Genomic DNA, 1,005,446 nt, shown 5'->3' on the forward strand with positions numbered 1-1,005,446 from the left:
CAAAAGTGTTCCAGTTCTTTGAGATTTCTGGGCTGTCTGTCACGCACTGCTCTTTTAAGGTCTATCCATAGATTTTCAATAATGTTGAGGTCAGGAGATTGTGAAGGCCATGGCAAAACCTTCAGTTTACGCCTCTTAATGTAATCCCCCATGGATTTTGAGGTGTGTTTAGGATCATTATCCATTTGAAGAAGCCATCCTCTTTTCAACTTCAGCTTTTTCATGGCATCAAGTTACCATCCAAAATTTGCTGAAATTTTATTGAATCCATTTTTCCTTCTACTCGTCAAATGTTCCCTGTGCCACTGGCTGCAATACAACCCCAAAGCATGATTGATCCACCCCCATGGTTAGCAGTTGGACAGAGGTTCTTTTCATTCAATTCTGTGCCCTTTCTTCTCCAAAGGTACCTTTGCTCATTCCGACCAAAAAGTTCTATTTTAACCTCATCGGTCCACAGAACTTTCCAAAATGCCTCAGGCTTGTCTATATGTTCATTTGCAAAGTTCAAACGCTGATTTTTGTGGTGAGGACGTAGAAGAGGTTTTCTTCTGATGACTCTTCCATGAAGACCATATTTTTACAAGTATCTCTTTATAGTGGAATAGTGTACCACAACTCCAGTGTCTACCAGATCTTTCTGGAGGGATTGTGCAGTCAAACGTGGGTTTTGAATTGCTTTCTCAAAATCCTGCGAGCTGTTCTGTCTGATTTTTTTCTTGGTCTTCCAGATCTTGCTTTAACTTCCACTGTTCCTGATGACTGCCATTTCTTAATTACATTCCGAACAGAGGATACTGACATCTGAAAAAGCTTTGCTATCTTCTTATAGCCTTCTCCAGCTTTGTGAGCGTCAACTATTTTCAGTTTCAGTTTTCTAGACAACTACTTAGAAGAACCCATGGTGCTGATTGTTGGGGCAAGGTCAGATGAGTCTGGCCATTTAAAACCTTTGAGATTGACATCACCTGGTTTTCCCAGACAATGATTGAGAACAATCCATGACACTGGCAGGTCCCAGCTTTGCAAAGGGGGCAGCGCATGCTATAAATTCTGCAGGGTGCCCAAACTTTTGCAGACGCCATTTTTTTGTTTTCTGTAATTTTGAAAGTGTACATGATAGAAATAAAATCTAACTTTTTTTGACATATTATAAGAATGTCTAATCTGTAATTTGATGCCATTTGGAGATTTTTCCATCTTTCCTTGGCTTCGTTATGCACATTAATACACATTTTTACCTGGGGTGCCCAAACTTTCGATCCCCACTGTAAACAGGCAGTAACGTACACAGAACTATATGGCATTAAACTGGCAGTAACGCACAAAAAAAACTATATGGCATTAAACTGGCAGTAACGCACACAGAACTATATGGCGTTAAACTGCCAGTAACGTACACAAAACTATATGGTGTTAAACGCCAAAATCATACTGAAAATGGCTGCCATTGAAAGAATACTTTTATACTGTGGGGCAGGAATGAGCCATGATTGAATATAGTCATGATGACTGAGTCCAATCATGACTCTAACAGTGCTCTGTGCCCTGATTGGATGAATCTTTCACTGCTTCAGCCAATCATGGCTTGCAATGCACTGTTCAGTGCAGCAATGCATTGTGGTCAGTTCAGGGACCAAACAAATGGTCGAACGACCAGTATCAAATAGGAAGATTTCAAATAGGACAGCAGCCACTAGCACAAGCGACACTTCTCATTGAATGTAAGTACCTGTACTCATTTGAAAAAAATATATATATATAACGAACTAAACATAGGCTAAAGGATTTGTGTATTTTTAACATTGCATTATAAGCTGTATGAGAGGGCTGCAGCTGCATTAAAAAAAAACATATCCCCCACTAAATTATATATTTTTATTATATTGGTATTTGCCCATTATAGCGGTACCCATGCTTTTTGTTATCAAAAGCGTGCAAACTATGATTGAAAATAGCGGGGGAAAAGGATGATTCAGTCCGTTTCAGTGTACTGAACATTGCCCAATTCACTCATCATTATTCAGAATGTGTAAATATTTTAGTATTCATGATCCAGGCTCTGGTTTACATTAATATTTAAAGCGCAATTTTTGTTAAACCAACCAGTGAGCTACAAATGCATTCCAACGCATGACAGCTATGTTATAGTAAAATAATTTACAGTTTACCTTTGTAATTCACTGTATCCACAGCATTCACAGACTACCTCATATGGTGATAATGTATTATTTGAAGTGTATGCTTGAACCTTCTAATGCCGCTTACACACGACCCGACTTTCCAGCAGACTAGGTCAGACGGAATCAGTTCATCAGAGAATCCAATCGTGTGTGGGCTAATCTGATTTGTTTTTCACATACAAAATTCGACGGACCTAGAAATAGAACATGTTTCAAATCTGTCTGATGGACTCAATTCCTATCGGGAAAACCATTTGTCTGTATGCTGGTCCGACCAAATACGACACAAGGGAAGCTATTGGCTACTGACTATTGAACTTCCTTTTTTAGTCCCGTCTTACGTCATCGCGTTCAAAACGAACGGACTTAGTTCTTTCATGTGGGCAGGTCCGTTCGTTCAGAAGTCAGATGGAACTCAACTGAAAGTCCGTCGGGAAGACCATTGAACCTAGTCTACTGGAAAGTCGGGTCGTGTGTACGCAGCATTACTCTCTTGGTCTGCTCCCTGGATTATCAATCACATACAGATATACAAATGTAGCTTTCAATCTATTCAATCATCGGCAGGTGTGTTCCAAGATGGCTAGATTATTGCCAACATGGAGTGGGTCAATCTAGTGCTTTACAGCAATGCCTGGATGAAAAAATGTAAGCCAAGGGAGGAGCTAAGCGAAGCTGCTGAGCAGACATGGATGCTTAGAGTTCCGCTGTCACTGGGATGAAAGCGGCCTTCTCTCCTCAAGTCATGGATGAATACTGCATCTCCACAGTAACCTGCCTACTATTTAGCCTGCAGGGCACAAGCACATATAAGTGCTTACTGGGAAAAACACAAAACTTAAACAACTATCAGGCAAAGAAAACCTGACTAAAAACACTTCTAAAATGGCGGCAGCACAATCCTCCCACTCTGCATTACCTCAGAGACAGAAATTGAAAGGGAAAGCTAACTCTTCTCCCTCACAATATATTGACTCTGACCATGAATTCAGAATGACCCCTATAACATCACAGAATATCCCTCATGGCTCAGATCTTCTTAGTCAGTTTGACCTTGTATTTACAAAAGGCCCTCCAAAATACCTCAGACACAATAACTGTACAACTGACAAGGGAAATTCGTGAGGTAGGGCGCCCCACATCAATTTTAGAACACAAAATGGAGGAAATAAATGATATCAGCAATACTCAAGCTGATGAGTTAGAAGCTCTAAGCCCACGTACACACGGTCGGAGATTTTGCCAACCAAATCCGTCGGATTTTGCCCGTCGGATTTAGTCCGATGGATTGTGTCCGAAACTGTTGCATACACACGGTCGGGCCAAGTTGGCGAAAAATCCGATCTTTCAGAACGTGATGACGTAATTTCGTTGCGATGGAACTACATTCAGGCTAGTAGCCAATAGCTTTGATGTAGGAATTTGATCTGAGCATGCGTGGCACTTGGTCCGATGAAAATGTTCTACACATGATCGGATTAGGTCCGTCCGGCCCAGTTGGTCGGGAAATATTTCCAACATGTTGGAAAATTGGGTCGGACGGAGATTCGGACGGAATCAGTCCGATGCAAACCACACACAGTCGGATTATCTGACGACACGGTCCGATAAGACTCATTCCGACAGATTCTCCGACCGTGTGTACAAGGGCTTAGAGAAGAAAATTCTTCCCTTTACACATGCTTAGAAGATTTTGAAAACAGAGCCAGGAGATCTAACCTGCGACTCCGTGGTATACCAGAAACCATAATAGATCTACAATCAACAGTAACAGCACTCTTTCAGGAGTAAGCTCCATCAATTCCCATTGAACGCTTGGAGATGGACAGAATCCATAGAACTCTGGCCCCCAAAAAGGAAGATGCCCCCCCCCCCCAGGCCATTTGTTATTTCAGAACAAAGGAGCAACTAATGGAAGCAGCACATAATAAGGATGCATTGACTTTTCAAGGTCATCATTATCAAATATTCCAGGACCTTTCACAACACACTCTCCTCAAGAGAAAAGAGATAAAACCACATCTACAGATACTCCAATACCACCACGTCCCATATCGTTGGTGCTTTCCATTTGCTCTTCGATTCACTCATAAAGGTATCACATACACCTGCAAGAAAATTGACCACCTTCTAACTGCAATCCATGAACTTCTATTGACAATTCCAGAAAACACAACAGAAGGATACAAACACCGAGCATCATCAAACTCACCCAATACTCAACAAGAAAATCCTATTCAACAAGCCCTCACCAGTACCAACAAGCGGAGTCGTTTTGCATCACCTCCACCAAATCCTGAAGAACAAATGAAATCTTCTATGATGATATTGCACATATGAAACTTCTTACTTATTGTCACTAAATTAATGGTGACAAATCCTAGGTAATCTCAAATGATAAGATCAAACAATCTTTGCCCTGATGAGAGCTTTATCCTTACAAATTCATAAATATAGAAGTTTATTGTAATATTCCACAGATTACCTATCTTTAATGCACCAACACCATTCTTTAGGTTTATTAAGTTTAATATACTGCCTTTGCTTATAGTGTATGAAATAACAGTTACAGGTAAACACTCCTATTAAATGTTCTAATAATAACAAATGTATTATTAGTGACTCTCATTGTTTTATAATTGTTGGTATAACCTTTGAGGAGGCTGCCTTTGTCCCGGAGACAATCTACTGCTCTCACTTGATCCTCGAGTAACTGGACTTACTGACCGGACACTCTTTGGACTATTTATACCCACCAGCTGGTGATATTTCACCACCCCTTGGATACTAGCTCCACATAGGAGCTACATTCCTCTGTATTTCATAACAACTTCTCTTCTACAGTTCTAAAACCAGAAATTACTTTCTCTACTTACTCTATTTAAACCTCTCTTCATCTCCTTTTTCCCATCCTTCCCTACCCCCCCCCCCCTTTTTTTATTTATTTATTTATATTTTTTATTTATTTATTTTATTTTGCTCCAGAGTACTACCCTATTGGACAATAACTTATTAAGAAATTTTTATTATTCCATTCACGTTTTATAAAATGCCTTTAAACGTACTAACTCTTAATGTCCAGGGTCTCAACTCACCACAAAAAAGAACAAAAGCCTTTCACTCTTTCTCGTCACTTTCTGCACATGTAATATGTCTGCAGGAAACGCACTTCTCAACACAATCCGCCCCTAAATTTATAAATCGGCAATACCCTCAAGTCTATATGGCCTCGGCCTCTACGAAACAAAGAGGCATGCTAATTGCATTTCATAACACTACCCCCTTTACTCTACATAAGGAAATAAAGGATCCTGAAGGACTTTATATAACCGGTTCCCGACCAGTGCACGCCGATGTACGTCGGCAGAATGGCACGGGCAGGCATATTGGCGTACAGGTACGTCCAATCTTCAATGCTGCCCTGCCATGGCGAGCACACCGGCGGCGGCGCGGCCGCGTGCCGGTCGTGACCCCCGTGAGTCCGGTCGAGGGTCCCCCCGACTCGATCGCTGCGGGCATACCCGTGATTGTCTCACTGAACGGCTGAATGGAGAAGTGCCGTTGTAAACAGCATTTCTCCATTCTGCCTAGCAACTAGTGACGCTAATCTCTGCTCCATGTGATTGGAGCAGAGATCAGTATTCACTAAATGAAAGCCCAACCCCCCCACAGTTAGTAGCACACCCCTAGGAACACTTAACTCCTACACTGCCACCCACTGGTTAACCCCTTCACTGCCAGTGGTCCCAAAAATGGTGTCAAAAACACCATTGGTCCCAAAAATGTGTCAAAAATCTCCGATGTGTCTGCCATAATGTCGCAGTCACAATAAAAATCGCTGATCGCTGCCATTACTAGTAAAAAAATAATAATAAAAAATTATTAATAAAAATGCCATAAAACTATACCTATTTTGTAAACGCTATAACTTTTGCGCAAACCAATCAATAATCGCTTATTGCGATTTTTTTTACCAAAAATATGTAGAAGAATACGTATCGGCCTAAACTGAGGGAAAAAAAGTTTTTTTTATATATTTTTGGGGGATATTTATTATAGCAAAAAGTAAAAAATAATGCGTTTTTTTCAAAATTGTTGTTCTATTTTTGTTTATAGCGCAAAAAATAAAAACTGCAGGGGTGATCAAATACCACCAATAGAAAGCTCTATTTGTGGGAAAAAAAGGACATCAATTTTGTTTGGGAGCCACGTCGCACGACCGCGCAATTGTCAGTTAAAGCGACGCAGTGCCGAATCACAAAAAGTGGTCTGGTCTTTGACCAGAAAAATGGTCCGGTCTGTAAGTGGATAATAATTACTGGTCTTCTGTTAGACAATGAAATAACCATAGTTTCATACTATGCCCCCAATAGAAATCCTCTTTCGTTCCTCTCACATCTGTTCTCAGTAGTGGAATCACATAAAAAGGGTACCCTCATGATGTGTGGAGACTCAAATCAAGTAATATACCCAATTCTAGACAAATTCCCTACACCACTACAACCTCAACGCCTTAATTTCCGACAGCTGCTTGATCAACATTCTCTTATTGACTCTTGGCGTGAACAAAATCCTAAAAGAAGACAATATACATTTTATTCTCATCCCCACAAAACCTTTTCTCGTATAGACCACCAATTTGTCCACTTTGGCACTTCGCCACAAATACAAAATTCCTTAATCATCCCATGTGCAGACAACAATGCGGTCATGACAACCTTCTCATCCTTGATCCCAAGGCCTAATTACCTATCCTGGAGTATAAAAGAAAATGTATTAGTTGACCCAACATATCGTCTAAAAATTGAAATAGCCACTTAAGATTATATTGCGAATAATTTACCAACAGATACAAATCCACTGACATTATGAGAAGCTCTCAAACCATCCATTAGAGGAGTCTGTATCAGCCAAGCATCTTACCGCCGCAAATTAAAACAGCAAATTTACAACAATTTAGAGGAAACTTTTTATAAAGCCTCTGAAGAGTTCCAAAATTTGGCTTCTCAATCTACTAAACTAGCCTATGATACAGCAAAGTTAGAACTGGACCTCTTTTTGACAGACTCGGCGGTACAGGCTCTTCGCAAAACAAAACATACACTATATATGAAAGCAAACAAACCAACCACATTATTAGCATTAACACTACGCAGAGCTGACCACATTCCGAAACCTATTCGACTACAATTAACCAAAAACACATATTTTAGTAATCCACAGAAAATACTAAATGAATTCCGCAGAAAACTCAAAGATTTATACCAAAATACACATACATTCGACCCAAAAAGCTTAGACACTCTACTATGCTCTATTTAACTTCCCTCCCTTTCTGCTACTCAACAAGAAAACTTTGATAAACAGATCACAAATTTGGAAGTCACATCTGCAATTAAATCCTTAAAACTACACAAACACCCAGGTCCTGATGGATTCTCAGCCACCTTTTATAAACACTTTACTACACTACGATCCCCACTTATGACAAATGCATTTAATTCTCTCTTAGAAGGATATTCCTTTCACACAGAATCCTTACTAGCTTTAATATCCATGATTCCTAAATCACAAACTGACTACACTTCATGGTCTAACTATAGGTCAATCTCAATACTCAACATAGACATTAAAATATTAGCTAAGATCTAACAGACTTAACCCAATTATCGGAACACTGATTCATAAAGATCAAACTGGTTTCATTCCCTCCAGACAAACAGGTGATAACATTTGTCGTGCTACCCTACTAGCCCATATAGCCAGAACTCGCAAAATTCCTGCTTGCTTCCTCTCAATCGACATACAAAAGGCATTTGACACTTTGTCATGGTCTTATCTTATTGCCATTCTTCATAGATGGGGATTTGGAGAACGGTTCCTGAAATGGATTTCCTCTCTTTATCAAAATCCAAAAGCTTATGTATCCTACTTGGGTTACCACTCCGACCCCTTCAACATTGAAAGAGGAACCAGGCAGGGTTGCCCATTATCCCCTCTTCTATCCTCCTTAGCAAATGAACCCCTAGCCCAACTCATTAGATCCAAAATCAATATAAAAGGTCTTGAACTAGGTGGTCACCAGCACAAATTATGTATGTTTGCCGATGATGTCTTGGTATTTCTAACCTCGCCCCTACTATCAGCCCCAAACCTCATTGAAATACTTACTAAATTTGGTAAATTATCTGGCCTCAAAATTAACCAACATAAATCACAAGCCATAAATATTTCATTATCACCTGAATTGCAAAAACAATTACAAGACTCCCTTCCATTTAAATGGTCGACAAAACATATATCATACTTAGGGATCTCATTAACTGCTAATCCAGCTGACTTATACTCTGCAAATTATCCACCCATGCTAACTCAACTAACTGCTTTAATGCAAAAATGGTCTTCTTTACCGCAAGCATGGATGGGTAGAATCACTGTGATTAAAATGTCAATAATACCTAAAATTTTATACCTGTTCCGAATTCTCCTTATACATGTTCCTGCTCATTTTTTCCGTATACTGCAGAGCAAATCAGCCCAATTTATTTGGGGTAAGCTTAAACCACGATTACCACAACCTACCCTATTTATGCCCCAAATCCGTGGAGGCCTAAGTGTTCCTAACTTCTCAAAATATTATTATGCTTCACAATTAGCACAAATAGCTAAGTACCATGCCACAAAAAAAAAATCCTCTTTGGGTAGCTATAGAATCGGTGGACTGTGATCCTCTTTCCACAACAAATCTATTATGGCTTTCATCATCCCAACGTTGATCAATAACAAATCCAGTCACAAAACATAGCCTCTACATTTGGGATAGACTCAAATCTCGGTTTGGTCTCTAAACTCCACTTAACCCACTCCTCGCCTTTTTACACAAACCCTCCTTCTACCCAGCTTGGACTTTACCTTCCTCCTTCATGGCCTGGATAAATGTGGGTCTTACACGAATACATCACTTCTACGAAAAATCATAACATTCCCAACACTAAACAAATCTTACAATATCCCTAATAATGAAACATTTAGATATTTACATAGTAGCCCTTGAAACAAATTATAAAGTTCTTACCAGGTGGTACCTAGTGCCAGCACGAATATCAAAATTCCTTCCCTAATACCCCCTCAATGTTTTCGAAACTGTAGTGACTCAGGTACACATCTACACATTTGGTGGACTTGTCCTGTAGCCCAGACCTTTTGGTCAAAAATATTTAATATTTTCTCTATGTTAGAATATTATTCCAAATTCATAATTCGGCACTTATAGGTATTATAATATATTTATGGCAAGCTTGCAAAACATATTTCGTTTTATGATTAATCATAATAAATAGTATGTGTGAATGACCTTGATCAAGTGTTCAGTGAAACATATCCTCATCTAAAGCTGAGTTAGTAATAAGTTTCTGATGTAGCCAATTTGAGTATGACATATATGGTATCTTGGTACAGAATGTCACGAGAAGACAAAAATAGACATGTGTCTACATGGCTAAAGCAATGATACATTGTGGATTATATCTTGTTAAAATAAGTTTAGAGTAGTCTCAGTCATGTTAATACATATTAGTATATAGTTACTTAATGTAAAGTTGCTAATATGTGTTCATATTATGTAAATGTATGGTTATATGACATTACATTAACAGCACATTATGTCAAGTATGGAGTGTTACATGTGAGCTTGTCAATCAAGCTCCATATGACTCTCTGAGTTAGTATCTACTTTTGGATCGCACATTGTTGAAGGTAGCAGAAATGAATGTGTGCCATACAAGGTTCTAAGTTTGTGAGGTTATGACGTTCACATGTAACATATAAGCCAACGTTTCCAGATTGAAGTAGAACACTCACGGACACTCACAGACACACACACATCCACTGGAGAGATGATACTGACATATTCACACAGAGATTGATGACTTGGGACAGCTGAATTCTGCCAGAAGTCTAAGAACGTAATTTCCTGCTTCTTCTTGGAGGACACACGAGGTCAATATGGACAGAAGGCAGCAACCATTGAAACACACATGTTTTCATACGCTTATTACAGCTTTATAACTATTCTATTTCATATATTTTTACCTACACTGAACTGAACTATTATACTTTTTACATTGTATTTATGATGCCAAGTATGTGACAAATAAACTCACACTTTCTTTTAAGTCAGTTTGACTATCAATGCTATTGATTCGGAAACGCCTCTGAGATATAAGAATATAGATATTTTTAATATTATACACTCTACAATGTTTGATACTACTTTACAACTTTATCCATCGGTGGCTCTCCTAAATAATAATCCACGAAACATAACACAACGCCAATTTAAACTCCTACTATATGTCACAACGGCAGCAAAACAATCTATAGCTAAAGGCTGGAAGTCAGACAAGCTCTGTGAAGTGTCGGTAAAACAACGTGTAACACATGCTGTGATCCATGCCAAAATGGAGGCAATCATACCTGATAAACTTGTTAAATTTGAAACACAAGGATAACACACATTCTACCGCCAGATTTTGACTTCTCACTTCTTTTACCCTGATGAGGCTCACCACCTTTACGGACACAATATGATAAATAAAAAGAAAAAAATCGCGCTACCACTGAAAATGAAAAAAATATATACACATCCAATACTGCTGCAGTTCTGCTATATACCAAAAGTTATATACTTATAAACGTGACCCAGAGAAAGAACCGCGCTGTCCTAAGAGTTAAATCTTAGGGTGTGTGTCTCCCATAAGGAAACTTTACATGTGAAGAAGAAAAAATAGTGCACCGTCAACCAGTAATTGCGACTATACCTAATAACTAAAGAAGAATTTTATGTGCACCGAGACGACGTGACATTTCACGAAACGCGTCGGACAGCGTGACACGCTATCTATTGCCTCTGAACATACCAGCTGAAGAAAAGGACATTGTTGTGGAGAATCGCGTTCGGCCGACGCTTCCCACTGTGATATGCCTAACCTTACAGTACCTTTGTAAGTGTATTTCTTATTTTTATCTTTTATTTTTAATAAACGTTTTTACACTATTTGGAGTGCTTTCTCTCCCTTCTTATGGTGGACCTTTTTTATTTTATTTATTTTTTCACAATAGTTTTTATTGAAAATTTTTTAGTAAATAAAGGACAGAAATGGTACACACATTAGAAGATACTATGGCAAAAAAGCATACAACGTGTAACATTCGAATAAGAGGTTAGACAATTAAATCAGTGTCAACATTTATAGTATTAGTATTAGGATATAAAGTCGCATTTATCTATTGCAAAATTACACTAAAACGAATTACACCTAGGTGCGTGAAAATTCCAACGTATGTGAAAGGAGGAAGAGAAACAAAAAAAAAGACAGAAGGAAGAGAGCGAAGATAAGACAGGGAAGGATGGAGAAGACTATTTGGGTGCTATATAGGTAAGTATCGGATGGACCTCTATTTTGTTCGGACATACATCAAAGGAACCTATCACTAGTATGTAATATACCAAAGGGGAAGATTACCAAATTACAATAAATAGTCATCAGTAGACTTATTCTGGGAAATTTATACAGGGAACTGTTCTATCCAAACTTTCCACAAACGTGTGACCTTTCCCTCCGATCCCCGCCTCCGGGCTAGGAGGATTTCATACACAGAGGTAGTCTGAATGATATGGTATAATTCAGATATGTTTGGCGCTACAACACTCCTCCATTGTTTTGTTATAAGCGATCTAGCTGCCAAAAGCACATGAATAACCACAGTGCGGAGATCTGGGGGGAAAAGTTCTATGCCCAGATTCAGGAGAGCTAGGCTTGCATTAGGGCGAGTGATCATCCCTGTGACTGAAGAGATCAAGCGAAACACTGAATTCCAGAAACTATTTAGGTTCTTACAAGACCAAGATATGTTTAAGGTTACCAATTTCACCACATCCCCTCCAACATTGCTGTGAGTGATTATGAGAAAATTTACTTAAGCGGTAAGGTGTTAAATACCACCTCAGGACGATTTTTTGGTGAAGCTCCCAGTGGTTAATGCATCTAGTTGCTTTATACAGAGTCCTAAAGGCGGACTGCCACTGCTGAGCGGTATAGATGGTCCCCAGGTCTCTTTCCCATTTCAAATGAGAGGATGTTTTAGAGAACATCGTCTTTTGTTGAAAAAGTAAGTAGAATATGGATATTCCCTTCTTTTGGGTCTGTGATGAAGTAAGATATTTCCACGCAATTTCATGGACATACAGTTTGTGGGAATGAAGCGACCCAAAAAAATGGGAGATTTGACCATATGGGTATCTGTCATGAGTTTGGAGCCCGTATTGTTTGTTGAGAGCATCAAAGGACTTCAGGGAGTTATTGTGAAATAAATCAGCAACAGTCTCAATCCCCTTGGCCCTCCATCTTCCAAGGGGTACATTTGGAATAATGTCTGCTAATATTTCTAGGGGTATGGGGATGTCAATTTTATTATCACCTGGTGAAGGGTTATTACAGAGAGCCCTCCATGCCTGCAAAGAGGCCTGCATAGTCAAAGGCAACATCCTAAGTGGAAATGGTTTCCACATGTCTAGCAAGAGCATAGACGACAGTGTTTTAGTAGGGCCCATTGCTCGTTCAATAGATCCCCACGGAGAAGTCTCTGTATCCCGGAGCCACGTTCTAAGTTGGACAAGTATTGATGCTCTGTAATAGTCTAGAAGGACTGGATATCCCACACCCCCTGCATTTCTGTGTTTCGTTAGTTGAGTTTTCAAACATCTAGGTCTTTTGGATTGCCAAACATATCTGGTTAGTATGGTTTCTAATTTTCTTAAGTGTGTGGATGAAAGAGGTAAAGGTAGTGTTCGAAAAACATATAAGATTTGTGGTAGGAGGAGCATCTTAAAAGATGCCAGTCTCCCCGACCACGTAAGCTCCACTTTAGATAATCGAGTAGTTTCTTTAACCACTTTCAGACCGGACCATTTTGCTGGTAAATGACCAGAGGTCTTTTTACAATTTGGCACTGCGCTGCTTTAACTGGTAATTGCGCGGTCATGCAATGTTATACCCAAACAAAATTTGCGTCCTTTTCTTCCCACAAATAGAGCTTTCTTTTGATGGTATTTGATTGCCTCTGCGATTTTTATTTTTTGAGATATAAATGGAAAAAGACTGCAAATTTTGAAAAAAAATGATATTTTCTACTTTTTGTTATTAGAAAAATCCAATAAACTCAATTTTAGTCATACATTTAGGCCAAAATGTATTCAGCCACATGTCTTTGGTAAAAAAAAAGTCAATAACTGTATATTTATTGGTTTGCGCAAAAGTTGTCACATCTACAAACTAAGGTACGTTTTCTGGAATTTACGCAGCTTTTAGTTTACGACTGCCTATCTCATTTCTTGAGGTGCTAAAATGGCAGGGCAGTACAAACCCCCCCCCAAATGACCCCATTTTGGAAAGTAGACACCCTAAGGAAATTGATAAGTGGCATGTTGAGCCCATTGAATATTTTATTTTTTTGCCTCAAGTGATTGAAAAATGACATTATTTTTTACACAAAGTTGTCACTAAATGATATATTGCTCACACATGCTATGGGCATATGTGAAATGACACCCAAAATAAATTCTGCTGCTTCTCCTGAGTACGGGGATACCACATGTGTAGGATTTTTTGGGAGCCTAGCCGCGTACGGGGCCCCGAAAGCCAAGAACCGCCTTCAGGTTTTCTAAGGGCGTAAATATTTGACTTCACTCCTCACTACCTATTACAGTTTTGAAGGCCATAAAATGCCAAGATGGCACAAAACCCCCACAAATGACCCCATTTTAGAAAGTAGACACCCCAAGCTATTTGCTGAGAGGCATGTTGAGTCCATGGAATATTTTATATTTTGCCACAAGTTGCGGGAAAATTACAAACTTTAATTTTTTTTAATTTTTTTTTCACAAAGTTGTCACTAAATGATATATTGCTCACACATGCCATGGGCATATGTGAAATGACACCCCAAAATAAATTCTGCTGCTTCTCCTGAGTACGGGGATACCACATGTGTGGGATTTTTTGGGAGTCTAGCCGCGTACGGGGCCCCGAAAGCCAAGAACCGCCTTCAGGTTTTCTAAGGGCGTAAATATTTGACTTCACTCCTCACTACCTATTACAGTTTTGAAGGCCATAAAATGGCAAGATGGCACAAAACCCCCACAAATGACCCCATTTTAGAAAGTAGACACCCCAAGCTATTTGCTGAGAGGCATGTTGAGTCCATGGAATATTTTATATTTTGCCACAAGTTGCGGGAAAATTACAAACTTTTTATTTTATTTATTTTTTTCACAAAGTTGTCACTAAATGATATATTGCTCACGCATGCCATGGGCATATGTGAAATGACACCCCAAAATAAATTCTGCTGCTTCTCCTGAGTACGCGGATACCACATATGTGGGACTTTTTGGGAGCCTAGCCGCGTACGGGGCCCCGAAAACCAAGCACCGCCTTCAGGCTTTCTAAGGGCGTTCCAGTTTTGAAGGCCATAAAATGCCAAGATGGCACAAACGCCCCCCAAATGACCCCATTTTGGAAAGTAGACACCCCTAAATTTAGGGGTACACTAGTGAGACTAGGTAATAAATGGCGGGTGCCCTGAAACTATAAAAAATAACTAACCAACCAGCGTCACCTGTAACCGTTATATGGTGATCACTGGTGAAAGGGTTAACTAGGGGGCAATCAGGGGGCTTTATGCGGTAGTATATGGGGGTCCCTGGCGCTATAAAAAGCTGCGGCGAACCTAAATACCTACCTGCCTAACTAGCGTCACCTGTGACACTAATACAGCGATCAGAAAAACGATCGCTTATTAGGCTGGGTTCACACTGGAGCGATGCAGGAACGCCACAAATCCGCAGCGGGTTCCCGCATCGCATGCCTCCCGGCGGCAGTTCACACTGCCCTATGCGAACTGCTGGGAGTGTCAGTGAAATGTTAATGACACCCCCAGATCAGTTCGCATATCGCAGTGCGATCTGCAAACTCGGATCGCATGGTGTGAACACCCATGTGATCCGATTCTGCTGCGGACCAAAAAAAGGGTCCCGTGCGAATTTGCGGTGGGTGCGGCGCGAATTCAGCCATACTTTCTGTATGGCTGAACTCGAATCGCACAGAGATCGGATGTGATTTGCACTGCAGTGCGGTGCGGATCACATTCGTTCTCATAAACCGCTGCAATGTGAACCCAGCCTTAGTGACACTGGCGACGGGGGGTGATCACGGGGTTAAACCTTTATTGGGGGGTTAGGGGGGCACATTAGAACTAAAGGGGGCTAACCCTAACTGCCCTAACAGTTATTACAGTCACAAATGACACCAATGCAAAAAAAAAATGCAATTGGTGTCACTGTGACTGAGGGGGGCAGGGGTAATTGGGGGGGGTGATCGGGGGGTAAAGGGGGGGTGTGAGTGTGCCTGGCATGTTCTACTGTACGTGTGGTGTGTTGGTGCAACTCACCGATCCTCTCTCCTCGGTGCCGGAACGAAAAATACCGACACGGAGGAGAGATTACATCACTTCCTCTCCTGTGTTTACATTACAGGAGAGGAAGTGATGTCACGGAGCATTTCTATTCGTCGGGAGCGATCGCGAGGGGGTGGCCATGAATGAATGGCCGCCCCCTCATCCCGGATCGCTCCCGAACGAATACCGACCGCCGCAGGCACCGGGGGGGCCCGATCGGGCCCCCCACCCGCGGGAAGGCAGGGACTTATATATACGCCCATATGCCTGCCCGTGCCATTCTGCCGACGTATATCGTCGTGCGGCGGTCGGCAAGTGGTTAAGCAAATGGTCGGAAAGCAGGTGGTAATTTATATCAGCCAATTTAGTTGGATCAGCAACCAATTTGAGACCCAAGTAAGTTATGCTGTCCTCATTCCAGGTGTAAGGGAATAATCTTTGTAAAGTAGCTTGAAGGTTCGGAGGGACATTGATCGGAAGGATTAACGATTTGGAAAAATTTATTTTGTAATATGAAATTCGGCTGAAGTTTTGCAAAATGGAGTGAGCGCAGGGTAAAGAGTGTGTGGGAGAGTTCAGAAATAAGATGACATCATCAGCGAATAAATTAATCTTATGGGAAGTGTTATGAAAGGTGAAGCCAATTATATCTGGGTGCGATCTAATTCTTTCCGCAAGGGGTTCGATAAGTAGATTAAAGATGGAAGGTGAGAGTGGACACCCTTGTCTCGTGCCATTTGTAATTTTAAAGGTTCGGGATAGTGTGTTTGAGGTATATACTTGGGCGGAGGGTGACGAGTAGAGGGCTAGGATAGCCGACAATATGGGTCCTGTAAAACCAAATTTTTTAAGGACATGTATCATGTACCCCCAGTGTATCCTGTCGAACGCCTTCTCCGCATCCAGAGAGAGGAGTAGAGAAGGCGTCCGACAGGATTTGGCATGTTGGATTGAGTTGATAACTCTGCGAGTTGCGTCCGAGGGTTGTCTACAAGTTGTAAAGCCTGACTGGTCAGGACTGTTCAGTGAAGGGAGAATGTCTAAAAGTCTGAGGGCTAGTATTTTGGCATAAAGTTTGACGTCTGTATTTAGGAGGGATATAGGGCGGAAATTCGGAGGGGTATCTGGAGTCTTACCAGGCTTAGGGATAGTAACCACATATGCTTTAAGCATCTCTGGAGGGAAGGAGGCGTTCAAAATTGCTCTGGAAAAAACGTCTTGTAATGTGGGAGATAGTGTTGTCATAAACATCTTGTAGTAGTAATTTGGAAGGCCGTCAGGGCCAGGAGATTTGCCTAAGGGTAATGCGTGAATAGCTGCTTGAATTTCTTTTACTGAGATAGGGGCGTTAAGAGTTGTCAATTGTGAGTGGGAAAGAGTCGGGAGATTAAGGTTTTGTAAAAAGGCCTGAATATCGTCCTCTAAAGGTTGGTCTGAAGTTGGGTCCTTATCTATATTGTAAAGAGAAGAGTAGTACGTGGCAAAGGTATCGGCTATACCCCTGGGGTCTGAAATTTTGGCACCTTCAGGTGTGTTTCTAATAAAGGGGATTCTAGCGCGGGCTTTGTGTTCTTTCAGTTTGCTAGCAAGTAATTTCCCAGCTCTATTGCCATAAGCATAATGATTAAGTTTTAAGGCTTTGATATATTTGTCATGAGTATCTAGAAGCAGTCCCCTTAGTTCATAACGGAGATTTGTCAACTTGTCCGCCAGAGCAGCCCCAGGAGTGACCTTATTTTGGACTTCAAAGTTTTTAATCTCTTGAAGCAGAGAATCTAACTTAGCAGACCTCTGTTTTTTTAATTTAGAGCTAAGTTGTAACAATATGCCTCTCATATACGCCTTGTGGGCACACCATAAGGTCATAGGGTTAGAAACAGAATCTGTGTTAATGCTAAAAAATTCCTGCAACGTATTTGTCAGAGAGGTCACATAACTGGGTACCCGGAGCAGACTCGAGTTGGCTCTCCACACAAAATCCCCAATAGGGGTATCCTTCTCCGCCACCACAACCGAAACCGGTGCATGATCTGACCAGGAGATATTGTGGATGGCGGAGGAGGATGTTGCTCTTAACAAATTTCTATCAACAATAATCATGTCTATGTGAGAATATGTGTTATGCCTGGCCGAATGAAATGAGAAGTCCTTTTCTCCAGGGTGCTGACATCTCCAGACGTCATACAGTTCTTCGGAGTGAAGAGTGGATTGGATTGTAGGTAAAGGTCTCTTGGATTTGGTTGTGGTGTCAATGGTATAGTCCGAAGTAATGTTGAAATCACCACATATTAGTAGAGCACCTTGTTTCACTTCAGCAATTTTCTTCAGCAGCCTTTTTAAGAATCGTAGCTGATGGGAGTTGGGAGCATAAAGACTGGCTATTGTATAGAGCTTGTTGTTGATTTCTCCTATTACAATGACATAACGTCCCTCTGGGTCAACGACAAGAGATTTGAGGGTAAAGGTTACCGAGTCACTAATAGCAATAGCAACGCCCTTATGTTTATGCGTCACAGAGGCTTGAAAAACATGGGGGTATTTCCTATGTTTGAGTCTGTGTTGGTCTTGCAGGGTAAGATGCGATTCTTGTATGCATAAGTCGTCGGCCCTCAGCTTACTGGCCTCTTTCCAGAGGGCAGCTCTTTTAGCCGGGTGATTGAGCCCATGGGCATTAAAGGTGACTACTTTTACCATTTGTAAAAATCACAAGGGAAAGATAGAAGTTGACGTACCTAAATTCAGTAGAGCATACGGGTTTTATCCAATGTCCAGTAGTAGAAGTGATCTTCAATAGCAAAACAGGAACTCCGAGTAATGTAGCAGGGTCCATCCTGGGGAAGAGAGGGGAAGGGAATGGGGCAAGAAATAAGAAAAACAAGAGGCAGGGGGAAACAAAACCAAAATAAACGCAAAGAGAAGAAAGAAAAGAGATTAGAGTCATAACGTGCTCAGTAAAAAGAGAAGGGCCCTTCACAGGAGCCCGTGGCAGAAGTACTGCGCTGTATGTCATTGGGTGTATAAACACTTAGTGGCTTGCGTGCTTTGAGAGTCGGGCATACATGTCTCCAGTAGGATTGTGCAGGGGAGAGTTCAGGTATTTCTCTTGGAGGAGGCAGCTTTATGTTTCCTAGAGACAACCTGCCAGGTGTTGCTGACATCCATTGGAGGCGGTGGAGATGCACGTGTCGCAGACTGATCTGGGAGGATGTCCCAAGTGCAGAGTAGTGCTAAACCCTCTTCCAACGAGTTTACTACAGTTACCTGCTCATCTTTGGTTATGTGCAATTTAGCTGGATAGCCCCAGCGGTAGATGATGGCGTGATTACGCAGGGCTTTGGTAACAGATAGCAAGGCTTTGCGTTTCTGCATAGCATACTGGGACAAATCTGCAAAAAGTTGGATGTTTGCATAGCGTTCAGGCGGTTGCTTGTTTTTGCGGTAGGCAGACATAAAACTTTCTTTGACGTGATAGAAGTGCACCCGCATGAGAACATCTCTAGGGATGTTGTCTGGTAGATGTGATGGCTTGGGAATGCGGTGTATTCTATCGATCACCAAGTCTGATTCAGTTACGTCCGGTAGAAAGGATTTCATCATATCCTGAGTATATTGCAGCAATTGCCCTGAAGTGATTGCTTCAGGGATCCCCCTAATTTTGAGGTTGTTGCGGCGGGATCTGTCCTCGAGGTCTGCGACCTTTGACCTGAGCCAAGTCACCTCGTCAGCCTGTTCATTATGGGCATCTACTAGGGAGTTGTATGAGGTTGCATATTCCCCCATTTTCTCCTCCACGTGTGTCACTCTCTCGCCTAGTTCCCCATGTCGGACCTGAAACTCCGCATACAGTCCATCAGGTCTGCGTGGAGGGAGCTACGAAGGGATACTAGCATATCCTTCAGCGTGGTGTCGGACACCGGCTGGTTGGTAGTGGGAAAGGATTGGAGCGTTTCAGCCAGCTCCCTGGTGTCATCTAGGCCGTCATGGTCCCCGCTCACCTTGTCGTCGGTTGGGTCCGTCGTCAGCCTGGGTTTGGATTTTGCCGGGCTTCGGGACAGCGGGGTGGAGATCTCCGGGGGCTCGCGGCGAGCGGACGTATGGGAGCCCCCGGGCTGGGCGTTGATGCCGAGGATCCGCTGGATGTGGGCGACGAGGCGGGAAAAAGTGCTGGAGTTTCTGCAAGTGCGAGGTTCCCTTTCTCTTCTTGGCCATGGCGAAGGAGTGAGGGATGTCTCCCAGGCAGATGGTGCAAAGTTGAGCTGGAATGCTCCCCTTAAAACGATGTTTTCCCCAACTCTAGCACGGAGCTAACTGCCTACACGTCCATGCAGTAGCTCGATAGCCACGCCCCCTTATGGTGGACCTTTTAATACAAATGTATTGGAGCCTGTCTGAAATGCAATCTTGTATGTGAGCGGAGCCTATGGATGAATGAGGGATGTACATAGCCTGGCTTGATCTCTTGAAACGTGCAATTTAAGGACATCCGGTAAGGAGCCAATCCTCATTTTTGGTGGTGGTGCACTACAATATACGTTGAGATTTCGAATGGGACACAGAGAGTCGAGTCTTCCAATATTATATCTGACACGTGGTGTTTTTTATAGCTTTCACGGATCCACCTGAATAATTGGATTATGGACATTTGTATATAGAGAGTACTTTAAGTTGTACCCCTTATTATAGTTGGTGTTGATGTATATGCATCTAGAGTCACTTTTTTACACGTATCATGATAATGGTGTAGTTGTTGTATTTTAGTATCATTTATAACATGTTTAAGATGTGCTATTGCTGTTGATGCATATTTATGATCACAATTTTAGCACATAAAATTCTTCTTTAGTTATTAGGTATAGTCGCAATTACTGGTTGACACTGCACTATTTTTTCTTCTTCACATGTAAAGTTTCCTTATGGGAGACACACACCCTAAGATTTAACTCTTAGGACAGCGCGGTTCTTTCTCTGGGTAATGTTATATGATGCCTTATATATTTGAACAATCGATTCCCTCTGGAGACCTTTCATTCCCTCCAACCTCCTTTTAGATCCCACCACTTTTTTTCCTACTTATTAAACCTAATTTTTAGATATGCATAATAGTGGGAATGTATTATTCCTTTCTTATATTGAATTATCGGTTTAGAAACAATCTACCCAAAGTTATGTTGGGGATGTTTTGGTGGGACGTCCATTCATCCGGGAAAATCCGGGCCACATAGCCGGACCTTGGCCCTGGTTGGGTGGGTGTCTATCCGGGACATCCCAATACAGACTGATTTATCCAATATAGTTGTATCTCTATGTCTAATTCTTTAATATATGACATATTATTCATTTTCCTTTATGTAAATTATACCAGGTTTATTAATTATTATGATTATATTCCTCACATATATTTACTGATAAAAGATTCCCATATTATTCTCTATACGGTAACTGTACTATTGTTATTCCAAATTAATAACTAAAGCCGCGTACACACGGGCGGACTGTATGGCCTGCTTAGTCTGTCATACAATCCGACGGACAGTCCGTCATACTTTCGAATGAACGGACTTGACCACACACAGATAGCCAAACAGTCCGACGAAAGCTTGCGCGATGACGTGTAAAGCACGTACGACGGGACTAGAAATAGGAAGTCCAATACACAGTAATGCACCCTTCCGCCATGTAAATCCTTTCTGAGCATGCGCCATTCTTAGTCCGTCGAACTAGCCTACTCACAAGCGGATTGTCCGCTGAAACCAAAGTATGACGGACAGAATTTTGAAAAATCCGAAATACTTAGTACGCCAGACTGCACGCTGAAAAAGTCCGCTGAAGCCCACACACGAGTGTCCGTTGAAATGTGTTTCGACGGACTAAGTAGGCCATACAGTCCGCCCGTGTGTACGCGGCCTAAGAAGTTCCTTTATTCAAGTTTGATAGCCCTATACAATGTTAAAACTTGTATTATTAACTTGTATTGTATAATTCTCAATAAATTATTTTAAAAAGAAAAAATGGAAGCCCTGGTAGGACAACTGTTTTCCCTGAATGCATTTCAACGTATTAAACTGAAAAACAAAACTGTAACATATTGCAGTCTACCATTTTTTAAATGTAGTGACAGTATTCGTTTCATTTTTTTTTCTTTATTTTCACCCGGTGATCCTGCCAGTAACACATTTAGACTTGATCGATATATTTAAAGCCAAATACAACATTTTTTTAGCAGTTACACAAACAGTTTTTTTTTTTTTTTTTTTACTTTTGGGATAAAGGATTTGCATAAATGAATAAAAGCTGACTGTTGTAATCACCCCGTCAGTATTAATGGTTTGTCTCAACCCTCTAACTGACACTTTGTTGGACAGATTGGTCTATTGGGGAAGTTGAAAAATAACAGAATTCATGGCTAGATCAAAAGGTGAAAAAAAAGGAAACAAACCTAGAAAAATAAAATTAATGCAGCCCCCACATATACTGTAAGAACTGGAATATTGCAATATATACATTTTAGGGGAGTTTAATACCATTTTATATTTGAATTTAGGCTAGTGAGCATTTTGAACAATTGCAGTCTAGGTAGTGTGACATTTTTCTTACAGGCTAAAGTGCTTGCCTATGAAAAAAAAACATTATTTTTCTTAAAAAAACATAGGGTGCAAACTAAGCTGTATTTTGTCATTGATATATTAAGCCTTCCATTGTGCACAGAAAACCTCTAAATAATACAGTAAAAAATATCTGTTTTAAAAAAAATGTTTATGAAAAACATAAGACTATTTCCATCTACTTCTAGAACTTATCCTCTAAAAGTAAGAAGGAGTTGCCTTCCTCAAAAGCTTTTTTCTTTATCTTTTAGGATTTGAGACATAGCCTCTTGGGAAATGTATAAAGTGATTCAGTTTCTATGAACATTTATCTGTTCTCTCTGTTGAATGCAGTCTTTAACAAAGAAGGACAAGAGCTGCTTTGTCTACAGGGAGCCAAGGAAATATTGCCTAATTAATTTCCTTGGTAACTTAAACCTACTACAATTCAATTCCGTCGAGGTAAAAGAAGATCAGAGCTTACTGATGTTATATCTATTTTACTCATACTTTTTGGAAAGAAACAGATTTTGCATGTTTTTGTGTCTGAATGTTAAAACAACCAATAAGTGTCACACAGCCCAAAGGTGCCAGCTATGAGTTACTATTATTGACACATACACCCCATGCTGCTTCACAATTGGTTCAAATTTTTAAACACAATCCACATGTGGGTGGGGTGCAGTGGGGTGCAGTGTGGTGCAACGGCAATAATTCACACAGTCAGATGCAATAGAAGACTTGTATTGAAGTAATGCAGCAAAAGTTCACAAAATACCCAGTGGGAAAAGTGCCCAACCGGGTACACTCACAGTTTCCAGCAACCTGAAGGGAGCAGGTTTCTACAAATACACAATACAAAGCAGGAACTATAAAGACATGGATGAGTGATTTTGTGGTGGAGGCACTTAACTGGCCTGCACCTCAACCCGACAGAAAACCTTTGGGATGCATTAGAGCAGAGACTGCGAGCCAGGCTTTCTTGTTCAACATCAGCACCTGACCTCACAAATGCACTTCTAGAAGAATGGTCAAGAATGGTGTGTGATAATGGCACAAACCTCCTGTCCGCCCTTAGACAGGGAAAGTTGACACATGCCACACCTGCCACATGTCCTTAATTTGGTGGTGCAGCATTTCTTAAACAGGTACCCAGGGTTGGAAGATCTGCTAAAGCAAGCCATAAGAGTCTGTAGCCATTTCAGACAGTCATACACAGCCAGTGCTCGGTTGGCTGAAATTCTGCAAGAATTCCACCTGCCCATAAACCTCCTGATTTGTGACATGCCCACCAGGTGGAACTTGACTTTGGCAATGCTGCAGCGGCTACCACACAGCAGAGGGCCATCAACCAGTACCTGTGTGAGTATGGCACGCTGACAGGCTTTTTCCCCACACCAATGGCTGCTAATAAAGGATGCATGCACTGTACTGTTACCATTTGAGGAGGCCACAAGGATGGTGAGCTGTGACAATGCATGCATCAGTGACACAATCCCTGTTGTATTCCTGCTGGATCAGACTCTGCATGACATTAAGAACAGGGCACTCGAGGCAGGACTTCCTTTTCTCTCAAGGCCCGCTTTATGCAGACACCATTCTTGCCATGCCACAGAATCCACAAGAGGAGAGCGAGTAGGACACTGGCAGTGTTGGAGTCACTGAAGCATAGCAAGACATATGTCAACTCTTAACAGATGGTTTTCCATCCCCAGAACCCTTGGGAGTGGTATATGGCTCAGTGACCCCAAGGAGTCTGCTTCTCCTGCCTCCGCAAACTTTTGGGGCATGGGCTCCCTCATTCTTCAAAGTATGCAAGAGGAAACGAGAATACATGGCATCAAGGAGAAGGATCCCTATTGGTTGGCAACCCCCTTGAACACCGTTACAAAGGAAAAGTCTTGGAACTTATCCCATCCCCAAAGAAGGAGCAGAAGCTTAAATCTCTTGAGGACACCTTAAAGAGGAGTTTATGTAACATCTTTCCTGACTCTGGTAGGTTACAGTCTGGTTGAAAATGTAGTTTTGAGGCTTCAGTTGGTCAAGAGAGGTGCAGTTGAGAAGGGGGCTGCCTCAGTGATACATTTAAAAAATGTTTTAGCCCTTGGTGTCCAGGGCTCTCAGCTTCCACATCCCATTGGCAGCATCTGTATCATATAGTGGGAGATTATCTAGGGGCAAAAACAGACATGGAGAGCTTTCCAGTTGATGATCCACTGGGTTACTGGGTCATGAGAATAGACCATTGGCCAGAACTTACCCAGTATGCAATTGAGCTTGCTTTCTGAATGGGCATCAAGTGCTGCTGGGGGTTTTGTGACAGATAAGAGCGCACGTCAGACTCCGTGGATCGGCTGACATTTATCAAAATGAATCAGTTCTAGATTAACAGCAGTTATCAAGCCCCTGATGCCAATGTCGCTGATCAAGTGCTTTCTGGATCTTGAATCACTGAAAGACTGTGTAGGCTGCCTAGCTTTGTGGGTGTTGATTTCATTTGGAAGAAATTTGTGGTGTAGGTTTTATGGGCACAATTAACACCCAAGGACCAATTTTTCTGCACCTGTTTGACAGGTGCATATCATTGCAGTTTTTGACAGCAAGGCCAATTCTTGCTTTCATCAAAAGTACCTCCTATAGTGTTACTGTGTGAAGGCACCACCGACACCCAAAGATCAATTTTTCAACACCTGTACTTCTATCCAAAGTTTTGTGAAAGATACCAGAATTTCTCCAAAAATCTGTAATCTTTTTATGAGTGCACAAAACTGTGGCCTCATCATACAGACTTGCTCCTAAAGCTGTTGTTTATAAAATAAAGAGCGCTTGAATGGAAAATGCATTTTTTTTTGGCTTTATAAATGTAATTTTTGCAGCAGTAAGTTCTATACATGGCACCGATGTGCCACATTACAGGCAGGCTATGGGGACCCCCCCAGGCACAAAGGAATTTTTCATTTTTATTGCTATTTCTCATTTTTACAGTTTCACTGCAAGCATCACTGCTCATTAAAAAATAATGTTTTTTAAAAACTTTTTTTTCATTGATATATGTTTCCCGGGGAAGTGCCCAGACCCCCATACTCATTTTATTCCCAATTACTTGCATATAAGCCTTAAAAAATGGGCACATTTGATTCTTTCAGTTTGGGTCCTGTAGACTTCAATGGGGTTCATTATTTGGTTCTGGATGTTTGCGATGTTCAAAGTTCTGCCACAAACCAAACAGGTGGTTCATCCCATTTCTACCCTCTGGATAGTATCTCAATATGCTCCTAGCAAGACCATAATAGGGTTAGATAACATACCAGTAAAATGGAACTAAGAAATAATATGCAGATAATGAAGATTTAGTAAGACTATGCAAATGCCATAGAGGGAAAATGAATGTAAAACCCAAGAAGCAATAGGATGCATATTATTCAGTAGTGTCAGGCGGGAGATCTCTGGCATGCAGCTTTGTAACTAAGGTTGACAAAGTGATTTAGTCATTAAATCCAAGGAACTGGTACCTCCTGGATTGTTGATCTGCTGAGTCCTCCACAGCTATTACAAGTTCAACTTGCTGACCTCTACATGACTACTGTGTGCCACACAGTAGAGAGAATGTTTGAAGGAGGAACCAGTGAGAGCTGAGGGGGACTCAGGAGATCAACACACTCAGAAGTGCTGGCTTCCCAGCTGATTTTAAAGGATCATAACACTTGAATGGAATAGTGTTTGGAGGAGTGGGTTACAGCAAAGGTAAGTATATATGCTATTTTTTAGAAGTTTTTTTTTTTACAGTTTATGTGTTCTGGCCGCATTAAAAATGATGTCAAGTTCACTCTAAGATCTTGTTTGCATAAACCTTTGTGCATTAATATTATGTAATTAAAGTAGTTGTGAAGGTCACTAATCTAAAAAACATTTTTTTTCTATACAGAAATATTCCATCACAAATCCGTGATTTGCTTTTTTTTTTTTTTTTTATACCTTGCCTATATTGAATTACCCAGTTTTTAAAGTGCAGGCAATCGCTAATGCTTCTCAAGAGATTCATGGATCTGCTTATTTGGCATGTACAGAGTGGAAGCATTGCGTCCTTGCTGGAAATGACTTTGCTGCCAAGCTTCTGCTTTTCCAAGAAGAGAGGAGGAGAGGCTAGAGGGATGGACGGGGGAGGGCATTACCTTCTACTGACTACGGAAGATACAGACATGCTGTTCTCCTACATAGCATGCTTGTACTAACAGTGGGATTACACAAGATGTAAACTGACCATGCTAACATGGATCTGCTGCCATGTTTGGCATGGTCAATTTACTCACAAGAGGTGGGCCACAAGCAGGATCAACCAGGGATGAGAGGACACCAACAGGAATAAGTGAGATTAAATTGCACAATAAAAATAAATAAAAGAATTGCACAATAAAAGACATTAAAGAGCCAGTAAATTATTTATTTTTAGGTTATTTATTTGTTTTTCACCTTTATTTTATAAAGACAGGGTAAAATTCATTACAATCAAATGTAACATAATGACAATATTTTTTGCAATGTTCCTAGCTTCATACTACTAGCATACTCAACAACATTTATTCTGTATAACTGTTTTGTTTTGAAATTGCAGCTTCCCTAGGTCTTTAGTATCTATACTCTAATTAGGTTTTGTTGCCATTCCAGACTACTTTCCTAGCTATTATATTAATTTAAACTCCACTGAGAGAAAAAGCAATGGAACAATAAATGTAAAAGCAAAGAACGTTTATTTTCTACACTCTATTATACTATAATGAGTGCGCATTCCAGATTTAATAAAACAGACCTTAGATAGTTAAAGGGGAACTTCAGTCTTTTTTTCATCTTTCCATCTAATAAATCTTCTGCCCTTGTTGTTTTAACTTTGGATAGAAAAAAAAAAATTTTTCTGGAAAAAAGCCTAGGCTTATGACATCATGCACAGCTCTCTCTCTCATTCTCGTGAGAGTTTGCTGGTAAGGGAGGGGGGGATGAGTCATAAGAGGGCCAAAGAGGGCTGCAGAGCTGGAGGTGTGATTCTGTATGTCTGTGTAAATCCAGGAACTGAACAGGTAGCAGCTTCAGCTACCCACAGTTAAAATGATTGCAGACAGACTCAGTGGAGGCAGATTTCTGCAGCATATTTGGTAAATATAGAATCACAGTATATATATATAAAATAATATGCAAAGTGGTTGGAGGGAAGCTTCAGAAGGCAAAGATATTTTTATTACAAATTATATGAGCAGACTGCAGTTCCTCTTAAAAGAGATTGTGTCGCCAAATGTTATTTACCTGTAAAAACATCCCAAGTGTACACATATATTAATATTAAATAGATGAGACCACCATAATAAACCATACCATAGTCTGCATATTATAGCAATACAAAAATGTAAAGCCAGTATTCATTTTTACCTTCTTATAGAAAAGTTACCCCAATAGGTGATCATTAGAGATGAGCTTTAGTTCACCTCGAACATTGGGTGTTCCTCTGTTCGGCCAAATTCAAGCACTGCATACTGCCCCATAATGCACTGCGAGAGCGCAATGCATTGCTGTATGATGATTGGCATAGCATGCACCATGACCTGCATGCTTTGGCCAATCCCAGTGCCCTCAGCTAAGAGAGCCCTAATTGGCCATAGGCAGGGTGCCTTTGGCCAATCATGGCTCAGGGGGACTAAGTCTATGCCCCACACTATATAAGGCTGCCTGCACATCGGCCCCGTGTAGTGTGTTGTTGGCATGGACGGAGAGAGAGTGTCATTTAGATTGAGCAGGAAGGCAAATTGTTCAGTTAGCTATATATACAGTCAGTCTTGTATATACAGTATATATATACAGTGGGTCTTGTATATATATATATATATATATATATATATATATATATATATATATATATATATATATATATATATATATATATATATCCTGCATCCAGTGTAGCCAAGCCTACATCTGACTGCAGGCCATTCCTGGTGTACTTTTTCTAATATATTTCAGGCGGTGTACACAGTACACAGTACCGTGCACCCATAATGCAGTTGCTATTACTTTTCTGGTGGCGTACACAATACAGTACACCCATAGTTGTTATTACACTGCTGTTGGTGTACACCAGGGATATGCAATTAGCAGACCTCCAGCTGTTGCAAAACTACAAGTCCCATCACGCCTCTGCATCTGGGTGTCAGAGTTGTGGTTGTCAGAGTCTTGCTATGTCTCATGGGACTTGTAGTTCTGCAACAGCTGGAGGTCCGCTAATTGCATATCCCTGGTGTACACAGTACCGTGCACCCACAATGCGGTTGCTACTACTTTTCTGGTGGTGTACACAATACAGTACACTCATAGTTGTTATTACACTTCTGTTGGTGTACACAGTACTGCGCACCCATAGTGCAGTTGTTACTACTTTTCTGGTGGTGTACACAGTAGACAATACATACAGTGTACCCATAGTTGTAATTATACTTCTGTTGGTGAAAAAAAGGTTTTAAACTCAGCGCTGCACCTATAGCCTACTGCAATGCTAATATTCATACATTAACATATGTAATATGATACCTTACACAAAAAAAGATGTAACCAATTAAAGTGCTAAGTGTCAATCTAAAACAAATAAAGTGCAATCAATAAAGTTCATAAACAAATACTGTGCAATCAATAAAGTTCATCAAATTTTTTAGATTGTAAGCTCTAACGAGCAGGGCCCTCTGATTTCTCTTGTACCAAATTGTAATGTAACTATAATGTTTGCCCTCATGTTGTAAAGCGCTGAGCAAACTGTTGGCGCTATATAAAACCTGTATAATAATAATAATAATAATCAAATATGGGTGAAAGAAATATGGTGACACATAAACATGTGTTGCTGGTGATTTCATGTGCCAAAATTGTACAGATGAAGAATAATCAAATAAAGTTAATCAAATATGGAGTGAATAGTAGACAACACATTGAGTGTGATTCGGGTGACTTCCTGTGCTCCCTTCCTGGGTCTCCACTCACCAAACGTAGTAGGTATAAAAGCCTGTATGCCAGAATGGCTTTTGTCCACCGGGTAGGTTGGTGTGTCCTGCTTTTAGGGAACCGATTTTCCTATCCTCCTCCACTGAGTTTTCTGGTGGTCCTACACCCTTCACATGTTCAACGACCATTATAGCAAAGTTTAGACGAAATGGAGGAAAAGGGACATATAGTGTAATACTGAGAGATTTTAATAAAAGGTTTAAAATCATTACACTTTCATCAAAATCTTAAAAACATGCAGAAAGTGCCACCTTGGCATCCAAACAGCCTTCACAGATTCTCTCTATCTTGAGGCATTTCACCCTTCCCCCTGGGCATCATCAGAAGCTTGTAGGGTCTGTGATTGGTTGTCTTATATACTTTAAGATCCTCCCACTACACCATATATCTCTCTCTACTCTCATTAATGGTGTAGTATGAAATTAGTATCACTTCCGGTTTCCGCCGGAACCAGAAGCGAAGTATATTCCAAGACCGGAAGTGCCCATTTAATCGCAGAAGTTGTATCTTTTTGCCTGATGTTTGTGTAGAGTGAATCAACATTTATACATACAAGAAATGTTCTTTCATTAATTGGAATGCCTTTAATAAAATTAATGAGGTCCCTACTGTCTTTAGTGTAAGAAGGAATATTCTGGGAAATGGGCTGTTCAACATTCGTATGAATTTCTGGAAATTTGTGTCAGGTCATCTTGAGGCAAGGTGATAGATGCACACCGTAGGGATCAGGAGTGCACCGCAAGGTTGTGGACCCTACGGCTGACTGCTGCGGACAGGAGACAGGTCCCACCGGGGTTAGAGCGTAATATTCCCTGGGGCGTGGAGTCTAAGAGCCAGCAGGTGTTCACCAGAGCCTCGAGTGGGGAGGATGGACTTGGCTTCAACTGGCTCCAGGTCGCGACCCCCAGGGTCCCCCAGCTCACACCCACAGTAGGCAACAGGAGGATAGAGATGGTGAGGGACAAAGCCAAGGTCGGGGCCACAAGCAGACAGGAATAGTCAGGGACACGCCAAAAGGTCAGGATCACAAGCAAACAGGGATAGTCAAAGACATGCCAAAGTCGGTAACGGAACAACAGAAGAGCACACGGCAGGTAACAGGAAGCTAACACACAAAGTAATACACAATGGTTGATCAGCAGCATTGGCCTGCAGTGCACAGGTTAATATAGAGTTCTCTGATAGGAGCTAGGGTGGAGTCATGCCAGAGGAAGGATTACAAAAGCAGTCAGGTGAGGGTCGGCTGGTCTCTAGAGATGAACACATGGAAACAGGTAAGCAGACCAACTCTATTGCATAACCATGACAATTTGAACATTCGTACGAATCCGAAATATGAATTTTTATGCATACGAATTCTGTTCGAAATACAAAATTTAGTTTACGAATTTCGGATCCAAATTCATAACGAAAATTCGTAATAGGTACGAAAAGTTAATGAACCTAAAATGTAACAAGCCAGGAAGTCAGCACAGCACAGGGATGGTGGGAACCCCTCATAATGATAAATTCATTATAACGAACATTCGTTATTTTTACGAAAAGTTAACAAAACTAAAGGTTAAAAACCCAGGAAGTCAGCATAGCACATGGATGGTGGGAGCCCCTCATAATGATAAATTCATCATAATGAACTTTCGTTATTTTAACGAAAAGATTACGGATCTAATGAAAATTATTATTTACGAAATAAAACACATTTTTTGAAGACGCCCATGTCTAGATGAAACATCTTCGGGAGGCCTTGCAGAAAGGTTTGTGCAATGCATTTCCAGAGCCTGGGAGGTTACAACTTCCTGGTGCTGGACAATGTGTTGCTGATGCTTAGTTCAGTTACAGAAAGAGCGGTGGAGAAGGTGGCCAGCTGACCAATGCCTTCAGTAAATTCTTCAGTCCTCAGCAACAAGGTCTGATCGGTTCCAGCAACCATCGCCAGTGTCTGAGTTACATGGTGCCAGAATATCTAGGGGCAAGATCAGACTTGGAGGCCTTTTCAACAGAACATTCACTGGGTTGCTGGGTCTTGAGGATGGACCACTGGCCAGAGTTTCCTCAATATGCAATAGAGCTACTGGCTCAGAGTGCACCTGTCCACAGACTCTGTTGATCGGCTTATGTTCATAAAAATGAATCAGTCTTGGATCACCAGCTACCAAGCACCTGATGCTGATGTCACAGATTGATTTTTCTATGGATGTGGGATCCCTTGAAGACTGCATATGCTGAGTGACTATCCAATTATGTTGAATGACTATCCTATTCCTCCTCAATCTTCATGATGATAGCTTCTAAGAATATTTTTCGTTCAGGGCACCACCACCACTGCCTAAGGCCCAATTTTTCTGCTCCTGTTTAAAAGGGGCACGTAATTACAATTTTTGATCAAGTATTTAATAGCAGGGCTCATTCCTGCGCTCAACAAGAAAATCTGTGAGGGGTTGCAGTGTTGTGGCACCACCAACACCACTACCTAAGGCCCAATTTTTCTGCCCCTGTTTAACAGGGGCGCATAATTACAATTTTTGATCAAATATTTAACAGCAGGGCTCATTCCTGCGCTCAACAAGAGTATCTGTGAGGGGTTGCAGTGTTATGGCACCACCACCACTGCCTAAGGCCCAATTTTTCTGCCTCTGTTTAACAGGGGCGCGTAATTGCAATTTTTGATCTAGTATTTCCCAGCAGGGCTCATTCCTGTGCTCAACAAGAGTATCTGTTAGGCTTTACAGTGTTTTGCCGCCACCACCACCACCGCCTAAGGCCCAATTTTTCTGCTCCATTTAACAGGGGCACGTGATTACAATTTCTGCTCTAATATTTTACAGTAGGGCCCGTTCCTGCGCTCAACAAGAGTATCTGTGAGGCTTTACAGTGTTGTGGCACCACCACCGCCTAAGGCCCAATTTTTCTGCCCTTTTTAACAGGGGTGTGTAATTACAATTTTTGATCTAGTATTTCACAGCAGGGCCCATTCCTGCACTCAATAAGAGTATCTGTTAGGCTTTACAGTGTTGTGCCATCACCACTGCCTAGGGCCCAATTTTTCTGCCCTTTTTAACAGGGGTGCGTAATTACAATTTTTGATCAAATATTTAACATCAGGGCTTGTTCCTGCACTCAAAAAGAGTATCTGTGAGGGGTTGCATTGTTGTGGCACCACCACCAGTGCCTAAGGCCCAATTTTTCTGCCCCTGTTTAACAGGGGCGCGCAATTACAATTTTTGATCTAATACTTCACAGCAGGACCCATTCCTGTGCTCAACAAGAGTATCTATGAAGCTTTACAATGTTATACCACCACCACCACTTAGGCACTAAAGCCTAAGGCCCAATTTTTCTGCGCCTGTTTAACAGGGGCATGTAATTATAATTCTTGATATAATATTTTACAGCGGGGCCCGTTCCGGCGCCCACCAAGAGTAACTGAGAGGGCTCAAGACCGGACTTTCTGTCAGACTAGGTCCGATGGGGACAATCTGATCGTGTGTGGGCTAGTCCGACAGTTTTTTTATAAAAAAAATCAGACGGAACTAGAAATAGAACATGTTTCAAATCTATCTGACGGACTCAAGTCTGACAGACTAAAAATCAGGGAAACCGTTCGTCTGTGTGCTAGTCCGGCGGCCGAAATACGACGCAAGGGTAGCTATTGAACTTCCTTTTTTAGTCCCGTTTACGTCATCACGTTCAAAACAAACGGGCTTTCGAACGGACTTAGTCTGTTCGTGTGTGGCCAAGTCCGTTCGTTCAGAAAGTCCGTCGGACCTCCGCCGAAAGTCCGTCAGATAAGACCGTCGGACCTAGTCCGTCGAAAAGTCCGGGTGTGTGTGCGTGGCAATTTTCCGCAGACTGTATAGGGCAGGCCGTATAGTATATACAGGCGGTCCCCTATGTTCAAACTTACTTACAAACAACGCCTACTTAAAAACGGAGGGAGACAACAGGAAGTGAGAGGAAATCTACCTCTAGGAAGAGAAATTCTCTCCTGTAAGAGTTAATATGGGAAAAAGGTGTCTCCACTGATACTTTAGCACCAATCCATGTTTCCCTAATAATCCAAAATTTTGAATATCCAATTATCATTGGGACAGAAAGTGAGGTGAACTCTTCTTAACAGGGGCACGGACAGCAAAATGTTACAGGGGTGATAACCCTTCCCTATGTTATCCAAAAAGTTTAAAAATAGATTTTTTTGGCTTAAAAAATGTACCTATTCCAAATTACAAAAAGATTAAGCTTAAGAACAAACCTACAGTCCCTATCTTGTTTGCAACCTGGGGACCACCTGTATACTGGTGTTCAGACTATATAGGGCCTGGGGGCCCCACGCCTTTTTTTTTATTTGGGTGCGGGGTTCCCCATATTATCCATACCAGACCCAAAGGGCCTGGTAATGGGCTGGGGGGGGGGACCCAATGCCATTTTTCTCAATGATTTTCATCTATATTGCTGAGACCCGACATTACTTTACAGCCGTTAAGCAGTTTTAAATTACTTTTATTTCTTTAGAAATGTAATTTTGTGCAGGGACTGTTCTAAACACGGGAAAATGTACCACTTTACAGGCATACTATAGTCACCCCCCAAGCACAATATTTAAAGGAATATTTCACTTTTATCCCGAAAAAACTGACATTTTTAAAACTTTTTTTTGCATTGACACATGTCCAATGGGGCAGGACCCGGGTCCCCAAACACTTTTTATGACAATAACATATTAGCCTTTAAAATTAGCACTTTTGATTTTTCATGTTCATGTCCCATAAACATTAATGGTGTTCAAGCGTTCACACAAATTGTTTGCCTGTTCCGCAAGCAGAACTGGGAGGTATTCAGCTCATCCTTAATGATCATTTTATTTTGCACAAAATAGAACAGAAGCAGGGCTTCAGACCTGCGACGAGTCAACATCTGAAGAGAAGAAGAAAAGAACAGAAGAACAGAAGGTGGGGACGACGACAGCGGCGACAGAAGACTGGGCCACCGCCTGTAAAAGAGCTATAAGAAGGCGCGGTGGCTCGGCAGAAGAACCGAAGAGGGGGACAAGACCCCCGAAGTCGGAAGAAGAGGGCGGCGGCGAGGAAGAAAGCCGGGCTCCTCCGCTAGTAAAAGAGCTAGAAGAAGATAGCGGAGGAGTCCGGCGAGAAGACCCCCGAAGACGGAAGACCCCCGGAGCCGTGCAATAAACTATTTTTACCCTGTGTTGTGTTTTTTAATTTACTTTTTTTCACAGGTGAATGGGTAGGGGTACATTGTACCCCATACTCATTCACATAGGGTGGGGAGCCGGTATCCAGGGCCCCCCTTATTAAAGGGGGCTCCCGGATTCCGATAAGCCCCCCACCCGCAGACCCCGACAACCAACAGCCAGGGTTATCGGGAAGAGGCCCTTGTCCTCATCAACATGGGGACAAGGTGCTTTGGGGTGGGGGCTGCGCGGCCCCCCTTCCCCAAGGCACCCCCCATGTTGAGGGCATGCGGCCTGGTACGGCTCAGGAGGGGGGGTGCGCTCGCTCGTCCCCCCCTTTCCTGGCCGGCCGGGTAGTGTGCTTGGACAAGGGTCTGATGTGGACCTGGGGGAGACCCCCACGCGATTTTTATCGGCATTGGGGTTCCCTTTTAAGTCCATACCAGGTGGCAGGGCCAGCGATGTCTCCTTCGCGGGCCCTGTCTACCTGGAGACGCGCTCGAAATGAGTGGACTTTTCTCTGCGTGTGTGGGCGAGTCCGTTCATTTCAAAAGTACGGCGGATAGTACGGCGGACTTAGTACGCCATATTAGTCCGCTAAAAAAGTGCCGTGTGTGGGCAAGTAGCCCGTTCGGAAAGTCCGATGGACAGTCGGCTACGTGTGTACGCGGCATAAGATGTCAAGCTTCAGTATTTTGTGACATAGAAACCAACCGATGGTAGAAAAAGTATAAAGCCTCTTTATTTAAGCATTAGGGGAAAAGGGCACCAAGTAGAATGATCACCTGACATGAGTAGCAGCTTTGTAGACACATATCTGGTAATCATGGGCGTCCGCAGAACTTTTTTGAGAGGGGGGCATCATTTTAAAGTCACCCATGCTCCACCCCTTTTTGACAATGTTATTATCATGGTCAGAGACTGCGGACATAGTACAGATACACCCAGATACATTACACCCCCATACGCACAGATACAATACACCCCCATACACCAAGATACATTACACCCGCATACACACAGATTACTCCCAGATACATTACACTCTCATACACACAGATTACACCCAGATACATTACAACCCCATACACACAGATACATTACACCCCTATACACATAGATTACACCCAGATACATTACATCCCCTTTACAATACACACAATCATTAGTATGGAGAACTTCCCTCCAATCAATTTCTATATTACAAGATTCAGATCACATTAGAGAGAATTAAATGGATTAATAACCCCAGAAAAGGCAGATGGAAGCCTCCAACAACAGCTGTACTTGCCAAGCAGCTCAGATGAGACCGGGGTCCCATGCGGTGGGTGTTCTTGGGGCTCCTATCTAGAAGGGAGCGCTGGGCCTCTCACACATGTCCAGGCAGAGCACACACACCCAGCAGTCCAAGCCGAGGAGGAGGAGGAGAGGAGGGGAGAGAAATCATTAGTGATCTGGTCAGGCTGAGCATTAGCATCAGCTATCCAGGCAGCAGGTGAAAGGTAACAGACAAGCTGCGGGAGAGCTTTGTATTTCCTGCCTCTGGCCGCGCTGCCACTCCTCAGCTTAGGGGCCGCAAACACCATCACTCCCTGACACCCCATGTTGTGTATGTGACATGCAGTGCAGCGCCCTGACTGTTTGTGTGCACTTGTTTATAGGCCAGGAGGGCACTTGACCCCCCTTGCCCCTACCTGCGGATGCCCATGCTGGTAATGAAAACATTTATTCTCAGTCTTTACCTGAGTATCATTCCTGTAAATTTAAAGAGGATACCATTTTTAACCTCCCAACCAGCATTGAAATGTCCACAAAAGTAGTTATTATATTTGGAATAATACAGAATAATACAGTAGGAGCAGAAGATAAGATGGCAGAAGATGAAGCATAGTTTTAATGGAACATCAGGTAACTGATGGTAGGAGAAAGAGGTCACAGAGTCTATGGGGCTGATTTACTAATGGCAAATAGGATGTTGACTTTGTAAAGAAATGTTCACTTTGTAAGAGAATTTTCCCTTAATTTAGTCCATGCGGTTTGCAAAGACGACCTAATCACATAAAAGTGAAATAAAATAGAAGTCAGCAGAGCTTCAAATCATTCATTAACCACTTTCAGACCGCTCACCGCATATATACTACGCAAAATCACATACCTGTACATTATCTTGTGCATGCGGTGTAGGAGGCGCACACGCGCACCACCGGAACGCCGATCCCGCTGTCATTGGACACAGCGGGAGCCAATCAGTGACCCACCTACTCTTCAGTGGAGAGACGGAGCAGCGGTCTGCCTGTGTAAACAAGGCAGACCGCTGATCTGTCAGGGAGCAAATGAAAGATTGTATTTCAGCTAAGCTAAGCTGAAACACGGATTTCTCTTTTCTTCCAGTGTATCCATCACCTAAACAGTTAGTAAGTGCCTCCCTGGGACACACTTAACCCCTTGATCACCCCTGGTTTTAACCCCTTCACTGCCAGTTAGACATATGAAATTTGTTTCGTTACAAATTAGTTTTCCACTAAATTCAGCAAATTCGTTAATTTGGAAATATTTGAATTAACAAAAACCCATTTAACAGATTTTTCTGAAAATCTGAAAATTCGAAAATCCGAAAATTCAAAAATCCAAAATAATTACTAACTAATAACTATTACTAACTATTCAATTATAGGTATTGGAATTTCCTTTCAAGTTTGGCTGTTAGTGAAAGTAACGAATACGAATTTATCTGAAGTTATGAATTATCCGAAATAATGAATGCCGTATCCAAACAAATGGAACAAAACTAATTCATAATAATAAATAATAATAATAATACATTTTAATTTATTTATTATTATTGATTCATTATGTTCCATTCGTTTAGATGTGGCATCTGTTATTTCAGATAATTCGTAACTTCCAATACCTATACTGTCATTTAATAGTTAGTTATTAGTTATTTGGAATTTTCGAATTTTCTGATATTTGTTCCTATTTTCGGATTTTTGAATTTTTGGATTTTCGTTCTTATTTTTGGATTTACCATCTTTTGAGTTTTCGGGTTTTCAGTCTTTCGAAATTTTGGATTTTCGAATTTCAGATTTTTCTGAATTATCTAAATAATGAATACTGCATCTAAACGAATACAATGTAATTAATTCAATTTTTTTATAATTTACGAATCTTTTCAAAATAACAAATTTCAGTCATAATGAATGTCCTGAAAAGTGAAAGAAAAAATTATGAAACAGAAACAAACACATTTTTCATCAGTGCACATGTCTACTGCCAGTTTAAGTTATACTGTGACAGTGCATTTTTTTTTTAGCACTGATCACTGTATTGGTGTTACTGGTCTCTAAAAAAGTGTTTATTTAGTGTCCAATTTGTTCACCGCAATGTCGCAGTCCTGCTAAAAATGGCTGATCGTCATCATTACTAGTAAAAAGTTATATATATATATATATATATATATATATATATATATATATATAATATTATATATAAATGCCATAAATCTCTCCCATGGTTTGTAGATGATATAACTTTTGCACAAACAAATCAGTATATGCTTATTGGGATTTTTTTACCAAAAATATGTAGAAGAATACATATTGGCCTAAACTGATGAAGAAATTCATTTTTTTTTTTTTATTGGGAAAGTTTTATAGCAGAAAGTAAAAAAAAATGTTTTTTATTCAAAATTTTCAGTCTCTTTTTGTTTATAGCGCAAAAAATAAAAAAAAGGCAGAGATGATCAAATACCACCAAAAGAAAGCTCTATTTGTGGGAAAAAAGGAAATCAGTTTTATTTGGGTACAGAGTCGCATGTCCATGCAATTGTCAGTTAAAGCAACATAGTGCTATATCACAAAAAAATTGCCTGGTCAGGAAGGGGGTAAAGCCTTCCGGAGCTGAAGTGGTTAAGCCAAAAAATCCCTTGCAAAAAGAACAGCCTATTTATCTTTCGTAAATCAACCCATATATATCTGAACTGTAAGGGGGTTATCCTGAAATCCCAGAAGGTCAGTAGGGCTTATATGCTCTAAAAGGTCACTGGAGTAATGCTGCGTACACGCGGCTGGACTTTCCGACAGACTAGGTCCGACGGGTCTTCCTGACGGACTTTTGGCAGAGTTTCCGATGGACTTTCCGAATGAACGGACTTGGCCAAACACAATCACACCAAAGTCCGATAGATTTGAACGTGATGACGTATGACCGGACTAGAATTAGGAAGTTCATAGCCAGTAGCCAATAGCTGCCCTAGCGTCGGTTTTCATCCATTGGACTAGCATACGGACGAGCGGATTTCTCCATAGGAACTGGATTCCGGTGGAAAAATTTGAAACATGTTCTATTTCTAAAGTCCGTTATATTTTTGGACAGCAAATGTCTGATGGAGCCCACACACGATCGAATCGTCCAACGGATTTGTTCTGTCTGAACTTTTCTTTAGAAAAGTCCAGTCGTGTGTACGTGGCATAGAGGTTACATGGTGGAAATCCTTTGCCTACTCCACATGACTTGAACAGAGGTTACAGGGGTCCCTGTGGTAGAGTCATGGAGAAGTTATGAAAGGGACACTAGTAGAGTACACCAACACAACTTTCACAGAGAATTCACACATTTTCTAAATGAATCCAATTAGAAAAATGTGTGAAGGTTGTGTGAAAACATTTATAAATAGACCTGCAAGTGTGGAGATTGCTATTGATAAAATATCATGTTAACATGCCTTCATAAATTCAAGTGTGTTCATTTATAAAATTATTAATTCTTAAGGAAAAACGGCTTTTGTGTGGGTTTCCTACAAGCTGGGAGGTTGCACCTCACCACGTATCCAGCATCTAGCAGGACAAAAAGCAGAGTAACAATATTAAGGGAATTTATAAATACTGTCACTACACTACACTCTTTAGGATTTGACGAGCCTCCACGTGACAAATGCTGGTGTGGGTTATGAATTCATGTACCTGTTATAAAAAAAGTACATGAATCTGGTGCATGCACTGCATGTGGAGGCACACTGGGACCGAAATGTCCATATGTCCTCAGTGCAACTGCTCTTCCTCCCGCTGTTCTGATTGTTTTACAGACAGCTCAGTGGAGGGGGTATTGAAGCTGGGTGGGCGGCGCTTTATGGGGATTCACATAGCTGACAAGAAAACCAGTGGCAGGTGGGGAAGGGAGGAGTTAGCGGCTGCAAACACGCCACCTGCTACACAGGGTACCTGTTTCTGTATGGTAAAGTGTTACTAAACCCTCAACAGTAAAATCAGTCTGTATATGCAGTGAAGCATGCTTGTTATACTCACTATGAAACGTAAGGGGGTTAATCCTTCACACACTGTAAAAAAGGCTGTTTGATCCTGTCTTCTCTGATCCTCCCCTTCTTCAGCTGTCCCTTATCCATCTCCTGATAAGACAGAGCCTTTGAAGTCATTCTGCACATGCTAAGTTTGGTATGTATTGCTAGAGAATTTTTTTTTTTGGAGGGTGCATGTAATCAGCACAGGGCCAATCAGCACTGTCCAGAAAGAAGGTCAGGGGTCCTGCAGCCTCACAGGACAGTCAGAGTAGAATGAAAATGCATACAAGCTTTAAAGACACTGATATAAGTCACAAGACAAGACTGCTATATACAGCTGATGAGAAAAGGTATTTTATCAGTTTATATTTACTAAAATAATTGAATTTCTGTGTTTTGTGTACTGTGGAAGACCAAATATAGTGATTGCAGGGTCCTGGATTTAGTTACACTTTAAATTAGCATAGGTATTATTTACCTCCAGTCTCATTACCTAGAGGTGATTATTTTTTTAATTTTAGCCACTTTGTAAAAACTACTTGAATCTGCCACACGTGTCAGTAAAGCTACCAAAACAAGCAGAAGGAATTGATTCTAGCGCAGGCCATTTTTGTTGATGATGTATTGAATTCCCCCATATATGTTGGAGGAATATTAAGATCAATGTCACTTGACATAGCTTTTGCAGTTGCCAGCATTAGTCAATGCAAGATGCAAGAGATTTTGGGGTTCAAGTACCCCTAATTAGAGATTAGATTTATGTGGGCCATACACAGGTCCAATTATGAATGATTTTTCTGGTGAAAATCATAATTTGGATTATCGTTCTAATTTAGCACCATTAGTAGTTTTGAGTGAATCACGCGTGTTGGAAAATTTCAGAAAAATGTATGATTATCTAATAATTGATGGGTGAATTGTTTGACAAATATAATACAAAAATAATAGCACATGTGCAGAGACCTGGAAGGAAAACAATATTCGCGATCACAAAATTTATTTTCCGTAAACAACAAACTAGCATCTGTTGATGGCTGGTGTAATGCTCTCCAGGTTTTAAAAAAAAAATACTAATTATTATTTTTTTAATTGTATTTATTATTTATTTTTTTCAAAGGGGCAATCTTGGGTCATTGTTTTAATTGTTTGAGCCGAAAATCACCAATGCATAATTAACTACATGTGACCCCTCTAAAACTGTCAGCTTCCCATCATGGCCTCTTTTGTCTTTGAATAACAATGTGAGTGCAACTAGTGACCCAAAACTACATATAGGTCAAAAACTCTGACTTTACTTTGATTTTATTAGCTGCATGCCAGTCCAAGTAAAGTGGTTTTAAAAATTAAAACCAGAAGCAGTGACAAACTTTTTTTCAGTACAGGTTTTCCTTGATCTTATGTGCAGTGTACTGTATACAACTTGGATAACAAAGGATTTAAATTGACAGCACCCTCTCCAAAAAAAAAACAGTTTATACTAGCTAGCTACTAGAAACTGACATATCAGATGATTCTTTATGTAATCTACCCTTGCTTGCCAAATTCTTTACTGCAATAAATAGGTTTTTTTTTTACTGATTTCATAATATACCTGACAGTATATTTTTAAATAGTTCAGTTTAAAAAATGATATTAAGAACACATAAATCATTCTAGTGAAGAATACCCATAACAAGAGATCAGATCAAGATCAGAATAATAGCAGGCATCTACTAAGGGGTAGCCTACAGCAAGACATATTGCATTGCCTTTTCACTATTATTACAATATTAAAAGCATTTTGTATTAACCACAAGAAATCAGACAGATTTGGCTAATAAAAACTATTTTTATTTTTATTTTTACAAAATTAAAGTGATTGTAAATTCTTGTTTTAAAAAAAATAACCAATCGGGAGGGAGAGTCTTCGACGGCTGATGGACTCGTGGACACAAATGGACAGAGATAGGGCTCAGGTAAGTATTAGCCCTTGTACACACGGTCGGAAATTCCGATCACAAAATCCATCGGATTTTGTCCAAAATTGGTGTTGCATACACATAGTCGGACAAAGTTGTCGGAAAATCCGGAACGTGATGACGTTTGTTCGTTCTGACGGGACTACGTTCAGCCTAGTAGCCAATAGCTTTGCTCTGGTACTTTGATCTGAGTATGCGTGGCACTTTGTCTGATCGGAATTTTCTACAAACGATCGGATTTTGTTGACGGAAAATTTGAGATCCTGCTCTCAAATTTTTTCCAACAGAAAAAGTCAGAAAGAGCCCACACACGATCGGATTTTCCGACAATATAATCCGATCGGACCTTTTCTGTTGAAATTTCCAACCGTGTGTACAAGGGCTTAGGGGTGCTGGGGAGGCTGCTACACACAGAAGGCTTTTTTTATCTTAATGCATAAAATGCATTAAGACAAAAAAAAACCCTTCTGCCTTTACAGCTCCTTTAAACAATGGACTTTTTAAATATATTATTTTTTATTCAAAAAGTATTTTTTCCTACAATTATGTGGCAATAACTTCACTGGTATAGTCTGAGGCAACATAATTTCTATAGAAAGTATTTGGTAACATTGCAACGTATTGTCCTATCTTCAACTGACTTCCTAAGTAAGATCTAATCTCCCTGCAAATTATTTGTGCTGTAACAGTAACAGAGACATGGTATGTGTCTTATCAATAAATAAAAAAATAAATAAAAATTGTATATGCCTGTGTATAGATATTATGTGTATTATGTGCTTGTGTATAGATATTATCAAACACAAGTCTTGTGAGAATATCTAGATCTTGTGCTCTGCTGCACTATTATGAGGAAGGGCGTTTGGAATCAGTCAGAAGCAGAAAATGCCTCCTGATAAAACTCTTTTTTTATTTTTTATTTCTTTTCAGCTGTTGTTTTTTGCATGAACATTTTTATTTTTTTATTTTTGCTATCGCAAGGGCACTAATAAGCCACCTGTGTCATAAGAGTGACACAAAGACAGAGATCACTTCTTTGCTTGTACATGCTGCATCTGTACTGGGATTCTTACAGCTCTGAAATCAGAAGTGTTAACAGCTAAACACGTTTGACCTCAGTCTCAGCAGAAGGAGGTTTAGAATATATAGCATAGCCATGCAATATGCAAAAATAAGTACCATTAAATAAAAAACAAAACCTTTTTGTTACTTCTGCTTTTTTTTTTTTTAAGCATACTTACGGTAGCAACTTGTTTGGTTACCAAACAATAAACTGAGCTATAAAAGCTAAATCAATTTACACAATGTATCTAAGATTGTATATATTCTGCCATTGTAAGGCAGAAAGATTTTCTTTAATGTCTTCTATTATCTATTGCAGGACTGTAAGTCAGCATTTCGTTTTTGAGTGGTGACACTATTTAAAGATGCACTTTCTGAAACCCCTTTAAAAAAAAAAAAATATATATATATATATATATATATATATATATATAGCCAGTGGGGGTTATTTTCTAAAGGAAGATCTACTTTGCACTGCAAGTGCACTTGGAAGTGCAGTCCCTGTAGATCCGAGGGGGACATGCAAGGAAAAACAAAAAACAGCATTTTAGCTTGCACATGATTGGATGATAAAATCAGCAGAGCTTCCACTAATTCCAGATCTACCCCTTAGGCCGCGTACACACGGGCGGACTGTTCGCCCAACCTTGTCCGCTGAACAGTGTTTGGGCGGACAGTCCGCTCGTGTGTGGGCTTTCAGCGGACAGTTTCAGCGGACAGTTGGACGGACAAAGTCTTTCGGAAATTCCGAAAAACTGTCCGCTGAAACTGTGTTTGAGCGAACAGTCCGCCCGTGTGTGGGCCTGTCCGCTGTACTTTCGAAATGAGCGGACTGTTCCCGCTCGGAAAGTCCGCCCATTTCGAGCGCGTGTACAGGTAGGCGGGGCCCGCGAAGGAGACATCGCGGGCTCCGCCACCTGGAATGGGCTTAAAGGGGAACCCCAACGCCGAAAAAAATCGGCGTGGGGGTTCCCCCAAAGTCCACACCAGACCCTTGTCCGAGCACGCTACCCGGCCGGCCAGGAAAGGGGGGCGAGCGAGCGCGCCCCCCCTCCTGAGCCGTACCAGGCCGCGTGCCCTCAACATGGGGGGGTGCCTTGGGGAAGGGGGGGGGCGCGCGGCCCCCCCACCCCAAAGCACCTTGTCCCCATGTTGATGAGGACAAGGGCCTCTTCCCGACAACCCTGGCCGTTGGTTGTCGGGGTCTGCGGGCGGGGGGCTTATCGGAATCCGGGAGCCCCCTTTAAGAAGGGGGCCCCCGGATACCGGCCCCCCACCCTATGTGAATGAGTATGGGGTACAATGTACCCCTACCCATTCACCTGTGAAATAAAGTACAAAAAAAAACACAACACAGGGAAAAAATATTTTATTGCACAGCTCCGGGGGGTCTTCCGTCTTCGGGGGTCTTCTCGCCGGACTCCTCCGCTATCTGTGTGTAGCTCTTTTACTAGCGGAGGAGTCCGGCTTTCTTCCTCCCCGCCGCCGGCCTCTTCTCCCGACTTCGGGGGTCTTGTCCCCCTCTTCGGTTCTTCTGCCGGGCCACCGCGCCTTCTTGTAGCTCTTTTACAGGCGGTGGCCCGGTCTTCTGTCGCCGCTGCCTTCCGTTCTTCTGTCGCCGCCTTCGGTTCTTCTGCCGGGCCACCGCGCCTTCTTGTAGCTCTTTTACAGGCGGTGGCCCGGTCTTCTGTCTCCGCTGTCGTCGCCGCCGCCGCCGCCTTCCGTTCTTGTTCTTCTTCTTGTTCTTCTTCTTCTTCTTCTCCTGGAGATGTTGACTCGACGAGCTCTCCGGCCGGAATGCCAGAGCCGCGCTGTGCGGTCACTTATATAGTGACAATGGGGCGGTGTCACATGGTATATGTCACATGGGTTGGTCACATGGTGACCCCGCCCCCTTACGATGTCATAGTCCCCATGTGACATCAACCCATGTGACCAACCCATGTGACATATACCATGTGACACCGCCCCATTGTCACTATATAAGTGACCGCACAGCGCGGCCCTGGCATTCCGGCCGGAGAGCTCGTCGAGTCAACATCTCCAGGAGAAGAAGAAGAAGAACAAGAAGAAGAACAAGAACGGAAGGCGGCGGCGGCGGCGACGACAGCGGCGACAGAAGACCGGGCCACCGCCTGTAAAAGAGCTACAAGAAGGCGCGGTGGCCCGGCAGAAGAACCGAAGGCGGCGACAGAAGAACGGAAGGCAGCGGCGACAGAAGACCGGGCCACCGCCTGTAAAAGAGCTACAAGAAGGCGCGGTGGCCCGGCAGAAGAACCGAAGAGGGGGACAAGACCCCCGAAGTCGGGAGAAGAGGCCGGCGGCGGGGAGGAAGAAAGCCGGACTCCTCCGCTAGTAAAAGAGCTACACACAGATAGCGGAGGAGTCCGGCGAGAAGACCCCCGAAGACGGAAGACCCCCCGGAGCTGTGCAATAAAATATTTTTTCCCTGTGTTGTGTTTTTTTTTGTACTTTATTTCACAGGTGAATGGGTAGGGGTACATTGTACCCCATACTCATTCACATAAGGTGGGGGGCCGGTATCCGGGGGCCCCCTTCTTAAAGGGGGCTCCCGGATTCCGATAAGCCCCCCGCCCGCAGACCCCGACAACCAACGGCCAGGGTTGTCGGGAAGAGGCCCTTGTCCTCATCAACATGGGGACAAGGTGCTTTGGGGTGGGGGGGCCGCGCGGCCCCCCCCTTCCCCAAGGCACCTCCCCATGTTGAGGGCACGCGGCCTGGTACGGCTCAGGAGGGGGGGCGCGCTCGCTCGCCCCCCTTTCCTGGCCGGCCGGGTAGCGTGCTCGGACAAGGGTCTGGTGTGGACTTTGGGGGAACCCCCACGCCGATTTTTTTCGGCGTTGGGGTTCCCCTTTAAGCCCATTCCAGGCGGCGGAGCCCGCGACGTCTCCCTCGCGGGCCCCGCCTACCTGTACACGCGCTCGAAATGGGCGGATTTGCCTCCTCCTTACGTGGGCGAGTCCGTTCATTTCAAAAGTTGAGCGAACTGTTTGGCAAACAGTTTGCTGAAACAGTCCGCTCGTGTGTGGGCAAGTCCGCTCATGCAAATTTTGAGCGGACTGTTTGCCGAAACTGTTTGACGAACAAGGTTGGGCAAACAGTCCGCGCGTGTGTACGCGGCCTTAGATTTAGAGCGACTGCACTTCCAAGTGCACTTGCAGTGCAAAGTGGATTTGCCTTTTGTAAATAACCCCAAGTGTCTTTAGTACATTGCGGTTTATATTAATAGCACTGATCATAGTTACAGTTATATAGCACATGCAGAATAAAGCAGCCAAAAAAAGATGCAGACACATCGCACATGTAGACTGAAAGCAGCAATGTAAAACGATAGATACAGGCACAAGACACATGTGGAATGAAATCAGAACAGATGCAGTTAGATAGCACATATTACACAAATAAACTATAAAGCAGTAAAAAGAAAAATTAGAATAATAACTTACTTTTTTGGATCAATTTCTGGATCTTTCTCACCTGCTTGCACTCCCTCAACTTCTGTTTAAACCATCTCTTTTGTAGTTGATCTTTGATACGCAGCACGCCATGTCTTCACCATAATACCTTAATTTTTTTTTTTTTTTTAATCGTCTTTATTATTTTCTTATAAAAGGTTCAACAAACAATTACATTCAACCCTGAAGCATTGGGGTTTACACAAGTCCTCCAATGTCTTCACAGTTACTTACATACTTTCCATTACATATCTATAACGTTATTAGGTGGTGGCCCGGGAGAAGGGGATACTTGGTGGAGAGCTAACCTGTGTGTAGAGAGAAAAAAAAAAATTGAAAAATTGTGGGAGAATTTTATTTTTTCCCATGTGTTATTTCTCTTCTATATGTGTTTCTAGTATGCCCTTGTGCTTCCTTTTATTTATATAAAAAGGAAGAGAAAAAATAAAAAAAATAAAAAATAATAATTCTCTTATTTTATTTTTTTTCCCTTTCCTTCCTTTGAAAAAGTGTGGGAGAATTTAAATTTCTCCCATGTGTTGTTTCTCTTCTTTATGTGTTTATATTGTGCCCTTGTGCTTCCTTTTATTTTTTTTTATTTTTTTTTAATAATACCTTAATTACCTTTTCCATAATGGCATCTTTCCTCTGGTTGGTTTTGGGGTAGAGGAAAAGAGGAAATTCCCTGATTATGATATAGCAACAAATGCATCTGCTGCAATAGCCTAAAAAGAGGATGAATGGGACAACGTTGCAAAACATATTGCATAGAAGCTGCACAAGATGACCCCTCAGCAATGGGAAAAAAATGTATACACTAATCTATAAACTTTTAACCACAGGGCAAAGGGAATAATCACCATATAACCCCAATATTTTTGGATACAATTCCCACATTCTCGGCAGCTACTAATGCCTGCCCAGAACTGGCAAACTAATATGCATCATTCTCAGAATATGCCACCTCTCTCCCAGAATATTAACACCCATTCACAGTCTATGCCCCTTCTTTCCCAGAATATGTCCACTCATTCTCAGTCTATGCCCCTTCTTTCCCAGAATATGCCCACTCAGACTATGCCCTCTCAATCACAGAATACTCAGCCCCAATCTCACCCACCTCCTAACTGGCAAATGCATGACCAAATTTTGAGTTCTTGGTCTACAGATGTACAATACACAAACCTTTAAACCATTTGTCGTTCATATACATACAGTACATAATGTTAGTATGCTCTGTTACACACATTTGACTTTTCTATGTTTTGTTATTGGTTCTATTAATAAAATATGTAAATGTTGTTGTTCAGTCTTGCATTGCTATTTTTTTTTTAGACATTTATAACAAGTATTATTTTTTTATATATATTTTTCACAATGCACATTTTTATAAACATTTTCAGATACAATTTAGAAAAATGACTCAATAAATATGATAACATATTTTTAAATTATATATTATAGGTTTACCCTCAATAAGTCTTTGTTTAGCACATTAGATATTGCCGCACATGTTTCTGGGATTATCCTACCCAAGGACTGTGCTGATTTTCCTTTTTAAGGTCTTCATAGGACCTTACACAGGATTGCGCAAAAGTTATATCCTCTACAGAATAGGGGATCGTTTTATGGCTTTTTTTTATTAATTTGCGATTTTTACCATGACTGCGACATTGCGGTGGACAGATCAGACACTTTTGACACTATTTTGGGACCAGAGAAATTTATACAGCGATCATTGCTATAAAAATGCCATAATTACTGTGTAAATGACACTGGCAGGGAAGGGGTTAAACACTAGGGGGCGATCAAGGGGTTAAAAGTGTGTCCTCAGTGTGTTCTAACTGTAGGGAGGGTAGTCTCACTAGAACATGACAGAGTTCACTGCTCCCGATGACAGGGAGCAGTAGATCCCTGTCATATTGCTAGGGAAATTCGTGAGACTAAGTCTGATATGACAAAACGTGCGTAGGGTGGTGGACATGCTGATGTCATCCTGCTTCTGAAATCTTTAAGGATTATTCTCTTGCTGGCAGGATGTTTTACATGTTTACTTTTATCTTCTGAATTGTAAGTGCGTAAATTTTATTCCAACAAATTCCGTTGTGGTACAGTATACACTATGGTGTTCTCTTTTATATTTTCTGGGCAATATCCTTATTGATTCCCAGTGGCTGATGCTTGGTTAACCTTGAGCAATTTGGAGCAAGTATGAGCACTTCCCTTTACCAGTGGTGGAATATCATATTCCGTGTGCATATCATCTTCCGTGTGGAAAAGGCCCTGGCTGGGTGTTAGCTTCAGGCTCTTTATAACCTTGCCTCTGGTAACAGCATTATCTATTTGGTGGTGGTGCACAGTCGTCAAGAGGTGTTTTGGTTAAGCACTCATTTATGTGTCATTTTTGGACTGTAATTTGTATTATTCATGCTAGCCACATTCGGTTTAATTATCGTTTTGGACTTTTTTCATTTGTATTAGCGTTGCTACATTGTTTTATTGTATCTTTTCTATGTGTATCTCATAGTTTTTGCAGCTACTTCTTTCTAAATTATCCACCTATGTGCTTTAGCGTGGTATTTTTCCCCTATTTTTAGAACAGAGAAATGCCATGTTTACACTTCCCCGTTCTGCCTCTCCGTTTCACGATCGTGGGCCACCAGTGGACATTGAGTCTGCGGGAACCACAGGTGCACTTGCCTGCGATTTAAAGGGGATGTACAGGTGCACCCATTTGTGCAGCCGTGCCATTGTGCCAACGTATATCGTCATGCACTAGGAAGCAATCGAGTTAACGTGATACTAAAGTCGCTGTTTTTTTTTCTTTAAAAATAACAAACTCTTCGGCATTCCTGCCCCCTTCCGCTGGTTGAATGCCCCAACAGCAAGCAGCAGAGTCGCCGTGGTTCGGCCCCGCTCCTCTCTCTCATCATTTGCTAACTGACTTTGATTGACAGCAGTGGGACCCAATGGCGCTGCTGCTGTGTCTCAGCCAATCCCGGATGACAAAGGCACTTGTGCACATCGTTGGATCGAGATGGGGCTCCGGTAAGTATTAGGGGAGGTTGAGGAGGGCTGCTACACATAGAAGTTCTTCTTTATCTTAATGCATATAATGCATTAAGATAACAACCCTTCTGCCTGTACAACAACTTTAAATCATTCTTGTAATCCTCAGGATTGTTCCTTTAAATTTGACAGCAGGTTCAAGTGGGAAAAATTGTCCCATCGAAGAAGCCAAACTTTGAACCATACCCTCCTCTTCCTTTTTTTTATATCCGCCAATGCTACAATGGCAAGTATCATTATGGCAAGTTTTGTTTTGGAGATGTTGCTGTCCATTGTCGTGGAATATCGTGTCATTTGGAAAGCAATTTTTTGTTTTGTGCACATTTGAAATACAAGTGTACAGTGGGTTTGTCTTTACAGTGGAGGAAGGTCTGAAAGGTCAAAAATTACATTTCCTGCTACGTGGGGTAAAACTGTAGAATTGGTTGGATTTTCAAACTCATTGGTGGCACCATCGGAATATGGAATGAACAGCATTTATACAATTCGACCGACAAATCGTTCAGAATCTGACCTGTGTATAGCCAGCATTAGATTTGGGTCAATTTTGCAACAATTCTTTTAACCACTTGAGATCCGCGCTATAGTAAAATGACGTGTATAGCGCGGATCTCAATTTTCAGGACTACGTCTATTGACGTCGTCCCCTTTAAGAGTTCCCCGCGCGCTCCCGGGAGCGCGCATCGGGGAAAATCTGTGTTGGCCGTGTCCGCTGGACACAGCCAATCACAGATCGCTGTAAACGGCCAATCACAGCGGCCGTTTACAGCGCGATCGCCTCCTCCAATGGGTGATGATCTCAAATGTAAACAAATGAGATCATCACCCATTGCCAAACGTGTCTCCTCACACAGCGATAGCGTGTGAGGAGACCGAATGTGCCTTGTGAGTGTAAAATTGTCAGTAAACAGATAAAAACCCCACCTGTGCCCAGATCTACCCTGCCAGTGCCCTGCCAGTGCCCAGATCTACCCTGCCAGTGCCCTGCCAGTGCCCAGATCTACCCTGCCAGTGCCCACCTGTGCCCACCTGTGCCCGCCTGTGCCCGCCTGTGCCCGCCTGTGCCCACCTGTGCCCACCTGTGCCCACCTGTGCCCACCTGTGCACCGCCAGTGCTCCATCTGTGCACCGCCAGTGCCCGCCAGTGCCCCGCCAGTGCCCGCCAGTGCCCGCCAGTGCCCGCCAGTGCCCACCAGTGCCAGCCAGTGCCAGCCAGTGCCAATCGGTGCCCATCTGTACCAATCGGTGCCCATCTGTGCCTCAGCAGTGCCCATCTGTGCCGCCTAAGCAGTGCCCATCTGTGCCGCCTCAGCAGTGCCCATCTGTGCCGCCTAAGCAGTGCCCATCTGTGCCGCCTAAGCAGTGCCCATCTGTGCCCATCTGCTGCCTTATCAGTGCACATCCGTGCAATAAATCAGTGCACATCTGTGCCGACCTATCAGTGCCCATCTGCCGACTCAGCAGTGCCCATCTGTGCCGACTCAGCAGTGCCCATCTCTGCCGCCTCAGCAGTGCCCATCTGCCGCCTCAGCAGTGCCCATCTGCCGCCTCAGCAGTGCCCATCTGCCACCTCAGCAGTGCACATCCGTGCAATAAATCAGTGCACATCCGTGCAATAAATCAGTGCACATCTGTGCCGACCCATCAGTGCCCATCTGCCGCCTCAGCAGTGCCCATCTGTGCCGCCTCAGCAGTGCCCATCTGTGCCGCCTCAGCAGTGCCCATCTGCCGCCTCAGCAGTGCCCATCTGCCGCCTCATCAGTGCACATCCGTGCAACAAATCTGCACATCTGTGCAATAAATCAGTGCACATCTGTGCCGACCCATCAGTGTCCATTTGTGCCACCTCAAAAGCGCCCATCTGTGCCACCTCAAAAACGCCCATCTGTGCCACCTCATCAGTGCCCATCAGTGCTACAATGGCTAAACGCGTCTTTTCCGCTGAGGAGGCGTACCAAATTATTTCCGCGGCCGACGAGAGCAACGGGGAGCTCTCCTCTTCCGATTCCTTTTCGGATTCGGATTCTGAAGCCGACGTAACTTATGAGCCAGTCCTCAGCAGTGAAACACTGACTGATGAATCCGAGGAGGAAGATATCCGGCCCATCAAGCGAAGGCGTTCTAGTGAGGCAGTGCCGTCCACCAGCACCGCAGTGCCGTCCACCAGCACCGCAATGCCGTCCACCAGCACCGCAGTGCCCCAGCAAGAAAGGCCAAGTACCAGTGGGGTGTCATCTCAGCCCCAAAGGGTTAGGAGCCATGCTGGCCTTCCCTATGCCCTTCAGAACCCCTTGTGGCTTCCTCCTAATTCAGGAGAGGCCAATGTTCCCCCTTTCACCGCCCAGCCAGGAGTCCAGGTGGACACGGAGAATTTTAGCCCCATCGATTTTTTTAATTTAATTTTTACGGAGGACATGTTGGCGTCAATTGTGGCCCAGTGCAACCTGTATGCACAACAATGTATTTTTCAAAATCCAACCTCCTATTATGCCCGTCCCTACGAATGGAGAGACCTAACGGTGGAGGAGTTCAAGCTTTTTTTAGGCCTCACATTTAATATGGGACTCAACAAAAAAAACCAATTACGTACCTACTGGTCAACCCACCCCCTCCACCACTCACCGCTCTTCTCCGCGGTAATGCCCAGACACAGATATCAGATGATCCTGAGGTTCTTACATTTCAGTGACAATTCCCAATGCCTTCCACGAAATGATCCAAATTTTGACCGCCTTTACAAAATTCGACCAATACTAAATTATTTTTCAGAAATATTCCCCAAATTGTTTACCCCGGACCAACACATATGTGTGGATGAGTCCCTTATTAAATTTAGTGGCAGGCTTGGGATGAAGCAATTTATGCCCAGCAAAAGGGCCCGCTATGGGGTGAAGGTCTACAAATTATGTGACCGAGCCACAGGGTACACATATTCCTTCAAGGTGTACGAAGGGAAGGACACCCAGCTACAGCCCCCTAATTGTCCGGATTATTTGGGATCCAGCGGAAAAATTGTTTGGGACCTCATATACCCCCTACTGGATAAAGGCTACCACCTCTATGTAGACAACTTCTACACATCTCTGCCCCTGTTCCACAACCTTCACCGGAAGAAGACGCCAGCATGTGGCACTGTAAAAAAGAACCGGAAGGGCTTTCCTCAAAGTCTGGTGAACAAGAAGCTGCGGAAAGGAGAAACCGCAAGTCTAAGAAACAAGGAGGTTCTGGCAGTGAAGTGGAGGGACAGAAGAGATGTGTACATGTTATCTTCTATCCACAACGATACCTTCGTAGAAATCCCCAGAAGGAATGGCCCCGTAAAGAAACCCAAATGTATTTCAGAGTATAATTTGTTCATGGGAGGAGTCGACTTCAACGACCAAATGATGGAACCATATCTGGTCTCAAGACGGACATATCATTGGTACAAAAAAGTAGTAATTTATTTTTTTCAATTGGCCATTTACAATTCATATGTAATTTACAGCAACGCCACCCAAAACCCCAAACGTTTCTTTGGCTACCAGGAGGAAGTTTTCACAGCCCTTTTATTCCCAAACGGCCCACTAGAAAATATCCGATCAGACGTTGTTAGTCGACTCTCCGAACGCCACTTTCCGGATAAAATTCCCCCCACACCAGCAGGCAAAAGACGCCAAAAAAGATGTAAGGTGTGTACCAAAGCAGGAGTCAGAAAAGACACATCTTATTATTGTGCACAATGTCCTTCCCAACCAGGCCTCTGTATAGGCGACTGTTTTCGGCGTTACCATACTTCAATAAATTTTTAGTAAAGTATGGTAAACATAATCCTCAGTTCCTGCCTTCATACACCTTCACACCCCTTATGCCACTGCCTGCTCTGTAACGGACCCTGGCTTGTTATTTGACCACTCTTATGCCTGCCGATTCTGTACATACCGCTGCCTGATCTGGAACTGACCCTGGACTGTTATTCGACCACGCTTCTGCCTAACGATTCTGTACATACCTCTGCCTCATCTGGAACTGACCCTGGACTGTTATTCGACCATGCTTCTGTCTAACGATTCTGTATATATCTCTGCCTGATCTGGAACTGACCTTGGACTGTTTGACCACGATATTTGCCTGCCTCTTGGACTGATCTTGTATTCTGCAACTGGACTAGTGGGATTCAACACGGGGTCTCACATATGTGAGGGGCTCCAGTATAGTTTTTCTGGAAGAAGAAAACAATTTTCTTTGTTTTCTTATTCCTAGATTAGGGTCTGGAGACTCGGAGGCTTCAAAGAGATTTGGGAGGGAGAAGCCTCTACCCCTATCCCCATTCTGTCCTGAACGAGGCTCTACTTTTGTCTGCTGCCTGTAGGACTTACTGCCATCATGCCGCACTGACCACACCACAAGGACCTGCCTACTACCAGGACCAATATTTTTGGCACTGCTGACATCTCTGCACTAACCCTGGACTGTAATATTGACAGTATCCCTGCCTGCTGCCTGAAAAACTGTGTTCGCTGTTGCTGACCAAGTCCCTGCCTGCTGCCTGGACCAGTGATATCCTCCTGTGGACAACTGCGCTTCTAAAACCACAGGTAATCTTTTCTTTACCCTTTGCTCAGCATAATGTATTTGGGGGTGTAATTCTTGGTATGTGCAGGCTATGTGTCCCTGGAACGCCGACGGTGTTTCTTGCATGTTGCGCCTCTGTATTTGGTCAGGCTGTGTAAAAGTCTCACACATGTGGTATCGTTATACTCAGGAGGAGTAGTAGAACGTATTTTGGGGTGTTATTTTTGCTATGTAAATGCTATGCGTTGGAAATATCTTATAAACGGACAACTTTGTGTAAAAAAAAATGCGTTTTCATTTTTTTCCACATTTTCCGAAAACTTCTGGAAAAAAATGAACCATTGAAAAGACTCATTATGCCTCATAGATTATACGTTGGGGTGTTAGCTTTCCAAAATGGGGTCATTTTCTGGACGTTTCCATTGCCCTGGTGTTCCAGGGCCTTCAAAACTGTAATAGGTGGTTGAGAAATGAAATGTGTAATTTATGCTCCTAGAATGCCTGAAGGTGCTACTTCAAAATTAGGCCTCTGTATGTGGTCAGGCTGTGTAAAAGTCTCACACATTTGGTATCGTTATACTCAGGAGGAGTAGTAGAACGTATTTTGGGGTGTTATTTTTGCTATGTAAATGCTATGCGTTGGAAATATCTTATAAACGGACAACTTTGTGTAAAAAAAAATGCGTTTTCATTTTTTTCCACATTTTCCGAAAACTTCTGGAAAAAAATGAACCATTGAAAAGACTCATTATGCCTCATAGATTATACGTTGGGGTGTTAGCTTTCCAAAATGGGGTCATTTTCTGGACGTTTCCATTGCCCTGGTGTTCCAGGGCCTTCAAAACTGTAATAGGTGATTGAGAAATGAAATGTGTAATTTATGCTCTTAGAATGCCTGAAGGTGCTACTTCAAAATTAGGCCTCTGTATGTGGTCAGGCTGTGTAAAAGTCTCACACATGTGGTATCGTTATACTCAGGAGGAGTAGTAGAACGTATTTTGGGGTGTTATTTTTGCTATGTAAATGCTATGCGTTGGAAATATCTTATAAACGGACAACTTTGTGTAAAAAAAAATGCGTTTTCATTTTTTTCCACATTTTCCGAAAACTTCTGGAAAAAAATGAACCATTGAAAAGACTCATTATGCCTCATAGATTATACGTTGGGGTGTTAGCTTTCCAAAATGGGGTCATTTTCTGGACGTTTCCATTGCCCTGGTGTTCCAGGGCCTTCAAAACTGTAATAGGTGATTGAGAAATGAAATGTGTAATTTATGCTCTTAGAATGCCTGAAGGTGCTACTTCAAAATTAGGCCTCTGTATGTGGTCAGGCTGTGTAAAAGTCTCACACATTTGGTATCGTTATACTCAGGAGGAGTAGTAGAACGTATTTTGGGGTGTTATTTTTGCTATGTAAATGCTATGCGTTGGAAATATCTTATAAACGGACAACTTTGTGTAAAAAAAAATGCGTTTTCATTTTTTTCCACATTTTCCGAAAACTTCTGGAAAAAAATGAACCATTGAAAAGACTCATTATGCCTCATAGATTATACGTTGGGGTGTTAGCTTTCCAAAATGGGGTCATTTTCTGGACGTTTCCATTGCCCTGGTGTTCCAGGGCCTTCAAAACTGTAATAGGTGATTGAGAAATGAAATGTGTAATTTATGCTCTTAGAATGCCTGAAGGTGCTACTTCAAAATTAGGCCTCTGTATGTGGTCAGGCTGTGTAAAAGTCTCACACATTTGGTATCGTTATACTCAGGAGGAGTAGTAGAACGTATTTTGGGGTGTTATTTTTGCTATGTAAATGCTATGCGTTGGAAATATCTTATAAACGGACAACTTTGTGTAAAAAAAAATGCGTTTTCATTTTTTTCCACATTTTCCGAAAACTTCTGGAAAAAAATGAACCATTGAAAAGACTCATTATGCCTCATAGATTATACGTTGGGGTGTTAGCTTTCCAAAATGGGGTCATTTTCTGGACGTTTCCATTGCCCTGGTGTTCCAGGGCCTTCAAAACTGTAATAGGTGGTTGAGAAATGAAATGTGTAATTTATGCTCCTAGAATGCCTGAAGGTGCTACTTCAAAATTAGGCCTCTGTATGTGGTCAGGCTGTGTAAAAGTCTCACACATGTGGTATCGTTATACTCAGGAGGAGTAGAAGAATGTATTTTGGGGTGTTATTTGTGGTATGCACATTCCGTGTGGGAGAAATAAGCTATTACAATGAAAATTTTGTGAAAAAAAAAAAAAAAAAAAAAAATCGTCATTTTGCAAAGAATTATGGGAAAAAATGACAACTTAAAATAACTAACCATGCCTCTTACTAAATACATTGGAATGTCTACTTTCCAAAAAGGGGTCATTTGGGGGGCATTTGTACTTTCCTGGCTTGTTAGGGTCTCAAGAATGGAGATAGGCCTTAGTACATCAGATGTGATCTTTTTTTGCAAATCTTTATGATTTGCACCATAGCTTGTAGACTCTATAAATTTCACACAGATCATATAATATGCAAAAATTTGGGTTATTTTTACCAAAGATGTGTAGTAGTATAAATTGTGGCCAAAATTTATGAAGAAAAATTGCTAATTTGCTAAATTTTGTCACAGAAACGAAGAAAAATTCATTTTTTTTCAAAATTTTCGGTCTTTTTTCATTTATAGCGCAGAAAATAAAAAACCGAGAGGTGATCAAATACCACCAAAAGAAAGCTCTATTGGTATGAAGAAAAGGACAAAAAAATCATTTGGTTACAGTGTTGCATGACTGAGTAATTGTCATTCAAAATGTGAGAGCACTGAAAGCTGAAAATTGGTCTGGGACTGAGGGGGGTTTAAGTGCCCAGTAAGCAAGTGGTTAAAGATGAATATCATTCAGCAGCAAGTGATTGGTTGCTAGCTGTTAACCCCTTGGTTGCATGTTTCTTTAAATTCAGGTCTTTCCCTTTATTCTTTTAATGTCTGTAAATGTGAGAGTAGCAATCACTTAGCTGGCTTTTCTTTTAAAAGGGTGATAGCTTAGTTATGAAGTGTTTCTTAGGGCCTGTGGTTTTATTTTGTGGTAACAGAGTCTTTTTACTGTTTTAGTTTGGTGTTATTTACGCACAGCAGTCACTTACTGTATTGCTGACCATTCATGCATGAGCTGCTTTTTTTCTCAGCATCCCACTGCATAATGTCCAAAGCTAAAATGAATAAACATGTAAAAACAGTGTGCACTAGTCTCATTCTTTTCACCACCCCACCCAACACATTCTTTCCAGAACAGTTAAAAGAGCCAAAGCCTATTGGCATCAGTGGGTGACAATCGGCCAGTGGTACTACAGTTTGACAGCAGTGCCAAAGGGCAAAAAAGGAGACTCAAGAAACTGGCATCTGTCATCAGAAAAACATTACAGGACTTTGTGTGGGTAAAAATTGCCAAGTGGTACAACAATTTAATGTCAGGGTCAACTAGCAGATGTAAAAGCACGCAAAACAGACAGCATTCTTACTATAAATACAGTATATAAAACATAGATAGCAACAGTCCCCTAAGAAATGTGGATTGGTAAAAATGTGCCAATTGGAAACATAGCTTAATGAATTTATAGGAAAAAAAATACAACTGCAGACTTTAGCTAAGATAAAAACTGACTAATGACCAATACCTGCAAACCTGCAAATGCCTTACCTGCAAACACATTTTTAATCCATTTTAACCAGTCTCGTAATCCAAGCACACCTGTCAGACAAAATAGCAATGACCTAATTTTTCTCCACTGCATTTCATCAATACAGTTTGGTCATTATACAACAAACAAGAAATGCAACAACTACAGTCATTATTTTCCTTTTATCGATTCCCAACACTAAATTGACACCACCGCATAATGTAGTATAAAGTGATCGGTTCACGCTTCTGGTCCTCACTCTTAAAGTACTGCAATGCATTATATTTCAAGAAGCTAATATAAAAAGAGATTTAGAGACTTATACTAGCCATATGTATTTCTGTATACAGTGTACTGTGCACATAGGTGACCATGGTATTGGGGATCTATTTATTAGCAATAGGGTTTAATGTAGGGGTCAAAATGTTTGACAAAGACACCAAAATGACAACAGTCTCCAGACTCCAAACTGGCCAGCAGGGGGGTGCCCAGGAGCTGATGGGGGGAGCCGGGGTGGCTGGGTCAAGGCAATTGCCCCCTGCCTGGTCTGCCCCTGCTCCACACTCCTCTCCTGTACATACTGCCTCATGTCATATTCTCCACACTTCTCTCCTCTACATACTGCATCATGTCATACCTTCACACTCCTCTACTGTTCATACAGTAGTTTCCACTGTCATACCCTCCACACTCCTCTCCTGCACATACTGTCCACTATCATACCCTCCACACTCTTCTCCTGCACATACTGCCCACTGTCATACCCTCCACACTCCTCTATTGTACATAGTGTGTACTGTCATATCATCCACACTTCTCTCCTGTACATAGTTCTCACCATCATACCATCCACACTCCTCTCCTGTACATACTGTCCACTGTTATACCCTCCACACTCCTCTCCTGTACATAGTGCTTACTGTCATATCCTCCTCACTCCTCTATTGTTCATAGTTCCCACTGCCATAACCTCCACACTCCTCATTCCTCTCCTTTACCTAGTGCCCCATGTCATACCTCCACACTCCTCTCCATACCACCCCATGTCATACCTCCACACTCCATTCGGTCCCTCTTCTCATTATTAATACAGCCCAGTCTTTCCCACCTCTTTTGAATGTCCCACCATCCCCATCTCATGTGTTCTATGTTGATGTCATTTTAATTCATTGTTACTTTATTTCCTATCCCTGGCTGATGTTTCGGGGAAAATCCGATTGCCTCTCGGGGGATCAGGAAGGAATTTTTTCCCTGCTTTAGCAAATTGGATCATGCTCTGCTGTTTTTTTTTTGCCTTCCTCTGGATCAACTGTGGGTATAGAATTGAGTATATGGGATTGTATGATATTATTATATTATAATTTTTTTTTTTGTGGTTGAACTGGATGGACTTTTTTCAACCTGACTAACTATGTAACTATGTTTTTCAGACATACCTCTCCACATTCTTTCTCTCCCTGGCTGTCGGTGTTGTTCCTTTTACACTTCACTATAACCGCTCCCCTCACACAGTACCGGTAATAACGACAGGGGATATAGATTATGATGTGATGCGGATCACACAGCTCCACTGGCCACATCAACAGCAGGTGTCACAATAGACCGCTCACACAGAGAGAGGAGTGTCCTAGGACTGAAAATGTTTCCCTTATTACGCTTATATACCAGAGTTGGAGATAGTGCACCAAAATGATCAGCAAATCAGGGGAAAGTATCTTCTTATTACCAGAGTTCTGGTTGGAGGAAAATAAGGCAAAGCAGAGAAAATGAACACTGTTGCCAAGTGCAGCACAGTTTCTGCTATGTGAAGGGAAAAGTCAGTCTGCTGACATTGCCCCGTGACCAGTTTGAAGATGTGGCAGATGGCGGTGGTGCTCGGTATGTACTGGGGGGGCTCTGAACCTTCACCACCCGATTCTTCTTCTTCAGGCTCCGATCCCTGGAAACGTTTGTTCCTCATCTCCCGCACTCCTTCCTGGCTCCTGTAAACTCCAGCGTGACCTGCCATCAGGACCAGATCAAAAGCATCATGGGCCTGATGCTGAGGATTTTAGTGGGCCCTTTTATGAAAATAAGTAAAATAAAAATGCAAAAATTTTTTGCTAAAACAAATTAATTAAAGGGAAGTGAGTGAGAGGGGGGAAAGAGAGGGGGTTAGAGAGAAAAGAGATGAAAATGGGGTGAGAGAGAGAGGGGAGGTGAGAGAGAAAGGGGAGGTAAGAGAGAGGAGCGGTGAGCGAGAGAAGAGGTAGGGGGTGAGATAGGGATGTGATAAGAGGGTGAAAGAGAGGAGTGAGTGAGAGAGGGTGAGAAAGGGGGGCATGATAGAGAAAGGGGAGCATGAGAGAGAAAGGGGGTGAGAGAGAGGGGGGTAGGGAGAGTGAAAGAGAGGGGTTGAAAGAGAGAGAGGGGGGAGCGATTCTGTGGGGTCACAGTAGAGTACATTACATGGTGGGGAACAGCACATTACATTACATGGTGGGTACAGCATAGTACATGGTGGACATAGCACAGCACATTATATGGTGGGAACAGCACATTACATGGTAAACACTGCACAGCACATTACCTGGTAGGCACATCACGTGACATGGTGGGCACTGCACAGCACATTACATGGTGGGCATGACACAGCTCATTACATGGTGGGTACAGCACATTTCCTTGGTGGGCACAGCACATTACATGATTGACACAGCACATTACATGGTCGGCACAGTATATTACATGGTGGGCACTGCACATTACATGGTTGGCACTGCACATTACATGGTGAGCACTGCACAATACATTGTGGGCACTGCACGCCACATCACATTACATAGTGGGCACTGTACATTACATGGTCATTACAGTAAATTAAATGGTGGGCACACCACAGCACATTACACGGCGGGCCCTGCAAATGCCATAGTGGACATGGCACAGCACATTACATGGTTGGCACTGCACATTACATAGTCAGCATTACATAGTCAGCACATTACATAGTCAGCAGAGCATATTACAGTGAGGGTACAAAGTATTTGATCCCCTGCTGATTTTGTACATTTGCCCTCTGACAAAGAAATGATTAGTCTATAATTTTAATGATAGGTTTATTTTAACAATGAGAGACCGAATAACAACAAAAATATCCAGAAAAACGTATTTCAAAAAAGTTATAAATTGATTTGCATATTAATGAGGCAAATTAGTACTTGACCCTTTTGCATGACTTAGTACTTGATAGCAAAACCATTGGTTGGCAATCACAGAGGTCAGACATTTCTTGTAGTTGGCCACCAGTTGGAAACCATCTCAGGAGGGATTCTGTCCCACTCCTCTTTGCAGAGCCTCTCAAGGTCATTAAGGTTTTGAGGCTGACATTTGGTAACTCGATGGGTACTGCACATTACATGGTCGGCACAGCACATTACAGTACATGGTGGGCACTGCACATTACATGGCGCAACTGCATGGCACAGCACATTACATGGTGGGCACTGCACATTATATGGCGACACTGCATGGCACAGCACATTATATGGTGGGTACTGCACATTACATGGTCAGCACAGCACATTACATGGTGGGCACTGCACGGCATAGCACAGCATAGCACATAACATGGAGGGAACTGCACATTGCATGATTGGCTTAGCAAATTACATGGTGGACACTGCACATTACATGGTTAGTACATTACATGGTGGGCACTGCACATTACATGATAGGCACTGCATATTACATGATCGACACAGCACAAAGCATGGTGGACACTGCATGGCGCAGCACATTACATGGTCAGCACAGCCTATTACATGACGGGCACTGCACAGTAAAGCACATTACTGACTTCATCTCAGCAGAATGGGAAATTTTCTTCTTCCTGGGCTCCTGCTAGTTCGGATGATAGCAGCGTCCGGCCCCAAACTAAAAATAAAGTGCTTTTACAGCTTGTTTAGAATGCACAAATAGTGTATTGTGCAGACTCTGGGCAATAGCTATCTATAAGTAAAAGCACAGTGCATATAAGATATCCATTCCAAAAATGATATGTTTGCTTGCCTGTGGCTAGTACAATACAGTGGCATTGATTTACTAAAACTGAAGAGTGCAAAATCTCGTGCAGCTCTGCATAGAAACCAATCAACTTTCAGTTGTTTTGTTTTTTTGTCAGTGCTTTAAAGAGCAGTTTGGGATTTTTTGTTCAAGAATCATACTTACCTAGGTGGAAGTAGTTTCAGTCCAATGCTGCATCTGTCCCCCGCAGGCTCTAATGTCGCATATTCATGAGCAGAATGTCTGACAGAAAAAGTCTGACGGAAGCTTTTCATCGTATATTCCTATCGTGTGTATGCCTCATCTGACTTTTTTTTCGAAAATTCTGACGGACCTAGAAATAAAACATGTTCCAAATATTTCCGATGGAACCAATTCCTATCGGGAAAACTGCTCGTCTGTATGCTGTTCTGACGGACCAAAAACGACACATGCTCTGAAGCAAGTACGAGATGGAAACTATTGGCTACTCGCTATTGAACATCCTTGTTTCTAGTCCTGTCATATTCTTGACGATCAGACGTTGGTGTGAGTGTGTGTATGCAAGACAGTTTCAGCGGAAATCCGTCGGAAATCTGTCGGAGTTTTTTCCGATGGGAAAGCAGATTGTGTTTACCGGGCATAAGGGTGAGAACAGAGTGTTTAAACACAGTTGATCATTCGGTTCTCAGAGCTCTGTGAGCAGAGAGCTGGTGACTGTTGGTCATCACTGGGGCGTTGGGCTGTGAAGGGGGTGGGAGCTGCTAGATCAGGCTCTAAGTGGCTCGCTGAGAGCCTGAGCCAGGTGCTGGGCCAGGGTTTTGGGTGGATCTGAACTATATTTTCATGTTCTGGCCTCAGCCTGGACTGGTTCTGTGACATCAGCCAACAATGGGTTTCAGCCTGCTGTCTGCTGAAAATGGGTCACAGGAGTACAGAACGAACTGCGCTCATGTGAGCCACAGGAGAAGTACAGCCAAATTAGCTTTGGTTGTACTTCTCCTTTAATTGAACAAATTGAAGTTAGAAGCTGGTTGGGTACCATGCACAACTGTTTTAGTAAATCAACCCCATTGTGTACAGTCAGTATGTGTCTTTTGACCCTTTTGGCATGTCTAATATGCTTTGAATGTATCAAGCTAAAGTGTGCGCCATTGTTAGCTGTTGATTTGATCCAGAAGAGTACTTCCATTTGTCACGTGAAGCAGACTGCAGTGGATGTTGCTGCAAGCACAGCTGGTGCTACTATTTTTTATGGTGACATTTAGAAAATGAGTCATGGCTGAGTAAGAGAAAACTAGACAGATATGAATGTAGGAACTTGAGGAAGAAACTGACACGCTTAGACAGTGACATCTTTTTATAGAAGTGTTAAAAATGAAAACCCTAAAGCTAAAGTACAATGTCACACATACCCAGTCTGGAGTATCTACTTGTTTTGTCTTGAGCACCTGAAATACTGAAAAACCATGAAATCACTTTAAAAAGACGTATAACCAAACCTCTCTATTCCTCTTGAAAGTCACAGGAGTACATTTACCATTGAAATCCTTTTTCCCAGAGTTATCTGATACCGGGCTATTACCCGCTGTCAGCTGATGGGGCTTAACTGTGTCAGGCTTGGGATTGATCCCGATGATATTTTTTTGACAGCAGGAGGAGCAGAGTCATGAGCTGTGACTGATGGTCACTTTTCTCCACAGTGAGCAGACAAAGATGTGAATGATCATCAATCAGATAATTTCTCCCCTATCGATCTTACAGCTGGCATGGGACAGCTGCAGATTGATATGGGTGCTGCAGAATAAAGTTATGCATGTTTATTTGTTTTTAATTCTAAATCAAGTCTGAGAAAAAATAGGTATTTCTTAACTTGCAGTTCCATGCAGAAAATACTAATTTTGGACACCACTTGAGGGTGGACAGGTACATAAAGCCCTTTAAAACGGAAAGCAAAATCCCCTAAGCTGGCCAAAGATTGGTTAGATTTACATAAAGTGCTTGCTAAAGCAGAAACTATGATCCCTTATTCATTCTTTTCTCGCAATGTTATCCCACAACTACAACATTGGCAATAGAGAACTACTGACAAGTGGACAACATTGGCTGGATGGCAGCCGACATTTGGTTACACTCTATACTGATCATAGAAGGCATAATAAGTCTGCCAAGGATTAGAATCACTGGCAGGCCCAGTGTTCCTTATTTTTCTCTAGATACAATTTTGTCATGATCTATTTCCTGGGTTCCAAGAAAATAAAGGCAGATGCCCTTTCTGGAAGTTTTGAACCCTGCTCTACTACCAGATGTGATGAACAACCCATTCTTCCTTCTGCCCAGACAATTTCCTTCCTTTTTCCTTAGCTTGTCTCTCTATTCCAGGTAGCTCAGAAATCTGCTTCTAACATTGCCCCTATTGTTTGTGCTCAAGGTGCTTCAACAGTTGCTTCAACAGTCATGTGATGTCAAGTCTGACGGCTGGCATTCTCAAGACCATCTTTCCTCTTTCTTATTCTGCCTGATGGCCTTCTCTAAGAAAGGATGCTACAACTTACACCAGAACCTGCATGACCTGTGTGTGATCAAACACCACCAGGGATAAGCCTTCTATCCACTCTAACCATTACCTGTTTCTGAATATTCCTTGACTTATTTCTCAGTGTATTTTCTTGCAGACTATTGATCTCAGTTCATCTCCTGCTTTTGGAAGGCCTTCTGATTTCAGTTGGGAATTAATCTATCCATCTCTTCCACATACTGTACCACGATCAATGTAACAAGCACACAGAACTCACTAATCAGTCGTTTAAAGACTTTCTCGGCTGCTTCATCTCCAGTAGACAAGCTCAATTGACCTTTTTCCTTCTGTGAGTTGGCCTCTGATAATTGGCTGCACCCCTCCTTTAGGTTTTCACCCTCTTCTGTGTTTATAGCCTTCGTCCCCCATGTTTTGCTTCTTTTCTTTTTTGTTTTTATTTTACAGAGGTCAACAAGTTTGTGGACCATTTGTTCACCAGTTTGAAAATGTGTGCATAATAACCGATATTTGGTTACTTTTACCTCCAAGGTAAGTGATTTTCCGTGGCTATCAACCTACCACATATTTCTCAAGGGCCATTCTCAGAATCTAGCACTAGGATGTTTTGGACCTTTCATGGTCAATAAAACAGATCAGCCCCTGTCCACTTCCATCTGAACCCTCTCTCCCATGATTATATCAAACACCTTTCATGTTTCTTTGCTGAATCCAGTCAACCTAGATACTATCCTGTCCTTTGAACCTCCAGTTGTTGTCATCATCGTGAGGATTTAACATCTTCCTGTCCAGTGACATATGAGTATGTTGCTGGATTGGGAGGATCTTGGTCATCACTGCAGCTGCAGCCATAATCAAGGCTTTTTTTTGTGCTGGTGATTCCCTTCAATGTAAAAGTAATCCTAAACCATAGTTTGGCACTGTTCCACAGGCAAACGCAGCTTTAAAGTGTAACATGTTTGGTATCTGTTTACTTGGTGTAACATCATTTTTAATATTTTACCAAACAATTGGGTATTATATTGTGTTTTTGTGCATTAAAACTCAATCATACGATAATGTGATCATTAGTAAACAGCGTTCGAGAACCGATCATGACAGTTCATCTTATATTATCCGATTGGACATGAACAAAAATTTTTTCTATATAATGCCAGATTGTACGATTTTCATTTAATCAGTACAGTTGTCATTCGAAAATGCAATACAAATACACTACAACACATTAAATCACTTCCACATCTTTATTTTGCTGTATGAGAATTTTCGTAACTCTAGTAAACTCTTCATTATTGATATGAGATTATAATGCAATCATTCATCTGATAATTTCATTGTGTGTACCAGGCATTACTTTTTTTGCTGAAGTGCTTCTCTTAGTCCTCTGATTCCTTTCACACATGTTGTTTGGCTGTTGCACTCACCTATGGGTGCCTGCTATTCTGTGAGTTTCCTTCCGTCACTTCCTGGCCCACCGTCTATATATATATTCAGGGCGGGTGCAAGGATTTTTGAAACCCTAGCCAAAACCTAATTTTACCACCCCATTGCTCCACCCCTGACTCCACCCCATTTGCCCTGCCCATGTATACCCCACCTTTTTAATGAAGTGCCCATCAAATGCAGCCTCACCAGCGCCCATCAATGCAGCCTCACCAGCGCCCATCAAATGCAGCCTCACCAGAGCCCATCAATGCAGGCTCATCAGCACCCATCAAATGCAGCCTACCAGTGCCCATCAATGATTGTTTTCTTGCTTCCATTAATTCAGGAGTTGGGACACAGACACAGTCCTCTGCTGTGCCTCTGACACAATGTGTGAACAGAGCGGTGGCTGCCTGCTGATGCTGAGACTTAGTTGCTTGCTGCAGAGAGAAGAGAGTTGGAACACCGATGCCCGGGTGCCCTAGGCAGTAGTGCACCCTAGGCTGCTGCCTAGTTTGCCAAGTGGTAGCACCAGCCCTGTATACATTTGTTCCTATCATATATATATATATATATATATATATATATATATATATATATATATATATATATATATATACGTGTATAGTGCAGTCCACGTTGTACTTCAAATGGGTTGGGTTTAATGTGAACTCACATTGACTACAGCAAAATAACAGGAAGCATAAGAAAAGCAACAGTAAAAGCAAGTGTACACTGCTCAATCAGATCTGCTTTGAAATTGAAAGATTACATTCCACATTTACTAATAATGCTTTAAAATTGATATCAGTAGAAAAACACAAAGCCCTTAAAAGTATGCAGCCTACCTATAATGATAATGATTTTCCTCCAAACAAAATTTTTGTTGTAGTATGATATCAAAAGAGGTATTTCCTCTCCTGTCTAGAAGAGGTTAAGTAGATGTGTGTATTACGCATGACAGTGAAATGAAACAAACTGACAGCTTCAGATTTAGATCGCTGAATATTTATAATGTTATTTTCAATTCCTTCTGGGCTCTGCATTATATAACGAAGGATGATATTTAGCCACCTACTCTTCATGGGCATATGGTATCACTATTAACAAAATAAGAAAAAAAGAAAATGACATTTGCATTCGAAAGACATTGATATTTAATGCAGTTTGAAAGTAAAATACATTAATTAATCTGCATGTTTTATTTTCCGGTTTTCTATTTCTACATGAAAGTGGAAAGCATAGTGTGTGAAATGTAAATTCTTTATGCTGCACAGTATCTTATGTGGCATAGGACTGCAGTTTGGAAAGATATTAACAAATATTAGCAGGATAATATTTGCTTCAAAGTGGCAAAGAGCTCATCAGAGATTCATTTTCAATTACAGATTTTAGTAATATCAAATAAGATCAAAGCAAAATTGTTCTCATTAATTCCTCTTTTTTTAAGCCTCGTATGACTTCATTATCAGATAATGTTGTTCCATAGATAAATCGAACATTTCGTTTCAGGTCGCATGCTAAAGTTTAAAAACAACACTAAAGTGACACGTAAAAGAAGAAGTAATCACTTTATAAAAAATTAAATAAAATTACATACGTAGATAAATATATAGAGATCTGAATATATATATATATATATATATATATATATATATATATATATATATATATATATATATATATATATATATATACAATGCCTTGAAAAAGTATACATATCCCTTGTAATTTTCCACATTTTGTCATGTTACAACCAAAAACATAAATGTATTTTATTGGGATTTTATGTAATAGACCAACACAAAGTGGCACATAATTGTGAAGTAGAAGGAAAATGATAAATGGTTTACAATTCTTTTTATAAATAAATATGTGAAAAGTGTGGTGTGCTTTTGTATTCAGCCCCCTTTATTCTCACACCCCTAACTAAAATCTAGTGGAACCAATTGCCTTCAGAAGTCACCTAATTAGTAAATAGAGTCCATCTGTGTGTAATTTAATCTCAGTATTTTTACAGCTGTTCTGTGAAGCCCTCAAAGGTTTGTTACAGAACCTTAGTGAACAAACAGCATAACAAAGGCCAAGGAACATACCAGAGGGGTCAGGGATAAAGTTGTGGAGAAGTTTAAAGCAGGGTTAGATTCTAAAAAAATATCCCAAGGTTTGAACATATCACAGAGCACTGTTCAATCCATCATCCAAAAATGAAGAGTATGGCACAACTGCAAACCTACTAAGACATGGCTGTCCAGCTAAACTGACAGGCTGGACAAGGAGAGCATTAATCAGAGAAGCAGCCAAGTGGCCCATGGTAACTCTGGAGGAGCCCCAGAAATCCACAGCTCAGGTAGGAGATTCTGTCCACAGGACAACTATTAGTTGTGCACTTCACAAACCTGGCCTTTATGGAAGAGTGGCAAGAAGAAAGCCATTGCTGAAAGAAAGCCATTAGAAGTCCCGTTTGCAGTTTGCGAGAAGCCATGTGGGGGACACAGCAAATATGTGAAAGAAGGTGCTCTGGTCAGAAGGTGCTCTGGTCAGATCCTTAAAGCAAAATTCTATGTGTGGCGGAAAACTAACACTGCACATCACCCTGAACCCACCATTCCCACCATGAAACATGGTGGTGGCAGCATCATGTTGTGGGGATGCTTTTCTTCAGCAGGGAAAGGGAAGCTGGTCAGAGGTGATAGAAAGATGGATAGAGCCAAAAACAGGGCAATCTTAGAAGAAAACCTGTTAAGATTCTGCAAAAGACTTGATACTGGGTTGGAGGTTCACCTTCCAGCAGGACAACAACCCTAAACATACAGCCAGAGCTATAATGGAATGTTTTAGAGCAAAGCATATTCATGTGTTAGAATGCCCCAGTCAAAGTCCAGACCTAAGTCCAATTGATAATCTGTGGCAAGACTTTAAAAGATGTGCAAATCTGGTAGAGACATGCCCAAAAAAGACTTGCAGTTGTAATTGCAACGAAAGTTGGTTCTATAAAGTATTGACCCGGGGGGCTGAATACAAATGCACGCCACACTTTTCACATATTTATTTGTAAAAAAATGTGAAAACCATTTATAATTTTCCTTCCACCTCACAATTATGTGCCACTTTGTGTTGGTCTATTACATAAAATGCCAATAAAATACTTTTACATTTCTGGTTGTAACATTTTTTCAAATTTTCAAGGTGTATGAATGCTTTTTCAAGGCACTGTATAGAGTATTTGTAGATATGTATACGTAGATACATATAGTATCTCACAAAAGTGAGACACCCCTCACATTTTTGTAAATATTTTATATCTTTTCATGTGACACTGAAGAAATTACACATTGTTACAATGTAAAGTAGTGAGTGTACAGCTTGTATAACAGTGTAAATGTGTTGTCCCCTCAAAATAACTCAACACTCAGCCATTAATGTCTAAAGCGCTGGCAACAAAAAAGAGTACACACCTAAGTGAAAATGTCTAAATTGGGCCCAATTAACCATTTTCCCTCCCTGGCATCGTGACTTGTTAGCTATGGTACATTTTTTTCAAAAATAATAGAATTAAAAAAGCCTAATCATTGCTAGGATCAGCATGTACTGCTAACAATCAGTTCATGAAAATGCTTGTGCACCAGAATGTTGAGCTTTAACATTTTCAATCATATGGAAATTTAACACATAATCCAGCTTACAAGTCACTGAGCCAAAATTGCTAAACAGCTACTACTACTTGGCTACCTTTTTCTTGTGGTGAGTGATCTATTTGTTTCAGGTATATTAGTCATGTTTCCTAACATATGTATCACTGACCCCCGAAGGAGCTGCTGGTTTTATTGGGCTTACCGTTACCTTCTTGACCTCGCCTCCTTCTAGGGGTTCCTGTCGTAGATAGCCCAAAGAAATGCAGAAACTGACACTGAATCTTCTTTTGGGTTATTTATTTAGAAGATAACACAGTCTCTTAATGGAGGGTAGAGGGTTAGGAGGAAAGTTCAGGTACTTTTGGAACTGCAAAAATAGAAAGTCTCTTATAGAGGAAATCCAGAGAATAAACACTTCACAGCTGGATTCTCACAACCTCCTGATAGACCTCCTCTTACTAGGCCTAGCAGCCGGTATGGTTTTTAGTAAAGTAAAGTCTCGGCCACAGACTCGAATGTAGAACACTTGAGAAACAAAGTCTCTGCCACAGACTTGGATGTAGAACACTTGAAAAGGAAAGTCTCTGCCATAGACTTGGATGTAACTGAGGGACGTAGACAAATTTAGAGAACTATCATACGGCACCAGTATCTCTCAGCCGGTTCTGGCGATACCATATGAATATAGATCCACAAAGTGTCCTTCAACTGAGCCTCCAGGCTCCTTCAGAGAAGCCAGCCTTGCGCATGGCCTTCTCCCGAAGAGTCCTCCCCTGGATGCTTCTCCAGTTGCTGGGCCTCTCCTCAGATGTGACGGAACCGGACCATCCATGGATCATTATGGCCTCAAATCCATTCAGGCCTGTCCCTGTAGTTGCTTCACCTCAGGATATCCAGCCCCGAGGCTCGGAATTGCATGGATCCCATGCCAGGAGGGCTATGAGGGCTGGTCAGGAGGACCAGAACCAAACAGACAGAAAATATCTTCTGAACCGGAACCCCGAAGCACGTGATTGCAGTATCTTAAATACCACCTCCCAGAATGCACAGCAGGGAAACACTTCCACTGGTCTGGTTCAGAGAAAAGGATGGCACTCAATACACCCAACTAGACTGCGTTCTACCACTTGCTGGCGTTGACAGCGACACCTGCAGCCAAGGAGAACTCCAGCTAGACTGTTGCTGAAACCATAATTTAGCAAAATTAGCCCTAAAACCCAACTGTGGTTTTAGGAATATTAATTTTTAAAACATATAGCGCATGCTATATTACACCTTGCACAGCTATCAATCTTGTGCTTGAAAAGTCATGAGTCTGCGTAATAAATTTATTTCAAACCATTGCTTGCCACTACATAGCTGGAAGATATTTGTTAACCCCAGGCACAACCCAAACCACCATCATGAATCAATTGTTACAGTGCCAGTCTGTGCATCACTGGTAAATGTGTGATGCCCATGGTAAATCAGCCCCTATGACTCACACAATGAAGCTGAAAAATATGTGTGCACCAAACAAAGCAAAAATAGATAATGGCAAGCTACTCAGTGCATTTATAGCTAAACAAATGCACAGAAGTAGGAGTTGTCTACTTAAGCTATTTTTTTATTGATGTTAAAGATATGGTACTATCACAGATTAGGGCTCAGTTTACAGTGGTGTTTTCTCATGAAAAATGTTGTATACTGTATTTTTAAATGCTTAAAGTGGTTGTTAACCCTTATATATACCCACCAAAGTGACTAGCCTCAGGTCATACAGAAATTAAACAAATACTCCTTTATACAAATTGTACCTGTTTATCTGCAGCATTGAGTAGGGAGCTGAGTGTAACCTGAGACCCCACACACAGTCTTATAGGGAAACAAGCACAGCTGAGTCTGTCAATCATCTGCTGTGTGCTATGGGGGGGGGGCAGGGTAGTCTCCCAGAATTGTCTGGTGTCGGCATAGACTGTCAGGAATGATTCATGTAGACTGCAAAAGAATGAGACAAGAGACAGAAATCAAACCAGGTGCTTTGGGTAGAGGCAAGAACACACTATAGAAGGATATGCTTTGTGAATTTTTCCTTTCAGAGGTTTAGAACGACTTTAAAATTGAGACGTCCGCTTTTATTAAAAAATAAAGACATCTGTTAATAGGCCCCCTTTACTTGCTGCCAGCATTTGCTTTCCATGCCATAGATGTTAGTGCATAGCTGCTGATACGCAGACCAACTTTCCAGTCACATTAAAGTGGAGTTCCACCCAAAAATGGAACTTCTGCTTTAAGTGCTGGTGACCCCCTGACAGGCCACATTTGGCATGTCATTTTTTGGGGGGGAGGAGTGGGTAACCAATTTTACAGGCACCCAGCTCCCACTTCCTCCCCTGGTGTGGCGACGCCGGAAGGAAGAATATCTCTCCCCCCTCCATCCCTGCAATCTTCTCGGACATGTCACAGGTCCTAGAAGATTGCCTGGCCATTCACAGCGCACAGCGTAGCTGCGCAGTACTCACTTGGCTGTGAAGGTAGCACTGGGTGCCCACAGTTAGAATGCCAGCGCTGCACAGAGGAGGGGAAGAGGAGCGAGGCTTTGTGCACCCGCATCGCTGGACAGTAGGACAAGTGAGTGTCTGATTATTAAAAGTCAGCAGCTACACTTTTTGTAGCTGCTGACTTTTAAATTGGTGGAACTCCGCTTTAACACTCTTGCTCTTCTCATAGTAATTATCCTCACACCAACCCTCCCTGTAACCTCAAACCAAACACTATCACTTCCAAAAGTAGAGCTGGCCATACCAGCTGGTTAAACAAGAGAAATCTAAAAGATTCCTCCATGCAGGCAGCGTGGATAGAGAATACTTCCCTGTCAGCACCCATAGCTGTCAGAATACCTGAACAGTGCCTGCATCTCATTAGATGCAGTCACACTTTAGCCTACAATTTTCCACCCAGCTCCTTCGATTTTTAAATTTGTGCCAACAGGGCCACCCATGGCCCAAATTATGACTGATTCACCAAGAATCAGCCAACATTTTAATTGTGTATGGAAAGTTTAAACATAACCCCTTGTTTGGATTCTCTCTTCTTCTGCACCAAAGACCAACACTTTCTGGAATGAAATATACCTAGCACCAGAATCGGGGCTTTTTTTCAGCGGGAACACGGGGTCACGCAGTTCCGGCACCTCCAGCACTGAATGTATGTGATAGCATGGGGTGTGGAGTGTGCGGGAGGGTCTATTGAAGTTAGCTGCTGGGGGATCTATTGTCACTGGTGGGGATCTGATTTTGTGTCAGGGTCTATTGTTGCTGATGGGGAATCTATTGCTGCTGGGGGGGTCTTATATTGCTGGAAGAGATCTACTATTGAGGGACAGGTCTATTTTTACTTGCTGCTGGAGGATCTATTGATGCTGGCTGCTGGGAGATCTGTTGTTGCTGCTGAGGGTGGGGGGTCTAATGTTGCTTGGGTGGATATTTTGTTACTGGATGTGATATTTTGTTGTGGGCGGTTCACTGTTGCTGCAGAGAATCTATTGTTGTTGGGGTGGGGTCCATTGTTGCTGGGGGAGTCTATTGTTGTGTGGGGATCTATTGCTGGAATTTGATCGTTGCTGGCTGCAGGGCATCTATTTCACTGCTCTTTTTTTTATTATTAACATATTCCATACGAATGATTTAGCACCGCAAAATTATACTTGGTTCTGTATTCTCTAAAAGGGGCGGTACTGGTAGGTGGGTAGGGGGTTGAATCAAAGGACGGTGGTCAGAGGTGGGTAGGGGGCAGAGGCAAGGGGTGACTCAGATGGGGGACGTTCCTGCACCTATTCTCTGGGAAAAAAAGCCCTGACCAGAATCTACAGTCTTGGCAAAATAAAGAATGGTGTATAAGGTCTTGAGCGTTTTGTATCAAAAAATTGGGGGCTATTTACGAAAGGCAAATCCACTTTGCACTGCAAGTACACTTGAAAGTGCAGTCGCTCAAAGACCACTTTCACACCGAGGGCATTTTGCAGGCGCTATAGCATTCGAAATAGTGCCTACAATCCACCCTCAAACTGATGCACCATTGTCTCCAGTGTGAAAGCCAGAGGGCTTTCAAACCGGAGCGGTGCGCTGGCAGGACGTCAGGAAAAGTCCTGCCAGCAGCTTCTTTGGCGTGGTGAAGGAGTGGTGTGTTTACTGCTCCTCCACCGCTGCTCCCCATTGAAATCAATGGGGCAGCGCTGCAATACCGCCGGCAAAACGCTGCTATTGCGGCATATTGCAGACGGTTTTAACCATTTCTCAGCTGCTAGCGGGGGATAAAAGTGCCCCGCTAGCGGCTGAAATGCGCTGCAAATCTGACGGTAAAGCGCCGCTAAAAATAGCTGCGTTTTACCGCCAACGCTATGAGCGCAGCAGTGTGAAAGGGGTCTAAATCTAAGGGGTAGATCTGAAATGAGTGGAAGCTCTGCTGATTTTATCATCCAATCATGTGCAAGCTAAAATGCTGTTTTTTATTTTCCTTGCATGTCCCCCTCGGATCTACACCGACTTTACTTCCAAGTGCACTTTCAGTGCAAAGTGGATTTTCCTTTAGTAAATAACTCCCACTGGAGGTGCACTTACTTTCTCTGGCTATCTACATTCAGCATACAACTTGAATCATTTATATAATTGTAAATTAACTGCTAAAATCAAAGTACTTTTGTTTCTACAGTCAGAAGCTTTCTGCCAATCAATGTATAATTCCCACCATTTTTTTTGTTAATGTACTACACTGTGCTTCTTTGTTGTCAGATTTAATTCAAATGAGCTTGTAGCCTAAGTTTTTTTTTATTGAAAGTATTAAGTGTAAAATAAATCTGACAGTTATATGAAAACACTGCAGAAACTTCCACAACTCAAGTCAGACTTTCTTTTAAATCTAGGTCAACATGGATTGTATGTATACATTAACCATTCTGCAGTACGGGCCTTGTGGGAATGAGTCTGTACTTTTATAAATTTCAATTTGTAGATTCATACTTGTATAGTAAACTGTCTCACTCTATTTTAAAAAGGCTTAGAAAGAAAATTTGAACCTTAAAATGCAGTATATTTTTTATTATTATTATTTAAAACAGAATTAAACCCAAAAGCAAGTATTTATTATATTGCAGCTTATCAATTCTAAAGCCCCATACACACTATTAGATTGTCTGCAGATTTTTTTCTTCAGGTTTACCAAAACCATGTAGTGCAAGGGCCTGCCTGATTGCATACAAATTGAAACTCTTAAAGTTTGACCTCATATTATATGGTTTTGGTAAATCTGAAGACAAAAATCAGCAGCAAATCTATTTGTGTGTAAGGGGCTTTAAATGTGGTAACTGTGATAGTTTCTTTATTGAGGCGTTCTTTCTTCTAATTTCATTTGGTGATCTGGCAGGTAGGTCTGTTGTTTTTCAACAGAAAAGCTTTCTTGCAGTTACAGGGATGAGGCAAACTCCACTGGCAGGAGTGCGTAAAGTAAAACCTTAATCTAAAAGTTAACAAATTATTTATATCTTTCTATGTAAAACCTTTATCCCAAAAGTTAACAAATGATTTATATATTTTTATGTAAAACCTTTATCCCAAAAGTTAACAAATTATTTATTTATTTTTATGTAAAACCTTTATTCCAAAAATTAACAAATGATTTACTTATTTTATGTTAAACCTTTATTCCAAAAGTTAACAAATGATTTATTTATTTTTATGTAAAACCTTTGTCCTAAAAGTTAACAAATGATTTATTTATTTTTATGTAAAACCTTTATCCCAAAAAGTTAATAAATGGTTTATATATTTTTACGCAAAACCTTTATCCCAAAACTTAACAAATTATTTATTTCATTTTATGTAAAACCTTTATCCCAAAAGTTAACAAATGATTTGCTTATTTTATGTAAAACATTTATCCCAAAAGTTAACAAATTATTTATTTATTTTTATGTAAAACCAGGGTCCTAAAAGTTAACAAATGATTTATTTATTTTTATGTAAAACCTTTATCCCAAAAGTTAACAATATATTTATTTATTTTTATGTAAAACCTTTGTCCCAAAAGTTAACAAAGTATTTATTTATTTTTATGTAAAACCTTTGTCCCAAAAGATAACAAATGATTTATTTATTTTTATGTAAAACCTTTATCCCAAAAGTTAACAAATTATTTATATATTTTTATGTAAAACCCTTATCCCAAAAGTTAACAAATTATTTATTTATTTTTATGTAAAACCTTTGTCCTAAAAGTTAACAGATGATTTATTTATTTATTTTTATGTAAAACCTTTATCCCAAAAGTTAACAATATATTTATTTATTTTTATGTAAAACCTTTGTCCCAAAAGTTAACAAAGTATTTATTTATTTTTATGTAAAACCTTTGTCCCAAAAGTTAACAAATGATTTATTTATTTATATGCAAAACCTTTGTCCCAAAAGTTAACAAATTATTTATTTATTTTTATGTAAAACCTTTATCGCAAAAGTTAACAAATTATTTATTTATTTTTTTATGTAAAACCTTTATCCCAAAAGTTAACAAATTATTTACTTATTTTTATGTAAAACCTTTATCCCCAAAGTAAACAATTGATTTACTTATTTTTATGTAAACTCTTTATCCCAAAACTTAACAAATGATTTATTTATTTTTATGTAAAACCTTTAGCCCAAAAGTTAACAAAGTATTTATTTATTCTTATGTAAAACCTTTATCGGGTGAAAACAGAGGGGAGGAAAGTGTAAAAACACAAAAAACAAATACATTCTTCATATCTGAGCTGAAATAGATGATATTTTTGGTTTTAATACCGCTTTAAAACCCATTTACACAAGGCTGAATTTACCCTGCAATCAAATTAGATATATTGTATAAATAGGACAACACCATTAGGTTAGGAAATATAATTATTGTTTATTATTTTACTAATTTCTAAACACCTATTTGCCTATTCAAATTTCACTATAAGTACATTAAAGCATAGGAAGTAAAAAGTTAGCATTTTTAGAACATCTTGCTTTTTTATTTATAATGCTAAAGTAAAGACTTACTGTAATGGAAGCCACTTTTTAATGTATACAAATTCTAACTGTAGAATTTGCTGGTCCCCTTTGTGCTGGTCTCACTTTCCTGTTGCAGGGTTCTATGGTGCCACCCTTTCATACTAATTCCCGAAATCTGATTATAGGGTGGCGTGATCATGGTGCTTGCACTGACATCAACAGGCAGCTCAGGAGGAGAAACACACAAGGCATGCCCTCTGCTCCTCTTCCACTTCCAAGGCACTGCTTCTTGAACCAGTGTCAATCACATCCCTTGGAGGAGGAGCAGAGGGCATAGACACAGTCTGCATGATAAAGTTGGGATTTATTTTTATATATATAAATTAGGGTCGCAAATAGCACAAAGAGTGATGGGACACATTGTTCAAAGAAATGTACCTACTGGATTCATAAGTGTTCACTTACCCACGTGGAAGTTTGGGTAAGTAGAGTACAGGACCTGTAGGATGCGGCACAAATATGCAAAAAAATTAGAGGTTCTGAATGTTGTGGGAAGGAATCCTTTATTCTATAATTTGTAAAATGTAAAGTAAATGTATGCAAATTGTAGTGATATATTATATAATGGGTAGATAATTAATTAGTTATTACAAGTACTCTTCCACAGCAACCAAATTCTTCCAGAGAGATGCACTTTATTCACTTCCAACACAGAACAAAGCCTTGCAACAGATGACACAATCCAACATAGTAAATCTTACAAATCTAGTAAATATTCAGAGCCCCGTGTTCCTTAGATCTTGGTGCCTTCATAACCACACACCCAGACAAGACTGACTGAATGTTAGCTTGCATGTCCTCTCAAATACTCGTCTGACAATGGGGGGGGGTTTCTGCTAGGTCAACCAAATGTTTCCCATGAATATCCCCCTCAAGTCTAATTACCATCAATAAATACTTCTTCTATGGTCCTACATCATCCTTAAGTTAAAACAATGTATTCTTTGAAATGTTCAATTAGGTTAACAGGCCATACCTCACACACCTAAGTAGACTTGCATAAGATCAACATATGAAAGGGTCTTCTGAACTCAACTGAATTTCTGGTCATTATGGTACTTTAATACAACATCCTACACGAATCCTACATGAATCGGCCAACATATTACAACACAAATGCCTTGCTGCTAAAAAAGATAAAGCTTTAATTCTACTTAACTATGCATCACTATTCTACAGGAAACACAAGCTCCTTGTGTAAAATGGCTACCTCTTGTGCATTTGTGGCAGTTAGTCATAGTATAATTGCAATGTATATAGTATCTCACAAAAGGAAGTACACCCCTCCCATTTTTGTAAATATTTAATTATATCTTTTCATGTCTAAATCGCTGGCAACAAAAGTTACATAGTTAGTAAGGTTGAATAAAGACACCAGTCCATCCAGTTCAACCTGAGTGAGTGTCTACAATTGTCCCTAATCCCTGTACATTGCACACTCACATTGGTTCCTACCCTCAAGGAGCCCACAATCCAAGGTCCCCAATTCATATACTAGGGCCATTTTTTGGACATAAGCCAATTAACCTACCAGCATTTCATTGGAGTGAGTAAACCCCTAAGTGAAAATCTCCAAATTGGGCCCAAAGTGTCAATATTTTGTGTGGCCACCATTGTTTTCCAGCACTGCCTTAACCCTTTTGGGCATGGAGTTCACCAGAGTATCACAGGTTGCCACTGGAGTCCTCTTCCACTCCTCTAGATGCTCAATAGGGTTTAGATCTGGAGACATGCTTGGCCAGTCCATCACTTTTACCCTCAGCTTCTTTAGCAAGGCAGTGGTCGTCTTGGAGGTTTGTTTGGAGTCGTTATCATGTTGGAAAACTGCCCCTGTGGCCTAGTCTCTTAATGGAGGGGATCATGTTCTGCTTCAGTATGTGTCAGTACCTGTTGGCATTCATGGTTCCCTCAATGAACTGTAACTCCCCAGCTCCCCAGTGCCAGCAGCACTCATGCAGCCCCAGACCAAGACACTCCCACCACAATACTTGACTGTAGGCAAGACACACTTGTCTTTGTACTCCTCAACTGGTTGCTGTCACACATGCTTAACACCATCTGAACCAAATAAGTTTATCTTGGTCTCATCAAACCACAGGACATGATTCCAGTAATCCATGTCCTTAGTCTGCTTGGCTTCAGCAAACGGTTTGCCGGCTTTCTTGTGCATCATCTTTAGAAGAGACTTGCTTCTGGCATGATAACTATGCAGACCAATTTAATGCAGTTTGCGGCATATGGTCTGAGCACTGACAGGCTGATCCCCCACCCCTTCAACCTCTGCAGAAATGCTGGCAGCATTCATACATCTATCTTCCAAAGACAACCTCTGTATATGATGCTGAGCACATGCACTCAACTGCTTTGGTTGACCACGGCGAGAGCTGTTCTAAATGGAACCTGTCCTGTTAAACCGCTGTATGGTCTTGGCCACTATGTTGCAGCTCAGTTTCAGGGTCTTGGCAAGCTTCCTATAGCCTAGGCCATCTTTATGAAGAGCAACAATTATTTTTTTCAGATCCTCAGAGAGTTATTTCCCATGAGGTGCGATGGTAAACGTCCAATGACCAGTATGAGAGAGTGAGAGCGATAACAACAAACTTAACACACCTGCTCCCCATTCACAACTGAGACCTTGTAACACTAACGATTCACATGTCACTTTTGTTGCCAGCGGTTTAGACATTAATGGCTGTGTGTTGAGTTATTTTGAGAGGACAGCAAATGTACACTGTTATACAAGTTGTACACTCAGTGTCGCCACATGAAAAGATATAATACAATATTTACAAAAATGTGAGGGGTGTACTCACTCTTGTGAGATACTGTGTGTATGTATATATATATATATATATATATATATATATATATATATATATATATATATATATATATATATATATATATATATATATATATATATATGTATATATATATATATATATATATATACACTGTATATATATATATAATTGTTTTTTTTTTTAATTCATACTAATATGGTAATTTACATTAAATATGCCCAAAATATCTTAAAGTGGAACTAAATCCTCCTATTCTTTTCAGTCGAGGAAGGTGCCATCTTAGCCTCTGTAACTGCCATGGTGCTGCGCATGTGATCGCATGGGATGACACCAAAAATGTAACGGTTTAACAGTTTGTTGAGAACACAAGCAAATGGCGGCATGGTGGGAATGTATTTGTTTTGAAAAGATTAAATTGCTGGGTTTAGTTCAGTTTTAATGAGCTAACAGTTCAGGAATGGTATTATCAAATTACAACTGAATGCATGCAAAAATGGGACCTATTTTGCCAGAGTTAGCCCTATGCAGTGCAGAGCAGTAATGCCCTTGGCAGTAGATTTAATCATATTCCCACCCATGCAGCCAGGACTTTTGAGCCCCTTGCTTACCAAGCAGAATAGGGTCATGATGATGAATACTTTAACTTGATTAAAGCGTTTGTTACCCCAACACTTCATATTCCTAATATGTGCCTGCTGTACCATGTACTTTTATGAAAAAGTATCCTGTTCTCTTTTGCTTCCTTTGTGTGAAATCCCTGGTGTTCCTGTCAGTCCTTCTACTTTCCTATTAAAAACTGACCACACTAAGCAGGAGGACACATCATGGTCAGTTCTCTAGCAATGCTTGAGAACTCAGTAATGTTAAGTATGGGAACTCAGTATGTTAAGCACTGCGCCCCGAACCCACACAGTTGTGTGACAATAGCGAATTAATATTTGCTATTGTCACACTGATTCTCCTCCTGGGCAATTAGGAAGCGGGTTTTGAGACCCGTTTCCTGATTGGCTGAAAGGAGAAGCGATCCTACTGGCCGAGGAGGGGACACACTTACCTGGAGGGAAGAGGGAAGTGCTGTCTGTGCCTTAGATGGGGTAAATGCCAGACTGGTAACCTGACCGACCAGGGATGGGGGGTGTGCAATTGACCAGGACCAATGGCTGTGGGTGCATTGTTTGCCGCACCCCAAAAAAAACACCAGTCACCACTGACTTTAAGCTCTATTAAACTTTATCTAAAGCCATAACTGTTTTTAGTTTTGGATAGAGTGGAGAAGGCTTATGCCACATACACACGACCGGAATTTTCGTAAGCAAAGGTGCGACAGAGCGAATCCGTCGGACAATTTGATCATGTGTCGGCTCCATCGGACCTTTGCTGTCCATAAATCTGATGGACTTTAGAAATAGAACATGTTTCAAATTTTTTCACCGGAACTCCGCCGGACCCAGTTCCTATCGAGAAATCCGCTCGTGTGTATGCTAGTCCGACTGATGAAAACCGACGCTAGGGCAGCTATTGGCTAGTGGCTATGTACTTCCTTAATCTAGTCTGGTCGTACGTCATCATGTTCGAATCTGTCGGACTTTGGTGTGCTTGTGTGTGGCCAAGTCCGTTCATTTGGAAAGTCCGTCGGAACTCTACCGAAAGTCCGTTGGAAAGACCGCTCGTGTGTATGTGGCATTAGATTCCCTTTCAGGTGAATAGTGCTATATGTGCTGTACATGTCCCTATTGCTATGACTCACTCTCTCTATAGTATTTTTCCAAGTGACCATTCCAGTTCCCATCTAGAGAAATTTTTTCATATGTGCACACAACTGCATTTTTGATTTTAGCCTCAAAATATCATATATTTTCTGAAAGCAAAGGCCCTGTAAAGTAAAAACATCGTACTTGCATTTTTTTGTAACACAATATTTGTGAAACTGTTTATCAAACACATATTTTCAGGAAAAAATACACCAAAGTGAAGTATTGTACTATGAGGAGGACTATCCTTTGGCATCACATGGTTGACAATGGCAAGTTGTGAAAGGACCATCAAAACCTGTTTTTTACTCTGTATACAAACCCTTAGGGAAAGGGAAAATAGCTGATTACTGAATATATTCTTTGCTTAAATAAGAGACTGCAACTGATTCCATATGTTAGTGTTCTTGCTGGAACATAGGTTATCTCCTGCGAAACGCAAACTGCGTCGGAAATCAGAGCAACTCATTGTGCTCTACTATATTGGAGCCAACAAGAATCTTGAGAGGTGTATCAGATGGCTTTAGCATAAAATGTTCTTAAAATGTTTTTTGTGTGTAATCAATGTCTCTTATGTGTTTTTTGACATGTACAATACCTCACATATTTTGTAAATATTTTATTATATTTTCTGTGACAAAACTGAAGAAATTACACTTTGCTACAATGTAAAGTATTGAGTGTACAGCTTGTATAACAGTGTAAATTTGCTATCCCCTCAAAATAACTCAACACAAAGCCATTAATGTCTAAACCACTGGCAACAAAAGTGAGTACACTCCTAAGTGAAAATGTTCAAACTGGGCCCAAAGTGTCAATATTTTGTGTGGCCACCATTATTTTACAGCACTGCCTTAACCCTCTTTTGCATGGAGTTCACCAGAGCTTCACAGGTTGCCACTGGAGTCCTCTTCCACTCCTCCATGACGAACATCACAGAGCTGGTGGATGTTAGAGACCTTGTGCTCCTCCATCTTCCATTTGCGGATGCCCCACAAATTCTCAATAGGGTTTAGGTCTGAAGATATGCTTTGTCAGTCCATCACCTTTACCCTCAGCTTCTTTAGCAAGTTGTGGTCATATTGGAGGTGTGTTTGGGGTCATTATCATGTTGGAATACTGCCCCGCGGCCCAGTCTCCGAAGGGAGGGGGTCATGCTCTGTTTCAGTATGTCACTTGTTTGTACTTGTTGACATTCATGGTTCCCTCAATGAACTGTAGCTCCCCAGTGATGGCAGCACTCATACAGCCCCAGGCCATGACACTCCCACCACCATGCTTGACTGTAGGCAAGACACACTTGTTCTTGTACTCCTCACCTGGTTGCTGCCACACACACTTGACACCATCTGAACCAAATAAGTTTATCTTGGTCTCATCAGACCACAGGACATGGTTCCAGTAATCCATGTCCTTAGTCTGCTTGTCTTCAGCAAACTGTTTTTCTAAAATTCTAAAATCTAAGTTATTATCATCCCCTTTTTTTGCTTGGTCCTGGTTCTTCCCTTTATGATTTGGCCGTTTGCACAATATTGTGTATTTTTAGTATATATATTTTTCTAGCACACATTTTTGCACATTTTTTGCACTTTTTGCACATTGCACACTTTTTGCACTCATTGCACATGTATGAGTTTACCTTGTAATTTTTTGCACATTTTTGTATATTTGCACATTCCGTGGCCCTTATTGATATTTAGTGGCCTTCACCATACATCCGTATATCACCTAGTAGTCTCCGTTTAAATACACAACTACTTACATATAAGCTTGCACCTTACACATTTACATATTTGATGTTGAGTGATATCCGTTATCTGTGAACTGAGGACGTGGCTATATAAGTTGATAACAGTGGTTTACATGTGTGTGACACATTTATTCATCCTCTAGGCATTTATTACCTTATTGTATACTGCATTTACCATACATCTTTGGGGCACAGTCATAACACCGTGTTTAGTTGCTCTGTCCACTCCTTTCTTTCAATTATTTATAGCTGGGTGAGGGGTTTTACCCCCAATTTTTTATTGGTAATTTTTTATTGGCAATTTTTTTAGTTGATGGTGTTGTATGTGGGGTTATATACGTATGCTTTTACACATATTTGTGTACATCCTGTCTGAGACACTACAGGTAGCGCCTGGCCCCTCCTAATCTAATTATTTGATCTTTGTCTTTACTAAGAAAAGGTTGCCTATTTTAAGAACTGTACTTACTAAGAAAATATTTGTTGTGTATGAGGTGTGGATGCAGTGGTTAAGATTGTTTTAAAGGAAGTTAAAATGCTTTTAATAACTCCTTTTTTTCTTTTCTAAATGATATTTTGTTTGTTTAAGGTGTACCATGTTGTTAGGTGAGGTGTTATAGACAATAGGGGTAAAAAAGTGAATAAATAAGAGTGACAAAGAGAATGCGTATGAAATCTTAAAGTGCTTATACACCAGAATTGTTGCATTCTATCTATTCTTCAGTTTACGTCGGCGATGCTACTGAGCAGTAGGCACCTATACTATATCCTGGGTCAGCTGATAACTTCCGATGGCTTCCAATACCACGTCTACACTGACGACACTCAAATATATTTCTCTCCCCCTCAACTCACTCCTTCAGTCTTCTCACGTATCACTAATTTACTAGCAGATATATCATTCTGGATGTCACACCACTTCCTCAAACTTATCAATCTATCCAAAACCAAATTTATTAATTTTCCTCCCCCATGTTCCCCCTCCCCTAATCTCTCTGTCAAAATCGATGGCACAACTATAAGCCCATCCCCGCATGCCAAGGTCCTAGATGTAGTCCTGGACTCTGAACTCTCCTTTAAGCTCCACGACCAATCACTGTCCAAATCTTGCCGCCTCAACCTCTGCAAAATCTCCAAACTATGCCCCTTTCTAACCAATGACACTATAAAGCTCCTTATTCACTCCCTGGTCATCTCTCGCCTTGACTACTGCAACTCCCTTCTCTTTGACTTACCTCTACATAGGCTATAACCCCTTCAGTACATCCTGAATGCTGCTGCCAGATTCATCCACCTTACCAATCGCTCTGTCTGCTATTCCTCTCTGTCAATCCCTCCAGGGGCTTCCGCTCATCCAACCAATTTGATTCAAAATATTAAACAACTATTTACAAAGCCATGCACAACTTTGCCCCCAGCTACATCACCAACCTAGTCTCAAAATACCAGCCTAATCATTCTCTTGGTTCTTTTCAAGACTTCCTGCTCTCTAGCTCCCTCATCACCTCCTCCCATACTCGCCTCGAGGACTTTTCCAGAGCCTCCTATGGAACTGTCTGATTATCCCCTACTCTATTAGCATTTAGACGATCCCTGAAAACAGTTCTCTTCAAAGAAGCCCATCCTACCCTCCCCTAACAACTGTATTACAGTTTCTCCATCTGATCACCCCCCACAATTATTACCTTCTAGATTGTAAACTCTAATGAGCAGTGCCCTCTGATCCCTCCTGTATTGATTTGTATTGTAACTGTACTGTCTGTCCCCATGTTTTAAAGCACTGCAAAAACTGTTGGCGCTATATAAATCCTGTATAATAATAATATCCTGTGAAGCTGCCCTAGCATCACATCTTTTTGGGTTGAGGTCAATGCCTTACTTTCTAAATTTCTTTGATACTGTTGACCACCTGCTCCTTCTCAATAAACTACATTCCCTTGGCCTCCGAGATTCTGCTCTATCCTGGTTCTCTGTCTATTTATCACAGCGCTCTTTCTGTGTCACCTACAACTCTGTCTCCTCCTCTCCATTGCCCCTTTCTGTGGGGGTCCCCCAAGGCTCTGTTCTTGGACCCCTTCTCTTCTCTATCTATACCTCCTCCCTTGGTCACTTGATAACCACCCATGGCTTCCAATAACACTTATACCCTGATGACACCCAAATCTATCTGTCTACTCCTCACCTCACTCCTTCAGTCTCCTCTCGCATTACTAACTTACTAACTGACATATTAGCATGGATGTGGCACCACTTCCTTAAACTAAATCTCTCTAAAACTGAGCTATTAATGTTCCCGCCTGCCCGTGCCCCCCTCCATGACTTTTCCATCAAAATCAAGAATGCAACCATCAGTCCCTCCCCTCACGTCAGGATACTAGGTGTAACCCTAGACTTAAAGCAAGTCTAATGAACCAGTACAATTCATTACCCCCTTTGGGATCCAATGGCCTAAGGTACGTGCCATCTTGACCAATCATTGGCACATCCTTACTAGATCCGACACCCTGAAAACTATAGTGGGAGAGAGACCTTATCTGATAGACAAATGAGCTAGAAACCTTAAAGATGATCTAGTTGAGTCTGAGTATAAACATCCCATCAATAGAAACTGGCTCACGGAAATGCCAAGGATAAAGGGAATGTTCCCCTGTGGACATTGTGGTACATGTAAATTTGTCGACAGAACTGCCACTTTCCGTGATTCAGGATCTACTAATGAATATGAAATAAAAACTTTCATTAATTGTAGCACTACAAGGGTACTCTACATTTTGGTGTGCCCCTGTCGTAAACTTTATGTTGGAAAAACCAAACGCCAACTGAGGATACGATTTGCGGAGCACTTAAAAAGTATCCGTCTGGAAGAGGAAACTCCTATAGCACAACACTTTATTGATGTTCATCATGGTAACCCGCAGGGATTAACTGTAAAGGGCTTTTTTGCCCTTAACATATCCCAACGTAGGGGGGATTTCAATACCATTTCATTGAGACATGAAAAGAGATGGATATTCAGGCTCCAAACTCTGCAGCCACTAGGCCTTAATGCAGAGTTGAGCCTGAAGATCTTTCTGGAAGCATAAGTATGAGAATCTGTACTCTTTGCATTTTTCATAGCCCCACAGTTATGAACACCTGTGTTGGTATGACATAAGATTTATAATATCTGGCAATATACTTTACTTCCTGTTGATCTTAATCCAGATACTCTCAGTGTACCTATTTGTCTATTTTAATCTATTTTTGACCTTTGGTGGCCTAATATATAATGTATTATTATATATGAGTATAGATTTATCAGTTTGCATCCACTATTAGCTTAATTACAAACTTTGACTGCAGTATTTTTATCCATCTATAAGATGGCGCAGAATCCAAAATTCACTGTTACAGGGGCACTTTTGTGATTGGTTATTTGACCCTATATTAAGTGAAGATTGCCCCTCTGTACCTTGTCCAGTTGAAGTGCCATTTGAGGGCACGAAACACGTTGACCTAGCGTGGTCTAACGCTGCTGTCACCCCCTACTGTGCTCCCCCCGCCTGATTCCCCATCTTTATGGCCGTTTTGGGCATTTGCATAGAGACTTTCTGTTCAGTCCTCACTAGACCGGTGCATTCACTACTCAGAGCTCCCTCTGCTGGATACTAATGGAGACTCGTTCCTTCTGAGTTCACCTGTGACCTGGATAGACTCAGGATGTGTGATCCATGAGATCCATGCTGCATAACTTTTGTGTGACCGGAAACTGCTCCACTCCACTCGGAATCTGCTCGTTTGTCTCTGGATGGTGTCTGATCTGATAGCGGTATCATTCCGCCAGGACCTCCATTGAAGTCATACCAGTGAGCGCTGCATATTCAACCAAGAAGAGCGTGACACCAGCGGCACACACTGGATCTCTGTTATCCTATATGACTGTACCACATGACTGATGAACGATACTTGCACTTTCAGGTAAATTTGTTACAGCTACGGACATATATCTGATCATTTGGATCCCTGACTTTATATATTATATGCCACAATCTGTGGAACTTTTTCCTGATTGCACGTCCACTGAGCCTGATACGGCTTACAAAAAGGAAATTTTTGGATACCAGTTAGCGCTGTATATTCGACCAAGAAGAGCGTCAGACTAGTGGCACACACTGGGTCTCTGTTATCCCATATGATTGCACCACCAGATAACGGATGATGCTTGCACTTTCAGGTAAATTTGTTACAGCTATGGACATATATCTGATCTTTTGGATCCCTGACTTTATATATTATATGCCATAATCTGTGGAACTTATTCCTGATTGCATGTTCATTGAGCCTGATATGGCTTACAAAAAGGATATTTTTGGATAGAACTGTGTGCATTTTTTGCCTGGCCCACATTCATCTATTATCAGCTTCAGCTGGGTCTATAGGGAAGGCGGGAGGAACCATAGGAGGGGATGACCCCACATCTTTAATAGCAGTGTTTAGCAATGTTTTTATACCACGTGTCTTGTTTTTTTGTTTTTCTGTTTTGATACTTTTTTACACATTTTTCTACAGCCATTTATTTCACCTGTGTATATTTGGTATTGTCATAGAAAGGACCCCACAGGTTTTGATGGGCGATTCACCTGTGGAGTCTCTCTTTAATGTTTAAGATGTTTGCGTGAATTTTTTAATAAAGTTTAACATTTTTTCATTTATTATATTCTTGAACTTGTCCCAACGTGAGCATTTGTGAGTCCGCTATGGTCTCACATCCTCCCTCATTGTTTAATCTTAGACTCCGACTTGTCATTTCAGCCTCAAGTTCAATCGTTGTCAAGTGTTTGTAGAATTCACATCTGTAACATCTCTAAAATTTGCCCCTTTTTAACAAATGAAACCACCAAGCTCCTCATTCACTCCCTTGTTATCTCTCGCCTTGACTATTGCAACTCCCTTCTCATTGGCCTGCCTCTCCATAGGCTATCCCCTCTTCAATCTATCATGAATGCAGCTGCCAGACTTATCCTTATCCTTACTAAGCGTCTGCCAACCATCTCCTCCAATCCCTAAACTGGCTCCCAATCACCCAGTAAATTGAATTCTAAATTCTAACCACAACATACAAAGCCATTCACAACTCTGCCCCAAGCTACATCACCAATCTTGTCTCCAAATATCACCCAAATCGTCCTCTCCATTCTTCTCAAGACCTCCTATCGGTCTCTCTTCTCCTCCTCTCATGCTTGTCTCCAGGATTTCTCCAGAGCCTCTCCCATCCTCTTGAACTCACTACCTCCACCTGTCTGGCTATCCCCTACTCTTGCTACCTTCAGGCGATCCCTAAAAACTCATCTCTTCAGGAAAGCCTATCACATCTCTAACTAATCTTTTACGACTTCCATCAGCTCATTCCCACAGTTACAACCTTTTGTATGACCTGCCCCACCCTATTAGATTGTAAACTCTTCTGAGCAGGGCACTCTTAATCCTCTTGTATTTTATTGTATTATAACTGTATTGTCTCACTTTTATATTGTAAAGCGCTTCTTAAACTTTTGGCGCTATATAAATCCTGTATAATAATAATAATAATTTAGTGGAATCCTCAATATCCTGGATTCTCTAAATCTCCAATTCTCAAAATCTACAGTGTAGAAAAGAATCTGAAGAAATCGATACCTGATATCCCTACACCAAAAAGCTGCCTGATCACTTCCCAATGGAAACAGGCGTGATTTTTATTAGATCAGATCAAAGAAGTGAGAACAATGAATAAATGTAATGCTGTATGGGGCACTAGGGACACCTACTCCTTCCTAAATATGCACAATTTTTTTCCTGCACTTCCACAGTGGCCATGTTCACTGAGTGGCTCTCTCCCTCTTGTTTTCACTATACTCTTACCCTAAACATCTCTATCTCCTTTGTCTGCTGTTCCCTTTGTATCTTTCTCTACATGTTTTCTCCAGCTTTCTGTATATTAAGATACCTGGCTGCCATAGGGTTCAGTATTGGACTTATTTTCTAGACAGTCTTGTACATATGACCAAATGGTGTGGACTGCAATTGTTTATAGCTGATATTGTATGTGCTTTTCTCAACATGTCATAAGGCTTGCTCTGTCTTTTTCTTCTGTATGTGTTTTTATTTTTTCATACTTGTCTTGTTAATTGAGAAAATGCTTAATAGCTAATTCTCTTTTCTTGAAATAAATATAGTAAATAAAAAATATTTTAATGTAATGTTATTAAAAAATTACCTTTTCATTTCAATTGGCAGATCTGTAATTTTCTATAAAATGCAATGCAATATGTCAACCTGGAGGCGCTCTGTATGCCTTTAGTGTACAGAACGCCTCCAAAAAAATTATTTCCTGCTTGTGTGTTTGGCTCATTGATTTTTACTGAAGTCTTCACTTGTATACAGAAGACACAAGTCAAATTTTAGATATTCTCTACCAGAGAAATTAAATTTTTGGTGAGTTTCTCCATTATAGTTAATCTTCTAAAGAGAAGCAAACACTTTTCTCATCAGAACACTGAGAGTTCACTAGGTAATTATAATGAACCACTTCCATTTATGCCCCGTACACACGAGCGGACTTTTCGACATCCAAACTCCGACGGACTGAGTCCGGCGGACTATCCGATCGTGTGTGGGCTGCAACGGACTTTAGCGAAGCTAAAGTCTGACTGACTTTAGAAATGAAGCATGCTTTAAATTTTCCCGACGGAACTCCGCCGGACCCGGTCCCCTTTGAAAAATCCGCTCGTGTGTGTGCTACTCCGACGGACTAAAACCGACGCTAGGGCAGCTATTGGCTACTGTCTATGAACTTCCTACGTCGAATCCAGTCGTACGTCATCACGTTCGACTCCGTCGGAGTTTGGTGTGATGGTGTGTGGTCAAGTCCGTTCGGTCGAAAAGTCCGCCAGAACTCCGTCGGAACTCCAGCGGAACTCCGGCGGAACTCCTTTGGAGGTCTGTCAGACTTAATTCCTCTCGTGTGTACGGGGCATTAGGGCCAGTTTGCAAGGGATATGGACCGTAAAACAGCTTTTTTCTTCAGAGCAGGTAGAAATCTGCAGCAAAGCTTACAACATAAATTGATCACCGAAATAGGATTGATTTTTCTCACAAAACATGGAGTTACTCTTTAATTGAATATTCAAGCAAAAAAAAAGAAAAAAGACATGGGAATGGTGTAAAAATTGCACTTAAAAGAAAATAAGAAGACGTTATCTTGTAGGGTTTGATTTAAACAAAAAATAAAGAAATCTTGTGAGCTGCTATGTGCACCTGATACATTTTGTGAGCTGCTGGCAATCCCATATAATCTGTGTGGTAAAAATAAAATAATATACGTACTGAGCTGTGTCCCGTGAATACTATGAGAAATATATATATATATATATATATATATATATATATATATATATATATATATATATATATATATATATATATATACTATACAATATAAAGTGATACTGTTGGTTGAAAAGTGCTAGGAGTAAACACAAGCAATAGGTTTCTAATATTCAGTCTTGGGCGTCCCCATGGGGGGGCAAGTGCATCCCCAGCTTGGAGCAAGGTGTCCACATGCAGGCACTCAGGCTGACACTGGGTGAGTGCCCAGGGTGCACTGTGCCGCAAGCTGCTGCAAAGGGGGGCGTGCCAATGCTGTGGCGGTCACTTACTGTCACATTCAGCAGCAGCAGCAGCAGCACCTTCCTGACCCCCTAGACTCTCTTATAGTTACATAGTTAGTAAGGTTGAATAAAGACACCAGTCCATCCAGTTCAACCTGAGTGAGTGTCTACAATTGTCCCTATGCCTGTACATTGCACACTCACATTGGTCCCTACACCCTCAAGGAGCCCACAATTCAAGGTCCCCATTCATATACTAGGGCCAATTATGGACAGAAGCCAATTAACCTACCAGCATGTCTTTGTAGTGCGGGAGGAAACCGGAGTGCCCAGAGGAAACCCATGCAGGCACAGGGATTACTACTAGGTGAGAGTGCTAACCACAACGCCACTGTGCCGCCCTGGCACTGTCCGCTGGCCTCTCTGCTGCCTACTGCACTGGTTGCTAGACTCGCTTGCCACATACCGTCTAAGAATCAGTGACATCCCGTCATGAGGCCAAAGGTGAGGTCCCAGCATTCAGAGCAAAAGAGGAACTTCTCCCTCCTTTGTGCCTGGTCAATTTTGGCTTCATCCACCTCCTCCATTTTCTATAGGCAGCGTGGCTCAAAGCCTGAGGGAAGGAAGAGAGCTCGTCTGAAGAGCTGAGTGGGAGCTGTCCACCTGCACCAAAAGGCATCCTGTGTCCATGTTCTGGAGCTCATTTAACAGCACTACTTGTAAAATTGTGGTCAAGGTGTTAAATGAATTATTTCATGATAGATATGTGGGAGATATTATTGCTAACCTTCTAAAAATGCTGTTTATCTGGCTGTAATGCTGACTCATGGGTCTGAATGCGTACTAAGCCAGTGCCTGTATGCACATCAGAAAAGTTTAAGGAAAGTTAAAAATCCTTATCTGCATACCTCCTTCGGGTTAATGAATATAAATATTGGAACAACAGAGCCATGGTGCTGGCTTTTTTAGAAAGAGAAGTCAGTAGTGGAAACCTCTGGAAACATAAAAACAGATTAGAAATTGCTAATCAGACAATGGCAAGTTGATCCTTCTATTAAGCTTTTGCATCAGGTTTCTCAAACCTTTGCATGCCTGCGTTTTGGGTGATAATGACTAAGCCCCTCCGATTCATGATATTGTCAAAAAGGGGGGGGGGGAGCATGGGTGGCCTTAAAATGATATTCAATCACAAATCCTCATAATATAATGTCCATATAAATATAGTTCTTTAAAATATAGATGTATTCATGTGTGCAGTCCAATGTGCAAAAATAAATAGTGAGCAAAACATCTTCACAGTGATATCTTTTTATGTTTTATCCATGTCGTGCTTCTAATATTGAATTCTAAGGTGCTCCCCCTCCACCAGGTGTGCTCTCATCTGAATTCCTGTGACCTCACATTTAAGTTGGAATCTTCGCTCACCTCCTTTCTCCTCTTTATTCCCTTCTTATGGTATCCTCAATTCCGATGTCAAACGTTCATATTCATAAAGGGAGGAGAAATGTCAAACAATTGTGCTTATACCGTATGATTAAAAGAACTAATACTTTATTTACACTCCACCAAATGCACACTTACATTAAAAAGGTGCTTGCAGCGCACCACTCTATAAAAGCATTAAAGCAAAAGTAAAATTACCATTCTCGGTCGATCACATCCACAATCAGGATGTCGTGATGCATTACACCACAGGGTCTTGTGGCTTCATCAGGGGGATTACAACTGATAGAATCAAGAATTCACTATTAGAAGCACAGCAAATGATTAGGACCGGTGCACAAAGCAAGGTTCATAAAGACATGGGTGAGCGAGTTTGGGCCAAAGCTGTGTGTGTGTTACAGATGTGTGTATGTGGGGGGACTGACATATACAGAGATGCGAGGGAAGCTGTGTGCATACAGGTGTGGGGGGGACTGGGTGCATACAGGTGTGGGGGGAGGCTGAGTGCGAAGAAGTGTGGGGGGTTGAGTTGTGTACAGATGTGGGGAGCTGAGTGCATACAGGTGTGAGGGGGCTGAGTGTGTACAGGTATGAGGGGGCTGAGTGTGTACAGGTGTGAGGGGGGCTGAGTGTGTACAGGTGTGGGGGGAGACTGAGTGCATACAGATGTGAGGGGGCTGAGTGCATGCAGGTGTAGGGGGCTGAGTGCATGCAGGTGTAGTGGGCTGAGTATGTACAGGTGTGGGGAGGCTGAGTGCTTACAGGTGTGAGGGGGCTGAGTACATAGGTGTGAGAGGGGGCCAAGTGCATAGAGGAGTGAGGTGGAGCTGAGTGTATACAGGAGTAAGGGGGCTGAGTGGGTACAGGAGTGAGGGTTGCTCAGTGCCTACAGGAGTGAGGGGGGCTTAATGCATACTGGATTAAGGGGAGGCTGAGTGTGTACAGGAGTGAGGGGGGCTTAATGCATACTGGATTAAGGGGAGGCTGAGTGTGTACAGGAGTGGGGGGGGGGCTTAGTGCCTACAGGAGTGGGAGGGATGAGTGCATACAGGAATGGGGGGCTGTGTGTGTACAGGAGTGGGGGGGCTTAGTGCATACAGGAGTGGGAAGGATGAGTGCGTACAGGAATGGGGGGCTGTGTGTGTACAGGAGTGGGGGGGCTTAGTGCATACAGGAGTGGGAAGGATGAGTGCGTACAGGAATGGGGGGCTGTGTGTGTACAGGTGTTGGAGGTCAGGCCATTGGTCCAGGCCTAAAGCTGTGTAAAGGGCCCAACAATTTCTGATGGCTGCCCTGCTCACACGATTCAAGAGCATGCACAGCAACTTCAGCCCACTGGTCGCTGCTACCAGAAAAAGCACCCTGGAGATTACATTACAACAGATTCAGGTATTTGAAGGTTAAAAAAAACTTGTGAGAACAGTTTTTTTGCCTAAATTTGGGCTTTAATGTAATTGTTTTTAGCTCATAATCTCTGCATCTTTTATAATATCCCAGTATGGGCCATTTTCTTTTGTAATCACCAAGATGGAATATAAAACATTTTCTGCAAATGTGACAGAAACAAAGTTAACTAGGCATATGTGGTTTTCAGATTCCTACTAATATAAAGGCAACATTTGATTATCATCTGCAATCTGTTCATATTACTCCTACATTTGTTTACATCAATCTTAAATTCAAAGCTGAATCTGCATGAACTTTAAGAACCATAAGGAACATTACCTCATGTCATCGCCACTATTTTAAGCTATTTAGTTCAGATACTTTTTAATACTAAAAAAATTCATTGAATACATACAAATACCCAATTATTTTAAAGTATTTACTGGTTGTGGTAAAAACATTCAATGGTAACTTAGAGGTATATAGAGGCTGGAGAATGTTTTTTTTTTGGTCTATGCAATGGAACCTTTTCTTTTGCTGTCCCTCATCGGTGCTGTCCTCTCCTCCTCTTCTGTGTCACATTTTTATAACACCACTTTGCCTATAATAGCACGAGCAGCAAATGAGCACAAGGCATAGAATTTATCATTACACAATGTTAGGTCCATAACATGAAACATCAGTGATTAAATAGTGAAATGGTGGGTAGTATACGGTACATATTAAATATGCTACTAGTGTTGCCACCTTTTCTTCAAGACAAAACTGAACACTGGCAAATGGAATTTTTTTTGTAGTATACACTAAGGATTGCAAAAGACCTAGGACACCTTTGGGTAAGAGTGAAAGTAGTACTGCGGCGTATGTAGCGGGTGTAGGCAAATTGCATTAACAGTGGGAGGGGCTTAAAGGGGCATGGTTAAATAAAACAAAAGCATTCTTGTACCAATAAAATATGCTTAGATTAAAAACACAAACCTCACTATATGAATATGAATTTAGCCTACATTTAGACTCAAATGCAATTTGAATAAAGCTGGTTCACACATGTCCGGGGTAACTGCAGTCCATTTTTTAAAATAGTCCTGTGCGATTTTCGGTCCAGTTCAGGTGCGAATTCAAGTAAAAATTTGAAACCAAATCGCACCTGAACCAGTGAACAAAACCGCATCAGACTCGGACATATGTGAAGCTTGCCTAAAAGTGGACGGTGTGTGGACAGTGTCAGTAGGACTGTGGATAGTGTGTGGACAGTGTCAGTAGGGCAGAGGTTGATGTCAGTAGGGCGATGGATGGCATCAGTAGAGCAGTGGATGTGTCAGTAGGGCTGAGGTTGGTGTCAGTAGGACAGTGGGCGGTGTCAGTGCATTGCAAGCCCTGATTGGCTGAAGCAGTGAAAGCTTCAGCCTATCAGGGCACAGAGCACTGTCAGAGTCATGATTGGACACTGTCATCATGACTTTATCTAATCATGGCTCATTCCCAACCCACAGTATAAAAGTATTATTTCAATGACAGCCATTTTCAGTGTGATTTTGGCGTAGAGAGAGATACAGGGCTCTGTTCAGTGCTATAAGTTAGTTAGTGCGTTATACTGTGCTATTTTACTTCAATTGTCAGTTTAGAATATTAGTTTAGTGTCAGTCTAGGAATAGTAAGAGTGTAGTGAGGAGGACCAGCATTCAGCTTTGCATAGTGTGCAGCTAGAGTAGGGACAGCTCAGATAGTTTCATTGTAGTGTAGTGAGACCTTGTCATTCATACATACATTAGTGTAGAGTAGGGACAACTCATATAGTTTCAGTGTAGTATAGTGAGACCGTGTCAGTAATCTTTACATTAGTGTATAGCTAGAGTAGGGACAGTTTAGATAGCGTCAGTGTAGTGACGGTTGAACACCATCAATTTGATTGTGTTACTGCCAGTTTAGCGCCATTTACCATATTTTTCAGACTATAAGATGCTATTTTTTCCCCCAGAAATATGGGGAAAATGTCCCTGCGTCTTATGGTGCAAATATACGATAAGCATCGCCCCCCGCCACTGCTGGCACCGCCCCCTACCACCGCTTGCATCGCCTCCCATGCTAGTAAATGCCAGAAATGGTAAAAAGCACACTGTGAAAATACTGCTATTTGCTTCACAATTTCTGAGAAAAATCCTACGGACAATAGTTGGTATCCTCGACAGTTAGGGCTGCAACGGATTATCACCGATCTGTTGCACATGCTGGAATCCGTGGCCTTGGCCTTAGGAAAGGCCACGGCTTTGGCCTAGCTCCATCTTGGTGCACCCGTCGGGCATTTACAATGTGATCGCTCCGTCAAATGACGGAGCGATCACTTGTAAACAAACCGGCATCATGATGATCCTGGTTCCTCTCTCCCCTCTGTGTACAGATCTGTACAGTGGAGGGGAGAGATCAGATGGCAGCAGCGCTGTGGGCTGCATCTGTAGTGCCCACAGCACTTCTCTGTGACAATTGCAGTCACAGCCATCCCTCCATACCCTGCCAATACTTAGTTACATAGTTAGTAAGGTTGAATAAAGACACCAGTCCATCCAGTTCAACCTGAGTGAGGTGTCCACAATTGTCCCTATCCCTGTACATTGCACACTCACATTGGTCCCTACCCTCAAGGAGTCCACAATCCAAGGTCCCCATTCATATACTAGGGTCAATTTTGTACAGAAGCAAATTAACCTATCTGCATGTCTTTGGAGTGTGGGAAGAAACCGGAGTACCTGGAGGAAACCCGCACAGGAAGAACATGCAAACTTCATGCAGGTAGTGTTGTGGTGTGGTTGGGATTTGAACTAGTGACCCTTTTTACTGCTAGGCAAGAGTGCTAACCACTACACCACCCTGCCAATTATCTGCCATACCCAGCCAATACTCTGCCATACCCAGCCAATATTCTGCCATACCCAGCCAATACTCTGCCATACCCTGCAATACCCGGTAATACCCAGCCATACTCGGTGATACCCACCTGTACCCAGCCTTGCTCAGCCAATATTACTGTGGGGGAGATGAAGTGGATATTACAGTGGGGAGATTGTGGATATTACAGTGGGGACTATATGGTGGTGGAATTTTCACAGGTTTTAGCAAATTCAATCATTATTTGCTGATCCAAAAAATTCATCTGTGACTCTGATCCGAGGAACGATCCGATCAGTGAGTTTTTTGATCCGTTGCACCCCTAGTGCATAGTGGATGGAGGAGGGAGAAGTGACAGCTGATCCCTCTGGGAGCTTGGCACCATAGAGGCAGAGAAACGCAGGGCCGGTGACTCTGATAGGGGTGGCCGGAGGAAGAGGCGAAGGCAGGCATCGGCTCCCAGGAACAATGGCCGGGGAGGAGAAGGAGGACAGACCGAGGACAGAAGGAATAGGCAGGCCGCTGGGATAACATTGGGTAAGGCAATGGTAACTCTGCATTTATATGGTAATGGTACTTCTGTGTAACGTCATATAATTTTGTGTGTGTTACTGCAAGTTTAACACCATATAGATCTGTGTGGGTTACTGCCAGTTTAGAGCCATATAGTTCTGTGCGTTACTGCCAGTTTAACGCCATATAGTTTTGTATGCGTTACTGCCAGTTTAACGCCATATAGTTTTGTGCGTTACCGCTAGTTTAACACCATATAGTTTTGTGTGCGTTACTGCCAGTTTAACACCATATAGTTCTGTGTGTGTTAGTACCAGTTTAACACCATATAGTTCTGTGTGTGTGCTACTGCCAGTCTAATGCCATATAGTTTTGTGTGTGTTACTGCCAGTTTTACGCTATATAGTTCTGTGTGTGTTACTGCCATTTTAATGCCATATAGTTCTGTGTGCGTTACTACCAGTTTAACGCCATATAGTTTTGTGTGCATTACTGCCAGTTTAATGCCATATAGTTCTGTGTGCGTTACTGCCAGTTTAACATCATATAGTTTTGTGTGCGTTACTGCCAGTTTAACGCCTTATAGTTTTGTGTGCGTTACTGCCAGTTTAACACCCTTTACTTCTCTGTGTGTTACTGCCAGTTTAACGCCATATAGTTCTGTGTGTCACTGTACTTTTGGCGTATTTTATTGCAGTTTATTATAGTATATCCGTGGAGTGTGTCTCTGTAGTGTGAGTACTCAAATTAAAGTGCACCCAACACCACTTTACATTGATTAAACTGCATCTACGTACAGATTTCCTCTTCTTCTTTACCTTTGCTTATAAGCACAGCCCCCTTCCTCCCAATAATGTCTGGGAGGACAACAAGGAGAGACAGACGTTTCCTTGGCACTGTAAGGGGGCCAGCAACAAATGTGTCAACAGGCAAAGGTGGATGCGGTGGTCAGTCCTCAGGCAGGGTATCATTTCCTCTGTTTAGTGAGTTTGCCCATGCTATTCAGCTTTTCAATTATTTGACCACAGCATCAGCCAACTGTCCCTTGATGAGGCCCAGCCATTACTGGATTCAGATGTTGGTTCTGGGGTTGAGGATGACAGAAACATGAGCCTAGAGAAAAGGAGGAACACTGGTAGACAAATTGACATTCATATTCTCCAAGCCACAGCGTATTGCCAAGTTGTCTCCAGTGGTAATCATGAAGATGGAGGAGATGGAGATGATGATGATGATGATTAAGTCACTAATGCGACTTGCATGCCAGATATAGCAGAGGAGTACCCTGAAGAGGAGTAGGCACAACCCCAAGGAGGCAGACATCAAGAAAGAGTAGAGAGCAGCCATCCTAGCCCTCTGCAAACCGTGTCTCAGGCACATCAAACGTGGCAAAAACACCAATCATTTGAGTACCATATGCTTAACAAGGCATTTAACATCCAACCACTCAGCCCGTTGGCAAGAGCACCTAAAAACCACACAAAAGGGGTAAAAATCTGTCCCTCCTCCTTACCCACTTCAGTCTGTCCCGGCTATACCGAGTCATTACCTCTATGCAGCCTCCGCTGACAGGGATGATGGTATAGCACAGGATGTCCCAGGTCCTAGCAACACATCTGTCAGTAGCACAACACCAGCTATAGTCTTTAGCCAGAAAATTTCAGTCCCTGCCACCTACATGCCCAATGTCTAAATGCAAGCTTGTCAAAGCTGTTGGCTCTCCAACTTCTGCCTTTCAGCCTGGTGGATTCTGCCCCCTTCCATGAATTCACACAATGTGCTGTACCACATTGGCAGGTTCCCAGTCTCTCAATCTCTCTATCATCACATGGAAGGGAATGTTCTGGCATCATTGGGCAAGGCAGTCAGCCGTAAAATAGACCTTGCTGCTGACACGTGGTCCAGCAAGCATGGGCAGGGATGATATATTTTGTTCCCAGCACACTAGGTAACACTACTTGCAACTTGAAAGGATGCAGGACAGGGCTCAGTGCTGCAACTTGTTGTGCCCCTACATATCCATACAGCTGGTGGTGATGATGCCAGACCTGTGAGCTCTACCCTCTCCTCCTCCTCCTCCTCTGCCACCTCCATGCCCTCCTCTTCAGCATTGTCCTATGAACATCAGGTATCCCCTAAGTATTCAAAGGGCTATTCCAAGATTCAGGCTAAAAGGTGCCATGCAGTTCTTCAGCTGGTGTGTTTGGGGGACAGGAACCACACCGGAGCAGAGATTCTTGCAGCTCTGCAGGGACAGGCCCAGATGTGGTTCACACTACGCCAGCTGGAGCCAGGAATGGTGGTGTGCGATAATGGCTCAAACCTCCTGTCTGCCCTTAGACAGGGAAAGTTGACACATGTGCCCTGGCTGGCACATGTCCTCAATTTGGTGGTGCAGCATTTCCTAAATACATACCCAGGGTTTCAAGATGTGCTAAAGCTGGCCAGAAGAGTCTGTAGCCATTTCAGGCGGTCATACACAGCTAGTGCTCGGTTGGCTGAAATTCAGCTGGAATTCCACGTGCCCCTAAACCGCCTGATTTTTTACATGTCCACCATGTGAAACTCGACTTTGGCAGTGCTGCAGCAAGTATACATGCCGCAGAGGGCCGTCAACGAGTACCTCTGTGAGTGCGGCGCGACAACAGGCTCGGGGCCACCTTGTCTTTTTTTTTTCCCATGCCAATGGCTGATCATTAAGGATGCATGCACTTGTCACCATTTCAGGAGGTCACAAAGATGGTGAGCACCGTTATAAGGGGAAGCTGCATCACATGGTGGACGATTACCTCGGGGCCAAAACAGAGATGGAATGATTTCCAGCTGATGATCCACTGACTTACCGTGTCATGAGAATAGACCACTGGCCACAACCTGCCCAGTATGTTATTGAGTTGTTGGGCTGCCCTGCATCCAGCATGCTTTCAGTGCTGCAGGAGGTTGGGCTGCTCTGCATCCAGCATGCTTGCAGTGCTGCAGGAGGTTTTGTTACTTATCGTAGAAAGCATCTGTCCACAGACTCCGTGGACCATTTGACTTTTATAAAAATGAATCAGTCCTGGATTACCAGCTATGACGCCCCCGATGCCAATGTCACTGATTAAGTCTTTTTGGGATGCGGAATATCTAGAAGACTTCAAGGCTGCCTAGCTTTGAGGGTGTTCAATCAGTTCATCTGGAAGAATATTTTTTGGCATAGGTTTCATTTGCAAAATTAACACCCAGAGACCAGTTTTTCAGCACCTGTTCGACAGGTGCATATAATTAATCATTAATCAAATAATACATTTTTCTTCCCTTCATCAAGAGCACCTCTATAGGGTTATGGTGGGAAGGCACCCCCGACACCCAAAGAGTAATTTGACAGGTGCATGTCATTGCAGTTTTTTACAACAAGGCCAATTCTTGCTTTAATCAAGAGTAGATCTATAGGGTTATGGTGGGAGAGCACCACCGACACCCAAAGACCAATTTTTATGCACCTGTTCGAAAGGTGCATATCATTGCAATTATTTACAGCAAGGCCAATTCTTGTTTTCATCAAGATTACCTCTATAGGATTGTGGTGGGAAGGCACCAGCGACACCCAAAGACCAATTTTTAGTCACCCATTACTTCTATCAAAGTCAAAGTGACACCAGAGTGTATCCAAAAAATCTACTACATCGTGGGCTGAGCAAAATAAAGGCAGCTTGCAGGGAAAATTTAATTTTTTGGGCTTTATAAATGCAATTATTGCTGCAGAAGATTGAAAATATGGTACAGATCTCACACTTTACAGGTAGACTAAGGGGATCCATCTCCCCCAAGCACTATATTGGAAGGAATTTTTCATTTTTTTTTGCTTTCACTTCAAAAATAAAAAAAATCAATGCTCATTTAAAAATCACATTTTTCACTTTTTTATTTAATTGATACATGTCCCCCAGGGCAGGGCCCGGACCCCTATAACCATAGTATGTATGCCATGCCATTTTATCACATTGTGCCTAAACAGAAAGCAGAAACCACAAAACAGGGTTTAACAGCCAAATGTCCAATTACCAAAATGTATCTGTCAGGGCTGTCAGCCCTTCCTTCTCTGTGCTCCGGTTACTCAGTTGTCGGTTTATTTGCCAGTATTAATCGTTCTACAGTGGCTCACCTGTTGATTATCCCCTGCTCGTCAGTCAAGCCCACAGCCAGCCCCTTCTGGCTATTTAAACTGCCTGGTTAATTTCTTCAATGCCTTCCCCTTGGTCAACATATCTAGAGACTCTCTGCTGTGTTCCCGTTGAAGACTTGCCTGGCTGATGTCCCTTCTGGTTCCTGATCCTGTCTGCTGCCTCTGACTATGCTGATCTCTGGCTTCCTGATTTCCTGGCTTGTTTTGACTACCCAATTTGGCTACCGAATCCTGGCTATATTTTGACTATTTATAGCAAAACTGTTGCACTAAACGAAAATATAAATATAATTATACATATAAATATAAATGTAAAACAATGAATCCATGTGTCTTCCAACTGACATCAATGTAATGTCTTCACTTTGATAAAAAGTACACGAATGATTGTTCATTCAATTCCCCCACCTTGTGATAACCACCACCATAATAATAGGATGTACTCTTACCAGCAGGGCTGGGCAGGGACAGAAATTTGGCACTGGACTTCATCCAGACCGGCCCACTTACATTTTGAGTGTCCCATCAGCACCCCCTTACATCAGAGTGTCCCATCACCAGCCCCCTTACAACACAGTGTCCCATTGGCACCCCCTTACATCAGAGTGTTCCATTACCAGCTCCCTTAAGTCAGAGTGTCCCATCAGCACCCCCTTACATTAGAGTGTCCCATGAGCAGCCCCCTTACATAAGAGTGTCCCATCAGCACTCCCTTACATCAGAGTGTCCCATGAGCACCCCCTTACATCAGAGTGTCCCATCACTAGCCCCCTTACAACAGAGTGCCCCACCAGCCCCCCCTTACATCAGAGTGTCCCATAAGCACCCCCTTACATCAGAGTGTCCCATCAGCAGCCCCTTGCATCAGAATGTCCCATCAGAAGCCCCCTTACATCAGAGTGTCCCATCGGCAGCCCCCTTACATCAGAGTGTCCCATCAGCAGCCCCCTTACATTAGAGTGTCCCATCAGCAGCCCCCTTACATCAGAGTGTCCTATCACCAGCCCCTTTACATCAGAGTGGCCCACTGAGCCATCGGCCCACCGGGAAACTCCTGATAGTCCCGATGGCCAGTACATGCCTGCTTACCAGTGTATTGACCACCTATTGGGGGGGGGGTCAATTAAGGCTTGTGTATCTTATATCTTATATGTTCCATCCACACTTGCTGTTCCACATCAAAGAACAAGAGGAATCGTCCAGCAGTCACCTCTGAGCGGCACTTCTCTGGTCCCAAAGCAAGAAGTCCAGTGGGATCTGTCAATATAAAGATAAACGCCAATAGTGTAAAATCCTTAAAAATCAGCTTTATTTAAGTAACGCATAGCATACAATTACATGGGTACAATCTTCCTCAGGCCAAAGATAAGGACGTTGGTTCAACCCAAATGCGATGACAGGCGATAAACCTTTTACCTTTAACTATTAAATATCAACAATCTAGATATGGCTTATATGTAATGGGCATGCATTAACTATGTTTCAGTCTCTGACTAATTAGAGTCTCCTGACAAAGCAATGAAATAGCAAAACATGTTGAGACCTATGATCACTTTCCTGTGTTTTAGCCATTTATGTGTGTATATATTAATTACACTGTATGGATATATATCTGTGTGGATAGATAGTTTTTGATGTTGGCCTAGCAGAATTAGTACTCTTCTCAGGGATACAATATCTGTACTTCATGCATGACCAGTTTGGGTAGTGCGTTTTTGTTGTCATTTGTGGTTTTAACAGATTTGTTGTGTTCAAATAAATGTTTTTGAATTTTATAATATCTTTGTGTTCTCCCTAGAGTCATGTTTAGCACCTTAAATTCCTATTATCTATTATTTCTCTTTTAATTCATTTTCTTGGATGTGGTGCCATATGAAGCAAACTACTTACTGTGGGTGCCACTGATTGGAGATGAGAAAAGTTCTGAGGGAGAGGCAGAGCAACAGCAGAGCAACAGCAGAGCAACAGCATGAGAGTATTTTGTAAGGGGGCAAGGACAGCTTGAAGAGAACTGGGAGGAGCAGTCATCCTAATCCATGTGGTGGCATTAACCCACAGGTGCACTGCTAATCCCAGGGCCACTCTACAGAGCTCTGTATCATGGACCTTTTTTAACAGCACCATTGTGGCCTTCAGTCATTTGAAAACACATGACTCTGCACCACGGAGCTTGGTGGGAGCAGAACCTCAATGTGACAAGTTAGTAGCAAAAGAAACTCCCACAAGGGGTTTCAGAGGCATAGGATATGCCAAATGTGTGGAGAAGAGGGTCATAAGGTCACACTGAGAATAGTCAAGCAAAGGATTGAACGTCTGCAAAAATCTCCAAAACCCACCCTGTCTTCTCCAGCAACATTCTTCCCAAGGCTGGTATGTCTTGCACATTTTTTGCTTGTGAGTAAGTCCACAAAACTTCCATTGAGTGGGAAGATGAATATTAGTTTGTCTGTCTCACCTAGAGCGTTTGTGTTGATAAAGCCAAATTTTTCCATTAAAAATATATATTTTTCCCTCTCTAATTGTATTAATGCCCAATCCTTGTTTTAATATCCTTGATTAATGCCTGTAGCTTCTTTCACATGAGCTCCATCCGGTCAGATCAGGCGATCCATAAAAAGCTCTCCTGCCAAATTAGAGTAGAAAAGGATGGATGTCGCTTTTGTGACATCGGTGCCTATTCATTTTTTTTTCTGCATTTAAAAACCAGAGCATTCCAGACCTATGTACAATGTATGGGAAGCTAGATCACAAGTCCCAGAAAAATGAAAAAATGTAAAGACTAGGAGTGTTAATTTAAAGCTGAACTCCAGTCAAGTACAAAAGAAAAGAAGCTTATGTAACTCTGTATTCATAAATACATCCTTAAGGCTGAATTCACACTTCTGTTCAGGAAAAATTAATGTTTATTTCCATCTATTTTAAGTGTATTTTATTGTGCATTGCCTTGCGTTGATGCATGTTTCACATGAGCTGACACTTTTTAGTGCGCACTAAAATGCTATACATTTTGCAGGTTTTCCTGTAACATCACATCCTGTTCCTGTCTGTGGGTTAGAGTGAGTGAACACTTTTTTTGTTTTTGGAGAGTTTTTTTAAGAGATTGATTTGTTTGTTTGTTAAACAGGATGTCTAGCACAACAGCCCTAATTATTGTAATTGTGCTAGCTATATTGAGGAGGAGGAGGCATATGAGGAGATTGTAGTGAGCCAGAAGACTCTATTGGGTACATGCATTGCTCTCAGAACGTGAACATAAAGTGCATTTTTCTTATACCAGGATTTACAAAGTGCCTGAACATGAGCTACAATTTCATCAATATTAATACATTTTGATATGCTGACTGGAGCTGACAAGGGCATTTGTAAAGGGAAAATATTAACACGCATTTACATGTGTTGTGTTGCTTTAAAATGCATAAATGTTGCATTTTTTACACAACACAACACAGGTCAATGCAGCACTGTAGTGTGAACAGGACACATAAACAACAATTGTTTTGTATGTGTCTATGTGTTGACCTGCATTTTACAGGTGCGCACTAAAAAACAGATCAACACACTAGTGTGAATTAGCACTAAAAATGAATTTCAGGCATGGTATCTTTTTACATGGTTACAATATACCAGCTTGGACCTTGTAACTATGTATATACCACACCTTGATGATGATCCCCCTTGAAGCTGGAAATCACTTAAGTAAACACCGCTACTCAAGTGATCTCCACTTGCTTATGGTTCCCATGCTGAGCAACAGGGATGAGCGAACACCCCCCCCGGTTCGGTTCGCACCAGAACTTTCGAACGGACAGAAAATTTGTGTGAACTTTAGAACCCCATTGAAGTCTATGGGACTTGAATGTTCAAAATAAAAAGTGCTAATTTTAATGGCTAATATGCAAGATATTGTCCTAAAAGGGGTTTGGGGACCCGGCTCCTGCCCTAGGAGACATGGATCAATGCCGATTTTCTTTTTTTAAACGGCTGTTTTTTCGGGAGCACTGATTGTAATGATGATTAAAGTGAAAAAAAAGGGAAATATTCCTTTAAATATCATGCCTGGGGGGTGTTTAGAACAGTCCCTGCACAAAATGACGTTTAACGGAAAAAAGTCAATTAAAACTGCCTGCGCTTTTAATGTAATATCTGGTTCCGGCAATACGGATGGAAATCATTGAGAAAAATGGAATGGGTAGCCCTCCCTGCCCATTACCAGCCACTTTGGGTCTTGTACAGATATTAAGGGGAACCCTGTACCCAAATTTAAAAAAGGAAAGGCGTGGGGCCCTTAGGCCCTATATACTCAGAGCAGCAGCATACAGGCGGTGCAAACAAGACAGGGACTGTGTAGGTTTGTTGTGTTAAGTAGAATCTGTTTGTAATTTTGAACTGGTACATTTTTAAAGTGTAGCTTTAGTCAAAAAATCAATTTTTAAGCTTTTTGGAAAACATAGGGAAGGGTTATCACCCCTGTATAATTTTTTTGTTTGCCGTCCATTATTTTTCATCTCACTTCCTGTTGTCTCCTTCCGTTTACAAGTAGGAGACGTTTGTAAGTTGGAAATACACGAATGATTGTTCATTCAATTCCTCCACCTTGTGATAACCACCACCATAATAATAGGATGTACTCTTACCAGTGTATTGACCACCTATTACTGGGGGCGGGGGGGTCAATTAAGGCTTGTGTATCTTAAATCTTATATGTTCCATCCACACTTGCTGTTCCACATCAAAGAACGAGAGGAATCGTCCAGCAGTTACCTCTGAGCGGTACTTCTCTGGTCCCGGTATAGGCCTGCCCTATATGCTGCACAGAAATGGGGGCCGAAGGTGTTGGTGTTGCCACAACACTGTAAGCCCTCAAAGTAACTCTTGGTGGGCGCTGGAGCACCCTGCTGTGAATGATTATATCAAGAATTGTAATTTCATGCCATTGTTGAACAGTGGTAGAAAAATTGGGCCTTTGGTGGTTGTGGTGGTGCTGGTGCCATAACACTAAAAGTCCTCACAGTTACTCTCGGTGGGCGCAGGAATGGGCCCTGCTGTGAAATATTACATAAAAAAATTTAATTACATGCCCCTGTTAAACAGGGGCTGAAAAATTGGGCCTTAGGCACTGCTTGCTGGTGCCACGACATTGCAACCTCTCCCAGATACTCTAGTTGAAATGCAGGAATGAGCCCTGCTGCAAAGAATTGCATCAAAAATTGTATTACACGCCCCTGTTAAACAGGAGCTGAAAAATTGGGCCTTAGGCACTGGTGCTGGTGCCATGACACTGCAACCTCTCCCACATACTCTATTTGGAGTGCAGGAATGAGCCGTGCTGCAAAGCATTGCATCAAAAAATCGTATTACACGCCCCTGTTAAACAGGGCTGAAAAATTGGGCTGGTGGCATCACCCAGAACCAAAAATGTTCTTCCAAGATATCAGTGGGATCATTGAGGAGGAAGAGGATAGTCAGTCAACATAACAGGACAGTCACTCAGCATCAGCATAGGCAGTCTTGTGACATTTCCAAAAAAAATATTTGGTTACATATCAGCTTCAGGTGCTTGGTAGCTGGTGGTGATCCAAGACTGATTAATCTTTATGAAGGTCAGTTGATCAACTGAGACAGTGGACAGGCGCACCCTGTGATCGGTTACAAAGCCACCAGCAGCTTTTTGGAAAACATAGGGAAGGGTTATCACCCCTGTATAATTTTTTTGTTTGCCGTCCATTATTTTTCATCTCACTTCCTGTTGTCTCCTTCCGTTTACAAGTAGGAGACGTTTGTAAGTTGGAAATACACGAATGATTGTTCATTCAATTCCTCCACCTTGTGATAACCACCACCATAATAATAGGATGTACTCTTACCAGTGTATTGACCACCTATTACGGGGGGGGGGGGGGTCAATTAAGGCTTGTGTATCTTATATCTTATATGTTCCATCCACACTTGCTGTTCCACATCAAAGAACGAGAGGAATCGTCCAGCAGTTACCTCTGAGCGGTACTTCTCCGGTCCCGGTATAGGCCTGCCCTATATGCTGCACAGAAATGGGGGCCGAAGGTGTTGGTGTTGCCACAACACAGTAAGCCCTCAAAGTAACTCTTGGTGGGCGCTGGAGCACCCTGCTGTGAATGATTATATCAAGAATTGTAATTTCATGCCATTGTTGAACAGTGGTAGAAAAATTGGGCCTTTGGTGGTTGTGGTGGTGGTGCTGGTGCCACAACACTAAAAGTCCTCACAGTTACTCTCGGTGGGCGCAGGAATGGGCCCTGCTGTGAAATATTATATAAAAAATTGTAATTACATGCCCCTGTTAAACAGGGGCTGAAAAATTGGGCCTTAGGCACTGCTTGCTGGTGCCATGACACTGCAACCTCTCCCAGATACTCTAGTTGGAGTGCAGGAATGAGCCCTGCTGCAAAGCATTGCATCAAAAATTATAATTACATGCCCCTGTTAAACAAGGGCTGAAAAATTGGGCCTTAGGCACTGGTGCTGGTGTTACGACACTGCAACCTCTCCCATATACTCTAGTTGAAATGCAGGAATGAGCCCTGCTGCAAAGAATTGCATCAAAAATTGTATTACACGCCCCTGTTAAACAGGAGCTGAAAAATTGGGCCTTAGGCACTGGTGCTGGTGCCAAGACACTGCAACCTCTCCCATATACTCTATTTGGAGTGCAGGAATGAGCCGTGCTGCAAAGCATTGCATCAAAAAATTTAATTACACGCCCCTGTTAAACAGGGCTGAAAAATTGGGCTGGTGGCATCACCCAGAACCAAAAATGTTCTTCCAAGATATCAGTGGGATCATTGAGGATCAGTCAACATAACAGGACAGTCACTCAGCATCAGCATAGGCAGTCTTGTGACATTTCCCCAAAAAATATTTGGTTACATATCAGCTTCAGGTGCTTGGTAGCTGGTGGTGATCCAAGACTGATTCATCTTTATGAAGGTCAGTCGATCAACTGAGTCGGTGGACAGGCGCACCCTGTGATCGGTTACAAAGCCACCAGCAGCACTGAAGGTGCGTTCCGAAAGAACGCTGGATGCAGGACAGGCCAGGAGCTCAATTGCATACTGTGCAAGATCTGGCCAGTGATCCATCCTCAAGACCCAGTAAGCCAGAGGATTTTCGTTAGGAAAAGTGTCCAAGTCTGACCTTGCCCCTAGGTATTCCTGCACCATGTAAATCAGACGCTGGCGATGGTTGCTGGAACCGATCATACCTTGGGGCTGCGGACTAAAAAATTGTCTGAACGCATCGGTCAGACGGCCACCTTCTCCACTGCTCCTTCTGTGACTGACCGAAGCCTCAGCAACACGTTGTCCAGGACCAGGAGTTTGTAACCTCCCAGTCTCTGGGAATGCATTGCACAGACCTTTCTGCAAGGCCTCCCAAAGATGTCTCATCCTCTGATCCCTCTGCAATGGCAAGATAAGGTCTGCAACCTTACCCTTATACCATGGATCAAGAAGAGTGGCCAGCCAGTAATGGTCCCTCTCCTTGATCCGAAGAATACGAGGATCCTTCCGCAGGCTTTGCAGGATCAGGGAGGCCATGCAGCTTAGGTCAGCTGAGGCATTCGGTTCGAAGTCCTCTGGGTCACTAAGGACAACATGATCTGCAGTCACCTCCTCCCAGCCACATAGAATTTCATGGGTTTCTTGGGACTGTAAATCATCCCTAAAAGACTGCTGATGCTGAGTGCCAGGCTCCACCTCCATGCTGACACAATCCTCCTCCTCCTCCTCTTCCTGTGTGATGGGTGGGACAGCAGGAACACTGTCTGGTTAAAGAGGGCCTTGAGAGGTAAGGAAGTCCTCCTCTTCCTGCCTCTGTTCTGCTTCAAGTGCCTTGTCCATTATTCCACGCAGTGTATGCTCCAACAGGTGGACAAGAGGTACAGTGTCACTGATGCATGCACTGTCACTGCTCACCATCCTTGTGGCTTCCTCAAATAGTGACAGGACAGTGCATGCATCCCTGATCATGCCCCACTGGCGTGGTGAAAAAAAACAGAGCTCCCCTGACCCTGTCCTGGTGCCTTAGTCGCACAGGTAGCCATTGATGGCCCTGTGCTGCATGTGCAGCCACTGCAGCATGGCAGTGCACCTGGTGGGCATGTCAGATATAAGGTGGTTCTTGGGCAGGTTCAACTCCTTTTGGAGCTCAGCCAGGCGAGCACTGGCATTAAATGATCAGCATAAATGCACGCAGACTTTCCTGGCCTGCCTCAGGACATCCTGTAAGCCCGGGTACCTGCCCAAGAACCACTGCACCAACAGGTTAAGGATGTGAGCCACACAGGGCACATGGGTAAGTTGTCCCTGTCGGAGGGTGGAGGGGAGGTTGGTGCCATTGTCGCAAGCTACCATTCCTGGCTTAAGCTGGCATGGCTTCAACCACCTCTCAGCCTGCCCCTGCAGAGCTGGCAAAATATCTGCCCCAGTGTGGCTCCTGTTCCCCAAACAAACCAGCGCAAGCACGGCATGGCATCTTTTTGCTTGGTACCGCTGGTTCCGAGGACAAAGCACTGGAAGTGGCCATGGAGGAAGAAGAAGAGGAGGGAGTGGAGGAGAGAGGTGTGTCACAACCAGTAGTAGCATTTTGGAGGCGTGGTGGCAGAACAACCTCCAACACTACTGCACCATGTCCTGCATCCTTCCCAGCTGCCAGAAGAGTGACCCAATTGGCCGTGAAAGACAGGTAACATCTCTGTCCTTGCCTGCTGGACCATGAGTCAGCAGTAATATGCACCTTACCGCTGACCGCCCTGTCCAGCGAGGCATAGACATTGCCTTCTACATGCCGGTAGAGAGCCGGAATCGCCTTCCGTGAGAAAAAGTGGCGCTTGGAGACCTGCCACTGAGGAACCGCACATTGCACAAACTCACAGAAGGGGGCCAAGTCTACCAACTGAAAAAGCAGTAGTTGAAGTGCTAGCAATTTAGCCAAGCTAGCATTCAGCCGCTGGGCATGTGGATGGCTGGGAGTGAACTTCTTTCAACGGTCCAGCAGCTGGGGCAGGGAAATTTGCCTGCTACAATCGGTAGTCGGTGTACTGCTAGCAGAGTGCCCGGAAGCACTTGGCTGTGACACACCTAATTCCACACCTTCATGCCTCTCTGTGCAGGTTTCAGAGAGGACTGAAGGTCTAGTGGGGTTGGAGATCCCAGCTGATGAGGAACAAGGAGAGATCTGCTTTATTCTTTGGTGTAGGTCTTTAAGGTACGCTTGCCAACGAGCTGCATGGCAGGTCAACACATGTCTCGTCAAGCATGTGGTGCCCAAGCAGCTGATGTTTTGGCCACACAAGATACGCTTGAGACATATGTTGCAAATAGCAGTGGTGCGATCTGATGCACTCGTCTCAAAAAAGGCCCACACCAAAGAACTTTTGGAATAACACGCAGAGGCAGGGCCCTGCACAGGCGGAGCTCTGAGGTGTGATTTAGTTGGTGTGCTGCCCCTAAGCTGGCCCCCGGAGGGCATCCTGCCTCATTGGAGATGTGCCTCCTCCTCCTCCTCTCTCTCTCAGGCACCCACATGGAGTCAGTGACCTCATCATCCCCTCCCTCTTCATCACTGGAGCAAACCTGCCAGTATGCTGCAGCTTGTGGAACATGACTGCCAGATTGCTGTCCTTCTTGAGCATACCCTCTCGATGCGCTCACGCTACTGCCTTCCTCTAGCTGGGTATCATCGTCAGAGCCTTCAAAATGCTGGGCATCCTCCTGGAGCATGTACCCAACACTATGCTCAAACAGTTCGAGGGACTCCTCAGGAGGACATGGTGGATCTAGGGAAGGAGTGACTGATGACATTGAGATGAGGGAAGAGGACACATTGGCAGCTGCTTTGCTAGTACCCTGAGCCTAGGTGAGAGAGGATGAGAAGGATGAGGAGGATGAGGAGGGCTTGGTCATCCACTCTACCAAGTCTTCGGCATGATGCGGCTCAACACATCCAGCTGCCGAAAATAAGGACAAGCGTGTTCCATGGCCACGTGCTGATGACGATGCACTGCGTCCACAACCAGCACTGTTGTCTCTAGACACAGAGCCTGCTTGCCCTCTTTTATTGGCTCGTGATTGTCTGCCTCTCCTTGTTGGCCTTCCAGACATAATAAAGGCCTGCAGGGAGATGGGAAAACCAGCAATTGGGTAGCACTTTAACTCCTGCAGATGCCTGTATTAGCGAACACCAGCAATAAAGGGTAGCTACAGGTGTATACTGTGCTGGAGGCACACAACATCCACTTTAACTCCTGCAGATGCCTGTATTAGAGAACACCAGCAATAAAGTGTAGCTGCAGGTGTATACTGTTCTGGAGGCACACAACACCCACTTTAACTCCTGCAGATGCCTGTATTAGAGGACACCAGCAATAAAGGGTAACTGCAGGTGTATACTGTGCTGGAGGCACACAACACCCACTTTAACTCCTGCAGATGCCTGTATTAGAGATCACCAGCAATAAAGGGTAGATACAGGTGTATACTGTGCTGGAGGCACACAACACCCACCTTAACTCCGGCAGATGCCTGTATTAGAGAACACCACCAATAAAGGCTAGCTACAGGTGTATACTGCTCTGGAGGCACACAACACCCACTTTAACTCCTGCAGATGCACAAGAAAAGAAAACACTGTCCCTGCCTATCCTTCTCTCCCTGCACGCTGGCGGCCAAATATAGCATAGGGCATGTACTAAACCCTGTGAGCTCATGGCCAATTATGGCTCTCCACTGTCGGCGCTGTGATTGGCCAAGCATGCACGATCACAGCGCATGCTTGGCCAATCATGAGCCAGCAATGCACTGCGATGGCGCAGTGCATTGTGGGGCATGAGCGCCACATGAATTTGGCGTGAACAGCCCATAACGTTCGGAATTCGCCGAACGGGCGAACAGCCGGTGTTCGAGTCGAACATGTGTTCGACTCGAACACCAAGCTCATCCCTACTGAGCAACTGGCCTAATGCATTATAAACATGGAGGTCAGGAGGTCCAAGCTTGACCAATGTAAAAACATATAAGATAGCCATGCCAGGAATTTTAATTTGATGGTATTTTTTAAAAGGCGGGAAGCATTAGTACCAAAACTTAATATGGTAACAAACCTGTGAAAAAAAAGGTTATAATATATAACTGTCACCAAATGTTAAATGTCATTTGGTATGCAGTCCAAATGGCAATAGATACACCGCTTGTGACAAAAACATGACTCGTAAATCAATAATAATAAAAGTTCATCCAAAAATTCTTCTAATGTTGTGAGCTGTGCAAAGTCCACCACCACCTATATAACAATTGGCTCCTTACCAGACGATTCAGACCCCAAGGGGTCACAAGTGGCTTATAGGGATTATGGTAGCTACTCCAACCATCGCATTCCTCCAATGTTATAAATGACTTCCTATATATGCATCCACTGCAGCAGGCTTCCGAAGAGCTCTCCCATTAACTGTATCTCATTAGTGGGCATCTGCTTATAAATAAGTTTTATATCCTTCAATAAAGAATGCTTCAATTTTGTGGTCTTTTATTTCAGCAGATTCTCCTTGCTGCAGTGGTTCTGCTAGATTTCTGATTTCATTCACATGTATTGTTGGCTTCTCTGCTCACCTATTGTTTATCCTGCCCTGTAAGACAATGGAACAGATGTGTAAATTGCAGGACTACATGAAAGACACACAAATCTTTTGGTCGGTAAAACAGTTCTCATGAGTATTTCATCTGTATTAAAAGCAGTGTTCCATAGGTTAAAATTTAAAACAAATAAAATGCTCACTTTAAAAAGTGAAAACCTGAAGATGTGTTTACTTTGATTACCTAGTCCTGTTCAAGATAAATTAAAAACAGGATTTTGTTTCTTGGACACAACTTCACTTTGCTAAGCTAAAAAAACATTTACTTTTCTAAATGAAAAATCTTTACAGCTTTGTTAAATTAGACCCGCTGTCTGTTTGACACATTGTTTTAATGGTTACAATTTAGGCATGGTAAAGGTCTAGTATTAGCTCAAAGTTCTATTTCAGCTTCCTTCTAATTTCTAATGATCAAACAACAATTTTACTGTATTGATTGCACTTAAATAGCTCACCAGTCTACAGTATGTCTAGCCAAAATGAATAATATAATTTCTACAATAGTGAACTACTTCTGTTGTCAGATATTTTCAATGAATAAAAAAGGAGAAATAAGCAATGGGACTTTAGATGAGATTTGTTGCTGCAAATAAGGGAGTATATATACATATAGTTAAAACTTGTATTCATCAAACCTATATTCCTTGGTATGGAAATGCATAATCCAGTTTACAACATATATATAAAAAACAACCATACAAAACTTACATCTTAATAGAAAAATGCCAGAAGGACTTATAAAATACAAATATACAAATATAATTAATGTTCATGTTCATACATGTTTATATATATATATATATATATATATATATATATATATATATATATATATATATATATATATATATACACACAAATATGAAATTAATATATATATAAAGATTGAAAAGCATCCTACGGGGTCAGAACTCGATGCGTTTCGTAAAGCACATTCAATCAGGAGTGTGGATGTAAAAATATTGTACTGTAAGTACAGATAAACGGGTATTTCGATTACTTGAAAAATACATGAAATATGCCCTTCCCAGGGAAGGAAGATATTTTCAAACATAGGAATCTGTTACTCACAGATAAGCTCAAATGTAATGCAGGTCACTGTGGAGAGGTAGGATCTGAGGGGGCACCACCCCAAAATGTTGCAGAGCTGAGGCAGGATATACCCAACCAGATAAAGAGAATCACTGGGATACCGGCCGGGTGAGCAGAACGCAATGTGGGGAGTTGAGGATGTTTGTGCAGGAAGCAGTATGGTTTAAAAAAAGAGTGCATGTGAACGTAAATGAGAGTGAATGAATATATGTAATATGAAGAGTAAAAAATTTTGTTAAAATGAAATAAAATATTGAAAAAGTGTTTATATGTGAGGAATATTTAAATAATGTGAATAAATAATGTGAAAGTATAGCACCATTGTATATGGGATAAAAAAGCCACTTGTGGAATGGAGTCACAAAGGACGCTTAAGCCTACCGTGCATGAGCAGCTGGATTGAGTACCCAGAGATGCAGTGTCTGTCTGTTGGGGAAAGATTGCGGAATGATGACCCGGCCAGACCCAGTTATAAAGACCTGAGACCCTGGGCAGGTCTTCACCAATGTCATGTCAAATGGCGTGTTGGTTTGGGGGAGGTGAAGGAATAGATCACAAGCCTGGCAATGCTACCAGAAATGGATCCATGTCTGCCCTTCCTACGACGCCAGATGGAAACAAAATCATCCATACGTGTTGGTGCCAGTCTGACGTAAACAGTGGAGGTGCATGTGCATGATGTCGACGAGCAGGATGACACTCCCTGCCCCCACCTATACAGATGACAGGGAGAGAAGGTACTGCTGGTGCAGCCCCAAACCATGACAAAAAAACAGGAGGCAACCCTACCCATCACCCCACCCCCTGCTTCTCCTAGGGGGTTATCCGATGTGGGGAGAAGCCACAAGAGCTGCAAGGGGACCCCAGAAGAGCAGAATTGGGGCCACTCTGTGCAAAACAAACTGCACAGTGGAGGCAAGTATGATATGTTTGTTATTAAAAAAAAAACCCTTACAATCACTTTAATACTACTATCAAACAAGGTTTTTTAAGGTAAACCAAACCTAAGAAAATGGGACGTTAACGGTGCAAAAAATCAGAGTTATATTCATAATAAAAGGTTTTTCTATACAAAATTTATTTATACAAAATTCATAAAAACAGAGCAGTAATCTGTATAATCATACTGAGGTTATATACAGCTTTGTGGTCCAATAGACGGTAAAGTTGAGGTAGTTGCGATTGATTTATCCCGACATGTTTCGCTTAATGCTTCATCAGAGGATAAGCCAACTACCAACATAATAAATTCAAAAAGAAAAAACATAAATTAATTTCACAAAGTGCATTTCTTTTTACATCATTAATACAGATGATCAGCATATATAGTGTTTAAAAGACACGAGTAAGGCTCAAAAAGATGGAAATATGCTCACCCCCATTTTACCGACCCATTCGTACCCCAGGAAGAATTATATAACTACCAGATGGATAGAGGAGTGCAGGGCAACAAGTACAGCAGCCAGGCAATATAGCTGGAGAGGGCATAGACGGCGGCTGATTGGGACAGAAAAATTATACAATATGTCAGCATACTATTTATAAACAAAAGCTATTTTATTATTTTGTTTTATACTATAATCAAAATATAGGAATATCCTATAGCCATTTTAATGTATTTTATCTGGTACAGCAATCATTTTTAATCTGTTTACGTCCGCATCGAGCCGGTGACGTCAGACGCCGGCTCGATGGACGGCGGCATATATACTGGGACATCAAACACCCGGCTCAATTGTGGGGGAGCCGTGCTAGGAGGAAGTCCATACCTATTAGCTGGTTAGTAACTTTAACATTGGATCGCTGAGAATGATTTCCTTTCCTTTTTCATACTTTAATTAATGCTAAATATACTCTTCTTTCTCAGACACCTTGTAAACAGGCTGCAAAGCCCGTCTGGGTGAGCTACCCTTCCGGGCTTATTCTAATCTGAAGGGGAACCTCCTACATACTTTGGTGGCTATAATATAAAACCTGGATAAAATATTAAGGAAATTCTACTTTATCGTCAGTGAATGTAAGTGGATGAATTTAAATAAATAATAACTGGGCTCCACTAAATTAACAAAAAATATATTTATTTAAAGTAAAATGCATAAACTTAAAAATGATTGCTATACCAGATAAAATACATTAAAATGGCTATAGGATATTCCTATATTTTGATTATAGTATAAAACAAAATAATAAAATAGCTTTTGTTTATAAATAGTATGCTGACATATTGTATAATTTTTCTGTCCCAATCAGCCGCCGTCTATGCCCTCTCCAGCTATATTGCCTGGCTGCTGTACTTGTTGCCCTGCACTCCTCTATCCATCTGGTAGTTATATAATTCTTCCTGGGGTACGAATGGGTCGGTAAAATGGGGGTGAGCATATTTCCATCTTTTTGAGCCTTACTCGTGTCTTTTAAACACTATATATGCTGATCATCTGTATTAATGATGTAAAAAGAAATGCACTTTGTGAAATTAATTTATGTTTTTTCTTTTTGAATTTATTATGTTGGTAGTTGGCTTATCCTCTGATGAAGCATTAAGCGAAACATGTCGGGATAAATCAATCGCAACTACCTCAACTTTACCGTCTATTGGACCACAAAGCTGTATATAACCTCAGTATGATTATACAGATTACTGCTCTGTTTTTATGAATTTTGTATAAATAAATTTTGTATAGAAAAACCTTTTATTATGAATATAACTCTGATTTTTTGCACCGTTAACGTCCCATTTTCTTAGGTTTGGTTTACCTTAAAAAACCTTGTTTGATATTTCTAAAAGGGATGAGGTGTCAATTAATGGGGTGCTGATGGAGGTTTGAATCATTTCCTTTTCTGACTTTATAATTAGCGTTTTAATACGCATTTTGCTCTTTTTGATTCAACCTTAGTCAGTACAATAATTTATTGTTAATCTTGAAGTGATCTAACTATATATATCATTGTGATTTAATGTTTGTCTTTTAAACAGGACGTTTTGCATTCCCCTTCTCTTTTTTTTTTTTTTTCCTTTCCCCTCTCCTCCCCTTCCTTTTCCTCTCTTTCTTTTCCCCCCCCGTGGGTTATTGAGCATGACGGGTTTTTGTGGAGAGGCATGGGAGGGATTGATGAGCAAAATCCATGAATCCCAAAAAACTAGTGAGATAACGGATAAAGAATTGGAACATGCTTTCCACCTCCTACAACGCCTATTAGAACGTAAAGTACGAATCTTTTGGAATAAAAATTTTTTTTTGAAATATATAGAAAACCAAATAGCACCTTGGGGACTGAGGGTCCAAATTTTTCCTAACCTAAATAAAATTGATGATTTGATTAAAAATAAATGGGAAGAAAATCTACAAAATTGTTCATTTCAAATGATGACACTGCTTAATATACAATTTGAACATGACCTCACACAGCTGGACAAAGCTATTGATCAGTGGTGTGAGGATTACACGACTGTTACCTCTATATCTAGATTCAAGAAGAAGGAGCAGGAGATTCAAAAACATATTGAGTCCTATACATTGGACATTATTCGATCTAAGGAAAATAAATATTTAAGGGATTGCAATGCATACAGTAATGGATATGCCTATAAATGGCCTACTAATGAACGGAATAGAAATTACAGAAATCAACAATCCTATAGAACTAGAAATGATAGAACGGTAAATAATATGTCTAATCTGTCTCCCTCTTCTTCATCTCCCTCTGCTTCGTCTAGCCAATCCACTATCTACAGAGACCTAACTAGAGACCGTTTGCCTAAAAGGAGAAAGGGGAATATAGATACAGCACCTGCGGAACCTTCTCATTCTCACCCTCACCTAAGTACTCCCTTACCATCTTCAGCACACTTAATTCCTTCTAAACAGGCACCAATACGCTCACTTACTATGTTTCAACCATCACAGGCACCGTCTCTCCGTAGAGCATCTATTTCTACTATTTCCACTACCACTTCTACTTTAATTAATAACACTTCCACTAGCAACTCTTGCACGGTAAGTAATCCTAGTCAGAATATTATTATCTCTCCCTCGGGCACTCCTCTTCCGGCTGATCTTCGTGTAGCACCGATTTTTTTAGGGAAGGAATCACCCCCAAATGTAATGAAATAAATGACACTCTGGATAGATTAGAAACAACTACCTGTCCAGAACTCTCTATTATTAATTTGTCCTCTTATGTACTAACTGAATATGAAAAAGAAGTCTTGAAATTTGGCCTTACATTCTGTCCAAATAAAAATACTGATATATTTGAACTAATAAAGGACGTACATTTATTTTCTCGCAAACTACTCTATAAGACTATGTTTGATAAAAGTGAGACTGTATCCACCCAGAGTACATATGAGGATAAATTGGAGGATAACATAATTGAGTATCAGGCGATTCAAGACTTGATGGACCTTTGGGAGGAAGGACAGACCACCTCGGACGACCCGGGAATCTTAGAGCCTGTTGGTCTGACGATTGAGGGTCTGTCGTTCCCCCCTCCACAACCCTTCAAATCCAAATCTAATAATTTCCCTCAATTAAATACTAATCCAAACATTTGGGCATTTACCCAACAAGTTTGCCAAAAAATAGAAAATAGTTCATTTGGGACCACTGAAAATTCCAACCTCAATGAACATCAGTTGCAGGCGTTACACTCTTTACAATCTAATTCCAATTTGATAATTAAACCAGCGGATAAAGGGGGTAACTTGGTTGTCATGGATAAAGAGCAATATGTTCATATGTGTCTCAAAATTTTAAAAAATAAAGACTGGTATCGCCCTATTTCAACTACGATAATTGCTAATTACGAGATACAATTCCGTAATATTATATTTAAAGCATACAGATCAGGAACTATTGACAAAAATACCTGGGAATTTTTGAATACTAAAGATCCTAAGATACCTACCTTCTATGCGCTTCCAAAGGTTCATAAATCTATATTGGAACCTCCAGGAAGACCAATAATATCTAGTTGCCAATGTTTAACAGAGAATAGTAGTTCATTAATTGATAACTATTTACATCCACACGTTACATCACTATTTTCTTATATTAAGGATACGATAGACTTACTTAAGACGATTGAGGGAATGTCTTTACCCCTAGATTGCTGGCTTGTCACTATTGATGTGGAATGTCTCTACAACGCCATTCCCCATGATAAGGGGGTGGAGGTTGTACGGACATTCCTCAATGAAAGAGGCCCTCGAGGTGCTAAATATACGGACTTTGTAATTGAACTGTTGAATTTTGTGCTTAGACACAATATTTTCCAGTTTGACCAGACCCATTACCTCCAGGTGCAGGGGGTTGCGATGGGGACTAAATGTGCCCCATCGTATGCCAACCTGTACCTGGGGGGATGGGAAAAAGAACTGTTTTCGCGAGAAGATATGACATCTATGATTGAAAAAGTCCTTGCCTGGTATAGGTATTTGGATGATATCCTTATTTTTTGGTCTGGGACTGAAATTGAATTAAACCAATTTTTCCAACAAATCTTGATTAACAATTATAACCTTTACTTTACCCTTAAATATGATAGAAGGGAGGTTGAATTTTTAGAACTAAAGATTCATGTTGACTCTGATGGCCTACTGACCTCCTCTATTTTTAGGAAGCCGACGGCTGGAAATACTATTCTACATGCCAAAAGCTCACACCCGCCGTCCTTGATAAGATCTATACCATACAGTCAATATCTCAGACTTAAACGAAATTGTAGCCAGGAATCAGATTATAAACTAGCAGCTAGAGGCTTGTATGATAGACTAATAGTACGTGGATATAGCCACAAGTGCCTGAAAAAAGCATATAATCTAGTTCAACAAAAAGATAGGAATACCCTTATTTTTACTAAAAAACCTGTTAAAACAGCTAAGACTGTAAGATTAGTTACCCGACATTCTAATCAAAATAAGAAATTTAGAGATATAATACAGACATTTTGGCCTCTACTATTGGCCGATCCAGTGGTGAAAAAATATGTTAATGAATACCCAGAGATTACTTACAAACGCGCTCCTTCTTTGAAGGACCGTTTGGTACATAGTCATTTTATTGACTGTGATAATGAACCCAAAATAGGGAAATATGGTTCCTACCCATGTGGACATTGTGATATGTGCAGATATATGGCTGGTTGCAGTAGATTTAAATTACCAAATGGAAATTGGAATTGGGGAAGGGGGGAGGGGATGATATCTGTTGCATTGTTCTGTTTTGTTTTGTTTTGTTTTGTCCTGTTTTTTATTAATTATTATTTATATAATTACTAATTATTTTGATACATTGGATATATTTACACCTGGCTGTGATACTTCATATTATTGATATTAAAATTTACTGTGAATTTTGTTTTCAGGACACGAGATGGGCTCTTAAAATATATACACGGATTTCGCGATTAATTTGGTCCATTATCGCGATCGCACCGACTGATATATTGGGGTATATTTTTCTTTTTCTCCCCCTCGTTTATTTATATCTCTCTCTCCCCCCTTGGTTTCTATCTACAAACCTCTTTCGTTCCCCACGTGTATTTTATCATGCGACTCATATTATTTGAATATCGCATGTTATTTTGATGCATGGCTTCTGGTCGGCTGCTTTTGGCACTTTGGCATTGGAGAGGAGCATATGGACGCCCGAGGGCATCTTTGCTGGGTTGGATTATATCTGATCTGGCAGGCTGCCCACTGGTTAGCGGTGGTCCCTGCGTGCGAGACAGGGAATCATACACCTTGGGGCAATATGAGTGTGCTGGCCGGAGCATTGCCTTAGCTGTGCTCTGGCTATCCCCTCTTTTACGTTTCCCTGAATGCCGGTGTTTGCACCGATGCATTGTGGGAAACGTAGTCTCCAGATTCCCCCGAAGGCTCTCTCGCGCATGCGCACTGCCGCTGTTTACGTCCGCATCGAGCCGGTGACGTCAGACGCCGGCTCGATGGACGGCGGCATATATACTGGGACATCAAACACCCGGCTCAATTGTGGGGGAGCCGTGCTAGGAGGAAGTCCATACCTATTAGCTGGTTAGTAACTTTAACATTGGATCGCTGAGAATGATTTCCTTTCCTTTTTCATACTTTAATTAATGCTAAATATACTCTTCTTTCTCAGACACCTTGTAAACAGGCTGCAAAGCCCGTCTGGGTGAGCTACCCTTCCGGGCTTATTCTAATCTGAAGGGGAACCTCCTACATACTTTGGTGGCTATAATATAAAACCTGGATAAAATATTAAGGAAATTCTACTTTATCGTCAGTGAATGTAAGTGGATGAATTTTAATAAATAATAACTGGGCTCCACTAAATTAACAAAAAATATATTTATTTAAAGTAAAATGCATAAACTTAAAAATGATTGCTATACCAGATAAAATACATTAAAATGGCTATAGGATATTCCTATATTTTGATTATAGTATAAAACAAAATAATAAAATAGCTTTTGTTTATAAATAGTATGCTGACATATTGTATAATTTTTCTGTCCCAATCAGCCGCCGTCTATGCCCTCTCCAGCTATATTGCCTGGCTGCTGTACTTGTTGCCCTGCACTCCTCTATCCATCTGGTAGTTATATAATTCTTCCTGGGGTACGAATGGGTCGGTAAAATGGGGGTGAGCATATTTCCATCTTTTTGAGCCTTACTCGTGTCTTTTAAACACTATATATGCTGATCATCTGTATTAATGATGTAAAAAGAAATGCACTTTGTGAAATTAATTTATGTTTTTTCTTTTTGAATTTATTATGTTGGTAGTTGGCTTATCCTCTGATGAAGCATTAAGCGAAACATGTCGGGATAAATCAATCGCAACTACCTCAACTTTACCGTCTATTGGACCACAAAGCTGTATGTAACCTCAGTATGATTATACAGATTACTGCTCTGTTTTTATGAATTTTGTATAAATAAATTTTGTATAGAAAAACCTTTTATTATGAATATAACTCTGATTTTTTGCACCGTTAACGTCCCATTTTCTTAGGTTTGGTTTACCTTAAAAAACCTTGTTTGATATTTCTAAAAGGGATGAGGTGTCAATTAATGGGGTGCTGATGGAGGTTTGAATCATTTCCTTTTCTGACTTTAACCACTTCAGATCCGCGCTATTGCCAAATGACGGCATTAGCGCGGACCTACATTTCCGGGACTACGTCTATTGACGTAGTCCCGGTTACGAGCGGCCTGCGCGCCCCCTGAGGGGCGCGCGCGGCGCGCTCTGTGATCGGCGAGTCCGTGAGACTCGCCTGATCACCGATCCGTGTAAGGGGTCGATCCCGACCCCTTATCACATGATCAGCTGTCAGCCAATGACAGCTGATCATGTGATAGAACGGAGCCGGTAATCGGCTATTATTCCTCCTCGCGCTGACAGCGCGAGGAGAGAAAAAAAAAGCCGATCACCGGCGGCCGTGATCGGGACATCAGTCCCGATCACGGCCATCAATACAAGGGACCACCTGCCACCTGCCTGTGCCCACCTGCCTCCCGCAGTGCCATCCTGAAGTAAAATAAAAGAAAAAGTAAGTGCCCCCCGTCAGTGCCCCCTGTCAGTGCCCATAGTGCCCACAGTGCCACCCACAGTGCCACCCACAGTGCCACCCCACAGTGCCACCCACAGTGCCACCCAATCTGCCTCAAAGGTGCTGCACCCCAGTGCCGCCCATCAGTGCCCAGCAGTGCCGCCCATCAGTGCCCAGCAGTGCCGCCCATCAGTGCCCAGCAGTGCCACCTATCAGAGCCACCTATCAGTGCCACCTATCAGTGCCCATCAGTCCCATCTATCTGTGGTACCTATCAGTGCCCATCCGTGCCACCCATCCGTGCCACTTATCCGTGCCACCCATCCGTGCCATCTTATCTGTGCCCATCTTTGCCCATCAGTGCCGCCTTATCTGTGCCCATCGGTGCCGCCTTATCTGTGCCTATTAGTGCCGCCTTAACTATGCCTATCAGTGCCCACCAGTGCAGCCTATCAGTGCCCACCAATGCAGCCCATCAGTGCCCACCAATGCAGCCCATCAGTGCCCACCAATGCAGCCTATCAGTGCCGCCTAATCAGCGCACTTCAATGAAGGAGAAAAATGACCCGTTTGCAAAATTTTATAACAAACTATTAAAACATGATTTTTTTTTTTTTTTTGCATCTTTTTTTGTTTGTTTAGCAAAAAATAAAACTCTGAGCTGTAACTAAATACCACCAAAAGAAAGCTCTATTTGTGGGAAAAAAATGATAAAAATTTCATTTGGGTACAGTGTTGTATGCCCGCGCAATTGTCACTCAAAGTGCATCAGCGCTGAAAGCTGAAAATTGGTCTGGGACTGAGGGGGGTTTAAGTGCCCAGTAAGCAAGTGGTTAATTCTACTGTTGCACCCCACAGTGTGAACTACTAAAAAGGTAGCTAGGACCCCCTTTCAGTTATAGTTTCAGTTATAGTGCCCTGAGGGTTTAAAGGAAGAACACAACTCTTCTGCTGCTCAGATAGTGTTGATTGCTATAAAGAGGCACAATGCTGCATCATGGAGCACATTTCCTCATCCACTGTCACTCGCCATTATAATGCACTTTCACAATAGACAAGTTAAGGGAAAATCTTTTATACTGCTTTATTGTATCATTTAATTCTATTCCTGTTCCTATTTATTGAGTACATTGTTACATTTATGTTTTTTTTTTTTATATTTTAATGGTGGTAATGATTTTTACTGCAGCAGAGCATCTACATTATTCTCTAAACAGAAATTCGTATAGAGTAACAGTGCACTAATTGAGAAGTTTGGATGGTATCCAAATACTGTGGGACTTCATTAATACCCTTAAGTTACATGTATAAAAACCTACAATTCAGACACAAAGACAAACAAAGTGAAAATCTATATTTCAATACATTAACAGAACCATGGAAGAGCAACCATGCAAAATTGAAAGCTAAAGGGGGCGTGGCTTGTGCACACAGGAAGATGGGCGCTTAAGCCCAGAGCTCTCCAAAGCCAACAGGATTACCGGGATTAAGGGACAGGTAAACAAACGTATCGTTATATCGACCGTACCGAAACACTCGCTAGATACCAGAGAACATTATGTCTCGTAAACGGGGTCAAGAACGGGGCCCAAAAAAGCTCACGAACTTCTCATTTAAACAGAACAGCGCACTGAGGAAAAAACAAAATGGCACCGCCAGAGCTGAGGAGAATAATACAGAGCTGCTTAATGATCAAAAACATGGCCAAACTAACAAAAACTGTACAGGCTTACTATCCTCTTATATTATTGACTCTCCTTAAATATCACCAACATCACAGAGTCCTGCAAAATCACAGATAAAAATTAATCCATATCACCAGAATACTACTGCAGTGAATACAGGGATACAAAATGAGAGTACCATATCTTCATTACAATCATCCATTGCTGCTTTCCCCTTCCTCAGGACAGCCGGTTTTGGACACTACAATGAAAAATATGCTAATGTCATTGCAGTCCTCAATTGTCTCAAATTTATCCTCCCTAATCCACAACTTTTCTCTAGAAATGAAAAATATGGATGGGAGATTACATTACATGGAAGACAAAATAGAGGAATGTACTGTGACAGTTAATTAACTAGTTTATGCATATACGGAACAAAAGGATGACTTCTTGTGGGTCAAGGCAAAACTGGCAGATCTCGAGGACCGTTCTCGACATAATAATATTAAAATAAGAGGAGTGCCGGAGTCCGTTCCACCCTCGGAATTATGTAATTATGCCAGCACAATGTTTTCATCACTACTACCAGACTTATCTCCAATTGAACTTACTATTGACCTTATTCATAGACTTCCCAAACCGCGACACTTAGAAGTGAATTTGCAGAATGATATCTCTGGAAATTGATTCTTCTATCAAGCCAAGGAACAAATCTTATCAAAAGCCAGAGAATTAAAAATTCTCCCAGCTCCATATTCAGATATACAACTCTTTGCGGATTTATCGCAATCTACATTACAAATGGGACGTCAACTAAAGACGATAACAAAAGCACTTATATACAAATGGCGCCATCCGGCCACTATACTAACCACCTACAATGGCAAACATCATGAAATATCCACGATTGATGGTGGTATGCAGCTACTTTATTCATGGGGTATCATAATAAATCCCCCACAAAATGTTCCTGAACTGCGAAGAAAACCAAAAGTGTTTAATTTCAGACACAACAAGGAACAACGTAAATCCTAATTTAAATAAATCTTTCCTGCCTGATAATTTTTAACATCTCCGGTCAGGCTTATTGGCCTGGAATATTATTATCTGAACTGTCCCCCCTTTCTAGGTCAGCATCTCCTAGAGATAGTTATTGCTGACTTTGTGATGGTCCTTTTGGAACTTTTTATTATTTTCTTTTTTTTAACTACCGTATATACTCGAGTATAGGCCGACCCGAGTATAAGCCGAGGCCCCCAATTTACCCCCAAAAAACTGGGAAACCTATTGACTCGTGTATAAGCCGAGGGTGAGATATGCCTGTCCATCCCTGTGTGTGTGTGTCCATCCATCCATCCATCCCTGTGTGTGTGTGTGTCCATCCATCCCTGTGTGTGTGTGTGTCCATCCATCCATCCATCCCTGTGTGTGTGTGTGTCCATCCATCCATCCCTGTGTGTGTGTCCATCCATCCATCCCTGTGTGTGTGTGTGTCCATCCATGTGTGTGTGTGTGTGTGTGTGTGTGTGTGTGTGTGTGTGTGTGTACATTTTCTACATTCCCTAAAAGAGAGAACATGCAAATAAAGCATTGCATAGGGGGAGGATGCATGAAGTTGAGAGTTCCTGGGACATTAAGGCAGTGGACTGTGGAACTGGAGGAAGTAGGAATGTCAGCAGCACTTGCCAAACAGGTGTGGTAGTGATCAAAGTATGCAGATGGCACATAATGTGTGTGTGTGGCCTTGTGTGTCCAGCCTACCTGTGTCCCGAGCCTCCGTCCGGTCCCGAGCCTCCGTCCGGTCCCGTCCCGTCCCGAGCCTCCGTCCGGTCCCGTCCCGTCCCGAGACTCCGTCCGGTCCCGTCCCGTCCCGAGACTCCGTCCGGTCCCGTCCCGTCCCGAGCCGAGCCTCCGTCCGGTCCCGTCCCAGGATCACCGCTCTTCGTCGGCGCCCATTCCCCTGTTCAAATGCCGCGCCTCCCTGTCTGTGATAGGCGGAACACAATTTCCCAGCAGTCTGTGTTCCGCCTATCACGGACATCCTCTTATCCTCGTCCGTAGTATGATGATGAGCGGATGTCCGTGATAGGCGGAACACAGACTGCTGGGAAATTGTGTTCCGCCTATCACAGACAGGGAGGCGCGGCTTTTGAAAGTTAGAATGGCCGCTGTCTGTCTGCTCGACACGCTGTTCGGGCAGACAGACGGCGATGACTCGAGTATAAGCCGAGGGGGGCACTTTCAGCCTCAAAAAAGAGGCTGAAAATCTCGGCTTATACTCGAGTATATACGGTAATATAACAGTTTGATATTGATAATTTTCTTTATTTATTTTTCCTTTTTTCTTGAATAATACGTGCCCACTAGTAACGTATATTAACTATTAAGTATATATAGTGAATTAACTATATTGGTTTATTTTTCATAACAAGTATTGCATTTTTGACATCCTTATAGTGTCAGCTACATTGTTTAAGGTATTGTATCTCATTCTCTACTCTTTATTCATATCTAGCAATATAACAGAGAACTATTTATAGGAATTTATTTTCTATAGTTGTATCTAACTAGATATTGTCAGTATGTCCATTAATATAGTGTCCCTAAATGCACGTGGATTGAATCATCCCGCTAAGCGCTCTTCGATGTAGAGATCAGCTCTATCACTCAATTGTGATATTTTGTGTGTCCAAGAGACTCATTTTGTTCAGGATGCATCTCCTCAATGTAAACAGAAACAATTTCCACATATATTTCAATCAAATTATTCTAAAAAACAAAGAGGTGTGTTGATAGCTGTCAGGAATACCCTTTCTTTTCAAGTAGATAATTGTATCACAGATCGGGAAGGTAGATACATCTTTTTAATCTGCGCTATCAATAACATACCTTATACCTTGGTGTCCATTTATGCTCCAAATGTATGACAAATGCACTTTATCAAAAAAACTGTATGTGCAGTGAAAAAAGTCCAAAAAGGTAATCTCCTAATTTGTAGGATTTCAATTTAATTCCTAATAATGATATTGATTCTACTGCTGCTTCCAAAAGATATGCTTCTCCGCTAGCTGAGTTTATCACCTCTAATGATTTATTTGATGTGTGGAGATGCTGCCATGCTAGCGAACGAGACTATACCTATTTATCACCACGTCATAATACTTATTCGAGAATAGACTTATTCCTAATGGACAAATGGTTACTTCAGAACATTTCAGCTTCCCACATCCATACCGCCACCTGGTCAGACCATGCCCCTATTAGCATTACTTTAGCCGCTAAATCCTCTCAACCTAATTCATACATTTTGAGAGCTAATAATTATCTCCTCCAAAATGAGTACTACTCCACAATTCTTCAACAACACGTAGATGAATTTTTTTCAATTAATGCAACAGATATGTTCGATCTGATGGCTGTATGGAATGCTCATAAAGCTGTTATGAGAGGTGTGTTTATACAACTAGGAGCTAGAGCAAACAAAAAGAGAACCCAAAGATTAGATGAACTTACTAAAGAAATTACTCAAAATGAAAATATCAACAAAAACACTCCTTCTCCTCACCTTAAATCCAAAATTTTTTCATTACGCCATGAATTGAGATCCTTACTAGAAAAATATGAAAAATCATATAAAAAAATTCAAAGCCAATACATACGCAACAGGAAACAAAGCTGGGAAAGCAATGTCATTGCGAATTAAAGGTTATAGATCCAAAACTAGAATCCCATTCCTTTATCATCCACATAGTAATAAGAAACTGCTCAAACCCGATTCTATTGCTAATGCATTCAGCACATATTATGCAGAATTGTATAACGTTAAAGACCATGCTACTACAAACCAACCCTCTCAAGAAGAAATTAATAATTTCTTGGATAGTGTTAACCTTCCTTCCATTTCACAACAACTAGAACATCTTAACTCCCCATTCACTGTCCAAGAAATACCACAAGTCGCCCCGTAACCTCCCTAATTCTAAATCCCCTGGTCCAGATGGCTTCACTGGAGAATACTATAAAAACATTCAATGTACCTTAGCTCATCATTTGTGTAAAGTTTTAAATTTAGCTGCCAATACTTCATCATTCCCCACTGAAATGCTTAACGCTTTAGTCGTGACCCTTCCCAAATCAGATAAAGAGCCATCATCACCAAAAAATTTCCGTTCTATATCCTTACTTAATTTAGTCTTAAAAATAAATGCGAAAACTATAGCCAAAAGATTAGAAAATATTCTTCCTTCTCTTACACATAGAGATCAATCGGGTTTTACGAAAGGCCGCCAAGCATCAGATGCTACTAGAAGAGTAATAAATGCGATCCACCATGCAGAAATTACAAAGCCACCATCCTTATTTCTATCACTTGATACCGAAAAAGTGTTTGATAGAGTACATTGGGGTTATCTATCATCAACTCTTAAACAAATTGGATTTCAAGGCCAAATTCATAAAGCAATTATGGCCTTATATTCTGTACCTTCAGCTCGAGTATACACAACAGATTCCCTATCACTGCCATTCCAAATAACTAATGGTACTAGACAGGGATGCCCCTTATCCCCTTTAATTTTTAACCTTATTATGGAACCCCTGGCTGAAAGCATTAGGTCCAATCAGAAAATCTTAGGAATTTCCATTGCTGATCAAGAACATAAAATCAGCCTTTTTGCGGATGATGTTATCCTCATGGTTACAAATCCCTTAATCTCCTTACCAGAAATTCAAAAAACTCTAATTTGGTTTAGTAATGTTTCTTACTACAAAATAAATGAGAACAAGTCATACATTCTCAATTTGGGTATAGATAAACAGACCAGCGAACTTTTAAAAACACAATTTCCTTATTCTTGGGCCGAAAATATAATAAAATATTTAGGGATTCAACTGTCTACATTCTTCAAATCATTATTTTAACACAATTATATACCACTCCGCACGAAATTACAGGGAGACCTCACCAAACTAGCAACATATGAATTCTCTTGGATGGGTAAATTGGCAGCCTTTAAAATGCTCCACTTACCTCAAATTTTATATTTCTTTAGAACTCTCCCGATTCCAATACCATCTACATACTTCAAATCACTTCAATCTATCCTCTCTAAATTTATTTGGCAGGGTAAAAAATCCAAATGTGGTCATGGGAACTTAATAAAACGTCGACAAGCAGGTGGTACAGGTTATGTGGATTTTCAAGATTATTATTTGGCCTCGGTACTCACGCAATCCAAGGAATAGCTTATGTCTTCTCAATCCACAATATGGGGAAAAATGGAATCTGCTAAAATTCCAGGTGGTAATTTATCCTTATGGATACCTTCCATGGCACTTGGTTCCAAGATTCCATCTCGGTGGTCTCCAACAATATCGGCAACTCTTAAATCCTGGACCCACTTTCTAAAACTTTCCTCCTCATATCCTCTTCTAACAGCAGTCCAAATTCCCTTGGAAACATTACATAATTTTATGAAATCAATTTCCCTTACATCTTGGGTACAAAAAGGTATAAAATATATAAGTGACTTAATCGATAATGGGGAAATTAAAACATTTCCCTCACTTCAAAAAGAATTTCACTTGCCAAATTCAGATATATTCCTTTACATTAGAACTAAGAACTATATTAACAAACTTCATTCATGGTATTACAATTTTCCAACAGAGGCTTGGTCCTTCCTCAAAATCCCCACTCACCCTCAAAAAGGGATTTCTCTCTTTTATACTCTTCTTCAACAAAAAAATATATTTGTTAAATCCGCTCCAATACTTAGATGGGAAGAAGATTTAGGACGTACCTAAATTTTATTTGGTGGATCAATGGGAAAAAGCTTGTAATTCCATGTATAAAGCCACCTGCTGTTCCACACTATGGGAATTATCTATTAAAATATCTCAACGTTGGTACCTTACTCCTGAAAAAATTTCAAAATTTAGCGGAAATTCAGAAAATAAATGTTGGAGACTTTGTGGACAAAAGGGTGATATGTTTCATATATTCTGGTCCTGTCCCAAACTTAAATTATACTGGGAACACATTTTTCAGTTTATCTCTGTATTTGTCAATGGAAACATACCTTTAAATCCTTCCCTAGCTTTACTGTCCATTGATATTGATTGTTATCCTACTCCAGTTAGAAATGTCTTAACACATGTCTTACTATCAGCCAGAATTAGTATTACAAGGAATTGAAAAAAACCTGATCCCCCTACGGTATTGGAAGTAGTAGAATCGACCCAAACACATTTTATCTATGAATTAACATTAGCCCTTCGACAAATTAGTAAAGAACACATCTATAAATTATGGCAACCTTGGTTAAAATGGACTAACTCCCAAGATATTGTTCAGATCTTTTGTTCATAACTTCTGTTAAATATATCTTTTCTTTCTCTTTGAAATGTCAGAGAGAATACATTCCTCTCGGACATAGTATAGATCCCATAAGGGTGTCCGAGATAATAATTTTCTTTGTAACTTCCAATTTACTTGAATTAACATTTTTCTGTATCAATGAAAGGATACTTACTATATAGCTACTATTGTATTATCTTTTAAACAAGTATTGCATGAGTTTGAAGGCAATACATGTATTATCTCTTATTTGATACTGATGTTTATCGTTGTATATGTTATATATACGTTGTAATAATAGCTTCTTATCTATTATTATATTTTCTTTTTGTTATTTGTCTGGATAAACGTTTACTAAAAACGATTGAATCCAAAAATGAAAGCTACATGAAAGTTATATTAACAAAAAACAACAGGAAGAATAGCCAGTGAAAATATTTGCTCACTAAAAAATACACTTTATATTTCATTTATTATACAGTCAACTATATGTGGTAATTTTTCTTACTATGTATAGTCTGTTGTTTTGTTTTTCTAAATCACACAATAGTCACCATTTCAGATCATCTGAGGGATAATGATCTTAATTAACATTGTGTGTCATCTCATCCAACCTGTTATATCAGGATCAGAGATTGTTTCCACTCCCGATATTCATTTTTGGGAATTGATTTCTTAATGATTTTGTGATGAAACATTTGATAAGTACAAACTTAATTTCAGTCTATTGGTGGGTTTGAACAGTTAAAATAAGTGTTTATTTTATGTTTTTCTTTGTGTTTGAGCCTATTCTTTTCCCACACTTAAACCTACACATAAAGTTAATCAGAAAAACAAACTACAAAAGGGCACAGTAGGGCATCAGCTTACGGTAATATAGATGGAGAAATGGGAGTTCATATTAGGAGAGAGTCCAGAGTGTAATGACCACCAGTCGCTGAAGCTCCTCACAATGATCCAGGCTGATTGACGTTTGTGTAGAAACAAAAGAACAACTTTAAATAGCACATTTACAATTTAAATACAGCTTGTATTTAGCGTTGATAGGCAGAGAACAGCTCAGGTACATGGATATATCACAGTAAATTAAATAAACATAGGCTGGCCATAAATTATACGATTTTCTTTCCTTCCATCCAAGAAAATTGCTCAATTTCCCCATCAACACAGTCAGTGTTGATGGGGGAATGCCTCCCGCAGCACTTTTGTTTTCTTCCAGCCAGAGTGCGAGGAACTTGCATACAATCACCCTGCCCGTACATGATTTGAATCTCGGCCAGTCCCTGCTGAACTGAGATTTGAACCGTCTATGGTCAGCTTTAGATGGAAAATAGAGACTACAAAACAAAGCAGGTGTTCACATGGGTTAAAAATAAAAGAGAAATACATATTATACCAGTCCTTACAGATTTAAATTCAAAGTCCAATTTTAACATAGGGCACATGAAAAAATACAAATTGAATCCCCTTTCTATTAGTAAGAAAATTACCCCATCAACACAAACTTTGAATCACCAGACAAACAACAGTTACAGAAACATAGTCTACAGTGGTCCACATAGTTTGGATACAGACTATAATGTAGACACTCTCTCCACAGTAAGAGAGTGATAAGGACAGTCAGGGCCGGCGCAACCGTAAGGCAGCCCAGGTAGCAGCCTGAGGGCACCAGGATGGGGGGGGGGGACGGTAAATGCCATACCTCTTGGATTAATCAGGACCTTTCTTGCCAGTGAATGCAGGCTAAATTCTCCTGGATCAGTGACTTGCCCAGGAGGGGCGTGCTAATGTGGGTGCACCCACCCCGCAGCTTGTGTGGGGTGTTTGCTGTCTCACGCGATCTCAGCTCTCTATGGCAGCTGGCATCGCTCCTCGCCAGCTGCCTTTCTCACTAGTAATAGATACAGTGCAACGCAGATAACCCACCCTCTCCCCCCACCCCCCCCCCCCCCGTTTCTGTGTAAGCAGATGGAAGGAAGAGCCGGGGAGGAGGAGAGACGCTGCTGTGCATGTGCCACTCATCTGAGGTCTGCAATTATTACACGCTATAGATAGCATATACGGAAGATACAGATAGTGTGTATATATATATATTATATAGCATATATAGATAACACTTCCGGGGGATGGGACTGACATAAATAATATTTGCACTGATTTGAGAGTGGGGGAGGATGGGTGAGAGAATACTGTGTGTGCTAGAGGGCATTTTAGGAGAAGAGAGGACTTGTGCTAGAATGGGTGTTGGATATGATATCTGCCCCCCCCCCCAGCACAAGTCCTCTCTCCTCCCAAAGTGCCCCCTAGCACAGGCCGGTTCACACCATAAATCGCACAGGAACACATGGTGCATTCTTGTGTGGTTCACATGTGTTCCAGGTGCTGTTCATTTCAATGAAATTTTTCCGGACAGCACCAAGAGTTATAAGAAGCACAAGAACTGGATCACATGGTTCCAATGTAGGTAAATGCATTACATTTGGGACCTGCATTTGTGGTGTCATGAAGTTAACATTGACATCTACTGCAGATCACAACTGCAGTGTGTTTTGAATGCAGTGCAGGAAACACATACGGAATTCAGGTTTCCCACACTGCGTGCTGGTATGAACTGACCCTTAGTTCGGATTTGTGGGTTTTTGTTCATATCTCAGGAAGGTCCCACAAAAAGTGGGACAGTTGCCATGTATTGTTGAGTGATTTGTGTTTGGGGGAGGTTTTGTACTGGGAGGGGTGATTTGGGTGGGAGGGTTTATGACAGAACTGGGGAGAGGACTTGTGCTGGCTTGGGGGATTTGAGGGAAAGAGGATTTGGGGTGGGGAAGTTGTGCTTAAATGGAGGACTTGGATGAGAGGATCTGTGCTAAAAGTTGGGAGAGGATTCTAGCTGGGAAGGGGGATGGGGGGGATTTGTCCTGGGTGGGTTTGAAAAGGGGGGGAAGGGTTTATGCTAGGATTGGGGGTGAAGTATTTGTGCTGGGGTGAGGATTTGTGTTGGGGAGGGGGAATTAGGGGGTAGAAGAAAATTTGTGCTGGGGAGGAGGATTTGGGGAGAGGATTTGTGCTAGAAATGGGGAAAAGATGTACACTGGGAGGAAGATCTGTTCTAGAAAATTTGGGGGGGCTTTTTTCTGGGAAAATAAATGGGGGGGGGTTGTTGTGCTGGGAAGAATGATTGGGGTGAGAGAGAAATTGTGTTGGGAGGATTTGAAGAGGGGGAATTGGATGGGGGAGGATTTGTACTGGAATGGGGGGTTGTGCTGGGAGGGAGGATTTGGGGGTGGGATATGATGTATTGTGAGGGGGGTATTGGGGGAAGGAGGATTTGCACTGGGAGAAGAGGATTTGTGTTGGGAGAGGCAATTGAGGGGTGTGGGGATGGGGAAGAAGAGGGGATTGCACTGGAACTGGGGATTTGGGGAGGATGGAGGACTTGTGCCAAGAAAGGGAAGGAGATTTGTGCTGGGGGGATTTGTACTGGGAGGGAGGTAGTGTACAAATTAGTGGTGTTTTTCTTTTTTGGAGAGGATTTTTGCTGAAAGTGGGAGGTTGGGGAGGGAGAATTTCCATTATACTGTGCATTACACACTCCTGTCCCTGCACTCTGTGTGTTGTGTTTTCCTAAACCTGTCACTGACTACAGCCTTCTGTGCTTTACATACTCCTGATTCTTGAACACATTACTTTACAAACCCTGGGCCTCTGCAGTGGGCATTATGTATCCTAAATCCAACACTGACTGCAACACGCTCCCTGCACTCTTCCTTTCACACTCCTGCCCTATATACACAATACTGTATATTATATACTTCTCAGCACAGTATTTATTGTCTTAACAGTTGAGGTCATTAAGCAGTCTCTGACTATTTTATTGAAGGTCTTCTTTAAGGTAGACTTAGATAAAACGTTAGCTTTTTGTAAATTTTTAGTGTGTGCAAAACCATATGCAATGGAAGCTTTTCATTCCTTTTTTTTGTGATTGTACTGGGGTTTATATTTGTCTGTTGGACTCGCATGTCATCACATTATGAGTTCAACATGATGGAGGTACCAGGGGAGACTGTAGACAATGGCAAAGGGGGGTTGCATTGTAGAGGAGAGGGGAGGGGGTGGCAAGAGGGCAGTAGGGAGGGGAACCAAAATGCACCTTCGCTTGTGTAGACAAAAATCCTTCCACCGGCCCGGAGGACAGTATTGATGAAAGTTTACAACCCGCATCCCCTGAGTACACAATTTCCACTCAGAACACATTTCAAGTTTTAGCTGAATAAAAAACTTCACATTTGGCCCAGTATCAGAAGAGGATATGGGTGTTGAGGATAAAAATACAATTTTTTTATTAGAGGTCCCTTCAAACAGGTCCAAAAAATAAATAAAAGAAGAGGCACCAGAGAAGGTAAACAAAACAAGCAGAGTAGAAAAGCATCTGACAACAATAAGCCCTTGTACACACGGTCGGAGATTCCGATGGAATGTTTCCTATCGGACCGTTTTGTTGGATATTCCGACTGTGTGTGGTCTGCATCGGACTGTTTCCGTCGGAATATCCGACAGACCAACTTTTCCAACTTGCCGGTAAAATTTTAAGACAAAATGCTCCGATCGGACATACTCCGATCATGTGTAGCCTACTCCGACGGACAAAGTGCCACGCATGCTCAGATCAAATTCCTAGACCAAAGCTATTGGCTACTAGCCTGTACGTATTCCCGCCATAACGAAATAACGTCATCACGTTATGTACAATCGGATTTTCCGACAACTTAGTCCGACCGTGTGTATACAACATCACTTCCGGACCTCTTCCGGAATTAATCCGTCGGAATTACTCCGATGGATTTGGTTGTCGGAATCTCCGACCGTATGTACAAGGGCTAATAGTAGCACCATAAAGTTTTAAGGTATCCTCCAAACCTCTCACCGAGTTTGAGCATTCCCTGCTATAAAAATATGTTTTTCCTCTCTAACTATCTCAACCCATTTATACTGTTTAAAGTTTTGAACAAAATGTAACGATTAGGATGTTTTATAATAGTCAATTTCTTTTCAAAATATCCACTCTCTCCATTTACTACAGTACAAACAAATGGCCACTATCCCCACCTATAACTGGCCTCTCCATTTACTAGACACCCTAAAACAATACATTTTGGAAAATAGATATATTTTACTGCCTCAACGTTGATTTGTAATTAATTTCTCATTATTACAGTGTAACAGCACCAAAAATGTTTCTAGCAATTCATGCTGGACTTCATTGCACTCAGGCCCAATTTGTTCTAGATGCTACTTGGTTCTGCTAAGAACATAATTATTTTACATTTGATAAAGAATACTACCTTCAGATTTGTGGAACAGCTATGGCTATATAACAGCTATAACAGCACGAGCTTTGCACCTGGATACATGAATTTAACTGGGTTTTTGAGAACATTCCTTCATCTGGAATCACAATCCGTTGGCCCTGAACATTGTATAGTATGGTTGATATATAGGTGAAATTATTAAGAAACACTCTTAATTATTTATGTAACATTTTTGGCATGTATCAATGTAAAAAAAAGTACAAAACTAAAGATTTTTTCTGATAGCAAGATTGGGGGGATTTTATAACTGGTCTTCAGAATTTTTTATTTATGGACTCACTTGCCCTTGTGGCCTTTTGGAATAGGCCCGCACTATTAGAACAGTATGAAGAAGGTTTAGTGCACACAGAAGGCTCATAGAATTAGGTAATGTGGATCAAAGTGTGCCAAAACATTTCACTTTAAAACAAACGCTCACAGAAGGTCTTAAAATCTGGATGGTGGAATAGAGGAGGGTCTTTTGCTGAATGATTCCAGAAGTTGTGCCAAAGAGAGACTTTACTGTTTTTTTCACATTGAATATTTTAGCCCCAGCTGTCTTAATGAAGAGTTAGAGATTCACACTACATTGCACATTTACCAATACCCCACTCCTCTAATAAGTTTATTTTGTAGCAAATTGTTGAAACTTGCCTGGTGGGATATTTTGTTTACATTTTTTTATTTTTGCACACTGTATTCTTTATACTGTTCTTAAGAATCATTCAACATACTGGTAGTAATTTAATGAATTTATTCGTTTTTAGGCAGTAGTAGGGATGATTTCACAGATATGTTATGGGAATCAATTCATGAAAATGGAAAAATATATATAATAAGTAGTGATGGCCGAACGGTTCGCCCGGCGGTCGTTTTGCGGCGAATTTCGGCTGTTCGCGGTCCGCCCGTTCGGCGGACTATTGGCGCCGTTCGCCCGGCGGACTTCCGTGTTTACTGTGTAAAAGAACTTTGACCTATGATGACACATCCATCATGGGGTACAGGACAGCCAATTGAGACATTACAGCACATGGATACTTGGACATCCCCCCTAACTTATAAATACACCCGATCCGGCGGCCATTTTACATTCTTTCTTCTGTCACTATATGGAGAGGTTGCTGTGTGGAGCAGGGAGAGATTGCAGTGACCCAAATCTCTAGCTATTTGGTACACAAAAGTTCTTTTCAGGACTGGTATAGGTGTTAGGTGTATATAGGTTTGCTGTGCTACTGATTGTTGCAGCAGCCTGAGTGTCTTTTGTCAGTTTAGAGAAAGGGACAGGACGGTGTGTCTGCTGTAGGGACAGTCAGTTTAGTCATTAGCTGTTACTATCAGGTCCACAAAAGTGCTATTCCAGTTATTGTTCCAGTAGCCTCTGTTTTGTCAGTTTATATAGGGACAGGCAGGAAGCAGTGTGTGAGGCAGTGAGGGTCAGTTTAATTAGTAGCTGTTACTATATTAGGTCCACAAAGGTTCTTTTCAGGACTGGTATCAGTGGTATGGTAATAGGCTTGTACACGTAAAATATTATTTCTTCCAAATATAGAGAGAATATTATACTTGACTGCTGCCCTTCTGCTGCAGTCTGCTAATCATTCATAACCTACTTGTTCCACAAAGGTCCTTATAAGGACTGGTAAGGTAATAACCTGGTGTAGGGTGCTATAGTACATAGGGTTGAGTGAGGTACAGTCTGCTATTCTATAAGGACTGTTATAGGTCCAGAATACATAGGGTTGAGGTGCACTACTGCTGACCGCTGCCCTATACTGCAGCAGTACTTCATCGGTATAGGGACTGACGTACAGTCTGCTAATCACTCACACACAACCTACTTGTTCCACAAAGGTCCTTATATGGACTGGTAACTTGGTCTGTCTAGGGTGCTACAGTACATAGGGTTGAGTGAGGTACAGTCTGCCATTCTATAAGGACTGGTATAGGTCCACAATACATAGGGTTGAGGTGCACTACTGCTGACCGCTGCCCTATACTGCAGCAGTCCATCATCTGTATAGGGACTGACGTACAGTCTGCTAATCACTCACACACAACCTACTTGTTCCACAAAGGTCCTTATAAGGACTGGTAAGGTATAGGGTACTACAGTACATAGGGTTGAGTGAGGTGCAGTCTGCTATTCTATAAGGACTGGTATAGGTCCACAATACATAGGGTTGAGGTGCACTACTGCTGACCGCTGCCCTATACTGCAACAGTCCTTCATCGGTATAGGGACTGACGTACAGTCTGCTAATCACTCACACACAACCTACTTGTTCCACAAAGGTCCCTTTAAGGACTGGTAAGGTATAGGGTACTACAGTACATAGGGTTGAGTGAGGTGCAGTCTTCTATTCTATAAGGACTGGTATAGGTCCACAATATATAGGGTTGAGGTGCACTACTGCTGACCGCTGCCCTATACTGCAACAGTCCTTCATCGGTATAGGGACTGACGTACAGTCTGCTAATCACTCACACACAACCTACTTGTTCCACAAAGGTCCTTATAAGGACTGGTAAGATATAGGGTACTACAGTGCATAGGGTTGAGTGAGGTACAGTCTGCTATTCTATAAGGACTGGTATAGGTCCACAATACATAGGGTTGAGGTGCACTACTGCTGACCACTGCCCTATACTGCAGCAGTCCTTCATCGTTATAGGGACTGACGTACAGTCTGCTAATCACTCACACACAACCTACTTGTTCCACAAAGGTCCTTATAAGGACTGGTAAGGTATAGGGTACTACAGTACATAGGGTTGAGTGAGGTGCAGTCTTCTATTCTATAAGGACTGGTATAGGTCCACAATACATAGGGTTGAGGTGCACTACTGCTGACCGCTGCCCTATACTGCAACAGTCCTTCATCGGTATAGGGACTGACGTACAGTCTGCTAATCACTCACACACAACCTACTTGTTCCACAAAGGTCCTTATAAGGACTGGTAACTTGGTCTGTCTAGGGTGCTACAGTACATAGGGTTGAGTGAGGTACAGTCTGCCATTCTATAAGGACTGGTATAGGTCCACAATACATAGGGTTGAGGTGCACTACTGCTGACCGCTGCCCTATACTGCAGCAGTCCATCATCTGTATAGGGACTGACGTACAGTCTGCTAATCACTCACACACAACCTACTTGTTCCACAAAGGTCCTTATAAGGACTGGTAAGGTATAGGGTACTACAGTGCATAGGGTTGAGTGAGGTACAGTCTGCTATTCTATAAGGACTGGTATAGGTCCACAATACATAGGGTTGAGGTGCACTACTGCTGACCACTGCCCTATACTGCAGCAGTCCTTCATCGTTATAGGGACTGACGTACAGTCTGCTAATCACTCACACACAACCTACTTGTTCCACAAAGGTCCTTATAAGGACTGGTAAGGTATAGGGTACTACAGTACATAGGGTTTAATGAGGTACAGTCTGCTATTCTAAAAGGACTGGTATAGGTCCACAATACATAGGGTTGAGGTGCACTACTGCTGACTGCTGCCCTATACTGCAGCAGTCCTTCATCGGTATAGGGACTGACGTACAGTCTGCTAATCACTCACACACAACCTACTTGTTCCACAAAGGTCCTTATAAGGACTGATAACTTGGTCTGTGTAGGGTGCTACAGTACATAGGGTTGAGTGAGGTACAGTCTGCCATTCTATAAGGACTGGTATAGGTCCACAATACATAAGGTTGAGGTGCACTACTGCTGACCGCTGCCCTATACTGCAGCAGTCCTTCATCAGTATAGGGACTGACATACAGTCTGCTAATCACGCACACACAACCTACTTGTTCCACAAAGGTCCTTATAAGGACTGGTAAGATATAGGGTACTACAGTACATAGGGTTGAGTGAGGTACAGTCTGCTATTCTATAAGGACTGGTATAGGTCCACAATACATAGGGTTGAGGTGCACTACTGCTGACCGCTGCCCTATACTGCAGCAGTCCTTCATCGGTATAGGGACTGACGTACAGTCTGCTAATCACTCACACACAACCTACTTGTTCCACAAAGGTCCTTATAAGGACTTGTAAGGTATAGGGTACTACAGTGCATAGGGTTGAGTGAGGTACAGTCTGCCATTCTATAAGGACTGGTATAGGTCCACAATACATAGGGTTGAGGTGCACTACTGCTGACCGATGCCCTATACTGCAGCAGTCCTTCATCGGTATAGGGACTGAGAGTTTTGTCACAGGGTCATTTAAAAAATGACAGGCAGAGGAAGAGGCAGGCCCTTCGGCAGGGGTGGTAGGGGTAGGGCAGGAGCAACAGGCTTGAGCCAAAGTGGGAAGTTGCAGAAGGTGCGTTCAATTACTTTAAAGGATGCACCAGACTTGGTTGAGTGGCTCACTCAGCCTTACTCTTCTGCACCCTCCTCATCCTCTCGATCTGCACCCTCTTCTTCACTCTCTGCTATGTGCACCCCCAAAGACACTACCACCAACAACACCACCACCACCACCACCACCACATACCTTCCGCTTGAGTCACAGGAATTATTTTCCGATCCATATCAAGAGAATTCTGATGCGCAGCCACTCTTGGTATTGGATTAGGAAGAGGAGGTAGCAACAACCGCTACTCAGCAGTCTGACGACAGTACCCAGATCAGCCCAAGGAGGAGGTTGGTCCCCGGTGTTGCTGCCTACTCCGAGATCTCTACTTATAGCGGTGGAGAAGGTGACGTCGACGATGACGTGTCTAGTGATGTCACGTGGGTGCCTACAAGAGAGGAAGAGGAGGGAAGTTCAGAGGGAGATATGGAGCAGCAGATAGGGAGGAGAAGTAGGAATAACTAACATTGCACAGGAGGGACAAAGCAGACTGCAAATGTATCAGGAGCGAGTCATCGACCATGTACGGTCACATCTGGCGTTCCCAGTACACTGGCACATGGCTCCGCAGTGTGGGCTTTTTTTAACGTGTCCGCTGCTGACAATAGCGTTGCCATCTGTAATCTTTGCAGTCAACGCATTAGTCGCGGTAAGCCCAACACTCACCTAGGGACGACCGCCTTAAGAAGGCACATGAGCAGCCATCACCGAGCCGAGTGGGAGCAACGGAACACACAAAGCCACACTCCAGGCTCTCACCGTCCAGCCTCGTCTTCTACTTCTCCTTCTCCTCTCTCCTCACAATTGTCCTCCACTCCACCTTCCATCACGCCAAGCTCACGTTTTTCTGCAAAAAGGCAGGCTTCCGTGGGCCTAATGTTCGAGCGTAAAAAAATGATGACGCCGGATAACCCTCTTGCCCAACGGTTGACGGCTGGCTTGTCAGAACTCATAGCCCGCCAACTACTGCCATATAAACTGGTGGACTCGGAGGCCTTTCGCAAATTTGTGGCCATTGGAACACCACAATGGAAGGTCCCAGGAAGGAAGTATTTCTCAGAGAAGGGCATCCCAGAGCTACATGGCCATGTTCAGTGGCAAGTGAATGTATCTCTGGAACACAGTGTCGGTGCCAAGATACATCTGACCACAGACACGTGGTCTAGCAAACACGGGCAGGGAAGGTATATCACTTTTACTGCCCACTGGGTGAACCTTCTGACGGCCGTCAAGCATGTAACCCGTGGCACCCGTGTACATTTGGTTTTACCGCCACGGATTGCATGCAGGCCTGACTCTTCTTCTCCTCCTCCTCCTACTCCATCCTCCTCCCTCTCCTCCTCGGCTGACTCCTCCTTTTCCGCTGCTAGCGTCTCTTCCGCTGCGCCGCCCAAGCTCCCCAGAACCTATTCGACATGCCAGGTGAGACGTTGCCATGCCGTGCTGCGTCTGTTGTGCCTGGAAGCCAAGAGCCACACTGGCCCGGCACTCCTTTCAGCTTTGCGTTCACAGGCAGATCAGTGGCTAACACTGCTCAATTTGACAGTTGGTAAAGTGGTGTGTGACAACGGTGCCAATCTGCTTAGCGCATTGAAACATGGCAAAATCACGCACGTGCCATGCATGGCACATGTCTTAAACTTGGTCGTGCAGCGATTCCTTGTCAAATACCCTGGGGTCCAGGACATCTTGCGGCAGGCAAGGAAAATCTCGGCCAATTTTAGAAGATCTTACACGGCCATGGCTCGCCTTGCTGACATTCAGCGGCGACACAATCTGCCGGTCAGACGTCTTATCTGCGATTGCCCGACGCGATGGAACTCAAAATTCTATATGCTTGATAGGCTGCTCCAGCAGAAACGTGCAGTTAACGTCTACCTGTATGAACTCTGTGGCAGAAAAGGTTCTGGGGAGCTGGGGTTTTTTTCACCGCGCCAGTGGCTGCTCATGCGCGATGCATGCAGACTTCTGCACCCATTTGAGGAGATCACCAAACTGGTCAGTCGCAGCCATGGCGCCATCAGTGACATGGTACCTTATGCCTTCTTTATGGAGCGTGCATTGCGTCGTGTCATTGATCAAGCTGTGGAGGAGCAGGAGCGGGAAGATGAGGAAGTCGCAATGCTGGATAAATTCCCAGGGGGGGCTATTCTATCTGAGACAAGTCAACAACAGGTGTCTGAAGAGGAGTCAGAGGAGGATGGTGCCGGGGCGGATGAGGAGGAGCAAGAAGAGCATGCTTTAAACCTTTCTGGGATCCCTGTTGTGCGTGGATGGGGAAAGGAGAATGAAGAGGACGACATTATTCTGGATGATGAGCAGGAGCCAGGCCACCACACCGCTTCCAGTTTAGTGCAAATGGGGGCCTTCATGCTCCAGTGTTTTAATAGGGACCCCCGTATAAAAAGCATAAGGGTCAAGGACCAGTAATGGGTGGCAACGTACTTAGACCCCCGGTACAAACACAAAATGGCGGAAATGTTACCGCCGTCACAGAGGGCTGGCAGAATGGAGCACTTCCAGGCCTTGCTTCAAGAAATGCTGCATTCTGCCTTTGCGTGCGCTGGCAGAGGAGCAATTCCCACTCCCAGAGAAGTAGTTGCGGGTACCAATCCAACAGCGCCTGCAAGAAGAGGCCAGTTTGAAGATGTGTTGGTGACTTCGGATATGAGGTCATTCTTTCAGCCGACCCATCGACAGGTGTCATCCGGATCCAGCATCAGGGAACGCCTAGACCGTCAGGTGTCCGACTACATCGGGTTAACGGCCGATGTGGACGCTCTGAGGAGTGATGAACCCCTGGACTACTGGGTGGGCAGGCTTGACCTCTGGCCAGAGCTTGCCCAATTTGCAATCGAACTTTTGGCTTGCCCCTCATCCAATGTCCTGTCCGAAAGGACGTTCAGCGCAGCAGGGGGGATTGTGACCGATAAGCGTACTTGCCTAGCTCACGACAGTGTTAACTACCTCACATTTCTAAAAATGAATGAGGCATGGATCTCGGAGGAATTCAACACATGTGACCAGTAGACCATGTATATGTCTTTAAACAATTTTTTTAATCGAGCACAGAGACCTTCTTTCTTCATTTGTCCAAAAAAAGCACACCGTACTATATGCCCGTACCCTCCTCTTTGAAGAGGTTGAGTGGGGTCATATTTCTACTGGGGCTGCTTATTATGAGGGGCTCCCACCATCCATGTGCTATGCTGACATCCTCCTGGGGCTGCTTATTATGAGGGGCTCCCACCATCCCTGTGCTATGCTGACATCCTCCTGGGGCTGCTTATTATGAGGGGCTCCCACCATCCCTGTGCTGTGCTCATTATGAGGGGTTCCCACCATCCCTGTGCTATGCTCATTATGAGGGGCTCCCACCATCCCTGTGCTATGCTGACTTCCTCCTGGGGCTGCTTACGGTGCAGGTGTCAGTACTGTATATCACGGTGCTGATGTCAGTACTCTCTATCACGGTGCTGCTGTCAGTGCTGTATATCACGGTGCTGGTGTTAGTGCTTTATGTCACGCTGCTGATGTCAGTGCTCTCTATCATGGTGCCGTTGTCAGATGACTCTATCACGGTGCAGGTGTCATTGCTGTATGTCACGCTGCTGATGTCAGTGCTCTCTATCATGGTGCTGCTGTCAGTGCTGCATTTCACGGTGCTGGTGTTAGTGCTTTATGTCACGCTGCTGATGTCAGTGCTCTCTATCACGGTGCTGTTGTCAGGTGACTCTATCACGGTGCAGGTGTCATTGCTGTATGTCACGCTGCTGATGTCAGTGCTATCTATCACGGTGCTGTTGTCAGATGACTCTATTACAGTGCAGGTGTCATTGCTGTATGTCACGCTGCTGATGTCAGTGCTCTTTATCACGGTGCTGCTGTCAGTGCTGTATATCACGGTGCTGGTGTTAGTGCTTTATGTCACGCTGCTGATGTCAGTGCTCTCTATCACAGTGCTGTGGTCAGATGACTCTATCACGGTGCAGGTGTCATTGCTGTATGTCACGCTGCTGGTGATCATCTCCTGCACCCTCTTTGCCTACCCTGACCTTCCCTCTCCTCCATTGCCTTCATGCGCTCCACAGTCCTGAATTGTCACAACAATTTCCCATATAAAAAAAGAATGCTTGTAGTTGTCGATCCCAGATTCACCTCATACATGTGTTATGTCATTGGCCATGTGGTGGGACTATGTTTGCACAGCTATTAATTATTTTGTGGCTGCAAATTTGACCTGTAGGTTTGCGAAGTTCGTCTCCCATTGAAGTTAATGGGGCCCACCGCGAACGTTCCGGTTCGCGAACTATCGGCCGCATTCGCGGTCCTCGTTCGCGAAACGTCCCGTCGGAAGTTTGTCCATCACTAATAATAAGTAATTAAAACCTTACTTAAATGCAACATTAAATATACTTTTTATAGACTGATATACTGATCTTATATATTTAATCATTTTAGACATATAAGACTTTTAAGAATTATATGAATGGTCAATGTATTACATAATTCAAATCCTATTTATTTGAGTCTATTTATTTGTGCTGATTTAATCAATTGTTTATTCTTTACCATTTATTTTGTATAAATATTTTTAAATTGAAAATTGTATGCATAATGCACTATTACAGGATATATTATTAATTTGCCAATTGTAGATTTTACAGATAGGATTATGGTATTAATTGACTAATGTATGCAGCATTTCATGAGTATAATTCAACAGTAATTTTGCACTAATTGATATACATGTAACATTTGTGTCCTTTTGAGTTTGCTTATATTGCATCATATTGCAGTGCTTTTTGTAAAATATTTGTTCATGATAAAGTAGCGCTGGTGAGTCCCAATGCTGGCAAGACACATAGCAATGTTTGGTCCCATCTTTTAGTCAATGAAAAAACATCTGGTTTGACAAAGGGAGAACACCCTCAACATGCTTTACCGCCACATCCCTTTGATGTACAGCTCGGTAACAAGGAGTTACGGGGGGCGAGGGGGCACTGCTCTAAGTGTTCATTCTTCTGAGCAAGTCCATGTCCAGCCAGCACCAGGATTATCCACCATTGCCCTCGCAGCTATACTCTGTGATGTGCCTGACCTGTTCTCTGCTTTTCCACTCTGAATACAAGTTACTTCAGTGTAAGTGTGCTATTTTATTTTTTGTAATAAGCAATAATTTATTTAAACTGCAGTAAATTATCAAAAGTTTTGTGACACCTGCCTTTACACACATATAAACTTTAATGGCATCCCAGTCTTAGTCTGTAGGGTTCAATATTGAGTTGGCCCGCACTTTGCAGCTGTAACAGCTTCAACTCTTCTGGGAAGGCTGTCCACAAGGTTTAGTTTGTCTATGGGAATGTTAGACCATTCTTCCAGAAGCGCTTTTGTGAGGTCAGGCACTGATATGGACGAGAAGACCTGGCTTGCAGGCTTTGCTCTAGTTCATCCCAAAGGTTTTCTATGGGGTTGTGGTCAGGACAAAGGCAGGTGTCCCAATACTTTTAATAATATAGTGTATATTTTTCACTCCTTTTTTTTGGTTCTACATGACACAAATTGATAACATTATTTTTTGGGGGTTGTAATCCGTATATTAATATTTCATGGTTCATACAATTAAATGTTTTAGAAGTATCCAGGGGACTGAGGATGGAGCACTTAGCAATGTATTTTGCCACTAGTAGGTCCTTTTTTTCACAAACAAATGCTAAAGGCTAGCTTCACACCAGATGCAGTGGGACTGCATTGGGTGGCTTTTCTCATGCAGTCCCACCACATAACAAGGCATTGTGCTACGGTGGTGTGTGGGTGGAACGTGTTGAAAAATAAAGTACCACAGGCAATCCACTGCCTTGCACTGCACAGCCAACAATTGAACTTTATGAGATGTTTATGTGACATCTCAATAAAGTTTGTTTAAAGCGGTTTTCCGGGCATTTTTTTTTTAAGTCAGCAGCTACAAACACTGTAGCTGCTGACTTTTAATAAGGACACTTACCTGTCCAGCGAGCCTGCGATGTTGGCCACCCCGAGACAGATCCGTCCATCGGATCAGCTGCTGGCGTCACCATCCTAACTAAGGGAAACAGGCAGTGGAGCCTTGCGGCTTCACTGCCTGTTTCCTACTGTGTATGCGCGAGCCATGCGGCACTTTGTGAATGGCCCCGTTGTTTCCTGGGACACACATGTCCCAGGACACAACGAGGCCACTCGCCGAGGAGGAGGAATTGAAGAAACAGCGCCGCGGAAAAGGAAGAGGCAGATTAGGAAGACTGCCTAAGAACAGGGGTTTCTGGTGAGTAAAAAAAATTTTTTTTTCAATTTTTTTTTTAGATTTTTTTAAGAATGTTAATGTACTTTTTTTTTGGGTGGCCCTCAACTTTAATAAGAAATAAAGAAAACAGTGCAAAGCACCAAGATCAGCGCATCATCATTGCATTGATCTCAGCTGGTTCACATTGCACACCAGCCCCTGTGTTACAATTCAGTGGCTTGTGTGAGAGATGTGCATGAGCCCTTATTCATTTATATATTGGTCTTCCAAAACAATTGTTGCAACTATAATGACACAAAACAAAGTATTTTAAAGGTTATAATATCTTTCTGCTTAAGCCATACACTAAGTACAGTGTTAGTATGTCAGAATTAATTAATTACTATGAAGTTTAATGACCTTGTGATTATTAGCCTTCTTTTTACAACTGAGACAAGATTGGGTCACAGATAATTTGCCTCTGCACAGGCCTATGCCTTCCCCCAGGACTTCCTCTGCTATATAGCTAGAGAGGTATTTTACATGTGCAAGGTAATGTCACACTGCCTTAACCTCCAGCTGTATACATTGCATCTTTAGCTTGGCCTATATAAATGCACTGGAAACCAGTCCTGAAACACAGGAAATGTCCCCCAAGGTGGGGTTTTCTAGGCAGCAATAATTATGTACATACCTCATATAGAGTAAAATGTAATGGTTTTTTTATTGGTATCAATCATATCAAAAATGACAGTGAATTAAAATATGAGCTCTGGTATCAACAAATGGAAAAAAATACAATGGAGGCCATTTACTAAAGGAAAATCCACTTTGCACTGCAAGTGCACTTGGAAGTAAGGTCGCTGTAGATCCGAGGGGGACATACAAGGCAAATAAAAAACAGCATGTTGGCTTGCACATGATTGAAAGATAAAATCAGCAGAGCTTCCACTCATTTCAGATCTACCCCTTAGATTTAGAGCGACTGCACTTCCACGTGCACTTGCAGTGCAAAGTGGATTTGCCTTTGTTAAATAACCCCCAATGGATGCAGACACAATGATACAGAACATTGAAAATCACAATGCTGACGGTGTATGTCTGATGCATTTCAACCCAACAGGGTCTTCTTCAGAGGTTTTGGTCTGCTATGGGAAAAATGTATTACATTTATTGTTTGTACTTTTAAAATGAAATAGTATTAGCAGCACATTTTTCATTTATAGTTACCAATAGCAATGTATTGTGGAATTGCTCTTAACCAGAGATCCTCTAAAAGTCTATTCGCTTGATCCCATGAAGAAACTCAGTACCTTGACGCTCCAAAGGAGGGCTTACATCACAGACATGCCTTCCAAGGAGTCACATTAATAGAGAAAATCACCACACTTTAGGTAGGACACGACAGCAACAGACCAACACCTGCAGTTAATCATTAGGGAACAACACCATAAATTCAATCTTTGAGGGTAGGGACCGATGTGAGTGTGCAATGCACAGGGACAGTTGTAGACACTCACTCTGGTTGAACTGGATGGACTGGTGTCTTTATTCAACCTTACTAATTATGAACTATGAAACTATGAACCCATATGGGCAATCTACATATGATCGTAATAGCAGGGAACATTTTTAATGATTGTTTAAGAATTTAGTAAGATTAATAAATGAACCTGGCACCTGCCCTATGTGTGCACGTGCGTCTGGTACCTTTTTTCATCTTCTCTGGGAGTGTCCTAAGATTCAGGCGTACTGGTCCGAGGTGGTGAGGTTTCTACATGATACGATGGGTTCCCCAGCCGTACTTCAGCCAAAGCTGTGCCTGTTGGGTATTTTCCCGGACACGGCTTTGAACAAATACACTAAAATATTTTTACATGAAACCCTATTTTCTGCTCGAAAAATGATTGCTAGAGTCTGGATGAGACCTGACCCTCCAACGATTTCCCAATGGCTTGGTGACATCAACGGTGTCTTGCCTTTTAAGAAGCTTATATACCTGCACAGGGGATGCCCTTTCAAATATGAGAAGATCTGGGACAGGTGGTTTAAAAACCCTGCTACATGTATAACTTAATCTGCCCCCTGCGGAGCACTGTTAGCTACTGCAGATAGGATTTAGTAGGAGATCTGGGTATGGGCGAATGGGGACGGGAAGGGGAGGGGTGGGTGGATTTCTAGGGGAGATGATCTGAATCCGGTAACCATTTTATACCATGTACTGACTTGTAGACCTATGTGAAACGTGTACATTCATTGTATGTGACGATTGCATCTGTGAATATCATGTGATTTGATGGAGACCGTATTGGTCCTTTTTTTTGTATGTACCATACCTTGTTTATTTTTTCAATAAAAAGAACTCATGTTTAAAAAAAAAAAAGATTAATAAATGAAAGAAACTTTAGTATAAAATTTCTACTTTAAAGAAGGAGGTCATTGCTTGCAATAAGGCCACATTGGTGGAGTAAAGGTAGTAATATAAGATAGGGTAATGATATTAGTGGTGGTATTTAGATATGTCTAGCAGCCATATAAAATATTTCAATATAAAAATGTATTAACCAAAATCATGAAATTATTCTAAATTTGCTATGTTAAAGCATATTTGAGATAGGAAAAAAAAATTTAAAATAATAGAAATGTAGTGCCCTTAGGGGGAAATGGACAAGGAGCAGTGAAACATAGACAACATGAGAAGTGAAGCAGGGAAGTGAAGGTGCGTGGGTGACGCTAGAGTGATCAATCATCATGTGAAATATAAGAAGGAAAACAAAAAGTAAAGTGGTCTAGGAATGATGAAAAAGGAAAAGGGAACGGTGTGCGTGACAAAAAGGGGGAAATAAGTGGCCAAAGAGAGACCATAAAAATTTGTGAAAATAAAAGTGCAGAATGTTATAAACTGATGAATAAGAAATGCATGTGGTGAATAATAAAGTGGGGTGCCAAAAGTATGCCAGTGAATGTAAGGTATATATATATATATATATATTAATATGTAAGAGATAATTAGGTGAATTATAAATTTACCTGAAGAGTTAGCTTGCATCGAGTGAGGATGAATTAATGAGAAAATCCCTCAATACATGATGAAAAAAGTTCAAAATTGGGAGTGCTGGCCTGAAAGGCTGATCTGTCTGTAACACAACCATATTTGTAATAAATTACTGATTCCTTTAGAGAGACCTGTTGTGAAATAGCGGGTTTTTACTTTCTAAATAACCACTGATGAATAGTAATTTATGCGGCTAGCTTACAAGCATGTGACCATCCTGATGGGAGGCTGAGAATCATCTCACAGTCTCCCAGCATTCCCATGGTTTATATGGTGTGCTCATTATCTTCCCCAATCACTTGCAGATGCGGTCGCCCTGCCCTGTACTCACCCATGGTGGGGTTATCACCACAATGGCAGTGCTCCACGTGTGGCTCCCTCGTGTTCTGACGTTGTGTCGGCACCTGCCGTCTCCTCCGTCGCAATCACGTGACCCCAGTGACGTCATGCACACGCGCTGAAAACGTGCGTGCGCACTTGCACTGTGTCCAGAAGGGGATTCAGAACAAAAAAAAACGAACCACCAGGTGGCTGGTAAACTGTTCCGCCACCTAGTGGAAATAGAAGGGGAGCACAGGGCCCTATGTTCCCCTACCCTGCCAGGAAGACAGGCTGTAATGGGATCCCAACAGTTGTAGGAGAGCCGATGGCATGAGAATCAGCAGTGGGACCTAAATATATAGAGGAAACAATACAGTATAGTCCTGACTGATGAAAAACATCCCTGCAGCATGATGCTGCCACCACCATGGTGTTCTTTGGGTGATGTGATGTGTTTGCACCAGACATAGCATTCTCTTTGATAGCCAAAAAGTTCAATTTTAGTTTCATCAGACCAGAGCACCTTCCTCCATACATTTTGGGAGTCTCCCACATGCCTTTTCGCAAACTCAAAACGTGCCATTTTGTTTTTTGCTGAAAGTAATGACTTTCTTCTGGCCACGCTAACATAAAGCCCAACTCTATGGAGCATATGGCTTATTGTCGTCCTACGTACAGATACTCCAATCTCTGCTGTGGAACTCTGCAGCTCCTCCAGGGTTTCATTAGGTCTCTGTGCTGCCTCTCTGACTAATGCCCTCCTTGCACGGTCCGTGAGTTTTGGTGTGCGGCTGTCTCTTTGCAGGTTTACTGTTGTGCCATGCTCTTTCCATTTGGTTATAATAGATTTAATGGTGCTCATCAAAGATTTGGGTATTTTTCTATAACCTAACCTTGACTTGTACTTCTCAACAACATTGTCCCTTACTTGTTTGGAGAGTTCCTTGGTCTTCATGGCAGTGTTTGATTAGTGGTGCCTCATGCTTAGGTGTTGCAGCCTCTGGGGCCTTTCAAAAAGGTGTGTATATGAAATGACGGATCATGTGTCACTTAGATTGGACACAGCTGGACATCATTTCACTAATTATGTGACTTCTGAAGGTAATTGGTTACACCAGAGCTTTTTATGGTCTTCATAACAAAGGAGGTGAATGCATACGCACATGCCAATTATCAGTTTTCTATTTCTGAAAAATTGTTTTATGTATATATTTTTCTAATTTTACTTCACCAACTTAGACTATTGTGTTTTGATCCATCACCTATGGGGGTGAATACTTTTGCAAGGCACTGTATATCTTTCACCTTTCCCATATAGAGCATTGTCCCCAAATTTCAGTCCAATCCAGCTGGAAAGCGGCCCACAAATGTCTAAGCCTGCACCATTTCTAAACCAAACCATTTCCTAAGTTTGGTTTACCTAAAAAAAAAAACTTTTTTTGAGTGACACATGGGGATGGAGCAGATATAGGAAGAATGGTGAATGGTAGATTCTGGTGGATGAAGATAAGCTGAGCTTTGCTCTGCTCTCACCGCAAGATCCTGAACTCATCTTGCATTACTGGATTCATCCTGACTGGGCCTCAGCTGTTGCCCTTGTGGCAAGATAACTCCTCTACCCATGGATATGGTTAGGGTAGGGCAGTTTGAAAACAAATCATCTGTTGAGTAGCTAGCCCATTTCACTTGTAATTTACCCCAACCTCCCCAGGATCTGACTACATGTAGCCCCCATACATTGAGGTAAATAAAGACTCTCTATTGCCACCCTAACAGTCTATTATGAGAAAAAAAGGGTAGGTGTAACCCTCATCATTATACCTCATGGGATCTGTTACCCATCTTTTTTTAACCAATTTTTACCCAACCTTTTTTTACCCAAACTTTTTTTACACATCCCTATTTGGGCAAGAGCATTGCCATCAAGGAATATTTTACATGCCAAAGTTCAATTATAGTGTACATGCTTAAATTTTCTTGTAGTTTGTACTACAAGAAGCAATCCACTCAATAAAACAATAGATTGGCACAACACAAAATCTATTCAGGCACCACAATTGAGTTTGCTGCTGACCAGACATTTACTCAATGTGAACATTCCGTATCTCAGCTTACCTTCATGGTCAATGATGGCCATAGCTCTCACTCATGTAGAAAAGGTGACAGTCAGTTATTGTCTAAATGCAAGGACGTGGGATGGATAGCAGATCTGATCATGATCTTACCAAAGGTTCAAAAGTTGATTTTTGACTTACATTTACTCATTTGCAATTACTCGTTATGTTTATGTATTTGATATCCAATGTTTTTACTTTGTACTTTGTTTAGGTGGTACTATTGCAAATAGCCAGAGGGTGCTGCAACTTTGATTCTTTTTCTATTGTCTGAACATATACTGTATTAACTAGATAAACTTTTTTTCTTTTTTATCAAGTTGATTATTACAGGTGATACATGTTTCTGTTTTTTAGGAAGGGATATAAACTGAGACATGTACTTTATTTCCCATGCTTGCACTACATGAGGAAGGGTCCGTATTAATCTGAAATGGAATATATTTTTGGTACAAGTGTGACTTTAATTTCGATTGCAATTTATTTGTTACTTGCTTTCAACAAGGTTCTCACTGCTAATGATCTCTTATCTTTGTGTATTTTATAATACTATTGTTACAGCTCTGGTTTGTCTTCATGTTGCACAGCACTGTAGATATTGTATCTATATAAACCAAGAATAATAATTAAAACATCTATATTTTATTACATAGAGTTTATTTGGCCAACATAATAAATTATTCTTCTTAAGCTTTCTTGATTTCTTTTAAACATTGAACACAAAAAGCCCAACCATGACCTACAGAAATGTCAAACAGTAGAATGGCTGACTTTGGATAAAAATATGAATGTTCAAACAAATAGGGAAGCAATGTGTTTTTTAAACCTAATACAGGATTTAAACTTTCATTTCTGAGAATATAAAACATATCATCCTTTTGTATCTACATTTAATGTATTATGTCTCTGCAATGTTCCCTAAGGGACTTTTCAGCAGTGAATATAAATAAAAGTTCAGTTGAACAAATAAAGCTTGCCCATTTAAGTAATGGATTTTTTGTAGGAGTGAGAACAAATGGCTTGTTGAAAGAAGACCCACTAACAATCTTCAAATACATTTTTCTAAAAGCATATTTAAAAAAAAATGTGGTCGCCACAGTAGGATATTTTAGTAACCAGTAAAGAAAAAGAAAAAATGAACAAGATTAAAATGTCTTTGTAGCTTTGTATCTCACAGAAATCTATTTAAAGCCATTTTTGTGCTGCTGTACTATATTTAAAACACAAAAGTATGTGGCTGGTATATATATATATTTATACAAGGGTGTCTTTAAAAGAAATAAGTTATTAACCACCTCAGTACAGTGCAGTTACACCCCCTTCCTGACCAGACCAATTTTCAGCTTTCAGCGCTCTCACACTTTGAATGACAATTACTCAGTCATCCAACACAGTATCCATATGAAACTTGCGTCCTTTTTTCCACACAAATAGAGCTTTCTTTTAGTGGTATTTAATCACTAGTGGGTTTTTTATTTTTTGTGCTATAAATAAAATAAAACGTAAATTTTGTGAAAAAAATGCCTTTTTCTTCGTTTCTGTCATAAATTTTTGCTAATTAGTAATTTTTCTTCATAAATTTTGGCCAAAATTTATACTGCTACATATCTTTGGTAAAAATAACCCACATTAGTATATATTATTTGGTCTTTGTGAAAGTTATAGAGTCTACAATCTATGGTGCCAATCACTGAAAATTCATCACTTCTGATCAGGCCTTCAGTACATCAGGTGTATCTCATTTCTTGAGACTCTAACTAGTCAGGAAAGTACAAATACCCCCCAAATGACCCCTTTTTACAAAGTAGACATCCCAAGGTATTAAGTAAGTAGCATGGTGAGTTTTTTTAAGTTGTCATTTTTTCCCACAATTCTTTGCAAAATGAAGATTTTTTATTTTTTTTTATTTTTTTTTACTAAATTGTCATATTATCAGGTTATTTCTCACACACAGCATATGTATACAACAAATTACCTCCCAAAATACATTCTGCTACTCTTCCCGAGTACGGCGATACCACATGTGTGAGACTTTTACACAGCCTGGCCACATACAGAGCACCAACATCGATGTAGTACCTTCAGACGTTCTACGAGCAAAAATGACGCATCTCATTTCTCAACCACCTATTACACTTTTGAAGGCCCTGGAGTACCAGGACAATGGAATTTCCCATAAAATCACCCCATTTTGGAAAGCTAACACCCCAACGTATAATCTGTGAGGCATAATGAGTCTTTTGAATGGTTAATTTTTTTCCAGAAGTTTTTGGAATATGTGGAAAAAAATTAAAACGCATTTTTTTTTACACAAAATTGTCAATTTATAAGATATTTCTAACACATAACATGTATATAGCAAAAATTACACCCCAAAATACATTCTGCTACTCTTCCCGAGTACGGCGATACCACGTGTGTGAGACTTTTACACAGCCTGGCCACATACAGAGCACTAACATTGATGTAGTACCTTCAGACGTTCTATGAGCAAAAATGACGCATCTCATTTCTCAACCACCTATTACACTTTTGAAGGCCCTGGAGTACCAGCACAATGGAATTTCCCATAAAATTACCCCATTTTGGAAAGCAAACACCCCAACGTATAATCTGTGAGGCATAATGAGTCTTTTGAACGGTTCATTTTTTTCCAGAAGTTTTTGGAATATGTGGAAAAAAATTAAAACACATTTTTTTTTTACACAAAATTGTCAATTTATAAGATATTTCTAACACATAACATGTATATAGCAAAAATTACACCCCAAAATACATTCTGCTACTCCTCCCGAGTATGGCGATACCACATGTGTAGGACTTTTACACAGCCTGGCCACATAGATGGGCCAAACATTGAAGTAGTACGTTCAGGCGTTCTAGGAGCATAAATGACACATCTTATTTCATTCCTACCCATCACACTTTTGAAGGTCCTGGACCACCAGGACAGTGAAATTAACCACAAAATGACCCCATTTTGGAAAGTAAACACCCCAACGTATATTCTATGAGCCATGGGCTGCAAATAGGTACTCGGGTACTCTGATGGGCTGGAGATAGGTACTCGGGTACTCAGGTGGACTGTGACAGGTACTCGGGTACTCAGATGGACTGGAACAGGTACTCGGGTACTCTGATTGCCTGGTGACAGGTACTCGGGTACTCTGATGGCCTGGTGACAGGTACTCGAGTACTCTGATGGCCTGGTGACAGGTACTCGGGTACTCTGATGGCCTGGTGACAGGTACTCGGGTACTCTGATGGCCTGGTGACAGGTACTCGGGTACTCTGATGGCCTGGTGACAGGTACTCAGGTACTCTGATGGCCTGGTGACAGGTACTCGGGTACTCTGATGGCCTGGTGACAGGTACTCGGGTACTCTGATGGCCTGATGACAAGTACTCGGGTACTCTGATGGCCTGGTGACAGGTACTCTGATGGTTTGGTGACTGGTATTTGGGTACTCTGAAGGGCGGTGACAGGTACTCAGATGAACTGTGACAGGTACTCGGGTACTCAGATGGGCTGTGACAGGTACTCGGTACTCTAATGGACTGTGACAGGTACTCGGTACTCTAATGGACTGTGACAGGTACTCGGTACTCTAATGGACTGTGACAGGTACTCGGGTACCCTGATGGGCCGTGACAGGTACTCGGGTATCCTGATGGGCCGTGACAGGTACTCGGGTACCCTGATGGGCCGTGACAGGTACTCGGGTACTCTGATGTGCCGTGACAAGTACTCGGGTACTCTGATGTGCCGTGACAGGTACTCGGGTACTCTGATGTGCCGTGACAGGTACTCGGGTACTCTGATGTGCCGTGACAGGTACTCGGGTACTCTGATGGGCCGGGACAGGTACTCGGGTACTCAGATGAACTGTGACAGGTACTCGGGTACTCAGATGGGCTGGGACAGGTACTCGGGTACTCAGATGGGCTGGGACAGGTACTCGGGTACTCTGATGGGCTGGGACAGGTACTCAGGTACTCTGATGGGCTGGGACAGGTACTCGGGTACTCTGATGGGCTGGGACAGGTACTCGGGTACTCTGATGGGCTGGGACAGGTACTCTGATGGGCTGGGACAGGTACTCGGGTACTCTGATGGGCTGGGACAGGTACTCGGGTACTCTGATGGGCTGGGACAGGTACTCGGGTACTCTGATGGGCTGGGACAGGTACTCAAATACTCTGATGGACTGTGACAGGTACTCTGATGGACTGTGATTGACAGGTACTATGAGGGGTGGTGACAGGTCCTCTTTATTGGGGGGGGGGGCAATCAGTATGTTTGGTGTACACTGTATGCGGTAACGAGATGTTACCGCAATCTCCTCCTCACACACGATCGGTGTGTGAGGAGGAGAACCCGGTAACATCCCGTTACCGCGGTTTGTTTACATTTTAGTGATCGGCTGTGAAAGGATCACAGCCGATCACGTGGGTAAACAGCCAGCCAATGGCTGTTTACCAGTGACGGTGACGAGCAGTGTTCCCGGGGAACACGCCGCCACCGACGTGCACGCGCAGCGCGCTCGCGATCGCGCGCATGCGCCGTGCACGTAGGGGGTGTGACCATCTGTGATCGGCCGTGACTTCATCACGCCCGATCACGTGGTAAACAGCCATAACGAATGGCTGTTCACCCCCTTCGGTGGCGAGCGGTGTCTCCGTGACACGCCGCCACCGAAGAAACAGGGATGCGCGCGCACGATCGCGCGCATCCCTGTTTAAACGGGAGGCCGTCATATGACGGCCTCCCGCCACAATAGCTGCGCCGCCTGGCCGTCATTTGACGGCCGGCGGTCAGCAACTAGTTAATCTAAATACTTATCTAAGAAGCCATGTAATAAATTATGTGCAGTAATTATTATCTTACTGCACAAAAACATAGAAGAATGATATCAGAAAAAGATCAAGTGGTCAATTGAGTTTTATATATATATATATATATATATATATATATATATATATATATATATATATAATATATATATATTTTTTTTTTTTCACTTTGTCTGAGTATAGATCTATGTTTATCTCAAGCATGTTTGAACCCTCTGAGGCCTAATTCACACTTTTGGATGTTGAAGTTTGCATATTGCATGGTGCATTTTGCATTTTTTAATATACATCTTTGAATTATTGAAGTCTAGAAAAAAAAACCCTGGTCCTTTCCATAAAATGCAGATTTGAACTACATCCATGGGAAACAATGTTAAATGGAATGTAGTGTGTTTATGCAAAACTGAAAATGCACTAAAAAAATGCATAGGTGTGAACCAGGCCTTACTGTTGACTGACTCACTACCTCTGCTGGATATCTATTCCAAGTATCAACTACTCCTTTGGTAAAATAATGCTTTAGTATTTCATAATACTAGATTTGATTTAAACTTTCCTCTTACTAGTTTGAGCTTGTGTCCCTGGTCTTGATTCTAGCTTTATATGAGAATACTGCCCTCCTGAACCTACTACATTGAGCTACCTGTATCATAGTTAGAGCCAACACAATGGGAAGGCATTAGGGAACAAGCCCCCCACTAGACTATGCGGCTACCATGCTGCTTACAATTGGTCCTAAACCATATAATCACAAGTCTCATGTATGGTATTAAGTGTGAAGGCAACTGCCCCAAGGGCACCGAGACATGCATTAAAATTATAGTACGCCAGCTGCAAAGACTGCAGAAAGAAAGAGCGTCTTTCCTTATCTCTTGATTATAGAAAGCCAGCAAGCTGTATCACTGATGCTCCATTTGCATAAAGTCTGTGAAATTTGAGCCTACATCTGTTAGCCTCTGATTGCTAGTTAACAGTCATTTTAGCAGCACAACCAATAGAAGCCCACATCATTACTATTTTCTAGACTCAGTTATATGGTAAAGGGGTCACTGGTATTAGATTCTACCAAGAAAGAGCTAACAATAAAAACCTGGCTTAGATCTGGTTTAGACTCAGTTCCACTATCAAAGAAGATAAACAGAAATCTAAAATATGGTAAATTATACCAGCCAAATATTAATATCCAAACTATACATATATTATTTTCTTTAATGTCAGAAATTGCATACAACATATGCATTTAAAAAACACTTGGCCAAATTAAATAAAACACATACAAACAGACACCCTCCTTATAACACTAAGCTCCTAATAAATATTGTGAATTGCAAGAAAGTATAATTGCCCCCTTATATTTCATCATGATGGGTTAGAGCCCCTGCAAATCAAAAATAAAGCCACATTTTTATTGTTTGATTAATCTTAGTGGCACCACTCAAAGTCATGCAGCAGCTTCAAAAGCAAACAAAATCATTGGATATTTAAAAGGGGATATAAAACACCCAAGTCTATATACAGTATAATATAATATTGACTATGAAAAACATGGCTATTAATTTACTTTGAATAGTTTTCAGTTCAGCTTTTTTACTGTTCTTAATAAATAAATGTTCCAGATATATTCAATCCAGCTCAATCAGCTCTGATCCTCTGATCAATTGATGTCTGGCCTAGTTAAAGCTGAACTTCAGGCAAGCTGCTAAATACACAGATGGAATACATAAATGGGAGTTGTTTTGCCTGCCAACATTTTTTTTTTTTATATCTGTCTATCTAGTCCTGAAATTTACATATCAGCAGAAGTTCAAGTAACAAATATAGGTCTCCTACCTACTTCCTCCCCACTGTCAATGTGTGAATGGACAGCAAAAAGAGAAAAAATAAAATTATATAATCCTATCAGCATGCTGCTTGCACTGCAGCACTACTAATTGGCTCCATGTACCACTTCTCTTTCCCCCAATCTGAGCTCTGCTGTACAGTGGGCAATTGCCAAGCCAATACCAGCTACATACACTGCTTGCAAATACATTTAAGGATCCATCAATGAATACTTAGATGCATTCATTTGTGTCTAATATTCTAGAGTTCAGATTTCTCCAACAGCTACCAGACACTAATATGCTAATGCCCACAGAGCAACCCCTACTCCTGAATTCTGCCACTCCATATATTTTTCTCTGTTAAGTGAAACAATTTGGAGGGACTGTCCCTGATTTGGAACAATGTCCCTCTGTCCCTCATTCCTCCTTATCTGTCCCTCATTTTGATCTGATCTATATAGCTGTATAAAAATGCACTTTATATCTATCAAAGAGTGTTTTTCAGTGCTAAACTTTTCATCTGATTTCTAAATTGCTGCATTTGTCAATTCCAAAAACCAATATAAAGGAACAGTAGTGGTAAAAAAAGCACTTGTGGGTTTAACCAATCTTTTTTTTGTACAATTCTCCTTTAAGGGGTCGTGGTAAGGGGTGTGTCCTATTCCTGCATACTTTTGCTGATAGATGTCCCTCATTCCCGTCTCAAAAAGTTGGGAGGTATGGTGAATGTGTCTACCCAATAATAGGTTTGTTGAATTTCTAGCTACTATCTAGCATCTAGCTACTACACTCATGTCGGCACTTCCTGTCTCTCTTCAGCTGGTAGACTCTGCCCCCTTTCATGAATTTGTGGAATGTGCTGTACCACAGTGGCAGGTTCCAAAACTATTTTTTTTTCACGTAAGGCCATTCAAGCATTCTACATTCGTGTGGAAGGCAATGTTTTGGACAGGGCATTCAGCAGCTAGGTTCATATTACCGCTGACTCCAGCAGGCATGGGCAGGGATGTTACCCTTCCTTCTTGGCGCACTGGGTAACTCTGCTGGCAGCTAGGAATGATGCAGGACAGGGTTCAGTGTTGGAGCTTGTTCTGCCACCACGCCTCCAAAAAGCTGGTGGTGATTCTGCCACAACATCTGTATGCTCCCCTCCCTCCTCTTCCTCTATGGATTCTTCTTCAGTATTGTCCTCTGAACCAGAAGTGATCCATAAGTGCTCAAGGGGCTACGCAAGCAGTCAGGCTAAAATATGCCATTTAGTGCTTCAATTGGTCTGCCTAGGCAACATGAGCCACACTGGCACAGAGATTCTGTCAGCTCTGCAGGGGCAGGCTCAATGGTGGTTGATGCCATGGCAGCTTGAGCCAGGAATGGTTGTATGTGACAATGGCACCAACCTTCTCTCTGCCCTCTGACAGGGACACTTGACCCATGTTCCATGCTTGGCACACATCCTGAATTTGGTGGTGCAGAATATTTTTGACCAGGTACCCAGGCATACAAGATCTCCTGAGTGTCAGAAACCATGAACCAGACCAAAACAGAAGTACAATTAAATCACACTTGTTTATTAATAAAAAATAAAAAGGTAAATAGAGTAAGCATAGTCAAAGCATAGCCAGAGTCCAGTAACTGGATCGAGTAGTCAGCCAGTCCAGAGTTCAATAACCAGATCGGGTAATCAGCCAGGCCAGAAGTCAGGGATCCAAGTGGAGCAACAGCAAGCAGGGTAAGGAGCCAGAAGGGATGTCAGCAAGCCAGTCTTTAACCAGAACTGCAGGAGATAGTTTCTTGTGATGTGACCAAGGCGAAGGCAGAGATGAAGTGAGCTGGACAGCTTTAAGTAGGCAGGTCAGACGAGTAGGATCAGGAACAGCTGGGTGACTGTGGAGAGAGATGAGAGTTGGCAATTAGCCGACAGCTGAGCAGCCAGCCCAGAGAAGGAAGGGCTAAGCCAGCCCTGACACCTGAGCCAGGCCAGAAATGTCTGTGGTCATTTCCGGTGGTCATACAATGCCAGTACTCGGCTGGCTGACATTTAAAGGGAATTCAAACTGCCCACCAACTGCCTCATTTGTGACATGCCCACCAGGTGGAACTCAACATTGGCAATGCTGCAGTGGCTGCACACACAGTAGAGGGCCATCAATAAGTACTTGTGTGAGTATAGCACCAGGACAAGGTCAGGGGAGCTTGGCTTCTTTTCGTCATGCTAGTGGCTACTGATCAAGGATGCATGAGCAGCGACAATGCATGCACTAATGACACTGTCCCTCTAGTCTTCCTGCTGGAGCACATGCTTCGTTGAATTATGGACAGGGCACTTGAGTCAGAACAGCGGGAGGAAGAAGAGGAGTTTCTTTACTCTCAATGCCCTCTTTATGCAGATAGCATTCCTGCGGGGCCACCAAACACACAGGAAGAAGAGGAGGAGGAGGACTGTGTCAGCAAGGATGTAGAGCAGGGGTGCTCAACCTGTGGCTCTCCAGCTGTTGCGGAACTACAAGTCCCATGAGGCATAGCAAGACTCCGACAGCCACAAGCATGACACCCAGAGGCAGAGGCATGATGGGACTTGTAGTTTTGCAACAGCTGGAGAGCCACAGGTTGAGCACCCCTGATGTAGAGGATAACACACAGCAAGGGGTGGTTTTCAGTCCCCAGAAACCCAAGGATCTGTATGTGACTGGAAGGAGGTAGTTCTTGATAGTGTCATCCTTAGTAAACCAGAGGACACAGAATTGAATGCCTCTATAAACTTACACTGCATGGCCTCCCTGATTCTGCAAAGCCTGCGAAAAGACCCTAGGATTCGTGGTATCAAGGAGAGGGATCATTACTGACTGGCAACCCTTCTTGATCAACGTCACAAGGGTAGAGTTGCAGAACTCATTCTAGATGCACGATATTTAAGGGAATATTTCATTTTTATTTCTTACTTTAAACTTTATTAAAATCACTGCTCCTGAAAAAACTGTAGATTTAAAAACTTTCTTTAGATTGATACATGACCCCTGGGGCGGTCCCCAAACAAACATTTTTCATGGCGATAACTTGCAAATAAGCCTTTAAAATAAACACTATTGATTTTTCACATTCATGTCCCATATATTTTAATGGTGTTGGCATGTTCGCACAAATTTTCTGCCTGTTCGCGTTGTTCTGGTGCGAACCGGACCGGGGGGTGTTTGGCTCATCCCAACAAATGAGGACTTCCAATTTAGTTTTGCTCTACTGGAGATATTAGAGTAGTATTTACTGATCTGACTGCTCCTTTAAGCCACCACAACTGATCCCAGGAAATGTAAAAATAGAAGCTGTTGGCAGGGGCTTTAGCACTGCTGCGTGGGAATGTAGAAAATGTTACGGATGGATGTGATCACATTCATGTGATACATTCCCAGTAAGTGGCATAGGGGACCTGTGTAAATTTTATGACTGAATGTTATCAATGGCTCTCAGATTCATTTATAATTGTGATGGTCATGGACATCTGGCTTTAGGTTTCCCTTCCCTCAAGCATCTGTAAATTTACAGCCTTTGAATCTACCTTGGATGTAAGAGTTACTGAGCTTACTAGCTGCAAGTAGTTCTGGTCTGAGGTATCCTTACTTTGATGACAGTAAATAGGTTACAACAAGCCATTTCTGACCTCTCTATTTGTTTGTACTGTAAACAATTAATTTCAAATACTTTCAAACATCACAACAGTCAGTTTCTAACAGATTACAAACAGGTAAGGCCCTGCGGTTGTGTCAGTGTGCGCGCAGGGGCTTATCAGAATCTGGAAGTCCCTTTAACAAGGGGGCCCCCAGATTCTGCCCCCCCCCCATGTGAATGGGTATTGGGTACATTGTACCCTTACCCATTAATCAAAATAAGTGTCAAATAGTAAAAACCACAATACACAGTTTTTTACAATTCCTTTATTAAAAAGTCCAACTGTCAGGAAAAGTTCCATCCGCTGGTAATAGCTGTAATTTGGCATGCAATACTGAGGTCCACCAGCAGGTTTCTCCTGGCAGTTTGAAACTGTCAGGAGAGCTTTTCCCTGCTGATGTTATGTCATCTTTGGGCCGCAGTACTGGCATACACACACGGATAGATCCTGGCAGTGCGGAGCAGACAGCACCTCCTACAATCAGGTGTCACTTGAGACCAATTACAGGCATATAAATACCCAGCAAGCACTCACATGTTTGCCTTGGTTTTCATCCTTGTGCCCTGACTTGATAGCTTGTGATCTGATCCTGATTCTGAACCTGTTCCTGTACCCTGAACCTGTGATTTGTGTATCTGATCCTGTCTCCCTGTCCTGATCCCTATACTCTCCCTGTCCTGTGTTCCTTACCCCATCTGCTGATTTGCTGTGTATGACCCTGGCCTAGCTATTGTTTATGATCCAGGTATTTCCCATTTATTGTACTTATCTGTCTGTTGTTATTTGTAGGTCTCTGCCTGTTGGTTGGTTATTGCACTGTGTCATATTGGAGGTGGTTGTACTTATATTATTCACTTACTTTAATAAATCATTTATATTTTCTCTTATATTTGTTCCTCTGTAGCTAACAATGCAGTTCTGGTCACACCTGGTACATGACACCATCCATCTTCAATCATACCACCTGACGGACCCGAAAAATAGAAAAAATAAACACTCTGCTTTGATACAGGCAGAGTTTTTTCGTTTTGTTTTTTTCTATTTTTCTGGTCTGTCAGGGAAGGTGATTGATGATGGATGTACATCACGTGACATTGTCAAAAACTGTGTATTATGGTTTTTAGTTTTTGACACATTTTTAGTGAATGGGTAGGGGTACAATATATGCCCTACCCATTCACATAGGAGGTGCCTGAATCTGGGGGCCCCCTTGTTAAAGGGGACTTTCGAATTCCGGTAAGCTCCCCAACCACAGACCCCCACAACCAATGGCCAGGGTTGTGGGGACAAGGCCCTTGTCCCTATTAAAATGGGGACAAGGTACTTTGGAGGGGTCTGGATAAGGGTTTGGATGCACAAATGGGATCAGTAGTCAGCAGATCCCATTACCTTCTTCATCTATTGTGTAGACTCATCCCCTTCAACCTGGAAGGAGATATAGCAGCAGTACTGGGAACAATCATCAATTCCCAACTCGACTACGCAAATTCCCTCTACCTAGGACTCCGCAAATACCAAATCTCATGTCTACAAATCATCCAGAACACAGCAGCCAGACTGGTAACTGGAAAAACCCTGGGAATCAATCACCTCATCACTGAGGACCGTCCATTGGCTAGCCGTGAAGGACCGGGTTACATTTAAGACCCTCTGACTCACTCACAAATGTACACAAGGAAAAGCCCCGCAATATCTCTGCGACAAAATAAAGCACTACACCCCAGGTCGCTCCCTCCGGTCAACTAACCAGAACCTCCTCCACATCCCCAAGACCCATTATAAATTAAAAGATGAATGAAGGACCACGGCTATGGAATGCTTTACCTGCAGACATCCGCTCGGAAGAAAACAATCTGGTCTTCAGGAAGAAGCTCAAGACCCATCTCTTCTGAAGACCCAGATGGACACTGGCTGCAAAAGCACCTTGAGGTGATTTATTTTGCATATGTAGCGTTATACACGTTATTTATTCATTCATTCATACAGTAAATGCCCCCTAGTACCTGGATTAATCCCTGGCATGGAAGGTGCCCTAATTAAATATCATCAGCCTGTGCTTAGGATATAATTTCCTTGCTGATCAATGCACCTCTATCTTAGCCTGTTTGTTCTAGTTATTGACCTTTGCTGCAATTAACAGATTCCTCTATGTTTGCTACCAGCCCTGACCTGTGCAATGTTTGATGGATTCCTCTACTGTCTGCTGTCTGTTGACCTTTGCTATGCCTAATAGATATGTTCCTGTTAGCTACCTTCTTTGACTTTCTCACTTCTCAGATTACAGACAATACCAGCAGTTTATCCAGACTCCTCTGCAGACTTATCTCTTGTTTCTCCCAGCACTGCATGGTATGTCTACTCCTTTCCACATTAGGTCCACTGGCTACACTCTACAGAAAGAGGATATAATTTTAAGTCATGGGGGTAACCTAGGGGAAAACTTACATCCACCCAGAATTGAAAAACTGAAAAGTGATTGCTTTTCTTATGTTTGCATGTTAGTTTGGTATGTTCTTTTTGCTTAAGCCTTCTCCCCATTGTGATGTCTACATTTTTTCCCTAGTGTCTTATCTAAATTAGGGCCTTTTATTATCTTTACAACTATACCCCCAGCAAGTCTGATTCTGAAGTGGAAATTGTATCCTGCTAGGCAGCCATCCTTTATTTACTCCTTATTAGTAAATTGGTATGCACCATTCCCAGCCCTTTTTGAGGAAGGCACATTTGCAGGGGGGGCACATTCGCTGCTGGGGTTATTTCTAGAAGTGGAGGCATTTATTTAAGTGGGAGCACTTCAGACTCTGCACTTCAGCGAATGCAGGAAGTGAAAGTACACAGGAAAATACTTTGAAATACCCCACACAGCATGCAGGTGTCTTTCTTAACCCACCGGCTCTCTTTCCACTCAACATGCACTCTCTACCACTCCTTCTGACACTAGTGTCCTTTCTCCTTAAACTTTCTTTCCTTCATCTCCTCTTCTCCACCCCATATCTTAAATACCACTCCCTCACTTCTGACCTCCCCATATTATTACACTCACCAAATCTTGCTAATTCTTAATCCACACGCTAATATAACATCCATGACACTTGAGCATGTCCCTTCGTATAAATCACACTCCCACATTACCTTCCTCACACTTCTTCTCCTAACCTCTGGCGATATATATCCCCAAACCCTGGGTCTCCATCGCTTAACTGTACCCAATGCACCGATCACCCTGAACCCTCTGGCAGCAGACGCAATCCACACAATTTAGTTTATATTCCTCTTCTTCCCAAGACCAGACTCCCCTTCTCTTGTGCCCTTTGGAATGCCCACTCTGTCTGTAAGAAACTCACTTCTTTCCACGACCTTCTCTGGACTCACACCTCCAGACCCAGTGGACAGAAGGGAGAGGTAGTGGGAATCCTTCTAGCACCACATAGCACTTTTCAGGTGTTTCATCCAATTGGCTCTGTCACTCTACTCATTTGAGACACATTACATTTGTCTTTTCTCTCCAGTTTCTCTACGGATAGCTTTTATCTACCAGCCCCCTGGACCAGTATCAGCTTCTCTTCTTCTCTACCTGGCTACCCTACTTTCTCTTTTCTGAAATCCCCAAACTCCTCAGTCTAACCTCCTCCTTTGACCTGAAGCAATGGATACATGCTTCTACTCACTCTGATGGTAACACCCTTAACTCTGTTTTCTCCCACCTATGCACTCCATGCAACCTCTCCAACAATTCTTTCCCTTTGACCACTACCTTATTAGTTTCACTCTCTCCCTCTCTTCCACCTCCTCTCCCTCCAACTGCCTAAAAGTTACCTGTAGAAACCTTTGCCACCTCACCTCTTCTTTTTTCTGCTACTGACCAGCTCTGTGACAAAATCTCAGCCTTGTCCACCCCCAACTTATATATTTCTGTCTACAACACTTCACTTTCATCCTCCCTGGACACACTGGCCCCCCTCACTACATACAGAATTAGGCCCAGACCCCTACAACCTTGGCAAACAGATGACACCAGAAGTCTGAAAAAACATAGCCGTGCTCTTGAGTGCCTGTGGTTTAAAACTAATGCCGCGTACACATGACCGGAATTTCCGGCAGAAAAGGTCAGACAAAATCATTTCACCGGATATTCCAATCGTGTGTGGGCTTCATCTGACTTTTTTTTCAAAAGTTTTGAGGACCTAGAAAAAGAATATGTTTTAAATCTTTCCGATGAATCAATTCTTATCGGGAATACCGTTGGTCTGTATGCTATTCCAACAGACCAAAAAACGATGCAAGGGCAGATATTGGCTACTGGCTATTGAACTTCCTTTTCTAGTCCCATTGTACGTCATCGTGTTCTAAATGAACGGACTTGGTGTGATCATGTGTAGGAAAGTCTGTTTCAGCGGAACTCTGTCGGAACTCCGTCGGAAAGACCGCCAGAGTTTATTCTGACGGAAAGTCAGGCCCTGTGTACCTGCCATAATTCTCAGAAAGATTTCAACCAATATAAATCTGCTCTCCAAAAATATAATTCCAGCCTCCTCGCTGCCAAGCAGACCTATTTTATCACTCTCATTAACAACTTATGATCCCTCCCCGTCAAATCTTCTCTACCTTCAACTCTCTACTCCATCCTCCACTGCCTCCACCCACTAACTCACTCACTACCCAGGAGATCACCAATCACTTCAAACATAAGATTAATAAAAATTTATAAGGAGATATCCACTGTACAGGTACCATTTCCACTTAACACTCCATGTCCACGGGTACAATCACTACTTCCCTCATTCAACCCTGCTAGCATTAACAAGGTTGCTAAACTTTTTTTGAACACCCATCTAACCACCTGCCCCCTGGACGCTGTTCCCTCACAAATGCTATGGTCACTATCTGGCTCTCTCCTACAATCTCTAACTCACTTCTTCAATCTCTCCCTCTTTTCTGGCATTCTCCCCAACTCTCTATAACATGCATTAGGAACCCCCATACTTATAAAAGCCCTCAATAGACCCCACCAGTCTTAGCAACCAATGCTCCCCTTTTTATCCAAATTCCTTGAACGTCTGGTCTGCAACCAACTGAGCAACTACCTCGCTGAGAATAACCTTCTTTATCTGCCCTTGACACTGCATGGAAACAGCTTTCCTAAAACTCCCAAACTATGTGCTAACAGTTAAATTCAATGAACACTATTCTGTACTCCTACTCCTGGACCCCTCTGCGGCTTTTGACACAGTGGACCACCTTTCTCCTCAAAAAACTTCATGGCTTTGGTCTTCGTGACTGTACTCTTTGCTGGTTCTCATCCTATTTATCCAACTGCACCTTTAGTGTTACTTATAATTCTACTTCCTCCTCTCCCTTTCTCTGTTGGGTCCCCCAAGGTTCAGTTCTTGGACCTCTTTTATTCTCCATCTACACCTCCTCCCTGGGTCAGGTCATAGGCTCCCATGGCTTCCAATACCATCTGTACTCTGATGACACCCAAATCTATCTCTCTACCCCTTAGCTCACTCCTTCAATCTCCTCGCGTGTCACTAATTTACTAACAGACATACCAGCCTGCATGTTACACCACTTCCCCAAATTCAATCTATCCATAACTGAGCTCATGATGACCCCCCCCCCCCCCCCCCCATGTGTCTCTTCCCCTGATTTCTCTGTCAAAATCAATAACACTACTATCAGCCTGTCCCCACAAACCAAACTTTTATGTGTAATCATCGAATCTGAACTATCCGTTCAGCCCCACGTCAAATCACTGTCCAAATCTTGCAGCCTCAATCTTCGTAACATCTCAAGAATACGCCCCTTCTTAACCAATGACACCACAAATCTCTTAGTTCACTCTCTGGTCATCTCCCGCCTCAGCTACTGCAACTCCCTCCTCATGGGATTGCCTTTGCATAGGCTATCCCCCCTTTAGTCCATCATGAATGCTGCTGCCAGGCTCATCCACCTTACCAATTGTTCAGTGTTTGCTACTCTTCTCTGTCAATCCCTCCACTGGCTTTCACTCACCCAACAAATTAGATACAAAAAAACTTGCAACGCCATCTACAACTCAGCCACCAGCTACATCCCTAACCTAGTCACTAAATATCAACCTAGTCATTTTCTTTGTTGCTCCCAAAACCTCTTACTCCCTAGTTCCCTTGTCACCTCCTCCCATGCTTGTCTCCAGAACTTTTCCCTTGCCTCTACTATTCTATGGAACTCCTTACTCCAATCTGTCCAACTATCTCCTACTCTGTTTTCTTTTAGATGATCCCTGAAAACCCTTCTCTTCAGAGGAGCCTATTCTGCCCCTACCTAGAAACGTTTATTTTCTCCATCAGATCATCCTCCACAGTTATTACCTTGTGTGTCACTTGACCCTCCCTCCTAGTTTGTAAGCTTTAACAAAGGGGGCCTCTGATTCCTCCTGTATTGAATTGTATTGCACCTTTTCTGTCTGCTACCATGTTGTAAAGTGCTGCACAAACTATTGGCACTATATAAAGCCTGTATAATAATAATAATAATATTGGTAGACCTGCTTGCCTCCAGCTGCTGCTAAAGGGAAAGTTAGTCTTGCCTCTATTTACCCTGAATGGTGTCAGCATTCATACCTTTCACTACTGATCCACTGGTGACATTCTACAGTCAGAGTATACAGTTTTAAGTCCTCTCTATTACCAATAGGCTTGCTTGCCTTAAAGGAAGAGGAGCTGCTAAAGGTAAAATTATTTTCACTACTATTTACTCTGTATAGTGTGTCATCATCCAGAATTTGCAAGCTGATCTTAAATACTAGCTTACACTTCAAACTACCTTTGTGTGAAACAGGCTAAGGCGACACTGTCACCTTGTTAATCCAGAAAAAAGTAACAGTGCCTCCGAGAATGGGTCACCCTGCCTCCTTATGCTCACTTAGATTCTATTTCTTTCCCACTCCTTCGACTGTCTCAGCTGAACCTGAGAGGAGTATTGTCAACCACCTGAAACAGCAGTGATCACAAACCATGTTCATGTGACAGTGCTGGACCTAATAATTGGCTACCAGGCGGGTGCCCTATTCCAGTGGTCAGTTCATATGCTCCACTATGCACAGAAATGCTGGCTGCAATAGAGAAATGAGTAGCAAGGGAGAAAAGGTTATTATAAGGGGACTGGCACGCCTGCATAGGCACGATAGGCAAGATTTACATAGGTTGGACTTGATGGACTTTTTTCAACCTCACCTACTATATAACTAAGTAAGATGACAGGATTTATTTAAAGTAAATCTGTCAACATATTATACTCCATGTACTTAATCCTCATCATGGAGATGATAGACCAATTAATGAACAATCTCCTGAGGATAGATATTATCATTTAAGACTACATTCTAGTGCTATAACAAAAATATTCCTTCAGCTAAAGTTACATGTATAATGTTCACCAGAACGCACAGCAGCTGTGCTTAAATTAGTATGCTTAGTCAGTTTACATTAATTTGACTTCTGTTTAATCCACTGCAGCAACATTTTCCATCTAGCAGGGTCTGTAAGACTATAGTAGGAGTGTACAACATACTATAAGACCATCTAGCAAGGTCAACAAGACCATAGTAGAAGTGTACACCATACTACAAGATCATCTATCAGGGTCAGTAAGAGGGCAGTATGACTGTACATGTTTAAGCTTCAGGTCTGAATCTGATTAGTGACTGCAAGTAACATCATAGTATTTAAAAAATTTTGTACATCAGACTTTCTGTATGAAAGAATGTGTGTTCATATCTCAAGCAGGTCCAGGATCATCAGATGAGAACTACACGGTACATTAATACCTGGATGGAAAACAAAGTTCAGAACAGGTATCCCACCTATATTTATCTTATGGCCTAATTTTTACTTTTTTTTACTGCAGTGTGCTTCTAATATATATTTTATGTACAGCATATTGTATTCCTATCTTTGCTTAACAGCATTTTCACAAATATTTCTTTCCTGTTAGAGACATATTTTGCTTACTGTCAACTAACACTGTTAAGCTTTGAATAATATACCACCTATTCTGTAAATAAAAAATGGTGAAGACTGCAGGGAATCTTTCGGCATAAAAATATGACAGCTGCTGTTGCTGAATTCAGTTTTAAGGTTCAAGCCCTGGGACTGTTATGAGTATCCTTTATTCACTACTTAATAAGTTACTGAACCAAAAAAGCATGAAGTAATTAGGTTGCTTATTTCCACTATAGTCATGTGATAACACATTATGCAGACCATTACAGAATACAAATACAGAGTAAAGAGTCAATGTTTCAGGTGACTCGCATAGTAAAGAGAAACACCTATGGAGCATGCATCTTCTAAAATAAATTTAGCAAGATCAACATTATTTCTCTCCTAACAGTTTCCAATTAACTCTTTCCTCATAAATAAATTAAATTTTAGAAAACTTCGATAACATTAAAAAATGATTTATTAACCAATTCAGCACCTGAGGATTTGGCTGCTCAATAACCAGAGCACTTTTTACAATTTGGCACTGCACTGCTTTAACTGGTAATTGCACAGTCATGCAATAAATGCTGTACCCAAATTAAATTTGCATCCTTTTTTCCCCACAAATAGAGATTTCTTTTGATGGGATTTGATTGCCTCTGCGATTTTTATTTTTTGCCTTATAAACGGGAAAAAACAGAAAATTTTGAAAAAAATTGATATTTTCTACTTTTTGTTATTAAAAAAATCCAATAAACTCAATTTCAGTGATACATTTAGGCCAAAATGTATTCAGCCATGTGTATTTGTTAAAAAAATGTCAATAAGTGTATATTAATTGGTTTGCGCAAAAGTTATAGCGTCTACAAACTAGGGTACATTTTCTGGAATTTACACAGCTTTTAGTTTATGACTGCCTATCTAATTTCTTGAGGTGCTAAAATAGCAGGGCAGTAGAACCCCCTCCCCCGTGTACAGGACCCCGAAAACCAAGCACTGCCTTCAGGATTTCTAAGGGTGTAAACTTTTGATTGCTTGGTTTTTGGGGTCCTGTACGTGACTAGACTCCCAAAAAGTCTCACACATGAGGTATCGCCATACTCAGGAGAAGCAGCAGAATGTATTTTGGGGTGTAATTACACATATGACCATGGCACGTGTGAGCAATATATCATTTACTGTTGTGTCAACTTTGTGCACACAAGAAAAGATTCTAATTTTCCTGAAAATTATGGCAAAATGTAAATATTCCATGGACTCAATGTGCCTATCAACAAATAGCTTGGGGTGTCTACTTTCCAAAAAGGGGTCATTTTGGGGGGTTTTGAACTGTCGTGGCATTTTATGTAAAACATTAGAAGCTTATGTCACATATCATCTACTCTTCTAACCGCTTAAAGACAAAGCCCTTTCTGACACTTTTTGTTTACATGAAAATTTTTTACTTTTTTTGCTAGAAAATTACTTTGAACCCCAAACATTATATATTTTTTTTTAAAGCAAAGGCCTTACAGATTAAAATGGTGGGTGTTACAACTTTTTTTTTCAGCAATTTTTTTGGAAAGAAAAACATTTTTTCTTGATCATACATCACGGGACACAGGAGCTTCATTACATAGTGGGTTATATAGGCACCTCTGGTGATTGGACACTGGTTAACCCCTATTAAGGAGAATTCCTCCCCTATATAACCCCTCCCATATGGGAGGCACCTCAGTTTTTTCACCAGTGTCTATGGTGGTTGGTCACGTAAAACTTTAGCTCTGTGCAGGTCCCTGCGAGGGCTACAACAAACCGGATCCATACCTCGGGCCGATGTTTGACTCCCAAGATGGTATGGTACCCGGGCCTCGTCAGCGGAAGAAACAAGGTTTGGCCTGTAAGTCCTCTCCTATTGGAAGACTGGGCTCTGGGAAAACCAGACTTGGTGTACTGTTTATACAGAGCGCACAAAAGTTTCTGGCAGAGTCTTTTACATGGTCCAGGTAGGAGGATCTTCCGAAAAAGAGCCCCAGATAAACCGGAAGGTTGGCTAACACTGCCCGCCGTGATGGGTGAAGGCTGGAATTTGTCTGTTTCAGCAATTCCTGCGGTGAGGACAGGTAAGGGAAGTTAATCCTATATATGTAATTATATGATGGATTTCTTAATTTTGAGTAGTTGTATGTCTTACCTGGTTTTTACCACTAGAGGGAGTAAGAGCAGCCTGATGCATACTTACATGCCTTTCAGTACACACGCTCAGGGAAGCCTGGTTCTCCAGCTGTCTCACGTCTCCACTGCAGTCCCTGCCACAACAAGGAAACACAGGGGTCCCACGTAGTCTGGGGGTCCCACGCAGCTCCAGTGGAGTTCTCCTTTCCCCCCTGGATCCCGCGGTCCTCGTGCACATGCGCCGGGTGCGTTCCCGGTCTAATGGAGGAGGGGGGAGTGTGGTTGTGAGCCGTGCACGTCGTCAGTGTGCATGGCGCTGTACTGCGCAGGTGCCAGGCGGCAGATTTAAAAAGCCCAGAGCGTCAGGGGGCTGTAAGTGGAGAAACAGGAGCTGTGGGCAGTAAGCATCCGTGGGGATTGGATCCAGGCGAACCTTAGACACCTACTCAGCATCAGGTTGTGCAGTTTAAGCATATATATTTATTGTGAGACTTTAAGCACAACAGTGATTGCACTTGTACTAGTACCTCTGCTTTGTAGCTTAGGACTATGTCTCCTCGTAAGAGGGTCTCAGGGGGATGTAGCAAAGGCACTGGTAAATCACTGCCTAGGTCCAGGGGTTCTAAAAGTGCTTGTAAGTTACCATCCCCCCTGCAAGACTGGAGCCAGCCTCTCGGGACGAGTCAGTGCCCCTGTCAGGTTTTGCAGCCTCTCCTAATGTCCCAGCCCCGGTTTATGTCACTGAGGACTCCCTTATGGCTACATTGGAGGATTTTGAAGGGAGAATTTTATTTCTGCTTCCCTGAAAGATAGGAGGAAAAGGGGTAGATCCCCTCCCTCTGCTGAAATTCCTCTCTCAGATGATTCTTCTGAAAATGAGGAGAGATCCCTGTCTTGGGACAGGGATCATGAGCAGTCGGATGAATCAGAGAAAGAGGAGAGAGTCCCCTCCTCCCAGGCGCTCAGAAAACAGGTGCAGTATTATACTGAATTGGTGCGTACCACATTCAGAATACCTGCTGCTGAAGTCGCTACGTCCTCTGTTTCTTCCCTGGGAGTCAGGAAAGCCCCACAGACTGCCTATTCCTTTCCAATTCATCCCTTAATGGATGCATTGTTGTATGAGGATTGGGGACATCCCGATAAACTGTTTGTTCCTCCTAAAAGGTTTTCTATGCATTATCCTCTGGAGGAGAGTTTCACCAAGAAGTGGGAGGTCCCATCTTTTGATGCGGCTGTTTCTTGCGTAAATAAAAACCTGACTTGTCCCTTGGATAATGCGCAGGTATTTACTTATAAATACATTTATTTATTTATTATATAAGTTCACGCTGTAGTGCAACCTACAGTCGCAGCCGTGGGGATGTGCCAGTTCCTCAAGGAACAGGTTAAGCAGATGCTTGGGCTCCTTCCCAGCGAGGAAGTAGAGAAGTATGCAGAATTGCCTCATATTCTGTGTTTCATGATTGATACGATTTTGGATTCTGTCCAACAAGCATCACGTTTGTCCCTCATGTTGGTACACATGCGAAGGGCCCTATGGCTAAAGAATTGGGCAGCTGAGCTGTCATGCAAGAAGCATTTGATTGGGTTCCCGTTTAAAGGGGAACGTTTGTTTGGAGAAGAATTAGACAAATTCGTCCAAAAAATTTCAGGGGGTAAATCTACTCTCCTTCCAGTCAAAATGAGCAAGCGTCCTTCATTCAGGCGTGCTCTCTCTCCCGGAGCATCAAGCTCTAAGCAGTGGCGACGGCCTTCTCAACCCTCCTCTACAGGAAAGGCTCAGGGCCGAGCCCAGGGGCAGAAAAAGACTTGGGGGCGAAAGCCTGCCAAGCAGAGCCCAAAAGCTTCCTTGTGGAGGGACGCCCCCGCCGAGTGGGGGGAAGGCTCCTGCAGTTTGCAGGAGCCTGGCGGGAAGAGATCCGGGACAAGTGGGTGATCTCTTCGGTTTCTCTGCGTTACAAGCTAGAGTTTCAGGAGATTCTGCCTTCTCGCTTTCTAAGGTCAATGATCCCCAGGGATCCAGTGAAGCAAAAACCGCTATTTCTGGCCTTAGATCACTTACTATCCCAGGGGGTGATAGTAGAAGTGGACCCAAAAGAACAGGGTTCAGGGTTTTACTAAAATCTCTTCACCGTTCCGAAGCCAAATGGAAGTGTCAGACCTATCCTAGATCTGAAGGATCTGAACCGGTTTTTACGCATCCGGTCCTTCCGAATGCAGTCAATCCGCACTGTGGTCTCCTCCCTGCAAGGGGGAGAGTTTATGGCATCAATAGATATCAAGGATGCATATCTCCATGTGCCAATTTTTCCCGCACACCAAAAATGTCTAAGGTTCGCGGTAGAACGGCGCCATTTTCAATTTCTGGCCTTGCCGTTCAGGCTTGCTACAGCCCCTCGAGTCTTCACAAAGATTCTGGACCCTCTCTTGGCAAACCTAGGAGCTCAGGGTATAGCCGTCATGGCTTATCTAGACGATTTGCTTCTCATGGAGAAAACAGTAGCTCTCCTGAACCACAGCGTCACCAGAACGCTAGAACACCTGGAACGACTAGGTTGGATCATAAACCTAGAAAAGTCGTCCCTACAGCCTGCCACCAGGTTGGAATACCTGGATATAATCATCGACACCGCTCAGGGCAAGGTGTTTCTTCCAAGGCCAAAGGCCTTGGCCATTGGGGATCTGGTGCGCCTAATTCTGGGCAGGAGATCTTCCCCCATTCGATTGTGCATGAGACTGTTAGGGAAAATGGTCGCCTCCTTCGAGGCCGTCCCATTTGCCCAGTTCCACTCAAGGCCTCTGCAAAGATGCCTCCTTGCGGCTTGGAACAGGAAGCCCCAATCCTTGGATCTTCCTATGTGTCTATCCCCAGGGACACGCAGGAGTCTCATCTGGTGGTTACCAACCAAGAATTTGCTGAAAGGCAAAACTTTTCTTCCTCTTCCATGGAAGATTATCATGACAGATGCCAGCCTGACAGGCTGGGGAGCAGTGTTGGAGGAGAAGTGCTCGCAGGGGAAATGGTCTGCGATCGAGAAGCTATTGCCCATAAATGTCCTGGAGATCCGGGCAGTTTATATGGCTCTCATAAAGTGGTCTTACAGACTACGAGGTCTCCCTGTTCGGGTTCAGTCCAACAATGCCACAGCAGTGGCTTATATCAATCACCAGGGCGGTACCAGGAGTCTGGTGGCCCAAAAAGAGGTGAATCGCATACTTGTCTGGGCAGAAAAGCATGTTCTGTGTCTTTCTGCAGTCTTCATTCCAGGAGTGGAAAATTTGCAGGCGGATTTTCTGAGCCGCCAGCAGTTGTGCCCAGGAGAATGGGCTCTGCACCCCGATGTGTTTCGGAACATATGTCACAGGTGGGGTACTCCAGACATAGATCTGTTTGCATCCAGGTTCAACAGGAAACTGGACAATTTTGTGTCAAGGACAAGAAATACACTTGCTCAGGGGTCAGATGTTCTGACAGTTCCCTGGGATCAGTACAATCTGATCTATGCCTTCCCCCCTAGCCCGCTTCTGTCGCGGTTCCTGGGAAGAGTCAAGAGGGAGACAAAATCGGTCCTTTTGGTGGCCCCGGCTTGGCCCATGCGACCGTGGTACGCAGAGACCATGAAGTTGGCAGTAGGCAGGCCATGGATCCTCCCACTCCGGCCAGATCTGCTCTCACAGGGTCCAATTTACCATCCTGCTTTACGCAGTCTGAATTTGATGGTTTGGCTGCTGAGACCCACATTCTGAGAGACTGTGGCCTTTCGGGGCCAGTCCTTTCTACTCTGGTCAATGCCAGAAAGCCGGCCTCCAGGCTTATTTATTACAAAATCTGGAGGGCATATGTTTCCTGGTGTGAACTCAGGAAATGGCATACTAGAAAGTATGTCATTAGCAGGATCTTGGCCTTTCTCCAGTCAGGCCTAGAAATGAATTTGGCCATAAGCACTATCAAGATGCAGATTTCGGCCCTGTGAGTGTTTTTTCAGAAGCCACTTGCATTGCATTCCCTGGTGCGGGCTTTCATCCAGGGGGCCATGCGGATAAGACCGCCAGTCAAACCTCCGGTATGCCCATGGGATCTGAATTTGATTCTCTCGGCTTTGCAGGGGCAACCATTTGAACCTTTGCATCTGGCTTCATTAGTTCTCCTGACTAAAAAATTGGTCTTCTTGGTAGCCATATCTAAGGCTAGAAGAGTATCAGAGCTAGCAGCTCTTTCCAGCAAGGAGCCGTATCTAATTATTCATAAGGACCGGGTGGTCATGCGTCCCAACAGGTCCTTTCTACCTAAGGTGGTTTCAGGATTCCATTTGAATCAAGACGTAATCCTACCATCCTTTTTTCCGGACCCACAATCCGCAGAAGAAGAATCTTTGCACACTTTGGATGTGGTTATAGCAATCAGTGTATATCTTCAAGCAACTGCTCAGATAAGGTCTATAATTATGATCTGTGTCTCCCTCCCCTCAATCTGAGCATTGCTTTGGGACATCCCACTATGTAATGAAGCTCCTGTGTCTCGTGATGTATGATCAATAAATTGGGATTTTTATATACAGCTTACCTGTAAAATCCTTTTCTTGAGAGTACATCACGGGACACAGGGCTCCCGCCCCTCTTGGGTTTTACGTGGTTTCTTATTGCTTTGCTACAAAACTGAGGTGCCTTCCATATGGGAGGGGTTATATAGGGGAGGAATTCTCCTTAATTGGGGTTAACCAGTGTCCAATCACCAGAGGTGCCTATATAACCCACTATGTAATGAAGCTCCTGTGTCCCGTGATGTACTCGCAAGAAAAGGATTTTACAGGTAAGCTGTATATAAAAATCCCATTTTTTATTTTAATGCACTAAAACACACTGTATTGCCCAACTGTTTGATGAAATAAAAAAGATGATCTTATGCCAAGCACATGGATACCAAACACGACATGCTTTAAATTGCACAAACGTGTAGTGGCGACAAACTGCATACGTTTACCACTTTAGCTTTACAGACGAGGTCTACTACTAAAATTACTGCCCAAAATCTCACCTTCACTGGTATATATCACATGCATGGTGTAATTGCTGCTTACATATGACACCAGACCGACGCTTGCGGTCACCTTTGGTTTTTGTTTTTTTTGCTTTTTTGTTTTATTTTTAAACTGTTCCTTTCATTTTGTTTTTTTTTTAATCATTTTTATTATTATCTCAGGGAATGTAAATATCTCCTATGATAGCAATAGGTAGTGACAGGTACTCTTTTTTGAAAAAAGTGGTACCCCTTTCCGAATAAGGGTGACACCAAGTCCCACACAATCTTACCAGCACTCCCTATGTAGTCTGGGCAGTTCTCCAGCTCTAAGTAACTATCTCTTTCCTCGTAAATCATAAAACTATATGTATAGCCTGTTGCCTTGTCACAGAGCTTATACATCTTGACCCCATATCTGGCACACTTGCTAGGAAGATACTGTTTGAGTGACAAGCGGCCAGAAAACGTAATCAAGGACTCATCAATGCAGACAACTTGATCAGGAGTAAACAAGGCTGCAAACTGCTGGTTGAAGTGGTTTATGAGGGACCAAATTTTGTAGAGCCGATCAAATTCAGGGTCACCCCGAGGAAGTCTGAGTTCATTGTCGTTAAAATGCATTGAATTTGCTTGTATCGTGTCCTAGTCATGGAGGCAGAGAACATGGGCATATGGTGAATTGGGTCAGTGGACCAATTTCAACGCAACTCACATATTTTTTAGTTATGCCCATAGGGATGGGCCCAGGAAGGTCTTAATTTCGGAGACAGTCAACTGGGGATTAGCGGTGATGAATTAACCAGCATACAAATTGCTTTGGTCCACAATAGATCTATAGAGATCTTCCGTGAAAAACATTGAATAAAAATCAAGTGACGTAAAATCAACTGTTTCCACCTGAATTCCGGGTTGGCCAGTGAATGGGGGAAATACAGATGCTGCAGAAGTGGTGGGCTCCCAGTTGGGATTGGCAAATGCAGCCAGAAGGGCACTATGAGCTTGACAGGCCTGTCTTTGTCTTCTTGGTGACAGTGTTACAATAGTTGTGCTAGCCACCTCACCAACTTGAACTGTACTTATGGGACTCGCCACGTCACCACATGATACTGCAGTGCTGGATGTACGACCAGGATGTACTAGGCTGCTGGCGCTTGCCAGTTCACCAGAAGGATGAGGGGTACTACTAATGGCGTCTGCTCCATTCGAGAGTCCTGTGGTTCTGGCACCTCAACAACAGCAGAAGAATGGGGTTGGGTATGCCTGACCTGCACAGGGACCACTACTCATCTGTCGTGCTCAGAAACATGTAGGCCTCTTCACTAGTGTACCTTCGATTGGACAGTTTGCCCTCTAAATTTACTGGTACACTAGTGAGACCACACAGGAAAAAAGAGCACTGACTGTCAGCGACTGCTTCCAACCATACCAAAAAAATTGTTAGCATTCACAGGGATCAGGCCTGACTCTGCGAATGCTGCAGTTAAGTGTTTAGTCTTTTGTAAGTGACAGTGATCAATTGATACTACACTTGGGTGGGCTGGGCTGGGCAGAGGGGCTAAATGCAGGTGCTAGCGAGTATCTGGGTTGATCCCTCTAAGCCCTTGTACACACGATCGGAGATTCCGACGGAATGTGTCCGATCAGAACGTTTTGTCGGATATTCCAACTGTGTGTGGTCTGCATCGGACTGTTTCCTTCGGAATATCTGTCGGACCAAATTTTCCAACTTGCTGGAAATATTTTCCAACAAAATGTTCCGAACGGACATACTCCGATCATGTGTAGAGAATTCCGATCAGACAAAGTGCCACGCATGCTCAGATCAAATTCCTACATCAAAGCTATTGGCTACTAGCCAGAACATAGTCCCGTCGTAACGAAATAACGCCATCACGTTCTGAACGATCGGATTTTCAGACAACTTCCTCCGACCGTGTGTATGCAACAGTTTCGGACAAAATCCGTCGGACTAAATCCGACGGATTTGGTTGTCGGAATCTCCGATCGTGTGTACAAGGGCTAACAGTGCATTTTTGGCAACCCTAAACTACTGGGAACGCTAGTATAGATGTGATCAGATCAGATATTGATCCGTTCAGACACTATACTACTAAGGAAGGTGTATGGTGCGTGCGTGAATGTTAGTGCTACTGGCATTAATCTGACGCTGCCTGGGGTGACACAGACCCTAATTGATGCTAAAGCCTAACTGATATCACCCACCGGGTGATCAGTGGATTAAACCTTTTATTAGGTAATATACGGCGGGTGCCCTGAAGCTATAAAAAAATAACTAAAGCCGCATACACACGTAGCCGTCTGTCTGACGTACTTAGAGCCGTCTATCCGACGTACTTAGTCTGGCGGACTTCCCGCCAGACTGTCCATCGGACTTTCCGAACGGGCTACTTGCCCACACACGGCACTTTTTCAGCGGACTAATACGGCGTACTAAGTCCGCCGTACTATCCGCCCTACTGAACGGGCTCGCCCACGCACGCGGAGGAAAGTCTGCTCATTTCGAGCGCGTCTCCAGGTAGGCGGGGCCCGCGAAGGAGACGTCGCTGGCCCCGCCACCTGGTATGGACTTAAAGGGGAACCCCAACGCTGAAAAAAATCGTCGTGGGGGTCCCCCCAAGTCCACAACAGACCCTTGTCCGAGCACGCTACCCAGCCGGCCAGGAAAGGAGGGGCGAGCGAGCGCCCCCCCCCCCTTCTGAGCCGTACCAGGCCGCATGCCCTCAACATGGGGGGTGCCTTGGGGAAGGGGGGCCACGCGGCCCCCCCACCCCAACGCACCTTGTCCCCATGTTGATGAGGACAAGGGCCTCTTCCCGACAACCCTAGCCGTTGGTTGTCGGGGTCTGCGGGCGAGGGGCTTATCGGAATCCGGGAGCCCCCTTTAATAAGGGGGCCCCCGGATACCGGCCCCCCACCCTATGTGAATGAGTATGGGGTACAATGTACCCCTACCCATTCACCTGTAAAATAAAGTACAAAAAAAACACAACACACAAGATAAAATAGTTTATTGCACAGCTCCGGGGGTCTTCCATCTTCGGGGGTCTTCTCGCCGGACTCCTCCGCTATCTTCTTGTAGCTCTTTTACTAGCGGAGGAGTCCGGCTTTCTTCCTCGCCGCCGCCCTCTTCTTCCGACTTCGGGGGTCTTGTCCCCCCTCTTCGGTTCTTCTGCTGGGCCACCGCGCCTTCTTATAGCTCTTTTACAGGCCTTATCGGTCTTCTGTCGCCGCCGCCGCCGCCTTCCGTTCTTCTTCTTCTTCTTCTTCCTTTAACATACATGTTTCCTCCAACTCATCCAATCTCTGTTCCAATATACATTTCTCAGTCACTAATTGTTCAAGATGATCAGCAACATTTGAAACTGCCTTTGCAACTATTGCTACTATATTCTCAGTTACGCTTTGCACCTGCTCCAAGAATTGCTTTGTCCCAGCACACCATTTGACTTCTTTAGCTATCGCAAAGCCTTTAATTTTTTTAATAACATGCATGCAACATTGGCCATCTTGGCTTTCCTGACTTTTTTCAAAGACGTTTTATGTTTTATCTGATCATTATGAGCATTACATTGTTTCAAAATGTCATTGAATAGATGTGTTAAAGCATTCTTAGGCATAGTTTCGAATTTAACACAGCTATGCTTCTTAATAAAACCTTCAATGACTTCTATTGATATGCTAATTAGTCTACACTGAATCTTGTTTAACCAATCTATACACAGCAGCTACAGACACAAGACACAGAGAGACAAAGAGACACAGATACACAGATATATCTGTTTAAAACCAACACTGACTTGTAGCTCCACAACCAGGAGACTTGCACACTATCTCCTTATTACCACAGATTTTTAGCCCCCTTAGATCACAGGCCACATTGAAATTCTATTAGAACAGAAAGCTATTTCACACTCACATGGGGAAAAAATAAATAAATAAATAAATAAATAAACTAATAAAAAGAAACATAAAAAAAAGAAAAAAAATAATATAAAAAAACTATATTTCTCCCACTTTCTTCTCAAAGATGTGTGATTTATCCTGTCAATCTGCAGGCTATATCAGATAACCAGGGGTGATCAATTCCTCACTCATCAGTCCTCTTGACCGGCTACAATTTGCACTAACAATACAAAAAACGTTAACATATACATTCATCAGACAAAAATCTCACCAGATTTTGCACGTCCATTCACTGATGAAATATTTAATAGAACTTACAGGTAGGGCTTCAGAATTCCCGAACCAGCGTGATTCTTGTCCACCGTAGAAAAGGCTTTCAGTTCTAGTTGTAGTTGATTCCTTAGCTTATAGGGACTCAAAACAAAAATACATTAGGGTTTGGATTATGTGCAGAAATAAAGTCCACACACCTTCTTGGGTGACAAATAAAGTCATTGTTACAATAAATATTATTTGGGGGTGGTTATTCCCTTTATCTATTCCACCTATGTATTAACTTGTCTATTCCCATAGTTAGCTATTCTATTAACACTCTGATCACATGTTACCATTGATATCACAATAATACAAAGTTAGCTATGAGACCAAGCACACAGCTTAATGAAACAAAGTCTTATTTATTTCCCAAGAAAATAGGAAAACGCAAACATAAAATACTTCTTATAGGACAGAGAGAGACTGGGAATTAAACTGCAATAGACTTGAGAGAAAGTTACAAGAATGTAAAACTCAGCTAGCAAAAAAAGATCATGCCATTCTATGTTTGAAAGCACAGGCAATGGAGAAAGTGCACAGCCATTGTTGTGCTAACAAGGGTACACATCTCTTTGTGACACAGGAGCAGGGAGATAGGAGGACGATGATCGAACAGCAGCCAGTATATTCAGCTGACAATCTTGGATTAGTACCCAAATCCGAGTTCTTCTTTCTTTACCCCTGCGTCAAAAAGGACTGGGCAAGGATTAGGAAGTATAAAAAAGGAGGGTACCACACAATTCACAACACTCTCTATACAAGATCGTACAAATCTGTGCCAGATTTTGGGGAAATTTGACACTAGCACTTCAACCATTAGCCCCTGTACACACGGTCGGACATTCTGTCAACCAAATCCATTGGATTTTGTCCGACGGATTTTGTCCGACGGATTGTGTTCAAAACTGTTGCATACACACGGTCGGACCAAGTTGTTGGAAAATCCGATCATTCAGAACGTGATGACGTTATTTCGTTACGACGGCACTACGTTCAGGCTAGTAGCCAATAGCTTTGGTGTAGGAATTTGATCTGAGCATGCGTGGCACTTTGTTCGATCGGAATTCTCTACACATGATCGGAGTATGTCTGATCGGACCAGTTTGTCGGAAAATATTTCCAACAAGTTGGAAAATTTGGTCCGACGGATATTCCAACGGAATCAGTCCAATGCATGCCACACACAGTTGGATTATCCGACAACACGGTCCGATAGGACACATTCCGACGGATTCTCCGACCGTGTGTACAAGGGCTTAGTCTCTCAAACAGGCTGAAAGCTGTAGTGACACAGAACATTTTAAATAATAGGGATGCATGCACACTCCTCCGCGCATTGGCTTCCATTGCAACTGTGTGACAAACTGCAACCACCAGTCGGGAGTCATAGAGGTCTATCTTCCGAGTTAAACTCAAATTGGGCAGATACAGTATCTCCCAAAAGTGAGTACACGTCTCATATTTTTGTAAATATTTTATTCTGTCTTTTCATGTGACAACACTGAAGAAATTACACTTTGCTACAATGTAAAGTAGAGAGTATACAGCTTGTATAACAGTGTACATTTGCTGTCCCCTCAAAATAACTCAACACACAGCCATTAATGTCTAAACCGCTGGCAACAAAAGTGAGTAAACCCCTAAGTGAAAATGTCCAAATTAGTCCCAAAGTGTCTATATTTAGTGTGGCCACCTTTATTTTTCAGCACTAACTTAACCCTCATGGAGTTCACCAGAGCTTCACAGGTTGCCACTGGAGGCCTCTTCCACTCATCCATGATGACATCACAGAGCTGGTGGATGTTAGAGACCTTGCGCTCCTCCACCTTCCATTTGAGGATGCCCCACAGATCCTCAATAGGATTTAGGTCTGGAGACATGCTTGGCCAGTCCATCACCTTAACACTCAGCATCTTTAGCAAGGCAATGGTCAGTTTGGAGGTGTGTTTTGGGGGTCATTATCATGTTGGAATACTGCCCTGTGGCCCAGTCTCCAAAAGGAGGGGATCATGCTCTGCTTCAGTATGCCACTGTACATGTTGACGTTCATGGTTCCCTCAATGAACTGTAGCTCCAAAGTGTCGGCAGCACTCATGCAAGCCCCAGACCATGACACTCCCACCATCATGATGGACTGTAGGCAAGACATACTTGTCTTTGTACTCCTCACCTGGTTGCCACCACACACGCTTGACACCATCTGAACCAAATAAGTTTATCTTGATCTCATCAGACAACAGGATATGATTCCAGTAATCCATGTCCTTAGTCTGCTGGTCTTTGTGAGCTTTCTTGTGTATCATCTTTAGAAGAGGCTTCCTTCTGGGACGACAGCCATGCAGGCCAATTTGATGCAGTGTGCAGCGTATGATCTGAGCACTGACATACTGACCTGTCCCCACCCTCTCAACCTTTGCAGTAATGCTGGCAGCACTCACACATCTATTTCCCAAAGACAACCTCTGGATATGACGCTGAGCACTCAACTTCTTTGGTCGATCATGGCGAGTCCTGTTCTGAGTGGAACCTGTCCTGTTAAACCAATGTATGGTCTTGGGTACCATGCTGCAGATTAGTTTCAGGGACTTGGCAATCTTCTTATAGCCTAGGCCATCTTTATGTAGAGCAACAATTCTTTTTTTCAGATGCTCAAAGTGTTCTTTGCCATGAGATTCCATGCTGAACTTCCAGTGACCAGTATGAGAGAGATAACACCAAATTTAACACACCTGCTCCCCATTCACACCCGAGACCTTGTAACACTAACGAGTCACATGACAATGGGGAGGGAAAATGGCTAATTGGGCCCAATTTGGACATTTTCACTTAGGGGGTGTACTCACTTTTGTTGCCAGTGGTTTAGACATTAATGGCTGTGTGTTGAGTTATTTTGAGGGGACAGAAAACCTACACTGTTATACAAGCTGTACACTCTCACTACTTTATATTGTAGAAAAGTGTAATTTCTTCAGTGTTGTTATATGAAAAGATATAATAATATATGTACAAAAATGTGAGGGATGTACTTACTTTTGTGAGATACTTTAGAATGAGGGAAATGCAACGCATAATAGAAGGAGGAGATACTAGGGGTTCAGACGCCTTAGAGAATACAACGCTTATTTAAATAAAATTGCGGTAACTGTGCTGAAAAGTGATTCAGGAGTTGAAACAGTGGAGAATTCTGTCGAGTCCATTGCTAGTTACTCCTCAGACCAATGAAAGTGTAAAGTCCGTTGATTCCGATCAGAGTGATGTTATGCAGTAATGTGAGTCTCCATCGCCATATGCTCAGAGAAGGGCCTATGCAGGGACCAGCTCTCAAGTGCTTTGCAAAAAGGGGATCAAATTGCAAAGTATTGTTTGGTGGCTAATAATGATATGCAAAGAAAATGCAATAAAACTACACTAAGGCGTTATGAAGTTTATTCTGCCAGATGGATTAGCGATCCAAGGCATAGAGGCCATAGTAATCAAATCAGTTTCCCTTTTAAGACACAAATGAGGAGCCTACAAACTGAAAATCATCAATATGTAGAACAGTTGCGTAAAGTCAAAATGGCGGTAGCCGCAGTACTGTGTCAGTATAGTGTTGGTGCAACTCAAGTTTGGATGTCCTCTCTCCTCTCTCTGGAACGGAGAATAATTCCACAAGGAAAGATGACATCACTTCCCCTGTCTGTGTTTACACTTACACAAGCAGGGGAGGATTTCATTCATCAGGACCAGGTTAGAAATTATTGGCCTGGGCCTGGAGACTGATTGGCTCTGAAATGAATCCGATCATCGCGGCCGCTGTAACACAACGTCGCTTCGCCCACCCGTGCCATTCTGCCGCAGTAAAACTGTGGCAGCTGGTCGGGAAGTGGTTAAAGCTAAGTGTTCTGTCCTCACTACACATTGACATTTAGCCTACAGTATGTGAAGCTTGACATGCAGCTAAACCCTGCCATAAGCCAGACTGTGTGCAAATCTTGATGCTTTATTAGAAGAACAGCGAAATTAAGAAAAACTTATATTAAGAATACACATGTAACAACAATAAACAGTCTCTTATACAGGTTAGTGGGTGGCAGATGATGGGTGCAAGTGTAGTACAATCCGTATCAATGATTTTGCCAAGAAATAAAGATTAAATACTTTCCACAAATAAAGGCTTGCTCTTGCAGATGTTTCTCCTACCTATGTGCGAAAAAAAAACCTTGGTTTCCCAGGATGCATCTGCATCTTCTGTATGTAGTGAAGGCCCATTGGAAAGGGCTAGTAGGGCCAAATACTGTTACAAAAGTTTATGTACTTATGTTTATGTGTTGTAAGTGCACTTTGGCAACTAGTCGGAGCCAATACAAGAATAAAAAACAACAACAAAACACCATGAAGTCTTCTACTGGAGGCATGGCACTCCAAACCTGCTTTTAACCAATACTGTTGTTGGTCATTAGGTTGCACCTTTTAGAAGGATAATGCTTTAATGATTTAATTTCCTTCCTGGCAGGATCCTATATAAGCTTGGGGTGGAATTTAACTTGGGTCAGAAGCTGGCTGATTGAAGGAAGAGTGCCAAAGAGGAAAGCAATGATCTACAAGAGAAAACCTCTGATCTTTGCAACCCCTGGGATGGACACCCCTGCTACTGGGCACACAAAGGTACATTACCATACTGAATTGAACTGTTGAAACAGGATGGGTGACCGTACACTGGTGCATAAGAAACTCCAAAATCTTCATTGTAAAATTCCAACATCACAGCACCTCAAGGCAGGAGAAAATGTTAATGCATTTCACACTAAAGGCCTTAAGCATGAAACGCATAAACATTTTCTCCTGCCTTGAGATGCTGTAATGTTGATATTTTTGGACTTTTACAATAAACATTTTGGAGTTTCTTATGCACCAGTGTGCTATCATCCATCCTGTTTCTGAAGCTTCTACAGTGACAAGCCGGACCAGCACCTGCTGCATGGTTTGGGGGCTAGATTGGGGGTAGACTGACCTGGAGTGGTGTATGTTTCCAATTAGAATTGTTGATTGCCAATGAAAGAGATATTTATTTGAGGATGAGGAGCACTGTTAAAATAACATTGAGTTGGCAAAGCCTATGGTTGCTTCATGTGTCTAAAGTGGATACTTAGTAACCTTGCCGCTATGAAGTGAGAAAGTGTCCTGTTAAGCTTATGCTAGACTGTACATCTCATGTGGTATCTACATTTCCTTCCTGGCAGGATCTTATGTAAGCTTGGGGTGGAGTTTAACTTGAGGCAGAAGCTGGCTGATAAGAATAGCAGTGCCTAGGGAAGAAAACCAGAAGCTAGGAGAGAAAACCTCTATTCTTGGCAACCCTTGGGATTGGCCTACCTGCTACTGGGCACACAAAGGTAGGTTGCCACACCAGTTGGAACTGTTGATTGGCAGTGGAAGAGATGATGATCTGATTGACCTGTGATGAGAACTATTAAAATAAAATTGAGTTAGAGCAGGCCTATGGCTGCTTCATGTGTCTGAAGTGGATCCATAGCTTGTTGCTGTGAAGTGATATTATGCCTGTTAGGCTTAAGGTAGATTGTGCATCTCATAAGATACCCACATTGAAAAGAGGGATCCCAGTGTAACCAACTGCAAAATAAATATTATTTCTAGAAGACCACTTTCAAAAAAAATCTGATAAAAGATATACATTCTGCCTTAAGGTAGTAAATACTGCACTGTTTAGAAATACTCTTATGTCACCTTATGACACATGCAGCTTTATTATGCTACTGCTGCAAAAAAAAAAAAAACATTAATTGAATAAATAAGTACCAAGCCAATTCAAGGGGATGGGTACCATGTAATCACTGTGATTAGTCATCCGTGGATCACAGCTAAAGCTGCAGATTCATTCTGTTTCACTGACACAGGGGTCCTTTTTTTTTTGTTAACTCTTTCATGTCCCCGCCTCTCCTACACATACTATCTCATGTCCTGTAAATTGACCTTTCACCTACCTTATCCTGCACGTCTGAAAATTAACCCTATTCATCTCCATCCTGCTACTGTGTGACCAGTACATTAATCCCATAAATTTCCTCCTTCCTCTAAGTATGACCTGTACTTTTAGGCTGGGTTCACTATTCACACTATTGCAAATTGGATGCAAGCTTCCCAGCATCCAATTCGCATAGCAGGAGATTGTGACCGGCTCTCTATGGAGAGAGCTCTATGGCTCTATCTATAGAGCTCTATGGTTCTATCTCTGCAGCGGTTTCGGTGCAAATTGCACAGGAGTCCTGTGCGTCTTGTGATCCGTTTCAAGTCTGAATTCAGCCAAAAATTGGGGCTGAAATCAGACCTGAAACAGTGGAGATGCGCCGGGCTCTTGCTGTGAGACGCTGCGTTCTCTGGTGTGAACCCAAACTTAATATATCCAGTGCACCATTCTCAAGCTCTTTGTTTAAGCTCCTCAGTCCCGGCCTGCTGTAAAATTTCTAAAAAATTGTTCCAAATATTAGATCACTCTGCGGAGTCTGCTTTCCATGAAAAGGATAATTTTGGGATCTTTTTTTTGTACTGGTCTGCCATTTTTATTTTAAGAGAAATTAAGGGATATTTGCTGGTTTAAGTAAATTATATGTGTTTGTATTATAAAATAAAAACATTGTTTATTAAATAATATCAAAATAAAGCTCAATCTGTCTAAAAAAGAGATATAACATTCCTTTGGGTACAGTGTTGCATCACAGAGTAATTGTCAAACTATGACATCACTGAAAACTGATGGCCTGGTAAAGAAGAGGTATTACAGGCTGGTACTCAAATTGCTAAATTTCCCTCACTGACCACAGATTTGCTGTTGTTGGGTACACAGATAACACATAATAAAAACTACACAAAAATGATTTATGATCCAAAATATTTTGTAATTTACAGTATGACTACCATTTGCTATGGTTGTTTGTAATTGTGCCGATGTACAAGATTAACCATGCATACATGTATGCATCTGTGTATTTGTGTCTTATGTTATACTAAAATACAAAAGAAAACCCTGGATAAAGCTATTCCTAAAGTACGGTATATAATGCAAAAACTTTATACTTGTGAGGTTCCTGAAAAATTTAAATACTCACCTTTTTGAAAGCTTTATCTAAATCTTTAATGAAATGTACTTAAAATTCACATTAGTAATTTAACAAAATTGCAGTATTTCCCACTGACCTCAGTCTAGTGGGAATGGGTTTCTGGAGCAAACCAACACACAATGTCATTATGATCACTTTGTCAGTTTTAACTGAATACTCAAAATGACAGCTAGCAATAGCATAGAATGTAGTTCACATTTAAATAAATAAGTGAAAATGTAAAAATGAAAAATGCCAGTGCATTTCTTTGGAGAATCAGTCATGGATGGGCTTCCGCAAAAATTGGAATGCCCAGCTTTAAATTATTGTAAATGTGTAGGCATAATTAAGATCTATAGCAGTGTTTCCCAAACTTTTTTCAGTCAAGACACCCTTTAAAATTATGGACAATCTCATGGCACCCTCTAAAATTATGGACAGATTCAAGGCACCTTTTAAAATCATAGACAGTCTCGAGACACCTCATTCTAAAATGTAAAAAAACGATCCTAATAGTTTTACATAATGCAGCAACATCCACACACATAGGATGCCCAATGTTAGAGGTGATTTATTCATCCAAAGCAAATACACTTTTGAACATTGGTACTGACTAGTATTCCAATGTTTTTCTCCCCCCTCAGTTTTTCTTCATCAATCAGTTAATGTGACCCCAGCGCTGATGGAATGGGGCGGGGTCAAACAAGGATACTGTGCAGGCAACCGTCATCATCTTTATTAACCTCCCTGGCAGTATGATTATTTCAGATTTTTGATGCTGAAAGTGGTACAATTATTTTACATGGAAATTTGGCGTTTTATATTGTAGGCCTGTAATTCTTAGGATTGACTCACTTAAATCTGTCCAAATCAGAGTCTGGTAGGCATCCCGGGTATGATAAAGTTTGAAAAATGAAATCATAAATTATAATATATTAAATAACTATAAATAATTATACCAAATAATAATATAATAATAAAAATTATGCAATAATGTTTTCAAATCAAAAACACAGAAATTTGCTCAGTTGCAGAATTGTCCTTGTCATTACTTTTCAGTGTTTGATGACAGATCTCCCCACAAATCACTGTCGCTCAATCCTGCGAGTGATTCTAATTTATTATCGCTGTTTTCTAGCTGATCTAAAACCACTTTTGATGTAAAGGGACAGTTTTGGTTGCTATGAACAATCTCCAGTTTCCAGGCCGAAAGAACAGTTTTTATAATATAAAACTGCATGCAGGGCACTGGAGAAAAGGGAGGTGAAATAATTACATACAGTAATGTAATCTCTAAGACCACAGTGTACTGTATGTATAGTGTGCGTTTCACTTTTTGAATTTGGCGCCGTTCTCTGTCCCCGTGCATCACAATGCTCACAGAGAATGGAGCTCAGCTCCATGATGAATCGAATGGAGGAAAAGCTGCTCACACTGCGGGGAGGACATTGCAGGATCCAGGGGACAAGGTAAGTAAGCTCTTCTTGGATCCTGCGATGCAATCTCGAGTCTGGCTCGAAGTTACCGCTTTTGGTTCTGAAATTCCACCCCGAGCTAGACTTGAGAATACCGCTAAGGAAGTTAGCTGATCATGTTATTGGTTGTTAGGACGCCAGCGGCTAGAAGGTTGTATTGGTGCACAATCAAAATCTGTGGCTTTGTGTAACTTAAAGACAGGCTTGTTCCACTCGCTGGCTTGAATACAATTTTAGGGCATTTTGCCAAGGCACACCTGAAGATACCTCAAGGTGCCCCAGGGTACCTGGGTACCCTGGCTGTAAAAGGCTGATCTATAGTTACAGCATATACTTTAATTTTACAATATCAGCCGCCCGCCATATAGCAATATGTTGGTGGAAAAGTGGTTGTATTATCCTGACCGGATGTCATATGATGTGTTCAGGATAACAGGCAGCTGCGCGCCCCAGGAACACGCATAGAGGCGATCGTTGTTGCAGCGTGTCACTCTGACACACCGCAACTCCGATCTAGGTAGAGTCTCTGACAGAGTGTCTAAGCTCTATTTTTGGGAAAAAAATTAGAAAAATGTTGTTTGAGTACAGTGTAGCATGACCGTGCAATTGTAATTTAAACAGCAACAACTGAAAATTGGCTTAGGCAAGAAGGGGGTTTCGCCTATCAGTGCCCATCAGTGCCACCTATGAGTGCTCATCTGTGCCGCCTATGAGTGCCCATCAGTGCTGCATATCAGTGCCACCTATAAGTGCCCATCAGTGCCACCTATCAGTGCCCATCATTTTTTTTTAATTGTTTAGCAAAAAATAAAAACCGCAGAGGTGATCAAATACCACCAAAAGAAAGCTCTATTTGTGGAAACAAAATTAGACAAAGTTTGTTTGGGTAGAGTGTAGCATGAATGCGCAATTGTCATTTAAACAGTGACAACACTGAAATTTGAAAATTGGTTTGGGCAGGAAGGGGCCAGTATTGAAGTGGTTAAAAATTAGCTTTCATGTTGTGAATGCTGCTTATCTGATGGCCATCTCTTTCCACAACTTCTTGGATTCCTGCATGTTTTGAAGCTTCTCTTTTGCTGTTTACTTTCAGTTCCTATGGACTGCATATCTCATTGTACCTTTCTGTCTGCAAGCAGTGTTTCCTCTACTGACTCCTGAAACTTCTCCTCTCAGCTCCTTTGTAGTTTAAAAGGTAGGCTCTGAAAAATGTATGACACAACAGACACAAGGCAGAGTGAATATGTATCAAAGAATTCAAGAAAGTAAATGTGTGAGAATCTTCACAAAGTAAGTTTAAAAATATCAGGATCATTCAGATTATTAGGAGTTGGCTGAAAATAATTGGAACTAAATGTGTGAACCTATTTTTGGTCACTTTTTTGCATTTGCTTGCTCTATGTCTGCTTTTTAAGCTTTAGAGTCATAGGTAAGTATTTGCTAAAGGTGTAATATGGTTGCTGTCTTGTCAACTTCCTGACATCATGCTGAAATACATGTTGCACCCTAACTCTTGAGTGTGCATAACAGTATCAAATAACAAAGTGCCTTAGATAAGGTGGACCTGCTATGAAAAAACAGAATCCCAAACAGGCATGCCCGTAAAAGAAGTGAATACTTTCCTTTTCCACTTCTAGTACCACCAGAATGCTAAGCCATCCAAGAGAAATTGCCAGCTGAAGTCCGCTAGAAAGCCAACACTTAAGTGTTAATTTTCTTGGTCCGCAAACCTCCACCTCATTACCGGATTCAGAAGTGAATTTGGTATGATTATGTTACACATAATACTGTATAGAGGATACCAACTGCAAATCACGCTCCAGTTCTTAATCCCCAAGGCACTTTTCCTTGAAGCAGCATACAATTACATTATTTAGAATTTTTAAACATGTAGTGTTTAGCGTATTCTACTAATTCTCTGATACAGTCCCCAAGGGAAGTGTATTTTAACTAAGACTGATAATGTTACCTTATGCTTTCCACATACACATCTGTCTCTAAGCTTAAAATAACTCTTTGCAAAACATTATTGAAATCTAGAAAATTGGTTACATGAGAAACATATTCAATATACCGAAAAATATACGTATATATATATATATATATACTCTGTATATACAGTATCTAACAAAAGTGAGTACAAACCTCGCATTTTTGTAAATATCTTATTCTATCTTTTCATGTGACAACACTAAAGAAATTATACTTTGCTACAATGTAAAGTAGTGAGTGTACAGCTTGTATAATAGTGTCAATTTTCTGTCTCCTCAAAATAACTCAAAACACAATCATTAAGGTTTAAACTGCGGGCAACAACAGTGAGTAGACCCCTGAGTGAAAATGTCCAAATTGGACCCAAAGTGTCAATATTTTGTGTGGCCACCATTATTTTCCAGCACTGCCTTAACCCTCTTGGGCATGGAGTTCCCCGGTGATTCACAGGTTGCCAATGGAGTCTTCTTCCACTCCTCCATGACGACATCACAGAGCTGGTGGATGTTAGAACCTCCACCTTCCATTTGAGGGTGCCCCACAGATGCTCAATAAGGTTTAGGTCTGGAGAAATGTTTGGCCCGTCCATCACATTTACCCTTAGCTTCTTTAGCAAGGTAGTGGTCGCCTCTGAGTTGTTTTTGGGGTTGTTATCATGTTGGAATACTGCCCTGCATCCCAGTCTCTGAAGGGAGGGCATCATGCTCTACTTCAGTATATTACAGTACATGGTGGCATTCATGGTTCACTTAATCAACTGTAGCTCCCCAGTGTTGACAGAAATCATGCAGCCCCAGACCATGACACTCCCACCACCATGCTTGACTGTAGGCAAGACACACTTGTCCTTGTGCTCCTTACCTGGTTGCCGCCACACACACTTGACGCCATCTGAACCAAATAAGTTTATCTTGATCTCATCAAACCACAGGACATGGTGCCAGTAATCCATGTCCTTAGTCTAATTGTCTTCAGCAAACTGTTTGCGTGTTTTCTTGGGCATCATCTTTAGAAGAGGCTTCCTTCTGGGACAACAGCCATGCACCAATTTGATGCAGTGTGCGGCATATGGTCTGAGCACTGACAGGTTGACCCCCCACCCCTTCAACCTCTGCAGCAATGCTGACAGCACTCATACATCTATTTCCCAAAGACAACCTCTGGATATGACACATTGAGAATGTGCACTCAACTTCTTTGGTCGACCATGGCGAGACCTGTTCTGAGTGAAACCTATCCTGTTAAGCCACTGTATGGTCTTGTCCACCATGCTGGAGCTCAGTTTCAGGGTCTTGGCAATCTTATTATAGCCTAGGCCATCTTTATGTAGAGCAACAATTCTTTTTTTTTTCAGATCCTCAGAGTTCTTTGCCATGAGGTACCATGTTGAACTTCCAGTGACCAGAATGAGAGAGTAAGATTGATAACACCAAATTTAACATACCTGCTTCCCATTCACACTTGAGACCTTGTAACACTAACGAGTCATATGGCAGCGGGGAGGGGAAATGGCTAATTGGGCCCAATTTGGACATTTTCACTTAGGGATGTACTCACTTTTGTTGCCAGCGGTTTAGACATTAATGGCACATAAAAGTAAGACAACACCTTTACAGCAAAGTTCACAAGAGTTAGTCATAACAAGCAAGAACAGCATATCAGGACACAAATTTAAATGTAGGTAAGCCTTTCTTTCAAGCCTTTCCCACACACATTTTCAAATAATTTGGCGAACAAAGTAAAGTGATATCCCTATGCGTGAGTTTAACTACAAACTGGAGCCCCACACTTCCATGGTAAAATATTATTGCCTTCCATGCATTGGTGGCCAATAGCCTCAACTAAATAACTGAAAATAGCACCTTTAGGGACGGTGTCAGAAGGGTTTGAGTCAATAGCAACAGTTTGAGACAATTATGAGAATTAATTTACAGGTGCATTGGCCTGCAGTTCACTTCCTTCTGACCTCCATTTGACTTAAAGTGTGTTTTGAAATTCTATAGAATCGTATAGGAATGTAAAACCAATTTGATGTAGACAGAAATCCGTTGACTTAGGCCCTTAGCGGCAGTCTTTTTGGTACTCTTATAAGTGATTTTCAGTTACAATTTTTGATAAGCAAGTCTGTGTAAATTACTTTCTAAAATTCTTCTTCTGGCGAAACCTTGTTTGTGGATGAACCAATTGCTGAATGTATGACTAAAAAAAGCTGTAAGAACCACGGCCTCAGTTTGTTCTTCTATGATAGATAGATAGATAGATAGATAGATAGATAGATAGATAGATAGATAGATAGATAGATAGATAGATAGATATAGATATAGATATAGATATAGGTATAGATATAGGAAAGGGAAAAGAATGACAGATTCTGGTTGTTGTGAATTCATGAAGAAATACATTTAATATTCACTGGCAGAGATGAGAGATTTCAGTAGGCCTCAAAAAGTGGATGAACTATAGTTTTGATATTATTGAACTGTTACCCTTTTGAAAACCTTTAAAACAAAATACATGATCTCACACTTTTTGTTTTTCCAAATGTGCAGGGGATTAGTTATCTGTCACTTTTACAAACCCTGTTTTGAAACAAAAGACTGGAACAATGGTAGCTTTTGTCACCAAACAAAAAGATGTATACTTATTTTGTTGGTTAGATTGAGAAGACCAAACTTGCATAGGGAATGATCACGTGGAAATAACCGTTAACTAGAAAACCCCATTGTGCTCAAGTGAAGACTGTTTGGACAATATACAACCATGAAGACAAAATTCAATAGCTGACACCTTGTCCAACAAAACCTATTGTATGAATTTTTAGGGACTTGAGGACACAGCTAAGCTATCTAAACATTTATTGGACTACTCAAAGTGCATCTCAAAGCATGGTGTTAGAGGGATATGCAAGTCAGAAATATTTTAAAGTACCTATGATCTTTTATAAGTCATTCAAACTATATGTGATCAGGGGCGGATCCAGAGTCTAGATTCGGGAGGGGCACTGCCAGAAAATATTTTTTTTTTGCAGGCAATTTATCGGGAAAATGGCTGGCGTTGTCGCTTCAATCATCACGGCGCTATGGTTGATATGGTGTCAGGATGATTGAAGTGCATTATTTATATTATTACATTGTTATATAAAATTAAATGGTTCAACTCACCATAATCCAGAATCAGTGGGAGCCCTGAGGGTGTCACTTGCCACCGTCGCATGCCACCAGATGCGGCTTGTCACTTGCGACGTCGCCTGCCGCACCTTGCAGATTGTCACTTGCCACGTCACCTGCCACAGCTTGCGGATTGTCACTTGCCACATCACCTGCCACACCTTGCGGATTGTCACTTGCCACACCTTGCGGATTGTCACTTGCCACGTCCCCTGCCAAACCTTGCGGATTGTCACTTGTCACATCACTTGCCACACTGTGGATTGTCACTTGCCAGGTCACCTTTCGCACTGGGGAGGCAGTGAATGCCTGAAAACTGCCTCAGTGGTGCAAATTGGCACACATTTGCACTTGAATGGTGCTTCCCCCCCTTCTATATAGCAGCTCAGTGACAGAGTTCAGTCACAGCCCCCATTTTTCTGCCACCAAGCCCTGACAGCACGCCCACTCTCCTCTTTCCTTCAGACATGCACTCCTTCCAGCGTGCAAACTCCATCCAAAGCCCTTCGCGCCACCACCCCTCCCCTCACACACTGCTCAGAGGGCGGAGGGGACCCGCTGCATGGTGGACGGGGACGGAAGGGGACGACGTGATGCCTCGTCATCACGTCGGCTCCGTGACCGACTCCAAGACGTCACTCGTTGCTAGACGCCAGGCGGCCCAAGCGCTAGCAACGAGTGCAGGGTTGCCATGCCAGCGCCCCAGCTCCACCCACCCCCAGGCTCCTCCTGGTCCCAGCGTCGCATAATTGATCTCTAGAGTCTCTCTCTGTTCCGCTGATCGGATGATGAGAGAGAGACTCGGGCAGCGCTGCAGCCTGCAAATGACTGTTACAATCATGTCGGTGTGATATTTTCGGGGGGGGCAATTGACCCGTTGCCCCCCCCCCTGGATCCGCCCCTGTATGTGATATGTGTAGGTCACCAAAGAGATATTATAATTTTAGTATCTAGTGATCTAAAGAACTTTGTCATAAAGAATTTTTTTTTTTTTTTTTTTTTTTTTTATTTAAACATGTTTTTATTCTGAAAATGTAGCATTTGACATAGAGGCGAAATACACGTAACATCTACAGTCATATCCAACTTCAGGCCATATTCTCGAAAAACTTGAACATTATATCTTGAACGTACAGCAGTTTCTGAGAGATACATACAATTTCAAAACAAACAGGAAACATATAACAATATGCATAGCATCACCAGTGTTGTAAAATTAAACAAGAAAGTTTAACTGACTAGTAGTCTCTCCAAACCAGAACCCAAAAAGGCGACATAAGATTGTTATAATAAAGGAGTACTTCTAGTCTGGACTTAGATGGACGACAGGTAGTTCATATCTCCCTACACTCACCCCTACAGGGCATAAAGAAATTATATATGAAAGTGTGATTATAAGTAGAAGTGTTTTAGCAACGAATTAGTATTATGAAAAACATATAATCGTGATTATAACTGTCTAAGAATTTAACTTGTGTCTAGATAAACAAATATTAATTGGATATATCAGAATAATCCAGTTATCCAAATAAATAATTTGATGTGATATTGATTGATATATATCTAACCTGTGTCCTTTCTAAGTGGACTAAAGATTTAATATATATATATATATATATATATATATATATATATATATATATATATATATAAAACCATTTTATACAATGGGGATTATTCAAAATTATGTTGTGTATTTTCTATTATATCGGTTACTGTCATTCCTGAACACTAGAGATATATTTGTTAGAACATATATAAAAAACGAATTCATATTATAAAAATAAAAAATGATTAACTTAAAGAGATAAACACCAAAACACATGTGAGACACCTGGTGGTTGAAGGTGCTATTACCTTAAAATCATTAGACTCCTGGGAAAGGTGATCATTACATGTCACCTGCCAATGAGGAGGGAACACATACCTTTTTGGGCAGAACTTAGTATAATTTTATTATCTTATTGTTTAAGAGGATATTTAAGAAGCAAGAAAGATGACAAAAGGGAGAGCTTAGGGACACACCCTGGGGGGGGAGGGGGGAGGGAGACACTGGGAGACTCCCAGACAAACTGACACTCATGCATCATGCATGAATACATATTTTTACATTCACAAAGATCCCTGCTCCTTGGAACTCAGAGGTCACACAAAGTAATTCCTCTGTAAGAGAGTCCATGTTGAAAGCCATGGCAGCCATCTTAAAATTCCTGGTAACCAACAATCCAGACTAGTAGCCATTTGGAATAGGTAAATTTGCCTTGTTGATTATATCTTGCATGTTCTCTTAAATATTGATGTATTGAATATTCTATTACTGAAAATCGTTCTCCCGAATCAATAACCGCCTTTTAGATTTTTCTCTAAATTACATTTTTCATTATAAATTTCTTTTTGCATAGTTGCCAATTTTACTGACAAACAAACGTCTAATTTATTTCACATTGCTAACCACTTACTTACCTGCAATATAGTAACGGTTGGACGTGTGAAATACAGACGTTCTGTTTAATTGTCAATTATCAAAAGGTTATTGATTCTACTGAGAAGTGATAATGGTGATATTAAGTCCAAAGTACAATACTCTCATTTTGTGGGTGTTTCCATTAATTGTCAAGGTGCTCATGTGATGCAATTGATATTTTAATTTCATGTAAATATTTGTCTTTTGTCATCCAATAAATGTAACTATTTTGTATGATCACTTGTCTCTGTGAATACGTTTCACATGTATAGACTGTGTCATATAGATTGATTTTGTATCTTAAAAATATCTTTTTAAGACCTGAAGTGCCGAACTGTATGTTGTCTACCGTGTGCTCGGGTTTGGCACATCACGGATTTGGTGGACAGATTACTGGGAGGGGCTGGGGAAGACCCAGCTGTCATGGAGCACATTGGCACCAATGACAAAGTCAGAGGCAGATGTCCTAAAGAACGATTTTAGGGACTTGGGAGCTAAATTGAGGAAAAGGACCTCCAAGTTAGTATTCTCAGGAATATTACCGGTACATCAAGCCACACCAGAAAGTCAGAGGGAGATTAGGAAAGTAAACAAATGGTGTATTAAGGGGGGTTTGGGTTCCTGGAGGACTGGGACGACTTCTCAGTCGATAACCGGTACTATAGAAGGGACAGATTGCGCCTAAATGAGGAGGGTGCAGATCAGCTGGGAATAAGGATGGCTAAAAAGTTAGAGGGGTTTTTTAACTAGGAGATAGTCAGCGTGGAACATATTCCAGAGGGTAATATTAGGGACATTAGTGGTAGGGTAATCAAAGCACATAAACCCAAGGTAAGTATAGTAGAAAGTCCTAGTTGCAATCTTGGAACACCCAAGAGGATAGTATGTGACTGGTCAAAATATATTAATGCATTAAAGTGTTTGTTCACCAATGCCAGAAGTCTGCCAAGCAAAATAGGTGAGTTGGAAGCTCTGGTGCATCAGGAGAGCTATGATGTAATCGGTATTGCTGAAACTTGGCTTCATTCCTCACATGACTGGGCTATTAATATTCCTGGCTATGCACTCTTTCGGAAAGACAGAGTAAAAAGGAAAGGTGGAGGGATCTGTTTGCATGTGAGAAGTGATCTCAAAGCGAGTGTGAAAGAGGACCTGGTGGATGGAAAGTGTGATGAGTCTGAAGCATTATGGGTGGAATTGCATACAGATGTGCGTAGTTCAAAGTTAATCATTGGAGTTTGTTATAGAACACCCAATGTTAATGAGGTGGGGGAGACTCAGCTCCTTGCACAAATGGAAAGGGCTGCAAGGGCTGGGACAGTGATAATAATGGGGGATTTTAACTACCCAGAAATTGACTGGAGTAATGGCACTGCTGGGACAGTTAAAGGGTAAAAAATTATAAACCTATTACAGGACAATTGTATGGTCCAGTTTATTGAGGCCCCAACTAGGAATGATGCTCTGTTGGACCTGGTAATCTCAAACCATGCAGAGTGTATTACTAATGTTCAGATAAAGGAACACCTGGGTAGGAGTGACCATAACATGATTTCATTTGATGTTAGCTGTAAGCAAAAAATCACATACGGGAGAGATAAAAACACTTAATTTCAAGAGAGTACATTTTCCAAGGGTGAGGGCTGCTCTCCAGGACTTAGACTGGGAGAGAATATGGACACAGAACAGAAATGGGAATACTTCAAAAAGACTGTTTGTTTACTCACTGCAGTATATTTCAATGGGCAATAAGTTTAAAAGGCTAAAAATAAAACCTATGTGGCTCATGGCCAAACTTAAAAAAGCTATAAACTATAAGAAAAGAGCTTTTAAAAAATATAAAAATGAAAGAACACCACTAGTGTCATTTAAATGTTACAAAGAATATAACAGAATATGTAAAAAAGAAATCAAGGATGCAAAAATTCTAAACGAAAGACAGATTGCAAAAGATAATAGGGCAAACCCCAAAAAATTCTTCAAATATATTAATAGTAAAAAGGTCAAGTCTGAGCCCTTTACAAAATAATCTAGAGTGGGTGACTGGGGAGAAAGAGAAGGCTAATTTATTAAATACTTTCTTCAGCTCTGTGCATACAAAGGAGCACGGGGGAACTCATGTCCATAATGGGGGGGGGGTAGTGACACAGCCCCAAATCCACAATGGCTCAAAGGTGATATGGTCCAGAAATATTTGTACAGAATAAAGGTGGATAAAGCACCTGGACCTGATGGCATCCACCCACGGATCCTAAAAGAATTGAGCTCAGTAATTTCAAAGCCATTGTATCTAATTTTTAGGGACTCATTAATGACAGGAATAGTACCACTGGATTTGCGCAGGGCCAATGTGGTGCCTATATTTAAAAAGGGAACAACGTCTTTACCAAGTAACTATAGACCTGTTAGTTTAACTTCTATAGTTTGGAAGATACTGGAGAGATTAATAAAAGACCACATAGACGAGTTCTTGCAAGAAAAAAATATTTTAAGCAACAGACAGCATGGATTCATGAAAGACAGAAGTTGTCAGACAAACCTGATTTCGTTTTATGAGGAGGTAAGTAAAACCTTGGACAGAGGGGTGGCGGTGGACGTGGTATATATGGATTTTGCAAAAGCATTCGATACAGTTCTGCACACACGACTCATGTGTAAGGTAAAGTCTACAGGTTTGGAAATATCAGTTTGTAAATGGATAGAAAACTGGCTAAAAGACAGAATTCAGAGAGTCGTGGTTAATGATTCTTACTCTGAATGGTCTAAGGTTATCAGTGGTGTACCCCAAGGTCCAGTACTGGGACCCCTACTTTTTAATATCTTTATAAATGATATTGGGTCTGGGATCAAAAGTAACATTTCCATCTTTTTTTTTTTTGTAATTCCTTTATTGAATGCAAGAAGAAAAAAAACAGGCGCATGGACAACAGTGATATAACAGACATAGTTCCAAAACATAAACATCCTAATAACACCTGGGTGGGAGATATAGAGACCATCCCAGACTTAGGCTTAAACATAACCTGAAAGCATTCCCGGACAGGGGGCTAAATTTCCCTCCATGACCTCTGACACCAAAAGGCAATATGAACCCACCCAGGTGAGCTGTAATCATCGCATGGCCATGCAGTACAGTGAGATGCACAAATTTTTTGTTATTTTATAAAGAAAGGGAAGAGGAGGGAGATGGGCGATGGGCCGGGCCCCAGGCGGGCAGAGCTTACACTATTAAGAACTAGTCATTTCCGGAGAGGCCCACAACCCACCTCGTCCTACATAGATTAGCCGGCAAAATCTAACTGTGAAAGAAAAAGGACTGAATAGGTGGAGAAATAGAGGGGAAAGGGTTGTTGAAAAAAAAGGGGACTACAAGGGTGGACAAGTGGAAGGGGGGTCAGAGAGAAAGGGAGAGGGACCAGAACAGAGAGACAGAACAAGTATTGGAAGCAATAGGAGACTTCAGGCAGGCTGAAGCAAAAGAACCTGACACAAAAGAAAAAAGAGCAGAATAATGACCGTGGGCGTCATCCGGCCGCAGGGGGGGGGCAGGGGGGTCCAGGAGCTAAAGAAAAGAGACCCTCTCTCAACGGGCGTCCATAGCCACCTCCCGGAGATAAGCCTCAGTGTAAATGAAATGTTGCCATGGTCTCCAGGTCTCACGGAAGGCCTCCTCCCCGTTATGAAGCGTCGCTGTGAGGTCTGCCATATCTCTTAATTCGTTCACTTTAGAGAACCATAGAGGCTTAGCCAGTGGGTTCTCCGATCTCCAGCACAAAGGGATGCAGGCCTTCGCTGCATTCAACAATTGAATAGTCAAAGAGTTCCTATACTTTTTAATAGATCGCTCCGACAGGTGCAGCAGGCAGGCCGCAGGGTTCCCCTCCAGGGAGACACCCGTCAGACGACCGATCGTGTTGGTCACCTCGCGCCAGAAGGGGACCAGCTTGGGACAGGCCCAAAAGACATGCAACATGGTTCCCTCCGCCTCCCCACAATGCCAGCAACAATCAGGCACCTGAGGGAAGATGCGGTGAAGAACGGATGGGACCCTATACCACCTGGTTGTGATTTTGTAGCACGTCTCCTGGAGTCGTGTGGCCATAGAGGATTTCTGCGCAAAATGGAGAATTTTCTGCTGTTGATCTGGAGTAAAGCGAGTGCCGAGCTCCGCCTCCCACTTAGCCACGAATGGGAGGACATACCCCTCAGCTGGACGGATCAATGCAGAGTAAAGAAACGAGAGGCAGTGCAACATTTCCATCTTTGCAGATGACACCAAGCTATGCAGTGTAATAACGCCCTTACAGGATGTCTCCAATTTACAAGCCAACCTCAATGCTCTGTCTAATTGGGAGACTATGTGGCAGATGAGGTTTAATGTTGATAAATGTAAAGTTATGCACTTGGGGGCTAAGAATATGCATGCATCATACATACTAGGGGGAGTGCAACTGGGGGGGATCCATAGTGGAGAAGGATCTGATAAGAGGCATGGAGGAGCTCAGCTATGAGGAAAGATTAGAGGAACTGAATTTATTCACTAAAAAGCGCATGACCTGTTTGGACCCCAATGCAACATAAGCATGCCTCCATCCCTATAATGATAAAAAAAAAAGGAAAGTGGATTGTGGGACTTTAAATGAGGCATGGATATGTATTTGAAATGGTCTGGGATACCTGAAATATTATTCATTGTCACTGTCCCTGCGGGAAAATCTGTATACCCATAAAGAATTGCTAATCAATCCAATAAATTAAATACAAATACTGAATAGTAGGTATATATAATGTATCATAATATATAATACATGGATCATGCAACAAGAAGCATAATTAATTGTAGTAATAATCATATTGACATATTTAATGTATATAATGGATAGACATAATTGGTACAAGCAATCACAATTAAAAAATTGAATGGACATACAGAACAGGTGAACATGGTTATCCTAATAAATATAACAATAAATTAATAAAAGAAATTCATGATTGTAGCAAACTTGGCTTGGCATCCCTGAGTATGGACTCTACGCGTTTCATGGCGATTTCAGCCAATCATCAGGAGTGGGATGCATCAAAAAAAAATCGCTAAATAGAGAGATGAAATAAATGAGTAAATTGGTCGGTCACAGTCTCAAATGAAAAATTATTGCTTTCTGAAAGAGAGCAGGTGTTGAATGTGAATGCATTACCTTTGGCCACGTTCAGATAAGTCACCCAGCAGACCCAAAAAGGGAATAGGATGGTGGCACTGAATGAACCGTCTCCCCCGGGGGTTGAGGCGGGGACACATCCCCCTCACCCTAAGCCATAGCTCTCCAAGGAACCTGGAGGAATGGAGAAGGGGCAGTGGGAAACAGCGGCCAACGGGAGAAGCGAACAGCCACACCACAATGCCAGAGTATGAGGTATGCACATATGGGCCACAGATCAGAATCTAAAAGAGTAAATAAATAAAATGAATGAAAAAATAAATATAGTGAAATAAAATAAAAATTGGATGATAAAAGCTATGATGAATAATGACGTTTTAAAGGGAGGAAAAAACAAAAAAAAAACAAAAAAAAACCTGTGTTGTAAAATGTGTGTGAAGTAAGAGGAATTGCAAAAAACAACACTGTCCACCTAGGCTTAAACACCTATCAAGAAGTGACTAGGTGATAAACATTACAAATAGGTGAGTGTATATATAATAAAATAAACTAAGTAGTAAGTGATAGAAAAAAGGGTTAAATAGCCTATATATACAAAAAGGTCTAAGTGTTATGCAAGCATGTGTCTAGATTGATCCTTAAATAGGACCTCCTAATTACCTAGAGTGTAGATCAGAGCCCATAGAACCTCTCCTCCTGATGGAATGTGTGAAGTGAGCTGCTGACCTGACCCTGCCTTTGTATCCACAGATATGGGGCGTGTCACCGCCAACGTCATGCGATTGGACAGAGTGGACACCCACCCGTGGTGCAGAGACCACAGCTGTAGTCCATCCCGTCCATATAGCCTAGCTAGATGAAAAAAGCACTGTCACACAAACCGGCATCAAGCAAGATGCCGAGCATGCAGCGTGCTGGCATGACGCCGAAGCATCAAGGTCCCACTCTGCCCCCATCATCTAACAGGGATGGGCAGGGGAGAGGGAGCTGGATGCCTCGCAACCCCAGGAGAGAAAGACCAAAATAAACAGGACCACCCATCCAGTGGGCTGGACGAGCCAAAGGGCATGAAAAGAGGAAGCTGATTACCTGAAATATCAGAACATTAATAAAAAGAGACTTTCATATAATGACCCATTAATGAAAAGAGAAATATTAATATAGATCCTAATGATGATACAAACTAGTGGGGGGAGATGCCAAAAATATAAATTAACTCAGAAATCTAAAAACTGAGGGTATACAATCATTTGGATATATTGGGTTTTTGTATTTCCATAGCAGGTCACAAGGGGAATGGGTGTCTTCCACCCTGGTATATGTATACTAAAAAGCGCGTGACCTATTTGGACCCCAATGCAACATAAGCATGCCTCCATCCCTATAATGATAAAAAAAAAAGGAAAGTGGATTGTGGGGACTTTAAATGAGGCATGTATATGTATTTGAAATGGTCTGGGATACCTGAAATATTATTCATTGTCACTGTCCCTGCGGGTCTTTCTCTCCTGGGGTTGCGAGGCATCCAGCTCCCTCTCCCCTGCCCATCCCTGTTAGATGATGGGGGCAGAGTGGGACCTTGATGCTTCGGCGTCATGCCAGCACGCTGCATGCTCGGCATCTTGCTTGATGCCGGTTTGTGTGGCAGTGCTTTTTCCATCTAGCTAGGCTATATGGATGGGATGGACTACAGCTGTGGTCTCTGCACCACGAGTGGGTGTCCACTCTGTCCAATCGCATGACGTTGGCGGTGACACGCCCCATATCTGTGGATACAAAGGCAGGGTCAGGCCAGCAGCTCGCTTCACACATTCCATCAGGAGGAGAGGTTCTATGGGCTCTGATCTACACTCTAGGTAATTAGGAGGTCCTATTTAAGGATCAATCTAGACACATGCTTGCATAACACTTAGACCTTTTTGTATATATAGGCTATTTAACCCTTTTTTCTATCACTTACTACTTAGTTTATTTCATTATATATACACTCACCTATTTGTAATGTTTATCACCTAGTCACTTCTTGATAGGTGTTTAAGCCTAGGTGGACAGTGTTGTTTTTTTGCAATTCCTCTTACTTCACACACATTTTACAACACGTTTTTTTTTTTTCCTCCCTTTAAAACGTCATTATTCATCATAGCTTTTATCATCCAATTTTTATTTTATTTCACTATATTTATTTTTTCATTCATTTTATTTATTTACTCTTTTAGATTCTGATCTGTGGCCCATATGTGCATACCTCATACTCTGGCATTGTGGTGTGGCTGTTCGCTTCTCCCGTTGGCTGCTGTTTCCCACTGCCCTTCTCCATTCCTCCATGTTCCTTGGAGAGCTATGGCTTAGGGTGAGGGGGATGTGTCCCCGCCTCAACCCCGGGGGAGACGGTTCATTCAGTGCCACCATCCTATTCCCTTTTTGGGTCTGCTGGGTGACTTATCTGAACGTGGCCAAAGGTAATGCATTCACATTCAACACCTGCTCTCTTTCAGAAAGCAATAATTTTTCATTTGAGACTGTGACCGACCAATTTACTCATTTATTTCATCTCTCTATTTAGCGATTTTTTTTGATGCATCCCACTCCTGATGATTGGCTGAAATCGCCATGAAACGCGTAGAGTCCATACTCAGGGATGCCAAGCCAAGTTTGCTACAATCATGAATTTCTTTTATTAATGTATTGTTATATTTATTAGGATAACCATGTTCACCTGTTCTGTATGTCCATTCAATTTTTTAATTGTGATTGCTTGTACCAATTATGTCTATCCATTATATACATTAAATATGTCAATATGATTATTACTACAATTATGCTTCTTGTTGCATGATCCATGTATTATATATTATGATACATTATATATACCTACTATTCAGTATTTGTATTTAATTTATTGGATTGATTAGCAATTCTTTATGGGTATACAGATTTTCCCGCAGGGACAGTGACAATGAATAATATTTCAGGTATCCCAGACCATTTCAAATACATATCCATGCCTCATTTAAAGTCCCACAATCCACTTTCCTTTTTTTTTTTATTTATTCACTCTTGATAAGAGGAGATTAAGGGGGGATATGATCAACATGTACAAATATATAAGGGGTCCATATAGTGAACTTGGTGTTTAGGTATTCCCTTTACAGTCAACAAAGAGGACAAGGGGCCACTCTTTACGTCTAGAGGAAAAGAGATTTCATCTCCAAATACGGAAAGGCTTCTTCACAGTAAGAGCTGTGAAAATGTGGAATAGACTCCCTGCAGAGGTGGTTCTGGCCAGCTTAGTAGATTGCTTTAAGAAAGGCCTGGATTATTTCCTAAATGTACATAATATAACTGGGTACTAACATTTATAGGTAAAGTTGATCCGGGGAAAATCCGGGGAAAATCTGATTGCTCTCAAGGGATCAGGAAGGAATTTTTTCCCCTGCTTTAGCAAATTGGGTCATGCTCTGCTGGGGTTTTTCGCCTTCCTCTGGATGAACTGTGGGTATAGAGTTGGGTATTGTATGATATTATTTTTATTTTTTTATTTATTTTTTTGTGGTTGAACTGGATGGACTTGTGTCTTTTTTCAACCTGACTAACTATGTAACTATATATATATATATATATTGGTGAGGTACCCCATCAGTGTTTGGATGGAGGACTCTCAACCAGGCAATTTGAGGGGCTCCAGTTTATTTGCTTATTTGGGAGAAAACTGGCTTTTCCGTTTCCTCATTGTTTACTAAAATCCATTTTGGGATCTGGAGCCCGGGGATTTCATAGCGATCCTGGTGGGATGAAATCCCCAGTTCTGGGTCCAGGTTTTGAGATCCACCAGCCTACTGACTGGTCAGGTGTGTGCTGGGCTATTTGTAGACACCTGACCATGGTTCTGGGCTCCACCCTCCTGAGGAGTCCAGGCAAGCAAGGGAGAAGTGCGCATGTCTCATTTGGTTCCCCAGACAATGTCATTTTTTTACGAAACGTGTGTTGGGAGGAGTTTGGATGGGCGTCCACATATAGCCGGCCGGCTAACTGATGCTTGTATTTCCCTGGAATTTGTAAGTGTGTTACCTTTTATATTTTAATTAAACGTAGATGTTATTACACTATGGATGGCTTCTCTTTTGTGGGTCATATTCTATTAACTTGGGAATCATTCGATTTATGAGAGCCTGCTAAGGTATCCTCTGTGTTTGGTGGCATGCGGATCCTTAGAAGTTTCTATTTTGTTCTGGGACTGAGCTCTGCTATTGGTACTCTTTGGCTACTTCCTTCGCTTAAAGCCCTGATATGCTCATTGTGCTTGCGAGTTGGTAAGCCTCCAATTCTTAAAGTGGTCGCATTTGGTGGGGGATCATACTCGGAATCACTGTTTTTTGTGTGTGATTATCACGAAGGGAAGAATCTGCTATTGATTCCACTTCAGAGTTTTTATTCATAAAGACTATTTTCTTCATTTATTTGTAATCACTATTTTTTATGCATGTAATTCACTCCTACATTGTTTTAAATGATATTTTGACACTATGATCTATTATAAATATTTTTTACTTGGTTTAATTAATTGGAACTCAAGTAATTGACACTCAATATTTTCTAGTGCTGCTACATACATTTTCTTCATGTCTGCACAGGTCTGTCAGAGCAGACAGAGGGTCCAAGCCTGTGGGTTGGAAAAGAGTGCTGAGGTACTGGGTGTACAGGAACTCTGTTATAGAGCCAAGAGGGCTGAAGCATAAGTCTGAGCAGCAGTACTGCTAAAGAGAGCCAGGGGGCTTGGTATTTTTGGTTTAACTTACATTGTTGCTGTGGAAAGCTGAAACCCCTGTGGGGTCAACTCTTTTGTTATTGGACATTTTCTTTCTTTAATAAAAGTGGGCCTACAAGCCCTTAAAACTGCATATCTGGTGTGGACTCAGCTCACTGGTAAGCTGTACCCTTAAGCTAAAACAACCCCCGATGTTACAAGTAGCGCTCGAATGTGGGCACAGCTGGAGATCCTCGCACATACCAGTATTGCCAGAAACTGCCTATGCTCTGCAATGTGTGTAGCAAGTTGTGTACCTGGAAGGGAGAGGCTGCTTAAAGAGACAGTGCTCCTGTTGTTGCTCTGTTCAGTGGAGTGACTGCGAATATGGAGAGTCCACCAGTGTTTGAATCTGCAGTGGATTGGTGCAAGCAGCACCTAGCAGCACTAAACCCAGCTAAAGTGGAAAGCAAGCCAGCGGCGTGGTCGAGAGCAGCATGTGAGAGGATGTGCATCACTGAGCTCCCACACTTATCCTCCAACGATCCTCTTAATGGCCCAGTACAATGCCCAGAATCAGGGCTAATCCTGCGGGGGAAGCCTCCCAGAAACATCTGGTACCTCCGGGAAGCACTTCAGGGGTAATGCGGACCTGAAAACAAACAGAGACCAGACCGCCGGAAATCTAACATGGCACTCCTCTCTCACAGCGCGCAGGAGGCCTGGAGAAAACAAAGGACGCAGGTAAGCTCCCAAAAGTCCCATGCAGAGATACTGCGAGTAGTACACAAGTGTACAGCATCAGTGCACACCCTGCAGGAACACTTTGAAGGCCTGAAGGAAGAATTAGGGTTTATCAGGCATGATTTGCAGAAGACAAGGGAGCACACTACTGCAGCAGAAGGCCGCATCAATGAGCTGGAAGACAGAATCATGCCATTACTAAGAGAAACGCAAATAACATCCAGGATTAGCCAGAGCAAATGAGCTTAAATCTGTATTGAAAATCGTTTGAGGCGAAACAACATGCACATAGTGGGGCTTCCAGAGATGATGGAGGGCAGGGATCCCACGAAATTTGTTAAACAATGCCTTTAGCAGGTGTTTGGGAAAGAGGCATTCACCCCACTGTACTCAGTGGAATCGGGCGCACAGAGTACCACCCAGACCCCTTCCACCAGGGCACCCACCACGCACCATGATAGCCAGGCTACTCAATTATAAAGATAAAGAAATTGTGCTTTGCCAGACAAAGGAATGGCGTAACGTCCATTTAAAGGGGCCCGCATCTCATTTTATCCTGACTACTCTGTAGAGATACAGAAGCACAGAGCTAGATTCTCTGATGTTAAAAAACGGCTGCAATGACTTTGAGCCACATATGCCATGCTATTTCCGGCAAAACTCCAGATCACGACAGGGGGCCAGTCCCACTTTTTTGAGACGGCAGATGAGGCGTCCTCATGGTTGGATGTTAATGAGAATATCTTCTGACAAGCAGGCAGAGGGGCCGCAGAGAGGGACTAACAGGATGTCCCTGAGATTCTGGATAGTTCAGGGACTTTTAAGTCTTAAGTACCCATTAGTTCAACCCAAGCTGGACTTGGAGTTCAAAGTTGAGTTGCCATGAGCAACCACATGTTTTGGTTACATACCCCTACCCAGTTTTTTTCTATTTGCTTTTACAACCCCCAATTTTTCCCCTTTCAGTTTCAAGGGATCTCCCTCACTACATTGGGGATTTTACCACCCCTCGCACAGGAAATGGGGCGCTTTGAGTATTTGTTCTAAAGCTTTAACCGTTTTTTTTGTCATGCCACTATCACTACTTCAGCTCTAGAAGGAACCAGCAAGCATGGAGGATGGACCAAAATATGGACAGATCCCACATCCATACCAAACTGAACTACGGTACCTAACGGGTGACTCAGGTACTTTGTTTTGCACACCCTAAGGCGCCTAGGGTACAGGAGATGCCTTATCCTACATTACCCATAAGATAAGTACTGTCCCATTACTTTTATGGAACATTAGGGGTTTTCAGAGTCCTCTCAAACACACCATGGTCACCACTATACTTAAGAAATACTCCCCTGCTATCTATGCACTTCAGGAGACCCACCTTGTGCATGAAACGGTTCCATGCCTGGGCTTCTCCTGGGTGGGTTGGGCATACCATTCCACTCACACCTCTTATTCCAGGGGGGTGAGTGTGATGGTGCATCGTGCCCTGGATTTTCAACTAACAGACAAATTGATAGATGATGAGGGACGATAAGTGATATTACTATGTAAAATAAACCAATTGAAATGCATAATTGCTGCTGTGTATGTGTTGCCCCCTTTACCTCAGAGGTACTGAGAATATTGCTGATGTATCATTTGTGTCACCCTGATGTCCCCCTCGTTATTGAATGAGACCTAAACTGTTACATGGATCCTGCCCTGGATAAACACCCGCCTCTGGTGACTTCTCACACAAAAGCTTCAACAGCACTGGTAGGGTGGACTGACATGTGGCATAGCCAAAACCCACTACAAAAGCAATTTTCCTGCTTCTCCAAAACCCACCTATCAAGGATTGACTTGTGCCTGTGCACACCCCAAACTACATACTTACTGGAGGACATTAGATACCCAGTGAGGGGAGTGTCAGATCATTCCCCCCCTATTGGTCTCCTTGGTGGCCAGGCCTGCTGCAGACATGCCTAGGGCACCATGGAAGCTTAACGCATTCTGGCTTAACCTATTTTCCTCTCATGAACGCATTGTGGCAGAGATTTCTGGGTTCTGGCGGTGCCACAAGGATCATCCTGATCTGAGGTTAACTTGGGAGACGTTTAAAGTGTTTCTCAGGGGGATATTGATAACTGAGGTCATGGCCATTAAAACCAAAACAAATACAATTAAGGAGCAAACTGAGCAGATAGCAAGCCGGCTGGAGGCAGCGTTTATTGCAGACCCCTCTGATGCAGCCAGGGAAGCGTGGCTGGCTTCACATGAGGCAGTTGACTGAATCACAAGGGAGGCGGCAGACAGAAAGAGGTTTTTCCATAGGCAAGCCTTCTATGAGGAGGGCGAGCAGATGGGTCATCTGCTAGAAAAAACAGTGAAGGCTTTCTAGACATCCCCGTCCATTGGGGCGCTTCGCACTGAGGTAGGGAGTATAGTAAACACCCCTACTCACATTATGGGGGAGCTAGTACGGTTTTATTCTGACTTATATAGGTCCCGGGCAAATTATTCGACCTCTGAATTGCGAGAGTATTTGCAGGAAATTGAGCTGGCCCTGTTGTCATTGAATGCCCATAAGGCCTTTGACAGCACAGAGTGGGAATATCTCTGGGCTGTAATGGGCATATTTGGCTTTGGCGAGGGCTTTCTGTCCTGGGTGAAACTATTGTATTGCTCACCTCAGACGACCATTAGGGAGGCGGGACACATTTCAGCACCATTCATCCTGCGTGGGGGTATCCACCAAGGATGTTCGCTGTCTCCGCTTGCTCCCCTTTACCATTGTCATTGAGCCAATGGCAGCCTTGATTAGAGCACACCAGGGAATACATGGTTTTCAATACAGAGAGATTTAGGAGAAACTAATGCTATATGCCGATGACACCATTCTACTTTTGGGAGATACAGCTGACTCCCTGAGGGAAGCTATGGCAGTGATCGGAAAATGTGGGACCTATTTGGGATTGGTAATTAATTGGACCAAGTCGTCACTTCTGCTGCTGGACGCAAATCCGTATAGCAGAGGGCAGATGATACATGAGGTACCGGTGTCCACCGGCTTCAGGTATTTGGGAACCTAGATCACTTCCGAACTGCGTGAATTTATCTCCCACAATCTGACCCCACTACTAAATAGAATCCGAGATAGAACCAAAATTTGGTCCCGCCTTAAGATGTCCCTGGTGGGGAGGGTAAATCTCATAAAAATGATCTTTATGCCCCAAATCCTATATATCTTGCACAAGACGCCAATGGTGATCCCTCTAGAAAAATTTAAAATTATTAATTCTATTTTTAGGGCCTTCATATGGCTAAACAAACCACCAAGGATAAAGTTAGAACAATCACAAAAACCCAAGGAGGTGGGAGGCCTTGCCCTCCCTAACCCTTGGGTCTATTACGTGGCAGCTCAGGTGCAACACATCGCCCGGGCTTTGCCAGAAGACCAGGAGACGGAGGATGGAAATGTACAACCTGAACCCAGTGCCCTAATGGGCTATGTCGCTGGTCTCGACAACATACCCACGGGTATGGAGGCCTTGGCATATGCAAAATCCAATAAACGATTTCCCACATACGTTTTGATGTAAAAAATATGGAACAATCTTAGATAGATACAAGAAGTAGAGGGCTTTACCGGGCATAGCACAATATGGGATAATGGATGCTATGAGGAGCTGCAGTCATTGGATTGTGGTGCACGGTGGAGAAGACACAGGGTCACGCACATGCAAAATATATGTGCCATGGGAAAATTGATCCCCTTTCCTAAGCTGAGGGAGTATTTCACCTCCCGCAATCGATGCTATTCTACTATATGCAGCTGCAACATGCTAGCGGTGGCCCTGCTTTCTTCTTCGTCATCGTCGCCTTCTTCTTCTTCCTTCTTCTTTTCTTCCGATGTGGACACGATGCTCTCTGCCGCTGTAATGCCATGGACATGGTGCGCAACGACTTATATAGGCATAAGGAGTGGGGTCACCCAGTTACCTTGTGACATCACAGTCCCGGGGCATGCTGGGACTGCTTCGACTATGACAAAGGAGAAAGCTGGGCCACAGCTGGCAAAAGAATGTCAAAAGAGCAGAATAGAGTGGAGGAGCCCAGCGAGAAGAACCGGAAAACATACTGGGGCTCTGACGTCGTAAGGGGCGGAGTCACTAGGTGACATCCCCCGGTGACCCCGCCCCTTATGCCTATATACGTCACCGTGCCCACAGCATTACAGCGGGAGAGAGCGTCGTGTCAACATTGGAAGAACAGAAGAAGGAAGAATAATAATAAGAAGATGGCGACGGCGACGACGAAGGAGAAAGCCAGGCCACCGCTAGCAAAAGAGTGGCAAAAGTGCAGAAGATAGCGGAAGTACCCGGTGAGAAGAACCGGAAATTGCGGAGAAGTCGGAAGAAAACCCCCAAAAATGGAAGAAGACCCCCAGAGCTGCTTAATAAACTACTTTAAAAACCTGTGTAGTGTGTTTTTTTTTTTATTGACACTTTTTCCCCCAGGTGAATGGGTAGGGGTACGATGTACCCTATACTCATTCACATAGGGTGGGGGGCCAGGATCTGGGGGCCCCCTTATTAAAGGAGGCTCCCGGATTCTGATAAGCCCCCTCCCCCGCAGACCCCGACAATCAATGGCCAGGGTTGTCTGGAAGAGGGCGTTGTCCTCATCAACATGGTGATAAGGTGCTTTGGGGTGGGGGGGGCGCAGGGGTGAACAACATACAAACAAACATACGTACCTTTCGATTTAAATGTGGACACCAATTTCAATGCATTTATTAATAACTCCTAGTATGCATTTTTCCTCATGACATATACAGTTATGTTTTGTCTGCGGCTGCCATGTTATTATCTCTTTATTTTATATAGTTTTTTTGAGATAGACGGGTATTTTTGGGTAGTTTAGCCTATTAATCTGCTTACATTATCGGTTATGTGCATTGTATGAGTGTATATATATTGTTTGTAAATTGTATTATTGACCTTTGTTCTGAGCTCAATCTCACATCTCATGGACTATTCATTCTTGGTAGATAAACTCAGGTTTTTTAACTTTTTGGTAATTTGACTTTACACATTATTACTTTTTGGTTTTAGGCACTGGTTATATTTTTTTACAAATCTCTTTTTTTTTTTTTTATTAATTTATCTTTTGTCTGATTCGATTAGCTTTATACTAAGTGACTATGTTATTTTGGTCTATTTGTGTGGGCTGGACAATTCATACACTGTCCACTGGGTGTGGCTCTGCTTTAGTGCTGAGCCTGTCACCACCATACGCATTGGATATATTTCCAGTGTATGTGTGTGTGATACAACATCATCCCATACTTATTTTTATTTTTTATTTTAAGTTTGTTTTATGTCCAAGCCAGTTTGGCTCGGCCTTGGACTAAGTTTTATATGACTAATTTCTTGTTTTGAGCTCTTTCCATTGTCTGCAGACAGAGGATTTTGACCAGACTCTAATAGTACAGTGGGGTATCTGATGGACACTAATTCATGCTACCGCGCATGTCTGTTGGTGTGTGATGGCTCAGGATGAAGCTTGGAGTGTTATTTCCTGTATAATTAGAGGTGACGCAGCACGACGCTCTTGCCCCTGGATGGCGTAAGTTATTATGAAATGCATAGGGAGGAGCGACGCGCTGATGTCACCTCATGCTCCATTTGTTTATCCAGACGGATGGGTTGTCTGTTTGTGCTCTGGCCGGCGCATCAGACTTCAGGCTCGTCTTTAAACTGCAACATTATCCATGTCATGGTCTGATTGGTCGTGAGGTAGTTGTTCAGAATCCGTGATTGTGCCTGCTGTCTTTTTGAGCCAAGTTGTGATCCATTATACACATTCCTTGATCCTCTGTTATGGGGGATCAAGGTGATTCGGTAAGAGTTTATTCCTGCTGTTTTGGTGGTGGATTCAACACGAGTTCATAGAGTTTGAAGATGTCTTTTTCACATTTATATGGACTTTTATCTCACAGTGCACTGGTGTATATTTATTTGTTCACAATGATTTGATTTCCAATCAATTTAATGTGTGCACTATATGGATTTTATATGTTTTTTACTTTATTTTTCATTAACATTCATGTTCTCTTTTATTGATTAATTTTTTATGGACACAATCTTTTTTGGTTATTAATGATCAGTTTAATTGTGGATTCATAATATTTTTGATCCTTATCATCATTTTTCACTCACTGTTATGATACACACAGGATTCTTTTACAATATTTGAACAAGAGGTGATTCATAGATGCTACCTTTGATTCATTATTTTTAGAATCACATGGGCAGCGCAATTCTAATTTTTTTCTAATTTCTGTTTCTGTATTAATGTCATACATGAGAATTGCAGTTCCCGATTGAATGGTTGGAAATAAGTTCTCCAGCCATTTATTTTAGTTTTTTCTCAGCACAGTTTCTTTTATCTCTTTTTTGGACCCTTTTGAAGTGTATGAAGAGCTTCTTCTGCGGTGGCAGTTTGCTGAGGGTCCTCTTATTACTGAGCCATGGCTTCAAAGAAAGAGGTTAAGTCTGTTAAAGATGCAGCCTTTTGCTCTAAGAGACGATGAGCCTAGGATTGTGGTTCTGCCTGTAGCAAGGAAATGACAAAGCATATCTTTTTTGTTTAATTCATTTTTATTGAGAAAGAATGTATACAAGGTATATTGCATCATATATCCGACAGTATTCATTACAGACTAGATTCAAATAGATAAAACGTATAGACTTGTAATGACAAGGCATTCCATAGAAACACATTATCTGTCAACTATGACATTTATCCAGGTTCAGATTGCACCACTTGTATCGGGTTAACAAAAATAACTATACGCCCGTTGCTTCAAAGGTGCAAACATCAACCTCTTCTTTGTAAATGACCTTCATTAAGGTATACATCTTTAAGCGATAGAAGGTAAATAAAGGTGAAGAAATGAGAGAAGAGTAGGGATAAGAGTGAGGGGTCTGAGGGGGGGGGGGGGGGGGCGGTGTATCTGCCTCTGTCCAAGCTCACCTATGCAATATTCTTAGCTATCAATGCTTTACATAGGTTGAGACATAATTTCCACGTATGCGGTAGTGTATTTGAAGGCAAACCAGCAGGACCATATCCTCTTTGCTAGGCTAGACTTGTTTCTAAGGGGAAGAGTCATGTCTTCCATGTAATAAATATTATCTACTTTCATTAGCCATTGACGAAAAGTCGGTATGGTCATTTTTTTTTCCAATATTGAGGGATGAGTGCCTTTGCAGCATTAAGAAGGTGTGGTATTATAGATTTTTTTTATAAGGTCCCACTGGTTTACCTGTACAATGGAATAAGACAAACCAGGTTTCATTGGAAATCTCCCAGCCCTGGATTTCCCTGATCCAATGCAGAATAGTTAGCCAGAAAGGGCGTATCAGTGGACAGAACCACAAAATGTGAGCATGTGGTGCTCTCTCACCGCAACCCCTCCAGCACAGCTGTGATTTTTGTGGAAAGGTTTTGTGCCACACCACTGGTGTGTAGTGCCACCTTGTCAGTAGTTTGTAGTTTACTTGCGCCATTCTAGAAGCCCCAGATGATATATGAGCTAATATAACAATGGTGGACCTTTGAGCTGTTCCTTTTGCAAATCTTGCTCCCAGTTACGAATAAAAGTGGGGGCTCTTGTAGATGCCAGCATTAGCAAAGTGTGGTAGAAATGAGAGATCGGTTTCTCTACTAGAAATGAGAGATAATTTTCTCTGCTGGTTGATCCTCAGAGCTTCTAAGGGAGTCAGGTCCAAAAAGAATCTTAGGGGTTTCGGGAGAGATTTCACAAAATCCACTAGTTGTCGGTGTCTCCACTGATCCATAATAAAAATGGTGGAGCTATGAAGTAGTGTAGACAGAGGCACTATACCAGATGAGGTGGTTAGCTTGGTGTAGCAGTATCTTAGTCCCAAGATTCCAAGCTTGGATCCCAGTGTCAATGTTCTCCGGGGAGGAAATAGTTATGTCCAGTCAATGGTAAGAGAGGGGAGTTATAAGGCCATTTATATGTTTTGCACAATGAGTCCCAGATCATGAAAGAAAAATGGGTTAACGGTGATGTGTCAGGGGACAAATTTCTGTATTTCCTTGGTATCCATATTTGTGCGAAAAGATCTGTACCACTAAGCTTCATTTCCAGGGTTACCCACATCTTGCAATCTCCATGTCGGAGATTCTATTTAACACAATTGACAGGAAGTATTTCTTAACGTCTGGTAGGGCTAAGCCTCCTTCCCTCTTTGACCTAATGAGGAGTGACCTAGGAAGCCTAGGTCTTCTTCTATTCCAGACATATCTACCAATTAGAAAGCTTAATATTGTGAAGAAGCCTACTGGTATTCCCTACGGTATCATTTGAAACAAAAACAACAACCTGGGCAGTATATTCGTCTTTACCACTCCTATTCTCCCTAAACAGGAATGAGCAAATTGGGGCCATTTCTGTAGGTTGGACCTAATTGTGTTCAGAAGGGGTATAAAGTTAGTGTGGAATAAAGCAGCTGGGTTTGGTGTAAGAGAAATACCTAGATATTTCATCTTTCTCTCCTGCCAACTAAAAGGAAATACTCATTTTAAATGGGCCACAGCTGAAGTGGGAACAGATATATTCAGGATTTCTGATTTTATCATATTCATTTTAAAGTTGTAGATGGCACTATATGTTGAGAATTCAGACAGGGAGGGTGGGATATCAGGGGTTGCTGTATATAAAACAAAATATCATCTGCATAAGCAGCGTACTTATGTTCTTATTTACCTATGACAAACCTGTGGATACAGGGGTTACGTCTTACCATAGAAAGGAAGGGTTCTAGTGATAGGGGAAATAAAATTGGCAAAAGAGGGCAGCCTTGATGGGTACCATTGTATAGGGTAACGGGATCACTAAGTGTGCCATTTATACGCAGTTGTGCCGTGGGGTTGTTGTACAGAGCAGAGATTTGGTAAATGAGAGATGTCCCAATTCCCAAATGAGACAATGTTGCCATGAGAAACTCCCAGTCCACCCTATCAAATGCCTTGTCAGCATCGGTTGAAAGCAGGAGGGTGGGCTGGGAGGATCTACGAACATATGTCATCAGTGAGAGGGTGTGGAGGAAGTTATCCCTCGCTGTTTGGTCTTTAGATATCCATTGCAAGATCAGGGGGAGGAGTCTATTCGTGATGGTTTTGGCATACAATTTAGCATCAATATTCAAGAGTGAAATGGGGCGGTAGCTTCCACAGTTGCTGAGGCCCTTACCGGGTTTGGGGATAACAGTAATATGTGCATGGATAGTCTCGGGTCGGAGGTCCCCACCATCAGAGGTTGCGTTGGCGTAGTCAGTCAATCGAGGTTATAATACATCTGCAAAGGATCAGTAGTAAGCCACTGTGAATCCGTCTGGACCCGATGCTTTGCCATTAGCCATGGCTTTTAGAGCAGTGCGTAACTCTGAGTTGGTAAACTCCCCTTCCAACGAGGCTAAAGTGTCAGGTGAAAGTTTAGGTAGGTTGGCTCGTGCTAAGTATTCCCTAATAAGTCTCGCCTTTTCATCTTGATCCGCAATCGAATATTGGCCTGATACAGGTGTTGATAAAAGGCTCTGAATTCCTTAGCTATACTTGGCGTATCATGAACCATAGTTGGTGAATTTCTGATTTTTGCTATGAAAGAAGTGGATTTCTTTTGCTGCAGGGAGCGGGCTAGCAGTCTACTTGGCTTATTTCCCCACTCATAAAAACTTTGAGCTACTGTGCAGATCTGTTGCTTATGTTCTATACTGTATGGAAAAGAGATTTAATTTCTTCCCTCTTCTTGGTCAGAGTATGAAATACCGCCTGCGACTGCCTAGCTTTATGTTGCTGTCCCAGATGTTTAATTTCACTAAGTAGTTTAGATTGGTGAAATATGCGTTTCCTTTTTTCCTGGCTCCTAGTTCTATTCATTTTCCCCTAATATAGGCCTTATGAGCCTCCCATAGAGTCCCCGATAAGATGTCAGGGTGTGAATTCTCCTTAAAATATAGGGATAATTCTTCTCCTATCATTTTTTTATCAATTTTGTCAGTGATTAGTTCTTCATTCAGTTTCCAAATGACAAAGCCCATCTTAGTTGCTTCCAGAGAGAAAGTGTGTGGCTGTAGTGCAAAGTAAAGTTCACAAGCATTGCAAAAAGAGCTGAATTTATTGCATTCTCCAAGGAATCTCTTCTGCGTTGGGAATCTAGGTTCAGGTGGTAGACAGTGAAAGAATAGTGCCCACCTGGCCTATTCTAGATTCTTGTGATCTGTATAGATTAGGATTGGGTGCGCAGCCCCTTCTAGCAAGTACCTCCACTCTTACAAGGCAGCTTTGATGGCTAGAAGTTCACTGTCCCCGGCATCCTAGTTTCCCTCCGCAGTTGATAGCTTGCGGGAAAAGAAGTCGACTGGGTGAAACAGAGCCCTAGATCCCTGCGGTGGCAGTTTGCTCTGGTTCCTCTTATAACTGAGCCATGGCTTCAAAGAAAAAGTTTAAGTCCGTTAAAGATGCAGCCTTTTGCTCTAAGAGACGGTCTGCCCAGGATTGTGGTTCTCCCTGTAGCAAGGAAATGACAAAATCGATCTTAGTTGCTTCCAGAGAGTGCATGGCGGTAGTGAAAAGTAAAGTTTGTACGCACTGCGAATGGCCCTTCAGGTGGTAGCATAGCAACTGCAGGAGCAGAATCGGTTCCTGGTGAGATGGAGGGTGCTTGAGCAGATCGATGAGCGGCAGTTGAGGAAGAAAAGGTCTGTATGCGTCCTTCCAGCTAGGTATAGCCTTTTTTTTAAGTCTTTAACAGCCTGTGTCAGACCTGCTAGATGCTGGCAAAGTTCCTCCATAGGAGAGGGTCCCCACACAGGCTCAGACATGGCTGTCTGCTACTGTCACGTACCGGGTGGTAGAGCCTGATATACAGATGATGGCCTCTCTTACACCTATGATTCGAGGCCTCTGATAGAGAAGACATGAGGTGCAGGAGTGCAGTTGTGCGAGTGCCTGGCAGGATCGCTGCCAGTGACAGCAGAGCTGGACTGAAGCTCCTAGTGGGGTTGTGAAGGAACACAGACACAGCGGAAGTCCCAGAACAGCGGTAAGCAGGGAGCTGGAACAGACTGGTACTGGAACACCACAGTCTGAGGTGCAGATGCAGCTGCTGGAGGGATGGATGCTCTGAAAGGGCTGGAGAGAAGGCAGGTACTGTCAGTCAGGGTCATACACAGGCGGACAAGTCAGGAACTGATGCAGAGACTGGAATGGAGTCAGGGTAGAGGCTGGATTGGCAACAGGCTGGCAGCGAAGTAACAGAAGGAGCAGGCAGGTACAAAGTGGAGGACAAGCCGGGGTCAGATGCAGGCAGAAGGCAGGAATGTCAGGAAACAAGCCGGGTCACAATAGAAACGGATATCAGATACTGGTAAGGCAAGGACACATGGGGAACACTGTAGAGCAGACAGCATTGAGTCTGGGTGCTGACCCAATTTAAATAGGCTATTTTGGTGCCATGAACTGTCACAAGGTGTGGGAGCACACACGAGCATGCGCACATGCACACGGGCGCAGCTGCGGCATTCTCTTAACAGGAATTGAATTTTCCAGATGTCTTCTGTGGCTACCATTTTAGTTGCTGGCATGCCCTTCCTGACACCCTGCATTTGGCTCCATCCATCTTCCCATTAACTCTGACCATTTTCCCTGTCACTGCTGAAGAAAAGCATTCCCACAACATGATGCTGCCACCACCATGTTTCAAGGTGAGGATGGTGTGTTCAGGGTGATGTGCAGTGTTAGTTTTCCGCCACACATAGTGTTTTGCTTTTAGGCCAAAAAGTTAAATGTTGGTCTCATCTGATCAGAGCACATGTTTGCTGTGTCCCCCACATGGCTTTTCACAAACTGCAAACGGGACTTCTTATGACTTTCATTCAAAAACGCATCCATTGACAAAGACAGAGGGACTTGGCCCAGCCCCCCACTCCTGTGTTACTGGATTTGATTGACGGCAGCAAGAGCCAATGGCTCCTGCTGCTATCAATATGTCCAATGAGGAGAAAAACAGCAGCTGAAGCCACTGCGCCCGTGCACATTGCTTGTTTGGATTGGACTCGGGTAATAAAGGAGGAGTCTGGGGGAGCTGCAGCACAGGTTTTTCACCTTAATGCATACAATGCATTAAAGTGAAAAACCTTAAGTCTTTACAACCACTTTATTAATAAAAAAGTGACCAAGTGAGCATCCCAAACAAATCATCAGCAAAAGCATATGATATAAACTTTAGATAATATCACAATTTTCAAAAGAATCCATTAGAGTAAAAAAATAAATAAATATGTCATCCAAAATTAAAATAAAACAGTCCATTTAAATGAAAAGGAATTGTCCCAGTGATTAGGAAGTGCAGAAAGACAACTGCAGCAAACAAAGGCATGGTGCCTGTGCAAAACTGTCGCCAAACTCATTTCTCTTACGAGAGATTTTGAATCTCAGATTGTAAAGATCAAACCCGCTTTTTGTTCCACACTTCCCTGTGTGTCTCAGAAGGGATAGGTTATCATCCGTGGAGGGTTCAGCCTTATGCTCATCCCAACCAATTACAGGTATTCAGCCCAGCATATAAATAAAAGGGGCCCTCAATTTTTCTCGTGCAAAAGAAACAAGGAATCACTTCATAGTGTAGTATTTAAAATCATTCCACTTTAATGCACATAGAATCGCACTGATGCCCCATACACACGGTCGGACATTCCGACCACAAAATCAAAAACAAAAATTCAGACCGATTTTGGCCGAAACCTGTGCTGCATACACACGGTCGCACAAAGTTGTCGGAAAATCTAATCGTTCGGAACGAGGTGACGTACAAAACTTATGACGGGACTACGTAGAGGCCAGTAGCCAATAGCTTTTGTCTCCAAATTTTTTCTGAGCATACGTGGCACTTTGTGTGTCGGAATTCTCTACAGACGATCGGAAAAAGTCAGATCGGATTTTGTTGTCAGAAAATTTTAGATCCAGCTCTCAAACTTTTTCCGTCGGAAAAAGTCCAATAGAGCCCCCACACGATCGGATTTTCCAACAACATAATCCGATCTGACTTTTTCCGTCTTAATTTCCAACCTGTTTATGGGGCATTACAATAACACAGTTCAAAAGCAGCGAATTGAGCAACAGACACGGCCGCAGACCTCGCCAGCTGTCACGTGCATGCAGACGTCACAGAAGTGGCTCCACCTGATGGGTTGGAGTATCAGGCGTCAACTGGGAAAGAAGGCTTTTTAAAACCTTTAAAAGCAGTTGCACTGTCCATATTTGCTAATTAATATATTAGGAACCCTACTGGTAATGTGTATGATTTTTGGTCAGTATTTTCTCTTCACAGGTAAAATGCCATAAGAAAGGACTCAATTTTAAAAGCCTGTTTTTACACTATATATTGATAACTGCTTTAAACCTTCAGAATGTTCACCAAAGCATTTACAATGGACTCCATGTTTAAAAATGCAGTCTGTTTTTTTCATTTTTTCATTTCGTTATTAATTTTGCCCACTAAGTAAAAAGTCAGAAAAGCATACATTACATCCCAGGCTTGGTTGTCGCTTTACCAGGCCTCTGTGGCCAGGAAAAACACTAATGGGGGTTTCCTGAAAGAAACCTGTGCTGAGGAAGATCAGAAGTTCTGACATCACTCACTGTCTAATCTGAATGCTTTTTCATTGTCAGAGATTCAGAAAATATAAAAATCATTGGTCAGAATGATAGCTAATCAGCCAGCAGTTTCTGTATTTCTCTCAGTATAAGTTTCCTTTAAAGTGACCCTGTGATTTAAGAATTGTAAAAAAAAAGACACTTCCAGTAAGGTTGATTTCCTTGGTCCTTTGCAGTGGTCATTGGTTATTCTTGGTGATCGTCAATTCACTGCTGTGTCCAGGAGGTAAGTATTTATATTTTGCTTTGCAGGAAACCCCATTTGCAATTTTTTCTTGGGGTAATGGCAGAATGCTTTAATAATTATTTGCTCTCGCCAGACCCACTTATGAAATGCATTGTAATGCATACTTTTAGGCCAACACAGTCACAGTATATTCCTCTATAGCAGTGTTGGAGGCTCACAGATCTGTAATTCATAGACACCATTTTTCTCCAAACACAAAAAAGAAAGACTTAAGGGAATTGGGCAATTAGCATCCAAGCAAGTGAACACTTAGCAGGCTTTTAAAGTGCATTCATCTAGTAATAAGCATCAAAAATTAGACAAGATTAGGGTCAACCTTAATCTCTATTTAACTGCAAGAGCAGAGAGGCAAATGTGATGGTCCAGACAAAGGTTATATGCCAAAGGCAACAAAGCAAAAACAATGCTGGTACAAAAGCTTATATGTCTACATAGGCAGCATCTGTGTGTCCATCTCATAGCTAGACAATAAAGTTCAATTCACTAAAATGGATGAAATAATATACATAATGTAATGCCTTTTAATATTTTATCTCATCATATTTTTTTCCTACCTTACATATAGCACCTTGCTAAATTCTTTCAATTAGACCTCAGTGAATATTGCTGTTGGATTAATAAGTAAGGTCTCTTACTTAATCTCTAATACCGCGTACACACGACCGGACTTTTGGACAGCAAAGGTCCGATGGAACGAGTCTGTCGGACAATTCGATCGTGTGTGGGCTCCATCGGACCTTTGCTTGCCAAAAATCCGGTGGACTTTAGAAATAGAACATGTGTTAAATTTTTCCACCGGACCGAGAAATCCGTTCGTGTGTATGGTAGTCCAATGGACAAAAAATGACGCTAGGGCAGCTATTGGCTACTGGCTATGAACTTCCTTATTCTAGTCCATTCATACGTCATCACATTCAAATCCATCAGACTTTGGTGTGATTGTATGTGGCCAAGTCCGTTCATTCGGAAAGTCCGTCGGAACTCAGCCTAAAGACCGGTGGACCTAGTCCCTCTAAAAGTCCAGTCGTGTGTACGCGGCATAAGAATTCTTTACAATCCTTTGAAAACTAAAATTACAGTGCCAGAAGTCTAGCTGGCCCTTAAACAATGTTTATGCTTCTAAGCTTTTGCGTTAGTTTCTAAAAATAAATAAATAATAGGGAACATTTTTGGAAAACCATTATGATTGCACAAAGCAACCTATATGGCTTTATGCCTTAAAGGGTAATAATATTATATTAGGAAATTTTAGCACACTACTTGGTTAGCAGCTCTACCTCAGAAAAGTTCTTTCCGTCTCTGGATAAATACTTTTATGTGTACTCCCAACACGTGGTTTCAGAGAACACTCCCTTGCCTGTACTGAGGTCTTACTTGATTGTCCCATGGCCAGTATTACATATGATGCCTTTAAGTCCACTGCTGTGGAAATCAGGTTATTGTTTTTGGGGACATTAAAACATCAGGGTCATCCATGTTCTTTCATCCTATTCATCTGGTGGCTGGGATGCTGGCCCAATACAGTTTTCTGCTTATTAAAAATAAAATATTACAGTTCGCTTACTGTAAGTGTAGATATGTATTGCCTAAACCCTTATTTATTTAATATGGTTTGCTATTTTGCAGGGTCTTTTGCAGAATAGTGAATTCAAGTGCAGACTGTACTGCATTATTATAGTATTGATTTGTTGAAATGGTACCACTGGGTTGGAACAGTATTTAACAACACAACTAGGGACTGATCTGGAAGGGGCCTTCCTTCAGTTGTCCCTTAGAGAGAGATGGATCTGGAGTTAGCAGGCCAAATGTGCAGTTTTGAAGTCCCGGAGCTTTAGCCTGATCCTAGACAGATTGGCCCTCTTGCAGGCTGTGTGCCTGGAAGTCTATGCGCCTGAATAGTGTCCTATGCTGTAGTCGCAGAGGTGGAATAGAGTAGTAATAAGCAAACCAAGCAAAGTTTGGTTAGCTGAAGACTTGCTGAATACATTTAAAAAAGCAACCCCTGAACATTTGCTTCTAAGCCCCAAGTCTATGGAATCCAAATCTCGTATTTTTTTTATTAGGAAAGTGTATGGATAGCTGGGCACTCCCCAGGTCAAAATTAAAGACACACAATGACTTTGAAATGTCTTAAACCTGCATGTGAAAGGGAATATCTGTGGGATGTACTGCACCTGATGCGATAGTTAGAAAAAAAAAAATACTTCTGCTAAATTACTTTTCCCGGCCCACTTTGTTCTGTTTGTCAATATTTCAACATATCAACATTTATACCAAAGCCATAGGATAGGAGTCTGGTATGGAGTTTAAGGGGGACCCCATGTAAAGAACAAAAACAATGTCATGGGGCCAGGGTTATTTTATTAAAGTGGAGTTCCACGTTTTTTTTTTTTAAGTCAGCAGCTACAAATACTGCAGCTGCTGACTTTAAAAATAAGGGCACTTACCTGTCCAGGGTGCCTACGATCTCAGCACCCAAAGCTGATCTGTCCATCGGCTCTCGGGTGCTGCCATCTTTGGTAAGGGAATCAGGAAGTGAAGCCTTGCGGTTCGCTTGCTGAGCATGCGTGACTCGCACTGCGCGTTCCCACTGGTCCCTGCTGTCTCCTGGGACCCTTTTGCCTCCCAGAAGACAGCAGGGGGGCAGGAAGTGGCATAGATACCCGTGGGTGCCATGGGTATTTATGCCGGAAGTGGGAGCAAATTACCTGTATTAGACAAGTATCTGCTCCCCCCTGAAAGGTGCCAAATGTGACAACGGAGGGGGGAGGATTCCGAAAAGGGAAATTTTTTAAATCGGTGGGCCTGTGTGCAACATCAGAAGTTGAGCCCCAAAAATGTTGTGTGCTTAATGCAGTGTAGAGTGGGCATGTATTTCTGTGTGCCAGAGGCGGTAGGATTGTAAAAGACATGGGGTACATTTGGGCACACCAAGCAGAAGAATAATGCAGCACACTACTAAACAATGGGTCTGGCCAAATTATGTTAACTACAGGAAGGGCTTAGAGGGCATTGTTAAATCAAACAAGGTCAGTCTGTCCCCTAGTATAATCCTTTCCCCCCAGGTCAGTCTGTCCCCCAGTACTATCTCCCCCAAGTCAGTCTGTCCCCCAGTACAAACCCTGCAGGTCAGTCTGTCCCCCAGTATAAACCATCCCCTCCAATGATGGTCTGCCCCCAATATAATCCCCCCTCAGGTCAATCTATACCCTAGTATAATCCCCCCTATGTCAGTCCGTTCCTAGCATAATACCCCCAGGTCAGTCTGTCCCCCAGTATAATCCCTCCCCTAGATCAATCTGTCCCTCTGTATAATCACTCCCAGGTCAGTCAGGATGCCTTAGAGCAATTGTACTGTGTCCCAGAATGACATCTAGTACAATCCTCACAGTAGTTGATTTTTTAGGTCCCACAATAATTGTGCAAATGTTTATCAAATCACTTTTTTTATTAAAAATACACTAAAATCATTATTAGCACACATAAATACACGTGCATGGGGATGCCCAGGTGTTCCTTTTATCCCTATGCAGGCAGTTCCATTCATGTCATGCAGAGGCTGCATGGACACAGTTGCTGCTCCCAATCTGACATCCACATTGGTGCGGATGCACAGCCTCAAATGCAGAGAGAGTTCAGCACCCACACAAATGGAGACAATGTTGTGCACTCTCCTATAGCAGATTTTATTCTGAGCAGATAAACCTTTCTGTGTGTGTCACAGGAACAATTTGAGGTGGTGTCAGGCTACCATGCCCCAATAATTTTTTTGGGATGCTTATTTTTTTTTAAAGTTTCAATTTTTTGTCTTTCAGTTCAGGTTTAAAAAAAGGGTGGGTGTGGTTTAGTGTTAAGTAAAAGTTTTTAAAGATACTAATAGCAACACATCCAATCACTGTCCAAATCCTGATACCTCAACCTCCGCAACATCGGCAAAATACACCCCTTTCTAACCAATGACACAACAAAGCTCTTAATTCACTCACTGGTCATCTCCCGCCTACTCCCGACTACTGCAACTCCCTTCTCATTGGCTTACCTCTACATAGTCTATCACCTCTTCAATCCATCATGAATGCTGCTGCCAGACTCATCCACCTTACCAATCACTCTGTCTCTGCTACCCCTCTCTGTCAATTCATCCACCGTCTTCGGCTCAGCCAAAGAATTCAATTCAAAATACTAACAACTACGTACAAAGCCATCCACAATTTAGCCCCCAGCTACATCACTAGCTTAGTCTCTGAATACCAACCTACTCGTTCTCTTCGTTCCTCTCAAGACCTTCTGCTCTCTTGCTCCCTCATCACCTCCTCCCATGCTCACCTCCAGGACTTTTCCAAAACCTCTCCAATCCTATGGAATGCCCTACCCCAATCTGTCTGCTTATATCCTACTCTATTAGCTTTTAGACGATCCCTGAAAACCCTTTTCTTCAGAGAAGCCTACCCTACACACACCTAACAACTGTATTTTAATTTTCTCCATCAGTTCATCCCCCAACAGTTATTACCTTTTGTTTCAACTTGACCCTCCCTTCTAGATTGTAAGCTCTAACGAGCAGGGCCCTCTGATCCCTCCTGTATTGATTTATATTGTAAGTGTACTGTCTGCCCTCATATTGTAAAGCGCTGCGCAAACTGTTACCGCTATATAAATCCTGTATAATAATAATAGAATTTTAGGTTTTTTTTTTTGTTTTTTTTTTATCAGTAAAATAAATACACTAAAATGTTGATTTTTTTATTTTTTTTGGCTTAGGTAATAGGCTTAGATAATATGTGTAAAGACTGTACATGTCATCACTCCAATGTTTTGGGGGGCTGTTTGCAATGAAATAAATATACTAAAATTCAGACTTTTTTTTTTTTTTGTTTTTTTTTTTTAGTAAAAGCTGACTGCTTTAAATTCTGATAAAAGGTGTCCCAGAACAGTGTTTAAAGACACTCGGTACAATATCTGAAATGTTTTTTTTTTTTTCTTGAATCGAATAACACTGTAATATTTGTTTTAGATTTAAAAAAATAGTAATTGAAGGTCCTCCTCAAATTGAAGCTTAAAGTGATTGTAAACGATCACATCTAAAACAACCCATTCCTATTAAAAAAGAAGTGAAAGGAAAAACATTTTTGTATTGATATATAATAAAAATTATGAATACCTTACACTGAGTTTTCCAGTTTAGTGTGGTCAGTTTTTATTATGAATGCAAAAGGAGTGGCAGGAACACCAGGGATTTCACATAAAGGAAGCAATACAAAGAGAACAGGATACAAGAACATGGTACAGCAGGCACATATCAGGAATATGAAGTGTTGGGGGTAACAAATGCTTTAAGTGTTAATTAACGAATATTGGAGACATAGGTACGCCAATGTTTTGTGAGCTTTTTTTTCCTGTGAATAAATAATACTTATGTTGTTTTCTATGTTCAAAAATGCATTCTGAGGGTCCTGTTCAAACTCAGGCTAATTAGGGCATTTTTAACTGCAATAATGTTAAAATTAAAAAACCTTCCATGTTCAGCTCCCCCCCCCCCCAAAAAGTACCTTCCCATCTTGATCTAGCACTATGCCCAAGAGCAGCTGCACTGCTCTGTGTGTCTCTCCTCACAGGACTCCCATACATATTGTTATAAGAGAGAAGAACAGGTCCAAGATGTGCTGTGTGTGTTTATAGATGCACGTAGCCGAGCTTGGAGTTGAGCATGGGCCACACAAATCCCACTTGGAAGGGGGAAGGACCAGAGAGCACTGGCGGGGGACCCCAGAAGAGGAGGAAAGGGACCACTCTGTGCAATAACTTAGAGTAGGTAAGTATAGCATGTTTATTATTTTGGGGGAAAAAATTAAGCTTTACAATCGCCTTAACCCCTTTGCGCCGAAAGATGGCTACAGCACAGGCCTGAATTGCCGGGAAGGTGTCCATGTATGTCCTCCCTTGCATGAGCTGCCTGCAAGGTGCAGGTGGCATGCTCTGTGATCAGCGAGTCTACAGGACTTGGCTGATCATAGATCGGAGTAAGGGGCCGATCCCGACCACTTACCACGTGATCAGCTGTCAGCCAATGACAGCCGAACATGTGATGTAAACAGAGCCGGTAGCGTGAGGAGAAAAAATAAACCCGATCACCTGCTTCTGTCAGAGGGACATCGGCCCCGAACATGAAGAGCCATCGCCGCCTCATATGTGCCCACCAGGGCCACCTACCAGTGCAAATCAGTGCAACCTACCAGTGTCCACCAGTGCCACCTATCAATGCTCACCAGTGCCACCTATCAATGCTCACCAGTGTCACCTATCAGTGATAATCAGTGCCTCATCACCAGTGCGGCCTATCAGTGTCAACTACCAGTGCCCATCAGTGCCACCCATCAGTGCCACCTATCTATGCCTTAATCAGTGCCCATCAGTGCTGCCTTATCAGTGTCCATCAGTGAAGCCTCATCCGCGCACATCAATGAAGGAGAAAAATTATCTGTTTGCAAAATTGTATAACAAACTATAAAAACTTTTTTTTTTCAAAATGTTGTCTTTTTTTTTTTGTTTGTTTAGCAAAAAATAAAAACCCTAGTAGTGATTAAATACTACCAAAAGAAAGCTCTATTTGTGTGAAAACAATTATACAAATATAATTTGGGTACAGTGTTGCATGATTACGCAAATGTCATTCCAAGTGTGACAGTGCTGAAAGCTGAAATTTGGCCTGGGCAGGAAGGGGGTTTAAGTGCCTGGTAGGCAAGAGGTTAATTGCAAATAAACATACTCACTACAATATTTGGGTGTTTTTTTTTTTTTTTCGGGAAATAAATTATACTGTAATGTTGCTTTCTATACTTAAACATGGCTGTTGGTGCTCCTCTTTAAATTGGGACTTGAGCACAAATAAATTAACAACGTGAAAATTGACAGAACAACCTTTTGTACACAACTTCTTCATCTTCACTCAGATCCTGTAGCTTGTCTGAGGTACCCGACGCTCCTAAATTTAATCAGGTTTGAATTGCCAGTCCAGGCCACTTCTCGGCAGATATGTTGATTTTGTTGCAGGACAGGAAAATCCACCAGGCATGGTGCTCAGTTTCCTGTGTCCTTGCTCTTCTCCAATCTGATGTCCAAGACCTAGAACTTTCTCAAGGCATTCCTTCTCATTGCTTCGCCCCTACCCCTTGGCCGCAAAGGTTTTTGGGAGTTTTGTTTCTTTTCAACAGGGGTGTCATGTTACTCTGAATGGTCTAAGGTTATCAGTGGTGTACCCCAAGGTTCAGTGTTGGGACCCTTACTTTTTAATATCTTTATAAATTATATTGGGTCTGGGATCAAAAGTAACATTTCGGTCTTTGCAGATGACACCAAGCTATGCAGTGGAATAACGTCCTTACAGGATGTCTCCAATTTACAAGCCGACCTCAATGCTCTGTCTAATTGGGCGTCTATGTGGCAGATGAGGTTTAATGTTGATAAATGTAAAGTTATGCACTTGGGGACTAAGAATATGCATGCATCATACATGCTAGGGGGAGTACAACTGGGGGAATCAATAGTGGAGAAGGAGCTGGGGGTTTTGGTAGCTCATAAGCTCAATAATAGCATGCAATGCCAAGCTGCGGTTTCCAAAGCGAGCAAAGTCCTTTCCTGTATTAAGAGCGGTATGGACTCCAGAGAGAGAGATATCATTTTGCCCCTGTTCAAATCATTAGTAAGACCTCATCTGGAATATGCAGTTCAGTTTTGGGCACTAGTTCTCAAAAAGGATATCGGGGAACTGGAAAAAGTGCAGAGAAGGGCAACCAAACTGATAAGAGGCATGGAGGAACTCCGCTATGAGGAAAGATTAGAGGAACTGAATTTATTCACTCTTGATAAGAGGAGATTAAGAGGGGATATGAACAACATGTACAAATATATAAGGGGTCCATATAGTGAACTTGGTGTCGAGTTATTCACTTTACAGTCAACAAAGAGGACAAGGGGGCACTCTTTACGTCTAGAATTACGTCATCTCCAAATATGGAAAGGTTTCTTCACAGTAAGCCCTTGTACACACGGTCGGACATTCTGCCAACCAAATCCGTCGGATTTTGTGCGACGGATTTTGTCTGACGGATTGTGTCCGAAACTGTTGCATACACATGGACGGACCCAGTTGTCGTATTTTGCGGTTGCCAAGAACGCGATGACGTAAGCCGTGTACGGCGGGACTAGTAAAGGGAAGTTCAGCACCACGCCCGGCACCCTTTGGGCTCCATCTGCTGATCTCGTGTTAGTAGAAGTTTGGGGAGAGACGTTTCGCGCTTTTCACATTAGTGATTCAGATCGCTACTGCTCTTCGGTTTCTGCTTGTCTTTGCGTATCTGATAATCAGTGCATGCAGTCATTAAGTATTTGTTTCTCATTGTGGACTTTATCTTGGTATAGTACGCTTTGAAAGGCATTTTTTATTGTCTGCTTGCTTCTGCTATTCAGGTCATTCTTTCAGGCCTTGCTGTTTATCGGTGCTTTCTGGTGTCCGTTCTGACGAGCCGACTGTTTTCAAACCATGTTTCGTCTACGTACTCGTCGTAGAGTTTGTGCTGTGCAGGGGCTTCATGTTGGGATTCTTACTTTGACACAAGCCCGGTCCATGAACAGGGAGGGGAGGCGTTTGTGGACCAAGAATTGGTTGCGCCAGCATGACCAGTTCTCGCACATGCCTTTGCTCCGTGAGATCCGCAAGAATAATCCTGATCATTTCAGGAATTATCTCCGGATGACAGACCCCGTTGTTCACCGTCTGCTGGCTTTGCTGTCCCCTTATATCACCAGGCAGGATAAATGCATGCGGCAAGCCATCACTCCGGAGCAGAGGCTCATCGCCACGTTGCGCTACTTGGCGACAGGGAGAAGCCTTCAGGACCTCAAGTTCTCTACAGGCATCTCCCCCCAGGCTCTGGGGATCATTATTCCAGAGACCTGTTCTGCCATCATTCAGGTCCTGCAGAAGGCATATATGAAGCTAAGTTTTATCCTTAAACATCACATTCTATGTATTTCATGATTGCTAATGTCTTGCATTTCTTTCCTCATTCCCTAATTACCATCATTGCAATATGCTCTAATTCATATGCTCTGCCCCTTTGTCCTCATGCATATTTGCCTCACTAACTTCCCCACCATGCTCTTCTTGGCCCATAAAACTATAGTCTAGTCACTTAACAATGTTTTTGTCAGCTCCATAGTATTGCTTTCCCCTAAACGCCCCCTAAAATGTCTACAAATGCGATGTGTGTGCTTCAATTCATGCAAAGTGACCTTTTTTAAATTTTTGGGGTTGTGCCAAACTCATTAGGAACCCCCCCTCCCCCCAACTGCTAGCTCAGCTGATCGCAATCTTCTATCTGATGACTTGACAAAACCCAATACACACTATACCTACCTTTTTGATGGTCACATTTATGGATGAATTCACCAAAGCATGTAGTGTAAGGGCCTGCCTCAATACTTTCAAATGCAATTTTTTTTAACACATTAATTTTCTTGATATGTAATAGCAGAATGTCAAAATGTGCTTCCATTTTGTTTTCATTTTGTTATTATGACACTTCTTACCTGCCAATAGTGTAAGTAAGGAGGGGCTTCACAAAGTATCACACATCATTTAGGCATTCAGCTCTCAATCAAGTGGAGAGGGTTACCTGTCCTAAACATCCCCCCTCATTTTTTAGCAAGGGCCCATCATATGGGGGGGGGGGGGGGGATGGGGAGTGATGACTCTCATAAGGGGACCTTATACTTTAGGCTTTAAATACTCAGTTCCCAAAATGTTATACTAATTTTGACCAAAAATGTTGGTGTCTAATCTGCTTGCAATGTTGATTTGTCAAATTACTAATTTTTGTTCTTGTTTCACTACACAGCGTCCTTCAACACCACAGGAATGGCAGACTGTGGCCTCCCACTTTGCCATTTTTTTTGAAGTTGTGCCTTTTTCACCAACAGTGCAAACCCAAGTTCAGAGCGAGATGAGGGGACAGTCTCTTCTTCGGATAATCTAATAATGTTGTGGGTCTGCTACACACACACCTTCTTTTTGTAACTAATGTATGTAGTGCATTACTGACCATAATCGTGCTCATTTTCAGCACCATGGCAGGAAAATGGCATGATTGTCCAAAAATGATTGGGACGGGAAAGAAAAATGCTGGGCTCAGAATGATAGTCTGTTCTATTTGGTAACATTCAATTTGCAAAAGCCAGGAGCACAAAATGGTGTGATTGATGATCAAAAAACTAAAACTTTGTCCCCTTTTCATACACAGGAAGACCTCAGTCGGGGGGAGACTGTGGCAAGTGGCAGCCAGGAGGTCGACCAACGCCCTCCTCCTCGTGCCCCAACTACAGGAGCCCAGCCACAGCCTCGAAGGATGCCTGGAGGGAAGTGCCCAAGGAAGACAAGTGAGTGATGGCCTGGGTTCAGTCTGGTCTGCCAGAAGATGCAGCCTCTTGAAGATCCACATCCTGGGGACATAAATGGCATCTGAATTTCCTGTTCTCTAGGACTTCGGGACCAGACTTCTCTCCCTGAGATATGTACTCCTCAGGCCACCAATTTTTTATATTCTAATTTGTTCATGTCTGCCCTGGGGGCCAAAGGCTGTACCAAAGTAACAAGTTTCTCCAGTGCTACGTTCCTCTTTTTAGTTTATTGCGACCAAAATAAAGGTTTTTTTGATTGATGAAATACTTGTGTGTGTGTGTGTTTTCCTTCCAAAAGGCCAGTTTATTTGTGAGCAGGCAGGTGCATTTCCCAAAAAATAAGTGAAATGAATAACAAGGGGTACCAACACTAAACAACCTCCTGTAGATTAAAAAATAAAAACAAAATCTCAAAAATACAATAATGTTGTGGAAAGTTTACACACACAAAACATCCCAAAAAAAGGATAAATTAGCAAACTGTCTTTAAAGGAGATTTTTACGGAACCCAAAAAAAAGCATCCAAAAAAGAATAAACAAAATCTAAAATTGTGTAGATGTGACGCAAATTAAATTGTATTGCTGAAATGGTTAAAAAAAGAGTAATGAAATACGTTCGGGAGAAGTGTGTGTGACTATGAGCATCAAAAGAAGTTCGTTCTTGCAGCATTGTAAAGAACAAGAGAATGCGCTTGATGAAAGAATTTTTAACATTGCAGCGTGACGAATGTGCTATATCGCTTACGAGCAGTAGTTTTACCTGAACGAGCACTTCCGTGTCGGAATTTAAATGTGAGCATGCGTGGCACCTTGTCCGTCAGAGTAGGCTACACATGATCGGAGTATGTCGGAAAATATTTCCAGCAAGTTGGAAAACTTGGTCCGACGGATATTCCGACGGAATCAGTCCGATGCATACCACACACAGTCGGATTATCCGACAACACGGTCCAATAGGACACATTCTGACGGATTCTCCGACCGTGTGTACAAGGGCTAAGAGCTGTGAAAATATGGAATAGACTCCCTGCAGAGGTGGTTATGGCCAGCTCAGTGGATTGCTTTAAGAAAGGCCTGGATTATTTTCTAAGTGTACATAATATAACTGGGTACTAACATTTATAGGTAGAGTTGATCCGGAGAAAATCCGATTGCCTCTCGGGGGATCAGGAAGGAAATTTTTTCCTTGCTTTAGCAAATTGGATCATGCTCTGCTGGGGTTTTTTGCCTTCCTCTGGATCAACTGTGGGTATAGAATTAGGTATATGGGCTGGTATGATATTATTATATATATCTTATTTTTTTTGTGGTTGAACTGGATGGACTTGTGTCTTTTTTCAACCTGACTAACTATGTAACTATGTTATTCTATGTACCAAAAATATACTATTACATTGTTTTTTGGGCAATGGCCAATGAGAGTCATGTTCAAAATGGGGTCTACCACAGGTTATTCAATCATTTGCCTACTGGGCACTTTCAACCCAATTCTTTTCCAGGCCACACTTTTGCTAAACAAACGAAAAAAAGGACTACAAATTAAAAAAAAAACGTTTTTCTTAGTTTCTATTACAACATTTTCTAAAAAAGTATTTTTTCTCCTTCACTGATGTGTGCTGATAAGGTTGCACTGATAGGCTGCACTCATGGGCACTGAGGCAGAACTGATGGACACTGATGAAGCGGCAATGATAGATACTGATGAGGTGGCACTGATGAGGCTGCACTGATGGACACTGATTGGCACTGATTGACTGCACTGATGGGCACAGATTGGCAGCGCGTGTAAGCACTGTTGGGGCTGCACTGATAATCAGTGTCCTGGTTATCAGTGTAGATGTCCCTTGTGTGGATTTAATGGTTATCAGCTCTCCTCTCCTTATGCACTATCAGTATGAGGAGAGGAATGCTGATAACAAGCAAATACTGTTTACACTGTGATCAGCTGTGATTGGACACAGCTGGTAACATAGTAACCACTGTAATTGGCTATTTACCCTGATCTGTGATCAGCTGTGTCTGTAGGACACAGCAATCATAGCTAAAACAACAAAATAAGGTTGAATGTACCCTGTGAGCCATCTCCATCCCTGTTATGCATACAAAAATACAGAGTTTTGCCTGTGGGACTTTAGATGAAGTGCAACACAGCCAGTAAAAACAAAGTCAAAATAATAATATAATATACAACATTTCATAGTAAATCCAGAGTAAATGCTACATAGCATCTTGAGTGATCAGACATGTTTCAAGAGTATGTTCTCACTTTTTCAGGGGTTGATGCATATACACATGTCTAAAGGGTAAAATAATAATAATAATAATGGATATTAGGAATTATGTTATATGTATACACATGTGGGGATCAAGTTTGGGGATTCATACTTATGAAATTGCAGGATATCGCACACCTAACCCAACATCAGGGACGTCTGACCCAGGAGCTGTGGGCAAAAATCCAGGGGGGGCCAGCAGCGCAAGCAGTACAGAGTGTATTGTCAGGGCAATCCAACAAAGCCTCCATGGTGGTGACTAGAGAGAAAAGTGTGTGTGTATAATAAGTGTGTACAAAATAAAAAGTAGCAAACATAACCTGATAAGGAATGGATTTAGTTCAACTCAACAGAATAAGCACCCATGAAGATCGGCACCACATCCCACAAAAGTTTTTTAACCACTTGCTTACTGGGTATTTAAACCCCCCTCCTGCCCAGACCAATTTTCAGCTTTCAGCACTGATGCACTTTGAATGACAATTGCGCGGTCATACAACACTGTACCCAAATGAAATTTTTATCATTTTTTTCCCACAAATAGAGCTTTCTTTTGGTGGTATTTAATTACAGCTGGGAGTTTTATTTTTTGCTAAACAAACAAAAAAAGATGCAAAATAAAAAAAAATAAAAAATCATGTTTAATAGTTTGTTATAAAATTTTGCAAACAGGTCATATTTCTCCTTCATTGAAATGCGCTGATGAGGCGGCACTGGTGGGCACTGATAGGCTGCACTGGTGGGCACTGATAGGCACAGTTAAGGCGGCACTAATAGGCACAGATAAGGTGGCACCGATGGGCACAGATAAGGCAGGACTGATGGGCACAGATAAGGCGGCACTGATGGGCAAAGATGGGCACAGATAAGATGGCACTGATGGGTGGCACGGATGGGTGGCACTAAGGGGCACTGATAGGTACCACTGATAGATGGGACTGATGGGCACTGATAGGTGGCTCTGATAGGTGGCACTGCTGGGCAGCACTGATGGTCACAGATGGGCACTGGTATATGACACTGATGGTCACGGATATGTGGCACTGGGGTGCAGCACTGTTGTTGAGGCAGATTGTGGGCACTGATGGGTGGCACTGTGGGCACTGATGGGTGGCACTATGGGCACTGATCGGTGGCATTGATGGGGGCACTTTTTTATTATTTGGGTGGCATTGGCAGGGGGCAGGTGGGCAATGATAAGCTGGCCGTGATCAGGACTGATGTCCCGATCACGGCCGCCGGTGATCGGCTTTTTTTTTCTCCTTGCGCTCACAGCGCGAGGAAGAAAAATAGCCGATTACCGGCTCTGTTGTGTCACATGATCAGCTGTCATTGGCTGACAGCTGATCACGTTGTAAGGGGTCGGGATCGATCCGTGATCAGGCGCGTCTCATAGACTCGCTGATCACAGAGCGCGCCGCGCGTGACCCTCAGGGGGCGCGCAGGGCGCTTGTGCACGGGACGACGTCAATAGACGTAGTCCCGGCAAAGCAGGTCCGCGCTGTAGCCGTCATTCGGCTATAGCGCGGATCTCAAGCGGTTAAGAGAATGTAATCAAGAGAACAAGGGATTTTAACGGTGCAGCCTATTTTTCATTTTGTGACAAATCATTCAAAGGAAATTTTTAATTAAATATTTATTTAGCTCAAGATTAAAATTATCATGCATGCTCCGGAGCGGACGTGCCTCTCTAAAGCTCCCGCAAGGCCTGCCTGCACATCGCGGATCGACACAGCTCCTGCCTCTCATTATGGGCAAACCCCGCAAGGACAAGTCGGCGGGATCCCGGGGACACTCCACCAGGGTCTCCTCCGCTCCGCCGCCTCTCATAACGGAGTACTTTAACTCCGACCCGCCGGCAGGCTCCCACGCGGCCAACATGGCGCCGACGTCACCATCACCACCACGGGACCGCCCGGCGGACGTCTCCTCACCTCCACCGCGGGATGCATCGGGCCACAGGTACGCCCCACAGGGGGATCCTACTGCGGGACATGCCTCGCTCTCCCCCCCCCCGGCCCCCCGGATGGATTCTCTGCCACCGTTGATGGATGTGGGGTGGGGAGTTTGTCACAGCCGTTCCCCCCCCCTGATGGACTCTCTGTCACCCCTCCAGACGCCTGGGGGTAAGCCGTCCTCCCCCTCTCCCTCCTGGGACTCATCCATCCCTGATTGGGATCCCTCCTCTCTACCACAAAGGTCTCTGGCTGGGAGGGACAGGCCTCCCCCCCTACTTCCCCCTCCAGGAGAGCTTACTCACAGGCCCTGGTCCATCCCTCGGCTCCACAGCCCCCGGAGCCTCTGGAGACCTCTTTCTCACCCACAGGAGCTCAGGGCACCTCCAAGAGAGCCATGCATCCAGCTGGCACCCCCTTCCGTGCGCCCCAGGCTGGCCGCCCCCTCCCAACCATCCCCCCGGCTCCCATCCGGGATTCCAACCCTCAGGTTGTACTGGACTCTGATCCTGAACCCGAGGCGTGCTCATCTTGGCGAGATTATGTTCGCTGCATGCCGACGAAACAGGACTTCCGTATGCTTATCCAAGAAGTCCGCAAGACCTGCAGATCCGAGATTAGTATCCTCCGCACCGACCTCCACCACCTATCCGCTAAAGTCACATCCTTGGAAGAGGAGGTGGATGACACCAAGACCGAAATCTCGCAAATACACGAATGCCTGACCGCACAGGCCGCCACCCTCAGGGACTTCCAATGCCACCTTGAAGACCTTGATAACCGGGGCAGGTGAAACAACATCAGGATCCGAGGCCTCCCGGAAGCCACCCAGGATGAGGACCTCCCCGTGACCCTGCAAGCTATCTTTAACAATATTCTGGGCCGCCCGGAACATTTTAAAGTTAAACTGGATCGTGCCCATCGTGCCCTTCGCCCTCGCGGCCCAGGGACCAGACCAAGGGATGTGATCTGCAGGGTCCACAACTACACTCTCAAGGAGGATATTATGAGGAAAGCCCGCAACATGCGCACCATTGACTTTGATGGAGCCCCTCTGCAACTTTTCCCGGACTTGTCCTGGCTAACCCTTCAGCAGCGACGATCCCTGCAACCGCTCCTTACCTCCCTGAGAGAACGCGATTTCAGGTACCACTGGGGCTTCCCCTTTAGCCTTACCACAAAGCGGGACGGCTGATCTACCACATTGCGATACCCTGAAGACCTCCAGTCCTTCTGCAAAGCCATGGACATCCCAGTTCCGCCTACTCCAGGCTGGGATCCCCTGCCGGCCCCCCCTCCTCGTCCGGAACCCTGGATCCAAGTGCCGGGCAGAAGACGCCCGAGGGCCCCCCCCAGCAGGCACTCTCCCTCCATTGACCCCCCCAGAGATGACTTCCTGCCCTTCCGGGAACCCCCTCTGTATGAATCACCTTGTTTATTTAGGGCCCAGTTCATGCACGTTGTTTCATGGCCCCTTTGCCAGTGTTGGCTGCCCTCCCTCCACCCTACAGCCTGGACTTTGCTGATGAGACTTTCCTGAGGAGACAACCCGCTATGGACTATATCTAGCATGGGACTAGTGGCAGGGGTGCCTCTTGGTCACCCCTCTGTTGCTGGCTGCTTTCTCCCCCTCCCCTGACTACCCTTCCCCACCCCTCTTCTCTCCCCCTCTCCCCTGCCCTACCTCTCCCCCTTTTTTTCTCTCCCACCCTCCCCCTCCCTTTGTCGCCCCCCCCCCCCCTTGGGTTAATGGTCTCACCGGCTGGTTTCAATGTATGCTGGATTTTACTTTTGTTGTTTTTCTCCCTACAGGTTCTTCAGTTTTTTTTTTTTTACTCTTGCTCTTTCCGGGCCCAGCCCTGGCTCTGGATACAGACTCCCCATATGATATGTGCAGGTTTCTATCTCTTTCTTTGTGTTGTTTTTACAGATAGGCTTGTGATGCAGGCAGGCCTTGGAGCGGATCGCCTCCGCCCTGAGTCTACCTTCCTCCCCCCCGGGGGCTCTCCGGACGGTTCCCCGCTCTGGTCTCTTTCTTGGGGACTTTTTTGCCCCTCCTGTTGGGGGGGGGCCCTCTGGAGATCCCCAACCCGCCGCCTTTTTTAGGTGGGTTATATTGTGCTGGTATTATTAGTATTGTGATGGTTTTAATGTTTTTCTTTTTGTGCCTCCTTTCTTTCTCTTCTCCCCCCTCTCCTCTTCTTACTCTTTTCATCCCCACCCAAGCGGACGCCTCCTGCCTCTGGGGCTCAGGTTCCAATTCCGAGACCGCAGCTCTTCGACCTCTGCTTGTGCCGAGGGTGCATTCAACGGCCCCTGGGAGTGCTTGGACCTCCCTGAGTCTGTCAGGTAAGCTACCTCCTCCCCCTGCAACGCACCCACCATGATTGACATACTATCACTTAATGTGAAGGGCCTAAATTCCAATATTAAACGGAGCCTGGCACTGCGAGAGTTTAAGCGCTCTGCAGCTGATATTATTTTTCTCCAAGAGACGCATCTGGCCAAGACGGGCACTATAGCTTTTGCCCTCAAGTCTTACCCGCAAATATATCTGGCCTCCAATCCTCGCAAGCGAGCGGGGGTGGCCATTCTCTTTAAACAGGGCACCCCCTTCCGGCTGCAATCCCTAATCTCGGACCCGCTCGGGCACTACCTTATCCTTAGAGGCGTTTGGAACGGCGCGGATATTACGCTCTGTAACATTTACGCTCCGAATGTTAACCAGATCCCTTTTCTGACTAAGGTGTATAAACGGCTGTTTGAAGCGCCCCACCAGTATCTGATTATTGGAGGGGACTTCAACGTGGCTTACTCCCCCGGTCTAGACAAACACTCCCTGGGAGGCGGAAATCCACCCCGGAATACTGCTAGAAACTCTACCCTTTTTCGCCAGCTGACCAGGAAACACGCCCTCTTTGACGCCTGGCGCACCAGGTACCCATCAGCGAAGCAATTCACCTTCTATTCCCATCCCCACAAGTCCCACTCGCGACTGGACTATTTCTTTGTTAATGCCCCAACCTTGAGGGCCTGTACGGACTCACACATTCAAGCCATATCATGGTCGGACCATGCTCCCATCAAACTCTCCCTTGCAATCTCCCCGGGCACTTTTCGTACATGTAACTGGCGCTTGAATGACTTCTTACTTAAATATGGCCCGACCAGAGTGGAATTGGAGCGAACGTTGGAATTATATTTTGCTGAGAATGGCTCCTCTGGGGTTTCCACTTATTCTCTCTGGGAGGCCCACAAGGCAGTCCTTCGGGGCCAGTGCATATCCCTCTCCTCTGCCTTGAAGAGAAATGCCAATGCCGCCCGTAGAGCGCTCCTGGATAGACTCTCGAGTCTGGAAGTGAGGCTGCTCACCTCCCCATCCCTGGCCACTCTTAGGGAGCTTATCAGTGTTCGGGCTGGGCTGAAGGACATAGATGTGGGTAAGGTAGAGAAGGCCCTCCTTCGGCTTCGGCAAACATATTATGACAAGGCCAACAAGCCGCACACACTCTTAGCCCGACAACTTCGTGAACGGGTGGCGACTTCGTCGCCTGCCCTCCTTAAAGACGCCAAAGGCGTTCTCCAGTCCCATCCCGCTAGCATCGCCCAAATATTTCATGACTATTACTCCGTTCTCTACAACGACCCGAATGTCCCACATACCCCTCCCTCATCTGACTTGTCCCGCGATATCAACTCCTACCTGAGGGACTGTGACCTCCCTGTCCTCACCCCTGCGGCTCTTGAGACCCTTAACTCCCCAATCACGGCAGAGGAGATCGGGGACGTGGTGAAATCTCTACCCAATGACAAAGCTCCGGGCCCGGACGGCTTTCCGTACCGGTACTATAAGACTTTTCTCCCACATTTACTGCCCCATATGATGACCCTGTTCAACTTGTTCCTCTCATCCACACCTGTCCCAAGGGACATGCAGGCCTCCTATCTTACGCTCATTCCTAAGGTGGGCAAGGACCACACCCTCCCGTCTAATTACAGACTGATAGCACTCCTCAATACTGATCTAAAGATATTTACGAAAACGCTAGCGGGCAGATTAAATACTCTTCTGCCGTCCCTCATACACAGGGATCAAGTGGGCTTCGTTCCCCTCCGCCAAGCTGGGGATAACACAAGGAGGGTCATCGATCTAGTGGATGTTGCGAACAAGGCCAAGATGCAGGCTTTACTGCTCAGTTTAGATGCGGAAAAGGCCTTTGATAGGCTGAGTTGGCCTTTCTTGTTCGCAACACTCCGACGGGTGGGCATAGAGGGCCCCTTCCTCAGAGCCATTATGCACCTGTACTCATCCCCCTCGGCCAGTGTACGCACCCAATTTGCCACATCATCTGCCTTCCGGATCTCTAACGGGACCCGGCAAGGCTGCCCGCTCTCCCCCCTCCTCTATGCTCTGTGTATTGAACCCCTAGCGGCCCACATCAGACAAAACCCGAACATCCATGGGATTCCGGTACGTATTCGCGATTTCAAGATCTCTCTATTCGCTGATGACGTTCTCCTGACTCTTACGCAGCCCCATATCTCTCTCCCGAACTTACATCTCGAACTGGATAGATATAGTGCTCTTTCGGGGTACAAAATCAATAGCTCTAAAACGGAAGCCCTCCCCCTTAATATCCCCCCATACTTTATCGGTATTATCACAATCATTTAATTATACGTGGAGGACGTCCTCTCTAAAATACCCGGGGGTCCACCTAACGCCTTCCTACGACTCTCTCTATGCAGCCAACTTTCCCCAACTGCTTGTATCTATCAAAACATCCTTAGCCAAGTGGAGATCTCTGAGGCTGTCGCTGCTTGGTCGTCTCGCAACACTAAAAATGACCATTTTACCCAAACTTTTGTACCTTTTTGAGACTTTGCCCATACCTGTCCCTGCCTCATTTTTTAAAAAACTCCAGGGTGACCTTCTAAATTTTTTCTGGAACTTTAAGAGACACCGGATCAGCAAATCGGTTCTGTACGCCCCCCGTACCCAGGGCGGCCTAGCATTCCCCAATATAGCCAAATATTACTTGGCTGCCCAGTTGCGTCCTGTGGCCTCCTGGTGTACTCTCCACGCTTTTAATCGCTGGACGCAGATTGAGAAACTGTGGTTAGCCCCCATTCACCCGAACTCCATGCTTTGGAGCTCGGATATAACACATGGGGGGGCACACCTCCTGGGCCCCATGGCGCTGCTGCGCACGCTTTGGCGGCGTGCGAAACTGTCGTATCCGCTTACTACTGCCTCCTCACCGGTGACCTCATTCCTGTTCACGCCAAATATCCCGGACAGCCTGACCTCGCAGATGTCCCACTTTTGGATGGACAGAGACCTATTCCACTATGGCCACCTGATAGACCCCAGAACTAGATTTTTGAAATTCTTCCAGGACTTACAGAACACCTTTAATCTACCCAAACAGGCCTTCTTCAGTTATCTGCAACTACGGCACTATGCCCAATCGTTTGTGGCCAACCTTTGTTTTTCCCCTTTAACTGAATTTGAAAAAATATGTTTGGAGGGCTCTTCCCCACAGGGTATGATCTCCCGCACCTACCAGCTTCTGATCGCGTCCCTCTCACCGGACGGGCCAAGGCATGCCTATATGGGCAAGTGGGAGCAGGCCCTGGGTGAAACTATACCCCAAAGCACGTGGCAGCGTATCTGGTCGCAGGCTTCCAGAAGCTCCATTTGCACGCTCTAAAAGGAGAACCAATACAAGATCTTATTCCATTGGTATCAGACCCCGGACCTGCTCCACTCCATATACCCACTGACTGACTCCCGTTGCCATAAAGATAGGGGAACGTTATTCCATATCTACTGGACGTGCCCCCTACTTCACCCATACTGGCTGATGGTGCAGTCCTTGCTCCGATCTATCTTCGGCACTGAGGTGCCCTTAGATCCCAAAATTTATCTGTTGGGTCTGCCACCCGTCTCCTTCACTAAAATGTCACAGAAACTATTGTCGCATGTATTAACCGCAGCCCGCTGCCTGGTGGCCCTAAAATGGAAACAGACGGACCCCCCCTCTTTATCTGAACTGCACACCAGGATCAGAGATGTTAAGAGAATGGAATACCTGACAGCCTCCCTGAATGACACCCTTGATAAGCATGACGGAATCTGGGGGCCTTGGGTCCTATTCGAGACTCCCCCAGCCTACTGATGCATGGTTCTCTTCTCATGGGGCTAATGCTGCCTGAGGTGGCTGTTTTTTGGGACAGCCCTGGGCTCTGGGGGCGGGAGGCTGCCTTAACCCTCTTACAGCCTATCTCTATTCTTTCTCTCCTCTTCCTGACTTAGCTTTTCCCTTCTCTAATGCTCCTATTGCTATTTGTTGAAGTGACCTGTCACAGGAGATCCGCTATTGCAGCCTTTTTACTCTATAGTAGCTCATTAGGATCTCAGGGGTCATAAACTTTACGAACCGCCACCTACTCTTACCCCTACTCGGGATGCTGGTTTAACTGACAATCTGATGTTGTGTTTATTATTGTACTAAGCATCATCCTGTGCTCTTTATTGGAAATGCTTTGTTCTCCTTTTTATTCCTTTTTCCCCTCTTTTTGTTGATCCCCTCTTGTTTCTGTTCCCCTCTTGTTTTTCTTTTTGCAATTAATAAAACTGTCAGTTTTCAAAAAAAATTATCATGCATACATGAACAATACAGACAATAAGAATGTAATATTAAACAGGACAGTGATGGTCATAAATGATACTGGATAAAGATATTTTATTGCACACTATCCTGACATGTTTCGCAAAAATTGCTTCCTCAGGGGATGTGCGAATATTCCAGCGATAAAATGTCTAGGTTGAAATGGAAAATACACAAAAATTGCAATCGAAACATACATAAGATAAGATGTACAGGAATGCACAGGAAAAACACACTGACAAGGAACACCAATTGGGTAGCGGACAACACTAAGCCCCAAGCCACATGACCCACCTCCAAGCACTGCCAGATGGAAACACAGCTAATTAGTCCACCCCACAAGTCTAATGTTGCCAAATAAACCATAGAGGGCTAAAAATCTGGCTAAAAAAGAAAAGACAAAAACACTCAAGAAAAAATAAATTAATATATCTACTACAAAGAATATATAGGATTAATACGTTGCCAAAAAGCGCAACAAATGGGGATAAAGAAACAGTTTAGTTTCAAGCGTAAGTATTGGCTATATGGAATAATGTTTACAAGTGAGGTAGGGTGGAAGCTGCTAGCGTGCACACATTTGTTTGAACGTCTAGTAGAAAAAATAAGAGAAGTTCTATCCCTAAATTTAACCCGATTGTAGGACCTTTTCAGACACTTATGGCTGTAGCCCCTTCTTTTTAGTATTCCCAGCAGAGGGCTTTCTATAAAGAGAGGAATTCGGTTTACCATCAATGTCTTGAAAAATTGTTAAGTCTAGAAAATTCACTTGTGTTTGGCGATAATGCATTGTGAATTTTAAATTGAAATCATTGTTTGAAATTAAACGTAAGAATTGATCTAGTTCTACTTCGGTACCTGACCAGAAGAAGAGGACATCATCTATATAGCGAAACCAAGAGATGATCTTGAACAAGAATGGCATCAGGTCATCTCTTCAAAAAGTGTCCTTCTCCCACCCCTCCAGGTACAGATTAGCATTCGATGGGGTACATTTTGTTCCCATCGCTACTCCCTGCACCTGGAGGTAGTGGGAGGAGTCAAAGATGAATATGTTGTGTCTCAAAATATACTCTAGTAGATCTATAACAAATTGACTATATTTCAAAAAAGATGATCCTCTTTCAAGTAAGAAGGCCTGTACAACTTCAATGCCCTTGTCATGTGGAATTGTGTTGTATAGGCTCTCTATATCCAAGGCCACTAACCTTCCAAAGGTTGACTTGATATTCACCCAGCTGATCGATACTTCTTATTAGAGTCATGCTTCTATGTGATCCTTTTTATTGGTTTTATGTGAGTAAGCAAACAAAATAATTATTTTTCTTTTTTCCTAATTCAATTCTTATTAACTCCAAAATACTGATAAGGATAGAAAAAAAACTTTGGATGATTTTTATCCCCATTTGCTGCGCTTTTTGGCAACATATTAATCCTATATATTCTTTGTAGTAGATATATTCATTTATTTTTTTCTTGAGTGTTTTTGTCTTTTCTTTTTTAGCCGGATTTTTAGCCCTCTACGGTTTACTTGGCAACATTAGACTTGTGGGGTGGACTAATTAGCTGTGTTTCCATCTGGCAGTGCTTGGAGGTGGGTCATGTGGCTTGGGGCTTAGTGTTGACTGCTACCCAATTGGTGTTCCTTGTCAGTGTGTTTTTCCTGTGTATTCCTGTACATCTTATCTTATGTATGTTTCGATTGTAATTTTTGTGTATTTTCCATTTCAACCTAGACATTTTATCGCTGGAATATTCGCACATCCCCTGAGGAAGCAATTTTTGCGAAACATGTCGGGATAGTGTGCAATAAAATATCTTTATCCAGTATCATTTATGACCATCACTGTCCTGTTTAATAATACATTCTTATTGTCTGTATTGTTCATGTATGCATGATAATTTTAACCTTGAGCTAAATAAATATTTAATTAAAAATTCCCTTTGAATGATTTGTCACAAAATGAAAAATAGGCTGCACCTTTAAAATCCCTTTGTTCTCTTGATTACATTCTCTTAAAAAACCTGATGAGCAAAAATTGGCACAATTGTGGTTGAAGAACATGACCCGCGTGACTATGATGCAAAACTAGTAAAAGGATTAAAAGGTCCATGTGCAAACTAGTGTAATAAAGTAAAGCTTAGTAAAGCTGTACCAATCTGCATGATATGTCAAGTGCACAGGGTCAAAAAAAATGTTTTATGTATGAAACAAAAGGGAGTACCTACCCAGGTCAAACATGGGTGCTGACAAAGAAAGATGGCATGTGATGTTAGCAGCTTACTGCGATAGCCAGTTATAGATGAGGGCGGTGGCAAGTTTTTGTTAACACGGTAGTGTTTGTATTGGTCCAGCAGTGCACCAACACCTTTGCTGCCATTGTGCTCGCGCTGGGTGTTTGGTGTGCTCCTGTACCTTTAAGGAAGGGTGGCTCCCCTTCAGTCCACCTGCTCTCATCTAACCATCAGAATGCATGTGCCTCCACTGCGGGGACACTTATATGTTAGTGTTAGGACCACAGATACCAGGGTGCCTTGACGTGGCTCTGTGGCTCACGCATGCGTTTGCAAATGCGTGTGGACTAAACCCCTGTTTTTAATGCATACTGTTAGACAGGTTAATTTGGTTGTCTGCGAGCTGGTGGTAAGTAGGCTTTGGTTTTTTCCTGGGCATTCCCCAGACATTGTTGTTACATGTGATGTTAAATCACCAAGTGCATGGATATGTGTCCTACAGTTCTCCTATATATGCATAGAAGATCCTTCATGGATCCCTCCCAATGTTGGGTGGGCGCCACCCAGAGGAAGGGAGGATCATCAAAAAGGATATTAACTGCAAGTATTAGGCCTAGACAGACATTAAAAATATATGTGTATGAAATATAGATTTTTTAAAAATTGCTGAAATAACTTGTATGTGTGTACTAGTTTACCTGGGTTGAAACGCATGGTGTTGCACCCAAGATGTGCACAGTTTAAAAAGTGGCTCCAATTGAAAAGGAGGGCAGAATCACCCCAGCCATCATTGCCATCCACCAATAAGAAGCTCCCAGCTTCCCTAGCATCCTCGTGACAAGAACCACCATCCCCCATCCGTCGCCTCCTTCAGACACATGCGCCACAACACTGTGACATGTGAGAAAGAGGGAAGTAGGCCACCAGCACGGACGTCCACCACCTGGCTCAGAACCAATCCCAGCCGTGGACCCACACCTGAAATGGAAATTCATGTGGAGACACAGTAGGGGGACACCCAGGATGAACTCAGAATGTTTCCCCACGACCGCACTTGGGGGAGGTGGAAGAGGGACAAGTCAAAATGCAGAAGTAAGGGCAGGACAAGCTGAGAGATCAAACGAAACAGATAATCACAACTGTAAAGGAGAATTACAGAAAAATAATTAATCTTCAAAACATTTTTTTAAACACTTTAAATCACCCACAATAGGATTGATTATAGTATTGGAATGTGTACATATTGGGGTTTATTTACTAATGGCAATTCCACTTTGACCTACAAGTACACTTGGAAGTGCAAGGCAAATAAAAAACAGCATTTTTGCTTGTACATGATCGGATGATAAAATCAGCAGAGCTTCCCCTCATTTCAGATCTTCACCTCAGATCTAAAGCGACTGCACTTTTAAGTGCACTTGCAGTACAAAGTGGATTGGCCATTAGTAAATCAACCCCATTGTTACAAATACATATAAGAAAGAAAAAAAATTGAAAAAAATTGAAAAATGTAATAAAAATGAGGGGCTAACAGGGTATGTGGGTTTGACAGTATTATTCAGTTTTGACAAAAAAAAAAGCATTTTAATAAAAAAGGCTTGAATGTATTGGCATTGTTTTAATCCAGGGTAAAGTGTAGCTTTTAATTTAAATATCAATTTTTGTTCTAGCTCTAATAATGATTTGTTCCAATTGCCTTTTCTTAGTGGTATATCACTGTAAATCATATCATAGGAAATGATTATGGGCTAGTGCTAAATGTCTACCTACTGGAAGGTCAGGATTGCAGCTTTAGACGTTTTAATACCGTGGATGTGTCTATACATATGGTGCTAAAACTCCTGTTTGGTCTTACCTATGTAGAAAGCTCCACATCATAAGACAGCATGTACTTTTGTTTTACAATTCACAAAATGTTGCAATTTGTGAGTTTCATCATTTGGTAGCAGCACATTGCTTTAACCTAACATGAAGGGGCATTAAGTGCATTTGCCACAAGGGTAGTTACCCAAAAAGTGGCAGGGATCTCCTTGTTTTTTCCCTTGAAATTCACTTAGTCCCTCATTTTTATTACATTTGTAATTTTTTTGTTCTTTTTTTCTTTCTTATATGCATTTGTAATAATAGTATACAATATACTGTATTTATTGACGTATAACACTCACTTTTTCACCATGAAAATCTGATGCAAATAGCGTGTGTGTGTTATACGCCAATACAAAATTATTATTTTTTTCCTGAAACTTCCCTCTAAAAATGAATGTGAGTGTTATACACCTGTGCGTGTTATACGCCGATAAATACGGTACTCAATAAAGTCTCCAGCCCTTACTGAAGAAGTCACGGTGGTGTAGTAGCCCATTCAACGTAACGCGTATAGGGGGAAGGAGTCGCAGTGGCAGCATCATCCCGCGAGCATCTTAAGCTGCTTAAGTGCTGCATTTGTGAGTAATGTTTTAATGTTTTAATGAGGAAATAAATCGTTTTGATATACAGAGAGCACTAGATTTTGCCTTTTCTGTTCCCATGTGCACCGGAACCCATTGAGGGAATTTGTACTAACTGGTATCCATCTAATCACCCGGATGCAGCATGGAAGGAATAGGAGTTCCATGACTAGTTGAACTGTTTGTATCCCAGAGAGGGAACCTGCTTTTCCTGACCTTCTGATGAAACAGGGGTCAGAACGTGAGGTGAGCAGCTAGGAATTTGAGGTGGAGGAGAGCACTTGCATTTTCAATATTTATGCACTGGCTAGAGAACAAGACATGCTGGTAGGTTAATTAGACCTTGGCTAAATAAAAAAATTAAAATAAATTGGCCTCAATATGTGTATGTCAATGTTGTATGTGTTTGTAAGCATGTCAGGACCTTACGGGGTAAAATGACCACACAAAGCCGCAGATGGACTGGTGGAAAGAAAGCGCCCTGAGGCGATTCAGTTCGCATAGGTAGCGCTATACAAGTCACTCACTCACTGGTGGTGTGTTGTGCATTTTTGTGCAGAAGACTCTGAGGATTACATTTGTGCATTCGATCTGTTATTTTTATTAAATTCATTTTTTGAGTGTGTGGACTTTCTTTATTGTTTATTATTCACTATTCCCACTTAGGGAACACGTATATTTCATTATTGTGTATTTTTCACTATTCCCAGTCAGGGAACATGAATATTTGATTGTGCACTCAGTATCTTGCTATATTGCAAGTTAATCACATATTCTTATTTAAGGATTTATTGGTAGTTATTTAGGAAGTGCAACACTGTTTTTTTTATGTATACAATATATTAATGGTTATAGTTATAACCTTTAATATCGGTTATAGTTATTTTTAAAGTCATTGGTCTGGTTGAGGAATTAATAGAGTTTTTATCATTGAAGATCATTTATTCTGTAAGCATATACACCCAGGCGGGGACCATCTGATTGTGGTAAGAACCACCTTGTGGAGTCACTTCAGGTTTGTGCCATTTATGGTTAAAACCTTACTGATGCACAGTATTAACAATGAGTAATGTGATTGGGGTATAATATGCTTTATGGATGCAGACTTGAAGTTTGGTATCAGCTGATCGCTGTGAAAACCAGCTCCGTGTGGGCATTTGGAGGGTTAATGTCTGAGAGTGTTACCTTTTTAAATATGGATAAGCCATGCTGTATGGTCACACCCTCAGATGAAGTCGTGATGACGAAACGCACCATGGCTGGACCATATACGACTTTTCATAATGACATCAGGACGCTGCACAATCTGGGAATCATAGTGAAGATACGCGTGGGCGGTGAGAAACAGTGGGCAGACGTACACTAGTACTTTGACAATTATCAATGCTGTTTTTTTCCTATCATCCTTGTAAGTGTGATTTTAAAGTGTGAGGTTTTGTAAAATAAGGGCAATATAGGATTGAACTATGGAGTCTGTTTTTCTCTTTGTGTGAGATGAGCGGTGCTGGGAGAAGTATCCGGATGTGAGTGTGATCCACCGAGGATGGAGTATTTAATGACATAAGGCTTTTTTAATTGGAGTGCAATATATTTAGGGAGTGGGACCCACAAGGTGTGTTGTGACAGTGTACAGTGCCTTGCAAAAGTATTCGGCCCCCTTGAACTTTTCAACCTTTTGCCACATTTCAGGCTTCAAACATAAAGATATAAAAATTTTATTTTTTGTGAAGAATCACCAACAAGTGGGACACAATTGTGAAGTGGAACGAAATCTATTGGATTTTTTTAACTTTTTTAACGAATAAAAAAATGAAAAGTGGGGCGTGCAAAATTATTCGGCCCCCTTGCATTAATACTTTGTAGAGCCACCTTTTGCTGCGATTACAGCTGCAAGTCGCTTGGGGTATGTCTCTATCAGTTTTGCACATCGAGAGACTGAAATTCTTGCCCATTCTTCCTTGCAAAACAGCTCAAGCTTAGTGAGGTTGGATGGAGAGCGTTTGTGAACAGCAGTTTTCGGCTCTTTCCACAGATTCTCGATTGGATTCAGGTCTGGACTTTGACTTGGCCATTCTAACACCTGGATACGTTTATTTGTGAACCATTCCTTTGCAGATTTTGCTGTATGTTTGGGATCATTGTCTTGTTGGAAGATAAATCTCCGTCTCAGTTTCAGGTCTTTTGCAGACTCCAACAGGTTTTCATCCAGAATGGTCCTGTATTTGGCTGCATCCATCTTCCCCTCAATTTTAACCATCTTCCCTGTCCCTGCAGGTGGCTTGTGGCAAACTTTAGAGGAGACTTTTTATGGATATCTTTGAGAAATGGCTTTCTTCTTGCCACTCTTCCATAAAGGCCAGATTTGTGCAGTGTACGACTGATTGTTGTCCTATGGACAGACTCTCCCACCTCAGCTGTAGTTCTCTGCAGTTCATCCAGAGTGATCATGGGCCTCTTGGCTGCATCGCTGATCAGTCTTCTCCTTGTCTGAGCTGAAAGTTTAGAGGGACGGCAAGGTCTTGGTAGATTTGCAGTGGTCTGATACTCCTTCCATTTCAAAATGATCGCTTGCACAGTGCTCCTTGGGATGTTTAAAGCTTGGGAAATCTTTTTGTATCCAAATCTGGCTTTAAACTTCTCCACAACAGTATTACGGACCTGCCTGGTGTGTTCCTTGGTCTTCATGATGCTCTCTGCGCTTTCAACAGAACCCTGAGACTATCACAGAGCAGGTGCATTTATACAGAGACTTGATTACACACAGGTGAATTCTATTTATCACCATCAGTCATTTAGGACAACATTGGATCATTCAGAGATCCTCGCTGAACTTCTGGAGTGAATTTTCTGCACTGAAAGTAAAGGGGCCGAATAATTTTGCACGCACCACTTTTCAGTTTTTTATTTGCTAAAAAAGTTTAAAATATCCAAAAGATTTCGTTCCACTTCACAATTGTGTCCCACTTGTTGGTGATTCTTCACAAAAAATTTAAATCTTATATCTTTGTTTGAAGCCTGAAATGTGGCAAAAGGTTGAAAAGTTCAAGGGGGTCGAATACTTTTGCAAGGCACTGTATATTGCCACAGGACCTTTCAGCACAATTGTGAAGCACCAGTGAAGAACTGTCGCAAACCCAGAGCAGAAACAGGTATATTTGCCAAGTGTTCTTGCATTTAGCATATAGTTTGCTATTGTTGCCCAAAGCTTCTGGGTGTGTGTATATTTGGCTAGTCTTGGCTCCTCTCGCAGTCCCACCCACGTCGCTGTGAGCAGAGCCGAGACTAGCCGAGTGTACTCGGCTTTGTGTATGTCGACGGTGCTCGCTCCGCTCCACTCACAGTCACACCCAGTCCCACCATTGGACCTGTGTTATGTCAATCATAGGGGCAAAGCTAGGCGTGACTGTGAGCGGAGCGGAGCGAGCACCGCCGACATACACAAAGCCAAGTACACTCGGCTAGTCTCGGCTCCACTCACAGTCATGTGGGCGGGGCTGCGAGAGGAGCCGAGACTAGCTGAGTACACTCGGCTTTGTTTATGTTGGCGGCGCTCGCTCCGCTCCCAATCAGCAGAGACCGGCGCCAATTTTAAATTCATGCAATGAAGCTGCAAAGAGACACAGGGCTGCAAAGAGACACAGGGCTGCAAAGAGACACAAGGCTGCAAAGAGACACAGGGCTGCAAAGAGACACAGGGCTGCAAAGAGACACAAGGCTGCAAAGAGACACAGGGCTGCAAAGAGACACAGGGCTGCAAAAAGACACAAGGCTGCAAAGAGACACAAGGCTGCAAAGAGACACAGGGCTGCAAAGAGACACAGGGCTGCAAAGAGACACAGGGCTGAAAAAAGACACTGGACAAGGCTGCAGATGGACATTGGGCAAGGCTGCATTGATGGGCATTTAAATGTAAGTTTTTTTTCCTTAAACTTCCCTCCTAAAAGTTTTTTTCCGTAAAATTCACTCCTAAACTTGGGGTGCGTGTTATACGCTGATAAATATGGTAGGTTAAGAAATTTTCATATACAGTAAATTGCAAATGCCTTTCCCCCAATTGCTGCATCTCTTGTAAACCTATGATGTCTAGAAGAGACCAGAAATCATCTGCACTGGAGTAGTGTCATGATAAGGGGCATATGGGCTGGTGGTTTGTAGGTCACACAGACTGATATTAGCACAGCCTGAAGAAAGAACGAATATGCTTCACAAAGATTAAAATAATGTGAATAGCAAACAGTATATTCAACTGCAAATGTTGGAGTGACTGAGAAAACCAGAAGAAGTCAATTAAGATGGAGTGTCTCCTGCAATAGACAATGCTCCACAACAGTGTATAGAGTCAGGAACACCTGGCCTTTGTACCTGTCCTGCCCATGTAGAGTAGCCTAAAAAATATCATTCTTCAGCCTGTCCCTTTGGAGAAATGTTTTTATGTTTTGTAGCTGAATTCCCTCTTGGATAGTTGACATTGCAAATGTGCTCTCATAAGAAGATGTGCCTTCACCTCCTGTTCCAGCAACTAGTATAAAATTCTGGAGTTTGCATACATTTCTGCTCTAAATAGAGAGGGTAAATCTGCCCAATGAGGAATCAGAAGGAATAAAAACCCTAAAGAGGTTCTAACTCTACTCTAAACTAAAAAAATTATTTTTCAGGCTATAGGCACATTGTAAATAGAAGACACTTATGTATTAGACCATGCACAAGTCAGGGATGGCTGTTTTTTTTTTTTTTCCGATGTGTTCCTCTGCTTCTAGACATACAGTATCTGTTTTTGGTACAAGGAGATTATTGGATATGTTTAGATAATAGCTGGAAAGTATATGTCTTAGAATGCATTGCATATAACTCTGATGGATATACAGTAACTGTAGATTACTTTGGGGATTGCTAACTGATTGAATCTAAAAAAGCCTAACTATTATCATTCTCATTTTTTATTTTAGCAGTTTCCAAAGATATGTGAAGGAGTTAAGCTTTTTTTTCCGGGGTTTGCTTTTAAGCATTATTCTTCTGTACAGCTGTGCTTACATAAATAATGCATGCAAACTTACTTTTGAAATCATGTTTAACTATCACGGTTAGATAATGTTGAAAGCTTCAGGGATAAGATTTCTTTTTTAATCTTGATGACCTAAATTTACAAGACTGAAAGCATATTCAAAATAACAGGTTGAAAACTTGCTACTAATCATATTTAATAAACATCCAGCTGTGATAGCAATAATGTTAGGGGCTTGGTTTAATTGGTATGGTAACTGTCTGTGGAAACATAGGGGCATCTTGCACTCACTCATCCTTACATCCAAAGGCTTCACTGCATAATACTTCGAGCAAAGTAGAATGTACATGCAACCGAATTCCTTAAGAAAAGTATAATGAATTAGTGTCTCTATCATTAGGGAATGGAAGCTGAGAAAAAGAAGCACCGAGCTTTGTAAGTAAGACCCCTTTCACACTGGGGCCGCCCGTGCGTTAGCAGTAAAAAAAAAAAATGCTCCTTTTTAGTGGCACTTTTCCGTTGTTTAAGCGGTGCTTTTCAGCCACTAGTGGGGTGCTTATATCACCCGCTAGCAACCGAAGAAGGGGTTACAGTGCTCCCAAGCCACCCCAAAGATGCTGCTCGCAGATCTTTTTCTAACGTCCCGCAAGTACTCAGGCTTTCACATTCGGGCGGCATGGGAGGCAGTTTTTGGGTGCTTTACAGGCGCTATTTCGAGCACTAAAACGCCTGAAAACTGCTTCAGTGTAAAGGGGGTCTAAAACAGAAATAATGAAGAAGGAAGAAATTGTCAGAAAATGTTATGGTTGTGTTGAAAAGGGCAGACCCGTGACCACCTCATTTAAAGTCCCAGGGTGACTCTCCTTTTTTTTTATATGTATATCGGGATGGAGGTGTATCACTGGTGGCTGCAGACCTTTCATTTTGTTTCGAAAAGGGCAGACATATCCCATAATCAGCTATGAGCTCTACCTGTCTACTACGCCAAAAGATATTTATAGACATTGAATCACCAGGGTCCAGCATTGACTGCCATTTTGTCTGGGTGCCTTCAGTTCTCATAGAACACCCTCAAAATACAGTATGTACTGAAAAAAAATCTATTATTGTTCTAGTTATATTAAAACACCATATAATGCATTTAGCAGATTTTTCAGAACAAGTGCATCACATTACACTCTAGCTAAAATAAAGATCATTCTAAGTATAAGGTATATTGGTGAGCTTTGCAAAATAGTCTTAAAAAAAGCCAGAAAATATCTGCAAGATTTGGTTCCTATTGGCTTCAAAGGGGTTCACTGGTATGTTCAAATTAACTGATTTTTTAAATGTTGCTTAGTTCACTTATCACTACATGATACCATTGATTAATGGCATAAAGCATGAAAAAAGACACAGAATATTGAACATTTGTGCATTAGATTACATATTTACATAGTTGGTAAGGTTGAATAAAGACAACAGTCCACCCAGTTCAGTGTGTGTGTGTGTGTGTGTCTGTGTGTGTGTGTGTGTGTAAGTTGAAATTCCTTTCCCATATCCCAGTTTATTGTTTTCACTAAGTTGCACAACCAAGAATCTTTTAAAACTTTCCATACTTCCTGACACCACTGATTGTGGAAGAGAGTTTCATATCCTTAAAGCCCAGACATTGAAAATCCCCCTACACAATTTAAGGTTAATCTGCTTCTCTTCCAGTCTCATTGTGTGACCCCATGTCCTTTTACACTACCTGGGACTGAACAGTTTGATTCTTATGCTGGAATCACCATTGAGATATTTGTATATCCAGGGACAAAAAATTTAGCGCTTGTAGTCCTTCCTCATAATTGAGATCCTCCAGTCCCCAATTTAATTTAGTTTCTGTGGAGACTCTCCAGCTCCAGCACATCCTTTCTGAAGATTGGTGACCAGAACTGGATGGAATACTCTAGATGCGGCCGAAACCAGTGTTTTATAAAGTTTTTATAAAATAGATTAACTTGCATTAGGTAAGTTACGATACTCCCTGATGAAGTCCCGTGACAGTGACGAACACGCGTCGAAAAGAGAGAGAGAGAGACACCGGAAGTGACGCCCAAACCCGCTGTCCATCGTTCTGTTTACATTTGATGCCTGTTTTTATCTTATTAAATATGAGTAGCCAGACAACCTTATTTAATAAAACTCGATATATCAAAATACTACACTATTTGGCAACATTTCTTGCATTTTATGAGGTTCATCTGCCTTAAAGTCATCCGATACAAGAGTGAGGAAGCCCCATAGTGAACAATATATGTTGTTATGCGCTGTAACCTTACAGCGGTAAGGTAAGGGGACATCCATCCATTTATCCCAGGAAGGGGGAAGAAGGAGGGTGGCACTGAATTGCCTGCATGATTTGCACAGCACAATACGTGGATATGTTTTTTGCCTGAACGCCATGGCAGCAATAGTTGCACTGATTTCACTTCCAGTTTATCTATTTATGCGATTAATTGCTTGGACTCATTGGCACTTAGCACTTTACTTTTATTTATTTATTTATTTATTTATTTATACAGATTTTTATACTGAGTGTGATACGGAGTGTAATTACTTTATTTGATTATTTCATATATGTGTGCACTAGTCACTTTACTTGATTTTTTGCACTTTAGTTTTTAGCACTTGGTATTATATTACATGTGTAGCACCATGGCACTTTGATTCACATATGATTAGATATTTTTCATTTTTTTTTATTTATTTAAGATTGGTTGTTGATATCAATACAAATTGTTTACTATAGGGTGCATATAGCGGATTTATAGTAGCTATATTTTTATGGTGTAACACTGCTCATACTTGTTATCCCCCCATCCACCTCCCATCACCACCCCAGATCACCTACTTCCCCCTCCTCTTCCCTTGTCGTTCCCCTTTCCCTATACAGTGCAGCACTATTATATACTTACCAATAATTTATTTGTGCAATAGGAATTAAAAAGCTCAGTTAAAAAAATTATTAAACTTAGTGGCTTGAACACTAAATATGATGAATAGTAATAATGAAAATGAAAACTGAATAATATATAAATATAGATGCAAATGAATATAATATTAGTAAAAATAATAATAATTACAGATACTGCTCGTTTAATGACTTACCTGTTTAATGAGAGCTCGGACTTTCGACTAGGGATGGGCCGAATGGACCCCTGTTTGGTTTGCACCAGAACTTTCGAACACCACGAAAGTTCAGACCCGAATATCGAACCCCATTAAAGTCAATGGGTCCCGAACACCAAAATCGAAAAATGCCCATTTTCAAGGCTTATATGCAAGTAATTGGGCATACAATGGTTATAGGGGCCTGGGCTCTGCCCTGGGGGATATGTATCAACAAAACAAAAGTTTGTAAAAAAAAACTTCATTTTTAAATGAGCAGCAATGTTTTGATTTTTAAAGTGAAAGCATAAAAATGAAAAATTCCTTCCAATATAGTGCTTGGGGGTGCCCCTTAGTCCACCTGTAAAGTGGCAGATCTGTACCATGTCTATAATCTGCTACAGCAATAATTGCTTTTATAATGCCAAAAAAAATGACATTTTCCCTGCAAACTGCCTTTATTTTGCTCAGCAACAGCTGGAGAGCCAGTGTAGTGCACTGGGAACAAAATGAGAGATTTTCTTCTATACATTCTGGTGTCAAGTTGACTTTGGATAGAAGTAACGGGTGCCTAAAAATTGGTCTTTGGGTGTCGGTGGCACCTTTCCACCGTAACCCTATAGAGGTAATCTTGATGAAAGCAAGAATTGGCCTTGCTGTAAAAAATTGCAATGATATGCACCTGTTAAACAGGTGCAGAAAATTGGTCTTTGAGTGTCAGTGGTGCCTTCCCACTGTAACCCTATAAAGGTAATATTGATGAAAGCAAGAATTAGCCTTGCTATAAAAAATTGCAGTGATATGCACCTGTTAGTTGCAGCAAAATTAGACTTTGGGTGTTGGGGGCGCCTTCCCACCATAACCCTATAGAGGTGCTCTTGATGAAGGCAAAAAAAAAAATTGCAATGATATGCACCTGTCAAACAGGTGCTGAAAAATTGGTCTTTGGGTGTTAATTGTGCCCATGAAACCTATACCAAAAACATTCTTCCAGATGAAATGATTGAGCAGCCTCAAAGCTAGGCAGCCTCGAAGTCTTGCAGAGATTCCACATCCCAAAAAGACTTAATCAGTGATATCGGCATCAGGGGCTTTATAGCTGGTAATCCAGGACCGATTCATTTTTATAAGAGTCAAACGGTCCACGCAGTCTGTGGACAGACAATTTCTATGATCAGTAATGAAACCTCCTGCAGCACTCATGCCCATTCTGAAAGCATGCTGGATGCAGGACAGCCCAACAACTCAATAGCATACTGGGCAAGTTATGGCCAGTGGTTTATTCTCATGACCCAGTAAGTCTGTGGATTGTCAGCTGGAAAGCTCTCCATCTGTTTTGGCCCCAAGGTAAATCGTCCACCATGTGATGCAGACGCTGATGATGGGATGTGGAAGCTGACAGCCCTGGATGGCAAGGACTAAGAAAATTCCAAAATGCCTCACTTAAACAGATGCCTTCTCCAACGCTGCTCTCTTGACCAACAGAAGACTCAAAACTACGTTTTCCATGACACTGTAACCTACTGGAGGCTGGAAAAAATTCAATAAAATCCTCTTTAACGTGTCCTCAAGAGATTTTATCTGCTGCACTCTTGGTGGGGACGGTATGAGTTCTGAGACCTTCCCCTTATAGTGGTGGTCAAGGAGGACTGCCATCCAGTAATCATCCTTCTCCTTTATGCCACATATTCTTGGGTCCTTTTGCAGGCTTTGAAGCATGAGGTTGCCCATGCGCCTGAAATTTGCAGAGGCCTGAGAAGCAGACTCCTTGGGGTCAGTCAGGATGACAGCATCTGGAACTTCCTCCTCCCAGCCACATACTACTCCCAAGGGTCCTGGAGTTGGAAAGCCATCGCTTACAGTTTGACGCATGTCTTCCTCTTCTTCAAAGCCTATGAAAGTGCCAGAATCCTCCTCCTCCCCTTTCTCCTCCTGTGTGTTTCTGTGACATAGGAATGATGGTGTCTGGATAAAGTGGGCCTTGAGAGGAAAGGAAGTACTCCTATTCCTCCTGCTGCTCTGCCCCCAGTGCTGTGTCCATAATGCCACACAGAGTCTGCTCCAGCAGGAACACACCAGGGATTGCCTCACTGATGCAAGCACTGTCACAGCTCACCATCCTTGTGGCTTCCTCATATGGTGACAATACATTGCATGCATCCTTAATGATCAGCCATTGGCATCCGGAAAAAAAGCTGTGGTGGCCTCAGCCTGTTGTCGTGCCATACTCACACAGGTACTCATTGATGGCCCTCTGCTGCATGTATAGCCGCTGCAGCATTGCCAAAGTCGAGTTCCACCTGGTGGACATGTTACAAATCAGGCAGTTTACGGGCAGGTGGAATTCCTGCTGAATTTCAGCCAACCGAGCACTGGCTGTGTATGAACGCCTGAAATGGCTACAGATTCTTCTGGCTAGCTTCAGCACATCTTGCAACCCTGGGTACGTATTTAGGAAACGCAGCACCACCAAATTGAGGACATGTGCCAGGCATGGCACATGTGTCAACTTTCCCTGTTTAAGGGCGGACAGGTGGTTTGAGCCATTATCACATACCACCATTTATGGCTCCAGCTGGTGTGGTGTGACCCACCTCTGGGCCTGTCCCTGCAGAGCTGGAAGAATCTCTGCTCTGGTATGGTTCCTTTCCCCTAAACACACCAACTGAAGCACTGCATAGCACCTTTTATCCTGAGTTATGGAATAGTCCTTTGAACGCTTAGGGGGTACCTGATGGTTATAGGACAATTCTGCAAAAGAGGGCATGGAGGTGGTGGAGGAGGAGGGGGTAGAGCTCAAAGGTCTGGCATCATCACCACCAGCTGTATGGAGACATGCGGGCACAACAAGCTGCAGCACCGAGCCCTCTCCCACATCCTTTCGAGTTGCAAGTAGCATTACCCATTGTGCTGTGAATGAATATATATCATCCCTACCCATGCTTTCTGGACCACGTGTCAGCACTAAGGTGGACTTTATGACTGACTGCCTTGCCCAACGATGCCAGAACATTCCCTTCCACGTGATGGTAGAGAGATGGAACGGCCTTACGTGAAAAGTAGTAGTGACTGGGAACCTGTGATTGTGGTACAGCACATTGTGCAAATTCACGGAAGAGGGAAGAATCCACCAGACTGAAAGGCAGAAGGGGAGCCAACAGCTTTGACAAGCTTGCATTTAGATGCTGGGCATGTGGGTGGCAGGGAATGAATTTTTTTGTCCACTGCAGCAATTGCGACAAAGAAATTTGCAGGCTACAGTCTTACAGCTGGTGGTGTGCTGCTGGCAAATGTGCTGCTAGGACCTGGGACACCCTGTGCTATACTATCATCCCCGTCAGTGGAGGCTGCTGAGAGGTAATGACTTGGTATAGCAGGGACAGACCGAAGTGGGTAAGGAGGAGGAGGAACATATTTGTGCCTTTTTTTTTGTGTGTCTTTTAGGTGCTCTTGCCTTGTTAAGCATGTGGTACCCAAATGGTTGGTGTTTTTGCCACATGTGCCTGACATACATTTTGCAGATAGCAACAGTGCGATCTGCTGCAGATGTGCTGAAAAAGGCCCAGACAGCTGAGCTTTGGGGAGTGGGCCAGGAGATAACAGCTGCAGAATGTGATGAAATAGGGTAGCTGTTCTCTACTCTTTCTTGATGTCGGCCTCCTTGGGGTTGTGCTGCCTCACCTTCAGTTTCCTCCTATGCTCTATCTGGCACCCAAGTCGCAATAGTGACCTCATCATCATCATCATCTCCATCTCCTTCATCTTCATGATTACCACTGGAGACAACTTGGCAATACGCTGCAGCTAGGGGGAACATGAATGCCAATTTGTCTACCATCCTCAAACTCAGAACCAACATCTGAATCCAGGAATGGCTGAGCATCATCAAGGAGTAAGAGGCTGACGCTCTGGTCAAATAACTCAGCTGACTCCTCAATGGCTGATGTTGGGGCTATGGCAGGCATAGATGTGGACAAGGAGGCAGGTTTATCCACTCTAGCAACTGCAGGGAACTGCACACTTGTCTCTGCTTGTGTGACAAAGGATGGGGAGGATGAGCAAGGTTTATTAAGCCAGTCCACCACCTCCTCTGCATGCTGTGGCTGGGTAGCATGGGAAAACTCACTAAACGGTGGAAATGATGCCCTGCCTGAGGACTGACAAGCGCGTCCACCTTTGCCTGTGGACACATTTGTTGCTGGCCCCTTATAGTGCCAAGGGAACATCTGCCTCTCCTTGTTGCCCTCCCAGACATTGGGAGGGAGGGGGTGGTGCTTATAAACAAATGTAAAGAAGAAATGGAATTCTGTACGTAGAAACACTTTAATCTCATACTACACAGACACACTCCACGTATACACTATAATATACTACAATATAATCTGCCAAACGTACAGTGACACACACAGTACTATATGGTGTTAAACCGGCAGTAATGCACACAAAACTACATGGCGTTAAACTGCCAGAAACGCACACAGAACAATATGGCATTAAACTAGCAGTAACGCACACAGAACTATATGGCATTAAACTTGCAGTAACGCACATATGTCATGGTTTTGCAATAGTTTGCTTACCTGTTTCCATGTGTTCATCTCTAGAGACCAGCCGACCCTCACCTGACTGCTTTTGTAATCCATCCTCTGGCATGATTCCACCCTAGCTCCTATCAGAGAGCTCTATATTAACCTGTGCACTGCAGGCCAACCCTGCTGATCAACCATTGTGTATTCCTTTGTGTGTTAGCTTCCTGTTTCCTGCCGTGTGCTCTGCTGTTGTTCCGTTACCGACTTTGGTGTGTCCTTGACTATCCCTGTTTGCCTGTGATCCTGACCTTTTGGCGTGTCCCTGACTATTACTGTCTGCTTGTGGCCCCCGACCTTGGCTTTGTCCCTCACCATCCCTATTCTCCTGTTGCCTACTGTGGGTGTGAGCTGGGGGACCCTGGGGGTCGCGACCTGGAGCCAGTTGCAGCCAAGTCCATCCTCACCACTAGAGGCGCTGGTGAACACCTGCTGGCTCTTAGACTCCGCGCCCCAGGGAATCTTACGCTCTAACACCAGTGGGATCTGTCTCCCGTCCACAGCAGTCAGCCGTGGGGTCCACAACCTTGCGGTGCACTCCTGATCCCTACGGTGTGCATCTGTCACCTTGCCTCGAGGTGACCTGACAGTTTGATCAGCCATGGACCTGGCTGACGTGCCGCTTCCTGCAGTCGATCCGTTGCAGGGCTTAGTTCGCATACTTGAGACCCAAGAATCGCATCAGACCCAGATAATGCGATTCCTTCAGGATTTGGCATCCCGTTTTGAACAGGTTCAGGCCTCGTTAGGACCCCCAGTTCAACAACCTCAACCGCTATCTGCTGCTGCACCTATCACATCAGTCACAGCCACACATTCATTACAACTACCAGCTCTGGTCCGTTTCTCTGGGGACTCCAAGGCTTGCAGGGGGTTCCTTAGCCAGTGCACAATTCATTTTGAACTTCAGCCCCAAAACTTCCTGTCCGATCGGGCAAAAGTTGCATATATCATATCCCTCCTGTCCGGCGAGGCGTTAGCTTGGGCTGCTCCTCTGTGGGAACTGAATGATCCAGTGGTTTCTAGCCTGTCTGATTTCTTGAAACTTTTTCGGAATATCTTCGAGGAACCGAGTCGTGTCTCCTCAGCGGCTAGCGCTCTTTTACGTCTCTGTCAAGAGTCCGCGTCTATGGGACAGTATGCTCTTCAGTTCCGTATCCTCACAGCTGAATTGAGCTGGAATAATGAGGCCCTAGTTGCAACCTTTTTACATGGCCTCTCTGATAGAGTGAAGTATGAATTAGCAGGAAGATCCCTTCCTGCTGATCTGGACAGTGTCATCACCTTGTGTAACCAGATCGATATTCGCTTTCAGGAGAGGGCCCTGGAAAAAAGACGCCAGCACTCCCCGTTCTTTAGGCAGCCTGAGCCCCCAGTCCCTTCTCTTCGATCCGAGAAGCACCCCCTGCCTACTGAGGAACCTATGCAGTTGGGCTGGACTAAATTATCTCCTGAAGAACGCACTAGGCGCAGAACTCTGGGCCTATGCCTCTATTGTGGGGACAAAGGTCATTTCCGTGACGCTTGTTCTCTTCGTCCGGAAAAACGCTCAGGGCTAATACATCTGGAAGGTGGAGTATTAGACCCTGAAATATCACCTTCACCTTCTCGTCTTCTCCTTTCTGTGTTGCTTCATGTCGGTGCTTCCTCTCGTTCGGTCTCAGCACATCTGTATTCCGGAGCCGCTGCCAATTTCATGGATTGGGAAATTGCATCCTCCATGAGACTTACCCTTTTGCCCCTTACAACGCCATTGGTGGTCTTGGCGATTGATGGCACGGTTCTCCCAGGGGGCCCTATCTGCTTCCAGACTCTTCCTGTTAAGATGTCAGTAGGGACACTCCACCAGGAGTGGATATCCTTCCTTGTCTTACCTAAGGCTTCATCTCCTATCATATTAGGTCTTCCTTGGTTACTGCTCCATTCTCCACACGTCGATTGGTCTGCTGGACAGATCCTGGCTTGGGGTTCCTCCTGTTCCTCTTCCTGCCTACTCAAGGGTACCCCAAAAGAGAAACTTCCTGGTACCACCATCCCAGTATCTTCTGCTATTCCCGCTGTATATAGCGATCTCTGGGATGCGTCCTGCAATAGTTGGACTGATGCACTCTCCAGGTCATGTGGTACTCTGGATGAGGGGCCCACCTATGAACCTGAGTCGATCATTCACTCTAGTTTGCATAACCATTTACCTTTGCCTGTCCCTAATCTCCCTTGGACGCACAACCAGGCCAACTTGTCTGCAAGTTCCACAGTTGCTATGCCCTGTGATGCGATTGAAATGGTCGCTACACCTGACATGTCACCTTCTAACCAACCTGACCTCAGGGATCCTCTGACCTCTGCCCAGTCTGGTGGTCCTGTTCTGGATGCCCAGCTCATCTTTAAGAGTCTGGGAAACCCTGCTCAGGCTCCTGATCTTCTCATGCCCTTACCCATTCCTAAAAAGCCTTTAGTCCTCAAGTCCTCTTGTCCTCTCCCTACCTCAGTTCCAGTCTCTGTGGATAATCTAAAATACGAGGTTAGTCAAGTTTTGGATTTCCGGCTCTGTAAAGGCATTCTTCAGTACCTTGTACACTGGAAAGGGTTTGGCCCTGAGGAGAGGTCTTGGATCACTGTATCTGAGGTCTTTGCTCCTAGTCTGTTGAGGAGGTTCCATCTGGAGTTTCCCTTTAAGTCTGGACCCAGGCGGGGGAGGGGGAGGCCTCGTAAGAGGGAGGGTACTGTCAAGGTTTTGCAATAGTTTGCTTACCTGTTTCCATGTGTTTATCTCTAGAGACCAGCCGACCCCCACCTGACTGCTTTTGTAATCCATTCTCTGGCATGATTCCACCCTAGCTCCTATCAGAGAGCTTTATATTAACCTGTGCACTACAGGCCAACCCTGCTGATCAACCAGTGTGTATTCCTTTGTGTGTTAGCTTCCTGTTTCCTGCCGTGTGCTCTGCTGTTGTTCAGTTACTGACTTTGGCGTGTCCTTGACTATGCCTGTTTGCCTGTGATCCTGACCTTTTGGCGTGTCCCTGACTATTCCTGTCTGCTGGTGGCCCCGACCTTAGTTTTGTCCCTCACCATCCCTATCCTCCTGTTGCCTACTGTGGGTGTGAGCTGGGGGTCCCTGGGGGTCGCGACCTGGAGCCAGTTGTAGCCAAGTCCATCCTCACCACTAGAGGCGCTGGTGAACACCTGCTGGCTCTTAGACTCCGCGCCCCAGGGAATCTTAGGTTCTAACACCGGTGGGATCTGTCTCCCGTCCGCAGCAGTCAGCCGTGGGGTCCACAACCTTGCGGTGCACTCCTGATCCCTACGGTGTGCATCTGTCACCTCGCCTCAAGGTGACCTGACAACATAAAAGTAAATGGCATTAAACTGACAGTAATGCACACATAACTATATGGAGTTAAACTGGCAGTAACACACACCAAACTATATTGCGTTAAGCTGGCAGTAACGCACACAAAACTATATGGTGTTAAATTGGCAGTAACACACACAGAAATATATGGCTTTAAACTGGCAGCAACACACACAAAACAATATTGTGTTAAACTGCCATTAATGCACACAGAAGTAAATGGCGTTAAACTGACAGTAATCCACACAGAACTATATGGCGTTAAACTGGCAGTAATGCACACAAAACTATATGGCATTAAACTGGCAGTAACGCACACAGAACTATATGGCGTTAAACTGGCAGTAATGCACACAAAACTATATGGCATTAAACTGGCAGTAACGCACACAGAACTATATGGTGTTAAACTGGCAGTAACGCACACAGAACTATATGGTGTTAAACTGGCAGTAACGCACACTAAACTATATGGCATTAAACTGGCAGTAACACGTACAAAACGATATGGCGTTAAACTGGCAGTAACGCACACAGAATCACACTATCCCTATACTGACACTAAACTAATATTCTACACTGACAATTGAAGCAAAATAGCACAGTATAGCACAGTAACTAACTAATAGCACTGAACAGAGCCCTGTTCTATCTCTCTCCATGCCAAAATCACACTGAAAATGGCTGCGGTTGAAAGAATACTTTCATACTGTGGGGCGGGAATGAGCCATGATTGGATAAAGTCATGATGACAGTGCCCAATCATGACTCTGACAGTGCTCTGTGCCCTGATTGGTTGAAGCTTTCACTGCTTCAGCTAATCAGGGCTTGCAATGCACTATTCAACACCACAATGCATTGTGGTCGGTTCGGGTGGCCGAACAAACGGTCGAACGACCCGTTTGTTCGAATGTTTGCCGAACGACCGAATAACGGAAGTTCAGCCTGAACTTATGCTCAGGCCGAACCCTTCCCTACTTACGAACAGTTCATCCAAATGACGCACCAGAATGACGCATTGTACATCATTGTATTGTACAGTACAGAATTTTCATTTGTGTTCTGTACTTATGCAAATTATAACAACATTATTGAGCTAGAGTTTTGTGTTTAGACATTTTTTTTACAATACAGTACAGTACAGTAATTAGGAATGCTTAAAATATTGATTACTTGTGGCTCCTCGTTTAACAACCTGGTCGTTGGAACGGACCCGGGTCGCTAGGTGAGGAGAGCCTGTATATGATGACAATTAAGGACATGATGTAAGTATCTAGTGATGTTATTTTTTCTGGGTATGATCTTTCAAAGTAAATATATACTGTATATGTAGATTATTAAAGACATAGGATTCCTTGAAGCTGTTTTCCCTGCAAGACTAGTGTCTGGGCTTGTTCCCTATTTTGCAAGGAACTCATTTATTTATTTTTGCATAGGAATAAGGGGGTGTTGGGGGTGTTGAGGCCTAGAATTTCCTTTTTAGTAAAAGTAATGCTCAGTTTTTATTTTCAACCTTGCATTTGTTTCTTTCACCAGAGAAGGAATGGCCTGTCAGGAAAAAACAATAACAACTATAAATAGAAATAAATAAATAAACTTTTATAAATCTGTAAATAATAATTGTGAAAAAATACTTGTCACAAACACAACGCAAACAACCTCCATTCTATAACAGTCAATGCCCTTCCCCAGACTGCTTCTGTAATTTTTTTCACCGTTGAAGGAAGATTTGAGGAAGGGCAGGCCCAACTCGCCCAAATAATTTTTCCCCCCTGTGCTGCCAGGCCTTCATCCTGCATTGGTGAAGCTTGGACAGCCTGTGTTATTTTTATATACAGATAAGGAGGCATTTAGGTCTAGGATTACTAAACAATTGAAAATCATAATGTTAAAAAAAAAATTAAATCTGTCAATTTGTTGTAAAATTACATAAAAAGCCTACTATTTCCATTGAGCCCCTGCCTGTCACTTTAGGCTTGCCTGGCCTGTTTTTTTTTTTCTTTAATTGATTTCTTAAATCTACTGGCAGCTGGTGCCCACTACTTTACCAAACAAGTATATAGTGATGTGCTACAAACAAAGGGCAGCTTTGCCTTGTTCAGCAAAAAAAAGTTTTTGCCTGGGCTCCACACACTTAATTTTTGCTGTTGTCTGCCCTTTTGCTTGGCCATAGTTTTTTTATCCTACTATCTGCCTGCTGCCTGCCCTTTCCCCAGCATTTAAGAAGGGCAGACAGCCTATGTCTGTCCTTCTTAAATGTTTAAATGATCAACACTCCTCCTCCTCACTGCCAGCACACCAAACCTCCTCCTAATATTATGATGTTGTAAGCAATCATGTGGTTCAGGACCAGCCTGTGAGTGCTGGGGCCTGGCTGCTGGGGTGTAAAAAATGGAGAGGAGGAGGAAGAGGAAATAGACGCATTAGCAGTCCTCAAAAAAAAACTACCACTATTTACACTTACGGGGAGGGAGGAGGAGGAAAAGGGTACATTAGTAGCACTTCAAAAGAGAATGGCTGGGATATGTCCTTGAAAAGGAAAAAAAGGGCACATTAGCAGCACTGTAAAAGAAAGTGGCTGCTGTGAACCCTTGTGGAGGAAGAGGAAAAGAGCACATTAGCAGCATTCCAAAGTAAAGCACCCAAATGGCTGATACTTTTACCAAAGCTGATACGTTGCAGACAGAGTTTGCAGACTGTTACCATTGGCAGCAGATACATTAAAAGTGCCCTTAGTGCAGAACAATTTATCAACAAATTTCTACAAAGTGGTAGACACTTTAAATTCATAGAATAAAACATACTTTTTCGGGGGGGGGGGGGGGGGATTTTTTTTAAACAAAGGACTTTTTATGGTGTTTGTGTTTTTGTTTAACCACTTGCTGACGAGCCGCCTTCATTATACTAGACGGCTGAGGCTGAGGAGCTGGTGTAGTAAGGAGGGGTTTGGGTTCCTGGAGAACTTTGTCGACTTCCCAGTCAGTCACCAGCTCTATAAAAGGGACGGACTACACCTAAATGAGGAAGATGCAGATCTGCTGGGAATGAAGATGGCCGAAAAATTAGAGGGGCTTTTAAACTAAGTGACAGGGTGCAGAGGTAGAGATAGCATGGAACATATTCCAGAGGGTTATATTGGGGGCATTAGTGATAGGTTACCTAAAGCACATAAACCCAAGGTAAGTATAGTAACAAGCCCTATTTGGAACCTTTTACAAACTAGTAAAAAAGAATGTTTACAAATAAAAAGAAATTGCCATAAATCCCCTATTTTGTAAACTCGATAACTTTTGCACAAACCAATCAATATACCATATTGAGATTTTTTTTACCAAAAATATGTAGAAGAATACATATGAATACTGATGAATACATTTTTTTTTACGTTTTATAGCAGAAAGTAAAAAAAAAATTTTTGTTTATAGTGCAAAAAGTTAAAACCATCAAATACCACCAAAAGAAAGCTCAATTTTGGGGAAAAAAGGACATCAATTTTGTTTGGGTACAGCGTCGCACGACCGCGCAATTGTCAGTTATTGCAAAAAAAAGGCATGGTCAGGAAGTGGGTAAGTTCTTCTGGAACTGAAGTGGTTAATGTTTACATTTTTTTCAAACGAGCCCCATCCCTTTTGAACCATACCAGGCCACAAGTCCTCAACAGTGGGGAGTACTTTGCAATGGGGTTTGGTTAAGCCTTCCCCCTTACAAGGCACATTGTCTTCATGTACATGTGGACAAGGGCTTCATCCCCATATCCTCATTATCCTGTCCACCAAAAGAGATGTAGCAGGTCTGTGGGTATGACTTTTAATCTGAAAGCCCCTTTTGGAATAAAGTGGACTAAAAATATACTATTTATCCCCCTACATGAATGAGTAAAGGGTACATAGTAGTATGATATTTGGAAATTAGATTTTACATTGCTCTTTGGAGCGGAGATTTTTAAATAATGAGCCATTTTCATTAATCATTTTTCATTGTGTGCTATTTAGTTTCCTGCATACCATCACATACTCTTTGGGAAGCAGATGTGGGGATGAGGCCCTTTTCTGCATAAACCTGAGGGCAAGGTGTCTTGCAGGTTACCCTCCCGATGTTAGGGGCATGTTGCCTGGTATGGTTCAGATTGCATGCCTGGATAATGGTCTGATATGGATCATGAGGGGGACCCCACATAATCTCTAGACCTAGGTGGAGATCAGCATAAATCATCATAAGTGGCATCTGCGATGCTGCCCACCCCTACACCTGTCGCAAATGTCAGGTCCTTGGTGCTGCTGAAATGTAAACAACAATGCCAATTTTTAGGAGTACATTATACTAAGGCACAACTTCACATGCATTGATTTTTTTTAAGTTATGTCTCTTCTCTCTCCTGCTCAAAATGCAGCCATTGTCAGAAACCATGAATCAGACAGAAGTACGGTTAAATCACACTTGTTTAATAATAAAAGTAAATAGAACAAACATAGTCAAAACATAGCCAAAGTTCGGTAACTGGAACACATAGTCAGACAAGCCAGAAAGTCAGGAATTAGCGTAGTGGAACAGCAAGCAGGATCTGAAGCCAGAAGGAATGTCAGCCAAGCAAGTCTTTAACAGAAGCACAGGAGAAGGTCTCTGTGATGTTGTCCAGGGCAAAGACAGATATCATCTGGGCTGGACAGTGTAAGTAAGCAGGATTGACGAGCAGGATATCATCAACAGGTGAGTCACAGGTGAGTCACTGTGAAGAGATAGGAGCTGGCAATTAGCCATCAGCTGAAAGAGAAGGAAGTGCTGAGCCCAGCCCTGACAGCCATATAAAAGTGCCTAGAGTGGTTCTAAAAGCTTCTGTTTTTTTAACCCCAATGCATTCTCTGGAAAAAAAAAACTTCCGATATCAACTACCACCAGCCCTAAACTGGCTACTCTTTTGATCCAGCGCTGTGTCCATCTGCAGCAGCCCTGTCCTCTCTCGCTCTTCTCACAGGACTTCTGCTGTCAATCAAATCCTGTGATGAGAGAGACAAAAAAAAACATTTGTGCTTCTACAAACACTTTAAACACTGTGCTTATAGTAACTAAAAAATATATATATATTTTCAATAAAATAAATACCTTCTAATATAGATTTTTTAAATAAAAGCTGTGTGTCAAGTACAAATTCTTAAATACTGTTCATGTAGTCACCACAGAAATTTTAAGGGCAACCAATGATATTATCAGTTGCTAGGATGCAGACAGCTGTTTTTATTGTCTTCAACTAGGATATGGGTCTGGTAAGGACGATGGGAATCATAGTCACTTTATAACAAACAAACTTAAGCATTAAAGCAAAGAACTTGTGTCCCTATTGAAATATTTTACTTCTATACTTGTTCTTGTGACAATCTAAATGTGGGATTTTCTTTCACTTTCACGATCAGTAATAACGGTAAACATGAGAAGTAGAGGGTGAACCTCTCTAACAGAGACACAGACAGCAATAAAAAAACGATAGATAGCGGTTGATTTACTAAATCTGGGGGGTGCAAAATCTGGTGCAGCTCTGCATAGAAACCAATCAGCTTCCAGGTTTTTGTCAAAGCTTAATTGAATAAACCGATTAGCTACCATGCACAGCTGTACCAGATTTTGCACTCTCCAGTTTTAGTAAATCAGCACAATACTGTACAATCCAATGAGAGCACCAAACAAAACTTCCAAGATTTCAGTATAATTTAATGATAAAGGTGATTCATTGAAGAATACAATCAATACTCCCCCTTTATCAAGGCTTAAGAAATAAATAGACACTGTTGAGCAAAACTGCACTTTGATTTGCTGCAAAGTTTTCGGATGGCAGGTTATGCTAGTGTAATGCCGTGTACACACAGCCTGACTTTTCAACACCAAAGGTCCGACGGAACAAATCCATCAGACAATTCGACCATGTGTGGGCTTCAACAGACCTTTGCTGTCGAAAAATCAGACGGACTTTAGATTTAGAACATGCTTCAAGTCTTTCCGACGGACTCGAGTGCGGTCAAAAAATCCATTCATCTGTATGCTAGTCCGACAGATGAACTTCCTTATTCTAGTCCGGTCATACGTCATCACAGTCGAATCTGTCGGACTTTGATGTGATTGTGTGTAGACAAGTCAGATTCAACGGAAGTCCGTCGAAAGTCCGTTGAAAAGTCTGGCGGAATTCAGTCTGTCAAAAAGTCCGGTCATGTGTACACGGCATTAGTGATTTTAGGAGGCGGCAGTGAGGCCATATTTAGGCAATGATGATGTAAGCTGCTCCATTCCCTGCCCATTTGCTTATGTTGCCGGGGACCAACACTAAGCTCAACTAAGCCTTTAACTTTTAAATTGAGGCCCAATAAAACTGATAAAATGCTGTGCATCATGTGTACGAAGACGTAATGACGAAACGCGTATGGGCGTGATCAAGCAGCTATTCGTAACAGAGCGGTCGATTTGTACGTTCTCCCGGGACCTGCCGTGGAAGCCGAGCCTGTATTTGATCTAAGACGCCCGGAGCCGCGGTGAGACAAATCCGGTCGTTCTAGTAGTGACATCTCTGTGAATGAATTTTAAATGATTATGTACATATGGTGTATATGCGCACGAATATTTTTATGAATAAAACAGTTTGCACTATGGAACCTCTCTTTTTGTTGTTTCCTATATGCGAACCTTCTGCTGGGAGTGAAGTATAAAAAATCCTGGAATATCTGTTATTGATGCGATATTAAAGAATCTGAGGTTGAGAACCTTCTTTGATCGTTGATGACACAGGAATTTGTTACAGAGGAACACCAGAGAAAGATTACTCATAACGAAGTGCCTGTTAACCCTTTGGGTTTTGGTGAGTGTGTTACCATAAGGGGTGTCACCGGCTGTCAAGCTCTGTTTGCACTGGTTACCTTATCTTGGCGATGGACTTTTCTTTCTGTTTCTCATCATTTGATTGTTTCAACTGAAATCCCATCCTTAGATGCGTGGGACTTTTTAAGGACACTACTGTGGTACTTTTTATAACCATGGGACGATCACCCTCTTAAGATTGATTGTTTTGTTGTTTTAGCGCTGTCAATATGGTATATATTGGACAATAGATTTACGAGAGCTATATACTATATAATTTTTTTGATTTATTTATCTTTTGTATGATAGCAGCTTGCAAATTATATCATCCTTGACTCTGTGGGCGCTGGGATCAGTGGGGAATATTCTTAACATTTTATGTTCAGGTTGTTTGCCAGTGATATTAGTACTTTATCCAATAGATTTCGTTCCACTTCACAATTGTGTCCCACTTGTTAGTGATTCTTCACAAAAAATAAAAATGTTATATCTTTATGTTTGAAGCCTGAAATGTGGCAAAAGGTTGAAAAGTTCAAGGGGGCCGAATACTTTGGCAAGGCACTGTACCAAGACATTTTGGAAAATTTCATGCTCCCAACTTTGTGGGAACAGTTTGGAGATGGCCCCTTCCTGTTCCAACATGACTGCAAGCCAATGCACCATGCAAGGTTCATAAAGACATGGATGAGCGAGCTTGGGGTGGAGGTACTTGACTGGCGTGCACAGTCCTGACCCGATAGAACACATTTGGGAGGAATTAGAGCAGACTGTGAGCCAGGTCTTTTCATCCACATCAGTGCCTGACCTCAGAAATGGGCTTCTGGAAGAATGGCCAAACATTCTCATAGACACTTAAACAACAATAAAGTGAAACCTGGTGTACCCCATGGCGTGCCTCCATCCCTATTGTACATACAAATACAAAAATGTTTGCCCTTGGGACTTTATATGAGGTGTGATACTGGTATTGATGAAATAAAAAAGAACAGATTTATTGGTTCACACAAGATCTACAGTAGTCACAAACAGATGTCAGGTATATGAACAGATTTGTAATGTTGTACATATAATATTGCAGTAAAATACGATACACGATAAATCACTCCAAGTCCCAAGGGCAAGAATTTCTGTATTTGTATTCCCATAGACACAGCCCTAAACCTTGTGGATAGCCTTCCCAGAAGAGTTGAAGCTGGTAGAGCTGAAAAGGGTGGGCCAACTCAATATTGAACCCTACGGACTAAGCCTGGGATGCCATTAAAGTTCATGTGCGTGGCAGGTAATATAGTGTATAGACAAGCAAACAGTACCTTGCACTGCATATTTGCTGGTAAATATAACACTGACCACACATGCTACAGTCTTTTTGAACTTTGTCAACAACTGTGACAAATGAATGCTTACCTGCTTTGATATAAATTGAATTGGCTACAATCAGATTGTAGTGTGTGATGGGCTCTAAGATGATCATACATTCTAATTAAAACACGTGCGGCCAACTGTAAAATCCACTTATGTCTTGCAAAAAATGTTCCATCAAATCTAATAAATGTTTTTCATAGCCTTATACAGTATTTGTGAATCCCTGTTAACCCAAGCACACAAAAACTCACAAAATTGCTAAGGTTATACACTGAAATTCAAATTTAAATCCAAATTCAAAGTAAAGGAATCAACAATTTTAGGTATGGCCATACACATACACTACCTGACCGCGAGAATGTTTTTCCACCGTGATCCCATCGAGCTGGTTCTCAGCGACAGGGTATTGTACATCTCGTGCTGGCTGCAATAGGAAAATGTCAATAGAAGCGTCAATGTCGCCTCTCCAATAATAAAACCGGCATGGGTTCCCCTCCAGGGGCATACCAGGCCCTTAGATCTGGTATGTTTAAAGGGGACCCCCTATGGCAAAATAACTGCGTGGGGGTCCCCCAAAATCCATACCAGACCCCTATCTGAGCAAGCAGCTCGGCCAGTCAGGAAAAGGGGTGGGGACGAGCGCCTTGTCCCTATGTTGATGAGGACAAGGGCCTCTTCCCGACAACCCTGGCCGTTGGGGCCTGCAGGTGGGGGGCTTATCGGAATCCGGGAGCCCCCTTTATTAAGGGGCCCCCAGATCCTGGCCCCCCACCCTATGTGAATGAGTATGGGGTACATCGTACCCCTACCCATTTACCTGGGGGAAAAAAGTAGACATGTGCAGAGTAAAATATTTCGTTTCGGAATTTCGTTTTCGTCTGAAAACTTAATTTATTTAGTTACTCCCGAAATTCGTTTTTATTTATTTCGTTTTTCGTTCAAAAATTGCATTCGTCCAAAAATCCACATGAATTACGGTCGAATCTGTCTTGGAAGGCTTATGGTGTCTGTCGAATGTATAAAGAAGATTCGACGGAGCTAACTATATAGCATACTTTAGAACCCTATTAAAGTCTATGGGACTCCAACGTTCAAAATCTAAAGTGCTAATTTTAAAGGCTAATTTGCAAGTTACTGTCCTAAAAAGTGTTTGGGGACCCGGGTCCTGCCCCAGGGGACATGTATCAATGCAAAAAAAAGTTTTAAAAACGGCCGTTTTTTCGGGAGCAGTGATTTTAATAATGATTAAAGTGAAACAATAAAAGTGTAATATTCCTTTAAATTTCGTAGGGGGGGGTTGTCTATAGTATGCCTGTGAAGGGGCGCATGTTTCCCGTGCTTAGAATTGTCCCTGCACAAAGTGTCATTTATGCAGGAAAAAAAGTCCTTTAAAATCACTCGCAGCTATTATGAATTGTCGGCTCCCGTAATACAGAGAACACTCATTGAAAGTCATTGATAAAAAAATAAAAAAATAAATAAATAAAAAAAAAAGCGTGGGGGTCCCCCAAATTCAATTACCAGGCCCTTCAGGTCTGGTATGGATATTAAGGAGAACCCTGCCTCAAATTTAAGAAAAAATTTGACGTGGGGTTCCCCCTAAATATCCATAACCAGACCCTTGAGGTCTGGTATGGATATTAAGGGGAACCCCGCGTCAAATTAAAAAAAAAATTGACGTGGGGTTCCCCCTAAAAATCCATACCAGACCCTTTATCCGAGCACGCAACCTGGCAGGCCGCAGGAAAAGAGGGGGGGACGAGAGAGCGGCCCCCCCTCCCTCCTGAACCGTACCAGGCCACATGCCCTCAACATTGGGAGGATGCTTTGGGGGTCCGTGACCCCTCAAAGCACCTTGTCCCCATGTTGATGAGGACAAGGGCCTCATCCCCACAACCCTGGCCGGTGGTTGTGGAGGTCTGCGGGTGGGGGGCTTATCAGAATCTGGAAGCCCCCTTTAACAAGGGGACCCCCAGATCCCGGCCCCCCCCTGTTTGAAATGGTAAGGGGGTACAAAAGTACCCCTACCATTTCACAAAGAAAGTGTAAAAAATGTTTAAATAAAACAAACACACTTTTTAAAAATCCCTTTATTAAAAATAAAAAAAAGATTCCAGCGGCGGTAATCCACTCTTGCTATCCAGCGACGGACGGTCAGCTCTCCATCGATGTCTAATGTCATCCAGCGCAGCGCAGCATCCTTCTTCTGTCTCCTCCACGGAGACACTGGAGGCATTCCGGCGCTGACGTTTCTTATATACGGAGGGCGGGGCCACCTGTCACCTGACCCCGCCCCCCTCTGACGCAAGGGGAAACCCGGGGTTCCCCGTGACGTATGGGTGACCCCGCCCCCCTCTGATGTAACGGAAACCTGCCTGTGTTACATCAGAGGGGTGCGGGTCACCCCTACGTCACAGGGAACCCTGGGTTTCCCCTTGCGTCAGAGGGGGGCGGGGTCAGGTGACGGGTGGCCCCGCCCACCCTATATAAGAAACGTCAAGCCGCCGGAATGCCTGTAGTGTCTCCTCCACGGAGACAGAAGAAGGATGCTGCGCTGCGCTGGATGACATTAGACATCGATGGAGAGCTGACCGTCCGTCGCTGGATAGCAAGAGTGGATTACCGCCGCTGGAATCTTTTTTTTATTTTTAATAAAGGAATTTTTCAAAAGTGTGTTTGTTTTATTTAACAATTTTTTACACTTTCTTTGTGAAATGGTAGGGGTACTTTTGTACCCCTTTACCATTTCAAACAGGGGGGGGGCGGGATCTGGGGGTCCCCTTGTTAAAGGGGGCTTCCAGATTCTGATAAGCCCCCCGCCCGCAGACCTCCACAACCACCGGCCAGGGTTGTGGGGATGAGGCCCTTGTCCTCATCAACATGGGGACAAGGTGCTTTGAGGGGTCACGGACCCCCAAAGCATCCTCCCAATGTTGAGGGCATGTGGCCTGGTACGGTTCAGGAGGGAGGGGGGGCCGCTCTCTCGTCCCCCCCTCTTTTCCTGCGGCCTGCCAGGTTGCGTGCTCGGATAAAGGGTCTGGTATGGATTTTTAGGGGGAACCCCATGTCAAATTTTTTTTAAATTTGATGCGGGGTTCCCCTTAATATCCATACCAGACCTGAAGGGTCTGGTTATGGATATTTAGGGGGAACCCCACGTCAAATTTTTTCTTAAATTTGAGGCAGGGTTCCCCTTAATATCCATACCAGACCTGAAGGGCCTGGAAATTGAATTTGGGGGACCCCCACGCTTTTTTTTTTATTTATTTATTTATTTTTTTATCAATGACTTTCAATGAGTGTTCTCTGTATTACGGGAGCCGACAATTCATAATAGCTGCGAGTGATTTTAAAGGACTTTTTTTCCTGCATAAATGACACTTTGTGCAGGGACAATTCTAAGCACGGGAAACATGCGCCCCTTCACAGGCATACTATAGACAACCCCCCCCTACGAAATTTAAAGGAATATTACACTTTTATTGTTTCACTTTAATCATTATTAAAATCACTGCTCCCGAAAAAACGGCCGTTTTTAAAACTTTTTTTTGCATTGATACATGTCCCCTGGGGCAGGACCCGGGTCCCCAAACACTTTTTAGGACAGTAACTTGCAGAATCTTTTCTCTCTGTCAAATCTTTTTTCTCTGTCGAATATTTTCTCTATATAATCTTGGACTAATAGAGGTAAGGTTAAGCACATTCGACCACAGGTTCTATAGACAGATTGTTATCGTCAGAGTCATGTCGAATCTCCTATTCTATATCGAACTGTTGTAACAATGAAAACGAAAATAAAGCATTTATTTATGTCGGATCTTTCGTTTTTCGGATTTTGTGCTTTCGTTATCGTTTGTCAAAACGAAAACGAAAATAGCTGAAATTCGGACGAAAATGCATTCGGACGAAAACGAATGCACATGTCTAGAAAAAAGTGTCAATAAAAGAAAACACTCTAGACAGGTTTTCAAAGTAATTTATTAGGCAGATATTGACAAGACGCTCTCCCACTGTAATGTTGTGTGGTCCGCAACAACTTATATAGACATTGGCGTGGTCACCGGGTGGTGTCACACAGTGACCTCGCCCCTTATGACATCAAGTCCCGGGGCATGCTGGGCACCAGTGTGAACCCAGCCTCAATGTCAGCAAAGCTTGTCGCTCATTGGGAAAGGAAAAAACTAATTTTTCCTTTCCAGATGAGGGGGCCAGCTCGGCGCAAGGTGACAATTTATCCGATAAAAGCAGCGAGATTGACACAATATTGCGGTCAGCTACTGTATTTACTATAGTTCAAGAGATTGGTTTACAACAGAAATACTATTGTACAATTGTTGACTCTCTTACTCCTCTGACTCGGGGCCCCTGGTAGAGCAGACAGGTGGTGCAGGAGTGCAAAGTCGCATGAGGTTTGTGTAGTTGTGCTAGCTGCTGGGCTTCCGGTTGAGTGGTATGCCAGATGACAGCGGATGCAGGTATGCTGTGGATGCAGGACAGCGGATGCAGGTTATTTGTAGATGCAGGGCAGCAGATGCAGGGATGCAGTGGATGCGGGTCAGCGGTATTGGATCTACATAGACCAGAAGCAAAAGACTGGAGCAGGGTCAGACAAGCCAGGTCATAGGCAGTGCGGTCATATAAGGTACAGATGCGAAGACTGGAGAGTGGTCAAAGTTCAAGCCAGGCTCGATGCAGGTGGAGAGCAGGAATAGTCAAAGCAAGCCGGGTAGGTAACTGGAATCAGATGCAGATAAACAGAAAACAGGACACTCACGGGAACGCTGTAGACAAGAAAGCACTGGATCTGTGTACTGATCTGATTTAAATTTGGCACCCTGATCTCTCACAGGATGCGCCGCGTGTGCTAGTGCGCGCATGCGCAGAACCATTCGCACTCTCGCTCATCTTCGCGTCCATGTGCCAACGTACATTAGCATGCGCTAACGCAGCTTCCCCAAGACAAGTTTGGGGAACAGGAGTTAGCCTGCGGGAAACATTTCTTCCTCTGGTAAGCCTTTCCTGACAAATAATGACTGTTCCCTCACCAGAATAAATGTTCATTTTGGAACATACAGTATGCGTACAATTTCTGAAGCAATTATTTACTTGTAGCTTACTGGCTACAGTGAAGCTAGATTAATTTCAATCATCTAATCACATACAAGCAAAATTATTATTTTTTTTCCTGTAAATACTCATTGTAACACAGCTTTATCTTCCTTACATAGCTAAGTTCACACTGCAAAGTGAATAGTCTCCAGGGGCGGACTGACCATTTGGTCACTTGGGCACTGCCCGAGGGCCCCATGCCACTAGGGGGCCCCATCAGGGTTGCCAGCCTAAACCAGGGACAGTATGTAAAAATTTGTGTTTTTTTTACATCTGTCTCTGAAATGTCCCTTACCGACATCCTTTTGGTTTAAAAATCCTGAGATTATAGCTGCCCCACCTCTCCAGTACCTTCTCAGCCAATAGAAACATGTCTGTGTATACTGTTTGATTGTATACTGTGTGTGTGTGGCCCATAATCTCTGATTGCCTGGGGGCCCCATAATCTCCTATTGCCCGGGGCCCCATGAGTTGTCAGTCCGCCCCTGATAGTTTCTATTCTTTTAGTAAATTAAAGTGTTTGTTAAGCCACATATGTAAGTCTATGCCAGCCAAGAGCCTGGCATAGCACACTATGTAAGTCTTTTATATAAACTAAGCTTGTAAATAACTGTTTACAGCTATCTTCAGGCCAGTCCAATGACTCGCAGCCGCTGCACAGCTCTGATAGATGCCTTCTGGGAAGAGGGGCCAAGATCTTCCTCTGACGTCAGCTGGTGAGGTCACATAGCCACTCAGCCTACTACCTCCTGTAGTAGCCTGGGAAACCGGCTGAGTGTCACGTGACCGGCCTGAAGAATACTCTAAACAGGTATTTCCAAGAATCATTTTTATAAAAGAATAATATAGTGTGGTATGCCAGCCCCATAGAGGGGCTGGCAGTGACCATTTCAAAGTTTTTATTTATACTAATTGTGGCAGTGTGCAAAGACCCAGAACACAGAGCTGACAGGCAGGGAAGACAGGGTGAGGGATAACAAAGGGATGTCCGCTGACCATGATGGTCAGGGCTCAGCAGCCCTGATTTTTGTGGGTAGTGCAGAGAGGGCAATACAAGAAGCGGCAGGTTCAGCCAGGTTTTTTTTACAGTTTAGAAATGGGCAGATTACATAGCACAAGCATTGTGCTGTTTAATCTGCTTTAAGGGACCAGGATCTGTTTGTTAACTAAAAAAGAAACACTTTAACTCCAATGAGTATAGTCCATTAGTTAGTTAAAGATGAATTCTAAATGATCCCTGTGGATAGTGCTTACTTTCCACTTACCTAAGTAAATAAGACAATGTGAGAAATAAAGGGAGAATTTATACAATTTCCAACATTTCAGAATGACACATTACAATGTGATTGTACAGTCTAATAAAATAAATGGTAATTGTATGCCCTTCAAGCCAAAAATAGTCAAATGTACTTGTAGTCAGATTGTAAAATGAGTTGCAGGTGTTACTGCATAATCTGTGTACTAAATTAGGTACTAAATAGTATAAAAAAAAAGAAAACAAAGTCTTATGGATAGACTACTGCCAAGTGCCAAAGGTAGAAATTGTGCAAAGCTTTTTTTAACATGGACATCTAAAGAGAGATTATCAGCTCCAGCGAACAGCCAATTAACTGCAAATCCATTCATTCATCAGTACCGGTGACTATGTGCTGTGTAATATCAGCATTATGTAAAACTAAAAATCAATATACAAATTCAATCCATGATGGCATGGTAGTAAATGACAATTGAAATACAAACACTAAGGCAGTGAAATATGCACCTAAGCACACCTGTAGCTTAATAATTAATATTATATTAAGCCATAAGTTAAAAAAAAAAAACGTATTTAATTATTCCATCAACAAAATGCTTTCCTTTTTGGATGATTGGTTAATTTTGATTTTGTAGCACCCGCTTTATTAATGTTCACCTATAAAATATATTTTAAAATATGTTTCTATTTATCTGTGCATAGACAAGCTTAGTTCCAGTTACATTTAATGCTTACATGTGTGTCTTTTTAAGAGTCACAAAAAAAGAAGAGACAAGGAGAGAATTAGGTTACCTCACTAAGCCGCAGTTCTATCCAAAGTATTTATAGTAACAATGGGGTCAGAAGCTAAATAGCATTAAATGGATTTATGCAAATCATTTATGTGGGTAGGTTGTTTGGCAGGGAAGACTGCAGCACTCTAATCTCGTAAAAAAAGAAATGTGGTTGACTAATATTGGAATGAAATCCTTGCTGAAAGTGGAAATCTGTATATTTTTGTTTAATTACATAGCTACATATCCTTAGGAATTACAGTGAGGAATTACAGTAAGCTCAAAATATATTTTGCAACAGCAGTGGCAATAATTCACCTGCTTAGTTGATAATGGCATCTGGAAACTGTAGAGCAAAATCAAATAAGGAGATTAAAATGGTGTTAGAATCTCTGGCAATGAAATTTAGCAAAAATGTTTGTTGAAAAAAAAAAAAAAAATGGACAACACTAAAAGAAGTACACAAGCACAAGAAATTAGTTATCGAAAAAGAAGTTAATGAACCAGGACGCATCAAGTTTAACCTGGATACAAGATCTTTTCACTCCAGGTAACAGACTACAAACCTGAATATTTGAAGAAAAAAACATGTATTTCATTATTTTTCCTATAGGAATCAGGTGACAAATAGGACATGCCTGTCTATAGGAAATTAGCTCAAGCAAAGCAGCACAGATTCTTTTTATAGTTCCTTCTGTTAAAAGCAGAAACCATGCACTGATCAATGATTTTACATTCAACAACTACAAATATAAATTACTGCTGAATGAATTTTATAGTTTCAGATAATCCTTTGCAGAATGAGAGTGGGTAGATTCAAGACTGTAGATAGAGAAAAAAGTGGTGCATAACTGACTTATTACTTACAGCTTCACTTGATTAATTATGTCTTCAAGTAACATATTTAATACGTTTGTGTTTTAAAAAAAAAAAACATAGAATAAGCTGAAATTTTAACAAATTATGAATTTCTTACACATCTTACAGTTTGCTGCAATTATTTTTAAATACACTAAAATAAAATAAACAGTGTCCTCTAATTTCTAGCTGTGCAGTGCCATGTACTAGGCTTTTATGATGATATTTGTATAGCTTTACAATTAGTGAGCAATAGCTCTGCTGATTTTGAGAGCTATACCTACAGTAGCCCAGATAGGATCATCCATGCCAATAAGCTCTCTAGCAATGACTGATTCACAAAGAGGTTTCCAGGTCCACAGGGGTGGGGTTGGCTGTTAAGGCTAACGGGCTCATCTTTTTAGAAAAAGAAATTGCTAGAAAGCCTGTAACAGAAGGTCAAGGAAAGGCTGTTGCACTATAGAAAGAGTAAGCATAATAAAGCCTACTAATCCTCCCTAGGTGTAATTTGGACTCTTTACTTATCTAATAATTGACAAGTAAAGGAGCTGCTGTCACTAGAAAAATATGTTTTATGCCACCCTGAAAAAAATAGTTTTAATACCCACCATTCCAGGAAGGAGTGACTTCATCCTCAACGTTCTTGAAGAGCTACATTTACTGAAGAATTGTCAACATATAAACTGCCTGGTTCCAGCAGCTGGCTACTACAGGCATACCCCACTTTTAAGTACACAATGGGGGTTAATTTACTAAAGCTGGAAAGTGCAAAATCAGGCTCTCTTCTGAAAGAAACCAATGAGCTTCCAGATTTTATTACCAAAGCTTAATTGAACAAGCTGGGGTTAGAAGCTCATTGGTTTCTAAGTAGAAGTGAGCCTGATTTTGTACTTTCCAGCCTTAAAAAATAATACCCATTGTGCACTTAAAAGTGGGGTATGCCTGTACATTACTACTGTTCTTCGGGGACACAGTATTGACATTGCAGAAGTGGAGGACATAGATAACTGTCACACTCAAAGGGGTTTTGGTGTCTTGATCATGTCACCGCGACAGTACATCCGCCCTAGAATTCAATCCGAGAACCGGAAACCGATTCAAACTGCAATCGAGTGGAATCTAGCAGACGCCGGACAGATTATTCCCTTTTATATAAACATGCTGAACACACTAAGTGCCAAGCTACAGGCACGAGAAGATGTGAGTGTGCCTACGTCCGTTTATTATATTTTTCACTAAATAAAAAATGGTTTTATGCTATAGGCTCCCCCTCTGTCGTTTTCCTCCTACCATTGGAGGAGTATCTGCAGTGTGGCCGGTCATTAAAGGCAACATCTAGGGGTATCTTTATTTCCCCACTAAACACAAGTGACTACATTAGAGATAAGTGGTCAACATCCTGGGTGAGTTTACATCCATGAGGGGCACCTGGTCTGATCACTAAGCAGTGGAGCACCGATTTGTTGCGCTTTCTTTTACATTACGGGACTATATTTATTTTTTGAATAATTTTCTGATTATTTGGATTAACGATTTTGTTCAAGCTAGTGCGATGTTTGTTTATATTTCTGAAGATTATTTAGCCAGTGAAGCTCCTCGGGAGAGAGAAGATTGAAGTCACCAGACTGATATGAATTATAACTTCTTATGTAGGATGGCTTTGCAATGTGGCTTCCTTTTTTCCAGTGATAGAGTCGTTTTAAGAAAAAAAAAGTTATTTGACATAATGACAAATTCCTATTTGCCACATTAATTTAAAGAAAACAGTTAAAAAGCAATACATTTACTTAATACTTAGAGACGAGGAGCAAAATTTACCTATATCCGTTTCCAGCAGTTTCCAACTGTGGAATGAATCAGAGGGCTCTTGTACAGGGACGTAATGAATTACTGATATTTTTTACAGGCAGGATCTTGCTGGCAGAAAGACCCAGTTTGGGAAATGGTTCATGCAGTACTTGCATTTACACATATACAGTATAGACACTTAAATGTGCAATTTTTCTTCACTAGCAGTGTTTAAACTTGCACATGTACTGTATGTTCAAATCTACGCTTGTATATGCATCTACGCATGTATATACTGAACACATACTGTGTATCTGTAAATTTCCTTTTTACTAATCTGTACATAGCACTGAAAAACAGGAACAGGTTACGCATTTGTGCATAAGCCCAAATAAAATAATGCACCTATGTTAAAAAAAAAAAAAAAGCATTGACCGCCTAAAAAAGCTGTATTTTTGTTTTTACCCAAGAGCCCTTTTAGTGATTCTCATGCACCACTATTCAAAAGAAACATTATTAAAAGGACTATTATTTATCTGTTACTTAACTAAAGTTCTGTTTAAGTACAGATATAGTCAAATAGTTTCCTATGGGGTGAATCCGTGTGGTTAGATTATCTCTATCCAATGTCACCATTCAGGTGATTTATCATCCTAATGCATATACCATTAGGTCCTGCATTTGCTGCTCTCAAGCAGTCATTCCACTAATGCTTGAGAACACTTACTCTGTGTCATTAGAAACTGGAGAAAACCAAACATAGGATGTGCGAAATGGGAATCGCTAATGAGGTTTATTACACCACAGGGGTAGAAAATCCAGCTTTACAATTCCTTTCACAAACTGCAAATAAATAAAACATGGATCCCCACAGGATTGTAGCTATTTATGAGCCAGAGTTCCATGGGGCAGCATTTGGAAGCCTACACTTTGAGTCACCAAAAAAGCAGATTTGCTGAATTCATCTCTAAAGGCCCGTACACACGGTCGGACTTTTTGACAACAAACATGCAAATTAGCTGTTTTGGAGCAACATCCGACTGTGTGTACGCTCCATCGGACAAACTTTTTCTGTTTTCATCGGACTTTTGTTGGCTCTGCGAACGGACAAACTTTTTGACAACAGAAGTCCGATGGAGCAAAGTCCGACCGTGTGTATGCAAAAGCATCGGACTTTTGTACAAGGTACAAACACGCATGCTCAGAACCATTGCAAACGATCAGACTACAATACAGAAGTTGACCAAAGGTGGCGCTGGAGTCATTGAACATCCTCTTTTGAAGCGGCGTCAGTACGTTGTGACGTCATTACGTTCGTGTTTGTTGTCAAAAAGTCCGACCGTGTGTATGCAATACAAACTTGTGGACAACACACTTTGTACAAAAGTCCACGGAAAAGTTTGTACAAGTCCGACCGTGTGTATGGGGCTTTAGAATGGTCATATTTTGCTATTGTAAAACTCATGTACATGAGACGTTTCTTTTTATTTTTTACTTCAGAGTTTATCCACTGGTCGACCGCTGCACTCCAATATACGTCAGCACAATGACAATAGTGGGCAAATGGGAGTACCTGTACATCCCCTTTAAGATGTGGGGATAGTAGGCGCGTTCGTGCCCTCCCTGTACAGCGTGACTGTGCCTGCAGGACCGGCAGATTCGATGTCCATCTGTCTCCTGGCGATTGTGTCACGGAGCCGCAGAACGGGGAAGTGCCTATGTAAACAAGGCATTTCCCCGTTCTGTTTTGTGTCATGACAGAGATCACTGCTCTCTGTCATCGAGAGCAGTGATCGGTGTCATGTGAGTTGAAGCCCACCCCCCCACATTTAGAATCACTCCTTAGGACACACTTAACCCCTTCATCACCCCCTAGTGGTTAACCCCTTCCCTGCCAGTGTCATTTATACAGTAATCAGTGCATTTTTATAGCACTGATCGCTGTATAAATGACAATGGTCCCAAAATAGTGTCCAAAGTGTCCGATGTGTCCGCTATAATGTCTGTACATCCCCTTTAAGATGTGGGGATAGTAGGCGCGTTCGTGCCCTCCCTGTACAGTGTGACTGTGCCTGCAGGACCGGCAGATTCGATGTCCATCTGTCTCCTGGCGATTGTGTCACGGAGCCGCAGAACGGGGAAGTGCCTATGTAAACAAGGCATTTCCCCGTTCTGTTTTGTGTCATGACAGAGATCACTGCTCTCTGTCATCGAGAGCAGTGATCGGTGTCATGTGAGTTGAAGCCCACCCCCCCACATTTAGAATCACTCCTTAGGACACACTTAACCCCTTCATCACCCCCTAGTGGTTAACCCCTTCCCTGCCAGTGTCATTTATACAGTAATCAGTGCATTTTTATAGCACTGATCGCTGTATAAATGACAATGGTCCCAAAATAGTGTCCAAAGTGTCCGATGTGTCCGCTATAATGTCGCAGTCCCAATAAAAATCGCAGATCGCTGCCATTACTAATAAAAAAAATGAATAATAAAAATGCCATAAACCTATCCCCTATGTGGTAGACACTATAACTTTTGCGCAAACCAATCAATATACACTTATTGCGATTTTGTAGAAGAATACATATCGGCCTAAACTGAGGAAAAAACATCATTACATACAATGCAGAACCACTGGTCTTGCATTATACACAAGGAGGAAGAGGGCCTGCTTCTAGGGGCAAGGGAGAGAGCAGGCTATTGGAGAAGTGAAGAATATGGTAAGTAATTTATTTCCTGGGTTCCACTACAAGTCACTTTGTCTCCAGCCTAGAGTTCAGCTTTAAAAAAAATTGTTTTTGCTAAATGTACAAGCATTAAAGGGGAAAACAATATTATTTATATTTAACAAGGTATAAAACAATACAAACTCATTTAGACTCGGGTCATACTGGGGCAATTTGTCAGGCGACTTAGCCACCTGACAAGTCGCGCTCCGTTCTGTACAATGGAACCATTCTAATAGGAACGACACAAGTCGCTCCGACTTAGAAAAAGGTTCCTGTACTACTTTTGGGGCGACTTCAGGTGACTTGCATTGACTTCTATACAGAAATAATTTTGCAAGCCGCCGCTGTATTCGGATGCAGGTCGCCTGAGGCAGTCGTGCTGCAAGCTGTGCTGCCCCATTGTGAACTGACCCTTAATGATATATTGCTTTTACAATATTATATGAGCTAAACCTAAATAGTGCAGTACACTCTATACTCTGCACTGGTTTGTGATGTGCATGTTTCTATACTTTTACACTGTTTACACTCTGCTATGTAGTCTATGTCTTTCCATTGTCTGTTGATCTCCATTCCAATTTGCTGAATATATGATTGATTTAGGCTGGATTCACACCTATGCATTTTTAGTGCTTTTTGCATTTTGCAGATTTGCACTACAGAATGTTTTCCATAGGAAATCATGTAAAGTAGACTGTAGTAGAAATCTGCAAAATGCAAAAAGCACTAAAAATGCATAGGTGTGAATCCAGCCTTAATCATGTATCACTGTCTCTCCTTTAAACAGAATATGCACAATTTTGAAAGTTTAGATTGTGCCATCTCTAGTTTCTCTTTCACCCCTCATTGGCATGGTAATGAAATTCCTAATTAAAATCTTTATAGTTTCATAACATACATTATTTGAGACCCTAGTGATATTCTCGCTGATCTCTGTGCTTCTCTATGAAATGCAGGATCATAATAACTGTTTGAAGGGGCTGGCAGGGTGTTGTGCATAGCTTCTAAGAATATCAGAGCACCCTGCCTAAGTAGTCCTCTGACAAGCCATGAGCCCTGATGTAAGTAGCGAGTTGGCTCTTTGGTGCAAATATGAAAACGTCTTGATCCGTGGATCTAAGGCAGCCATTGATGCAGTTTTCTTTTGTTTACCCAGCTGGTTGGATGGAAAAAAAAACTTGATTCCCCCTCTACACACTCGATGTGAATCCTCCCTGCTGAGGGAAGGCTAATGCCTGAAACGCTGATTGGGTGGGGAAAATCCAACCTCCCTGCCATAAATGGATTGAAATTGGGCTGGTTAAGCAGAAAACTATGCATTTCCGGCTTAAAGCGGACCGTGATTTTTTTTCAACTTTCCATCTTTTAAATCTTCTGCCCTTGTTGTTTTAACTTTGGATAGAAAAACATTTTTTTCTGCCAGTAAATACCTGATACAGCCCACTTCCTGTTTCTTGTCTGGTCATTAGCCTAGGCTTATAACATCATGCACAGCTCTCTCTGTCCCACTATTGTGAGAGTTTACCAGGAAGGGAGAAGGGGATGAGTCATAAGAGGGCTAATGGGAGCTGCAGGGCTGCAGCGCTGGAAGTATGCTTCTGTGTGTCTGTGTAAATCCAGGAGGTGAACAGGCAGCAGCTTCAGGTGCCCACAGTTAAAATGACTGCAGACAGACTTAGTGGAGGGAGATTTCTGCAGCATATTTAGCAAGTACAGAATCACAGTATATATAAAATAATATACAAAGTGGTTGGAAGAAAGCTTCAGAATGGCAAAGATGTTTTTATTACAAATTATGTGAGTAGACTGCAGTTCCTCTTTAGGTCTGCAAGAGTCAATGTTACTAGGCATGCTGAATTTTTATGCAGCCAACCCTAGATAACACCCACATGTGATGCTGACCCTCCATGATTGAAAGAAATTAAATCCTATCAATTAAAGGGGAGGGTAAGGGAGAGTAAAGCTGTGGAAGAAAGTGGAAGATGTGTTTCAGCAAAGGAAATCAGATAGGCTCTCTTTGTGTAGTGAAGTCAGAGCAGACAATTTCAGTAGAGGAAAGGAGCCTTCACAAATATGCAAGTCTGAAGGTTAGGCTGGAGTTTAGGTTACAATATATATATATGATGCTGTCACAAGTGGGGAAGAGGAAAAGGTAAAAGAAAAAGAGAAAATGAAAATGGGAAAGTTAAAGCAGAACATCACTTACTGCAGAAAGTTCAGCTGATTGTTGTCCTCATCTCTCCTTTGCGTGCACTGGATTTTAATTTTTTTAGAGAGGGGGTACCTAGTTTTGACAGGTACCTACTCCCATTCTCAGTTTGGCTACCTCCCTCACTACCCACAACCTCCTAGGATATGTCACAGGTTCCAGGAAGCTGCGGCTCCATTCATAAAGCACAGCAGTGGGAAGCCAGCTGTCACAGCTGACTTCCCACAGTCAACATGGAGGCATCGAGGACTCAAACACCCGGTGAAGAACTGGCCCAGGTGAAAACATTTCTGGATCCCTGGGTTGGCAAGGGTCTGTTTTTAACATTCATCAGCTACAGTATTAGCATTTGTATCTTTATTTTTTAACTGAAGTTCCTCTTCAAGAAGTTCTTGAAAATTAACTGACATATGTTGGAAAACAGTTTCAGAGACAGACAGAGAATAAAGGCACATACACATGATACGATACAACTAATACAACTGCTACGACTGACACATGACGGGCTTGCATGAAACCCACACTTCTAATATTTGCAACCAGAGACCTCTACCCCCTAGCACCTAACAGACTGGGCTTCACAAGCATACATTCTACTTTTTCTAGCAGAGGAGCCTTTAGGACCCATTTACATTGTGGCATTGCAGTAACGTATGTTATGACTGCATCACACTGTATACTGCATCATATATTATATGTAATTTTTTAATTTTGCCTGTACTGTAGTTAACCTTTACGTGCATAGACGTACATGCATACACCATACTCCCGAAAACACACATTTACTATAAAGCCCTTACTGACATTTATACACATGAACTTTCTGCCAGGAATCGGATGTTCATATATTAGAACCCTGTGCAGGAACCCTAATGAAATTTGCCTTTCTTGATAAGTTTATTTAACATGTTGTTTTTCACAGAGTCTATATACGATCTTTGTAAACAAATGTCAATTAAATATTTTAAGAGTCCTTTGGATATTCTGGCTGCTAAACTGTTTTGTTTATTGTTCTGATTATTGCCTTCTGGCATCGGTGGGGTGGACTTACCAAAGTCACATGATTGGATGATAAATGTCAGCAAAGCTTCCCCTCATTTACTAAGCTCTGGCGCAACTGTACTTGTAGTGTGCAACTGCACTTACAAAGTGCACAGTCTATTTACCTTTATTATACCCACCCCTTTGTCTGAAGCCGTTATAATGTGGGAAAAGACTTGGGGATATGCTCCTCTTACAGACCCATCTCACAAAAATGGTAATGCTAAGATCCTTACCAACGTGCTAGCCACTGCATGCTGTTATCCTGACCCTGGTACATGGTGACCAGACTGGCTTAATGCCAGAGAAAGACACAGATATTATTCTGGATAGACTATTTACTAATATTGTCCATTCACAGATGTTGGAAACTCAGGGAGTGGCATATTTTATTGATGCTGAGAAGGCCTTTGACTCAGATGGAAGCACCTGTGAACAGCCCTGTACAGGTTTGAGTTTGGAATTTTTTTTCCTGGGAGCAATTCCTCTATAATGCTCCCATGGCCAGGGTTCAGACAAATGGTATTTTATCCTCCCTCTTTCCACTCAAGCATGGTACAAGGCAGGGTTGCATCCTGTCACTGGGACTTTTGCCTTTGCCAAGAAAATACTGGCTCTGTTGCTACATTCATCTACTACAGTTTAAAATATACTAATAAGGCCGGAATTATCCCTATATGCAAACAACACTATGCTTTAATTGCAGGATGCCTCTAAATCATTGACTGCTGAGGTTATTGATGAGTTTGGTAACTACCGTATTTATCGGCGTATAATACGCACTTTTTTCCCCTTAAAATCAGGGGAAAAACGTTGGTGCGTGTTATACGCCGATCCCCGTAGATTTTGAGGTTTTCTGCAGCTCTCTGCCATTCTCGGCGGCTATTTTTGGCTATTTTCGGCCGCACTCGGCCATTCTCTGCAGCTTTCGGCCACTCTCTGCGGCTGTTTTCGGAAAGCCGAAAGCCGCTGAGAACGGCCGAGTGTGGTCGAAAGCCACCGAGAACAGCCGAGTGTGGTTGAAAAACCACGAGAATGGCCGTGTGCAGCCAAAAATAGCCGAGAACGGACAAAAATAGCCGAAAGCCACCGAGAACGCAACGCTGCAAATGACTGACAAAGCTGCAAATGACTGACAAGGCTGCAATGCAAGGCTGCAAATGACTGACAAGGCTGCAAATGACTGACAAGGCTGCAATGCAAGGCTGCAAATGACTGACAAGGCTGCAAATGACTGACAAGGCTGCAATGCAAGGCTGCAAATGACACTGACAAGGCTGCATTGATGGGAATTTAAATGTAAGTTTTTTTTCTTAAACTTCCTCCCTAAAAGTTTTTTTCCTTAAAATTCCCTCCTAAACTTGGGGTGCGTGTTATACGCCGACACGTGTTATACACCAATAAATACGGTACTCGGGTAGTAGGATTAATTGGGGAAAATCAGTGTTGTTCTCCCTGTCTCAGTCAGTGTCCCCCTGACACTGACTCCTGTAGGTAGAGCAAATCTCATTAAAATTACATTTCTTCTAAAATTTCTGTCTGTCTTAAGGAATACTCCTGTTCCCATTCCCATGTCCCTTTTTGTGAAACTTGATTACACTTTTTTTCTTTATTTGGGCCGCAACTAGCCATAGAGTACCTAGGTATAGGGCGTCCACTCTCTCTGGGTGGTTTATCACTTTCCTGTTTCAGAAAATACTCTCTGGGTGGTTTAGAACTTCCCCGTTTCAGAAAATACTATTGGGTGGCTGTACTAGTTACTGTCTGCTGGTGTTTTTCTCACCTAGCTAGTAACCCAGAAATTAATCTAGAAGTGACACTCCTAGGATCCTATTCTTGAATGTTAGAAAAAAGCAGTCACTTTTAACTGGACCAGGATCTGTGCCACAGTCTCTTACCTGAACAGGATACTGGACAGCTGGGGCACTCAGGAACTGGAACACTCTGCAATTGCTCAAACTCTCATCTATGTTGGACACTTATCAGCTATGCAGCAGCATTCTCTTACTGTAGAAAAAGTGGTCAAAGCTCTCAGGAGCAGTAGAAACAGCTCAGGATAGCAACACACTGGTGTGCTAGCATTTCAGCCACATGTATGTGCAGCCCTTTCTCCCTGCAGCTTTTCCTAGCAGCAGCTACAACATATCTCAGGGCCATACACACACCACAGCAGATCTGCCCAGCTCCATATTCCAGCCAGGCAGTCCAATAGCCTCCACTCAGGCTTGTAGGCAGGTGGCCCTTGTATGGTTAGTTGGCACTTGGCTGCCCAGGGTATGAGATAGGGGTTAATGTTACTTGTCGCTTTACCTGAGTGTGTTCTCTGGCTTTTTATGGGGTCCAGCCTCCCTCCCATGTGTTATAAAAGGCAAGAGGTTCAGGTCCTCGGGAGGCTCAGGCTAGAGAAGGAACGGGATTTGTGCAAAGGCTTCTTGGGACCTGTGGCCCACCTTCGGAGTGCTGACTCATTGGGATACCCAAGAACATTGACATCTCCAATCGAGTTTTGCGAAAGAGACTTCACCTCTGCAGGTACACTGGGGCAGCCACAGTTAGGTGTAGTTAGGAGAAAGACTTTTTTACATGCTATACATATTGTGCCAAGTTTCCACTAAAAAGGGGTGCATGTTCTGTCTTGGGATATTCTTAAAAAACTTGGGTCTGTTGAAGCACTCTGGGGTATGTGTAACAATAGGTTAACTTACAAGGCTAAGAAGAAGAGGTAGTTGTAAGTTAACCTATTGTTACACATACCCCAGAGTGCTTCAACAGACCCAAGTTTTTAAGAATATGCCAAGACAGAACATGCACCCCTTTTTAGTGGAAACTTGGCACAATATGTATAGCATGTAAAAACTTCTTTCTCCTAACTACACCTAACTGGGGCTGCCCCAGCGTACCTGCACAGGTGAAGTATCTTTCGCAAAACTCGATTGGTGTGGTACCTGGTTAGGTTACAGGTCCTCTGGTATCGAGGGGCAGACTAGCGCCATGGAGGTCTAAGGCCTGATCATTGGGTATGGGAAGCAGAGAGTTAACTGAGCAACTCATGAGACCTGAGCTATGTGTCTGCTGAGGCTTCATTCCATTACTGGGAGAGAGATAATGGAGGTACAGTGGACTTGTGGAGTGGGCAAAGACTCTGCATATCCCTCCGAATGCAACACATACATCGGTTACAAGTCTGAGCCCAGCAAACGCTATAATTGCATTAAAGACATGTAAAAATAAATAAATAAATAAATACATTAAATTAATCTCAATTCAAGAGGAACAGCACTGCAATGTAAAAGAAAAGTAACCTGTTTACTTGCTGATTATGTATTCTTAATTCTTAGTGAGAATACAGGATTTAATTTGTTCTAAGGCTAAATGGTGGGGATTATTTAAGTATTTTAAGCATAAATGTATAATTGGTGTCATATAGTACTATTTTTGGAGCCAACACGTAAGTGCTTTTGAAGACTCATCTGAGCATAGAGATTCTTAATTATTTAATAAGCCTGAGTATATCTGCCATTTCTGTATAAACTGTACAAAGCTTTAGTACTATGTGGGTCACATTTAAAGTAATACCATGCCGTTTATTTCCAGTTACTAAAGGCATCTGTAATTTAAAATGTATATTGTGTGAAGTATTATAAACAATTAAGTCAGATGGTTTTAAAGAAATGTAAGAAAGGGACAGAAGTCCTTAAAATATTTTACTTATTGGTATCTCACACTGATAGGGATTATTAATATACAGTGCCTTGAAAAAGTATTCATACCCCTTGAAACATACCACATTTTGTCATGTTACAACCAAAAAAGTAAATGTATTTTATTGGGATATTATGTGATAAACCAACACAAAGTAGCACATAATTGTGAAGTGGCAGGAAAATGATAAAATGCTTTCATAAATATTTGAAAAGTGTGGCGTGCATTTATATTCAGCCCCCTTTACTCCTTTACTCCTAACTAAACTCTAGTGGAGCCAATTGCCTTCAGAAGTTACCTGTGTTTAATTTAATCCCAGTATAAATACCGCTATTCTGTGAAGCCCTCAGAGGTTTGCTAGAGAACCTTAGTGAATAGTATTGTGAAGGCCAAGGAACACACCAGACAGGTCAGGGATAAAGGTGGGGAGAAGTTGAAAGCAGGGTTAGGTTATAAAAAAAATGTCCCAACCTTTGAACATCTCACGGGGCACTGTTCAACCCATAATCCAAAAATGGAAAGAGTATGGCACAACTGAAAACCTACCAAGACATGGCCGCCCACCTAAACTGACAGGCTGGCCAAGGAGACCATTAATCAGAGAAGCAGCCAAGAGGCCCATGGTAACTCTGGAGGAGCTGCAGAGATCCATAGCTCGGGTGGGAGAATTTGTGAACAGAACAACTATTAGTCATGTACTCCACAAATCTGGCCTTTATGGAAGAGTGGCAAGAAGAAAGCTATTGTTGAAAGAAAGCCATAAGAAGTACCATTCGCAATTTGCGAGGAGCCATGTGGGGGACAGAGAAAACATGTGGAAGAAGGTGCTCTGGTCAGATGAGATCAAAATTGAACTTTTTGGCCTAAAAGCAAAATGCTATGTGTGGTGGAAAACTAACACTGCACATCATCTTGACACATGGTGGTGGCAGCATCATGTTGTGGGGATGCTTTTGTTCAGCAGGGAAGCTGGTCAGAGTTGATGGGAAGATGGATAGAGCAAAATACAGAGCAATCTTAGAAGAAACCCTGTTAGAGTATGCAAAAGCCATGAGACTGGGGTGGAGGTTCACCTTCCAGCAGGACAACAACCCTGAACATACAGCCAGAGGTACAATTGAATGGTTTAGATCAAAGCATAATCATGTAATCATGTGTTGAATAGCCCAGTCAAAGTCCAGACCTAAATCCAATTGAGAATCTGTGGCGAGAATTGAAAATTGCTGTTCCCAAATGATCTTTATTAGGGATGAGCCGAACACCCCCCCCCCCCCCCCGGTTCGGTTCGCACCAGAACCTGCAAAAGGACAGAAAATTTGCACAAACTTTAGAACCCCGTTAAAGTCAATGGGACTCGAACGTTCAAAATCAAAAGTGCTAATTTTAAAGGCTAATATGCAAGTTCTTGTCCTAAAAAGGGTTTGGGGACCCGGGTCCTGCCCCAGGAGACATGTATCAATGCAAAAAAAAAGTTTTAAAAACTGCGTTTTTTTCGGGAGCACTGATTTTAATGATGCTTAAAGTGAAAAAAAAAAGTTAAATATTCCTTTAAATATCGTGCCTGGGGGATGTCTATAGTATTCCTTTGAAGTGGCACGTGTTTCCCATTTTTAGAACAGTCCCTGCGCAAAATGACATTTCTAACGGAAAAAAGTCACTTAAAACTGCTTGCGGTTTTAATGTAATGTCTGGTCCCGGAAATATGAATGAAAATCAGTGATAAAAATGGCATGGGTACCCCCACCCATTACCAGCCCCTTTGGGTCTTATGGATATGTATGGAAGATATGGTATGGATATTAAGGGGAACCCCATACCCAAATTAAAAAAAGGAAAGGCGTGGGGCCCCCAGGCCCTATATACTCAGAACAGCAATATACAGGCGGTGCAAACAAGACAGGGGCTGTGTAGATTTGTTGTTTTAAGTAGAATCTGTTTGTAATTTTGAACTGGTACATTTTTAAAGTGTAGCTCCAGTCAAAAAATCTATTTTTAAACTTTTTGGAAAACATAGGGAAGGGTTATCACCCCTGTAACATTTTTTTTGCTGTCTGTTCACCTCTTCAGAAGATTTCACCTCACTTTCTGTCCCAATGACAAATGTTTTTTGAAAAATTTGTGTTTTTAGTAAAACAAGGAATAGGATAAAGCATCAGTGGAGAGGAGACACGTTTTTCCCATATCAACTCTTACAGGAGAGAATTTCCCTTCCTAGGGATAGATTTCATCCCACTTCCTGTTGTCTCCTTCTGTTTGCAAGTAGGAGACGTTTGTAAGTTGGATGTTTGAAAGTAGGTGCCTGCCCTATATGCTCTGCAGAAATTTGGGCCTAAGGTGTTGGTGTTGCCACAACACTGTAAGCAATCATAGAGACTCTTGTTGGGTGCTGGAACACCCTGCTGTGAACTATTATATCAAGAATTTTAATTACATGCCATTGTTGAACAGTGGTAGAAAAATTGGGCCTTTGGTGGTGGTGCTGGTGCTGGTGCCATAACACTGTAAATCCTCACAGTTCCTCTTGGTGGGTGCTGGAACGGGCCCTGCTGTGAAATATTATATCAAGAATTGTAATTACATGCACCTGTTGAACAAGGGCACAAAAATTGGGCCTTAGCCGCTGGTTCCACAACACTGCAACACTTCACAGAAACTCTAGTTGGAGAGCAGGAATGAGCCCTGCTGCAAAATATTGGATCAAAAATTTTAATTACATGACCCTGTTAAACCGGGGCTGAAAAATTGGGCCTTAGGCACTGGTGCCACAACACTGCAACTCCTCACAGATATTGTAGTTGAGCGCACCAACGAACCCTCCTGCAAAATATTGCATCAAAAATTGTAATTACACGCTCCTGTTAAAAAGGGGCTGAAAAATTGGGACTTAGACACTGGTGCTGGTGCCACAGCACTGCAACCCCTCACAGAACTCTAGTTGGAGCGCAGGAATGAGCCCTGCGGCAAAGTATTGCATCAAAAATTGTAATTACACTCCCCTGCTAAACAGGGGCTGAAAAAATTGGGCCTTAGGCACTGGTGCTGGTGCCACAACACTGCAACCACTCACAAATATTGTAGTTGAGCGCAGCAACGATCCCTCCTGCAAAATATTGCATCAAAAATTGTAATTACATGCCCGTGTTAAAATGTGTAGCCTCTTGAATGCCTACGGAGCACCGCTGGTTCAGACTAGGACAAAGCACAGGAAGAGGCCATGGAGGAAGAAGAAGAAGAGGGGGTGGAGGAGAGAGGTGTGTCAGAATCACCAGTAGTAGCATTTTGGAGGCATGGTGGCACTACTGTACCTTGTTCTGCATCCTTCCCAGCTGCCAGAAGAGTCACCCAATGTGCAGTGAAAGATAGGTAACGTCCCGGTCCATGCCTGCCTAGTATGCACTTTACCGCTGACCGCCCTGTCCAGTGAGGCCAAAACATTGCATTCCACATGCCGGTAGAGAGCCGGTATCGCCTTCCGTGAGAAAAAGTGGCGTTTGGGAACCTGCCACTGAGGAACCGCACATTGCACAAACTCATGGGGGCAGAGTCTAGCAACTGAAAAGGCAACAGTTGAAGTGCTAGCAATTTAGCCAAGCTGGCATTCAACCGCTGGGCATGTGGATGGCTGGGAGTGAACTTCTTTTGATGGTGCAGAAGCTGGGGCTGGGAAATTTGCCTGGTACAATCGGACGTCGGTGTACTGATAGCAGATTGCCCGCAGTTACTTGGCTGTGACACACCTAATTCTACACCTTCATTCCTCTCAGAGCAGGTTTCAGAGAGCACTGAAGGTATAGTGGAGTTGGAGATCCCAGCTCATGAGGAGCAAGGAGAGGTCCGCTTTGTTCTTTGGTGTGGGTCTTTTAGGTACGCTTGCCAACAAACTGCATGGTAGGTCAACATATGTCTGGTCACGCATGTGGTGCCCAAGCGGCTGATGTTTTGGCCACATGAGATATGCTTGAGACATATGTTGCAAATATGATCTGATGCACTCATCTCAAAAAAGGCCCACACCAAAGAACTTTTGGAATAACGCACAGAGGCAGCGCCCTGCACATGCGGAGCTCTGCGTTGTGATGCAGTCAGTGAGCTGGCCTTAAGCTGGCCCCGGAGGGCATCCTGCCTCATTGGAGATGTGCCTCCTCCTCTCTCCTATCAGGCACCCAGGTGGAGTCAGTGACCATATCATCCCCTCCCTCCTCATCACTGGAGCAAACCTGGCAGTATGCTGCAGCTGTGGGAACATGACTGCCAGATTGATGTCCTTCTTGGGCATCCCCTCTCTCTGGGCTCACGTTACTGCCTTCCTCTACCTGGGTATCATCATCAGAGCCTTCAAAATGCTGGGCATCCTCATGGAGCATGTATCCAACACTGTGCTCAAACAGTTCGGTGGACTCCTCAGGAGGACATGGTGGGGCTAGGGAAGGAGTGACTGATGCCATTGATCCGAGGGAAGAGGCCGCGTTGGCAGCTGCTTTGCCAGTACCCTGAGCCTGGGTGAGAGAGGATGAGGAGGATAAGGATGGCTTGGTCATCCACTCTACCAAGTCTTTGGCATGTTGCGGCTCAACACGTCCAGCTGCTGAAAATAAAGACAAGCATATCTCATGGCCATGTGCTGATGAGGATGCACCATGTCCACAACCAGCACTATTGCCTCTAGACACAGAGCCTGCTTGCCCTCTTTTATTGGCTCGTGACTGTCTGCCTCTCCCTGTTGGCCTTCCAGACATACTAATGGCCTGCAGGGAGATGTAGCTGCAAAAAGCTGGGGCGTATATACTAATATACTGTAGCTAGCAAAATCAACTGCCTGCCTGTAGTATTATTAGTATGAGAACACCAGCAATTGGGGTAGTTTTATGTGCAAACTGTGCAGAGGTCACAGTACACTGACTGTAATTACTGCAGCTGCCTGCAGTATAGGATCAGCAGAACACTAGGAATTGGGGTAGCTTTAGGCGCACACTGTGCAGATGACACAATACACCGACTGTAATTACTGCAGCTGCCTGCAGTATAGGATCAGCAGAACACCAACAATTGGGGTAGCTTTAAGTGCACACTGTGCAGATGACACAATACACAGACTGTAATTATTGCAGCTGCCTGCCTGTGGTTTAGGATCAGAGGAACACCAGCAATTGCTAGACAGCTAGACAGCTGTAACTGTGATCAGCCAGCAATGCACTGCGATGCCGCAGTGAATTATGGGCCATGACACGCGCCACTCGAATTTGGTGTGAACAGCCCATAATGTTTGGAATTCGACGAAGGGACAAATAGACGATGTTCGAGTGGAACAGCGGTTTTGACTTGAACACGAAGCTCATCCCTAATCTTCATCCAATCTGACAGAGCTTGAGCTATTTTGCAAATGGAATGGACAAAAATGTCACTCTCTAGATGTGCAAAGCTGGTAGAGACATTCCCAAAAAAGACTTACATAGTCAGGTAGTTACATAGTAGGTGACGTAGAAAAAAGACACAAGTCCATTGAGGCCAACCTATGTGTCTGATTATATGTCTTGTAGCTATAATTGCAGAGAAAGGTGGTTCTACAAAGTATTGACTTTGGGGGAGAGGGGGGATGAAAATAAATGCATGCCGCACTTTTCACAGATTTATTTGTAAAAAAATTTGAAAAACATTTATCATTTTTCTCCTACTTCACAATTATGTGTCACTTTGTGTTAGTGTATCACATAAAATCTCAATAAAATACATTTACGTTTTTGGTTGTAGCATGACAAAATATGAAAAATGTCAAGGGGTGTGAATACTTTTTCAAGGCACTGTATATATGTAAACCAAATCAATAAAATCTCACATAAGCTCCAACATGTCAATGTAATTGCAAAAAAATCTGAAGCTTTCATTAAAAAAATACATGGTAATCCTGCTATGCAGCTACCCCTGTGTAGTCAGGCAAGTATCTGCAAATAGACTGCAGGAGACAAGCGATTGACATCTCAATGATGCCATCAAGGACACAGCAAATCATTGATCAGGGGAGAGATTTATACTCGAATAGAACAGCTGCTGCACTTCCAGCTGGGACCAATCACCATCACAGACTCTCAGCCAGCTAAGGGGAGATATACCTGTACAAAGGAGACCCAATTAATGCCGGGACCGGCATCCAGTCCCAGGCCAGAGACTAATAATAGCGTGAAGGAACACAAGCCAGAACCAGTCACCCACAAAACAGAGACCAGTTACCAGACCAAACAAACCAGATGCCCTCTACCCAGATGCTGCTCATTATGTCTACTACTCTCATTGGAGAACATATTTCATTAACATCATGGATAAATAAAATAAATGTAAAACCACAAAATAAAACTGATGTACATTAAAATGCAGTAAAACAAAACAGCAAAGGGTATATAATACATACAATATATACAGACAAAATATGTCTAGGTACTATTATGGTTAACCACTTTAATACCGAACACACCCTTCCTGCCCAGACCAATTTTTAGCTTTTAGCGTTCTCACAATTTGAATGACAATTACTCAGTCATGTTATACTGTACCCAAACAACATGTTTTCTCACAAACAGAGCTTTCTTTTGGTGGTATTTAATCACCGCTAGGTTTTTTTATTTTTTGCAATATAAGCGAAAAAAGAGAGAACATTTTGGAAAAAAAAAAAAAAAACTTTTTTTTTAGTTTCTATAGTAAAATTTTGCAAATAAGTAATTTTTCTTCATAAATTTGGGCCAAAATGTATACTGCTACATATCTTTAGTAAAAAATAACCTAAATTAGCGTATATTATTTGGTCTCTGTGAAAGTTAGAGTCTACAAGCTACGGTGTAAATCATTGAAAATTGATCACAGCTGATGTACTGAAGGCTTATCTCATTTCTTGAGACCCTAACAAGCCAGGAAAGTACAAATACCCCCCAAAGGACCCCTTTTTGGAAAGCATACATTCCAAGATATTTAGTAAGAGGCATGGTGAGTTTTTTCAAGTTGTAATTTTTTTCCTACAATTCTTGGGAAAATTAAGAATTTTTTTTTTTTTTTTTTACACAAAATTGTCATAACAATATGATTATGAATATAAGTTATTTCTCTCACACAGCACATGCATACATGCAATGACACCCCAAAATACATTCTGCTACTCCTGAGTATAGCGATACCACATGTGGGAGAATTTTACACATCCTGGCCACATGCAGAGGTCCAACATCCAAGTAGCACCTCCAGGCATTCTATGAGCATACATTGCACATCTCATTTGATGACAACCTATCACACTTTTGAAGGCCCTGGAGCACCAGATCAATGGAAACGCCCACAAAATGACCCCATTTTGGAAAGCTAACACCCCAATGTATAATCTAGGAGGCATAATGAGTCTTTTGAACGGTTCATTTTTTTCCAGAAGTTTTTGGAATATGTGGAAAGAAATTAAACGCATTTTTTTACACAAAGTTGTCCATTTATAAGATATTTCCAAAACACAGCATGTACGTAGCAAAAATGACACCCCAAAATACATTCTGCTACTCCCCCTGAGTATGGCAATACCACATGTGTGAGACTTTTACATAGCCTGGCCACATGCAGAGGCCCAACATCCAAGTAGCACCTCCAGGCGTTCTAGGAGCATAAATTACATATATAATTTCCTGACAACCTATCACAATTTTGAAGGCCCTGGAGCATCAGGACAATGGAAATGCCCACAATATGACCCCATTTTGGAAAGCTAACACCCTAATGTATAATCTATGAGGCATAATTTGTTTTTTGAATGATTGATTTTTTTACAGAAGTTTTTGGCAAATGTGGGGAAAATAATTAAAACGCATTTTATTTACACAAAGTTGTCCATTTATAAGATATTTCCAACACACAGCATGTACATAGCAAAAATGACACCCCAAAATACATTCTGCTACTCCTCCTGAGTATGGCAATACCACATTGGTGAGACTTTTACGTAGCCCAGCATCCAAGTAGCACCCCCAGGCATTCTAGGAGCATAAATTACACATATAATTTCCTGACAACCTATCACAATTTTGATGGCCCTGGAGCACCAGGACAATGGAAATGCCCATAATATGACCCCATTTTGGAAAGCTAACACCCCAATGTATAATCCATGAGGCATAATTCGTTTTTTTGAACGGTTAATTTTTTTCCAGAAGTTTTTGGAAAATGTGGGGAAAAAAATAAAACACATTTATTTTACACAAAGTTGTCCATTTATAAGATATTTCCAACACACAGCATGTGCATAGCAAAAATGACACCCCAAAATACATTCTGCTACTCCTCCTTAGTATGGCAATAACACATTGGTGCAAGTTTTACATAGCCCAACATCCAAGTAGCACCGTCAGGCATTCTGGGAGCATAAATTACACATATAATTTCCTGACAACTAGTGATGGCCGAACGGTTCGCCCGGCGGTCGTTTCGCGGCGAATTTCCGACTTTCGCCGTCCGCGGGTTCGAACGCCTTTTTCCGTCGTTCGCCCCGGCGGACTTACGTGTTTAATGTATACAAGAACTTTAACCTTTCGTGACACGTTTATCATGTGTTACAGGACAACCAATTGAGACATGACAGCTCATGGACACTTGGACATTCCCCCTAACCTATAAATACACCCGATCCGGTGGCCATTTTACATTCTTTCTTCTGTCACTGTAGGGAAAGGATCCTGTGTGGAGTAGGGACAGAGAAAACGCTAGCTATTTGGTACACAAAAGTTCTTTTCAGGACTGGTATAGGTGTTAGGTCAGCAGCCTGAGTTTCTTTTGTCAGTTTAGATAAAGGGACAGAGCGCTGTATGCTGCTATTTTAGGGACAGCTCAGCCAGATTAGTCTTTCTTCATCATCATCATCATCATCATCATTAGCTGTTACTATCAGGTCCACAAAAGAGCTGTTCCAGCTAATCGTTCCAGCCTACTCTTTTTTGCCAATTTGTATAGGGACAGGCAGGAAGCAGTGTGTCAGGCAGTGAGGATAATTTTAAAGACTTGCTGTTACTATTAGTTCCACAAAGGTTCTTTTCAGGACTGGTATCAGTGGTACGGTAATAGGCTTGTACACGTATAATATTCTTTCTTCCAAATATAGAAAGAATATTATACTTGACTGCTGCCCTTCTGCTGCAGTCTGCTAATCATTCACAACTCACTTGTTCCACAAAAGTTCTTATAAGGACTGGTAACTTGGTCTGTCTAGGGTGCTACGGTACATAGGCTTGGGTGCGGTACAGTCTGCTGTTCTGTAAGGACCGCTATCGGTCCACAATAGATAGGGTTGCCGTGCACTACTGCTGACCGCTGCCCTATACTGCAGCAGTCCTTCAGCGGTATAGGGACTGACGCACAGTCTGCTAAACACTAATACACAACCTGCTTGGTCCACAAAAGTTCTTATAAGGACTGGTAACTTGGTATAGGGTGCTACGGTACATAGGCCTGAGTGCGTTACAGTCTGCTGTTCTGTAAGGACCGCTATCGGTCCACAATACATAGGGTTGCCGTGCACTACTGCTGACCGCTGCCCTATACTGCAGCAGTCCTTCATTGGTATAGGGACTGACGTACAGTCTGCTAATCACTAACACACAACCTGCTTGGTCCACAAAAGTTCTTATAAGGACTGGTAACTTGGTATAGGGTGCTACGGTACATAGGCCTGAGTGCGTTACAGTCTGCTGTTCTGTAAGGACCGCTATCGGTCCACAATACATAGGGTTGCCGTGCACTACTGCTGACCGCTGCCCTATACTGCAGCAGTCCTTCATTGGTATAGGGACTGACGTACAGTCTGCTAATCACTAACACACAACCTGCTTGGTCCACAAAAGTTCTTATAAGGACTGGTAACTTGGTATAGGGTGCTACGGTACATAGGCCTGAGTGCGTTACAGTCTGCTGTTCTGTAAGGACCGCTATCGGTCCACAATACATAGGGTTGCCGTGCACTACTGCTGACCGCTGCCCTATACTGCAGCAGTCCTTCAGCGGTATAGGGACTGACGCACAGTCTGCTAAACACTAACACACAACCTGCTTGGTCCACAAAAGTTCTTATAAGGACTGGTAACTTGGTATAGGGTGCTACGGTACATAGGCCTGAGTGCAGTACAGTCTGCTGTTCTGTAAGGACCGCTATCGGTCCACAATACATAGGGTTGCCGTGCACTACTGCTGACCGCTGCCCTATACTGCAGCAGTCCTTCATTGGTATAGGGACTGACGTACAGTCTGCTAATCACTAACACACAACCTGCTTGGTCCACAAAAGTTCTTATAAGGACTGGTAACTTGGTATAGGGTGCTACGGTACATAGGCCTGAGTGCGTTACAGTCTGCTGTTCTGTAAGGACCGCTATCGGTCCACAATACATAGGGTTGCCGTGCACTACTGCTGACCGCTGCCCTATACTGCAGCAGTCCTTCATTGGTATAGGGACTGACGTACAGTCTGCTAATCACTAACACACAACCTGCTTGGTCCACAAAAGTTTTTATAAGGACTGGTAACTTGGTATAGGGTGCTACGGTACATAGGCCTGAGTGCAGTACAGTCTGCTGTTCTGTAAGGACCGCTATCGGTCCACAATACATAGGGTTGACGTGCACTACTGCTGACCGCTGCCCTATACTGCAGCAGTCCTTCATTGGTATAGGGACTGACGTACAGTCTGCTAATCACTAACACACAACCTGCTTGGTCCACAAAAGTTCTTATAAGGACTGGTAACTTGGTATAGGGTGCTACGGTACATAGGCCTGAGTGCAGTACAGTCTGCTGTTCTGTAAGGACCGCTATCGGTCCACAATACATAGGGTTGCCGTGCACTACTGCTGACCGCTGCCCTATACTGCAGCAGTCCTTCATTGGTATAGGGACTGACGTACAGTCTGCTAATCACTAACACACAACCTGCTTGGTCCACAAAAGTTTTTATAAGGACTGGTAACTTGGTATAGGGTGCTACGGTACATAGGCCTGAGTGCAGTACAGTCTGCTGTTCTGTAAGGACCGCTATCGGTCCACAATACATAGGGTTGACGTGCACTACTGCTGACCGCTGCCCTATACTGCAGCAGTCCTTCAGCGGTATAGGGACTGACGCACAGTCTGCTAATCACTAACACACAACCTGCTTGGTCCACAAAAGTTCTTATAAGGACTGGTAACTTGGTATAGGGTGCTACGGTACATAGGCCTGAGTGCGTTACAGTCTGCTGTTCTGTAAGGACCGCTATCGGTCCACAATACATAGGGTTGCCGTGCACTACTGCTGACCGCTGCCCTATACTGCAGCAGTCCTTCAGCGGTATAGGGACTGACGCACAGTCTGCTAAACACTAACACACAACCTGCTTGGTCCACAAAAGTTTTTATAAGGACTGGTAACTTGGTATAGGGTGCTACGGTACATAGGCCTGAGTGCAGTACAGTCTGCTGTTCTGTAAGGACCGCTATCGGTCCACAATACATAGGGTTGCCGTGCACTACTGCTGACCGCTGCCCTATACTGCAGCAGTCCTTCATTGGTATAGGGACTGACGTACAGTCTGCTAATCACTAACACACAACCTGCTTGGTCCACAAAAGTTCTTATAAGGACTGGTAACTTGGTATAGGGTGCTACGGTACATAGGCCTGAGTGCGTTACAGTCTGCTGTTCTGTAAGGACCGCTATCGGTCCACAATACATAGGGTTGCCGTGCACTACTGCTGACCGCTGCCCTATACTGCAGCAGTCCTTCATTGGTATAGGGACTGACGTACAGTCTGCTAATCACTAACACACAACCTGCTTGGTCCACAAAAGTTCTTATAAGGACTGGTAACTTGGTATAGGGTGCTACGGTACATAGGCCTGAGTGCGTTACAGTCTGCTGTTCTGTAAGGACCGCTATCGGTCCACAATACATAGGGTTGCCGTGCACTACTGCTGACCGCTGCCCTATACTGCAGCAGTCCTTCATTGGTATAGGGACTGACGTACAGTCTGCTAATCACTAACACACAACCTGCTTGGTCCACAAAAGTTCTTATAAGGACTGGTAACTTGGTATAGGGTGCTACGGTACATAGGCCTGAGTGCGTTACAGTCTGCTGTTCTGTAAGGACCGCTATCGGTCCACAATACATAGGGTTGCCGTGCACTACTGCTGACCGCTGCCCTATACTGCAGCAGTCCTTCATTGGTATAGGGACTGACGTACAGTCTGCTAATCACTAACACACAACCTGCTTGTTCCACAAAAGTTCTTATAAGGACTGGTAACTTGGTATAGGGTGCTACGGTACATAGGCTTGAGTGCGGTACAGTCTGCTGTTCTGTAAGGACCGCTATCGGTCCACAATAGATAGGGTTGACGTGCACCACTGCTGACCGCTGCCCTATACTGCAGCAGTCCTTCAGCGGTATAGGGACTGACGTACAGTCTGCTAAACACTAATACACAACCTGCTTGGTCCACAAAAGTTCTTATAAGGACTGGTAACTTGGTATAGGGTGCTACGGTACATAGGCTTGAGTGCGGTACAGTCTGCTGTTCTGTAAGGACCGCTATAGGTCCACAATAGATAGGGTTGACGTGCACCACTGCTGACCGCTCACCTATACTGCAGCAGTCCTTCAGCGGTATAGGGACTAAGAGTTTTGTCACAGGGTCATTTAAAAAATGACATGCAGAGGAAGAGGCAGGCCCTTCCGCAGGGGTGGTAGGGGTAGGGCAGGAGCAACAGGCTTGAGCCAAAGTGGGAAGTTGCAGAAGGTGCGTTCAATTACTTTAAAGGATGCACCAGACTTGGTTGAGTGGCTCGCTCAGCCTTACTCTTCTGCACCCTCCTCATCCTCTCGATCTGCACCCTCTTCTTCACTCTCTGCTATGTGCACCCCCAAAGACACTACCACCAACAACACGACCACCACCACCACCACCACATACCTTCCGCTTGAGTCACTGGAATTATTTTCCGATCCATATCAAGAGGACATTTCTGATGCGCAGCCACTCTTGGTATTGGATCAGGAAGAGGAGGTAGCAACAAGCGCTACTCAGCAGTCTGACGCCAGTACCCAGATCAGCCCAAGGAGGAGGTTGGTCCCCGGTGTTGCTGCCTACTCTACTTATAGCGGTGGGGAAGGTGACGTTGATGATGACGTGTCTAGTGATGTCACGTGGGTGCCCACAAGAGAGGAAGAGGAGGGGAGTTCAGAGGGAGATATGGACCAGCAGATAGGGAGGAGAAGCAGCAATGACTTACATTGCACAGCAGGGACAAAGCAGACTGCAAATGTATCAGGAGCGAGTCATCGACCATGTACGGTCACATCTGGCGCTCCCAGGACACCGGCACATGGCTCCGCAGTGTGGGCTTTTTTTAACGTGTCCGCTGCTGACAATAGCGTTGCCATCTGCAATCTTTGCAGTCAACGCGTTAGTCGCGGTAAGCCCAATACTCACCTAGGGACGACCGCCTTAAGAAGGCACATGAGCAGCCATCACCGAGCCCAGTGGGAGCAACGGAACACACAAAGCCACACTGCAGGCTCTCACCGTCCAGCCTCGTCTTCTACTTCTCCTTCTCCTCTCTCCTCACAATTGTCCTCCACTCCACCTTCCATCACGCCAAGCTCACATTTTTCTGCAAAAAGGCAGGCTTCCGTGGGCCTAATGTTTGAGCGTAAAAAAATGATGACGCCGGATAACCCTCTTGCCCAACGGTTGGCGGCTGGCTTGTCAGAACTCATAGCCCGCCAACTACTGCCATATAAACTGGTGGACTCGGAGGCCTTTCGCAAATTTGTGGCCATTGGAACACCACAATGGAAGGTCCCAGGAAGGAAGTATTTCTCAGAGAAGGGCATCCCAGAGCTATATGGCCATGTTCAGCGGCAAGTGAATGTATCTCTGGCACACAGTGTCGGTGCCAAGATACATCTGACCACAGACACGTGGTCTAGCAAACACGGGCAGGGAAGGTATATCAGTTTTACTGCCCACTGGGTGAACCTTCTGACGGCCGTCAAGCATGTAACCCGTGGCACCCGTGTAGATTTGGTTTTACCGCCACGGATTGCATGCAGGCCTGACTCTTCTTCTCCTCCTCCTACTCCATCCTCCTCCCTCTCCTCCTCAGCTGCCTCCTCCTTTTCCGCTGCTAGCGTCTCTTCCACTGCACCGCCCAAGCTCCCCAGAACCTATTCCACATGCCAGGTGAGACGTTGCCATGCCGTGCTGCGTCTGTTGTGCCTGGAAGCAAAGAGCCACACTGGCCCGGCACTCCTTTCAGCTTTGCGTTCACAGGCAGATGAGTGGCTAACACCGCTCAATTTGACAGTTGGTAAAGTGGTGTGTGACAACGGTGCCAATCTGCTTAGCGCATTGAAACAGGGCAAAATCACGCACGTGCCGTGCATGGCACACGTCTTAAACTTGGTCGTGCAGCGATTCCTTGTCAAATACCCTGGGGTCCAGGACATCTTGCGGCAGGCAAGGAAAATCTCGGCCCATTTCAGAAGATCTTACACGGCCATGGCTCGCCTTGCTGACATTCAGCGGCGACACCATCTGCCGGTCAGACGTCTTATTTGCGATTGCCCGACGCGATGGAACTCAACCTTCTATATGCTTGATAGGCTGCTCCAGCAGAAACGTGCAGTTAACGTCTACCTGTATGAACTCTGCGAAAGAAACGGTTCTGGGGAGCTGGGTTTTTTTTCACCGCGCCAGTGGCTGCTCATGCGCGACACATGCAGACTTCTGCGGCCATTTGAGGAGATCACCAAACTGGTCAGTCGCAGCCATGGCGCCATCAGTGACATGGTACCTTATGCCTTCTTTCTGGAGCGTGCATTGCGTCGTGTCATTGATCAGGCTGTGGAGGAGCAGGAGCGGGAAGATGAGGAAGTCGCAATGCTGGATGAATTCCCAGGGGGGGCTACTCTATCTGAGACAAGTCAACAACAGGAGTCTGATGAGGAGTCAGAGGAGGATGGTGCCGGGGCGGATGAGCAGGAGCAAGAAGAGCATGCTTTAAACCTTTCTGGGATCCCTGTTGTGCGAGGATGGGGAGAGGAGAATGAAGAGGACGACATTATCCTGGATGATGAGCAGGAGCCAGGCCACCACACCGCTTCCACTTTAGTGCAAATGGGGGCCTTCATGCTCCAGTGTTTTAATAGGGACCCCCGTATAAAAAGCATGAGGGTCAAGGACCAGTACTGGGTGGCAACGTACTTAGACCCCCGGTACAAACACAAAATGGCGGAAATGTTACCGCCGTCGCAGAGGGCTGTCAGAATGCAGCACTTCCAGGCCTTGCTTCGAGAAATGCTGCATTCTGCTTTTGCGTGCGCTGGCAGAGGAGCAATTCCCACTCCCAGAGAAGGATTTGCGGGTACCAATCCAACAGCGCCTGCAAGAAGAGGCCGGTTTGAAGATGTGTTGGTGACTTCGGATATGAGGTCATTCTTTCAGCCGACCCATCGACAGGTGTCATCCGGATCCAGCATCAGGGAACGCCTAGACCGTCAGGTGTCCGACTACATTGGGTTAACGGCCGATGTGGACGCTCTGAGGAGTGATGAACCCCTAGACTACTGGGTGGGCAGGCTTGACCTCTGGCCAGAGCTTGCCCAATTTGCAATCGAACTGTTGGCTTGCCCCTCATCCAGTGTCCTGTCCGAAAGGACGTTCAGCGCAGCAGGGGGGATTGTGACCGATAAGCGTACTCGCCTAGCTCACCACAGTGTTAACTACCTCACATTTCTAAAAATGAATGAGGCATGGATCTCGGAGGAATTCAACACATGTGATCAGTAGACCATGTATATGTCTATAAACTATTTTTGGAATCAAGCACACAGACCTTCTTAATTCATTTGGCTCACTTCCCTGACCCAAAAAAGCACACCGTACTATATGCCCCTACCCTCCTCTTTGAAGAGGTTGAGCGGTGTCATATTTCTACTGGGGCTGCTTATTATGAGGGGTTCCCACCATCCCTGTGCTGTGCTGACTTCCTCCTGGGTGTTCTTATTATGAGGGGCTCCCACCATCCCTGTGCTGTGCTGACTTCCTCCTGGGGGTTCTTATTATGAGGGGATCACACCATCCCTGTGCTGTGCTGACTTCCTCCTGGGGCTGCTTACGGTGCTGCTGTCAGCGCTGTATGTCACGGAGCTGCTGTCAGCGCTGTATGTCACGGAGCTGCTGTCAGCGCTGTATGTCACGGAGCTGCTGTCAGCGCTGTATGTCACGGAGCTGCTGTCAGCGCTGTATGTCACGGAGCTGCTGTCAGCGCTGTATGTCACGGAGCTGCTGTCAGCGCTGTATGTCACGGAGCTGCTGTCAGCGCTGTATGTCACGGTGCTGCTGTCAGCGCTGTATGTCACGGAGCTGCTGTCAGCGCTGTATGTCACGGAGCTGCTGTCAGTGCTGTATGTCACGGAGCTGCTGTCAGCGCTGTATGTCACGGAGCTGCTGTCAGCGCTGTATGTCACGGAGCTGCTGTCAGCGCTGTATGTCACGGTGCTGCTGTCAGCGCTGTATGTCACGGAGCTGCTGTCAGCGCTGTATGTCACGGAGCTGCTGTCAGTGCTGTATGTCACGGAGCTGCTGTCAGCGCTGTATGTCACGGAGCTGCTGTCAGCGCTGTATGTCACGGAGCTGCTGTCAGCGCTGTATGTCACGGTGCTGCTGTCAGCGCTGTATGTCACGGAGCTGCTGTCAGCGCTGTATGTCACGGAGCTGCTGTCAGCGCTGTATGTCACGGAGCTGCTGTCAGCGCTGTATGTCACGGAGCTGCTGTCAGCGCTGTATGTCACGGAGCTGCTGTCAGCGCTGTATGTCACGGTGCTGATGTCAGTGCTCTGTATTACGGTGCTGCTGTCAGTGCTCTGTATCTCCTGCACCCTCTTGTTTGCCTACCCTGGTCCCTGACCTTCCCTCTCCTCCATTGCCTTCATTAGCTCCATAGTCCTGAATTGTCAGAACAATTTCCCAAATAAAAAAAAAATGCTTGTAGTTATCGATCCCAAATTCACCTCATACATGTATTATGCTATTGTCCAGGTGGTGGGACTACGTGCTACCCCCTAATAATTACCCCGTGGCCGCAAATTCGACCTAAAGGTTTGCGAAATTCGCCTCCCATTGAAGTCAATGGAGCCCGCGGCGAACGGTCGTTTTCGCGAACGTTTGTGCCCGTTCGCGTTTCGCGTTCGCGAAACGTCCCGTCGGAAGTTCGTCCATCACTACTGACAACCTATCACAGGCCCTGGAGCAACAGGACAATGGAAATGCCCATTGTTGAAGGCCCTTCATATTTGTAACACCTAGAATGTACTGTACATACCAATTACAAACCAAAATACATTCTGCTGAGCAAAGGGTAAAGGAAAGATTATCTGCGGTTTTAGTAGTGCAGTGCTCCACAGAGGAGAGCATCGGTCCAGGCCGCAGGTAGGAACGTGGACAGCGACAGCAAAACAGGCATCAGTCAGCAGGCAGGAATACTGTCCATATTTAGTACAGGCAGAGATATGGTCAGCACAGCCAAAGTATTTGTTCAGGGAGCAGACAGGACCATCAAGCTTAGGGCATCGGTCAGGAAAGAATGGGGACAAGGGTAGAGGCTACTCCGACCCAAATCTCTTTGAAGCATCCAGACACTCAGACCCTGTTTTGGGAACACAGAAAACCAATAACAGTTTTTCTCAACACAGAACACTATTCTGGAGCCCCTCACATATGTGAGACCCCTGTGTAGCAGGGTGAAAGATCAGTCCAAGGGGCAGGCAAAAACATGGTCAACATGCAGAGGCCAGTGCAGGTAAAAGGCAGAAATAGACGGTAGGCAGAGGCATAGTCGATAGTCCAGGGTCAGTTCATGTGAAAGGCAGAAACATGGCAGATAAACAATGCAGACGGCAGGCAGAGGCGTAGTTGATAAACAGGCCAGGGTCAGTTCACATGGAAGGCAATGATGGTTGAGACAACAGGGCAATATTCAGGACAGAAATTAAAAATGGAGAAATATGGGCTAATAGTTTACAAGAGTATGATATCTGAATAGTGTCTGAATCATTCTCCAATGCAAAAGCCAGATTGGGAGGGACATTGGAGGCAATGGAAACTGGTGTCTTTCTTTGGGGATTGTCTTCCAGATCCTGATGGTGGAATATGGTCAGGAAAATGGCTCTCATGTAGTCTGCTGACACAATCGGAGTGAATGCTTTCTGGGGGGGGGGGATACTTGTTGAAATAGCCAAGCAGTAACAATGTCTTCAATAAACTTTAGGAAGGTGTTGGGTGTTTCCGTCGATTTTTGATAAATGATGAAGGAATTATACATGGCCAAATGAAAAATGTAAACTGTGACTTTTTTATACCAGAACATGGATTTTCATGTTGATAAATAGGGCTGCAACATTTGATCATTTAAATCCACCCCCATCCCATGAATTTATTGTACTCGAGGATACAGGAAGGCTTTCAAACAGGACTGTGTCTTCTGCGAAGTTCCACAGAGTTGTCATCATGGATGGTGGACATGATGTACACATCTTTCCTATCCCTCCACTTCACAGCCAACACTTCCTTGTTCCTCAAGCTTGTCAATCCCCCCCTTTGTAGCATTGTGGTGACTAGATTCTGTGGGAAGCCCTTTCTGTTTTTCCTTGCTGTACCACAGGCCAAAGTATTTTTCGGGTATAGGTGGCGGAAAAGGGGCAAACTGGGGTAGTAATTTTCCATGTAAACGTGATACCCCTTTTGGAGGATTGGGAATGCCAACACCCAGACAATTTTTCCACTTATTTCCATGTACGGTGGACACTCAGGGGCTGGAGCTGGCAGTCTTTGCCTTCGTACACGTGGAATGAGTGCACATATCCGGTGGAGCTTTCACAGAGCTTGTTGAGCTTCAACCCGTACCTCGCCCTCTTACTGGGTATATACTGCTTGATTCCCAGCCAGCCTGTGAAATGGACCAGGGATGGACCAGGGATTCGTCCACAGAGATGTTCTTATCTGGGATATAAATTTTGGTAAACCTCTTGGAGAAAAAATTTGGGTGATTTCAGAAGGGGGCACTGTGAATTATCATTGAAATGCAGGAAAAAATTGGCATGTGGTGGATAGGGTTGGTCGACCAATATTTAGGAACTTAATTTTTTTTTCTAAGCCCCAAGTTGAGCGTTAGGCCTAAAAACTATTTAAGATCCTCCACTGTTAGGGGTCTCCATTCAAAAGGGCGGGCATAGCTTGAGCTGGGGTTATTTTCAGTGAATTGTTGGGTAAAAAGGTTTGGTACACGATGCCTTGAACTAATTAGTCATTGAAAAATACATTTTAAAAATCAATTTCGGAAAAAACCTTCTGTGCTGACTTGCACACCTGGCTGTGCTGTGAAAGGGGGGATCGTGGCTGACCCTCTGCTAGGAGGCAGCCACAATGGGTTTGCCAAGGCACCTGGAAGCTGGGTTTGGACCCTAATTCTTCGGCATGCAATTCCCCGCACTTGTACTGGGCCTTTCCTCCTGGGGTCTAGCAGCACTTGTACTGGGTCTAGCAACATTGGCACTGCTGGTAGCTGCCTGGTGTTCAGACTGTCTTCTTTTTGGGTGGACTACTTCCTCCTCCGAATTGGATCCTGATGTGCTGTCTTCGGGGGGGCTCATATTCCGAACCAGAATCGGAATCATAACTGGGCGGTGAGAGCTCCCCGTTGCTCTCATCGGCCAGACTCTGAATTTGATATGCCTCTTCTGGCGTGTATACCTTTCTGGACATAGTGGCTGTATGCCGGGTGACACTTATGGGCTACACGTCAGGGGCTAATGGGCTGAACATCAGTGACTAATGGGTTGCACCTTGGTAGTAAATGGCTGCAGACAGGTACTCCTGATGGGATCACGGAACAGGTACTCAGACGGCATGGATGGATTACAGGTACTCTAATGGGATGGATGGATGGCAGGTACTCTCGTGGTGAGTAATCTGGTGGCAGGCACTCCTGGCAATGGGTACGGTGATGGTGGGTACTCTGGTGACAGGTACTCTGATGATGGGTACTCTGGTGACAGGTACTCTGATGGTGGGTACTCTGATGACAGGTACTCTGATGGCGGGTTCTCCTGTGACAGGTAAACCGGTAACAGGTACTGTGTTGGCAGGTACTCCTGTGACAGGTATTTTGGTGACAGGTACTTTGGTGACAGGTACTCCTGTGATAGATACTCCGGTGAAAGGTACTCTTTATTGGGGGGGCAATCTGGACACTGTAGGATAAACTGTAATCTGTAACTTACTGTTAGCTGATCTCCTCCTCACACTGGATCGGTGTGAGGAGAAGAACCTAGCAACAGCTGTTACACTGCAGTTTGTTGACATGTGTGACCGGCTGTGATTGGACACAGCCGGTCACTTGTTAAAGAGCCAATTTAATTTTATTGGCTCTTTACCCTGAATGGGGCTGGGCTTTGTCAGAGGGAAAAGCCTCAACCCCGATTGCCACACTGCATTCCCCCAGGGGCACGCACAAGCGGCGTGCACGCAACTCTGCATAGTGACCGGCTGTGATTGGATACAGCTAGTCACAGTGTTTTTCTCACTCCACCATCCACTCATTACCCCCATCGGGGAACGGATGTGTCCCTCAGGACACGCCAGATCCCCGATCAATGCACTGAGGGCCCCCGCAGTAGCGGTGGAAAGCGAGGACGTCATATGATGCCAGCCCAGGATGGGAGATCCCATCTGCGGACGTCATACGACTATGGCTGGGTAATGAAGTGGTTAAGAAAAAAGGATGCACTGTGAATCATGTGGTTAGAAAAATTGAATTGCATGTTGTTATAAAGGCTACAAAGTAAAAGTATATATATACAAAAGAAAACATATAAAAGCAAGTAAATAAATAAGGACTCGTGGGACTCGTTAGTGTTACAAGGTCCCAGGTGTGAATGGGGAGCAGGTGTGTTAAATTTTGTGTTATTGCTCTCACTCATACTGGTCACTGGATGTTCAAAATGGCACCTCATGGCAAAGAACTCTCTGAGGATCTGAAAAAAAGAATTGTTGCTCTACTTAAAGATGGCATAGGCTATAAGAAGATTGCCAAGCCCCTGAAACTGAGCTGCAGCATGGTGGTCGAGACCATACAGTGGTTTAACAGGACAGGTTCCACTCAGAACAGGCCTCACCATGGTCGACCAAAGAAGTTGAGTGCGCATGCTCAGCGTCATATCCATAGGTTGTCTTTGGGAAATAGTCATATGAGTGCTGCAATCATTGCTGCAGAGGTTGAAAGGGTTGGGTCAGCCTGTCAGTGCTCAGACCAAACGTTGCATGCTGCATCAAATTAATCCACATGGATGTCATCCCAGAAAGTATCCTCTTCTAAAGATGATGCACAAGAAAGCCCGTAAACAGTTTTGCTGAAGACAAGAAGACTAAGAACATGCACTACTGGAACCATGTCCTGTGGTCTGAGTAGACCAAGATAAAGTTATTTGGTTCAGATGATGTCAACCATGTGTGGCAGCAACCAGGTGAGGAGTATAAAGACAAGTGTGTCTTGCCTACAGTCAAGCATGGTGGTGGGAGTGTCATGGTCTGGGGCTGCATGAGTGCTGCCAGCACTGGGGAGCTACAGTTCATTGAGGGAACCATGAATGCCAACGTGTACTGTGACATACTGAAGCAGAGCATGATCCCCTCCCTTCAGGGACTGGGTCACAGGGCAGTATTCCAACATGATAATGACCCCAAACACACCTCCAGAACTGCCTTGCTAAAGAAGCTGAGGGTAAAAGTGATGGACTTGCCAAGTATGTCTCCAGACCTAAATCCTATTAAACATCTGTGGGGCATCCTCAAATGTAAGGTGGAGGAGCGCAAGGTCTCTAACATCCACCAGCTCCATGATGTTGTCATAGAGGAGTGGAAGAGGAATTTATTGGGAACCTGTGAAGCTCTGGAGAACTCCATGACCAAGAGGATTAAGGCAGTAATGGAAAATAATGGTGACCGCACAAAATATTGTCACTTTGGGCCAAATTTGGGCATTTTCCCTTAGGGGTGTACTCACTTCTGTTGCCAGTGGTTTAGACATTAATGGCTCTGTGTTGAGTTCTTTTGAGGGGGCAGCAAATTTTTACTGTTATACAAGCTGTACACTCACTACTTTACATTGTAGCAAAATGCCATTTCTTTAGTGTTGTCACATGAAAAGATATAATAAAATATTTACAAAAATATGAGGGGTGTACTCAGTTTGGGAGATACTGTAGTTAGTCAGGTTGAAAAAAGACGCAAATCCATCTAGTTCAACCAAAAAAATATATACAATCCCATATACACAATCCTTCACCCACTATGTGGACCACTTATGTATTTGTACATGTTGATCATATCCCCCTTAATCTTCTCTTCTCAAGAGGGAGTATATTCAGTTCTTCTAATCTTTCCTCATAGCTGAGATCCTCCATGCCTCTGATCAGTTTGGTTGCCCTTCTCTTTCTCCAGTTCCCCAATATACCTTTTAAGAACTGTTGCCCAAAACTGAACTGCATATTCCAGATAAGGTCTTATTAATGATTTGTACAGTGGCAAAATCATATCTCTCTCTCTGGAGTCCATACCTCTCTTAATACAAAAAAGCACTTTGCTCACTTTGGAAACCGCAGCTTGGCATTGCATGCTATTATTGAGCTTATGATCTACCAAAACCCCCAGGACCTTCTCCACCTTTTATTCCCTTAACCTCCCTGGCGGTAATCACAAGCTCAGGTTGGGATTTTACTATCATAAGCGGTAACCCCGAGCCAGACTCGGGCTCACATCGCTGGATACAGGGAGGACATGAAGAAGTTACTTACCTTGGCCCCTGGATCCAGCGATGTCCTCCACGCTGTGTAATCAAGCTGCCCTCCGCTCGATTCACACAGTGCCGAATGCCGCCGAGCTCCGTTCCCTGCGACATTACGGCGTACGGGAGCGGAGATCGGCGCCAAATTCAAAAAAGTAAAAGTGCACAAAACACACACAGTACTGTAATCTTACAGATTACAGTACTGTATAAAAAAATTACACACCCCCTCTGTCCCTAGTGGTCTGTGCAGTGCCCTGCATGCACTTTTATATTATAAATACTGTTTTTTCTGCCTGGAATTTGGAGATTGTCCATAGCAACCAGAAAGTGTCCCTTTTTCAATGTTTTAGGATTTGATTACATTATTGAATCATTTTTATTATTATTTATTATATTATAAACTTTATCATACCCGGGATGTCTGCTAGACTCTGGTTTGAACAGATTTAGGAGAGTTATTTCTAAGGCCGCATACACACGGGCGGACTGTCTGTCCAACTTAGTCCGCTGAAACACATTTCAGCAGACAGTCCGCTCGTGTGTGGGCTTGAGCGGACTTTTTCAGCGGACAGTCTGGCGGACTAAGTCTTTCGGAATGTTGGAAAGACTGTCCGCTGGACTCGCATTTCGGCGGACAATCCGCCCGTGTGTGTGCCAGTCCGCCCTACTTTTGAAATGAACGGACTTTTCCCGCCCGGAGAAAAGTCCGCTCATTTCGAGCGGGTATTCAGGTAGGCGGGGCCCGCAACGGAGACATCGCTGACCCCGCCGCCTGGTATGGACTTAAAGGGGAACCCCAACGCCGAAAAAAAACGGTGTGGGAGTCCCCCCCAAGTCCACAACAGACCCTTGTCCGAGCACGCTACCCGGCCGGCCAGGAAAGGGGGGCGAGCGAGCGCCCCCCTCCTGAGCCATACCAGGCCGCGTGCCCTCAACATGGGGGGGTGCCTTGGGGAAGGGGGGGGCCGCGCGGCCCCCCCACCCCAAAGCACCTTGTCCCCATGTTGATGAGGACAAGGGCCTCTTCCCGACAACCCTGGCCGTTGGTTGTCGGGGTCTGCGGGCGGGGGGCTTATCGGAATCCGGGAGCCCCCTTTAATAAGGGGGCCCCCGGATACCGGCCCCCCACCCTATGTGAATGAGTATGGGGTACAATGTACCCCTACCCATTCACCTGTAAAATAAAAGTACCAAAAAAAAACACAACACACGAGATAAAATATTTTATTGCACAGCTCCGGGGGTCTTCCGTCTTCGGGGGTCTTCTCGCCGGACTCCCGGATTCCAAAAATAAACTGCTTCCAAAACAAACATTTTACGATCTAAATAATATTCAGAGCCATGATGCACATGATTTCAAAGCTTCCAATTCCATATTGTGGGTTATACAAAAATACAAGGAGTTGACATGTAAGCCATTTACTATGGATTTCCATTACTTATTCTCAAACTTCTGAATATCATGTTTGGCATCCCATAAATATCTAGGGAAACTGACCACCAATGGACAAATAAGATCTATCAAATCCCCCAAAAGCAAAGGGATCCAGTGCTGGTGACAAAATAGGGGTCATGGGAAATCCAGGTATCAACTATTGGGACAAGTCTAGATCTATGACCTCCCTCCATATAACAGCCTCTCTAAATATACCTTCAAGGTATTTTTTTATAACTGACAGTGGGAATCCCACATAACCTGCAATAGATGTTCTCATCTGACAGTTGCCTGAGGGCCACTCTATAATAATCCTTCATGTTTAAAACCACTACAGAGCCTACTTTATCTGCATTCACTCTAGTCGGTGAGGATCAGACTCTCTCCATGCAACATGCGGCAAGTGGCCTGGGCCCCCATGTCACATGGGCCTCTGGTGATCAGAGGCCTGTCTGGGCCCTATCCTGTAACCACGGAGGAGACATTGAGCCCAACACAAGAAGTGTCCCCAGCTAGAGCAGAGTCATTGATAATGGAGACCAGGTGTATGGTGGTGAGTGATGTGTCTAGGACACACCATATGTTCACATATGTAGCAGAAATGTAGCTTTGCGTGGCTACATCTCCTTTTGAATGTGGGGAAACTTTCATGGACCCATGACACAGTAAAATAGTCAATTGTAAATAATATGCGACTTTATATAGGAGCAGCAGCAGCACACTGGAAATTAGAGAAATAGCTAATGGATAACAGAGCAGCCAGTTTTATAATTAAAAGGGAAATCACAGTACTGGCATTAGAAAATCAACAACATGTGATACAACAGTTCACTTTCTTCTACCTAGCTAAGAAAATTATAATATGAGTTCCAAACTTGGCAGTTGATGATCACCTAGGTTTGTGTTGGGGCTCTAAACAACTGTGCAGTAAAAGATTACTTTTCAAAGTAAGGGCTCATTTACACTTGCTTTGGCTTCCACACATTAACGGCAAATTTTCACTTGCTTCAAAACAAGGCTTCAGCCATGTCAGTCAAAGCCTCTGTCCCTAAATAAAATGGTTAGCCTATAGTCATGTTTACACCTTGCTTTTGCTTTGCTTTGCTTTGACTTTGCTTCAAAAATTATACCCCATGTTGCTTTAGTTGCACTTCAAGGAAATCTATGGCAAAGGTCGCTTGAAGCCCCACTGAAGCCCCACCGAAGCCTCCTTGAAGCCCCTCCAAAGCCTCATCGAAGTCCCACCAAAGGCTCATCGAAGCCATATTGAAGCTCCATCAAAGCCTCATCGAAGCCCCACCTAAGCCTCATCGAAGTCTCATCGAAGCACCAAGCAAAAGCAAGGTATAAACAGGACTGTAAGCTAATGATTTTATTTAGTGATATGAGCTTTGACTGGTGTTCAGAGAGCTTTAACAAAGTGTGTCCGAAGACATGTTTTGAAGCAAGTGTAAACTAGCCCTAACAAAGTAGCAACTAATGTACTGTCTCTTTAACCACTTGCCGACCAGCTCCTATACATATATGGTGGCAATGTGGTTCCTGCGAATCGCCGTATATGTAAGAGTCATAGGCGCATACCCACTGCACTCCAGGGGACATGATGCACATGGCCAGTGGGTGAAATCGCTGCCAGCCACCCGCGATCGCAGGCACATGAGCCAGAATGGGGATTTGTGTATGTAAAATTCTGACAGGAGAGAGGAGACACATCTGCTGTTTGTTGGAATTGCAAACAGTGATTTTTCTCCACCCCCAGTCAGTCCCATCACCCCACAGTTAGAAACACTAACGAGGAACACATTTCACCCCTTGATCGCCCCCTAGTGTTAACTCCTTCCCTGCAAGTGACATTTACACAGTAATCAGTACATTTAAATAGCACTGATTGCTGTATAAATGTCAATGGTCCCAAAAAAGTGTCAAAAGTGTCCGATCTGTCTTCCACAATATCACAGTCCTGCTAAAAATCGCAGATCACTGGCATTACTAGTAAAAAAAAAAAAATTCCATAAATCTATCCCTTACTTTGTAGACGCCATAACTTTTGCTCACTTTTACCAAAAATATGTAGAAGAATACTGTTAGGAACTTCCCTTGTGATCAGTAAAAACTCCAGGTGTTCTGAGAAGCAAACAATTTATTTCTGATGTGGCCCACAACAGAGAGACATGCTTACAGGACAAAAGCTACGAGCATTGGACCACCTAGAATATTATAGGATCAATACCAATGTCGGCAATTACAACACATTAAACCAGAAGCAAAGAGAAAGAGAAGAAAAGACTCTTAGAAAGAATTAAGAATAATTTAAATTATCTTACCTCTCAAACACCTGGACTGGATCACACAAGGTTCGGAAACAGACAGTGGAATCCAGATCTTTTGCCCCGCCCCTTTTTCACCAATAACATTGAATGGGGGGACTTTAATCGTTCGGTGAGCTTCAAAGTCCAATACTCACCGAAGTTTTGTCGGGGCCGTCTGATCTGAAAACCAGCGTGTTGCTTCCGGCTCGGAGGACCAAAAATGTTAGAAACTTCCCTTGTGATCAGTAAAAACTCCAGGTGTTCTGAGAAGCAAACAATTTATTTCTGATGTGGCCCACAACAGAGAGACATGCTTACAGGACAAAAGCTGAAGAAAGATGTCTCCCAAAAGAAAGTGTCCCGCCTTCACATACCCCACAAGAAAAACATCTCTATGCTTCTATTGGCTGAGGGAACATAAATAACTTTGTCATGGTACAGGATGGTACTTTATTTTGATATTCATGTTCCCGTACATTCTTAGGCTATCATATTTAGTTAAATCTAATCATCCTACTTACTATGGAGTTAATTAAGACAAAACAATACAATGAGTTAATACAATAATGTGCTCAGAAGTAAGCTTTTTAACAAATCAGTCTCAGGACTATTGTTTTTCTAATAGTCACACAATAAACATTTAAAACTTTTCTAACATTCCCTCCTCTTTGTGTGACTATTTTATCTCAACACATTTCGATGAAAGTCCCTGTGTTATACACTTTCGGACTGTATGTCATTAAGTTGAGCTTCAATGTCCACATAGGTCTCCTCAGAGGTAGAGAGGGTTTGATACATTGTTCTTGAGACTACAGTTTCAATGAGTTTTTGTGAAAGTCCTCGAATACAGGGAATGCAGCAGCATCTGCAAGTAACCAAAACAGCCAAAGCCACAGCGATTGAGATCAAACATGATGTGATAAATCCAGTCCATTTACCGAACCATCCTTCAAGCCAAGTTGTGAATGGATCATTAATACCTGAGTTTTCCGCCAATTCATTCGATAGCGCAGTCAGTCCTTCCAAGGCTCTGGTCACGGTCCCTCCAGGAGCTGTATTGTAGGGATAAAGGTACAACACATGCTACCAAACATTTTGCATACCCTCCTCTTTCAGCTAAGACCATATCTAAAACCATTCGGTTCTGCCAGGCCATTAGAGATGTGGGGGCTAACTGTTCTGCTAGGCCCTTCACAGCATCCCTAGTATAGTTTACAAATCGTTGTAGGTTATAATATTTATATAATTAATCCAGTCAACATTTTTATCTATAGTCACCCACCAGAGAAGAGACTCAAACTCAGCTGTCACCTGATTCCTGGCTTTAAACTCATCCGGCACCCCACGAGGAACCCCAATCTCATCTATGTAGATCTGAGAGTCAAATGACCCCAAGGGAGAGGTGTCCCTCCAATACTGTCGGTGACTCTTAGTCCACGGGTATTCTGACAGGATTCTCAGGGGCATAGCCAGCTGGACCATAGCGCAATCCCCTTGGGCATTGGCCGGTAGTCTAGCTCGCAGTTTCTTATCCCCAAACATCTACCAGAAATCAGCTCTCTGAATGTCATGTCCAACCCAGTCACCGTTGTCCGTGTTAATCCTCTCCACACAGTAGTCATCAGGTAGTGACCCAAGATCCCCCGCGCTACGGGTCCCTGGGAGTGCAAAACAAGTAAAGTTGCCCGGATAAGCAGTAACCGCTGGAGGTATCTGAGGTCTCTGTACTGGGGGAAACAACAAACTCAATGTGTGACAAGTATAATTTGCTTCAGGTTTATAGCTCTTATTATACAATTGCAACATACATTTTAAACCTTCTGGATCTGTATTGTGATCTAGAGGAAAAGGAACTGTTGCTAAATGTGGTCTGGCTCCGGTACAAACTAAACAGTTTTCCCTTTTCAGAGTTTTAACCTCAACCATTGTAACCACTCATTTTTTATTCTTGGTCGCCCTTCTCCAAAGCTATGGCATCTTCTATTGTTACGTTAGTGAATCTTATAGTTATACTCAGAACTTCTATTTTAGTATGGCCTTCTTCTTTCCCTTCTGAGTCTACCTTTTCCTGTTGTCTAGTTTTATTAGGTGGTAATACCTCAAGGAAAAATGTTCCTGAGGGATCAGTTCCTGACACCCATGCTCCCATGGAATACAACCGCTGATCTTCCTTCCTCTGCTCCTTTAATGTTATTAATAGTTGGTTACAGTTCTTACTATTGTGAAGGGGGAGTTGGCTGCTTTTGTGATTATGAGTCTCTCCTTTATTCCACTCTTTTTAGCCCCTGGTTGATTATACCCCCAATCTTGATGTGCTGTAGTCCACAGGGCCCGATCCCATGCTTGACATCCTGCCTTATTCCAGAGCCAGCAGATATATTTATCTGCCCATAGAAGTCCTCTAGCCCCAGTTGTATCCCCACAATCTGCAATCTGACAGAAGTCTACCAGTATAGTGCTAGTTGTATAGTAGTAGTAGTATAATGCTTTTCCTGTTCTTTCCTAATTCAAAGGTTCCTCTACTCTTCCATAATATATAACCCCTCTTATGGATGCCTCTCCTAGAGTCACCAGTAACCCAAGGATAATTACTGTCCCTTTCATCCTAACCAGCTACAGAGTTCCAGCGGATAGGATAGGGGAGTTGGAAGGGGAGGGAGACTTCACCGGTTTGAGACAAGTCCCACCTTGTGTGAGACCTCCCTTTGTAGCCGGATTTTCTGAACCTCTGGTAGCCATCTGGCCCTACTCTGCCTGTAAAACCTTTTTACAATGGGACTGGTGAATCCAGGTAGACCTCTCTGCAATCCTTATCACAGTAGGGGTGGTTAAAAGGACTTTGAAAGGACCATCCCACCTTGGGGAGTACCACTGCTTTTTTCTTATTACTTTTTATTGAGACCCAATCTCCCACATGCACCTTTTTCATCTTCTTTTGGGGGTGTGATATACATACTGGTCACAGCTACTAGTAGGCAATACATCCAATTATTTTTACCTATTTCTTCCATAGCTTTTCTCAGTTTGCTTTTTAGAATGCCATTATGTCTTTCTACCAATCCAGCTGATTGGGGATGATAGGCACAATGGTATTTCCCTTTAATTCTCATCACTTCTGTCAAATGTTGTATATTTTTTCATTACAAAATGGGGTCCATTATCACTGTAAATCCTTTCAGGGATTCCAAATCTAGGAATAATATCTCTTAGTAATGCTTTGGCTACAGTCTGTGCATCTGCACTTCCTGTCAGGAATATCTCCACCCATTTGGTCAGGGTGCCTGGGTACTAAACAATATTTCTTCCTTTCACATTTGTCTAATTCAATAAAATCCATGCAAATGTGTTGGAATGGATATTGTGGTGTAGAGAACTTCCCTTTCTGTGGTCTTATACCTCCCTGAGCATTGTGTCTTGCACATATAAGACATTGAGAGCAAAAAGTTTTTTGAGTAATTTGTAAATCCATAGGCTGTACATACTTTATTTAACATCTCAGTCATCCCCCTGTTTGACACATGCGTTACTCCATGTGTCAATACTGCTGCATACCTAAATAAAGATTTTGGTAATACCAGTTTCCCTTCAGGTGATGTGTAAATGTCATCAATTATTGTGCAACCCTTTGTTTTCCAATATTGTTTTTCCCCAGGGGGGGCATTTTGCTGCATATCAGTAAGGACTGTATGATCTATCACTATGATTTCCTGTTCTGTCATTATTTTATGTGTTTCTTGTGCCGCTATTTTGGCAGCTTCATCTGCCCTTTTATTTCCCTTTGAGATGGGGTCCGTATATTTTGTGTGTGCTTGACATTTACAGATTGCAAGCTTTTTTGGTAACTGTATTGCATCTAGGAGTTCTAAAATGAAGTCCATATGTGAAAATGGTTTACCACTGGAGGTGACCATCCCCCTGTTTTTCCATTGTTGTGCAAAAACATGTACTGTTGAAAAGGCATATTGACTGTCAGTGTATATGGTTACAGATTTTCCTTCTGACAGCATACATGCTCTTGTCAGTTCTACAAGTTCTGCAACTTGTGCTGAATAATGTTTTGGTAGTGGCCCCGCTTCCAAAATCTCATCCTGTGTCACTACTGCATATCCTGTTGCATTTGTGCCATCTGGATTTTTCTTACTAGAACCATCAACAAAAAGTATCATGTCAGGGTTAGATAATGGTACATCTTTCAGATCACTTTGTGGCAGTACCTTTTCAGTGATGGCAGCAGCGCAGTCATGTTTTATGACCATCAGTAGGAAGTAGTAGTAGTGTGGATGGTTTTAATGTAGTACACCTCTGTATTGTTAAGTGAGGTTGTGTCAAGAGTATTGTCATGCAGGAAAGGTGTCGTGCTGGGCTCAAATGTGATACCTTTTGTTGTAACAGGATAACAGACACTGCATGTGGTACCTTTTCAGTTAGTAAAGTTGAATAAAGACACCAGTCCATCCGGTTCAGCCTGAGTGAGTGTCCAGCCCCTACCCCTGTACACCCACATCGTTCTCCACCCCCAAGGATCCAACGTCCCCATTCACATACCAGGGCCAACCCGGGACAGAAGCCAATCAACCCACCTGCATGTCCCCGGAGTGCGGGAGGAAACCAGAGCACCTGGAGGAAACCACGCAGGCACAGGGAGTACATACAAACTCCAGGTAGGCAGCGCCATGATTGGAATTTGAACCAGCGACCCCCTTCACTGCTAGGCGAGAGTGCTAACCACTACACCGCTGATGCTACCAGTGCTTGTACACAGGGTGGAAGTACTCTCGTTGCACTGTCTAATTCTGTAGAGTAATCCTTCCTCTAAAACCACCTGTGCCTCTTCCTTTATGAGACCCCTCTGGTTCTGCCTCAGCAGTGTACTCTTCTGCATCCTCCTCTCCTTCATCACCTTGCACAAAAACCTTTACTTTCACATTCTTTTTTGCCTTTGTTTTCAAATACTTCTCAGAATGCTTAGCATATTGTAAAACATCTAAAACTGATGCAGTTCGGTAAGTAACCATGTTTTTAACAATGTAATCCTTATGATCCTGTTTCAATCCATTTAAAAAAAACAATCTTTAGCTGTTGTTAATATGCACTATACACATCCTCAGCTTCGGGGAGCCCGGAGAACACTCTAAAAATCTCTCATAATTTATTTAGGTAGTCACTGACACTTTCCTTGTCTTCTTGTACTGTCATATTTATTTTTTGCCAATCAGTCCATTGTACCCATCTAAGCTGGCATCTGTTCAATAAGGCAGTCAACCTGTTCCCTAAGTCTGGGCTTTCTGGAGGCAATGGATCCCCCCCCCCCCGTCCCTGTGCATTGCTGGGGCACCCAGTGCATGAGTTATGGCGTCAGTTAATGTTTCAAGGATCGATCTGTTCATCTCCAGGACTGAACTACTGTCTGGAGAGATTGAGGAAGTGGAGTTGGGGTTTTGTTCAGAGGCGGTTCCTTTGACAGGGGTGGATGTCACAGGGAAGGTGTTACTCTGGGCAGTTACTTGCACCTGAGAGGGAGGACCATTATAAGGAGGTGGTCTCTGGGTATAGCAGATGAGATCATCCTCTTTGTCCACTAGGGACAATTGGGCTTGGCATTTTTCCTTTGTTCTTCCTTCTACCCTAATTCTAGCATGCTGAAGCCAATACTCGCCATTTCCAACCCATACCTTTTTTGAACTTTGGGTCCTGACAATTTAAGCTTATCCACAGGGCCCCAAAATTTAACTTTCTTTCTTTTTAATTTTTTTTTTAGTATTCTGATTCAGAACTTAGCCTTTTGACTTTATAAATGTACCCAAATATAAACAGCATTGCATCATTAACACTTCACAGTTGAAAGTCTGTGAATTCTAAAAATAACTCCAATCCAATATAAATATTTACTTTAAGACTATTATTCAGACTTTCTTTCCCACCAAAAGTCCTAATATTTTCACAGATGCACAAATTGACCTCTGTCAGGCAATGTGCATTTTCTTGTTTCCGAGAAACAGCTTCTTGACCATCATAGTAATGAAAACATTCTCAGCCTTTTTTTTTCTTTTCTTTTTACATTCATCAAGCCACCCATAATAATTTCTACAACATTCTATTCACTCCAAAGTGCAATCTACCTTTTCCCAGCTACCCAAACTATAAACAATTTCTGCCACTTGCTTCCTGTAACACCATGGCATGCTAAAATAATAAAGCAACCTGGTGTTATCAGTGTACCTTCTTTTTCTTTTATGCTAAGTTTCAATATGTACAATATAACCCTTCTGTATTGTCATAGCTAATCAAGGGTTAACTTTTACAACTTCTGGCAGGAGCAATCCTTACATGAAGGGAGGGGGAGGGGGAGAGGGAGAGAGTTCAGTGCGTTGGCTTCTTATCTTCTTCTTAGAAATACGCAGCACAAAAACATGTAAACGAACAAAGCAATACAAGAGAAAAAACATCAGCACTCCCCACACTATCGAGAGAATCAAAAAGGGTTAAACATGAACAAAGATAAAGTAAACACACACAGAAGAAAGTTAGCCTTGCGATCTTTTTAGATCACTTAACTAAACAGCGCCTAAATAGTCAGGCATTCAACCTCTGACATTCGGTATACCTCAAATCTTTTTGTTATCTGTCCGGACAGCGGGCGACGTAATTTTTTACCTTAGACAACGTCCCCAAGTGTCTCTACGAGCATTGGACCACCTAGAATATTATAGGATCAATACCAATGTCGGCAATTACAACACATTAAACCAGAAGCAAAGAGAAAGAGAAGAAAAGACTCTTAGAAAGAATTAAGAATAATTTAAATTATCTTACCTCTCAAACACCTGGACTGGATCACACAAGGTTCGGAAACAGACAGTGGAATCCAGATCTTTTGCCCCCGCCCCTTTTTCACCAATAACATTGAATGGGGGGACTTTAATCGTTCGGTGAGCTTCAAAGTCCAATACTCACCGAAGTTTTGTCGGGGCCGTCTGATCTGAAAACCAGCGTGTTGCTTCCGGCTCGGAGGACCAAAAATGTTAGGAACTTCCCTTGTGATCAGTAAAAACTCCAGGTGTTCTGAGAAGCAAACAATTTATTTCTGATGTGGCCCACAACAGAGAGACATGCTTACAGGACAAAAGCTGAAGAAAGATGTCTCCCAAAAGAAAGTGTCCCGCCTTCACATACCCCACAAGAAAAACATCTCTATGCTTCTATTGGCTGATGGAACATAAATAACGTTGTCATGGCACAGGATGGTACTTTATTTTGATATTCATGTTCCCGTACATTCTTAGGCTATCATATTTAGTTAAATCTAATCATCCTACTTACTATGGAGTTAATTAAGACAAAACAATACAATGAGTTAATACAATAATGTGCTCAGAAGTAAGCTTTTTAACAAATCAGTCTCAGGACTATTGTTTTTCTAACAGTCACACAATAAACATTTAAAACTTTTCTAACAAATACATATTGGCCTAAACTGATGAAGAAATATTTTTTTGGATATTTATTATAGCAAAAAGTAAAAAATATTGTTTTTTTTTTTTTTTCAGAATTGTCACTCTTTTTTGTTTATAGCGCAAAAAAACAAAACGCAGAGATGAGCAAATACCACCAAAAGAAAGCTCTATCTGTGGGAAAAAAATGGACGTAAATTTGGTTTGGGTACAACCTCGCACAATTGTCAGTTAAAGCAAAACAGTGGCGTGTCGCAAAAAATGGCCTGATCATTAAGGGGGCAAATCCTTCTGGGGCTGAAATGGTTAAGATACTACACACTGAAGAAATAATATGCAACATCGTCAACTATCCAGTCTCTAATTATTCACCTTGAAAGAAGATCTCTTCTCTCTTAGTTCACTTTAGCCAATGCAGTCATCTTTATTTAACCTCTGTATTAAGCTTTTTTCTTGACCGTGCAATACAATTTATTATGCTAGTTTCTGATGATATACACATATTGATGCAAATCAGTGCTGCCATATCTTCAGCTAAGTAATGGAATCTTAGAAACGGTCATTGTAGCACAAGAAACTTGGTTGTGAAGACCATGTAGCATTTACAATCCACCAGTCAGATCTCCGCAGTCCACCTAAGCAGACAGACAAAATTGTGAAATTGCCTGCATTCTTACTATTATTCTTCTTCCCGCAATGTCTTGCAGAGCATTTCTCTCTCTCTGATGTTACACTATCTATCTATATAGCTATCCCATAGATAAACATTACATAAGCAAATTTGGGATAGTCTTAAATTCATTGCAGGCAAACTGTTAAGATCAAACGAGACTCTGGAGGTATAAAAAAAACTTTGTATAAAATGCTAAATAATTTTACCATATAACAGGTGAATGTGTCCTAGATGAGGGTCTGATTTACAGTAGATTTTAATAAAGGTGCTTCCATGCAAGACAATACAGTGTTGCACCCCCCCCCCCCCCCCCACCCAGTTGTATACCAAACCAACGTTTTTTATCATTGAAGGAGCTGGCAAAAACAAAGTTTCATATATTTTTTTAAATGAGTAGGGGTACCATTTACATCTTGCCACAGGGACCCCCTGTGCCAAAGTAGATTTTCTCCAACTTGTTGAGAACATGGTCATGTCCATATATGATCAACGACGTCACTCAGGAGACTCCTCTTCTTGTTTGCATTGGAGTTGTAGCAGCAAGAACATAGGTGTCTCAAATAGGCATCTCAGTGGTCAGCATTTTTGACGTGGATTTGCATTGCGGGATGACATGATTGACAATGAATGTACATTGTAGGACTTTTTTTGTTTGTTTTACTAAAGGACTTTTTACTTTTGAATCATTCACATGGGAGGGTGGAATCTGCTGCCCCCTCCCCCCCACCCACACTTATTAAAGAAGGTTTGAGATTCCAATAACACACATATACCCTTACAACTACCAGACCAGCACTGTGGGAAAGAAGCCCTTCTCCTCAACATGGGGGCAAGATGCTTTGTCAATTGGGTACCTTGGGAAGGTACATCCCCTATGTTGAGAGCATGTGCCCTTGTATGGTTCAGGAGGAAGGGGGCATATGCTCATTCTCCCCATTTAAAAGCTCTCCAGAAAGCATGCTCAGATGGTCTGGTGTGAATTTTTGGAGGTGGTGCCACACACATTTTTATTCTTCCATTGTTACATGGAGTTGGCCCTTAAAATCCATACCAGTCCCAAAGCAGCATCTGCCACTTCCTTAAAGTGGAGTTCCAGTCACCCAATTCAATTTTTCTTCTAAAAGCAATGTGGTCCTTTTTTTTTTAATCACTATAAACTAACCTGATCTCGGAAGCAGGCAGTTTCCATCGCTGTTTTGGGCAGCTGAAGCCCACTTGTCTCCATTTCCAGGATTTGGTGCAGCTAGCTACCCAGCCTGCAACTCCAAATCTCATGCCTGCGCAGTAATGCCATTGCCCGGTGATGTTTCTTCCTGGCAGGTTGCCATAGCAATGGTAGCATCGTGGGAAGTTCCCACCCTGTTATTATGGCAACCTGTCAATCACAGGAGACGGTAACTGAAATTGGAGTGCCTAACTCCTTCCGTTCGCATCATTTCCGGTGTGGAAATCACGTGAGATTTCGGTATTAGGTGATTCCCATGGACTTCTGAGATAGATAATGCCATAATCCCAGGAGACCATGGGAATCTCCTTGTGATGCAATCGCCTAGGCGGCCGGGGTCGGAGCCGGAGCTGGAAGTGCTGAAGAAATACATTTAAAAAAAAGGTATTCAGAAAAAAAAATATTCACATTTATATTTACACTGCGGATGGCCATGGGAATGACTGCACATAAAAAAAAAAAATTAGTGGAACTCTCTTTAACAGCCATTGACAGGAAAAAGGAAGCAGTCTAATATAGCAGTAAGAGAAAAAAAACTACTACAATATACAATGTTCAATTTCTGCTGTTTCATAAATTAATGGGATTGGATGACAACACCTGTTGCTAAAGATGCAGCAACTGCAAGCATCTGGAGCCTCCTTAGCAACCCAACAGTGTATATGATGTCCAGCTTCTGATAAACAGGCTGAAAGTGCAGAATTCAGAGGAACATTTAAACAAGCAAAGTTTGTCCAAAAAAAAAAAAATATGGAAGTGTATGAAGCTGTGCTACTAGACTCTATTGCATACTGTACCTGAAACAATAAAATCACCAATAGTGAAATTGTGTACTTGTACCCTTCTTTCTCTAAATATGATGAAGAATCCATAAAAGGTTGACTTATACAAAAAAGTGCATCTATAACCAAAAATCCAATCCAAATACAAATAATGAAGTGCAGAGGCAGTGGCAGGAGGCAAATATGGCAGCATGAATAACACAAACCTTCAGAGGTGCCATACTCCTCTTAAAACCGGAGCCTTCAGGAAGTACATGTGGAGAGGCCTTGGAGGTCTGGAGGTGTAGGAAGAATTGGATACTGTCCAAACCTGGGAGGATTATCTAATACAGGATATGACACAAGTCTCAAGCTGGGAGTTCTGTGAGCAGGGAGGTGACACATTTTGTGTGAAGTCTAGAGGTAAAGCACTTATGATATTGAGTGCTGGATAACCACAGAACAAGATTCTTATCACCACTATTTTGAACTATTTTGGGCTGAGCACATCATTTGTAATTTTATTGGATTTTGGGTTATAGCTGCACTTTATTGTATAAGTTGACCTTTTATGTGATCTTCATCATATTTATTTTGTAATATATGTGGAAATAGAAAGACACACATACACAATTTTACTATTGGCGATTGTATTGTTTCACAAATGCAATAGTCTAAAAGTGCAGCTTTACACACTTCCAGGTGTCGGGAAACACACACTGATGCTAGCAGCAGCTAATCACACTCTTAAAGTGGATGTAAACCCACTCTCATCCTTTCTAAACTACTGCAATATTTGTTATCTAGAAGGATATACATGCCTCCTGCATGTATACTTATCTGTCAAATGGCTCCCCTCTGTCTGTTATGAGACCCAAAAAACTGCAGATTTTGTGGGTGGGTCTGTTTTCCAGGGCTCAGTGGTTGGAGTCGTAATGTCAGTAGACTCCCCGCCCACCTCTACACTACCCTTATCAACATGCATTTTCTCCTGTGTATTTCTTACACTGAACTTCTGCTATGATCACTAACATCCAGAAAAGTCCCCACATGACTTCAGCATGCCATATCATGCTAAGTTGTGGAACAGCCAATCCTTGCAGAGCAGCAGAAGAAAGGAGTAGGAGGGAATTAAAAAAGAATGCATGTCTCTTAGGCTAGTGCACGAGATATGTAAATCACCTGTCACTCACAGCAAGGGGGAGGATTTGACAAAGTTTTCTCTGTTTGTCAAGATTTATCTCATTGAACAATAAAAGAGGATTGCTCAGAGCTGGATTAACTCTTTGTGGCAAGACTGGGCTCAAATGATAGGAAATCTTATACTCTACATTATGACACAAAAAAAAAATAATAATAATTTTTTCGGAATTACATCCACTTTAAGAGTCATGCACACTCTCATCAGATTTTCTGCTGATTTGTGTCTTCAGATTTACCAAAATCATGTAGTGCAAGGGCCTACCCGATTGCATACAAATTTAAAGTCCTAAGGTTTGAGCTCATATTACATGTTTTTGGTAAATCTGAAGGAAAAAAATCAGCAGAAAATCTGATAGTGAGTATGGGGCTTTTGAGCGTAACATGTTGGGGGCATGGTCTGGCTAGAGTCTGGACTGAGGCTGCCATTCATCTTACTTCATGCACTTGGGTCTCCTTCATGATGTGAGGCTTATGGATCTTTTCTTTTGACACTCTATGATGTATTATATTTCTGAACTTTTTTTTGTTTGTTTTATTAATAGGTAGCGCAGGAGTTGCACTTTGATGCATAAAGTTTGGTCCAAACCTGTTTTCAGACCCTACTGGGAAGCCATTCCTAGTGCTCACTTGGGAAAATGACCCTGAGATGGCTGCAAGATTTCAGATTTGCGATTTGTTAAGATTACAAGGAAGTGGTTGCAACAAGAGGTGCTCAGTCTGCACAGATTGCTGTGTGAGTGGTCTGCAATCATTACAACAGTGTCTTGCCTGTTAAGATACATAAACACATTAGACATTCAGACCCCCAGGATGAGATGATGTCTCTTGTGGTGTGATATATGCTAATGAGGAGCATCTCAAGTGTCAATACAAGCAGGAAACCCCTGGAAATAGAAAAACATCAGCCTCAGGTAAGACTGTTCCTTTTTATCAAAAGGGTAAACAGGTTCTTAAAGGGGAGGGTTTGACATTCATGGGTGCCAGATATGAGCTGCCTTCTAGCCCAACAGCAATCTCTTCCTTAAGAGAGACCCGCAATATTAGGTGATGGCCAAGGGCTGGGACATATGGCTGTAATTTGAACACTGTTATATACTGTACATCAATAGAATGTGACCTGGGGTGGCATATGTCACTACTCACTATGTCTGCTCTTTCAATAGTGGAAGCATTATTAAACTCTAGAATTCCTGTCAGATTGGTCCATGCCAGTCTGGTGTACCCTGTCAGTCTTGAAACAGACATGGGAGTACTGTGAATATACAGTATAGCAATGTCAAAGAGTACCCTACTGCAGTGCTCTCAGGGAAGACACCATGGGTGTGGCTAAGAATTTGCTACACAGTGTAATATTGGGCTCTGATTTTTCTCTATTTAGGAAAATGTGCACAGAAAAACAGTCCCAACTGAGAAGGACTGTGCAAGCTGCTGCTGTGAAAAAAATCCAAACTTGCAGATTAAAGCCTTCACAACATACCCTTTGTGCTTCACCACAAGCCCACTTAGTGGGAACGACTCACTAGGTGTTTTTGCCTTGCATTAAAGCTTGGCAAAGTCAGCTTCATGAATAATATACCTCCTGGTATACAACTTGGCTCACAGGTTATCCGCTTGTTCAGGTCATGAAATCTCTCAAATGTCAAAAAGAAACGCTCCCATAGTGCATTAATGTAAAATTATTTAAATGTATTTATAATAAAAGAGTGCTACTCACAAACATCTTAAAAACATGGGCTTCACTTATTCACAGGGGTTGCAACAATCCTGCCGCTAGCATACATCCCCGTGCTTCCCAACACAGCCCCGTTCGCCTCACCTGCCTATGCAGCATTCCAGACTCTGAGTCTCCACTGATATAGTGTGTGACATCATCAAATGTCGCTGTTGCCCTGATGCAGCGTTTCATCAAACCAATTTTCTCAAAGGGCCCTGTGATTTCCAGGTTTCATGTTTGATATCTGCAATTTTCTCTAATGACATCCCGTGTAGGGCAGCAGAAGAAAGTTTTTGACGTCTATGTTAAAGTCCTTGGGAGCTAAAACAGTGGTGCCACTGACTTGCACCAGTTTCTCATCTACAGCTCCATTACCTTTATAGCCCATGTAGTTGGTGGTACTCTATGTGGAGCATGTTTTCCTGAATTTTAATTATTGAACAGAAATTGAAGCCAGTATAGAATTAATATAGGATTACATTTTTAGAAAAAAATAAGAGTGGTTCATCATTTTCTACATGGCCACATTCAAAATGAATTTATGCTATTAGAAATTGGGCTTCATTGCTATGTGGTGAATTGGTTAAATTAAATTCTCTAAGATTATCAAACTGTATATCTAATTTTGAAATCATATCAGTATGCTTCACCCTCTTTACAAAAAAAATGGCAAATTTATCTTTATATATGTAACATTTATGGCCATAAAAATGATCAAAGGCATGTCATTTCTTGCTAAAGTGTACTGGAACAAAAGGATCTAATTCAATTACTGTTTTTATGTATATCTGAAGGAGCAGAAAATACTGTATAACACTGGAAGTTATCTACATGATATTCATGGCCTAGTCTAGAAGCTTTACACAATCTTTAACCACTTCCAGACAATGCCTTTTCTGGCACTTATTATTTACATGTAGGATCACTGTTTGCATGCGTGCGGGGCCAATGTGCACGTTTTTCAGGTGAGCGGGGGAGGGGCACTTTACTTTTTTTTTAAATTATATATTTTTTTTCTTTTTACACTGTTGCTTTAAAAAAAAAACATTTTGATCACTTTTATTGCTGTCACAAGGAATGCTAACATCCTTGTGACAGCAGTAGGCATGTAACAGGTACTTTATGGAAAGATCTTGGGTCTATAAGACCCCAAATCCCTCCTCTTCCCTTAAAAGCATTCAAAACACCAAGATCAGTTTTTTTTAATGCGTTTCATTTTTTAAAAATGGCGCAGTTGACATCTTGGGTAAACCGGAAGTGATGTCAGATAATTGCTTCCACATTACCATAGCCGAGAGACGTTCAAAACCGATCCTGGGCTTTGTTCAGCTCTCCGATCAGCTGGCGGATGCGCCGGCTGGTTGCTGGGGTCTCCCGGTGGGGTGGGAGAGCCCGAGAAAACCACAGAAGGTGTCGGGAGGGGGGATGTCCCCTACCACTGCTCGTAAAAGCAATCCAGCATCTAGTTAGCATGAATGTGCATGCTAGCAAGTGGTTAAGAAGCTTAGCACCCCTACTTCGGCAACACTGCACCTGTACTGTGTCAGTATCACAACAACACCACCCACATACTGTGCCTACATCAACTATGGACTGCACTTATTCTGTATACTGGACCATCTAAACTGTTGTTAAGTGCACCAACATTATTAAAGGACCCCAACTATAGATGGCAGAAGATCTTCATAAAGGACTGTCCCTCCTATATTAGGCCTTTTCACAAGTCCCCACCCTTTATCCATCTAAAGGATATTTCTATACCATAAGCCTAGGCCTAGAATTGTGGCCCTTAATGCATTCTGGTAGTAAAGCCTCCTGATTGCAATTCAATTTAATTGTATTGCTGTTCACGGTAGCATTCACAGTGATTTGCTACAGTTAATGTTGATTCTGGCACATAGTGTTATATATCTGCCTCTGATTACTGGTTCTACCATACAATGATCTGTACACCTATTATTATTTGCCTAGTTTTATTCTTTTACAGTTATCATTCACAAGGTATTTCAATATATTGAGATTTACCTCTATCAATCTGCTTGATATCTGTTCCCTGACGCAGTATTGTTATTGTGTTCCTGGTGTAGCCAGCAGTGAGGACAGCACTATTACAAATTGTATTTATTCAAACTAGACTGTCAAAGGGGTTAAACTATTTAAGAGGTTGTGGCAAAAATCTGTGAACCCATCCTATCCAGTGGCTCCTGCGGGGGTAGTGCTAGACTAAAATATCCTGTTCTCTTGAAATCCTTAGTTTAATCAGCACACCAAATCCACCATAAAGCAACATGGGAAAAACTGTTGAGCACATTCTAGATTAACACTTGGAGCACTGCACATGTAAATCCATTCAAAATGGAAGCAAAAGCTTCTGGGTCAGTTTCTGACCCACCCAGCCTCTGTCAGCAAATAGTCTTAAGCAGGCCATAGATTGTTCGATAGATGGTTTGAATCTCGGGCTGGCCATGATTCGATCCATCTATGGGCATCTTGATTGTACCAAAGTTGATCCATCGATCAACTTGGGTACAACCAGCATGTCATATTTCTAGCATGCGATTATTGCCAGGGGCTTTAGCCTCTAACATATTTACTGTGTTCTCCCTACAGGGACGGCTCCCCGCACCCCCCTCAATAGCTTCTCAGGAGGGATTCCTCCATCAACACTGACTGTGTTGATGGGGAATTGAGCAATTTCTTTCCTGGACCAGATGGTTGTAGGAAAGAAAATCCCATTGAATGTGGTTTGTTTTACTGAATTAAATATTTCAGATCAGGCCATACTCCCTGGAAAACTAAAGAGCCTCCTCACAATTAGGTAAGAGCCCTGTAACATAAAACATTTGCAAGGAAAGGCAGATTCTCAGATATTAAACTTGCAACCTTGCGTCCACTATTGTTTTGTATTTGGCTTTTTCTTTAGCCATGTTATTGTTCTGCTTTATTTCATAGTTACCTCTGATTTCCTGAATGTCATCCACCTATCATGTTCGTTTTCTCATTTTCCTTTTTTTAACCTTGCTCTTTTCTACAATCTTAGCTCCTCCCCAACTTGCATTATAACAAATTAATTGCATTTTCTTTTTAATATGCCTTCCCATTGACATGGTTTTGCTTCACTGACGTTTTGTTGCACCCTTTCAATCAAAATGATATCTGTCTATCCAATTTTCAAGATCCTCCCGTATCATTACAGTAGAGATATTGTGAGGGGAAAAGTTTCCGTGGCATGCCTGTGAAAATGACTAAGCTTGCGCTTAGAGAGAAAATGTTCTTCATCAGCTAAAATCTAAATCGGACTATATTGGCCTGAAAAGGAGCATGCAAAAACATGTATTTGAAAATGTTTTTATTACAAAAATAGTAAAAGATCATATAATCTACATGTATTACTTATGCTGCTTACACACGACCAGACTTTCCAGCAGAAAAGGTCCGACGGTCTTCCCGATGGAGTTCTGACGGACTTTCAACGGAGTTACGACAGACTTCCGACCGAACGGACTTGCCCACACACGAATGGACCAAAGTATGTTCATTTTGAATGTGATGATGTATGACAGGACTAGAAAAGGAAGTTCAATAGCCAGTAGCCAATAGCTGCCCTAGCCTCATATTTGGTCCGTCGGACCAGCATACAGACGAGTGGTTTTCCCGATAGAAATTGATTCCGAAAACAGATTTGAAACATTCTATTTCTAGATCTGTCTGAATTTTTTAAGAAAAAAGTCTGATGAAGCCGTAATATCCGACGGAATGATTCCGTTGGACCTTTTCTGCCGGAGAGTTTGGTCGTGTGTACGTGGCATAGATCTTAAAAACCATGTACAGTATCTCACAAATATGAGTACACCCCTCACATTTTTGTAAAAAAAAAATATATATCTTTTCATGTGACAACACTGAAGAAATTACACTTTGCTACAATGTAAATTATTGAGTGTACACCTTGTATAACGGTGTAAATTTGCTGTCCTCTCAAAATAACTCAACACAGCCATTAATGTCTAAACCACTGACAACAAAAGTGAGTACACCTCTACGTAAAAATGTCCAAATTGGGCCCAATTAGCCATTTTCCCTCCCCGGTGTCATGTGACTCATTAGTGCTACAAGGTCTCAGGTGGGAATGGGGAGCAGGTGTGTTAAATTTGGTGTTATCGCTCTCACTCTCTCATACTGGTCACTGGAAGTTCAACATGGCACCTCATGGCAAAGAACTCTCTGAGGATCTGAAAAAATGATTTGTTGCTCTACATAAAGATGACCTAGGCTATAAGAAGATACACAGAAATAATTAGGTACTTCATCAGCTCTGTGTCTTCCAAATCCTTGTTTGATCCTGACAATTTCAGCTCTGGCACCAACATTTTTCTTCAGGGTTTAATTATCACATATTGCAAGGTTTTGGATGTTGGCTATTTGCTCTATTCCTTAATGTGTAAGCATTTGTTTTCTTTCTTTGTGTCTTTTGTTAAGTAAAAACTTTTTTGTATTTTTAACATTTATTTGGAGACTTCCTTGCCTTTTCTTCTGTTTCCTTAAGTAATCAAAATTGTATAGTCTGCATAGCCTATGATCTTGGACACATGAACTGGAATTTCAGCACTTTACCAGCAAATTACCTTAAAAGCTTTGTCTGTATAGGTACTGAACAGTAGTAGAAACAGAACACATATGGGCTGTACACATGATAGGATTTTCCGACAACAAATGTTGGATATGAGCTTGTTGTCGGAAAGTCCGACTGTGTGTATGCCCCATAGAACATGTGTTGTCAGAATTTCCGCCAACAAATGTTTGAGAGTAGGTTCTCAAATTTTCCGACAACAAGACTTGTTGTCGGAAATTCTAAACGTGTGCACAAAATTCTGATGCACAAAAGTCTACGCATGCTCAGAATCAAGCAGAAGAGCCACACTGGCTATTGAACTTAACTTTCTTGACGTTTGGAATTTCCGTCAAAATTTGTGTGACCTTGTGTATGCAAGACAAGTGTGAGCAAACATACTTCGGAAAAAAATCTACGGTTTTGTTGTTGGAAAATCCTATCGTGTGTACATGGCATGTTTGTGCTTGATATCCATTTTAATAAAACCTTGCTGCTAGTTATAGATAGTGGATGAGACTAATATCTTTTTCACAAACACCCTTTTTCAAGAGTATCTTTATGAGACAATTTTGTCTTAGCCCTTGTACACACAGTCGGGCATTCCAAACACAAAATCCGTCGGATTTTTTCAGACATTCCGATGGAAAAAGTCAGATAGAGCCCACACACGGTCAGATTATCCGACAACATGGGCCGATCGGGCATTTTCTATAGGAATGTCCGACTGTGTGTACAAGGGCTTAGAGTTTTAAAATTATGTGGTTGTAGATTACTTTTGATGAAACCTTCATCGCAAGATATTGTCCAGTGCTCTTCATATTTTGTGGGGTTCTTTCTTTGGGATTGCAATAAAAATAGCCATTCTTCAGAAATTTTCTCCTGCCTCTTACTATTTTAGAAAACACTTTTTTAAATGTATTTCTTGTTTTTTTACCATATTCAGGTCATATATAAAGTATATAGAATATCCTTAATGTCTGAGAATCATTGCCTGTGGCCTTGTTATTGACCAAGCTTTGTATTGCTTTCATTATCTCATAATTTGTTCTACAGTCTCTTGTTGTAGGACATTATTCCTGGGTCTTCCACTTCCATATAGTTCTTTCATGTATTCTTTCCATCTTCTGTGTATCTCACTCTCTGTGTTTAGTACCTTTCCTGATTTTGTTTTCGGACAAACTGTAAATACATGAATGGTATATACCCCAAATACTCACAAAATATTTGTCAGGTTGCCAGGTTTAGGCCCAACAACTGCCATCAAAAAAAATTCCTCTAGCTAGCATCTTATCCAGCTCTTGAACTCCCAAGACAGAGGAGATCTTTTCCAACCGCCTCAGCCTAATTTCCAATTTAATGTCATGTCTCACTGGATTCATCTTTTAAGCATATTTTCAGAAACACTAAGCAATGTTTACACCATTTAAAAGCTAATTGAGACAGAGTCCTGCAAGAGTCTGGTGCCCATGCCCAGATGTTCACTAGTCATCAATGATCAGGAACAATTTTTTTTATCACAGCATAAAAAGATGCTAAATGACTCCAGGGCAATCAACAACGTGGAGACAATAAAACATTCTTTAGCTTGATATCAGCTAAAACTGGTTAGGCCATACTCTATCTCTATAATGATTCATTGTTTTCATGGCTATTTTTACTGTCTGGTTAACATCTGTCATTGTTATTTTTTAAGCTGCTCCTATCACATTTAAATATTAGTCTACAATTTAACTTGTGACACATCTTATTTTCCTTCTGCAAAAAACAAAACAAAAAAAAACATAACTATAATTTATAGCTCTATTTATAAAGCAGTAAATGTGATAACCATTGTATATATACTGATAAATAATTCACTGTATTTGTAAAGCAAATTTACTGTGAAGAATTGCCAGAGTAGTCTCCATGTCAAGCAACATTTAACAACATTCACCAATATTGGTTGTTAAGTTGGAAAATGCATTTACAGCCTATTTATAGCCCAGTATTTGCCACATTTGAACACACATTCATGCATGTTAAACACACATGCTCTAAGCATTTTAAATTGTGTTTAAATGTCTGAAACCATAGGAATTGCAGAAAAATGGTCATTTGGCACACTAGAGTGATGCCACTCGTGTGCCCCTTAATTGCCACAGAATATGAAAAAAGCAGTATTAAACCCAAATGCAAAAATTTTATATATTGCAGTTTATTAATAATTAGATGTGGTGGCTGCATTTGTTTTATTTTTTTAGGCTTTCCCCCTCGGTTTTGACCTGGTGATCTGGACAGTAACACATCCCCTGTATTAGAGGGCCCCTACTCTGGATGAATGAGAACAGGAGACACAACAGAGATCAGCATTGTCAGTCTGGGGAGGAGGGAAGTGTTAAAGAGTAACTCCACTTTCGTGGGTAAAACAAAATAGCAAATAAAGAAAAAATAATATAGCACATATAATTGTGACACTAATCATATTGTTATTGAATGCTACTAAAAACGACCTTTCCTTTTCAATCTGCAGTCAATGTATTCTCAGAAAATTACATTGATTGCAGATTGAAAAGGAAAGGTAGTTGTAATAATAAATGTTTGCTTTTGGGTTTAATACTGCTTTAAGTTATCACAATAGTAATAATATAGCTATATATGCTGGTTTAACTGATTTAAATTTGAATCACAATTATTCATTTTATTCTACAAAATAAGAAGGTGAAGGGGGAGTTGATCACTAGATCAATTATGAAATCAAAATGTCGAAAACTCAAGTCACTACATGTGACTATTTGCAGTTAATGTTGTATCAAAAAACTGTACAAAAATTTGGGAAAAAAATACTGCGCTAAAGAAATCTCTCAACAATCAGTCTAAATATCTAAAGGCTGCGATTGATACGATGTGATACACACCTATAAAGCATATTAGTCAAGAATTTCAACCGCGCTCACAATTACAAAAATCTAAAAATATATATCTAAAACCTATAACAGAATAATATGTATACACTATAACTAGTCAAAAATTATAATACAAAAACCCAACTAAGTGAATGATAAAAATATACTCTATAACTCATACAATAATCAAGTGTACAAAAAAAATATATATATAAAGTGCTCAAAAAATTATATATAAGCAACAGTTCCTCATAAAGACGTAGTCATGAGCATACAGCGGTAAAGTGCACAGAATTTTTGTGAACAATCAGAAATATTATGAATAGAGTGCTCAAAAATTATATATAAGAAAACAGTTCTTCATCAAGATGTGATCGTGGGCATAACAGTCCAATAATCATAAGTGTTTCTTCTCAAGAAATCCTATGCGGGTGCAAGAGAGAGAATTTCCTTCACCAACACCGTGCTGATAAATGGTAAAAATGCGCGCTAACCAAATCCCAGAATCAGAAAGGCATTTGATACCAGAAATCTTAGGGGTCATCACACAGGGACATCACCTCGTTTTCACGTGGTTGGACCATTCATAAAAGGCAAGCAAAGACTCCCATAGCGTAAAACCGTAAACCAAAATCTTTTATTCCATAATAAAAAACATACTCACAAACATAAAGGTCAAATCAGTGTTAAGAAAAGCCGGCCGGCAAAGCGAACGCCCAAATGTCACTTGATTTGCGTCAAGCACGTGCTTGACGCAAATGAGTATGTTTTTTATTATGGAATAAAAGATTTTGGTTTATGGTTTTACGCTATGGGAGTCTTTGCTTGCCTTTTATGAATGGTCCAACCACGTGAAAACGAGGTGATGTCCCTGTGTGATGACCCCTAAGATTTCTGATATCAAATGCCTTTATGATTCTGGGATTTGGTAAGCGCGCATTTTTACCATTTATCAGCACGGTGTTGGTGAAGGAAATTCTCTCTCTTGCACCCGCATAGGATTTCTTGAGAAGAAACACTTATGATTATTGGACTGTTATGCCCACGATTACATCTTGATGAAGAACTGTTTTCTTATATATAATTTTTGAGCACTCTATTCATAATATTTCTGATTGTTCACAAAAATTCTGTGCACTTTACCACTGTATGCTCATGACTACGTCTTTATGAGGAACTGTTGCTTATATATAATTTTTGAGCACTTTATATATATATTTTTTTTGTACACTTGATTATTGTATGAGTTATAGAGTATATTTTTATTATTCACTTAGTTGGGTTTTTGTATTATAATTTTTGACTAGTTATAGTGTATACATATTATTCTGTTATAGGTTTTACATATATTTTTTTACATTTTTGTAATTGTGAGCGCGGTTGAAATTCCTGACTATTTGCAGTTGCCCATTCAATAGAGGCAGATACTGTGTTAGGTACTTAGCAACCATAAGCTGCAAGACCCGTGTATTATATATAACAGATTGACGGCCAGGAAGTGGTTCTGTTATCCTGACTGGGCATCATATGATGTCCATCAAGATAAAATGCCGGCGTGTGCAAACGGGGGCACACAGCTTGGCAATCGTGAGTGCGGTGTGTCAGTCTATCACATCACATCTCCGATCGTGATAAAAAGCCTCTGACAGAGGCTTCTTACCACGTGATCAGCTGTGACCAATCACAGCTGATCATCACATGAGCCGATCGGAGGCCCTCCCTGTCAGAGGGGGGTCTGTGCTGACAATCAGCACATTGACTATCAGCACAGCCCCCATCAAATGTACCAATAAGCTGCCAATCGGTTCCCAGTCAAGCCCCATCTTAACCCCCTGCCAGTGCCCAATAAAGTGCCAATCAGTGCCCACCACAGTACAAATCAGTGCCCACCATAGTGCCAATCAATGTCCATCACAGTGCCAATCAGTGCCCAGCATTAACACCTGTCAGTACCTGCCCAATCAGTGCTGCCCATCAGTGCCATCTATTAGTGCCCATCAGTGCCACATATCAGTGTCAATCAGTGCCACTGGTCAGTGCCCATCAGTGCCACCTGTCAGTGCCCATTAATGCCACCTGGCAGTGCCCATCAGTGCCGTCTGTCAGTGCCCATCCGTGCTGCATATCAGTGCCACCTATCAGTGCCCATCAATTCTACATATCAGAGCCTCCTCATCAGTGCCACCTTATCAGTGCCAACTCATCAGTGCCCATCGGTGCCGTCTCATCAGTGCCCATCATTGCCAACTCATCAGTGCCCATCAGTGAAGGAGAAAACAAAATTTTATGATAGAAAAAAGTTTTTTTTTCAAAAATATAGTTTTTTTAGTTTGTTTAGCAAAAAATAAAAACTGCAGAGGTGATCAAATACCACCAAAAGAAAGCTCTGTTTGTGGGAAGAAAATGAAATTTTTTTTAGTTTGGGTACAGTGTTACTTGACCGCGCAATTGCCATTCAAAGTGCAACAGTGCAAAAAGCTCAAAATTGTCCTGGGCAGGAAGGAGCAAAAGTGCCTGGTATTGAAGTGGTTAAAATCCAATGCAGCAGTCCCATGTAGCCCCATGTTGGCCACTTTGAACAGACAAAAACATAATTTAAATAAACACATGCTGTTGGATAGGCAGTTGATGACAAAGGCAGGGTGAGAAAGTTTGACTCATTGTGTCTGGTACCTTCAGAGCTCTTCATAACATAACACCTGCAGGGAATTAGGCACTTGTGAAAATTGTGGACAAGGCTAGTTGACTGGTACCCAAGATAAGGTAAAGGCACATAGAGACCAAGTAAAGTGGAACCATTATTATTTGGTTAATTAGAAGTAACAAACAACATGTGGAGGGCAGCGGCAAAGGGCTTACTTAACAGACCCAAAACAATATGGCATTAGAGTATTGATAACACAGGCAACTCGGGTACAACAGTTCTCCGCAATGTTGATGGTACTTTAATACAATGCCAGCACTTAAAGAGTCACTTTAACAATGCTTACATTACTGGTGCAGCATCTCAGTAAAGGGGATTGCTAAAAGGCAGAGCAACAGTGGAGGCTCATTTAACAGACCGATAGCAAGATCTATGCCCCAGCTTTAGAGTCCCCAGATAATGGAGCCAGTAACGGTATCCCTGTTTTGTCCTCCCTCAACAGGAACCTCTCCCAAGTGCTAAATACACTGTCCCTAACAGGGTCTTTTCCTTATTCTATCCACAGCACTTTTTATTACTATTGCCACAACTAAAGATGGCCGCAGGGGTCATCTAGTGTTGCAACGTCCGATCTGAGAGCTGTTTCCTGGGTGACACCTACAGAGGCTTCAGAGGAACAAAGCCCCTCTCATCCTCTATTCCCTCTGTGTAGCGGACAGCAAAACAGCAATAACAGAAAAACACACTGCACTGGCCTACAAACTGTGACAGCACGGTACAAACTGGGGGGCTAAACAATCATTCAGTGTGAGCATTGTAGCAAGGAGATAGAAAAGACAGTAGATACTTTTCTGGCTAGACCACATAGGCACAGATTCCAGTAATGGCTGTTCACTCCAATTAAACTGACATTGTGTAAAGAATGTTTGCTGAAAAAGTAAAAGCTTGTCGAATTGGGAGCTGTCACCTTATTTCACCTCAAGAAATCCTGCTACTCTAGTAAGAACATTTTCATAAGTTGATTGTTGTTCTTACATCTGCTCAAACATACAAGAAAATAAAACTCTCTTATCGCATAACCTTGTCTGCTTACTTCATGGTTGATTAAAACAGGTCAAAATAATGATAGTCTTGCTCGGCAATCACAGAAAAGCAACACAATTAATCCTAAACAACGTTCAATTACATAGAACCTGCACACCTATTTAAAATACCATGATCCCAACAATCAATGCTCCATTTCTGAAGGCTCAAGGGACTACCAAGGGAAAATATACTTAACAAAAGAGGCTCAATGTTTCTCCTAATTAGGTGTATTGTATGTAATTTAAAGTGTAGAACCAGTGCTGTCCTGGCAGGGAGCTAAGGAGCCTTTAAACATTGGATACGCCATGCCAGCATGGGATTCGAATGGAAGATGCAGAAGCAGTGCTGAGGGAATCTGTTGGTGGCCCTTGGGGGAGCTTTGCCCCGGGCTGGAGCGCCGGTGGCTGGCTTGGAAGGATCCTATCACAGAAGGTAGTTGGAGGAAAGCTTTCCGGAGAGACAGAGAGAGCGGAGTGAGTTGATCAGTATAGTGCAGGGACAGACAAGAGAAGAGATTGCCAGTTGTAGCAGGTCTCTCTTGAAGACAGCAGAGTGCTTAAGTCTTCATCCAACCTTGCCCTGGGAAATGTCCAGTGTGTGTGTCAGTCAGGAGGACTGGGAAGAAGAAGCTGCCAGGTGGGCTGGTGGCAACCAGGTGGACTAGCATTTCTGCAAGCAGTAGAGCTGGTATCAGTGTCTACAGAGAAGCAGAAGATGTTGCAAGATGCAGTTCACTCCACATGTGGTACTTTTCCAAGAGACTAAGAGTTCCTACCCTGTAAGGTGCTTTTTCTGAGATAACAAAGGGCTGCTAGCTCCCGCAGAATAAATCAATTGGAGTTCAAGTTCAGTTCTATGGAGCTGTACAATGATCAAGTATTGTGCAGGAGAAAGAAGTGGAGCTGTAAATAGGGAGGAAGTTGTCTCTGCATTTTTTTGTTACTGTCAAATTAGGCATCCCCTAATCTCTAACCCCATCCAAGTTATCATCCCCTCAATATGAAAAAAAACAAAGCTCAAGGACTTTTTCTGTGTCTGGATGCAAGTTGAAAAAGTTAAGTAACTGGTTGTGCGCCAAGGGGAACCCTGACATTTGCAACTCCTACAGGGGTAGTGCTGCATTCAATTTTTATAGTGAAACAAACCTTTATACATGTTCTTGTATGCAGTCCTACTGTTCATGTAACTCTTTGTCAGGGATACCCTGTGGCAAGGCAAATGTTCAGGCTTGGGCACGTGCGCACATATGTTAATACGAAAATGAGCCGTACTGGGCAGCGGCACGTGAACATGTGCAGGGACACACGGCAGGCGCACATGCGCAGGAACGCGCACTAACTCGGCTTGATGCCAGTTTCCCTTTAAAAAGTCAGCAGCTGCTCCAGTACAGTGCTGTCTAATCTGCAGATCTACCTGAGTCTGATCCTGTACCTGCTGTTATTACTTGATCCTGCTTCAATTGATTACAGCTGCCTTCTCCTATCCTTACCTGGCCTGCCTTGACCCTGCTGTTTCTGAACCTGTTGATCTTCTGTTGCCAAACCACTGCCTGCCTACTGACTACTCCTTTGCCTGCTGAATTAACTACCTGTTGACCCAGCTTGTCTCACTTGCTTCAGTCTATTCCTGATTCAGTTTCTGCCTAGATCCAGGGGTCACTGACCCACACCTGTAACCACAGCTTCCAACTGCCTCTACAGTCCAGTCCATCCGGTGAATCTTCTCTATTCATCTGTATCAGCTACCATGGATCATACAGGCACTCCTACCTCGCTGCACTCTTGCACTACTGTTGCAACCCCAGTGGTCCCCGAGCCAGGGCTGTAAGAGAGGTCTCCTACATTTGGGCTCTGATACCAGGTATGTGACAGTATCAGACAGCCATGACTGAGCCTACAGAAGGAGCCTCACAGATGGAGGAGGTGGGCTGCCACCTTGCAGCCCTCACACAAGCTGTACAGTCCCTACATGAGGGGTACAGTACCTTAAGTTGGAACAAATTCAGACACTTCCTGTCAGCTCAGCTCCAGTATCCTTCAATACACCTCCACCTGAGCCCAGAGTTCCCTTTCCTGAGAAGTTCTCTGGGGTACGCATCAAGTTTCGGGCCTTCCGCAATGCCTGTCAGCTGTATTTTGCTTCTAAACCCCAGACTTTCACATTGGAATCCACCAAAGTGGGGTTTATATTTTTACTACTGCAAGGGGATCCTCAAGCCTGGGCTCACCAGTTGCTGGAAGGAGACAACATACAGACGCATACTATGTCATCTTTTCTCAATGTTATGTCACAACTGTACGATGATCCATTACATACTTCCATGGCAGAAGCTGCTCTCCACACACTCCAGCAAGGCCACAGAGCGGCTGAGGACTATATTACGGACTTTAGATACTGGAGCGCAGACACCCAGTGGAACAACGCAGCTCTGCTTCACCAGTTCCGCATGGGTTTATCTGAGAACTTAAAAGATGAACTTGCCCGAGTGGAAATACCCGATGCCTTGGAAGGACTTATCAGTCTGGTAATTCAGATTTCAGTTGCTTCATTGACTTAAACTTTGCCACTCAGCAACATATTCCATTGCAACCAAAGACACATGGACTGTCTGTCTCTTTAGCTAACGGCTCACGTATCAGATCTGGACCAGTAACCCAAGAGACACCTCCTTTACCCGTTACTTCTTCATCTCAACATAAGGAACTATTGAGTCTTGACGCTATCACGTCCCCTTTGTTTCCTGTCATCCTGGGTCTACCTTGGCTGCAGGCCATAACCCTCAGATCAACTGTTTATCCGGGGAGATCAAATTTTCATCATCATATTGTCAAAGGCATTGCCTGCCAGAACCTATAAGTACACCGGCAACCCTACTCTGTATGGACTCTGATCAAGATGTTCTTCACTCTGTACCTATGGCCTATCACCAGTATCTTGATGTTTTCAGCAAACAAGGAGCAGATACCTTGCCATTCCACCGCCCATATGACTGTCCTATTGATCTCTTGCCCAGAGCAGTGATTCCGTTTGGACGTGTGTTCACATTATCAGAATGACAACAACAGGCTTTGAAAGAATATGTCAATGATAACCTCAAAAAGGGGTTCATCCACCCGTCCACCTCCCCGGCAGGAGCAGGGATATTCTTCGTAACCAAAAAAGTCCACTCTCTCCGTTCTTGTGTGGATTATCGGGAGTTAAATAAAATTACGGTTAAGAACCGCTATCCCCTGCCCCTAATGACTGAGTTATTCCAGAAACTGAGATCTGCATACATTTTTCCTAAACTGGACTTAAGAGGTGCCTATAACCTGATACATATTCGAAAAGGGGGTGACAGGAAGACGGCCTTTCGTACCAGATTCAGGCACTTTGAGTATCTGGTCATGCCCTTTGGGCTTTGCAATGCCCCTGCCACCTTCCAACATTTTATTAATGATGTGTTCCGAGACCTACTGGATATCTTCGTAATTGTCTAATTGGACGATTTCTCAATCTTCTTGGGGTCCCTTGATCAACACCAAGAGCATGTCAGTATCGTACTAGACCGACACCATCAACACAAACTGTATGCAAAACCGGAGAAGTGTGAATTGGAGCGGCAGAGTATTCAGTTTTTGGGATTAGTAATTTCTACGGCAGGAGTTTAAATGGATCCACAAAAAGTATCCGCCATACTGGAGTGGCCTGTACCCACAGACAAGAAGGGAGTACAATGCTTTGTAGGTTTTGCAAACTTTTATAGAAAATTAATTTAAATGATTCTCTTCCATAATCACCCCAATAACACAACTAGCTAAACAAAACCTGCGATTCTGCTGGATTTCCGAGGCACAGGACACCTTCGAAACGCTAAAGAAACTATTCACCTCGGCTCATATCCTCAGCCACCCTGATCCATCCTTACCCTATATCCTTGAAGTGGATGCCTCCGAAACAACAGTAAGGGCTGTTGTCTCCCAACGTCAAGGGGATAAGGCCTTAATGCACCCTGTGGCCTTCTTCTCATGAAAACTTTCCCCAGCAGAGAGAAATTACAACGTAGGAGATTGTGAACTATTGGCCATCAAAACAGCACTGGAGGAGTGGAGATATTTGTTGGAGGGCGCTAACCATCCCATACTAATATATAATGACCATAAAAATTTGGAGTATTTTACGATCTGCCAAAAGACTGAAGCCACGACAAGCTCGATGGGCCCTATTTTTCACAAATTTTTCTTTTCATATAACGTAAAAACCTGGATAAAAAAAACACAAAACCGGACGCACTATCCCGTATGTACGATGATCCCAAGGACTTATCAGCACCGGATACCATCCTGCCTACATGGAATTTCCTACTTTTGCAAACAGATCTTTTGTCTCAAATCAAACAGGCTTCCTCTGTCCCCCTAGAGTTATACTAACCCCTAGAGATGGCCTGCTTTGGAGAGAATGCAACATTTTTGTTCCTGAGAGTGTGCGAGTAGGGGTCTTGAAGATGTTCCATAATCATCCACTGGCAGGCCATTTTGGCATACATAAGACTCTTAAACTTGTACGACAACATTTTGGTAGCCCAATCTAGAAGCATTCTGTAATGCCGTGTACACACGATCGCCTACATTGACCGTTTGTTAATTTGAGCAAATAGCTATTACATTTATCAACTGGATGGCAGATGTGTTATAAACCTGACATAGAGAACTTATGTTCGCTCCTATCAATCCTCCTTTCCATGACACCAAAAGTGTCTTCCTTTCCTAATTATAATAAAAACTCCCTTCCACATTGAGAATATGTTTATTCCTGCGGATCATCTTCCAAGATCATTTTAACAATACATTTACAGTAGATTAATTTAAATCATTTAGGTCACTACTTGATAAACCTATTTTATATCACTCATTATCCAGATAATACATTATTAGTTTTTTAATTTATCTCTTCATGATATAACTTCATATTCAAACAAGGTTGAAATACATAATCCTTAGCCAGCAAATACTATGCTTTTTAATATTTTACCCATGTTTTTCTACTAGATATTTGAACCTTAGAACCACATAATTATATCCATACTGGTCAGCTTTACCAAACGGGTTTATCTTTACAAATATTGATAAGACTACCAATAAATTGTTTGACCTGTTCTCTTTATAAACCCTAGCCAATACATTTTATTTTAATCATCCATTGATTTCAGGATTTTTTTTTCTCTACTCCTCGTCCCATTTTTATTATTCACAAAATATATTTTTCTGTTATCACATTTGCCTATTTAGGATATGCTATTATAAGGTTTATCCCATATTGAGCTATAGGTTGTTTTATTTCTAATATACGCATATGGTTCATTGTTTGATCTTTTCATTGAAAAATGGTTATGGTCAATATATTTCCCCTTTTCTAAATTTTCCTCTTTCTTACATATTCTGATTAAGGGTTATTATACCCTATTAAATGGTAAGTTTAATTGACTTCTCATAGTTTTGATGGCAAACTGCATTCAATGGTATATTGTTAGACCTTGTTCATAACTATACCCCTGTTATTCACAATTCGCTAATTATCAATTGCACTGTTTCTGAAAAACTTTACTCGTTTTCCCTCCTTGAAACGGGAATTTAAACTCCTAATAACACTTTCTTAGGCCAAATATTCCTGGTCTTACACACTTCATGTCAGACGTACCTGACTGATGAGCCTGAGATAGCAGGAGAAGGCCTCCCTTACGTGTCTGATTTGTGGCCCCTGGTAGTATAGACAGGAGGCATGGAAGCGCAGAGTGGTATGAGAGCCTGGCGGGTAACTGCAGGAGGAAAGGCCCAAAGGTCCCAATGCAGGTGGATTGTTGATCACCAGACAGTCGCAGCGGATGAGCTGAGCAGGCAAGTCCAATCACAGGCACAGTGAGAGTTCAGAGTCCAGGTCACATACAGGGTTGGCAACAGGCGGGCAGAGCAGTACAGAGCAGCAGGCAGGTTCAAGGTCAAAGACAAGCCGGGGTCGGATGCAGGCAGAAGACAGGATAAACCAAAGGGCAGGCCGGGTAATCAGGAGATCAGATGCTCAGACAAAGTAACGGGTTCTAGGATACAGGGAGCCGTGTACAGTGCAGGGACAACTTAAATAGGCTGATTGGCTCCAAGCGCCGATGTGCACAGGCACCTGCACACGCCTGTGCAGATGCGCACACATGCGCACCCGCATGCGCCCGCACAATAGCACACACAGGTGCACGCCGGTGCACACCGACGAACCCCAGGGCGCCCAGTACTGCATCCATTCCGGGAGCTTCCCTGACACTTCACCTCCTCATTTGCACATTACTTATGACCCTGTTTAGCGAGTAGCACTTCATTGATTGAGAAAACCCTTTTTACCGCATTTAATCTCGTCAACCCACAGTGGTACCTGGCACTATTCAGGTGTTAGATTTTTAGAAATCACAAACCATACCACTGACACTTTCCGGCCTCATCGTAGACTGAGTGTCTACAGTTAGTGGATTGACAAGCAGGTTCTTGTTAATCACTGGTTTCCCCCTTCCATTGTTATACACTAGTTGTGTAACCCTTTAATCCCTTTCCAAGTATTGTTTACTTATTAACTCCCTAAACCCTTTACCTCACATCCTTACACTATTGCTTTACTTTAGTTAAACCTCCTTCCTAATAACTTTTATAGTTTCTTTTCCCCTATGCCCTATCCTCCCCCTCCGGTGACTCTTGACCACTCTAAGATACAAAATACCTAATATCTGAAGTACTATTTTCACATAAAATGGAATTCTCATGTCCCAAGACAGTTTTGCCCACTATTAAAATCATCTCCTTAGGCCGCGTACACACGGGCGGACTGTATGTCCTACTTAGTCCGTCGAAACACATTTCAGCGGACAGTCCGCTCGTGTGTGGGCTTCAGCGGACTTTTTCAGCGTGCAGTCTGGCGTACTAAGTATTTCGGATTTTTCGAAATTCTGTCCGTCATACTTTGGTTTCAGCGGACAATCCGCTCGTCAGTAGGCTAGTTCGACGGACTAAGAATGGCGCATGCTCAGAAAGGATTTACACGGCGAAAGGTTGCATTGCTGTGTATTGGACTTCCTATTTCTTACGTGCTGTACACGTCATCGCGCAAGCTTTCGACGGACTGTTTGTGCATCCGTGTGTGGTCAAGTCCGTTCAGTCGAAAGTAGGACGGACTGTCCATCGGATTGTATGACGGACTAAGTAGGCCATACAGTCCGCACGTGTGTACGCGGCTTAAAACATCCAAGGTCTTAACATCCCGGAAAGACGTTCACAACTATTTCCCTCAATGAACACAAATAAGGCTGATATAATATTTCTAGAAGAAACATATTTTAGGATACCCAACCTCCATAAATGCAACCAACCCAACTTCAAAATCTAAAGGAGTATCAATCTTATTTGCAAAACATTGTCCATTTCAAATTTCAGACACATGTATAGATCTGGAAGGCCGCTACCTTTTTTTAAAAGGATCCCTTCATGGAAAACCAATAACACTGGCAAATATATATGTGCCAAGCTCTAAACAAGCTCCATTCTTTCGATCGATATTACAAACACTCTCAAATTTTCAAGAGGGTATCCTGATTTTAGTTGAGGATTTTAATGTTCCCCTTAATCCCCTTCAAGATACTTCTACTGGTACCTCATCAATACAATACAACGCATTACGCTCTATTAAAACTCAACTTCAGAACTTATCACTACATGATACGTGGCACACGTTATATCCCACAATAAAAGATTATACATTCTATTCTGCCCCACACAAATTTTACTCTAGGCTTGATTGGTTACCTTTTTATTTCTCAAAGAGACCTGACATTTCTTATTTCTGCTACCATAGATCCCATGTTCTTGTCAGATCATCATCCTATCTCTATTTCTTTAAAATTTCCAGACATCACAACGCGTTCCTCAATATGGCACTTAGATCCATCCCTTCTTACGGACAACAAAATAGTACCCAAAATTAAAAAATGACTACTCCAATACTTAATGAAAATTGTTCACCAGACATCTCACCAATGATGTGTTGGGAATCACACAAATGCACCATTAGAGGATACTTGATCGCTATCTCCATAAAACGTAAAAGAGAAAGACAATCCTACATTAATAAGCTAACAACTCATATCCAAACATTGGAAAGGGCACATAAATCTACACAAGCAATGACATCTTTAAATTAACTTGTTCAAACCAGGAAGGAACTATTAGAGGAACTAGACAAAAATCTAAACTTTTTTATGAGTATGGGAATAAGGCACAGAAATTGTTGGCTAATGCTCTTCCTACTAAGAAAGCACGTACAATTATACATTCCCTAAAAGATTCAACAGGACTCAAATTGGTTACTGATAACGATAATGCTAACAAATTTGTGGCCTATTATACTCGTCTCTAGAATCTAGTGCCTTAAAATACTCAATCTGGAAAAAACACCCATTTTAAACCGATCAATAACTTCCTAGCAAAACATAGACCTAAATGACTTTCTGATCAGGAAGCAAGTGACCTAGCTCATTCTATATCTGCTGAGGAGGTTGAAATTGCTCTTAAACAATTGAAGGCAGATCCTGGACCTGATGGCTTTCAGGAAATACTTTGTCCACATTTTCTAACAGCGTTTAACTCAATTTCACCAGAACACCACCCTCCGTCCCGTGATCTCCTTACAGCTCATATAACGGTTATTCCAAAACCTAATAAAGACACTTCCTTGGTAACTAATTATCGACCAATCTCTTTATTAAATGTGTACCTCAACTTTATGCCAAAATTTTGGCTAATCCTTTTTTGCACCTATTACCCAAACTAATTTCCTTGGACCAGGTGGGTTTCATACCTGGTAGCAAAGCTAAAGACAACACCACTAAGGCTATTAATTTACATAGATGGTTGACATCCACCCACCAACATGTTTTTTTCTTATACCTGGATACAGAGAAGGCATTTGAAAGAGAGGCCTGGGACTATATGCTAGAATTCCTTAAAATATTTGGCTTGCCAGACCATATGTTACATTTCACTTTATACTCTTCCCCAACCGCAAGGGTCAGGGTTAATAGCCACCTATCAAACGCCTTCCCAATATCAAATGGTACTCATCAGGGTTGCCCCCTTTCTCTTTTAATTTTTCTACTCACCCTTGAACCTCTACTACAACGTCTAAGATCTAACCCTGACATCAAAGGAATCACCATCGCTCAGCACAAATACAAACTGACGGCCTTCACTGATGACATTCTTTTATTTCTCACAGAACCTCACATTACAATTCGAAACATACTCAAGATTTTGATATGTTCAGGAATACGCCTAATCTTCTAATTAATTTTAACCAATTAGAGGACCTGAATGTTTCCCTAGAACCAGATGAGATTTCTCGTTGTCAATCAAATTTCCCCTTTAAATGGACTAAAGATTCAAACACCTATCTAGGTATCCAATTACCCAATCTTTTATCCAACCTCTATTCCAAAAACTACATCCCAATTCTTCATCACATCCAAAAAGATTTGAAATCATGGTCTTCCAGTATCGTCTCTTGGTTTGGCAGAGCATCCATAGTCAAAATGAATATCCTCCTGAGAATTCTATATATCCTACAAACAATACCTATTAAAATACCACAAGCCTTTTTTTTACTTCAATTCGTACTGCTTGCTCTACATTTATATGGGGTAAGGCGAAACCAAGATTAAGCTATGATAGACTAACTTTACCCAAATGAAAAGGGGGTATAGGATTTTCAGAAATAACCAAATATTACTGGGCTTGCCAGTTAGCAAGAATTATAGATTGGAATGTTCATTTCTCTACCAAAGATTGGGTAAACATTGAACATTCCTTCTCTTCCATACCTCTACATCAACTACCTTTGACTACTTCCACTCATATACCACAAAATTGTAAACAACATCCTCTAATTGGCAACACTTTACAAATATTCAGTAAGGCTTATCAAAAATTCGAATTATCCTCTACACCAGGCCCACTTACACCTATTCGTAACAACCCAGATTTCCCGCCAGGCCTCACAGATTCCTTCCTTGCAAAAACTTCACACCAACATGAGAGCTGCCCAATTTTTTCAAAATAATTCCTTTATGACATTGACAGATTTGTCTTCACTGACCTCAGATCCATATTGGTCATACTTTCAAATCAGACATTTCTTGAACAATCCTCTAACTCCACATGCTCATGCTAGATGATATACTTCTTTTGAATTAATGTGCACAAGAACGGAATCACAGACACATATTATTTCTGAACTGTACTCCCTTCTCTTCTCGAACCACAGCCCTAAATCCAACATTGTGAGTCAATGCTGGGAAAGGGATCTTTCTATTGACCTTACGGAAGAGGAATGGAGTAAAGTTTACTCTTATATTCACAAAGGTTCAATTAATGTGTCTGCACAAGAAATTGGTTTCAAGATTTTTCAAGATGGTGCAAAACTCCACTCAGTGTCAGGTACTCACCAGGGGCCGAAGTGCTGAGAGCGGCTTCCCTTGCAACTGGGTGCACAGTACCCCTGAGGGTGGAACAGCGGGTACAGGGCACGAAGGGGCACGGGTTGCCAGCAGGTGACTGGTATGCAGGAAATCTTCTGAGGGAAGAGATGCCCATGCAGATGGCCTTGGGATGTACTTGAAGAGAACGCCCGGCAGGGGTTCTAACACCTGACTTGTGTGAAGGTCTGGAAGAGGGCTTGTGCAGGAACAGGCCGAGGGTCAAACACAAGTAATCAATCCGGGAGCCAGCAAGGCTGAATGTAGAGGATAATCCAGAGGCAGGCTGAGGGTCAAACACATGTAATCAGTCCAGGAGCTAGCAAGGCTAAATGCAGAAGACAGAGGGTATTCCAGAGGCAGGCCGAGGGTCAAACACATGTAATCAGTCCGGGAGCCAGCAAGGCTAAGAGCAGGAAGTCTGTTAAACAAGCCAGGGATCAGGTCAGGAGAGAATCAGAGTAGTCTTCAGGCAGTCCGGGTCACAACAGGAATTGGCAAACAGGAACAGGAAGCAGAGGAACACAGGTGAGCTGAGGAGACAAACCAGCAAAGACACAGAGCAAATGGTTGCCTTTTATAGGCCTGCCAGAGTGATCAGGTGATGTGCAAACCTGCCGTATCGCGCACCCGTGTGCGCCTCTGCGCTGGTCTACCACGCAGGCGCACAGGGAAGCACCGACGTTGAGGTCTGTTGATTCTCTGACAGTGCCCCCCCCAAGGGGCAGCCTCCGGATGCCCAATCTGGCTGGTAACTCAGGGTGTCTTTGGTGGAAGTCCCGTATTAAGTGAGGAGCATGAATATTACTGGAGGGTTCCCAAGAATTGTCTTCAGGGGGATACCCTTTCCACTTAACCAGGTATTGAATCCGTCTCCCCCTTTTTCGACAATCCACTATGGCCTCCACCTCGAATTCTTCTTCGCCTTCGACTTTGACCGGTGGAGGTGGTGCCACTTCTCTTCCGGGAATGGAGCTTGGGATCACTGGTTTCAATAGGGATGCATGAAACACCGGGTGGATCTTGTACGAACTAGGTAGCGATAATTCAAAGGCTACTGGGTTTACGACCCTCTTGATCTCGAAGGGACCAATGAACTTGGGGTTTTCTTGATGGGTATGGTAATCTAAGGTTAATAGAGGATAACCAAACTTTTTCCCCGATCTTGAAACTCGGACAGTTCTTCCTCCCCCTATTATAATATTCCTCATAGTCCCTCTGAGCCTTTCTTATAGCTTCTTGGATTTGTAGGAAATTGTTTTGGATTGATTTTACCCGTTCTTGTGCTGCAGGAGTGGAGACTTCAGGAATGGAATCTGGCAGGAAGGAAGGGTGATAGCCATAATTGGTCCAAAAGGGTGTTTGGTGGGTGGTGGAGTGTACCGAGTTATTGTAGGCAAATTCCGTGCAGGGCAGGAGAGAGGACCAATTGTCTTGAGAGCAGGAGCAGAAGCAACGAAGGTATTGCTCTAGTGTCTGATTCGTTCTTTCTGTTTGCCCGTTGCTTTGCGGGTGGTATGCGGAGGATAGTGAGGTCTTGATTTCCAGTGCTTTGCAGAGGTCCTTCCAGAATTTGGTGTGAATTGGATTCCCCTATCAGACACGATGTTGGAAGGGACGCCATGTAGCCTCACGACTTCCTTGATAAAGATGCTTGCTGTAGCCAAAGCAGAAGGAGTGCCACACATAGGTAGAAAATGTGCCATCTTCGAGAGACGATCTACTACTACTAGGATTGTAGTAAACTGGTCAGAAGGTGGTAAGTTGACAATAAAATCCATAGAGATCTCTCTCCAAGGGCGTTCGGGAACGGGTAAGGACCTCAAAAGTCCCCAGGCCTTGGTGTTTGCCCCTTTGGCAAGTGATACAGGACTGGACATAGTTCTTGCAGTCCCTTCTCCAACCCGGCCACCAGAACGAACGACTGATTAAATCGGCAGTCTTCTGGATCCCAAAATGTCCTGCCATCTTGTGGTCATGAAAGGTTTGCAAAATCTGAGGTCTTATTGAAGGAGGAATGAATACCTTGCTGTGTGCCCATAGCAAACCGTGTTTCCTTTCCAGGGAGGATGCTGTAGTTTTGGAGAGTTGGTTAGTGGCTTGTTTGATGGCAGTTTCTAGATTGGGCTGGATAATTTCGAGGAAGTTGTGTGGAGACAGAATAGTTGCGGGTTCAGGTGGTTCTTCGGCTTCTGGAAACATTCGGGAGAGTGCGTCTGCTTTCCCATTCTTGGAACCGGGGCGGAAGGTGATATGGAAATTGAACCTGGAGAAAAAGAGAGCCCAGCGTGCTTGTCGGGGTCGGAGGCGTTTAGCAGCTCTGAGGTACTCCAGGTTCCTGTGATCTGTAAAGATCATGATGGGTTGAGACGCACCCTCCAGCAGGTACCTCCATTCTTCCAGTGCAAACTTTATAGCGAGAAGTTCTCGATCTCCGACATCGTAATTCCTCTCCGGATGACTGAGTTTCCGGGAAGCGAAGGCGACTGGATGAAGGAGAGCCTTCGGCCCACTTCTTTGGGAGAGGATAGCACCTAATGCGGATTCAGAGGCGTCCACCTCCAACACATAGGGAAGGCTTGGATCTGGATGTAGGAGGATAGGAGCTGATATAAAGAGTCTCTTTAATTCATCGAAGGCTTCCTGTGCTTGTGGAGACCATTGGAATTTGACATGCTGGCGGGTTAGTTGGGTGATGGGGGAAATAATCGTGGAGAACCCCTGGATGAACCTGCTATAAAAATTGGCAAAGCCAATAAATCGCTGTACAGACCTTTTGTCTGAAGGTGCCGGCCATTCCTGGATGGCTTTGATCTTTTGTGGATCCATTGAGATTCCTCCTGTGGTGATGATAAATCCAAGGAACTGGATGGTGTCTCTCTCAAATTCACACTTTTCTCCCTTTAGGTAGAGCCCTTGTTCTGTGAGGACGAGGAGGACCTTCCTGACGTGGGTACGGTGCAGTTCTAAGGAATTGGAAAAAATCAGAATATCGTCAAGATATACTATCACGAAGTTGTCTAGATACTCACGGAATATATCGTTGACCAGATGCTGGAATGTGGCCGGGGCATTGCAGAGCCCGAAGGGCATCACTAGATATTCAAAATGCCCGAATCTAGACCTGAAAGCCGTCTTCCACTCATCCCCATCACGGATTCGGACTAAGTTATATGCTCCCCGAAGATCTAGTTTAGTAAATATCTTGGCAGTTCTTAGGCGTTGAAAAAGTTCAGGGATGAGAGGAAGCGGGTACCTGTTCTTAATGGTAATTTTATTAAGTTCCCTGTAGTCCACGCAAGGCCTGAGAGAACCGTCCTTTTTTTCAACAAAAAATATGCCTGCACCAGCTGGAGAGGAGGATGGTCGGATTAATCCCTTTTCCAGGTTTTCATCTATGTAAGAGCGTAGGGCTTCTAGTTCAGTCTCTGATAATGGAAAGATCCGACCAAATGGAATTTCGGAACCAGGTAGCAAGTCTATCGGGCAATCATAGGGCCAATGGGGTGGCAGAGTATCAGCCTTCTTCTTGTCAAAGATGTCCAAAAAATTATGATAGGCTGAAGGGACATGTTACAGGTTATCAGGAATGGTCTGTATGGTTAGGCAGGAGATGGACTTATGGGAGGTCGGCAGGTGACAGTGCTGTGAACAGTAGGCAGATGAAAAGAGTACTTCTTTCTTGTTCCAGTTGATCTGTGGGTCGTGGGCTTGTAACCAAGGGAAACCAAGAATGATTGGAAACATAGAAGAGTGGATAACGTCAAAGCGAAGAAATTCACAGTGACCAGAGTCTGTGGATGTCAAGATTGGTTCTGTTTCCTGGGTCACAGGACCGGAGCAGGGTAGGGAGCCATCAGCCAGATGAATCTGAAGGTGTTGTTTTTTATAGCAGAGGGGAACGTGCAGGCTCCGAGCTAGGGTTATGTCCATAAAGCAACTGCAGGCCCCAGAGTCAATGATGGCACCCAGCCGAACCTCCTCTTCCGCCACCTGTAATGAAACCGGGAGGACAAGGTGAGACCGGGTGGAAACCGCAATCTGAGAATTCACAGCAACACGAGGTCGGCACTTACTGGGTCTCACAGGGCAGCTGCGTAGGAAATGGCCCGCTTCACCACAATATAGACAAAGGTTGGCTTGACGCCGACGGAGTCTCTCATCAGGGGTGAGTGGAGCCCAGACCAAGCCCAGCTGCATGGGTTCGCCATCAGTAGAGGAGGTGGGAGCTGGAACAGTTGCGGGTACCGGGGGTAGCATCCACATGGGTCTAGGTGACTGGAGGTGTTCGGAGCGACGCTCCCATAGACGTCGATCAAGTTTGGTAGCCAACTGGACCAGATCTTCCAAGGATGTAGGGGTGTCTACTCGGGCTAGTTCATCTTTTAAGGTCTCAGACAGGCCCAGACGGAACTGATACTTAAGGGCAGCCTCATTCCAGTTAGTGTCCCCAGACCATTTCCGAAATTCCACAATGTAGTCCTCTACTGGTCTCTTTCCCTGGGTTAGGGAATGCAGGATGGCTTCAGCCGTAGCGGTGCGCTGGGGATCGTCATATAGTTGTGACATAGATTCAAAAAAAGTCTCTACCAAATCAAGAAGGGGGCTCTTCTGTTCTAGGAGGTTATGGGCCCAGGACTGTGGCTCATCGGATAGCAGGGAAATGATGAAACCCACCTTTACCTTTTCCGGCTGCCCGAAAAACGCTCAGGAGTAGGGACCCTGGGTTCCGGAAGGGTCATGACTACCGCAGGTGTAGCACCGCCTTGGGCTTGCGAAGCAGAAGGGCTGCTGGCTGTGGACGGTGAAGAATCTGGTAGACTGGGAGAGATTGCCAAGTGCTGAAGGCGGCCCTCAATCTGGAAGTAGCCATCTTGGAGTCGCTGCACCGCCTGGGTGAGGGCTGCAACCTGCTGGCAGAGGGCCTCCAAAGGTGAGCCAGCCCTGTCGGCCTCTGACATGGCTGGTTTGTACTGTCAGGTACTCACCAGGGGCCGAAGTGCTGAGAGCGGCTTCCCTTGCAACTGGGTGCACAGTACCCCTGAGGGTGGAACAGCGGGTACAGGGCACGAAGGGGCACGGGTTGCCAGCAGGTGACTGGTATGCAGGAAATCTTCTGAGGGAAGAGATGCCCGTGTAGATGGCCTTGGGATGTACTTGAAGAGAACGCCCGGAAGGGGTTCTAACACCTGACTTGTGTGAAGGTCTGGAAGAGGGCTTGTGCAGGAACAGGCCGAGGGTCAAACACAAGTAATCAATCCGGGAGCCAGCAAGGCTGAATGTAGTGGATAATCCAGAGGCAGGCTGAGGGTCAAACACATGTAATCAGTCTAGGAGCTAGCAAGGCTAAATGCAGAAGACAGAGGGTATTCCAGAGGCAGGCCGAGGGTCAAACACATGTAATCAGTCCGGGAGCCAGCAAGGCTAAGAGCAGGAAGTCTGTTAAATAAGCCAGGGATCAGGTCAGGAGAGAATCAGAGTAGTCTTCAGGCAGTCCAGGTCACAACAGGAAGTGGCAAACAGGAACAGGAAGCAGAGGAACACAGGTGAGCTGAGGAGACAAACCAGCAAAGACACAGAGCAAATGGTTGCCTTTTATAGGCCTGCCAGAGTGATCAGGTGATGTGCAAACCCGCCGTATCGCGCACCCGTGTGCGCCTCTGCGGTGGTCTACCATGCAGGCGCACAGGGAAGCACCGACGTTGAAGTCTGTTGATCCTCTGACACTCAGATTACATAAAATTTCCCCTTCAATACAACTGTTGGAGGTGTAAAGAGGCAGACGGTTCTTTGCTACATATAATGTGGTCTTGCCCTCGTATTCAACCCTTTTGGATGGAAATTCACTTTCTTACTACTCACATCTCCACACTTCCAATAGACTTTACCCCAGCACAAATGCTATTACACCATTTTAAAATTCCTAAAAAACATTACCATAAGTCAATAGCTTTGCATTTACTTAACGCAGCAAAAATGTGTATCCCAGCTCTGTGGAAAGACACTAATCCCCCAACTATTGCGGATTGGTTTAAATGCATAAATAGAGTGGCGGATATGGAAGAATTGATTCATTGAGCCAGAGATACATCTACTAAGTTTCAGAAAACGTGGGCTTGCTGGCACCACTTTCAAACATCGACTGAATTCAAACACTTAATATCCAGGTAAACTTTAACCTTACTTTCATGTCAGGTAGATAGAGGAAGAAGAAGTAGCTCCTTCTTCTCATTTCCTTCTCATTACTCTTACTAGTCCTTCCCTACAATATAGGTTATACACATACGGAGGTTGTCATTCTAGGATGTCCTTGAGTATTGAGTATTGAGTATTTTATACTTCACCCTACCTTTTTATTCTTCTACAATTCCTGAATGGACATTCCATTCTTCCCGAGCTAAAGTTTCCCCCCGTTATATACTTTACTCACAATACATTTTTTCATGTCTTATTTTTCATAGGAATCATTTTTCTAATTTACGGTTGGGACACACATGTGCTTTCAGGCTCGTAAAGATTCGCTAGAGGTCTGGAGACTGCAATTCCTCGAGTTCTCAACAGTATTTACCATATGTGGCCTTTAAGTGTGAATATCGCATCTAAGCCAACCTATCCCAAACTTTCCTATGTTATAATATAGTCAGAATTATTTTGTTTATTCTACTAAACACAAATTTACATTATTTCAATTATCAGATTTAATGCACTTCTTATAAATTACATGTGCACGACTTATACCGCTCATTTGGGTTACACAACTTGTCATATACAGGTATAGGTGTAAATATACCTTTTGTTATCATTTACTATTATCTCCCCTTTGCTTTCTATAATCTTATTTCTTTTAAGCTTTTTATAAGCATAATACAATTGTTAACATTTATCTTTGAACAGTTGTATTCTCATTATATTTCATATGACTTTGTATCACTATAGACTTGATAATATATATACAATAAACATTTATTGCAAAAAAAATATTTTCATATTACAAAGGAAAAAGAGACAATAATGCACTAGAGAAACAAAGGGGTTTAAAAGTGAAAAATACTTAACAACATCTGGTTTGGGGAGTTCGGCAGAGTCCAGGCAATGAGGAAGATGGATCAGTGGCTCTCATAGATCTTGGCTGATGTTCCTTGTTTGATAGTAAAAGAGAGCTCTATATTGTGGATCAGTCTCTCCTTTATGGTTCCTGAACAGAAATGACCTGACCAATGAAAAGGTCTGAGGAGTGGCTGATGGAATGTCACAGTCTCTGCGATCATTCAGCTGTTTCTAACAGATACAGTTTTCTAAATGTATTAATGGCTTGGAATACCTACAAGTGGCATTCTGGTAACTTGCATATAATTGTCCAGCATGAAAATACTGTTTGATCGTATGAGGCCCTTAAAGGGTTTGTTAACCCATCTATGCCATTCTATGCCAGCCCCTCTATTAGAGGCTGGCATAGCACACTGTGTCATTCCTTTTAAAAAACGAGTGCAGTAAATACCTAATATGAGCTGTCTTCAAGCCAGTCACATCACTTACGGCCGCATTCCAGCTCTGATACATTGCTTCTGAGGGAGGGGTCATGATCTCCCTCTGACATCAGCCAGGGAGATAATGTGGCCGCTCGTCTCCACCACAGAAGCAAGTATCGTAGCTGTAAAGTGGCCACAAGTCACATGACCAGCCTTAAGACAGCTGAAACTAGTTATTTACAGCACTCGTTTTTTAAAACACATGACATAGTTTGCTATGCCAGCCTCTAATAGAGAGGCAGGCAGTGACAATTTTGAAAATTTAGGAGGAAGGAGGTGGAGAGAGGAGAGTAGAGCAGGCAGCCTATCAAAGAGGGAGGCGCTTTGACCATGGTGATCAGGGTGCAGCTGCCCTGGTTATCATGGTCTGTTTAGAGAGGGCATACAGGAAGTGGTAGGTTTAGGTTGTTTTTTTTTACAGTTTAGAAGGGGGGCAGATTACACAGCACACCCGCTGTGCTGTGTAATCTGCTTTAAGGGACCAGAATCTACTTCTTTTTTCTTTTTTTGGCTTAACAAATGCTTTAACTGTCTTACCTGCTCTATGCGCTCTGTACTTAAAGCGTTAAATGTGGTGAGGGGTTACTCCCCAGAGGACTCTTCTCAAAAGTCCCCCCATGTGCTATTGTGGAAAAATCCAAATTGAATGTATTTCTATACGTATCTGGACCCAGTGTTTTAGACAGAGTATGGAATTAAGACTTTGTACCATATAGTGTTCCATGGTGTACTGGTGGCCTTTGTTGTTCTGAAGGAAAGTTTTAGGCTACCCAATTCTCATTTTTTTTCAGGTACTTACAATTACTACATTCCAGTGTTCCAGTCCCAATTTAAAAATAGTCCCATAAATCTAGAGGCCAGCAATATTAAAATATTAATCGGGGATGAATTGCCAATCAGACCATTGTCTATAATTTACATGGACCTATTCCCTGAAACTCCTAAATTGCTGAGGCCCTGTGTGTCATCATGGGCTGTTGAGACTCTTAGTTTGGACAAGGAGGCTATTTGGAATATCCCCTTCAACAGACTGGTGTCCACTAGAGACCGTCTACATTATAAATTTCTCCATAGGGTCTACTATATAGGTACTAACCCTCCTTGTGTTGGCATGCACCTGACGCAGACATTATGCATACGATCTGGGATTGTCTGGCTATTGTGCAGTTCTGGCAGGAGATTTTGGCCCGTATAAGCTCAATCACTAACATTTCTGTTCCCCTTTCTGTGGAAGCATGCCTGGTAAACCTGAAGGATTGCTTTGTACTTTGTAACTTGAACTGTTACTGCAATGTTGCAGTTGTAATTGTTCAAAAATAAATTACTGTTTTAAATAAATATATACAGGAACTCACAAAAGTGAGTACACCCCTTACATTATTGTAAATATTTTATTATATCTTTTCATGTGACAACACTAAAGAAATTACCCTTTGCTACAACGTAAAGAAGTGAGTGTACAGCTTGTATAACAGTGTAAATTTTCTGTCCCCTCAAAATAATTCAACACACAGCCATTAATGTAGGTAAATAATGTATAACATTGTGAATTACTGTGCTAAGCAAGTGATTATAAAGGAATAATTGATGATAAAAAATATGTGATTACTAACATTCAGGGTTGCTGCTCTCAAAAGTGCATGTGCCTTTAAAAATGTGAACAAGGTCAAAGCACTACCAACCATATACTATACTAAAACATCACCAAATAAATCATAAAAACTCATATCAAATATAAATTACAATATATAAAGTCCATAAATTCCAGTGAACAAATAAATGAATATTTAAAGTTCATGTGAATCCAAGGAAGTTTTTCCAGTGCAACTTCAAGTGCCAAAACAAACATCAGTGCAAAATTCATGCTCTCCTCTGTGTGCCCTCTCATTCACCCAGGGCCCGATTAAGAACATCACGGGCCTGGTGCTGAGGATTTTGGTGGACTTTTATAAAAAATAAATAAGGGAGGGAGGATGAGAGATAGAGATGGGAATGAGAGAGAGAGGATGCGCATGAGCATGCGTGGGAGTGACAGCAATGCAGCCCAGCCAAGGCAAGTGGCCGAAGGCACAGAACCCGGAAGGAAGACCAGGTAAAGATCGAAGCGCCCAGGACCTGCCAGATGGATCACAGCGCTGGAGGGCTCAGTCTGACAGGTAAGTGTACCCAAATGTGCTAATATGCTGTGCATACTAGTACATTTTGGCATAACCTACCTTAGGGCCTCTAAAAAGTAGTAATGTTAGTGAAGTTTACTACTGCTTTAATATCACAGGAGCCTCTCATGGGGCACCTTACTGACCCGGTGGTCATTGGGCAGTGGCAAAGTACATAGTTGCCAACATTTAAAAAATATTTCCATGGACACTTTTTCTCCAGTGGTATATTTAGAATAGCTGACATCCCCTATGTTCCTCTATACATCACAGTAGTAATCACAAAATTAAATGAGTACTAATAATGGGCAGAACAAATATGAGGACTGAGAACTAACAAAAGTGTGCCCATTCTAGAGCTGGTAACATTAAGGATATTCAATATAATTTTAAGGAACTGTTTTTGAGGGTAAGAGGCATAGGGAAGGAGTATGGATGGTATAAAAGTGGGAAGTATGCGCAGGTGAGGGAGAGGAATGTGGAGGGTATAACAGTGGCACTGTGTACAGGAGATGAGTACGAAAGGTATGGCAGTGGGCACTATATAAAAGAGAGGAGTGGGGGGGTATGACAGTGGGCAGTATGTACAGGAGAGGAGTGTGGAGAGAAAGACAGTTGGCAGTATGTAAAGGAGAGGAGTGGAGATTATCACAGTGGGCAGTATGTACAGGAGAGGAGTGTGGACAGTATGATAGTGGGCAGTATGCACAGGAGAGAAGTGTGGAGGGTATGACAGTGAGCACTATGTATAGGAGAGAAGTGTGGAGGGTATGACAGTGGGCAGTATGTACAGGAAAGGAGTGTGGAGTGTATGACAGCGGGCACTATGTACAGGTGAGGAGGATGAAGGAATCTGGGAAGAAAAAATGTAAAGGTTTGTGGAAGGATGTTTAGGGACTGCGTAGTGCTTAAGAGGTCCATACATGGATTGAAATTAACCACTTCAGCCCCGGAAAGGATTGACCCCCTTCCTGACCAGAGTGTTGCTTTAAATGACAATCGTGTGATGTGGCTTTCAAACAAAATATACGTCCTTTTTTTCACACAAATAGAGCTTTCTTTTGGTGGTATTTGATCACCTCTGCAGTTTTTATTTTTTGCGCTATAAACAAAAAAAGAGCGACAATTTTGAAAAAAAAATGCATTCGTTTTTACTTTTTGCTATAATAAATATCCCCCAAAAATATATAAAAAACCATTTTTTCCTCAGTTTAGGCCAATACATATTCTTCTACATATTTTTGGTAAAAAAAATTGCAATAAGCATTTATTGATTGGTTTGCGCAAAAGTAATAGCGTCTACAAAATAGGGGATAGTGTTATGGCATTTTTATTAATATTTTTTTTTTTTTACTAGTAATGCCGGCGATCATCGATTTTTATCATGACTGCGACATTATGACGGACACATCGAACAATTTTGACACAATTTTGGGACCATTGGCATTAATACAGCAATCGATGCTATAAAATTGCATTGATTACTGTAAACATTTCACTGGCAGTGAAGGGGTTAACCACTAGGGGACGGGGAGGGATTAAATGTATCCTAGGGGTGTGTTTTGAACTGTCTGGGGGTGTGGCTGTGTGTGACATCACACTGATCGCTGCTCCCGATGACAGGGAGCAGACGATCAGTGTGCTGTCATTAGGCAGAACGGGGAGATGCTGTTTACATAAGCATCTCCCCTTCTATGAGCTCTGTGACACAATCACAGGTATCGTTGCGGCAATCGAGTCCGCGGGACGCGCGGGCACGGTCATGGAGCTTGCGGCACACGCGAGCGGGCACGGCGGGAATTTCAAAGTAACGTACGGGTACGTTACTTTGCCCAGCTGTGCCATTCTGCCAACGTATAAGTACAGGAGCCGGTCGGGAATCGGTTAAACCAATTAACCTCCCTGGCGATATCCCCGAGCGTGACTCAGGTTTGGTTTTTTCTTGTAGAAGCGGTAATCCCGAGTCACGCTCGGGGTAACATTGCAGAGCGGCCAGCGGAGATCTTACCTTCTCCTGGTGCTCCAGTGATGTTCTCCACTGTCCTCCCCTGTGATCGCCGACGCGATCATGGCATCTCACTTCCTGGTTCCGTTCCCTGCGAGCAGCAGCGGCGCACGGGAGCGGAACTGGGCGGGAATTTCAAAAAGTGAAACACAAACACATAAATAGAGGTGATACACTGTAATCTGAGAGGATTACACTGTATCATCTCTATCTGACTGATAACTGTACAGTGCCTTTTGCCTCCAATAAAATAAAATCTAACATGGCATCAAAAAAGCGTCACTTCGCTAGAAAATCGCCTTTGGACCAGCTGAGTGACAGCGGCAGCGACACGGAGTTGCTCGCAGAAATTAGCGATAGTGAGACGTGGGGAGAATTGTCGTCTGACACTGACACGGATCTGACAAGTGACAGCGGTGATGATCCTGCACCTGACCTCAGAGATGTGCGCAATTGGTGCCCTATCGACTGCGATACAGACCAGGTAGCGCCGCCAAGATTCCCCTTCACTGGATCACCTGGGATGAAGGTAGATGTCGAGCGTGACAACCCTCTGGCATACCTGCAATTATTCCTCACTGAGGATGTAATTGAAAAAATTGTCACAGAGACAAATCGCTACCAAGAACAGCAATCCGCTACGCTGCATGCCAGGTTTTCCCAAAACAGAAAGTGGGAACCTGTGACCAAAGAGGACATCTAGCAGTTCCTGGGACTCATTATTCTTCAGAGGGTGGTGGGGAGACCGCTCCAGAAATGGTACTGACCACCAATCAATTACTGTCCACTCCGTTTTTTGGTGCCGTGATGTCCGAATACCGTTTTTCCCTCATCATGAAATATTTCCACTTCACAAACAATGAAGAGTTTGATGAGGCCACGGATCCTGCACCCAAACTAAAAAAAATCTGGGAGGTATGGCAAATTAACGTGACCAATTTCCAGCGGACCTACGTGCCAGAAAGGGACGTCTGTGTGGATGAAAGCTTGATGGCCTACAAGGAACGCCTGAGCTGGATACAATTTATTGCATCCAAAAGAGCGAGGTTTGGCATAAAATCCTACATGCTCTGCGAGTCATCCACCTGGTACATATGGAATTCGGTCATTTACACCGATAAAGGCACGAAGTTCAACCCCAGGTACAGCGGCTATGGGATGGCCACATCATCAGTCCTCACACTGCTGGAGCCATTGCTGAACCAGGGATATTGTGTGACCATGCACAATTTCTATACGTCTCCGGAACTTTTTGAGGTTTTGCTACAAAACAAGACCGATGCGTATGGTACTGTTAGGCCTAACCGACGTGACATGCCATCTCTGTTCTCCAGGAAAAAGCTAAAAACGGGAGAAATGGTTCCCTGGCAGAAGGGTAAGATGATGGCAATGCGATGGCGAGACAAGAAGGACGTGTGTCTCATGAGCCCTGTGCACAATACCTCCACTGCCATGGTCCACAACAAATGTGGGAAAGATGTGCTGAAGCCGCAAGCCGTGATAGACTATAATTGCACTATGGGAGGTGTCGACAGAGCCGATCAGGCAATAACATTTTATCCAGCTATGCGCAAACAGCAAAAAAAATATTATAAAAAGATTTTCCGGCATCTTCTGGAACAATGCCTTTGGAATGCATATGTTCTATACAGAGCACAGAGTGACAAGCCTCTTTCTCATGCCAATTTTACCTGGAAGGTGGCTGAGCAGATTTTCATCAAACACCAGACACCATCAGGAGCTGCAATCAGACCTGGACGACATGCTGTTGACGTTGTCAACCCAGAACGCCTAACAGGTCGTCACTTTGTGGACTACATACCACCAACCGCAAAAAAGGCAGCACCTACCAGGATGTGTGTGGTTTGCTGTTCAAAGAGAGATAGCAGTGGAAAAAAAGTCCGAAAAGAAAGCCGGTTCTATTGTCCGGATTGTGATGTTGGACTGTGTGCTGTACCTTGTTTCAAAATTTATCACACTCAGGATGTTTATTGAATTTTCTTTGTTTGACAAATTTCATTATTTCGCATTACATTATTGAATAAAATTATATTATTTATTAGATTATAATTCATGATTTTGTGTTTCAAACTTTATCACATCTGGGATGTCTACTAGAGTCTTGTTTGGTCAGGTTTTAGTAAGTAATTACTAATAATTGCAGACCTATAATACATAACACCAAATTTCCATGCAAAAGAATTGTACTGCTTTTGGTACAAAATTCCTGACAGAATCATACCGCCAGGGAGGTTAAGCAGAGACCAGCCATAGTCGATCTATGTATGGGTTAGCTGCTTGTACACAAGTCAATCTGTTAATCAACTTGAGTACAACCAGCTTGTCAGGTTTTTCCCAAAACAATGCTGCCAGCTATAGTTAGAAACACTGATCATTGTATTGTGTGGGTAGGGAAGGCTACCCACTGGCAGAACAAAATAAAACTGTGCGAGTGATTTCCCCACCCACAGGTCAGGTGAGAGGTTGTGTGGGGACAGGCTGGGGAGAGAGGTCTGTCAGCAGGGGGGGGTGTGAGGTGGTCATTGAGGGATATCAATCAGCGGGTGGGGTGGAGTAACTGGGAGTGATATCTTTTGGAGTAGGGTCTGCCATCTACAGGTTGGCAAAAGGTCACCTGTGATATAAGTTGAAGGGAGGTGGCTAACATGGGAATTGCCTGGGGAGTGACCTTCTTGGTGGTGAGTGTGAAATGGATCATGTGCAGCTGACAGGCGTTCATGAGGTGCTACTGCCACCTCTTTTTTTACGTTGCCGAATGGTAGTCTTACATTGTTGGACTATGCTGCTACTGCGAGCGATTTTGGCTTGCCGTTGCAGAGTGGACCCACTGAAATCAATAGGTGAGTTTGACAGGTGGTGCTGCCTGTCATACTCTGCAGGCTCCTGGAATCCCACTGGGAAGTGTGCAAACATTATGAGGACTGCTGGGCTCTGTGATCCCTCTCAAAGCGTATCTGACTTCAGTTATGGAAGTCCTGGATCTCTGGTGAGTGAGAGGGCACACAGAGAGGAGCATGAATTTTGCACTAATGCCTGTTTTGGCAGTTGCCACTTTATACTGTACATCTGATTACGTTGAAGCTGCACTTGAAAAACTTCCTTGGATTCGCATGAACTTTATGTATAAAATTATTATTATTATTATTATTATTATTATTATTATTATTATTATTAATAAATTATTTGTTCACTGAAATTTATGGACTTTACATATTGTCATTTATATTTGATATGAGTTTTTATGATTTATTTGGTGATGTATTAGTATAGTATATGGTAGCGCTCTTATCTTGTTCACACAGCCATTAATGTCTAAACTGCTGGCAACATAAGTGCATAAACCCCTAAGTGAAAATGTCCAAATTGGGCCCAAAGTGTTAATATTTTGTGTGGCCACCATTATTTATTATTTCCAGCACTGCTTGGGCGTGGAGTTCACCAGAGCTTTACAGGTTGCCACTGGAGTCCTCTTCCACTCCTCCATGATGACATCAGCAAGCTGGTGGATGTTAGAGACCTTGCGTTCCTCCACCCTCCATGGGGGATCATGCTCGGCACAGTACATGTTGGCATTTATGGTTCTCTCAATGAACTTAAGCTCTCCAGTGCCAGAAACACTCATGCAACCCCAGACCATGACACTCCCGCCACCATGCTTAACTGTAGGCAAGACACACTTGTCTTGGTACTCCTCACCTGGTTGCCACCACACACGCTTGACACTATCTGAATCAAATACGCTTATCTTGGTCTCATCAGACCACAGGACATGGTTTCAGTAATCCATGTCCTTAGCCTGCTTTTTTTTGCAGTGTGCAGCGTATTGTCTGAGCACTGACAGGCTGACCCCCCACACCTTCGACCTCTGCAGCAATGCTGGCAGCGCTCATATGTCTATTTCCCAAAGACAAACTCTGGATATGATGCTGGACAGGTGCACTTAATTTCTTTGGTCGACCATGGCGAGGCCTGTTCTGAGTGCAACCTGTCCTGCTAAACCAATGTATGGTTTTGGCTACCGTGCTGCAGTTCAGTTTCAGGGTCTTGGCAATTTTCTTATAATCTTAAAGATGGCCTAGGCGGCCATCTTTATGTAGAGCAACAATTATTTTTTTACAGATCTTCAGAGAGTTTTTTGCCATGAGGTGCCATATTGAACTTCCAGTGACCAGCATGAGAGAGTGAGAGCGATAACACCAAATTTAACATACCTGCTCCCCATTCCCACATTCCCACACTAACGAGTCAACATGACATCTAGGAAAATGGCTAATTGTGCCCAAATTGGACATTTTCACTTAGTGGTGTACTCACTTTTGTTGCCAGCGGTTTAGACATTAGTGTGTTGAGTTATTTTGAGTGAACAGCAAATTGACACTGTTATATAACCTGTACACTCACTACTTTACATTGTAGCAAAGTGTAATTTCTTCAGTGTTGTCACATGAAAAGATATAATAAAATATTTACAAAAATGTAAGGGTGTACTCATTTTTGTGAGATACTGTAAGTCAGGAATGAAGCTTCTCTGAAGCCTTAAACCTTTCTAAACTTTTCCACCAACTGACCTTGGTTCACAACCCACGCAGAGTTGGAGAGAAGGTCTTGTGAGCTTGGAATAGTCCCCCACCCATCTCATTCAGTATGTTCTTATCCATAAGGACTGGTTGTCTTTCTTTTTAATAATTATATTTTGAAATAAAATTATGTTTTTATATACGCGTATGTGTATTCTTTTCTGACGGTTAAGGATTAGCACCATTAAAGTCCCATCTACTCATTTCTTTTGTTATTCGAAATTGATCAAGTCTGGTCATGTCCATATTTGGAATCTAGTGGAATCTAGTGGATTCCAGTGGAAAAGGAAATAATCTTATTAATATAACACTGGAGACAATCAACACCAATAATAAAAGAGTTATTTTATATTTAATGTAGAAAATTTACAATTTATACACCACTTTGAAAATGTCTGAGTTTACAATGTATCTGCTTGCATACATCACCACAGATTAATTTTGGGGCAAAAATAGTCCATGTAATCATAATACAGCAACTTGTCTATCAACATGTTTAGTGGAAGAGTCTTCTTCAGGACTGAACACAAGTGGCAATATTACTCTGCTTTTACATCTAAAATAAAAAATATCAATGTAAATGAGGTGTATACACTGTAACTTTACAAAAACATTTTGCATGTACTCCCATCTGAAGTATGTTATAACCAAATTACATCATTTTTGAAGACCAAAAATAAACGTGCCACCAATCCACTATCACTAACATTATTTAAATTTTCATGGAAAATGACAAATCCTATAAAGGACCAAATCTTCATACTTTATGAACTCATATGCCGCGTATACACGACCAGACTTTCCGGCAGATAAGGTCCGACGGTCTTCTCGACTGACTTTCCGGGGAGTTCCAACGGACTTTCCCAACTAACGGACTTGGCCACACATGAACGGACTAGGTCCGTTCGAAAGTCCATTAGTTTTAAACGTGATGACATAAACGGGACTATACAAGGAAGTTCAATAGCCAGTAGCCAATAGCTGCCCTTGCGTCGTATTTGGTCCGTCGGACCAGCACACAGAACAGTTTTCACAATTTTAGTCCGTCAGAATTGAGTCCGTTGGATAGATTTGAAACATGTTCTATTTTTAGGTCCATCAGATTTTTTTTTTTAAAACAATTTGACTAGCCCACACATGATCGGACTAATCAGACTAATCCCTTCGGACCTAGTCTGCTGGAAAGTCCGGTCGTGTGTACGCAGCTTAAGTGGATCCAAATATATATATAAAAATAAAAACTTCTCTATATAATAGAATGGGAGTGAGATTTGGGCATTACACTACAAATAGTGGAATGGCAAGATATAGCCAACATATTTCTAAAATTGATATCAATATAACTCTGAAACAATCTAACTATAAAACTATACTGAAATGGTACATGGTCAAAGCTAGGGTGGCTAAAATGTGTCCTTGTGTAATTTTGTTGCTTCAGGAGTTGTGGCCATGCTTCACGTTTAGTGGCAATTTCCTAAAGTTACCAGATTCTGGATTAGACTTTTTAATCTGACACATTCTGTAAATGGGGTGATCATCCCGAAAACGCCAGAAATAGCCTTCTTCCAATAACTAGAAATAGATGCCCCCAAAAATCAGAAAAAAAAAATATCTTATATAATTTTAGCATCCAGAATCATGATAGCTAGGTGTTGAAACCAATTGGTGTTATCTTTTGTCAAACAAACCAACTCACCACAATTGTGGGATCAGTGATAACATACTGTACAAGACACGCACTTTTTTTGTATGGGAGGTTTAGCTACATTTAGGATAGACCTTCTTTGAACCTATACCCATCCTTTTTGAGACTAGCACTCACAGTATGTTGCCATAAACCACTGCACAAAGGGATCACCACATCACATGATCATTCTACTATGCTGCTTCAAGAATACCACATCAAGTGACTCGCAGGCTATATTCCATATTTAGATTGGGTTGACAAACAGCAAACACAGAGGACTCTAATAGGAAATGTTCTTTGGTATAACTACTTCCACAACTGCTAGCTGCTACAGAGCACTATGGATTGTAAAATACAATGATTATACAACCTCAACTACTAAACTAATCATTGTATTACAAATCTGTAGAGTAGGTGCTATAAACATAGTATACAATATAATCCAATAATCCATCTTTATACATACACTTACATAGGGAATCATATTTAGACATATTGCTGCCCTAGGTACACCTAAATGATTAAACACTTTTGTACAAGCTCTGCCTCCTATTATTTTGTTAAAAACTACTTATGGAATGTGTATCTGCAAGACTACTTCTCAGCTATACAGAGCACCAAACAGAATAGTTAAATAGCTGTATGTTTCTTGAACAATTAAGATTGATCTGATTCTTTTCAAAATTCCTTGTACTTCATTAAAAGGTTGAATGAATCTGTCTGTGTTGAATTTGTGAGTGGTTTGCTGAATTCTGCTTAAAATCTGCAAAATCCAAATTTAACTGCAAATGCCACTGAAATCCAGATACTAATGTCTGTCCATTTGAAAGGTAAGAAGGCAAGTTAGTATCTAAAAAGGGAATGGGGAGCAGGGCACTGCATAATTTACCCTGCAGCAAACGTTTGAAATTGGGCAGCCAAGGTCCAGCTGTGGAAACATTGTGTAAAACCTTTATATTGCCAGAACACTGAAAATGATTGCAAACCTTAAAGGTTCATTCAATCTGCCCATATGCTAAAAGCTCTCATTTAGGGTGTTAGAAACTGGCAGTTTTGCCCTGCAGTGAACTGGGGTGAGGAGGCAGTGCAATGCGCTTTGACATTTACAAAGTGCCAGTTTGTAGCATCAGCAGCAGGGGTTTGTAGGGGTTTGCAGTGATTGGTTATTAAAGATTGGTTTATGTTATATAACGCTAAACATATAAAAGTGGCACTGAGAAAGCCGCTGCCACAACTGCTGCTCCTTTTATGGGTCAAAGGAGCAGAAGCAAATTGGTCATCCAAGGGGATCCTGCTACCATCAGGAAATGTAGCAAAGAGGTTTTGCACAGCACCCTTTAAAAGTACTGTATTTTGGGCTCCCTCTGGGATAGTGGCAATAGATCAGCCATTATGCCTTTGCATTGGAGATCCAATAGGGGGGGCACTCAATAGTGACCCCTCTTTGATCCCCTCAATCCTGGAGTGCTTGGTCAGGCATTTCAGCATAAAAAAACATATTTGTCACAAATTGCCTGCAGTAGAAGTCTCCAAGTCCTAGATGTCACCAAGGAAAACACCGTCCTCAACAATCTCACCCCACCCACAAACGGCTCTCAAGGTTTAGGAGGGGTACATTTCCTTCCTTGAATCCTACCCCATTCCATCCTCTTCCTCACAGCCAGTAACTCCAATGCTCCTCTTTCTTGTATTCCTTCTTTTGCCAAGAGGCAAAAGATCCTGCTGAAGGGAGAAAGGAGGAACATGAGAGGGATTATATCACTAATCCACACCTCCTTGCAATTTACCATTTTGGTAAGCCCTTCAAAAGGTGTTAAAATGCTGCATATGTTTTGAATGATGAGCCACTAAGGCATTAAAATTAACCCCTGCTCCCCAGAGTCTGTTCTTGTACCGTATTCATATGGGTATTTATTAATGACAGGCTACTGTTGATGCAGTATGGCCAGTGCTGATATCCAGTACATGGGGGGGTCACAAATGAAGAGGTTGCCAGGCAGCTTGTGTTGGTGCTGCAGTGCTGCAGTTCTTGTAGGCAAACCCTGGCCGGGTATGACCACCTAATGTGGCCACAAATCCTTCTGACTTGATGAGTGGTCTTCAGGAAGCCAGGGTACTTAATTATGGAATGAAATGTTGCATCATCAAGTTGAGGACATGCACCAGGGAACGTATGTGTCTGAACATTCTCTTTCGAAGAACAGGCAGAAGGCTAAAGTCATTGATGTATACAACCTTTCTCATCAAATGTTGTAGGGTCAATCTTATTCTTATCCTGGCCTTGCAGAGTTGGATAAATCTCTGGCCCAGTGTGGCTGATAATACAAGGTCCGCATACAAGCTTCAAAAAGACATAACAGCATTTAGCCTGGGACATAGCAGATGCTCTGAGGCACTACTGGTTTCAAGGAGTCAGAGCATGAGGCCAGTCAGTGAAGAAGAGAGAGCACCAGTGATTGTGCTGTAACTACTGTTCAATACTAGCTATAGTGGTCTGCCTTGTCTTGCATATTTAGGAAATGTAGCCTCTCTGCCCATGATTGCTGGACCATTTGTCCATGGTCTTGTGTAGCCTGCCACTAACAAGAATGACCCTCCAAAGCATAGAGGACAGTAGTTTGCAGGGCAGAGTATGGGGACAATAGTTTTCAAGGGAGTGTACAGTCAATAGCTTGCAGGGCAAAGTATAGGGATTAGTAGTTTGCAGGGCAGTGTGCACTGGTCAGCAATTTACAGGGCAGAGCACACTGATCAGCAGTTGCAGGGTAGATTATAGGTATCAGTAGTTTGCAGGGCAGAGATCACTGTCCAGCAGTTTGTAGGAAAAGAGAATATAGGTCAGCAGTTTGTAGAGCAGAGTATGGTTATCAGTAGTTTGCAGGGTAAGATATGGTGGTCAATAGTTTGTAGGGCACAGTACAGATGACTGTAGAAGTTTGTAGGGATCAATAGTTTCCAGGGCTGTGTATAGTGGTCAGTAGTTTGCGGGGTAGAATGCAGAGGTTAGTAATTTGCATAGCAGTGTACATTGGTCATTCATTTGCAGGGCAGAGTATGGGGGGTCAGTAGTTTGCACGGCAGAGTGCTCCCATATGAACAGCAGTGCAGGGAAGGGGCGGTAAAGCACACCGCTGTTCTGGTGCATTGATCCCCACCAGCCTTCCTCTTTCATACTTCCTGTGTGATGCCCCATGCAAGCTCTTGGGATGGATGGGAGAGAAGAGCCAGCAGGGATAAGTGCAGGAGGAGTAGGTATGTTTTTTCTGTTTATAGTGCATTTGGAGAATGAGGAGATTTCAGGCACAGGGTTGGCATAGCAGTGATAAGATTTATCTATCAGCTGCCCATGATTGATGAGTTGCTGATCCCCGCTTTTAATATAAAATGGATTGTCTAAATTTGGTGGCAGCTATAGCAACAGGTGTAATAAATATGTGGTGGAGCACTGTATAGCAACTAACTCTTCCTACACAAACTATCAGTTCTCCCTAAAATTCTTCATACTGACAAATGACTGTGGGGAACCCACACTTTTAGTGTGAGGGAGCGGCATATAACAATTCCCTCATTATTGGCTCTTCTAAGCCAGCTATCCTAACTTCAAAGTTCAGTCTGTGCTTTATGGTTGCAAACAATTAGACATGGGCACTGCTGAAAAATTTGTTCATTTTCGTTTTAATTTCATTTGTTTTGTTTTTTTTGTTTTTTTGGGTCATTTGTTATGATTGCAATTCGTAAACTCGTAAATTAGAGAATTTTTAGACTTGTAAATTCAAAAATTCATAAATTAGAAAATTCAAAAATCCAAAAATCTGAAAATCCATAAATTAGAAAGAAAATCCAAAAATTTGAAAGAAGGAAACCCGAAAATTCTAAATAATAACTAAATAACTAATAATAACTAACTATTACATTATAGGTATTGGAATTTCCTTTAAAATTTGGCTGTTAGTGAACGTAACAAAAACAAATTCACAGTTGAAACGGAATAAATTAATAATGAATAATAATAATAAAAAAATGTTATTATTATTATTTTTATTATTTATTATTATTAATGCGTTACCTTCCATTCGTTTAGATACAGTATTCCTTATTACCGTTAAGATGTAACTTTGGATACATTTTTATTCATTACGTTCACTAACAGCCAAATTTGAAAGGAAATTCCAATACCTATAATTGAATAGCTAGTTATTATTTCAGATTTTAGTATTTCGGGTTTCTTGAATTTCGAATTTACGAATTTTCGAATTTCTGGATATTTGATTATTCAAATTTGCGAATATAGAGAAAAATTTGTTAAACGGGTTTTTGTTAACTCGGATGTTTTGGAATTAACAAATTTTTCGAAATTCATTAATAAACAAATTCGGAACAAAACTAATTGTACAGGTCTACAAAGAATTCAGCCCTGTGAATTCATGCATTAGTTTGCTGGGTATGCAAATGTCTAACACACATAATTCGCCACAAATCCCTACTCACTTACTCATAAAATTCAGTTACTAAATGTAGCCACTAAAATTACAAAAGAAAAACATTATCACAATTTGATCATTTTAAGCATTGGTCTTAGGTACTGCACCGCCATACATATAAAGTTTGTGTGTGTTTATACAATATTTATATATAAATAAAATATTTGTAGGAAGCACATGAGTAGAAAGTTGGAAAATACATTTTTGGGGGGAAGTGGAGTAAGATCTGAAGACAAAGATCAATCCAAGAATGCTACATTAAATATGTATATATATCATATACCCTGATGAACATCTGGAGACTGTTGCTTCTGTTATATCCCTATTTTGCATGTATGGTTTGATCTAAACACAGAATATGCAAAGTACTGGTGGAGTATGCAGTATATAGATAATCCAATGAGTGTATTATCAGAGCTTGAGGATTTATTGAGGATTAATGATGTGCCCATACACACCATTGAAGCTTTTCTCCATTTATCTCCTCTGCAAAAGCAGTGGTGATAAATATCCATCCACTTTATGCTGAAACAGACCATCCAATTTAAGTAGCCACACGTGCATATCTCTTTGTATCCCCAGCGTCCCTGAAAATATGCAAGCGTCTATGCCAGTGATGGCAAACCCTGGCACCCTAGATGTTTTGGAACTACATTTCCCATGATTCTCCACTACACTGCAGAGTATATGAGCATCATGGTAAATGTAGTTCCAAAACATCTGGGGTGCCAAGGTTCATCATCACTGGTCTATGCCACCCATGTTCATACTTGCTTCATTTGCAGACAGCTGCGAAAGACTGTGACATTAATATTAACCCACTTTTCACGCGTAGCAACCAATCACCTGTATCTTAATGTAAAAAGTCCTGGCCTTTGTCCAGAGCGGCCGTGGTTGTCATCTTGAGAATAATACAGGCAGGGGGAGGGGGCAGTGCAGTGATCTTACCAAAGGGACAGACCTGCGCACGGCACGCTTGCCATGCTGTGAACATAGCAGCAGCAGGCAGGGCGAGCCAGCAGCAGGGAGAGGACACACAGCTAACTATTTGGCAGGGCATCGGTCCAGGTAATATGGCTAAAGGGGTCTGAACTGGACCACGGTCCGCCATTTAGTGATGTCTGCTTTAAAGACTCTTAACAAAAAAAAAAAATCCACTAAAAGGAAAGTTACCCATTAGGTAATGATGTGTATATCCTGGAGTAGATTATATTACTATATTAATATCCAAGAAGGAAAGATAACAAGGGGGTGGGACTTTGATATTTGAATTAATATAAAGAATCTAAAGCAGAAACTTTAACCATGACAACTGGATAAAAGTTTAGCAAGGAATATACATTCCACATGAATAATTATGCTACCAAAATGAGTGTTTGCTGTAAATTGCCTCCAGCATTGCTCCTGTTTCTTCTTGACGGAGGACACCATTTTTCTGAAGCTCAGGGCCCCAGCAGTAAATTATAAAGCGGAACTAAATCCATCAATTTAATGGTATCAAAAACACGTTACATTCCTGGAATTCCAAGATTGCTAACTGTCACATTTGCTTGTGTCCAAACTGTCAAACCATCAAATGGCTGGTGTCATAACTGATCACATGTGCAGCACCATGGCAGTTGCAGGTCAAACAGAAGCAGCTTCCTTGGCTGTAAAGGGTAGGAGTGTTTAATTCTGCTTTAAGGCCAGGGCCGTCTTTAAGGCAGGGCAAAAAGGGCAGCTGCCCTGGGCCTGGTCATTGTTGTGAGGCCCAAAGCAGCTGCATTATATTTGACAACTATACCGTTTTAAATTCCCTTGTGCCTTGAAGTCTTAGTTCAATGCTGTATCCTGATATCTCAGTGTGAAGTGCTGTTACTAATGCTGCCCAGCTCTGCCCTATTTTTGTGTACAGATGACTCACCTGCAGACCCTGTGTTTACATGTAAATAACCGTCACTGATAATAGCAGTGACAGTCGCGGACCGATGGCATTCCTATTTATATCATGCCCCCCTGAAATCATATCCACCATCACCTATACTGAATGCTGCCCACTGGGGAGATAAACAGGCATGCTTGAAAATCCTGCCTGCAACTGTAGCCATTAAGCCTAAAATTGGCTGGGGGAGGGAGGCTAGTGTGGGGTGTGCAGAGGTAGGCAGAGAAGGAATTACAGTTTGGGTGCACAGGTTAGCAAGGAGGGGATGTGTAAAGGTAAAGAAGATGGGTACAAAGATGAGTAGAGGAGGCAGGTAGACTTAAAGTGGAGGGTTGGAGTAGAGAGGATGGGGAAGGTTTGGGTGCAGAGGTTAGCAGGGGTGTTAGGATTCAATGGTGTACTGACAGGGTGGATAAAGATGTAGCACATGTGTAGGGCAGCCCATTAATTTACATGGGCTGCTCTATGCCCTAGAAATGCAGAAGAAAGTTCCTAACACTTTTTCTAAATCACACAGTTCCACAGGCTAAATGTCTCAGTTACATTGGTGGTCAGTGTAAATCTTCTCATTACATTGGGGCATGGTGTACAATCCTTTCATTCACACTAGTGGCCAGTGTGAAGGTTCCTCTTACATTACTGGTCAATGTAAATCCCTTCTTACATTGCTGGTTACTGTGAATGCTCCTATTACATTATTTGACAGTGTAAATCCCCTTTACATTAGTGGTCAGTGTAAATCATCTCATTACATTGGGGCTCGGTGTACAATCCTTTTTTTTAACACTGGTGACCAGTGCGAAGGTCCCCCCTTACATTAGTGGTCAGATATGTGACCAGTGGTGAACTCCTCTTTATATTGGTAATCAGTAAAAAAATCTGCATTGCCATTGATCACACCCTCCCCTCCCCCCAGCATTGATACTGATCCCAGGAGTTCTAGGATCCCTGAGAGTTTTCTGTCTATTGATAGGTCCCCTCACCACTCCAGTCCATGGTGTGCAGGTAGTGAGGAGATGATGTGCTGTAACCTCTAGTAACCAATCAGTGAGCAGTAATGATGTGCAGTAACCTCAAGCAACCAATCAGTGAGCAGTATTGATGTACAGTAATCTCTAGCAACCAATCAACAAGCACAAATCATGTGCTGTAACTTCTAGCCTGATCTGATTCAGTAAACTTGAGTTTGAGTCTAGCTGCTATTTATTGTATGTCTCAGAGGAGGTGGAAAGTGAAATTGCATAGAGGGGAGAGGGGCCCTAGAAATTGTTTGCCCAGGGTCCAATCAATATTTTTTTTTTTTGTAAATTTTTATTTATTAACAGTTTTTTTATCAACACACACAGTACAACACACATATACCAACCCCCCCCCCCCCCCTTAATCCCCTGTGCAGCCTTCCGACCAATACTAAATCACATTCCATATTTCCAACTATAACAAATATTACATGTCTAAGACATCCATAACAGTACCGTCCAACCCGCGTACAGAAAAATATCATACTCATATCACTCCCCCGCCCAGCATAGCAAGCCTGAAATCAAAAACCCAGCCCCAACACAATGGATTAATTCACAGTACCATTAGCATCTAGCCAACATTGCCACACTTTCTCAAATTTTTTAGGGCATCCCCTGCTCAATTAAGTAGCTTTATACATTGGTAGCGATTTGTTAATTATACTTTTCCAGAATGACACCGTGGGTGGCTCTGGACTCTTCCAACACAACAGAATAGCCTTACGGGCATAGAACAAAGAAAGAGAAATCATAATTCTTTGTGCCCTTCTGGGCACCGAAAGCACCGTCTGTATAGTGTGTGTCACCCCCTTCCAGAATACCTGTATCTGCTGGCACCGCCAGAACACATGGTCGAAGTCAGCATTATTGTCCGGGCAGCGCCAGCACACTGCCGTATCCGTGCCATATATCCCAGCTATCCTTGCCGGGGTATAGTACACCCTGTGTAAAAACTTAAATTGAATAAGCCTATCTCTGGCTGATACTAGCGTCTTAAATGGGTAATCCCACATATCATCCCAATCCTCCCCCCCGAAATCCGTAACCAATGCACTCCATGTGTCTCTACACTTTGTAAGCATTTTTGGCGTTTCCACAAATAGTTCTTTATAAACTGCAGAGAGGGGTTTTATCAGGTCCTCCCCTCGCAGCATGCTCTCCAGGGGAGACACACCCAGTTCCACAGCATCAGAACCAAACTGAGTAAGGAAGGCGTGCCTCAACTGGAGGTAGCGAAAGAAATACCAATTAGGAAGGGTATATTTTTCTCTCAGTTGATCAAATGTGTACAGTCTTGTCCCCCCACTATATGTTTCAATTGTTTGATGCCAACTCTGGCCCAAATTACTGGATCCGGAATCGCACCAAAATGAGACAGTCTGGGATTAAACCAGAGAGGGGTGTCCTGTGACCAGCTCCCTGCCTCTGTTTTCATCAAAGCCTGTGCCTTATCCCACGCGCGTACTGTCATTCGCATGGAGGCGGTCAAGGGTGAGACAGTCTGTGGGCCCCTATAGACTAGATAGGACAAACTCTCATAAGAACCTAGACGGGCTGCCTCCAATACTGTCGCTGAATCCCCAGCGTCCTTCGTCAACCAGCGCCTAACAATCACCATCTGTCCCGCTATAAAATATTTGAAAAGATCAGGTAGCGCCAATCCGCCCTGACCCCAGGGTTCCTGTAAAGTACGCAAACTTATCCTGGGATGTCCAGCGGCCCATAAAAAGGAGTTAAAAAGACTATTAACCCGTCAAAAAAAAGAACAGGGAATCCAAATCGGAGTGTTCCGCAAAAGGTAGAGAAAAACCGGCAGGATTTTCATTTTAAGTAGGTTAACCCTACCAATCAGAGACAGCGGCAGATGTTTCCATGCCTCCAGTTGTACTTTGACCCTGGTCAATAATGGTAGAAGATTGAGAGACATAAAGTCCCCCACTCGGGGTGATATATGTATCCCCAAATACTTAAACTCCTCCACCCAAGCTATGGGGATCCTGCTGGATGCAAGAGCCCTGGCACCCGAGTCAATAGCCATCACCGTGGACTTCTCCCAATTAACTCGGAGTCCGGAGAACGTGGCAAATTTGTCAAGCACCCCGAACACCGCTTCCAATGACGGCCCTGCATCACGCAAAAAAAGAAGAATGTCGTCCGCGTAAAGCGCAATGCATTCCCGGATGCCCCCTACCTCCAACGCCCCTACTTCAGATGACCTCCTCAATGCTATGGCCAAGGGCTCTATCGCGAGTGCAAATAAAAATGGGGACAGCGGGCACCCTTGGCGCGTGCCCCTACCCACAGGAAACTGAGGTGCCTATCTTTATGGCCGCTTGAGGGTTACTGTATAGTAAGGAGATCCAAGTCATGAAGATGTCCCCAAAGCCCATGTGTCGTAGAACTGCCAACATATACTGCCAGTCCACAGAATCAAAGGCCTTGGCCATGTCCAGAGACACCACCACCCTAGTACCCATCCTATCGTGTTCCATCTGCAAATGAGCAAACAGTCTGCGAAGATTTGTGTCAGTAGATTTTTGCGGTATGAAACCCGTCTGATCTGTGTCAACCAAGGTGGTAATGACCTGGGAGAGTCTGGTAGCCAAAACCTTTGTCAAGATTTTTAAGTCCTGGTTCAACAGCGCTATGGGTCTATAGGATGAACAGGACAAAACATCCTTGCCCGGCTTCGGAAGAAGAATCACCTGCGCTTCAGCTAAGGAATCAGGGAGGCATTGGTGCTTGAGACAGTAAGAGAACAGGGTTCTAAGCCTAGGAACTAAGTCCTCCATATGCAGCCTATACCATTCAATACTGAAACCATCAGGCCCAGGAGATTTGTGAGGGGGGAAAGCCCTTATAGCTGCTTCAATTTCTTTTTCGTTTATGTCAGCCTCCAACGCCTCCCTATCCCCCACCGACAGCACAGGGATTTCAAGGGATGTCAATAGTGCATCCAATTCTTGGGAATCATAGACCGGAATAGGAGCATACAGTGTCTTGTAATATTCCACAAACGTGTCCATAATATCAGTAGGGTTAGTGAGTACATCCCCCCTAGCATTCCCAATACAGGGTATATTGGTTTGTATTCTCTGTTCTGCCACCAACATTGCCAGTAGTTTACCATTTTTATCCCCTTGCTCAAAAAGGGATTCTGCAGATTTTGTTCTAGAGGTATGTGTCAAGTCAGTGAAATGGAGTGCGAGTGTGCGCCTGGCCTCCAACAAGGCCTCATACGTGACATCAGACTGGTCGTTGGCGTGAGCCCGTGCACAAACCCTTTCCCTATCCTGCAGCTCCTGCTCTTTTTTATTATGGGACCTACGTGCCTGCTTAATGGCTGAAATATAATGGCCTCGCATACATGCCTTAAAAGCATTCCACACCACTGTGGGAGCAGCAGACCCTGCATTATCATTCCAATAGTTAGCATAATGTGGGGCCACCTGGGATGATACCTCCTCCACCTCTAACCAGCCCGGATTCAATCTCCATGCCCCTCCTCTAAAAACCGAAGGAGGAAGAATGTGTACCGAAAGCGGCGTGTGATCTGAGATGCCCCCTGCCAAATATTTGGCTCCACCCACCAACTGCAACATGGATGCATTAGCAAAAGCCAAATCGATTCTGGAGGAGGATCTATGCGTTTTGGACAAATGAGAATAGCATCTAGTGGAGGGGTTCTTCCACCGCCATAATTCTGTGAGGGAGGCCGTAGCCGCCCACGCAGAAAGGTCAACCGATGCCACCCTAGACGTATTAGAGGAATCCAACGTTGCAGAGAGTATGGCATTAAAATCCCCTGCTATAAGAAGTGGAAGATGTATGTATGGTGCCAATTTGCCTAATAGATCATACAATATCTGTACTTGAAAAGGGGGAGGTATGTAAACGTTAACCAAAACCATCTTGCAATTACTGAGATCAGCAACAACAATCAAAAACCTGCCTCCCGGGTCTGAGATGACATGATGAATGGTGCAGGGTACCGCTTTACTAATAAGAATAGACACACCCCTAGAATAAGTGGAGTATGTCGCATGCAGCGCTCTGTATCCAAGCTCTGCGTAAAGCCAGCACTCTGCTCCCATCCAGATGTGTCTCCTGCAGAAACACCACATGCAGAGTGATCGTTTTCAAATATTGGAACATTAAGGCTCTACGAAACTTGTCGTTCAGGCCTCGGATATTCCAAGATACCACATTAACCATAGACCCTGCCATTGTTACTCATCAACTTAATAAACATTAAACGGTACCCTTGTAGGGATAGGAGGAAATACAGTTGGTTATGATTTTCAGACATACAATAGATCTGCGAAATAACAAAAAAATTGACATGGAAGGCTGCACATACTAAGTAACCTAACCCCTCATTCCCGTAAACTCCCTGCCGCTGTGTAGCAAACCAAAACAACAGGTACACGCAGCTTTTTCCCAAACCTTGTCCAAAAAAATTCCTGAAGGGCATGACCATACTACAGGTCAAACGAACCAGCGTTCCCAAAAAAGAAAAAACACAGAAACAAAGAGTGCAAAAATTTTTAACTTGCATAAACACAGTGTCCGCGTCCATAGAGCTCCCCGATGCCTGTCGGCGACCCGTAACTCACCCAAATGGGCAGCACAAGGTGCGTCCCTCCTCAGTCCCGGGCTTTGTAGGTGTCCCAGTGTGATGGAGAAGCATATGACACAACAGGAGTCCCCCGGAGGTGCGGACAGAAGGCACCCCGAAACTTGAGTATGAAGGAGAAGTATAACCATATCCCACTTCTCCCCCCCCCCCCCACCCCGGACAGGATAAGTCAAAATATTCTCAACTTTAAATACCTAGGGGAGGTCTCGGGGGTACTCAAACTGGAACATGAGTAACAAACCTGATGAAGGGAAACCAGAAAAAAAAAAACCCCAGCAGCCGCCGAGGCTGCAACTGGACAGGTGGGCCCAAACAATTATCTCAGGGACAGCAACCAGGAATCTGCCTCCGCAGGAGAATCAAAAAACTTCACTGAGCCTTCATGCTGGACCCGTAGGCGACTAGGATAAAGCATGGAGTATTTCAGATCCCGTTCCCTCAGCCGTCTCCTGATATCCGTAAAGGTTTTGCGTCGTCTCTGGAGATCCGCTGAGAAGTCAGGATAAAGATGTACCACCGTATTCTCAAAGGGCAGAGTTGGATGTTTCCGAGCCTCCCGGAGGATGCGGTCCCGGTCCCGGTAATTGAGGGATCGCACAAGGAAGGGCCTCGGCGGGGCCCCTGAGGTACCTCGACCCGTTGGTACCCTATGTGCCCTTTCCACCACGTATGTAGGAGGTACCTCAGTCAACTTGAGAAGAGTCTTAAAGAAGGCCTCCGCGAATTCGGCTGGGTGATCCCCTTCCGCCCCCTCCGGGAGACCCAGGACCCTGACATTATTTCTTCGCATGCGATTCTCAGCATCATCGGATTTGGCCACTAGCGATTGCACAGTGCGCTGCAGGGTATGAATGGCGTCATCATGGCGGGCAGTAATGTCCTCCGTGGCAGATATTCGCGACTCAGTTTCAGAGAGTCTACCCCTAAATTTGTCTAGGTCTGCTCTGATGAGATTGCATTCCTCCGCTAGATGATCAATGCGGACCAACAATGAGGTTCTGCTCTGTTCAATTGCCGCCAAAATAACAGTGGTATCATTCGCTGGCGGAGTCACCGGCACTGAAGGCTCGGCCGATGCCGGCGCCGCCTGCTCCATGTCCGCTAACAGTGCTTTAAATTGATTCAGAATGTCACTGGGGCAAGGTGCAGGCTGAGTGGAGGCCTTCTTAGATGCAGATTTACTTCTCGATGGCATGAGCAAGCAGACCAACAATGAGCAGGATGAAGTTTAAAACAACAGGGTGTTCCCCTTTAAGAGTTCACAGCAGAGAAACACAGCTCATAAGGAGATAAACAGGGACTGTTTCACAGCAGGCCACCTTGTCCCCTATGCAAAGACACTGCCCGGCAGAGCTGGATCCTGGCCCCAGAGATAGGACTCACCTCCCCTCCTGGCAAGGTAGGATGGCTCCACAGGCCTCAATAAGGCACCGATTTGCGGCGGTATGCTGCCGGCCGCGGACGGCGGCAGCCAGCTAATCGTCCGTCCCTCCTCACAACCGCTCCTCCACAGGGGCTGCCTCGGGCACGCCCGCACTCCGTGGCCCTCCGCGCCGTGATCGCCGCACTTTAGAGCGGTCTTCCGGAGGCTTCACCGTTCCGCACAGGCCTCAAGATGGCGGCCGGCCGCACCAGGCTGAGTAGGCCGCGACTGCAGTTTCCGCACGGAGGCGCTCAGCTCAGCAATAACCGGCTCCTCCGGTACTACGGATGCCCTGAGAAAGGCAGGGGAACTTTCCAGGCTCCTCGGGTCGCCGAACAGGGAGGATGGCAGAGGATTCTCTATGAGGATGAGCGGAGCTCTACAGCGGCACATCCTCCCTGTTTCACATCCGGACACGCCCCCCGGGGTCCAATCAATATTAAAGCCGGCCCTGTTTAAGGCTGTCAGCGGTTAAGCCTCTACAAATTCAACAGTGCCTAAAAATAGAGAGCAACTGAACATGTGCAGAGAATTTTCTGACTAAAGTTCTACTTTAAACTCATACAAATGTAATATTTTAGTTTACATTTAAATACTTCTCGAGTGGAAATTGTATAATTCAACTTTTTTAAACCCTTTTTCAAGTGAACTCTCAGCATAATCTTACATTTCTTTTGGAAATTAATCCTAAACTAACTCCTAACATGATCTACAGTGGCACATGTTAACCACTTTCAGACCAAACCATTTTGCTGGTCAATGACCAGAGGTCTTTTTACAATTTGGCACTTCGCTGCTTTAACTGGTAATTGCGCGGTCATGCAATGTTGTACCCAAACAAAATTTGCGTCCTTTTTTCCCACAAATAGAGCTTTCTTTTAAAGGTATTTGACTGACTCTGCGATTTTTTTTTTGCGATATTATCGTAAAAAGACCGAAAATTTTGAAAAAAAAATGATATTTTCTAATTTTTGTTATTAGAAAAATCCAATAAACTCTAAAATTTTAGTCATACATTTAGGCCAAAATATATTCAGCCACATGTCTTTGGTAAAAAAAAAGTCAATAAGTGTATATTTATTGGTTTGCGCAAAAGTTGCCACGTCTACAAACTAAGGTACATTTTCTGGAATTTACGCAGATTTTAGTTTATGACTGCCTATCTCATTTTTTGAGGTGCTAAAATGGCAGGGCCCCCAAAATGACCCCATTTTGGAAAGTAGACACCGTAAGGAAATTGATAAGAGGCATGTTGAGCCCATTAAATATTTTTTTTTTGCCTCAAGCGATTGAATAATGACAAAAAAAATGTATTTATTTTTTTACACAAAGTTGTCACTAAATGATATATTGCTCATACATGCCATGGTTATATGTGGAATTGTACTCCAAAATACATTCTGCTGCTTCTCCTGAGTACGGGGATACCACATGTGGTCGCTTTTTGGAAGCCTAGCCGCGTACGGGGCCCCGAAAGCCAAGCACCGCCTTCAGGATTTCTAAGGGCATACATTTGTAATTTCACTCCTCACTACCTATCACAGTTTTGAAGGCCATAAAATGCCAAGATGGCACAAAACCCCCACAAATGACCACATTTTAGAAAGTAGACACCCCAAGCTATTTGCTGAGAGGCATGTTGAGTCCATGGAATATTTTATATTTTGCCACAAGTTGCGGGAAAATTACAAACTTTATTTATTTTTATTTATTTTTCACAAAGTTGTCACTAAATGATATATTACTCACACATGCTATGGGCATATGTGAAATTACACCCCAAAATAAATTCTGCTGCTTCTCCTGAGTACGGGGATACCACATGTGTGGGACTTTTTGGGAGCCTAGCCACGTACGGGGCCCCAAAAACCAAGCACCGCCTTCAGGCTTTCTAAGGGCGTACATTTTTTGATTTCACTCCTCACCACCTATTACAGTTTTGAAGGCCATAAAACCCCCACAAATGACCTCATTTTAGAAAGTAGACACCCCAAGCTATTTACTGAGAGGCATGTTGAGTCCATGGAATATTTTATATTTTGCCACAAGTTACGGGAAAATTACAAACTTTTTTTTTTTTCACAAAGTTGTCACTAAATGATATATTGCTCACACATGCCATGGGCATATGTGAAATGACACCCCAAAATAAATTCTGCTGCTTCTCCTGAGTACGGGGATACCACATGTGTGGGATTTTTTGGGAACCTAGCTGCGTACGGGGCCCCGAAAGCCAAGCACCACCTTCAGGCTTTCTAAGGTCGTATGCAGGGTCTCCACGAGGATGACAGAGTTCATTGTCGCTGAAGTGCATGAACCGCAAAATCTGCTCGTATCGTGCCCTGGACATGGAAGCAGAGAACACGTGCATATGGTGAATTGGGTCAGTGGACCAATATGACCGCAACTCACTCTTTTTGGTTATGCCCATGTTGAGGGAGAGGCCCAGATAGATCTTAAATTCAGAAACCGTAATTGGTTTCCAATGTCTGGCAAGGGCGGACTGGGGAATAGTGGCGATGTGTTGACCAGCGTACAAATTGCTTTGGTCCACAATAGATCTATAGAGATCTTCGGTGAAAAACAGTGAGTAAAAATCAAGTGGCGTAAAATCAACTGTTTCCACGTTAATGCCAGGTTGGCCAGTGAATGGGGGAAGTACGGGTTCTGCAGAAGTGGTGGGTACCCAATCAGGATTGGCGAATTCTGCAGGTAGGGCACTATGGGTACGACGGGCCTGTCTTTGTCTTCGTCTTGGTGGCAGCGGGACACTACTTGTGCTTGCCACCTCACCAGCTTGAACTGCACTTAAGGGACTCGCCACGTCACCACGTGCTACTGCAGTACTGGATGTACGTCCAGGGTGTACTAGGCCGCTGGTGATTGCCAGTTCACCAGAAGGATGAGCGGCTCTAGTACGTCTCTGCTCCATACGAGGGACCTGCGGTTCCTGCACCTCAACAACAGAAGAAGTTTGGGATCGGGTACGCCTGCCCTTAACAGGGACCTCATCTCCGTCATCACAGCTATCTGTCATGGAGCCGTTGTCCTCTATAGGATCGTATTCTGAGCCTGAATCTGACAGATGAGTGACTTCCTCTTCACTATCTGTCATGCTCAGAAACGTGTAGGCCTCTTGACTAGTGTACCTTCGCTTTGCCATTTTGGGCTCAAAATTTAGGGGTACACTAGTGAGACTCACAGGTAAAAAAGCACCTAGGCTGTCAGCGACTGTATCAAAGCGCTACAAAAAAAACTGTAAGCGATCGCAGGGATCAGGCCTGACTCTGTGAACACTGCAGTTATGTGTGTTGTGTTTTGTAAGTGCCAGTGATCGATCGATACTGAACTTGGGTGGGCTGGGATGGGCTTGGCGGAGGGGCTAAACGCAGGTGCTAGCAGGTATCTGGGCTGATCCCGCTAACAATGGGTTTTTGGGAAACCTAAACTGCTGGCGACGCTAATATAGATCTGATCAGATCAGATATTGATCTATTCAGATACTATATTACTAAGGGAGGTGTATGCTTTGCGTGTGGATGTTAGCGGTACTGGCACTAACCTGACGCTGCCTGGGGCGACGCAGACCCTATCTGACCCTCAAACTTATATCACCCGCCAGGTGATCAGGGGGTTAAACCTTTATTAGGTAATCAATGGCGGGTGCCCTTAAACTATAAAAAAATAACTAACCAACCAGTGTCACCTGTAACAGTTATATGGTGATCACTGGTGAAAGGGTTAACTAGGGGGCAATCAGGGGGCTTTATGCGGTAGTATATGGGGGTCCCTGATGCTATAAAAAGCTAAATACCTACCTGCCTAACTAGCGTCACCTGTGACACTAATACAGCGATCAGAAAAAGGTTCGCTTATTAGTGACACTGGCGACGGGGGGTGATCACAGGGTTAAACCTTTATTGGGGGGGTTAGGGGGGTACCCTAGACCTAAAGGGGGATAACCCTAACTGCCCTAACAGTTATTGCAGTCACAAATGACATCAATGCAATAATAAAAAAAAAAATGCAATTGGTGTCACTGTGACTGGGGGTGCAGGGGTGATTGGGGGGTGATCGGGGGGTGAAGGGGGGCTGAAAGTGTGCCTGGCGTGTTCTACTGTTAGTGTAGTGTGTTGGTGCAACTCACTGATCCTCTCTCCTCGGTGCCGGAACAAAAAAGACCGGCACGAGGAGAGATTACATCACTTCCTCTGCCGGTGTTTACAATACAGGAGAGGAAGTGATGTAGTGCTAGCATTTCATTCGTCAGGAGTGATCGCGGGGGGGTGGCCATGAATGAATGGCCGCCCCCTCATCCCGGATTGCTCCTGTGCGGAATCCGACCGCCGCTGGCACCGTGAGGGGCCCGATCGGGCCCCCCACCCGCGGGAGGCATGGACGTACCTGTACGCCAATATGCCTGCCCGTGCCATTCTGCCGACTTACATCGGCGTGCGGCGGTCGGCAACTGGTTAACAGACATGTTTTCTTATTTTTTTTATAATGACTTACAGTCTCTCTCTGAAAGCAATACAGACCATGTGCTCCATCCAAAAAAAAGCAGGTTGCATTTTATAAAATAATAGAAGCTGAACTCGTTAGAGTTATACATGTGAAAGGTTACATGATATAATTGATTTGGAGACATTTTTGAACGTTTTTGGAAAAGTAGTATGGCCATAGACGGCCAAAAATTACTTTCCTCCTGTACAACACAGGGCTGCCAAAAGTCTGGAGCGCACTTATTGGCCAAGTGGAGGTATTTTATATTCCTCTCCTCCATGGTACTCTGTATCCAGTGCAATGCTTCTGGTGCATCTGGACAGAGGTCTTTATCTTTAATGTGTTTGGTGGTTTCTGTGTATGTCTTTTAGTGCTCTGCATTTACTCTGGTCTCTGCTTATGTGCTATGATTTCTTTCTTCAGCTAATTGGTCAGCTATTTAACTTTACTGTTATGCTTTCACATATATCTAGGATATTTTTTGGAAATCAGTCTTTTTTTTCTTTTGTTTACAGATCGTGGGCATAATGAGGTTGATACTATTTTAGACATTGGCTTCCTAGGTCCCTGGAGATCCGTGTACTTCAACACAAAATAGAAAGAAAACAAAAGGAATCTTTCATACATCAAAAATCTTCATCGTGATGAAGCCCTGTATGGGGCAAAACACGTTGATGCATCATTCCCAGAGGATATTTCCATGCCATGTGGCGGATAAAGGATTTGAAAATGCCGTGACAGCATGATTCAATATAAAGCATGCATTTTTAGTAGCAATGAAAACTAGATAAGTATAGATTGCAAGATTATATGGCTCATGGAAGTTTGTACTGTATGTGAGCTTAACGTTGGGAAGTGACAGATGTTATACTACTCAGATTTAAACAGAATTTTATTGCAACAGACTAGGATAGCTTAAAATAATTGGCCTGTGATAGGGGCACATATTGTAAGCCTAGACACATAAATTGAAAAAACATTTCTATAAGGCAGAAATGTAGTCAATATAGCGAATGCTACAGTATGTCTGAGATACATTATAGAGATAATATCAATGTGATAATATCTACACGATCATAATCAAGTAAGCATTGAGTTAAGAATGACTGAAATGTAGTCTCATTAATATATGTGCATTGACATCTATGGATCAAGAGGATTGGGGTGATTAGAAGAAAAATGGATTTTGGAAAAATGGATTTGAAATTTGAGAATTAAAGTGGTTGTAAACGATCACCTTGTAAAACAATCTATTCAGTTTGAAATAGAAATGAAACGCAAAACATTTGTGTACAGATTAAAAATCTATATCTAAATTTTTCCCCCTTTTTTATAGGTGATCACCTTTCCTCTGTTCTCAGCTGCCTAAGAGCTGGGGGAGGAGAAGTAGGAGGACACTAAGCTTCCCAGTGAAAAGCTGTGTGGGGGGGTGTGTGTCAGGACAGGTCTGATCATTGGAGGAGAGCAAGCTGAGTCCCCAGCATAGCTAGAGAACTGACTATGGTGTGTTCTTCTGCTTAATGTGGTCAGTTTTAAATAGGAAAACAGAGGGACTGGCAGGACCACCAGGGATTCCACACAAAGGAAGAAATACCAGAGAACCGGATATTTTCCATACAAGTACAGGGTACAGCAGGCACATATCTGGAATATGAAATGTTGGGGTAGCACTATGGTCTGGACCATAAGGAGGAGAGTGATCTAGGATTGGATACACCTTGCGCCAATGGCATTGGATAATTCCTATGTGGATAATTCTTTGTTGGTAAGTTCATTTCTTCTTATTGTTTTTTGAAAACAAATGTATTCAGCAACCTTCCCTCTTTGTAATTTACTTTAAAAATCATTGCTTCTTCAGGCACATATCAGGAATATGAAGTGTTGCGGTAACACTATGGTCTACTGACCATAAAAAGGAGAGTGATCTAGGTTCTTATCTCTTATTATTGTTTTCTAAAAACAACTGTATTTAGCAACCTTCCCTTTTTGTAAAACTGACATTTAACCACTTGCTTACTGGGCACTTAAACCCCCCTCAGTCCCAGACCAATTTTCAGCTTTCAGCGCTGATGCACTTTGAATGACAATTGCGTGGGCATACAACACTGTACCCAAATGAAATTTTTATCATTTTTTTTCCCACAAATTGAGCTTTCTTTTGGTGGTATTTAATTACAGCTGGGAGTTTTATTTTTTGCTAAACAAACAAAAAAAGATGCAAAAAAAATAAATAAAAAAAATCATGTTTAATAGTTTGTTATAAAATTTTGCAAACAGGTCATTTTTCTCCTTCATTGAAGTGCGCTGATGAGGCGGCACTGATAGGCTGCACTGGTGAGCACTGATAGGCTGCATTGGTGGGCACTGATAGGCTGCACTGGTGGGCACTGATAGGCATAGTTAAGGCGGCACTAATAGGCACAGATAAGGTGGCACCGATAGGCACAGATAAGGCAGTACTGATGGGCACAGATAAGGCGGCACTGATGGGCAAAGATGGGCATGGATGGGTGGCACGGATGGGTGGCACTAAGGGGCACTGATAGGTACCACTGATAGATGGGACTGATGGGCACTGATACGTGGCACTGATAGGTGACTCTGATAGGTGGCACTGCTGGGCACTAATGGGCGGCACTGCTGGGCACTGATGAGCACTGGTAGATGACACTGATGGGCATGGATATGTGGCACTGGGGTGCAGCACCGTTGTTGAGGCAGATTGTGGGCACTGTGGGTGGCACTTCCGGGTGGCACTGCTGGGTGGCACGGTGGGCACTGCTGGGTGGCACGGTGGGCACTGCTGGGTGGCACTGTGGGCACTGCTGGGTGGCACTGGTGGGGGGCACTTATGTTTTATTAAGGTGGCACTGGCAGGGGGCAGGTGGGCACTGGCAGGGGGCAGGTGGGCACTGGCAGGGCTGATCATGATCGGGACTGATGTCCCGATCACGGCCGCCGGTGATCGGCTCTTTTTTTTCTCCTCGCGCCAGCGAGAGGAGGAATAATAGCCGATTACCGGCTCCGTTGCATCACATGATCAGCTGTCATTGGCTGACAGCTGATCACGTGATAAGGGGTCGGGATTGACCCCTTGCTCGGATCAGTGATCAGGCAAGTCTCATAGACTCGCCGTTTACAGAGCGCGCAGCGCGCGCCCCTCAGGGGGCGCGCAGGACGCTCGTGCACGGGACGACATCAATAGACATAGTCCCGGAAAAGGAGGTCCGCGCTGTAGCCATCATTCGGCTATAGCGCGGATCTCAAGTGGTTAAAGAACTTACATGCTAAAGAAAACTATCTTACTTATAGTTGCGTTTGGAACTTTAAATGCATATAATGTTACAATGCATATCCTTTAGCAATTGATAGTGTTTTGACTGCACTGTTCTTTTTGGTACCAGCTCTACTTTTAAGACAATAAAAATCAAAAAAGTTTTGGAGGTATTACAGGTATTTTAATATAATATAGCCAACATCCCAATGTTATGGAAAATCTACCAAAAAGAAAAACCCCTCACAATGGCAGGACTTTTTAGGCATAGACTGAAAAACTTACAACACACTTGTAAAAAATTATACAATCACTTTATTATAGAAAGATCAATAATTAATAAAAGAAAGAATATACAAAAATATAAATTGTTTCAAAAATAAAAAAGAAACAAATTATTTTCATATGCGAATGTGCCCCGATTGAGACAAAATCATTTATGCACATCTGATTACAGTAGGGCCGCGTACACACGGGCGGACTGTTCGCCCAACTTTGTCCGCTGAACAGTGTTTGGGCGGACAGTCCGCTCGTGTGTGGGCTTTCAGCGGACAGTTTCAGCGGACAGTTTGACGGACAAGGTTTTTCGGAATTTCCAAAAAACTGTCCGCTGAAACCTTGTTTCAGCGAACAGTCCGCTCGTGTGTAGGCTTGTTCGTCAAACAAAGTTGCGCGCATGCTCAGAAAGGATTTTCACGCCGAAAGTTATAATGCAGTGTATAGGACGTCGTATTTTTCGTCCCGTCGTACGTGCCGTTCACGTCATCGCGCACGGTTTCAGCAAACTGTTCGTCCGTCGTGTGTGGCCATGTCCGTCCATGCTAAGTTTGAGCGGACTGTTTGCCGAAACTGTTTGACGGACAAAGTTGGGCGAACAGTCCCCGCGTGTGTACGCGGCCTAATACTCTGCATATGATATATCCTACGCGTTACAGAGATTTTCTCCTTCTTCAGGGATCCATCATTTTTGCAGCTCTTATTCAGAAGTTTAATCCATAATAGTAAACATTAAAATATCTGTACATGTATGAGAGCGAAAAAGAAAGAAGAAGAAGAAGAAAAAAGCACCTCTCTTCTACTTCTAGACAAAGAGGAACAGGTCGCAACAAGAGACAGAGACACTATGATGATCCACAGGAAGAAACCGCCAAAAAATCGCTAAAAGTAGAAACATGCACCCTAGACAAAGTTCACAAATTTCTGCTTTTTCTCATCTTTCGGTAACAGGTAACTCACATGTGGGTGTGGCTACGGGACTATCCTCTATTTCTCCTTTTGATGACATTCATGACCATGCAAATTCTAGATATTCTGTAGATAGGAAGGACACGACATCGACTCCCATCGCACCTATCTTCTCTCCTTTTCCAAACTGGCCAATCACAAATGTGACAAGGGGCAACAAGACAACTCATGTACCAACCACGACATAGACACAAATAAGATTTCTGTACCGCAGAACCAAAGAAATATAATAGATTTATCTTTGCATAAACTAACTGATCTTGAGGTGCACGTTCTCATGAGGGGATTGGGTTTCTGTCCTAAGGAAAACTGTAAGAAGTTTGATTTGGTAAGGGACTTGAATCTCTTCGTGAGAAGGTTACTTCTGAAAAACATGTACAGTAAGAGTCTAGATCCCAATACTCTTTTGAGCAAGGAAGATGAGACAGCAATTGATCATCTTGTCTCTCTACTTGATGAAAATGATCAGTCTGAACTGATTGACAGTTTTGATATTGAGAAACTTTTGACCGAAGTGGGAACTGAGCCTGGTGATAAACCAAGGGCTCAGTCCCTACTTCGGAAGAAATCAGATCAGTACCCAGCACCGAGCTCTAATCCGAATGTAGCAACTTTTTTAAAATTGGTATCAAGGGACGTAAATAAACTTAACAACAAAGACACATTGATCGATAATATGACACCGGGGGAAAGACAGGCCCTTAAAAATCTATCACAAAATAGTGACCTGGTAATTAAGCCCTCGGATAAGGGTGGAAACACCGTTGTCATGGACAACAATCAATATATGGCAATGTGTAAAAAGATTCTTAGAAATAGGAATTGGTACCGCCCAATCCCTAATCATATGATTGAGAAGTTCAATAAGGAATTTTACGATCTTATAGATTCAGCTGGCCAAAGAGGCATTATTAGTGCAACTACATGGAAATATGTAAGAACTAAGCCCCCCAAAATTCCTACGTTTTACTCACTCCCGAAAGTCCATAAAATTGAGAAGGATCCTCCAGGTCGCCCTATCATTTCCGGAAGGGGCTCAATCTCGGAGAATCTTAGTCGATTAATCCACGAACATCTTAGACCCTTTGTAATCAGTCTGCCATCGTATGTAAAGGATACGATACATCTTCTCAAAATATTGGATGATTTGGTCATCCCGGAACATTCTACATTGGTAACTATAGATGTAGAAGCACTCTATAGTTCAATACCACATTCTCTCGGTCTGGCTGCAATACGACACATTCTGACGCAGCAGAGTGAAGAGAAATGGCCTTATAGTGAGTTCATTATACAATCTCTAGAATTCATTTTGAACCATAACGTATTCTCCTTTGACAGCTCCCACTACCTCCAGGTGCAGGGTGTGGCGATGGGGACCTGTTGTGCCCCATCGTACGCCAACCTGTACCTGGGGGAGTGGGAGTGTTCATTGATGGCAGACGAACAAATGGCGATGTACACTGACCACATGTGGATGTGGTCAAGGTACATCGACGATGTTTTTTTAATATGGGATGGGCCGATGGAAATGCTATCAGAATTTCTGGCAAGGTTGAATAAGAACACATTCAACCTAGCGTTTACAATGTCCCATCACTCGGATGAAATAACTTTCTTGGATGTCTCTGTTATTCGTGGCATAGGGGGCAAGGTCCAGACATGTCTGTATAGGAAGTCCACGGCAGGAAACACAATCCTCCATGCCACAAGTTTTCATCCCCGTCCGTTAATCACGTCGATACCTTTCAGTCAGTATCTACGCACAAGAAGGAACTGCTCGGATGACCAAAGTTTCCAAGTGGAAGCTAAAAAATTGCAGCTTAGATTATTGGAACGGGGATATTCGAAGTCATCATTGAAAAAGGCTTAGGCCGCGTACACACGGGCGGACTGTTCGCTCAACTTTGTCCGCTGAACAGTGTTTCAGCGGACAGTCCGCCCGTGTGTGGGCTTTCAGCGGACAGTTTCAGCGGACAGTTTGACGGACAAAGTCTTTCGGAAATTCCGAAAAACTGTCCGCTGAAACTTTGTTTGAGCGAACAGTCCGCCCGTGTGTAGGCTACTTTCGAAATGAGCAAACTGTTCCCGCTCGGAGGAAAGTCTGCTCATTTCGAGCGCGTGTGAAGGTAGGCGGGGCCCGCGACGGAGACGTCGCGGGCTCCGCCGCCTGGAATGGACTTAAAGGGGAACTCCAACGCCGAAAAAAATCGGCGTGGGGGTCCCCCCAAAGTCCACAACAGACCCTTGTCCGAGCACGCTACCCGGCCGGCCAGGAAAGGGGGGCGAGCGAGCGCGCCCCCCCTCCTGAGCCGTACCAAGCCGCGTGCCCTCAACATGGGGGGTGCCTTGGGGAAGGGGGGGCCGCGTGGCCCCCCCACCCCAAAGCACCTTGTCCCCATGTTGATGAGGACAAGGGCCTCTTCCCGACAACCCTGGCCGTTGGTTGTCGGGGTCTGCGGGCGGGGGGCTTATCGGAATCCGGGAGCCCCCTTTAAGAAGGGGGCCCCCGGATACCGGCCCCCCACCCTATGTGAATGAGTATGGGGTACAATGTACCCCTACCCATTCACCTGTAAAATAAAAGTACCCCAAAAAAAAACACAACACACGAGAAAAAATATTTTATTGCACAGCTCCGGGGGTCTTCCGTCTTCGGGGGTCTTCTCGCCGGACTCCTCCGCTATCTTTGTGTAGCTCTTTTGCTAGCGGAGGAGTCCGGCTTTCTTCCTCCCCGCCGCCGGCCTCTTCTCCCGACTTCGGGGGTCTTGTCCCCCTCTTCGGTTCTTCTGCCGGGCCACCGCGCCTTCTTGTAGCTCTTTTGCAGGCGGTGGCCCGGTCTTCTGTCGCCGCCGCCTTCCGTTCTTCTGCCGGGCCACCGCGCCTTCTTATAGCTCTTTTGCAGGCGGTGGCCCGGTCTTCTGTCGCCGCTGTCGCCGTCGCCGCCTTCCGTTCTTCTTCTTCTTCTTGTTCTTCTTCTTCTCCAGGAGATGTTGACACGACGCTCTCTCCGGCCGGAATGCCAGAGCCGCCCTGCGCTGCCACTTATATAGTGACAATGGGGCGGTGTCACATGGTATATGTCACATGGGTTGGTCACATGGGTTGATGTCACATGGTGACCCCGCCCCCTTACGATGTCATAGTCCCCATGTGACATCAACCCATGTGACCAACCCATGTGACATATACCATGTGACACCGCCCCATTGTCACTATATAAGTGGCAGCGCAGGGCGGCTCTGGCATTCCGGCCGGAGAGAGCGTCGTGTCAACATCTCCTGGAGAAGAAGAAGAAGAACAAGAAGAAGAAGAAGAACGGAAGGCGGCAACGGCGACAGCGGCGACAGAAGACCGGGCCACCGCCTGCAAAACAGCTACAAGAAGGCGCGGTGGCCCGGCAGAAGAACCGAAGAGGGGGACAAGACCCCCGAAGTCGGGAGAAGAGGCCGGCGGCGGGGAGGAAGAAAGCCGGACTCCTCCGCTAGCAAAAGAGCTACACGAAGATAGCGGAGGAGTCCGGCGAGAAGACCCCCGAAGACGGAAGACCCCCGGAGCTGTGCAATAAAATATTTTTTCTCGTGTGTTGTGTTTTTTTTTGGGGTACTTTTATTTTACAGGTGAATGGGTAGGGGTACATTGTACCCCATACTCATTCACATAGGGTGGGGGGCCGGTATCCGGGGGCCCCCTTCTTAAAGGGGGCTCCCGGATTCCGATAAGCCCCCCGCCCGCAGACCCCGACAACCAACGGCCAGGGTTGTCGGGAAGAGGCCCTTGTCCTCATCAACATGGGGACAAGGTGCTTTGGGGTGGGGGGGCCGCGCGGCCCCCCCTTCCCCAAGGCACCCCCCATGTTGAGGGCACGCGGCCTGGTACGGCTCAGGGGGGGGGGCGCGCTCGCTCGCCCCCCCTTTCCTGGCCGGCCGGGTAGCGTGCTCGGACAAGGGTCTGTTGTGGACTTTGGGGGAACCCCCACGCCGATTTTTTTCGGCGTTGGGTGTCCCTTTAAGTCCATTCCAGGCGGCGGTGCCCGCGACGTCTCCTTCGCGGGCCCCGCCTACCTGTACACGCGCTCGAAATGGGCGAACTTGCCTCCGCCTTACGTGGGCGAGTCCGTTCATTTCAAAAGTTGAGCGAACTGTTTGGCAAACAGTTCGCTGAAACAGTCCGCTCAAAAAGTGCCGTGTGTGGACAAGTCCGCTCATGCAAATTTTGAGCGGACTGTTGCGGCAACTGTTTGACGAACAAAGTTTCAGCGAACAGTCCCCGCGTGTGTACGCGGCCTTACAAAAAAGCTGGACGTGCTGGAGCCAGTGGGTGTGAGCGGTAATTATCGCTCTCACCTGCTGGGAGAAACACTAGGGAGGAGGAGGTATATTTAAGTGAGCTGATGTACACTACAAACGGAGGAGATATGAGGGAAGGCTGAGCACAGTGCAGGCAGACTCTGGTGACACTAGGAGGTTTCCCATAATCGGTTCCAGTTATCTCTTTTGGTATTATGCCTGGATGGCAATTTGTTTGAGGTAAGCTTTTTGAATACTTATACAAAGGGAGATATGCCAATATACACATATTAAATATATTTACTGGCGATTTAGGGGGATTGGGTACGATGGTACACAGTCCAATCCCTTGAATGATATGCTCACTTCCTCCTTCTCCCTCTTTTCCTTTCTTTGTTTAGACTCTAGTATCCATGCGATCCTGGTTCGTATCTCGGTGGGGAACCCCAGAACCACACACATTTCCTGCAGCTCCACACAGTGCCCCCTGTGACTCTGTTTGTTTCTGAGAAGAGGGGTGTGCTCTGTCCTCCTTTTTGTCCTTGTGTCGGGCCCTATTGTAAACCCTCCCTGTAGATACACAGAGAGGACTTGGAGTTTTAGAACTACAGTGGTGTGAAAAAGTGTTTGCCCCCTTCCTCATTTCCTGTACCTTTGCATGTTTGTCACACTTAAGTGTTTCGGAACATCAAACCAATTTAAACAATAGTCAAGGACAACACAAGTAAACACAAAATGCAATTTGTAAATGAAGGTGTTTATTATTAAAGGTGAAAAAAAATCCAAACCATCATGGCCCTGTGTGAAAAAGTGATTGCCCCCTAAACCTAATAACTGGTTGGGCCACCCTTAGCAGCAACAACTGCAACCAAGCGTTTGCGATTTTGAGGCTTTTACAGCGTCCTGGAGGAATTTTGGCCCACTCATCTTTGCAGAATTGTCCTAATTCAGTTACATTAGAGGGTTTTCGAGCATGAACGGCCTTTTTAAAGTCATACCACAACATCTCAATAGGATTCAGGTCAGGACTTTGGCTAGGCCACTCCAAAGTCTTCATTTTGTTTTTCTTCAGCCATTGGTTGGTGGACTTGCTGGTGTGTTTAGGATCATTGTCCTGCTGCAGAACCCAAGTTCGTTTCAGCTTGAGTACACGAACAGATGGTCGGACATTCTCCTTCAGGATCTCTTGGTAGACAGCAGAATTCATAGTTCCTTTTATCACGGCAAGTCTTCCAGGTCCTGAAGCAGCAAAACAGCCCCAGACCATCACACTACCACCACCATATTTTACTGTTGGTATAATGTTCTTTTTATGAAATGCAGTGTTCCTTCTACCCAGATATACTTGGACACACACCTTCCAAAGAGTTCCACTTTTGTCTCATCGGTCCACAGAATGTTGTCCCAAAAGTCTTGGGGATCATCAAGATGTGTTGTGGAGAAATTGAGACGAGCTTTGATGTTCTTTTTGCTCAGCAGTGGTTTTCTCCTTGGAACTCTGCCATGCAGGCCATTTTTGCCCAGTCTTTTCCTGATGGTGGAGGCATGAACGCTGACCTTAACTGAGGCAAGTGAGGCCTGCAGTTCCTTGGACGTTGTTGTGGGGTCTTTTGTGACCTCTTGGATGAGTCGTCGCTGCGCTATTGGGGTAATTTTGGGCGGCCGGCCACTCCTGGGAAGGTTCACCACTGTTCCATGTCTTCGCCATTTGTGGATAATGGCTCTCACTGTGGTTCGCTGGATTCCCAAAGCTTTGGAAATGGCTTTATAACCCTTTCCAGACTGATAGATCTCAATTACTTTCTTTCTCAATTGTTCCTGAATTTCTTTGGGTCTCGGCATGATGTGTAGCTTTTAAGGATCTTCTGGTGGACCTTACTGTGTCAAGCAGCTCCTATTTAAGTGATGCCTTGATTGTGAACAGGTGTGGCAATAATCAGGCCTGGGTGTGGCTAGAGAAATTGAACTCAGGTGTGGACAACCACAGTTATAGTGTGTTTTAACAAGGGGGGCAATCACTTTTTCACACAGGGCCATGATGGTTTGGATTTTTTTTCACCTTTAATAATAAACACCTTCATTTACAAATTGCATTTTGTGTTTACTTGTGTTGTCCTTGACTATTGTTTAAATTGGTTTGATGTTCCGAAACACTTAAGTGTGACAAACATGCAAAGGAACAGGAAATGAGGAAGGGGGCAAACACTTTTTCCCACCACTGTACATCCGATTTATACAGTTTTACCTGTGAGTATTGTGGTGTGTTTTTTTTTTCTTCTTTCTTTTTCGCTCTCATACATGTACAGATATTTTTATGTTTACTATTATAGATTAAACTTCTGAATAAGAGCTGCAAAAATGATGGATCCCTGAAGAAGGAGAAAATCTCCGTAACGCGTAGGATATATCATATGCAGAGTATTACTGTAATCAGATGTGCATAAATGATTTTGTCTCAATCGGGGCACATTCGCATATGAAAAGAATTTGTTTATTTTTTATTTTTGAAACAATTTATATTTTTGTATATTCTTTCTTTTATTAATTATTGATTTTTCTATAATAAAGTGATTGTATATTTTTTTACAAGTGTGTTGTAAGTTTTTCAGTCTATGCCTAAAAAGTCCTGCCATTGTGAGGGGTTTTTCTTTTTGGTACTTTTAAGACAATGTATTGCTTTATTAGCTTGATATAAAACATTTTAAATATGTTTTTTAAGACCTGTTGCGCTGTGCTGCATAATGGCTTTGCTTTACTGCTTCTCTGCAAAATCCATATCTATGAGTTGGTCTACTGTTTGCAAACAGTGCACTCCCTGTATAGATGATGGCTATCATCAGCTGTGAATAGAGAGATGTTGTAACTGTGCTAAATCAACAAATCTGTATATTTATGATAAAAAAACTGAAAAAGCAAGCTTATAACAATTTGAAAGACCTATCACAAATAGTACAAATGAAACTAAAGTATGCTATTACTTTCCTTTTAAGTGGAAAGTATTGTTTTCTTTATTTAAATGTTTTATGGTCGGGGCTAAAAAAATAAAAAATAAGTAAAAAATAAATTAAAAAAAATGAAAATTTGCTATATCGTAGGAAAAAAAAATCAGCATGAGCCCTAACCTTTTTTTTTCAATTACTCCTGAAAAATAGTAACACAGCTGTGTAAAAGCTCTGTAGTGTAAAAAAAGTCCTTGCTGATTTTGACTGCAAGCCTCACCTGTTTTGGGGTGAGATTTGGTGATTTCACGTCTGTGCTGCTCACTGTTTTTCACGCTGGGAAGGAGCTGCAATGTGAATATCTTCCTGCTTCATAATTTTTTTGGTCTGTGGTTCCTCTACCTCTCGCGTCTGTCTCTTCATCATCATCATAGCAGTCATCAGACCACAAGTCAAACGGGTCAGCTCTAACATGAGAAAGCAAGGCCATGTCTCTACCAAGATTGCCACTTCCACCCAGAGACACACTGGAGAACAAGACATGATAATTCAATAATAGCCAAAAGATACAGTTTGGTTAGCATAGCTTCTTTTAATATTATACAGCCTTATATACTGCAGGCAGATGGAGTTCTAGTAAACTGTTCACTATTTTAGCTGTCTCTTTAGCTAACCCATAGTGCTTTGTAAATTCATTGTCATGTAGTGAAGAGGATTTAACTGCAAGAGCTAAATGATGATTCTATCTAGGGGGAAATAAATAAGCAGCGATTATAGCTTTTTTTTTGCCTCTGCAATCTTCCTCCCTGTCAAGACTTGTCTCACAAAGCTGCTCTTCTTTTGTGCTCTACTGCTTACCCCTGCAGTCATTATGTACAATGGAGGATCAGATAATCTTTATAGTAAACAAACATATTTAGGGCTTGCCTACATGTTAGGAGAAGATAATCTTGCTGGTTGTGGAAGAAATGTGGAATAAGGTAAGTTTTGATGCTTACTCATCTTATCCTAGGCAATACATGCGTTTATCCCCGGCAGTGTAAGGGCACTACACTGTAGTTTTTTTTTGTGCTGATTGAAATGTAAATTTTTATTTGTTAAAAAAAAAAAGTAGATACAGTGCCTTAAAAAAATATTTATACCCCTTGAAATTTTTAATATTTTGTCATGTATTTTATTGGGATTTTATTTGATAGACCAACACATAATTGTAGTGAAAGGAAAATGATAAATGTTTTTCAAATTTTTTTCAAATAAATATGAGAAAAGAAAAGTGTGGCGTGCACTTGTACGCCTCCCCTCCCCCCCCCCCCCCCACGAGTCAATACTTTGTAGATCCACCTTTTGCTGCAATTAGAGCTGAAAGTCTTTTTTGGTATATCTCTACCAGCTTTGCACATCTAGAGAGTAAAATGTTTGCCCATTCTTCTCTGCAAAATAGCTCAAGGTCTGTCAAATTGGATGGAGAGCATCTGTGAACAGCAATTTTCAAGTTTTGCCACAGATTCTCAATTGGATTTAGGTCCGGACTTTGACTTGGCCATTCTAACACAAGAATATGCTTTGATCTAAACCATTCCCTTGTAGCTCTGAGGGTCATTGTCCTGCTGGAAGGTGAACTTTCACCCTAGTCTCAAATCTTTTGCAGAATCTCACAGGTTTTCTTCTAAGATTACCCTGTATTTGGCTTCATCCATCTTCCTATCAACTATGACCAGCTTCCCTGTCCCTGCTGAAGAAAAACATGCCTACCACATGATGCTGCCACCACCATGTTTCACGGTGGGGATGGTGTGTTCAGGGAGATGTGCAGTATTAGTTTTCCATCACACATAGCATTTTGCTTTAGGCCAAAAAGTTCAATTTCGGTCTCATCTGACCAGAGCACCTTCTTCCAAAAGTTTGCTGTGTCCCCCACATGCCTTCTCACAAACCGCAAACAGAACTTCTTATGGCTTTCTTTCAACAATGACTTTCTTATTGCCACTCTTCCATAAAGGCCAGGTTTGTGGAGTGCATGACTAATAGTTGTCCTGTGAACAGATTCTCCCACCTGAGCTGTGGATCTCTGCAGCTGCTCCAGAGTTACCATGGGCCTCTTGGCTGCTTCTCTGATTAATGCTCTCAGGTTAGGTGGGCAGCCATGTCTTGGTAGGTTTGCTGTTGTGCCATATTCTTTCCATTTTCAGATGATGAATTGAACAGTTCTCCATGAGATGTTCAAAGGTTGGTATATTTTTTTATAACCTAACTCTGTTTTAAACTTCTCCACAGATTAAATTATACACAGGTCTATTTACTAATTATGTGACTTCTGAAGGCAATTGGTTCCACTAGATTTAAGTTAAGGGTATCAGAGTAAAGGGGACTGAATACAAATCCATGCCATACTTTTCAGATATTTATTTGTAAACAATTTGGAAAACCATTTATCATTTTCCTTTCACTTCACAACTATGTGCCACTTTGTGTTTGTCTATCACATATAATCCCAACAAAATATATTAACGTTTTTGGTTATAACATGACAAAATGTAGAAAATGTCAAGGGGTATGAATACTTTTTCAAGGCACTGTATATATATATATATATATATATATATATATATATATATATATATATATATATATATATATAGATACACACAGTATATATATCTATCTATATATAGATATATATTTATATCTACATTAGATATAGATATATATCTATGTAGATATATATAGTATATATTGTATGGGATGCCTGGAAGAAGCATGGGTATGTGAGCTGGGGGTGACAATTTACAGCTTTTTAGATAGTGTTGCTTGTCTGGAGACTCTGTTTGTTGAGCTCCTGCAGATTTTGCTATGCCATAGGAATACAGAACCCTTAACCCATGTGTAGGACTGGAAGTATGGTGGTAAGCCATAATATTGCTTTCCCTATACCAGCACTATGGACTCTTTAGATTTTCAAACCTGTGTTTTTTTCTCGAGAAACAAAAAAGACTGTTTTAATTTTACAAATGGCTGGTTGGTGACTCTGCATATTACAATATATGTTTGATAAGTACAAAAAATACTTGTTAGACTATGACAGAAATTCAGAGTTGTCTTGTGTTTTGTACACACATACTCATTTATTTCAAGATGTGTAATTAGCACTCCCAATTCTTATCTTGGACCAAAGAATAATCTGTTGTTTCTAGAGAACAGAGGAGTGTAAGGTTTGAGTAGTTTATCAAAAGAAAATTTGGCAGGGCTCGCACCACATGGTCCACAAAAATGCTGTGAATTTTTGGCCCACAACAACACATAGAGATTGAGCGCATATCTGGCAGGTCAATAAAAATGTTTGTGTAGTTGCACAGTATTTAAAGGGTAAGTTCACATTTACAGAAAATCTGTAAGGTGAATTTACTATGGACCCCCTCCCCATGCCCCCCAGTCCCGCTGTACCCGAGTCCCACTGTGAGACATCAGGTCGCCACTTCATCAGTCAGCTTAATCTCCTTGACCTACCTCGTAAAGGTACGAGTAGGAGGTATTCAAAATGGTCCATGCTGTCACATGGATAGCGTTGACTGATCAGGACCCACCTAGCCCATCCTGTTAGTGCTGGAAAAGAGGAGAGAAAGCCGTGGGGATTTAAAATCACAGGATCGGTAAAGCTGTGACCTAATGTCTCACAATTGGTGGTCGCAGGACTCAGGTACAATGGGATGGGGGGGGGGGGGGCGTCCAGTGTGAGTTCACCTTACAGATTTTCTGTGAGGTGAACTTATACTTTAAAGGGATTTCATGAGAAAATGTGCATGTATTCAAGAGATGTACTGCCCATGTTTTTTTGCAGGGAAATATACATTAACATATTGATAGTCCTGTAAAGGTATTTTGGTTAAAGCAGCTTTGAGAACTTTGTATAAAATGATATCTCTGGAGCTATGCAGTGAGTGGGACAGGAGGGCACAGTCTGGTAAATTGGCAAGGGCTGAGAGACCAATGCCCCTAGCTGCACTTGGAGGAGCGCCAGCAGTAAATATATCAGGTTTTCCTGCTGACAGTGTTTATGAGAGGAGACCCAGCGGACTAAGTAAATTAAAGCCAGAGGGTGATTAGTTCAAATTGAGGCCAGAGACATGCATAGAGGTAAATCGTACTTATTAAGCATCTTTACCTTAGTGGACTGAGGGATGCTTAATATGTGCCTTGTCCATATCCAGAAGGAACATTAGAGGCAGAAACAGCTGTGTTATATTGTAGCTGATGTGAAAATCTGTATGATTCCTGTTGTTTCTTCAACTGAAAGAAATTTTATAATGTTAAAGCGGACATTGTACTAAAAATGCAATGTCCAATTATTTATCTAGGGCCCCCTCCCCAGAGCAAAAAGCTACACAAAACTTAAACAACACCTGTGGGTAAAAAGTTAAACAAACATACTTATCTTACCCTCTACTTCCAATCAAAGAGGTTAGGTGAGGGTAGAGTAACCATCCATCCAGTGAGATCCCAGGGAATATCAAGTAACCCAGATCCTATGAGAAAATGCTACTGCAAAGATCAGGCTACTTAGATTCCCTGGGAATTCACCAGAAGGATGGTAATGTCACAACCCACAATATTAACCACTTGCCGACTGCCTCATGCCGATATACAAGCAGAAGGGCTCATACAGGCAAACTAACGTACATTGCCCTTTAAGCTCCGTGAGTCAGGTCGTGGGTCACGTGATTGTCTCACGGAGAGGAGGAACGGGGAGATGCTAATGTAAACAAACATCTCCTGTGCTGCCTAGTGACAGTGTCCCTGATCTCTGCTCCAAGTGATTGGGAGCAGAGATCAGTGACACGTCACATGTAGCCACGCCCCCCCACAGTTAGAATCACTCCCACTAACCCCCTCACTGCCCCCTAGTGGTTAACCCCTTCACCGTCAGTGTCATTTACACAGGAATCAGTGCATTTGTACAGCACTGATTGCTGTATCAATGACAATACTCCCAAAAATGTGGCAAAAATGTTCAATGTGTCCGCCATAATGTCGCAGTCATGATAAAAAACGATGATTGCTGCCATTACTAGTAAAAAAAATATTAATAAAAATGCCATAAAACTATCCCCTATTTTGTAAACGCTATAACTTTTGCGCAAACCAATCAATAAACGCTTATTGCGATTTTTTTACCAAAAAATATGTAGAAAAAAAACTTTAGGAAAACTTTATATAGAGAGATACAGGACTTGTATGACAAGGCTCAAAGGTATCCCAGAGAGACAAGAATTAATGGTAAAAAGGGAGGAGTTAGTAGAACTGTTAGAACAGGAGAAAAAAAACATGCTTTTCATATAGTAAATAAAGAGCGGTATCAATGGGGTAACAAATCTGGGGAATGGCTGGCCAGAGCAGTAAGGGAAAAAAAAGTATCCTTTATCCCTAAAATTAAAAACGACAAAGGCGAAAAGGAGAGATGGTGTACTCATCCCCTGAAATAGCGAACATATTCCACTCATATTATAGTTTGTTGTATAATGTGAGCCAGAGAGGGGAAAATACAGTAGAGGGAAATGAGATGTGGAAGCCCAAGAGTACCTGTGGGGTCTAGACCTTCCCACTTTGTCCAAGGAGGAGCTTGAGCAACTTTTTTATATTTCTAATCCTAGGACAACAATCCCAATAGTATTAGAGGAGCTGAGTCGATACAAAAAGCTGACTAATTTTAAAATAAATATGTCTAAATCTCCTATCTTGAACATAACTACCCCAAGGGAGGAACAGCAGGAAATTCAACCCGAATTCCCCTTTGTATGATGCAAGGAGGAATTGGGATATTTGGAAATAAAGCTGACTGCATCCCTGAGGACTATGTTTAAGGCTAACTATATTCCAACGCTTATTAAGGAACAACTGAACAATCTGAGACAGGGCCGGGACAAGGGGTGGGCAGGAGGGGCGGCTGCCCCTGGCGCAATGATTTATTGCAGGGGTAGGGGGCACTAACCCTAAGGGAAAGGGGGGCGCAGTTTGGCATCTTTGCCCCGAGCACTGAGTGACCTTGTCCCGGCACTGATCTGAGACATAAACCCCTCTCGCGGATAGGTAGAATAAACACATTAAAAATTAATGTGTTATAGGCCGAATTAATGTGCTTAAAATGTCCATCATGCCAAAACTGTTATATTATTTTGAAACCTTGCCTGTCCCCATCCCGATGTCACAGATTAAGTTGCTTAAGCGCTGGTTCTTGAAATTTATTTGGAATGGCAGGGCCCATAGAGTGGCCGGTTCAGTGGTTTTTGCCCCCAAGGATCAGGGGGGCATGGGTTCCCCGGACGTCTACAAATACTATCTGGCATCTCATTTGCGCCCGATAGTGTCTTGGTCTTGCCTGAGACCTCCGAATCGCTGGACGGAGATTGAGATGGGTTCCCTATATCCGACCCATCCTTGCTCCTTGGTGTGGTCGCCGGGGACAATGGGGGACCCCGGGCTTCTGGATCTCTGCCTGGGTCCCATGTTGTTCACGCTTAGACTGTGGCGTTCCTGCTCTTCCAAATTTGCATTGTCATCACCCTGCCCCCCCTCTCTAATGTGCTGTTTAATCCTTTAGTTCCCGACAGTCTATTGCATGTTCGTATGTTTCCCTGGGCTAAAGAGGGACTGTTCCAACTCCGCCACTTCGTTCACCCTGTCACGCGTAAACTTAAGCCCTTTTCGGCCCTCCAAACTGACAGTCAACTCCCAAACCACATGCGGTATTCGTACCTCCAGATAACTCACTACTTTTCAACTCTTTCCCCCTCTCTCTCCCTCACCACACCGACGCCTTTTGAGCTGCTCTGCTCTCAGGGCCCCTACCAAGCAAAGCTTATCTCTAGTATTTACCATATACTCCAGCAGAGGTCCTCTCTCACTGCCCTATCCCACTCCTACATGGACAAATGGACGCAGCTCCTTAATCAACAAATCACTCTCCCGCAATGGTCCAGAATTTAGTCCTCCACCTCTAAAATTTCCAGATGCGTGGCACAGAGAGAGACAGCATATAAAGTCCTACTGATCTGGTATAGGACCCCCGAGGTTATTCATCGATATGACCCCTCTCTTTCTCCCATGTGCTGGAGGTGTGGGAGGACCAAGGGAATGCATTATCATATCTTTTGGCAATGTGCTCTAATTACTCCTTTCTGGTCCATGGTATCTCACATGCTCCAGCAGATTTTTGACACCCCCATTCCATTGGATCCTGTCCACCTTCTCCTAGGCCTTCCCTTCCCGGAGTTGGGGAAGGCAGCTAATAAATTAGCCTCCTATGTGCTGTTTGCTGCTAAAAGAGCTATCCCCTCTAATTGGTTGTCTACTCAGCCCCCAACCCAGACTCAGCTGATACAAACCATCAAGGACATACGCAGGATGGAACATTTGACGGCTATGGTGGAAGATGGGATTGACCGGTTTGGCGTGATTTGGGCCCCCTGGGATGCCTCGATCTTTGGGCTCCCACAGGTGCCCTTGGTAAACCTAGCCACCCGGTCGGTGTCCATCTCCCGGTGTTCCCTGACCTTCTCGCTCCCCAATGTTTTGTATCTTGTCGGTACTTTAAGTCTTTTTCTGCTGGCCCAACGGCCACTCGAAGCTTACCTTATCTCTTGAGGAAATTTATAGTGGTATGTAGCCCTCTTTTGTCAGATATTAGTCATGTTATTGAAGCACCAGTTCAAGACCCCAACCCCTGCATTACGACATATATATGATGTCTCTCAGTCTTTCTTTTTATTTTAATATTGTTTTACGTAATACTTTTCTGTTGTTTTTTTCCTTTATGCGTTTTGTTTTGCTTTGTTTTTTTTTAGTTATTTATTTTTATCCTTTGACTGCTACTGTATATCTGTAGTCACCATGAGGTTATATCAGTCTCTCCAATACGGTATGCTCCAGACTTTCTTTGTCTATTGTCAGTTCTGTATCTTTTCATTTTCTGTAAAAAATTCTCTCAATAAAAATTACAATTTAAAAAAAAAATGAATGTGTTGCCAAGGATGATATACATTTTTTGAAATGATTCCAATAACACTACCGCAAGATTATTTTAGGAAATTAAGATCAATGGTATTAAAATACATGTGGGCACATAAACGCCCTAGGATCGCATATGCAACATTTGTGAAGACAGGGGGGTTAGCAGAACCAGACTTTAAGAAATACTATCAGACGATCTCTATCTCCCAGATTGCAGAGTGGATCCATAATAAAGATGGGTAAATATAGAGATATCACACAGCAAAGTTGATCTAGGGAAGAGGGTTTGGATAACTCGGCAACACTAAGATTTAGCCACTAGCACAAACCCACTAACTAGAAATACTTTTAGGATATGGGATGGATTGGGTAGATTACACCATTGGGATTATAATTCATCATGTCCATATTAGGCACAAACTACTTTAAGCCAGGGAAAGAAGGACACGTATATTTCACTAGATGGGCTAAAAAAGAGGAATATTGCAGGATGTGATGAAAGTGAATAGACTATACATGTATACTGAAATTACACATAAATGGGGAAATAAGCCACTAGATAAATGTAGGTACACACCATTAAAGCACTTTACACAATCATTACCACAACCATTGCGGGGAAAAGGACACATGAGGATAATAGAGAAATTACTCTGCTCCCCTTTAAGTTTAAATCAAAGTATATCTAATGTATATAAAATTCTGATCAAGTAAGTAGAACCCGAACACCCACCCTATTTGGGGAAATGGGAAGAGGAAACAGGCTCCCTAAGAGATGAGGAACAAAGGCAGAAGTGGCTCTAGGCTTTGTGAAGCCATAGGCAAATCTTAGACATGAGGCCCTACTAACTCCCATAATGGGAAAAATAATTCAAGCGATAGACCCCTAGCAATTTCGCTCTCCACCCCAACATCCCAAAAAACAAACATGCACATAGACTTATCTAAAAAACAAAAGAAAAACTCACTGATTGGTTGTTAGAGGTTAGTGCACATCATTATTGCTTACTGATTGGTTTCTAGAGGTTACTGCACAATATTACCACTCAATGATTGGTGCTAGAGGTACTGTACATCATTACTGCCCACCCATTGGTTGCTAGAGGTTATTGCACACCCTTACCGCACATTGGTTGGTTGATAGAGGTTACTGCACATTATTACTGCTCACTGATTGGTTGCTATAGGTTACTGCTTATCATTATCACTCACTAATTGGTTGCTAGAGGTTACTGCACATTATTACTGCTCACTGATTGCTATAGATTACTGCTAATCATTATTACTCATTGATTGTTTGCCAGAGGTTACAGCACATCATTGCCTCTCGCTGGGTGGCAGGGCAGTATTGTGATGTGTGATGCAACTGTTGGAGTACAGTTGGTTGGATGACAGGATGCAGTTTGGGATGATGGTGGCAGCATTGGGGTGAGAGGATGAGATCATATCTTCCCTATAATGATAAGGTATAGGGTTATAGGATGCCAGAGGTGGGGTACAGGAGGGATGAGGATGATAATGACAGGAGGCAGGGTGCTAGGATGCCAGAGGTGGGGTACAGGGGGATGATGGGGATGATAATGACAGGGGGTGGGTTGGTAGAATGCCAGAGGTGGGGTAGAGAGAGATGATGGGGAAGTTGATGAAAATGGGTGGGGTGGTAGGAGGTCAACAAAGGGGCATAATGATGACAGTGGGTGGGTAGGAGGCTGGTAGGGGGCTACAGGGGGCTGATGATGATGGGGGTAGGATGATTGGATGCTAGAGGTGGGGTACAAGGGGATGATGGGGATGTTGATGACAGGGAGCAGGGTGGTAGGATGTCAGAAGTGGGGTATGGGGACGATGATGATAGTGGGTGGGGTGGTAAGGAGCTGGCAGTAGGGTAAACGGGATCAAGATTACAAGGTGTGGGGTGGCAGGAAACTGGCAATGAGATACAGGTGGGATGATGATGATGGGGGGGAGTGGTAGGAACCTGGCAGTGGGGTACAGGGGGGATGAAGGTTACAGATTGGTGGGGTGGTAGGAAACTGGCAATGGGGTACAAGGGGGGTGAAGATGACAGGGGTGGAGTGGTAGGAAGCCGGCAGTGGGGTGCAGGGGAGATGACAGGGTGGGGGTTGTAGGAAGCTGGCAGTGGGGTACAGGGGGGATGAAGATGACGGGGTGGTAGAAAGCTGGAAGTGAGGTGCAGGGAGGATGACGGGGATGGGGTAGTAGGAAGCTGGCAGTGGGGTACAGGGGATGAAGATGATGGGGGTGGAGTGATAGGAAGCTGGCAGGGGGGTGACGGGGTGGGGTGGTATCAAGCTGGCAGTGGGTTGCAGGGGGATGAAGATGACCCGGGGTGGAGTAGTAGGATGCCAGGCACAGGGGGATTATGGTGAGGATAGAAATGATGACGGGGTAAGTTTGTAGGAAGTATGATGACAGGAGATAAGGTAGTGGAATGCCAGGATGATGAGGAGGATTATGATTATGGCAGGGGGTCAGTAGGTGGTATCATATGCCAGATGGCATACATCACATCACTCAGGTCTGTGAGGTCACGGGCGGCTGGCAGCCTTGATTTTTGGGGTGCCCTCGGTCAGGAGGTGACATCAGGGGATGCTGTCTGCCCGTAAGTGTCGGGTAGTACCTTAAGGCTGTGGCAGACTGGCTCCTCGATGATGCGGCAACTCTGGCAAGTCCTCCATTACAGGCTGATCCATTCTGGAGAGTATAGCAGGGAGCTGCTCAGCTGCTGCATGCAGAAGACTTGCAGAGCGCGGCAAAAGGGGAGAGGAGCCGGGGAGGGAAATACATACAGACACTCACTGACCCAGGGACCTTGAGCAGTTATCTGGTCAGTCCGCCCACCTGCCCGAGCTGGGAAAAGTAGTTGCGGGCACCGTATTTCCCCACGTTAAAGACAGATCGGGGACACCGTCCGGGGGATATTCCCTCCCGCAACTTAGGCAAAGTAGGTGGCGGCCGCGATGAATTAGGCGACTGCCCAAGTTGCCTAATTAGAGAGTTGCCTCTGAACAGAGGAAAAAAATCTTAAGACTAACATGTTTCTCCTCAAGTGATGCTAGGACATTGGAAATGTGCTATAAATTATTGGTAAGATGGTACGTGACCCCTTTAGAGAGCGCATAGGTTCTGAGCAGATGCCCCCCAACTTGTTGGAGAGGCTGCGACACCCCGGGGACCTTTGCACATCTGTGGTGGGAATGAATAAAGATACAACCTTATTTTGGAGAGAATTATAGGAGCGATTTATAAAATAACGGAAGAATTCATTCAGAAGGACCCCTAGAAATGTTTATGCCATGATACGAGAAAAACAGTTTCCCAGTACACGAACGCCTTAGTCCCATATCTCCTAAACGTAGCTAAAAGCTTGATCCTGAGTCTATGGAGAACCCAAGAAGCCCCAGATATGAAGGAGTGGGTAGCAAGGGTGGAATGGTATCCATAGAGGAAACAATACATACAGTAGAAGACTCACTGGAGGTATACCGTAATATATGGGGAAAGTGGATGGCGTTTAAAAAATCCTGTGGATATATGTCTATAATGGAGGCTTAAGGGGGTCGGAAGGGGGGGGGGAGAGGAGAGAGATTGGTAGGGATTGGGAGGGATTGTTTGAGAGGTGGTGGGTACCTTTTTTTTGTTTGTAAAAGAGAGAATATAAAAAAAGTGAACAAATCACCAAACTGTGTGAATATTGAAATAAAGGATTAAGCGCTATAGATGTTCAGTGAAAGGCTGTGAAAAAAAATATATATTGTTTTTTATATTCTCTCTTTTATTATGAAAAAAATATTAACAAGTATACATTAAAACCAGGAACTGGAAAATTTGACTTTAAAGGCACACATGTAGACCATATAAAAATAATTAAGGTTTTTTTTTTTTATAGAACAATATTAAAAAGAAAAAGAGTATTTTTACATAGATGTACCGTATATACTCGAGTATAGGCCGACCCGAATATAAGCCGAGGCCCCCAATTTACCCCCAAAAAACTGGAAAAAATTATTGACTCGTGTATAAGCCGAGGGTGAGACATGCCTGTCCATCCCTGTGTGTCCGTCCATCCCTGTGGGTCCATCCATCCCTGTGTGTGTGTCCATGCATCCGTGTGTGTGTGTGTGTGTGTCCATGCATCCGTGTGTGTGTGTGTGTGTGTCCATGCATGTGTGTGTGTGTGTGTGTGTGTGTGTGTGTGTGTGTGTGTGTCCGTGCAGCCTACCTGTGTCCAGCCTGCCTGTGTCCGTCCAGCCTGCGTCCCGTCCAGCCTGCGTCCCGTCCAGCCTGCGTCCCGGCCCGGCCCGTCCCGTCCCGAGCCGAGCCTCCGTCCTTCAGCTCTTCGTCGGCGGCCATTCTAGGATTCAAAAGCCGCGCCTCCGTCGGTGATAGGCGGAACACTCAATTTCCCACTGACTGCTGTTCCGCCTATCGGATGTCCGTGATAGGCGGAACACTCAATTTCCCAGCAGCCTGTGTCCCGCCTATCACGGGCATCGTCTCATCCTCGTCCGTAGTACGAGGATGAGACGATGCCCGTGATAGGCGGAACACAGGCTGCTGGGAAATTCAGTGTTCCGCCTATCACAGGCGAAGGCGGAGCCGGAGGCGCGGCTTTTGAATTCTAGAATGGCCGCTGTCTGTCTGCTCGACACGCTGATCGAGCGGGCAGACAGCGATGACTCGAGTATAAGCCGAGGGGGGCACTTTCAGCCTCAAAAAAGAGGCTGAAAATCTCGGCTTATACTCGAGTATATACGGTATATAAAGTTTGTAAAAACTGTTATTATATGACCCACACAAGAATTCTGACAAAACTATGACCCACACAAGAATTCTGACAAAACTTCCAAAATATACAATAATGTTAATACACCCAATGGTACAATGGCAGAAATCCCAATGATGGTAACCAAATGAGGATGTAGACATGGAATGGTTTAAGTCAGAGTGTGAATCCAAATACAGGATGTTCCCTCTACATGTTGCACATAGGAGTAAGCTTCTTCAGGAGCTCATAAATCTATTAAACATATGTGAAAAAACATGAGGTAAATATACAATTTATAACATAACATAGCATCAAATCTAAATAGTCAAAAGAAATTACAAATAATGCTCTGTTGGAATCAATAAGCCGTAAGGCCCCCCACCCCAGCTGGCCACCCAGAGGCAAGAAGCAAAGCCCGTCAGTTGGGACACATATATAAAGATAAGAGGTATATATATAACAAAGCAATAGGTAAAAATTACTATACAGTAACTTGATATCTCTAAATATGATCGTTAATTCTCTGTCTCAGTTGTCTGACCGTCTTTCCCACATAAAAAGCCCCGCATTTACACATCCCAAGGTAAACCAAACCCTGTGTGTAACAGGTTGCAGAGAATCTTGTATAATAAGTATCAACATTGAGAAGTAGAATTTTTTGGCTTGGTGATACTCATGGGCAGAACACACATCTGCCACATCGTGACATCCCCAGAAGTAGTTGAGTCGTATGTTCTCTATGTCCAGTGTAATGACTGGTAACAAGTCTATTTCGGAGCGAACTAGCACGTCTCAATATAATTCCCGGGCGTTCACCAATGTATTTTTTGAGTATAGGACCTTCCTGTAGAAGATGCTAGGGAGAATCCATTATCATCCTAATATCCTCATGGTGTGATGAAAATCTAGTAATTAGTTTAACTGTAGGTTTTTCAGAAGGAATCTTGGTTTTAAATAGGAGATGACTACATGTTTGGCGTATAGCCTTATTATAGGCTTGACGTAGTAGTGATCTGCTATAGCCTCTTGAAAGTAAGCGTGATTGTAGTAATTTGGCTTGTCTCTGGAATTCTGGTAACTACATGCAATTGCATCGGAGCCTGATGTAGTGAGCATATGGTATGCTCCGACTAAGCGCTGGAGGATGTGAACTAGCCGTGTGCAACAGCATGTCGCCAGCCGTTGTCTTGCAAAAAGGTCAGTTGCCAACATGTTCTCCTCATCCTTGTAGATAACAAGGTCAAGGAAATTGGTTTTGTATTTGTCACAGCTAAATGTGAATTTTAAGTTAAATTTGTTTGTATTCAAAACATGAATAAACTCATCCAGGTACTCTCGGGTGTCTATCCATACCATGAAGACGTCATCGATATAACGTCTCCAGCATAAGACATGACCATTCCCTGTATCTGGAGGTAGTGGGAGTCCTTGAAGCTAATTTTATATACATCTATGTAAAAATACTCTTTCTCTTTTTAATATTTTAAAGTGCCCTTAAAGTCCAATTTTTCAGTTCCTAGTCTCTATACAGCCATTATCGGGACGCTGACACACTATTTGTGTATCCACAGTAAGTCACCCTGTGAGGATACATGTTAAATTCACAATCTTTTTCAAGTATACATTGAATATCACACTTCTATTTAAATTTCTTGTTACATCAGTTCCTTAATTCTCCCCATATCCCCAATCCCTCCCAAAAAAAGGGGACCCACCACCCCCCAAACAACCCCTCCCCCTCTCTCTCCTCTCCCCACCCCCACTCCCCTAAGCCTCCATTATAGACATATACCCACAGGATTTTTATTTCAATATTTACACTCCTGTGACCTGATTTCACCCATTTTGACATCACTGGGATCCACCAAATCTATCCCTGGACCAGCACCTGGTTCAGCCTCTCAGCTACGCTGATGGGAGACGTTCCCTCCCTTCCCCAGCCCAATGAGCACTGGAGGGGAGAGAAGAGAGCTATTGACTGACAGTCATGGCTCTCTTCTCAGGGTGGAGGGAGAGAACTAAGCGATCAGCTGTGTTTGATCACTCAGTTCTCACTGCAGAGGTGGTGGGGGACAGATGCAGCATCGGATTTATGTTGCATCCACCTAGGTGAATATAAACCCCATACTTCTCTTTAAATTAAGGGATTGCCATAAGGTAAAAAAAAATGTCCTAGCTTCAGAACCACTTTAAGTAGTGAATGTGTATAGATTATTTTCTATTGGCTAATACAAAAACACCAAAGCTCTGAAATGCTTGAAAAAATGCTGTACAAAAAAGCTATGATTTTCGTTTAATCAGTACGGTATTTGTCCATACAAAATCATGTGAAGAAGATGGCGTATGCTCAGAAACAAAAGAATACATTACAATAAAACATATTTCATTATATCATCGTAGAAAGTTGTATTCTGTCTTACGAAAAATTTTGGAAAGGTGGGTACACACTATAGGAAAAATGATCGTATGTTTTTTCTCAATGTTTCACAGCAAGTATGAACTAAGGATGGAGATAATGTATGAAAATTCTCATACGACAAAGGCTTTTTTTTGTTATTTATTGTTTCTGATCATGCGCTGTCTTTTGTATCAGATTTTTCTAGTACGGCAACAGTACATTGTTTGTTCTGTTCACGTACGAGAAAAATTTGGGGGGGTTGTCCCTTCGGAAATTTTTCATTTGGAAAGTCTAAATCGGATGTTTAAAGTTGTGTACACACTACACAGAAATCGAACAATCGTGTGCCGTACGGAATTTTTCTTCTAGTGTGTATCCAGCTTAATACCTGGAACACACAATGAGATTATCAGAAGAATGATCATCATTTTTTTTTGCATGCTAGTGTCATATCGAAAAAGTTTCGAAAATTCTTGTACGACAGAATACAACTTGTGATGTAACGTGTTGTAGTGTATTTGTATTGTATTTTCGATTGACAACTATACTGATTAGCCACTTCCCACTTGGACACTGCATATGTATGGCCGGGTGGGCACTCTCTTCTTCCAAGTGGACATTCAAGAATGCCCCTCAGAAGAAGGCGCATCGCGCACGTGCGTGCCCGTGCAGTGGTGTGATCCCAAACGGCTTGTGTGACACGGCGCATCTCTGAACGGCAGGAGGGCTCTGTGATTGGCCCTCCTGATCACATGAGCCGTGTACAGAGAAGTTGTCAGCGAGGAGAGGAGAGTGGATCACTGCAGCCAGCTGGTGATCAGTGAGTATGAGCTGTTTTTTAAAGCTTTTTACACAATGATCACCAGTGTAAAACACACACGTAAAACATGTACACAATGTAAAACACACATGTCCCCAAAACACATGTTCCCACATAGTAAAAACACCTGTCCCCCACAGATTTAACAGTAAAATCACATGTCCCAATGATTATCTGCACACATATGTCCATGATCACCTGCGCACATCTGTACATGATCTTCTGTGTACATATGTCCGTGATCACACGAACCAATTATTATATGCTTAACGGAATTTTTTTTTACCAAAGACATGTAGCAGAATACATTTTGGCTTAAATTTATGATAAAATTCGATTTTATTAGATTTCTCTTAAAATAGAAGAAAATATATATTTTTTAAATTTCCGCTCTTTTTTTGCTTATATAGCAAAAAATAAAAAACTGAGTCGTGAATAAATACCACCAAAAGAAAGCTCTATTTGTGCAAACAAAATGGTAAAAATTTAATTTGGGTACAACGTAGCATGACTGCGCAATTGTCATTGAAAATGCAAGAGCGCTGAAAGCTGAAAATTGGTCTGGGAAGGAAGGGGGTGAAAGTGCCCTGTATTGATGTGGTTAAACTAAAATCATACGATCTGCTTGCGCACAAGAACATTTTTCGTGCTTGTCCTATCAGATAACGTGGGGTACACACTATAAGAAAATTGGGTAAATCACAGCACATTCACACAGTTTCACAGCATAACGGAACCCCGGAAGGAAATAATGTACGAAAATTCTCATACAACAAAGGCTTTCTTCTAAATTTTTGTTGTTTATTGTTTCTAATCATGTGCAGTCTTCCTTTTCTGATTTTTCTTGTACGAACATCGTATGAACACGATATACATTGGGCCTCCATGCACACTAACTTTTTTTTTTAGGCTCCTAAAAGCTTATTAGCATTTTTTTCTACTTCTAGAAGCTAAATAGTGTTATCCCATGTGTCCATGCACACTACTTTAGGCTATAAGCATTTTTTGAGCTTCAGTGTCTAGGAGCAGAAAAAAAAATTTTTGTAGAGTTTCTTGGAGCGTTTTTCATGCAGAAAAAAAAATATGAAATGCTTCTAAGCCTAGGTTCATATTGGAGCAGGTTAGAAATCATGCGAGTTCAGCTGAATTTGGGTGGTGTCATTTCTGGCAATAGCTGCCGATTTGGCATGCGATTTGACATGTCAAAATCCCATGCCAAAACGCTTCAATGTGAACCTAGGCTAAGTGCCACTAACAGCTTTTTTTTCTTTTATGTACTGCATGAAAAGCTAATAAAATGCTAATGCTCCTAACTGCTCCTAAAAGCTACTAAAATGCTACTAGAAGCTGGCACAAAAATGTTATTATCAGCATTTTTCATCCAGCAATTTTTGAGCTTATGAAAAATGCTAGTGTGCATGGAGCCTAAAAGAAAATCATTTGTTCTGTTCCCCTACGAGAAAGATTTTAAGTTCGTCCCTTTGGCCCCCTTTTTCTTAGCAGAACCTAGTCTTTCCATCGACGGGGATGAGCACAGCAGCTCCAACCGCTGTCTCGGGTCCTCATTGGATATAATGATAGCAGCAGGAGCCATTGGTTCCCGCTGCTGTCAATCAGATCCAGTGACATGGGGGGGGGGGGGGGGTAGGGTCAAGTCAATGGATGCAGCTGCAGGACTCGGGGGCGTGCCCCAATGGAATTCGGGTCTCCGTGGGGGCACTTGATTAAGAGGAGGAGCCAGGAGCGCCGCTAAGGGACCCCAGAAGAGGAGGATAGGGGCAACTCTGTGCAAAACCCTTGTACAGAGGAGATAAGTATAACATGTTTGTTATTAAAAAAAATTATAATAATAATAACCTTTGTAATCACTTTAAAGAGATACTAAAGTCTCTTTTCTGTTCTATAAAATAACAAACGTGTCATACTGACCTCCTCTGTGCAGTGGCTTTGCACAGAATGGCCCCAATCCTCCTCTTTTCTGCTCTCCTGGTCCCTCCCTCCTGTCGAGTGTCCCCACAAGAAACAGTTTGTTATGAGGGCACCTGAGCGGAGTCACAGCTCCGTATGTCCATTCAGACACGGAGCCTCTTCTCTCTCCTGATTGTCTAATTGACTTTGATTGGCCATTGGCTTCCACTGCTGTTTCTCAGCCAATCAGGAATGAGAGTCCTGGATGGCTGAGGCATCCGTGCACATCGCTGGAGGAAGCTTGGACTCAGGTAAGTGTTAGGGGGCTGAGGGGGGATGCTACACATAGGTTTTCTTATATTAATGCATTAAAATAAAAAAACCTGCCTTTACAACCACTTTAATTTATTATTATTATACAGGATTTATATAGCGCCAGCAGTTTCTGCAGCACTTTACAACATGGGGCAGACAGTACAGTTATACTACAAATCAATACAGGAGGGATCAGAGGGCCCTGCTCGTTAGATGATCAGATGGAGAAAATGGAAATACAGTTGTTAGGTGTGGGAGGGATAAGCTTCTCCAAGGAGATGGGTTTTCAGGGATCGTCTAAAAGCTGCTAGAGTAGGAGATAATCGGACAGCTTGGGACAATGAGTTTCACAGGATTGGAGAGACTCTAGAAAAAGTCCTGGAGGAGAGCATGGTAGGAGGTGACGAGGGAGATAGAGAGCAGGAGGTCTTGAGAAGAAGGAAGAGAATGATTCGTTTGGTATTTAGAGACAAGGCTAGTGATGTAGCTGGGGGCAGAATTGTGGATGGCTTTGTAAGTTACATAGTTGGTGAGGTTCAAAAAAGTCCATCAAGTTCAACCTATGTGTGTGATTATATATCAGTATTGCATTGTATATCCCTGTATGTTGTGGTCGTTCAGGTGTTTATCTAAGCCCTTGTACACACGGTCGGACATTCTGATGGACACTGCCCGATAGGACTGTGTTGTCGGATAATCCGACAGTGTGTGGGCTCCATCAGACTGTTTCCGTCGGAATATCCGACGGACCAAGTTTGAGAGCTTGGCTATAAAATTTTCCCACAACATGATCCGATCACATCAGTTCCGATCGTGTATAGCCTAGTCCGACGGACAAGGTGCCACGCATGCTCACAATAAAATTCTGAGACGGAAGCGCTCGCTCAGGTAAAACTACCACTCGTAATCGATATAGCACATTCGTCACGCTGCAATGTTAAAAATTCTTTCATGCAGCGCATTCTCTTTTTCTTTACAATGCTACAAGAATGAAGTTGTTTTGCTGCTCATATTCACACACACTTCTCCCAAACCTATTTATTTATTCTTTTTACTCATTTCATCAATACAATATTTTAATTCATCCCATCTCCCCAATATTTTTTTTTTTATAATTTTGTGGTTGGTTTTTTTAATCAACATCTCCTTTTTTGACAGTTTGCTCATCTTTGCATTTTTTTTGGTGTGTTTTGTGTGTCAACTTACCACAACACCATTATTATCTTTTTCATTTATTGTTTTATTTTTTAATGTACCGGAGGTTGTTTGGTGTTGGTTCCCCTTGTTATTCATTTGACTTTGTATTTTTGAAATGTACCTGCTTACTCACAAATAAACTGTCCTTTTTGAAGCAAAACACATAGGCAAGTATTTCTTCAACCAAAAAAAACCTTATTTAGGTGTCAAACAAATAAACAGGAAGGCAACGCTGGAGAAACTGGTCAATTTGGCGAAGCCTTTTGCCCCTAGGGCAGACATGAACTAATTTGAAAATGCAAAATTGGTGGCCTGAGGAGTACATATCTGAGGGAGAACAGTCTGGTCCAGAAGTCCAAGAGATCAGGAAGAGCAGATGCCATCTATGTCCCCAGGCTGTGGTCTTACAAGAGGCTGCATCTTCTGTTAGACCAGACTGAAATCAGGCCATCACTCTCTGGTCTTCCTTAGGCACTTCCCTCCAGGCTTCCTTCCAGGCTGTGGCTCTGCTCTTGTAGTTGTGGCAGGAGGAGGAGGGCGATGGTCGACCTCCCGGCTGCCACTTGCCACAGCCTCCTCCCAGCTGAGGTCTTCCTGTGTATGAAAATGGGACATAGTTTTAGTTTTTTGGTCATCAATCACACAATTTTGTGCTCATGACTGTTGCAAATTGAATGTTACCAAATAGAACAGACTATCATTCTGAGCCCAGAATTTTTCATTCTTGTCCCAATCATTTTTGATCACTACTGTCTATTGAGATGTAAACCACTTTGTTAAATCACAACTTACTGATCAATAATAACATCTAGTTAACATCCTGCAGAAAAGTTATTGCCCTGCTTAGCTTATTATTGTCTGCAAATACAGAGATTGAACTGTTTACCCCATCCTCCGGGTCATTTATGAATAAATTAAACAGGATTGGTCCCAGCACAGAACCCTGAATTTGTTCGCTATTCTAATAGTGTGTACAAGGCTTTAGACCCCTTTCACACTTTTAAAAATAGTGCCTGAAAACTGCCTCCCATGTCTCTCATGTGTGAAAGTCCAAGTGCTTTCACACTGGGGCGGTGTGCTTACAGGACGGGAAAAGAGTCCTGCAAGCAGCATCTTTGGGGTGGTATGTATACAGCGCTCCTACACTGCCCCTGCCCATTGGAATGAATGGGCAGCGCTTTGGAAGCACCTGAAAAGCGCTTCAGAAGCGTTGCGACATGGGCACTATTAACTCCTTCTTCGGCTGCTGGGGGGGTGGGGGGTTAAAAGTACTACATTAGTTGTCCGAAAAGCAACGCTAAAATGACAGTACCCGCTGCCCCAGTGTGGAAGTACACTATGTGAAAAATCATCCGAAATTCGGCCATTTAGGCAGTTTGTTTGTTTTTCAGCCAGTTTTTTTTATAATCAAAATTTTTATTTTATTTATACTTCAACAATTACATTTCATCTTATAAATTCTTATATTCCATATTAATGTTGTAAAGTGTTGCGTATACTGTTAGCACTATATAAATCCTATATAATAATAATATTCCAATAGTATATAAAAAGGCAATTGAAATTACAAACAAACAACAAAATAAATCCTTATTTATACCCCCCTTCCCAGTTAATGGGCACAAAATCGATAATTGTTGGGATATTTTTGAGCTGAAAAAAATGAAGGACAGGCTTGGAAATTTTCTGCTGAACGAACGATAAATTGAAAGGTTAATGTGTTTCCGACCTATCTGCACAAGGTATATGTAAAAAAAACAAACAAAAAATGCATTCATTTATGTCCACTGAACGATTTATCGGTCATTACACGACTATCGTTTGCGCTCGCGGCCGAATGTTCGTTTTTCAAAAATGTGTTTGGCCAATTTTTCATATAGTGTATTGCCAGGGTCACTTTAGGGATACATATTGGAACGGAATTTGTATTTCTGTAAAGCAGAGTTGAATGGAAATAAAGTATGCTGTAGACGAGTCCTGAGCTGTTTTCTATTCTCCTTGTGTGTTGTCCTCCCCCGCACACAGGGATGCTCGGCTCTCCTCACACACGAACTTTCTGAGGGATGAGATGCCATCTTCCCGCCCCGCCATCCCTTCTCTCACACAGCGCTCTGGCCCCGCCCCTTCATTATGAAAAGACTAATGTGAAGTAACGGGAGCGCCCGCCCTTCTCCTCCAGATCCCCGGCAGGGGGCGGGGCGGAGCGGAGGATGTTTGCAAAGCACAGACAAACGTGGTCATGTTGTCAAATGTGTGTTTTCTGCTTGTCAATCTGCTCCGATCGTACAGACGTGTCTGGTCCCCCCCGCACCTAGTGCGCAGACTCTGAGCACACAGACATGCTCTCGGATCTAGGAAGGGGGGGATTACCTTTTCATTCTATTTAGCGGCTTTTGCACCTAGTGCTGTATTTTTGTTTCCTCTCCTGGCCGCCCATTCATTGGCGATACTCGTTGATTTCCTCTCTCTCTCTCCACCCCCCCCATCTCTATGATCGCCCATTGATGTGTGTCTCACGTCCAAGGTGTGGGTCTCCTTGTTCCCAGGGGGAGCCCCCCTTCCTATGTAGGTACATTGGATTAGAGAAGTGTCTTGGTACAGTCTAATCTACCTTCATCCCAAGCCTGCTGTCATCGGATCACTTGTCATCTCGGATGATCGCCAGGGAAGGACTTCGCCTTGTCTCCTCCAGTTTATGAATGGCCCTGATATGGAGGAAATACCGTTTCAGAAAGTCAAAACCAGAAGGAAGAAGTGCCACTGCTCCCCCGCCCCCCCTCTGGATTCCATCGCATGCGAAGACGAGTTCGATTGCAAGGAGCTGGAATCCCTCTTCCAGAATTACAACCTGAAGCTGGAGCAGACCTCCACCTTGAAGGCTCTGGCGGTCCTCATCATCATGACGGCCACCCTAGCCCTGGTGGAGCTCATGTCTGGTCCAAGCCTCTCCATCTCCAAAGGGTCCCATCCTGTGCACTGTATCATTTTCGTGTCCCTCTTTATTGTAACCAATGTCAAGTACCTGCAGGTTACCCAGCTGCAGCAGATCGTCAAGCTGACTTTGCTCTTCAGCTTCACTTTCTCCTTTCTGTGCTGTCCCTTCTCCCTGGGAGCCTATGGCTTGGAGCCCCCCTCTTCATCGGAGCAAGGAATGTGGCAGCTCATGCTGGTGATGTTCATCTCCTATGCTCTGCTGCCTGTCAGGACCCTGCTGGCCATCATTTTTGGTTTCATGGTGTCTGTATCTCACATCATTGTGACGGCCACATCCGTCAACGTTAAAAGGCACAGGCTCTGGAGAATGGTGAGTTCATCTTCTTCGTTACGTCCGTAGGTTTGTACTTGTCTTTCGTGGTATGGTAAACGCAAGGCGCCGTGCAAGCTGTTATCGCTATCGCGATATCGTTCCTGTGTATGAATAAGAATACTTTCCTGAACCTCTGAGCTGCCCCGTTGTGTGTGTGCCAAATGTATTTCTAAAGCTGGGTGAAATTCTCGTCTCGTTTCTAGGGTTGCACCGATACCGGCATAGGTGGCGAGTACTCGTGTACATACTCCGATACCTGAAACCGGAGCCTTTACGGTAGAGCAGCACGATTCTGGCCAAAATGAGAATCAAGATTTTTTTCTTAGCGTAAAAAGATCACAATTCTCGCAACGTAAAATCTTTCACGTTATACAAAAAGAAAAATGGGCTAACTTTACTTTTTTTATTTTTAATTCATTAAAGTAATTGCATTTGAAAGACCGCTGCACAAATACAGTGTGACATAAAATATTGCAACAACCACCATTTTATTCTCTAGGGTCTCTACTAAAAAAAAAAAAAAAAAAAAAATATATATATATATATATATATATATATATATATATATATATATATATATATATATATATATGTATATATATATGTATATGTATGTATGTGTGTGTGTTTGGGGGTTCTAAGTAATTTTCTAGCAAAAAAAATTATTTTAACTTGAAACCAACAGATGTCAGAAAAAGGTTTAGTGTTTAAGTGGTCAAACTTTCCTTATTTACACACAAAGTCTATTCCTTTGACAAATTGTTACAATGTTTATACTTAGTTCCACTGCTAAAGAATGTTGTGATTCTTGGTAGACTGGCCCGTGTCTTTTTTTTTTTTTTTTTTTTTTTCTTCCTTTCTACTGATGGCTGTGGTTTCAGAAGAGCAGAGAGAATTCTTTGCATAGCAAGAATTGTGAAACACTTTTGTAAAGATCGCAACTGGAAAACATTGCAATAACGATGCTTGACAATTAATCATGCAGCTCTACTTTACGGTGTGGTTTGAGCCCAAAAAAATGAAATGGCTCATAGCACACTGCAAAGAATTGCATGTGATTTGAACAGGAATCGCATGTGGTTTCCCCCACTGCTCCTGTGTGAACCGAGGCTTGCTATACTCGGGTTGACTTTGTAAAACTGGAGAGTGCCAAATCTGGTGCAGCTCTGCATAGAAACCAATCAGCTTCCAGTTTTTTTTTTTTTCTCAAAACTTTAGGGTCCTTTCACATGGGCTTGTCCGTTATATGGATTCCACTTGCTTAGCAGGGGATCGATCCGCTGATCCCTGCTAAGCAGGCGAATGACAGATCCGTCTGCGCTCACTGGTCAGAAATGGACCTGTCAGAGCTCTGGTCTGTATGGGAGATCCGATCCTCCAGACCAGGGGTCTCCAAACTTTCTAAACAAAGGAACGTTCATTTTCCTTCAGGCTTTAGGAGGGACAGACTATGGGCGATGGGAGTGGAATTTTTTTTTTTTTTTTTTACATCAGTGGAAGTAAACATCACCAGATTTGGAATTGGGGAGAATAGTGCCCCATCATTGGTATCAGTGGGAGAAATGGTTCCACATTGTTAGTGTTGGATGAAAGAATAGTGTCTTGTATCAGTGGGAGGAATAGTGCCCCAAGGGCCGGATACAGGCAAGCAGAGGGCTGCATCCGGCCCTCGGGCCACAGTTTGGAGACCACTGCTCCAGATGGATGGAAAATAGGGTTTCCATCCATCTGGATTTCATGGAAAGGACTGGATCGGATAGCGGCGGATGTCAGTGGACATAGAGGTCTATGGAGCATCTGATCGGGTCTGCCTGAAAAACTGACAGGTGGACCTGATCAGAACGCCCGTGTGAAAGGGGCCTAAAGTGATTGTAAACAATCTCCTTGTAAAACAACACATTCAATTTAAAATTGAAATGAAAGGCAAACATTTGTGTATAGATATAACACACACACATACACACACACACACACACACACACACAATTTTTTCCCCCCACATTTTTTATAACTGATCACATTCCCTCTGTTCTCAGCTGCATCAAAGCTGGGGGGAGGAGTAGCAACAGCACACTCATCTTCCAAGTGATATTCTGTGCGGGGGGGGGGGGGGTGCTGTCAGGACAAGTCTTATCATTGGAGGAGAGCAGCTTGAGTTCCCAGCATAGCTAGAGAACTGACCACAGTAACTGACCACAGTGAGCTCTGCTGGCTAGTGTGGTCAGTTTTTAACAGGAAAGCAGAGAAACTGGCAGGATCACCAGGGATTTTACAAAAAGGAAGCAAAAAGAGAACAGGATACTTTTTTTTTCATACAAGTACATGGTGCAGCAGGCACATATCAGAAATGTGAATTGCTGGGATAACAAACACTTTAACTGAACAAACTGAAGTTGGAATTGTTTGGCTACCATGCACAGCTGCACCAGATTTTGCACTCTCCAGTTTTAGTAAATCGGCCTCACTGTATGAATGTGAGTTAAAGACCTTCGATTGTAAGCTCCTTGAGGGCAGGGGCTAATGTGAATGTAAAGATATATATAGCCTGGGATTACACCAGAGCAGTGCATGAAATCCATATGTGATTCGGATAGGAAATCGCACCTCGTTCCTGTTCAAATCTTGTGATGCTTTGTAGTGCGATTTGCACCATATAGGTATCAGTACAAGGTAACAATGAGTACTTGACCGAGAGTATCAGAACTTGTACTCACCGGTAAAAAAAACGGCAGTCCCCACTTGCTTGATTGACTTCTGGCAAAGGATCACGTTGACATTTTTTTATTAATTAGCAGCCAATCAACTATAGCCACTGATCAGTGTAAAGCTGGGTACACACTATGAAGGAACCTGAAGAAAAATGTTGTACGAGGCATGATCATGATTTTCATATAGTGTGTATACAACTTTTAACACCCAATTTGGGCTTTCCAAACACAAATTTCCATAAATGTTTTTATATAGAACAGAATGAACGATTTTCGTTGAATGTGTATGGTTATAATATGAGAAAAATCAGACTATGCTATTAAGAAAAAATAAACAACAAAAAAGGTTTTTGTCATACGAGAATTTTCCTACATTATTTCCATCCCCAGTTCCGACTTGCTGTGAAACATTGAGGAAAACCAGACGATCATTTCCCCAATTTTTTTTTTTTTATTATACTTACCTGAACCCTCATTCGATCCAGCTTTGTGCACGATTACAGTGCTTCTCTCCCCTCACTTCCATGCCTCACTGGCTGTACTGGCGCACCGGGAACCACTGGCTCCCAGTGCTGTCAATCAAAGCCAATGGGGGCGTGGCTGAGTCCTGCTGTTTGTGTCAATAGACGCAGCAGTGAGGCTCGGGAGCGAGCAGGCATGAGTGCCCCCATGGGAACCAGCTTCCCGTGGGGGCACGCCACAAAGAGGAGCAGCAGTGGCGAGGGACCCGAGAAGATGAGGTTAGAGGCTGCTCTGTGTGATGGAATGGAAGGTAAATATAAGGATGTTTGTTATTTAAAAAAACAAAAACAAAACACTGGGCTTAAATAAATGCTGCTTCTACAGGAGTTTTGCGTTTTTTTGTTTTTTTTTCTGCCTGCAGAGGAAATTTTGTGTTACCCAATCTGTCCATGCACATGAGGGATTTTTGAGGCATATTTTAAGAAGAAAGTTTTCAGGCAAAAAAAAAATGCTAAATGCTCCTAAAGGCATGTTTAGGAGCATTTGGCATCTTCAAGTCTACATTGACTATAGTAAAAAATTAGCAGACGGAAATGTTTTGGGGAAAAAAACGCTTCTAAAAGCAAATGCCCATAAACTCTCCTAAACTCCTGTGCAACACGAGCCACTAGGAGCATTTTTCTGCCAGAGGTTCTGGCATTTTTTCTACTCCTAGTGTGCATGGACCCCAATCTTGCACTGGTGGGTGCTTCTGTCAGAATACAAGGTCCTGGTGGAGGGACATTTACCAAAAACTTTTTTTTTCTCCCCTTTTGGGATAAAGTTTTTACATAAATGAATAAAAGGTAACCATTGTAAGCACCCCTGCCAGTAATACATGGTTTGTCTTGGTTCTCTAACTGCCACATTTGCAGGATAGTTCAGTTTATTAAAGAGACTTACTGGCTGGGTAAAAATAAGGGGGAAAAAAGAGCTAAAAATAGGAAAACTGATGCAGCCACCACATCTAACAACTGATAAACTGCAAAATATTACATTTTTATTTTTGAGCTTAATACGGCTTTAATCACTTGCCAACCACTGCACGTCGCTATACGTCGGCACAAGGCAGCGGTGGGCAAATGAGCATACCTGTACTTCCTCCTTTAATTGGTGGGGCTAGCAGGCGCACCCGAACTCTATGTCCACCAGTCTCCCAGCGATCGCGTCATGGAGCCGCAGAACGGGGAAGTGTAAATAAGGCATTTCCCCGTTCTGTTTTGTGTCATGACAGAGATCACTGCTCCCTGTCATCGGGAGCAGTGATTGCTGTCATGTGAGTTGTAGCCCCCCCCCCCCCCACAGTTAGAATCACTCCCTGAGACACGCTTAACCTATTCATCGCCCCCTAGCGGTTAACCCCTTCCCTGCCAGTTTCATTTACACAGTAATCAGTGCAGTTTTATAGCACTGATCGCTGTTGGTCCCAAAAATGTGTCAAAAGTGTCCGATGTGTCCACCATAATCTCGCAGTCAGAATAAAAAATCGCAGATTGCCGCCATTACTAATAAAAAAACAAAATGATAATAAAAATGGCATTAAACTATCCCCTATTTTGTAAACGCTATAACTTTCAATATACGCTTATTGCAATTTTTTTTTCTTAACCAAAAATATGTAGAAGAATTCATATCGACCTAAACTGAGGAAAACAATTTTATATATATATATATATATATATATATATATATATATATATATATATATATATTTATGGATATTTTATTATAGCAAAAAGTAAAACATATTGTGCTTTTTTTCCGAAATTATCGCTCTTTTTTTTGTTTGTAGCGCAAAAAATAAAAATTGCAGAGGTGATCAAATACCACTAAAAGAAAGATTTGTGGGGAAAAAAATACGTCAATTTTGTTTGGGTGCAATGTCGCACGACTGCGCAATTGTCAGTAAAAGCGACGCAGTGCCGAATTGCAAAAAGTGCTCTGGTCAGGAAGCGGGTAAGATCTCCTGCCGGGGCTGAAGCGGTTAACTATTAAGTCCTTTGGCCAGGGTCACAATTGTCCTTAACGATTAGGAGGATGGGCAGCCTCTGCTGTGCTCGCTGCCTGCTGAGGATTTCCTACTTTATCTCATAGAAGGTTACAAGACGAATGACACCTACAAGAAGAACGTTTTCTCCATAATGTGTTATCGGGATTTACAGGATCTCTTTCAGTATATCTTTATCTTTATATCTATATCTTTATCATCAACACAGGAGCACTTCCCATGTGATCCTTTCATTTCTAATACATCCATTGCCAATTAAAATGAAGGAGATTGAAAAAGAGACTTGTATGTTAAATGTGGATGAGATATGTCAAAAGCCCACCAAGAAACCTGTTTCAAAGTCTTTATTCTTGTATGATCAATAGAAAAGCTTTCCTATGTGATCATACTTGCATTGTCAAGTAGAAAAGCCTTCATGCTGTATGCGATCATAAAGAGCTCTGCATTTGAAAGAAGCCAAGCTTGTTGGTGTGCTGCCAACATATCTGATTCATGTTGTAGATAGAGTTGCCACCTCACATCTTTAAAACTGAACACATATTTATTACACAGGTTCTGTGGCTGATTAAGGTGGTAATCAAACTCACTTGGTGCCTTAACTGTACTAAATTAGTCTCAGAACCTGTGTAATTCATATGTGTTCGGGTTTAAAGGGATGAGGTGGCAACCCTAGTTGTAGACCGTGACCAAACGGGAGACCTTGCAGAACCCTTTTAACTACATCATCAATTCCATTATAGTGCGTGAAAGGATTGTCCACTTGAAGACGAGGCCTTTTCTGGCACTTTTTGTTTACACGATTAAGTCAGTATTTTTGCTATAAAATCACTTAGCACCCCCAAACATTATATATATATATATATATATATATATATATATATATATATATATATATATATATATATATATATATATATATATATATATATATATATATATATATATATATATATATATATATATATAATTATTAGTTTATTTTTTTAAGCAGAGGCAGAGAATAAAATAGAGATTGTTGCAATAGTTTATGTCACATGGTATTTGCGCCGCATTTTTTTTAAACGCAATGTTTTAGAAAAAAAATACACTTTAATGAATTTGAATGCAAAAAAAAAGAATAAAACCATTTTTTTGGTAAAATATAAAAGATGATGTTACACTGAGTAAATAGATACCTAACATGTCATGCTTTAAAAATGCGCATGCTAGTGGATTGGCGACAAACTACAATACCTTAAAAATCTCCATAGGCGACGCTTTAACATTTTTTTTTTTTACAGGTTACCGGTTTAGATTTACAAAGGAGGTCTAGCAATAGAATTCTTGCTCTCGTGCTAACGTTCAGGGCGATACCTCACATGTGTGGTGCGAATACCATTTACATATGTGTGCTCGACTTACGTATGCGCTCGCTTCTGTGATGGGGGAGCTTTCATTTTTATTTTTTTGTTATTTATTTAAAAAAAAAAAATGTTGATCACTTTTATTCCTAGTACAAGGAATGTAAACATTGTAATAGAAATAAGGGATGACAGGTCCTCTTTATGGAGAGATCTGGGGTCAATAAGACCTCAAATCTCTCCTCTACTTTTAAAATCAAAAGTTACATTATGGTCCTTGAAGACCAGAGGTAATCAGAGATGATCTGGTCTCTGGTAACCTCTAAGGCCAGCCGTGCAATCGAGTTGATCATTTTTTGGGTGCACCTGTAAAAACGGTAAGCCAGAGAAACACTGGATGGGGGGTTATGGCTCATAGCTTCAGCCATAACTCCGGTAAACCACTTGCAAGCCACAACGTACATATATGTATTGCAGTCACCAAGTGGTTATCCTTAGACCACTTTCACACTGAGGCAGTTTTCAGGCGTTTTAACTCCTGAAAACTGCCTCCCATTCATTTGAATGAGTGCTTTCACACTGGGGCAGTGCGCTTGCAAGCAGCATCTTTGGGGCGTGTTTGGAACGCTGTAAAAAGCGTTCCAAAAACGGCCCTGCCTATTGAAATTAATGTGCAGCACTTCTAAAGTGCCGCAAAACTGTTTTTTTTTTTTAGTGCGCCTGCTGCGTCACTAGGCACCCAAAGCATGTGCCCGGCGGCCGTGATGTCCGCCGGGCACCCGCGATTGGCATGATGTCCGCCAGGCACCCGTACTGCCGGTGAACACAGCAGGACTGTGGATCTGTGTGTGTAAACGCACAGAACCACATTCTGTCAGAGGAGAGGAGACCGATGGTGTGTTCCCAGTACAGAGGAACACTGATCGGTCTCCTCCCCTTGTGAATCCCCTCCCCCTACAGTTAGAATCAATCCCTAGGATACACATTTGACCCCTTCTCTGCCAGTCACGTAGCTCTGATAAATGTGAATGGTCCCAAAATATTGTCAAAAGTGTCCAAAGTATCTGTGCAATATCGCAGTCACGATAGAAATTGGCACCATTACTAGTTAAAAAAAAAACAATAAAAATGCCATAAATTCCCCTATTTTGTAGACGCTATAACTTTTGCACAAACCAATCAATATATGCTTATTGCGGGTTTTTTTTAACCAAAAATATGTAGACGAATACATATCGGCCTAAACTGAGGAAACTTTTTTTTTTTTTAATAAGGTATTTATTATAGCAAAAATTAAAAAATATTGTTTTTTTTTTTTTTTTAAACTGTCGCTGTTTTTTTTTTATTTATAGCGCAAAAAATAAAACCCACAGAGGTGATCAAATACTACCAAAAGAAAGCTCTATTTGTGGGGAGAAAAAAAGATCAAAATTTCATATGGGTACAGTGTTGCATGACCACGTGCAATTGTCATTCAAAGTGTAACAGCGCTGAAAGCTGAAAATTGGTCTGGGCAGAAAGGGGGTAAAAATGCCCCGTATTGAAGTGGTTAACAAAAATCGGATGTTGAGTTCACATACGACAAAAATATTATAGTCTGCACATCCAGCTTTTGCCTGACAAAAAATCGGAATTGAATGTCTAGCGCCGTATCATGTGTACGGGCCTTTAGTCCAAATACCTTGGCCACCCTGCTGCAGAGTGTTCCATGCTGCTGGTGTAACACTCTGTACAACATGCACCACAATCCGTAGCCACCGTAAGGCCTCAGGCACACTGGACATTTTTGCAGCTGCTTCCTGGGGTGCCAGGCGTTGTTTTTTGCTTCCTCTATCCTCTTCTGCATGTCCATGGACACATATGGTTTGATTTACTAAAAGTGGAAAGTGCAAAATCTGGTGCAGCTCTGCATAAAAAAACGAAAAAAACAACCAGTTTCCAGGTTTTATTGTGAAAGCTTAATTGAACAAGCTGAAGTTATAAGTTGATTGTCTATTATGCACAGCTACACCAGATTTTGCACTCTCCAGTTGTAATAAATCAATACCATAGGTTTTTAGCTGCGTTTAGTGGAGGGGGCTTTTAAAGGCAGAAAAAAAAAACCCGCTGCCAGTGCATCCGGGAGCAGCAGAGTTTGGGAAGAAAAAAGGCTTGATGCTGCTAAACTCGCCTAAACGGTAGGCGCGTGTAGCATTTAAAATATTTGTTAACCTAAAAAAAAAAAAAAAATTGGCTCCTGTTCTGTTAAAGATTGTTATACAGCACAGTGTCTGTGCTGTGTCATTTGGCCCCCTGTAATACCTGAAATACCTGGCTGCTCCTGCCTGGCTATACCCTCCCCCTGTAAACTGACCATGGTTTATCATGGCTGCTGAGCCTTAACACCATGGTCAGTTTACGTGCCTCCTTCATCCGCAGCCCTGCTCTCTGCTCTCCTCTGTGCTCATGTCCTCCCCCCTCCCCTACCTGCCTGTCAGCTCCTAGCAGTCCCCCCCACCCTCCTGCTGGTATCATAAGTTACTATTGTTGTTGTTACAATACCCTCTGTTATAATAAATGCTGTACCCCACTGTATGTGTTTAAAAAAAAAACTAAAAAAAAACCTGCCGATTTAAATACCTTATTTTATAGTGTTTGCTCGGTGGTCATGTGACCTGCTGTCTCTCTCCTCCTCTCCTTTCCTCCTCCCAGCTGATGTCAGTGGGGGTTTCTTGGCTCTGCCTGCTTTGTCTGTCAGACCTGGAGGAGAGAGAGACTTCAGGTCACCTGAACGCCGACTGGTGCTATAAAATAAGGTATTTATTGGCTGATTTTTTTTTACAAAACACATACAGTAGGGCACAGCATTTATTATAACAGAGGGGATGGTAGCAACATCACTAAGTGGGTTAACAACCACATTATGGCTACTTTCACACTGGAGCCACTTGAGCGTTAGCACTAAAGCACTGCTTATTTTAGCAGCGCTTTAGCACTGTTTAAGAAACGCTTTTAAGCCCCATTAGCGGCCAAAGAAGGGGTTAAAAGCGACCCTGTTGCGGCGATTTGGAAGCACTGCCTATTCATTCCATTCGGCAGGGGCGGTGAATGGAACATTGTATACAGCGCTCCCACACTGTCCCGAAGATGCTGCTTGAAGGACTTTTTCTAATGTCCTACAAGCGCACTGCCCCAGTGTGAAAGCACTCGGTCCAAAAACGCCTGAAAACTGCATCAGTGGGAAAGAGGTCTAAGCGTTAATCCATTTTAGTGGCCAGAATAAATGATTTTTCTGCCCAGCGAATTATATTCACATATTATATTACAAGCGTCAGGCTTTTTTTCTGCCAAAACACTGCTGCCAGGAGGAAAGGCTTTTAGGAAAGTTTGAAAAGTGTCTCGTGTTCCTGAGGCCTAATATAAAGTACCAAGCACTCATTAGTCAATGCTGACCAAATGGGAGCACTTCTTTCTTCTGGGACACCATATCGGAAGAAGGAGCCTCATATGTGCAAGCATTATGATGGATACTCACTCCAGTGCAGTGTATTGCCATGAATGTAGCACAAAATCAGCAGCACAGGGCATCCCAGCCACTATGTGCAGCAGAGTTAAAGTGGTTGTAAACCCTTACAAACCACTTTGACCTACAGGTAAGCCTAGATTAAGGCTTACCTGTAGTTCCAATAAATATCTCCTAAACCTATATGGTTTAGGAGATATTTGCCGAAAGACAGGCACCGCAGTTAACGGCGATATTCCGCAAGTGGTGGCTCCCGCGCGCATGCACGTGAGTGACATCATTGTGGCTCCGGCGAATCACAGCGCCGGAGCAGCGAGACCCACCAAGAAGATGGAGGCTTCGGACTACAGGGGACAGCGGTGACATCGCTGGCTCCTGTGTCAGGTAAGGGACACATAATGGACTACTATGCGATGCATAGTAGTCCATTATGCTTTACCTTTGCAGGGAATCAAAGAGGAAGTAAACCCATCAGGGTTTACTTCCTCTTTAAGAGGGGGTTACAAGAATATTTGGAGTTAATTCACCTTTTCATTTTTCTAGAATGCTGAACTTACCATTTAAAGCTCAACTCCAGGGAAAGAAAAAGAAATCTCCCTTGCATTGGAAATGCTCTACAAGGATTTTTCATAGGTTTTTTTCAGGGTATTTATCAGTGTATAACGCGCACCTTAACTTTAAGAGGGACGTTTCAGAAAAAATACCGTAAATTTTAAAATAAGGGTCATTGCCCATCAATGCAGCCTTATCAGTGCCCATTAGAGCAGCCTGATCTATGCCCATTATTGCAGCCTGTTTAGTGCCCATCTGCAGCCTCTAATATGCCCATCATTGCAGCCTGTTTAGTGCCCATCTGCAGCCTCTAATGTGCCCATTATTGCAGTCTGTTTAGTGCCCATATGCAGCCTCTAACATGCCCATCATTGCAGCCTGTTTAGTATCCATCTACGGACTTGCCTTTGCCAATGATTGCAGCCGCTCCAGTGCTAAATTACACAGATCCTCGATCTCCTGTGTATCCGGCGCTCAGTCACTCACAGTCCTGCCCAGCTCATATAATGGACAGAACAGTGGTCCAATGCCGGGCCTGGGGGCAGGACTGTGTGTGACTGAGCCCCAGATACACAGGAGATTGCGGCTGTGTGTAATCCAGCAGCTCTTGTCCCCTCCTTCCACTCCGAGGCAGCAGGGATCGGCGTATAACACGCACACGCAATTTCTCCCTGATTTTCAGGGGGGGGAAAGTGCATGTTATACATTGATAAATAAGGTACTTGTTTAGGACTAGGGCAGCACAAAAAGCAGTATAAAGGCCGTACACACGATACGAAAAATTGGAAGTAAAATTTCGTCCGGCAAACAATCTGCTGCTTTTCGGATCGTTAGTATGGTGCTTGACAGACGATTCCAGTTTTTCGTCAGACAAAAGGTGGATGTGCAGACTATAACATTTCTGTCGTACGTGAACTCAACGTCCGATTTTCATTACATTTTTACGGTTAAGGTACCAAAAAAAAAATCGTAAGAGCAAGACTACACATGCTCAGAAAGGAAAGAACACATACAAAACTAGTCAACACATTACGTCACTTCTGAAGTTGTATTCTGCCATACAAGAATTTTTGTATTGTGAGTTACCTTTTCACTTTCGACATGAGACTAGCATGTAGCAAAAAACAGTCTGAAAATCTGATTGCATGTACGAGGCTTTACTTACCTGGGTCTTTGCTCCCGCAGGCTCCCTCCTGCTGTAAGCCCAGTATGTCCAGCCTCTTCTTCTCTGTGTTCTGGTGGTCAGATTCCTCTGACATCACCAAAGCCGATGTAAAGGCCATAGCCCTAGACTGAACGTGAGGATGCCAAGGGACAGTCCACTGTGGGACAGGGTGTAGAGGAGGAATGGGGGCACCGGCTGCTGGGGGAATGGAAAATCAGACAAGTAAAAGTGCTTTTAGCGGCCCTTTAGGTAAATGGATGGTTTCTGCATTGACATTTGCCAACACATGCATGTATGAGGCAATAAAAGCCATTCACTTGCATTGCCAGCTGTACTCCCCAGGAGCCAGAAAACATCACACTGATGATCGGCAGTTACACCAGATTTTGCACTCTCCAGTGCAGGCATCATTTAGATTCATAATTTTCTGCCGGCAGTTCCCTGCACCGTTAAAACAATCATAACAGCCGCTTGATTATATTTACAGGCGACGGGAGGGGACAAGCCAGAGAATGAATCTGCCGGCAGCGGAAGTTTACCATAGAGAATACCGAGGACAAGATCGTCCCTGGCAGTCTCTATGACCTTCAGAGGCCTGGGCGCAAAGTTAAAAAGTCACATCCGGCCGGCAGATGTAAACACTGGCATGTATTTTAAATGCACGTGTGCAGAAGCGAACGCATACATACGTCGCACTCACATATGTGACGCAAGTGTTCGAGTGAGAGCAACAACTCTAGACCAAGACATGCTTTGTAACTCTAAACTGGTAACCTATAAAAAAAATTTAAAGCGTCGCCTATGGAGATTTTTAAGTACTGAAGTTTGGCTCCATTCCATGAGCGTGTCCACAATTTTAAAGCGTAACGTGTTGGGTATCTATTTATGTGGCGTAACATCATCTTTCACATTATACAAAAAAATTGGGCTAACTTTAGTGTTTTGTTTTTTGTTTCATTAAAGAGTTGTTTATTTTTACAAAAAAGGGCATTCGAAAAAATTTCTGCGCAAATATCGTGTGTCATATAAAGTTGCAAAAAAGAAAAAAAACATGTAATATTTGATATTTCTGAGTAATTTTTGAGCAAAAAAAAAGGATGATTTTTACATGTAGGAGAGGAGTGCCAGAATAGGCCCGATATGGAAGTGGTTAAAAAGGCAGCAATCCACCTAAACCCTGCCCTACACATTACAATCCAATTGTACAATCTGCTTTAAATTCAGCCAATCTAGGTAACGGAAGGGCTCACCTACACAATTCTATTTTTTTTGTACAGGCTTCAGACTTGTTGGAGATTGTACAATCAGATTGCATGGTGCAAGGTCAGTTTAAATTCATATGGTAATCAAATAATCAAATGATCAATTTGACAATTTAATAGACCTGCTAACATGACGAATAATCGCCCTCCCTCGTCTCAGGCTCGGCGGTGTAACGCTCAGAATATCTGCATTTATCGCTCTTCTAATCTTCTAGGCCCTAGGTGTGCTATTGACATTGCATGTTTAGGATTTATCCTCGGGATTGCTAAGCAGTGATGGCATTTCTGGAAGAGGAAGTTCATCTGTTAAATACATAGAGAACATACTAAGGCCAGCTATAGTACAGGAAAGCTATTCATGTATTTTAGGATATACTGTATTTTACTGACAGCAGAGGTAGAACCAATATAAAATATCATTTTTTCTTTTGTTTTGAACGGTGTTGTTTTTTTTTTTTTTTTTTTTTTTTTTTTTACTGAAAGATGATTATTAGGCATTGTTATGGAAATAAGATTTCTAAAATCATGAAATTTCTTAGCAAGCATATTTTTATCAGTACATAAACATACATACTTACTATTATGGATTATCTATAAATATGTATTAGATTTCCCTAACATCTAACAAACACCGGTCTAGACAGCAGAATTCCCTCACTGAATTAAGAAAAGGTTCGGTTAGAGAAGCTGAAGTAAGTGGTGTCACTCTGATTTATGTGTGTTGAGTGGACTTGATCTCTTTGATGTGAGGGTGTTATTATTTATTTATTTTTTGCATATACTTGCATTTGCAGTGTGTTTTTTTTTTTTTTTTTTTACACTGTTTGTTCTTTTGTTTTGTTTTTTAACTCCGTTGCATTTCTATGTGTTTGTGGGGATTTGTGTGTGTGTGTGTGTGTGTGTATATATATATATATATATATATATATCTATATATAATGTTTATTATTTAATTAATATTATTATTTATTTTTAATGAGTTGCATTTCTGTGTGTTTGTGGTGCGTTTTGCATTTGTGGTGCATTTGCATTTGAGTTTTTTTTTATCTTCTTTTTACAGAGCTGTGTTTATGTGTGTTTGCAGTGCATTTGTGGTGTGCTTGGAGTGGTTTTTTTTAATTAAAATTGTTGGCGCATTTGCGGTGTGTTTGGCGTGCGTTTTTTTTTGGGCATTATTTATTAATTTTTGTTTGTTTTTACTGTGTTACCTTCACTTGTGTTTGCAGAGTGTTTTTTGACATTATTTCATTTTTGTTATTGAGTTGCATTTACATGTTTTTGTGGTGCGTTTTCCGTGATTTTTTTTTTTTTAACAATAAAGATTTTATTGAGCAAATGCAAGAACATTGAAATTACAGCAGGTTACAGTAGTAAAGTCAGCCATAACAAAGCATGGAGTAAACGACAACCGTATCCATAAGCTAACTTACTACATAGTAGAAAATGTTACTAGCTCAAACTCTAAACCCAACATATTGTAATAGAAAAGCCTTAAAAAGGCTGCAAATGAGCTAGCTCAGTAACACACAAACCATTTGTAGAGTTTATTTGTAGGGTTTGGGGAAAGGGGAGAAAAAAAAAAAGGGGGGGGGGGTGAGGGGGGTCAACCTAGATGGGGTGGAGAAAAGAACAGAAAGATAGAAGAAAAGTGGTGAAAACGCACAGTGCAGCCCGAGGAGGGACAGACAGAGTTCAATGCCCATGTAGAGTCGTGTCCCACTACATCGCTATGCCTTCCAGAATCAGGGTCCCGTAACCAGGTCAAAATCGTATCTCAGGCGGAGGGGACTCATCCTGCGGATAACCTATCAAAGGCATCCGAGAATTTAAACTGGACCCAGGGGGACCATGTTTTATGGAACTTGTCCGATGAATCATTAGCAGTAGCGAGCATTTCCTCCATAGTGAAAATATGAGCAACCGCATGCACCCACTCCCTAATTGTAGGTGTCGTAGTAAGTTTCCAGTACCTGGGAATCAAAGATTTTGCCGCTATTAGCAGGTATTTTGTCAAGGACCTATTATACCTGTTCAACGATATGTCTGATATGTGCAGGAGACAACACGCCAGAGTAAGATTGATTTTTGTGTCAGTGATACTCAATATTAGTCTGCAAACCTGGTCCCAAAAACTGGCTATCCGGGGACAGCTCCACCAAATATGCAGCATATCCCCCTTAGCTTCCCCACAGCACCAACAGAGATCCGAAGATGTTGGGTACCACTGTTTCACTTTAGCCGGGGTGGCATACCACTGTGTGAGTAATTTGTACGAGTTTTCTTGCAACCTCGTACTGATAGTGCATTTGTGGGCCAGGATGCATGCATTGCGCCATTGCGCATCTGTGAAGTGAACGTGGAGAGCCCTTTCCCATTGGTCCCTAAATCTAACCGGCTCCGTGTTAGCTAATTGCTGGAAGTATGTATACATAAACGAGGTTGTTTTTTCCACGGGTGTTCCCTGGAGACAGACCGACTCAAAGGGTGTAAGGTCCCTCAGCATTGCCCCCTTTCTTCCGGAGGCTAGTAGGTAATGACTTGCCTGCCTGTAGCTCCAAAAGGACTTTATTCCTGGTGAAAGGGCGCCTTGGAGATCGTTGAACGAAAGAATCCGTCCATTCCTTATTAGGTGTGTTGCCAAAAGAGGGGAGTCGTCTGTCCGTGCAAAATTGTTCGCTGTCATACCTGGGGGGAAGTCTGGATTGCGCAAGAGAGGCGTGAGAGGGCCAGGGGAGGAAGCAAAGGTGTGGCAAGAACCTAATTTATGGAAAACTTTCAAGGAGGCCCCAATAAGAGGGTGTTGACAGTTCCGCCGGACAGCTGGTCCACGGGATCCAAGGAGAGAACCGTAATGGTGTCTTTGACACGCATTCCTCCACCGACACCCAGTCTTTGCTCTCCGCATGACAATTCCAATTGATAATTCTAGCTAAGTGAGTGGCATAATAATAAAGTTTAAAGTTCGGGAATTCCATCCCACCCGCCTCTTTTGATTTCATTAACAAGCGTAAACTAACACGCGGTCGCTTTTGGGCCCACAGGAATTTCCATAGGGAGGATTGTAATTTTTTAAAGAAAGCAGCCGGGAGCTCAATGGGTAATGTGTGGAAAAGGTAAAGCAAACGCGGAAGCGTAATCATCTTGATTATAGCGGCTCTCCCGAACCAGGAGAAAAAACCGAGGGACCATTTTGCTAGATCTAGTTCAATCTGTTTCAACATGGGCTTAAAATTATACGCAAAAATATTGTTTAAGTGGGGGGTGAGCTTGATCCCCAGGTATTTCAGGGAGCCCTCCACCCACCGAAAAGAGTTATTCGTTTGTGCTCGTGATAGATCTTCAGGAGAGAGTGTCAGGTTCATCGCCTCAGATTTCGAGTAATTGATCTTTAGATATGAAACATATCCGTATATAGAGAAGGCCTGCAGTAGATTCGGGATCGACACATGTGGGCGCGTTAGGAAAAACAATAAATCGTCAGCATAAGCCGCGGTTTTATAGGTTCTTGTACCGACGGAAAAGCCTGTATTCGAGGGATTTTTATTAACCGTGCGGATCAATGGCTCCAAAGTAAGAATAAACAAAAGCGGGGACAGCGGGCACCCCTGTCTTGTCCCGTTTCTTATTTTCACCGGCTCGGAGAGCGTCCCGTTAATTTTTAGCTGTGCCGTCGGGTTTTGATACAGGGAGGAAATCCAGGAGAGCATGCACGGCCTCAGCCCAATATGAGCACACGTGGCAAACAGGTAGTCCCAAGCAACTCTATCGAAGGCCTTCTCCGCGTCCGTGGACAGGAGAAAGCCTCCGACCTGAGCGCCCCGGCAATAGTGGATCAGATTCAAAGCCTTCGTCACATTGTTCCTGGATTCCCTCCCCTGCATGAAGCCTGCCTGGTCCGGACCAATTAATTGGGGCAAGAAAAACCGTAGATGGTTCGCGATAATTTTGGACAAGATTTTTAAATCCAAATTGAGCAAGGAAATGGGGCGATAACTAGTACAGTCTGTAGGGTCCTTACCCGGCTTGGGAATCACTGTTATATAAGCCTCCAGAAAGGAGGAGGGGAGTTGGTGGGGTTCCCTAAGAGAATTAAGTGTTCTCAACTGTGGTTTTTCTAGGATATCGGCAAAAACCCTGTAGTAGTGCGACGTCAGCCCATCAGGACCGGGGCTCTTTCCCGATTTGAGGCTCTTGATCGTTGCTAATAGCTCCTCTGAGGAGACCGGTCCCTCCAAGGACTCCGCGTCCTCCAGGGGAAAGAGAGGGCATCCCACTCTGCGCCAAATAGTCCCGAATGATCTGACCTCTCTCCCCCTGCAGTACACCTGGTTTGTGCTGGGGTGGAATGTCATAGAGTTTGGCATAGAACCGGCGAAAACTATCAGCTATTTTATCCACACGACTTGTCAGGGAACCGTCCGCCGCTTTAATCGCAAGGATATTATTGACTAATGTGGCATCTTTAACCGCTCTAGCCAACAGTTTCCCCCCTTTATCTCCATGTTCATAGTAGATTTTCTGCTTTAGGAATAGGGCACGTCTACTTTTGGTCTCTAAGATGTTTCTTAACTCAGATCTAGCCTGGTGTAATTCCTGAGCTTTGGAGACAGCTAGGGAATGCTTGTGTTGGGTCTCAAGTAGGGCAATTCTTGAGGTCAAGGCATTAATCTGTAACTCTGCTTTCTTTTTACGGGAAGCCCCAGTGCTAATAAATTCCCCCCGCATCACACACTTGTGAGCTTCCCAGATGGTCAGGGGGTGTAAGTCTTCCGTGACATTTTCACGAAAGTAGTTGCGAAGGGCATTGGTTAGTGTAGGGAGGAGGTCACTATCAGTCAGTAAGGAGGGGTTCAGTCTCCACATACACGGTTTGGGTCTCGCATCCGGGTGCGCCATCGAAAGCGAAATCGGTGCATGATCCGAGAGAGTCTGAAGCCCAATATGGGATCCCCTGACCTCCAACAGGTCTCTCTGTGTAATAAATGTGTAGTCAATGCGTGCATACTTGTTGTGTGGCGCAGAGTAACAGGTGAAGTCCCTGCCCTCTGGGTGCAATGCTCTCCAGGAGTCTATCAGAGTCAGGGAGTGTAATAACTGTTTGATCTGTTTCAGTGTACGAAAAGTCAGGCTAGATTTACCCGTGGAGGTGTCCTGAGCCTGGTTAAGTGGAACGATGAAGTCCCCTCCCAAAAGAATACAGCCAGTGGCAAAGCTCTTTAACTCCGCCACCATCTGTTTACAGAAAGAAACGTGGGCGCTGTTGGGAAAGTAAACATTAGCCAAAGTTAAGGGTGTTTTGCCCCACATTCCTTTCAGGAATAAGTACCTGCCTTCTGGGTCTGCTAACTGCTGAGTGACCTCAAATCCAGCTGTTTTGTGGAGGAGGATCGCAACCCCTTTCGTCTTGGCCAGGGGATTCGTCGCATGGAACACCCGAGGAAAATTCTTATTAAACAATTTGGGGATTTGATTACTCCGAAAGTGTGTCTCCTGCAAATAAACAAACAGCGGTTTTACCTTATTTAATTCCCGTAGGATGGAGGTACGTTTTTCAGGTGCGTTCAGTCCCCGGATATTGTGAGATATCAGAGTCGGGCAACGGCCCAACGTTGAATATGCCATAGCTAATGAGTCTAGCCCCTCCTCAGGATGCTCCCCCTGCGAAGAAAAAGCACAAAGAGGTAGAAAGAAAGGAAAACAAGATTCAGAACAAGGAGGGGAAGAAGAAGGAAAGGAAAAGGGAGACGACAGACAAGGGTAGGGGTAACGGGTACAAGGGGAAAAGCCCCAATTACAGGGCGCACAAAAGATGTTGGCTTCTGCCTGCAGACCTCAAGCCTGCAAGCTAGCAGAAGAGCAGAGAGCAGTGCCTACAGTATAGCCGGCAGCATGGCTCCGCCTAATTGTGGGGGTCGTGGGAGGAACACCACAGAAGGGGAAGGTGGTCAAAATGTAGCCGAGAGTGAAGTTTATATAAACAAAAAGAAAAACCTGCTAGAGTAAAAAAAAAAAGATAACTAAACTATCACAAATAAGGAGTCGCCACAGCCCTAAAAAAAAAAAGGGGGGGGGTTTAACCCCAAGCAAATGTAAATTCAAGTTCAAATTCCCCGGCCCGGGAACATCAACTAAACAAAAATGAGGTGCTCCACATTCACCCTCTGACGCGGGCCGTAATAAACCATTAGGCTGCAGAAAAGTCTCCGTGTCCATAGTCTCTACCCGAACCATTGTGGACAGCTGCATAAACTCCACCCCAACAGGGCGAGAGAAAAAAAAAGGGGGGGTAAAAAAAAGGGGGGGGGGGGTTAGGACATAGCAGCTGAGAGGCAAAGTCAGGATTCTCCAGAGTCAAAAAGTCACATCAAAGGGTAGAGGACATTTTGGGCAATACACCCTCATAGATGGATACGCGGTCTCAAGGCCAACCCGACAAGAGGTAGAGGAAGAGTTCCAGCAGAAGCTAAACAAGGTAGACAGGGACCCGATCACATCTCAGGTACGATCACGATGCCTGGCCTGCCGGGAGGAAAAATGTAAGCGGTCTCCAGAAGCAGTGTTCAGCTTACCCCCCCTGCTTTTCTTTGAGGGGGGTTTGGCTGGCGAGGAGTGGGGTGAACCCTCCGGGCTGTGATCTAAGGGAGGGGGATTTGAACTCCGCATACCAGTCAGGGAGGTTGGTGCATGGGATGTTCAGGTCCGCACAAAAGGCGGGGAGTTCCTCCGGCAATCGTAACATGAATTGTCTCCCATTAAGAGTGGCCTGAAGTGCGAAAGGGAAGCGCCATTTGTACACGATTCCTCTCTCCCTCAGCACTTCTAGGAGCGGACGCAAGGCCCTCCTATTCTGCAGAGTGATGGGTGACAGGTCCTGATATAATGTAAGTTCGCTGTCATTAAACTGGATCTGCGCATTCTTCCTAGCCTGGCTGAGAATCTCCTCCTTCAGAGGAAAACTCTGAAGGCAGCAAATTATGTCTCTGGGTGGTGCAGCGTCGGACGGTCTCGCTCTCAGGGCTCGGTGTGCACGCACAAAATCAATGGGAGTGTCAGCTGGGTTCTCCAAGAGATTGTTAAATATGGAGCGTAGGGCAGAGGGTATTTGGTCAGGGCCCACCGTCTCAGGTACCCCTCTCACTCTAATGTTGCAACGTCTGCCCCTATTATCAAGGTCCTCCAGGTGCCTGTTGATGGTAATTAAATGTGCTGCATGGGAGGCCGTTGTAGCTTCCAGCCTGTGCACAGCCCTATCCCTCTTATGTTCAGCTCTCTCAAGAGTAGACATTTTCTCAGTCAATGTGAGGAGGTCGGCCTTCAGGTCTGTAATCGCCGTAAAAAGCATATTTTTAATATCTGAGGCGATGGATGTCATATCACCTAACGTGAGTGGCTGGTCAGGGTTGCTTAAGCCGCTTACCAAGTCCTCTGCAGCTCCATGCGAGCTATCACTCATCTCCTCCTCGTCTCCTCGTGGCTGCGCCATCTTGCGAGGCGTGCTGCGGCCAGGCCTAGCCTGTGTAAGGAAGATGTCCTGGATGCTGCGGGTCTGCGACGAGGCGGATTGTCGCCGCGATCTGTGCCCGGAGGTGTACTTAGCCGGTTTGCTCATCATGAGCTGAGCGATCGGCCAGGAAAATCACTGACGGGCTGTGAGTCTCCGGGAGCTCCGAGTTCAAGCGGCCATTCCCTCCGCGCGCCAAGCCACGGCCCCCCCCCCCCCCCCCCCGATTTTTTTTTATTTTTGGGCATTTTATTTTTTTGGTTACTGAGTTACATTTACATGTATTTGCGTAGTGGTTGCAGTACATTTATGGTGTGCTTTTTTTTTTTTTTTGGCATTATTTAATATTTTTATTTTATGCATGCGTTGCTATGCATTCTAGTGCAAAATAATACAGTATGCTGTCATTTAAAAAAAAATAAAAATACAAGTGCAAGCACTGCAATGGGGGTAAACTAGGGCCATTAAAAGACATTAATTCTTCTTGCATATGCGTTCGCATTGTATTTAAAAACGTGTTTGCATATGGTGTAAATGAGCCCTTAAAGGAGAAGTTTTCAGCAGAGAGCGATCTGAAGTCCGCTCTCTGCTGACATTACAGATATCAGTCCAGGCACAGCGTCTTTAATGGAAGTCGGGATCCGCCAGATGCCTGGACTGACACCTGTCTCAGCAAGCCGCTGAGAGTCTGAGCTGGCCGTCCACGCCCCTCCACAGCCCAGTGCTCCAATGAGCGAGGAAGATGCGGAGAGCTGCTGATTGACAGTCTGTAGCTCTATGCCTGGGGAACTGTCTGAACCGATCAATCGGCGATGTTCGATGGTTCGGTTCTCAGTGCAGAGGCGCCGGGGGGACAGGTAAGTATAAATCAGGAAAAAACCCAAACCCATACTTCACTTTTAATGGTTAAGCTGTTTTAATAGTTAGTATGCTGTTTAAGGCCCCGTTCACACTAGTGCGATTTCTCCTGCATCTGCTGGCGTTCTGCAGTACAGGACAAAGCAAATCACGTTATTTTCTATGAAAAGATGCAGGTGTTTTTTTTTTTTTTTTTTGGTGCAGCATAGTGTATCTTTGGCCTCTTAGCCCACGTACACACGGTCGGAGATTTCCACAACCAAATCCGTCGGATTTTGTCCGTCAGATTTAGTCTGACGGGTTGTGTCCGAAACTGTTGCATACACGCGGTCGGACTAAGTTGTCGAAAAATCCGATCTTTCAGAACGTGATGACGTAATTTCGTTACGATGGGACTACATTCAGGCTAGTAGCCAATAGCTTTGATGTAGGAATTTGAGCATGCGTGGCACTTGGTCTGATCAAAATTCTCTACACATGATCGGATTACATCCAACCGGCCCAGTTGGTCGGGAAATATTTCCAACATGTTGGAAAATTGGGTCCGACGGAGATTCGGACGGAATCAGTCCGATGCATACCACACACAGTCGGATTATCTGACGACACGGTCTGATAAGACGCATTCCGACGGATTCTCCGACCGTGTGTACGCGGCATTAGACTTCAATGATAATCTCATGTAAAATGCATGTACAGGCATTTTTAGTGTATTTCTGGCAGGCTTGTGTATAAAATCCAGTCTCATCCTCCTCCTACAAAAAAACGAATGAAGCATTAAAATGCATCAAAAAAGCTTGTAAAAACATTCTACAAAAAAACAATGGAAAAAGTATGGTTATGCAGTAGCACTAGTGGGAAGTGCATTTGCATGTTTACTGTGCATTTGCAATGTTTTTTAGTCTTTATTTATAATATTTTTCCCACTTATTTGCATTTACATGCGTTTGTGGTGCGTTCATACATGTTCCAATACGTTTATTTGCAAAAAAAATGCAGCATTCCGTCTTCTTTTTTTTTTTTTTTTTTTTTTTTTTTTTTTTATATACACACATGAAAGCATCACAATGATATAAATTAGGCTCATTGAAATACATTTGTTGTTCTTGGTTATGTGTTATGTTTAAAAACATGTTTGACTGCACTTACAGTGCCTTGAAAAAGTATTCACACCCCTTGCAATTTTCCACATGTTGTCATGTTACAACCAAAAACGTAAATGTATTTTATTGGGATTTTATGTGATAGACCAACACAAAGTGGTACATAATTGTGAAGTGGAAGGAAAATTATAAATTATTTTTTTACAAATATGTGAAAAGTTTGGTGTGCATTTGTATTCAGCACCCCTGGGTCAATACTTTGTAGAACCACCTTTCACTGCAATTACAGTTGCAAGTCCTTTTGGGTATATCTCTACCAGCTTGGCACATCTATAGAGTGACATGTTTGCCCATTCTTCTTTGCAAAATAGCTTAAGATCTGTCAGATTGGATGGAGAGTGTCTGTGAACAGCAATTGTCAAGTCTTGCCACAGATTCTCAATTGGATTTAGGTCTGGACTCTGACTGGGCCATTCACATGAATATGCTTTGATCTAAACCATTCTAGTGTAGCTCTGGCTGTATGTTTGGGGTCGTTGTCCTGCTGGAAGGTTAACCTCCACCCCAGACTCAAGTCTTTTGCAGACTCTAAAGCCTTGTACACACGATCGGATTGTTGGCCAACAAAACCTTGGACCTTTGTCCGAAGGGCGTTGGCCCAAACTTGTCTTGCATACACACAGCACACAAATGTTGGCCAACAAATATGAATGTAGTGACATACTACGTTATTTTTCAGATCTTTTGCGTCATCCTTTGGGCTCCTTTTGCTAATTTTGTGTTAGTAGAAGTAGTGAGCGTTAATTTTGCGCTTTTCAGTTGGCTTCTGAACGGCCGTTCTTAAACCAGCCATGTTGCAGAATTGGAGGAGATAATGTGTTATTTATTATTGGCCTTGGAGTTATTGCTTTGCCATTATTTTTTTGGTTGAATGATGATTTGATTTGGTATATTTTTGGATGCATAGAATGCATTCTTTGGTTAGGTTCTGTTGGCAGATAGCATGTCTAATTTTATTTGTTTGTTTTTTTAATGCAAAATGAAAAAACTGTGGAGAATAATACTTGGCTTTGTGTTTTACTTCAAATGACAGTTTGGGAGTAGGCAGTTACATTTAAAAAAATACAATGTAAAATTGACAAGGGACACCAACATAGTTGTAACTTTGATCTTAAAAACTACAGGATAATGGTGTTGTGGTAAAAAAAAAAAAAAAAAAAAAAGCATAATATTATTCTTGCTTTCACTAGAAAAAAAGCCTTTGAATTAGTTTGCAATAACTCCATCAGTATCACCAGCAAAGCAGCTTCATTATTATCCCGTTAAAGAAGATGAGAATGTGCGCTGCATTTTTAGATTTCACAATTTGTCACATCACAAATGTTAATTCTCCATTACGAGTTTACAAGACCGACCGCTTCTGGCTCATCCTTGCTTTCCGGACATGCGTGTTTGTACTTTGGACTTTTGTCTGACAGACTTGTGTACACACGTTCGGAAAATCCGACAACACACATTTGTTCATGGAAAATTTGAAAACCTGTCATCCAACGTTTGTCCGCAGAAAATCTGACAACAATTGTCTGATGGCTTAAAAATTCAAAGCGACTCGTAATTGGGCATGTAATTGCCATCATCCCTTAGAACTTGAAAAAGTATGTAAAACCTCTATTGTGGGATTTTTAAAAAGCAAATAACAGTATTTTTGAAAAAAAATATTATATAGATATAAAAATTCCCATAAAAATCTCAAACAGGTTACATACAAGTATTAAAACATTAGTATATTGAAAAAGGAGATACAGTGATACTTTAATCCAGTCTTTCTCAACCTTTTCAACACAGAGGAACCCTTGAAATAGTTCTGCAATCTCGGGGAACCCCTGCTAAAAATGAAAAACCTACAACTCATGATACATTAGTGTGATGGTCAGTGGGAAGAGTGGTCCTTACACTTGTGGTCATTGGGAAGAATTACCTCCTTACTGATAGCTAAAGGGTCAGTGGTGTTGGTGGGAACTTATCTGAGAGGCAGAAATGGCCCAATGCTGAAGGAACCCCTAGCAACCTCTGGAGGAACCCTGGTTGAGAATCACTGCTTTAATCCAATGCGTTTCAATGGGTAATGGTTATTAGAATCTTCAGGGATATTGTATCACTATCTACAGGAAATCAAATATACAACATTTTAGGATCACATTCAATGCACATAGATGTTATCTATAAGTATACAAAAATAATAACTTACTTTAAAATACATGATTGATTAAATATCAAGTGCATTCCCCATGATATCAGCAAAGGGGGTCCAAAAATCACATGGTGAACCCTAGTTAGATATTTAGATATAAAAAATATATAGATATTTATTTGTAAAAAAAATTGGGAAACCATTTATCATAAAATCTATTTACGTTTTTAGTTGTAACATGACAAAATGGGGAAAATTTCAAAGGGTATGAATACTTTTTCAAGGCACTGTAGTCCTAATTTTCTAAAGGGTTACAAACTATTGCAACATAAAGCTAATTTTAACGTCACACCAACAACACTCACAAATTGACTTGCTAAAATGAGTTTCATTATGAATAACAATAATCAGGATCTCATGATTCAAAGGACACGATGATATGATGCAAGTACAAATATTTTGACTGGTGTTTTGATCCAGGGCTACAATGTACTATCTGTTGTAAAGGAAGGTCAGATAAATATTTGCATATGATGTAATTTTCTTGATTGAGACTCACATTGTGTATTTTCTATGCTGAGCAATTGAAGCTGACAGTATCTCAGCAGAGCCTTCTGCGTGATTGTCTAATGCCTCATACATGAGTGCTCGGAAAGAGAGAGAGGCACTCCAAAAAATACAACGATGGCCTGATTTCCAGTTCAGAAATTGGACTTGCATACACATAACTGCATTTCTAGCAAGACTGATTACTCCTCATTATATCAGGGGAATTGAGGTATGGTGTATGCGAAGTTGTGAATATAATAATAAACCACAGATTTATTTATTTATTTTCTATTTTTATTTTATTTTTTTATAATTTAACAGTTTTGTGTTTTACAAATCAAAAAACTGTAATACTAAAGAGAAGGGAACTACACAGACGTGCACTGCCGAAAAATTTGTTAATTTTCATTTCATTCATTTACTTTTTTTTTTTTTTTTATTTCTTTTTTATTTATTTATTTATTTATTTTTTGGTCATTTGTTATGATCTTAATTCGAAAATTCCCTTCAAATTTGGCTGTTAGTGAACGTAGCGAATTTATCTGAAGTTACGAATTATCCGAAATAACGAATGCCGCATCTAAACAAGTGGAACGGAACAAATGAATAATACATTTTTTATTATTATTATCGTTGTTGTTATTTATGATGATTCATTTGTTACATTCCATTCGTTTAAATACGGCATTCGTTATTTTTTGGATAATTCGTAACTTCGAATGAATTTGTATTTGTTACATTCACTAACAGCCAAATTTGAAAGGAAATTCCAATACCTATAATTTAATAGTTAAGTTATTATTCACGATTTCAGATTTTTGGATTTCGAACTTTCCAAAAAAAAATGGAAACGGGTTTTCGTTAATTCGGATATTTCTGAATTAACAAATTAATTGAAATATGTTAAAAAAATAATTTGGAACAAAACTAATTGCACATGTCTAACCTACCAATCACCAAACCAAAGTGACCAATCAGGTTTCATTGTTTTAAAAATAAGAGGATTGTAATTGGACATTTAGCCTTTGTCACATTTTGATACTTTTTTTTTTTTCTTTTATATCCAGCCACTTAGACCCATTTCACACTGAAGGCGCTTTACAGGCGTTTTTAGTGCTAAAAATAGCGCCTGCAAACTGCCGCCCAAGTGCTTCCACACGGGGCGGCACACATGCAGGACTGAAAAAAAAGTCCTGCAAACTGTGTCTTTGGGCCGGTGCGGGATACACTGCTCCTTAACCACCCCTGCCATTGCAAAGCGTTTCGGCAGCGGAGGTTTTTGGGCACTTTTAACCCCTTGTTAACCCCTTCTCTAGGGTTAAAAGTGCCCTCTCCAACCTGCACCGCACTGGTAAAGCGCTGCTAAAACTAGCAGCATTTTACTGATAACGCGGTCTGCGCCCTAGTGTGAAAGGGCTCTTAGTGTAACAGAAATCAACAGGCTAATCAACAATTGCCCAAATCAGGAAGGAAGATGTCTCCTGTACTACGAAAGTAAAAAAAAGAAAAACGCTGAGTATATTCTCTGACTATACCCCCTTTGTGACCACAGCATTTTTTGCTATTCAGCACTGAGCTACTTTGGCTGGCAATTGCTTGGTCGTGCAACACTGTACCCAAAATACATTTTTATAATTTTTTTCACACAAATAGTCCTTTCTTGGTGGTGTGTTTTTTTTTTTTTTTGTGATATAAACAAAAAAAGACTTTCTGTTATAAAACATATCCAAAAAAATCTAATTTCTTCATAAATTTAGGCCAAAATGCTACATGCAAATGTTATAGCCAAGGGGTTTAACATCTAGGGGTTAACTGTGTGCCTAACAAGTGTAATGTGTGCTGCTTTTACTTAGTGTTACTAAACCCACAACCGTAAAATCAGTCTGTATATGCAGTAAAGCATGCTAGCTACTGTGGAACCTAAGGGGGTAATCCTCTGCATTGTGTAAAAAGGCTGTTTGACCCTGTCTTCTCTGATCCTCCCCTTCTTCCACTGCCCCCAATCCACAGAGTTTTTTTTTTCTTTTTGGGAGGGTGTATGTGATCAGCACAGAACCAATCAGCACTATCCAGACAGAGGGTCCGGGTCCCTGCAGCCTCATAGGACAGTGTAGAATAAAAACTCCTCCTACAAGCTTTAACCAGACACTGATAGAAGTCACAAGACTGCTATGTACTGCTGTTGATGAGGAAAGGTATTTAGCAGTTTATATTTACTAAAACAATTGCATTTCCATGTTCTGTGTACTGTGGGAGACCAGATATAGTGAATGCAGTTGTCCTGGGTTTAGTAATACTTTACCATTTGGTGGTTTTTCTCCCTGCAAAGAAACAGCCAGATCGCTGTTCACAGTACACTGAGTTCTGTGTTTTTGTAAACACAGACATCTGCGTTTGATCAGCTGACTTCAGCCAAAATCATTGTCTGATATCAGCTGTCAAACTCGTGCTGTGTCCAAAACAGCACGGGTCAGCAGGGGGCGTGGGCATGTGTGCCCCAAGTCTGGAAGTGGGCCAGTGATGTACAGGTACATCGTCCAGCCTGCCTGTGCCACCCACCTGTGGTAAATCTACTGTGGGCTGGTGGCAAGTAGTAAAATTGTAACTAAAGGCAATTTTTATGTTTTTGGATAGGGTGGAGAGAGGCTGGAACACTTGTCAGTTTTCATTGCTGTCTGTGTCCCCATTTGGGAGATTCCCCCTTTCTAATTATCCTGTTTATTGTTATCATTGGAAGTAAAAGCAAAAGAAAATCCCACATTTTAGGTTGACATCAGAACACTAATAGAGGGGAAATCTTCCAGTGGGGACAATAGTTCTGGTGACACCCTGGGATTCCTTTACTTTGGAGGGACAATCTCTCACTTCCTGTTTTGATATGGGACAGGAAGTGAAGGGAAATCCCCCTATTAGACATAGATAGCAAAAAAAAAAAAATGACAGGGGTTAGTTATACTTTAACACAACTGTTTGAATGAATATGCTCAACTTCTTTAGTAAATCAACCTGAGTGACCTTCGATGATTGGAAGTACTGGTAGATTTAGATTTTATATTACAATGGAATGTTTAAGCTTCTTTAGATTAACATACAACTTTACCTGGCTGAATCTCTGCATCTTAGATTATTATTATTATTATACAGGATTTATATAGCCCCGGCAGTTTGCGCAGCACTTTACAACATTAGGACAGACAGTACAATTACAATACAATTCAACACAGTGGGGAATCGGAGAGCCCTGCACATTAGAGCTTAGTCTAGAAGGGAGGGTCAAGTTATACAAAAGGGTAATGGCCGTGGGGGATGAGCTAATAGAGAAAACAATGCAGTTGTTAGATGGATGCAGGATAGGCTTCTATGGAGAGGAAAGTTTTCAGGGATAAATTTGGAGACAGTCTGACAGATTAGGGTAGGGAGTTCCAGAGGATAGGCGAGGCTTGAGGGAAGTCCTGGAGTTGGATATGGGAGGAGGTGATGAGGGAGCTAGAGAGCAGGAGGTCTTGGGAGGAACAAAGAGGGTGATTAGGTTGTTATTTTGAGACTAGGTTAGTGATGTAGCTGCTGGCAGTTGTGGATGGCTTTGTAACTTGACGTTAGTATTTTGAATTTAATTTGTTGGGGGCGAGTCGCAGCCAATGGAGGGATTTGCAAAGAGGGGTAGCAGACACTGAGCGATTTGTAAGGTGGATGAGTCTGGCAGCAGCATTCATGATGGACTGAAGGGGGGGTAGTCTATTTAAAGGTAGGCCAATGAGGAGGGAGTTTCAGGAGTCAAGGCGAGAGATAACCAAGGTGAGTGAATCAGGAGCTTTGTGGTTACTTTGGTTAGAAATGGACATAGCTTAGAGATGTTGCGGATGTTGAGGCAGCAAGCTTTGGAAAGTGATTGGATGTGGGGCTGAAAATAGTGTTCAGAGTCCAGGATAACACCTAGCACTGACTCAGGGAAGAGCTGTAGATTGAAAATAAAAGAGGTCCAAGAACATTACCTTGGGGGACCCCGACGGACAAGGGAAGAGGAGTGTAGGAAGTAGAATTGTATGTAACACTGAAAATGCATTGGGATAGGTAGGATGAAATCCACTGAAGAGCTCATGAGTACAGAATAATGGCCATTGTTTTTTTTTCAGTTAGTGGGTCATTTGTGAGTTTTAAAAGAGCAGTTTCTGTGGAGTGTTGAGGGCGAAATTCAGATTGACGGGGATCAAGAAGGTTATTCCTAATGAGGTGGTCACTCAGTTGGTTGTAAACCAGGTGTTCAAGGAGTTTAGAGGAAAAGGGGAGCCAGGAGATAGGGTGTAGGTTGTTAAGATTGGCGGGGTCCAAGGACGGCTTTTTCGGTATGGGGGGGGGGGGGCAATGCATGTTTTAGAGCATTGGGGAAGATGCCAGAGGTGAACGAGAGATTGAAGATGTGGGTTAGAGAGTGTAGGATGAAGTTAGATTGTGACCGTAGTATTTGAGAGGGAATAGGATCCAGGGGACAGGTGATTAGGTGGGCATTAGAAAGGAGTTTAGGAACTTCACCTGTAGTAGCAGATTTGAATAAGGGGAGCGTTAAATTTACTTGTTGACATAGATCACTTGGATGTGCAGTTTTGAAGAAGGACTCTGCTTATGCTGTTTTTATTTAAAGTGGTTGTAAACCCTTACATATACCTAGTGAAGGTATTGGCCTCAGATGATACACCGAGATTAAACAAATCCTCCTACATAAGTTGTACCTATTTATCTGCGGTCTTCTCTTCAGCCATTCAAAGTGCAGAATGTATAAAACATGTCTGAACTTTCAGAAAATGGGGCAGAGAGCTCAAATAACTCACCACAGAGCTCAGAGAGGAAAGCTCAGAGAGCTGATTGGAAAGAAGGGACACACTCCCCTTCACACAGAAACAGAGCTGAGGCTGTCAATCACAGGTTGTTTGTTGGAGATCCCTCCCCTGGAGAGAACAAAATGAAACTTTTTGGCCTAAAAGGAAAAGGCTACGTGTGGCGGAAAACTAACACTGCACATCACCCTGAACACACCATCCCCACCGTGAAACATGGTGGTGGCAGCACCATATTGTGGGGATGCTTTTCTTTAGCCAGGACAGAGAAGCTGGTCAGAGGTAATGGGAAGATGGATGGAGCCAAATACAGGGCAATCTTCGAATGGAATGGTTTAGATCAAAGCATATTCATGTGTTAGGATGGTCCAGTCAAAGTCCAGACCTAAATCCAATTGAGAATCTGTGGCAAGACTTGAAAATTGCTGTTCACAGATGCTCTCCATCCGGTTTGACAGAGCTTGAGCTATTTTGCAAAGAAGAATTGGCAAAATTTAAATTCTCCAGATGTGCAAAGCTGGTAGAGACACCCCAAAAAGATTTGCAGCTGTAATTGCAGTGAAAGGTGGTTCTACAAAGTATTGGCTCGGGGGGAGGGGGGCTGTATACAAATGCATGCCATGCTTTTCTGATATTTTTTGTAAAAATAATTGAAAACCATTTATAATTTTTCTTCCACTTCACAATTATGTGCCGCTTTGTGTTGGTCTATCACATAAAATACATTTACGGTTTTGGTCGTAACATGAAAAATGTGGAAAATTTTTAAGGGGTAGGAATAATTTTTTCAAGGTACTCTAAGGGCAGACAGTACAATTACAATGCAGTTTAAAGAGGAAGTAAACCCTGATGAGTTTACTTCCTCTTTCATTCCCTGCAAAGGCAAAGCATAATGGACTACTATCGTGTAGGTTTAGGAGATATTTCTTGGACCTACAGGTAAGCCTTAATCTAGGCTTACCTGTAGGTCAAAGTGGTTTGTAAGGGTTTACAACCACTTTAATACAGTAGAAATCAGAGGGCCCAGCTTGTTAGAGCTTACAATCTAAGATGCATGACCCTTTTGTACAGGTCACTTTGGATGACATGTCCCCTTGTAAGTGGGTAGTCGGGAAACAGTAAAAACGCTGATCAACCACCTTCTGTATCTTTAATGCCTTGGATGTCTGCCCAATTGAAACTGTGTAAAAGACCCAGAAGCTTGTACACCCAAAATACTCAACACTCAAACACAAGCAAAGTAACCTGTCATATACAGTCCGGTGTAGTGAAGTATGCAAAGACATGAACATTAAGACCAAACAGCAGATCAGTATATGCACGACCCCACATAAAAGTATGAACACTGCAGGTCAGGACTCCTTTTTATGTATTGTGCAAAAATCTGCGCTACCCCCAGCCAATATAAAAAATGATAACTATATAAAAATATGTGACAGCTGAATATATATGATAGTGCTGCAATCTAAACAAAAAATTTAATATTCAGTTTAGGAGTGTGTAAAAATAAGAAGAGATACACTACTAAATGTCTAGTGCAACTTACATAATATCTGTGCTACACCTGTGCTAAAAAGCCAAAAGTGCACTACTAAATAAAATAGGCGTGCCGCTACATGTACAAAGAAACAAATTAACTGATTGTGAGCAAGAGTTTAAATAAAAACAAAAAAATAATGAAACAAAAATCATACAAAAAGCATACATGAACTATTCTAATCAAAAAACAAACTGTTCTACTCAGACGAAAGTCCATGAAAGGTACAATACAAGTCCATTGACAATAATTCTTTAATAAGATATTCCCAAATAGGATGATTTCTTCACAGTAACACTCCTCGTGTAACAGCCAAAGGATAATAAAAAGCCAGATGGCCGCTTACCAGAAAAGTCGGATCTCTATTACAGAGATCTGATAGGCACAGAACAGGAGAGATCAATCAGGCTGACACGCCAAGGACATCCCTCTGGATCCACTCCTCTGCTAATAGGACCCACGTTTTATGGGTAAGGCAGTTTCAATAGGAACATCGTGGGAGGAAAAAAGAGGGCTTCATAGCGTAATATGTTTAAAATCCAAGTTCGTTTATTCAAAACCACGGCACAGCACTGCACCACAGAACTTTAAAATCTTAAAACATGAAACGGCAAGCACCAAAAAAAACGAAGGAACACAGCCGCGGCTCACGCCAACTGACTGGGGCATAATGTGTGAGAACGTCCACTCTGCTAGCTCCACATTAGGTTTCCACACCAGGCACCATATATATCTCAGCAGGAGCGTGACACCTGGAATTTCCATAAAACACGGGTCCTACGGAATGCACTGGAGGCCGGTCCTGCTAGCAGAGGAGTAGATCCAGATGGATGTCCTTGGCGTGTCAGCCTGAGTGATCTCTCCTGTTCTGGCTTTTTATTATCCTTCGGCTGTTAAATGAGGAGTGTTACTGTGAAGAAATCATCCTATTTGGGAATCTCTATTTAAAGAATTATTGTCAATGGACTTGTATTGTACCTTTCATGGACTTCTGAGTAGAACACTTTCTTCTGAGTAGAACAGTTTGTTTTTTGATTAGAACAGTTCATGTATGCTGATCTATTTTTGTATCATTTTTGTCTCATTATTTTTTGTTTTTTATTTAAACTCTTGCTCACAATCAGTTAATTTGTTTATTTGTGCATGTAGCGGCACGCCTATTTTATTTAGTAGTGCACTTTTGGCTTTTTAGCACAGGTGTAGCACAGATATTATGTAAATTGCACTAAGCATTTAGAAAAAGAAAAAGAAAAGGTGCAGATAATAGCACCGAAAAAAAGGGGCGGCGCGCCCCAGGTGCCTCATATTGCAGCTCAGTCAGCTCAGTCAGTCCTCTCCTCCCCTCCTTCTCACACAGAGCAGAGATCTCTGTGTTTCAAGGACCTGAATTGTCTGGGCAGCCGCAGTAACAATTATAGTTACATAGGTTGAAAAAAGACCCAAGTCCATCTAGTTCAACCATAAAAATAAATAAATATCCTACAATCCCATGTACCCAATCCTATACCCATAGTTGATCCAGAGGAAGGCAAAAAAAAAAAAAACCAGCAAAGCATGATCCAGTTTGCTACAGCAGGGGAAAAAATTCCCTCCTGATCCCGAGTGATTTTCCCTGGATCAACTTTGCCTATAAACCAGTGGCCATCAATCCTGTCCTCAGGTACCACTAACAGGCCAAGTTTGCAAGATAACTGAAATACATCACAGGTGATATCATTTGCTGCTCAGTGATTGCATTATCTTAGTCTGCATCTCCCCAAGGTAATACATAAAACCTGGCCTGTTAGTGGGCCCTGAGGACAGGGTTGATGACCACTGCTATAAACGTTAGTACCCAATTATATTTTGTCCATTTAGGAAAGAACCCATGCCTTTCTTAAAGCAATCTACTGTGTTGGTCAGAAGAACCTCTGGAGGGAGTCTATTCCACATTTTCACAGCTGTTATGCCCTTTACACGGGACTGGTTTTCCCTTTGGAATAAACTCTGAAGGTTTTTCAGACGGAATTCCGCTTAAACTGTCTTGCGTACACACACACGATCACACTAAAGTCAGATCGTCAAGAACGCAGTGACGTACAGCATGTATGACGGGACTAGAAAAAGGAAGTTCAATAGCCAGAAGCTTCTGTCTCAGTCTTGCTTCAGAGCATGGGTCGTTTTTGGTCCGTCGCAACAGCATACAGACGAGCGGTTTTCCCGATAGGAATTATAGTTAGATAGTAAGGTTGAATAAAGATACCAATCCATCCTGAGGGAGTGTCTACAGTTGTCCCTATCCCTGTACATTACACACTCGCATCAGTCCCTACCCTCAAGGAGCCCACAATCCAAGATCCCCATTCATATACTAGGGCCAATTTTGGACAGAAGCCAATTAACCTACCAGCATGTCTTTGGAGTGTGGGAGGAAACCAGAGTACCTGGAGGAAACCCACACTGGCACAGGGAGAACATGCAAACTCCAGGCAGGTAGTGCCATGGTTGGGATTTGAACCAGTGACCCTTTTTACTGCTAGGTGAGAGTGCCAACCACTACACCACTGTGCCGCCCACGAAATTGGTTCCATCGGAAACATTTAGAACATGTTCTATTTCTAGGTCTGTCAGCATTTTCGAGGGAAAAAAAGTCTGATGAGGCATACACACGATCGGAATATACTATGAAAAGCTTCCGTCTGACTTTTTCTGTCGGACATTCCGCTCGTGTGTACGCGGCAATACTGTGAAGAAACCTCTCCATATTCTGAGCCAAAATTTATTTTCCTCTAGGAGTAAAGAGTGCCCCCTTGTCCTCCTGTGTTGGCCGTAAAGTAAATAACGCAACACGAAGTTCGCTATATAGACCCCTTATATATTTGTACATGTTGATCATATCCCCCTTTAATCCCCTCTTCTTAAAAGAGAGAATACATTCAGTTCCTCTAAGCTTTCCTCATAGCCGTGTTCCTCTATGCCTCTTATCAGTTTAGTTGCCCTTTGCCCTTTCTCCAGTTCCCCGATATCCTTTTTGAGAACTGGTGCCCAAAACTGAACTGCATATTCCAGATGAGGTCTTACTAATGATTTGTACAGGGGCAAAATGATATCTCTCCTGGAGTTCATACCTCTCTTAATACAAGAAAGGACTTTGCTTGCTTTGGAAACTGCAGCTTGGCATTGCATGCTATTATTGATCTTATGATCCACCAAAACCCCCAGATCCTTCTCCACTATGGATCCCCCCTAGTTGTATCCCCCCTAGTATGTATGATGCATGCATATTCTTAAAGGGCCTACATGCTCAGACCTGACCTTTTTACTATTAATATATTGGAAGAATTTTTTGGGGTCTGTCCTACTATCTTTTGCAATATGTCGTTAATTTAGAATTTTTGTGTCCTTGATTTCCTTTTTACATATTCTGTTATATTCTTTGTAACATTTAAAGGACAATATTATTGTTTCTTATTTTATATATTTTTTAAAGCTCTTTTCTTATTTTTATAGCTTTTTAACTTTAGCCGTGAGCCTTTTAAACATATTGCCCATGGGAATATACTTTGCAGTGAGCTTGCAAACAGTCTTTTTGAAGATTTTCCATTTCTGTTCTGTGTTCATCAATGCCAATATTCCCTCCCAGTCTAAGTCTTGGAGAGCAGCCCTCATCCTTGGAAGATTTACTCTCTTAAAGTTAAATGTTTTATCTTTCCTGTATTTTTTTTTTTTTCTTAGAACTAACATCAAATGAAATCATGTTATGGTCACTGCTACCCAGATGTTCCTTTTTTATATGAACCTTAGTTATTAATCTCTGCATGGTTTGAGATTACCAGGTCCAATAGAGCATCGATCCTAGTTGGGGCCTCAATAAATTGGGCCATTAAATTGTCCTGTAATAGGTTTATAAATGTTTGTCCTTTAACTGATCCAGCAGTGCCATTAATCCAGTCAATTTCCGATTAGTTAAACCCCCCCCCCCCATTATTATCCCCGTTCTTGCCCTTGCCCTTTCCATCTGTGCAAGGAGCTGAGTCTCCACCTCCTCATTAACATTGGGAGGTCTAGAACAAACACCAGTGATTATCTTTGAACTACGCACATCTATATGCAGTTCGACCCATAATGCTTCAGCCACATCAGTCTCTCCATCAATTAGGTCCTCATTCACACTCTCTTTGTGATCACTTCTCACATAGACAGACCCCGCCACCTTTCCTTTTTAACCTCTTTCTCCAAAAGAGTGCATAGCCAGGAATATTAATAGCCCAGTCATGTGAGGAATGAAGCCAAGTTTCAGCAAGACCAATTACATTATAGCTCTCCTTGTGCACCAGTCCTTCTAACTCACCTATTTTGCTTGGCAGACTTCTGGCATTGGTGAACAAACACTTTAATGGATTATTACATTTAGCTCTGATGTTTTACATATCTTTTCTGACCCCTTATTGTTGTATCAGTGCATATTGTTCTGTTCCTTTGTTTCTCCTGGCTTTGTTTTTGAATTGCCCACTAACTTACCCCATGATTGGTTATTATGGTTGTATTTTCACTGCTATTACTACTACTGGCTCTCCTATCACCCGCTCCCTATTGGCTATCACTTTCTCTGCCCCCCCCCCCAACAATATCCCAACTCCTATGATAGACGGCACACTAATCCAATGCTGGGAAATTGAATCAGTGTGATGTGTATCACAGGAGTTAGGACATTGTTACTGCAGCTGCCCGGCCTGGGAAACTCAAATCCAGCTCTGTTACACATTGGGAGTTTGCTGCTTGATCCGAACAAGCGCTTGCATCCGACGGGCACTGGTGAGGCTTGCATCCGACGGGCACTGGTGAGGTTTGCATCCGATGGGCCCTGGTGAGGCTGCACCTGACGGGCCCTGGTGAGGCTGCACCTGACGGGCGCTGGTGAGGCTGCACCTGACGGGCGCTGGTGAGGATGCTCCTGACGGGCGCTGGTGAGGATGCTCCTGACGGGCGCTGGTGAGGATGCTCCTGACGGGCCCTGGTGAGGCTGCTCCTGACGGGCCCTGGTGAGGCTGCTCCTGACGGGCCCTGGTGAGGCTGCTCCTGACGGGCCCTGGTGAGGCTGCTCCTGACGGGCCCTGGTGAGGCTGCTCCTGACGGGCCCTGGTGAGGCTGCTCCTGACGGGCCCTGGTGAGGCTGCTCCTGACGGGCCCTGGTGAGGCTGCTCCTGGCGGGCCCTGGTGAGGCTGCTCCTGACGGGCCCTGGTGAGGCTGCTCCTGACGGGCCCTGGTGAGGCTGCACCTTACGGGCCCTGGTGAGGCTGCACCTTACGGGCCCTGGTGAGGCTGCACCTTACGGGCCCTGGTGAGGCTGCACCTGACGGGCCCTGGTGAGGCTGCACCTGTATAAACAGAAAAGCCAGTGCTACTACCCATACACCACATAGATAGCAGAGCTCCCAGGTGCTCGATCCGCAGTTGCTGGCTGAGTAGAGTCATGTGGAAAAAATTATCCGCACGCTGGTTGTTGCTCTTAAAATTTCTACATTTTATTGAATAGCCACAGTGAGCAAACGCAGATTAAGTCAGTTGATGCATTTCAGCCTATAAGGCCTTAGTCATAACCACCATATGCATCTGACAGGCACTGGTGAGCCTGCATCTGTTGGCCACTGGTGAGGCTGCATTGATCTCTTGTATCATGTCTGCAGTCTCTGACCATCACCTGTATCATATCTGCTAGAGGTGCACTGAATGGAAATTTTGCTAATACTATTAGCAGTATGTTTAAGTTTAATCACTCGAGGATTTGCCCCCTCAATGACCAGGCCATTATTTGCGATACGGCACTCCGTCGCTTTAACTGACAATTACGCGGCTGTGCACAAACAAAATTAATGTCCTTTTTTCCCCACAAATAGAGCTTTCTTTTGGTGGTATTTGATCACATCTGCAATTTTTTTTTCTTTAACCACTTTCAGACCGGACCATTTTGCTGGTCAATGACCAGAGGTCTTTTTACAATTTGGCAATGCGCTGCTTTAACTGGTAATTGCGCGGTCATGCAATGTTGTACCCAAACAAAATTTGCGTCCTTTTTTTTCCCACAAATAGAGCTTTCTTTTGGTGGTATTTGACTGACTCTGCGATTTTTATTTTTTGCGATATAAACGTAAAAAAAATGATATTTTCTACTTTTTGTTATTAGAAAAATCCAATAAACTCAATTTTAGTCATACATTTAGGCCAAAATGTATTCAGCCACATGTCTTTGGTAAAAAAAAAGTCAATAACTGTATATTTATTGGTTTGCGCAAAAGTTGTCACATCTACAAACTAAGGTACGTTTTCTGGAATTTACGCAGCTTTTAGTTTATGACTGCCTATCTCATTTCTTGAGGTGCTAAAATGGCAGGGCAGTACAAAACCCCCCCAAATGACCCCATTTTGGAAAGTAGACACCCTAAGGAAATTGATAAGAGGCATGTTGAGCCCATTGAATATTTTATTTTTTTGCCTCAAGCGATTGAATAATGACAAAAAAAACATTTTTTTTTTTTTTTTACACAAAGTTGTCACTAAATGATATATTGCTCATACATGCCATGGTTATATGTGGAATTGTACCTCAAAATACATTCTGCTGCTTCTCCTGACTATGGGGATACCACATGTGGTCGACTTTTTGGAAGCCTAGCCGCGTACGGGGCCCCGAAAACCAAGCACCGCCTTCAGGATTTCTAAGGGCATACATTTGTAATTTCACTCCTCACTACCTATCACAGTTTTGAAGGCCATAAAATGCCAAGATGGCACAAAACACCCACAAATGACCCCATTTTAGAAAGTAGACACCCCAAGCTATTTGCTGAGAGGCATGTTGAGTCCATGGAATATTTTATATTTTGCCACAAGTTGCGGGAATATTACAAACTTTTATTTATTTTTTTTTTTTTCACAAAGTTGTCACTAAATGATATATTGCTCACACATGCTATGGGCATATGTGAAATGACACCCCAAAATAAATTTTGCTGCTTCTCCTGAGTACGGGGATACCACATATGTGGGACTTTTTGGGAGCCTAGCCGCGTACGGGGCCCCGAAAACCAAGCACCCCCTTCAGGCTTTCTAATGCCGCGTACACACGAGCGGATTGTATGGCGTACTTAGTCCGTCATACAATCCGACGGACAATCCGTCGTAGTTTCCACTGAACGGACTTGACCACACACGGAAACACAAACAGTCCGTCGAAAGCTTGCGCGGTGACGTGTACAGCACGTACCACGGGACTAGAAATAGGAAGTCCAAGACACAGCAAAGCACCCTTCCGCCATGTAAATCCTTTCTGGGCATGCGCCATTCTTAGTCCGTCGAACTAGCATACTGACGACCGTATTGTCCGCTGAAACCAAAGTACGACAGACAGATTTTTTGAAAATCCGAAATTCTTAGCACTCCGGACTGCACGCTGAAAAAGTCCGCTGAAGCCCACACACGAGCGGATTGTCCGCTGAAATGTGTTTCAACGGACTAAGTACGTCAAACAGTTCGACCGTGTGTACGCGGCATAAGGGCGTACATTTTTGACTTCACTCCTCACTACCTATTACAGTTTTGAAGGCCATAAAATGCCAAGATGGCACAAAATCCCCACAAATGACCCCATTTTAGAAAGTAGACACCCCAAGCTATTTGCTGAGAGGCATGTTGAGTCCATGGAATATTTTATATTTTGCCACAAGTTGCAGGAAAATTACAAACTTTTTTTTTTCACAAAGTTGTCACTAAATGATATATTGCTCACACATGCTATGGGCATATGTGAAATGACACCCCAAAATAAATTTTGCTGCTTCTCCTGAGTACGGGGATACCACATGTGTGGGATTTTTTGGGAGCCTAGCCGTGTTCGGGGCCCCGAAAGCCAAGAACCGCCTTCAGGCTTTCTAAGGGCGTAAATTTTTGACTTCACTCCTCACTACCTATTACAGTTTTGAAGGCCATAAAATGCCAAGATGGCACAAAACCCCCACAAATGACCCCATTTTAGAAAGTAGACACCCCAAGCTATTTGCTGAGAGGCATGTTGAGTCCATGGAATATTTTATATTTTGCCACAAGTTGCGGGAATATTACAAACTTTTTTTATTTTTTCACAAAGTTGTCACTAAATGATATATTGCTCACACATGCCATGGGCATATGTGAAATGACACCCCAAAATAAATTCTGCTGCTTCTCCTGAGTACGGGGATACCACATGTGTGGGATTTTTTGGGAGCCTAGCCGCGTACGGGGCCCCGAAAACCAAGCACTGCCTTCAGGATTTTTTAAGGGTGTAAATTTTTGATTTTACTCCACACTACCTATCGCAGTTTTGAAGGCCATAAAATGCCAAGATGGCACAACCCCCCCCCCCCCAAATGACCCCATTTTGGAAAGTAGACACCCCTAAATTTAGGGGTACACTAGTGAGACTCACAGGTAAAAAAGCACCTAGGCTGTCAGCGACTGTATCAAAACTCTACAAAAAAAACTGTTAGCGATCGCAGGGATCAGGCCTGACTCTGCGAATGCTGCAGTTATGTGTGTTGTGTTTTGTAAGTGACAGTGATCGATCGATACTGCATTTGGGTGGGCTGGTCTGGGCTTGGCGGAGGGGCTAAACGCAGGTGCTAGCAGGTATCTGGGCTGATCCCGCTAACAATGCGTTTTGGGAAACCTAAACTGCTGGCGACGCTAATATAGATCTGATCAGATACTATATTACTAAGGGAGGTGTATGCTTTGTGTGTGGGTGTTAGCGGTACTGGCACTAACCTGACGCTGCCTGGGGCGACGCAGACCTTATCTGACCCTCAAACTTATATCACCCGCCGGGTGATCAGGGGGTTAAACCTTTATTAGGTAATAAATGGCGGGTGCCCTGAAACTATAAAAAAATAATTAACCAACCAGCGTCACCTGTAACAGTTATATGGTGATCACTGGTGAAAGGGTTAACTACGGGGCAATCAGGGGGCTTTATGCGGTAGTATATGGGGGTCCCTGGAGCTATAAAAAGCTGCGGCGAACCTAAATACCTTCCTGCCTAACTAGCGTCACCTGTGACACTAATACAGCGATCAGAAAAACGATCGCTTATTAGGCTGGGTTCACACTGGAGCGATGCGGGAACGCCACGAATCTGCGGCGGGTTCCCGCATCACACTGCCCTATGCGAACTGCTGGGAGTGTCAGTGAAATGTTAATGACACCCCCAGATCAGTTCGCATATCGCAGTGCGATCTGCAAACTCGGACAGGAATCGGATCACATGGTGTGAACACCCATGCGATCCGATTCTGCTGCGGACCAAAAAAAGGGTCCCGTGCAAGTTTGCGGCGGGTGCGACACGAATTCAGCCATACTATTTGTATGGCTGAACTCGAATCGCACAGAGATCGGATGTGATTTGCACTGCAGTGCGGTGCGAATCACATCCGTTCTCATAAACCGCTGCAATGTGAACCCAGCCTTAGTGACACTGGCGACGGGGGGGGTTATCACGGGGTTAAACCTTTATTGGGGGGGTTAGGGGGTACCTTAGAACTAAAGGGGGCTAACCCTAACTGCCCTAACAGTTATTACAGTCACAAATGACACCAATGCAAAAAAAATAAAAAATGCAATTGGTGTCACTGTGACTGGGGGTGCAGGGGTGATTGGGGGGGTGATCGGGGGGTGAAGGGGGGGTGAGAGTGTGCCTGGCATGTTCTACTGTGTAGTGTAGTGTTGGTGCAACTCACCGATCCTCTCTCCTCGGTGCCGCAACGAAAAATACCGACACGGAGGAGAGATTACATCACTTCCTCTGCCTGTGTTTACATTACAGGAGAGGAAGTGATGTCATGCTGCACTTCCATTCGTCAGGAGCGATCGCGAGGGGGTGGCCATGAATGAATGGCCGCCCCCTCATCCCGAATCGCTCCTGAACGGATTCCGACCGCCGCTGGCACCGGGGGGGGGGCCCGCTCGGGCCCCCCATCCGCGGGAAGGCAGGGACGTACAGGTACGCCCATATGCCTGCCTGTGATATTCTGTCGACGTACATCGTCGTGCGGCGGTCGGCAACTGGTTAAACAAACACGCAACAGTTTTGAAAAAATATATATATATACGCCTATGGCGATTTTTTTTTTTACCAAAAATATGTTGAAGAATATATAATCGGTCTAAACTGATAAATACATTTGTTTTTAATTATTTTATTTTTTTTGAATATGTATTATAGCTAAAAGTAAAAAAAAATAAAAATAAAAAAAATATATATATATATATATATATATATATATATTGTAGACATGTCACTGGAGAAGTGATCGAGGGGGTGTACATCTCACCTAGGTTGCTACACAGTGTGAGATGGTAAATCCAGGATGGATCAGTTTCTCAGCAGCGATATGCTGCTGAGTTGTTATTTAATTTTGCCGGGCCTGGGTTTATATGGAATGGCAGGTAGGTTTGGTAGAGGGACCTGTCATTCCACATCCCCCGATCCAGTTCTGGGTTTGGGATCAGGTGAGCTTGGATCCTAATTAGCCTGGGAAGCTAAAGGCTCTGTAGGGTCTGCAGGTGATTGCTTCTCAGCCAGGGAATGAACAATCTGTGTGTTGAAGGAAGCTGCAAGCACAGCCACTGCTGGAGCTAAAACTCACCCTGCGATATCCAGGCGAAAGACGCTGTGTTTGTAAGTGTCAGATAGGTGAGCAGAACCTGTTAGTAAGCGCCCAGCCGGGCTAGGACTTTTATTTTTGTTGTACTTAGAAAGCACGGTGTTGCTGTATATTTTGTTTGCTGGACTGTTTGTACCACGAATAAACGCCAAGATCTGCTTTATCAAATTCCAAGTCTGCTGTGAACTGTGTCCAAACACACCCTACCCCGGGAAGATCCCTTACAATTGGTGGAGGTAGCGGGCAACGCGGTTGCTAGGGGCAACGGTGTGGACAGACTTGGCTACAGCTGCTGATGTCCTGGGTGAAAGCTGCAACTACACTCCAAAAACAGTCCAGCAACATGGAGGAGATGCTGAAGCAGTTTATGCAAGTGAGTTTGCAACAACAGCAGGCTCAGACAGAGGCCAATAGACGACATGAACAGTCCATGGCTGAACAACAGCAGATGATCGCTGCACAACAGCAGGCTCAGATAGAGGCCAATAGACGACATGAACAGTCCATGGCTGCACAACAACAACTTATTGAGCACCTGATAGCAAATCGAGAGGCGCCTGTGGTGATGGGAGCCGCTCCAGAGATTTTTTCTGGGAGAAGGACTGTGCAGAAAGCGCTGCAAAAGATGACTGCTGAGGACGATGTTGAGGCCTATCTAACAGTATTTGAGCGCGTGGCTGAGCGAGAGAAGTTACCAGCCGCTGAGTGGGCAGAGGTAATTGCGCCCTATTTAACAGGTGAACCTCAAAAGGCCTACTATGACCTCAGTGAGCAAGAGGTTAAGGACTATACTCGGCTAAAAGAGGAGATGCTTGCCCGACTAGGAGTTACTACTGCAGTCCGTGCCCGGAGGGTACGCAACTGGAGCTACAGTCTGGACAAATCAGCGAGGTCCCAGATGTATGACCTAATCCATTTGGCAAGAAAGTGGTTGGAGCCAGACACTTCTACTCCTGCACAAATCCTAGAGAAGGTCGTGATGGATCGCTACCTCCGAGCCCTTCCTACTGACTTGCAACGCTGGGTGGGACAAGGTGATCCTAAGAATGCAAACGAACTTGTCAACCTTGTGGAGAGGTTCCAGGCGACTGAGGACTACCTCCGTGATGTTCCTGCAGCATCTTCACCTCCCCGGAGCGCCAGATCTGTGCCGTCAGCTGGTAAGAGACTTCCATCTATTGGGGGAGTGTGGAGGGGTGCTGATGGGGGGAAAAGGGCTCAAGTGGTGTCTCAGGGACAAAAGACTGGTGATGGTCCCGGGTGGCTAAGGGGCTCTGAAAAGGACTCCTTGCCAAAGAGACCAGGCCCTATCCAGTGTTGGAGATGCCATGAGGCGGGACACGTGTCGGCCCATTGCCCTCTTACCTCTGAACCCATGGAATGTGACGCTAGCCGGCGTCAGTCGCTATTTGCGGAACCATCTTGTGCTGCAGTTCCTGGACTAGAGACTGAACCGCAAATCTGCGATATTACAATCAATGACTTTCCTGTTAAAGCGTTAATGGACTCAGGAAGCCTTGTAACCTTGGTGCATGCTAGCCTGGTGACTGGGGACTTAGAGTCTAAAAAGCATATGAGTGTTGTGTGCATACATGGTGATACAAAAATGTACCCTATAGTGCTGGCTAAAGTCGGGACTGAACAAGGCACCGTACAATATGAAGTGGGTGTGGTTAAAAACCTCATGCATAATGTAATATTGGGGCGCGATTTTCCATTATTCTGGGCTCTCTGGGAAAAAAGAAAAATCCCCAAAAGGAGTGAGGATACCTCTAAGGGGGTTGCCTTGTCCACTGTGAATGATAAAAGTATGCAGGATGAAAATGATTGTTTTCCTTTACAGGTCCTGGCTGGGGAGGAGGAGGCTCCTCCCACTGAGCAAAATATACTAGACTTAGAGGTGTCTAGAGATAATTTTGGGGCTGCACAATTACAGGACCCCACTCTCAAAAATGCGAGAGAGCAGGTTGCTGTAATGAATGGGGTACCTCAGAAACCAGATGCTGAAAAAAGATTTCCACATTTTTCGGTGACTAATGATCTTTTCTATAGGGTTAATAAGGTTAAGGATGAGATTGTGGAACAGCTTCTGGTACCTAAGCCGTACCGGCGTCAGGTGCTTGACATGGCACATAACCATGTTCTTGGGGGACACTTGGGGACTGACAAAACGCGAGAGAGGGTTCTCCAGAGGTTTTTTTGGCCGGCCATATATGATGACATTAAAAAATACTGTGAGTCGTGCCCCACATGTCAGGTTAGTGCCCCAGTGTCACATTTTCGCAGTCCTTTGGTTTCGCTCCCTATTATAGAGGTGCCTTTTGAGCGTATTGCCATGGATTTAGTGGGTCCCATTGTAAAGTCAGCTAGAGGACACCAGTATATTTTGGTAGTCCTGGATTATGCGACCCGCTATCCTGAGGCTGTACCCTTAAGAAACACTGCATCTAAAACAATTGCACGTGAGTTGTTTTATATGTTCTCTAGGACTGGGATCCCCAAAGAAATCCTAACTGACCAAGGTACGCCATTTATGTCGAAAGTAATGAAGGAATTATGCAGACTATTTAAAATCTCACACATCCGTACCTCTGTGTACCACCCCCAGACGGACGGATTGGTGGAGAGATTTAATAAAACTTTGAAACATATGTTGAAGAAAGTGGTGGCAAAAGATGGTCGTGACTGGGATCATTTATTACCCTACCTCATGTTTGCTATTAGGGAGGTGCCCCAAGCGTCCACAGGGTTCTCACCATTCGAGTTGGTCTATGGTCATCACCCTAGGGGTCTACTAGACATTGCAAAAGAGACATGGGAGAATGAGTCCACCCCATACAAGAGTGTTATTGAGCATGTAGCACAAATGCAGGACCGTATAGCCACTGTAATGCCCCTGGTAAGGGAACACCTGCAGAGAGCTCAAGAGGCCCAAAGTAGAATTTACAACCGGTCCGCAAGAATCAGGACATTCAACCCAGGCGATAGGGTCCTTATACTAGTCCCCACTGTTGAGAGTAAATTCTTGGCGAAGTGGCAAGGTCCTTATGAAATTGTTGAAAAGATCAGTGAGGTGAACTACAAGGTGCACCAACCAGGTAGAAGGAAGCCTTTCCAAGTTTATCACATAAACTTGATCAAGCCCTGGAAAGACAGGGAATCCTTGGGGGCGACAAATACTGTTAATAATTTGTCACAACCAATCCCTCCAGTCAAGGTAGGTGATACTCTATCAGTGTCACAGAAACAGGAGGCTCAGGAATTTTTACAGAAAAACAAAAACAAGTTCTCTGACCTCCCAGGGCGTACACACCTCATCCATCATCACATTGAAACTGAGCCTAGAAGCAGAGTAAACCTTAAGCCCTATAGGATACCCGAGGCACGTAGGGAAGCCGTATCTGCCGAGGTAAAACGTATGCTTGCTCTGGGGGTAATTGAGGTGTCACAGAGTGAATGGTCCAGCCCAATTGTGCTAATCCCAAAGCCCAATGGAACTTGGAGGTTCTGTAACGATTTCAGAAAGTTGAATGAGATCTCCAAGTTCGATGCGTATCCTATGCCCAGGGTAGATGAGTTGATTGAGAAGTTGGGTAACGCCAGGTACATAACCACCCTCGATCTCACAAAGGGCTATTGGCAGATTCCACTTTCTGACGAGGCTAAAGAGAAAACTGCTTTCTCCACCCCTGATGGGCTATTCCAGTATGTAGTGATGCCGTTCGGGTTACATGGAGCGCCTGCAACTTTCCAGAGGTTGATGGACTTGATTCTGCGACCACATCGTGATTACTCAGCCGCCTACCTCGATGATGTGGTCATTTTTAGCCCTGATTGGGAAAGTCACCTCTGTAAGGTACAGGCCGTGTTGGATGCCATAAGTGATGCAGGGTTGACCATAAATGCCGAGAAGTGTGCTCTAGCCCTAGAAGAGGCCAAATATCTGGGCTACATTGTTGGAAGAGGATTGGTTAGGCCACAGCTAAATAAAATTGAGGCAATACAGAATTGGCCTAGACCCCTGACAAGGAAACAGGTTAGAGCTTTCCTGGGTATTACGGGTTATTACCGTAGATTTGTGCCGAACTTTGCCTCAGTTGCTGCTCCGCTAACTGACTTGACAAAGGGCGGAAAGACAGCAATGGTCACGTGGACCCCAGAGGCCGAGGAGGCTTTCCAAAGCCTTAAGTCTGCCTTGTGCCAACCACCTGTGTTAGTCACCCCCGATTTCAGGCGAGAATTTCTGGTCCAGACAGATGCCTCTAGCACAGGCTTAGGTGCAGTACTCTCACAAGTAGTGAATGGTGAGGAGCATCCGGTGACGTACTTGAGTAGAAAACTAACCCCGGCCGAGAAAAATTATGCCATTGTGGAGCGAGAATGTTTGGCAGTGAAGTGGGCCCTAGAATCTTTAAAGTATTACTTGCTAGGCAGGAAATTCAAGTTGGTGACAGACCATGCCCCCCTAACATGGATGAAGTTAAACAAGGAGAGAAATGCAAGAGTGACTAGATGGTTTCTCTCCCTACAAAACTTTAATTTCACTGTGGAACACAGGCCAGGGAAATTACAGGCAAATGCTGACGCATTGTCAAGGGTAAGTTGTCTGTGGGGACAAAAGGCTCAGCCCTCCGGTCTGAAAAAGAGGGGGGGGATATGTAGACATGTCACTGGAGAAGTGATCGAGGGGGTGTACATCTCACCTAGGTTGCTACACAGTGTGAGATGGTAAATCCAGGATGGATCAGTTTCTCAGCAGCGATATGCTGCTGAGTTGTTATTTAATTTTGCCGGGCCTGGGTTTATATGGAATGGCAGGTAGGTTTGGTAGAGGGACCTGTCATTCCACATCCCCCGATCCAGTTCTGGGTTTGGGATCAGGTGAGCTTGGATCCTAATTAGCCTGGGAAGCTAAAGGCTCTGTAGGGTCTGCAGGTGATTGCTTCTCAGCCAGGGAATGAACAATCTGTGTGTTGAAGGAAGCTGCAAGCACAGCCACTGCTGGAGCTAAAACTCACCCTGCGATATCCAGGCGAAAGACGCTGTGTTTGTAAGTGTCAGATAGGTGAGCAGAACCTGTTAGTAAGCGCCCAGCCGGGCTAGGACTTTTATTTTTGTTGTACTTAGAAAGCACGGTGTTGCTGTATATTTTGTTTGCTGGACTGTTTGTACCACGAATAAACGCCAAGATCTGCTTTATCAAATTCCAAGTCTGCTGTGAACTGTGTCCAAACACACCCTACCCCGGGAAGATCCCTTACAATATATATATATATATATATATATATATATATATATATATATATATATATATATATATATATATATATATATATATATATATATATATTTTTTTTTTACTTTTAGCTATAATACATATTCAAAAAAAATAAAATAATTAAAAACAAATGTATTTATCAGTTTAGACCGATTATATATTCTTCAACATATTTTTGGTAAAAAAAAATCGCCATAGGCGTATATTGATTTGTTTGCGCAAATTATAGCGTCTACAATCTATGGGATTTTGTTTCTTGTTTTTACTGGTAATGGTAGCGATCTGCGACATGACAGAGATCCCTGTTCCCGATGACTGTCATGTCATCTGTCAGAATGGAGATCCGCCTTGTTTACAAAGGCAGATCCCCATTCTGCCTCTGAACTAGGCGATTGCGGGTTCCCCGGTGGACCCCGACCTGTGGGCACACTCCTGCAGCAGGCACTCACCCACCCGCAACTGCAATTATGGCGATTCGCATGGGAATGCCAACCTGCCACATGTACAACTGCGGCGGCTGGTCCTTAAGTGGTTAAGTAAAACACGGGATAGAAGAGATGGTTAGAGACTGAGGACATGATACAAGAGATGGTCAGAGACCGCAGACTGCATTTATCTTGAGCTTTTCTTGCACTAAAAGTGCCAATAATGGGCAACAATAAATTCATATTAATTTAAATTGATGATCTCAATTATTAAGTCAAATATAATACAATGTATATTTAAAAATATAAACATTTTTTTAAAACTGTAATTTTTGGTTTCGGTTTTTGGCAAAAATTTCCATTCGGTGCACTCCTACCTTTTTACACTTTATAGAGAAGGGACATTCTTTCAAGGACAGTGTGGGTCTCATTCTGAACAGAAAAGGCAATTGGGAGGCCCCCCAGAAGCTTGATATAGAATATGTCACATTGAAACAACTGTCCCTAAAATGGAGTGGGGCCTTCAACATTACCTATCACACATATATGGTGCCTAAAATATATTTTAGTTTGGTATCAAGAGAGTAAATTATGGCTACTCAGTAGTCATTCCTCTCATTATTTTAATATTGATGATACCGTTGTCTAGAAACATGCAAGTTTTCCACAGTTGTCAAATGAAGTTTAATGCCTAGTTTTTCTACCATTTGGATTTGAAGTTGTCATTATCATCATCTCTTTATTGTCAGTTAGCTTCATCAACATCTCATTCTCCCCCTTTCACATTTATACAATGTTGTTATCGTTCTGCTCTTTTCTGCAGTATCCTACCATATGGAGCAACACATATTCTTAACATTGATTCTTCCTCTTGCCTGGATGAACCAAAGCCTATCCACAACACGTGTTAACGTGTTTTGAGCAGAGCAGGATTAGAACCTCTATCAGATTTTATTGCTGCTTGTGTACCTATTAGAGAAATTGTGTCACCAGTACCTAAAGTGAAGGAAACCTCAGCAGGTGTCGCCTTTTACTGGTGTGCTGCTACGGTCTGGGCCTAAAGATGCACATTTCCCTTTAATTTTCTGTGGGGTCACAAAAATTGTTGTCCACTATTAACCACTTCATTTAACCTCCTTCCAGAATGGCCACACTTGGCCCTACAGGCTGTGCTGCAGCATGACCTGACACAGACTGTGTCCAAGGGACTGATCAGTGTAACGGTCTGCTGTCGGTATCATGTGATCGCTGTGACCAATCACAGCAGATCGTATGACAATTGTAAACAATGGATGGCTTTATTTCATGACATTCATTGTGTATAATTGTGTTGCTAGTTGTGATTGGCCAACCACAGCTAATCACAGCAATACACACCAAGTAAATCTGTTTCACTCTGTGCAGTACCATTGCATTGAGCAGGTAAGTATACCATGATTATATATATATATATATAAGGGATGCACCGAAATTTCGGCCGCCGAAACATATCGGCCGAAAATGCCCTTTTCGGCATATTGCCGAAAGAGAAAAACGGCAGATAATGGAGCCGGAAATGGGGCGTGGCCTGGGTGGGGGCGGGGCCCCCGTCCCCTGGTGCCGCCCATCATGGGGGTATACTATAGCACAGGAGAGCCGCCTCCACCTCCTGTTTAATCACAGCGTCGGGAACATCACAGCTTTCATTTCAATAGCTGTGTGTTCCCGGCCGCGCGTCGTACACAGCCCCTCCCCCTTGTCCGGGCACTTTGATAGACAGATCACCCGCAGGATTGGATGGATGATCTGTCTATCAAAGTGCCCGGACAAGGGGGAGGGGCTGTGTATGACGCGCGGCCGGGAACACACAGCTATTGAAATGAAAGCTGTGATGTTCCCGGCGCTGTGATTAAACAGGCGGTGGAGGCGGCTCTCTTCCCTGCACAGGCTGGCTGCAAAATGGGACACAGGCACACTGGCTGCAAAGGGACACACTGGCTGCAAAGGGACACACTGGCTGCAAAGGGACACACTGGCTGCAAAGGGACACACTGGCTGCAAAGGGACACACTGGCTGCAGTGGGACACACTGGCTGCAATGGGACACACTGGCTGCAATGGGACACACTGGCTGCAATGGGGGAAAGGCACGCTGGCTGCAATGGGGGAAAGGCACGCTGGCTGCAATGGGGGACGCTGGCTGCAATGGGGGACGCTGGCTGCAATGGGGGACACCTCCTGTACCGTGTCCTCTGTCTCTGACCATCTCCTGTACCATGTCCCCTGTCTCTGACCACCTCCTGTACCGTGTCCTCTGTCTGACCACCTCCTGTACCATGTCCCCTGTCTGACCACCTCCTGTACCACGTTCCTTGTCTCTGACCACCTCCTGTCCCGTGTCCTCTGTCTGACCACCTCCTGTACCGTGTCCTCTGTCTGACCACCTCCTGTAACGTATCCTCTGTCTGACCACCTCCTGTACCGTGTCCTCTGTCTGACCACCTCCTGTACCGTGTCCTCTGTCTGACCACCTCCTGTACCACGTTTCTCAGTCTCTGACCACCTCCTGTACCATGTTTCTCAGTCTCTGACCATCTCCTGTACCGTGTCCTCTGTCTGACCACCTCCTGTACCACGTCCCCAGTCTCTGACCACCTCCTGTACCACGTCCCCAGTCTGACCACCTCCTTTACCATGTCCCCTGTCTCTGACCACCTCCTGTACCATGTCCCCTGTCTCTGACCACCTCCTGTACCATGTCCCCTGTCTCTGACCATCTCCTGTACCATGTCCCCTGTCTCTGACCATCTCCTGTACCATGTCCCCAGTCTCTGACCATCTCCTGTACCATGTCCCCAGTCTCTGACCACCTCCTGTACCGTGTCCCCAGTCTCTGACCACCTACTGTGCCGTGTCCCCAGTCTCTGACCACCTCCTGTACCGTGTCCCCAGTCTCTGACCACCTCCTGTACCGTGTCCTCTGTCTGACCACCTCCTGTACCGTGTCCTCTGTCTGACCACCTCATGTACCGTGTCCTCTGTCTGACCACCTCCTGTACCGTGTCCTCTGTCTGACCACCTCCTGTACCGTGTCCTCTGTCTGACCACCTCCTGTACCGTGTCCTCTGTCTGACCACCTCCTGTACCACGTTTCTCAGTCTCTGACCACCTCCTGTACCACGTCCCCAGTCTCTGACCACCTCCTGTACCACGTCCCCAGTCTCTGACCACCTCCTGTACCATGTCCCCTGTCTCTGACCACCTCCTGTACCATGTCCCCTGTCTCTGACCATCTCCTGTACCGTGTCCCCAGTCTCTGACCACCTCCTGTACCGTATCCTCAGTCTCTGACCACCTCCTGTACCGTATCCTCAGTCTCTGACCACCTCCTGTACCGTGTCCCCAGTCTCTGACCACCTCCTGTACCGTGACCCAGTCTCTGACCAGCTCCTGTACCGTGTCCCCAGTCTCTGACCAGCTCCTGTACCGTGTCCCCAGTCTCTGACCAGCTCCTGTACCGTGTCCCCAGTCTCTGACCAGCTCCTGTACCGTGTCCCCAGTCTCTGACCAGCTCCTGTACCGTGTCCCCAGGTCAACCATGTCCCCAGTCTCTGACCAGCTTCTGTACCATGTCCACAGTCTCTGACCAGCTTCTGTACCATGTCCACAGTCTCTGACCAGTTTCTGTACCATGTCCCCAGTCTCTGACCAGTTTCTGTACCATGTCCCCAGTCTCTGACCATCTCTTGTACCATGTCCCCAGTCTCTGACCATCTCTTGTACCATATCCCCAGTCTCTGACCATCTCTTGTACCATGTCCCCAGTCTCTGACCATCTCCTGTACCATGTCTCCAGTCTCTGACCATCTCCTGTATAAAAATATATATTTTTTTAAATATGTTTCGATATCGGTGCTGTTTCGGTATCGGTTTCGGTTTTCGGCCTAGTGTATTTTTCATTTTCGGTATCGGTTTCGGCACCAAAAAACCCATTCGGTGCACCCCTAATATATATATATAATGTATATGTATTAGAAAAAAAAAAGAAAACCTTTACGACTGTTTTTAATTATCTATGCATGGTAAACAATCCTACCTACAACTTTCGTTTTCACTTGCATAAGATGTGCATTCATCATGTAGTTCCATGGTTTCATTTGTTGCCCTGTGCAAGCAGGCTATAGTGGAGTAAATCCTCACATTCATGTGTCGGTAGTTTCCATTTGTGTTGAAACATGAGCCATTCCGAATGGCACTGCGTAGGGCATGAACCCTGTCTGTAGTGTGAGAACAGACACTTCCTGTAAAAACAACGACATCCCACAGCCCCTGGTTCTCTCCCACAGTCCCGTAGTCTAATTCTCGTGCAAGTGAGAGCTACATAATAATTTAGATCTTACACAGACAGAGTTCACTCATGCAGCTAAGAGATGATGTATTTTGTCATCTTAGCACTTACACACTTGTGGTGCAACACAGAGGCGAAGGTGAGGCATGCATTGGACACTGTGTGACCTTGAATAGGAAGATGTCCTGTTCCTTTTTCACATAAGGACCAGCTAGCCGAAGCAATACATGGGTATAGGGCAATACATGGGTATAGGGCAATCAATCAGTTACGACACTACAAATTTCAGCCAAATCATGTAAACCCATTCTTACAAGGTAAGGGCAAACAAACACAGGGAATATCATTACACTAATGCCTAATTAAAGTGATATTTTTTTTTCTAAATTAAAAAGTGGTTATGCTTACCTGCTCTGTGCAACGATATTTCACAAAGTGGTCCCTTATCTCCTCTTTGGCACCCCGCCGGTGATGACTGTTTCGTCTTCCTCCAGGTGCCCCCTTAGCAAACCATGTGCTTTAGAGACACCCATGAGAGTGCACTCCCATGCTGGACTGTTTGCGATCATAGATACATACAGCACCAGTAAGCCACACCCCAACCTCCCTCCGTACAGGATTTTGACTGACACCAGCTTATGGCTCCTGCTGCTCTCAGTGTCTCCTGTGAGAGCAGAAGTGAGTGGCGCAATGTTAAAGCTGGGACAGGACTGGAGGACACCATAATGCAGAGAATCAGGAACTGGCAACCTGTCGTTCATGGGCAGGTGACGGGCAGATTGTGCCCTCGGCTTGCCGACCTGCTCTCTGCAGAATCTCAATCACAGTGAAGCCGCATACTGAAGCAGTGAGCTTATTTTTCAATTGGAATTGGTCGAGTGCCGACCGCGGAGTGTGGCGGACTCATTTGTCGACACTGCTTCTCCAGTTCCTGCTGCAGTCCCTAGTCGGGTAATATCATCTGCATGTCGCCTTTCTGTATCCCTACATTAATAGGACTGGAGCATTTTCTTTTGGTGCCAGTAGCTGCTGCAAGGGATGGAGTCAGGGTAGAAGCGCTCCAGTCTGCGGTGGTGCCCTGACACTCTTCACTTCTATCTGGAAGATATCGGCTCATTGATGCTGCATCCACCTAAGCGAGTATAAATGTTTATTGTTTTTAAAACCCATACTTCTCTTCTAAGTTAATTTGTGGGCACAAAAATGCAATAAATTACCTAGTTTTTGATCAAGTTAAAAAGATGAGGCTATGCTGAGTAAATAGCCAACATGTCAAACCTTAAAATTGTGTGCTCCTGTGAAACTTCAGTACCCTATATTTTCCTTTAATGCTTTAAAAGCCCTTACAGGTCATCCATTTAGATTTAACAATGAATAATGGACCTAGAATTATCGATCTCACGCATGTGTGTGCGACTATATGTAATGTGTATCGTAATAGTTTTCATGCGTAGGTTCCCCTAAAGAACGCATTTTTATTCATACTTGTGTGCATGCGAGGCAAGGCTCAAAAATGTTTTTGGGTGATTTTAAGTGCTTGGGTGTAATATTAAATTTATACACTTTTATTTTTCCTTTTTTACATTTCTTTTTAATCAGAAAGGGGATGAAAAGTCCCCTATGTGGTGATTTTTTTTTAAATTTTTTTTTAAATTTTTTTGTTGACAGGTTCTCTTTAATGAAAGACCCCTAATGTCTCACCTGTCCTTCAGTGAAGCTAATGGAATGTTTACTTATGGCTTTGCTGTCTGAAAGGGGCAATACCCTCTACCTGCCAGCACCCTCCGTGCCTGTCCCAGGTTCACCCATGGGTGTGCAGAACCCAGGAAACATGGTGGCGGTGCACGGAAGGGTGGGGGATTTGGAGTAATGGGGGTGTGTGGAAGCAATCCAGCAGGTGTCAGTTTGTCAGATTTGCACACACCAAAGTCACTTACTGTAGTTTCTATATTTGTGGCACTAAAGAGGTTAATATATATTGGATTTTATTTAAATAGGTCTGGCTGGAATTTTGAAGGCTTTTGAATGAAATTAGTTCTTATTTGAGTCAATGGCAGGAAAGAATGCTCTGCTAAAGGATTTCTCTACAAATGTCCAAATAAAAATATAACATCCTATCACCAGCTTAAAACTACTAAAACTTTTCCAATGGACATACTACTTCCAGACATTCTGTTTGCTGACTGGAAAATTCCCGATAAACTTTTTACAACTTCCAATCTCTTAGAAGACCATCACAAAAGTTGACAGTTCAACAAGTTGGGAAGGAGTCCTAGACACCTTGTTGCTGCAGGGAACTTGGACACTGAAGAAATACCAACTCTCAATCAACATTCTGGAGTTTCAAGTAATTTGGTTGTCTCTGCAACCATAGACATCTTGACTGGAAGGTCTTCTAGTCAGGATCCAGTCAGACAATGCCACAGTCTTGTCGTGGCAAAAAAGGATTCTGTCCCGTGGAGAACTTCACATTCCAGCCTTGTTCACCATTCACATCCCGGGTGTAAACAACTGGCAGGCAGGCTACCTCAGCCATTGTTTCCAATCTTTTGAGACTCGTGGCACCACTGGATCAAATAATTTTTTATGGATGATGCGCATTCAAGGCGCAAGTCACTCCACACAGTCAGAGCAATGCCTCTCCCTTAGAACACAAAGCTCTACCCAACATATTTCGTCATTACTGACATCTTTGGGGACACATGACGAGACATGTTGGATGGAATTTGTTGTTCTAAGTGAGAGGTATTCCTGTGACTGTGTGGAGTGACCTACGCTTTGAATGTGTATCATCGATTGCATTAACAACAAGTGCTGTACTTTAAAGGATTGTACATACAAGTGATTGCCCGCTTTTTTTATGTTTTTATTTCATTTATTGTATTAAATAAAATTTATGCGGAGAACACTATGGATGTTTTTTTTTTGTTCCCCCTTTGAGCTGATATGTGGGAATCATTCCCTTGGGCTGGACTTGCTGTTTGATCCATGAGGTTGAGATTTGATCTGGACTGAAGCTCTGTGTGTTTTGAAAGACTTCCGATACTTACCTGAATTTTGATGTTTTTCAACACGCACATTTGACCTTTGTTGGGAAGGTGTATATATTATTATATATTGGAGGTGTGTGTAGGGTTTCTGCTTTACTCACATATTTTGGAAGGTTTACTAGATTGAGTAAACTGAACACTATTTTTCACCAGCGTGGTGCACACATTGATATTGTTTTCCAAAGAAAGAGCGACACACATTGAATGTTATGCACTATTTGATGCATTGACTTATCACTTTGATGTATGTTATGTCATGTTGTATTTGATTTATTATTGTGAAGTATTTGATTACAGATCACTACGATATTAAAGGCAGCACATTTATTATACTATGTAATCTTAACAGGACAGTGGGGCTGATTTACAAAGGGTTTGCGCCATGAGTTACGGGGCACGCCGACGTGCAACAGCCATTTTCGTATTCACAAAGCATTTGCGCCTGTAACACGGCGCAATTCCCCATTTACTATTAGCATGCCGGCTCACGGGCGGCCGCGACCTGTGCGCCACTATAGACCTGGCACACGGCATCCTCAACTCAGAATTTAAAAGAAGCTGGAAGTGCCAGTATTATGGAGGTGATGTGAGGAAGTATAGATATAACTGTCCAAATAACAAATATGCACAAAATAGAATGGAAAAGTAACTTTCTCTGAGCAAGCTTGCTGCGCCTGCAAATACACTTGGAACTGCTCTAGGTCAATTTATGCACTGCGCATGCGCAAGCTGCATTTGCGCCCGTTCAAGTGCTCTGGTTCACTGCGCCGGCAAAATCTTAGTAAATGTCAAACCACGTAGATTCAATTGCATAAGTTGGACAGGCGAACCTCTCAACTTGACTTTTTATTTATTTTTTTGCGCTGGTTCACTTCTATGGGTTTTTTAAGGCTATTTACACACAGGTCATGTTAGCATTAAAAAAAAAATATGAAGGGAAAAAAAAAAATGTGTGGGGGTTCCCACGAAATTCCATATCAGGCCCTTCAGGTCTGGTATGGATATTAAGGGGAACCCCGCACCAAAAAAAAAAAAACATGGGAGTCCCCCTCAAAATCCATACCAGACCCTTCAGGTCTGGCATAGATTTTAAGGGGAACCCTGCGCCAAAATAAAAATGGCGTGGGGGTCCCCCTCAAAATCCATACCATACCCTTATCTGAGCACACAATCTGGCAGGCCGCAGGAAAAGAGGGGGGGATGAGAGAGCCGTCCCCCCTCCTCCTGAGCCGTACCAGGCCACATGCCCTCAACATTGGGAGGATGCTTTGGGGTCCCCCCCAAAGCACCTTGTCCCCATGTTGATGAGGCCAAGGGCCTCATCCCCACAACCCTGGCCGGTGGTCATGGGGGTCTGCGGGCGGAGGGCTTATCAGAATCTGGAAGCCCCCTTTAACAAGGGGACCCCCAGATCCCGGCCTCCCCCCTGTGTGAAATGGTAAGGGGGTACAAAAGTACCCCTACCATTTCACCAAAAAAGTGACAAAAGTGTTAAAAATGACAAGAGACAGTTTTTGACAATTCCTTTATTAAAGTCTTCTTTCATCTTCTTTCTTCTGGTCTTATTCCTTCTTCCTTTCTTCATCCTTCGGTTTCTTCCTCCATCTTCTTCTTCCTCCGATCCTCCTCTTCTCGCTCCGGTGTTCTTGTCCGACATCTTCCTCCACGGCGTCTCTTCCTCGGGCAACTCCCCGCAATGGGAGGCTCCCGCTGTGTGACGCTTCTCTTCTTCTGACAGGTCTTATATAACGGAGGGCGGGGCCACCCTAGTTTTTTTCTGTTGAACCTGTTAGTGCATTGCTTGCTGTGTTTCAGGTTGCACAACTTTTGTATATTCCAAATGTCTCTAAATGCTTCTATAAACATGAAAGAAAACTTAATCTTTGTACTCACCTTAAAGCGGACCTTTAGTCATTTTTTCAACTTTCCGTCTATTAAATCTTCTGCCCTTTTTGTTTTAACTTTGGATAGTAATTTTTTTTTTCTGCCAGTAAATACCTTATACAGCCCAATTCCTATTTCTTGTCTGGTTATTAACCTAGGCTTATGACATCATGCACAGCTCTCTCTCTCACTCTCTTGAGAGGTTGCCAGGAAGGGAGGGGGGTGAATCATAAGAGGGCCAATAAGAGCTGCAGAGCTGGAGGTGTGTTTCTGTGTAAATCCAGGAAGTGAACAGGCAGTGGGTTCAGATGCCCACGGTTAAAAGTGGTTGCAGCCAGACTCCATGGAGGGAGATTTCTGCAGCATATATAAAATAATATGTAAAGTGGTTGGAGGGAAGCTTCCCCCCCTTCTGTGCTTATGGTCTTGCTGTCTGAGCTACTTTTTACAAACTTGAGGCAAGCTGGGTGTGTAGGGGTTATACCAGGAGGCTGGACACTGTTTTTATTTGCTAATGGCCAAATCTCTTGCAAACAATAGTATATTCCAAATGTCTATGAAACCTTTGTCCCTCAATGAGCTTTCCAAAAAAAGATTTAATGCTGAATATAAAAATCCATTTTCAGTAAGTATGTTCTTTTATGCCCTTCCCAGGTTTTACAATTTCAGAAAATGTGTGGTGATATAAAGCTGAATTAGTAGAGACAGGGGAAATAAGTAAGCCACATAGTGGTTTTCTATGCAGAAAAATTAAAATGGCTCTATCCATTATACAGTAAATGTTTAATTTATGATAACTTTTTACTAGTATTACTAGTAAAATATAATTGTGTTCTAGTAGGGGAGAAAGAAGCAACATTTGTGCAAATATGATTCTTGTATTAGTTTATTGTCTGGATTGTGAAAAATTGTAGTGCGTTAGAACAGGGCTTGGCAAATTCTGCTTTGAATCTAGGAGCCAGCTCAAAAAAGTTAGGAGCCAGTTTTTTTTTTTTAACTAACAAAGCTTACAGATGTAACATGTTCCTGAAGGTAAGTCGTTTTTGCATTTTTTTTTTTGCACACGTTTAAAAAAATAATTTTACAGAATTTAATGCATGCCAATATTCTCTTTGCTTTGTTAGCAGTAGCTTGGCATTGCAAGCCACTGCTGAGCCTTTATCTACTAGGACCCCCGGGTCCTTTTCCATCCTAGATTTTAGGCCTGAAGATTACATAAACTCCCAAAACGTTATATATTTTCTGAAAGCCGACATCATAGAGAATAAAATAGTGGTAGTTCCATTTTTTTATGCCAAACGATATTACCCAGTGGGAGGGATGAAACGTGTCAAGCTAAGGAGAATCTGTGAGGGCTGTTTGGATGCCAAAGCGGTACTCTCTGCGCAATTTTAAGATTTTGGAAGTGTAATGATTTTAAACCTTTTAAATAAAATCTTTCAGTATTACACTATATATCCCCTTTCCTTCATTGGTCCAAACTTTGCTACAATGACTGCTGATCGTGCAAAGTGTGTAGGACCCTGACCATATGGTGGAGGAAAGGTGATTCTATTCCCTGAAGACACGATACACCAACCTACTCGGTGGATGGGAGATACCATATAATATACAGGCCTATAGATCATCTTCATCTGTTGAGTGGGGACCCAGGAGGGGAACACAGGAAGTCACCAGAATTATACTCCAACGTGTCACCAAGCCTGTATCTTACATCTGATGAACTTTATTGATTGCACCTTTTCTGCACTATATTGGCACAGGAAGTCACCAGAAATATAATGTCACCAATCTGATGAACTTCATTGATTGCACTTTATTTGTACTATATTGTCACTGAGCACTTTATTTTGTTATACATGATATTATGTTTTATACATGTTGTTTGCATACATGCATATTAGTAGTTCATAGGTGCAGCGCTGAGTTTAAATTCTTTTGTTAATACTCGAACACCTTTTTCCTCTGGCAGGTTGAGTGTCTCAGCCTGCACTGACAGTAATTGGATAATCATTGAGAAACCAGTTTAAACAGGTGTTTAAGGTTATCCTGCTCAGCAGGTCCAGGAGGCAGCTTTATGTTTGCAATAGTTGCTATGAAAGCTTTATTCTTTAGGCCTTGCGCCCTTTGCTAAACATCATGCAAGAAGCTCCTGGCTAGTTTTCCTTTATGCAGTGAAACAGCTATCTGGGGATATTTTGGATAAATATATCCAAAACATTTCTAGTAAAAGAAAGATCCCCTTTTGCCATTTAAGTGAATGAGTAAATGTATTTTTCAAAGCTCCTTCTTCTGTGCCAGGGGCATCAGCCTCCAGGCTGTTACGACGGCTTCCATCCTTAGGTTCAAAGGGTAATCCTCAGGGTTAACCCCAGGGACAAAAGAGGTTTTGGCGGAGGAAGCCTACAAGATACTGTAGCCTCCTTATGAGGAGGTGCCCCCACTTGCTCAATAGGGAGAATTCTTCTGCAGTTCTCAGGGATCTGACAAAAGGAGTGTCAAGACGAATGGGGGACTTCCTCAATAGCTCCAACGTACAAACTAGAGTTCCAAGAGTTCCTGTCTCCTCGTTTTCGCAGATCAAACGTTCCTAAGGTTCCATAAAAAAAAAATCTTTCTCTCTAGCATTGGACCATCTTTTTAGCAAAAAGCGTTCATGGTGGCCTCCATGTAAGAGCAGAGGTTGGGGTTTGGTTAAATCCAAATGGACATTCTGGATCTCAAAGGTCTAAAATTAAATTCCTGAATATAATCTCTTTTTTGGTCAAGATGCATATCTCCATATGCCTATTTCCTCACTCACTAGTAATATTTTCTTTCAAAGTGGAAAATCTTAATTTTCAGTGTGTAGCTCTGCTTTCCAATCTAGCTGCTATACCTCAAATACAAGGTTCTGACGCCTTTTCTAGCCAGATTGAGGGCCCAAGGTTTAACGATTATGATTTACCTAGTTGATCTGATCTTGTTAGACCAGTCGGTAGCCCGCTTAGACCAAAGTATGGTCACCACATTTGACTACCTGAAATATCTAGGTCGGATTCTCAATCTAGGAGTAATCTTCTTTTAAACATAAAGAAAATACTTGGGTCTGATCATGGGTACACCCAGAAAAGGGTATTCGTACCCCAGACTAAGATCAGCACCATAAAGGAACAGATTTAAGTAGTCAAAGCAAGATGATATTCTCCTATTCAACTTTGCGTGAGGTTGTCGTGAAAGATGGTGGCTTCATTTGAGGCCATTCCTTATGCTCAGTCTCATTTTAGACTGCTGCAAATCAGTATCCTATCGGCTTGAAACAAAAAGTTCAAGCTCTAAATTCCCAATGTGTCCGACTCCAAAACCTATGGCCACATCACCCTGATAGTGCTCGATCTTGTCTGATCTTGGGGGCTAAGCAGGTTCGGGCCTGGTTACTACCCGGATGAAAGACCACCTGGAATTACCGTACCAAGTGCTGTAGGCTGGATGTGCCGGAGCCTCAGTTTATGGTTAAAATCCAAAATCTGCAAAGGGGAAAATCCTTCCTTTAGTTACCTGGGAAATAGTAACAACATATGCCAACATTTTTTTGTTTAGGTTGGGGGACAGTCCTGGAAGAGGCAGCTGTCCAAGAGAAGGGACCTAGATCAGAAATGGCTTTTTCCATTAACCTTTTAGAAATTCAGGCAGAACACTTGGTCCTGAGGGCCTGAACGTTCAGTTTAAGGTATTGTCCTGCTAGGGATTCAATCCGTTTATGTCACAGCAATGGCTATATTAATCACCAAGGGGGCACAAGAAGTTGTGCGGCCCAGAGAAAGGTGAATCTTTTCCTATCTTGGGAAGAAAACAATGTACTTTGCCTATCGGCAGTTTTCATTCTAGGAATAGAAAATTGGCAGGCGGACTACTTGAGTCGCCAGCAGTTGTTCCTGGGAGAATGGTTCCTATACTCCAATATCTTCCTGTCAATATGTCACAGATTGGTGATCCCAGACATAGATCTGTTTGCGTCCAAGATCAACAAAAAAGATTGACAACTTTGTGTCAAGAACAAAGGATCCGCTAGCATGCGGAACTGATGCCTTTCTATTCCCGTGGATACGGTTCTCACTGTGTATTCCCTCCTATTCTGCCTGCATCCACAAATTATTCACAGAAGCAAGCAGGAAGGGAAGCCGATTCTTGTGACCTCCAGCGGGGTGCAGGGAATTTTGGTATACAGAGATCGAAGGGAACCCATAGACCCTACCTTTCTTGGCCAGACCTTCTCGCGTAAGGTCCGGAGTTCCACCCTACTTTACAAACGCTAAATTTAACGGATTTGCTATTGAGGCCCACACTCTGAAGAAGCTTGGGCTGTCAGGTTTCGGTAGTTTTTCTACAGTGGTTAATGCAGGTATATAGTTATATATTCTGGAGTCTGGGAAACATATGTCTCCTAGTGTGAAACCAGGAGCTTGACTTTTCTTGACTTTTTTACTTCGCATTCTCTGGTCCATAAATTTATTCAGGGGGTAACACAGCTTAATCTCCTCTGGTTAAGTAACCCCTGAACCCTTGGAACTTGAATTTTTAGTTTTGTCGGCATTACAAAACAGACTTTTTTTTTTGGGCCGATACGACATATTCCCATGGTCCATTTTTGACAAGGAAACTATTTTTTCTGGTAACCATATCTGCTGCAAGAAGGGTGTGACAGTGGGGTCACTTTGGACACAGGGTGAATAAAAGAAACCCCCGATATGGTCTGTGATAGCCATATTCAAGGCTGTATAATACATGTATACTGTATGTGGGGGTTAAGTGTCATTGTTGTGAGGAATTAAGTTGTTTTGCATTTCTATTGTTCATTTAAGTCTATCCTTGTGTGTAGTGTAAAGTGCCAGACAGACTGGCTGCTAACCCTTTGTGAAAAGATGTGTATTGGGTGGGATCGTTTGAAGCATAGCAGACGTCTTGGGATGTGTGGGTGGAGCTGGGCTCTTGTTCCTGTTAAAGCATGTGTCTGGAATTGTGTATAAAAATACAATGTTGGTTTTTAATAAAGTCATTCCTACTACAGCAGAGACAGAGTGCATCTCGTCTTGTTGCCAGAGGGATCGGCTCCTATAGGAAAGGGTCGTTTAACTGTGGATATTGGTACCGATTGGATGTGTGTCTCGGAGAGGGAACATCGTAAACGGCGTTAACCCCCTTTATATTAGGGGAGCCGTTACATTGGTGGCAGCAGTGGGATCTTCCCTCCAGTTACTGGGACACTTCAAACCACCACAGTAAATGACCAGCTATGCAGCCTGCAGGAAAGCCGCACTGAAAGACTTACTTGAGAGCCGTGGAGGGACCAGTGGGACAAAGAACAAGGCCACCTTGATCAGGGAACTAACCGAGATGGATCAGAGGGATGGTGATGCAGGACCCCGGTCAGTTGAAGACTTGTTTCAGCAAAGAGTTCGACAGCGGGTGGCATTATATGGTGCTAACCCATCAGAGACCGCCATACAAAATGCCATTAGAGACATCCAGCTGCAGGATGAGCGACAGGAGAGAGAACTAGAGCGGCAACATGAACAGAGAATCGCAGAAATACGGCAATCGGAGACAACACTTAAAGATGCAGCGCCTGTCCGTAAGTTGCCCTTTCGGGCGTTCAAACTATTTACGGAGGGAGAGGAGGAAATTGAAGCATTCCTGCAGGACTTTGAGAGACTATGCCAGATACATGAAGTACTGCCCCAAGATTGGGTCGTCTTACTGGCAAGTAATTTAACTGGCAGAGCGGCGGATGCGTATCGGGCCCTGGAGAATGAGGACGCTAAAGACTATGATCGGGTAAAAGAAGCTCTGCTAGCCCGATTTGCCATTACACCCGAAGCCAGCCGGATTAAGTTTCGAGAATCTCAGAAACAAACCCACATAACATACGTGGAGTGGGCACATCGTCTGCAGCGAGACCTTAAGGGCTGGATCCAGGGAAGCCACGCTCATACCATAGAAGACATCACCCAACTAGTACTCTTAGAACAGTTCTTTAACCACACCCCTCCGGTACTACGGGATTGGGTACGAGATAAGCAACCACGGACTGTACAGCAAGCGGCTACTTTGGCCGATGAATATCTGGACTCTCGAAGGTCAGGCGGAAGCGAACGCTATCCACCATCTCGGCCCAGTTTATCAGCCTCTAACACAGCTTCAGCACCAACCCCAGCGGCCACTTATCCTCAGCAGCCCAGGTTCAATGCCCAGGACTATGCACAACCCATCAGGTGTTTCGGATGTAAACAGCTAGGGCACAAAAAGCCAGACTGTCCATTAAATTCAGCCATCCCGTCCCAGTCATGGAGACAACCAGCAAGGGGGAGCCCCCGCACACCCATGCCTGCGGCCCACTGCGTTGAGGGGGAAGAACATTGGGGCGTCCTGCACGAGGCTGATCCAATACAAGCAGCTAACCGGGACAACAGGCAACAACACAGGCAGACGGTCCGGGTTAATGGAACGGTAGCCAATGGCTTACATGATAGCGGCGCTACCATGACCCTACTACGGAAGAACCTCATCCCAGAGAGCCAACACACCGGAGACACTGTAGCCGTAAGAGTAGCGGGAGGTACCATCTTCCGGCTACCCGTGGCCCGTGTTCACCTGGATTGGGGGGTTGGTTCGGGACACGTGAATGTGGGGGTGATGAAGGACCTGCCTGCGGATGTACTACTGGGGAATGATTTGGCCCCCCTGGTTTCTGCTTACACCCCGATGGGCCCCGATGAAGTCAACCCTGTGACTACCCGTGCACAGACACGTACTGCTGGAACCGGCCCACTTGCTGCAGAGACCCAGGTGAGACTATCCTCCCCGACACGTACCTTAGATCAGGCGCGCCTAGGCTGGGATACCCCAGAAGCATTCGGGAGGGAAACTCGGGAGGACCCGACCTTACACAAGTATAGGGCTAAGGCAGATACTCAGGAAAGGGGAATAGATGGGGAGCTGTTTGAATGGGATGGGGATAGACTGTATAGGATCCCCAAGCCATCTCAGAGAAGTAAGGCCCCTTCGCAGAAACGACAGCTGGTGGTACCTAAGAAATACCAGCTGGAGATTCTGCGAATCGGGCATGATGTGCCGCTAGCGGGACATCTAGGGTTCCGTCGCACGGCCCATAGGATCACACAGAATTTCTTCTGGCCCAATTTTAGCCAGGATGTGCGACAATACTGCAAAACGTGTGACACATGTCAACGGATAGGGAAGAGGGGGGACCACCCTAAGGCTAAACTCATGTCCATGCCTATTATTGGGGAGCCCTTTTACCGCATAGTCGTTGACATTGTGGGTCCCCTGGCCCGGCCCAGTCCATCCGGAAAGAAGTATATTCTCACCGTGGTGGACTACGCCACCCGTTACCCAGAGGCAGTAGCTATGTCCAACATTGAAGCAGAGACAGTAGCTGATGCCCTGGTTAAGATTTTTACCAGAGTGGGGTTCCCTAAAGAGATTCTCTCTGACCAGGGAACCCAGTTTACCGCGGTACTCACCCGGCAGTTGTGGAAGGTGTGCAATATTAAGCCCTTACTGAGCTCCCCCTACCACCCCCAGACTAATGGTCTCTGCGAACGCTTTAACGGGACCCTCAAGCAAATGCTGAGGACCTTTTCGGACTCTTGCAGAGACTGGGAGAGATTCCTGCCTCACCTGTTATTTGCGTACAGAGAGGTACCCCAGGAATCTACTGGGTTCTCGCCCTTCGAGTTACTCTATGGGAGAAGGGTCCGCGGACCCCTCAATCTCATCAGAGGACACTGGGAGGGAGAGACAGAGCAAGAAGGGACCCCCATAGTACCCTATGTTCTGGAACTCAGGGACCACATGGAGCAACTGTCTCTGATGGTAAGAGAGAATCTCCAGGCGGCCCAGGGAAGACAGAAGAGATGGTACGACCGGGGGGCCCGACAGCGGGTCTTCCAGGTTGGGCAGAAGGTCTTAGTGCTCAAGCCTGTGAAGACCGACAAGATGCAGGCATCTTGGCAGGGCCCGTATAAAGTAGTAGCCCAGGTATGTGATACTACCTATGTCATTGCCAGCTGTGCAGATGAAAGAATCCAGCGAACCTTTCATGTGAACATGCTGAAGGAGTATCAGGAACGGCAGGAGGATGTTGCTGCAGTATGTGCCCCTGCTGCGGATGACTCAGAAGGTTTACCCCTCCCTGACTTACTAGAGAGAGAGCCCCAGACCGACCTCATTAGCCTTGTACAGCTAGGAGACCGGTTAAGCCCCACAAAGAAGGAACAGGCTAAGCGGCTTCTGTGGGAGAAACAGGCGACGTTCTCCCAAAGACCGGGCTATACGACCTTGGCTGTACATAAGGTAGAGACCCCTGGACAAGCACCCCTCCGCCAGCCCCCCTACCATATCCCTGAAGCAGTCCGAGAGGAAATGCGGAAGGAGATACAGGAGATGATTCAGTTAGGAGTCATTGAGCCTTCTGACAGCCCTTGGGCCTCGCCTGTAGTCCTGGTGCCTAAGAAAGACGGGACTACCCGGTTCTGCGTGGACTACAGGCGACTCAACGAGAAGACCACCACCGATGCCTACCCGATGCCCAGGGTAGACGAACTACTAGATCGTATAGCCAGGGGACGTTATTTAACTACAATAGACCTGTGTAAAGGTTATTGGCAGATCCCCCTGGCCGAGGATGCTATCCCCAAGTCGGCATTTGTTACCCCATTTGGCCTGTACCAGTCTAAGGTCATGCCATTTGGAATGAAAAATGCCCCGGCGACCTTCCAATGTATGGTGGATAGGCTCCTCGATGGCTTCCAGGATTTTGCATGTGCATATCTGGATGACATTGCGATCTACAGTGGGTCTTGGGAGGAGCACCTGGTTCACGTAGGAGTGGTTCTGGACAAAATTCGGGCCGCAGGCCTGACCTTGAAACCAGACAAGTGCCATCTAGGGATGGCGGAGGTGCAGTACCTGGGACACCGAGTGGGGTGTAGGAACCAGCGACCCGAGCCAGCCAAGGTAGAGGCAGTAGCTAACTGGCCCACGCCCCGTACTAAGACCCAGGTATTGGCCTTCTTGGGAACTGCAGGGTACTACCGACGTTTTGTCCCTAATTATAGTGCTATCGCCAAACCCCTGACGGACCTGACGAAAAAGAATTTACCTAGGCAAGTCCTCTGGTCTCCAGCTTGTGAATCCGCGTTTCTAGCCCTCAAGCAAGCACTTGTAAATGCCCCTGTCTTGGCTGCCCCAGTACCTAACAAACGTTTTCTTGTCCACACGGATGCTTCCATGTTTGGACTGGGTGCGGTGCTGAGCCAAGTTGGGGAGGATGGAGGAGAACACCCTGTCGCATACCTGAGTAGAAAACTATTACCCCGGGAAGTGAGCTATGCGGCAGTGGAGAAGGAGTGTTTGGCCCTGGTCTGGGCCCTTAAAAAGCTGAACCCTTACTTATACGGACAGGAATTTTCACTGGTCACTGACCACAACCCATTGGTCTGGCTTAACCGGGTCTCCGGAGATAATGGCAGGTTGTTGCGGTGGAGCTTAGCCCTACAACCTTACAACTTCACCATCAGCTACCGACCCTGTAAGCAAAATGGCAATGCTGATGGGTTGTCCCGGCAAACCGATGCCCTCCCGGGCTCCTAGTTCAATGTTGATGGGTTATCCAGTATTGGAAGAATGGACCCATGGACTAACTGCGGAGTCAACCCGTCTGGGGTCCCCTCCTCTGTTAGTCTCCTGCCGAAAGGGGAGATGTGTGACAGTGGGGTCACTTTGGACACAGGGTGAATAAAAGAAACCCCCGATATGGTCTGTGATAGCCATATTCAAGGCTGTATAATACATTGTATACTATATGTGGGGGTTAAGTGTCATTGTTGTGAGGAATTAAGTTGTTTTGCATTTCTATTGTTCATTTAAGTCTATCCTTGTGTGTAGTGTAAAGTGCCAGACAGACTGGCTGCTAACCCTTTGTGAAAAGATGTGTATTGGGTGGGATCGTTTGAAGCATAGCAGACGTCTTGGGATGTGTGGGTGGAGCTGGGCTCTTGTTCCTGTTAAAGCATGTGCCTGGAATTGTGTATAAAAATACAATGTTGGTTTTTAATAAAGTCATTCCTACTACAGCAGAGACAGAGTGCATCTCGTCTTGTTGCCAGAGGGATCGGCTCCTATAGGAAAGGGTCGTTTAACTGTGGATATTGGTACCGATTGGATGTGTGTCTCGGAGAGGGAACATCGTAAACGGCGTTAACCCCCTTTATATTAGGGGAGCCGTTACAAAGGGTATCAGTACTGGCTGCTCTTTCTTGTAAAGAGACGTATTTTTATTGTTCACAAGGATAAGGTAGTATTGTTGTGTCCTCATCCTAACTTTTTATCAAAGGTAGTATCAGGTTATTATCTAAACCAGGATATTGTTCTATCATCTTTTTTTCAGAACCCTGTTCTTTTAGAAGAAAAATCACTCAATTTTTTTGATGTGGTGAGAGCAGGCAATGTCTACTTGAAGGCGATTGCTCAGATTGTGAAAACGGATGTTTAGGACCTTTTGTGTTGTCTGGAGGTCCTAAAAGAGGACAGGCAGCATCGAAATCTACTATTCTAAATAGATTTGACAAGTAATCATTCAAGCTTATGGTTTAAAGAGGTGTATTCCACCCTTTCAAATCAAAACTCACTCCTCTAGGGCTGTTATTCTGGAGACAGATCTGGGACCAGGACATAATCTCCCCTGTTGTAGAGGCTAATGGTCTCCTTATTAGATTCCCCAGCGGTCAGAGTAATGGGTATCGTGCTTAAGGTGACCACGCCCATGGACAGGGAGAGTCATCGACAGCTAATACTGAAAGGGTTTGTGCACCCCAGTCAAAGGAATCTGTAGACGATGTGCTAGATCCCTATCAATGAGATCTTCTACTAGCCTTTTCCCCAGCGGACAAATGGGTTGCGCAAATCTGCATGGGCTACTCCTGGATAGGATGAGAGGACCCAGGAATGGCTGATGGAGAAGTGGCAAGAAGAGTGCGTGCGGACAAGGGAAAGGACCTCTCTGCATGCCTTTCCGTTAAACGCCTGTCTATATACGTATGGCTACTTGCATGGCTTCATTCAATGACTTTGGTTCGGGGTAGTGTACTAAGGAGTCCTTGATAGAGTCTGATAAGCCTAACCTGAATTGGCTTCTTAGAGCGGAGTCATTTCAGTCAGGTGCCCAGCGGCGGAAATCAGTATAGCTCACTGATGCGTTCACCCTGACATAATGACCTAAGATTAGCTTCTGCTGAGTGGGCACAATCAGAATTGTCATAGAGTAACCCCAGAACCTTGAAAAATTCTTCAACTGACCCTCTAGCTGGGTCATCTACAAAGAGACTAAAAACCCAAGACTGGGGATCCCTCTGCAACCATATAATAATAAAAAAAAGTTCACTCGCTGTGCTTCCGAACCAGAAGAGTGTGGTTTAAGCTTAAAATATAGCGTACAACTATTTTTAAAGTTGAAAAACACACAGGGTCACCAGTAAAACAATCAGGCGGGTTAACTTTGGGCTCTGGCAATACTGCTAGAGGTGCGTTTACTCGCAAAGACAATTCCTGGACTTGGAGTGTCAGTTTGCACATTTCCTCAGAAAATAAATGGGCCCGTGTAGCATCCATCTTGACACATAATTTTGTTAAAGGCTTGTAATAATGTCATGAATGTCATGTCTACCTCAACGCAGGTGGGCAGACACTATAGCTAGCTACTTTGTGCTTCACCTATAGCAGCCCCCTTTCCCTTAAGACAAGCAGGCCTACTGGTACTTGATAGCCCCCAGGACTTATACACAATGCTATAGTGTCTGGCCACCACACTAGGGCAGATGCGAACAGAGCAAATAGACTACTTGTAGCTTAGCAGACAGATGACATGGTTTAAGATGGTCCTGGTAATAAGGCAGGCTTAGTTCAGGCAATAAAATAGAAGAGGGTTGGGACTTTAAATGAAGCACCCTAGAGTGCCTCCATCCCGGTAATGGATAAAAGGGAATTGGGACTTTGAATGAAGCAATTAAATAGTGGAGGTAAGTTACAATATAATGTATTTTATTTATAAATACTCTCAAAGCATTAAATCATAGTTCATATCGTATATATATATATATACACACATATAGTGTGCACAAAAACTGAACATAGTAAACAAAATACACACATACAACACATGATCAGAGTAATAAATGTACAGATTGATACAAAAGGGCATGTATATGCCAATAGTACCATGCCCAATGCTGGTATGTACACCTACATGGTATATGTACATCTGTCAAAAAATATATATAAAAACATCATCAAGTCTAGTGGTAATGAATAAATATCAGTTCGTATGAGATGTAACTGCAGCATCAAGTAAAGCTCTACGCGTCATATCCCCCAGTGTAGTAGGCTGTTCATTTGACTGGTCTGCCGCTGGGGGACTGCACACCGGCTACGTTGTTTGCTGGTGGTGCTTCTATGCAGCATCAGGGTCAGCTTTTCTTGTGGACTCGATCCTCTCTTTTTCTTGCCTCCCCCTTTCTTTTATTTATTTTTAGGTTTTATTCCCCATCACCTTTCCACCTGTTTTGGATTTTTTAGATTTTTCGTTTTTTTCTTGCTTGTTTGATTCACATACTTGTCTATTACTTTTTTACACTGATACTCTTACATCTCTCTCGCACTTCTCTTATATTGTCCTCACCCCTTGTGGCTTCCTTTCACATTCTTACACGTTCATAATCTGACACTCTCACTCTTACAAAATTATTATTTAGAACATGTCACTGTTCCAATTACACATATCCTTTAAACATTTTACATTTTATTTTTAGATATCCTCGCTCCACGCAATAGACACAATTTTTTGCCACATGGAGATTCTATTCATACTGCTTATGCCCTGATACCATCCTATGCTGCATTCTTGTTTCTATGCCGCCTCAGCTCCCGTGGTGGGGTTTGTATTCTTGCCTGACCTTTGGCTGGCCACTCCTAGCTGCGGTTGTGGACAGGTTTGGTGAGTGTTGCTGGTCAACCATTTATATTTGTATAATTATTTTGAGTATTTTTTTACTTAGAATTCAGTTCTTTATATCCCTTTTTATATATATTCCATAGGAATGTCCGCCGCATCTGCTCCTGACGATTGGGAACACCCATGAAACGCGTAGAGCTTTACTTGATGCTGCAGTTACATCTCATACGAACTGATATTTATTCATTACCACTAGACTTGATGATGTTTTTATATATATTTTTTGACAGATGTACATATACCATGTAGGTGTACATACCAGCATTGGGCATGGTACTATTGGCATATACATGCCCTTTTGTATCAATCTGTACATTTATTACTCTGATCATGTGTTGTATGTGTGTATTTTGTTTACTATGTTCAGTTTTTGTGCACACTATATGTGTGTGTATATATATATATACGATATGAACTATGATTTAATGCTTTGAGAGTATTTATAAATAAAATACATTATATTGTAACTTACCTCCACTATTTAATTGCTTCATTCAAAGTCCCAATTCCCTTTTTTCCTAGTTCAGGCAATAGTCCAATATCCGATCCAATGACAGTCTAGGTAAAAGGCAGGTCGAGTTCAGGGAATAGTCTAATATCTGATCCAGGTCATACACAGGAAAATCCAACAGCAAAGCAAGGCTTGATCAGGAACAATGCAGATAACTGTCTCTATCACAAGCAAGGGATAGAGTGTTTGGTTTGCTTATATCAGGTGACTGATGAGATCAAACACCTTGCAGGTAAACACAGACAAGGGAAAAGCAACAGCCAACACCTGGGTGCTGGAATGAGGAACAGGAGCACTGGGTGATCCTGACACTTTTTTTCTCTCACATATAATGCCATTTTAACATCTTGACCTGGTGAAATGACAATAGTTCAAACCTTTAGCCATGTAAATCAAGAATACACATATGCCTAAATAATAACACACAATTATGTAAAAAAAAAAATTAAGTACACTCCATAGAAATTGTTGCTATTTTCAACATTTTTAAACATGCAAACATTAAATCTTCATTCAAATTGTGCCTACAAATAAAGAAAGTTAGAGTAGAAATAACAGAAATTTAACAGTGAACAGTAAATAAACTAAAAATATGCTTAGGAAATTTCAAAATACAAGAGGAGAGTAGCTTCCAAACCTTTAAAATGTAAATACAGAAAATCTGTATGGTGAACTTATACTGAACCCCCTCTCCAGTCCACTCCAGCACCACTGTACCTGAGTCCCGTGATCACCTGCTGTGAGACATCAGGTCACCGCTTTACCGGTCCAGGGATTTGAAATACTGCATCCATGTGATGGTGCCGACCAATTAGAATGCCTCCTATATGTACCTTTACCGTGTCTGCAGTGGACATGGCATTGAAAACTGAGGAAATCACTCCTAATTAACAAAAAGGCTTGGACCCCTTTTGTTAATAAGGAGCAGGATCTGCTCAATTTTCCTGATTCAGAAGAGTGGCACAGTCTTTATGCCGGTGCCACTTTTAGTTAATCCCCCCCAAGTAAAGATATATATATATATATATATACTGTACAGACACTCTTTTTTTAAACTGGAAGAGCAGCTAAATGACTAAAAATGTACTGCCAGGAAGCCCTGTTAAAATTGACATAATCCCATTTATTAATTTTATTTATTTGTTGTGTTTTTCCTTAATATTCAATGATATATTGCTTTAATATACTCTTGCAGCCTATACTATATTTTTCCCTGAGGCCCTTTTGCACTATAAAGTATGTGTTATCTGTGAGTCTGAAGATGAATGGAAAATGTGACATACAGAAACTATGCATTCGTTTTTTTTTTTATACGGCTGTTCATACAGGATAAACATCTAGCAAAAGCTGCAACGTCTTTGTGTAGTTTGCTATTTATATAAATATGCAGAATGACAATTTGTCGCTTATCTCATATATAATAGTTTCCATGTGGTGCATACTACTATGAAAAAGACTCAAACTGAATGTAATGTCATTGTGGTGTGCTCAAAAGGCTTATACCAGAGGCTTGTTAATCCAAGCTGCAGCCAGGGAAAAGAGGCAGAAGGCTAAAATTCTCACCACTCTCTTAACAAACGTAAACACGTTGGAGATACAAAACAAACAAAGCCCCTCCTCTATCACTCAATCGGCACTCTTAGAATGTAGACAAAAGCTCAGATTAGCCCTATTAGCAGAGCATACAACATCTCTGAAACTCTTTAAGGCTACCTACTCTGCACATGGCAACAAAGCCGGCAAACTGTTGGCTAATTACATAGCAGCAACACGATTCTAAACAAAGCTCTATCACTGACCCCCATACAGGACAAATTGTTTATTATCCAACTAAAATTGCCAACACATTGCAGAAATACTATAGTGACTTATACGATTTAAAATCTGACCCAAAAACCCCACAACCAAATGACCTCAATATAAGCACCTTCCTAAAGTCAGTAAACCTGCCCAAACTAAGTGATGAGCCTTAGACTCTCTTAACTCACTGATACTAGAAAAATAAATCTTAGATACAATTAAATTATTATAAAATAATAATAATTGCTTGGCTATAGTAACCCCACAACTAGTCAAAGCAGACCAGGTAGGCATTGTAAAGGGGCGTCAGGCACCTGATGGTACATGTAGACTCTACAATCTGACACATAACAGAGACTCGAAACTCGAGACTCTGCTGCTTGATGCCAAAAAGGCATTTGAATGCAGTGGGGGTTCTTGAGTGAGACCTTGAAAAAAATCTGGCATCAATGGCCTCATGTACTCTGCAATTATGGCATTATACACAAAGCCCTCAGCTAAACTGTTTACCTCCAATGTTTTATCAGACATGTTTCGCATCACCAATGGTACCCGCCAGGGCTGTCCTCTATCACCCTTGATTTTCTCTTTAATAATGGAGCCCTGGTGGATACCATTAGATCTTGTGACTCAATCTTTGGCATTGAAATAGGGGGATACTCCCATAAAATTGTGTTATTCGCTGATGACGTTGTCTTAACACTAACCAGTCGGGCTTCCTCGCTGGAAAAGGTACAATCGATCTTACATGACTTTGGATTGGCATCTTACTATAAGCTTAATTCAAACAATTCTTCTATCCTGCCCATAGGGCTGACAAGTGGGCTGAGGGACCATCTCAAAGCAACATTCCCATTTCAATGGGTATCTAACAACTTAGCATACCTAGGGGTCACACTGACATCACCATCAGCTTCCATGTATGAAGCAAACTTTCCTAAGCTGATTGGAATTATTAAGCAAGATCTGCAAAATATATCAAAGTTTGAATTGTCCTGGGTAGGGAGGATTGCTGCTTTGAAAATTATTTTTCTACCTAAGATAATATAAAATGTTAGCACTATACCGATAGTCATACCAGACTGCTTCTTTACAGTGGTGCATAACTTATTTAGACAATTCTTATGGGGAAAGACAATGGCCAGAATTTAATTTCCCTTACTAGGGAAGCACAAGCTTAGAGGGGGGTGAACTTCCCCAATCTTAAAAACTACTATTTTGCGGCCTGCCTAGACAAGACCAAAGTGTGGTTTGACCCACACTCAGACAAACTATGGGTCCAGATTGAGAAGTGGTGGGGAATAAACACTTGCTTACCTTGCTACTGTCAAACCTGACCCATACGAAACTAAACTGTAAGGCCTTTCCCTCAGTAGACGCTACTATATTAGCATGGAACAAACTACATACCACAATACCCCAAGATGAAATGGATACACGCACTGATTTTCCAATACAAATTTATGAATATATCATACCTAATTTGAATATCCAACCATGGATAAAAGAGGGAATACTGACCTACAAAGAGTGGTTATCTAAGCAACTCAGACCCACATCATTCTCTCATATTCAACTTAACGATTTCCTGTATAGTGGTGCTGGTTATAGTTATATAATGACCGTACATTAGGACATTGCTATCTACAATAGTCAAAGATCTCCTAGTCTTTTTGACAGCAGCTGGTTTTTATGTATAAAAGCCTGCTCAATTTACAATATTCTTCCCATAAATGTACCTAATCAAATTTAGGAAGAATATAAATCTCAATACCAGGGCCAGGGAATAAAGCTATAAGACATGTCAAATTTGCTTGGGAAAAAAAAAAACATTCAACCTGTACAAAGTTTTATTTTCCAATTTCTCTTATAGATATAACTCTATACATAGAAAATAATAGTGACTTGTGTCAGGTATCATTATGACTCTTATTTTTCCAAAAACACTTGAAGATTTCCGTGTTCAATCCCCTAGGTTCAAGTGTTTTGAGTCTATAAATTCATACTGTTTCCTTCCTTAAAAGGATTCAATGTATACATCTCTTTTGCTTTAATTCAGTCAATTTTAGTGCTACGATAGGTAGCAAAAGTTCCTTGTTTTTTTTTTTTTTTTTTAAACTTTGAAACAACAATGCTATGCATTGCTGCAACTTCCACTGTCACTCTGAGTTCTGCCCACATTGCTTGCTAAATCTTACTGCTATTCTGCTTTGCTATTGCAATATTTTACCTTAAGGGACATAGCCCAAGATGTAAAAGAGGAATACGCAATAAGTTATTAAGCTGTTGGTGGGGGAGAAGGCAGAAACCACAAGAAGGCAGAGTCAGCTGACAGGAGCGGAGCCCAGTGCTGAAGCTTGGTACAGCCTTCTTGGGGCCCTTTCACAATGGCTGATCTCTAGGGCTCGGTCGCATGTGTGACCATTGCGACCCTGGTAGTTCCGTCACTGATTGGAGCTGAATTGGCTGCCCAGCGTATGGAGCTGGATGTCAGGTGTGGTGCACCTCGTGCCAGCAGTGGATGAGCTGCAGAAGCGCCTGGGCCTGAGATTTATCAAGCCCTGCCCTTTATACTGGTGTAACATGGTGCAAAAGGTGGAGTTAGCTTTTAAGGTAAAGGACAACTATAACAAATGTGAAGCTGTTCTTTAAGTAGCCTTAAATACATAATTTTTTTTTTCGCATAAAGCGGTTTAGTTTTCTTTTGCATATGCTTATTTGCAAATTTCTTCCTTATTCAGCATTTACATAACATTTCTCAGCTTTCTTATCAAGTTTAGATTGTATCAGTCTAGTTTGTACTATGCATAGAAATGCACGCCACACTTTTCACATATTTATTTGTAAAAAATTTGGAAAAAAACATTTATCATTTTCCTTTGTAATATTTGGGGGTTATTTTAGCTTAAAGGTAGAGCTTACCAGTGAGCTGGATCCACACCAGATGTCGTTTAAGGGCTCGTAGGCCCACTTTTATTAAAGAAAGAAAAGTCAGATAACAAAATAGTTGCCCACACAGGGGTTTCAGCTTTCCACAGCAGTAATGTATGTAGAACCAAAAATACCAAGCCACCTGGCTCTCTTTAGCAGCACTGCTGCTCAGACTTCTGCTGCAGCCCTCTTGGCTCTTTAACAGAGTTCCCGTACACCCAGTACCTCAGCACTCTTTAACAGCTTCTCTTTCAGCCCACAAGCTTGGACCCTCTGTCTGCTCTGACAGACCGACCTGTGCAGACATGCACACTTCTTCTCCCTTACACGCCTGGACTCCTCGGGAGGGTGGAGCCCAGAACCATGGTGTTGGCTTTGTTTTAAGCCCAAGACCCACCTGTGTAATCATCCAGCCAGACTGCTGGCTGTTCCCAAAACCCGGTCCCAGGATTGGAGATTCACCACATATCCCCCCCCTTTGTTTCGACCCAGAGGGCGGAACACCCAAGTTACTTTTGGCACCTCTGTGCCAGATACCATTTACAGAAGTACCCTCCTGTCCAACCTCGCTTCTCCTAACGGGGAACTCTACCCAATGCCTCCTCTGGTGTCTCCCTCTAAGCCTTACTGTCACTCTGCTATGCGCTTTGATGCGACCTTCCCAACTTTTCTTCCGAGTGCATTTCCATAAGCACTTCCTCTCCTGAAATCTTAATGGGTTCCCGTTGGTCTTCCTACCAACCCTTCTGCCTCCACGCTTCAGGTTCCCAGGTTTCCCCAAAACTTTCTCGGCAGTACTGTTCTGAGACTGTAGGGGGCCTATTTCTATAGTGTTTATAACGGAAACCCACCTCTTATTTCTGGTACCTGACTCAGCAGTCACTAATTGATTACCAGGTTTACCTGTACCTTTGGGCACCACATTATCATGTACCATTAACACATTATTTGGTTCATCATTGACAGACATATTCAAACCAACATTAGACCTCTCAATGTTGCACATGTCACCAATGCCTTTTTTTTCAAAATTTGCTAGGGCAGAGTCTGCAGAGGGCACACATACCAGAGGGCCGCCATCACCCACAGGAACCTCACAGGATGCCACCTCCCCTGGGTTCACCCACTCTGCAGGCAGCTGTCCTACCACTTGACCCGTTCTGATGCCATCTGTATTTTTATCCACCGGAACAGGCAAGCTCTCGTCTGATCCACATACAATTTTTAGCACGCTCCTTGTCCATTTCCCTGTCTCGGGGACCTTATTAGGTTTGTCACCTAGACCAAGCACTGGACTGGGGACCCCAGTCTCTTTAACCACCTTTGTTTGAGCCCTGGTCAGGATCTCTGTTGCTTTCAGGTCCACACATGGCCCTTCCACCTCATGTGGTTTTTCTACTGGTGCAGTATACACGCCCTTCACCAACTGACCAGCACCACACTGGACCATAGCAGCAGAAATGCTTCCCATCTGGCTGTTAGGAGGTGTAACCACAGGCAATTTAGGCTTATTTTCAACTTCTCCAACGTCTGTCTCAAATATTTCTTCTGGATCTAATCTAGCAGCATACGTAGCGGCAACTTTTAACAAAAGTAGCAAATTTAGGAATAAACCATTCCTGTCCTGTTTTGCTTTGCTCTGTACAGCCTGCCATACAGTGCTCCACCTAGTGGTACTCCGCAGTACCAGCCCATCAGACTGTGGAGGAGACACACAAGTATAGATTGGCTGTACATCCCAAAGTTCAAGCATCTCTTTTAATGCTTTGGTTAATAACCAGGCCCTTGACTCCAGACCCAAGTCCTTCCTGGGGACTTTCATGACACTGGGGCTGCAGAGAGACTCACTTGCTGAGACTTGAAAAGTTGCGACGGTTAACGGAACCTCCTCCCGTTTAGAGGTAAACACAGCCTGGTGCTCCACCAGAGCGCTGCCAGGTACTGGACTCATACTCAACTTCTCAGGCTCAGCATCAGTGAACTGCTCCAGAACATTACCAGTGACGTCACGTTGACACTCCATGTCAACCTCAGTTTTGTGGGTCACGGACAATGTCTCTGCTGTGCCCTTATTTGGTTCATCCTGCTCACCAGGGTTAACCCCTGCAGCAGCCACCGCGCCCTCAGGTACAGGCTGTTCTGCAGCCCCTCCTGCTGGCCCAGCAGAAACCACGTCCACCTTATCTTTGTGCATAAAAGCCCTATCTATCAGGGAGATAAGATTTTTGCTCCAACTATCCCAATCTGTTGTATGTGCGCTCCCTTCTGCGGTACTCCTCAGCACCGATCCATCTGCCCAAGGAGACACATAAGAACAGACTGGCTCAGCTGCAGACTCATTACACCAGTCATTGTAAATCATGTCAGACTGTGGTAGCACAGGTTGCAATACACCATATACCTGCACATTTTTAGTACTAGCAGCTTGCACTAACACATTACCATTACACGGTACAGTTCCATTCTGTCCCACCAGAGTGACATCGCAGTTGTCCAGGGCAACCTCTGACTCCAACACATGAAGTTCCCTGGAGATTCCTGTGGACAACTGTGCTGTCTTACCACCAGTTGCTACAGGCAACGGCCCATTTTTGATAACCCCAGGTTCTTTCAGAGCAAAAGTTTTCCCAACAGCATTAAACTTTTCATTAACACTAACACTTATAGCATTTTTCGCATTTGTAGGCTGTCCTAGCCCATGGTCAACTTGAGCCTGATAGTCATTAAACACAACACTTTTAGTCATCAACACAGGTTCTATTTGGATTTTAACCCGTGCATTCCCACTATATAGGGAAAAGTCATTCTCAAGCGCACATTCAGTGGCCCCACTAACTGGGGTCACTCTCACATCGTCATGGACAGTCTCGTAACCAGTCCTTTTATACATGAAATCAGCAGTTCCAGCCATCATTTCATTAAAGACAGTCTTACCCACCGCAGTAGTTGGTGTCACCATCTTCATTTGAGTGCGTTGTCTTATGCACCAGTACTCTGCTGCACTTTTACTGGCCAATTCCTCCTGGTGGCCATGGGATGAAACTACAGCAGGCATCTCCCACCGTTTAGCACCCCCTGCAGGCACAACAGGAAACTTCTTGTTGCTAGGGGTGACTGCAAACATATTTTCACCGGAATCTGGGCCTACAGACAAAACCTTCTCAGCAACATTATCTCCAGCCGTATTCCACAACCTAGGGCAAGAAAACATGCCATGCCCCAGCTGGCCACATTCCAGGCATGGTACTGGACGATTTTTTTCCAAAGCGATTCTCTCCTGGTGATTCCCAGCTGGCCGGAATGCACAGGCCTCTTTGTGGGGACGCTGAACCAAACCTCTACTGCAGCTCCTTTCAGGCATAAATTTCACTCCGGTTGCCATGGGAGACCGCACTCTCCCAGCAGAACTTTGCTGGATCTCTCCAACATGAAAAATTGGCTCCTCCTTAAGCTGCTTTCCACGATCCTTATTAGACATAGCCCATGGTACAGAGACAGCCCGACTGGCTTCCTCTGCGTTGCTATGGGCAACCACTCTCCTCCTCAGCCTTTGATCAGCCTCTCTCCTTGCATATCGCATGGGCTTCTCTCTGCTGGATCCCATCTCATGCTGTGACACATTCACATCTTTCACAATAGCTGTGGTTTTAACTGCATCAGCTTTGCCAGAGGCAACAACAGCCCTCTTCCAGTTATGGACATCCAGCGGCTTTCCCCTTGCACTGAGGGTTGGCTTCCTTTCCTCTGTAGCTTGGTCCAGTGCTGCTAAATGCCGCTTGCACCAATCCACTGCAGATTCAAATGCTGGTGGACTCTCCATAACAGCAGTCACCTGTGCACTCATTGCACCAGGGTTGCTAGGGACAACCCCAGCCATTTTTCTCCTTGATAAACTCTGATCGGGTATGTATGGGGCTCGTTCAGGCGGTAACATCCCCTCCAACCACAGAGCTCTGTCTCTCATTTCAGCAAACCTTGCTTCTTTTAAGAGCTTTGACCGCCCCATACTTAGAGACTCCAGAACAACTTTAAACAGTCCAGGAAAATGAAAGGGTCTCTTTTAAAGCAAGTTGCTTTTCTCTTCATGCAAGCTTTTCTCACCTGCACATTGCACACACTGATTATGCTGTCTCATGCACACAAACACAGTTCATAGCAAGAGAAAAAAAAAATTTGACTTTTCATTCACAGGTACACCACCTGCAACACGCAATGCCTTTTGCCTGGCTGCACTTCCACACACAGCCAATAGTTCCTGACTTGAACTTACTGTAGCGCAAGGACCCGGATTCCACCGTCTTCTGCCCGCATTCGAACACCACTTGTAATATTTGGGGGTTATTTTAGCTTAAAAGGTAGAGCTTACCAGTGAGCTGGATCCACACCAGATGTCGTTTAAGGGCTCGTAGGCCCACTTTTATTAAAGAAAGAAAAGTCAGATAACAAAATAGTTGCCCACACAGGGGTTTCAGCTTTCCACAGCAGTAATGTATGTAGAACCAAAAATACCAAGCCACCTGGCTCTCTTTAGCAGCACTGCTGCTCAGACTTCTGCTGCAGCCCTCTTGGCTCTTTAACAGAGTTCCCGTACACCCAGTACCTCAGCACTCTTTAACAGCTTCTCTTTCAGCCCACAAGCTTGGACCCTCTGTCTGCTCTGACAGACCGACCTGTGCAGACATGCACACTTCTTCTCCCTTACACGCCTGGACTCCTCGGGAGGGTGGAGCCCAGAACCATGGTGTTGGCTTTGTTTTAAGCCCAAGACCCACCTGTGTAATCATCCAGCCAGACTGCTGGCTGTTCCCAAAACCCGGTCCCAGGATTGGAGATTCACCACACCTTCCACTTGACAATTATGCGCCACTTTGTGTTGGTCTATCACATAAAAGCCCAATAAAATACATTTACGTTTTGGTTGTAACATGACAAAATGTGGAAAATGTTCAAGGGGTAAGAATACTTTTTCAAGGCACTGGAAAATATCACTGCACCCACATAAATGTTGCTTTTTAATAAGCTGAAAGAACTTGCAATCGGTAAGTGGTAATTTGGCTCCCTAGTATTTAAGTATATAACATAAACATTATCACTAAAAAAAAAAAAAAAAAAAAAAAAAAATGAAGAAAATTAGCAGGGCTAGCAGTATGCTCACATCTGACTAGAGAGTCTAAAGATGGTAACTGCTTACTGTTATGTCTATGGTCATGAAAGTTCTAAAAATTATCCATATTATCAGAAACCACCACTTATCTGCAAGCACTGCAAATAATGACGTTTGCAAGAAATCAAAATGTAAAGTGTACCTTGATATAGTCAGAAGCGTTCTGCTGTATACTAATCTTAAAAATATATCCAAAATTGACAGAAAGATATATCCACATGGAGATAGCAAACTCTATGGTGATTGGATCATGGAAAAAAAAAAAAAGTGAAAGCATCAGTAAACTGCAAAATAAAAATAAATAAATACAATTGTGCCCCTGCAGGTAATGTCATAATGTGCTAGTATGCATCACATACTACCGGTAGCACATTATGACAGACTTGCCTTAAAACAAAGCTATCATCTGCTGACAGGGCTTCCATCCTCACCAGTCTTCCTTCTGGGTTTATGGGCACCAGCCATTTGAATGGCTGAGTCGCGATGATGTCATTCCAACACATGCCACGGCCGCAGGACAGCTCTCTCAGGATGGCATGCTGTCCATTGAGAGTGCAGTGTGTATGTACCGGTGACATCACTGGCTGCTACTAAAGTAGATAGTCCTAAACGGTGCATGTTTAGGAGATATTAGGCTTACCTGTGGTTATAGATAAAAAGCAGTGTTTACTACCGCTTTAACCACTTCAGCCCCAGAAGATTTGGCTGCTGAATGACCAGACCATTTTTTTGCGATTCGCCACTGCGTCGCTTTAACTGACAATCGCACAGTCGTGCAACGCTGTACCCAAACAAATTTGATGTCCTTTTTTTCCCCACAAATAGAGCTTTCTTTTGGTGGTATTTGATCGCCTCTGTGGTGTTTATTTTTTGTGCTATAAACAAAAATAGAGCGACAATTTTGAAAAAAAAAGCACAATATTTTGTACTTTTTGCTATAATAAATATCCCCATTTTTTTATTTAAAAAAAAAAGCAAATTTTTTTCTCAGTTTAGGCCGATATGTATTCTATGCATTTTTGGTAAAAAAAATCGCAATACGCATATATTGATTGGTTTGCGCAAAAGTTATAGCGTCTACAAAATAGGGGATAGATTGATAGCATTTTTATTATTATTTTTTTTTTTTTTACTAGTAATGGCGGCAATTTGCGATTTATTTATTTTTTTTATTGGACAATTTTGACATATTTTTGGAACCATTGGCATTTATACAGCAATCAGTGATTACTGTAAAAATGTCACTGGCAGTGAAGGGGTTAACACTAGGGGGCGACCAAGGGATTAACTGCATTCCCTGGGGGGACTGATTAGAGGAAGTGACGGATCGTGGTTCCTAGCTAATAGAAACACTCAGTTTGGCACTCCTCTCAGAACAGAACAGGGACTTGTGTGTTTACACACACACACACACTTCCGTGTTCTGTTGCTCGTGCTTGCCATCGATCGTGGCTGGTGGTCATCGCGATCATCGGCCATGGGCATCAGCACCCATGCTGTGCAGCGGGCACGTGCCTCCGATGGCGCACATGCGCCTTCTATCCTGATCCTGTGAGCCAACGCATAGCTACGATGGTTCATGGGATTGTGCCAATGTGCGGCAGTAAAATTATGGCGGCCGGTCGGCAAGCGGTAAAAGAAAACGCATCTCTGTGCCTAGCAGCAAGGTCATTGCTGGCTGCATGCCCAGAAGACTAGAAAGCTGTCTTTGTGTTCCTGCGAGAAACCAGCTCCCCATGCTGTGTCTGAGCCTGCGAAGGGGTAAGAGAGAACCAGTGCTACTGCAGATGGGCACAAGGCTAAATTCATACAGGACTCAGGTAAGTATTTAGGGAGGGAGGTGTGGGAACAACTAGTGGAAGGTTTTTTGCCTTAAGGCAGGTACTTTATTAAGGTAAAAAACTAGGGATGCACCAAAACCATTTTTTTAAGACCAAGTACTGATATTTTTTCCCAAGTACCAATTACTGATACCTATTTTTTGTGTCATGTGACATTTAGGGCTCATTCACATGCATGAAAACGAATGGGAAAACTGCACAGATTTCACTTAGAGTCAGCAGTTTCACATCAGTCTCATGTGTGTTTAGGTGAGTTTTTTTACAGCCTGTTCTCATATAGTATGTGCGGGACAGTTTGCAAACTGTCCCGCACATATGTGAACCAGGTGCAAATGCTTTGTATTGGTGCATTGCTAAAAACCTTTTGGATTTGGACCCACTTTAAGCCAGAAGAGGAGGTAGTAGTTAAAAATTATCCCTCTCTCTCTGAGAAATCGAATCAGGATGACATGACAGTGGCGGAGATTAGTTCAAAGTTCAAAGATACCATAGCTGTCCTTATTGACACTATGCTCCTGAAACAGCCTGCCCCTTAAATTGCCAAAATCAGCAAAACCAATAAACACTTTATCAATACACACACTGTTGGCGATTGTCCTATATGGGTACTGGCCTCCACGAGAGACTATATCCTATTGAGGAAAGAGAGAGAGAGCATAAATAGTGTTGATGTCAGCAGTCTGCATTATACTATGAACTAGATAGAACTGCACAATTAATGATTAAATTGCAATCTTTATCCCCCCCCCCAGGATTCTAATTAGCCATTTCCACGATTCTATGTATACAGTGCAGAGTCACGCTGTAAAAAACAAAACAAAACTGACAAATCGCCTATTAAGGCGCTTTGAAAGCTCTGCCTATTCATTCCAATGGGCGGGGCGTTTTGGGAGCGCTAAATACAGCGCTCTCACCCTGCCCCAAAGATGCTCCTTGCAGGACTTTTCAGAATGTCCTGCAAGTGCACCGCCCCAGTGTGAAAAGACACACTGGAATGAATGGGAGGGGGTTTTTAGGTGCCTAAAAACCGCCAAAGTGTGAAAGGGAACTAAACATTTTCTGTCACTTGTTGCTTACAGGTTAAAGTCAGTATTTTTTTTCTAGAAAATGACTTAGAACCCCCAAACATTACATGCATTTCTTTAGCAGAGACCCTAGAGAATAAAATGGCGGCTGCTGCAGTATTTTATGTCACACTGTAAATGCGCAGCAAAGACGTAATTGCGTCTTTCAAACGCAATTTTTTAGGAACAAATACACTTCAATGAATAAAAAAAAAAAAAAAAAAAACTGAACAGAAAAGTTATTCCAATTTCTTTATATAATGTGGAAGATGATGTCACGCTTCAAGAATCATAAGAGAACCGTGATCATTATTCTAAGCAAAAAAAAAAATGTGATTCTCATTTTATCCAGAATCGTGCAGCTCTATTATGGACCAATGTGGCTGGTTAATTGTGCAGATCTGCTGGTTTTGATTCACCCTGTGCCACCTGGAACTCTCATATGTGGAATATGCAAAGGACCTTAATGCTTTTTATATTATGTTCTGTCTCCAAATGAAGCATAGGGTGGGAAATTCTTGTGTTCTCAAACTTACTAATATACATTATACCTGGTGTTGCCACCTATGTTTGTATGGCTGCGTACACACGGGCGGACTGTCTGCCCAACTAAGTCCGTCAGACAATCCGACAGACAGTCCGTCCTACTTTTGAATGAACGGACTTGACCACACACGATGAACAGACAGTCCGCTGAAAGCTTGCGTGATGACGTGTACAGCACGTACGACGGGACTAGAAATACGACGTCCAATACACTGCAATGCAACCTTCGGCCGTGTAAATCCTTTCTGAGCATGCGCCATACTTAGTCCGTCCAACTTGCCTACTCACGAGCGGACTGTCCGCTGAAACCAAGTTTGGACGGACTGTATTACGGAAATTCCGAAAGACTTAGTCCGCCAGACTGTCCGCTGAAAAAGTCCGCTGAAGCCCACACACGAGCGGACTGTCCGCTGAAACACGTTTCAGCGGACTAAGTTGGACGGACAGTCCTCTCGTGTGTACGCGGCCTATGCCTACAGATTTTCACTGCAGCCCTTTCTTGCCATTGGAGTCTCTGGTTAGTCCTCTTGATATATGCTGGGATGTTGAATGTGGAAAAGTCTGTATGGTGACAACTTTATCACATTATTTCAAAATGAAGTGTACTTTATTCTCTCTTGATTCATCCACATCTCCTGCATGGAAAATTGACAGGTTGTCAATGTTTGGATCAGGGGGAATGGGCTCTCTACCCAAAGGTGTTTAAAACACTTTGCCACAGGTGGCCCCGTTTGATCATTTCAACCTGATCTATGCCTTTCCACTCTTCCAGAGTCTCCCTCATCTGCTCCACAGGATTGAGGCGGAGGGCATTCTGATGATTCTCATTAGCCCAAGAGGATATGATATTCCGACATTCTCAGGCTCCTGCTGGACTCTCCATGTTATTATCTGGATCGTCTATCTTCTGTCCTGACGACCTATCCTGCTTCACAGTTGCCGGCTTCAACAATATGGCTGTTGAAGCCACTATTCTAAAATGGGGGGTGGCTATCAGGGGGCTGTATTTGTTTTATTTTAATTTTTTATCTTTTATTCCTTATTTTCACACGGTGGTCTGGCCAATTACATACTTCCAGTCTTAGGGTGTCTCCACTGTGGATGGAGGAGCAATGAAGACCGCTTTGGACAGTGGCATTGCCAGTTTGGGGAGAGGGTAGTGCATTTGAAGATTTGTATGGACTTGACTAACAATTTAAATTAGGTTTCCAACTAACACTTTAAGCAGTCACATCAACAATTTTTTTTTTCTTTTGGGATAAAGGTTTTACATAAATGGAGGCCAAACATTATAAGCACCCCTGTCAGTGGTAAATGGTTTGTCTCAACCCTCTAACAGCCACTATTGGTGGATAGTTTGGAAAATAAAGGGGGGAAAAACAAAAAATAAAATAAAACCGAATTCAGCCACTACATGAATTAGTAAGATTAAATGTAATACACCTTTTTGTGCTTGGGTTTATTACTTAATCTGTATATCAATTTGAGGTAGAATTACAAAAATAAGTCAATGCAGTTGCAAAGATGATTGAAAACCTTTTTTTTTTCTCATATCTTTATTGAGTTTTTCACAATTGAATAACAAAAGAATATAAAAAAACATAAAACAAGAAAAAAAAAGTAACATATCCTTGCCATCATAATAAGTTACCATCCACAGTAAGTGCACATTGGGGGTTATTTACGAAAGGTAAATCCACTTTGCACTGAAAGCGCACTTGGAAGTGCAGTCGCTCTAAATCTAAGGGGAAGATCTGAAATGAGTGAAAGCTCTGCTGATTTTATCATCCAATCATGATCAAGCTAAAATGCTGTTTTTTATTTTCCTTGCATGTCCACCTCGGATCTACAGAGACTGTACTTCCAAGTACACTTGCAGTGCAAAGTGAATTTGACATTAGTAAATAACCCCCATAGTATATAGAAGTCCAGGATCCTGTCAATCAACTCGTCTAATAACAATACATCAACTTAACTAGCTTATGGCTTAGTTTACAAGAAATATTATTGCCTACTTTTGTTGAAGCGTAGATAAACAAAATATTTCCCAAACCGAGATTCTATTTTTTCAACTTTTTTTCCCCCCAAACATTGATGATTGAATAATATCATACTGAATAGCATAGCACATGACGTGCCAAAATCGTCAATAATTACATTCTATAATTTATAGAAGATTTTTATTATACATTTCTGAGTATTTCTTTTACTTTGTTCCCAGAATTGTACATGATATTTTTTGCATATCAGGTATGTCATGCACCCCCTATATGCATGTCTATCTAGTTTGAATATAAAGCATGAATTCATATTTGATGGAGCAAAAATGAAAACACACCCTTCAAAATAGAAAATAATGTGGTAAAGAACACTATACCACTGCACTTTAAAGGGATTGTAAAGGTTTGTTTTTTATTTTCTAAATAGGTTCCTTTAAGCTAGTGCATTGTTGGTTCACTTACCTTTTCCTTCAATTTCCCTTCTAAATGTTTTTTTTTTTTTCTTTCTTTTCTTTGTCTGAATTTCTCACTTCCTGTTCCTCCTCAGTAAGCTGTTCAGTAAGCTGTTCTGGCTGACTAAACACCTCTCGGATGATGGTGTGAAGTTTACTGAGGAGAAACAGGATGTGAGAAATTCAGACAAAGGAAAAAAAACATTTAGAAGGGGAAATCGAAGGAAAAGGTAAGTGAACAAACTATGCACTAGCTTAAAGGAACCTATTTAGAAAATAAAAAACGAAGCTTTACAACCCTTTAATGTTTAAAATGAAAAGATACCTTGCTCTCACAGGCATAGACATGCATAAAGGGAATGCATGTCATACCAATAATTACATTTAAAACTGAAAATGTGGGATGAAGTATCACATAGCATTGGTAAAATACGCATGGGATCAAATGCATATCAAACATACTATAAAAATATACTGTATAGCACAGTAAGCAAATTACATCGATTAACAAAGGTTTAGACAACCATAGAAGTGAGTGTTTTTTTATTTTTTTTTTATTTTTATTTTTTTTTATTATTTCTTGGTTTAACTGGCTTTAGCATAATTTTCAAGCTTGCAAGGTTTTCGAATATCGCGTTTCTGTTTGCCAATATATGTACATGCCATGCAACGTGTTTAACTGCAGGCCAATTTCAGAATATGAATAATCCCTGCACACATTGCAAGCATGAAAAAGGAACTGCACACTGCTGACACCACTCCAATAAAAGCTTTATTCACACTCCAAGAACAAGCATGCCTGCCATCCCTGCTTCCAGATCAAATGTGAATAAAGCTTTTATGTAAGCAGTGTGTGGCTCCTTTCTTATGGTTGCACTTCGGAGAGTTTGGAGCGATGACATCCCCTTGTTTGTCAGGGAATCCCTGCCTGCCTGCTATAATGGAATGGTTGGAAGAACCACATGTAATTATGAAAACCCTTATAGAAGCACTAGAGCCTGTTGTAAGCAATGCGACCAAATAGAAGGTGCCGGAATCTAAAAATTCAGTATATACCGTACATATTCTGAAGAGATACAACATGCAGTGGTAATAACTATCAAAATATAAAATAGTTCAGGCATTATTTGTTCATTAGCATTACTGTCTGAAAATCCTAGAAGTCCAGCCACAGATGTTTACTATAAAATGTGTGCCGCCGCAGCATGGCTTAAGCCTGGTACAAACGAACATTTTTTTTTTTTGTTCAACCCAGCGGGCTGAATGAAAAAAACTTGGATGTCCATATGAACACAAGCGATGTTAGTGTGCCAATCCCTCCCACTGTTTCTTTGTGTTCTGACAGGTGGACTGCCCCCCTGGCAGAGCACACTGATAAGCTCTTGCAGCCAATGGCTGCTGGTTTTCCAACATGTCCCTTCGAAAAAAAGCCACTTGTTAGACCAGCTACTGTTAGACAGGCTGCTGTACAAACTGACTGAATGTTGGCTGGTTTCTGTTGAAGCAGCTGATACCGGCAGATATTTGACCTGTGCATATCAAGCCTTACATTTACCAACCCCCCCCAAACCTCTCTCTCCTCATTTGAATGATGTTCCAGTATATATATATATATATATATATATATATATATATATATATATATATATATATATATATATATATATATATGATTTTTTTTTTTTTACCTTGTCCTTGTAGCAAGAAATACCTTTTATTACTTTCTTTGACATCATCACCAGGCTTGTTAACAGAGCCAGCTGCTGAGGGCACATTTCCTACAACCCCCCCTTCATAACTACATATACCAGGATCTGTTTCCCTATATAAAGTGAGGCTGATTTACTAAAGGATTTGCGAATGTTCAATAAATAGCATGAATAATCACTTTATTTATCTAGTTATAGGCAGATAAACAAGGGAACAGATTTTAATTTCACATGATTGGATAAATAAAGTGAATGTTCACTCAATCGGCATCATTCTGTGGGCAGACTCTTGGGCATCAGGGCAACAGCATTGTTTTGTTGGGAAAGATATCATATGTGTGTATGTGGAGTGGCTCACACACTGGATTCAACAAGTGTTTTTTCATACTTGCAGGAAGGGATAAAACTTGGGAAATGTTCATGTGTTGAAGAGATGGACTTAATAATATATATATATATCAGGGGTTGACAAATTTTCTTGGAATCTAGGAGCCAGCTAAAAAAGTTAGGAGCCAGGTCCGTGACGGCGATCTGGACCTGTCCCTGGCCTGACATGGAGACGAGTGAGGGGAAGATAGCCCCCAGCCCCCCACCTGTCTCCAAGTCATTGCCCATAGCTCTTAGAGGGACATTTTTAAATTGCATTTTAGTGTAAATATGAGATGTGAGGTCTCTCTGACCCCAGATCTCATATATAAAAGAGGACTTGTCATGCTTTTTTCTATTACAAGGGATTTTTACATTCCTTGTAATAGGAATAAAAGTGACACACATTTTTTTTTTTTTTAAAAGAACAGTGAAAAAAATTAAAATAAAAGTTAAAATAAGAAAAAAAATGTTTTAAATGCGCCCTGTCTCGCCAAGCTTGCGTGCAGAAGCGAACGCATATATGAAAGCGGTGTTCAAACCACACATGTGAGGTATCGCTGCGATCGGTAGAGTAAGAGCAATAATTCTAGCCCCAGACCTCCTCTGTAACTCAAAAAGTGCAACCTATAGAATTTTTAAACGTCGCCTATGGAGATTTTAAAGGGTAAAAGTTTGTCGCCATTCCATGAGCGGGCGCAATTTTGAAGCGTGACATGTTGGGTACCGATTTACTCGGCGTAACATTAGCTTTCACAATATATATAAAAAAAAAATTAGGCTAACTTTACTGTTGTCTTTTTTTTTTATTAAATAAAAAAATTTTCCCCAAAAAAAGTGCGCTTGTAAGTCCGCTGTGCAAATACGGTGTGACAGACAGTATTGCAACGACCACCATTTTACTCTCTAGGGTGTTAGAATAAATAAAAAAAAAAAAATATATATATATATATATATATATATATATATATATATATATATATATATATATATATATATATATATATATATATATATATATATAATTTTTTTGTTTTGTTTAGGGGTTCTAAGTAAAGGGATGGAGAAAGACTGGCAGGAAATCAATTAGCATTGTTGGTTGTAATTCCAACGGCCACCACAAGAGGGCGCCAGATTCCAGAAGGAACCATAGGATCACAGAAGGCCTCAAAGCCGGGGGCTCAATTACCGGCCGCCTGCGGCGCGGCCCGACGCGATCGCGCGCGCGGGGGGGGATGGTTCCACGGCGGAGACGGGATACCCCCAGCTATGCTGCCCCAGGCGCAAGGTCGCTGATTCTAGTCGCCAATGCGACCTGGCGACCGGGTTTTGTCGAGCACTGATATATATATAATTTATTATATAGAGATCTCTCTCTCTCTATATATATATATATGTATATATACTGTATTTATCGGTGTATAACATGCGCCGGCGTATAACACGCACCCCAAGTTTAGGAGGGAATTTAAAAGAAAAAAACTTTTATGAGGGAAGTTTAAGGAAAAAAACTTACATTTAAATGCTCATCAATGCAGCCTTATCAGTGTCATTTGCAGCCTTACATTGCACCCCTCCATTGCAGCCTTGTCAGTTATATGCAGGCTTGTCAGTGTCTTTGCCATTTTAAAAATGGTGCCGCCAAGATACAGAGCGGATGTCTTGTGTATCTCGGCGGCGCTCATTCTCGGCGGCTTTCAGGTATTTTCAGCCACACTCAGCCGTTCTCGACTATTACGGCCTTTCTCAGGTATTTTCGGCCGCACTCCACCGAGAACGGCTGAATGTGACCGAAAATAGCCGAGAACGGCCGAATATTCCCGAGAAAGGCCCAAAATACCTGAAAGCCGCCGAGAGCGGCAGAGAAGGTTAGGAGCGGCGGGGGATCGGCGTATAACACGCACCCCCGATTTCCCCCTTTCCCCTGATTTTAGGGTGAAAAAAGTGCGTGTTATACACCAATAAATACTGTGTGTGTGTGTGTGTGTGTGTGTGTGTGTGTGTGTGTGTGTGTGTGTATATATATATATATATAATGTGTAATCTCTCTCTCTCTCTCTCTCTCTCTCTCTCTCTCTCTCTCTCTCTCTCTCTCTCTCTCTCTCTCTCTCTCTCTCTCTCTCTCTCTCTCTCTCTCTCTCTCTCTCTCTCTCTCTCTCTCTCTCTCTCTCTCTCTCTCTCTCTCTCTCTCTCTCTCTATATATATATATATATATATATATATATATATATATATATATATATATATATATATATAAAATCTTTTTTTTGTCCTTCCACTTATTAGATTAGTTACATGTGCTATAAATCCAACTTACTATCTCCATTGCTTCTCACTTCTTTTTTGGCTATGGGACAGGAAGTGAAATCTCCACAATGGGACACAGATGGTGAAGGAAAATATCATGGGTTATAACCCTCCATTGCTCCAAAATGAGAAAAAAAGTTTTGCCTATAGTTGTACTTTAATGGCACCTTTATGTATTGGTAACCTAGGTATGTTTTGCCATGTTGGGAAACGCATAGAACTATGCGATTTCCCTGTGGCTGCCATTTTAGAAAAGGTTCAGGGACCTTGTCTTGTGTTTTCTGCAGGTACAGCAGCCAATTCAAATGAATGTGCTGCTGGGCCCACACAAATGTGGCCGAAGGGAAACTGACATACTGTAGACCGCCTTAGTCTGAATACTCTCACAGTCTATACAATGCCTCAAATTTCAGGCGCTCCGTTCCAGTGGTGACTGCCATGGATTTACTGATTTAACACTGGTGAGAATCCAGTTTTGCACGGTTTCCCTGGAAAAATCTTAAATGTGATAGCACCTCTGTAAATATGGCATTTGAATTAAATCTGTAAACAAAATGTGAGAATGCAGCCCATGATTTTGCATAGGAATGTTTCTCTCCAATTGTTTTTCATACATATATCATATCGTATTGTATTTTTGCTCAGCTGTTTTTGTAGCATTTGAGATAATATTCTTAGCTACCAGCAAGCTTCTTCGTTTTCTAAGGAAAACTAGTATTTTACTGTTTTGTATTTGTAAATTAATATGCTCATTAGGATAAGGTTGATGATAAGGAAGACAGTTGTGTGAAAATGTGTGAAATCTAATTAGTCACTTCCAAATCTGTCCAGATTAATAGACTTTTTTATGCAGCAACATATTACATGCAGTCACTGTTAAAATATACAAGCTGAATACTTCCTGTATCCTATTCTTAAATAGATGGCATTCACCTTTTGAGAATTTGAGTCCTTGTGCTGTCAACCCTACTGTTGTCCCCGTCCTTCCCCCTATTTCCCCCCTTTTTCTCCCCGCCTCCCCCTTTTAGACACCTAGTGTGCCTACTTTCCTTTGTGAAAAAATTGCGGAAAATTATTCCTAGAATGCTCTGACCTCAAGGTACAAGTGTTTTTCAGTCTGGCCAGTTCTAGAGGGTCTACGTTTGCCCCTATGTTATACCTGTACCTGTAAGTAATATGATCTTCTCGGTATGTACATGCAAGTCATGTTCTTCTACGTATTTTTTTTCATCACATCGCAGTGTATTTGCCTAAGGGTATTTCGAACCTGATTAGTTTGTTACTACATTTTACGGTTTAGATACTGGGTATGTTACAGGATTTACAGACTATTACCCTCTGTAATTTCCATAGTCTATAGATTACCGCTGATGGTTTTTGTCAAGAAAGTGCTGTAATGTCATAATACTGTGTTCTGTTGCATACCCTTAAATAAATAATACTAAAAATATATATATATAATATAAAAGTATACTGGGCGGGGACTCACAAATCCTGTCCACCAATAAATGAATCCCCCCCCGCTGTGTAGCTATTTGGGAAAAAAAACATCTCTGGGCCCCCTGTGTTCAGTGGGGGCCAGGGGAACAGAGAGCAGATGATTTCTTCACTTTCGGGTATAGTCAGATTTATCCATCACAGCACGCTACACAGTTGAAGCCCAGTCTCTTCAATATGAATACAGAATGGCTGGCTGGGATTAATCCGCCTATACCAGAAAGTGAAGAAATAGTCCACTTACTGTTCCCCAGCCCCCACTGAACACAGAGGGCCCGGAGACGTTTGTTTTCTATATAGCTGCACAGTGGGGGATTCATTTATTGGTGGACAGGATTTGGGAGTCCCTGTCCACTCTACCTCCAGGCCCTAGTTGCCCAGCTCGGTAGTGCCCAGGATGGAGAGAACCAGATGTACCAGCAGTGCACAGCTAGTCCCAGGCTCCCAGCTCCAGGAGGAACCACCTGCAGAACAAGCACTGTACCCAGGCCCCAGGTAGAAGAAGCTCTCCAGACCAGGTACGGGGGGCTAACAATGCTGCATTTGAACTCTTGGGTAATACAAAGCACATTTGCAGTGACACATCTGAGGGGCATTGCTGTAGATTAGGCTACACTAGTGTTGCCTTCTGAAGAGTAAACCACAGTGGGTCACTTTTCAGAGGGTGCTTGACAGGTGGTAAGGAAGCATTATATTGCCTCCTCGCCATCTGATTTAATCCCTAAAAACCTTGCACCACCTCAGTGCAATCATGTTTGTTGTACATGGTTGTGAGGCATCCCCATTCAGTGGAGTGGGATGCATTTGACATGAACATGATGGGGGATAGTTTTGTGTACCCCTATTTGCTGCCATTACCCCCTCATAACCACTGCATTCTGTACATTACATATCCCAGACCCCTGCATTCCATGCATTACCCACTCCTGACCTCTGCACTCTGTACATTAAGCACTTCAGCCCCGGAAGGATTTGCCCCCTTAATGACCAGGCCATTTTTTGCAATACAGCACTGTGTTGCTTTAACTGACAATTGCGTGGTTGTGCGATGCTGTACCCAAACAAAACTGACATCCTTTTTTTCCCACAAATAGAGTAGAGCAAGAAATTTCTTTTGGTGGTATTTGATCACCTTTGCGTTTTTTTTTTTTTTTTTTGCGCTATAAACAGAAAAGACCAACAATATTGGGAAAAAAAAATGTAATTAATTTTTTTTTAAATTTCTGCTATAATACATATCCAAAAAAAAAAGTAAAAAAACAAATTTATTCATCAGTTTAGGCCGATATAGTCTTCTACATATTTTTAGTAAAAAAAAAAAAAAAAAAAACTAGCAATAGGCGTATATTGATTGGTTTATGCATATGATTACATTTTTGTGTCTACAAACTATGGAATAGATTTAGGGACTTTTATTTATTTTTAAATTGTTTTTACTGGTAATGGCGGCGATCTGTGACCTTTAGCGGGACTGAACTTTTGGGGACCAGTGACATTATTACATTGATCAGTACTATAAAAATGCTCAAGGGGTTAAGTGTGTTCCCTGGGTGTGTTCTAACTGTGGGGGATGGGCTACCAGGAACATGACAGCGATCACTGTTCCTGATCACTGAGAACAGAAGATCTCTGACAGGTCATCTGGCAGAATGGGGAATCGTCTTGTTGCCCGTTCTGCCTCTGTACACTGAAATTGCGGGCACACACCAGTGGTGCATGCCCGCACACTATCTTCTGTGCAAAGACCAACATACACCTATGGCGGTTTGCTCAGGAGAGCCGGCCTGCCGCCGTATGACGGTGGCTGGTTGGCAAGCCGTTAAACATTCCTGACCCCTGCACTATGTTTGCACCACTTACTCCTGCAAACTGTACAGTACATACTCTTGAAACTACACTGTGTAAGTTACATAGTCCTAATGCCTGCACTCTGTTTATTGCATATTCTTGACCTCCTGCATTTTGTAAATTATATACATACACCTGATACCTGCTCTCCCACTGTTAGTGCAGTTTTGCCACATCCTTTCTCCAAGGCACACAGTCCACACTGCCTCCTTTTTTCTCAGCTTGCTGCCTGCGGGCTAGGGGGAGAAGTTGTTGGCCTCAGACCCGACACTCTGTCAGGTGGGGGGGCCCTGTCAGGTAGGCAGTCCGGGGCTCCATGATTTCTAACAGCAGACTTGGCTGTGGGGGTTGTCTTTATTACCCAACACCAGTTTTGTATTGCATGACCACACTACAACTCCGAGCCAGGTGTTTGGCCTGTGGTTGCAGCACAGCCCCAATCACTTCAATGGTGGTGCCACCTGTCAAACACAACATGTAGTTTTGGAATTGCAGCACCACAATTCAAAGAATCACAACCGCAGCAATGTCCACTCGGCCGGGAGGGCACATAAACCACCTGGTTTTACCATCTCATGGCGACCTTTGTGAAAGGTGCATAAAGCTGTGACTGAGTAAAGGTTGAGGAACTCAATGTAATGTCCCATTACGTAGCAGAAATGAGAAAATGATTGTGTTCATTTGTATAGGTTGTAACATTTTATTTATAGGAAATTTTTAGCATACTGTATTACAAAACATTAGCTACACAAAGGTTTAGACTACAATGTCAGCATACTGTACCTAAACGGCGTCGCTTAATATCCATGATAAAAATGAATAGCAGTTTGAATTAAAAGCATGCTGTGCTCATCATTGGGTAATCAGTTTAATGTTTTTTTTGTTTTGTTTTTCCGGGGTGATACTAGTATCGCGTTCAGTAAGATAACTCCGATGATTTATTTCTTTTTTGTTTGCTACAAATATGTCTTTGAATTTCCTCTCAGGGTATTTACAAAATATCTATATTTAGATTTCCTGCATGATTAGGAAGCTGAGAAAGCAGGGATTTTTGTCTTGAATAGAAAGACCGTTTCCATGGTATTTCTCTTTCCAGCCTGGAATTGTGTTATACTATTCTGTGTTAAAGGGGATCATCAGCAAAACAAGGAAAACGCATCATTTCATGTTAAGGCGATATACCATTTGCCCTTTAACATTTACAGTGGTGTGAAAAAGTGTTTGCCCCCTTCCTCATTTCCTGTTCCTTTGCATGTTTGTCACACTTAAGTGTTTCGGAACATCAAACCAATTTAAACAATAGTCAAGGACAACACAAGTAAACACAAAATGCAATTTGTAAATGAAGGTGTTTATTATTAAAGGTGAAAAAAAATCCAAACCATCATGGCCCTGTGTGAAAAAGTGATTGCCCCCCCTTGTTAAAACATACTATAACTGTGGTTGTCCACACCTGAGTTCAATTTCTCTAGCCACACCCAGGCCTGATTATTGCCACACCTGTTCACAATCAAGGCATCACTTAAAGAGGAGCTGCTTGACACAGTAAGGTCCACCAGAAGATCCTTAAAAGCTACACATCATGCCGAGACCCAAAGAAATTCAGGAACAATTGAGAAAGAAAGTAATTGAGATCTATCAGTCTGGAAAGGGTTATAAAGCCATTTCCAAAGCTTTGGGAATCCAGCGAACCACAGTGAGAGCCATTGTCCACAAATGGCGAAGACATGGAACAGTGGTGAACCTTCCCAGGAGTGGCCGGCCGCCCAAAATTACCCCAAGAGCGCAGTGACGACTCATCCAAGAGGTCACAAAAGACCCCACAACAACGTCCAAGGAACTGCAGGCCTCACTTGCCTCAGTTAAGGTCAGCGTTCATGCTTCCACCATCAGGAAAAGACTGGGCAAAAATGGCCTGCATGGCAGAGTTCCAAGGAGAAAACCACTGCTGAGCAAAAAGAACATCAAAGCTCGTCTCAATTTCTCCACAACACATCTTGATGATCCCCAAGACTTTTGGGACAACATTCTGTGGACCGATGAGACAAAAGTGGAACTCTTTGGAAGGTGTGTGTCCAAGTATATCTGGCGTAGAAGGAACACTGCATTTCATAAAAAGAACATTATACCAACAGTAAAATATGGTGGTGGTAGTGGGATGGTCTGGGGCTGTTTTGCTGCTTCAGGACCTGGAAGACTTGCCGTGATAAAAGGAACTATGAATTCTGCTGTCTACCAAGAGATCCTGAAGGAGAATGTCCGACCATCTGTTCGTGTACTCAAGCTGAAACGAACTTGGGTTCTGCAGCAGGACAATGATCCTAAACACACCAGCAAGTCCACCACCGAATGGCTGAAGAAAAACAAAATGAAGACTTTGGAGTGGCCTAGCCAAAGTCCTGACCTGAATCCTATTGAGATGTTGTGGTATGACCTTAAAAAGGCCGTTCATGCTCGAAAACCCTCTAATGTAACTGAATTAGGACAATTCTGCAAAGATGAGTGGGCCAAAATTCCTCCAGGACGCTGTAAAAGCCTCATTGCACGTTATCGCAAACGCTTGGTTGCAGTTGTTTCTGCTAAGGGTGGCCCAACCAGTTATTAGGTTTAGGGGGCAATCACTTTTTCACACAGGGCCATGATGGTTTGGATTTTTTTTCACCTTTAGTAATAAACACCTTCATTTACAAATTGCATTTTGTGTTTACTTGTGTTGTCCTTGACTATTGTTTAAATTGGTTTGATGTTCCGAAACACTTAAGTGTGACAAACATGCAAAGGAACAGGAAATGAGGAAGGGGGCAAACACTTTTTCACACCACTGTACACTGTAGTAACGATAATCTTTTATTTGTTCTTTTGACCCCCATCATGTGAGAGCTGTTTAGCCATCTTTTTTATTTTCATTAGGTGTTTGTTTTTTGGCACTGAGTGTGTATTTACACCTGACCAGAGCGTATTCCTACTGATTTTAAAGTGTTTTTATCCAGATGTTTTAGTAGCTTTTTTCGAGTGTTTTTTTTACCATTCTATCCAGCTTCAGGCGTTTGTTTCCTGGGCTAGACAAATGGAGGAGAGCAGTTTTATAGGCGAAGAGAGGTTCTTCAGGTGCAGAAATGCGTGTGTTTTGTAATAACGGCCATTGAAGTCTGTGGGGGAAAAAATGCCTGAATACGCTAAAGCTTATGTACTTTTTTTAACGTAGAATGTACGGTGACTGAATATACAAGCATGAACAGGAACAGTTAAAGCGGGAGTAAACCCAGTTTCAAAAAACACTTACATTCCCGGCATGCCGGAAATGCTAACTTTCACATTGGTTGTACTCTCAACCAAACTTTCAAACCATCCAGTGGCTGGTTTCATAACTGATCACATGTGCAGCATTATGGCAGTTGAAGAATCATTAGAGGCCAAGATGGCAGCTTCCTTGACTGAAAATTATAGAAGGGTTTACTTCCACTTTAAGCCTCGTACACACGATTGGATTTTCCAACAGGAATTATGTGTTGACAGACTGTTGGTCTAAAATCCGACCGTTTGTATGCTCCATCGGAACGATTGTTGTCGGATTTTCTGCCTACACAAGTCCATCAGACAAAAGTCCAAAGTACAAACACGCATGCTCGGAATCAATGCTCACCAAACACAACATTAGCAGAAGGTGCCCAAAGGGTGGCGCTAAAGAGCTGAAAAGCCACATAGTACGTCCCTATGTTCGTGTTTATTGGCTGACAATTGTGTACCGTTTGTATGCAAGACAAGTTTGTGGCGAACGCTCTTCGGACAAAAGTCTGACGCTTTTCTCTGCGGAAAATCTGATCGTGTGCACGAGGCTTTAGAATGGGATTCTGCATGTTGAGTGTAGTCAGGCATAGCCAGGTATAGGGCAATAAGCTGAAAAAAACGCTCACGAGTGAATAGGGATTAAAACCATTACAGTAAGACCACTCGGTGTTAATTATGATTGTTAGCCCTATTCAATAAAGATAAAAAAATGGAAACAAGTCACGCAAAAGTGTCATCATACAAATAATTATGTCACAATCTAACAAGACAATATATATAATCTGTGATAACTGCATATGTAATATATACACCTTAAAAACAAATATTGTGTTGTGCTATAATTAGAAAGTTTATAAAATTGTAATATTCATACAATTAAGTGAAAAATAAAAAAATATGTGATTTGAAACATATGTGCAAATAATAAAAATATCCATAAACAATCTATAAAGTCGATCTGAGGGGGAAGTGCCACTGCCGGTTTCCCTTAGTTAAGATGCTGGTGCCTGGACCCAAAGTCTATTGAAGAATCACCTCGGGTAAGGACATTGCTGAATTCCTGGACAGATAAGTGTCCTTATATTAAAAGTCAGCAGCTACAGTATTTGTAGCTGCTGACTTTTAATTTTTTAGGGGCAGACTGGAGCTCCTCTTTAAAGCGGAGTTCCGAAAAAATAAATAAAATAAAAGTCAGCAGCTACAAATATTGCAGCTGCTGACTTTTAAAATAGGACACTTACTTGTCCAGAGTGCCTGCGATGTCCTCACGCGAAGCCTATCCATCCTTCGGCTCCCGGTGGAGGCGCCAGCATCTTCAGTAAGGGGATCAGGAAGTGCCACAGCCTGGTTCCCTACTGTGCATACGGGAGTCGTGCTGCACGTCCTGACTGGTCCCTGCTGTCTTTTGAGACCTCTGTATCTCCCAGAAGACATTGGGGGGGGGGATGGAGGAGGGGCCAGACATGGCATAGATCACGGCAATCTATCGCCAGAAGTTGGAGCAAATACTTGTATTAGACAGGAGTGTTCCCTCCTGAAAGGTGCCAAATGTGACACGGGGGGGGGGGGGGGGGAGGGGCACACGATAAGTGGAAGTTCCATTTTTGGCTTGCTACTGTGGCAGGAAAACCAAGCACCAAGAAAGTGTACCACCATGCTGAAAATTTTTGACATACAAAATGTCTCTACGTGTGTTTGTCTAAAAAAAAAGTCATAATGACATCACTTCCTGAGCCTTTTTAAGCAAATATTGCTAGCAAAACAAACATTTTAGATGTATGATATTGTGACTAATGACTTATGGTATGAGCTGAACACCCCCCTAGTTTGGTTCGCACTAGAAAATACTGAACAGGCAAAAAATTTGGCAGAACACACGAACAACGTTAAAGTCTATGGGACATGAACATGAATAATCAAAAGTGCTAATTTTAAAGGCTTATATGCAAGTTATTGTCATAAAAAGTGTTTGGGGACCTGGTTCCTGCCCCAGGGGATATGTATCAATGCAAATTAAAAAAAAAATTCATTTCTTTTCGGGAGCAGTGATTTATTTATTTATTTATTTATTTTAAATGCTTAAAGTGAAACAATAAAAATGAAATGTTCCTTTAAATATTGTGCCTATAGTATGCCTGTAAATTGGTGCAGTTTTCCCTTGTTTAGAAAAGTACCACAGCAAAATGACCTTTCTAAAGGAAAAATTGTCATTTAAAAATGATCACGGCTGTAATTGTCGGGTCTCTGCAATATAGATAACTCATTGAAAAAAAAAAGCAGTCCATTACCAGGCCTTTTTGTCTGGTATGATTATTAAGGGGAACACTAAACCAAAATTAAAAAAAAAATTGCGTGGGGGTACCCATAAAATCCATACTAGGCCCTTTGGGTCAGAAGAAGATGAATGGACTTCATGGGACATTTTTATTTAATTTTTTTTTTAATAAAGGACTTGTTCCCAAGCTGTGTCTTGTCATTTTTAACATTTTGACACTGTGGCCTGGTACATTTCAGGAGAGGGGGCGCTCTCTTGCCCCCCCCTCGCTTTATGGTTATGCAGTAATCTTCCTCTGTCTGCTTATCTATCCTCATGTGTTCAAACTAAGAGGCCAGCCACTTCCACCTGGTGGTTTTTATAACCTCTCCTCTAAGCATGGCTCCACCCCAGGCCCTATCAGGGAACCCTATATTAACCTGTGCACTGCAAGGCAGTGGTGCTGATCAACCATTGTGTATGGCTTCCTGGTTCCTGTTTGCCATGTGCTCTATGTTTGTCTCTGTTACCAACCTTGGCGTATTCTCGACTATTCCTGTCTGCTTGTGACCCTGACCTTTTGGCATGTCCCCGACTATCCCTGTCTGCCTGTGACCCTGAACCTTTGGCGTGTACTCTGTTGTTCCTGTCTGATAGCTGCCCGACCTCTGCTGTATCCCTTTACTATCCTTGTTGTCCCAGCCTGCTGTTTCCTTTTCCTGTAGTCTACCGTATGCTGGGAGTCCCTAGGGGCCGCGACCTGGAGCCAGACTGCAGCACAGTCCATCCTCACCACTAGATGCTCTGGTGAACACCTGATGGCTCTTAAACTCCGCTCCCTGGGGAATCTATGCTCTAGCTCCAACTGGGATCTGTGTTAATGATCCAGTAGACCTGCTTCCTGAACCTCCCTGGGTACAATCTGCAGAAGTCAGTCCTAGGGTCCACTATCTTAGCAGTGCACTTCCGATTCCTACGGAGAGCATCTGTCACCTGGTCTCTGGTGACCTAACACCAGGTTTCCAGGTTGCATGCTCGGATAAGGGTCTGGTATGGATTTTGGGGGGACCCCAATGCATTGTATAGTGAACGGTTATTTGGAGACATTCTGTATAGGTATAAAATAACCTATCCAGGTTAACTATCCAAATAACCGTTCACTATGCAATGGGAAACTGGCCAAGAGCTTTTGCATGGCACTTTGGCTGACCAATTTTTTAACCATAGGATTCTATGCACATGTACCAGCCGTAGTATGAGCCATGAGGCCTGGAGAACAGAAACTTTCATAGTGTCTACTGTAAAACACAACGCTTCTGATATCCCGGCCAAATCTGTTGGATCCTTTAGCATATGAGCATTGTCTACTGGATAAGTCAGGTACAGAGGATATAGCAGCGTCAACTGCTGGAAATACCCATTTCTTATAGAACTTTTCCTCCATAGGATAAAGTATTGAAAACTTTTTTGGAGGAAAAAACTGTTTATCTGGGTGCTCTCGCTCAGAATACTAAAGCTTTTTTAGCCATGAATGGATAGGAAAAGAATTACCAGATTGAGGAGGCTTTAGTGAACCCAAACCAGAGGTGGGCTCATCATTTGACTGCGCTTATTGGCAGTAAAAATGTGGAGCAGACTAATTCAGTGAGAGATTGTACCATCCACCTTTCCTACGAACCTGATCCTTTCGTATCAGGTTCTTCAGACATCAGCCTCTTCCTGGTCCCTTGAGAGAAATTTGTCAGCTCTCGTCTCTTGTTCCTCAGCATGAGAGTTCTGAGCAATGGACAGGGACCTGCTTGTTCCCACTCTGCGATGCGATTAAAGCAATCTGCAAATTTTATTTTTATTTTTTTTTTATTGTGACTGTGACATTATGGCGGACACATCGAACACTTTTGACACTATTTTGGGACCATTGTTATTTATAGTAAATGACACTGGCAGTGAAAAGGTTAAGCACTAGGGGGTGATGAAGGTGTTAAGTGTGTCCTAGGACGTGAGTCTAACTGTGGGGGGGTGGGCTTTCAGTCACATGACAATGATCACTGCTCCTGATGACAGGGAGCAGTGATCTCTGTCATGACACAAGCCAGAACGGGGAAATGCCTTGTTTACATAGGCCCTCTGTGACACGATCGCCGGAATACCGGCGGATATCAAGTACACCGGTCCCACGGGCACAGTCATGCTGCATGCTATATCCGCCTCTTAAAGGGGACGTACAGGTATGCCCATTTGCCCACCACTGCCATTGTGCTGACGTATAGCGGTAGGCAAATGGTTAAAGCGGACCTTTAGTCATTTTTTCAACTTTGCATCTATTAAATCTTCTGCCCTTGTTGTTTTAACTTTGGATAGTAAAACCTTTTTTTTTTCTGCTAGTAAATACCTTATACAGCCCACTTCCAGTTTCTTGTCTTGTCATTAGCTTAGGCTTATGACATTGTGCACAGCTCTCTCTCACTCTTGTGAGAGTTTGCCAGAAAGGGGGGGGGGGGTGGGGTCATAAGAGGGCCAATGAGAGCTGCATAGATGGAGGTGTGCCTCTGTGTAAATCTAGAAAGTGAACAGGCAGCAGCTTCAGCTGCCCACAGTTAAAATGGCTGCAGCCAGACTCAGTGGAGGGAGATTTCTGCAGCATATTTGGCAAGTACAGAATCATAGTGTATATATAAAACAATATGCAAAGTGGTTGGAGGGAAGCTTCAGAATGGAAAAGATGTTTTTATCACAAATTATGTGAGCAATCTGCAGTTCCTCTTTAAACTGAATAGGTTGTTTTACAAGGTGAGGGTTCACATATACGCTACTTTAAGGTATAATGTTTTAAATTTATACTTTTATCATGTTAAATTATACTTTTACTAACTGCTTCCCAACTGCCGCATGCTGATATACGTCGGCAGAAGTGCACATACAGGCAAAATCATGTACCTGTACATTGCCCCGCGTGAAGCTCCGTGAGTACGGTCACGGGGATACCCGCGATCGCCTCACAGAGAGGAAGATCAGGGATATGATAAAGTAAACAAGCATCTCCCTGTTCTGCCTAGCAACAGTGACACTGATCTCTGCTCCCTGTGATTGGAGCAGAGATCAGTGATCTGTAAAACACAGCCACGCCCCCCAGTTAGCAACATGCCCCTAGGACACACTTAACCCCTACAATGCCACCTAGTGGTTAGCCCCTTCACTGCCAGTGCCATTTACACAGGAATCAGTGCATTTGTATAGCACTGATTGCTGTATAAATGAAAATGGTCCCAAAAATGTGTCAAAAATGTCTGATGTGTCCGCCATAATGTCGCAGTCACGATAAAAATCGCTGATCGCCACCATTTAAAAATTTTTTTTTTAGAAAAATGCCATAAAACTTATTATTATATATTATTATATATACTTATATTTTGTAAATGCTATAACTTTTGTGCAAACCAATCAATAATTTTTTTTATATATTTTTGGGGGATATTTATTATAGCAAAAAGTTAAATATAATGCTTTTTTTTACAAAATTGACGCTCTTTTTTGTTTAAAAGCGCAAAAAATAAAAACTGCAGAGGTGATAAAATACCACCAAAAGAAAGCTCTATTTGTGGGAAAAAAAGGACGCAAATTTTGTTTGGGGGCCACATCGCACGACCACGCAATTGTCAGTTAAAGCCACGCAGTGCCGAATCGCAAAAAGTGCTCTGGTCAGGAAGGGGGTAAATTCTTCCGGGGCTGAAGTGGTTAAGGTGTAATTTATAAATGTTTTAAATTAATAATCTGTTTTTCACATTTGTACTGTAGTTTTACTTCTATACATAGTATAGCCGTGATTATGAATGCACAGAACCCTGAATCAGCCAGTTCTAATCCTGGCATTTGACATGTTCGGTGAAAATAGATTAGAACTATATCATAATTGCATAGATTATCTCTTCTAAAGTGATTGATTCTGTTTGATCCCGTCAGCATGAAGCGGGAGCCTGTCAGAATTGGTGTGCAGTAGCTCCCTGAGCTGAGCTGCCCATGCTTTCCCCCGTTTGTCATAAATTCTGCACACATAACTGAATGTGTGCTACTAACGAAAACACTTTTGTCAAATTAATTTTACTTGGTTAAATTGTCCAACCTTGTTAGATGTGTATGCATTTCACTTGTCAAAACGGTTCAGCAGCTCAAGTTATTTGCACACTACTAATTTTATAAAGGACACAGATATTGCTTTGTTACTTCTTTCACTAACTGCAGATTGTAAGAAATATAAACGTATAGCAAGATAGTCCATGCATTTCTGTACAACTCTGGATCACAATAGTATTGTATTTTATTGTATTGTGTTTAATATTGTCTAAGGAAAAGTCATCTATCTTGCAAAGTGTAGATGTCTAGACACAAAACAAAGGCTATCATGAAATATCTCAAAATATGTGCAGACTTGTGGAAAGGCCATGCCTTTAGGTGGGAATTTTACATGATGCAATATTATAAGGCGTTTTCAAACTGACTGCATTTTTTTTAAGACCCCTTTCACACTGAGGCAGTTTTCAGGCGTTTCATAATAGCGCCTGTAAAGTTCCTGAAAGCTGCCTCTCAAGCCACCCCAGTGTGAAAGCCTGAGGGCTTTCACACTGGGGCGGTGCGTTTGCAGGATGGAAAAAAAGTCCTTCAAGCAGCATCTTTAGGACGCTGTTGGAGCGCTGTATACACTGCCCCTGCCCATTGGAATGAAAGGGCACCGCTTCCGAAGCGCCTGAAAAGTGACTTACGAATCGCTGCAGTACGGCCACATTGAACCGCTTTTTAACCTCTTCTTGGGCGTTAAATGCGCCCCGATACCACCCAAAAAGCGGTGCCAAAGCGCCGCTATAAAAATGGTGAACCTCTGCTAAACCAAGTGTCGGTTTATTGGCAACACCGGCACCGCTGCCGTGTGAAAAATAGCCTTAATGTTGTATATTGTGATGCCATACATGCTGCCAGATGAGCTTAAAGAGGTTGTAAAGGTTTGCGTTTTTTCTTCTCCGAGGGGGTTATGAGATGTGGGGAAGAGACGCCGGGGAACCCTAGAAGAGGCTGTTTCGGGCCTCCACTGTGCAAAACAAGCTGCACAGTGGAGGTAAGTATGACATGTTTGTTATTTTAAAAAGAACCAAAAAAAAGGCCTTTACAGTCACTTTAAACAGAATCTTACAATATACTGTAAATGCCATCGGACCTGAAGATATTCTAGCTCAAAACTGCGTAAACAAAATACTATTACTGTACATAATGTAATTGAACATTTTTATGAAAGTAATTTCTAGTAGCTACAAAATCACTCTCTTTTGTTGCTAGAAAAATTGCAGAACTTTTAAAGTGAGGGAAAAAAAGCTTTTATTCCAAAAAATGTTGCTTCCCCTCTCCTACTTATCCTGCCTAACCTGTATAAAGAAGATCTGTATACGTACAGTACCTATTTTTATATTTTTTGATCCTGCAGCTCTGGCTTGACAACAGCTGAGTATTCCATGAGCTGTGACCTCACCCATAGGTGCCCATGGCCCGCCCGTTGTCAGCGCTCCCTCCTCTCATCTGCAGCAGACACTCGCTGACAAAGGGAAGCCAGAGGTGCAGCATCACATGACCGGAACAGAGTGCATTAAAAATAGGTAATAAGTACACACATCTTTTCTAGGGGAGACGGAGTATTTTTAGAAATAGATATTGCTGGGCTTTTCTTACACTTCAAAGTAGTTATAAACCTATATTTTTTTTTTTTTTTAATGAAAAAGCATGTTATACGCTCCTGTTCTGTCAAATGGTTTTGCACAAAGCAGCCCCAAACCTCATCTTCTGGGGTCCTCCGCACCTTCTCTCCAACTGCTCGCATCGCAAGTCACTTCAATTCAGGTCTATAGAAGCACACAATAAATGTGTCTCTCGTGTTAAGGATACATTGTTTTAACTTAAGGATGATGTAGAACCCTAGAAGAAGTATTTATTGATGGTAATTAGACTTGAGGGGGGTATTAATGGGAAACATTTGGTTGACCTAGCAGAAACCCCCCCCATTGTCAGACCAGTACTTGAGAGGACATTCAAGTTGGCATTCAGTTTATTCTGTCTGTGTGTGATTATGAAGGCACAGGTCTAGGAGACATGGGATTCCGAATATTTACTAGCGTTGTCGTAATTATACTCTGTTGGATTGTGTCATCTGTTGCAAGACTTTGTTCTGTGTTGGAAGTCAATAAAGTGCATCTCAATGGAAGAATTGGGTTGCTGCGGAAGATTATAATAACAACTAATTAATTATATGCCCACACCACATACTATATCACTACACCGTCGTACGTGATCACGTTCTAAATGATCATACTTTGGTGTGATTGCGTTTAGGCAAGTCCGTTTCGGCGGAACTCCGATGAAAAGTCTTTCAGTCCGCTCGTGTATAAGCGGCATAAGGTGTGTTTTTAAATGCACCTTTTATGCTTAAAGGAAAACTTCACTTTCGTAGGGAAAAAAAATAGCAAAGAAAGAAAAAATAATATAGCGTTTACAATTGCATCAGAATTCATATTATAATTGAGTGTTATTAAAAATTGCATTTCCTTTTTAATCTGCAGCTGCTGTAATTTTCTGAAAATGCAGTGTAATATTGCTACCTGGTGTTGTTCTGTACACAGAATGTGTACTTTACAACCCCCAGAAACATAATTTCCTGCTTGTGTGATTAGCTCATTGATTCTCCCAGAAGTCTGCATTAAGATACAAGTCAGATTACAGGTATGCCCTGGAACAAAAATGTACTTCCAATAAGGAAAACACCTAAAGGGTTGCAGGCCCAGCAGCTTTCCACAGTTCCCTGCAGGTGCAGCAGCTGATTGATAATTACAAAATCACTCCCATTAGATAAATGTTCCCAGATGGGCACAATGAAACACAGAGGGATTTCTTCATATTAGGTAGGAATCTGCAACAAAGGTTGTTATAATTCTTGCAAGGTACATAGATTTTGCTCAACTGTGCTTTAATGGGTTTCACTAGGGTTGCACTGATACTACTTTTTAAGACTGAATACAAGTGCCAATACTGATTACAGATACCTTTCTTTTAATGTCATGTGACAGTAGCACTAATATGCAGCACCAATGCAGACTGATAGGTGGCACTGATGAGGCGTGGACTGTGTCAGTAGTTTATTTTATTAATATATAATTTTTTTCTTTAGGGCTAGTAAGCCAGAAAATGAAAAATGTTCAATATTAGATGATTATGGAAAAAAGAAATCCTTAAAAAATACCTCTACTCTATATCTAAATGTATCTGAAACTATAGACAAGCGAGCAAGACTTTTTAAATATGTAAAGAAATCATGGAAAAGTGCTAAAAGTTATATATAACAAATCATGAAAAGAGCTAAAACTCAAAGGTAACAATCCTAATAGAAAGGCTAATAACAACAATATTATTTATAATAACAACAATATATTATTTATAATATAATAAAAACAATTGTAACAATGAAAAAATTAAGAATAAATATAAAAATAAAACATAAAAAATGATGATAATTAAAAAAATATATAATACAATTAGCATCAGTGACAATAATAATATCTACTAATGCCAATTTGTAACAATAATTCTAGAAAATTGGGCCAATGGTTAGGTCTCAAGAGATACAATTTGCACTTAAAGTGTTACTAAACCCAAGACCCTGCATTCATTTTATCTGGTCTCCTACAGTATATGAAAATGCACTTATTTTCTCACTAATGTGAACCTAGCCTAAAGGGGGGTTTGTTATGGAATGTATACTCCAGTATCAGAACATACACCAGCTAAACTGTGGTGTGCCTATAATATAATTTTATGAACTACAATCAAAGGGAATAGTGCTTTAAATGGAAGACTTACAGGCATCAATGAAATACTGCTAATATGGCATTGCTTACCTTGCTTACATCATGTTTTATAACTTCCTAAAGCACAAGGTTGTTATCAACAATGACAGCAATATGTAGTGAATAGATAAGGGCTAAAGAGGCTGATGGGTTTTTCTAATGCTTTTTTTAATGTGTTTTCAGAAAAAGGCTTGTATCCTTCATCAGGAGAGCATGGCAACATGTTCTAAACACAAATGGTATGTATTCTACACGTTACTACGCTTTTCTGATGAAACACATTGAAATCAAGAAAAATCTGAAAACTCATCAGCTGTTTCAGCCCACATCTTTCCACCATACGTGATTGTGTTCTTTCCACATCTTGTTTGCTGTTCTGCACATCTGCGTATCACAGCCATTTACAAGATGAGTTATACTATATTAGCGGGATTCAACTGATACCTGTAAGTCTACGCTTAGATGTTCTTTAACCTTTGCTCATACTGTTGCCTTTATGTTAGTATTGGGTTATGCAGCTTATACAGATCTAACAATGACCACTGGCAAAGCTACTTCTTCCAAGACAATACCCAATTGCTACCTTACCAAATGTAACATACTTCTGCAGCATTGACTCTACTGTTTTTAAGTCTACCTAAGTGCTGCTATAATTTGTGAATGCACATGGCATGTAGAAATAAAACTATATCAATTGTGCATGTCCGTTAATGTTAGCTATGTGCATTCTGTGGTGCACCTCAAAGGAATAGGATGCATAAAACCAACATTATTTGGATGTTTAATGCCCATGCCAAACTGAGACTGTACCATACTCATTAGTATGCATTGCATACTAGCCCAATATGAAATACTTACCTTGGAACAAAGCGCCCATACCACCTCCCGGTCATTGCTGAGGGAGCTGACCTGTTCCCTCTGCATTTCTTCCGGGTTCGCGGCTCCGGCGCTGTGAGTGGCCAGAGCCGCAATGACGTCATTCCCACACATGCACAGGAGTCCTCCGTTCCGGGAAGGAGCTCTGAATTTCCGGCACGATCCGCCAGACCTTCAGGGTGCATGCGCTACTGACCCGCCGTGCAGGTTTAGGAGATATTAATTTTACCTACAGGTAAGCAAATCACAAAGCAGAGGATACAACCACTTTAATTATCAGTGTAAGATCAGGTTGATAGCTGCATGGATCACAATCTTGAGTGGGACCACATAATGGGACTGTCCAACTGCACCCTCATGGTTTATTTATCTCGTTGTTTAATTTCTGTAGTAATTTTAAAGTGTGTAGTTAGCAAAATTTTCTGGTTACAAAATATAACAACATATCTTTTAATACCTACTAATAATAGCTTTTTTTTTTCTTTTACAGCTTGTGGCCAATGCTATTCTTTTTGTCAGTGTGAATTTGTCTGGAGTCTTCGTGCGGATTTTGACAGAAAGGGCCCAGAGAAAAGCATTCCTTCAGGCCAGAAACTGCATTGAGGACAGACTCAGGCTAGAGGACGAAAATGAAAAACAGGTCAATTAAAAATTTCTGTCAGCTTGTGTAGTATTACACATTAGTGTTGAAGTTTTTATGGTTTGTTTCACTTATACAGTAATTATATTTGTGTGTGTGTTTGATAAATGTATATTTATTAATATGTACTGTATTTTAAAAGATTAAGTACACAAGTGAAATTGTTATGTATATACGATATGTTAGAAGGCTGGTTGGAGGCCAGCCTAGACTTGTAGGAGGAGTCTGGAGGAATATATGTCCCTCCTCTTCTGCCAGGTCCAACGTTGGCTCGTCTTCCTGGTTTCATGGTGACAGCCGACAAGCGTCATTTCTCCCGCACATCGCTGGGCTGCAGGTATCCTTTGGGGGGGCAATCATCAGGCGGGGGGCCATCCACATCTGGCCTGGCGGCTGGGCTCACAGAGGTACTTGTTTCATTGCATTGCTGGTTAAAAAGGCCGGGGGGCCACCAGGGGGTCAATGGGCGGGGGAGCATTGCCAGGTAAACGGCTGGGGTTGGGGAGGTGCAACTGGACATACAGGGGTTCTGTTGCGGTGGGGTTTATACCAGGTGGGTCAGATATCATTGGGAGGGGGTGGCTGTGGATCCAAGCAGGCTAAGCATCGGCAGCAAGGGGTTGGGCTATTATCTGCTGGTGAGGTGGGTTCATCATCGTATCAGTGGGGATTATGCAGGGCATATACACAGTTGTCATCATAGTTGTCTGGAAGTGCGGGATTAATAGTTCTGGGGGGAACCATCTGTCTGTCTGTCATGCTGTCTGTTATATTATCTGTCATATTGTCTGTGGTGTTGTCTGGTATGCTGTTCGTTTCTATGGGGATTAATTTCTGAATGTTTCTATGGGCTGGCCTTCGGGGGTTTTGTGTCACCGCCAGGGTCGAGGGGGGCGGCGGCAAGTTCAGCTTGCTAAGTATGGTAATCTCACAGGCTGCTTTTTATACAGCCGTTGTTGTGGATATAGGGGCTCGGACTACATGGATCCATTCTCCCGGGGGGGTTCCCCATTATTCTGCACGTTGGCTGACATGGGTTGGTTTCTTAGCCATGCTTGTTGGGTATTTCGTGGTGCTCCATCATTTGAGTATAGGGTACTGTACGTCATTCAGTATTTTTCTATCTGCATTCATTTACAGTATGTTCATGGTACCTGATGTTCGGTTGCTTTACTGCATGTACATGTGATATTATTTTAGGTGGATTTCAGTGTTTCACACTGAGTCAGCAAGGTGCATGTGTATGCCTTTTCTTTCACGGGTTTCAGTTAGATTCAGTTACATTTCAGGATCTGTCACATCTACAGATCCATACAGGCTTAGGTTTAATTTTTAAGGGATTGGGCCACAATCTTCTCGCCTGTATACCACACATCATACGATGCACTCTCATCTATTACATTCATATCTACCCACCACGGTCTGTGGGTATCATAGCCCCGAGTGTTTGTTTTTAATTGCCTGTCTTTGCACGGCAGGTTTGTCTGGCTCACTCATTCCATACACCTTAGGTTGGATTTCACGCGCTTTTGGTCTATCACCACTACACATTTCTACTTAGTAAGGCACGTAGGGGTGTTCTTGCTGATATGGTTTGTTTCGTTCTTATTTTCTAAGTTTGTTTTTTCTTAGATATTGTTATGTCACATATGTCGGCGGAGAGCGGCTAATTCGTGTTTATCCCACCAACCCTTCGTAGGGGTTCGGAGCATAGCAGCTCACCATCGTTAAAAAGTTGGACTATACCTAGGCTTGTTGCGGAGCTTTGTCACAAGGGTATTCCTTTCCCAGCTACAGCTAGGAAAGCTGAACTCTTTAGATTAATTTTTCCAACTCCATCTCAACCACTACCATCTACCAGTATGAAAAACACTTCGGTACACAACTTATTGACGCAGATGTATGCAATGTTAAATACATTCTCTACCTCCATGCTGCAGTTGCAGGATAAGGTGGAGGTGATTGAAGCCCACTCAGCTAGTGCTGTGGTATCAGCCAGTGCTGGGGTGCCTCTTCAATGCCTGGCTACAGGTAATGTCATAGCTTTACCTTTGGGAGCGCCTTCGGCATTGGCAGTATTGCCTTCTGTGTCCCAGGCCTATTTAATCACTGCCAATATCAAGAAGGATATTTTGAAAGGGAAGGACATCAACTGGGCCACGCTGCTAATAGCGGCCCAAGACGTTACTGAAAACAAGTCATTTGCTTGTGGGGAGGTGTCAGTGGTGCTTAAAACCAAAGATCCCAGGCTTAATCACAAACTCAGCGTGCCATACTTTTTACTGGCATTCTGCATTTTCAGAGACATTGGGGGTTATTTACTAAAGGAAAATCCGCTTTGCACATTAAGTGCACTTGGAAGTAAAGTCACTGTAGATCCGAGGGGGACATGCAAGGAAAAGAAAAAACAGCATTTTAACTTGCACATGATTGGATGATAAAGTCAGCAGAGCTTCCACTCATTTCAGATCTACCCCTTAGATTTAGAGCAACTGCACTTCCAAGTGCACTTTAAATGCACTTGCAGTGCAAAGTGGATTTGCCTTTCATAAATAAGCCCCATTGTCTGTTCGGTCAGTCCGGGTAGGATGGAAGAATTTGACCTATACCTTCACAAGGCGATGGACTTGGTGCACAAGTATGACGGTTTAATTTTTTATGATTGGTCCTTTTCTGAAAAAGTGGTGGCTACTTGGGCTCAGTTCCAGGTGGTGACATGGGGCAATATTGATATGGAGCTGTTTTGCAGGCATTTTGCCAACCAGAAAGCTCCTGTATGTGCCAACTGCCAGTCAACAGCACACACCACAGCCTGGTGTCCAAATTTTGAGTCCTCTAGTTAGATGGGAACCTCCAAGCAGGCAGGCAGTGGTTCTTCTGGACTTTCAGGTCAGGTGGATAAAATGGGTAGACTCATCCTTCATCTGGGTAAAGCTCAGCTATGCAATAATTACAATTACACAGGTTGCAATTGCAACCAATGCAGGCTATTGCACGTTTGTTCTAATTTCTTCAGAGCTCACCCTAAGTCCGCCTGTCTTGTGAAGTCTTTCAATGCTTCATGACTATGCCAAGTCAATATCTCCCTGCTAGGGGATTACCTGCAAAACCACCCATCCCCAGTGTTCAGACAGTTTTTGCTGCAGGCTTTCACAATTGCCTCATCACCCTTCCAACTGAGTCTTTCAAATGTAATAATTTGATGTCGACGGAGTGTCACCCTGCTATTGTCGATGAGTTACTGCAGGCAGAACTATCCAAAGGGTTCCTGATAGGCTCTTTTCTTTCATCATCATTTTGTATGTGGAAAGTTAGCCCCATTAGAGTGGTCTGTGGAAAATTTTCTAATAAATATCGCTTGATTTATGATTTGTCCACGCCTCATTCATCTCATATTCCTAGCCTTAATTCTCTTATCCCCTCCGAGGAGTTTTCGCTGAATTATTCATCAGTGGATTTGGCTATCCAGCATATTTTTCAGTTAGGCAAGGGTGCTTGGCTTTCCAAACATATTACTGATGCCTTCACGCTGCTTCCTATTAGTCCTGCTCTCTGGCAGTGGCATGGCATCAAGTGGCACAGTCAGTATTTCGCCACTAGGTTAATTTTTGGGTTGAAAAGCAATCCTTGCTTGTTTGAAACATTTGCCCAGGCTCTTCATTGGATTTTGGGTAATTGCAGAGGTTGTCAGAGGATAATTTATTATCTTGATGACTTCCTGCTGTTGGAGGACCCTGGTGACCCGCCCAGGGATCTGCATGCAATTACAGGACTGTTTTCAGAGTTAAATGTCCCTTTAGCTGCACATAAGATGGAAGGTCTGACCCAAGTCATCACCTTTTTGGGGATCACTATTGATTCCAATCTCATGGTTGCAAGTCTGCCCTTGGAGAAGTTGGTCAGGATATGCCAGGCCCTCCTTCTCCTATATCAGTATTCTGATTCAACTTACAAGTTACTAGCAGATACCCGAGCCAATTTAATCATGTGGGATCAGTTCCTGTGTGACTGGAATGGCATCTCTTTTTATCTTTTTATCCCGCATCCAACAGATAGTTCTTTCAGAGTGTTTTCAGACGCGGCTGCTTTAGTCGGTTATGTGGCCATTTTTGGCCATGAATGGTTGGCCCCCAGAGGTTTTCTGTCTGCCGAAATTTTCTCTTATTTCGGCATTGTTCGAAATCTATCCAATTCTGGCGGCAACAGTCACATGGGGTCCAGTTTGGTCAGGCAACTCAGTCATCTTCTTTACAGATAATTTGCCCACAGCCAAAATTTTCAATAAAGGTAGATCAGGGTCCCTTCTAATTATGTCCTTTATGCATAGGTTGACATGGCTGGGCTTGATGTACAAGTTTCATTTTCAGGGTGAGTTTATCAGTGGGGATCTAATTGGTGCAGCTGATGCTTTATCTCATTTCAATATCCCTCAATTTTTCTTACATCATCTGGTAGCAGAACGGACGGGCAAGCCAGTTCCCCCTTACTTGCTATTAGTCATGGATTAAATACATTCTGGACTCAAGCGATCGATCTGGCTAATAGGTCTTTATCCAGAAATACTCTGAAAGTGTACACTATGGGTTGGAAGACTTTCCTCAGATTTATGTCTTTAAACCCTTGCAGTTGCCCTGAGAATATCAACTATGTTTTGACTTTCACTGCGTATTGCCACAGTGAGCATTGTCTGCTAATGCCATCTAGCTGTATTTGTCACAAATTCAGCACTTCAGGTCCCTGCATACGCCTAACAGTCCATCCATGTTTGCAGCTTACCCTCTAAAAGCCATGCTAAGGGATATACAGAGAACCCAGGGGAGATCTCAGTTGTCTCGTCAAGCAATCACCAGCCAGATTTTTATGATATGTCAGACGTACTGTCTCCTTCCCCTTTTGGAGTAGGTCCCAGTCTAGTCCTCAAGGCAGCTATTTTTCTCAGTTTCTTCGGATTTCTCCAACCCGAGGAAGTGTCCCAAGCTAGCTGTCATGCACCTGTTCTGCTTAGAGGTAGTCACACCAGATTCCTTGAGCATTACGAATTACAGCCCCCCAATAAAAAGAATAGACGGACAGCTTAGGGGTTTGTGGTAAAATACTACCGAGCAAACAGTATTTGGTGCCCTATTGAAGTTCTTGACTCTCTCTGCAATCTTTTTGTAGCAACTCCTGTGGATAGCACTCTGCTCCCCTTTCCCACGCGTCCTATCACTTCAAAACAATTTATTTCTTATGTTGGGATCTTACTTGCCAACTTAGGTTTAAATCCAAAGCAATTTTCTGGACATTCGTTCAGGATCTGGGCAGTGTCCGCAGCTTCTAAGCAGATGGTCCCATCTTACATTATTGAGTACATGGGGCGCTAGAGGTCCTCCTGTTACAGCAGGTACATACCAGAACCCCATACAGAAGTTAGCAGACCATTCACTACTTTATTGGATTAATTGTTGTTACCTGTTTCATTAAAGCTTTTCATACTTTACCTACCTTTTGCCCTCTTTTAGGCGTATCGACCAGCTAGACCAGGCCACATCTCAGGTCTTGGTAGTTAGGGTTGCCGCATTTTCCAAGTGAAGACTATGACTACAAGTTTGTAGGAGGAGTCTGGGGGGGGGGGGTGTTATGTATCCCTCCTCTGGCAGGTCCTGCGTTGGCTTGTCTTCCTGGTTCCCCTCTCGTTCCCCAAACTTTCAGTCTATATACAGCATACATTTCTTCATACTCTTATTCAGGGTATGCCCTCTTTTAGGCTTATTGACCAGCTAGGCCAGAACACATCTCAGGTCTTGGTAGTTAGGGTTACCACATTTTCCAAGTGAAGACTCTGACTACAAACTGTATGTGTAAGCAATTTATTTTTTATTACTATCCAATAAGGAAAATGGAGAAAACTATCATCTGTTGCATCATTTGTTGCTAGATATTTCAGCTTTTTTAGCTTTTCCCTTAGGTTTTATTTCTTTTTAAATTATTATTAATAATGCATTATTATTATTTTTTTAAGTTAGGGTAAGGAGTTAGAGTTAAGGTTAGGGTTAGGATTAGGGGTTAGGGTGACTGTCACAGTCAACAACATAGTCAAGGTGAGCCGTGGTCATATACAATTAGACAGCAGAATGATTTGGAGGCGCCTACGTGTTAGTGCACACTGAATATTAACCTGAGCTCATCTGGGAATGAGTAGGCGCTGCAGAAGACTTTGCATTCGTTGTATGAGAATTTGCATTAGCTAAACTAGCTTCAACTAAAAAATAATCATAAATAAATTAATAGTAAATAAATAATTAACCCTTAAATAAAATAATAATAAATAACTAAACACCCTTACACAAAATAAATAAATTACAATTTTTTTTTGTTATGGGTGTTATTTATTATTTTATTATTATTAATATTTATAATAATGTATTTTTAAGGTTAGGGGTTAATTATAATTTATTTATGTGTTGCATACTGGAATCTTTTATTTATGATGATTTTTAGTTATTTGTGAATTTAGTTTACATTTATTTAATCATATATTATTGCTATTTTATGTCTTACAATTTTTTATTTTAGCAGAAAATCACGCACAAAGCGTGCAAATGCACTCAAAAACGTGCAACTGGTGCGTTTCCATTACTTTCTATGAGATTAAAAAACTTAAAACTTCAGAACTTTTTTGAGCTTCAGGCAATTGGCTTCAGGTGACTTGGAGTGAAGATGTTAACCATCTTCATGGAGAAAAATTGATTCTGCTCCAGCGTTTTAGACCTTCAAGCTATAAAACGTTGAGGTGTAAATGGGGCCTAATACTGCAAGACCCGAGTATCTCAACCCTTAGGCTGGGTTCACATTGCAGCGATGCAGGGAAGGCTGCGAATCCGCTGCGGGTTCCTGCATCGCATGCCTCCCGGCGGAAGTTCACACTGCCCTATGCGAACTGCTGGGAGTGTCAGTGAAACGTTAATGACACCCCCAGATCAGTTTGCAGATCACAGTGCGATCTGCAAACTCGGACAGGAATCGGATCGCATGGTGTGAACACCCATGCGATCCGATTCTGCTGTGGACCAAAAAAAGGGTCCTGTGCAAGTTTGGGCCAAGTGCGATGCGAATTCAGCCATACTATCTGTATGGCTGAACTCGCATCACACAGAGATCGGATGTGATTTGCACTGCAGTGCGGTGCGGATCACATCCGATTCTCGTCACCGCTGTAATGTGAACCCAGCCTTACTTGTTCGTCTACTGAGTACCAGACTGCAGTGCAACCCAGTCAGATCTTCATCAATGTGTGTAGTGACTACAGCTGGCAATGTGTATAATATGTATGATACATTTTAGGATTCATGCACACAAACAATGCAATCTGCAGGGGAGCTCTAGCTTGGGGAGCCGCAGGTGACACGTTCAACCAGCTGTGAATGCTTGAACATGCTTGTACTTGGTACATATGCATATGGTGCATTTACCGAATGCAGAAGCTCACATTTTCAACCCCCTCCTTCCCTGGGTATGAAATGGTTAAAGCTAAATTGCGTTTAGTGAATTAGTTGATTTACTAAAACTGGAGCAGCTGTGCACGGTAACCAATCGGCTTCTAATTCAGCTCATTCAGTGATGTTTTGACAAAAAAATAAACTGGAAACTGGTTTCTATGCAGAGCTGCACCAGATTGTGCACACTTTTCTTGAGAAAATGTTGCCTTAGGACCTCTCTAGGGCTAATTATGTAGCCATAAGCCTGGGCATTTATGTAATCTCTTTCATTGTTCTGGGGTTAGCTTTGTAACACTACTTCAGTAGCACAGTGTATAGGAACAGCCCTAAGAAAATAATAAATGGGTAAGGTTGCAATCTGTGGAATGTGTGTGTTTGTATAAACCATAGATCTGTTATGCTTCGATGTGTATTGAAGGCATCTGTCTGGCAATATCTATAGGCTCCCTACAGGAGTTTAACTAGAACCTCAGCAGACCATTACGGAAGATTTAAATTCAGTGTGTCTGCAAAATGATCTATCCAAGAACGATAACATTTTGCTAATATTTTAGGATTCTCATGAAGTAACCAACAAGTAGGGGTGAGCCGAACACCCCATGGTTCGGTTTGCACCAGAACATGCGAACAGACAAATAATTTGTGCGAACACCATTAAAGTCTATGGGAAACAAACATGAAAAATCAAAAGTGTTAATTTTAAAGGCTTATATGCAAGTTATTGCCATAAAAAGTGTTTGGGGACCTGAGTACTGCCCTGTATTGATTCGAAAACATTTTTTTTAAACAGACGTTTTTTAAGGAGCAGTGATTTTAATAATGGTTAAAGTGAAACAACAAAATTGAAATATTCCTTTAACCGCTTAAGGACCGCCTCACGCCAATGTATGTCGGCAGAGTGACGCGGCTGGGCACAATCACGTACCTGTACGTTCCCTTTAAGTGCCCAGCTGTGGGTCGTGAGCACACCGGCGACGGCAAACTCATGACCCAATCCTGAGCTCCGTGACCGTGGCCATGGGACCTGCGGACCCGATCACCGCCGGTGTCCCACGATCGGGCCACAGAGCTGAAGAACGAGGAGAGGTAAGTGTAACAAACCTCTCCTTGTGTTTCCTACTGAGGCTGCCACTGATCGTCTGTTTCCTGTTATAGGGAAAGACGATCAGTGACGTCAGACGCCAAGCCACGCCCCCTACAGTTAAAAAAACACACACACACTTAACCCCTATACTGCCCCCTAGTGGTTAACCCCTTCACTGCCAGTGACATTTTTACAGTAATCAGTGCATTTTTAATTGCACTGATTGCTGTATTAATGCCAATGGTCCCAAAAATGTGTCAAAATTGTCCAACGTGTCTGCCATAATGTCGCAGTCACAATAAAAATCACAGATGGCCGCCATTACTAGTAAAAAAAAAAAAAAAAAATTATTAATAAAAATGCCATAAAACTATCACCTATTTTGTAGATGCTATAACTTTTGCGCAAACCAATCAATAAACGCTTATTGCGATTTTTTTTTAATTTTTTTTACCAAAAATATCTAGAAGAATACGTATCGGCCTAAACTGAGGAAAAAAATGTTTTTTTATATATTTTTGGGGGATATTTATTATAGCAAAAAGTAAAAAAAAAACACAGAGGTGATCAAATACCACCAAAAGAAAGCTCTATTTGTGGTAAAAAAAGGACACCAATTTTGTTTGGGAGCCACGTCGCATGACAGCGCAATTGTCAGTTAAAGCGACGCAGTGCCGAATCGCAAAAAGGGGCTTGGTCCTTTAGCAGGAAAATGTCCGGGGTTTAAGTGGTTAAATAGCGTGCCTGGGGGTCCCCTTAGTCTGTCTGTAAAGTGGCGCATCTTTCTCATGTGTTTTACTGTGCCACAGAAAAATGACTTTTCCAAAGGAAAATTTTTTATTTAACAGCTTGCCGTCCTCTGCCCATCATATGAGGGGCAGGCAGCACGGCTCTCTTTCTGGGCAGGCGTCATATGACGTCCGTCCATTTAAACAGGGAATACGTGCAATCATGTGCGTGCATCCCTGTACCTTCGGTGGCAGCGCGAGACACCGCTCGCCACCGAGGGGGGTGAACAGCCATTGGGTATGGCTGCTCACCACGTAATTAGCCGTAATGAAGTCACGGTCGGTCACAGATGGTACCACCCCGCTTTGCACGGGGCATGCACGCGAGCACACGTTGGTTTCAGCGTGTTCCTGGGAATGCTCCTCGTCACCAACGCTGGTAAACAGCCATTGGCCGGCGGCTGTTTACCACGTGATCAGCTGTGATCCTTTCACAGCCGATCACTAAATGTAAACAGAGTGGTAACGAGATGTTACCAGGTTCTCCTCCTCACACACCAGTCATATTTGAGAAGGAGATTAGGGTAACATCTCATTACCGCTTAAAGTGTACACCAATCACACTGATTGCCCCCCCCCCCCAATAAAGAGGACCTGTCACAGTTCATCTGAGTACCTGTCACCACCCTTCAGAGTCCCTGAATACCAGTCATCAGCCCATCAGAGTACCCGATTACCTGTCACCAGGCCATCAGAGTACCCGAGTACCAGTCACCAGCCCATCAGAGTACCTATTTGCAGCCCATGCCTCGTAGAATATACAATGGGGTGTTTGCTTTCCAAAATGGGGACTGGCGGACGCGATCACCGCCGACCACCTGCGATTGCGGGCACGAGAGCCAAAACTGGGATTTGTGTGTATAAATCCCCATTCTGTCAGGCTAGGAGAAACAGATTGTCGGTTCCTTCTAAGTAGGAACAGTGATATGTCTCCTCCTTAGTCCCATCCCCCCCAGTTAGAAACAACTTCCAGGGAGCACATTTAACCCCTTGATCGCCCCCTAGTGTTAACCCCTTCCCTGCCAGTAACATTTACACAGTAATCAGTGCATTTTTATAGCACTGAACGCTGTATGAATGTCAATGGTCAAAAATGTGCCAAAAGTGTCCAATCTGTCCGTCACAATGTCGCAGTCCCACAAAAAATCACAGATCACCGTCATTACTAGTAAAAAAATGTAATAAAATAAAAATGGCATAAGTCTATCCTCTATTTTGAAGACGCTATAACTTTTGCGCAAACCAATCAATATACGCTTATTGCGATTTTGGTTAAAAAAAAATATGTAGAAGAATACATATTGGCCTAAACTGATAAAGAAATGTGTTTTTTAAAAACATTGTTGGGGATATTTAATAAAGCAAAAAGTAGAAAATATTGTTTTTTTTTTTTTCAAAATTGTTGCTCTTTTTGTTTATAGGGCAAAAAATAAAAACCGCATAGGTGATCAAATACCACCAAAAGAAAGCTCTATTGGTGGGAAAAAAAGGACACCAATTTTGTTTTGGTACAATGTCGCACGACAGCACAATTATCAGTTAAAACGATGCAGTGCCGTATCACAAAAAATGGCCCGGTCATTAAGGAGCTAAATCCTTCCAGGCCTTAAGTGGTTAAACTTGCACATAGCTGTAATGTATTCCCGGATCCCGGCAATATAGATAAAAATTTGGGTCTGGTATGGATATTAAGGGGAACTCCACAGCAAAATAAAAAAAAAATGGTGTGGGGGTCACCAGACCCTTATTCGGGCAAGCAGCCATGGCATGCCAGGACAGGGGGGGGGATGAGCGAGCGCTGCCCTTCCTCCTGAACCATACCAGGCCGCTTGCCCTCAACATGGGGAGGATGCTTTGAGGGCTCTTAGATCCCGGCCCCCCTATGTTAATGGGTATGGGGTACATTGTACCCCTACCCATTCACCAAAAAAGTGTCAAAGTAAAAACGACAGGGGACAGTTTTTGACATGTCCTTTATTAAAATAAAAAAGTGTCCCGTGATGTCATCCATCTTTAATCACGGCGCCCAACGGACTGGAAAAATAGGAAAAAAAGGCCCGCCTCGATGTGAGGTGTCCCACTGACTGCTGTTTCTTGGCTTTAAAAACTGTTATATAGGCAAAGGCGGGGTCACCCAGTGACGTAAACAGGTGACCCCGCCCCCTCTGATGTCAGAAGGGGCCGGGTCACCCGGTTACGTCACCATGTGGCCCCTCCCTTCCCTATATAACAGCTGTCACAGCCAAGAGACAGCAGTCAACAGGACACCTCCCACCGCCGGAAAGATTTAAAACATTTTCTATTTCTAGGTACATCAGAATTAAAAAAAAAAAAAAGTTTGATGAGGACCACACGCGATCGGAATATCCGATGAAAAGATTCCATCTGACTTTTTCTGCCGGAAAGTGTACACGGCATTAGGGTTGGTGGGTGTCTATAGTGTCTTCCAGTAGTCTACCACCCGTTTTGTCATTGGTTCTAAAATAAACCCGTTCCTAGTATATATGACCGGTGTATAGCATTTAAAGCAAAATCATGATAATGGTAAAATATATAATTGAACATGGAATGTAGAAGTATTAGTATCTTTTTAACAGACACAGTGGGCCTGATTTACTAAAGATTTTTTTGTGCATAGAGGTACATAAGTCATGCCTGGACAAGCAGATTGCAAAGTAACAGTATTCAGTAAATGCCTGTGATGTACACAGATAAAGGCACAAAGATTTCAGCTTTTCAACTAGAGGCTTGTGGTTAAGCATGAGCGGAGCAAAACACTCTAAAATAAAAAATTAATAGCTTTGCAGCCAAGTAATAAAAAAACAGGCACAGGCTTTGCCTTTTCTGTAAGCAATTTAGCATGTGCTCCAGCACTGGGATCAGTACTGAGATGCTGATGCAGAATGCCACATATATTTTTTAAAAATTGGAATTGACATTCACAAATCTTAGTAAGGAGTATTGCAGCATTCTCTCTCCCTCCCTTCTATCGTGTAGCTGCTGCTATTTGCAGCAGCAGTCTTTGCTCTTTCCTACCCTTCTGCGCAGTATAACATATGAAATCGTAACCAGCTTCAGCATGCTTAGATTTTTATAAGGGGGAAGTCCATGCACATGACCCCTACTAATTGTCCATTGCATTTGGTGGGAAATCTTTTTTCTGGGTCAGAGGAGATTCTAAGTATGATGGGGAGGCCTGCCAGTGTCACAAAAAGTATACAAATGGCTTACGTAAACAGCCATGTGATGTAGGGATGCACCAATACCATTTTTTTTTTCCAAGTACGAATACCAAATTTTTTTTTAGTACCGTACTTACCGATACCAATTACTGATACTTACCACAGCTGTTTTGTTTACTCTTCAGTTGTCAGCAATGATACAAAGTAGAGCTGCACGATTCTGGATAAAATGAGAATGGCATTTTTTTTTTTTTTGCTTCAAATAAAGCTCATGTTTCTCGGCGTGACATCATCTTTCATGTTATACAAAAAATTGGGCTAACTTTACTGTTTATTTTTTTTAATTCATTGAAGTATATTTTTTCCTAAAAAAAATTGCTTTTGAAAGATCGCTGCTGCGCTAATACAGTGTGACATAAAATATTGCAATGACCGCTATTTTCTTCTCCAGGGTCTCTGCTAAATAGAAAATATATGAATAATGTTTGGGGGTTCTAAGTAATTTTCTAGCAAAAAACACTGATTTTAACTTGTAAGCAACATTTGTCAAAGTTTAGTTTTTAAATGGTTAAACTCACCTCATTTACAGGCGAAAGTTCATTCCCTTTGATCTAAAAGAACCAAGAGATACGTTGTTTGTTTCTCTTTATCGCTGTTGATAAACATTTGCCGGCTGAGGTTTTTCTTTTTCTTTTGACAGCTCTGCTCGGCTCTGCAGTTTAACATGAATTGGGGGAATGCTGTATTAAGATCGTGAGGGGGGTCAAATTGCAATAATGATTTTTTTTTTTATGATTATTCGTGCAGCTCTGGTACAAAGCATTCAAAAGTTATTTACAAATGAAATACATTTATACATTTTTTTTTTTACATTTTGTGTTTTTTTTTGTGAAACATGTAAATATGTTAACCACTTGTACCCCGGAAGAATTTACCCCCTTAAAGTGATTGTAAACTCAGAAAATACTTACCTTAGATCGAAGCTGTTGCAGCAGTCCCTACACACCGCTATGACTGGTGACATGTCTCTCTGAGTTATTTCTGGGTTCACTGGTTCCGAAACCGCAATGATGTCACTCCCTCACATGCGCGCGATAGCCGCCAGTCACAGCACTGCTACTGAAGAAACGGCACAAGCAGGACGTTTCTTCAGTAGCGGATCATGTCTGCTGACATCCGATCTGCCCCGATCCGTTCTGCAAAATACAGGCAGATGGAACCCCTATTTTGGCCGATCGGATCGGATGAAAATGGATAGGCTGTCTGTTTTCATCCGATACCCCCCTTAGAGCAGAGCAGAGATCTGCCAGTGCAGAGACCGTGTTGTCATCCATTAGCTCAGCGGGGATCAACAGAGTGATCCCTGCTGAGCAAGCGGATGGTTGAATATGGATCCGCACATGTAAAAGCTCCCATAACAATGGATAATTGCTGTGTTTTTTTTTTTTTCTTTTTACACTTCAACTGTCAGTAGGGGAATCCCGCTAACAGCTGGAAAAACCAAGCCTGAAACTCCCGGTGAAAATTGGTTTCAGGTATGGGAGCATTTGTACGATTACCGATACGTGTACAAATGCTTAGTATCGGCATCTGTGCAACCCTAATGATATGTATTACTCATTATCCATGAAAATGTTACCTTCAGGGAAGTATCTTTGATCCATTGAAAACTCTGATTTATGTGGATCAGATCACTTGCTGTATCCTCGATAGCCAGCTAAACCTGATTATTGTGGAAACTTGATTTAAACTATCAAAAATGTATTTAGATGTAAAAAATAAAACAAAAACAAACAAAAAAAAAATATTTAGGATTTTATTATCAAAATGTGAGACATGAATCCAGATATAATACTATTTAAACATGATATAAAGCAAAAATTGTGGCAGTGAGCTTTAGCATCACTACAACACAACACAAAACACAAGAGGGGTGATAATTACTTACTGTATTTGTAAAGTTTTTAACTTAACAATTTTAGTTTTCCTTAAGAAATGATTAATTACTGCTAAAGGGGCAGATATTGGTTTGATGTGTAAAAAGTATTAAATCACAAGAGAGATACTAATTAAATATGAATTTCGTACATTATTAGAATTGGTTGCTAGCTGTGGAATAAAAAAAAACAAGTAATTAAATTCATTCCTCAGTTCTTTTTAACATTTCCTAATTTATATTATTTTAAAAGAACTTTTAAACACTAAAAAAATGACTAATAAAAGATGCATCCACACAGTGCACACATTTTTTTGTGCATTTTGGCTTTAACCAAAAATCAACTGGATCTCCGAAGTGGCTATTTAGGTGTGCACTTTATATACAATGTAACTGTATTAACAAAGAGACATCTTACCTAAGCAATCTTTATAAGTTTATTTTTTTAAAGAGAAGGGCCATCTTAAAAAAAATGATTAAATGTCAGCAGCTATAAATAGTGCAGCTGCTGGCTTTTAATAAATGGACACTTACCTGTCCAGGGTGCCCGCGATGTCGGCAGCAGATGACGAGCAATCGCTCGTCTCTCGGCTGCCCCCGCCGCCATCCTCTGTCAGGGAATCAGGAAGTGAAGCATTGCGGCTTCACTGCCCGGTTCCTTACTGCGCATGTGTGAGCGCGCTGCGCATCTTTACTGGTCACAGTTCCTAGAACACAACGGGGAGCGGGCATCTGCAGCTAGCTACGACTAGCTATTCCCGGAAGTGGGTGCAGTTACCTGGATTATACAGGTATCTGTACCCCCCCCACCCTGAAAGGTGCCAATTGTGGCACCGGGGGGGGGGGAGGAATCCGATGAGCGGAAGTTCCACTTTAGGGTGGAATTCCGCTTTAAGGATAGCATTAAGCACTTTTTAAATTGAAAATATAATTGTTTTGATTCAATTTTACTTGTATCTATTACTTGTATCAATTTACTTGTATCTATTATTTATCAATTCATCAATTTACTTGTATCTACAATTTACTTGTATCTATTGCTGTATATATGTCTTTTACAGTTTTTATGAAATACAAATACACATTTTTTTAAACTAAACCGCCTCTTTGCCTCTGCCATCTTTAGGCATGGGGCTTTTGTGCCTAAAGGCAAATCCAGCCCTGTTGACATCACTGTAATTCTATGAGATTGTAGCTCAGGAACCCCCCTCCCCCTAAAAAAAACATTTAATTACTACATTAATAACACTGTATTCATGCAGCATTATGGGAATTCTAAAGAAAGCACCGCCGGAGCAGTTTGCCTGTTTTTAACGCATTCTCTACCTGAAACTTTGAATTGAGCACAGCAGGAGAGAGGGAGGATAAATAATTTCTCTCTCTAAGGCCGCGTACACACGCGGGGACTGTTCGCTGAAACTGTCCGCTGAAACCAAGTTTCAGCGGACAGTCCGCTCGTGTGTGGGCTTTCAGCGGACAGTTTCAGCGAACAGTCCGCTGAACAAGGTTTTTCGGAAATTCCGAAAAACTGTCCGCTGAAACCTTGTTTCAGCGGACAGTCCCCGCGTGTGTAGGCTTGTTCGTCAAACAAAGTTGCGCGCATGCTCAGAAAGGATTTTCACGCCGAAAGTTATAATGCAGTGTATAGGACGTCGTATTTTTCGTCCCGTCGTACGTGCCGTTCACGTCATCGCGCACGGTTTCAGCAAACTGTTCGTCCGTCGTGTGTGGCCATGTCCGTCCATGCTAATTTTGAGCGGACTGTTTGCCGAAACTGTTTGACGGACAAAGTTGGGCGAACAGTCCCCGCGTGTGTACGCGGCCTCATTCAGTTATTTGTATACACTTCTGTTTGAGCTCCTGAGCTTTGTAAACAGCAGTTTTATATATATATATATATATATCTATATCTATATCTATATCTATATCTATATCTATATCTATATCTATATCTATATCTATATCTATATCTATATATATATATAAGCAAAGCAGGTAAGGGTAGTGTGCAAAACTTGTGTAAAAAGACTAGAGCTCCGCCCTAATGGACTGACAATAAAATAAAAAACATTCGCATGCATATTATACTGAGGTTTGCTAAATGGTGTTTAGGTATTTTTTGGGTGTCCTAAGTAGGGTGCATGATGGAGAGTGCTAAGTAAAACAGTGTGTGTAGCATGGTGTCCCTAGTGTATTTGTTATGTATGCTGTGGTGAAATGAATGCACCATGATGCTTTCTGGAAAATGTTGACAGTATTGTGGTTCAAGCTGAATATATCAGTGTTTTCATCTTTCACTCTTTAAAAGTGAAAACAATATTTTTTACCTTTTGCTATAATAAATATCCCCCAAAAAATGTAAAATAAAACAAATTTCTTCATCAGTTTAGGCCAATATGTATTCTTCTACATATTTTTGGTAAAAAATTGAATAAGCGTATATTGATTGGTTTGCGCAAAAGTTATAGCGTCTACAAAATAGAGGATAGGTTTTTGGCATTTTTATTATTTTTATTTTGTTTACTAGTAATGGAGGCAATCTGCGATTTTTAGTGGGACTGCCACATTGAGGTGGATAGATCAGACACTTTTGACACATCTTTGGGACCATTGACATTTGCAAATACAAATGCACGGATTACTGTGTAAATGTCACTGTTAGGGAAGGGGTTGATACTAGGGGGCAATTAAGGGGTTAAATGTATTCCCTGGGAGGTGTTTCTAACTGTGAGGGGGATCGGACTGACTGGAGGAGGAGACAGATCACTGTTCCTCATCACTAGGAACAGACTCTCACTCTCTACTCCCCTGTCAGAATGATGGTCTGTCTATTTACATTGACAGATCCCCATTCTGGCTCCCTGTGGAGTGATCGCAGGTGGCCGGTGGACATTGTGGCCACACTGGGACAGGCAGGAAGCTGTGTGTGGCAGTGAGGGACAGTCAGTTTAATCAGTAGCTGTTACTATTAGGTCCACAAAGGTTCTTTTCAGGACTGGTATGGTAATAGGCTTGTACACGTATAATATTCTTTCTTCCAAATATAGAAAGAATATTATACTTGACTGCTGCCCTTCTGCTGCAGTAGTCCTTTATGAGTATAGGGACTGAGGTACAGTCTGCTAATCATTCACAACCTACTAGTTCCACAAAGGTCCTTATAAGGACTGGTAAGGTATAGGGTACTACAGTACATAGGGTTGAGTGAGGTTCAGTCTGCTATTCCTTAACCACTTTCAGACCGGACCATTTTGCTGGTAAATGACCAGAGGTCTTTTTACACTTTGGCACTGCGCTGCTTTAACTGGTAATTGCGCGGTCATGCAATGTTGTACCCAAACAAAATTTGCGTCCTTTTCTTCCCACAAATAGAGCTTTCTTTTGATGGTATTTGATTGCCTCTGCGATTTTTATTTTTTGCGATATAAACGTAAAAAGACCGCAAATTTTGAAAAAAAATGATATTTTCTACTTTTTGTTATTAGAAAAATCCAATAAACTCAATTTTAGTCATACATTTAGGCCAAAATGTATTCAGCCACATGTCTTTGGTAAAAAAAAAGTCAATAATTGTATATTTATTGGTTTGCGCAAAAGTTGTCACATCTACAAACTAAGGTACGTTTTCTGGAATTTACGCAGCTTTTAGTTTACGACTGCCTATCTCATTTCTTGAGGTGCTAAATTGGCAGGGCAGTACAAAACCCCCCCAAATGACCCCATTTTGGAAAGTAGACCCCCTAAGGAAATTGATAAGAGGCATGTTGAGCCCATTGAATATTTTATTTTTTTGCCTCAAGCGATTGAATAATGACAAAAAAAAAATATTTTTTTTTTTTACACAAAGTTGTCACTAAATGATATATTGCTCACACATGCTATGGGCATATGTGAAATGACACCCCAAAATAAATTCTGCTGCTTCTCCTGAGTACGGGGATACCACATATGTGGGACTTTTTGGGAGCCTAGCCGCGTACGGGGCCCCGAAAACCAAGCACCGCCTTCAGGCTTTCTAAGGGCGTAAATTTTTGAGTTCACTTCTCACTACCTATTACAGTTTTGAAGGCCATAAAATGCCAAGATGGCACAAAACCCCCACAAATGACCCCATTTTAGAAAGTAGACACCCCAAGCTATTTGCTGAGAGGCATGTTGAGTTCATGGAATATTTTATATTTTGCCACAAGTTGCGGGAATATTACAAACTTTTTTTTTTTTTTTTTTTTTTTCACAAAGTTGTCACTAAATGATATATTGCTCATGCATGCCATGGGCATATGTGAAATGACACCCCAAAATAAATTCTGCTGCTTCTCCTGAGTACGGGGATACCACATATGTGGGACTTTTTGGGAGCCTAGCCGCGTACGGGGCCCCGAAAACCAAGCACCGCCTTCAGGCTTTCTAAGGGCGTACATTTTTGAGTTCACTTCTCACTACCTATTACAGTTTTGAAGGCCATAAAATGCCAAGATGGCACAAAACCCCCACAAATGACCCCATTTTAGAAAGTAGACACCCCAAGCTATTTGCTGAGAGGCATGTTGAGTCCATGGAATATTTTATATTTTGCCACAAGTTGCGGGAAAATTACAAACTTTTTTTTTTTTTTTTTTTCACAAAGTTGTCACTAAATGATATATTGCTCACGCATGCCATGGGCATATGTGAAATGACACCCCAAAATAAATTCTGCTGCTTCTCCTGAGTACGGGGATACCACATATGTGGGACTTTTTGGGAGCCTAGCCGCGTACGGGGCCCCGAAAACCAAGCACCGCCTTCAGGCTTTCTAAGGACGTTACAGTTTTGAAGGCCATAAAATGCCAAGATGGCACAAACCCCCCCAAATGACCCCATTTTGGAAAGTAGACACCCCTAAATTTAGGGGTACACTAGTGAGACTAGGTAATAAATGGCGGGTGCCCTGAAACTATAAAAAAATAACTAACCAACCAGCGTCACCTGTAACAGTTATATGGTGATCACTGGTGAAAGGGTTAACTAGGGGGCAATCAGGGGGCTTTATGCGGTAGTATATGGGAGTCCCTGGCGCTATAAAAAGCTGCGGCGAACCTAAATACCTACCTGCCTAACTAGCGTCACCTGTGACACTAATACAGCGATCAGAAAAACGATCGCTTATTAGGCTGGGTTCACACTGGAGCGATGCGGGAACGCCACGAATGCGCGGCGGGTTCCCGCATCGCATGCCTCCCGGCGGCAGTTCACACTGCCCTATGCGAACTGCTGGGAGTGTCAGTGAAATGTTAATGACACCCCCAGATCAGTTCGCATATCGCAGTGCGATCTGCAAACTTGGATCGCATGGTGTGAACACCCATGCGATCCAATTCTACTGCGGACCAAAAAAAGGGTCCCGTGCGAGTTTGCGGCGGGTGCGGCGGGTGCGACACGAATTCAGCCATACTATCTGTATAGCTGAACTCGAATCGCACAGAGATCGGATGTGATTTGCACTGCAGTGCGGTGCGAATCACATCCGTTCTCATAAACCGCTGCAATGTGAACCCAGCCTTAGTGACACTGGCGACGGGGGGTGATCACGGGGTTAAACCTTTATTGGGGGGGTTAGGGGGTACCTTAGAACTAAAGGGGGCTAACCCTAACTGCCCTAACAGTTATTACAGTCACAAATGACACCCGCCGGGTGATCAGGGGGTTAAACCTTTATTAGGTAATAAATGGCGGGTGCCCTGAAACTATAAAAAAATAACTAACCAACCAGCGTCACCTGTAACAGTTATGTTATATGGTGATCACTGGTGAAAGGGTTAACTAGGGGGCAATCAGGGGGCTTTATGCGGTAGTATATGGGGGTCCCTGGCGCTATAAAAAGCTGCGGCGAACCTAAATACCTACCTGCCTAACTAGCGTCACCTGTGACACTAATACGGCGATCAGAAAAATGATCGCTTATTAGGCTGGGTTCACACTGAAGCGATGCGGAAACGCCATGAATCCGCGGCGGGTTCCCGCATCGCATGCCTCCCGGCGGCAGTTCACACTGCCCTATGCGAACTGCTGGGAGTGTCAGTGAAATGTTACTGACACCCCCAGATCAGTTCGCATATCGCAGTGCGATCTGCAAACTCGGATCGCATGGTGTGAACACCCATGCGATCCGATTCTGCTGCGGGCCAAAAAAAGGGTCCCGTGCGAATTTGCGGCGGGTGCGGCGGGTGTGGCGGGTGCGGCGAATGGCTGAACTCGAATCGCACAGAGATCGGATGTGATTTGCACTGCAGTGCGGTGCGAATCACATTCGTTCTCATAAACCGCTGCAATGTGAACCCAGCCTTAGTGACACTGGCGACGGGGGGTGATCACGGGGTTAAACCTTTATTGGGGGGGTTAGGGGGGTACATTAGAACTAAAGGGGGCTAACCCTAACTGCCCTAACAGTTATTACAGTCACAAATGACACCAATGCAAAAAAAAAAAAAAAAAATGACATTGGTGTCACTGTGACTGGGGGGCAGGGGTAATTGGGGGGGTGATCGGGGGGGTGTGAGTGTGCCTGGCATGTTCTACTGTGTGTGTAGAGTGTTGGTGCAACTCACCGATCCGCTCTCCTCCGTGTCGGAACGAAAAATACCGACACGGAGGAGAGAATACATCACTTCCTCTCCTGTGTTTACATTACAGGAGAGGAAGTGATGTCACGGGGGATTTCTATTCGTCGGGAGCGATCGCGAGGGGGTGGCCATGAATGAATGGCCGCCCCCTCGTCCCGGATCGCTCCCGGACGAAAACCGACCGCCGCAGGTACCGGGCGGGGGCCCGATCGGGCCCCCGACCCGCGGGAAGGCAGGGACGTACAGGTACGCCCATATGCCTGCCCGTGCCATGCTGTCGACGTACATCGTCGTGCGGCGGTCGGCAACTGGTTAAGGACTGGTATAGGTCCACAATATATAGGGTTGAGGTGCACTACTGCTGACTGCTGCCCTTCTGCTGCAGTAGTCCTTTATGAGTATAGGGACTGAGGTACAGTCTGCTAATCATTCACAACCTACTAGCTCCACAAAGGTCCTTATAAGGACTGGTAAGGTATAGGGTACTACAGTACATAGGGTTGAGTGAGGTTCAGTCTGCTATTCCTTAAGGACTGGTATAGGTCCACAATATATAGGGTTGAGGTGCACTACTGCTGACTGCTGCCCTTCTGCTGCAGTAGACCTTTATGAATATAGGGACTGAGGTACAGTCTGCTAATCATTCGCAACCTACTAGTTCCACAAAGGTCCTTATAAGGACTGGTAAGGTATAGGGTTCTAAAGTACATAGGGTTGAGTGAGGTTCAGTCTGCTATTCCTTAAGGACTGGTATAGGTCCACAATATATAGGGTTGAGGTGCACTACTGCTGACTGCTGCACTTCTGCTGCAGCAGTCCTTTATGAGTATAGGGACTGAGGTACAGTCTGCTAATCATTCACAACCTACTAGTTCCACAAAGGTCCTTATAAGGACTGGTAAGGTATAGGGTACTAAAGTACATAGGGTTGAGTGAGGTTCAGTCTGCTATTCCTTAAGGACTGGTATAGGTCCACAATATATAGGGTTGAGGTGCACTACTGCTGACTGCTGCCCTTCTGCTGCAGTCCTTTATCAGTATAGGGACTGAGAGTTTTGTCACAGGGTCAGTTAAAAAATGACAGGCAGAGGAAGAGGCAGGCCCTTCCGCAGGGTCGGTAGGGGTAGGGCAGGAGCAACAGGCTTGAGCCAAAGTGGGAAGTTGCAGAAGGTGCGTTCAATTACTTTAAAGGACGCACCAGACTTGGTTGAGTGGCTCACTCAGCCTTACTCTTCTGCACCCTCCTCATCCTCTCGATCTGCACCCTCTTCTTCACTCTCTATGTGCATCTGCAAAGACACTACCACCAACAACACCACCATCACCACCACCACCACATACCTTCCGCTTGAGTCACAGGAATTATTTTCCGATCCATATCAAGACAATTCTGATGCGCGGCCACTCTTGGTATTTGATCAGGAAGAGGAGGTAGCAACAACCGCCACTCAGCAGTCTGACGACAGTACCCAGATCAGCCCAAGGAGGAGGTTGGTCCCCGGTGTTGCTGCCTACTCCAAGATCTCTACTTATAGCGGTGGGGAAGGTGACGTCGATGATGACGTGTCTAGTGATGTCACGTGGGTGCCCACAAGAGAGGAAGAGGAGGGGAGTTCAGAGGGAGATATGGACCATTATATGGACCATGCTCATTGAGGGGCTCCCACCATCCCTGTGCTATGCTGACTTCCTCCTGGGGCTGCTTACGGTGCAGGTGTCAGTGCTGTATATCACGGTGCTGGTGTCAGTGCTGTATATCACGGTGCTGGTGTCAGTGCTTTATGTCACGCTGCTGATGTCAGTGCTCTCTATCACGCTTCTGGTGTCAGTGCTGTATATCACGGTGCTGGTGTCAGTGCTTTATGTCACGCTGCTGATGTCAGTGCTCTCTATCACAGTGCTGGTGTCAGATCACTCTATCACGGTGCAGATGTCATTTCTGTATGTCATGCTGCTGATGTCAGTGCTCTCTATCACGGTGCTGCTGTCAGTGCTGTATATCACGGTGCTGGTGTCAGTGCTGTATATCACGGTGCTGGTGTCAGTGCTTTATGTCACGCTGCTGATGTCAGTGCTCTCTATCACGGTGCTGGTGTCAGATCACTCTATCACGGTGCAGGTGTCATTGCTGTATGTCACGCTGCTGGTGATCATCTCCTGCACCCTCTTCTTTGCCTACCCTGACCTTCCCTCTCCTCCATTGCCTTCATGCGCTCCACAGTCCTGAATTGTCACAACAATTTCACATATAAAAAAATAATGCTTGTAGTTGTCGATCCCAGATTCACCTCATACATGTGTTATGTCATTGGCCATGTGGTGGGACTATGTTTGCACAGCCAGTAATTATTTTGTGGCTGCAAATTTGACCTGTAGGTTTGCAAAGTTCGCCTCCCTTTGAAGTCAATGGGGCCCGCCGCGAACGTTACGGTTCGCGAACGATCGGCCGCGTTCGCGAAACGTCCGGTCGGAAGTTCGTCCATCACTATTAGGACTAAAATGGCATTTTAGTTTTAGTCCCATTTTAGTCTTCTGCCATCATTTTCGTTATAGTCATATTAAGTCGACTAAATCTCCAGTACATTTTAGTCGACTAAAATGTCCTACGTTTTAGTCGACTAAAATCTCCAGTACATTTCCGTAATTGCAATTTAGTTATAGTCATAGTCTTTTGACTAAAATGGCATTTTAGTTTTAGTCTCATTTTAGTCTTTTGACTAAAATGGCATTTTAGTTTTAGTCGTATTTTAGACATCTCAATTGTTTTAGTCGTATTTTAGTTGACTAAAATAGTATTCATTTAGTCGACTAAAATGTTTTAGTCATTTTAGTCGACTAAATTAACACTGTGCTTAAGGGGAAGAATTCAGAGTTGTTACCAGGAATTTTAATTCTTGTTTGTGGGGAGTGGTAAAGAGCATGGAAGCCATGTATGAATTTATCTAAAATACCAAATATGGGGAGTAGATGACTAAGGCAAGACCAGTTCACACTGCCAAATGCTTTGTGAATGTCCAGGCTGAGAACACAAACCGGGCGTGAGTGAAGATTAGAATCTTAAATGATGTTTGTGACCAACCCAATGTTAACTACTAACTGTCTGCCTAGGATGAAGCCAGTTTTGTCTGTGTGGATTAGGGTTGTGATAACTGCCACAAGTCTATCAGCTAACAATCTACCAAATATTTTTAGATCATTATTGAGGACTGAAATGGGGCGAAAGTTTTGTGGGAGGGTATGATCTTTGAGTGGTTTTGGAATTAGGGATAGGTTGGCCAAAAGCCTTTAGTCAGGGAAGTGATTACCCTGTAGGATGTGATTAAATAATTTGCTTAGTTTGGCTGCTAAGAGGGGTGCAAATGTTTGGTAATAAGCTGAAGTGAAACCACCAGGGCCAGGAGCAGTGGATGTTTTAAGAGATTTAATTATATTATTTCTAGTTCTGTACAGGGATCATTAAGGGAAATAATTTGTTGATTATTGAGAGTTGGAAGTTGAAGGTTGTTTAGCCAATTGATTGAAGAAGTTTTGGGCTGAGATGAGGTCTGTATAAGAGATTTTTATAGAAGGACGAGAATATTTCCAGGACTTCCTGTGGGTGGGTAACCAAGTTATCTCTCTGATTGTGTAATTTATAAATATCGGGTGGTTTATGTTCTTGATTGAGCTTCCTTGCAAACATGGCAGAAGTGGAATTTCCATGTAGCATAAATTTGCCTTTAAATAATATAAGAGATTTTTCAGTGTTAGCTGATAAAATTGAGTCTAGAGCTTGGCGTTTGGATTGTATTTGTTGATTCAGTTCTTGGAAAGGTAATTGATTTTGTTTTTTTGTGTAGATTGTCGAGGTTCCTGGTGAGACATTTAATTTCAGCGAGTCTATCTCTGATTTTAGCTGCTGCTAAGCTAAGTAAATGTCCTCTCAATACAGCTTTGTGTGCTGACCAAAATGATGTGGGGAGTATTTTGCCTGTTGAGCGGTCTATGAAGTCATTTTCTATGTGATATTTTTTGAATATTGGAGGGGTCTGTTAGAGGAGAGTAATTTAAGCGCCAATTAAAAGGAGTAGGAGCCAGACCAACATGAGAGATATCAAAGGAAACTATGTGGTGGTCTGACCATGGGCAGGGGTGGATAGCTTTGGACAAGTTGACTAGTAATATTGGGGTGATAAATATATAGTCCAACCGGGCATAGCAGTTGTGTGGAAGAGAGTAATGGGTATATGCATTTATACCTATGTTATGAGCTCTCCAAGAATCTATTATGCCGTGTGCACACGACCGGTTTTCCCGTCAGAATAAACTTCGAAGGTTTTTCCGACAGAGTTCTGACATAGTTCCACTGAAACTGTCGTGTGTACACACGATCACACAAAAGTCTGATAGTTAAGAACGCGGTGACGTACAGCACGAACGTCGGGACTAGAAAAAGGACGTTCAATAGTCAGTAGCCAATAGCTTCTTTCTCGTGCTTGCTTCAGAGCATGCTATGTTTTTGGTCCGTCAGAACAGCATACAGACGAGCAGTTTTCCCAATAGGAATTGGTTCCATCGGAAAGATTTAAAATGTGTTCTATTTCCAGGTCCATCAGAATTCTCGTTATAAAAAGTCCGATGAGGCATACACATGATCGGAATATATGATGTACCAAATCAAACTCAAGGCCCTTTTCCACCTTTAACTTTACTGTTACTCTGTTGCCTCTGCACCTTAAGCTAGGGTTACAAATCTAGCAAGGTTGAATACATGCTCATCAAGTTCAGCTTTAAACAAGTGCAGCAGGTTGAGTCTCAAGGGGGAATAAACAATATAGCTCACAAAGACATTAAAGCAAATGTTGTGAAAGTTAGATAATACCAAAGCTACTCTCTGAGCAGATAGTCAAAAGAATATCTCAAAGGACTTCTGAATACAGAAACTAGAGATCAGAGGACATATTTGTTATTCAAGGTCCTATTTACTCTACCCATCATCAAGTGTCCTATGTATAGTCCTTCATTTAAAAAAGGGCCTAATCAGAGGGAGGAGGCGGAGCCGAGCCGAGAGGTAATGCTGGCTTAGAGCTCCATTCTCAGCAGAACGGAGCCATATAAAGGAGGAGGTAACTTGACCCTCCGCACATATATCATACCAAACGGTAGATAAATATCCCAACCTTACATTCGGGGGGGTCAGAGGAGACTCCTGAGGCAGAAAATTAACAAGAAAGTGCTGCCTCACACATACAGCAGTATGGCACTGAAACCCTCCCCCTCTGAGGAGAACAAACAGACAGCCCCTTCTGCTGCTTTACATAAAGATGTTCTCTCATTAAAGACACATAGTCTCTCTAACCAAATACCTGAGAAAAATATGTCAGTTCTGGAGAATTTAGAACTTTCCACACAAAAAGACTTATCTCCTCCTGTAACACTGAAACAAAAAATAGAAAATCTGCTTCAAAAATCACTCAAATCCACTGCAGATACCATCACCACAAAACTTATTAAAGAAATTAGAGAACTTGGTCAGCGTACATCAGCACTGGAAATTAGAGCAGACAATCTGGAAAATTATACATCTAACATTGCCTCAGAAATTGATTTTCTTAAAGAGGAAAATGACATATTACAATCCAAATTGGAGGATTTCGAAAATCGTGCAAGACGCTCCAATATACGTATAGAGGAATACCCGAATCTGTGACTGATTTAAACGGTGCTATTACTGCACTTTTTCAAGAATTGCAACCAGCTATCCCACTAGAGCGTCTTGAAATGGACCGGGTTCATAGAGCCCTAGCACCAAAGAAAATAGATGGTCCTCCCCGTGACATTATCACAAAATTGCATTTCTACCGCACTAAGGAACTACTGCTAAATACAGCTAGAAATAAAAATCCCCTAATTTTCCAGGGTCATAAATATCAATTATTCACAGACCTCTCACAAATTACAATCAACAAAAGAAGAACCCTGAAACCACTACTGCAAATATTACAGCGAAATTACATAATCTACCAATGGGGCTTTCCTTTCTCAGTGTGTTTTACTTTCCAAAGTCGCAAATATATGTGCCGAACAGCTAAGGACCTGCAAACTACTTTACAGAAACTAGGGATGATAAACACATCAAGAGATGCTGTGGACACTCGCCAAAAATCATCCTCATATGCTGATAATCCCTCCTCTGCTTCCAGAAGAGAAGACTACAATCCACAGAAAAGAAGTCGCATACAATCTCCATCTCCGGATTCAGATCTGGCTGACACTATGGACTGATAAACACCTGTACTGAGGCTACTATATTGCCTTTTCAACAGAATGGCTACTGCCGAGTTTTTTCTCTGACTTCCAATCAATATTTTTATCATAATCTTATTTAAGCAATGTTCCTAATAATTTAAGCCCCTTATTATAACAGTTTTTTTCTCTCTCTTCTCTACTTTGTCTCTGAGGTTGCCTTAATCTTAAATTTTTATTTTTTGCTTGAAAAATGAAATTATATGATTGGCTCTTGGTGTTCTGCAGGGAAGTTCCTTGCACCCTCTCTTGCTACCCTCAGCAGCTCGGTGTAGTTGACAGTGGCTCATGTACCCTTGGAGGGAGAGTTTTTCTCCTCCCAATGGACACATTAAGCACATAGATATGTTAAGATATATTTCAATATTGTATATTAATTGTATTTTCTTTTTCCGTCATTATCTCCTTTCCCCTCCCTCCCTCCACTCCTATACTCTGGAGACAAATAATTTCTTATATGACACACGTTCTAACATAAACACCAACATATATTTACTTTTCCCAACTCCATGGCCCCATTAAACTTCATATCATTAAATACTCAGGGACTAAACGTTCCACACAAACGCACTAAAGATTTCCGCACATTTTCATCCAAAAAAGCACATATAGTTTGCCTCCAAGAGACTCATTTTGCGTCACAATCCACTCCCAAATTTTTCAGTAAAGACTACCCCCAAGTATACACAGCTTCGGCCTCCTCTAAAAAACGAGGCGTGCTTATAGCTTTCCATTGCAATACACCATTTTCACTAATGAAGGAAATCAAGGATCCAGAAGGTCGTTACTTGATTCTTAAAGGACACCTACTTGATACCGCTATCACCATTACATCATACTACGCTCCTAACAAAAATCCTATTTCTTTTCTTTCTCATTTATTTCAAACTATAGAACACCACAAAATAGGTACTACAATTCTATGTGGAGATTCTAATCAGACCATATTTCCATTTTTGGATAAATCACCAATCCCACAGTCACATACAGCAGACAAACAACTCTTATCAAAACTAATTACAAAACATAACCTAGTAGATACTTGGAGAGAATTGAATCCAACCAAGAGACAATACACACATTACTCGTTCCCTCATTGCTCATTCTCTAGGATAGACCATATATTTATGTCCATAGGGCTAATTCCAGAAATAATATCTACAGAAATTATTCCCATCCCATGGTCCGATCATAGTGCACTTGACATTACTGTTGCCTCTATAATTCCAAAAAAAAAGATCCAACATGGATATTAAGAGATTTCCTACTCAAAAATCCAGCTCACAAAAATAATATTGAAATTGCGCTCAAAGACTATATAAAATATAACTCCACACCTGACATCTCTCCGACTACATTATGGGAAGCACACAAACCTGTTCTCCGTGGCATATGTCTACAGCAAGCAAACATACCGTATATACTCGAGTATAGGCCGACCCGAATATAAGCCGAGGCCCCCAATTTACCCCCAAAAAACTGGGAAACTTATTGACTCGTGTATAAGCCGAGGGTGAGACATGCCTGTCCATCCCTGTGTGTCCGTCCATCCCTGTGTGTGTGTCCATCCCTGTGTGTGTGTCCATCCCTGTGTGTGTGTCCGTCCATCCCTGTGTGTGTGTCCGTCCATCCCTGTGTGTGTGTCCGTCCATCCCTGTGTGTGTGTCCGTCCATCCCTGTGTGTGTGTCCGTCCATCCCTGTGTGTGTGTCCGTCCATCCCTGTGTGTGTGTCCGTCCATCCCTGTGTGTGTGTCCATCCATCCCTGTGTGTGTGTCCATCCATCCCTGTGTGTGTGTCCGTCCATGCCTGTGTGTGTGTCCGTCCATGCCTGTGTGTGTGTCCGTCCATGCCTGTGTGTGTGTCCGTCCATCCCTGTGTGTGTGTCCGTCCATCCCTGTGTGTGTGTCCGTCCATCCCTGTGTGTGTGTCCGTCCATCCCTGTGTGTGTGTCCGTCCATCCCTGTGTGTGTGTCCGTCCATCCCTGTGTGTGTGTCCGTCCATCCCTGTGTGTGTGTCCGTCCATCCCTGTGTGTGTGTCCATCCATGCCTGTGTGTGTGTCCATCCATGCCTGTGTGTGTGTCCATCCATGCCTGTGTGTGTGTCCATCCATCCCTGTGTGTGTCCGTGCAGCCTTGTGTGTCCAGCCTACCTGTGTCCCGAGCCTCCGTCCCGTCCAGAGCCGAGCCTCCGTCCCGTCCCAAGCCTCCGTCCTTCTGCCATGCCAGGATCGCCGCTCTTCGTCGGCGCCTCGGCGGCCATTCCACTGTTCAAAAGCCGCGCCTCCGTCTGTGATAGGCGGAACACTCAATTTCCCAGCAGTCTGTGTTCCGCCTATCACTGACATCCTCTCATCCTCGTCCGTAGTATGAGGATGAACGAATGTCCGTGATAGGCGGACCACTGACTGCTGGGAAATTGAGTGTTCCGCCTATCACAGACGGAGGCGCGGCTTTTGAATAGTAGAATGGCCACCGTCTGTCTGCTCAACACGCTGATCGGGCAGGCAGACGGCGATGACTCGAGTATAAGCCGAGGGGGGCACTTTCAGCCTCAAAAAAGAGGCTGAAAATCTCGGCTTATACTCGAGTATATACGGTATTCAACAGAGAGCGGAAAATCCTTTGTCAGACTTTAGAAACAAATTTCAATAAATGTCACACAGCATTCCAAAATAATCCTTCTTCTTTGAAAATAAATCTTGACAAAGCTAAATTGGAATTTGATCTATTCCTTACTGAAACAGCGGATAAAACCATCAAGAGATCACAACACAATTTCTATATCAATGCGAATAAACCTAACACACTATTAGCCAGGGCATTAAAATCCTGCCAGAACCCAATGAAACCGATACGTCTGAAAATCTTTAGGGGGGTATACACAAATAATCCTTTAAAAATATTACAAAAATTCAAAACACAATTAAAAAAATTTATACTCTTTTAATAAGGAGTTGGACCCTTCTAGAGCAAATTATTTTTTCTCTCATATATCTCTACCGACACTATCTAAAACACAAATGGAAATAATGGAGGAACCAGTGTCAATTATAGAGGTATCTGAAGTTATCAAAAATCTGAAACGAAATAAAAGGCCAGGTCCTGATGGTTTTTCTGCGCTGTATTACAAAACGTTTGTAGACACCCTATCTCCAGTCTTGACAAACACTTTTAATTCCCTTTTGGAAGGTTATTCTTTTAGAAGAGAAACCCTAACTGCAATTATCTGTATGCTCCCTAAACCTCACACAGACGATTCAATATGGTCTAATTATCGCCCTATTTCGTTACTAAATTTGGACATAAAAATTTTAGCCAAAATTCTAGCTAACAGATTAAATACTATTATAGGCAATCTTATACATCGTGATCAAGTGGGCTTCATTCCATTACGTCAAGCAGGAGATGATATTAGACGCGCAACACTCCTGTCACATGCCGCTAAAAAAAGACGTATTCCCACTTGTTTTCTTTCTTTAGATATTATGAAAGCTTATGACACAGTATCATTGTCATATATGAACTATACCCTTTCCAAATGGGGATTCGGCCCTCATTTTTTACGATGGATCTCTAATTTGTATCAAGATCCCAAAGCTTATATCAGATATGCAGGGTACAAATCGGACGAGTTTAATATACTGAGGGGGACTCGTCAAGGATGTCCACTTTCGCCATTATTATTTGCTTTACTCATTGAACCTTTAGCACAAAGAATTAAGATGGAACCCACTATAACAGGTATTGAAATGGGTGGCTTTCATCATAAGCTCTGTTTATTCGCAGACGATATTCTCCTTTTTCTATCTTCTCCACATGTTTTGGCCCCAAATCTTATGGTTGTACTACAAAAATTCTCATTTATTTCGGGCCTTAAGGTCAATATTCAAAAATCTTCAGCATTAAACATTTCACTTGTCGAGAAAGATAAACAATCTTTACAAAATTCACTACCCTTTAAGTGGGTAGATCATAGCCCCCTATATCTGGGTGTGCAGTTTACTCCTAAACCCTCCGATTTATTTGCAGCTAATTACCCAGCTCTATTAAAAAATATTACAAGGTCTTTGTCTAATTGGTCATCAATGCCGATATCATGGTTTGGGAAAATCAATATCATAAAAATGTCTGTTCTTCCGAAATTTTTATATTTATTCAGAACCCGATTCATATTCCTGCATATTTTCTTAGGCTGATTCAACAAAAAGTAACGAAATTTACTTGGGGGAAAATAAAACCCAGACTTCACAAAAAAACACTTGTTCTCCCCAAAGCTTTGGGTGGTTTGGGATTTCCAGACTTTAACATATATTATAAGGCAGCTCAATTATCTCAATTAACAAAATATCACTCTTCTACAGAGATTCCTTTATGGGTCCTCATTGAAGCTGTAGACTGTGATCCTCTTCCTATAAACAATATATTATGGTTACAACCTGCGGATCGTAAGTCTATAAATAACCCCATTTCTAAGCACTCTATCTATATGGGATAGATATAGAAATTCACATGGTCTGCAATCTCCACAAAATCCGCTATTATCTTTCCACAAGAATCCGACTTTTTACCCAGCCTGGAAATATCCCAAAACCTTTAAAGCTTGGTCTAAGGCTGGTATCACTTGTCTATATAATTTAACTTCAACTACATCAATAAAATCTTTTACAGATCTATGTGAATTATATAAGCTTCCACAATCAGAAATATTCAGATATCTCCAAATCAAATTTTTTTATACTCCTCTTCTCAATTTAAATGTAAACTTACATAATATTTCTCAATTTGAAAGATTTTGTCTCAAGGAACCACACGCTAAAGGTCGTATTACATCATTGTATACACAATTGATATCTAATTCTAATACTGTTAGGCCGCGTACACACGGGCGGACTGTTCGCCCAACCTTGTTCGGCAAACAGTTTCATCAAACAGTCCGCTCAAAATTTGCATGAGCGGACTTGCCCACACACGAGCGGACTGTTTGACGAACAAGGTTGGGCAAACAGTTCGCTCAACTTTTGAAATGAAAGGACTCGCCCACGTAAGGCGGAGGCAAATCCGCCCATTTCGAGCGCGTGTACAGGTAGGAGGGGCCCGCGAAGGAGACGTCGCGGGCTCCGCCGCCTGGAATGGGCTTAAAGGGGAACCCCAACGCCGAAAAAAATCGGCGTGGGGGTTCCCCCCAAGTCCACACCAGACCCTTGTCCGAGCACGCTACCCGGCCGGCCAGGAAAGGGGGGCGAGCGAGCGCGCCCCCCCTCCTGAGCCGTACCAGGCCGCGTGCCCTCAACATGGGGGGTGCCTTGGGGAAGGGGGGGCCGCGCGGCCCCCCCACCCCAAAGCACCTTGTCCCCATGTTGATGAGGACAAGGGCCTCTTCCCGACAACCCTGGCCGTTGGTTGTCGGGGTCTGCGGGCGGGGGGCTTATCGGAATCCGGGAGCCCCCTTTAAGAAGGGGGCCCCGGATACCGGCCTCCCACCCTATGTGAATGAGTATGGGGTACAATGTACCCCTACCCATTCACCTGTGAACTAAAGTACAATAAAAAACACAACACAGAGAAAAAATATTTTATTGCACAGCTCCGGGGGTCTTCGGGGGTCTTCTCGCCGGACTCCTCCGCTATGTGTGTGTAGCTCTTTTGCTAGCGGAGGAGTCCGGCTTTCTTCCTCCCCGCCGCCGGCCTCTTCTCCCAACTTCGGGGGTCTTGTCCCCCTCTTCGGTTCTTCTGCCGGGCCACCGCGCCTGGTCCGGTGGCCCGGTCTTCTGTCGCCGTCTTCCGTTCTTCTGTCGCCGCCTTCGGTTCTTCTGCCGGGCCACCGCGCCTTCTTGTAGCTCTTTTACAGGCGGTGGCCCGGTCTTCTGTCGCCGCTGTCGTCGCCGCCTTCCGTTCTTGTTCTTCTTCTTGTTCTTCTTCTTCTCCTGGAGATGTTGACTCGACGAGCTCTCCGGCCGGAATGCCAGAGCCGCGCTGTGCGGTCACTTATATAGTGACAATGGGGCGGTGTCACATGGTATATGTCACATGGGTTGGTCACATGGTGACCCCGCCCCCTTACGATGTCATAGTCCCCATGTGACATCAACCCATGTGACCAACCCATGTGACCAACCCATGTGACATATACCATGTGACACCGCCCCATTGTCACTATATAAGTGACCGCACAGCGCGGCTCTGGCATTCCGGCCGGAGAGCTCGTCGAGTCAACATCTCCAGGAGAAGAAGAAGAACAAGAAGAAGAACAAGAACGGAAGGCGGCGGCGGCGACGACTGCGGCGACAGAAGACCGGGCCACCGCCTGTAAAAGAGCTACAAGAAGGCGCGGTGGCCCGGCAGAAGAACCGAAGGCGGCGACAGAAGAACGGAAGACGGCGACAGAAGACCGGGCCACCGGACCAGGCGCGGTGGCCCGGCAGAAGAACCGAAGAGGGGGACAAGACCCCCGAAGTCGGGAGAAGAGGCCGGCGGCGGGGAGGAAGAAAGCCGGACTCCTCCGCTAGCAAAAGAGCTACACACACATAGCGGAGGAGTCCGGCGAGAAGACCCCCGGAGCTGTGCAATAAAATATTTTTTCTCTGTGTTGTGTTTTTTATTGTACTTTAGTTCACAGGTGAATGGGTAGGGGTACATTGTACCCCATACTCATTCACATAGGGTGGGAGGCCGGTATCCGGGGCCCCCTTCTTAAAGGGGGCTCCCGGATTCCGATAAGCCCCCCGCCCGCAGACCCCGACAACCAACGGCCAGGGTTGTCGGGAAGAGGCCCTTGTCCTCATCAACATGGGGACAAGGTGCTTTGGGGTGGGGGGGCCGCGCGGCCCCCCTTCCCCAAGGCACCCCCCATGTTGAGGGCACGCGGCCTGGTACGGCTCAGGAGGGGGGGCGCGCTCGCTCGCCCCCCTTTCCTGGCCGGCCGGGTAGCGTGCTCGGACAAGGGTCTGGTGTGGACTTGGGGGGAACCCCCACGCCGATTTTTTTCGGCGTTGGGGTTCCCCTTTAAGCCCATTCCAGGCGGCGGAGCCCGCGACGTCTCCTTCGCGGGCCCCGCCTACCTGTACACGCGCTCGAAATGGGCGGACTTTCCGAGCGGGAACAGTCCGCTCATTTCGAAAGTACAGCGGACAGGCCCACACACGGGCGGACTGTTCGCTCAAACACAGTTTCAGCGGACAGTTTTTCGGAATTTCCGAAAGACTTTGTCCGTCCAACTGTCCGCTGAAACTGTCCGCTGAAAGCCCACACACGAGCGGACTGTCCGCCCAAACACTGTTCAGCGGACAAGGTTGGGCGAACAGTCCGCCCGTGTGTACGCGGCCTTATACCTAAATATGTGGCCAAGTGGGGAAAAAGATTTGGATTGTACGATCGATTCTAGGTCTTGGTCCAACATATGGTCTTTCACAAAATCTTCCTCTATAAATATATTGGCATCTGAATCATCATATAAAGTTCTCACACGCTGGTATTTGGTTCCTGCGAGAATCACCAAATTCTCAACAGACAACACTGGCCTCTGCTTTCGTGGCTGTCCAGAAAAGGGTACCTATATACATACCTGGTGGCATTGCTCAATTGTACAATCATTTTGGAAAAAGATCTTTCTGATAATTACAAAATTTTTTGATCGTCCAATTTTTCCAGACCCAATTATAGCTCTCCTTAACCCCCCTAGCGGTAATCCCGAGTCTGGCTCGGGGTAGGAATATACTGATAGGAGCGGTAACCCCGAGCCAGACTCGGGATGGCTTCGCTCGATGCAGGTGAGGACACAGGGAGAGTTACTCACCTTGTCCCCTGGATCCAGCGATGTCCGCCGCGCTGTGCGATCGAGCTGTCCTCCGCTCGATTCACAGTGCCCGAATGCCGCCGAGCTCCGTTCCCTGCGGCGTTACGGCGCACGGGAGCGGAGAACGGCGGCAAATTTAAAAATGTAAAAAGACACAAAACACACACAGCACTGTAATCATCTTACAGATTACAGTGCTGTATTAAAAAATACACACCCCCTTTGTCCCTAGTGGTCTGTGCAGTGCCCTGCATGCACTTTTATATTATAAATACTGTTTTTTACTGCCTGGAATTTGGAGATTGTCCATAGCAACCAAAAAGTGTCAATTTTTCAGTGTTTTTGGATTTGATTACATTATTGAATAATTTTTATTATTCTTTATTATATTATAAACTTTATCATACCCGGGATGTCTGCTAGACTCTGGTTTGAACAGATTTAAGAGAGTTATTCCTAAGGCCGCGTACACACGGGCGGATTGTCTGCCCAACTTAGTCCGCTGAACCGTGTTTCAGCGGACAATCCGCTCGTGTGTGGGCTTCAGCGGACTTTTTCAGCGGACAGTCTGACAGACTTAGTCTTTCGGAATTTCCGTAATTTTGTCCGACCAAACTTGGTTTCAGCGGACAGTCCGCTCGTGTGTAGGCAAGTTGGACGGACTAAGTATGGCGCATGCTCAGAAAGGATTTACACGGCCGAAGGTTGCATTGCAGTGTATTGGACGTCGTTTTTCTAGTCCCGTCATACGTGCTGTACACGTCATCGCGCAAGTTTTCAGCGGACTGTCTGTTCATCGTGTGTGGTCAAGTCCGTTCATTCAAAAGTTGAACGGACTGTCTGTCGGATTGTCTGACGAACTTAGTTGGGCAGACAATCCGCCCGTGTGTACGCGGCCTAAGAATTACAGGACTACAAAATAAAAGCCAGATTTCCGTGCAAAATAATTGTACCGCTTTCAGCACCTAATTCCAGACTGAATCATACCGCCAGGGAGGTTAATTTAAAACCAGCCTTTCTGAATCAGAAACAATTCAAATTAGTTCTTACACTCCTGATAGCCGCAAAGCAGACTATAGCCAATGCGTAGAAAACAGATGTGGTGAATATTGCAGAAACCAATCGTAGAATGAATCAATCTTTCATCCATGCTAAAATGGACGCTATAGATAAAAACCAGATGACAAAGTTTGATGATATATGGAAACCCTGGATTAAATGTTATACGTCAGATAATATTTACAACCGAGTTTTATTGTTATGGTGATTAAGATTTTTTATAGAATTACAACATTAGCTGACATATAAAACCTCCTCCGGAGAATTATTCCCTCCCCTTCCCCTCCTATATACCTTTTATGTTCTTCCCTTACTATATAATACTTACTATAAACATACTTTAGAAGTTATGGTCAAAACTTTAAAATCATATATTTTCTTTTAGACATATTTATATTTTCTTGGGATTAAAATGTTTAAAACTCAGCTATAAGAATGTTTTCAAATTCTAAAATATATAAGGCCATTTATTGTTATTCCCACGAGAATATCTTGAAATTCTTCTTTGCTTTGTATCATCCGTACTTCAATATGTCTACTTTTTATTTCTGGTATCACATAATTTGTCTTATATAACATAAAATAAAAACTTTTGAATGAGAAAAAAGGGCCTAGTCTGTTCAACATCCAGTGATACCCTGCCAAACCTAGGCTTGTGCAATCTGTTTCGTAACGAATCGAAATTCGGCCGAATTTTGCATCTTTTGGACATTCGGATGCATCCGAATGTCCGAATAAAAAAATAATGAATAACAACGAATACGAAAGAAATATAACGAATGAATTCGAATGAATTCGACATGATTCAGTAATTCTTTAAAGATCTAATGAAACAAAAGGTCAGCTCAAAGTAAATCTTATAGTCCAATCAGCTAATTAATTTTGTGCCGGAGGATGGATTACTGGCAAAGTGCATTCCTGAGAACTGAGTTAGAAGAGTGTTGTATTGTATTTGAGCCGAGGAGAAGAGACGTTGTTATTGTGTGTGTTAAAAGATTCAATAAACAAACAACTTTTCAAACTACGAATCATTATCACGAATGTCTATACATACATAAATAGCGAATTTCAACGAATACGAACAAATGAATTCGACACTCTACGAATAATAACGAATTATCCAAAAACGTATTAACGTAACATAATGAATATAACAGAACGAAATGTATTTTACGAATGACAACGAACCGAAACTAAACAAAATTTTCTGTTGTGCACAAGTCTAGCCAAACCCTGTTCTGCACATGCTCGGTATATTCTTGGCATGTTGCCTAAAATCAGAGCCACTAGAGGCAGTTTATCTGACAGATTTACTATTGCTGAAGGGGATAGAAAGCAACAAGAGTGACACAGACTGTATGGAGGAAACACAGATCAAGGAGAGAGAAAGGAAAAACATGAGAGGTGACAGGACAAATTCTGCTGCTATGTAGGCACAAAGGAATTAAACTTACAAGTATGGTGTCTTAGCTTATCTCCCTTAAAGTGGTTGTAAACCCTTACAACACACTTTGACCTACAGGTAAGCCTAGATTAAGGCTTACCTGTAGGTCCAAGAAATATCTCCTAAACCTACAGGGTTTAGGAGATATTTGCCGAAAGACAGGCACCGCTGTCTATGGCGCATGCGCCGTAGACTGCGGCCCGCAGGCACACTGAACGCGGCACCCGTCAACGGCGATATGCCGCTCATGGCGGCTCCCGTGCGCATGCACGGGAGTGACGTCATCGCGGCTTCGCCGAATGACAGCGGCGGAGCAGCGAGACCCACCGAGAAGATGGATGCGCCAGACTACAGGGGACAGCGGTGTCATCGCTGGCTCTTGTGTCAGGTAAGTGATACATAATGGACTACTATGCAATGCATAGTAGTCCATTATGCTTTACCTTTGCAGGGAATGAAAGAGGAAGTAAACTCATCAGGGTTTACTTCCTCTTTAACTCCATGATAGTCTCTCCTCTCTCACTCATTGGCAGATCTGTGAAGTTCAGCACTGTAAGCTTTTGCAGCCTTCTTCTCTGGTGAAGTCATGATATACAATCAAGGTTGGAAATGTACATATTTCAATTACAGAATGTAACATTAAGTTTTGAGGCCAAGGAGAGAGGGAACATTTTCAATAGGGAAGTGATTACTCTGGGCTTCAACAAAATAGCCTCCAGCAAGAAAAAACAAAAGAAATGCTGGAGGCAATTTACAGCACACCCTAACCTTGGTAGCATAACTATTAATGTGGAATTGTTCTTTTGTTAAAGAATATTAATTGTTACCAAACTGTTATTTTTAAATTTCTACTTTAAACACAAAACTGTCAGACCATAAGTCTTAATTGTATCATTACAGACGAATGTGGCCGCTGATAAACTTGGTATGTCCAATACAATGACTTTACTCCCATTTGGCATAATGTAACCCTCCTGGAATTCCTCCTGATCCCAGACATTGATATTTGGGGTGTGAGAGGAGTATTCTACTTGTCACACCTTCTCTGATCTGGGGTTCTGAATACCTTTTACGATCTAAAAAAAAACAAATGTATGATTCCTAACTACATGTTTTTCAGGTTTCTACAAATCATGCTTTGCAATCTCAATTTTTCCTATCTCTATCACAGCCAACTCCCAATGTTATTATGAAGGTGGTTAAAGGTACGGAATCCCAAAAATGAATTTCCACCTTTTACAATATTTTGCTTGTTCTGTCCGCTACCAAACTGGCATATGGGATCAAGCCACTTTGGGAGAAGGAGGTGGGGACTATTGACGATGAGGAGTGAAATGAAGCTTTGGATACCTGTAAACAGACAGGTCCACCAGATGCTGCCAAAACAAATGCGTTTCACTCCAAACTGGAGCTTAGTTGCAGAGTCTGATCCTAATCTTAGCCCCTGATGGCAGGTGGCTGGAGAGGAAGGTGAAACCTGTAGTGATACATTGTTTTCTTTATGTATTTACAGAATTTTCAGGTACTTTCACTACTTTCACTTACAGATTACAGTACTGTATAAAAAAATTGCACACCCCCTTTGTCCCTAGGGGTCTGTCCAGTGCCCTGCATTATATTATAAATACAGTTTTTTCTGCCTGGAATTTGGAGATTGTCCATAGCAACCACCCTTTATGTCAAAAGTGGTTTTAGACCAGCTAGAAAACAGCGATAATAAATTAGAATCACTCGCATAATTGAGAGATAACGATTTCTGGGGAAATTCGTCATCAAACACTAAATCTAATGACAGCGACAATTCTGCAACTGAGCAAATTTCAGTGTTTTTGATTTGATTACATAATTGAATCATTTTTATTATTATTATATTATTATTTGTTCTACTTATTTATAGTTATTTATTATATTATAATTTATGATTTTGTGTTTCAAACTTTATCATACCCGGGATGAGTTATTCCTAAGAATTGCAGCCTACAAGATAAAATGCCAAATTTCCTGGTACCTCTTTCAGCACCTAAAATTAGAAATAATCATACCGCCAGGGAGGTTAAAAGAGAGCATTTGGGCTAATCAAATGTAAATCTTTGCAGCCCTCTCAGCCAATACCATTTCTCAAATAGGGCAGACAGAAGCCCAAGCTAAGCGACAGCCCATTCAAGACCCGCCAAGAGGGCAGGCTGAGGAAGATACAAAGGGCCAATGTCTAGGGTGCAGTTTTAAGGCATTACCCCAAAAAGGTTTTATGCCGGACATGTCTGCTGGAAGCAGCAAGAGATAAAAAGACAGAAAAGGCTGACATAATTGCATTGATCCAGCAAACTGTACGTGACTCCCTGCAGGAAGTGTCAATCAAACTTACACAGCCAGGGACAGTGTCCAGCCCATCATTAGCACAAAGAAATACCACAAGAGAAGCATCACTAGCGTTGTGCTCAGAGGATGGATCTCGGGCGGGAGAAGAGTCATTTGCTGGGTTTGACTTTGCTCTGGTAAAACCACTGGTAAGAGCAGTAAGAGAAGCTCTCGAGTGGGAGGAAGAAGTTGCACAACCTGGGAAAACCAGGAAATACTACCCGTATTTAAAAAAGACAATACTCTCATTTCCCTTGATCGAGGAAGTAAGAGAGGTCATGTATGACGAGTGGAAGAAAGTTGACTGCCATCTCTATCAAACAGGTTTGAGAAAATGTACCCCTTCAAGGAGGAGGAAGTCCAAGCATGGGAAGAACCACCATTAGTTGGGATAGCTGTCATCAGACTAGCTAGTCATGTTACACTGCTGATGGATGATGCAGTCTCCTTTTAACCACCTCAAATACCAGGCACTTAAACACCTTCCTGCCCAGACCAATTTTGAGCTTTCAGCGCTGTCGCATTTTGAATGACAATTGCGTGGTCATGCTACACTGTACCCAAATGAAGTTTTTATAATTTTTTTCCCCACAAATAGAGCTTTATTTTGGTGGTATTTGATCACCTCTATGGTTTTTATTTTTTGCTAAACAAATAAAAAACTTTGTAAATAAGTACATTTTCTCCTTCACTGATGGGCACTGATGGGGCTGCACTGACGGGCACTGATAAGGCAGCACTGATGGGCACTGATGAGGTGGCACCAATGAAGTGGCACTGATGAGCACTGATATGTGGCACTGATGGGCGAAACAGATGGACACTGATAGGTGGCACAAATTGGCACTGATAGCTGGCACGGATTGGCATGGATAGGCAGCATGAATGGGCATGGATAGGGGGCACTGATGGGCATGGATAGGCGGCACAGATCACCGGCTCTTCCTATTTACACTGTGATCAGCCATGATTGGACACGGCTGATCACATGGCAAAGAGTCTCCGTTAGACTGACACCCCGCAACAACGATCGCTGTGATGCGCGCCCCCGGGGGCGCACAGTGGCTCAAAATACTGAGGACGTCCTATGGCGTCCGGTCTGGATTTTGAAACCACTTTGCAGCTGTCATTTGACTATTGGCGGGTGGAAAGTGGTTAAGGATGTGTCAGAAAGGAAGATAGACATAGAACTAAAGAGAGTCTATACGGTAGCAGTAAGTGCCGGTAGGCCAGCACTGGCACTAACATCTGTAGCCAAAGCCATAACAGCATGGTCAGAGAATGTGGAGGCAGAACTGATGACACACGCAGGAAACACAATAGTAACAAAGGTACTAGGCGAAATTAAGATGGCAGGCAACTTTGTTGGTGAATCTGCAATCGATATGCTGCGGAGTGCGAGCAGAATAATGTCATCAGTAATGGCGAGGAGAGCACTATGGCTCAAGCCATGGACAGAAGACAGGTCATCGAAAACCAATTGGTGCCGTATTCCTTTTGATGGAAAAGTCTTATTCGGTAGCAAATTAGAAGCTGCTATCTCAGAAGTGACGGGGGTAATTCAGGGTTGATCTGAAAACTAGACGCCAACGACAACCAGAAAGAAGACAATTTACAAATAAACCAAGAGACAGAAGGTCATTTGGAGCAAACAAACGTCAGAAGAGGTTGGAGAAACCTGCAGACCTCAGTGCCACGAGTGAACAAAGCTAAACAGAGCATGACGCAGAAACCTTTTTGTGAATCCCTCCACCCAAACTGGCCCAGTTGGTACCCGACTATGCCACTATGCGCAGGTCAGGGCGGCACAGATCCAGGACCCTTGGGCCATGAAGATAATTCAGGAGGGCCATGGTTGTGAATTTCTGAATTCCCCAGAGCTACCCCTGTTTACCCGTACAAAACTTCCCCAATGCCAACTCAAAACACGAATAGTTCTCAAATATGTTCAATCACTATTACAGAAAAGAGCGTCAGAACTGGTACCGAATCAAGAAAGATATCAGGGATTCTATTCTCCTCTTTTCTTAATCAAGAAAAAAACAGGCAATCTAAGGCCGGTATTAGACCTCTGAGAATTGAACCAGTACATAAGGGCACAGAAATTCCGAATGTAATCGCTACAATCAATCATACAAGCCATCTGCCAGGGGAAGTCGATGTTGTCCTTGGACATGAAGGACACATATCTACATGTCCGGTTCCATCAACAATGCCACAAATATTTGCGCTTTGTGATAATGGAATACCACTTTCAGTTTGTGTGCTTACCGTTGGGCCTATCAACATCCCCAAGAACATTTTCCAAGGTACTACTCCCAGCTATAGCTAGGTTATGCAAGCAAGGCCTGTGAGTGTTCCATTACTTGGATGACGTTGTACTAGTAGCCGAACACCACAAGCCTTAACAGAACATCGGGAGATCCTAGTCAGAACCTTGTTAAGTTTGGGTTGGATTATCAATTGGCAGAAGAGTCAGCCAATACCCACACAAAGAATGTTATTTTTGGGGACCAATCTGGACACCGGGAAGAACACAGTGGAACTCCCTCCGGAGAAGGCAACAGCATTAATCTCCCGACTAGAGAGAACAACAGATTAATCATACATCTCGGCATTTCACTGTCTTAGGCTACTAGGATCATTAGCAGCCACAATCCCAATGATAAAATGGGCCCATTGGCGGATGAGGACATTTCAAGTTAGATTCTTAAAACAGTGGAAGCGCCGATCCACTCATCAGCGGATCAGATTGTCACCAATAATGAAACATTCCCTCAATTGGTGGCGGAAGCCAAGCAATTTAGCGAACTGTCACCAACCTAATCCATCAGTGGCAATAATAGTCATGTCGGATGCATCGGCAATGGGCTGGGGAGCACACTGAAATGGGCACCTAGCCCAGAGCTGATGGGAAAACAAGAAGAGAGAGGTCTCCAACATAATAGTTAAGGGCAGCCTTCCAAGCACTGAAGGCATTTCAAGATCAGATGAGAAGGGCCAATGTCACAATTCAAATGGACAACGAGGCAGCAGTAGCATATACACACCATCAGGGAGAAACGCAGAGTCAAGCACTCCTAATGGAAGTCCCACCAATCATGAATTGGGCACAACAAAACTTAACATATCTAACAGCCTTATACATTTTGGCCCCACAGAACTATCTAGCAGATACACTGAGCTGGAAACCGCTGGACAACGAGTGGGCTCTAGACATCAGACCTCGACTTAATGGCATCTCCAACCAACAGCAAATGTAGATGATTCCTAGCAAGGGCAAAGTTTCTGCAGGCGGAAGCAGTGGACGCACTCAGCTCCGAATGGATCTGCACACTGGCATACGTATTTCCACCAATGGCAATAATTCCCAGATTACTGAACAGGATATGCAACCATCCAGGAACTGTGATAGCAGTCATACCTATGTGGCCATGCAGACCGTGGGTTCCCATTACTCCAGGCCTTGGCAATGGAACCCCCGATCCCATTACCAGAAATTTCAAGCCTTCTCTAGCAAGGTCAGGTGTGGCACAGGAACCCTACCAAGTTTCATCTGGCAGCCTGGAGGTTAAAAGGCAGAGACTAGGAAACGCAGGCTACCTCGGTCATCGAAACCCTGTTAAAAGCAAGGGCGGTAACGACTAACGAAACTTATTCTAGAATATGGGAGAGATTGGAAACCTTTTCAGAATCCAAAGGATTTAATCCTCTGGTGCCTCGAGAGCCACGGGTGTTGGAGTTCTTACAGGCAGGCCTAGAAATGGGCCTACAAACCAATACGTTGAGGGTGCAGATATCGGCCTTGTTGGCACTGACAGGAGTAAGATGGGCTACTCCCCAATTAGTACAACAATTCTTGAAGGCCTGTGACAGACTCCGACCTCAGGCAAGATTGTTTGTGCCCCCATGGGACCTACAAGTAGTTCTGGAGATTTTGTCCCAGTCATCTTACTTAGGGACTCAAGCAACTTCACTATGGGACATTACAATGAAGGCAGTTTTTCTCACTGCCATCACATGGGGCAGAAGGGTGTCAGACAACCAAGCTTTAAGGTATAAAACCCCTTAGTGTTGTCACCTACCCGACAGAGTAGCATTAAGGACATTACCTCAACACTGACCGAAAGTAAATAAGTAATTTCACAGAAAACAGGACTTTGTGCTCCCAACAATGCAGAAAGAAACATCCAATCAAACAGAGTTAGATGTTGGGGTCACTTTGAAAACATATATACAGAAAACGGCCTCTTTCAGAAGAGCTTATAACCTGTTCATTATTCCAAATGGGAAAAGAAAAGGGCTAGCAGCATCCACAAGGACTCTGGCAGTGTGACTGGTCAGGACCATCAAGAGAGCTTATGAAACTAGATGCCTGGAGCCTCCAACAAATCTAAGAGCACATTTGACGAGAAGTCTGGCAGCATCATGGGCAGAATTCAAAGGGGTATCCCCAGAAATTGTTTGCAGAGCCGCGACATGGTCAACATATATCACATTCCTGACTCATTATAAAGTAGATCCAGCAGGATTAAAGTAGTTGTAAACCCTTACAAACCAATTTGACCTACAGGTAAGCCTAGATTAAGAAATATCTCCTATTTACTAAAAGACAGTCACAGCTGTCTACAGCATGCACGGTAGACAGTGACGCGCATGCGCACTATCGCCATTAGCAGCATGCCGCTGCTAACATCGATAGGCCGTTAGTGGTGGCTCTCGTGCGCATGCGCGGGAGAGACGTCATTGCTGCTCCGGCACTGTGAGCGGCCAGAGCAGCGATACCCGGAAGAAGATGGACGCTCCGGACTACAGGGGACAGCGGTGAAATCGCTGGCTCCTGTGTCAGGTAAGTGACACATAATGGGCTGCTATGCGATGCATAGTAGCCCATTATGCTTTACCTTTACAGGGAGACAAAGAGGAAGTAAACCCATTAGATCAGTAAATTAGCTTTGCTGACCTTATATAGTCATCTGCAAGGAGAAATCCAGTTATTTTAATTCCCCTTGAAGATGATTGAGTAGCCTTAAGCCTCATACACACAATCTGATTTTCAGACGGGAATTGTGTGATGACAGGCTGTTGGCGACCGTTTGTACGCTCCATCTGACAATTGTTGTTGGATTTTCCACGGACAAATGTTGGATGGCAGGATTTAAAATTTTCCACGGACAAATATCTGTTGTCGGATTTTCCGAGCATGTGTACACATGTCTTTAGTTGTTATGGAGTTATGGCAAACACATTTTCAAAGGCTTTTTTTTTTCTAGTGATATCAAGAATAATATTATGCTTGTTGTTGTTTTTTTTTGTTTTGTTTTTTGGTGCAAGTTACCACAACACCATTATCCCATCGTTTTTAAGATCAAAGATACAACTATGTTGGTGTCCCTTGTTAATTTTACATTGTATTTTTTTAAAATGTAACTGTCTACTCCCAAACTGTCATTTGAAGTAAAACACACAGTTAAGTATTATTCTCCACATTTTTTTTATTGTGCATTAAAAAAAGAAAACAAATAAAATTAGACATGCTATCTGCCAATAGAACTTAACCAAAAAGTGCATTCTATGCATCCAAAAATCATTATTCAACCAACAAATAAAATAAAAGCCTCATGCATGTGTCCAGCTTCTTAATATAGGGGATCAACAATGCCAAGAGTTGGTGAAAGCAGGGGTCCGTCATTTCGAAAATAATTCCGAAAATCATCTGGATTATTCTCCTGGAGCTCCTGCAGCAAAGGCATATGACATAATTGGTCACGATTAATAAAGCAACCAATTTTTGGTCAAAAGAAATCCCCCTGTTCCTGGACTGGACTTGGGTCAAAGCAATAACTCCAAGGTCAATAATAAATAACATGTTATCGCCTCTGATTTCGCAATATGGCTGGTGGACGAACAGCCGTTCAGAAACTAACTGGAAACATGGAATGAAAAGCGCGAATCAACACTCCTCAAACTTCTACCATTAAATTAGCAGAAGGAGTCCAAAGGGTGGCGCTAAAGAGCTGAAAAACCACATAGTACGACACTACGTTTGTGTTTGTTGCCGACAATTCCTTGCTGTTTGTATGTAAAACAAGTTCCTGGCCAACGTCCTTCAGACAAAAGTCAGGTTTTGTCTGCGGAAAATCCGATCATGTGTATGAGGCTTTAGCCTGGAATTTTCACCAATAAATTAAGCTTAGTGAAAACTGCTTTGCAAAAGGAAGAATTCACTTTTCTCGTTTTCAAAGGAGTTTATTGGAAGATAACAAACAAAATATAGCATACACTGTGGTGAAGCATAAATAGTTATACAAAGCAAAAGATGCAAATTATATAGCACATATCGTATATGTTCAACAATGAATGAACATCGCTGATAGGTAAAATAGTGATACGACTAAAACAACATGGATAACCTGAGAAGCAACTTTTGAGACAAGTAATACCACATGAATCCAAGGGAGAAGAATATTGGTGAAAAATCAGAAAAGACAAAAGAAAGGAATATAAGGAAAAGAAGAGAGGGTGACAGAATAGCAGAGCAAAACCGAAGGAGAGACTAGCACAGTTAATAGAGAAGTCTAAAGGTAGACCAGGGTTTCCATTTAGCATCATATAAAGGGATAGAGTCATACAAAGTGTGGTGAATTTTTTCAACATGCATCATGAGGTCTATACGGGAGATAATCTGGGAAAATGACAAAGAGGGAGATTTCCAATTAAGTGCTATAGACCATAACATGGCCAGGCAGATCGAGTGGATCAAACATCTTAAATGTTTAGGGGCGTCTGGTGGAGCAACAAACAATAAGGCATGAGATACATCCAAGTCTATAGTATAACCAGCTACCTTATTGATCATATCAAAGAGCAAACCCCAGAACGGTTGAATACGGGCACAGTCCCAAAAAATGTGTTTAAATGAACCCGGACAGGGGCAACCCCTAAAACAGGTGGGGGAGGCCTGGGGAAACATGCGATGTAACCTTTGGGGCGTATAATACCATCTGGTGAGCAACTTAATAGCAGTTTCTCTAAGGGAGAGAGATTTTGAGCATTGGCGCATGTTCCTCCAGGCTCGGTCCCAATCCAGGGTGTCCTGATCCAATACAAGTTCACTTTCCCATTTGGCTCGGTATGGCAACTCTACAGTCTCAACCATAGAGGACAGGGACACGTAGAGGTCAGAGATAAGGCCCTTCTGTCTAGGAGCCGTGAGGCAAATATTCTCAAAGGAAAACCCTTGGGGACGGGAGTAGGGGCCAGGGTAATGTTGTGAGAAAAAATGGCGTATCTGCAGATAATGAAAGAATTCTGAATTCGGGATGGGATGAAGGGATTGTATTTCCTGAAATGAGGCAAAACGGGCACCCACCAGGAAATCCTTCAATGTGAGCAGGCCAAATTCAATCCAGATACGGAATGCGTCACTAGAATTATGAGCCGATATGAATCTAGGGTCACCTAAAAAAGAGACCCCAACCGGAGACCGGGGTGCTAAGCCGTATTTACTACCATACAAATGCCAGAGGCGCGTGGCATCCAAAACACAAAATTTTTTATGGATGTAAGGGCAATGCGGTGTATATGGGGACCACATGACATTCGATAGAAGCAAGGGACGTATGGATTCCTGCTCAAACTGTACCCACGGTACCCTGGAGTTCCTGATTGACCATTGGGCCTGCTGGGAGAATCTGCTCGCCAAGTAATAAAGCCAAATTTGTGGGACACCCAGTCCGCCTCTGGAGGCAGAGCGGTAAAGGACCGTTCTCGCAAATCTGGGGGGTTTATCCTGCCAAATAAATCTATTAAGAATTGATTGAATGCGGTCTATATAGGATTTTGAGATCCTAATTGGAAGGGAACGAAAAGCATATAGTAAACGAGGGAGTATAACCATCTTAACAGCTGTTATGCGCCCTAGGAAGGAGATGTGAAGGCTAGACCAAGACTTCAAGGTAGACCTAATTTTAGTGAGCAACTGAGGGTAATTAGAGGAGAAGAGGAGTTTATAATCACTAGAGAGGGCTATACCTAAGTAAGAGAGGTGGGAGGGGGGCCAACGAAAGGAAAATGTCTGTTTGAGGTGAGACAGTTCCCGTGGGGGAATACCTATGGGAAGGGCTTCAGATTTGGATATATTGATGGACAATCCCGAAACAGTAGCAAATTTCGACAAGGACTCAAACAGATTGGGAAGGGATACTAAAGGGTTAGTCAGAAACATCAGGACGTCGTCTGCATACATACAGAATTTGCTAGTCATGGCTCCTGTCGAATATCCCGAGATATCTGGGTTGTTCAAAATGGCTATAGCTAGGGGTTCGAGAGCCAGGGCGAACAAAAGGGGGGATAAAGGGCACCCCTGCCTAGATCCCCTACCCACCTCAAAGAAGGCTGAGCAGCAGCCCGGAATTTTTATCCTAGTTTTGGGGTCTTTGTACAGGGAGTGGAAAGAGTGCAAAAACCCGCCGTGGAAGCCTAACCTCTGCAACACCCTAGTAAGGTAAGACCAAGAGACACTGTCGAAGGCCTTCTGGATATCCAAACTGAGAAGCAGAAGGCTACGAGAGTGTATATTAGCATCCTGAATTATGTTAGTGGCCAATCTGATATTATCTGTGATTAACCTGTGGGGGATAAAACCAGATTGGAATGGGGAGATAAGGCGGGGAATTTGAAGGGCCAGTCTATCTGCAAGGATCCTACTAAATATTTTTAAATCATTATTCATGACCGAAATTGGTCTATAATTTTGGGGGAGCGTATGATTTTTGTGTGGTTTGGGGATCATGGACATCGTGGCAAGTAACATTTCTTCCGGGAAGCTACCACCCTTCATTACCCAGTTAAAGAAGTAGGCAAGCCTGGGGGCCAGAACCGTGGCAAATTTCTTATAGTAGACAGATGCAAAGCCGTCCGGGCCCGGAGCAGAACCCCTTTTTAGAGATTTGATTACATTCAAGACCTCCACCGTCGTGATAGGGGCGTTTAGACTCGATAATTGTGACTCAGACAGGGACGGCAGAGGCACTTCATCTAGCCATGAATCAATCTCCGAAGTCCTAACCGTCGGGTCCGGTGCCAACAGGGTGGCGTAAAATTTTTCAAAGATCGCTAAAACCTCCTTTGGGTGTGACGTGAGATGACCGTCCCTGGATGTCAGTTTGTAAACGTGTGTAGGTCTTTGGGAATGTTGCAGCTTACGTGCGAATCTTGAGGAAGCCGCACTCTCAGATAGGATATGATTCGCTTTCGCAAATCTAAGAGCTTTTTCAGTATTGTTAGAATTCACTTTTCTAACTGAACAGTCTATACTGCTTTAGTAAGTCAATAGCATAGTGAATGGAAGTGTTATATGTAGTAATAGTATTAATGACAAAATCGTTTTTTTGTGTGTGAGATGTTCTTTGCATTGATAGTACTTTAATGTCTTTGTATCTCATAGTTTGTATCAAATAAAAATCAGAAACCTTTACTTTTTTTTTTTTTTTTTTTTTTGTAGGAACGTCTTTTAATGAGCCTTTTACCCAGAAATGTTGCCATGGAAATGAAAGAAGATTTTCTGAAGCCACCTGAGAGAATTTTCCATAAAATTTACATTCAAAGACATGACAATGTTAGGTAAGATTGACATTTAAGTGTAAAACATTCTTACAAATATAGTGACATTCATTGACATTTAGATGTAAACATATACCAAAGGTGATATAGATGATTGAAGACTTCTCTTTATTGTGCATTATCATCTTTCTCTCTGTTTGGAAAGAAAAATTGATTATGGAATTGACCCTGAGAACAAGTGTTTGCATTTATTCTCCTACCCCGGACACATTCATTGTTTCGCTTCATATACATTTTACATATTACTTCATATCCAGATATTTTTACTACTCGTGTGCTCTTGATAATAAATTTGGGCTAAGTATCATCTTTTTTTTTTTCTTTTTGGTTTTGTCCTTGAGGGTATAATATACAGAGACTTGTCAGTAAATGAAATGTAGGATTAAAAGGGTGGAAGGTGTGAGAGAGTAGCTAGTATGTGAAAAGGCTCCTTAACCACTTCAATACAGGGCACTTAAACACCTTCCTGCCCAGACCAATTTTGAGCTTTCAGCGCTGTCGCAGTTTGAATGACAATTGCGCGGTCATGCTACACTGTACCCAAATGAAATTTTTATCATTTTTTTCCCACAAATAGAGCTTTCTTTTGGTGGTATTTGATCACCTCTACGGTTTTTATTTTTTGCGCTACAAATAAAAAAAATACCGAAAATTTTGAAAAAAAAAATGTTTTTTTTGTTTCAGTTTCAAAACTTTGTAAATAAGTACGTTTTCTCCTTCACTGATGGGCACTGATGGGGCTACACTGATGGGCACTGATAAGGTGGCACTGATGGGCACCAATGAAGTGGCACTGATAGGCGGCACTGATGGGCGACACGGATGGGCGACACGGATGGGCGACACGGATGGGCGACACGGACGGACACTGATAGGTGGCACAAATTGCCACTGATAGCTGGCACGGATGGGCGGCACGGATGGGCGGCACGGATGGGCATGGATAGGCGGCACAGGTGGGCATGGATAGGCGGCACAGGTGGGCATAGATAGGCGGCACAGGTGGGCATAGATAGGCGGCACAGGTGGGCATAGATAGGCGGCACAGGTGGGCATAGATAGGCGGCACAGGCGGGCACTCATAGGCGGCACAGGCGGGCACTCAGGCGGCACAGGTGGGCACTCAGGCGGCACAGGTGGGCACTCATAGGCGGCATCGGTGTTATAGTAATGGATGCCAATCAGTGCCAAACAATAATGCATGCCAATCAGTGATGCCCATTGTGGCCACTGATTGGCATCCATTATGGGCACTGATTGGCACCCATTGTGCTGACTGGCACCCTGGTGGTCTAGGGAGGATTATGGATTTTTATTACCTTTTCCCTGGTGGTCCAGTGTGGGCATCCTCGGGGGGGCTGTGCTGATAATCGATCAGCACAGACCCCCCCCTGTCAGAGGAGCAGCCGATCGGCTCTCCTCTACTCGCGTCTGACAGACGCGAGTGAGGGAAAGCCGATCACCGGCTCTTCCCATTTACACTGTGATCAGCCGTGATTGGACACGGCTGATCACATGGTAAAGAGTCTCCGTCGGAGACTCTTTACCGAGATCGTAGTTGCCGGGTGTCAGACTGACACCCCGCAACAACGATCGCCGCGATGCGCGCCCCCGGGGGCGCGCAGCGGCTCATAATCCTAATCACGTCATATGACTTCCGGTTAGGATTATGAAACCACTTTGCCGCCGTCAATTTGTAATAGGGCGGGCGGCAAGTGGTTAAAGTATTGCAAAAGTGAGATCATCTTTCTATTTTTATGGTTGGTGTTTTTACATTTAAAAAGTAATCCTTCATATAACCCCCCAGCTGCCTTCAGTAGTGAATTCTTATAGTAGGGGTTGCTAACGTAATCACATTACAAATAGGAAGGACGTTTGTACAAAAGCACCTCATTGTTCAGGAAGGCTTAGTGCAGCATGATGCAGAAATGTAGCTTGGAGCACACAGATGAAACTAAAGTCCTTGTTGTAGAAAACACTTAATATTGTTAGATGGTAAACGTAATCCCAAAGGAAATATTCTTGACAATTCTACCTTATTTATGTGTAGCGATTGGTTACCACTAGTTACTAACATTCACCAAATCACCCTGCTGCCAGACTCCCATCTATCACCTTTGAGACAATGAGCAGCCATTTGCGTAGTTTTGTTGTGTTTATTACGGGATACAACTTGGTTGGGGTAAAGGAAGATATGGGATGCCCATAGCACTTATTGAATTGTCATCACATTTGTAGAACATTGATTAGCAGTTTTAGCTCTGAAAATGATGCACTTCTAACATTCAGTCTATTTCCTCTGCATATCTCCACTGCAGACTATTGCTCCTCTAGATTCTTCTCTTGTACAAATCCTCCACTGCAAAACTGTTCGATTCCTGTTGCTTCACTTCCAGTAATACAAAAAGGGATCACTTTGAATATCCCCAGTTTTCTGACTGTACTTGAATGGTGTTGCTTTAGCAAATCAGTAAGCCAGGGGCATGCAATACCTCTCCCTGGTGGCTCAGTGACTTGGTAGCTACACAGTCTCTTGGAAGGTATTACCGGAGTGCTTTACCAGGCCAGATATACTCGATACCTTTCCCCGACTACCTAGCACACGGTAAAAGGAGGACTACTGTTTCCAGCCAGTCCATAACTGAAAATGCTGCGTTCCCCACCCACAGCATTCTGCACTACTCTCAACAATTCTCCTGTTGCTTCTTTCACACTGACCTTCTCCAAAGGACAAGTTCTGTGTTCCCCTGTCACAGAACTTTAGTCTATTCTCCTCAGTCCTACTGTTGCCTCTTCTTCGCTGATATTCTCCTGTGTCCCCCACTTTATCCAGGAATACATCCTAGCAGCTCCTCCACCCCTCCTCTGCACTCGCCCCCCCCCCCCCCCACGTGGGGATGCCCTGCGGCAGCTACCTATAACTCCATTCTCCTTTTCTCCTGCACCTTCAGAACTCCCTGGAAACATGTGACCCCATCTTATGTAGGAGGCCTGTCCCCTGCCAATACCGAATGGTAATTGGTCAGAGGTCATCACATGAGCTGCCTGCCACTCAAACCTTAGGTCCAACTTCTGTTCCAGAACAATCTTCCTGAAAGCAGGGGAGGTGCTTCTGAGTCAGAGCACAGGTGGTCACACCCACCACTACACTAAACACTCCCAATCTCAAATCAAAACAAACAGGCCTAACCTACAGCACAGGCCTGTCTAAATGTGCCTATACTAATATCTTAAACCCAGAAAAATCCTATTCTAGCACCTACCTTCTGGTAGAGGGTTCTACATATGCAATATCTAACAGGCACAGCACCTATAATACAGAGCTTCTCAAACATTGTAGAGCCATCTTCTTCATCTATGCTGGAACACACGATAGCAGTGAAAACTGTTAGAACCGGTCTTGTATGGTGACTGGCCTCGGCCTGAAATCTCTTTGCTGTTCCAAAATATCTCGCTCAGGAGTATTGAGGAGAGTTCCCTGCAGAAATTGATGGCCCCTGTGGTGTATTCAGACTCTTCTTGTCTTAACAAGATATCAACACTCCCTGTAAAGGATAATACTGTATTCAAGGACCCAGTGGACAAAAGGTTAGAGGTGCTCTTTTGGGCCTTATTTTCCTTGGTGAGCCCTGCATGCAATCAGCTGTTTCCTCCATGGTTGTCTGCCAGACCCTTTCTATCTGGACTACTTACTTGCATGACTGAGGTCCTAGCTTCATGTTAATAGGTCATCTGTTCACCATCGCCTATAACTTTTACCTGTGGTCTTATGCTACTGGGTGAATGGCGTGGAGTATATGCTTGGCCACATCTCCAGAATGAACCTCCTTTCCATCCATATCGAAAGGATATTTTGATTCAAATGCTTGTCAGCACAACTCTATCACAAGAAATAGCTCAAGTGAATGCCTTTGAAAACACCTGCTTAATCCCTCCTCGAATAAGCAAATCAAGGATTGTGCTGGGGGTATGAGTACTCCCACAGAAAAAAAGGCTTGTGCTTCTGACAGTAGACCTATTTAAAAAAAAACAAGGACATTTTTTTTACATCCCTCTCAGGTCTCCAACTTCAACTCTAAGTCTGGAACACACTTTTGTTAAAAGATGTTGATTTCTAAGCCAGCTAAGTCTGGCTCCAAGTCCTGTTCAAAATGATGCACCCCCCGTCTGAGTGGGATGAGGTCATTTGGCCTTTTTGACCTACTCTTTCGAAGAATTATTTGATGTTTGGGTCTAGAATGTTATTTCCATTGACTAAAACTTGAGTTTCTCTGCCTCCTTCCCGCTTCATGCTTTCAAATTTGTCTCGTTCCCTGCAAAGATGGAACAATCCTTGTTGCTGGAACACTTTCAGGGCTACTACTCCAACCTGCTCAAAGTTCCAAAGCCAAATGGAGGCATTGGGCTCATTCTGGATCTGAAAAATCTTAACTTGTTGATCAAAAGTTCCACATGAATGGTAATCGCATCTCCTCTACTTTTGCCTCAATGGACATCCAGGATATTAACTTATATATTTACATTTCTCCTCCTCCAACACCATTTGTGTTTTCCTGGGGCATTTGGCATTACTTATTTGTTGGCCCTTCATCTGGCCTGTCCAACAACCCCCTTCCATGTTTTCACTAAAATGCAAGTGCCTATCCTATCTCTGCTCTCATAGAATGTTGTGGATTAACAGAATAATCTCTTGTTAAACTATCAGTCCTCTCTATACCTATCAGCCAATGTTCAGCAGTCAATGCAGACTCTGCAGAGATTTTGTAGCACCTGCAATATTTGGAAGTTGTTACTGGAACTAGCTCACCAATAAAAGTACCTGGACCCAGGCCAGTGCTTAACTTTTTTTGTGCCGTAGGCAAGACAAGCTACTTGCACCGCCCTCCCCCACAAAAAATAAGAATACAACTTAAAAACAGAAAATATTAAAACAACAAAACTTAAAACTGCAAAATGTCTTTTCATTTGCAAAAATAGGTGTTATGTTATGATATTAGAACGATGATACTATTATATTAAAAAAGCATATGATTTGCAGTCCAAATCCAAATAAGTATGGCCTAATGCTGGCGATAGGAGGCATAAAAAATCATCATGAGATCTCAGATTATTTGGAGTTAAAAATAATATTCCTCTTGGAAGAAAAGACTAAGGCCGCGTACACACGCGGGGACTGTTCGCTGAAACTGTCCGCTGAAACCAAGTTTCAGCGGACAGTTTCAGCGAACAGTCCGCTGAACAAGGTTTTTCGGAAATTCCGAAAAACTGTCCGCTGAAACAAGGTTTCAGCGGACAGTCCCCGCGTGTGTAGGCTTGTTCGTCAAACAAAGTTGCGCGCATGCTCAGAAAGGATTTTCACGCCGAAAGTTATAATGCAGTGTATAGGACGTCGTATTTTTCGTCCCGTCGTACGTGCCGTTCACGTCATCGCGCACGGTTTCAGCAAACTGTTCGTACGTCGTGTGTGGCCATGTCCGTCCATGCTAATTTTGAGCGGACTGTTTGCCGAAACTGTTTGACGGACAAAGTTGGGCGAACAGTCCCCGCGTGTGTACGCGGCCTTAAGTGTAAAAATCAAGCATGATTCTCTTGATTTAAGTTTATTATACTGGTCATTTTATTATACTGGTCATATTACTGCTAACTAGTTATTTATGGGTGTTACCCTTAACTAAGTTTAATAGGTGTAAGTGTCATAAAAAACATTTTGATGTTCCATCTATGCTGACCAGTTCTGTCTTAAGTTTTTGGGTTGTCCTCCATACATATCATACGCCACATGGACAGTCCAATGAATAGATGACATAGTATCACACGTGAGAAATAAAATTATATTGGGTAAGAGATCATCATCACATATGTTTTTTTCAATGTAGGGTCTGAAAATAAAAGGTTATCATTGTTTAGGGGCTTTTGTTTTTGTATATTGTATCAGAGTCTCTGGTTAATGTTTTTATCAGAATTTAAAGGGTAACTCCACTTTTGTAAGGAAAATAAAAGCAAATAAAAATAAATATATATAATGTAGCATATACAACTGCTACACAAGCCATATTGTAATTTAATGTTATTAAAAATAGCTTTCATTTTTGAATCTGCAGTACTGTAATTTTCTCTAAAACTCAATGCAATATGGCAACCTAAATCATGGTTAGAGTGTACTTTTTCAGAGAGACAATAGTCACAAATATTTTTGATTGAAGACACAGAACATCATATGCCCTGCAGCAAACAAAATTTGCAGCTGAAAGCCAGCTGCGGTAACAATATGTTTGACCCCTTTACATTACTGGAGCATTGGAATGTGGCAGGGCTGGTCGCAGAAGCCAGATATGGTGACAGGCCAGCAGAAGTGACAGGAGATGGTAATGTTGGCAGGCCAGCAGCCATTACAGAGCTAAAAAATATGGTAGCCCAGCAGCAGTGGCAGGATCTAATAATGGTGGTAAGCCAGCAGTAGTGATTTGGTGTACTAAACTGTACCACACTGATATGTGTGTTTCAAACAAAGGGCAACTTTGCCTGTGCCTGAAAGAAGATTATGCTGCTGACCCCCAAAATATAAAAAAAAAGTTCCAAGCAAAATTATATTCAAATAAAATATACTTTCCTAAAAAAATAAAATCTAAAACAATAACTCTAACCCCAAAACACTATGGGTTGATTTACTATAGGCAAATAGTGTGTTCACTTTGCAAATTCCAGTTGCACGCTGCAAGTGCAGCGGTCCAGGACTTAGTAAATGAGGAAAGCTTCACAATGAAAAGAATACCCAATCATGTGCAAGTAAAATAAAAAAAATGCAATTTAGCTTGCAGATGATTGCATGATAGAAGTCAGCAGAGCCTCTGCTCATTTACTAAGCTCTGGAGCAACTGCTCTTGCATAGTGCAACTGCACTTTGCAAAGTGCACAGTCTATTTGCCTGTAGTAAATAAACCCCTAAGCATCAATCCTATTCTTTTTATTGTTTTTGTAACCTAACTGAATGAAAGCAAAACGAACTGAAGTATTTCTTAACAAACACAAAAGATAGTTCTAAAAAAGTCTGTTGGGTCTATGCATTGTGAAAATAAAGGAGGATACACAATACTATGTAACCCATCACACTGCAATTCCCAGTAAAGTAGCACAATTCAGAATATTGAGCACAGGGGTGGGGGTATTACACTGCAATTCACCACACTGTAATTCACTTTAAAGTGATTGTAAAACCTTAGCTATACCCAGTGAAGTGACTGGCCTCACAGAAATGAAACAAATTCTCCTACATAAGTTGTACCTGTTTATTAGCAGCCATTTGTCCTGAACATCCTTGTAAAACTCAGTGGTAAAAAGGATTTTTCTCCGACTCACATAGCAGGGGAAGGGGAGCTGCAGTTACACTGTTTACAAGAGCTCTGAGAGCTGATTGGAGGGAAGGGACACCCCCCACACAGGAACAGAGTTGTCAATCAGTTGGAGATCCCTCCCATCTCCATTTTTCTCTTGGTGTCAGGAAAACTTGGCCAAAGTAGTTTATGCTGATAGTATATAAATGAAGCAGCAGAGAGAAATTACACGTGCTTTTGAGAGAGGCAAATCTACACTACAGGAGGATATTCTTTGTTTAGATTTAATGTAGCACAGTGCAGCACTTTTCATGGTACTGTATCTAACAATGTATAACATCAACTATATCTCCCTGCTAACATTCTGTCAGCTCTCCCTGTCTACTCCAGATCTCCTCAACACGCACTGGCAAAAGCCTGGGCAACCCCCATTATGGGCACTTTTAAGTCAGCTGACAGCAGTTCAAATAAATGCATGATTGATAATTTGTTGCTAGCCATGCACAGACTGCAAAGGAATTGAATTTGGGTCAAACTCATATTTTACCCAAACCCATAGCTGATCCCAGTGACTCATAATGATGAATCAATTGGAACAGCATGCCAGCTATGTAACTAGCATTTTTCTTTCTGTAGAGATGTCCATTAACATATTTGTGAGAGTTACTAAAGAAAGTAGAGGTGTGATGTGAATTGGACAAAAAAAAAAATGCACTAGTACATGATTGGATATTTAAACTAAATGCAGCTTGATCGTATTTACTATCATTTACTCTTCAGTGTGAACATTCATAATGCACAAAGGTTGAACCTCTTCTCTATTAGTATAGAAATCACCCAATGACTATTAAAATACATTGTTTTGCCCCACTAGGAGTGCAGGGAACCAAAGCACAAGCAAGCATAAATACGCAAGGAAACATTTTTAAATTAAACCTAATATGAAGCAACAGTTAGTAACCAGTAACTTCTGAATGCCAAGATAACTGCATACCTCTAGTACTGACCCACTAACCATGCTTAGAAATTCAAAGAAACAAAACCAGGAAATTAAATACACAACTGAACAAGTAAATACAGTTCAATACAACAATCCAATATAATATCAAGACTTTCGATACCTGTCTTTAAATTCTCTGAGGCTGGGTTCGCACCTATGCAAATTGGATGTGAGTTTCCCCGCATCCAATTCGCATAGCAGGAGAATGTGACCGGTTCTCTATGGAGCAAGTTCACATATCTCCGGGGTGGCACTGGAACGCACTGCACAGAAACGCTGTACGTCTTTGGCTCCATTTCAGAGCCAAATTCAGGCAGAGATTTGGCCCTTAATCCTCCTTGAACAGGAAGAACAGGGACACACAGCTTTTCTGTACGACCCACAGCCCATTTCAGTGTGAACCGAGCCTTAATCTCTAAAAGCTAACAACTTCATATAATTCCTTACTTGCACAACTATTATGGTATACCTCATACTATGCTCTGAATTTCCCACTGAAGGGGAAGGGGGGCCATTGATGTTCAAAGGGTTGGGCAGAAGATAGACAAGAAATGCGCATAATACCAGAACCAGCATGAAAGGAAAACTGATGTTGCGAATCACTTTTCAACCAAGGTAACAGTACATGGTTATTACATTTTAAACACTTAAATAGATGTATAATTGCTTTTGGTTAAAGTGAATGCAAAGCCAGAAACTTTTCTCATAAATTCTGTATAGCATAGGAAGGACTAGAACATTTTTAAGATTTTTATTGCTTTTAGTGTCCCTGCTGGGGAGGCTCATCCTTGTTATAGGTCCTGGTAATTACTTTTGGCACAGAAAGTGTTGGGAAATCCAAAATGTGTGAGTTGCCACAAGAACAAGAGGAAAGGGGAAATCTTCCAATGGGGACACCTGTGCTGGTGACCACTGTCTAAGAGAGGATGTGTACGTGTCATGAAGAGATCACCTATTGCTGTCCTGCAAGCTCAACCCACCCAGTCTGAAACGGGGTAAGCCCTCTGGAGAATCTGGCACCCTAAACAACCCTTACATCACCAGTTATCTCTTGGTAAGAGGAGCATTGTGCCCCAATACAATTTACAACAGGGCACCATCCCAGCAGCAGTCGCCAGACCCCTCTCATTCTTCCTAAACCACCGACTCTGGCCTCAGCCTCACCACAGTGCCAACTCACTCACAGGAAGTGGCTTGCCCAAACTCTCTGTTCCCACCCTGTTAATACCAACCAAGGATTCACTAACTGCCATCTCCCAGGTCCTGTAGTCCTTTCAGTGCCACCTCAATGGAGGACACAGACATCCGCCAGCTGCTCCAAGCCCTCCCGACCAAGACCGATGTTCAACAAATGATTGGTGCTATGGGAGGAATTAGAAGACATCTACATCAAATTATCACAGACTGGAGGCTCTGGAAGCTAAACAGACAGAATCTGGATCCGGCATTTCCTCCACTGAGGAGCAGCACAATACCAGCATCAACGCCTTATCCTAATGCAGCCACACTTGGAGCATTCCAAGAATTCCAAAAATACTAGCAGACGAAATAACGTCAGAATCGGAAGCATCCTGGAGGTTACCAGAGCATCTATTCTCCAAAAAACTGGCATTCTTTTGGTTAATGCCCCATACACGCACACTGAAATATACCAAATACACTGAGTTTCAGCTAACCCTTCACAATTGTAACCTAGGGTAGTACTCTGGTTCATGTCTTCCTGGTTAAGGAGGATGTTCTTCACTGGGTGGTGTAATGGTACTCTGGATTTTGATGGGCTCATGATCCAGCTTTTCTTCCCAGACCTGAGCCCCAAAATGCTATACTGGCGCGGCCGGCCAAAGCTGCTACTTAACCATCTGCATACCCAAAAAGCGACATACTGATGGGGATTCCCCTTTTCCCCTCAGCATCCAAATCCCACTACTACTTCCTGCAGTGCTGGTGCATTTGTGTCAATTTCTGGACTGCAAGGCCATAGCGGTTTCTGACTGGCTGGCTCTGCCAGGCTTTGTCCAGGCAAGACCTCAGAGAAGAGGGCGCTTTCAGTCCAGACGTCCACCGTCCTCTACCTTTGATCCTGACCCAGGAGCCAAAAAATTGACCCTGCAGAAGTCCTTTTTTCACCCATATCTGCTTACTAGTCACCTCCCCTCTCTCACCTGCACCAAAGTTTGTGTCTCTGTGACTGGTAACCAAATACAGTTACTTTATTCCGTATTATTTATTACACTAAGGGGGCTCCCCCGCAGTAACAGACAGTTGATGGTTTAGGCTGGACTTGTTCTCTGCCAATGGTATTTTGAGTGTGTCTGAGAACTTCAGATTGGGCATAGACCCCGTTCTGCCCCTGGGTTTGAGTTACTCTTTACATTGTCTAGGACAAGTGTGTGTTGCCCAGCATGAAATGTTTCTATATAGTTTTGCTATCTGTTTCATCTGTTTTGTGATCTCTCAGGATATACAGTATACAAAAGGCACCTTACTTGGTAATACTACCATGTATTATTCTTTGCAGCGAAGACAGTGGTGCATCTCCTTCTATCCCCATTCCTGACTCACTTCTTCAGGGACTACTATACTTCCTTGTATAACTTGACAGAGCGTATCCCTATATCCACCCAGAGCAACAAGCATGAGGCCTCTCAACAGTATATTCTGGCGTTGGTGGAGCACACCCTATCTCTAGAAGTAGTCTGAGACCTAGAAGCCCCACTGACCACAGACAAGTTTCTACTGGCCCTGTCATCTATGAAACCTGGCAAAGCGCCCAGGCCTGATAGGTATACTTTTAGGCATTTACAAGACTTTCTCAGATAAATTAGTCCACAGGATCACCACAGCATATAATTCCCTTAGGTTTACACTTGCCCACAGTCTGCAGGCTGGTTGCGGGTGCAGGAAACCACCCTGCAGCCAAATTGCCCTGCTCTTAGGAGATGTGCATGGCTTCTATTCATTCTGAACAGCACCCACACGCATTTGTCAGCCTACAGCCTGTTTGCGGGTTCAGGAGCCACAAGGAAACCTCATGGTCAAAAAGATAATGCATTTTCAGTTTCCCTGCAGACGCTTTTTAAAAAGGTGCACCCACTTTTTCTTGTGAGAAATATGGGCACAGCAGCCCAATCAAATGAACGGGCTGCCGTGCCCAAGCAAATGCGGGCTGTACGACCTGCACTAGTGGGAATTGAGCCTCAGAGACAGTCATGGTATCCCAGAGGTCACTTTGCAGGCTCACATCCCCAAAGGGACATGAGGCAAGGTTCCATCCATTTGCCCTAGTTACTGTGCCATATAATTTGATAAGAAGGGGAAAAGGGCAAAAACTGCCCCACAATTGGACTGTAAAAGCACTTTGGGCAAGAGTTGGAATATAAAAATATATTTTATTGATAACAATTCATAAGGCAATAGAACAAAAGAGAGAGAAACATACATATCATATAATGAACGAGAGTACAGGGAGCAAAAAAAGAGAAAATCCGCACCACATGAACAACAGTGAGCCCCTGTGCATCAATGCATTTCACAGGACATTTTTCAGGACACATTCAGGGGTTGTTGGAAAGAATGGGTCTCACTATCTTGTCAGCAGAGTTCACTGAGGAGTCCACTAAGCTTTTAGGCGATACCATATATAATGTTTAAATACATGTGACCAAGGGTAAGTAGTCAAAAGTATCACTTTAGGCATATATCAGTGCTATAATATTCATCCAAAGTAGGTAAGGAGAAAACAAAACATACCAAAACACAAAAAAAGGGGGAAGGGAGGTATCCTAGTTGCTGTCTAGTTGTTTTATGCTGCCATTGCTAACGATATAGTTATAGGCAAAAAGCTTGCTTGCAGTTAGATAGGGACAAATGCTGCTGTTTTTAGGTACAGTTAGATGGACTACAGGGAAAGCTTGGCAAATTTACTGTGCTACAGTGGGAAACAGTGTATGGCATTCCCTTAAAGCGGGATTGCACTGTGGAAAAAAATATTAAAAGCCAGCAGCTACAAATACTGCAGCTGCTGACTTTTAATAAATGGACACTCACCTGTCCCGGGGTCCAGCGATGCCGGCAGCCGAGGCCGATTGATCGCTCGGCTCTTGGCTGCTGCCGTCACCATTCTAGGTGAGGGAATCAGGAAGTGAAGCGCTGCGGCTTCACTTCCCGGTTCCCTACTGCGCATGCGCAAGTCGTGCAGCGCAATAGGAATTGTCCGCACTGTCTCTGGGACCTGTGTGTGTCCCAGCAGACAGCGCGCAGGGACAGGAAGAAGCATAGACTCCCGTGGGAGTCTATGCCCGGAAGTGGGTGTAAAGACCTGCCTAAATGTAATTCATTTTGGTAAATGGGACTTAAGCCTTGTACATACGGTACAATTGTTGGACGATCGAGCGTCTGATTTTTATGTTTGACAAACACAAACGTACTGACGTACTATGAGTGTATAAAGAGGAAGTTAATTTCTCAAGCGAAACCCTGTGGGCCCCTTCCGCTAATTTCGTGTTAGTAGAAGTTTGGTGAGCGTTGATTCGCGATTTTCAGATTGTACAAAATAAATGACTTTTAAAATACCTTTGGCATAACTACATGCAAAGCTGCTTCATTATTATCCCATTAAAGAAGATGAGATTTTGACATTTCATCAATTGCCACGTCACAAAAGTTAATTCTAGATTACTAATGGTAGTTTACAAGACCAAGCTCCTCCTAGTCAGTCGTTCCTTCATTCCGCTCATGCGTGTTTGTACTTTCGATTTTTGTGTTACCGATATGTGTACTGGCCATGCAAAAATCAGACGTGGAGCCGTCGTTAGCCCAAAATTTACTAGCATGTCACCCAACATTTATTGTCCGAAAATTGGAAAACAATTGTTGAAAGGAGTGTACTAACGGTAAGAATTTCAGACAACAGCCTGTCAAACGACAATCCCCTTCTGATTTTTGTACCATGTGTACAAGGATTTAGGTTGCATATAGTATCACTTCCTAATTTGCTTTACACTTACTTGCAATAGCCTTGATAAGCCAGAGAAATAAAATGTATAAACATTTAACCACTTACAGACCACCCGTTGTCGTTTTAAGTCGCTACTTTGAAGAGGAATATTGTTGTTATGACAGCAGCTAGCTGCCATAACACCGGTATCCATTTCTTCAGCGGGCGGTCTGCTTCAAGAGAAAAGTGGTCTCCGCCAGCAGCGGCAAAGCCGATCGCATCTGCTCCCTAGCTTGGCATGGAGACGAGTGAGGGGAAGATGGCCCCCACTCGTCTCCATATCATTGCAGGGCGGAATCAAGGTCAAAATGTCTCTTCCGCCCATAGCTCTTAACTGCTTGCCTCCTGCCCACCATCGTATGACGGCGGAGCGGTGCAGTTTTTGTTCTGGGCCACCATCATATGATGGGACGGCCCAGAACGGGCGCTCCCGGGCATCCACCAGGGTGCGCAGCGTGGCGATCATGGCCACGCCGCATTGCTAGGACATGGCATGACCCCGATCTGTGGAAAGAGCTGAGTCCTCGGCTCTTTAAACATGTGATTGCTGTGTCCAATCACAACCGGTCATGTAAACAAGGAAGTGCCGGTAATCAGCTCTCCTCGCCTCACACTGACAGAGTGTGTGGCGAGGAGAGCCGATCAGCGGCATCTCCTCACAGGGGAACATTTAGGAATGTAATCAGGGCACTGATCATCAGTGCCCTGATTACAATAGTAAAAAAATTGTAAAAAACAGTGCCTACCAATGCCAACGATCAGTGAACACCAGTGGCAATCAGTGCCCACGATTACCCACAAGTGCCACCAATCAGTGCCCAATAGTGATGTCAGTCTATGCTGGCAATCAATGCCACCTATCATTGCTGCCCATCAATGCCCATTACTTCAGTCAATCAATGCCCATCAGTGTCGCCCATCAGTGCCACCCATCAATGCCCATCAGTGTCCATCAGTACCACCTATCTGTGCTGCCTATCAGTGCCCACCAGTGCCGCGTATTAGTGCCCACTAATGCCACTTATTAGTCCCCACCAGTGCCCCCTATCAGTGCTCAGTGCCACCTATCAGTGCCCATAAGTGCGGCATATTAGTACCTCCTCATCAGTGCCACCTAATCAGTGCCAGTAAGTGCCGCCTCATCAGTGCCAGTAAGTGCCACCTCATCAATGCCCACCAGTTCAGCCTATCAGTGCCCATGAGTGCCGCCTCATCAGTGCACATCAGTGAAGGCGAAAAATTACTTAGTTACAAAATTTACTGAAAGAAAAAAAGTGAAAAACATTTATTTTTCAATATTTTTGGTCTTTTTTTTTGTAAAAAATAAAAAAAACATCAGTGATTAAATACCACCAAAAGAAAGCTCTATTTGTGTGAAGAAAATTATAAAAAATTGTTTGGGTACAGTGTAGCATGACCACGCAATTGTCATTCAAAGTGTGACAGCGCTGAAAGCTGAAAAATGGCCTGGTCAGGAAGGGGGTGAACCTGTAGGCAATTGGTAAAAGAGACATTTTTTATTTATTTTTTCAAATGACATTAGTTTTTTTTATTGTTTTCTTTTATTATTGCATTCTAGTGTAAATATGAGATCTGAGGTCCCAGATCTCATATTTAAGAGGTCCTGTCATGCTTTTTTTTTCTATTAAAAGGGATGTTTACATTCCTTTTAACAGGAATAAAAGTGACACCATTTTTTTATAGAAAAGAACCGTGTAAAAATGTAGAATAAAAGGTAAAATAAATAAGGGAGAAAAAAATGGAAACACGCCCCGTCCTGCCGAGCTCGCGTGCAGAAGCAAACGCATACGTGAATAGCTCCCGCATATGAAATCAGTGTTCAAACCCCACATGTGAGGTATCACCGTGATCATTAGAGTTAGAGCAATAATTATAGCTATATACCTCCTCTGTAACTCAAAACATGCAACCTGTAGATTTTTTTTAAACATCGCCTATGGAGATTTTTATGGGTAAAACTTTGTTGCCATTCCACAAGCAGGCACAACTTTGAAGCATGACATGTTGGGTATCAATTTACTTAGCGTAACATCATCTTTCACAATCTAAAACAAATGGGCCAACTTTACTGTTGTCTTATTTTTTAATTCAAAGAAGTGAATTTTTTCCAAAAAAAGGGTGCTTGTAAGACCGCTGCATGACAAAAGTATTGCAATGACCATTTTATTCTCTAGGGTCTTAGAAAAAAAAAATATAATGTTTGGGGTTCTAAGTAATTTTCTAGAAAATAAAACGTTTTTAACTTGTAAACATCAAATCTCAGAAAGGGGCTAGGTCCTAAATTGGTTAAAAGAACTTTGCAACTATTGCTTTTATTTATACATAAGGTTGTAATGTATGGGGTTCAGAAGGAGAAAACTTAATTATTTTGAAAATGTATATAATAAAATCTTTACCAGAGAATGCCAGCTTTGAAATACAGTATACTATTTATACATATACATCTCCAGAATACATGTAGGAGGCATAATATGTGCCATACTTACCTCAAATTGCTAATCATCATGTAATGTGTCTACATCTGGTTTACTTGGCACTTAACCTGAGGGTAAATATTCAATTACTTTTATGGTATAACTAAATAATTAACATCAGCTCTTTTATTGTAGCAGATGGTGAACAGATGGATAGCTGTGCAACCCCAGCCTTCTTACTTGACTCATGAACAGTTTGTTACAGATTACGTTTGGCACTAGAAGTTGCTTTGCTTGTAATATTTTTATTTTATGTCCTGTTGCACTGTATGCCTTTATTTGCAATTCTAAATGGCTAAAGTTAACTGACATGGATGTAAAAATTCATATTTGAAGCACCAGCATATGGATAGCAGCACCAGCAAATAGCCAGGTAAAACAAGGTCAGCAAGTGAGCATATACTTTTTTTGGTCAAAACATTGCATACCCTGGAATGAATGAATAGGATATGATCTTACGATGGTAGAAATGCTATTTAATAAAATTAAGGCTATTACTTTAAGTATTATATACTAGCAAAAATGTGAGTAGAGTAATAAAAACAATATGCTAGAAGTGTTTTAGCCAACAGTATGTGTATGAGAAAAGTGCAGAGGGGATAATGTCAGGCATATAGGCAGAAGAAGAGTACAGGGGGTCAGAAAGAATGACAGGGTCAGTTTGTTCAGGAGACTATTGTGAAGGATATGGCAGTGGGAAATAACTGCAGTAGATACAGTGGTGTGAAAAAGTGTTTGCCCCCTTCCTCATTTCCTGTTCCTTTGCATGTTTGTCACACTTAAGTGTTTCGGAACATCAAACCAATTTAAACAATAGTCAAGGACAACACAAGTAAACACAAAATGCAATTTGTAAATGAAGGTGTTTATTATTAAAGGTGAAAAAGAATCCAAACCATCATGGCCCTGTGTGAAAAAGTGATTGCCCCCTAAACCTAATAACTGGTTGGGCCACCCTTAGCAGCAACAACTGCAACCAAGCGTTTGTGATAACGTGCAATGAGGCTTTTACAGCGTCCTGGAGGAATTTTGGCCCACTCATCTTTGCAGAATTGTCCTAATTCAGTTACATTAGAGGGTTTTCGAGCATGAACGGCCTTTTTAAGGTCATACCACAACATCTCAATAGGATTCAGGTCAGGACTTTGGCTAGGCCACTCCAAAGTCTTCATTTTGTTTTTCTTCAGCCATTCGGTGGTGGACTTGCTGGTGTGTTTAGGATCATTGTCCTGCTGCAGAACCCAAGTTCGTTTCAGCTTGAGTACACGAACAGATGGTCGGACATTCTCCTTCAGGATCTCTTGGTAGACAGCAGAATTCATAGTTCCTTTTATCACGGCAAGTCTTCCAGGTCCTGAAGCAGCAAAACAGCCCCAGACCATCACACTACCACCACCATATTTTACTGTTGGTATAATGTTCTTTTTATGAAATGCAGTGTTCCTTCTACGCCAGATATACTTGGACACACACCTTCCAAAGAGTTCCACTTTTGTCTCATCGGTCCACAGAATGTTGTCCCAAAAGTCTTGGGGATCATCAAGATGTGTTGTGGAGAAATTGAGATGAGCTTTGATGTTCTTTTTGCTCAGCAGTGGTTTTCTCCTTGGAACTCTGCCATGCAGGCCATTTTTGCCCAGTCTTTTCCTGATGGTGGAGGCATGAACGCTGACCTTAACTGAGGCAAGTGAGGCCTGCAGTTCCTTGGACGTTGTTGTGGGGTCTTTTGTGACCTCTTGGATGAGTCGTCGCTGCGCTCTTGGGGTAATTTTGGGCGGCCGGCCACTCCTGGGAAGGTTCACCACTGTTCCATGTCTTCGCCATTTGTGGATAATGGCTCTTACTGTGGTTCGCTGGATTCCCAAAGCTTTGGAAATGGCTTTATAACCCTTTCCAGACTGATAGATCTCAATTACTTTCTTTCTCAATTGTTCCTGAATTTCTTTGGGTCTCGGCATGATGTGTAGCTTTTAAGGATCTTCTGGTGGACCTTACTGTGTCAAGCAGCTCCTATTTAAGTGATGCCTTGATTGTGAACAGGTGTGGCAATAATCAGGCCTGGGTGTGGCTAGAGAAATTGAACTCAGGTGTGGACAACCACAGTTATAGTATGTTTTAACAAGGGGGGCAATCACTTTTTCACACAGGGCCATGATGGTTTGGATTTTTTTTCACCTTTAATAATAAACACCTTCATTTACAAATTGCATTTTGTGTTTACTTGTGTTGTCCTTGACTATTGTTTAAATTGGTTTGATGTTCCGAAACACTTAAGTGTGACAAACATGCAAAGGAACAGGAAATGAGGAAGGGGGCAAACACTTTTTCACACCACTGTATGCTAGTGGACAGTACATGAAGTATATGTAACAAGAGTAAAAGGAAAAAATATTGCCCCTGGTGCTCAATCCACCTCAAACAGTCATATGTCCTCAAGAAACCAGAATGGTATCACATGAACAGTAGGTTATCAAAAAATAAATAAATAAACTATAATGATGGTGGGAGGAAATGGTTAACTTTAGAAAGTAAGCTGTACAAGGTTTAGCATACAATTCAATTATTATGGTAATTCCCGGAGGTTAGCTAAAACAAAACGTAAAGTGCCGAAAGAGCTGGGGCTGGGCTGCCTCCACAGTAAAGGCTGGGAACCTGAAATTTCCATAAAACACTAGTGGAAGACGGGGTGGGGGCAGGCCCCCATTTAGTATTTTAGTTTATTAAATGAACAAATAAAAACAATTATATCACACTCATAAGTGTGAGTCAACACATGTTAAGCATTATCAGTCCTGGATGGTATAGGCTGAAGCAAATTAATTGCCCCATGCTGTGGAAAGCTCAGTCACCTGTGTGTGTATAAACTGCAGCCACCGATATCGGAGCCGCTGCCAGACCCGGGAAAAGAAGCAGAACCAAAGAATCACAAGAATCGCCAATAAAGCAGAGCTATGAAAGCGTGAAAAAATCCACCACCGCAGAGGCACCTGGGATACGTGTTTCGCAGTATATGTTGAAGAGTGTGGAGGGTATCCGACAATATGTGCAGAAGGGGAGTGCAGCAGAGTGTATGACATCAGGATCAGTATGTGCCAAAGAGGAATGGGAAAGGTATTCATGGGGACACTATATAAAGGTGAGTAATGTCGAGGGTATGAAAGTGGGAAAATGTGCCAAAGCCACGCTGCACATTTTGAACGGTCCCGCATCTTCTGGGACCTGTGACATGTCCAAGAAGACTAAGCAGAGGGATGGGGTGAGGAGAACTTTTGTTCAGATTGCCTAGCGGTGGTGGGAGTGGGTACCTGTCAAATCCAGGTACCCATTCCTTTCCCCCTAAAAATATGTGTGATTTGTTAGAGGAGCAGAGGAGGAGGCCATAAAGTGAAACTTCCCCCTTTTTTGGGTGAGGCTCAACTTTAAAATAACGCAGTGATGAATAGTAAAAAATGGTCTGTTCGTGAAGGGGGGATAACCTTCCAAAGGTCAAGTGGTTAAACCCCCAATGCATAATGTGTAAATCACACACATATGGGGGCTAAGAAAGAGTCCCTTATCTAAACCAGCTCAGAGTCCTGGCACACTGAATATGTATGTGAACCATGAAGTGCCCAGTTAATTGATCGTGCATATTTTGTGTGTAAGTATTTATATATACAGTGTGTGTGTGTGTGTGTGTGTGTGTGTGTGTGTGTGTGTATATATATATATATATATATTGGGAGGGATGGGACAAGAAAATATGTCTGGAAAAAATACCGACAACCCATGAAAAAAGAAGCAAGAAAATAAAAAACAATAAAGCACACAGATAAAGTCTTTTGTCTAAGTTAAAGTATATGTTTAAAAAACAAACTAGTGTTAATGTAGATAAAAGTGTACATTCTATTATTTAATTGGTCTATTTATAGTGGCACTAAATCTATTTTTTTTGTACAGAACATAGTGACTTCATAAATACAACAAGAACACAAATTAAGGGGTAGTGACTCCGGTGCATAATGGCTACTTTATCCGAAAGGCCCTGCACACCGAGGTCTATAATTTGCTATCTCAGAAGATTTACCTCAGTTCCAGAATGGGGAGGATTAGCAGAAGTATGTCCACTTCCCAGAACCAACATTGGACTGGATCGAAGCTGTGCCGGAACATCCCAGAACTTTTCCAAACCCAGCTTATGGAGAACAATGTGGCATCACAGGCCTTGACCCCATGCTCACCTAGCAGTGAATCTGAACTCATGGTGGGGGGAAGAGACAGCACTTACATGCTTGATAACCAGCTTCCAAGTTATTGAGATCTAGAGCTATCTGCAGATCTAAGATCTACAGATAGTGGCCACAGATATTTCAAGCATGCTATCCATGTAGTTTTTTGTGAATGCCTGGACCTGCTTCAAGTGTATCTCTCAAATTGGTACGGCTTCTTCTCTTCCTGCAGAACCTAGGCTGTCTGCTTCCCATAACTTATCACCTAAGTCTCAAGGAATAAAGAAATAAAACACTCCTCCGCAACCACTGTAAAATAAACCAATATTTTGTGAACCTACTGTGTGCGTATAGAGAGAGAGAGAGAGAGATACAAAATATCAAGTGCTCCACACACTAATAAACCAGTCTTTTAACAAAATGATTCAGCGATGCATAGACATTCTATTTAAAACGTACATCAAGAAATGCAAAATTAAATTATAAATAAAATAAAATAATAAAGTCAAAAAATGTCTTTGTATTAATATCAGTCCAAAATACTGTGCCTGTCCCTTTAAGGGAAAACATTCCTTGCCATAACTTAAATCTGAGCTCTCTTCATGGTTCCTTTGGATTATATATAAAAAAAACTCACAAGTTTCAAAGATAGTGCTCAAAGACAAAAAAAAATTAAAATCATCATAGTGCTTTCTGTAAAACCATGAATGTATTCATAGCCAAAGATGATATGTGCACAATACTGACACACTACATATTTACAGCATTCAGCATTCAATTGTGTACCAGGAGGTTTGGGAAATTTCAGGGTTTTAAACAAACCCCAGATGTTTCCCATTGAAGATAGCAACTGATCACAACTATTCATTTATTCAAGAGAGTGTGGGGAATACTTCTGCTGTACATCTTTGGTCTCTGAAGTAATCCTTGCTAATAGTTCAATAGGGGTGGAAAGTCAGGCAGGTGACATGATCTCTCACCTCAGCCAATCTCCATCTTCACCTCAGTTATTACCTTTATATACTGTATTTTCTGGCATATAAGACTACCTTTTACACTTAAAAAAAATGCCCAAAAATCGGGGGTCGTCTTATACGCCGGGTATACAGGTATACAATGCTGCCCGATGGATGTCAGCCCCCAAATGTCTGCTAATACTGTATGTGGCTTCAGCTACAAACAGTATACTCCGTTGAGCCAATCCCGGTGAGCGATGTATTCTATTAATGAATACAGAGCCTGCTTGGATTGGAGTAACAACCTCTGCCAATCCGAGCAGGCTACATAGAGTAGCCTGCTCGGATTGGCTTTGAGAGAGAGAGAGAGAGAGAGAGAGAGGCAAGGGCTGATGATGCTACAGCCTCTGCGAATCCAAGCAGGCGTTGTATTCATTAAAATAATACACCGCTCACCATACTTCCCTGAGTAAATCCATTCACTGATCTCCTACTACTATACATCCTGCTATTTGCCTTTGAGGTCCCAGGCACCCAAGAGGGACAGGTAAATCTGGGACATATGACAGGGGGGGGGGGGGGTTATTAAATGCATTTTGGTGGACAATTCCCATAGAATGTAACCCAAAAGTGGTATAGGTTTGGTTAGTTAAAAATTCTACTTTCCAGAGTTGTGGCATTCAATAGATCTCTGTTTGTGTTATTATTGTTTGATTTACTTTATGACATATCACAGCATGGTGGATGAGTAGTTGGCATTCTTGCTTTGTGTTTTTTAATGGTTCTAATGTTTTTTTTAAATGGTTTTGTTTCAGAAGGGGGGTAGTCTTATACCGCGAGTATTGCCCAAAACCTATGTTTTCACTTGAAAAATAGGGGGTCGTCTTATACGCCGAGTCGCCTTATACGCCGGCAAATACGGGAATATATGTTATTCTTATGCAGGTGATACACCGTTTAGCATTTTTAGGCATATGTGTGATTTCTAATTGTTGGTTTACTGTTGATATTCTTATAGTTACCAAGTTGGGTAACCTGTGTGATAGTTATAGCCTGTTATTACTCAAATGTATGCAGATATACAACATATACAACTGGAGGTCACACTTCTCATGCATTATCACCAGATGAAAGATGCCAACTAACTGTGGTAACCTACCTTGGAATGTGAGAGGTATGGGTAATATATGTTAAGTGGTTAAAAACAATTTAGTAATTGTCTATGGACAATATAAGATCTTATAATTTCTGAATACCTCGGAATGCAGGCCAGAAGACAGCCTGTGTCATGATTTGAAAAAAGTGTGTAGTAGGGAGCCTGGACAGGCTGGAAACATTTCCATCATTTATTTTGTTCTACACCTACTTCTCAACTACTCTACATGCTAATGTGGAATTGAAAGGAAGTCGTATATATGAATCGTTCTATGGTTACCATGTACAGTATGTTCAGATGACCCATTTATACCTCAACAGTGAATACAGTGGTGTGAAAAAGTGTTTGCCCCCTTCCTCATTTCCTGTTCCTTTGCATGTTTGTCACACTTAAGTGTTTCGGAACATCAAACCAATTTAAACAATAGTCAAGGACAACACAAGTAAACACAAAATGCAATTTGTAAATGAAGGTGTTTATTATTAAAGGTGAAAAAAAATCCAAACCATCATGGCCCTGTGTGAAAAAGTGATTGCCCCCTAAACCTAATAACTGGTTGGGCCACCCTTAGCAGCAACAACTGCAACCAAGCGTTTGTGATAACGTGCAATGAGGCTTTTACAGCGTCCTGGAGGAATTTTGGCCCACTCATCTTTGCAGAATTGTCCTAATTCAGTTACATTAGAGGGTTTTCGAGCATGAACTGCCTTTTTAAGGTCATACCACAACATCTCAATAGGATTCAGGTCAGGACTTTGGCTAGGCCACTCCAAAGTCTTCATTTTGTTTTTCTTCAGCCATTCGGTGGTGGACTTGCTGGTGTGTTTAGGATCATTGTCCTGCTGCAGAACCCAAGTTCGTTTCAGCTTGAGTACACGAACAGATGGTCGGACATTCTCCTTCAGGATCTCTTGGTAGACAGCAGAATTCATAGTTCCTTTTATCACGGCAAGTCTTCCAGGTCCTGAAGCAGCAAAACAGCCCCAGACCATCACACTACCACCACCATATTTTACTGTTGGTATAATGTTCTTTTTATGAAATGCAGTGTTCCTTCTACGCCAGATATACTTGGACACACACCTTCCAAAGAGTTCCACTTTTGTCTCATCGGTCCACAGAATGTTGTCCCAAAAGTCTTGGGGATCATCAAGATGTGTTGTGGAGAAATTGAGATGAGCTTTGATGTTCTTTTTGCTCAGCAGTGGTTTTCTCCTTGGAACTCTGCCATGCAGGCCATTTTTGCCCAGTCTTTTCCTGATGGTGGAGGCATGAACGCTGACCTTAACTGAGGCAAGTGAGGCCTGCAGTTCCTTGGACGTTGTTGTGGGGTCTTTTGTGACCTCTTGGATGAGTCGTCGCTGCGCTCTTGGGGTAATTTTGGGCGGCCGGCCACTCCTGGGAAGGTTCACCACTGTTCCATGTCTTCGCCATTTGTGGATAATGGCTCTTACTGTGGTTCGCTGGATTCCCAAAGCTTTGGAAATGGCTTTATAACCCTTTCCAGACTGATAGATCTCAATTACTTTCTTTCTCAATTGTTCCTGAATTTCTTTGGGTCTCGGCATGATGTGTAGCTTTTAAGGATCTTCTGGTGGACCTTACTGTGTCAAGCAGCTCCTATTTAAGTGATGCCTTGATTGTGAACAGGTGTGGCAATAATCAGGCCTGGGTGTGGCTAGAGAAATTGAACTCAGGTGTGGACAACCACAGTTATAGTATGTTTTAACAAGGGGGGCAATCACTTTTTCACACAGGGCCATGATGGTTTGGATTTTTTTTCACCTTTAATAATAAACACCTTCATTTACAAATTGCATTTTGTGTTTACTTGTGTTGTCCTTGACTATTGTTTAAATTGGTTTGATGTTCCGAAACACTTAAGTGTGACAAACATGCAAAGGAACAGGAAATGAGGAAGGGGGCAAACACTTTTTCACACCACTGTAAAACATCAAAGCATTTTCTCATTGTTGCTTGGTTATTGAAAGGCTAACCTCCATGAACTGCTCTTACCTTTTTTTCCTCTTGGCAGTGCCCCCAAATCAAATATTTCTAAATTATATTTTTCTTTAAAAGCACTATATCTCAAAATAATATACTTAAATCCCCACCAGTAACTTTTGAGCAAATCCTGGACATGCCTAATGTGGCCTCTGAGCTTGTTTATTTTATTACAGTAGCTCTTTCATGGAAAATTCAGGCGATTCAGTTCGCATTGTGCGCTATACAAGTATTTCATTTATTCATTCATTCAAAATCTTTCATTATTATTATTGCATAGAAATGCTACTAGGACTTGATAAACCAATATTTGTGAGTAAGGGTCAATGATACATCGTCCAGAATTTTTGCTTTTTAGGCAAAAGCTCTGTAAGAAAAACTGTGATTATAATGTATGTTTGCTTAGTAAGAACAAATGTGGGGTGGTCAAGGGAATAAATCATCAAGGCCAGATGGCTTGCATCTGAGTGTACTTGGGTAACTCAGTCAAGTAATTGCCAGAGCATTGTTCCTAATTTTTACTGACAGTCTACTGACTGGAATGGTGCCAGCTGATTGGAGAAAAGCCAATGTAGCACCAATATTTAAAAAGGGCCCAAAATACATCCCTGGGAATTATAGACCAGTTCGCCTAACATCAATAGTATGCAAGTTCTTGGAGGGGATGCTAATACAAGATTTTAGTAACGAGAATGGTATCATTAGCAGTAATCAGCATAGATTCGTGAAGAATCGTTCTTGCCAAACCAATCTATTAACCTTCTATGAGGAGGTGAGTTGCCATCTAGATAAATGAATGCCTGTAGACGTGGTGTATCTGGATTTTGCAAAAGCATTTGACACAGTTCCCCATAAACATTTACTGTACAAAATAAGGTCCGTTGGCATGGACCATAGAGTGAGTACATGGATTGAAAACTGGCTACAAGGGCGAGTTCAGAGGGTGGTGATAAATGGGAAGTGCCCGGAATGGTCAGAGGTGGGTAGTAGGGTCCCCCAGAGTTCTGTGCTGGGACCAATCCTATTTATTTTGTTCATAAACGACCTGGAAGATGAGGTAAACAGCTCAATCTGTGTATTTACAGATGATACTAAGTTAAGCAGGGCAATAACTTCTCCGTAGGATGTGGAAACTTTGCAAATAGATCTGAACAAATTAATGGGGTGGGCAACTACATGGCAAATGAGGTTTAATGTAGAAAAATTTAAAATAATGAATTTGGGTGGCAAAAATATGAATGCAATCTATACACTGGGGGGATAACCTCTGAGGGAAACTAGGATGGAAAAGGACCTGGGGGTCCTAGTAGATGATAGGCTCAGCAATGGCATGCAATGCCAAGCTGGTGCTAATAAAGCAAACAGAATATTGGCATGCATTAAAATGGGGATCAACTCCAGAGATAAAACAATAATTTTCCCGCTCTACAAGACTCTGGTCTGGCAGTACCTAGAGTATGCTGTCCAGTTCTGGGCACCAGTCCTCAGGAAGGATGTACTGGAAATAGAGCGAGTACAAAGAAGTGCAACAAAGCTAATAAAGGGTCTGTGGAGGATATTAGTTATGAGGAAAGGTTGCGAGTACTGAACTTATTCTCTCTGGAGAAGAGATGCTTGAGAGGGGATATGATTTCAATTTATAAATACCATACTGGTGACCCCACAATAGGGATAAATCTTTTTCTTGGAAGGGAGTTTAACAAGACACGTGGCCACTCATTAAAATTGGAAGAAAAGAGGTTTAACCTTGAACTAGGTAGAGAGTTTTTTTACTGTAAGAGTGGCAAGGATGTGGAATTCCCTTCCACAGGCGGTGGAAGCGGGGAGCATGAATAATTAAAAAAAAAAAAATATTAGATAAGCACCTGAACGACCGCATACGTACAGGGATATACAATGTAATACTGACATATAATCACACACATAGGTTTGACTTGATGGACTTGTGTCTTTTTCAACCTCACCTACTATGTAACCTATGTTCTATCATTTTAGATGTGAATGAAAGTAATTTAATTTGATAATGGGGTTCAGTCCCAAAGGTCAAAATTATTGTTTTACCATTTTCAATAAAATATACTTTTAACACATTTTCTTATTTATGTTGTAGTTTTTGGCTATTTTTCTAATCTTTTTGCTATCTTTCAATTGTTGGTGTTGCCCTATAAAAGCTATTTTGCAAACAGCTTTGCTAATTTAATCAGTACATTTACTGAAAATGCTGCCAATATTTTAAACCCCTTTACACTAGGTCTATTATTTTTATTGAAAGAGAGCAACAAACTAACACAAGCTATTTTTTTTTTTTTTGCTTGTCTTAATTTTAAATCTTTGTTTTTCTATGGTTTATTTATTTATTTTACTTCACAATGACATCCCAAAGTTTAATTCTATCAATTAAAATAGAATGTAGGTGTGAAGTTACCAAACTGAAACAAACAAAATATATACTTTCAACATAGTCCATTTTGGGGTCAGCACACATTCTTTACTAAGGTTCTAAAGAAAATTGTTGTGTGCCTCCAAGGAATAGAGCTCAATGTGTTTCAATTGCTTTGAGAATTTATTTTTCTCAAGAATATGAAGAGTTCACCATACAACCACGCTGTGGAAAATGTCTTTCTTCATTTAATAAACAGCACAGGATACAAGTCATATGCTTTTCATGCTTACAATAACTTTTTGAAGTCTTTTTCTTTCTTTCAAAAGGCTCTGGTTGTGTGGTGAAACTTTCATATTTTTGGTACTTATCTGCCAGTTAAGCCCCGTACACACTATCAGATTGTCTGCTGAGTTTTTCCTTCAGATTTACCAAAACCATGTAGTAGAAGGGCCTGCCTGATTGCATACACATTGAAACTCCTAAGGTTTGACCTCATATTATATGGTTTTGGTAAATCTGAAGGAAAAACTCAGCAGACAATCTGATAGTGTGTACGGGGCTTAAGACAAACTTGACCAGCACCCAGCCATAGTGGATTGGGTATAGATCCACCTGGGTCTGTTTGTTTGATAATTCTCTACTTTGATACCTACGTGAAGGTGGTAAACTCATGTATTTTTCATCAACACAAATTTGATTGTTGAATATGGGAAATTTAGGAAAACGTAACCTCAAGCTGGGAGGGAAATAACTACGTAAGTATGTAAGTTGTTTTTTGTTTTGCAGTAGTAACACATCGCATGTTAGTGCGGCAGTCTTCCCCACTGAGGTAATTTGTTCTGACAGGGGGACTGCCCCTTCCGCTAGAACACAATGATCCACACTTGCAGCCATTGGCTACAATGCTGATCGTATGCTGGTTTTCCAGCATGCTAATGTGACAGAAGTTAGTTATGAGACTGACTTCTGTTGGACAAGGAGCTTTACACTTGGGGGGGGGGGGGGGTGGGAGTCAGCCCGTTCCTACCAAACCAACCATTTTTGGACAATTTTCAGCCTGTGTCTACCCAGCATTAGGCTCTATGTCCACATCACAGTCTTGTGACATAAGCACCATGTGAGACCTTTCCAGTGATATATATAGAAAAAGAGAGAGCACTCACATAGCCATATCCGTAATTGAGAGGAAAACACAAAAGGGGAAAAAGGATACTAAGTATCCCTAGGTCAGACTTTAAAGGCATACGAAACAATACGCCTATGCAAAAGGCATACAAAACTAGATCTGTTATCATAGGTAGATAAAAAATATTGGCCTAGTTATTTCAGGACAGGGGCAAAACAGTGGCATCAAAAGTATCCAGAACCAGTGGCCACAGTAGGAATTACTAAAGCTTTAACGGCAAAAAATGCCTGATTGCTGACGGAGTATAAACTTCTGCACACCAGCAGATAATATGGTCCTTTTTATAGTAATTACTGGTATAGACACATGATAATTCGCCCCTGTGAGATAGCCTTCCACTGATTACTGTCCTGAAATTACTAGGCCAATGCTTTTTATCTACTAATGACAACAGATCTGGTCGCTTCCGAATATACATATATTTAATTCATCAGGATCATCATCTCCTGTCTGGATATCTCTGTATATTTCTATGCATAGGGCTTATTTCCCTACAAGACAGTGAGATCCATTCTTACTTTTGTTATCTTTGAAACCTTGAATGCATCGCGAAGAAGCCTAACAGTGAAACGAGTCGATGCACAAGGGCTCACTGTATATTTTGTATCATGCTATATGATTTTTAATTCTTGAATGCTTCATTACTATATGCAATTTTTCAATAAATATTGTTATTTTTTTCACACTTCACTATTGTTTTGTATGCCTTTAACCACTTAACAACTGGCCCATAGCCGAATGATGGCTACAGGGAGGTTGCCTAACTCTGGGAGGGCGTACTATGACGTCCTCCCAGAATTCCGCTCTTGTTCACCCCCTGGGGCGCACACCCGAGAACAAACGTGATAACGGTGAACGGCCGCTGATCGCTGCCATTTACCACATGATCGAATAGAGGTAATAGGTTGCGCTAAGGAACTTATGTAGAAAATACAAAATATAAAATATATAATATATAAATTATGGAGGAAGAAAAAATAGGTAAGAGCTGCCTCTATTAATATCCACCTGGTGGGGTGGAGAATGTTAGATAAGGGAGTACTATGAATAGATCTGGCGCTATACCTATATATCAAAAATTAAAATTACAAGTGTTACATCAATCCGGTGTATGAGTGCCAATGTGCAATATATTAGTGTTGAAATAAAATATAAACTATAAGCAAAAAATATGTGTATATAAAATGTTTGTCACATAGTAAATAATTGCCAGCGTGCTGGCTAAAAAGTAAGATTTAACTCAAGTGCAATAAAAACCTAAATAAGTGATCACCTTATGAACTCTAGATCATATAAATACCTTAAAACATGTGAACTACTTAATATATTGGTGATGAATTAGGTAAAAAATTATACATGTAAAATATAAACCACAAAATTAACACAGTTGTTGGTTTTAAAGTGCACAAATGTGACAAATGAAGTCTATGCGTGCAATGCTAAAATGTACAATAAATTTGTGATGAATATCAATACTTCACGTGAAACATGCCAAATGTTGGGAGTGAAAAAATAAGAATAAAAATAAAGGTAAATATAAATATAAAAATGAAAAATAAAATAAAAATAAAAATAAAATAAAATTAAAGATGAATTAAAAATTCCCAGAAAAATAAAATTGAGAATATTCGATATTTGTCCCAAAAAATATAAAGATATAAAAATGTATACAAAGAGAAGATGAACGGTAAAAAAGTAAAAAAGATAAAAAAGCAAGCAGTCTCTGGTGCAGTGCAATTAGTGGGGGATTTCCCGTGGGTAAAGGAGGGGATGTGATGGATCCAAACAACTATTCTTCATGCATTGTGGACACTTCTAGGTTGTACTCTCACCAGAAAAATAACCCCGTCCGGGGTGGATCAGCCTTCACAGTATGAGCTACTGTGTCGCTCTCTGGCTTGCTTCAAATAGGCTGCTGAGGATCCCTCGTTATTTCCAGGTGGAGTATGTCCCAGTGTATATATATTGAAAGAGAGGACCATACATAGTGTGATACTGTATAAATCAATTTATTAAGAAGATACTTAAAACTACTCACACTCTTGGTAGAAATAATGGCTTAAATAGATGCAGTATAAAGGTGCAATGTGAAAGGTATGGAAGCTGCTGGGAGCGTTCCGTTCGTCTTCCACGCCGTCTGTATTGGAAGTGTGTACTCTATAGGCCACGCCCTACGCGTTTCGTCACTAGGACGTCATCCGGAGCGCTCCGCATGACGTCCTAGTGACGAAACGCGTAGGGCGTGGCCTATCGAATACACACTTCCAATACAGACGGCGTGGAAGACGAACGGAACGCTCCCAGCAGCTTCCATACCTTTCACATTGCACCTTTATACTGCATCTATTTAAGCCATTATTTCTACCAAGAGTGTGAGTAGTTTTAAGTATCTTCTTAATAAATTGATTTATACAGTATCACACTATGTATGGTCCTCTCTTTCAATATATATACACTGGGACATACTCCACCTGGAAATAACGAGGGATCCTCAGCAGCCTATTTGAAGCAAGCCAGAGAGCGACACAGTAGCTCATACTGTGAAGGCTGATCCACCCCGGACGGGGTTATTTTTCTGGTGAGAGTACAACCTAGAAGTGTCCACAATGCATGAAGAATAGTTGTTTGGATCCATCACATCCCCTCCTTTACCCACGGGAAATCCCCCACTAATTGCACTGCACCAGAGACTGCTTGCTTTTTTATCTTTTTTACTTTTTTACCGTTCATCTTCTCTTTGTATACATTTTTATATCTTTATATTTTTTGGGACAAATATCGAATATTCTCAATTTTATTTTTCTGGGAATTTTTAATTCATCTTTAATTTTATTTTATTTTTATTTTTATTTTTATTTTATTTTTCATTTTTATATTTATATTTACCTTTATTTTTATTCTTATTTTTTCACTCCCAACATTTGGCATGTTTCACGTGAAGTATTGATATTCATCACAAATTTATTGTACATTTTAGCATTGCACGCATAGACTTCATTTGTCACATTTGTGCACTTTAAAACCAACAACTGTGTTAATTTTGTGGTTTATATTTTACATGTATAATTTTTTACCTAATTCATCACCAATATATTAAGTAGTTCACATGTTTTAAGGTATTTATATGATCTAGAGTTCATAAGGTGATCACTTATTTAGGTTTTTATTGCACTTGAGTTAAATCTTACTTTTTAGCCAGCACGCTGGCAATTATTTACTATGTGACAAACATTTTATATACACATATTTTTTGCTTATAGTTTATATTTTATTTCAACACTAATATATTGCACATTGGCACTCATACACCGGATTGATGTAACACTTGTAATTTTAATTTTTGATATATAGGTATAGCGCCAGATCTATTCATAGTACTCCCTTATTTACCACATGATCGCTCCATCAAATGATTGAGCATTTCACTTGTAAACAAACCGGCGTCGTGTCATGATGCTGGTTCCTCTCTCCTCTCTGTGTACCAATCGGTACATTGTGAGAGGAGAGGGGGAGAGAGTGGATGGCAGCAGTGCTGTGGGCTGGATCTGTAGTGCCCACAGTGCTGCTCTGTGACAATTGCAATCACATCCATCCATCCATGCTCAGCCATCCCTCCATGTTCAGCAATACTCTGCAGTACCCTGCCATACTCTGCAATACCCAGCCATACCTAACCAAACTCTGCAATACCCAGCCATACTCTGCAATACTCTGCGATGCCCTGCCATACTCTGCAATAACCAGCCATACCCATCCATACTCTGCAATACCCAGCCATACTATGCAATACTCGGTGATATCTAGCCATATTCTGCAATACTCGGTGATACCCAGCCTTACTTGGCGATACCCAGCCACACCCAGCCATACCAAGCCATGCTCAGCCATACCCAGCCATGCTTAGCCATACTCGACTGTGGAAGTCTCACACATGTGATATCACCATACTCAGGAGGAGTAGGAGAATCATGGGGTGTAATTTTTGGTATGTACATGCTATGTTTTAGAAATATTGTATAAATGTACAACTTTGTATTAAAAAAATGCGTTTTAACCACTTCCCACCTGCTGTAATGTTTTGGGGTTCTATGTAATTTTCTAACAAATAAATGATGATTTTTACATGTAGGGGCGAAATGTCAGAATTGGCTTGGGTGCTCAGAACACCTGAAGGTGATCCCTGCATGTTGGGCCTCTGTATGTGGCCACGCTGTGTAAAAGTCTCACACATGTGGTATCGCCATACTCGGGAGTAATAGCAGAATGTGTTTTGGGGTGTAATTTGTGGTATGCATATGCTGTGTGTGAGAAATAACCTGCTAATATGACAATTTTGTTAAAAAAAACGAAAAAAAACTTTGATTTTGCAAAGAATTGTGGGAAAAAATTACAAAAATTAAAGGAAAAAATAATTTAAAAAAAAGAATAATAAAAAAAAAAAACTCACCATGCCTCTTTCTAAATACCTTTGAATGTCTTCTTTACAAAAAGGTCATTTGGGGGGTATTTGTACTTTTCTGTCATGTTAGTTTCTCAAGAAATTAGATAGGTCGTCAGTACTGCAGGTGTGATCAATTTTCAGATATTGGCACCATAGCTTGTGGACTCTATAACTTTCACAAAGACAAAATAATATACACCAATTCGTACTATGTTTACCAAACATATGTAGAAGTATACATTTGGCCCAAAATAACAGAAACAAAGAAAAATTCATTTATTTACAGAACTTTCAGTCTTTTTTTCTTTTATAGCGCAAAAAATAAAAAACCCAACGGTGATTAAATACCACCAAAAGAAAGCTCTATTTGTGTGAAAAAAAGGATACAAATTTCATATAGGTACAGTGTTGCATGACTGAGTAATTGTCATTGAAAATGTGAGAGAACTGAAAGCTGAAAATTGGTCTGGTTATTAAGGGGGTTTAAGTGCCCAGTGGTCAAGTGGTTGAAGTCCGACCTTTCATGAAATAATAGTTTATCAATTAAAATTATCAGGTGTGGATTAGAGTTTGTTGTCTGACACAAGCTTAGAGTTCAATTTCACACAATTAAAATAAACCTATGCAACCTTTTATGTTAACATTGCACCAAAATCTTAACATTTATGGAATTATCATTCTACAAAAATCTCAACATGTATATAATTCTGCTTTTAATCAATGCACTTTCTTTGTGGGCATAATTGCTTACTTGTTATTCAGCTGTCAAGATCTCAGGAACTCATCATTCAGAGACCTTTAAACAAAAAAGGAATTATATATTTAGAAAAAAAATATGGGATTATACATTATATGCATAGAACTAAAATAATAAAAAAAAAAATAGCAAAATCTTTTCTTATTCCTCAATCATCAATGCTTTCACAATCTTGTTTTTATGGTCTCGTATGTATAATTTATAAATGTAATTGAGAATTTGTTGATGACATTGCTCAAGGTTTAAATTTAAATCTGAAATATAGAAATGCTTACTATGCACCTTATGTTTATATCATATTATTATATCCAAATAGACATTTAAAAATCAAAATATGCTGTAAGCATACGATTACGACTCTATAAATACATATTTTTTTCTTTTTATTCCAGCATTTTATTTGCAGATATTGTTGGTTTCACAAGCTTGGCATCCCAGTGTACAGCACAAGAGCTGGTAAAGCTGTTAAATGAACTGTTTGGGAAGTTCGATGAATTGGCAACAGTAAGGTTCACATCTTTTTTTCCTCCTCGTTTTTTATTTGCAGTCATTCTGTTAATATAAATTTATGGTCCCTTGCATGTGGCCAAAAAAGGCAACTTTGAGATATTTTTGTCATTCTATGCGTTTTTGTGTTTGGGGCCTTTGTTTTCATGGTAAATCTAAACTCCATTATAAATAAAGGGCTCGTCTAACATCGTAGAAGAATTATCCACTTCTGGACCTGGCATCCAGGATGTGTACCATAGCATTAAAATGTTTTTATGTCTTTTTTGTCAATTATTGGTGGAAATGTTATGTTTTTGTGTTTTTAATTTTTCTACTTTTTTGCTGTGTTAAACTTTTTTCTTTATGGGGGTGTGGTTCGTTTTGCTGAGTCTGCATTATATATAACAGTGATTTCTCACTTTAATATCAAGAAAAAGAATGTTATTGCAGTGACTGTTACTGCAAACAATGGCAGGGTCATCAAATGGTAAATGAGGACCGTAAAACCCAGGAGACTATGGCAAACTGCTCACTCAGGTTGAACTGGATGGACTGGTGTCTTTATTCAACCTTACTAACTATGTAACTATGTAGTGGTGTCATGTAGGAAAACATGTATGTAAAGATACCACTGTGCAGGGGGCTTAGGTTTTTTGGCAACTGGTGTAATAATTCATATTTAAAAATAATTTTCTACAAAGGAAAATGTGTGTATTCAGTGTGGTTATGTATACAAAACTTTCCTTGCGCTGTCACTTATATCACTAATGGTGCCAGTTCTACAATGTAACATAAGCACAGGGAGAAAATTTGTACTATAAACAGAAAAAGTCACTGCTACACCACATAGATAGCAGAGCTCCCAGATGCTCGATCCACAGTCGCTGGCTGAGTAGAGTAATGTAGAAAAAATGATCCGCACTCCGGTTGTTGCTCTTAAAATGTCTTCATTTTATTGAATAGCCACAGTGAACAAACGCAGATTGAGTCAGTTGACGCGTTTCAGCTTATAAAGCCTTGGTCATAACCACATTACAGGCATAAAACTTTGAAATAAATGAAAATAGAGATCACAGGCTCCACCCATTGATTGTCTTAATTGACCACAGGCAATTATGCAAAAAAGAAAATCAGCTGCAATACATATAGGGTGATCCATGTGTATGCTACTAATTTTCGCACACCATGTAGTGATAATATGCACATGTATCTACACACATGCATGTACACACACATGCATACATTCATACACATATAGACATGCATAAGAAAGCACACCATAAAATTCAAAAAACATTAAATAAAATAGATGCAAATAATAATCCAGGTATGTGGAAAAAAAAACAGACGAGAGAAAGGAAAAGAGAGAGAGGAGGCTCTGGGGAGAGGCATTCTTAATGTAAGTGCAAGTCCAGATCCCACCAGAAAATTTGTAGGTTCCATATACTGCAAATGTACAGTGCATGTGCAGATTTGAGACAGTCAAAAGCCTTCCATGTGGATGTGGACATTTTAAGTTACTAAAGAGTGACAGAAATTTAAAGATGCAGAGGATGTTAAAGAATCAGTGGCTCAGGGCAATGACAGGAGTTTGGAGAAAGAGAGACGACTGGATGACTAACAGGCTACTAAGTTTTAGAGTTGGAATGACAGAGGTTTAATGTAGAGTTGACAACGTTTTAAAGGATGAGGGGAAAAACATATTACGACATTTGAAATGTACTCTAAAAGGAGACAATTATCTGCTCTCATGTTATGTGCACTATATTTAATTCTTGTGGTTCTAATATTAGTAGTAAATAAAGCATCAATATTATGCAGTACAAACAACTGGAATGAATGAACCACTGTGCAAACCTTACTAGCAATCTCAAGAAACAAATTAGTCGGTAGCTGCCAACATTTATATGTGTCCCCACAACCCACAAAAGTAACAGATAAAGAGAAAAAGCTGTGCTACTGGTCCTAAAAGTAATATTGCAATTGTAAACAAGTGATAGTGACATGCCTAGATGTCTCCAATACTCTCCAATGGTGTACAATAAATATAAAGTACATACAAAGCCCCATAAATGCAATAAAAATATACAATAATGGTGTTACCCTCCAAATGTATACTGAATATTAGCAATAATATTGTCACCCTCTATGGGTGTAAAAATCCTAGTGACCGTCCATAAAGGGTGCTTCAGTGACCATCAATATATAAGACATGGAAAATAAGTGAAATAATTACTACAAATAAATACCGTATTTGCCAGTGTATAAGACGACCCGGCATATAAGACGACCCCCTAACTGTACAGGTTTTTTAAATGTTTTGCCCGTACTCACCGTTTAAGACGACCCCCCATTCCGAGGCTTCCGACGCTTCATATGCCTCTTTTTCGTTATTGCTGGAGCCATTTCCTTTTTCCTTCTTGCTGGTGCTGGAGCCAATCACGGCAAGCAATGTATTCTATTAATGAATACAAAGCCTGCTGGGATTGGCGGAGGCTGTAACATCATCAGCCCGCGCCTCTCTCACGCTCAAAGCCAATCGGAGCAGGCTACTGTGTGTAGCCTGCTCGGATTGGCAGAGATTGTTACTCCAATCCGAGCAGGCTCTGTATTCATTTGAATAAATCGCTCACTGGGATTGGCTCAGTGGTATATACTGTATGTAGCCGAAGCTACATACAGTATTACCGGACATCCAGAAGGCATCCCAGCAGCTGACCCGGCGTATCAGACGACCCCTCCTTTTTGCCCAGTTTTTTAAGAAAGTCCTTTATATATATATATATATATAAATATATATATATATATATATATATATATATATACACACATATATATATATATACCATCCAAAGTGATTTGATGATTATATAGTGTGAAATATACACTGTATTATAGTACTGTGATATAAGAAAAAGTCCTTACTATCAACTCAGCTGTGCAAATACAGTATATATGTGTCCTATAGTAGTTCATATACATGTGTGTGGCAAGTTCTTTATTTTTTTTGGATACACTTTTCCTTTAAATCGTATTCAATAATAAAATATACAGTGACTGTTTGCTCACTATTCCACCATGTGAATTCTTCACTGGTATAGGTAGCAGCTCACCTCAATATATAGACCTAGAAAGCATAGGTCAGAAGCGCATTGTTCTTTTAGAGTTGGGATTGACTCAAATCCTGGCTGTCTTTCGTTCAGTCCTCTACTAGATTGAGGACCAGATGACCAATTTGCTTTCTGGATCCACTTCTTGTATAGTGGTTGCAAGGTACTCAAAGGAACAAAAGAGGAGCCATAATCGTAAAAAAAGGTAACATAAAAATCTTCCTAACTTTAATAAACCCAATAAAATACACTCATGTGTTAGTGTGGCCCCTTAACCACTTACGGACCACCCGCCGCAGTTTTATGGCGGCTGTTTGAAGGAAGATATCGTTGTTATGGCAGCAGCTAGCTGCCATAACCCTGGTATCCCCTTCTTCAGTGGGCAGTCCGCTACAAGATAAAAGTGGTCCCTGTGGCAGATTCGCCAGAAGATCACTTTTATCGGTGGCGGGAGAGGGGCCTTCGCCGCTGCTGACAGCTCCGATAATCGGCGGGAGGCGATTGCGTCCTTTCAGTAGCTGTGCATGAAGACAAGTGAGGGGAAGATGGCCCACCCATCTCCATACAATTGCTGGGCGGAAGCGACGTCAAAACGTCACTTCCGCCCACAGCTGTTAAAGGGACAATTTTTTTTATTGCATTTTAGTCTAAATATGAGATCTGAGGACTTTTTGACCTTGGATCTCATATTTAAGAGGACCTGCCATGTTTTTTTCTATTACAAGGGATGTTTACATTCCTTATAATAGGAATAAAAGTGACTTTTTTTTTAAACAGTGTAAAAAGAAAAGGTAAAATAAATAATAATAGTAAAAAAAAAATGTTTTAACCACTTAAGCCCCGGACCAATTGTCAGCCTAAGGACCAGAGGTCTTTTTACAATTTCGCACTGCACTGCTTTAACTGGTAATTGCGCGGTCATGCAATGTTGTACCCAAACGAAATTTGCGTCCTTTTCTTCCCACGAATAGAGCTTTCTTTTGATGGTATTTGATTGCCTCTGCGATTTTAATTTTTTACGATATAAAAGGAAAAAGACTGAAAATTTTGAAAAAAAAAAGATATTTTCTACTTTTTGTTATAAGAAAAATCGAATAAACTAAATTTTAGTCATACATTTAGGCCAAAATCTATTCAGGCACATGTCTTTAGTAAAAAAAATGGCAATAAGCGTATATTTATTGGTTTGCGCAAAAGTTATAGCGTCTACAAACTAGAGTACATTTTCTGAAATTTACACAGCTTTTATTTTATGACTGCCTATCTCAATTCTTGAGGTGCTAAAATGGCATGGCAGTACAAAACCCCCCCAAATGAACACATTTTGGAAAGTAGACACCCCAAGGAAATTGCTGAGGGGCATGTTGAGCCCATTGAATATTTTTTTTTGTCCCAAGTGATTGAATAATAACACAAAAAAAAAGTTTACAAAAAGTTGTCACTAAATGATATATATTGCTCACACATGCCATAGTTATATGTGGAATTGCACCCCAAAATATATTCTGCTGCTTCTCCTGAGTATGGGGATACCACATGTGTGGGACTTTTTGGGAGCCTAGCCACGTACGGCACCCCAAAAACCAATCACTGCTTTCAGGATTTCTAAGGGTGCAAATTTTTGATTTCACTCCTCACTACCTATCACAGTTTCGAAGGCCATAAAATGCCAAAATAGCACAAAACCCCCCCAAATGACCCCATTTTGGAAAGTAGACACCGCAAGCTATTTACTGAGAGGCATGTTGAGTCCATGAAATATTTTATATTTTGCCACAAGTTGCGGGAATATTACAAACCTTTTTTTTTTAATTCTGCTGCTTCTCCTGAGTACGGGGATACCACATGTGGGGCACTTTTTGGGAGCCTAGCCGCGTACGGGACCCCAAAAACCAATCACTGCCTTCAGGATTTAAATATAAAACGCTACCAAAAAAAACTGTTGGCGATCGCAGGGATCAGGCCTGACTCTGCGAACGCTGCAGTTATGTGTTTAGTGTTTTGTAAGTGACAGTGATCGATTGATACTGCACTTGGGTGGGCTGGGCAGAGGGGCAAAACGCAGGTGCTAGCAGGTATCTGGGCTGATCCCGCTAACAATGCGTTTTTTTGGAACCCTAAACTGCTGGGGACGCTAGTATAGATCTGATCAGATCAGATATTGATCTGTTCAGATACTATACCACTACGGGAGGTGTATGCTTTGCGCGTGGGTGTTAGCGGTACTGGCACTAACCTAGCGCTGCCTGGGGCGACGCAGACCCTGACCCTAAAACCTAATTGATGTCACCCGCCGGGTGATCAGGGGGTTAAAACTTTATTGGGTAATAAATGGTGGGTGCCCTGATGCTATAAAAAGCAAACTAACTAACCAGAGTCACCCGTAACACTTATACAGTGATCACTGGTGAAAGGGTTAACTAGGGGCAATCAGGGGGCAAAAACCTGGCGATGAACCTAAAAAATAACTAGCTACCTAGTGGCACCAGTGACACTAATGCAGCGATCAGAAAAACGATTGCTTAATGACACTGGAAAAAGGGGGTGAAAGGGTTACCTGGGGCAATCAGGGGGTTAAAACCTTTATTAGGTAGTATATGGGGGTCCCGGACGCTATATAAAAACCTGACGGGGAACCTAAATAACTAAATAACTAACTGGCTATCCAGCGTCACCAGTGACACTTATATGGTGATCGCTGGTGAAAGGGTTAACTGAAGGGGCAATCAGGGGGTTAAAACCTTTATTGCGTAGTATATGGGGGTACTTAATGCTATAAAAACCTGGCGGTGAACCTAAAAAAATAACTAGCTACCTAGCGGCACCAGTGACACTAATGCAGCGATCAGAAAAACGATTGCTTAGTGACACTGGCAAAAGGGGGTGAAAGGGTTAACTCTAGGGGCAATCAGGGGGTTTAACCTTTATTGGGGGGGTAGGGGGCTACCCTGGACCTAACACTAACTGCCCTGACACTTTTTACTGTCACAACTGACACTAAATGCAGTGATCAGTAAATAAATGATCACTGCAATCAGTGACACTGTGACTGGGAGGGGGGGGATCGGGGGTAATTTGTGTGCCTATGTGTACCTACGTGTCAGTGTAGTGTTGGTGCACACTTACTATGTCCTCTCCTCTTAGTCCGGTCAAAAAGACCGCCCGAGGAGAGTGACATCACTTCCTCCCTGCCTGTGTTTACACTACACAGGCAGGGGAAGCTTCTCATTCGCCAGGAGCGATCGAGAGGGGATGGCCAGAAACCAACGGCCATCCCCTCATCCCGGATCACTCCTGAAGCGAAACGGACTGCCGCAGCCAGTGGGAGGGGGTCCGATCGGACCCCCCACCCGCTGGAAGGCAAGTCCTTAAGTGGTTAAACGTGCCCCGTCCCGCAGAGCTCACGTGCAGAAGCGAACGCATACATGAGTAGCACCCGCATATGAAAACGATATTCAAACAACACATGTAAGGTATCACCATGATTGGTAGACCGAGAGCAATAATTCTAGCCCTAGACCTCCTCTGGAACGCAAAACGTGCAACCTGTAGAATTTTTTAAACGTTGCCTATGGAGATTTTTAAGGGTAAACGTTTGTCGCCATTCCACGAGCGGGCGCAATTTTGAAGCGTGACATGTTGGGTATCAATTTGCTTGGCGTAACATTATCTTTCACAATATAAAAAATTGGGCTAATTTTAAACTGTCTTATTTTTTTATTCAAAAAAGTGAATATTTTTCAAAAAAAAAGTGCGCTTGTAAGACCACTGCGCAAATACGGTGTGAAAAAAAGTATTGCAAGGACCGGCATTTTATTTTCTAGGGTGTTCGGAAAAAAAAAACAATAGATAATGTTTGGGGGTTCTAAGTAATTTTCTAGAAAAAAAAAATGTTTTAAACATGTAAACACCAAAATCTCAAAACGAGGCTTCACCTCTCTAGTTAATCTGTGACATCACTTCTGGTGATGTGATGATGTCATTAGCTCTGTCACCGCGTTTCTTCTTGTGAATTTCTCAGGGATCTTGAGAAAAGTCACATGACAAAACGTATCTCATACAAGAGAAATCATTCTAAAACATATACTGTACTTTTTTAGATACAAAAATAAAATATTTTAGAAAAAGTTTGGAAAGCATGCTAACTCTCTCTTATATAAAATCAGGACTATGTAGTCCAAACATTCAAAACGTGCACCAGCTGTCTGGTGCAAAGCTGCCTAGCAACAGTTGTGAGGAAAGCATATCCAGGTAGCAAGTGCAAAAAACAAAGCAGATTAATTTCCACGATAATGTACATCATGTCCAAATACCTCCAAGCTAAAAACAAAACAAAAAAATAAACATCTGTATAAGTATAAAAAAAATTAGGTAAACTCGATGGACCACTTGGACTTTTTTTTGCCGTCACTCTTCTGTTTCCATGTTTTTTCTATGTTTCTTCAATGTTTCAATGCTACAGTAGGGACACTGCAATTTAGTATTTCTCATTTCACATTTATTTATGTGGTATTGATCAGCTATTTCTGCAAAAATTCCGCAGAATGTGATATTTTATTATATGCAGCTGAAACATGCTATAAAAGCCTAGAGGTCTATGGATAATCTTGTACTTTAACCCACTCCGGTGTTCGCTCTTTTGCAGCAGGCCTCCTCCACCAATGCCTTTATTTCTAGTTGCTACGTCTCCCTAATGAGAATGTACCTGGATAAATATCCAAGCTCGGCCTGTGATAGAGGGATAACGGATGTCAGAGAGATACCAGGGAAACTGTGGGAGGAGGCCCTGGAAAATGTTTGAATGTATCACAGTGAATGTCCCAGCTCTACATCCATTTGTGGACACACACACCCCACTTAAGATCCACAGCATGGGACTACGTCCAACTTCTCTTTGTGGTAGATGTGAGAGGGATGTGGGGGATTTCATCCACCTCATGTGGAGATTTCCGAAGCTCCACCATTATTGGGGTTGGTAGTGCCAGAGATTAATACTGCCCTGCAGGTCTCAATTCCGATGGAACATAAACCATGTGTTTTGGGTATGTTTAACAGTATCATTCCAGATAAATACTTGAAGGAGGCAGCAGCGAGGGCGCTATTTAGGGCCCGTAGGCTTATACTTATGCAGTGGATCTTTCCGGGTCCCTCAACAGCTAAAATGTGGCTAGAACAGGGGGGCACTATGCTAGAATTTGAAAAACGTATATACCAGCACAGAGGCAGTCCCTTTAAATTCGAGAAGGTATAGGGAAGCTGGTTAAATGCACCGGGTCTAGCTACAACTGATTTACTTATGGAAATAGTGCTCTTGTGATAGGTTGTAGGGTATCTCCTGTTGCTGCTTATCTGTATGATTGGGAAAGTAAGGGTTTGCATAAGTGGAAGAACAGTGGTTGGTAGGTACACTTCATAGTATCTGTAAGATTAAGTGTTACTTTGGTTCTGACTATCTGGGTATAAGTCGTTGTACTTTATTTATATTGAATGTTTGTAACTGAGGATGACATCTCAATAAACTTGTTTCTTGATTTAAAAAAAAAGAAAGAAATTGTTCTCAGTCTTGATATGGGCCTTAGGCCTTCCTCTGAAACAACTGCTGTTTTAGGATTGTGTAATAGGTATTTTTCTATCTCAATAGGCTTATCCTTTTTTAACCTAAAGGATGCAACTAAATTATCACCATCTTTTTGCATTTATTCCTTAACTTTGGAATGGCAAATGAGAAACCGCACATAGCATCAGCTTACTTCATACACGTGTAAATAGCACCAGGAAAAATCTGCAGACATCTAGATCTTGCAGTAATGCCAGAAGATAACATTGATATATTTCAGTGAATTCACCTTTCTTAAAGCGGTTGTATACCCCCTAAAAAAAAATGTTCCTACACCTGTAAGGCAGAAGGCATAATGAGCTAGTATTATGAAATACTTACCTTAGAACGAGGCTTCGGTAACTCCAGGGCGAGGTAGCTGACATGTTGCCTTGGCATGTCTTGCGGGTATCCACGATGTCGTCACTCTTGCGCCTGCGTGCAGGAGACTTCTCTCTGGAAAAGTCTAGTATCTGCTGGGCTTTCAGCCGAGAATCCCCTGTGCGCATGCGCCGCTGAAGTCAGCGGCTCATTGCGAGGGGAATATCTCCTAAACCGTATAGGTTTAGGAGATATTCCTTTTGCCTACAGGTAAGCCTTATTATAGGTTTACCTGTAGGTTAAAGTTATAAAATTAACTATACAACCATTTTAAGTTGTTTGTAACTTTATATGCATTAAATACTTTGAGCACTCAAACCATCACTAGAATATGTAAATATCACACTTGGGCACATTAGACTTTATTTTCTAGTTTATTAACCTCATTTTAGAACATTGATGAAAAGGTCCCAGCTTTTTACCTGGGCTCCCTACAGGGGCAATGCCTGCCCTTTAGAATTAAGACAATCTCACAAAAATTTTATATACTGGTTTTAGTATTTGTGCCCATTTTTAGAAACTTGGTTCTCAGCCATAGGAATAAGCTGGCATTTTAGAGCTACTTATACACCTTACAGATATCATTGAGCTATTTTATTTACTATCCAATCAAATGCTTTCCGGTTAGATAACTATTGAGTAGGATATATGGAATGACACCCAATGTTCTGAGAGATGTGTATTGGTGTCTTGTTAGAGTGCCAGCATTTACGAAATGTGGGCTTTGCCATTCGCAAAATTGAGTAGTCATTGTAAGCACTGCCATTTGCTTCAAATTACTACAATTAAAAATAGCCCTTTTATGGAAATACTGTGCAGTTTATACTGTTAGGTCAATCCCAGTACAGTAAATAATGTTATGATGTGTGAACATTAAGTTTATCATGACAAATATTCTCTGTGGGGTTGGGTACTACTCTATAGACACCATCTGCTGTGGATTAAAACAAAATACCTCACTATACCATGATAAAAGTCAAGCATAAATGAAAATGTAACTTCCAGCCTATGCATCCTTTGTTCTATTCATAAGATTTTATTGTTGGGCATGAATACATGATTATTGCTGGAAGGGTGGTAAATAACAATCTTATTACATAGGGTTATATTTTAACCACTTCAGCCCGGAAGATTAGGCTGCTCAATGACCAGAGCACCTTTTACAATTTGGCACTGCTTTACTGGTAATTGCGCGGTCATGAAATGTTGTACCCAAACAAAATTTGCATCCTTTTTTTCCACAAATAGAGCTTTATTTTGATGGTATTTGATTGGCTTTGCAATTTTTATTTTTTGTGATATAAACATAAAAAGACCAACAATTGTTATAAGACAAATCCAATAAACTCAATTTTAGTCATATATTTAGGCCAACGTGTATTAAGCCACATGTCTTTGGTAAAAAAAAAAAAAATATATCAATAAGCATATATTTGGTTTGCGCAAAAGTTGTAACGTCTACAAAATATGGTACATTTTCTGGAATTTAAGCAATGTACACAGTGAGGCACACTGCCTCACTGTGAGGCAGTCTGCGGAGGAGTGAACTTCTCTTCCAGCTAGATCCGCGCACAGGCCGCCCTCCACATCCACCCTACCGCCGATGATCACTGGAGCAGAAACATCTGAATGAAATGATTAATCCATGCTGAGAAAAACTAAAGTACCAGGGAGATACCACAAAGCGACACAGGGGCTCACACTGTGAAGGCACATTCACCCCTGCAGAGGCAGGGTACCTGGTGAGTGCAAAACCATCAGTTTGCACGAAAAAAATGCATCAGGAACTTTTTCAGCCATTAAGAAGCAGTCATATTATTCGTTAAATTGAGCACGAGTCACTTACATCACGTCTCTGGACTATGAATTTAATTTAATTGTTTACATGCCTATTTAATATTGTTATTTGCCAAAAGCTTTTTTTTTTTTTTTCACGCAGTTTGGTCATATTTTTGGGAACGTTTTTGAAGACCAAACAGGGTCCAACACTGAATTTTATTTGTTTATTTGTCTTATTCTATTTCATCTTTGTTTTTCACTTTAACATATTTTTTTCATTATTATCACTGTACAAAAGCACACCACAATATTTAATTATTGTAGATTTATTTTTTAACACAGCAAACCCTGAGGTTGGGCTTAGTTTGGAGTAAAACATAACAGGGGGTCCAACACCATATTTAAAAAAAAAAATTATAATTCATTTTTTTAAAATTCGTATCTTTTTATTTTGTGAAAGAAGGCATATCCTGGAGAGAAAGGTCTCTCTCATATTTCAGATAGAAAAAAAATTTTGGGGGATTTTTTTGGATTTATTAAGGTTTAGCGCCACGTATACCTATTCCCTCTTTTAAACACCCCAAGCTATTTGCCGAGAGGCATGTTGAGTCCATGGAATATTTTTTGTTTTGCCACAAGTTCCGGGAAAATCACAAACTTTTTTTTTTTCACAAAGTTGTCACTAAATGATATATTGCTCAAACGTGCCAAGAGCATATGTAGAATTACACCCCAAAATACATTTGACTGCTTCTCCTAAGTACGGGGATTCCACATGTGTGAGACTTTTTGGGAGCCTAGCCATGTACAGGACCCCAAAAACCAATCACCGCCTTCAGGCTTTCTAAGGGCGTAAAATGGTGATTTTACTCCTCACTAACTATCACAGTTACGGAGCCCCTGAAATGTCCAGATAGCACAACCCCCCCCCAAATGACCGCATTTTGGAAAGTAGACACCCCAAGGTATTTGCTAAGAGGCATGGTGAGTATTTTGCAGCATTTGTTTTTGAAAATTAAGAAAAAAAATTTTTTTTTTTCTTTTTTCAATTTTCAAAACTTTGTGACAACTTTATATGATCTGCAAAATATTCAACATGCCTCTCAGCATATAGCTTGGGGTGTCTTCTTTCCAAAATTGGGTCATTTGGGGAGGTTTTGTGCTATCTTGACATTTCATGGCCTCCGAAACTATGATAGATAGTGAGGAAGTGAAGTCACCATTTTACACCCTTAAAAAGCCTGAAGGTGTTTGGTTTGATAGGGGATATTTACATTCCCTGAGATAACAATAAAAATGATAAAAAAAAAAAGAAGAAAGGAACAGTTTAAAAATAAAATAGTAAAATAAATTATAAAAAAACAAACAAAAAAACCCCCTGCCTCCCATACTTACACGCAAAGGCGAATGCAGGCATCAGTCTGGTGTCATATGTAAACAGCAATTGCAACATGCATGTGAGGTATCATCACAAAGGTCAGATCGAGGGCAGACATTTTAGCAGTAGACCACCTCTGTAAATCTAAGTGGTAACCTGTAAAGGCTTTTAAAGTGGTTGTAAACCTTTACAACACACTTTGACCTACAGGTAAGCCTAGATTAAGGCGATTTGTGGTGATACCTCACATGCATGATGCAATTGCTGTTTACATATGACACCAGACTGATGCCTGCATTCGCCTTTGCGTGTAAGCATGGGAGGCAGTGGGTTTTTTTTTTGTTTGTTTTTTTATAATTTATTTTACTATTTTATTTTTAAACTGTTCCTTTCTTTTTTTTTTCTTTTTTTTTTTTTTATCATTTTTATTGTTATCTCAGGGAATGTAAATATCCCCTATGATAGCAATAGTTAGTGACAGGTACTCTTTTTTTTTTTTTTTAAATGGGGTATATTAGATCCCAGATCTCTCCTCTGCCCTCAAAGCATCTGACCAGACCAAGATTGGTGTGATAAAATGCTTGGCCAATTTCCCAAAGGCACTGTTTATATCCGGTGAAACCTAAGTCTTGAAATGCTCATAGCTCGTTTCTTAGGTCAAACAGGTGGAGCCATTCTGGTCTCTGATCACCTCTATGGTGAGCTGGTGGAACCACCGGCTGCATTCCCGGGTTCCCAGTTGGGACAGAAGAGCCCGAGAAAACCATGGAATACGGTGGGGGGGGGGGGGGCATTCCATCCTGCTGCTTGTAAAAGCAGTCTAGAGGCTAATCAGTCCCTAGGATTGCTTTTACATGAAAGCTGACTGCTGGCTGAAAAGAATGATACCTAAACCTGCAGATATCATTCTGATATAAACACTCAAAGTCCAGCAGCATACCAGTACCTCACTGGTCCTTGTTGGGCATACATTGTAATGTTCTTTTTCTCTTATATTCACCGACCCACACATCTCTGTAACTAAATGGGTTGTATAGCCTGCCATTAGGAGAAACTAGGCAAAATTGTTACACAATACACAGAACTTTAATCCCGCCCCTGGGAGCGGACTCTGTGCTATCAACCCTTCCCACTGCTTCAGTTTTTATTTTGCCTAGCAAGGAGAATGACCTAGGAAACCCTGCGGACCTCTCGGTCCATATTTTTGCTGCAGGTTTGCTGCTTTTTGCGCAAGATGAAAGATCCTGAGATCTTCTATCAACTGCCGGCTGGTTGACAGGCTGATTAATGCTATCCTTGTAGTCTCCCCAGTCCGGCCATTGAGCGTGAGCAGGCCGCAGCTAAGGCTCGGCAGGCCACGACATGCCTCAGCTCCAGAGGTGGTCGGTGAGCTTCAATGCTTCGGGGTATACATATGACCGGCTACTGCTGTCTGGATCACAGTATACTGGGCTACCCTGTAACTGCGCAGGAGTAAGTCTGTGTTGGAATGTCTCCCAGCTCTTCAGGGCTGGTAAGTACGGCTCTCCCTGCCTCGGTGGGGTGAGCAGCTGGGCATTCCCTGGGGGGTCGATTAGGGGGCCACCTCACCTCCCTATCTTCTCTCCCAAGTCCCTATCATCCCTCCTCCTCCCCTCTGGGGGGGGGCTGCATACGCTGTGGGCGGTGTGTATGTGTGTGGATTCGCTGTTTTCTCACCTGTGGGGGCTCTCTGCGGCTGGCGTTGGTCCTGGTCCAGGTCTGGGGGGTCCCAAAAGGTGTTTGTGGAGGCTGTTCTGGCTGTTAGCAGGCAGCACGTTTTCATTTTTTGTTCTGTCACCGCATGGCGCCGTCCGGCGGCCATCTTGGATGAGGGAAAGCTGATATTCTCCTGATGAGCTTCAGCTGCCATTTTATTTAGGATTTCCTATTACTTGCATTGGTGGCCATTTTCTTGGAGCTGGAGCGCTGTTTTCACCGCTGTCCTCTTGTGGCAGCATTACATGTGCTCTCACTTGCTGTTTCCTGTGTACACTGTGTGTTCAGGATGCTGGATGGCTCTTTGCTGAATGCTGAAGCTAGCTCTGCAGATTGTTGCACCCCTGTTTTTTGCTGCTGCTGCTGACACAGTTTTCTCTTCTCTGCAACTGGGAACCTCCTAGGGACTACAGGCACTGCTGTGGCTTTCACAGAACGCCCCAGGGTGGTGAGTCTAGCGGTAAGTACCCCCCCACCCCCCACGCGGCGGCAGCAGGAGGGCGGGACCTTCACTGTCCTAAGTCCCCTTGAAGGTTGCAGACAGGCTAGGGTCAGCATGGCTTCAGAAACTGGTGTTTCTTCCCCCAAAATCCAGGCTATAGCAACCGGGTCACCTGCGGTTAGCGCGGTGCGCATGGACACCCTGACGGCAGTCCTTGAATCCTATGTTGCTAAGATAGAGGCGGCACGTGGCAGGAAAGGTGTACATAAGAGGCCCGTGCCCCCCCCCCCCCCCGTCCTCTGGGGAGAGCTCTGATGCAGACTCAGGCCCTGCTGCGGCTGGAGACCCCTGCTCTGACCTATCAGATGTGGCTGACCAGGACCATTTGGACAGTCAGGATGATTTCCCCGTCCGGGTCCGGGCGCGACAAGGCGCTTGTTGGAGCACTTATCACAGCTGTGCATTATACCCTGAAGATTCAGGAGCCAGCGGATCCCTCTGCTGATGTACTGGTCCCTTTTGGGTCCCGCAAGCCAGCACGTTCACCTAAGGTGTTCCTGTATTTGACTTATTTTGACAAATTCATCTACAGGGAATGGGGTCGCCCGCAACGGACCTTTTCGGTCCCCAAAAATTTGGCAGCGCGTTATCCTTTGGGGATTAATTGGTTCTGGATCAAATCCGATCGTTGCTCAACGTATAGCTATGGCGCTTCGTGCAGCTGGGCCAAGCTGCCTCAGTATAACTGTGGCAGCTGGTCCGGAACCGATTATATGATGGTATCAGTTTTTCAAAAATTTTACATCAGTCATTGATCTATATCAGGGGTCTGCAATCTTTCCAAACAAAGGGTCAGTTTATTGTCCTTCAGACTTTAGGAGGACCAGACAGTGGCCAGCATGAGTAGAATTTTTCCTTGCATTAGTGGGGGTAAACATTGCCACATTTGGTATAAGGTGGAGGGATAGTGCCCCATCATTGGTTTTATTAGGAGGCCCATTGTTGATGTCAACGAGAGAAACGCTGTTGATGTCAGTTGGCAGAATAGTGTCTCATATCAATGGGGGAATAGTGCCTCAAGGGCCAGATAATGGCAAGCAAAGGGCCGCAGTTTGGAGACCATTGATCCATATTAAAGCAGTAAGAAAGTATGGAGACTGAAAAGTGTGGCGAATTGTTCCTTGGCTGTAATGTTGATCCAAAGGCTTTGATAAGCCTTCAATAGATTTTTAATTGCTGATTCAAAACAAGTATGATTAGGAATTGAGGGGTGACGCATTCACTTGTGTGTGCAGTTAAAATTTTGGCTATTGCACTGAAGCAGGTAAGGCTAGTCTGGAAAACAGACTAAAAAAGGAGCAGAGAGCTCTGCCTTCTAGCTGAATATGAAAATACTAAGTAACCATATGGAATACTTAATATTTTCCTAGGAAATCCTTTTTAACTTAATTGTTAATCCTCACAATAAGTAAGAAATTACATTTATATATATATATATATATATATATATATATATATATATATATATATATATATAGTTCAGCTCTTGTAAGATTTCCTTGACTTATACTGATTTGGATACAACTAAAACTATTTAGATAAAAGCTTGGTCATGCTTAGCAAGGTGTAATAAGGTGCTTACTAACTGAGCTGGAATAATTACAATGGGCGCCTGATACCCATTAACCAGTAACATGTTATTTTTAGTGTTTCTGTATTCTAGCACAAATGTAACGACTACACAGTTCTTGGCACACATATCATATTTGAAAAATATCTTTAAAGCGGAGGTCCACCCTAAAATGGACCTCCACTCATCGGAATCCCCCCCCCCTCCGGCGCCACAATCGGCACCTTTCAGGGGGGAGGGGGGTGCAGTTACCTGGATAATCCAGGTAACTGCACCCACTTCCAGGGTAGCTCTCTGCGGAAAGGGGCGTACGTTACGCCCCTTTCCGCAAGCGCCCGCCCCCTTCAGCAAGTGCCCCCCTGCCTGCTGGGAAACACACAGCTCCCAGAGGCAGCGGGGACCGTCCGGATTGCGCCGCGCGGCTCGCGCATGCGCAGTAGGGAACCGGGAAATGAAGCCGAAAGGCTCCATTTCCTGATTCCCATACCCAAAATGGCGGCGGCAGGACCCGACAGACGAGCGAGCGATCGGCTTCGGGTGCCGACATTGCGGGCACGCTGGACAGGTAAGTGTCACTATTTAAAAGTCAGCAGCTGCAGTATTTGTAGCTGCTGGCTTTTAAAAAAAAAAAAAAAACGCGGAGTCCCGGTGGACTCCCGCTTTAAAAAGGAATGTGGCAAATGGGAATAAGAGATATACCCCTTGAAATGTTCCACATTTTGCCATGTTACAACCAAAAATGTAAATGTATTTTATGGGGATTTCATGTGATAGACCAGTGATGGCGAACCTTGGCACCCCAGATGTTTTGGAACTACATTTCCCATGATGCTCATGCACTCTGCAGTGTAGCTGAGCATCATGGGAAATGTAGTTCCAAAACATCTGGGGTGCCAAGGTTCGCCATCACTGTGATAGACCGACACAAGTGGCACATAATTGTGAAGTGGAAGGAAAATGATAAATGGTTTTCAATTTTTTTTTACAAATAAATATGGGATAAGTGTGGCGAGTCAATACTTTGTAAAACCACCTTTCGCTGCAATTACAGCTGCAAGTCTTTTTGGGTATGTCTCTACCAGCTTTGCACATCTAGAGTGACATTTTTGCCCATTCTTCAGTGCAAAATAGCTCAAGCTCTGTCAGATTGGATGGAGGGTATCTGTGAACAGCAATTTTCAAGCCTTTCCACAGATTCTCAATTGGATTAAGGTCTGGACTGGTAGATTCTAACACAGGAATATTCTTTGATCTAAACCATTCCATTGTAGACCTGGTTGTATGAAACGTTAGGTTAGGTTTTCTTCTAAGATTGCTCTGTATTTGGCTCCATCCATCTTCTCATCAACTCTGACCAGCTTCCCTGTCCCTGCTGAAGATAAGCATCTCTGCAACATGATGCTGCCACCACCATGTTTCACGATGGGGATGGTGTGCTCAGGGTGATGTGCAGTGGTAGTTTTCTGCCACACATAGCATTTTGCTTTTAGGCCAAAAAGTTATTTTGGCCTCATCTGACCAAAGCAACTTCTTCCACATGTTTGCTGTGTCCCCTACATGGCTGTTTGCAAACTGCAAATGGGACTTCTTATGGCTTTCTTTCAACAATGGCTTTCTTCTTCTTCTTGCCACTCTTCCATAATGGCCAGATTTGTGTAGTGCATGACTAATAGTTGTACTGTGGACAGATTCTCCTACCTGAGCTGTGGATCTCTGCAGCTCCTCCAGAGTTACTATAGACCTTTTGGCTGCTTCTCTAATTATTGTGTGGAGAACAGCAGCACTCACCTGAGTGCAGTATATTAAAACGTTAAATAATGAGTTTATTAGGATAAAAAATATCTTCAGGCTGTGATTCATAGCCTGGAGAAGGAGCACGCATGCTCTGAACGCACGCCTGCTGGCCCTGTGTCCCATATCCAGTGACGTCACAGCTGACGGGAAATGACTGCCAGTTTGACTTTGGAAACCTTGGCAACCCCTGCAGCTAGCAAGACAGCAGCAGAACCCCCACACCGCCAGCTAACTGAATCAGAACTACACACCGAGCCTTCCCATGTGACTAGCCTTTTTAACCCGTAATTACCCTGTGAGTTAATTCTGATTTTAATTTTTATCTTAATAAACTCATCATTAATCATTTTAATATACTGCACTCAGATGAGCGCCACTGTTCTTCACATTATATATCTACAGAGCTGCTTCCTCTTCCACAGCTGGCTGCACCTCTAGAGCACTATTTACATCTTTAACCCATCAAACTTGTTCCTAACCCATTCAAGCCTGAACTGAACTTTCCCAGGATCCAAGCCACCCCTAACCACTGGATTTTATTATCACAACCACCTTTACCTATAGTTTTGTTTCCCACCCATATGTCTCTCTCCAAGCACCACTATACTCCCCCCCTCTCTTCTCTAATTATTGCTCTCATTGCCCGGCCTGTCAGTTTAGGTGGATGGCCATGTCTTAGTAGGTTTGCATTTGTGCCATACTCTTTCCATTTATGGATGATGGATTGAACAGTGCTCTGTGAGATGTTCAACGCGTGGCGCATTATTTTATAACCTAACCCTGCTTTAAACTTCTCCACAACTTTATCCCTGATGTGTCTGGCATGTTCCTTGGCCTTCATGATGCTGTTTGCTCACTTAGGTTCATCTGGGGGCTTTTCAGAAAAGCCTTATTTATACTGGGATTAAATTACACACAGATGGACCCTATTTATCAATTAGATGACTTCTGAAGGCAATTGTCTCCACTAGAATTTAGTTAAAGGTATCAGAGTAAAGGGGGCTGAATACAGATGCATGCCACATGTTTCAGATATTTATTTGTAGAAAATGTTGAAAACCATTTATCATTTTCCTCCCACTTCACAATTATGTGCCACTTTGTGTTGGTCTATCACATATAATCTGAATAAAATACATGTATGTCTTTCATACATATATATATATATATATATATATATATATATATATATATGTGTGTGTGTGTGTGTGTGTGTGTGTGTATATATATATATATATATATATATATATATATATATATATATATATATATATATATATATATATATATATATATATATATTGTGGCAGGTCGAGCCTGTGCTATTGCTTAGAATGGCAGTCTAGGCCAGACTTAGCAGGAAACATGCACACTAGTGATGCAGGTGTATGCTGGGTTTATGTTAGGCCCCTTTCACACTGGGGCACTTTGCAGGCGCTACAGCGCTAAAAATAGCGCCTGCAAAGCTTTCATACTGGAGCAGTGCGCTTGCAGGACGGTCAAAAAAGTCCTTCAAGCGGCATCTTTGGAGCGCTGTAGGAGCGGTGTATTTACCGGTGTATTTACCGCTGCTAAAGCACCCCTTCCCATAGAAAACAATGGGCATGCACTGGCGGTAAAGGGCCGCTATATTTAGCGGCGCTTTACTGTAGTTTTAGCTGCACTATGCGGCTGATATCGGGGCAGTTTTAACCCTCGCTAGAAGCCGAAAAAGCGTTAAAACCGTGCGCAAAGCGCTGCTGCTGCGGCCCTTTACCGCCAGTGCATGCAATGCCCCAGTGTGAAACTAGCTTTAGAGCCAGTTAGAGGTCAGTGGCCCCAATATTACCAAGGGGTTCAGAATGTGAAGGGAGCTGTGAGGGGCACATCACTTCGCACTTGTCCAGGTCAGGACAGACAAAGGCCAAAGCCTGTGAGGATGTCACATACCTTACAGCGGAGTCCGAAATGCTGAGGGTGGCCTCTTGCACGGTTCCAGTCCCAACACCCCTGGTAGTGAGGACAGGGTGTGCTGGCGCCGCGAAAGGATTGGGAAAACTTTTTTTTTTTTAAATGCCCCTGTTTCCAGCAGCATATACTTATCTTTACTTAATTTTCCCACCGCTCTTTTCAACTGTTGAGAATGGATGTTATGCTTTCAGGTATGGAGGATCATTTGACTCATTCAGCCTGTCAGCCTGGTGTTTGGCTTTTGACCCAGCACTGTCACACAGGGTTAAAAAGTTCTCAACCCCCTGTAAGCTTAAACGAAATAGGCTACCTTTCTTTGATTCAGATTGAATGGAGCAGTGAGGGAGGGAAGGAAAGGTAAGCATGTTGGGCTGTGAAGGAGCACAATAAAGTGAACCTTTTCCTTTGCCTTGTCCAATACTGACCCTTCTTGTTAATAAAAAGTCGCAACTGGGCTAAATTTGGGGGAGCAGCACTGCCTCATGTCTATTCTGAGGTACTTTGAGCAAGCCAATGACTAATTCTATTTAGAATGAGGACACAAATAATAACTAGTGTACTATTTGGACTTAAAGAACATTGAATATGCCCACAGTTCATATTTCTTAGTTTAGCCCACAGCTGTAACTAATAACCCACACTCATGGTGGCAGTAAATTGCACATAAACCCCCTTACCTTACCACAGCAATTACACACTACCCCACTGCACTTTTTCCAAAGGGCAATTAACCCATGGTTTTTGTGCAGATTAGCTAGGCTTCCCATAGACTTCAATGAGGTCCTGTGGTTTTGGAGCAGTTTCAGCAACCGCACAAAAAGCACAGGACATTGTAGAAACCTATGGGAAAGCACAGCTAACCTGCATGAAAACCATGGGTGAGCTGTGCTTTTGCAAAAGAGCAGCAGGGCAGTGTGAAGCCACTCTAAATGTGCAGTACAGAATACTCATAAATGAATACTTATAACTTTGAAAGTAGGGTCCCATTATTTATGGTCCTACATTTTAAAAAATCCTTTGAGCTAAGGATAGCTCCTGGGGGCTGCATTTTTTAAGAAACAAGCCCATATGTCTAGTGTGAGGAGCAATTTATATAGGGTGTTTCAGTTGCATAAATAGTTAAGTAGCTGGGACACTCTAAAAGAACCCATGGTGCAAGCATAATTTCCTGCTTACCTAGAGATCCTGAAAAAATACAGATCTAAAATTTCAAGCAGAATAGGTTTACTCAGGCCCATAAATGGACAAACACAAAAACAAATAAACCCCTCTTCCAACAAAGAGGGGCCTGTGGCACCAGGGACAGCACACGAGCCACAACCAGGCTTCCAGGGACCCTCAAACTCTTCAAGGGGTTAGCCAAACATTACAGTCTCAAGCAGCAGTACCACTGATTGAGGGCACTTACCGCCATACTGGGGTTGCATGGGGAAGTGAAACGCTACCATCTTCTAATCCCTTCAGCTTTCCCCGGCCAGTTTTCACTAGCTAGCGATGTGGTGGGTTAGGTGGATCCCTCCTCCGGGTTTCAATTTTCCATTTAAACAAAAAATGGCACTCATGGAGGGTTGTCTTAAATTGGCTGTCTCCACTGGGCCTTGTGTTGCCAAGAAAAATACAAAGGCTCTGGGAATGCTGAAGAAGTAAAAGTTGGGTAGCACCCTCACCCTCCTAAACAACTTATAATGCATGTAGATGAGTCATTGTAGAGGAGTTACTGGGTCTTGAGGCCAAGAAGGGAGATGACTGTAAGGCGGAATACTCTCCTGCTGCCTGTAAAGGATCGGTATAAAATGATTCCAGCCAGAGCCTTAGATAAAATGACATAACCTGCAATAAAGGGGTAAATGGGGTAGGAAATACTAACTCAAGTATATACATGGCCATATAATCCTAATCTCTATAGCATCATGGACCATCATTGCTCTACACTAGATGTGAATCTGACATTGGCCCCCTTTTTGAGTAGTGTATGTTGATAACTTGGATTATATAAACCTCAAAACTGCAGGAAGTGGGCATTAAGTCCAACTCATGAGGGAAGAACAGGGACTATAACTTGAGGTCTACACATTTAAAACCATGATCTAACCACCTGTCCTATATGATATGAAGATGGGCAGCCCCTATAGGTATGGAGATATTTTGTATGGAATATTAGCATTGCATTACATTACCACCCATTGTGCTATTGTTGGGGACAGTGCTGGCATTCTTTTTTTGGCAATCACCTTTTCTTGCCGTAAACAATGTCACCTGGAGAATTTCACAAAGTTTTTCATTATACCCAAGAGACGTAGGGGTTTATTTACTAAAGCTGGAGGGTGCAAAATCAGGCTTGCTTCCATGTTGTATTGCCTAAGCTTAAAGGAGTTGTAAATCCTCATTCTAAACCCTGAACCCAATCGCTCCAGTGGCCAGGGCAAGCACAGCAGCTCCATCCTCTGTCTCGGGTCCTCATTGGATAGATTTATAGCAGCAGGAGCCATTGACTCTCACAGCTGTCAGTCAAATCCAGTGACATGGGAGCCAGGGGGTGGGGCCGAGTCCTGCTGTCTGTGTCTGTGGGAGTGCACACGCATGAGTGCCCCATGAAATGCGGCTCTCTATGAGGGCACTCAAGAAGAGGAGGAGCCAGGAGCACTGTGGGGAGACCCCGGTAAAGGAGGATAGGGGCCACTCTATGCAAAACCCTTACATACATACAGAGGTAAGTATGAACATGTTTGTTGTTTAAAAAAAAAACAAAGCTTTACAATCACTTTAATTGAACAAACTAAGGTTAGAAGCTGATTGGCTACCGTGCATAAGCTGCACCAGATTCTGAGTGAAACCATTTTAGTAAATCTACGTAATAATTTCAGATAAAGGGAGGCAGACAACCCCATCATAACATAGAAGAATTAAACTACTTGTTTACAGTGTGCCTGGATAATCAGACTGTCCCAAAGCATATGCCATAGTGCAAGGTTTCTCAAGGCCAGTCCTCAAATACCCCCAACAGGTCATGTTTTCAGGCTTTCCATTATTTTGCACAGGTGATTTGATCAGTTTCACTGCCTTAGTAATTACCACGGCTGTTTAATCTGAGGGAAATCCTGAAAGCATGACCTGTTGGGGGAACTTGAGGACTGGAGTTGAGACACATTGCCATAGTGTACCTATGGCGCCCTGGCATTTTGGGCATAATGGATTGCGAGAGAGATCATATTTAAAAGGTTTACTGATGCTAAATATGTTCTGTGATGGATGTACATATGGTTACGTTTATCAGAATTTTTGGATGAGATTATTTTGTGAGCCTGTAATGCTTACTTTTCTTCTTCATTCTCAATTAACCCTATAGTATATCCCAAGATATTTAAGTTTTTGGGAGGCAGTAGCAAATATAATGGGAATCATGCAGAAGCATTTTAAAAACGGAATCTTCCAGTGGTGGATCCTACATTTCAGTTCCCAGTAAACATCCTAGAGTTCCTTTTGAGGATGTTCCCTCATTTAAGGATTCTGTTCATAGGTGTCTGGAACCCTTTTAAAAGGCCTTGTTTGTCCTTGCAAGTCCTGCTTGGCAGTCAGCTATTGCTGCTATGTCCATTTGCCAGACTATTGCATACTGGACAGGACATTTGAATTGAGAACATGAACCTGCCTTTGAGGATCCTGCTCTCTTAGAACAATCACAACGGATGACATCAGCATTGTTGTTTTATGTCGATGCTCTAGAGCAAGGATATGCAATTAGCGGACCTCCAGTTGTTGCAAAATAACAAGTCCCATCATGCCCCTTCTGCCTCTGGGTGTCATGTTTGTGTCAGAGTCTTGCCATGCCTCATGGGACTTGTAGTTCTGCAACAGCTAGAGGTCTGATAATTGCATATTCCTGCTTTAGAGCGGGCTCTCCAAACTATGGCCCTCCAGTTGTTCAGGAACTAAAATTACCATTATGCCTAGTCATGTCTATAAATGTCAGAGTTTCACAATGCCTAATGGGACATGTAGTTCCGCAACAGCTGGAGGGCTGTAGTTTGGAGATCCCTGCTATAGAGCATGTAATTTGTTAGGTTTTTTCATTGCCCCTTATCCTGTGTGCATATGAGCAGGATATTGTGCCTTAAAGCTTGCTCTGTTGAACTTTCTTGTAAAAGGTGTCTACTACGCATTTATTTTGATGGTGAATGCCTGGTTGGGGGAAGTTAATGGACAAAATATGCTTTTAACCCTCAAGAAGAAGCCCAAGTCTCCCATTCCTATGGCTACTGCTTCTCGGTACAAGAGTTATTTTTACTCTCCCAGAGTGTATTCTTCCAAACCAAGGCTTGGCACCCCCTTCCTTTGCAGGCCCTTTACTACCAGGTCCACCAAGCCTGCCCAGAGGTCCTCCTCACAATAAAGAGGCACCCCTACTCCTAGGTGTGGGGAGTCCGGATCCAAGATATCCCACGCCTCTGGATCCAATCTGTCTTTTTAAAGAGAAAACACAGTTTCTATCTCCGCTTGAAAAAAAGGGCTATCTCTAGCACCTGAGAAGATCAGACTTTATAGGCTCAATATGGGTGACCACACAAAGTATAAAACATAATACATTTATTATAAATGTTTTAAACATCGCCATAAGTAGCCTCAACTGGATTCAAATATTGGCACAAAAATGGCCTACTAGAAACACCGTAAGTCTATACATGGCATATACAGCTAGGTAGTAAATGTAGATTTAGAGTCTGTATGCTTGCGACTGTCAGGTCAACATTTCACCAATTCTAGATTTCCTCAGGACCCAATAAAGTAGTAGGGCAGAGCTATGTATTAAAAATAATATCAAAACATCAAAAACAAAGCATAATATATGATAATAATTCCCATAATTGTATGAACATGCTCATATCAACATGACAGATCATAGGGCGTCCATTAGCAAAGCTTGGGGGTAGGCACAGGGGCTCCAGAACCTCCCACCACCAGGTGGGATACCGCCATAGGCAGTACAGGGGTACAGATGTCTAAAAGGCAGGATAAGGCCACTAAGTGTGTAAAGATGGATGTACTTTTATTGGCTAGGTATGTAAAAAAAAAAAGAGAGCCTACTTACTGAAATTATAAGGCAGAAACAAAAAAAGCTGTAGCCACTAATGGATGATGAAAAAGTTAGATGTTATCAACAGCCCCAGAAAACCTAAAACCGTGAGAAAGTAGTGATTGTACCAGCTTTTTTTGGACAATGGTTTCAAGGTTTCTATTCAATCCAGAGGTAGGGATAGTCAGCGCGGAACAAATTCCAGAGGATAGTATTGGGGACATTAGTGGTAGGTTGACTAAAGAACCTAAACCTGAGGTAAGTACAGTAACAAGTCCCATTTGCAACCTCAAAACACCCAATAAGGAGATAGTATGCTTCCGGTCTAAACTATGTAGCATGTTCACCAGTGGCAGGAGTCTGGTGAACAAGATGGGAGAACTAGAGCTACTGTTGTACAAGGAGGATTTAGATTTTGTAGGAATTTCATAGACTTGGTTTAACAGCTCTCATGATTGGCTGGCAACCATCCAACGGTATTCCTTATATCGCAGAGATGGAGAGGGTAAAAAAGGGGAGGGGTATGCTTGTATATCAAAAAATTATGTACAAGTGAATGAGAGAGACGACATCACTAATGGAGCAAGGGAGGAGGTGGAATCCTTATGGGCAGAGCAACAAAGGGAGGAAACTAAGGGGAAAGTAATACAGGACATATGCTATAGGCCCCCTAACCAGAAGTAGGAGGGGGAGGTGGACCTTCTATCACAATTTGGATTAGTGGCAAGGATGGGAAGTGTAATTTAAAATGGGAAATTTTAATTTTCCAGACATGGGTGGAAGGAACCGCACATTCATCTAAAGCTCCTCATTTCCTAAATTTCTTGCAGGCCAATTTCATGGATCAGATAGTAAATGCACCAACAAGAAACAAAGCGTTACTAGCCCTACTGATTACCAACAATACAGACCTGATCACGGATGTGGAAATACGGGCCAATTTAGGAATCAATTAATAAATTATACAAATAGGAAACATAAGGGGAATACAAAGACACTGAGTTTCAAAAGAGCCAACTTCCCTAAACTACGATCCTTGCTATAAGATACTAAATGGGATAAAATCTTAGGAACAAAGAACACAGAGAAAAAAGGGTATACTTTAAGAGCATATTAAATAAGGGTATTAATCAGTGCATCCCAATGGTAAATATATTTAAAAGACCTGATAAAAGTCCTTGGTGGCTTAACTCCAATGTAAAAATGCATATAAAAGCAAAGGAGAAGGCCTTTAAAAAATACAAGGCTGAGGGATCATCACCAGCATTCCAACTTTACAATGAATGCAACAAGAAATGTAAGGGTGCAATCAGGGCGGCTAAGATAGAACATGAAAGGCACAAAGCAGGGAGAGTAAAAAAAAATCTAAAGTAATTATTTAAGTATATAAAAATAGGAAAAAAGGGAGTTCAGATCACATTGGTTCCATAAAGAATAATGAAGGAAATCTGGTTACTAAGGATAGAGAGATAGCAAAGGTATTGAATTTATTCTTCTCCTCAGCCTTCACGAGGGAAAGGGGGGGCTTCAGTAACCAAAACTGCAATGTTTATTCTCATGACATGTGACAGGAAGCACCCTCATGGCTAACAGTGGATAGAATTAGAAATGAATTTGAAAAACGTAACATTAATAAGTCATCGGGACCAAATGGCTTGCACTCGAGGGTCCTTAAGGAACTCAGTTAAGTAATTGCCACACCATTGTTCCTAAGTTTTATGAACAGTCTACTGACTGCCATCTAGATAAAGGAAGGCCCGTAGACACGGTGTATCTGGATTTTGCAAAGGCAGTTGATACAGTTCCCCATAAACATTTACTGTAAAAACGAAGGTCTGTCGGCATGGACCATAGGGTGAGTACATGAATTGAAAACTGACTATAGAGGCGATTTCAGAGGGTAGTGATAAATGGGGAGTACTCGGAATGGTCCAGTGTGGAAAGTGGGGTCCCCCATGGTTCTGTCCTGGGACCAATCCTATTATTTAATTTTAATTTATTCATAAATGACTTGGAGGATGGGCTAAACAGTTCAATCTCAATATTTGTGGACGATACTAAGCTAAGCAGGGTAATCATTTCTCTGCCGGATGTGGAAACCTTGCAAAAAGATCTAAAAAAATGAATGTGGTGGGCAACTACATGGCAAATGAGGTTTAAAGTGGTTGTAAACCCTTACAAACCACTTTGACCTACATGAAAGCCTAGATTAAGGCTTACCTGTAGGTCCAAGAAATATCTCCTAAACCTACATGGTTTAGGAGATATTTACTAAAAGACAGGCACTGCTGTCTACGGCGCATGCACCGTAGACAGCGGCACGCAGGCGCACTACCGCCTTTAGCAGCATGCTGCTGCTAACGGCGATATGCCGTTAGTGGCGGCTCCCGTGCGCATGTGCGGGAGTGACGTCATCGCTTCTCCGGCGCTGTGAGTGGCCGGAGCAGCGACACCCAGAAGAAGATGGACGCCATGTACTACAGGGGACAGCTGTGACATCGCTGGCTCCTGTGTCAGGCAAGTGACACATAATGGGCTACTATGCGATGCATAGTAGCCCGTTATGCTTTACTTTTGCAGAGAGACAAAGAGGAAGTAAACCCATCAGGGTTTACTTCCTCTTTAATGTGGAAAAATGTAAAATAATGCATTTGGGTGGCAAAAATATGAATGCAATCTACTCACTAGGAGTATCTCTGGGGGAATCTGGAATGGAAAAGGACCTTGGGGTCCTAGTAGATGACAGGCTCAGCAATGACATGCAATGCCAAGCTGCTGCAAGCAAAGCAAACAGAATCGGCTTGCATTAAAAAGGGTATTAACTCCAGAGATAAAACAATAATTTGCCCACTCTACAAGACTTTGATCCAGCCGCACCTGGAGTATGCCGTCCAATTCTGGGCACCAGTCCTCAGGAAGGATGTGCTGGAACTGGAGAGAGTCCAGAGAAGAGCAACAAAGCTAATAAAGGGACTGGAGGACCTTAGTTATGAGGAAAGGTTACGAGCACTGAAATTATTCTCTCTGGAGAAGAGGCTCTTGAGAGGGGATATAATTTCAATGTACAAATACCGTACTGGTGACTCCACAATAGGGATAAAACTATAAAAGGGAATTTAAAAAAACATGCGGCCATTCGCTAAAATTAGATGAGAAGCAGTTTAACCTTAAACTGCGTAGAGGGTCCTTTACTTTTAAGAGCGGTAAGCATGTGGACCACAACATACAGGGATATACAATGTAATACTGACATAAAAGCACACACACAGGTTGGACTTAATGGACTTTTCAACCTCATGTAACTATGTAGCCTTCTTTCCTATCTAAGAAGTTATCTTCTTTCCACTGAAATGTGTACATTGTTCTTCCATTTATTTGTCCTTTCCCCAACACATGCAAAAGAAAGCACCTTACAGTGCCTAGAAGCGGTTAGGGCTATCAAGATCTACCTGAGTCCTGCCAATGGACCCCGGAAGTGGGCATCCTGCTTTACGCTCCACTATCACTAGGTGGATCAGGCAACTCATTTCCAGGGGACATGCCCTTAGGGTCTGAGTTCTAGAAATAGTGTTGATATGGGGTGTATGGGGCTGCCAACATCCTAATTAAACATGGGAAAGTATGCATCAAGTGCAACTATACTATAACCTCCTTGGACTTTTAAGCCAGCGAGTAATGTAAGGGTACATTTCTTTAAAAGGCAGTGATGGCACTTTTATTAAATACAAAACATGATAAAAAGGGCGAGTTTAGCCCTATAGATAATAACAATACATAAAAACAATATATATAAAAAGAAAAAGCGTGTACATTGTTCAGAAATACATTGTATAATCAAATCACATATTGTCAAGCATACCCATGCACTGCCAAAATTGTACTGTGATCAGTTTCTTGATATAATCATGGGTAATCACAATGCAATGCATAATGTAAAAGAAACCATTAGTTTCACATAGTACCGTATATCAAAGTATACCCATAGCTGTTTGAATACTTACATTAACCAGCATGCGTGTGTGTGTGTATAATGTTCCCTACTGAGGGTGCCAATCCTCAGATAGGGGAGGTGCTGGACAATTGGCGCCAAAAAAAGCTACTTGATCAGCTAGGAGCCACAGACAGGGGGGTCTCCGATGCGGTGATGTGTGACATTTCTATCATGTTTTGTATGCAATAAAAGTGGTGTCACTGCCTTTTAAAGAAATTTACCCTTACATTACTCTCTGCCCTAAAAGTCCAAGGTGGTTATAGTATACTTACACTTGATGCATACTTTTCCATGTTAAGGTCAGTGTTCCTCTTTTTTCTATCGGAGCCAATTCCACCAGGGTTGTTGTTATTCTGGGATTTTAACATCAAGCATCTGCTTCCCAGGTGTGCAAGTCTACCACCTGGTCCTCTGTTCACATGTTCTTCAAGTCCTACTAGGTGGGTGTTTAGGCCTCAGCTAATGTGAAGTACTTAAAGCTGTCATCTTGTTTCTTCTTTTCTCGTCCGTCTTCTTTCTTTTTTTCTCCTTTCATCTTCTTTCCTTTTTTTTTTCTTCTTTTGCTCATTCTTTTTTCTTCTTCTTTTTTTTTTTTTTTTTTTTTTTGTAACAATAATAATATTAGGAAAAGTAATAATATGATTTGTAATGATTTATATGAGTATTAAAACACAATTAGTGCAGTCACATAAGATATTTCTAAACACAAATACATACAGTTGAAAATCAAAAAAAATGTACAGCTAAAACAAGATGTGATAGGAAAAGGAAAATATATTATCAATAATATTATATCATTACTTCTGTAACATTACATTTGAACACCATCTATAAACATATTAATAAATGTTAATTACCAGTATCATTTGTTACAGGAAAATCACTGTCGAAGAATTAAGATTCTTGGAGACTGTTACTACTGTGTATCTGGGTTAACACAGCCTAAAACAGATCATGCACATTGCTGTGTTGAAATGGGATTGGATATGATTGACACCATTACGTAAGTAATACCATATACAATGATTCTGCTAGATTTGTACATTGAAGTAGGGTATTATTTTGTAGACAGCAGAAGCACTTCTTTAGTGTAGAAACTGTAAATTATATCACAGAGATGATGCTTGATGCAAAATAGGGCTCACATTTTGCATATAGGAGGCAAAATAAATTTTAAATGTATCAATGAGTCTTTTTAAAGGACCACTATATCATTGTACTTTAATAGTTGTATGTAGTGAGTGTGTGTAGTAATATTATTCAGTATGAGTTCCTTTTTTCACATTCATTCCCTTATATTTTTTTCCAAATTGATTTGCAGAACAAGCTGCTCATTAGACGTGAAAGGGAATGGGATAAACCTATAACACTGTCAGGGTCCCATGAGGATTTTAGAAAAAAACATGACTTGTTTTAGTTGACCCTTGCATTTTTGCATAACTTAACCACATATGGTAATCCAAATACCATAGTTTTTGCAAATGTGATCTTTAAACTGGTAATTTTAAAATTGCTCATACTCTAGATATATACTAAAGATAAGTAAGCACATTGCAGTTAAATTAAGACCCAGGCAATAGAAAGCATCTTGCAGTTAGTAAAAAAAGCATGCCTACAGTATATCCTGTTAAAAAGACACCTGAAGCATAGAGCTATAATTAAAACCAGAGGCGGCTCTCTAATTAGGCAGATTAGGTGGTCGCCTAAGGCCTCATGATCCCAGGGGCCTCGCGGCCGCCACCTAGTTTGTCTAAGTTGCGGGAGGGAATGTCCCCCAGACGGTGTCCCCGATCTGTCTTTAACGCGGTGGAATACGGTGTCCGCAACTACTTTTCCCAGCTGGGGCGGGTGGGTGGACTGACCAGTTGATAACTGCTCAAGGTCCCCAGGTCAGTGGGTGGCTATATGTATTTCCCTCCTTTTGGCGCACTCTGCGAGTCTTCTGCATGCAGCAGCTGAGCAGCTCCCTGCTATACTCTCCAGAATGGATCAGCCTGTAATGGAGGACTTGCCAGAGCTGCCGCATCATCGAGGAGCCAGTCTGCCACAGCTTTAAGGTACTACCTGACACTTACAGGCTGACAGCATCCCCTGATGTCACCTCCTGACCGAGGGCACCCCGAAAATCAAGGCTGCTAGCCGCCTGTGACTTCACAGCCCTGAGTGATGTGATGTATGCCATCTGGCATATGATGCCACCTACTGACCCCCTGCCATAATCATAATCCTCCTCATCATCCCCCTGTTCCTGGCATCCCACTACCCTATCTCCTGTCACCATACTTCCTACCAACTTACCTCCTGTCATCATTTCTATCCTCACTATAATCCCCCTGTGCCTGGCATCCTACTACCCCACCCCGCGTCATCTTCATCCCCCCTGCAATCCACTGCCAGCTTCATACCACCTCACTCCCATCATCTTCATCCCCCTGTACCCCACTGCCAGCTTCCTACTACCCCACCCCCGTCATCCCCCCTGCACTCTACTGCCAGATCCCTACCACCCCGTCATCCCCCCTGCACCCCACTGCTAGCTTCCTACCACCCCACCCCAGTCATCTTCATCCCCCTGCACCCCACTGCCAGCTTCCTGCCAACCCACCCCTGTCATCTTCATCCCCCCTGCAGCCCACTGCCAGCTTCCTACCACCCCACCATGGCATCCTCCCTGCACCCCACTGCCAGCTTCCTACCACCCCACCCCATCATCTTCATCCTCACTGCCATCTTTCTATCACCCCACTCCTGTCATCCCCCCTGAACTCCACTGCCAGCTTCCTACCGCCCCACTCCCGTCACCCCCCCTGCACTCCACTGCCAGCTTCCTACCACCCCACCCCCATCATCTTCACCCCCCTGTACCCCACTGCCAGCTTCCTACCACCCCACCATGTCATCCTCCCTGCACCTCACTGCCAGCTTTCTACCACCCCATCCCATCATCTTCAGCCCCCTGCACCTCACTGCCAGCTTCCTACCACCACTGTCATCTTCATCCCCCCTGTACCCCACTGCCAGCTTCCTACAACCCCCACCCTGTCATCTCCCCTGCACTCCTCTACCAGCTTCCTACCACTCCACCCCCCTCATCTTCATCCACCTTGTACCCCATTGCCAGTTTCCTACCACCCCACCAATCTGTAACCTTCATCTCCCTGTACCCCACTGCCAGCTTCCTACCACTCCATCCCTGTCATCATCATTCCACCTGTATCCCATTGTCAATTTCCTACCACCCCACACCCTGTAATCTTCATCTCCTTTACCCTACTGCCAGCTCCCTACCACCCCACCCACTATCATCATCATCATAGTCCCCACACCCCACTTCTGACATCCCACCACCCTGCTCCCTGTCAACAAATTCACCATCATCCCCTGTGCCCCACCTCTAGCATCCGACCATCCTACCCCCATCATCATCACCCCCCCTGTAGCCCCCTACCAGCCTCCTACCCACTCACTGTCATCATGCCTCTTTGCTGACCTCCTGCCACCCCACCCATTTGCATCAACATCCCCATCATCCCTCTCTACCCCACCTCTGGCATTCTACCACCCCACCCCCTGTCATTATCATCCCCCTGTACCCCACCTCCAGCATCCTAGCACCCTGCCTCCTGTCATTATCATCCTCATCCCTCCTGTACCTCACCTCTGGCATCCTATCACCCTATACCTTATCATTATAGGGAAGATATGATCTCAGCCTCTCACCCCAATGCTGCCACCATCATCCCAAACTGCATCCTGTCATCCAATCAACTGTACTCCAACAGTTGCATCACACATCACAATACTGCCCTGCCACCCAGCGAGAGGTAATGATGTGCTGTAACTTCTGGCACACAATCAATGATGAGCAGTAATCTATAGCAATCAGTGAGCAGTAATAATGTGCAGTAACCTCTAGCAACCAATCAGTGAGTGATAATGATAAGCAGTAACCTATAGCAACCAATCAGTGAGCAGTAATAATGTACAGTAACCTCTAGCAGTAACCTCTAGCAACCAATCAATGTGCAGTAATGATGTGCAGTAACCTCTAGCAATCAATGGGTGGGCAGTAATGATGTACAGTACCTCTAGCACCAATCATTGAGTGGTAATATTGTGCAGTAACCTCTAGCAACCAATAAGTGAGCAGTAATGATGTACACTAACCTCTAACAACCAATGAGTGTGAACCAGACTTTTATTTGCACATTATTAAAGTTTTTTTTTTTTTGTTTTTTGTTTTTTAGATAAGTCTATGTGCATGTTTGTTTTTTGGGATGTTGGGGTGGAAAGCAAAATTGCTAGGGGTCTATCGCTTGAATTATTTTTTTCCATTATGGGCGTTAGTAGGGCCTCATGTCTAAGATTTGCCTAAGGCCTCACGAAGCCTAGATAAGGCTAACTACCAAAAACGTTTTTGGGCTCTATTGTAATTATCCTAGATACATATTTTATGCATTATAATTGATTGGACTTGATGCTTCTTTGTTATGTTTCTTGCACAGACCCAGCCAGATTGCTTCTTTCATTAGTTTTTACAACTGGAAAGATAGATGTTGTAACATTTAAACTTATTCTGTCAGCAGTTTGACAAAATTCTAAAATTATGTCATTGGGTTCCTAAAAGACTGATTTGTGTGAATTTGTGTGTAATATGTCATATAGCAAAGGATTTTGAGAGCACACCTTTTTTCACATGAACACATAGCTAAAAAGGTTAACAGCAGTGTTCTTTAAACAGTTTAACAGCAACATACAGATTGCATAATAATGTACGGAGATGACTGAAATGTTAGTCATCCATAGGCTTTGCATTGGCTTTGGTTTCCTTAAAGCACAGGTTTCCAGGATTCAGTAGATGCTAGGGATTTATGTTCTTCCTATGTTTGAATTGGCTTCCTCTGGTTAATCTGGTTTCCTTCCTTAATCCAAGAACACACTGGCAGTTTTACTGGTTTTCATACTAAATTGGTTTTAGCATAACTGTTGAAGGCACATTGAAGACAAAATTGAATGTAAATATGTAAATGTTTTATATACATACAGTATGTATATTTTATTGTGTTACAGCTCCCTCTATCTCATCTCCTTCTCTTTTCCTTTTCTTTTTCTTCTCTCTCTCTCTCTCTCTCTCTCTCTCTCTCTCATTCATATATATATATATATATATATATATATATATATATATATATATATATATATATATATATATAAGAAGTACAAGTATATTTCCAGATGCCTTACTATGTTCCATGATAGTGTTGCCTCTGAGACCCATAGGACAGTCTCTTTGAGTAGCTATAACATTTTCCCCAGCCTGTGTTTCTTTTTCAAGATCCAAAACCACAAATTAGCCTCCTGGATTCTCGGATCCTGTGAGGAACTCCCACAGTGCCCACTCAGGTTCAACCTCTCCCAGTATGATAGCCTAGACATTATTCCTAAATGAATGCTATCCTGGGCACCTGGCCTAAATTCTCTGCTCTAGTTTGTTGCCATTACAGTCGTTTCTGACTTTCTGAGTTAACTCTTTTGCTTTTTCCATAGGCTGGGTATACCTCTGTTTGCATTTCAGCATGGGGCAGCTGTTTGTTCACCCTTTTTTTTTTTTTTTTTACTTAAGAGGACTAGAAGTGCATTGTTGTCACTTCTGATCATGCACATGTCCTTTTTTTTGTTTCATGTCCGCCGTTACCCTTTGTGTCTGCTTTGAGGTTTCAGCTGAAATCTTTTTGTGGTCATCTCTGATCATGGGAAAATCGGCTTTTGACAAATTTGTTAAAATACCTAGGTATTTAACGGAGGACACAATTTTTATTTGCTGGGCAGTGCACACTGTGGTAAGGACAGGTGCAAGTTATCTAGAAGGAGGACTGATTTCTCCCAATTTATAATGAATCCAGAGAAAGAGCCAAAGGCCAGTATTAGTGGCATAAGCAAAGATAATGATTTATAAGTATCTCCTAAAGCTAACAAAGCATAATTCGCATATAGGGATACCTTATCAATCCTGTCTAAAAGCCCGTGATTGAATCAGGCTGTCTAATGGCTGCTGCATTGGCTCAACCCTCATTACAAAAAGGAAGGGGGAGAGTGAGCGCCACTATCATATTCCTCAATGAAGAGAGAAGAATTCAGAGGCTCAATCGTTAATTTTCATACAGGCTCTAGGAGTAGAGTATAGCAGTTTATTCCATCTAAGGAAGCATCCTCCCATTCCAAATAATTTCAGCACCTCCCATTGATAGGGTCATTCAGTGCTGTCAAACGCCTTAACGGCATCCAGCAATAGAATGGCCCTACCTAAAGAGTGTTTTAAATTGGGAAAATGTCTCTTCAGGTTAATCACCTAGTAGGGATGAAATCATACTGGTCTGGATATACTAACCACTGCATTACTGTACTCAGACTGGTTGTAGGGACTCTAGCAAGGATTTTAACCACTTCAGCCCCGGAGGATTTGGCTGCTCAATGACCGGAGCACTTTTTACAATTTGGCACTGTGCTGCTTTAACTGATCATTGTGTGGTCATGCAATGCTGTACCCAAACAAAATTTGCATCCTTTTTTCCCACAAATAGAGCTTTTGATGGTATTTGATTGCCTCTGAAATTTTTATCTTTTGCAATATAAACGTAAAAAGGCTGAACATTTTGAAAAAAAAATTATTTTCAAATTTTGTTAGAATTTTTTTTTAGTAAACTCAATTTTAGTCATACATGTAGGCCAAAATGTATTCAGCCACATGTCTTTGGTAAAAAAAAAAAAAATGTCAATAAGCGTATATTTATTGGCTTGCGCAAAAGTTGTAGCGTCTACAAACGAAGTTACATTTTCTGGAATTTACGCAGCTTTTAGTTTATGACTACCTATCTCATTTCTTGAGGTGCTAAAATGGCAGGGCAGTACACTCCCCACCCCCCAAATGACCCAATTTGGAAAGTAGACACCCCAAGGAAATTGCTGAGAGGCATATTGAGCCCAAATGAATATTTTATTTTTTTGTCACAAGTGATTGAAAAATTACAAAAAAATTAAAAAATACAGAAAGTTGTCACTAAATAATATATTGCTCGCACATGCCATGGTTATATGTGGAATTACAACCCAAAATACATTCTGCTGCTTCTCCTGAGTATGGGGATACCACATATGTGGAACTTTTTGGCAGTCTAACCATGCACAGGACCCCAAAAAACAATCACCACCTTCAGGCTTTCTAAGGGCGTACATTTTTGATTTCACTCCTCACTGCCTATCACAGTTTCAGAGGCCATGAAATGCAGAGATAACACAACCCCCCCCCCACCCACCCACCCACCCAAATGACCCCATTTTGGAAAGTAGACACCCCAAACTATCTGCTGAGAGGCATGTTGAGTATTTTGCAGATCTCGCTTTTTGTCACAAAGGTTTGAAAATTGAAAAAATAAAAAAAATACATTTTTCTTTTCTTTCTTCATTTTTAAAAATAAATGAGATCTGCAAAATACTCACCATGCCTCTTAGCAAATACCTTGGGGTGTCTACTTTCCAAAATGGGGTCATTTGGAGGGTTGTGCTATCTGGACATTTCAGGGCCTCCATAACTGTCAGGAGTAAAATCACAATTTTGCTTAGATTTTGGGGTCCTGTATGTGGCTGGGCTCTCAAAAAGTTTCACACATGTGGTATCCCTGTACACAGAAGCAGAAAAATGTATTTGGGGTGTAATTCCACATATAACCATGCCATGTTTGAACAATATATAATTTAGTGACAACTTTGTGTACAAATAAAAAAAAATTAATTTTCCCGAAACATGTGGCAAAATATCAAATATCCCATGGACACAACAAGCCTCTCAGCAACAATTTGAAGTGCCTTTCCAAAATGGGGTCATTTGTGGGGGTTTTGTGCTATCCTGACATTTCAGGGCCTCCGAAACTGTGATAGTTGGTGAGGAAGTGAAAGACCATTTTACGCCCTTAGAAAGCCTGAAGGCGGTGATTTGTTTTCGGGGTCCTGTACACGGCTAGGCTCCAAAAAAGTCTCACACATGTGGTATCCCCGTACTCAAGAGAAGCAGCAGAATGTATTTTCACATATGCTTATGGCATGTTTGAGCAATATATAAAATAGTCCATGGACTCAACATGCCTCTCATTAAATAGCTTGGGGTGTCTAGTTTCCAAAATGGGGCCATTTAAGGCAGTTTTGTGCTATGGTGGGAGGCTCTGCTACTGCTATGTTAATTGTTTCCATGGTAAAAGGGGCATTTAAGTGCTTCCTGTCCTCCGAGGTTAGATGGGCCAGTCATAAAGAGTGTAAAAAACCTGAAAGCTGTGTGGGAAGGTAAGCATTCTTGCTCTGGTATAAGTCCCTGTAGAAATGGTAAAACTAATTTATAATCTCCATTAGATTGTGTGATCGTTCCCCTTGGGTGTTAAAATGGAGTCTATATGATTAGACGGGGTTAGAAAACTGGCTATCACAGCTAATAAGTGACCCGTGTTTTCTCCTTCCTCATAAAAACAGCTGGTAAAGAATTGCTTGTGCTCAGCCTTTGCATGTGCCAATTGCTTGTATAGTAACTGCGCATCTTTCCAGATTGTAAGATTGTTGGGGGTGGGATTAGCAAAATACTGTTACTCCTTTTGTTGAACCTCCACAGAAAATAAATCCCCCCACGCCCTAGTAAGGATACCAGTATTAAGTTGCCCCATGGGAGTACTTTTAACCTGAAATGGTTAACTCACCAAAGTTAAAAAAAATGCCGTGGGGGTCCCCCCAAGGTCCATACCAGACACTTATCCGGAGTCATCTTAGTCAGGAAAGGGGTTGAAGATGAGCGAGCACCCCCCTGAACCGTACCCCTCAACATGGGGGGTGGGTGCTTTTGGGAAGGGGGGCGCCCTGCGGGGCCCCCACCTCAAAGCACCTTGTCCCCATGTTGATGAGGACAAGTGCTCTTCCCAACAACCCTGGCCGTTGGTTGCTCAGGGTTTGCGGGCGGGGGGCTTATTGGAATCCTGGAGCCCCCTTTAATAAAGGGGCCCCTAGATCACGGCCCCCCACCCTATGTGAATAAGTATGGGGTACATTGTACCCCTACCCATGAACCGGGGGGAAAATGTGTCAATAAAAAAACACTACACGGGTTTTTTAAGTAATTTATTATGCAGCTCCGGGGGTCTTCTTCCAACTTCGGGGGTCTCTTCCGACTTCACGCTTTCCGTTTCTTTCTGTTTATGATTCCGATAAGCCCCCCACCCGCAGAACCCGACAACCAATGGCCAGGGTTGTCGGGAAGAGGCCCTTGTCCTCATCAACATGGGGACAAGGTGCTTTGGGGTGGGGCACCCGCAGGGCTCCCCCCTTCCCTAAAGCACCCACCCCCCATGTTGAGGGCATGTGGCCTGGTACAGCTCAGGAGGGGGGATGCTTGCTCGCCCCCACCCCCTTTCCTGACTGGCCGGGCTGCGTGCTCAGATAAGGGTCTGGTATTGATTTTGGGGGGACCCCCGTGCCGTTTTTTCGGCATAGGGGCTTCCCCTTAAAATCCATACCAGACCTAAAAGGGACATTTTAAATCTCTCTCTCTCGCACTCTCTGCAATAGGAAAATGCTATCTTGGGAGGCTCAGAGGACTGCTATCACTGCCAGCTTCTAGCAGTCTTTCTTCTGGTCATGTACATGGCACCAATATTTTGTCAGCAGCCTATTTTTTTTTTTTTTTTTAAACAAAACGAGTTTATTGGTAAATGGTACAGTATACAAGAAAAAGAAGAGTTACAGGTGTTGGTACATTTTATAGCCAATGGTAATAACATTTAAAAGTAGCTCCATCACATCGAGAAACCCAGGGCAGATCCATAAAAATAGCGTTAAATATATATGTGTAAGCACCGTAGCAGTGTTGCAAAGTATATAGAGTAGCAGGACAGGGAACCCGGTAACGCCTGAAAACAGATCCCTCATAGGGCACACCCATGGAAGTCTCGACTCACCAGCTAGTTCCCACAAGTATCGGGGTCATTAAGCCAAGGATCCCAAACCTTATTAAACTTGCCAGGGCACCCCCTGTGTGCATATATGACTTTCTTTATTGGCAAGGTAGAATTGACCTCAGTCATCCAAGCCCTGAGTGTCGGGGTTTCGGGCCGCATCCACAGCCGGGCAATTAATTTCCTAGCACTGAACAATGTTTCCTGGATGAAAATAGCCTTCGAGGGTTCCATCGGGGCTCCTAGCTCGAGGCCCAATAAACAAGTTTTAGGGTCCACCTGGAGGGGGGAGCCCATGTGGTCATGTAGGAAATGAACTACCTGCAACCAGAAGGCCTGAATGTCTGGACAGGACCACATTAAATGGTAGAAGGAGCATGGGAGACTCCCACAGCGCGGGCAACCCGGCTCCAGGGAGGGTTTATATCTTCAAATCCTGGCAGGTGTAAGATAAGACTTATGTAGGATGTATAGTCAGCAGCCTATTTATAAAATAATATAATGATCAGAGGCTCGATGAGTTCCATAAGAATACTAAGTTCTTCTGATTTAGCAAGAATATAAACACTCCACACATTTAGCATACAGTTCCAATCTATATAGGTTTTTGCTCTAGCTTTTTGACTAGAATTGACTAGAATTATCAGAGAAATCTGTCAATTCTATCCTATTTTTCCTGAGGAACTTTCTTTAAGTGTGTAAATGAGCCTAAAGCTTTTTACTACTCCAGCCAACAAATTAGCATGGAAAAAAAAAAAAAAAAAAAAAAAAAAATATATATATATATATATATATATATATATATGTATGTATGTGTGTGTGTGTGTGTATTTATAGAATATATATATATATATATATATATATATATATATAGTAAAACCTTGGATTTGCGAGCATAATTCCTTCTGTAATCCAAAGCATTTGTGTATCAAAGCGAATTTCCCCATAAGAAATAATGGACACTGAAATGATTAGTTCCACAACCATTTATTCATAAGTACTTCAGTTTATAGTCCATATAAAAAGAGGAAGCTTATAGCAATGTGATAGGTTGTGTAACCATACAATGTCTATCCCAAATGGAAGCCTCCACAAGGGAAATAGAAGGAAAATACAACAGGAGCTACAGAGTATAAAAGAGAAGAGCCAGAACAGGTCACTGTCTAGTGTCACATTCATCTAGTGTTAACGGGGCATCTAGCTGTTGCTTAGCCGTACAAGATAGAGAAGGCAAGGAGATATCTGAAATATATTTGTCTATGTTATCATTGGAATAGCCATCTTGTGACCCACAGAGATTCATATAAAAGGATGCTAGTTCAGGAATAATTAGTAATGGGTTGTTGACTATCTGTTCACTGGATGTGCGAATGGCCCCGATAGCGGGCGATTGTTGCTGGATCAAGCAATTTTGGCCAGCAGGCAACCTGTCCTTTTCCCTTCCTCATAAAATGCTAGTTTCATAAAAACCTGTTACGCTCTGCAACGGAGGATCTCAGGAAATCCAGGGAATCTTGTGCCGACACCCATGCCTCCCTTGCAGAGTCTGATAGGTCAATAACATAAGGTAACTCCAGTGTCATACCTGGTCACCCACCTGTTCAAGTAGAGAAGAAAAGTTCCGCTTTACGATTTTGTATTTCTGTTATGAAAACACCTTTAAGGTAGGCCTTAAAGGCCTCCCATCTTTGTATGATATTGTCATAGAGACAGACTGGAAAAAGTTATTAATCAGGATGACTATCCATTCCTGTGAGGTAAGTAATTTAAGCCAAAAGGCATTACGTTTCCAAGGGGCCTTGGATAGGGAAGGGAGGGGCTGGGAAATCAGCCATAAGGGTAGGGGGGAGAGATCAGATACTCCTCACCAGAGACGGTCTAATTTAGCTGTGTAACTGACCATATGGGGGTACCCACACATAGATCTATACGTGACAAGGAGCCATGTGTCTTAGAAGCATGAGAACTGCTTTATAGCAGGATTGCGAAGGCGCCACATATCAGTTTAGCCCTCCTCAACTAGCAGACGACTGAGAGCAGAGCCCCTGCCTCCCTTTGGGGGAACACAGGGAGGTGTCTATCCAATCTGGGGTCTAAATAGCAATTAAAGCCACCCATAATTAACACTGGAATGTCAGGCTTATTCACCAGGTATGACAACAATAACTGCAGCACATCCTGTGAGAATTGGGGGGGGGGGGGGGGGGGTATACAAAGGCTAGAAGCAAGATTAGAGTAAACAGTTTATAATTCAAGAAAACAAATTGTCCAGAGGCATCCACAAGAGAGTCCAGCTCCTGATATGCCAATGCCTTATGTATCACTGCACTCCAGAGTGAGTGGAATGATACACTTTACTAACCCAGGAATACTGTAGGAACCTGATAGTGTCCCTCGTGAGATGAGTCTCCTGAAGGCCTATAATAACCGTGTGAAATTTGTGTAAACATGAAGAAATCATAGTTTGTTTCAATGGGTCATTAACGCCTCAAACATTCTAGGACACTATAGTATGGTGTGGTAGATATAGCAAACATACATAGTTATATTGACACGAGAACCCACTATATAAAGGTAAGTCTCTAGGAGAAAAGCAATACTTATAATAGCGACATTCTTGAGCACCAAAGGTGAGATGTATCAAGCAGAACATGTCCAGCGGTAGAGATGTATATTGGAAAGGCACATTGAACAGGAGGCAGTTATTATTGCGCAACTGCACAGCAAATAAAACTAACATTTCTGTATGGAGGTCATCTGTAAACCCAACTGCTGTCAACTTGTTAGGGCTAAGACCTCCCCAAAGTTGTAAAGCTTGATGTCTAACAGATCTTCTTATGCCAACAGGACACTGAAACATTAGCCATGCAAAACATGGCAACAGGTAATAGAAAAGCATCCTACACGTTAGCATCTCACGTGCAAGCTTGTAAATAGGTATCAACCAAAAAGGACGAAAGGTGTATATCAGGAACAGTCGCTCTAATAAAAAGCAGGCTTTATAGGTAACTTGACGCCCATCATTCCCATTCGGTATCCCAAACTAGATGTAAACCTTTACCGTCCTTACGTCTGTGGCGGCGTAGCTCTTGTTCATTTTGATCCAGCCAAATGGCTGCGTCCTGTGCATTTTTGAAGAACTGATTCTGGCCTCTGGCCTTCACTTTCAACCTGGCTGGGAACAGCATAGTGTATAACTGTAGCCGTTGCAGTCTGTTTTTAACATCCACAGACTTTAATCATTTGCGTTGCACCTCCGCAGAGAAATCGGGGAAGAATGAGATTTTGGTGCTGTTATATTGTATTGTACCCTTCTCTCTGGCCAGTTGCAGCAAAATTTCCCGATCAGGAGCCTGACTTAGATCAATCTAGGAGATTGCCTGGCGGGAGAGGTCGAGGAGGTACCCTGTGGGCTTGTTTCACTGTGTGAGCGTGAGAAGGCCTCCTTGCCAAACACTTCCTGCAGCCAGACTTCAGTGAACGCAGTGGGGTCCCGACCCTCCACCTTTTATGGGAACCCCACTATATGGATATTGTTGTATCTGAGGTGGTTCTCTATATCATCTGTCTTGCTATTAGCTTGGAATGCCTGTTGTGCAGCAATTCTCACATCTCTGTTCAGAGGGAGCATCTGATCTTCCATGTCACTTACTAGGCCCTCTACAGCAGTGATCCTCTCTCTGAACCTGACAGAGGAGAAATACTGTCTCCTTCAGCCCCGCAAACCTGTCCTTCAAGTCATCCACCAAGGCAGTGAATTTGTGTACAGCATGCAGGATTTAACTGAGTGTGGGCTGAGGGCTGCCCCTGGGGGCACATCAAACAGATCAGGAATGGGATCATGCAGAGACTCAAGGGGCACAGTGTCTTCTAACATGCCTGCATTTTCCTGGTCAGCAGGCTCAGGAGAGTTAGCAGTGTGCTGGACTGCGATAATAGGGGGATCAGTAGAGCCAGACAGCTTTCGAGTGCAGTAAAGCATGTCCCTGGGCTGCTCCTTAGGCTTGGTGGGTTTGTTTGACCTACCCCCTGCTCATTCTGTTTCTCTGTGGCTTGCGGTGTCCTCTGTGGCTGAGACAGCCAGGTGCCATCTTGGAATTCCTGGGCCGCCACTGATACGGCTTTTCCTCAGTTAATGTGGGTCAGCATCTGCACAGGACTGCTCGCAAACAGATTTGAGTATGTCAGTGGGTGATGATTGCAGCGAAATTCAGACAAAAAATGGTAGCGAGGGAAGGATAGTATGGGGGATCAGCAGTGGGATCTCTGTGAGACAGGTCTGTTTACATGCCGCATCAGGCCATGCCCCAGTTTGACTTCTTTGATTAGACCTACAATAATAGCTTTACCTGCATTAGCCCATCTTCTCTCCGCACCATAAGTAACTGTGCTTTTGTATTTGAAATCACCAACTCTACTGCCTCCAGCTTGGGATTGCTACTGCACCAAGGACATGTTCAAATATTTTTCTAGCTTTAGTAGTGAACAATCTGCAAGATGAGTATACATGTATATCACTACCAAGACCGTATTCTGGTAGTGGGCTGCTCAGAAGACGAGGCTTTGGAGAATTGCAATAAAACACTTCACTTCCTGTCCAGGTTTGAATGACAAAAAAAATCACAAAATAGTCAACTGAGGCCAACTTAATATCTTGTATATCTGGTCATGCGATCATCTTTCATCTTTCAGTTGATCATCTTTCAGTTGTAGGAAAAATCATAAAACAAGAGAAATTCTGATTTCTGAGGCACTACACTGACAATATATGAAATGTAAAAAAAAACATTTTATGTGAATATTTGCTAAATCAGCCAATCATGGATAAAATATATATATAAAACCATGGGATAACTTTGTGTTTAGGTTAAATATTAAAATAGCAAGAAACCTCCATTCATTAAGTCTCCCCCTGTAGCACTTTCATAGCATATATACATTACAACCGTTATTATATGTGTGCTTCAAAACTTGTCCTGATGTCCGGATGCTGCTACTACAGTGAGAAAGGGATGCATAAATTCAGATAAACACAGTCATGGTCTTTTACATGTCTTTCTAACCCTATTGATCCCTCTGTCACAGGCCTATGGTGGCTGGACACTTGAACTTCAATTGTATCTTCTTGATGACTGAGGTTGTACTGGTATTTCAGTCATAGAAATCAAGGTAAGGCAGCTTGGGAAGGTTCCTATTTTGCTTTCTTACTCAGCCACTCTACCTCCATTGTGTGGGGACAACTGCAGTCTGCTTCCTCAATGTCCAAAAAAGCACTTCATGAGAGCCATTATCTTTAAGGGCTCCTCCCAGGATAGGAGATCCTTGCAGCACTCAAGTTTCCTAGGCCCTAAGGCCTAGAATAAAGATGTGTTAAACCCTTTCACACAGACAGACCGATCAGGCACACATGTTAGTTTTTTTAGGCGGACCCGATCAGACCACCCATTGTCCTCTATAGAATGTCAAATGTCAAGGGATATGCATCCATTGACACCCGCCAAAATTCAATCTGATCGTGTCCACTAAAAATAGATGGATGTGGAATCCCATCCTTTAAAATTCTTTAAAAGCAAAAACCCAGGAGGAAAGACCATGTACCAAGAAGTGCCTCAGATATTTTCTTTTTTTTAATAATTAATAATTCGTATTAATATTTTCTCAAGAATTAACAAGCATAGAACATTTCACAGGGCATTCATCAAATATAAAGAAAAAAAGGCTTGAGAGTAGCGATAAATCAATATTATATGGTATACATTCAATCAGAGCAAAAGTATAATAAGAAACGAGTGATCTCAACTATAGAAACAGCAACAAATATATCCATGTACAGATGTACCTGTACAGTACAGGTGACAGAAGGGCATCAATTATTCCACAGATGAAGCTGTCTGGAAAGCCCTACAAAACATTAATAAACAGTAAAAAGAAAGGAGGGAAAATAAAGTAAAAAAGAAGAGAAAATAAGGGAGAAAGAAAAAAAGAGACACAGTCAGAGAAGGAAAGAGTCCAAAATCCCCCACTCTAAAGGACAGTCACTGCTGGTCGAAAGACTGGGTGACAGGGGAGACATCACAGAGGGTCCTCCTGTAGATGCCTAAGCTCCCAAACCACTTTATGGTTTTCCACCGTGTCAGGCGTGCTATAAGAGATTCCATAAGATTCACATCCTTAACCCATATATCATAGCATATCATTTCACAAAAAATGAGTGCCACCAGACACCTAGCCGCCGTGAGAATATGGCATACCAGCTTCTTAGCAGTTTTGGATAGTTTAGGTGGAAGTAATCCTCATAAAGACTGTGGGAAGGAAAGGGAAATCTAAGGCCTCCTATTTTTAATAACGCTCCCAGAACTCATCATTAGGACCCCGAGCCTGCTGATTGGCTTGTTACTTAGCAAAAAACTAACAAATGCACAGCTTACCCAACTAAAGCTCTCTCAAGATTGTAAAAACACCAAAATTCTACATCCTGACATATACAGTATATGTATATGTGTGTGTATATATATATATATATATATATATATATATATATATATATATATATATATATATATAGAGAGAGAGAGAGAGATGTTCATATATATATATATATATATATATATATATATATATATATATATATATATACATATACAAAATAAATACATACACCCCAAAAAAGTTATAAAAATGTAATCTTTCTACATTTGCAGCACATAGCATTGTGCCTATGTAGTAGACATCTTCACTAACACCACTGAAGATGCACTAATATAGGAAATGAATGAGAAGCAAAACTTACATTTCATTAGTACATTAATGCCCACCTTGCACTCTAAGCAACTCCCTTAAGGGTTGTGTGTGTCCTTCATTGCAAGAAACATTTTATAGGAGTTTCCTTTTGTTCTACATACAGATTTTTTATTTTTTTTATTTTGTACATTTAGGGTCCTGTCTGGTGGATGAAAGAATAGTTCACCATTTGCATTATGCTACAGTGGTTGACAGTAATATTCTACTATTTCACCTTTGTTGGAGTACTTGTGTTTTGTCTTTCTAGACCAGCCTTACTCAACATTTGTAATGTGGAAGAAACCTTGAAATAAGTTTTAGATCTCATAATAAATGAAACAAATATTAAAGCACAAAAAAGAAACACAAAGCGAAAGTGAAAATTGTAGCGTCCCTTTACATTTTTATTCTGTGGAGAAAATGCAATCTTATTAGCTGGGCGGGAAGACTCACTGAAAGCAATGGGAGGCTGAAAGCTCCTAAAGCTATTCTTGGGTAATTACATGTACTCACTCAGGCAGCCATTACCTGCAGATGATCAGTCCTGAGTCTGTGTCCAGGGCTGATCACCCACAGATAATCGCTGTATGAGGGATTACATCAGCCACGGATAGCTTCAGGGGCCTTCATTGCTTTCATTGGGGCTTCCCACCCGCAGATAATTACACAGAACCCCACTGGGTCTCCTGCAGCCAGTCACAAACAGCCCTATAAACAAGTATGAATGGGGCCTAAAACTTCACTTTTATTTTATACATAAAAATAATAAGATGTAATTCATCATAAATGACCATATCCATTTTAGGAAGTGCTAGCATATTATGCTTTCTTTCAATTGAGCAACACTTAACTTAGTGTGTAACCCTCACTTCATGGTCTTGATTTGTCTAATTGTAGGACATGTCCATCTAAGCTGAAAAAATATGAATTGCTTTGTGTTAAAGATCAAGCAGTTTGAGATTTTTTCATGATTGTACGAGATAATCTATGGCTCAGCTCACATGGAAAAGTCCACTCCTTGGGGAATGAGGGGCATCAATCCAGCTGTCAGTAGATGGGCTGCAGACTGCAGTACTGATCACTGTTTCCCCCTAGCAGTTTTCACAGCTTGCACCAGGTCACCATAAAGAGTTTAGAGGGTGAATGGAACACTGCATCTGCTCATTGCCTGCCTGCTCCTCCTCCCAACCTCTGTAAAATCTGCTCTTCACTGATAGGCGTTTAACTTAAAGAGAAAGTTATGCCGCGTACACATGGTCGGAATTTTGGCCAGCAAAAGACCGATGAGAGCTTTTCCTCCAAAAATGCGACCATGTGTATGCTCCATCGGGATTTTGCTGGCCGAATTTCCATCAGCAAAAGATTGTGAACAGGTTCTCAATTTTTCAGACGGAAAAAGTTTCTATCAGAAATTCAGATTTTGTGTATGCAATTCTGACGCGTAAAAATACATGCATGCTCAGAATCAAGTACGAGGCGGAACCGCTCGGTCTTGTAAAACTAGCGTTCGTAATGGAGATCGCACATTCGTCACACAGATCATTTTTAAATCTTTCAATGCAGTGCATTCTCTTCTTCTTTATAATGCTAGAAGAATGAAGTTGTTTTTCTGCTCATATTCACACAGAGTTCTCATAAACTTCTTTCTTTATTATTTCTTGTGATCTCATGAATAATATATATTTTTTTAAAAGCCAGATCTCCTTAATGTTTAGAATACATTTTTTATTGTTATTTTTTTCATCAAGAACTCCTGTTTTTTTTTTTTTTTGTGTTGGCAAATTGTTTTATAGTGATCTCCATTTTCTTTTGTATGTCAGGTTTCCAAAACACCATTATTATCTTGTATTTGTAAATCTCAAGGAGGTTGTTTGGTGTTGGTGTCCCTTGCTAATTTGACATTGCATTTTTGAAATGTACCTGCCTACTCACAAACTGTCCTTTTTGAAGAAAAACACATAGGCAAATATTTCAGAAATGAAAATAGCCATTTATTTTGTGTCATCAAAATTGGTGGCCTAAGGAGTCCTTATAATAGTGAGCACAATCCAGTCCAGGACTTCAAGAGATCAGGAACAGCAGCAGATGACATGTCTGTACCCAGACTGTCGTCATACAACAACCGGCATCTTTTGTCAGACAAGACTGATGAACCCAGGCCATCACTCTCTGGTCTTCCTTAGACGCTTCCTTCCAGGCTGTGGCTCTGGTGTTAAAGGTGTGGCAGGAGGTGGAAGAGGAGGAGTAGGACCTGGAGGAGGAGGACCATGATTCAACTCGCAAATGGGGGTTTGTCTTGTAAGTTGGCCCCTGAACCCTTTATTTAGAGCTTGCAAGATCACTTCCTCACATAAGAGGCGTTGGCCTTCCTCCATTTCCAGCATTTTGCATGCTGTAATGTAGGCATAGTCCTCTTGAACACTGTGGGGAGGGGGGTGTTGTGAGGGCCACGGTAGCCTTCAGAAATAGGCCAATTGCTGCCTCCTTCACGTGACTCCTCTACCTGCCACTTTTTTGTGGAAGTCGGAAAAGGGAGGGACATGTGATTCTGGCTACTACTGTCTATTGATATGTAAAACACTTTGTGAGATCAGAAATTAGTGATCAAAACTAACATATATTTCACATCATTAATTTGACAAACAGAAATATTTGGAAGAATGCTATACCTTACTCAAGCTGTCTGGAAGGCCCAGGTTGGGCATCGGAAGCCTCAGCTGGGGGGGGGGGGGGGGGGAGGAAGCCTTGAAGGAAGACTGGAGAGGGCTGGTCTAGGTTCAGTCTGGCCTGCCATAAAATACAGTCTGTCATAGTACCACAGCTTGGGTACATAAATGTCATTTGCTGCAGTTCCTGATCTCAGAGAATCCTGGATCTTCTTGTGCTCCCTATTATAAGTGCACCTCAGGCCACCAATTAGGGACTTCAAATAGGGGATGTGTCCCGTGGGGATCACCGGCTTCACAAATTCCACCAATTGATCCAGCGCTGCCTTCCTCTTTGTTTTATTCTGAAAACACAGGTCATTCAGCTGCCACAGACAGGGCAGCTCCCTGTACATATCAATGAATCTTGCTAGAAATTTCCTATCATTGAAGGGATCCATTTTCTCTGCAAGACACAACACAACACAAACCCTAATGTCAGACGAAACTCTGCTAATCTTGACCCAATATAGGCCTCAATCTATAAGCAGTGTAGGCCACTGATGCACCAACTTCAAATTGTACCTTCGTTATAACGATCGTCACTCCCCTACGTTGTCCTCCGCTCACAGATCGTATGTACGACACACGCGTGTTGCGCTTTATATACACTGCGCATGCGTGAAACTCTGCCCGTGGTGCCCGCCCCTGACGTTCTTTCTAGAATATTCCCAGCCCCTTCTCTATTCTTCGCAGTGGAAGACAACATGGCGGAGACACAGAAGGTGCTTAATAGCAGTAACCAGGAGGAGGAGGAAAGCCCGGAGCAAGAAACGCCCCGATCCCGGAGGAGAAGATTTAAGGCCACAAATATGTCCTTTGAAGAGATGGTGGAGATGGTGGGCATATTGAAGAGGGGCGACTATGATGGGAAGTATGGACGTTACACAAACACAAATGTAAGAAAGGCCAAGATCATGACTAAAGTTGTGAAGTCTGAGGCAGAATTTTGGGGTACGAGGATCCAAGGAGCAACTGAGGAAACACTGGTCAGACCTCAAATTAAGGGAGCAGAATCAGTACAGAAGGATCAAGAAAGTTCTTCTAAAAAGTAAGTACACAGGGGTGTCTGACACCCCTGATTCAGTTAATAGAGGGTATGCATACATTTGTATAATACATGGTGTGTATTTTTTTTTCTTTTTTTTTTCATTTTTTAATAATTTTTATTTTAAAATGCAGTATTTATACATAAATGTTACAAAGGAAAACAATAGCATATGAGTAGAGGCCTGTAAACCATCAAAGGATATGGCAGGTAGAACCAAAATTGCAGGCAGTTCCGGTGCTTTGGGGAAGAGTAACATTGGGTATATCCATTCTGAAGTTGAGATAATCGAAGGTTGAGATCCGCTCCCACTGGCACCCCAAAAGGGAGCAAGCTATGCTGGACGAACGGACTACACCCCCACCTGCATTCCTAATCCTTCCAAGGAGATGCATATACCGGGTCAAGAACAACAGATCTTAATCAACTTGAGTAATAATATAATAAAACGATAAACAATCAAACTCAGACTCTACCCGAGACCTTAATCTATTGACCTCTAGACTGAGAAAAACTTGATTAGAGACAAGGTGAGAAGCAGAAGAAGAAGGAAAGCTCAGAGCAAGCAGAAAGGAGAAATAAAGAGGAGCATCGCCTAATACTCTTAAAGTAAACTAAATCGACCATGAGGGAGGCCCTAAGGGAACCCCCATCTGTTGGGCCCAGGGTTCCCATACCTTTTCAAAGTTTTCCGTTGTGTTTAGCAGTATACTTGAGAGCTTTTCCTGCGACATTATCCAAGATATTTTCTTTTTAGCTGCAGAAAAAGACACTGTCGTTTGTTTCCATGCTCTAGCCACTGTGAGCTTAGCCCCTAGAAATATGAAATGGGTTAACCTACTGAAAGATTTGGTCAGTAATGGGATCTGGTCATTCAAGAGGGCAATCATCAGGGTTCTGGGAATCCGACCTCCTACCAGCCTACCAGCCTGTCAATTAAGTTGAAAATATGTTTCCAAAAGGATCGGATTCTTGGGCATTCCCACGTGTATTTTATTTTTTAGGTGATGTACAGGTTGTGGAAGAACAATCTCATCATTTCAACAGTGACAGTGCCCAAAAGCTAATCCAAGATATAATGTGTTGTAGTCAGGATTTAGACTGTATAAAGCAAAAAACAATTGAGATTGAACAAAAAATGAAGAACATAATTGATGTCCTAGGAAGAATCTAAATACCCCAAAAATATCACCATTTTTTATATCACTCATTTTTTGAACATTTTAAAAGCCAAATTTTGAAGATGCACACAGTGTGTCAATGGATGGACTGGTGTTTTTATTCAACCTTACTACTAACTATGTAACTATGTGCTATCTGCCATCAGGGGATCTCAATGTACGCGTTTTGTGGCTGCAACCCCTTCCTCAAAACTCAAGTAGGAGAGGGGAAGTGGTTGCACCCCCAAAACACATCCATTGATCCCCGATGATGGGAGATAGCAAATGTTGACATTAGGCATGGGATCAGGAGGGAAATCCCCAGTTTGGCTCTCAAATTGTGTGCATCTTCAAAATTTGGCTTTCACAGGGGTCACTTCAACCCATCTGATGAAGGCAATATCAAGACATTTTGGACACTATAATATCTGATATTGAATTCAGTGTTTAAATGTTGAACTTTGTAAGTTCCAGAGTTGCGTATGTTATGTTTTGAAACATGCCTGTTTATGTACTGGCCATTTCAAACAGACGGAACTGGCTGGCCAGGATCACAAACGCATTCTCCACAACTCTTCTGGCTCTGGCCAGCCGGTAATTAAAAACCCTCTTCTCCAGAGAGAGGGCCCACCCAGACCGAATGCCTCATCTGCGACTAACACAAATGGCAATCCCAAGCCACCACTCTCAAGACATCGGTAGAGCTCGGTCCGGGCAAATACTCCACCATCTGACATCCGGCCATTCCTCCCCACGTCCACATACAGAAACATGTATGTCGCAGACACCACCACAATCAACACAATACTATGAAACCACTTATATTTAAAATAGTGTTACCCCGAATGGGGTGGTGGGACATTGTGAATGTGCTTCTCATCGATTGCCCCTCCGCAGTTAGGAAAATCCCACCGCTGGACAAATTGGGAAGCCGCAGTCTGCCATTCCTGTGGCATTGAAGGAAACAAGAAAAATCGAATTAGTATTTTTACACATAAACATTGCAAGCAGATTAGACACAAGCATTCTTGGCCAACATCAGTATAACATTTTTTGGAAGTATTTAAAGGCAAAAATACAAGGCCCACTTATCAGATTCCTTACCCCCTCTGATGGCCCCCTGTGTTACTTTGGCCAGCCCCTCCTTAATTACACTATTGGCAGCCCACTGGACAGGTAAGAAGTGGGATAATAAAAAAAAAAAAATGAAAAATTGGAAGCACATTTGCAGATTGCACATTGCAGATTCTGCAATTACCTATCAATCAAGATAATAGGAGAAGAAAACTTTAAACAGTACCATTTGAAAGTATTCAGGCAGGCCTTTGCACTACATACGTGAATTCATCCATAAATATGACCACAAAAGAGGTAGTAGGTATAGTGTGTATGGGTATGGCAAAGTCAGCAGATAGAGGATTGGTATCAGCTGACTTAGCAATTGGGGGAGGAGGGTTCCAAATGATTTTGGGCCCTCAAAAAAAAAGCCTTTGGCACTCTGCCTGAATTTAAGGACACAAATAACATATGTACACATTTTAGGGGGCGTTTAGGGTAAATTACTACAATGGAGCTGACTAAATGCATTGTTAATTGACTAGACTAGGTGTGTATGGGCTCAGGATAGCATGCTGGGAGGTTAGTGAAGGCAAATATGCATGAAGGACAAAAAGGAGCATTAAAAGCTTCCAGCATGCATGAGGATAAAGGAGGCATTCACAGCATATTACAATCAGGGTAATTAGGGAATCATAAAATAAATAAAATACATTAGCAAACATTAAATACATATAATATGATGTTAAAGGAGAAAACTTACCCTAATATAGTCCTTCTGCAGGACCTGAATGATGGCAGAACAGGTCTCTGGAATAATGATCCCCAGAGCCTGGGGGGAGATGCCTGTTGAGAACTTGAGGTCCTGCAGTCTTCTCCCAGTCGCCAAGTACCGCAATATGGCGACAAGCCTCTGCTCCGGAGTGATGGCTTGCCTCATGCAGATATCCTGCCTGCTGATATAAGTGGTCAGCAAAGCCAACAGACAGTGAAAAATGGGTTCCATCATCCTGAGATAATTCCTGAAATCATCAGGGTTATTCTCACGGATCTCACGAAGCAAAGGCATGTGCGATAATTGGTCATCGGACCAGAACGCAATGATAATCAAATACAGTACTACTATAAATAGCACGCACTGACAAATAAATGCAAACTGACTACACGCACTGAAGAACAGATACGAACCCACAAGCACAAACTGAAGAGCAGCAATGATCTGAAAAGCACAAGGCTGTAAAGCGTGAATTGTCTCTAACCAAAGTTCTACTAACACGAGATAAACACGAGATTAGCAGAAGGAACCCTCAGGGTGGCGCACTGGCTATTGAACTTGCCTTTTCTAGTCCCGTCGTATGTGGTGTACTTAACCGCATTCTTGGCGGTCAGAATTTGGTGTGATCGTGTGTAGGCAAGATTGCTTGAGCGGAATTCCATCAGAACTCCGTCGGAAAAACTGTCAGAGTTTATTCCGACGGAAAAACAGTCATGTGTACTCTGTATTAGGCAGTTACAATAAATGTGTGTTTTTTGAAGAGGCTGTATGTATGTGTATATGTGAATGTTTGTGGGTGTGTGTATATATGTGGGGATGTGTCTATGTATGTGAGTGTACTGTATGCGTTTTGTCAAACTTCCTCTTGAGGAGTACTGCTGTGCTATAAGGTAGTAGAATAAAGTATAGGTATTGCTGTGCATTAGGGTGCTCTTGACCCCTTCACTCTGTATGTTACATGCTCCTGACCCCTACAGTCTGTCTACTGGGCCGTACATAACTGGTATCCCTGACTCCGACATTCTGTATATTACTTTTACTTCTGACTCCTGCACCCTCTACATTATACATTATTGATCTCTGCACACACCTGACATCTGAATATTACATAACCCTGACCCCTGCATGTTGTACACATATGACATCTGCATTCTATATATTCTACACTACTGATGCCTGCACCCTGTAGGTTACAAACTCCTGAACCCTGCACTTTGTGCATTACATACTCCTGATCCCTACACTCTGTATGTTACACACTCCTAACCCCTGCACTCTGTACCTTACACACTTTTCATGCCTGCACTCTGTACATGGATATGACAATTAGGCATGCACATTAAGGGTAAGTAAGATAATTGGGCATGCATGACACCAAGGAGGGGGGGCACAGTTTTTCATCCTCACCGTGAGCACTAAATGGCGTTGTTCTAGTGCGAGGGGTAAGTGTTAAAAAAGATAATAGTATGAGCAGAGAGACTGAGAATTTAAAAAAATGTAGGTCATGTCTTATTTAGCTCTGTACAGGTGACATCCCTTTTTTTTTAGGCCTTAGACCTGAGTCACTTTTCAGTTCTCTATGATGCCACTCAGATGTACCTGTGCGATTATATCTTTGAACCTACATAAATGTCCCAGTTTAGTAGATATTGCATAATAGTCTGCAATAGTCTGCAATATCTACTAAACATGGACATTTATGTTTCTCTGAGTTGGCTTATTATTTATTCACTATATATTTTTTTTACAAAATGAGCAGTCTCTCTGGGAAGGTGTGTTGTTTTTTTTTGTTTGCCAAGTGAACATATAGGGATACCAATGGGAAGCTGCAATGACGGAACCAAAATGTGGTACCACCTGAGTGTGGCAGAGGTTTTTATGGCTTATGGTTATCTAACCAGGATTGCAAATCCTTTAATGGGTAAAACATTCACAAATATTTACACCATATGTATTTGAGCTGCAAATGTAACTGTTTTCCTATGTTTTAATAAAGTATACGACACTGGGGGTGTGCCTTAAATGGCAATGTGACGATTGTGGCTCTCATTTCCTGCTGTGTACTCTGTACTTCTGAACTGGGCTGACATTGCAAAGTTGGGCAGTGGTTCTCTGAACCTTTTCTTTGTTTTCCCCCTGAATTATTTTTTTAGTTCTCCTTTGGACTTGGCCTCTCCTTCTCTTAGTATTCTTGGTTTCTGAGTTTGGGCATTGTCTCTCCTCTACTCCATCCCCCAATTTCCTACAACCGGTTGATAGAGGTGCAGGAAGAGCTGCACATGCCAGCAAGGCTGTCTCAGATATGGAGGATGTGGTTTGTTTAAAACAAGATATGCACCTTCTTAAGTGAAAATCAAATCCCAATACTGATATACTGGATGTTATTGAAATATTAGAATAGTTGGAGTTCCAGAACTAACTGAAAGGTGCAATATAATGGAGTATATTGAGAACTGGCTTCTCTCTGTATTTGGGGAAAGATCATTTTTTATCTGTGTTTGCAACATTGAGTTTCAAAGCACTCACTTATATCCGGAGTATTGCCAGAGCCAATTTTAGCCCTTGTACACACGGTCAGAGATTCCAACAACCAGATCCGTCGGATTTTGTCTGTCGGATCTTGTCCGACGGATCTTGTCCGAAACTGTTGCATACACACAGTCGGACAAAGTTGTCGGAAAATCCGATCTTTCAGAACGTGATGACGTAATTTCGTTACGATGGGACTACGTTCAGGCTAGTAGCCAATAGCTTTGATGTAGGAATTTGATCTGAGCATGCGTGGCACTTTGTCCGATCGGAATTCTCTATACATGATCAGAGTATGTCCGATCTGAGAATTTTGTCGGAAAATATTTCCAGCAAGTTGGAAAAGTTGGTCCGACGGATATTCAGACGGAAACAGTCCGATGCAGACCACACACAGTCGGAATATCCGACAAAACGCTCCGATCAGACACATTCCGTCGGAATCTCCTATCGTGTGTACAAGGGCTTAGACAGATTCAATAATTATCAGGATAGAGACACACTATTTTGCAAAGCATATGGGGCCTCAAGGGAATTATAGTAAACGGTGCAGGGATTTAACTGTACGCAGAGCTAAAGGAAAGGGCTAAGTTCAAAGAAATAAAAAAATGGTTGAACGTGTCATATGCTTTCTTCTATCTATTCTTTTTTTTTTCTTGTTTCTTCTGATCCTTTTAACACTAAACTTCTGCCCCTGATATATATATATATATATATATATATATATATATATATATATATATATATATATTACAGTGTGTGTGTGTGAACTATGGAAGTGATGTTATTGCACTGTAATTATTTATAACTTTGATATTATTTTTTATGATCTTTAATAACTCTGTGTATATGGTTTCTTGCAATATATGAGGGATGAAGGGAAGTCACTAAATGGGGTGTCATTTGTCATATTCATTAAAACTGTGCTATATTTTGTTTCCAGGAAACACGTTATGCCAGATATAGTAAAATATCTACCAAGGTTTAATTACACTCAAGATATGCATTTTAGTTATTCTTTGTATTCACGAGGTGTTAGTGTACCTATTCATAGGTAAATACATTTTTTCAAGGGAGTAGATTCTAAAAGCAAATATATATTTTATATGGTTTACTGTATTGCAGTAAGTATATAACTGCCAATATCTGCATTTCACCATTATATTCCAGTGAAGTGATAAAGGTTCTGTCCAAAGTTATCCAATTTATTGGAATGTTTATTGGAATGTTGTGATGCCAGAAATGGATAGACATTCATATCATTGGGCACAATCTTTTGGTTGTCTCTCTGCTTTTGGTAAACTTGGCAGGGTTTTTTAGACATGGCTTATGAGTCATTCTAGAATTATTATTATTTATTTTTTTTAAATGCACAAAACTCTGTCTAGGATAGATTTAGAAATGAGTGCTTCCAATATTGTACCATTCATTTATAAGATTAATTATAAAGCTAGGGGAATCTCATCATCATTCCTCATTGATAATACAATTTGAAAGTAATCAAAGGGATGCCCCATCTTTTTTGGAATTTAAATCCCTATTGGTTAAGATTGTTTCCAGCTCTGATTATTTTTAAAGGTTGAATAATCCCGTGAGTTTTCCATTGGCAATTTAGGATGTATTGAAAATGTACCTTTAGGGACTTCTTGTGAAACACATTTGAGGAGGAATATACTATTAATCCTTTTTTTTTTTAAACTGGAAAGCATCAAATGAATTAGGTAAAAGAAAAATAGCTTTGAAGAAAGCTGAGCATTGAGGTATATGGAAGCTTCATTTTACAAAATGAGTGACACAGGAGGAGCAGTGTGGAAGGGGCTGGCAGTGATTTTTTTTTATTAACTGTAGAGAATGCTGGCAGCACTGTCCCAGGAGACTGGGGGTCTACTGTGAACGCGGGGGGGGGGGGTCTGTGTACTGGATGGGGGGCTGTATACTGGGGAGGGGACTGTGTACAGGGAATGTGGACTGTGTATTGTAAAGGGGGCTGTGAAACATTTTTTTCCTTAAACTTCCCTCTTAAAATTGGGGTGCATGTTATACGCTTGTGTGTGTTATATATGCCGATAAATACGGTAATAAAATGGATACTCGCCTTTTGTAAGTAGTTGAAACAAACCTTCATGTATACAGAATGACCACAATAGGACAGTGTTGCTCCAGCCATTGCATGAGCACTGGTACACTACAATCTTCTCTAGCAGATACACAGCCACAACTCAGCCACAACTCAATGTCTCTCAGTTGCAGAATGATCTCTTGACTCCACGTAACATGTTTTGTAAGTGTTCCATAACACACAGTTAAAGACTGTAAATAACACTTTTTGAATATTAGTATATTTAGAGATGTGGTAGAAAAAGATGGAATATAAAAATTACAATTTACAGATGAGGAAAGTATAGCTACCCCCCAATCCATGGATAGAAAATATTGTGTGTGATGGGGAAAGGGGACTCAACCTATGTAACAGTGATTGGTATATATGTGGGGAGGTGGATCTAAGAGGGGTCTTAGGAAAAGAGTTTTTATTTTCAGGGAGGTCCCCCTAATCTTCAGTTGATAGATAAGGGGTTGATTTGCTAAAGCTGGAAAGTACAAAACTCTGGTGCAGGTGTTCATGGTAGGCAATCAGCTTTTAATGTCAGCTTTTATCAATTAAGCTTTAACAAAAAAAAAAACAATTTACACAACTGTCTGGAACAATTATTTAACCACTTCAGCCCCGGAGGATTTGGCTGCTCAATGACTAGAGCATTTTTTACAATTTGACACTGCGCTGCTATAACTGGTAATTGCACGGTCATGTAATGCTGTACCCAAACAAAATTTGCATCTCTTTTTCCCACAAATAGAGCTTTCTTTTGATGGTATTTGATTACCTCTGAAATTTTTATTTTTTGCAATATAAACAGAAAAAGACCAAACATTTTCTAATTTTTGTTATAAAAGAAATATTTTTTGTGATAGAAATTATATTTTCTACTTTTTGTTATAATTTTTTTTTAATGAACTCCATTTTAGTCATACATTTAGGCCAAAATGTATTTAGCCACATGTCTTAGTTAGCTAAGGGTACATTTTCTGGAATTTATGCAACTTTTAGTTTATGACTACCTATCTCATTTCTTAAGGTGCTAAAATGGCAGGGCAGTACAACCCCCCCCCCCCCCAAATGACCCAATTTTGGAAAGTAGACACACCAAGGAAACTGCTGAGGGGCATATTGAGCCCATTGATTATTTTATTTTATATGTCACGAGCGATTGGAAATAAAAAAAAATTACACAAAGTTGTCAGTAAATGATACATTGCTCACACATGACATGGTTATATGTGGAATTACACCCCCAAAATACATTATGCTGCTTCTCCTGAGTATGGGGATTCCTCATGTGCAAGACTTGTGGCATGGCATGTTCAAGCAATAGATCATTTAGTGACAACTTTGTGCAAAAAAAAAAAAAAAATTGCTATTTTCCCGCAACTTGTGGCAAAATATAAAATATTCCATGGACTCAACATGCCTCTCATCAAATAGCTTGGGGTGTATACTTTCCAAAATGGGGTCATTTTGTGGGGTTTTGTGCTATCTTGGAATTTTATGGCCTTCAAAACTGTGATAGGTAGTGAGGAGTGAAATCAAAAATTTACACCCCTAGAAATCCTGAAGGCGGTGCTTGGTTTTCGGGGTCCTGTACGTGGCTAGGCTCCCAAAGAGTCTCACACATGTGGTATACCCATACTCAGGAGAAGAAGCAGAATATATTTTGTGGTGCAATTTCACATATAACCATGCCATGTTTGAACAATATATTATTTAGTGACAACTTTGTGCAAAAAAATAAATACAAAGTGTAATTTTCCTGAAACTTGTGGCAAAATATAAAATATTCCATGGACTCAACATGCCTCTTAGCATATAGCTTGGGGTGTCTACTTTCCAAAAATGGTAATTTTTTTGGGTTTTGAACTGTCCTGGAATTTTATGCACAACATTTAAGCTTATGTCACACATCACCCACTCTTCTAACCACTTGAAGGCAAAGCCCTTTCTGACACTTTTTGTTTACATGAAAAAATATTTTTTATTTTGCAAGAAAATTACTTTGAACCCGCAAACATTATATATTTTTTAAAGCAAAGGTCCTACAGATTAAAATGGTAGGTGTTGCATTTTTTTTTCACACAGTATTTGTGCAGTGATTTTTAAAACGCAATTTTTTTGGAAAAAACGCACTTTTTTTTATCTTAATGCACTAAAACACACTATATTGGGCAAAAGTTTGATGAACTAAAAAATATGATCTTATGAGGAGTACATGGATATCAGACAGAACATGCTTTAAAATTGCGTACAAACATGCAGCGGCGACAAACATTTTTAAAAGACTTTAAAGGTTATACAGGTTACCATTTTAGATTTACAGAGGAGGTCTACTGCTAAAATTACTGCCCCTGATCTGACGTTCGCGGTGATACATCACATGCATGGGGCAATTGCTGTTTACATATGACACCAAACTGACTCTTGCATTCACAGGGCACAGGGGGACAGGGAGCTTTTTTTTCCTTATTATTTATTTTGCTTTATAATAATGTTTATTGTTATCTCAGGGAATGTAAATATCCCCTATGATAGAACTAGTTAGTGAGAGGTACTCCTTTTTAAAAAAAAAAAATGAGGTCTATTAGACCCTAGATCTCTCCTATGCCCTCAAAGCATCTGACCACACCAAGATCAGTGTGATAAAATGCTTTGCCAATTTCCCAATGGTGCTGTTTATATCCGGCGAAACCTAAGTCATGAAATGCTCGTAGCTTCCGGTTTCTTAGGTCGTAGAGATTATTGGAGCCATTCTGGTCTCTGATCAGCTCTGTGGTCAGCTGGCAGAGCCACTGGCTGCATCCTCGGGTTCCCTGTTGGGACAGAAGAGCCCGAGAAAACCATGGAGGACGGTGGGGGGGGGGTGTTCCCTCCCACTGCTTGTAAAAGCGGTCTACAAGCTAATTAGCCGCTAAGATTGCTTTTACATGAAAGCTGACCACTGGCTGAAAAGAATGATACCAAGTTGATACCAAGTTGATACCGAAACCTGCAGACAGGCATCAGTCTGATATAACCACTATAACTATTTGTCCGTGTAGGCTGTTTGGGTCCCTGATGGGTTTACTTCCTCTTTGATTCCCTGCAAAGGTAAAGCATAATGGACTACTACGAAGTCACTGTTGTCCCCTTGTGTACGGAGCCTCCATCTTGTTGGTGGGTCTCGCTGCTCCGGTGCTGTCATTCGACGGATCCGCAATGGCATCACTCCCATGCATGCGCACGGGAGCCACCACTCGTGGCATATCGCCGTTGACAGCGGTGCCTGTGTTTTGGCAAATATCTCCTAAACCGTGCAGGTTTAGGAGATATTTCTTGGACCTACAGGTAAGCCTTAATCTAGGCTTACCTGTAGGTCAAAGTGGTTTGTAAGGGTTTACAACCACTTTAAGACAATGTTATATTTGTATCAGTTTACAAGTATTAAAATCTTCCTAAATGTAACATTCTATCCTCTTGCATAAATAACCAAATGCAAATATACAGTGCTTTTCCCACACCAGGTTGATTGAATTCACCAGAACCCATAGACCTTATTCAGATTTCAGGTCAAATAGCACTTTTTTGCAAACATATACAGGCATCCCCTTGTTTTTTACTGCTGCCTTAGTATTTTATGTCTCAAGTGATGCATAAATAAAATAAAGCAGATAAATGGAGTAAAACTGCCGAACATACTTTATGTTTATTAAACAATAAATATTCCACTCGCATTAGCCAGTGCTATAATCTGCACTAGATGAAATTGCATTTTTGTAGAAAAAAACTCAACCCTGCTGTGGATGAGAAAGGCTGCAGCTGCCAGTGTATCTTACCAAGCTTTGTTAATGACATCCAAACTGATGCACAATGCTCCTCAAGGTTTGGGTCTCCCAGTGATGTCATTGACCAAATAAGTACCTGTAATAAATATGGCAATGGCCATGACCATATTTGGTCACTCTCATTGCCGAATATGGCCACATGACCATGATAAACAATGATATCAAAGCTATCCCTGACCTTTTTATTCTACTGTTTGGAATTCCCCTCTGGTAAATGACTAGAGCTGGGTAACCTTACTGGTTGCTAAGGACACTGCAGGTGCCTGCACCCACTGCTTCCTTCGTCACCATTGACAGGAAGCTGTCATAGTATCGGCAGAAATGCCACTACTATATATGGTGTTTAGCTCCTGACGAATGCCCCAAATAGCCAAAGTTCAGTCCAAACCCATGTTTGAATCGACCTTTGAGATCATCCCTATTCTAAACTTTCCTGGTTAGGTTTGTATTACTCTTGCAATGTTTTAGCTGAAGTCTAGAATCTTAGAAAATGCTTTATATCTGTTGTGAAAGAGCAAGACTCCGCCACTGTGAAAATGGAGGAGAATTTGAAACAGGATTCACATTAACCTTTATTGTGAAGTTCAAAACTATTGTTTTCTGAGCAGGGAAAGCTGTGTTTTTGGTTTTCATCAGATTCTGTAGTTCTGGATCAGGGGCCGGAGCTTGAAGGTTTCAAAGTGTATTGGAAGGGATGGAGGGGTTTAGTTTGTACACATTCGCAAATACATGCCTAAGCTGCAGAGAATGCGACAAGGCACCCCGGTATTATCTACAATCTATACATTTTGAGAGTCAGTGAGAGCACATGTAATGGATAGATTGAGGGCAGGTATACCTCCTTACATACTTAAAGTGGATGTAAACCTGATTCATGAAATTTGAGCTGGGCACATATATCTGCAGTGTTTTGACAAGTTCTCACAGACGGGAGATAAAAGCAGCCTGAAGTTTGTGTCGTAGGAGGTTGCTATAAATAGATTAGCACAAAGCTGAACTATTCAGAAAACAGCTCTGAGAGGCTCCACTTATGTGGGGAGGGGGCGTGTGCCTTTCCTCCAATCAGCTATCTTGGTTGTATGCCCAGAATTCACACTCTGTGCTAAACAGGATGTGAAAATCTCTATCACAATGAACTTTCTAAAGAATATATAAAGTTGAAGACAGTAGATATACATGTAAAACTTATATAGGGGGATTTGTTTAATCTCTGCATCATCTGAGGCTATTCACTTCACTGGGTATATGTGAGGATTTACATCCACTTTAAGCCTGAGAATTGCTCAGAGCTCACAGTTTGGAGATAGATCCCATATTGGAGACATAAGTTCTCACCCAGGAGTCAGAGGAGACCCAGCCAAGAGTCCAGAGACAGAGGGTCTCATTGAGGGGTCAGTGAAGCCCCAGCCAGGAATCAAGAGACAGGTGGTCTCACCAAGAGGACAGAGGAGCCCCAGCCAGTAGCCTGGAAGTCTAGTTCCTGGAGTCAGGTGGTGCCTGAAGGCTAAGAGAGCCAAGTGAACCAGTAGAGCTGTACATCACAGTACAGCAACAGACAGTTGCTTTAGTGTGGGTTCTATATACCTCTTATCAGAGAGTTGCCTTGTACTGTCCAAAGGATTGTAGCTGTCTCCAACTGTGTGAGACAACCAACTGTCTCCTGTTCTTGAATTGATGCATGCAGGCTGCAACATCTTTACATACTCGGATGCAGGTACAACCAACAGACCTATATGGATTCCCTCTATATCTATATAAAAAACATACAAACCACATTTCTCTACGTTATATGGAGCGCTGGGATGTGGACAGCTTTAAAGCTAAGGAGAATCCATCACTTACCATGTGATATACCTCCCAACTAGCCACTCTCTTTTATGTTGGTCTACCATATTGTACAGACTTCTCCTGTTGCTCTTCAAGGCTCTGATGAAGAGGGAACCCCTCAAAACATGTCAGACATCTTTTAGCACTTGCCCTTGCATGGGCATGTCCAATTTCTAAAATTTGAATGTGTATATTTTGTAACCCTGTTTTTATGAATCTGTAGCAATTTTTTATATGTATTTATTTGTTTCTGTATATAAATAAACTTTATCAATTTGATCAAAGCGTCAGATCATTCTCCTTCCACCTCTTTCCTTTACCTGATTCCACGAACATTCAGCAGACCAAATGGGGTCTTGACGTCACACTTGGTCTGCTGAATAATCGGTAGAATCATGGTGGAACACATGTCAGCTATTGGGAGCGGCAGCGATCAGCACAAACTGTAGAGCATTTTTGTTTGTGGCAAGTAAATACTATGTAGGCACCAAGAATTGTGAGGCAATTGCGATTTTATATATTTTAAATAAAGCTGATTTTATGGTATTATGCAATGAGTGTCCTTTTTTTTTTCTTCCTACCTTTTTGTTAGTGAATAGTGAATTTATGTCTAGGGGAGAGAAGGAAAGATCCCTGCTATTAATCTAAACACTTTTGCCTTTGTTTTGCAATAAAGGTTCAACCTTTCTGGTGAGTTTGAACTGTCCAGAGGGCGTGCACAGGAATGTTACAGTTTCATTTTGGATGGAGCACCAGTGAATTTTTCATTTTGGGTGGATCACTTTATAGAATTTGAAGCTTTTCACATATTTGGAATTTTACATCATTGTGGGTGCAGCACAGTTGATTTGTGAATGGTGGAGTGGACACTGTTTATATAGCATTCTTCTTATTTTATTTCATTGTATTATGCACTTGACAAACACCAGCTTTTCCACAACCAGTTATGCCGCATACACACGGTCGGAGAATCCGTCGGAATGCGTCTTATCGGACCGTGTCGTCAGATAATCCGACTGTGTGTGGTATGCATCAGACTGATTCCGTCCGAATCTCCGTCGGACCCAATTTTCCAACATGTTGGAAATGTTTCCCGACCAACTGGGCCGGTCGGACGTAATCCGATCATGTGTAGAGAATTTTGATCGGACCAAGTGCCACGCATGCTCACATCAAATTCCTACATCAAAGCTATTGGCTACTAGCCTGAACGTAGTCCCATCATAACGAAATTACGTCATCACGTTCTGAAAGATCGGATTTTTCGACAACTTAGTCCGACCGTGTGTATGCAACAGTTTCGGACACAATCCGTCAGACTAAATCTGACGGACAAAAATCCGACGGATTTGGTTGGCAGAATCTCCGACCGTGTGTACAGGGGCTTAGAATGGACATGTTTCATGTAGAATGTTGCATACCACACATCCATTTTAAACATAGCAGGATCATATGTTTATCAAGTTCTGGGTTCTCATAACTAGCAGTTCTACAGCACATTTTTATTAGTAAATATTGGAATTACTCATATTGCCACATCCGTAGTGTTTGACGATTGAAGGGAAAAGGAAAAACCTTTATAGTTCAGACTTTAGAGGCAATTTAGACCACATGAGGTATATAAAATTATAAACTTTATTGAGACAATACAAGAAACAGTGTTTACAAAAAGCAAACACATGAAGCTTAAAAACATGCATGTACATATGTGTAAAATGTAGACAACATGGACACAATACTAAAAAAGTAAGTTGTAACACCATGTATGATGAGTGAGTCCCTGTGTGTCAACGTGTTTCACTAGTTTGCTTCATCAGGATGAACACGGGGTAGTCTGAGAGAAAAAGGTTGAACACGTTGAAACAAAAACAAACATCATATTTCCATACAGTATGTTATCACATATATATATAAAATAAGACCCATTAGACTCATAGGCAGTATAATTAGCTGGATATATATTCACCTTGTCTGAAACAAGACACACACATATATAGAAAAGGATCTCCCTAGGCGAACACCAGGACAAAAGGACAAACTAGATGGTGTGGTTCCAACATATATTAATGTGAGCAAGAGGCTACAATAATCAAAATAAGTAAAAATAGTTACTACATTTTTCGATTATTGTAGCCTCTCGCTTACATTAACCAGTTCCAGACCAGCCGCCGCAGGTTGGCTCTCCTGGGCGAGGCGTCATAGCTGTATGTCAGGCATGCGGCCACTTAGGAGACACTCACGCACCCACTGTGATCCGATTCGCTTCAGACCCAATCAGTCCCCATGCCCAGGCCAAATGATTTCTGGCCTTGACCTGGTGCACAGTTGTGGCGAATGGGAGACTGTCTCCTGCCTGCAAGTATAAACACAAGCAGGGAAAGAGATGTCATCTCCCTCTCTGGAATTCTTTTCCGTTCCAGAGAGAGGACATCTAAACGTGATTTGCACCAACACTACACTGACACAGTGTACATAGGCACACTTTTCACGCCCGATAACCCCCCAGCTATCCCCTTCACTCCCTGTCACAGTGTCACCAAGTGCAGTTTTCATATTTTTCTTTGATTACTGTACTGGTGTAATTTGTGACACTAATCAGCATTAGAGTACTTAGTAGTAGGCCCAGATCAGTCTAGAGACACTCCTAATAAAGGTTTAACCTCTTGATCACCCCCAGTTAACCCTCTCACCCTCTGTCAGTGTGTAGTTAGCCAGTTAGCTAATTAGTGTCACCGTCAGGTTTTTATAGCATCAGGGTACACGCCATATATTGCTAAATAAAGGTTTAACCCCCTGGTCCCCCCAGCAGGTGACATCAGTTAGGCTTTAGCATCAGTTAGGGTCTGCATCATCCCCATCATCCCCAGGCAGCATCAGATTAGTACCAGTAGCGTTAACACCCACACACACACACCATACACCTCCCTTAATATTATAGTGTGAACGGATCAGTATATTTGATCTGATCAGATCTATAATAGCATCCCCAGCAGTTTAGGGGTCCCAAAAAACGTGATCAGCCCAGATATCTGCTAGCACCTGCGTTTTGGATTTGATCAGATCTACAAAATTCGGACCCTTGTAAACCACTTCAACTAACAGTTTGCAGCCTTGTCTACTACCGATCAAGTTGTCTGCGTTGATGAGTCCCTGATTACATTTTCTGCCCGCTTGTCTACCAAACAGTATCTTCCCAGCAACCGTGCCAGATATGGGGTCATGATGTATAAGCTCCGTGACAGGGGAACAGTTTTATGGTTTACGAGGGAAGAGATAGTCACATAGAGAATTGCCAAGACTACATAGGGGGTGCTGGAAAGATTGTGGGACATGGTGTTAACCTTATTCTGAAAGGGGTACCACTTGTACGTAGACAATTATTATACAAGCATGCCACTTTTTAGTCACTTTTTTTATTGTGAAATTGGTGCATGTGGCACTGTGCGATCAAATTGTCAGGGCTTCCCCCCCAAGGTCTCGTAGAGTCCTGACTTAGACAGGGGGAGAGAGCCTGCTTGAAAAGTAATAATTTGCTTGCAGTGAAGTGGAGGGATTCACGGAATGTTTTAGTTCTGTCCTCCCTTCACGCAGATACGACAGTCCAAATTCCAGCTGCGACTGGTGTCGTGGAGTAACCCTCTGTGTCCATGACTACAACCTTAATATGGGAGGGGTGGACCTCAACGACCAGATATTGGTGCCATACTGAATTGCCCGTAAGGCCAGAGGCTGGTACAAAAAAGTGTCTGTATATTTATTCCAATTGGCTCTGCTGAACGCTTATGTGCTATACAAAGCTTCAGGACAAATTGGATCCTTCCTAAAATTCCAGGAAGAGATCATCACTGCCCTTCTGTTTCCAGATGGTGCTGTGGCCCAACTTCTCAATCCAAATGCAGTGATCTGTCTGCATGAAGGGCATTTTTCGGATGTCCTCCCTGGTACCCCTACCCAAAGGACACCCCAAATAAGATGTTGTGTCTGTAGGAAACGCAGATTTAGGCGTGACGCTCGCTTTTATTGTCCCTCCTGTCCTGACCAACCTGGTCTCTGCATCAGTGACTGTTTCAAACGCTACCACACACTAGTAGCATAGGTTACAGCACTACACAGTCCTAGGGCACGCTTACACAGGTTTTCGAAAGATGAGATGGCCATCACATTTTGAGAGACCCTAATCTGGACCATTTACAGTTGCATTTTATATAAAAATGCAAAAAAAACAAAAAAAAACACAAACATTAAAAAAAAGCCAAAAAGTGTTGTCATTTTATTTTTCTTCTCTCTATTTTGTTCTCTCTCTTATGTTCGCTCTCTATTGTCCACTTTGTTGTTCTATATCTATTGTTCTCTCTCTATTGCTACTCTATTTTAGAATGGTAATGTTTTATTTTTACTGTGTTTTATTGTATTTGCTTTTCAGGTATGGTATGTCTTACTGTTATACTGTAATGTTACTTTGTTTTATAGTTAACCATTATTTGCTAAGCAGGTACACCATTCAGCTGCAGCACGGGTTTATTTATTCTGACAGCAACAGCGTTTGCTCCCTCGATACGTAAAGCAGTGACTACAGCTCTGGAGGAGATGATTTCACCACCACATTAGAAGTGGGTGGATGAAGGGCGGTATTCAACATATCCACCGATCAATCTCTTTTTTTTCATTCAGCCCCCAGGCTGCATGTAAAAAAGAACATTACAATATATGACCAGCAATGTACCGGTATGTTGCTGGACATTGAGTGATTATACCAGAATGATGCCTGCAGGTTTAGGTATCGTCTTGGTATCTTTCTTTTCAGTCAGCGGTCTGCTTTCATGTAAAAGCAATCCTAGCAATCCTAGTGGCTAATTAGTCTATAGACTGCTTTTACAAGCAGTGGGAGGGAAAGCCCCCCCCCCCCGCCATCTTCTATGGTTTTCTCGGGCTCCCACCAGAGAACCCGAGAATGCAGCCGGTGGTTCCGCCAGCTGACCAGAATGGCTCCAATCATCTCTATGACCTAAGAAACTAGAAGCTACGAGCATTTCATGACTTAGGTTTCTAAGTTATGAACAGTGCCATTGGGAAATAATTTTTTCCTCTTTCGTTCATTGACGTACACAGAACCAGTAATCTTGACCGTAGGGTTATTACACCACCTTCAGGAGAGGACTAGGCAGAACATGTAATACATGTGAAAAGCAGCAGAAATGTACAGTTCCGCCCAGGGTGCGGTCCCTCTGGTAATAACCCCTCAGCCTGCTTCCTGTAGCTCAGAAAGGAGCCATGCTGCAGGCAAGGGCCCTCATTTTCCGCTCAAAAGAGACTTTTTTGTCTGTCCGGGACTTTGACTAGATGCTCCCAGTCCGACAGGGCTATTACTGAGGGACAGAAGCATCCCTGGACTCGCAAGCCTAACGAGCTAGCAGTTTGCAGCCCGTTGGGCCTCTCGGTTGTCCGACCAATGAGTCTGCAAACTGATTTCATCGGGCTACAAGATAGAGTTCCTCTCTTGGCCACCAAACAGATTCTTCCCCTCCAGCATACCCTTACTCCTGGCTTGCCGGGAGGCACTGTTGGGAGCAGTAAGGGACCTGCTAAGCCGTGGGGTGATAGTGCCTGTTCCGGAAATGTTTGTAGTCCCCAAAAGGAAGGGGTACATCCAATCTTGGACCTCAAATGCTTTGTAAAAGTACAGAGATTCAGAATGGAATCAGTTTGCTCAGTTGTCACTGCACTCCATCAGGGGGACTCCCTGGCTTCCTTGGACATCCAGGACGCATATTTGCACATACCCATATGCCTCAGGCATCAGAGGTTTCTGCAATTTGCAGTTGGGGAAGCCCACTACCCATTTGTGGCTCTCCCCTTTGGCTTGGCTTCAGCACCCTGAGTCTTTACCAAGGTATTGGCTCCAATTTTGGCGTTGCGACAATGCGGGATCGCAATTGTGGGTTACCTAGACGATCTCCTCCTGAGAGCAGCTTCCGCCTCAGAATTAAAGGAGGATGTGGTGATCATCATGCAAACCCTGCAGGAATATGGGTGGCTGTTGAACCTAAAGAAGTCGGTGCTTGTGACGACTTAGCACCTGGAGTACCTAGGCTTACTGCTGGACTCCGTGGAAGCGAGAGTGTTTCTCCCTTCAGACAAACTGTAGACTCTGAGTCACAGTGAAGCTGTTGATGAACCGTTGCACTTCTGCATGTGAGTCCTGGGCCTCATGATGGCCGCCTTCGAGGTGGTACCGTATGCCCAGTTTCACACCAGAGTCTTGCAGAAGGAGATATTGACAAAATGGGAAAAATCTCCATTATCCCTGGATCGGAAGATTCAGATGAGCCAGTCAGTCAGGGACTCTGGTGGCTGAGATCCCCGGAACTTCGGTCTGGAAAGTCTACCTCTACCTCTACATTGGACAGTGATTACAACTGATGCCAGCCTGACCGGCTGGGGTGGAGTACTGGGAGTACAATCGACCCAGGGCCTCTGGTCGGGGGAGGAATCCAAGTTGGCGATCAATGTGCTCGAGCTCCGAGCGATCAGTCTATGCCTCTCCACGTGGTTGATGAGACTAAGAGAGCGTCCGATCAGGATCCAGTCAGACAACGCTATGGCGGTGGCATACGTCAACCATCAAGAAGGAACAAGAGGCTCGGCTGCAGCACGGGAGGTCGCTCACATCCTTCGTATCATGTAAATGTACACACAGAGGCCAAGATGCCGAGAGCAGTCGCTGTTGCGACTCGGCGCAGACCACCCCTGAAGGTGGCACAGAGGGTGGTTGGCACCAGGAGGCACAAGCTACCAGTAGGACAGTCACTTGCTAGCAGGTAGCTTGAGCAGAGCTGGTGGGTGATGTACCATCAGGAGCAATGGTAGTAAGTCCGTAAGGCGAAGGCAGAATCCAAGAGGCAGGCCGAGGATCAAACACAGTCCAGATCAGACAGGAGTACCAGCAACGCTGAGACAGAAGGGTAATCCAGAGACAAGCCAGTGGTCGATCACAGGAGATAGCAGGTAAGTCCAGATGCAGGCCGAGGGTCAAGCACTTTTAGAAAGCGGAAGTCCAAGGTCAAGCCATAGGTCAGGTCAGGAGAAGATCAGCAAGGTCAATAAGGCAATCTGGGTAAGACAGGCACAAGAGCAGACGTGGGAATCTCGGGAAGCTGAACACGAACCAGCAGTGTGTTTGGATGCCCACACTTCCTTTATAGGTCAGCAAGGAATCATGACCTGTGTGCGTGTGCTTGTGCGCATGCGCACGCGACGCTCAATGGGGCCGTGCATGCATTCCTATTGGGCATGCGCATAGGAGTACGCATCTTATGACACTTCGGTGGGCAGAGCGGCATGTACGGGCCCTGTCGGCCATTGACAACCCGGGAGTAGAAAACTGGCAGGCGGACTATATAAGTCGCCAGATGCTGGACCCAGGAGAATGGTTATTGCACCCGGAGGTGTTCAGGCTTTTGTGCCCGTGGTGGGGCACACCAGACGTGGATCTCCTGGCCTCTCAACTCAATCGGAAGGTGCTAAGGTTCGTATCCAGGACAAGAGATCCTTGGGCGGACATGTCAGACGCGTTGGTGGCTCCATGGGCTCAGTACCAACTGATCTACGCCTTTCCTCTGCTAAAACTGTTACCATGTCTGCTCTGCAGAGTGGAGGCCGAGAGGATTCCAGTGATACTGATTGCCCCAGATTGGCTTTGGCATCCCTGGTACGCTGACCTAGTACACCTTGTTGCGGACGCTCCCTGGCGGCTACCGATGCGAGAAGACCTTCTGTCTCAAGGTCCGATTCTCCATCCTGCTTTACCATCGCTGGTTTTAACGGCATGGCTGTTGAGAGCCAGGTGCTAAGGAACCAAGGCCTGTCTGACTCTGTGATTTCAACTATGTTGAGGGCACGTAAAATCTTCTTCTCGGAAGATATACCATCGTACATGGAAGGCTTATATATCCATGTGTGAGGAGATGGGATGGCGTCCCCGCACCTATTCCGTTTCCAGGATCCTGCTGTTCCTACAGCGAGAAGTAGACCAGACACTGGCTTTAAGCACCATTAAGGGACAAATATCAGCCTTGGCTGTCTTTTTCCAACGACCCCTGGCATCTCACTGTCTAGTGAGCACCTTTGTACAAGGGGTCGGGCATGTAGTCCCTCTGGTGCGTCCACCCTTGCCCCCGTGGGAACTGAACTGCCATTTGAGAACATCAGGGAAATTCCCTTGTTGACTATTTCTCAGAAAGTGGTCTTCCTAGTGGCCATTACATCGGCCAGGAGGGTTTCAGAACTGGCGTCTTGTCTTGCATGTCGCCCTATCTTGGTATCCACAAGGATAAGGTGGTGTTGCGTCCACAACCTTCTTTTCTACCAAAGGTGGTTTTGGCTTTTCACATCAATGAAGACATTGTGTTACCATCTCTGTGTCCTAAACCGACTCATCCTAAGGCGGTGGCCCTCCATTCCCTGGACTTGGTCCGGGCTCTAAGGGTATATCTGTCTGCCACGTCTCCCTTCCGGAAGTCAGACACTCTGTTTGTTTCGGTAGCTGGTCCAAAAAGAGGGATGGCGGTCATGTTGGACACCATTTCCAGGTGAATCAGACAGATTGTGGTCCAGGCTTACGCCTTGAAGGGGCAGGTGCCCCCCTTTCCTGTCATGGCCCATTCCACCAGGGAAATTGGGACCTCTTGGGCTTTCCGACATCAAGTGTCAGTCGCTCAAGTGCGTAAGACAGTGACTTGGTCGTCCGTTCACACCTTTACAAAGTTCTACAAAGTGGATGTAAGCGCATCGTCTGATGCCTGCTTTGGCCGCAAAGTTTTGCAGGCGGCCGTGTAATGTTGCAATTTTACACTCTTTCTTCTGTTAAGAAAAAGTTACTTTTGAATATTAATGCACCTTGCTGCATTTGTTGACCGCAAGTTCTGATGCGGTTAGTTCGGATGGTGACTCCCCTGTTAGGAAGCACCGCTAGTTGTGGGTAAAGTTTTGTTGCTGTTCCCACTCCTCCTTATGACACTGCTCTGGGACATCCCTACAGTCAAGATTACTGGAGCTGTGTCCATCAATGAATGAAAGAGGAAATAGGATTTTTGTACTCACCATAAAATCCTTTTCTCTGAAGTTCACTGACTGACACAGCACCCTCCCCTCCTATTGGTTTATGTTATACTGCTTGTTGACGTACTGACCTGCAGGAAGTAGGCTGAGGGGTTATTACCAGAAGGACCAACCCAGTTCTGTTTTTTTTCACATGTATTACATGTTCTGCCTAGTCCTCTCCTGAAGGTGTCGTAATAACCCTACGGTCAAGATTACTGGAGCTGTGTCCATCAATGAACTTCAGAGAAAAGGATTTTATGGTGAGTACAAAAATCCTATTCTCACACTAATCTTGGTGTGGTCAGGTGCTTTGAGTGCAGAGGAGAGATCAGGAGTCTAATAGACCCTGATTTTTTTCAAAAAAGATTACCTGTCACTACCTATTGCTATTATAGGGGAAATTTACATTCCCTGAGATAACAATAAAAATGATAAAAAAAAAAAAAGAAAAGAACAGTTTAAAAATAAAATAAAAAAGCAAAATAAATAATAAAAAAAGGGTCCCTGTCCCACCATGTTCACATGCAAAGGCAAATGCAAGCGTCGGTCTCGTGTCATATATAAACAGCATTTCACTATGCATGTGAGGTATCAACACAAACGTCAGATCGTGGGTAGTAAGCAGTAGACCTCCTCTGTAAATCTAAAGTGGTAACCTGTAAAGGCTTATAAAGGTTTTTAAAAATGTATGTAGTTTGTCGTCGATGCACGTTTGTGTGCAATTTTAAAGTATGTTGTGTTTGGTATCCATGTGCTTGGCAAAGGGTCATCTTTTTTATTTCATCAAACATTTGGGCAATTTAGTGTGTTTTAGTGCATTAAAATGTAAAAAAAAGTGTTTATTTTTTCCAAAAAGTTGTGTTTGAAAAATCGCTGCACAAATAATGTGTGAAAAATAAATTGCAATTCCCACAACTTTAATCTGTAGGACCATTGCTTTAAAAAAAATATATAATGTTTGGGGGTTCAAAGTAATTTTCTAGCAAAAATAAATAAATATTTTTTCATATAAACAAAAAGTGTCAGATAGGGCTTTGTCTTCAAGTGGTTAGAAGTGTGGGTGATGTGTGACATAAGCTTCTAATATCTTATGGGAATGTTTTTTTTTTTTTGCAGCGAGGTAGGTAGGTAATGAAAAATTCAAAAGGTGTTAGAGAGAATACATATATATGTATAACAGTCAATGTACCAATATGCAATAGCATTACTACACATTAACTTTTATATATATATATATATATATATATATATATATATATATATATAATATTCTCTGTAGTTGCATTCTGGAATCTGCCATGGGTGTTGGCCCTTCCGTGCCTGGTGGGTCACAGGAGTACTTGTACTCCTTGTTGACTCCTTGTAAGTGGCGCTGGACGGGGTCTCGTCTAGCTTTGGAGTGACTCCTGATCAGCCGGTACGTGGGGTAATCGGACAGTCTTTTATGGGAATCTCGGTTGGGAGGTCCCCTCTGTACATAAATAGGTAAATGTCTGAAATGCTTGAAATAGTTATTGTGCCTATATGATTGTTTGTGCGTTTCTTCCATTGATATGCTAAATGTATTTTCTTTGCAGCAAACCTATCCTCTGAAGAAGACCCAAAAGAAATGGGTCGAAATGCATCAGTTCTGTTTTATCAGACATGTTTACTATGTAATGCTATGTGCATTTCAATGTTGCAATATAATAATATTTGTACTTCTTGGGGATACCCCCTTGCTGAGCTCATATTTTAACCTTCATGGTAATTTTGTACGTAAATACATTTTTATTAAATATTACCTTTTGAATTTTTCATTACCTACCTACCTTGCTGCTAAAAAAAACCCTATTTGGGGAACCTTACTATATCATTATCCGGGGTGTGCAGCAATCTTACCTCTCCATATATTATATATAAGCTATTTGCTGATAGGCAAGTTTCGGGAAAAGGACAGAATTTTTGCACAGTTGTCACTAAATGATATTGCTTAAACATGCCACGGGCATTTGTGAAATTACACCCCAAAATACATTATGCTGCTTCTCCTGAGTATGGGGATACCACATGTGTGAGACTTTTTGGGAGCCTAGTCGTGTACAGGACCCCGAAAACCAATCACCGCCTTCAGGCTTTCCAAGGGCGTAAAATGGTGATTTAGCTTCCTCACTACCTATCACAGTTTTGGAGGCCACGAAATGTCAAGAAAGTCTTAAGCCCCATACACACTATCAGATTTTCTGCAGATTTTTTCCTTCAGATTTACCAAAACCATATAATATCTAGTCAAACCTTAGGAGTTTCAATGCAATTAGGCAGGCCCTTGCACTACATGGTTTTCGTAAATCTGAAGACAAAAATTAGCAGAAATTGTGATAGAGTGTATGGGACTTTAGCCTTTTAAATTTAAAGAGAAAGGAAGGAAGGACCACACCTTAATGGACACACTCACAGGAGTGTAACATTGTAGGGTCTTTGGGAGACCCGAGTCTTTATTTAAGACTCAGTTCGTTTTCCTTTTGGGAAGGGTATTTAGGTAACCAACAGCACCCACTAAATCTTAGCTTCTCTTTCTGTAGCATTAATTTAATAAGATAACTTGTGATTGCTAATTGGTATTGGTGGATTACTTGTTGTAGCAGCTTGGGGTTTCTATAATGTTTTGCCCAGGTTGGCTTTAAGCGTTTTGGGAACACTGTAGAAGTGTTTTGGGAATGCTGTGAAAAAGTGTACACGCCCATTGGAAGCTCGGTGCTCGTGGGAATAATGGTGATCGATGGGGTAGGTAGGAATTTTAGTCAGGAATAGGGACAAAGTAAATTAGAAATTTCCCTTACTTATATCCAAATATCATGAAAGCGGTGAGTACTTTTGTATGTATGTTCATATAATCTTCTAAATTGTCTTTAAAGAATGAAAGAAGGTATGGGGAAAACTCAAACGTGTGTATGTCATTATTTAAGGTGTTAAAAAATCAATTAAGAAATGTTGTTGCTGTGGTGCATATGGGAGAAAGGGGTTTTGGCTATGCAACTTAAATTGGGAACCGATATTTATATTTTTGCTGAGTATCAACAAATATCTTAAGAGAACAAAATAGACATACAGAGCTTCTCATTTTCATGGTGTCTCCAGATATCTGAGGGCACATATATTAATTTAGTGACAACTTTGTGTTCATTTTTTTTGTTGTTGTCATTTTTCAATCAAGAGGCTCAACATGCCTCTCTGCAATTTCCTTGGGGTGTCTACTTTCCAAAATTGGGTCATTTGGGGTGGGGGGTATACTACCCTGCCATTTTAGCACCTCAAGAAATAAACGGAAAGCTATGTAAATTCCAGAAAATGTACCCTAGTTTGTAGACACTATAACTTTCACGCAAACCAATAAATATATGCTTATTGACTTTTTTTTACAGACATGTGGCTGAATATATTTTGGCCTAAATATATGACTAAAATTGAGTTTATTGATTTTTTTTTTTATAACAAAAATCAGAAAATATAATTTTTTTTCAAAATGTTCTGTCTTTTTCTGTTTATATTGCAAAAAATAAAAATTGCAGAGGCAATCAAATACCATCAAAAGAAAGCTCTATTTGTGGGGAAAAGAGCACGCAAATTTTGTTTGGGTACAGCATTGCATGACCGTGCAATAAACAGTTAAAATAGGGCAGTGCCAAATTGTAAAAAGTTCTCTGGTCATTAAGGGGCCAATTCTTCTGGTGCTGAATTGGTTAATATATGTTGGAACCAGACTATCCAGTTTGTCCTTTTGCCAGATGTCTGCCTAGGGAGCTGCTTTTTCTATATGCATGTGTATCTTGGTGCAGACAAGGTGAATGTATATCCAGTTGAATATACTGCTTATGAGTCTAATGGGCCCTATTTTATATATGTGATAACATATTGTATGGAAATATGATTTGTTTTTGTTTCAATATAGTGAGCCCTTTTTCTCTCAGACTACCCTGCATGTGTCCCGATGAAGCGAACTAGCAAAACACGTTGACGCACAAGGGCTCACTCATCATACATGGTGTAACTTTTTAGTATTGTGTCCATGTTGTCAACATTTTACACATATGTAAATACATGTTTTAAACTTCATGTGTTTTCTTTTTGCAAACTAATTTTATTGTATTGCTCTTCTGTTATACAAACAAATACCTTTTATGTTTTGTATGAAGGTAATTGTAGCCATCTTTTAAAATAAATCTGTTTTATATATTATGATTGGCTTCACTATTGGAGCTTTTCTTTTTTTATCATTGTGAGTCTCCCCTATACGATCTGTATAAACGTTCCGCTGCCTGTTTGACCATTACAATTTATGGTCTTGGACAACTGTAAGGGGGGTGAGGGTGCTTCTGGTGACAGATCTCTTTACTTTCACTCTGCACTCATTCCTTCATTGGATTGTTTTGCACTTTTGGACTGTTTTTGATTTTTTGTGTTGCATTATTAAGATTGAGTTCTATTTTGCACATGAACACTTTTTCACTTTTTATGTACAACTGAATGTTGCATATTGTTGCACTATTTGGAGCGCTGCTTTTTTTTTTTCCTTTATAATTTACTAACTGTATTCATGGTTTGCTAAGTGGCTGCTATTTTTCCTTATCTACACCGAGTATGGATTTTATGTTCTTTTACAGTTCTACAGTGTTACCTGGGTTTTTTTCAATTAGTCAGTATTCTCACTTACCATCTTCAATAGAGTATCATACATCAGGCTACAGCAGCTACAATTTATTGTTAGATCATTTTAGATATTGTAGCACAATTGAAAATAACAGTTTCAGAGTAAGATAATTCAGGAATTTTGACATTCTTGCCATTTGGATAGTTAAACAAATTTAAGCCCTAAATTAACCCCAAACATTTTTTATTGAAAAGTAATAATAAATGAATCTGTTTAACCATTGTTTTTAATTCCCTTGAATATATGTGTGATTTGTTTTTCCAATAAAAAATAATAATTCAATTCTTGAATCATTAAAGGAAAATACTCCTCAGTGTGCACACAATAATATCCCCAATAAAGCAGCTACCTCTCAATCTGATTTGCAAATCATAAAACAGTATGCAAAGGCAATGCAAATACAAACATATAATAAAATAAATCAGACAAGGATTCTACCTCCCCACTCTATTATATAAGGTTTTGATATGACACATTTATTTCTATCACGTTTGGTATACAGTTATTTAAAAAAAAATGTTCAGTTTTCAAAAAGAAGTGTCACAGTGAATGCTGTATTAAGAAATCACAATCCAATGACATCTCTTAACACAATGAAAATGTTTGAGGCAGTGGTAGTAATGACAGTACATATATGACAAATCTAAGGGTGAAAATAGTGAGGGTAAGCAAGAAACATTTGAGCTTCATCTATTCTTTGTAGTAATGTTTCTTGTGTTGTGTCTGACTGTCAGTCATGTGGTTATGATGACTTAGTGGTGGATACAATGGGGTAATGTACCAAAGTGATTACTGTTCATCTATCAAAATGAATGTTGATTTGTAAAGTGTATGTGCAAAGTGCGTATTTACTAAGCTTAGTACAAGTGTGAAATGTTTACCTTCACTCAGCCTATCATGTGCAAGCAAAAATAAATACAATTTCCTCTTGCATGGTAATGTTAGCATAATCATCTTTTTCACTATGTTAAGTTAACCAGTACTATGCTAAATGAAAAATGTATATTCCCTGAAGGCCTGTTGCTGTGCATTTGAATGAATAATAGGGCTGCCTATTACCACAAAATACCAAAAATCTTGCATGCTACACTTATTGGCAGAGCAAAGAATGTCCTTTAGGAAGGTGTCTTGAAGTGGTATTCAAAATAAACAACGCAACACTGTCCCAACATGCATATCTTTACCACAGTGCACAAGGGTAAATGGGTGTCAGAAACCATGAATCAGACCGAGACAGAAGTACAATTAAATCACACTTGTTTATTAACCACCTCAATACAGTGCAGTTACACCCCCTTCCTGACCAGACCAATTTTCAGCTTTCAGCGCTCTCACAGTTTGAATGACAATTACTCAGTCATGCAACACTGTACCCATATGAAACTTGCGTCCTTTTTTCCACACAAATAGAGCTTTCTTTTAGTGGTATTTAATCACTAGTGAGTTTTTAATTTTTTGTGCTATAAATAAAATAATACATAAATTTTGTGAAAAAAATGCCTTTTTCTTTGTTTTTGTCATAAATTTTTGCTAATTAGTAATTTTTCTTCATACATTTTGGCCAAAATGTATACTGCTACATATCTTTGGTAACAATAACCCACATTAGTATATATTATTTGGTCTTTGTGAAAGTTATAGAGTCTACCTCATTTCTTGAGACACTAACAAGTCAGGACAGTACAAATACCCCCCAAATGACCCCTTTTTACAAAGTAGACATTCCAAGGTATTAAGTAGCATCATGAGTTTTTTTAAGTTGCCATTTTTTCCCACAATTCTTTGCAAAATTAAGATTTTTTTTTATTTATTTTTTTTACAAAATTGTCATACTATCAGGTTATTTCTCACACACAACATATGCATACAACAAATTACACCCCAAAATACATTCTGCTACTCTTCCCGAGTATGGCGATACCACATGTGTGAGACTTTTACACAGCCTGGCCACATACAGAGCACCAACATTGATGTAGTACCTTCAGATGTTCTACGAGCAAAAATGACGCATCTCATTTCTCAACCACCTATTACACTTTTGAAGGCCATGGAGTACCAGGACAATGGAATTGCCCATAAAATTACCCCATTTTGGAAAGCAAACACCCCAACGTATAATACGTGAGGCATAATGAGTCTTTTGAATGGTTAATTTTTTTCCAGAAGTTTTTGGAATACGTGGAAAAAAATGTAAACGCATTTTTTTTTTACACAAAATTGTCAATTTGAGATATTTCTAACACATAGCATGTATATAGCAAAAATGACACCCCAAAATACATTCTGCTACTCTTCCCGAGTATGGTGATACCACATGTGTTGGACTTTTACACAGCCTGGCCACATAGAGAGGCCGAACATTGAAGTAGCACGTTCAGGCGTTCTAGGAGCATAAATGACACATCTCATTTCATTCCTATTTATCACACTTTTGAAGGTCCTGGACCACCAGGACAGTGAAATTACCCACAAAATGACCCCATTTTGTAAAGCAAACATCCCAACGTATATTCTATGAGACATGGGCTGCAAATAGGTACTGGGGTACTCTGATGGTCTGGAGATAGGTACTCTGGTACTCTGATGGCCTGGTGACAGGTACTCGGGTACTCTGATGGCCTGGTGACAGGTACTCGGGTACTCTGATGGCCTGGTGACAGGTACTCGGGTACTCTGATGGCCTGGTGACAGGTACTCTGATGGCTTGGTGACTGGTAATTGGGTACTCTGAAGGGCAGTGATAGGTACTCATATGGACTGTGACAGGTACTCGGGTACTGAGATGAACTGTGACAGGTACTCAGATGAACTGTGACATGTACTCGGGTACTCAGATGAACTGTGACAGGTACTCGGGTACTCAGATTTTTTTTTTCTCAAAATATTTTATTGTAGTTTTGAAATATAACAAACAGAGCATACATATGTAGAAAGATAAAACAGCAATGTAAAATCTCAGAGACATACAATTCAGATGCATAGTCAATGCAATACCGAAGCGTAAAGATTCGGTGATTGAGCATACCTTGAACATTTATTATTCAGAAAAGGGAAAAGAAAAAATAACTGAGTAATATAAGCGGGGTAATGTATTACATGGGGTCCACTACTGTCCATCACGTTGCTTGGAAGACGGGGGCATAAGAGTAGTGGGCGTAAGATTCATGGATATTAGTACCCCATTCATCAGTAGCTACTAAGGCCGCGTACACACGCGGGGACTGTTCGCTCAACTTTGTCCGTCAAACAGTTTCAGCGGACAGTCCGCTCAAAATTAGCATGGACGGACTTGCCCACACACGACAAACGAACAGTCCGCTGAAACCGTGCGCGATGACGTGAACGGCACGTACGACGGGACGAAAAATACGACGTCCTATACACTGCAATGCAAACTTCGGCGTGTAAATCCTTTCTGAGCATGCGCGGAACTTAGTTTGACGAACAAGCCTACACACGAGGGGACTGTTCGCTGAAACAAAGTTTCAGCGGACAGTTTTTCGGAATTTCCGAAAAACTTTGTTCAGCAGACTGTCCGCTGAAACTGTCCGCTGAAAGCCCACACACGAGCGGACTGTCCGCCGAAACACTGTTCAGCGGACAAAGTTGAGCGAACAGTCCCCGCGTGTGTACGCGGCCTAAGACCCATTACAGGCCTGAGAGGAAAAAATGCAAACCTATAAACATGCACCAAGTCTCTGGTAATGGCATCCACCCCATATGGGAGCTAACTGTGGATGAGAGTAGCACACTCGGTGGAACAACCGAGGAGTTTGTGTGGAGACTTGATGGAAAACAGTGTAACTGAACAAACCATTTTTGTTTTGAAAGAAGGATTTAAAGGACAACCAAAGTTAGAGCCTAACCTAATATAGAACGTAGAGGGGGGGGGGCTAGGAGGAATGAATGGGGAAGAAAAGTGGAGGATTTTTAACCAGAGCAAAAAATACCAAGATTATGTAAGTATCCCAATGTCTATTTAGGACGATGAAGAGGGTGGTAGGTGAGTATCGGTATAAGTAGGGGAACGCTTGAAATGTATCCAACATGCCCAGGTGTGAGTGAAACGGGAGTGTGTGTCATGAGCTTGGTGTATAAGTCTTTCCATTTCTTAAGTATGGTTGATTTGTCTAAACCAGTCAGTCAAGGTAGGAATCTTGGCGGTTTTCCAATGTCTGGGGATGCACATCGTGGCGGCATTGATCATATGTAGGGCAAGAGACTTCTTATAGCTGCTCTGCGGGATTTGCGTGTGGTGAAGGAGATATTGGGCTGGAGAGTAGTTCGGAGTGTATGTCGTGATCTTCACTATATTGTCATGGACTGCTCTCCAGAACGGTTGAAGTACTGGGCAGTCCCACCAAACATGTAAAAAGGAACCAACCTCAGAGTCACATCTCCAACAAGTCGGGGAGATGTCTGGAAATATTCTATGTAGTTTTTCAGGAGTGCGATACCATCTAGAGTATATCTTATATCGGTTCTCTTGTGCCGATACGTTTAAAGTACCCTTATGTGTATGTCCATACGTTCGCAGCCAATCTTCAGTGGTCATGGGAGTTAACAGTTCATTACCCCATTGCAGTTTAACACTATCCTGTGCCTTGGTGTCAGAGTGAAGTAAAGCAGTGATGGTAGAGATCAAGTGCTGTTGGGGTTCGGAGCTGTTACATAAAGTTTCAAAGGGGGTAAGCTCCCTATTCCAGAGTGTTATTGGTTGTGAAGTAAGGAAGTGCCTGATTTGGAGATATTTAAAAAATGGTAAATGGAGTTCTGGGAATTTAGAAACCATTTGGGGAAATGATAAGATCCCCCCGCGTTCAATGAACTGGTACGCTCTGTAGGTCACTGTCCGGTGATGAGGTCTATGTTCTGAGATACCAGGGGGAAAATCCGGGTTAGAGGATAAAGGAGTCATAGGCCCTAGTAGCCCGTCAACGCAGAGAGTGGCACTTGTACGGTGTAGAGCCTGTAGAGTTGGGCTTATAAAGGGGTGGGTCCGGATCGTCATGGGGATTGTTGATTTAGCTATCCATGGGAGATTTGTCAGAGGAATTGGGATCATGTCTTGTTCTAGTTGTATCCAAGCTTTATTGCGGTGATGAACATGCCAATCCACAATTCTAGTAAGCAGACAAGCGTGATAATAGTTGTGTATATCTGGTAGGCCCAGGCCACCATCATGTTTGGGAAGAATTAATTTGGCCCAGCTTAGCCTCGGGGCACGGTATCCCCGGGTACTCAGATTAACTGTGACAGGTACTCGGGTACTCAGATGGACTGGGACAGGTACTCGGGTACTCAGATGGACTGGGACAGGTACTCGGGTACTCTGATGGGCTGTGACAGGTACTCGGGTACTCTGATGGGCTGTGACAGCTACTCAGGTACTCTGATGGGCTGTGACAGGTACTCGGGTACTTTGATGGGCTGTAACAGTTACTCGGGTACACTGTTGAACCGTGACAGATACTTATGTACCATGATGGACTGTGACAGGTACTCAGGTACTCTAAAGGACCGTGACAGGTACTTGGGTACCCTGATGTGCCGTGACAGGTACTCGGGTACCCTGATGGACCGTGATAGGTACTCGGGTACTCTGATGGGCCGTGACAGGTACTCGGGTACTCTGATGTGCTGGGACAGGTACTTGGGTACTCTGATGTGCCGTGACAGGTACTCGGGTACTCTGATGGGCTGGGACAGGTACTCGGGTACTCAGATGGACTGGGACAGGTACTCGGGTACTCTGGCTGTGACAGGTACTCAAATACTCTGATGGACTGTGACAGGTACTCTGATGGACTGTGATTGACAGGTACTATGAGGGGTGGTGACAGGACCTCTTTATTGGGGGGGGCATTCAGTGTGATTGGTGTACACTAGGCGGTAACGAGATGTTACCGCAATCTCCTCCTCACACACGATCGGTGTGTGAGGAGGAGAACAACCCGGTAACATCTCGTTACCGCAGTTTGTTTACATTTTAGTGATCGGCTGTGAAAAGATCACAGCTGATCACGTGGGTAAACAGCCGGCCAATGGCTGTTTACCAGCGTCGGTGACGAGCAGTGTTCCCGGGGAACACGCCGCCACCGACGTGCACGCGCAGCATGCTCGCGATCATGCGCATGCGCCGTGCACAGCCGGGGTGTGACCATCTGTGATCGGCCGTGACTTCATCACGGCCGATCACGTGGTAAACAACCATAACCAATGGCTGTTCACCCCCTTCGGTGGCGAGCGCTGTCTCCGTGACACTCTGCCACCGAAGAAACAGGGATGCGTGCGCATTCCCTGTTTAATAGGTGCGCCGCCTGGCCATCATTTGACGGCCGGCGGTCAGCATCTAGTTAAATAAAAAAATAAAAGGGTAAATAGAGAAAGCGTAGTCAAAGCATAGCCAGAGTCTAGTAACTGGATCGAGTAGTCAGCAAGCCTAGAGTTCAATGACCAGATCGGGTAATCAGCCAGGCCAGAAGTCAGGGATCCAAGTGGAGCAACAGCAAGCAGGATGAGGAGCCAGAAGGGATGTCAGCAAGCCAGTCTTTAAACAGAACCACAGGTGATGGTTTCTTGTGATGTGACCAAGGCAAAGGCAGAGATGAAGTGAGCTGGACAGCTTTAAGTAGGCAGGTCAGACGAGCATGATGAGGAACAGCTGGTAACTGTGGAGAGAGATGAGAACTGGCAATTAGCCGACAGCTGAGCAGCCAGCCTAGAGAAGGAAGGGCTAAGCCAGTCCCGACAGTACCCCCTCTCAATGACACCTCGCCCTCGGAGGGCCACGGGCTTGAGGGGAAAATGTCTATGGAACTCGGAGGCGGACAGGCGCATGTATGTCCGAGGATGAAACCCAGGAGCGTTCCTCTGGACCGTACCTCTTCCAATGCACCAGGTACTGTATGCGCCCACAGAACCTACGAGAGTCAACAATGGATTGTACCTCATACTCCTCATGATTCAAAACCTGAATAGGGTGAGGATGTGGCACCGAGGTGGTAAATTGGTTGCAGACCAACAGTTTCAATAAAGAGACATGAAACCCATTTGAGATGTGCATACTAGGAGGAAAGTCCAACGTGTAAACCACTGGGTTAATCCTGCGAAGTATACAGAAAGGCCCAATAAACCGAGGTGCAAACTTCAGTGAGGGAACAAGAAGTCAGAGGTTGGTAGATGACAGCCAGATCTGTCCCCAACCTGGTAGGAAGGCACAGGGAGGCATCTGCGATCAGCATGGAGTCTGTACCTATCATTAGCATGACACAAAGCCTCCTGGACTTGTACCCAAGTGGAACAAAGACCACGGAGATGCTCCTCTAATGTAGGAATACTCTGCGGAACAAACGAGTGGGAACCATAATTCGCCATAAATGGAGACAATCGGGAGGCAGAATTCAAGGCACTGTTGTGAGCAAAATCTGCCATGGTAATAGGTCTGATCAGTTGTTATGGTGGTCAGAAATATAGCAACGTAGGAATTGCTCCAAGGACTGATTGGCTCGCTCTTCGGCCCCATTAGACTGTGGGTGATACGCAGAAGAGAAAGCAAGCTGAATTCCCAACTGTGCACAAAAGGCTTGCCAGAACCCGGAGACAAACTGACTGCCCCTGTCCGAGACAATCACCTTGGGTAGCCCATGTAAGCGAAAGATTTCCAGAGTAAAAATGGAAGCCAATTCCTTAGAAGTAGGCAACTTCTTAAGTGGAATACAATGACACATCTTTAAGAACCAGTCAACCACCATAAGGATAACAGTGTTGCCTTGGGAGGTGGGAAACTCCACAATGAAATCCATTGACAGGTGGGTCCAGGGCCTCTCTCCATTGGGTATGGGTTGTAGGAGGCCCACAGGAAGGTGTCGTAGAGTATTACTCTGAGCACACATGGAACAGGCAGCTACGAAGGCAGTAACATCAGCCCGTAGACTAGGCCACCAGAATTGTTGGGAAATGGCCCAAATGAGTTGATTCTTCTCAGGATGGCCAGCTGCCTTGGGATAAAGGTAAGTCAGGAGGAGCATGGACCCGAGTAGCAAGAATTTTGTCACCCAAAGGAGAAGTAAGACTTGTGCGAACCGTAGCCAAGATACGATCAAGAAGAATCACAGGAACCGGAACCGACACCGACTTGGAAGTGGACGAAATACCTTAGTACTGAGGAAGAATGAGACAATGTAAATTAAACTAGACAAGAAAAGAGCCCCTCGCGCCCTTCTGGGAGAGAGGAGCGTAGAGTATTACTCTGAGCACACATGGAACAGGCAGCTACGAAGGCAGTAACATCAGCCCGTAGACTAGGCCACCAGAATTGTTGGGAAATGGCCCAAATGAGTTGATTCTTCTCAGGATGGCCAGCTGCCTTGGGATAAAGGTAAGTCTGGAGCACAGCAGTATGGAGACTCTCTGGGACAAAGCAGCGGTCACAAGGTTACTCAGGAGGAGCATGGACCCGAGTAGCAAGAATTTTGTCACCCAAAGGAGAAGTAAGACTTGTGCGAACCGTAGCCAAGATACGATCAAGAAGAATCACAGGAACCGGAACCGACACCGACTTGGAAGTGGACGAAATACCTTAGTACTGAGGAAGAATGAGACAATGTAAATTAAACTAGACAAGAAAAGAGCCCCTCGCGCCCTTCTGGGAGAGAGGAGCTTAGCCTCAGACAAGAATGTAAGATTCTTATGGTCAGTAAGAATAAGAACCGGCACAGTGGTACCTTCAAGGAGATGTCTCCATTCTTTCAGGGCTAAAATGATAGCCAACAGCTCTCTGTCACCAATCTCATAATTGCACTCAGCAGGTGGCAATTTCTTGGAAAAGTAGTTACATGGATGCATAGCACTCTCAGAGTTAGGACGTTGAGACAGAAGTGCACCAAATCCAGTTTCAGAAACACAAACTTCTAGGATAATAGGCAACGTAGGATCAGGATGTGCCAACACAGGAGCAGAAACAAAGGCAGCCTTGAGAGTCTCAAAGGCCTTAATGGACTCTGGAGACCAATTCTGTGGATTAGCCGGAGTCCAGTAACCGGATTGAGTAGTCAGCCAGGCCAGAGTTCAATAACCAGATCGGGTAATCAGCCAGGCCAGAAGTCAGGAATCCAAGTGGAGCAACAGCAAGCAGGATGAGGAGCCAGAAGGGATGTCAGCAAGCCAGTCTTTAAACAGAAGCGCAGGTGATGGTTTCTTGTGATGTGACCAAGGCGAAGGCAGAGATGAAGTGAGCTGGACAGCTTTAAGTAGGCAGGTCAGACGAGCATGATCAGGAACAGCTGGTAACCGTGGAGATGAGAGCTGGCAATTAGCCGACAGCTGAGCAGCCAGACCAGAGAAGGAAGGGCTATGCCAGCCCTGACCATGGGCAAAGGTGTGAACACCCAGAATAGTGCACCAATCCTTTGGAGTGAAACCGCCCCAATGGTCTAATGCAAAGAATGAACAGAATATATATTATGAACTAGATGTAAGTTCACAGTGTGGGGATGTAAAACAATATAAACCTGTATGATATAATGTGAAACAATTTAAGAGATGTATGTTTTTTTTTTTTTTATATCATACTTACCTAGGTGGATGCAGAATTGATCTGATGCTGCATCTGTTCCCCAGTGCCTTTAACACTGAGAACCAGGTGATCAAACACTGAAAATGCCCCCCCCCCCCCATGCTCACTGGAGCACTGGGCTGTAAAGGCAGTGGGAGTGGCCAGATCAGAGGCTTGCTAAGAGGTTGAGCTGGGTGCTGGTCCAGGCATGTGGGAGGATCCCAACTCTATTATTGCGATCTTGCCCAGGCCTGGTCTGACTCTGTGACGTCAACCTACATCGGGCTTCACAGCAAACTGCACTCCTGTGATCCACAGGAGAAGTACAGCAAACTAGCTTTGGCTGTACTTCTTCTTTAACAGACTGAGTTTATGTAAGTTAGATTATGCGGGTAGCCCAGAGTACTAAACAACACACTGATAATCTAATTCTGAAGTGCTGCTTCATTCCAGCATGGGTGTGTTGTGTGGCTGTAGGAGACGAAAAGAGGGAAGGGGGAGAGAATCGCAACAAGCATAGTTTAGCATGTAAAGTGTCATTTTATAAGAAGATTTTAAAAAGCACTCACAAAGTTAAAATGAAGCACAGCATGACAGTCAGGTAGCCTCTGGGACAGAGATCGGACAGGCAACCAGGATGCTTTGCCTTTGGAGCGGAGATGGAAGCAGGGAACCACTTCACTGGAGAGCCAAAGCCATGAATGGAATAAAGGGCCCAGGATTTGAAGCCACCTTATGATGTTGGAGAATGATGGAGCTGGAACAGAAACACCACCTTATGTTTTTGGCAAATGCTGGAGCTGGAACAGGAATGCGTTTGAAAGAAACCCTGCTTTTTCAACCTGTCTACAAATGGGCTGCCGAGCAGCATTTATATGATCAGGGAGCTGGTACACACCCTCTCAAACACTGATTACCACTGCTGTCAGCAGGGAGAGCAGCAAAGTACCCAGAGCCGTCGGAAATTAAAACAAATAACAGAAACTAAAATACAAAATTGTAAATAATTGTGCAATATATAAAAAATATGTCTAACCACAACTACTAGTTTGGGGGGGGGGGGGGGGGAGTTGTGTGTAAGCACAGAAGTTACCTGGGACTGCCAAAAGCAAATACATAAAAAAAAAAAAAAAAGCCAGCAGAAGTGACCAGTAAGAAATCTGAAGCAGCCATCCCTATTGAAACAATGCATTTCCTATTGAAGCAGGGCCAGCTTTAATAAATTGCTTCTTTTATAAATTTTCTGTTGAATTGTAACAAGATTAACAGGCATCTCCTGAACTTTCAGAAAATGTACTTAGCCTAAACAAATATCAGAATTTAGGCATATCAGACAAAGGTAAGGGCAGGCGGGAGAAAACCGTGTAATCCAGGGAAAAACAGACATCAGAGTAGGCAGCATATCTCCTCTATAAAGAGGAGATATCATAGCAATATACAAATATCTAAATGGTGATTGTAGTGTAGGGAATAAACTATTCAATCTTAGATCTTGTTACTCAATGGTCACTCAATGAAGTTGGACAAGAAGCATTCCACCCAAAAGGGTAAGCTCCGCTTGTCTGCCAACCCCCCCCCCCTCCCCCCGCTCCCACATTTGGCACATTTTGGGAGGGAGCGGGTACCTGGTTTTGACAGGTACCTACTCCCTCTTCATGCTCCGTTTGCTGGCGGTTTGGCCTCCTCCTCCTTTCCCCGCAGCTGGCCCATTCACAGAACGCAGCGTGCTTCACACATGCGCAGTAGGAAGCTGGCTGTAAAGCCGCAAGTCTAGATGGAGGTGCCAGCACTCGATAGCCGATTTTCCAATTTTTCTATTGGCTCGGGTGAAGACACTGCTGGATTCTTGGACAAGTAAGTGCCCTAATATTAAAAGTCAGCACCTACAGTATTTTTCTGAAGGAGAATGGAGCTCCTCTTTAACTTTAACCACTTTAGCCCCGGACCAATTTTCAGCCTAAGGACCAGAGGTCTTTTTACAATTTCGCACTGCACTGCTTTAACTGGTAATTGCGCGGTCATGCAATGTTGTACCCAAATGAAATTTGCGTCCTTTTCTTCCCACAAATAGAGATTTCTTTTGATGGTATTTGATTGCCTCTGCGATTTTTATTTTTTGCGATATAAATGGAAAAAGACCGAAAATTTTGAGAAAAAAATATATTCTCTACTTTTTGTTATAAGAAAAATCGAATAAACTCAATTTTAGTCATACATTTAGAGCAAAATTTATTCAGCCACATGTCTTTAGTAAAAAAAAATGTCAATAAGCGTATATTTATTGGTTTGCGCAAAAGTTATAGCGTCTACAAACTAGAGTACATTTTCTGGAATTTACACAGCTTTTAATTTACGACTGCCTATCTCATTTCTTGAGGTGCTAAAATGGCAGGGCAGTACAAACCCCCCCCCCCAAATGACCCCATTTTGGAAAGTAGACACCCCAAGGAAATTGCTGAGGGGCATGTTGAGCCCATTGAATATTTTTTTTTTGTCCCAAGCGATTGAAAAAAATATGATCAGGGGGGGGTTTGTGTACCTATGTGTGCCTACATGTCAGTGTAGTGTTGGTGCACACTTACTTTCACTTCTCCTCGTAGTCTGGTCAATAAGACCGCCCCGAGGAGAATGACATCACTTCCTCCCTGCCTGTGTTTACTATACACAGTGGGAGGAAGCTTCTCATTCGCCAGGAGCGATTAAGAGGGGATGGCCGTTGGTTTCTGGCCATCTCCTCTCGATCGCTCCTGAAGCAAAGCGGACCGCTGCATCCAGCGGGAGGGGGTCCGATCTGACCCCCCACCCGCTGGAAGGCAAGCACGTACATGTACGTGCTTGTGCCTGTACATGCCACTGTGATGACGTACAATGGCATGCGGCGGTCCTTAAGTGGTTAAACTGCATAAGTGGTTCTTTATTTTTACAGCAGTAGGATTGAGGAACCCTCTTCCACAGTTGGTAGTATCAAGGGGGGGTGTTGATAATTTCAAAAAATTTTTTAGATGGGAATCTCAGCGAATGCAAATTCAGGGATAAGGGAAATGATAGTGACATAAACACCCACACTTTGAACTGGATGGGTTTGGGTCTTTATTCCATCATACCAACTGTGTAACTATGTAAGAAAGGCAGAGACAGGCGGTAACACTGCTTTACAGAATTACAGCTGTCCCCCAGGCAATATAAAAAAAACACCAATTAATGCAGTTATTTATTTAAAAAAAAGGTATTTTTAAATGCAACAAGTTGTAAGGCTGGCCGCAGGCCAGCCTGTATTTGTAGGAGGAACCTGAGAGGGCTATTTAAACCTCCTCCTCTGTCAGGGCCAGTGTCATTAGGATTTCTGGGTGGATGGTCGTCACTTCCAGCTCCCGGCCCGCCCACTTTTCCCAGCGCTCCTACGGGGGGGGGCGTTCATCTGCCCATCCATCCTCTAAATCTCCATCCATCCTGCTCTAATCTCCCCACAGCTTCGTGGGGACAGCCTGCAGCCCTCCTGGTGAGGGGAGGTGGAGGTAGTCGGCTGCCGCCGGCTCCCCTTCTCCCCTCGCAGGCACGGAGCGCCCGCCGTTTCTCCTCGTGGGGGGAGGGGGAGGTAATCGGCTGCGCTGGCTCCCCCTCCCCCCTCACATATGCAGTGCACCCACCGATTCTGCTGGCGGGGGGAGGTAATCGGCCGCGCCGGCTCCCCCTCCTCCCCCCCTCACATATGCAGTACACCCGCCGATTCTCCTGGCAGGGGGGAGGGGGAGGTAATCGGCCACCGCCGGCTCTCCCTCCCCCCCACATAGGCGTTTTCATCCGGCCATCCTAAATACTCCATTCATAGCATCACTGATGGTATAGGTGTGTGCTGGGTTCTTAGACAGCGTTAGAGTTCAGAGCTCTGCTTTCCCGGGAGTCAGTGTGTGGCTGCAAGGGAGCAGAGGGGTGTGCATGTCCGCACTGTGCTGTCCCGGACAGGCAGAGACCAAAGCATGAAGACAGAGCAGCAGGGAGCTGCAGGAAAGAGACAGAGAGCTGTCAGGGGTTTTGTGCACAAGCCCTGGGACCTGTGTTAGATGGTCTGGGGGACCAAGGCTTTTAAACTGATGCCAAATGCAAGTAGAATGCAATGTGGCAGTGCAAGGACATGCCACTGTGGAAAAAGGCAATCTGGACCAGGTTTTGGGGATAACTGGCCACCTGGCCAGCAGGCATGCTGATAATTGGTGTCATGCAGCTGGTCCCTATCTGCTTGTTGTTATGGGTTGTTCCTCAAGGAGATTGGTGAGGGTGGGACTGGGCATCTGTGGCGTGGTGTCCACGTTGTGGGTCCCCCCTCCTGAGCTCCACGTGGTGGGCCCCCCTCCTGAGCTCCACGTGGTGGGTCTCCCCACCCCCCCTCTGGAGCTCCACCTGTGCTCTACGTGGTGGGTCTCCCCACCCGCCTGTGCTCCACGTGGTGGGTCTCCCCACCCGACTGAGCTCCACGTGGCGGGTCTCCCCACCCGCCTGAGCTCCACGTGGCGGGTCTCCCCACCCGCCTGAGCTCCACGTGGTGGGTCTCCCCCCCCCCCCGCCTGAGCTCCACGTGACATTTCTGTCATAGCACTCAGTCCAGCATTTCTGTCACAGCGCTCAGTCCAGCATTTCTGGCACAGTGCTCAGTCCAGCTTTCCTGTCACAGCGTTCTGTGCAGCGTTTCCGTCACAGCGTTCTGTGCAGCATTTCCGTCACAGCGTTCTGTGCAGCATTTCCGTCACAGCGTTCTGTGCAGCATTTTCGTCACAGCGTTCTGTGCAGCATTTCCGTCACAGCGTTATGTGCAGCATTTCCGTCACAGCGTTCTGTGCAGCATTTCCGTCACAGCGTTCTGTGCAGCATTTCCGTCACAGTGTTCTATGCAGCTTTTCCGTCACAGCGTGCTGTGCAGAATTTCCGTCACAGCGTTCTGTGCAGCATTTCCGTCACAGCGTGCTGTGCAGCATTTCTGTCACAGCGTTTCTGTGCAGCATTTTGTTCTGCCCCGGCATGTCTGTCATAGCTTTCTGCCCCTGGACTACTGTCATAGCGTTCTGCCCCTGGACTTCTGTCATAGCGTTCTGCCCCTGGTCTGCTGTCATAGCGTTCTGCCCCTGGACTGCTGTCATAGCATTCTACCCCTAGACTGCTGTCATAGCGTTCTGAACCAGGATTTCTGTCATGGAGTTCTGAACCAGGATTCCTGTCATGGCGTTCTGAATCAGGCAGGATTTCTGTTTTTGCATTTCTGTCTCAGCGTGTTTTCGGGCTGTGCATTTCTGGCCAGGATTCTGCTGTTGTGTCGCTGTCTCAGTTTTTTGTTATAGCATTTCTGGCCCAGGATTTCTGGAATTTCATTTATGCCTCAGCGTTTCAGTCTTGGTTGTTGCTGTCATTGCGTTTTGCCTCTGGTTCTGTCATTACGTTTCTGCAGCAGCATTAAGTTTCAGCGTTTTCTGTCTTGGTGTTTTTTAACATGGCATGTTGTGTTTCTGTCTCTGCGTTTTCTGTCTCATCGTTTCTGTTTTTGTGTTGCTGCTAGCTTGTCTGTCATAGTATTTCAGCCTTGGTGTTCAGTCTCAGAGTTTCTCAGAGGGGCGTCGTTCACTCATGGCATACTCTGGTAGTCGTTTGTCCTTGTTGATTGTCATGTCCCATCGTGTATGTGTCATGTCTTGTACCTGGGTCAGGTAGTTGGGGCTCACACGTCAGGATCTGTCACGTCTATCGATCCATACGGGCTGAGGTTTTGTTTATTAATTGATTGTTGTCCACAATCTTCTCGCCCGTATCCCATACGTCATACGCTGCATGTTCATTCACCACATCTATACGATTACCCACCACGGCCTGTGGGTACACTAGCCTTGAGTTTTCAGTTAATTACCTGCCTCTGCACTGCAGGTTACTCGGGCTCACTTACCACTTACATGTGGGTGGGGGGGTCCGTCCGTCAGGTTCTTTTACGCGCAGTGGTCTTGCCTTTTCTGCTCATGTTTCATTCTTAGTTAGGCAGGGTGGTATTGTTGTTCTCATGTCTGGTTGTCTGTCATTTCTCTAGTTTGTGTTTCAGGTTGGGCCGTCTTGACATCCATACCGATATCGTCCATGCTTGCTATCACTTCCATCAGCCCGGCCGTTGTTAGGGGCTAGTTGATTGGTGCTGATGTCATTTCACCATTGGGCTCACCCTTGGGTCAGAAGCAGTCGAAAAATGTTCCTTCAGTTGATGTCCTGCTGTGTTGAGGCCGTATCCGGTGGGACCTGGGTCCTGCGTCCGGTATGGTTTCTCCAGGTTGACAGTATTATTGTCATGGTGCATGGGCCTTATCCGCTTACTCCGTCACATCCATCAGGTTTCCAGCTTTTCGCACTCCTGCTAGTGGTCTTTTTGCCACTCACCCTCTTGGGGGGGTATGTCTCTGGGCTATTTCACTGGTGTTCATTGGGGTATTTCGCCATCTTTTGCAGGGGTTTCCTCGGGCCAGGCCTTGTTCCTTTCCCCTCACGTATCCTCTCATTTCACAAGCAGTTCATTCTCGGGTCTGGGTGTCACGGGCATCCGGCTCAATTCAATCTTTCAGGGGATGTTCAGTTGGGTTCAGGGCAGTGACACAGGCTCGATAGGGGATTCCTTCTCATCGCCAAGTCAGGAGTCGGTGTGTTCTTTTGCCACTGCGAACACTTTCCGGTTACTTGCTGGATACGTACTGCTGCCGTCCGGGAGCACACCTTTATCCGTGATGGTTCATTACCTTCCCTTCTTCATCTAAATTTTGTGTCTTTTTACCCTCTTCTCAGGCATACTGACCAGCTAGGCCAAGGCACACCTCAGGCCTTGGTTCTTAGGAGTATCGCATTTCCCGCTTGAAGACTCTGACTACAAGTTGTAAGGCTGGCCGCAGGCCAGCCTGTATTTGTAGGAGGAGCCTGAGAGGGCTATTTAAACCTCCTCCTCTGTCAGGGCCAGTGTCGTTAGGATTTCTGGGTTCCCACCCACCCGTTCCCCAGTTTCATACATTCTCATAGTATTTTTTTCTTATTCTTAAATTCAGGGTATGCCCTCTTCTCAGGCATACTGACCAGCTAGGCCAAGGCACACCTCAGGCCTTGTTTCTTAGGAGTATCGCATTTCCCGCTTGAAGACTCTGACTACAAGTGTAAATGAATGAATCTGACTTTGTATCAAGCTTTAATAATCCTCTCTAAAATAGATAGGCAACACTAGGTGCCAATTGGGTGTGTAGGATGCACATGATGTAACAGTAAACATTCTGGCAGAAATAGAGTGCATAGTAAGCAGAGGGATGAGCTCCCTGATGTGCTGTTTCTACTTCATATTTACTCACAGGCAAGGCACAGAATGTGACCTAGCTGTATTTCCTAAAGTAAAACCCAGTACAACTTTTTGTTTTCCATCTGCATTTACATCTGGTGCTTGGTGACAAACAGTGCTGCTCTTTACCTTTCTCCTTGTCCGATATCCACTGTGTGTCTCTGAATGTAAATGAAAGGGCATTGCAGCAGGCACACTTTTTACTTTCAGGAGGCAGGGCATCCACAGATAAGAAGTCCTTGAATACAAGTGTCAATCACAGCTGCTGCATCCATACTATGAAATGCATGCAACTAGTAGTAATATAAACATCTTTTTCTCACCATTATAATGTACATGAAAAAATGAACAACCAAAAAAATTAATAACGGAACTTATAATGATCCTATATCCCATTTTTGGAACTAAAACATTAATATAAAGGTTCGGAAAAAAAAAAGTAAGCAATCAGATACCTGTAACTAGAACAAACTGCAAACAATTTGAGGAGAAACAAGTAGAACGTTTCACATTTATAGAGATTATATTTTAAGGTTGAGTATATATTTTTTTTTTGTTAACAAAATTAGAAATTGACAAACAGTCACTCATTATGAGTACGATGGTACAAAAAACATAAGTTGAGGGAAATTTGCCATGTGTAAAGATAGACATATAAAAATGTGGAGAAAGATATTTCCCTAAAACAAATATAGATGTATACCATAAAAAAAATGTTTGGTAACCATTAATCATTGTGTGAATCATATTATTGATGGTATGAATCAGCAGTCAAAAAAGAAAAAGGCAGAAAATATAGTGAACAGAATGAGAGAGAAAGAAAGATAGAAGAGGAAAAGAAAATAGTATCGGACACGAATTCACTTTGGGAGTAAAATGAATTAAAGTACAAGAGGGAGAGGAGAAGATCTGTTGACTGACTCTATTCCTTAGTTTGTCCGAGAAGGCTTAATGCATCCATATATAACAAGTATTTTTTAATTTCTCCCACTTATCAAGCTCCTTAGCTTACATCTCTTCCATAAACATAATATTATTAATTTTGTTCACCCAGGAAGATAGGGGTGGGGCAGCAGTATTCTTCGAATACTTGGTGATCAATTGTCTAGCTGCAGAAAGGAAGAATTTTAATAAGCTGGACTTCTGGAATTTAATCGTGCTCAGGAGAGTAGATGATAAAGTTATGGAGGGGGAAGGGATGAGAAGCTTATCGTAAATCTTTGCATAGATATGCAAAATCTGCGACCAGAAGGGACGGATAATGTCACAATCACACCATATATGGAGATATGTTCCTCTTTCCGTTTGACATTGCCAACATGTGTACAGATTATATTTTAAACACAAAAGCACAAACATCCAACACCCACCTCCTGGCCAGCACTTCCTCCTATGCTTGTTCCCCCATCTCTCCTCATAGGTCAAAGAGCAGGGAGTTCTACTGCAAAGATTTGGTGATACTTTTAGTGTTGATTTTGGGAACTAACCATGTTTCGTAGTCCTGATATGTAGTAATATAAGGTGGAGGTTCCAGACTAAGGGTCTTCCCAACAGTAAGGGTCTTCCACCTTGGAAGCCAGGGGCTAGCTAGCAACACCCCTGCCTAGAACCACATTCAGTTGATCGGGCCAGTTGTAATAAAGTTATTGAATTGTTGCTTGGAAATTTTGTAGTCTCTTGTGTGCTTTGGCTGGTCCAGTCTACTGAAGTTTCTGTAATATTGTTTGTCATTATGTTTTTACTTTTGTTACGAGGAACTTGTTGACCATCTGTGCTCTCATTATTTTTTACTGTAGCTCATATATGTGCATACTAATTTTCTTTTTTTTATGTCTACTTGTGTCCTGATCCAGATTCAAGCCTCGCGTTCTGGACCTGAATGTGTCAGTACCTAAATCCATTGTTTCATTAAATTCCATGTTTTGTAATAGTGTGTGCTAGTCCTGCTTATAATTCATTTGTGATGTAGTATATTTCTTCTAGTTGTTTAATGTCCTGCAGTTCTTTTAGTTCTTAGTTATAGGCTATGCATGTTCATATATTTAAAAGATATTTTTTTCATACACTGACTAATGTATGCTCGTTATACTGTACCCAACTATTTACATACATACACATCAATTCAATGATATACTGTTGACAAATTCAACTAGTAATACCAGTGTATGGAAAAATACTGTGCTGGCTTTGGATATTCATTAGTTAAATTAGTGCTTTGCTATGCACTCTCCTTTATAAATGTATATGATGGAGATGCAGCTTAGCAATACAGTGAGTATGGTATCAACCTGAGATGTAAGATGCAAAGTGATTTTCCATTTCCTAACAAATTTATGAAACCCCTAAAAGGCAGTTATTCCTTTGCAACCCCCCTTGGCTTTAGCAGTTCATCAGCAGTGGTCCAAATTGTCAGATATTGAGACATTACCTATGTTCACAGTGTTTTCTGTAGTTTTTTCATTACAGAATCACTTTTAAATTAAACTCCAGGCCTAAAATAAATGATTACCATTTAGGGTTTATGCACATGGCCATAAAGGGGCCATACAGCATCCAAAGCATACATAAGCGCTTTCCCAGGGCTCACGTCACCTGACCATATACACCAATTAGAAGATGTAACGGTTTGCACATGAGGTTGCATAAAGCACTTGCACACACACCAATATATGCTCTGAACGCACACTATCAGCTTCAGGACAGTGGAGAGAGGGAGCTTTATACAACCCCCTGTGGCCACATATAGCCACATTTTCTAATTGATATCTGTGGGTGACTGTATGCAGCAGCCGCAAGTCCAAGAGTAGTTTTTACACAGGATCTGGATATTGTACAGCTCTAAAGCTGTGTGCATGAGCTCTTAATACAGTCATGTCTTCATTAACTTAATTTATATTAGGTTTCCTTTAATGCACTGTACAGCAAAAAAGTCAGACAGGAATCAATGTGAGCAATCAAGCCTTACATTACCAATGGTCTAACACTAGGCAATTGCTGTCAGGAAGAGGAAGCATATAGATGACATCATTAGTGTGATAATACCCAATCTTTGTTTAATGAGCAGGCTGGGGAAGGTTGTTGACCAAGCTACATTACTTGGAGAAAAAACAAGGGCACTGTGCTATCTGGAAGAAGTGCCTAGATTACAAGACTGGTCTAACCGAATTACAAATGTTGGCACAAAATAGCTTGCATATGTCTTTTTGAGCTTTTATTTTGGTGTTTGCCTGGAGTTCAGCAACTTTGAAATTAACTGATGTTTCTAATCACAAGCTGTATATATGACAATGGTTATATTTAAAGCATCTGCCTTGAAAATTTGTGAAATAAAAGACCAGAAATAACCATTAAAACAAGGATAATTCTGTCAAGTCTTAGCACCTGTGGTTAAGCTATAGGGAGTGAGAAGGAGGTTCTGCTGCCTATACATATAATTACTGGACATGGAAAAGCTCAAGTGACACTAAGAACAGGGGTCACCAAAAGCTTCTCAGTCCCTTTAAGCATGAATGACAGCATTGCCATTGTACGCATAATTTTGTAATCATACAAATAATAATATTGCCATTAAAACAACAGGTCTTCCATATTCAAGGTTACAGCTTTAATTTAAGGCCCTCAATCCCTCTACAATTTAAGTATTTCTGAAGGTACCAGGCAATTATGAATTAAGTAATTTATAAGTATAAAATTTTTTTTTTATGCAAGAGAGGACATTGATCATCCCTTAATAACGTGCATTGGATCAATGCACGTAAACATATATTTCTTGCATCTCAGGTATAAACCATATTTTAGTATTTATTGTTGTATGTATGTGTTTCACAAGTGCCACCATCAACAGTTACTATGCTGTCTGTGTCTATCATATGGCTATTTTTTTTTTCTCTGTAAAATATTACTATACTATTTTACTATTGTGTTATAGTAATTCTGTAACCTTTTAGAAATATTTTGTACACACAGGTTATTACCAAATCATCTGCTGGAAAAATGTGTCTTTACACAATAACTTAAACAATACAATAGTACTGTTTTAATTGAAAAGACAGTATATAGTGTGTCCCATAACAAATGGATTTTAGTTTACTATGGACAGACTAGCTGAATATTTGAATGTATAGACTGGGCTTTGGCACCCTAAACAGAGACTTCATAATAAAGTCTTCCCTCCTAAAGACAAATAAGGCCACACATTGTTTTTTTTTTTTCATAGTTACCTTTCCTCTGTTTGTTTTTAGTGCTATATTTTCCAAGACATTTAATCCAAGGCATTTGCAATTCTGGCAAAGCTTTAACAAGACAAGTGGAAGAATTACATTTGCTTTTCAGTCTCATTAAAAGGCCTCAAAGCTAGTTTTAAAGTCTTTTTTTACTTGTTTTCCCCTGTCTTCTTAGCTACCTGGCCCTTGTTGCCCTCCTCAAGTAACCCACCAAGAAAGTAATTGTTTGCCACAGTGCATACAGTGTACAATATCCAAAAGGAAAACAACAAAAACAAGTATGACACTAACACATACCCTAAAGAGTTAAACTACAAACATTTATTAGCTATAAATAGCAAAAAATACAAAAAAGCATATAAAACCCCTTAATCCCTAATACTGACCCCCATATATCCCATACAAAATCCCTATACAAAGATTATATACTTAACCAATTCCCCAATAAACCATAGCTCTACAAAAGTATATTAAAACTGTTCCCCCTCTCAAAAAGAGAGGGGTATGTTGATGCAGTGGATGATTCCCAGCCTCCCCTAACATATGAAACCCCCTATCTTACACCTATACATACCCCCAACCTACCTATGGTGAGAGCTGACCTGGACAATTTCTAGAGACAACAGCGTGATTCCAAACCATGGAAATAAATATACGCTGTTCCCTTCCGAGATGGCCCAGGAAAAACAATCATAATTGTACAGTCAATCTGTCAGTCGGTCATCAAAAAAATGTAAAATATCTCCAGCTGGAAATTAAAGAGTAAAAAAAATGTTTATGCACAAAACCAGACATAGTCATTATTATACTATATGTGATGTTCTCTTTATATTCCTTTTATAGTCCTCCGATATTTCAGAGAGAGGGAAAATATATATATATTTTTATAAACAAAGAAGTATAATTATCCAGAGTTGGTTTCTTGTTAGTAACATAAGGCTGAATGAATGAAAGCAGGCACTGGGTGGTTTAGATGAATCATCTGGATCTCTGCTGTTTGTGTATAACAATAGTAAGGACAAGAAACACTGCTATCATTCTAGTAACCACGTGCCAAGGTTCCCACAACTTGCAGGTATATCCTCTAAGCAATACACAGAAAATAATTTTTTTCTCAGTTACTTACTGGATGTTGATCTCGCAGATTGTTTTTCCAATCCGAGATGGGTTTTAAATTGTCCGTCTATGTCAAACAGCCTTGGGTTCTCCGATCGGCAGTTTACCAGTCCATAGAATGGAATTGAAACTTTCCACAGATCGCCAACCACTTCCTATATACATTATCTTTTCATACCCCCCCCCCCCCCCTTGTACCTTTCCTCCGTCGCTGCTCCCTCCCCTTTTCTTTGCTTCTATTGCTTTTTCCGTTTTCTCCTCTTTTCTCTTCTTCCTCCATAATGATTTTTGGGTTATAGACATGATCATATAAGCATACCGGTCTACCTGAGTAAACATTAAGTAGCACTGGATTATTTCAGTGAGATACAATGGATTTTGAAACAGGAAATATTTTATATTTAGAAAAGAAAAGAGGTAGAAGTAGATCTCGTAGTAGACCCCACAAACAGAATGCTGGAATTAATAACCAAGAGGGTGGTAAAACGTTGACTTTATTTAGAGAAAAAATCCCAAGTGAGTGGCAATACTCCCAGGGAGACAAATATAGAAGGAAGAGAGGAAGGAGAAAAAGAAACAGAAAACGAAAGACTTACAACAATGCAAGATCAGAAGTCATCCAAGAAATGGAATTGTATTTCCCAGGAGAGCAGAGTAACAACCAGATTACAGAGGGGTCAAATCTGATTGTGATTAATCTCACTGAACATAAGCTTGAGTCCCACCACCTGTCCCTATTGGGTAAGGGGCTGGGTTTTTCACCATGTAATAAGGGTAACTCCTTTGATATATATAAAGATATTTGTCTGTTTCTTAGACAGGTCAATTTCAAGCTTATGTTCTTTGGCAAAGAAATAAAAACAAGTGAGAAAGAGGCAGATATCATGATGGATATTGATGAATCACAAATGATAGACTATCTTGAGGGAAACACTTGGATAGTATTGGATCTACCCTCACATCAGGCTTAGTCAACAAATCCCAACGTTTTCCTAGCTTTTCCAATAATAAATATTTGCAAATGTTTTTGGAAGCAACTATGGAGGATATAAGAGCCATTGAATGGGATAAGATTGAACCTGATATAGATAACCTCTCATTTGTGGAAAGAAGAGCCCTCCATGAACTAAAAACCTTATCTAACTGTATTATAAAACCTAGTGATAAGGGAGGAAATGTCATTTTATGGTCTAAAAATGACTATTTGGAAGAGGTATGCAGACAGCTAAATGACTGTGCTTGCTATGAGAGTTGGCCAAACAATCCTTTTCCTCTACTAGTAGAAGAAATCAATTACCACCTTAAAAAAGACTTTGAAGTTGGCCTACTCTGTCAAAAAGAGTTCCTATTTTTGACAATTATTAATTTTAATGTACCAACTTTTTATGTAACACCAAAAGTACACAAACTCCTAAAAATAACACCCGGGGGTATCGGGGGTGGGTGGTCCCCTTGAGAGGATTGGAAAATACATAGACAAGAGAATTAAACATCTTGTCAAGGAATTGCCCTCTTATATTCAGGACTCAGCAGACATATTGCAAAAATTTAAGGATTTGGAAGTTACGGATGACTGTATGTTAATAGGGATAGATGCGGAATGCCTCTACTCTTCTATTCCACATACTATTGGAATAGATGCAGTATCTCAGTGGTTGGACATTAGACATGCTCTGGCTGGTCCTCACAACGAGTTTCTGATAGAACTACTTGAATTAGTTCTAAATAACAACTATTTCATGTTTGATAATAAATACTACAGACAAAAATGGGGCGTGGCGATGGGAGCACATTGTGCTCCATCATACGCATGCCTACACTTAGGATGGTGAGAAAGAAATGATGTATACAGCCACCCGGACTTTCAGAAATATGTAGCACTTTGAGTACACTTTATTGATGACGTCCTGGTGGTATGGAGGGGTACTGCAACACAATTCCAGTCATTTATAGGAGAATTAAACAAAAATATGATAAATATCTTTCTCACGTACAAGATGGATAAAAACCAAATTGAGTTTTTGAATCTGACAATTCGAAAGGAGGACTGTAGAATCGTGACGAGCACTTACAGAAAACCTACTGCAGGTAACACCCTCTTCCATGCCACCAGCCATCATCCATGGCCCTTACTTAAGGAAATTCCTGTAGGACAATTTTTGCGGATTCGTTGCAATTGTTCAAAATTTAAGGACTTTCAAAAAGAGAGCTTTGAGTTAACTCAGAGGTTTAGAAATAGGGGTTACCCCAACTCTATTATTAAACAAGCGAAACAAAAAGCTCAAAGGAAATGAAGAGAAGTTGTCCTGGGGCTTGAACAGGATGAGCAGATGCAAAATAAAAAGGACTAAACATTGGCATCTGCTCATGCTGGATAAACGACTCAAGCTAATTCTGGGACCGCTTCCCAATTTGATAACTAAACGTGCACCAACACTGGATTATACTTTGGTACATAGTGAATACACTGAAAAAACTGTAAATAATCCACTTCTATCTTTTGTTCCACATGTGAAGGGCATGCATCCATGTGGACACTGCTCTATATGTAAATATGTGGTGAAATCAAGTACATTTATGGACTCTAGTGGTAAACGGACATATAGACCAAAACCATTCGTCAATTGCTCTACTAATTATGTAGTTTATCAAATTATCTGCCCTTGTGGCAAGATTTATGTAGGCAAAACGAGTAGAGAGTTCCGTAAAAGACTTGGTGAGCACATCACAAGTATAATGACAAAATATGATAAATCGCCAGTAGCTATTCACTTTAGGGACCATCATGCGGCTAAACCTACTGGCCTGAAATGTATGATTATTTACAAACTCGAAATGTGGTATAGAAGGGGAGGTTGGGATAAAATGTTACTGCAAAAAGAAGCCAAATGGATATTCCTCCTTGACTCAGTGACCCCTAAGGGGTTAAACATTGATATGTCCTTACAATATTTCTTATAAGACTGATTCTAGAAAAACTACTGTATATGTGTATATCACTTGGTCTATACCTATGGTTATTCACAGGACTTTCTATTCTATCTTTGATGGCTTTGTGTGAGGAGGGTTTGAGATCTATGGGGTAGTGGAGAGAGGGGGGTGTACGGGGATTTTTGTTTAGTGGAGTGGTTACCAATTGATGTAGAATTATCTGCAAACTATTGCCTGTGATAATATAGGTCCATGCTGTATTTTTACATATAATTTTTGACATTTCTCTTTCGTGATCGGTTTATGTGTGAGGACCTCCGATACATTTCAAAGTGACAACTGTTAAGATGGCCTGATAAATGTACAAATGCTTTAGAAACAAATGGATTTTTTGTTCCCATGAATTATGCTGCTGGAAATATTTATATATACGCTCCTTACATATAGGCATTGTATAACAGTATTTTCTGTTCTCAATTTGGGTGGGAGTTGCGACGGGTCTTGCCGACTGTGGCTTAATGTAATTTATGGCACGATGTAGTTGCACTACCAATTATCATGTTTCAAATGACCTACTGAATGAACTCGATGCTTTGTATCAAACTAGATGGATTACTACATAACAACTAATTGATTGTTGTCTGTTGCAAAATGATGACCGGTATGGACATAGATGGTGCATTGTATAGCACTTTAGGTTTAATTTCACTGAAATAGGTGGACATGGTGCCTCCCACGCTGCACTATGTATATACATTATCTTTTCATACCCCACCCCTTGTACTTTGCTTCCCTCGCTGCTCCCTCCCCTTCTCTTTGCTTCTTTTGCTTTTTCCGTTTTCTCTTTCTTTTTCTTTTTCCTCTTCTCCTCTTTTCTCTTCTTCCTCCATGATGATTTTTGGGTTATAGACTTGATCATATAAACATACCGGTCTACATGAGTAAACATTAAGTAGCACTGGATTATTTGAAAATCATGAATGACTGTGAGGTGATCGGTTTGTGTATACTGCATCTTGCATAAAGTGTTAGCCCTTGTACACACGGTCGGACATTCCGTCGGGAAATGTCAGATCGGACCGTGTTGTCGGATAATCCGACCGTGTGTGGGCTCCATCTGACTTTTTCCGCCGGAATGTCCAACCAACAAAGTTTGAGAGCTGGATATAAAATTTTCCGACAACATAATCTGATCGAACTTTGTCCGATCGTTTGTAGACAGTCCGACGTCAGTTGTTTGTTGGTGAAATAATAATAACAAAATAATATAAAATTAATACACTTTGAAGTGGATTCAAGATCTGTTATTTTTGTCTCATACTCTGTATGATCTGTTGTTTCTTAAGGGAGATATTATTGAGATATATATATATATATATGTGCAGGGCAGCACACAACAATGGGAATATTTTTAAATGGTTGAACACTTGTTTTATCACAGCAGTATCAATTCTAATAGGTGATGAGTGTTTGTTTTTAATTAGACACAATTAAGAGGTGGTTTGTGGCCCCATATTTAAGACAGGTGACGATCAACCAATCCCCAAGCTCTGACGAAGTTCCGCCACTCAGGGAATGAAATATGTAAGCTTTTAGGTTGGGACAGACACCCCGGTTGTCTTTAATTCACCTCCCCCAGTCAAGACCAATTGTTATTGCTTTGAGAGAGTACATTGGACAATGTATGATCAATCTGGAATGAGCAGCATAAGATGACTCTGGAAAAACATATATACGATCATTAAACATCATATACAGGCACTGAAGTTGGTTAGCGATCTGTGGAAAGTTTCAATTCCATTCTGTGGACTGGAAAAACTGCTGATCGGAGCCCCAATCTGTTTGACATAGACGGACAATTTAAAACCCATCTCAGATTGGGAAAAATAATCTGCGAGATCAACATCCAGTAAGTAACCAAGAACATTTTTTTTCCCCTGTGTATTGCTTAGAGGATATACCTGCAAGTTGTGGGGACCTTGGCACGCGGTTACTAGGATGATAACAGCGTTTATTGTCCTTACTATTTTTATACACATACAGCAGAGATCCAGATGATTCATCTAAACCACCCAGTGCCTGCTTTCATTCATTCAGCCTTATGTGACTAACAAGAAACCAACTCTGGATAATTATACTTCTTTGTTTATAAAAAAATTAAAATAATTTTTTCCCTCTCTCTGGAATATCGGAGGACTATAAAAGGAATATAAAGAGAACATCACATATAGTATAATAATGACTATGTCTGGTTTTGTGCATAAACTTTTTTTACTCTTTAATTTCCAGCTGGAGATATTTTACATTTTTTTGACGACTGACTGACTGACAGATTGATTGTACATTTATGATTGTTTTTTCTGGGCCAGTCTTATCGAAAGGGAACAGTGTATATTTATAATCAAATAAGAACACAGTGCTATAAAAAGCTAGGAGGGTGCTGCTCACCCCAAGTAGATACAAATAAAACTAGTTCCCCCACAAACGGGGTTTTTAGGCAGCAAGAGACAGTAATAGAAGCCAATAGAAGTAGTATAAAAGGTATTTTAATAATAATTGGTAAAAACAAACATGAGCTTCACCTGAGCACTTGGACAACAGACAAAATCATGTATATAAAGTACATATAATGTCACATGGAAGTAAAATAACAGACACAACTATGTTGCACTGTATGAGTAGATAACAGTGAGAGCATAAAGCTAACGCGTTTCGACCCCAAAGGGGGTCTTCTTCAGAGATGGTGATCTGTTAAAAGAAAAACAAGATTACACTGAATAAATAAATCCGGTGTTATACATATAAGGGATACCCACTATTAATTTAAAAATGGTTTACCCAATAATGTACTTCCAGATAGGTAAGATGGATTGTAGTGCTTCAGAAGAAAAGTTCTCCCATAAGGCAATGTCTCAATTTCCTTTACACATCTTGAGTGGTACCTGGTCCGTATATATTGCCAAGATATCAGATGGAAGGAGAGGCAGTGTCACACACCCACTGGCGTGACTCACGGGAGGTCACACTGTTGCCTTGCCCCCCAGAAGAGGAAACTCCGGGGGGGTAGGTACGAGTAAGGGTACACCGAAGATATGGCGGGTCACACCTGCAGCAAGATCCCAACAATGGCAAAAAATTAATTGTTTAAATAATTGAAAGCGAGAATTATTTAGTGTTGGAAACATGGAGTGCATACATGGTACGGGGATAATGATATCATATCCCCATTATGTATGCCAAAGGTTGTGCACATGTACACATATACATATACACACTTGCACCCCCAATTGTCCAAATGTCCACATAGCATGCTTTCTAAAACCCGGACAAAGAAAGAAAGGAGAAGGGGGGGAAAAAGGAACCACGCCTGGGAGTCCAAGGAGCCTAAGAAAGAGGGGAACGAAGGAAGAAATAGCCTAGAATGAATAGGTGTGCAACTGTGTGTCGGTGTGTCAGCCATGATACGCAGAAGAAGGGGGACGGGAAAAAAGGAAATAGGGAAAAAGGAGAAATAAAGGTGATGGGAGGTGGGCTATGTGAAGACGGTGTGGGTATACGTTTAAGCAGAGAAAGAAAAAGTGCGCAAAGGAATGGTGAAAAAGTGAAAACATGAATAAATGATGATATATGCGGGTCATATAACAAACAAACAAGAAAACACCACATGTGAAAGTGTGCAAAAACAAGATGCGCTAAGTTAGGTGACAGTGGTAGGGGACATAATCAATAAAAGTGTCAAGTGCATGATGATATATACATACAAAGTGTGTAGATGTGGTGTATGAGAAAATACCACACCGGTGTATTAGCGTCATTGGAATAGCCAGGTAAGTGGTGAGATTATTACCTGAATTGTAAGACCTAATGGGAAACTGTTCCAGAAGGTAAAGATGAGGGACGGCGACTTAGGCGTTAGTCCACAAGTGGTAACTGGCGGAGTCCCTACAACGTATTTCCTGAAGTCCGATCTGTAAATTAGTTTAGATCAGTCCTCATATTAAACAGCCAGTAAAAAGGGCTTGTTTTGGTGCAGTGTATCACCAAATATAGGTCAAATACAAAAGGGGAAATAAGTGCTCACCTAACCACGGGTACAGGTTTCTTTCCGCCTGGATGATTATACAACTCCTCTGAATGAAGGTTCGTATATAAAGCCTGGAGATTGGCTGCAGGTGCAAACGCCCACCAATCAATCGGTGTATCCAAACGTGTTGGCTGCCTGAATAGGATCAGCCTCGTGTGGCCGCCCCGGCGTCCTGGAAGGCCGGAAACCGGCCCCGAAATTTCGTCACTTCCGTCGCAAAAATGTGGCGTCACAACGTCGCGCACGTTCGCTCGATCGAACGGACGCGCGCGAAGTATATATCACGCACGTTCGTCCAAACGAGCGGATGCGCCCGAGGTGTGCGCCCGGAAGTGTCCGAGGATGCCACCGGCAAGGGAATATATGTCCACCATCCCTCCACAAGGGGGGAGGGGAAACCAATGGAGAGGCCTGTCCGTAATCTACAGGCAGAAACCCCTCCTACCCTTGCCGGGGAGTCAGAGCAGGGGGCAGACCCATTATCCCCTCCTCCCCCCCGTAAATTGGCAAAGGACCATTGGAGATTTCGAGGGAAGAGAGACATATTCTCAACGGAAGGAAAAAGGTTGTTATATTATAAAATAAGAATTAGGCGATGTCAAGAAGCCGAGACTGGCCAGGTACCCCCTGAGCACCCACCCGGGATCTTCGGGACTGGTCAAGGGATGGGGAGTGTAGGGGTGAAGAGGATGGAAAAAAAAATATATATTATTATAATAAAAAGGAGGTTGTGCTCGTGAAGAGGAGGAAGATCCAGGGGTGGGGGAAAAGGAGAGGTAGATGGCAGGTCGGGGCATATCATCACAGAAAGCCAAGTAGAATTCACCAATCAAGTTGTATAATTCTATAATACTCTTCAAAGTTTAATGGCGTCTATTATCATATAAATATAAGTCTCTATCAAGAGCCTGAGCGGAGCAGATATGCAAACTATAGTAAAATGTACATCAATTGAAACACATGACATTTAAACACATGGTTTTTCTGGGTAATCATTGATATAAGGATACATTGCATATACAAAACAATCCGAAATAATCTATTGGCGGATAAGGAAAAAGAGCCTGGGACGTAATGATGAAGGGAAAAAGGGAGAGGCCCGGGTAGGGGAGAGGTGAGGCCCCCCCTGCAAAGCAAGGGAGGCTTTATTGTGTCCTACCAGAGGAAAATCCTTTGAGGAAGGGGGCAAAGGAGATCGATTCGTTTAAGCCCAGGATCTTGCTGCAGGTGTGACCCGCCATATCTTCGGTGTACCCTTACTCGTACCTACCCCCCCCGGAGTTTCCTCTTCTGGGGGGCAAGGCAACAGTGTGACCTCCCGTGAGTCACGCCAGTGGGTGTGTGACACTGCCTCTCCTTCCATCTGATATCTTGGCAATATATACGGACCAGGTACCACTCAAGATGTGTAAAGGAAATTGAGACATTGCCTTATGGGAGAACTTTTCTTCTGAAGCACTACAATCCATCTTACCTATCTGGAAGTACATTATTGGGTAAACCATTTTTAAATTAATAGTGGGTATCCCTTATATGTATAACACCGGATTTATTTATTCAGTGTAATCTTGTTTTTCTTTTAACAGATCACCATCTCTGAAGAAGACCCCCTTTGGGGTCGAAACGCGTTAGCTTTATGCTCTCACTGTTATCTACTCATACAGTGTAACATAGTTGTGTCTGTTATTTTACTTCCATGTGACATTATATGTACTTTACATACATGATTTTGTCTGTTGTCCAAGTGCTCAGGTGAAGCTCATGTTTGTTTTTACCAATTATTATTAAAATACCTTTTATACTACTTCTATTGGCTTCTATTACTGTCTCTTGCTGCCTAAAAACCCCGTTTGTGGGGGAACTAGTTTTATTTTACAGTGTATAATTATTTCCATGGTTTGGAATCACGCTGTTGTCTCTAGAAATTGTCCAGGTCAGCCCTCACCATAGGTAGGTTGGGGGTATGTATAGGTGTAAGATAGGGGGTGTCATATGTTAGGGGAGGGTGGGAATCATCCACTGTATCAACATACCCCTCTCTTTTTGAGAGGGGGAACAGTTTTAATATACTTTTGTAGAGGTATGGTTTATTGGGGAATTTGTATAGGGATTTTTGTATAGGGTATATGGGGTCAGTATCAGGGATTAAGGGGTTTTATATGCTTTTTTGTATTTTTTGCTATTTATAGTTAATACATGTTTGTAGTTTAACTCTTTAGGGTGTGTGTTTGTGTCATACTTTTTTTGTTTTTTCCTTTTGGATAATATATAGTTTTGATTACACCCCCCGCTATTAAGTCAGTGAGTACTACTTTATCGATTGGAGGCAGGATTCCCTAGTTGCTTTCGTTTGGCATACAGTGTACAACACATTCTCTAACAAACCAAAAAAAATTTATATAGATGTATATAATGAACAAATAAGTCCAACAAAAAATTGTGATAAATATTTAAAAGTGATCCATTTTATAATCATTCATCCTCCAATAAAGTGCTCGGTGCTCAAAAGTTCATGATAAAAGTTCTGAAGTGCTCCAGGTAGACATAACGTGCAGTGTGGCACACTCCCCTCTTGTTCCCCTACTCACCAGAAGAAATTGACCCTCAGCTTTTCAGTCTGGTGTTCAAACTTTGCTTATATCTGGCATTGGGGGTACCAAAGATCTTCTCTTTGCTTTCTATGCTCTGAACTGGTTCTATATAAACCTCATATTTCCAGCAGGCTCAATAAAAGGAGATAATTACCATAGTGTAGTATTTGAGATTTAAAAAACCCAACATATAAAAATGACACTTACATAGTTTCAGACAAATTTGCACTTTGCATAGTAATAGTGCTTTTCTCGGTTCACTACGACTTGACATGCGCTCCACGGGTGGTGGAAGTGACCCTTAGCAGCAGCCAGCATTACAAACATGCTGAACCCTTCATGTGCTAGAAGGGTCCAGCACCTTTGTACTGCTGGCTGCTGCTCACGGTTACTTCCGCCACCCGTGGAACGCACGCCGAGTCGTGGCAAACCCGTAAGAGCCCTATTACTATGCAAAGCGCAATTTTGTTCAAGACTCTGTATGTATAATTTTTATACTGTATGTTACGTTTATTAAATCTTAAATACCAGATTATGAGAACTCTTTATTGAGTCTGGTGGAAATACGAGGTTTATATATATATATATATATATATATATATATATATATATATATATATATATATATATATATATATATATATATATATATATATATATATAAGAGAAGATCTATGGTACCCCCACCGCCAGATGTAAGCAAAGTTTGAGCCCCAGACTGAAAAGCTGAGGGTCCATTTCTTCTGATGCGTAGGGGAACAAGAGGTATGTGTGCCACACTGCCCGTTATGTCTACCTGGAGCACTTCAGTACTTTTATCATGAACTTTAGAGCACCAAGTACTTTATTTGAGGATGGATGTTCATAAAATGGATCACTTTTGAATATTTATCACAATTTTTTGTTGGACTTATTTGTTCACTACATAAACACAAACATCTACATACATTGTTTTTGGTTTGTTAGAGAATGTGCTGTGGTAAAATTTGTGATTTTGTTATAAGTGATATAGCACTTAGTGAGCATCAGCTGCAAGGCAATGGATACACAAAACATAGCACATGGCGGAGTATTTGTATATTTTTAAATTGTTTGCAATGGGTTATCTCCTACTTGACATATTTTCATTTGCTTCTTTAAATAACCCTTATTCAATTAACACATTTTAAGGTGTTATTTTATAGTATCAGATGGCATACAAGCTTTGTAATAGTGGCAATAGACACAATATGTATAAAAGGTGGAAGAAACAAAAAAGATTTGTTTTCTATAGGAATCTGGTTCCAACTTCCATTTATAATAACATTTGAGAAAAAAGTATTAGTTGTTATGGAAAACCGTTTGCCTGCCATACTTCATTTTGTTATGCATAAGCCATACATTTTCCTTAAGCCCATAATTAGGTTCCACTAGCTAGTATCCGATTCCCAAGTTCCTCAAACATTTAATACAAGGCAATATACAACCCTAACCCTAAGCAGGAACTCCAGGAAAGCGGTAAAAAAACACAATACTGTAGATGGGTACAAATACCATTAATTAAATCTATTGTTTAAATCAAGCTACGATTTGCATTTGTAGCGACCTCTTATTTGTCTGTTCTGGCTTCCTTGTAGTTCAGTAAATGTTGTGGGATGGGAGGGACCAATTGTCAGGCCAATAGCACTGCCTTAAAACATATAGAGGTGTGCTCAACCACAAGTCAACATAAGTCTTTGTAGCTTACTTTGCCACCAAGGCCACGTTTTATAAAGAGGTAGCCGGTAGGAGGAATCAGGGGGCAAGCTGGATGGGTCGTAAATCCTAATGGATATGCCCTGAAGGAAGATGCATCATATCAACATTAAAGCAGGACAATATTATAGGACATGGCAAATGAGTGACACTGGTGGATATGAAAGACCATGATGAAGTCCTTTATAAATGTTTGCTTGTTTTGTAAAATGTACTGACATTTTAAAGTTCAAGTTTAAAGCGTAACTCCACTTTTGTTGAGAAAGAAACCTTCCCCTCTGGGTGATCTATGTACATTGCAAGGATTTTAACTACTTGCGGACTGCCTGCCATCATTATACGTGGCTGTTTGACGTTGAATACCGGGGTTATGGCAGCAGATAGCTGCCATAACCCTGATATCTTTTTAAATAGCGGGCGATCTGCGTTCAGATAAAGTGGTCTCTGTGGCGAATTCGCCGCAAGATGACTTTTATCGACGGTAGGAAAGGTGCCCCTCACCGGTGGTCTCTGCCACTTACCGGAGCCATTGTTAGCGGTGGAGACAATCGGGTCCTTTCCCCTCTGAGAAATGGAGTCGAGTGGGGGAAAGATGGCACTCACTTGGCTCGGATGATGGAAGCGACGTTAAACGTCACTTCCACCCAATAGAGGGGAAATAATATTTTATTGAAAAAAAAAGAAATTTTCCTCTTTTTTTATTGCTTTTTAGTGTACATGTGAGATCTGAGGTCTTTTTGACCCCAGATCTCACATTAAAGAGGTCCTGTCATGCTTTTTTTCTATTACAAGGAATGTTTACATCGCATATGTAAATGGTGTTCAAACTACACATATGCGGTATTGACATGATCATTATAGCGAGAGCAATAAGTCTAACCCAAGACCGCATCTGTATTTCAAAACTGGTAACCTGTAGACATTTTTAAATTTCACCTATCGAGATTTTTAAGGGTCAAAGTTTGTCGCCATTCCAGGGGGTGCAATTTTGAAAACATGACATGTTGGGTATCAATTTTCTCAGCATAACATTATCGTTCACAATATAAAAAATTTGGACTAACTTAACTGTTGTCTTATTTTTCACTTCAAAAATCCAATTACAATATGACTTGTGTAAAAATTGTATATGCTATATTATTATTTTTTTTATTTGCTATTTTTTCCCATAAAAACTGGAGTACCCTTTAATGTACTCATATTTTATATTTTTAAAATTAGATAAAATTTGTTTTTATTGTATACCTTATTTTTAGGACCAGTGACATTAGTACTTGGTCTTTGTGCAACTCTATGCAATGTAGGCAGATTATTATTGGTGGAACAGGATGGCAGGGGGTTGTACATAGCTTCCTGAAAACAGGAATCTCTGGCAATAGGCACATGTGATGCTGAGCCTTCTTGATTGAAAGAACTGAAATCCAGTGAATGAAAATGGTGGACCAGGAACAGTAAGGCTGGGGGGAAAGAGTTTGACGATGCTGGACATCTTCCAGCCTGAAAATGAGGCCAGTGCTATCTGACCTACTATAGCTTCTAATTCACACTGGAAGAAGCTCACAGTGTGCAGTAAAATCAGAGTAAGCAATTTCAGTACAGGAGAGGAGCCTGTACAATAGTGCAAGAGGAAAGGTATGGCTGGAGTCCAGTTTTAAAGTATTGTCTTCTTTTACCATTCAGTGTTCTTTCGAATTATTATGTATTGCCTTGCCCTGTACTTCTCTTAGCCATGTATCATTCAAGGTACATTCCAGGAATATAACTAGTGACTTATATGAACAGGATTTAAAACACCTACATCACCATAGGTACTAGGTCATGAAAGAATATCTTACTTGACTATAGTGAAATTGCATGATAAGAAGGTAGGCGCTATGGTTGCAATCAGGGACGTACAGTTTGGCTACTATCATCTATGGTTCCGGAGATATGGGGCTCTTTGCGCAGCCTATCAGAAGCTACATATAGAGCGGCCAGTTTAAATACAAGCTGGCACACTCTGCAGCAGACTGAGAGGATGAACTCACAGTGCCTCTCCTCACTTCTTGTCAGAGGCACTGAACTCAATGGACAGCTTGGAGTCTTCAACCAATGGTAAAGTACCATTGGCCCAAGCTGTCCAATAAAAATGCTGCAGTGGAGCCCAGCCCTCTTAACTACAAGGAAATACATGGGTTTATGTGTATAAGATTTACACATAATCCCATGTTTATGAATGAGACTCTGCTGCTGCTGAAAGGTACAAGCTAAATCCATATATTAATATGCTATATGTTATAAGATAATTTATTATTAATCTATTTACTGTGAAATTACTGGTTTGAAGTTTTAACCTCAAACTTCAGTAATTTGTCCATTAAGCCACCTGCTTGAATACAGTTTTTGAAAATATAGTAAATTACCTTAAAATGAAATATATAATAATTATTTGTATATTACTTATGGTAATTAACCCCTTGCAACCCAGGCCGATTCTGACACTTTTCTCCTACATGTAAAAATCTAATTCTTTTTTGTTAGAAAATTACTCAGAACCCCCAAACATATATATTGTTTTAGAAGACACCCTAGGGAATAAAATGGTGGTCATTGCAACTTTATATATTACAGGATATTTATGCAGCAATTTTTCAAACGCATTTTTTTTAAAGAAATAATTCCATGAATAAAAAAAAAAACACAAGTTAGCCCGATTTTTTTTTTTTGTATACTATGAGAGTTGATGTTACGCCGAGTAAATAGATACCTAACATTTCACGCTTTAAAATTGCGCACACTTGTGGAATGGCGCCAAACTTCAGTACTGCTGTACTAAAATCTCCATAGACGATGCTTTAAAATGTTTTACAGGCTACATGTTTAGAGTTACAGAGGCTAGAATTATTGCTCTTGCTCTAATGTGCTTATGTAACCTGTGTGTATCTGGCTCTGATACTAGCCAGTGCCTCACTAGCCACTGACCTCACCGCACGTCCCTGGTTGCAATATACTCCCAGGCAGTATTTTCCAGTGCCACTGAAAGTTTCCAACCTCTTGTAGGATCTGAATATTGTTCTTTGGTTTGAGTTTGAATGGTTAACCTTTTCTGTTAGATGGAATTCTGTACATGTAGAGAAAAATTATGGATTAATGTAGCATTTGCTTTGAGACACAGGAAGAACTGCAGAAAAGCAGCGCACTCTCCTCAATTTAGAAGGAACATGCAGTACTTAGCAGGCCAGGAGCGTCACTAGGATTCCAAAATTTCTGAGGCATCTCTGATAAAGATGTGACCCACTAAGGTGCACAGTGAACATGGCAAAAATGCATCCACAACACAGATCTAATTCCTTAATTTTATCAATAAGTAATGTCACCCGGCTGGTTTTACGGTCTGGTAATGATACTGTCCCAATAACATGCCTTGCAGGCATGACAGTGTGTTGGAAGGTACTTTAAACTTTCAAATCTTATTTTATTTCTTTGGCTCAATGTTTGAAATGAGTACCAGAGTTGCATTAACCACTTGAATGGGTGTTACTAGAGTGTGCTTACAGTTGGGATTTTTAGACTAGTACACACACTAGAGCCAATTTAGACAGGCACAAATTAACGTGTAACAAGGAAATCTGAGTAACCAAAATCCTCCATTTGATATCAATCTTTATAGAGAGCTATACAAGAAAATTAATTATGTGATATTTGAGATGGGGTGAATAATATGCAAATTGCAATCATTTTCCCAGAAAACAACTCTTCTTTTGTAAACTAGGTTATGCAGAGAATGCAGTTTGAAAATGCAAAATGGAGAAGAGTGGGGGCAGGAGGAGAAACAAAAGGAGAAAACATTGGGGATGGTGTGTAAAGTACCTCTAAGTGATACGGTCAGTTCAGTCTTATCTGAAGGGTTTAAATGTGCCTCTAAAAGAATGCTTAATGGATTTGAAATGTATATTGAGCTACATATGTACAGTATGTTAACGAAAATAATTGAAAGAAGTATTTTGGTGGTTTTGTACGTGCACAGTTGTCTAATGCCCTGGACATGAATCCAGTGAATTATAGTATTAAATTGATCACCACTTTTAATCACTTCAATACCGGGCACTTACACACCTTCCTGCCCAGACGAATTTTGAGCTTTCAGCGCTGTCGCACTTTGAATGACAATTGCGCGGTCATGCTACACCGTACTCAAACTAAATTTTGATCATTTTTTTCACACAAATAGAGCTTTCTTTTGGTGGTATTTGATCACCTCTGGGATTTTTATTTTCTGCTAAACAAATAAAAAAAGGCCAAAATTTAAAAAAAAAACATGTTTTTTTTTGTTTCAGTTACAAAACTTTGTAAATAAGTAAGTTTTCTCCTTCACTGATAGGCACTGATGGGGCTGCAGTGATGGGCACTGATAAGGTGGCACTGATGGGCACCAATGATGTGGCACCAATGAAGTGGCACTGATAGGCGGCACTGATAGGTGGCACTGATATGCGACACAGATAGACACTGATAGGTGGCACAAATAGGCACTGATAGGTGGCATGGATTGGCATGGATGAGTGGCATGGATAGGCAGCACAGATGGGCATGGATGGGCACTGATAGGCGGCATGGATGGGCACTGATAGGCGGCACAGATGGGCACTGATAGGCAGCACAGATGGGCACTGTAGTGTACAGTATTGTAGGGATGGATTCCAATCAGTGCCAAACAATAATGCATGACAATCAGTGATGCCCATTGTGGGCACTGATTGGCATCCATTATGGGCATTGATTGGCATCCATTGTGGGCACTGACTGGCATCCCTGGTGGTCTAGGGGGCATACCTGGTGCTGCGCATCCCTGGTGGTCTGGTGGCATCCCTGGTGGTCCAGTGAGGGCATCCTCGGGGGGGCTGTGCTGATAATTGATCAGCACAGACCCCCCCTGTCAGAAGAGCAGCCAATCTGTTCTCCTCTACTCGTGTCTGACAGACGCGAGTGAGGAAAAGCCGATCACCGGCTCTTCCTATTTACACTGTGATCAGCCGTGATTGGACGCAGCTGATCACATGGTAAAGAGTCTCCGTCAGAAACTCTTTACCGCGATCATAGTTGCAGTGTGTCAGACTGACACACCGCAACAACGATCGCCGCGATGCGTGCCACCCGGGGGCGCGCAACGGTTTAATATCCTGATCACGTCATATGACGTCCGGTCAGGATATTAAAACCACTTTGCCACCGTCATTTTGCTATATGGCGAGCGGCAAGTGGTTAAAGAATTGCGATTGAGGAAATGAAGAAGTTGCGTATTAAGAACAAAAATAATAATTGTCCTGCAGGACAATTTTGAAATGAAGCATTACTGGATCTACTGATTACCAACAATACAGACCTGATCATGGGTCATGGATGTGGAAATATAGGGCAATTTAAGAAGCAGCTATCACGGGTCAATTGGCTGCAGTATAAATCACACAAATAGGAAATATAAGGGGAATACAAAGACACTGAATTTCAAAAGAGCCAACTTCCCTAAACTACGAACCTTGCTAGAAGGCATGAATTGGGATAAAATCTTAGGAACAAAGAACACAGAGGAGAGATGGGCTTTAAGAGCATATTAAAAAGGGCATTAGGTAATACATTTAAAAGAGCGAACAAAAGTCCTGGATGGCTTAACTCTAATGTAAAAATGCATATAAAAGCAAACAAGAAGGCCTTCAAAAAATACAAAGTTGAGGGATCATCATCAGCATTCAGACTTTATAAAGAATGCAACAATAAATGTAAGGGTGTAATTAGGTTGACTAAGATAGAACACAAAAGACACATAGTGGAGGAGAGCAAAACAAATCCCAAGAAATTCTTCAAGTATCTAAACAGTAAAAAAGGAAGGACAGACCATACTGTCTAAATAAAGAATGAGGAAGGACATCTGGTTACAAAGGCTGGGGAGATGGCAAAGGTATTGAATTTATTCTTCTCCTAAGTCTTCGCAAGGAAATCGAGGGGCTTCAGTAATCAAAACTGCAGTTTATCCTTATTACACATCACAGGAAGCACCTCCATGGTTTACAGAGGACAGAATAAAAATTAGACTTGGGAAACTTAACATTAATAAATCACCAGGACCAGATGGTTTGCATTCAAGGGTACTTAGGGAACTCAATCAAGTAATTGCCAGACCATTGTTCCTAATTTTTACTGGCAGTCTACTGACTATTACCAGCTGATTGGAGAAAAGCCAATGTAGCACCAATAATTAAAAAGGGCACATAAATGTTTACTGTGCAAAATAAGGTCCATTGGCATGGACCATAGGGTGATTACATGGATTGAAAACCGGCTACAAGGGCAAGTTCAGAGGGTGGTGATAAATTGAGAGTACTCGGAATGGTCAGGGGTGGGTAGTGGGGGTCCCCCAGGGTTCTGTGCTGGGACCTATCCTATTTATTTTGTTCATAAATGACCTGGAGGATGGAGAAAGCAGTTCAATCTCTGTAATTTGCAGACAATACTAAGCTGAGCAGGGCAATAACTTCACAGGATGTGGAAACCTTGCAAAAAGATCTGAACAAATTAATGGGGTGGGCAACTACATGGCAAATGAGGTTTAATGTAGAAAAATGTGGGTGACTAAAATATGAATGCAATCTATACACTGGGATGAGAACCTCAGGGGGAATCTAGGATGGAAAAGGACCTGGGGGTCCTAGTAGATGATAGGCTCTGCAATGACATGCAATGCCAAGCTGCTGCTAACAAAGCAAACAGAATATTGGCATGCATTAAAAAGGAGATCAACTCCAGAGATAAAATTATAATTCTCCCGCTCTACAAGACTCTGGTCCGACCGCACTTAGAGTTTGCTGTCCAGTTCTGGGCACCAGTCGTCAGGAAGGATGTACAGGAAATGGAGTGAGTAAAAAGAAGTGCAACAAAGCTAATAAAGAGTCTGGAGGACATTGTTATGAGGAAAGGTTGCAAGTACTGAACTTATTCTCTCTGGAGAAGAGAAGCTTGAGAGGGGATATGAATACCGTACTGGTGACCCCACAATAGGGATAAAACTTTTTTGCAGAAGGGAGTTTAACAAGACACGTGGCCACTCATTACAATGAGAAGAAAAGAGGTATAACCTTAAACTACGTAGAGGGTTCTTTACTGTAAGAGCGGAAAGGGAGCATTAATAGTTTTAAAAGACTATTAGAAAAGCAGCTGAATGCCCACAACATACAGGATTATACAATGTAATACTGACATATAATCACACACATAGGTTGAACTTGATGGACTTGTGTCTTTTTTCAACCTCACCTACTATGTAATTAACATCATAAACTTGAGCAGGGGAATACATGTCTCACTAAAAATAATTATCTGGTTATAAAACTGGCTGATAGGGGCAGGAGATTAGTGGTTTTAAATAAAGATTAGGTGAATGAGATAAACAAACTCCTTGGTGGAAAATAGACTTACAGTATAATGCATACCAACCCTACCATGAGATTTATTTAGGAATTTAAAAAAATTGTAAATGGAGGGTATACGGGGGGGGGGGGGGGGGGCGGTGAAGGTTTGAATGATATGGGGAGAGATTTTGTTATACTCTGTTCCTCTTATCAGCGGCACAGTGGTGTAGTGGTTAGCGCTCTCACCTAGCAGTAAGAAGGGTCGCTGGTTCGCATCCCAACCACGACACTACCTGCCTGTAGTTTGCATGTTCTCCCTGTGTCTGCGTGGGTTTCCTCCAGGTACTCCGGTTTCTTCCCACAATCCAAAGACATGCAGATTGGTTAATTGGCCTCTGTCCAAAATTGGCCATAGTATATGAATGGGGACCTTGGATTGTGGGCTCCTTGAGGGTAGGGACCAATGTGAGTGTGCAATGTATAGGGATATGGACAATTGTAGACACTCACTCAGGTTGAACTGGATGGACTGGTGTCTTCATTCAACCTTACTAACTATGAAACTATATGTCTTGATAAATTATCTACCTAAAATTCACAAGGACCCAGTGCATCCACTGGGTAGACCTATTATAAATGGCATTGATTATGCCTTATGATTGGAGCAATATCTGGATACATATTTGCAACCTGTGGTAATAACTATCAGAATATATTAGGGATATGAAATATATTATTATTGTCATGTAGGAGGTTAATGATTTATCTTTGTAGACAAACATACTTTGTCTTAATGGGAGGCTTTAAAAAAATGTACTGTTAAAAAACATGATTTCTCACCACCCATAATTACATTTATATTAGAAAAACCTGAGTTCTACTATGCCTAGAATTTTTGTTTTTGGTTTAATATTGATGTTTTATGCAAAAGAGTGGTGTTGCGTGGGAGCAAAACTTGCTCCCAGAGTAGCAAATCTCCTTATGATCAGGTGGAAAGAGATGAATATATACTCACAATATATACTAGATTGAATAATCTAGTGAAGAGTTATAGATTTTCATTTAAGCAGGAGATAGGTGTGGACTAGAATAATTTAACAGGAACATAAACAATAATAAGCATGATATTTAATTTGTTTTTGACATCAGTCAGGAAAGTGTTAATTTTCCTCATTTGCAATTAGGAGCAGTGAGGGCCAGCTATATATAGGATTCAGATAGTTATATAGCTACTAAATGCTGCTTTCACCTCTTATAGGCAGAAAAAATAACAAGGGGCAGCTCTTAAGGTGCAACTGCACCGAGTGATCAATTCTATTATTATGTTATTAATATTGTTATACAGGATTTATATGGCACCAACAGTTTGCACAGTGCTTTACAACATTAGGGCAGATAATACAGTTACAATAAAATGTAATACAGGAGAAATCAGAGGGCCCTGCTCGTTTAGAGCTTACAATCTAAGAGAGGGTCAAGTGATACAAAGGTTAACTGTGGGGGGTGAGCTGATGAAGAAAATGAAAGTACAGTTGTTAGGTGGAGGCAGGATAGGCTTCTTTTTATAAAAAAACGTTTTCAGGGATCACCTAAAACTTGATAGAGTTGGAGATAGTCAGACAGATTGGGGTAGGGAATTCCAAAGGATGGGAGGAGTCCTGGAGGAGAGTATGGGAGGGGTTGACGAGGGAGCTAGAGAGCAGGAGGTCTTGGGAGGAGAACAATTTGGTTGGTATTTTGAGAATAAGTTAGTGATGTATCTGGGGGCGGAGTTGTGGATGGCTTTGTAAGTTATTGTTAGCATTTTGAATTTAATTTGTTGCTTGAGTGGCAACCAATGGAGGGATTGGCAGAGAAGGGTAGCAGACGCTGAGCGGTTTGTAAGGTGGATGAGTCTGGCAGCAGCATTCATATATTATATTTTTATATTATGATATTGATTATATAATTCAATCTACAATCCTGAAAAATTCATTCTTAGACAATAATTTATAATGGGGAAGCTTTAGAGAGGGAAATAAATTGTGTAGCTGGATATAATAGAACTGATTTACTAAGTGATAAAGTGGCTAGGGCAGATTAAAAATTTGGATTGTATTTGCTTTTATAACTATCTTCTCACTAAAACATAAAGAAATGGATAATAAATAAACAATAGCCAATACTAAGAAGGATTTGGCATTAAATAACATTCTACCAGATAAACCAGTGATTTTTAGGAAGCCACGCTATCAGTTTATTTGCCCTAAATATAATTAATAACCCTGTTAAAAGGAAAATAGTTTCTCCCGTAAGAAGTGTAATGGTTGTAAGCTGATTAAAAATGATCAACTAGAAAATAATATAGTTTCTACTATTGTTTCCCATAGTTTAAGTTCTGAGGTTAATGCGTACGTGGTTTACTAACTGGATTGCCATGACCCCATGAGCATTACACGTTAGGGTGGGAAAGAATTTTTAAAATATTTTAAATGATTTGAAATCCAATAATGTTTTTATACACCTTTTTAAAGCTCATATTAAGTACCCATCGGGGCTAACATTTTGGGGGATTGATTGACTAGGATATAATTGAAGGGTTGTAACAGGACTAGAAAGATGTATAAACTAGTAACTAGATGGATTTATGAACTAGGGGCCCTAATACTTGAAGGGTTTAATGTAGTCCTGGATTTAAACTGTTTTATAGCTAATAGATTATTATTATTTTTTTGTATATACTTTGTATTACTTTGCAATGATTTTAATAATGTTTATGTAATATATGTACAGTATCTCACAAAATATTGACACTTTGGGCCCAATTTGGACATTTTCACTTAGGGGTGTACTCACTTTTGTTGCCAGCGGTTTAGACATTAATGGCTGTGTGTTTAATTATTTTGAGGGTACAGCAAATTTACACTGTTATAAGCTGTACGCTCACTACTTTATGTTGTAGCAAAGTGTAATTTCTTTAGTGTTGTCACATGAAAAGCTATAATAATATATTTACAAAAATGTGTGGGGTGTACTCACTTTTGTGAGCTACTGTGTGTGTGTGTGTGTGTGTGTATGTATATATATATATATATATATATATATATATATATATATATATATATATGTGTGTGTGTGTATATATGTATATATATATATATATATATATATATACAGTATCTCATAAAAGACAATGTAAAGTAGTGAGTGTAGAGCTTATATAACAGTGTACATTTGCTGTCACCTAAAGTGAAAATGTTCAAATTGGGCCCAAAGTGTCAATATTTTGTGTGGCCACCATTATTTTCCAGCACTACCTTAACCGTCTTGCGCATGGAGTTCACCAGAGCTTCACATGTTGCCACTGGACTCCTCTTCCACTCCTCCATGATGACATCACGGAGCACCTTCCATTTGAGGATGCTAAATAGGGTCTGAGGGTAAACTTGATGGCCAGTCCATCAAGTTTACCCTCAGCTTCTTTAGCAAGGCAGTGGTTAACTTGGAGGTGTGTTTGGGGTCATTATCATGTTGGAATACTGCCCCTACGGCTCAGTCTCCGAATAGAGGGGGGGTCATGCTCTGCTTCGGTATGTCACAGTTCATGTTGGCATTTATGGTTTCCTCAATGAACTGTAGCTCCCCAGTGCTGGCAGCACTCATGCAGCCCCAGACCATGACACTCCCACCCCCATGCTTGACTGTAGGCAAGACAAACTTGTACCAAATACGTTTATCTTGGTCTCATCAGACCACAGGACTTTGTTCCAGTAATCCATGTCCTTAGTCTGCTTGTCTTCAGTAAACTGTTTTCAGGTTTTCTTGCGCATAATCTTTGGAAGAGGCTTCCTTCTGGGATGACAGCCATGCAGACCAATTTGATGCAGTGTGCGGCATATTTTCGAATGCAGTGTGTGGCATATTGTGACACGCTGACCCCCCCACCCCTTCAAACTCTACAGCAATGCTAGCAGCACTCATACGTCTATTTCCCAAAGACAACCTCTGGATATGACGCTGAGCATGTGCACTCAACTTCGTTGGTTGACCATGGCAAGGGCTGTTCTGAGTGGAACCTGCCCTGTTAAACCGCTGTATGATCTTGGCCACCATTCTGCAGCTCAGTTTCAGGGTCTTGGCAGTCTTCTTATAGCCTAGGCCATCTTTAGAGCAACAATTCTTTTTTTCAGATCCTCAGAGTTCTTTGCCATGGGGTGCCATGTTGAACTTCCAGTGACTATTATGAGAGAGTGAGAGCAATAACACCAAATTGAACACACCTTCTCCCCATTTACACCTGAGACCTTGTAACACTAATGAGTTACATGACACGGGGAAGGGGAAATGGCTAATTGGGCTCAATTTGGACATTTTCACTTAGGGGTGTACTCACTTTTGTTGCCAGCGGTTTAGACATTAATGGTTGTATGTTGAGTTATTTTGAGGGGACAGCAAATTCACACTGTTATGCAAGCTGTACACTAGCTACTTTACATTGTAGCAAAGTGTTATTTTTCAGTGTTGTCACATGAACAGATACAACAAAATATTTACAAAAATGTGACGGATGTACTCACTTTTGTGAGATACTGTATACCTATATCTATCTATATCTATCTATCTATCTATCTATATATATATATATATATATATATATATATAGATAGATAGATAGATAGATAGATAGATAGATAGATATAGATATAGATATACAGGTGCATCTCAGAAAATTTTAATATTATCAAAAAGTAAATTTATTTCAGTAATTCAATTCAAAAAATAGATCCATTACACACAGAGTGATATATTTCAAGCATTTCTTTCTTTTAATTTTGATAATTATGGCCTACAGCTAGTGAAAACACAAAATTCAGTATCTCAGAAAATGGAAATAAAAAAGGATTTTTAATACAGAAATGTTGGCTTACTGAAAAGTTTTTAAATCAGGAAGGCTGGCAACTCGGATGCTCCTGAAAAAAAAAATACTTTATTAATACATGGATACATGGGTGCAGGCTATTCACTGATGTGTTTTGGCTAACAAGCCTTCATCAAAGCATACATGTTTGATTTAAAAACTGATATTTATAACAAAGTAAGCCCTCCAGATGGGACGGGTGCATCCTGATCAGAAAGCAAATCAAAACAATTAAAAACACATGGAGAAAAAAGAGACACAGCAGACATATGAAGGAAATATCATGAACAAATAAAATCATTCTGCTCCCCGCCGCACATCGCTCCCACATTGAAGTGGCCCAGCTGTGAGGGCGGAAGAGTGGTGACGTTGAGCAGGCGGAGAGAGATGATGTCATCTCTGCTTGTTCCCCCGCTCGTCTTTCTGCTCTCATCCACCTCTAATGCAGCCCGCTCACTGCAGCTGCAACCTGCTGGTTAGGTGGGGACCCTGAGGCAAGAGACTCAGGGCTATGGGCTCCAGATTTGGGGCTACAGCCTCAATAGCCAGCCCCTGGTGATGCCTATGCTTTACAGTGCAGGTGTTTAGAGCATGTTTAATATGTATCTTTCCTGATAGTGTTTAGAGCAGATGGAATGTGTATGGTCGCATAGGTCAGCACAATACCCAAATAGGGCAAGGACTTGTCTTGCCATTGAAAGGGGAAGGAACTCCGTACTGCTCGGACTATATGGGGTTGTAAGGACACGTTAAGTGCTTGGGATTTAGAGTGATTTACCCTTAAACCTGTAAATGATGTGAACTGTTGTAATACCACATGGAGATTGGGCAGGGAAGTAACTGGAGAGGAGAGGAGCAATAATATATCATCCGCAAACAGTGCGCATTTGTGTTCCCGACCCCCACTCATGACTCCTAATATATCCGGATGTTCACGGATCTTGATAGCCAGTGGCTCCAGGGCCAAGATAAATAAAAGGGGAGACAGAGGACACCCCTGGCGGGTCCCTCTGTGTATATGAATGTTTGGTGAGTGATGGCCTTTAATTACTAGTGTCGCCGTGGGGGCTTCGTAAATCATTTTAAGTGTAGTCAAGAAGCTGGGCCCGAAACCGTATTTGCTCAAAATGAAGAATAAGTAATCCCATGACAAGGAATCGAACGCTTTATGCAGGTCGAGGGAGACCAGTAATGCGCCCCTCTGTCCCCCCCCCATCCCAACCCGAGTTCAAAGCGGAGATAATATCAATGATACGTCTAGTCTGGTCTGGGGCCTGTCTAGTGGGGACAAACCCCGACTGGTCTGGATGAATGTATTCCGCCAAGAATCCATTCAGTCGTGTGGCCATTATCTTTGTCAGCAATTTGAGATCTACATTAATCAAAGATATGGGACGATAGTTCGTGCAGTCACCGTGGTCTTTGTTCGGTTTCGGTATAACATGTATATAAGCTCGATTCTCGTGTGGAGGTAGAGGGGATCCCCTTCGCAGGTCATTGTAAAAAGAGCAGAGATGAGGGGTCAGAATCTCTCTAAACTTGCGGTAATAATGGCCCGAGAGGCCATCAGGGCCTGGAGATTTTGACGGATTCAAGGATTTGATGGCCGCCGCAATTTCTCTCTCAGTAAACTGCCTCCATCAGCTCTGCGTGATCTTTAGACAATGTGGGGAGTTGTAAATCCCGCAAGAATGTTCCCGCCTCCTGCGCCTCAAATTCCTTGGGAGGTTCGTACAGCTTAGAATAGAATGCATGAAATTCTTCTATTATGAGCTGCGGGTTTTGGGAGGTGTGGCCATTCCGTAATCTCAGTTTAGGAGGTGCTGGGTTAAAAGGTCTAGGATTAAGTTTCCTGGCTAGTAGAGTGTTAGGTTTATCCCCGAGGGAGTAAAACCGATGCCTATTCCATCGGACGTACTTTTCCGCTTTAGTCATGAGGCTCAGATTCAGAGCCAATCGCGCCGTGTCTATCTGAGTCCTGAGGTCGATTTGTGGGTTTTGTTTTTGTGCCCAGGTCAAGTCTAGTAGTTCCTTCTCCTGCTGCTGTATCACCTTATCCCGTTCTCTTTTGCTTCTAGCAGATAACTGTATCAGTGTCCCCCGAATCGTGGCCTTGTGGGCCGCCCACACCATGGAAGGGGAGGTGTCTGAATAGGGGTTGTCTTGAAAGTATTGACGCAATGTATTTTCTATGTCAGCGACAAGGAGTGGATCATTCAAGAGGGACTCGTTTAATCTCCATGCCGACGAACGTGGCTTGGCCCATAAACCTGTTAGAGTTGCTTGAACCAGAGAATGGTCAGACCATGCTACTGGGATAATTTTAGACCACGATACCTGCGGTGATAGAGGGGACAGAGTAAACAAGTGGTCGATATGGGAGTAAGTTTTGTGCACCGAAGAGTAAAAGGTATATTCCCTAGTGGAGGGGTGGACGTTCCGCCATAGATCAATAAGGTCATAGCTATGCAGTAAGCGTGCTATTTCGCAACTTTGTTTTGGGGCGTGTTTCAGGATGGGCTTCCCCAGATTAGATCTGTCCAAGATCCGATCTAGTGAGGTATTACTATCGCCTCCGAACACCACATGTCCCTCCACATGGGTCATTACCGTCCTCAACATTTCGCGAAAAAAGGGAAGTTGGCCCACGTTAGGGGCATAATAAGAGAGGAAGGTGACAGCACTGTCATCAATCTTCCCAACCACCAGAATATATCTACCATCCCTATCCTTTACCACGTTAGTGGGGGTGAAAGGGACTCGTTTTGCGAAACATATGGCCACTCCCCGTTTCTTGTCGGGTCCGCTAGATAGATATACTGTGGGGTATCTGGCATTCAAGTACCTGGGGGTTGAGGTCCGTGAAAAGTGTGTCTCCTGCAACAGTAAAATATCCATCCCCAATTTATGATATTGATGAAACGCCTTCGCTCTTTTGGTTGGGGAATTCAAGCCCTGCACATTATGTGTCACCACAGAGTAGGTCAGTTGTGAGTCATTTGTCATGGTGGTTTGGCAGGTTGTACTCACTGTGCATCAGCTGGAAGAATTCCCCTCGACTGCCGTCGAAAGTGTTCGTTTGGGTTCCCAGCCGGAGCCGGAGCGCATCCAAAGTAGGAGAGGTATGAAAGGATAGAAAAGAAAACAAGAACAGTGTAAGTTAAAGGTATAACAACACAAATAGAACTGCATATTCATTGTCGCCGCTAGGACGACAAGGTATCAAAATTGTAACTGAAAGTAACCTGTGCACTGCCAAGCAGTGCACCTACTGGGGCGCTAAGTCCCCTTTGTTTGTTGCGAAGGTGTCTCCACCAACAGCGTAAAGACAAGTTCACCACAAATGGCGTGCGCCCTCCTCCGGCCCTGTATCTGCAATAATAATTGAAGGGGTCCGACCGGGACAGCCCCAGGGTGACGGCATCTGGAAATAATAGTAGGCAGAAAATAAATGACAAAACCTCTAATAGGTATAAACTAAAACTAGCCCATATGGGCAAGCCCTCCCCTTGGGCTACAGTAGTGGGCAAATTAACCACATAAAAAAAAAAAAAAAAGGGGGAAAAAAGGGAGAGGGGGGTCCGGACATCTAAGGCCTCAAAGTCGACCAAGTTCTTTCTCGAAAAGGAATCCCTCTTGGGACTAAAGTAGAGTATGGGGTGTATCAAGTTCAGTCCAGTCAAGTAACCGACGGAGACTTCCTGGCCCTGGATCTGCCCTGTTGGGACCACAAGGGGGATACCGGTCGACTCACTTCCATGAAGGCGTTGGGAGCCCCAGGCTCCAAGGGAAGCAGACCCAGGTTCTGGAGTAACAGCTCACCGGAGTGGAAATCGGAGAAGTAGTGGGTTTTGTTCTTGTAAGCGAATGTCAATCGGAATGGGAATGACCATCGGTACTTAATGCGGTGGTCAATTAGATGATTCAGAAGCGGTTTCAGTGATCTCCTCTTTTGGATTGTCGACTGGGCTAGGTCCGCAAAAATCTGTATCGGGTGCCCCGCTATAGATATGTCACCCCTCTGTCTTGCCTCCATCATTATTTTCTCTTTGATCCGGTAATAGTGGGGCCTGACTATCACATCTCGCGGTAGTCCATCTGGTCTTGGGGTCGTCAAGGCTCGGTGAACCCTATCCAATTCAAGTTGATGGGGGGAGATGTCTGGTAACAATTGCTTCATCAGAGCGTGTATGGAATCCTCCAAGTTCACCTCGGTTTCCGGGAGTCCGCGTACCCTGAAATTGTACCTGCGAGACCTATTCTCCAGGTCTTCTATCTTTGCGTTTGCCTGATCTAGTTGGTCCTGGAGAGATGTAATCATTCTAGAGTTTTGGTTCACTCTTTTCACAGTACCGTCCATTTTTGACTCAATGGTGTCCAACCTCTCTCCTATATTTTGAAAGTCATTCCTCATGCCCGTGGTGATTATAGTGCATGCTTTGGACAGTTCTTGTTGTAGTAGAGCAGAAAATCTAGCCAGGAGGACCGCGTCCCCTGAGTAAGTTGCCGCAGGGATGGGGTGCTGGCCGAGTCCGCTACTATTTTGACTCAACGCCACTTCAGCCAACTCAGCCATCTGCCTGTCTGTGGAGGAGGCCGGAGAGTCTGCAAACATAACACAGTCAGGGGAGCCCGACCCAGGGGATAGTTGTCTTTGTGGAGAGAAGAGCTCATCCTGAGACTGGGATGAAAAGGGGTCTCTATGAACCTCAGCTTGGGTGACAATGCTAGAGCGAGGTAATGGCTGCCGCTGATACAGTTCCCCTCTGCTTGCTATGTCCCCCCTCTCCATCCCCTGAGCAGCTTGTGGGGAAGTATACTCCTGCGAGTGACCGCCAGTCTCTGTGGGTTGTAGTGGGGAGTGGGCTCGCTGGGCAAGTAAACCGCCAAGGTCTGTGTCCTCTTCCCCCTGCTGCCGCTCGTCTGGAGGGGCTGTGTGTTGCTGAGGAGGACTTGGGCTGCCTCGCTGCGTGTCTCCCCTCCCGGGCGCCATCTTGGCCTGCTGTGAGACCTGTAAGGAGCGGGACTTACGAGACTGCTGGAGGTGCTGTTTGTGGTGTGATCCGCTCCCCGCCGCCCTCCGCGGCATCCTCCGCTTCCAGTACACTGCCTGCTGGTCCAGTGTTGTCCCGATCGGCTCCCGTCGCTCTTTGTAGCTTGATTTGGGCCGGAGGCTAGCGGAGCCCGATCAGAACATGTCCGATCTCGGCGCCTCGCGCATGCGCACTCGTGTGTAGACTTTTTATATCCACTGTAAGTATATATAGATTTGTAGGTTAAATCAAAATACCATAATATAGAAGATTGAAGGAAGACAGTTTTAGACAGATAGGCAAGGGGGTGGTTAAAATCGGTGTACAATAATGCATTGGATTGCAGGATGATAGTTTCAAATAGACAGACAGAAAGGCAGTGGTTAAAATGAATGTACCCGTGAAGGAGCAGAGAACGGATGATGGATGCTATGATGAATGCATGATCTGGTGTCCTGTTAAACTGCTATATCACTTATGTAGAAATTATCACTTTGGTAAAAAATTATCATGGCAGATGCCCTAGCCCTCTTGTCCAGGTTTTTTATCCTGTCTGTGTCCCCATTAGGCAGATTTGCTCTCTTATTTTTTTTTTTTACTTTCAAAGAGTTTAATAAAGATTTTACAAATAATAAAACAAGTGACTATACAAAAGTTCCCCCGACAGCGGAATTAATAAGGAAAACAGGTGCAATGCCCAAAATATTAATATCGACATTACCAATCTCAGAATAATAAAGGTAACAACAGGTTATGCAGGGGTCAATGTACAATTGTTTGAAGTGCCAGGAAGATGAAACCATACCCAGTGAAGACTACTTCAGGATCAAAATGCTTGGCATGTGGGATGCTAGATTATCAAACCTATGGGTAGTCAAGCGTACAATAGAAAGAAGATAGTGGGACAGAAAAAAAAACAGGAAAAGAAAAATAATAAAGCAGAGGGAAGAGGTCCAAACCAGAGTCAATAAAGTATTCCCCAAAACCAAACAGAGAAAATATACTAAGGCCCTAGAGAGACATTTATAGCCTACGGCTCCCAGATCCGTTAAAATGTTTGGACAGTGGCCTTCAAGATGCTAACAATATTTTCATGTAACATTATCCTAGTGACTTTTTTCCTAGTCTGTGCTAAGGATACAGTAGGTTGTTTCCAGGATTACACTCTTTATTTGTTATTTGTCCTTGTTGCTGGTACGATAATGGGAAGTCCAACATTTAAGCGTTGTCAGCATAAGAAAAGATGAGGGTAAACTTTGCAACGGGGACACCTAGTCCTGTGAGAGCTGTCTAGGAGTAAGATTCTCTTGACTTTGTAGATATTTCTTCGTACTTTCTCTTGTGTCTTTGGAACAGCTCCCTTCACACAACACACTCCATACCTGCCACTCAGTTGTCAAATGCCAGATCCTTGGTGGGCAGTAAAGGCGCTGTCATTTGACAGCTGAATGTCAGGGAAAGAACTTTAAGGAGTGTGAATCCTTTGGTTTCTCATGCTGACCTTCATATCACCACAGGACACAGCATTGCAGTGGAAAAGGTAAGTATTTCTTTTCTTTGCAGAGACATTTTTTTTCAGGAATTTATTAAAAACTACTGAAAATGGATATTCTATAAAACTTATTTAAGGAAAACTGACCTTATTTCAAATGAATGAATAATGTTATTCCTGGTCTATCCCTTTCGATAATCCAACTCTCTGCGCTCTAGGAGCAGCTAACACCGCTGTGAATCACTAGACAGAAAAAAAAATATTTATACTATAGTTCAGTGCTCTTCAGAATTTTTATATATTCCTACAGTCTGTGTATTAAAAATGATTATCACCAATATATTACTTAAATTATAATTATTCCATATCAAGTGCATAAACAAAGTGAAAATAATAAAGATAATCAATATTTACCAACCACAGTTGCTTATATGGACAAAAATCATAAATCCACAGTTCAAAAAAGTCCCAATGTCTTAATTACAAAATGTGAAAAAAGTGCAATCTTCCAAATCCTTTAGTGTCTCTCACTGCATCAATCACCTTCCACGCAGGAGTGCAATCAAATGTACCATCACCTCCTTAGGTGGACCTCAATATTAACGAGGTAATAAACAGCATAATATCACAATGTCCTCGACTCTACTTTGCAGTCACGGTTCCCTTCTGCAGGATAATCCAGGTCCCATGTGCTCAATAAAAAAACAGAGTGCATTACTGACAATTTATTAAAAATAAAACCAAACCCGATGCATTCACACATATCTATAGAATTCACATATGTAAGCAGAGCACTCCAGATCCACAACAGTTACCAGACAGAAAACTTAATCCGTCCCACAATAGGAGTGAAGTGATGACGTTGCCAAGCTCCACCCACCTAGGTATCCTCATCACACTGGTGATAGGAGGGGAATATGTAACATGTTCCAAAGGTGAACTTAGCCTTTAAAATATCAAACAAAACCTTTAAAGCGAACTTTTTAAATTTAATTGTAATTTAATTTTTTAATTTGAAACTATTGTATTTGTAGATTCTTACACTGATGATTTTTTATTGTTTTTTTCTATTTTTTTTTTAAAGTCTTTTTTGCAAGAATTAACACTTAAATGTTTTTGGACTTTAGGTGTACCATACATGCCCTGAAAACGTCATCCAAATATTTTAGGGGTGTATGTGTGGTAAATGCAGTTCTCTGACCACACTGGAAGACATAAGAAAGCCTTGTACCTTGCTTCTGTATCATAAGTAATAATGTTATTGGCAAATCAAAAGACCAATTTCTGAAATTTGGAAATGGCTCTAGAGCATAACTAGTTAATCCTTGTGCATTTATACAAAGTCTGGTAGGTAGAAGCCCACACATTTAATGGCATTATTACACTCCCTCCAAAGGAGTACACTATGGCTGAAGTAGGCTAATTGGGGTTTTGTAACCTCTTCTAGGCGGGACTGTTTCACACGCCTCCAGTAAAAGCCATTTTTCAGTTTTCAGTGCTGTCACATTTGAATGAAAATTACACAGAAAATGTTTTTCAAAGAAAAAAAGCTTTCTTTTGGTAGTATTTAAATACCACTGGGTTACTTAAGTTTTGCTACATAAAGGGAAAAAAATGTTGTTGTTTTTTTAGTGTCTTTTTCCAAACCTTTCATTTAAATTATCATTCTTCATAAATTTAGGACAAAATGTATTCTGCTACATTTGTTTGGTAAAAAAGTCTGCAAACTATGGTATATATATTTGAAAATTGATCATTCCTGATGTACTGATGTCCTATCTAATTTTTTGAGGCCCTAAAATGCCAGGACAGTATAAATACCCCAAACATGATCCCTTTTTGGAAAGTAGACAGCCAAAGGTATTTAGTGAGACATGGTGAATATGTCGTTTTTTACACAAAGTTATCAAATAAGAAGATATTTCTAATACACAGCATTGGCATAGTTAGAAAAAAAAATGCCCCAAAACAAATTCTGCTACTCCTCCCAAATATGGAGATACCACACGTGTGAGACTTTTTCACAGCCTTGCCTCAAATTCAAGGAGCACCTTCAGGTATTCTAGGGGCATAAATTACACTGACTGCATATTACATATATAGATACTGACAGTAAAACCTCACCACTGTTGTGGCGGTGCCAATGTCTCTGATCAAGCAGAACAGCATATACTTTAGGAAATAAAACATATCCACCAGAAAGCCTGTGTAACCATGCAGGAGGGCAACAGGAAGACAGAGAATGCCCCCCATAACTGGAAGCATCCAAACAAAGAGCTTTATGGCAGTATGACCACTTATGTTGAGAGTTGCAGATTTTAAAATGTTGGAAGTTACTTTCACAATGGTATTACCATGTTAAAGCTCATACGAGATGTTAGTAACTGCATTTAGATCACTTTTAATTCTACAATGGGGAAAATAATTATTTGACCTACTACAGATTTTGTAAGTTTTCCCACTTTTTATTATTATTATTATTATTATTATTATTATTATTATTATCATAGGTGTATTTTAAATGATTAAAGTGAAAACGGTGCAGCACTAAGAATCAAATGTTGAGTATTGACATATCAACATACTGTGATATACAAAAGAAATTGTGATTAACATATACAAAAACTCTAACACCATCATCTGATTGATAGTGTCTCTAAATAAAGTGCACTGTGCACATTGTAAATCAACATTGGTAGTATAGTCCCATTGTTGATTAAAACAAATCCATTAGAATATATTGATGGGAAGGAATCCAGGAGTGTAGGACTAAAGGAGTCACGCCATGTGTGCATCCACCAGGGGAGAAGATTAAATATGCTTAACAGAAGGTAGTATCGATCAGGCATGTTATATTAAAGCTCTGGATAATAAGTGATGCAATTCATCCTCCTCAGCTGAGCCACCTCAGGCAACCTGGACCCGGCATGTGAGAATATGGAAAAGTAAGGCAATGTCCCCGATGGTAAAAAAAACCTCATCCACCACAGAACCGTTTTGGTAGGTTTATGGTTAACAGCATCCATAAAAAAAAAAAACAGAAAACCTCCACATAGTGAAAAACCATATGGTTACAAGTTTATTTGGAATAAAAAGGCTTTACATAGATTTCACGATGTATTGCATCAAGTAAAAAATCTCCTTTGTGATCACAAAAGCATAAAATTCAAAAAGGCGCAATGGCATGGAAAGAACTCATCAAAGCCAACGCGTTTCTTCAACAAAGACTTCAACTGAGGAAGTCAATGCTTTGATGATACGCGTCTAGGGGAGAGAGCCTGCGTTTTGGCATTGCATTGCGGCTATCTTGAGACCTATTGTATCTAAAATGTGTTTTCATCTTGCACAGCTTACAGTGCCATATTTGTGAGTTTTATACCTTACCTTTTTTATATATAATTAAACATTTTAAACGGAAAGCACTAGATTCTGCCTTCCTTCTTTTGCATATCCATCATATCTGGTGAAATGACCAGGGTTTTTATCCGATGGGAATAAGCGATTTGAAGAGGAAAGTATTTACCAGCACCACCCCAGCCTTCTCTTTTATCCCCATAGGGGAACACTGCTGATTGTATTCAGATGTGAGATGAGCAGCCTGTGAGACTGGTGGAGGAAAGCACTACACAATCCGGAACCCCCTTTCTTTTCTAAATATTCTCCTTGCAATCACTGAAAGACAAAGACATGTCTAGATCCATACTGGTTCAGGATTATATTACAAGGAAGAAGCAATTATTACAGATTTATATACACATGCGGTTACCTCATTACCACAAGGTAAGAGGCCATTTTCACTAGTGTTTGTCTTTGGACGAAGAGGAGATTATTATTATTTTCCTCTGCACTTTTTGTTTGCATCTTGATGTTACTTGCACAAAGAAGAAAGGACTTTATTTGCTGTTTTGCACAGTTTGCTTGCACTTTGCACAGGAAGACTTTTGCTGGTTTTGGTCTATTTTGCATCTTTACACAGTTCATTTTTTTTTTTTGCCCATATCCTATATATATATATATATAGAAGTATTATTGCAGTGTTTTAACATACATTATCATCTATGCACTTTGCACTTTGAAAACAGTCACTTTATTATCTACCGTGGATAGTGTTTGTATTATTGATTTGTTTCTGTTTATTTATTCTTATTTGCATGTGTACTGCTACCTTTAGCAGCACATTGCTCCTTTATCTGGTTTTCTTTTGAACAGTGCAGCACCAACCCCCACTTGTTTTATTTCTTTATGCGTATGGATTGAGCCCTATCCGGTGCTTGGAGCGGTTCCATATTCATCTTCCACCTTCACATGGTAGCGCAGGAATAAATACATATCTTATCACTCCTTAATGTGCTGCTTCTTGAGCCACTCCTTTGTTGGCTTGGTGGTATGTTTTGGGTCATTGTCATGCTGTATGACCAATCCACGACCCATCTGCAGTTTTCTAGCTGAGGGATGAAGGTTTTCATCCAAGATTTTACAACACATGTCCCTGTCCACTGGCCCCTCAGTGCGGCAAAGTCAGCCTTTTACCTTTAGCAGAGAAACAGCCCCAAAGCATAATGTTTCCACTTCCATGCTTGGCTGTAGGGATGGTGTATTTAGGGTCATAGTCAGCATTTTTCTTCTTTCAAATACAGTCGAGTTAATGCCAAATAGCTCAATTTTGGTCTCATCTGACTACAATACTTTTTCCCAATCCTTCTCTGAATCATTTGAATGTTCATTGGCAATTTCAGATGGGTTTGTGCATGTGCCTTCTTGAGGAGGGGGATCTTGCGGGCACTGCATGATTTAAATACATGGCGGCTTATTGTGTTACCAATGGTTTGTTTGGTAGCTGTGGTCCCAACTGCCTTGAGCTCATTCACAAGCTCCTGTTGTGTAGTTCTGGGCTGATCCCTCACTTTTCTTATAATCATCCTTACCCCATGAGGAAAAATCTTGCATGGAGCTCCAGACAGAGGACAATTGGTTATTTAGTATTTCTTCCATTCGCGAATAATCGATCCAACAGTTGCCTCTTTCTCACAAAGCTTCTTGCTGATGGTCTTGTAGCCCATTACAGCCTTGTGCAGGTCTATAATCCTGTCCCTGACATCTTTTGACTGTTTTGTTCTTGCCCATGATGGTAACATTTGAATGGAAGAATGATTCTGTGGAGCAGTGTCTTTTATACATGTAACGAGTTGTCGTTATGGAGCACCTTCTTAAATTGACAGGATTAATCTATGTACCACATGAGCACATACTGTAGGCAGGGGTGCCGAACTGTGTGCCCTCTGATGTGACCCACCACATCGTCCTCGCTGGTTCCCGACCCGCCATCCCCAAGCATTAGTGTAAAGAACAGAGCCAGCGCTTGAGGAAGCAGAGCCAATGTTTCCTGTATAGTGCCGGCTCCTCTCACAGGCTGAGTGATACCAAATGTACTCCGCCTGTGACAGTTGCCGGCGTGATGCAGGAAGCATTGGCTCTGCTCTCTACTGCAGCTGCATGCTCCTGTCATGCTGATGCTCGGAAATGGCGGGTCAGGAATCCGCGATCTGGGACAGCAGTGACCAGGGATACCCCAGTAGTACCCACCGGCAGTATCAGCCAGCATAAACTGCAGCAGTACCAGCCAGCAGTACCCATCAGCGGTACCAGCCAGCAGTACCCACCAGCAGTACCAACCAGTGATACCAGCCAGCATACCCACCTGGGGAATAGCAGCAGCTAGCGATACCTGCAGAAATTCTTAAAAAGAAGTGAAGATTGAGGTCAGTTTAGGTGCAGGTAAACTACAGTGCATCAGTGTGAAAGCAGCCTTAGGCCCCTTTCACATGATCGGTCCAATCAGGTTCACCTGTCTGTTTTTCATGAGGATTCAAACAGGCCCCCCATTCACCTCTATGGAGCGGCAGATGTAAACGGACTTGTGTCCATTTACACCTGCCTATCTCCAATCCAATCTGCTTAAAAAAACAGAAGGTGATCAGAGGGTCCATAGAGTAGAGCGGACTGTGTCTGTGCCTGTTCTACATAAGCAGAGTGGATATAGACCTGTCATCCACCCGCTATGCTCAACGTGGCCTGCTACCAGTTACCAAGTTGCTAATGTGACCCTCGCTCTTCAAAAGGTTGGGCACCCCTTCTGTAGGCAATCTGTGGGAGCCAGAATTATTGTTCATTGGTAGGTGATCAAATACTTAATTTATTCACTGAACTGCATCTCAATTTCTAACATTTGTATCATGTGTTTTTTCAGTATTTTTGGTTGATATTCTGTCTCTATCTTTTAAAATACACCTATGATAAAAATTATAGACCCTTCATTTCTTTGCAAGTGGTCAAACTTACAAAATCTTCAGGGGATCAAATAATAATTTTCCCCAATGTAGTAAAGAAAAGAAAGAGTACAGTTTCTTGCACTATACTTTGACATTTGAGGCAATCTGCTTTTGCAAATTTAGTCATTGTTTGGGTAATCCATATTTTAGGGTCCCCCTGTGCACAGTATAAACCTACTCCTTACAAAACAACACATATGTTTTATCAGCTTTGGGTCTTATTAGATGAATAAAACACTAATGTCCTGACACACAGAGGAAACTCCTGAATGTATTTTGGAATGTTCAACATCAATAATCATAAATATAGACAATCAAAAACAGGAACAGTTGTACATATATCTTGTTTTTTGCTTTAAAATTTGATTCTAATGAATGTAATCAAAAGGATAGTTCTTACTTTTGCGACATTTCTAGGCTCCGCCACTGTGTGAGTACAGGGCCTACAGTTTAAGGGGCTCCAGAATGTCAATTCTGAGTAGAGAATGCTGGCTTTTCAGTTTTCTATGGGTTTTGTAATTCCCAGATCAGGGCCTGGAGCTCAGAGACTTTGAAGAGCTTTTTGGAGAGAAGAAGTCTTCAACCCCTGTGTCCAGAACTTACCTGCAGGCTGTGTGTGTGTGTCTGTGTGTGCAGGTGCACACAGCCATTATAAGCAAGGACATGTCAGTAACTCAGTGCTCCAGGCTGGAGACAGATGATCTCAGCATATAAGTCAGGTGGGCTCCCGTTGAGAGGTCAAGATGTGGGCTTTTTGCAGCATGGATCTGTGAGAGAACCGATGAGCTGTGAGAGAGGTGCAGAGCCTGGGTTCAGTGGGATGGGGTGTCCCAAAGCAGAAACCTGTACAGGCAAGTGGGCATTTTTGTTTGCTTGCAAGGTGCACTCCAAAGACATGCTGGTGGGTTAACTGGCTTCTGTCCAAAATTGGCCCTAGTAGAGTTGGGGACCTTGGATTGTGGGCTCCTTGAGGGCAGGGACTGATGTGAGTGGGCAATGTATGTGTGGAGTGCTGCGTAAATTGACAGCGATATATGGGTACCTTAAATAAATAGTAATATAATAGATGAGCATCTTAATTTGAGACACAATGTACAGGGATAGGGAGAAATGTAGACACACATACCCACACTCACTCAGGTTGAACTGGATGGATTGGTGTCTTTAATCAACCTTACTAACTATGTAACTACTAACTAACTATGTAACTATGTAAAGAAGACTGCATGATGAGTCTGTGCAGAGACCAACTAAGAAACGAAAATGTTTTGTTAGCCAGGAGGCTGAATAATTTTTGTTGAACTGATGCAAAACTGACAACCCCCTGCAAGGGCAACAATTTTTGTTTGAATTGTCTTTTGTTTTGAATGAAATTGGGCTTACAAGCCCTCAAATATAGACACTGTTTAGCCTAGACGTCAATGTCGTTCAGAAAACTGTATGGAGACAGATCTCTAAAGTATTGAGACAGAATGCCAGATTGAAGCAAAAGCGACTTATGTTTTAGAGTGTGTTTGTACAGCTGAGCAATGCTAAAACACAGACATAAACAAAATATATACTAGTATATTTAATAAAGAAAAAAGCAGGTGCACAAATTGAAATAATTATTTTAGCAGGAGCTATGGTGTATTAGCAACCTAAAGCCTTTTCATATATCCAAAGGAGCTGGAAACATAGATTACATTTTAAAATATGCATGTCTATTTTAGAACCAACACATTTTGTGAAGAGCAGATAAGTGTAATCAGAGCAAACAGGAGGTAATGTTTAAATATGTATCTGTGCAATACAGCTGTCTACACGATTTTGTAGGGAGAATATGAAAGAAATTTCATTAAATATATTATTTAATTTTTTATTTTTTTCCAGTGTAATAAGCACAAATTACTTTTGTTTTTTAAATAACTCAAAGAATACTGTCGGCTCAGCCCTTCCTTCTCAAAGCTGGCCACTCAGCTTTCGGCTAATTGCCAGATCATATTGCTTCACAGTGACTCATCAGTCCTGCCTACCTAAGCCGTCCATTCCAGATGATCTCTTGATCACATCTCTAGAGATGCTCCCCTGTGTTCCTGTTAAAGACTTGCTTTGCTGTTCTACTACGCTCTACGATCTCTGGCTCCCTGATGTTTTGGCTTGTCTGACTATCTATTCCAGTTCCTGAACTCTGGCTATGTTTTGATTATGTTTACTCTGTTTACTTTTTTTATTATTATTAAACAAGTGTGATTTAACTGTACTTCTGTCTCAGTCTGATTCATGGTTTGTGACAGCAGGCGAAAACAATGAATTCAGAAGATGCAGTCAATCCACTTGTTGATAATATTTTTTTCAGATTGGATGAGCAGGATCAATGCATGGATCAGTTTGCTATGGCGTTACAAAATGCTCCTGAGTCGCACAGCTCACCTGGAATCTCCCACTGTGGCTGCTCCGGTACAACCTGTGTTGCAGGTCATCCCTGCTGCTGCGCTATAAGAGGTATGGCTGGTTCTGCTTGGCTTCCCTCAGCAATTTGGGGGCAATCCAGTCCAATGCAGATGGTTTCACAAGCAGGTTGAGATATACTTTGAGATGCTGCCTCAGGCGTTCCCACGGACAGAAGCAAAGTAGGTTTCCTGATATCTTTGCTTTCTGAGAGAACCTTGGCCTGGGCAAACCCTCTATGGGAGATACAAAAACCTGTTGTCTTGAGTTACTCTGAGTTTGTGACTTCTTTTAAAAGGGTATTTGACGTTCCTGCAGGCTCCACTTCTTGTGCCAAGTGCCTCATGTCCATCAGAGTACGAGAACTGTTGCTGATTACGCCATTGAATTCCATATCTCTGGCAGCAGAGGTTGCTTAGAACAATGAAGTCCTCATGGCTGCTTTTTCTCATGGTCTCTCGGATACCATCAAGGATGAGATAGCAGCCCGAGATATACCCACTGAGCTGGAAAGGTTGATCACGTTTGCCATCCCCATTGAATCCAGACTCAGAGAAAGACTCCCTTTTAAGGAGCACTTGTGGAAGCCTCTCCAAACTTTGCAGTCCCACCCTTGCCTCCCTCACCTCCCATGCCTCCTGGTACCGAGTGTGAACATGAACCCATGCACTTGGGCTTCTTGCGTCTCTCTGCAGATGAAAGAACCCTTAGGAGGAATGAGAGATTGTGCCTTTATTGTGGCCAGGCAGGTCACTTTTTGAAGTCTTGTCCTACCCGTCCAGGGAACAATCGAACCTTGAGGTCCTGTCACGGACAGACCTTAGGTAGCGTTGTTTTTTCCCCGTTATCCAGAAGGATAAGCCCCTGGTTTTGGTTACCTTTTCTTGGGCTGAGTCGTCTGTCGAGATACAGGCTCTAATTGACTCTGGGGCTGCAGGCCTGTTCATTGATGCTGCCTTTGTATAAAAGCACTTGTTTCCATTGCAGCTGCGTGACACTCCACTTGCCATTGAGGCTCTTGACGGAAGACCTCTACAGCCTGCCCATGTGACTCATGAGGCTGTTCCATTGTCCATGGCCCTAGGGGCTCTTCACTCTGAGATAATCCAATTCCAAGTTATTTTCTCACCTAAGTTTCTGCTGGTTATTGGTTATCCTTGGTTACAAAGGAACTCCTTTTTTGATTGGCTCTTTACTAAGGTTCTCTCCTGGTCCCTACAATGCAGTAAGACATGCTTCTAGAAGGTAGCCAAGGTCCTGTGCACCTCTTCACTCTCCTCCTTGCCGGAGGAATACCATGATTTTAGCGATGTCTTTGACAAAGGTCAAGCCGGTAGTTTGCCTCCACACTGGTCGTATGATTGCACAATTGACCTTCAACCTGGTGCCATACCCCCTCGTGGCCGGGTTTAACCTTTGTCGGTCTTGGGGGATAAAGCCATGGAGGAGTATGTTGCAGACACTCTTTTGAGGTTTCATCCACAAATCCTCGTCTCCTGCTGGTGCTGGTTTCTTCTTTGTGAAGAAGAGTGGTGAACTGATACTTTATATTGATTATAGGGGTCTCAATCGATTTACGATTAAGAATGCCTATCCGATTCCATTTATTACGGAGTTATTTGACCGCCTCAAGGGAGCAACTGTTTTCACGAAGCTTGATTTGAGAGGGGCATAAATCTCGTAAGGATTAAAAAGGGCAATGAGTGGAAAACTGCATTTAATACCAGAACAGGCTATTATGAGTACCTCGTAATGCCTTTTAGCCTTTGTAACACTCCGGCAGTTTTCCAGGAATTTATTAACGATGTCCTCCGAGATTTGTGGCAGTTATATGTGGTGGTTTATCTCAATGATATCTTCATATTTTCCAAGTCACTGGAGAGCCACCACACAGATGTCTGTTGTGTGCTTCAGAAACTGAGAACAATCTCCATTGTAAATTGGAGAAGTGCGAATTCCATCATGAACAGGTTAAATTCCTGTGTTATGTTATTTCCACTGCTGTTTTTTTGATGGACCCAGAGAAGCAGTCCTACAGTGGCCCTGACCCATGGGTTTATGTCCTCTGCAGTGTTTTCTTGGCTTTGCCAACTATTATCGGAAGTTTATTCTTAACTTCTCGTCTCTGGTCAAGCCCTGACTGATATGACCAGAAAGGATGGTAACCCACAGAGTTGGTCTCCGGAGTCCATTAAGGCCTTTGAGACTCTCAAGGCTGCCTTTGTTTCTGCTCCTGTGTTGCCACATCCTGATCCTACGTTACCTTTTATCCTTGAGGCTGATGCTTCTAAAACTGGAGTTGGCGCCCTTCTGTCTCAACGTTTTCCAAGAAATTGTCACCTGCCGAGTGCAATTTACGAGATTGGTGACAAAGAGCTGTTAGCGATCATTTTATCCTTGAAAGAATGCAGACATCTTCTCGAAGATACAGTTGTGCCGGTTCTCATTCTTACTGACCATAAGAATCTCACATACTTATCTGAGGCTAAACGCCTCTCTCCCAGAAGGGCGCAAGGGGCTCTTTTCTTGTCTAGTTTAATTTACATTGTCTCATTCTTACCCGGTACTAAGGTACTTCCTCCACTTCCAAGATGGAGTCGGTTCTGTTTCCTGTGATTCCTCCTGATCATATTCTGGGTACGGTTCGCATCAGTCTCACTTCTCCTTTGGGTGACAAAATTATTGCTGCTTAGGTCCATGCTCCTCCTGAGAAACCTTGTGACCACTGCTTTGTCACAGAGAGTCTCCATACTGCCATGCTCCAGACTTACCATTCTCCCAAGGCTGCTGGCCATCCTGGGAAGATTCAACTCATTTAGGCCATTTCCCAACAATTCTGGTGGCGTCGTCTACGTGCTGATGTAACCGCTTTTGTAGCTGCCTGTTCCGTGTGCTCAGAGTAAGACTCCATGACACCTTCCAGTGGGCCTCCTAAAACCCATACCCAATGGAGAGAGGCCCTGGACCCACCTGTCTATGGATTTCATTGTGGAGTTACCCAACTCCCAGGGCAACACAGTTATCCTTATGTTGATTGACCGGTTCTCAAAAATCTCCCATTGTATTCCACTTAAGAAGTTCCCCACTTCTAATGAACTGGCTTCCACTTTTGCCGGGAGATTTTTTGCTTACATGGCTACCCAAGGTGATTGTCTCGGACAGGGGTAGTCAGTTTGTGTCCCGGTTCTGGCGAGCCTTTTTGTTCAAAGTTGGGAATTCAGCTTGCTTTCTCCTCTGCGTATCACCCCCAGTCTAATGGGGCCGCAGAATAAGCCAATCAGTCCAATAAGCCAATAAAGCCCATTTTTCAAACGATACGTTCACGATTGGAGCCCGTTTTTCCCCCCTCTCCCTCTCCACTCATGACCTGGTGGCCCGAGTGTTTGTGTCTTATTACAGGTTTGCCCATTGAGGAGCCTCCGCGCGTAGCTCTATATCGGAGAGCTCTTCAAACCGTGACAGTAAGTTGTCGGAGACTGGGAGAGATTGGTCAGCTAACCTGTCCATCCTTTCAGCATAATCAGAGACGAAGCGAGGTGGATCGGCTTTTTACGGAAGGTGTCGGCTACGTTCGGGAATCTCCGGGCTGTTCGTACACGAGGACGCTCTGACGGTTTGAAAGATCGTGGTGGAGGGCATACCTGGGAGACATACGGTGATCCCTGCAGATGGTTATTTCTGTTGGCGTTACCGACTCCGTTTGTTTGGAGTCCATCAGCTGCGGTAAGAGTCCAACCTTTTTTGTAGTAGCGGAAAGGCATAATTGTTCAAGATTTGATAACATCATCAAACTCAGAGAAAAAGATTGACCACTTATTTTTGGGACTAGATGCACGTTTGCAGCTTTTGTATCATTTCACTCTAGCCTTTCCAAACTTAAAGCGGAGGTCCACCCTAAAATGGACCTCCTCTCATCGGAATCCCCCCCCCTCCTGCGCCACAATTGGCACCTTTCAGGGGGGAGGGGGGTGCAGTTACCTGGATAATCCAGGTAACTGCACCCACTTCCGGGATAGCTGTCTGCGGAAAGGGGCATAGATTATGCCCCTTTCCGCAACTGCCCGCCCCTTTGCGCAAGTGCCCCGCTGCCTGCTGGGAAACACACAGGCATCGGCTTATAACATGCACCCATGATTTTCCCCTGATTGTAAGGGGAAAAAAACGCCAATAAATACGGTATATATTGTGTACACCACCTGCACTGTATTAGAAACGACACCGCCGAATGCAAAGTATAGGCTATGCTGAAGACTAAGTATATATGTATATATAGGCTATCTTTTCATGTGACAACAGTGAAGGAATTACACTTTGCTACAATGTAAAATACTGAGTGTATGGCTTATATAACAGTGTAAATTTGCTGTCCCCTCAAAATAACTCAACACACAACCATTAATGTCTAAACCGCTGGAAACAAAAGTAGGTACACCACTAAAGTGAAAAAGTCCACCATTATTTTCCAGCACTGCCCTAATGGAGTTCACCAGAGCTTCACAGGTTGCCACTGGAGTCCTCTACCACTCCTCTGTGACAAAATCATGGAGCTGGTGGATGTTAGAGACCTTGCGCTCCTATACCTTCCATTTGAGGATGCCCCACAGATGCTCAATAGGGTTTAGGTCTGGAGACATGCTTGACCAGTCCATCACCTTTACCCCCAGTTTCTTTAGCAAGGCAGTGGTCATCTTGGAGGTGTGTTTGGGGTCGTTATCATGTTGGAATACTGCCCTGCCGCCCAGTCTCTGAAGGGAGGAGATCATGTTCTGTTTCAGCATGTCACAGGATATGTTGGTATTCATGGTTCCCCCAATGAACTGTAGCTCCCCAGTGCCGGCAGCACTTATGTAACCCCAGACCATGACACTCCCACCCCCATGCTTGACTGTAGGCAAAACACACTTGTCTTTGTACTCCTTACCTGGCTGCTTCCACACGCTTGACACCATATGAACCAAATAAGTTTATCTTGGTCTCACCAGACCACAGGACTTGGTTCCAGTAATCCATGTACTTAGTCTGCTAGTCTTCAGCAAACTGCTTGCAGGCTTTTTTGTGCATCATGTTTAGAAGAGGCTTCCTTCTGGGATGACAGCCATGCAGACCAATTTGATGCAGTGCAGCGTATGGTCTGAGCACTGACAGGCTGACCCTCACCCCACACCTTCACCCTCTGCAGCAATGCTGGCAGCACTCATATGTCTATTTCCCAAAGAAAACCTCTGGATATGATGCTGAGCACGTGCACTCAGCTTCTTTGATCGACCATGGTGAGGCTTGTTCTGAGTGGAACCTGTCCTGGTAAACCGCTGTATGATCTTGGGCACCGTGCTGCAGCTCAGTTTCAGGGTCTTGTCAATCTTCTTATAGCCTCTATGCAAAGCAAAAATTATTTTTTCAGATCCTCAAAGAGTTCTTTGCCATGAGGTGCCATGTTGAACTTCCAGTGGCCAGTATGAGAGAGTCAGAGCGATAACACAAAATTTAACACACCTGCTCCTCATTCATACCTGAGAGCTTGTAACTCTAACGAGTCATATGACACTGGGGAGGGAAAATGGCTAATTGGGCGTGTACTCACTTTTGTTGCTAGCAGTTTAGACATTAATGGCTGTGTGTTAAGTTATTGTGAGGGGACAGCAAACTTACACTGTTATACAAGCTTTACACTCACTACTTTACATTGTAGCAAAGTGTAATTTCTTCAGTATTGTCACATGAATAGATATAATAAAATATTGACAAAAAAAATGTGAGGGGTGTACTCATTTTTGTGAGATACTGTGTGTATCTCAAAGACACTGACACTAACTAACCAGCCTGCCTAATCTAGCTCAATCTCTTTATCTCCATCCACTATAACACACTATATGGGTGCTGTGTAAGCAGCCTTGTATAGTGTGGGGCATGGATTTAGTCCCCCTAAGCCATGATTCATTGCCTTTGGCCAATTATGACACACACTGAGGAGCGTGCTGTGATTAGCCAAAGCCTGCAAGTCAGGTGCTTTGGCCAATCATCACACAGCAATACACTGCTGTCTTGCAGTGCGTTATAGGGTGCTCAAATTTGATGCGAACGCCCCATAAAATTCGTTGTTCAGCAAACACCCGATGTTTGAGTCGAACTTACAGCTCATCCCTAAACCTTTGAATCAAACTCTTTTATTTATTTGTCTAATACATATTTTTTTATTTACTTACCCCAAAACATACACAAAATATATCATGTGCTATTAGCAGTTACTATTTTATACTCTATCAATGTATTACATGCCTAAGCTAAGAGATGAAGAGTGTTTTTTTTTTGGGTGGGTGGGAATAAATAACAGAGTTTATACAGTTGTAGGCTTTATAGGAAAGTGTTTCACCCCCCTAGGAATATCTCTAAATATTAAGAGTGTGTGTTTAACTAGGAGTTAAGCAGGCATACATCATACAATTTTCTTATTCAATTTATTTTAGATTTACCTTCAACTATGTAGTCCAAGGACCTGCCTGATTGCATACACATTGAAAGTGTTTAGGTTTGACCCCATATTATATGGTTTTGTTAAATCTAAAGGAAATTTGTACAAAATAATTGTATAATATATGGCTAACCTTAAAGCTCCCCTGCTGCTTTTTGAAGTTACATTCATCTTTGCTCTTTGAAGTTTGTTCTGTGGATTTTGGATTATATGGTACAATCTGGACAATGCTCCTGGTTACCTTTTTAAGGTTTTCTTTACTATATGCTTGAAAAAAAAAAAAAGGCATATTGCGCTCTTCTGCTCCTTCCTCCACTAAAAAAATGCAGTGCAATTTTTGTGTAACTACGTACCAGTTAATAATTGTTAGATTTTAATTTAAATACTTTTACATGGCAGCATTTACTGTGGTTACCATGGTATGAAAAATATCCGGTTACGACACAGTTAATACTTTGAAGAAGATTAGTTGCTATGTAGTGCACAAAATCCTAAATGCAAATGTTATTTATGGTATCAATTACAGTGCAGGGAAAAGCAGTAATTGAACCATGAAAATAAATGTACGCCTGTAAAGCATGTGCAGGATAATATTATTTCATTTTGACTGTGCCATATATGTGATTCTTTCTGTCTTAATGATTTAGGTGAAAAATACTAGTTCCACAGCGACAAAAAAATTCACAGCAACAGCAATCAATTTCAGGAAAAGCAGGCTATGATTCATATTTCAATTAATTTTGCTGTTATTGCTTTTAAATTGAGTCGTTCATGGTAATTATGTGTCTGTCCTGTCATATTCATTATCTAGTGGGATTAGGTTCCTTTTTGGTTCTGATGAGAAACTATAAAAGAGCCATAATGTTTGCTAGTACTTCGGTATACTTAAAGATGAGGATATAACGTTTTTACTCGTTTTAGATATAACATAAGATTTTAGCCTTACTCCAGCCAAAATGGTTAAAGAGATTGAAAAGATAAAAGGTGTTTTTTTTTTTTTTTTAAATAACAAACATGTCTATACTTACTTGCTCTGTGGAATTAAATTGCACAGAGCACCGTGAACCTCCTCTTCTCGGGCCCCTTGTTGGCTCTCCTATCCCCTCCTCTCTGACCAGTGCCCCCATGGGAAGCAGCTTCCCATAAGGGCACTCTTGTGTGCTCACTCCCGAGCCCCGCTTCTGCATCCATTGATACAAACAGAGGGACTCAGCCACGCCTCCTGCTCCCTTGTCACTGGCTTTGATTGACAGCAGTGGAAGTCAGTGGTTCCTAGTGCCCCAGCAAAGCCATTAAAACTGGGAGGTGAAAGCTAATTTTCAAGTAGAATGAGGGGATTTACAAACTGTATTGTGATTTCCTCTCCCTTAAGGGAAATATAACCCCAGCTCTTGTTTATGCGACAAGTGTCAGACGACATAGGAATTGAATAGAAACCTCCTTAACAGGGACACAGATAACACTTAAAACCTGGCAAAGGTTCTAACCCTTCTTTTTATTAAAACATTAAAAAATGTTTTGGGTAGAGCTTCTGACATATACATTGGGACCTGGATGTTAATGAGAACGGCATATCTATGTTATGTTTTAACTACTTACAGTATGTTTATTTTACTTGTTTATATTGAAGCATGTTTTTATACATTTACATACATTTTAGCAGACTAGCATTAATGGCTCTAGTATTAGCAGAATTCTAAATGTAGTTGTGAATGATAAAATCATCTTTAGTACAATTTTCTATTTTAATTATGTTAGATAAAATATCTATTCAACAGAGGTAGTCACAAAACACAGTGGGTGATATAAGCAATAAAAACAACCACACTGGTCCATGCACACTAGATGCACAATCTTCTTGGCAGAACATTCCTGCACAAAAAGCATGGTCCATATAGTACATGCATGTATACACATGTGAAATTCTTCTGCTGTAATATAACCTACTGTTAAGGGGAGGTGTGAGTTATGCTCATGCATGAGTTTTTGTACATACGATGCTGACCACCAGCGCAGATTTTTTTGCTGATCTAAACACAGCACCAGCTTACTGATATTTACACACCTATGTGTACAGACCTGTCAAAAAGGCACAATGGGCTGCATTCATTAAAATAAAAAACCCTGAATGCCTAAAAACATAGCAGCTGTGTGCAAGAGCCCTAAAAGAACAAATTTAATATACGGGGGGGAAATATATAAGCACAGTTCATATTTTGCTTTTTGCAGTTTTTCCGATACCACTTCTTGTCTCTTTAGCATAAGTGTAATAAACTAGATTGTGTCATAATTACAACAGTGATCTGTCAGAGAATTAAGTAGTGAGCAGGACCACAAGTTAAACAGGTGGTTTTAAGTGAAAGTGCCTTCCTAAATGCTTTTTTGAAAACAATTTTGTAGAAGAATTGCAGCTAATTGGCAAATTTGCCACTTTTCTGCATAGTTTAACAAAACAATGGGCACAAAGTGATGCAGCACATTTATTACATGAAAGTAAGTTGCTTTTGTATGACAGATTAACAAACTTCAGCACATTTGCGGATGCAACAGACACAACTTTATCGATAAATGTCCTCCAATGATTGTCTATGGCGAATTCAATCCAGTTAAACCAGGTTAGACAAAATGTATCACGTTGGGTCCGCAGGGACATGGTTAGATGTTCCATTAATATTATGTTATTAACTTTACCAAACCAGAGATATATGGAAGACAGATTAATGTGTTTCCAAAGATAAGGTATACAGGCTTTTGTCATATTTACTAGGTAGATTATCAGTTATTTTATATGTTTCTTTATGGGACGGTGGTTGACATGTAGTAGGAACACAGGATGGGCATTGCCTAAATGCATGCTTGTAAGTTCAGTTCTAATGTTGCTCCCCATACTCCAAAGATCATTTAGTACAGTGCATTCAGAGAAAATTTCAAGGGCTTCTTGCATCTTCACCACAGGAGAGAAGTCAGGGAAGGACTTGTGAACAATGATTGGCACCTTGTACAATCTAGAGAGAAGTCCTTATCCAGATTCCTGATGCCTGTTGGAGATAGTGGAACAGTGTGTGAGGAAAGGTTATGGTCTTGTTGTCTCCCAAGTCACACTGGCACTTTCGGATGAAGAAATGTTAAAGGAGTTCCTTCAGCATCTGTAAAACCAGGAAAATCACATGATATTCTGATTAGACCTAAGAGGTGAGGTTAGGGTTACCTAAGATTGTGAGCATTTGGGAAAGATAGAAAATATCTTGGTCAAAGGTTTTTAGGTTAAAACATATTATTAGATTGATCCAATATTAAAGGGGTAGGGTGGGTTAGATCCAGGAAATCTATAATAAGTTCTAATTTCAGGAATCTTGTTCAGTCTGATATATATGATGTATGTGAATGAATTATGGCAATTAACACTTTTGTTTAATATCACCTTAATTGAATAGAACTTTTGAGGGATGATCTGGTATTTTCATGTAGAATAGACTCTACAGCACCAAGCGACCACAGTTTATGGAAATTCACACTAAGGCTCGATTTATATCTATGCATGTTGCTTTTGAGCATTTTTGCGGTGCTTGCCAGGTTTTTGGACACGCGTCTTTACTGTGATTTTGTCGCATTTAGCATTTTATTTTCACTGTATATAGCTGGTTGCTAAGGAGGGGGCTGGGAAGCCGGCCGCCACATCCTTAACAACTGATGAGTCATCAAATATTTAAAGTGTAATGATAGGACAGTTTCCAGCTACAGACACAATCTTTTAATCCCTGGTTTGTGTACAAGAAAAACTAAAAAGAAAGAGACACCCCTCTTTCACATAGAATGGGATGTTTAGAATGAGATGTTGTGTCTGCAAATAAGGTCAGCACCAACACTAATGCTATAGTAAAAAGATATACTTTAATTGATAATATGTAAAAACACATCTATAATATACATTAAGGACCACAGGTGGATACTTGAAAACCAGATGCTTCAGAATGCAGTGTTAGCCAACATTTTTTGCAAGACCGCTTCATCAGGGCTATGCATTTCAGCAATAGTATTCATCTGTGTTACATGAAATATACAGCAATTCATTATATATATATATATATATATATATATCATAAAGTGCTCACCATGAGTCATCAGTTGTCAACGGGTTTCCCGCTGAATATCAAAGAAAAACAAATTACTGGCTAAAAAAAAAACCAAGAGAAAAAACAGCGTGGGGTGCCCTCCAGGTCCATACCAGGCCCTTGGGTCTAGTATGGATTTGGAAGGCACCCCCACGCCATTTTTTTGTAAATTTTGGTGTGTGGGGGTCCTCCCCGAATCCATACTAGACCCAAGGGCCAGGTATCGAGTATGGATTCGGAGGGGACCCCCACACACCAATTTTTTTTTAAATGGCGTGGGGGTCCCCCCAAAATCCATACCATACCCTTATCCAAGCATGCTGCCTGGCAGGTCAGGAAAGGGAGGGGACGAGCGAGCACCCCCCTCCTGAACCATACCAGGACACATGCCCTCAACATGGGGGGATGGGTGCTTTGGGGTGGGGGGCTCTGCCTCCTGCCCCAAAGCACCTTGCCCCCATGTTGATGTGAACAAGGGCCTCTTCCCGTCAACCCTTGCCCGGTGGTTGTTGGGGTCTGCGGGCTGGGGGACTTATCGGAATCTGGAAGTCCCCTTTAACAAGGGGACCCCCAGATCCCAGCCCCCTCCCCTATGTGGTACATACCCCTACCCATTCACTAGAAAAAACTAGTGTAGTGTTAAAAAAATACAGTTTTTGACAAGTCTTTTATTAAAAATCTTCTTCTTCTTCTCTACTTCCTCCGGTCATCTTCTCCCGCATCTTCATCCTCCAGTCTTCTCCTTCTTCCCCTGATTCCACTCTTCTTCTGTCTTCTTTGTCCGGTGTTCTTATTTTTCTGCCGCTGGTCTAGGCGAAGCTGCATCCCGCCGATGTTCTGCATTTCACGCCCCCTTGTGACGTCATGGACCCATCATGCCCCTGGTGGTGACATCACAAAGGGGCATGACGTAATCCGATTGTCACGCTCCATGATTATTTAATGAATGCATGTCATCGGCGCCGACAGATGAGCGGGACGCAGCCTCGGAGGAGTGTCATCAGCGGGAGCGGTGGCAGAGGATGAAGAACACTATACGTAGAAGACAAAAGAAGAGCGGAAGAAGCAGCAGAGGAAGAAGACTTGTCAAAAACTGTCTACTGTATTTTTTAACACTACACTACTTTTTTTTAGTGAATGGGTAGGGGTACAATGTACCCCATACTCATTCACATGGGGGGGCCCCCCTTGTTAAAGGGGGCTTCCAGATCCCAATAAGCCCCCCGCCCACAGACAGCGACAACCACCGGGCAAGGGTTATCAAGAAGAGGCCCCCCACCCCAATGCACCCGTCCCCCATGTTGAGGGCATGTGGCCTGGTATGGTTCAGGAGGGGGGTACTCGCTCGTCCCCTCCCTTTCCTGACCTGCCAGACTGCATGCTCGGATAAGGGTCTGGTATGGATTTTGGGGGGATCCCCACGCCATTTTTTTTTTAAATGTTGGTGTGTGGGGCTCCCCTCCAAATCCATACTAGACCCAAGGGCCTGGTATGGACCTGGGGGGACCTCACACTGCTTTTTTTACATTTAGTGGGAAGCCAGCTGACAGCTGATGACTCATCGATTGTTAAGGATGTGTTGGCCGGCTTCCCAGCCCCCTCCTTAGCAACCAGCTATATACAGTGTAAACAATTTTTTTTAAACCGCAAAATGCATGAAAAAACACGGTACTGGCATTTTGGATGCGGGTCCATTGAATACTATTACATGCAAAACGCTGCATTTTGCAGGAAAAAAGTCCCCGACCCTTTCCAAAAACGCAGGGGCACAAAATTCATTGATGTGAACATGTTCCATAGGAACCCATGTTAAAAAAATGTTCCTGCTTTTCTGCAAAATGCATTTCCGACAGAAAAAATTTGAGAGCAGGATCTAAAATTTTCTGACAAAAAAATCCAATCAGACTTTTTCCAATCGACGGACAAAGTGCCATGCATGCTCAGATAAAATTACGAGACCAAAGCTATTGGCTACTAGCCTCTACGTAGTCCCGTCATACGCAATGAACGTCACCACGTTCCGAACGATCGGATTTTCCGACAACTTTGTCCGATCGTGTGTATGCAACACCAGTTTCGGACAAAATCCATCGGAAAAAACCTGATGGATTTTGTGGACAGAATGTCCGACCATGTGTACAGGGCATAAGAGCAGCTCTCTGATAAATTATAAAGCTTATGTCCAGCCAGTAACTGAAATTGGTAGCACTATTTGCTCCATATTTGCTCCAAGCATATGCATGAGGGATAATTGTAACAACAGATTGATGCAGGTTTCACATTAAAATATACAGGGAACGACAGCTTTTAATATATTTTAATACTCTTTGAGTGCATGACAAAGGTCTGCACAGAATGCATTGTGCTCTTAAATTTATGCTGGCTTCTTATGTTTGGGCCTGATCACCTACACCATTGATGGATAAAAAATCCAGAATAGCTTGGACCTATTCTGAACCTCCCAGGAATAAAGATAATTAAACATTTTCAAGGTAGCTGTTTTTTCTTGGATTTGGCAGTACTATGGATGTATAACTTTGCACTTATGTTTATAAGACAGATTCATGCTTTGTTCTTTGACTGGAAGCTCTTCAAGCTAGCTTGTTTGTAAAAATGTTTAATTCACGTTTAACACAATAAAAAAAAAAAACATAGAAACAGAAAATATACAGTGAGAAAAATCAGGTAGGACCTGAATTCTCACATTATCATAATTAAACAATCCAAACTCCCAGGCCCTTTGCATGATCTCCTTTTCAACTAAACTCTTTCTGCATTCTGCATAACAAATCTGCTGTTATATTATCTTCTTTTGGTTCTCAGGTCCCATGTACCTGGTCTATCTGTAGTGTTCCAGTTCAAGGTTTGTTGAACAGAGTGTTAGGAATGCCAGTAACTGTAGATTTCACTTTGGGGTCAGTGGTTTTGGAATGCAATGTCGTTTGACTTTATTAGTCAAAGCTTCCGTTTCCCCAGTCCAATTTAAAGGTTTCCCAATCTAACCCTACACATGTTTCAACTTTAATGAGTGTAGAGGGGGAGGTCTGTAACCAGACTAGTTCAATTATATCTATCTTTAAGTCCTATTATCAAGATTTATATACTTCATGGGCAGATTTTACCCTTGCAGAGCTATCTAGTTACATGGCCAGTATTGATCTCGCAGCTATTTCAATAGAAGAGAGAGAAATTCTCAATGCCCCACTCACTTTAATGGAAGTAGAAAATGCAATGGCTAGTTTTCCCTATGCCAAGACCCCAGGGACCGATGGCCTCCCTATTGAGACCTATAAAAAATATAATAAAGAATTGCTTCCCGGTATTCTTAGCACACTAAATGAGGCTTTTCATATGGTCCAGCTCCCAGACTCTATGGGACAATCCATAATATTAGTCATACCAAAAATACATTTTCTACACCCTGAATCTTATAGACCAATTTCTCTATTATCTACAGATGTTAAAATGATTGCGAAGATACTTGCAACTAGACTAAATAAGGTTATTAACAGTATTATTCAGCCAGATCAGGTAGGATTTATGTCCAACAAATCAACTGCATTTAATATCAGACGTGCATATTTAAATATGCAGGTTCCGTCCACGGGCAATTCAAACCGTGCTTTCTTAGCACTAGACACAATCAAGGCCTTTGATTGTGTCGAATGACCCTATTTGTGGACCATTCTTGATAAATTCGGGCTTGGCTCTGGTTTTTATAAGTGGTCCAGTTGTTATACACTGCTCCGGGGGGCATCGGTTAGGATGAATGGCTTTCAATCTCCTAGTTTTAGACTTTTCCGGGGCACTAGGCAGCAGTGTCCACTGTCTCCCCTGCTTTTTGTCCTGGCCATAGAGCCTTTGGCATGTCTTCTATGGACCTCTCCTGATGTTACTGGTCTGATTAGGGGAGACATGGAGGAAAAGATATCATTTAATGCAAATGATCTTCTCTTTTTCATGTTTTTCATGTCTAATGTCTGTTCATCCCTGCCGGTAGTAATGGAACACGTTAAGGAGTTTGGAAGGTTTTCCGGTCTAAGTATAAACTGGGAGAAATCCATGTTGATGCCTTTAGACTCCGTTCTGGATGCACTATCACCTATACTTTCTCATTTTAAGGTTGTATCACCTATAACATACTTGGGAATAACTATGTTGGACTCCCCACAGTCATATATTGTAGATAATATATTTCCATTACTTATTAGATTTCAACACCTGGACTAAGCCCCCTTTATTGCTAATAGGTTGTATCAATTTAATTATAATTCAATTATATGGATGCCTCAGCTTCTCTATTTTTTACATAATGCCCCAATTTGGATACCTATCCGAATCTTTATTAAGATAAACACTATATTTAGGCGATTAATATGGCGGAACAAAACCCCTCGTATCAAACTGGAGACTTTACAGCATCCCACAAATGCTGGCGGCCTGGCAGTTCCTAATCAAAGGCTATATTTTCTCGCATTTTGCCAGATAGGAGTCTAAACAAATATCCTTTCCTGCTCAACGATTATTTTTAATAATTATTAATATATTATTCTTGTTTTTTTTGTTTTTTTTCTTTTCTGTGATTTCTATTTTTGTGGTTCTGTCTGTCTGTCTATATATATACCCCCTTTATGTCACATATTTATCAGTTTTTTTCGCATAGTGTTTTCAGTTCTTATGTTGCCAAATTCCACATTCCATTTCCATACCTCAACTACTATCATATTTGAAATAAATCAGTTTGTTGACATGTTGATGTTTCTCACCAAAAATCATAGCATCCCATCTAACCCAAGAAACGGTTTGCACTGTTTCTGCATGGAAAATACCCACAGATAAAAAAAATCTAATTGAACTTCCTGTTATTGTTTGAGAAGTTGCCAAAATGCCATCATTTTTGTAACAAGAGCTATGGAAAACTATTTTCATATGCAGGTAGTTAAAGCTGTTTAGCCTTGTTTTGTGACCTTATTTTGCCAAAATGTATTTATTATTTATTTTCTATATATTATTTATTTTCTAGCCCTTCTTACCAGGGCTTTTTTTTCAAGTCGCATATTATCTCTGCCCCTGCCCAGCTTAAACAACTGTCCCTTGGTTCCACTCGCTACCCATGTCCCTTTTAGAGAATACAGAACCAAGTATCATTCTATGGTTTTATGAAAAGAAGTAAAATAGATCCTCTGCAGCCAGAGACAATAAACCTCCCCAGGAATAATATAACCTCCTGCAACAAAATACTCCCCAGCAACCATAGACTCACCTCAGCAACATAAAATCCACCCCAGCAACAGTAGACCCTCTCCAGGAACAATACATCTCCCATCAGCCAGCATTTATAGACTCTCCAGCATCCAGCAACGTTGGATCCCTTTTTAACAGTAACCCCCCCCCCCCCCCCCCCAGCAACAATAGATCCACAGCAGTTAGCAACAGTAGACACTCCAGCACACCCCAGCACCCCTTGCCATTGCATGCATGCAGTGTTGGAGGTGCCGGAATTACGCTCCCCCATATTCCTGCTGAAAAAAAAGCCTTGCTTCTTCCACTGCTAAATGTGTATTTTGCCTTTGTTCTCATTAAGTAATTTCCTATCACTTTTTGTCCCCCAATAGGGAAAAGAGGGCAGTAAAATAGAAAAACAAGCTCTAGCCCTTTCCTTGTTCATCCAGATTAAACCATTTTGGCTGGAGAAGAGCTTTGAGGCCTGAAGAGGAAAAAAATAGAAGTTTGTGTCTACAGAATACAGAATCCACTAGTTGAAAACATACAATAATCTACCCCTAGGTAGGGAATTTTATTCCTGTAAGAGTAATGGGAAAAAGGTACCTCCATTAATGCTTTATTGCCAAGGATTGTTTCCTCAACCTAGAATTTTCAAAATCCAATTGCCATTGGGACAGAAAGTGAGGGGAAATCTTCTGAACAAGGGCACAGACAGCAAAACAAATATTACAGGGGCATTAACCCATTCCCTATGCTATCCAAAAAGCTTTAAAAAATTTTAGTAGCAGAGGTTGACAGCTTATTCAAAAACAACGAGACTCCTTTTCACAATCACTGCACTCCTTTACGTAAAAATAGAGATTTGCTTTGACAAAATGGAGGTTATTTACGAAAGGCAAATCCACTTTGCACTGCAAGTGCATTTGGAAGTGCAGTTGCTCTAAATCTAAGGGGTAGATCTGAAATGAGTGGAAGCTCTGCTGATTTTATCATCCAATCATGTGCAAGCTAAAAGGCTGTTTTTTATTTTTCTTGCACGTCCCCCTCAGATCTACAGCAACTTTACTTTCAAGTGCACTTGCAGTGCAAAGTGGATTTTCCTTTAGTAAATAACCCCCAATATGTTGATATTTTAGGCGGAAGAGCTGAATTAAGCTGCATTTAAAAAATATTTGTTTCGCAAAAATACAGCTATTTTTAAACCTAGGAGCTGAATTTATTTTCAAACTCTTTGTACTAAAAGCTGCACTTATTTAGGAAAAACAGAGGTTTGTTTTGACAACCACATTGTTTTTTGAACTAAGGCGTTAACAGTATTTATTCCAAACACAGTGAGCTAAATGGTGTGCTTTTAGTAAAAAACTGATTTGACAATATTCCTTTAAGTTTTAGTCCTAGGAACTGGCGATATTCAAACTAAATATACTAAAATATACAGTGTTTGGGGTTGTTTAACACTGTTTTGCACTAAGCAGATGCATTTTTTTTTTTAACACATTGAACTAAATGTTGAACTTTTAGGAAAAAAGAGCCACTTTGACAAATTGTGTTAATTGACTAGGGGTATGAACTGACAACCTCTAAACTCGGTATGCTAATATCTTTAATGCATGACCCAAGCATGTTATTTAAAGGAATTACTTATTGTATTTTCAATGTTTACCTTTAAGTCTTATTAAATGAGCTGCTCCCCACTGAGCATTATTTTTTTTTATTTTTTTTCACAATATTTTTATTGAAAAGATTTTTGGTTAACAGAACAAAAGTAATACATACATCAGAGAATAAAGGAGAAACATATAGCCTGTAGTAATTGGTTGTAGTATTAGACAAGTAACTCCACAACAATGTTATTAACAATAGCATTAGGATAGTATAGAACGTTATCTAATGTTGATAGATTACAACAAAATATGCTCAGGACCGTAGAGATTCCGACATATGTAGTGAAGGAGAGAGGGAGAGCAGAAAAGGGGGAAGCAGAAAGAGGAGAAGAAGGGTAAGCAAAAGAGGATGGAGAAGAGTGGAAGAGAGTTGTGTGGGTAAGTATCAGAAAGGTATCGGGGGGGCCCATTTTCAAAATAGACATTTCATCAAAGGGGATATTATTAAATTATAACAATATAATCTCCAAGTTAGTGATAGATGGAACTTAGGCAGGAAACTGATCTAGCCAAACCTTCCAGAGCTGGATGGCCTTTCCCTCCGATCCCCGCTTCCGGGCGAGTAGGATTTCATATGTGGAAGTAGTTTGAAGGATACGGTATAAATCAGATATATTTGGCGCTACGGCATTTTTCCATTGTTTGGTTATAAGTGATTTAGCAGCAAGGAGGATATGGATAACCACGGTGCGGAGATCGGGAGGGAAAAGCTCTATACCTAAGTTTAGAAGAGCAAGACTTATATTAGGAGGGGTGAGCATTCCAGTGGTTGAGGAGATCAGACGAAACACCGAGTTCCAGTAACTGCTCAAGTTTTTGCAAGACCATAGGATGTGTTTAAGGTTACCTATCTCGCCACAGCCCCTCCAACAATGTTGTGAGTGATCACCGGAAAAGTTGCTCAAGCGATAAGGTGTCAGATACCATCTCAGGGTAATCTTCTGGTGGAGTTCCCAGTGGTTGATGCATCTAGTGGCCTTATATAGGGTTCTGAATGCTACCTGCCACTGTTGAGTGGTATAAGTGGTTGCCAAATCCCTTTCCCACTTTATATGAGATGTGGTTTTAACAAATATTGTTTTTTGTTGAAAGAGCAGATAAAATATAGATATTCCCTTCTTTTGAGTTTGTGTGGATGTGAGGTAATTCCACGCTGATTCGTGGAGATATAACTTGTGGGATGGAAGCGACTTAAAAAAGTGGGAGATTTGACTATAAGGATAGTTATCCTGAACTTGGAACTCATATTGTTGGACAAGAACATCAAAGGATTTTAGAGAGTTATCATGGGAAAGGTCAGCAATCGTCTCAATTCCCTTATCCCGCCATCTTTTAGTGGGAATGTTGGGAATAATGTCTGCTAGTGTATCTATGGGGACGGGGATATTGATTAAGTTTTCGCCAGGTGACGGGGCTGCACAGAGAGCCCGCCAAGCCAGCAGAGAGGCTTGTATGGTCAGAGGGAGCTGCTTGAGTGGAAACGGTTTCCACCTGTCTATTAAAAGCATAGCTGACAGCGTACTAGTAGGGCATATCGCTTGCTCGATAGATCCCCAGGGCGAGGACTTCGTATCCCGAAACCAGTGTCGAAGTTGGACAAGAAGCGAAGCCCTATAATAATCTATGAGTATGGGATATCCTACCCCACCAGCATTCCTATGTTTCAATAAGTAAGTTTTGGAGCATCTGGGTCTTTTGGATTGCCAGACATATTTAGTAATTATGGCATCTAGTCTTTTGAGATGTGCAGGGGAGAGAGGAACAGGTAGTGTACGAAAAATATATAGGATTTGTGGTAGGAGGAGCATTTTGAATGAAGCCAGTCTCCCCGACCAAGAGAGTTCTACTTTGGATAATCGGGCAGTCTCTGTAGTCAAGTGGTCGGAGAGCTGGCGGTAATTAATGTCAGCTAGCTCAGTTGGGTCAGCAACTATCCGGAGACCCAAATAAGTTATGCCCACTTCACTCCAGGTGTAGGAAAACAAGGCTTGTAAGATATTTCTAAGATTAGTAGGGACATTGATTGGTAAAATTAAGGATTTGGAAAAATTTATTTTATAATATGAAATTTGGCTAAAATTTTGTAGAATAGAATGAGCAGCGGGTAAGGATTTCGCGGGGTCATTTAAAAATAAGATGACATCGTCTGCAAACAGGTTGATCTTATGGGAGGTATTTTGGAAAGTGAAGCCAATTATGTCTGGGTGTGTTCTGATTTTTTCCGCAAGGGGTTCAATAAGTAAATTAAAGATGGAAGGAGAGAGGGGGCACCCCTGCCTCGTGCCATTCGTAATTTTAAAAATCTGAGATAGTGTACTTGACGTGTAAACCTGCGCGGATGGAGATGAGTAGAGGGCAAGAATAGCAGATAGTATGGGCCCAGTGAACCCAAACTTTTTAAGAACCTGAACCATATACCCCCAGTGTATCCTGTCGAACGCCTTCTCCGCATCCAAAGAAAGGAGCAGAGAAGGCGTCCGACAGGACTTCGCGTGATGGAGCAGGTCGACAACCCTTCGGGTTGCATCCGAGGGCTGTCTCCCAGTCGTGAATCCAGACTGGTCAGGGTTGATCAGGGAAGGCAGGGTGTCTAAAAGTCTTAAGGCTAGTATTTTTGCGTACAGTTTGACATCAGTATTTAGGAGAGATATAGGGCGGAAATTTGACGGGGCATCAGGAGTTTTACCAGGCTTGGGAATAGTAACTACATAGGCTCTAAGCATTTCTGGGGGGAAAGAGGCGTTTAAAATTGCTTTAGAAAAGACGTCTTGTAATGTCGGGGATAACACCGTTTTAAATACTTTGTAATAATCATTTGGAAGGCCGTCAGGACCGGGAGACTTGCCTAGGGGTAAGGTATGTATGGCTTTTTGTATTTCTTTTACAGATATAGGGGCGTTGAGGGAGGTTAACTGCGAGTGAGACAAGGTTGGGAGATTAAGAGACTGCAAGAAAGACTGGATATCATCTTCTAAGGGTTGGACTGTGTCAGGGTCCTTATCTATGTTATAGAGAGAGGAGTAGTAGTCGGCAAAAGCGTCCGCTATGCCCCTAGGATCTGAGATTTTAGCACCATCAGAAGCTCGCCTAATAAAGGGGATTCTGTTACGGGTTTTGTGGTCTTTTAATTTGTTAGCGAGAAGTTTCCCAGCCCTATTACCATGAGCATAGTGGTTAATTTGCAAAGCCTTAATATATTTATCATGAGAGTCCAAAAGCAAACCCCTCAGCTCGTAACGAAGGGCTGTCAACTTGTCCGCCAAGGGAACCCCAGGAGTGACCTTATTTAGAGCCTCAATGGTTTTAATTTCTTGAAGCAGAGAATCTAATTTGCTCGATCTCTGTTTCTTAAGCCTGGAGCTGAGTTGTAGCAAAATACCCCTCATATACGCCTTGTGGGCGCACCATAGGGTCATAGGGTCGGAGACAGAGTTTTTGTTGATATCAAAAAATTCTTGTAGTGTTTTTGTTAAAGAGGTCACATAACCGGGTATCCGAAGCAGACTCGAGTCAGCCCTCCATACAAAATCTCCCGAAGGGACATCCCTCTCCGCCACCACCACCGATACTGGCGCATGATCTGACCAAGTTATGTCATGGATAGCGGAGGAGGATGTTGCCCGCAATATACCTCTATCCCCAACAATCATATCTATACGGGAATAAGTATTATGCCTGGCTGAGTGAAATGAAAAATCCTTTTCACCAGGATGCCTACATCTCCAGATGTCATACAGTTCTGCGGAATGCAAAGTGGATTGGAGTGTGGGTAAAAGCCTCTTGGACTTAGACGTAGTGTCAATATTGTAGTCCATAGTGATGTTGAAATCGCCACCAATAAGTAAAGCACCCTGTTTAACTTCATCAATTTTTTTCAGTAGCCTTTTCAGAAATCTCAGCTGATGAGAGTTCGGAGCGTAGAGGCTAACTACCGTATAGAGTTTGTTGTTGATTTCTCCAATAACAATGACATATCGACCTCCAGGGTCGGTAGTAAAAGACTTAAGAGTTACAGAAGCACTGATGAGAATAGCAACTCCTTTATGTTTACTTGACACTGAGGCTTGGAAAATATGTGGGAATTTTTTATGATGGAGTCTATGCTGGTCCTGTAGTGTGAGATGCGATTCTTGTATGCAAAGGACATCGGCCTTCAGCTTGCCGGCCTCCTTCCAGAGGGCAGCTCTTTTAGCCGGGTGGTTAAGCCCATGTGTGTTAAAAGAAACAAACTTTACCATTGGCAATCATTATAGGGAAGAGAGTGTAGTAAGCATACCCAAGCGGTCTTGGTCAGATAGAGGTCCTCGAGTATCCTGTTGTGGAAACGATCTTCAGCAGTGAGACTGGGAATCTGAGAAATTAGATGAGTCCATCCTGTGAAGAAGTGAGGGGGGAATAGAACAGAAGGGAGAGAGAAAAAAAGAGAACAAACAGCAAGCAGGGGAAAGCAAAACCAACATGGTTGCATGTAGAGAAAGAGAAACAGTAAAAAAAATAAACTCGGAGCTTTATCTTGCTCCGGATTAAGAAAAGGGCCCTTTCCAGGAGCCCGTGGCAGAATTTCTGCACTAATTGTCATGGGGTGTAGAAAACACTCGGTGGCATACGTGCTAGGGGAGCCGGGTATTGTCGAATAGGTTGGTAGCGTGTGACGGAGAGATCAAGTGCGTCTCCTGGAGGAGGCATTTTTGTGTTTCCTGGATACAACCTGCCAGGTGTCGCTAACATCCATTGAAGCTGGTGGAGACGTGTGAGATTCTGATTGAGCTGGAAGGATGTCCCATGCTCTAAGCAGCTTCAGTCCTTCCTCCAGGGAATTGACCACAGACACCTGCTCATCTTTAGTGATATGTAACTTAGCCGGATATCCCCAGCGGTATAAGATGGCGTGGTTACGCAGAGCTTTAGTAATGGATAGCAGGGCTTTACGTTTCTGCATGGTGTACTGGGACAAGTCCGCAAAAAGCTGAATATGTGCATAGCATTCAGGTGGTTGTTTGTTTTTGCGATGAGCAGACATGAAATTTTCTTTAATGTGGTAAAAATGTACCCGCATAAGGACATCGCTAGGGATGTTGTCTGGTAGATGGGACGGTTTGGGGAGTCGATGGATCCTGTCAATCACTAAATCAGAGTCAGTAGCGTCCGGCAGAAAGGATCTCATCATAGTTTGAGCATATTGCAATAGTTGGCCCGGGGTGATCACTTCGGGGATCCCCCTAATTTTGAGGTTGTTGCGGCGGGATCTATCTTCAAGGTCAGCGACCTTTGACCTAAGCCAGGACACCTCGTCAGCTTGCTCATTATGGGCATCAACTAATGAGTTATAAGAGGTGGCATAATCGCCCATTTTTTCCTCCACATGAGATACTCTGTCTCCCAGCTCCCCCATGTCTGCCTTAAAACTCCGCATGCAGTCCATTAGGTCCGCGTGGAGGGAGCTGCGAAGGGACACCAGCATGTCTTTCAGCGTGGTGTCAGACACCGGCTGGTTGGTGGTGGGGAACGAATGGAGCTAGTTCCCTAGTATCATCCAAGCCCTCGTGGTCCCCGCTCACCTTGTCGGCGGTCACGTCCACCGTCAGACGGGGTTTAGATTTCGCCGGGCTCCGGGACAGCGGAGATGAGACATCCGGAGGGTCTCTGGACACGCTGGGGCTGTGTTTCGGGCTCGGAGAGGATGTCGCAGACTCGCTGGAGGTTGGCGGCGAGGCGTCTCCGGCGCCATCTTGGAGTAGGCCGCGGTCTTTCTGCGGGAAGAAGTGTTGAAGTTTATGGAGCTGTGAGACTCCTTTCCTCTTTTTGGCCATGTCGAGGGAATGAGGGATAGTTCCCACGCAGGTAGTGGTTAGTTAGAGTTAAAGTCCTCTCCGTTAAGCGTCGTTTCCCCGGTCTCCAGCACGGAGCTATCTGCTCACACGTCCATGCAGTAGCTCGGTAGCCACGCCCCCCCCCCCCCAGCATTATTTATTTTTTTGTTTGCATTGATACATGTCCCCTAGGTCAGTGACCAGCTCCCCAAACCCTTTGTTTGTTTGTCCTATGCCGATTAGCCCTATAAATGCCTTTGTTTACAAACAAAATGGAACTACAGGAGCACCACTTCATAGGCAGACTTAAGGCATGCTCTAAGCATACTATTTAAAGCGGAGTTTCAACTACATATATCATTTTTTATTTATTTTTAATCAATCTGTTACAATCATAGTGTACTAATATTGCACTCATTAGCCTGGTAATTGTCGCCGCTATTGTTCCTCTTTTATCAAAAAAGTAATCTTATCTTCCTGCTTGGGCATTCCCATCTTGCTTGTGGGCAGGTGAAGCCCACAAGGATAAACTTCCAGAATACGGCACTGCTGTATAACCAGCATGCACCACCTGTTCTCGTGTATGTGCAGTAATCACACATCGCAGCACTGGAAACTTTCAGGTTGCCATCACAACGGGCTTCCAAAAAAGCAATGAGAGCCCTCGGTGCTGCCCACTGACTCCTGGGAAATAATAACACACATCTTCAAGGAACACTAGCGAGCACAGTCACTGAGGGAAATTATGTCAATCGCCACAGAGAGGAAGTGGCAGACTACAAGGGACCCCATAGCAACAGTGCAGAAGGGGTGAGTAAAAAAAGAAAAATCCCAAATGTTGTTGCTTTAGAATTATTCTGTTTATTTCTGTAAAGTAAATCTTATGGGTGGAACTCTGCTTTAAAGCAATTGTGCATTTGTAATGTATCACAGCGTTATTAACCACTACAGCCCCGGACCAATAAACACCTTAAGGACCAGAGGTCTTTTTCCAATTTCACACTGCGCTGCTTTAACTGGTAATTGCGCGGTCATGCAATATTGCACCCAAACGAAATTTGCGTCCTTTTCTTCCCACAAATAGAGCTTTCTTTTGATGGTATTTGATTGCTTCTGCGATTTTTATTTTTTGCGATATAAATGGAAAAAGAGCGAAAATTTGGAAAAAAATATATATTTTCTTCTTTTTGTTATAAGAAAAATCGAATAAACTAAATTTTAGTCATACATTGAGGGCAAAATTTATTCAGCCACATGTCTTTAGTAAAAAAAATGTCAATAAGCGTATATTTTTTGGTTTGCGCAAAAGTTATAGCGTCTACAAACTAGAGTACATTTTCTGGAATTTACACAGCTTTTAATTTATGACTGGCTATCTCATTTCTTGAGGTGCTAAAATGGCAGGGCAGTACAAACCCCCCCCCAAATGACCCCATTTTGGAAAGTAGACACCCCAAGGAAATTTCTGAGAGGCATGCTGTGCCCATTGAATATTTTTTTTTTGTCCTAAGGGATTGAATAATGACAAAAAAAAAAAAATTTTTTACAAAAAGTTGTCACTAAATGATATATTGCTCACACATGCCATGGTTATATGTGGAATTCCACCCCAAAATATATTCCGCTACTTCTCCCGAGTATGGGGATACCACATGTGTGGGACTTTTTGGGAGTCTATTCGCGCACGGCACCCCGAAAACCAATCACCACCTTCAGGATTTCTAAGGGTGAAAATTTTTGATTTCACTCCTCACTACCTATCACAGTTTCGAAGGCCATAAAATGCCAAAATAGCACAAAACCCCCCAAAATGACCCCATTTTGGAAAGTAGACACCCCAAGCTATTTACTGAGAGGCATGTTGAGTCCATGGAATATTTTATATTTTGCCACAAGTTGCGGGAATATTACAAACTTTTTTTTTTGCACAAAGTTGTCACTAAATGATATATTGCTCACACATGCTATGGGCATATGTGAAATGACACCCCAAAATACATTCTGCTGCTTCTCCTGAGTACAGGGATACCACATGTGTGGGACTTTTTGGGAGCCTAGCCGCGTACGGGACCCCGAAATCCAAGCACCGCCTTCAGGATTTCTAAGGGCATACATTTTTTATTTTACTCCTCACTACCTATCACTACCTATCACAGTTTTGAAGGCCATAAAATGCCAAGATAGCACAAACCCCCCCCAAATGACCCCATTTTGGAAAGTAGACACCCCAAGCTATTTGCTGTGGGCCATGTTGAGACCATTGAATTTTTTTTTTTTTTGTCCCAAGGGATTGAATAATGACAAAAAATAAAAATAATTTTTTTTTTGCACAAAGTTGTCACTAAATGATATATTGCTCACACATGCTATGGGCATAAGTCAAATTACACCCAAAATAAATTCTGCTGCTTCTCCCGAGTACGGGGATACCACATGTGGGGGACTTTTTGGGAGCCTAGCCACGTATGGGACCCTGAAAACCAAGCACTGCCTTCCGGATTTAAATATAAAATGCTACCAAAAAAACAGTTTGTGATCGCAGGGATCAGGCCTGACTCTGCGATCGCTGCAGTTATGTGTTTAGTGTTTTGTAAGTGACAGTGATCGATCGATACTGCACTTGGGTGGGCTGGGCAGAGGGGCAAAACGCAGGTGCTAGCAGGTATCTGGGCTGATTCTGCTAACAATGCGTTTTTTTGGAACCCTGAACTGCTGGGGACGCTAGTATAGATCTGATCAGATCAGATATTGATCTGTTCAGATTCTATACCACTACAGGAGGTTTATGCTTTGCGTGTGGGTGTTAGCGGTACTGGCACTAACCTAGCGCTGCCTGGGGCAACGCAGACCCTGACCCTAACACCTAATTGATATCACCCGCCGGGTGATCAGGGGGTTAAACCTTTATTGGTTAATAAATGGTGGGTGCCCTGATGCTATAAAAAGCAAACTAACCAGAGTCACCCGTAACACTTATACGGTGATTAGTGGTGAAAGGGTTAACTAGGGGCAATCAGGGGGTTCAAATTTTTATTAGGTAGTATATGGGGGTCCCTGGCGCTATATAAAAACCGGGGAACCTAAATAACTAACTGGCTAACCAGCGTCACCAGTGACACTTATACTGTGATCGCTGGTGAAAGGATTAACTAGGGGCAATCAGGGGGTTAAAACCATTATTGGGTAGTATATGGGGGTAGCTAACGCTATAAAAACCTGGCGGTGAACCTAAAAAAATAACTAGCTACCTAACGACACTAGTGACACTAATGCAGCGATCAGAAAAACGATCGCTTAGTGACACTGGCAAAAGGGGGTGAAAGGGTTAACTAGGGGCAATCAGGGGGTTAAAACCATTATTGGGTAGTATATCGGGGTACCTAGCGCTATAAAAACCTGGCGGTGAACCTAAAAGAAAAACTAGCTACCTAGCGACACTAGCGACACTAATGCAGCGATCAGAAAAATGATCGCTTAGTGACACTGGCAAAAGGGGGTGAAAGGGTTAACTAGGGGCAATCAGGGGATTAAAACCATTATTGGGTAGTATATCGGGGTACCTAGCGCTATAAAAACCTGGCGGCGAACCTAAAAAAAAAACTAGCTACCTAGCGACACTAGCGACACTAATGCAGCGATCAGAAAAATGATCGCTTAGTGACACTGGCAAAAGGGGGTGAAAGGGTTAACTAGGGGCAATCAGGGGGTTAAAACCATTATTGGGTAATATATCGGGGTACCTAGCGCTATAAAAACCTGGCGGTGAACCTAAAAAAATAACTAGCTACCTAGCGACACTAGCGACACTAATGCAGCGATCAGAAAAATGATCGCTTAGTGACAGTGGCAAAAGGGGGTGAAAGGGTTAACTAGGGGCAATCAGGGGGTTAAAACCATTATTGGGTAGTATATTGGGGTACCTAGCGATATAAAAACCTGGCGGTGAACCTAAAAAAATAACTAGCTACCTAGCGACAGTAGCGACACTGATGCAGCGATCAGAAAAATTATCGTTTAGTGACACTGGCAAAAGGGGGTGAAAGGGTTAACTCTAGGGGCAATCAGGGGGTTAAATGTTTATTGGGGGGTGATAGGGGGCTACCCTGGACCTAACACTAACTGCCCTGACAGTTTTAAATGTTACAACTGACACTGAATGCAGTGATCAGTAAAGAAATGATCAATGCAATTAGTGACACTGTGACTGGGGGGGGGAGGGGGGGCGGGGGGGATCGGGGGGGGTTGTGTACCTATGTGTACCTATGTGTCAGTGTAGTGTTTTGGTGCACTTACTTTTAGTCTTCTCCTCGTAGTCCGGTCAAAAAGACCGCCCCGAGGAGAATGACATCACTTACTCCTTCCTGTGTAAACAATACACAGTGGGAGGAAGCTTGTCATTGGCCAGGAGCGATCCAGAGGGGGTGGCCAGAAACCAACGGCCATCCCCTCATCACGATTTGGTCCTGGAGCGAACCGGACTGCCGTATCCAGCGGGAGGGGGTCCGATCGGATCCCCCACCCGCTGGAAGGCAGGCACGTACATGTACGTGCTTGTGCCTGCCTGTGCCATTGTGATGACGTACAATGGCAATACGGCGGTCCTTAAGTGGTTAAAAGAACTGCTTCCTGTTGAACAGTATTTTAAATTTCTCTTTTTTTTTTTTTTTGCATTGGTACATGTATTCCCTGACAAGCCACAGTTCCCTATACCCTTTGCTTGGCACCAAATATAATCCGAAGACATGAAATATATACAAAGACATTTTAATTAATTTTCATTTCAACATATAAAACCAAAGATAAAATATCAAATGTAGGCTTAGACCATGGGGAAACCATCAAAACCCCAAATACTTTCCTAAGTTAAGGTTCAAAAATTGTAGTCATATGATATGTTGATCCTGTCTGATGTGTTTTGAGTATTTCTCTTCATCAGGGCCATAAGTTGAGCCTAAAAATTCAAAGAGAGATTTATAGTTAAATGCCTACAAACAATAGTTAAAAATAGTAGCCATGGTGGTGCAGTCGAATGATGGTCGGGTAACGACTATAAGTGTAGAGATCCCAAGGGCAGTTTAAAAAATCTTAGACAAGGCCCATAGTAGATTCATCCAAAGGCATGGCTGGATGCAGTGATCCAGCACCAGAAAGCGCACAGACCCTCTTTATATATTCTATGTTTCAGAATTGTAAGTTTGTCTGTAGTCACCTTTTGGTGCCCATTAACAATAAACCTAAAAGTTGGTTTAAAGAGTTGTTAAATATTCATGAGCAGGTATGGCTTTCAAATGCACAGTTATGAATGTTGTTAGTAGCAAAAGCGTGTGACATAGAGTGAAGGGCTAGACATATGTAACGTTGAGAGTTCAGAGTTTAGAAGTACAGTCTAGAGAGTGAAGGGGTCAGATGTGTGCAACATACTGGTACAGAGGTCATAATTATGTAATAAACAAAGTAAAGGGACCGGACATATAGGTAAGTAACATACAGGGGTCCGGTGTTTGTAACATACAGTGTCCAGGGCTGGACAAATGTACTATAAAGAGCACAGGGTCCAGACATATATAACATACCGAGTGCGGGCATCAGCTATATGTAACAGAGTTCAGGGCTCAAAGTGTGTAATGCAGGGGGCAGGTGTATGTAAGGTGCAGACTGTCGGGGCCAGGACTATGTAACCTGCAGACCAAAGTGGTCAGGAGAACGTAATGAACAGTGTACAAGAGTCAAGAATATGCAGTGTAAATAGTCCAGGGGCTAGGAGTAGGTAATGAACAGAGAGCAGGGGATAGAAATATGTCAAGTTAAACGTGAAGAGGTCAGAAATATCTAATGTATGTGCTTCAGGGGCTAAAGAATGTAACCTACATTGTACAGATGCCAGAAGTATGTATCATACAAAATGCAGGGAGAAGGAGTATGTAAAATGCAGAGTACAGGGCCCAGTAGTATGTAACATACAGCCCAGTGTACAGAATACAGTGGAATTCAGCAGCCATAAGTATGTAGCATACAGCATATGGTGGTCAAGGGTTACTTACAGTACTCCTGACAACTACATTCTGCATACTGTTCTTTATGTTGCATATGCCTGACCACTGCACTCCCAGTATACAGAGTGCATTGTTTTACACATATGTAATGAACGCATTGTGTCCTTAACCACTTGCTTACTGGGCACTTAAACACCCTTCCTGCCCAGACCAATTTTCAGCTTTTGGTGCTCTCACAATTTGAATGACAATTACTCAGTCATGCAACACTGTACCCAAATGAATTTTTTGTCCTTTTTTCCCACAAATAGAGCTTTCTTTTGGTGGTATTTGATCACCTCTGGGGTTTTTATTTTTTGCGCTATAAATGAAAAAAGACCAAAAATTTTGAAAAAAAAAACGCATATTTCTTCGTTTCTGTGACAAAATTATGCAAATTATTAATTTTTCTTCATACATTTTGGCCACAATTTATACTGCTACATATCTTTGGTAAAAATAACCCAAATTAGTGGATATTATTTGGTGTTTGTGAAAGTTAGAGAGTCTACAAGGTGTGGTGCGAATCGCACAAAATTGATCACATCTGATGTACTGGTGGCCTATCTCGCTTCTTGTGACCCGAACAAGTCAGGAAAGTACAAATACCCCCCAAATGACCCCTTTTTGGAAAGTAGACATTCCAAGGTATTTAGTAAGAGGCATGGTGAGGTTTTTAATGTTGTCATTTTTTCCCACAATTCTTTGCAAAATTAAGATTTTTCATTTTTTTCTCCACAAAATTGTCATTGTAATAGGTTATTTCTCTCACGTGGCATGTGTATACCACAAATGACACCCCCCAAAAAATTCTGCTACTCCTCCTGAGTATTACAATACCAAATGTGTGTGACTTTTTCACAGCCTGGCCACATAGAGACGCCCAACATGCAGGTAGCGCCATCATGTGTTCTAGGAACATAAATTACACATCTAACTTGTTGACTATTTATTACACTTTTGAAGCACCAGGACAATGACACGTGACACTGATGACAGATGACACTGATACGTGGCAATGATGACACTTATACGTGGCACTGATGACAGGTGGCACTGATGACAGATGGCACTAATATGTGGCACTGATGACAGATGGCACTAATATGTGGCACTGATGACACGTGGCACTAATACGTGGCACTGACGACACGTGGCACTAATATGTGGCACTGAAGACACGTGGCACTAATACGTGGCACTGATGACAGATGGCACTAATACGTGGCACTAATACGTGCCACCGATGACAGATGGCACTAATACATGGCACCGATGACGTGTGACACTGATGACAGATGGCACTGATAAGTAGCATTGATGACACGTGACACTGACAACAGATGGCACGTGACACTGACAGGTGGCACTGATGAAAAATGGCATTGATACGTGGCACTGATGACAGATGGCACTATGTGGCACTGATGACACGTGGCACTGATGACACGTGGCACTGACGACAGATGGCACTGACGACAGGTGGCACTGACAACAGGTGGCACTGGGGGCAGGTAGCACTGGGGGCAGGTAGCACTGGGGTGGATGGCACTGGGGGCAGGTAGCACTGGGGTGGATGGCACTGGGGGCAGGTAGCACTAGGGTGGATGGCACTGGGTGCAGGTAGCACTGGGGTGGATGGCACTGGGGCAGATGGCACTGGGGCAGATGGCACTGGGGTGGATGGCACTGGGGCAGGTGGCACTGCTGGGGGCGGATGGCACTGCTGGGGGAGGATGGCACTTTTTATTTTATTTTTTTACTTTTTTTTTTTTTTTTTACTACAGGCAGAACGGCTGCCACTGCAGCCGTTCATCTCTCCCCTCTCACACTGTCTGTGCGAGGAGGGAGAGCGGTGCTGAGAGATGATCTCATATGTTTACATATGAGATCATCTCCCATTGGACACGCCGATCACGCTGTAAACGGCCACTGTGATTGGCCGTTTACAGCGATCTGTGTTTGCCTGTCCCCGGGGGAGTAAACATCAGGACGTCCAGGGACGACCACCCGGACGAACGCGCCTGCTCTACGGCCCTCATTCGGCCATAGGGCGGGCGCGGGGTAGTTAAAGGGGTTGTAAAGTAGAAGGTTTTTTTTTATCTTAAGGCATTCTATGCATTAAGATAAAAAGCCTTCTGTGTGCAGCAGCTCCCCTCAACCCCCCTAATACCTGAACCCCATCTCTGTCCAGCAATGCCCCTGAGTCCTTCGACCATTCGGGACTCAACCCTTCTGATTGGCTGAGACACAGCAGCAGCAACATTGGCTCCTGCTGCTGTTAAAGACAGTAAGCCAATCAGGAGCGGGGACACATGGAGCTGCAGCTTGCCTCAGGTGCCCCCATAGCAAGCTGCATGCTGTGGGAGCACTCAACAGGAGAGAGGGGCCAGGAGTACAGAAGAGAAACCCGAGAAGTAGAGGATCCAGGCTGTCCTGTTCAAATCCATGGCACAGAGCAAGGTAAGTATAACATGTTTATGTTCCCCCCTCCCTTTAGAATGTAAGCTCTACAAGCAGGGCCCTCCTGTACCTTTTGTTTTGAATTATACTGTAATTGTGTTGTCCCACTATACATTGTAAAGCGATGCGTAACCTGTTGGGGCTATATCAGTCGTGTATAATAATAAATAATAATGTTTGTTATTAAAAAGAAAAAAAAGAGACTTTACAATCACTTTAAGTCTTCCTAAGCTTTCTGTAGGATTTGTCTGATAAGACATATCAGAGTTAAGAAGAAGCCTAGGAGAGCTTCCCTCTGCTCTGTGCTGCTCTGTATCTGCAGTCAGACCGAACAAAATCACTGCTATATGAATGTTCGTGCAGAGCTGGAGGCAACATAGCTGGCAGTAGTGGAAGCACACCTACATAGCAGTAATGTCTGGGGCATGCTTTTCTGCAATTTAGAAATGTAATTTTGATGCTTTGATATATTGTACTTGGTCTATTTATAATATCTGCTCAGGTTTTCACACAGCAAGTCCTAAAACTATAATCTAGTAGTGGCTAAGTTTATAAACTGTCTTTTGAATTTATATTTGTTATGTTTTAGTTTATACTGTGTACAATATAGCTAAATTATAATATCCTTGCTTTTAGATCTGTGGCAGAGGCAACTGAAGTAGATCTCAACATGAGAGTTGGACTGCATACTGGTCGTGTTCTTTGTGGTGTCTTGGGGCTTCGCAAATGGCAGTATGATGTGTGGTCCAATGATGTTACACTGGCCAATGTAATGGAAGCTGGAGGATTGCCTGGGTATGTTTTTGTATTTCTGTTTATTTTTCATTTATACATATTTTTTTCAGTAAGACAAGTGCAATGGACACTGATAATGGGCATTAACTTATGGAACTAATAGATTGGCATAATAATAGTTGGCATAAGATGATGCAATTCGTTGTGGAACCAGAAGGTGTGGGGGAGGCAAACATGTTTTCCCCTATTTACCATCTGTACAGAATAAAGCAACAGTTTCCGTCCATTCACAGCCCCAGAATTATTCTGGTGACTGCTTCTTTACCAAATGGAAAAAGAAAAAAAATGGGTTTATTTATGCTCACATTTTGGGTCCTGTGGCTTTTAAGTATGGTATTTTATGCAGTTTCCATTTACTGTAGTACAATCAGTTAAATGTAGACTTGGGGTTTCTGAAACCAGACACTTCCATTAGAATATGACAGATAACAAAAATACATTTATAAAACTATGCCTTGAGTATAAAAAGCTTTAGCAGTAACATTATATGATTTGATTGTACAAATACCGTACTGGTGAACCCACAATAGGGATAAAACTCTTCTGGGCAAGGGAATTTAAAAAGACACGTGGCCAGTTACTAAAATTAGAAGAGAAGCAGTTTAAGCCTAAACTGCGTAGAGGGATCTTTACTGTAATGCCCTGTACATATGGTCGGATTGTCCGACTGAAAATGTTCAATGGGAGCTTTTTGTCAGAAATTCCGTCCGTGTGTAGGCTCAATCTGACATTTTCCATTGCAATTTCCGCCACACAAAATTTGAGATCGGGATCACAAATTTTCCGACAACAAAATCCATTATCGGAAATTCTGATTGTGTGTACACAATTCCGACACAAAGTTCCACGCATGCTCTGAATCAAGCAGCAAAGCCGCACTGGCTATTGAACTTCCTTTTTCATGCATGTTGTACGTCACTGCATTCTTGACATTCGCAATTTCCAACCAACTTTGTGTGACCGTGTGTATGCAAGACAAATTAGAGCCAACATCCGTCTGAAAAAATCAATGGATTTTGTTGTCGGAATGTCCGATCAATGTCCGATTGTGTGTACAGGCATTAGAGCGGTAAGGATGTGGAATTCTCTTCCACAAGCAGTTGTTATAGTGGGGAGCATAGATTATTTTAAAAAAAATATTAGATAGGCACCTTAATGACCATAACATATACAATGTGATATAAACAAAGTACACACACAGGTTGGACTTGATGGACTTTTGTCTTTTTTCAACCTCATCAACTATGTAACTATGTAACCTTCAAATCCTGAAAATTAGACCAGGAAACAATAAAAAGTAAGGATTAGTGAGTTTCCTTTAGTCTTTAGAAGCATACAAAGAGGGTCAGACATCATTCAAGCCATGTACAGGCTCAGGCCATGACACTTAGATTGCAGAGGACACTGCAAGAAAGCCCACCATCTTCTGTAAACTGCAAGTGTCATGGATTTTCCTTTTTTAAATGTTTATTCGTAAAATAAAGAATTTATACAAATAAGTAAAACATGACATATGACATCAACTGTTGAGCATCTCTGTCAACAAAAAAAAAATATATTTTTTAAAACTAGTCTCCCTGTGAAGAAAAATATTAATACCCATCCAATTAACTCTCCTCCCTGTGATCAGTCCTAAATGAAGGCTAATTTCTGAAATCTTGCAAGTTAACAGGGCTTGCACTCAGACCCACATAGTGTGGGATACCCTTAAGGCCTTTCTTAGCCTTAGAGATAAAAAAAAGATAACTCATTTATCAAAAACTCCACTAAAAATGAAAAGAGCTTATATAGTTACATAGTTAGTCAGGTTGAAAAAAGACCATCCAGTTCAACCACAAAAAAAATAAAATAATAAAAATAATAATAATATCATACAATCCCATATACCCAATTCTATACCCACATTTGATCCAGAGGAAGGCAAAAAAAACCAGCAGAGCATGATCCAATTTGCTAAAGCAGGGGAAGAAATTCCTTCCTGATCCCCCGAGAGGCAATCCGATTTTCCCTGGATCAACTTTACCTATAAATGTTAGTACCCAGTTATATCATGTACAATTAGGAAAGAATCCAGACCTTTTTTAAAGCAATCTACTGAGCTTGCCAGAACCACCTCTGGAGGGCATCTATTGCACATTTTCGCATCTCTTACTGTGAATAAACCTTTCCATATTTGGAGATGAAATCGTTTTTCCTCTAGGCATAAAGAGTGCCCCATGTCCACTGTAATGACCTTAAAGTGAATAATTCAAAACCAAGTTCACTATATGGACCACTTATGTATTTGTACATGTTGATCAAATCCCCACTTAATCTCCTCTTCTCAAGAAGGAATAGATTCAGTTCCTCTAATCTTTCCTCATAGCTGAGCTCCTCCATGCCTCTTATCAGTTTGGTTGCCCTTCTCTGCACTTTCTCCAGTTCCCCGATATCCTTTTTGAGAACTGGTGCCCAAAACTGAACTGCATATTCCAGATGAGGTCTTACTAATGATTTGTACAGGGGAAAAATTATATCTCTCTCTCTGGAGTCCATACCTCTCCTTATACAAGAAAGGACTTGGCTTGCTTTGGAAATCGCAGCTTGGCATTAAATGCTATTATTGAGCTTATGATCTAACAAAACCCCCAGATCCTTCTCCATCATTGATTCCCCCAGTTGTTCTCCCACTAGTTTGTATGATGCATGCATATTCTTGGCCCCCAAGTGCATAATTTTTCATTTATCAACATAAACCTCATTTGCCACTTAGTTGCCCAATTAGACTATTAGTGCATTGAGGATGGCTTGTAAATTGGAGACATCCTGTAAGGACGTTATTCCACTGCATAGCTTAGTCTCATCTGCAAAAGACAGAAATGTTACTTTTAATCCCAGAACTTTCCAGTATCTTCCTGACTATAGAAGTTAAACTAACAGGTCTATAGTTACTTGGTAAAGACTTTGATCCCCTTTTAAATATGGGCAGCACATTGACCCTGCTCCAATCCAGTGGTACCAATCCAGCCAATAACCAGTCCCTAAATATTATAAAAAATGGTCTTAAAATGACAGAGCTCAATTCTTTTAGGATCCGTGGGTGAATGCCATCTGATCCATGTGCTTTATCCACCTTTATTCTGTCTAAATATTTCTAGACCATATCACTTTTGAGCCATTGCGGATCATTTGGGACTGTGTCACTACCACCTCCATTTTGAACATGAGTTCCCCCATGCTCCTTTGTATACACAGAGCTGAAGAAAGTATTTAATAAATTTTCCTTCTCTTTGTCCCCAGTCACCCACTTAAGATTATTTTGTAAAGGGCCTACATGCTCAGACTTGACCTTTTTACTATTAATATATTTGAAGAATTTTTGGGGGTTTGTCCTACTATCTTTTGCAATCTGTCCTTCGTTTTGAATTTTTGCAGAAAAATTGCATTCAGGATAGGAAATTTTTAACCACCAGCCACAAAACACGGCAAAATCGTGGTAAAATTTCAGCATGATTTTGCTGCATTTTCCCACAGCCAGCGGTCAAAGTAGGCCATGTGTACATAAAACTTAATTCCTGCTTCTGTTTTTGGCAAGTGTGAGCTTGTACAATTCAATGACAGGTTGTACACAGCTGTTTGCCCACACTTCGTGTGTCCAGCAATGATCACTGCGGGTAATTGCTGGTTGTGTAAACAGCCACAAATTGCTTTACCTGCCAACAACCTGTCATTGACGTGTACAGCTAGCCCTTCACATCCCTCAAAAACAGCCGCAGGAATCATTCGCACCATGGCAAATGTAGCCTTCCCAAATTCTCTCTGAACAAAGATAAGAAATTACAAATTGAATCACTGTTGGTGTTAATACACAGAAGGGCCTCATTCAAATTTAATTTAAATTTTCTTGGAAATCTCTAAATCTCTCTAGTGAGTCTGATCTGAAGCTAGACACTTTGGCCTTAAAAGGAAATGAAGAGAGATAAAATCCATTGCAACTCTTTATTTACCCATGTTCACAAGATTGACAAACCAACTTTTTTGGAGTGACCTGAATGTGAGCATGCATGCTTTCATTGCAAAAGTATGAATGGTAATACACCATGTAGATACTTTTGCAGCAATCTAAATTTCTAGGAAAAGTAGAGACAGTAGAGGCAGTAGGCTATAGAGCTCCCTCAAGTGAGGGAAATTCAGCAGCATTTGACTCAGCAGTGATTCCTTAGAGGTGAATGGTAACCTCTCCAGCATATTATTCTGCCACCTGCCAAGTATGACATTAGCCTTAAGTTAACCACAGTGCATACACCCCCCCCCCCCCCCCCACACACACACACACACACACACACACACACACACACACACATTTTTGTAATTTTTTTATTATAACTTTTCATGTGACAACACTGAATAAATTACATTTTGCTATAATGTAAAGTAGTGAGTGTACAGCTTGTATTATGCCCCATATGCACGGTCGGACATTCCGACTACAAAATCTGTCAGATTTTTTTCCACGGATTTTGGCCCAAACTTGTCTTGCATACACACGGTCGCACAAAGTTGGCAGAAAATCCGAACATACGATGGGACTATGAAGAGGGCAGTAGCCAATATTTTTCGTCTCGTCATTTATTCTGAGCATGCATGGCACTTTGTCCGTAGGAATTGTCTACACACGATCGGAATTTAAATAATCGCATTTTGTTGTCAGAAAATTTTAGATCCTGCTCTCAAACTCCGAGTGTCGGAAATTCTGACAGAAAAAGTCCAATGGAACCCACACACGATCGTTTTTTCAGACAACAAGATCCGATCGCACATTTTCCATCGGCAAGTCCGACCGAGTGTACAGGGCATAAGTGTTAAAATTTCTCAGGTGTGAATGGGGAGCAGGTGTGTTAAATTTGGTGTTATTGCTCTCACTCTCTCATACTTATCACTGGAAGTTCAGCACCTCATGGTAAAGAACTTTCTGAGGATCTGAAAAAAAGAATTGTTGCTCTACATTAAAATGGCCTAGGCTATAAGAAGATTGCCAAGACCCTGAAACTGAGCTGCAGCATGGTGGCCAAGACCATACAGTGGTTTAACAGGACAGGTTCCACTCAGAGCAGGCCTCACCATGGTCGACCAAAGAAGTTGAGTGCATGTGCTCAGTGTCATATCCAGAGGTTGTCTTTGGGAAATAGATGTATATGTGCTGCCAGCATTGCTACAGAGGTTGAGGGGGGGGGGGGGGTCAGCCTGTCAGTGCTCAGACCATACTCCGCACACCACATGAAAATTGGTCTGCATGGCTGTCATCCCAGAAGGAAGCCTCTTCTAAAGATGATGCGCAAAAAATCCTGCAGACTAAGGGCATGGATTACTCGAACCATGTCCTGTGGTCTGATGAGACCAAGATAAACTTATTTGATTCAAGTGTGTGTGGCAGCCACCAGATGAGAAGTACAAAGACAAGTCTGCCTTGCCTACAGTTGAGCATTGTGGTGGGAGTGTCATGGTCTGGGGCTGCATGAGTGCTGCAGGCACTGGAGAGCTACAGTTCATTGAGGGAACAATGAATGCCAACATGTACTGTGACATGAAAAAAGTGTGTGATACTGCGCCACGGAATGTACAGAACTGGAGACCAGGGTGAAATAAATATACGTGATATTTGAAAACAAAGGGGGAATTGCTACCTCTACAGATTACAACCAAGGTGGAGCAAGGAAATTAATAAAGGGATGTAGGTGTGGTGCTATTCCTCCTTTAGTTGGCATTGAATAGAAAATGATTATGATAAAAAATACCACGTGTTATAACCTTACACTTATAGCAGAACCCCCAATGAGAATCCTTAGAAAAATGAGGGGAATGACATGATGCTAATAATAATGAATGCCAGGGTGTTACACCCTCTGCCTCATGTGTGGTTGGGATGAGAGAGGTGTTCTGAAAGAGCAAGGGGTTCTGCCTAATGCAATTAGGCCTTGTTATGAAGGTAAGCAAAATACACCTAATTGCTTGCTGAAATGTGTTGCACCCTCTGTAATAAGCTGGGTGTCCAAAAATAGTGTATAAATTTAATTTAAGTAATAATATATGGTAAAGTGTTTATCATCATTTTCTATTCAATTCCAACTAAAGGAGGAATAGTGCCACACCCAGAGCATGATCCCCTCCCTTTGAAGACTGGTCCGCAGGGCAGTATTCCAACATGATAGCAACCCCAAACACACCTCCAAGATGACCACTGCTTTTCTAAAGAAGCTGAGGGTAAAGGTGATCGACTGGCGAAGCATGTCTCCAGACCTAAACCCTATTGAGCATCTGTGGGTCATCCTCAAACAGAAGGTGGAGGAGCGCAAGGTCTCTAACATCCACCAGCTCCATGATGTCTTCATGGAGGAGTGATGTAGAGAACTCCAGTGGCAACCTGTGAAGCTCTGGTGAACTCCATGCCCAAGAGGGTTAAGGCAGTGCTGGAAAAAAATAACGGCCACACAAAATATTGACACCTTGGGTCCAATTTGGACATTTTCACATAGGGATGTACTCACTTTTGTTGGCAGCGGTTTAGACATTAATGGCTGTATGTTGAATTATTTTGAGGGGACAGCAAATTTACACTGTTATACAAGCTGTACACTCACTACTTCACATTGCAGCAAACTGACATTTCTTCAGTGTTGTTACATGAATAGATATAATAAAATATTTACAAAAATGTGAGGGATGTACTCATGTACATGTACATTACAGTCTGACTGTCTAGAGTAAATCTACCAACAACTATGTAGTGCAATGACCTGCATAAATACAAATTGAGTGGATAGTTTTGGTAGGTCCTCACATTGCATAGTTTTGATGAATCTAAAGTTTATTCACAACAATTGAATTATGAGATTGTATTGTGTATGGTGAGTGTTTCAGTCGTTTTTGATCTCTAAGTTCAGTACAGAATAATAATGAATTTGCATTAGATATAGAACTAGTTATTTGACATGCCTTGCTGTCTAATTGTTTTTCTAGGAAGGTTCACATAACAAAGACCACCCTAGAGTGCCTAAATGGAGATTATGAAGTTGAACCAGGTTATGGTCATGAAAGAAACAGTTTCTTGAAAAAGCATAACATAGAAACATTTTTCATTGTGCCATCTCATAGAAGGAAGGTATGTTTTACAATAACACAGTTAAAAAAATTTAAATCTAAAGAACTATTAAAAAAAAGATTATGAGCACTTTTAATATTTACCGGTCGCCTTAAATATATAATGTGTATTGATTTTATAATTATTATTTAGTACTGTACTCTTTTTTTTTTGATCAAGTATGTATGAAATGTTGCATATGAATATTTGATATTTGCCACTTAGAGCCAACAAGAAGTAAGCTCCAAGCAGCAAGGCTGTTCTAACAAGATCAAAAAGCTGCTATGTTGGGAAGCAAGGCTAAATAGCAGGAGATAGCTGTTTAAACAACTAATAAATTACTCATTAGCTGGTGTAGTCAGAAGAGGGACTCAAACCTCCTTCTTTCTCTTATGTCATTAATTACCCAGTTTATACAGGCTGCCAACAAAAATAAATAAGCATTTATCCATGACACTTAGATTGCAGAGGACACTGCAAGAAAGCCCACCATCTTCTGTAAATTGCAAGTGTCATGGATTTTCCTTTTCTAAATGTTTATTCGTAAAATAAAGAATTTATACAAATAAGTAAAACATGACATCAACTGTTAAGCATCTCTGTCAACAAAAAAAATATATATTTTTTTAAAACTGGTCTCCCTGTGAAGAAAAATATTAATACCAATCCGATTAACTCTCCTCCCTGTGATCAGTCCTAAACGAAGGCTAATTTCTGAAATCTTGCAAGTTAACAGGGCTTGCACTCAGACCCACATAGTGTGGGATACCCTTAAGGCCTTTCTTAGCCGATGAGTTTACTTCCTCTTTCATTCCCTGCAAAGGCAAAGCGTAATGGACTACTATGCATCGCATAGTAGCCCATTATGTGTCACTTACCTGACACAGGAGCCAGCGAAGTCACTGCTGTCCCCTGTAGTCCGGCGCATCCATCTTCTCGTGGGTCTCGCAGCTCCGCCGCTGTCATTCGGCGAAGCCGCGATGACGTCACTCCCGCGCATGCGCACGGGAGCCGAGGCGCGCAGCATCTTCGTTATCGAGAATGCCATGCTCAGTGTGCTCAGTGCGCCTGCGCACCGCTGTCTACGGCGCATGCGCCGTAGACAGCGGTGCCCGTCTTCGGGCAAATATCTCCTAAACCGTATAGGTTTAGGAGATATTTCTTGGACCTACAGGTAAGCCTTAATCTAGGCTTACCTGTAGGTCAAAGTGGTTTGTAAGGGTTTACAACCACTTTAAGGCCTTTCTCAGAGATAAAAAAAAAGATAACTCATTTATCAAAACCTCCACCAAAAATGAAAAGAGCTTATATTATGGACCCTCCCCAAATACACAGCTTAGATGTCTGAGGAGTCAAGATTTATTCAAAACGTCTCTCTCACAAAGGCAGAGTAAAACATTTTTTTCAAATAGAGACATACCTCTACATCTGCTAGAGAAAATGTAAAACGTTTCATGAATCTATATGCCTCCTAGATACCCATCAGAGCCCAATGTGCAAACAACCTTTTTTTAAGCTTTAACTCTTCCTCATCCCCCATGGGTAGATTGAAATTCACCAAGCATAGCCAGGAACTTCTTCCTGACCTTCAGGTCTCCATGTCCTTAATGAAGTAGTGGAGATGGATTCCATTCATAAAGCATTATTTCTCTTCTTACCACCGACATTAAGATTATTGCAAACGTCATGCTGACTAATTTCTGCAGTTTGATATCCTGAATAAATCTCCTCTGCTATGAAAGCCATTTCGGAACTTTTTAAATTTAAAACACAACAGGGTTGTCCAGCTGTTTTTTTGTTTTTTTTACAGTTGCACTAGGGCCTTTAGCTGCGGTGATTACATAATCTACTGAAATTAATGGTTTGCACTGATTGGAGTGAGAAGACAAGGTAGCATTTTATACCAATGACACATTTTTATATTTGGGGACATAGGAGAATCTTTGACATCTTTGATACATTTGACAGAGTGTTTTGATAGATTCTCATGTCTGATCATTAACTGGGATAAATCAGTTCTTTCCTCACTGAACCCCATGTTAACGTCATTCCCAAAATGTGCCCAGCTCATTAAAATGACTTACACCTTTAAATATCTAGGTATCCTGTTTTTCATAAATTTGAAATACTTTATTTCTTTAATTCAAAGCCCCTACTGTCAAAAAATGTTTACCACAAATTTGGGGCTGTTTACCATTGTCAGTGGTGGGTAGGGCAAATTTGATTAAGATGATCTGAGTGCCCCAAATTCTCCAGGTCTTTCACAATTTCCCAATCTGAATCACAAAGTGATAATTTGTCTGTCTCCCATAGCAACAGGAGAGGATTTGCGCTACTGAGGTTCCCCACCTTGTTAGAGGTACAGCAGTTCAATCCGCTACTGGGGATTTGTAGTGGAAACCGCTGGACAGATGATTGTGGAGATTGGCTCAGCATTTCCCTCATAAATACAGACTACAGAGAAGGTGTACGTTGTTACGGGGAATCAAGAGTTAACTGGAGAGCAATTGTAGTTCAATGTACATGATCTACGTTTATTTGTAAAAGTAGAGGCCCACCTTAAGGTCAAGTATTCCCCCATGGCAGCCTTTGCTTTGTCCCAGGGCATTGATGAAGAGGGCAGAAAAGCAAAGGTACACCACATGTGTAGTAAAGTGACCCTGTACAAGGTGCCTAGCTTAGCCCAGAAGAACCCACCCTGGGGTAGGCACCTCATTTGACCCTTGCTTCCAATAAGAAGGGAAATATGGAGGACAAGACAAACAACCACCGCCCCCCGTCCCCCCTTACAAATGAAATGGTCGGCATGGACAGTAAGACAGAAAGGTCTAGAGGTAAGATCACCTGTCTTGGTCATAAGGACCAAGGTTGGACAGTCTGAGATACTCCATACATATTTCAGTTCTCTGTGATTAATGTTTAGATTACATGTTAAAGTTAAAGAAAAGCATATGTTTAATTATTCTTAAGAATGTGTACTGCCCCCTCCCCCTATCTATCCTGTATACCCTGTATAAAAAGGTGCCTGTATGTATCTATTTTTAATCTGTGCCAGTCACCTGATCATGTAGCGCCCTCTCTTATGTACCAGTGAGCTGCTGCTGCAAAGCAGAGGCGTGCCAACAATGGCTGGGCCTTTGGAACCTATGGGTTTGATGTCATAGCTCATCAATGCTGCCTATCAGTGTCCATTAGTGCCACCGATCAGTGCTCATCAATGTCACCTATTAGTGCTGCATTTCAGTGCCGCCTATCAGTACCCATTAATTCCACCTATCAGTGCCCATCAATTCTGCCTATCGGTGCCACCTATCAGTGCTCATCAATGTCGTCTATCAGTGCCCATCAGTTCTGCCTATCAGTGCCACCTATCAAAGTTCATCAATGCCGCCTATCAGTGTCCATCAGTGCCACTTTTCAGTGCTCATCAATGCTGCCTATCAGTGCCCATTAGTGGCACCTATCAGTGCTCATCAATGCCGCCTATCAACGTCCATTAGTGTCGCCTATCAGTGCTCATCAATGCCGCCTATCAGTGTCCATCAGTGCCACTGATCAGTGCTTGTCAATGCCAGCTATCAGTCCTGCATTTCAGTGCCGCCTATCAGTGGCCATTAATTCCGCCTATCAGTGCCCATCAATGCTGCCTATCAGTGCCCATCAGTGTTCATCAGTGTCACCTATCAGTGCCCATCCCTGCTGCCTATTAATGCCTATCAGTGCCCATCCATGCTGCCTTGCAGTGCCCATCCATGCTGCCTATCAGTGCCCATCAATGCCACCTATCAGTGCCCATCAATCCAACCTATCAGTGCCCATTAGTGCCTCCTATCAGTGCTCATCGATCAATGCCACCTGCCTCCCCAGCAAGTCCCTGAGAGCATGTCTATCTCATACAGCTCAGAGACATCTTTGATAGTTCTCCCTCTCTCCTCTCTCGCATGGGATGAGAGAAGAGACAGCTGATCTGCTCCGTATCTAACAGCCCCCCCCCCCCCCCCCCGTGCGTGCGAGAAGTCAAGTGTGAAACTAAAAGCTAACAAGCTCACGTTTCCTGCAAAGCACACACAGGAGAAAGATGGGGGAAGTGTTGGAGAAGGAGCAGATCAGCTGCCTCCTCTCTCATCCCATGCGAGAAAGGAGAAAGGGAGAACTGTCAATGACGACTCTGAGCTGTATGAGAGAAACACGCTCTCCAATTAGAGACCAGCAATTAGCAACCCCGCTGGGGCCACCTTACCACCTTACAGTGGCTGAATGGCAAGGCCTGGGCAAAATGCAACTGCTGCGACCCTGGTAGTTCCACCACTGCCACAAATGCTTACATGAACACAGTTTTTACCTTATGTCTTTATTAAACATTTAATGTTTTTCTTTGAAATTTTTTCCACTTACATTATGCATTTCTGCACAATTTGTTAACGTTACACAGTATGCTTTAAAAGAGAAGACTTTCTAAAATCAACCAGACTATGCCAGCAGCATGCGTCTGCCCCCTCCTTAAAAAGGTTGCACCGACTCTGAGATCTTTAGAATGTAAAAGGAGCAGATGGGAACTCTGGGGGAGATCTAGTTCTGCGGGATTCATTGTGTCTACCTACAGAGATTGTTCCTGCTTGCAAAAACAAGACAAGATTACACTGAGTGACACATTCACAGTTTTTACATTCTGGCCAGAACTGTTCACGTATAACTACATAACTACCACTGTTTATTTATCGAGAGGAGTAATTGTGGATAGGATGTGTGAAGATGTTGCAGACAGTATTTACTGGTATACTGAGGCCGCGTACACACGCGCGGACTGTTGGCCCAACTTTGTCCGTCCAACAGTTTGAGCGAACAGTCCGCTCAAACTTAGCATGGACGGACATGGCCACACACGACGGACGAACAGTTTGCTGAAACCGTGCGCGATGACGTGAACGGCACGTACGACGGGACGAAAAATACGACGTCCTATACACTGCAATGCAACCTTCCGACGTGGAAATCCTTTCTGAGCATGCGCGAGACTTAGTTGGCCGAACAAGCCTACACACGAGCGAACAGTCCGCTGAAACCTTGTTTCAGCGGACAGTTTTTCGGAATTTCCGTAAGACCTTGTTCGGCCAACTGTCCGCTGAAACTGTCCGCTGAAGCCCCACACACGAGCGGACTGTCCGCCCAAACACTGTTCAGCGGACAAGGTTGGGCGAACAGTCCGCGCGTGTGTACGCGGCCTTAGATTAGTAGGATAAAACATTATACTTAAGCCCAATTGTAGTTTGTAAAAAATAAATAAATACACATTGAAAGTACAGTAAAATATATATAATAAATGTACTTCTAGTCTTATTATGTTTAATTATGGTCAGAACCACATAAACACGTCACAAGACTAACAAAATAAAGTAGACCTGAAGTGTGCCTTGGTCTGCTGGACAGTATGCCCAGAGAAGAGGGAATACCCAAGATAAGTGAGTGGATGGTTTGAAGAGAAACTGTCCTTTAGAGAAGTGCCCTTAGAAGGTGAATGGGTGGTTGGGTTCCGCATACTGGAACCGACAAAGAACACTGTGGGTGGTCTACCTAAATAGCCCCCAGGCTCCTCACATAATTTCAGGCCACCATACTGGCCTTCCTATTTATGGTAGGAGCCCTATGACTGGGAGAGATGTGAACCACATAAACACGTCACAAGACTAACAACATAAAGTAGACTCGTGCCCTGGTCTACTGGACAGTATGCCAGGAGGAGGGAGCAAAACACTTGGTTACAGAGGTAATTATTTGAGGACTGGGCAAGTTTGCGTAAGGCTTGTAACATTTCTGCTTGCGGATTGTGGATGTATCGTGCAAAGAAAGCGGATTTCCACCTGCCCATCTTCTTGATGACGTGGTCCATTACCCCGTTTTGTGATGCTGCTGTCGCTGCTCCGATCCGGAAGGAATGTCCAGAATATCGGCCGGGATCAAGGCCTAAGTTAAGCAAGAGGATCCTAATGTGTCTGGTGAACTGGCTACCACTTAGAGGGTTAGTAGGGAAAGGTAGCAACGGGCTAGACTCCGACAGTTCGGACAGATGAGCTAACAACTGATCTAGAATGGCCACTGAGTCAGGAAAAGTTTGATATCTACCCCGGGACCAGATTGTTGCGTTTTGGACACTACGAGGTGCAGGATGAAGCGATTCTGATGGCGTTTCAGATGGCATCTGCGCAGTACCTGACAGCCGGGGCCGGTGATGGTGAACTCGCTCGGACGTAAGAAGCCATAGAAGGACAGGTAGATGGCTGCTTGAATGACCATGCTAGGCAGTAACCCAAAGGGGGACCATGACAGGATGGTAGACATGTCTCTGAAGATGGCACTAGTGATGGGTAGGCGCTTGCTACTGGTTTGGGGCTGTTGCCTATGGATACCGCGTAGGATGGTTTTGACTGCGTGGGCAGCGAACATAGTTGGTTTGGTAGGGTCCTGTAAGGAGATGAAATGCTGGATGCCAGCTAAGTAGAGTCTGATGGTATTGTCTGACAACGCCAGCTTTGTGTGGCAATATGATATGAAAACCAAGATGGGCTTGAGATCTCCTGATACTACCCCACTGTTTGAGGCTAGGAACCTGTCATAGGAATTCCAGGCAGTACGATAGGCCTTCAGGGTGTTGCGACATAATGACTGATTAATAAGGCGGGTTGCACCGTGTAGGTGTTGCTTTAATCCAACGTTAGCTGTGACCAAGGTGGCATAAGAGATGTGGCCGGGTATGTTCCAGGTTCCTGTGAAAAGAATGATGCAAAGTTAAAGCGGGATAGTGCGTCGGCCGAGATATTGTACTTGCCCAGGATATAGAAGCAGTGCACATTGAATTGGTGCTGCAGGGATAGTTGCACCAGCATGCGCAGGAAGGACATGATGGCAAGGAATTTGGAGCTGCCTTTATTTATGATATTGGCTGTCGCCTGACAAACGTCACTGTTTTCCCTGCCCAGGTGCTGCCCCAGACTTGAGCTTCTGCCACAATGGGGTAGAGTTTGAATAATGAGGAGGACCTACTGAACCCGGGAATCAGGAAGATTTATGGTGGCCATGGCCCTGCAAACCAATGATGGCCAAAAATTGCCGCAAAGCCTGTAGAGGCTGTGGCATCCGTGACTACCTGAGGTGAAGAAGAGGATGCTGAAGGAATGAACATTGATGCGGTGTCTAGCTTAAGAATTCTGTTGGATCTTGCACCTGCGAGAAGAAAACCAAGAGGCGTGAGATGAATTAACGCCCCTAAGGGATGATCCTCATGGTGAAGTTAAGCATGCCAAGCAAGATTGTAGCTGTCTCTTGGTGCACCCTCGAGTAAGGGTAAAGGTGTGAACGACCATCCTGATGCGGGTCAATTTGTCAGGAGGCAGGCGGGCCTACATGGAGCGTGTGTTGAGCGTGACACCCAAGAAAGTGATGGACTGTGCTGAGCCTTCCACTTTCTTTTCTGCTATGGGCACATTAAGATTATTGAATACCCCTCTTAAGCTAGTCCAAATCTACTGGGGACTCACTGGGTTTTTCGATGAGCAGGAAGTCATTGAGATAGTGAATCACTTTCTGACAATGTGCGTGATGCCACAGGATCCAGGAAAGGGACTGGGCAAACGTTTCGAACAGCCACGGGCTGCTTTTAGAGCCAAATGTCAACATGGTGACGAAATAGTACAACCAATGAGCTTCTAACCCCAGCTTTTTCAGTTAAGCTTTGGTAATAGAACTTGGAAGCTCATTGGTTTCTATGCAGAAGTGAGCCTGCTTTTGGACTACAGCACCCCGAGACTTCTATACTACTATGGTACTTAAAGTTGTATGTTGTTTTTATGTGGGAAAGCAGCACCCTAACCCATATTTTCAAGTTTATCCCAGTAAGTTCAGTCCACCTTAGAAATGTTGCTTCAGCACTTGCTGACCCACTTTTATTAAAAAGAATGGAACGTTTAACACAGAAATCAGTTGTCCAGGCAGGTCTTTTGTCTTGGTCATCCAGACCATCTAACACAGCTCCTTAGAATCACTCTCTTGCAGCTCTCTGCTGCTCTGTCACTGACTGCACCTGCTTTGTACAGACATACATGCTCTGGCTGCCCCCAAGCAGCATCATTGACCTCTGGTGAAGATTATAGTCCTTCTGACTCCTACGCAGAGACCTTCTGTCTTTTGTGCATAGCCCCTAACCATTGTTAGATCCTAACTCATAATGGCTGTGAACACCTAACCACATACTCTGCTGGTCTTCAGCAAGACCTGGATGTTGAGTTGAAGTCTTCTTCCCACCCAAAGTACCTCAAAGCTCAAGACCATGAGCCAGGAATTACATAACCCAGAGAAAGATGAAAAACCACCTTTCTCCACCCCGAAGTGACATTCTGGGGGCCCTTAAATTGTATCCTTGAGAACCCTGTATCGTTTTTTCCTATGTTTTTACTGTGGCAAAGTCTTGCATTGTCATTACGCCCCCCCCCCCCCCACACACACACACACACACACACACACACACACCCACTTGTTTCGCACCAGATGGCAGAACACAGAATCCTCTTACTTTGCCATCTCTGTGCCAGCAACCACCTAATTCAGTACCTTGCTGCCTCCCACCATTTACCTTTAAAGGGGAACTCTGATCAATGGGTTTTAGTTTTGGGGGTTTAGTTTTGGTTTAGTTTGGTCTTTTTATGGTGTGCTTCCATGAGCATTTCTGCAATCTTAACGGGGCCCTACTGGTCTTTCTACCAACCTAGTTTTGGCCTTGGGGATCTGGGCATACTTTCACTTTCTTGACATATTCTCTTTTTTCTGACCCCAAAACTACTGTAGTGAATCTGAGACAGGCCTCCTTCTCCTGTATCTGTAAATAGACCACCCCTTTTATTTCTGGTACCAACCTCAGCCACTGAAATCTGTCTTTTAGGGTTAGCAACCCCTTCCCAGTTACCCTTGGCAACAAAAGCATCTGAGATTAGCAACACATTATTCTGTTTATCATAAACAGTAATGGGCTACACACCTTATTATTGTCAATGTCACCAGCACCTCTTTTCCCAGTGTTTGTTAGGACAGTGTCTGAGGAGGGACCACACACAGACAAGAGGGTTATTCCCCATCGGACAATCATGTTGCCTGTTGCCTAACACTCCACAAGCAACTGACATTTTTCAATGAAACTTATTTTAAGATTGATGACCCCAATCTCTTTAAATACTCCCAAGTCATTTAATACTTTAACCAATAACTCTGACCTGTCCTTCACAGTGCCACCCATACACAACACTACTAGGAAGAAACTTGGCAACGCACTGTGAGGCAATTTTCAAAATTTTCAAACATTGTATGACAGAATACATTCTTTAAATAAGTGGCACTTCTGCTCTTGCACTTCAGCGATTTGCACAAAGCAATCCACAGCAGACTGCAGGTGACCTAATTTCCAAATTATCTCAGCTTCCTCTCTGAAACATGCACTCTTTACCCCTCCTCCTTTTCACAATTGCAGCCTCACTCCTCAAACTCCCTTTTCTTCACCCCCCCCCCTGCTCCACCCCACAATCTGTACATATCGCCATCACTTCTCCCCTCTCCTTACTACTGCACTCATCACCTCTTTCTAACTCTAAGCCCACTTTCTAACAAACCCCCCAGGGTACTGAAGCATGTCCTCTCATACAAATCGTACTCTCATATTACCTCCCTTACTTTTCTACTTCTCCTAACCGCTGAAGATTTTTCCCCTAGCCCTGGGCCTCCCTTATTTAGCTGTACCCAACACACCCATCACCCTACACCCTCTGGCAGTAGTCGCAATCTGCGCAATTTAGTCTCGGTTCCTCTTCTTCCCAACACCAGCTTCCCCTCTCCTGTGCCCTCTGGAACGCTTGCTCTGTCTGCAACAAATTCACCGCTGTTCATGACCTCTTTGTCACTAATTCCTTTAATCTACTTGCTCTCACAGAAACCTGGTTCCACAAATCTGATACCCCTTCTCTTGCTTCCCTCTCCCAGGGTGGCTTTCACTGGACTCACTCCCCTAGGCCTACTGGATGCAAGGGAGGTGGAGTGGGACTCCTCCTATCCCCCCAATGCACCTTCCAGGTTATTCACTCCCCTCCCACTCTTTCCCTCTCACCATTTGAAGCTCACTGTATACGTCTATTCTCTCCTACTTCCCTAAGAATTGCTGTGATCTACTGGCCCCCTGGACCATTATCGACTTTCCTTGATGAGTTCTCTGCCTGGCTACCCTACTTTCTGTCTTTAGAAATTCCCACAATCCTTCTCTGTGATTTCAACATTCCTGCTAATACAAACACTCCTGCTACTTCTAAACTTCTTAGTCTAACCTCTTCATTTGACCTGAAGCAATGGGTACATGCTTCTACTCATTCTGATGGAAACACCCTTGACTTTGTATTCTCCTACCTTTGCACTCCATGCAACTTCTCAAATAATCCTTTTCCTCTTTCCGACCATCACCTAATTAGTTTCTCTCTCTCCCTGTCTTCCAACACCTTTCCCTCCAATCGCCTAACCATCACTTGTAGAAACTTTTGCAACTTCAACTCTTCTCTCCTCTATTCTGCTGCTGACCACCTCTATGACAAAATCTCTCCCCTATCCTGCCCCAACCAAGCCACTTCCATCTACAATAAATCACTGTCCGAACTTATAATATTTCCTCCCCCACGCGTCTCTTCGCCTGACTTATCTGTCAAGAGTAATGGCACAACCATCCACCCATCCCTACAAGTCAGGGTGCTAGGTGTTATCCTGGACTCTGAACTCTCCTTTCAGCCCCACATCCAATCACTTTCCAAAACTTGCCGCCTCAACCTCTGAAACATCTCTAAACTACGCCCCTTTCTAACCAATGAAACCACAAAGCTTGTGATTCACTCCCTAGTTATCTCTCGCCTTGACTACTGCAACTCCCTCCTCATTGGCTCACCTTTAAATAGATTATCCCCCCTTCAGTCCATCATGAATGCTGCTGCTAGACTCATACACCTTACAAACCGCACAGTGTCTGCTACCCCTCTCTGCCAATGCCTCCATTGGCTGCCACTTGCCCAACGAATTAAATTCAAAATACTAACACTTACTTACAAAGCCATCCACAACTCTGCCCCCAGCTACATCACTAGCCTAGTCTCAAAATACCAACCGAATTGCCCACTTCGTTCCTCCCAAGACCTTCTGCTCTCTAGCTCCCTCATCACCTCCTCCCATATCCGCCTCCAGGACTTCTCTTGAGCCTCGCCCATCCTCTGGAACTCCCTACACCAATCTGTCAGAATGTCTCCAAAGTTATCCACTTTTAGGAGATCCCTGAGAAGCCTATCCTGCATCCATCTAACAACTGCACTATTTTCTCCATTAGCTCATCCCCCACAGCTATTACCCTTTTGTATAACTTGACCCTCCCTCCTAGATTGTAAGCTCTAACGAGCAGGGCCCTCTGATTCCCCCTGTCTTGAATTGTATTGTATTGTAATGTCTATCCTAATGTTGTAAAGCGCTGCGTAAATTGTCGACCCTATATAAAACCTGTATTATAATAATAATAATAATAATAATACCCATATCGGCCATCTTTGTCCAGTACAGCCTGTATACCCCTGCTGCAAGTAGCAGTTATTCCACAGTGTCAGCTTGTATAACCCTGCTGCAAGTAGCAGTAGTCCACAGTGCCAGCTTGTCCAACTGAGGAGGAAACAGCAAGGTACGGTTGTACTCATAAGTTCACATACCCTGGCAGAATTTGATTTCTTGGCCATTTTTCAGAGAATATGCATGATAACACAAAACCATTTATTTCACTCCTGGTTAGTGATTGGCTGAAGCCATTTATTATCAATCAACTGTGTTTACTCTTTTTAAATCATGATGACAACAAAAACGACCCAAATGACCCTGATCAAAAGTTTACATACCCTGGTGATTTTGGCCTGATAACATGCACACAAGTTGTCAAAAATGGGTTTGAATGACTATTAACCACTTGCGGACCGCTCGCAGTCATTTTACGCTGCTATTTTGAAGAGGAATATCGTTGTTATGACAGCAGCTAGGGGCCATAACCCCAGTATCCTCTTCTTCAGCGAGAGGTCCGCTTTCAGATAAAAGTGGTCTCTGCAGCGAATTCTCCACAAAATAACTTTTATCGGTGGCGGGAGAGGGCCCGCCACACTGCGGTGCCCTCCGCCACTTACCGGAGCCATCAGTAGCAGCAGGGGCGATCAGGTTTTTCTCCCTGTTAGGCATGGAGACAAGTGAGGGGAAGATGGACCCCACCCATCTCCATATCAGTGCAGGGTGGAAGCAATGTCAAAGCGTCACTTCCGCCCATAGCTCTTAAAGGGGAATTTTTTTTTCAAATGACATTTAATAAAAAAAAATTATTGCATTTTAGTGTAAATATGAGATCTGAGGTCTTTTTGACCCCAGGTCTCATATTTAAGAGGTCCTGTCATGCTTTTTGTTTCTTTACATCCCTTGTAATAGGAATAAAAGTGACACTTTTTTTATTTAAAAAGAACAATGTAAAAATAAAAGGTAAACTAAATAAGAAAAAAACGTTCTTTAAACGTGCCCAATCCCACCGAGCTTGCGTGCAGAAGTGAATGCATACGTGAGTAGCGCCCGCATATGAAAACGGTGTTCAAACCACACATGTGAGGTATCGCCACGATCGTTAGAGTGAGAGCAATAATTCTAGCACTAGACCTCAAAACATGCAACCTGTAGAATTTTTTTTAAACGTCCCCTAGGGAGATTTGTATGGGTAAAAATGTGTCACCATTCCACGTGCGGGCGCAATTTTGAAGCGTGACATGTTGGATATCAATTTACTTGGTGTAACATTATCTTTCACGATATAAAAAAAGTTGGGCAAACTTTACTATTGTCTTATTTTTTAATTCAAAAAAGTGTATTTTTTCCAAAAAAAAAGGGCGCTTGTAAGACCGCTGTGCAAATGCAGTGTGACAGAAAGTATTGCAACAACCACCATTTTATTCTCTAAGGTGTTAGAAAAAATATATATATAAAATGTTTGGGGGTTCTAAGTCATTTTTTTGCAACAAAAAAAACAGTTTTTAACTTGTAAACACCAAATCTCAGAAAGAGGCTTGGGCCTTAAGTGATTAAAGGTAACCATCCTCACCTGTGATCTGTTTGCTTGTAATTAGTGTGTGTGTATAAGATGTCAATGTGTTTCTGGACTCCTGACAGACCCTTGCATCTTTCATCCAGTGCTGCACTGACATTTCTGGATTCTGAGTCATGGGGAAAGCAAAAGAATTGTCAAAGGATCTGCAGGAAAAGGTAGTTGCACTGTATAAAACAGGAAAGGGATATAAAAAGATATCCAAGGAATTGAGAATGCCAATCGTCAGTATTCCAACTCTAATCAAGAAGTGGAAAATGAGGGGTTCTGTTGAAACCAAACCAAGGTCAGGTAGACCAACAAAAATTTCAGCCTCAACTGCCAGGAAAATTGTTTGGGATGCAAAAAAAACACAAATAACTTCAGGTGAAATACAGGACTCTCTGAAAACATGTGGTGTGGCTGTTACAAGATGCACAATAAGGAGGCACTTGAAGAAAGATAGGCTGTATGGTCAAGTCGCCAGAAGAAAGCCATTACTATGCAAATGCCGCAAAGTATCCAGCTTACAATACGCCAAACAGCACAGAGACAAGCCTCAAACCTTCTGCCACAAAGTCATTTGGAGTGATGAGACCAAAATTTAGCTTTTTGGCCACAACCATAAATGCTACATTTGGAGAGGAGTCAACAAGGCCTATGATGAAAGGCGTGGATGTGGATCACTGATGTTTTGGGGATGTGTGAGCTACAAAGGCACAGGAAATTTGGTAAAAATTGATAACAAGATGAATGCAATATGTTATCAAAAAATACTGGAGGAACATTTGCATTCATCAGCCAGTAATCTGCACATGGGACGTACTTGAACATTCCAACATGACAATGATCGAAAACACAAGACCAAGTTGACCTGTCATTAGCTACAGCAGAATAAAGTGAAGATTCTGGAGTGGAGTCTCCCAACCTCAATATCATTGAGCCACTCTGGGTAGATCTCAAATGTGCTGTTCATGCAAGACAGCTCAAGAATATACAGGAACTGGAGGCTTTTTGCCAAGAGGAATGGGCAGCTTTGCCATCTGAGAAGATAAAGAGCCCCATCCAATAATACCACAAAAGGCTTTAAGCTGTCATTAATGTTAAAGGGTTAATACACGGTATTAAGAACTGGGGTATGTAATCTTTTGATCAGGGTCATTTGGGTAGTTTCTGTTGTCATTATGATTTAAAAAGAGTAAACACAGTTGATTGATAAAACATGGCTTCAGCCAAACACTAACCATGAGTGAAAGAAAATATGTTGTGTTTATCATTCATATTCTCTGAAAAATGGCCAAGAAATCATAAATTCTGCCAGGGGTATGTAAACAAACAACTGTATATACTGGCTGCACACTTCAGAGTTGAATATTTCTCCCAGTATGTCACGCTTAAAAAGGGACCCCTGAATCCACATCTAAGACCTTTCTGAAGTCCTTGTTATCGGGGATATGGAGAGACAAATTTACTGATGTCATAGATGTTGTGTTTCTAAAAGGGGCCTCCACCCTGCTGTAAATACCCCATACAATAACCTGATGTTCTCCCAGAGCGCTGCCAGTTTCAAGATTCACCATAAGCCTCTGGGTCAATGAGCTGCTTCAGGTCCTTTATGAGTCATAGGCAAAACCCCTGCTGTGCACTCGCTCCCACTTGGTCCATCTGTTTCGAGAGAATTAACCTCTGCAGCAGCCCACATGCATTTAACTACAGGCTACTCTGCAGCCCCCCTCCCCCTTCTGGCACAGCTGAAGTGGTGTCCACCCCATGGTTACTTACAGAAGCCCTGTTTAGTATATCTAATAGGTGTGTTGCCAACTTTCCCAGTTTTTTTCTCTTTGCTCCCACCAGAGGTTATATGCAGAACCACTCCATCTGCCCAAGGAGGTACAGAAGGACAGAGTGGCTTATCATCAGACACACTACAGCTGTCACCTTTAGCCATATTACTATGGTACCACATTTTTGGACACTGTGAACTGGTGGCCCTTTATTACCCACATAACCTTTGGAATCCATTTATGCCCCGTACACACGACCAGACTTTTCAACATCAAAAGTCTGACAGAATGATTCCGGCAGACTATTCGATCGTGTGTGGGCTGCAGCGGACTTTTGTTTTGCAAAAGTCTGACAGACTTTAGAAATGGAACATGTTTCAAATTTTTCCGACAGAACTCTGCCGGACCCAGTTCCTACTGAGAAATCCGCTCGTGTGTGTGCTAGTCTGACGGACTAAAAACGAAGCTAGGGCAGCTATTGGCTACTGGCTATGAACTTCCTTATTCTAGTCCAGTCATACGTCATCACGTTCGAATCCGTCGGACTTTGGTGTGATTGTGTGTGGCCAAGTCCGTTCATTCGGAAAGTCCGTCAGAACTCTGTCAGAACTCCGTCGAAAGTCTGTCAGACTTAGTCCCTCGAAAAGTTTGGTCGTGTGTACGCGGCATAAGAGGGGATATGTCCAAGAATATGTTAAAAACTTAAATCACCAAAGGCATTTCACTGCCCTCTACAGAAATTAATTACCTATTTATATTAGGTACGCACCCCTTGCAAGAGAGGAGGAACTATTAGAAGGGAATAAACATTATATCATATGCCATCCAATGAACACACCCTTCCAACCCCATAGAGCGGATCCGTGGGAATCTGGGAGAAATCATTTTCCCCATAATTATAGAAAAGATTACAGGCCCACTTGTTTTTCTCAAGAAGGGTAGAAGAAAGAAAGTGTAAAAGGAAGTATTGCAATAAAATAGGCGCCTGGGGGGGGTTATCAAATCTAAAAAGAAGACAGGTGTATTTGCCTAAAGTACATAAGGATTCTATTAATCCCCCAGGTCAACCAATAATTAGTGCCATTGACACTGTTACCTCTAGTGTGGGAAGATATATAAATGAGTTGCTTCAACCATTTGTAATTTAAACTCCATCATATTTAAAGGGTACAACTCAGGTTCTCATCATATTAAGATGAATGACGGAAGTATACATCTTAGCCAGAGCTGATGTGGCATCCCTTTACACCCTTTACACCAGGGATATGCAATTAGCGGACATCCAGCTGTTGCAAAGCTACAAGTCCCATGAGGCATAGCAAGACTCTGACAGCCACAAGCATGAGACCCAGAGGCAGAGGCATGATGGGAATTGTAGTTTTGCAACAGCTGGAGGTCAGCTAATTGCATTTCCCTGCTTTACACCATTATATCCCATCAACAAAGCAGTTGAAGCAGTTGATTTTTTTTCTATGGTAAGATTACTATTTAGAGGGTATTTGGCTTCAATTGCTGGATTTTGCAATGAGACACAACAACTTTTGGTTTGGAAGATTTTATTATCTCCTAACCTGAGGCGTCACAATGGGCACAAAATGTGCACCTAGCATGGGCAATTTATTCATGGCCAAATGGAAGGAGGACGTCATCTATAAAGAGCGCAGATCTGAGCTTATCCTCTGGAGAGGGTATTGATGATGTCCTCCTCCTGTGCAATGGTGATCTAGAATCGCCTAATAGCTTCATTCAAGATCTGAATGATAATAATAGAGGAATTGTCCTACAACATGAAGCCAGTAACCAAGAGGTACACTTTCAAGATTCAAGGATTATGATAAGGAATGGTTATTGTTCCTACCTTTTTTTTTAAGGAGACTGACTATAACGGGTTTATTAGTCTAGACAGTTGCCATCATCTAACATGGTTAAGATCAATACACACAGTGTCTCACAAAAGTGAGTACACCCCTCACGTTTTTTTGTAAATATTTTATTATTTATTTTCATTTGACAGTTTTGTGAGATATTGTAAAAGCCAGTTTATAAGGCTATATAATTGCACCCGTCAAGAAGATTATTTGGAACAGGTTCCTAAATCATGTTTTGTGGAAAAAGGGTGTACAATTTAACTAGACTGGTTTAAACAGTTTTAGAGTTGATAGGAGCGAGATGTTAATATGCAAGCCTGCCAATACTGTTAATCATGATCCTTTTGGGTGTTCATTTTTGACTACTTTTTCTATTCAACATCATGTCATCAAAAAACGTTTTCAAACATTGGGATGATCTAAAAAAAGAAGACAAAATCTTGAGCACTTTGTTACCTGACCCATCAGTTTTGAGGGTTCCCCCTTTTGAGGCTGCAGAACACCCTTTATGTTATAGGTCCTCCTAGATGGCCCATGTTCTTTCAAAAAATTAAAGGTTTTTCCCATGTCTAAATGTTGAATTTGTCATTTGAATGGGAGGAAATTTATGAGCAATCAGTCTAAGCCCTTGTACACACGATCGGAGATTCCGACGGAATGTGTCCGATCGGAGCATTTTGTCGGATATTCCAACTGTGTGTGGTCTGCATCGGACTGACCAAATTTTCCAACTTGCCGGAAATATTTTCCGACAAAATGCTCTGATCGGACATACTCCGATCATGTGTAGAGAATTCCAATCGGACAAAGTGCCACGCACGCTCAGATCAAATTCCTACATCAAAGCTATTGAGCTATTGGCTACTAGCCTGAATGTAGTCCTATCGTAACGAAATTACGTCATCACGTTCTGAAAGATCGGATTTTCCGACAACTTTGTCTGACCGTGTGTATGCAACAGTTCCGGACAAGATCCGTCGGACAAAATCCGAAGGACAAAATCCCACGGATTTGGTTGTCAGAATCTCCGACCGTGTGTACAAGGGCTAAGAGTAATTTAAAAACATATGATATTGGCTCTTTCAGTACCTCATGTTTCTTTAAAAAATTTAGTCTTCTTATTGCAATCCCCGTGCAGCCTGCAATATTTGGGCTGCACTGTGCACATGCTGCAAACACATTTAAATAAGCATGTAGTCAATATTTGACATGGTTTTCCAGATCATAGTGTTTCTAAACCACAACCCCAACCCTGCAACCCACTAAAGGAAAAACCCTGAAGGCACCATTTTTATGGCCATTGATAATTTCACACCTAATTGGCGAGGTAGCCATGTGAGATGTGATATTTCTATGTTAGAAACTCAGTGGATATACACCTAAAAACATTCACCTCATTTAGTTTAAATATTAAAATGGGATGTGATTTGTTTTAGTAACAATGGTTAATTTATATCCCTGATTATTATTATTTTAATCATTTTAATGGTGTCTGTGTAACCTCGTTTCTGAAAATATTATTCTGTAAATTTCCATATTGTTTTAAACCCATTAGAGATTATTGTACATTATATAAAATGTTATCAATTCTACAGTTTTAAATAATCGAATCTTGTATTATATTTATTGCCCTTGAGATGGTGATATTTAACTTGTGGGGCTTTTATTTATTGGTATTTATATTATGGATTTGAGATTATAATGAACTATTTTATACTTTTTATTAGTTATATTGCTTCCTATTTTTAGAATGTTTTTAACTAGGGTGTTTTCCGGTTTTGATTAGCTCTGATAATGTGGGACTGTGGCACATTTGCAGGCAAACTGGAAGTTTTTCTTTTTGATTTGCACATCCTATCTTTGGAACGCATATGGTTTGTGGCCACTTCCGGCTCCAGCAAGTTATGTTTGTTTTGGTCTTTGAAGTGCATATGGCAGAGCAGGGAGCCACCCTTTCAGAAGGAGGCTATTTAAAGCATAATGATGTTCACTAGCCCCTGACAATGTCACCATATGATCAAACGCATAGGGCGTAGTTACGTAAAGTGTAATGTCATTGTGCTGAGGACCGCAGCCATCTTGTTGTGGATTTTTCCATATACATATCTCTAATATTACCATGTGAGATTATACCCTTTTTTAATAAATGCTGAATATTTAATACTACACCATGAGGCTGTTACTGTTGCTTTTAATGAGCTAAAATGTGTATGGGAGTTTGATGCCTCCAGACCGCTATTGAGGAGGGAGAACATGGTATACGTTAAAGTGGCTCATTGGTAGAGGTCTGGTGAAAACCAGGTGGAGCCTGGGTTGTACTGACTGGAATGGTACCAGTGGATTGGAGAAAAGCCAATGTAGCACCAATATTTAAAAAAGTGCCCAAAATACATCCCTGGGAATTACAGACCAGTTAGCCTAACATCAATAGTATGCAAGCTCTTGGAGAGGATGTAAGGGACTATATACAAGATTTTAGTAATGAAAATGGTATCATTAGCAATAATCAGCATGAATTCGTTAACCAGTTCCTGACCGCCGGCCGTCAAATGACGGCCAGGCGGCGCAGCTATTGCGGCGGGAGGCCGTCATATGACGGCCTCCCGTTTAAACAGGGATGCGCGCGATCGTGCGCGCACATCCCTGTTTCTTCGGTGGCGGCGTGTCACGGAGACACCGCTCGCCACCGAAGGGGGTGAACAGCCATTCGTTATGGCTGTTTACCACGTGATCGGCCGTGATGAAGTCACGGCCGATCACAGATGGTCACACCCCCTACGTGCACGGCGCATGCGCGCGATCGCGAGCGCGCTGCGCGTGCACGTCGGTGGCGGCGTGTTCCCCGGGAACACTGCTCGTCACCGACACTGGTAAACAGCCATTGGCTGGCTGTTTACCCACGTGATCGGCTGTGATCCTTTCACAGCCGATCACTAAAATGTAAACAAACCGCGGTAACGGGATGTTACCGGGTTCTCCTCCTCACACACCGATCGTGTGTGAGGAGGAGATTGCGGTAACATCTCGTTACCGCATACAGTGTACACCAAACATACTGATTGCCCCCCCCCCCCAATAAAGAGGACCTGTCACCACCCCTCATAGTACCTGTCAATCACAGTCCATCAGAGTACCTGTCACAGCCCATCAGAGTATTTGAGTACCTGTCCCAGCCCATCAGAGTACCCGAGTACCTGTCCCAGCCCATCAGAGTACCCGAGTACCTGTCCCAGCCCATCAGAGTACCCGAGTACCTGTCCCAGCCCATCAGAGTACCCGAGTACCTGTCCCAGCCCATCAGAGTACCCGAGTACCTGTCCCAGCCCATCAGAGTACCCGAGTACCTGTCCCGGCACATCTGAGTACCCGAGTACCTGTCCCAGCCCATCAGAGTACCCGAGTACCTGTCCCAGCCCATCAGAGTACCCGAGTACCTGTCCCGGCCCATCAGAGTACCCGAGTACCTGTCCCGGCCCATCAGAGTACCCGAGTACCTGTCCCGGCCCATCTGAGTACCCGAGTACCTGTCCCGGCCCATCAGAGTACCCGAGTACCTGTCCCGGCCCATCAGAGTACCCGAGTACCTGTCCCGGCCCATCTGAGTACCCGAGTACCTGTCCCGGCCCATCAGAGTACCCGAGTACCTGTCCCGGCCCATCAGAGTACCCGAGTACCTGTCACGGCCAATCAGAGTACCCGAGTACCTGTCACGGCACATCAGAGTACCCGAGTACCTGTCACGGCACATCAGAGTACCCGAGTACTTGTCACGGCACATCAGAGTACCCGAGTACCTGTCACGGCACATCAGGGTACCCGAGTACCTGTCACGGCCCATCAGGGTACCCGAGTACCTGTCACGGCCCATCAGGGTACCCGAGTACCTGTCACAGTCCATTAGAGTACCGAGTACCTGTCACAGTCCATTAGAGTACCGAGTACCTGTCACAGTCCATTAGAGTACCGAGTACCTGTCACAGTCCATTAGAGTACCGAGTACCTGTCACAGTCCATTAGAGTACCGAGTACCTGTCACAGCCCATCTGAGTACCCGAGTACCTGTCACAGTTCATCTGAGTACCTGTCACCGCCCTTCAGAGTACCCAAATACCAGTCACCAAACCATCAGAGTACCTGTCACCAGGCCATCAGAGTACCTGAGTACTTGTCACCAGGCCATCAGAGTACCCGAGTACCTGTCACCAGGCCATCAGAGTACCCGAGTACCTGTCACCAGGCCATCAGAGTACCCGAGTACCTGTCACCAGGCCATCAGAGTACTCGAGTACCTGTCACCAGGCCATCAGAGTACTCGAGTACCTGTCACCAGGCCATCAGAGTACCCGAGTACCTGTCACCAGGCAATCAGAGTACCCGAGTACCTGTTCCAGTCCATCTGAGTACCCGAGTACCTGTCACAGTCCACCTGAGTACCCGAGTACCTATCTCCAGCCCATCAGAGTACCCGAGTACCTATTTGCAGCCCATGTCTCATAGAATATACGTTGGGGTGTTTACTTTCCAAAATGGGGTCATTTTGTGGGTAATTTCACTGTCCTGGTGGTCCAGGACCTTCAAAAGTGTGATGGGTAGGAATGAAATAAGATGTGTCATTTATGCTCCTAGAACGCCTGAACGTACTACTTCAATGTTTGGCCCATCTATGTGGCCAGGCTGTGTAAAAGTCCTACACATGTGGTATTGCCATACTCGGGAGGAGTAGCAGAATGTATTTTGGGGTGTAATTTTTGCTATATACATGCTATGTGTTAGAAATATCTTATAAATTGACAATTTTGTGTAAAAAAAAATGCGTTTTAATTTTTTTCCACATATTCCAAAAACGTCTGGAAAAAAATTAACCATTCAAAAGACTCATTATGCCTCACAGATTATACGTTGGGGTGTTAGCTTTCCAAAATGGGGTGATTTTATGGGAAATTCCATTGTCCTGGTACTCCAGGGCCTTCAAAAGTGTAATAGGTGGTTGAGAAATGAGATGCGTCATTTTTGCTCGTAGAACGTCTGAAGGTACTACATCAATGTTGGTGCTCTGTATGTGGCCAGGTTGTGTAAAAGTCTCACACATGTGGTATTGCCGTACTCGGGAAGAGTAGCAGAATGTATTTTGGGGGGTAATTTGTTGTATACATATGCTGTGTGAGAGAAATAACCTGATAATATGACAATTTAGTAAAAAAAAATAAAAAAAAATAAAAAATCTTCATTTTGCAAAGAATTGTGGGAAAAAATGACAACTTAAAAAAACTCACCATGCTACTTACTTAATACCTTGGGATGTCTACTTTGTAAAAAGGGGTCATTTGGGGGGTATTTGTACTTTCCTGACTAGTTAGAGTCTCAAGAAATGAGATACACCTGATGTACTGAAGGCCTGATCAGAAGTGATGAATTTTCAGTGATTGGCACCATAGATTGTAGACTCTATAACTTTCACAAAGACCAAATAATATATACTAATGTGGGTTATTTTTACCAAAGATATGTAGCAGTATAAATTTTGGCCAAAATTTATGAAGAAAAATTACTAATTAGCAAAAATTTATGACAGAAACGAAGAAAAAGGCATTTTTTTCACAAAATTTACGTTTTATTTTATTTATAGCACAAAAAATAAAAAACCCACTAGTGATTAAATACCACTAAAAGAAAGCTCTATTTGTGTGGAAAAAAGGACGCAAGTTTCATATGGATACTGTGTTGGATGACTGAGTAATTGTCATTCAAAGTGTGAGAGCGCTGAAAGCTGAAAATTGGTCTGGTCAGGAAGGGGGTGTAACTGCACTGTACTGAGGTGGTTAAGGATCATTTTGCAAAAGCATTTGATACAGTTCCCCATAAACATTAACTATACAAAATAAGGTCCGTTTGCATGGAACATAGGGTGAGTACATGAATTGAAAACTGGCTACAAGGGTGAGTTCAGAGGGTGGTGATAAATGTGGAATACACGGAATGGTCAGGGGTGGGTTATGGGGTCCCACAGGTTTCTGTGCTGGGACCAGTCCTATTTAATTTGTTCATAAATGACCTGGAGGATATGGGGTAAACAGCTCAATCTCTGTATTTGCGTACGATACTAACCTAAGCAGGGCAATGACTTCTCTGCAGAATGTATGCTGTCCAGTTCTGGACAAAGAAGGGCAACAAAGCTAATAATGGGTCTGGAGGACATTGGCTATGAAGAAAGGTTGTGAGCACTGAACTTATCATTTCTGGAGAAGAGACGATTGAGAGGGATATGATTTAAATTTACAAATACCATCCTGGTGACCCCACAATACGGATAAAACTTTTTTGCTGAAGGGAGTTTAACAAGACATGTGGCCACTGATTAAAATTAGAAGAAAAGAGGTTTAACCTTAAACTACGTAGCAGGTTCTTTAATGTAAGAACGGCAACGATGTGGAATTCCCTTCCACAGGTGGTGGGGTCTCAGCAGGGGGCATCAGTAATTTCAAAAACTATTAGATAAGCACCATACAGGAATATACAAGGTAATACTCACATATAATCACACACATAGGTGGGACTTGATGGACTTGTGTCTTTTTTCAACTTCACCTACTATGTAACTATACATCTCTCTCAAGAGTGAGCCTGCCAATGGGGTCACACCCATATCACAATTAACAGTCTCATAACCAGTTATTTTCAATATAGTAGCAGTCCCAACATTCACCCCAGCAAAGATAGTGTTACCCAACACTGCTGTAGGTGTCACCATCTTCCTTGGCTTACAAGGGGTCAAATCTGACTGCTCTTCTTCACTGCGACCAATCTAATATATAACCATTAAAATATGATGATGTGCATTACCATAATTTGCCAAACCATAAGATAACTCTGTAGATGTTACAAAATCTGAGGTAACGTTTGGCCTGGCCTGTTTTATGAAAACCGACAAAGAGAAAGGCGCCTCTGGGTGTAGAAGTATAACAAGTTTAATGGCACATAATTTAGGCAACTCACATTTGGAAAAAAAATTCTGTTCCCATATGACGGCGGCCCTGAGTGGTGGATCCTACACCTTCCTTATGGTCTGTGGACTTTTCTTCCATATCTGTTGGACATATATATTTTTGCATTTCCCCTGACATATATGCCTTATAACTTGTGGGAAAATTTGTGTTCAGTTTCTTTCGCCTATACTTATTCTGTTTTATGAAAAGCCAAAGAAAGGAAAGTTGAACCAGCCATTGAGATATTTTCATTTTTAAAAGTGCTTGTCTATCCGCTTAATGTATCATTTTAGGTCTGACGTTAAATTTAAGCTGAACTGTTATAATAATTGTAACATGTATTGAACTTGTTTTGCTTTTATGTTCAGTTCCACAAATTAATCATTAACATTTTTAAACGACAAATTCACAAAAAATAATAGCAAAAACTAATCTAAGCAGTAAAATGTGCCCTTTTACTTAATTGTACCTAATTGCACAGTTCTGATTAAATTGTATATTTATTATATTTTTTTTCTGTCTTATTTTACTAGATATTTCCAGGGCTGATTCTGTCTGACATAAAGCCTGCCAAAAGGATGAAATTCAAGACTGTCTGCTATCTTTTAGTTCAACTCATGCATTGTCGTAAAATGTTTAAAGCAGAAATTCCATTTTCAAATGTAATGACTTGTGAGGATGATGATAAGGTAATTAACTTTACTATTTGTATTTCCATATAAATGTATGTACATATGAGGTGAATAGAATAAGATTGCTGGTTTCCTTTCAGTAATAGTATATGAGAGCACACCCCAATTGCATGAAATATCTGTAGACTCAATGTGCAAAACCATAACTATATAAATACAAGTCTTTACATATATGGCAGCCGTTTCTATATGCAAACATTCTTATATAAAAGTATTTCTACGTGTATATATATATATATATATATATATATATATATATTGTATATACATGCACACGTGCACGCATACACAAACACCCACACACCAAACTCCTATCACATAGCATTGCATAGCACAGTGTTTGTAATTCCCGTGTACTCATCACAGGGCTGTTATAATCTTCCACAACACAGTTATCATATCAACTCTAAAAAAACTGGCTAGATGCAGAGGTGAACATGCAGGCACGAATTTTGTTAGAATCTCTTAGTAAGAGAGATAAGTGTGAGCAAAACCTGAATTGAATCAATTAGGAGATTCAAGGAAAGCTTTCTTTTGGACATCTTGTGCTCCACAATGGCTGTGTAATCAAATTATCAATACCTTTTTCATGATTTTTTTTCTGATAGAATAATGTGCCAATGCTGAATTTACCAAATCAATTACATTCAGGGAAAGTAATCTGTTTGAGCACCATGTGTTCCGCAACCACTGTGTAAGTCAAATGACCAATGCCACCTGTTTTATACATTGTTTTTTTAAACAAAATAATATGCAATTCTTGGCATTATTTTAACTTAAGAGTTTGCTGTGATTTCAAGAAAACAGGCCGATGGCATTGAAATAACTTTACTAGACATGAATTTCTTGTTACAATAAAATATAAAATAAAGAAAATCAATGACTAGCAATACAAAATACACACAGTCTGTGTTAGTTAACCTGACCTAGCAGTTGAACATATAATAATAGTTCAAGTGCAATTCTTTAAAAAAAATTAAATAATTGTCAGCTATAGTCAACTTAGTCCCTATTTCATTCAGTGACTAAGACTTAGAGCTAACACATGCAGGAAAAAGATTTAGTCTTCCTCTAGGCATAATGATAGTGTTGGTCTTTTTCTACAATTAAGTCTTCTGTATTTTTTCCTGTTGTGCTTTATAAATATTTTAGTAACTACTGCTAGAGACAAATGCTAAGTATTTCAATACAAGTTTGCCATTTTTCTATGATGCTCTAGGTGGCGTTACAGTATCACAAATAACTTGTCAAACTGCATTTTTGTATGATACATCTGCCCTTACTGTTTTTGTAGCTCTTTGGTAATAACTTACTATCTAGTTTCAATATTTTACAAGATAGGGAATCTGAATTATAGGAACAAATGCAAATGTATCCTCCAAGCTAATGTGGGTTCGTTTATTCATAGTGGAAAGAAGAGAGTTAAAATAAGGGCACAGATGCTCTAGGCAAACAGCCTAACAATTGTCAGTGTAGCCCCCACTTTTGTGTTCTCAAGGGTATGTTATATGGCACAGAGCCTTTTTAACATACAAGTTAAGGAAATTACCATAATATCTGAAAATCACAACTATAAATAACTATATATACGGTGGTACTGTATATATGCACATACCCCTTCCCCTTTAACCCCTTAAACTGCAAACTGTTATTAAATATTCCTTTTGGCATTCTGCTGTCAATCTTACAAATGAACCAAATCAATCTCACCAAATAAACTACTGACTTGAAAAACACAACTTTTTTTTTTTTTTTTAAGTGGATTAAAATAATTTATTTGTTCATTGTTTTGGCAGTATTGACATAGAAAAAAAAAGGATGTGTACATTTAAAATACAAAAGGGGGGCATTATATATTATATAATTTCGAAACAGTTGGTCAGCATTAAAATTATGGACATTACAAGGCCAAATATGTACAACTTTGTACAGTCTGGGACTTTTTCTAGAAATGTGCAAATTTTACAGCCTGGGACTGTTCCTTAAAATCAGAGTCAGTTTGTAAGTGTTGTCAAAGCATAGGCCCTATCCCTCTGTTACTGCAACCCCTCTGTTAAATAGTTAAAAATTGGATTCAGCAACACTAGCTGCTGAGTTAGTTGGTTGTTGCAAAATATCATACAAATATCTATGCGGTCTGTGAAAAACAACAGTATATACCCCAGTATTCTGCAAAGCACTGCAGTTGTACTTTGACTCTTTAAGGTCCAGCACACACAAGCATATTTTGATCCTAGCTTGCAAATGGCAGTCTATGTAGAGGAACTTTGTCTGCAGAATTAAACAAGCAAAACAAAGTTCATCACTCATTTATTAAGCTTCTGAAACCTGCTAACTTCAAGTTTAGAGCTATAGCATATACATCTACTAGCTAAGATAAAACACACTCAAGGGAATTTAGCCTTGGGGGGGGGGGGGTAGTTTAAAAAAAAAAATGTATACAAGTATATAAAATATATATACAAAAGTATAATTTTACCTTACCCCCCCTCCCCATGGTCTCTGCTGTACAGTGCCCTTGCAGCTGGTGTTGTGGTCTGGAAGTTTGAAATTCTGCTATTCTTCTTTGTGCAGGGTTTCAGGGACAGATCAGAGCAATTCTGATTGGTCAGCACTGGTACAGAGCATTGCTCTGATCTGCCCTGGAAGCCCTGCAGAAAGAAGGGGATCAAGAAAGGAGTACTGACAGCACACTCACGGAGATGAGTACAGTAGGGGTCAAGGGTGTGGGGTGACGGTAGAGTACTAGTTCACCTTTCATTTCTTTTCTGAAGGGGTAAACTAACCCTTTAAATTAAATTAATCCTAAAGCTTCACTCCCAAAAACATAAAAAAATTTAATAAAAATAAAGACAGGCTAGAAGAAAAATCATTAGTTGTTTTTTAATGTAATATTCTGAAACAACTTAGCTTCTGAGCTCACAAATGTGTTACCAAATAAAGAAGACATGCAGTATGTTTCATTGCAAATCTCAATCTAAGTTTGCTAGCTGCTTTGCTGTCGTTGGCTCAGTCGCTAACCTGGAGCGAGCATTAAAAGGTCAGCGTGAAATTAGAACACCTAAGTTTAGCAATGGGAGCTTGTATGTTCAAGTATGCATGAAAGCTAGTTGCATCTCTCATACCATATTTCTCTATTGCACTCCTTTTTAGGTTGTAACATGGAACGTGATGACATTCCAACCCCCCCCCCCTTCCATCCCACCCATCCACCCACCCACCTACCTTTCCTGAATTCCCATAGCATTTTATACACTTTTATATATAGCACAGCTGTGCCTGACTGTGCCCACATAACAGCATCATCCATTCTTACCTTCATCATCCTGATGCTGGAGAAAATAAGGTGCAATATACTGTTCATTGCACCCAGTTTGGGATTTTTTTTAGTTTTGGATATAGTGGGAGAAGGAATAAGGGTCCGTTCACACAGGGGCAGCACGACTTGTAGGCAAATTGAGTGAGGCAACTTGGACACGACTTGAGTTAAGATCACAGCGCGACTTGGGACGACTTCAACACGACTTGTGATGACTTCAACCTGACTTGGGACGACTTACAAGTCGCCCCAGGCCAGGCGGCGGCGACAGAAGACCAGGCCACCGCCTGTAAAAGAGCTATAAGAAGGCGCGGTGGCCCGGCAGAAGAACCGAAGAGGGGGACAAGACCCCCGAAGTCAGGAGAAGAGGCCGGCGGCGAGGAAGAAAGCCGGACTCCTCCGCTAGCAAAAGAGCTACAAGAAGATAGCGGAGGAGTCCGGCGAGAAGACCCCCGAAGACGAAAGACCCCCGGAGCTGTGCAATAAAATATTTTTTCCCTGTGTTGTGTTTTTTTTGTACTTTTTTTCACAGGTGAATGGGTAGGGGTACATTGTACCCCATACTCATTCACATAGGGTGGGGGGCCGGTATCTGGGGGCCCCCTTATTAAAGGGGGCTCCCGGATTCCGATAAGCCCCCCGCCCGCAGACCCCGACAACCAACGGCCAGGGTTGTCGGGACGGGGCCCTTGTCCTCATCGACATGGGGACAAGGTGCTTTGGGGCCATGTTGAGGGCACGTGGCCTGGTACGGCTCAGGAGGGGGTGGGTCGCCCGCTCGTCCCCACCCCCTTTCCTGGCCGGCCGGGTAGCGTGCTCGGATAAGGGTCTGGTGTGGATCCATACCAGACCTAAGGGCCTGGTATGCTCTCGGAGGGGGAACCCACGCCAAATTTTTTTCAGAAATTTGGCGTGGAGTTCCCCCTTCAGAGCTAATAATTCTGTCAAAGTCGCCTCCGTATAGACAGAAATCCGACTTGGAGGCGACCTCCATTGAAATCAATGGGTACCGGTCGCCTACAAGTCGGATTCAAGTAGTACAGGAACTTCTTTTGAAGTCGGAGCGACTTCAGTAGTGTGCATTAAGACAGCTCTCATTCACTTACATTGGTTTTTAAATGTTGTCCGACCTGAGGCGACTTGGGGCGACTTGAAGTCGGATCCCAAGTTGCCCCTGTGTGAACGGACCCTAAAGCCCCAGCAAAGGAAATTTGCAGTCACCAGAACATTCATCCCCATTGAATAATTTACCTTTACCTGGTGCTGTGGCGGAAACACTGAAATTGTGGATTTCCCCTTACTTGGTGTCTTGTAGACAGTGGTCACCAAGACATTGAATAGAAGTGAATGCTTCCAGTGGGGACACAGACTGACAGAGTCTAACATCTTCACAACCTATGCACAGTAACCAATAAATTATTCCTTGATATTTTCACTGCACATTCCATGTTTTTTCTTCTTACACCAAGCTTTCTCTCTTTTTTCATAAGTAGATCACAAAAATAATATTTTATAAAACAAAAGCAATTCAAAATATAAATATTCTCACTATTGTACTCTGTGTCAGAGTGTGCCAGTATGACCAGTACATGGCAGAACGCTCTCACCAAGGCACCGGCGAGGGCCTGGCCTTCACAAGATACAGTAAAACCTTGGATTGCAAGCATAATTCCGGAAACATGCTTGTAATTCAAAGCACTTCTATATCAAAGTAAATTTCCCTTATAAGAAATAATGGAAACTCAAATGATTCATTCCACAGGAACCATTTATTCATAAGTCCTTCAGTTTATAGTCCATATAAAAAGATTATAGCAATGTGATGTATAACTATAAAATGTCCATCCAAAAATTGCAGCCTCCACAAGGGGATTAGAAGCAAAATCCAGCAGGAGCTACAGAGTATAGAAGAGAAGAGAGGCACCCAGTGTAGCAATATGGTTACATTTAATGAAGGTACAACATTTAGCAACTCACATGGTTGATGATTAAAAGAGGCACATCTAAGTATGCAAGCATCTGTGGTAAAGCTGTCAACATAGACTATCCTCCTCCCCACCAGCTTTCACCGCTGTCAGTCTGCAATTGGGACCAGGAAGACTACCCTACAGTACAGCGATCTGAAAGCAGAGCATGAAGCACTCATGGAGTGCAGCGTGGAAGGGATGATGTTGATGGTGGTGTGGAGGATTGTCTATATGGGCAGCTTTACCCCGGATGCATACTTAGATGTGCCTGTTTTAATCAGTCATAAACCATGTGACTTGCTAAATGTTGTACCGTCATTAAATGTAACCATATTGCTACACATAGAGGTGCCTTTGTTCTGTTTTATACTCAGTTGTGACATGACGCTACTTGTATATCAAGACATCGCTTGTATATAAAGTCAAAATGTATTAAAACCAAGGTACTCTGAAACCAAGGTTTTACTGTACTTTGATAGTGGAGTTGGAATTGTGTTGCTGGACGACTTACAGATGGCAACCATTTAGATCGCCTCAATGGCAACAGCTGATTGTTCAGACTGAACTCGGCAGAATACCGATGTGTATTGCAGACCAGAAACCAAAATTTAAACCAAATGGTTGCAAGGGTACCTGGTCAGAGGTAGTGATATGATCAAAAGTAGTCATCAAAACACAAACTCATTACAAGTTCACAAACCTGAATACATGTTCCATTCAGAATCATGGGATGAGGAGGATGGAGAAGACTAGCTAAGTATTAACCAAAAGAATGTCTAATTATATAATAGCAATTTTTTTAAAATATTTATTTTCTCTTGCAGTTTTTATGTTTTTTGCTTTACTACTATATAAGTGGATTATAGATGATCAAACAAGAGGCTTCCTATCATCCCTACTGAAACTTTGCTTGTGTTGCCTAGGTTATGTGTAAATGTGCAGACACCTGAATCATTGTAGTAGTATTTATATATACACATCCAGATCTGTGAGATCTTACACAAAAGAGGTAGTTCAATCTGCAATGCACATTTATTGATAGAGTTACATAATATATAAAAATTACACACTTGACAGTATTTACAACACAATGTACAGTATAAATCACCTGATATTTACAAATTACGCACAACAACCATATTTACAATACAGTGTACAAGTATGGAGTTACAGTAGTTTACCTTTCTACTTCAGGTCGGGGCATGGTAACTGCTGTGTGTCCCCACACAAAAGAGAATCATAGCTTGGTGACAAAGCATTATATCCCCTCTCCTTTCTGTACTGTGGCTAATATAATTCTCCCTAATTGGTTACCGTACCGAGTAAATGTATATTGGACACAGCCTGATTGGATCAGTCAAAGAAGGTTGCTGTTTGCAGCACATGTGAGATGTGATCATGGAAAACAAAAGGCCAACCTTTGAAGTGGAACTAATTACAGTAACCCCAACGCAACACTCAATCCTTCTAACTGAAATATATTTCTAATTACAATATTATTAACAGGAGATATTACATAAACCCATTATGTAACACTTGCATAAGCTGAAGTCTTTAAAGACTTTTCACAATTACAAACTTGATAATTATATGGTAGAATTGATGTATTATTTCCATCACTTTTTACAAATTAATATTTACTTTTGTTTACATGTGACTTAGAGGAGAGCTTTGCGAACAGCCTCCGAGAAAGTCAGGAACCGAACCTCTTTTTCTACAAATGTCATACACAACACCCCAGGAACCCGTGTGAATCGTTACATTAGCCGCTTGATTGAAGCTCGGCAGACTGATTCAGAGTTGACAGATTTGAATTTTATAAGTTTGAAATATAAGCAATCTGAACGTGAGCAGAAAGTAAGTCATTCTATGTAAAGAATTATTTTTTGTTTCCTACTGTTGCCCTTATAATGTGTTCATCAGGTGCATCAATTTTGATATTGCTGTTATGCGAGAACATTATTCAACATTTCATAGGAAGGATCTGGAGAGTTGGTGGGCTCCCCCTGGCTTTACATGCCTCCAACTATGCATGCTTCGATCGATCAGGCTGAGGCCCACCACCTTTTTCGCTTCCTCCCCCTTTAAAAAAAAAAAAACACCTTTGGAATCTCTTATTTGTTACTGTTATGCATGGCCGAGCAATGAGCGCTGTCCACTTGATTTGGTCGGAATTACTTCAGTGATTTTAGAGGCCCTGTACTAGGAATTTGCTCCCAATTGGGAACGCCTGCCAGTATACTTATGCTTAGGCTGGGGTCTGTTTACTGTATCTCTATCTAAGTGCTATTGTATTTTCTGTCTCTGAAAGTGTACTTGTTCCATCACTGTTGACCATGCCTCTGTAATGTTTTCTTCCATTTAATAAAAAAGAATTACAAAAAAAAAAAAAAACATTTAATAGGAGAGGAGTATGTTAAGGCAAATGTGTGTTGTCACAATATAAAGTATACTGTATATAATAAAAATGGGAAAAGTATGTGTGTAGAATGCGACCTTCAGGCAACCTTGGTTCTTTTCCAAACAGAGTAGTGTTCATTGGATCCCAGAAACAGATGACAAATCCAACATAGTATATACAAGAAAATGTCATTTTAAAAACCCCTCAGTTCTAGCTTTCCTGAATTTGTCAGGAATACAGATGCTCCACACACTCAGCATATACTGTATTGTATGTCCAATCTATAATTAAACCTTCATGTCTTTCCTGCATGTTCATGCATCCATGTTTACTCTAAACCCTAGGTCAGTCCTCTCATACTTTTAAACAGTTTAATCAACCCTGATATTCCCATTCTCTTCGTTAACCACTAGCCGACTAGCCACTGCAGTTATGCTGCAGCAGGTTGACATGACTGCGAAAATCGCAGTAGGTATATGTCGCTCCTTTAACCACTTCAATACGAGGCACTTACACCCTCTTCCTGACCAAGCCAATTTTCAGCTTTCAGCGATGTCGCTGTTTAACTGACAATTGCCTGGTCATGCTACACTGTACCTAAACATAATTTTTATAATTTTGTTCCCACAAATAGAGCTTTCTTTTGGCGGTATTTGATTACTTCTGCGTTTTTTTTCTAAACAAATAAAAAAGACCAAAAATTTTGAAAAAAAAAAAAAGTTTTTCGTTTGTTTCTGTTACAGTGGAACTTTAGATTACGAGCATAATCTGTTCCAGGAAAATTCTTGTAATCCAAAGCACTCGCATATCAAAGAACTCAATGGAAACAAAGATAATTTCTTCCACATTGACTTCTATTACATGCAAAAATGCATGTGGCCAGAGGTGAGGGGGTACTGGAGAGCCTCGGAAATACTCGGGGACAGCTCAGCTGAACTCGGAAAGCCTTGGAAAGGCTCGGGAACTGAGTATTTCCTAGTGTTTTCAAGTATTTTCGAATGGCTCCAAACCATTCTGAGTGTCCCCGGCGCCCCCTCACATCTGGCCAAATGTGGTACTGAAGCACCCATTAGCTTGAATTCTGCTAGTTTTGTGAGACAACACTTGCAAACCGAGTCAGAATTAAAAAATTGCTCGTCTTTCAAATGCTCGTTGACTGCGTTACTCGTAAACCAAGGTTCCACTGTATAAAATTTTGTAAATAAGTACGTGTTCTCCTTCACTGATGGGCACTGAGAAGGTGGCACTGATGGGCAATGATAAGGTGGCACCAATGCATTGGCACTGATAGGCGGCACTGATGGGCACTGGTGGGTGGCACTGATATGCAGCACTGATGGGCATTGATAGGCGGCACTGATGAGCACTGATGGGGGCACTGATAGGCATCACTGATGGCACTGGCAGGCATTGGGGATGGGCACTGATTGGCAGCTGCCTGGGCACAGAATGGCATTTCCCTGGTGGTCTAGGGTGGCATACCTGGTGGTCCAGTGTGGTGGCAATCTCTGGTGGTCCTGGCGGCATCCTGGTGGTCCTGGGTGGGCATCCGAGGGGGGCTGCGCTGATAAACAATCAGCACAGGCCCTCTTGTCAGGAGAGCAGCCAATCGGCTCTCCTCTACTCGCATCCGTCAGATGTGAGTGAGAAAAAGCTGATCAGTGGCTCTTCCGGTTTACATTATGATCAGCCATGATTGGACATGGCTGATTATGTGGTAAAGAGCCTCCATCAGAGGCTCTTTACCGAGATCGGTGTAGCAGTGTGTCAGACTGAAACTGCTGTGATGCGTGCCCCCAAGGGCAGCTGCTGGACAGGCATTATATGACATCCAGTCAGGATAACTGAACCACTGCTCGGCCGTCATTCTCTTATAGGCTGGGCGGGAAGTGATTAAGACAATCTAGCAGCCATGTGTCCCCGGAGCTTACACGGGGCTTATGCGCGTGCCCGATGGGCACAACGTCTGCCTGAAACCCACAATCACTTGTGACAGAACAGGAACGTAGATCTGTGTGTGTAAGCAGACAGATCCACATCCTGTCAGGGGAGTAGAGTGATCATGTGTTCCTAGTATATGGAAACACTAATCAGTCTCCTCCCCTAGTCAGGCCCACCCCCCACAGTTAGAATACACCTTTGGAACACAGTTAACCCCTTGATCGCCCCCTAGTGTTAACCCCTTTCCCGCCAGTGACATATATACAGTAATCAGTGGCTATTTTTAGCTCTGATCGCTGTATAAATGTCAACGGTCCCAAAAAAGTGTCAAAAGTGTCCAATCTGTCCTCTGCAATGAAGCAGTCCTGATAAAAATCGCAGCTCTCTGCCATTACTAGTAAAATAAAAATAATAATAATAAAAATGCCATAAATCTATCCACCATTTTGTAGACGCTATAACTTTTGCGCAAACCAATCAATATACATTTATTGCAATTTTTTTACCAAAAATATGTAGAAGAATACAATTCGGCCTAAACTGATAAAGAAATTTGTTTTTTTTTGTTTTTTTGGGGGGATATTTATTATAGCAAAAAGTACAAAATATTGTGCTTTTTTACAAAATTGGCGCACTTTTTTGTTTATAGCGCAAAAAAATAAAAACCACAGAGATGATCTAATACCACCAAAAGAAAGCTCTATTTGTGGGAAAAAAAGGACATACATTTTGTTTCGGTACAATGTCGCATGACTGCGCAATTGTCAGTTAAAGCGACGTGGTACCATATCAGAAAAAATGGCCTTGTCAGGAAGGGGGCAAATCCTTCCGGGGCTGAAGTGGTTAACTAAGATATAGAGAAAGCTGATTGGTTGATCAGACAAACACTTTTGGTCTTGTTTTTAAACAATAAATACAAAAATGGTTGGCAAGCACACCTAGTGCATTACCAATGACATTTAATAAATTATAAAATTCATAAAAGTCGCACAGTGTAGAATCATGTGCTATATACCATCACAGGGTATAAACTGGTGTGTTTTGGGGGTACACTCACTTCCTTGGAGCTAGGCTCATTCGTTTGTAGTTTAAAAATACAAATGCATAGTAGTCAAATTAAAATCAGTTAACAAATTAAGATCCTAATGCTGACACAAAATAGCGCAAGAAAGTCAGAAAGCAGACTATCGATGAGAGCATATAATTCCTTATCAAACATCAAAAGATATGTATGCTCTCACTGTGTAAGTCATATATCAAAGTAGCGGCTGAACACCCAGCAAAATGGTCACATCAACATGGCCATCCTAAATCAATTACTGAATAAATTACTTCATAGTTGCCTTTAAAGTGTTACCGTATATACTCGAGTATAAGCCGAGATTTTCAGCCTCTTTTTTGAGGCTGAAAGTGCCCCCCTCGGCTTATACTCGAGTCATCGCTGTCTGCCCGCTCGATCAGCGTGTCGAGCAGACAGACAGCGGCCATTCTATAATTCAAAAGCCGCGCCTCCGGCTCCGCCTTCGCCTGTGATAGGCGGAACACTGAATTTCCCAGCAGCCTGTGTTCCGCCTATCACGGACATCGTATCATCCTCGTACTACGGACGAGGATGATACGATGTCCGTGATAGGCGGAACACAGGCTGCTGGGAAATTCAGTGTTCCGGCTATCACAGGCGAAGGCGGCGGCGCAGCTTTTGAATTTTACAATGGCCGCCGAGGCGCCGACGAAGAGGGCACGGGACGGAGGCAAGGCAAGGCACGGCACGGGACGGGACGGGACGGGACGGAGGCAAGGCACGGCGGCAAGGCACGGGACGGAGGCAAGGAGGCAAGGCACGGGACGGAGGCTCGGGACAAAGGCTCGGGACACAGGTAGGCTGGACGGACACACACACACACACACACACACACACACACACACACACACACACACACACACGGATGGAGACACACACACACAGGGATGGATGGATGGATGGAGACACACACACACAGGGATGGATGGATGGAGACACACACACACAGGGATGGATGGATGGATGGATGGAGACACACACACACAGGGATGGATGGATGGATGGACACACACACACACAGGGATGGATGGACGGACACACAGGGATGGACGGACACACAGGGATGGACGGACACACAGGGATGGACGGACACACACACAGGGATGGACAGGCATGTCTCACCCTCGGCTTATACACGAGTCAATAAGTTTGCCAGTTTTTTTGGGGGTAAATTGGGGGCCTCGGCTTATATTCGGGTCGGCCTATACTCGAGTATATACGGTACTAAATCCAGGACCCTTCATTCAAGTTATCTGACCTCTCACAGTACACAGAACGTGAAAATGCAATTATTTTAGTAAATAGAAACAGCTAAATACCTTTTCTCATCTGCAGTTCTAGCAGTCTTGTGACTTCTATCAGTGTCTGGTTACAGCTTGTAGGAGGAGATTCTATTTTCTATTCTCCTCTGACTGTCCTATGAGGCTGTAGACCTTCTGTCTGGACAGTGCTGATCACATGCAAACTCTCTACCAATACATACAAAACTGAGCATGTGCAGAGTGCCCCCAAAGCTCTATACTATCAGCAGATGGATTGGGGACAGTGGAGTAAGGGGAGGATCAGAGAAGATAGGCTCAAACAGCCTTTTTACATAATGTAGCGCATTAACCACTTGGGTCACTGTAAAGCATGTAAGTATAGAGTCAGAACCATCCCATATTATGAGGATGTCATCAATGCATCTAGCATATAAAACCAGGTTTGCCCCATAAGGATTATTGGTCCAAATATGGAATTCCTCCCAATAACCCAGACATTAGCAAAACTAGGCACAAACCTAACTCTCATTGCTTTACCATTTTTCTGTCTGTAAAAGTCACCCAGGGAGGTGAAATAGTAAAATTGTTATATTTCAAGGTGAACTTGATACAATCCATGTATAAAACCCAGCTGTGTGTGGTAGCATGCAGACCAAATTCTTGCATCTAGAGATACCCATCTACAGTTGCCACTTATAATTAATCATAATATCAACCATATGACCAAGATATTTCACATAAGAGAGGAGCTGTGTCAAAAATTCATGCAAAAAATATTAAACACAACAGCCCATATTACTGATAAGATTATAAAACCCAGAAAAATGTATTTTACATTTAAAGATTATAACTGTTTCTCCAAAGGACCAAGAATTACAGCCACAATCTTTGCTGCAGTTCTAAAGTGGTAAGATAAGGATATTTGTTTTTATATTTTTCAGTACCCTTTTCCTTATGCTGTAGCAGATTTTATGAGTTTCATGGTTAATAAATTGTTTTTCTTTTCTATCTTCCTACAGTATCACCAGCTTCATGATGAATATTTTACCAGCGCAGTGGTACTTTCATTAATTTTAGCTGCCTTATTTGGCCTTGTCTACCTTTTAATAATCCCACAGTAAGTACTCACTGCTATTTAAAATATTAAGATTTCTCACAACTTCGCAAAAAAATAAATAAAAATAATAATAATTTAAATGGTTATCAAGGACTAAGTTTGGAGGTTAGCTTTTAAACCTTTTCTGACACAAAGACTGATGTGAGTGGGAATACATGCTAAGTATATATTCATTTTAATTGTAATATTTTTTCTTCTAAATGTTTTAAAATTAAAAAAAAATTTAAATAAATTATTTCTTTTGTTTATTTAGCAAAAAGTAAAAACCCCAGCAGTGATTAAATACTACCAAAAGAAAGCTCTAGTTGTGTAAACAAAATTATAAAAATTGATTTTGGGTGTAGTGTTGCATGAATGCCCGATTGTCATTCAAAATGTGACAGCTCTAAAAGGTCAAAATTGGCCTGGGCAGGAGGGGGTAAGAGTGCCTGGATTATTGAAGCGGTTAAAGAAAAGATCCAATTATAAATTCTGTTTCAGATTCTAATTCAGATTCTCAGAATTTGACTACAGCCTCTATAACAATGAATCTTGGTATATACAGTATCTCACAAATGTGAATACACCCCTCACGTTTTTGTAAATATTTTATTATGTCTTTTCATGTGACAACACTGAAGAAATGCCACTTTGCTACAATGTAAAGTAGTAAATGTACAGCTTGTATAACAGTGTAAATGTGCTGTCACCGCAGAATAACTCAGCACGCAGCCATTAACCGCTGGCAACAAAAGTGAGTACACCTCTAAGTGAAAATGTCCTAATTGGGCCACAACTAGCCATTTCCCCTCCTCTGTGTCATGTGACTCGTTGGTATTACAAGGTCTCAGGTGTGAATGGGGGGCAGATGTGTTACTTTTGGTGTTATCGCTCTCACTCTTTCATACTGGTCACTGGAAGTTCAACCTCATGGCAAATAAGTCTCTGAGGATCTTAAAAAAAGAATTGTTGCTCTACATAAGGATGGCCTAGACTATAAGAAGATTGCCAAGACCCTGATACTGAGCTGCAGCACAGTAGTCAAGACCATACAGCGGTTTAACAAGACAGGTTCCACTCATGACAGGCCTCGCCATGGTCGACCAAAGAAGTTGAGTGCAGGTGCTCAGCGTCATATCCAGAGGTTGTCTTTGGGAAATAGACGTATGAGTGCTGCCAGCATTGCTGCAGAAGTTGAAGGGGTGGGGGAGTCAGCCTGTCAGTGCTCAGACCATACGCTGCACATTGCATCAAATTGGTCTACATGGCTTTCGTCCCAGAAGGAAGCCTTTTCTAAAGATAATGAACAAGTAAGCCTGCAAACAGTTTGCTGAAGACAAGCAGACTAAGGACATGTATTACTGGAACCAATTTCTGTGGTCTAATGAGACTAAGATAAACTTATTGGGTTCAGATGGTGTCAAGCGTGTGTCACGGCAACCAGGTGAGGAGTACAAAGACAAGTGCGTCTTGCCTAAAGTTAAGCATGGTGGTGGGAGTGTCATGGTCTGGGGCTGCGTGTGTGCTGCCGACACTGGGGAGCTACAGTTCATTGGGGGAATCATGAATGCCAACATGTACTGTGACATAGTGAAGCAGAGCATCTACCCCCTCCCTTCGGAGACTGGACATTCCAACATGACAATGACCCCAAACACACCTCCAAGACGACACTGCCTTGCTAAAGAAGCTGAGGGTAAAGGTGATAGAGCATCTGTGGAGTATCCTCAAATGGAAGTTGAGGAGCTCAAGGTCCATTATGTAAAAGAGGACTCCAGTGGCAACCTGTGAATCTCTGATGAACTCTATGCCCAAGAGGGTTAAGGCAGTGCTAGAAAATAATGGTGGCCACACAAAATATTGACACTTTGGGCCCAATTTGGACATTTTCACTTAGAGTGTACTCACTTTGGTTGCCAGCTGTTTAGATATTAATGGCTTTGTGTTGAGTTATTTTGAGGCGACAGCAAATTTACACTGTTATACAAGCTGGACACTCACTACTTTACATTGTAGCAAAGTGTCATGTTTCATGTGTCATGTTTAAAACAATGTTTCATATCTCCATACAGTTTATTTACAGTGTGTGTGTAAAATCACAATATATGCATGCACAAAACCTTTTATCCTCGTCATAATAATGAAACTAAATATTTACTAGTACCACAACACTTTATCAATATTATAACAGCAATATTAAAATACATAAATCCTTTAAATAACATAGTTTGGGGATGACTTAAACCTGCATGTGAAGTTAGGGAGTAGTGCAATGTATTCCTTTAAAGTTCTATTTTTGTATACAAGCAGCGGCCAGAGATCTGTCATTTAGTGGTGATTTGTAAACAAACTGCCTGGGGATCCTGGATGATGTCATTGGCCAATTTTAAACAGAAATGGCTACTGTCCCTTTAAGAGAACTGTCAAGAGGTCCCCCTAAAAATTATTAAGATCCTTATTCAGGCATACAGCCTAGGTGACAAGGAAACAGGGGGTCAGTGAGAATGAGCCCCCTCTTAAACCAGTCAAGGCCATAAGCCTTCAATATTGGGAGGGTACCTTGTAAAGGGGAGATAGCAAAGCCCCCCACCCCTTGCAAGGCACTTTGTCCCCAATGTTGAGAAGACAAGGGTCTCATCCCCACATGTCCTCCAAAAGGGATGGGGGGGGGGGCTTAGTACCCCTTGTACTACGCCTTTACCTTTTTTTGTTAATGTAAAGAATTAAATAAAAAATCCACACTCTTAAAAAAGGCCTTTGTCAAACAAACTAAACCATGCCCCCAATACAAACTCAACATCAATCACATCTTACAGTGATTTAGATGCTCATCAATCTCGATGACTCAAAGCCTGAGGATGTTGCCCTTCCGCCCAATGATGTTTTCACACCACCATGATTATGCCCTACCCAACAATGTCAACTCTTTGCATTCCTGCTGTAAAATGACATCCCTGGCTGCTTGCTATTTGTAAAAATAATTTTATTTATTACAGATAATTATATAGTTCCTAATACTTAATACTACACAGTATCAAGCAATTCATCAAAAGCAGTGCTCCTGTCAATATTTAAAATGACTGGCTAACAAATGTCTATCAACATACGTGAACAAAGAGGGACAATAAGAGTAGCAGGTGGTGTTGAGAAAGAGTCCGAATTAGACACAGGTGGTAATCACAGTGTTGTCTGTAAAACGTGCACCTTTCACCACATTCCTCAAGACAGTGTGTCACAATCCCCTCTGGGGTTTAAACTCACCAAACTGCTGTAATTTACAAGCCTCAACAGACATCCAGAAGCTACCTCCGCACCATGTCCTCGATCAGAGCCTCAAACTAAATCCTCAGGCACCAAAAATATGAGAAGAAAACTCCACATAGTCTAGTCCCATTTTGAACTTTTAGTGAAATTCCTCCGATCATAAATACGTGTAATCATTAAAAATTTCACAGTTCTTGCCTTCTGATTGATCCTATAAGTTGATGTGCTTGTTATTATCAAACCTTACTGAGGGGCAAAAGATGGTTCCGTGGTGTGCTCAGCCAAACACGCTGACCCACACTACTTACGGTTTCCTCACTCAGTTCTTTGGAAGGCAAGGCGTCAATACGTCACTTCCGGTCGCTGTAAGATCACACCCTGGTGTATTTCGTCATTACGACTTTGTCAAAGGGCTCGGTCTTACGGCGCAGTGTCCCAGAATTTGATAGTCAGTCAATTAAGATTAACTCTCTGTGTATTCCCCAGCCGCTTTTACTATAGGTGCACATTAGCGGAGGGGATGCTATCATTATTATAATGTTTATTTCTTTCCATTATATTGATATTAACTGACATCAAACCATAGATCAGTGCAATTTTAAAATCTAATCGATGTCAGCCATTGTTAAAAATATAATTTACTACATAAAAAAAATTGATTTGTTATATTATTCCTCTGTAGGTCTATATATTAGCACTATAAATGAGAACCAATATATTCTTGTTCATCCATGTCTTATATAAAATTGTAACACTATTAAAATCTAAAATGTAAAAACTATCTTAAACCACATAATTTACAGCTAATATCTCATTTTATTAATGGCAAACAGGGTTCTATATCAAAACAAACTACAGACTCATACTTTCTATTCTTCTTTGAAAATAGAGTAATAATAATGAAATCAATATAATCAATAAAACCCATTAGCAGACTTATTACAACCATAATCACAATTATTAAGTCTCTATATTTCAATAGTCACTTATGAAGCAGTTGATACCCAACTCTATGTTTAACCCCTTAGGGGCAAGAGTATCCATCAAAAAAAATCCATTGAGTTTCTCTCTTTGAAAGCTCTCTCACCAGATTAGATTCCCTCCAGGCTGGTTTAATATGATTTATACCCCAAAAAAATAGGCCTGAAGGGTCCTGGTTATGAAACAATTTAAAATGGAGAGATACATTGTGATCCTTAAAGCCTATTGAAATGTTGTGTATATGTTCTGCTATTCTGATCCTCACTCAGTAGCCGCTTAGTTCTCCCTATATACATCAACCTACAAGGGCACTGCAAAGCGTAGACAACATGGGTGGTATTACATGTGATGAATTCTTTAGTAGAAAGTTCTTTGTTATAAGATGTTGATATAATCTTATCAACACCTCTAATTGGTCTTGAGACTTCCCTATATGCCTTACACTTTCTACAAGAGAAAAAAATGTCTCTCTTTTAGAAAGTGTAAGGCATGTAGGGAAGTCTCGAGACCAATGAGAGGTGTTGATAAGATTATATCAACATCTAATAACAAAGAATTTTCTATTAAAGAGTTCATCACCTGTAATACCACCCATGTTGTCTACACATTGCAGTGCCCTTGTGGGTTGATGTATATAGGGAGAACTAAGCCGCTACTGAGGATCAGAATAGCAGAACATATACACAACATTTCAATAAGCTTTAAGGATCACAATGTATCTCTCCATTTTACATTGTTCCATAACCAGGATCCTTCAGGCCTAATTTTTTGGGGTATAGATCATATTAAATCTAACCTGGTGAGAGAGCTTTCAAAGAGAGAAACTCAATGGATTTTTTTGATGGACACTCCTGCCCCTAAGGGGTTAAACAGAGTTGGATATCAACTGCTTCATAAGTGACTATTGAAATATAGAGATTTAATAATTGTGATTATGGCTGTAATAGGTCTGCTAATGGGTTTTATTGATTTTATTATTATTACTCTATTTCCAAAGAAGAATAGAAAGTATGAGTCTGTTTGTTTTTATATAGGACCCTGTTTGCCATTAATAAAATGAGGTAATAGCTGTTGTTGATAATAACAAGGACATCAAGTTATAGGATCAATTGGAAGGCAAGGACTGTGAAAGTTTTAATGATTACATGTTTTTATGATCGGAGGAATTTCAATAAAAGTTCAAAACAGGACTAGACTATGTGGAGTTTTCTTCTCATATTTTTGGTGCCGGAGGCTCTGGTCAAGGACATGGTGTGGAGGTAGCTTCTGGATCTCTGTTCAGGCTTGTAAATTACAGCAGTTTGGTGAGTTTAAACCCCAGAGGGGAGTGTGACACTCTGTCTTGAGAAATCTGGTGAAAGCTGCACATTTTACAGACAACACTGTGATTATCACCTGTGTCTACTTCTGACTCTTTCTCATAACCACCTGCTACTCCTATTGTCCCTCACTTATGTTGATAGACATTTGTTAGCCAGTAATTTTAAATATTATAACAGGAGCTGCTTTTGATGAATTGCTTGATACTGTGTAGTATTAGAAAGTATTTTTTATCTTTTGAGAGGAATTAATCTGTGTAAGCGGCTGCTGATATACACATACTATGTGAAATAATTTGTTTTAATATTTCATTTTTACACTGTGCCTGCTGTTTTTAAACACCATAGCGCTGAGATAAGGAAAAGTAGGTATCAGTGGCATTAGAGTTTCCTTTTTTTTTTTTTAAGATAATTATATAGCATCAACAATTTAGGCAGCACATTACATATTGTAGATACACTTAATTCTTTCTCTCAAGGAGCATATAATCTAAGGCTCCTACCTCGCATTCGTGCTTACACACACGGGATAACTTTTAGATAGAAGCCAATAACCTGCCAGCATAATTTTTACATGTGGGTGGGAACAGAAGTAACCAGAGAAAACAGGGAACACATGAAAACTCCATGATGGTAGTGTCCTGCTTGCGATTTAAGAAAATGGCCCTAGGGCTGTGGGATAGAAGTGCTAACCAGTGAGCCACTGTGCTAAACAAATCATTCAGGGATCCTGGCGGATTTCCTTGACCAGATGGCCATATTTGATCAATTATATCACCCAAGATTTCTTGCTGGTTTATTTACAACAGATGTCAGTCATTTTGCAGCTGTAGTGCTACCACCACATATGACAGATTCACAGCTATATTCTGTTTGCAAACAAACCAGCAAGGGGGTCCTAGGTTTGTGTACGTCATATCTGGAGGCCCCATTATTTTAAAGTGGGATTCTCTTGTGATAGCAATTGTGCTGAATCACAAATACTAAGAATAAAAATAAAGAAATGGTGTAAAAATACTGTAAGGGATCAGGGGGTGACAAGCCGGCTCAGACAGTTGAGTCAACTTAAAAGGCTTTATTCAGCAAAAATCAACAGAAAACTGACAAGCTTTGTCTTTATAGGCAGTTAAAACAACACAAAACCTCTTCTTTGCTGTATAAGACAGTCCTTTTAAATAATGCCCAGCATCCCACCCACAGCATATAACATAGCAAAGTCCCAGTTCAGACAAGCTCACCCAGCAGGATCAAGTCATAGGTAACAGTGGTCCTTCCAGCTTCAAGCTCCTCTCAGCTTTGATAGCTCAACAGCCATCTCTTTCCAAACACACTTCTCCTCTCTGACATTTTCAACTCAGCTGGCAATAAGCAGGTCTAAAGGGTAAATACCTGCCCTCTTCAATTAACTGCTTCTTAACTCTGCCCCAGGCTGACTCTCCACAATACATTTAAATAAAATAAGTAAATACATATTAAAAGTGCCCCCTATGCTCATACGCAAATGCTATGTAGTATATATAAATAGGGCCCACATGCATATGTAAACAGTGTTCACACTACACATGTGCGTCCTCACGCAAATGTCAGAGTGAGAGCAATCCTTTTAGTGCTAGACCTCCTGTTTAACTCTAAACGTTTAACCTGTAAAGACTTTTAAAGCATTGCCTGTTATATGGTTTCTTTTTTCAGAAGCACTATTGTCCTTGTCCTCCTGGTGTTCTGCATATGCTTCCTAGTGGCGTGTATTATGTACTTACATGTCACACGAGTGCAGGTAAAAAAATATATATTTTTTTATGACTAAATTCAAAGATTGTAAATGAAATGTAAAATCATTTTATGTGTATTGTAAGTACTATGCCTACTTTTGTGTTCCTTATATGGAGATATATATGAAAACAGACCCCCCCCCCCCCAAGTGTTACTAAACCCAGGACACTGCATTCACTATATCTAGTCTCCCACAGTACACAGAGCATGGAAATGAAATTATTTTAGTAAATATGAACTGCTAAATACCTTTTATCATCAGCAGTATATAGCAGTCTTGTGCCTTCTATCAGTGTCCATCCAAGCACTGGTTAAAGCTTGTAGGAGAAGTTTTCTGACTGTCCTATGAGACTGCAAGGCCCCTGACCCTCTGTATGGACAGTGCTGATTGGCCCTGTGCTGATCACATGCGCACTCCCAAGAAAAAAGAAAACCTCTCTAGCAATACACACCAAACTGAGCATGTGCAAAGTGACTTCATAGACTCTGTGTTATCAGGAAATCATTAAGGGATAATGGAAGGAGGGGAGGATCAGAGATCAATGCCAACCAGGATCAAACTGCCTTTTTACGCAATGCAAAGGATTAACCCCTTAATTTTACACCGTGAGTATAACGAGCATGCTTGACTGCATAAACAGACTGACTTTACTGTAGTGGGTTTAGTAACAATTTAACCAAAATCATATGGCAGACTTTTTTTTTTATAGGCCATACATATATGTCATACTGTTAATGCCCTGGAAACACTTAATTATGTTTAGCCACTGTTATATTAAAAGTGATATTCAGTGTCCTTTTGCAGTTACAAAATGATTAATGATGGTCAAAGCAGAATTCATACTTTATTCATCACCGTTTTTTTGTCATGTATTTGTTTAATGTCGTGGACCACTCATACAAATATTTTTCTTCATTTAAACAATTCTAAGACCCAAGCACAGCCAAAAAAGAAATCAGCACAAGGAACATAACCTATAGTCAGTAAGATGTCTCACATGCACTCGATATTGCAAAAAGGAGTGGGAGACCATGGAGGCCAGGCATGGCAAGCTGCATACTTGAGGGTTTGTAGAGGGATAGGTGCACTATTAACAATAAACAGAGAGGTGTATCCTGGATAAGGTATACTTTTAAACTGTTGCTTCAAAGGCCTAATTAGGGAAGTTTTGGAACTTTATGAAAGTCAACCACACCACTGCAAATTCCAGAAGTAGGTATGCTGTGAGTCCCCACCTGAGAATCACTTCAGGTGGGTACTCATAGTGTGGCTATTTGCTTAAATAAAGTTTTTTGTCAGGATGACCTGATTGCTGAGTGGCTCTTTGTTTATTACATCTACCACCTCTAGTTGCAAGTAGAACTGCCCCTGTACCTTCCTGGAAACATTGCTTCTCCTCCAGTACCATAAAAACATTAACATTAATTTATGAGTGATTTCATGGTGTGGTCACAGGTGCTGGTCTAGAGCCATAGATAGTGGATGTACAAGATGGTAATGGCTTATCTTGTATGCTCCACATTCCCTAAAACATAACTGAGCACTCTTTGAAGTGTTGGGTTCACAAACTGATCAATGGAATGAAATGTTCCAGCTTGCTCTCCTTCCCTTTTTGAAAATGTTGCTAGCGCAGCTTGTGACAAAAATGTATCTAGAGCTTGATGTTCATCAAAATGAACATTGATTGGAAAAGCAATACCCACCTCCAAAGTCCAGGAGGTGTCCCTTGCCAACGACCGCATCTTCTCCCAGAGTGTCAGTCTTCAAACATCTTCATTGGTAGGTGCTGCCTATATATCAAGAATAATGTACAAGTGAATGTAAGAGATTACATCACTAAGGGAGCTAGGGAGGAGGTGGAATCCTTATGGGTAGAGCTCCAAAGGGATGAAGCTAAGGGGAAAATAATACTGGGAGTATGCTATAGGGCCCCTAACCTGAGGGAGGAAGGGGAGACAGATCTCCTATCACAATTTGGATTAGCAGCAAGGGTGGGTAGTGTTATCATAATGGGCAATTTTAATTATCCAGACATAGACTGAGGGGAGGGAACCACACATTCATCTAAGGCTCGCCAGTTCCTAAATGTCTTGCAAGACAATTTTAGGGGTCAGATGCTAGACGCACCAACTAGAAATAAAGTATTACTGGATCTACTGATTACCATCAATACAGAACTGATCACGGATGTGGATATACGGGGCAATTTAGGTAACAGCGATCACAGGCCAATTGGCTTCAGTATAAATCACACAAATAGGAAAAATAAGGAGAATACAAAGACACTGAATTTCAACTTCCCTAAACTACAAACCTTGTTAGAAGGCATAAATTGTGATAAAATCTTAGTAACAAAGGACACAGAGGAGAGAAGAGTTTGCTTTAAGAGCATATTAAATAAGGGCATTAGCCAATGCATCCCATTGGGTAATACATTTAAAAGAGCAAACAAAAGTCCTGGATGGCTTAACTCCAATGCAAAAATGCATATAAAAGCAAAGGAGAAGGCCTTCAAAAATTGATTTATATATATTTATTATATTATATTGTTATATATTATTGTATATATAATATATATAATATTATTATATATATATGATATATATTAATTATATATTTATTTATAAAGAATGCAACAAGAAATGTAAGGGTGCCATAAGGACAGCTAAGATAGAACATGAAAGACACATAGCAGAGGAGAGCAAAAAAATTCCCAAGAAATTCTTGAAGTATGTAAACAGTAAAAAAGGGAAGACAGACCATACTGGCCCCATAAAGAATGAGGAAGGACATCTGGTTACAAAGGATGGGGAGATGGAGAAGGTATTGAATTTATTCTTCTCCTCAGTCTTCACAGGGGGCTTCAGTAACCAAAACTACAGTGTTTATCCTCATGACACATCACAGCAAGCACCTCCATGGTTAACAGAGGACAGAATTAAAATTAGACTTGGGAAACTTAACATTAAATCACCAGGACCAAATGGCTTGCACCCAAGAGTACTTAGGGAACTCAGTCAAGTAATTGCCAGACCATTGTTCCTCATTTTTACTGACAGTCTACTGACTGGAATGGTACCAGTGGATTGGAGAAAGCCAATGTAGCACCAATATTTAAAAAGGGCCCAAAATACATCCCTGGGAATTACAGACTAGTTAGCCTAACATCAATAGTATGTAAATTGGAGGGGATGATAAAGGACTATATACAAGATTTTAGTAATGAGAACGGTATTATTAGCAGTAATCAGCATGGATTTATTAACCTTTACATGAGGTGGTGAGTTGCCATCTAGATAAAGGAAGGCCCATAGACGTGGTTTATCTGGATTTTGCTAAGTCATTTAACACAGTTCCCCATAAATGTTTTATGTATAAAATAAGGTCCATTGGCATGGACCATAGGGGACATGGATTTAAAACTGGCTTCAAGGGCAGGGCGAGTTCAGAGTGTAGCGATAAATGGGAAGTACTTGGAATGGTCAGGGGTGGGTAGTGGGGTCTGTGCTGGGACCAATCCTGTTTAATTTGTTCATAAATGACCTGGAGGATGGGGTAAACAGTTCAATATATGTATTTGCGGACAATACTAAGCTAAGCAGGGCGATAACTTCTCATCAGGATGTGGAAATCTTGCAAAAAGGTCTGAACAAATTAATGGGGTGGGCAACTACATGGCGAATGAGGTTCAGTGTAGAAAAATTTAAAATAATGCATTTGGGTGGCAAAAATATGAATGCAATCTATACACTAGGGGAGAACCTCTGGGAGAATCTAGGATGGAAAAGGACCTGGGGCCCTAGTAGATGATAGGTTCAGCAATGGCATGCAATGCCAAGCTGCTGCTAACAAAGCAAACAAAATATTGGCATGCATGAAAAGGGTTTTAATTCCAGAACTAAAACGATAATTCTCCTGCTCTACAAGACCCTGGTCTGGCCACACCTAGAGTATGCTGTCCAGTTTTGGGCACCAGTCCTCAGGAAGGATTTACTGGAAATGGAGCGAGTACAAAGAATGGCAATAAAGCCAATAAAGTGTCTGAAAGATATTAGTTATGAGGAAAGGTTGTAAAGCACTAACATATTCTCTCTTGAGAAGAGACGCTTGAGAGGGGATATGATTTCAATTAACAAATACCATACTGGTGACCTCAAAATAGGAATAAAACTTTTTTGCGGAAGGGAGTTTAACAAGACTCATGGCCACTCATTAAAATTAGAAGAAATAGGTTTAACCTTAAACTATGTAGAGGGTTCTTTACTGTAAGAGCGGCAAGAAAGTGGAATTCCCTTCCACAGGTGGTGGTCTCAGCGGGGAGCATCAATAGTTTCAAGAAACTATTAGATAAACACCTGAACAACCACAACATACAGGGATATACAAGGTAATACTGACATATCATACACATAGGTTGGACTTGATGGACTTGTGTCTTTTTTTCGACCTCACCTACTATGTAACCATGTATGACCACAGAATACTGCAAGCAGGCAGATAGGTGTATTTATTTACACAAGAAACATTGCATGTCTCTTTTGTGATAAATAGCCTACGTACTTGCAAATTTTAGGAAAATGCCATCAGTTCTGCTTAACTGTTTCCCAAACAGTTACATTCAAGGCATGCCTTGAATAATAACCGTCACATTTGTTAGTGTGCTTATGTTAACTCTCAACCAAACTGTCAAGCCATTTTGCCGGTGTCCTAGCTTATCACATATGCAGCACCATGGCAACTGTAGATCATACAGAAGCTAAGATGGCTGCAAAGGACAGGATGGTTTCATTCCGCTTTGGGTAGCTGCTAAGCAAAGATACAATAAAACCACTTTTTCTGTAAATTTTTTAAATTTCATATATACAGTGTGTATATATATTAAATATCACCAAAAGAAAGCTCTATTTGTGTGAAAACTGGCTAATATTACAAAACAAAAATACAATATGTTAGGAATTCTCCATTAAGTAATATAACTTTTCTTTCTCGCTTGCCTATTCTCATCATCTTCAAACATTTCTAAGCACATTTCCAAGTACAGTGTAAAGAATATTGGAGACAAAGCTTTATTTAGCAGCACTCAACAGAGCTCACCACCGCCACCATGCGCACAAAATCTTTTAAAAGCAAAAAACATTAGTGTTGCCGATTTACAGGATAGAGGAAAATGTTATACTTACCCGACTGTAATTTTCCTTTTCTGATGCAAAGCATGACAGCGTATACGTATGGGTAGGCTCGGCCCCCTGCCCTATTCCAGGACTGGTTATAATATATAAGTACATTTCCTCCCTGCATTCTCATAACTTAGTATCACTGCAAAGCCCTTTTAGGGAGGGACCTATATGCTTTCCATCAGGAAAGGAAAATTACTGTCAGGTAAGTATAAAACTTTCCTCTTTCCTGACCCAAGCATGAAAAAATATAGGTATGGGATGTAACAAGCCCCAGACGACAAGGATGGGTAATGCAGAAGTGTTTAAGTTGAGGATTAGATCTATCTTTCCACTAACGACTGTAATGTATTGTAGCTAAGGCTGCTGGGTCCACTTTAAAATGGGCCCAACATGTGTTGAATGTAGACCAGGTCACAGTTTACATATTAGTACTGAAGGGACTACCTTGAGTTCTGTCCATGTATGCGCAGCCGTCTGCTAAAGCGATCTCTGCCCTCAGTTGATGGATTTGTAATGGGCCCCTTGACTAACTTGATCTGCACCACTGCGATTGTCTTTAATGGCATAGATTTTCCTCTTCTGATGCCCATTGTGTATTGTCTTCTGATGCCGCTAGGCCTGAATAGCCCATTGTTTGACCTCTTGATGCCGCTAGGCCTGAAGATCCCATTGTTTGCCCTTTTGAAGAAGGGCAACTTCAATGTCCTTCTCCACCTCAAATCTATTTCCAATGTACTTTAGACACTTCTGTTTGGATATTTTCCCAGAAGGATGATGTCCTAACCCAGATGCAAATATGCAGACCTCTGTATAGTGCTGTGGAAGAGACTAGAGACATTTTGCCTGATAATGGCAGCAAGTAGTTTAGGACTTGATGCTTGGAGAGCTGAGATCCTTCTTCTAGACATATTAACCATACAAAATACTTCTGCAGCGTTACTGGCCATATTGAGGATGTCTTATCCCTCTGAATGGAGAGTAAGATTGTCCCACGCTTTTTGGAATATCCAAGGGATAAAAAACAATCTGCCCAGGTCTTTCGGAATTGGTTTACCAAGATATGCAACAGTTACTGGATCCCAGAGATTGAGGACACGACCGAGCTTCATCTGCCCTTTTATCCCATCTTTAGGCACACTTGTATACAATTCAATCCTTACAGCAGGGAACAGAGGATTCCATCATTTAAATTTTGCAGGGTTTCCTATGATCTAATATACTTGAAGTTTGGAGTGGGTGCCCTGGCCTCCATAGGGCTTCAAACACTAAAGGTGAGACCTCCAAATGAGCCTTCACTTCTTGGATCTCCAGAATCTAGATATAACTTGTCTGAATTTGGACGATACTGTTGGTCATGCTGTATTAGGTATTGGATCTCAGGAAGGAGAATGGGAGGTTCCCGGATCAGAGACCGTACCCCCGGATATCATGGCCTGCAGGCCACCAGACAATTATTGTCCTCATCACCACTAAATGACTGCAGATCCTGATAAGGAGCCTGGAGACCATTAGGTTTGTTCGATATACATATACACTAACATGCAAACCCTGCTGGATGTTAGTAGTTCCACTGCTTCTACCTCTGGGAAGCCACCAAGATGACTATTAGGTCAATATCCTGATAGCCTTATTTGTTGTAGACCCCCTGAATGGCTTGTCTGTTTAGAGACCACCCCATGACATCCAACAGCGTTATACCGTCTGATGGTAAGTTCTAAGAAACCCATACCCAAAGGGCTGGCAAACCTGACTGGGAGATACCTATGAGAGAAGTTGACTAGTCTTGCATTCTCTCTTGATAGCAAAGATAGGACCTCCATATTTTGCTGAATCTTTTCAGCATAGCTGAGGTTCTCCTTGTTGTGTTTTCAGAAGGACTTCAGCCTGGGACCATCGCAAACTCTGACTTTGGACACTTTGTCCTCCATTGGCATGAAAACCCAACAAAGTAATAGCTTGCGATGATTGGTATGCCCAGCAGCCGATAAAGCTGAAAGACTAGCTAGCTTAGCTACCTCCCAAAGGGACTATATGGTCTCTTGATGGCTCCTCCCAATTCAATCAGAGTCTAAACTAGAACTTTTTTTTCCAAGACCTGGAAGATGTAGCAGGCTTTTGTCCAAACAGGAATCACCTGTAGCCCACGCAAGACGGTCACTACTGGACCTAATGATCTGGCAAATGTCCCGAGTTTGTGGAAAGGTCAAAGTCTGCCAGATTAACCCATAGGAAAACTCTTTAATGGCCAAGCGAAGGTACTTACAGAAGCATGGGTGTATTGAAGTTTGTATACAGTATACACACACCTGCAAGGTCTAGCGAAAACCTTCAATCCTTTTTAATTTATTTTTATGCAGCGTGATACCCAGCCGCTGACCTCCCCCAAAGAAGAAGGTCTTGTTCCGGATCTGAGTCCAGATGTTTAGCCTCCACTGTCCCTTTATATGCTGGGTATGATTGTAGCGGAGGCACTAATGGACCTAAACTTTATTGCCTTCAGAAAGGATGATAGCAAACCATCATCTGAAGCCCAAGCAGTATCCTCTGCTGGTCTTATCTGGCCTGATAGTCCGCAAACTCGTAGGTGTCATGACAGGGAGGATAAATTCTGATTGGTTGAGTGATTGATTGCAACAATGCCATATGAAGCTTTGGATTCTAATCCTTCTGCTTCATGTCCAAGTCTGCCTTTTGAATAAGGACAATACACACATAATGTCCTTCTTTGGCTGGATGGCTAACCCTTGAACAAGATGTGGTAACACTTGTTTTCCGACGTTAATTGCTCAGAGACAGAAGACAGGGACAGAAATGAGTTTGAGTAGAGGCACAAAAAAAATTCCAAGGCATTTTCTTAATGCACAGGACCCACGGATCCTAATGCTCCAATTGACATATAATTCAGCTGGCCAGCCCTAATGGGTGATGTGGGTGAAGAAACTTTGTTTCTCTCTGAAAGGAGTAGATTTAGGCAGACATATAAAGATTATTATGGATTTTTTATTCTCTTCTATAGTCTTCCCAGGTTTAACCTGTCATTTAATCTTTGTTAATTTGCCTTTTGGCTATCCTCTGGCCATTGGCTATTAACATAAGGGATTGATCCCCTTTGTAGAAATCACTTGATCCAACTTGAACAGTCACCACTCCGACTTAAAAGCTGTATGCGTCACTTGTGAGATGAGCCATAAGGGTTAACTGACCACAATGGACTACTAGAGAAACGGCATATGGTCTTGCATCCACCATGGCTGAACTGCATCAATGGTCACTTCATTTTCACTCTAGGATCAGCCATCCTAGGGGGTTCATCACTGGTTAGATCTTTGCTTTCATCTTGTCTGCGATCCAGACAGTCTGGCTACCGAAGTGAGTTCAACCGCAGTCCACAAAACACTACTTAACAGTAGTATAAACTTTCCTCATTTCCAGATCCATTCGCTGTTCCAGGACCTCTGCTAAGGATATTGTTTCTTCTGCTGGCAGATTGGCACCCCTGGTTAATCTGATTAAGACTGAGAAGGGGTTAGAATTTCTGACACTGTATTTATTGCTGTCTGTGTAGGCATCAGCATGAAAGTTAGGGCACAACATCCCAGTGGGGTCACAAAGATACAAACTTGGCAGAAATTTTAAAGTGGTTCTAAACCCTAAACATTTTTTTACTATTCCTTGCATTAGGGTAAACAAATGTTTAGGTATTGGTCCTATACTTACCTAAGCTCTCATTAGTTCCAGTGCTGTGCATGTTTGCAGCTTTTCTCTCCCCTCACTTCCAGATTTCACAGGCTTTGCTCAGGCAGTGGGAGCCACTGCTGTCAAAGCCAGGGACAAGGGGCAAACCCTAAAAAATGCATTAAGGATGGTGCAGCCATAGGACCATACAAACAAAAAAATATTACAGTGCACACATACAAAAATTACATTTAACTCCTGCAAGGCTATTTAAAACACCTGAACATTTTTAAAAAATATGGGGATTTAGTCACGCCATATGGCTATACTATGCTTAAGCACACTTTCTGTGTCAAAGTACCCCATCGTCAGTGGGTCCTATGCTATTCATAGAATGAAAGATCTTGCTTTTCTGAACCATGGGAGAAATACATTCCTCTATATGGGAGAAATAAAGGACCTATATCACAGGTAACCACTAATAAGAGGTAATGGCGAGGGGGATGGGGTGCTCCATCCCAAGGGATCTGGTTGGGATCTGTACAATAGACAAACAAATACTTGGGGGCACACCCTAAAAAAATGCAGTACAGATGAATAGCCTTGCAGAAGGAGTTAAATGTCATTTTTGTAAGTGTGTGCTGTAATATTTTGTTCTGTCTGTGTTAATGGATGCAGCAGCGGGGCTTGGGAGCGTGCCCTCATGAGTGCCCCCACGGGAATCAGTTTCCTATTGGGGGCCCTATTAATCGTATGGGGCAGGGTTTATTTACAGTGATACTAAACACACACTGTTTAATTTACATTAGCCCTTTACTTTCTGTATGTGCATGATGGCACTGTACATATTTTAATTAAAAAAAACATCTATGTACCTTTTTTTCCTAATCAATATACAGCTGTCACATGACCCAGCTCTTTCCCAGCCTGTCTGCAGAAAAACAGTCACATGTTCAAAAAACAGCCTTATATACTATACAGCGTAAAGAAAATAAATAATATCAATGAATTGTTTTAAATGACCATACAAATATATATATATATGTAAAAAATTTTTTTTTTTTTTGGCAATACAATGGTGTGGGTGTGTTTCTGCCAATCTCAAGCTGTGTCACATCCCTCCAGCCTGTGTCATAGAATAACATAACATCAATCAAGTCATAATATTCCATCCCTCTTTGTGTTTAGCTGGTTATTGGGCATGGAGAACGAGGGAGAGAGTGGTTTTGTAATTTACCAGTGCATATACACCTACATGTGTAGATCTATAGTCACATGGCCTGCTCAGATGTGATAGGAAGGAAATTCTCAGGGTAAAAAATACATTGAAAACTGAGCATGTGCACTAGCTGCCAACACTGCTCTGCAAAATCCTCAAAAGCAGCAGGGGCAAAGACAAGAATGGGATACAGAAAACTACAGGATCAACCAGGTTTTTTGCAGAATACGGAAAATGAATCTCATAGTGACTGAGGAGGAACAGCTTGATGACACTGGAGAGTGCAAAATCTGGTGCACTTCTGCATAGAAACCAATCAGCTTCCAGGTTTTATTGCCAAAGCCTAATTGAACAAGCTGAGGTTAGAAGTTGATTGGCTGCCATTCACAGCTGCACCAGATTCTGAGTGCACCAGTTTTAGTAAATCTACCCCTTTAAGTCTTTAGGCAAGATACTGCCATGGTGTAATTTAAAAAATGCATCTCAAATGGTACCTTGATTTGGTGCACTAATAGTTTCTCTTAGCTCACATCTGGCCCTAAAATTTCCTCTTGCACTAGCTCTTCCATAGACACTGGGGCAAAATGATAGAGAGGTCAGTTAGTGACTGCCAAATCTGATCTTCACAATAGGGAAAGTAGGGGCAGATGATGTTAATTTAATGTGTAGTTTATCATTTGTGCCTTTCCCTATTTTCAAGCATAACTCTTTTTTTGTTTTTTTTAGTGTTTTCCAGGGTGCCTAACAATACAGATTCGAACCATTTTATGTATTTTTATAGTAATATTAATTTATTCTGTGGCACAAGGATATGTGGTAAGTAAGCAATGATTCTTAAATGATTAAACATATAATTGTTCAAATAATGATTTATTATACAGTTTAATATCTACAGTATATATGTAGCATTTATTTTGTATTAAACTGTAAAATATCCCTATATATTAACACTGCAGTTTTTTAGTATTATCTAGCTATTGATTTGTAGAAACCACTTGGATATTAAACTTGTTTAAATTTTGTTTGTGACAAACACATCTTATTCAGAATTATTGGATTATTACAGAGAATGAGAATCACTACACTACATTCTTTATTACATTCCAGTGGTAGTATATAACTTGGATAGGGGAGTAATGAATGACGCATGCTCTTAAAAAAACAAAACAAAGATAGAATCTCAAACATGACAATTTCTAACCGAAAATTCTCATCTTGTGCAATATAAGTGCATGGTCAGGTTGGCAATCGGAAGCAAGATGGTATGCACCAACTCAGTTATTAGGAAATTGCTAAGAGCTCAATGAAATTCTATAAATAAAAAGGGGTATGTGCCAACTCAGAGAGCCGGTAAAATATAGTTTAGGAGCTTGCTAAAATTCTATAAAACTTAAAATTTTAACTAAATTAATTAAAAATTCTGTGGTTGCCTAAATGTGTTACTGGAACTGATCAGCCACGAAATACATGCTGATCAGGGATGAGCTTTATGTTCGAGCCAAACTCATGTTCGACTCGAACATTGGCTGTTCGCCAGTTCGAACAGCGAACAATTTTGGGCGTTCATGGCAAATTCGAAATCCGCGGAACACCCTTTAAAAGTCAATGGGAGAAATCAAAAGTGCCAATTTTTAAAGGCTTATATGCATGGTATTGTCATAAAAAGTGTTTAGGGACCTGGGTCCCGCCCCAGGGGACATGTATCAATGAAAAAAAAAGTTTTAAAAACTGATGTTTTTTTGGGAGCAGTGATTTTAATAATGCTTAAAGTGAAACAATAAAAGTGTAATAATTTAAATTTTGTACCTGGGGGTGTCTATAGTATGTCTGTAAAGGGGTGCATGTTTCCCGTGTTTAGAATAGTCTGACAGCAAAATGACATTTCTAAAGGAAAAAAAAGTAATTTAAAACTACTCGCGGCTATAATGAATTGTAGGCCCGTAATACACATAAAAGTTCATTGATAAAAATGGCATGGGGATTTCCCCACAGGGGAACCCCGAACCAAAATTTAAAAAATAAATGTGTGAGGGTCCCCCTAAATTCCATACCAGGCCCTTCAGGTCTGGTATGGATATTAATAGGAACCCCCATGCCAAAATTTTTAAAAAAAATGCCGTGGTGAAAATGGCATGGGGGTCCCCCTCAAAATCCATACCAGACCCTTATCCGAGCACACAACCTGGCAGGCCACAGGAAAAGAGGGGGGACGAGAGAGCGCCCCCCCCCTCATGAACTGTACCAGGCCACATGCCCTCAACATTGGGAGGGTGCTTTGAGGTAGCCCCTCAAAGCACCTTGTCCCCATGTTGATGGGGAGAAGGGCCTCATCCCCATAACCCTTAAACGGCTGTTTAAAAAAAAAATACATGTCCCCTGGGGGAGGACATAGGTCCCCAAACGCTTTTTATGACAATACCATGCATATAAGCCTTTAAAATGACCACTTTTGATTATTCATGTTTGTGTCCCATAGACTTTAACGGTGTTCGAACCAATTTTTTGCATGTTCTGCTGCAAACCGAACAGCTCATCCCTAATGCTGATATATTACAATCACAGTTGACTGGAATGCTCAATATTTGTGTGTATACATTATATTATACCCTGATCCCTCTTATGCCAAAATTTAGCTCTGAGCACTAAACATTTTCTCTCAGACACTTGTGCATAGCTATTGCTAGTGTTACTGGCTTTTAAAAACACACAGACCTGCTAAAATGTTACACAGTAGGTTAGTAGTGATTGTGCTTGAAACTGGCTCAGTAAAGAATCCTCTTATCAAGGAAATCAGACACCTGCTTGTAGTCAAGGACTCTGTTGAAGTAGAGTAATTTTGCCAGTCTCTGGTCACCAGCATTATCTTGCCACTTTCTTAACCTGACATATACATTTAAGCACTCTACTTACTTCAAAAATACTAAGACCCCTTTCACACTGGAGGCGTTTTTCAGGAGCTTTAGCGCTAAAAATAGCACATGTAAAGCGCTTGTAAAAACCCTCATCTGCAATCCCAGTGTGAAAGCCAGAATGCTTTCACATTGGGGCGCTGCGCTGGCAGGACATCAAAAAAAGTCCTGCAAGCAGCTTCTTTGAGGGCTTTAGGAGCTCCTTGAAATCAATGAGCAGCACTACCGAAGCGCCTGCAAATTGCCTTGGCAGCGGCGTTTTGTGGGCACTTTTAGCCCTTTATTTGGCCGCTAGCAGGGATTAAAAGTGACGCAAAAACGATGGTAAAGCGTCGCTAAAACTAGCGCCTCTTTACCGCTGACACCCCGCGCTGGCAGTGTGAAAAGTCTCTAAGTATATTGCACAAGAGATTGTATCTTTTTGACACCTCTTTAATCTCCTGTACTCTCACTATGTACAGTACATGCTTACATAAGGGGAGAGCACAGTGATGAATGTGATTATGCTCCTTCATTGCCCAATTACAGGTGACATTTTCCTATTGTCACCTTTTAGGTGGCTAAGTACTACTACCTTGATTTCACAAGGAAAAGGCTGTTAAAAAATACACACATGGATCATATAGTCGTGTTCCCTTTCTTTGCATGTTCTAATGTCAAGGGTAGGTTGTGTAATGTCAGACATAAAATTGGATTGAATTTTGATATTGCATCAGTAATTAATTAAATGTCTTGGGACTTATTGAATCATGTCATCAGAAAATTCTTGGAGCTATTTGTATAAGCTAGTAGAAATCCCAGCTTCTAAATTCTTTTTTTTTTTGTTTTTTGTTTTTTTGTTCTTTGTAGGTTGGATGCATGCCTTGGTCATGGAGTACAAATTCCAGCAGCTCTATTGTGATTATTTCTCCAAATGGAGAAAATAAAACCATGGAGGAACGTCCATGTGACACATCTCACTATGCTTTCTTATCCTGTGTGGTGGGCACCTTAACAATGGCAATTTTTTTACGCATTTCTTCATTGCCAAAAATTATTTTACTTCTTTTTGTTACTGTTTTATACATATTAGTTTTGGAACTCAGTGGATACAGAAAAGCAGCAGGGTAAGGATTCTGTGAACTGCATTCTTCTGACTGCCTTTATAATGTCACATTATGAAGCTTCTCATAGATATCTTTATAAAAAAAAAAAGTCATAATTTGGATTACACTGCTTTGTAGCCTCCTGCATGCGAGGACAGGATGGGGTGTATGGGGCACTTGTCCTTTCAGCCAGTACTAATAAAATGTTGGGTTGGGGGGCCTGAGTGGAAATACTTCACACTTTAGACACTGAGCAGAGTGGGACCTTCAGTAACATATAATGGGAGTTATACTGTATGCCCTTGTACACACGGTCAGAGATTCCGACGGAATGTGTCCGATCGGACCATTTTGTCGGATATGATGACTGTTTGTGGTCTACATCGGACTATTTCCGTCGGAGTATCCGACGGACCAAGTTTTCCAACTTGGTAAAATTTTCCGACAAAATGCTCCGATCGGACATACTCCGATCATGTGTAGAGAATTCCGATCTGACAAAGTGCCACACATGCTCAGATCAAATTCCTAGACCAAAAGCTATTGGCTACTAGCGTGAATGTAGTCCCGTCGTAACGAAATAACGTAATCACGTTGGATTTTCCGACAACTTTGTCCGACCATGTGTATGCAACAGTTTCGGACAAAATCCGTCGGACAAAATCCGACGGATTTGGTTGTCGGAATCTCCGACCGTGTGTACAAGGGCTAAGTGTGTGTGTGTGTGTGTGTGTGTGTATATATATATATATATATATATATATATATATATAATATATATATATATACCTGCTCTCTATTCATACCTGTGTGTTTTAGTATCTTTGCCTGCAGAAAGTACCAACATTTCTTTCCAGCCTCTTTTTACCCACCATCTTTTCATGCCCTTTTTATTGCCAACTTCTGTAAGCCACTAATGCTTGAAGTGATTGTAGCTGTACTGTATAGTGCACTTACGACAGAAATAATTAAGTACTGTCTGTGATACTTTTTTCCTTTGCACTAACATGCAATTTTTCAGAACAAGCTTCCCTTCTTCAGTGTACTGCTCAGACCTTGAAGAAGGGACATACCCTGAAAGCTTGTCCTGAAAATTTTTATTTTAGTGCAAAGAAAAAGTATCACAGACAGTACTCAATTGCTCCTATAAGCCACTAATGAATTGACATTTTCTGAAGCATTTGACACATCTGATTTGACATCAAGCTAATTGCTAATTAGATCCTCGATAGAATATATTCAGTGTACTGGAGTTTTTTTTAATCCCTTATACGCTACAGATTGTGAAATCTGACTACCGTATATAAAAAAAAATGTATGATAGTATGTAATTCTGCAGATCCTATGCATTTATGTCAACCATGAGTTGGTGCAAAAAATGTAAAAGAAATCTCTCTTATGAAATCGGGGCAGTTTTTTTTTTTTCATTCAACCCTCTAATTGAATGAAAAAACTGACTCTATGGATTGCCTTACTGTGTGCATTTGCTTTCAGTGTTTACGTGTGCTATCACTGCATAGCTCTCAACTGTCCCTCATTTGAAGTCACTGTCCATGATTTGAGACACAACCCTCTGTCCCTTGTGCAGCCTCAGTTGTCTCTCTTTTTGATCTAATGTGTACATCTATTTACAAAATGTACTATTTTACTGTGAAAGGTGTTTTACTGCACTACATTTTTTATCCAACCTCTATATTACTGCATCTGTTATTTAAAAAGGCAATATAATTAGATTGGGCTCTAGACATGAAAGGAATTCCAGGCAAAATGTAATTCATTAGTATCACATATATAATATATTGAAACTCAGCATAAGAAGTTGCAAGCAGCTCAATTAATGACTGAACTAGCAAATTTACGAGAACAGGCAAACTCTATTATTTTATCCAATACTAAGACTAAATTACTTTACAGTAGGCGACTATTCTGTGAATTTGGCAATAAGGCAGGCCAGCTCATTGCACATTCTCTTCATATCCCTTCCTCACAAGCTTTTATTTCATTTATCGCTACTTCAAGGAATATTGAAGCCACTAAGCCTATAGGTATTGTGAACTGTTTTAAGGACTTCTACTCCAAGTTAAATAACACCTCAGAACCTCTATTTCGCCTTTCTTCATCTCAAAAAGAAGATCTTATAAGTAAATATCTTGAGGACTCTTCCTCATGTGAAAATAGAATAGCACTTAATAATCCCATCTTGGAGGAAGAATTAGCTATAGCCCTCAAAAGCTTGCAACTGGGCTAAGCACCAGGGCCTGGTGGGTTTAATTCATTTTATTATAAAATGTTTAGGAAAACCCTGGCTTTCAAATTTGTGTCGGCTATTAATTCGATACTGCAGGGAAAGTCTATCCCGAAAGAGAAGCAATAGATAATGTTACTAGAGCTTTTAATCTTATCCATCTTTGCCAGTCTACAACATCACCTGCTCTTCTTCTTCCACAGATGCTAAGAAATAATTTGATAGAGTAAGTTGGAGATTTATGAGATGCACACTCCAACATATTGGGGTTGGGACAAATGTGATGAAGTAGATAGATGATTTATATATCCGATGGCTGCAGTCAAAGCCAACGGAGCTCTATCTTTACTTTATCAAATGGTACCCGTCAAGGTTGCCCCCTCTCCCCACTTATCTTTATACTCATCCTGGAGCCACTGCTGCGACACATTAGGCTTAACTCAGATATAACAGGCCTGAGGATTGGAGAGATGTCCCACAAATTAGCAGCATATGCAGATGATTTACTTTTTATTTATCATCAATCCAAAAGTGTCTCTACCAAGTTTGGTTAGAGAATTTGATTATTATTCACAATTATAAAATTTATCTTGGAAAATCTGAAGTAATGTATCTTACTATTCCTGAAGCTAGAATATCTATTTTGAAATTAAGCTTCCCATTCAAATGGGTGACCAAGAAACTTAAATATCTAGGGATATCTTACGCAGTCTTTAAAAAAAATACTTCAGCACAACTGCTTTCAAACATTATTAGCGATTTTAGGCGCTGACAACACCTTGCACATACTTGGTTTGGTAAAAACTATATCTTAAAAATGAATGTTCTGTCTAGATTACTGCATCTGTTTCAAACTTTACCAGTGTCCCAATTAAATTCTTAAAACAGATTAAACGCAAGTTTACACAGTTTTTATGGATGGGCTGTCCACCTAGGATCAAGACAGATATAATTATCATGCCTACATGTTCTGGGGGCATGGGATTTTCAGACCCGGCCCGGTATTACTATGCAGCACATCTGTCTTGCATACTGGACTAGTGTAGTGCAAGGCAAAGAACTGGATATCAGTTGAACAATCTATATCATCCATACCATTCAAGGCTCTTTCTTGACTCTGTAACCTAGGCTTTGCTCTTTGGGAACCACTTAAAATAGTTAATATGATTAAATCGCTTATGATATCGGTGATTGGTAACCCTGATTTTTAGCCTGGGCTATTCAACCCTAGATAGTGCCATATTATAGAAGAAGATAAATTCAGAATAAAAGATTTTATAGATCTAAATTACTGAAAATCTATAGCAGATATACAATCTATGCTTACACCCCCTCTTCCGAAGATGGCAAGCAATTCAATTACGGCATTTTCTTGTGTCACTACCTGTGGGCATGAATACGCCTACTACATTTGAGTGACTATGAATAGCTTGTCAGTCTTTACAAAGAGGTCTCTCAAGGTCATATACTGTATTAATTGTCCCTCCAGATCCCTATACTCTCTTCTTCATTGCTGCGTGGGAAAAAGATCTGAATATTACATTATCCGCAGATCAAAGAGGCTTTATATATAATTTTATACATAAATCTTCTATATCATCGAGAGTGCAGGAATCAGGATATAAACTGTTGACTAGATTGTACAGGACTCCAGGGAAATTACATTGCATGTTCCCAAATGTTGATGCTACTTATTAGTGCTTTGGGGAGGATAGGGGAACTCTTTTCCATATTTTTTGGAGATGCCCTTAAATTTGCCACGAATTTCGATCCATGTGTGGCCACTGTGGTCGAACAATCAATTTGACTTCTGTTCAACCACCCTGTTGGTATTTTTTTACTCCATCAGAGCTGCAGTCTGACTGTAGTCACTGGATGATCTGTGTATTCTGATGGTGGGGAAGTATGCCCCCTGTCAAAATACAATGGCACAGAAGTGAGAAATCCCTCATCCACCTCAAATAGATGGGGGAATCAGGTCAGTTTTTTTGTTCAACACACTGGTTGAACAAAAAAAACGGACCCGTCTTCAACCAGCTTAAGAGGTAGAGAAATAGGCACTCAGAAGGAGAATCTAACACTCATAATGATAGCATTGGAGGATTCACAATAAGATAGAAAGCAAAATAAGAGGTGATTCTGAACAACGAGGACATAAAGTTGACTGTGTGCAGGGTCTCTGAAATACTATTAACAAAAACTGTATGAGTGTGTGCTATTTTCTAAAAGAGAGGGTGAGGGTGTTAAATGCTGAGGAGGAGATCAAGTTGGAAGAGGGAGCATGCTGACTGAGGGTGTAAAGATAAATGGGTTTAGGAAGCCTTCTGTGCTGGACAGGAAATAGTGCTATTTTATATCTGTAATATACAGAATGGCAACATGACCAACATACTAACTACCCTTTCGTCATTATTACCCATAGTTATACATTTTTAACTTGTGTCCCCAACTTCAAGGTTATTATAAAGAACACGGGCAGATTCTTTTGCAAAATCCAAATATTTCATCACAATATTTAACATGCAGACCTGAACTTACTGCCTGTTATATGTTACACACAAAATGTCATGTGGGTTCTGTGTTTTTAGATTACTTTCTGCATATATTTTTATACCATCCCTTACCATAACTTCAGATAATTTCTACACAGCAAAAGTTGAGTTAACTGGGATATAGTTTCTCATTGTTAAAAGTAAACTTTTCTTAAATATGGGTATAATTTGAACTGTTCACATATCTTGTGGAACTGTCTCAGTTTAAAATGATTTAAAGAAAGTGGCTTAACAATTACTCTTTCATAAGCATTCAGGGATGAATTTAGCCTGAGCCAGGTGGTTTATTGATCTTAATTTTGTGTTATGAAGTTAACTGTTATCAATCCCCACTATAAAATCTAAGAATTGACATTCCTATGTGAAGGCAAACATGTTTAATAGGCATGTGCAGAATGGAAAATTTTGTTTAGCTTTGGATAGATTGGTTATGTTACTAATTTTGTTTCATAGATTCATTTAGGAATTTGTTTTGTTTCGTTTAGTTTAATTTTGTTTCAGTTATTATTTTTCTAACAAATTCAAAATTTTTGGAACGATTCAAGTTCGGATCGGTCGAAAAATGATTGACTGATTTGAATTCTGTGTTAAACATATATGGTTAGCAGCTTCCTGACCGCCTCACGCAGATATACTGCAGCAGAAGGGCACATATAGGCAGATTAACGTACCTGTATGTTGCCCTTTAAGAGGCGGCTTGCGGGCACGCGCACATGCCCGCCGGGAGCTCCATGTCCGTGATCGTGGGTCCTGCAGACCTGATGTCCACAGGGATACCTGCAATCGTCTCACGGTGAGGAAGAACAGTGACAGTGTCACTAGGCAGAACGGGGAGATGCTTGTTTATATTAGCATCTCCCCGTTCTGCCTAGTGACACTGTCACTGATCAGCTCTCCCTGTAATCGGGAGCGCTGATCAGTGATGTGTCACAGCCATTCCCCCACAGTTAGAATCACTCCCTAGGACACACTTAACCCCTACAGCGCCACCTAGTGGTTAACCCCTTCCCTGCCAGTGACATTTTTACAGTAATCAATGCAATTTTTTTTAGCATTGATCGCTGTATTAATGCAAATGGTCCTAAAAATGTGTCAAAATTGTCCGATGTGTCGCAGTCATGATAAAAATCAGATCACAACCATTACTAGTAAAAAAAAAAATTTGCTATAAAAATGCCATAAAACTATCCCCTATTTTGTAGACGCTATAACTTTTGCTCAAACCAATAAACTAAATAAAATAAATCAATAAACTCTTTATGCGATTTTTTTTTTTTTTACCTAAAATATGTAGAAGAATATGTATCGGCCTAAACTGAGGAAAAAAAGTTTTTTTATATATATTTTTGGGGGATTTTTTTATATAGCAAAAAGTAAATATAAATAAAAACTACAGAGGTGATCAAATACCACCAAAAAAAGCTCAATTTGTGGGAAAAAAGGATGTCAATTTCGTTTGGGAGTCACATTGCACGACCGCGCAATTGTCAGTTAAACCGACATAGTGCCAAAATCGCAAAAAGTGCTCTGGTCAGGAAGGGGGTAAATTCTTCCGGGGCTGAAGTGGTTAAGGAGGGGGCCAAGAAGCCAGCAGCTGAATTCTTAACAACTGATGTAAACAAAAGAATGCCAGCAATAGAAAAGTCAGAAAAAAATGCATGTGCCCCACCTAAAATCCATACTAGACCCTGCATGCAGCCCGGCAGGTCAAGAAAGGAGGGACGAGCGAGCGCCCCCCCCCCCCCCTTCTCAAGCATACCACGCAACATGCCCTTAACATGGGGGGATGCTTTGGGGCAGGGGGGCATGTTGATGAGGACAAGAGCCTCTTCCCCGCAACTCTGGGCGGTGGTTGTCGGGGGTTTGTGGGCGGGGGCTTATCAGAATCTGGAAGTCTCCTTTAACAAGGGGACCCCCCAGATCCCAGCCCCCCATGTGAATTTGTAAGGGGTACATAGCGAGTTTGGGGTGGAGAAACTTGACTGGCTTGCACAGAGTCCTGACCTCAATCTGATAGAATAGCTTTGGGATGAATTAGAGCAGAGACTGCAAGCCAAGCCTTCTCGTCCAACATCAATGCCTGACCTCACAAATGCTCTTCTGGAAGAAGACACACTCGTAAACCTTGTGGACAGCCTTCCCAGAAGAATTGAAGATGTTATAGCTGCAAAGGGTGGGCCAACTCAAGATTGAAACCTATGGTCTAAGCCCTTGTACACACTCGGTCGGACATTCTGACAAGCAAATCCATTGGATCTTGTCCGAAACTGTTGCAAACACACAGTCGGAACAAAGTTGTCAGAAAATCAGATCGTACTTAACATGATGACATTATTTCGTTAGGACAGGACTACGTTCAGGTTAGTAGCCAATAGCTTTGGTCTAGGAATTTGATCTGAGCATGCGTGGCACTTTGTCTGATCGGAATTCTCTACACATGATCGGACAAAGTCCGATGGGATCATGTTGTCAGAAAATTTTATAGCCCAGCTGGAAAACTTGGTCCGTCGGATACTCAGACGGAAACAGTCCAATGGAGCCCACACACTGTCGGATTATCCGACAACACGTTCCTATCGGACATTGTCCATCGGAATGTCTGACCGTGTGTACAAGGGCTTAGACTGGGATGCCAATAAAGTTTATGTACGTGTAAAGGCAGGTGTCCCAATACTTTTGACAATATAGTGTATCCGTTTTTTTGCTTCCTCTGCTTCAGTTATATTAGCTATATTACCTGCAAGAGATCCTCTACTATCAGATTTTTTTTCTGTAACACTGCCTGTACGCTGGTAGAAAAAAACTAATTTCCCCATCCACATGATGCAATGCAGATGGACCAATTTTCTGCTGCAGCAATTTGCTGCATTTTTAGTTTCTGCAGCCAGATTTTCAAACAGTAGACCATTTTTTCTCTGTGGTGTGCCATGAGAACTGGCAGTATTTTTGAAACACAACCTAACCTACCTGTGTTGGGCTTCAGTTTTTCATCCATTTGTAGTATAGAATACCGGTACACCTTTTTTCTTTCGTCATTGTGATTGGCCAGAGCCGCAATGACATCACTCCCGCGCATGCGCACGGGAGCCGCCGCTAACGGCATATTGCCGTTAGCAGCCACATGTACAGTGCGCCTGTGCACCTCTGTCTACAATGCATGCGCCGTAGACAGCGGTGCCTGTCTTTTTGCAAATATCTCCTAAACTGTGTAGGTTAGAAGATATTTCTTGTACCTACAGGTAAGTCTTAATCTAGGCTTACCTGTAGGTCAAAGTGGTTTGTAAGGGTTTATAACCACTTTAAATGAGGGAGATGAAATTACGCAGAACTTATTTCAAAAGAAAAACCTCCCTACATCTGCCTGGAATGGATTGTAGAATAAAAGATCAACTTTTATCTTTCAAATAATTGCATTTTTTTTTTTGTTGTTGTTTTTTTAATAACAGCAGTAATTGACTGAATGATTTTAGCAGTTGCCTGGAATTGTTCTTTAAAGTGGAACTTTTTATCAACATTGGCTATTTGTAATCTATATGCTGCTAGCATTAGTAAATAGATAACATATCTATAACATATCTCTATAAGTATATCATGTTTACTTGTTTTAAATTATTATTTTTTTTACATTTCTTTAGTTACTTCTCGTTTTCCAGGCCAAGGCAAACATCCCAGTTTGAAAGATGCGAACAGAAGAACCAAGGGCACTTTAAGGTACCCAGACATTATATTATATAAAAACATCAGATTTTATTAATGTACAAATGCTTAAAACATATAAAAAATGCATCATCATGCTACTTTATATTCATATATATATATATATATATATATATATATATATATATATATATATATATATATATATATATATATATATATAAAATCAATGCTACAAACCTAATAGTAAAAGTACACAATGTAGACACTTATAATATCACACTTGGAGTGGGATCCCACTCTCAGTGTGATATTACAACTGTGTCTACATTGTGTACTGTTTTAATCATATGTAAATTAATAAAATCAGATGTTTTTTTTATAATATATTGTCTGGATACCATAAATGTCCACTATGTACTTTTGTTCTCTTCTTATAGTTTGTAGATTATTGGGGTGTGGTGCATTTTTTTTATTTTTACCTATTCACCCCTTTTCCTTTTATAGCAATATTGTCATACATCCTAGGAGTCTTCAGGAGGGGTTTTCTCAGCTAAGCAACCCTGCTGCTTGCATGCCTGAGCTGAGGGCAGATAGATTCCAGGAAGTAAATGCTATGTGAATCATCTGCCCTTACTCAAGATGGCCACAGACAGAAATGCTAGGGGGTGTTTTTCAAAGTGATTTCTCAGCAAAACAAAGCATTGAGATATTGAAGAATAGGTGAGTTTGCTTTGAATCTTAAAAATGAATTTAATATTTTTTGGTGTGTGGTTCTCAGATGCAGTGTATTTCCGCTTTAACTGGATTGTCAGATTAGAGATAATTATTATAAGTAACACTTTCTGATAACACATGCTTTTCTATGTTTGCATGATTTGCATATCCATGTTTTCCATTTTTGTTAAAGGTTGTAAAGTGCAACAAATTCTTGTCGAACTGAATTAAATGACATTTTTCTTTCTTTTCTTTTCACAGAAGGGGATCTTTTTATATGCGAGGTTATGAACCCATTCTAGCCATTTTGCTGTTTTCCTGTGCTTTGGCACTCCATTCTAGACAGGTGGACTTGAAATTACGCCTGGACTACCTCTGGGCTGTGCAGGTAACAGTAACTTCAACTGCTGACAATTGTAACTTTAAGTGGATCAGTTCTGGTGTATGTTGAGTATTCTATCACCTCCATTTATTCAGAAAAGCAGCTACTTTCCAATGGGTGCAAAGTCACCATAAATGAATAAGTACCTTCACTGGTTCTAAAGCCTAAATTATTTTTTTTACCTTAAAGTGTTAGTTCACCTTTACAGAAAATCTGTAGAGGTGACCTAACACAAGACTCCCTCTCCACCCCCAGTCACCACTGTACTTGCCTTCCCCGATCCCGAGCTGTCAAGGTTCCTGCAAGCCGCTACAACTGTTCAGGGATTGAAATCCCAGCTGCTTTCTTTCCTCTCTATCCAGCCCTGCCTGTATGAACTAGACTGATTCTAATTGGTCGCCACCATCACATGAACGGTGCTTCCTATGGTGGCACACTGAGAAGGGGGCAGGCGAGGGACCGGAGAAGAGGAAATTCAGGTCTGCTTTATGCAATTCCATTGCACAGAGCAGGTTATTATAAACCTTTTTCTTTACCTGCAGTGGAGAAATTAGACTGTATCTGCCTACATGTTTGTTATTTTGTTATTTTTTTATTTTTTAAATTTAAGTTTGTGACTTACTATGTGATTTACTTCTATATACCTTCTACATTTTTACCTTGAAAGCTTGAACACTCACCAAAAGGTGCTGACCCCATATAACAATAGGCTGGTCAAAAAGGGGCTCACAAACTTCTGGCACATTTGTTTCTTGCATTACTGCCCCACTGGTCAAAATCGACATCTGCTTTCTAATGTAACTTCTATTGACACATACAGCAGTGCAAAGTGTGGCATGCAATTAAAGATGCCTCCAAATGTGTAGTATTCTATCTATGTCTGTTTTATTTAATTATTTTTACATTGAAGTTTAAAAATCACTCACAAAAAACAATGACAGACAGACAATGAGAAGCAGAGGTGCTGTGCATTGAGATAGCTGGGTGTGAGCAGGTCTTGCGGCGCAAAGCAGAGGTAAAGCCACATACAAACATGTCCTACCACTTCAGCCACAGCATATATAGGGAGATGTCTTTATAACACATTTTTTATTTCTACATTTAGGCCTGTTTCTGTTCATATAAAACGTTGTTGCTGCTGGTCAGTTTCTACCTAACCAAACCAGTTTTTTTTTTCTCAAACAGTGCAGTGCTGTGTTACTAAGCTATTTCTGCCTTTCAAAGGAGGTGTAGTATCACTTGATGAAAACACATTTGTCACTGCTAAAACCACCTGAGAAAAATCCCTTTTAACTGATATGAATTTATAATTTCACAGCTAAAAGTATTCTGCTAAAGTATGCCGGGCTTCATTCACAGAACCAGATCGCATGCGGAATTTAGGTGTCCCAAATAGAGCATCCAATCCTGAAAATGTCAATTCACTATTGCTTTATGCTGTATTTCCTGCATAAAGCAAAAACGCTTGGTAAATACCACATAAAACAGGAGTAAAAGTCAATTCTCAAAAGAAAAAAAAGAACAAAAAGCATGCGCTAAATAAGTAATGGTCCCGGCATGCGATATTTAAGGGACCGGCAGCCACCGCCAACCTTAACCAGTAAACCACATGGTTGTTAGGGAGCGTGTGGCCGCCACAACCGATAAGTTCCCTGCTGATAGCTGAATGTGAAAAAAAAATGCAGGCAGTGAAAAATGAAGAAAATAAAATGGCATGGTTTCACCTCACCCCCCCCCCCCATTCATACCAGTCCCAGATTCCAATAGGTTACCCCTCCCCACAACCACCAGGTCAGGATTGTGGGGAAGAGGTCTTTGTCCTCATCAACATGGGGACAAGGTGCTTTGCCAGAAGCAGACCCATGTTGAAGGTGTGAGATTCCCCCCCCCCCCAACCATACCAAACCCTAAGGACTTGGTATTGATTGGGGGGGGTTGCTTCATTTTTTTTTCCACCTGTTGGCTCTTGTTTACATTCCACTGTCAGCAAGGAATGAGTCAGTCTCCTTACAACCAGCACCTTTGAGCTGGACTGTCAAATTTAGCAGTTGTAGGAATGGCACAGCCAAATGTTTCACTTCTCGCTGCATCCCAAGATCTGGTATGCATTAAAATAAGGTGCAAAAATAACACAAAATTAAAAAAATTATGAATGCATTATTTAACCACTTGCCGACCGCCGCACGCCGATGTACGTCGGCAGAATGGCACGGGCAGGCATAAGGGCTTACATGTACGTCCTTGCCTGCCCGCCGGTCGGGGGCCCGATCGGGCCCCCGCCCGGTGCCTGCGGCGGTCGGTATTCGTTCGGGAGCGATCCCGGACGAGGGGACGGCCATTCATTCATGGCCACCCCCTCACGATCGCTCCCAGCGAATGAAAATGTCCGGTGACATCACTTCCTCTCCTGTAATGTAAACACAGGAGAGGAAGTGATGTATTCTCTCCTCCGTGTCGGTAGTTTTCGTTCCGGCACCGAGGAGAGAGGTTCGGTGAGTTGCACCAACACACCCCACATACAGTAGAACATGCCAGGCACACTCACACCCCCCCTTACCCCCCGATCACCCCCCAATTACCCCTGCCCCCCCAGTCACAGTGACACCAATTGCTTTTTTTTTTTTTTTTGCATTGGTGTCATTTGTGACTGTAGTAACTGTTAGGGCAGTTAGGGTTAGCCCCCTTTAGTTCTAATGTGCCCCCCTAACCCCCCCAATAAAGGTTTAACCCCGTGATCACCCCCCGTCGCCAGTGTCACTAAGGCTGGGTTCACATTGCAGCGGTTTATGAGAACGGATGTGATTCGCACCGCACTGCAGTGCAAATCACATCCGATCTCTGTGCGATTCGAGTTCAGCCATACAGATAGTATGGCTGAATTCGTGTCGCACCCGCCGCACCCGCCGCAAACTCGCACGGGACCCTTTTTTTGGTCCGCAGCAGAATCGGATCGCATGGGTGTTCACACCATGCGATCCGAGTTTGCAGATCGCACTGCGATATGCGAACTGATCTGGGGGTGTCATTAACATTTCACTGACACTCCCAGCAGTTCGCATAGGGCAGTGTGAACTGCCGCCGGGAGGCATGTGATGCGGGAACCCGCCGCGGATTCGTGGCGTTCCCGCATCGCTCCAGTGTGAACCCAGCCTAATAAGCGATCGTTTTTCTGATCACTGTATTAGTGTCACAGGTGACGCTAGCTAGGCAGGTAGGTATTTAGGTTCGCCGCAGCTTTTTATAGCGCCAGGGACCCCCATATACTACCGCATAAAGCCCCCTGATTGCCCCCTAGTTAACCCTTTCACCAGTGATCACCATATAACTGTTACAGGTGACGCTGGTTGGTTAGTTATTTTTTTTATAGTTTCAGGGCACCCGCCATTTATTACCTAGTCTCACTAGTGTACCCCTAAATTTAGGGGTGTCTACTTTCCAAAATGGGGTCATTTGGGGGGGGGTTTGTGCCATCTTGGCATTTTATGGCCTTCAAAACTGTAACGCCCTTAGAAAGCCTGAAGGCGGTGCTTGGTTTTCGGGGCCCCGTACGTGGCTAGGCTCCCAAAAAGTCCCACATATGTGGTATCCCCGTACTCAGGAGAAGCAGCAGAATTTATTTTGGGGTGTCATTTCACATATGCCCATGGCATGCGTGAGCAATATATCATTTAGTGACAACTTTGTGAAAAAAAAAAAAAAAAGTTTGTAATTTTCCCGCAACTTGTGGCAAAATATCAAATATTCCATGGACTCAACATGCCTCTCAGCAAATAGCTTGGGGTGTCTACTTTCTAAAATGGGGTCATTTGTGGGGGTTTTGTGCCATCTTGGCATTTTATGGCCTTCAAAACTGTAATAGGTAGTGAGAAGTGAAATCAAAAATTTACGCCCTTAGAAAGCCTGAAGGCGGTGCTTGGTTTTCGGGGCCCCGTACGCGGCTAGGCTCCCAAAAAGTCCCACATATGTGGTATCCCCGTACTCAGGAGAAGCAGCAGAATTTATTTTGGGGTGTCATTTCACATATGCCCATAGCATGTGTGAGCAATATATCATTTAGTGACAACTCTGTGTAAAAAAAAAATAAAAAAAATTTTTTTTGTCATTATTCAATCGCTTGAGGCAAAAAAATAAAATATTCAATGGGCTCAACATGCCACTTATCAATTTCCTTAGGGTGTCTACTTTCCAAAATGGGGTCATTTGGGGGGGTTTTGTACTGCCCTGCCATTTTAGCACCTCAAGAAATGAGATAGGCAGTCGTAAACTAAAAGCTGCGTAAATTCCAGAAAACGTACCTTAGTTTGTAGATGTGACAACTTTTGCGCAAACCAATAAATATACAATTATTGACTTTTTTTTTACCAAAGACATGTGGCTGAATACATTTTGGCCTAAATGTATGACTAAAATTGAGTTTATTGGATTTTTCTAATAACAAAAAGTAGAAAATATCATTATTTTTCAAAATTTGCGGTCTTTTTACGCTTATATCGCAAAAAATAAAAATCGCAGAGGCAATCAAATACCATCAAAAGAAAGCTCTATTTGTGGGAAGAAAAGGACGCAAATTTTGTTTGGGTACAACATTGCATGACCGCGCAATTACCAGTTAAAGCAGCGCAGTGCCAAATTGTAAAAAGACCTCTGGTCATTTACCAGCAAAATGGTCCGGTCTGAAGGTGGTTAACGTGCATTTTTTTTGTGAAAAAAAAAAGTTTTGCTTTTTGTCACACTTTAAATCAAGACTGAATAATTAGAGGGTAACCTAACAATTTAAGTCGTACAAATGCATTTTCAAGATCTGGAGCTCTGGAGCTCCTATCATGGAAGGTATTTGAATTTACCTTTTAGAATTATCAGATGTATTTAAACATTTAAGTAATTATGTGAAGGGTCATGCAATTCATTTTTCTTTTCAATATGTTTTATTGATTTTATCATAGAAAAGCAGAAACCAGTACGTATTGATAGCTGTCCACTAATTAAGCATATAAAAAGTTAACAAGTGGCTAGTTGAATAGAGAACAATATTCATAGTAATATCCTAATTTATGTGCATCTAGTACATAGTATAAAAGAGTATAAAAAATAATAATAATCCAGTGTAAATAAGAAGTTGATAATACCAGCTAATGCGGCATCTATACATCTTTTGGCAAGTTAGATTAAAAAAGAGAAATTGGAAAAAAAAGAGGAAGGGTAGGAGGAAGGGGGAAAAAGAGAAGGAGGGGCCATGAGGCAGGAAATAGCCATCCATCATGCAGCTAGGCTCTGCATGTGGGATGGCGATATGTGAGCCATGAGTTACAGATTTTGAGGAACTTATTATTGGTGTTGGTAAGGATGATGGTTAGCCTATCATTGACAAAAAAGCCATCCATGCGAGTTTCAACTTCAGAGAAGTAAGTGAATTGCTTCTTCCATGCTTTGGCAATTGTTAATTTAGAGACCAAGAGAACCAGTTCCCTTTTCAATAGAGAGTGGAGAGAGTTTACAAAAGAACTTGTCATATTATTCTCAGATATTTTTTTTGGCACGTTATTGGAAAACATAATTAAGCATGATGATGCTTTGGCTTTGGCAATTTGAGCACCAACGTTTGGGGTATAGAGGATTTTGTGGCTAGCTTCTGCATAGAAAAAGTACCATGCTTAATATTCCCCCAAAAACAAACCTACTGAGCATTGTTGGTTGTTTGAACAGTGGCACAATAGTATGTTATAATTGTTTGTTACAGTGTATAAAAGTATGTTAGTTTATTAAAAACTTTTTCTTTAAGAAAGGTTTTAATACATTAGATTTATAATGATAATTATTTTTTTAGGCAGAAGAGGAGAGAGATGACATGGAGAGAGTCAAGCTGGATAATAAGAGAATTCTCTTTAATCTTCTGCCAGCACATGTTGCACAGCACTTTCTTATGTCAAATCCAAGAAACATGGTAAATAAATCTTATATATTCTTGTGTTATTTCATTATTCCCACACCAATTAAATCCCTCCCTTGCTTTTTATACTTATTATGATGCAGTTAGGCAAAATAATAAAAAAATGAAATTCTATTTTTATTTTATGTTCATGATTAAGGTAAGAAACTGACCTGCACACTGGTGAGCTGGACCGATGCTCTCAAACTGAGCACAAGTCTCTTGCATTCCAACATTCCTCCTGCACAGTACCCTGATACAAATGCTCATGCCACCTATGCAGTGCTGAGTTATTAACACTGCTAAAAATATTACTGTATATGTAAGTCAACCCTGTCATCTAGACTAGAGGACTGATGTCCCTAATAAATATGTATTGTCCAGATCTAAGAGAACAGGTTCATCTTGAATTACAATTTAAAATAGGTACCTAAAATGTCATGCTTTGAAATTGCACGCGGAATGGCGTCAACTTACGGTACCTAAAAATCTCCAATCTACAAAATTTCTACAGGTTACCATGTTGGAGTTACAGAGGAGATCTAGTGATATAATTATTGATCTTACTCAGACAGACGTTCGCTGGGATACCTCACATTTGTGGTGCAACCTCAAATCTCTCCTCTACCCTTAAAAGCAAAAGATCAAAAAAAAAGTTTATCTTTTTCTTTAAGAAAAAAAAAAGCCATGTTTACATGGCCATGACGTGGCTTCGGTCCTCCAAGGGCATAGTAATGAGAGGTGGCATTCTTGCCATCTCTTATCTCTATGGCAAGCCACTGTAAAGGCTTGAGGTTATTTTCTCATTTAAATGTTTTATTGAAGAGATCATCAGATAACATTACAGGTAATATAAAGGAAAAACAAAAATACCATTGTGCTGAGATAAGTATAGTACAGGTAAGGACAATACTAGGTGAACATGGCCTATCCGATGATAATCTGTGTAACTAAAACCAAATCAAAGCAGTAAGACTACATAAACACAGTCTAGGAAAAATATACAATCATTAGTCGCTGATTAATAAGACATTGTACTGCTGAGTTACGGCCTAGTTACATCACTAGTAGCAGGTACAGCAGTACAAACACAATGGAGGTTACATGAGAGAAAGAGTAACATGAGTAAGGGGAGGAAAGAAGCATAGAAAAGAGCAAGAAAGAGAGGGGGAGAGAAGTAGAGGCCCTTGAAGGCAGAGCTACTCCCAATAGGATATTGATAAGAATGTACGGTTGAGTTCCTTCTACCATGGTAAAAGTGCCTATTCTTCGAAGCCTGGCAGCATACAGTCTGTAATCCATTGTCTCCAGAAATTGTCGAATTTGCTAAGGTTGTCCTCATCCAAGGCTTCCATCTTTACATGTAGCAGAGTACATTTCAATCTGTGTTTGGTCTCTGCCATATTCAATGTAGGTGATTTCAATGCCTTAGCTATGGTCTGTTTTGTGGCTATTAAGAGCTGAATGAGTAATTTAAACAGTTTTCATGTTAAAGATTCCAGTCCCAGGTTTAAAAGGACCATTGCTGGGTCTGGTGTGTGAGATCGTTCAAACATCTCCAAAGCATGAAAATAGATTTCCGAAATCCTTGCGACACTGGACAACTCCACCAGATGTGTATGTAACTTTAACCCAGGGGTGCCCAACCTGTTGAAGAGCGGGGGTCACTTAAGCGAATTGGTAACTGGTCGCAGGCCACAATGAGTGGAGCGGGAGGATGACAGGTCTGTGTCCACGGACACAGCCCACTCTACTCTTTGGGCCCTCTGATCCAATCCGATTTGCCCAGATGGAAGGGGCAGATCCCTTTCTATTTTTTTTAGGTAAGCAAGTGTAAACAGACACAAATCCATTTTACATCTGCTGCTCCATAGAGGTGAATAGTAAGTTCTATTGGGTCTGACCAATCATGTGAAAGGGACCTAAGGCTGCTTTCACACTGATGCGCTGCGATTTGCAAAAACCGCCGGTCCAGCGCAGTGAACCTGTGGATTTTCTGCAGGTTAGCTGCACTTTGCCGTAAACATCTATTATATCCTACAGGTTTGGCACACTTTCTGAAGACGCAACAAACCCACAGGTAATAACAGAAGTCTAAGGCTCAATGCAGGTAACCCACAGCTGCATTGCACCTGCAGATCAGTTTGAAAGCAGCCCAGTAACCACTGAAAAACAGATATATCCATATATATATATACTGTGAATTTAGTAGTAAACTTACCTTTTATAACTGTCTTCCATTCTGGTATCACTGGTTGTTGCTGTCCTAGGCGGAGTGCATTTGGTATCACTCTGCCTGTGACAGGAGCGGGCACTATACAGGAAGCATTGGCTTATATGGCTCTGCTCCGCATCCACTTGCTTGCACTACCAGCGGCTTCATTCACAAAACTGCTGGGATGGCGGGTCGGCAACCTGTGATCTTGGCTTGCCAACCTGCCATCTTAGAGCAGGAGGTCGAGGGCCACATTAGAGGGCTCCGTGGGCCACATGTGGCCCCCAGGCCACTGGTTGGGCACCCCTGCTTTAACCGCTATTTCATTTGGTGAGGAAGACTTTGTTGCAGACCATATTTCAGACCATTTTGCTGTTTCAAAAATGTGACCTAGATAATTTTTCCACTTTTCAACATACGAGGGTGGATCTGCATCCGGTTTAGTGAGTACCTTGGAGTAGAGTGTTGAAATTAGCCCTCTAATGTGTGGATCTTTTATACAAATTTGTTCAAACTGGGAAAGTTGGTTTAGGATAGCATTTGTATTCATGTAATAGATAAAAAAATTCTTTATTTCTGAATAGCAGAATATTTCCAATTGGGGGAGTCCAAAGGACTCGCATAGATCTGGAAAGGGTAGAAGTGATGTCGCAGAGACCATGTTGTATAGGCAGATGAGGCTGGCTGTGGACCAGGCCCGAAAAGCCTCAGGAGATTCCGAGACTAGGTAGAAGGCGTGATTCCTGAAGAACGAAAGGAATGGGTTTTGTGAAGACTGTAGTCCGTATGTGGATTTATGCCTGTCCCATACTGATAGAGAATGTTTAGTGATTGGGTTAACCACCACTTCTATCGCAACCCATAGAGGGATATCTTTTGTAGCGTGATATTTAGATAAAATGTGCCAATTGAGCAGCCTTTTAGTATGTTGCAAAGTTAGGAAAGCCCAAGCCTCCATGCAATTTGTGGAGATATAGGGTGTGTTTAGGCAGTCTTGGTTTAACCTTACCCCAGGTAAACTGTGTTGTTCTCTGTTATATGATTTGAGCTGAAGGTTATTTTATGCATTAAGGTAAAAAACCTTCTGCATGCAGCTCTATCCCTCCTCATTGGCTTAGAGACATTAGCAAAAGCCATTGGCTCTTGCTGCTGTCCATCACGGCCAGTTACTGGGAGGCAGAGTTACTCTCTGTGTGTCTATGGACGCACAGAGCTGGCTCGGGAGTGAGCTCGCACAAGTGCCTCCATGGCAAGTGGCTTGTTATGGTGGGCACTTGGCAGGGGGGAGGAATCGGGAATGCCACAGGGGACCACAGAAGAGCAGGGTTGCTCTGGGTAAGTATGACATGTTTGTGATTTTTAAATCCTTTGTCACCTAGTGAAATGGACTGTGCAGAGCTGGATTCGTGACAAAAATGCCTCTCTAGTGACTGTCCTGGGAAAAAGTATGATTAGTGGCATATTAACAGTTTGAAAACACATGTAAATATTGTTAAACCTATTTTATTGATTATAAAATATGATTACAAGCACTGAAGTTTTTGGAGTAGTTGCTTTGTGTAGCTGTATGTTAGTGACATTTGAACCCTTTTTATGCATGGCATCTAGTATAAAAGTCCTAAGAGAGATATCTGTTCAAAGATTACTGAAGCTGCTGCCAGTCATGGTACAAGAGGGAGTGCAGACTGTTCACAAATGAATGCTTGTTTATTTTTATGTATTTTATTGATTATACTATATTATTATTATAATTATTATACAGGATTTATATAGCACCAACAGTTTTTACAATATAAAAGAAGACAATACAGTTAAAATGCAATAAAATACAAGAGGATTAAGAGGGCCCTGCTCAGAAGAGCTTACAATCTAATAGGATGGGGCAGGTGGTACAAAAGGTTGTAACTGTGGGGAATGAGCTGATGGAAGTGGTAGGAGATTAGTTGGAGACGTGATAGGCTTTCCTGAAGAGATGAGTTTTCAGGGATCACCCGAAGGTAGCAAGAGTAGGGGATAGCTGGACCAGTGGAGGTAGCGAGTTCCAGAGGATGGGAGAGGCTCTGGAGAAATCCTGGAGATGAGCATGGGAGGAGGAGATGAGAGAGCTTAAGAGTAGGAGGTCTGGAGAAGAGTGGAGAGGACGATTTGGATGATATTTGGAGAAAAGATTGGTAATAGTCGGGGCAGAGTTGTGAATGACTTTGTATGTTGTGGTTAGTATTTTGAATTTAATTCACTGGGTGATTGGGAGCCAGTGTAGGGATTGGAGGAGAGGGTTGGTAGACACTGAGCGGTTGGTAAGGTGGATAAGTCTGGCAGCAGCATTCATGATAGACTGAAGAGGGGATAGCCTATGGAGAGGCAGGCCAATGAGAGTGATCTGCGAATGTTTAAGAGGGGAGGGGAAGGTTCCAACTAGTAATTTTTGCTGCTTGGTGGGATGGGCGGTTTGAGGCAAGAATACAGTGTAACTAAAGAGGTTGTGATCAGAGAGAGAAAAGGGGGTGTTTGTGAGGTTGCCTGGGTTGCAGAGATGGGAGAATACAAGGTCAAGAGTATTATCATTGGAGTGTGTGGAAGTATGTGTCCGTTTTGTTAGGTCAAAAGATGAGGTTAAGTCGAGAAGTTTAGCTGTAGTTGGGCGGTTAACATTGACAGGAATGTTGAAGTTGCCAAGAATGATCGTGGGTATTTCAGAGGAGAGAAAGTAGGGTAGCCAGGCAGTAAAGCCATCAAGAAAGCGTGTTCCCTTTCCAGGAGGCCAATAAATTGCTGCAATCCTCAGACAAATAGGAGAAAACATACGAATACAGTGCACCTCGAAAGAAGAGAGGGAGGGATAGGAAGGACTTGGAAGGTGCTTTGTGGGGATAGAAGGAATCCAACTCCACCTCATTTCTGTATTTTGGGTCTGGAGGAGTGAGTCCAATGGAGGCCACCATGGGAGAGGGCAGCAGGAAAAGCTGAGTCCAAATTTTGAAGCCAGGTTTCAGTTATGGTGAGTATGTTAAAGCCATGAGAGATGAAGAGGTCATGTACAGATGTTAGCTTGTTACAGATATGATTATATGCACTGTCATTTTTGGAGTAGTTGCTGTGTGTAGCAGTATGGAGTGACCTTTGGGCCCTCTTTATGCATGCCATCTAGTACAAAAGTCCTAGGGAAGGTAGTTATCCGTTCAAGGTGTACTGAAGCTGGTGCAGGTCATGGTACTAGGAGTGCAGGCTGTTCACAAGTTAATGTTTATTTTGCAAGCTAAATGCTTTTTGAAATTCTGTTCTGTTTTTTTCTTTCTTTTTTTTTTCTTTTTTATTTCCCTTGCACACAATTGGGAATTTAAAGGAAACAAAGGTTCTGAGTAAACAGAGCAGAGTAAACAGCCTCTATGCCTTTTATTCCTTATGCCTTTTTAATCAACCATTTATATGCTTTTGTTTCCCTTGCACGTGATTTGGGTGTTTAAAATGAACACAGGTTCACTCTATTTGCTAACATTTGGTTGCAAAGTGAGGATTTGCTGCATGAATAGTCTCTACTCCTTTAAGCAAATCATCCTCAGTGTTTCCATTGGTTACACAGTGCAGTAAAAGACTGGACCTGACATGGAGTGGAGGAAGGTGAGACGCTGCTATTAAGAAAAGCTATCGGCTGTACCTATAGAAGCTTTTATTGCAGTAAAAATAAATGTAAAAAGAACATATTGTATATCTATACTAGCTCAGATAAAACAATTTTCAGTTGTTTTAACCACTTTCTGCCCGTATCAAGGCAGCGATTCTTTTTGTTCTAGATGTGATTTGAGCAGCTGTATGATTACTTTTACAAGTCAAGTGACGGAAGGGGGTCCCCCCTCCCACCACTGCTTTTACTGGGCTCTTCCATCCTATTGGGGAGCCCAGGACCTCTCTGATGTTCGGTGCACGGAACATAGAGGCTGACATTGGTCCTCCCTCTCTTGGAGGCCATAGGAGAATTATGAGATCTAATTGACCCCAGATGTCTCCATAAAGAGGACCTCTTATGGCCTATGCTAGCTAAGATGGTGTTCATTTTTTGTGATAGCAATAAAGTCGATAATAAAAAAAAGGCAATTGAAATAAAATAAGTAACAAAGGGAAAAAAAATGTAAAGCTCCCCTGTCCCCCAGTGCTCATGCACACGTAGGTCCTGCACACATGTGTAAATTGTGATTGAATCGTACATGTCAGGTATTGCCACAAACGTCAGAGCGACAGCAATTATGTTAGCACCAGACCTCCCGTGTAATTCTAAACTGGTAATCTGTAGAGGCAGTGACCCTTCTTGTGGCTGTATAAGAAATTCTCACAAACCAAAGCCAGACAAGGAGATTATCATTTAGTAATTTATTCACAAATTCTCTATATACCAGTAATATAAAAACCAGCAATAAAAATAAATCCAAGACAGAAGGAAAGAAAGCTATTGGCACCCACAAATACAGATGCTGCATGAGCTCGATGTGATAGCGTGACACCAGAAAGAGCTGTCGGCACCCACAAATATGGGCGCTGCATGAGCATTTCATGCAATGGTACATCCTCTTTTTGTCTTAGATTGATTTTTATTGCTGGCTTTATGTTATATGGAGAATGTATGTATACAATTACTAAACAATGATCTCCTTGTCTGTCTCCAGTTGTCTGTCTTCAGTTTGAGAGCATTCTTAATACAGCCACAAGGCAGGTTACTGCTTTTAATGGTGTAGTGGTGGAGCTGCATACAGCTGGCTGCTGCCTTAAAGGAACTAGAACAGGGATTTGCAATTAGCGGACCTCCAGCTGTTGCAAAACTACAAGTCCCATCATGTCTCTGCCTCTGGGTGTCGTGCTTGTGGCTGTCAAAGTCTTGCTATGCCACATGGGACTTGTAGTTCTGCAACAGCTGGAGGTCCACTAATTGCATATCCCTGGACTAGAATCTATTATGAGAATGAGTTTGTGACCATATTGAATCATAAAGTGTTTATGTTGCTCTGCTTTGTGTAGACATACTCTCTGGTGTGTGCTGAGTGCAGATGATGGTTTAGGGGTGTCCACAATTTTAAGTTTATTCACTTGGAAGTTCACGGACAGATTGGTGGAAGTGGAAGTTACTTGCACACATATTTATGAACTGTTTGGCATTGCACTATATATATAGTATATACTTACCATAGAGGGTTTTATGCTAGCTGCAGTATCCACTTGAGCGTTGGCTTTTTTCTTTCATTTTGGAATATGAGTCAAAGACTGAGTGCTGCAGCTCCCTCCCTCGTCACTTTTTTTTTTTTTTTTTTAAAAGACAGTTTTTATTGAGGAAAATGCATCGATGTACAGAAAATTACAACATGCTGGAAAAAACATTACATAAACACAATCAGAGTTCCTGGCAGAAACAAAATCAAACATTGAGCATTTGAACATACAAACGTTCGTAGGGTAGCTTGGCTACCTTGGGTTACAACTTATAAGAGATAAATTAATTCAGATTAGCTCTCACAAGGTAGAAGACGAGGGAGTCAAAAACAGAGAAGAAAAAAAAGGTCAAAACGAGTTGGTATGTTGTGGGGCTGTAAAAGGATCTCTATCCTCAAACTTAAAGCCAATTCGGTCTGGGGGTGCGGATGTGCGGGGTTCATTTGAGGATAAGGCTAATTGAGCCTGGGTGAGAGCCTGCAGCCCATGGAGGCTTGTTCTTGAAATCTTGGGTACCAGGCCGTTTCGGGGGGCCCATGGTAAAAGTCAGTGGACCGCAACAGTGGATTGGACTTCCGGGATTCTGTACTGCTGATATTTAATTGCATACAGTGAGTCTACAGAGTGGGGGGGGTGGGATCAAGATGGGGAGTGATTAGAAGGGGGAGGGGGGGCAAGGGGATGGGGAGTGAGAGAGAAAAGGGGAAAGAGGAGGGGGGGAGAAGGAGAAAAAAAAAGGGGGGGTAGGGTGGGAGCGGGCTTAGGATAGAGGGAGCGTTTCTCGGGACATCTGGCACAGTCGTCAGGTGTCATGAGGGTGTAAGAGATGTCAGGGCTCTTTCTCGGCAGCCCCCCCTCTCGGAGCTTTCCAGTTGGTAAGTTATTTAACGCATCGCAAGCTTCCTTCTAATTCTTTATCCCACCTCGGGTTTATATAGGTACGTGCTGGTTATGACCAATAGGTAAGTATATTTATGGGCCATTATTTGTTTACCTCTGTGAATGCATTGGTTGTCTGGAAGTGTTTCCAGCAGGCCCATTTCATGTTGAATTTCGAAGGTGTGTCCCTGGAAATGTGGATCAGCTCCTCCATTTCAGCTATTTTATTTATTCTGGTGAACCATTCTTTAATCGATGGTGTTCTGGGGGAGCCCCAGTGAATGGGGATACATTGCTTAGCTGCATTGAGCATGTGCATTGCCAATGAGCCATGGTAAACCTTTCTCGGTAGAGGCGAGAGGTGGAGAAGCCATTGAGATGGGGTAGGATCGACATTGTATGTGATAGCGAGGGTGATGATTCTGCATACTTCTCTCCAATACACTTGCAGTGGGATACAGGACCACCAAATGTGTAGTAGCGTCCCCCTATCCTGATGGCACCTCCAACAAGATCTGCAGTGCTCAGAGTAATTTTGTGTAAGAGAGTTGGAGTACGGTCCCACCTTGATTGTATTTTGTAGCCATTCTCTTGAGTGCTCACGTTAAGTGAGCCCTTATGGATAGTATGGAAGATGGATTCCCATTGTTCGTCACTGATTGCGAGGGATAAGTCTTCTTCCCAACGATTGCAGGCTTTAATGGAGCTGGGACGTTCTTCATCAAAGAGTAGGTTATGGGTGAGTGCTATGAGGTGTCTTTGGGGGTCTGATTGCGTACACAACTTCTCAAATGGGGTTAGTGGTCTAGAGCATCGAGAGTCTCTGTCCAGCGATCTCAGGTAGTGGGCGATTAACAAGTAAGTCCAGGGGGGGATGGGAGGTCTATTTGTGTTGCTTGCCAGTTTCAAGGCTGGCATGAGTTTGCCTCTCTCATATAAATTGTAGGCTCTTAGCTTATCATGTGTCCAACTGTCTGATAGGAATTTGGGGGACATGCCGGGCGGAAAGTCCGGGTTGCATTTAATTGGAGTCAGAGGACCTGGTATGGAAGATACCTGAGTACGAGAGTAGATCTGTTTGAAACATCTTAGGGTTGGGCTTATGAGGGGGTGTTGGGAGGCGGTGATCGGGGTGTGAGTTGATTTTGTCCAGGGCATGGATGCTAGTGGGAGAGGAGAAAAGGATGCTTCTAAGGAGACCCAATCTTTACAGGGACTGTGGACATTTCAGTCCACAATTCTGGTAAGATGGACAGCTCTATAATAATTGAGTATATCTGGGAAGCCAAGGCCTCCTAAGTGCTTAGGGCGTGCAAGGGTCTTAAGGCCAATTCTAGGTTTCCGGCTACCCCAGAGAAACTGGGAGCAGATACCATTGTATGTTTTGAAAAAGGTTTGGGGGACCTGTATAGGGACGGTTTGAAGAATGTACAATAAGCGTGGTAGGACATTCATCTTCAGGACCGCAATTCTGCCAAACCAAGAGAAAGTTTGTTTGTTCCATTTCTCAAGGTCAGCCTTTAAGTTGTGTAGAATGGGGAGATAATTCTTGGTGTACAGATCAGTAATCTTCCAAGGGATTTGGGTGCCCAGGTAAGTAATGGAGTCGTTTTTCCAACGCACCGGGAAATTAGTTTGACATTGTTTTTGGATTTCTTCTGGAAGGGAAACATTAAGGGCATACGATTTTGAAAAGTTTATTTTGAGATTGGATATGGCTTGAAATCGTTGGAATTCTGACAGAATAATTGGGATGGTGGTAATGGGTTCTGTAAGGAACATCAGTATATCATCTGTGAACGCCGCATATTTGAATTCCCGTATTGGGGATTTGACACCCTTGATGTCTCCGTTTAGGGTGATCGTCTGTAGAAAGGGCTCTAAGGTTAGAATAAATAGGATCGGGGAGAGGGGGCATCCCTGCCTTGTTCCATTTTTAAGCCGTTTGACAGAGTACCGTTAGCTCTCACCCTCGCAGTTGGGTTAGAGTATAGGGACATGATCATGTTCGTCATGTGAGGGCCGAGGCCTAATTTAGTTAGCACCATTTCCATATAATCCCAGGCTACTCTGTCAAACGCCTTCTCCGCGTCTAGGGATAGGAAGAAGGCTTTCTGCTCAGATTGTGTTATTAGATGGTGGATATTGATGGCCTCCCGGCCAGAGACAAAGCCCACTTGGTCTGGGGTAATGAGGGCTGGAATGAGGGGGAGTATTCTATTTGCGAGAATCTCTGCGAAAATCTTAATGTCCACATTGAGTAGGGATATCGGTCTATAGCTGCTCGTGTTCGTGGGGTCTTTATCTGGTTTGGGTATAACTGCAATATGGGCTTCTAACAGACCTTGGGGGAGGGATCTTGCATTAGAGAGAGAGTTAAAGGCTTTAAGGAAGGGTGTTTGTAGCGTTTCAGCGAACGTCTTATAGTAAGCTGAGGTCAGTCCATCAGGGCCAGGACTCTTGTCGGGCTTTAATTGTTTTATAGCTTGTAGCCATTCTAATGGTGATATTGGTGTTTCCATTGCTTGGATCATGACAGAGGGGATTGGCTTGCGTGGGAGTTTTCCAAGATATGCCTGGATGTCTTTTAGACGTTTTTGGGGGTCTTGTGTGCCTAAATTCGTTGGATCAAGGTTATAGAGGGAGGTGTAATACTTTTCAAATTCTCTGGCTATATCTGTATTTTTTTCATAGATTGATCCCGTTGGGGAGTGTATTTGATGGATAGTCCGTTTGGCTCTTTTTGACCTCAGGGCTTGTGCTAAGAGGTGACCCGACTTATTCCCGTGTTCGTAGAAGAGCTTCTGGGATAAGGCGAAATCTCTTCGTCGTGTGATATCCTAATTCATCGCGAATTTGGATATGGGTGTCCATTAATTCAGATTGAGTGTCTATCGCCAGAGTTTTTTTGTGTTTTGTTTCAAGCGATCTGAGTTTCAAAAATAAATCCGCGAATCTAGTGGTTTTCTCTTTTTTAATTGCAGCAGCTAGAGAAATGAATTTACCTCGCACCACGCATTTGTGTGCTTCCCACTGTGTAAGCTGAGGGACATCAGGCGTCACAGACTTCCTTTTCTCTGAGTTTGTCTGTCAGGATGCTTGCATCTAGTCTCCAGATGGTGGCACATTCAAGTGTCTCGGGGAAGGTAAACTGGGCTGTGATGGGGTGGTGGTTAGAGATAGTCATTGGTTCAATGGTGGCCTTGGTTAAGTATTGGAGAGCCTGTTGGGAGGTCATGAGGTAGTCAATATGCGAATATCTATTATGGGGGACGGATAAAAACGTAAAATCTTTGTCTCTGGGGTGGAGAGTTTGCCATGTGTCATGAAGTAATAAGTCTTGGAGGCTTTTCTTTATTTGTTTAATTGCCCTAAACGCCAAGCTGGAGGTCCCTGAAGAGGTGTCAAGCAGAGGGTCTAAGGGGACGTTGAAATCGCCACCTAGGATCAGCATCCCCTCCATGAAGGAGGAAATCTGGTTGACTACTTTCCTAAAGAAAGGTACTTGAGAAGAGTTTGGGCTATAGACATTTGCTAGAGTAATCTTCCTGTTATTGAGTGAGCCTTTAATGAACAGGAATCGCCCACTATCATCTATTAGAGTATTGGAGACTCGAAAATCGCAATGTTTGGAGAGAAGTATGGAAACACCTTTACTTTTAGATGTGGTGGATGTTGCGTGAAATTCCATAGGGAAGACGTGGTTGGTTAACCTGTGAGTAGATTTGGAGCAGAAGTGTGTTTCCTGAAGTAAAACTACATCAGTTTTCAACTTTCGCATGGTAGATAGAACTTGGTAGCTCTTTTCAGGGGTGTTTAGGCCCTTAGCATTCAATGAGGTAAGTCTTAAGGACAAGTTCGTCTGGCGGTTTGCCTTTGGGGTCATTTTGTTGGAGGTGGTATGCGAATACTACTTACACTGCTACCGAGAGGTGGCCCGAGAAGGAAGAGGTCTCAAAAGAGGAGAGGGGATGGGAGAGAGAGGAAGGGAAAAAAAAGGGGGGGATGGAGAGAGAGAGAGAGAGGGTGCCCTAGGCGCAACTTCCACCTGGGGAAGATGGGTATCGCGTGGTTCAGTTGGGCACGAAGAATAAGGCCGGTGATAGGGCTGTACCTGTCAGTCCTATGGGTCGTGAAGAGATACCGGTCGGGTCAACGATGACTACCAGCGTCCGTTGTGTGGGTGTGGTGGACGGAGTTTCACGAGATGTGCGAGATCCTCGTCTGTGTGAGGCCTGAAGACGTATGGGTTCGGCATATCGAACATAGAATGGGTGAAAGAATAAAAAAATAAGTGAGTGACTGGGGAGGTATGGTAATTCGGGGATCAGCTTCCAGTCTCTGTGTTTCGGGGCAGGATATGATGGCGATTTCTAGAGCACATGTGAAAGAGGGTGGCATTTGTAGTTGGTGATTGAGAGTGCACCCCTATGGGGACTGGGGCAAGGAACTTTGACGATCCGCTGAAGGTTAGGAGTGGTGATATGGCCGTAAAGTGCGTCGGGGTCTGGGGGTATAGCCGCATAGAGTGTGTCACCATGTTTGGCCATATCTCAGGCCATGGATCAAATCATGTGGGCAAACGGCCTCCTAGTGGGGGGCTATAGCAGGAGAAAAGTGTTAGGATTCATATATTTGGCCTCAATCATGAGTGTCATGTACACAAAGAGGAAGAACAAACATTTCAGTATGTGGAGGTAAGGTTCAAAATCAAGTGTATTAACGGAAGGAAAATCAATCAACAGTTAATTCAAAGAAAACAACTTTAACAAGAAAGGATCTGAATGGCACAAAAAGGTGTGTAACCCCAAGAAACAGTTATATATAAACAACAGCAGAGACCGTAACATATATGACTGAGAGGCACGATGGAGCTCTGGTGCATAGTCTGACAGTTTGCACCACGGTAAGAGTCTGGAGGGAGGGGGCCGTTTTCCCCGTGAAAGATAATATACCTCTGCTGGGGAAATCTGTCCTTTCTCATGCTGTCAGGTTCTCTATTATGAATCCTCGTTATCCAATCACCTTACTGCCTGACTTCCGCCTCCTCCATCTTATCTTACTCGCTCTTATCTTTTTGACCACTCTCGCTTCCTCAGGTCAGCCTCATTCCTTTTCTTCCCTTTACCCATGTTTACCCCTTCTCAGCTCCTTAGCTAGGTCCCCTAGTCCCTTCGTAAATATTTGGGGGGAGGAGACCCTCAGTGTTTCTCACCGAATTCTTGAGGCTGGGAATAGGTGTAGGATGTCATGTGATTCTTGGGAGGGATGTCTGACCTGACCACATAGTCTCATGTCGTGTGTTACTGCCCAATAGGGCTGAAAGTATGCTTACCGGGTGCCTTCCTCCCGACTCCTCCGGAGACCTGAACCATGTACAAAGCGTTAAAGGAATGGTCTACAAAGCCAACATTGTGGGAAAAAAGAAACAAAAAAAAAAAACACAAAGGGAAAAACAGTTTTTCTTTCTCTTTTTCTTCTCTCTCTGTCTTTTTATGAGCATAAGGAAAACATAGAGGGGAGCGGGGAAATGGCAAAAAGTCTAGTGGCCGGGCTATGTCCTCGGGCGACTGGTCGGAGCCAAAAAGCGGCAATCACAGCAAGCGTTTAGTGTTCCAGACGGGCACATGGTGGGTGTGCGTGTAAAGGGTTCATCATGAGCACATGTAGATAAGGTGGGGTGTACACGTTTGGTACGTATCTCTTCTGGTCTTTTCAGTCTCCGTTAGGTGCCACCATGTGGGCGAGAAAGAAAAAAAAAAGGGGGTAATATCAAGGGAGATTGCCGTAAACCATGGGTGCAGGTGTCATATTAGAAGACATTGTTGGTCGCATTCGGTCCAAGATGGGGGGTCTCCAGGGTTGTGATGTAGGCGTGGCCGTCAGGTTGGTAAATGAGGGGAGGTGTCAGTTCAGGTTGGTATGAAGTTTCCCATATGAGGCCAGAGCTGCCAATATATGATCAGGGTCCATAAGCTCCCTCAACATCTGTTTAGGTTTGCAGGTACTGGGTCTCAAACGTATAAGTCGGCAGGCTGGGTAACTTTTGATAGGTTACAGTTATAACAACTGGTGTCAGTCCAAACTTCAGAACTGGTTGCTCTAAATATGGCGGGGTCTGCGATGGGCAGGCGACGCAGTAGGGCTGCCATTTCTTGGCGGAGTGGCATTCCTTTGTGGTGAGCGGGAGAGAGGGGGCTGATGACCCGGCCTGCGATGTCTGCTGATGGCGTCGTTTCCTACTTCGTCCACTCCTTCCATGGACGTTGCTCTGTGGATAGTAGGTAGCCTGAAGTCGCTATACCAATCTGGTAGATCAACAGAAGGTAAGCCCAACGCAGTGCAAAAATGCTCAAGGTCCTCTGGGACTCTCAGGTTTTCTGTGCGCCCCTGGTGGGCAACAGATAGACAGAACGGATATTTCCAACGGTATGGTATGGATTTTTTCCGCAGGACTTCTAGCAACGGATGCAGCTCCCTCCTTCGCTGAAGCGTTATATTAGATAAATCTTGGAAAATTTTAACATTTACCCCCCTGTGGTTTAGTTGGTTCCGTTCTCTGGCCTTGCGAAGGATTTTCTCTTTCAGGGGGAAATCTGTCAGGCAACAAACTACATCCCTCGGGGGATCAGTCTCACGGCCCCTGGGGCGCAATGCCCTGTTGATACGTTCGAAAACGATCGGGCTATCAGGAGGTCTTTCAAGCTGATCATTAGATCATTAGAGTCAGAAGATTAGGGTCAATTGTTTCAGGTAGCCCTCTCACTCTCGGGTTCCGACATCTCCCCCTGTTATCAAGGCCCTCCGTGTGTCTGTTTATGTCTCGTAAGTGAATGGCATGAGACTCAGTGAGTTGTTGCATCTGACAGAGGGAGGAGTCATGGCGGGCTTGTGCAGCTTCTATTTCTTCCACCCTTAATGTCATGGACTGTATGTCCGCTCTCAGGTCCGAAATTGCGGCTGATAGAGTGTTCTTGATGTCAGCCGCTACACTGCGGAGATCATCAAGGCAGATTGCAGGCTTCTCCCGTGGTTCTGGGTCCGCTCTCGAGCGCAGCGGGCTCCTGCTGTGCGACCGCGATCTACTCGAGGCCGCGGCTTGGGAGCGGCTTGGGAGCGGCCTGTAGGCCGGGACCTGAACATGTCCGGTATCTGTCTGTTTGGGTGAGAATCAGGCTCCGGCGGGGACCGGGGTCTTGCCGCCGACATGGTGGATGTGAGCGGGTCTTAGTGTGGGCGATAGGGCAGATAGATCACTTGCCTTTGCCTATGATGCCGGGCCTCGTAGACGGGAGCTCAGGAGTCAAGCGGCCATCCCGTAACAGCGCCAAGCCATGCCCCCCTCGTCACCTTTTTAACTATTGGTGTCGGGAAAAGCTGCCAAAAGTGACTCATGCTGATCACAGAATGCAGCAGAGCGAAATTATGCTTAGAGCTTTGGAGAGAGACACATACACAGTTTAGAAAGATGTACTTTTTTGGTATTTTGTGTCTGATTTTACCAAACACTTTAAATCACATTCCACCCAATCACGTTCCAATGAATATGAAATTTACAGGGGAAGTAAAAGGTTACAACAAAAATAGGCAGCCGTTGCTATTATGTCATTTTTGCTATTTCATTTTTGTTTGTTTTGTAAATCAAATCCCATAAGAACAGGGTATATAAATCTCGTAAATTTCATTACAGGATTGTAAGTATTTTATCTAATTTTTAAAATTAAGTAGAAATAAGTAAAAAAAAACTTCTGCTTTTAAGTAATAAAATTTGGTTTGTGGTTTAGAATTTCAAATACATTATTGGCAGTACAAGTAAATAACAAATCATTAACAGTAAACGGCTGTTTACAAAGGCTAATTCTATGTTTATGCCTTGGCATCTCACACAGCATTTATTTCTAATAGCTATTTACAAAGTAGCTGAAATACATTATAATTATCTTCAGAAGCAAGAAAATGTTACTACAAACATCAAATGTCTAACACACTTGAACCGCTCAAATAATAATCGGACCTAGATGCAACTATTATCTAATATTATCGGAAAATTTGACTTATACTATAAATACATTATTCCTTTACTAGCCATACAATAAATAGTATTTAAAAATAGCAAGTTCACTTAGAGAATGATCAGACCATTTGTACAATTGAAACTGAGAGATTTTTACATGTATACAGGGCCTTGACATTTTCCACATTTTGTCATGTTACAACCAAAAAGAAAATGTATTTTATTGGGATTTTATGTGATAGACTAAAACAAAATGGTTCATAATTGTGAAGTGGAAGGAAAATAGTAAACGGTTTTCAATTATTTTTTTTTTTAATATCTGAAAAAGTGTGGCGTGCATTTGTATTTAGCCCCCTTTACTCTGATACCCCTAACTAAAATCTAGTAGAACCAATTGCCTTCACAAGTCACCTAATTAGTAAATAGAGTCCACGTGTGAGTAATAATAGGCCAATGTTTCCTCTTTGTGGGACTTTGAGAGGCAGGAGTCTTCAAAAAATTATATTAAAGTACATTTTTTTTTAGAAAAGTTAAAACATGAAAAACAGTAAAAATATATGGAAGCACAATTACTGGTTCATGATATACAGAAAAATACAGCGATATATACAAACACAATAGGAATCGTAACACCACACTAGTAGATCCTGAGTAGTGAATTTGATACCAAGAAAGCCTGACGTATTTCAAAGTAATTAAAGAGTAAAACCTCTTCTTCAGGGGTTGATATCCTCAAGAAAACATAAGTAAACGGACAGGATAAACACACTAAACAATTATGGTTCAAAAAATTAGGTATCAAATAACATCCACTGAATATATTGTATAGTGTTCAAACCGTATATTGTTGTACATCAATGATCAGGAAGCATCCAACATAATAAAATTTAGAAAAAGGAAGATTTTGCATGCAGGGATCAGATCCGTGAGCCAGTACGTGATGTCAGAGGAGTGCCATACACGCAGCAAACAAGCAATGCACAAAGGGCGTCCCAGGCGCATAATAGAGTATACCCCAGATTTAACTCTCTGATCTAGCAAAGAACAAAAGAACCAAAAACGAATCAATAAAAAGTGTACCGTGACTAATATGCATAATAGGTATATGCTGTTTAAATAAACATCAACACAGGAAAATTGTTGACAAACACTAATGGTAGAGTAAATATATAATGTCCCCAAACATACCTGCTAATGCATAGCATATAGGTAGTATAGGGTGAATGGCTATCCGTCCGACCATTTAAGGACCAATACTGCAGTATCTCCCCATAGAATGCCAATTCGGTTTAATCAGGGGAGAGCACAGTGGCCAAAGATGTCTATAGTAAAACAGAGGCAAAGATACTGACTGAAAGGTGTATAATAAAAACTCAATCAGACTCTATTTAGGAGGCAGACAGAGGGTTCATATCTACAATAGAAAAGCACCCCTGGAGCAGTGGGGTACGCAGACACAATGTCTGCAGCATCCCCACAGCCTCCAAAATGCCCATAGTGTGCATAGATTATACATGCTAGTAGTGGCAACATTTACCTGTGTACAGATATGCAGCAACATGACCAGTCTGATGCCTGAGATAGCATAAAACTGGAAAAGCGTGTGCTGCAGTTATAACCCAGCTGACCAGTGAATCAGCTACAGCTGATTGTTAGGGGGTTTGGCCGCTCAGGAGAAGTAGGTCCAAGTTCCATGTCTCCCGCATGTCATTATTGGGTTGGCCAATTGGGTGAGGTGGGAGGGGCCGCCCTCCAAATCTCCAGCACGCAGGCCAGCCCTCATCCCGCCCAGACGTCATACGCTGGTGTAGGGGTGTAACTAAAGAGAAGGAGGTGACCAGTGTCCACGTCAGAGACTCACGGCACGCAAGTCACCATGGCAATGGAGAGCAACCCAGCTTCCGGCCGTGTAGTGACCAGAAACAGGGCGGCCAAGAACATCAGATCCATAGGAAATGACGTCATGGCCCCCGTGCACCGAGTGCATTGTGTAAACAAATCAGAGTAGTCTTGGAACTTTAACCCCAGCAGCAATCCGCACCGTACGGAGGACCACCCGGAGGCAAACAGCTCATTCCACCAAGAACTGAATATCTACAGAGGAAAAAAAAACAATGGGACACAGTGAAGTTAAATCAGAGAGACAAAGAAAAACCAAAGATAAAACATAACATTAAAAATTCATAACAAAAAACTAACAAATAACGATCCTAGTAATCATAAATATACAGACAAAGAAACCCTGTAATAGCATAACAACCATCCAAATAGATCTATTGACAATCCAAGATATTATATCCATATATAGCAAGATATATGTAAACTAAATCCAGTTCTATAGGAAACCGAAGGCACCGATAATAAATCCCACCTGTGGGGATGACATCAGGAAAGATGGGCCATATTGGCCTTGATGAGGTCCCACTCCGAACCCCCTGAGGTGAAACCCTCCAGGAAGGGACAGAATGAGATAGCATCATTGAGGCCAGGAGGCTTGGTTGCCTGGAGGCGAAAAATAAATGTTTGCTCATGCTGCAAAAAGGACTTTATTCCAGTCGCCTCCACGCAACCCAGAGTCTACATGATCCAGGATCATGAATGAAACTCGCAAAAAAAATACCTGCATGGATTGCTGTAACGTGTCTCCCAAGGGGTAAACTCAGGTTGCATGATTTCATTGCTGCTATATGGCGATAAGCCTGTTTCCTGATTCGTCTTACCGACATAATAACATGGGCAGTTGCACATAAGTAAATATACAATGCCAATTGTCTTACAATTCGCGTAATGTCGAGGAGTATATTTTTTGCCATTTGGTAACCTTATGTTGGGACTGGTATTCATGAATTGACAGTAAGGACACCCACCACATCTAAAATTTCCCAAGCGTTTACAGGGATCATGCCCATTTGAAAGTGAACAATGGTTGGTCCTGGACAAAAGGACCGATAGCGGGGTCCATTTTCAGAACATGGCAATAACGTTTCACAATATTTTGCAAATGTCTGTGTTGGTTAGAAAACGTAGTTATGATTCTAATCCGGTTGGTTTGGTTTTGATTAGATTTATGGCCACGAATTAGCTCACATCTTGTTTTAGAAGTAGCATGCTTATAGGCCCTCTTCAAGCATGTCTTTGAGTACCCATGTGTCAGGAGTCTACCCATCAACGAGTCTGCCTCTCGTTGAAAGACATCATTGTTGGTGCAGTTCCTCCTGACACGTAGGTACTGACTGTGCAGGATCGAGTGGATAAGAGGTTGTGGATGGAAACTGGTGGTGTGTAGAATAGAATTGCCAAAGGTAGGTTTGCGGAATAGGGAACTAGTCAGCGATCCATCAGGTTGTTTGTGAATAGTTAAATCCAAAAATGTAATATGACTTTAGTCGAACGTCATCGTAAAGGTCAAATTAAACTTATTAGTATTTAACTTTTTCACAAATTCTTGGAGATAGTCAGATGTACCGTACCATACCATGAAAATATCGTCGATGTATCGACGCCACAGTACCACCTTCTCCATATACGGACATAACTGCTCAGATGATGAGAGCATGCACTCCCATTCCCCCAGGTACAGGTTGGCATACAACGTGTGAGTAATAAAGTTGTGGAGAAGTTTAACGGAGAGTTATGTTATAAAAAAACATCTCAAGCTTTGAGAATCTCAAGGAGTACTGTTAAATCCATCAAACCCGAAAATTAAAAGAATATGGCAAAGCCAAAATAAGTCCTGTTTGCAGTTTTCGAGAAGCCATGTAAGGGTCATAGAAGATGGTGCTCTGGTCAGATGAGACCAAAATTGAACTTTTGGCCTAAAAGCTAAACGCATTGTGTGGCAGAAAACTAACACTTCACATCACCATGAACTAAATCCATCAAGCCCGAAAATCAAAAGAGTATGGCAAAGCCAAAATAAGTCCTGTTTGCAGTTTTTGAGATGGTTTGCTACAGCAAGGACATTCAGCACATCCAATTGGGTGGTGTTTGATAGCTGCTCAGTCCCACCCATTCCCAACATCAACGCTGACTTGTGACAGCTGGTCTCTCTCTTTGCAAGCAGTGACATTCCCTGCCAGTTTCACACAGTCACACTAATGCCTCATACACATGCCCGGACTTTCCAGCAGAAAGGGTCAGACGGAATCATTCAACGGATATTCCGATCATGTGTGGGCTTCCTATCGGGAAAACCGTTCATCTGTGACAGCTGATATATACTAACCGTGATTGTTACTATGTATCAAACTGTAATTTTACGAATGAATGCGGAATCTCTATACATATTCCTTATTCATTCAAGTAAAGTGCTGCAGAGACTTTCTCTGTCTCAAAAAAAAGCGATATGGGGGTCTGTTTAGACCTTTGATATCTCACCAAAGAAAAAATATTTTAAAAAATATTACTTTAAAAAATGGTAAAAAGGAAGAACAAAAAAAAAACATAGTAAGACCCAGTGACCCCAGGTCCGCCCGCATGGTGACCCCCTCGCACTCACCCCTCCACGGTGACAGTCTCCCCCCATACTCACCCCTCCTCGGCTTTCTCAGGAGAAGCCGGAAGACAATAGCGGATATTAATTTGCTATTGTCACAAGTGGGTGGGCTTGGGGTGCAATGCTTTGCACCCAGAGCCCAACCTTTTTCAAGCCAGTTAGAGCCTCAAGCTCTAATCGTGTGGCTTGGAAAAAAACCTCATACAAACATATGAGTCTGGCACCACGCAGGGGGGGCGGCACTCCTGCGCCCCTAATGGACCAGCCACTCCTGGTAAGACCCCTTTCACATGGAGCGGACTCTGTCAAGCATCTGTCTCCTATTCCCTGCTGAGCAGGCAGATGACAGGTCCGCGGCTGCTATTCTCTATGGGGTGGTCAGATGGAAACGGACCACCTGTCCAGTTCCATCGGATACCATACAATCCGATCTGCTAGATGGATGGGGAATGGGATCACCATCCCTCTGTTTTTAGGACTGGACTTTATCAGATGCAAGTGGGTGTAAACTAGCACGTGTCCATTTACATCAGCCTCTCCATAGAGAACAATGGGTGGTCCGATTAGGCCCGCCTAAAAAACAGACAGGCAGATATAATCGTGTGCTTGTGTGAAAGGAGCCTAATGTCCATACACACAATTGGAAATTCCGCCAGCAAAAGATCGATGAGAGCTTTTGGTCAGAAAATGTGATCTAGTGTATGCTCCATTGTACTTTTGCTGGAGGAATTTTGGCCAGCAAAAGATTGAGAGCATGTTCCTATCCAAAAATCCTTTATGTGTATGCAATTCTGACATGCAAAAACCCACGCATGCTCACATTCAAGTACTAGACGGAAGGGCTCGGTCTGGTAACATTCGTCACGCTGAAATTTTTTTAATAGTTTAATGCAACGCATTCTCTTCTTCTTTAGAATGCTAGAAGAATGAAGTTGTTTTGCTGCTCATAGTCACCGTATTCACATATTCAAGTTCTCACAAACTTCTTTCATTATTATTTCTCATGAATAATATTTTTTTTTCGTCACATCTCCATAATAATGTTTTTTTTTTATTTTATTTTTTTTATCAAGATCTGCATTTTTTTTCCGAGTGATCTCCATAATGTTATTTCTCGTTTTGTGTGTCAAGTTACCACAACACCATTATTATCTTATTATCTTATCTTAATTTGACCTTGTATTTTTGAAATGTACCTGTCTACTCACAAACTGTCCTTTTTGAAGAAAAACACATAGGCAAGTATTTTCAGATAAAAAAAATCTCCATTTATTCTGGCTCATAACAAAATAAAGAGGAAGGCAATGCTGGAGAAACTGCTGGAATTTGCAAAGCGTTTCTACCCCAGGGCACACATCAACTATTTGGAAAAAATAAATTGTTAGCTTGAGAAGTCCATATAAAAATGAGCACAATCTGGTCCAGGAGTCCCAGAGATCAGGAACAGTAGCAGATGACATATATGTCCACAGGCTGTGGTACTACAACAGCCTGTGTGATCCATCAGACCAGACTGAACCCAGGCCATCACTTTCTTGTCTTTCCTGCAGCCTTCCCTCCACACTTCCCTGCAGCCTTCCTTGCAGCCTTCCTTGGAGGCTGTGGCTCTGGAGGTGGACTTGTGGCAGGAGGAGGAGGAGGATGGGCGAGCGCACATAAGTGCATGTTATCACATATTTGGACACTCAACCCCTTCTGAATGGCCTCAAAAATTCGCCCCTGAGGCATTGGCCCTTCTCCATTTGCTGCAATTTAGCAGCTACATAGCAGCCATAGGCCTCTTCAGGATCGGGGGGGGGGGGCTTTTCAGTGCTGCCTCCTCCACGTTACTCCCCTTCCTGGGCCTTTTTGTTGTAAGGTGGAGGGGATGCACCTGGGATTGGGTGAGGCTACAGGGCCCTGCCACCTCCTGGCTGACACTTACCTCCGCCTCCTCCTGTCTGCCACATTCCATTCTGGCTGAGGTCTTTCTGTGTATGAAAAAGGGACATTGTTATAGTTTTTGGTTCATCAATCACACACAATTTTCAGCTCATGACTGTTGCAAATTGAATGTTAATAAATAGAAAAGACTATCATTCTGACCCCAGCAATTTTTCATTCTTGTCACACTCATTTTTGGCCCCTACTGTCTATTGATATTTCAAACAGTTTTTGTTAAATCATTCACTTGTTATCAATAATAACATCTAGTTAACAAAAATCATTTTCGGACAATAAATATGTTAAAAAATACTATACCTGTATAGGCTTCTCAACTTCTTCCAGGATGGAAGGCCCAGGTTGGTCCTCAGAAGCCTCAGCTGGTGTTGAGGGAAGGGTCGAAAGTGATTCCCTGGCTTTAATCTGGTCTTCCAGAAACTGCATCCTGTTGTAGTACCACAGACTGGGTACATACACATGCTCTGCTGCAGTTCCTGATCTCATGATAGCCTAGACCTTATTAAGCTCCTTCCTGTATGTGCTTCCAGGTGCACTTTCAGTGCACTTTCAGTGCAAAGTGGATTTGCCTTTTGTAAGTACCCCCCAGTGTCTCAACATGTGCTATCTGCCATCAGGGGATTTCAATGTACGTGTTTTGTGAGTGCAACCCCTTTCTCCTAACTCTAGTAGGTGAGAGGAAGTGGTTGCACTCCCAAAACACGTTCATTGATCCCCCATGATGGGAGATAGCACATGTTGACATGAGGTATGGGATCAGAAAGGAAATCCCCATTTTGACTCACAATTTGTGTGCATCTTCTAAATTTGGCTTTTACAGGGATGACTTCACCCCATCTGATGAAGGCAATATTAACACATTTTTGACACTATAATGTCTGATATTTCTTTCATTTTAGAAAATGTTGAACATTGTAAGTTCCAGAGTTGTGTATGTTATTTTTGGAAACATGCCTGTTTATGTACTTTTTCAAAAATTTCAAGGTAAAACTTTTACAAAAAAAGGTGTTTTTTTACCACAAAATGTTTTAGAACGCACATGTGAATGTGCACAGAGTAAAAGGCTTTCTAATCAACAATGTGTGGCTTCTTCTTTTAATGCTCAATAACACTTTTTGTATTAAGCTGGTGTTTACAGTGACAATGGGTGTTATTTAAATAATGTTAAAACCACTTGGCACTACAATTGCACTAGGAAACCCTAGGAGACAGATAAAATAACCACAAGCAGTAAATCAAAATCAAGATTTTATCATATTAATTTCTTTTTTTTTTGAAAATATTTAAAAATTTTCTGGCATAGCAATGGCCCCCCTACCCGTAAAATATTCAAGTCATGGTAATTAGGGAATGATGAAATAAATACAATACATTAGCAAACATTAAACGCACAGAATTTGATGTTAATAAAAGATTAAACTTACCCTAATATAGTCCTTCTGCAGGTCCTGAATGATGGAAGAACAGGTCTCTGGAGTAATGATTCCCAGAGCCTGGAGGAGATGCCTGTCGAGAACTTGAGGTCCTGCAGACTTCTCCCAGTCGCCAAGTACCGCTACATGGCAACTAGCCTCTGCTCTCGAGTGATGGCTTGCCTGCTAATATAAGTGGACAGCAAAGCCAACAGACGGTGAAAATGGGGTCAGTCATCCTGGGGTAATTCCTGAAATCATCAGGGTTATTCTCCCGGATCTCACGCAGTAAAGGCATAGGAGAGAATTGTTCACGCTGGAGTAACCAATTCTTGGTCCATGAACTCCTCCTCACCCTGTTCATGGACTGGACTTGGGTCAAAGTAAGAACCCCAACACCAAGCCCCCGCAAGGCACGAACACTTCGACGAGTACATAACCGCAACATGGCTTCAAAACGGTCAGCTGGTCAGAACAAACTAAACAGAACGCACTGAAGAACAGCAAAGCCTATGAAGAGCGACCTGAAAATCAGTAATGAGCGAACAAGAATGCACCGAAAAACAGATACAAACTGACTAAACGCACTGAAAACCAGATACAAACCCACAAGCACAAACTGAACAGCAGTAAAACGATCTGAAAAAGCAGTCTGAAAAGCACGAATCATCTCTCCCCAAACTTCTACTAACACAAGATTAGCAGAAGGAGTCCAAAGGGTGGTGCACTGGCTATTGAATGTCCTTTTTCTAGTCCCATTGTATGTCATTGGGGTCTTGGCGGTCGGAATTTGGGGTGACCATGTGTACGCAAGACAAGCTTGAGCGGAATTCCATCAGAAAAACCATCATAGCTTTTTCAGACCAATTTTCCAATCGTGTGTACACGGCATAAGGCCTTTTTCACACAGGGCATACACAGCATACCTTTACGGGGATGCACATGTGCTCCGTGCATCCCTGTGCAGGCAGTCCCATTGATGTAATTTGGGATGTAGCACCTGCATAAACAGAGCCGTTGCTCCCAATTTTACATCCATGTAGGTCAGCATGCATGTCCCTGAGCTCACACTATCTGTGTTCGTGGTCAGGTACCCACAGCAGCTATGCCTGTGAAGCTGTTGCATCCCAATTGACATAAATGGGACTGCCTGTATTGGGATGCATGGAACACCTGTGCATCCCTGTGAGGGTAAACATGGCCCCCATTGGCATACACTTTAGTTTGCCACATGTGAGCGATGCTTTAGTAGCAATTTAGCAGGAATTTTGTAAATTATGTTGTGTTTATGTGCATTAATGATTTTAGTGTATTTTTTGCAAAAATATTGTTTTAATAAACATTTGCGCAAATATTGTGCTGCCTTAAAAATCAGTAGCACCTTCCTTTTATTCGACTGGCGTGTGCTTTCTGAAAATGTATGGTTTGGGGGTCTTTTACAAATTCTGAAAGCTGTAAGTGAAAAAGTAGAATCTCCAGATTTTCTAAAACTTTTGCGTACCTTTTTTTTCCCTATTTCTCAAAAAGGCGCAATTTAAAATTTACAAATATTTGTTATTCATTAACTTAATAGAGGTTAAGATTTTATATTTAGTAGGCATTTAGAAAGTGTTTTTATCTGCTTATAATGGTTTTAGTGTATTTTTTCAAAAATATTGATTTGATAAACATTTGTGCAAATACAGCGGGGCCTAAAAAATAAGTAGCACCTTCTTTTTATTCCAGAGGTCATATGCTTTCAGAAAATATATGGTTTGGGGGGGTCTGTACTGAAAGTGAAAAATGAAAACCTCCAGATTTTTTGAGAAATTGGTATATTTACATTTTTGCATACGTTCGATTTTAACCATTTTGCAAAAAGGTGCAATGTAAAAATTACAAATATGTGTTATTTATTAACTCCAGCTTTTATATTTAGATGGAATTTAACAGGAATTTTGTAAAATGTGCTGTGTTTTTATCTGCTTATAATGAATCTTGGTGTATTTTTAGCAAAAATATTGTTTTGATAAACATTTCGCAAATACGGCAAGGCCTAAAAAATAAGTAGCATGTTCTTTTTATTCCAAAGGTCATATTCTTTCAGAAAATATATGGTTTGGGGGGGGGGGGGTCTTTTACAAACTCTGAAAGCTGTAAGTGAAAAATTGAAAACCTCTAGATTTTTTGAGAAAATATATTTACATTTTTGCGTAAGTTAAATTTTAACCATTTTTCAAAAAGGCACAATGTAAAAATTACAAATATGTGTTATGTATTAACTCCATACAGGTAATGTTTTTAGATTTAGATGGAATTTTGTCAAATGAGCTGTGTTTTTATCTGATTATAATGGTTTTGGTATATTTTTAGCAAAAATATTGTTTTGATAAACATTTTCGCAAATGCCGCATTGCCTAAAAAATAAGTAGCACCTTCTTTTTATTCCAGAGGTTATATGCTTTAAGAAAATATATAGTTTGGGGGGTCTTTTACAAACTCTGAAAACTGTAAGTGAAAAATGAAAACATACAGATTTTTTGAGAAATTTTTGGGTACGTTCGATTTTCACCATTTTGCAAAATGGCGCAATTAAAAATTTACAAATATTTGTTATTTATTAACTCCATATAGGTTAAGCTTTTATATTTAATAGGGATTCAGCAGGGATTTTGTAAAATTAGCTGTGTTCTTATCTGCTAATAACGGTTTTAGTGTATTTTTTGCGAACATATTGGTTTGATAAACATTTGCGCAAATACCGCGGGATCTAAAAAATCAGTAGCACTTTCCTTTTATTCTAGAGGTCATATGCTTTAAGGGAAAAATTAACATCTTTAGAGTTTTTTTTTTTTGAGAAATTTGGATATTTACATTTTCGCATGTAAATGTTTTGTTATTTATTAACTTCATACAGGTTAAGGTTTTATATTTTGTAGGGATTTAGCAGGAATTTTGTAAACTTAGCTGTTTTCATCTAATAGTGGTTTTAGTGTATTTTTGCAAATAATATACTGGTTTGATAAACATTTGCGCAAATACTGTGGGGTCTAAAAAATCTGTAGCACCTTCTTTTTATTCTACTGATTGTGTGCTTTCAGAAAATATATGGTTTGCAGGGCCTTTTACAAACTCTGAAAAATAATAAAACAAAGGAAAAATTGCAAAAATGGTCTGGCCATCTGGCGGTGCTTCACAGCGTGAGGGCAGAAAGTATGGTTACAATACAATTCAATACAGGAGGAATCAGAGAGTATACAATCTAAAAGGGAGGGTCAAGTGATACAGAAGATAATAACTCTAGGGGATGGACTGATGTAGAAAATACAAGTAGAGTTGTTAGATGGAGGTAGGATAGGCCTCTCTGAAGAGAAAAGTTTTCAGGGATCGCCTAAAAGTGGATAGTGTTGGAGATAGCCAGACAGATTAGGGTAGGGCATTCCAAAGTGTGGTAGAGGCTCAAGAGAAGTCCTGGAGACAAGCATAGGAGGGGGTAACAAGGGAACTAGAGAGTAAAAGGTCTTGAGTGGAATGAAGTGAACAATTTGGTTGGTATTTTGAGATTAGGTTAGTGATGTAGCTGGCGGCCAAGTTGTGGATGGCGTTGTAAGTTATTGTTAGCAATTTGAATTTAATTTGTTGGGTGAGTGGCAGCCAATGGAGGGATTGGCAGAGAGGAGTAGTGGACACAGAGTCTGGAAGCAGCATTTATGACAGTGTGAATAGGGGAAAGCCTATTTAAAGGTAATCCAATGAGGAGGGAGTCGAGGCGAGATATAACAAGGGAGTAGACTAGGAGCTTTGTGGTGTCATTGGTTAGGAAGGGGCGTATTTGGAGATGTTGCAGGGGTTGAGGCAGCAAGCTTTGGAAAGTGATTGGAAGTGGGGCCAAAAGGAGAGATCAGAGTCCAGGATAACACCTAGCACCCTGGCATGCGGTGATGGGTTGATAGTTGTGCCATTGATTTTGACAGAGAAGTCAAGGGAAGAGGCGTGTGGAGACTAATGTTGTGAGCTGAGGGGTAGAGTGAAAGATTTGGGTGTCAACAGCGTATAAATGATACTGAAAGACATGCAAGGATATCAGCTGAGCCAGGGAGGTGGTGTAGATTGAGACTAGGAGATGTCCAAGAGCAGAACCTTGGGGGGACCTTAACAGAGAAAGGAAGAGGAGAGGCGGAAATAGAATTGTAAGTGACACTTAAGATGCGGTGGGATAGGTAGAATGAGAGCCAACAAAGATCACAGCCATGAAGACCAAAGGAGTAAAGTTTTTTGGGGTGAAGGGGGTGGTCAGCCATATCAAAGGCAGCCGAAAGGTCCAGAAGTAGGAGTACAGAGTAGTGTCCATTGGTTTTTACTGTTAGTAAATCATTTACAAGTTTTAGGAGAGCAGTTTCTGTGGAGTAAGCATCTATTATCTTTATACACCTCAGTAAAGCAGCAGGGTGTACATTATTTGTACCTACATACTCTGGTCTTCTGCATGGTTCGTGTGCATCACTATTCTTAGCATCAGCATTATGCAGATGCCAGTGTAGACAGTTTGATGTTATGAGGTCAGGTCCCTTCTCTGGCTTTTTTACCTGAGATGCCTGGGTCCCATACATTTAACCTTCTGCATTACTTATTATTCCTTAGGAGGCTAAGGCAATGCTCCTTCCACCAAGGTGCATGCATCGGCTTGTAGGCTGTGTGCAAAATATTGCTGCATTTGTAAGTATAGGGCATATGAATCTGTATAGGTAATTAGTCTGACAGTACATGCTTAGTGGAGTATAGTTAACTTAAATTGTTAAAATGTAACCCCCAACCTCCCTCTTCCCATATAGAGCATGTTGAAGCATGTTTCCCTTTATCTTGTTCCTTCAGTGAGAAACAGCTTTCACTACTCCCTCTAACATCATCATCAAGGTTGTAAAAAGTTTGTTCAGTTCCTATTTATGTTGGTATATCCCCCAGAACACCATCCTTTAAGATCCCTTTTCCTACAGACAGCATGTGGGCAGCTAGGGTAGCAGGATGGTTTTGTGTATGTATAGTATATGGAGTGTGACAGAGATAGGTGGGAGATGGGTAAAGCTTTAATCCAGCAGGCATAGTTGACAACAGTGGTAGAGACACTCTGTTTTCAGCCCAAACAAGAATTTAAGAATATCAACAAATATTTGCAGCATTTTATAGAAAGAAAACATCAGGATTGGTAAATATGTTTCAGAGAAGATGTAATAAATTATTTTTTTTATTTGTATTTTGCCCAGACATGTACGGGCTTCTAGCAACAGTTCTATTGTGGGTTGGTAACTCCTTCAACCCAGAACAAAAGTTTATTATGCTTTATTGTAGACATTGGCTTCCCTAAAATGGGATAGAAAGATAAAGCTCACTACTAGAGATTTTGGTAATTTGTAGTGATAGTTTTTATTGTGAAAGAGCTTGGTGCATTATGCTGTGTACACACGTTCGGAATTTCTAAAACAAATGTTTGATGTGAGCTTGTTGAGGGAAATTCTGACAATGTGTAGGCTCCATTGGACATTTGTTGTCGGAATTTCTGACAACAAAAAATTGAGAATCCATTGTCGTAAATTCTGAGTGTGTGTAGACAATTTCAATGCACAAAATTCCACGCATGCTCGGAATCAAGCAGAAGGGCCGCACTGACTATTGTACTTAATTTTTCTCGACTCATCGTACATGTTGTACATCACCGCGTTCTTGACGTTCGGTATTTCCGACAAAATTTGTGTGACCGTGTGTATGCAAGACAAGTTTGAGCCAACATCCGTCGGAAATAAATCCACGGTTTTGTTGTCGGAATGTCCGATCGTGTGTATGCAGCATTAGGGTTTTAACATGTAGACCTGTTCTGAGAGAAGCATGGAGGCTGCCATTGCTGATCTTGTAAATATCTAGAATACTACTAGTCTGCTTGTTTTTCTGACTCTCTGACTTCAAAGTTTTTTTTTAAAGGGAACTGGAACAATCATGTGGAAAAGGACCTTTGCCTTGTTTTTCAATTTTCTAACTGTGTGCTTGTTTCGGGTCAGTCACTCAGAAAGAATTGAAGGTAGTCAGGATAGCAAGTGTTTTCAGAAGCTGTTCCCTATATTTTTTAGATAATGAATGCTTAACCCTTTCACTGCCAGATCCATATGGCATACGGACCTACAGCACTGCTTCCAGCTGGCCAGGTCCATACACGGTACTGACCTCATTCCTCCTGCTATAAGCTCATGGTCACTTAAATTACCATAAACTTATAGCAGAAAGACTCTGCTGAACAACCCTATAACTCTAATCAGTGAATTACAATGCGCTGATCAGAGTTATTACCTCAAATGCTGCCCCCCCCCCCCATGCCACGCTCCCCTATCCTCAGCCTCTCCATCTCCCGTTGTCACATGAAAATATATAATAAAATATTTACAGAAATGTGAGGAGTGTACTCACTTTTGTGAGATACTCTATATATATATTAAAAAAACTGAATTCTATAAACTATTATGGATAAAGATAAATGAACACGTCATGGCAATTTTGAATAATAAAATTGCTTTGTTTGATAAAATATAGGACCCCTCGATTAGCTTCCTTTCGGTTGCATTATGAGATGGGATTGGCTCTGGAGTGCTCTTCTCCGGGGGTAGAGTGCACTCCCTTTCACTACCCTCTATTTCTTCTTTCTGTCATCTCTTTTCCCTTTCTCTCTTCCTTCCATCTGAAGTTGCCTTTTGATGGGCCCTTAGGACCAATTACGGTCCCTGGGATTACACAGGAGTTAAGTTAGTAGGTTACATCAAGTAGATGTAGCAGAGGGGGAAAGGGATTCACCCCTCACTGTTTCCATGTTACGCATTGAAATACATCTGTGAATTACCGAGAGCAAGAAGAGGTATTCCAGAATTAAGACTATATTATTTATGGTGTAGAGCCCTCTGACCGATACGGATAAGGATGACAAACAAGGATAACATAAACTCGCTTACTTGAAATGGACCTGAAAGTGTGCCCTGGTCTAACGTACGGTATACCAAAATAAGGGGGCATACCTTAAAATGAAATTAATATGAAATGGTGAAATGAGTACTCACATGAGGAGTATGCTGGAGAAAAGCCCTGATAAAGGGGGCGGGTGGGCGGGTATCGCGCACCGGAACCGACGAGGAAGATGGGCGAACGGCGGGTTATATACACGACCGGGCTCCTCCCATAATTTCAGGCCACCATACTGGCCTTTCTATTTATGGTGTAGAGCCCTCTGACCGATACGGATAAGGATGACAAACAAGGATAACATAAACTCGCTTACTTGAAATGGACCTGAAAGTGTGCCCTGGTCTAACGTACGGTATACCAAAATAAGGGGGCAAAACACTCAGGTAGGGAATACATTTTATTGAATCAAGACTGTTACTGGGTGAGTTTGACGAAGGCCTGGGCCATCTCAACTTGCGGATTGGGTATGTAACGGGCAAAACAGGAGGACTTCCATCTACCCAACTTTTTGATAACATGGACCGGGACCCCTTGGCGGGAGGCCGTCAAGCTGCCCCGATACGAAATGAATGTCCAGAGTAGTGGGCAGGATTGAGGTGAAGGATGCCCAGGAGTATCCTGACATGTTCCATGAACTGGGCTGCGTTGAGAGGTTTCGTGTGAAAGGGCAGAAGCGGGCCAGTCCCTGGTTGATCGGCCAAAAGGGTCAACAAGCGGGTGAGAACAGCGACCGGGCACCAGCGGTTGTAGGTATTATAGAAGTGTATGTCCGTGCCTGAGCCAAGCTGCTGTGTCTTGGAAACCGCTAAGTGTAGGATGAAGTGGTCCTCGAACCTGATTAGATGGTGCTTGCACAGCATGCGTGCCGAGGGGCTACTGCAGGTAAACTCGCCTGGTCGCAAGAAGCCGTAGAAGGCCAGATGTATGGCTGCTTGCAGGACGACACTAACGTGGAGACCGAAAGGTGAAGAGGCCAGAATATCTGACATGTCCCTGAACACTTCACCTGTGATAGGCAGCCGTTTGGTGCTGGACACGGGCCGACGCTTCTGAATGCCGCGCATGAGAGCCCGGACGGCGTGGTAAGTGAACAAGGAGGGCTTAGTAGGGTCCTGGAGGGACGTGAAATGTTGTACCCCGGCCAAGTACAACCGGATCGTATTAAAAGACAATGCCAACTCCGAATGGCAGTAAGAAATGAAAGCAAGGACTTGTTTGACCCGGGAGGACTCTGCGTTGTGAGACGACGCGAAGCGGCTAAAGGCCCTCCAGGCCGATTGATAGGCCTTGCGGGTATTGTTTGAGAGGGAGAGATCAATGAGTTGAGTTGCTGCTGAGAGGTGTGGGGCTAATCCAAGGTCAGTTGAGACCAGTCCGGGATAGCTGCTGATGTTGGTCCGGCTCCGGGCACCTGGTCAAAAAACGAAACAAAGTTAAAGCGGGAGAGGGCATCCGCCGCCTGATTAAATTTACCGGGGACAAAGGAACAATGAAGGTTGAACTGAAACAACAATGAGAGCTGGGTCAGTCGCCGCAGGAAGGACATAATCTGTAGAGACCTGGACCTGCCTTTATTAATGATCTCCGCAGTGGCCAGGTTATCTGTAGAAAAAAACACCGTCTGGCCCGACCAGCTGCGGCCCCACGTGTGTGCCGCGACTACAATGGGATATAACTCGAACAGGGAGGACGTCTCAGTGAAGCCAGGAATAGCCAGTATCTGGGGAGGCCAGGGGGCTGCGAGCCAGAGGTTGCCAAAGATCGCCGCAAAGCCCGTGGAGGCCGCCGCGTCGGTCACCACCCGAGGTGAAAGGGAGGACACGGAGGGGACGAACAGGGACACTCCATTCCAGGAAGATAGGAATTCCTCCCACATGGCAAGGTCTGCTATAGCTGCGGAATCCAGGCTGAGTACTTGCTCCGGGTCCTGAGAGTGGGACAGTAAGGCTAACAGGCGTGACACGAACGAGCGCCCCTGAGGGATGATGCGCATGGCGAAGTTAAGCATGCCAAGAAGGGATTGAAGCTGTCTCTTGGTACAAGTCCTGGCACAGGTGAAGTCCCTCAGGACCGTCCTGATGCGGGTCAGTTTATCCGGGGGAAGGCTGGCCTGCATAGTGTTAGTGTCTAGGCTGACCCCGAGAAAGGTGATGGCCTGCGATGGGCCCTCCACCTTATGCTCGGCAATGGGGACGTTAAGATTATTGAAGACTGCCCTCAACTTACCCAGATCTCGTGGAGGAGAGCCGGGTGACTCTATCAGCAGGAAGTCATCCAGATAATGAATGACTTCCTGACACTGGGCTACGTGCAGCAAGATCCATGCGAGAGCCTGCGCAAAAGTGTCGAAGAGCCAGGGACTACTCTTGGATCCGAACGTGAGTTTAGTGGCAAAGTAGTACAGCTGCCTCCACTTAATGCCATGCCAGCACCAGAGGGATGGATGGATGGGAAGAAGCTTGAAGGCCTTTGAGATGTCGGCCTTGGAAAGCCAGGTACCTGTGCCTGTTTTAAGAATGACCTGGATGGCCATGTCTACAGATGCATACTTAAGGGAGAACTCCTCAGAGGGGATAAGGGAATTGAGGCTGGGGACCGTAGAGGAATGAGGCGCTGACAAATCATAAACCAATCTGAGTTTATTAGAGAACTTGCCCTTGACAAGCCCAATAGGGCTGACTCGCCAGGTGTTAAATGGGGGCTGTACGAAAGGGCCGATGATAAAGTCCTGGTCTAGCTCAGATTGCAGCAGTAGGTCAATGGCTTGTTCATCCGTGGCTGCTGACCGTAGGTTCTGGCATTCGTGCGTGAGGTGAGGGAGAGAGACAAGTCCAGTATGAAAACCTTGCGTGAAGCCCTGGACGAGGAAGGCGGATAGTGAGGGGGTAGGATGACTGGTGAGGTAGACACTAAGCCATGAAATGTTGAGCCGGCTTAGTCAGGACCTCTTGAGCGGCTTGAGCTTGCACATCAGCCGGGGGTGAGCTCTATGACACTGGGTGCACACATGGAGCAGCCTACACTGACTAAAATTGCACGACCCACTGTTGTAATTGTTGCAGATTGGTGCACCGCCCATGGTTTTGACTGGGCGCCCAAGCTTATCGGTCTGTGGCAGGCGTGCCGGTGCCTGTAGGCCCTGAGCGGCACCCGAGGTAGATGGACCGTCTAAGGGCGGGGCTGCCACTGAGCTAGCGCACCAAGCCGCAGTATGAGTTGCTGACTGGCAGATCGCACACAGAGGGGACCGTAGCCCCGCGAAGTGGCGGCAGAACAGCTCGGTATCCATGGTGCTCCAGTCCGTAGGTGTCTGGAACTGGGAGAGCCTGGCGGCTGCTTTAGCGGAAAAGGAGCGGTGGTAATCATAGAATGAAAAACCGCCGTACTTGTAACCCAGGTCAACTACCACATGGAGGTACCGATCCAGCTCCTCCCTCCTGCCAGGGGAGGCTGAGCAAATGATGTCCCTCATCATGCCGAAAGCCAAGGTAAACTCGGTGATTGAGAGTTTCCTGTCCAGTCTGGAATCCTTGGCTTTGAGGACCACTGATACGTCCCCCCAAGTATACGCCTTGTTCTCTGCCAGCTCATGAATAGAGATGAGAAGAGAAGCCAAATTGACGTCTTTGCCCTCTAAGATGTCCTTCCTGATGTTAGCTGACACCAGATGGGACGGGTACACTATTGGTGCACATCCGGAGATACCTGCGGGAGGATTAACAACTGGCTCGGATGCTGGTACTGGCAGAGGAACAGCGGGGTGGGTCTCGAGGAGGGCCACGCGACTCTGCAGTTCTGACATTGAGGTTGTGAGGGACGACACCAGGGTGTGAAGCTGTGAGATTGAGGAGGCGATGGAGCCCAGGGAGGCCTGCTGGGCAGAAGCCTCAACCGCCGCAGGGGGAGGAAACAGGAGCCTGAAAAGCTCGGCCTTTCTGGCTGTTGCTGGAAAGGGCACGCCCCTGCGTCTTAGCTCGGCTGTGAGCCTGGGAATGGTCCACGCTCTGAAGGCCCTTTGGCTGCCATTCTCTGAGACAACAGATGGAGATAATTGAGCCGTGAGGTCCTCGCTGCCAGCCTGGGACATGGTGGCAGAATGCGGGTCTGGCGAGGCTACTAGCCCTCTGATCCGGGTTTCCTCCTAATATGGACCTATAGGGGTGACATGGATTACAAACTGGTTGGAGACTCCTAAAGAAAATACATTTTCTCTTTTTTTTTTTTTTTTTAAAGAAGGATATTTGTGCTGAAGAGCATCTCCTACCAGATGATTATGCTTACCTAAGGAGGCACCGTCCGACCAGGTGCAGGCTGGACCTACTGAAACTCGACTGACCTGAGGAGATGAAGGTGAAGTTTGTTTGAGACTCCCACCTGACGAACGGCTAGCTAACAGTGGAGGTGAGATTTAGACATGAGATGAAACGACACAATGAAAGAAACAAATGAAACCTTCTCTTCCCTTTTCTTTTCCCCCTTTCTTTCCCCTTTTTTTATATTTTTTTTCCATTTATATTTTTTTTTTCCCCCTTTTTTTTTTTTTTTGTCAACTCCATAGCGAATGAGGCTGACGAGCAAGGGCCCCCCGATAAAATCCAACATTGAAGAATCAACTGGACTAGAAGCGGGAAGCGATGAGTGACCGTGAAATGAGTGAATCTGCCATGACAGAGATCCGAATCGCCATGCCACGAACTTGCGACCGAGCACGAAACGGATTCTGGAGCATGTACTGAAATGAGGCCATTCCTGGGGCACGCCGGGACGGATTTGGTCCACGAATGTGACTATTCGTACCGGAACGTGATAGGTGAAATGAAATGAAACCCATGACAAAGACTGGAATCAGAAGACAAGCCCATGAACCTAACAGATGAATCCGGTCTTTGGAGCATGTACTGAAATGAGGCGTAGCAGCTGGGCACACCGGGACGAATCGGTGCATAAATAAATGCAACAGGATTCGAATCGGAGCGTAATAAGTGACAGAAATGATATCCCATGACAGAGACAAGATTCAACGACTGGACTGATGGTAACAACAAAGAATCCGACTCTGGAGCATGTACTGAAATGAGGCGTAGCAGCTGGGCACACCAGAACGATGAAAATGCGACAGGATTTGAACTGGAGTGTAATAAGTGACAGAAATGATATCCCATGACAGAGACAGGATTCAACGACTGGACTGTAGGTTACAAAGAATCCGTCTCTGGAGCATGTACCGAAATGAGGCGTAGCAGCTGGGCACACCAGGACGAATCGGTGCATAGAAGAATGCGAAAGGATTCGAATTGGAGCGTAATAAGTGACAGAAATGGTATGCCATGACAAAGACAAGAATCAGGGACCGTGCGTGAACCTGCAAGTGACTCAGTCTCTGGAGCATGTACAGAAATGAGGCCGAACCCTGGGGCACTTCAAAGCGAATCGGTGCACCAGAGGTGCGACAAGATTCGCGCCGGAGCGCGGCTAGTGACAGAAATGATTTGAAACGGTAGAAATGAGTGGGACTGAAATGACTTGAACTGAGATGAAACGAGATACATAACACGACTGCATGAATGATGAGACATGTTCGAACTGGAGCAGACCAAGCGATACGTGCGGACTGCTTGCTTTGTCGTAACAAGCAGTCGGCTGTGAGTCGAACGATTCGACCGATACTAATAGAATGCTCGGGGAGTCGAACGGTTTCGAATGTACCTGCGAACGAATCGCCTGACGTGGCGTGATCGACCGAAGGTGATAACGACTATATCGAAAGTAGAAACAGTGACATGAGTACGAGAGCCACAGTAAAACATTCGAGCGGTTCGTGAGTTCAGGGAATGTTTGATGGGACATTGTAATACATGAACTGAAAAAAAGGGGGTGCCGAAGCCCTACCTGCGACAGCCGGCCCGACGTGTAATCGACAAATTCGATGGGTAAGACGATACTCCGACGGCGAAACCCACGGACGCTGATGAACGAGAAGATGGTCAAGACGGAGACGAACAACGCGGGAACTCACGAACGGGCACACTGCGTCTGGTCTAGGATAGTCGGCCCTTGATATCTGACGTATCAGGTATCGCGCACCGGAACCGAAGAGGAAGATGGGCGAACGGCGGGTTATATACACGACCGGGCTCCTCCCATAATTTCAGGCCACCATACTGGCCTTTCTATATATGCATTTCCCTCCCAGCGCTTGACATATCTCTAGTGAGATGAGTGGGGAAGGCATGGATTATGAAACCTCATTGCTTGATGCTATTTCTACATTTCATAAGTTATACCGTGTTTTTTTATGGTTTACTTTTTTTTTTTCTGTCTGTTTGATTTTCTCACATAAACCTTATGTGGATGATGACACATCAAATTTAATATGAAATAATTCTCTTCTGTGCTGTAACCTAATCATCTCCGGTTGGATAGTGAGCAATTACTTTCTGTTACAACGGCAAAGGCTGATTTTGTACTTGTTAAAAGTTTTCTGAATAAAAATATTGAAAAGAAAAAACTGATTGTAAAAAAACAAACATAGCCCGCTGTTCTCTATAGGGCAGTTGGAAAGAAATGGGCTGCCTGTCCATTTCCATCCGATCTGCTAGACGATCTGCATCCGATGCAGTCTGCTTTTAACAGACTGGATCGGATGCAGGCTGACACATGTCCATTTACATCAGCCTCTCTATAGAGAACAATTGTTGGTCTGATCAGGCCAGTCTGAAAAGCGGACCTGATTGGTCTGCTCATGTGAAAGGGGCATAAGGCTTTGTTCACACAGGGCATTCACAGCGTACACCCCTGCAAGGCTGTGCTTACCTGTGCAGGCATGCACATGTGTTCTGTACATCCCTGTGCAGGCAGCCCTATTGATGTCATTTGGGATGTAGCAACTGTGTGAACAGAGCTGTTTCTCCCAATTTGACATTCATTTAGATCCAATTGCATATCCCTGAGCTCACACTGTCTGTGTTCGGGGTCGTGCACCCATACCCACACAGATGTCAGATTGGGAGCAGCTATTCCTGTGCAGCCGTTGCATCCCGATTGACATAAATGGGACTGCCTGTATGGGGATGCACAGAACACCCGTGCATCCTTGTGCGGGTACATGGCTCTCCATGGGTGTACATTTTAGTATGCCACTTGTGAATAATGCTCTAGTAGCAATTTAGCAGGAATTTTGTAAGTTATGTTGTGTTTATGTGCACTAATGATGATTTAGCTAGTTTACCGTCCCTGCTCTACGGCGAGGTGGAGTAGGGGTGGCGGTTGCTATGCAAAGCCTGTTGGTGTAAAGGTGACCCGGACTGGTTTGTAGCCGGTTCGGGAAGCCTCCTGATGAGGGCGGAGAACCACTGGTCGGCGCCAGGGGAGGGGACCCTGGCAGACCGGCTTGGATTGTGGCAGCTTTAGCCCCAGTCAGTTTTTCGGGAGGGAACGCTTAGCTCTTCTGTTCCAGCAGAGGGGCGGCCGGTACCTTTCGAATATAATTAGGTAGGAGTGACGGGAGTGAGGGTGGGACCTGATGGCAAAGGGTCTCACTAAGCTCGCTGATCTCCATGCCTTTCTGGCTGTGGTGGGGGCTGTCGTGGTCTGGGCTGGGCTGTCGGGGATGCTTTTGTTGGAAAGCCCATGGTGATGTGCCCCTGGAGTGGCAGTCCAGGGGTGCCTTCTTTCACTGTGCGTCAGCACTTTGATTTAGGCACCTAGGTCACGTCACCATTACACGCTTTTTTTACACCTGCCTCTAGGGCCCGGCCTTTTGGCTAGGACCAGAGGAATTTTTGATTCCTGGCCGGAGGGCCGGCCATTGTATTGCACGATGGCCACTTTTCACTCTCCTCTCCACTATCCCTTCCTCACTTTTTATTTATTTTATTTGTGTGTGTTTGTCACTGTTTGTCACTGCACGTTTGATGAGTAGGGTGTCGGTCCTCGGACCAATCCTGAAAGTCTCTGGGAGAGCGGACATAGGCCTTATGGCTTGGTCCAATCTCCATGAGGGGGGGCCTACCTTCGGGGAAGCCCCCACAGTACCAAGTACCTAGGAGGTTCTGTTTCGGCAGTCCTCCCGGGGAAAGGAGGGATTCCGGTTTCGTCCGGGTCCCACTTGTTGAGTCTGGTACCTCAGTCCCTGTCTGGAGCCTAACGCCCCGGGGGATCAGGGTATGGTCCTTCTTTTGGAGGACATCAGGCACCCGTCTGCACTTTTTAGTGTTTCACTCTTTATGTGTGTGCACTTTTTTTATGCACCGGGTGGAAGTTTTTTGGGTGTGTTTGCACGCCATGGGCTTTTTCAATAGAAAAATGATGATTTTAGTGTATTTTTTGTAAAAATAGCAGTTTGATGAACATTTGCACAATTATTGCGGGGCCCAAAAAATCAGTAGCTCTTTTTTTATTCTACAGGTCATGTGCTTTCAAAAATGTATGGTTTGGGGGGTGTTTTCAAATTTTGAAAGCTGTAAGTGAAAAATGTTTTTTATTTACAGTTTTGCTTTTATATTTAGTTTGAATTTAACAGGCATTTTATAAATTCTGCCATGTATGAATGCACTATTAATGATTTTAGTGCATTTTTAGCAAAAATATTGTTTTGGTAAACATGTGTGCAAATATAGCAGAGCCTTAAAAATCAGTAGCACCTTCCTTTTATTCTCCTGGTCCTATGCTTTTATAAAATATATTGTATATAATGACCAGGCCATTTTTTGTGATACGGCACTGCGTCACTTTAACTGACATTTGCAATGTCCTTTTTTTCCCACAAAGAGAACTTTCTTTTGGTGGAATTTTATCATCTCTGCGGTTTTTATTTTTTGCACTATAAATAAAAAAAGCGACAATTTTGAAAAAAACACTATTTTGTACATTTTGCTATGATAAATATCCCCATTTATTTTTTTATAAAAAGCCAATTTTATCAAGTTTAGGCTGATATGTATTCTTCTATATATTTTTGGTAATAAAAATCTTTTACTAGTAATGGCGATTTTTATCATGACTGTGACATTATGGTGGACACATCGGGCACTTTTGACACATTTTTGAGATGATTGACAACTATACAGAGATCAGTGCTATAAAAATGCACTGATTACTGTATAAATGTCACTGGAAGGGAAGGGGTTAACACTAGGTGGTGCTCAAGGGGTAAACTGTGTTCCCTGACTGTGTGTTCTAACTATACAGGGAGGAGACTGACTATAGGAGATGATGAATCGTGGTTCCTAACTATTCCTCACAGAACAGGAATTTGTGTGTTTACACACACGACCCTCTTCTGCCTCTCGTGCCTGCGATCGCTCATGGCCAGCAGTGATCACGACTGCCAGTCACAAGCTTCAGCACCCCCACAGTGCAGCGTGTGCACCTGCTATCCCACTTAAAGGAGCCAACATACAGCTACAACGGTTCGTGGGATCATGCCGACCTTATGCAGTATAATGATGGCGGCTGGTCGGCAAGTGGTTAAATTTACACCATTTTCACCAAAAAAAGGTGCAATTTCAAATGTACAAATGTTTCTTATTTATTAACTCAGTACAGGTTACGCTTTTATATTTAGTAGGAATTTACTGCAGCAGGCATATTGTAACATTTGCTGTGTTTGTATCTGCTAATAATAATTTTAGTGTATTTTTAGTGAACATTTTGCTTTGGTAAACATTTGCGCAAATATCGTAGGGCCCTAAAAATCAGTAGCACCTTATTTGTATTGTACTGGTCATGTGCTTTCAGAAAATATATGGTTTGGGGGATCTTTTACAAACTGTAAAGGAAAAATAAAAAAGCAATGGGAAATCGCAAAATGGTCTAGCCAGTTAAGTTTAAAAGTAGAGCACAGGACCTGGCATCGAGAAGGTTAAAGTGACCCCATTGTTAAAGAAAATGTTTAAATGCAAACCGCATCTATAAAAAAAGATATGATATACTCTCTTTTTTCTGCTCTGCTCAGAAGCTGAGGAATCTTCTGCTTGAGATCCAGCGGATAACCAACACTTCCAGGAGTCTTGATCTCCTGGGTTCTCTAAGAGGTCAGCATTGGTTTGAGAGAGCTGCAGAGGGCCAAGAAATATCTTTTATTAGTGATTTCAACAGGAGATTTCTCAGAGCAGAAAAGTTGTTTTGACAACAGGAAAGTTGTGTATGTCCCATCTTTTTTTACTGGTATTGATTGCTTTAAACCTTTACTATTGGCCCTTTAACAGTAAAGGGGCAACTATTTTTGTAGTGTATGGTTACCCTACTGGGAGCATTTGATTTGCTGTGTCATGTTATCTGTCCTTTTGCATACATTGTTTATAGGGCTTGTAATATGTTGTTATACACATAGTTTTCCTAAGGACACAAAGTTTAAACATAACTGTTAAATCTCACAAAGAGGGTTATGAATGTGTAGTGTTCATAGTTGCTCAAGTACAATTTTGTTAAAGACTATTTACTTTTTTTCCCTTGTAGGATCTTTATTATCAGTCTTACTCACAGGTTGGTGTGATGTTTGCCTCCATTCCTAATTTTAATGATTTTTACATTGAACTTGATGGCAATAATATGGGAGTGGAATGTTTACGACTTTTAAATGAAATTATTGCTGATTTTGATGAGGTAAGATTTTGTCTATGAAATATTTTGACTCCATATATTCAGTGCTTTAAAAATACATTTTTCGTGTTCAGGGACAGATTTATGTGGGCATCAGGGCTGACAGGTGAAAATAATGGGTCTTTTTAAGGATCTTCATATTGATGATGAGTAAGGCTAGGGCTACATGGATGATTTCTAATCTTGGAGACAAGAATCTAAAAAAATCTACTAGTACTGAACTCACTTTAATGCTACTGTAGGGATGTGTTGGGTGATTGCGAGGATATTATGAGATCATGCTCACAAGGTATATTTGAAAGGAAAAAGTCACCCATGAATTTCCCAAATGAGCAATTGTTCAGCATGTGATATCTTCCTCCTATTAAATTTAATTTAAGCTTATGGAGTAGAAGAATGGATTGAAATTTGGACGGTTGAGCAAAGACCAGCCTGTCTTTTTTTTTCCACTTGATCAGTGCTGCTGATTATATCTGGAAAAACTGATCATTGTATTCAAGCAGCGGGAAAATATCCCCGCTGTCAGAATACAATAGCTCCACGGGAGGGTTTCCCCATTAAACACTGAGTGTGTTGATTGGGGAATCAAATAATTATTATAATTTTTTTCATTCAACCCCCTGGTTGAGCAAAAAAAAATTCCATCATCTACATCCTACCTTAGCCTAGTTCCACATTGCCCATTGCAGATCTGCTACTGAGAGATGTAACTGCTCGTTGACTATTATCTCAATAGCATTACATTGGTTTCACTGTGTTGCTAATGAGTTGATGAGCCTAAGGCCGCGTACACACGGGCGGACTGTCTGACGGACTTGGTCCGCTGAAACGTGTTTCAGCGGACAATCCGCTCGTGTGTGGGCTTCAGCGGACTTTTTCAGCGGACAGTCTGGCGGACTAAGTCTTTCGGAATTTCCGTAATATTGTCCGTCCAAACTTGGTTTCAGCGGACAGTCGAGCGGACTGAGTAGGCAAGTTGGACGGACTAAGTATGGCGCATGCTCAGAAAGGATTTACACGGCCGAAGGTTGCATTGCAGTGTATTGGACGTCGTATTTCTAGTCCCGTCGTACGTGCTGTACACGTCATCGCGCAAGCTTTCAGCGGACTGTCTGTTCATCGTGTGTGGTCAAGTCCGTTCATTCAAAAGTAGGACGGACTGTCTGTCGGATTGTCTGACGGACTTAGTTAGACGGATAGTCAGGCCGTGTGTACGCGGCCTTACTGTGTAATGCCGTGTACACATGAGCGGATTTTTTGACAGCAAAGGTCCGACGGAACGAGACAATTCGATTGTGTATGGGCTCCAAAAATCCAGCAGACTTTAGAAATAGAACATGTTTTAAATTTTCCTACCAGAACTTCGCCGGACCGAGAAATCTGTTTGTGTGTATGCTAATCCGACGAACAAAAACCGACGCTAGGGCAGCTATTGGCTACTGGCTATGAACTTCATTTTTCTAGTTCGGTCGTACGTCATCACGTTCCAATCCATCGGACTTTGGTGTGATTGTGTGTGTCCAAGTCCGTTCGTTCAGAAAGTCCGTCGGGAAGACTGTCAAAGTTCGTCAAAGTCCAGTCGTGTGTACACGGCATTACTGTTAAGCCTACTTTGCTAAAAGACTAGTTAACCAGCTAGCTGACTTTGCTATTTGTTACTATTTGGTGTATGCATGCAACAGTGTCTTTTAGAAAATGTTAGTGTTTGCTGTTGTCAGTTTATATACTGTATACCTATATGTACGCTTGTTTATATTTTATGTCTATATATTTTTATAGCAATATGTTAATGCATATTTCAGATGTATTTTGAATTATAAAAAATAATGCATTTATTTCACAACATATAACAGTCTACAACGTTGGCCTAGAGTTCTGTGGTTTTTATAAAGTAATATTATTTCTGTTTTTACATGATTACTAAATGTATTCTAATCTCTTTATGTTTTACTATTTTTTTGTGTATTATATCAAATATAATACCCATATATAAATACATACACTTGGGTCTCTGTATGCGACATACAGTAAATAGATATATATACATCTATCGGTGACATTTGTACAGTGCCTTGAAAAAGTATTCACACCCTTTGAAGATTTCCACATTTTGTCATGTTACAACCAAAAATGTAAATGTGTTTTATTGGGATTTTATGTAATAGACCAACAAAAAGTGGCACATAATTGTGAAGTGGAAGGAAAATGATAAATGGTTTTCAATTTTTTCAAATTTTTTCACTTTTCAAGTGTGGGGTGCATTTGCATTCATCCCGTTTTACTCTGATCCTCCTAACTAAAATCTAGTGGAACCAGTTTCCTCCAGAAGTCACCTAATTATTAAATAGAGTCCATCTGTGTGTTATTTAGTCTCAGTATAAATACAGCTGTTCTTTGAAGCCCTCAGAGGTTTGTTCGAGGACCTTAATTAACAAACAGCATTAGTAGGGCCAAGGAACATAGCAGACAGGTCAGGAATAAAGTTGTGTAGAAGTTTAAAGCAGGGTTAGGTTATAAAAAAAATCCCAAGCTTTGAACATCTCACAGAGCACCTTTCAATCCATCATCTGAAAATGGAAAGCGTATGGCACAACTGCAAACCTACCAAGACATGGCCATCCACCTAAACTGACAGGCCAGGCAAGGAGAGCATTAATCAGAGAAGCAGCCAAGAGGCCCATGGTATAGTGCCCTGCAAAAGAATTCACCCCCTTGGCATTTTTTTGTGTTTTGTTGCCTCACAACCTGGAATTAACATGGATTGTTTGAGGATTTGCATCATTTAATTTACAGAACATGGCTACAACTTTGAATATTTTTTTGAAGCAAACAACACATAGGACAAAATAACAGAAAAAGTAATTCTGCATAACTATTCACCCCCCTAAAGTCAATACTTTGTAGAGCCATCTTTTACGGCTATCACAGCTCCAAGACGCTTTGGCTAAGTCTCTATGAGCTTGCCACATCTAACCACTGAGGATTTTTGCCCATTCCTCCTTGCAAAACTGCTCCGGCTCCTTCAAGTTGGATGGTTTGCGCTTGTGAACAGCAATCTTTAAGTCTGACCACAGATTTTCTATTGGATTGAGGTCTGGGCTTTGACTAGGCCATTCCAACATATTTACATGTTTCCCCATAAACCAATCATGTGTTCTGCTGGAAGGTGAACCTCCATCCTAGCCTAAAAACACACAGAATGGTACAGGTTTTGCTCAAGAATAGGGATGAGCCCAACACCCCCCCCCCCCCCCAATTCGGTTCTCAACAGAACCTGCGAACGGACTGAAAATTCGTACGAACTTTAGAACCCCGTTAAAGTCAATGGGACTCGAACGTTCGAAATCAAAAGTGCTAATTTTAAATGCTAATATGCAAGTTATTGTCCTAAAAAGGGTCTGGGGATCCGGCTCCTGCCCCAGGGGACATGTATCAATGCAAAAAAAAGTTTTAAAAACTGCAGTTTTTTCAGGAGCACTGATTTTAATTATGCTTAAAGTGAAAACAAAAAGTGAAATATTCCTTTAACCAGTTGCCGACCGCCGCACGACGATGTACGTCGACAGAATGGCACGAGCAGGCATGTGGGCGTACATGTACGTCCCTGCCTTCCCGCGGGAGGGGGGCCCAATCGGGTGCCAGCGGCGGTCGGAATCCGTTCAGGAGCGATCCGAGATGAGGGGGCAGCCATTCGTTCATGCCCACCCCCTCGCAATCGCTCCTGACGAATGGAAGTGCAGCGTGACATCACTTCCTCTCCTGTAATGTAAACACAGGCAGAGGAAGTGATGTAATCTCTCCTCCGTGTCGGTATTTTTCATTCCGGCACTGAGGAGAGAGGATCGGTGAGTTGCACAAACACTACACAATACAGTAGAACATGCCAGGCACACTCTCACCCCCCCTTCACCCCCCGATCACCCCCCAATCACCCCTGCACCCCCAGTCACAGTGACACCAATTGCATTTTTTTTTGCATTGGTGTCATTTGTGACTGTAATAACTGTTAGGGCAGTTAGGGTTAGCCCCCTTTAGTTCTAGGGTACCCCCCCTAACCCCCCCAATAAAGGTTTAACTCCATGATCACCCCCCGTCGCCAGTGTCACTAAGGCTGGGTTCACATTGCAGCGGTTTATGAGAACGGATGTGATTCGCACCGCACTGCAGTGCAAATCACATCCGATCTCTGTGCGATTCGAGTTCAGCCATACAGATAGTATGGCTGAATTCGCATCGCACCCGCCGCACCCGTCGCAAACTCGCACGGGACCCTTTTTTTGGTCCGCAGCAGAATCGGATCGCATGGGTGTTCACACCATGCGATCCGATTCCTGTCCGAGTTTGCAGATCGCACTGCGATATGCAAAATGATCTGGGGGTGTCATTAACATTTCACTGACACTCCCAGCAGTTCGCATAGGGCAGTGTGATGCGGGAACCCGCCGCGGATTCGTGGCGTTCCCGCATCGCTCCAGTGTGAACCCAGCCTAATAAGCGATCGTTTTTCTGATCGCTGTATTAGTGTCACAGGTGACGCTAGTTAGGCAGGTAGGTATTTAGGTTCGCCGCAGCTTTTTATAGTGCCAGGGACCCCCATATACTACCGCATAAAGCCCCCTGATTGCCCCCTAGTTAACCCTTTCACCAGTGATCACCATATAACTGTTACAGGTGACGCTGGTTGGTTAGTTATTTTTTTATAGTTTCAGGGCACCCGCCATTTATTACCTAATAAAGGTTTAACCCCCTGATCACCCGGCGGGTGATATAAGTTTGAGGGTCAGATAAGGTCTGCGTCGCCCCAGGCAGCGTCAGGTTAGTGCCAGTACTGCTAACACCCACGCGCAAAGCATACACCTCCCTTAGTAATATAGTATCTGATTAGATCTATATTAGCGTCGCCAGCAGTTTAGGTTTCCCAAAACGCATTGTTAGCGGGATCAGCCCAGATACCTGCTAGCACCTGCGTTTAGCCCCTCCGCCAAGCCCAGCCCAGCCCACCCAAGTGCAGTATCGATCGATCACTGTCACTTACAAAACACAACACACATAACTGCAGCGTTCGCAGAGTCAGGCCTGATCCCTGCGATCGCTAACAGTTTTTTTTGTAGCGTTTTGATAGAGTCGCTGACAGCCTAGATGCTTTTTTACCTGTGAGTCTCACTAGTGTACCCCTAAATTTAGGGGTGTCTACTTTCCAAAATGGGGTCATTTGGCGGGGGTTTGTGCCATCTTGGCATTTTATGGCCTTCAAAACTGCGATAGGTAGTGAGGAGTAAAATCAAAAATTTACACCCTTAGAAATCCTGAAGGCAGTGCTTGGTTTTCGGAGCCCCGTGCGTGGCTAGGCTCCCAAAAAGTCCCACACATGTGGTATCCCTGCACTCAGGAGAAGCAGCAGAATTTATTTTGGGGTGTCATTTCACATATGCCCATGGCATGTGTGAGCAATATATCATTTAGTGACAACTTTGTGAAAAAAAAAAAGTTTGTAATATTCCCGCAACTTGTGGCAAAATATAAAATATTCCATGGACTCAACATGCCTCTCAGCAAATATCTTGGGGTGTCTACTTTCTAAAATGGGGTCATTTGTGGGGGTTTTGTGCCATCTTGGCATTTTATGGCCTTCAAAACTGTAATAGGTAGTGAGGAGTAAAATCAAAAATTTACACCCTTAGAAATCCTGAAGGCAGTGCTTGGTTTTCGGGGCCCCGTACGCGGCTAGGCTCCCAAAAAGTCCCACACATGTGGTATCCCCGTACTCAGGAGAAGCAGCAGAATTTAGTTTGGGGTGTCATTTCACATATGCCCATAGCATGTGTGAGCAATATATCATTTAGTGACAACTTTGTGAAAAAAAATAAAAATAAATAAAAGTTTGTAATTTTCCCGCAACTTGTGACAAAATATAAAATATTCCATGGACTCAACATGCCTCTCAGCAAATAGCTTGGTGTGTCTACTTTCTAAAATGGGGTCATTTGTGGGTGTTTTATGCCATCTTGGCATTTTATGGCCTTCAAAACTGTGATAGGTAGTGAGGAGTGAAATTACAAATGTATGCCCTTAGAAATCCTGAAGGCGGTGCTTGGTTTTCGGGGCCCCGTACGCGGCTAGGCTTCCAAAAAGTCGACCACATGTGGTATCCCCTTTCTCAGAAGAAGCAGCAGAATGTATTTTGGGGTACAATTCCACATATAACCATGGCATGTGTGAGCAATATATCATTTAGTGACAACTTTGTGTAAAAAAAAAAAAATATTTATTTTTTGTCATTATTCAATCGCTTGAGGCAAAAAAATAAAATATTCAATGGGCTCAACATGCCTCTTATCAATTTCCTTAGGGTGTCTACTTTCCAAAATGGGGTCATTTGGGGGGGGGGGTTGTACTGCCCTGCCATTTTAGCACCTCAAGAAATGAGATAGGCAGTCATAAACTAAAAGCTGCGTAAATTCCAGAAAACGTACCTTAGTTTGTAGATGTGACAACTTTTGTGCAAACCAATAAATATACAGTTATTGACTTTTTTTTTACCAAAGACATGTGGCTGAATACATTTTGGCCTAAATGTATGACTAAAATTGAGTTTATTGGATTTTTCTAATAACAAAAAGTAGAAAATATCATTTTTTTTCAAAATGTGCGGTCTTTTTACGTTTATATCGCAAAAAATAAAAATCGCAGAGTCAGTCAAATACCTTTAAAAGAAAGCTCTATTTGTGGGAAAAAAAGGACGCAAATTTTGTTTGGGTACAACATTGCATGACCGCGCAATTACCAGTTAAAGCAGCGCAGTGCCAAATTGTAAAAGACCTCTGGTCATTGACCAGCAAAATGGTCCGGTCTGAAAGTGGTTAAATATCGTGCCTGGGGGTGTCTATAGTATGCCTGTGAAGTGGCACGTGTTTCCCGTTTTTAGAACAGTCCCTGCACAAAATGACTTTCTAACAAAAAAAAGGCATTTAAAACCGCTTGCGGTTTTAATGTAATGTCTGGTTCCGGCAATACGGATGAAAATCATTGGGGAAAATGGCATGGGTAGCCCCCCTGCCCATTACCAGCCCCTTTGGGTCTTGTACGGATGTTAAGGGGAACCCTGTACCCAAATTAATAAAAGGAAAGGCGTGGGGCCCCCAGGCCCTATATACTCAGAACAGCAGTATACAGACGGTGCAAACAAGACAGGGACTGTGTAGGTTTGTTGTGTTAAGTAGAATCTGTTTGTAATTTTGAACTGGTACATTTTTAAAGTGTAGCTCCAGTCAAAAAATCTATTTTTAAGCTTTTTAGAAAACATAGGAAAAGGTTATCACCCCTGTATAATTATTTTTGCCGTCCGTCTTTTTTCATCTCACTTTCTGTTGTCTCCTTCCATTTGCAAGTAGGATACATTTGTAAGTTGAATATTTGAAAGTAGGAGCCTGCCCTATATGCTCTGCAGAAATTTGGGCCTAAGGGGTTGGTGTTGCCACAACACTGTAAGCCCTCAAAGTGGCTCTTGGTGGGCGCTGGAACCCCCTGTTGTGAACTATTATATCAAGAATTCTAATTACATGCCATTGTAGTGTAATTGGCCTTTGGTGGTTGTGGTGGTGCTGGTGCCACAACACCGTAAGTGATCACAGTTACTCTCGGTGAACGCTGGAACAGGCCCTGCTGTGAAATATTATATCAAGAATTGTAATTACATGCACCTGTTAAACAGGGGCTGAAAAATTGGGCCTTAGTCACTGGTGCCACAACACTGCAACATCTCACAGAAAATCTAGTTGGAGAGCAGGAATGAGCCATGCTGCAAAGTATTGCATCAAAAATTGTAATTATATGCCCCTGTGGAACAGGGGCTGAAAAATTAGGCCTTAGGCACTGGTGCTGGTGCCAAGACACTGCAACCTCTCACAGATACTCTAGTTGGAGTGCAAGAATGAGCCATGCTGCAAAGTATTGCATCAAAAATTGTAATTACATGCCCCTGTTAAACAGGGTCTGAAAAATTGGGCCTTAGCCACTGGTGGCGGTGCCCAGAACCAAAAATGTTCTTCCAAGCTATCAGCAGGATCATTGAGGAGGAAGAGGATAGTCAGTCAGCATAACAGGATAGTCACTCAGCATCAGCATAGGCAGTCTTGAAGGGATGTGACAAAAAATGATTCAGCTTCAGGTGCTTGGTAGCTGGTGGTGATCCAAGACTGATTCATTTTTATGAAGGTCAGTCGATCAGCCGAGTCAGTGGACAGGCACACCCTGTGATCGGTTACAAAGCCTCCAGCAGCACTGAATGTGCGTTTCAAAAGAATTGATGCAGGACAGGCCAGTAGCTCAATTTCATACTGTGCAAGCTCTGACCAGTGATCCATCCTCAAGACCCAGTAACCCAGAGGATTTTCGGTGGGAAAGATGTCCAAGTCTGACCTTGCCCCTAGGTATTCCTGCACCATGTAAATCAGACACTGGCGATGGTTGCTGGAACTGATCATACCTTGGGGCTGCGGGCTAAAAAATTGTCTGATCGCATTGGTCAGACGGCCACCTTCTCCACCGCTCCTTCTCTGACTGACCGAAGCCTTACCAACATGTTGTCCAGGACCAGGAATTTGTAACCTCCCAGTCTCTGAGAACGTGTTGCACAGACCTTTCTGCAAGGCCTCCAGGAGATGTCTCATCCTCTGCTCCCTCTGTGACGGTCCGGAACCTTACCCTTGTACCGTGGATCAAGGAGAGTTGCCAGCCAGTAATGATCCCTCTCCTTGATCCGCTGAATATGAGAATCCTAGGCTTTGCAGGATCAGGGAGGCCATGCAGTGTCGGTTAGCTGAGGCATTCAGTCTGGAGTCCTCTGAGTCACTAAGGACGACATGATCTGCAGCCACCTCCTCCCAGCCACGTACAAGTCCACGGGTTTCTTGGGACTGTAAATCATCCCTAAAAGACTGCTGCTGATGCTGAGTGCCAGGCTTCACCTCCACGCTGACACAATCCTCCTCCTCCTCCTCCTCTTCTTCCTATGTGATCGGTGGGACAGCAGGAACACTGTCTGGATAAAGGGGGCCTTGAGAGACAAGGAAGTCCTCCTCTTCCTGCCTCTGTTCTGCCTCAAGTGCCCTGTCCATTATTCCACGCAGGGTGTGCTCCAACAGGTGGACAAGAGGTACAGTGTCATTAATGCATGCACTTTCATTGCTCACCATCCTCGTGGCCTCCTCAAAGTGTGACATGACAGTGCATGCATCCCTGATCATGGCCCACTGGCGTGGGGAAAAAAACAAGCTCCCCTGACCCTGTCCTGGTGCCGTATTTGCACAGGTACTCATTGATGGCCCTCTGCTGCGTGTGCAGCTGCTGCAGCATGGCCAATGTTGAGTTCCACCTGGTGGGCATGTCACATATAAGGCGGTTCTTGGGCAGGTTAAATTCCTTTTGGAGCTCAGCCAGCTGAGCACTGGCATTATATGACCGGCAGAAATTAACACAGACTTTCCTGGCCTGCCTCAGAACATCCTGTAAGCCCGACTAACTGCCCAAGAACCACTGCACCACCAAGTTAAGCACATGAGCCAGACAGGGCACATGGGTCAGTTGTCCCTGTCGGAGAGCAGAGAGGAGGTTGGTGCCATTGTCGCAAACCACCATTCCTGGCTTAAGCTGGCATGGCGTCAACCACCTCTCAGCCTGCCCATGCAGAGCTGACAGAATATCTGCCCCAGTGTGGCTCCTGTCCCCCAAGCAGACCAGCGCAAGCACGGCATGGCATCTTTTTGCCTGCGTACTTGTGTATCCCCTTGAATGCCTATGAACCGCTGGTTTCGAGGACAAAGCACAGGAAGAGGCCATGGAAGAAGAAGAATAGGAGGGGATGGAGGAGAGAGGTGTGTCACAACCAGTAGTAGCATTTTGGAGGCGTGGTGGCAGAACAACCTCCAACACTACTGCACCTTGTCCTGCATCCTTCCCAGTTGCCAAAAGAGTCACCCAATGCGCCGTGAAAGATAGGTAACGTCCCTGTCCATGCCTGCTAGACCATGAGTCAGTGGTAATATGCACCTTACCACTGACCGCCCTGTCCAGCGAGGCATGGACATTGCCTTCCACATGCCGGTAGAGAGCCGGAATCGCCTTCGTTGAGATAAAGTGGGGTTGGGAACCTGCCGCTGAGGAACCGCACATTGCACAAACTCACTACCAACTGAAAAGGCAGCAGTTGAAGTGCTAGCAATTTAGCCAAGCTAGCATTCAACCTCTGGACATGTGGATGGCTGGGAGTGAACTTCTTTTGATAGTCTAGCAGCTGGGGCAGGGAAATTTGCCTGCTACAATCGGTCATTGGTGTACTGCTAGCAGAGTGCCCGCAAGTACTTGGCTGTGACACACTTAATTCTACACCTTCATTCCTCCCAGTGCAGGTTTCAGAGAGGATTGAAGGTGTAGTGGGGTTAGAGATCCCAGCTGATTAGGAGCAAGGAGAGGTCCGCTTTGTTCTTTGGTGTGGGTCTTTAAGGTACACTTGCCAACAAACTGCTTGGGAGGTCAACATATGTCTGGTCAAGCATGTGGTGCCCAAGTGGCCATGGAGGAAGAAAAAAAGGAGGGGGTGGAGGAGAGAGGTGTGTCACAACCAATAGTAGCATTTTGGAGGCATGGTGGCGGAACAACCTCCAACACTACTGCACCTTGTCCTGCATCCTTCCCAGCTGCCAGAAGAGTGACCTAATGGGCCGTGAAAGACAGGTAACGTCCCTGTCCATGCCTGCTGGACCATGAGTCAGTGGTAATATGCACCTTACCGCTGACCGCCCTGTCCAGCCAGGCAAGGACATTGCGTTCCACATGCCGGTAGAGAGCCGGAATCGTGAGAAAAAGTGGCGTTTGAGGACCAGCCACTGAGGAACCGCACATTGTACAAACTCATGGAAGGGGGCCGAGTCTACCAACTGAAAAGGCAGCAGTTGAAGTGCTAGCAATTTAGCCAAGCTAGCATTCAACCGCTGGGCATGTGGATGGCTGGGAGTGAACTTCTTTCGACGGACCAGCAGCTGGGGCAGGGGCATTTGCCTGCTATAATCGGATGTGGGTGTACTGCTAGCGGAGTGCCTGGAAGCACTTGGCTGTGACACACCTAATTCTACACCTTCATTCCTCTCAGAGCAGGTTTCAGAGAGGACTGAAGGTCTAGTGGGGTTGGAGATCCCAGCTGATGAGGAGCAAGCAGAGGTCCGCTTTGTTCTTTGGTGTGGGTCTTTGAGGTACGCTTGCCAACTAGCTGCATGGCAGGTCAACATATGTCTGATCAAGCATGTGGTGCCCAAGCGGCTGATGTTTTGGCCACGCGAGATATGCTTGAGACATATCTTGCAAATAGAAGCGGTGCGATCTGATGCACTTTTCTCAAAAACAAACTTTTGGAATAACGCGCAGCGCCCTGCAGAGGTGGAGCTCTGCGGTGTGATTCAGTCGGTGTGCTGCCCTTAAGCTGGCCCCTGGAGGGCATCCTGCCGCATTGGAGATGTGCCTCCTCCTCCTCCTCCTCTCTCCTATCAGGCACCCATGTAGAGTCAGTGACCTCATCATCCCCTCCCTCCTCATCACTGGAGCAAACCTGCCAGTATACTGCAGCTGGTGGAACATGACTACAAGATTGATGTCCTTCTTGGGCTCATGCTACTGTCTTGCTGTAGCTGGGTATCATCATCAGAGCCTTCAAAACGCTGGGCATCCTCCTGGAGCATGTACCCAACACTGTGCTCAAACAGTTCGGGGGACTCCTCAGGAGGACATGGTGGGTCTAGGGAAGGAGTAACTGATGGCATTGAGACAAGGGAAGAGGCTGCGTTGGCAGCTGCTTTGCCAGTATCCTGAGCCTGGGTGAGAGAGGATGAGGAGGGCTTGGTCATCCACTCTACCAAGTCTTCAGCATGTTGCGGCTCAACACGTGCAGCTGCCGAAAATAAGGACAAGCGTGTTGCATGGCCACGTGCTGATGACGATGCACCGCATCCACGACCAGCACTGTTGCCTCTAGACACAGAGCCTGCTTGCCCTCTTTTATTGCCTCGTGACTGTCTTCCTCTTGTTGGCCTTCCAGACATACTAATGGCATGCTGGGAGATGAGTACACTAGCAATTAATGTAGCTTTAGGTGCACACTGAGCAGATGACACAGTACACCGACTGTAACTACTGCAGCTGCCTGTGATATTGGACTAGAACAACACAAGCAATTGGGGTAGCTTCAGGTGTACACTGTGCAGGTGGCACAATACACTGACTGTAACTGCTACAGCTGCCTGTGATATAGGACTAGAACAACACCAGCAATTGGGGTAGCTTCAGGTGTATACTGTGCGGGTGGCACAATACACCCATTGTAACTGCTGCAGCTGCCTGTGGTATAGGACTAGAACAACACAGGCAATTGGGGTAGCTTCAGGTGTACAATACTTTTTCAAGGTACTGTATATAGCACAAAACAATTCTCTTTTTGATCATTTTGTAATTAGATTTTAGGAAAAACACAGTTCTGGACCCTATTTAGAGATTAGTCTGAGGTTTGAGGTAAAATATTTGTTACACAACAGCAGATGTATGTTGCTCAGGTACTAAAAATTGCTTATCTTACAGACATACTGCATATAAACAAAACCGTGTCTTAACATTTGCCAAAAACTGTATTTTTTAATAAGTAAAAAGAAGAATAGTATACTGTATGTTATGCCTGTCCCCATAATTTAACTTTTACTGTAATTCATCACATTTATATTAAAGATATGGTGGCAGTATACGATTTATTAGGTTTACTTTGTTACAGCTCATGGAAAAAGAATGCTACAGAGACATTGAAAAAATCAAGACAATTGGAAGTACATACATGGGAGCTGTAGGACTGGTTCCAACAACAGGAACAAAGGTAAAATAATATTTATAAAATGTATAGGTTAGTGTACTTTTTATACTTGTATAAATTATATCTGTTTAATTAAATTAATTAAAATTAAATAAATGAATGTTTTGGGTGATGTCATTCAGAAGGAACATTGGCATATCAGTGGTTTCCACATCTATACTGCCACCTGCCAGGATACCAGCAGCTGAAGTTGTGAAACCCTCCTCCCCAAACACTCCAAACCCTGGTTTATCATTACATAATCTATCTGAAACATAGAAGCAGGATGTAACATGTAGACAGATTCACTCAAAGAATATACTACAATCTTCCATATATGTGGCATAACAGCTCTATCTGCTTACAGGGGTGAATATGATATATTTGTCACCCAGCCATTGGCTGTGAGAGCTGATCAAATGCTGGTTGTTCACCATTCCGCTCAACAGAAGCTGGTCGTTAGAAAAGTTTCTGTTGAACAGAAAGTGGTACACATAACGAAATGTGCCCCTGCTCAGCTGTGTGTACCAGGCTTTGGAAGGAGCTCTGGCCCGAGGACAGTTGGATTGTGTCAGCATAATCACCTGCCTCTGAAGTCTGTTGGTAGCGTTTGAGACAAATCTTAGTGATCAGCACTGATTACAATACAATAGTTTGTTATGGGACCCCACACAAGAAGAAAAACAAAAACAAAGCATGAGGTGTCCCCCCCCAAAATCCACATATGAGTAACCTGGCAGGCCATGAAGGTGGGGGAAAGAATGTGTGCTCCCCTCCTGAAGTATACCAGGATGAGGGTACCCAATTTTAATTGGGATAGGGGCTTCTTCCCCACAACCTTGGAATGGGGGTTGTGGGGGTCTATGAGCAGGGGACTTAACAGAATCTCAAAGCCACTTTTAACAATAAGGAGGTCCCTAGATACCACCCCCTCCCCCAATGTTAGTGTTTAAGAGGGGCATTATCCTGATCAGGGGTCAGTCTCAAAGACCAGTTGCTATAGCAGTTGCATGACTACCACCAACCAACAGGATAGGTACACAGGCAGTCACCCTGGCAGATGATGCGGGCTCACCTGAGATGCGGAGTACTAACCAGTGTTCATCAGAGCTCCTGATGGTGGACATTGATTTTGCTGCATGTTAGTACCAGGACGCAGTCTGCAGGATCGCCCCACCAGGAGGTCCAGTAGAGGACGAGCAGGTAAGGATCAAACAGAAGTGTAGTCTATAAACAAACCAAACGTCACTATCGAGTAGTGGCAGGTTGGGATCAGGCAGAATCAAAGTCAAGTAACAAGCCAAGGGTCAATAATGAGTGGCAGAAAAATATGGATGGCAGCAGGGCAGACGGCAGTGAGATATTGGCTCAAGAGACCACAATAATCTGGCAAACAGCAAGTGCAGAGATATGGCTTAAAGTGGTGTAAACCCAATGTCATCCTTTCTAAACTATTGCCATAGGGGTTATCTAAAAGGATATACATGCCTCCTGCATGTATCTTTACCTGTCAAATGCCTCCCCTCTGTCTGTTATGAGACCCGAAAAACCGCAGATTCTGTGGGTGGGTCTGTTGTCTGTAGCTCGGTGGGTGGAGTCGTGATGTCAGTAGACTCCCTGCCCACCTCTACACTCCCCTTGTTAATATGCATTTTCTCCTGTGTATTTCTTACACTGAACTTCTGCTATGATCTCTAACATCCAGTGAAAAGACGGGAAAGTAACCATATGACTTCAGCATGCCCAATTATGCTGATGTGTGGAACATCCAGTCCTGGCAGATGAGCAGAAGAAAGGAGTGGGAGGGAATTCAAAAATAATGCATGTCTCTTAGGCTAGTGCACGAGATATGTAAATCACCTGTCACTCACAGCAAGGGGGAGGATTTGACAACGTTTTTCTCTGCTTGTCAAGATTTATCTCACTGAACAATAAAAGAGGATTGCTCAGAGCTGGATTAACTCTTTGTGGCAAGACTGGGCTCAAATGACAGGACATCTTATACTCTATATTATGACATAAAATCAGGTTTACATCCACTTTAAATCAGGAAGTTCATGGGAGGAGCAAAGAGTTTAAGGTTCAGCAGAAGTTAACGCACAAAGCAGGGTTGTCCAATGGATCAGACAGGGTGCTGTCCAGCATCTCAAGTAAGTAGCTAGAAGACCTATTGCCAGACACAGCAGATATTCAAGTTCAGGCCCTGACAGGCATATTACAAGAAAAAGCAAACGGTAAATAAGCATACTGACACTTCTGACAAGTTTATTGAAGAAGAAAAAGTCCCACAAAAGTAATATCAACAAGCATGTCATTCATTAACCACCTCGCGCCCGCCCTATAGCCGAATGACGGCCGTAGAGCAGGCGCGTTCGTCCGGGTGGTCGTCCCTGGACGTCCTGATGTTTACTTCCGCAATGCGCGCCGCCACGGGCGCGCATCGCGGAAGTTCTGTGTTCCCCGGGGACAGGCAAACACAGATCGCTGTAAACGGCCAATCACAGCGGCCGTTTACAGCGTGATCGGCGTGTCCAATGGGAGATGATCTCATATGTAAACATATGAGATCATCTCTCAGCGCCGCTCTCCCTCCTCACACAGACAGTTTGAGAGGGGAGAGATGAACGGCTGCAGCGGCAGCCGTTCTGCCTCGAGTAAAAAAAAAAAAAAAAAAAAAAGTAAAAAAAAAAAAGTGCCATCCTCCCCCAACAGTGCCATCCTCCCCCAGCAGTGCCATCCGCCCCCAGCAGTGCCATCCGCCCCAGTGCCATCCACCCCAGTGCCATCCACCCCAGTGCTACCTGCCCCCAGTGCCATCCACCCCAGTGCTACCTGTCCCCAGTGCCATCCACCCCAGTGCCACCTGCCCCCAGTGCTACCTGCCCCCAGTGCCACCTGCCCCCAGTGCCACCTGCCCCCAGTGCCACCTGTTGTCAGTGCCATTTGTCCCCAGTGCCATCTGTCATCAGTGCCACGTATTAGTGCCATCTGTCATCAGTGCCACGTATCAGTGCCATTTGTCATCAGTGCCACCTTTCAGTGTCACGTGCCATCTATTGTCAGTGTCACGTGTCATCAATGCCACTTATCAGTGCCATCTGTCATCAGTGTCACGCGTCATCGGTGCCATGTATTAGTGCCATCTGTCATCGGTGGCACGTATTAGTGCCATCTGTCATCAGTGCCACGTATTAGTGCCACGTGTCTTCAGTGCCACGTATTAGTGCCACGTGTCATCAGTGCCACGTATAAGTGCCACGTGTCATCAGTGCCACATATTAGTGCCATCTGTCATCAGTGCCACATATTAGTGCCATCTGTCATCAGTGCCACGTATAAGTGTCATCATTGCCACGTATCAGTGCCATCTGTCATCAGTGTCACGTGTCATTGTCCTGGTGCTTCAAAAGTGTAATAAATAGTCAACAAGTTAGATGTGTAATTTATGTTCCTAGAACACATGATGGCGCTACCTGCATGTTGGGCCTCTCTATGTGGCCAGGCTGTGAAAAAGTCCCACACATGTGGTATTGTAATACTCAGGAGGAGTAGCAGAATTTTTTGGGGGTGTCATTTGTGGTATACACATGCCACGTGAGAGAAATAACCTATTACAATGACAATTTTGTGGAGAAAAAAAATGGAAAATCTTAATTTTGCAAAGAATTGTGGGAAAAAAATGACAACATCAAAAAGCTCACTATGCCTCTTACTAAATACCTTGGAATGTCTACTTTCCAAAAAGGGGTCATTTGGGGGGTATTTGTACTTTCCTGCCTTGTTCGGGTCACAAGAAGCGAGATAGGCCACCAGTACATCAGATGTGATCAATTTTGTGCGATTCGCACCACAGCTTGTAGACTCTCTAACTTTCACAAAGACCAAATAATATCCACTAATTTGGGTTATTTTTACCAAAGATATGTAGCAGTATAAATTGTGGCCAAAATTTATGAAGAAAAATTAATAATTTGCATAATTCTGTCACTGAAACAAAGAAATATGCGTTTTTTTTCAAAATTTTCGGTCTTTTTTCATTTATAGCGCAAAAAATAAAAACCCCAGAGGTGATCAATTACCACCAAAAGAAAGCTCTATTTGTGGGAAAAAAAGGACAAAAAATTTATTTGGGTACAGTGTTGCATGACTGAGTAATTGTCATTCAAATTGTGAGAGCACCGAAAGCTGAAAATTGGTCTGGGCAGGAAGGGTGTTTAAGTGCCCAGTAAGCAAGTGGTTAAAGATGGTAGCCAATGTCCTGGAAGTAAGCCAAGATGAAGGAATGTAAATATTGGAGGTAATTGTCCAAAATTCAAAGTGTCAGAAAAGGCTATTAACCTCCTCGCGCCCGCCCTATGGCCGAATGACGGCAGTAGAGCAGGCGCCTTCGTCCGGGTTGCCGTCCCTGGACGGCGTGATGTTTACTTCCGCAATGCGCGCCGCCGCGGGCGCGCATCGCGGAAGTTCTGTGTTCGCCGTGTCCCCCGGGGACAGGCAAACACAGATCGCTGTAAACGGCCAATCACAGCGGCCGTTTACAGCGTGATCGGCGTATCCAATGGGAGATGATCTCATATGTTTACATATGAGATCATCTCTCAGCGCCGCTCTCCTTCCTCGCACAGACAGTGCGAGAGGGGAGAGATGAACGGCTGCAGCGGCAGCCGTTCTGCCTGTGAAAGAAAAAAAGTAAAAAAATAAAATAAAGTGCCATCCTCCCCTAGCAGTGCCATCCTCCCCTAGCAGTGCCATCCACCCCCAGCAGTGCCATCCACCACCAGCAGTGCCATCCGCCCCAGTGCCATCTGCCCCAGTGCCATCTGCCCCAGTGCCATCTGCCCCAGTGCCATCCGCCCCAGTGCCACCTGCCCCCAGTACCATCCACCCCAGTGCCACCTGCCCCCAGTGCCATCCACCCCAGTGCTACCTGCCCCCAGTGCCATCCACCCCAGTGCTACCTGCCCCCAGTGCCATCCACCCCAGTGCTACCTGCCCCCAGTGCCATCCACCCCAGTGCTACCTGCCCCCAGTGCCATCCACCCCAGTGCCACCTGCCCCCAGTGCCACCTGCCCCCAGTGCCACCTGCCCCCAGTGCCACGTGTCGTCAGTGCCACGTGTCGTCAGTGCCACGTGTCAGTGCCACATAGTGCCATCTGTCATCAGTGCCATGTATCAGTGCCATTTGTCATCAGTGCCACCTGTCAGTGTCACGTGCCATCTGTTGTCAGTGTCACGTGTCATCAATGCCACTTATCAGTGCCATCTGTCATCAGTGTCACGCGTCATTGGTGCCACGTATTAGTGCCATCTGTCACCGGTGGCACGTATTAGTGCCACGTATTAGTGCCACGTGTCATCAGTGCCACGTATTAGTGCCACATGCCATCAGTGCCACGTGTCATCAGTGCCACGTATTAGTGTCATCTGTCATCAGTGCCACATATTAGTGTCATCTGTCATCGGTGCCACATATTAGTGCCATCTGTCATCAGTGCCACGTGTCATCAGTGCCACGTATAAGTGTCATCATTGCCACGTATCAGTGCCATCTGTCATCAGTGTCACGTGTCATTGTCCTGGTATTTCAAAAGTGTAATAAATAGTCAACAAGTTAGATGTGTAATTTATGCTCCTAGAACACGTGATGGCGCTCCCTGCATGTTGGGCCTCTCTATGTGGCCAGGCTGTGAAAAAGTCCCACACATGTGGTATTGTAATATTCAGGAGGAGTAGCAGAATTTTTTGGGGGGTGTCATTTGTGGTATACACATGCCACGTGAGAGAAATAACCTATTACAATGACAATTTTGTGGAGAAAAATAAAAAAAATGAAAAATCTTCATTTTGCAAAGAATTGTGGGAAAAAAATGACAACATCAAAAAGCTCACCATGCCTCTTACTAAATACCTTGGAATGTCTACTTTCCAAAAAGGGGTCATTTGGGGGGTATTTGTACTTTTCTGACTTGTTCGGGTCACAAGAAGCGAGATAGGCCACCAGTACATCAGATGTGATCAATTTTGTGCGATTCGCACCACAGCTTGTAGACGCTCTAACTTTCACAAAGACCAAATAATATCCACTAATTTGGGTTATTTTTACCAAAGATATGTAGCAGTATAAATTGTGACCAAAATTTATGAAGAAAAATTAATAATTTGCATAATTTTGTCACAGAAACAAAGAAATATGCGTTTTTTTTCAAAATTTTCGGTCTTTTTTCATTTATAGCGCAAAAAATAAAAACCCCAGAGGTGATCAAATACCACCAAAAGAAAGCTCTATTTGTGGGAAAAAAAGGACAAAAAATTCATTTGGGTACAGTGTTGCATGACTGAGTAATTGTCATTCAAATTGTGAGAGCACCGAAAGCTGAAAATTGGTCTGGGCAGAATGGTGTTTAAGTGCCCAGTAAGCAAGTGGTTAAAGGGTATGTTTATAAACAGCATAGTGTATTTTACATGACTGGTGCTGCTAGTCTGTATGGGTGCGTTTATGTAAATGGTGAATTTAGCCTTTAAAAAGGGAAATGTATGTTTAAAAAGGGATTAAAGAATGGCACAGGTAATAGAGGTATATTAAATCTAATAGTTTGAGGGCTTATAAATGCTTCAGATTTGAGAATATACCACACAACAAACAGAGAGTAGTTCTGTAATCTTAAACGCGAGCGCTCCCCGCCACATCACTCTGGACCCGATGCATGTGCCCAGCGGCCGCAATGTCCGCTGGGCACCCCCAATTTCCCGTTAACCAAGCAGGATTGTGGATTTGTGTGTGTAAACACACAGATCCATATCCTGTCAGGTGAGAGGAGACCGATCATTTGTTCCCAGTACAGAGGAACCCTGATCGGTCTCCTCCCCTTGTGAGTCCCCTCCCCCTACAGTTAGAATCACTCCCTAGGGCACACAGTTAACCCTTTGATTGCCCCCTAGTGTTAACCCCTTCCCTGCCGGTGACATTTATACAGTAATCAATGCATTTGAATAGCACTGATCGCTGTATAAATGCCAATGGTCCAAAAATGATGTAAAAAGTGTCCGATCTGTCCGCCGCAATGTCAGTCACGATAAAAATCACAGATCGCCGCCATTTACAAAAAAATGGCAGAAAACTATCCCCTATTTTGTAGACACTATAACTTTCACGCAAACCAATAAATATACGATTATTGCAATTTTTTTACCAAAAATATGTAGAAGAATATATATCTGCCTAAACTGAGGAAATATTTTATTTTTATTTATTTTTTAATTGGGATATTTATTATAGCAAAAAGTAAAAAATATTGTGTTTCTTTTCAAACTTGTCGTTCTTCTTTTGTTTATAGAGCAAAAGATAAAAACCGCAGAGGTGATCAAATACCACCGAAAGAAAGCTCTATTTGGGGAGAAAAATGATAAAAATTTCATTTGGGTACAGTGCTGCATAACCGCACAATTGCCATTCAATTGTCAACAGCACTGAAAACTTAAAATTGGCTTGGGCAGGAAGGGGGTGAAAATGCCTTGTATGGAAGTGATTAAATATGCATGTAAAATAAAAATGAAAAATTGTAGCATCCACAATGTGAGTGTTAAGTTGAACAATTATGTGTTTTGTTCTCTTGTTCACAGGCAAAAAAATCTATTTATTCTCACCTAAGCACATTAGCAGATTTTTCAATTGAAATGTTTGATGTTATTGATGAAATCAACTATCAGTCTTACAATGATTTTGTTCTCAGAGTGGGTAAGTACTTTAAACATATAAAAACATCAGTGACACATTACAGTGCAATTATTTCAGAAACTGCCTGGCACATATTACTATGAGGTAGCCTCAAAGTAAACCTGGGTGCTCACTAAACAAATAAAATAGGAGTTTTGAAGCTAACTCAGTTTTTGCTTTTAAAAATCCTAATCATTATATACACTGAAATTAACATTTGGATATGTCTAGATACTCCTTGTTGCTAAAGACAATAGTCATGTGATGTCGCCTTTTTGAAAAAAAATCACTAGACAGTACATTGTACACGTGTATTTTTTTTTTTTACTGTTTTATGTTAAAAAAAAACATCAAATAACTATCAAATATACCAAAAGCCTACAGTATACGGTCTTTATTTTTCCCGGGTGATATTTGCTTACCCTTTTCATACATATTGTCTAAAACATCTCCACTAACAACAAATTAAACCCAAAAGGGTTATTCAAATTCTTAAAAACAGGCTAACTACCTAAAACCTCTAACTTGTGAATTTAGTTGACAATGGGACAATTTCACTTATGCCTGGTCAGCACATAACTTTCTCATTAGACTCTCTCCTCTTATATCTTGTGTTTGCAAAACATTGGACTCTATTGGATTTCCCCACACACAATCTACAGTTTAATCTCAGTAGACCATTGCGGAGGGGAACCAAATCAGTGATCAGGCTGACATGGCAATGCTCCATGTCTGAAATTGTCAAACGCTAACGTTAAACAGTTGGAATATTGCACAGAAGATGTTGACAGGAGATGGAAGAACAACCTGCAGATACTGAGCCTCCCTGAAGATGCTAAAGGTGGTTACTCAATGGCCTTTACTAATATATACAGATATGTGATATTTTTCTTTCACATTGTTTTCCAGATGTTTGTTCGTGTAAAGAGCTAATTGCATTTCCACATGCCTGATTTCTCTAGGCATGCCAAAGGCCAAGTATTGGATAGGGAGAGATAGGGACTAGATTAGCAAATTAAAGAAACAAACAATATGTGAGTGTTTTTCCTGTTATTGCATAGGTTTCCTCTTCGTGCCCTGGCTTCTTTCAGCACTCCAAAAAGTTATTTTAGTTTAATTGGCTTCCATTTAAACTGATCCTAATTTGTGTATCTATGACTATGGTATTAGGCTGTAATGACTGCATGCAAAGCAGGGATCTGTAAGTAACTTCTGTAAAAGCAAAATATGATCACTACAGGCTATTTTATTCTGATTTTCTAAGAACCACATTATGTTAATTAGATGGATCTCCCAATCACACAGCAAAGTTACATTGCCTTTCAAAAACAAAATATAAAACAACAAAAATCCTGTTTTTAACTGTGATTTTTTTTTGGCATTCTGATTCTTATTTAGCCAGAATGGTTACTGTTTAGTAAAATTACTTGGCCCTGGAATGAACTCTTGGTCTTGGAATGAAATCAGCAGTATTGTTCTGCAATGTAGGAGGTTTTCCTTGTACAGTAGTCATACAAAGTTTTCCTTGCCATGCATTATTTCATAGTTGATGTACTTTAATGTCAAAGTTCAAACACATCTTCAAAGTGGTGTTTTGTATATGCTACAGCTGCAGATGGCATCAGTTAACAATTACAGGGAAGGTGTGGTCGATCCATGCTTTTACTGCCCCTACCCAACCATCTCCAAATGTACATATCAGTCACGTGGTCATGCTTTGTTTCACAGTGTGGCAACCTGAACTCGTGTGTCAAATCTCACTCTCTTAATGTATTGTGTGGGGTGATTGGTCTTCTGAAGGCAGCATGTAGAAAGTGAACTTGCACAGTGGAGTTCCTTCCATAGTTCTGCTTTGTGTACATACTGTATGCAGCCCAACTACTTGTACAAGGTAATATTTGGAATGGCAAAGGTATAATTGCAAAGGTATAAGATGCACACACATTGGGTTTATAGCCATTTAAAGTGGATGTAAACCCAATTTATTTATTTTTGTCTGGCACAATATAGAGTATGGGATTTCAGATCAGCTGTACCCACTCTTGCCACAAAGAGTTAATCCAGCTCTGATCAATCCTCATATCTTTTTCCAGTGAAATAAAATGGACAGGTGATTTACATATCTCGTGCACTAGCCTAAGACATGCATTATTTTTGAATTCCCTCCCCCACTCCTTTCTTTCTCAGCTCTGCAAGGATTGGCTGTTCCACACCTCAGCATGATTTGGCATGCTGAAGTCATGTGGGGACTTTTCTGGGTTTTGACTGGATGTTAGTGATTATAGCAGAAGTTCAGTGTAAGAAATACACAGGAGAAAATGCATGTTGATAAGGGGAGTGTAGAAGTGGGCGGGGAGTCTACTGACATCATGACTCCACCCACTGAGCCCTGTAAAACAGACCCACCCACAAAATCTGCAGTTTTTCGGGTCTCATAGCAGACAGAGAGGAGACATTTGACAGATAAGTATACATGCAGGAGGCATGTATATCCTTCTAGATAACCAATATTGCAGTAGTTTAGAAAGTATGAGAGTGGGTTTACATCCACTTTAAGGAATATATTTAAATGAAAACTCTTCTGCCTAGAGTTTAGCTGGAAATAGGAGACATAAAATACTTGCATTTGCTGTTCAGAATTTCCTGCCTTTCTTGGGGTTTTACTGAAAAAAAAAATGATTTATCAGTTTGGGAGTAGTCCTAGCATTGGCCTGTTGGGTGACATTTTAATATTGACATTCATTGTGAATTCATGGTAGGGCAAATCTTGAATGTTTTAACTCCCATAGAGTTGTCATAAGCCTCCTGATGGCCTCCCTCTTGCATGATTATTCATTTTTGGAGGATGGCCTGTCTTTGGTTGATTTACAGCTGTGCCATACGCTTCTAGGTCTTAATAATTTAACTGTGCACCAGTTGATATGCAGTGACTTGGAAATGCTCTTGTATCCATCCACTAACTTGTGCTTTTTATTGTGCTTTTTAAATTACCTTTAGTAGAGTTAAAGGGCGTACACATGGGACATTCAACCCTTGTGTATGGCAGCCGGTCCGTTTGCCCATTGGGCTGGCTTCTGCCGAAAGGGGCATGTCCCAAAAAGATCTGCTGATCGGCATACAATTGTGTACTGGTGGGGTGGCCATCCCCTGTCAGAACACCATAGCTTGGTGGGGGAGATTGCTGTACTAACATTGTATAGTTAGTACATTGGCTCCTCCCAAGCTCTTCTTTTTTCTTTCTTTTTTTTTTAATAATAGTGTAGCTTGTGATTCCCATTTTAGCCAGAATTGTGCAGCTCTAATACATAGCCAATACCAACTTCACTGGAATTATCAGTTTCCCCTTCAGAAACCATACAGCAAACATAGAAGATAACAATAATTTAAGCTCGTAGCTAACAGGCTAACATACTTTATTTTAAAACAGGGTTAAGTTGACAAACCCAAAAAATTCAGCAAATAGTAAAAAGGTTTGATCTGAGTATGTAGGCCCTTTACAAGAGAATTTAGAGTTGGTGACTGAAGAAAAAATATTAAAAATACTTTTATTAGCTGTGTATATAAAGGAAATGTGGGAGCTCTATATAATAGAGATAATATTGACATAGCCCCAAAAGAACCCCAATAACTCAAAATGGATATGGTTAGATAAAATAAAGGTGAATAAAGAACCTAGACCACATAGCTTTACACCCATGGGTCCCAAAGAGTTGAGCTCACTTTATTTTATTGTTTTTAACTTTTAGAAACTCTTTAACCACTTCAGCCACAGAAGGATTTGCCCCCTTAATGACCAGGCCATTTTTTTGCGATACGACTCTTTGCCTTTTCAACCGACACTTGCGTAGTTATGTGACGCTGTACCCAAACAAAATCTATGTCTTTTTTCCCCACAAATAGAGCTTTCTTTTGGTGGTATTTGTTCACCTCTGCAAGTTTTTTTTTTTTTTTTTTTTTTGCGCTATAAACAAAAAAAGAGCAACTATTTTGAAAAAAATATATATATTTTTTACTTTCTGCTATAATACAGTAAAGATGGTATGCTGAGATAAAGACTGTGCTATGTGAAAGTGAAAGTGAATTAAAGTGCAGTGCAGTATACTCAATGTGACTTGAAAACTGGATGTACGTGAATACATCCAGCTCATCCTCATGAAATACGAGCTTAGAACAAACCCTGAAGTACCTATCTATCCTTAACTCAGTATTACTTATTTGATTGCCCTTATTTTTTGTAGTGGGAGCTGAGAGCCGGGAGAAACGCCTTTTTGATATTTGGAATATTTTGATATTTAGCTCCCCATTGCCTTTTTTTTTCTTGGCTAAATTCTCCTCTGAGCCTAATAAAATCATCTACATTGGCTAGCCAAAGAGCGGATATGGAAACAAGGCGAAGAGAGGATGAGCATGCCAACCAGGAGGGTGCGGGGCTACAGTCGCTACGGCCGGCAAAAGAAAAGGATAAAGACAAAGGCAATCAGGTAGCAGCAGTAGCCAGGTAAGTTGGAGAGCTATGCCCATACATCAGATCATACCCCCACTAAAGGAGAGCAGCAGCATCCCAGGTTAAAGTGTCAACAGACAGGAAGAGCCAAGGTCAAACGGCAGCCATGGCAGCAGTTAAAAATCCCGGCAATAAAATCACGGGCACAATAGAAAAAGGGACAAAGATAAATTCAGCAGTCATATGATGCTCCCTGCGTGCTGTGATCACCGAGTCACTGAGACTCGGGTCATCACCGATCCGAGTAAGGGCCGGTCCCAGCCCCTTACCATGTGATCAGCTGTCAGCCAATGACAGCTAATCACATGATCAAAACAAAAACTTGTGATTGTTTTTTTTTCTCCTCATGCTGATAGTGGAGGAGAAAAAAAAAGCTCATCACTGGCTTATCTTAAAGGGATATCGGTCCCGAAGAGGAAGAGGCAATTATGCCTCATTTATAGAGTCTAACAGTGCCCACAAGTGCCAGCTATCAATGCCCACCAGTGCCACCTATCAATGCCCACACGTGGTGCCAATCAATGCCACCTAGAAGTGCTGCCTATCAGTGTAACCGATCAGTGCCCATCACTGCCACCCATCAGTGCCCATCACTGCCACCTATCGGTGCCCATCAGTGCCGTCTCTTCAGCGTACATCAATGACGGAGAAAAATTACCCGTTATAAAATTTTAAAACAAAATTAAAAAAAAATTTTTTTTAAACATTCGGTCATTTACATTTCTTTTTTTAAATAAAAATCAAACAGGTGATCAAATACCACCAAAAGAAAGCTCTATTTGGGGGGAAAAAATTATAAAAAAAATTCATTTGGGTGCAGTGTTGTATGACTGCGCAAGCTGCGACAGTGCTGAAAGCTGAAAATTGGTCTGAATAGGAGGGGGTTTTAAGTGCCCAGTAAGCAAGTGGTTAAACAGGAGGTTAAAACACTGAGCCCGGGTTCACACCAGTGCGGTGTGAATTCCAGCTACATTTTCTCTGTGAAGAGAAAAAGCAACTGTTCAGCGGTGCTGCTCCATTCTATCTGCGCATCAGCTGAGCAGGGAGAGGGGGGAGAGGAGGGGGAGGTGTAGTGAGAAGAAGGACATATGTCTTGTTCAGAACGCAATGCATCTGCGAATCAGTTGCGTTCACACGCATCTGATTTATTTGTGCAATGCGCAGTGCGAATGCAAAGCACATATGTGAACAAGTTACATTAATTTGAATGTATTTTAAAATGTCCTGCAAATTGGATGCGATGAAACCCGCATTTAATTTGCATAGGTGTGAATGGGGGCTGAGAGATGAAATGAACAAGTTTGCCGAAAAAATGGATGAATTGAAAAATAGACTCCGTAGGGACAATGTGAGGCTAGTGGGACTCCCAGAAAAGAGTGAAGTGTCCAATCCAATAGAATTCTTGGAAAACTGGTTTACTGAGCTATTTGGAAGAGAGACATTTACACAACAGTTTTCTATAGAAAGAGCGCATAGGGTCCCTTTCAAACCCCCACCTCCGGGAGGTCATCCTAGATCAATGTTATTAAAAAATTTTAAATTATAAGGACAAAGTAACCCTACTGCCTAAGGACAGAGAGCTGGAGAATATTTTCTACAAGGGAGCTAAGATCTCGATGTAGCCTGACTTCTCACCTGACTTGCAGAAGCGAAGGGCGGGGTTTACGGAAATTAAACGCAGACTGCAAACATTTAATGTCACATATGCACTACTGTATACCGCTCGGCTATGAGTGGTAGCGCTGGGAGGGGCCCAGTTTTTTGGTGACAATATGGTTGGAGGACAAGAAGGACCAGTTGACAACAAAATGAGGGATTATTTAGATTATAGTCTGAAGATGGGACACATTGAAGGGGGAAAAACAAAAAGGAGAAGAAGAAGAAAGGAGAAGGGGGAGGGGACAGAAAAGGAAAAAAATATGTATAAAAATATATGGTATGGAGGGTGGGGGGAGTCACACATTATAAGAGAAGTTTAATGAATGTGTGGGGATTGTATAAAAAGGGAGGGGGAGGGGAGGGGAGAGAGTCACAAGAGAGGGTGCAGAGGAGAGTATGGGAACGGATGTACCGATCACAAAAAAGCCCTAAGGGACTACCTAATAAGGTGTAGGGAGGTTGGGGGGAGGGAGAAGGGGGGTAGGGGGATTGCGACTCACAAAAATAGGAAGTCTCATGGGATACGAAAAGGATGGATTGAAGATAAAATGTTTAAGATAGTAGGAGGAAATCATAGGGAAAATATAAAAATAATAATAAAATTTGCACACAAGGCACATACAGGTGTAAAATTCATGCTAAAATATGCACATAAAGTATATATAAGAGAAAACCTCACATGGGTTACACAAATGGGAAGGCAAGAATATTTTGACACACTAATTCACATTAATGACCAGGGGGATGTCTATAGCTAGGAGAATTTATTGTATATGCAGCCTTTTAATGACCCCTCTTGGGGTTCTTTTTGTCCTCCGGTTTTCTTTTTTCTTCCTGATCATCTATGCAAACTAGATTATTGAAAATTGTCTCATGGAATGTTCGTGGGATGGGTACTCCAGCTAAGAGGGCTGCAATGTTAGATGCGTTGGAGACATATAAGATAGGACTGGTCTGCCTGCAGGAGATACACATAACTAAAGATACCAAGTTACAATTTAGAAGTAAAAATTTCAATATCGATATCATTCAGTACACACCTCTTATTCAAGGTGAGTGACAGTGATGAAGAAGAGGGGTAGTTTTCTCCTGCAGGCAGATTAGTGTAGACGAGTTGGGACGGTATATTTTTCTTCACTGTGTTATTGAAAATACTGTAGGGAGTATGTTCTAGTAAATATCTATATCCCACCACCTTTTAAGCTAGAAATCCTAATGGAGTTTATGTTGGATAAACAAAGGATACCAGTTATTGCAGTAGGGGACTTTAATGAGGTTTTAAACAAAAAATTGGATAGGTTTCCACCAGTGAAACAGGGGAAGAATAGCTCTGAAAGCCGGCTGTACCAGTTTTTACAGGAAGTAGGATTACTTGATATGTGGAGAATGCGGAACCCAAACACGCTACAATATTCATGCCTCTCAAGTTCCTAGTCCACACTCTCCAGGATAGACATGGCCCTGGGTAATGAAGAAGCATCACAGATAATAATGGATATAGTATACCAACCTGGGGGGGGGGGGTGTCGGACCACTCATTGATGATGGTCTCTGTGAATTTAGAAGGGACAAAACCCTTTGGGGCATGGAAAATGAACCCACTTTGGTTCCAACGAATGGAGAACACGGAAGAGGTATTAATTAAATTAAAAGAGTTTATTGAATTCAATGAAGGCACGGTGTCGAGGGGAGTGATGTGGGATACGCTGAAGGCATTCCTTGGGGGTATATTTATTCAGTTGGTGGCAAGAACCAAAAATGCATCAAGGGAGTGGGAGAATAGGATCAGGAATGAGCTGGTGAGCACAGAAAAAGAATATGTGGATGCCCCCTCCCCAGAGAAACTAAGAATATGGTTAAATAAACAACAGGAATACAAAGTTGTAGTGACTAAGAAATCGGAGACTAAACGACTATTTCAGAAGCAAGTCACTTTTGGAGAAGGAGAAAATGTGGGGCGGATGGTAGCTCACCTAGTGAAAACGAACTCCTCTCCCTCAGCAGTCCCGGCGATCAGGACAGAGAAGGGAGGCATCTCTACACAGGTGTCAGAGATTACAGATATATTTAGAAAATATTATGATAACTTATATAGGTCACAGGGGACTGCGGGAGGAGAGGAATTGGATAATTTTTGGGGGAAAATAGAGATACCATCCCTTACAGAAGTGGATAAAGAGGGAATAGAGACCCCGATAACTATTGAGGAAATACAGCTAGCCGTGAAAGAGATGGCTAATCAGAAATCCCCAGGACCAGATGGTCTTCCAGTAGAAACCTATAAATACTATGGGTAAATACTGCTCCCAGAGTTTCTTAAAGTGTTGAAATGGGCGGAGGTGGATGGAAAATTGCCTATATTTATGACAGAGGCAAAAATAATAGTCCTGCATAAAGAGGGGAAAGAACCACCATAGACTGTCCTATAGACCGATTTCCCTACTTTGTTCAGATGCCAAGATATTAGCTAAAGTAATGGCAGCTAGTGTAAAAAAGGTAATTTCAAAATGAATACATCCAGATCAAACAAGGTTCATCCCTAGCAGGTCAACTAGCATGAACATTAGGAGGGTATTTCTTAATTTACAGATACTAACAGAAAACAAGGGAACAAGATCAGTAATGTCCCTAGACATGGTTAAGGCTTTTAATAGCCTAGAGTGGGATTATATTTGGCAAGTACTGGAAGAATTTGGCTTTGGTCCTTCGTTTATTAGGTAGGTAAAAATATTGTATAATGCGCCTAGTGCCAAAATTAGAGTCAACAATGATTACTCAGGTAAGAGTCAAATGGAGAGGGGGACAAGACAGGGGTGTCCATTGTCACCACTGCTTTTTGCACTGGCAAAGGAGCCACTGGCTATCGCAATAAGATCAAATAATAACGTGGAGGAGAGAATCGCATTATATGCGGATGATGTCCTCCTCTTCCTGGGAGATACAGAGCAATCACTCAGGCAGGCGATGTGTATTTTCGGAGAGTTTGGTAGACTCTCTGGATTAGTCATAAACCAGGAGAAATCAGCACTTATGCCTCTGGACCCCATTGGAAATCGAATATCTTTAGAAACTCCCCAAGCGGAAGTAGTGGAGAAACTGAAATATCTGGGTATACATATAACAAGAGATCTAAATATGTATATAGATAACAACATAATCCCACTTCTGCCCAAATTTAGAAGTAAAACCGAAATTTGGCGGCGGATTCCATTATCGGTAGCAGGGAGGTGTAATCTGATTAAAATGGTGTGAATGCCACAATTATTGTACCTATTGCATAACTCCTCGATTTGGATACACAAGAAATGGTTTAAAAAAAACTGATACTTTGTTCAGAGTATTAATATGGAAAGGAGGCCACGCAAGGATAAGCTTACAAACACTACAGTTGTCAACAAGGGAGGGGGGTATGGCGGTCCCACACCCACGGAGCTACTTTTTGGCAGCTCAATTGCAACATTTAAGAGGGAGTAAAGACTCTGAAGGAGGTATAAATAAGGAATTATTGATATGACAGTAGTAGAGGTATTGGAGGCTGATTCCTTTGTTAATAAAACCCCTACAGCGGGGCTAGCCATAAAAGTATGGAGAGCAGTAAAATCACTTAGGGGACAAGGTGTGACAGAACACTCCTCTCTGGGGTAATAAGGAATTGGGAATTCTCCGGGAATTGGAGATGAAGGAAAGGAATAGATAGGTTGGCCCAGCTGTATGAGGGAAGAACGTTAAAAACATTTACAGCAATGAGAGAAGAATATGATATACCTAAAAATACATTTTATAAATATTTACAAATCAGACACGCTCTAAAAGCTCAGTTTGGGGAACAAGGTCCAGTCTTGTGGAATACCGCTATTTATCAAAATATTGTCTGGGTATGACTGGAGAATTCAGATCAGCAATCTACCCATATACAGTGCCTTGCGAAAGTATTCGGCCCCCTTGAACTTTTCAACCTTTTGCCACATTTCAGGCTTCAAACATAAAGTAAGTAACAGGAAGCTAACACACAAAGGAATACACAATGGTTGATCAGCACTGATGGCCTGCAGTGCACAGGTTAATATAGGGCTCCCTGATAGGGCCTGGGGTGGAGCCATGCTTAGAGGAGAGGTTATAAAAACCACCAGGTGGAAGTGGCTGGCCTCTAGTCTGAACACATAAGGGGAGGTAAGCAAACACAGGAAGATCACTGCATAACCATGACAATATCGTTTTGCATTGTGGGCAAAAAGTTCGATTTTTTTCATCTGACCAGAGCACCTTCTTCCACATGTTTGGTGTGTCTCCCAGGTGGCTTGTGGCAAACTTTAGACGATACTTTTTATGGATATCTTTGAGAAATGGCTTTCTTCTTGCCACTCTTCCATAAAGGCCAGATCTGTGCAGTGTACGACTGATTGTTGTCCTATGGACAGACTCTCCTACCTCAGCTGTAGTTCTCTGCAGTTCATCCAGAGTGATCATGGGCCTCTTGGCTGCATCTCTGATCAGTCTTCTCCTTGCCTGAGCTGAAAGTTTAGAGGGACGGCCAGGTCTTGGTAGATTTGCAGTGGCCTGATACTCCTACCATTTCAAAATGATCGCTTACACAGTGCTCCTTGGGATGTTTAAAGCTTGGGAAATCTTTTTGTATCCAAATCCGGCTTTAAACTTCTCCACAACAGTATTACGGACCTGCCTGGTGTGTTCCTTGGTCTTCATGATGCTCTCTGCGCTTTCAACAGAACCCTGAGACTATCACAGAGCAGGTGCATTTATACAGAGACTTGATTACACACAGGTGGATTCTATTTATCACCATCAGTCATTTAGGACAACATTGGATCATTCAGAGATCCTCGCTGAACTTCTGGAGTGAGTTTGCTGCACTGAAAGTAAAGGGGCCGAATAATTTTGCATGCACCACTTTTCAGTTTTTTATTTGCTAAAAAAAGTTTAAAATATCCAATAGATTTCGTTCCACTTCACAATTGTGTCCCACTTGTTGGTGATTCTTCACAAAAAATTAAAATTTTATATCTTTATGTTTGAAGCCTGAAATGTGGCAAAAGGTTGAAAAGTTCATGGAGGCCAAATACTTTCGCAAGGCACTGCATATGTGGAGGAAGCATTGATAACCCAGAATCACTGAAAAGTAGGGGAAAATGGGAGGAGGGCCTAGGGACAATATCGGATGGGCAATGGAAGAGGATATTAGAGAGAGGACACCTGGTGTTGATCTCACCTGCACAGAAGGTCTCATTTCTGATGTTGGTGCAAAGGACATATTATACACCCAAAAGACTGTTTGAGTTCGGGAGGATAGCATATGCATTTTGCCCTAGATGTCAGGGCACGGGGATTTGCTACATATGATATGGAGGTGCCCGAAATTGTTCCGATATTGGTTAGAGATCCTCAAAACCATAAATCCGATATACAATACTAGGCTGGAGATGGACCGCAGGCTTTGTATTTTGGGGGTGGGGGAGGGAATAGATGGAATAGCTGGAGCAACTAAAGTTGGGTCGAGGTGTCTCTTCCAGCCAAGAAAATTAATAGAGCAGAGGTGGCAAGCAGTGAAGCCCCCATTAGTAAGAAATTGGGTCAATACAGTCACAGAAACGATATGGAGGCAAAAAAGAAACCTTGAGGAATTCATAAAAATATGGAAACCATGGTTGGAGAAGTTGAGATATCCTACGTAAAATATAAAAAGACGTAGCATGGAAGGCCCAGTAGATACAAATAAATATGGGGTAGGGAGAGTGAGACCTAAAATATATACAAGGGGAGGGGAGAGATACAAGAAATAGGGGGATAAAGGAGGGAAATAGAGTGAAATGTCTTTTTATATATGGAAAGGTGGAAAGGTTCGGAGAGAAGATGTTAATATATGGGGTACCTCATCCCAAAATATATGGAAAAAGAGGGATGGCAGAGCTAGGGGGATTATTGCGGTGCCTAATGTTAATAAGGTATATCAGAACAAAAATACTAAATAAACAATAGAAAAATTATGAAGGAAAGATTGTAGATACAATGCATGGTTTAAAAGAAAGGAATATTCATTCTTTATTTGATAGATTCATAATATAAAATGTATGTCATCAAAATTAATTCACAACAATACACGATACATCAAGTAAAATCATCGCCTACATGGTGTAGTAAGGTGAAAAATGTATTCGCTGGTCAAAAGAGTCCCAACATGTTTTGCCATTACCATGGCTTCTTCAGGGGAACCAATTTTATGAACCAAGAGGAGACGAATAAAGACTGCAAATAGTAACAAAATAAACAACAATTGTTATACAAAATAGAGTAAGTGAATACTACCTGGTCCTTAATCAAGGTACATATCTAGATATGAATTATAAATTAGGAAATAATCAATTTGGAGGTAAAATTTTATGTTCAATAAAAAAGGAGATCTATACTAATCAGATACATACCCCCGGCTTACCTCCAAACCCACAACTGATGGAATACTCTCAAAGGGGGGTAAAAACATCCAGCCTTATGAATCACCAATGGCGACTGCAGGGGGTAGAGGAGAGACCAATCAATATTATTTATATGAAAAAGTTACATGTAATGGTGTATACAGGGAAAATATTACTAGACATGTGCATTCGTTTTCGTCCGAATGCATTTTCGTCCGAATTTCAGCTATTTTCGTTTTCGTTTTGACAAACGATAACGAAAGCACAAAATCCGAAAAACGAAAGATCCGACATAAATAAATGCTTTATTTTCGTTTTCATTGTTACAACAGTTCGATATAGAATAGGAGATTCGACATGACTCTGACAACAATGTGTCTATAGAACCTGTGACCTTACCTCTATTAGTCCAAGATTATATAGAGAAAATATCCGACAGAGAAAAAAGATTTGACAGAGAGAAAACATTCTGCAAGTTACTGTCCTAAAAAGTGTTTGGGGACCCGGGTCCTGCCCCAGGGGACATGTATCAATGCAAAAAAAAGTTTTAAAAACGGCCGTTTTTTCGGGAGCAGTGATTTTAATAATGATTAAAGTGAAACAATAAAAGTGTAATATTCCTTTAAATTTCGTAGGGGGGGGGGGGGGGTTGTCTATAGTATGCCTGTGAAGGGGCGCATGTTTCCCGTGCTTAGAATTGTCCCTGCACAAAGTGTCATTTATGCAGGAAAAAAAGTCCTTTAAAATCACTTGCAGCTATAATGAATTGTCGGCTCTGTAATACAGAGAACACTCATTGAAAGTCATTGATAAAAAAATAAATAAAAAAAAAAGCGTGGGGGTCCCCCAAATTCAATTACCAGGCCCTTCAGGTCTGGTATGGATATTAAGGGGAACCCTGCCTCAAATTTAAGAAAAAATTTGACGTGGGGTTCCCCCTAAATATCCATAACCAGACCCTTCAGGTCTGGTATGGATATTAAGGGGAACCCCGCATCAAATTTAAAAAAAAATTGACGTGGGGTTCCCCCTAAAAATCCATACCAGACCCTTTATCCGAGCACGCAACCTGGCAGGCCGCAGGAAAAGAGGGGGGGACGAGAGAGCGGCCCCCCTCCCTCCTGAACCGTACCAGGCCACATGCCCTCAACATTGGGAGGATGCTTTGGGGGTCTGTGACCCCTCAAAGCACCTTGTCCACATGTTGATGAGGACAAGGGCCTCATCCCCACAACCCTGGCCGGTGGTTGTGGAGGTCTGCGGGCGGGGGGCTTATCAGAATCTGGAAGCCCCCTTTAACAAGGGGACCCCCAGATCCCGCCCCCCCCTGTTTGAAATGGTAAGGGGGTACAAAAGTACCCCTACCATTTCACAAAGAAAGTGTAAAAAATGGTTAAATAAAACAAACACACTTTTGAAAAATTCCTTTATTAAAAATAAAAAAATAAAACAAAGATTCCAGCGGCGGTAATCCACTCTTGCTATCCAGCAACGGACGTTCATCTCTCCAGCGATGTCTCATCTCATCCAGCGCAGCGAATAGATCCTTCTTCTGTCTCCTCCACGGAGACACTGCAGGCATTCCTGCGGCTGACGTTTCTTATATACGGAGGGCGGGGCCACCCGTCACCTGACCCCGCCCCCCTCTGACGCAAGGGGAAACCCGGGGTTCCCTGTGACGCAGGGGTGACCCGCACCCCTCTGATGTAACACAGGCAGGTTTCCGTTACATCAGAGGGGGGGCGGGGTCACCCATACGTCACGGGGAACCCCGGGTTTCCCCTTGCATCAGAGGGGGGCGGGGTCAGGTGACGGGTGGCCCCGCCCTCCGTATATAAGAAACGTCAGCCGCCGGAATGCCTGTAGTGTCTCCGTGGAGGAGACAGAAGAAGGATGGATCGCTGCGCTGGATGAGATGAGACATCGCTGGAGAGATGACCGTCCGTCGCTGGATAGCAAGAGTGGATTACCGCCGCTGGAATCTTTTTTTTATTTTTTTATTTTTAATAAAGGAATTTTTCAAAAGTGTGTTTGTTTTATTTAACCATTTTTTACATTTTCTTTGTGAAATGGTAGGGGTACTTTTGTACCCCCTTACCATTTCAAACAGGGGGGGGCCGGGATCTGGGGGTCCCCTTGTTAAAGGGGGCTTCCAGATTCTGATAAGCCCCCCGCCCGCAGACCTCCACAACCACCGGCCAGGGTTGTGGGGATGAGGCCCTTGTCCTCATCAACATGGGGACAAGGTGCTTTGAGGGGTCACAGACCCCCAAAGCATCCTCCCAATGTTGAGGGCATGTGGCCTGGTACGGTTCAGGAGGGAGGGGGGGCCGCTCTCTCGTCCCCCCCTCTTTTCCTGCGGCCTGCCAGGTTGCGTGCTCGGATAAAGGGTCTGGTATGGATTTTTAGGGGGAACCCCACATCAATTTTTTTTTTAATTTGACGCGGGGTTCCCCTTAATATCCATACCAGACCTGAAGGGTCTGGTTATGGATATTTAGGGGGAACCCCACGTCAAATTTTTTCTTAAATTTGAGGCAGGGTTCCCCTTAATATCCATACCAGACCTGAAGGGCCTGGTAATTGAATTTGGGGGACCCCCACGCTTTTTTTTTATTTATTTATTTATTTTTTTATCAATGACTTTCAATGAGTGTTCTCTGTATTACGGAGCCGACAATTCATTATAGCTGCGAGTGATTTTAAAGGACTTTTTTTCCTGCATAAATGACACTTTGTGCAGGGACAATTCTAAGCACGGGAAACATGCGCCCCTTCACAGGCATACTATAGACAACCCCCCCCTACGAAATTTAAAGGAATATTACACTTTTATTGTTTCACTTTAATCATTATTAAAATCACTGCTCCCGAAAAAACAGCCGTTTTTAAAACTTTTTTTTGCATTGATACATGTCCCCTGGGGCAGGACCCGGGTCCCCAAACACTTTTTAGGACAGTAACTTGCAAATTAGCCTTTAAAATTAGCACTTTAGATTTTGAACGTTGGAGTCCCATAGACTTTAATAGGGGTCTAAAGTATGCTATATAGTTAGCTCCGTCAAATCTTCTTTATACATTGACAGACACCATAAGCCTTCCAAGACAGATTCGACCGTAGTTCATGTGGATTTTCGGACGAATGCAATTTTTGAACGAAAAACGAAATAAATAAAAACGAATTTCGGGAGTAACTGAATAAATTAAGTTTTCGGACGAAAACGAAATTCAGAAAACGAAATATTTTACTCTGCACATGTCTAAATATTACCTCGTACATACCAGATAAAAGTTTGCTATGAAGACATTACGTAAGGTTGGGACACCAAGGATTGAAAAGGACTTGGAAAAAAGGGGGATAAATACACTCACATCTGGCCTGAATACACATAGGAAGAGAAAATAAAAATTACATTGCCTAATTGGGTAAGGAGTCTATGATGGATAGGGGTACGTAGGTTTAATTAGACTATAAATAAAGTAATCAATGAGTGAGCTCACCTAAGCCCAAAAGAGGGTTCTGTATTGGTTGAAAAGGCCAAAATCAATGGAAAAATATCTCACCGGAGAGTCTAGCCTAAACGAAGGCTAAACGGTAGGGCGCAGTGCTTAATGATAAAGCCCCTGTTAATACAGAGAAAAGTAAGATGTAAAATTGTGTATAACAGCAGGAAAGGCTGAGAAAGTGTGGACCATAGCCAGCCTAATCCTGTTTACTAACCTTTATTCAGTCCGTGTAACAGGTTGGTGTCTCCACAGAGCCAGCGGCCAACCTGTGGCTGAAGGCTCTTATATACCCCCCACTCTGTCGGCATCTGGGCCTGGACGCCGACAGCGCGCGAAGACTGCGCCACACTGCGCATGTGCGGAGCATAGACGCCAACAGAGAGCGGACTAGACATCAACTGTGCAGGCGCCCGCTCCGCAATCCAAGCCTACAATCCCCAGAATACTCTGCCAGTGACATTGCGTTACCACAGTGACGTTGTTAACGCGGATGTCAACAATAACAGTGAGAGTAGAATCAGATGGAGTAAACCGGGATGTAAATCTCGGATGGAGAGGCAGGCGCTTTGGTCCCGAGCGGACGCCAAGGATCACAATACATGTTTTAACGGGCATTGATTCCACAAGTCAGTGCCCGGGGCGTCAATACAGGCACCTGGTGTGAAAAGAGGCCGTCCACCCAAGGGGAGCTCCATCCACGGGTCGGGGTCAGAGGGGAAAGATCGGGGCAGTAGGACCAAAAATGACACTATATTCCGTTAATGAAAATAAGTATAATGAAAAAATGAGAAAAAAAGAAAATAAATTTATATACTGCCTGCTTTTTAAAGAGGAAGTAAACCCTGATGAGTTTACTTCCTCTTTCATTCCCTGCAAAGGCAAAGCATAATGGACTACTATGCATCGCATAGTAGTCCATTATGTGTCACTTACCTGACACAGGAGCCAGCGAAGTAATGGCTGCCCCCTGTAGTTCCGGCGCATCCATCTTCTTGGTCGGGTCTCGCAGCTCCGCCACTGTCATTCGGCAAAGCCGAGATGACGTCACTCCTGCGCATGCGCACGGGAGATGACACGCGCGGCAGCTCCGTAGTTGGAAATGCCGCGCTCAGTGCGCCTGCGTGCCGCTGTCTACGGCGCATGCGCCGTAGACAGCAGTGCTTATCTTCGGGCAAATATCTCCTAAACCGTATAGGTTTAGGAGATATTTCTTGGACCTACAGGTAAGCCTTAATTTAGGCTTACAGGTAGGTCAAAGTGTGTTGTAAGGGTTTACAACCACTTTAAGCAAACAGTATGAGCAAAACCTAATAAAATGAAAAAAATATAAAGACTGACCAGATATAGGACCAGGCAATATTCAATAGGAAAATATACAGTAAAATTATATAAGGATGACATTTTAACACAATTATGTAAGAAGAGCAAAAATAAAAATAAAAAATAAAAATAAAAAAGGAGGGAGGAAAAATTTCTTCTGAATATATAGAAAAATTGAAAAAAGCAAAAACTCAATATATAATACAGTAATCCATATACAGTGCAATACAAAAAAATACAATATAATATAATACTAAATAATACAATATAATATAATAAAAAACAATACAAATAATAAAAAAAAAGGGTGAGGAAGAAAATGCACTGTTCCAGTGAAAATGCGGTAGGCATGGCTAACTCCTAAGCGGGGCTAAGCCTGAATGTGTCCACGACAGATTATAAAAAGTGTTTGAAGGTAATGTATTCATTTAGGCCTGGATATTTAATAGCATCCAAATTGTATATCCATTTTGTTTCAAGTTGCAGTAGGATGGAATCTATTTCTCTGCCCCGGGCATGCATCGGTACATGTTCAAGGGCGGAAAACTGTACCACTCTGGGGTCAAAATTGTGAAAATGACCAATATGTCTGTTAAGAGCTGTAGTACATTGACGTTTCAAAAGAGGTAACATATGGTCCCTAATGCGTTTAAAAAAAAAACGGACGTTTCGTTTTACCAATGTAAAAACATCCACAAGAGCATTGGGCTAAATAAACTATCCCAATGGTTTTGCAGGTAACATTGTATTTAATAGTGTGTTGAGATCCATTAGGCAAAGGAACATGCGGGGAATTCAAAATGTATTGGCAAACGTCACAGGATCCACAGGAAAAGGTACCCTTTCTGATGATTCCTGTGTGTTGTTTAGACACAAAATTACTAGTAACCAAGCGATCCTTCATAGATGAGGATCTGCGATAAGTGAGTTGGGGATAAGGCATAATGTATTTCTGAATTGTGTGATCTGCCAAAAGAAGGGGCCAATACTTCGAAAGAATTTCCTTCATTTGGGAATGTTGTCCTAAATATTGAGTGATAATCCGAATTGGTTGATCATTAGTAGGGTTTTTTTGAGGGAAAATTAGGTCAATCCTGTTTAGGTTAACCACTTTGTTAAAAGTGGGCCTGAACAATCTGTTTCAAATCTTTCTTTATTATTTCTTTATAATTATAAAACATACAAAACATCCATCAACATACCTAACATCCATCAACTACTACATATTCCTCAAAAAAAAAAAAAAATATATATATAAATCAGCCCTCATCCCTCCCACCTACCCCATCGCTCCTCACTTCCTCACTTACAAATATTCCTTAAGGTTCCCTGAGGTGCAAAACTCCTCCCACTTTTTCCAGTGCTTTGAAATCGGATTCTCCACATATCCTTCTTCTCTTATTTGCTTCTCCATATAGTGTGTTTCACTCATTTCACATTTCCACTCTATTATTAATGGAGCATTTTCCTTTTTCCATTTTCGCGCTATTACAACTTTTGCAGCTGTAGTCATACAGTGCAAAAACTCTATCTCTTTCTGTGTTAATGATTTAGGTGTGAGAGAGAATAGTACTATCATTATATATATCTTTATCCTAGTACCTGTCACTCGCTGATATATTTCTGTTATCTTACCCCAAAAATCTCTTAACTTGTAACAGCTATACCATATGTGTTCTAAAGTACCCTTTTCTATTTTGCATCTCCAACAGGTTTCAGGGTTCCTTTTATTTATTCTATTCATTACTACTGGGCTTCTATACCATCTTATTGCAACTTTATAGTTTTTTTTCTTGGTCCTTGATTGCTACCGATAGTTTATGTATTCTTCCATATATCCCTTCCCATTCCTTCTCTGTCAACACATTTCCTATTTCCTCCTCCCATTTTTTCACTGCTGCTATTTTTTTAATATCACCATAAGGGAGTAATAGATTGTATATCTTAGGGTCCTTTCACACGGGGCGGATCAGTTCTGATCCGCCCCGTGGATGTCCGTTTGCTCAGCGGGGATCACTCCGCCGATCCCCGCTGAGCAGGGAGATGACAGCTCCGTCTCTGCACACTGCGCAGGGACGGATCTGTCACAGCGCCGCTCTCCCCTATGGGAGATCGGATGACGATGGACCGCAGTGCCCGTCGTCACCCGATCCGATCCGCAGACGGATGGAAAAATAGCTTTTTCCTCCGTTACACTTTTTCGGATCGGAGCGGGTCGGATGTCAGCGGACATGTCACCGCTGACATCCGACGCTCCATAGAGCTCTATGGAGCACCCGTTCAGGTCCGCCTGAAAAACTGACAGGCGGGCCTGAACGGGACGTTAGTGTGAAAGAGGCCTTAGAAAGTTTTTTATTCGCCTTATCCTTATTTAATACTATTTGCTCGAATACAGTTAATTGTCTATTAATACTTATCATTAATGGATCTATATATGCTTTCATCTGAGAGTATTGCAGCCATTTATTATTATATTTATGTCCCATTTCCTGAAACGTTGGCATTCTCCCATCTATCAGGATTGGTATTATTCGCTCATGCTCCTCCATATTCCATTTAAGAAATGTTTTGCTTTTTAGTGCTGGTCTAAATTCGGGGTTGGCAAATAGTGGGGTCATAGGGCCACTCATTGAGGAGAGATTTCCTTTTTTTATTATATCATCCCAAATTTTTATTGTTGTTTTTACAAAAATGGGTAACTCCTTTTCTTCTGGTCTTAAATTAGATTTTATCCATGGTTGATGTTTTATTCTAGCCCCTATTATATCTTCTTCTAACTTTACCCATTGTTTATTTTTTGCATTATGCTGCCAATCTATAATTCTCATTATTGACGCTGCTTGGAGGTATTTGGAGAAGTCAGGCATTGCCAGTCCTCCATTTTTTTTTGTTCTTATTAATACTTCTCTTCCTATTCTAGGAACCTTATGCGACCATATAAAACTTTCTGCAGCTTCTCTTAAATCCTTCATAATCTTTCCTGATGGTATAATAGGGACAGTTTGAAAAATATATAGCATAATTGGTAGTATCACCATCTTTAGAATATTTATTTTCCCTAACCAGGAATAAGTTATTTTATCATATTTTCCTAAAAGTTTTTTTACCTTATAAATTGCTTTATTATAGTTCATGTCCTGTAGAAGTTTTAAGTCACTTGGAATATATATTCCAAGATACTTAATCGTGTCTTGTTTCCATTTAAATGGGAAATCATTTAGTATTATCTTTTGCATTCCTTCTTCCAATGAGATGTTCATTACTTCAGATTTATCATAATTAACTTTAAAGTTGCTCAATTGCCCAAATCTTTCCAGTTCTTTTATTACATTTGGTATTGTAATTATAGTGTTAGTTATATATAATAAAAGATCATCTGCATATGCAGCCATCTTATATTCTTTACCTTTAACCTCTATGCCTTTGATATCCGTATTTCCCCTTATAGCTTCCATAAGATGTTCCATTATCATAACGTACAGAAGTGGGGATAGGGGACACCCCTGTCTAGTCCCATTTGATACCTTTATATAATCTGACAACATCCCATTTGTCCTAACTTTTGCTCTTGAATTTTTATATAATACAGTGATCCTATCTAGCATTTTAGGTCCCATTCCTATTTGCCTCAATACTTCCTCCAAGAATTGCCAGAAGGCAGGCAGGGATGGCATTTCTCTGAGTGTATTCCATCAGTGTACATGTCTTGATAATGTTATCCCTTGTTTCTCTACCCTTCATAAAACCCGTTTGGTCCAAATTTATATGATCTGATATAATTTCTGTTATTCGTCTCGCTATTATCTAAGGCCGCGTACACACGCGCGGACTGTTCGCCCAACTTTGTCCGCTGAACAGTGTTTGGGCGAACAGTCCGCGCGTGTGTACGCGGCCTTAGAGTATATTCTTATATCTATGTTTGTCAAAGATATAGGTCTATAGTTTTTACAAAATGATTGATCCTTTTCAGGCTTTAATATTAATACGATATGGGCCTCCGTGCTCTGTACTGCAAATGGCTGTGTTTGAGAGATAGAGTTATATGTTTTCTTAAGAATAGGCGTGATTAAACTCTTAAATGTCTTATAGAATCTAGCGGTATACCCATCCGGGCCTGGACTCTTTCCCAGTGCAAGTTCTGCGACTGCATGCTTTATTTCTTCTATTGAGATTTCACGCTCCAGATCCTCAATTTTTTCTATTGAGAACATGGGTACCGCTGTTTCCCGTATATAGTTTCGTATCGCCTCACCCTTATTCCCTTTCTCCTTATATTCCTGATTTTCTTTTATATTATATAACTTGGAGTAATAAGTATGAAAAGTTTCAGATATTTCCACTGGGTCATATGTCATTTCCCCATTTGGTTTTACAATTTTTTCTATGTAACTTAAGGGTTGCTGCTTTTTTAATGTTCGGGCCAACACTTTCCCTGATTTATTTCCGAACTTATACCACTGTGTTCTATTTTTGTCTCTTATGTGTAGGGACTCTTCATCAAGCATTGATTGCATTTCCATTTGTTTTTCCTTTAATCTTATTCTATCAAACGGTTTCATACTCCTCTTGTGTATCTCCTCTAATTCTCTAATCTCTGTTTCCAATTGAGATTGTTTCAATATTTTTTCTTTTTTTCTTCTTGCTCCATGCTTGATGAATATCCCCCTCAATACACATTTTAATGTTTCCCATTGAATTGGGAATGATGTTTCATCTCCTTCATGAGTTATTAAAAATTCTTTTATAGTTTGTTGTATCTCTACCTCACATTTATTATCTTTGATTAGATTATCATTCAATCTCCATATCCCACTCCTTTTCTTTGTCGCAATTACTGCAAACTCTAGATATATTGGGGCGTGATCTGACCATAGAAATCCCCCTATCTCTGATATTGGCTTCATTATTAAACCTTCCCTATTTACAAAAAAATAATCTAATCTGTGGTATGAGTTGTGAATATTTGAATAGTATGTATAATTCTTCTCCATTTGATGTTGGGCCCTCCATATATCAGTTAGCTGGTATTTTCTCAAGACATTTTTAAATTCCTTTATTTTAATGTTATTCTTTTTTTTTTTGCATATTAATATTTGTAGTGTCCCTTTTTATATCCATCAGGAAATTAAAATCGCCTCCCACAATTACTATTCTCTCAGCTTTCTCCATTGCGTCTGATAGGGCTTTTATTCCAGTCTCTATTTGCCCATAATTAGGAAGGTACAAATTTATTATTGTAAATATTTTTCCATACAGCTTAAGTTTTATTATTAATAACCTCCCATCCTTACCTTCATATTTTTGTATTATTTGGACTGGTATATCCCTATGAAACGCAATCGATACACCTTTTGATTTAGAGTAAGGAAATGTATCATGTATCCACACACTATAATTTCTATTATTTATTTTAGGTATGTGATCTGATCGAAAGTGTGTTTCTTGAAATAGCACTATATCAATTTTCTGTTTATTCATAAAATTCAATATTTGATTTCTTTTAGAGGGGGAGTTTAGACCTCTTACATTAAAGGAGCAAAACCTTACATTTCCCATAAATAAAAAAAAAAATAAAAAAAAGAAAATAAGAACACGCAGACACTTACTATACTAACACAAATATCACTTAATACCTTCCAATCTGCTTCCTTATCCTACCCAATCCATTACCACTCATTCGCGCTAAAATTTACACCCACATATACTCCAACCCACCCCTTTGACACCTCTTATCCCCTAATTATTGACTATACTAGTCTATCTTACCCTAGGTAAGGTCCCTATTGAGGGGGTATCTGATACTGCTGATCTAACTTTACTACCATTCGGCCGTTACATGCTATTTTTCCATTTCTATTCGAATTATTCTCCTTTTCTATATACATCTATTTGCCTTATCATTTATTTATACATCTTCCATCTTACCATCAAGCTTTGAGCTATTTTTTCCCCTTCCAACTATAATGAGGAGACCATAGGAAAATAAACCAGGGGAAAGAGGGATATGGCGGAGAGTAGTGAAGAGGGGGAGAAAAATATATATATATATATATAAAAAAAAATATATATATATTAAAAAAAAATAAAAAATAAAAAAAATTAGGGAGGGGGGAGGGGGTAATATTTCACACCCATTACTAAGTGTTTAATTAAGGTTAGATATACCACTACATATCTAACATATCCAAACTGTATATTAACCTCCCATATCAATAGTGTTTTATTAACCCTAAATTAACATAACCAACCCCATTGTGTATTTTTAATAATCTTGTTAACAAATTCATTATTACTATTAAAGCCTGTGACATACCAAATATAATACATCCATACAATTTAGTGACTCTTTCTTGCCTTTTCGACTTACTTCCTTTTACCCATTACCATTATACCACCCTACATCCCCTCCCTCCCAACACCTATCCTCACCACCCCTTCCACCCTTTACCCACCTATATCCAACCTCCCCCCCCAATCCACTCCCCCTCCCCTCCACCTCAGCCCCCATTTCCCTCCTATCTCCTTCTAATAAAATCCTTAGGCCAGTCTAGTATTTTCACTTCTGGAAGCTGCAATTTCTTCTGAAAGTCCTCTAAATCAGCCATTTCTCTAAATATTACAGTCTGTCCTTCATGCTGAACCTGTAGCTGAAAGGGAAATTTCCATCTATATTGCTTATTTTTAATCCTTAACTGCTCCAACAATGGTTTCAGAGCCCTTCTTTTATCCAATGTTAATTTAGATAAGTCCTGAAAAAAAAAGCAAATTTGATCCTTCATACTGTATATGATTATTTTTCCGTACTGCCGCTATGATCTTCTCCTTAGTTTGAGGATAGTGAAGTTTACATATCACATCTCTAGGCATATTGACATCCCCTTTCCTTGGTGCCATAGCCTGGTGCACTCTATCAATTAATATTTCTGCTTTTGATAAGTCCTGCAATATATTACTAAAGATCTTTTGAATTACTTCCGGAAGCATTTCTGAAGTCACGCTTTCCTTTAAGCCTCTTATTCTTATATTATTCCTTCTACTTCTGTTTTCTTGCTCATCCATAGTACTTACTGCTTGCTTTAAATCCTTTTCTTGCTCTTGCATTTTTTCCTTCACCTGCTTTAGCTCCTTCTCCAAACTTTCCATTCTTATATTCATACCTTCTATTTTACCATGCGTTTCCAACGCAATTGTTTTTATCTCTTGGATTTCTGTTTTATACGCTTTCTCCATCCTCTGAACATAGTGATCCATATCTGCCCTTGTGGGTAAGGAGGTTATATAAGATTTAATATCCCATTCTTCCTTCTCCTTCTCCTTTTTGTCATCTATTTCCATTTCCAGGATATCTATGGGGGAACTATTTCTAGGATGATCTACCATTTCTTCTCCTGATATACCAGATACTAAAGATGATTCCACAGAGTTTATTACCTCCTGAGATAACTGTGATGAATGTGTTATATGTGATGTTTGCATCGATATTTGAGGCTGTAATTGTTGGAAAAATTCCTTAATATGAGTGGTTTGTGTGGCTTGAGCCTCTGTATTGCTTTTACCTTTACTGTCCTTTTTATTCCCTCCAGAGCAAAGTGGTTTATTACCCTTTTTAGGTGCCATTATTTATATATATATATATATATATATATATATATATATATATATATATATATATATATATATTTTTTTTTTTTTTTCCTTTCTTTTTTCTTTTCTTCTCCTCCTCCCCTTTACTCTATTCCCATTTATCACTGTTTATGCTCCAAATCAAAACCTCTCATATAACCTCTCATATACTATTCAAAAGCATCTACTTAAGATGGCTGAGGAAAAAAAAAAAAAAAAACAACATAGAAAAGATGCAATTAAGTTGCCAGTAATCGCAGATATAAAGGTTGCTTACAGATTATTGGTAGCGATTTTCAAGCTTCATGGGGATATGCAAAAAATGCCAGAAAAATGCAATTAAGTTGCCAGTAATCGCAGATATAAATGTTGCTTACAGATTATTGTTAGCGATTTTCAAGCTTCATGGGGATATGCAAAAAATGCCAGAAAAATGCAATTAAGTTGCCAGTAATCGCAGATATAAAGGTTGCTTACAGATTATTGGTATCGATTTTCAAGCTTCATGTGGATATGCAAAAAATGATCATGCAGTCACTCAGCCCCCCCCTGAGCCTTCAGTGATATCACTTTATGCAAAATTGCATCACAGTTTGTGCTCCAACTCGAAACCTCCCTGAACAATCTGAAGCCCCTTTTCATGTGGAATAGAATTGTACAAGCATTCAACGTCCAAAGCCACCAACCAAGTGTTCTGAGGAAGTTGCTTGCTTTCTAAGATACGTGATAGATCGATAGTATCCTTGACATAAGATGATAAAGAAAGTACATGTGGAAAGAGGTATTTGTCGACAAGTGCACTATAGCAAGTCACTTCTAAAATGTACTTTTAACAAAGTGGTTAACCTAAACAGAACTGACCTAATTTTCCCCCCAAAAACCCTACTAATGATCAACCAATTCAGATTATCACTCAATATTCAGCAAACTCCAGGCAGATAGTGTCATGGTCGGGATTTGAACCAGCAACCCTATTGCTGCTAGGTGAAAGTGCTAACCACTACACCACTGTGCTGCACCAATACAGTGATCAGTGCTAAAAAATAGTACTGATCAATGTATAAATGACACTGGCAGGGAAGGTGCTAACACTATGGGTGATCAAAGGGTTAACTGTGTTCTCTGGGTGTGTTCTAACTGTGAGGGGGATGGGCTTACTGGGACAAACACAGAGATCGTTGTTTCTGATGACTAGGAACAGCACATCTCCATGTTGTCCCCTGTCAGAACAGGGATCCGCCTTGTTTACATAGGCAGATCCCCATTCTGTCTCTTTGTACCACGATTGTCGGTGACTGGCGAACAGCTTGCACACCCGCAGTATCTCATGCATGAAACAACGTACAGGTATGTTGTTTCACGCAACCAGGCCACCCTGACTCAGTAGATATGCAGTGGGCGGTCTGGAAGTGGTAAATTACTGGTTTAGTATCACTAGAATGGTGCAAGGCCAATGTGGTATATTAAAAGGTATCCAAGTCTATACCAAGTAACTACAGACCAGTTCATTTAACTTATGTAGTAGGGAAAATACTATACTAAAAGTGTTTTTGCAAGAAAACATTTATTTAAGAAATAGACAGATTGGCTTCACAAAACAAATCTGATTTCTTTTTTATATGTAAGCAAAAACTTAGACAAAAAAAAGTGGCTGTGACTAAGGTATACTTAGACTTGCAAAAAACGATTGACACAGTTCCCCACACACGTGGGAATGTTTGTATATTCAGTTTGTAAATGGATATAAAACTGGCTAAAAGACCATATTCAGAGGGTAGGGATGGGTTATTTATATGCTGAATGGTCTAAGGTTATCAATGGTGTACCCCATGGTTCAGTGTTGGCACCCTTATATTTTAACCTGTTTATAAAGAATATAAGGTTTGGGATTAAAAGCAAAATTTCAGTGTTTGCAGATGACACAAAGCTATGTAATGGAATAATGTTCTTACAGGATTTCCCTAATTTACAAGCAGACCTCAATGTGCCGTTTAATTGGGCAACTATGTGGTAAAGAGATTCATTGTTGATAAATGTAAAGTTGTGCACCCGGGGGGTAAAAACATACATGCATCCTACCATCTAGAAGGAGTATTTTTGTTCCAGGGAATATCCGATTGCCTTCTGGCAGATCAATAAGGAATGTATTTTTGCCCCACTGGAGAAAATTGTACCATGCTTTATAAGATTTACAGTAATACCTTGGATTACAAGCATAATTCGTTTTAGAAGCATGCTTGTAATCCAAAGCACTCGTATATCAAAGTGACAAACAAAATCCACAGCTGGTCTTTGCAGTAACGCATATGGCTAGAGGTGCAGGGGCACCGGAGACGCTTTAAGACCACTCAGAGACGCAGGGGAACTGACTGTCTCAGAGCATCATCAGCTACCCTCTTGCCAAATACAGTACTGCACCCCCCAGTGGCTTAAATCTTGCTTTTCTTGCGAGACAACGCTCGCAAAGCGAGTCAGGATTTTTTTTTAGCTAGTCTGTCGGCTGTTCCTCCCTGGCCGCGATCAATCAAGCAGTACCATCAGGCTTTTTTCCACGGGCTTTTGGATTTACTTATAATCTAGTGGTACGCACCCTCTTCCTGCGGCTCCCATCCTGCACAGCATGGATATCGGCACCTCCGTGCATTGCAGTTCCCCGGATGATGTTAAATCCCCATTACCCAGGACACCTTTTGTGGTACTGTAAGCTCTTTTAGCTACATACTTTATTGGAATTTTTTGTGCATCTCAGACAATAAACATTTGTTCTTATAGTCATCACTCCATGGTCTTATTGATTGACATTCACCATAAGACTTAACCCATTGAGCGCTGTCCACCCACTATCTTCTGCTGACAGGTATAATACTTCTGGTGTGTGGGCTGGAGGCCTAGGCACAGTCAGGAAGAGTAGCTCACTGGTTCAGTACACTGCAGCTTGATAGTATTCATTCTTTGTCCTCTAAGAATGGGCAGAGGGATTCTCTTTGAAGTTTTGAAGATTATATGGAAAGACAATTGCCTATAGAGTAACTCTTGCTCTTTAATTTTTTTCAGGAATAAATGTTGGACCTGTTGTTGCAGGAGTTATTGGTGCCCGACGCCCTCAGTATGACATCTGGGGCAACACAGTTAATGTTGCCAGTAGAATGGATAGTACGGGGGTGCAGGGAAAAATCCAGGTAAGTTTCTTTATTTATTTATTTTTTCCGCTGACTATTTGTTACATTCCACTACATGTTATGCCAATATACCACAGTTAAATTAGCAATGATTTTCACAAAAATAACTGAAATTTATTATCTAGTTTAATTATGAATTACCACATTTATTGCTTGAATTGTAGACTATATGTAATGCTTGTTAAAACATGTGTTTTATGCTTGTGGTTTTCAAATGTTTGACCTGTTATGCACAATACAACCGTGTCATCTTGAATTATGATTGATTTAGCTATTCTACTCATACAGCAAAGATGAGAAAACTAAAGTAAATATGTTACAAATGTGAGAATTTCAAACAGACCAAGTCATTAAAAAATACATGGTTTGTGTGAAGGAAGGGGATTGGATGCCCTTTATTGGTGTAGAGTGTAGGCTAAGCTTCCCATCCTTTCTATAGATCAATGTAGGTTTTTGCTTACACATTTTTATTTCTAATAAACAACTGCATTTTTGAAATACATAGTAAAGAGAAATTCAGCCCATATTACAAAATAGAGTGTCAACCAGGGGCCCCAGAATGTTTGTATGTGTGTGTGGTGTATGTATATGTATACAGTATGCGTGAGTGTGTGTGTGTGTATGTATATATATATATATATATATATATATATACATATATACAGGATCTCACAAAGTGAGTACACCCCTCACATTTTTGTAAATATTTAATTATATCTGTTCATGTGACAACACTGAAGAAATTATACTTTGTTACAATGTAAAGTGGTGAGGTGGTGAGTGTAAGTTTGCTGTGCCCTCAAAATAACTCAACACACACCCATTAATGTCTGAACGGCTGGCAACAAAAGTGAGCGCACCCCTAAGTGAAAATGTCCAAATTGACAATTATGTGTGGACACCATTATTTTCCAGTACTGTCTTAACCCTCTTGGGCATGGAGTTCACTAGAGCTTAACAGGTTGCTACTAGAGTCCTCTTCCACTCTTCCATGATAAAATCACGGAGCTGGTGGATGTTAGAGACCTTGCGCTCCTCCACCATTTGAGGATGCCCCACAGATGCTTAATGGTGTTTAAGTCTGGAGACATGCTTGGCCAGTCCATCACCTTTACCCTCATCTTCTTTAGTAAGGCAGTGGGTGTCTTTGAGGTGTGTTTGGGGTTGTTTTCATGTTGGAATACTGGCTTGTGGGCTGCGGCTCAGTTTCCAAAGGGAGGGGATCATGCTCTACTTCAGTATGTCGCAGTACATGTTGGTATTCATGGTTCCCTCAATGAAATGTAACTCCCCAGTGGTGGCAAATCTCATGCAGCTCCAGACCATGACACTTCCACCACCATGCTTGACTGTAGGCAAGACACACTTGCCTTTGTACTCCTCACCTGGTTGCCGCCACACACACTTGACAACATCTGAACCAAATATGTTTATCTTGGTCTCACCAAGATAAAGCAGACTTTACCATACCTTAGGTGTGAGTCTGACGTGTGGACAGAGACCTCCTGTACGACTCCGGCTTGGAGACCACGGGAGTGGGGACAGTGGTGGTAAGAGCACGGTGAGGTGCCTGTTTGTTTCTCACTGCTTGGGGTGGTGTAGCCAAGTGGAAGCTGGAACAGCTGGTACTGGAAGCAGCGGATGCAGGCAGGCCGATGTAACAGATGCAGATCAGCAGGTGCAGGTTTGCAGAACAGCAGATGTGGATCAACAAGTGCAGAGCAGTAGATGCAGGTCAGCAGGTGCAGGTTTGTAGACAGTAGCGGAGTCAGACTAGCCGGGTCATACACATCAAGGCAAACAGCAAAAATGGCAGGCAGAGAGTAGTCAGAATCCGGGTAGGGTCCTGGCAACAGGCAATCAGGCAGGTAACTTAAGCAGGGTCAAACAACCCGAGGTCAGGACTGGAAACAGAAGCAAGGTCAGGAAGCCAGGTCAAACACAGGAACACGATTCAGGTACAGAATCAGGAACACAGGTAACAGAAGCAGATCAAACCGCAAGAGCAACATTCCAGGAGCGTCTTTTATAGGCCGCTGGGTGCCAATGCATGTGCATGTGCAGATTCATGCACAAAGTCTGTGATTTGCGTGTACGCATGGGCGCACACCTTCTAAACCGGGCAGTACGTCCCTGACACAGACTAAGGACATGGATTACTGGAACCATGCCCTGTGGTCTGATGAGACCATGATAAACTTATTTGGTTCAGATGGTATCAAGACTGTGTGGCGGTAACCTGGTGAGGAGTACAAAGACAAGTATGTCTTACATACAGTCAAGCATGTTGGTGGGAGTGTCATGGTCTGGGGCTGCATGAGTACTGCAGGCACTGGGGAGCTAAAGTTCATTGAGGAAACCATGTGAAATGTCCAAGAACAGAGCATGATCACCTCCCTTCAGAGACTGGGCAGCAGGGCAGTATTCCAACATAACGACCCCAAACACACCTCTAAAACGGCCACTGCTTTGCTAATGAAGCTGAGGGTAAAGGTGATGGACTGGCCAAGCATGTCTCCAGACCTAAACCCCTTTGAACATCTGTTGAGCATCCTCAAACGGACAGTGGAGGAGAACAAGGTCTCTAACATCCACCAGCTCCATCATGGAGGAGTGGAAGAGGACTCCAGTGGCAACCTGTGAAGCTCTGGTGAACTCTATGCCAAAGAGGCTTAAGGCAGTGCTGGAGAATAATGATGGCCACATAAAATATTGACACTTTGGGCCCAATTTGGAAATTTTCCCTTAGGGGTGTACTCACTTTTGTTGCCAGCGGTTTAGACATTAATGACTGTGTGTTGAGTTATTTTGAGGGGACAGCACATGTACACTGTTATACAAGCTGTACACTCACTACTTTTCATTGTAGCAAAGTGTTATTTCTTCAGTGTTGTCACATGAAAATATATAATAAAATATTTACAAAAATGTGAGCGGGGTACTCACTTTTGTGAGATACTGTGTGTGTATATATATATATATATATATATATATATATATATGTATGTATGTTAATGGTTTCCTCCAAGATTCGCACATTTTTAAAACCAAGATTTGTACAATATCATGTTAGATTCAATTAGAAAAATGGTTAAATATTGGGTGAAAGTTTTGTGAAACTTGGGTGAAAACATTGATAAACATTGAGCACACACACATACTTGGGCTCCTGCTTGACCATATATTGTTGTAAAATGGGCTGCACTTCTTTTTTAGTGTACTTTAAAGAAAATACAAATAAAATTAATGAAAATAAAAAATATCTTAAACTAAGGTTATGAAACAAAAGTAACAATCGCTTTAATAAGTATGCATTTATCTAATTTGTCTAATTTGTCTATTTATTTTATATTTGGAAACTGAAAAGTTAATTTTCTTTCCAGGTAACTGAAGATGTCCATCGAATATTAAAGAGATGCAATTATGAATTTGTTTGCCGAGGTAAAGTCAGTGTTAAAGGCAAAGGGGAGATGTTAACGTATTTCCTTGAGGGAAAAGTTGATGGAATAAACGCACAAACTCGATCTCTAAACTTAGAACGCAAAATGTACCCTTATGGTAGATCAAACATTCACACAAAGATGGGCTTAAGTTGTCCATCTGTGACATCTGCAACAAGTCTTTCTAGCCCAACTGTGGGTACACTTCAAGCTACAACATCTCATGCAAATCAGACTCTTCATTACCTTCCTTCGGTGCCTGCAGTTGAAGAGGCATGAAACAAAAAATCTTCTTTGCATCATCCACAGTGAGCTGAATGCCTGTTCTTGTAATAAGAAAATAAGGGATAAAGAGAAGTCACAAAACCAAGGATAATTTATCCAACCAAAGAGAACTATGGGAGCTGTAAGAATGGAAAAACCAAGGGCTAACAATTGTGTTAGGTGTTCAGGGAACAAGCCGTCATGTTCCAAATTCTAATGGGATTTGAGAAACCAAATTCAAAGATTGCATAATAGGATTGAGTGTGTCTGTTGAAAATAACAAATTGAGGTATATATTGGGATGCATTCATTTAAGGTACTTATTTATTTTAAATATTTTCAAAAGAATACAGCAAACGTGAGTTTTTGTGGTAGATACATTCAGTCTTATGGGATAAGTAACATCCCTTCTTGAATGTACTCTTTATGTTTAAACATCCACAGCTTTTGTAGCTAAATTTTGGTACAATTCTCCTAGGACTTCCATATTTTGATTTGATAGGAGTTAAAAATTTTGAAGGTGCTAATATTTGAAAGTTAGATCACTTTAAATGTTTAATACTGGATACTTTTGCACACATTGGATGAAGTTGTGAGGTATTGTTTAGATACAGACCAATTTCAGAGATATATCAATTCATGCTTTTTGCATGTAATCTGTATCTTTGCATGAAGTATATTATTGTATATCTACAGCAGCAAATGAGGAAAACAAAGACTGGACTCAGGGGTTATACAGATAACTGAAAAAACTTACACTATGTATTGTTATAATTTAGGTGATTTATATATATATATATATTATAAGCACTGGTACCTGCACAATTTTGGGAATGTTTTTGAAGGCTATTCAGTGTAACCCATGTTTAAGTGTGACTCATAATACAAAAAATACAGAAATTATGATTAACATCTTTTACTTTGCACATAGTTCCATATTTGTAGTACATGGTTCATGATGGCCCTAGGATTTGCAGCATGACTTTGCTTGCAAAGAAATTCCAGTTAGGTCATCCTTGTCTTACTAAACCAGAAGAAGCAGTTATTAGTTACTGTTTGTTTTGCATAATGTAAAGTGTGTTTTTTGCAACTCAACTATGATGAGATAAAAATGTTTTAGAGTACCTTAGAGTACCTCTTACGAAAACACAATAGTATTTTTTTAGGCTAATTATATTTATAAAAATTGACACCCCCTAGTGACTCTATTCGCATGGGGCCGACTGATTAGCAAACCTCAGAAGGGGTGTGACTTAAGGTAAATGGGCATGGTTTTAAAGAAAATGGATGTAACCTGGTGAATATGAGCATGGTTTTTCAAAATCAACGGAGAGGAAAATAAGTGCATACAGCCAATCACTAGGAGGCAGGTCACTCTAAGACAGTTCATGTCTAGCAGTAATCAGAGATTGCACATAAATAGTTCCTGATGAATTGCTATGCTAGATATTGTTAGTCCAGAAAATGTTTACTTCCTGGAGATGACAAGTGCAACATAATTTGTAGGAATGGTTATTTGTAGAAAACTGGTATTTCTGTCAATGCTGTACTTACTGAAGCACATCTATTGTGAAAGTATTTGGGTCGGTTACTGAAAATGGCAAAATTTGATTTTAAGAACAGGCACATCTAAACATAAACATGCAAAATCAACCATTTTTGTTTAGAAGGTGCCAACCAGCAATAAATTGGCAAAAAGATGCTAACTACAATATGTTTTCTCTGCATCTGCCTCTTTCTCATTTTCTCTAAATATATATTTTGTGGGATTTTTTTTTTACATGTTTTTATATTGAAAATATATTGCTTTACAGAGGATCTTATAGTCTATTGTCCAAACCACAGTCATACATACACACTAGGGCTAATATGGGTGTGTATTTCTTTTTTATTGTCTTTCAACTGCTGAGCTTCCAAAGACATAAAACAATGTTGCTATCATGTCCAGTGTAATATTGCTGGTGATGAAATCCATATTTGTGAAATTCCATGGCAGCCTTTATATAAATAAGTATTTAAGTATTTTCGATTAGGAAATAGCACAAAAGTGTGGAGTATGATAATATGAGAGTTTATAAAGTATGTTGTTATTATTTGGTGACAATCATATGATGATTTTTATCTTAAATGTTTATCTTATAAAACACATAGTTCTAACGTGTAATTTATGGAACTTGATAAATTGTTAATGTATTCTATAGGACTGGGAGGTACCTGGCAGATGTATCAGTATTTAAACTACTTATAGACAAGGTCCTCATCCACATATTTGATACCCCAAGTGGTTGTGGGGGTCTGAATCAGGGGTAATATCAAAGTCTGTAATCTCCCTTAGAATAAGCAGGTCCTCAGGTATCTACCCCCCTTGTTACTTATTGACCAAAAATGTAACTAGTGAATAAAAACAGGCACCATGCCAGAAATCTTTTTTTTAAATATTTATCCCCCAAAAAATGCCCACAATATAAATCCAACGTGAACATGTTGTACAGCAATGTACTTGATCCATTTCTCACAATGCTGTCCTACAGCATTTCCCATCTCAAATGACTGTTCCCTAATGCTGCTGGGATGTAAACAACAGTGCCAGGGAATCTGGATAATATAATTGACCAAATAGGCTCATGACCTTATTCAATCAATGATATCACCCAGCTTTGTTGGCTGGTTTATAATTTAAAACCATCTGGCAAAAATCTCCTATTTAGCGTGAACAGTAATCCCGTGGCTAAAGGACAGACTTCTTGCTGCATCAGCAGAAAGATCAGGTGGGTAAACTGGCAAACTCTGTTCACCAAATAGTGAACAAGCTTGTTCTGGTCCCTAGTTGCCACATGGATACAAGAAATGTATCCAGTACAAAATAATGGATTTGTTATTATGACATGTTATTCATTTTGATAAATGTTGTATAGAAAAGTATGTTAACATTCATTCCAATAGTCTACAAAACAAGCAGAAGGCACCAGGGCCCAGTGTCTTTACAGAAGAGCAGTCAGAGGAAAATAGTTGCTTTAGTGGGGCAAGCATCAATGGGCCTGATATGCTGAACATAAGTCAGAGTTTATCTGCCAACACATCTTTGTACATATTGTATGCTACATTTGTTTTACGAATGTACCATGCTTAGACTGAGTGTTGTTAAGTAGTACCATGAAAGTATCAGAAAATATGTTTCCCTTACTGGAGATGCCAGAGCATCAGACATGTGGGCACCCTAAAAAGCAATATGCTTTTTAGAATGTGGGACTTAAAGGCCAACTCCATATTTGGCATCATGCTACATGCCACACCTTTCATTTTCGAAGATCTGAATGAATTAGAAGTTCTGTCTGCCACTGTGATTTCAATGGAACACAAGTGTGATCACCACACTCAAAGTCCATTGACACTTCCTCCAGCTCAGTAACTGAAAGCCTGTAGCTCTGTATGGGCAGGGAGCTGGAGGAAGAGTCTGCAGGAGCCTAGCATTGTACCTGTAACCCCCTGATCACAGGTGCCATGCTTTGCTGGCTCCTGTAAAAAAACAAAAAAACTTTTCCCAGCAAAAATATGTGCACTTATTTTTTTTTAAGGTGGAAGGGCCATGTTTATTGACTGTCACTGATGGGCACTGTCCTAAAATAGGTTGCTAAACCCCTCGAAAATTACATTTTAGGCACAGGTAGAACATACAGTTCCAAGCTGGTAGTGTCTCTGGTGAGTTTCAAAGTCTGGGTGAGTATAGTGCTGCAAGGCAACAGCACTATCCACTCAGATATTGGGTCAGCCAGGGATTAAGGGTTCTGAACATGCTTGTTTTATGGTTGTTTTAAAATATCTGTCTTTTTTCACCTATCTAATTATTCAGTTAGATTTAAATTAGTTCTATAGCAGGCCATCAGAATAAATTGTAATATAACATAATTTTTTACACTCAAAGTAGCTGTATGGAGAGTTTATTGTTATGCCATGAAAATGGAACACGGATATTTATGGAAACAGACAAGCTGGTTAATTTAGAAAATTCTGAATGTCTTATGGTGCTCACATGTTCTCTAAAGACTGAGAATCAATGTTCTGCAGAGTATCCTGCAGAGTTGTAATTTGTATTTGTACACCTGGGAGTCATATGAATTGTTGTATAGGTAAACAATAAAAAATGTGTGGTTTCTATTAAAAAGGATATAAGACAGTACAAAAGTGATAAAAAAAATGCCAGTGAAAACTATTTTTACTTCAGTTGCACTAAAATCCCAGAAGAGACAACATTCCAGATACTTAAAACAAAATAAGGACAAACCCGATTACTAGATTAGTGATTCTTGATCTCTGAATGCAGAAAAAGTGCCTTTAAAGAATAGGCAAAAATGTAAGGATGCTAACTTGGCTAAACCTACCTAAAAACATTAGATAAGAAAAGGCCTCAAAACAAAACATGTATTGTCTAGGTATAAATGTAAGATGAAGGATGAAATGGGGTGGAGAAACCAAAATAAAATGGCATAGGTAAGATTTTTTTCACTATTTACAGACTATAAAATTATTTGATGAGTCCTTGTAATCATTTAAAGATTTTGAGCAGATGATTCCAAGACTTCCACCTGCTGTACCTGCTTTCCCTGTTGGAAACAGGTGGGATATGGCCGTCCCACATTGTGTTTCAAGGGTGCAGACAGCAGCCCCTTTGTGAATGAAGCCTGTACAAAGTAATTTATCATTACACTATAACTAAATGATTATAATGTATTTTGTTGCAGTGCTTTTGTGCAGATAAGACTTGTCCTTTGATCTGCACATAATTTGAACATCAACAAGTTTTTTTTTTTTTAAAGTACACCTTTCCATCATAGCCAGACCTAATTTTATGTAATGAATTCCTTTCCCCATTTTGATGTTTTTTTGTTTTTATTATTTATTTGTAAACTATTTTTTTTTTTCATTTGTTCTTTTTTCAATTTTGCTTTAAAAAAATATGTAAAGTTTTTTTATATAACTTTATTTTAGCTGTAAATAATTTTGCTATGCTTTGTAACAGAAACAAAATTTTGTTGTAGGTATATATGGGACACAGAATAAAATATACACTTTTAGCTACAATATGACTGGTTGTTTTAAAACTACCATTGGTCAATCTGTTTTATTTTTTTTGTTCTTTAGAACAAGGGTCCCCAACCTGTCTACAGGGATTGATCTAGAGCTAGAGGAATTGTTGCTGATCAGAGGGATGTGATACCTCCATCAATCATCATGTTAGATCCACCCCACAAATTACTAGAAACACATGGAGGAGGAGAGAGGGAGGGGAATGACACTGAACACCCCCAAAAATATGACTCAGTAGTTATGTGGCCTGCCAAAACTGAGAGAAAAAGAGGAAGTGAACGACTTACCTGTTCACTAAAATCTGGAGCAGGTACAGTAGAGGTTGCAACAGGAGATCAAAAGGATTTGCTGATGCAACGGGGGGACACAGAGTAAGGTACAATAGGGAATGGATCAACCAGATTATTAAAATTTTACATACAACAAATGTAATTATGATTAAGGGATTATGCTTGGTATTCAATATTACATATAAAGCATTTATGTTAGCAATTCTGGATGGCTCAGATCTGCCTGACTTTATTCCAAAGTAATTCATTTCCTGCCTTAGATGCAGTTGTTAAAGGTGATCTTCTAGTGTCAAAACTGAGCTGCACCTGTAAGAGAGCTTCACTACTCTCTCCAGATCCTCAAGCAGCTTTGGTTCTGTTCAGTCACTGAAAAAAAAAAAAAAAAAAATGAGATGAGATGAGAGGGTATAAAGTTCACTGTTTAAGTATTCTAATAATTGCAATTCAATTTTTTTTTTATTATTTATTGTTATAGGGCAGTGATGGCGAACCTTGGCACTCCAGATGTTTTGGAACTACATTTCCCATGATGCTCATGCACTCTGCAGTGTAGTTGAGCATCATGGGAAATGTAGTTCCAAAACATCTGGGGTGCCAAGGTTCGCCATCACTGTTATAGGGTATACTTGCTTCTATGCCTTTAAGTTGTTTTATTTCCTCTCTGCAGGAGACACAATCTCCAGTAGAACAAGGGAGGTAGCATAAATAGAATAATATAGCATTTAACACTACACAAATACCTAATTATCAATGATATTGTCCCTGCTGCATTTATTAACTGCATGCAACTTCCTCTTTGTGGCTGGTACTTTCACCTTGTGGCTGGTGTGAAAGGTGTGATCTGTCTTTAGGCTGCTTAAGCCCACATCATTAGCTAGTATACAAAACATCACATCTCTGCTTCACCTTTTTTTCTAACAGTGAATGAGTATCTGTTATGAGAACATATTGGGGGTTATTTACTAAAGGAGAATCCACTTTGCACTGCAAGTGCACTTGGAAGTAAAGTCACTGTAGATCCGAAGGGGACATGCAAGGAAAATAAAAAACAGCATTTTAGTTTGCACATGGTTGGATGATAAAATAAGCAGAGCTTCCACTGATTTCAGATCTAACCCTTAGATTTAGAGCGAATGCACTTCCAAATGCACTTTCAGTACAAAGTGGATTTGCCTTTCGTAAATAACCCCCATCGTCTTGCTCCTTTGTTTTATCTTTTTCCAAAAACACAAATACAGGACATTGCTGCTAACCAGACTTCTGTAAAAACCCATAAAACTGATTGTCTAACTGCTAGTTGATTATTCAGCTACTGTTTTAAATAGTAGTCAGTAAACTTGATGCCATTATGAGCACCTGTACCACTATACACTCCCTCCCCCACCACCACCACCTCAGATAAAAGGTGCATTTGGAGTCTTATTCCAGAGGAATTTTGGTATCATCTACATTTTCTGAAGTACTAGAGCTATGTTCTCATTTAGGCCAGCACCCTAATGCTTAGTCCTTTCAGTGACATTAGGTGTATGCAAGGAGCAGAATTGAATGGAAAAATAAGGCCCTAGAATATTTAGAGATTTTAATATATGGTGCTAAAGTAACATGTTACACCCTAAATATGGGTGTAACATATATCATGTTATGATAGGTGAACTTCTTTTAGTATGATTAAACAAGATTTGAAAAACTATCCCATAAATACCCTATCTTGATTAGGAATAATGAATACAATAACACTTCCAAGAGTACATCCAAAAACGTATACATCCAACAGACCCAACTCCCAATTTCATGTGAAGTAACTGGGTACAGGCAGTGCAGTGTAATGAGGAACACATGTAAGTGCAAGTGGCACAAGTAAGAGCAAGTGGCACATGTAAAGCAATGCCTCATGAGATGTGGGCTAACTATGGTGGGGTGGGAAAGCCATAATGAAGAGATGCCCAGAGAAACCTATATTTTTTCATTGAGCGTTGTTTCATTTTAATTTAAAGAATCCAAAGGATTCTCATTTAGAATTCAGAGCCAAGTTAGTACAATGTGAAGTGGATTAGTGATTACAATATAACAACATAGGAAAATTTAAAACATGAAACATTTTTAGATAGTTTTGTAATGAAGGTAAAAGCATGGATATTGGATCGTAAACCACTCACTAAGTAAGCTATATGTATTCTAAAATTCAGCTTATGGAGGTAAGTTTGTCTACTCCATCTATTGCGAAGAAGGGCACAAAAAACCTGAAAACAATAGTTTTGCAGACTGTAAATCAGTTGCATGCTGTCCTCAAAGGTGAAACATGTAACTCTCGTGTGGAACATGTCCTAATAACCAAAATACTTCAGAAAGCATATGAGTGAATGTTGTGAAGACTTCTAGACCAGGCAACCACATCGTCAACACAAAGGGCATCAGGAAGGCAGACTCAGCCACTCACTTCTGAATTAGATGTCAGCTCAGTATTTGTAGTTCCTGGTATTAATCCTGTAAACAGAAGCAAGAACCTGGCACAGAAAGGCCAAGCTGGCTAGAGATACTTGAAAATTCAGAGACGTGGTATGGATCTTATGGTCCATGTACTCTCCAATTTTTTGCCTCATAACTGTAGAGAGACCTGGGCTGTGATGTATGCCTGAATAGTGGCAGTTACAGTAAGTGATAAGAATAAAAGAAACCCACAGGACTTTGCATTTTTTAAGTTTAAAAGTTATATGGAGGCAGTAAAATCTATAAAATAATTAAATAGACAAAGTATGCAGGCATAACATTACAGTGTGAATTCCTTGTAATGACAAATGCAATTTATTTTCCAAAAGCCTTACGTTAAGCGACAACTTCCAGGATTTCAATTAAAGGGGGATCATCTGTGGAGAGTTTTGAAAAAGTCTGGATATTACACTTTTTAAGGTGCAGTTTAATAAACAGGTACAAAGATATAAGCAATAATGCAAAACATGTTAGGAAAGCATAGCATGCATTTACTGCTGAAACACTTTATGAAAGCTGCACAAACATGGACTCAACACAGCAATGTCTCATTGGCTTAATGATGGCAGTGTTGAGGCATAGCATAGCCTTTACAAGACTCTATAACAACAGAGAATCTAGCCAAGAATGACTGCTTCAGAAAAACAGAACAAAAATTGCTACTTTTGCTAAACAGCATCCCTTTCAGTGAATACCAGAGTAGCTCTAGTGTTACAGGCAAGCAGCTGGAGAAATTCAAGCCTTGAGAACAAAGGCTACTGAAACTACACTACTCTGGTAGCAACTGGGCTGGTGCTTCCTACAGCAGCTCAGTCTTCTAAAGAAGCTAAAAGCTACTCACCCGGCTGCAAATCACTTGGCCAGCTACCTCTACCCCTTCTGGATTCACTTCTGTAATTTTCAAATGGAGGGAAGATGAGAAACTTACCTTTTCTGGGTGTTCAGGAATTCAGGGAGTTTTGGGAAGTGCAGCTAAGGGGCCTGAACATATTAAGTAAAAGGGTACTCTGCTACAATACTTTTATTTTATTTAGTTTGACCAGTGATGTGAGACAATGCTGATTGGATAAATGTCAAAGTATCTTCAACTTAACAGAACAAGTAAATTTTAATATAACTACTGCTTGCTGCCAGAGTAACTAAGAAAGAAACCCCTGAGAAGTAACAACGTCCTTGTTTAGTGGCAGAAATATAGGGTTTGCAGGAATAAAAATAAAATATCCAGTTTACAAGACTAAACAGAGTATGATCTGAAATAAAAATCTGCTCCCTTTTATATCTGTACAAGCGATACTATACTATGGTCATGGCAAGATACGTTTCGGTAGGTGCGTTAAATAAATTATTATTAAATTAAACCTGGAAGTTTATTGGTTTCTGTGCAGAACTGCACCAGATCTTGCTCTCTCCAGTTTTAGTAGATCAATCATACTGTCTTTCCATTGATTAGAATCACAAACATAAAAGCATCGGGCACATTTTTAAATATTTACTCATCCATTAGTGAGAATTAACAGCATACACCCACAATTTCACAACACAATACTGAATATTTGTGAGAGGTTCAGAGTGTTTACTACATGTGGTTCCTACATATATTTTGGTGCTGGAATATGTAAGTCAATTCATACAATAGATATTATGAAACCTTACCAATTCTTATATACATCTTCTGTGATTCTGAGAGAAAAGTGCAAAAGTCTGATCACTGCGATCCACATTTCACTTAAAATGTAGTATTTTTTTAAAAAGAGAGCTACTCAACTATATCAGTGTTAATTACGTCCATGTTTCTACTACATCCTCAGGCTCACTTGTCTGCAGGTGACAAGCAATAAAAAAGGCAATAGCTTAGATTGTTCTGCTGGCGTTTCAAACCTACTTTGTGGGCAACTTCCTATCAGATCTCTATATTTGTGATTTTTGCTTACTAATATTAGTAATATTACATTACAAACAAGGCATTATCATGCTCCATTTCATAAAAAATTATAGTATGATAATCTGAAGAAATATTGTAAAATGTATTTACAATAGATAAACAACCTGTAAATGTATGTAATTGTGTTTTACAATTTCTTAGGAGGTTAATGAATAATGAAACAAAACCCCAATGGGTCATGCACTTAAATGCTCAATGGTGTTTTACTGCCACTATGCACACATCCAAACTAAGATGTTTTAATCTTTTGTACACAATTCTCTATATTCATTCATATTGAAATAAAAGCAGAACAACTCTATCCTCTATGTAAATATAAAGAACCCTATTGCAGATGATTTATGATGTGAACTAAACCAGTTATTGCAATGATTGTCAATGTTCTTTGTTACCAAGCACAATGTTTGATACAAATTTGCACATTCAGCTATAATAAAAGTATATGTGATATAAGTATGATATATATAAATTTATTTTAAAATCAGGTTCAAACGCATAATAGAAAAAAAAATGTATTTTAACTGTGGCATAAACAGTAAGCTTGTCATTTATTTCTAAAAAACAATACCAGCTTTAGCAAATTCATATTGTACTTTTGTCAGTTACATATACTATAACCTTCTGGCACCATTGACACTTGCATGGACCAATATATTTTCCTTGAGTAAAAACACTGGCAAAATATTCAAAACATATACATTTCACAGTGTTCTAACATGTGGCTACTGTACTTTGTAAAGTAATGCACATTGTCTTATACTGTCAGATTATTTTAAATGTATATTTATTTGTTTATTTCACTCTACTTTAAAAATTGCATCCATGACAAAAAAGGAGTCCTTTAGCCATATCATTTGATATTTTTATATCAGTTTGCTAAAATGTCCCTAGTTTTTAAGATGTGATGAAATTGCCTTATTTATTTTTGAATTTATACAATGTTAACAATACTGGCCTTTGATGTAATATTCACTTAAAAACATTCATAATGGATTTTTTTGTAAATAAACCTAGCTTTGACAAGCTGTTGCATGTACACTTGTACAGATATGAATACTAACAATTCTAATGCAAAACACTTTGTAGGACATAATTTTGTAACAAAGGTTTACACATGCATGGATATCTACATTCTTTATAAATGGCTGTATTTTACTTCTGTTTGGATAATCTGCATGCCACTCATGCCTGTTGTCATCAGGGACATAGAAAAATATCTTCCATTGGCAAGTTGACACTTATTTACTGTATACATATGCATGTACAACTACTAAGGCAAAAAAAAAAGGATATTATTAATCACTAAGCTTTTCTTAACCTCAGTGTTGTTGGTTTATTATATGCTTCAACATTTAAAGTGGCTTGTTTAAAATGGTGTTTTGTCTTAAAAGCAATAATTTAATCATAATAAAGTGACACAGACATGAGTGGAAACATTTATATGCTTAACTCATTTGAGATAAAACTTCAAAAGGAATTAATTTTGTAGTTAATTCAGTGACATCCTTTGGATGCAAAGTAGAGCTATTTTGAAAAAAAAAGAAAAAAAAAAGTTGCTTGTTTTTATGTTGCTTAAACTTTTCACTTTTTAAATGCAATATGAAACTACAGGAAAATACACAGTAAACACTTTTTAACAAGGATTGTAATCAGTTTTATTAAATCAATTTACTGTTCATTCATGAATTAAAGTTATCAATGCCTGATTCGAAGTTTGGGTGTGGTAAACTAATGTAATTAGTTGTCTTTTTTTGCTTGCAAGAAAATGAAAATAAAAAGAAACACTGAAATATATTCTAGTTAATTACTGATTTAGTGGTCTGTGTGAATTAAAGCTAGTGAAATTATTCCTGCAGTGATGCATATGAGGGACATTTTGATGAAGAGCCTTATCTCTTAAAATTGCTATCTCTGTTTTACATACAACCAGATGGAGGTTTGCCTTTATTTTCCAGCATGAAATTTAAAAATAGATTACTGACTCTAACTGGTTGTCCTGAGTGGTATATACAGTTATTTTTGAGTAAATTATGAATGTGAATTTGAAAAATACAAATAAACCTCTTCATTTAATTAGATGTTTACTAAACCAGACACATTACTAAATAAAGTGCATCAAAAAAATCAAACAATTGACAAAATCCAAATTAGGTTAAACCATTATTGTGATGACAAAGTATGTCTATATCAAAGTCCCATTCATAAAATTCCACCGTAGTGTGAATGTAGTGATAATCACTAGTCACTATCTGACCCCACCACAGAGTCAAATCAGCTTCCTCCACTTAAGATGATACTGGATTGTACTGGAACACTCCCTATGGTAGCACCCCTGAATCGTCCACCTTTCACTCTTGATGATCAAGTAGTATATCATGAAAACAAAAATGGAGAAACCATAGTGATTTCTGCTACATATGTACTTTTACAAAAATATAGGTGAAAAATGCATATCATCAGCTCATCACACTGATACAAATTAGTGAAATTATGTCAAATGGCGCCGGCTCCTCCCTCCTGTACGTGTCATGCCCACTTCATGAACTTCTTCAGCACATTACTAAATAAGGTTTGTTGTGTCTCACATTTTAAAGTTAAATTGCAGGCACATTTAGAAAAATAATAATACAGTTATGTATTAGAAAATCATAAAATTTATTTTTAAATGCAGCCAGTGCATTTATGTGAGTAGTAACATTATTCATGAGTAGTAATGTGTCTGTTTTAATTAATTTCACAGCAGAACTAGGTGCTAATCATGTGCACTAAATTCCACTAACATTGAGCTTACATATAAAAGAAATGAGTTAATAATCGCTGTCTAATTACAGGCTGTGGGCAGGGTGGCCAAGCGATGCCTTCTGTGCAGGAATAAACAGCACTGCCTGTGTTGATGGGGGGATTGTGCAAATGACTTTCCTGCAACCCATGGTTTGCCAGAAAGAAGTTTGCACTGTGTATGGCTGGCCTCAGTCAGTCTTTCATGCATACACACTGTAATTTCTACTTACTGAATACAAGTGAAGTTGATGTTCTTTGACAACGTTTCAAGTTAAAAGTACTGGAGCTCTTTACTCTAACCATGTGCCATCAGCTTACCTTCCATAAAAATTTTGAATATTTATTTGGTAATAGGGTTGACTTAACAAAACAGACAAAAGTACATTTGAAATGGTGGCCTACATGCAACATTTATGGCACTGTCACTGTCAAAGGTTATTGTTGCTTAGCTATGATGGAAAATAAAATAATTCCAATTTTAGATATCAGTTATAGGGGATTTTAATGTCATGTAAACCTGTAAGCCGTCTTTGGTCCTGCCAAAAAAAATCAAATTTTTTGCTGTTTTAAGTTAGAAAAAGTGCCTGTTGCTAAATATACCGGCCTGACATATCAACCATAAATGTCCTGATTTATTTATTACAAGGCAACTGTTTCCCTTTTGCATTGTATACAGTACTGTTCTGTGGGTTGAGCAGCCCTCTTTGAGGCAGACATGTTGACATAACTGCAGATCTATGCACCAGTGTGTGATCTGTGTAATGCCCTATAAAGGGACACCTCTAGATTGAAGATGAATATTGCAGGCTGGTATTTTTTTTGAAGACTGCATGAGGTATTTTACATTTTTAATATAAAAAAAAATAGCCAGGAGTTGGGCTTGTAGTGGTTTCAATTAGTTTTTTTTGAAGGAGGAATGTGGATGTTGGGCTTAGTGTATAAGTGAAACAAAATGGGCTTAAAAAGAGAAACCTCTGGCAGTCATTCTTGATTATTACCTATAGGTCACTGTAAGTTATCGGAGTATTTTCTGCTTTGATCAATAAACCAAATAGCGTTCTTTGTATAAATATGTACATTCTAATGAGAAGGTTGTATATTTTTATGTCATTGGTATTCCATACACATATGCAAATTTTCACTATTGAGAAAAATCACAAAAGACAATAATTTGTGATACATGTGTGCATTCTAAAATGTACAATGTTGCACTGTATAACCTTTTTAAAGTGTATGTAATGCCATTTTTCTATCACTGAGGATTTATTTTAGTTTGTTTGTGCTAGTGACTTGTCACAGGGCAAAGACAATAAAAAAACAGTTTTTTAATTATTCCATGTTTTATCTAACACAAAAAAAGGTTTTGGCTTTGACTATATTTTAGATATAATTCCAAAAGTGACCTTAACATTTTAATAACTGCTTATCTTTAACAATGCAACACAACTGGGAGCACATTTTAATGCAAAAGGATAAAATTAAAACAATTTCTTTATCCATATTTTGATCTCCTAAAGATAAAGTTTAATTGTCTGAGATGAGCTAGCAGATTTGTGAAAAGGGCAAATCTGGTAAATGTAAGTTTGGATTTCTTGCACATGTTGGTGCATTTTGGAATTTCATGCAAACTATAAAACATACTAACTTGGATAAAAGAATCGTATAATTCAGTGTAGTCAGAACACATTTGCTGAAATAACATGGCATTTTAAATATAAACATGATTAAATGATCTTTGTTACTAGTTTTTGTATTTCTTAATTATTCAGTTTATGCAAATGCATTATAGACTTTTAAGAAACATCAGTTTTATATACTGTATATCAGGTAACTATTCACCAACTATGTAACTGCTGGTACTTTGGTGTTTAACGTAATTTTAACATTCTTTTGAAATTGGGTCAGCTCCGCCACATTGCATTTCATGCTTGCTTTCCCCTTACCAGATTCATTCACATAGAGTTGTGTTCTGATGATACAAAGGGCTGGAATATATGGGTACCAAACTAGACATTTGCTCAAAGCCTCCAAGTTGCTGTTAATGAAGTAGTTTGTAATGCTTCAAGAGAAATTTTTGAAAGGCAGGAAAAAGTTGACAAGCTTCAATACTACCAGCAAGTGTCAGAGGTGTGCCCAATGAAATGGCCTAAGATACTGCAGGTATTTGAACTTCTAGCTGCCTGCTTCATAGTACATTTTAAACAAAGGGGTTAATTGCAGAAGAAACTAAAGTTCTGTTTGTGTCTATTCACTGTTTGCTGTCAGGACAACAGACTTTATTTTGTTTTTATTGATAATCGTGCACAATTACAAAACTTTTTAAAATAAAGTATACAATAGGACAGAATTTTTTTTATATAGAATACATATTGGCCTAAATTTATGAAGAAATTAGATTTTTGTTTAATTTTTATTGGATATGTTTCTTTTTAATAGAGATAAAAAGTATTGTTTTATTTCAAAATATTAGTTTTTTTGTTTATAGCACAGAAAATAAACCCTGTGGCAATCAAATACCAGCAAAAGAAAGCTCTATTTGTGGGAAAAATGTATATAAATGTAATTTGTGTACAGCGTTGCATGACTGTGCAATTGTCAGTTAAAGTAACTTATGTTAGTTAAAGTAAAAATGACCTTGTCATGAAGGTGGGTAAATCTTCCAGTGGTCAAGTGGTTAAAAAATTATACCTACAAAACATAATTTCATGGACAAATCCAAGGCATGATTGATAGCGTTAATAACCATCAACCCTAACCCCAAAAGTCAGTTGCAATGGTATTTGCAACCATGTTAGCTTGAGGTGATTGTAATTCTGCACAAGACACAAGTATAAAAACCAATAAAAATATAATTTTAAAAATCATATTCTAGCTACATATCAAATATATAGCAAATATGTAGCATTTAAAAAAAAAATCTAATATACAAATCAAATACATTTTATATATATATATATACAGTGGTGTGAAAAAGTGTTTGCCCCCTTCCTCATTTCCTGTTCCTTTGCATGTTGGTCACACTTAAGTGTTTCGGAACATCAAACCGATTTAAACAATAGTCAAGGACAACACAAGTAAACACAAAATGCAATTTGTAAATGAAGGTGTTTATTATTAAAGGTGAAAAAAAATCCAAACCATCATGGCCCTGTGTGAAAAAGTGATTGCCCCCTAAACCTAATAACTGGTTGGGCCACCCTTAGCAGCAACAACTGCAACCAAGCGTTTGCGATAACGTGCAATGAGGCTTTTACAGCGTCCTGGAGGAATTTTGGCCCACTCATCTTTGCAGAATTGTCCTAATTCAGTTACATTAGAGGGTTTTCGAGCATGAACGGCCTTTTTAAGGTCATACCACAACATCTCAATAGGATTCAGGTCAGGACTTTGGCTAGGCCACTCCAAAGTCTTCATTTTGTTTTTCTTCAGCCATTCGGTGGTGGACTTGCTGGTGTGTTTAGGATCATTGTCCTGCTGCAGAACCCAAGTTCGTTTCAGCTTGAGTACACGAACAGATGGTCGGACATTCTCCTTCAGGATCTCTTGGTAGACAGCAGAATTCATAGTTCCTTTTATCACGGCAAGTCTTCCAGGTCCTGAAGCAGCAAAACAGCCCCAGACCATCACACTACCACCACCATATTTTACTGTTGGTATAATGTTCTTTTTATGAAATGCAGTGTTCCTTCTACGCCAGATATACTTGGACACACACCTTCCAAAGAGTTCCACTTTTGTCTCATCGGTCCACAGAATGTTGTCCCAAAAGTCTTGGGGATCATCAAGATTTGTTGTGGAGAAATTGAGACGAGCTTTGATGTTCTTTTTGCTCAGCAGTGGTTTTCTCCTTGGAACTCTGCCATGCAGGCCATTTTTGCCCAGTCTTTTCCTGATGGTGGAGGCATGAACGCTGACCTTAACTGAGGCAAGTGAGGCCTGCAGTTCCTTGGACGTTGTTGTGGGGTCTTGTGTGACCTCTTGGATGAGTCGTCGCTGCGCTCTTGGGGTAATTTTGGGCGGCCGGCCACTCCTGGGAAGGTTCACCACTGTTCCATGTCTTCGCCATTTGTGGATAATGGCTCTCACTGTGGTTCGCTGGATTCCCAAAGCTTTGGAAATGGCTTTATAAGCCTTTCTAGACTGATAGATCTCAATTACTTTCTTTCTCAATTGTTCCTGAATTTCTTTGGGTCTCGGCATGATGTGTAGCTTTTAAGGATCTTCTGGTGGACCTTACTGTGTCAAGCAGCTCCTATTTAAGTGATGCCTTGATTGTGAACAGGTGTGGCAATAATCAGGCCTGGGTGTGGCTAGAGAAATTGAACTCAGGTGTGGACAACCACAGTTATAGTATGTTTTAACAAGGGGGGCAATCACTTTTTCACACAGGGCCATGATGGTTTGGATTTTTTTTCACCTTTAATAATAAACACCTTCATTTACAAATTGCATTTTGTGTTTACTTGTGTTGTCCTTGACTATTGTTTAAATTGGTTTGATGTTCCGAAACACTTAAGTGTGACAAACATGCAAAGGAACAGGAAATGAGGAAGGGGGCAAACACTTTTTCACACCACTGTATATATATATATATATATATATATATATATATATATATATATATATATATATATATATATATATATATATATATATATATATATATATATATATATATTATACTTTGCTAGGGAAGTTGCAAAGTATAATAAGTACCTTGGAAGGAAGGCTTCCTACAGCTTAGTGAATGAGGTGAAGCTCTCGCCAACACCCATGACATACACCTTCTGTCAAGGTGGTAAAGGTAATATACTGCACACTGGGTAAGCTTTATGGTGGCTGGCAAGGATGACACCACTAGAAATTGTGTCACCATCACTTTTTGTGGAGGATGCTGCAACTCTTTCAACAAAACCCCTTCCTCCTCATTGTCCTCATTATGTGAGTCCTTCTCTAGGGAGTCAGGGACACTTTTTTTGTGGTTGAACTAGATGGAGTTGTGTCTTTTTTCAACCTGACTAACTATGTAACTGTGTAACTTTTATATGAAATCACCACAATGCTCTCCCACCCCCTCCAGAGCATAGGTTACCTCTAAAGCAAAGCAGTGTTTTAGTTCACCTGCCTTGGGGACAGAGGCCACACCAGCCCAGAGTTTTTGGTGGCTTTCCAATTCTAGGATTAGCGGTGGCTGACCTCACAGCATCTAAAGCCAGACAAGGTAATATGTGATAATGAAACAGGCTTGCTGCTGATTGATTACAGACATGTCTTTCTTGGCCTATGACCTCTACTTAGTAGTCTGTTGCTTCCTAAGCAAAACTGACCCAGCATTAAAAATTCTCTGACAAGAAGCCAGAAGGGTCCAACCTGGAGGCCAAACCAGCTGCCTTCCAAAGGATTAGCGTTCAAAACACCAACATGCCAGAGGCTGTACCAGCAACAGAGAGCTGTAAACACATGCAAAAAAAAAAAAAAAAACAAGATGAAGCACCTAACAAAGCTACTTTTTTTATTGAAAATAAGACATATACTGGATATTGGGGAACTGGAGAAAGTGCAGAGAACGGCAAACAAACTGATAAGAGGTATGGAGGAGCTCAGCTATGGGGAAAGATTAGAGAAACTGAACGTATTCTCTCTTGAGAAGAGGAGACTAAGGGGGGATATGATCAACATGTTCAAATATATAAGGGGTCCATATAGTGAACTTGGTGTTGAGTTATTATCTTTACGGTCAACCCAGAGGACAAGGGGGCACCCTTTACATCTAGAGGAAAAGAGATTTCATCTTCAAATACGGAAAGGTTTCTTCATAGTAAGAGCTTTAAGAAAGGCCTGGATACTTTCCTAAATGTACATAATATAACTGGGTACTAACATTTATAGGTAAAGTTGATCCAGGGAAAATCCAATTGCCTATTGAGGGATCAGGAAGGATTTTTTTTCCCCTGCTGTAGCAAATTGGAGCATGCTCTGGTGGGGTTTTTTGCCTTCCTCTGGATCAACTGTGGGTATAAAATTGGGTATATTGCATTGTACGATATTTTTTATTTTATTTATTGTTTTTTTTTTTTTTTTATAACAAATTTTATTGTTTTTTAACCACTTGCTTACTGGGCACTTAAACCCCCCTCCTGCCCAGACCAATTTTCAGCTTTCAGCGCTGATGCACTTTGAATGACAATTGCACGGCCATATAACACTGTACCCAAATTAAATTTTTATATTTTTTTTCCCACAAATAGAGCTTTCTTTTGGTGGTATTTAATTACAGTTGGGAGTTTTATTTTTTGCTAAACAAACAAAAGAAGATGCAAAAAAATAATAATCATGTTTCATAGTTTGTTATAAAATTTTGCAAACAGATAATTTTTCTCCTTCATTGAAATGCGTTGATGAGGCGGCACTGGTGAGCACTGATAGGCTGCACTGGTGGGCACAGATGGGCACAGTTAAGGCGGCACTAATAGGCACAGATAAGGTGGCACCGTTAGGCACAGATAAGGCAGTACTGATGGGCACAGATAAGGCGGCACTGATGGGCAAAGATGGGCACAGATAAGATGGCACTGATGGGTGGCACGGATGGGTAGCACTAAGGGGCACTGATAGGTACCACTGATAGATGGGACTGATGGGCACTGATAGGTGGCTCTGATAGGTCGCACTGCTGGGCACTGATGGGCGGCACTGATGGGCACTGGTAGATGACACTGATGGGCACGGATATGTGGCACTGGGGTGCAGCACTGTTGTTGAGGCAGATTGTGGGCACTGATAGGTGGCACTGTGGGCACTGATGGGTGGCACTGTGGGTACTGATAGGTTGCACTGTGGGCACTGATGGGTGGCACTATGGGCACTGATGGGTGGCACTGATGGGGGGCACTTTTTTATTATTTAGGTGGCACTGGCAGGGGGCAGGTGGGCACTGATAAGCTGACCGTGATCGGGACTGATGTCCCGATCACAGCCGCCGTGATCGGCCCCTTGCTCCGATCCGTGATCAAGCAAGTCTCATAGACTCGCTGATCACAGAGCGCGCCGCGCACGCCCCTCAGGGGGTACGCAGGCCGCTCGTGCACGGGACGACGTCAATAGACGTAGCCCCGGCAAAGCAGGTCCGCGCTGTAGCCGTCATTCGGCTATAGCGCGGATCTCTAGTGGTTAAACATCATACAGTGCATCATAGAGTCCTTGAAAGTTATGGGTATACAATAAAATACAAGAAAGCATTTAGATGGGGGTATATTCCCCTTCAACTAATTTACAATCCCAGATTGACAGAAAAGACCCTGTTAGCACTTAGGTAAGGGGGGAAGGAAAGGGGGGAGGGATGGGGAATAGAATAAGGAAGCTTGAACTGGTTGACCCGGGGTCTGATTAACATTTTACATGACATATACGGTAGAGCACTATAAAAACACGTAAGCATCAATATCCCAATTAATTGTGTGTGGGTGGGAGCGAATTTACTGTTGCACTAGTACCTCCCCGTTGCCTATTGTAGGAGTGGAGGCTTGCCAGATTGACCAAATTTAATTCTAGTTGAAGGATTGTTATCTGTAGGGGGCCTATTATGTATTACTGATACTCTGTGTTAGAAATTGCCTGATTCAGAGGGTTATGCAAGGTCGGGGGACCCAATTGGATGTGATTATATTAACTTTGGGATCTCTTCCTTAGACCGGTTAGCGTGAGGTGTTGTGGTTCTGTATCGCTAGTTTCCCCAATGAGTTGGTGATATTCCGTTTCAGATACCAATCGGTATAGCGAAATGGGTAAATTATCGAAGATATCTCTTTGGTGTCATAGGTGTATTCTATGAAGTTTCTCCATCTGGCAAAGAAGCGCTCATTAGAGTGGAAATTCGATAGGATCGTGCCCAGCCTTTCGAGTTGAAACAACGCTTGCAGTGTGAGCTTTACTGATCGTAGAGAAGGTGGGTTTTTATCCGTCCAGTGTGTCATGACCATCCTTCGGGCTGCTAATAAGCATAGATGGTTCCATTGGGTAAGAGGCGATGAAGTCTTTGATATTGAAATGTCGTTGTGAGAGCTGTAGCCAAACAGGCATAGAAGAGGATCTTTTACAATCCTGATGTTATGATCGACCTTGCCAATGTATTTAAGTACAGTGTCCCAGAACTTGGTAATCACAGGGCAGTCCCAAAGGTGATGCAGAAGTGTGGGGCGAGGGGAAGAACACCAGGAGCATTGTGTTTGAGAGTGATCAGATCCACTTGTGCGAAAAGGAAAATATGCTCTATAAATTATTTTAAAATGAGTCTCCAGGTTTCTGTCTTAATTATGTTAAGTATATGCTTATGTCCTTGTATTATCTTTTCCAGAAGGTCACTGTCGTTAATATGGAAGACCATTTGTAGAATGGCTTGAGGTGATACTTGTTTGTTTGATGTTCAATCAGATTTGCATATATCATAGAGATAGAGTATGCTTTGTTTTGGAGCATTGTATCCAGGAATGATTTTTTAAGTGGATCAGTTCTGGGTCCATAACAAGATTTTAGAAAGCTGATCACTTGATGGTGGTGAAATAGGTGGGTCAAGGGTAGAGAAAATTTCTGAGACAACTGGAAGGATTTAAATTGGCATGTGGTGCGATTGAATAATGGCTCAACCGTTTTGATTCCGAGAGATCTCTAAGTATTATATGCTGTATATGTAGTGGAAGGAATAAACATGGGGTTCCCCTGAATCTGCAAGTGCCTCAAGATGCTCGAGGGTAAACCAAGCAGTCTCCTCGTCTCTCTCCAGGCGATTGCCGTGTCCTTGATGATGACATTAGCCTTAAGGTGCTGAGGACGTTTTTTGATTGGGACGTGAAGGACTGCTGAGAGGGTATATGCACCACCAGGTGGTGGTGGTGGTGCACCACCAGGGCTTCTTCCAGGTCATGATTGGAGTAACGGGAGTTTCCTGACAGCCAATCTAGCCCCTGTCTGAGTAGGCATGAAATATTGTAAAAACCTATGTTGGGCAACCCTGCCCCTCCCTCTGATTTCGGTAAGCATAGTTTTTAAAGAGCTATGCATGGCTTTTTGCCTGACCACAGAAAAGTGGTAAGCGCCGTTTGGATTTTTTGTACGTCAGCATGCTTCAGTAGAAGTGGCATGGTCTGCAAAGGGTATAACAATCTTGCAAAGGACACCATTTTAAATAAATGGCATCTCCCGAAGAGTGATAAGGGAAGGGTTGCCCATGCCCCCAACTCCTTCATAATTTTGGTAAGTAATGGTGGGAAGTTTAGAATGTGCACAGAAGAGGGATCTCGACCTGTATGAATTCCCAAATAGGTGATATGATGTTTAGCAAGCGCGAATGGCATAGATGAACTCCAATTAGTGGCCAGGCAGGGTTTAGGGTTAAGATCTCGCTTTTATCATAATTAATCCTGAACCCTGAGCAGAGTCGGAAGGTCGCTAAAATTTCCCGCAGACTATTAAAGTCTGCTGTGGGGTTAGAGGAGAACAATAAAATATCTTCTGCGAATAGTGCTGAACGGAGGGTTTGGTGTCCTATGGTGATGCCACTAATACCTACTGGAGAGTTGAGTATAATGGACAACGGTTCGATTGCTAGGTTAAATAACAGGGGGGATAAAGGACACCCCTGTCTAGTGCCCTTTTGGAGAGGTATCGTGTTGGAGATAAAGTCCGACGTTACCAAGTGTGGCGTCGGGGAGTCATACATTTGGTGGAGAAATCTGGTAAATGGACCCTGAAAGCCGAATTGAGTAAGCACCCTGAACAGCCATGGGAAGCTTATGTTGTCAAAAGCCTTCTCGGCATCTAGTGACATAATCGCTATATCCCGGTCAGGGTTCGCTTTGGCATATTTCAGAGCTATAAGTACCTTTCGAATGTTTAGCGTCGCTGATCGCCCCGTCACAAATCCCGATTGGGCTGGGTGGAGTATTGATGGTAATAAAGTGGCTAGGCGTGATACGACTATTTTTGACAAAATTTTGATGTCCACATTGATTAGCGATATCGGCCTGTACGAACCTGGATGGAGCTGATCTTTTCCCTTTTTAGGCAATAATTTGATAAAAGCTTGGGATCCCGATGGTAGGTAGGTACCCCCTTCCCACATGGCATTGAATACTCGCGTAAGCGCGCTAGGGATGAATTCAGATGTCAATTTGTAAAATTCTGCGGTGTATCCATCTGGACCGGGCACTTTCAGGGTGGGTAAAGCTTTGATTGTCGCTTGAATGTCTTCCAAAGTAATTGGAGCATTCAGAAAGTCAAGTTGGGCTGTATCTAGCTTGGGTAGGCGAGTTTTTGATAGTATAGACTCCGTAGTAGAAGGGTCAGTCGTGTGTCTGGCGTAATGGGAGGTGTAGTATTCAGTCAGAATTGTATTAATTTCAGACGTGGAAGAAGTTAGGCGGCCGTCTTTGTGTCTAAGGGTTGTAATGTACGTGGGTTTTCTGGAGCCTCTGATTAGGCAAGATATAAGTTTGCCTGCCTTGTTACCATACTTATGTAGTTGTAGCGAAAAATAGGAAGATTTGGATGATTCTTGTTGTTCTGCCCATAAGTCGAAATTCTGTTTGGCAAGTTGCCAGGCCTTGATGTTTTCTACGCTACGAGATTGTGTTAGATTAGCGTGTGCCATTCGTAAGTGTTCACTGGCCTTAATATAATTTTGTTTAGATTGTTTTTTAAATTGTGCCATGTAGGCAATGACCTTGCCTCTCAGGAAGGCTTTACCTGCTTCCCAGAACAGGCTTGGATTGTCCAGATGAGATTCGTTCACCAAGGAGTACTCCTCCCATGAGGTCCGTAGCGCTTGTTTAAAATCTTCATTGTTGGTCAAATACGAGGGAAAACGCCACAGGGGAGGGGCATTCAAGCGTTTGTCGTGTATCGAGATGGGATTGTGGTCGGAGATGACCATGTCTTTGATTTCTGTGTCGTTTGTGAATCTTAGCAGATTTTGGGAGACATAAAAATAATCTATGCGCGAGAAAGACTTGTGGGGAGATGAAAAAAGTAAACTCGCGATCCGTCGGGTGATGCAATCGCCAAGCGTGCGAGAATTGTATAGCGGAAAAGGTTTGAGTTAGTGGCATCTCCGATTGGGATACCGGGTTAGAGCATTGGGTCCGATGTGGTATTGAGGAAGTTCGATCTTCCAATGTATTCATGACTGAGTTAAAGTCCCCTCCCACCAAGTGGAGCGGTTCAGGGATCTGTGAGATCCACGACACCAATCCATGAAAGAAGGAGTTGTCGGGTGATGTAGGGGCGTAAACATTAATTATCGGAATCATTCTGTCCTCTATTGTGAGGCATAATGTGATCTTGCGTCCCTCCGAATCTGCCCTAACCTCATGAATATTATAGTTCAGATTTTTGTGCAGTACTATAGCTACTCCGGCCTTGCGATTCTCAGTAGGGGACCCATATACCTCTCCCACCCACATTTTTTGTAGCCGTGGTAAATCACCTGCGGGTAGATGGGTTTCCTAGATGAGGGCCACATCGGCCCGGAGTCTTTTCAGATGGCCTAAAATTTGCATGCGCTTGTTGGGAGAGCGGAGTCCCTTAACATTCCAGGAGATCATTTTGAGACCATTATGTTTACCAATATTAGCCATAATTTGCCTGTAGAGGGTTAACTGCAATTGCCCTTACCGTCAGTCCCATGGAGGATGAGTATGCGCTGCTATAAAGGTCGATATAGGTCGAGAAGCTTCCAATACTTTGTAACTATGCCCGGCTTAGTTTAAGAACATATATTAAACCAAATAGGCATGAAAGGGTTTGGGGGAATGTAGACAATGAAGGAGTCAGGTTAAGAGAAGGTAACGACTTCACTTTTTTCCGTATGGTACTGCTTTCCCAGACAACGTCCTCGCTTGACACATCCCCTCTAACAAAGATGGTCCCGACGTCAGCAGGGGGAAGGGGTCAAGATAGGGTAGGGGAGGGAGGGGGAGGGGTACAACCCATGGACTCAACTGGGGTGTGGCTGCTACTCAGCACCCCCTGTGGGAGATTTCCTATCATGTCACTTATTTAGCCCCCAGTGTTGCGCAACAAGCTCTAAGAGCAACAGAAAAAATAGCACTATTTTTAGAAAAACATTTATACTTATAACAAAAAAAAACTTTTTGCGTCCAGACACCAGACAGAGAAGTCCCTAAAGATCCTTTCTAATAAAGTAGGTAGGCAAAGAAAAACCTGTAAAGAATGTTAAAGGTTTACCGTCCCAAATTGAAAGGATAGAATGCAGCAATTCTTTTGATCAGTTCAGTGAATCGTGGTGCGGTTATGATTCCTGTGATCTGCTACGCTTGTATGGAGGCTTTTCCGGGGAGTATTGATTATGTAACGGCAGCCGGTAATCCTTGGGACCCTCGGCGAGAGAGTGATCGTTCCTGGTTTGCTGGGTAGTGTCCATCTCCGAGGGGTTAATGAAGTATTGATCTGCCTCCTCTGAGGATGTGAAGGATAGGCGTTCTCCTGATGGGGATGTAACATGAAGTGTAGCTGGATATGCCTAGGTAAATTTGACCTGATTTTTGAACAAGGTGGAGCAAACTGTGGCAAACGCCTTGCGTTGCTTCATCACCTCTGCGGAATAGTCAGTGAATAGTAGTAGATTCACGCCATTGAGGGAGAGAGCTTTTTGAGTGCGAAACTTCTGCAGGATGGCGTTTTTATCCACGTAGTTGAGGCATTTGACTATCACTGCTCTAGGTTTGGTTCTGTTGTCGACTTGTTGGCCTATCCTGTGCGCACGTTCCACTATGCATGGAGTGTGCAGTCCCAGTTGCTCGGGAATGTGGTTAGCACAGATGTCCACAAGCTGGGTGGCTGGAACAGATTCCGGCATAATCCTCAAGTTATTTCTCCTTGAGCGATTTTCCAGATCCTGGAGTTTATCCCAAATGTCTTTATTAGCTGTGGAGAGACGTGCTATAGCTGCTGCCTGGGCGGTGGCGTCATCCTCTAGCAGGGAGATTCTGTCCTCTGTCTGTGTCAGGCGTTGGGCCTGGTTTTGCATCTCCTTATGGAGCTGATTTAGTGCTCTGTGTACAGCAGCATCTATGGTTGCCATCGGGGTAGGGGTGAGCATATTAACTACAGCTTGTGCAATCCCCTCTGGGGATGTATGATCGTCGTGTGCGGCGTCTGCCCAGCATTGCAGTGTGTCTCCGGGGCTGGGAGCGGGCGCCATGCTAGCCGCAGCCGCCGCTGGATCTGCGGGAGGCTGAGTGGCTTCGGACGCCGATCAGGTGTGGGATCTCTTCATAAACCGATCCATCTGCTGTGTGGCTGGTCCCTGGGTGAGGGAGGGGGAGCCCCTATGATCGTCTGCTGGTTTTTACGAGGGTTTCTGAGAGGGGTGCAGCGGGTGTGATCTCTGCTTACCTCCTCTCCATACGGCGCCGGAACCGGAAGTTTATTTTTTATTGTTTTTAAGGTTGAACTGGATGGACTTGTGTCTTTTTTCAACCTGACTAACTATGTAACTCATATATTGACATGACAGTGATAATATCCTCATACCCAAAGGTCACCTCCCTCCCCCTCCTTGTTCCCCCCACACCCATGCACCCCCAAATACCCAACCACCACGAACTCCTAGCCCCGTTACCCTATCCCCCCCAACCCTGAGCCCCTCTCCTACAATGTACATGCTAGAGTCCTATGGAAGTCCCACTGGGTGTAAGCTGTTAATACTAACTACCTAATGTTGGTAGATGTCCATGAATGTGCACAAGTCCAACTTTGTCAGTTTAAACTCCTATCGCTTCAACCAGGTACAGTCTACTATTGTAGAAGTAACTAGAGTAGATAAGTACAATGGCAGTTCAACCTCAGGTAATCAGCAGGGTATCACTGGGAAATGAAAATACTGGGCAAAAACAAGTATGACAGCATACATTAGATTACCATAGACTGTATCTGGATGTCTGTTATTCCAGGCTGAGGAAACAATTCTAACTAGTGAGCTGAGTCCAGCCTTCTTTAGACTGGATCATTGGACCTCTGTGTATACAAGCCGCTGATATGAACTTCAGCAGCACTAATGCCGCGTACGCACGATCGGACTATCCGGCAGACTCTGGTCCCCCGGACAATCTGCCCGTGTGTGGGCTCCGGCGGACTTTTTCTTTCCAAAAGTCCGGCGGACTTGGAAAGTTTTGACTCAAAATTGCCCTCAATCTGCCCATCTGTGTGCTAGTCCACCGGACTTTTGAAATGAATGGACTTGCCCATACACAGAGTAACGTGACTCCAGGTAGATGGAACTAGCGAAGGAAGTCAATAATGGAGGCGGCGAGATTGACACCTCGCTGGCCCCGTCACCTGGTATGGATTTAAAGGGGAACCCCTACGTCAAAAAAATGGCGTGGAGGTCCCCCCAAAGTCCATAGCAGACCATTATCTGAGCACAGAGCCCTGCCGGTCAGGAAAGGGGGTGGGGGCAAGCGAGCCGTACCAGGCCGCGTGCCCTCAACATGGGACAAGGGCCTCTTCCCGACAACCCTGGCCGTTGGTTGTCGGGGTCTGCGGGCGGGGGGCTTATTGGAATCTCGGAGCCCCCTTTAATAAGTGTAGTGTAGGTCTCACCACCACTTGTCATAAATCCTCTCCATGCCCTGCTTCCTGCTGTCATCCGAGTAGCGCTGTGTCTGAGGCTGTGGATATACATGTTGTGGCCCACAGCATATGAATAATGAAGAAATGGCAGGATATGGCTAGGAGTCCCAGCTGGGCAATCTGCACTCCGGAGAGATAGGAGGGCTCACAGCAATGAGGGGGGCATGTCCCTGTCTGCCTACATACTTATCCCCTCCCACAGACTGGGTGTAGCTAAGGGTAGGTCAAGTGGCTCTCTTCTATTATACTAAATGTCAAAGCAGATCTACCACTTCTTAAAGCCACCACCACAGGGTAAATACATCAACGTGATGTATCATGAAGTGTGGTGTAAATGCCCAGAATGAGAGCAGGCACACAAAACTATCAAACACCATTACCTGTACGTTAAGACACCCTTCAGGCAAAAATACCCATTTTGGGTTTTTTTTCTTTTTGCAAGAGCATTCTATCTTCATCCCCTCTTTTTTTGGAAACATTAAAGGGGTTGTAAAGTTATTTTTTTTATTAGCTTATTATCTTCTTCTAAGCTGAGGCAGTGCTATTTCACTTACCTGTTCTTTCTGTTCCTCTCCAATTGTCACTGGTCCCTCTTCAAAATCTTCTCTTTCTGTAGTACTTCCTGGTTGCTTCTCACTGTCTCTCGAGCCGTTGGTGTGTGGTGGTGAGGAGTTATGCTCGCCCCAGGCTAGTACTACAGCCCTGCGTGGAGACGCTCTGTACGTAACAGAGAGACACAGAGGCTGGTGGTTTGTGGGTGTGTCTGCAGTGATGCAGCACCTCCTTCTATTCCTTATTAGGATTTTGCACTGATCTACACAGCCCCGCCTTGGCTCCGCCCCCTAGCAGTCTGCAGACTAGAATCATAACGTAAGATCTTCAAAACTAAAGTCAAAGAGACAAGAAAACAGCTGCAGCCTCTAAAGTTTATATTAACCAACAAGGTAATCTTTAACCAAGCATTATAGGGGACTATTTAATTACTGTCAATTTGCAATATAATGTTTATTTAGATGATTTCCTTTACTGTATTCATGCACCAGCAAGCATGTACTGCTCATACACAATATAAACAAAAACGCCCCACCCCCCAACCACATTGCCTAGGCAGTAATATTATTTTTACATGCATCCCAGCTTTATATCTCTCTCATGTACATCCCTATGCCTGCTCATCCATCCCTCCATCCCTATGTCTGCTCATCCATCCCTCCATCCCTATGTCTGCTCATCCATCACTCCATCCCTATGTCTGCTCATCCATCCCTCCGCCTTATTTATTATACACACTTCTCTCCGTCACATCTCTGTCATGTCCATCCCTCCATCCCTATGTCTGCTCATCCATCCCTCCATCCCTATGTCTGCTCATCCATCCCTCCATCCCTAGGTCTGCTCATTCATCCCTCCATCCCTATGTCTGCTCATCCATCCCTCCATCCCTAGGTCTGCTCATTCATCCCTCCGTCCCTATGTCTGCTCATCCATCCCTCCATCCCTATGTCTGCTCATCCATCCCTCCATCCCTATGTCTGCTCATCCATCCCTCCATCCCTATGTCTGCTCATCCATCGCTCCATCCCTATGTCTGCTCATCCATCACTCCGCCTTATTTATTATACACACTTCTCTCCGTCACATCTCTGTCATGTCCATCCCTCCATCCCTATGACTGCTCATCCATCCCTCCATCCCTATGTCTGCTCATCCATCCCTCCGCCTTATTTATTATACATACTTCTCTCCATCACATCTCTCTCATGTCCATCCCTCCATCCCAATGTCTGCTCATCCATCCCTACGTCTGCTCATCCATCCGCCTTATTTATTATACATACTTCTCTCCATCACATCTCTCTCATGTCCGGCCCTCCATCCCTATGTCTGCTCATCCATCCCTCCATCCCTATGTCTGCTCATCCATCCCTCCATCCCTATGTCTGCTCATCAATCCCTCTGCCTTATTTATTATACATACTTCTCTCCATCACATCTCTCTCATGTCCATCCCTCCATCCCTATGTCTGCTCATCCATCCCTCCATCCCTATGTCTGCTCATCCATCCCTCCATCCCTATGTCTGCTCATCCATCCCTCCATCCCTATGTCTGCTCATCCATCCCTCCATCCCTATGTCTGCTCATCCATCCCTCCGCCTTATTTATTATACATACTTCTCTCCATCACATCTCTGTCATGTCCATCCCTCCATCCCTATGTCTGCTCATCCATCCCTCCATCCCTATGTCTGCTCATCCATCCCTCCATCCCTATGTCTGCTCATCCATCCCTCCGCCTTATTTATTATACATACTTCTCTCCATCACATCTCTGTCATGTCCATCCCTCCATCCCTATGTCTGCTCATCCATCCCTCCATCCCTATGTCTGCTCATCCATCCCTCCATCCCTATGTCTGCTCATCCATCCCTCCATCCCTATGTCTGCTCATACATCCCTCCATCCCTATGTCTGCTCATGCTCATGATTTTAAACTATTTAGGGTTATAATATTTATAGATTTATTATTATTATACACAATTTATATAGCGATTACAATTTACGCAGCGCTTTACTATATCTATATATATATATATATATATATATATATATATATATATATATATATATATATATATATATATATATATAAAATCATTTTTTTCTGTATTTAAATTTAGTTTTAAAAAACTCATACTATACATTTTTCTAATGAAAAAAATGTAAACTTTATTGGAATAAATCATCGTATCTTCTGTTATAATTACAGTATAATTACATTTTTCGATTACATATAAATATATATATATATATATACACACACATATACATATATATATATATATATATACACACATATACATAATTTTTTTTTTCTTTTTATATGTAATCAAAAAATTTAATTATACTGTAATTATAACAGAAAATACAATGATTTATTGCAATAAAGTTTACATTTATTTCATTAGAAAAAATGTATAGTATGAGTTTTTAAAAAATAAATTTAAATCCAGAATATATATATATAGTAAAGTGCAGCGTAAATTGTAATCACTATATAAATCATAAATCGTGTATAATAATAATAAATAAATAAATAAATATATATATATATATATATATATATATATATATATATATGTGTGTATTGTAACCACAGACAAAAGCAGACATGGTAATACGGTTTACATAGACTGGGAAATCAATCGTTTTGTATAGATTTTAGCTTTTACCATGCTGCTTTCGTTTCTATTGTTGGAGGCTGGAATGTGTGTTAACTGGGGGCGGTGTGTGGAGATGGGTGTTAACTTAGGATCTGTGTGGGCAGGAATGGGTGTTTACTGGGGGCGTTTTACACGAGAACTTTGCTCGTTCTCGGTAACCAGGCGAAATGAAAAAAAAAGACAGTGCGCATGCGCGCACGCGCAATGCCGCTAAGCATGATGGGAATTGTAGTTTTTTATTACGCTGTGCCGTGCCTGTCATGAACGCGCACCGCAAACCCGGAAATAAAGGCAGAGACAGCAGAGGAAATGAAGGGGCATGATATTGAAGGTAGATTTTCGGATATATAGAAAAAATATATATAAAAGTAAGAACATGAATGTGTATAAGTACCTAACAGACATTGATTTAAACCTATAAAATTTTTACCTTTACAACCCCTTTAAGCTGGTATATAGCTGCACATCTATTACCTTTTATAGAGGATTTTCAAAATGGGGTGCTACTGGTGATTGATCATCTTTTCCTGTGATATTTGCAATGTGTTCCACTATTCTTTTCTTAAATTCCCGGAATGTCTTACCTATGTACACTTTTTTTGCAGGGAAATACTATCCTATATACACCCCATGATGATGAGCAATTAAGGAAGGAATTCATGTGATATGTATGTTTTCCCTGTGAGTCCTGAGACTTTTTTCCGCATATTTGCAAATTGAATAATGCCCATATGCAAATATCCCTTTCATGGATGGCTCTCCCAACTCCTCACAAATTCACTGCGTACCAATGCACTGCCTATAATAGTTGTCTTTCTTGCGATTGTCCAGGGTCTATACACCAGAATGGTCTGCAATCTTTTATCCATCATTAATATATGCCAATGAGTGTAAAGTAATGATTGTAATTGATGCCAGCGCACGCCATGTCTGGCAATCAGTCCTATTCTTTCCAATGCTTTCCCTTCTTTTTTCCAAACTCCCTGTTTTAGAAGAAAAAAGACTCATCCTGTTGCAATGTCTGAACCCTACTTTTCTCCAGTACTGTTTCCCAGTGTTGGTTTGCGGTAAGTGGTGGTCTCAATCCTGCTACCTTTTTTCCTTAGTTTCAAATCTAAGTACTCCATTTCCTGTAAATTAACTTTTTAAGTAAGAAATATATTTTTAGAATTTTTATTCAATTCTATAAACAAGTAGAACTCTTATACTTTGCCTCTCCATGCCACCAACACATCATCCATGGATCATACCCACGATGCACATTTTTCCTTTGTACCATTTTTCTCTCCCACCAGCCCAGGTGCAGGTGCATATAGCACATGTAGCTCCCATGGTGACAAGGCTTGTCTAGCAAAATAACTTTCTATCAAAAATAAAATAGTTGTTATGTAATACAAAATCAAGTAAGCTCTATCAAGAACTCATTATGTGGGCCAGACAAAGGGTGTTGCAGATCCAACCATTAGGTCACCACATGTATTCCCAACTGGCGGGGGGGGGACGTGTACAATGATTCCATATCCACCCCCGCAAGCATGCTATCTTCTGGCAACCTTAGATACATCAGTTTTCTAAGGAGGTCTCCTGTATACAAAATGAAGGATAGCTCCTCCACTTGATTATCCTTCTGTCAATGTACTTGCCTAAGTGTTGTGTGGGGCCCCCCCACCCCAGAAACAATCCATCTTCCTGGTGGTCTCTTTGCGAATCTATGCACCTTATAAAAGGTGGGGATATTGTACTGTTCCACTTTAAATAATCTTGGTCCTTTCTCTTTAGGAAACCCACCTCAAATGCCCTCTCTATTTTGTAATTAATTTCAGTGGGAAAGGGATTTCCCTTTACATCTCTCATAACATGATGTATTGTTAAGTTTTCTATACACCTCTTGTGTGTAATCCTCTTTCCATATTACCACATTCTTGCCCTTGTTGCTGGGTTTGATAACCACCCCTTTAATTTCTCTCAATTCTTTTAGTGCCTTTCTGAAACAATCATACAAAATCCCCTTTATGGGACTGTTAAGGGTAGATATGACAATTATGTGCATTTCAATAAAATGCTAGTATGCCAAGTTGATTACCAAAGACTGTACAAATACATTACATACACAAAATACTGTATCAATGCTATTACATAAATACAGCACAAATTTTGAAACCCCATGTGTCCATAATATATAAATACAATATACTCTTATTGCAATTTTTATTACCAAAAATATGTAGAAAAATACATATCGGCCTAGACTGAAGATAAACAATTTTAATATCTCAATTGGAGGTATTGATTATAGCAAAAAGCACTTTTGGGGGTTCCAAAAATTAGCTTTTTTTAATATCTCAATTGGAGATATTCTCAATTGGAGATATTGATTATAGCAAAAAGTACTTTTTGCTATAATCAATATCTCTAACTGAGATATTAAAAAAAGCGAATTTTATCTTCAGTCTAGGCCGATATGCATTTTTCTACATATTTTTGGTAATAAAAATTGCAATAAGCGTATATTGTATTTATAATGAAAGGAAGTGGAACCCCCAAAAGTAAGGGAATGGTGGGAAAAAATGTAAGAAATATATAGGATGGAAGAACTTAGGGAGGAGGACATAGGTAGGAAGCCTCAGAGGAATTAGGAGGCATGGAAGAAATTCAAACTAACAAAGAAATATGCTGAGGTTCAGGGACGGTAGAGGGGGGGTCCCCTCCCTCCCATCCACCTAAATTGAGGGGTGGACAGGAGGGCCGGGAGGGGTAGAGGGTAGGGATAGGGGGAAGGGAAGGGAAGAACAGAGACTTTTATAGAATGTAAAATAAAGGAGAGAGGAATGGTTATATTAGTATGGAAGGGTTAGGGAGAAAGTCCCCCCCCCCCCTTCTAAAGGGCTACTTTAAAATATCCATGGGGATAAGCATGTTGTTATCTTTTTTATCTTTATCTCCTTTACTTTTTCTTTTGTTTATAATGTTTTATGTTCTCTTCTCTGTATGTAATAAAAATTGTGAAAAATGGAATAAATGTAATAAATACATATAAAAAAAAAAAAGCTAATTTTTTCTTCAGTCTAGGCCGATATGTATTTTTCTACATATTTTTGGTAATAAAAATTGCAATAAGCGTATATTGATTGGTTTGCGCAAAAGTTATAGCGTCTACATAATAGGGGAACGATTTATGGCATTTTTATTATTTAATTTTTTACTAGCAATGGCATTGATCAGCAATTTTTATCAGGACTGTGACATTATGGCGAACAGATCGGACACTTTTGACACATTTTTGGAATCAATGGCATTTATACAGAGATCAGTGCTATAAAAATGCACTGAATACTGTGTGACATTTACAGGGAAGGGGGAAATCAAGGGGTTAACTGTTACCTAGGGAGTGATTCTAACTGTGGGGATGGGACTGCCTGGGTGAGGAGAGCGATCATTGTTCATACTTAGTATGAAAAACAGATCACTCTCCTCACCTCTGACAGCACACAGAGCTGTCTGTTTACATTGACAGATCTCCATTCTGTCTCTGACTGGAGCGATCGTGGGTGCCTGGCGGTCATTGCGGCCACCAGGCACACGCATCGGCTCCAGGGTGGCATCATGGGAGTGCAACTGAGCCTCTGGCGGCATGCACGCACCCCTAGTGGTCAAAAGATGAGCCGACATATAGTTAAAAAGATGGCTCACACAGGGGAGCCAACCTGCCACAGTATAACTGTTGCAGCTGGTCGGGAAGGGGTTAAACAATAGTTGAATATAGATGGTTGCAAGAGTAGGGCTGCCAATCCACTGACCTGAATGAGAATACACCCCAGGTATACTCTGTGGATCTTTTGTAATAAACTTGGCATACTAGCCTTTTATTGAACTGCACACAATTGTCATATCTGCTTTAAAAGTCCCATAAAGGGGGATTTGTATGATCATTTTCAGTTAAGTTAGAGATGTTGGCAGTAAGAAATACAACCCACCCATTTCTTGTTTAAGTGCCTTTCATTTACAAATTGTTAAATTAACCTGTCCTGGAACAAAGTATGTCCAGTCCATCTCTCCTAAATACTTTGCAATTGCCTCAAGAAAAATCTGGAGGTATCTGTTATTGCTTAAATTGGAGAACAAATTAGGTTTATCAAATAACCCAGGATGTCACTATCCAACCACAGACATGATGAAAGAAATAAAACATTTTTATTAGCTGGTCACAAAGCTGTTAAAGCTTTGACGTCACGTGTAAAACAAACAGAACATGTTTTATAAAATAATGTCAATGACGTGTACATTGCAAGTAGTTCACAATGTTTAGGCAGGAGGAGAAGCAAGAACACTAGCACAGTAAAGTACCTCAGTCAACTCACAAGACAATGTAAAATGTTTTAAAAAAAACACACATTATATGTTTTTTTCTAGTTCAACTTCTTACACATTTGTAAAAGAAACACATTTCACAGACAGAACAAATTATGTTCATTCCAGGATGGCAAGGATGCGTGTTAGGTTGGCGTGTAGGCTGCAGTAAGGCCTCACGCACAATGCAGCTCAAAGCAGCTGCTTCTCCAGGTGTTTAGCTCTTCTGAGCTTATTTTTCTCTACTTGTTATCTCTTTCCCTCCATGTTCATGGCCAGGCACACTATATGCGGTTTCAGAAGTTTAGTGGAAGGGCAGTTTACAGGCAGCAGGCAGAAAAAATCCAAAGAAATTGGAAATGGAAACCTTTGGATTTTTTTTCTGCCTGTATAGTGTGCAATGGGCTGACATGGAGGGGGGGGGGGGTTAATAACAGGCAGAAAAAAAGCTTAAACACCTTGAGGAGCAGCTGCTTTGAGCTGCATTGTACAACTGTGCAGTCATGTGCAGGCATTATGCCTTGAAATTGGAAAGCTCAAATTTCACAGAACATGAAATATTATGTCATCATTGATGACGTCACGTGTAAAACAAACAATTATTTTTTATGTTCATTTCAGGATGGCGAGGACTTAGCAGCAGTAAGGCCACATGCACAATACAGCTAAAACTAGCTGCTCCTACAGGCGTTTGAGCTCCCTCTTTTTTTAGCTTTTTGTTTGCCTTTTAACTCTATGCCTCCATATTAGGCTATGTATCCCCCATGCATGGCCTTGCATTGCGCACTATAGGTGATTTCACATTTTCACTTCAGGAGTTCAGTGGCAGGGCAGTTTACAGGAAGAATTTTTTTTTGGAAAGGCCAACGTTAACAGGCAGAGGAAATGCTAAAACCGCTCAAGCGCCAGGTGGAGCAGTTGCCTTGAGCTGCAGTGTGCAACTGTGCATGATGCCTTACAGTTGGACAGTAACAGGCGGTAGATTACTTTTCCAATTCAAACGCAAGTGGCAAGTTTTTTTTTAAGAAACAGAAGAATCTCTGCATGTTCAGTTAGAAGTTGGTTTCTGGTGTCAGTCAGAATGTGTGACACTGCACTGAACAATCTCTCACTTTCCACACTACTGCAAGGAGCTGAAAGATATTTTTGTGCCAATTGGCCAAGATTGGGAAATCGCAGTTTATTGGCTGCCCAATACCCAAGAGGTTTGTCCGAATGAGGCACATTCCAAGATATGCTTCTAGTTGTATGGTAGCAGCTGTGGGAGCACTGTTCTCAAATGTAGATGAATAAGCAATTTCTTGAAGAACACTGTCCACACTGGTACCTGGCTGTTGGTCAGAGCGAGGCCTTTTGGCAGCTGGTTTCTCAAGCACCTCTGGTGTAGCTGCCTGTAGTACCTGTACAGATATTTTTTGCATTTCCAGCAAGAACATATCTTTGGCCTGCCTGCCAGCATCTGCATTTGAGAAGAGCCGATCTTTATACCTAGAAGAAGAAAAAACAAGACAACGTCATGCAAGCAAAGCAACGACTGTGGAAGCTTGCTGTGGGGGCACTGCTAGAAGCAAAGGTGATGACGGGGGACCCGGCAAAAAGAGTTGTCGGGGCTGCTCTGTGCAAAACCATTACACAGAGGCAAAGCAGGTAAGTAGTAAGTATACATGTGTTGTCATTTGTTATCGAATTTGTTTTGTGTTTTTTATGAAGGTGAGATTTATAGTGTTATCACTTGCATTAAAAAAAAACTCCCTTCTTCAAAGGGAGCCAAGATGTTGATCATCTTCTCCATGAGATTCCACTGATTTGCAATGATAGTTGCAGGCAGCTCATGTTCTGAGACATATACTCCAATGGCCCGCTTTGCTCTATCAGAGACTGCAGCATGTAAAAAGTGTTGTTCCCACAACCCCCCAACCTCGGGCCAGTCTAACCGTATTACCCAGTACTTGGACAATATAGTACTACCCCGACTGCAAGACGCGGACCTCCGAGAACTGAACGCCTCTATCACTGAAGAGGAGCTCCTGGAGACTGTGAGGGCTCTCCCTGCCCACAAGTCTTCGGGACCAGACGGGCTCCCCTACGAATATTACAAGGCGTTTATACCTCTCTTGAGCCCACATATGACCAAGCTTTTTAACTCCTTTCTCCAACAGACCCCGGTCCCAACCAAAATGCTAGGCTCGTTCATTTCTCTCATTCTCAAGCCGACAAAGACCCGACTGCTTGCGCTAGTTACCGGCCTATAGCCTTGCTGAACGCTGACCTAAAAATTTTTACGAAGCTCTTAGCGAATCGCCTAAATATGATCCTCCCTTCCCTAATACACAAGGATCAAGTGGGATTTGTCCCCTTGAGACAAGCAGGGGACAACACTAGAAAGATCATTGATCTTATTGACGTGGCGAAAAGGGACAACCTAGCATCTCTGGTTCTCAGTTTAGACGCCGAGAAGGCGTTTGACCGCCTCAGCTGGCCCTTCATGGAGGCCACGTTACACCGCATGGGCTTTCGGGGCCCATATCTGCGAGCGGTGCAGCACCTCTACACTACCCCCTCCTCGCAGGTTAAAACCCCCTTCGCCATGTCCTCAACTTTCTCTATTACTAATGGCACCCGCCAGGGCTGTCCGCTTTCTCCTCTCCTTTTTGCTCTGTGCGTGGAGCCTCTGGCGGCTGCTGTTAGAAGAAACCCCGACATTCGAGGGATTCCGGTCAGGGGCAAGGAATTTAAGATTTCGCTCTTCGCAGATGACGTTATCCTTACCTTGACTCAGCCCGGGATCTCACTCCCCAACCTCCACTCCGAGCTAGACCGATACGGGGAACTTTCGGGCTATAAAATTAACCCATCCAAATCGGTGGCCCTCCCACTAAACATGGGGGCGGCTGAGACGACCCACTTACGCTCCGCTTTCCCATACAAATGGGAAAGCTCTTCCCTTAAATATTTGCGGGTCCTCCTCACGCCATCATTCCATTCCTTATACCAGGCTAATTTCCCCCCCCCCTCTATCGGGCGATTAGAGAATTACTACGTAAATGGAAGGCCCACCACATATCGCTCATGGGACGGATCACATCTATTAAAATGGTGATCCTTCCCAAGCTCCTGTATTTGTTCCAGGCACTGCCGATCCCGGTCCCGTATGCACAGTTACGCGCGCTCCAGAAGGACCTGTTGAAATTTGTATGGAACTACAAAAAACACCGGGTCCCGAGCTCTGTCCTGACGGCCTTACGCTCTGACGGCGGATTGGCGTTCCCCGATTTAGTCCGCTACTACCAGGCCACTCAGCTACGGGCCATAGCCTCCTGGTTTCCGCAGAGGTCTTATAATAGATAGTCGGAGATTGAAAAGATCTGGCTGGCTCCAGTTCACCCGAACAGTTTCTTATGGGGCGCGAGGGTCGATATAGACTCGGGCTGGCTACTAGGGCCGATGGCCCAGCTCCGTCTGCTCTGGCGGAAGCTCTCCCACGAACACAGTCTCCACTCTGAGTTCTCCCTACTGACCTCCTTCCTCTGCAACCTGACATTACCGGCTAGCCTGACCCACCAGATGTCCTGACCTTGGGCTTCGCGTGACCTGTTTCACTTGGGGCACCTGGTGGACCCCAGGACACGAAAGCTGTTGTCCTTCTCAGAGCTCCAGGCTAAACATGACCTCCCCCATCAGACGTTCTACAGCTACTTACAAATTAGACACTTTGCACAATCTAGGGCCCCTCACCTACGGTTCTCCCCGCCCTCTCCCTTCGAGCAGATAATTCTGGAAGGACGGAATCGCAGAGGGTTGATTTCAGACATTTATCGCATCCTCAACACATACCACTTTCAAACGAGGGGGAAGCACTCCTACATGAGACGCTGGGAGGGGGAATTGGGTGAGGAGCTCCCCCTTGAGACCTGGTAGGGGGTGTGGCGCCAGGCGGCCAAATCCTCTCTGTGTACACTGTACAAAGAGAATTCCTACAAAATCCTCTTCTTCTGGTATCAGACCCCGGATATTCTCCACAGGATATACCCCTCCACCTCAGATCGCTGCTGGCGATGTCTGAAGGAGCGGGGCTCCTTGTTCCACATCTACTGGGCCTGTCCCCTGATTGCCCCATACTGGCTCATGACTCGTAGGGTGCTCCAGCTTTTATTCGACGTTCCTGTACCCCACTCCCCTAAATTCTTCTTACTGGGCCTGTCCCAACCCGCACTGGCTAGGCCGGGCCGGAAGCTCCTTAGGCATATTCTGACAGCGGCCCGCTGCCTGATAGCCCTAAACTGGAAAAATCCGTTGCCCCCGTCTAGGGAGGCCCTTTACTCCAGGATCAAGGATGTTGAGCTCATGGAGAAAATGACTGCCAGGGTGAGGGATAGGCTTGAGGAGCATGACCTGATCTGGGGGAGATGGCGGCTGCTGGAGGACTGATGGTGAACCGGTGTGGACATGGTGATGTGGACCGTTGGCATTCTATTCCCTTTTCTATGTCTTTTCCTCTTTCTTTCCTTCTCTCTCTTCTTCTCTCTTCCACTCTTTTTGTTAATACTACTGATGGTCCTTGTTCTGTTTTAAGTCTGGCATATAAGCTAGGCAGCAGACCCTGGGTGGCCTTTTGGTTCCCAGCACGGATAACTGACTTTTGGTGTCTTCCGTCCTGCTGTGCACCCTGGGTCGGATTGCCTGATCTCGCTGCATCTCCCAATACTGTGTTCTCCTGCACTGTCTATCTACAATGGGCCCCCTGTATTTTGGGAACCATACTACTATTGCTGTATGCCTGTACTATTACTTTTGTTATACGACCACGAAAAATAAATAAATTGTTATTTGCAAAAAAAAAAGTGTTGTTCCAGCGAGTCAGAACATCTTGTTGAAGTCTTTTAATGGGTTGATCAAGCTGGATCTGAATATCTTGCAGCTGAGAATAGGCCAGGGTTGAATGTTTAAAGTGGCCAACTATTTTGCGCCCAACTTCCACAGAATCCGTAATGCTGCACTGTAATAAATGCCCCTCTGAGACAGCCAGCTGCAGTGTATGTGTCACACGTGAAAGACTCTGAAGACCAGCATCTTGTACACCTTTTATCATATTTCATGTGAAAAAGAGGTTTGCCTCATCTAGATGACTATGCTGCCTGTGCATCCCATCCCAAAAAGCATTGTTGAAAAACAGGTTCCTCAAAGCGTGGGATTTTAAATGGACGTCAGGCAGTGTTGTAGTATAAAAGTAACAAAGTTTATTGTACAATACATAAATGACAAAACATGAAACCAATGATAAAACCATATGTAGGGAAAAAGATGGAAAAAAACAGCTACAGGAGGATGGAGTGCTGGCAGCAAGATGTCCAATGCGTTTCAAATGCACAAATGGTGCGGATCTTCCTCAGCCACTCCAAAAGCTGTGACTCTCAAACATAAAATGATTTCACCAGCAGCTGAAAAACACAGTCAATTACTCGGTTTGACGTATCAGTTTAGGCAACAAACATGAGCACCACCCCTAGTATTCCGGACCAATCCATGCTTCCAAAGTTTCTCATAGATGCTAGAAAAAAAATACAAAGAATGCTGTCCTGCTTTATTACAGCAATACCTTATTTAGAAAAGAATGGGTATATCATTTAACCCCTGGTGGAAAAAATCAACCAAAACAGGGTGTCCATCCTCTATATTGGAACAGTCAGAGCGTCAGATGAAAAAACATCTAATAATCTTGTCTTGTGGGCAATAGCCTGTATGTCGGAGCTTGTATGGCTGTATGGCTTCACAGCTGAAAGACTGCACACTTTTGCTCTGCTCATACAGGCTATTGCCCACGAGACAAGATCATTAGGTGTTTTTTTGCTGCCACCTCGTGTGTATGCGGCATTAATGTTTTTTTCACACATGACACTTTTATTTTTCAGGACAATGAAGCTGCTCTCACTATTGCTTGTTGTTCGTTTTTCCTGCTGCACCCGGCATCTTGGTATGACCAAGTAAACCAGTGGGGAACATGAAATCCATCTGTCGTATACGATCAGTATTGTAACAGTCGGTAACTCTACAATACAAAAAACAGGGGATGGTCTCAGAAAGACACATGCAGGAAAATGTTAGGCAAGAGACAATGTGGGACAATGATGTAACAACACTCACCGGCCGCCATGCGGGACATGTTAGGCAAGAGACAATGTGGGACAATGTAACAGCACCAGGGCTGGACTGGGACAGAAATTCGGCCCTGGACGCCATCCAGACCGGCCCACTTACGTTTTGAGTGTCCCATCAGCACCCCCTTACATCAGATTCTCATCACCAGCCCCTTACATCAGAGTCCTATCACCAGCCCCTTTACATCAGATTCTCATCACCAGCCCGTTTACATCAGATTCTCATCACCAGCCCCTTTACATCAGATTCTCATCAGCAGCCCCCTTACATCAGAGTCCTATCACCAGCCCCTTTACATCAGAGTCCCATCACCAGCCCCTTACATCAGATTCTCATCAGCAGCCCCCTTACATCAGATTCTCATCAGCAGCCCCCTTACATCAGAGTCCCATCACCAGCCCCTTTACATCAGAGTCCCATCAGCACCCCCTTTACATCAGAGTCCCATCAGCACCCCCTTTACATCAGAGTCCCATCAGCACCCCCTTTACATCAGAGTCCCATCAGCACCCCCTTACATCAGAGTCCCATCACCAGCACCTTACATCAGAGTCCTATCACCAGCCCCTTACATCAGAGTCCCATCACCAGCCCCTTACATCAGAGTCCCATCACCAGCCCCTTACATCAGATTCTCATCAGCAGCCCCTTACATCAGATTCTCATCAGCAGCCCCCTTACATCAGAGTCCCATCAGCAGCCCCTTACATCAGATTCTCATTAGCAGCCCCTTTACATCAGATTCTCATCAGCAGCCCCCTTACATCAGAGTTCCATCAGCAGCCCCTTACATCAGATTCTCATTAGCAGCCCCCTTACATCAGAGTCCCATCACCAGCCCCCTTACATCAGAGTCCCATCACCAGCTCTTTACATCAGAGTCCCACCACCAGCTCCTTACATCAGAGTCCCACCACCAGCTCCTTACATCAGAGTCCCACCACCAGCTCCTTACATCAGAGTCCCACCACCAGCTCCTTACATCAGAGTCCCACCACCAGCTCCTTACATCAGAGTCCCACCACCAGCTCCTTACATCAGAGTCCCACCACCAGCTCCTTACATCAGAGTCCCACCACCAGCTCCTTACATCAGAGTCCCACCACCAGCTCCTTACATCAGAGTCCCATCACCAGCTCCTTACATCAGAGTCCCACCACCAGCCCCTTACATCAGCTTCCCTTCAGCAGCCCCCTTACATCAGAGTCCCATCACCAGCTCCTTACATCAGAATCCCACCACCAGCCCCCTTACATCAGAGTGTCCCCCTCCCACATGTACTCACAGTTCTAAAGGCACGGCAGCCTCTCTTCTTCCTCTCTCCAGTCATGTGATAACAAGTGATAGGGGAGAGAGGAAAGAAAGTCTGCTGACCGTGGCTATCTCCCCCTGCAGGCTGGAGGGAGCAGAAAGCCTAATGCTCTCTCCAGCATATTACAGAAACTGCTCCTCCTGACAGGATTGAAATCGAGATCACTCACTGTCAGAGAGGAGCGGCTCCAGGACTGCACCAGACCGCACCACCGGTAGTCCCGATGGCCAGTACATGCCTGAACAGCACTCACCGGCTGCCATGTGGGACATGTTAGGCAAGAGACAATGTGGGACAATGTAACAGTAACAGCACTCACTGGCCACCATGCAGGGACATGGTGTAAGGACGCTCGCCAAGTGGGGCATCATGTGGGATGTAACAGCACTCACCACCATGTGGAGAGGCCGCAACCTTATCTGCTCCCAAGATCCGCCCAAGCTGACATCACTTCCTGTATCGGTTTCTTGCATCGGAGCATTTTAACGAGTACCGATACTCCTGAAAATGCCTAGTATCGGCACCGATACCAGTATCGGTATCACTGCATTCCTAGTAAATATTTGTTCAAGCAGGGTCCATCCTGTGCCTTACAAGAATTCAGCTGTGGTATTTTGGCACCACAACCACCACCCAAAACCCATTTTTTCCACAGCTGTATAACTGTTGCACATACAGTATCTCACAAAAGTGAGTACAACCCTCACATTTTTGTAAATATTTTATTATATCTTTTCATGTGACAACACTGAAGAAATTACACTTTGCTACAATATAAAGTAGTGAGTGTACAGTGTGTTGCAGCTCAGTTTCAGGGTCTTGGCAATCTTTTAGCCTAGGCCATCTTTATGTACAGCAACAATTCTATTTTTCAGATCCTCAGAGAGTTCTTTGCCATGAGGTGCCATGTTGAACACCAAATTTAACACACCTGCACCCCATTCACACCTGAGACCTTGTAACACTAATGAGTCACATAACACTGGGGAGGGAAAATTTGGGGGACAGCACATTTACACTGTTATATAAGCTGTACACTCACTAGGGAGTATAGCAAAGTGTAATTTCTTCAGTGTTGTCACATGAAAAGATATAATTAAATATTTACAAAAACTTTGATGGGTGTACTCACTTTTGTGAGATACTCTTCATGAATTTTTGTTAAAGCAGGGTCCACCCTTGGATCTGCAGGGATTTTTCTGTGGTGTTTGGGCACCACCAACACCCAAACCCATATTTTTTTAACAGCTGTGTAACAGTTGAATATTCTGGGAGTGTTTGTTAGCCCTTGTACACACGGTCGGAGATTCAGACGGAATGTTTCCTACCGGACC

General features: G+C 42.4%; 1 protein-coding gene and 2 long non-coding RNA genes across 3 annotated transcripts; 1 reads left to right on the top strand and 2 right to left on the bottom strand.

The window, feature by feature from the left end:
• Nucleotides 1-417,292: 417,292 nt before the first annotated feature.
• On the bottom strand, nt 417,293-423,404 carry LOC143996629 (uncharacterized). The gene is made up of 3 exons (XR_013277575.1): nt 423,274-423,404; nt 422,863-422,956; nt 417,293-420,845 (listed from the first exon to the last, which is right to left on the bottom strand). It is a non-coding gene; the product is annotated as an uncharacterized LOC143996629 (long non-coding RNA).
• On the top strand, nt 422,947-973,438 carry ADCY1 (adenylate cyclase 1). The gene is made up of 20 exons (XM_077491793.1): nt 422,947-423,555; nt 532,700-532,849; nt 582,366-582,484; nt 615,790-615,901; nt 645,621-645,748; nt 785,881-786,039; nt 793,036-793,177; nt 817,484-817,639; nt 824,591-824,785; nt 830,633-830,730; nt 837,963-838,047; nt 848,842-848,931; nt 851,874-852,130; nt 861,542-861,668; nt 867,487-867,603; nt 909,177-909,323; nt 922,129-922,227; nt 929,825-929,939; nt 958,014-958,138; nt 961,522-973,438. The coding sequence occupies exons 1-20, from the start codon at nt 422,947-422,949 to the stop codon at nt 961,855-961,857; spliced, it is 3,366 nt and encodes a 1,121-aa protein (XP_077347919.1). The 3' UTR covers nt 961,858-973,438.
• On the bottom strand, nt 762,405-824,238 carry LOC143996630 (uncharacterized). Its single transcript, XR_013277576.1, has 2 exons — nt 824,110-824,238; nt 762,405-763,083 (listed from the first exon to the last, which is right to left on the bottom strand). It is a non-coding gene; the product is annotated as an uncharacterized LOC143996630 (long non-coding RNA).
• Nucleotides 973,439-1,005,446: the final 32,008 nt, after the last annotated feature.

Source organism: Lithobates pipiens, unplaced genomic scaffold, assembly GCF_037356315.1.
Source record: "Lithobates pipiens isolate NorthernLeopardFrog02 unplaced genomic scaffold, aLitPip1_a1.2 Scaffold_19, whole genome shotgun sequence".
In the NCBI taxonomy this organism is placed as follows: domain Eukaryota; kingdom Metazoa; phylum Chordata; class Amphibia; order Anura; family Ranidae; genus Lithobates; species Lithobates pipiens.

Excerpts from the sequence above, each read along its gene's own strand:
- ADCY1 (XM_077491793.1), top strand. The coding sequence starts at position 422,947 with ATGAATGGCCCTGATATGGAGGAAATACCGTTTCAGAAAGTCAAAACC. Across the intron at positions 615,902-645,620 it reads AGTTCGATGAATTGGCAACA|GAAAATCACTGTCGAAGAAT; the intron begins GTAAGGTTCACA and ends CATTTGTTACAG. Across the intron at positions 645,749-785,880 it reads GATATGATTGACACCATTAC|ATCTGTGGCAGAGGCAACTG; the intron begins GTAAGTAATACC and ends CCTTGCTTTTAG.